We start from the raw sequence: 889840 nt of genomic DNA on the forward strand, positions 1-889840 counted from the left end.
ATATTTCATTGAAATTCATAAAGCGTAAAAGTAAAGAGAGAACAACTCGTTGATAATATAAATCTCTTCTCGGTTAATTCCTCATGGGCATATATATATATAGAACTATGCTTAACCAAATGAACTATTAGGTGTAAAAATTAAGTAGGTGCATTTATATTATAAATTATTCATTGCATGAAAAAAATTGCCATATTTTTTGTCGACAATGAATTTTGCTGCAGTTGTCTGAAATATAGAGCCAAAGTCGTTGAAAATTTGAACAATAAGAAGACAAGAAGAAAATTAATCACAAAGAAAAAGAGAGAGAGATAGAGAGAGAGAGAGAGAGAAGAGAAGGTTACCAAATTGTTAACCCAGTTATTGGACGTAAGATACGACTGGCGAAACTAATGGACCTCTTCCACGTCGTCCACAATCTTGTTGTTCGACCACCCATAATCTAATAGCGCACCCTCACATTTCTAGCCCCATGTTCCTGGCTCGGAAACTCGTATTTTATCAAGAATGCCGTGTCCACTTATTTCTAACAACCAACCAGCCATGCCAAAGCTTCCTCCCTCCATCCTTTTGCGTTGTGGTTACTTTGAATGAAACACCTACATATGTTTTCCCATTTCGTTATATATCTGTATGCGTTCAAAATAGAAGGAAAATTGTACTCCAGTTTGTCCTTGTCTTTAGTGATCAATGTTACTATTGACTACAATCCCCAATATTGAACTAAACGATTCACCAGAGTACTTTTAGATATATGAAAAATAAAAAAGACTACATGTTTTTTTCCTACAATAAATCATGCAATCGATTTTAGTTAAATCCATTTTTACTTCCCACGTACATAGGTTTATCTTGAATCGTTGATTATAATCACGCACCGAAGTTACGCCTGCGTATTATCTACTCCTCGAACAGAACTGAACGTCGCGTTGCTTTAAACAGGCGCAATTTACTTTTTACACATTTATTTTTTTCTACAAACACAATTATTATTGTGACAATTTACATTGTGACCATCGATGACCAACGGTCTGAAATTTATATTATCCATGATAATTATACATCAGCGGATGTTATTATTAAAGCATTTTATGATCGTGTTTAATTTTACGTAAAATTGACCATAACGACCTGAATGTAAAGTTCGTCGTAGGTTATCAGCAGCCTACACGGTATTCCACCTATCAATAAATTGACTGCTAATCGAATTTAACATAAATCAGTGAATATGAATCCAATTAAGAGCATTTCAATAATATTCTATAATTTATCCAGTATATTTACTATGTTATCTTTTAACTCAATATAAAATATCCTAAATAAAATGAATAACGCGTCAAATGTACAATATTTAACAATACCTAACTCGATCTACATGCTTACCTTAGACATATTTTCAAGAAGTAGAAAGTAATAGGATATCGACATAAATCAGACGGAATCATACGTCAGAGAATCGAGTAATCGTAAGGTTCGGTTGGATTGAGTCACGTTTTTCTCGAAGCTCGATAAAGGCACGCTAAGCTTTTAGTTCGCGTGGTATTTTTCGTAGCAGCTAAAAAAAAAAAGGGGAAGGAGAACTTGGAAGTGTCGGATGGTTTCGTACTTGGACGTATTAACACTCACCGCAAACAAAAAGAGAGAAAGAAAAAGGAAAAAAGAAAAAAAGAAAAAGAAGAAGAAGAAAAAAAAAAGTAAATCCTAGAAAGAACCTGTGGTGTTCGGACCGGTCACGAATCACAATAGGGGCTGATCAGTTCCTGGTTAGAGTAGACTGGAAAGAGAAAGATGGATAGAGAAAGAGCTAGGGTTAGGTTAGATTGTTGAAGAAGGATGGAAGATAAAGTTCGTAGGGTTCGATGTATCAGGCCAAAAGTTTGATAGCCCCGAAGGCTTTGCCGGTCAAGTTACTTCCACGGAACGTGACCCCGCTTCGGTGTCCTCAGCTCTGCCAAAAACCACCACAATTTTCCCCCTTACACGTCTCTCTTTGCAAGCAGCAGCACACATCAATATCTAACCTTTTCACGGTTACCCTGATCGACTTTCCTTTCTCCTATTTCCTTCCCTAACATTCGCGTAAAAAGGTGTATGTTCTATCTCGATCCTGAGCTACCGATCTTTTTTTAGTCAACTCGAGATATATTAAACGTTATACGTTTTAACCGTACAAGAGTTCTAAGTTAGGTCTGGCTAGAAAAAAGTTGCGTCAACAAAATTCACTCCTATTTTTCCTCCGTATTAGCATCATTTTTTTCAACAAATCTCAATCCCGTCATAAGTATCCATATATCTTTTATCACGTGGAATTATTTTTGCTTTTTCTTCGAAAACTTTGCATTTACATTGGAAGGGAAAAGACACGAACGAGGAATTCGTTCTCAAAGTCAAATCGTACCACAAAAAGTCCAAAAGAGAAAGAGAGAGAGAGAGAGAGAGAGAGAGGAAAGAGGGGGATGAAGTTAAGTGGAATGAGGGAAACGCGTTAAAGTTGCGAACGATAAATTCTCAGCTGAAGGTTAGGCGGAATCGCAGCAAACGCAGGGACGACGGCGCGTTACAGTACAGTACCGTTGTGCAGTGCGGTGCGGTACGGTACGGTTGGATTAATCGATTTTCCGTTCCGTTCGTCGACGACGGTACGCGAGCAATTTTCAGCCGCAAGTTCCGTACTTTCACGTGCTTGCTCGAGGAAGGTTTCACGTTCCAGAAAGTCTCGACGGTGTTGCGCACCGAGAAAACCTGTCTCTCCATCCTTCTCCTCCTACTCCAGTAAGGGGAGGTAGTAACCCCCTTAGAGCTTTGTACCCACCTTCCTACCTACAGCTGCACCACATATGCCGTTTTTCTATTAATATAATTTTCAACGTGGCGACCATGAAGTCTCCATAATGCAAGTCTGGCCTGGTTGGACGACATAAAAAATCCAATGGACTGCTCCCACGGCACGTCGAACTGCAAGCTCCATCCCCCTTGAATCTTCTAACCAACCCCACCGCATACGAGAAAATACAAAACTTACGTTGCCAGGAATGTCGTTTCGTTTCTATTATATCGACGCTATTATTCCTTTTTCTTTACCCTCCAACTTCGAGCATTTTTTATAAAACAAAAACGGCAAGAACTCGATATTGCGTATTTAGAAGTCTACCCCTAACGACGAACCTTCTTTCTTCCCCAAGCACTAGAGTTTACCATCTACCAACTCTAAAATATACAACGTCTTCCCTTGCAAAATCTTACGATTCTTTCTTTTCCTTTATTTTATGCTTCTGCTCGAGACGGTGATCTCCTTGATCGATAAACTTACAGTTCTTACGAGGATGTAGGGATTCTATGGAGATAACTAAAGGGATGATGAAAGTTTTCCACGAAATCCATGAAACGTGACGAAAGTCTTTCTTATTTTTCGAAATCTTGTTCACTTTTTTAACGATACAGTAAACTAACTTATGATTAACATTTATCGTAAAATGTTTAATGGTACAAAGAAAACTAGCTTTTATGTTTCAACAAAAATAACACGATGAAATACTTATCAATTAATATACGTCTTTGTCGATTTTCTATTTAATCTCGAAAAAAAAGCTTTATCGTATTTCGAAGTAAATCGTATTTATCAATAAAAGTTAGGTGGAAAGTAACAACGGATGAAAAGTATGGGATGGGCAGGGGGAGGTGTGAAAGAGAAGATCGATCGATCAAGAGAGAGAGAGAGAGAGAGCAGCGCACAGCAAAGCAAAGTATTAAAGAGAAAGGAAAGATTTCGCGTGAATACCCTTTGAAAATTTATGTACTACGGAATGCGAGCGAGAACAACCGTAAAATGCAATTTTGTTAATCCGAATTCCGCGAAGGAGTCACAAATTTGCGGCTTAATGTATCGGAAGTATCGGACAAACGAACTTTCGTTGCCATTTTAAAGGGGCCCCGCAATGCTAGATCTCGAACGTTAACCGTTCTCACATCATCGTTTCTAGTTCGTCGGATATTTCTTCCCTTTCTTTCGTCTTAAAAGCTTCTTCCTTTTTCTTCTTGCACTTTTTTTCCCCCTTTCCGTTCAGCTTTCGTAGCGATAAAATATATCGAGTATAAAACGTTGCGAAGCTACATTCCAAGTACGAGACTTTTTGGTCCTTCGTGTAAAGTATATCGCTAAAGCGTTCCTTGATCGATCTATATATTCCTTCATCGAGAGATTTATATTATTTCATTCCGATTCGAGTACATTTTATAACTTTTAAAAGAGGTAGACAAATACAAAACACAGTGAGATTTAAATTAATACTAATATGTTATATATAACGTTGACAACACGTACGTTCACGTCGGAGTCTTGTAGAAGAAAGAAAAACGCGAAATCATCTCATAGCTTAAGCAGTTCTGACGGTCACGTAATACTTACACACACACACACACACACACACACACTCCATAGAAGGTGATTCTTATGTTTATGTTATGTTTCTTATGTTTGCCTCGCTCTCACACACATCTGCACACACATCTGCACACTCATCAATATTTACGTATTGAACTAGATTGAACTTGGTGACATACATAATCAAATGTATCATATATTCTAACGAAGATTCTGATATTTATTATATATTACATCAATAACATTTATCATCATTTTCTTCTTTGTATAATAAATTTAGAAAGTTTAAACACACCTAAATTTTGTAACAAGAACACGAAACGACGATAAGTATATTCGTCAAACGATCATATTATTTGTTCATTTCGTTTTCTCTTAAAAAAGTGAAAGTAGGAAAGGAAAAGGGAACTTAAAATATGAAAGAAAACGAAGAAGAGTGAATAGACAAGTTTATCCGTTCCTTTGATCGATGATGTATGAACATACTTTCACATGCATGAGTGTGTAATATCCTTTTTTTTCGATCGTTTACAGGAACTAAAAAAGGAATGTGATTTAATAGGTAATGGCAAAGTTCGTCGATCAATCAAAAGGATTGTTTTTTAGGATAATGACCAGTACTTTGGATGTGGTTTCAGGATACTAAAAACATATAAAATAAATAAAAGACAGTATCTTTTTTTAGATGAAACTTTGGCATGTGTGAGGAAGACAGAGCCAATTGAAGTTGAGAGATTCAGAGAGACGGGAAATGGATGAGAAAGGTCGAGTTGGTCTTTGGTTGAAAGACAAGAACGCGACGTCGAAGGAAGGCCTCTCGACAAGTAGAAGAAGGATGGTTTTGGGGGGTTGGGAGTTGGTAGGTAATGGGGTGGCGATAGTAGATCGGTAGTAAGGCTTAGATTGGCTTTGCATAGTTTCACGTGTCGGGAGTTGAGTTATAATTACCTTAGCGCCTGTAACAGGAGTGCTGCTTCAACGTGGCTACGGGATAATAAATTAATGCGGCACGTCGCGTAAATGTAATACGAACCTAACAATCCACTTCGGCTAAGAGCGCGTACCGGTGAATGATGATCCTCGAAAGGTGGCCACCGTCTGCTTTCCAAACTACCGAAAGGATCCTTTTCCTCTTAGATACTTCGGTTTAAGTAGAAACGACATTTTTCAAACAAAACGAAACAAGAAGAAATAAGAAACATTTTGATCATCTACATCTACTTATTCATAATATTCTAACTTGATATTGATATTTTTATTTGAATAAAAGTATTAACATTCTCGTCTCTGTTGAAACTAATTTATAATTTATATTTTATACAAATCTTCATTTGAATTCATTTTTCTATTGAAATTTATTTCATTAGATAATAAATATTATTTTTCACATTTCTGCATAAAATTTGACAAGATCTATCTCTCTCTCTCTCTCTCTCTCTCTCTCTCTCTCTCTTACACTTGAACATTTTTGTTGTAAACTGGACAATACCTAAAATATTTCGCGTAGTTTGAGCAGATGTTACTCTCGAAACGAAAGTTAACGTCACGTATGATTATAAATACAGAGACAGGTATGCATAACGTACCACTATCTATCTGGAGTGTGATGCTTTCCCGTTTAGAACTTGCCGATCTATGCAAAAGTGTAAAAGCTGTCCTCTAAGCTCACATGTAAATGCGACCGTAAGACCGTATAAATACGCGGGAATATGCACGCAAGTACAAACGAGTAAGAGTGAGATAGAAAGAGAAAGTCAAGCGTATAAATTATACGAGGCATTTACAACTCGCTTTCCAGAATCTCATCTAGATACCTCCTGGTCTGAAGAACTCTCCAAAGCAAATCTAACTAGTTGATAGAAAAAAAACCAAAAAAAGTAAGATTTATTCCATGAACATGCAAATGTTAGATCAAAATTAAAAATAAAAAACAAAATTAATATAATCGTTACATCATTTGTACAAAATATTATCAATTATTATATCAAAATCATCTCACGCAAATTATCGATTATCTAAAGCGTGGATACTTCAAAGCAAATCACTCGAGTGCGATCATGCGTGTACATATATGATTGCAAACACGTACTACGAATCAAAGGAAATATATGATATTATAAATAAAAAAAAAAGCGAGAAAGACAATAATTGATTGGGAAATCTAAACTCTACACTTTTTTTTTCATTACACAAATAATAATTAAAATATGATACATTAAAAATAATATAATTTATAAGCTTTACAAAAATGTATCTCTCGACACAGTCGGCAGCATATAAATAAATTAATTAAACAAGTCCTTAATAAAATTGTGGCTCATTCATTAATCATACATTTAATTTTCTACAAATTTATATGAATAAAATAATGCGTAATGGTTTAATTGAATATGATAATTTTGTATAATCATACCTATGAAAATAGACATTTTTTAAAAAGGAAAAATCTAGAATTGTTAATCAAACATTGAATGAACCTGAGAAGGATAAAATTAGTGAAGATAAAAAGGTCGAAGTTTAACAGTGTCTCTCCTACTTTAGCTTTTAATTCCATACCAAGGGAATTCGAGTAACGACGTACGTCGAGTAAATTTCATTGCACACCCACGAGCACCCACCCACCACTATTCTCTCTCCATTTCTCTTTGCTAAAGGAAAAAGAATGAGAGAAAGAAAAGGGGAAAAAAGGTTAGAGATGGTTGTTTCTCTTCAGAGTTTACTGTCAAGCGTTCTCGTTGTACGAATACCAATATGCTACTAAAGTACTGGCTACGGTATAAGTAAGTAAACAACATTACGTTGTGATCTAGTTAAACCTTTGAAAAAAAGATACTACACTATTCAGTTATCGAGTGTTAATTTAAGAAAGAAATAAAATGATAAGAGTGAAGGAGTGGGGAAAGAAATGACGCACGCTGCTTCGAATTATTATATTAAAATGAAAAGGAAGAAAGAAAGAATTAAATGAATGAATAAAAAAGAAAGTAGGAGCTGTTAGAACAGGGGTTCGTGTCGTTCAGAAGGGTAGAGGAGGGTGAAGAAGGTGCCGTGTATTGATTACTCCGAAAGAGAGATGGAGGAAGGAAGATTTTCCCCTTTTCTAAGAAATTCTTTCCTTTGGCTCAGTCTCCACGTTGCTCATCCCTATCAGTTTCTTTTTTTTTCTTTTTTTTTTCTTTTTTACTTTCTTTCTTTACGAAATTTACGCATTTTCTTGATCCGATGAGACATCGAGCAACCATTGTCAATACGGGATTATGGGTTTGTATAATTTCTTTCATTGTGTAGTAAACATTTTGAAAAAATGTAATATTTACATTAAAATAATATAACATTTTATAAAAACATTTTTATTCTTCTTTACGAGATCTGATATTCTTCTTATCATATGATATTTTAAAACTACTGTTACATAATGCTTATGTAATTTATACTTATATCTTGTTATTTCTGTTTTATTTAAATGAACGTACAATTAGATTTTTGGGGCAAAATAATTACTGCTTTGTATTCTTAGTGAAAAAAAAAAAAAAAAAAAAACATTGATAATGACGTTTTGAAGGAAAAAATAATTGAACAATAACGAGACTTCTTTGCCCATTGAACGAATATTCTTTCCTCGTTTAATTTAGGAGAAAACAAATGTACGCCTCTTCCTTTTCTCTACAAAGTTCCTTGGGTAAGGATAAGAGCGGAAATACTTACTTTGCTCATATTCTCTTCTTGTAGTAACATCATATCCGCTTGCCTCTAGGAGAAATTTTGCATCAAAGCGAACTTTGCCTGTGTCTCAAGTTCCAACATTATTATACGCATCGTCATTTTTCAACTTTTACTTTGAAGCGAATCCCATTAGAATGATAGTAAAACTCATCATAAAAAATAACATATTTACTAATTACATTTTTTTAGTTTTCCTTTTATATAAAAAAAAAGAACTAAATAATCTAAATAAAATTGTAAAAAATACAGAAAAATACTATCTGGACAGTCCTTAAATTCCATAGCCAATTTTTCTAATAAAAGAAGCATTTTAATTCCTTTTGTGAGTGTGGAAATTGATAGACAGATCTATCAACGATCCTATTTTTTTTTTTTTTTTTTTGGTATTCTCGAATTATTTTGTTTGGCAATGAAAATCGTAGAGTCAAGTTAATAAAATGAAAAGATGAGAAACGCATATATCTATCCATCATGGTTTCCGTTTTTATCGTAGTAAAATTAGCAATTTCGTAGGATCGTCTGGTAGCCGTGCAAAGACCGCAAAGACCGCGCTGTGCTCGTGGTTTAGAGGAAGGGTTTAGAGAAAGGGTTTAGAGGAAGGGTTTAGAGGAAGGGTTTGTAGAGGGTACAGAGTGGATACATCAGCTCGTCCACCCTTCCTCCACCTTTTCCTTTCCTCTCGTTCGCGAATCCAACGACCATTACTCCCTCATTCCCTTCTTCTTCTTCTTGCTTTTCTGCAAACGTTATACGAACCAAAGAGCACTGGTAAACCCAGCGAAAAGGGACTTGCCGAAATTACGAAACTGTCACTGAACGCTGAAGTCGTGATACTTCCCTAAAATTGCCGCTCCTGAAAATGTTTGCATACGTATAGGATTTGTGAGAATGTGTTTGCCATATGTGTGTAGTACGTGTTCCAAATAGAGCTAGATCCTTTGACGTTTTTCCAATAACACCATGATTGACGGTGAAAAATTTAAATTACACTTTCGAGGTATATCATGAAGAGGTGGTGCAAAATTTGTGTCATCATTTGGAAACTTTGCGACAAGGGTTGCAACAAATCCAAATAATACTTCTCTATCCATAGAAATGTGTGAAATTATTTGAAAAGGTATTTTGTCGAATTTACGGAACGCAATCGATGATTCGGTCAGTAACGATCCGTTCTTCTTTTGAAAGAATAGACGAACTAGCGAGAGAATAGATTCGATTGTATCGTGAAAGAGAGATAAAAAAAGAAAAATCACTTCTTGTTTGGCTTAGTTACTTTTTATTCTTTCTTTCTTTCTTTCTTTCTTTCTTTCCTTCTTTGTTCCTCTTCTTCTTTAGCCTCACAGACAGTTTTCGTTTAACGAACTTTCCTGCGTTCTGTGTTTGCGCGCGTTTATTTAATTTCTTTGCTTATGTCCAATCGTCGTACAGCAATTGAAACCAGAAAAAGAGATAGAGTAATAAAAGAAAAAGAAGAAGCAGAAGAAGAAGAAGAAGAAGAAGAAGAGAAACGGGTTCGCGTTCTCGATCCAACAGTAATTCGATTTCTAAGAAACGTCGAGCAAAATACATTGTCCTCGGATGGTTACCTCGTAGGAGCATTATACTACTCTTCTCTCTGATTCGTCTACCGCTCCGTTACCTTTTCTCCCCCTTGAAGAATTGAAGAAGATCTCTTCTTTGCACGTCTAGTCAACGTCCTAGATGACGAATTTCCAGGCTTTTGCTAACGCATCATAAATACGAATAAAGGATAGCGCACATTTTTTTTTTACTTTATTTTCTACCACATCTTTCATTTCTTTCGTTTCTTTCGTTTCGTCGCAGTAACTTTATCTTGGATGAAAAGTTTTATCAAAATATGTAAAAGTAGAAAATATAATATGTAATATTTTCTCTTTTGACGTTCAACTTTTTACCGAATCATGCGGATTAGTATTATTTCATGCTTTTATTTCTAAAACAAACTACACAGAGAAATATTAACCTAACACAAAACCCGAAGGATTCCCTAAAGCAGCTTGTATTCGGGTCCGATTTGAAATGTAACGTGAACAGAATGAAATGTGGGTTTCTTTGCTGCGAACTCTTTTTTTTTTCTTCCTTATAATACAGCATCTACCCCTGTTTTTCTTCGTCCTCCTTGTGTAAATAAATAAAGAGAAAAAAAGAAAGGAATAAGGGAAGAAAGAAAAGGTTTGAAAAGGTCGTCTCATCTCGTCTCGTCTCGTCTACTGTGCGATGTTAGCGATCTCGCGGAATTCGGTGACGGAACGGAAGGAGAAACTGAAAAGGGAAGGATGGTGGCCATTTGTCATCGTCAGCGTCGCGACGTCGTGACACCCGACAGTGAACACTGCTAAACCAATTAAAACTATGTCGTCCTCCAAGAGAAAGAAAGAGGGAGAGAGGAAATGTTCCGCGCATGTCGAAGGGTGAGAATGAAAAGGGGGTTCCTAAGGGTAGAGGGGGAGTTTGGATAGGGCTGCTACTGCTGGTTTAACTTCACGTCCCAAACCAAAGGCCAAAGTGGAAGGAAAGTCAATGAGAGAGGTGGAGAAAAGTCAGAGGGAAAAGGGAGGAAGAGGATGAGAAACGTAAACCAGTCCAGTCGGCAGAAACTTGCCTATCCAATGACGGCTCTTAAATTATGCTTCTCTCGATAATTTATGCTTCTCTTTTCGCCCTTTTTCCCGATAGCTGCCATGTAACTTAATTCTTTCGTTTTCATGTTAATATGCCTTCTATGGAAAACCCATTTTCAATCGCGTCGAATCTTACAAATTAGATCTAAACTCAAATAAACAATTTGCATATTCCAAGACGACAAAGATCTCTAAAGGGCAATTGTCTATCGTTTTAACAATTATTATTATTAACCCTTCTTACTCTATTTGCTTTCGTTTCCTTGAATGTCTACGTACGTAAGTTCGATGTTAACGCTCGCATTATAACTTCTTGTAGCTTTCGAAACTTGGATCGTTTATATCGAGTTACAAGTACGACATACCCCTGAGCGCAACTAGTGGTGTTCGAGACGAGATCGCATCTTTTATGTAAAATGGATCTACAAGTAAAAAGGATTTTCTTTTACTTCATCACAGTTCTATCTTATAATATTTTTGAATTTCCATTATTTTCAACAACTTTCCTATCAAAAGATAAAAAGACCTAAAGAAATCAGTTGATCGTATGTTACGTTTAGAAAGAAAAAAAAAAGAAAATGAACTACTCTTAGAAAGAAGGAAATTGCGTAGAGAATGTAGCCTTTAGACGTCTACTCCCGAAGAAAAGAGAATCCCGCTACGTAGGCAATACATTTCCCAACTTCGATTGAAACTCAGTGTCGTTTATTTTTTTTTTATTCTTTTTTATTTTTTTTTTCCTCTTGAGTCGCGGTTTCCGTTCGGAAAACGAAGGTTCGAGTCGAAACGTAACACTCGAAGTGTCGCAGCATGAAAGCAAAAGGCACGCGTCTGACTTGGTTCCAGAGAGAAAGAGAGAGAGAGAGAGAGAGAGAGAGAGAAAGCTTTGGTAGAAATTCAATTTCCCGTTTGTGCCGGACGTCGATGCTTTTGGGAAAACAACTGTCAGCGTAGTCGAACCAAAAGCGAAAAGGTTCGAGGCTATTTACCAGACTATTCCGCGACGAGTCAGCCTTTCAGGAAGTGTCGATTGCAACGGGTAGAGATCATTCTCTGACAAAATAAACCGATCTTACCAAAACAAAAGTCTTACACATTTTTCTCACCAAACGAATAATCTTTGTCATCCACAATTTTCTATGAAAAATTGTACAATAAAATAAATTAAACTTTAAAAATAAGTTTTGTTAGAAAATAAAGGACAGTGTTGATTGAATCGGTTCTCAAATGAATTTGATCGATAGAAATCCTTCGTTTCTTGTCAAAGTCTGTCTCCTTTTTAACTCGAGTAAGAAAAGAAGTTTGTTTGTCGGAAGGATGGTACTCGAGAACCCTTTCATGGGAATTGTCGTACGCGTCGTTTGTTCGAAACCGGACGAGCTGAATCAGAGCGAGAGGGCTAACGTTGATGCATTTACGCGCTTTCGTGTTTCCGCCGCAATATCCTGAAGCCCATTCGATCCTGATAATCCGTGAGCGCGAAATCACCGATTTGCACCTATTCGCGTTGATTGAGTGCCCCTGCATTTTAAAGGAATTACCGGAATACGCGCAAGCACAACTACTGGCTGAACGAACAATCTAACGAACGGGAGGATGAGGAGAAAGAAGGGAGGAAGAGAAGTAGTTAAGCGAACGTTAAATGAGTTCGTTTTAACTTCAATATAATATTTATTATATTTATAATTCTCACCTATGGAAAGTATATTTCAATTAGTAAAAGGCACGTTATATTCACATTTTTACAAGTAAAGATTTAATTATTTCATCAGAAATACAGCGTTTAAATAAAAGCGTATGCTCGTATTATGTTAGTTTAGGTACATAAATGGGTCCATTAACTTTTAACGAGATTATAAGAAGGGATATAAAAAATTGAAAGTTCATTTAGATCTTTGCTAGGAACAGCAAGTTCATTCGTAATCCGTTTGAACGAGCAGAAGACCTTCCCCCACTGTATCTATTACTACGCTACTTACCTTCCAACTTTGCTAAGTGCCGGACATAAATTGTTACTTAGTAGAGTTTTGATTTATATTACGAAGGAAGCTTTCTACATCGTAACTATGTAACGCAAGTATTAGCTAAAAAGATGTTCATTGAAAGACCATTATTTTTTATTTCATTTTACATTCAATATTAATTATTAATAATTTGTTCGAACAATACAAATATCATTTCTTTTTTACATTATATTATAATGAAATAAATTTGAAAATAAAAAAAAAAACAATAATACTTTGAATAATACAAGCTAATAATTGTAGGTACCTTTTCCGTTCGATACACCAATAGGTAAATGAAAGCAATAAAATATCTTTTCGAGCATACGAATATATAGATACATCGTCGTAGTTGCTGAGAGAATTGTAGAGAGTTAATTGCTAAATTAAGACGACCCTTCTCCACCTTGTACCACCCTTCTCCCTCCCACCAGTCGTTCATTCGATCACGTTAATGAAATTCGAAACTTCCATTCGTCTGGCATCAAGGCTAGGACTCTATACTACTCGGTATATGTATATCGACTAACGATAATTTCCATATCGCACAAGAACACGATGGAAATACGTGTGGCTTCTTGATTGTCCATTGTCTATGGGGAAACGCCTTGGTCTATGTTAGCCACAGGATCGACTTGTTAATGAGCACCGGTTTGAGGTTCGATTTGTAAATTACGATTGGACTTTCTCATATTTTGAATCGACGTATTAATGTTAAACGTCTTCGATGACATATCCATTTAATTATTCAATCAATAAAACAAACCATTTTCAAGTTAATTTTTTATTATGTTATTTTCTTTTTCAAATAAATTTGTAAATCGTTTCATTTAGAATCCCATGAAAATAATTTTCAATCTAATAATCAGAGTTATTATTTATATAATACATATTAGAAGAAGAAAATAACATAAATCAAACGATAATGATAATTTAAGTAGAAACTATCAAGATAAGGGTAATTATAAGTTCAGAGCTTTTAATGATTATATGTTTGCCTGAAAACACTCGTAGAAGAAGCCCGCACTGTTTGATGATGCACTTTCTACTGGCTAATATCTTCTACGTAAGCAACACTATCATTATTTTTTCTCAAATGTACTATTATTAAATTGAAGATACGAATCGAGAACAATACTCTTAACTCGTATCTCAAATATCGTACAATTTTATCTATATTTTTTCAATACATGTATTTTTTATCGAGGATTAATATAAAATTGATACAAGAGAGATGATAAAGAGCTTTATGTATTATTCACTAACACAAATGTATGCCTTATCACACCTGTACAAATGTGTTTTTCTTTACATTATTCCTATTTATTTATTTTTTTTTTCAATAATTTCTTTATTATTTACTGGATAATCTTAAGCAATCACATAAAAATTACAAGCAAAGTTTAATATTGGCACGTATTACAAATAGATGTATTATATTTAAAAAATGAAGGATTAAATGTGATAATAATTATTATCTTTTTCTAATAAATGTCTTATCTCTCTTTTCGTATTCCATTCGTTTCTTTGAACATCTTTCGATATATTGCTTTGTAGCACTAGCTGCTTTTCGTCCAGCATACTATCTCGTTTGAAAGGAAGAATTTAAATAATTACAGACTATCATCTTAGTTCCTTTATTTTCCATGCTCTCCCCATTCACCCCATAATAAAGATTTTCAGTAAAATTCCTTCGTCCGCGCTTTTCCGACGAATTAATCGGCGTGTCTGGAATTATAGAAGCACTTTGCATTTCAAAATGCACTTCCTAGCGTGGCTGACGTTCAACGACTTAGAAGAATGAAAATGGATTCGATGTAGACGAAACGTAACTACTCCTTCTTCTTCTTATTCTTCTTATTCTTCTTATTCTTATTCTGTGTGAATTCGAAGTATTCGCTTTTGTAAGAATACAGGAACTCTCTCTTCCCATTTTCTTTCACTCATTCACTCACTTACTCACTCTTATGTCTTTCCTCAAAATAATCTTGACTTGAGCAGGCTTACCATGACGACAGGAAACCAACGTCTTGCGGATAGTAATCCGAGCTTTGCAAGTCAAATCGTGAAAATGGATTTTCGGCAAGGGTCACCGACAAGAGAGAATGAACCGAATCGTTCACCAATGAAGAAGATACTTCTTGCCGTTTGCAAAACTTCAAAATGTCTTAAAGGTGTTACGACATTTAAATCATCCCAACTTCTTCTATTCAGAAATCACTGGGAAATCGGTTTATACTCGTAAGCTAAATACCGAATAATTCTTACATACATTTTTACTAGCTTTTAATAAATATATTCAATAAATAAAATTAGTTTCTGTAGCATAAAACGTAAGGTGTGAATTTACGAAAAAAATGGGCAAAAAGTTGGTACTTGTCAGTATTCCAAAAGCTGCCTTCTTTATTTTACTTCTTTTTCATATAATACGCACCGTAATCAACGGCGACGAATGACGTGCTCAGAATCGATGATTCTTTATTAATAGCCGAAGAAACCTTGCTCCTCTTAAAGGCAAGCCATGGGTCATTAGTATTCTAAGGTCGAAGATAATTAGTCTTAAGCGGGTTTTCGAACAAAGCTTTTCCTAATCGACGATGTTCCCCCTTTCGATGCGTCACCAAGATATTATAGTTTATTAAAACACACCTTAACGTATATATAATTTTTCAAACAATTTTTATAATAGCAAATAACTATAGTTAAAATATAGAGAAAAATATTTATTATATATTTTGTTACCTTCTTGACAAATTAGTGAAAAATTAAAACACGTCGTTCGTATAGGAAAAGCTTTGTAAAGAAGAATCGACTTTGGTAGAAATTTCACGAGACGAGAAGAAAGAAAATGGATAAAAGCGGCGCCGAGTAATTGGGTTCCGTTAAAAAAGTCGAGGTAGAAAACCGAGACGGGGAATTCGAGACGCCTGCACGTCGGAAGAACGAAGATGGACAGTGATAAGCATCGCGATTCGAGCTTCCAATTCATCCCCTATCTTGAGCCCTTCAATTCGAGGGAAGATATTACGAGCGTAATTAAATAATTACCTTATTGCGGTAGGATCTGTCTCATTTGTTTTTCTTATTAAACGACAATTATATCTGGAAGATCTTATCATCATATTACATCTAACATTATTTTGAAATTTTTATTTTTTTTTTTTGTTAAATTACAAACTCTTTAAAAATGAAAAACAATTCGTGTAAGTATTTTCATTTCAGATCTTTTACAGAAAATGAATTTAATTACTGATGCAATAAGGGTAGACAACGTGTAATCAATAAATTGTAATGAAATATTTTTTTAAAAAAATACTCGTCGATGAAGACTTTGTAAAAAATAAGCTTTATGAATTTTTCATTTTTTGAAGAAATCGTCAGGGAATCGGTTTTCCTTGGCCTTGGCTCAAGACGAGCTTCTTCGAGGAGTTTCTTCGACGAGCAATTAGCGCGATATTAGCTGCTCTTTAATCCTCTATCCGTCTTAGAGAGTCTCGTTCGCTCCTTCTAGTGAACATTCACGTCTGCCGCAAGGCACGCCGATTAATAATGCATTCGACAGTCGCTTCTGTTACTTTAACCAAGTACTTTGTCATCCTAACTATCCTTACCGATATTAATAATTATTTCTTAACGAGTCAACGATAAGAAATAACCAAAAGAAATCTACGACATATTTAGCAAAACTTTTTACCAATACTTTGGATTTAATGTAATTTACGATATTTTATAAAATACACAAAATTAATACAAGAAACGTAAGATTGAAAGTTTAATAAATTAAAATCTGGAAGAATAATTAAGTCATTTTGGTAAATTTAAACCTCAGCGATCCCAGGCTCGTACATCTGATATTCAAGCGTGACCCTCTTGACACGAAAAACTTGAATTTATGGTACAAGTGGAAGCTCGGTGTAGCTCGCTGGCTCGTATGTATGTACTTTGATATCGCGTGTCATATGACGGATTCGAGTCGTTCCTTCGTAGAGATACATTATATTCCATGTGTGTTTACACTTACAACATAGCATTACATACGAGTATGCTAAAGCTTGTTAATGCTTCTAGTAGTTAGGATGAAGTTTATGAAGGTGTTGGATATTCACCTACTGTTAATTCCTCCTGTACGTTTCCAACAGAAGTCATCCAAGATATGATAAGTTTCTAACCATTCAATTATTTTTATTGAAACTTAAACATTGTTTGGATAATCTTGTAATAAAAGATAATGATTGGACTGGATTGATTTTGGATCGGTTTATTAAAAAGTTAAGAAACTGTGTGAAATATTGTTGTCGATTGTTAGGAGTGTTCACAAACGCGTAGCTCGAGCTCGCTTACGTGGCTCGAATCTCTTGGTTATCGAGTAACGGCACTAGAGTGGAAGTTCCAACACAATGAGAGCACTTCGCATCTAAACGGAGGAGATAATTGATAACGTATTCTGGCAATTTCGTAGCGAATTAAACTTTGATTAATACCCCCGTTGCTCTCGAGCTTTCCGTTATCGCGTAGAAATTATCACCGTACATTGTCTCACTGATTATAACTTTCCACTGTTTGTTCCGCAACTCATTTCGTAAAATTCATTCGCATCGTTTATTTTCGGATTTTAGAATGGTTTAATCGCTCAAACAACCTGTGCTCTTTTCTTTCTCTCTCATTCGATAATTCCTTTTGCTTTAAACGAGAACGGAAAGTTATTATGGATCTCTCGAAGGGAAAAACATTAGAAAAAAGGCCATGGGATTTAGAATTGAATGGTACTTTAAGTCACGTTTCTCCGAATTTGAGAAAGACCTCCGAAGACGGTTCATTATGATGCATTGTGGCTTTCAGAGGGTCGCCTAAGGGTAAAGAAGGGGAGTTATCCAAGACGTCGAATATATATTAGGGAAGAAATACGCGGCAACTTTTTATAATTGCACATACCGAGCTCGTTTCTCTTACTGTATGTGCTTGAGAAAGTAAAAGAGGGTTGAAGAAGGATTGAGCGAACAAAAAAAGAAAACAAAAAGAAGAAGAAGAAGAAGAAGAAGAAGAAGGAAAAAGAATAAGGAAAGAAAAAAAAAGAGGACATAAATAGAAAAATCGTCATACATCATTCGTACTTTAGTCAGTACTTCGTGAATTTACGTGGCGTTAAATATCCCTTCGTCTTTCCTGGTATTTCCTCTCACTCCCTCGTACGCTGTACGTTCGTCTTCGAACGAAGCTAAGAATTCGACGGGGGGAAAAAACTGGTCTCAATTAGCCCTGTTAGAAACGTAACTCACGAGACCCGACTCTTCTTCTTCTTCTTCTTCGTCTTCTTTTTCCTAATTTCTATTCTTTTCTTTTCTTTTAACAGTAAAGAAAACTTTCGACTGATTTACCGAACTCGTGCTCTGCCCGTTCCACGAAACGAGTAAAACGAAACTTGAGTTACGTCGAATTTCTCTCGATGAAACTTGTCCGTGAAATCCAATTTCCAATATGTAGATATATGCCTTTTCGTGGATCCCGTAACAGAACCCTTATGGGTATACACTACTTGTCAAAAGTTTTCAGTTGCTTGCTGATTTTCCTAAAAATTACCTTATTAGATAAAATGCATTTCAAATGTATTCTCTACAAATTTTGATATTTTGTCTTGTGAAAAAAGATTAAAAAAAATAGAATAAAGATGGATGAAAATATCGATTGATTGTATGTAATCGATAAGTCTCTTTTTTTTTTGGTACTAACGTTCGTGTGAAATGATAATACATCGGTTAGCTGCTTTTCCGTATCGTATCGGTGTCGATGTATTTGTTAGAAGGAGTGAGAAAGAGGCCGAGGCGAGGGCGTATCTGCAGTTCCGAGGCCGTTTCGAGTGTCTGGAAACTTTTAAATTGGACGTTCCCGACGGGTTTGAATTCGAAGTAAGTACCTCGTTTGCACGTCCCTCGTGGCAAGGGTGAGGCTCGTGTAATGGCTTCGCGATTGGTCCGAACCTCTTCAACTTCGAACGCAAACGATGTTGCCTTGATCTTTCGTCGCGATTTCGTTCCACTCGTTTTCCAAGATTTCACGGGGAAGAACTGAATAATAATCGTATGTGTTAAAGTGAGAGGAGGGATTGTAACAGTACTTTTATTTCTTTCGGATCAGAATTTTGTCTACTTGGAATATTTGTTTAATAAATTTGATGTTTGAAAACTAAAGTTATCCTCCATTTAGTTGTCACTCTAATCACGTACGATACTCTCATCACCTGAAACCGGATTTAACAAACAGAGCCACACTGAGACACGTAAATTTCGTCTTGGGATAATTATTCTTCTCAGCACGTAGAGTCGGAGATTAAAATCTTATAGTTTATGCCATTGTTTATGTATACAATTAAACATCCGGTCTTAAAGTGTATTATCTACCCTATTGAAGATGCATTTAAATATTTGATCTTGTTAATGATGAAAAAAGTATATGTTTCCTTTTTGTTTCGTTTTTTTTGCTCCCCATTTTATAATTATTTTCTAAAAGTACTATTAACTAGAACGACAGGAAACATTAATTGTAATTAGAAAGGAAATTTTTAATACGCAAACTTTTTCTAGCACATTCAGAGAATCAAGAAGGAATGCTTAATCCTTTTTTATCCAGGTTGAAGTGGTTCTTCTCGACGTAGAGTAAAGGATTCGAGGACTCACAGAAAATCTTGCCACGTAATCTGACGTGGCGATGAGGTAGCTGTGCATTAGAAATGCAGCCGGTGTAAAATCGCGCATCATGCTCCGGGGGAATCTCCGAGTTGAAGAAAGAAACGGAAAAACAAACTAAAGAAGAAGAAGAAGAAGAAGAAGAAGAAGAAGAAAATGCGAAAAGAAAGAGGAGAAGAAACCATCAGTAGAATCGTTCTTTCTCTTTTTCCTCGGTAAAACGAAGTAGCACCAAGACGTTCCGGGTGTCTTTATAAATTACTTTATTCTCAGCATGGCGGAAATAGCGGACAGTTATTTATAATACCGTGATGCATCGTTGTCGTCGACGGTAGTAGCTGTGGTGAGACCGGCTTTATGGGGAAACGCGGATATTCGAGATCTAGAAAGAGAAAGAGGAACGACGAAGGGTGGTTTCCTAATCAGCTTACTTCCGTAGTTTGCTCCTTTTGTAGAAACTACTGGGCCCTTCTTTAGCACCTCCGAAACCTCCCTCACCCACCCACTCGAAGGATTAAAGCATTGTCGGTGGTGGTTATTATATCGAGAGATAGGTGTGAACGGTCAAAGTACACAACAATAACATGTGGTACCATGCGGATAAACTGCGCCACTCGAAACAATGCCTTCCCTACTAGGAAAAGGGTTCCTTCTCCTAGCCCTTTCTGTGGTTACTTCGAAAGGTACGCGGCTATTATTGGTTCAACGAACAAGAATTATTACCGACTATAGTAATTTCGTGTCTGTTGAATATACCCTCGTCTAATCCTATCAAAACGTTACAAATTCTCTGCAACTTCAAACATTTTACAGTTACAGTTTAATTACAGTCAAAATAATAAAACAAATGTGTAGTATTAGATCGATCAAAATTTCATGTTGTTATTAAAACCTTGCAGAGACTAATGTATATATCTGAAAGGGTCAACGTGCTGCCTTCTTACTCGAACGTTTAAAGTTTAATGCATGCGAGGAGGTTGGCTTGTTTGCCGTAGAGAAAATTGCTCCTGTGGAGGTGGATCTATCGAGGTAAAATGTGATTTCGTAGGTGACTCAGGAGACCTTGCTAGAATGTTCGAACACTTTCTCTAGTGAAAACGTTGCATCTAACTCGAGAATACCTTGATCCTCATCATCTCAAATCCAATAGGATGAACTTTCGAATCTAATGTAAAACATACAAATAATATGTCAAATATGTACAACAAACAATATCACGTTATTAAAATAACACGCAATAAATGATCTATTATCAAAAAAAGCTTGTATCTTATTATCTTGAAATAATTGTAAGACAAATAATGATACTTTGGATCGATATAGATTTAAATATGACAAGTTAATCAATGCAATCATATCTTAAATCTGAAATATTTGAACTTTTGTACATAATAATTTTTCAATAATAAGTGAAGGAATTAAAAGAATTTTAAATCATTTTATATTAAAATATTTCGATCAGATAATAAATCAAATTGAATAGACTACAAATCGTTTGTTTTCTTGAAATAAAAAATATCGAAAAAACATTTTTCTATAATATTTAATACTTTAGAAAGTTCATAGGTAATTAGTTAATTTGAAATGCAGTATGACAAAAGGGATGAGTACTACACACGCGTTAGTTAGTTTTCAGTAACTTTGCAGGTCCTAATAATAAAATACAAACATGAAGTTTCCTAGTATCATTTGATATCCAGATTGAGAGAGAGGGAGATGGTGTATCGTGATACACTGTAACTATGCGTCCTGCATTACTCGTCATCAATATAAACACGCGTGTCACCCTTACAAAGGGCCTTTTCGAGGATCCTCGTATAACTCGCGAGAATTACGGCTACGGTCCTGCTACCGCGACGTTAATTAATGTAACTAGACGTGGAATACGAGCATAATTACTTTGCTCGAGTGGCCGTGGCCGAAAGTTTGCTCGTTATCGGGGCCCTGTCGTAGACACAACTAAACAATGCATAGGTACATCAATAATATAGATATAACGTGATCACAGAGGGCCAAGTATGTATCTACATTATCATCCTCGATCTTAACTTCTTAACTTATTTCCAAAGATCGAATAATCAATGGGAAATTATTCCAAACTCTAACCATACACACGTTACATATAATTAATCTAATAATACTAATAATTTGGATCAAATATGTAATTCATAAATATAGTATTTTTGTGAAATAATAATCCTGAACAAAATGAAAAGTAACTTTTCATCCTAAATGGGATGAAAGGCAGTTCGGTAGAGGTGCATGTTGCTTTCGCGCAAGTGTATTTCAGCTTTCGTGGTTTTGTGGTAGATCTATAGAGTAAGAAAGACAGAGAAAGAGAGAGAGAGAGAGAATGAAAAAGAATGAAAGAGGAACGAAGAAAGAGAGAGAGAGAGAGAGAGAGAGTGAGACCAGCATTAACTAGTTACCCCATGACAGTGAGGGTTAGTGCAGTACAACGTTGGTGAGGAAAGTCGAAGCAGTGCAAACACGTTGGGTGAGGGTGAAGGGAAAGCAAGAGGGCACACGCACAGTGTTTGGTGACGGCCGGATGTACGAGGGTAGCAGACCACATCACTCGTCGCCCTAACCGGATGCCACGACATTGAAATACAAGTGAACCCCTTGCCAGTGTTCACGGGCACCCGGTTAGCCTTGTGAAGAGTAGTGCGGCTTATGCTATCCAAAACCACCCTCTTTTTCATCTTCTTCCATCTATTTTCTTACGCTACAACGAATATGAATTTATAATTTTGTTTTTAATCTTTCATCTCTTTTTCAAATCGTTGATGATAGAACACCTGTTTGTGATAACATAGGTCATCGTGTTAAGATAAAACAAATCTAGATTATTTTGAGTATACAGATATTGATCGGCGGATTTTTTGTTTTTCCAAATTGCTTTATGAAATAGATTGTGATCGGATTTGAATAATAATGTTTTCAATCATTTTGTAACTATTTAATATGTATTTGGATATTTTTATAATAACTTTATTTAATAATAATACTTTTAATTAAAATTATAAGCACCAATAGTAAACGTATAATATTATACTTACGTGTCTAATCGTTCTTTTCCAATAAAGAAATATTTATAAAAGTAAAAGATAAAAATATTAGATCGAAAGATAGAAGACGGTTTTCAATAGATAGAAAGAAAAATAAAAGAAGATATTTAAGAAAGAAAGAAAAATTAGAAGTACGTATAATATTGTACTTGTGTGTATGTATGTGTATCCAATCGTTCCTCACTAATATAAATTAAAGAAAAAGAAAAGAGAGCCCTAGAAAACAGGGCTAGAAAATAAAAAAGATATATAAGAAGGAAATAAATCGAGAAAAGAAGCCAAGAACCGGAAATGGAGGTAGAGAGGTAGGTTAAAGGCTCGTTCTTGGAAGAATCCAATCGCAATGGAGTTAAGTGTTCGAGAGTAAAACTTAGCCAAGGCACGACCTCGATTACACGCGAAGGATTTGTTACAGGCAACCATTTTCTACGACTTCCCCCTAGAACCCACGAAATCGTTCTAGCTTCCTTTTTACTTCTTCTTTTTTCTTAAACTATCGGTGATCGATTTTATCAATGTGAATTTACGTTTAATACGTGATAATAGATCAATAATGATACGACACGTATGACGATGTCTCAACATTCAAAGTTCAAGTATTGAAATGCATTTAAAATAAATTTTCATTTGTTTTTTATCCAATAGAATATTATTATTATTATTATTATTATTATTATTAATTATGACGTTAGGATCTCGAAAGTTCATTGCCAAAAATACAAAATACCGCCAATGTTCCCTTTCCTGAGCAGGATCTCGATTAAAATACATACAAAGTACATTATTATTGATAAGATGTAATAACTCGATTACATGGGACAATAACTTATCAACCGTATGTGTCAGTTGATTTTAAAAAACACCTGTGCACTAATTTTCTTGCGTTTTATCGATAAATTCATTTGATTATGTAAGATTCAATACGATCATTATCAATGAGTTTCTTTCCTTATCGAGAACAATGATTAAACTGGTAATCTTTTCATTTCAATAAAAAACAAAAGTGTGAAAGAAAATAATAGAAAATAAAAATTAACCTATTAATAAATTTCATTTAAAGGAATACAATACACTATATATATATTGTAGAAAAATGATAGAAAATTGGAAATAAGATAAAACTCATAGAATAAAAATAGAACTGTAGAATCGATGAGAAAAGAAAATCATAGTTTCGAGGATTCGACGATTTCATTTTGAGATCCCATTCACGTTTACGTAAGAACAGAGTTTTCTTAGCTGATTTCTACCCCCCAACTCAATCCAACCCCTTGTTCTCCTTACTCTTTTCCCTAACCACGCTTCGTCTTTTTTTGTTTTTTTTTCTTCTTTTTTTCTTCGCAAAAATCCTCGAGGTCGTTATATCGGTAACGATGGGACCGGCACGTCAGGCTGTTACCACCACGTGCGGCCATAATATCCTGCAAAAGTTTGCCTGGCCGGCTAGAGAAAATAACTTGATACTACTACTCGCGCTTACAGTCTTGCTGCGAGTTCAACTTTCCTTCGGAATCCTCCTCCGGCTTTTTCAGAAATGATTATAACGCCGATATCACGAACCTTTTCTTTCGTAATTTTCACCAAAGTCTGTTGCTTCCTGCGCCTTCTCTTTATCGTTTTAACTTATCTTTTAAAATAATATTACCCTTAGATAATTAAAAGGACGAAAATATAAATGAAATTGTCGATACAAAAAAAAAAATATCGATCGATCGGAGCATACCAAGTGAACGAGAAACATCATGAAATTGTGTTAAACTTTTAACGAAAGAACGTTACCCGAATTATTAAAAGCAAGATGACGGAAGTAAAGAAAGAAAGAAAGAAGAAAAAGAAGAAGAATCCACAGAAACGAGAGTTAGAGTTTTACATTGAGTGGAAAAGTTAAGAGATCGCGAATACTATCTTTCCGGTTAAGGCAATGAAATGATGTCGGCTCGTTTTCCTTTTCAAGCTAAACCTTTTTCTTTCTTTCTTTCTTTTTTTTTTCTTTCTTTCCTTTTTTTTCTTTACTCCTTTACTCGTTTTTCTCGCGAGCTTTTCTTTTTCTACCTCTTGATTTTCCTATTACGACGAACGACGACGACTAAGGACGACGATGCTAAGAGTTCCGAGGCTTATTAAATTGTAACAACTTTAATTACAGAAACACTGTTCCCTATCTCTCTGACCCCCTCCCTCCTCCTCCTCCTTCTCCACCCTTTTCATTTTTTTTTATGTTCTTTCTTTTTTCCTCTCTTTCATCTATTTTGCTTCATTCTCTCTTCTTTTTCTTCTTCTTCTTCTCGTTTTCATCCCTCTGTTTTACTTTGTTACTCTTTAGTATCCAGCTGTTCCAATGGTACTGCAAAACTCTTTCGATTGGCAGTGCGAGAAAACCGGTAGCTAGGAGGCATCCTTTACTTTCCTTTTAAAAGTTAGCGCCACCTGCACGAACATCGCTTCTTTCTTATTTATCGAAAGACCACTAGGAAGGAGTCGTGACTATTCGCAACACGTGCTACCGTTTTGCTTTCTTCTTCTTACCCTTAAACCACCCCACCACCCTTCTAACCCAACCACCGCCTTTAACCCTCACCATTTCACCCTCTCACCAACCTTTTTTTTCTTCCTTCTTTCTTTTCTTTTCTTTCTTCCTTCTTCGCATCCAACGAAGCAAAACTTTTTATGCGTTAACAAAACTCCCCCTTCGTCCAGTATCCTTCTCTAACTCTTTCTACGTGTTACACTAATATACTAAACTGTTATAATATATTTACATATGCTTCGATAATTTATTCTAGTTTATTGTGCTATCGTTTTAATTGACACAGATAGAGTATAAAAACTAGATTAACTTTCATGTTAAGGGGAATTTTAGAATTTAATTAGATTTTATTATGCAATCAGTTTCTAATGATTTTGTACTTTCCAGAAATTTCTAATTTCATAATAATATACGTGATCATAAAAATGATACGAAATAAGATAGATGATAAGATTGAATTATTTGTTTTTTTTTATTCTAACGATATTAGAAATATTTTCTGTCTTTTCGTATCAGTATATTCGCATTGCATTTTTGATATGTTCTTCTCTACGTGAAAAAATTTATCTATGAATTTGATCTGTTATTTCGATGCCCCAAATGAAATTCATCAAATATCTGAGCAATTTATCTTATCTGATACTGGATAATGGAATGATTGAAATCAGAATTTACGTGTATAAAAAGTCGCTTGAGTTCTTGTTAAAGTATCAATACTTTCTAAGTACTTGGTGCGAAACACAATACCAAAGTAAGTATTGTATAATAGTTATGCAAAATAGAAAGAAATCAAATCTAAACACATGAAGTTTTTTCTTCAATTTTTATAATTATTAAAGTACTTATTAGTTTTCATTGAAAACAAAAAAAATCTAATAATTACTAAAATTATCTTTTCAGATGAAATTCGTAATAGCTTTAGTAGCAATCGTGGCTGCAGCCAGTGCTTGGAAAGTACCAAACCTTGGTAGAGGCGAACTTTACAAAGATCTTCAGGAATTTGTAGATTTGATTCCAACCAATAAGTTGGTACAACTTTTCTTGCAATATGCCGCAGAAGATGCAGAAGTACAGAGAGGACTAGCATACGTGCAAACGGAGGACTTTAAACAATTGGTACAAGAAAATGAACAAATACCCGAAGTAATTGCCTTTTACAACTACGTATACAGTGCCGGAGTAGACATTTACTACCTTGTAAATCGTTTACACGAGTACATTCACATTCCAAAATTGACGCCACCATCGTCATTCTATGGAATCACTGGTGGATACAAGGGTCTGGTCGCCGATGTCAAGAAACTTATGCCAAATGAACAATTGAAGGCTCTTTACTACAAAAAAGTGGAAACTTCGCCGGCTTTCAAAGAACTCGTCGAACGCCTTTCCTCTAAAGAATTCCAAACAATTGTTGACGCCTTATATGCCAACCCACGTTTCCTATACATCCTTAAGAGAGCCAATGAATCTGGTCTCGATGTCAAGGCCGTCAGAGAAGTTATCCAAACCGTTCTTGGACTTAATATTCCCAAATATCCAAGTCTATAAATAACTATAATATTTGGAAGATATTTATTTTATAAGACCCTGATATATGTCTATGATTAAGAAATAATATTAATCGATTTTCTTACTTATTGTTTCATACAAAAAATGTAAAATAATAAATTTTTCAATCTTTTATCAAATCATGTATTATAATTCTCTTTGTATTCGATTTGTGTCGTTACGTTTTCAACATCTATCCCAACTTCGTCACGCATTTATAACCTTACAATTAAATAGAATTAATAGTTCAGAATTAATAGTTCAAATTCAAGACTAGGTAATGTTTTTTACGTAGAATCAAAAGTGCTTAAATCTATCTAAAAGATAAAGTTTTTTTTTTTAATGGAAAATTGAAACTTATGACGAAAAGTAATTTATGTTAGTAGTCCCATACGCTGATACCATTGTGAGAAGAATCTGACGAAGCAGTAATAATTTTTCTTAGAAATTAATGCCATTTATCTGCCATACAACTAATGATGCTGATTGCTAAAGTCAATTGCGACCTATGAAAAATTGTTTATCGATAAGGCCTAAGTTTTACGTTGCTAAGTCTGTCTAAGAAATGTTATTGGTTTTTGATACGAAATGCTTGAGAGCACTTGGATTATATTTCGGACATTGTTCTTCCCTACTATCTCGCGTTAAGATTAAATGCATACTTTTTATCTTAAATACACTTCAAAATATTGGAGTAAAAAACAATATACGGACTATCGCATCAAAAGATCAAACTTTTTTTTTTACTTCTGTGTTTAGTATGCTTAACGAAAGATGGCATAAGGTTACAAATAATAACACGAAAATATTTAAATGTTAAATATTTTATAATTTTTTGTTATAAATAAATGTGTAATTTTCTAGAACAACTTTGAAACTTATTTATACCCCCATATAAATATATCCATTTCTGTTATGTAACATGTTTTTGGAAGATTAAGAAGTCTTTAAGACAAAGTTCTCTGATATCCAATCGAAAATTTGCAAAATAGGTTCAATTGAAAAATACAAAATTGACGAAAAATTGATATTTATATTTGATTAATATACAAGTACTTCAACTTTCATAAATATATTTATAGGATTTGCTTTCTCTGATCTTTACCCACTTTGTAATTACTGAATATTTTATATCAAAAACTTAATAAATCTTTACTTAAATGAGGAGATAATCTAAGAAGAAGAAATATTTTTTATTTTTGAGTTTACAACTGGTGTAGAGTATCTTCAGGAATCTGACGAATGGAAAATAGTCAGAGATAATAGTTGAACGAAATTCGACAAGGATTTAGTAAAAAGTTTGGAATAAGATTTGATATATTAGTAGTATAATTTTATTGTTCACATAATAAAATATGAAAAGACAGACTAACAAACAATTTTTAGCCAATTTTTGGCCTGTCTATATCCGTGTAATTAGAAAATCTATCCACATTTTGAAGTACTGTTATTATCGATCAAAACTTTCTTATATAACTTTATCTTAATAAACTTTTATCTTATCAATTAATAGGTAAATTTATCCTAATATTACTTTAATATCAAGGCCAATTTGGGATATATAAGCCACTGTATTTCGTAGTCAAGACACTCTCAAATTATTTTCTGTGTGGAGACTTTCTAATTATTTAACAACCGTAAGTACCATACCTTCTTTTATTTCATTTATTAAGAACAAACTGAAAAAATAAATTTTATTAAACTACAATTATTCACTTACTTTCATTATAATTAGGAATCTTTTAAAACAGATAACTAAATTATATTAAGTGCATACACTACTTTTACAGTATATTATTTAAAAAAGAATTGTGTTTTTACTCTTAAAATTTGCACGTGACTGGCACCACTTCATTACTAGTGTATAGAAAAAAAAAAAAAAATAACTGTAATACTTATCTCAGCAAATATTTGTACAATCATACATATGGATTATCTTTAATCACACAAACGTACATATGTACATACAAATATATGCATTCTATTTTTCTCGTATCATTTGCTAACATTTTTCTAACCTGATAATAAAATACTTTATTTTCAAATCATAAAATGCTTGACAGCGTATATCAAATTATTTCATTAAATGATTTTTTTTTTCAGATGAAGTGCATTGTACTTTTCGCAGCTGTCCTCGTAATTGGAGTTTCCTCCAATCAGGATATCTTTGATAATAGTTGGGAATTTAACGAATTAGACAAGGATATATATGACTTTATAAAGCTTATGCCTGTTAACGAAATTTTAAAACTATCAGTCAAATACAGAAATGATCCTGAGATACAAAGAACCTTGAGATGGGTCTCAGGTGGTGAATTCCATACTTTGCTCGCTAACGTAGAAAAGTTGCAAGAATTCAAAGACTTGGTTCTTTTCATTCAAGAGGCAGGATACAATGAAATAAGAGAAATCCAAATCTACCACGCACTCACTGGAATGCCAGATTTCGTGCCACCACATAGATACGAAGATGAACTTCCACAAGGATATGCAAATGGTGGTTTTGCCAAATATCTTGAAGACCTGATTGATCTTATTCCTAAGGGTGAAATTGAAAGGCTCCACAATAAGAAATCCGTAGATTCGCCAGCTTTCATTAAATTCCATAATGCTATTCATTCTGCTGAATACAAACAATTGAAAAATGCATTACAACATACACCGGAATACCAACTGCTATTGCAAAGAACCAAAGCTAACGGTCTTGACATCCAAGCATTCGAAAACTTCAAATACGAGCTTCTTGGTTTCTTACGTAAAGGTGTAATAACCATGTAAATATTCAACAAATTTTTATTCATTTGGTAAATAGTTAAATATTACCATCGTCTTAAATTAATTGATCAATAAACATATTACATAGCACCTAAAATTTGTCTATCTGTTTATTCTCCTGTTTATTTTCCTTATGTATATGTCTCTTAATTTTATCCTTATTATAATTAAATTTTGTTTCGTAACAAAATATGCCTTTATTTTTCGAAGATCGATTCTAGGAAACAATTAAGTTTTTTATTTAATATAATAAAAAAAAGATAGGATTTCAAATATATTTCTTTGGAAATAAAAATGGTGGGCTATTATACAATACAATATTATCAGTACAATAACAGTTAATTAAATCTTTCGTCAAATTTCGAGTAGCCGGTGACTAACTAATTCTTTTCTATAATTTTATCTTATCACACATGTAAGAGATAACTATGATTCAACTTTCCAATTAATTCTTCTTAAGAATGATCTTTCAATTCAATCATTTGAGTATAAATATCTTCATTTTTACTGTGGAGAGACATTCGAAATTCACACAGAGATATTGAAAGAACTGTTCTGTTCTAAACAACTATAACCAATCGTAAGTATAATTACAATTTTTCTTATAATAAATGATTATTTATTAATATTTACAAAATTTCTTTACAGATGAAGTTAATTTTTGCTTTTATTGCGGCGCTGATTGTCTTTGAAACTTCTGCCGTCCCATTTAAATCCAATCAATGGGATATAATGAAAACTTTGGCCGAAGCATTCGATGAAAACAACTTAGAATTGAATTACTTGGATCGAGATTTTATAGACTTTATAAAACTCATACCTATGAACAAATTAGTTACGATTCTACAGAAATATGAAAATGACCCAGAAATATTAAGTTCCTATGATTATTTAAGGAGCGAAGAGTTTCACAATTTAGTTTACGCTGTAGAAGACTTACGCGAACATCGTAAATTAGTCCGAATTCTTCAAGAAGCTGGATACAACAAAATAAGAGAACTTAAAATGATTCATGAAGCTTTGGGAATGAAAGAATATGTTCCGAAAAAACGGCGATCATTAGATCAACAACAATTGGAGATGGATAACGGTTCGAAAGGTGGATTGAGTGGTCTCTTCAATGAAATTATCGCAATTCTTCCAGTCAAAGAAATCAAAGAACTTCATGAGAAAAAACTCATTGAATCGCAACCATTTGCTAAATTCAACCTTTACGTCAGTTCCTCAAGATTCCGTAAGATCCTAACGAATCTTACCACAACAAAACAGTACAAACAAATGGCACAAAAAGCTCTTGAACATGGTGTCGATTTAGCCCTATTTAGTGAGCTCAACTGTCGTATCATTGGTTATAAACCATAAATAATCTTAATATTATAATAATTGTAACAAATTGTTGATGATTTATGCATTATAAGCAATATATTAATAAAAATACAAAATGTTCTTAACCTTTAATCAGTCATTCTTGTAATTCTAAATGAAGTCCCTTCTTTTCCTTCAAAATATTCATTTCTATGAACCATGATTGCAATGATAGTTAAACTGAAATGGAACTTCTTATATAATGTTTATCACACTTGTTATCTAAAATAAATTAGTCGAGCAACACAACAAATTACTCATTAGAACTAATTGAAAAATCAGATAATAGATAATAAAAAATCAGCATTTTTTATCCAATATGATTCATAGAATTCTTTTAATCGCGATATTATACTAAACATAAAATCAAATAAATAGATTAGTAAATATTGAAATAAAAAACTTGACTGTATACTAAAAGGCTATTTTTATTTAGCCTTTAAGGTAATAGCACTAAGATTGAATTCTAACCAATATTTATTAAAGATAAGCGATATATTATTTTTAAAAAGCAAATATTCTCCATAAAACATTCCTGTTGCTGGAAAACAAACGACTTATTTCTTTGTTTACATTTAAAAATACAATATTTTTAATATACATTCTCCTCATCGTTATGGAAGACAAGTTTCCTGTTTATTTGAAAGCTCTAAAAAAAAAAAATACAATTCTTTTAATATTATCAATATAATGACAATGGATTAAGATTGTTCGAAGAATCTCAAGTAGCCGATGATCAAATAATAATTTCCTATAATTTTGATATATCTTATCGCAAGAGATAAATAATCAATTGTTTTTCCGATTTTTTCTTTTTCTGAATAAACTTGCATTAGCGGGAAATGAGTATAAATTTGCAAACTTGTGCAGCAGAGATACATTCTAGTTCAGTATAGTACAACAGAAAATACTATTACTGTTCCAAACAATTCAAATCAATCGTAAGTACAATTATATCTTTTCTAAAGTAACTTATTATTTATAAATTTGTATTAATTAATTTATAGATGAAGTTCGTTTTGACGATCTTTGCGGCAATAGTTGTCGTGGGAGCTTTTGCTGTCCCATTAAATAACGATAAAGCGATAAATTCATTAAATGGAAATCGATCGAATGTACTTGAAAATTTTTTGGACGCATTTAATGGCAATAATTCCGGTATAACTCCGTTGGACAGAGATTTCCTTGATTTCGCAAAACTCATCCCAATCGATAAATTGCGTTCAATTGCATATAAATATGCAAATGATTCCGGAGTAAGACACTCTTTACGTTTCGTTTTGAGTGAAAAATTCCACAATTTGGTATATGCTGTAGAAGCCATACCAGAGCACCACGATTTGGTTCGAATTCTTGAGGAAGCAGGATTCAGCGCAATCCGAAATATCAAATTAATTCATAGAGCTTTGGGAATGAAAGATTATGTACCACCCCCACTTTCAACCCAAGAATTAAAGAATTTGGAACCGAAAGAAGGAGGATTGAGTGGTTTTATTAAAGAATACATCGAAATCCTTCCAGTTAATGAGATCAAGGAACTTCATCAACGAAAATTGAAGGAATCGCAAGCTTTTGCTAGATTTGACAGCTACGTGCGTTCTCCAAGGTTCAGGGAAATTCTACGTGCACTTGGAGCAACCAAAGAACAAAAAGAACTGCTGGAGGTATCTCTTCAAAATGGTATTGATTTTCTCTTGATAATGGAACTTAATCAACGTATTCTTGGCTACAAACCATGAATTATCCAAATATTGAAATGAAATCTTTCGCTTCTTATTATAAATGTATTCTGTTTGGACATTAAATAAAATATAAAATGTTTTAAGCTCTATAATAAGTCTAATTATTCATAATTAACATGTTTCCTTTCCTTGACACACACACACACACACACACAATATTCTTCTCTTTATTAATACTAAAACTATCAATATTATTTGTGTCACATTTGTCGATTTCATGAAACAAAATAGTATTTGTTGTATCATTCTGCAAATCATACCCATTAATAGTGTACCATTAATAGTGTAGTAAACAATTATTTACATGGCTAGAAAATAATCTTTCATTAACTTTTAGTTTTTAGAAAAAAGATCAAATCTTGTTCCAGTAATAGTAGCTAATATCTCACTCGAGATATTGAGTATTTAGCGATTAAATGATTCAATTTCTTACAATTGTTTCTTATCGTAAGATAAAAAGCATATATAAATTGGTACATGTTTACAGTTAGCTATCATTACAGTTCATAAACTTGCAACACAAAAAGTATTGAGCTACTCTGAACAGTAACCAACAATCGTAAGTACAATCCACTATTTCAATAACTTATTATCTCATAAGTTTTGTATTTGTTAATAATTTCTTTGTTATAATTATTTTCTAGATGAAGTACGTTTTTACTATCTTCGTGGCACTAGTTGTCGCTGGAGTTTCTGCAATTCCACTAAATGACAATATAGGTAATGACGAAGAAATGAGAAGAAATGCTTTGGATAGAGATATTATAGATTTTCTGAAACTTATACCAGTGGACGAACTTCGTCCAATTATGGACAAATATGCGAATGATTCCAAATTGGAAGCGTCAACTCTTTGGTTATTGACTGACGAATTCCACCAATTGGTCTACGCAGTAGAAGCTTTACCAGAACATCAAAAATATGTTCGCTACCTTCAAGAATCAGGATTCGATAAAATTCGTGAGCTTAAAATAATTCATCAATTACTTGGAATGAAGGACTACGTGCCACCATCGCTTTTCTTACTATCTACTATCAGTCAATATAATTTGGCCGATTCGGAAGGTGGATGGAGCGGTTATATCAAAGAGCTCGTTGAAGTACTTCCAGTGAAAGAAATTAAGGCACTTCATAATAAAAAATTGAAGGAATCAGCAGCCTTTAAGAAGTTCAGCTCTTACGTATTAAGTGAGGAAATGTCCCAATTGTCTAAAGATCTTGCTAAACAACAAGCATTTAAAGAATTTCTACAAAAAACTTTGGAGCATGGTATTGACTATTACGCTTTCGTAGATCTTGCGCTTCGTATTCTTGGTTTTAGACCATAAAAACTGATAATCTCTAATAACATGATAAATGTATATTACTTGCTATGCAAATAAAACTATACTTTTTGTTTCTTATATCTGGAAGCTATTAAATATAAACAGCATTTAAAATATTTCATTTGTATAATTTTTCTCTGGAAAAATAACCCTTTATCCTTTATATCAATTCTGTTACAGCACTTTAGCAAGCTAATTAAATGTAGGATATAATTTTACAATAGTTAGATAATAAAAGATTAGGAATACTTCTATGTTAGATAGCATTGAGTGTAATGTATTGCAGGTCTCTACTTAAAATTATAATTTAATTACATAATTATAAACTTTAGGATCAAAGTTGGAAAAAATTTAAAGAAAGTAAAAAAGAATTTTCTAAGGTTATCGATAAAAGAATCAAAAAAAAAAAAAAAAAACGAAGGCAAATAAGGGTAAACACGTAAATCGTTAAAAGGCTGGTGCGTAGGATCAAGGAGATTTGTATGGGGAGGAATAGAAAGTAGAGTACACATCTCGGGCAACGTGACGGACGCTTAAAGAACTTCATTGTCCCCTGTCGTTGGTCCAAGAGCAAGGTAGAATTTAATAATGTAGAGAGCTGGGCCAGACGTTGGGTACACACCAGGATCGGTACACACTGCTTTCGGGCGTCTTCAATATCTGAGCAGCTCAGAAAGGGTATTGTCTAGAGCGGTAGTACGGTACCGGGTTTCGCGTGCTTTATGACTACCCGGCACGATGACGACGATGACGACGATGACGAGTATTATGCCACGTGGATAATAGATCTCAACGGGCTACCTCCATTTACTTATAAAGCTACTACACGCGGTAAAGAAAGCTCCTTAAACCAAACAGTATATACTTCCATCTTATATCCTTCATTGAATTATAACCTTACAATCGGATACGATATTTCCAAACTAAGTTTCCAAAGGTAGGTAAAGGTAGCTTAAGGTAGGTAATAATTACAATACACCTAATGTAATGGTATTTCATTTACTCTAGACTGTTAAGCTCTCACAGACAGGATCGAATAAATTAGATTTATTGGAAGAGAATTAAACAGTTATCCATTCTTTTGTACTTATATAGAATTATTCCTATTCCAAGTGTTTAGATCGTAGGATAACTAAGTTCCGCACGTTTAGAAAGAAAAATGAAGAATGAGCGAGGGCATGGAAGAGGATGGTAATGGTGATGGTGTTGGTAGTAAAGGAGGAAGAAGTGGCGAGAGGTGGTGAGGGCCAAAGGAACGCGCTAGTTCACGACGTCGGGGCATCTACAATGCGGGCGTCGACGGACCGACTACGACGACGACGACGACGACGAAGAGGACGACGACGACGAGTCCTATTTCAATTCCAGCAAGTTAATTGGAATTGTTTGCCGCAGACACCGCGAGAGAGCCGCTTGGTCTCGCACCATACTGAATCCTATCCAGTAGTCCCTCTTCCCTGGATTCTCTCTTTCTCTCTCTTTCTCTCCCTCTCTCTCACACTCTGCTACGACTTCAACACGAAGCTCAGACCGACGTGTCCTAGCTATACAAACCAATGGGGGTTGGAGGAGGAGGACATCTTCTTGAGTAGAATTAATTCCTGCTGCCATCCTTCGAAGCGCGCCCAACCGAACCTACCTACCCTTCGAGACTCGAGATGTTTTCATCTAAACAATCCCTCGTCGAACCTTTCAAGTATCTAACTACAAGACCTTTCTATTCAATATTTTTCATAAAATGGTGGGGAGGTTTCCCCTCATTGTGATCAAGATTTTTCTTTTAATTATTAACTTATATGAACTTATATTGGTATAATGAACTGTTTGCAAGTTAGTGCACATGTTTCTTCAACAGATGACATTAATATCTCAATTTCTGATTGTGCATAACTCGGTATCAATGATTATTATCTAGAATGAATCATACAAGTAATTTTAAAAAATTTTTTTACTTAGTTTACTATCATACAAAACTAGAGAGATAATAGATAAACGTGGGTATGAGAAAGATAGGTATATTGATGTGTGATTGGTTTGTGAAGAATCGAGCCACATAACTGACAAATCAGAAAAGATTAAAAATGACGTAAAAAGTTGAAGGCTTTAACGCAGTTGACAACAATTATTAAACAATATAGTTATTAGATGAACACGATCAAATTGGAACGACAGAAGTAGACGTTAGACGAGAGTAGACGAATTTAGAATAAATGTAAGAAATACGCTTTGTAAGTATCAGAAATTATAAAAGTGTTATGGTAATTAATATAATCTTAAATATCAGACTCGTTTGTTAACAATAACAATTGTTTATTATAATTGTTTTATTTAATTGTTTTAGGAACTTACGGCTTATCCAATTACATTCATTCAAGATCTTCGGTAAGATAAAAATACAGATTCCTAATGAACTCGATCGCAAAAACAATTTCAAGTCCAGATTCTTTAGCCCAATAATAATGTCGTTGAAGACCTGCGTTTTCTTCCATAGCATTGCAAAGATCATTGAAGGATCGTGATCTCAAATAATTGATTAGTTTACGAAAACTTTGGGAATATCTTAATTTTTGTTGAAGTAAAATGTGCAATTCGTTTCTCGGTATAATTTTTAATATTCTACTAATCATACCAGTTAAACCACCCGAAACAATACATTCATCGGATACAACAAATGATGGCATAGATTTCCATAGTCTTTCAATACTCTCACTCCAATGATCAACGTTCAATCCATTTTCCTTAAGCATGTTAATAAAATGACATACTTGAGGTATACTTTGTAATTCCGAAAAAATGAATCGTTTTTGATCATTTATAAAATTCACTGTCTCGTTTAACTGCTCATCATATTGAACATAATTATTAATAGTCATTTGAATCTCGACGAGTGGAAGGAATCCCAAAATGTCCCGAAAATCTTCTTCTAGAGAACTGCGATCTCGTAGCATCGATAAATTTGATAAATCCGTGTCCGTCATTATAGTTCTTAAATTGTATGCTAACAAACCAAAGAAAACAGCAGACATAACTGCGGCCACACCCATTATTATCACTGACTCATTCATTTTATTTTATTTATAGATTGATCTTTTCAGATGATAAGATAGATATATCATCTATCGAGTTAGTTCATTTTCCTTAATAATATTTTAATATTTTTTTAATTGTTTTATATATACGATTATTAATATTGACACTGAAATATAAAAACATTGTTAGAATTTAATAAAAAAATATTTGCAAGAAAATAATTATGTATACCTTTGATTTTGCAGATTCAAAATTCATTGACGTGTGTAAACCTCAGAATTCTAAATTTATTGAAAATCAATCGGATCGTAGGACAATAAAATGAAGCTATTGGGGTAATATCAAAATTGACTAAATAAATCATATTATCTGGAATTTTCAGGAAATCACAATACAACAAATTATTGGCTTAGATTTATGTCTTGGTATGTTCATTATTTAAAAATTCTTTAAACAATTCTAAATCCAATATCATTTAAAATATAAATTGTTTATGTTGATAAGAAATTTACTGTGACTAATGCACGAACACGGAAATATTTATTAGGTTCCCCATTTTAGGATTTTGATAACCTAAAAGCTCGACGCTGTAGAATGAAGTTGGTAAGTAAAAATTATTTAACGTAATGTGCATAATCGATTGCATTGTTTCACTTTTTGCATCAAGAAATCAATTGGAAATGTATTTTAAATAACAAAAGAGAAAATAAACGATTCTTCAGTGATTTTATTACAGTCATGTATAATTGACAAAAGATGTTTCTTTTATTTGTATTATAATGATCGCAAATTTGTTGCAAGTAACGAAATAGGAGACTTATTCATTAATTTGTTTATAATATTTTTGTAAGCGCACAACTAAAACAATAAAAAAGTACACACATTTTTAATACGAACTTACGTTCGGAAATGTTGGTATAATAATAAATAATTGTTAATTAATCGAAAGAAATGTGTATTGTTGTTTAAAAACACCGAGTATATGATCGGAGTACCGTCTTCCTCAGAATTCGCCTTCAAACTGACAGATGGTCATCTGTCAAAATTCTTATATTTAATGTTGTTTATATGACTTTTTGAATGTTACGCATGTGAACAACAATAATAATATTCCTAATTAATAGAATTTAAGATTATAACGTTCTGATTTTAATATTTTTTGTATTTTAATGTAATTTTTTTTATCACACCTGCGCAGTGATGAATAAATTCTTAATTTTTATTTTTTATTAGTTTTTTTTTTTCTTTTTTCTACTTTTCCTCTTTATATTTCTTTTCTCTTTTCTTTCTATATTCACTTATCCATTCGAATATTCTTCTAATAATTATATTCCGGTGTTAAACTGTATTTATATCTATTTACTTTGTTTACCATTCTTTTCCATATCCCCAAAAATATATACCTTTCCCTAATAACTTCCAAAGAAAACTATTTAAAGCATCATATCGTAATACTCTTCAAATGGAATATTTCTCAGATTGTAAGAATATATGATATTCTTCAAAAGGATCATCCATTTACTAAAAATCCCAAGTAGCCATTAGGCAATATTCAACGAATATTGAATAAGGACCCATTTCAATTATTTGTTGCAAATAATTCACGGCCCGAAACCAAGGATATAAAGCTTAAGATTTTGTATAGCGACAAAATCAATTCCAGCTTCTTTTGATTTCTGTACGAAATCTTTGTACTCTTGTCGTGATTCAAGAGAATCAACAATTCCATAATATTTATCGGAATTTATACAAGTACTAAATTTTATAAACGATGGAGATTCCACCATTTTTTTATCGTGAAGTCTTTTAATCTCTTCCAATGGAAGAATATGAAGGTATTCATTTAGAAAACCATTTATGCCGATTTCCGAAATCTCTTCTGAATTCAATCGTACTAGGCATGGTGGTGCATACTCTTCTGAATTCAATCGTACTGGTGATGGTGGTACATATTCCTCCGGACCATAAGCGTTATGAAGTATTCGAAACTTTACCATTCCGTTATATCCTGATTCTTGGAGATACTTCTCCAATGCTTTATATTCTGGTAAGTTTTGTAAAGCACGTGCCCTATTGAAATACTCCCAGCCTAATGTCCAAGCAAATGACTCTAATGTTTTGTCATCATCGCTATATTTTTCCAATATTGGTTTAAGTTTATCAGCAGGTACGAGTTTGAGAAAATCCTTGAAATCCGTATCCAAAGGATTTTTCTTTATTTTAATGCAAATGGATGCATTATAATAACCACAAGCCTCAGTATTTTGGTTATTACTATCTAAGTTTTTAATGTCCAATCTCGTCATTTTCAGTCCTTTATTTTATATAATAAAATCTTCAGGAAACTATTTAATCGAACAGAAAGAGAAAAAATTCCAAATAAATACAAATTAATTATTATAAATATAATTATTATTTACTTACGAATTTTTATGGACGCTTCATGCAAAGGCAGTACTTGTTAAGATGTTAAAGATGTTAAGATGTTAAATACATACTACGCAAAAACTATATTTCTGATAGTATATATAGAGAAACTGTAAAAAAAAATCGTTTCTAAAGATAAGATTAGTAGCAATAGGAATTACTGGTAATTTTGCAATGTTATCAATTTTTTTAGTAACGTCGATAAAATTGTATAATAATCAATAAACAGTCATTTTTTAAAAGTAAATGAAATAGAATGTAGAATAAAAAAAGAGCGGTCAAATATTCGATACGGTAGGGTAGTTGGAATTTCGGAAGAAAACATGTAAATGCGATTACGACGTCGGGCTCACGCCAGGCTCGTTAATCAGGATGAATGGGCCAGCTTAATTTCATATCGCCGAATCGATATCGATTCGGTCTGGATCCTGTTGGTTAACGACATAATCTCGTTAAATAACGACGTGATCAGCCTGAGAATTTCGCGACGGTTCCAAGAACCACCGAGTACTGCTGATTACAGAAGTTACTCGTAGAATTTCTAACAACATTCCTACCGTTTCTCCGCTTTCTACATTTTCCCTTTCTCTCTCTCTCTCTCTCTCTCTCTCTGTCTCTCCCTTTCTATCTAAATTTAACTCTATCTATCTTTCTTCCTTTCTCCTCCCACCAGCTCCTATTTTCTATTCGTTCCTCTAGCTCATAAGTTACCACAGAAAGAGAGAAAAAGAGAGGTGTACAAACGTTGGTAGGAAAACACTGCGAGTATTCTACCGAAGAAACCGAACGCAAAATTTAACCCCCGTTCACTCCCTTCACATGATTCTCGAGATCACGTGCTACGTTCGCCATAGAGTTCTCATTGTAAGACTATGAGTTTACCTTGTGGTTGCGGCAAAGAGAGTTTAATTAAGTACGATACGCTTTGAATAAGGATATACAGTAGCTTGCAAAAGTTTCAATTCCCCAAACGTATTTTTGCGTTAATGTTCTCTCGGCAAATTCGTCACTTTCGAATAATTCGAATTTTTAATGCTGAAACATAGTGCATCATGAATAAAATACGTCATTTTGTCTTATCAAAGAAGATATCGGATATCGGACGATCGTCATAAGCGTTTTTATTGTTACGACGAAGAAAAGGGGTTTGGTTAAAGTCGTGTATATGCACACACTTTCGAACAAGCTAGTGAATCGGAAAGAGAGATGGTTTTATTACAGGAGAAAGAGAGTATGGTCCATTCCGATCGTTCGTTATCGGTTTTCCACGATCTTTAATTACCTTTCGACCATCCGGATTTTCGACGAGACTTTATCGCAGGCCAACGTTATTAATAGCAAGGGCATGCGCCGTCGTAATCTAACAATGCCGGGAAACAATCGTTTTGCGATCGAGCGTGCACTACGTGCAACAAGTCGCGTACTATAAGTCATAGTAAAAGGGAGAAAGAGAGAAATAGAGAAAACGTTTAGTATTTCTACCAAGAACATATCCTCTGTGAAAGATCATTTTACATAGAATAATATAAAAGAATTATCTTTTCTTTTTTTTTTCAAAATTAACTTATCACAAATATAATATAATATAATAATCGAATAATTTGACAAAAGAATAAAGGAACGTATGGTAACCGTGCATAATATTGTATATTAATAAAAAATAGAAAAAGAGGAGGTGGTCGATTGAAGTACGGGCAACGAGAGGGTAGAGAAAGCATTGTGTGCAGAAACTCGACAGAGTAGGTGGGGCTTGAATTCATGGGGTAATTCCGTGTTCGATACACCGTGCCCGCTTAAGGCTGCGATGTTACCCGGCGTCACATAAGCGTAATACCGGATAAGCCGCAATAATGTAGACTCGCTGTGCGTGCATGCGAAAGCGGAATAGATCCCGCTGTTCGAAGAGGTTTCAAGAGCCGAATGTCCATGGAGATATAATCATTGAACCGAAACTCGAACAGGGAACTCGCCTTGTCCGGCATTGATGTTCAACTATTCCGTTAAAGAATCTTCGATTTGGATGTTGGCTGCTTCGCTATTGTATATACGTATATATGTATACAATTAAATTGATCGTATAGGTTGGACGTACAGATTGATGATCTATAGGTTGAATGTTAGGGATAAAGGCAATAATGAGGCATCACATATCGTAGATGGATTTATGGAAACATTCACGATATTCAATCGACTAGCTGCCGATTATCGTGTCTACGATTAACGTTTCGACTGACGTTTCGACTGACGTTTCGAGTTTCCTTGATGGTTTCAACCTAATACTGATCGCTTTACTAGGATGAACTTTACATTCGATCGTGTAACAACGAGTAGGTATTTATGTATAACTTTATAGATAACAAAAAATATCAAAAATGGAAGAACATGAAGAAAAAAATGGAGTAGTCACTGGAGGGATGGATATATTCTTCCCCCTTTTTTCTTTATCGTTTTTCAAACGGCGGGTCCAGCAATGAAGCTTGCCTGCTTGCTTGCTTGCTTGCTCGCTTCTTCGAAAACTGTCCCTGCTTTTGTAGGAAAGGAAGATTTAATCTTCTTTTCTTTCGTTCTTCCTTCTTCCATGGGTAGAAGAGAAAAAAACTCGCTTAGCTTTAAAGCGGCTACGCAAAACAATACGAAGTAACCAGCAATTTCTTTTAAACTCGCGAACGTTCGTCTACGTTCCTTCTTAAAGGAAAAAGAGAAAATGGAATAAGGGGAAAAACGGCTCGAAATGAAATCGTAAAGAAGAACGGAAGGGTCTTTTGGCACTACCGAGCCAAAGGGACGACGACCAACGACGTGAAATGACGAGGAACAATGAAAAAGGGATGAAGCTTAAAAGAAGGAAGACAGAGAAAGAAAGAGGAAGAGAGAGAAAGAGTAATTAGTGCGAAGAGCATTAAGTAGACACGAGGTAATTTCGAGCGGCCATTTTTCACAGTAATCTGTGGTATTCGCGCGAGACTTTTCCGGCAACCCGGATCAGCGTCTTCATTTTGAGCGAGTATCCGTTCGTAAGAACGGAGATAGATGCCAGGCAAGTATAGCAAGCTTTAAGATAGCTTTACCATAAAACACTAGGAAAAATAATGAGCAAGATTATTGCTAGGATTAAAGGTATTAATCGATAAATTAACAATAAAACGAACAAAATCAGTTAGAATAGTTGGTTATGGTAAAATTATTCATTGTTATCATTTGATAAGATTATCAGGAAATACGTTTTTCTAAAAAATGAGATGACAATTTGTTTGTAAATAAAATATAGAAAGAATGTGTTATCAGGTAGGTTTCTGTGAGACAGGAAGCGTAGATGATAATAGGTTAGCTTGGCAAGAGAGTAGAGATAGGATCGAGTTATCGAGTAAGATACTTATAAATCGGATTCATCAGCGTGAGAGGCTCGAAATCGAGAACGGTATCGAGAACGGTGCGACATCGTTGTCGACTCGCCTCGCCTCATTAAATCTTACAGACATCCGATGAAGCGCGTTCGAGGCGGCTGCTGCTGCTGCTGCTGCTGCTGCTGTTGCTGCTGCTGCGAGAGAACGTAACGCGATTATGCGCTCTTATCCTGTTTCCCCGACGTTAACCGAATCTTCTACCCCGTGCGACTGAATTTCACGAGGGTGGGGACACAAGCAAGCAAGCAAGCAAGCAAGCACATCGCGACTGAACGAGAGAGAATAAAGTATGATTAAACGAGAAACAGACAAGGATACAAAATAAAATGGAAAATAGTATAGAAGAAAAAGAAGATAATAACAAACAAACAAAAAAATAGAAAAAAGCATATCACACGCGACCAAAGTGATACTTCGCTTTTTTATCTTGCTAATTTTATTCAATTATTCCTTGGTCCTTCCCAACCCCACTCGAATAACGTACTACCCATCAAAACCTTTTACTTTTCGTGTCCCTTCAGAAAAACAGGGAGGGGAAAAATGATAATGTGTCAGAGAGAATGAAATTAAAAAAGAAACATAGAAGAATAAAATAAATAAAAAAATAGAAGGGTTTGTTACCAAACGAAAGGAAGAGAAAGAAGAGAAAAAGCATATTTGACGAGATGGAAAAGGCATAAAGCAACGCTGACGAATATTCTTTGTAACAATCGATCTTCCAAGAGAGGAGTTCTCCCTAGGGATTCAGGTGGATCCCCGCGTATAAAGTTCGCACGGACGACGACAGGCACGGACGCAACACCGAATCCCCCATGGATTATCCGGATTTGCGCGACCAACCGTCCGGTGTACGTCTCCCACCTAGGATGACGCCGGGGACGTTGACGTTTCTACCAAACGGACACGTGCAAACCAGTTACGAATGATAACTACCTGCTTATCCTGTATCTATTGAAATATTAGCAAGCGATTTCAGTTCCTAGGATTTCACTTTGATCCCCATGGTCACACCTATTAAAACGTATTAATGATTAAAACTGAATATTATCTTTGATCTAAGATGGAATCAAGATTAATTCAATCCTAAGATTCGTTATATAATTAAAATATAATGAACTACCATAAGGTAACAAAAGTAAATTTGATTATTTGTAAAGTATCTATACCATTTTCCTATGGAAAAAGCATACTTTCAATGAAAAACACTTTGGAAATTCGCCTACATGTACATATATGCATATGTATAAATACGTCTGTACCATTCGTAGAGAGAGAGTGTAGTAAGTAAGTACATGTAGGCTCAACTGAAAAGCTTTCGCGCGCTCGCTCTCTTTTCGACGCCATTTTAAATCCCCTTTTGGTGGAAAACTAGCTCTCCAGGCAAGTGTACTAGCTCCCACTTTTGTAACCTCCGAAAATCCGTCAATGCTTTTTCTCAAGAATTGCACGCGAAACCTTTTTCATCTTATCTTCGATACGAAAAGTAGCAAAAAAAAAAAAAAAAGAAAGTTAAACAAAAGTAAAAGAAGAGAAAAAAAAGATATCGATAGAAAATAAACGTAGGAATCCTCTTTTCTTGATCCCAGAGAAAAAAGCTCGATAGAAGAATTTGCCAGCACATCTGACATTCGTAAAAAGGAAAGAAATCACGTTCACGCAATTTTTCCTCGTTCAATAAAAGACAGAACGAATAATCTTTTCAGCACGCGTGAAAGAACATTTAGGACGGTGTGAAGGAAAAAATGATTGTTAACGAAACGGAAATCAATGAAAAGAGAAAATGGAAAGAAAAACTAGTAATTAATTGTTCGTGGATGATTCCAAAGGTTCGATTTTTCGCCCTGGTGTCTCGAAAAATATGACCGTAAAAACGATTTCGTTTCAAACGGGGGAAGAGGAAAAATAATCGGAAATAGAAGAGAAGAAGATAAAAAAAGAAAGAGTATCATGCAGTCGGTTTAATTAATTATCGAAGCTCGCTCATTCTCTCTCCACTTTGAGCGACTCTCACCGAAATCTCAGCGGGTGCATCGTCGAGCGTTAAAGTGAAAATAACCGAAGCGATCGTGTCGATATTCCAGCCCACTCCACACCCCCTAACTTCGCCTTTCACCCATCACCCCTTCCTCTCGATTAATTAATATTTCGATTCGTAGCAAGCGATAACGTGGAAGAGGGTATGGACAGCGAAAGGGACTAGACGGGCATCAAGGGCGCGTACATCAAAGGGCCACCCGTTGAATGCGAACCCAAGCGCGCGATTTCAATCGATCGTAACCAGAATTTGATCCCTTTTTCTCGACTAAAGTCCATTCGTGCACGGCTTTTAAAGCTTCGCACGCGAAAAATCGATTTCATATTAGAAGATAGTTGTTAGATGTAATGCTACTGCTTCGAGATCCAACTCTTATTGAGATATTAACGTAATATTAATATGAAAAATGATATTATGGTTGGCCAAGTTGATGAAAAAGTGCTAGACGAAAATTGTGTTACGTAATTATTTGTTAAGATGAAAAATTAGGTTACGAAGGAGACTAGAAGCTCTAAAGAAAATTTAAAAAAGAAAAAAGAAAAGCTGTGTTGACTTTTTCATTTATATCATTACGTGCATGTCATTAACGCTTAGACGCAGCAACAAGAGTAACGTTATTTGACTGCTTCATTAACACTTCCTTCGTGTTAAAGTTTTAAAATGTAATATAATCTAAACGTCTTTCTTCCCCGAGTTTTCATAAACTCTCTCTTCACTCGTTAATGCTCTAAACCTCTCTTCTTTTATTTTCGAAAGACAACCTCTTCAAAGAATCCAATGTATGTCACTGCTCTTATGAGAATGATGAATATAATAAATCTCTACGTCATTGCAGAATAAATCTCTTTTAAAGTTGAATAATTAATTAGTTAGTTTTTAGAAAAATATTATTCCATTCAAATATTAATATTTAATTTAACGTTATTTAAATATAATAAGTTAGAGAAAGACAGAGGTTAACGTTCGTTTATTTGCGTTCCTTCGCGAAAAGAAGTTGGAGTAAGGGGTTGGTGGGTGGGACTTTTAAGTAGAAGGAGGACATATGCGGGAGGGAATATTTATGTATGTACATGCGGTACGTACTACTTTGGCAAAATATAAAAAGAGATTGCATGGCTGATTTATGTAAATACCGTTGGCCTGCGAATAAACGATTTCCGTCGCGGAGTAGTCGAAAGTGTATTTCTTTACGTGTGAGTGATAAACGAATGACAGAGAAAAAGTGTTAGTAAGCGAGTAAGAACGAACGAACGAACGAACGAACGAACGAAAGATAGAAAAAGAGAGAGAAAGGGTGCAGTGGGAAGTACGAAAGGCGTTCAGGGAGTAAATATTTTTCGACGTCGTCAGTCGCGAGGGATTCGTGAAAGTTTATCGTATTTCGCACCCAGCTGCCTCGACTACCGTAAGTCGAAGAAGAAGAAGAAGAAGGAGAAGAAGAAGAAGATGAAAAGGAGGAGGAGAAAGGTTGGCAAAGTCGAAAGGTACCGAATGAAGTGACGACGAGGAGAAAAGGAAGGTTCCTCTAGCAGCTTGGAGGATACACGTTCATCCGAACAACCTTATTTTGAAGACGACGAAGAAGAAGAAGACGCGCAACCTACTCAATTTGTGAACTGACTGCTTGCGTAGGCAGTGCACACATTTCTCGAGTTGAGAATAATTTCTCTCTTTCTCTCTTCTTATTGGATAGTAGAAAATATCAAAGATATTCCAAGTGCGAACTCTGTTTTCTTGTTAAAATAGAATCTTAACTTGGGTATTATATACTGTTCGAATGAAAAGGTGATGGTAAAAGATTATTGCATTAAAATTGCTCATACCGATTCGTATAATTGTGAACTTTAAAGGACCATCTACACCACCACCACCACCACCACCACCACCACCTCCCCTCGTATCACCTTGGCAATAAGTTGTATCATAATCTGGAATGTATCTTTATGGGAAAGTTTCCAATGTTAAAAGTTAGAATAGAATTGTACGCCCGTATAATTACAATCGTCAAAGGATGACGAAGAAGACGAAGACGAAGACGAGATGTAATTCGTTTCGTTGTAAAGAACGTCATAAATGTTGAAACGAGCTAAACACGAATGATATTAGATTTTAAGGAATGAGAGAAGAACATGCTTCCATTTATTTTACTAAGCGAACGAGAAGTCCAACAAGTATGTAGTTAAGTATTCCAAGAAGAATATTTAAATGACTAAGATAATATACATATATGTACGCGTTTGCACAATAATGCAAAATCAAACATCCTTTTATAACCATGATACTATCCACAAGTTATGTCAATTTACATATATATTATATACATTGAGTAAAAAACATCAGGTATTAATTGCTTTTAACATAAGAGTCGTTTCCTAGAAAAAAAAAAAAAACACTTAGCAATGAACTTATAATATTCATGAAAATAAAAATCTACAATATAAAATTTCTAAACAAAATTATTTTCTCCTAGAGTGCATTATTCTACAGTTAAATTAGCCGTAACAGCCACGAGATGCACTTTTGTCAAAGAGTATAATAAATGACGTATTAACTTTCTAAATAATAAATTCAAATTTCTCTGAATTGTAAGTTTATTAAAATTCTATTGTTTATATATGTTCAATAAGAGAATTCATTTCCTTTCGATTATAAATTAGCGGATAAATGGCATTCTCTCTTGTCATGGAAAAGCTTGGGGATAGAATTAGGGTTGTAGATAGAAGCGCAAATGGAGGCTGTTCTTGCGTTTACGCGTGAGCATCATCCTGGCGCGGAGAGTAATTACACGGTAATACTGGAGGCGACGGTAGACAGAGAGAGAGAGAGAGAGAGAGAGAGAGAGAGAGAGTAGGAGAGAGAGACTAAAACCATCTGTCCGTGTCCGTTCGTGTCGGCTGCCAAGCGACTCCGTAAACGTTCTGCGGTGATTCTTGCGAGTGTGTGCATGCGTGTTAATATAATGTATAGAGGCAAAGGTAGCTTTGATGTTAGGAATGTATTTCTAAGTTAGCGGCTCCTCTTGCCGCCACGAATTCGAGCAAATATCTCCTTGGCGAACCGCGCCTGGCTTTCGACAACCAGACCGTGTAGCCGTGCCCGCGGTTTCATCCTACTGCTGATGCTACTACCGGCTTACAATCTAAACCAACCCCACTCTATGCAACTCTTTGCTACCTCTTGAACCTTCCAGCAATACCTCCCCCTCCTCTCATTGCCATCAGTACGTATACCTGCTCTGTGAAACATTACCACCACTACCGCAGAACGACACGATGCTGTTGGCTTTCAAACAGCTCGTGGAATTACGCATCGATATAAGATGTCGTTCGCGTGTTTGGTTAAACACTTCTGTCTGACGGGTTGCATCTAACGAAGGCTCCTTCGAATCAAGACTTCCAAAAGTCGATTAAAAACTAAAGTTAAAAACAAAGGAAACAAATTATTTTCTATCTAGAAGCTTTAAATGATTTCGTTAAGACTTAAGAAACGTCATTTTTGACGTCGTTTGACTAAACCATCGATATCCCAAGTCACTTTACTCTTCTCGTTAATCGAATCGATTCGACGTCCGTCTTCTTATCCGAAAAGTTAATGCGCAAGAAGTTAGAAGACGTTGACGTTGTACATCGAAGGAAAAAAAATAAAAAAGCGAAAAAGGAAGGAAGGAAGGAAGAGATGAGAGAAACTAGAAGGGATGAAGGTGAGGGGAAAGGTAAGAAGGCATCTCTGGCAGACCACGTGAAAAAAGCTCTTAATCATATTTCCCTGAAACTCCAAGTTTTCTTTCCTTCCTTGCTTCCTTCATTCCTTCCTTCATGCCTTCCTTCATGCCTTCTTTCCTACCTTTTTTCGTCGTTCGCCTTTCCATTAACTAATGACTAAGAAAGCGAATGTATATCGTTGGTATAATTTACGACGTATTGGAGACTATAAGAGAGAGAGAGAGAGAGTGAGAGAGAGAGAGAGAGAGAGAGAGAGAGAGAGAAAGAAAGATAGAAAAAAAGAAATAACGAGAGAGAAGAAGGCTAGTAGAAGTTTCTTCTACTTTACTTCCTAAGTAAAGTCCAAGTTTTCATCGAGACTTCGTGGAAAGTTATAATTACAGGCTGATATAAAAAAGTTCCACTTTACACCTTCGTCAATTCGACGCGTACAATCTCCACGTGATTACCTGCTTATTATTATAATAACAGTTAAGATCGAGAAGTTCACAAGAAATATTTTCAGTAAAAAAATAATTTAAAAAAAGTACCGATAAATTTTCTACAATATTTCTTATTATTTTTCTATCGATAATATCTGTTTTCCTTTTCTTTATCTTTCTTTTAATAAAGTTCTATTAAAACAGCATTAATAACATTTTTTTAGTTAATAAAAAGAATCTAACTAAACTATTAATTAATAAGAAAAAAGTTAAATGTTGTTCAATCTAGAATCGATAAGTCAAGGAGAGACCGAAGATAAGACAAATACAAATTCTCTTTTCTCCGGTGTGTCTTTTGAATTGCAATTGCAATTTCTCTCTCTCTCTCTCTCTCTCTCTCTCTATCTCTCTATCTCTATCTATCTTCCTAAGGTAAATGCAAAGAGGAAACAAAAGGATGATATTGCATTGGGCAGTAGGAAACGCATATCTTTCGCGATCTCTCGTCGTCTCGATAGTTTCCGAAGTCCGAGAGGTAGGACTGTCTGCGAAAAAGCAAGGGGGAAATGGAAGGGGGTAGTTCGTGGGAAGAAATTCGATATATAACTGTAAAGGAAGTGGAAAAGGAACCGAGGTGGAACCACCTACTTCCCACCCACAATCAAAAGAGGAAAGAAAGAAAGTAAGAGAAAGAGATAGTCCACGTTCAGGAGAGGATAGGAAAGTTCCTTCCGAGAGAAGAAAAGTTTTGAATATTCAATACTTTACTCGAGTAATAAAAAAAAAAAAAAGAAAGAAAAAAGAGAGAAAGAAAAGGGAAATGGAAAAAATGAAGAGAAGAAAAAAGAAGAGGAGAGAAAGAAGAAAATAAAATGATAGAAGATAGACGATCGGAGGAAGTAATTTAATATTTCGTATTTTCTTTATTTCTACGGGAAAGACTTCCAGCAAGAAGAGGTCTAAGGCTTAGTTGATTCGGCCCTTGCGGCGAATTCGCGTGACTTGTGGTTTACAGAAATTGAAGAAGAGAGAGAGAGAGAGAGAGAGAGAGATAAAAAGGAATAGTAGTAGTAGTAGTAGTAGTAGTAGTAAAAAGGTCTAAGGACTAGGAAAGTACTTTCTATTCGCGTTGCGTCTGAGGATACCCTAGCGTCACCTCTGGAACCCCTTGTCCTACCATCTACATCTTGACTACTAACACAACGAACCACCACTACCCATCTCTTCCTTCCTTTTCCCAACGTTCTTATCAAGGGAGACAGTACACTCCCTTCTCTGTACCAGGACCAGGGGTTATAGGAGGGGTGAAGAGTTTGAGTTTGAGATGGAGGTCTCCAAGAGGGTTAGATGTTTTCGATGAATCGATTCGAGGGTACTTCCGCTATGCAAACTCCTTTCCCATCGGGGAGCGGAACACTCGCTACGCCCGTTGCACACCCAGGCTCTTCCTTCCTTCTTCTTCTATCTAACATTTCGAACCCTCTTTAGGTTCAGGCCTTCAACCATCGAACATGGCGACGAGTCAACGGAGTTAAGGCGGCACCCTTAGCGACTTTCTTCTTCTTCTTCTTCTTCTTCGTACGAACCATCCTTTCCTTTTTCTCCTCTTTATTTTCTATCTTTATTTCATTTTTCGGACGCGAAACTTCCTGTAACGAGGTTGCCCTCCAATTGCTACAACCTATTCCCCGGACGTATGATCTTCCCGTCTTATCTTATTTTAAAAGAAATGTATTTACTTGGATTATACAAGTTTCTGAGTTGAATATAGACAAATTCGTTTATTTTCTAGATTTTGATTACCTTTATATAAATGTTATCAATCGTTTCTCAAGTATAGCTATCGCACCTTTTCAGGTATTAACTCTTAAGATGTAGCTATTCCGTAACTAACCTAAAGTAACGTCACACGCTGCTGATTTTCTTCGAGGTTGCAAGGAGAAACACGGAGGGTTAACTTGGTTTGAATTAATAAACGAGGCTTTGCTACTAATACTGGGCTTAACTCAGTTTAGTTTGGCGATTGAGGACTCCAGCTTCGAAGTCTAATCCGATTCTACAGATTGTGTTTACCCAAAGATATATTACAACATATATTTCTGTACATATATCAAAATCCATCGAAGAAACTAAAACTTTTAGTATCATCAATTAGTATAAACTTTAACGTAAAAAATTTGTAAAGTAGATTATCGTTGGGACCATTAAATTTCACGCGATAATATAAACGAAATAATTTAATGTTGTAGATGATAATCAAATATTGACAAAATTCGTTACAATTGTAACTTATATAATACGAGAAAACTCCCAATTAGTAATTCTTATTGGATTTCAACAAAACGAAAGTTTCCATCCAAACGTTCGTACGTTAGTTTCCTTTTGAAATTAAAGAGACTGAGAGTCTACAGGTAAAGAATACGAAGTGAAATAGAAAGAGAAAGAGAAAGAAGAAAACTCGATTTGCCGTAGAGATTGTCATCGAACTTCGATAATCTCGTTGTTTACGAACGAGTCTCTTGGCGAAGGTTTTACAATGGCTCCCATTGGTGAAATTTTATAGTATAGAAAGGATAATGGAAAGCTTGAAAAAAAAAAAAATCTTAAAACGAATCTTTTTAACAACAAAGATTCCTGAAAGAAAATCTTACAATATTTTAATGATCATTAAATAACAATTCCTCTTATTATAGAGAATATTATATAGTATTAAATTGTCTAATGTGTCGATATTATTATTTATGAAATATAATTAGTGTTTTTTCAAAGTATACTATTAATAAACGAAAGGAATAAATGTTATCAATAATAGAAATAGTTATTTTATCTGCGGTATCTCTAACAATAGCGAATCATAATATAGTCATAGTCATCGACGATATTCGCAAAACCATGTTCCCGATTTCGTAGCTTTCGTATGATGATACAATAGTATAGAAGGAGTAACATAGGAAATAGGAAGAGAAGAGGAGACGAGAAGGGATGAATCGGAGATATAGATACTGGTAATCGCGAGGGAAACCATTAAGAGCTGTTTCTGAAGCTTATCATGGTCGCACAGCAAGACTAGGATAGAAAGGAAGGGCTCGAGCTATCCAATTGTTGCGATAGCGTTTGGGATCACAGTCAAGAAACATCAGACTCGTCCGGAAACGACCTCGTCAAAGAGTTTCCTGCCCGTTTACTGTACTCCTAGCAATCCCTTTAACAACCCACCACCATCCTCAAAACAAAAATGTCTACTTAAATTATGATATCGTTATTTCAAATTATTTACAGATACTATATAGACATGTTCAATTTCTTCTTATTATTTTTCTTTCTCTTTCTCTTATTATTAGGACTCTTTGTCCTAGGAGCAATTACATTTTTTTTTACCGAGGGTAGGTTGCTAGCCTTGCCCTCGAACCCTCCTCCTTTATCTGGGCTTGGGACCAGCTAGCTAATATCTAGGTATCTAGATACTAACTAGGCGGAGTTAAAAATGTTCTTTATTCTTAAGTTTAATGAAAGCTTTGACATAATAAAAAGTTGAGAAACACTGTTGGATTAGGGGTATCGATTGTTGAAACATTTGCAAATTCCTACCCGAATCCATTTAACATTTTCTTACGAATGCATACATAAAACATACATACATCTATTCATACACAGATAAGATATCTTTTTCTATCAATCTATCTCTTTTTTTTGAACGAGGCCAACTGAAAGTTACGATATACGGAACACGGAAGGGTAGAGGATCACCGAACCATCGATTTCCGCTTTGGCCCAATAACTCTGCTTCCATTTTCACCGTTACCAACTTCCGTGGAAAGAGAACAGACAGACAGACAGACAGACAGGATAGGGACAAAAAGGGCCGGCTGGAGCTTTCTATCTTTCTATCTTTTTCTATCTTTTTCTCTCATTCTCCAGTTTCCTTTTTCAAACGGTTCGTCACGTGCCCCTGACAATGGAATCGCGTTGGTTCATGCATAAACGCGACGTAACAATAAACAGAACGGTATAAGAGCATACATAGCACGATATAGCAGAACTGAGAACAGCATAGCACACCGGATTAAAGCGAGAAAGAATGAGAGAGAGAGAGAGAGAGAGAGAGAGAGAGAGAAAGAGACAGAGACAAGAAGAGAAAGCGGTTTGCTGAGGGCCTCCAAAGGCCGTTGATAGCCGGAGGATCAGAAACCGATATGAGATTCGGGCATGTATGAATGATGTAACGTGCTGCCTATGCTACTCTGCCTCTTATGGAAAGAGAGAGAAAGAAAGAGAGATGGATGAACGAATGGATAGATAGATGAATTGAGAGAGAGAGAGAGAGAAAGAGAGAGAGGGAGCAAAAAAAATAGTAAAAGGGAAAAAGAACTTGGAAAAGGTTTACCATTCTCCTACAGACACAGCACGCGTATACTAAAATACACATATATTTATATACATACATATATACTAAAAATATAAAGAGAAAAAGAGAGAGAGAGAGAGAGAGAGAGAGAGAGAAAGTATCTGTATATTGCGATATATTGTCCATCTCTCCTGCCACTGAATCGTGGTTAGCCCTTAAAAAGTGCTTGGTCGACTGGAAATTGACGTACCATAGCCGAGACTCGAATGTATATCCGAGAAAAGTACATATATTCAGTCCACCTTATGGTCACTACTATATCCATGAATAAATCGAGATAAGCCGTGCAACACACACACACACACACATATATACAGGCAGTAAATGGTCTCATACTACTATTGCATGTCCACGGAAATCGTTAACGTAAAAATCAACGCAAAATAAAATGGAAAGAAGAAAAAAATCATACTTCTTGGATTTCTGCAAGTCACTTATTAAAATTATCCTTATTTTTTTTTATTTTTTTTCCATGAATTTTCTATTTAATTCATTGGCTTTCGTATATTCATTTACGTATATATGCACACGGTTGTTTTTTATATTTTCTGGTATCGTTGTTCATCTAATCTGTTTACACAAGCTGTGGTTTCTGAGTTAAAATTATGTAATGCGAATGTGGTAATAGGTAAATAAGCAGTATAAATAATAGCTATTTATTATTTCATATTTTCTTTCAATCATTTTACTCGAAGAATATTGACAACCGATTAAATTACCGACTTACCGATCAAATTTGCGACACTCTTTTCAAATGCAAACATATATAAAGTAACCCATAACTCAACAAACAAAACTGCATTAATACTGTAAACAGATCAAATTTACAAATACAATGCAATACGAATAAAATATTGCTTTATCAACGAAATCCCGTGTAGAAAGATTTGTAAATCAACAACTTCGTGAATTATTGCAAAATGTTTTACTCTGATCAATTAACTACTATGCTAATCAATAGAAACGTAAAAAATTGTAATATTAATTATCTTATTGGTCCCTCTGTAAATAAATGCAAGTAAACAACCCATATACGTAAATGTATATCTTGAAAAGTTCCTTAAAAGGATGAATTCGTGTCCTTATAAGTAAAAATTAACGTTGCTTATAAACTCAGGGATTACATTACGCATGAGTTCATCCATATGGGTTGTAAAACACGATTGCAAATGTTTATAAATGAATCAGTGTGACTATACTCTTTGGAACGCGAAGGTGATGGATGGATTTACTCAATCGTTTCAAATATATTGAAATCTGATACATTTTAGAACGATTTTCACTCACCAAGGTAAACGTGTATGGAAAGTGAACGTTATGAAACTACTTTACCTTATTTCTCGTAAATTACCAATGCCACTACAGTCTTGAACTCAATGTATCAACACTTTATAACCTCTCGCGAATAAGTCTCTTTCTCATCTCTATTCCTTGAGAAAAAGAAGAATGACAAAGGGTAAGGATGAGGATATTGTTAGAAGGTGTGGTAAGTTAGGTGTTTATCAACGGTTGTCGGTAGTTAATTACTTTACATGAAAGGAGTTTCCAACCCTTTTGCCGTCACTTGAGACAGTTACAGTCCCTTCGTTGTACGGTTTCTAGCTACTCACTGTCTTGAGACATGACTGTCATCCTTTCTTCCTTTATAATCCCTAATTCTAACATCCCTCTCCCTTCTCCTTTATCCTTGTCCTGTTTTGTAATCCTTGGTATCACCATGTATGTGCATTTCCTTCTGTGTCTCTCTTTTCCATACTTTTTTTACAGAATTTAAAATATCGAAATTCGTGAAAATAATACGCGTCAAATAAGCACGAAAACTTATTGCTGATAACTTAATTCATCTTACGCATATCAACGTAAAAATGAGGTTCAGCGTGCATCAGATAATGCATTAAACGTGAACTAACAAATACAAATAAACGGAATCTGATGAGCTTTTATTCCTCATCTATTTTTTATCTAGAAAAGTATAAATATTGTTTCATTTAAAAATAATCATTGCGCAATTAAAAGAATTTCATAAAAGTTATTTGTATTACTACTAGTACTACTTACAACACAACGACAAAATAAATGAATACTTTTGTTAACTCGACACATTCATTTTATCTAAATTAAGGCCAGCATTTTTGTATCCTTTTATTTGAATTTAATTGTTTTATTAAACTTATTTATCTTTCTTTTGATTTCGTTTCTGCTTACACTATTGCTATCTCTCACATTTATATTCCAAGACTTTATTTCCTTATCTTTCCAATAGACTTATAGGAAGGATGAACTTTCCACTTTAAATGGATAACACATTTAACGAATAATTAACAGCTCCAAGCTACCGGAACCGATCGTTCCATTCGTCCCAATGCATTGTTTCGTTCCAAGAGTCTTATCAAGGAGAACAATTTCCTCTTTCTATTCTAACGAAATCGAAGAAAATAAATGTTCTAGAACTTGGAATCTTTTACACATCGAATTTAAATACAAATACTTTAGGAATGGTGGAAATAAAGGAAATAACTGTTCCGATACTATTGTCTATTGACAAACAACGAATTAGGAAAGGAAAGATAAATTTGAGATTATTTTTTTAATATTACCAAAAATATAAAACCAATTCTCGGTGTATAAAAATAGTATTATTGTAATACGTGCATCAAAATGAATTACAACTAATTCAAATAGTTTATGATAAAGAGACTTTTGTAAATTATACAATCTATTAATAAAAATGTATCAAAATATATTATAAAAATAAATTTCATTCTTACGGTTCACATTATCGGACACATTGAATAATAAAAATGATTTATCGTTCATAAGAACAGAGACTTCGTTGATAAAATAATTGAATACAAAACGAGTACAGTTTGATTGCATTTAATTGATATTGTTTTTTTTTTTTTTTAGTTCGATGAGATATGAATAAAAATGATCATTACGTGTTTCTCAAATTTCATTCGATCTAATAATCTAATGCGATAAATAAGAAATTTTCAAGAAAACAAAACGAAACAACTTGCAAACGTAGACTTATCGTATGACACTTATTCTAATTTGCATATCTTACATTAATCTCTTTCACCTACTTCATATTTTTTCGTCTTGTTATTTTATTTAACGCTATCACCTTTTCCAGAAACTTCTTTCCATTATAAATCTAACCATCAAGGACAATACCATTAGAAAAACAATGACAGCAGCCGCAATTAGTATTCCTCCGTATCCTGAAACAATATTCAGAAAAAAAAAGATAAGTATTAAAATAAGAGGATAATGTTATCTCGTTATCGTGTAAATGGTTTTTCCTTTTTTAATTCAAACTATCATACGAAAACGTGACTTTGAATTATCTACGAACAATAATTGAATAAAATTCTTTTGGATAATTTTATCGATCAATTGTATTTATTGACCGTTCGTTTTATGCATGAACAGAATCTTAATGAGATGAGAAAATAATTTACTGCTCTACTAGCACAATTTTTTTCATAAAAATTTGATAAAAAGTATTGTTGATTATTATCTAAAATAAGAACCTATTAAAAATAGATTTATCGAATCAATTGAACCAGAAATAATTTTATTTCATTGGTTATAATATCTAAGTTCATACATGTCACGTAGTATTGATAAAATAAAATCATGACGATAATAAGATTAAATGCACATAAGTTATTACAAAATGAATTCTATAGAATAATTTACACGTATTAAGATTTGCAATAAAGTTTCATCAAGTTAAATTGAAGAAAATTCATTGGACTAGTCGATAAGATAAATTTCATATTGAACGAAATTATAGAAAAAAAGAAAAGAAAGATCCAACTCACTTCTAGAGTTTCGTTGAACCTGTTTGCCGTTGGGAGGATTATCGGTGAAATTCGAAGAACGATGGTGGCCTATGATGGATCGAGGAGAGCCAAACTTAAAAAACCGGTAAGGCGTTAAAGATAGGCTTGGGGTGGGGTGATCGAGGGAGGAAGGGTTTTCGATTCGGTTGGTCGTTGTTGTGAGTGGTTGCTGGAGGGAGGATATTGCTTGTACTGGTAATGTTGATGCTAGTGATTGTGATTGCGATAGTGGTAGTGGTAGCGGTAATGGTAGTGGTAGTGGAAGAGGTACGGTGGGTGGCGATGCTTGAGTTAGGGGTAGTGTCTGGAAGGGCGCCAAAGGCGGCTCTGTTATGCAGGGTTGCGTTGCGTGCACGGAATACGGGATGTGGGTCGAGAAGACGAACGGCCAGCCGACGTGATCCGGTGGCACAATCGCACTGTAAGGCGGTGGATCCTCCTCGTTCTCGTCTATGTCGCTGACGACGATCGATGGAAGAGTTGCTGAAGAGCTGACATCGTGACTCGAACCATCAACGATCCCGATTGGACAACCACCACCACCACCACCCCCCTTTCGATTCGATTTCTCATAACTTACTACACTTTTACAATTATCTTGTTGATATCTTTGTTGTTGACGTCTATGGTTGTGGTGATTATGATGTGGATGATGGTGATGATAATAATGATTATGATTATACCTTTGATTTGATTCGTCTGATGGTACTGAACAACATGCGATACGAGGATCGTTCCGATTTTCTAATAAATTATCATTTTCTGTACATTCCGGTGCATCTGAAATAATAAAATATTTTTTATAGATATTAACAAGGAAAAATGATACAGATAAATATTTCAAAAATTTCAAACTATGCATCAAATCTTTGAAAAAAAAAAAAAACTATAATATTACTAAACTATTTATCTGATAAATTACATTAGTTATTTTCTACAATTAAGATGATCACTTAAGTAATTATGCTGTGGTAAACAAAATAAAACTATGAACCTTGATGCAAAACAAAAAACATCCTTAACAAATTGTATATTCCTTTAAGTTTGAATAACGTTTGAATATGAAAGAACAGCTAACATAAGATATGGAATAATGTTGAAGAAATTTGCAATGCACGTACTGCTTGCAATACACCTTTTGATTAAAAACATCCTAATTTACATCGATTAAATACATAAAGAATAGATAATTAATGATATTTACACCATCTACCATTAACTATATTTAAATTTGCTTAATTAATTGAACAAATTATGAAACCTTAGGTAACACTAATTAGATTGTATCCATCTTTTAGAAAAATAAAATCAAATCATATGAAATGTTTAATTTAAAAACACTTAAAACTAATAGCTAAATTGCGTTACGAAACTTTCAAAGGAATAAAATATTCGTAAATGCCACACACACAGATGGATAATAATTATTCACAGTAATGAATCTATCTGAATCAATAGTCACGTATAATATTGATTATAGCCTATGAATACGAAAACAATAATATTTATACAGTTGGTATTTAAAACACGAAAAAGATATACCTGTTTTAAGATTCATCGTTGACACGAAGAAGCAATAACAATTTGATATGCCATTTATGCTTTTAATGTGAATTCACGATTGAAAACTGCGTATATAAATTTATTTAAGGTAGTGTTAATACAATGTCAGGGTCAATAAATTTGTATAGTGTATTACCACGTTTATACTTTGACTCATGAACGATTAAAAAAACCTTGAAATCACTTTCGTAACATAAGAGAGAACAAATAAATCTATTTTTTGTATTTAACTAAATAAATATTTTATTAAATATTGATGATATTTATTGGAAGATATCGAATAAGCTTATCATTATTCTAAACATAAATAATGGTTTAATTAATCGATTGTGCAATTATCAAAGAGTTTCATATAAATATATAAATAACCACCTAATAAGTATCTATTTTCCGGAGATAATGTCAAGATGAATAGAGAATAGTTTTTTCGCCTATCGTTAGACGATAATCGGATTAGAAAGATAACAAATGTCTCGAGAATGAAAAAAGGGAGGAAAAAAAGGCAATTGAAAGGAAACCGTTGGGAAAGAAAAATTCAGACGAAATTTTTGTCGTCCGACAAGCAGTTAAAATAATAATAGTAGTAGTAGTAGTAGTAGTAGTAGTAAGTTGGTTGGCATTTTGCAGCTGAATATATCTCGAAGGAAAACGAGTATTCTTGGGAGTTGCGTCTTAGCTTAACGACTGAACGAACACTCGTAACAGAAAGATAAAGGCCTTTCACCGTGGCTATGTGAGAGCGAGAAACACTGTGAGCAGAATTTCTGTTCTACACTTCGAAATTACGACAGATGAGTGCGCCCAATTCAATAGGAATTTCACTGCCTTGCATTCTAACTTGGTTAGAAAGTAAAACGTCACAAGTGTCATTAGAAATTAGAAAATGAGTATAAACGACGAGAGGGGCGGGCAGGGCAGGGCGGGGGGGGGGGCGGTGATTGGAGGAGACAGAGGAAAGAAAGAAAGATAAGAAGATTAAATAAAGGTAAAAAGTAAAAGATAAGAATTAATAATAAACACACTCTAATATATCGATCGATGATAAACACAGCAACGATAATAAACGTAGTCGAACACTTTGATCGAAGATGTAAGATGATAAATTCAAAAAATTCCCGCCGCGAAGCAAAAACGAGTTTCAAACACACGTACAAGGTGACAAATATATCAACTATCAACTATAAATCGTAATTACAAGCATTTCATATAAATTATACAAATCATATAAATCATATAAATGATAAAAAAAAAAAGAAAGAACAAAACAGTTTTTTTTTTTTATGCATGTTTGAATTGTACCTTTGTCAACGTCGCGCGACATTTCTTGAATCTACGAGAACGCGCGTACGGTTGGCGCGCCGACGAAAAGCAAGACTCGACTAAAGCGAATATCCTCGGAACGTGTATGCATGAGTTGTCTCAACAGAAAAAGAGAGAGAGAGAGAGAGAGAGAGAGAGAAAGAGAGATGGTACAAGATAGAAAAAGAAATTGTGTAGGACGTCATAGAACGCTCGCGAACGAAACACTTCAATAGCAATGTGTTGGAATAATCATGTCGATAAGAATTCAATCAAATTGGATAATATTTAAAAATAATATTATTGTGTCCATTTAACATTTTATACTATATTATAAATCAACGTTTAAGAGATAGATGATCTTCAATCTTGATTAATAATATCTCGCATCTCATTTATTCAAAGTCGAAGAAGACTTAATGGAAGAATAAACTGATCCTATCACTATTTTATTATAATATACTTAAGTTGGATGGTCAATACTATCAATCAATCTTAATGTTTGAATGATGATACTATATTTTTTACATTACAAAATAAACAATTATTTAACAACTAGAATTGGTCTGGCCATCTTGGTACACGTTTAACATCAACAATAAATTATCTCTCTCTGAAATTTTTTTAGTTTTAGAATATCTTTTGATTCATCAGTTCTAAAAATATGTTTGTCTTAGAATTGACAGTAACAGTTATGTGTTAATAATCGTAACTCAAATGATAGTAAAACAAAAAGCAATGATAACAATAAAATTTAAGATAATAGTACATTAATAATATAGGAAGAAAACAGTAAGTTATACAATAATTATAAAATTTATCATTTTTCTCATTACTATATATCTATAATTGATAACTATTACGCAGTTTATTTCCCTTCTTCTTAACTTTCATTAAATACTGTTTATCTTTCCGTTCAATACAATATATGTTACTGAAATATAAGATGATACGTTATCTTTCCAAATACATTGAAAAATAAAACATACATCCAAGACAATTTGTAATATGTTACAAATTATATTTATAATGTATATTTAAAGACGAAATTTACAATTGATATCACGTATTGGCTAAAAATAATCTGAAATGATATAAAAAAGAAAAGAAATATTTTCATTCAAATAATAAATTTATAAATAATGTCACCTAAAAAATGCAGACGTGTCACGAATGTTCACACTCGAGTCAGGTTGATTCGAATAAACAATAATACTTACAATATGTTACTAACATAGATTGTTATCGTTCTCGAAAATTTTTAATTCTCTTTCTTCCTGCTGAAAAAAAAAAATTGTAATTCAAGGTCCGTCTTTTTAAATCGTCCTATTTTGATCACTCACTGTTAAATATTCCAAATAAATGAAACAAACGGATGGACAATCTAAATAAACAAAGATAATCTAAACAAATCACGTACAAATAAATATTTCGTAAGCGTCGATACAAAAAATAATCGATCGAATTTTATAAATTCTTAAAGTTATAACATTGAGAAATGCTCAAGAACCTCACGTAGCTTCGATTACGAAAGAACCAGTAACGCGATTTCGCTTTCTCATTTATGGAAGCTTGTTTCTTACCTAATTTTAAATCGTTAATTATGTATTCCATTACGTCGTTAAAAGAATAAAAAAATAATCGTTTTAAATACATGTATATATTTATATATGTATGCATATTTACTCTAAGGGCATTGACATTACATTCACATATATACATACAAACATATATATTTGTAATAGACCAATTAATAAATATATAACACAAGTATTATTACATCGATCAAATAAAAGAATGAAAAATGACGTAAATTTTTCGTAAAAGAGAAAGAGCAAGAGCAAGAGTATAAGATATAGAGAGGAGGAGAAGGAGGAGGAGGAGGAGGAGAGGTTTGGGACGAGGGAAAGGTACAAAGTATAACGTCGTTACGCGATATGCGACCTGCACATAAACGTTAAATCCTGTTTAACGCTTTAAGTACGACGCGTCTGCAAAATCATGTTTGATATCGTCGACGTATCGAGAATATTAATCGAACCTGACAAAAAGGCTCGCTCGCTCATGCGCACGACAATTTACAATCATTCTAGTTACAAGTATGGCAAGAGAAGACAAAAAATATAATAGATACGTAAATAGGTCATGTTTTTTAATTTTCCGTATGATTTCACTCGTTCACCGAGTTTACGTTCATGCTAAACGTGAGATATTGCAGATCAAGACTGCGTCTCTAGATATATACGCGTATGTGTGTATGTATGTATGTATGGATGTGAATATCTCCTTGATACAATGATTATCTTTCTTCGTTTTTCACCATGTTTTTTGCTATTACTTGTCCTTCCTTCCTATACTCGAGCGTGTTACGTGTTTAGCATACTTCGCGATCATGCGTCGCCGTGGGATACGTTGCTTCTACAATTTCCGTATAGTTCGTCTTCCCACAGATGTTAGTATGTGCAAAAGCGTATATTTGCTATGTACTGAACTATTCTGATCTCGAAGTTACATTGTAGTAATTTTTTCTTCTTCTTCTTCTTTTTTCTATTCTTTTCCACGTGAAGAAGTCAATAAACTTTTTCAAATAAAATTGTACAAATTTCTTGTCATTCCTATTTTTATTATACTTAGCGTTCTTCGCAAAAAAATCAATTAATCAATGAAGAACTACGATCTATAATGAAAATTTATTACACTGGTAATGAAAAAAAAAGCGAGAGAATAGTATAAAATTACAAGATTTTATTCTAAGATAACATTTTTAAGATTGTTAATTTATACAAGTATGTGTTAATTTATTTGATTATCACCATACAATACACGCCTTGGTTGAAAACTCATTTCAATAATATTAGGTGAAAGATATGGAAATTATTAACGGGATAATATTACGTCAAATAGAGAATGGTGAGAAATTTTGACATACTTTTTCAAAATAACAACGAACGTGTTGTCCAATTCAACCGAAAACATTTTTGAAATAAATTTATTATAAAATGAATACCTAATGAGTATTTTAACTAACATAAACGAAACAAATATGAGTTTGTTATTTCCGCTATCGTGTGGATTAATTGTAATAAAGTTAATTTTGTATTTCAACACTTTATAATTCGAGAGAACAAATTATTTCGTGTGTTTACTTTTACAGCGTTTAACTGGCGAGCAACGAGAGAAATTTTCTTTTTTTTTGTTTTTTTTTTTTACCACGTCGCTGAACAGATTTTCTGTACAAGGCTGTGACAATTTGAGAAACAACAAGTATATAAAACTAGCTTACAATTAGTTAAATAAAACTTTTCAAATGTTATATGACTTTTAACAACGTCGCCTGTGTATGTCACGAAATTGTAACAAATATTCTGGAACGTGTATGTTAATATTTGAAAAATGTAATCCTAAAATAAAAGAAAGAAAAAAAAACAATATTTCAAACTAAACAGATTTTGTAAAAAGGAAAAAATGAAAAAAGGAGATACAATGTTTTCGTTATTAAGACATTTTCCGTTATAATACCGTCTATACTTTATCATACAAAGTATCGTTAAAGTTATGATCATGAAGGTGATGTTTAATCTCGCAGGAGTTGCTTGCGGACGATCTCGTCTATCCCGTTTACTGCGACTGTTGTACCTTTAGAGGTAGATACGTGTATTAGGGTACTATACACGTAGGTGAAGAAAAGGGGAAACGCACTTTCCCGGAACGTCGGCTATAAAGGTGGGTTATTGCTGAGCGTTCTACGACTCCTGAGTCTACGTGAAACTGCTCTCAGGGCACATTCGCATCCTCTCTTTCTTTCTTTCTTTCATTCTTTCTTTCTTATTTTCCTGCATTCCACACTACGAACGCCTAACAGTAGTATAAGAAACTATATACATGTATTGGTAGGTACCTATAATGTATCTACTCCGAGCACCATTTTTCCTCAGCTAGTGGAAAGCGACTGTTAAATTTTAAATTCGCATCTGTACCTTTCTACCATCTTAGTTCACATTTCTACGACCTCGATTTTTCGATGATCGAAGCATATCCTTTTTTTTATTATCCACACGAGAAACTTAATATTTCTATATGGATCCGAAGAATTTCGAGAGAACTTTGAAACGGATCTCTATAACACACACACATTTCTTTCAATATAATACAAATTTCCCACGAATATTCTTTAATACAAAATAATGACAAATATGTATTTGTAATGCTTGTTTGTTTGTCTCGAATAGGTATTTTTCTAAAATTGAATAAATGATACGGATATTACAAATAATCGAAGAATTTTTATTCGAATAATTATTATTTTGTCTACTATTTCTATATTTCAAATGTTAATCTATAATTTTTATTATTATACTTAATGATTGGCGCTGTCAATGTTACAGTTCAACTGATAGAAATAAAGAAAATGCAGAATAAATAGATTTATTAGAAAAAAATTTAAATACTAAAGCAAAGTTTAACATTGATAAGAAGACTGATGACAATTTTTATTCAGGAATAATGCATTCAAGTATGGAAACAATATATGTAAAATAAATAATTTATAAAATAAAAACGTAATATATGTATGTGTATCTATAATTAATATTAATTATGAGATAATTATGTATATATATATATATATATGTAATATATTACATTAGAATATGGTGTACATGCTTACCTTTATACGATGAGGATAAAAACTCCATGAAATTGTCTTCCGAATTACTCAAAGAATAGCAGTTTGGTATTGCCTCGATCATCGTTCGAACGTAACTGACTTTTTGTAAACAATGAATCTTCTTCTATACTTTGATCACGAACTTATTGACAATAAGAAAATTTTCCTAAAAGATCGCACACAGACGACCTTGTTTATATATTTCATGTTGCCATTGAATTTATAATATGGAATTTGAATATTGTACATAAATAATGTTGATAATTGTAGTAAAAATTTTGTAGAAAACAATTTGAACACTTTATATATATATATATATATATATATACTTTTGACTAAGATTCGTCAGAAGTTTAAAGAGAAAGTCAATGGAATATTGATTAAGTCTGCGTGATATAACAGTGCAAAGAATAACGGTCCTCGAATTATGTAAGACTAGTTTCTTTTAAAAGATTCTTTTAAAAGAATAAACATTATTTAAAGATAAGTCATTAGCAATGAACGAATCAATACTTCTCCATATTGATAAGAAAATATCATATACTGCGTTGATTAATGTTTAAACAACAATTTGTTTTCTATCTAAAATAAAAGAAACAACAATAAACTTATGAGAAAAAAAGAATCTTTAATAAGCTACGATTGAAATACTGTATTTTGTATTTTTGACAAATCTTTTATATTCTTTTACGAACAGGTAGAATATATTCGCCAAATTTCGCATTCACGTGAAACAATTCGTTGACGTCATTCTTGACCTTCTTGAAAAAAAGCCTTCAAAAATTGACAAACTTCGAAAAAAAAAAGAAAAAAGAGGGAAACGAAAAAAGACAGATAAAGAGAGTTCCTTTTTTTCTTGTTCTTTGTTCTTTAAGAAATAATAGGAAAAAAATAGAAAAAAAAGTATATCTCCATCTCTACGTGATTAGAAAAAAATTATCAGATTAATGTTTACCTCGAGTCATATTAATTGAAATTCCCTGTTCCAATGAATATTTCATTTTATTCGATATCTTAGCATTTTCGTATTTCTTATTCGAACTTCCTTATATTTTATCTGAACGGTAAATTACCGACTACGAGGGAGTAATTGTTGAGCGTTAAACCACCGCGAAACTTAATTACGCTCGAACAAAGCGAACCGCGAAGTAAATAAGAAGGACCGGCGTCAACGTACCAAACCTGCCAACGACGAATTTCTCTTCTCAGTCGCTACGCTACGATTTTCATCCTTTGACAAAGTTTTCCTACTCTACGAAGAAAATTCAGAGAAAGAAAATGTATTTTCCGTGGTAGACTGAAAGATAAGAAAGAATGAAAGTGTGAGAGAGAGAGAATGTATTTTCCATAGTACATTGGAAAATACAAAAAAAAAAAAAAAAAAGAAAGGAAGAAAAAGGTGAGAAAGAAAGTGTGAAAAAAGAAAAAGAGAGAGAGAGAGAGAGAAGAAGAACGAATAATATTTTCTATGGTACACTGTAAGATGAGGAACATAGAAAAAAAAAGAGAGAGAGAGAGAGAGGGAGAGAAAGTGCACTTTCCATGGTACACAGTAAGATGAGAAGAAGAAGAGGAAGACAGATAACAGAGAAGGAGAGAAGCGGGGCCTTTTTCTATGGTGAATTGCAAAATGAGGTAAAAAGAAAAAAAGAGTCTTTCTCATGGTACACTGTAAGATGAAGAAGAGAAAAGAAGAAAGAAATAATAAAAGTTAAAAAGAGATGAAGAATATTTACTATAGAACACATAATAAAATGGAAAAGAGAGAAAAAGAGGTTTTTACATGATACAGTAAAAGATAGGAAGAGAATATTTGTCATGGTGGTACAGTAAAATGAGATACTGCAAAAAGAGAGAGAGAGAGAAAAAGTATTTTTCATATTAGACTGTAAGATGAGAAAAAAAAAAAACAAGAAAAAGATCAAGAAAAAGAGGGATTATTTGCCATAGAACATTGTAAACTAAAAAGTAAGGAGAGAGAGAGAGAGAGAGAAGAAGAAGAAGAATTTTGCATGCTATACTGTAAAGTGAGAAAGAGAACGAAAGAATGAGAGAAAAAAAGAATATTTGTTATAGTACAGTTTAAAATGAGTATGAGAAAGAGAGAGAGAGAGAGAGAGAGAGAGCGAATATTTTTCATGGTAAACTAAAATGAGAGAGAACGACTATTTTCTATGGTACATTGTAAAATGAGAAGGATAGAGAGAGAGAGAGAGAGTATTTTCCATGATACACTGAAAATGAGAAATAGAGAGGGGGAGAAAGGAGAGAGAGAGAGAGAGAGAAAGAAACGTCATACTCCTACTTCAGTCAGTCTGTATTTGCACGGAAGTTCTACGAGCTATGAAATTTCGATGCGACAATGGTCGCACCGCTTGCTTCTCAGAGTTTAAATAGTTTCACGATTCGAGTTTAGAACCAGTCGTAAACTAGACGAGATCTATGTGTTCGAGGAAAATTAAATATTGAACTTATATGGGATAATGACGTCATGGTCAAACCAGAGAAAAAACATCTACTCGCAACTTTTTCCAACCATTAAATATATCCTATTCATAAGTACAATTTTAATTATTATGAAAATATTTGTGTTATTATTTCATAGATATTATTATTATATATATATATATATATATATATATATATATATATATATATAAAAATGTTGAAGAATTTTGGAATCATGATCATTTACAAAGGAGAAACGTCATAACATTGAATAAAAAAAAGAAAATAAAAGAAAAGTTAGAGCAATCGGCAAGATCGACGAGAAATTTTTCGCCTCGTACGATTCCAACACTATTTCTAGGAAAATTAACGGGTGGTCCGAGAGTTTTAATCGTCGGGAATTAAGCGCGCCGGAACGTAATTACGGACGGAACAAAAGTGGCCAAAAGGGAGAAGGGGAAAGAGAAGGGAAAAGGGAAGGGGCTATTTCACCGTCGAAATAAATACGAAAATATAATGGGACGAATTTGTCGCTTTTACTCGTTGTTGGGGAGAACACGAAGGCGTACCGGAGCGTGCGTTGAGTTGCGTTGCGTTGCATTGCGTTGCATTGCGTTGCATTGCGTTGCGTTTCGCATCCGTTATCGAGTAAAACCGTGTCTCGTCTATCGTGACTACTGCGACCGAAACCACTGGCATTGTTGCAATTTAAAAGTCCATTCGTTTTCGTATAACGTCGCAAATAACGAGAAAAGCATAGTGGATTTGGACGATACAGCTTCCATCTTCCTATTTCTTCTTTAATACGATCATTTTCGTTTCCCTACAATGAAAGAGAAAAAGGGATTATGCAAAATTAAATAATCAAATCTGTAAAAAGGAACAATTCATTCCCGTGTACTATTTACAGTGGATTTTCATTTCTGCGATAGCTTTTTATTTGACTACTATTTTAATACCTAAAAATAGAGTTGTAAAAAACAAACTTGAAAAAAAAACAGAAAGAAAGAAAATTCTGCCTCACGAAGCAGATGAAATTATATGGATAAGTCCAACAAACAAAAAATTAAAACAAAACCTATTCATTATTTATTATGTGTTAATCTACATAATATCCATAAAAGTCAAAGCTAACAAACATGATTGCACGTTGTATTTCTTCTCTATGTACCATCATTTCAACCCATTTAAACGTCATTTATAAATGACGTTAATAATATCTCCAATACTTTTTGTTTCCTCCCTTTTTAACTGTGGATGACGTGTAAATTCGTATCAGAGTACTGTAAATCCAATATAATTAAATTTCAACTTAATACGACACTCATTTTTGCAATCCGAATATTCACACATTTTTTGGATTCGTATGTATTAATAATGATAAACAGGAAGTTAAATAAAATTTTGTATAACACTGTAATAAACGTCATTCAAAATTTCATAAATGCAATCACGCAATCTGAATATTTTTGTAAAAATAAAATTTCCGTAATTTCTTTCATTACATAACCAAATTTCACTTTTTTTTTTTTAAGTAAAACAGCAGACCACCTTGAAGAATTAAATAAAATATAACTTTAACTTACGTAATAACAAAGATAAATAAAAAAAAAGAAATATCATTCCTAGAATGAATCTGTATATTCAAAAGAATGTGAAAGGTAACGTCAAGATGTTTTTTTTTTCCTAAGATAAAATAAATAGAAGTATTACTTATTTATTTAAAAAATGCACTGTCTACTAGGAAGACAGTAAAGTTCTAAGTCTAACACGTAAAGGAATTTTACTAAATAATTTCAACGTTTTTTTTTTTACACACCTCATCAATTTTGTCCCATTAAATCCACAAGACAATTTGATTGCATCCAACACTTGGAAGTTTCTCAAAGTTTATTACACACACACACACACACACACTACCGATACGTTTATGTAATCCATTAGGTCATTGAAAATCTCTCTTCCTCCATCTTTCTCTTTCTGTTAATATTTTTCTTTTATGGTCATCCAACTCTCATAATTCAACGTTAGCTATTATAGTTGTATGATTATCAATGATCTGTAAATCATACTGTGATCTTTTCTCTTAGTCTCAACTAGAAAGATAGAAATAGAAATAAATATGCGCATAAATTATACTTCTATTCTTTTTCATCAGTTCTATATGAAACTTGAAAGTATATAAATGTACGTATGAATGTATGAATTTATTTACAGCGTAAGATGAGTATTTAAAGAAGAAAAAAAAAGGATAAATTTAAAATAGCAAAAAAAAAAAAAAAAACAACTGTAAGGTCGATCGGATTTATGAGTATTTTTTTTATTCTTCAAGAACGTTATAAAACTTATTTGTTAGCCTTGATTATAAATGTAGTATATATAGTAATGCTTTATCACGCATGCATCTATGAAAATAAAAATTGTTTATTAGGTATAGTGCAATTATACACGAGTATAATTAATATCATTTTTTTTTTTTTAACAGAAGAAGGTTAATGGTGGTTTGATTGGCATGTCAAATTTTTTTACTTGTAACAAAAAATATCTTAAGAAATATTAAGAAAGATTAGGATCCAAGGTTAGAAAGATTCGCAAGGACAATACTTATAAGAATTATTTCGCAAGAATAATTTAAATAAAACAGAATGAAAGAATGATGTAGCCACAATGAAATAGGGTTCAACAAACATACCATGGTTAGTAATGAGAAATGACACGTATAATTATAGACAGGTAAAAATGATTTCTTTCTGAGAAGATCACGTGCCTGACGGTGAAAGTAAATTCGTGAGAAATCAAGACAAAACTGCAAAAACTGTCTCTGTAATTATAACAAATCTTTTATGATGGCACAACAACGTTGCATTTTTACAACAACAACAAAAAAGAATCAGTAATAATTGCCATTTATTTATTCGTTAGATTTATTACGCATAGGAGAGCTGAAAAGTTTAGAGTCTAACAAGTGGGAATGACTGTAAAAGAGTTATATCTTTTCAAATGTGTAAATTAAAATATTTGAAGTTATTTATAATAAATTTCTATGAAAAAATTATTAAATTATGTTCTTGTAATAATAATAATAATAATTTTGTTGAAATATAAGATAATATCTATTTGAAGTATCTATTGTATTCTCAACATTGACATCGAATCTTGTTAGGTTCATCACGATTGTACTATGAGCATATGTTATGTGCTTACTCGTCTAGTGTATCACTATGCATATGCATACATATATATACAAGTATGTATACATAAATCTATAGATATATAGGTTTAGGTACATACATGGGAGAAATTACCTTACATGTCAGATTGTCGTCTTGCTTCCTCACGAATGATAACCACCTTTGCTTCTTGAAATTATGCGCTGTGAATATTTAGGACTATGAGTTATGACCTTTGACAGTTTCGAAATGGTTCTAACTGAACGCAGCTGCATCGTAAAATATTCGGTCACTGTATCAAACGTTCAATGAATTCGACTTTATCGTAAACAATATTTATGTTAGAAAAATAAATGAGATTGTTTTTTTTTTTTAATTGTTGGTATAATGGGATAGTGTTTTAAAATTTGAACATTTTTAAGCACGATCATTAATCAAAGCAAACTAAAAGCCCTGACATTATTTTTCAAATTAAAAATTCTTTTTAGAGATCTTTTGAAATTGACATAGAAGATTTTGTATAAAAAGCTAATACATTTTTTTTCTGAACAGTTTGTACTGAATACATACATAATTCATATACTTATGCAACACTTTTGTAAAAAGTGTTTTTCTATTGCTCGAGACTAGTAGTAGCAGCTCACTTGAAATATAAAAAAAATTGTTTCGTTAAGAGAACATTTACGTGATTGGATGGTTATAGATAAATGAATGAAAAATATAACAAATTTTCATGAGAACGACTATTGAAATTGGAAACAAAAGTTGAGAGGTAGAAGCCGAATAAGCGAATAGGAAATCCGATATTGTTTGTCATTGGAAGCGATATAGAAGAAATACAAGCTCGGAAATGAAACGGGGGGGGGAAGGGTGTGTGTATTTTCGAAATCATTTTCATTTATCTTTTGTGCATTGTTATTGATTCACTTGCAAACTGGGAATAATAAAGATTATATACCCCAATGTATTTTTCTTTAAAGACAATAATTATTGTATCGATGGATGCACGATTATTTGAATAAAAATTGTAGATAAAAAATATAGGTATACTTGTTGATTTCTATTGATTAAGTTCTTTTTTTTTATGGAACCACGTCAGAAGAGTCGAGTTGGCGCCGAAAACATTGATTAAATCCTCCACGCCGACCTATTTTTCCTTTCGTTACAGTTTTCAACCCCGTACGCGTTGAATTATAGTCCTTTATTGCAAGTACGTGCCAACTTTTTGCCAAAGTATTGAAAATATATATTTTATACTTCCTATCGACTAAAAAAGTATTACCATTTTTTTTTTCTTTTATTTGTAAAATTACCAATGACAAAATTGCATCTGTAGTTGTCATCTAAAATTAATTGAAATGTTTTATAAAAAAAAGTTCGGTATTATAATTATTGAAAAATCCTTTTTAGATTTGATAGAAAGATTAAACGATTTTGCAATCAACGAAATAACTAACACTGATTGCATAAAAAACAAAAAAGGAAATACGAATAAAATAAAATAAAGATTTGATAGAAGTGTCTTAGACAGAAATGGATGATAAAAAGGGATCGTCGTGTAAGTTTTATTGCTAAAGCAGCTGGCACCTGTCGGATTCGTTTATCCAATGTCACAGCAACTCGCCGATAATCCGTACAAGACACAGCCAGTGTACAATCTGTCTTGTGTGTTTCCAACCGATAGTTTGTTCAATCAACTATACGATATCTTCTGGTATAAAAAAAAAAAAAAAAAAAAAAAACACGTGTACGATTTTTTAATTGCAACCAAAACAAAAAATTATTCTAAAAATTCCACATCGCATATTTTCCTTTTTCTTTTTACATAATTAATTCGCTAGTTCTATCGATTGTCATATGAATCGTTATCATCAGATAATTTATCTTAATTATTCGAGAGAACATTTTCGAACTATAGATAAGAATACGATGAAATATTAGATGAAGTATACAAAAAATACAACACACTCGTTGATAAAAAAAAAAAAATAGGAATAATTTGTTCGTTAAAATAAAATTCATAAAAGATTGAAATTTCCCGCGCTATGATCGAATTTGTTCGTTCGATTGATCGTTATTGCACGTTGCCAACTTTATCTTTGGTATATGTTTTATAACATTCAACTAGTCGCGAGCAGTTATACGTATGAACGTGTTGCTTAACAGTCGATAGCTTGTGCTGAGGTGTATCGAAGTCACGCGTTATGAAAAACGAGGACGTAAGCTATTTTATTCCATTATCTATTATTTTATACATATTTCATGATTAACACGAACGAAATGTTAAACCACTAAATATATACAATACAAGATACTTATTAAAAATAAATAAATGTTTTACGCGAGTCAATAAATTTTGTTCTTTTTTAGAAATTTACGTGCAGTTAAAAGAATTCGATTAAGACTCTTATCTCGCGTCAGACGATAAGACACTTTTTTTCTTTCTATCAAAGCGTTCGTATACCTTCCTTTTTCCAATTAATGTAAGTCACCAATATAATTACATATAAAATGAAATACACTAAACTCGTTTTTTTGTACGTACATTTTGAAAAAAAAAATTCCTTTTACAAATATCGCGACAGCAATAAATCGCTGATAGTAAAAAAAAAAATGAATACGAGAATTTTCAAACTCATTGCATATTACATAAATGATTCGTAGTTTTCCTGGAAAAATTATATTACTAAACAATCTGAACAATTTTCAAGAGTTACGTCAGATTACAATGATTATTATTCTTTAGTAAAATCGGTTTTTCCCTAACATTTTCTTCTTTTTCTACATACGTTTAAAGTTTATTACAACGAATGAATGAAATTAAATAATTTAAACTATTCATTGAAATCGATGTTGCAAACTGGACATATTTTTGTTTAATGTAAATAATTCGATGATAAGGCAGAAAAAAAGAAGATAGTACGATAATTTTGATATGATAATATGAATGTGATAATACGATTGCCAATTTCCTGCAATAATCCATTTGTATTGACCACTTCGATATTTTTAAAAATATCTTTTTGATACCACATCATCGATTTAACAAAAAAACAAAAAAAGTAAAACAATATTAAACGGATAGGAAACTTATCCAGTATCTTATTTATTCAGATAGTCGATTGATTATGTTTTATAGTTCACAATATTGATATCGTATTCCTATTGAGTAAGTTCTCGGATCATAAGATAAAAACATCTAATCCTATTTTTAATATCCTATACTTCAAACAAAGTATAATATCACCATTTGACGTCACTTATTGTTAGCTGAGAATATTTGCATTGAAACTATTTTTTAATCATTTTATTTCTTATTATATAAATATGGGTTAGAAATAATAAAATCAATATAATTTTTCTTATATTCTCAATCTAATGAATTATTAATTTTTACCTATGAAATCTATACAGTTTGTCTGTAAAAAAAAAAAAAAAAAACAACTTTCGTATCTTGAAGCAATTAATGTTAAATCAAATTCTAAGGATTCTTAACAAGATTCTGTATATTATACAGTATTAACAAATTTCCATCTCTTATTATATGATGAATGAATAAATAATTAATTTTTTTTTCCTGATAACAAATTGCAGCTAACCAAATACTTCATAAATATATGAACTAAAAAGATACCGAAAGAAAGATGCATTATCAACCACCAATATCAACGATAAGTACAGCGGCACCGCCGTCCTACTCGGAAGCAATTACCCAACAGCCTCCTTCGAAAAATAATTTTCCTCTTCCTCCATTTGGTACACACACTTATGAAACACACGTACAACCAGGAATAGGAGGACAGTATCCAACGACAAGTAATTATCAAGGATACAATGTATCTCAACCGCCATACAATCCTACGTATATGTCAATGGAAACGAATCCACCGCAAGCGTGTATTGTGACCAATACAGTTGTACATCGTAAAAATAGAAATGGTAATTAATTTTATTTTTTCCTATTTCAATATTCTACAAGATGATTTCATTTTAAGCATCCAAATCTAGACTGTTTGTTTCTATCTAAAGAAAATACTTATACGTGCTCTATTTATATTCTAGGTAAGTGAAATTTATGTATCAAAGTAAATAATCAAATTTCATTTTTTACCAGTGGCTTGTTCCTCTTGCGTGAAGATACTTTTATTTTCAATAATAATAGTCAGCATCACGAGTTACTTGTTGAAAGTGATTATCGCAAGTATAATGAATTGAATGCATTTACTCCAAGGACCACACAATTGGAATTAAAATGACAATGGACAATCAAATAAGTTCAGTATTAAACAATGCACTTTTATGAGTAAGTAACTCCATAAAGTTGCATTTAATCATCATTTTAATTTCTCATATTCGCAGTTCTAGATAATCATAGTTTCCTTCTTTTTTTTCTATACGATAAAAATTATGTATGTATGATATATAATTTTTAATTAACTTAATAATATTGAAGATGAAATATTGTTAAAAGTATGATTAAGATAATATATGCGTGTACATATTATATTTTTAAGTAGTTAACTAAAACTATTGTATTAGGAGACATTTAATTTAATTTGATTAAATTTAATTTTATTTTAACAAATACAGCTTTATTCGTAAAATTCTGCGTTTAACATTTGAACATAAGCAAAATGGTAATAAATGGAATTATTTAAAAAAGAATACTCATAAAACTGTATATAGAAGTTTATGTCAAGAAACGAAAAATACTCGAATGAAATTTAGTTATTGAAAAATGACCAATACAATTGGTAAACTGAAATCGTATAACTATACTTAATAGCGATAATATTTCGCAGCATGGTAGAACGTCGCGTGCACGCATGAAAAGAAGTGAACGAGAATAAAAGATATATGGATATATTGCTAGCTTTTATTATTGAAGCAATAAAACCCTTCTAACTGAGTAATAATTTCAGAGTTGAGAGAACCGTTCAGCTTCAGAAGGCACTTTTGGTATAATATCTTTGTATGCGTGTGAGTGAACCTTCATTTGAAACATCTAACTGCGATGCTTTGTACCAATAAGCTTTCGAATACTGAAATCCTCTTGGAATATAATCGGTCTTACATTTTCACTAACGTATTTTATTTTACACACTGTGACACATGTTTCTGACTAATGTTCACTTCCTTTTTATGTCTTGCACTGCTACGTTTCTTTTTACATTGCTAAATCGATACGATTATAACGAATAGTAGTATAGTTTGTTTCAAAGATACAAGTATCGATAAAAAGAAATATCCTGAAATTTGATCTATCCTTTTTTCCAACATATCAAATTGACCTACGAGATGGAAATATTTTTGAAACAAAATTGCATTATTTCTATTTTATTTACTTGAAATATTTGATTTATTTAAATAATGGAATATAAGTTGAATGAATAACATAATCAGTCAATCGCGTTGATGGTATCGTAGGAAATAGGCAAGAACATCGTTAGCTCACCGATGACACTGCCAAATCCATGAAACAGCGAACGAATTTACCAACGGATATCCGATCGGACATTGACGCTAACGAGATTTTCTCTTGTCGACTTGTAGGTGAGAGTATACGCCTTGAAAAATATATACCGATAGCGTTGCATTTTCACATTTTCACGAGGAAATCCGGTGACGAGGGAAATCAAATCTTTCGTTCAAACGAAAGAGGGACCCTTCTCAAGCATTCCCTTTTTCTTTTTTTTTCCTTAACTATAGATAGTAGATAGTACCTTACAGAATAAAAATTCAAAAATTACAAAAACTAAAGAATAATAAAACAATTATTCATGATTTATTTTAAAACTTATTAAAAAAAAAATGGACCAAAAGTTCTTAAATGATATTAAAGATCAATTACACTTTCTCAAAACTTTAGAAGATTACAATCGCACTTGTAATTTTACAATCGAGCCAAGTACTTTAACTAGAAAGAAGAATAATTAATTTTTTATAATCATGTAGGAACTTTTGAGACCCCGACCCTTTCTTTATTATAATTTAAACTTGACAAAAATGAATTTTTTATGATACGAGCTAATCATTAATAATCTTTTGATAAGATACTGAAATAAGAATGAAAAAAAATGCTGATGTACGACAGTGTGATTTGAGAGTTACATGATATTTTATAGAGGATTAAATTTACATGCACCTGAAATGAAATGCCTCATTTTATCACGTACAGTTACTTCTAAAAATATTTCAATACTTTATTTTGTTAATATGAAAAAACAAATTAGATATTTGGTTACTAAAATGAATAAATGATTCATTGGTAAAACCAAGGACAATTTCTTTCTTAAACGACGAAAATATGAGATCAAAAATTGACTTCAAACTGTAGTGTCTGAATATTTTTGAAAGTCACTGTATATTCGAAGTACGTGAAGATAAAAGAAAAACCATCTTCATTGGTTCTTGCACCTACGTACATAGATATCAGGATTTGGAAAGATAACGCGACAGACACTATGAGCTTAACGTTTTTGTCCAACCTTTTTTCCGATAATTAATGTTCGTTCACGTTCTAGGACCAAACGAAAAGAAGGAAAAGGTTTTTGGAGACATGAGAATAGTAGAAGAGAAGGTAGATCAGATTAATGGTCGTTTTACTCGCTCACCATTACAGAAAAGAATGCTTTCCGATATCGTCTGTTATCCGAACCGAACGGGAAACGTACATGAAACTTATCCGAACAGAAATCAAAGGGCATCGCGTGTCGTTTTGCCCTTCAAAGAAACCTATAGAAAGTCGAATTGGATTTTCGTAAAACGATCGCTTTTGTACACTGCAATAGATATGTTATCGTTCTTCATGCATTCTGATAAAATATGGACATATCTACTAAATTATTACACTTTATTATATTTTGAATTTATTCACAAGATTGTGACTTGCTATATAAATTAATGACACTGAATCATTTTTATATTGAAAAAAAAAAAATCCATAAAAATTGGAAGCTTTAATTATTGTAGGAAGTTTAGTTCGTGGAGTAAAATGATAGGAAATTATGCTTTTCTAAAGGGGTCAGAAAATCGACACGTAACTTCCTCGATAAAGGCTTTCGATTTGGCGTAAAGCTACGTAAACCCCGAAACTTATATACCCTTGTAACTTCATCATAATAGTCCGGTACACACGTTCACGAAACTCTACAAGAGAGTGGAAAGTGGTAGAGTTTCTGAGCAAGCTAAAAGGGCTTGGATGGATGCGAGAGGATAGTTGGATGTGGTTTTGAAGGGAGAGGCTGAAGGGATGATCGAAAGAAGGAGGTTCGAAACGTGCTCTCTTGTCCATTCCTGCGATCGTTTCTCAGCCATTCCTCGATTTCACAGCCCTCTTTCATTCCTTATCTCTGTATCTCTATATTTTCCTTTTTATCTCTCTCTCTCCCTCTCTCTCTCCCTCTCTCTCTCTCTCTCAAGCAATCTTTCTATCTTCAAGAAGAAAGGATCAATATAAATGTTTTTCATGTTTGCACTATTTTTATAATATCTTTCTTTATAATACTCGTAGATTTTAATAAGAATTTAAAAAAATTTATCATAGCACATTGTTGCTATTATTTGAAATATATATTGTAGGAGCTTACCATCTCTATCGTTATTATTTAAACTAAACAAAATATTCAATGTAATATGTACAGTTCAAGTGTATTCAAGTCTCGATATAAGTTCGTCTTCAAATATTTCAAGAATTTATTTACTGAAATGCATGATTCATTTCGTTGTTATATTGAAGTCTAGTTGAAGAGATTTTTCAAGGTTCCAAAGTAGATATTCTAGTAGTGTAGTTAGGTCGGAAGTCGAAATGTATCTCTTCTCGGGTGTTTGGGAAAGGAAAACTAAGGAAATAGTAGAAGTTTGTTTAGGATGTTTGTGGGAACTAGAAAAGGGCCTGTAGGAAACTATGAAGTTGAGATAAGGGGGGGGGGGGTGTCCTATTTCAAGGTGGGGACGACTAGGTTTTACAATCTTATAATAATGTGTACTAAACATTAAATAATATGATAACTGTATTAGAAATAGTTAAAAAGAAATTAAAAGAAGAAACCAAAGTTGCAAGAGTACGGAGTAAAAAGTTGTTTTGCAATGCAACAATAGTTTTTGTTGCAAAGATGAGAAGAAAAAGCTTGAAAGCGAAAACAAATAGAATTGTAGTTTCATTCGTAAAGCTCATGGTAGAAACTGAACGATAAGACGTTGAGACAGTTTAAAATCGAGGACGCGAAACGAAATAAGAAAGATTTTTACGACGCTATTTCTACGATGGGAAAATCGTTCGAGGACGACGTTGAAGAGTAGTGCGACGGACGTCAGAGAAAACTAACTCGACGTTCCACGATGCTTTTCCAACCGAAATATCGAGACGCCTTCACCACAAACTACCTGCTACCTACTTTCATAGATGTGCTTCAGTTTCGATCTACATCGCATTCTATTTCACTTCGTTTCCAAAAGAGTCTCCAACTTTTTTTTCCTGATGACACTTTCAAGATTCTACGGATTATCCTTTATTTTTATATGTTCATTTTCTATCTCCTTTTTTTTTATTTATAAAAATCCGAGAGAAAAAAACTTTACGTAAGATTGTTTTTTAATCTTTCTATTTTTGGAAAAAAAAATCCATTAAGCTTACATACAAATCTATCCTATTCTTCTATCTTCCTTTTTTTTTTTTTTCTTTATTTCTATCATTTTTCTTCACAAAATCAAAGAAGCTTACGTAAGAGTAGATATCTTGCCTGCACAGCGATTTACTTCTCGGAGAAAAGAATTCTCCAACTTTGGCTTCAACACTTTACGTGCATATACACAGTGCATCTATGAGTAAGCACATTTAGTGTGGTACAAGCTGTGCTTTTATGTAACAACAGATGAGATCAACTTGAGATAAAAAAGTTTGACGAAGTCGTAAAATCTTTAGACATCTTTTAACTTTATCTTTTCTAAATCTTAAAATATAAAACTTTCATAAAATTCTATCGAATGATTAAAATTAACATTTTTTTAAAATCAAAAAGATCAAAGAATCTTCTTTCAAATTTCAGAGTCACACTCATTCGTCGATTTTATTTTCAACGGATATTCGTCTGGTTGATAAATGTGCACCGTTAATGTTGCAACAAATCGCATTATTATTCACTATAGTCATACTACTCTCTCTAGGTAAGAGTATTAACGTAAGGAGCTTATTCTATCGCTTATAAACTCTTCGACTATGTACACCATGATCAATTCGAGAAACACTTGCTAACGATTTCGAACGTTCGATAAACGTTTAGCTTAAGATGAAGAAGACTTTCGTTAAATGACTGAACGATATTCTTCAGAAGAAGAAGAACAACAACAACAACAACAACAAAATATACGCATAAAATTAAAAAATAACATTAAAAATAAGACAAATAAAATAAGATGAGAAAAGAATTTAGAAGAATTTCTTGTAGAAAGAATTCAACACCACTAACGCTGACTTTTGTTTAACGAAGAAAGAAGAGGAGAGAAAGTAAAATAAAGAGAGGTGAGGGAAGAGGGGGCGGGGGGTTCTTCGTTATAGAACATGAAAGGCTACCGTTTTAAGAGCAAACGAACGGGAATAATTAACAATGAGACGAGAAGATCTCGTCTAAAGGAAATATTCTACTCCTTTTAGTATTTCTTTTTCTTTTCTTTTCTTTTTTTCGTAGAAAAACCAAGTTCACAAATTAGAATGTTCTAAGTTTAAAATTAAACATACTATCTGGAAACTTTGTAGTTAATTGATTGGATAAAATAATATGGATGTGTGCACGTCTTTTTTATAAATTACAATATTTCAAGAAAAATAAAATTTAGTCATTGCAATAAGCATACTGCATATAAGCATATGAGTCCTTATTCTCTCTCTCTCTTACACTTTCAACGAAGAACGAGATGATACAGATGCCATCTAAACTCAACCTCTCGTTCCAAATATGGATTTCCAATGCACCAAGATATTTTCAATATCGTTGTCGCGTCGATACCCTTCTCTCCAATGAACTTGTCCATCCTACGCTTATTTCTACTCTTAAAACTCACTCCATTTTTCAGTATTGTTTTAAAGTTAAGACGGGTACATTTGATAGAAGAAATGTTTCTAAAAATCATGTTCTACCAATAAAAGGAACGATATAAATTGTTGTCGAACGACAACGAGGAACCAACGCAATCAGAAGCTTCTCTCGCGAGATCGAATTTAGGGTTTGAACTCGAAGGTAGAGATAGAATTAACGTTCTCCTAACGTTGTCCAATATATAAACGTGAATGAGTGTGCGTTGAAAGGAACGTTCAGCAAAGTGAACTAAGCTAAAGAAATAAAATAGAGAAACAAGAAGGAGAAGAAGAAAAAGAAGATTGTGAAGAAAGGTTAAAAAGAAGAGAAGAGAAAACTGGAAAGTAACGCAAAGAGAGAAATAAGGAAAGAAAAAAAAAGATATACTACGTCTTGTAGTATCTTTCTGTCTCTGTCTTCCTTTCTTTCAAACACTTTTCAAGTGCTTTACGACGTCTCTTGGATAAGTACGTGCCGTGCCGTCCCATCTTCCTTGAGTTGTTGAAAAAAAGGATATATCGTAAATAGAGGAAAAGAACTTACAGGGTATGTACGATCCAAAAGGATCATACGGTAATTAGCAGTATTCAAAATTCGCGCGCATCCACCTCCATCGATTAAAGGTCTCGATCGATACTCATGGTGAGCATCGATCAACTACTAGTAACTACCGAAGCGCCCCTCTAGTCACCCCCACCTCTCGCCTCCCCACTTCTTACATCCAGTCCGTACACCCTGCGGGGCCAGTACAAAAGGACATTCTTCCAGTCCATTATAGAAAGCCTGTGAATACATATCGAAATCAAAGGAGTTAAGTTAGTTAAGGAACGTAAGCGAAGCGAGCGAGAGGTGAGATCTTTCCATTATATACATTTTATATCGACGGTATTTTCCCGCGTGGTAATACCACGTGGTGGACTCTCATTTTTATAATTAAACAACATCCAGGGTTTTTATGCCGCAAGGCTTTTCCCTGACGAGCCAATAAAAAAGGCATTGTTTCTTTGTTTGGCTCAACCACGTGTTTTATTTCACACCTTAATCTAATCCTTTATTCTCCACTTCATAGCATATAAGTAATGATCAGAGGAATTTTCATTGAAGAATCTTTTGGTCAGAACAGGGTAGGTTAGGTTAGGTTATAGAAGAAGAGGTTTGGTGTCCTCGACCGGTTCCTCGGTTCAATCAACCGAACGCCGAGCAACAAACCACCGCCGTTAATTGGATCCATGCCCGTGCTCCCGACTTTACGAGGGCCAATCGTGCCGAATTATCCGACCTGCATTTCCGGATCTCCTGTAGCAGCATCAACGCCACCAGAGTAGATACCATCCCCCCGGTATCTCCCCTAACTTCCTTGCCCTCTGCTTTCCTCTCCTCTCAAACGAACACTCGAAAGTTAAAGTGCCAATCGGAGCCAACTTCTCCAGGAGGCTCGAGAGCTTAATGCGTCTTTAAGTCGATGCACAGACTGGATCAGTATGATACTCGAGTACTATACTTCGGATACTTTAAATTCAAGAAAGATCAAGTGGATGCTGCTGTACTCCTATCGAGATATCCGATCGTTACGATGATCGAATCGATATATAAAGTATCTTTCATTTTTTCGTCTTTTTTTTTTCTTTTTCTGATTAATACTAAACTTTATCTATACTAAATATTAATTTATTTAACGAGTTCATTCAACCCACAAAGATTGATATACTTCATATAGAATTTAATTGCAGATATTAAGCTTAAGCTCCGTCATTCGATTTACGGTTCTCATTTTCAGGAAAGCTGAAGATATTCTATCTTTACGAGCAAACATATGGCGTACTATCATAAGAAGCAATTCTCTAGGCATGATATAAACGTCGAATGTAAAACATACTGAAATGGTGCAAACCGCGTGCATGGTTACTATGCAATAACATTAGTTCAGAGAACACTTATTTTCTTAATAATGGAAGAGATGTGTCTATAGCGATGTACAGTAACTTTCTAGTAGGGACCATAATTATTCCTAACATTTTAGAAAATAAATATTTTGCATCTAAATTGACTCTAGCAATAACTATTACTTAACATTTATTTAAGATATTTAAAGTACCGAATTTAATGGAAATACTTTGCACAAGGTATTCAAAAGATTTGATTATAAAGGTATACCTAAAAGTGAACGAGATCAACGATGTAAAAAAACTGGAGTGAAAGTAAGTAATTAACAGAAGTTTGAAACGACAGTACGTAGCTACGTGCTAGACGTAGCAAATAATAGTAGAACGAGTAATGCAAAAGAGAGAGAGAAAGATGGAGTAGGTGAACGAAACGGGAAATCGAACAGGAGTCCAAATTTCCGGAATACGTTGAACGCCTTGCGAATACAAGCTTGCGAATACAGCGTTGCGAAAGTTGTGGATGTAGAAGGTAAAAGGAGGCAGGAGGAGGGAGGAGGAGAGAGGAGGAGAGAGGAGGAGAGAGGAGGAGGAGGAGGTGGTGGTAGAAGGGACGACAGTAGGTTTCGTTTTATTTCTTCCGCGAAACACTTCCCCTCTTCCTATTTCATCCTCTCTAAAAACGGTCCTACCGTGCGAAGTATCCCTTTTGCAACGACCCTCCATTTCCGAAAAGCTATAGAGAGACCTCTTCACCTTGACGAGGTGGTAGGAGGGTTAGAAAGAAAAACGGGACACCGCTCGGAACGTCGTCGCTACCCTTTATTTGCCACTTAGCCTAACCCCTTTTACCGAGGTAGAAAACGTTCGCTGGTGAAACACTAGACGGCGCCTAAAGCTTCAACCCAGCACCGGCACCTTTTGCTGCGCCTTTATATATGTATTTAGATGGTGTATATATACTTGTACATATATGCGTGTATCGTGTTCTCCTTCTTGCTTTATCCTCTCAGTCACTCAGTCACTCAGTCACTTTCATCCCTTCACCCTCTCGCTCACCGTCTCTTAACATCACCCACTACCTTAGGGGTAGTTACTACCACGGTTATGTGCTGACACGCTGCAGTTCTCAACAGATTGCATCCATCCTAGAAGCATACGTGCTTACTCGAGGAATCTTGCTTCATCTTGTGTCAGCCGTACGTTTCGTAATTCAAGTAGCGTAACCGACGATATATGAAACCGGTTGTGCATCTATGTCTACGGGAAAGCAAAACGAATCCAACTTCCTCTGCTTCTACTTTTATATCGTCTCTTTGGTATCCATCTACGATTTTCTTTAGATTTTATACAAGTAAGCAATATGTTTTCTAATCTTATTTCATTCGATTAAATCATCTTTAATTTTAAACCAATACAAATATACATAAAAAGTTTGTACAAGTTATCCGACATGAAAACTTGCATTTAAAAAAATGTTCAAAGTAAATGTAAAAAACTTCATTTTAAAATTGTATTATATGTAACCAAACAAATATCCTCTAGTTTTCTACGTTTACTTACATAAATATTGAGCTGTTCCATATAAAATAAACTTAGTCCAAATATGAGAGATGGATAACTGCGTATATAAAATCGATATATATAAAAGAAGGTAACTGTGTCTGCGTTGGTAACTACGGTGACGATGCCGCAAGTGACGGAAAGCAAACAAATCCACGTGTGTATCTGGATAACGCCATTTTCCGAGAAGGACGAGCCATTTTAACGGTAGGAGAGCACGGTCAATGTTAGCACACGTCAGGACTTTTCTCCTTCGGGCCAGCAACGTGCACCATTTTCCTAACGCTAGTTGGAGTGTGCTTCGAAACAGCTGCGAGCTCTTCATCGATCTTCATTTCATTTCTTTCTCTCTCCTCTTCGCTCTCTCAAAGCAAATATCGGAAAGTTCACGTTAAACTATAGCTCGAACCATTTATTTCGAACATCTCAAATAATTCCGTCATTACGTGTCTACCGAAAGAATTTATACGATTCGACTGATTTATACATGTACTACGTGAATTCGATAAATCTTTCCGTGTTAAATAAACTTTGAACCATTACGAGAAATTTCTCGTTTATTATTACATCAGAATATATGAACACATGTATGCACACCTGTATATATGCGTGTATATGTTAAAATTTAAAACCGAGCTTTGATGTGTGATGAAAATTACCTTGGCAGTACATAAATGAATCACAGTGTACATTAACGTTAACGGAGGAAACGTATCTACGACCATTAAGTAACCAAAAAATCCGTGTTACGTAGAAGCGCAAACTATATGTACCGTAATTTGCGGAAGTCCAGGGAGTAAATCTCATTACGATTTTCGTTCTCGACTCACGTCATGCGATTTCCTGTCTGTTACGCTTATTCCACACTGCGCGAATAGGGAGAAAAGCTTATTGCATCAACATGTTCACTGTTTATCGTCGTTATTTTATCGTTTTTTTTTTCTTTTTCGGTATCCCCTCAGCCCTCTTTCTCGTTTGGGATCGCTATCCCTCGTCTGGCTAGAAATCCGATTTGTAATGGAAATGCAATGTTCAATGCCGAGCTGTTGATAGCTAATCCATCGCGAAACGTACGCGCCGGATCTTCCATTGGCCGAACAATTAAATCAAAAAGAACAATTAAATAATAGGTGTTTTTAACGAAAGCCGTACTAAATATTCTCCTTTCGGTTTTAATTTTAACATGTAATAACAAATAATTGAACATTAAATACAATTGTAATAACAATGTTGTCTGTCGTATAATTTAACATTTACATTAACATTTTGTAGCTTGCAGAACTAGCTTTTCCCGCCTTGGAAATTCACTTTAGCAACTCGGAGTAATTTCAATAAATCGAAAGTAACGCTTTGAAGTCTAGAATAATAATATCACAGGAAGATACCTTTTTGCATCAATTCTTTACATCGATTCCTTCAAAAGCGAAACGCTAATGAAAACCTAAGATGTACCTATCCGTATCCCAAAGAGAATCAAAAGAGAACCTTTGAAAGATACACTTTTAAGATATGCTTCATTGCTTCTCTTTCTTGCAGTCACTGCAAAAATGTTATGCTCATCGAATCAGAACACATATCTTAGAGTGAGAGAGAAGGACTGATAATGTATAGGTATACGTCCCTTAATAGAGCAACGTTAGCACAGTGTTTTCTTTGATAAACTAACCAAACATAGCAACCGTACCGATGATTCCTCAAATATTTCAAATGGAGAAACTACAGAAAGAAAGAAATGATTGCCAACTGTAAAAAGAATGAGTTTATAAACACAAAATGAACTTCTAGCGATTCAGGGCCTTCTCACCACCCCATCTCTTGAAATACAAAAAAATACCATTATTATCCCGTCCACGTTCAAGTGCATCTAAAATTCCAGTCATGAAGTGCATTGCCAGCCCGTGCAATTTTTCTACCAGAAAGCTAACTTTATCATTAGGAACTCGGGCCGAAAATGTGGAACCCCGAGAATCGGACGTTCGAGCAGAAAACTTGGTAAGTCGAGGTGTGTTCTACGATGTAACAAGAATAGCAAGAAAGGAGGAATGAGAGAGAAAGAGAGAGAGAGAGAGAGGGAAGGTAAGCATTAGAACTGGAGTAAGAGAGAACGGAAGGGTGACAAATCAATGGCGGATGGTAGGGTAGGTAACGGCATATGAGCGCTAGGCTCCTATCTTATCAACGCATTATTCAACGGCGGAGGCTGCTCGGGACTCTAACTGCCTGCATTTGCATAAATCCATAGATCTCCCGCGCCTGCTCGGCTGCCTGGCCGTGTCTATCCATCTCTGGATGCATGCATACAGCAAATTACAGTGCCCGCAAGCGGAATTGTGTGTGGTGGTCCTAGTTCTCCCTCTTCCCTACTAACCAAATCTCCTTCCAACCTATCTCTATAGCGTTCTACGAGATTTCACGAAAGGACCTGAGAGCTTCAAGGAGGTGCATGCCTCGAGGAGACCAAGAGGCGACATCCACTCTGGTTACGGCTTTGTATTGGATCGTTAACGACCTCGCATCCCTCTATCTACCCTCCCCATACAATCCTCAACCTCCTATCGTCCTTACTCTAACCCTCTTTATTCTCCAAACGATCTCATTTTCTTCCCTAATTTCACTTTACTTTTTTCCCTCTATAATCCCTAATAATCCCTATGATGAAACAAAATAATTTCCAAAAAATTCCAAACTTCACAACAGGTGATTACATTGGAACCAAGAAAGAAAGATCAAAAGAAGAATGTTTTTTCGTTGACAGAACTCATAATTCTAAGCTAGAAGAATTTTTATACAAATATCGATCATTAGAAATTTCAGCTTCTGGACAGGAAAATGTTTCAAATTTTGGTAGATACACGCACATATAAATTTTTGGAAAGTGTTACGTTATTCTTCCTCGGTACACTGCCACGTGAACTACACGGATCTATGTGTTCTCTTTTGAAGAAAGAAAAGAACGACCGGTGATATGTATTTTAACCGACATAGAGAAGGGGGGTTCGTTTTACACTCGAATAATCAGAGCGATTTTCAGAGCGTCTGGAGCCGATTTCCGACTTCCCGCTACGCCATGGTGCAACGGACGCGTAATAAATTCCAGGTTTACCTATTCTGCCTGCGACAGGAATTATTCGGTGAGCCTGTAGATGTACGATCGATTTGGCTAGGGGATGAAATACGGGAGATGCACGAATTCGTTGCTGGTTTAGTACCCCCCAGTCCCGTCCTCCCTTCAACCTCCCATTCCCTCGATTCTCCCGATTCCTCCTATTCACCTCCCGCAACCCCCACTTTCCTCCTGTTCTTCCACCCACCTCCTCTCCTCTTTTACCGGTACTCCCCTCGAAGCCCTAAAACGGTTCTGCGTCGATTCACTTGTCCATTCCGGTAAATCTTTGGCGATTTTCGCTCGCCAAGTAGATTTTTCTCTTTTTTCTTTTTTTTGTTTTTTTTTTCCCCAAACGAATCGCTCAAACCAGTGTAGTTGTATGTTGTACGTTTTATTCTTTTTCGTGTTCATCGATAGTTTTTTCTACAACGTGGATGTGTTTGTTTTCAGTCTACTATATAAAACATAGAGAACTGAAGTTTATATAATATAGATATTATGTAACAGAGGGGAAGTAAAAAAAAGTGTTAGTAACGTTTGTATAACATGGTAATAATGTGTTATGTCTACTTGATAACTTTCAATAACCGTGTAAATAATTTTTCAGAGTATCCCGAGGGTGGGCAGACGATGCAATCAAGTCGAGGAAATAAGAAAGATCGTGAAACTCGATTTTATCTCTTTTGATCTTTTCTATGAAAGTAGAGCGTCGTAATTCTTTGGCATAGGTCCGGCAAATGAAAGGAAATGGTAATCGATTCAAAGAAACTCCCGTATCTCTTTCTAATTTAGCAAGAAAACTTTTTTACATCTTTGAACAAAACGTGTTTAAATGTTCATACAGTATATTGTGTTAGGTTTGAAAATAAGATGTTGAAAATTTGGTTAAATAATTTACATAGAAAAAAAACTGGAAGGATTCGTTATCCATAAGCACAGACACTAATAGTACGTACACTTTGAATTGTATGACGTAAAGTATAATATTTAATAATGCAAAAGCACTTAAGAGAATGTAACTATGAGATATTATGTATTCATTCAAGAAAGTAAAAGAGAAAGAAAAAGAAGATTGTTATATTCGTAGTCAAATTACAAATACACAAAAGAACGTTCAATGGAATGACTGCTTTTCTTTCCTAAGAACATCTTAATTACAAAGAGCACGAGTAAAGTAAAAAGAAATTGACAATGAACGGGAAACTAAAAGTAAGGAAGGTGAGAAGCAAAGAGTACGAAAGGAAAGAAAGAAGGATAAAGGGAAAGAAAATTGGGGTGGTGGTTTTAAGGGGAGAAAGGGTAAAGCTAAAGAAAGAAAGAAATACAAAAATGGACAAAATTGATAAGAGAAGGAAAGAAATACAGAAATAGATGAAGAAGGAAGAGAGAGAGAGAGAGAGAGAGAGAGAGAGAGAGAGAGAGAAAGATAAAGAAAAAGAGAAGTGGGAGGTGGTTTTGTTGAAAGGTTGTCTGAAGATCGAGAATACTACCTGAGGAAAGGCTTTTCTAGGGAATGAAAGAGAAATAGAAAAAGTAAGAAAAGAGAGAAAGAGAGAGAAGGGGTGAAAAAAAGAGAAAGGTGGGAGGTGGTTTTGTGAAGAGGAGGTTTGAAGATCGAGAGTGTTACCTGTAGAAGGTCTTTCCAAGAGAAAGAGAGAGAGGGAGAGAGAGAGAACTGTTAGAGTTGAGAAGGGAAACGTTAAACTCTGTTAGAACGAGGCGAGACGGTCGTAGAGTTACAGGCAGGCAGGCAGGCAGGCACTGTGAGGTGAAGTGGGCCGAAGGTCGGTGGTTGTCGGAGGTGCGAGGGTAACGGGAGGTGTTAATTAACTACTCGTCGCGTTCCCGTCAGAGACATTCGAGCAAGGGCTCGACTTAACTTGGCCACTCCACAGTCGTTTCCACCCTCGTTGACGCTCCATGTTGATGATACGCCGCGGCCGAACCGATGAGGGCGCACAGTTTTTAATGCTAAGCACCCAAGAATCACGTACGACGCCCTCTTCAACGGCACTCTTACTCTTACCTACCCTCCATTCTCCCCTTTTTATAACCTAAACGTCTTCTCTTATTCTATTTTTTTTTCTTCTTTTCTTTTCTTCCCTCTCTCTATTTTTCTTTTTATCTTTAGGTCTTTATCTTTTTTTCCATTATAGATTTAAGAAATGATACATTTTTTCAAATGAAATGAACAAAATTACCGTCAGCGATACTTTCATTTTGTTGAAATTCAACATAGAACATTATTTGATAGAATATATTTGAAATGCCACCGAAGAGATAGATTATTTGGAACATTCCGTGTATATGTATATGTGTATCGAGAGTAGAGATTGGTAAGCTGTACGGCTTTTGGAACGAGCGAACGGGTTTTGCCTTCCTTAATCCACGAACGACGCAGACATCGAGACACTCAATGGCTCCTTAACTCTATATCCAGCCCGGTTATCGGTTTTCGATCTTGCAAGCAGCGAAGCGCAGGAGACGTTGCGCGATAATGTCGTAGCTAATATCGTAAACGATGATTTAAGTGCGCTGCGTCCATCCACCATCGTCCATCAACCGATCCTCTCTACACACCAAAATGTTTTTCCACGATATTTATTATCCCCCATTAAAGTGCTTACTTTAGATCTTCTCCTTTTTTCTCTCTTTTTTCTTTTATTTTAATTACAATAAACATATTTACTTTTTTTAACGTTCAATGAATCGAAAATAAATTCTTATTTTTATTGAAGTAATATTATATTCAATTTTGTTATTTTTATCACTTAAATATCAAAATTGTAGAAAAACAATATGTTTAACCTTAATATTACAATATTTTAATTGTGCAATAATTTATTATACATAATGAACATCATAAATATATAAATTTAAATCTGAAACATAGTTAAGAATATTTTTCTTCTTTTAGAGTTTTATTAACATTTGTATATTCCTACATTATCATAATAAAGAAATACCACAGATAAAATATTTAAAAAAAAAAAGCTCTTTTTACGACTGATTAACACTTTCTATAAAACTTTTAGCATGAAACTATCACATAGTAAAAATGTATTTAAATATAAATTAATTTTGTGGAAGATTTTGTTTCTTTCCTTTTTTTAATATGCATAAAAATTATTGCACAACGTAAAAAATGTAAATAAAATTTGGTAAACTTTCCTTCTCATTCTTTTCATATCTCTCTTTTTCTTTCTTTTCCTCTTATGCATATTTAAGTATTTTATATCGACGAAATAGTCGAGTATTTTTCCTCTCAACGAGGACGTCAAAAGAAGAGCAAAAATCCAAGAACGGAGATTTCGTTTGCCCTCTCAACGACTCGTCTCGTCTCGTCTCGTCTCGTCTCGTCTCGTTTCGTTTCGTCTCGTCTCGTCTCGTATTTACGATAATACCTCTTGAACCAAGCAAAAACGTGCATTTTATGTAGCTAGTTACGAAAATCTTCACACGATATTCAAAATTAAAACAAACTTAATCCTAACTGAATATTAGAAAAGATTGCATTGAAATTCATTAAATGACTTAACCATAGAAACAATTATTTCATTTGTATAGAAAAGAAGAATTGTTGTCCGATCGGTGCACAAAGTCGTCTATACCGGATACTGTACAACACGCGCAGTAATTATGTGTTAACTACCCGTTAAGCAGCACTTCGTTCTAATGACGTCATATACGTCCCGCTAACGATGCCTAGGATAATGCGAATAGTATGCGCACAACCCTCGATGCACGATTCTCGAAAGGCCGAAACATTACAAACCGCATGTATTATCTCGCATTTTGCCAGTTTAATGCGCCATCATAATCGCTCGAGTGCGATGCGTCAAGCGTATTACACATATATAGAACATAACGCGTGCACGTATACATACATATATATACACAATAAACTCTTTATTACGAATAGTAACGTATGTCGGAGAAAGATTTTCCATTTTGCACATCAATTTCTATCCCGTGGTTTCAAAATTTACGCCAATAAAACATTTCAATTTTGTTCCAGTCTTTTTTCGTTTTTTTTTTCTTTTTTTTTTTATTGCTCGCTTAACATTAAAATATTTAACAATTTTTTCCTGATTGTATTTCTTCTTTTTCAATTCAAAGACAAATATCTCAGGGACATGTACAAAACCACCACACTTCTCTTCAGTTTTATTCGAGTAAAATAATAACAGACAGGAATAATATAAGACCTAGTTTCAATAAATTTATGATCTCATGCCGCAGGTGTACACATTACGTGTCTCTTGAATATCCGTTGATCTTGTATGAGTCGCCTGAGGTAATTGTCGATCCTAATTCAAAGTTGGCTCAGGATCGAGTCGATAACGGCTCGCTTTGGTACTATAGTGCTGGACATCGAATTCAAACCGATCTATCCGAGCGTCATCGTGCACCGAGCTCGGCGTTAATTGATTAAATTACAGGGCACGAGCCCTGGTATCGAAATTGCAGGACCGCTCCTCTATAGTGCGTTTTCGGTTCATCTCTTCACCCCTACCTTTAACCCTTATCCCTTTCCACTTCCTATTTCCCTCTCTCTTAACAGATATAGGAAGAGGAAGTGAAGCTGCTTTCCTCGGGATGGACAACGCTGCTAACACAAACGAGATTGCTCTCCTTTCTACCCTTAACTTCAAGTTTCTAACACGTTTTAGGCCACGTTATTCATCGAGAAAGATGGTGGAGCAACGTAGCACCAGCACCACCACCACCACCAGCAGCAGCAGCTTTGAAGGACCACTTCAAAATGATCAGGGTGATATTCCGCGAGGCAAATCCGACCGGTCAAGTGTTCATTGCTGGTTCATTCGCGCGAATTCCAGTTTTAATTAATGACCGGCAGGTTGGTCAGACCGTAAGAGAAGGTAGTAGTAGTAGTAGTAGGGTTGAGGGGAATGCTTGTTCGATGATCGATCGACGTTATCATTGATTACCAACTAGTTCGTCTACTATCAAACAACCCTCCTCCTTTTCCCATTCCCTTTTGGAAATTCCTTCCTAAGGAATTGAACGTTTTCGATTTGCTACTATGAAAAGGACATTTTAGGTTTTTTTTTTTCTTTTCTTTTTTTATTTGTCTATTTTATCTCAAAAGATTTCGAATGAAGCTTTAAATTCAACGGGTCTCTTCTCGTCTCCACTACGACGGCGAAAATCGGACGCGAGTAAGGTTTGCTAAGTTTAACAAAAAAAAAATAAATAAAAGGTATATATAGTGAATCGCGGTTTGAGAAAAAGGTTGAAATGTTGAGAAAGAAAATCGAAATTGTGGGTTCCCGAGGAAGCGCTGGATCGACCGGACGTGATCGAATTGCCAAAATAAGGAAACCCGTGTGTCTTCTTCCTACAAGATAAATAGGATATTCCAGGATAAATGCTTACCTACGTGCTTTCGAACGAGAATCTCGAGTAATAGTAATAGTGATAGGGGATAGTAAAAAGATATTCTTCTTGGTTCTTGTTATTTTTCAACTTTTATCCGCGAATATTGTGAATTTTAAGGAATTTAACTAAAAATCCCAAGACGCACCTTTACCTTTTTCTTCTTCTTCTTACTCTTGTATATTCTTTGTATACGTTGTCCCTTATACTAAGCAAAATGCATTACTCAGGACGACGTTCCTTAAATGAAATGAACCGAATAATTGCACCAAGCGCGAATGTTCCCTTTGGCAAAACTCATTCGCTTTTCGTACTAGCTCATCCACTCTATCGTTATTGCGAAAGTAAACCCTTTCGTCCCTTTGCACTGTAAAAACCCTCATGGTTGGTACTTTTCTTCTTTCATCACTCTCTTTCTTTACCTTCCTTTCTCGCTCCTTTTATTCCCATCTCTTTCTTTCGATTGCTTTATACTTTCCTCTTGGACAGGAGCTCTCAACCTTTTGGATTTCATTCCTACCTTTTTTAACATTAGCGCACAATAGATATTTTTTCGAGATCGTTTAATAAAAATCTATTATCTAAAAATTAAATACACGAAATATAGATAAACATTTGAATATTCTTGGTTTATCTGAAAAATCCTCAAATGTTTGACTAAAATTATTTTGTCTAATAAAGATTTTTGTAGTTTCTTTTTTAGTTAAACATGAATGTAAAGAACCACTGTTTTAGAGGAATAGAGAAAGTAGTATTCTAAAAATAGTATAAAAGTGTTTGCGTCCTTTATCTTTTTCTCACTCGAACAACAACCTCTCCATTTTAATTACGGTTCTGTACCAAAGGATACATCCCCACGCTATCCGGTCTTTTCCTTATTCCTTCTCATCCTATTCGACAAGAATTAACGTTTCTATCTTGTAACAAGCGACGAACGAACTACTCGAACTCGAAGGACATTTCCTATAAGAAAATAAAAAGTCAGAGAATCGTGGTAAAAAAAAAGTGGAAGAACATCCTGGAAGAAGGACATTAATCAAGGAACCACTCGAAAACTTTTCCGGCCCACGACCCTCGAGATTTTTGAGAAGCAAGGGCTTTGACAAAAAGGACAGGCGGACATTAATCAAATAGACATAACCGTAACGGCAAATCTTCCAAGCAAAAAAGCTAACTTCACTCGTTCATCATCCGAACGGATACGAGAACACTAGGTCGAAATTTTCTACTACCTGTTTCGTAACCTTACCTTCTTTCGCTACTGATCGAAATCGAACGATCTCTTCCTTATATAGGTTGCTGTTCTTCTCATTATACCCTTTTTTTCTAAGATATTTTATACAAACAAAAATATTATAGATAAAAAAAAATGAAGATCTTTACAGGATCCATTATTCATCCTAATCATCCATCTACTATTTATAAATTATTTATAGATTTTTTTTAATTTTATATTCGTACAATCTTTTTTTTTTTTTATTTTTTTTCGATATCGTGTCTGAAATATTTCCGGTTCGATTTAAAATATAAAGAAAAAAAAAAAAAAAAAAGACGAATAAGCGAATTTATCGTAAATATGTCATGGCTTTAAAACTCTATTCGTTGAAATAGTGTTATAAATATGTATGAATTCTTATTTCCTTATTCAAAGACTTGATATTCTTTTGCTATCAACCAAATACGAGTTTCTAAATGTTTCTCAGGTAGGATCACGGTGAATTCCCTATACTCTTGATATAGTGAATTATTTAAAAGATGAATATCTTTGAATACAATACTTCAATATATTCGAAAACTTTTTCTATTAGGCATTTTGTATTTTTTTTATTTCTTATACGTAAGCAGGCTCGATCGATTGACTTTAAATTTGTACGAAGAGTATACAAAATAAATAAATTACGTTTGTTCTGTACAAGAACACAACGTACGAAGCTTCTGAGCAAGCAATTTGGATTTTTTAAAAAACCTATTTAAATTGTTTAATCAATTTGATATTTACGTATTTATAATATAAAAACGTAACGTCGATTTTAAAAGTGATTTCGGTTATGAAAGAGAAGTAAAGAAAGAAGCTTTTAGAGTAACTAATTGGTTTATCGTCGCAAACGTCGTTGTAACGTTCGATTTAGCTAGGGTGAAAATTTCTTTTCGATCCTTCAACGTCTTCGTCAACGTCGCGTCAACAATGCTCCATTAGGTGGTCGGTTCCGTAGCAACGAGGACGATGACGTCGATGTACTCGATCGATCGATCTCCCTAAAATTGTGTGCTCTTAGGGCTGTTCCTACTATGACGGATAAATATGGATAATGCTGAAAGCGGAAGACCGTACGAGCCAGCCCTCTTCTATCGAAAGGAAATAAAAAAGAATCGAGAGAACCCAAGACTCGGCTAGTGTACTAAACTCGACTTTTTTTTTCAACTGAAAATTTCTTTAGAATGGGAGTGATTTGAAAAAAAAAAATGAAACACGAAACGCATCTTTTTTTTTCACGTATGACAGAAACGAGCAAAATAAAATTGCATCCTATTAAAATGCATGTCATAAATATTATAAAAATACAAAAAAAAAATCAAGTAGATCCATTAAAGTCTTCAATCTGAAACAGATACGTTAAATAAATTGAATAAATCTTTTATTTAAAAAAACATATTTTTAAAATATTTTCTAGACCTGTGCAAATATTCAATGTTATATTTTTAGTGTTTTTGAATGTGTGCATTCAGAAATGCATTTATACATACATGAAATGGAGGAAAATAGAAAAAAAATTTGTTGGTTAAATCCAACGAAGATCACCTGTAACAAAAAGAAAAGTATATTAATCATACAATCAAGTGATACACTGTCCAATTTGTAGATACACTTTTCAATTGAATTCTTTTTTGATAAAATATTCAATGATAAATAGAAAGAAATTATTTAATAATCTATGAGAATTGACATATAATTAAAAATTAAAGTTATTAAATAATTGTGGAATTTAACAAAGTATACAACTATTTGCTTGCTAAATTACATACCAAGTATGAGAAGGAGTGAGAGAGAAAGAAAGAGAGAGAATAAAATTCTCTTATTGAAGAATAAGAAAACGATACACTCGTCGACACGTAAGACTATTATAAATGTGTAGTTATATTTCGAGATATTTCTCGAGTCGACGACAAAACGTAAACAGCCGATGACATCAGTATAATAGCCGAACGTTCGATACTCCCGAGATCTCCTTTACTAAGGTTACGTAATAACGTATCTCGTATTCGTCTTCTATCCTTCAACGAGACAACATCAACGAAAGTAAAGTGTATTAAATTATTTAATAATTTGATTTCTAACACGTTATCGTTTTGATTTTAATAATTTAAAAAGTTTTTCACATTATATAGAATGGTATATAAACGGGTTTATTTTTTATGTTATTCTTTATTGAGAGTTTGCCGATACAATTACTGTTTTATTTATAGACAACTTTAAAAAATTGTTAATTAATATTTGATATGATATTTTAATAATAAATCTTATAATCTAATCAAATCTTATATTTGATTGACTGGTTCATGCAATCATTATCGATGACGTGAATGTTTTGAAATTAGTTAAGAAGATTTTTAATTAAGATCTTATAGAATCTTATGCTTTTCTATGGTTTTTATAATATTCTCATTCTTTTTATAGTTTCAGAAAGACGTTCATTATCGTTCCATGGAGACATACAAATCAATGGTGTTATAAACTACTGCATATATACGTGCAGATACATTTCTTTTTTTTCATTTTATAAATTCATCAATTTTTATATGGATCTCCGACGCAGCAACCTCCCAGTGGTGAGATCCGGTAACCGATATTGCTTACGATGTCCATAGAATTTATATGGTACAACGTAAGCACTGTCGGGCCAATGGCTGTGCTAGATTCAATTTAAATTAATTTACATGTTTAAATTATTATTAACTTTTGTTTTTTTAAAGTAAAATAAACTTTATTTTGACGAAATCGTGTGACGAATGACAAATGCAGTTTTCATAGAATGAAGAAAGAAGAAAGAAGAACACGATTGAGAATTAGAAAAAAATGATATTAATACATATTGTTAGAAAATTAAACAAAGAAGAAAGGGCTTGTAACGTTGTTGAATGTATTTGTAGGATACGGTTTCATGGACGAGAGACAAAGGGGGTATCAGGAGACAAATGTTTCGGACCTGGTTGCCTGCTTCCAAGCATGGTGATGTTAAATAATCGCGACGCCGGCACGTTTTCGCGTAACGAGGACGTTTATCAGAATCCTGCAACCGGGAACTGATTTACAAATAGGCCCCCAGAGGCGACTTCTCATTCCTCCTCCTCCTACTCCTACTTCTCCTCCTCCTCCTTCCCTCTCTTGTCCTTTCCATCTCTACAATCTTCTCAATGTACATTAGAGATTTTCAAATATGAATAAAATAATATCAAAGAAAAATATCAATTAAAGAACAAAAAAATTCTGATAGATCGGATAGAATTTTCAAGTTATAGTTTAAACAATTGTTAACTTCTATACGCTAATCGTTGTTAAAGTTCCTAAAATGTATTCAAAAACGTATTCCCTTCCTTCCCCATATGGGAAAAGACTTTGGTTCGTAGTAAATCCACAAAGAGAACAACATTAATTCGTCGAAATTTATATTCCGTTCGTACTTCTCGAGAAAATATACGAATGGAAAAGTGGGATGTACGACTCTTACGTAGTCTGACTGAGATTTAACCTAAGACACAGTTACTCGCTTTCTTCTTTCTTCTCTTATGGAGTTTTTCTTTTTTCTTTCTTTTTTTTTTATTTCCTCTTTTTATTCCAACGTTCGTTCGTTCGTTCGTTCTCTCGGTCCTTCTACTTTCTTACCCGAGGGAAATCATTTTCATTTAAGATCGGTCACGACACCGTCTTGCGACGAAGTCGAAGGCGGCGAGCTTTCGTCTCGAATAAATTATTTCCCTCTTCCCTTACCCCTGTGGCCCTTCTTCATCCATTCATTCCCCCATCAATGAAACTCTCCTTCTTCCTTTTTCTCTCTCACTTTTTTTCGTTTTTTTTCTATCTCTCTCTCTCTCTCTCTCTCTCTCTCTCTCTCTCTCTCTCTCTCTTTTTACACGTGGACTCGCGAGCGTGTTTTGCAAACGGCTTTTCGCCGGAGAAAAATACACCAGGGAAAAGGGCTTTTCCATTTGGCACTTTGCTATCAAACCGGGCGATGTCCAAACGCGATGTCCCACCATTTCGAACGGTCCCTTTATTTGCTCTCGTTCTGCGCATCGTGTACGCTCTCTTTCTCACACCCCCCCCCCACCCCTGTTATATGTTTTTTGTTCCTTTTATTTTTTATTTTTATTTTATTTTCTTTTTTTTTTGTTTCTATCTCCTTTTTTTTCGCAGTCACACAGTAATCCTACGCTACGTTGAAACTGACGAAAAAAAAATAAAATAAAATAAAATATATACTACGTGTTTTGAATTTTCCTATGAAAATACTCTTCAACAACCCCTTTGCATCCCTCCTACATAGATTTATGTAACGATTTTGATGAAACGAATAATAGTTTGGTTTAACAAAGCTATTCGTTTGTATCGCGTATTAAAATGCTATTTTCACGTTGATATAATAATAATAATAATAATAATGATTTGTAACAAACATTCTTCGATTGAACAAAACGAGTAGGAGTGATTATTAAAAGAAAAAATTGCATGAAACGGGAACAATTGGTCCAATGCGATTCGATTATCGTATAAACGAATGTTTTTATCGTTGAAAAAAAAAAGATCAACAAGTAAATAGAAAAAATAAAAAGAGAGAGAGAGAGAGAGAGAGAGATTGGGATACGTTAATTCAACGTATAATTGCCACTGTACTAGTATCCCATTCATTTTAATACGCCATTGATACTCATAAGGTTAAAACTTTTGCGATTTGTATTTTTCGATAACAAAGGAAAGGAAGAAAAAAAAATAAATAAAATGAATAAAAAAAAAAGAAATATTGTTCGTTGGTGTAGTGGCACAATTTCGATGAAAAGTGTTTTTTATTTATTCGTTCGACATATGTATATCGTAGACGATTCAAAAGCATATAGAAGAAAATTTTGAAAAACACTCTACGCGAGTTTTAATACTCAGGATATTTGATTAACAATCGATTCGTGGACAATTGTAAAGAAATCCTTTCGTTACATAATCAAATTATGTTACACGCGAGTGAGAGAGAACGGTGATATAAAGTAGTCAAAATTCCCGCTACTACTACAAACAAATCCATCCCGCGTGTTTTCAAAAAGAAAAAGAAAAAAAGGAAAAGTGGAAAAATGAATTTGGTGTCGCGTTAAATCGCAAAAGAGACGGGTGACGATCGAGAAGTAGAGTTTGAAAAATAGTTGATTGCTTTGATTCCATCATACATAGTTCATACGCAAGTTTTGCGAGTAACAAGGCTTTGCCCAAATCAAAACTGACTTTGATAAACGAGATATTCGTCGATACGAATCAACAATTTGGCGAATGAATTTTTTTGTTTTGTTTTGTTTTCTTTTCACCTTTGCTTTTTTTCGCGATCCAGTTTCAATTTTTTTTTTAACAACCCTTGGGACGATTCTTTTTTACACAACTTTCTATTTTATTTATATCGTATAAATTTAATTATTTATTAGGACTATTCAATGAAAACTGTATATAGTATGTCAGTGCGTATCAACAATTTTACGAACGAATTTTATTTGTTATATTTTATCCCCTTCCTTTTTCACGATCGAGTTCAAATTTCATTGCAATATTTCTGGACAATACTTTTGCAAATATTAAAATATTTTTAAATCAATCTAATTGTAAAAAAAAAAACAATTAAATAAAAGATTTACTTTTTTTTTATCGAGAAGATCTATACGAAGATTGTTAAAAATTCTCTCTTGATTTTTCTCGGGAAAATTTTATATAAATCGCCTCGAGCGATTTCTCGTCCAGATCGAAGAAGGAGAAAACCAACAAAAGAAAAATAGAAAAAATAGAAGAATAAAAAAGAAAGAAAGAGAATTTCATTCAATACTCAAATATAAATCTATGCATAGTTTTCATTCCCTCGAGTGAGAAGAACTTTCATTGATATAACTTTTCTTATACGTCGGCTCTGTTGAATTCGTAACAGCAAATAATGGAGAAAGATCGATTATTTCTTTTTTTTTTTTTTTATTTCGCATTATTGTCAGAATATAATTGCCAGATATTTAATCAAAAATGAGAAAAAGAAAATTGATCATATTATTGACGTGTGCATAAATTAATTGATTAATCTGACATAAAGAAAAAGAATAATTAATATTAGAAAATATTTCGGTTTAATCGAAGAATTTTCAAATATTTTGTTCTTCTATTCGGCAAACCCTTTTTTACTCGAGCAAATATTTTTTCAATCTTATAGAATTTTTTTTTCTTTCATTATCCTAAACTCACAGAAATATTATACGTAAGACTCTGCTAAATTGGTTTTCAAAGAATACATTTACGTAATCAGGAATATTTTAATTTAACGATAATTTTTTGCTATCCTATAAAAGAGTTGTTAGAGACAATTTTTAACAATCTTCGATTCAATCAAACTGTCATAATTAGTGACATAAATATTTATTCGATTATGCTTCGTGTAGAGAAATAATTGCTTCGAATGACAAGTGATAATTATCCGAAGAAGATTAAAATTGCAGAAGAGGATAACTGACGTTATGCATAAATAAAAAGGTTTTTTTTTTATCATTCGCCGAGATCTTGGGATCGTTTAGCTATTACGCAACTTGTAACATCACTTTCATGGCGTACGGAGGAAATATCCACTCCTGTTTAAGTGGATTGAACGCATTGCCGATGAAATAATCGATCGTTTTTCGAATTACGTGGCATCGATGTGCTGGGAGGCTGATTACCCCTTCTCTTTTAGCGAATCCAAACCATTTTTGAGATTGTAATGAGATTGAATGCCTCTGCACGTCTGTGCCGCCGTGCGGTCGTGCGGAAGAGCATAAAATACAGCTTAATTGTATGCAATTAAACCCCGGCTTGCATGTGCAGATAACGGGCAACGTGCAAAAACGATTTCGCGTATCGACAATTTCGGAGTTTCGTTTTATTTCAACGGGGAAACTACTACGGGCGAACAAATATTACGCCGAAACAAAGATTATTAGCGATTGCGACGAAACGCTTATTCTCGCACCAATTTATACATTGTAAATATCTATATATTAATATGTAATCGATGTCGAACTCTTTTTTTTCCTTTATTTCTTTTTTGCTGTTTTCTTTTTCAAATATATTCATATATGTTGATTTTTGATAAGGTCATTTCGAATTTAATGTTTATAAAAAGACATTTAATATTCATGTCCCATTCGACTCATAAAAATAATATTGGAATACTAAAAAACAGATACACAATGGTCCCAATGTACTTTTCTATAGTATATTATATTACAGGATAAAGGATGGTAATTTATGTTATGGTTTATTTAAATATTTGCTAAATATGTTCGCTTCATTTAAAAAGTTAATTTTATGAAACTCAATTTGTTTTTGTATTTTGATAACACACGAAGAAAATAATGTTTATATTTGATCCTGTTTTATTTATACAATCGGCGATATGAATCATCTTGTATCTAAATTAGAAGACATTTACGTACCATCGAATTTACGATAATTATAAAAGGAACCTTACTCGTTGTTACTAATTCTTAGCACTGGTCCCTTTATCATCTTTCTGTTTGATTGAAGACGAGTTTGGAAATCGTTGTCTCTAATATTTAGCTGTTGCAGTTGCATCGTCGTCACAGTTCAATTGTTAGAGACAAGTTAAACGTAAAAGCAATGAATCATGCGACTGAAGACAAAACAAACATTACGGTAGGCAAATGAACTCCAAAGCGTATGCGGAAGATGTTGTTAGTAACTGATAAGTTATTAGAGACATACATAGTTCAGTTTATGTGCATTTAACAGAATTTACAAATACAAGTTTGTCAGGAAGACATAAAAAATGAAACACCATCTTTAGACTTGTTTACCATACATTGTAATCATTTCTAATCCATTATTATCTGTTACATTCATTAACATTTCATTTATTGTTAATCTAAATGAATTGCAAAATTTCTTAGAAATTATTTTGACGATTGGTAACTGAGTCTAACGATTGGTTCGAACTTATTTTATTTGGAAACCAAAGGAAGTTGAAGAAAGACAAACTATTCGGACATGATGACTGAAAAAGTTTAGTTAGAGCAGGCAACAGAGAGAGAGAGAGAGAGAGAGAGAAAGTTTTGGAACGAAACTAATCGAAGAGGACGACGCGGAAGCCTCTCATCCGGTGAACACTGCCTCTATTGACTTAGCAAAGTTTGGAGTACCGTACGGATAAGACGCGCGGTGGAGTCAGCAGGCAAACCGCGAAAGCTTCACCGAGCTTCCGGTTCTTCTCTTAAGCGCCCAATGCCGCCGCCGGCTCTCTATGTATCCCCCCTCTAAAGTTCCATGATAGAAGAGCTTGTGACTGTGCCTAAATGCTCATAGAGTCTCTTAGAAAATGGTTATTGACTAACGCTTTAACAAGTCGTCTATTCAAACAACATTAATGAATCTGTCCTTTTAATTATCTTTCTTACTAAATCCATACTGTATTGTAATTATTTTTTATTGTAAGTTACAGACAAAAAATAAAAAATTGAACTTAATAATAAATAATAAAGCGAAGTAGAATTGTAGGAGGAAATCATAAGCAGAAGCGTTTCGTCGAGTTAGGTATGCATCATTGTATAACCAATTCAGTTCCTATAATAAACCGATAACAATGATAGACGGTCCCCGTTAAGCCGTTCCGTAATAAAAGGGCAGCGTCAGCTAGGATAGGTATGCCGAATGTTAACCGTTTGTTGGATTATACGAAGAGGAAACGAAAGTCCTCTTGTCTAGACAAGGTTTATGTTTCAATTCGCTAATAAAACTAGGGAAGGGTACCAACTTGATTTTCGTTAGTTAGTTAGTTAGTTTCAACAGGGGTTGAAAACAGTTTTAGGATATCAGTTAGAGTTTTTTTTTTTTTCAAAATATATAATTCATAATAAGAAATAATTCAAAATACAGTTGATACATCTTTTCAGGGCTATTGTAATTTTGTATTTAATTGATAATAGTTCAGATGAATATTACTATTTTATTTAGAATTAAATTGCTTAGGGTTCGGATGGGATAAGATAGGAAAGACGATCTCAATGAAGAGAGAAATCGCAGGTTAATCGCTTATTCGATGAAGAAGAAGTCATAGAATGTCGTTAACGATGCTATTTCGTTACCGTTTACGCAACTTACGCGTTTAAGTACGACTGTATACGAAGCAAGTGTCCGCGATGAGTCGTTTGCGGCTATAATGACGGTTACGGTGTGCTAACGATGTCCTTCGTTACGTTCGTCGATGGGACGTTATCGAGTACTAGAGAATTCCTTCCTCTCTTTTCCCCCATGCTATTGCATACATTTATAGAATACCCCCATACGAACGAAGATTGTCCCATAATAGTTTTGCTTTTATCGTGAATCTTCCAATAATGTCACCCTAAAAACGAGAATCAAATTATAACATTTAAAATTAAACGTACTTTATCAGAGTTATTTTGAGTGTAATTTTTTTTTTTTTCATTGAAGATCGGGTGCACGTGATCAATAATAAAATATGAATTTGTAAATAATTTGTAATTATAAAAAAAAAAACATTGAGACATGACATAATACAAAGTATTACACGAAGAGCATTACATTGTAGAATACTGTTTCTCCGTTTAAATAACACATTCATGTATAATATCAAACACATTTATTTCCATGTTTGCGAAAGTGATTTTTACATCAGCACAAATTGTATATATGTAAAACAAAATACAAAAAGATAGAAAGAAAAAGTGGAAGAATGTTGAGTACATCATCGATCACGATGGCACAAAGCCGGATTAAACGGTAACAGATTTAACGAAACGTTGGTGATAGAGTGTGTGCATTGTTGTTACTATCCGTGAATAAGGAAGGGGAAACTCACTTTTTAAATTTATTATTGTTTTAAAATGTTGAAAACAGAACACGACGTAGGTATTCACTCGCGGTAAAAAGGGGAGCATGAGAGTTTTTATGCTTTCTCTCTCTTTCTCTTGTATTTTGTAATATCCTTTATTTCTTTCCATGCTCACGTATTGTATGCACGTTATTATTAGTCCGATTGGTATACGCATTTGAAAGGTAATACTTTTTAGATGACGAATACGATTCATCAAGCTTTTGATTTATCCCACACCTACTCTTTCTCTATTTCTTTCCTTTTTTTTTTTTTGATTTCCCTTACTCTCTTTCATTAAAAAAAAAAAAAAAAAAGAACAAAGATTCCCTTGTTTGTTTTAATTAAATTACAAGTCCTAAGAGAAAAACAAAAATAATCTGTTTGATCGACGAGAGTCAAATAAACGAATTAAAACCCAAATGGAATCATGTTTCTTCGAAGCTATAGCAGTACGTATCGTTTGTAAATACAATCAGAGATGAAAATTTCATAATATATATATTACATACTATATCTCTCATATGAAATCCATTGGCGAGTTGTACTAGTTTCCTGTCGCGGAATAACTGTCACGATTGTTACCGGTATCCCTCGATTTTCAAATTGCACGTGCGGTTATTTATGCACCGAGATTTCAATAGATTCGATGAGATAGACCCCTGGCCACTACTACGCCCCAACGAATCAATCTCTGATACGACGAATATCATCGTAGAGTAAGCGATGGTACCACCACCAAACGCACGCGTCATCTCGCATTTATCCGTGCATTTTGTTCGGACATTTATCCAAACAGAGAAACGTTATTTGTTCGAACCACCGATTTCCATCGGTCATTTCAACCGTTCGACGATATCGGATAAGATTCAATTTTTCAAACATTCCTCGCATAAACTCGTTTGCACGAAAGCAAATCAATAGGCAGCTTGTTTCAACGACAATTTCAAAATACAAAATACGTTTACATATTTATACAAAAAAAAAAAAAAAAAAAAACAATAAAATCATAAAATATTTTTCTAACAAATCAATGTTTCAATTAATAATAGGATCAATTTTTCTCGCTTAATCTTATTTGATTGAAAAGTCAAAAGAATTTCTTTAAATCGTATTTACGTTGTTCATAAAAAGATTCGAATATATTGAGATAGGTTTAAAATAAAAAGGATTACAACGTTGTTCCATATCGAGATAGATATTTTTTATCATCGTTTTAACGTTATCTACCATTTACATAGACTACTTTACCTAACGCATTTATTTTCGAAATAAACAAATACTCGTCTGGTCGTATCCAATTCGGCCCCAACGGGCTTATTCGACGTGTAAACGTATAACCCATTGGCGTACATGCTCCAATATGTCTACTACGTACATAAATGCACATGTATTTGTATTATATATCGATACTTGCAAAACTACGACGTTAAATAGATACATACACACACGTACATATGAAACATTCCACGTCAAATCGACCACATTTGATCCTGACCCTTTTCGATTTTGCTGAAACTGTTTTTATCATTTTTAACATCATTAAAAAACATTTTGAGAATTTTTTTTTAGATATAGATTGAGGGCCAAACGAATGGAGTGAACCGAATCCTTTTTCACAGTCGCGAATATCCCAGAGGACGTTTTCATAGGGGGATGGAGGGTTCCATCCAAACAGCTTACAGGATGATCCGGTAATCCCATTACAGAGAGGTCATAAAACCTTGGAACCGCGAGAGGCTTGTACTAAAAAAGAGGTGTCACTAAACGAGAGGAAAATTAATAATATTCCAGAGTCCTGTTGACATTGAATTGGCTCGATGTTCGAAGCGTGGACCGATGCCAAGATTCGCGATCTCGTTCGTAAATCGTCCAGAGAAAGTGACTAAGTATATGGGGAAAAGGGTGAGAATAACGTGAAAATGCGGAAAACAGGTTGAAAAGTTCTAACAACGTTGCTATCGTCACTTTCTCTTACTCTCTAAAACGCGCTGCTATTTTTTTACTTCCTTTTCTTTTCTTACTATCGGAAATCCATGAATCATAAAAGAAGTAATTTTTACGACAATCCATTCTCATGAAGGATCTCACCTAAATCTACGATAGGACGAATATTTTGACACCTTACTTGTGTCCAGAATATGATAATAAATCGAAAAATTAGTCGGAAATAGTTGAATTGTTCTAATCAAAAATCGAAGGAAGGATAGATAAGATTGACAAAGTGAGTGAGTGAGTGAGTGAGAGATAGATGGATGGATGGATGGATGGATGAATAGAGATTGAGGAAAGAAAGAGATAAATTATTAGAAAGGGAAATCTAAGCGTGGACATCGAGAAAACGATTTCATTAAGACGGATCCTCTCTCCCGGAGGATCGAGGATCGGAGGTGGCAGGTAAATGCCTTAGCTCCTCCGACGGCTGATAAATGGGACATAAACGTTTCTTCCCTGTCGAGCTGGTAGTTTCGTCCCGGTAAGCGTTCTGACGTATAATTCAAGGAAAGCATTCGTCTTGCCAGCCGTCGCGTCGTCCCTTCATTCCTCGATCCTCTCGCTAAAAGAGAAAAAGGAAGAGAAAGAGAAAGAGACCAGTGACTGTGAAAGTTTTTCATTACGAATGTAAGATAAATATCCTTATTTTCAACGACGTTTTAGGTTTCCTGGGGACTTGGAAGGACGAGCGAGCGAGCGAGCAAGCCTCTTATTGCGTCTTTGCAATTTACCTTTTCCTCGTAAATACGAGAACTCCAAACTCATCTGTAGGAAAGCTAGAGGAAAACAGGATAAATGAGTGTAAAAGGGAAAAAGAGAATCGCTAATAGTCATTTGAATTTGTTTTTTCTCTTTTGTTTCACTTTTACCGCGCGAATTCTTCTTAACGAACGTGTATATACGCACACTTTATGCAACACTTATTGCATCCCTTAGATTATCTTTAGACAATATCAAAGAACCTAAATTTTTATTTCGAATTTCATAGGATGGTGATATCAAACGTTGTATTATTTTCCATTAGGTAACGTGCATTTTGCTAAGCTTAGGAGAGCTCGAAAATCGCTCGTTCAAACTATAAGGCAACTCTAGCGTTTCGCGGCTTTGCAACTACTAAGTTGAAGCGGAAAAGGTGAAAGGGTGGTAGGAGGAGGAACTCTATCGGGAAAGAGATAGAAACAGGGCTAAATAGGAGGGTGGGGAGAACGAAGACAAGATAACGCAGCACGGTTTAAACCGTATTACCTAAGCCGATCGCTGAGCGGAATACGCGGTGGCCACCTGCAGCCTGAAACGTTCCTACGTGTATGTACATGCTGCATTAAGTTGCATCGCATGCAAGCTGCATATAAAATCGACTAACAAGAGCCTCGGGTTAGCACTTGAAAGTGTCGCATAGCGAGTACGATTAAGAGAGAAAGCCTGCGACCCAAGACCTCCTACCCCTAACTTCAACGCCCCTTCTTCTACCCCTTACCCAAGCTCCAACACCTCTCCAATCCACCCTCCGTCGACGTTTCTCTCGAGATCTTGAGTTAAACGTGACTCACCTTACTTCACTTACACCACCAACACTACCAACGTCATCATCACCACCAGCGCTTATTTATACGCCTCGAAATTTCTCCTTCTACTTGCTAAGCTTCAGTCTACCACGATTATTCTCGTTATCTAAACGCTAATTTTCCAACGACAAGCTCCTTTATAGAATTTACACGCTCGGTGAAAACTATGATGATAGGCGTAAATCTTACCCTTCCAACAAAACTCGCCTTGATTTCATTCAAAATTATCAAATTATTTAATTATCTTATCTATTTCATTACTTTTTTTTATCTTTTGAATAATAATACTATTAAAATATTATTTTTCATTTTGGTAAGATGTGCACTATTATTTATAACTCGTTATATTAGATTTGATATTCCTCCATTCATCAACTACTCTTTACGAAATTCAAATCCTAGAAAATCATCCAAGTAGAAATCCATAAATCCTTGCATACTCGAGGACACTCCCATGGAAATTCTTAGACGTTTCCAAGTAGTAAGAAGAAGGAGAGATTGTAGAGTACCGCGACAAAACCGCCGAATGCAACAACGTTGACAGAGAGAGAGAGAGAGAAAGAAATGAGGAATGAAAGAAGGGGAAGGTTGAAGGCCAAAAAGGATAGGAATGAGAGGGTTGGAAGAGGAGTTTCGGTCGGCTGCAATAACGTAACGTATCGCGCTAATCCAATTTGCGAGGGCACTACCATTCTGGCCGACAATTTTAGAGAGAGAGAGAACAGGGGGAGACGAGTAAAGCGAAATTGGGGTAAACTGAGGGTTGAAATGTCGCTTATGTATGACCAGGGATGATAAATAATCGTGAAATTTTGCGGTACTTTTTGAATAGTTCATGTCACCGGATAACGTTGCGGCGAATTCAGGATGGATCACGTCAATATTTGATATTCGATGGGCGATTATGATAATTTATGAAAAGTATTGTCGCACGGCGTTTCCGACGGAAATTGTTTACCCTATAACTACCCTTCCTCCGGCTCCCCCAATAGCAGGCTTGGGAATAGTTCAAACGTGATATTGTTAATTCCTCTCTTGTTTCTTTCCCAATAAGATAAACGTGATGCACGTGATTACATATTTCTATCAATATATTAAAATATATATATATGACTTTTGTCAATTCCAAATAATCTTCCAACCGAGTAAGGCTCGCTTTCCGAAAGTATGAAGTAAAACGACTGGTTGAGAGTATAAGAAGAAAGAAGAAAGGCTTTGGACTTTTGCGACAATTCGTTCTAGCTCAATTGCTTGAAATTCTACAAAAGCCTGTTTGGGATTCGTTCCGGGAATTATTCAAATAAGGAAACTGTTGAAATGCGGTCAAACAACTGTTAGCATATAAGAGAAGGTGAAGAACGTTCCTTGTCAGAAACAGTTACAAAGATATCCAAGGAACTTAAACCGAAACGTTTATTTGTTAACGCCAACTATTTTCTCTTCTAAATTGTCGAGTTTATAGAGCTCTTAAGTCTAAGTCATACCGTCAGTTCCTTTAACGTATACGTAAATGCATTTAAAACGATATAACTTCGGTTGAAACAAAAGACATTTTTAATTATTTTGAAAAATACTTCAAATGATTCGTCGTACAATGATAAATTAAAATGTTTTACTTCAGAAAATGTTCACGAAAAAAAAATAATAAATTAGTTTTTAGTGTTTTTGTTAGATTGATTTTCTATATTCAAGAGAGAAGAAATTTGCAATGATTCCTAAATAATATGTTAATTTACGATTGTGATACAAGAAAGCTCATAAATCATAATTTTAGGTAGGACGTGTCGTTATGCGAATGAATTTGGATCTATCTAACAAATATTCTCTGTCCCTTTCAATACCGTGATATTTTATCGTGCGAACGCAATACACGAGCAGCATAATTTATCTGTTTTCAAATATGCCCGCATCAATAAATTTGCATATTTTAATATAAATTCCTAAATGTCTGGCTTGCTTGAGTAGAAAGAAAAAGTAATAGAAGAAGAAGAAGAAGAAGAAGAAGCAGAGGAAGAAGAAGAAAAAGAAGAAAGTGAAGGAAAGTTGCATTAGTAAAAGGCATTAACAAAGACGTCTTTATCGATCATCGTTCTTCATAATCCTTTCGCATTTGCTTTGTTTTTCGTCGCCATTAAAACTAGAAGAACTTTTGGTAATCTAGATATTTAGAATTACTTAATATTTAATTCTATCTAGAATATATAACAAATTTATCGAATTAAATCTTATCCGTCAGACGTTGGGTTTTTTAGATTAAATATTCAGCTAAATGAAAAATATTAATTTAATAAATTTAATTAGAAATAATATTCGCAAATCTTATAGATATAATGTGCACACAATTTTATAAAATTTAATTTTAATTTTGTTAAATTATTTAAATAGTTTCATATATAAACGAATAAACATGCAAAATTATTTAGAGATCCGATCTCATATTAACACCTACGACGCAGCTTACCCTTTATATTAAAATTTATTCAACGCTTGATATATAACTCTCTTTATATAGTTAAATGTTATCAGCATCTCAGTTTACACTGAACTTTATACGATAAGAGAAGCTTATGGTTCTATATATATACACTATGGTCGAAAACTTCTCAATATGCTTTTACTAAGACACGTATAAGTCCATTATCGTACGAATTTCGAATACTACAAGCTCCTAAAAGTATGAAATATTTGTCTATGCAATTTTATACATACTTGATTATAAAGCTTTTAATATATTAATTAATTTTTTTCTACATAAAATCTCGTCAAATTAATAAAATTATAATAAATCATTGAATGAATAAAATCGTTTTTAAAATATTAATTCTCCTTGAAACATTAATTATATAATGAAAGTTATAACAGTAATTTTGGATAATGCTATTATTCTCATGGTTGAAATGAAATAATGATTAACGAACCTTCATTATAAACATATCAAATATTCTCTTGAAATATTAGCTTGTTTTATTTTCGATGGAGGTCTCTACCGATCAGGAAACTAATATTACATTGGGATATTCCATCGGTGACAACAGATATCGCAACGATGCTACTTAACGCAAATATCAAACAATAACCATACGGCCAGAATTTTGAGAGTAAATCAAACATAGATGCGCAATCTGGTAACGAAATGTACACACGGTAGTAACGGAGAAAAACAAACCCACGTTAGTAAGCGAATGAAATAATAAGAAAAAAAAATCCAATAAATTTTTATTGTTAATATATATTTTATTAATACATATAATTAATATTATTTTGACGAATCAATTGAAACAAATTATATGTGATAATCGTTTAAGACATTAATACGATTTTTCTCCTCTGATTTGTATAACCATTTCTGCAATCTATAATCGAATAAAACGATAAAAGTGAAGTAACTGTTACAATAAATAATAAAACAGTTAAAAAATAATGATCACAAACCTGAACCTCGGGTCGTGTTCCAAGTGCATAAATTAGAGCATCGGCAATGTCCTCAGGTAAAAGTGTTGGATTTGAATATACTGCTTTTACAACACCTGCATTATTTGAGGCAATTTCGGTCTTTACGATACCTGGACAGATACTCTATGAAAATAAAAATTATGAAATATATAATTAGCTACGTAGATGAATAAATTAAATTAGAAAAAAAAACTACAGCTAATCCAACTGACTGTTATTCGAATGGGTGCTTCGACAGCACGTAATTCCTGTCTCACGGTCTCCGTAATTGCAACCGATGCATGTTTAGTTGCAGGATACAAATTCCACCCGTTAGAACCTTCTTCATCGCAAGGATGTCCAGCCGGTATCGCGTGTCCCAACATACTGCAATGCATATTTTGACCTACAGTTAGCTATGAAATTTAGAAAAAACAAAACAAAATGAAGTATTGTATTCTAAATGTAAATTTATTTCCGTTGTATCTTTAAAAGAAAAATATTGTTCGGAGTAATATTTGAAAATAAAAATCTGCATATAAGTTAGAAATGTTCATTTCTCGTTGGTGGATAAACGTAATAAGAATGAATAAAAAAAAAAAGCATAATGCCTTAGAGTAAGATGTTCATTAACAATACCTGTTGATATTGAAAACATGCCCTTCGACGTTTTTCTTTCGCATTGAACGTACAGCTCGGTTTATGCACACAGCCACTGCGAGTACATTAATATTTAACAGCTTTTCAAATGTCTTCCTGTCGCTTTCTGCAAGTGTAATTTATGGAATTTTTTAAAATGCGCCAACGATGGCTCCACCGAGCTTCCCGTACCAATTGCAATGGCACGGTGCATACATGTAAAAGTATAAGAGTTGGAACTCTTTTCCCAACGGTAACCCTTTCGGGAGAAGAACCCTATGCGCATATTTTTCTTTCTTCTCTTCACTTTCTTTTTTTTTTTTATCAATTAAAATTTTAATCTCCATGTAAAAATATAAAGAAAAAAGTCGATAAATTTATATTAGGATAGTCCTTATTTTCCGTTTTACAATTTAAACTATGTGACTCTCGCGATCATCGTACAATTTGAACACTTTGTTTTAATATTACCAAATTTTCAAGATTATATCTTGCTTGAATAAATAAGAACCCTTGTATTTATAATTGTTTTTTTTTCAGCCTAATGAGTAATAAACTTACCAATAATGCGACGATAATCTATAACACCGGCATTATTCACCATAATATCTACACCATGTAATTTTTCCTCGACAAATAAAAATGCATCGTCTACTTCGTCCTCGCGGGTAACATCGCAACGAAGAGGATAATATCCATTCCTCTTATTGTTTGTATTGTCAGCCGTTTTTGTGTCTTCCTCGTTTTGAATATCCAAACCAACCACGATTATCTTCCTTTCAAGCAGAGCACACGTAATTGCTTTGCCGATTCCGGATGCAGAACCAGTCACGACCGCGACTTTTCCTTCCCAACGATTCATAATTGTGTTCGTATGTTCGTACTGGTTTACCTGCAACAAACCAATTTTTCATTTCAATAGAATAATTATTACATTTGTACGAATATAGAGAATAAATTTATCGATTGCATAATTTGCTAACACATTGACATAAATTTCTAGTTTTGATTTCTTTTTTCGTTAATAATTTTACATTTGTTAATTATACGAATTTCAATAAAAACTGCACACTTACGCGATTAAAATGAGAATACAACAAATGTGTGTGTGTGATCGAATATTTATAGGAAAAAAAAGAAATGATAGTTACGATAAGATAATTGAAAGATTTTATATCTTCATTCGATACGCGTGCGTAGAAACTTGCTTGTCATCCAAGATTTATGAACTTCTCTTATGTTAGATACTTTACATTACAAAAGCCACGTATACATTTTTGGCGCTTATATGCGGTTACTATTGAGTATATGTCGTCCGAAAAACTTGGTCGTTTTTTCGAAGATTTCCCGGTGGAACACGTTGGAATTATAGTTGCTACATTTGCGATACGAAACAAAACGAAAAGATAAGAGAAGAGAGAAAAGAGAAATAACACGCACACGATGAAGCACGTCGCGTACTAACAGTAATTTCAAATGAACGCACTGCTGCGCTGGCCAATTCAAGAACAATGTTATTATGTAATAACGACCCGCTATCAAATCGTTCTGTTACATTTTTCAACTTTGATCTTACAAAGAGATTTCAATATACATCAATAAAGTCAAGTAATCAAGAAATCAAAAATAATTCTATAAATTATAATAGATATAACTTTGATTACATCATCCCTCTTATAAATAGTTTACTGTGTGACACATTTGTCGTAATTTCAACTGATAAAATTTAACAACTCACCCATACATATGAGTGACGAGAAGATATATCTCATCTATAACAAGCCAAACAAATATTCGTAAGTTCGTGCTGATTATAAAAATAATTGTACAATATAGATATTTATATCTCAAGCAATTCTGTATACGTATAAAAGCATACAAAAATATACGAACGAATGATTGAAATCAAATTAAAAATCAAGACCGGTTTTAGTACTCCAAACTTGTTCATTTATTCAAAATTCATGTTTACGTCTATAACAAAGTTAGACACAAATTAGAATGGAATAATTAGAAAAGAAAATAATACAAATAAAGAGTAGAATTAGAGAGATAAAAAGATAAATAAGGAAAATACAGAGAGGAAGTTGTTGAAACATGTAAGTAATACTAAATAACTGCACAATATAAGAGAATGAAAATATTCGAATAATAAATCCGTAGCAAACAAAAGCCAGAAGTATGTAATAAGAATAATAATGTAAAAAAGACAATGCAAAATATAGGAAAGGTAGAAAGAGAAGCACAATTGTAACGCATCAAGGAAAATCCACTCAGTTTACATTACTAAATGTATACCCTACGGAATTCACAAGAGTGCAGCGAAAGGGAAAGATACTGAAGGATGATTCGAGAAGAAGATTTACGTGGTATTCAAAATGAATGAAAGATTTATTCAAAGAGATAACAACACAACCAACAACTACCATCCCATAGAACAACGATAAAGAACAAAGATATATCTAGATTTTGAGAACGGATAATCGGTCAGAAAAGACGCACGTGAATCATTTTATTTTTACCCTCTTCCTCCTTACTTTTTTCTTTTTTCTTATTTTTTTTTCGAAAACGTTTCGAAAGACGCGTAACTTTAGCTCAACTAAAGTCCTCGCAAAAGTTGAACGAAGAACTTTGGGCTTTAAGCTTATCCGTTTATCCACCACTTCCATTCTTCTGACCGCTCAGCTTTTTTCCTAGCTAGTAGAAAAGCGAGCGACGACGTGACCTGCCACAACCCCCTATTTCCACCCCATCCCACCCCACCCAACCTAACTCACCCCCAAAACCCCCACACATTTCTTTTCTATCCTGTCCTTCTTCTTCAAAGCAACACACACCGCTTGATCCAAAGCAATCTCTTTCGGAAACGTTGTACGGAATATCGGAATATTTTGCAATCCCAACGGACGATTCCGTGAGATCCCTATCGTTTTTCAAAAGAAAGAATCTTATCGTCCGGCTAAAATATTCTACATCCTGAAAGAATAAGAATAATACTTGGCATACCTTTTCGAATCTTCTGCCTAGACACAATAATAAAATAATAAATGGAGTCTTCAAGAAAATCTTACGAATTTAATGAATATATATATATAAATATATATACAATAAGTGTCTTTTTCAAAATCTTGTACAATTGTAGAATACTTCATACCTGTTATTGGACAATGCACTATGATAATTACAACTCTAATGCACTTCAAACTATATAAGCATCTAACTGAACAATCATAGAGAAAAGAATGCACGTAGAACTATTGCGACGATATTTATTATCTGCTACTCCTACTCCTATCATCATTCGTAAATACTACTACGATTATGTAAATTATCTATTCAATGAGAACTGATATATTTTTATCATGTTTTTCTTATAAGTTTTGCGTAATTTAAGATTATTAACAAATGACACTTAACATTTCATCGTACCAACTGAGATACAAAAATATATTAAGAACGCATTTTATTATGTTAATTTCTTTAAATATAGTTTTAGTTTTTTTTTTTTAGGTACTCTAATCATCTAAATCTTTATGGAAATTGCAATGAGATAGAAGATAATATTATATAATTTGATATTGTTGTCCTCGACATTTTCTTAATTTACATAAAGAATATTGCGTTGTTTCTGCAACGTTAGTTACGATACCTAAAAAATAGAAGGGAAAAAAATGAAGGGATAGACAGAAAGATAGAGTTACAATAGATAATCATTTTTCGTAACTTGACATAATCTGTACGTAGCAAAAAGTCGTAAAACAGGAGATAAACAGGATAAATGAGTTTCAAGGAAACTCTAATCTTTCTCACTGAACTTTTTATTTCTCACTAATATACTTCAAAGATATTATTTAAATTTTTCATAAGAGGAAAAAACGAGATAATATTGATTAAAACTATTTTTTTTTCTTGCATCTATTTAAGTCGATAGATAAGCAAATAAGATTGTTTTGTTCTGGAAACGTTAGTTGTGTAATATATGTAATAAACGTCCTAGTATATCTACACAGAGTGCGGATTTTTAATATTAAATAACAATTATAAAGAAAAGATTATAAACAAACAAAAAGAAAAAGAAAAAGAAAAGAAATGATAAAATCTGAAATCGGATATTCGTTTGGTCCTAGAGGGAGTTTCGAATCTTTTTCTTTCTTAGTAGATAAACGATACAAGAAGACACTGAGACGTAATAATAAGTGCTCGCATCGATCTTCTTGAAGGCGGCAGCTGGTGTCCGGGTCCGGTACTGGGCCGAGGACATTATTCTCGTTCGCACGGTACGACGTGGAAATCAACAAGAAAAGCTAGCAGGAAAAGCTTTAACAGTTTCCCCCGGTTTGAACCGGCAACGGCACCAGATGCTATTCCTTTTACTCGCTACTATTTCTTAACGACCCTGTGATTACTTGCATCGGTTTGTTTCATTGTGTCAAGCCGATATCATCTTGCAGCACGTTTTCATTCCTTTTTATTATTATTATTATTATTTGTTTCGATCGTCAAAAACCTATTGTGTGTATCTTCTTTTACCTTGTTACTGATCGAAAATAATTTGTTATATTCTAGATGCTTTTTATTATTATTATTATTTTTTTTTTGTTCAAGAAACCTGCTTGCTCGTTTTATTTGAACACATTTCTCACGTCAAATTTTTCTTTTATTTTATTTAATACCTTTCGATCGTAGTCAACAAACGACAGTTTCATTTTACCGCGATGCTTTCCTATAAAATATCTACCAGACGTTTAATGATTGCCTCGGGGTGTTCCCCAATACCAAAGGCTCGGGGGATGGATACCACAAATTAACCGCATTTTACGAGAAACTTTAAAAAGAAAAAAGACAAACACTTTATACGTTTTACTCTATGCTATAGAAATGTTTGTGAAAATGATATCTATCTCATCGAAGTGATACTAAAAGGGATCTTCTTCATCTTTATTCAATGTTTCGATTTAAATTAATGCGGTAATAAGAAAATAAAACAAAGATGTGTTTTAAATCGTAGAAGAAATTATTGTCAAAATGGTTGAATAAAGGATTGACAATCGTTTCTCTGAAAAGAAGCTTGTCCAAGGGATAGCCTGTCGACGATGACTATGATAACAAGATCTTCCTTATTCTCTTTTTTCCCTTACTTTATTTTCTTCTCTTCTTTTTCGATCTCTTACCATCTATCTCTCTCATGAGCTTTCGCAGGGTTGGCAGCGTCTCTACTTTCCATTCTTCCCTTGTTGTTCCATTCTCCGGAAGATCAGCGGCAAGCTTATTGCTTCATGAATATGTATAAGGAAGATCGTTCTCAGGGCCGGAACAAGTAGAGACGCTTGCCCCGAACCCCTTCGTTCGTTCATTCGTTGAACGTGCCAATGTTAGGTGGAAACGGAAAAGGAGGAAAGGGGAATGGAGGAATTGAGAAGGTATAGAAACGGCCACGAACGAGACACCTAGAAATTAGCGAGTCAACGAACAACTCGAATTATACGTCGGGGGGTAAACATTGAACATAGGAAAACAAGTAAATACGACAAGATTCTTCATAAAATTGCATCTGACTTTTTTCTTTTTTTTTTTCTTTTTTTTTCAAGGTATATACTTCGGCAAATATTATCTCACACTTTTTGTTCTCTCCCTCTGTTTTTTATTTAATTTTATTTTAAATCTTTTTACAAGTTGAAAAGCAAAAAAAGATGGAGAATTTTTAGGTGTTAAGAAAAGACGATATTATTTTACAGACCATTTACTTCGCACGTGTACGCGATAGCCTTAGGGTGTAAAAGGTACCAACAACCCCTCTGTCTTTTACCTCAAATGTATCCCCTTCCCCTTTTCTCCTCCCTACTTCTCTACAAAATTCTCCTTCGTCTTCTCCACCTCTTCCTTACGCGATAGCAAAGGAACGTTTAACCTCAGGCGACGGAGGTATACTTAAGAGTCCACTGGATTTACGAGAATCATCCCTATAGTTCGCAAAATGCAACCGGCAGCTAGCTAGCTAGCTAAGTTTCTAGCGTGCACGTGATAACATACGAGCGTGATAACGCGTACAAACGGTGCTTGAGAAAATTGCTCGGCCCAAGCTGCTTTTATACGTCTCGTTTTTTCAAACCGAAACGTCTAAACGTAAATTTAAAATACGCACGAGTTTTGAACGCTCTACGTTATAGTAACATAAAACTCGAATCTTCTTATCGTATTACAATATATATCAATTTATTCCTTTTATTCTTTGTTAATGTTACAAAAATAAATTTGAAGAAGAACTATGTGTGTGTGTGTGTGTGTGTGTTTGTATATGTATGTATAACCAAATATTTCAAATATTCGACTCGAAAAATAGCAAAGATTACACTTAGTTTTACTTTTTCTCTGTTGCGTCAAAGGGAGGAGGACAATTTTGTGAAAAATTTCTCATATGACTATTCGTATAACGTAACATAAATTGAATAAAGTTTCGTACGAAACTCGCGCATGAGTGTGTATATTATTTATACACACATATAGATATAGCATTAGGTAGAAACGCGTATGTCGACTTAGAATTCGAATTTCTCGCATCGACCGGTCTGTAGTATTAACGACTGCCAGTTCAAAGAGACCGTATGGGGAAATATTTGCATGGCAAACATCGTGTTTGTCGGTAACAACGCTCGCTTCTATCTTCCTTCTCCTCTTTCTCAACATTCTTCCCTTTCTCATTCGTTCATCGTCTCACCCTTTTCCATCTTCCATTTCTCTTTTTCCCTCTCTCTCTCTCTCTCTCTCACTTTATCTATCTTTCACCCTCACTGAAAACATTCACGACGCGAATACCAAAAAGTTTGTCACTTCCGAACTGAATTCGAAATTCACACGCCGATAGAATCGAGATCTATGAATATATATATATATTTATTGAACTTAATAAGAAGTATTTATTATAATAGAACAAATACTTAAATATTAAGGTTTAATTTATAAGAATAAACAGATAAAAAACGAAAAGAAAAAGTAAGTAACAATAGTCAGGAATCTTACACTAGTATTACACTCGTTCACTCACAACTAGTCGCACCGAATCAAGTAGGAGAAGGCTGCCCTTTTCACTGTACTTATATACACATTCACCCCACCAATGGTCCTAATCACTTCCGTCAATCTTTCTCGAAATCTCTAGACTATTCCCAATTGATTAAACAAAGGACTTCTTCCTGATTTCCGGTTCGAGAATATTCGAGAGATTTCGGTTAGCTTACCAAACAATAACATCAGACGATATCGTTATACACGCTCGCTTTTCTTTCCTTACACACACACACACACACAATCATACTCATATCGCTGCGTACACTCACTCTCATATCCATATCGCTACATATACTTACAAATCTTTCAACGTTCATCAATTTCATTAATAAGTCGTATTTGTTATATTCCGAGATACGAATTTCTTTGCAAGGAAGCAAGATTTTTATTATTCAAAAAAAAAAAAAAAAGATAATGAAAAGAAAATGTAATCTAATAGTTTGAGTGTGTTTTCTTTTCTTATTACTCTTTAGGTCATTCAATTAATCGACAAGCTCCAGTTGAGAAACGAATTCCGTAGAAATTTACTCGACAATGTCAATGGCAAACGGCGATTCGTCGTCGAGTACTTTGCTGTCACCTCTTTGAAGCCCCGAGGACACTCCAAACTCTGTAGAAGTGGAGTTTAAGGAAGAAGAGATTGTTACTGGATGCCTGAAAGCGTTATAGGACTCCAAAAGATACGTTTAACGCGCTAGCATATCTGTCGACAATGTTCCAGGTGTTTCTTAACATTTGAAACGTGTAGAAGGGATACATAGTCCTAGTTAATGATCTTTGCGATATTTGATTATCATTCAAATCTTATCATCATCAGTTTTTGTAATTATTTTTGAAAGATATTAGTAATTGTCCTGTAGATTCTTCCTGCGTACTTAAAATACATTGGAACGATTTTTCAGAAGCGACGACGATTGCATGCATTTTCAATCAACGACTTCCCTTCTGGCACACCGCACAATACGATGTCATTCATTCGAGAGACAATATATCTCGGAGAATCTCCATTGGTAAAACGTACAATACTCACATTGAAAAGCCACTACAACCAACGGTCCTTCTCTTTTTCTATCTCTACCAATATCACGATATACGAAGTAGTAAACGTATCCGTTTCTAGTTCATCGATCCTCTTTCCTCCTCTTTCCTCTTTCCGTTTTCGCGATCATAAACGAGCTACCTCGGCAAGTCCACAAATTTGTAATCACGATGATAATGACCCCTTCGTCGGAAGGGTTCAGTTACCCCTATGAGCATCGTTTGTACTTACCCTTCCACCACTACTGCCACCACCACAAGCACTACCACTTCTAACACTGCTACGATAACCACCAACTGCAAGGGTCCGCAATATAATGTGTGGACGATCCTCCGCGTAAAAAAGGAAATTAAAAAAAAAAAGAAAAAATATACATGCGAGAGAAAAAAAGAGATAGAAGAGAGAGAGAGAGAGAGAGAGAGAGAAAAAAAGGAAATCTCTTTGTGATACTCCTCTACCTCGTCCTCCCCCTCCCGCCCTCGTTTGCTTTCCGCGTCGCAATATCGTTAGCGCGTTTATCGATCCATAGATACGCGAATGCGAGGACGATTCCGCCGTTGCAAAATTCAACCGCACACCGGGTAGAGTAGTCAGATGCAATTATTTAAATGAGAACGGCGAGACTACGAAATGGCACGATGGTGAGATTAATTAAGGCTGAACGGGGAACGTTAAGAGAGGATGAGGAGGAGTGGCTGAGTGGTAGGTGGGATTGGTGGGTGGTGGTTCGGGTGGAGGAACAGAGAAACGATAGGAGTAAGGGATTGTACAAGAATATTTGGTATAAAAAAATAAAAGTAAAAAAAATACCAAAACTCTACCTGCTGCTGCTCCTCGTCTTTTAAGTTCTTCCTTTTCCATCTCATCCTTAGCGTCGTCCACTTTCTTTTCTTCTTGCATTTTCTTTTTATTTTTTTATATTTACTCCAGACGCGAATAAGAATAAGAAGAAGAATTGGATGAGGAGGAGGAGGAGGAGGAGGAAGAGAAGGGGAAGGAGGAGAAAGGAAACAGGTATAAGCACGAAGCTCTCGCGATTATGGAATTCGACGGGAGCTAATTTCCTCGGATCTTTTCAGAAGTAAGCCGTTATTGCTTTTTACAAGAAAATAAGGCTCTCCTTTTGATTATTTTCTTTCTATTTTACGTGAGAAGAAAGCTTTAGAATAGGAGGAAGAGAAAAACTCAGAGAGATAGATAAGAGAGAGAGAGAGAGAGAGAGAGAGAGAGAGAGAGAAAGGAAAAGGAAGAAGGGTAGAATAAAAAAAAAGTCCTGCTTGGACTTTGGCAAAGTAAAATGTTCCTTATATTTCCGCTAGATTCCACTCGATGATTCTTACACAACCTAAAGCATAGCCTAACTACGTCCTTGACGTAGTATATATATATATATATATATACTTCTGTAGGAACCTTCGATTCTCATGTCGAGTGACACAATTACGTCGAACCTTTTCGTCTGACTCGAATCTTCACCTTTCCTTCCAAATCTTCCAGTGAACCTTTCACCAAAAGGTTGGTCAAGATCAACTATATCTACGTATACGTCTATCTCTTTCCATTCTCAAACGTAATTGGCTCTCGACAAACTCCCGCTTTCGTTGCTTCATTACGCAAATTGACTGACCATGTAAGTGCCATCGGGGTTCTCGACTCGAAAACCACCACTTATGTGCGTATACGTGATTTCGATCCCTTGTCGTCATCGTCCTTCATAAGCTACGACATGCAATGGTCACTGACATTCTCTCCTTGATGGTCAATAACTTGTTAATACCTTGCGTTAGACTCACTGGGAATCCCAAAGATATTTCGACATCATAGTTTTGGTTAACTTTGTCAATTTATATCTCGGTTCTTTTTATTTAACGATAGCCTTGCTTATTTTTTTTCTTTTTTTTATTCGTTGATCGTAATCAGGATTCTTTTTTTTGGCTTTATCCGTTTGCTTTGTTTTGTTTGAAAACTTCGAAAAGAATATATTTGTGCTTCCTAATTTGGAAAGTTCGAAATAATGAGAATATTTCTTGTGACTCGTACGAGCCGAAAATTTTGCGATAACGATCGTTACCAGCTACGTACTAAAAAATTCCAAATGTTTCTTGCTCTTCCTCTCTTCTACGCTCATAAATCATGCGTCGGAGCCCTCCTTCTTTGCAATGACTTAACACCCCGTGCATAAATAAAAAGGTAACCCTTAATATCGCGCGACCCTCAGAATAAAAACGTCCTTTTTTTCTTTTCCTACCAACCTACCTACCTACGTACCTAGACCTTCCACCAAGATCCGGTCTACAAAGGAACAAAAAATATTATAGATTTTAATAATAATCTTGTATTAATAATTGGATAATCAATACTAACTCGAAGATTAAATATAATAGAAAAAAAAGGGATAATTTTCAACTGGTTTTACCAGAATCTGTCAATTTGATGTATCTTAAATTTTATGTTTTTAAAATTACAAAAAATCATAAATATTAATTTTTCGCAATTTATGTTGACATTGATTGATGCGATGATATGAACTAATGTTATACCAACGAAAAAAAAAAGAAAAAGAGACTGCATTTTAATGTACCTACCAATATGACGGGATTCGGTAAAAATAAACATGCACCATGAATATCTAAAAATGTGATGCTGTACTGGGTGTTACAAAGTAAATTGAGAAAAAAGAAAATACTACTTTTTAACGTGCATTTAAGAAATGTATTATATTTAGCAAAATATTTGATCAAGAGATTTTCTTCTAGATAAAAATTCTTGTTTCCTATGCTAGTGTTTGAAAACTGGATCGAAGGTAAAAAAACTACTTATGATATAAAATCAGGACGTTTTTTAAACGTCGAATGAAAAGTGAAAGGAATAAAAGGTGTAGCAGTTGAATTACAAATTAAAGAGAGAACGATTGTAGCCTCAAAAAAAAAAAAAGGAAAAAACTTACTTCGTAAACGCGATTTTGCATTAACCACTTGAGGTATGAGAAGGTACGACGAATAAAATCCTAAAGTAAAAGAGAATGAGAGAGAGAGAGAACGAGAAAAAAAAACAAAGAAAAAGAGAGAAGGAGATAGAAAGTGTGTATGTGTCTGTGTGTGTGACTAAGTGAGAGAGAGAGAGAAAGAGAGAAAAGGAAAGGTACGAACGGACAGGTATCTCAACTTTTCTCCTATCGTTTCACGTTCGTTATTACGCGGCGAGTTGCCGCGAGGCGGATGAGTAAAATTAATCGCTCCCATTTGGCACTATTCCCACGGACTTTCGCCTTTTTTTCTACTTCTACCCCTGTAGTCCCCTTAACACCCCCTCTGTTCTCTTCCTTCCGCCTCGTTGCCGTTACACCCCTCGAGGATTTATAATTAACGTTAACGGTCCATGGTCAGTAGCCGCCAATCTCAAAGCTTCTAACTCCACCATTGTCGAATTTGGATCATTATCATTCGACACCGATACTTTATTTATTTATTTCATGTTAATCAGTCAACGGCCTAGCCACGTTTAAAGCACTAGTTCCCGTAAGATCACTAAAGTTAAACAACGTGGGCACGGTTGGTGTAACACGGCTGGGATGACTCGTCTGATAAAAACCGTGTGCTGTTGACTGGAAAAAAAAACTATTCCATCAGGAAGTTTCCGAGTATCGTAATGCAATATGCGTGTATGCATTATATATGATATCTTCTCAAATCTCTTGGATCGATATGATATAATATTACAACCAGATGCTGTTTCTATTTGTTTGTCGTAGCGATATCAAAGGTCGATAGTGTGTCGCGATAGGTATCATCGATCCGACGTAATTAAGAGATGTATACGTGCATGTATAATACAGATAGAGAGTGTACGTATGAACAGAGAAATTGGTCGAATGCGTGATTAAGTTATTTACATTTCATTATCGACAGCAGAGTAATCTGTATTACTGTATGAAAGAGAAAAAAAAATGATGTATATATTTGGAATGTTCTTTTACAATCTTTGCAATGCTTCAACAAAATTTTTAGATAAAGCAAAGGATTGAATGTTTAAGAAAATGTTTTATTAAAAGAAAAACAAAATAAACACAATTAGGAGAATCATACATACGTTTTAGAAATGTTATAGGAAAAAAATTAGCATGAAGGTGTAATACTTTGATTCAGGACTGGAGCACAGACAGGAGGAGGATAAAACGGTGGTTGTGCTGAAGTAGTTGAGGAAGTTGGAGTAGTGGTGGTGAGGGAAGTAATAGAGGAGTTGCGGGAGGATAAAAGGGGTGGCAAGTAGAAAGAGAACTGGGGTGTCTACCCTGCCAACGGAAGGCTCCGAGGCGACACGTTTTTATTAATGCCTTTTCGCACACCCTCGTCGTCGTCGTCCACGGTCACGTGACGAGACCGGCAAAGGAAAAAGTTAACGAACTCCTCGGAAGCGTCGCACCGAAGAAACCTGCCTGATAAATAGCAAAGGACGATGGGGTGGGTAGGGAGGTAGGTCGAGTTTTGCTAGGACGCGGAAGAAACCTTCTTCCTACCTACCTCTACCTCTACCTTTTACCGGTTCCAAGTAGACGACGACTTAGAGCTGAAACGAGAGTTATCTTCGATGATGTATGAGACAGATAACTCGAAGGGGTGACTGAGTAATTTCTTCGTAAATGACAACCTCTGATAACACCTTATTTATTGATCCCTTACGCGAATTTTCTTTATCGTTTCATCAAATTTCTACAAATTTTCAGATAAATTTATTGTATTAATACATTGGATTTTGAGATAATAACAAAATGATTAAATAAAAAAACAACATGAAATTGGAGCGTAGCTTAATGTTCCAAAAAAAAAACGAATCAAAATTGAAAGAAAAGTAAAATAAAATGAGTACTCTGTTTAACATAAGATAATTAACGTTAAGGGTGATAAAAAAAGAAGATAAAAAGTAAAAAGAGATAAAAGAAAAGTACTATGATGGAGGTCGAAGAATGGAAGGAGAAAAGATGTGATGCAAAATGTCCAGTGTAAACAAGGAAAACTGAGAGCTCACTCGGTCGGGCACGCTCGCATTCCCCAGTCATACACGAACGATAAATTTAAATTTATTCCAGCACAAAAAACTAAAATCCTCTGCAATTTCCGCTTGGACGCAAGGCAAAAACCTCCGAGAGCCGCATTCGTAGCTCGACAATGTGTCATAATAACGTTTCTGCAAGCACGCTTTCCACGTCCGCGGTTATCGTGGTGTCCGTGTGCTTCTGCTATCATCCCACAACTTCTCTTCTCTTCTCTTCTCTTCTCTTCTCTTCTCTTCTCTTCTCTTCTCTTCTCTTCTCTTCTCATTTCTCCTTTACTCTTCTCTGAAAACCCTTAAGCCTTGGAGTCGCATTCAGCCTAAGAAATTTACGGTTCGTTTGGGAAACTTCAGCAGACTCCTAGCAGTTCTTCTCTTAAAACCCACCTACGTTTACTTATGCCTTCTATCTTCGTCTTATTCTTTTTCTTCCCCTTTCTGTTTAATCTCAAATTCGCGATTAGATTAGAACGAAAGTACAACATTGTTAATCTCCCAAATCTCTTTCTATTTCCAAGTGATAAAGGGATAATTGGAATTTTATTTAAAGTTCCAATTATTAATATATAACGTCTTCGGTGAATACGTTGAATTATTGTTGGAGAATGTCAATGCCGATTGATTGTCAGGGTAAGGTGGTAAGGTGGTAGACCTGATCGATTGATTTGCCTACCAGGAGTGCCTGTGGTACCTGCGGTACCACCGGAGAATACCTTAATTAATCCTGAAACAGGGAAGCTTGCAGTATTCTGCGGTATTCCAACGGTTTCGATAGATGTGATTTCTATTTTGGAAATTATTTGGGAGTATGGAGAGCTGCTGCAGTTCAGTCATGATACTACGCATATGAACGAAATTGATTTTTTCAAAGGCACGGTTATCGGATATCAAGTCGAGGAAGACTTTAAATTTACCTCGATATCGATGAAATATGTTTTATCTATCTCCAAGAAAAGAGAGAAACAGAGAGAGAGAGAGAGAGAGAGAGAGTACCATTTATTCAAAGGAACATCAAACGCGGGGCTTCATCATTTTTTCGCATCGAATAACTTGATTAAAAAAATAAAGATAAAAAAAGAAATTTATCTTCGATATAATTTAATATATGCTTTAGTAGAGTATAAAAACCTAACAGTTAGCTCCTATAAAATAACACTTTTATAACAAAATTGGCAATAATTTTTTGTCTGCTAATAACGAACACAGATGTGAAATGAAATCCAGATGCAATCTTTTTTTTTCCAAACCACAATAACACAAAGTTTATTAGTTAGATATACGAGCATACATATGTATAGATGTAAAAAAAAGGAAATAAGAAAAAAAAATATGTTTTGAAAAAGGATCTTCAAAGAACACAGATCCTTTTGCATAAAAGCACATGACGATAAGAGGAAAGAAGCTGAGAGAGGAGTTTACTTGCAGTACCATATCCCCCTTCGTTCCTTTCCAGACGGAATCACCACCGAAGGTACTTTTGACATTCAAATAACCACCGACTTAATATGCACGATGTCGCTCGGAGCCAATCGAATTGCGGAGAGCTCGTTTCCTTAAGTCAAGGTCTTCGCTTTTCTCAAAGAATCTTCGTAACTCTGTCCCTCTCTCTCTTTCTCTTTGACTCTATTCATCTTTCTCCTTGTGCGTTTCACCATCGAGACTACCTTCGGAGTCTCTACAGTTGAACAAGCTCCGTCGATCTTCTTGGGTACGGATTTACGTATTCGAGCCTACCCCTAGTAGTATCTCCACCCTAAGAACAACGAGCGAGGTTTACTTAAAGTTCCTTTTCAAGCTTGCACCCCCCCCCTCTCTTCCCGAAGCTCGTTACTTTCCGGCAAACCGCGAAATACTTTTGATCTCGGCATTCAAATCGTTCTTTGTTCTTTGGCAATACAGTTTATTTTCATTAGAGAGAGAGAGAGAGAGAGAGAGAGAGAGAGAGAAGCAAGAAGAATAAGAAGAAGAAGAAGAAGAAGAAAAAAAAACAGAAAAACCCTTTTGCTGAAAAAAAATTCGTTAACGATGAATTATTTATAATCATTTCAAACCTTTCTTTGTCATTTTTCCTTTTTTTTCTTTTCTTATAATCTCTTTTATTCGTTCCTCTCGATGCAAAACTATGAGAAAATAAAAATAAAAAGAAGAAGAAGAAGAAGAGAGTAACTTAACGTTAGAAAGTAATCGAAGCGCACTCACGCGTCTCTCCATACGGAAGACACGAAATTCTGATAGAGTTCATTCAACTGGAAGTGGTTCTTCTTCTTCTTCTTTTTCTTCTTTATTTTTTATTCTTATCCATTCTTCTTGTCTCTTCACATCTCTTCTCCTTCTTGTCTACGACAAGTGACAGCAAATCGAGTGTTAAATCTGCCCTTTAATCTGAACCCTCTTCTCGACGTAAAGGGTTAAAAATGAGCGTCGTTACGTTGAACCCTTTACTCCCGATCGCGTACCGGGACACCTTTTTACACGCGAACACGTTGCCAATGTCAACGTACTCTTACCCGTTAGTTCGTTCATTCGTTCGTTCGTACGTTCGTTCGTTCGGCCATGTAAACGAGTAATAGAGCTACGAACGAGTGGAGTTCCTACCACATACAGCAGTTCACCCTATAGGAGAGAACGAGCCGAAATACACTTCTTCGTTCGTAACTATGGCACACCATAGCTACGAATTATCCCTCTATACGACACACAGAATCGACCAATCCCGTATGGTTTACCTAACCAATGCGTACGTTAACACACGTTCATGCGAAATCGTCGCAATCAAGCTCCAATTTGTAACAACAATCAACTAACCGCGTAGGTGAATTTCACTGCTTCCAACGATGATCGACATCGAAAGGTGTCGTCTCTCTGTCTTTCTATCATCCTTCTATCTTTCTCTGTTTACGTCTATCATTTACATACGCCTGCTTTGCCTCCCATAAATCTTCCTAACCGTTCATTACTTGTTTCCCATTATATGTATCCTGTAACTATCTATTAAGAATTACAATATTATACTTACTCATAATCGAGATCATCATTTTTACGCACTTTTTAATGAATACTTAAGTTTGGATATTTGCAAAATTGTATTTAAATCCAAATAATTGTATCAGTAACCTTATAATAATTAACGAGACGGTTATGATGCAATTAAATGCAATTTTATACAGTTAGTGATCGTTATTGGCTATATTACAAAATAATAATATGAAGATATTTGAAATATTGATTAACGGTTAGAACTAAATTATTAATTGTTTAATTTTGGGAAATACTCTCCTTTCAAAATTTGAAACATTATAATAATAATAATAACAACGGGGAACATTTAATGTGTTGGAATAATTAAACGTAATACGAGAACGAGGGGTTGGATCGGGAAATTATCACTGGTTACGAAAAACGTCGAGGATTTCAAACAACTGTAAAACGTGACAATACCGTGAGACCTCACAAAAGCAATGACTTTCTATCGAGTTACGAGAATTCTATTCGCATATGTAGATACGCGCCAACGCTTCTTGCGTGAGAAAAATGAATTTTCTCGTACAGTGATGCTGCCATTGAGAGAGAAAAAAAGGTACTTGCTGAATTTCTCTTTCAGTTTCGAGAATATCATCTACCGTGCGAGTATTTAAACGAATGCGTTTGCTTTTTAATATTATCCATTATTATTACGAGAAAATAGCTCTGCGAAATTAGAACACGCATCAGGAAGGACTCGAGGATCACTTGCATCTCTAATCAAATTTAATTCTCAGTTGATGGCCATTTTTTCGTCATTTTTATTAATAAAACTGAACGATCGAATTTTTATGACAAATATTATTTTAATAATATAATAATAAAACACACAATATTAACAAAATAGTTTAAATGTTTCTTTCGAAACTTCCTCTTGCGTTTATGCATCGAGCCAACTCTGACACGCACAGTAGTATAATATAAACGTGAAAGAGAGTAAGGAGAGAAAAATAGAAAGAATGGATAGACGGAGAGGAGTATCACGCCATGCTAATTCCTTTATGAGATAGGAAGATCGTTCGTAACACATTACGTACGCCGAGGAAGATGGAAGCAACGTCGACATGGGATCTCGTCGAGCGAAGGAAGGAAGGAAGGCGTGTTAATTAAATTAAACACATTGTAAGTTCATTATGTGCAGTACAGCGAGAAACTAATGCGAAGAAATAAGGATGGTTCCATACGATCCAGTATAACGATACAAAAGCTATAAATGTAACTATAATTACATGACGATGATTGCATACCTCTTTAACAAAAGTAAAGGTAAACGTCAATGATAATTATTCATTTGATGAATTTTAAATGACGTTAACGAGGATTGATTTCATTAAATCGTATGATCAATTGAATTTCTGATAAATGCGACGATTTAAATGTAATAAACCAAACTCTACACATACATACGTTTAGAAGCAACATGCGAATTCGAGATATAACGATGCTGCTAACTCTGCCATTCGTACAAGTTGTTATTTGCGATTCTACGTGATAATCATTTACGTGATATAATAAACCATAGTTAATGCGTTCTACATATATATACATATATTCGTAATGTATTAAAGCATAATCGTATTATTATATAATTAATTCTCTGGAGGATTATTATTTAAAATGAATTTTACTTGATCGTTTTAATGGACGTAAATAGACTTGTGACTCTAATTTCGCATGAATTTTTCAAAGATTCGAAACTAGAGAGAGAGATCGAGAGAGATAAAGATATGAATTTGGTCTGCCGATCGTGAACGTAACTTGCGTAACACTCGACAATAAAGTTTGTATCGTGGAAAAGCAGGAATCCTGTATTATGACCTAGACAATCGTTTATTGCACACCGCGCGAACCTATCGTGCATTAATAATGCTAATCGCGTGTATATGCCGTCGGTGGTATTAATTAATGCCACGGGACGATTGTGCTCTGTAAACAATGAAATTCGGACGTGATTGCAGGCAACGTGCTATTGCAAGCCCATTAATGATTACCTCATATAATTTCGGCACGATCCTCGATCGATAATATATTTATCGATACCTACTACCTACTACCGGAAGTTCCGATCAAGAGCGTAACACAAAGCGCTAATATTTTCCCTTGATCAAGGCTACGGGAAATTAATTGTCCGATTTGTCCTATCACGAGCGAAAACCGCTCGATAAACTCATACAACACGCATATCAAATAGAAAATATATATATATATGTATATATCTCTCTCTATTTCATATTTGGTTATTCTATTCGATTGTTCTAAAAGTGTTGCCTTCGAATAAATTTTGTTCTAAATTTCATAGAAAATGAATTACCTATTTAATTGTTCTAATTAAATCTTCTTTTTTAGCTTTATAATTGAAATAGCAGTAATGACGTAGCTTTTAAGTCGTTTTCTTGTCCACTTCGACGATGTCGATTTGACTACGAAATTCAATTTCAAAAACAGGACTGATGTATGTACGTGCATACATATAGATGCACTTTCAATTCTATAGAAAGAGTGAGAGAGAAGGATGGACGCAAAGGCAAAGTGCTTTCCGATAACTTGCGTGTAGGTGTGAGTGGGAACTCTTCATTTGTATGTGAAGTGAAATCGAAGCGAGTATGCTAGCTTTGTAATCTATGTTCATCGAGCAACGAGTGTTCGTACATGCGAAGAGAGCTCGTAACCGGAGTGCAACAAATCACATTACCGGATCGCCTAAGTACCTATACCACGCATGATTTTAACGTTTGAAACCGGACCACCAGTAGCAGTCCGAGAGTACATTGAAACTGACTGATTTTAGAACAATATTGATCCTCTTTAGTATATTGTTTTTAAATAATCACTCTTAAACTTTTCAATAATAAATTGGATGTATCAAGAGTCGAAAAAGATTTCTAATCGTTACGATATAGTATGTGGAAAGAAGTATAGAAATTTTGTCGTCGTCGTCGTTGTCGTCGTCTAGTCGTTTTTCATATAATCGCCTAACGTGGGTCTTGGTTACAAACGATGACCCAAGAAAGAAGAGTTTGTTGAGCCTTTAAATTTTGGTGCGTCTTATCATCGTTCGCGCACGCACTACGTCAGGCGGTCATTTATCATCCTAAGCGGAGAGAGTTATGCGAGAAAACGCACCATTTGCCGGGTACCCCACGAAGGCGTAGGTAGCTAGGTAGGTAGGTAGGTAGGAAGGAAGGAAGGAAGGTAGATAGGTATATAAGAGCTGTATGTATAGTAAAGGCCGAGCCCCTGCGGGAACACGTAAATAAGACTTTACGTAAATGCGCTCGTTGCGATACGACGAATCCGGTCTGATCCCACGAACAAACATAAGGTAGTATCGTGCTTTTTCGCGATATAACTCTTAAGCTTTCATGTATCGTTAACCGTAATACTTAATCGTCATCTGCCTTGGATAATTTTAACACCTGTTTTTCTTTTTTCTTTTTATAATCCCTTTTACGGCACCTGCATCTCTTTCTCGATGCACGCCAGGTTTCTATTTAATTATAATTATTGCTAATGGAAAATTTAATGTAAAATATATTTCATTCTAAACGTATTACCAATACGTGAATTTATTGTTATACTGTTGAAATATGTAATGTCGTGTGCAACGCATTTGTCTTATTATTTGAAAAGTCCGCAAGTAAAATTAATCGTAAAAAGTAGAAGAAAAGAGAATAAATAGGTTTTGGTAGATGTGAAAAATCCACAGAAAAGAAAACGTGAGATCACACACCATGGATCTTTTATTCTTCTTGTTCGTTGGTCAGCAAAGTGATGTGAAAAGTATAGAAACACCGCTCGTTTTTCTCACGTAGAATTAATACACTCGAGATCCTAGAAGTAGAGAAGAAGAAGAACTTGCTTTTAGCGCATCGTGTACGTGACGTTATTCTCTTTCTCTTTCTCTTTCTTTCTTTCTTTCTTTCTTTCTTTTCCAGTTTCCTCTCTTACGTATCAACCTTTCCGGATAGCAAAGTCCCTTCGCTTAAACCTTTGGGTGTTCCATTCACGTTGCAAACTCTGTCTCCATCTCTATCTTTATCTTTTTAACGTATTTCCCTTCAGATCTCTTCGTACTTTCATTGCATCTTTGTCTAACTCGCAGTAGAATTTTCCCCCCATCGGTCCTTACAGAGATTAAGTCGTACTAGGAGAATAAGAGAAAATAATGTAATGCTAGGACGGACGTTCTCTCTCTTTCACTCATTTCCATAGCAACAATCTGGGAAGCACGTTTTCCAAATTAACCCACGTGCTACGTTAGAATTAACTCAACTCATGCAACCTTCCATCTACTCTCTACACTTCCCTCTTTCTTTCATTGCTTTATCTTCTTTTTACATTTTTCTCTTTCTGTAATATTACGTAACGTGTTAATTTCATGCATAGAAAAACTTTGTTGGAAGATCCTTGGAAGAATATAAATCCGAAAATATATTCTATCATAAAAGTGATTAACACATTGTAACACACTGGAGTTGTACGGAAACTTCGCGATGATTTATATTTTTTAATATTTAATAGTTTTAACTTAATAAAAAATAAAAAATATCGAAGTAACGCGAGCAGGGATTATCTATTAACTATAAAATAACTTTAGTAGAAGTTTGATAATCTTAGAAAATAAAACAACAAGAGTACGTGTGCACCAGAATAAAGTTAGGGACGGTTAGAAGGGTGAAAGCTCATTTTCCAAGGGTGTTGAAAAGTAGAAAAAGAAAAAAAGAAAGAAATTGTGTAAAGGGAATGGATGGATAGGTGGGTTCATAGCAGGGTCACTCTCATAAACCGAGTAAGTCGACCTTCTCACCCATAAAACTCAACTTCCAAGATCTCTTTGTGTGTAGAATCTAGCTGCTTTTCTCTTTGCTATGGTATGATGTGAGAGACATAGAAGAAAAAGAAAAAAATACAGGTGTCTCCCTGTGAGACAAAGAAAGACAATTGATATTAAGATGGTGGACAAAGAAAAGGAAAGAAGGTGCACCTTGGGTTATAAGGAAAAAAGGAATGAAAAAGACTAAGGATTCGCAAACATTCGAATAAAACGCAGAAGGGTCAATCCTACCTACTAGTTTCCAATACCACCTATACACCAAAGAAACTCACGTATTCGATTGATTATTTAAACCTTTGCTCGCCTTTTATACCCCACTTATTTTCTTCTTCTTCTTCTTCTTTTCTTTTCTTTTCTTTTCTTTTCTTTTCTCACCCTTTACCAATTCCTTCGAGTTCGTCTACCCTTTTCTCTTTTCCCTGTTGTCCCGTAATCCTTTCTTCTCATCGGTTCCTACTCGTATATTTGTAAATTCTACCACGACTTCGAACCAAAAGAAAACTCACAAAGAGGAAAAAGAAGTCTTTGGGAATCTACAAACGTTCTTTTCAAATAAAGACGTGTCTTTTAAAGATTTCACTAGAGTATACGTATATGTATACTTTATTACTGTCTATAAATGAAATAAGAAATATAAATACTTTCAAGTATACATATGTTGGATTAACGTAAGAATATAATTTAGAAACATTCTTTTATATTATAAAAAAACTACAAAATTCATGAAACTAACTTATGTGAATTAATTAGATAACCAAGAGATAGAATTCGATTCGTTTTCCACTTAGCACCGTTGATTCAAACGGCAAGAACTTTCTTGATTACTTCATATTATCCTAATTAGTCTACTTTAAGATTAAAATTAAGCCCATAGTATCAAAAATGTAGGATATATTTTTAAAAAATTGAAAGTATCCGCAGAGAAAGAGAGGGAAAGGGAAAGAGCAGAGTAATAATCGGAGAATTCAACCTTGAATTTCTCAGGTTATTAATTCTTGGTCGATTTTCGATTTTAGGTCGCCCCTTTCTCTCCTCTCTCTCTCTCTCTCTCTCTCTCTCTCTCTCTCTCTCTCTCTCTCTCTCTCTATTACTCAACGTTGATAGCTCGATATCTCTATGGAGATTGAAATTGTTAACCGAACAAGCGAACCTTGCGCGAACGAGGACAAATCCGATTGTTTCGAAGGCATCGCAATTCGTGGTCGATTATATAGGGTACGTATACCTTCCTTGTTCTCTGGTTATACTCTCACGGCATATCGCTTGGTTCGCGGCCGGCCGGAAGGGGTAACGCATACATCCGCCTCAAATTGATTGGAATTGTTCCCCAGCTGATATCTCGTTCCTGGTGGTTCGTGGCAACTCTAGATAGACGCGGACTGTGCCTTGCACAAGGTGAGAGGGATAACGTGGTGGTGCTGGTGGTGGTGGTGGTGGTGGGTGCTTTGCATTGGGTTAGGTTAGTTTGGCCAAAGCTATATCCGTTGGACCATCCCTCCCTGTGTTTGCGAAGAACACCAGAGAGAGGTTATGTGTGTGTGTGTGTGTGTGAGAGAGAGAGAGAGGTCGAACCAACGAAGGGGTTCTTCTACGGAATTAATTTCCAAGCTTCTACCAAGAACGCCACTTACCCTCGCTTATCGTATCATACGATGCGAGAGAAGCTACTACTCCTCTGCTATGATATTATAAGACAAAATATATTCTACTAAAGAAAAAAATCAAACTAAATAAAATAACATGTACAATAACGAAAGATAGGTGTACGCGAAAGTGGTCTTTCTTTTTCTAATAAATTTCGATGAAATGACTTGTTTCTTTTAGACAATACATGAAAGTACCGTTGAAAAATGTTTAGTTGTTTCGTGAACGATTTCTTAATAAACTTTTTAAGATCTCTAATCTTTAGATCCGATGTAACTCGATCGAATTGTCCGAGAATAGGTACTTACTACTTGCACATAACGATCCTAACGATCGCAGTATAGTAAAAACATTGTTTATGAGCATTCGCTTCATCCGCAAAACTATAAAAACTTCGATGTAAACTTGCAGTTTAGAGTCTGCTAAATGTAGCGCCCATGAAAGGAAGCTCGTTCTTTCTCTCGCTCTCTCTCTCTCTGTCTCTCTCCCTCTCTCTTATACCACACATTCCGTGTTCCTTTTTCTAAAGTTTTACGACTCGCAACGGCACAACATGCACAAATACAAACGTGTATAATACTCAGAAGCAAGCTGGCTGCGATTAACGAAAAGATTGCTCTCGTCTTCCGGTACTTCGTCTCGATTCGATACGAAGGTTATATTACCCCCCTTTCTAAATCTGATTTTATCATCCACTTTTAACGATTTCAATACAGAGAGACTGTTACTTCCTTTTTACTAAAGATAGAAAAAAAATACCAAATAATTTTAAGTATAATAACAAAATAGAAAATAGGGCAGAAGTTTCGTCGGCAATTTGATACATGCATAGAACGCATCTAGAAAAAAAAAAGTAGGGGTGGTATTGTACGGTTGAACCAAGTTGAGATACACATACACATATATCCATGTATGTAGATAGGGGATTCGCGTCCCGCACGTACGGTGACATGGGAAAACCACTTTCCAATCGATTTCCAGTATGTAATTGCGAGTACGCTGCCGGTGGTAAAATTTGACAGGTAGTGAATATACGGAGTTGATCTCTGACGGCAATAGCGTCGTAGAGAGCCATCGATTCGGCTGATTGAATTCTCCCTCCTCCTATCTCTCTATCACCATCTTTCCCTCTCTCCCTCTCTCCCTCACTCTCTCTCTCTTTTTTGATCCCTCATTCGATCTCTTTTCATCTAACTCACTCTTTCCTTTCATACTTTTGTTCACACAAGTTCGTAACCCCATAGAAGAAAATTTCGTGGATATGTCTTTAGTAGTAGTATTCTACTAAGTTCATAGAATTTCCTCGTTAGGTGGAATGGATACCTTTTTTTTTGTTTTTTTTTTTTTATTAGAAACAAAAGAAAAAAGGAAAAATATCTTCTTTAGATACTACATCCTTCTATCTTACTTCGAAAAACGCCAAAAGTTTACGAAGAGGAACGGCCGATTCTACTCTTCTATAAAGGGTATAAAGGTACAAGAACTAATAAACCACGAATGAAGCTTCGCTTTCGGCGATATACGAGCCGAGGTGAAATGCTATTGTGTTTGGTGCCTTGGGGTTGTCAGCTCCGTCCGAAAGGGCAAAGAGGGTTGAGACATATATCCAAGTATTAACGCGCTCTAACATATAAACCACTATCTCTGTATATATATATATAGAAATGCATATGTGTAAGATGACAATGTTATTGCGGGTCACGGACAAACCTTCCTTACGAATACAATCTACACACACACACACATATATATATATATACATTAGGGTGCACATACGAAAGTAGATATTATTAAAAATTAATGTTAACAAATATATATATGCAATAAAGAAAAATAGATGAGAATGAGTAGGAAAAAATAAAAAGTTATAGCGACTTTTAAATTACCTGATAGAAAATAACGATCGTTGAACGAGCATTCGACGCACCGCTAATCCCAGCGGACGATGAATTTCACGCCGTTAATTCGGCCGACGACGAGTAACGAGAATAAAACGATCGGTCGTGCGTCTTTTAATTACGAGCGTTAAAAAAAAAAAAAAAAAAAAGGGTGGAGGGTGGAGAAATAAAAAATAGAAAGAAAAATAAAGGAGATAAAACGAGGACATGTATACATATGCATGGATGTATTTGTGTGGGTGTATAGGTGAGTATACATAAGCCTTTATAACTTAGTCCGTGTGTACTAGGGAAAACGATTATCGAGTATCGAAATCAAACGAATCGACCGTTGCATTCACATCAAAGCCATCAGGAAAAGGTCGGTTAACTTTTTTAATCAAACCATAAATCGACTCTTTTCCCAACGGGTAGAGCTGACAATTTTGCGGCTTTATCTAGGTCGACCATGTTCCGCGTATACGACACAGCGTGTAAACGACAGACGATCTGTCATTAGGAATGGAATAAATATCGTATCCAAGAGAAACGAAGCTAATATCCTTCCTTGTCATTGGAAACGTCGAACCCTAGTGGTTGAAATATCAACGGGATTACCTTTCCAATAATTATATAGTACCCAGGTCATTTAGTCATTTCGATGTTAACCCCGTCTCGATTATCTCCAATATAATTGTGTTCTGATAATTAGGACAATGTTCTTGGTCAAAGGTATTGTCAACGTTTATTTTATATTACTCGACTTATAAAAATTAATCTAGGTTAATATATATGTCAATTGAAAAAAAGTTTGATTAATATTTATTAAAGACGGGCGTGTGTACCTAATATGAAAGAGCTATTTGAATAGAATAAGGCAGGTAATTATTCTCACCCTCATTTATTATCACATTAACCTTTTAATTTATCTTCTTTTTATCCAACCTTATCTCGTCTACCTTAATTATCTTCAATTAATATTTTCTCAAAAGAACTAAATTATCTATGTCAAAGTTAGATTGTAATTCGCATAAGAATCGTAGAAGTAACAAATTATACTTTAAACGTTATTATAGTAACAATTTAATTAAAATGATGATTTTTTTTCTTCTTGTCTTATTTCTCAGCGTGTTAGAAACAAAACTATAAAGTATAGGTACCATAAACATAAAGTAAATGTTAAAGCCTTTTATATTTTTACTTAATGTTAAAACAATTACATAAAATAGCATCAACCTTATCCCAAGATAATCCAAGTACAACCGAACAGCATATGGTGGTTAGATTAGTCGAAAAGTAATGATCACAATGATGGCGATTATTGTTACTCTCTACAGGAAGCTTCCATTTGCTCGACCGTTTCTGCTAATTATCGAGCGTTAATGGAATCCATTTTCTAAGCGAGTTCAACTTTTGGAAGAAGATAGTTGTGTGATATGCTTGGAGGATTGTGTGTCGTTTCCTATCCCAAGATTCAATTAAAATCCAATGGGGGGAAGATGCAGCTTTACCAGTCGGTCACTTTCATTTCTCTTTCTTCCATACTATCTTTCCTCCCCCTCCTCCAGCAGCTCTACTCCTTTCGATTGAACATTTTCCGAAAGCCCCCATAGAGAGACACTCTGCTCTGTTCTTTGCGTGTAGGTCGTTTTCTTCCAGATGTTGCCCCTTGGATATTGGATAAAACTTTTTCCGCGAACAAAGAAAATAATTTCACAAACTGGCCAGGACCGTATAACCCCCTTCCTAGAATTTTCTTTTCTCCCTAAGAAGTACACCTTCCCCTATCGACCATACTTCCATCCCTTCCTCAATGATCTCCCACCCTTTCTACTTTCTTACTCCTCGCTCCTCGAAATGTTTTTTTTTCCTTTGCAAAGAACATCAGTCTACAGCAACGGGTGACACTTTGCATTGTGAATGAGAGTCTCTAAAAAATATTCAATTTTTGCTCATAGAAAGATCGAAAGATAAATATGTTTTATGTTAGTGCGATCAGATTTTTCACAGTCATGAGTTTCATTGTTGAGACGAATTAATCTTTATCAATTCAATCAAAATGACTTTGGAAATGAAATCCAACTCTGAATGATGAGAGATAGGAGTTAGAAGGGACAAAAATGACTACGAGGGGGAATATTGTAGCAGAAGAGAAAGAGAGAGAGAGAGAGAATAGTTTCAAAGTTCACATTAATAATGTGAATCCCTCGTCTGGCATGATCCAGGATGTCCCACAAGTTCAATAATCCTCCGGGAAACTTGGAATGTCAACAAACATCGAATATACGAAACTTCGCTGGTAATAGGAGCGCATGCGAAATGTAATGCATCGGTTATACGAACACGCACGCACATTCAAGGCTTTATGTCATAGACATAATTAATACTTACCGTTAAGCACGTACCGACGAGGTACCTTCATTGGTATCGCTATACCATTAGTATCAGCTTTGGGAACGACATTAGCGTTCTACGACACTTTGACTATGTTTATCATTAAACCTACGTCTACTCCTACATCTATGGTAGTAAGCTACCTGATCGTACCTTCTACCCTATCGTGTATACTTATTAACACATATACGATTATTAATTTATATTAAACAAAGTTAATCCTTTAGAATTTTTCTACTTTCTGTTTTATTCATTTTTAAACTCAATTTATAATCGAGATAAATGTTTCCTTGTATCTACTAATAATCCTCCTTATATCCCCTTATATCGTTTATCGTTCACGTTCAAAGAAATTATGCATTCCATTTTAAGTTAAATAACAACGTATGTTATAGTTAGAGGACTCATGGGATCTCGTATATTTCATTATGGTTACATACATTTAGATAGATACACCGTATAATCGAACCTTCGAGATATCTACCACTTCTATCTACTATTACCCCCATCATAACTGCTAGACTACCACTGCACTAACTCTCGAAAATCTAACCTCCGACTCCACTATTTATTCGATACAATCTTCTCCAAAGACACCAGAGAGTAGTTTGATAAATAAAGTAAATTATTTTCGAATGATTACGATATACAAAGGCGTATATCTATGAAACAAATATCTTTCCAACTAATTGGTAATTATTATCGATTACAACGTAAATGATACGATCGTAAACATTTAAATATGTTCTATTTGTAACTTTAATGTTTCATAAGCCTCCCGCCCCCCCCCGCCCATTAATTAATATCGTTCTTTAGTCCCTTTAGATTCTATCTGTAATGCTTTTACATTAGTTAATGTACATAAATATAGTGATTTTAAATGGTCACAGTGTAACCACCTATCGCGTACGATCATTGATTATGGATAGGGTGAATCGTCCGATGAATTATTGCAATAGGTAGATCGCGCTGTTTAAACGAGGAATTTTCGGGGAATACACTGGCTGATGGGCAGCATATACCAGTTATCGTCGATGTAACACTCGGATGATGCCGTGATTACTGCGACACCGGGAGAATTAATTGATACAGTCACCGATCATACGGCCATTCGATTTCGAGCTAACGCGAGCTACTATTTAGCTCGATTATACACGTGAATAACTTCTACGTTAATATCTTTGCTTATTTCTACAGCTTATCTCAATGTAAAACTTCTGTGTAAATCGTTTAAAATGAAATAATTTGTATCATATAATAGAAGAAATGATTTTCAATTAAAATGTGTTACAATTAGTAACACGTCAAACGTACTGTTGCACACATAAGATAAAACTAACTTAAAAATCTATATGAAACATTTATAATAAATATTCTTAAATGTCTGATGCATTACTGATTGCGTTGATAGGATAAATTCCCGTAGTTATATTCAGTAGAGTTAAAAGAAAATAAATTTGTGAAGTTATCTGTGTTCTCTTTCGTGGATGTACCCTATAAACTTTGAAGAAAGAAAGAAAAAGGAAAAGAAAAAAAAACAAATGGAGGAAATAAAGAAACGTATCAGTGTTGCACGATCGGTACGATTCTTCAACGACATACTAATCGTTTCCGTCGTACGATTTAACAATCCATTTGTTTCTTCTGAGAAAGAATAGGAAGAAAGTGTTAAAAGACGTGATAAGCTCTGAAACGGAGAGAACCAACGGAGAGAGCATTGTCCGTTGAAATATATATATACACAACTGTATACACTTCTTTGCTAACATGTATTTGTGAGGTACATTAATCAGGACTGCAGATAAAGGGAATCGTTGTTGTTGAGAAAGAGAGAGAGGGAAAGAGATAAAGAATTTCCACGTAACCGTGATTACTATACTTTGTAATATATGTATACGTACACAATACATATAATAAAGAAAAGTATTAATCTAATCAAATGAAATATTATATAATTACATTTAAACAAAATGAAATTATTCTGAGAAACAAAAATTCTTATTACATATTTATTATTTTTTTATTATTTTTAACGGATATTAAAATAAATGCTGACGTACTCGACAGATGGTATTTTTTAATATCTTTAAGATGTTCGATTTGAAGAGATAAAAAATATCAATTTCCTATCCAGAAGAAAGAACTGACTTCAACGTCTGTAAAATATATATATATATATATACATCAAATATATTTGATTACAAGTATTGAAATAATTCTTAATTCTTTCGTCAAATGGTAAAGTGTATTTCATCTTTATCTATCGAAGATGAAAATACTGGGATTATTATTTGGATAGGAGACGCACTACCTATCATATATTTTTGAAGGAGGAACGAAACTATCAGACATAACATCCGTATAACTTTATATATATATATATATATATGTATATGTGTGTCTATGTGTGTCTATAAGCAAAGAATTTCTGTCGAATGCGTCGCATTACGAGGGTTTAAAATGTGCATAACAATATCGCTTCTTTCCAGCGACGTATCAATAACTCTGCATAAAATATTGTCATACGCCGATACACATAAGCACGATATTCTATAGGCATCTATCAGTTTTCTGTTATATGTATATATAAATACGTATACATATATACATATGTACATATGTGTATGATAGTAAATATCAGCACGTATGTATGGTACGTCGTAGGACGGAATCGTTTTCTCCTTGAAAATCGTTTTTACGTATAGATACGTCGATGACGAGCGAAAAATATCCATTACTGTGAAATATGTCCAACGAATAGGAATAATCCAATACCAAACAAACAAACGAAAAAACAAAAAACAAAAAATAAAATTAAATTAAAAATATTCTTTGAAAATGAATATTTTTACTTTAAACTCAATACATCAATCAAATACGCTTATATGAATATTATTTTTATATTGAAAATATTTTTTTTTTTTTTAGAGCAAAATTTGTAATACTTCATACATGTTATGTAATACCAATATTTTCATTCCATGTAATTGAATAATTTGTATTTAATATTTCAATGAAACATAATTCCACAAAAAAAATATATTTTCTTTTCAATTAAATTTAAAGTACATATGATAATGCAAATATAAATAATTATGAATAGTTCAAATCATAGTGATAGCATTTTATCGAGTATTATCTGAAAGTAATTTGATTCAAACACTTGTTTCCATATTAGTTAACATTAAATAGCAATTGTAGCATATTATTCTTAACGATCTATAATAATATTACTTTCAACGAAGTACAAACAATTAAACCAACCTGGCCATGTAAATAGAAATAGAAACATTTGTTGCCTCGATTTCGAATAAAGCTGTTGTGTGTAGGTGTGTAGGTGTGTAGGTGTGTGTATACTCATAATGCGAGTTGCTTTATTACAAGATAACACCACTTTGAAATTTATACCTAAATGTAGAGCTGGAGGAACTTGAAATTTGAGTTTCCGAACTGTCGAGCAAATTATTACGTAGAGATATTAATTAATACTGGTTTGGGATACAGAAAATGAATTATGTATAACCTTTAAGGATTCTATTTCTGCAGTATTAATTATTGATCATAATATTAATTTAGTGAAAACAACAACAAATTAAATTAATTCATCTTATTAACATGTAAAAGTGAATAAAATGAAAGATGGAATGATTATTGAACGTTTTCAACATCGTTATTAGATAAAGAAAAAAATTGTAAAAAGAAAAAGGGTAGTGACACGAAGCAGGTTTAGGGTGATCATCGTTCATCGTATCGGTGACGAAAGGTCAAGGGGTTAAAGAGCCGTGGTTACCCGCAATAATATTATGAATAACGTTGAAAATAAAAGAATCATGTGAGGAGGCGTAAACTAAACGAACGAACGTGTGTTTGCACGCGCAAACGTGTTTGTGACATATGAAGACTAATGGAAAGCAGAGAATTCGAGAGAAATGGAAGAAGTATAGAAATAAAGAGCTCGAGAGGTAGACAAGAATGAGAGAGAAAAAGAGGAAAAAAGAGAGAAAGAAGAGAGAGAAAGGGAGAGGGTGAAGACTCGATTAAACGTCATCGACAGGCCAGGGCCTATTCGCTTTGCAATTGCTTTTTCATTATGGAAACTTCTACCGATTTTATACGAAATTATAAATTTAACGAGTATCCTCAATTCAATTTTCAAATCTATTGTATTTTTAACCACAAAGTAATAGATCCCTAAAAACATACTCTGTAATATGTAATACACATATTTACAGTATATTTACAATAAAACAAATCATTATTTTATATATTTATCTTAATTGCAATAATTTAAAACAAATTATAAATAAATTTGTAATAATCTCAGGTATTCGTAATTGGCGCTACTTTTCATTTTTAGTACAACTAGCGTCATCTGTGAGTATATTGCTAGAACTAACAGGAAATCCCCTAGTTATTAGAAATTCACATGAATGAAACTCTACAATTCTTTCATACTTAATGACAGAATTGTACGTTCTTTGTAGTCATTACTCGTAGTGAACAGCTGATCAGTTGTTTTCATCCAAATAATACCAGAAAAATACAGTATCTAAATTTAGCTTGTAGTGTGGTAGAAAATATCGTTCATAAAAGATAACGTATCGAGAATAACACTCAGTAAAAAAGAAATACTTCAAAGATAAACTTAAAAAATATACAATTACGTAGTAATGTGTGTGTGTGTTTAATAAATAATCGTTTAGTATGCAAATAAATTACTAAAATAATTAATTGATCTAAAGTTTTAATAAAATGTCAATTTCAATGGAGAATCTTGTCATCAAGCAACCAATTAGACGTTTGGAAATACAAATCAACAATTTTAATGTTGCTATACCACACCATGTGAATTTATTAAAACGTCATAAGAATAATATTAAAAAAGTAAGTTACTTCAAAATAATATTACATGATTCTTCAAAATAATAATTGTCCTAAAGAATAAACTATTGTTTATAGTATGAATCTCAACAAGATTGGGAAAAAGTACGAAAGGAGCATATTAATGTTTCTAGAATTGTAAAACAATTAAAGGAATTACTGTATCAGATGGATACACTTAGAGCTCAAGTTTTAGACAGTGATATTAATGAATTCGATAAACTTACAGCAACTACAAGATCTAGTATGATGAATGCGATTGAGGAATACTTGGGTAAGGTATTTGATGATAGTAAGTAAATGATGACTTACACATTGCTTGAAATTGAATGATTAAATATTGATGTATAAATTGAATGATTGTAGTTTTACAATTGGACTTACCGATATCGGGTCCGTCTTCACCCAAAGAAGAAAATAAGGATGCACAGGATGTATTTAGAGATCATGATATCCAATTGCAAGAAGAACATGAGGATTTGGATCGACAGCAAGCATGTTTGCATACCTGGACCGATCTACAGGATGATATTACTCAATTACATCAACTTTTTACTGATTTTAACAAAATAGTACATGTAAGAATCTCTACGTTTATTTAAAGTTTTACTTAGTATCGTATGATTTGAATCAATTATAATTTTGTTCATACAAGGACCAAAAAGAATCTGCAACACACATAGAAACTAATATTGAAGAGACGCAAATTAATGTGAACGAGGGTGCAAAGTTTCTTGTAACTGCATCAAGATATAAAGCAGTAACTTATCCCTTAGCTGGAGCAATTATAGGAACTTGCGTTGGTGGACCAATAGGTTTATTTGCTGGTCTAAAAATTGGTGGTCTAACTGCTCTTGGTTGTGGTATTTTAGGTAAGTTTTTCTAATTTTTTAATTCTCTTTTTAATGTAACTTCTACAAGAACTTTCTACTAGGACAATATATGAAATAAATATATTACAACTTTTCTTTTGAATTCAATAAATAAACTGATTACAGGATTTACTGGAGGTTCTATTTTAAAGAAAAAACGAATTTCTGGAGAGATTGTACGTAGAAAATCAAACATTTCAATTTCAAAGCAAGAAAATGTTAAAAAATCTTTATCTCTTCCTGAAAAATTGAATAAAAATGATAAGGATTTGTGACATCAGGAAAAACCTGATGAGAAATCAAAAGATACTAAAGTTTGCAATATTATTTAATTGCTTTCTGAGATATCAATGTGTACTTTTTTCAATGAAACAGAATACTTTCAATCTGCTGACCAATGATATACTTTTTTATTAGTTTTCTATTAAAATAAATAACACCAATTATTAAAAATATTATGTGAAGGATAACAAAACACCATCTTTTTTAATAAAACATAGAATACGTATGTGTATGTAGGTCAAGTTTTGATCAAAGATACTCAATGCTTTAATATCATAATTGGGACCGTTTATTTTGGAAGTGATGTAAGTCTATTTAAAAAAAAAATTAAATATCACGTAATTTATGCTTAATTTAATGTAAATCTATTATGTGGATAACTAGTTAAGTGGTCGGTAAAAGAAATTGAGTAATCGTTGATATGTTAAGCTTTAATTTTATCGAAACAAAAAGAAGTAGACCTACACTACTTTCAAAATAGACGGTTTATTTAATAAGAAGCATCCGAGAGTACCAATTTTACACTTACGATTAGTGGATAATAATAAAGCTAAGCGTGTTTCATATATTCTTGTTGGATCTCAAATTATAATAAATTAGCTTTTACAGCTTGAATGTAAAAATTATTCAGATAGATAGCTGGTACTTTGATAATATATTGACAATTTGGCTAATTAATAAAGTGCTTTGTAAAATATTATATAGGTAATATATATATATATCTAACGCGAATGTTCGATCACAGAAATGTTATTTCTATTAAACAAATAATTATTCTACATTACAAATGTGAATATGCGTGTGTGTGAATTAAATTATGCAAACAAAATTATTATTAACCCTCAATGATTTGAATTAGAATAAAATTTTTGGTTTCTTTACTATTACATTAGTATTATAGATTTTTCTAATTGTCAATCATTTTTGTAGGTTGTTAATTGGTTGTCGTAAATGTTTTTTAGGGTTTAGAATCTTTCGCAAAGGAAAATTGTGTTTAACTTAATTTTGTAAAGATTTGTAAGTATTTGAATAGCTTAAAATGATTATTACCATAAATATGAATTAATTAACGAAGTACTTACCACGTGCTCAAATGAGTTATATAATATGTACCTGCGAAACAAAAATGACACAAGAACTTTTCGCAATCTTTTTTTCTAGAAATTCGTGTAATTTGATAACCGACAATATTCATAAGCAATTTGAAAAAAAAACTTCGCGTCGGTTTTATGCCTTTTCCCACGTGTCTTATGATGACTATATGCAAGACAGTGCTGCAATGTTCAAATTATGTATTTACCTATGCTATAAACAAAAGAAAAACGAAGCTTAAAAGCTTACTTTACACGACTGTATATTTTTTGATGCAATTATATTTTGAATTAAATTAGTTCCATCGAAGAAAAACAAAAATCATTTACTTATCATGAAATTATCTCCAATTGAAGATACTACAATTTGATGTTTATAAGAAAATAAGATTTTTACCAAAATAAATAGAACAATTTTTCGATCGGTCTTGTTCTTATATTAAAAAAAAAAAAAAAAAGAGAACGGATTTTTTTTATAATTAATTAGCTTTTTGGGGTTCACTACAAAAGGCACCCAATACAGTATATTTAGCAAATAATAAAATACATCGGTGTTAGACACATTACAATACTGAAACACACAATCGTGTTGTTATTAATATAATATATACATTTTATAATGGTAATGCAAATGACTTAAATCTAAGGACTAAAAAATTTCTACTTAAAAAAATATTAATAAATATCTAAGAGCGTGTAAATATTCTTCAATGACTATTCAACGTAGATCGGTTTAATTTTATTTTCCTGTTTTTTTTTCTTTTCTTTTCTTTTCTTTTCTTTTTTTTTTTTATTACGAGATATTCTCTAGCATATTTTATTATCGTTTTAATTGAAGCATCCTGTATTTAAAAGCAAATACCAAACGAAAATACACGTGGAAAATAGATCAAAATTTACGTAAATACTTTCATTCGTTTCGGTTTTACTTTTAAAAATTAGGACGCTCAGCCAGGTGCGCACCGATTTATATGGCGTATATGTTTTTTTTTTTTATTATTTTTCTTTTTTCATACTTATATATATATTTGTTTTTTTTTTTCTTTCTGTTATAAAATCTAAATTATAAAAAGATTTCATATATGTATAAATATGTATACGTAAAAAAGCTTTCCTTCACATTCTCGACGAAAAAAGAGATTGAAAAAATATTCTTGCAAAATGAAACGAACCATGAGTGTTGTTATCATTTGAAACAACAATTTCCATTGGGTGCATCAGATTGTTTTTTTTTTTTTTTTCGAGAATTGATTTTTATTTCTTCTTTCTACTTTTTCTACAAACTATATTTCTAAGTTCTTATCATCTTCTTTTATTTTATTTTTATATTTTTTTTTCTAACTTTAAACTCTCTTCTCTTCATTCCAACATATAAAATAAACAATTTGGTCATATTCCATAAGGTATAATTACGATACCTTGGCAGACCTTGGCAATGAGAATGGCTAACGAGTTAGTTGACTTACTTGGAGAAGCAATGTAACAAAACAGAATTATGTGAGAACAAAATTGCTGATTGCTACATTTAACGATGTTCTCTGTATTCAACTACAAATGCATTTGACATAAATAAAAGACCCCATAGTCTTAAATAATAGTCAAAACAAATAAGAGTGGTGTATATATATATATATATATTTTTTATTTATATTTATATTCCATCCTAATCAAACTTATTTAATTATTTTTTATACATATAATATTTGAAACAAATCTTGGATTATTATTTACGAATTTGATAAATAATTTAATATCGTACTTTAGCATAAAAAAAACTCATATCTATTTATATATTAATTGTTATTAAATACAAAAATCAATGATTAATTTACACCACTCTCATTAAATGGCTTAAATTGTTGATGCAGATGATTATGATCTCCCCCATTTTCAGGCCAAATATATTTCAGACTTTATCTTTATAAATATGTTTTTCTTTTTTTTGTTGAGAAAATAGTATTATCATTCATTCGCTTATACAGTTACAAGGAATGTTGTATTATCTATTGGTAAAAATAAAAAAGTAGATTACAAGAAATCATAATCAAAACCTGCAATATTGATTTGTAAAAAAAAAAAAAGAAACAAACAAAACAAGAAAAAATAAAAATCATACAAGAGCGGACAAAATGAATGCGTGGATTGTCTTTAAGCTAAGCTTACCGTTTGAAATTGATCATAAGCTTTTCCAAAACATCTATCCACGACGAGTATAAAAGAATTGGATTACTTTTTTTCTTTTCTTTTTTCCTTTTTTCCTTTTTTTTAATCTTTTACACGCCACAGTAGTAGAATCTAATTAAATTTACGGGGTGTGATAAAAGGTTTTTATAAATGACTGACATAAAAAGAATATAATATTATATATATTTGAAATATAATCTGAAAGTAATATATGGACTATCGATTATATTACTTGTGTGGGCTACATAGAGAAAAGAAAATAGGAAGAGATAGAAATAGATAGAGAAAGAGAAAGAGAAAGATAGAGAAAGAGAGAGAGAGAGAGAGAATATAAACCTTTAATATTACATTATATTACAAAGTGTTATGTGTATGTGTGCGCATTAATTTGACATTCCCGAAGGAAGATGTAGACGTTAATGAAAACTTAATTTCTTTGAAAATGACAGAAGAAGAAGAAAAAAAAAAAAAGAAAAAGAAAACCCTATTGCAACTAATGCAATTCCATTTGAAAAAAACAACAAGGTAATCTTTCCTTTGGATCATCTCATCTTGGGAATCGTAATATTAAAAATTTACCTTTCAAAGATTTACAGAGCGAACACAACGTGGACTTGGAATTATTTACTTACAGTATAAATTAAAAAGTATAAAAGTATGTATATATGTATATATATATATATATGTGTGTGAGAAATATTATTAGCAATTTTGTCGAGATAATCCTTCGATCGTGTTTTTTTTTTGTGAGAATTGGGTTGCGGAAAAGGGATTGTTTTAGGAATGCCAATATTTATATATATGTTAAAAAAAAAAAAACATGAAGGACAACCTAGAGCGATTAGGTGCATGCCATCGAGTATAATTTAGTACTGTAGCACATATTATTTTACTTCGGTAGGAGCACACATTTTGTTGTATCTAACAATTATAAGTTTCGAGCACATTTCTGGATTTAGAAACACGTTATAAGAAAATATGCATATTGTGGTTTAGTTCTGATGAAAATAATAAATCAGTTGGAACATACGATTCAGGCGCGCCATAAACTGGCTTATCATAATGATCGCACATGAGTCGCGTAATTAAAGCGTATCAAAAGATATAGACTCACTCGAAAATGATTTCAATATGTATTCAACTCTGTCACACGACTCTCTCGACAACGAGAACGGTTCAATCCATTCTGTTTTACGATTAGCGTGATTACAACGGTCGAAGATTTATTTATGGTCGCAGAGGAATTCATCTTAAGCGTAATTTCATAGCTTTTAACTGTACTCGACATACACTCTAACTCATTTCTTCCTTTTTTTCTTTTTTCTTTTTCCCTTTTTCTGTTGTATATGAATTTTATGTTTCTGTTTATTGAAAGTAATTATTTTCGCACAGAAGATAATTGTGATTTCTCGAAAGTCTACTACAATTACGTTTACGCCCTTTAGAATATTATTTCTTTTTTGCACCTAACTAATATGCCACTTAGACCACCTGCACATCACGCTACATCGAACGTAAGAGACATAGACGTTATTTAAAATGTATGTAATAATTGCGAGTGAATCAACACCGCTTGTTATCTATTTTCTGTCCTGCGAAGGAGTTTCAACTCCCTTTGGACATCGTCGAGCGAGTTATAGTTCAAAGATTGATGGACATGTCTTGATCGTAAGGCGTTAGATTGGTGTCCGAGGAAGTAGCTGTGGTAACCGTTGCCACCGTTGCACTGCTTGGTGATTGTAATGGAGTTGAGGTTGTTGGCAAATGTGACATAGGACTTTCCAATGTCGAATTCCAATGACTCCTTTCAGTGCCATCACCACCGTCGTCCGAGACGATCGATATATCAGCTATTATTCCGCTTTCTGCAAGCGAGGGATCAAGAAAACAGATCTCGCGAGAAAGACAATAGGATGCTAAGCTCGACGCTGATAATCGTCCGACGAACGACTTACCGACGCTGCACTGACTGTTTAAAGTAGTGCTTCGATGATGAGGTCGGGGACTCGTATCCAAACCGAGATTATGGGTGGTAGGTGGTCCGCTGCTACCACCGCTACTCGATGATGAACTTACTGAAATTACGCTGTGCGGTCTTCTACTGCAACGTCCGGAATCTTCTGACATCGAGACTGCTATCGAGTTTCTGAATCTTGGTGCTGCTTTTGCATGGGAACAAACAAATTAACAAATATTAATATCATCCAAATTTGTTACACAATGTTAAGAATACAATTTTTTTTCTTTTTTTTTTATTAGGATTTAATAATACAATATATTTACTTTTCGAAAGTTGAGCTACGCTGATGGAACGATCGTTTATTTGATCAGCGCTAGGCCTAATGTCCAAACAAGGTTTGTTTCCTATGCCCATGCTCGACATCTCCGCCAGGCGCACTTCTAAAAACCAAATAAAGTCAACGTTAGTTACTCAGTCGTATTTTTTTTTTACCTACAACAGTTGCGCGATCTTAAGAAATCTAAAAGTAGATGGTCACCTCTGTTTCGAAGCGCCTGCTTCCACAGAAGATTGCTCAATTCCTCGGTCCAAGCTTTTTTTATATCCTCGCTTGCGCATTGCAACGTGTACGTATCGCCAGGCTTCCTTTTGCGGAACCAAATCTCGAATTTGGTTGGTGAATCCGCGATCACTGCTGTCAAACCTATATCCGTCGTTTTGATACTGTGTTTGTAGATGTATATATCTAGGTTCTGTTATCAAAAAACATATACGAATTATTGTGTTAAAAATTATTTGCATATAAAAATGTACAATCTTATATTTTAAATATTAGTTTCACCTTTCTATCAGGGAATCTTCTCGCTTTACTGAAGAGAATCAAATCCTCGAATAGAAAAACTTGACGTAGACACTTCTTTCCTTTACCTTGCCAAACCAAAAATTCATTTTGTCTTAACAGTCTACCTTGCTCTTTGACGTTTACCTATGAAAATGAATTTGCATCGTTAAAATTGTGATTATAAAAGGAGACGCCTATAGAATTTTGTTTGATAGATCTTCAACATACGTCACAATCTCGGAGGGAGTCCATCGCCAGGAGGTCATTTCCATGCCTAAGTTGAAACCGTACCATCTGTTCAGCAGCTCTTAAATCAGCCTCTCCCTCCACTACTGGTTTTACGCTATCCTCTTTTTCTTCTTTCTCATCTTTGCCAGACATTTGTTCGGAAAGATCCGTCCCAGCTTTGACTAATTGTTGGAGGAGCAACGCATACTTTCCCATTCGTTGGACAGGTTTTAAAAGATAACTAGCTAGATCCATTTTATCTCCTAGTTCCATTTGTTTCTGCTTGAAGAATGCTGTCCCATATTCGGCCATTAACGAGTCCGAATTTGGTTTGTTCTTATTGTAAAGTGCATAAAGATAAAATTTCTTTTCCTAAATAAAACAAAAATTCAATATTGATGTCTCGTTTGATATCGGTAAAATACAAATAATAACAGAAGATACATACGTGTCTTAAAAAGCATTGTCCCACGAGCATAGGCGACTGTTCACATTGTTCTAACTCTCGTAAGAAATGTTGACTATGGAATTCATAGATTTTCTCGACGTTACCAAAGATTACGTTTCTTTGACCTCTTAAAGCTTGGGGTATATCCTCACGCACGAGCTCCGGGATGTAATTCTTCAATAATCAAAGTAAAGAATAAGACTTTGCAATAGTAAAAAGTTAACAATTGTAATGTTATTTCTGTTAGTATTATTATACCTCTATTATATATTCCAACGACTTCACATAGTCTCGTTCAGTTTGTATCATCTCTCTCATTATAAGAAGTATCGTTCTGCAAGGTGAAATTCTTTATTAAGGACATCTTACATGTAATAATTCTTTATGACCGCATAATTGAAATTGCGGTTTTCAGGGAACTACGGATGGAGAACTACTCGTTCGTTGATGAATCGTGGAAAATAAGAGAAAGTTAAAAAAGTCTGTAAATTCATCAACGTAGGGATCAAAGTTTGTACATTTTTAAATGCTTTTCTGTTCGTTTGTTTTGTCTTTAACTATACTTGCGTATTTCAATTTTTTTCGTAGATTTTGCTTCTCCATGTGAACGATCGATTATTTAAATATTTGTATTAAATATTGAATGTAATATATTTTTGTAAGAAATAAGGATATAATATAAATCATACTTTTTGGCTTTCATTCCGGGTGCTATACTAGCCGCCCTATGAAGATGCGAATTAACTGGAGGTTTGACCAATCTTCGGGGTGCTGGACTTCTTGGTGGTGTTCTTGGTGGTGAACAATCGAGAAGTTGTTCAGCACTTTCCCGAAGTTCGGCAATGTTGTCCAATACCGGTCGACCTCCACTTCCGCCGGATCCAACACTTTCCATCGGACATGCGTAAGATGCGGTGCTATCACTATCGTCCCATGAAGTTCCTACACAAATCATTTTTCATTCTATAAACTTTAAATGAAACTTTAGCGCGATTAGTACAAAGACTAAACATAGTTTTCTTTTGCTAGATATTTTTTACTGAATAATAAAAGAAAGAATTTATTCAACTTTTTAAATAAAACTACAACGCAAAAGTACTTCAAACAAATGCGTATCATAGTTCAATGATAAAAAAAAAAAACATATAACAACGAAACATCCATCATCATTCTATCTTAAGGCCTGTCAGTCTTATCATATCGTCGTTTTAACAGGCTACTGTGTTACGTACTTTTCATGTTATATTGGTTTACTATTGGGTGGTCCAAAAAGTTCATGCTATCTCTCTTCGTGTATTTAAAAAAGATACGTAAAAGATGCATGTTTTGAATTGATTACTCACTCTTCGTCAGACTGTCGTCCCAAGAAGTTGCGGAGTCCGAAGTGGCAAAAGATCTTCTTCTAGCTGGTGAACCAGGTGCCGAAGAAGTCCTAGCAATTTCTAATGCTTCCGCACACTTGCTCCTGGCAATGCGACATTGTTCAAGTAGTATCTCGTTACCGAGTTTTTCAGCGAGGGCCATCATCTCGTTGAAATGTTCAGGTGGGAGGGGTGGCCTCGCCATAAGAAATTGTTGGGATCTCCTTTCGGCGGCCACGCGAGCCTCCTGGGCCCACTCGTAAGCACGGTCCTGTAGCAGACAACATCTCGACGTATCCTCGAGATATTCCCGTCTATCCTCTAATCTTGAACCAAATCCTCGCAGATGTTGTTTCAAGGATCTCGCGAGTTCACGGAGTCCGCTCGCACTCGCAGCCTCTGCGAGGTCGCTTCCTTTGTCGATGTGTCTCTACAAATGAAACAAATGAACAAAATACAAATTATTATATGCTTTAATAATTCGAATATCAAATTTAGCACGAGCAATATCAATTTTTGATATAGAGATAATGACGGTCCTCACGGAATACTTAGTTCCATGATGAAAAACGATATTTTCGTGTCTGCTTTCTATGTTGTAAGCCCCCTGCAGCGTGCACATAGCAGAAGCATTCCGCCCTCGGCCGAGGAGAGGCCATAAATCGACATATGGAAGTAAATAACGTCGTGACGAGCGAAGGGAAAAAGGAAGAAAGGAAGGAAGGAAGGAAGGAAGGAAGGACGAGGAGGGGCGTCATGGTTTTGCCGTATACACGTATGTATGTATCTATGGGGGATCATTGTCGAGAGAAACACGTAGGGGGGCGGTACACATAAGAAGAACGTTTACAGAAAACATATCGTAGAACTTTTCAACGCTATATGTGTGCGATTGTCTGTTGTATGTTCACGGTGCGTGTTCACGCAAGCGTGAAATCCTCTTTGCCATGGGACGAGTATAGTAGTAGTTTATTCTGAATTCAAAGATATGGAACGTGAACAATTTCGATCGAGTATCCGTAACGAAAGAAGAGTATGTATGTATATATCTGTTGTCATAAAACAGACGCACTACATGGATTGTCTCCATGTTTTCGAAGCTATCATGTTAATAGAGTGAGATTTCATGTATGAGAAGAGGGGGATTTGTATATTATCTTTTTCTATAGTTTCATATTATAATTGTAGTTATTCGACGCTTATTAAAACTTTCTTTCAAACATTTTTCAATCAAAATTATGCGAAACCAATCATAGAATTAAATAATCCACGTACTTTCTTTTTCGAATAATCCCATCGTTTATTCTTCGCCAAGCTCCATTTACCAAATTGATTCGAGTACATTTCTCGTATTCGTTTTGTCCACATGTAACACGTGACACGTTCTATCTCAAAGTTTTACCGCCTTAAGCTTTAGAAAATATGTACTACAGTTTTTTTTTATCCTCTTTTCACTGTGAAACCCGCGGGACGTTAAGTTGCGATTGTAGTTAGGACACGTGCCAAGTTACGTTTCTCTTTTCCCTATTGGAATGTTTCAATGATCAATTATAAGAAGTTCTTTAATTGAACGAAGTTATGCAGAAAGTTATTCTCGTTTAATTATTTTTAATAAAGATCTAACCTCTTTATTTTCGTTTTACTTCTAACACGCGTGTACATATTTTCAAATATATGAAAAAAAAAATGTATAAAAAGAAAATTAATGACAAGAATTATATTGAATACATCTTATTGAAATTTTTAATTCATTTGGATACTTCTGCGTTATTTCGTTTTATTTGAGAAATAAAATAGTTTTGATAAATTGTCAACAACTTTTTGTATCATCGAAACAAATGACACGACTCTTCGTGATATTGATTTCTGTCACGGATGAACTACGAAGATTATTGCTTAGAAGGGACGGAATGGATTTTTCCGGATTACAATTTTCATTGAAATGGGGAATCTCGTTCGTCGTCCCTTTTCTCTAAAAGCAAAATACGCAATTCCATTTGAATTGATTACGAAATTCGATACATAGAACATACGATATAATAAATCAACTCTAGCAAATCGTACGAAGCATGAACGATAAATTCAATGTTTCATGATATATTTCTCGTTGAATAGTATTGGTGTTTCGAATGATTAAAATTTCAAATCTAACAAATGTATCAATCAATATCGTACAATAATAATTGTTTCCCTTCATGCATATACATTCGTGTATAATAATTGTAGATGTGAGTTGCATCTTTAGATAACTTTATGCGTGTATTGTGCATAAGATACATCTAAGTAAGTAACTTTTGATTAAGTACAATATGTCAATCAAAGTTTCCTTAGCTTGTTCTTGGTAATCGTTAAGACCATTTATCTTCAACGTCATGAAACAAATAGTAGGAGTTGTCAGTGTTGTATTCCAAAATGAGACAAAAGAAATAACCCTTGAAGTCACGACGATAGAATTGTAATACTTGGTACTTGAGGGGAAAAAAAATAGTTTCCACGTAGTTTAGTAAAATTCCGACAGAAAAAATGTGAATTATTTGAACTTTAAAAACATCTTGAAAGATAAAAATGTAATATAAATCTTTGGGGAGGGAGGAATAGAGATTCTTCACCTCCTGGAGTGTAATGAATTACTTGAAATCTTATCAGGGACGAATAATCGTTGTTTCTTATCGTTGTTCGTGACAAACGAATATATAATGTTTATATTTTAAATACAGGATACACATTTAGAAATAAAAATTGTTTAATTTATTAGGAATTTATGAATTACAGTTTATTTGAAATTTTGTTAAAAAATATTTCTTCTCTCTGGTACAACACATTGATCTACCAAGCTTCCTATTATAATAAACAAATCTAATTTCATTCTAATACTCGTATATCTTAGAATAATACAAATTTCGATTAAACCTTGATGAGATTTGATTGTAAAAGTGCGCATAGAAAATTTCCATACAAACAAGACAACACGTCATAGTTGACTTATAATGTCAGTCGTTAATTAAACGTTAATCGAATCGTTCGTTATCGATTCGTTAATCGTCGCTCTTTCATTCGTGTGGCAATACTTCTTTGTTTTTATTATTTTATAGACCGGTCGTCGTACGACCGGTATTCGTGCAACACTTTCCTGAATATTTAACGTTCATCACGAGAAAAAGAACGAGATGGATGACGATGTTGTGTTAGAAAACTCGTATAATACATTTAGGTTCGATTCCAAATGGTTTTTCTCGTTTATAAATTGAAACTAGTAAGGATCGACAAAGAAACACGTAGACTTTCCTATTATCGATGGAGTTTAAAGGCTCACCGCCATGGATATTCCATTTAACTCGAGTGACAGGTTGTCGACCACTTAGGAATTTCTTGCAAACATACAAGTTCCGTATACTTAGATTATTTTTGTATAAAAAAAAAAAGTAGAGTAATGTTATTTGTATTATTCTTAGAGTTGATTGTCTTAATTAGAGGTCTTTTAAACTATGAAGAATCCTAACTGGTTTGACTCGAGAAATTTCTAATTATTTTCAATATTTTATAGTAACGTCTTTATTTAAACCTCATCGAAGTTTTACACGTAGCATTATTGAGATAGGTTAGGCATCAATATTTATAGCATATTAATCGTTCATTCAAGGATGAAGAAAAAAAGGGGAAATAACTTGGGTACATCGTACTTACATACGTGATCAATTAAGTTGCATATATCTGAAACGAAGCGAATGCTGTCGTAGTGTATATGCAACACTCATACAGATATACGAGTAATAGTCCTTTAACAACGTACGATTTTTAATTAAAGAAGAGCAAATGTGTTAACCGTGCGAACTTTAAAACCATTTAATAAGAGCGACCTCTTCAGTTTACTCTTGTTAATCCAGCTTTCGTTAAAATATACGAGAATCATCGTTAAAACGTGTCGTTTTAATTTATCCTTATTTTGCTTGATCAAAAAAGAAAACAAAAATCATGCACTAGATAAATGATTTCAATAAAATTATGCATTTACGTTTTGCAATAAAATAAGACTCACGTTGTAAAGTAATGCGAGAATTATTGTATCGACTTGTAATAAACTAAATTATATTTTTTGTTTTGTGCTAAAAATTAGATAACACTTCCTGCGTAATAATAAAATAATGAAAATGAAAATAAATCATAGACGAGATTAGAAACTACAAGTCATTCATATTACAATGATATATTTCACATTTATTATTATTGATCAATTTATAAGAAACTTCGATGATGTTTTAACGACGTTATAATGAAGATGAGAGAACACGTTCACATAGATTCGTAGAACATAAGAATTGATGAAAAGATTTGAAAGAAAGTCAATGTAATTTCGTAGAATTTTCTTCTCACGTATTCCATTCACTTTCACTTTTCATCTTACTTCTGGTGCTGCATGTGCATAGTGGTGGTGGTGGTGGTGGTGGTGCTGTTGTTGTTGCACTTCTTACATAGCGGCATGGCAGAGACAAGAAAGACTGTAAAAAATTGTTCGCGAGGAAAACAGGTACTGGTAGCTCGTGAAATCTGTAGTCCTCGAAAGCACGTACGGCTAAGTGTCTCGAAAGATTGCATTCCAAGACCGCAAAGGTCGAATAAATCCTTTCCATCGTTTATCGTTCTCTGCCCGACGGCAGTGTAACTCTCTCTCTCTCTCTCTCTCTCTCTCTCTCTCTCTCCCTCTTTCTCTCTTTTCCACTCTCGTATCTAGCATGAAACTCGTCTCTGACGAAGATTCACTTTAATCGTTGCGAAACTTAAACCATAGCTGTCGAGTTGTTTGAAGACCTTTTAAGGTCGAACCTCGAAGAAATTCTGATCGTTATGGAAAATATCATACCCACCATATACATTCTTAAATTAATCTTTCAAATGTGAGATTTTTTTTGTATAGAGGGAGATAATGAAAATTCTTGTTACGATATTAATCACCATGATTAAACTTAGGGTAGGTCTTATTTTATGAAAGTCTTTGACATTGAATTATTCATTAAGAGATAAAAATATCATTTTAATTTTTAATTACGTGTATTTTATTTTCATACGAAAGATAACTCTTTGTTTTAATAATGAAAGATTTAAATGCGTTTCAACGTAGTTTTTAATAATGAATAAATTTATTAGTTAAATTAAACTGAGATGGAGAAATTTGTTTCGCATCGTATGTTGAATAATTTTCATTATCATTTAAATTATTAAAAATATATATTTCGTAATGGTACATTGGTTTATTAAAAAGAGAAAAAAAAACATTATAATGATTAAAAAGTTCTCTCGTTATGATCGAGTATCATTCGTTTTCATTTTCGTTAATTTAAAGAACATATTTAAATTGAATTATTCACGGTGCATCGGTTTATTAAAAAAATGTAAATTAATTTGATGAATTAATTCACTCGGGTAAAATCTCATATCGTCCACTTTCACATGACACGAATCTTTCTTTCTCTTTTGTTAATTCGAACAATCTATTTAACCTACATTTAAACCCAATTTATTTAATGTTCTACACACGAGACACGAGACTCTGATTGTAAATGCATAAAAATAGGGAAAAAAAGTATTTATTTTTTTTTTTTTTCGTTACATTTTCTTACCTAATTTTTACTCACTTGTTTAATTTTTATCCCCCTCTCCACGGTGTGCTTGACGTAAGAAGGAAAAATCGGTTTTTACGAGAGCGGGAACTTACACGTTGAAACGTATATAAATCATGATTTATGATCGGTTCAAGCGCGAAAGCGGATGCGAAGGAGGAAGATGAGGATAGTCTAACATACACCACCACAACCACCCCTTCTCACTATCTCTTTCTCATTCTCCCTCTCCCTCTCTTTTACACCATAACAGATCGGAGTTCGTTCAGTTTTAGCGGCTGCTAACATATCCCATATTATTTATGTTCCTTAGCACGCAACGTAGTGTCGTTTCATACCTCGTGCACTTTTATTGCATCTTTCTTTCTTACTCTCTTTATTGTTAGAAAAAGAGATAATAAGAAGAAATAAAAAATTGGAACGGAAAAAAAGAACGATGCATTGTGGTAGAGAAAAATAAACATTAGATTTACGCGATCGCGTGTTTAATCGATTCCTCGAACATATGATCAGTGATTTGTGTATAGTCTATGAGATACTTTAATTATTTTTTATTTCTTAAATATTTATAAATAAATTTATTGGATTATACGAAGTTACGATGCGACAAATCTAAAAGAAAGATCCAATATTGTTGTTTTATTTCTCGGTATATAAAGTAAAAACCGCGAATAATAATAATAATAATAATAATGAAGAACGCTCACTGTGGTCCATACTGGGTCTTTCATAGCGACCCCCTCAGAAATGTCTACTATTCATGACGAAACAGAGAATACCACAATGCCCATTTTGGCGGCGTTATGTGACATAAAAGGTCTCCGCATCTGTCGCTTCAACAACGAGCACCAGAAGAAAATGTTCAGTGTTGAAAAGTTAAACGTCGTTGTTCGTACAAGTCGACAAACTTTGGCGCCCGTGGTTAGTTCCGTTTATTTAATGCGCAAAATTTATAGTCTTGGCAAAGAATAAATGTTTCTTCCGCGAAAGCATAATCATTCCCCACAGTAAGTAAAATCCGTTAACAGCACACAAGTGTTTCGAGTATTGCTTTCTTTTGTTTCAATGGCACGTCATTATTTTACTTACGATTTCTAACTAAGTAGCTACGAATTAAGGTGGCTCGGAATGTAACGTGCCAATAATTATTCTTACTATACTATTTTCTCAAAATATCAGAGCAAGAGAAGTATCTGAACAAAAGCAAATATTAAATATTCGACATGAGGAATATTTTTCAAATGTAATTTCTAAGAAATCATTTAAAGAAAGAGAACCCAGGTGGTAGGACAATTGCTGATCCACGTTTACGTCAACGAAATTCGAGTAGTAGTGTTTCAGATTGATTTTCATGGTGTGGTCTTTCATGAAAGTGAACATAAGAGCGATATTCCATGCTGGCCATGTGCTTCTTTGCTTTTATGACGAGCTAGTTGCACCGTTGAAGAACGACCATTGGAAAAATCAAACGTATATATGCGTGTAGTACCTAACTACTGCGTAGTAGGTAACGATTAAACCGAGAAATAAGGGCCTTAGCTGTAATTCACATCCATTTGCACCCATATAATTTATATCGTCGTCTCGCTCTCACATACATACCTTCAAGAGTCTATTTGAAAGAAACGAATTGCCAAAGGGTGCACACTAACCCTCGATTTTGTATACCATTGCTCTCTCTCTCTCTCTCTCTCTTTCTCTCTTTCTCTCTTTCTCTCTTAGTCGCGTTTTTCTTTTACTCTATAGTTTATTTACGAAGCTTACAATTAGTTTACGAGCTGCTGTATAAATCACGTACAAGTTTTGTGATCGTAACAATCGAACAAATGGGAAGGGAACTTGCAAAAGGGTTTAATCTTTGATTCTATATATTATTAAATAAAATACAATTGAAGGTTTTTGGTAAAAATTCCAAATCATATGTATGTAATTATAGATATTAAAATAATTGTAAACAAAGAGACATTACGAATTTTAATAGATACTATAAGTATCATAATTACAAATTATTAATCATTTTCGCGTCCCATATGTTCGCAATCATTTGAGATTTTCAACGGATAGCGTTAATAATTGGAACGTTAAGAAGAAAATAGGACTTTCAACGATATAATGATCGATAATAAAATTTAAAGTGCACCATCACGAGATCGTGCGTGCCGATGTTACCTCGATACGTTTAATCTTCTAAGATGTTTAATTACGAGATACGAAAGATCGCCTTTTTGTGTTTCATACTTTTCTATGCTCCAATTTCAACGATATCAAACACCCATCATACTCTACTGAAAGTTTATATAAGGCGTCACGTATTCGCATGATCAAACAATAGACTAGTGACAGCAAATAATACATTGATAGTAGACAGTTATAATTTCAAATGAGACATTCCATAAGTAAGAACGTTTAGGTGAAATGGAAAGTTTACATAGGTATATGCGTGTTCTTGTCCCTTTCATATTCAATCTACAAGGTGTTCCGGAAGTATAGGACTATTAAACAAACTTTGTTAGATAAAAATCATATAACTTTCTTATTTGTCCTTTTATGGGTTGTTTCGAAAGTCTTCAATTATAGAAAATATCTTTCTAGAGATAGGTATGACCTATTTTTTGGGGCACTTTGAGTATTGAAAAAACAATTTGCAAAATATAAGTAAAAAATATCTACAAGTTCGTCAGAAGTTTAGTTTTCCATCTAAAGAAATAACCGAAGGAACGAAGCCAGACCTACTACGTTCCGTCAGACAATTACGCAACGAGTTGGAATGCAACGCAGCGCCAATAACGCTAGTTACACTTTAGCTTGGTCTTTCGATACGGTATTATCCGTGACTTCGTCTTGCTTGGTTATCCTCGTCGCCGTTGTCGTCGTCGTCGTCAGAGTTCTTTTCGATGATAGAAACATTTTTCTAACACACGTTTCTGAATTCAACCATGTCCAATAGCAACTTACTTGCAACTAGCACACAAACACATATAACCATTTATACATATGGTCAAATATATATTTGGTTGGCCAATAAGTCCATGTAAGTTTCGCTGTTTATTTACTTAGAAAAAAAAAAACCCTCCATGGACTTATTGGCCAAGCAAATACATACAAACGTGTAGCCTAACATACATATATTCATACGTATAAAGATATGTGCATATGTGCATATTGTGCATATATACATAGATACATACATACACATATATTAAGTCTGTCGATAAGTCGTTTGCCTTTCTCTCTTCTTTGAGTTAAACCACTGGGAGATACATGTGCCTGCCTGCAGAAAGACCGCCATAGGCGTTCCATGCAGTGCATTACAACGCTCCAGTTTCGATCCCACGTGACTAACAAACAAGATAGAAAAAGAAAGAGAAAGATTTTTCCTGCACTCTACTAACTTATTCTCAGTCTCAGACATTACGTTTATTTACCTTGGTTAAAAGGATTTTAAAGGTAGCATCCTGTTTGTTTCTCTCTTTTTTCTTTCAAAGACCACCAATGTTCTTAGACTCCTTTCATAGATTTTCCTAAGTTAAAGAATAGGATAAAATAATTTCTCTCGTGTCAAGCATAAAATTCTTCTTCCTTCGTTTTGCTTCGCGTATGCTCGTAATATGTAGTTGTTATATGTGAAATGAAGTAATCGAAGTTACATTAAAGGATAGTACAGGATATCATTATTCCTAGCACGAAGAGTCTAACACCGGATTTAAACTTTCTCCGACAGCCATACCAACCCCCTTTACGATCGAATATATTATCAAGAAATGTTCTTATACTACAAACTCGCTGACACACACAGTTGTTGTTGTTGTTGTTCTAGTGCATCGTGTTGCGTTATTACAACAATATTAATGCTACCATCGCATTGCAATGACAGCCCTAATAATCAAAGTCCTCGGACTCGGTTATTTCATTCTGATCGCGTTACGCTTACACCAGAACTGTCATTATATGCCACTTGCGAAAATGTACCTTTACGACGACGTGTCATTACTAAGGGAAAATATGAGAACATTGCTAAGGAGACGATCATCTTGCGTGTCCTAAGCGAACAGGGACAAATGGAAAGTGTTACGTATTTTTAATAGGAAATAAATGTAAAAAAAAAAAAAAAAAAAAACAACTTAATAAATTCTACTATTTATTTCCTTATACGGTAAGACAGGTATGATATAACGTTTAAATGACACAATTAAAAATGACACGTATCGATTATTCGTGATACTGGAATTCGAATGAATGAAATGAAATCATAGAAATTCTATTAGAAAGGAATTATATTTGATGTAACATTTAATTGGGAATATTTTTGAATATATTTTGTTAACTTTCTCTTTTCCTTTCTGCTAGTAATCGTTGGTAACAAAATTGGGTCTTTAAATTGGACCATTTAAATATCTCTCAGCTGTCTACAATTTTATGACAAAACATTTGTTTTCTAGTTTATATATTTTTATTTTTAAATAAAACCACATAAATTAGTTGTTGTTGAAATTAAAATGGCTTATCCAGTATATCACGTACTTTCTCTTTTATAAATGGTCAATGTATTCGAAAATAAAATGGATAAAACGTCAACAAAAATCGGACAAATCTCGTAACGTGTTCGACATATCGACAATTCGATTTCTGTGAGTATCGACTTAACTCGGCATAACGAAATATGGCTTGCCATAGGAATTAAATGAACGTCCCGGTTGTCGATGCAGCATTGTCATTCAAATAGTCATTCGAATGGCCGATGTGTCAAGGTTGGTGAATAATATTGGACAATTATTCGCTTCCATGCTTCAACTTACAGTACGATGATTCTCACAATACAAAGGCGAGACGGATGCTTATGATTTACGTAAGCAATCGTTACGATCTATCGAGATCACGATCGGAGAAGGATTATTACGAATAAAAGTGAACGATTCAAACATCATCGACAATGCAACTTGAACATTTCAATGCAATTTTGTTCTTTTTTACACTAAATATATTACACAGATAATAATACAGATATTTTTATAATATCATTAACATTTTTAACTCCGCCTAGTTAGTATCTAGATATCTAGATATTAGCTAGCTGGTCCCAAGCCCAGATAAAGGAGGAGGGTTCGAGGGCAAGGCTAGCAACCTACCCTCGGTAAAAACAAATAATTGCTCCCAGATAGGAGGAAACGAGGAAGATTAACATATGTTTAGGCTAATACTTAATAATAAAGAAGACATAACTGTTGTAAAAAAAAAATGTAATTAAACCGGTAACGGTATAAATCGGTATAGAAATAGACGTAGTTAAAAAAGAAAAGTAGAACAGTAAGTAGAAGAAAAAAAAGTATTGAATTCTGGGTCGTAGGTAATAATATGAAGTGTAAGATTACGTGTGAATTTCACTCAATGATGTTCGATATAATCAAGAATGGTTACTAGTACGACCACCACGCCTATAATTTATAGTATGGAATTTACGACATAAGACTAAATAATAATATACGTCCTCGTTACGGTGTATCGTACATATTGTGCATACAAATAAGAGTATTTAAGTATAACGTATACTCTGTTAATTGTGAATATCGTTAGAGTTCATAGAGAGGAAAAGCAAAGTGAATAGCTATATCGATCCTAATCACAAAGTCAAATGGATGTGTTGCTAGTATAGTTACAACAACTATTGTTCGTTGAAAGTAACAAATGATATCCTTTTAAATATATATCTGTATTCTCGTATTTTCCGAGTAACATCTTCAAGGAATCTCTAATTCGATCAATTGCTACTTCAAGGAAGTTCAAACTCTGAGGTAATATTCGTAATAATAATAATAAGGAAATAAGGAAGGAAGAAATCCATACACTAACAGAAGAGGGCAAGGAACCCTTAGTTTATACAGTACGAAGAAACCAAGTGCATTCTCTCGTTAATCTCGAAGGAACGGCAGTCAGGCAGTCAGGCAGTCAGGCAGTTAGGCAGGAAGGCAGGCAGGCACCAGCATCTCCTCTCTCAGCGTTTCCTCGACTTCGTCTTCCCAAGCGATTTTAACGGTATATTCGAAAACCAAGTCACGTGATATCTCTCGAGGCCTTCTTCTACTTCGTCTTTGGAATACCGATATCGTTTCTTTGTCCTTTTCGAGAATATCACTACATGTTCGGGGGTTAGAGGGGGGTTGGTAAGACACAGCTACGTGTACTCCTCTTTTCAAACACACGACCACGAAAAATATCTTTTACCAAGTTACAGATAATATAAATTCTATCTACAACTTTGTCACGTAGATAATTTCTTTCAATTTTTATCTACTTTTTCTCGTAATCTTTTCTAGTCAATATTTACACGTGTATTTATCGAGACGGGTGATAACAGTATAACCTTTTTCTTTTTTGGAAAAAAAAAATAACTGAAGGGAATATGATCTATAAACTTTGACACGAGTTCAAATAGTTGTCGTAATTTTGTACTATTAAATACTTTTACATTTAAATTATTTTACTTCTCTTCTCTCTTTCGTTATTATAATATGTAGAAAGTATCGCAAAGAAAATACTTCGTCTTGAATACCAATCACGTACGCGGATAATTATTTCTGATATTTTTTACTTGAAAAAAAAAAAAATAGTATTTTTATTTCCTTTTTCCTATGATCAATCCTTATAGCGTATGTTTACAATCATGGTAATTTTTTTGGAATAAATTATGTAAGCGTAACTTCGTCGAAAACATTAGAGTAAAGACGCGTAGTACTTTCCAAACGAATCTCGACTATAAAAACACTTCATCTTGAATTTGGTCACGTATTAGATAGTTGTTTTTCTGACCTTTTTCTTTTCTTTCTCTTTTTTTCGATTTTTTTTTCCCCCCAGATAATCGATGCTTCCACGTGTACTTAGTAGCATAGGTGAATTATTATTGACGTTTTATAAATCATGCAAGTGTAACTTTTTCGAAAGAAAAAAAAATATATATTGTGGTTTGTTGCCTTCACACCTTTCAACGATACAAATCTATAAAGGCATTGTTCCACTTATTAACGTTCCTCGTGCACCAGTACACACACGTGGGTCGAGCACAACATGCATTCATTATCACGGACGAATTGTCGATAATCGAGAGATAATATAATCGCTTGCGTAACACATGAATTAGTTAGAGAGCAACTGTATTTTTTAGATTTTATTTTTATTCTTTGTACACTATCCTAAACAATGTTTTATTTTCTTCAGTTAGAATATATAAAAAATTAGGGGTGCCCCACCACGCGTTGCTGTGGCTCACAATCAGTCCGATACACACGTCTTTAAGTCATAATTCGCAATAAAATAATATTGCGATTATAAATTGAGATATAAACTATCCTAACTTTCAAGTTGGATTAAACTGCACACAGTGTGGAAAATTTGATTAAAATCGGTTCAGTAGTTTAGAAGTCCATTACGAACAAATAACGTGACACGTCATTTATATATATTAAAGATGTAAAAATTTGATTGTAATTTAGGAGAGGAATCGTGTAACACGAACGTAGCATGATAGCTCGTTAATTAGGGATAAAATCGACCAACTTTTCTCCGCTTACCATATTCACGGGGATGAAAGCGAAAGGCCAACTCTAACTGCACACCGTTCAGATTGTTTCGAAGGATAACTAGAATTCTATGCACAGTTTCTTTAGCGATTATGGCTTGTGCAATAATACGAATCGGGCATGGTCGTGTTATAAAATGTATTTTAATGAAAACAACAAAAATTCTAATGTAAAAGTCAAGTAAAAACAAATGTTGTGTACATGCGTGTTTAACATGAAATAAATGTAACATTATGTAAATAACAGTTAATATTATAATTGAATTTTCATCGTAATCCAAAAAAAGTAAAGGATGATAACAAAACCGTTATAATCTTGAGATTTACACGGTTGACTCGTCGTCGTCACCATTCTTTGCACGAATTAACAAGAAACTGCTTAGATTTAACCGCAATTCCCCGTTGGTATCGCATTCCTATCTGATTATTACAACGAGATTAACCTCTTTTGCTGAGTCGACTTTAAAGAGACAAGAAAGTTGACGAATCTCTGAGACCAAATCAATAAAACAAGAAGACAAATTTTCTGTAGAAAGACATCTCATAAAAAAAATATTGAATTTAATTAAATAAATCTTGGAATAAATTAAAGTAATATAAAATTGTATAGGATAAAAAATAATATACATAGGTAGAATAAATCTTTCAACGTGTCTTCAAATTGAAATTAATCGAGCCGAAAAGGACGTAAATATTTTCTCTTCTCTTCCGGTGGTATTTCAATGGGTTTTAGTTTCGAATAGGATGTTAATGAATGTGCCGTTAAAGCGCCAGAGAATCGACGTAAAAATAACAAAAACTTTACCTTGAAATAGCATAAGTGATTTCGTTAGGTTTAACGAAAAGTACGATAATGGTTGTAGGATCGTTGCGATTTCGTCGTGCAGCTGTCGCGATCACGAACATTCTCTGGAGAATTCATGGAATAGGGAGTGAAAAAGAGAAAGGATAAAAAGTCAAAGAAAAAGAACAAGAACAAGAACAAAAAGAAAGAAAAGAGAAAAAAGAAAAAAAGGACATGACAAGGGAGAAGATCAGGAGAATGTTGACCAGCCGTGACTCTAAAAATATAACGGCAAAAGAGGAGAGACGTGTCTTCGGGTGCAAGCCGCGAATCCGCTTTTACTCTCTTCGAAAGCATGCTTGGTGTGTGCCTTAGAAAGGAATTTTGGTAGATGCGTCAGTGCATAAACTGTGAGATACAACTGTGTGTAAAAGTCAGTGAGAAAGAGACAGAAGGGACTACGAGTTTGGATCCTGCGTCATGGATACCATTATGGCAACCATTGCCATTTTATACTAAATTCTACGAACAAACCCATTCTGGTTCTTTAATCAAATTAGATTAACTGTTGCTTACATTTATCTTCTCAATTAAATAAACAACGTTTACATTTTTTTATTTTATTTTTTAGTTACAATATATAAGTATTACGATTTTCTAATTAATTCTAATCAAAATTATACATCGTTTGTCAAGACTAAAAAGAAATTTGTATGGATTTAAAATAGGTAGACAAATAAAAAGAAACAATCTGGGAAAGAACGTGCGAACATTTACTCCCCAGTATGTTTTAGCAAAAGAATGCCTGCCTTTGCATTGGTTTTTATTGTACTCGTATTACCAGCAATATACGAGTTGATTAACGCAATGCGTTCCGTAATTAAAGCTGCTCGTGCATTTCTAGAAGTGCATGTGTGTGTATGTGGATTAGACGATGTTTGCTGCTCATTATGTTAACATATATATGTATATAGCTAACGATGGAAAGCCGAGGAAGATCATACTCAGCGTTATATAATCCGACAAGTTTGTGCCTAAGCAAGTATTTACAAAACGTAATACCGTTCCTCAGCTTTGATATTCAGGAAGCAATGGAATGATTTTTTGTTTTATTTTATGAACAGCTATGATCACTCGAGCACGAAAGATCTTTCACGACAAGAATTATATTTTATTATCGATGAAAAATATTTCATAGAAAGATCGTGACGAAGTGAATCTTAACATCTTCAAACGAACTTACGGATGAAAAAAACAGAGAGAGAGAGAGAGTTTGACCGGTTTAATTACTTTACTTTAAAAAAGATTATTAATTTATAGATGACATTAAAGAAAAAGGGTATCATGTTGTACAAATTAATGAGATGACTGAATTTCAATATATTAGTAAATGTTGATTAATTTTATGTATAATCATTTTATAAAATGTTTCTTTGAATATTTTTTTTTTTTTATTTAAGAAATAAAATGATATTAGGAGCCGATTAACATTTGACGCGAATATCCCGCGTAATTCGTGTCAATTGAAAAGTTTCACGATCGTTCGCGCTTTACTTCGTCTTCCGAGCAAATTGGTACGGAAATAAACCTGTTATCGGGTTTGTGCTGAACTTAAGTATGTATGTATATATGTATGTAAGAGCCGAGTTTTGTTATGCTTCGTCGAGCTCGCACTATTTCACTTGGTAGACACGCTTCTACATTGTGCGTTGATGAATTCGAAGAAATTTAACTTAAGATCGTAACATTAGAAGATTAGAGATATTAGTTAGCTATGTAAGTTAGTAGAAATAAACGATTCGATCCTATCCAAGTTTTATAATCGTCAGCACTGTTTTTTCCTGCTTTCGTCATCTATCTGCCAACAGTTTGATTTCCTTGTTTTTTAATGTTAACTTTAAGTATTGGATTCATTTCAGTTGTTTATAATATGAAAAGTGTATTTTATTTATGCTGTTTTCTTTCGTATAGAAAAAAAAAATAACACTGCACGGAATGCATAATTTACATTAATCGAGGAAGGTTTGAATAGGTAAAAAGAAAACTGTGTTGTAGTTTTTTTCTCACCTACTTGTTTATAATTGACTGTATATATATATATAACTAGTGACATGTGATGTCACACGGTGATGTAGTTCAGAAATAAAATTTGCATCGCAATACTATAGCATACACGTTTAACACGTTCTCGATAAAGATAAAGTCAACTTTCATGCTTCTTTAAATGTGAATTATTTTCCTCATAAGGTGAAACTTAAAATGTCGAGTTTTTCATACTTGTACTTTGAAACTTTTCACAGTAACCTCTTTTTACTTCTCGTCTTTATTTTTCCCCCTTTGCGAAAGTCATTACACATTAAAAGATGGAAATTTCTATGTGAATTGTTTTTCCATTCTCGAAGAGACTTCATGTTAAAATCGTTCAGATTTCTATCCTCTATATTTAAAAAGATTCATTCTTGTTATTTTGTAAAAAAAAAAAATAATAAATAAATAAAAACGTAAGAATATTGCAGATAACGTCAACCTCGTGTGACACGTAAAAAGTGTATCTCTCTCTCTATCTAACGACTTTATTTCTTGAGTAGCATATAATAGCAGCAAAACATATTCAGGTCAGATATCGTACAAGTGCCACCAAGAAGAAACCTTTTATGTTCACCAAGCACTATTATTCCCATCTTCGTTAATTGCGTCAGATTTTTGTAAATGCATTTTGTCATATTTTATTTTAAATTGATATGAACAATTTATTCGATAAAAAAAAAAGGAAAAAAACTAAACACATTTTTACGTATCTTTACGATGATAGCAATGACGTAATAATGCAAAAGTTAATATAATGTATTCGTTTGTAAAAAAAAAAAAAAAAAAGAAAAAACCAAAAAAAACTGAATCTAAATTAGTATAAATCGAACCAGGAAATTGTTCGTATAATTTTAATCGAATATTAACATTCCGTGAATTTAAAATTACATTTGTTTTTTTCTTTCTCTTGTTTTAATTAACATAAAAATGAACCGATTCTCCTTGACTCGATGACACGATAAAGATAATGTTCATAAAAAAAAAGAACCGATAAATCTCAAATCAACTCTAGACTTTCGTTTGATCTTTTTTGCCAAACTAAAATCTCTCGTAGTTGTGAATACATGGTTGTTATCTACTCAAGCTAAGCACGTCTTGTATTCTTCTTCGATTAACAACAGTTCCGGTATTTGATCAGAGAGATCATCTTTGATGCACTTTGGCGCCTCGAGGACCTCGTCTTTCAAAACGAAAAAGGTCAATGCAATTAGTGCATCGTATGATCTAAAGCACGTTCTTTTATAAAACCTAATAGATATAATCTAAAATAACATAATAATAATAATAATAATAATAATAATAATAATAATAATAATCAAAAGAATGATGAAATTAAATATATTTGCATTTAATTACTTGGAAAAGTATAATAGTGTACGATCTTATCTTACGTTAATCTTTCGTACTGAGTGAGTATTATATTATAACGAAATATCATCTGTGTATACACAAATATCTTCCTTGTTGAGTTTAAAAGAATTAATGCATCATTAATCATCAGAAGTATACGTCTCTGCATCAACTAACTCAAGCGACATACTTTTCTTCGTTATTAACGATAAGATAGGCTCGCATAGTTTGTATGTTTTTTAAATAAGCAATGTGCAATCGTAAAAGAACGTACATTTGATATTGTTACACGTGTGATAGATCGAATATCAATACACGGAACGAAATGATTCTCCTCGTACTTAACGCGTTCTTCTCGTTTTGTCTTTTTTTTTTATCATTCCTCGTGAAAAAAAAAAACAAGAATTATCCACGCTTTTTGCTACGGTGTTAACCTTGAGAATTTTTACAAAAAGTAAAAGGAATAGAAGAAAACATGAAGAGTAAATGTTTTTTTTCACTCCTTGGATTCTCAGAAAATGTTTAGAAACTAAACGTGAGATGACTTAACAAGTATTTAAATATGAAAATGAGAACGAAATATTTTTGGAATATCTGGATATTCCTAAATTTATATTTTTTGGCAAACATTTGGAAGAACATCTTGTAAATAATTATTTCATCGTAAAATTTCTAATGGAAATGTTTATAATTAATCCAAATGTTTTCCTTGTAATCGAATTTCTATGAAATTGTAATAAAAATGATACTAATTTGTATAGTAGGTGATTTATTAAAATAATTCATAAGATAATATTGATTTTCGTATATGATTTAGCATGTCAAAGATACCGGTATCGTATACGTTTAAAGCATACAGAAGCAAAAACTGTCGATAATGTTTATATGCATTCATAAATTCCAACGCGCCTATGCAAATCCTCGATCGAATTCATTAGTAACGTGAATGGCTTACGACGAGCGGATGTGTAGAGAAAGGAAGATGATGAAAAATAGATAAAGAAAGAAAGAGAGTTAGTTCTTAGATGATTTCCAAATGTTATAACGTAATAACAAAATGTCACGATGACAAATCACGAAATATTATTCATAATTATTCACCAAATAGGAATATTAAATATAATTTTGTTTAATGACTCGTATAATTGTATTTCACTCAAATATCAATAGTATATGAACAATTTAGTGGGATTTTATAATTTGTATACTTGGTAAGAATCCTTGAAAATAAAAAAATAAAACAACTCGAACACTTAAAGAACTAAAGTGAAGGGTTGAAAAGTTTAGAGCCTCGCGTGTCAAGCCACACTTGAATGAATAAACGCCGATCAGGGATGACCAGCGTTATAGTCGACGTGTTGAAAAAAAAAAAGAAAATGAAACTAAAGATGGATAACCGATGTTCGTGACCTCGTAGAGATCCTCGTAGAAACTCGCCCACGTATTTAAAGTACTTACGTATCGATCGTATCGATAGTAGGCGTATTGACAGACACGTTAGATTATGCGGTCGCGAAAGCTCGCACCGTTGGACGCGATCCTATGCAAACTCCTATTGAATTACAAGCTCGAACAGCACACGAGTAGTGTAAAGGATAGAATGAGAGATAAAATGATAGATAGATAGAAAAAGATAACAGAGAACGGAGACACGGAGGAAGCTAGTCTCGCACCAGGTAAATTCTTGCTCGGGTCGGGGCACTATTCGCCAACGCAAATACTTGAAGAAGCTTTCGCAACGAAGTACGATCGGCCTGCATCTAAATATCACGTTGCCGTTTTACTCTATTCACGTGTGTTTTAGTTTGTATGTTTGTGTGTGTGTGGGTGCACCTTAAAACAGAGAGAGAGAGAGAGAGAGAGAGAGAGAGAGAGACAATCGTTTCTTACAAACCCTTCACCAACACCTCCCCACCTAAGAATCATTTTCCTTTTTCTCCGTTTTACAACAACACTATCATATTATAATCGGCACGTAAAGCAAGGTATTTTAGCAGGTTGATGATTCAGTACGATTTATCCTCTCCGATAGTTTCTCTTTCTTTCATTCTTTCTTTCTTTCTTTGAGTCATCTTTCAAAGACTCACGCCCCCGGAGTTCAAGCGAAGAGAGTTCGAGTTTATAAAGGAGTGAGGAGGGGATAAATAATACGTTATCGCGAGGAATGAATTTCTTGATGATATATAGGTAACGTGTAATGAAACTCAAACGACTACTACTTTTCGGATCCGAAATCGATTTTTCTCTGTCGATGAAGAAAAAATTGATCCTGAAAGATTTAATGACCATTCGCGAAAGATACGATAATCAATTTCAAACCATACGAATGTTTATTGTTGTAAACAACAACAGATCCTAATTAAAGTTTTGTTGGGAATCGAAATTCGACTCACGTTTAATCTTGGAACGGATGCGGATCTGCCGTTGATTCTTCGCCGACGTAAAATCCTAGCTCTTTCGCGATCCCTTCTGGTGCATCTGTCGTCCTGTCGTGGTATCAAACTGGTAGACGATCGTAGGAGCGTGCTATTCGTTGATTCAGCTCCATCTTCTTTGAGAGAACGCACACCAACGAGGACGCATCCTTCGTCCTCGTCGACACCAGCGACGTTACAGTTGCTACAGTTCCGCATTCCATCAGCTTCCGCGGTGGTCGTATTTGCGTTCGTGGTTGTCGTTATTGTTGTTGCTGTTGTTGCAGTTGCAGTTGATGTTATCGTTCCTTCGTTTGTCGTTCTAATTGATAAATCTTCTGTAGATCTCGAGAAAGATATACGAGAACTTTTACGATATTTTCTTCGTTCAATCACAAAGGATGATGCACGAGCTCTCGTACTGTTGAAAGTGGAAAACGTATCGTTTCTCGAACGATATCTCGTAGTCGTAGTTGTCGGTGATTGGACGCCTTCGTCTAAGATGATTTTCAAGTTCGACGAAGACGCCCGAGGCGAGTTATCATCGGTCGAAGATTCGCCTGAACCTGGAGCTGAAAGTGTACGCCTGAGGACACGACCACCTTGATCGTTAACATCGATCTTAGAGATCGATGCTGCACAGTTCTTTGTAGAAGCACGCGTCAAGGTGTCACGATAACAGATATTCACGATAGTCGTTGTTTGTTTTCCTACGTGGGACTTGCTATTCCTATTTCCATCGACTAGATCGATCTTTCGTTGACCCTTCGATTCGATACTCGACGAATGCAATAAACTACGTAACTGATTGCGATTTTTCGAATCGTTTATCTTGTCATTTGTATTGTCTGACGTTGGATGATGAGAATTAGAAGGTGGTGGTGGTAGTGGTGGAGGAGGTGGAGCTCGTTTCTTTTCCGGCCACGAGTTCTCGCATCTTCCGTCGACGTCGACGCACTGACGGACGGAGATCAGACGGCAACCGCCGTCCTCCCCACTATCTTCCTCAGTGATATACATCCGAAATAACTAACGCTTACGTTCAAACTCTCGCGTCATCTCGTACTCCTAGAACTGACGTCTTACGCAAAGACGCCTTGTGTTAGTTTTCTTCTTCTTCCTCTTCTTCTTCTTCTTCTTCTTCTTCTTCCTCTTCGTCCACTTCTTTTTTATTATTTTTGTTCTTTTTCTTCTCTTCAGCCTTGACAAGTTCAAGATCAAACATTTTATTCGTAAACTTTGGTCTCTCGCGCCATTGGAAAAATCAAATGAATGTATAACACGTAAAAACTTTGATTAGAAGGTCAACTCTTATATTCTCGATGAGAGTTTACACGATGATTAATGTGATTTACAAGAAAGTTTATTGATTTCAACGTGGTAATATGTGAGAAATTGCATGAAGATCTCTCGAACGTGAAAGTTTCCATGCAACACGCAATTGCTATAGCAGAGAATGATAATCTTCTTCTTTCTCTGTTCGCCACGGGACACTGTTATCACCGATGAGAATAAATTCTATTCAGAAGTCTATACAGACACTTTTCATTTGTTAGTCGAATAAGGTAGTATCGTATTTTTATCAATTTAGCTACGCTTTTTTTATTTAGATCTTATTGGCTGGGTATCACTTGTGTCAATTACTTAATTACGAAGATGACGCGTTAGAATAGAAATTGCATTTCCTTATTGGAAATAAAAGAAAAAGTACTGCACGAGATCGACTTTTATTATTTCTTGTCAGTTGTTTCAAATATGTCAAATGTACGAATTACAGCCGAATGACATTTAGAAAATGTCTCCTGTCACTCGTGTCAACTTTCAAAAACTGTGATACCATTAGAGATAAAAAAAAAAACTAACAAATATCTGTCAATGTAATTTGGACAGCTGTCACAAAAAAAAAAAAGATAAAAAAGAAAAATATGAAAAAATAACGAAGACTGGACACACAGTTTTTGACGAGGCTTACGGTAGGTCGGAAAAAGGGACAACAACGACGCCTTTGCGCCTTGTCGAGTGCCGTTGGCCTACTGCGACGGCTCCTAATCCCAACGTTCGACTAACGCGTGCACACTACCTACACACACGCAAACACCCAGAGCACATTTACACGTCACATTCGTTCGTCCAACAACTACACGTAGACATAGAGAAAGAAGGATAGACACAAGTTTACGCGAACTAATAAGTACACGATACAACTACTACTACTACTACTACTACTGCAAGTATAGTTCTACTATACCACACATGTATAATATTTACTTTAAGTATGATTATTGCAACACTACACTGATATAATACTATTGCAAGTTCAGTACTACTACACTAAACAACTTTATTATTATTTTAAGTACAATATTACTATACTAATACTGTTGCACAGAATTGCAATTGAGTACGGTACTATAATACTACTATGCAACTATTACAATACACTATACTAATATTTAAAAGTGTTTGGCCGCGCGCGCGCGCACATGTTCCATTCCATTCGATTCGAAGTTAACTTCTCCGCGTTCGAGTCTAAACTCTCACCCGGTTCGATTCTCTCTCTCGCATATGCCACGCTTCGCGCGTTCGAACCTTGCTCTCACTGAGAAGGAGAGCTTCTCCCTCTCTCTCTCTCTCCCTTACACCCCCTCTTTTTTCTCTATCTCTTTCTCTTTCTCTCTCTCTCTCTCTCTCTCTTATACATACTCGTACTCGCTATTCCTGTCTTGCTGTAAAACCGCTCGCGTAAACGCCCGAGACCCCGTCCCGTTCCTCTTGTTGTACGTCGTCTACGTTCACCAATCACCGAACGATCCGGCACTTTGAGCCCTGGAATGCCTTTTCCTTTCGGAAACCTCATTGAACGAACCTTCGACTAAACTAGTCGCGCGAGTAATAAAACGTGTCGCGAAAATTAGTGGGAAAAACATTTGGATTTCTCTCTTTCTTTTTTTTTGTTTTTTTTTTTTGTTCTTTAATATTCTTATCCAATAACTTATCCAACGAGAAATTTCTTCTATCGTTCGATATCGTGGGAACGAAGTATTTTATTTGAAATATTTAACATTTTTCTTTTGTTTTACATCATTGATAATATTAATCGACGAATGTTATTTCAATTTAAATACCAAATGTTAATGGATTTCATTTGTCATATAAATTTGTGGTAAATATCTTTATTAAAGATTTATATTTTTCAATTAGTCCTTTGAGAAGATTCTCATTTCCGTCAATGACCTATCGCACGATGTCGATGTAGTATCCCAAAGCTGCTGAGCACCAGATGGTCGCTCGCAATCGATCGAAAGTTCCGAAAAGAACAAGCTGGAAAGTCTCCCGCGTGCTGCTCGGTTAATGGGACTGGTTTGGCTTCGTGCGAACTACGTCGATAAAATGTCGAACAAGATTTTCTTCTACAATGTTTCCGCGGTTTATCGTATCCGCCGGGGGACAGGGGACAAAAAATTTCACATCGTTGCGAATACGCATTAGGAGAGTTCACGTCTACATTAAGAAATCATTATCGATAGACTTTTTTTTATCAAAATTACTCAGCATTCTCATACGAGTCTTGTAATTTTATCTTAAGAAAAAAAGAAATATATATATATATAATGTTATTTTGCGGATTAAACGATAAATATATAATTTCGCGGAGAAAAATTAGATGATTTAGTTAAAGATTCATAATATAATCTCAATTTGTGAATTTCATTCGTATTAGTATAATTATATACTATAATAATAAGTATAACACTCGTATGTACAATTAGCAAATAAGGTTCAGGTAACTGGATCAATTAACAGTTAGCTATGTGGTACAAATTAGGTGATAAGTAATTTTGGTTATTCTTTTAATACTTTATATCTAATAATAATAAAAAAAATAATATTAATAACTAAATAAAATTACAAAAATAAAATTAAAAAAAAATAGTATAGGGTTAAGTTTTGCTTCTATCTTTCACTTGAATTAATTTCTAATTGGTTACCATACATCATATCGATACAATCTTGGATCACGACTCACAAGCAAATAATAATCAAACTCTTGATTAGATCAATTACTCGGATATTTTATTATTTTTTATGAACAACAACCACAACAAATTCTAAAAATGATCTTTGATCTTTTGTAGAAATTTTGTTTACTCGATATAAACTTGATATTCACGTTAGTAAATGCTTTGAGGTTCGTTCGTAGACTACGATCGATGAACTGACATGAGCTGAAAAACTCGAGGACAAAAGCTTGCTGAATTCGTTCTCTGTGCATTCGAACGTACGACACTTCAATTGATTTTTGCACGTGCTGTTTCTCTTTCTCTTTCTCTCAGATTGCATTTTCCCTCCTCTCGGATCGTCGTTCGTGCACGTGCGAGCTGAATTTTATTAATTGCACAACATGGCTCGTTCATTCGTTCGTTCGTTCTACCACGTGATTTTACGATAAAACTTCTCGGTACTAGCAACCCTTCACCCTATTCTATTCTTATGGGTTGAAATTACGGATTGAAATATTTGTTTGACAAACAAACACACAGAGTACAGTGGTGTGGAATTTAAATATTTAATTAAATTGGATGATATATATTGACTCAGATTATTATTTACTTTTATAATTTATGGTTTGAATAATTTTTGTAATCTTTCTTGTTGTTTGATTTATTTTATTTTGATAAAATAAAGGCACACAATCGAAAGAAATGGTTCGGCTGTGAATAAATAAATGATTCATTTGTATGATTAAACGAACATCATTTGAAATTTATTTAGAATAAATCTTTGGAACGATTTAAAAGTACGATAAAAGAGAAAACATTTAGTGATGTTGAACGAATGAATTTCTGGCCTTTAAATTAAACGTTTCATGAAAAACCATCTATTTGCTTCGGTCCATACGAAATTATAGTACTAAAAGAGGGATATTGATAAGGCAGGTCAGTATTTTTCAACGTAGACGTATAATTTTAGTATACCTGATGATACCTTTAAAGATATAGTCCTATACTCTTTTTTAGATTATCTCACGATATCTTTCGATTCAGGCGTGTTCCAATAATTTCACGAATTTTCATATATATTTTAAATGATAGTTAAATCATGCGAATCCGATCGCTGATAATCATATTAATATTTATAATATTTTATATACTTGAATACCTAATCAATTATCTTCCAAATCTCTAATAGTTTATATTGAAATAAATTATACTAATATTTCTTGCTACTAAATAACAATTTTTTACTCACAATTCTCATATTATACTTATTGGACAACTTAATATGGTATCAAGTTTCACACACATATATATATATATACATATGGTGGTCTTATAATCGAATGACGTAGCATTCCAACAATCACAATTATAGATAAACGTTACCGTTACGTTCAACAAGTTTTTCTTTTGCGATTATACGACTGTATCGACCTACTGTTCATGGACACAAGTTTTATTCTCACGTATTTGAATGAAAAAAAAAAAAGCATTTATATATTATACATATAAATGTGTATGTATATATATATAAAGTAAAAGTAAGATAAAAAAAAAAAACCTTATGCAGGACAGGCTTCAAACTCGTCCTGCCCTTGAATCGATCATGGGAGTGATACAACCGCAAGAATGTGAGAAGCTCTCGCTGGTATTTCAAGGCCCAACCAACGAGAAACTGTCCAACGAAATCCTATGATATCATTGTTACGAGAATTGAGAATTCTATTTTTCTATTGAATTTGAAATAATATATTTGCATTGATAATTTTGATAGGATATTAAATAATCAGAAAAAAAAGATGATGATAATAATAATGGTGCAATAACAAAACACTGGACCATTTTATCGCAGAATAAAACCCATTAAATATCATCATTCTTTTTATATTTTCTTTCTCCCACATATGAGAGTTTATGAGGAATACAAAAAACAAAACAAAATAGAAATAACGAAAGGACAGGGTAAAATCTGAAAGTGTTGATGTGTATACGGGCGAGTTATGAAAAAAAAAAAAAAGGAGAACGAACAAGTGTTGTATCTTCTTAATGGGTGTAGATAGCAAAAAAATGTCTTCTTATCGGAATCCATTTTCTATGGAAAAGTTATAGAACTACGACGACGAAGAAAAGAAGAAAAAGAAATCTAAGAAAATTATTTTTAAGGTTTCTGTGTGTTTCACAGATTATTTTATAATTATTTCTTTTGATACTAAAATGTAAATTTGTATCATTTAAACACATTCTTAAATATGAACAAATTATTATTATTATTATTATTATTATTATTATTATTATTATTATTATTATTTTTATTAACTGGCATTAGAGGAATTCGAAAGTTCATTGCCACAAATACCAAATCCCATCATTGTTTCTTTGAACAAATTATGTTATATAATATTTAAAGTTATATTTATTATAAATTATACTTATATAGTAGAGCTAAAAAGTTATACATACATAGAATATACTATACCTTACTTATAATTTAGTTATACTATACTAAATATAGCTTATTATTCTCTAAAATAGATCTTTTATGGTGGTATTACTTATTCAAAGGTTCATGCTTGCTCCTAATTAGAACCTGTACTGAGTAAAAACACTAACTTACACTATGAATCGACAATTAACTTATTGTTAGAAAATATAAAAAAATACATTGGTGTATGATTTGAAAGTTACACGATGTTATAGAGGGTTTTAATAATAAATTAAAAAAAAAAAGAAACAAAAGAAAAAAGAGAGAAAAAAATAAAGGAAGTGTCTGTGGTGCACCTGAATCGGTTAATAAGGTGTTTAGAATTAGCTTTTAGAATCTCGTGCGATCAAAGAGCGAGTAACAAGGTACTTTCATCGAAACTATGCCACTGTAACTACTATATAAATGTATAATCCAATATAAATTACATATTCGTTACACGGACATTCGATTACGTTGTTAAAGTTTAATCAACCTTCTAGAATACATAACGTTATGTTACTGTATATTATCAACAAGAAAAAAAAACAACAAATCTACATATTCGTTTTAACGAATATGTAAGAAAATCGATTAATACGAAATATCTGTTCGTGTTTTTATTCCATTAACGTAGAATATCCGTGTTAGAACGTTGGTAATTTTGTCGAAGAAGAGAGTGTAGTGCGTGTAAAAGAGCGTAACGTGAGCCCCTATTTTTCTAACGTTATCGCGGATGCATAGGAAAACTCATGTTTATCTTTAACAGTTGAAATATTCAATTTGATCACACAGCTCAACGAAAATGTGATAATAAAATAAGATTAATCATGAAGGTTTAAATAGGAATTTTTTTTTGTGAAATCGGTATGAACTCGATCGAAAACAAATGTGACATCGTCCGAAAACAATTTAAATATACAGTTACATTTTCCACTCATTTCTACGCTACTCATGTACACGTGCGTTTTATACCATCATCATTATCATCATCATCATCATCGATATAGTTCCCCAAAGGTACGTCTCTGTATATTTGTAACTCCTAATGTGTATGTATGCGCGTGTACGTATGTAAAATCGTATGGCTAACCCACTTCATTTTTCATGCAGGACGCGCTCACGTCCTCAGACTAAGCTTATAGTGATTTTCAACGTATGTATGTACTACCAAAGATCGATGAGAGTATGCCGATACTGTTAACTCTAAAGGCACATTTACAAAATGCTATGTATTATGTTCGTAAGTCCGCCCAGGTAGATGACATTCCATCATGGACACACCTCAACCGGATAAATATCCTGTCCTCATATCTACTTATCGTCTTATCGTCTTATTACAAATCGAACTACAAGGTCTACGTAATCTCAAACTTACATTAGTGTGTATATTACGAGTTTCTTTCATTCAAAATCTACTTTATTTAAATTTTGTTAAAGGTATAATCAGATTTGACAATTATTTAATATTTACTGAAATCTAACCAATGGTATTCATTTATTATTACAGATAAATTCCGATTTCACTTAAATAATGGGTGTACCTATGTTTTTTTTTATAAGGATTGATAATTAGATAATTGAACGACAAGGTGTATAAGTTGATGTTAAAACACTCGTGTTATACGTTCGATCGCACACGCAATTTCTATGTGAGTTCGCACTTGATGTTAAGTTGCAAAGATATCTAGGAATTAAAAGAAGAAAAAGAAAAAGAAGGTGCAACGAAGACGGATGTAGTGTTACGCATAGTTAGCGTGCTAGCGTGTAGGTGTTTGAAAAGAATGAGAAAAAGAGAGAGATAGAAAAAAGTGTAAAAGATAAAGAATGAGAGAAAGAGAGAGAAGGAGATAAGACGAGTTGGTTCGATGCATCTTGCTTCGAGATATGTGGGTTAATCGATGCCTCTTCGAAGTAGAACGTAAAACTACTATTACCGGTGGTGGAGAGACTCGTTAGTGGAACAGGAAGGAGGTCCAACCGTTCAGAAGACTTGTCGTCCCTAAAACGACCTTCGTTCTCGGACATTGCCTCCCTTTCCTTTTCTTTTTCTATTTCTCTTTCTCTTTTACCTTCTACTTCCTTCCTGTTTAATATTGAAAAAAAAAACTCAAGTAAAAGTTCTAGGTGGGTTCACAGGTTTTAAAGTTATATTTAGAATCGATTATTTTCTTGTTTTGTCGAATACCAAGATATGCTATCCCTTTTCATCTTTTTAATATGACATTTTGTTTATTGTAAAACTTCGACACTTCCTTTTTATTACAAAATCAAATTGCTTCATCTCGTAGTTTTAAAATCAGAAAATACAAACTTTCTAGATCTTAAAATTGATTCTTCGAAGGTGGTTAATATTGTCAACGACACGACAGATGGTTCCATTCGTTAAAGGGTGACATCTTCCTTTTGCCCGGATAAATCTATCGACTGTTAAGTGGGTGTAATGCGTGGGGTGGATCGTGATTAGACGATTAAACCTTTTCAAGGGACTGGTTAGTTCCACTATGTTAAAATATATGACGGAAGGGAAGGAGCCTAATAAAATAGAGGGTTCACGGGATTAGTCTAATCTTCATTTTCGTACAACTGCTATTTCGCACACCATGAATAAATATTCTTGATCACGTGTATGGTGTAGAAAATTCATTTCTCTATTCATAATAGATATCTCCCTGTAGAAATAATACAATGTTTGATTAAATACATTTTCCTATATTTTATTAAATTTCTTATATTTTGTTTTTTTTTTAATTTAAAATTTGCAATCATCTTGATTGTCCACACAACTTCGATATTATATCAGATCCGCATAGAAATGCATTAAGGTCGCATCCGTTATTGTGTTTGGAGTTATCATCAAATAAACGATTACAATAAAAACTCACGTACGTGCGCTCATCTATGATATATATGTAAGTGTATGTGTCAGTAAACGAGCATAACTACCTCATATCGAACGATTCGTCATAGTTTTGCAAGCGATTTTGAAATAATTTCCCGATCGCAATTCATGACACAAGCCAAACACGGTGGTGGCGAGATGGCATCGAGGAAACTTAGCAACCGGACGCAACCATATATATATTTGTTATTTATCCTTACTTAAAGAATATTAATGTAAGTACGATCTTCTTCAAGATAAAAAAATAAATAAATAAGGGAAAGTTAGTTAACGTAATTTTGTTATCAAAGATCGTTGTTAATTTTTTTTTTCTTTGTTTAGCAATGTTTATTTCCTTTGCTAATTTTAGGATGAGGAGAAACTAACTATGACGAATGTTTTGTTTCTTACGAAAAAAAAAATTATTGAAAAATTATCTCAATGAAAAATGTCTATTTATATTCGTACAAAATATTAGAACGCACGAGTTTGAAGGTAGTACGAACTTTCAAAGACAAGGCGTGATTTCCTGTACGTTTTACGGTCATCCCATGTTACCCGACATTCGGCATCTACAAAGTTAAACGACACCTTCGTTCTTATTCAACTCGCGATTTCCTTACCATTTCCATTTGTCCTAGTAATTGGGTTAGGAGAACGAACATATACTTACACTCGTATCAAAGTCTCTCGACTGTTTCCCCAGCGAAACCAAAGCCTCGATGATTTTCTGAGATCGGTTTTAACAACGTGGTAAACATCGTTTTGTACTTTAAAGGATGCAATCTCTTTTACATTGTCCTTCTCTTTTCTTCTCTTCTCTTCTCAGTAAGGTAACATTTGGGTCAAGGTATATACTTGGATATACATCTACCTAACTTTAATGTGCTTCTGAAAACAACTCGGACGTTTTTAAACAAAAAGAGAAAACAGAAAACAGAAAACAGAAACAAGTGTCTTCTTTTGGACAAAGTTGATTCGAGAATAAATAACAAAAGATTTGAGGAAAGTTTTATTTATGATTTTGCGTTCACTGACGATCAAAACGTATAATTATACGAATCAAATTCAGGACACGAGTAATTTCATATCATAATCGTGATATCACAGTTCATAAATTATAGTGTAACGATTATGACAACATTAGCAAGGTAATGAACCATGAAATGTGAAAATAAAAAGAAGGAAAATATTTAAGACTTTAATCGAAGCGAGTGAAACTTTGATTAATTAAAATTTATCGTAAAATATCGTTGATTGAAGTAATTTTCAAATTTCATTCATTCACACACATACACAAATATAATGTTGATCGAGAGCCTATAACAATTCTCTTCCTCTCTTTAACTTTTCTCTACAATGTTAGCGTTAACTCGTCGAGCAAAAGCATGGATAACAGGAGAAAGTTCGATTATATGCTAAAGGGGAAAAAAAAAACTTACCGATGGAATTTCCGTTTCTATTGTGGCAAAGTATTCACATACCTTTTCCCGTATGTGCGCGAGTTTTAGAAGTCATTTCTTAACAAATTTCTCACGTTTCATCACGAGTAATACAATCTAATGTTTCAAATGTGTATTATCAAATTGTATTTTTGTAATTTATTAATCTAATTAATCACTTATAAATAGAATTTACATTTGTAATAGTTGATAATTACAAATATTATAAAAATGTACATATAAGAAAATCGTAAAACAATCAAATGGCTTATAGTTGTTACTCCTAATGTTAATTTAATAGGATAAACGTTTATGTACTTTAACTAATAATTAATTTTACATAGTATTTTCTCATCTTTGTAAAATCGCAAAAATCGTTTGAAAAAAAAAAACCCCGGAATAAAATCAAACAATGTTTATTGTTAGCAATGTAGAATCAAAGAGAAAATAAAATGACGATAAATAGTTGAATATCGGTACGTACCGTTACCGATATCTTATCGAACAAAGGAAACGGACACAGAGTCGTACCATTTATTGATAAGAGGAGACATTGGTATCCACTTTAGTCGTTGGAAAAGAAGCAAGTTTCGCTTTGGGATCCGAAACGCGTTAATCGACTACTCTCTATCGCGATTACCGCGAGTTTCTCCATAGTATACGCCTCTAATTACAGAACTTTACTCGGAATCGGACTCTTTAAATTAATGGCTGCGATTCGATCGGGCTATTACAAAAGATCGATGAGATTCCAGTGAGGCTCGATTAACTAGCTTACATTCGCGAGAGAACAAAATAATAGCTATCATTAACGTAACTATAGTCTTTCCGATAGTTTCAATTTTCATCGAGTTAAAACTTTATCCAAAGAGTGTTTGAGGTTAACTCTACGTTGAGTAGAAGTGTTCATAGACGGCAGCACATTATAGAACGATCGACTTACCGATCGAGTAAAAATCGATTCACGACGATCGGTTTCACAATTAACTCGTTCTTCTTTTTATAATAAAAAAAAAAAGGAAACATTTATATATATCTCAAATAATATTTTTATTATTTAATGGACTGATAGTATTTCTTATATTGCAAAATATGACAAAGGGAAAGTACAATTAAGAAACTTATTACCGACCGAACTCTAATCTGTATTAGATTCATCGGTAATACAGTGTCCTGTAAAATGGGCAGAAAATAACCTTCCAAAGTCTGATATTACTGTTAAAAGTTTCCTATTACAAGATACAAAAGATAAATAATATTCCTCTTTTCTCGTAAATCAAGAATACACCTCTTACGTTTGTCTTTAATCACAATCTCTTTTGAAATTTATACTTTTTCCCATTGCAATAAGGAAATTTCAAAGAAATTCTTATGAAGAGTCTTTTTGTAGTTTTTTTTTTCTTCTTTCACCGCCTGAACAAGTGCCTGCGGTTAAAGGAAAAAAGAAAAGTCCCTCAAACTCAGCGTGATTCTTGGCAATAGGGAAAGGGAGTTGGTCCTACTCAACACAATGGATTCCTTTATTATTTCGAAGTTATTGCAAGCGGATCCTCCCTCTTCTCTTGTGTCCCGCCCCTTATTCGGTGCTCTCTACTCCCTCTCGTCACGGCATCTCGCTCAGCAGCGAAATTTCTTTCGTATCGAAGCGTGACGAGCGACTCAATGGGACGTGAAAAAAGTGAAATCTTCTCTTCTCTTTTCTCAGTAGGGAGGGCGAATACCAAAAGGCCCCCAAGGCTCTCCTTTCGTTTCCATTAACGAGCCGCAGGACGATTGAGTTCTCGGGATATTACCGAAAGGTTGGTTGGATGGTTGGTTGGTTACTTGGTTGGTTACGTGGTTGCTAGGTATATAGGTATATAGGTGGTACTCACCATCGACGTAAAGTAAAACTTTTCAAATTCCCTCTCGTGATGACGAGCTGCTGAGAGCGTTGTTGCTGAGTGCTGTGCGTGTTTCGACAATACGTCTTCACCTTTTTTGCAGAGCCACGACAATACCTGCCGAGCAAATAGATAGAATTTATTGAACTGCTTTAGAAAAATCCACTTGAATTGTCTTTTGATGATTAAATTTCTAATGCCAACCTCCATAAAAGTACATACAAAATAAGAAATATTTAGGATGGTAAAAGTTAAGAACTGATTAACCCTAATAGAGTTAAATGGAACAAAACACAAAAGATTCAAAGGTATGTCCAAAAAGGGGTAATTAGATCGTTTCCATGGGCATGTTCGACGTGATTAATGATTCCTCGTCGAAACCAGGGCCTACTGACATTGTTGTGGGGGGGGGGGGCCCGGCAACCGGCAAGATGTTCGTTCGTATAATTAACGGGAGCTGCTAACCCAAAGAGTGAGAGAGAGAGCAATGGAGAAAAAGATAGAGGACAAGAAGACACGAACGTCGTCCACGTCGCCGTGCGAAATAACGAGCAGTGCAAACGAAAAGGTGCCTCCTCGCCCTCGGGCTTATCTGAGAGGAAAGGAGAGGAGTAAGATGGAAACCGCTTGAATCATAAGCAAACCACGGGTTATTCGGGTCACTGGGCCGAGTGTTCGCGTGTTTGCGATCGAATATCAGTAAAAGTCGTAACACTGTAATAATGTTTCACAATGTTTGGGTATACGAATCTAGTTTTTGATTTATTTTAGGATATTAACCTAGTTATTACATATTTTCGTAAGCAAAAACACTTAGCCTTATTGGAATTTAATAGTTGCTTCAAAGTCTCTCTATCTTGTTTGCTTATTATCCATCAATTCCTGTTTTTAAGATTCGTCATAAGACATTTACATTTATCTATATTTGCCATACGTGAGTTTGAGATTTTAAACGAAGTTAAGTAAACATTCTCGTGAAGAGTTTGACTATTGATATTTAAACAAGTCAAAAAATCATAGGTGTCATTCTTATGGTAAATTTTTGAATTAATTTGTTATACTTTAAAGTATCTTTATTTATACGTTATTGTGGGACACTTGAAATATTTATCTTGGCACATTATTGAATTGTCTGAAGTATTTATCATTACATATTATGGGACAATTTGAAGTGTCTACTTAGATAATATAGCTATCTGGAGTATATATCATAATAACACATTATTGAACAATCTCGAGTGGTTATCTTGGCACATAATAGAATAATCTCGAGTAGGTATCTATCATAGTATTGACTGATAACGAATCAGTCCCTCAATTACTATGAAAACAGTTATCAATAGATGACGAGTTCATTCATTCCTAAACAGATTATCAAATGTAGGCTGCATCCCAGTTTAATAGAAGCCTTTAAAAGTATAGTTAGGCATTAGTAAACGAAATAACTATTTGATTAATTAAATGAATGCAATTATAAAAACTTGATTAGAATACAGATAGAAATGTTTATTATCGTTCAAATTTAAATGTATATAATAAATCTTTTTAGCATAGTTATCTCGTGGACTATCCTACCTACCGTCATCACGCTCGATCGCTATCAAATCACCGTCTGTATCGTTAGCTCTGATCGCTCCGTTAGCAAAGAAGCTATAAGAGCAGCAAAAGAAGAAGTAAAGGAGAATAGAAAGAGACTAGACAAGCAACACGAACAACAAGAATAACAAGAAGAAGAAGAAGAAGAAGAAGAAGGAAGACCTTCGTAGGAAGGTCTCATAGAAGAAGGAAGCGAATCGTTTGAGAGAACGAGGCATCCCGTTAAGGGAAAGATACACCACGTACAGAGATACACAGAAATCTCTTCGATCATAAGCAGAGCGTAGGTTATACGGGTCACTGGGCCGTGTTAAGCTACCTCTAGAGAAAGAAAGAGAGAGAGAGAGAACTCAAACACGTTGGTATAGAAAAGAGAAGAGAGTTTTAAGAAAATAAAACGAAGAACATGAAAGAAAAGGAGATAGAGAAGCGAGTATATATCGCGCGCGAGAGAGGTGAGTACAGGTGCGAATAAGTAGTGTGCCGTGCGCCATTGCAAACGCAAGGAGAAGAAGGTGTCGTGACCCCGCAACGAACGTGGCGACCCTGCGTTTTATCTCACCTACTCCGCGCGTGCGTCTTTTGCACGGAGGAGCGTGTTTACACGGCACGTAGAAGAGGACTAAGCACGCCTAACGGACGAGCAAGTATTTAGGTTCCTTCGTGACACCAACAGCATTTCCTCCTATCTTTCTCTCTCATATTCTCTCTCCCTATCTCTCTTACGGTATTTCATATTATCTTTTCTCTCTTCTATTATTGTTCCCTCTGTCCGTCTTTTTCATTCTTTCATTGATTTTCTCTCTCTATCTCTCTCTCTCTCTCTCTCTCTTTCTATTTTATTCTCTCATTTATTTTACCTTCTTTTCTAACTTGTTCTCTCACTGTCCTTCTTAGATACTTATAGTTATTCAGTTTCTCTGTTTATCTATAACTATCTGTCTCTTTTCATGGTTCACTCTCGTCTGCTTCCGCGTGCTGCATCTTCTCACGCGCCTAGCCTCCACAACCTTCCTCCTCTTTCTCCTCCTCCTTCTTCTTCTTCTTCTTCTTCTTATATCCTCTTTCCTCTCCTTACCTTACTTCTCAACTCGCAAAACGATCTTATCGCGCTTATGGGACACGTAAGACGTCCGATTATTGCGGGATCGGCCGAGGGCACCGATAGAATGGACTTTCTGAGAAAGCAGTAAATCGCGAATTTACCTACTTCTAGCCGACTTGCTCGCGCTTTACGAGCCTCCCGCCGGGCGAATCCTCATCTCTCTTTCGTTCCAAGAGAGTAAGAAAAGGTTGCTTGCGAAGGAGGTGGAGTAGGAGGAAAACTACAACGATGACGACGACGAAGACGACGACGACGACGACGAAAAAGAAGACTGTGTTTTACAGACGAGAGTCACTTCGGGCGTATAAAACGCTGTCTCAACTCGATGAGAGATTCGTTTCGTAGAACGGTGTAGGAATGACGTAACGAAGAAATGTTATCTCATCTTTGATAAGTTCTTTTTACTTTATTTTTAAACGGAATTTGAAGAGGTTAAGTCAACTTTGTACAGTGGTGGTAAAATGGGGTACTAATTCAAGAAAAATGGCGATTGGTATGCCGTCCATATAACCTCAAATAAAAAGAAATAAATATCATAGCCTGAATTATTCGTTGAAGTGATCAAAGTATATACGATCGTACGGTTTCATCGAGTCACTTTTATTTCATCGATAAAGAGACTTCTTCTTCCTCGTAACGATGCATCTTCCCCGAAACGTCAGTTTTACGATGCCGCCTCGTTTGAGTTTTGGGACGAGGCTCATTTTATCGTTCCACATTCACAACGCCGACGAGAATGAAAGGACGTCGAACCAGGAACATGATCGCTTAGCTCCGAGACCTGCTGAGACCCGAATTTTCGTTTCACGTAAGAGGAGAATCGTTGCGGCTCATCTCCCTTTCACGTGACACTTTTACGTCAAGTGGAAACCACCCCACAGTTAACGATCAAACAGATATAATTGAACATCTCAACATTCGAAAAATTCTTATTACTAACGAATGTTCAATGTAAATTATTTGATATTGAAGCTTCTTACGTGTGCAAGTTGCACGAATCAGAGGGAAAGGGATATCTTCTAGGAAATAGTAGATCGTGACATGTTAGAAATGAGATGTCCAGTTGGAGAGTATTGTGAGATAGGATTGTAAAAGGGTTTTAAAGAGGTTAGAATGAAACTGAGACGTTCGTGGCGCCGTTTCGTCGAGAGAATCGGTTCCCCCGCGCGCTTGGAGATTCTCTCTCCGAAGTTGGAGCTCGTTCGACTCGACTAGGATTTATTCGATCGGCCGAGTCGATTTTTCGCACTCGATCGTCGATACCATCTCACTATAGGTCGCGGACAAGGGGGTTTGTTTCGCCTCGTGTCTACTCCACTAGCCTACGGGCTAGGATTAATGGCTCGCTCGATGCGCGTTTACTTCGCCCACACTCTCTTTCTCTTTCTTTCATTCTTTCTTTCTTTTCTTCTTTTCTTTTTTTTTTTTGTTATCTTTTTGTCCCCTTTCTTACCACCACCTTGATTCTCTATCGGTCAAAGTTAGTTTGCCCCTGCCAATCGGGTGGGTGTATGTAAGATACTTTCTATCGTAACTGAGAGATTTTACCGTTTGCGAGAAGCATACGTTTATTGTCTTTTCAAAGGGCGATACAGATATACACCTCTGACCAATTTTTACCGACTTACCTTTTATTTTCTTTTTATCGCATCCTATAAATATTCAAACAGGAAATAGAGTTCTTTTTCTTCTTCGAATAAATGCAATTCTTTGCTGTATTTAATCATTCGTATATTAAAAATATTTCTGCATAGCTTACAATCTTTTTTTCAATTTTTTTTTTAGATCAACCAGTTGACTTCTGTCATTTATAAAAAATGCAATAAAAATATCTTTTTAAAATTGATCCCAGTACAATAAAGAAAATATACGAAGGATCTATTACTCGTCTCTTCAAGCAAATTCCAAGCCGACGTATGTACTTATGTGCATGCTTTACTCTCAGCTACATTTCGCTCGTCTCAGTCACGCGTCTTTTACGTATGACGTGTATCAATGGACGAGGACCGTCGGAACGATCTTTCTCGGTATGGAAAAGGCACAGATCCCCATCCATTGGTAATTTACAGTGATGGGTTCGTACAACCCACAAAATGAACAACTCGATACTCGTCAAGAAAATTATCTCCATCGAAATGAATTCCAATAAAACTTCATGACAGCTCTCTTTGGTTATCAAAATATTTAACATAAATTCAATCGTTTATGGTATTTATATATAATAATTTTTTAATTATTTTTTAGAAGAATTTCATTTTAAAATAATTGGAAATTTAAATAATAATGAAAAAGAAATATCATACAATAATTGATAGATACCATCATTTAATGAAAAAAATAATGAAATAATATCGTGAACAAATGGGGGTATTAAAGCCATCGCTATTTAAAGTAACTTGGATAGATCGAATCGAAGGGATGACACAAAAGCCAAAGGCTGTCAAGTTACACGCAAAATTGACAGTTCGCAATCGGTCAATGGCAGTCTGTAGGTACTTGGGAAAAGATCCCTTTTAGTTGTTGCGGCAAAAGGATAGGCGCCATCATGGGACTAGGATGTACCGTAAGAAATATCTAAGCTTAAAGAGAACACAGTTTGCAATAGTCTTCTAACATAAGAGAGTTAGTTGGCCAAGCGTGTGCTGACGACGAGCTTGAGATTTATGGACGCCGGACTTTTCGTCGTTCGATAAAATCTAACAGTCGAGTATGGCGTCTCTGGTGAGACTAACTCACCGAGCCGAATAATCGATAATACCGATCGATTCTCTTTCACGTGAAACTTAATTCGACCCAATGCACACACACACACATCGTTCAAACTCTAAAGACAATATATACTCTCATATTTATTCAAAAGTCAAACGATTTCATATTATATTTTATTCCTTTTATTGTTAAAAATGTCCCAATTATAAATAAGAACTTTTGAATCTATTCAATTTTATTGGATGCATTTGATTTTTTCTAATTCGCCGATAGACGTTAGCATAGAAACCATTTTAGAAGCAACTACAATTGTATAGTCTTTTTACATTGTATCTCTCTTTCTCTAATCGGAGCTACTTTGCTAGAGATAAATAGGACCATTACACACCCTATTTCTAGTACGTACCACCGACAATACAATAGAAAATACTTCGATGGAGGCTTACAAGTAGGTAACAACCTTCCTACCACCTTATCGGCATGTTTCGGATATCTAATCGTTGTTTCTACCGATTCGATTTTCGATCGACAGAACCCGTTATTTCCGGCTAAAGATCTTTTCTAATAACAATTACTACTTATAATACTTCTCGTTGAAAAACATTAAGTTAATAATTCAGGTGTTTAAATGTAATGCTAATAAAAACATTTATAATTTTATTATAAATGAAATAATTCGTAGTGATTTCTAAGATAGATTTAAAAGCAATACTTTTGAATATTTGTATGGATGTATTTAAATGAATATCGGCAGAAAACTTAGCGATCAACTACGATGCATTAATTTCATACTCTATAGGCGCATTCACGCATGTATTCTTTTTCATTGAAAGTTCGCTCGGCATGCGGTGCTGCGACATTTCGTGGTGTTTTAAGTTATGTAAGATAAATTATAGTAGTCATGTTGGAATGCGGGGACATTAACTGGCAGGCGTTAAAATTTACTCTCATCTAACTGCGTAAATCATACGGTCGAGACCCGTACCATAAATGCCGTCATTGCTAGTGTCCTTTTTTGCGTAATGCTTTAATAATACTGAACGAACTCCCTGTAATCTTTCGTGTAAGTTGTTCGTATAAGTTGTTACTCAGAAATCGTTCCTGTGTTTTTCGTCTGTCGCGTCATAAAATATATCGAATCGATCATTTCACCCCCCCCCTCATCCTATTGAATTCAACGACAATGGAAGAAGAAGAAGAATCGAAAGCGAGTCAGATCGATTTTTATCACATTTATTCAATTTCATTCGTTTTCTCCTTTAACTATGTTAACCGCTTTGTTTCCTTTTTTGTTGTTGTTGTTGTTCTTGTTGACCCCTTGCTTTTTATTCGAAGCATCGAAAAATGGGGGAAAAGCGTTTCTCCTCGGTATCATCTTTTTTCTTATATAATTCGTAAAAAGTAACAACAAAATTTCTTCATTGTCCATCATCCATCAGCCCTAAATATTTCTTTTAATAAATCTTACATTAATCTACAAATCTAAGATCAACTATCGACAAAATTAAAACACAAATTTTCCTTCTCGCGAATATCTTGATCTAATTAAAAAAAAAAAAAAAAAGAAAAAGAAAAAACAAAGATAAGAAAATCACGGTTAGACGAGCATGGTCAACGATAGCGGAAGAACCACGAGATAAATTAAATCCAGAATTAGAAGTCGTAGCTCGCGATAAATGCCATTTCGATTTGCCGTTTAACATACGTGCTTGCTTATCGGACTTATGGGATAATGTGTACGGGAATCTATAAGGTGTATACCTTCATACACATGCTTACATCTACCTATATATATTGAATATCTTCTTTTTGCCGGTAAGAGCTCGTCTTGATTGGTTTTACCACCCTATCGGATGATTAAACAAAACAAAAATATCAGAACCGGTGAATTGCTCTTTCATCCTTTCCCCCTTCATTCATCCACCCTCTCTCCTTTACCTACCGTTAATCCATTTATCGATTTTTCTCTTTCTATCTAATTGACTATCATCTAACTTTTTATCTTTTTCTTCCTTTTGGGTGAATCAAAAGTTCGTACGTTTTTTAATTAAAATTTCACTCGAACACAATTTTATTGACTTCAAAAAGTTGCTGCACTATCTGAAACAACATAAATAAATCTCACAAACTTTTAGTTCACCCTAATGCTATTCTTTCCCTCTCAACATTTTCTTATCTATCTCTCTTGAATTTTTACCCTCGCAAAAATTCTTCTTATTATTATCACTTTTATTCCCAAATTTTGTTTCACAATTTATTTCTCTTCTTCTAATCTTCTTTCTTCATTTCCCCCTCCCCCCTTCCCATTGGCAATATCTGTTTAAACCCAATAACTCATTGGACTCTATGCAAGAGGTTACGTTAAGAAGCTCGGTTGTGGTAATGAGGATACAATTTACTCTTAATAAGAAGATACGCATCATATTTTACGAGCAAAACTCCATGCGCTTCCGCACCATGTATGGTGTCCTTTCCCCTTCTTCTCCCCCTTTTCTCATAAACCCGTTGCACGTACACTCTCTTGACCATTAAGAGGCGCGAACGTCTTAACGAGAGAAGGACTATACCGAGGACGACGTAATCCTCCTCCCGATTACATCGTCTTTTTCTCTTTATCTTTCTGTTTCTCTTTGATGCTTTCTCTCTCTCTCTCTCTCTCTCTCTCTTTCTTATTCGATGACAAAATAATGAAATTTACGTTCGCATAGCTTCGAACATCTTCTTCCTCTTACCTGTATTCGAGTATATACCCTATCATACTTCTTTCAACTTTACGATCGGTTCTTACATATATTTTGTACCTTTCAAAAAAAAAAGAAAAAAAAAAGAAAAAAAATCACGTGATTAATATATAAATAAGGGAAATAATTAAACGGCATGGTAGAATTTTTGTCGAACCTTTTTCTTCCTTTCTTTTTTTTTGCAAAACTCAACATCCTTGACACGATTTTCACAACTTATCGAATATTTGTATGCATTTAATACGATAATATATCGTTTTACTGGGAAAGAATATCGATTATGAGCAGCTATAATTCGTTGTCATAATTATTAATGGTTTTTATGTTTCAATAAATTTTCATGTAACATTTCTTAATTTCTATTTCCGAAAAATATTGACTAAATGTTTATATTCTCTTGAAATGATATATATGTATGTTTGTATAATGTGCACTCATAAATAGATTTACAAAACGTTTGTAAGTTGGTACCACGTTGGTGTAAGTAAAGGTAAGACGATTACAAGTCGTCGAGGATGGTAACCGCAATCCGCGGGTGCATCCTATATGGAAGAAAGGGAGTCTCTTGCGGAGACCTAAGATTATAGTTATTACTGTAATAAAGATACACGCTTTGTTTGCCTTAGGACGGTCTCTCAGGTTAAAAGAGAAAAGAGTGTATACCTACTTTCTTTCCAAGATCTCGAGCAACCAAAGCGATTTATTTGATCGTTCTCCGCAAAAGACGAAAGGGCTGCGTTAACGACGCATAACATGCCGGAAGCGGTTGTTGTTTCAAAGTGATCCTCGCAAATACACTTAGGTACTTCTCTAACCAAACTTATTTTACTTTCTAAAATGTTCAATCTTTTCAAGAAGTTTGCAAAACTTGTTGTCATTGCCTGTCTTGTCATTCGTTGTTCAGATTGAATATCTTTAGATAAAATAAATTCGAAGATAATGTATTCCTTCTAAAGGGAATCATTGATTAAGATGAGAAACAAACTTTCTAATTTTTTACCATCTCTAATTCAATCCATCATTTATTTTCTTTCAATGGTACATTTAGTATGAGTATTCAAAAATATTACAAGTATTATTTGATTACAAAGGATTGATTCAACTGCACCACTCTAAATTATTCTAAACGTATCATTGATTTATTCGAAATAAAAAAGAAAAAAAAATACACTACCTGATGTACAAAACTAATGGTAAGATATCCAAAAGAGAAGCCCATAGAGCCGAATCCGAGAACAGATTTTACGATCCACCCTATAATCTTGAACATTTGATCACGATCGTCTTCTTATCTTGAGAAAATAGTTACAATACTCAAAGTAAGAAAACTTTCATCGATAAAACGTTGCCGTGGGAATGACAATTAATTGTCAATAAAATACATTCTTATAGGACTCGCACGACGCTAAGAGCAAAATCGTGTTACCATGACTCGAAATAGAGTTACGCACCGACAAAAGTACAACAATCGTCATGAAAACTAAACCATTCCATAAATACTATTCCCCTTTCTCTCGTATTGTCAATATTTTAAAGTCTTTCGTTTCTTTGATAAAAATGTAAAATACTCCCCACCCTAAAAAAAAAGAAAAAAAAAGAAAAAGAAATCAAATGATACGACGCCTTTTATCAATCGAACGAACGTGGGTATAGTTAATTCGTAACCAACAGAGAGCTTAGTCTATTACGCAACGAATCTATCGAATCATTAATCATCCCCCTATGATAGCGAGGACATTAACGACGATCCGTTAGTTTGCATTGAACGTAAGTACACTTTAACACTACGTAGAATTCTCTCAGTCGCGGTAATCGATAGATCGAGTTCTTTGAAGTCGAAAGAGAGAAAGAGAGAGAGAGAGAGAGAGAACCGTTCTTAGAAAGTGTAATAACCGATTGTACTTGACACTGTGCTTTATAACGGCTGATTTGCAACTTATAATTCACAGCTACGCAGTCACCTCCAGAGATAAACCGCGAAAGCGTATTTCCTTGGTGCTGCTCTCCATTGAATACCCAACAGAACTTCCCCTTCTCTTTCCATTCCTCTCTCTCTCTCTCTCTTTCTCTCTTTCTCTCTTTCCTTTCTATCATCGGATGCAAGAAACCGAGTGTTTGCGAAAGGTAGAAGGGGAGAGCTTGGGTTAAAGAAGCAATTTCAAGGAACACGGAGTAAAGCGAGGGACGTTATCACAGCGGGTACTACGTCTCGCTACAAAGATAAGATAAGAAATGTGAGAGAGGAAGAGAGAGAGAGAAAGAGAGAGAGAGAGAGAGAGAGAGGATAAAGAAGCAACTCGGTTTTCTTGCTGCTGACTCTTTAAACGCGTTTACTGCCACGAAAATTTTATTACCTTTATCCTATCCTTCACAGTTATATTCGTAATTTTTTTTTGTCTTTGTTCATTCTATTTGGAATTTTCATTGGAATAGGATTGTTAATAATGATTTTTTTTTGCTATTATTATTAAATAGTTACGCGTTTCAATTTATATTGCTATTTAATATTTGCGTTGTTTAATGTATGATAATATTTTTACAATGAAATTGCGATAGTTATGAAAATAGGTGGTTTTAAAAAGTGTGTGTGTGTTTTTTCTTTTTTCTTTCAAATGAACGAGTATGAAACCGTGAAAAGTGATTATTAAGCTCAGTGACACGGGTTTACTAGCGTAACACCATGATTTCACAGTGGTTGCCTTTTCCTGTTTGCCGAATGACACGACACAATAAAAGACAAGGGAACAACAGACGATGAAAATGAAACGACTATGATTAAAAAGCAAAATTTGAATAAAGGACTATTGTGTTCGAAGAAGAAACTTTAAATGTCACGTCTGTCCAATATCAAAGTTCTATAAATCCGACCACCCCCTAGTTTGCATTCATCTATTTGCATATTTATAAAAATCATTTGCTAAAAGTTCCTTCGAAAACTTGAAAGAATTCGCACGGCCTTATTCGCACGAGAATAATGAAAGTAACGGCCAAGTAAAGCCGGTTGGTACTTAGAGAAGTTGCTATCGCGATATTTTAATGACTGGATCAACGCTAATTACCATCTCTTGCGAGGTATTATCATGAAATTGTTTTCCGCTTGCTGGTGCCGGTGTTGTACTTTCGTTTGAGAACGACGGTGAGCGCCAGACGAGACCATTCAAGGACGATTCTTTTTAATGATATTATACCAGTTTTAACTTGAACAACGATTAATATTTTTCTATCATTAATATATTAATTTATTCACTTTTTTCATTTGCTTTCGTTCCTCATCATTTTTCATTTTTAATTATATGGTTATAAGTAAGATATACTATTTATTATATTAATAATAATAATAATAATTACTATACATATATACAACTATTTAATTTAATTTATGTTATAAGAAATTGTTAAAAAAAAAATATAAGGGTGGAAAAAATTCAATGTTTTCCATGATCAAGGGATAAGTAAAAAGAAGATACTACTTTGGTATCCGATACTCGAGAATATACACTAGCCAATCCAGTGGATTATCCTAAAGGACACACATCCACACTACTCACACACTCCCTCACGTCGTCACTCGTGGGAATCTATCGACGATCTCTCCGTTTCTTGAAACCGAATACATGTTCTCGCGGTCTCTTGCGACGTTCAAGTCTCTAGTCTCCCTTCCGGTGAGAGGATGTATCCTATTCGCCAGAAGCGTGTTCAGTTTTAAACAAACAAAAAAAAAAAGAAAAACCGCGAATAATCACGCGAGATTACTCCTACATCCCCCTTCAATTTTTTTTATTACATTTTTTTTCATACTTCTACTTCATCTCGTTAATTACACACACACACACACACACCTGGGACTTTTCGTTCAGACACTTTTACACAATATTTTTTACTCGAAAAATTTTATTGAATACTTTAAATCAATTATTTGACAAAATATTGTACAGAGTAAGCACATCATCCCAACATTGCAAAGAAAAAAATCAAAATAAGTCCCAGGTGTATGGTTTACCTCTTTCATACACATGCACACGCGTACGTGTCATACAGTTTGCCATACGTATAATATATTGCGAAAATCAAACAGGAATGACAGGCCTGTTGGCTAGACAAAAGGCGCCATCGGGTGAACGTAAATCAAGTTTGGAGTCGAGTATTCCTTCTCCGAGCCCTTACACCCTTTCCTTACTACAGCCCATCCCTTTTTCTCTCTCACTCACTCACTCACTCACTCACTCACTCTCGAGGGTCAAAACTAAACGTCAGCTCTCCTCCTCCTCCTCCTCCTCCTTCTCCTCCTTCTTCTCTCATCGTTCCACCTCTCACTGTGTCTAACGTCGGAGACCTTTAAGGAGACCACACACCGAGAACTACGAAGAACCGTTGAACACGGTGACATGGAAACCCCTCGAGAAATCACCGTAGGACGCCACGTCGAGTGTTTACGGACTGGCCACGATGAAAACCGACATCAAGTACCTGCTACTCCTCTGTCCAACTTATCCGCGATCTTTATCTCACATTTTCTACATTTTTTTTTCTTTTTATTACTTTTCTTTCCCCTTCCCACCATTCCGAAGACCCTTTTTTCTTCATCTTCTTTTTCTTCTTCTTCATTAAAAAATCATGTCAAGCGTGACTCTGTAAATATGTGACAGTCTGAAAAATCCCTAAAATTTACTGGGTAACCCAATAATATTGTATATTAGTTTCTTTTCTCTCTCTCTCTGTTCTCAATTCTTTAAAGCACATTCTTTAAGGATCAACGTTAAATTAAAGGAAATTGCTCGGTATATCATAGACGATGTTTAAATAGTTTCGCACGAACGACTGACTATCTTTCATTTGATCGATGCAAGAAAGATAGAAGAGTGATCGTCGATGAATCAGAAAGCGTAGACATCGATCACTGTCAATGACCGCTAGACAACGCGTATTTATTCAACACGAACATTTCATATTTTTTAATTCTAAAGAATGTTAACTTACTTTTTTATATATCCATGAGTTATATCCAATGTGATTTTCAACATCTGATCTTCCACTGGCACATTTTCTACGTTCACATAACTCTTATCCTTTAACGATAACTCAAAATCCTCTTTTTTTCTTTTTTTTGTAAATATTATTTTTTATTATTACGAAAAGATTTTATATGGAACAAAATCATATTGAAATAAATATTTTATACGTTGCCAACAAATTTGAATAATATATTTTGTTTTGTCGTTGTTTTGTTGTATTTCAACTGGCACAATTATTTGAACAGAATGATATTACCGGTTTACGAAGCAATCAAGTCGCGTTGGTTTGGTTTGCACGAACGCTTCGGATTCACGTTTGGATGCTGCGGCAGAGAAGGACTCACTGCCGCCTTGGACCGATCATGGGTTAAGACGTACCTACACCAAGGAGAGCCACGCGCCCCTCCCCCTCCCCCTCCTTCTTCTCCTCCTCCTCCTCTCCCTTCCTCTCTCTTTCTCTCTTTTCTTTCTTTTCTCTCACTACCACCCGTCACGAACGTTGCACTCTCACACCTTCGATTTCCAAAACTTTTCTTCCCTTCCCTTCCCTTCCCTTCTCTTTCCTTCCCTTGCTCAACCTCTTCCTCCTGTTTTACTTTCTTCATTTTATTTTAATATTTTTATTGGAAATAATTTAATATTGTTTATAATGTTTGCAAAACGTTCACGTGTTGAGAATCTCAATTCGTATTTGCTAAATACCTATGCATATTTATTGCATACAATGTTATTCATATTTCTTGTTTGTTTATTTGTTTGTTTGTTTTTTTTTCAATTTTCTCGCAGTATCCTTTTGTCTCTATAATTTCTAATGTTTTTAGAGATGGTCATAAAATGCATAAGAACACATCGATGTTATTCGTGGAATGCCTTATTTAGCGCGCCTCATGATCGTTCCATACGATGCACAGTTACACACGTTGAAAATTATGTAAGCTCGTATAAAAGTTTATCCCCTTATCTCGAATAGTTCTAAAGAGAATTGTGTAACGGCTGGATTTAACCAAGTCCATATACATAAACGGTTGTCGTATAAAAACCGGTTCCCTTGGTGTCTCGTGTCGGTGTATGCATGAACGTGAACAAAAAAAAAAAATTGTCTTTGAAATCGTTATGAGATGCGAAAGTAGAAAATGCATAAGTTCGGATTCATTTTCACACACTGATTTTTTCCATATTTTTACGATTATTTAAATATAAATGTATATTTATCGTAGATATTACAACGTTCAAACTTTAACAAATTATTTCTTGCTATTGTTCTTGACAATTTGTAAGTACAAAGAAATCATTGATTAACAACTTGAAACTAATACATTTTTTTAGGCTTTACAACCGTAAAAAGTAGTTGAAAAAATTAGTAATGTAAGTAAATTAATGATCATAGAAGAAAACTGTCAAATCATTTATTTCAAATGTTGAAAAGAAAAATTTCAAGCATTCATTTATCTTTAAAGTGCCATCAAATAGGACGATTCTCTACCGAAATTCCCCATGAAATTTATTCCTATTGAAAAGTTTAGGTTCTTAACGTGGGAGGGACCTAATGAACGAGCTGAAACGAAAAGGATATACCTAAATGCATACACATATCTTTATATATAGGTATATGTATGTACACACATATAAAAGATGTTTCAGAACTTAGAGTGTAACGCCCGTGTTCGAGACACGCATACTTAATGACACGACTGGACCCATTTGAGTTATTTCCTGTAATAAGAATCTTCGTTCATCGACGTGTACCTTTAACGAGTACAACAAGAAAGAAAGAGAGAGAGAGAGAGAGAGAGAGAGAAATATAAAGGAAGAAAGAGTTGGAGGACGGAAAGGAAATTATACGATTCGCGTCATTAATCGGATCACTTTAGCAAAAGAGAAAAAAAATCCTTCTACCGATCGCACCTATAATCACGTTGGCAAATGTCACCAAAGTTGCAATGAGAATATAAAAGAACGAGTAATTACGATAGACTTTAATATAGTACAAAATTCTAGAAAATTTCAAGAAAAAGGAAACTAAATGAACACGACAAGTGATATTATATTTATCCTAGTTATAATTATCAAGTTACAAAATAATCCTAATAAAATAATAGAAATATTTACCTTAATGATATGAAGTATAATATTAAAGAAAAAAAAATAAAGAAAAGAAAAATTGTTCAAGGTAATTCTCATTATAAAAATCATTTGAATTTTATTGTTGTAGTGTTGATCGAACGCGACTCGTTTTCTATAATACGTCAGGAGCAACAACACGCTGTGCTTTGGATTCGGTGGAATGTTTCGTTTAAAACGAAGGACGAATAAAAATAAGAAGTAAAGAAGGGAAAAGGGAAGGAGTCAAGTTAGATGGTGTGTATCGCGTCTTTACTACGTAGTCGTTAAGTATACCTGGTCTCAACTGGATAAGCCCTGCGTATACGCACATATACACACATGGACACAATGCAACGACGTATTCGCTTACGCACGGAGACCGCAATTAGCATACCAGGGCGTTCTAAGAACCAGTGCTCCAAGTTATGCCTCTGTTCAGCATACTTTGAGAAACCTGGAAGCGCGAGGGTGATTCGCTCATGCGATTTACTCCTTATTTTCGTTTTCATCTTATTGCAAATTTTATTCTCTCATATCATTAAACATATCTTTTATTTCTAACTGTATCTGTTTTTTTTTCTTTTTTTTTTTAATTTTTTAACATATACGTAACAGAGAAATTTCATGATTTATATACTGGGTTTCGAATCAGGAAAAAAAAAATATTACTGCAAACGTTAAATTCATGCAAGTGATTGATCGATTGCTATGTTTAAAGCGTACAACTTGAAAACTGGTCACTATACTTACATACTTAAATAGATCAAGATCAATGATATGAGATACGAGATATAAGATCTTTTTAATCAAAAGTGAAATCAGTAAAATGTAAGCAACGGTTAAGGACTAACAATTTGTCAAAATAATGATTCCGTTTTCTAGTATTATATTTACATTAATTTACGCAATTTTAGATTAATTGGTGTAATTAAATTTAAAAGAAACTATAGTTGCAACAGTAATTAGAACAAAAGTATTGATAATCATCGTTATGTTGAATCGTAAAATAATGCGATTTCATTTATAAAACTGTGATAGAAAAAACAACAATATCTTCTTATTCAAACGAACTTCTACGATCTAGAACTCTTCTTCGTTTTAATAGTATAGTTATTAATTTATTGAAAAATAATCCGGTTCTGTTAATCGACCTAGCGAAGGAAAGTAATAATAAGAGGAAGTCCAAGTCCGCTTTAGCGATTGCGTTCTCGATTAGTCGAACGATTCTACGACGTAAAGGGTGTCGCAAACTCGTGCCACGTTCGTACGACAAAGTATTTTGCATGGATACATATACATGTAATACACAGATACAAATATAATATATCTATACTTATGTAGCAAGTATGAATGTTGAATGGAAGCTATAACCTCGCTAATAAAAATCGTTCGCACGCTTGCGCTATCCTTGTTGAAGAAGGAAAGAAAAAGAAAACAGATAAAGAGAGAGAGAAAGTTTCGTAATAAGTACGGATAGAAGAACGAGGGTATACAGGGTGTCTCACATTATCCGTTTCTTATTATCTCAAATATATCATAATAATTATTTTCAAAAATTGCAGAAGAATCGACTGTAGTGTAAAAAACACTTTAAAATCTGCCAAACCATTAATGATATCTCATACCATCACATATATAATTTATATTTCATACAATAACAGTAAAAACACACACAATAATCATATTCCATTTACAATAAACTGAGCTTTTTTCCAATTTTATATTCGCATCCGGAAATAATTTTTCTTACAATGTTAAATAATGTTTGCAGCCACGGTTTCATATTTTAGATGTGACAATAAGAAAGAAAGATTATCTGGAACACCCTATATAATTTATATGGGGGTCTCTTAAGGGATTGCACAAGAATTGGCGGTAGTGCAGACAAGAACCGGCGCCTCGTGATTCGACGTGGCTTATCGTCGCGAATGCAAAAGTCCGTCGTCTCCAGACGGGACAAAGGATCGACAAAGGATCGACAAAGGATCGACAAAGCTCAGATCGGAGATCGCAAACACACGTAAAACCGGCGCTACGGACGAGCCTGGCGCCTCAGAGATCGTTACAGGAGTCTCGCATGAAAATCATCGATAACGTTCAATCCAATATACAGTCACCGATTTCCTATGTGTTTTGAAACTGAATTTACTGCATTCATTGATCCCTTCTAAACAATTTTTTTCATTCCTTTTTTAGATATCCCACTTCAAGATATTTCAATAAATCGATATCGTGTTTCTGATTTATTTATACATTTCATGCAAAATTTATTGGACTGTTCGAAAAGTAACTGTAGTTTTTTTCTTTTTTTTTTAAAAGAAGGTACATTCACGATGAATTCAATTTACGAGTTATCGACAAATTTTCAAGAAATTAAAAAAAAAAGAAAATAAATAAATAAAAAGAAAGATCAAAAACTTTCATTTTCTTTTTGAAATATAATCGTATCGTTATAATATTGCACAAGATACTACTGTCTTCGGTAATTGAAAATGATGTAAATTTCAGAATATAATCGTTGTAACCACGATTCGATATTAAATCCACTTTCGTATGTACGCGTGAAGATCAAGATCAGTCTCGCCGAAAATTGAAAAAAACACTGTCGACACATAATGTAAAGATAATTTCCGAATGCGTACCACAAATTTGCTTTTACGATTCAATCGTTACGTTTGGGTGTCTCGAAAATTTGTCGATTTGCGGGATTGGTTACTTTCCAATCTTTCCGATCACTCTCTCGATTTCTTTTCGTATCGAATTACCCACGGATGTATGTATGAGTGTTTGTATATGTAGATGCATCGTTATAGGAACACAAGTTTCCCAAAAAAATAAATAAATTTCTATTGACGATAGGAAAATTCGATAATTCGTAAATCCGTGATCGAGTAGATGAATTTTAAGATGAATAAACAGGTGTTTGAGTGTCGGAATAAGATAACCTGTTTCACCAGATGTTGGTAGAAAGAAATTACAATCCTTAAGCACGTAATGCGATCGTTGATTTGAGATATCAATGTGTCACAATATTTGTACACGAAACGTTTTAAATCTTTCGGCTTAGAAACGAGTTTCTTTAGCGAGTTCTCTAAACGTATCCGTCTAAACTAAAGTAAACTGTTATTATCGGGAGAGACAGCCACGCGTCTTGCCGTCGATCATACAAACATTGATCGATCATAGCTCGTTGGAAAACCGGACGTCCGAGATACCGATCTTCCATTTGATCAGCTTAGACCGACATGTTAACGTTCATTTTCCTGCTTTCAATATATTAATAACTGTAACATATTCCAACTTTGTATTTCTCTTGATATATTGTGACATAATTTCATTTACTAACATTTATTTGATTACAAAGTTTCTATAGAATATGTTGCATTATTTTTACACTGTTTAAATTCTAAACAATAATCAAATCCTTGGATCAATCTTTTCCTATTTTTTTTTTTTTTGGATTTCATCGTCAGTGTAATAACGAGGCGAGTTCTCACAAACGTGAAATGGGCGAGGTTAAAAAGGTAGTAAACGATACTTCATCCTTCGGGACATGTTAAGAAAATGATCTTATTCAAAGCCGACTAAGTTGGAGTAATGTTTTGCTCGGTGCGATATCAGCCACAGATTATAACGTGTGCACAGTGCCGCTTGAAGATGGTGTTAAGATACGAGAAGGTGTGGACCGTGCATCATACAAATATTTACACGTCGCGTAACAGTGTGCGCGTGCTATAATACAGGATGTTTCTAATAAAGATGACTAAGATCTTTCCAAACGTATTCGACAATTTTAATAAATTCTTAGAAACTCGTACAAATATCTCGTTTAAAAAATGCAAGTGTTTGTTATTCGCTCAACAAAATAGCAATTTTATCTGTTAATAGGTAAATTGTTAAAAAAAATAGATGACTATTTTGAAACATCCTGTATATAGATATAAATTCGTAAATATAAGTGCAAAGTACGTAACTACTTTGCAGTATAGTCCGAACGAGTAAGTGCCGAGAGTTTAAACGATGGTAGCAACCACGATCCATGAATCGTGTCGTTCCCTTCTAGGACGAGATCATACTGCCCCGGCTTTCCATACTTATGATCTATATAACATTCGACTATGTTTTCTACTTTATCATAACTTTCTTCCTTCATATTTCTATCCGCGTGGAAAGTTTATTATAGAAAATAGATCGTTCGTGATAAATATTCCAGACTAACGCAAATTCTAATAAATTTCAAACGAGTTTTTACGATTTATACGATTGATGAAATCATTTATTTTCAAAGCGTTCATATTTTGTTAATCTTTTGCACATATTTTGGACAGAGAACTATATAAATATTTGAAAAATTGTGCAACTTATAAATTTGTAAATGTATCCAATATTCCAATAAGTGCTACTTCTACAATCATTAATATTATCTAATAAAAATTGATATTTATGTTGTTTAAGTATCGATAAATATCATAACGAAATTTGAATTTCATATCTTTATTACTTTTATAGAGAAATTATTTTCTAAAAAAAAAAACTCGTAACATTTTACCTGAATAAGTTGAAAAATGTTAATAAAATAAATTAAGACGCGTGATAGATATATTACTATCATTGTATACGTGAGAAATATGTTTATCTTAATTCAGGTATTAGTAAGATAGAATTAATAGATCTACGTGGAAGATAGTTTGACTTAGAGTTATAACTCCTATCGCCATTTACGCCTAATTGCCAAGTTAATCGGTCGTGCGAGGCAACGAACCGTACGATTATCACAATTAACCAACGATTACGTTATTGCTCTTGGATAATCCACTTTCTAGCTGTGAACTCTTCAAACAGAACAAATATCTCTTTTATAGCGTGTTTTATATTGACGAATTATTATAATAATAAAAAAAAAACCCGAAGGAGAAAATGTTTCATCTTCGATTATTTACATAAATTAATTCGTTCATTTACTTGTATGTTTTTTTTTTGTCTTTAAACTAAATCCATAAATTTTACTTTTATGTCTGGTTTTTTTTTACGATAAACGCATTTTAAATCGGTCGTAATGCGTTGAATGGCGCTAAAGGTTAGATCACCACGAGTATAAAACTTCGGAGCAACCAATACGACCCAATAACGTGGGAACTCGCGCGCAAACCGGACTCTCCAAGAGCGATTCAATTAGTAGTAATTGGCAAATTACAGTCCCCCGTAGATTTTCTATGGCGCCGACATTGCCACGAAACGATCGCATAAGTCTCGGAAGCTTCAACGAAGATTACTGCATTTTTCGACGAGTAAATTTGACCTATTGCACCGTTAAAGTACCTTTTGACGGTCGTTCAACCGTTTGACGATGAAAAATTACTGAAATATAGTTGTCTTACTCGTAACAACACATAACTACAAAATGCATATCTCGTTACATTGATTTTACTTACGAAATAAAACAACTATTGTAATATTTGCATATAAAATGTGTAATTATCAACATTCTACCAAAAATGTATGACACATAATTAAAATACTTTAAACTATTCACAAAAACAACGTCAATCAAATGTGTTACAATTTAAAAGATCTATACACGCGAAAAGAACTTTCTCTTCTAAATCCATTTACTTTCTATACATTGAATAAACAAAACAAAAAAAAAAATGAGAGAAAAGGAAGAAAATTCAATACAGCTTAGAAGACTCATTAGCACAGAAAATCCAATCTTTCGATAGGTCGACGTTACGTTAATCCCATCAGCTAACTGTTTCGCTCCAATTACGCAACACCGTGATACCCGATACTCCCCAACAACTTCTTGTTACAACCCTTGTATATGCAGGGATTGTCATTTAAAATCGTACACCGTTACGCTTACTATATGGCATTTTTAGATTATATAATTAACATTTATTTGAATTATTTATCAATCATTGAAAGTATATCAAACACTTAGCAATAATTTTCTAACAAAAATCTAATAAGCGTAACGGTACATGATTTTAAGTGACACTCAGTATTACATGTCAATGTTTATGCATAGAAATAATCTTTCCTTGTAGTATTCAGGAAAACTCCTCCTCCTTCCTTCAAGCAAGTTCTCCTCAAGAATCAGAAGGGATAATATTAGTGAGTCGAAGAAGGTTCACCTAATGGCGAACGCGTACTTCTACGTTTCTGTTACCCGATACTCAAGAGTCACGCAATTTCGCCGTTTCCGCGCGTATATAACTAGTATCGGATCGAGCAACAATCACTATGAACTATAGGAATCGTTCCTACACGAAGTACAATTTGATTGGTGGAGAAATGAAATAATAAAAAAAAAAAAAAAGCAAGGAAAATTCTTATATACATTTTCTCTTCCACGGTAATAAGTAAATGTCATTAAAGGGGATGTATCAAATAATTTCTTTTTAGTTTCTTTTTTTTTTTTTTTTTGATTCTGACGTTTAAAATGATGTACGAGGAAAGCTTGATAACACTGATCGATCATTTTTCTATCTCAGTATCATGTCATTGACCGATGTGATAGGGTAATTTGCTTTAAAACGGATTAACAAATTTATGATATACTTTTAACATTGTCTAAACTAAGCACGACTGGTCAAAGCCTTGTAACCTGTTTTACAGCTAATATTTCCGGAAGTTAAGTAACCTAACCTTCCTGTTGGTTCATAAAGAGGAATTAAACCAAAAAAAAAGAAAATGTTATCTTATAATAGTATAACAAAAATGATAAAAAAGAGTTGTTGAAAAATTACAAACATACAGATTAATGCTTTCATATTAATAATAAACCTTGACCATATTTTTTATTCTTCATTTGTCCGGATCAAATTTACGGATATTACAGTAACTTCTGGAACCTTATCGACGACATCATGATAACGTACGTACTCTAGTCAGGCGAATGGATATGGTCACGCAGCTATAAATAGTACCTAATCCTAGTAACCCTTTGAAAGATGCACGCTAACACTAGTACGCCTATCAACTCGAGCTGATCTTTTCTAAGTTCTTGACAAGGAAGAAGAAGAAGAAGAAGAAGAAGAAGCAGAAGAAGAAGTTAAAGTATATCGAAAATTCGACATATTAGGAATCCCTTTGGATTTATCCATTGGATAAATTCGAAGGAATAAAGGAGAATAGCTGAGGGATAAGGAAACGTCGTAGTTGTTGATTCTGCAGGAAAGGAAATTGAAAGTTTCTCACTAAGAAAACGTTCGGTTGACTTTGCAGGTATGGAACAACCATCTAAAGGGAATAGTATATCCTAGGCCTCGGAAAGGAGACTCAATGACCCGTGGACATCCTGCCCTTTGTAGGGTCCTTCGTAGAAACGATAAAACGACCGACTGAGAAGAAAAATAAAAAAAGAACAAGCTGACTTGTCGCCACCGAGTACAGGGCCGCCAGGAAACGTTTTCCTTTATACCTATAAGGCGTTATGATGACACGCCAAAGCTTAGCTCTAGCTTAGCTTATTTGCATGTTCCATTATATCTATGACAATAGTATTACATTGAGGTATTACTGAATACCGAATTTAAAAAGTGTTTATTAGATTCATGAAGTTTCATTGATCGACTATCGCGAACATAATTGTTTTTTATAACTGAAATTTGGAATGAGATGACTGACTATATTGTTCAGACAATACGGACAATTAATTATTACTAAATAAAAGATAAAATAATAAAATAATTGTAGGAACTTTCTCTTAAGATACTTTCCTCGAAAATACAATCGATACTAAACATCGATCTACCTGCATTTATCCTAACAAGGACAATTATGTTTAACGTAAAGTCATTGCCGTGATTCTTTTACCTTTCTCCGTGGTCACGTTCTAACGTTTTACCTTTTGTCCATCATAGGAATAAAAGAAAAAAATATCGTCGCTATTACGATCATGCCTGTAATATCGCAAGGACAATACGAGTTACGTTTAACAATGAAAGTGCACGATTGTACGCACGCTCTCACAATGGATAGATAAGGAAGCGCTTGTAAAAGGTTTACCATCTAAGACTCTCTTACACCAATACATAATTCCAATACATAAATATTCAAACGAATACATGTATAAAAGGGGAAATATGCATAGGACACACATTTAAAAATTCATACTAACCACAATGTATGCATACCTACACACACGTTACAAAGAATCATATACATACAAACAAATATTTCAAATACATCAAAACCCACATTCACACCAAATATACATACTATACCGTATATGCATTTACTTGTATAATTATTTATAGTATACTGTGAACGAATACATAAATCTATGGATAGATGATACATACATATATATGTATATGTATATAGACGTATCACATATATAGATATATATATTTTTCACAGATACCCGAGGAGACAACGGATGAATGCGACGGCCGTTCGCAAAAGGGAAAAGTGTTCGCCTTCATTGGCGATGCCCAGCGCATCTCTTTATCTGATGGAAAGAAGCCGCCTCTCGAGACTTTTGCCCTCGTGCGAGATCGAGCTTGACTATTCGTGACTCATCGTATATACCCCCATCGAGATCGCATTTAGAAACGTTCTTCGATACTTCGTCCAATCGTAAATTCCCTTTCGATGGTCTCTTTCACGCGATTTCCTTTAAAACTAATTCCAATACTTCACGGAAGATAGGTATTGATTTTTCATCCACAGATTATATAATATGAACATTAGAAAATAGATGTTTATCTTTTATCTCGTTTAAATACTAAATTTATGATTATTTCAGAAAATTAGAAAATTGTATGATTAGCAATTTGAATTTAATAATAAAATACGTTATAAATTAGATTCTAATAAATGAAATAAACTAAATGTAAAGATAATAAGACCAAAAAAAGTAGTGCATTATAATCGTAATCACGGAAATGCATTAAAAGAAGGATAATTGAACGATAGTTCGTTGTTCGTGTTTCACGAACGAGCTCCTGAACTTAATGCGGCATAATCGATGGGCAGAGCGAACCCTCTAATACGAAGCGGCCTCGAAAGCCGATAGTTAGTGGAAAGTGGAGATAAATGTAAAACGTGACGTGCTTTCGAACCGTCGCAAGTGTAATTGGGCGCAAAAGTCGGTTACGAAGCGAAGACAACGAGACGAATTCAACGAATCAAACGAAAGGAACGTAGAAATGTCGCTCATACTTGAAAGTGCGTGTGTCGTTAAAACGGGCCTCGAAATTGGAGAAATTTCTACGCAATAAAACACGGGGGAAGAAGGAAGGAAGGGAGGGAGGAAGGAAGGGAGGAAGGGAGGGAGGAAGGGAGGGATTGAGAGATTGGAAATCAAAGGTGCCGCTTTGAATGACAGTTGAAAATTGGAATGATACTTTTTAAAATGATTCAATCTTTTCTAAATACATTTTTCTCTTCCATACTTTTTCCTTTCTTTAGAAAATAATTTATCAAAATGTTACGAGCGCGAAATTACATATCCTAATTTTGTTAATTAAAAAAATAGTACACCGTATATGTTCGTTTATTCACAATGGTATTATAAGAAAGTTAATGATACGATTTCTTTGTTATTCTTTTTGTACGAACATATATAAATGTGTAGTACTCGGAAACGGAATAGTATTATAAACAAAAATTCTATAGGTCAATATGTTTTAAAATCACGTAAAAGAATTCTTATTAAAATAATAATAACAGCATTGAAATATAGATACCGGCTGAAGAGTGAGGAGTAAGGAGTGCCATACATAAACAAAACATTGAATGACCGAGTGACGGATTAGTATTACCTATTTATCTACGTTTTCATAGATTTTGCGAGAGCTTCAGTCTTTTGGTGTATTCCGTACTGTTAAAGTGTGTGTTTTATAGTGATAGTGATTTTTCTCAATTACCTCTCATCGGGAAATGGAATTTGCTCATTTTTGGTAAGTGCATAATATTGCATTGGATTGTCCAGAAAGTTTGTGTCAATTTTGATTCTTGTTTTTAAATTTATATGTACTAAAGATTTGTCATTAGCTCGAGATGAAAGATAATATGTAAAAAGAAGTGCACGAAAGGAGTAAAAATATTGTTTGTATAATACTTCAATAGCATGCACACGCGCGTGAAAGCGAAATATGCCTTGGGGGAGTATTTCGATTTCGAACAATTAAATAATTGTCATGACTGACCCACTTTATTCTCCTTAGAACGTGTCTCCTTCTTTTTTCTTAATCTCTTTTATTTCATCTCTTCTCTTTTAAACAATCTCCTTATCTTAACAACAACAACAACGCATGCCACTGTTCGTAAAAAGTAAAAGTAATTTTTCATATACGAGTTCCTTCATTATTGACAAATACATTTGAAAACATATTGAATAATATTTAATATGTGTAGTGCATAATTTAGTGCATACAATTATGCACTATGAATAAAGCACCAATCGTGCCCTTTTTACTGATCGAAATCGTAATTAAGTAATAGAGTACTAAGAAGTGAAAGTCCAGTCGACAATATGAGTTCACAGATAGTTGCATTAGTATAATACAATACTTACATACATTTGAAGAGATGGAGAACGCATCTCATAGGATCTAATTATCGTGGAATGCTTTGTGCTTGCAAGTAGCCGACGCAATCGTTTAAATTTAACGACCGAACACAAGAAAACCATTCGAGCTGGTGTACGATCTTTTCTTTAGTACAATAATTTAATGCTCTTGATTATGAAACGAACTTTCTTAATCTCGACAATGGACAATTCTTATTTTTTTTTTTATATATATTTAATTATTTTTTATTATTATTATTATTATTATTATTATTATTATTATTATTATTATTATTATTATATCATTAACTGGCATTAGGAATTCGAAAGTTCATTGCCGCAAATATCAAATCCCGCCATTGTTCCATTTCATTTCAATTTTTAAACATATATCCATTTAAATACAACAACAAAAAATTGTATTTTACATAGTAGACATTTTTAATCGTTTGCAGAAGAGATAGAAGTTATGACAATACCTAGTGATTAGATTTAGAAAAAATCATTCGTTCGTTTCACTCGTAATAATCCGTGAGATACTCTATAATTCAGGAATGTTTTATTAATAATTATAAAACGATCAGCGCAAGCATAACAGAGTAGAATCTTGCGAAGGTTAAGACGACCGAGTCCAATTCGTAAGAAGAGTGTATATGCATGTACTTAGGTGAATTTAATTCTAGGCTCGTGCGAAAGGATCGTTAAGAGAGCAAATTATAGCGCGTAAAGGATAAGTACTTAAGACACGTAGCTTCACATTTGTACGTAGAGTTATCCCTCCGTAAAGTTTTAGCAAGAATGAAGGACACATGGGAAAAAATATGGAAAAAATACGACTGCTCTTTTTCTTTTTCTTTTTCTTTTGCTTTTGCTTTTGCTTTTTTTTTCAACATAGAAACATAAAATTAACCTGAATCCTATATATCGAAATTACTGTGGATCTTGTACAAGATTTAATATGTAAATCGCTATAATTGTATTGTAAAAAAAAAAAAATAAAGAAAAGAACTATAAGAGAAAGATGATAATTATGATATATGTTAGAACAACAAAAAATGAAGTTTACTACAAAGTTTCTAATTGAATGTAAATTTTTAGCTTGTATGAAATAAAATAACATATTATTTCAAGATAGTTGTTAGAAAAGAGTTGTTGATTTCGCTTGGAGTGTAAAGAATTGAAAAATCAATAAAATTGTTTTGTGCAAATGATATAAAAGTAGGTCAAGTTCGAATGAAGAAAATAGTAACATTTGTAATTGCAATTCAATATCTAATCGATTAAATTTCATTTGAATTTTTGAAAAGATAAGACCTTGACTGACTTCAAAATCATTTGCTCATACATATATCATAATTTTTCTAAACTCAATACCAGGAAAACGCATTAACACGTATTTGCTTAAGGCTAAGTAGATGGAAGAACTGAACGGAATTGCCGGTGGTGAAACGACCACCAACGTTGAACGTTGAGAAAGGGAGATATGCCGATGGTAAAGAAAGATGGATAGGCAGGATGCACAATAAAAAAAAAAAAAAAATTAGCAGGAAAAAAGGGGGGAAAACAAGGAAGGAAATATGAGTAAAGAAAAAATCATGAGAGAGAGAGGGAGAGAGGTAGAAAAAGAATAAGATAATAAGATAAAAGAAAAGAATATGGTCGAAAAGAGAAGATGAACGTGTCCACGTTGATGGGAATCGAGTGACTGTTTGGTAAAGGAGGTCGAACATCATCTCGAGGTCGACGAAGATGCCAGAAACGAGGTTACCGATCTCTCGTGTAGTCACACGAATACAGGGCTCCCAAGAAAAGTCAGGTCTCGATCCGATCGAGTCTCCTGTCGTGCAGAGAATTTGTTAAGAGATCGGAACAGTGATCGAAACCGCGGGTGGGTGGGTGGTTCTCTTCCCTTCAGGAAGTATCCTGTCTGTCGCGTGTGTGCGGTTTTTCAAAGTGAAACTTTCTTTTCTTTTCTCTTCTTCTTCTTATTCTTTTTTTTTTTTCTTCTTTTCCTTCCGAATTAATAATAAATTCTTTGTGAAGAAGAAAGACGGAAGCATTAATATTATTCACGAGCAAGAGTCGTATAGAAGGGGTATGAGGAGATTACTTTTATTTTGAATTTCATTTGTTGGGGCGGTAGCGATTGATGTCTAGTAAAATTATGAATCTTGACCAATTCGATTGATATCGGGTTTGAGCGAGTGTAAAAACAAACCGTGCGAATTTTCGCGTCGTCACTTCGATTATATTTAATTTATGGATACGAGTATGTGTGAGAAAGAGAGCTTCATGAAGAAATTGGAGTATAGTTATTTCGGTATACTTTTTTTAATATTTTTTTTTTAGTGGTTATTGGGTTAGCTAATTTGTGACAAATGTTGGAATTTGTAATAATTCATTCTTACATCATATTCGTATCAAATGAAAGGGAACTTACCTCGCGTGCTTGATCCTCGATACTTCGAAGTACAGCGAGATTGCGTATAGTTGCTCTACGTGATTCAAATGAAGACTCAAGTCTCGTTGCTGCGTTACCAACTTCCTCCATCAATCTTCTTGCTCGTTGTAGAGATAATCTATCAAAATAATCAATTTTTTGATTGACGAATTAATAGGACTCTCTCTCTCTCTCTCTCTCTCTCTCTAGTAGATGGAAACATCTACCAACTCTCGATGATCCTAGCTTTGGTAAATTTCATTTCTAAACAGGTTTCTGTTAAAGTCCACTAATAATATTATTGAATAATTTGAGGGTTGGTAGATTTCTATAATACATAATAACAACAGTTTTTAGTTGAATTTCAAAGCATTTAATTTCAACGCGGAAGTCGAACTATTAATTTGACTAATATCTAGTTACTTAGGGTGAAAAACTAAAAGAGGAAAAAAAGAAAATGATGTTGTTTGTGTGCAGGGTCCCTCGGTAAAGACTAGGCGTGACTAATCAACGTATTAACTTCCGGCTTTCTGACAGCATTTAAACACATACGCCTTTCTAAGATACTTAAAAGAGAGAAAATAAAAAGGATCGTAACTTTAATTGGTCCGATAAAAAAGGTAAAGACGTTTCAAGTGAAATTGGAAAGCTCACTTGACATAATCGATGTGTAAAAGCGGTGTAGCACGTTCTTCCAAAGCTGCAATGGCTACTTCAGCGTCCCTAGACGTTCTTCTCAATGTTGGGTCCGTTAGGAGCCGACCGAGAGGCGTCAAGGTGCCGGACAAACTTGTGCATTCTTTTAATTCTGACATTTCCAGCGCTAATCTCCGCCCAGCTGCATGCCATTCGCTCATTAACCCATCGTATTCCTAAAAAGAACAAATATCATTTTAATTCAATCTTCATATTAATCAAACCGAATGAAATATTCTTGCAATTGATCACTCACAAATATAAAATTGGACAAGTAATTATAGTAATAGTATTTATGATTATTATTAGTATTATTATTATTTCATTGGAATTATATATTATCAATTTTTATTATTTTACAAAAGTATCACAGTTAGATAATAATTGTATAAGAAAAATTAATGTTTCCTAAGTATAAGTTATCCTTTTTAGTATAGCATAATTATACTAGTCTAAATTACTGTCTAAGTTTTATATATTATTTTGAGGTTTCTTTTCTATTTCTAATTTGAAACAAACTTTATTTATAAAAGCTAATTTATTCTACTTAGTAAGATGCAATATTATTTCTATTATGTAAAACAGTACTTTGCATAATATGTTTTAAAAACAGGATACCTGACAATTACACGATAACATCTACAAAATTGCTAAGTAGTCAAACGTAATTACTTATTTTTTGTTTTGTCTTTAATCGTAACCACTTATTCTGTGTACTAAACTTAGCATTTATATAATATATTAAAATATGAATAACAATAAATAAAACTAATATTGTTGAACTAATATTCATCCAAAAGTGATTACAAAAGTAGTTGAATCAGTAATGTATTTTGTATTACATTTTTCAGATTATTTGTTAACGATAAAAGAACAATTAATTAAAAATAGAGATATAATATCACTGACACATTTATTAGGAATGTTAGACTCAATCATACTGAATGAATGTTACGATTAAAAAAAAAAAGAAAATAAAACTAATCGCGTTTATTCATCGACATGGAATTCATGAAAACACATATTTTAACTTCCTTTATGTATCACACAACATGTATTAATATTTTTATTCGTAGAAAAATGTATAGACAAGTTTGCGTCAAACGGTATCCATTCGTTTCTTGATCGTAACACTCAGTGACTAAGCTTAATGAAATAATAAGATAATCTAGAAACAGGAACGCAAACGTACGAGTCGATAATCAAATTTTGAGTTGTCGATGACATAGAAAGAAAGAACACCTATGAATTCTGTCAATCAATAATAGTTTTACCAGTTCTTTCGATTGATGTCTTATTTCTGTTGAATTATTTGCCAGATTGATCAATCGTACGATCAAATCAATGCCTTAGGGTTATTTTATTCATTCAATTTCATTCGACTTGTTAATCTAAAGTTCTATATTTGAAAATCTTGATCATGTTCGAATAATTATTTGAATGTTCAATGTTTTATTGCTAATAGAAGTGTTCAGAAATAATTGTTCACACAAATATCATCATCAATTGAATTCTTTCAAAATTCTAATTGAAGAAATAAAATGCAATCAGTAGATAATAATACTGAAGGTGTATGTTTGAGAAATAGTTCAAGGAAAGTTAAGAGAAGAGTTAAATCTCATTCTCTCTTTTCTCATTCTCGTGCTCCTTACTTATCGTCTTTTGTCGGCGGTACAAAAGATCAACGTAAAAGCGCTTACGCGATAATCCGTGAGCTGAAGACGACTCCTCGTAACCTTTAGGGTTAAATACTCGCTTCTGTCGGCGGGTGCGTAGTAAATTCTCGTTCCTTGAATTCTTCAAAAGTCCTAGTTCGAAATGAACCTTTACTTTCCACTCGAATAATTTAACGCGAGTTTAAAGTGCCATCGGTTTTATTTCTATCGATGCTCGTTAGATTTTTTTTTTATTAAATATGCCCTTACAAAATTACACATTCGATTTTTTAATATAATAATTTAATGTTAGTATTAATTTATCAATTTAAAAAACAAAACAAAAAATACAATTATTGGTGATAGTATTTGAGTGAGAGTCACTGTAAAGAATAGTAAGATCGGTCAGTGGCATCCGTCGCACCATAAATTCTCGGGACCATAATTGCGGCAGAGATCTCGGAGGGCATTCGAGTGGCGAATCGGCACAATTATTTCTCTCCTTCGAATCCGGCCCGCGTATTTATTTCATCGAAGCTGCCGAATCACTGTAATGACATTGAGTCAATCGACAAACGGGCAAACTACTCTCTCATCCGGCTGACAGAAGCGCCCGTTTTCATAGCAATTTGTCGCGACTTTCGAATTACTGAGATGAATGATGCGAAGAAATATTTTATCTCTCATTTCTCGCATTTCGAATTTTGACGCATAATTTATCGACACGTTATATATATATATAGATATTTGTATGTGTATCTCGAATTATCGATCTTTAATGAAAACTTACAATTTTGTTTTTTTTTTTATATTATATAATCGTAATTAATTTCTGAACAATTCTCAATATTTAAAAAAAAATATATATTCAAAGGTAGTAATTAATAACATAAATAATGAAAGTAAACGATAATTACCTTGTAAAATGTAATCCACTGCGTTTGATCGTGATTCCTTTCGCGCCTTTCTCTTAGAAATTTATTGATCGTCGTATCGTTTATTACAATCGTCTGAAATAAATTAATATTTAAATTAATATACGTATCACAGTGATAATCAAGAAAATATCATATTACCAATTCATATAACAAATCATTTTCAATTAACATCGAACTTTTGTTGTAGAATATTATTCGAGACACGTCCAACTATATGAAATGTTCTTTTAGTCGAGCTTCACAATATCGATTCACGTTTATATATATATATATATATATTTCACCAATACTACAAAGTAACAAAGGGTGCATTCTAGAGAAATCAAAGGTAGAATGAAATGTAAATTCTGGTCAATAGGTAGTCGTACCAATGTTGTTTCATACGACAAATATGCTCGACGAACTGAAAATTTCTATCTTAAAAGTTTAAAGAAAAAAAAAGAATTGTAATCTTTTTTCAAATAAATTTAATGAAATATCAACTTACTTTGACACGACTAAGAGGTAACATGGAGTCGTTTGCTGAGTTTTCTGTATTACTTCGTAAGATGTATGCTTGATTCACATTGATTCTTCCCTATAATAATTAATATATATATATATTGTAATATATTTGTTCATTAAAATTATTATAATAATTGTAAACAATCTTACTTGTACAAGAAGCAATGCTTTATCCAAAAGATCCAAACATTCCATAGATTCACTACGAACGAGTAGACTCCATCCATCTTTCGTGTGTTCTGAACTGTAATCAGAAATATTTCCGAACATAAGAGAGAGAGAGAGAGAGAGAGAGAGAGAGAGTTATAATCGTGAAAAGGGAATGAATAAAAATTAAACATACTGTAGTACACATTAGAACGCGTATAATGCCAATAACAAAAAATCCTTTCATTCGATCCGTTCCTCTCATACTCAAGAGAGACCCTAACTAAGTAAGTACATATTCAAAGTTTCTCACGAGGCTCTTGTAGCACCCTCGTTTCTCGTCACCCCTCCTCCCTGTCTGGAGTTCGTTTGCTTGGTAATAGCAATCATACTTCTTGTACCGTACTGCAATAGTATTCGTTCTGATTTCATACGTGTGCCAAGTCAATTCACAGAATTGCTTATGACCGATTTAATTCATCTATCGGAACGGCAGGAAACGAAATACACGTGTATATATATAATATATATATATAATATATGTGTGTGTGTATAAATATTGAAACATACACGGATATATTAACACAGTTATACTTATGTCGTACCTTTACACCTTCCTACTTTCAATTCTATCAAAGATCGCATTTCTAATTCCATCTCGATAGAGTCGCCACTATACTTTTCTATACGAGCTGATCTTTAAGATAAGATTCTTTTATTTGTTAGATTTATACACACACATATATGTACATATATGTTTATACTCATACACGTTTCATTATTTCTCAGTGATATAATTACTTTAGTGTTCCTTACACATCGTCCTAGTTTGGATTCGGTTTTCAACGATCTCTTTTTACTCAAGTGTCCGTCATTATTCGATGTCCGACATACATACTACGTTTACGACTACACCTTTGCTTGATCTTTCTAACTTTCCAAGGAATAATAAAATAAAATAAAATAAACTATCATGATTCTATACTAACCCATTTGTATCGTGAAACATTTAAATAAAATTAAAAAAAAATTATTTTGGAAGGTCCTGAAATTCTATTACTGTTTGAATGATTTCAATTATTTCTTAGTATATTTGGATTCGGGCCAAGAATTCGATAGATCCGGAATGAGAAACAACAAACTCACGACTTTGACACACTGCCAAGAATAATTCAAGTAGAACGATCATATTAGATAAGGGAATCACTTAGATTTAGTAAAGTTAAGTTTTCATCTGACTGTGTATGTATATGCTTAGTATATATAATTCAATAAGAATAGCCTTCGGGACATCGTGCGCATCAGTGTACCATTGATCATTACAACGGATCGATAGAGAGAAACAGAAAGATCGATAAGAATCCAAATTGATCGTCTCCGTGTATCGATCGCCGTTAGAAATCTATGGTTGACGCTTTATTAAATTCAAAGTCGTGCGCAGAGCTTACGATGAAAGAGCGCCGAGCAAGGCTCTAATCTTCGGAATCGTTGGAAAATCATTTTAACGTGTATAGTCGTATGAATACCGTAACTCGTTATCGCCTGTTGCTATCGTACAAGGAAATATTTCTATGCTCGTTCAAACTGGTACGTATCTTTTTTTTTCTTTTGGAAGGTGGAGGATTCTACTCGCGTATATGATGCACGTTATTTGTATATGGTACTACGAAAGCAATGAATTCATGAATATAAAAATGATTTTAATATGATCTTAATACTACAATTAATTAAGAAACTAATGGATATTAGGTAGTATTCTATAAATTGCAAAGAAAAGAAATAAATTTACAATGGTATATGAATACCGTGTGTGCATCTGTGTTACATACAATAGAAACGTATATGTAAATACGTATTGGTAAGGAGCGTTTACGAGCAAACGGATTTACAATTCGATCGTAACTGTCGGCATTGGCATAACGCCTTTGGCTACGCCACTGCCCACTCTTAAAAGAAACTCCATGCATTAGCACTATTGTAAAGCTAGAAGAAGTCTTGGAAGAAGCCACGCATGCACGCATGCACGCACGCACGCACGCACGCATTCGGTATCGCAAAGGTTCATCGTGTGTATCGTTGCGTTCCGCATTGTACCGCACCGCACTAGGAACGGGAGATGATTCGAAAACCGCGGACGCATCTTGGGTGGGCAGGACTTCTCGAACAAAGACCCCTCTGCGTCACAAGAGACCGCGTGTTTCTTTGCTTGCTGTTCTTTTACACGATTCTACCAAGAAGTTCAATCATCCTTCATTTTCCAATTCAATCAAGTTCCGCATTTTCATCCAAGTCTATTACGTGTTTTATTTTTAAAAAATGTTTCTTCTACGATTCAATGAATTTATCTTTAATTTATCAAGCACGTTTATGCGTTAACAGAATAAAGTGCAATCATATTCCTGTTTCTAACTTTATTTTATTTTACTTACACTGTATGTAAGATTTGAAGTAACCTTTTTCTTTCACTTGTGCTAATTACTTACAAAATTAGTTCAAATAGATTGAAAAATACTAAGAGTTGAATTTCGAATGTTCAAATTATCTAAGACAACATAGTTAAGTACTAGAAAGTCACTAACATAAGGCGTTGCGCCTTTACAGGTGAGAAGATCGTGTGAACCGCTACTAAAAAGGAGAGACCTATATTCTTAATAACGTTCTAACCACTCTAATAGCTCTCTAATGACAACATAAAGACAGGTGATATTTAAAGTCTCTTACGTTTTGCTGTAACAATGTTAATAGTTCTTACTTCAAGGACGAATTGAAGAAAAACTTTAGCGAATTGAGACATTTCTTTCCCTCTCTCTCCCTCTCTCTCTCTCTCTCTCTCTCTCTCTGTTTCTCCCCTTTCTCTTTTTAATGATAATTGCAGTATAAAACGAAATAAATATACTTCGAACACGAGCCCCCTACAACAAATTGCTGGAAAATTAAGATCAAAGGAATGAAGTAATAAATAATATCGCAAAGTAAAAAACTACATCGTCAAAAAAAAAAAAAAAAAGATTGAAGTACGTAAAAAGAGAGAGAAAGAAGTAAAGAAAAAAAAAGAAATAAAGAAGAAGATATGATGTTGAAAGTGGGTCGACAAATTGCAACGAGCGAAGAGAAAAGTTAAAAAAGGAGTACAAGGGATAGGGCAGGCGGGGGGACGGGGGAGGGGGAAAGAGGAGAAGGTAGTAGTAACCAATGATGATGATTCGAAAAGAGGGTGGTTCGAAGGCGAAGAACATGAAAGAGAGAGAGAGAGAGAGAAAAAAAGAAGATACGGAAGGACGAAAAAATAAAAAGTTTACCGGATGCCGGAGGCTGAACCTTGGTAGAAGGGTAAAAGGATTGATGCACGGCCATAACTCACGAAGAAACGCGGTCAGGTGCACAACTGGATCACCACCGAGAGATTCAACAACCTGGGGACCTATCGTCCTACCATCTTCTTTGAGAGTAGTAACGTCGTGACTTCTTCTCGCGTGATACACGATACATGACGATGAGGCATGCCTCTCTCTCTCTCTCTCTCTCTTTCTCTCATAGAAGATGCAAACTTTATCGTTTAGGCTCGTGGTTAAGTTCAAAGACTGTTAATTATTTCACCCAAGGTAGAAGAAGAGAGTGATTAGAGAACGATGAGAACACGAGAGAAAAGGTAGATCAATTTAAGTGTGGAATACAATTTTCTTCTTTTCGCGAATTATATTGATTAGCTCAATAATTATTTTATTTATTTTTTTTTCTATTTCAAAATTGCTCAGTTAATACATTTTGTAAAAGAATTTAATTATTGGATATGTTATAGATGATATTAGGTTATTAAAGATTTTTTTGTTATATTATATTATATGCATTAGGTAGTCCAAAATTATAAAGTGTCTTGCAATAAGTTAATATGTTTGGAACAAAACATATTTTAATCTTCGAGTAGAAGAAAGATATATAATTATTGTAAAATATTCCAGAGAGAATAAGCTTATTGGCCAACTGAAACGTTGCATTAGATGGTACTGATTAGCTCAATATTTTGCAATAATAAAATTCTTTACATATATTGGTACTTTTTCTTCTCCTTCTTCTTCTTCTTCATATTCTTGCAACTTATACAATCAATTTCGAAGAAGACTAGAATTCTCAGCAAATATGGAAAAGACACTAATGAATCAGTGACTTAGCGTGTGAGGAATTTTTGAAGAAGAAAAAGAATTAATGATCGGTTCTTAGAAGTACGATTGCTAACAGTTAAATAAATAATTCGAATTATTCGTCTAGCATTTGCAAATAATCCTACACCGATAGAATACTTTTCTGCGTATACACGAATTATCGAATGGAAATAAAAATAGGTGGTAGGTAGAAAAACAAAAAACAAACAAAAAGGAAAAAAAATTCTAATGAATCTTGGCTAAGCCGAAGTATATACCGTAAGAGTTAGACTGATTTATAGCGATCGTGTTCCGCTGAGAGGATCATTATGACACTGTTAGCTTTCGTCGCTGGATTCCTGGTATCACATAGGGTGATATTCATGTATGTGTGCATATCTCTGCATCTACTTGCTTGTGTGTATCTACGTATCAAAAAAAGAAGACGAGCTTATAATCATTCTTTTTTCTTTTTTTTTTTGTGCGCGTCCTCTCACAGTGAAAATGTTCATAAAAGATAAGAGTCTCGAGCGACAAATCATTCGTTATCTTTACCAACGATAATCCGCCGACGCTAATGCGATTCCACAAGATAAGGAAGGATCTTTGGGCGAGATAAAACTTCAGTTTTCTTACATATGTAGGTATAAACATTACTTTACGAGTTATCTAAATTGAAAGTGAGACCCCATGAGGACGATGCCGGCTCACTTTGAAGCAAGCGAGAAAACCTTTTGAGAAATTAATAGAAAACATTTGAGACCCTTACTAACATAAATCTAAAGGATACATTCCCGGTGTCAGATTATATACGAGACAGCTTGTGTAAATTAAATAAGAGGACACGAATAAACACAATAACTCCGGGCGTACCGATCTATTTTACTTTAACTTTAACTTCGTGAGAAGGGGTTGAGCGGTTTCCTTTAAAAGGTCACCCACACGTGTTAGCTCGGAAATGCACGAATGCAAGGAGAAAAGCTTTAGGCGAATCAAGATTTACGTTTTTCCTTCTCGCTCCCTTCTTCGTGAGCCGATAAAACTGAAAACGGTTATTCCTAAGGTGTGTTTGTGTGTGTGTGTGTGTGTGTGTATATCTAGAAGAATCCCAACCAACTAGCTAACACCGCGAACTTGTTGCAATGTAAGATTGAATCGTTGGAAAATTTTCATCATCTCTTCTTTCTTTCATTTTTTTTTCCCAAAATCATTTTTCACCCTTTTTCTCATTTACGGTTGTTTTTTTTTTTCTTTTCTTTTTTTCTTTTTCTACAAGTGTTAAGCATAGAAGAATCGTTGACGCGGAAACGACTTTATGTTAAAGATGACGAAAGATAGAGCGACGTTTCTTATGGTGAACGCCTGAAGCTACACATAACGCTATCTCTCTCTTCTTTCTTTTTCTATTAAACTTCTTCGTTCCTCTCGTTGTGTGTTCATCCTTCTTCATTTTTCTTTTTCTATTCACCTTGTTCGTTCCTTCTCGACTTCACGTATCTATCTTTCTCTCTTTAACTCTTTCTATCTGTGCTTCTCTCACTCACACTCATTCACTCGGTGTATCTTTCTCTTTCTTATGGTTCGACATGAAGAATCATGGGACTAGCGCATAGGAGAAACCATAAAGCCGTGCGATGAATGATATCGCAATAGGCTGTCGTGCTTATCATACGCGATATATTTTATGAGTCGAAGCTTATGCGAGGTATTGCTGTGAGAGAGCATCGACGAGATGACGCTGAGAGTTTGCTCGCGTACACGTAATTTTCGGATTTACGAGCGATTTTCAACCTTACCATAGAGACCACTTTCCGTTTATTTCGTTTTATAGATGAGTTACGACTCGAAAATGAGTTTCACTATAATAAACGTTATATTATACATACATATAGATATGACGGAAGTTGACTGTTTTTCTTTCATTCTACAAATGTGATTCTTATAATACAATACTTTCTCCCAGTTAAAATAAGAATTCAATTTGTAATATTATTTATTATAGGAAATTTGTAAAGATTTTTTTACCTGGGCAAACGGGCGAGGTAGAGCAAAAAGGATGAAATTTCTTTGACGGTGAGATTTTCCCTCTTTGTTGTGTCCTCAAATTCGAGAACCGGTCTTCCTGCGGTGTCCGTGTATCCTGCAACAAATAATCGTATTGTTATATATATATATACTGTAATTAATTGTTGAAATTCATGAAATATATACATAGCATATCGGTAAGAGAAGACAAAGTAGAATCGTTACAATATAATACTTAACTTAGTCGTTCAAGATAACATTACGAAATGCTTCTAAGTACGTCCATTATCGAAATACGTAGACGTTAGTAGAGAATACTCAGGATTGTAATAAATCGTACTCTTTAAACGCGAGTAAATTCCGTAACGAGTAGACCAGTAATAATAATACTTGGTATAACAGCTAAGGTAGACTATCAAAGGGCGATAAAGTTATCTGAAGTCATTCAGAGCAACGATACATATTTAACTCGACTGTAGGTATAATAAATGTTAGAAGAAAATATAAAAGAAAAAAGCAAAGAAGAAGAAGGAAGAAGAAGAAGAAGAAGGAATCGTGTTTTGTGACACGTCTGTAAGATTACAAGTTAGAAAATGCAACTCTAACTGGGCGCCAAGATATATATTCTTGAAGAAGAATATTACAAAACTCCTTTCTGGAATCATCTTCTTATACTTTAAAGCTTTAATGATAATTCATTGCGGCGTTAAGTTATCTGGACGATTACCCTGTAACGTGATAATAATGTTCAGCGCCGGTGGCGGGCAAAACCTTCCTCGCGTGCGCCTTATAAACGCCTTACGATTCCGAGCCTACAAAGATGCAATGTTAATGACACCCGGTGTATTTTGCTAAAGCTACTATCGCGAATACGAATTCTTCTTTACCACCCCGATCTCTTACAAATTAACCTTACCGTTTTTTAACAACCGTGCTACGTTTAATGACTTTCTATTATTTTTTACTTAGATCTCTTTTTAATTTAATCCAAGTGATTTATATACGTAGCGTAAATTTATTACATCACAAATATGAATATCTTTCTTTTCATAATGAAACATTAATAATCAACACTATTCTTTTTATTATATATTACCATACTCTTAATAATAATTCTATTATTTTTATATGTTATTTAGGATACTTGGAGAAAAAGGAGCTGACTTGGGACTCTACTTCAATCAACAGGATATTCAAGAACTTTGGTCAACTTTTTTCAAGACTGTCTAATTTTGTTTTTAGTATTTTTATCAATGTACAATAATAATCCCTAATTTCTTTCCCTCTTCAATCCTAAAATCACGACTCATATAATTTTATGAGAAAATGCATAAAAAAGTAGTAACTTTTGGCAAACGATTCAGACGGTTTGTATTGTACAATATATTCGTTGTTTTAATGTGATACTTGAGAAACGTGACGCTGTTTCCGACGTTATTCTTTACGATGGACTTCTAAGGTATTACGGGAAACGTACAATTACGACACGTTTAGCCGCTAATTCGACGGCGTACCTATCGAAGGAACAACAAGATAAAGAAGAAGAAGAAGAAGAAGAAGAAGAAGATGAGGCTTTACTCGTTTTGCTAATAACGCAGAAGAATAGCTTACGATCGTGGCACGAATCTTTTGCTCGTTCATCATCGTCTATCTTTCTCTCTTTTTGTTTATTTCTTTCTTTCTTTCTTTCTTTCTTTCTTTCTTTCTTTCTTTCTTTAGATAAAGAAAACCGAAACGAAACAAGCTTTTAACGTAAATCAAACATACTTGAATGTGTTTTATACACCTAACTAGAGACCGTTCATTCATTCGAGTAAATTAATCATGGCATGCTTCTTGGATATTATTTTATTTTCAACAAAAGTTGCTCATTTATTTTTCTCTTTTTTTTTGTAATAATTTCTTATAAAAAATGAATATTAATTAATCGTGCACGATACCGTCGCGTTATTTTATTATAACAATGTTTATTAAATGTTCTTTATTTATTTTATAAAGATTTTTTGTTTTTTTTTCCCCCGGTTTAATTTAGAATGAAAAAATAAATATGTGTAAGATGAATAAGATTAGAATTAGCCTGAAGCAGATACGATAAGTCCCATCCTCGTGTTGAATTCGTGAGAAAGATGAACGATAGTCGGATGGATACGTCAATATGCGTGCCATTAGCCGTAGCTATTCGAATTTATCGCATGACACTACCCCGTAAATCCGTGATTTCTAATTACACGCCTGTGATCGTTCGCCTTTCTCCCTTTCTCTCTCTCTCTCTCTCTCTTATTTCCTACATTGATGTAGTTGCCATCAGTTCTTCTACTTAACTTCTATTTATTACGACTATTGAAGCTGTTGGTTCCGATCGATTTCTATTAAAATGAAAACGACGATGGGATCATCTAACAGAAATAAATAAATAAATAAATAAATAAATAAATAAAATTGAGTATAAAAAATAAAAGAAAGAAAGAAAGAAAGAGATAGAAATAAAGCAAGAGGAAAAGAAAGTACCGTGAAGCGTGTAATTCACAGTCGACAGTCCGTGAATTATTATCAGCCAGTTTGCCGCGTCAGGTTTTAACAGGGAGATCAAAAGAATGAGCAATGCCAAGGCTAGGATTCTCTCTTTATAATGACGTCTTTTCCGAGCACCTAATCGCTTAATCGTTTGTTCCATCGTTTTCCTTTTTTTTTTTGTTTCAATCTTCCCTTCCTAGCCATCACTTCTTCTTCTTCTTCTTCTTCTTCTTCTTCGTGATTTCGCGATTGGATAATTGAACTTTCCGCATCCGATTACGTCTCACGTTCAAATTAACAATCATATCTTTTATATAATTGCATATGTTTCTGTCATTAAATATTACAGTATTTGATTAATCGTTTTCAATATGCAAGATATCACGTTTTACACGATGTAAACATGTCATGATCATCTTACGATTAACATCCCCCATTTTTTTTTACTACTTTGTCGTTGTTTCACGTGGTCGTAGTCGTGGTTGTGGTCGTTGTTTGGGAATTCTTCTGAAATACTTATTTACGTACACGTGCGTTTATAGTGAGGAAGAGGAAGAGGAAGAAGAAAAAGAGAGAGAGAGAGAGATGGATAAAGAAAGACAAGTTGTCTTTACGTGCGTGGTAATGTGGGAAAAAGTTTCACCTCTATTAACCTTGAATCTTTCACCTTTCGACAGGCTATCGACTTCTGCATACCGCTCGTCGATCATACGCGATATATGTTCCAGCTATTCCTTTCTCGAGTGCCGGTGGAATACTACGTATATATATATATATATATATAAATATATACATATGTGTGTGCGTGTGTGTATATATATACATATAAATACGTAGAGCTATATACCGATCCTTGACCCTACACTCGCGCATTGGATTTAGTTATAGGTATATTTTCAAATGGATATTGGTTATATCTAATAAATGCGTATACCTTATCAAATAAGTATAAGGAAGGGTGTAAAGGTAAGGGGTGAGGTTGGGACGGGATAAAAAATATAAAAATTAGAACGTAACAATATCTTAAATTCAAAAACATTCAAAAAGTCATATAAACAACATTAAATATAAGAATTTTGACAGATGACCATCTGTCAGTTTGAAGCTGAATTCCGAGGAAGACGGTACTCCGATCATATACTCGGTGTTTTTAAACAACAATACACATTCTCATCGATTAATTAACAATTATTTGAATATTTTAAGATACTCTACTTATATTAGAATCGTTATTATACACAGTTATGTAGAGGGTGTGTTAAAAAATGTATATATTTATAGACACGATGCATATATCGGGATTGTAAAATGACGTTACAGCCACGCCCCTCCTTTATCTTCCCATCGTGACCGTTATTGAGAATCTATGAGAGAGATCGCGGGGCCAATTAGTAGGCGGCGGGATGGATCGTCCGTTAGAAGTGAGCTACCGAATGGTCCATTAGCCGCCTTAGAAGACGATCGAATTCACTCTAACATCGAATTTAATATATTACAATACCTTTTCTATATCACCGTTAAGTTTAAATCGTCTAATCACGAAATTCATCGTTGCCACACATTGTTTACCGCCCCCCCCCCATATACCCCCATTTCATGAAAATTTGTATAATCAAAATGAAAAATAATGTGTTCAATCGTTGACAAATATTGTTTATCAATCTGATGGAAAGAAGAAAAAAATTGAAAACTCCGTTACGCATTCCAATGTATTTTATTCGCTTTAACTATTTTCTCGATAGTTTTTGAAAAGAATCTGAAAAGAGGAGGAGTAGATAAATTGCATCGATCCCATCGCGCAGTTATTCCGCGTTTGTACATACAGGATGTTTCAACTTTGATATCGTCATTTATTTACTTAACTATAAGTAAAAATTATTTACATTTACATTTTGTTATGAAAAAAAAATATTTCAATCATTTTAAAAGAAAATATTTCATTTACAGATATTACAGATATTTAATTTTAACTTACAAGTAATTTCTTCGTAATGTATACTTTAGAATCAAAAAAAAAACAAGAAATAATTTATTGAATAAATATAAAATATTAATTGAATATGTCATAATTCGTAATTTGAGATAATTATGGTTTTTTAGAAACATGCAGTATATTATTCAAGTTTGTAGGAAACGAGCATGGTTCGTTTATGTTCGTATACACATCGGAACTTCGTGCATAGCTAATGTGGTTGATCGAATCGCACGCGTGATAACCATAATCACGTAGAAGAAGTTCGCGCATATCGTCAAGTAGAGTATAACGTATATCACGTATGTATATACATACGTACATCGGAGATGGGGAATTTCACACACATTTCTAAGATAAAACGTGATTTCTAAGACGGTATTGATCTTTACCAACTCGTAAATTGGCCTAAAGCGTAATAAGTATCGTGATTGCTTAGGTACTTACTCCCTTAGGGGGCAAGTCTGATGTAATTTAAGGAATGTCAAAAATGATATTAGAACTTTGAACAAAAAAAAATATTTAATCGTGTTAATCTATTCAAGTATTTCTTTAAATCTAAATACAATCATATCTTAAGTGTTTGTTGCTAAAATGTCAATTGATTTGTAAAAATTATTTTAAAATGTATAAATTAATTTAGGATATTTGTTTCGAATGTTCATTTACAGTTGGTAAAGAATCGTATTAGTGGAATTTCTTAGAAAACACGAGCAGTACGTAGACAGTTTCACGAGAACGCGACCCGTTCCGCGAGTACAGATGAATGATAAGGAGAAACGATAACGGGTCTTTGGCGGGTGGGCGGACTTACATTTGCAGAAGCGATCGGGAATCGATCGAGAACAGCTTCCGGTTATACGATAGAGATACGTGAAATTATACGATGCCGGGGCTTTCTAAGGAATGATCTTTCAAACTATTTTTACAATTTAGTTCGTATTTTCAATTGATAATGATCCTAATCGTAAAGTATATCAAACCTAATCAAGACCCCTAACGTTCATCGATAATAAACGTGTATTAATATTTTATAGAATATTTTTCCAATTTTTTTTTGTCTTATCAATTACCATATAAATTATATTAATTATATAATATAAGAAAAAGAATTATAATATTATTATTATATTACATTAATAGTTATGTTCAATGATTATAATAATTCTTGATATTAATCAACTAATGTAAAAGTATGTATGTATTTTGAAATGATTAGAAAATCGAAAGACAATATTTATAAAAAAAAGTGATGTGAACAGGTATATGATAGTAAGTAAGTAAGTAAGATAAGAAACGAATTGATGATAAACGTATCTCCGTTATAGTTGGAGGCAGCTCATATATGTTAGAAGAAAATATATCGAGGTGCTTAAAGCCAACTAACGGCGCCGGGCGGTAGAATTCGCGCCATAAAGAGCGGCTTATGGTTAGTATGGGGAAACAGAAAGCTATGTTATATATGTAGATATAGAATAACACACTAACGCATGTTAGCCAGGTAATTCGTGTAAATTTCACAAGCGTGGAAAGCGCTTGGCATAAGTACTGAAGAAAAGACACTTAACTAATCACAATATCGTTCATTCGTATAGCTTTAGAATCAAAGATCATAGACTTTCCCCGAGGACAACATTTTTTTTTTTTTCAAACATCGGTCGTAATTATTAACGATCTTGTTTAAAACTAGTAATGCAGTAGTAGTAGTAGTAGTAGTAGTAGTAGTTACGGTAGCTGATTCCTACTTAATTCATTAACGATTCAAAAAATTAATACACGAATTACCACAGAGTACATATTACGAGTTATAAAATAACATTGTATTATTATTATTATTATTATTATTAATTGGCATTAGGAACTGGAAAGTTCATTGCCGCAAATACCAAATCCCGGGACCATTGTTCCCGTCCCTGAGCGCGATCCTTCCATTCCCGGTCTTCGTATCCTATTTTTTTTCAAGTCCCGAAATAATATTATCCTCCCATCTACGTCTCGATCTACCTAGTGGTCTTTTCCGAAAATTTGAAACACATTTAATTTATTTATTTGAAATAATTATACTACATTGTGAAATATGAATTTATGAAATTATAATGAAAAAAAGAAATAAGATAAAAGTAGTACGCGATAGCGAAGAAAATATCACTTCTGTTCTGGTTATGGTTGCAACTCATTTTAGTAATCATGTTAAAAGAAGATCAAAGGCCTCTCCTCTTCTGCCTTGGATGGAATCAATGCAACGCAATTAAACGCATAAGGAAAATCTTCGTGGCACCGTTAATAAAGGTTGGTATACGAACGAAAGCGAGGCAACGTGATAATCGGGCGAGGCACATCGATCACTTCTGCCTGGGGAGGAATTATCGATTGGGCCCCGGCGAAACCTCACTTCAGTTACACCAACTATAAAAGTATATATATATATATATATATATATATGTGTATACGTGTACATACTTTAAACAACTTCTTCTCTTGGGATCTAGGTCGTACCCTGAATTCTACCTGCGTGGACGTACCTACGCGTACACATCGCGTAATTGATCACGTACTTGAATCAAGATCGATCTAAGGGTTATATACTTCTAAATTGATCATTTCCGATCTTACAATTATCGAGAGTCTTGTAACGATCTTACTTTTGGTTCATCTAAAGTTCTACGATTTTCACTGACATGAGTTGTTGATTGATTTCATTTGAACGTATTTGGATTTACCTCATTTTCATTATTGTTTGTAAAGTGCATAGTCAAAGAATTTGTAATTAACCTTTTTTTTATTATTCCTCGTAAATGTTTGCATCAATAATAAAAAAAGAATCAAATGATATTATCAAACCTGGATAGTCGACACTGACCGTTACGATAATCGTAACGTTATCATCGTAATTGGTTCGACGACTTTAAAGCTTATCTTAACGAATTAGAAAGAAAACAAATTCCCTAGCAATCGAAATAATAACGCGTAAAGGATAAAACGTTGGCATGTAATGCGATATGCACGTGTAAAATCGACGTGGTAATCGTGAAAGGTTTTCCAACACAGTTTATCGCATGTTCAATGTAACGGAACTCGTAGTACTTTTTTTTTCTTTTTCTTTTAATTTCCGATTTAGCATCAAGTAAGTACTTACTTTGCACTATGCACTTCGTTCTATACGAGCTAAGTAACAATTTCGTAATTCTCTAATTACAAGGTAAAAGTGACGTTGATAACGGTGATGTAATTTATTTCTATGTGTTATTACTTATTATCGAACATTAGGACTATGAACAAACTCACACACATGTAATTCTATTTTCAAATAATTATCAATTAAAATGTGGTCATTTATTTAAAAAAAAAAAAGAAAAAAAAGATTCTGTAATAATAGAAAATTTATTTTTTTTTAATTAAAGCAAAGAATTACATGAACGAATTTACCTGGATGTATAGAAGCTAACGAGTCACCTGTTGCTCACGTATAGAATTTGCAAAATGGTTATGAAACTTGTCGTCAGATTAAATCGATTCGTAAATGTCCGAGTAATCGTAGATTGGTCAAAATTAATGAGAGCGTGAATATTTAACGTGCAAACAGAATAAGCGATATGAGGAAGCATCGTGTGACGACTAATAATTCTTTATTGACAAACTGTAAATAGATTTTAACAGTGAACATTACGAAGTAAATGGAAAACCAAGTGAGAGAGAGAGAGAGAGAGAAAGAGAACATCGAAGTAACTTATTGACGATTAATTGAAAATTTCTATGCGTTTCCACGCACGATAAATTATGGTAGGTATACGTTTGAACTCGCCGCTAAAATACATCGATTATGTATTATTGATGGATAGTTCATAGAGAAAGAAATATGCCTTAGGTGATAAAATACGAAAAGTTTCACAATCTTACGAGAATTACTTAATGCAAATTGATCGATTATGCAAATTATATTAGCTTAATATTTTTTTTGTCTTTTATTACTAATAATTACATTGAACGATATCAAATGTATAAGATCAAAATTGAATAGAATATTTTTTTTTTAAAAACGCATTCGAACGAAACCTAATATCTCTCATCGGAATATCTTTCATGTCTCGAGTAATTAGGTTAATAAAAGAGTTAATAATAATAATAATAATAATAAAAATAATAATAATAATAATAATAATAATAGCGATGATCTTCGTAAGTAAAGATCTCTAAGGAGCAAGTTAGACGAGTTTATTTTGCATAAATACGGCCATTATCATAAGTCGCGTTATCTAAGAGAGTCATGAAAAGAGCACGAAGAAAGAAGGAAGGAAAGAAGAAAAGGAGGAAGGAAAGAAGGAACGGGACGTAAATTTTCGCCGTTTTCAACGCGTGATAAATTATCGCGAACGTGTGCTAGCCTTTTTCCAAGTAGACGTGGGACTGTGGTCCATTCCACCCACACACGTACTGTGTGAGGCCATGGGGCCCTCGGTGTTTCACGACGGCATGCACACGACGACCGTCTTCCGAGCACGACCAGCAAGAGAGAGAGAGAAAGAGAAAGAGAGGCGTTACCGCTTGGGTAATATACTAGTAAATACGTCAGTAAGTAAAGTCGGTAAATACTCATTGATACATCGCGAGTAGAGGTACTCGTTAATGCCCCTCCGGTATAACGAGATCGGCCCGATCCGATCGAAACGAGCAAAAGCCGAAAGATCGATGATCCGATCGATTCAGCACCAACCAACCAACCAACAACCACTGCCGGAAATGATGGTACTCGATTTAAGTACCCGCATACGTGCGAGAACTCAGCCTTATAATTTTCGACGGATCGAGTATTGTTACTGTGAAGTATCGAGAACAACGAGATAACTTAGGTATTACGTATTTATATCCTTTGTAGAAATTTAACTTGAGAAGAAAATATATATATATATATATACCAAGTAGTTATAGTAAGTATATACTCTACTTATATAAGTATCTCTAGTAATAATCCTCCTGTCTGTCCGAAATATATTTTTCTTCTTGAAATTATTTTCATTAAATTATAGTGCCTTGTGCGTTTTATCAAATTCTTTTTCTTTTCTTTCTTTTTTTTTTTTTTCCAATCTAACCCTCTATCATCTTGCGTAATTTATCAAATTTTTCATTTGGGATTACACGTTTAATTTAACAAAAGCAAAGGTTCAATGTGTTGTTATTTTAGAGTAAAATATTTACACCCCATGGGTCATAGCGATTCTATTATAAGAGAAAAGTCATACTACTGTAAACTGAACTAAGATAAGTTAAAACTAAAGTAAAAAAAAAAAGAAAAAGGCAAGATGGTTCTAAAGCGTTTTGCGCTACAGAAAACGTAGATAAGTTTCACGCCAAGGATTAGTTTCGCCTTGGTCTTTCTATGGTGACGGCGCGGCGCGTTGCGAACGACTTTATCGTCGAACGAACGAACGAACGAATGTACGAACGGTCGTAAAGAAACGACCGCTTTCACGAACGAGCTCCTTAGGCTAAGTTACGCTCTCGTGCCTAAGCACGAGAAAAGACTACAGTTTGATCTGTGTATTAGAAGACTCTCAAAGTTCTCTCCTATTGAACGACGAAATAAGATCAAAATGATCTATCAATACACTTTGTTCTTTTTTCACTTATTTAACGTTAGAATAAATTACATTTATTGCTATACTTTTTGTTTGTTTTTTTTTGTTTTTCTGTAAAAGTATACATTTTGTATAAAATTTGTAACAAATGTTATTAGAAATATGAAGCCAGCAAAAAGTTAGAATTTTTTTCTAGAGATACAAAAATATATATTTTCGATGATCGGATGATGAACCAGTTTTTTTTTTTTTTAATTAGTAACCAATGCTTAACATTATATTTTTAATTGCCTATCAATTTCTCTTTTATATCAAGCAATAGTATATATAAGAAGGAGTGATACGTTTAAATTAATAAATATAAATCAATCGAGAGTTACTACTAACATGTATAAAGAAAAAAGATAGAAAAGAAAGAGAAGCGTGCTAGCTAATCGTTCGTAGTCTCTAGAGATTTCTCTCGATGCAACGACGTTCAATGATTTACGTACCTATCTCTAATTGATCCGAACCGTCTCTCGATGCCTATCCGCCGGCATAAAACTAATTTTCTACTCGTTAAAATAACCCTAAGTTGATACGATTTCCACGCTGTCTAGAAACTTACTTACTGACGAAATCCTACTACTTGTAGATTTAAAAAGAAAGGAAATGAACGAAAGTAATGCAACGTGCGTATGGGTTAATGTCTATTCGCATTTCCTGTTACCGTTCTATGTTAATACCAATTTTTCCAATGTTTCCCAATTTATTCCAGAGAAATTTCACTGGATAGCTAATAATATTGTATAGACAAAAACAAAAAAAGAAATGTAAAATTATAGTTACTATATTTTAAATTGAAAGTTTACAGAAATGGTAATGAAATATTCCAGACACGTAACTCAAACAAATCTGAAGTATCCAAAATGTTGGAAACGGGAAAAAAGTCGAAAGAAATCTTGACTCTTATCGATTCGTTTTTCTTGTTTATTCTTCCTTTCGTTTGTAATTTTTAGTCTTTTAAAACTGGCCAGGAAGAGAACGTACGTTTGGAGTAGCTAATCGACGACAAAAGGTATAGGCTTTGCCAACTACGGGATTACAGTTAGGTACTCGAGGATCCGGCCAGCTGGTATGCCGGAGGAAGGAAGAATAAACGACAAAAGCGATTGCACGAGAGAGAAATAAAGAGAAAAAGAGGGAGAGAGATAGAGGGAGAGAGAAAGAAATGCAGCGGACAACGCTCCTCCACAACCGATGGAAGGAGTTTCGCGTTACAATAAGCGAACGTGTTTAGTATTCGTGTAATACAAGCGGTCTTCCTATTGAGCACCAAAGTCACGTGTTTCGTACTTGTCCTACGAGTCTGCCAAAGACAACCACCATGGGAGAGAGAATTGTACGAAGTTTGAAAAAGAAATGAGAAAGAATGGAATTTACACTAAAGAATTTTATTACAAATGATTGATTTAACGATCAAAACGAATTACTTTATATAAAACTTATTCGAAATTTTTGTTATTAATTGTAATTTCGAATAATAGATTGAGTTTTAAAAAAAGTGCAATTCTTTTTTTTTCTAAAATCTCTTTCTATCTTTAATAGGAATGATTTGGTCTTTGAAATATTGCCATTCATTATTCATTAACACCTGTGCTTGGTCGTAGTAGTAAGCTTAGTAATAGCGACAACAAAATTGTTTAGATCGCGTAAATGGACCTACTTTTATTCCAGGAAATTATGTTGGTCAGTATGCCGATACTATCACGGAGAAAATATATTAATCGATATTAATTATTTATTTGATATAAGAATTGTTATATCAACGTTAATATAATAAAAGGTAATGGAAAATTTGTGTATAGAAAAAAAAAACATGTTTTTTTTAACCTACTTCAATTTTTCATAGAAATATCATTACTCAAACTGTCTTAACAATTTATAAATGCAATGATTTTTCTTACCTACTTTATGTCTTTTTTAAAAAATAAAATCATTTCTAAAATCCAATTTATACTTACGCGTAAGATTTCAAACAAAATCATATCTCGTAGAAAAGGACAAATAAATTTTATCGATTAACCCGAACAATTAACCTGAAAATATTGAACAAACATACAATACGAAGAGTTAAACTGTATAAGTAGCATCTTCGTGAAGCTAACAGTAGCTAACAAAAGAATGAAGCATCGAATCAAGAGGAAGATTAACGTTCGCAACGTATTCAACACCGGATTACAAGGAAAATGGACGTCTTCTTACGTTCCCCTAAGTTTCATTCTAACGATCGAACTTTATATTTTCTGATTTATTCGTCGCTTTCTCTATCTATCTTTGATCCTTTCTCTCATGGCTTCTAGAATTCTTCCTTCCTGTTTTTAAGAAGTGCTTAAGCAAGCCTAATCGGCTACACGCTCGCAACATTGCCAACTATGGGATTACAGTTATCTACATGGAGATATCCTTGCCATACACACATACACACATAAATGAATACAAGTATCCGTGAATATAACCAGCTGATCTCTTCGTAGAAACGGAGAGAGAAAGGAAAGAGAATTCACATTGAAATGATGCGCGATATAAGAAAAGGAGAATAGAAAATACACATAGACCACCACCACCCCCCTTAACCCCCCTTTACCCCCATTCCACCCTTCTCATCTCGTTCCACCTTTTACCGCAATATTCTTCTCTCCTTGGTAGCCACATAAATGGACGAAAGCTAAAGCTAAAAGGAACGTTGTTGAAGCGTGCGAAACTATGGCCATGTCTTTCAAATTTAATTAACGTCTTCCGTAACAAAGGACATTGTCTTATTACTTTGGTACGCGTTTTACGCCCGAATAGATCGTCTAATAGCTTAAGATAGAAAATATTTCGACTTATTTTCTATAAACATATCATGAATTGTTTCTACTTGGATATGTTGTTTGTAAAACGATTTACACACGTTGTTGAGAAAATGATTGTTTCGTTTAAAGATGTTATCTTTTATTGCTTTATTCTAACCGACCATTTCTATTCGTGTAAAATATGGATACTTATGGCTATGATATATACAATAGCTTATTTTATAGTTGGCATAGTTGTGCTACTATAAATATTTCGATAAAATCGAACTCGATAGTTTAATAAAGAGTTTGGTCAAAATCGTATAAGAATATAGTTTATGTTTAAAATCGTTTAAATCAATCTAAGAGATTGAATTTATTAAATAGCAAATAATTATTTAGAGTAATTTATTCGTTTCCATTTAATTTCTACAAACTCACTTTACTAATCTTATTCGAATATATATATAATTACTTAATATGAATTGAAATATAAATCAAGGTAATGAAAATTATCTTGAAATAAGGAATCATCATTCGAATTGAATAAACAAACGTTTATAATTCCGTAGACGTAATTACTTATGACGATTGTAAGTAAATTTATTCTCACCGTAAACTCTAGCAACTCTATAAATTTCAAAATAACTACATTATTGAAATATTCAACAAACCAACCAACCAACCAACCGACTAAATTTAAATGTTAACTATCGAGAAAGAAAAAAAATTCTCAACTATTTAAAAGACAAATTTTTGTTTCTATGAAAAAAAAAAGCAGTCCAGCAACGTGTTGTACTTAATCTTAACGGTAAGTCCTTAAGGATGGAATCCGAAAGTGCAATGTTCATCTTACAAGGAAGATTATTTTAGCGCGACCATAGACGCATACCATGCTTGCTTTATTCACTTTTATTAATCGTATACCGTTCGTTGACAAAACGGCAGCCTTGCCGAAGCTCCAGGTTACAGTTACTTAGATAGTTTCCAAGGTTGAAAAGATCCAAGAGAAGTAGAAGAAGAAGAAGAAGAAGAAGAAGGGGTTCATAAAGAAAAGGTAGAAATAAAGAATGAATAAAAAAAAGGGTTGGAGAAGGGGAGGTCCAGTTGGATTGAAAGTTCGTAAATAGATGCGATTCGCAAAGGATGTGGGGGCGTGTGAACCGAACTTAAAAGCTCCACGTGATGGTGATGATGATGATGATGATGATGATGATGATGATGATGGTGGGTGTGCCTTGTTGGCTTCCGCATACTCCTTCGTAGTCAACGCAAGTCTCTTCTTATCTTCTTGCCAACGAAAGCAAAATGCTAAATGTTCTCTTGTGTGTAAGATGCACGTGTAACTACACATGTATAAACGTATGTGTGTTTGTATGGTGTAAAGGTATATACGTTGGTTTCTCTACGTAGAAACATATCTCATGCGGATTTATGTGGAGCGACGTATTGTAAATCGTAATAAAGCGGAGATCGCGTTGAACGAAGACGAACGGCTTCTTCTCCTTCCTTCCTTCTACCTTTCATGGATTTAAATGCTTAGGAGCGGTGTCCCTTTGCCGCGTTGCTTATGTGTTTGCGAACGTTCACCGAGTTTGTAATACCCCCGTAGTGACACGAACTTCGTGGAATTTCTTATAGTACCTAACATCGTACCTATTTTTTTTTTCTTTAAACAACGTTACAGAGATTTCCTTGTGCGTTCTTATCTCAAAATAAAGATAAGTGTAACAGATATTGTTTGTCAGATATTCATAAAACTTATCTGACATTTTTTTGATTACTCGTAAAACATGAAACGCGTGCATTTTAAAGTTTTTCAATCAGATTAGTATTTTTTTGCAATAAGAACTTTTAAAGTTAAACAATTTTCTTGGCATTTAATTAATTGACATTTTTCATATAAAAATTGATTCGTTAAAAATAATCATATGCATGTATTCAACTTGATAAAAAGATGAAACTTACCGGGCAGTGTCAGACCGCATGTCAGAACGTGTTCCGGTACGTCATGAATCGTCCTGGGTGAAGTGACTTCGTCGGCTCGTTTTTTCGTTCCTGAAACAGAAACCAACGAGGGATCTCGTTACTCCCGCATCCTTTGCAAACACCGAGGACCACCCTTGCGTTCGAATTCTCTCCAACAACAATGTGGGACGCATTATTTGGTAATATGATCGAATGCATAGGTGTGTACACTTGTACACGAGTGAAGCTTGCTATGGAATATCCCACAATGTAAACGTACTTTAAATCATCTCTGAAAGGATATCGATTACCATTGTAATATTTTATTGCATCAATACACACAATACGATATTACACTGTGATATCAATTTCTTTCTTTGTGATATTATGATCTACACACGCGCAGAGAAAAAATATTGAAAGTTTGGAAATAGAACATTGAACTATCAAAAAATGGGACCACAATTAAAAAGACAACTTTTTTTTAGGGAGTGGGGGTAGATTGATAAATATTTGCAATGTAATATTTATTTAAAGACAAGGGTTCGAGAGAGAAAGAGAGAGAGAGAGAAGTTACGAGTACGTTGCACTTGAGTAAACCTTACGTAGATTCGCAGGATTAACCTTCGCTCTCGCTTTCTCTCTTTCTTTCTTTATATCTTTATATATCCTTCTTTCTTTCTATTTCTTTGAGTATATGGCAGACACTTTGACTTTCCTTATTCGTCGTATTTTAAGATGAAAACTTAACGCAAAAGAAGACGTACAGATATATATGCAACGGTTCGCATAGTTGACGCCACTCATCTTAAGACGTTTGCATCGTGAACTTGGTGTCCCGTCTCTGATATCTTCCTATCTTTTTTCTTTATTTCTTTCTTTCTTTTTAATATGCACCGGCTCTTCGGATGAAAGCCAATCGCACTTTCGAATGAAAGACGTTCGACGTTATGACCATGTAATAATATCTTTTAATTAATTTATTCATCTCCTTTATAATATGATACATTCTTCATTTAAAAGTATCATTTATTTTTTTTCGTATTTTTCTCAAACGACTAACGTACCCGCTTCATAACATCGAAAATCATAATAGAAAAAGTAAGAGAAAAAAAAGAGAATAAATAATAGAAAACACATATATAGGTTTGTCTGTGTGTATGTAAGTCTGTTAACGAAAATGTTCTAGTCGAAATTATGACAATAACAATTGAACCTTGAAACTCGCAAGAAATAAACAATATTCTTCAGTATCCTTCCGTCCTCTGACACGTTCACGTTAAACATTTAATAATCTACTTAATTATTGAATAATTTTATTTCTAACGTTACAGCAATCAATTTGATATTATTTAATATTAATTTTTGATCTTTTACGTACACTTTTTATTTATAATTAGGTTTTTTTTTTTTAGAACTTTAACACGATACATCGTAATCAAGTTTTATAATATTTTCTATTAATTATATTAGGTAATCGTGCACACCATGCCAGATGGATAATAAATGTCATCGATAATCATTGGTACGTGTAGTATGTTATAAGAAATGTTACTTCGTAATTTAAAACATATATCAATTTGATATATCAATCGTTTTATAGCAAAGCGATAAAACGTCTTATCTTTTATAGTATATTAGTAATTAATCTAGAAATTATTTATTGTACAACATTTTTCATGAAAATTTATATCTAATTCGTGTAGACACTTGTTAAATGGGATATAATCAAATTTTAAGAGAGATCATTATCTATGAAATGTAATTACTTTGTACGTTGGTGAGTACGTAAATTAAAATAACAGTTCTCGATGATGGAACAATTAAATAAGGAAAAGAAAATAATAATATTAGATAAATATAAATATCTTTCTTTTTTTTTTTTTTAATAGAGGTAATGTATTAATTAGAAAAATTCCTGGCGCCGTTTATATAAGTAAAATACTATTAATATGAAATTAGTTTGTAACTAACCTCTCTCTCTCTCTCTCTCTCTCTCTCTCTCTCTCTGTGTCTGTCTACGTTTTCATTCCTTGCAATATTCCGTTCAACCAATTAGTATTTGCTGTTTGCTCATGGGCGTTATTAAACGATTAGAAGACATTTTACCTATGGGGTCTAATTACAGGTTCTCGCGTTCGTTTATAAGTTTATCTCGTCTACGTTTATAGTGGTAAAATCGATTCCTTAGCGATATACAATCGTTATTACTTTCCATCACGCTTCTTCATGACTTATTTACTCATATTAACCATGCATTTATTTAGTTTTTATTTTTATAACGAAAGTTCATTAAATATAATAACATATATCATTGAAATATTTTCTCAAATAGATTGATATAAATTAATACTGGTAGATTATTTTTTTATTGAAATAATTATTTATTCAAATAAATTCAGACTGAAGAAGAAGAAGAAGAAGAAGAAGCGTGAAAATTTTCAATGCCGCGTATCATTACGGGAAAGGGCGTTAATGACGTGTGATAATTACAAACTACCAACACGAGTAAAGACAATGGTTGAACGGATACATCCACCGACTACTAATAGACCTGAGAAGAAAGTCATCGTTGAGGCGAGAAAACAAAGCCAAGCTTCATCGAGAGTGAGAAAGAAATGCAATTACCATTGATTTATCGCTACGTTCTTAACATTCTTAGAACTCGTTGTCGATCATTCCAACCAACCAAATGAGAAATAATGGGAATACTGAAATTGCACAATTATTCATTATCTCATTTTTATTCTCTTTAGTACAATATTATCATATTTAACGTAAAACGATTCAAATGTTTAATATTACTGTATTTTTTTTTTATTATTTATGCTGATTATTTGTATAATATTTTTCTTTTACTTTTTTTTACTTTTTTTCAGTATAATTTATTATTTTATTTAATTAATTAAATTCTGGGGTTAGATTTTAGAGATAAAACAAAGTAGATTGGCAATTAAATAAAGTTAGCATAACGTAGCCCGGAAATGTGCACAGCAGGCATGAGGATGAGGATGGTATCGATATAATAATGTGTCTTCCTCATCTGGCATCGTCGTAGGATCATTGACATGATGATTTAAACGAGAGAGAGAGAGAGAGAGAGAGAGAGAGAGAAAGAGTGAGTGAGTGAAAGATATACATGAGGGGAGATGATCGAGGTCACCGACATGCAATCACACGTTATTCCATGCGTTGCATACAGTTGATGCAGCTGTTAATGCACAACCATTGGGATTTTACTCTCATATTGTAGTATTATGTACAGTAGAAATCGAAGAAAATTGATTAAAATGTTGAGATCGATGGAGTTTTTCTTTTTTTTTTTTTTTTTTTAATTTAATTTTACATACATCATCAATTCGTATTTCAACTGTATTTAAACAAAATGATATTTGATAATAAGTAAGTATTTTCATAATAAAAAATTGCATGACGCAAACAAAGCGGAAGTAGCTCAACGTGAAAGCTTATCGTTACTTCGATTAACTTTTAACCAAAGGTTGATTGGATTTTCTTACTTTACGACACGTCGTTTGCAACTCAAACGTTTCTATTCCTCCTATTCCTGTCACATTTTCTATCTTATGGATGCGACCTTTAGATGCTTGTCCATCGTTTCTTCTTAATGTATTATACTATGCTTGCGATAATAACAGCAATTGAATGCATCGATAAGTTTCAAACTCAACAAAGTAATCTATTGTGTGTCATAAAAGTATCGAACAGACATATTCTTTTTCTTGTTCAATGTATTCGCGAAGAATTAATTTAAGCTGGGTTTTAAAATATCGTTAATGTGTTTTTCAACAAATTATTAACTATCCATTTAAATTTGTCAACGTGACCAAGAGTTGATATCCTCAATTTCATTTGCATGATAAAAACGATCGATAGAAACCAATTGAAACTTATCGAAGCACATTGGCCGTGCACGCGGAAGCAATTAAGGTCTCCGATAGAAACTTGAAACGATTTATTGAAGTAAAGAGAACTTTTCAATTGACGAGAATACGTCTCTAGAAAACTTTCTTCTTCCCTTCATTAACACCGAAACGATGACGACCGACCCCTTTCAAACTTTTTATCTTTGATCGTAGGAATCATTCAATAATCTTCTTTTTTTTATATTCTCCACCTATTTTCATATGAAACTTCAGATAGAAATTGAACATGATTCTATTTGTCGTATTAGAAAATATTTCGAGATAATCGAAGATGGTTTTATATGAAGGGAGAAAGATAGGGAGGGAGGTTAGGGGGTTACCAGCAAGAGCCTCATCTAACTCGATTGAGAAAGACAGGAGAATTAAGGGTCTGGATTAATCCAATTGTCTTCGCTTGTAATTCAATTGTGAAAGGAAATTAAAAATCAATAAGTACCTTGCACTACAGTACAGTCTTCTCCATCAACGATTATGGTAAAGTCTTGTTAGAACGATATTAAGAGTTCTTGATGAAGAAATTCAATTCATGAAGATGACAATTGGAAACATTAGGGGGTAGGTTGGTACTCATTGAGTGTTCATATTAAATATTTTATTCATTTAATTTAATTTCCAACTTATATAAGAAAAAATGAAAAATACGATTCGTTTCAATCTATCCTAAAAAATTTAAAAAACTTTCTTTAAAAGAATGAAACGTCTCTCCCATTCTCTCTTCCTTCGAGCCCTCCTCCCTTTGTTTAACGCATGCAGAGGAGAACGACGATAGAGAGGTGAATAGCCTCCATTGTAGAAGCCGCTTGATTCTCGCTTAAGTAGATATGATTGAGGGCCGCCGTAGGGACGATCAATGAGTTACTAAGTATAGTCAGCCTATGAAACAAACGTTCAATCAAGCGGTGCTTGGGATCGGCTCGTATACCGAAACGCTTTAATTCGATTCTAGGTCTCCAGGTGCATAGTAGCCACAACCAGAAGCGTTTACCAATGTTTTGCTTCGATGATATCGATCGATCTTATCGAAAAACAATTTACCTTTTCGAAGACAATACTCGCTTGAAAAGACAAACTACGTGGGATAAGAATTGTATTAACATTTATTACGTATCATCGGCAAAGAATTTGTTTAACAATTTTTGTAAACGTTTAACGTGATTGAAAATCAACGGGGGGAGGGGGGGAGGGAGAGAGAGAGGGGTGTAAGTAATTCATTTCGTAGGATCACCTAGTTTATGGTTGTTTCGTGTAGTTGTGTGCACCCAGGCGTGGGTTGTGGCTTCATGTCACGTTACACTGGGATATGTCCTATGCTGGGTATATACAGGGAATCACGCGAAAAGGAGTGAGTGGGTTGCTGCCACTCTTGGGAAAGGCTCCCAGAGAGAACGAGCGAGTTTCTATGTCAAAGAGAAAGATAGAAATAGATAGATAGATAGAAGTCAATGAGAGTGGCACGTGCTAATGAAACGCGACAACCAACGCAAAGTCATGTCCGATCGCGTGGCGACTGACGCCAAGATTAAACCGCCCCGCAGGTTGTTCAAACGTGACGGCAGCACCAGAGAACGATGAACGGGCGAGACCATGTAATGTCCGATTATGCACTTGATCGAGGTGATCTTTCGATAAACCGCCGAAACCCATTGAAAGATCGTTTCAGATAAATTCACATTTAATGTATTACCTATGTATTTTCTTTTTTTTTTTTTTTTAGCATAAAAATAAACTTCAAATAATCTATCCTGGTGATCCATATATAAGAAACTTAGTTTACAAACCAATCGAAAATAAAAAGATCAGCAACGGAACGGTATTAACACGTTAACCCAATTAGCATCTGGACGCACACCTTTGTTTGAAGTTCGAAGTAAAGAAAGGAGTACAAAATTCAAGCTGCTTTGAAATGACTATACTTTGTACGAGGGGAAAAGGGACACGTATATCGAACTGTTGCTGCGTTATCCCGTTTCATTAGCAAGCCCATACCCATTGACGAGTTCGTTACTCCGTTCATTCACTGTCCAGGCGAGAGGCAGGTCACTTGCCTCTCTTTCTTTCTTTCTCTTTTTCTTTCTCTCTCTCTCTCTCTCTCTTTCTCTGTAAATACAGACACCGGAGCAAGTCGCTGGTTGCAGACACAAAAGTCAAGGAACCTTTGGAATAGCAAGCCGCTGCTCGGCAATTGCCGTCACCACTGGCACGGTACGACGGTCTGCTCGTAACAGTCCGCAACGGTCCGCGGTATCTGCGGTCTCTCGATCTTCGACTTAAAAGACTCGGCTAAATGCCCTGGCCAAACAACTACCCCCCTTTTTCTCCCCTTTCCTTCCTTCCTTCATGTTCCACTGTTATAATTCTTACTTCCTGCGTTCTACCATGTTTTTTGTTTTTATCATTTTTTACCACCATCTTCATGAAGCGTCAGTTGAATTCGATTTCTTTTTTATCTTCGATAATTTATTTTAGATTGATTGGTCGATTGTTACGTTTAGTGTTAAAGATGCGAGAATATGATATAATAAAATTTGTCTCTTTACAAAAGAAGACACTGAGATTTGCACGTGTCAGAGATGTACACGGTGATATTTCGGGATAAAACATCGTGAATTCATGGCACTCGAGTTGGTTACAAAATGATCGCAATCAGGAGAAAAAAAAAAGAAGAAGAAGGGAAAAGGAACGTGGGAGGATAAGAAGAGTAAAAAAAAAAAAGAGATCGGTCCGGTCACGAAACTTCAAAGTGTTCCCCCGGCAAAACGGAGAACGGCCGAGAACGTCCGGCCGGGTTTGGACGAAGATACTCGTATACTCGAAGAAACGGGAGTGACTCGTTTCGACTTCTACGGCGAAAGATCGAGTGACAAGCGAATACGCCGACAATTTGCATACCCGTTCGTTACAATCACGCCCTCATGCCTCGTGCGAAAGTCATCGCTCGTTAACGACGTCCCGTAGGAACGAAATGCTCTCTTAACACCTAGCGTAACAAACGGATAAATCAAATTTAGATTTTAAATTGAGATTGATGAAATTTCGATCATTTTTATATTGAATATTGTTGTCTCTTATATTCACGTCAATGAATGAAATTAAAAAATATTAAATGGTATTTAAGTTATTCATTAGATCTATAACTTCACGAAGTGTACTGCACAAGTAACGGGAATATGATAAATAATATTGAGTTTGTTCGTAGGTTAGAAATTTCCTGGACAACGCAATATTTTTATTATTTATAAGAGAATTCATTTAGGAATCAATTTAAATGACACAAAAATTCGAATCCGCATTCCACAGGGAAAAACTGAAGATAGAAAATATTCGTGAATGTTTTACAACCGTGTTAAAAATTGTAGACCTATTAGTACTATACATTTTGTATACAGTGAGAGTATTATCCACACACGTAGTATGATACGAGGCGGTAATTCAGTCGGTGAGACGACTTTGTCGAAGAGAAAGACTTTTCAATAGTCATCGTTTGTAGGAAGTGGCCACTCGAGGATGATGGCGCGTATCGCCCACGCCTTTTATGCTTCTGCACAGAAATTTCAAGTTCGTTCGTCTATTCGGTTTTGTACCGAGTCGCGTCGTGCTGTGGCAGTATTCGTTCCTAGGTAAATCATAAGTCGTATATAGGTATAAGTAAAAGTCGTCGAGAAATAAAAGCCAAAGAATAAGTATGGGAAATACCAATACGAATGGGAATATGAATAGGAATATGAATAAGAAGTAAAATGGAAGTGGAGAAGACGAAGTGGCTACTACAAACAGCAGCTGACGCGGCTTGAACCAGAGAAGTCATTATTTCTAAGATATTTCTAAGCAAATCGCTATACCGTAAGAATTCCAGAATAAAAATTACATGTTTACATATCGCGCGATATCACGCCATTATTTTCCTACTCATTTACAGTTATATTACGAATATTCTCCCCCCCCCCCCAAAAAAAGAAATATAATAAGAAACAAAAACCGGATATTGATGACCTAACTATCGTATAAAACAGTAACAATTGATAATGGATATGTTAACTTACCGAATCCCATACGAACTTCTTCCTCATCGTCGCTGTCGATATGTTTGATGCCAGCCACTTCGAAGCTTCTGGCACATTGATCTTTCCTTGAATTCGATGTTATGGAAGAGGAAGATGCCGTGCCGCAATCACACTCGTCTTCAGGACCGTGCTCGCCGCAGGCACAATCTTCACCTGCACACTTACAACCAAGAAGAGGATCGTCTGTGTCTATATTCCTACAGGCAGGACAGGGGAATGTAAGATCATCGAGGGAGACCCTTTCGATCTTTCGTTCAACGGTGACGAGAAGATTGGCGATGTAAGTCGGCAGTTCCTCGTCGGTTACGTCCTCGAGGTGTCGAGCTTTCTGTAGTCGTTCTTCCAGTTGCTCCTTCCTCGTTTCCCTCCTCTTTTCAACTTCCTGCCTTCCCACAAGTTGTTCCAACCTAAGAGGACTCTTTAGATCCTCGGGTGCGATTGGTCTGCTTCTTGTTTCGCATCTACCACTTTCCTTCCACTTTTCCATTATCGTTGGTGATACAACCTTGGCGCACCTTTTCACTTTTGCCGAAAGACTAGATGACGATGATTCGAAACCCTCCTCCTCAGTTAATTCCTCTTGCGATGGTTGCTGTTGATGTTGTTGGGAATATTTTTCAAATCCACTATCACTATCTTCTATTTCGTTTTTCCAACATATGACGCTAGACGTCGAATTTGATTTCGTCACTGGCGTCATAGCCGTCAAAATACTCGAACTCGTATGACCAACATCGGAATCTTCTGATCCTTCCTTTGATCCTTCCACTACTACTTCTTTTTCTTCTTTTTTCTCTTCTTCCTTTTCTTCTTCTTCCTTTTTTTGGTCTTCTTTAACACTTTTTGATGTTTCACGCGACCTACGACGTGCTCTGGCTACCGTCGTTGTCGTACTCGTACTAGCACCGCTATTGGACCCTGTTATTGTTGTAGAATTGTGTTGGGTTTTTCGCGAAGGTTCCCGCCAGTCCATAAACTCGTCCTCACGCTCCCAACCGAGGATCCCTGGGGCCCTCATCGACGTTGCTCGCCAGATCACTGCTATCTGGGAAATCGTAGACAACAAAATAAAATAATATAGAAGAATACGTTGAAAATAAATCGTACAGTTTATTCAGCCATAAAAAAATGTGAGAAGTAATTTAGGAATACTTTCTTAGATAAAAATAAATACCAATATGATAAATTGACATACTTCCTGTACATACATAAACATGATTAACATATACACGTATATTTTCTATTGTTCGATCAAATCCGCTTAGATAGTAAGATGTTTGGTAGAGAAATGATCATCGCTAAGGAACGTTAGGAATCTTTGACACGTCGTCGGGACGTTCGGGACCATCCTTCGCGACGAATAAACGCGAAAACAAAAAAACCAAAGAGGGAACGATGAAAAGAAAGAAATAAAGAAAGAAAGAAAGAAAGAAAGAAAGAAGAGGATGGAAAGAAAAGGGACGTGACTCACCTCGACGGTATTCCGCTCGACGATTTCAACAGCAGCAGCAGCAGCAGCAGCGGCAGCGGCCACGGTACCGCTCGACAAAGTGCTTGCTGTTACTGCTGCACTCCGTACACAGAGGTAACATTCCCCAAGTCTTAGTGCCGAAGCTTCGAGTTCGCCCAACTGCAGGACAAGGGCTCTCCCACCTATCGTCAAAGGCCAACCCTCTGGCACCACTAATTCATTACCCTGCAAATTGATAATAATCCTAAAATTAATTCCAAAGTGTTTTCAGACAACACAATACAAGTAATAATAAGTTGTATTATAAAATATGTTATCCTACTTCAAATATGTATTCTACGCAAGGATATCGACAATTGATTAGATTACATTGAAATGAATTATTAATAACGCTGATTCAAATCCGTAATCGGAGCTTCGAGGAAGGGAAAGAACGAAAGGCAGATTAGGGCGAATTCCCGAGAGGTTTCGTTCCTCTATCTTGTTGCTCCCCCCACCCTAAGTTGACGAGTTGGAATGCGAGTGGAATTTAATCGGATTCAAATAGTGTTGCACGTGCGCAGTATAAGAAAGAAAGAAAGAGAGGGAAGCAAGTTGGAATGCATAGCCCTGTAAGTACCCACGCCGGACGAGTACCTTCGAAAGGCGCAGCAAAGAGACACCTTACGCTTCGTAATGCTTTGTATTGCTTCGCCCACGTGCACACGTCCTATGGCACGCAAGCAATTAGACTAGAAGAAAGTAGACACCCTGTGTGTGAGAGAGAACTCCTCTTACAAAGTTCCTTGCATTCCGTACGACAAAGGTCGTCTCGAGTCAATCCTCAAAAACTTCTTTTAAATACTAATTTGAACTTTATGTAAATATTGAAAAATGTAGCACATAAAACATTTCAAACGTGTATTTGAATTAAATTGATTACCCTTAATACGAGCTTTCGCTTAGATAATGCAACGTTTGATATCTTATTAGTGGATTTCGAATCTAATAAATAGATCAAAAGAAATATGCAAGAGAGAATGTAATAATGGTTAGAAAGGTAGAAAGGTTGATAATGTAACAAAGTGTATATATAGATATAATCATTTTCATTATCCTCATGAAGTCCTATGTCTGTCAATTCACATAAGCGACAGGATAGAAAAAACGTTGTTCAGTTTCTATCGGTTGTGATTTTGCGCGAGTCAATCCACTGTTGGAACTTAATTAAGGCGTGCGTGCTTGACGATGACGACGACGACGACGACGCATTTGTGTCTAACGCTCGTAGGTAGACACACTTACTTGATAGAGTAGATTCTAATGTAAGTAAGTAAAAGTATGTGTGAGCGTTTGTAAACGTATACGTGTTGAAGCTTGGCGTCGCGTGTCCGTGTCGCGTGCCGTAAGTTGAAGCATACACCAAGCATTTCCCTTCGCGTGTTCTCTCCTTCGTCCTCCTCGTCATCGTCAGTTACGTGCCAACGTATACAAGACGGAGAGTCCTCATGAGAACTTAACAGGAACTGGCCCAGATTCCTTGAGTTTCCTTGCGTAGGAAAAGTGAGAAAGTGTAATCGAGAAATAATAAAAGGTGACTGTAGATTTATACTTAAGTATTATCCCCCTTCTCTTACATTCTGAACATTGTATTTTAATCAACACGTTGTTATACAGAAGTACTGTGAAATCTATTCTCTTGCAAGCAAGTATTATGAACTATTATTAAAATTCTTCTAATCTTGGATAATTCTTAAGACACCAATAATTCTCTCGATTACATTTTTTCTAATTTGTTAATCGAAACAATTACCCTTGAACCAAGTGAATCGTTCAAGGTTCTTCCATAGCAATGAATCCTTTCGCATTAATCCTTGGTATTGTAACTGTTAGAAAATTTCAATAAGAAAATTTTCATGAATGGTGTCAGTGGTCTCTGTCTTATTCTCTTGTTGTTATTCTTCCGTTGTTGTTGTTGTATGGCATTGCAACGAGCGTGTTTATGATGTTGCTTGGATAAGAAACACGGCCGTCGGCGTCCGTCACTTGAGTGTCTCATTAGTGGGGAACCTTTCGCGAAAGACGTATCTGCCCCGAAACTAAGCTGACTTTCACTGCCCGTCCTTGTGATTTATCGCCGGAATGTCCTTCGATTTATGTCCCGCCTCCGCATAGGGGAATCTTGCGTTCACCTCTTCTCTGAACCAAACGACTTCTAAGATTCAAACACACTAAGGAATATCGGATCCCACGGGCTACGATCTAACAAACTCTTCTTATATCTTACCTAGTGCTAATTAGACGATCGAGACAAAAGATAAAACGATAAATTTATAACTGGAAACTCTTTATGCGATTCTTCCATGGATAATAATCGTGGTAGAAAGATCGACGTTAACTTCCTCCCATTGCTTACTTTCTAAAAGGTTCACTCTTTTTTAACATCAACGCACGTGTGTGTTTCTCGATCGATGAACTTGATCATTGATCGATCTAGATCTATTCTCTCTCTATCTTTTCTTACGAAGAATATTTTTTGTATTCTTTAAATTGCAAACATGATAGATAACAAATTACTGTAGGATAAATCATCAAAATTTGTACTCTGACATAATCCTGAACATAAAATTGTATAATAATAAATCTTGTTTTGTGCCAGAAAGTAGTATACCCAAATAGAATCATATAAACCTTGCTTCGCATTCCAAGTAGCTAGCTTGCTATCTAGCAACATTGAAACAAAAAAAAGTACCAGTTTCTTTCTAGTGTAACCAGATCTAGTTGAGGTTCCCATTTTAGATAAAAATGAACAACAAAAAGATATGAGAGACATCAGTTAAAATTTAATATACCATAACTATCGAGTATCTTATTTGAAGTAAAAACGGATGAGAATTGATGGTGAATAGAAAATAGAAAGAAAAGTAAGGAAGTAATGTGCAAACACGTATGTTGTATATACCAAAGTGTCTCTTCTCAGCGTGGAACTTAGAGAGGAGGACGCCCCGTGATCCGATGAAAGTCGGTAAAGACTGATTTCGATCTGTTACCATAGAGAACCCGAGGGGAGAAGCTCTATTCCAAGTAGGTATGTACTTGTTTTGCGTGCATTCTGAAAAAACCGGCCAGTAGCAGCAGCAGCAGCAGCAGCAGCAGCACGCGCTCTCACGTAAGGAACTTAGCAGCGTGCTACCAGTGTGCTACCAGTATGCTACCAACCAGTGTGTTACCAACACGACAACACACTGTGTATACAGAGTCTAGCGATCAAATTAATCGGCATGACATCGTTGTTACTTCCTTCGCAACTCATGAACGTCTTTCACTTTACCTAGGTAATCTTTCTTTCTGTGTCTATTTCTTTTTTGATCAAACACGAACGTGGATATAAGTGTCTTCTTTAATTATTGCTAAAAGGAAACTAAATAAAGTGTACATAGAATCGATGAATAGGTGAACTATTAAAAAATGTAAAATGTTGGAATCGAAACACGAACAACAGGGGGATGAGAATGATGCGTGGCGTGAAACGCAAGTTTTTACTTGTTCGACGATAAAACGTCATGAGCCATAAGGCCTTTGCAATATCTTTCTCTCTCTCTCTCTCTCTCTCTCTCTCTCTCTTTCTCTCTCGTTCATAGTTGGTTTCATTCGCTCGTGGCGTGTAGAAGAAGGTAGGACGAGAGAGTGCAGCAACACGGCTCGTTTAAAATGCAGATTAGAGGGGACCTTAGAGGCCTTAGGCCGCACTCTTGCACGGCCGTCGTGTCTCATGATAGGCGCGTGCGAAAGCCGTGGAAACTTTGAGAGAGAGAGAGAGAGAGGAAGGGACTTTTCAAACGATTTCACTCAGTCAGTCAGTTAGCATTGAACCGTTCGCGCCCATGAACGACCAACCCAACATGGGACATCCGACATGGACATGGTCTTCCGTCTTATTGTGTCTCTCTTGAACATTTCTTCTTTCCTTTTTCTTTTCACTCTCCTACACATATTTCTACGCTTAACGGTAGTATGTCATACGTATTCTTTGAAATGACACACACGACCAATGGATTTCTAAACAATATCTTATACACGATTTAAACATATTTTATTCGAACTAAATGAAAATCATCCATGAAGCTTTTGAAATGTAATTGTAGTTATAAATGTAATGATACAGATTTGAAGATACGTATGTAAAGATGATTACGATCTTGATGATAGTAATAGCGTATGTATATATGTGTGCGAAAGAGTGAAAAGATTAACAAGTAATAAATCAAGATGTGAAAGGTCTAATAATGAAATATATTCTTAGTTTTGGCAAATCGATCGAAACTACAGAGACAGACAATCCGTAAACAAGTCCATGGCGAAACTTTATGGTTTAAGATCCGGCATGGAAGGAGACTCGGTTCCATTTAAAGAGCAATAAATTACTGCCAAGTCAGACACGTCCACGGCATTCTTCTGCCAACGGTTAACAATAAAGATTCGTGAAGCAAAAGAGACGAACCGTCGTCGTCGTCTTAGTCGTCGTCTTCGTCGTCGTCGTAGTCGTCGTCGTAGTCGTCGTTGTCCTCTCCTGTTGCAGGATTTCTCGAGTGGTTGTCGAGCGATTGGTGGATCAAGTTCAGCAAAAGGTCGATCTCTCAAATGGCGAAACTTTGCTGCTGCGATAGGATAGAACGATATCTCTTTCATTCTCTTGTATATTTCATTCTTTCTCCATTCCTCGTTTTCACAATTTCTCTCATCCTTCGTAGAAGAATTACGAGCTCGATAAACACAAAGCAGTACCGCAAATCTTATTCCCATTCGTATTGAAAATCGATCCTACACGCGTTTATTCATTTTCCAAGGATTTATTGGAAAGTATATCAAGGTGAATGAAGTATTTAATAAACGTTCGTATTTTATTTTAAGGATAGGATTTTCAATTTTTATATAATTTTAAACAAATGTTCTGTGCTTACTACTACGTGAAATTCATTTACAATGTTATTCAACTTAATTTGAATTTTGATCTTTCATTAATATTTACTAACATTATTGTACATTGCTAAGTTAATAAATTGCTGATTAAAATGATAAGAGATAAAGTAAATGGAATAAAAAAAATATAAAAAGTAAGTGTGTTAAAAGCGTAGGTGTTAACTGGACGATTTGAAGCAAGATAATTTTTGTTGCAAAGCCTATTAAAAGAAAAATATGGAGCATGTTATCTGCAGGTCCATCTTACATCTCGAGTTCTGTTTCCGGAAAGTAAAATCTTCTTACGGCTCCCATAACGGTATACTTACGTAACGAGCCTCCTCCTTTGCTTACACACACCGAGAATAAAATATTTCTTATGCGAGTTAAAAACATGAATTGCAAAACGCGTATGTTGTTACTAGTTTGAAAGAACTCGAGCAATTTTCATTCTTAAATGCAAATTTAATATTTAATGTTACATTAGCATGATAATAATAACTAGATGGTATGCTGTTGTTGTTTTAGTTTAGAAAATGAAGTTTTAAGTGATCAAAATCACATCTGAGACTTCATATACGTCACCAAAAGGAAGGAGATTATCTGGGACACCCTGTATATGTATATATGTTTTATCTATATGTATTTTCTTTGTGTATATGGTATATATATATATGTAAGATCGAAGATATTGCGATAATGAATCGCATCGTCGCCTCAAGCTTCACGACGACCCTTCCTTTCAGATCTTACAGTGTATGTACGGTATACTAAACGCATACACACACACACACAGACACACGCGTGCTTTGTCTTCATCCTTTCGATTCTATTTCTCTTCCTCTTTCCTTCTCTCAAATACGACTTTAAAGACAGCCATCTTCTTCCCTTCGAGCTCCTTCGAGATAATTTAATGAAGACGTTCGACGGGCCGATTAGATCGCGTGACCTTGACTCCGATCGGATCGCCTCGAGACTCTGTGATGTGGAACGACGTCCATCAATTTAAAGTCGTTTGATCAACGAGAAAAACCTACTTTTCTATTATATATTTTCCCTACGTGGGAGAAAGGATTTAAGGGTGTTTTTTTTTTTATTATTTAGTTTAACGATTGTGTTATGTGCATGAACTAGATATCTAAAAAAAAAAAAATAAAGAAAATTAATAGACGATAATTGGTCGTAGAAATTATGAGTTTGAAGTGTTTGATAAACCTTATTAATAATTTTATAATAGAATAAAAAATAGAACAAACGAAAGAATAGAAAAATCAACGTGTGTTTAGTTAAAGATCATCGAGTCATTTGTATGAAAGTTGTTAGAAACTTTACTAGGATTCCTGATTAATCCCTTTGCTGTGTTTAGAAATAAAAAAATGATATCGATAGTTGATAGATAAGTTTATACGTTAATCTGAAAAGAAAAGGTTATAATACAAAAAAAAAAGAAGAAAAAGAACAAGGACATTTCCAATCTCCTGTCGTTTATCTTGGAACAGATAGAACCCTTCTCATTCTGCCATTCCAATAGCAGTTAGTATCGCGTTACGAAGATAGAGTCTTACTAGGGACCCGGCATTATCCGACGTGACATTTCGTGAAAATATGACGACGACGACGACGACGACGATCGTTTCTCGTTACCAACCTCATCTTTTCTTTTTTTTCCTCCTAGAGAGAAAGAAAAAGAGAGAGAGAGAGTTAATTACCGTTCTCACGATGCGATCATTGCGATTCTTATCGAAACTCTACGAACGAGCAAAGACCCATTGAGATTGAAAGATTAAAAAGAGTCATCGAATATTTTTCTTTTTTTTTTTTTTTCTTATACGTTCGACTTGAAATCTTCTAAAACCTAAAAGCTTTTCTTTTACTCTCCGAAAAAAATAATATAATTTATAATAATATAATTATATATTATATTAGAAGTATAGAAAGTTTTTATGTGTAGATTAAATCATAATTATATCTTACTTATAATATAGAATTAAAATTTTTCATTATATTCTTTTTCTTAGGATGCAATTTTGATCGTACAATGTGTAATGAAATTATATTATTATTAATTTTACTATATATATATATATATATATAATTGTGATGAAATTAATTAATACAGTATAACTATAATTTATTTTCCTTTAGATCTGATAATATTTTATGCGTTAGAAATAGTCTGAAGAAAATGAAAGAAAATATTGTAAGTATTCGTAAAAAAAAAAAAAAATAATAAGAAACAGCTGATGAGATTATTAAACAAAGAAAAACACGAAGAATCTTGAATACATAGATTGCTTTGCATTAAATACAGCGTTAGTTAATAAAGTACATCGTTTAATTAACTGACTGTCAATCATTTTGTTATCGACATTATTTGTTGACTTTACGATGAGGCAAATCTCCCCCTAGACAGACACATCCTGTTTCTGATTACTAAAGGCCCCTTCTTCTATTCATCCTACTATCTTCGCAAGTTCATGTTCCATTGGGATTGTAATTTCCATTGTCAACATTATCTACAAGGTTCATGGTGGTCACTTTTTTTCCTTACAATCTTTTGACCAAATTGATATAGTTTTAACAAGTATTATAATTCTACAGAAAATATAATGATTAACAAATCTGTTAATAATTCCGCCTAGTTGTTTAATACCTAGATGGTTCCAAGCCTAGATAAAGGAGGAGGGTTCGAGGTCGAGGCTAGCAACACCTACCCTAGGTGAAAATAAAACAAATGCTCCTAGATAGGACGGATCGGTGTCGCAGGAACAACAAACGCCTTGAAGATGTCTATACAGCTAAAATATAATAGGACATAGTCTTAACAAAAAGATGAAGAAGAAGAAGAAGAAGAAGAAACCTGTTAATTATCCTGTTTTGATATATGTCACTATTGTAAAACTAAACCCCATTGAAATGTTAAATTACATTAACTTAGACACATAAGAACAATCTCGTTTCTCATTGATATATTTGAAAATATGTTTGAAAGAAGATTTAACTCTCATAGAGAGGAGAGGAGAGGAGAGGAGAGGAGAGGAGTCAAGACTTAGGGTGAATTGAGACGTTCTATCAATAGTTGCTTAGCTATTAGATCCGATTATCTTTTCAAAGCTGACTTGATATTAGAAACGACGAGAGGACATCTCGACCTACTTGATACGTCGCGTATATTACATACATAAATTTATAAATAAGTGTATATAGTATATATATATATATATATACACGTTTCTCTTAAGTATAATAATTATTGTAAATTTTTGTTGAAAGGCAATTGAGAGGTAGACAAGACACGATTAATAACCACGATACGCGCAAGGAATTACTGTAAGAAACATGTCAATTTGAAGCAATCGAAGATCTCACCGATGGATGGAAAATTATTTCGACCAGATAATACATGATCTATGTGTTTCTATGTTAGATTATGTATGGAGTATCGTCGAATGAAGCTTGGAAAAAAAAAAAAGAAGTTTTCTTCGATAATTGCATAGAATCGTCATTACTTGAGTATATTATATATTTTGCTCTATGTAAAACCTGTTCCAACTTAACTGCATTCTGTCAGAGTACTGTACGAATTAATTCTCATCTCTTACATATATATGCATATTTATATAATAATATTTACATAAAAGTATAATAATAATAATAATAATAATATGAAATATTGCATTTATAATATATCAAACAATTTGTATTATTTTATAGTAAAAAAAAAAAAAAAAAAAAATATGTATAAATTTAAAATAATGAAAAGTTTTATAACGAAGCATACTTTAATAAAAGATAGAAATGTTCTCAAAAAGAAAAGAAAAGAAGCTTCTCCTTCCATTAATGAATAACGGATGAAGAAAGGAAATCAAAGGAAGGATCACTTCCTTCGATCCTTTTCGAAATGAAATAAGAAGAAGAAGAAGAAGAAGAAGAAGAAAAGTAAGGGATTCCTGTTAGAAGTGATCGTCCGGGGGCATAGGAGGATTGTAATGGACGTCCGGAGAAGAACGTGCCACGCCTGAGAGACAGTAGGAGAAAATCACAGATAAATCTACGTTCCTAGCGAATAAGTATCTTTCTATCACAGTCTCTCACTTTTGCAATTTCTTATTATCATCATCGAATATTCCTTTCCTTATATATACTATACTATACTATTGGATAAAATATTCGCAGTAAAAACACAGAGTTACTTTCAAAAGGGTTGAGTTTTCTTCGAATACTTTATCAGTGAAGAAAATCAGTATAGTTATTCAAAATTCAAACTTCTTCATTATTTATCAATTGAAAGAAAATAATAATAGACGAGTTCTTAGATACATACGTTTGCTTTATTATTGAATCCTTTATTCATACATACCGACTCGTGTCATTTTAGAAATTTCTGTCATTACCTTATTCTCATATTTCTATTATAACTTTGATCGATTTCTGATTTATTTCTTTATAAATCTGTCTCCTTTTCACGCGTCAATTCATTCGAAATGAAACATTAAAAATCAGAAATAAACACAATAAATTATTACCTCTTGATAAAATTACAGGACCAATCTAGATAGAAATCAAATTAGATAACACAGTTAGAGAATTAATTTGAAAGAAAAGAAAAAAAATAATAATAATAATTATTTGTAAAAAGTATAGATAGATAAAATGTTAAAAAAAAAAAAAAAAAAAGAGTAAGAATTTGATTTAGTATTAGAGATAATTATACGTAGTCCCCGCAGTTATTGGCAATAAAGTGAAACGATATTACCGTAATTATCGTGCGTAAATAAGTAAGAAGAATTATTCTTAGGGTTGGTAGGGGAGGTGGGGAGAGGAGGGGAGGGGAGGGGTGGGGTACGGGGGTAAAGGTTTGTTAAGAATTTATAGGTAAATCGCAAGACGAGCTTTTACGTATTACGCGTTTTACGATGTTGGAATAAAACATGCAACGACGGACGGACGGGTGCGTCGCAATATCGTCATCTGGCGTTACAGAGCCCTGAGCATAATCGAGAAAACTTCTTTTTTTTTTGTATGTACGTATGTATGCGTACGTGTGTGTGTGTATGTGTGTGTGTTACGTTGGCGATCTTCCGTGAGCCATTCCAACGTATTATTAAGCTCTGGACACACAGATGTTCCTGTGCTCTTTCCAGCCTTTATTTATGCCCCCAAGCGGAACGATAAATTTACATAGGACCGAAGACTTCCTCGACGTCCAACTCCTCGGGTCGATGTCCTTCCAACAGAGAGAGATGCATTAAAAGGATTACCTTGACAATATGTTGCAAGTAGAATGCGAGCAAACCTTATTTCGAACCATTTGAACCTATAGATATGGTTTTTGATCAATTTTATGATTACGATGATTTTAATGATTATCTTCCAAATCATTTTCCCCATAAATTCTTTTAAGATAAATAAATATTAATTGAATAATAAATTGATCAAATGTAGATGATACAGTCAGTCCAAATTAAAGTGTGAGTTCGATCTATCGGAAAACAAATCGGTGCTGTGTAAGAAAATATCGGGAATAAATCTTAGATGGAAGGAAATGAAAGGAGAACGAAAGAACGAAGAAGAGAGGATCCGTCACGGGCTTGGGTTAGGTAAAAGTTTAGCCGTCGGCTTTGAGAAAATGACGTCGTTAGCCTGGATGAGAGGAGTAGCCGGTGTGTGTATGTGTGTGCGTGTGTGTGTGTAAGTAGCGATTTCAAGTTGAACAAAAATGGTGATAGCAGAAGCCCGCCTTCGCCAACAGTTCTATTCTTTTTTTGCGTACATCCATACGTCTTTTCCGTATATTTTCTTCTTGTGTTCGTCAACTGAGAGAAAAAGAGAGAAAGAGAGAAAGAGAGAGAGAGAGAAACGTACGTTGCTGCTGCTGCACACACAACGAAAAAACTTTTCTTACCACCGAGAAATGCGGTTTTATGCGACTTTCGTAACATCGTCGTATGCGCACCACCATCACCACCACCATCACCACCACCATCATGGGTCAACCGGCTTAATAATTACGCTCTCCTTATACGTGAGCAAAGATAATTGTTTTTGCATAATCGAGATGACTCTGATCTGTTTTATTTTCTCTTTCTTCTCTTACGTTTTTCTCACTGTATGTGTGTGTGTGTGTTATATTCTTTCTTTAACAAACTAACAAAAAAGAAGGGTTAAATAAAGAAATCACAAAGTGTTTGCAACTACGGTTGTTACGTGAGATATTTATTTCTTTATAGGTATATGTGTGTGTGTATTTTTTTGTTCTTTTACGTCATTTTGTTTTCTTCAACTCGTAATCTACGATCTCAATTTAACTTTGACTGCGCGTTTATTACTTGCTGAATTAATAGAATGTAATTTCTTTTTTTTTCTATAGTTAAACTTTTTAATTCTTTTTTTTTTTATAATTTTATAAAAAATCTTGTTAAAATGTAGAACAAATTCTGAACTAATATATCAACGGAACAGAACCCAAAACTTATATAGAATCGAGTTATAAAAATTGATCGATACTCGAGTAAATAGTTATAACAATTTCAAACGATAATTCTCTCCTAACCATTCGAAACTCGAAACATATGGTTGTTTAAAACTCGTGATCAAGCGTTAAAAAAAAAAAAAAAAAAAAAAGAGAAAAAAAAAGGAACAAAGATTATAAAGAAGGAGAGAACCGTCTAACATTCTTCAAACGTGGGTGATAAACTATACTCTATGGTGTTAGAGAACAGACAGGTAACGTTTGAAACCTGTATAATTATGTAAGAAACGAAAGCTGGGAAATTCAAATGATTTTTTATGATGAATGCAAATGACACGTTTTTCCATTGGACTTTACTGGATTAACAATTTTATGAGATAAACTATCCAGGAAAATTGAACATTGTAGGAGAGAGAGAGAATAAAACATCGATGTATCGTGATATACTATCGCAATATTTCAAACGAGTCATTTTCATTGTTCAAACGACGTGCACGTAAAAGCCGCAGGGGGTGTTCATAAGCAACCCAACGTAGACGACGAATGAAATATAACCGTTTTCTATCAAATCCGTTTCTTCATTTTAAGTTTGTGTTTTTTTTTCTTTCTTTCCCCATGGTCTAACACCAGTTTTGATCTCGAATAAAACAAAAAAGATAACCCTTCTCTTTTTTTTTAGTTATTTAAAATTAAAGTAACTTGATATATTCACACGACATTTTTAAATATCGTCGCCATCGTAATTGGTAAATAAAGTAAGTTATTATCGAAAGTTAAAGTAAAAGGATAAAATTCGTAATATCGTTTCAATAAAAAAAAAAAAAGTCAAGAAAGTGGGAGAGACGTTAGCCAATGTAAATGAAAGACGACGATGAAGGTAAAAAGCGGAAATTGAATTGGTACGTCGTATCTCGTTCAACCGATCGGGAAGGTCTTCGTCGGCATAAATGATCGATTACACTAAGAAGAAGAAGAAGAAGAAGAAGAAGAAGAAGAAGAAGAAGAAGAAGAAGAAGAAGAAGAAGAAGAAGAAGAAGAAGAAGAAGAAGAAAAAAAAAGTTAGCGGCACACGACCGCTAAATACTAAATTACAGGCTTAGCAATAGTAGTAGAAGAAGAAATCGTTGTTGTCTTGGCAGTTTCGCAGCGGCAAAACCCGACCACGTCGTCCAGGTTATATACGAAATTATCGACGCTTATGATCGGCGAATGGGTCCCGCTTCTACTAGGCCCCGTGGCCGCCAATCAGAAATCGTTTTCTACCGACAATGAAAGTGTTCCAGGGAATAAAGCATTTTCGCGTGAAAACTCAACTCCGACATGAAGATCTTCTCTCTTTCTGCTATGGCGAGAAGGTCGATTGCATACGATTAACCTCCATTGCTTCTTTCGATAAAACGAGAATTCTACTTCTATATGCAAATTTAAATCGATCACGATACTCTCTCTCTCTCTCTCTCTCTCTTTTATAGAATCGATAATCAACATTCTTGAAAAAATGTCGAAAGGAAAATCCCATCCAATACGACTTATCACGTTCACTGTCATGCGAACCTTTTTTTTGTTTGTTATTTTTCTCATAAATTTCTAGTCGAAAAGAAATCGTAATATAAAGTTATTGGCTTTTAGAAGAATAAAATAATAAATTATTAAACGATATGATCGAAATTATATATAATACTAGTCATGGTATAATAATTTTCTTCAATACTACTATACATTGAATTGATCTATATTAATAGAACTAGCTAGTAAATTATTATGAAAATTATTAACCACATTTTTACATTAATTGACAAATATTAGAACGATAATATTGAAGTGTGAAATAGGGGAGAGAAAAAAAATAGAAAAAAAAAAGAATATCCATTTGATTGGTTACTCGATCTAAAGGTAAAAGGTTGAACTCTGTTAAGTCCCATGGGACCCAAGTAACGTTCTCGTGGGAACTCCTCCTCCCGTTCCCCTTTTCCGTCTTGGAAAATTGAATGGTACGACGCGGATGAATACCAGCCGATCGTTAAGCAGCTGAACCGTCCAAGTTGTTTGGAAGTCGACCGGTGAAACCGGTGAGCCTTCGATAAGTGCATCGATAACGACCGAGCAAAGGACCACGCTTCGACTATTACATATTTCAACGATTTATCGCCTCCAGGCATTCTCTTTAGATCGTTACGCTACAAGAAAACATGCTTTGTTCCTTTCCACCTGAGGATACGACAAGTGTAACCGATATCACTATAGTTATCCATAATACCTTTTTGTTTTTTTTATTTTCCTTCTCAACTTCCCGTGACAAACATTATTCAAATGTCGAAAGTTCACAAAATGTATATTATCTGTCCATATATATATATTTTATTACACCATTACCACTATTCAATTATATTCTTATTTGAGAATATTAATCATTTAAATATCTTTTAATGGTTAATTCGTGTAACACTTTAATTCATTTCTCCTTTTAATTATTTGAACAAATATAAATTTTGTACCAGAACCAGACGAAAACAAACAAAAATGAACACAGACTTATTATATATTATCATCCCTTGATAAAAATCTAAAATAAAGTTGAGAAATCATTGACCTTTTAGTAACCCAAGTCCATAATACTTCTTTATCACCATATAAATATCTTTCCCCATACTTGTGCACAAGGGAACTTCGCATAATAAAAATGTCATTGAACTTCTACGTTAATCATAATTTATAAGGAGTGAAACGAGCGTTAAAGGTGTAGAAAATTTTCGCTTAATGTTCAAGTTAGTGCTTACATTAGATGTATATATATGAGTTTAGCAAGTATAGTAAGTAAAGTAAGTAAGTAAATAAGTAAGTAGTATGGGAGTGAATAAGAGTTCGTATAGAAATTATATAAAAGGACCACACACGATGCGATGTTAGTGAGGAGACGACAAGAGGGGGTTGAAAGAGACTCCTCGAGTCTTGGGGATCCTACCCAAGACTGTATTACATACAATATATACATACATACATAGAAAGGAAATATATACGACTGCGTCGTGACTATGCCAAGGGATTTACCTTACGTCGAGCTTTGAATCGCTCGTTTAGGATGAAAAGGATCGCTGGCCCCACGTTCAGCCACGTGGGTGGTGCAACACTAAGAAGATGAGAGGCCGGAAGGATCTCACTAGGGCCTTTTTTGATTTTTCTTGTTTTTTTGTTTTTTTTCGAAATTTTCCAAACTTCTTCTTACCCTCTTACTAATTTTTTTATATAATAAACATATCGTTTGAAATTAATTATTGACCAATGTAATAATTGTCTGCTTAATTATCTCAATCTATATCATTGTATTTGTGACTCTTGTCGTCATACGTTTGGCTATTATCCAACATGATTCCAATAATAGAGACTTATTACTCCCCCATAATACAAGTTATCATTTGATCCTAATGGTGTAGCATCCTTTTGGTAACTCTAAGATAGATGAAATAGATAAAGAAATGTAAAGAAACAAAGTTGGGAAATAAAGGGGAGCAATTATGGTGGTTACGCGTTACGTTAGATCCTAGTTAAGATAGAATCAATTGCTATACCTCACAATGCGTCATTCCTACTCAGAGAGGAAGTAACTTAGGTTTATTTTAGTAGAGACGCATATATACATATGTATGTATATGTAGTGTGATATATATTACGTTAGTATGAACGTTTTATACTCTCTACATGATTCTCGTCGACATACGATAGAAAGAGAATGAAATTAAATAATACACTTAGAGATATATCGTTGCTCACGATACGAACAATGTTATGAGAGACCGGTTCGAACGTTGTGAAGCAATTTTCGAGAGCGGATCGAAAAGTAACCGATCAACTCGCCATTTAATCTTGACTCTCCTACCTCTCGTTCACTATCACTGAAGGTACGTACTATGCCCCGTTAAGCAATTACGATACATAAAATCTTATCTCCTAATAGAAAGATCGATCGAATATCACGTGCTTCGATTTCGAATACATATACTTTAATGGAATATGTCTTTATATGATTATTTATATGATAACCATCGATAGAAGAAATAATCTTGTTATCATACACAATACTAATGTCAATCGTATAATTTAATACTAGAAATATTTTATGATCGATTAATTATATTATTTCATTATCAAAGTCAAGAAAATTGATATAGTAGGATTATGATAATAATTAACATTTAACGCGTTTCATAAATTTCATATAAATTAGAAAATATGTTTAAATAAAATGATACATTTTGAAGAGAGAATAACAACACTTATATTCGACTTATACTTTCGCTGAAAATGTTAATCTCTGTCTGTATGTGTAATATGGGAATACGTGAAAACACGTATGTATGTATGTATATGTGGTGAGAAAGTAGCAAAAGATTTCGCCGATCGCTCACGATCGATCGGTTACTTGTTGTCGTCGTCGTCATCATCATCGTCGTCGTCGTCGTCGTCGTCGTCGTCGTCGTCGTCGTCGTCGTTTAAAGTTGACCCTCGTGAAAAGTGCAATTACGTTCGCGTGCGAAATTTCTCTTCCTGCCAATATTTCAAGCATCTCATCCTTAAGAATAAAGTTTCTCGTGTATATGTAACCACGTACTTGGTTACATATATGCAGCGAGAACACGACTCTGTGTAGAAGATGGCTGATATGGTAGATAATTAGCGGATAATTACCAGATTTGGATACATTACGAGATGGCACGTGTGTTTGCAATCTCATGAGAGAAAATAACAGACGTTTAATATAAATGTAATATGTATATATATATAAAGTTATGAAATATTTCAATGTTTCCACGATGCTTAAATAACAAATTTTAATTGGAATTATTTATGTTATTTTCATCTTAGTAGTTATTTCGAAAAAAAAAAATCATGAAATTTATATGGTGTTTAGGATCACGCGTTGTATGTAATATGAATTAAAGAATTTACAAATGCATTTATATTAAAATTTAAAATTATTTACGAGCTTTCTCATTTAGTACTAGTAGTCAAAGAGTATGAACTTTAAATGTAAAGTCTACTTAAGTTTTCAGAACAATATTCGAGTATTTCATTTTGTCTTCTTTTATACTTTAATTGGTCAGTTTAATTATTTCACAAATTAATGCTAACATATACAGATATACACGCATATCTAAATATATATATACATATCTGCACGAGTGGTTGGGAGTAGTGCACGTTCTCTTTAATGCATACCGGAAAATAACAACATGCATATTCATACTTAAGGACGAACTTGCGCATTATGCTTTTAATTGAATACTATAACCAAGCAACTTTAAAGAATCCCTCTCGATTTCTTAAACAATATTTTCAAAATAATAATCATTCTCTTTATAAATACATTGAAAAAAAAGTATTAACTCCGCATAATCAGCGAACTATATATATACAAAGTTAAGTTTATAAGGCGTTCGAGTAATTACTTGGCAATTAGGGGAACGAGATGCTTATGGATATCGTGTCTTATATAAATATCGTTTAAGTTCGTATACTATAATACTACTCTCATATATGATACGCGCTCTTTTCACAGTCTTAATATTACTCCTAAGAGATATTTATGTGTGTACTGGGGGTACCTTTCCTTAGTTAGACCGACACGATGCTATTAGAATCGCATTAGACAAGCTCAAGTGAAGTTGAAAGGTAGCACCATTAACAGAACAGGTCATAACTTCTAATGAATCAAATGATTATTTTTACGAATTCTAGATTACGAACGATTTCTTAATTGTTTATTATCTCTTTCTCTATCTATTTCTCGATCTAATTTGATTTACTAGTAACACATCGATTTATTTATTTACGAGAAATTGCGCTTTTATCTCACCAGTGCAATAAGTTAATAACCGACTGTCGAGAAACATTTTTTCTTTTTCCTTTTTCTTTTTAGATATTATAAAAGAAACGAAAGTGAATAAATACTGTTACATTAATCAGAGTACAAGTTCTATTTAGTTTGAAATTAGATACATAAATATGTTATAAAGTTAATAAATGAAACTATTAAATCTTAAAAAGGTTAAGTTCAAGCGTTAAAAACATTAGCAAAGATTTAATGGTATTTATTAGAAATAAAATATCGAAATAAATTGATCAAATTTAGTAAGAAATATTATAAATAATATTTCTGAATAAAAAAAATTAGTATAATTATCAAGGGAATATATATTAATTGAGAGACAGGAAGTTGAGAGATAAGTTGTTCTTCCGAATAGTAGGATCTCGACATGGCCACTGGTGGTGTATAACCAAAACGTTATACAAACGCACCGACACGCACATAAAATATCCGTAGAAAGAAGACAGATAAGTTTACGAGAGTCACGCAGCACGGTATAATACGGTATCCACCGAACCGGCCATTCTCGTAATAGTGTTCGGGTTTCGTATAAATCACGCGTCGGTACTTATGCGTTCGTTCATTAGTCTCTTTCCGGTGGTGAGCTTCGCGCACGATTATCTTTACGATTAATCTGACTCTCCTCTGACTCTCTTCCAAGAGAGAATGTCTCTTTCACTGTCTGTTTGCTTCCTCCTTTTATTTCTTATTATACTTTTATTAACTTTTTTATTCTTCTAACGTGACAATTATTACAATTCGTTTCTTAATTTGTATGACGTTTTTTTTATTGAAACGATATCAAAGTTGGCCTCCCCGCCCCCGCTTCCCCCCTTCTAGGTCTTTGATTTGATTTAAACCTTTCGTTCTTTCTCTTTGATCAAAAACAAACGCGACGTTTCTCTAACGCATTTTCCCATAATGAGAAATCCTATAAAGTTTCTTCCGGGGAGAGCTCCATATCGTCGATGGATAATCGATCTACGATACTTTCCAACGTTTCTCAGACAGTAGTCTAAGCTTCTTGAGAGAACTGTACTCTATTTTATTTATAAGGAATCTCCTCTATACACAACTACTCTCTACCCCGAACGGATTACGATCGAAACGATTAGCTTCCACCAAATTGGGTAAAAGGATCTTATTACTCTCTAGTTCATTTCTAAAGTATAACGGATTCGTTTTAATCCGATCGAAAGATCCGAACTAACGTTCAAAGTATCGGTTTTAAACACTGATATGTGTTGCATTTAAAGTCAAATTATTTCAATGAAGTATTCGAGTTGTTTAGTTACCTATACATACATGAGAAAGAAACTTTTCGCGATGTTGATGTTGTTGATGATGATGATGATGATGATGATGATGATGATAATAATGACGAGATTAAACTAGAGAAACTATTCGCTACTGCGAAAGATACGATTAACGTCACTCCCATGTGATACTAATTACTCATAATCAAGTTAATTAATGAGATATCTAGATTTTATCTCTTCCGTAATATCATCGTCAGATAGATGATTTTATCCTTGTTAGAATATCATTGTAAAAAAAAAAAGAAGAAGAAAAAAAAGGAACTAGTTTATAATCATATGTGTATTCACTTCTCATAAGTGGAACTTTAATCGTGGTGCGTCGTGATATCGTCTTTATCAAAATTCAAATAAAATAGAAAAATAAATAATCCACACAAAGAGTGTTATTTAAAATATGAAATTTTATCAACATATGAATAATACTGTTACAAGAGGAAGAAATATAATATTTTCTTCTACGTGTTAATTATTTTCAATGAAAATATCAAAACATGAAAAAGAAGCGACGATAGGTAACAGTAATTCTTTCCAATAAAAAAGGAAGAATAAGAATAAGAATAAGAATAAGAAGAATAAGAAGAAGAAGAAGGGAAGAACTGGCAATGGATTTAAGAACGAAGTATAAAAGGGAAAATAGTGAGAAAGGGTGATAACACATTCCACTCGACTCGTGGCTTCTCCACAGATTTATCATCGCCCGAAGCAATCGACTCCTGGGTGAGCGTGCATTCAATTGCCGTTGCCAGCTTATTCGTCTCTCGTTAATCCCATCCGATCGTTTGTTACCTCTTAACTCGCGATCCACGGACAATTATTCGCGGTATTACCCAGCCTCCATGTTAACTCGATAGACCGGCTTCCTAGTGGTGGTGGTGATGATGCTGATGGTGGTGGTGATGGTTGATGGTGATTAAATCGATGAATGTTCAAAAGAGAAGAGATCATCATCATCGTCATCATCATCTTCTTCTTCTTCTTCTTCTTCTTCTTATACTTTTTTGTTCTTTTAATTTATATACTAGTTTACATCTAGCAAGAATTAAAAGTATCAAAACGTTAATTTAACGTTGAACGAGTGAAGAGAGAACTTAGTAATAAAATATCTTCAATGATACGGAAATAACAAGTTTGATCAACGTTAATTATATTGGAAAATATCTGTGTAAGATGATGTTACACACCAACTATTTATACGTAACGTTAAATTCAAAATAAGATAATTCTCTTCTATATTCTTATAATATTTTCTCTTACTCTTTCTCATTATCTTTTCTTAAACGAACAAGATTATCTTCAACAAATGTCATGTATTTCCTAATAAAAAAAACTCGTCGTTACTTCATTAGAAAATTTCAACGTCTTATCCAAAGCCCTTTGAAAATATTTTCGATACGATCCAGCATTATACGTTAATTGAATTCCATGATGGATTTAAACGTGCGAATTTTCTGCTCGTTCAAAACTTATATATATATATACACATATTTTTTGTTTTCTTAATTCTTCTTTTTTTTAGTACGTGCAGTTGAATTTATATTTGTATATACGAACAGGGGGGAGGGGGGAGGAGGAGGTGGATTTATAGAAAAACTGGTTTCATGGATTCTCTCTCTCTCTCTCTCTCTCTCTCTCTTTCTTCTCTCGTTTGTATATAACCACGTAGAAACATCGAACGTTTCAGAGCTTCCGACTATCGGAGCCGCTTCAAGGTGCTTGACAATTTAAGCTTCTTAGCCGTAACGCGCGAGACCTAATGCTAAGAATAACTGCTGCTGCTTCTTCTTCTTCTGCTGCTGCTGCTGGATTAACACGTTAACTGCCGAGTAAGCCTCTTTTACATTTCTCTTTTTTTCCTTTTTCTTTTACCAATCGTACGAACAATATCGTTAATAATTTCTTTAATTATGAATTATATCTTCTAAATAAGATTATTTTACATAATAATATTTTTCTTAATTATCGTTTCACTTTTCTAAATCAAATTTGTTGTTGACACTTTCAACAAAATTATTTTATTTTATCTTTGACTAAGCTTCTTTCTTTTTTTTTTTTTTTTTAATTTCTCTTTACGTCATGGGGATCGTTGGTTAAAAATCTTTGAACAGACGCAACACTTATTCTCATCGACATAGTCTTCCTATTTTACTTCGTCAGGTTTGTCCCCTGGAACGAACTTTGAACTATGAAAGGAGACCCTTCTCTCTCTCTCTCTCTCTCTTTCTTTCTAACTCGATAGTGAAGTAACTGTACAGGTCATCAGACAATTTTCATTCTTTTGTCCTACGATGGCACGAACGATGCTCCTCGACGTAAAAACGTTTTCTGCCACGAGTGGAAATCGATTGTACGTAGGAACCTCTCATCGTCGTTGAGTTTAGATCTAAAGGAAGAGACAAGAATCTTTGATCGAGACTAAATAAGAAAAAAAAAATGATTATTGTACGATCCTCATATAACACGATCGTTAAGTTACTTTAAAATAATATGACAACAACATAGAAATTATCTTCCTACTTGCATTCGAGATTTCAAATTTGATTGTACATTTAATATCTTAATATATATTAATTAGGTGTCACGTTGTTTGTCCGCAATGGACTTCTAAATTACTGAACGGATTTTAATAAAATTTTACACACTGTGTGCAGTTTCATTCAATTTGAAAGATAGGATAGTTTATATCTCAATTTATAATTGCAATATTAGATAATTCGTTGACTTAAAGACATGTGTATTGGATTGATTGTGAGCCACAGCAACGCGTGGCGGGGCACCCCTAATTTTTTATATATTTATTGTAAGAATATTACAGAAACTGTAGCTAAATAGAATGATTGAAAAGTATACATTTCTTAGCACATAGTGTCTTCGAGGAGTATTCTTTAGAAGTTCAAAGGAATATCACGAACTATAATACGAAGTATGATCACAGGTATGATGATACAGGTGGTTAACGATATCCAAGAAAAGATTATCGATTTTCAAGATAAGACGTTGACTGACGAGAAGACATTTTACGTAGGTAAGTTCTTCTTCTTCTTCTTCTTCTTCTTGTTCCATCGAAGATTATCGGTGAATGGCCGATTCGTCGTGGTCGTTCTGTTTCTATCTGCGTGAGAGTAAGAAGGAAAAGGTCGTTGGGAAACGATTTGTAAGCGACGTCTACTTGCTCGATGATTCGTATCACTCTAAGTCCGTTGCTTGACAATTTTGCCGATTTGAAATGCGTCTTTTAAAGGACGTCGTTGATTTAACCCTTTCAACTATTATTTATTCTCTCGTTTAGTTTTTTTCCCCTTGTTTTTTTCGTTCGATTCATTTTTAATATTTCATTTAATCGATGATTAATAGAATGTATCTACATTTTTTTTTTTTCAATTAAAATTACTTCGGTATAATTCAATTGAACAAATGTAAAAAAAAAGAAAAACTTCATCACTAAAAGTTGTAAAAGTTTACTAATTTCATTGATTATTTGTCAAGACACGTTTTAATAGAAGGATTAAATCAAAATCATTGATAGAAAAGAGACATTTAAGTTAAGAAATGCAAGTGTAGCCTTTAAACTTGCGTCCTCCTTTCGTCGAGCGACTCTATTATCCTGTTATCAGTTTAGGCTTATCAACGATCACGTCGATTATCGGTACTCGCACGGGGAAAACGTGATTTATTAAGCTCGCTTTCTGCTCCGCATGCTCACTGACCTGCCTCGTTATCCTTATCAGTGAAAGAATATCGTTTTATCCGCGAGCCTTCCTAAGACTTCCTGTTTGCTTAGAGTAGCTACGTCATTCTGAACGTGTATCGAGAACTTTGTCCGGTCTCTTGACAATTTTCAGATATTTATTATTTTTTTTCTTTTTTTTTTTTGACTCACGAATCCTAACATCTTTTCTAATACGATAACCAACCATGAAAGATGATGATATTATCTTTATAGTTTGCTAACTTCTACGATGTCATTCCTGTCAATTATTTCGTTATTCGATTTATTCATTTTTATCAGAACGATTAGATCAATGTTTTGTGTTATATTGGATTATTTAAAAAGAGAACTTTTTTTCGAATACGATTTATTTATAATAAATATTTTTCAAATCAAACTAAAGATATCACTAATTAAAATGATCAAATCCATTGGGTTTGATTAAAATGAAAAAGTTAAATAGAAGATCGTATCTTTTCTAACACTTCCTTTCGTCACTTAAAGGGAGAATTAAAAAAAATCTTTCGTCTCTCTCTCTCTCTCTCTCTCTCTGTGTAACTTCCTTCCTCGTTCCCTCCGCAAAACTTAATTCCTTCACCCCTTTGCTTCACGAAACGTGCCGCCAAGCTTTTATTTTTCTTTCTTTCTTCGTCTCGTATTTTTATTTTCATTTACGTGCACAACACGAGCATAAGCACGTCGTCGTCGTGAACGTGTCTGGCATAAAAATCATTCAAAACTGCCGTTGAGAAAAGAATTTTTTTCTTCTCTGCTCGATAGTGAATTTCATTCGACCGTTAGAATTCTTTTGTGATTAATTTTCTTTATTTTTTTTTTTTAAGGAAAATAAGGGGTTGCGAAATTTTGCTTCTAATAAAAGGGGTTGAAATAATTTATGATAATGCATACGATACAAGTTAGATTACAACTCTGTTAACTTTAGTTCTTTTCTTTATTTTCTCAGGTATTCAAGTATTTTATAGGTCAGGAGGATCAATATTTTGTATAATCCTATAATAAAACTGGGTATTTGGGTTTACCAGGTATCAGGGAATACCTTAGATTGATAGTAGTTACCCTAGTAGTAGAAGTTTACAATGAAGAAGATGTTGATTTTTTAAGAAGACGTTTTTTTCTCATCTTCATCGTCATCGTCGTCGTCGTTGTCGTCGTCGTCGTCGTCGTCGTCGTCGTCGTCTAGAGGGTCGCAAATGCAAGGAGAACTGGTATCGCGATATCTCACGGCGGCTGCCGCCATTAAGCGCAGATTGCGCTTTCGTGGTGGTCTACCTATGGGGTTATTACCAACGACCTGCCACCCAGGATCGAGGTGGGTGTGCCTGGTACTCTGCCGCTGCGTTCTTGCTCCGTTATGCTAAGCGAACGAATCGTCTCATCTTTCTTTTACTTTTTAGTTATTTGTATTTTTTTTTTTTTTATTCACATATTTCGTCTAACACCAGTCTTACATATTTATTTTTAGAAGAAAATTTCTTTTTTTTTGCAAATATAATTTCACTGCAATTGCATTTGCTTATAAATGTCGTACTAATTTTGTTCTTCTTTTCAAAGTAATTACTGGTAATTTGCTTTTGATTTTTTGTTTTTTTTGTTTGTTTTAATGTTGTAAACATATTTTTGATCAATTACGTTTATTTCTTTTTTTAAATCGTTTTAATTTGATCATTTACAGTAGAAAAACCGATGTAAACCTGATCGAGTATTTGTTGTACTTTCTTCATTCCGACACCGCTTTCTTTCCATTTTATGCTCCGTACTCGAAACAACACAACTCTGAACGTTTATCGTGAGACGAGCGTGCGCCACCCAAGATGAGTCCATGAAAGAAAAAGAAAGAAAGAAAGAAATTGTGCGGGTAGGAGGGTACACCAGGTTTCTACCTCTGTGAAAATTTTATCGAGAATCATGTAGTCAGTAAATAAAGGTTCCTTGTCGATGTTACTTTTCGATCTTGATGGGCCAAACGTTATCATAAATTTCATTCAACTTTTACCATAGATTTGTACGATCTTTTATATATAAATTATATTTTTCAAAATATATTTTCTAATATAAAATAAAAAGAGAAAAGAAAATGTTTAAGTTTAAAAATAACTACATGAATTATTATAATTAACATATTACGTGTGATATAATTAAAAAAAAAAAAAAAAAAAAAGCAACGTGTTGAAACAAGAATTATCTAATCGTAAAATATCAATGTGTAACAACACCGTAAGATAAGTTTAAATTAAAAGGAAACTTTCGAATTATGCATACTAGTACGTCTCTTGCTGTTACGTAACGACACGTGTAAAGCAATAATTGCCAGTAGATTGTTTCAAGTAAAAAGTATAAAGAAAGTTAGTGAAAGGGTTTGAAAGGAGGGAAGGAGAGTAGGAAGGGAAGGAGGCAGGGGGGAGGGGAAGTTGGAGGGAGCCAAGCCCTACTACAAACTCCATACACAGTTGTTGGTGTTGGTGATCTAATGGCAATCTAATGCCACCGAGAGGGACGTTTAACTGCGGTATACTCGGGCCACGATTCGCTTCGCTTGATGGCATATCCGACGAATTCCTTAGTCGCACGCACGTGAATAATGTGCGTACGCCCACGCAAACTCGAACCGATGTCGACGACACGAGGAGGATATCCCGCCTAATGGACTGTTGCAAAAGTGAGAGAAAGAGAGAGAGAGACAGAGAGAAGTGGAATAGACGGACAAGGAGAGATAGAAATTGAGAAAATGTCGCTTTGTGTAGGTGTACACTGCAATGAAATCACTTTACTCAGAGAAAGAAAGACTTTGTTTTTATTCTTTCATCTTATTTTTTTTTATTTTTTATCTTTCGAACCACCTTTTTCAATATCGATATGTTTTTATAAATGCAATTCTAAAAAATATATGATAATAATTGAAATTAATTTTTCTCAGTATTAATAACATACGTAAAGATAATAAAATATAAAAATAGTAAAATTGAATATTTGATATATTAAAGATTCCCATAAGTTGTAAATGGAATCGTAGGGTTTCCATGTCTTTGTAAAGGCAAAAATATATATATATCTAGTCTATGTCATTCGCGTTACGATCCGAAGAAGCATCATCCTCACATATGGCACACCGAGGCTTGACGCGAAACCTTAGCTGAACGTTAACTTCTTACAGGTCACTGAGCTGATATCTTTGTCTCAGATCTTTTTTTTTTTTTACTACGGATCAAAGCACCTGCTACATATTCTTCTTCTTCATTTTTAATTAACTTGACACTATTTAAATTAGGATAAAAATGTTAGTTCTCGTAATGATTTTTGACTGAATCATTATATTCTTAAACTTAAAAAGTTGACGTTGATAATTATTATTAATTTATCATGCAATTAGATAAATTGGGTCGGTGTTTTTTCTCAAGAAGATATGAGTGATATCAACTCTCGTATTTCGCGTATTGAATATTTATGCAACTAGAGGCGCGTACGTTCTTTGCCAACTAGATCCATTAGTCATCGGAACTCTCTTCAGGTAGTAACCGTGTGATGGGATTCTCTCGGTGTGGTTTCTATTCAACTAGGTGGTCCCGCCAACGGAAATCCCACGGACGACCAACAGAGTCAAGAAAAGCTTTTTAGTTTAACACAGAAATTTCTATCTCAAGTCGGATTAATATCAAACGTATGTATCTTTTTCTTTTTTATTTATTTATTTATTTTTTCTTTTTTATTATTATTTTCATACTCGTGTAATTTTCAGCATTCTACTTATCATTCTAACACCATTAACATATTATGCTTGTCAATTAACTTGAAACAATTTTTATTACATTTTTTTTTTAACCCCATTATCCACACACAAAAAATAAACTTAATAATTGTTTTTTTTTTTTTTTAATTAAATAAATTCGAATGATTATTTTCGTAGTAATTTTCTGTTTCTTTTACCTTAATTGCAGTGTAATATTATTGGTCCGGTAATATGGTAAGGTACTCTGCCTCTTAACCTTGAATCATCTCATTTTCTCATTCCTTATTCTAGGAAACTACTTCATAGAAAATTATCATCTTAGTTTACCTTGGAAATATAATAATTATCTTACAAATTTCCATATACAAAATTCAATTATATTTAGAAAAATATATAAATGGTGATACTTTGAATTACCATCCCCTAACATTCAAAGATCTTCTTTCTTATAAAAAGAAAATGAACTTAAAAAAGATACTTCAAAATAAGAAATAAACGATTGATCATTTATCCACAATATTGTCGATCAATTTAAACGTAATAAAGTATAATTATTTTCTTATAAGAAACCCCATTTTCTTGAAAAGAAACGATAGATACTACTGCTAGCAGAGAAACTTGTTTTAACGAATCAAACGTTAAATTCGATAAATCTCGACTTTACGTAGGGTTTTCGCAAACATAAGTAAGAAACTTGTTCCCTATTGCGAGAAAAGCCGATCTATGAATGAACTTAGAAAAATCATGGCAAAGAGGAGTACGAGGAGTTACGTGAAGCTTCCGGAGATTTCTTTTATCGCGATTCCTTCATTCCGATCTTGGTTTCTACTCTGTGAAGTTACTCTCTTAAGAAGCAAAAGAGAAAATAAAACGTAGGAAAAGGGTCGTCTCTTCTGATGGCACGATAATCATCGTTCGCAAAGCGGTAGACGACGTTGCTGGACAAGAGAGAACGCGATTTCCAGTTCTTGCTATTATCCCGAGCTGGAAGGGACAACAACTACAACGACTACAACGACTACAACGACTACAACGACGATCAACAGAAATAGGAAGAAGAAAAGGAGGAACTTGAGCTACTCGGTTATCCAACTTAGACCGTAAATCCCTTCTCGTGTTGTTAGTATCGGGTAACGAGCCAATGACCAAAGATTAAATTATACGAGTTATTAAGTAACTATATGAAGATTATTATGAGCTAATTATATTTCGTTTTATTTCATTTTAAATCAACGTTTCTAATCACGTTTTATTATTGTTTACCGTTAAATCGTTCAAGTTAAACTGAGTCATGATTAATAAAATGAATAAGTGACGGGAAATTTTTTCTAAGAATTATGATGCAATTATAATAATACAACTTTTTCTAGAACAATTGATTCACTTGTATAAAAACGAAAAGATGAACAACGTAGTCCAAGTCATTTAAAAAGATTTGCATAGTAAAGCAAGAAAAACGTAGTAGCATCGAGTAATCATCAATCCCTCGAGTAAAGTCATTTCACTTTTCTTCTCGATTACAACTTGCGGAATAAAAAAATTTGAAGAAAAAAAAAAAAGATCAAAGTTATTCGACAAAATGAACGAGTAGTGGTAATCATCAAACAGAAAGTCAAAGCATAACGATATACAAACCGACACGAGCATCCGGAACACACGCCTTTTCCAAGAACTGGAAAGCTGACTTCGCCATGGAAGGAATAAAGGAAGAAGAGAAGAGAGAATTACTGGAGGATGCACATCGGAAGATCGACGTGTCCTCGAGGCAGCGGGTCGCGTGGCCTTCGACGTGCTCGGAATCATAAAAGCCTATTTCGATTCCGACTATCCGTGGAACTCATCTTCTTCTTTTCTCTCTTCTCGAGAAGATCAGAAGGTAAAGAAGAAGAAAAAAGGAACAAATGCAAAGAACAAAAAATCGATAGAAGGAGGAAAGAAATAAAAGAAAAAAGAATAGTTGAACGTGTGTGTGTGTGGGGGGGGAGGGGAAAAAAGAAAACACAGCAAGCAATAGCAGGATTCCTGCTATTCTGCACGATATTCTCCGATCCCCCTTTTCATAGTATGGGTTCCCTCTTTTAAAATCCAACTTCGTTTCCTCGAAATGACAGGGAACGCGTTCGACTTTCGCATTTGCTCGAACGTTTCTAACATCCCAACCGTGGTACATGTGTACGTTGACTGACGTTGAAAGTGAAACGCTTCATCGAGCTTGAGAAAGATGTTTATATGCTATTTTAGTTTCTTCACGGTTTGAACTACTCGGATTGAACTGCTTGACCTGTACAAGAAAGCAAGAATGAAAAATAATCAAATAAGATTACTACAAATTTTCAAATCTTCATAGAGACTCTCCCGGGGCATAATATTAACATCGAGTAGAACTACATTCGTAGTTAGGGGTGTGTTCTTATTGGAAATGAAAGTCTCCTGGTTAGGTAGGAAATATATATTTTTGTTGGATTCTAGTTGGAATATAAAACTGTTGCTAACTAGTATTCGTTCCTTAAAGAGATCCAATTTGATATCAGGAAACAAATCTGTAATTCGGAAATAGTCATCCAATTATATCACGATAAATCGACATGTTGAATTGCAAATGTGGTGTGCACTGAATATATTTATGCATCAAAAGACTTTATGCAACAACTACGAAGTTTGCTGTTGTGGATATCGGTAATCGCATAAAAAATAATTATAAGCAAATAAATAAAAAAGATGACTCGTTCATTCGAAAAGAAAAATGTTCTCTCACGGTGGATCATTTTGTTAAGACAGTTATATCGATGAACGTTATTTTCTTGTTTAGATTCTTCCTTGTGTCTCTAGGGATTTATCGAAACGACCGCGGCGTGGTCGTATCGACGCGAATCGATACTTCCTGTCGATCGTTCGAACCATCATACAATATGTATTGGATCGTTCTAAGTCTACTACTACTATTACTACTACTACTACTATTACTCGAGCTATCGGCGTCTCTCGTTCGTGTAATGAAGCGTAGAAAACGCGCGGTTAGTTTTTTGCTTTTACAACTAACTCAAGAGAGAATCCACCGACTTTGTTCCCCGAGCTGCTTGACGATCCTTTTTATCGAGAGTCGCGAGATCCGCCAATCCTCTCGTGCCGCCTCTTGTTTACAAATTGATCTTACCAAGGAATATACCATAGATTCGATTCTAACATTCTTTCATTCGTCAAAATAATCGGAGATATATATTTAATTTTTTATTTAATTAATTATATTTGTAATCAGTCAATTTGCAAAAGAAAAAAAAAACATTGATGGTTTCTTTCACATGTTGAGTATCCAGAGATTCTATCTAAAATCATCGATACGTTTTGAACGAGCTTTTCAGTTGTAGTTACACAACTATCGAGCTCACAATGATGCTTGGTATACTTTCGCACGTGTTCCTGAATTACGGGATCAACGCGCGCGCGTAGGCGTCGAACAGTTTTCAAGACTCGCCTTTTCTCTAGCTGACGAAATACGAGCAAAGTCACTTGGCTGTCCTGATAAATGCGAATCGAAATCGAATCGAATACTCAAGCGCAGCGTGATAACTCACAAAACTAGTCTTCGTTAAACACGATCACAGAATTGTGTTCTACGACGAAATGGTCCGCTACCGTGTCGGTTTGGTTACCACCACCGTTTTCCGCATCGTTAACGAGAAATCTAGTTTGAGCTGGGAATTGAAAATTGTGAAGTAAGAGAGAGAAGAAATCGAATTAAAAAAAAAAAGAAAAGAGAAAAAAGAAAAGCAAACTCTATTTTTCTCAGCAATACAATATCAAGGATTGTAAATGTAGTTCAAACAAAAATCATCCTATCCCAAATAAGTTCCAATAGAGTAACTGTACAAAATACCGTTTAGCCGTATACAATATACCAAATCCAAATAAGTTAACCCAAAGAGTAAAGTAATGTCACGAGAAATTGTTCCCCCTTTTCCCCAAAAAAAAAAAAATATGCACAAGAATCTTAGATAGAAATCGGTGCATGGAATGTCCTGTTTGAAAGTACCGGAACAGAGATAGTCAAGAAGAAAGAATAAGAATAAGAAAAAAAAAAAAGGTACACACATATACAGAAAAGGAAGACATCCACTTGACGATAGACATGGTGTTTGAATCGAATGCGAAATCACGAGTGTTCGTTCCATCGACTTCCTTCATTTTCTCGTCGATATTTCGATCAGTTTGCTTGTCTCTCTTAGAAGACCCCCTGTTGTGTTAACTCTCAGCAGTTGCAGAGAGTGCAGTATATATATCGAGAAGTCTTCAGCAATTCTCAAGCAACCGCTTTCTCCGTGATATTCTCCTATCGCATCTTTATTGGCCGATCGAGTCCAGGTGCCGAGGTGACATTAAACACGACGTGTTGGATCGCACCTCAACACGCGGTCTCTCTTCGAAAGTGGGGAAGGGCCCGGCACGCGTTCCACTATGACACTCTCTTTCTTTCTCTTTCTCTTTCTCTTATCATGCTTGCAAAACGGAACTTGGTACTTTCCGTGACTATCTTTTTATCTCTCTCTCTCGATACTACGTCTTTATTGTGTGTTCAATTTAAAATTATTATTATAAAAAAAAAAAAAAAGAAGAAATGCAGCTTGCCTGCCTGCCTGCCTGCCTGTCTGCCTTTCTTTAGTTTTATAAATCTGTTTCAATTGAACTGGTCGCAATGGAATGTGCGACGAATGTGAAAATTATAGTGGTAGGTATGTGTTTAGATTATAGGTTAAAATTTAAAATTTAAATTCAATTGTAAAGATTATTTTTTTATGAAATAATATTTTACAAATGCGTCTCTAACACTTTATGTTGAAAATTATTCTATATATAAAATGTTCAAATTTGTAGATCGAATGATAAAATAATAAACGTTTAAAAGAGAGAGAGAGAGAGAAAGAGAAACTCGATATAGAAAGCATTCAATTGCATTTATCTCTCTCTCTCTTTCTCTCTCTCTTTCTCACTTAATTTCTCACTGATCGTGACTCGATGACTTTGCTAATTTTCAGAGCAATGCACTCAACGATCTCTCGCCAACCAACGATCCAGATACCATCAATGATCTCAGCTCCTTTCGATCGTCCTTGCTAATAAAAAAAAAAAAAGAAAGATAAAAAAATCAAAAGATCATATCTTATTTTCAAACGAAAGAGATTACCTGCAGTAACTTCCGCAAATAAGAAAGAAAATAAAAAAAGAGTTAGGAACACCTGTCAGTACAAACACACTTACACATTCCAAACAAATCCACGTTCATTAAATCAGTGAATTGAAATCAGAAGGTAAGGAAGAATAAAAAAAAGAGACAGAGAGAGAAAGAGAGAGAGAGAGAGAGACACACAAGGAAAAGCCGGTACACGTGTGTTTGTGTTTACTTAGAACTGAGAAGATATCCAAGAAGAGTGGTTGCAAAGAAGTAGCGTGAATCTATCAGGTTTAAGAATCCTCTCTCTCTCTCTCTTTCTCTCTCTCTCTCTCTCTCTCTCTTTCTGTATTAATAGTCGAGCGTTTATTGAATCGAGATAAATCTCTTGCCACCTACACGTTTCTGACCGTGATCGTGCGATGCTCCTTTGGCTACCGATCTTTCGAGCTAAAGGAAGAAGGCTCGCGTCTATCTTATCCTTTTTCTTTTCCCCTAGACAGAAAGAAAGAAAGAAAGAAAGAAAGAAAGAAAGAATGAAAGAAAGAAAGAGAAAGAGAGGTGGGGTCAAAGGACGAAAGGCACCACCGTGGGATCCTGGGTGAGATAAGCATAGCCTCTCAGAGTAAGTCGAAATAGAAGGAGTGCGAGAGAAATACCTCTCTCTTTCTTTCTCTCTCTCTCTTTCTCTCTCTCTCTCTCTCTCTTTGTTTTTCTCTATCTTTCTTTAACTTACTCTTGGTAGGTCCTCATGCCTGAGTTTCTAATGCCAGTCTTCCGAGAAGCCGTGGAACGCCGCGATCGTTCGAATATATGAATGTTTTATGAAGGTGGAACGACATCTTGAGAGAAGGGAAAGGAAAGGAAAGGGCCAGTGTCCACCAATGGGGAAAAGGAGCACGCGGAAAACTGTTTAGATCGTAAATCCCTTCCTACAAACTTTTTTCTACTTTTTCTTCTTCTTCTTCTTCTTCTTCTTCTTCTTCTTCTTCTCAGTTACTTTACGATAAGTTCGTATATACTTTCAGTCGGTAATCTTGAAAGAACTTATACAAAATCTATTGGAATTCGTGATTTTCAGTTATCACAAATTAAAGTGGAATAGAATACTGATATATATCGAATTGAAAAAATCAATAAAAATATATTATATAAATGATCGTCATTACTAAGAAACATTAATGTTTGACTTCCGTGATAATCGATTTGTGTTACAATGGTAGGAGAATATTCGTGTTTGAATGTTGAACGAAAAAAGTAAATGGAGGCAAGGTCCAAGCTTTAATTAATTTCATCGAAACTTTATATGCTAGGTCAATATAAAAGAAAGAAACATAGAGGGAGGTGGCCTAAGTAATAGAAAACAGTTGGAACCTTAAGAATTGTCTGACTTCGTGTATCTACGGAATTTAATACAAATCCAATTCCCCATTGTCTAAACCTAATTAGAGATATCGAGAAACTTGGGTAAACAGAAAGAGAGCAAACAGCAGCACGAGCCACGACGACGACGACGACGACGACGACTACGACGAAAATATTGTATCTTTTGTAGTTGGTTGAGTTAACGTTTGGTAAATAGGTGTATACGTATGTATGTATAAGAGAGAAGTCTATAAACTGTTTTCTCAAAGGTTCTCACGAAGACGCTGTGAGCGATATCCGGAAGGAGACGAGTAGGAGGAGGAGGTGAAGAAGGTAGGTTGAAATCGGTCAGGGAAACTAGTGCAGTAGAAGCACGAAACGGTGACACGAACCGACGACGAGAAGAGATGGTTGTTACGTTCGTCTACGTCGAATGTATAAGTAAAAGATGGAATGAGATATAAAGAGAGAAGGAAAAAGCCAAAGGGTGGGTGAGTAGGTGACTACGGAGCTCGGGGTTAAGGGGGGGGGAGGGGGGATTGAAGGAAGACACAATGATGTGCACTCAACTCCACGTTGGTGCTGCTGAACTATCGGCGTGACGAACCCATAATAGTTCCACGGTCTCCTGGCTCTCTCGCGTATATATACAAAGTCCAGAGAACGTTTACACGAGAAGGAAAGAAGTCAGGATCGACGAAGGGGATCGGCAGATCGGGAACCGTGCGATCGTGTGACGGGCCGCTAGCTTGCCAGTTTGCTTGCTTGCTTGCTAGCTAGCTAACTCGCTTGCTCGCTCACTGGCTGCTAGCTTGGCTGCTTGGCTGCTGAGCATCTCAACCAGTCACGGTCCGAGGCCCTTGCGGGACAACGGGGACGTTTAAAGCTACCTCCACAATATTCGCTTTTAACTTATTATGATCAGTGTTCAGTATAAGCTCTTTTCATTTTTCTTTTTTCTTTTTCCTTTTATTTTTCTTTTTTTTTTTTCTGTCAAAGGTCTTGTGAGAGATTTATTTTCAATCATTTTTTTCTATAAAGTTCATTATCGAAAACAGAACAGTACCATCTTTGTTTTATGATCCTATGATATTTAAATGTCTTCTAAGATATACTCGATACTTAGAGGAATAATCTCAGCTACTGCCAATCAACGTAATTATTGGGTGTTGACTTTTGAAAAGATCACATTCATAGTTCTTATGTGTCATCGAAGGTGCCTGTCGATCATTTCAGAAATAACGGATTGGATGATATTGATTAATGTGTTTCTAATAAGAAATGGTATAGAAATATTAGGTTGTCTAATTATTAAAAATACTTCATCATTGAGATATTTTTATTGAAGAGATCAAGAACTTTCTGATCATACCGTGATGGATAAAAATAAGAAAAGATGAAATATGGTTTTGAAATGGTCTTATTAAAGCGTTAAGATAGAATGAGAGATATCTAAAGAACGATCGGTATCCCTTTAATTTTGAAAATATCTCTCGATATCTCTTAGGAACGTGACCAATCTCGATCTCCAGTTTCATTATCGGCGTGTTCCACTAGGTGACACCGCAACGCCTTACTCTACAACAGTACTATCTTTAGAAGCGCGTTCTTCGGGCTGCTCGATTCTCTATTGGATCGTGACAAGCTACATGGGTACGAGTGCAAAAGCGAAAAGGCTCGGCGTGAACACGTACTTAAGATCGGACCGACTTAACTGGAATCACGTACTGGACAAGTTCGAGTGTTCCACGACTCTCTCGGTGCTCTCTTGGGTACTCTCTCGGGACTCTCGATACCAGACACACCCACATTCGCTCGTGTCGATTGCCACGAGCTTATTCCTTTAGACGTATTGTGTATTCCTTTTTCTTACTTAGTATATAGTTTTCTTAGTCACTCGCATATTAGTAAAACCAGTATAAACAACCAATACCTGAATTATTGACTAATGACGATTTATACAACAACAAAAATAATAAGAATTAGCAGCTATTTGCTGCTACAATTCACTAACGATTAATTATTCCACACGAATATATGCCATTCACTCGTTCACTCACGTGTTATAGTTTCGTTCGTTTCTACGTAAGTTAACAGTATATAAATTCAACTTTCACGAAAGTAGAATATTTTCTTCAATGTTAACTGACATCCTCATCGAAGTTGTGTTGTACGCGAGTCAAGTTATCGACGTATATATATATATATATATTGGGAGTCGTAGCTTTTGCCACTAAGGTAAGACCTTTAGCAAACGACTCTTCTTATCGTATCATTACGCGTTAACTTCTACCGATGACGTAGCGAGCTCTCACTATACTCGTTCTATACGAGTAGCCATAAACTCACCCCGAGAGATCGGACACTTATTATCGTCCGTCCAAGTCTCGATAAGAGTTTTGCCATAAGACAAGGAGATAGCTCCTATTCGCCTCTGGCACAAATACGCGTGGGAAAATCCTTTTGCCAGATAGGTAGGTACTTTGATCTGACCCTCTTTTCGGACTCGTTCGCCTAACTCTATACCAACCATAACCTAAGCTTCATCTAATTGAGCTGATAAATAAATTACAAGCTTTCCATTTAATATCTTTTAACGAAACGAAACCAAAAAAAAAATAGTTAGATAGAAGAAAAATATTTAATACGAACTTAGAGAGAGCCGTTACATTTATGAGCCTGACGTAACTGCATCAGCATCGTTTCAAACCATTAGATATTTTTAACACAAATTTATTTTATTTGTTTTTTTTTTTATTTAATCTTTCTCCCTTTCTCTTCTTTTATATTTGTATTTCGTTTCTTTGTAAAATCACGTTTTATCGATACTCGTACGAACTCATACGAGTCGGAAATCGATAAAGTACTTACACACGCGTTGAAGTCTCTAACCAAAGGTTAAACTTTTCTCGAAATTTTACGAGCCATCTTCCTCAAAGCTCTTCCTTCTGTCGTTGGTGTTTTAAAGGAAGAATTTTAACAGAGTTTTTTCGTTCATATCAGATACGATTGCTATCATCGATATACTATCACTTTCCAATTCGTCGCACGTGACGAGTAAACTACTCACGTTGAGGATATATTGCATTGCTAACTATTGTACTAATCAAATAATAATATTATAGTAAAGCTGCTCATTTGTATTAAGTATTAATAATTATAAAAAATAGTTGAACACCTACTTTTAATAAAAGTATTTGTGTTAGGGTGATGGTAACCAAGTATAGAATATTCAAAAGGACGTTCGTTCGTTACGCGTTAGCATACAAAATTTATCTAATGCTGTTCACGCGCGCGCGGGTCCATACACACACACACACACACACACACACACATACTCGAGCATTGGTCTCAGCTGGCAGAAGCCATGCAACTCTCCTCTGGGCCGCAACCGTGCCTGCCCGTTGTTGGTAATTACGCGTTGCAAAACAGAGACACGACATCGCCGACCCTACGACCTCTTCGAAGGTTGGCTCAGACTAGAAATACGAGAGAGAGAGAGAGAGAGAGGGAGGGAGGGAGGAGGGGAGCGGTCTTTCTCTACACCTTAGGTCAGCATCAGCTAGACTCGCCTACTAAGACTAGGAAGTATCAAACTTGATGAAAATAATGTATCGAAGATACATAGCTGGACCTATAGTTTTTAGATATTTTATCCTAAATTGTCCTCAAATTTTTAATACCAAATGTATCACACAATCGACAAGACTCTAAGAAAATACCTAAAAAGATTTATGAAATGGAATATAATTTATTTTACGTTTGTAATTAGGTTTGTAGTTTTACAGGCAACGATTATAATCTGATAATCCATAAAACAAAACCTAAGTTAGATTTTGTTCAGATATGGTTACATCTTTTTGGAAAATTAGCTAGAAACTTTTGAGTTTAGTCTGAGAACACTTTGAACACGTATTGAAAATTGTCAAGAAATGTCAAATATCAAGAAAATAATGATTAGTAATTGTTTTTTTTTTTGGATCATCAAAATAATCCAATCAGTCACGCGCTGACTTTCGATCGTAAACGAGCCTCCTTTCACTTCACTCTCACAGACACACTGAAAACTGTTCGTTGCTATTCGAGGTAATCCTAAAAGTAAACGCATCGTCGATGATTCTATAGCAAACCCGTGTACCTGGCAACAATAATGTTTCGAACGTATGTAATTGTTGGATCATACTTTCTAAGAAGACAAACTGACATGAGAACCAATCTTGGTTCACATGGTCACATCATACTGAAAACACAATACATAGATACTACCTTTAAAACATTTCATTGCTAACCCGATACCCAACATTACTCAACTATTTTTTGGAGTACAATTATTTCTTTCTCTTCGAATGAAACCTATGATTACCATAACAACGAAACAACAAACAATCGGATAAATTATTAAAGAAAATGATCAACTATAGAATCGTTTCAAACGAACACTTTACATTATAATTTTTCCTTATTAAAATTAACAATAACAAAAAAAAAATACATTATTCCAATATGTTAATCATTTCTTGTGTCCTATTAGTTAAATAAAATTATATATGTAAAAGGGGAATAAAATGAAAGCTCTACTCGAACATTCACATCAATTCGAATTCCCTTTAACAGAAACATCGTATCCTGATGTTTAGAAAAGATATTTTTCCAAGACTTCCGTTCATCATGATATGAACGAGAAGATAGTATGTAGAGGATCGAAACGATCCGTATGAATTCTGTTATGCGAGTTCAACCGATACATATTCATGGATGAATTCATTAGCTGGGAACCAAGAGGAGGACAGCATCTCATCGGTCCACAAACGTGTAGAGTTACCTAAACATGCCATAACCTATTTCCTATTTCTATTCATTATCGTTTTAAGTCAAGATAGAAAAGAAAACGTTGTTCAAGTTATTCCTGGGTAGAAGGGAGGAAGGTAACTATGAAGGGAATGGGTTCAAAGGGACACACCAACAGGTCCATCGCATGTGCGGCCCAATGTAACGCACGTTTAGCAATTGATCTCAAAGCGGACCGTCCAATCGTTCTTAGAATAAAACATGAGCAACATTGTAAGTGTTTTTAGTTACAATACACATATATGTATGTACTCGGGTTACTACTTCGTGTACGGGGTTGCGTCTCCAAGTATTTTCTACGACGACGTGACTGACTTAACTGCAAATGCGAATGAAAGTTGATGTTCATCGTGATAACAAGAGAGAAAGAGAAAAATACTTTAGGGTGAATAATATCTGATTGACCGTGGGAAAATGAAATAGCATTATTTTCGATTTATTTGATCTATCTTTTTACGTCCCCATCGAATTCAAACTTATCTTTTTAAATATCGTTAATAAAATAAATGTTTGATTTATAACATAGAGAAAGAAAGAAAGAAAGAAAGATGTCCCGAGATCGAGGTCATTTTACGCGTGGGAAGAAAAGTGCGTGAGATCGAAGGTGTTTGAGAAGAGATCTTTCATCGTCAGCAATTGTTCAATTTAAACGACGTAATAGTCGTTCACATGAGTTACGTTGTCTTGCGGGACGTTTAACTTGACTGCCTAAATACAATAAGACGAATGAACCTTCGAAAGCAACGCACATTTAGTATACAGGGTGTTGCGAAAACAAATGGTGTAAGTAAGTATTAAAGAAATATCTATTGTAATATTAATTTGATTGATGTTTACTTACTCGAACGATGTAACTTAGATTATATTAGCAGAAATTGAAAATACGTACCTGAAACAGAAAAAAAAAGAGGAAAATTGTTATTAGATAAAATTGATACGATCGTTAGGTTAAAAGAAAGTTTGTTTCTGCGTAATGCACTTATGTTCGTATGGACGAATGCATGCTTGAAAGTGTTAAGGAAGAGAGGTAAAAAGGTCAATAGAAGTCTACTACGCGCTTAGAATACGCAAATAACTCGGTGAGTAAATGCATATATGCATCCTTGGCAAAGAGCCACTTAGAAAATAACGTAGGGTAGCGTTGAAAAGTTGACTAAGGATAAAGATAGTCGAGGTGTGGGGTTAACGTTGAGGACACTGCACCCTGAGTGCCATTCTCGTCACTCCGATCGTTGTTCGTTCTTAGCGTGACTCTAAAAACTATATAGGACCATACTATGACACCTAATTCATAACTTTGTATTGGATAATAAATTACATCATCTCATAAACACTCGTAAAATCTAAGTTTTATTGAATTTCCCGGATTATTCGTGCTGGTTTATATTTATCTCAATATCGGCATGAACTTTACTGCTAAACAAATGTTAGAAAATATATCAACTGCATAATCTCACAAACGTGAGACGTGAAGAAAATTTCTAAGTATAGACATGTCAGAATGATTTCTTTCTTTTAATTAATTATTTCAGTCTCTTTTCAGTTATCGAAGTACCCTCATGCGCATTTGAATTAGTAAATAACAACGAGTTAAGTATCGATAAGTAGAAGTAGGTCTTCGATTGAGTTCAAGTACGTATTTAATTGTAAGAGAGGCTTTACCAATCTCGTATTGTAAATTTAAATTCATTGTGTTGTGTATGAAGGGTAGCAAAGGTTTTTTTATTCAATCCCTTACTAGTCTACGAAATCAATCATTTTTTATTACAATGGTAATCAAAAAAAAGACATGTGTTCACATGCTATATGATTAAAATAATGTTAAATATTAATTTAGAATTATTCCTTAATAATTCACAGTTAAGTTATAACAAAATGAAGGAAATTATATTGAACGGTAGTAAAGTGAGCGTTTATTCGAGTATAAAATGAATATCCCAGAAAGTGGAAAATTCCGAGGAAAGGATAAGAAATAAATGCCAGAGAAGAGTAGGGCTCTAGCTAGCGTGCTATTTTTAACAGAGACTCGTGCGAGGGGCATCTTATTAACATACAATAAGGACATAATTCTCTGGGGTCTCCCTTGAGTAGGTATAGGATGCCGCGTAGTGAGTAGCCCTGTTTGTTGCTTCTCTTCATTCTCCTAGAAACCTCATGGAACAAAGGACCCACGTAATTTCGTGAATTCTTCTTGGGACATACTTTTGTTTTTTTGTTTACGAACAAACTTAAATACTCATCAATTTATATATCTAAACTAATGAAATTTGTTATTGTCGTTTAATAGGGTCGAAATATTGGCATGACAGATAATCAATGAATGAAGAATACAATAAGTATAATTATACTCTTATCATTTCAATGTTATTGACCCTCCCCTATCTCTTCAACCATGATCCCCTATAAACTTTCAATTACTATAATAATGTGATATATAGAAATCATCGTCAGAGTTAACTTTTATATGAATATAGATTCTAATATTACAAATAATTGTATATAAAATACTTTTCCTAGCATACCTAATAAAAAAAAAAATATGTATCCGATGTAATATTATGTAAGTTAAAATAGTTGTAAGATCAATCCCCCATAAATCAAGTATTAATTCTAATCGAAAAAGAAATGGAAAAAAAAATGGTCTATCACAAGTAACCCGTCGTTTCTACGAAACCCGATAGACTTTATAAAGTCCCTGAACAGAGTCAAGGGGATACCTCGTCTTGGCAGTCATGCCGATCGTCGAAGAGTCAGATGAACTACCTGTTTCTACCGGTTTGGTATCGGCGCCAACGCTCCTGCAAGGTCGTGTTTACCTTCTAACGCTGCAACAACCACTCACAATGATCTCTAACGTTTCACGTTCTACTAGATACCTATTTCTAAATTCGATTATATTTCACTTTAACTTTAACCCATACATCAAAGAATTGTTCTTTCAAATTACTAAAAATATTCCTTAAGTATCAACCATTCGAATCATTATAACTATATTATAGTATACAATACTACAATTGTACAACATCCCTAAGATGATAAAAATCATGACGATAGTATCATTAATTATAAATCACTACAAATACTACTATTAAGAAACCCATATCAAATGTAAAAATGATAATTAGCATATAATACTTAAAAGCAATTTGTAGAATATATACCGTTTGTTCAGCAAGTAGCTAAAGGAAAATACGAGTTCTAGCATAATCACTTTTCACTGATCAGCGATACAATGATACCTTTAAAGTCCAGTGTACTGCTGAATAGGAACGGATGAACAACTGCGAAAGAGAAGAGATAAGCGATTCTAACCACGCCTCTCGCGAGAGCTCAAAGACAAACGGTACAAAGTACGTTCACTGACAGGACCGACTGCTATTATTTGTGCATCTCTCTCTCTCTTTCTTTCTTTCTTTCTTTATTTATTTATTTATTTCTTTCTTTCCTTCCCCTCTTTATTCTCTTCTTATCTCTATCGAGAAATTTACGAGAATGACTACTACCATCGTTATTCCAAGTTCTCTACCATAATTCATATGATCATCGAATAAGACTTTATCTTTACGAGCGTTCATTAAACCACATTTACTCGAATACCAATAGAACTTTACATTCAGTTTCTATCTTTCTTATTCTATTGTAACTTTCAATGGAAAAGATCAGGTGGGTAATTAAAAGGGGTTGTGTGTGTAAATACTTAGAACTAGGGGGGGAAGGTATACTACGTTATAAAGGTATACTGTATACATGCTAGTACTTACACTGTATAATGTACAAATTCTTATAGTATGAAATTCCAAATCATGGATCATAAAATAACGGTTATCAAAGTATGTTTATGTGTCGACAACCTTTCAGTATCCCGACTGGAATCCGCAAAAAAAGGTTTCTGATCCAAACCCGAAACTCCGTAATTTTGGGTAAACCAACTATGCACACCTAGTAATTATACTTAACCAGTAACCACTGCAATTAATACGACATGATAGAACGAGTTAAATAAGCGAACGAACGAAACGTGATTAGTGCGCAGCTGTGCTCGGCACGTTGCAAGAAACGAGGGGAACGAGTGAATCACCTTACCGATTTGTCTGTGCTAGCTTATACACGTGTATGTAATATGTACATACACACATAATTATATATGTAAATATACACACTCATACATACGCGAGTGTTAAATACTTATACTGTGAATTATAACAAACATTTTATAAATTTATATATATATATATATATATATAGTATGCGTGAGTATTGCATGTGTGGACGTATGTGTCCTATAGTAAAAGTTATTTGAACAAGGAAGAACATAGATTAACTTATATCCTCATCCATCTTAGTATGGTCGCGTGTCTCGCCCACAAGACGAACCATCTTTTACAACAAGATGTCAGATCTAATTGGAAAAAGTTGCGTGGATCGTTCTTGGAATAAATTTTCGATAAGCCTCGATGATGTTTAACACCCGCGGCTTGTTTGCATCTTAACGTGCTTCCGATATCTCTCTTAATATGCGCATACTAAAAAGACCGGCTTTCATTTTCTAACCAAGGATTCCTTTTAACGTTTAAGGAAAATCCTTATCCTCTAATAGAAATAGTCTATTATATCAATTTTCTCAAGCATTTTTAGATTACCATGATTATCTTTATTATAATTACAACCGCAAGAATGTAACAACAAGTTTCTTTTTATATTATATATGTTTAAGATGAGAAGCAAATAATTATTTTTTTTTCTCTTAGAATATTCAAGGATTATTTGTTATTTCCTTTTATTTCAAAGAATATCTATCATTTCTTTTTGACATAAATGAATCATAAAAATAAATCAAATTTCGTTTCTAACTCGATTTATTTTCACTTCAATAGAATGTCCCTAACGCATTCTTTTCAAATGCACGAAACACGCATAGGAAAGAAGAATCCTTGAATATTTAATACCTTTGAAGAAAAAGAAAGAAAGAAAGAAAGAAAGAAAGAAAGAAAGGTCTCTTTTCATATTCCCAAGAGGATTGCGTAGCCCAAGAGACAGTGCACTTCAACTGAATCTCGTGCGTGATCCCGATACTATCCGCCTACACGTAAGAAGTGTTGTACATATGTAAACACTTAGGTAAACTTATACATACATACATACATACACATATATATAAATGGCATACGTAATAAGAAATACGGAATACGTTACACCAATACATATACATATATGTTCACATAGCTATCACGCGTGTAACGCGTATACGGCTTTTGCCATGGACAGGAGTTGGCTACATTGTTCAGTTTTACCAGGGGACATTCAGATACATCGCGTGCAATAGCCCAGTTTGCAATACGAAACTATCTCCCCACACGACGTTAGGAGAAGTCCAAAGCTCGTAATGCGAGTACATATGTCTTACATAGTAATCTACATAAATGTATGTAACTACTATTAAACGTATACATAAATATCGTATAGTTTAAATATTTTTAAACACCATCACCATCACATCAGCTACCAATTCTAACATTTTACGCATTTTGAGTTAATAAGAACATGAAAGAAGTTCTTTTTTTTTTATCAAGAAGAAAACAAAGAGAATAAAACTTAAAGTGGAGTTGTCCATATTATCATAATGTAACCTTCAATGAACGTACACGTGTCAATGTTACCATATATAATTCCCTTTTAAAGAATACATCCAATAAGCATGAATCAAATGAGTCACCATGCTGTTAATCCTTTTTTTTATTATTATTATTCTTTTGTCGACACCCATTTGTAATTTCGAAGGATGCTAGGGTAATAAGAGATGATAATAAATAAAAATGAAAAAGTAATTACAAATAATCCTTGAACGATTTCATTTAAATCGAGATAAATTATAACTATCGTTTGTTTTGTGCAATATAATAAGAAGCAATAATAAGCAAGAACAACGCACTTATGCGAGAGTTTGTGTCAGTGTACAATGGTTTGGACGTTACTACTGGCCTGTTAAAGGAGCACGGAACTCCAACTTGAGTGACTGAACAATGCGTAACGAGCATTGTCTTTCCACTCCGCCCCCCAATTCCATTCCATGGTATATTACCTTTATCTCTTACTTTACCTCTTCAAAAGCCGCGAATGGTCACTCCACCACAATAACACGACACAAAGAGACCACAAACTTGAAAAATATCAACACAACAACACATATACACCTAAGTAATATACTGCAGTTTAATGCATTATTTGTTATAATAATGTTATTGTAAAGAATCTTCGAAGTTATATGCATGAAATATATTTGTATATATATATACATACATATCATCGAACATATTGTATTCAACGTTGATAAAAATTATAATATGCCACCTGGTTTTTAATCATACTTTATATTCACGAGGGATTTGCATAATTACGAGAGCAATTCGAAACGTCCATTGTCCCGTTGGAAACATAATCAAATAATATAATATCTTGATCGACCGAATAAACTTTTTATCGATCATTCAGCTACTACTTATTTTGACGATGAATTTTTTGTTTCTTTTTAATAATTTCAGTAACGTTTAATGAAACACATATTGTCGAATGTTTGTTCGAAACTCTGAATAAATTGTTTAATAAAAAAAAAAAAAAAAGAAATTAAAAGAGAATAGGCGGTTCGCCTTGGTACCAACCTACCAAGCACTAATTACAGCTTATATCGTCTGGAATGCCATGAAGAAAACTCATTCCCTCGGTCGATTACAGTTCGGCCACGCGTGTGTGTATTCTGTGAGATCTGTTATTATTCACCATCCTGTTCAGTGGAAGGGAATAATCGATGCTTCACGAAAGAATGGTCTGACCAAAGTCTACAAATTTCATTGCTTAAATAATTCTTTTCCCATTTTATTTCCTTAATCTTTTTTTGCTTCATCAAAGAAACATATTTCATAATATTGGCTCAACTTCTTTTCGAATATTATTAATATAATTAATTCGTAGATGTGTAAAAGATATTAATTAATATAGAAATGAAAATAAAATATAAAGGGAATATATGTTTGATATGAAAATTGACAAGTAACATGAGTCATTCTTAGAAAAGAGTAATTGTAAGTAACGGGTTAAACTGTCAAACGGAAAGCACGTTTAGAGGTCTTACAATTGTGTAGACACAGGTGAGCCGTTCGACGTAGAAGGTAAATGCACACAAGGGGCCGATCGAATGTACCCGATGCAACCAACCCGATGCACTTTACGCGCCGTCAGACGCGTGTATAAACTGCCAAGTTGGTTAGGCGCCGGCCGGGCAAATGTTAACCACTAACACCGGCACGCTTCGATTCAGCTATCTCGTTAACTTACTTTCTTGTCTCGAATTAATTTCTACCTTCCTAATCGTTGATGTTTATTACAGAAGAAACGACGTATTAACTTCTTGGTTAATGCACTTATTTCCAAGCTCGTAGCTTAATTAAACTCAACTCTCTACCAAGAAGCCTATTTGATTATTCCAATTGACTTCAATAGTCTCTTCCCCCTTTTTTCTTTTTATTTACATTTTCTTTCGTTAATATATTTTAATGCATCTGTTTACTCGATTTATGCTAATTGTTTCTGTGAATAAATTTTCCCTTAAGGAAATATAAATGAAGTTGAAAAATAAATATATTTGATATATTTCATATAAGAACCACTTATCGAACTTGTAAAATAAATAAATATTGCGTTTAATAATTATTTTAATATTTGCCGATCGTGTCAAAACAACTAACGCGTAGGTGGGCAAATATGTAAATAACTTCTTATGAAATTATATTTATCTTAAAGTTAAAAGATTATAACCTACTTGAACACGCAATTATCTTGCCAATGAAATATTTATGTTAGAAAACTGTCAACCTTATTACATATGCAAAATATATATTCTTTTATTCTTTTTTTTTCTTTACTTGTTAATATTTTGATAACCAATCGACCAGTTTCGAATCTTGTTTAAAGAACATTTAAAAATCATATCTAAATGTCACTCACTTACAAATCAATTATCTCATTTATTTGCTAAACTTATGAAAGGAATAAAAATAGGCAAACCAGTTTGAAATTACAAAAAAAAAAAAAAAAGAAAGAGAACATGTGCAATGAAAAAAAAAAAAAAAAACAAATTGAGAGAAACTCGTAGAAGAATTATTTTGTACGATTTTCTAAAATTGTCAATTGACGTAGCATCGATCGTTTTCATGATGCATCGATGAAATCGATTGAAGTTTAATCTTAGTAGATAGAGTCGAGTAATGTTGTCGTTTGACTCACAGCTGTTTCTACGAGATACGCAAATGCCAAACGAAGCATTACACACGTATTCATGTATACAGTTTCAGACAAAAGTTTTCCCAACAACAACACCTACAATTCTCTTCGTACAATTTTATTTCAAGTGCAATTAATTGCATCAATAAAATTTCAATCGTGTAATCTAAAAAAAAACAGTCACTGAAGAAAAATCTCAAATAAAAAATATGTTCATCTTCAAATCTAAAAAATATTTCTCGACTGATTTAATTCTCATAGATTGTACAATTCATCGACAACGTAATTAAATTCATTGATAAATTAATCTAAGAATAAATACATAGAAATCCATGTGATTTGAAAACTTTTGCTTAGAACTGTATAGTTTACTTACAAATATAAATTCAAATACGAGTAAAGATCTAAGGATCAGCTTGCGAAATCTGGAATTGTCGGAGAGAGGTCGAGCCCAAGTTGAACCAGGCGAAAACCTACGACCGTTGTTGACCCTGAAAATATGCAAGTTACACGTTTCTCGACGTGACATACGCGAGCCCGAAGAAAACAGATTACTCTCTGTCAAAGATGCAAGAGAACGATATGTATGTGTGTGTGTGTGTGTGTGTGTTTACTGGGGGAGAAAGAAGATCCTCTTACGCAACCTTTTTCTATTACAAGGTTCTAGACAAGAAAAGACAGATGAAGGGAAAAAAAGGCATGCTACGTTTCTTAACTTATTTCATTCTAGCAATCACTTAAACGAAACAAGAAATAAACTTTGATACTTTTTTACGAAAATCCTTGGACTTTTTTTTCTACTTCTACTAGAAATATAAGAAATCTTTTCATGAGATTAGTTATTTTAGACGAAAATATTTGATTATATCCATAAATAAGGCTTAAGATAAGATCCTGAATATTGTTTCGGATTAGGAATCCAATTAGATAAATGAAAGTAGACCGTACACTATTACCGAGCAGAATAAAAAGTTTCTACCTAATTTTTTATACACGATTTAACTTTTTTTTTCTTATTTCTTTTACGACAATTTCTAAACTAGTTATAAAATTATTTTATGCAAATTATCTTAACGAAGAAATTTATTAGCCAATAAACAAAAACAGAAAAGATTCTGAATAACATTGTTTGGGATTAGAGATCCAATTACATTTAATGAAACTAGATCAGGTTATTATAAAGTGGGTTAAAAGTTGCAAGAATATTTTTCTATTTTTCGAAAAAAATTTTTATAATTATATTTTTTTTTCCAGATCGTAAAAATGTTTTCCAGGACTTGTTAACAATTTACACTGGGAACATTGTCGAATAAATTGATTGGTCAAAAATGTCGGTAGAATTAAAGTAAGGCCCGAGTATTTACACGTAACATATACATGTGTTTGTGTGAACGTCGTGTGTACGCCCACCCGGTGTACACATTCAACATACGTTGAAGATAACAAGTGCACCGAAGGAGGCTAAGGAAGCCGAGTTTCAGTCCTCGTTAGCAAATTGCACTGCTTCTTAGCGGCTTCCTTTTCTCTGATCTCTTTCGTGACACGAAAAACTAACTCAACTCGATCGTACTCCCATTTTCCTAGTTATTACAAATTTTGTCTTCAAAAAATTAAACCAACTTACCTTATCGAAGAATAGAATTATTCATTTCTAAGAAAATCTAATATTACAGACAATTGTGTTTAGGCAGATAAAACAAAAATGAAACCTATCAATATAACACACGTCATACTTAACATAAATTTAATACCGAGAAATGTAATTCTTCGAATATTCCAAGATGAAGATCTCTCAATAAAGAAACATATACACACACACATACGTAGCACATTTCTATATACGTAAAGACAAGTCAGAGGCTATCAAGAATCCATACTAGCTCACGTATTCCAACTATTAGACGAGATACGCGTTATTAATTGAAGCAGTTATACGAGCGCGTTGATACGATTCATGTTACTCGCCCACTCAGCATAACACCGTTAATTTGTCAGTGGTGTACGTGCGAGAGCACGTTAGAACGCTCAGCACGTCGTTATTTATTGCCAAGCCGATTGCGATATCGGGAAGATGAGAGAAAAAGATCAACATGCTTGGACCTCTGACTTATTCTCGTGCAAACTCTTGTTTCAACCAGAACGCACTACTCTTAAACACTTCTGCATTTGCTGATAATCAAAATGAGAACAACAACGTTGCACCAAAGCCCTTTTTTATCGATCACCTCAATCCTTTTCCTAGAATTCTAAATGGCATTTTTAGACAAATTATCAAACGAAAAATGTAGACAATTTCTTAACGAACTTACGTACTTTACCAAGAAATCGTAAATTACATTCTACATTATTTCATCGTCAACGGAAATTAAATCGATAATGAGCTAAGCGATTCATCGTGTATGTAAGTGTATCTGTGCAATTACCAATTAGAAATTTAATCGACACTGTCTTGTGTTTGCTTATTTTTTATTTTTATGACACAGTACAGTTAGCGTTAAAAGTATTATAGTATTCCTCTATCTAAAAATCTATGCAATACTAAAGTACAAAGGCCAATTGATTCAACAGATCACAAATTATAAAAATTTTGGAACTTTCTATTAAAATAACTTTGCGTGTTAAAATGAATGAAAGATTGGCAAGATAATTAAACATTAAAAAAAAAAAAAAAAAAAAACAAGACAATTAAACAAACAAACAAGCAGCGATAATACTTTAGCACGATATTTTCTATGAACTTCCTGCGTTGGCTTTGATAGCGTATAAAAACCTCATATAACAGCAACAGTCTTATGACCGTAATGAGAGATTACCGAAACCGGAAATAGCCGCCATTACGAAGCGCGAACAATGGCGTGGAACGTATGCTCAACGGCGTATCGAACGAGAACCGTCCGGAACGTAAATACATACCTAATATGATAGACTACTCGCATAAATGCTATGCAGAGTAGTCAACATGATCGACGAGTTAATAAACCGATCAAAACTTTTTTTTTTGTTTATTCACTTTCTTATTCTTTTTTCATTTCCAAACAAATAACCAGATAAATTAAAATTGTAATTGTAATCTTTGAATTATCGATTTCATCAAATTTTATTGTGCTTCTAATAAAAATTAAGATGATTTATAATATTTGTCGTAAAAAGTAAAATATCGGCATGGTTTTATTGCACACACAAAAAAATAGGATAAGAAAGTACGAGAAAACTGCAATAGTTAAATGATACAACTTGTTGTAAGACGAATGTTTTAGTATTTTTGAAATGTCAACACCGAGTGTAGTCGTGGATCAGACAATCGTAAATCTTGATATCAATGATTTTTTCGACATAGTTTTCATTGAGAGAAAGAGGAGATAGGACAAGTACGTTAACTCGATCGCGTTCCTTCGAGTAAAAGACGAGGAGGAAACTCTTATAAACGCGTGAAAGACGGAACGCGACTCTCGACCAATTATTCTTATCCTTTTAAGGGTCACCAAGGCGCGTACGACTTTACCATTCGCGTATTCTTGATAATTACACAGATTTTCTTGGCCACGTTCCTCCCGTATCAAGTCTTCGTCGAGAAAGTAATAAGAAGACCCCACCATATAGTCGAGTTACATCTTCTCGAGTGTCCTAAGGCTACTTCCTTTCCAGTAATTGCTAGATCCATCGACGAAAGGATATTTAAATTCTGTTTCTGTTTCTGTTTCTCAATCTAACCGACAGAAGCAGGAAACACATCTGCTGGTAATTGGAGCGAGCGGCACATCGGAGATAATCACAGCGCGACTCCTTCGATTACGCCAATCGCAGAAACTACTGATATATCTTTTCATCTTAAGGATTAAGTAAAAGAGGAAATATGCTACAACACAGAAACCCAATGGGGCTTTTAGGGCTTTCACTTTGACTTACATATCGAAGAAACATCGAACATATAGTTTGTGCTTATGTTATCTACGTGCACTTTCATAGAAAAACCAGGTGAATTGATTTTCAAATAAAAATTCTGACAATAAGAAAGAAGAATAATGATCTGAACTAAAATGAAATCTTTTCTTTTAGATCACAATCCATTTAAAATTTGTATCATACATAAATCATATTCTAGTGTTTTAAGGATTTTTTGGTTTCATGCAAACATACGTAAAATAGATACGTTTATAAGTGTATATGTGTAGAAAACTTAAAGAAAAATTGTCAAAGAAATAAAAAGAGAAAGAGAGAAGAAACTTAGAAGTTTTGTTCGATACACCAAACGTGACAGCTCCTCCGTGTGTCACGTACGTTTTACAAAAGAAGGAAAGCTTCTCTTCGCTTAGTTCCTAAGCCAACTTGAGATACGTTGCGAACGCTCGGTATTCGTGCACACAGGTCGCTACACGATGCAATAAATCACGGGACAATCGTTCCGGACGATCGTTTCGAACGCGAGTTTGCTTCAGTGGCCGACCGTGACGCTTAAAAGAAAAGCAGAAGGCGAAGAAACCCTCGCCCTCGATAGACTTTACTTCGAAGGTGCGACACTTACAATCCAAACATTCAAAAGGAGTGGGGCTTTCTTTTGGTAGGCGTGTAAATACAGACGTAACACCGAAATCTTCTTTATAATATATATACAGCTTTTTAATTTACGTATCAATTAACCAAGATCAAATCTTCGTTAAAATATCTGATTTTAAAAAATAACATTCCATGGAATATATTCAAACCCATGTACTATTGAGAGAATTGAATGGTAAGATTGTTGAAGATTTGACAAACGCGTAGGTTGTTGGATCGTTAAAGAAAGAATGCATCCTATCGTAACTTGCTTTATATATATCTGTGAACCTCTCCCAAGTATAAATACTAACACACATTCTCCGAGAAATATCGAACCGCTCAAAGAACTAACTCTGTCTTTCTTTCTTTCAGTAAGTTTTCACGACACTCGTAAGCCAACAGTACAACACCTGGCGACGATTATGATGTATGAGCTGTTCCCGCTTGGTTCCCCCCTGTAGCGTGGTGTACCTACCACCGAGCACCAACCACAACCTATCTCTACAGCGGGTTTCAGTTCAAGGAAGAATGCGGGTTTGCGAAGGGCTAAACAGCACACGCTTTTCGAAATCGCCGCTTTCGCGAGTGCATCGCCCACGTATCGGCCGATTATGCGCCATTAAACGGCCTCTGGCAGTATAGTTCACTCCTCTCTCTCTCTCTTTTCCTTTCTACCTGTCCTTTTTCTTTCTCGGTAGCATTGGTTAGCTACCTGCCGAGCAAGTACGAGTCGTGGGCAGTCCGGAATGCACGCGTTCGTTCGTTCGTTCGTTGGTTCGTTGGTTCGTTGGTTCGTTCCTTCGTTCTGTGTTATTCAGTTCGCTAACTCAAACCCCACAGCCAGCTCCTGATACACGTGCGGACTTTGAGCGTACACTTGCAAGACCGTATTACCATCCTAATACCATCGAGCCGTCTTTATTAGCAGCGTAGACGACCGTACTGTGCACTCCGTAACGGCAGCAGCCTCCTCCTCCTCCTCCTCCTCCTCCTCCTTCTCCTCCTTCTCCTTTTCCTCCTCTTCACCCGTCACGGACTCCCAAAGCCAACTACGCCCACGACGTTAGATAATTCATATCATTGATATTACGATGCCCCGCGGGCAACGCACCGGCAACTCGCTACGTCATTCACCATAAAGATCGCTTAGAGAGATTCGAAACTTTGGATCTCTTACAGTACCAGTTCTCTTTCATATACGTGGTGGCATTTATTATTACTGTCTTTAACATTTTACAGACCTTTAATTTCTTTCTATCTATTTCATTTACGCGTGGTAATTAAATTGAAACAGGAAAGAAAAATTCAATGTTGTATGATCATCAATTACAGGTTGTTATTGTATATACAATACATGTATAATTCTAAATAAGTTTTATAAAGTTGCTTTATTTATTAAGAACTATGATTACCTATTACCATTTAGGTATTATAAAAAAAAAGTGCATCTTTATTGTACTCGTTTGGAAAAAGAAAAAAGGAACAATCACACTTTACTTTGGAGTCACCGTGTACGTTGAACAATATATGCGTACGGACGTGTCTAGAAGGCTGCACCACGCGAATGCTTTTATCGTCGCGCAACGATACAAGTGCTCGTGCGAGCGTGTCTTTTAACTTTCCCACTCGCTATCGTTCCTTTATAGTTTATAGCAAGAAAAGAGCAGACGGGGACCGGCCCTATATACTGACAAAAATGAAAGGAACGATCGGCTCGCGAAGAGATCGGTTCTCGCGATCGCCTTTACCTTAGGCCCCCCTTTACAAGATGTACTTTATGCTCGGTCCTAACCATATTCGTGCCGAAGGAACGCACCTGAGAACACGTCGTATCGTTATCGCCACCACACGTTCTATGGAATCTCCCGAAGCGAGACTTGACTAACGCGAACTAGTTACCACTGTAAAAAAAACTAGAGTATACCACCTCATCCCTATTTTCAATAGACTGTAAAAACAATAAAAATATACATTGGTATTCGCAAACTATTATTCCATTTTATAAGGAAGATCAAAATAGCATTTTTTTTACTGCCAATTTATGACACCTAAATTCTACTTCAACTGTGTACCTTGTGGGTTAGTTTCACGTTTTGAATTAAAAAAAAAATTAATTTCTTTACTTAAATATTTTTTCTTTTTACGTGATTGTTTTTATTCGTGTATTAAAAAAAAAAAAAAAAGACAAAAAAAAGAAGGCTTCGTATGATATGAATAATTCGTGTAAATTGAGGGACAGGAGTAATAATACGCTCTCACTCATTCTCTTTTCTTTCTCAATTGAGTTTACTCGAGCGGTACGTAGGCGTGGATTTAAATGCGTATAGACGTGCTCGTTAGAAACAAGTAGGCATGTATTATATATATATGTATATATCTAGCAAATGCTCGTTGTGAGAATTAATCGAGCACCCTTTTTTCTTTTTCACATCAGTCAATGAACAAAAACATCGTACGAGAACTTCGTACGATGACTTCATCGGTATTCGTTTTTACATGTACTTTTAAGATGAAAAAAAGACGTAAGAGAAATTTGCAATTCGAAATTGTTTTCCTTTTTTTTTTAAATAATTATCGTGAAAGTAAGTTTGAATGTTAGTTATCATTTTTTACTGACACGTGCTTATAGAAAAAAAAAGAAAAGGGAAAAATTTAACGTCGACGTAATTATAGTTATCAACAACGTAGTTTCAGTTTTAAAACGAAGTCTTCTTCGTCTTCTTCTTCTTCTTTTCGGTAGACCTACCCCTCTGGCTCAGAAATCGCATGAATTTTACGATCCTTAAACCATGCTCACAACCCGTTGAATGATGCTTTTTGGTCTTTGAGAAAGCTCCGAGGAAGAGAACGTTTATATGATCCTACCAACCTACCGTCCGTATGTTGTAAGTTTCAAGTTGTCCAAGAAAAAAAATTATTTCTTTGAACAATTACGCCAAACCTTGTTTTTTTTCTTTCCATGATTGACGTGGTCGTTTCGATAATATCGTTCGACTTGAAAATAAGCGAATGGTCTCCACAGGACAATAGTTTGGAACTTTCTTTCGAAGATAAATCATACAATGATTTTTATGTAACCAAAGTGAAATTATTGTAAATAGAATGTAAAGTGAACAAAAAAAACAATTAATAAAGATCGGTAATAGTTAATTATTGACAAAAGTCATTATCTGTAAAGTAATTACTATACTTATATTGATTTCTACAAGTATTACCATTAAGATTATTGTACTCTTAGAAAGAGCCGTAGGAACGAAGTAATAAATTACATCAGTGATACATAACGACGATTACACTAAACAAACGCGAGCACGGCCTTACGTCGGTGTTTCTCGCCCGAGAAAGTAAATCGAGTCTTCTGATACTTTGTTAAGGTCTTTTAAATAGCTTCTACCAATACTTTAAAGAATTTTCGTAGTAGTTAGGTTATCAAGGAAACATACAAATATCATCGAAAAAAATAAATGAAACAAAATTGGTATAAGTCATTGTAAAAATCTACAACTTTTTTAACTACTCAATCTTTGAGTAAACTCATTAATAAAAATTGTTTCATAAATATTTCTAAATGAAAGAACAATTTGATAAAACCTAAACAAAGTAGAAATTTAAAAAATTAAACCAAATTAAAAATTGACGACCATTGAGCCGTGTAATCGAACATCAAATCCGATCATTAAACGATTAAGATAATAGTAACCTTAATAGTCATCCTAACAGTTATCCAATATCAAAGTTAAATAAATATAGAAATAAAATCGAAGCAACTTTTCCACGCTTTGGATAAGCTTTTTCTCACGCTATTGAACAGTTTCTATCTATCTTTATTCTTCCCTATGGTTTAAACACACACACACAAACACACATGCATACACATACTTTCCTTACCTAGTCTCGCTCCCGTTTCTCCGATTAATATTTCGTGTTTGTGGTAAAGAAACTGCTCGACTGTAAGTAAGGTCGTTAAGGTCAAACCTCGTTCTGTGATATACAACGTTGGAATGGCACAATGTAGCACACGTTTCTGCGGTAAACCTATGAAAACCTATGGGGTGGTCGCTAAGTGTGCCGCAGAGACGCCTTCCCGACGTTATCTCTTTTTCTTTCACTCTCGTTCCTTCCCCCTCTACCCCAATCCTAGATAAAATGAATCTACGACGATCGAATCTAATGTTTTCCATACTATCTTTCTTTATTTTTATTTATTTTTGTCTCTTTTTTTTTTTGATAAATAAATCTACATACCACTAGGAAAGTAAAACGATTATTTCTGTTAAACGTATATTCTTACATAGTTTAGTTTTCTGATTCAAACGGTTTCATTAATTTATTACCACCACGTAGTTTATAACGTTTTACGTGAAGAAAAACACTTACTTTATAAACGATTTCAAAAGATAAATTGAGAACAACGTTACAGATTACATACTAAACAACAACAAAACAAAATCATACATATATTGTAATAATAAAAATTGTATAGAATAATATAAATATAATAAATCAAATTGATTAATGACGAATAATAATAATTGGAATTGAATTTAACAATGGGATAATGATACTCAGGGGATTTCAAGTGAATTAGTTAGTCACAGTGATACTTATTAAATTCGTGGAAAATATTATTGTCAACTATCTTAGTGTCATGATTGATTCGCGAATAACGAGACGTGTCACGAATAAGTGCGGTCGTTTGCTTGATACAAGCCGGAAGAAATGGAGGACGATTAAACGTTTTAACGAGAAGGAAGATAAGCTTCCTTATTTTTCGTTTAAACTAAAAAAAAAAAAAAAAAGAAAAAAATGCAAGTGGCAAGAGAGAAACGTTTAGAGATCTATCTTACTCGCTTGTTCAAAGTTTATTAAAAGATTAATGACTTTTCCAACACATCAAACTTTCTCGAGATGAGGATTTTTTTTTTTTTCTTTTTCTTCTCATTCTAATCTACAAATTTGTAAAACCAAATTTATTCCTAAGTTTTTTTGTTTTTTTTTTTTTCTAGTCGTGCAACACACAACTTGCACTTTAAACGTTTATAAAATTGAAAAGTGTATTCGTTTGACAAAAAAAAAATTCATTAGAAATATAATCGACGAATGATTTTTTTTTTCTCAAACGAGATGTGAGATTTTTCTGTATAAAAAAAAAAAAAAAAAAAAAAAATAGAAAAAAATGTAAAAGAAATAAATGCGTAGGCGATGTTAAAAGGAATCGGAGAAAATCATTCATGATTGGTGACACATTTTTTCGCGCCTCATTTCAAGCAGAACTTACTTACTTGTCTTTCTTTCTCAAAGGAGACAGAGAGAGAGAGAAAAAAAAGCAAAGAGAGAAAGAGAGAGAGAGAGATAAGAGCACGATTATGCCAACCTGACTCGGTCGACCTGCCAAACTCGTTTTCGCACGACGACAACGATAACGACGACGACGACGACGACGGCATAACACCGTGAATGGAAGTGAGATTCGGACGAGTCTCTCCTTCGTCCTTTCTTCATGTTCCCCCTTGCTCACATACCTCCACCTTTTTCTTATGTAATTATTCCACCTTTTGATCTTCGACGAAAAACCGTCAGAATTCGCGTGGGTGGGTTGTCTTCGGCCGAAGTAAAAAAAAAAAACTAAATGCGCGTGACATATAGTTCGTTCCTTTTCTTTTTTTTCTCTTTTTATTTGAAATTGCAACCCAAAAGTATGAAAGGATTTTGTAAATATATTATTTGATTGCACCAAAAGGTTCGGAATGATTCATAGTTTTTATATTGGTTTTTTGATTAAATCTTTGAATTGATCAATAATTTATTTCATTAATATACAAATTTTATAATTACCTAATTAAAACACACGCAATTGTATGTGTGTTTTTTTTTTTTATAAATCTAATGTAATTTAATCTAAAAACATACCTTCAGAAATAAACGAAGAACGGGATGCTTATCGTACGAAGTAATCCTCAGAAGAAGAAGAAGAAGAAGAATATACTTGAATATAATTAGAAATATCTCCTAAAGGCACTTAGGGTCACCACGTGTGTTATTCTCACCAACTATAGACAAGATTTCTCTCTTTGAAATTATCCTTCATGCAATATATATATATATGTATGTACTTGCATACACACATATGCATATGCATAGAAAAAAAATATCATCAAATAATCCAAAAATTATCGACACAGTTTTTCTTAATAACCAACAATCACTGAAATAACACAAAATCCCTCTTGTCCCTTTTTTCCTTCTCGTTGAAAATTAATATTAATAGCAACAACAACAACAACAACAACAACAACAACAACAAAAATCGTAAAAAGATATGAAAAATAATTTCAATAATAATCCTATATTATATTCCGTTTATTAAAAAGAAAAAAAAATCCTCAAAAGAATTGATGAACGATAATCGTCCTTCGATATCCAAGAACGATGACCCTTCTTCATTCATCGATCCAACGTGAATGGGCTGGCGCGGCGTACATACAAACGTACTGTAAGTAAAAAGGACACGTAGTGCCTTGAACCTTGTCGTTGTTGTCGTCCTTACACATCGAATACATCGATCCTTCAATCAAAATCCCAACTGATCCTTTTCTCAAAGAATCATCCAACAGTCCAATAAAATAATCAACAAAATCAAACGATACTTCGCGATGCATCATTTCGCAACTATGTCACATTGTGAACAAAATAATAATAAAATACCTCGAAAAATAAAAAAAAAATTTTTTTTAAAGTCAAACTGATCACGGTATAATAATAATAATATCTGTCTTTGAGTAAATGAATACAAATATCAATCACATTCCTCTTGATAATTAATCAGAACGACACATTGTTATAATGAAACTTTGTTTTAACAATTTATATTGTTGACACCTTCCATTAGACGTCAGAGTTGATGAAATTGTTATCGTTAAAATATAAGTGTATTTATTAATCGTAGAGAGAAACTTTAGAAAAAACTGAGGAAAAAGATAGTGAGACGACAGTGTAGGATCGGATCGGATCGTATCGTATCGTATCGTACCGCGGCCACGACGGCAATGCCCCCGCATCAGAGGCTTTAGCGCCGCCGACGCGGTCGGGAACCCTGCTCTGCTGCTGCCGCCACTTCTCCCTCTTTTCTCCCTCTTTTCTCCCACCACCCCACCGCCCCTATCTATATACGTATCCGTTATCCCCACTTTTACTTCCCCTTTTACCGATTCTGCTTGTGTGCTAGCCTGCTGCTGCTGCTGGTTCTGGTGCTGCTGCTGCTGCTGCTGTTGCTGCTGCCTCCTCAACACCGGTTGTTCCCGCCAGCGTTCACCACCACTGCTAACCACCACCCCCACTACGATACCACGTCACTAATACTAACATCGTTTACACCACTACTACTATTACTATTAATTCTGCCACTAGGTTTGCTTTCGACTCCTAGATTGGTTGATTTTTAATATTTGCTTTGTGAAAATACTTTTTCCGATATATAGGTGAGAGTTTGTTTATTGGGATTTCCATTGGGTTGAATTGACTGTAACTGTTGGTTAAAGGTTTTACGAAATTGTTAAATGGAATTTGTTCAATTGAGCAAGACTTTAACCCAAACAGGAAACTGATTCATTTTGGATTCTTCAGACAAGTTAATGATTCATTCTGTATACTTAGAAATGAAGTTTAATTAGTAGACTACGTAGATAAGATAGAAATAGTAGGATCATCTATGCGATTGAATCCGATTGGTCGTCGGCAAATGTGTCGAGAAGGTTCTTTGTATCGTTGAGAGCGAAAGGAAGAAGAAGGCGTCAGGATGAAAAATTATTCGCCCGTCTACGACCTGGGATAGTAACCTCCATTGACCTCGACATCGGCCCTGTAAAACGTTCCTCGAATCGCGTTTCTCTTCCCCGTTGTAACCAAGACTCCAAAGAATTTCAAAGATCAAAGAGAATTTCACTAAATATACATGGACTACTGTACAAGTACACACGTGTGTTTTTTAAGAACTCGCAAGAACTTTCAATAAATTCTTCATTTTTAGAAATACAATTCTAAATAAAAAAAAGCTTAATAAAATAAAAAATATCAAAGAAAATGTGTGTACAATTGGTATTGATAAAATATTAAGAATTTCACTCTTCTTTTAATTAAACACGTATATTTCTGTATAAAGTGTGTTGCGAATTGACGATTGTGAACAAAATTAGCGAAACATTTTATCACACAACTCGAAAAACGCGATCGCGTAGCGTGACACTAAAACGGTATAATAAATTCATTATAATTATTCGATCTAATTGATATAACAAAAGATTATCGTAATCAATAAATAAGAACGTTATATTGAAAGTGAATCCTTTTAGAAAGAGTTAGTTTCAAGTTGAAGATAAAACAAACAACGAAAAGCGAGACTAAAGTTAATTTATGCTCGCGTGGTCATTGCAACGAGCTAGCGCTGCGAGCGCTGCGAGCGCAACAAACGTGAGACGCAAAAAGGATTAGTAAGGAAACTTAAGAAAAAATAAAAAGATAAAGAAAAGATAAAGAGAAAAAATAGAATAAGAAAAGGAAAAAAATAAAAGTGGCGTTTCACTGTCGCTCCGACGCGATAAGTATCGGACAGTCATTGCAGGGCAATAAAATAAAGCTCATCTCGTCGGGCTCTTTGTGATCCGTCGAAGCCATAATCCTCGTCCGTAGAAGTCAAGGATGAGAGCTCGCCGTCGGAGGTCGAAGGAGAAATAATTCACGATGGCTATTGCCACGGCTGGCAGTTCTAAATCCTTTCGAGAAAGATAGAATGGAAAATCTCGAGCAGCAGGCAATTACGAGACGGCGGTCAAGTATTTTCTCTGCGTGTAATGGTAAACTATCGCATCACCATACATGAAAATATTATATTCATCTATTTGTATAACTTCATATATGTATTTTTCAATGTAAGTCCCTAGTTGCTGGACAAACGACCGATCATTTTTATTCTTTCAATAATTTACTCTCTCTCTCTCTCTCTATCTCTGTTGAACATTTTCACTAAATATTTTCCAAAGTCTTTTTCCCAGACTCAACCTGAAAAGTATACATATATGTATATCTTCTCATGGTTTTCAAGTATGTTAACAAACAAGCAATAAATTTGTCCATCAATGATTTTCTCTATCTTTTTCATTAAATAACCTTTTCTTAGAGTTTAACCTAAAGAGGTGTATATAAATGGTTTGCAAGTATGCAGATAAATAGGCAATAACTTTTCCCTTCAATGATTATCTTTCTCTCTTTTAGTCTCTCTTGTTCACTGTTTCTCTGGAGACTATTCGTTAAACAATCTTTTTGAACGTAACATCTTCGTGCTAAGTACAAACCGAGCTCAAGCTAAGCTACTTGGTGGTGCTTGGCAGTGCCTCGCCTGACCTACCAGTCGACCGACAAGCAGCACGAACATGGAAAAATATGTAAATATCGTCCCTCATCCATTATCCAACACGTGGAAAGAACAACCAAGAGGAAGAAGGAGGTATTGTGTGCCCTACAATGTATGCCTATATAACGTAGATATATATGTGTGTAAGTGTATGTGGTATTTTCTGATTGTATGCGGGTGACTTAAGACCGGAAGGCACGGCGACCTACACCGACCGAGCTTGCTTGTTTTAGCAACGTTCCTCCTTCTTGCTATCGATTGCAATGGAGCCATCTTCTTCTTCTCCTTCTTCTTACTTTTTTTTTGGCTTATACTTCTTTTACCTCTACTTCTTCTTATCCTAATACTTCTTCTTCATATTATTATTATTATTATTATCCTTCGGGAACACTTGTGAGTATCCTCTTCGGAATCTGTTATGTCCATCGGTATTTTTTGTCTTTGGGAATTATGAAAAAAAAAATATTATTTTCAAACCCTCCTAATGTAACACGGTATTCTAAACAACTTAATAAAGTTTTTTTAAACGATACTTATACTGGAGAAATATTTTTGTTGCACTGATTAGTTACTTTTAAGTTATACAAAATATTTACTTTCTCCTCATCTAACAAATTGCATAATGATCTTAATTTTTTATTTGTAAAGTAATTAACGTATACCCCTTCCTTTTATTTTATTATATTTTTCTATAAGATATATATGATAAGAAGACTCGAATTTCTACGGGTGTAAATTACGCCCCATCCCATAAGATTTCTGAGATCGTCAAAAGGAAGAATTAGTTTAGTATACCGGAGATATTATAATGACCGTGACGACGTGATACGCAATTAATCTATCGCGGCTGTCAGTGCCTAGCACGTTACAGTATATCTACGTTATCAATCCAAAGTAACTATACACCTATACAAAGTATTGAAAATATTTATAAAAAAATTATTACAAACAGAAAAAAGAACTAATAGAAAGATAATAATCATAGTAGAAAAATGATTTTTATAAAAAATTAATTATATTCAAATAACCTTTGCGATATCTCTTTCAATATGTACCAACCTTTATACCATACATATAATATATTTAAAAAAAAAAAACTATTGTACTTGTATACATGAAAGAAAATTTTTATGTTCATCCTCTCTCTCTCTCTCTCTCTCTCTCTCTCTTTCTCTTTTGAAACGAATAAAAGATACATAAAGAAAAAGATAGTGAAGAAGATTTACCCTGAAGCACCCTGTACGTATACATATATATATACCTGCTTAGATATAAATGTATTGTAAGTAATACTTACGTATATATAACTATACCTACATGTACTCGCATGACGTACGCATAAAGCGATATGATTAATGGCTCGGTGCTATCAGTGCGTGAACGTTGCAAAACGAAGACAAATAACGTGCGCCGTGTAAATACGTGCGTACATATGTAGATGGACCTGTAGTTAACTTCCGAACGAATCTTAAAGCTTTTCCTCCATCGGAAATAGACGTCCCCCTGTCTTTACCATCACCACTACTACTACTACTACTACTAATCCTGATAGAACTAATACCAGTACTAATGCTATTACTATTATTACTGCAACTACTACTACTACTACTACTGCAACTATAACAGCTACGTTCTAATACCACTATTAGCAATCCAACTACTACTACTACTACTACTACAGTTACAACATTTATCACTATTTAAAGTTCTGCTAATAATGCTACTACTAATACTACTAAAATCATGACTATTGCTGCTGATACCGATGACTACTGATACTGGCTATTTGTCGTTCTCATTCTCGTTCTCGTTGTGTCGTTTGCAAATTCCCTTTGGCGATCCAATTAATGAAACTGCATTACTATAGAACCAAAAGATGCATTATGTTAGCTGTTTTCACGCGTGTTGACGTCACGAAAGCGCGTTCGTTCGTCACGCTCGAAAACTTTCACGCTCGTTGCTTCCTCTCACGAAGCGGGATGAAACGTGTTCTACGTCAAATTTTTCCTCTTTTTTTTTTCTTTTTTTTTTTTTTTTTGATTAAACGTTCAGGCTTTCACACGAGAAGTGTGACTCATATTTTAAATTACTTTCGTGTAATTTTAATTACATTTTTTTTCTTTTTATTATTTCATAAAAGTGGCAGCAACGTTGATTTGACAAGACGATTTTTAATATTTTAATATACGATTGAAAAAAAAGTTCCAATTAAATTATTTGATAATGTAAATAAACGTAAGTAAAATAATTGATTTACAAAATAAAGAAAAATTTTAACACCGTATCGTATAAAATTAAGCAAGTTAATTCCTTTTCCGAGCAGATTAAAAGATCTAATCTGATGAGGGGTAAAAAAAAAAAAAAAGAAAAAAAATGAACTTGAAATCGGCAAAAAGTTGCAATCTCGTTAGGAGAAAAGCTTAGCAATGAACAGGGCACACGCCCGTAGAGGTTTAGCAGCAAAGCAATGTTTCAAGTATCAGATCGTGCTGATGAAAGTTTGCCGAGCCGAAAAACCCCATGAAAAGTTGAAACTTTTCGTAGTGCGATGATGTGCCCTTAACCCTTGGGAGACAGAGGCGAGGAAAAAGAGAAAAAGGGGTAGTAGAAAAGGGGTAAGAGAAATGAATGAGAAACAGAAAGAGAAAGATAAAAAGAGAGAAAATGCCTTGATCGACGACGGCAGACTTTTAATTACACTCGGGGTGCATTTGGCACAAGTTTACCGACACGTGGAAGTGAGAGATAAGCTTCCTCGAAATGTAGAATGAGTTTGACGAGATACAAAGACCGTAATAGTGCCAAGTTATGCTGCAAATAATGTAATTAAAAGTCTTCCTACGAAAATATATTGACGTCAATGACACTTTTCTTTTTAAGTTTCAATCAAACACAATTGTGTGATGGATACGTAATATTACATTATTACAAATACTATAATATTTAAAGTGCTTTTTTATATACACTACCCTGAAAAGTTCATACCAAGTTAGAAATATAAAATAGTAAACGATAAGAGAACTTAAATGGAAAGTAGTAATAATAAAAATTTATAGTTAAATGAAATAAGTTATTTATAATATTGCACAACTTCTTGGATTGCATTAAACTGCAAAAGAGGTAAAAGTTATTTTTTTTTTTCCTATTTAATAAGGTTAGAGAAAATAAAACATTGAAGCATTATAAAAGCGTTGATTTCCACGAAGATGGCAGAATGTTACCGATCGATACGATGGTTAAATGGGTTAATCGGACACCGCATTAGTTTGTCCTTCGCATGAAGTTTCTATCCGGGCGTATGGCTACCGATAGTTGCACAAACAATCTATTCAGAATGACCATTCAACGGAAATCACGTGTCATGGATGGGACCCTAAATGTCGTCGTCGTCTGACCATTATATACGAGCAACGCACACACGCGTTGTCCCACCATATGGCTGTTCAAAAATGGATATATCGATGTGTACAAACCTATTATTATACATCTGTGATTCTTCCAAGTGAAAAGGGATCTTACGGTCTCTGTAAACTAACCTAATCGAGAGGGTGGAGTGTGAACAAAGCACTGAAAAGAAGGTAACGATGAAGCGTGAGAAAAACGACCTATAATTTTATCTGATAGGTTTAAGTTATTCGTAAATATTTCATTAGTGTCAAAAATAAAATGATAAATCAAATGAGTTTGATGATTTATGGAGTTGTGGGGTGTGTGATGATGGTCAGGGCGTGTACCAAATCATTAAAATTTTTCCCCTGCAGTTTTGAGGTGATATATTTCTTTATAGTTTTTCAATAGTGTTTTATAAAAATATTCACATTACTGTAAATATAGATTATTACTACTTTATAAACAAATAGTATTATTGTATAATATATCCTGTAGTAGTAAAAAGTTATTTTTGGAAATGTTTTACAAACCCCCGCAGGGGTTTTCAAAAATTGCCGTAGCCGATGGTATTTCACATCGTCATGGCGGGGTATTGGTAAAAGTTTTCAACTAGCAATAATCGCACCTCGGTAGAACCTCATTGGTTACGATATTGCCGCTGCGCAAAGCTAAAGCTTGCTGCCTGGACTGCATTATTATACTTTTCACGGAACACAACTTCTTACGAGAAACGATCGATACGTAGAGCCATCTAGTATCGGATAACTAAACTATCATTAATGCAGGTATCGTCCGTCAGTAGTTCGACCATTTTCATACTACTGCACATAATCACGCATAAAAAATAAATGGATTAACAATTTTAATTGAAATTGAGAATAAAATAAAGTTATAAATTATTGATTTTTTGTTCGTAACATTTAAAAAAAAAATAAATAAAAAATAAAAATCGAAAGTACATCGAAAGTAAAATGAAATATTTCATAAATCATTCGAGTATGATGATTTTTATATACGATCGACAAAGCAGAAAGGGACATAAATTTTGTTCACATTTTTCAGTAACGTTTATTCGTGGACGATATGATTCCTGACAGGTGAGAGAAGTACTCCTCTCTTGGTGAAGCTTGTTAGCAACTCATCATTCCGACACACCCACCCTGCCGTTCATCTACCGACACACGTGGGATAATACCAGCAACGTAAAGTAACTTTATTACGATAATGAGAACGAGTCGGCGTGGCTTGGTTCTTTCCAAAGGAAGATAACCAATTACAAAAAATTCATCGTGATAATGACGAAGATGATGATGATGATGATGAGATATTTCTACTTGAACAGAAATATATTCAAACGGAAGGAAGGAAGGAAGGAAGGAAGGAAGGAAGGAAGGATGGATGATGCATTTAAAAAAAAAAAAAAAAAAAAAAAAACCTATACGATGCATTTCGTTTCTTGCGTTACATTGCACGAGAAATTATAATAAACCGTGCTCAAGCATGTATTACTTTTTTGTAACGTGAATCAAAGTCGGCACATTAATAATCCCTCTCTCTCTCTCCCTCTCTCTTATGGTGATATTATTTCGAAGAAAAATAATAATATAAAAATATACTTTGCATATTTACTCTGAGTGAAAAGTAATCATTCTCTTTTTTTCTTCTTTTTATATATATATATATAAAATAATAAAAAATATTCATATACTAGGGCGTTTGATTTCACGAGAAAACCGTAATAATAAACTCAACAAGTATACTACTTTATTATACGAATCAACGATCAACCATTAATAATCGTAATAATTTTTCAATAAACAACCAAAAGAAAAATCTATGCTAAATAATACAAAATATATTTTACGATGCAACACACCGATCTTGCATTTCGTCGCACGACAGAGAGAAAGAGAAAGAGAAAGACAGAGAGAGAGAGAGAGAGATACTAATAAAACGTACTAGAAAATTACTTTATTATATGAATCAACGATAGCTATTAAGAATAATAATCGTCGTGGTGATAAAACGTCGAACAAAAATATGACTAAATATGAAAGGAAGATAAATAGAAAAAAAAAAAAATAACCAGTTACATATAACTGGATCACGTACATATATAGAAAAATATTGATACGAACGCATACACACATGTGCATTAAATATATATTTCATTTACCCTCTATAACTAGACATGTATATGCAGTGAAACGTCGTCGTCGTCGTCGTCGTCGTATCGAAATCAATTTTACACAGGCGTGTTTAAAAGAGAAGAAAATTGAAGCGAAATGGCGAGAGTCGTTTGATTTACATAGCGCAGTGTACATAGCGCGCAATGCATAGAGCGACGTGCTGCGCTTTTCCAACTATCGAGATACGCCAAGATAGTAATGATAGTCAGAAGAGATATCATTCCGATACGATTTGCCTTGGCGCGTGTATTCCTTTCATAAAAATAGTTTATACTCGGACGACTAATGTGAAACATTCTCGTTAACTTTCTCTGCGTAGATTTCAACCAACGCACCCACGCTAACTTCTGCTGCCATCGTTACTATTCACCCGTATTCGATTTTTTTTTTCTATTTGTTGTTGTTGTTGTTGTTGTTGTTTCACTCATTTACATAATATTTACATAAATTTGATGAAACCGACTAAACTGATTTGAATCGTATCAAATTAAATTCAATGCAGATAATCACGTATGATTGACACTAGATTTTAATTCAATTTATATCAATTTTACTTTCTAATACGTGTACATTTTTTACAATATAAAAACAAAATTTGTTAAAACCTACGAATATTTAATTTCAAATCAAAATCTTTGAGAACAACCCAACACCAGAGATACGAAACTTTCCAAGATAACACTTGCAATGAATAAAGAAAATCAAAAAAATGATGCAACGTCGTTGTCGTCGTCATCGAATAGATTATTACGAAACGTAAGAGATACAAAGTACAAATTTAGAATAGAAAAAAAAGAAAATAATAAGAAAAAAAGAACCGTAATGAAACGTTTCACGGTAGCTTAGAGAGTGTGTAACCAAGCGGCATGGATTAGCAGCTTAATCTATCCTTCCCATCGACACGAGTCCTTATCTCTCTCTCTCTCTCTCTCTCTCTCTCTGTCTGTCTGTCTGTTTTTCTTTATTTCATTCTCTCTTTAGCAAAAGTTAAGGAAGGTAACGAGATACCTAGCAAGCATATTCCCGTCTACGGGACCGGATAGATACACGCAAAGCGAATCCTGGGGTAAAAGAGAGGCATAAGGAAAAGAGAAAATGTTTGTTGGATGCAAGTACTATATACGAAAGTTCTTCCTGAACGGTGCACCGTTGATGGTGGGTAGGTGCTTATTACAAGGCGGTGTAATGGGCTTCCGCAAGTGCGAGTTTCGCGAATCGCAAGTCGTTTTCCGACTCGGCGATAACGACGACGAAGTAGTAGTATACACTCTCGGTGCACATAATACATTGAAAATGAAAGAGAAAGAAAGAAAGAGAAATAGAATGATAAAAAGAAACAAAAGGTAGTAACACATTGATGGTGGGAGACCAACAACTTGGCCGAGACCGTTCTCGCAGCAAATTAAAGTCCTGTATAATGAGTAGCCGAAGGTGCGATCATTCAATTAATAATATCCGAAGCTCGACCGTCCGACCAGCTGGAAACTTCTTGGGCATCCCTATTTGTCGGCATACTTTGACTAACATAAGCTCCTATATATGCTTTTTCAATACTACCCACCTAACGAACATGACTCTACAATACCTTTTGTTATTATCAACTAACGAAAATATTATTTTCTATTTCTATCCAACTAACATTAATAATAATAATTCTACATACGTGTGTTTTATATCAAATCAATCATCGTGCTTGTTAATTGAAAATCTTCTTCTACTATTGTTATATAATTTATATAGAAATGATTTTTATAAATTATTCCTAGTAAAGTGAAGAGAAACTATTGGTCAGAATTGTAGACAGGATTATAGGAATGATTTAGGAATAGTTAACAACAGTTCAATTCTGACGATGTGATTTGAAAAGTTGATGTAAATAATTGAAATAAAAGACAACTAATGAATATTATACACCTACTACTATGTTTATAGGCAACCAGGTAACCAAAGGATGGACTTCAAAGTGAAAGGCGATGAAACTGACTTCCAATTAAAATTGTATCTCCTTTAAGAACTGACCGGCTAACTGCTACACACATGAATGCGTCTCTTCGCGACTCTTTCCCTTTGCTCTGGTTTCAGGTCTTCGATATATAATATACCTGTATTCAAGTACATATAGATATCCATATATAGATATATAGGTATACAGGTATATAGGTAAATATATCAGCAAATAAAACGAAATCAATTTTCTATCAGGATATTAGAAGACCAATTGAAACCTCCCCAATGGTCAATAATAAAAGGAATGAAAAATATTGTTTAATAATCATGATAAGATTATCCCGATCCGTGAAACTAAGCGAATAAACGGCGTAACCATGTAGGGCCCATAATGAGTGTTGTAGTAAAAACTGAGCAAAGTTTACGCGAATAAAATGGCAGTTGTCACGGTCCATAACCATTTTATCACCGTACCGTGTGAAACATCTTCCAAGAATATAGCTGTAATAACGATTGAAATTGATTTCCTCCTCCTTGGGATCATTGCAATTGAACAAGAAAGCAAGTTGATATTACATAGAAGAAAAAACTAGTAGAAGAAGAGCACATGAGTAAGTAATTCTTTCGGTTGATCTTATAGAATGGAAATCACGTAAATGCAGTAAAGACCGGAAACAAGTGCAACACACGTATGTGTGTGTATATATCCATGTAGTACCTACCTTCCGCAACTACCTCAGAGCCGCGGCCACTGCGTTTATTCGCGGATACGATGACAACCCGCGGAGATTTAATCTTATCTTGATCTAACATCAGAAGCTAACGCGTGCCTCCAGTCTTTCCAAGTCGGAAATACCTACACTGTTCTAAGTGCGACGCTGTAACACGCACGAAACAGTGCTTAACCATCGAGCTACATTAGAAATTGCCTCTTGTTTCTTATTGCGTAATTTCATATCGAGAAACTTGGATTTTAATATTGATAAAATACAAGAAAATTAATACTAAATCGTATATGTTGTAAAATACTCAAACCTATACGTACACTTGTTCTAACTTCGGAATTATTTGGAATCCCTTTGAAAGGGGGTTTAATATTTAAACAAGTCGGCAAATGCATTATAGGAACTTTGATCGTAGTAAATTTGAAATGACAACCTCTAACTCGAAACACCATAATATTCTTCTTGAGTATAAGTTCTCTTATGGTTAGCCGCCGCCGTGTGAAACAACGGGCATCGCTAACTTGTTCTCTCGCGAGAAGAGTTTCCTAAGGCACACGAGTGCACTCAGCTGACCCTATTAGGTGGCCATTAAATCGACACGGTCTTTCCTCTTCTCTTCTCTTCTCTTCTCTTTCTCGTGTGTGCCATTGGGACAAATGCCAAGCGTTTCCTGGAACATCTGCGTGAAAAGGATTTCTCTTCGAGGTCGAGATTATCCTAAGAACGGTCCCACGGAACAGGAGGAACGTGGTAGAATCTTGAAAAATCTCTCATGCGGATAGAAATTCCTTCCGTTCGGTATTCGACTTCTTCGCGAGGCCTCCTTCAAATTACAGCCTTAGCAAACCGCGTGTTCTTTTTCAATATAATCTACATCTTTTACATATACGACTTCACTTGCCATGAGAATTTACTTTTTTTTAAATATATTTTCAAATTTAAGTAGGTGATACTTTCATTGTTGTTTTTTTGCTTTTTTTATCAAACAAAACAATTTTCATTTGTTATATTTAATTGGATTAATCTGAACACCTGACAAGGAATAATGAAAGTAAACTTTTGTGTAAAAAATTATTAGTAAATTTGCATGTGAAAAATGAACCACACGATATACAAAGTTAGCAATGCAACTTTGTTAAAAGGAAAAAGGGGGAGATCGATGGATAACGAAGTAGAAATTCGTACATATGCGAAGATGGGGACATTGATATACCGAACCTGACAATCCTCGATCATTGTCAATCAGTTTGAAGAAAGTACCGTTATGGAATCTTATGACGCACGGATTTTCAGTAAGTTTCATACTCCCTACTGTCATTATTTTTCTGACTTTTCAATGTTATTCTCAGCTTTTCTACTTCTATCTAATAATAAGAAAAGTAGGTTCAAGATGTTCAAAAAAATGTTGAAAAGAAAGTCCGGATGTCTATTGATTTTTTTACGTATCCTAATAACAGAATCCTTGGTACATAATTAAGCAGGTGTAGCTCGCAAAAGTAGGTCTCTTCTCTTTTTTATCATTCGATGTTCTAATAATAGATTAGGATCCTATTTTCATGCAAATGGTGTGAAAATGGTTGTTTCCATAGTTGATACCCAAACTAGGACATTAATACGGATGTTTTAGTTTCATCAAAAATATTGGAAAAACTAACTCTTTCATTTATTATAAAATTGATTTGCAAATATTTTAAATATTTTATATTTAATTGTTTATTATTCGTTATTAAACTAAATTCATCATAGATTGGTGTTACCCTTCAATTTCGTCTGTAAGGGTGTGTAAAAGGACAAGAGAGTAGCACGTGGCTTCTCAAGGGTTAATTTGGTTTATCGGAGTGCACAGTATGTACGTAGGACAAAGTTCGTACATTTACAAAAGCGTCGGACCAAGCTAACGATATCTCGACTTTGCCATAGAAGCCGCGAGCGTTAATTAAGATTCTCTCTCCTCAGTCCTACGAAAAGGGTCAAACGAAAAGGGAGCGCTGCTGTTCAATTTTAGACGCAAACGACAAATGCTTTTACAGGGGATGGTTATTAATTAATCGGCTAACGATCATTTAACACCTTAAATATCAAATCTTTTTTGTTTATAATATTTAATACTAATTGAATAAATAATCAATCTGATAATAATTCATCTTTTACACATGCAACGATGTCATCTACAATTAATATTTATCTGAAATTTGTATTATTATATTTAAATGTGTATTTATATTTAATAATAATGAAGAAATGTGAGATATTTGTGTAGATTTGTAATTTAAAAAAATAAACTTACCGTTTCTGAAGCAACATTTTTCACCTTTGAGAGTAGATATGCGGCGGGTGAAAGATAAGATTTTACAAAGTTCTCCAGGTTTCCGTGATAAGCGCATACTAGGATGTCTCGCGCCTGTCTTATCAACAAATTGATAACACCATCGCCATAAATTGGTCCAAGTAGATTCCGTACTAAAGAGGCGACATCACCACGAGCCTGAAAACAGAGAACCCCGTTCATTCTTCCTACGCTATCACGAAACGCAAATTAATTAAACGCGATATCAAATGTGAAACAACATACATCATCAACGTTGAAGAGACACACACTGGAAATGTTTTATTATGTTCCCCTTTCTTTACATAGACATAATATATTTTCACATTTTCTTTTATAATCCTCATTAACGTCACGTTTATTATCTAAACTCAACTGCAATGACCTCGTTAGGTCAAAACTAACAAATAGAATACTTTGTTATGATAATTCATATAAAAATAAAGAATTATTTTAAAAATTTCACACAAGTATATATGTGTGTATATTTCTTATTAATTAAATATAAAGTGTTAACAATACAAATATATATATCTCTGTACACAGTGTTATATTATCATCTTTTTTTTTTTTTTAATTTAATAATCTGCATCAACGTCATTGGCTATTTAAATTTAACTACAATGACCTCGTCACTGAACTCGTGCTAATAAAACATATACATACGGTAAGTTTAAACATTGTTTAATAATGTTTATAAAAATGTATTTAAAAATAATATTAAGAAAAAGTATTTCATTGTATTATTCGTTTAATAAGAAATCGAAGAAGACGAATAACGAAGAGACAAGTGCCATGATGATCGAAATGTGGGTGCATTGTATTCTCTGCGGCATCGTTGCAACGATGTGCATAAACATCACAGTTTACTGGGGCACTCACGAGGAAGAAGAATACCACGATGTAACCATTATACGTTCACCAAGCCGACGTCCGCCCACGTACGTGTTTCCGCCCTCATCGTGCTGCTTGTTGATACACGTACTTATATGTATATATATGTACGTTTATGTGTTTGCATAGACACGTACTTACTTTCATAGTTATACCATACCCAACTAACAACTCGTGAAAATACTTCTAACTTTTCGGTCACGCACTTATCTTACAACTAAGTTCCTTGAACCCTAAATTCTGGCTATTCAAATCTATGCAACTAACTTTCAAGTAATCAAATTTAAGTAAAACAATTTTTTATTTTATACACGAAGTATGGATTAACTTCTTTTCATTAATATTTCATTTAAATTGGAAACATTGTATACTCGTGTGTGAGTTAACAAAAAAAAAAAAAAAAGAAAAGAAAGAAAAAAAAATACAATTGAAACGAGATTGTATTTTATATGGAGGTGTATATTGCAAATCCCATTGAATCCCACGATATGCATTGGTCATAAAATTGTGCAAGTCTCGCTGTCGTCGGTAACAATATTTGGTTAGCTAGAATTTATGAGTGAAAGGGTGAGAGACGAAGGAGAACATAAAAGGCTCATCGGGAGGGTCGCCCGCATCCCTGTAGAATATTTTCAAGGGGGATGAAAATGGTAGGGCTCGTTTTGTAGACTACGAACATAAATTAACTGCGATTCACGTGCCACTGGTTTTAATCGTACCCACCTTATGGGAGATTGTGTTGTTTATTAATGTATTTACTCTCACATGAATGATCATAGTCTGATTTACCATCATGTATTTATGACTTGTGGTTGCTAATATAACATGATTTATTTTATTTCTATTTTATTATTTTATATTTTTTGCATTATTACCTTTACTACTATTAATTATTTTGGTAATTTACGAGTGAAATTAAACGAAATTCACAGAAAGTATTTCAGTTCACCCCTTTAAATCTTGCAAATGCGTACTTGATCTAACATTCCAACAACCCCACGAAATTGAAATGAAATGAGTTTCGTTAGGGCGCACCTCTTGATTAACTTCTTTGTTTTGTTATTCGTATTGTTCAATCTCAACGCCTTTTCATAATCCAACTTGGTTTACATTATTAACGAGAATTTTCACTACAGTTGAACGAATTTACCCTTTTCGAATTATACAAAATCTGACGCTTCCGTGTGATGTTTCACATGCAAATGTAACTACTGTAAATATATAATTTAAACAAATCACGTATCTCAAATGAAATATTATAAATATTTGTATAAATTAAACATTTATATTTATCGATACTTATTTAAAATTCCACCCAAAAAAAAAAGTACAATGAAATTTGAGAAAGTAACAAAACAAATGATCGTCTTCCTATCCTATCGCAGTATTTACCGATCTTCCTGTTCGATATCGATTTAAAACACTCAGCACCCCATCTGGCTACGCTTCTCGAATTTCAAACCAACCTCGACGTTCGTCTGATTTGCATCACGGACACATTTATTCAGCTAGGAACTTCGATTATTCAGCCCCCCTGACGGTATCCAATGGTTACCATGAGTACCTTTCCTTTCCACAAGGGATGCCACGATGCAAATATTTCCAATTCTCATCGATCAATCGACAAACAAACTCATCTTCTTGTTCCGAGTATTCGTCAAATCGATAATTACAAATTTTTATAACAGATATCTCAAAATTGTTCTTAGAAAAATCAAACTTGTTCAAATGTTACTACTTGTTAAAAAATGTACCGAATACTTTGTCATTTTTTTTAATTGTAAAAAAAAAAAAAGAAATACAATTCAAACATATCCTGTTGATCGAGACAGATATTTTATTGAAACAGGATTCAATTGGAAGATTCTTGGAACCTTCGATAGATATCAAAACGATTTCTACCTTCCTTTTCACGCACTCTGAACACCCTCCTCCTCCTGCTCCTCCTCCTCCACCATGTTGATACAACACAACACGAGATAGGAATAAAAGAATAAATAAAGAAAATGTTAGGATATATATTTATCGACTCTCGACGAATAAAACGAACGCGATATCTTTGTATGCAAAACATTCGACGAATATTTTTTCACCGATACATTGTTCTTTTTTCTCTCTTTTCTTTCCTATTTTTTATAATCTACAAATCTTCCTTACTCTATGTTGCAATTACGTAAAATTGTTATTTAATAATTCAACTTCAGAAAAAAAAAAAGAACAATTCTAATTAAATATCTACGCTCGAGTTAACAATTTGCATTGCAATTATTCTCAATCAGAAAATTGAATTATTTGAAGGGGAAAAAAAAAGGAAACGAGCAATGCACGTTATTAGTACCGTTAATTAAATGGAGTGGAAAGTAAAAAAGAAAATTGAACTAAAACAAAATAATAAAAAGGGTTAAAGAAAATCTATCGGAAGTTAAACGAGCTGATTACACAATCTACCAGAAGCACTGGTGTTATCAATCAATGCTCGGCACTTAGAAAATCGCGAGAAAATACTACGCTTCAAGAGAACATAAACAAGTAAAGGATAGTACTGGACTGGACCGATGGGTACTACTAGGGTTGTTGAAGGGTGTAATACACGAACAAGAAAAAGATATTAAAAAAGAAAATGAAAAAGTAGGAAGACGAGATGAAGGAGGAGGAGGAGGAGTACCACCACCAAATGGGAACGTGCATTAATCAAGTTCTGTACGCGGAAAGCTGAGGTTAACGGATCAAGTGTCTCGCTTATGGTGTTAGTCTTTCGATAAAATTGCAAATGGCTTATCTTCTTCGAACATATATCCGTTAACGACTTACCTATCTCTTTTTACATATCTCCATATTTATTCATTTCCAAGTTTGAATTTACGCTGACATGAGTGACACTGCGTCGACGTATAAACATCTATAACTTTGTCATTTATTTAAATTATCACTTAAACGCTTGAGATCATCAATTATTTTATGTGGTACAAGCTATTTATACTAATATTGGATTATCTTACACAATTTGACATCGTCAATTTTATCTACATTTTTATTTCAATATATAAAAACAATTATTTTCGATTAAGTATAAATCCAATTGATTGACTATTTTTATTTTTATTTAATATTTTTTGTCATGTACAAACTGTACAATTACATTTTCTATATCTTTTGGTTATTAAAAACCGATGTTTTTTTTATTATTGATTAAATTAACCCCAGTGATTTTTGATAGGGGTATAAGATTACTGTATATATGCTTTATACGTTTAAGATGTGTGTACATAAGTAAATACATAAATAGGTATACGTATCGTTCGACATACGTACAATGCACTCGGATCGAGGTACGTAAAAGGCGGCGGCGCCATTCGATTCGCGGTGCAACTCGAATGCAATTGCAATCGTGTAGCGACGTCTCAATCCAGTCGCGGTGCATTCCAAGGATTTGTTTCCACTCAGATTACAACTACAGATATCGCCGTCGCGAGCGACCTATATATTTCATGCCCAGAAACGACCAACCACCACCACCACCATCCGATGCATTTCATTCCCCAAGTTTCGTAATGTTTTCCTAACGTTCGACAAAAAAACCACGATTTCTGTTTTGTGTAACATTTAATATATTATTATTAGAAAATATAATTATAAAATATTGAAGTAAATATATTTAACAAGTACATTTTGTCATATAAATAAATAAATGTTAAACAAATTTGAGATAGCTTGAAATTCAAGTGTCATAATTAGAGAGACAAATGTGGTTACGTGTGTAGGTGTATATATAGTTATCGAAATAACTAATGTTACTTTCCATGTTAAAAGTAACCACTTACATATATATAGAAGTCAAGATATAACGTAGAACGCAAGAACGTTGCGTGTATCTGATCGTGGATCATCAACAGCAGCGCGTGGCCTATGACTTTGGCTAGTTACGACGGTGAAAGTCAAAGAAGAAAGTCTTAATACGTGACTTTTTTCTTCATCTTTTTCTTTCTCTCTTTATTCCCATCCTATCTTCCACTTATCTAAAAGAAAATTTATTATGCCACATATATATATCTATGGGGATGAAGAGAGAGGAGGGATTAACAATACGAGTCAAATAATTATCAAGTAAAATCTGAATTTATATAAAAAAGAAAAGAAAAAAAAACATTTTTTATCAAAATATATTGAAAAGTACTAAAAAGAAAAAAAAAAAGATAAATGGTTGAAATATGAGAATTGTTAAGTTTAAAGTTTAAAGGAATTAGTTGTGTGGTGGTACAGGTCGTAACGACGGGTCACGGCTCTGGCAAGCTGTATATAGGACAATGACGTCACCCGTGGCTTACCTAGGAAAGCAGAGTGTATAAAATGTATCCGGTGGGTGTGTCGCTCCCATACCCTTTGTGACTCCGACTGGCGCTAGGAGCGACGAGGCCGCTATTATAAACACCGCTGTTTAACCGGCGCGTAAACGGCCAAGCACGAAAGGGAAGGTAATCGTGCGGAGCACGACCGGATTCTATTTTGTCAAGACTATACCGACGGAATGGCTACTAAATTGCTGAAACACCACTAATGGAGTATTAATAGCCATCGACGGTTACCATCTACACTCTTACCATACTACACACTCTTTTATACCTTCAAACTAACTATGATTTTTCATCATATTTTCACACCTCTATTCAATATTCCTATTATTTGTTATTATATTAGAAAGTTACTCAAATATATATATATATATTTAAGTTAACAACAAATTTGCAAATATTCCTATAATCATTTCCTAATTTTTGTATCAATTATTTTATTTGTTTTTTGTTTTTTTTTTAATTAACCCCTTGAGTACTGAATTATTTGCAAATTTTTATGTATACATAAAGCAATTTAATTTGTCATTGTAATTATATATGTGGATTAATATGTAAAAGTAATACATTTTATTTGTGAAATATATATTTATATTGATGATATAAATATATATATATATAACTTTTTTGCAACAACATTTTAATTACCAAATATTAATAAATATTATAAATAAAACAAAATACCCAAGTAAGCAGATGACGTGTCTCACTCGTCAAATGTACCCAAAGGATTAACAATATTATTATTTATATTTGATTTTATATATGTAATATGTATATATTCGTGATTAGTTTTCTACTATCTAATGATCACGAATCTAATTTGTTTTTTTCTTTTATTTTTTTTTTTTTTTGATTTTGTTCTTTTGATCCAAGAGAAGTTATGGCAAATGATCGAAGGAAGAAAGAAAGTTCGAACTCGAGACGACTGTACTTCATCGAAGAATATGTTAGATACCTAAAGTAAGTACTTAGAGAGAACTAATCGAAAATGAAGAGGACGCTCTTCCACTCCCATAATTGCACGCTTAATTTGCGTTACACGCCAAATCGCGTGACGCTTGGCTTGCGGATACATACAGTCGACCTTCTCCAATCACCTTTTTCACATTCACTTCCTTAACATATAACCAACATCATCATAGTCGTCGTTAAATCTTTCTTAAAGGAAAACCTACTATATCCAGGTTTCGATATATAGACAACTTTTTATTTTAATTGAACAAAATTTGATCATTACAAACAAATTCCTGTGCATTTCCCTTTTTGCATCCACGTTTTTATTTTTTTTTATTTATTTATTATTGCTCTGAATATAATTTACATAAAATCAATCGTTCGTTTTATTGTCAAATACAAAATTAAAATATTTATCAATCTTATGTGAATAATAATTAAAATTATATTTTACTGTATGGATGTATTCATCAAAATGAAACACGTGAATAAAAATATACGAATGAAAGTTTCAACTTATCTTTGATAAATGTCAATCATCTCATGAAAATTATTTCACTCGCTCAATGCAAATTGATTTAATTTACTATATATATATATATATGTATATGTATAAGTAGATACGATTGGTAATTATGGTAACTGTAATTATCAATTATAGACGCAACCCTACTGTTTAAATTACCATTTTCTCGAATAAGAAAATTACTTAAGTAAATATATAAAATCCAATAAAAGAAATTGATTATTAATAATAATAATAATCATCATCAATTATATACCAATGAGATCAAGAATTATACTCAAGTGGAACGACAAAACCCTCCCACAAATTTGTTTGACTTATTTTTTGTTTCCTCTTTAATTCTTTTTCAAATATCTCGATAACTATTTGGAAATGGGGACTATATATATATATGTACAACGCGAGTATATATTTTGCAATTAATAGGGGAAAGTTCAATAAAGAGTTGAGAAAATAATCAAACACCAACGACGAATTATATGTGTTGTATTCTCTCTTTCTCTATCATTTATTGCTTGTTTGTTTTTTTTCTTTCTTTTTCTTTATTCTCTTCTTTCTTTTAACTCTTTAAGACAAGTCGCGACTTATAAAAGGTATGAAACGAATAAAAGAAATAACCTGGCGGATTTTAATAACAGTAATCGTAAGGTGGCAAGGCGTTTCACCATCCTCGAGCACTCGGCATCAATTATCCACTTCTCGACTCATTCGCGTGAAAATTAGACGGGCCATAAATTTCATGGAATTATCGTCCATCTCGAGACTAGTACCGGAGTTCTTCGCACTCGTTTCGCACTGCGCTAAACGCATATCCACCAATGAAACGTTTCCAGTTTATTTTCCTCCCTCCCTCCCTCCCTCCTTTCTTACGAGTGTTTATTTGCCACAAGCATCATCACAACATACACACACGTCAAATGAAGAACGAAAATGAGAAAGAAAAGAAAAGAAAGAAAAATTAATCATGGAGAATCGTGTGAATCGATTTAATGTTATACCATTGGATTTGAAATTTGTTTCCATCCCCTACTTTCCATCCCCCAAACTCTCCTTTACTCAATCGTAAATCGTATAAGATTAATTGCTAGTGTTTTGATTTAGAAAAGTAATCGAAATAATTCATGTAGACAAAGTTTAGATAATATTTTTTGAATCAAACAAAAATAAATAGGATTTAGATTAAAAAAAATTATTGATAGAATAATAGATAAAGGGGGATGATAGAAGACAGAGAATGGTTTTAAACGCGATGATCGAACGTCACATGTGATGTGTGATCGATCCCAAGACCCACAGTTTGGTTAGAAGAATGAAAAAAAAGGAAGCTAAACAATAAAAATAAAAATAAAAATAAAACAAGATAAAAGTATCTAGGAAGTGAAACGTGTCAGTGATTAATTCGATTCAAGTTGTAGTCGTCGCTATCACCGGGCGCAGTTTCGCAGGCTCCAACTCTCGCGCACCTTGCGTGTTGTGTTGTGTTGTGTTGTGTTGTGTTGTGTTGTGTTGTGTTGTGTTGTGTTGTGTTGTGTTGTGTTGCGCGTTTGTGCTTGGAAAGCACAATCGCCTAAATTAATTACATCTCCGGATACGATCGGTTGTAACAAGCCCGTAATAAACTTTGATCGTGACAAACCACCTACATACGAGCGGCTCATTAATTTCGACGTCGACCAGTACTTCACGATAACTATCCTTTGGATTTGCCATAATGATTTAATAATAATAATAATAATAATATTAATAATGTTTATTCAATCAATAATAACATCATTACAATAACAATTACGATAGTTTAATTCGTTATTTGAGATAGATCAATTCTAATGGAAAATATCTAATCAGTCTTTCCAACTAAATTGTTGATTTTGTTTTCAACATTCATCGAACGTTTCAAATATAATTCTATGAAAACGAACCGAGAGTCACGAATTATCCATTTCAAATAAATATGCTAAAATCTTGAAGTAAAAAAATATAAACGATAAAAAAAAAATAAAAAAGAAAAACGATAGGAAAGATAGGAAAGAATGAACCACAGGGAAGAAAACTTTCACTCGCGTCGTGCCACGTCGATAACTCGTGATCGACACTCTCCTGCATCAAATAAAATAATATAATAATATTAAAAATAACAATAAAATAAAATTTAAAAAAAAATTAAAAAAAAACAAACAAACAAAGAAAATAAGAAATAGTTTAAAAATTCTTCGAAGAGGTTACGAACAAAACCCATTGAGAAAAGCAACCAACGAACTTGGAGAATGAAATCTTAAAGCGAAATAAGAAAAGATTGTAGCTGTTATACACATACACAAACAAACAAACACACACACACACACACACACATACACACTGTTTCTTCCTCTTCCTTCGACTGCCCCCTACCACTACATTTCTACCTCCTCTTCTTAGTTATGTAGAAGCCGGACGGAAACGTCCCTCTCGGCGACTGGTGGGTGGAAATACTCGAGAAAGAGTCGGCATTCGTGCGGATCGACCACAGGAGCAACCACCTCTCGAGTGGTTCAAGCAGCAGCAGACGTGTGCTCCTTGCTTGCAGTACACTCCCTTCACCTCCTCTTACCACCCCCTACCCCTCAATCCCCACTACATCCCAAACCCAACCGATCCATTCTACCTTACCTCACCTTACCTCATCTCTCACTCTCCTCCTCGTACACTTTCTTCCAGCACATCACCTCTTTTCCTCTTTTTTTTTTCTTTTTCACTTCTCAACTTCTACGTAGTTTTATTCATTTCTAGCTGACTATGCTGCTTCCGACTCCTTGTGGTAGCCAACGATAGGGCAAATATTTGCTCGACTATACCCCTACGTCTACCACGTTAAAGAATTGTCGAGAAAGATGACCGTAACTTGGGTACTCACTATACTATGAGAGATAACTCGGGTTCGCTGTCCTTTATAAACTTTGGCTTACTACTACTATTACTAATAGGAATTATATATATCCTCCTTGTTTACCCAATCTATATCCATCTTTATTCTCTTTTATCCTGTCATTCTATATATTTATCCTATCTTCGTCTAATCAAAATTATGAGATTTACTTTTACTTTGGTATTTTAAATTGAACATTTGATTGTAAATAAAATTTGTTTAATACTTGACAAGTATGTGACACCTGTTTTAGGAACAGCCTGTATTCGGTTTTATAATTAAACCAGGCCACCACCCAAGCAAACAACATATCCCAAAGTAACTTAACCGGCATGCAACTAAGAACAGAGATTATTAATCAACATCCTTCGGGGTTCGAGAAACAGAGAAGGACAGGGACAGAGATAGAGAGACTCGGAGGAAAGCTCCTTGTACAAACGGAACCCATGATAAATCGTACAACGCGTGTACCATCTACTGTCTTTACAATCGTACGACGAAAAGGGAGAATTGTAACGTCTTGTCGATGGCACACTGTTACAAGACTCTTTCTAAAAACACTTATCAAATCGACATACTTCAATCGTCTATCGATTTAACATACGATTCCTAACATTAATCTACGAACAGATATGTGTAAATCTATACGAAATAAATCGAAACTATTTATATTTATAAATGAAATTTATTCGAAGAAGAACAACAATTTGTGGATGAAGAAAAATTAGATTTATAATAACTAATCGATAAAGTCGATATAATTAAAATCGAATCGAATCTAACGTAACGTACAAGTATACAACTATAAAATCTATTTAAACTTATTGGTATAGTCTACAATCTTATGTAGAAAAAGTTCAGAAGAATGTTACTAACATTTATTGGGCTTTTAATCGGAGTTATTAATCGACTAGGTCTTTCCGCTTCTAAGGTACAAGTCCTTCTACTTGTGAATACACATACACATACACATTTCTACGCGCGTGTACAGAATGATAATAAATCGCGGTGTAAACTCGGCTGTCAAAAGAAAGAATAGCAACGTCATTACCTGTTCAAACGTAATACACACGGTCGATCGTTAATGAGTCTCTCTCTCTCTCTCTCTCTCTCTTTCCTTCTTTCCTTCTCCTTCTGTTTTTCTACACGCCAAACTACACGTGCAAAATTTATTGACCGTGAGATTATCGTCGCAAACGAGACGTTTCGCTCGATGAATCTCGTTGAACGCCTTCACGAAGGCGGATCGAACCGAAGATATTACAGAAGCGGAAACGAAATTCCACGTAGATGGAGAAGACAACAAAAATAGTTACATCGTTGCTATACCGTTTAAAAAAAAAAAAAGAAGAAGTTTCTAAATTGATCAAATGGAATTCAATAAAAAATCAACTAGGAAGAAGAATAAATGTTAACAGTTGATTGGGTTTGATTAACGTTAGGAATTTGGTTTCACATCTTCAACGATTCGAAATCATCGTCACAATTTACAAATTAAAATATCAAATCAGATGGAATTATGGCACGAATCGCAAAATCGAATTCCAAATCTTAATTGGGTTTTAGAAATTATCGTATAGCCGAATAATTTTACGCGTGAATAAATTTTGAAAGGACCCGACTTAACCACCCATCCGGATCGCAACCCGATCCGAGATCTGACACGACCCGAGGAGGCCCTTTTTGGATTCCCATCATTTCGAGTGACGCACACTTCTAATATATTCCTTCATGGACGTTCAATGTCCAAGAGATATCCACGCCAATGGGGATCACAATCTACAATGTATACGCAGTATTATTCGCAAAAGGCACCGGCCTGGTAACTCAACACCCACCCACTCCCCTTTCTTTCAACTAAACAACGTCTGCGGATGACAGAACTCGCTTACTGTTCTGTCGGCTTGTGCTATACGCACAATACACTCTACCAAGCCATCTCTTAAGAGTCTTTATCACTCTAATCTACCGGGCCGTGCGCCAGCTGATTTACCTACACCAACGAATCTTTCTATTGCAATACATTTACAAATGATACGGAACACTCGTACATATCAACTATAAACATTAGGTTTACCTTTATTAAACGTCCCGTTACGTACTTGCTTCCGTCTATTCTCATTTCCCTGTTAAGCGAAATCTTCAGAATATCCATCCTTTGTACAAATTAATTTGATAGATCTTTGACAGCTTTTCGATAATCCTCAATTGGGTAATAGAAATACTTTGGAATTTCAATGTTCTCAAATTACTTTTAGAACTTAATTGGATATGAAACTTCCCGAGCATATAAGAAACTTATTAGATTAATCTCAATGATCTTTGATACTCAATTATTTAACTTAACAGCTTATTAAAAATTTGATAATAGAGAAAACGTTTGGAAATCTTGATTGGTATGTGAAAAAAAGAAAGAGAAAATAAATTTTGGTTGTTATTTCAAAAGAGTTTCGCGTCCGACTTATAACAACGTTGAAAGTGAAGAACGAACTAAGATAGCGAACGGTTTCTCTCGAAGCGAGGAAACACGGGTGACCTTTAATTGCTAGTCGAACCCCGTTGGTGACCTCGGAGTGCACGAACGGTCGCCAAGTTTCGCGAGAATATGAAGGAAACCCTTTTACTTCATCGGAATAATCAACGACGGGGGGTTATCCTCTCCTCTTCGTTTAAGACCTCCTTGCATCCTGTTTGCATCGTCGTTGCTTTTAGGATTCGATTGAGCCGTCCAAGTAGACATCCAGACACACCAGGATATCTGAACGGCTTTTAATGAAGAGAGACATCCGGTGCCGTCCTGCCTGACGGAGTACAAGCGTTACTAACACTGATCTCTCTCTCTCTCTCTCTTTCTCCCTTTAAAACCCTTCTCATCTTCATCTTCTTCTTCTTCATCTTCATCTTCTTCCACCTTCTCATTTTCGTTCTCCTCTTTCACAGACTTTCTCGATCCCTTTCGCTGTTCATCAAAAAAAAAAAAAAAAAAAACAACTGAAGTGCGATCAACCTGCCAGGTAGATACTTTCTACTGGTCACGAGTTGTCCTTATGAGATAGACCAAAAAAAAATTGAAATCATTAAAAGTCTTAATGAAAACTTTTCCAAGAACTATTCTTTTATAGAAGATACTTTTGATTATTTGGCCAACTAACGTCATTCGAAGTTAAGTGAACTATGAAAATCGGAAGTACGATCAACTAAGAGAGTTGATGTTCCAAGTTCGCGGCAACCCTTTGTCACGAAGATAAATGTACCGTCCCACTTTCATCTGAGTTGGTTATCCCAAGACGAGACACGATATACGCTGCGCAACACTCACTACTCTCTTCTTCTTCTTTCTCCTTCTCCATCTGGAGGAGAACTTCAATCATAAGTCGGCGAAACCGACCCCATAAATTTGTCAGTGCGCGAAAGAGACGGTGGTTCTTCTTGGTAGAGTACGGGGAGTGTACAGAAGAACCAAAGAAGCACGATCCGAGTGCACGTTTCCGAGTGCGAGGATAGCTTGAAAGACGATGACTGAGTAAGAAAGAGAAAGAGAAAGAGGAAAGAAGAATAAGAGGACAACAACAACAACAACAACAACAACAACAACAACAACAACAACAACAACATAGAAAATGTCATCCTCGTGGCGGAAGAGGAACATCCATGTGTATTCGAAGCGCCGAGTACAACCAACTTCTAAGCGTGGGATGTGGGTCGCAAGACTTCTTTACCTTCGATCGAGGAGTCTAAAAAAGGAGGTGCAGGACACTCCTAACTCTAATGACCATTTATTATCTAAAGAACAACAAACTATACACCCGTTTCGGACGAACCCTGATATTAAACTTAGAGATACTGTTGACGATCTTAGAATCACGGTGGCCGATCACGTTCCCTTTATTACATGTTTTTTAACAATGAAAATTACTTGAAAGAAAGAAAGAAACGTTCATTTTTATTCTCTTAGGTTAAGATTAGAGGGAGAGAGAGAGAGATCTATCTGATTTTCTATATATTTGTATGTATTAGGTAACACACGATTCGATCGCTAAAGTTCATCCAAGCTTGCTAAGAAATTGGGTTACTTCCGTTGGCATGTTTTATATTGTACCTTTGAGGAATATCACGCGACCACTAACTTAAATTCGAATCACCTTTTACTAAGTTTTCAAGTAAAAACAATGAAACAACTTGTTTAAGTAAATTAGCAATGAAGGAAGTAATTGATTTAGAAAATTTGTCAAGCGAATCTTTCAAGGCCGTTAATAGTAGATTGGACGCCATTCGACATACTTTAGTCGTTCCATAGTATTGTCGTTTAAATGATAGATAGTTCGATCAGTTGTAGAAGGAAGGTCCACGTCCGGATAAAATGAACGAACGAACGATCGACAGATGTAACCGTTGCCTCGACCTCGGTGATGACGTGAGCCATTAATTACCGGAAACGTGACCTGGCGAACAGTGACACGCGTTTAAATATATACACATGCACATGTGTGCATTGGGTGCAACAAGAAAAGAGATATCGGGGTATCACGAATATCACGAAAGATCCATGAAACGTCAAAGTAAAGAAGACCTCGTGAAAAGCTGTCATGAAGAAATCGTCATGAGAGTTATTCGTGAGAAGAAATACTGAAACTTACCTAAACATCTAATCACTTTCTCTCAACTTGATGTGTGTTTACTCAAGCTAAATCATTCCCATTCGACATACGGAACCTCGAAATTATTCCTATAGATACATAAATTATATAACCAACAATTATTAATCTATAAAAAAAGAAAAAAAGAATAAGTAAAAGTTTCCTTTAATGGTTTCGAATGTTTTTCAATTTGAAAATGATTAGAATAGATCAACAATCATTTGCTACTTCAAATTTTCCAAGTGTTAATATTTATACAGAATAAATAGAAATTGATGAAACATTTCTAATAGAACTTAAAATCACTGACTAAACCAACAGAGTATCTACTTAATTTCTACTATCTTAAATTAACAAATACAAATAATAATTATGATCAATAAAAAGTAATTCAATATCATAAACAAATTGTACCCATTTCAATCTATCTTATCACCAATGAATATTATCAACGGTAAAGTTAATTCGTATGCATATTTGACAAGTTATCCATGATGTTTATTAGATATTTGTGAATAAACGGGGACACAGTTTAAAATAGAAAGGTAATAGGAAAGCACGAGATGCTCTCGCTTTTCTAGTCAAACGTTTATTAGATGACGATACTGAAAGAAGAAGAAGAAGAAGAAGAAGAAGAAGAAGCAACGAGGAGCTCGTACGAAAGGCGAAGTAAAACGTATATTTAACGGTAGTCAGGTACCGTACCGAGGATTGTAATCTTATACGTTTAAAGTGCCGGGTATCGGGTGTTGCTATTTCACAGCTAGTAATATTAATGACGAGCGAGCACGGTTTTCGAACGATTCTCGATACTCAACTAAGGAGACGACGCTGTTGCTGTTGCTGTTGCTGCTGCTACTCGTGGAAAGAGTCTTTTTCGAACAGATACGAGGAAGTAAATCTTTCCAGTTACTAGTTTGAGACTTAACGTTCTTTTGCTATCGTGTTATGTATGAAACAGGAAAAAGTAATCATGATTCTTGGCGACATAGAAAACGTTCATAGATAAACCCTAGAAGAATTATTTTAATATGTATAAATTACGTCACGTCATCGTCTTTGTCCGCAATGGATTCCTAAACTATTGAACCGATTTGAATAAAATTGTACACACTGTGTGCAGTTTTATCCAACTTGAAAGATAGGATAGTTAATATCTCAATTTATAATCGTAATAAAATATAAAACAATCTTTTATTTACCGAAAATAAATAAAGCAACACGTGGCGGAATATACCCCTAGTTTTATATAATAATTTATCAAGTTTCATTTTATTCAAATATTCTATTTCTTCCTAACGTTGCTATAAGAAATTCAATTTAATTTAATCACTTATTGTCGTAATATTAAATGTAATTTTAAATATAATCGTGACCAAAATTGTGTGCGACTGTTTTATAAAAGATAGTTTATCTATGTCAATGAAAATTGAAAACAATCTTTCAGATTATCCATGCACCCAAACGTTATAATCATGAGTACGTATTATGCGTTATTCTAATCTGCGTTTAGGATAAATTGGACACACTTTATATTGAAAATTTCAATAAACTATATAATAAATAATAGCGATATCGGAAGTCACGCGGAATAATCCTTGCTGTCTCCTTCGAAGGAATCGATCGGGCGAATCGCATTTAAACGCCACGCTTCGATGAAGAATCCTTTCTTCAACATTCAACGCTTCGAATACTTGCTACACGTAACTATCTCGTTCAATTGTTCGACATGCAAACGTTATCTCCTTAACCCATAATAAATAAGTTTGATGCTAATAACGATCCTGAGAGAGAGAGAGAGAGAGAGGGAAAGTTTTCACTTTGCATTTATTTTTCTAAAATTAAAAGCAGACTTCTAAAAGTTAACGAATATTTTATTGAAATCACTAAATAATTGTTAAACAAAATTATAATAAATTTTTAACGGGAATGGTGACGAATTTTCGAATGGATCGCGTGCAAAAGCGTTCGACCCTAATATTTAACTTATAATAAGTAAATAAGTAAGTAAAGTAGTATTCGAAGCATGAGTCAAAGCCGGAAGAGTTCATGTACCTATTGCTGCAACAAAAGAGGAGGATTTCCCACCTCCGACAAAATCGCCTCCGCGATTTTGTGGGTCGTCGTGCTAAGCCTAAGGATTGTGCATTGGAAGAAGAAGAAGAAGAAAAAAAAAAAGGGCGTTTGCACACGGCATTATGCATTTGCGTAATAACGATCGTTAAAACGTACGTACGTACATATGTGAGTACTTACATAGTTATGTATACTAAGTACGATCGAGAATCACGAAGATAACGATGCCAATAACGATGCGATGCAATGCAACAACAATCAATGTTGTGAGAGTTCAATGCAAGACTATGAAGCATCCTACATTCAACTGTAAAATATTAAGCAATCGATGTATAAACCCAACGTGTGTGTGTGTGTGTCTTAGAAAATAATGATGACGTACTGCTACGCGTATGAATATTTTTTTATTTTTTTTGTATTATTTTAACTTTCCTATTCGTATGAGATTTTCTATTTATCCACGTTTGTTGCGTGAGTGTCGACGGAAAACACATTTAACATAATTGTCAATATCTGTAAAAACACTTGTATAAATTTGATTGATATCACTTACTACTTGTTTAATATTGTTTAAACATTCATATTGCAATCCGATTTTCGTTATTACACTGAGTATACTTTTTATCTAAATTGTTTTCGTATTATTTTTATATATTTAATATTGTAAATTTAACACGCGTGTAATCGTCTTATATCCATTGAAATATTTTTAATCAATAATTTTCAAATAAAAAAAAAAATCTACTTAAACATAACGGTGTGTAGAATTTTAAAGGGACACTTCGATATATATAGCAGAATGTTTATAAGATAGTGAGAGTAGTTGACCAAGTGGTCTTTCGATTGCGGTGGCGGCAATGTAAAACCATCATTACCGCCAATTACAATAAATCCCGTACCGTATTCCTCTTATCTTTTTCCGCGCGTACGCTCAAGGTGCGGCTTAATCTATAATCCGAAGCGAAGGTAACGGAGCGTGGTTCCCCTCCCCCTCCCCCCCCCCCATATGTGTATGTGTATATGTATGTTACTTTAAAAGACACTAATACATTTATGAAAAAGTATCAAAGAGACAGAAAGAGAAAGAACATTAGAAACAGTGAGAAGAAGAAATTTATATATGTGTGTGTATGTGTGTGTATTTGTATGTGAAAGAGGAAGAGACAGTGGGAGAGAAAAGAAAATGAAAGAGAGTAGGCATGGTCAGTCAGCACAACAGTTACCAGAGTAATCATTTTCCATAGGTAGACTTTCACGACTGATGATCGGGTAGCGTTTCAACAACTATCGGCACCAAACCATGTCTAGTGGTAAAAAGATTAACAGGATGAGAGGGCATGCGTAGACATAGTATAGTGCGTATAGAGAACATTCTTTTGATCCTCTTGAACACACGTCTTCTTAATACCCAATCTCTAAGTACGTTCAATCCAGAGTAAAAGTTTGAATTAACTCTACCTACTCCCCTACGTTCATTTCGTTTCCCTCTCTCTCTCTCTCTCTCTCTCTCTCTCGTCTAACACTTCTTTACACATTACCAAGTACCGTAGTTAATGTATTTTGATTTGTATGTGTATATGTGTATGTGTGTACCTATCTACTTATCGTTTAACGAAATTTCCCGCGGCAACTAGTCGTGTAAAGACAAGTGGAATGAACGCACCCTCTCTTTCTCTTTTTCTCTCTCTCTCTCTCTCTTTCTTTCGTTTTCTTTTTCTTTTTCTTTCTCTTTCTCTTTCTCTATCTCTTTCCTCTTTCTTCTCAACTTCCGCGTTTTCACGCGCTCTCGAACGTTATCCATCAAAGCGCATGCAAACGTTGTACTTTAATGCGCTCGTTTAACATCGCTTCACGAGCTGGTACCTTCCAAGATAAAAGCTTTCAGATTATAAGAACAAACGTATAAATTTAGATACCGATACTATGTCCTTTCACTATGATATTAACTCATATTATCTTACCATGAGTTAATAAATACTAGGGAGACACTAAACTAATCTTTGATCATTGTTACGACAATTCTTTCTGTTTGAATAAATGTGAATTTAATTATTAATACTTATCATCTTAGATGAGACAAACTTGTGAGTTTTATAGATAGATTAGAAGGTAAACGTTTGAAGATTTGAAACTAATTTCTATGTGATCTTAGTTGCCAATACACACGACGAACAACTATCATAAGACATAAATACACATTTACACACAATGATTCTTTAATACTCAAAACTTACTTATACACACGTACTTATATATATATGTATGCATTTACATACACAAACCATGGACCAGATAGATCACGTCTGATATAATTAATGAGCACCAGCCGCAATTCCCATACACACCTCCGGCATCGTGGGTCCGCCCTAACAAGTACCTCCGAAGAACTTGCTCTAACCTAAACGAACTCGCCAACGATCAAACACTGTTTATTCTCTTCTTCTTCTTCTTCTTCTTCTTCGTGAAGGTATGTATATAGTAAGTATATCTAGGTGAACGAGGTCACGCTTTTATTATTCGTCAGACATTCAATAACTTTACATTTACGTCATTCATTTCTATTTGGTATACACACGCTATGATTTATGTAAAAAAAAAAAAAAATAAAAATAATATAATTACAAATTCGTTTATACCGATCAATTATATTTATTACGTTGAACCTATCGGGATAAAAAGAATAAATGGTAGAGCCATTTTTTGTATAAGACAAGATTCGATTTGATAAAAAAGAGACAAATTAACGGCGATTTCGGACGCGTTTTACGCCCACGTTCTCGATCGACACGAAACATCGACGATCGACGAAAAAAACAAAATAACAGTCGGATTTAAAACACCGTACCTCTGTTAAGATCGTTATAAATTAACCGATAACGATATACACTCTTTTATATCTTCTCCCTTCGTTACGTCGTGTAAGTTTTTTTCAACAAGTAACACACACTCTCTCACGGATACTAAAAAAAAAGTCTTTTCAAAATAATTCCGAGTGTGAAATAAAAGAAAAAGACAAGACTCACCGCTGGGAGAGGTAAAATCAAAGGAATTTCAGGATCATTCGATGCTTCCTCTTCTTCTTCTTCTTCTTCTTCTTCTTGTTTTTCCTCAAAATGAATTTTCTCGTCATTCTGTTGCACAACAGTTGTCGTAGCATTTAAATCTACACATTGTAACACTTCCGACACTTCAGCGATAAGAGTATCGCTCGAATCACACTTGTCCAAATTAGTATTTTCATTAGATAAATTAACGATAGTCACTGTATCGATCACCTCTTCGTATTCATTTCTACAAGTTTGTTGTTCATCGGATTCACATTGTTTAGTTGATACATCAATCCCGTTGTTTTCATTAACGCATATTCTGTTTTCACAATCATGATTAACACTCGAATTTTTTTCCGATGTTTTCGCGAGAACATCTGCAATAATTTCGTTGGAAGTGGTCCCTTCTGGATCATTTTGTTGTTGGTTAAATCTTTCCTCGGATAATTCGGTATACTTTTCGAAATAATCATCGTTATCTTCACGACGACGGCGAGTCGTCAACGGTGATTGAGTTTCATCGAAATACCAAGACGTACAATTCTCTTGACGTTTCTTTTCATTGACACTTTCGTCACCCTTGGAAAGAGCACCCTTACATTTGCGAAGGTAACTCTTAACTCTCTTAGTTTTACTCTTCCTAGTCTCTTGACTACGCGGTAGATTAATATCCGTGTTATCTGAAGTATCTAAAGGTATAGATTCTTGAGTTTTATAAGAGACTTTGTCCAATTCTTGATGAACCTTTGATTTTTCATCGATAATTTCATCCAAGGATGCTGTTGATGTTTCTTGTTGATCATTCGGTAGTGTCCAGATTTCTTCTTTTTCGGGTAACCGACGATCAGCCGGTATCACCTGAAAAAAGAAAACAAATATATTAGTCTAAGTTCTAATAATATTATACTATCTTAGATGAATATGAAATTAAATGGAACAAAGAAAGTTACGATGAAACAACAACGAAATTGGATTCTCTTGCATGACCTTATGCAACAACGAACGTTTCTCTCAGAACGTTTTACGCGAAGGCGTGGCTTACAACTGTATCAAGCTAGTAGTGTCCAGTAAGGTCCACTGATGCATAAAACAAAAGGGCTTATAGTAAATATTGGCAACTACGGTGGGCAGCAATACCTAAGGCGCCAAAGCTAATGTCAACCAAGACGAGTAAAAGGCATTACGATGATATTTTACAACGCGATTTAAACAGCCCAGTTTCCAGTCACCCAGGGATCATAAGCTAAACGTTGAATACAATTTTCATCCAGTAATATCAACGATATTTCATAATCCTCTTCCTAGACTTCCTGTTTCTCTTGTCATACTTGAACAACTTATGTTATATTTCTCGATGAATAATAGCCAATGAAACGTCTCTAAGTAAGTAAGTTTATTTTTCATCAATATATTGTTAAATAAATTGTCATTCTGTTTGATTTTTTCTTTTGTATGCAATATAAAATTCTACGCTCATATGTTATTTTCTATCAATTACTAATAATAATTAAACTTAAAAAATTGTACTAATTGTAAAAATAAAAAAGAAGGGGTAAAGAATAACGAGCATCTTCGGATAATTATTAACAGATAAGAAGATTGGTTTTACGTTCCTCTGTGAGTAACTATCCAACCCCTATTTTTTTCCTATTCTTCTCTTATCTGAAACAACATCGATTAAGAACAGAAAGAGATATGCAACGTATGTGGTAATGTGCACCCACGGAAATAGAAAAGGAGTAGCCAGTTTCTTCCTCAATAAGTCGCCAAGAAGTCGAGTTCTCGAGAAAAGATAGAATGAGAATGAGAATGAGAAAGAGAAAGAGAGTGAGTGAGTGAGATACTCTCGTGTGAATTTTTGTTTTATTTTGTAAGAGACCACGAGAGAGCACCAGAGAAGATAGACAGCCAAGTTGAATCTCGTGGTTTTATCGATCGAGTGAGGGTACTGGAAGCAACTAGATGTTATCTGCGATCTGTGAGATAACAAGATGAGGCGTGGGACCGAAGTCGAGGCTAATCTTTCGAGCTTGAGCAGCCGAGTTCGTTCATTCAATGCGCGTGTCTCCTCCTCACTCGATTTGCCTCCTCTTAAACCATCAAGAGAGGGAAAGTTTCTAACTAACCATAAGCCCATTTCTTCCCCCTTCCCACAAACGTTTCTCTATTCATTTATTACCCCCCCCCCTACTCCTACTCCTACTCCTACTAACTTCACCCTTCCACACGTTTTAATCGATTACTTTTTTTCTTAATCTATTTTTCTTTTGTGATTATTTATTTGTATTCTTTTTGTATTTCTTTTTCAAGCTGCTATCTCTGTGCCTCTCCTCTTCGTGCAGCAAAGACTCGTCAAGACTGGAAAAATATGAGTAAAAGAAAATCGAAACTGCACTGAATGTTTATTGTGAGAAGAAAACGCGAACGGGAAGCAACGTCTCGATCGTAAATCCACCTTTCTCTCCAACCAGAACGGAGAGAATTTCATTCTCCCAAGTCGCGATTATTACTCGTTTATTAATAATCGAGAATGCGCAATTATACTTATTTAAGAATTATAGGAACATTTCAACTTGGCAATATGTATGCTGTATATATACTTGAGAACCGTTTATCACAAATAAAACGACTATTAAACGAGGATTTCATTTCTAATTAAATTTATTTTATGAACAGAAATATAATATGAATTATATTTCTTTCTCTCGTTACTGACTACTTGACAACACTTGTTGAGATTTCTTTTTCTTTTTTATTTTTGTTTTTTTGTTAATTAGAAAAAAAAATAATTAATTTAAAACAAAATATATTTTATAAGATTAATCATTTAACAATAAACAAAATATATAAAAAACTAGGGGTGTGCTCCGCCACGCGTTGCTGTGGCTCACAATCAGTCCGATACACACGTCTATAAGTCAAAGAATTACCTAATATTGCAATTATAAATTGAGATATAAACTATCCTATCTTTCAAATTAAATGAAACTGCACACAGTGTGCAAAATTTGATTAAAATCGGTTTAATAGTTTAGGAGTCCATTGCGGACAAATAACGTGACACGTAATTTATATATATATTATTAATATAATATGAATGATTATTTTCTAATTGCACATTTTACCAATCACGAATTGGTTTCTTGTCGATGGATCTTTAAAAAAAAAAAATATGAAACATGGGCTTATCCAGGTGCAAGTTATGCACGCGAAACGTAGGATTAATGATCAATAAGAAAAAGGACGATAGAGCACATTGAGAATTAATTTACTTAAGAGGAAGCATGCATTCCTAAAAGTCAAACGAGATTCTATCTTTACGAGTTCTCTCGAAAGGTACTACTACGACACTGAACTACCTAAGACAGAAAGGGCTCGATTAATCGATATATATATATGTATGTATATGTATCTACACACCCATATTCTAACTAACAACGTTCCTCGACGATATCGCTTCCACTAGCAACGACGATGTTAATTAGTCTTAGGATAATTTATACCTAGCTTTCTCTATCTTTTTCTAATCACCATTTCTATCTTCTTCTTCTTCTCTCTCTCTCTCTCTCTCTCTCTCTCTCTCTCTCTATCTCTCTTTCTGTCTTATTTATTTCTTATTTTCTCACTTCTTCTTTAAATTCTTCTACAACTCCTTTTTTTTTCTATTTTTTCATCTAATTTTCTTTACCAATTTTTTTGAAAATCGTAAAACGGAAGAACGTGAAACAAAAATAATTAATTAATTTAATAAAATTCAATATATAATTTAATTCTATATATTAATTAATTAATTAATAAAATTCTATATATATATATAAAAATTCAGTGTAACACAATATGTGTTTGTCCACTAATAATTCCAAAACTACTTAACTTATTTTAATGAAATTTATTTGATTTCACGTGATTTTTTTCAACTTAGCACATAGCACAATTTTTATTTAGAGATTATTTAGGTTCTGTAAGTTTCTTTTAATAGATGACACTGTATTACAATTCAATTATTTCGAAGCTTGATTTTCTTTGAAGGTTTCACTTCTACCGTGTGTAATTTACACACATCTATTTTTATTTCTACTTTCTTATAGTCCCACCCTATTTTTTTTCCCCCAACACTCCTTTTACACAATTTTTACATCACAAAAAAAAACATATCTCGATCGATTTGTTGTTTCATTCAAGATCATTTAATTACATTGAAAATAATAATAATAATGATTTGGTTGGTAACGAAACCATTGAATATAATGGGAAGAGGAGAAGATACGGGGGAGGTGGAGGGGTTGTTTCATATGAAGAAGAAGAAGAATAACGATTTTCGATGGGAATGATTTTGATGTACCGAATATAGGATCAAAGTAACATCTCCGTGTCGATTCTCGGACAAGTCGAGCATGAAGGATCGTGAAACTCGAGCCTAAATTTCACCAAAGTCGATCACCACCGACGATCCCCATTCGTTGAGGTAAATAAGGTCATTCCGATGTAATCGCGGCCGGATAAAGCCAGTGTAGAATTGCCGGTGTATATAGATACTGATCCCATGTACCAAATACAAGCAGACACGTATAAAGGTACCGTTCAGATTGCCTGTCCAAGAAGAAGAAGAAGAAGAAGAAGAATAAGAGAAAAATTTCACTGAAGAAGAAAAGTAATCTTCAGAAAGAGGACCTCCAAGGAAGTTGGAATGGAGTTTGATCGATACGATCTCGATTAATAACTTACCGATCTATCGATTGAGTCAAAAAAAAAAAAAAAAATCAAATAATCCCAAAAACAAAGCAAAACTCTCGATAATGATACCAAAGATAAATCGTTTCGATCGATTTAGATGACAGCAACATATTTTGCGAATAAAAATATAAAGTATGTAACGAAATAGATATAAAAGTAAGTAAATAAGTAAGACATCTTTTATTTGTTTCTTCATGATTTTCCACGTATTTATAATTTCGTTCATTACGTCGTGACTTGGACAATCATTTTTTGTTGATAACAAAAAAAAAGACATTACAAATATACTTGGTTGTCTGGCTACCTGCCTGCCTGCCTGCCTGCCTGCCTGCCTGCCTATCATAATCCAGTTTGACGTGAACGTAATGAGGAAAAAATTGCGCTTAACTGTTTTAACCGAGATCCTAAGTTATATACATGCATGTTGTAAATGTCTATGTAAATGTATATACCGAAAGCGGAAGTCGCGCCTAGGTGTGTAACTGGATAAAAGGAGTTTTAGTTGCGCAAGCGAGTTACGCTAGGTTAGTGAAACGCACGGCCCAAGGGCAAGGCGAGGTTTCTCAAAGTAACGGTACTCAAGGGGGGATACCTAAGAGAGAGAGAGAGAGAGAGAGAGAGAGAGAGAGAGAAAGGGCTTTACAAAAGAACAGGGAATATATCCTTAAAAGAATATTTCCTTCCTATCCTACGTGATATACACAATGAAAGGGTAGGAACCCTGATAAAGGAAGGGCGCCTGTGCTTTCCGTGAGAGAACGCATTCATCGATTTTCAACCCTCTCTACTATATTTTTCTTTCTTCCTTGCAAACGTGATTACTAGGTATATATCAAATGTTAGAGTGTTAGATCCATTCTACTACGATATTTGATTACAGTAATTATGGGGATATGTTAGATTTTATTATCTTTTACAATTATATTGAATCGAATCCATTACTTGAAATTACAAATTTGTATTTAACACTAGATTTACGAACTGAAGCCAATTTGACTCATCTAAAAAATTTTTTTGATACATATATATATATACAAAACTTAAATATTATTTTTTAAAATATATGTTGTTCTTAAGCTTACGTATAATGAAATATATTTAAATATTAATTTCTACCCTCTATTCAATCTTTCATTTAAACAATGTTTGTAAGTCATTAAAAAAATATTGAACAAAACATCCGTAAATCTAGTGTTAATTTTAATATTTATAATATTTATATTCATATATATATAATGATACAAAAAAAATGCATTTCAACTTGTTATAATAATAGAAAAATATGATCGACATAATATTGTATAGAAATCAAATGATAAAATCTAAGGACGTTCGTCTTCAGTAACTCTAGCGATTCGTGTTAGGCATTTTCAAAAGGAGCACATCTGATAGGATGAAAATAGCTAAGCGTAGACGCGATTATCGATTTCGAACTGCATCGGCCCCTGTTTGAACCCTCCCTGAGCACCGGGCAATGCACGTTTCTGTTGGCCTAGTTTAAGTTCATACCGAAGCAAACGACGTATTCGGTATATGTAACTAAGACTTGTGTTGTACCTTAGGTACACGACAGGGCGAGCACGATTCCAGGGTTATATATATATACTTGTATATGTGTATATGTATGTATGTATATTTGTGTATGTAGAAATGTATCATTTACCAAAGAGATATATAACTAACTCGATTAAGAACTACCAACAAAATATACCACCCCAAATAACTAATTTTTAGAGTATGATGAAGAGTTATGTTGAAAATATTATTTTTAGGTATTAGGTGATTCGAAAAGTCGTTTCGTTTTTTGTTTTTGTAAAAATGAAGATAATTTTTGCTTCGAGATTAAACCTAAACCTTTCGAGTGATCATAAATAGTTGAATTTGATCAATTTAAGCTCTCATCGAACTCATGTGTTACTATTTGTCGGTTTGCATCAACTAATGCCACTATTGCGTCAGAGTTGCGTCAGGGTTGCGTCAAAAAAAAAGGTTAAGTTAAAACTGTATAACCGAAATTCTGTATACTTGGTTTCAAGTTCTCACGTAGGATAAATCACTCGAGATAATGTTATGTACGTTACGTAGGTGATTAAGAGAAGTCCAAGGGGAAAAGAAAGAAAAAAAAAATCTTAAAAGCTACATCGTCAAAATGGTATTAGATTTCTTGAAGATACATATAAAAGCACCCTACTGTCTTAAGTACACAGTTTCGAGTTCCACGTCACGATCGTTTTTAATGTACCACGCTTGGTTATGAATACTCAAATATCTGTGTGTGTTTCTCTTCCGTGCATTACAACAACAACAACAACAAAATAAAAATAAAAAGAAAAATCAATTATCTAAATAAATAATTAAAAATGAAAATTAAATTAATTTTAAACAAAACGATTGGATACCACCCTTAAATCTATCAACACGATACGCATATTCAAACATTCAATAAATCTGATTGAATTCAACGACAAATTATGCTTGCGTTGACAAAAAGAAAGAAAATTTATTTCCAATTCGTTGATACTTTGATAGAAAAAGCAATATCCATGGATTTATATTAAAAGCTTCTTTCTAATCAACGACAAGAACCAAAATGCTTTCCTGATTCGAAACCGGAATCACCGCTACTGTCGTTGTTCTACCCACCCTCTCTCTCTCTCTCTCTCTCCCTCAACCACCTTCTTCACCTTCTCTTCTACTTCTTCTTCTTTTTCTTCCTCCACCTTTTACACGGTTAACAACAAGGCACCGTGAGAACGATGCATATGTCTAGGGTCCTAAAACGCATCTCCTCTCACCCGTTCTACTACATTTCCACGAGATCGATTTATTGCCATTCGGATGGACAGCTTTTCCACGAAACGTTGTAACCAACTATTACATTACTGGGAAATAATAATAAACGCGAGGAAACGTTATAAACACTACGGTGAGAGAAATAGATAGAGACTTTGTAATTCATATTTTCAATGTTTCTGTATAAAAATCAACAAATATTTTTTTTAAATATGTTCGAGAGAAAAAAAATATAAAAAAATCTCCAATGAAATATTATAAATATAAATAAGAAAAAATTAAAAAAAAATAAAAAGGAAAGAAAAATGTAAAGGATTACAATTTATGACGACACAGAAGGAATATAAATCTTAAAACAACGCTTTAACTTCCTCGACAACTTGGTATCTCTAACGGTGTTGAGAATAATTAATCTCAAAAGAAGATAACACGATGTTTAGTTGATCCTTGATATTTAATATCGAGAATTAATAATAAACCAAAAAAATTCTATTATGTAAATAATGTGCAATATGTCGTCCCATTATGAAAAAGTCAATATAAATATTTTTGAAATTGAAAATATTCTCAGTGAAAAAAAAAAAACACACGAGAGAGAATAAAGTTTTGAAACGTGAAACGATAGACAAGTTGTAAGGTTTTAATCGATCGAAATCAGCTGAATTTTATTTTTCACTTTAAGCCGTCTATCATTCGGCTAGCTGTTAAACGATTATCCAACTTTGAACGATCGTTAATTGAATATCTCTCTCTCTCTCTCGATCTTAAAACTTCAGACTGTGTAACAAAAGGATCGACTGTATAGAAAATGACGAGGTAAAAAAAAAAAGGAAAGAAAATAATGTTCACGAGTAGGGAAAGTTTTCAGAATCACTCGGATTATTATTTCAATCTTCTAATCGTACAATTTTATAAAATATTAAATATAACTTATATAACGTTTTAAAAAATTATTTAAACAAATAAACAATCATCCAAACACGAATTTCTTTACATCGTTCAGATAGGATCGTTTAAAAAGACACAACAGGTTATTGAACCTAATCTCAATTATTAATTAAACTTTAAATAGGATTCACCGAACTATACGAAATCTGTGTATGTGTATGTATAAGTGATTGTTTTTTTTTTTTTTAATTATAAAAATATCATTAAAGTAAAGAAGACTGTTTTTCTCAACTCGATTGTATTAAACCAAGAATACGAACTGCGATGTTCCCGATAAATCCATCGACTTATATTACAAACATACATACATACATATATATGTATATAAATACTATAAGGAGAAAGCATCGAGATCGTACGATCTCTTCAACTTTTTGTTAACAATCCTTAGCATGTAAAAAGCTTCGAAATTCCCATTAACGTTCAATAAGGATTGGTGACAACACATGCACGATTCCTCATTCTTTTTGAATCTTTTTTACTAAACGTTTCTGAATAGTAACTAACACTCTATGAACGTTTCAAAGATATTATAAGCTTCGAATATTAAGAATAAAAGAGAGAGAGAGAGAGAGTACCAAATAGGATTAAAACAACAATAGGAAGAGAAAGACGACTCCTGAATAATCAATCAAACGGAAGTTTGAATCATCGAGAAGATTAGGTAGACTTCACGCATAATACTTTTCTTTACTTTATAAGGAAACTAACTGCAACAGATTTGTTCCTAACAATTTTTTAAACATTTATTTCATTTATAACAAAAAAAAAAAAAATGATCCATCAAACAAAGTCTTTCTTAAAAATTTTAAACATTTTCAAATCCCAACCAAATAAATTCCAAATACTATCGCAAATAATTATGTCAATAATATCTAATATAAATACATAAATAAATAAATACACTCTGTAAGTACTACAATTTTAGAATAAACATTGATCAATTATTTGAAGAAGAAGAAGAAGAAGAAAGAAAACGAATGAAAAGTGAAATTGGAAGTCAGAAAAGGGATCATTAATTTTGTCAAAGGTACAAAAAATTAGCCTTGAGGTCACATATATATATATATATATATATATATATATATATACCCTCGATCCCTTTTTGCTCATTGACCAATGACAAATGGTCGTCATTATAGTGGCTTTCAGCGTCTCTATTACTCGACGTTATCCATTTACCTGACCAGGAGCAAACCTCCCCGTGGGCGAGAGTGCGCGAACCGGAGAGTGTGCTCCTTCCTTCTTTCTCACTCTCTCACTCTCTCTCATTCACTCACTCTCTCTCTCTCTCTCTCTCTCTCTCTCTCTCACTCACTCTTTCGTGCTAATTCTTGAACGGGTCGATAAGCCGGCTAACGGTGACGATGCACACGAGGGGTTAAAAGGTTAGAAAGAAAAGGGCCACGCGAACGAGAAGAGGAGGACGTGTACCTTCTTCCGGCGTAGAAGCTTCCAATCGAAATGATTCATCCTGTTCAGCTCGTTAATTTATCTCTCTCTCTCTCTTTCTCTTTCTCTTTCTCTTTCTTTCTTCAACTTTCTTCAAGATTTCCTATGTTTCTTCCTCTTCAGCACGCAAGTTTTACTTTTATTCGTCTCTCACTAATTAAAGAAAATAATCTTGAAATGAAAATATTCAGCAAGATTAATTTTAAAGAACTTTTTTAACGCGTTCCGTTTCATTTATCTTTTCGATAATTTCATTTGACGACTTCTTTTTCTGATAATACAATTTCCAATTGAATTCATTCATACTGTACAGGTAATACCTGTTACTTTGTTTTTTTTTTTTTAAGGGCTCTTAAGTTAATGAAATTGGAATGTAGATGTTGTATCCAGTTTTGGCAGTTTCCAATGAAAATAATAATTCATCTTACTCTACTTATTATTTATATTTTTTATATCATTCTTAAGTTCTCTTGAATTTGTGTTTTTTTTTTTTGCAGTCTTTTTTTTATATTTATTATTAGAAGTACAAATATTTCAATATTAATCAGATATTTGACATTGTTAATCATTAGTATCCACTTCCGGCAAATTCCAATCGAAATGATTCATCCTGTTGTTTTGTTTTTTTTCTTTAATCTTTTTTTCTCTTCAATTTTCTAACTTTAGAAAAATCCAAAATATGAACAAATTTTGTTCTATCAATGATTATCAATTCCTTCATTTATTTCAATTCTATATTATTCCAGCCAACAGCAACAACAACAACAACAAAAATCCAAAAAAAACAAACAAATCCCAATATGATTCGTAGAAAAATTTCAATCACATCTGATGAGATATGATTCACAGTTTAAATGAACACTTTGTTTTTTAAATATACTCTTATGTTAATTTATATTAATAGTGAAAAAAACAAAAACAAAAAAGTCAAGTTAGGTTAATAGAAATTGACAGTTGTGTCGAAGTTGTTTCCACCAAGTGATGGTAAAACGACAGTAATAACGAAGAGAGTTTGCATTCTCGGCACGCTGAAATTCTCATTGTTCTCAACTCCTTTGCCCGGGGACACGTGTCCTTGACGCGGACAGCGGCATCCGCCCACCTTGAATGCACCGATGGACGCTGATTTTCTTTCTCTTTCTCTTTCTTCCTTTCTTTCTTCCTTTCTTTCTTCTTCGTATGAGAGAGAGAGAGTGTGTGTTTGTGTGTGGTGTGTGCGCGCACGCGTTCACTTACTCGCCCCTGACGCCCCTGACCACCACCACCCGCTTCGAAAGGGATCGTACTGGCGACTGAGGTGGATCCGTTTCTTCTACTTGCGAGAGAAAGCAGAGTATTCCATTCGTGAGAAACTTTAGATTGAAATTCTCCAGCACTTTAGGATGATGTCTGATGAAACGAGAAAATTAGTTGAATACAGGCACAACAATTTCCACCAACGCGATATACAATTTCATATTAAATATGCTGAATTTATTTCATTAATTATTCTTCTTCTTCTTTTTTTTTTTTTATATATCTATATACACGTTTCTAATTTTTCTTCTTTCTCTCTCTCTCTCTCTCTCTCTCTCTCTCTCACTCTCACACTCTCTTTCTTTGATCACAACTCCCAAATTTTGTATAAAATTACATTTGATATCACTCGTGACACACAATAACATCATTTACTAAATATAAAAATATATATTCATTGGTATAATAATCCATTTCATTGTTTTTTTTATATTTTATTTTATTCTCAAGACACTTGAAAATCAATCTAATGTCTGATCAAATGAAAACCCTTCCATCCATTTTAAAATAACTGAAATCTAAAAGGAAGATAATAGAAATACACTCCCCTCCCATTTATAAGAAAATAATGATTTCCAAAAAAAGAAAAGAAAAAGAAAAGAAAAATGATATCAAATTTAAATTAAAATTAAATTTTTTCTAATAACAGAATGTAAAACAAGAATAAATCAACACAACACACACGCACAATCGTGTGAAGTGAACACACTGTTGAATTAAAACACGAACACTAAAAAAAAAAAACAAATCCACTTGACAGGAGTTCGCGAGGGAGTGAGTTGAGGGTGGGTGGGGTTGGGGGAGGAGGGGGGGGAATGTTTTATCGACTGACCTCGTTACGAAAGAGATTACAAGAGGGTGTAACTGAAATTTTCCTTTAAGAAAAAAAAAAATGATTGGTTAAATGTGAATCGCGCACGCGAACCGTGTGAGAATGAGACCTCGAAATCCCTGGTTCTCTTCTCGTCTCGTCTCGTCTCGTCTCGTCTCGTACGAGGATGGCCGAATAGAAACGATGGAAAATGGCTGATGTGATGAGAACGGTCGGATGGAGGGCGGCGTACTGTCAAAATATCCGCTGATTTTGCCCTGCCGACAATACGAACAGCGGGAGACCTCCCAAGCGATACGAGCATGCGTGATGATGTTCTCTCTCCCTCTCTCTCTCTCTCTCTCTCTCTTTTTCTCGATTCGTTCTAAGCGTCGTTCTCGTCGTCGTCGTCGTTCTCGTCGTCGTCGTCGTTGTCGTCATCGTCATGGTAGTGGTTATCGTGGTTATCGTCATAGTCGTGGTTGTGTCGTGGTCGTTGCTGCCAACGTCCAAGGGATAATCAAACTCACCCCAGTTCCACCCCTTTACTATGATACACTCTAAATACACTTTTACGAACCCTCGTGTTATCAAAAATCGATCCCACTCTTTTTTCTTTTTTCATTCAGCCCTTTATGACATTCTTTTTCATTTTCTTAGATTTATTTTGATTCGCAAAGTATTTTATTATTTTTAAATATATATATGCGTGTGTGTTTGTATTGTATTTTTTTCAAGCTTATTAAAAAATGAATTAACCAATAATTGTGTATAAGTTTTACTACAGTAAGAGGATGACAATTAATCGTAGTACAAATTACATTTAGTTTGAGTATGAATTATTTTTTAAAAGAAATTACAAAAAAAGCAGATGTTGCAGATCACACATGGTAGAAGTGAAACCTTCAAAGAACAAGAAAAAGAACAGAATAATTTCTTTTCATTCGTAACTTTAAAATGGACAATATTTAAGTTGATTTAAAAAAAAAAAAAAAAAAAAAAGAATTAAACATTTACAAATGATCAGAGATATTTAAATTCGATGTCTACGAAGACATCGTCATCGTCGTCTAACAAAAAGTACAATGTACTTTAAAGTTTCATTACAATAATAACATCGAACACAGGATTGACATCGGTAAACTCAAAGAGTCTTAACTCTGACCAACTATTCTATGGCTAGGAAGAAGAATATAAAATGAAATAAATAAAAGAGATAAATATGAAGGAGTATCGATGTTTCATTAGGTAAAGCCTTGTTCGATTTGGGAGATCGCGATTCATCATCATTGATCCTGATGACATATCGAATTGAATAGGCTCTTCTTTTTTCAATGAGCAAATGTATAAAAACGTTGTATCAACTTGTTGGACACCTTGTTTCGCTTCGTCACAAAGTAATCCCGTGTTTCCGTGATTTCGTTGTTGACTCCATTGCCAAGCCTTATGCAAGTCGATTATGCATTCTTGCTGCATCACTACTCGTGCGAAATCATTATGCCATTTTCAAAGAATTACAATGACTTTATTTGTTTACCAAATATTCGATATAAAATAAATTACAAATAATTAATGCAACGTATTATTATTATTATTATTATTATTATTATTATTATTATTTTTAACCTCTCGTACATTTAATTGATCTTATAAAAAATTGCAGAAATATTTCTTTAATAATGTTCATTAAAATGTGCATAGGAGTGCAGTTGCAACATGTTGAAGAGACGACTGGCGCCATCTCTCAACGAAACTCGCAAGTAGATCATCTCTTTTCACGTTTCATCAGCAATGCAGAACATAAGGAGGATATCCTTTATAATTTTTTCTATTTTACAATTTATTTTTATAATTTATCTAAAATATGTCACTTTTTTATTATTCAATATATATAAAATATTATTATGTAATTATTTGTACAATTATAATTAAATTAAACATAACAAGAAGTATCCTAATACAAAGATTAGTGTTTCAATCAACGATACAAATTTCTGGATACACCTTTTCTATATTTTATAATTTTACATTAAATAATTAAGTTCAATGTACGAATAATTATTAATAATAAAAATGATAATAATCGTATCATTAAAATATGTCAGAAGAAAAGGATTTGATCTACTTGAACAGATCGCTTATCGTTTCTCACATTTGCATAGGAAATTAATATTGTTGCTATCGTGTAACATATATTCCTGAAACGTATGTATGAATATGTATATATATAGATGTATGTATATATATATATATTGAATCGATGCCCATATCTCTATGGTTATACCATATAGAATACATACACCGCACCCTATTGCATATTAATCGTTTTATAATCGTGCTACCTCATATACGCGTCTATCATTAGCGAACGTTAATCGGCCAATTGTGAGTGAACAACTACAACACAACTTAGAACTTTACCATCCTGATAGATAAATAATGACGTAATGAACATCATCTAACGATGACTAATCCTTATAGACTTTGCTTTGTGTTTTCTATTTAATCTAATACCCAACAAAGATTTCTAACACTCAATTATTCTCATCTAGTCGTACAATAATAATACAAAAAAAAAAAATCATAAATATTAATAATCATTATTATCCGATATTATTAATTATATAAAATGTATACACGTGTATATAAATCGTTAAAAAAAAAAAATCATTTTCTCAACAATACTTTTATTATATAATCTCTGATAAAGAAAAAAAAAAAAAAAAAAGATGAATAAAATCAAAGACATACAACTTGGTAATAAAAAAAAAAATGTCTATGAATCATACGAGACAGCTAACCAAAGGAAACAGGTGTTTTAATTTATTGCCCACTGTTGTCACACTGTATACAACCACTCGTGTGAAAAGTAACGTTAATAATATTATAAATAAAGATACAAATCGTATAATTCTATCATCGTCAGGAAAAGATCCGCTATGTTTGAATAATTATGACGTGTCTCCGTGTAACATTAATCTACAAAATTTGTAGAAATACAACAAAAATTATACTAAAAATAAATATACTTAATAAAACAAAAAAACAAAAAAAACAATTATGAATAAAAATAAATGACATATATATATCATATAACAATAATAACGGTAATTTTTAATTATATCGAGAAAAAAATTCTCTTCGTATATCATTTACCTACTTTTACCATCAAAGTATTATTTTCACATGGATACAACCAACAACAACACAAAAAATAGGCTGAAACATTTGCAATAAAATATCTGCCCACTTGTTTCAAAATGTCTTTAATTTATAAAAGTAACAAAAACACAAAATCATTTCACACGTTCACCAAATTCTTCGTCTCTTTTAAACGAGTACGATGACTTATAAAATAACGTTTAATTATTTTGACAAGATCGATTAAAATCAAGGATATCCTGTATGTATATATATAGATGTAATGTAAGTATATATATATGCCGCGTGTGTCTTTATTAAACAAAAGATACTGGAGATCAACCATTCCTTTTCTCTCTAATGATACGAATTTAAGACAATGGCCATTCTCGACGTGAAATTGCCTTAATTACGATTAACTTTTTTTTCCTCATTGTTTTACCGCCAGCAACGCAATGGAATTTCCGTTGTGTGTTAAAAAGTTTAACTTTAAGGTTTCTCTAGAAACATCTAAATATCTAATAATGTAAAAACTTTTATGTGAGATGAATTAAACTATAAATGATGATATTTAGATATTTAGTGAAACCAACTAAATTGTAGAAGAATTTTTAATATTAATAAATTTCAATTTGATTATTTCAACACTGTAAATATTTCGGAATACAAAATATACGATTGTAGGTATCAACAAGTTACTGTAATTATTAAGATATTAATTGATTATGTGTTCGTATCTTCTGTTAAAATTAAAAAAGGGGAAAAATCTGATATTCTGAATTATCGATACATTTTTGAAAGGGACACCTGCTTTCACTCCCCATAACTCGTCTTCATGAGTACCATCGATCTCGTACATACAAACTGGATGAACGAGATATCGTGTAACGACACAATAACGACATTTAATCGAGGCAACGATGCATAAAAGAACGAGACATCATATGAGAAGGAAAGTATACAGATTGGGAGAAGACGGAAGGAAGAAAAAAAAAGGAAGAATCAAAGGACGTTTGTTTCAATGAAATGTTGAGTTGCACAACTTCCGAAAATTATCCTACAATGCAACGGAAAGAAAAAGAAAAAAAACAATTTTAAAATAGACAAATATAATTCCACTTATGAATTATCCTTTTTTTTTTAAATTCTTATACAATTCTGATATAAACAATCATTGCACACACAGACAGTTAATTATTAAATTACAAGAAGAGAAACATTTATGTTGATCCTATTTGAAAATGTTACAAAAAATATTGACCCAATAAATAACAATGGTAAAACAATGAATGGTAAAAAACGAAACGAAACAAAAAAAAAGGATGAAGAAAACGGTACATACTTGTTGGCGAAAGGAAGAAGCAACAAACATATGTGTGTTCTAGAAAAGATCAACTCGATTAATTAGAAGCGAAAGTGAGTGAAATTGTGCGCATTGTAATCGCAACTCGTCCACGTGCAACACTTTACGATGACAACGAAACTTGCCGGCATCTCTTTGAATTCTCATTTAATCATTTTCATGATGAATCTTAGTTAATTCCATCCAACCATTAATTCCTAATGGTGCACGAATTTTTCTTTTTAATTTCTTATATCTTATCTCGTTTCATTCAAAGTTTTCATTTACAATTCGAAAAATATTAAAACATGTTATGACCATCAGGATGTTAAAAAAAAAAAAAAAAACAAACTTAAAACTTATCACTGGTGTGACCCTCATACCAATCAACGCGTTAAATATTATTTAAACAAAAAAAGAAAAAATCTACAAAACTCTAGTAACTTTCTCAAGTTTATTATCAACATTAATCAAAGAATAACAAATCATTTGGGAATAATTAAAAAAATATTTCTAATGATAAAAGTAGAATACCTGACATCACATACAACAAACATGACGTATCTTTATTACATGCAAACATTACTGTCACAGGATGAGACACCTGTGCTTGTAGAATAAGTACAGAGGGATAACGTTTGACTGATTGATGGAAAGGGAAACTCGTAACATGGCAAAATGAAGAGAGTAGATATTCCCTACTGTGTAACATTAATGTACACCTAGATAGATATAAACCTAACGTCTCTTCTTGTCATTACGGTCGATCCGTTAAGTAGATTGTCGCAAATGGCGCGAATCTAACATTTCAACATGGTTATATCTTCCAACAAAACACTAACACTACATCCATAAATTATATTAAATGTAATATCAATGTTAGAAAATGTAAGATAGCCCCCATTGGTTTATAACTGTACCTTCCATGATTTCTTTCTAAATCATCGATTTGCAGGATATCCACACAGTTTACATCTAGAAAGTTTATAAATAGACCGTGCAAATAATTTCACGATTAAGTACACGATTTATTGATTATTCCATTATAAAATTGATAAGTATACACACCAGTTAAAATGTATCTTTTTTTAAATATGTTAAGTTGTATATTTTAAAACCGTGGTTCTCAAACTACAATACGATTATTAAAGTAATTGTAATAATTAGTGTGAAGAAATTGCATCATCCCCAAGATGCACACTTTGGTAATCATTGTTCTGACATGTAAATGTTCTATTTCAACATAAAAAAACCTTCAAAGAAAATCAATTTTTATTAATTAATGAATTAATATATAGAATTAAATTATATATATTGAATTTGATTAATTAATTAATTATTTTTGTTTCATCGGTTTCACGGTTTCTTCCGTTTCACGATTTTCAAATCACCCTGATATTCTAAAGAAGTTTTCACTTGCAATATAAATTATTGAAATAAACGATAAGATATCTCAATGAACTTTGTAATTAACTTACTAATGAGATTCGTGTATACTAATACAACAAACGTATTTAAAAGTTGAACTCATCAAACGTACCGCCAACAACAGTACGTGTTACGTTACCCGTTGTGCCGCACCTAATACGTTAAAGAGAAGCACACAAAGTACACACAGAGAAAAAGAGAAAGAAAGAGAGAGAGAGAGTGAGAGAGAGAGAGAGAGAGTGCATTGCACCTATCTTAACGCACATTCTCTCAAACCCCAAGGACTTATTTCACTTGGCTAATCGGATTTGCAACGGCCATGAACGTCAACAATGACAATTAGCGACCGATCGATCAATCTGTCCACCCACATGCACACATTCTCCCAACAACCAACCATACTTCACAATAAATTCGATCAACATAAACATAGTCGTACAATGAAATCGAATCGTTTCATTCAACGTGAACATTCAACATCCAACACACACGTAAAACTGAACCCTTTTCCTATGATGCAAAGTTAAGAATAAAATTAACTTGAAATTTTAAAAAGTGAAAACTTTGTTATAAATATTGATCGTATTTATAATAATTATAGTATTTATTATTTCACATCTTTTTTCTTTTTTTGTTGAGAGGGAAAATTTATAGTAAAACTTTATTTGAAAGAACGAAAGGGAACTTCGTCGATCGTTAAACCGTAATCATATGCAAAAACGGTACAACGTGAGGGACAAATGGCGGCTACGAGAGCGGAATGGAAAATCGAAATAGACCGGAAACGCCCACGCACAAACCCTCTTCCTCTTCTCCTAGTATACTATACTCATAACACTATATATACATGTGTTATTTTAATATCTTTTAATATTTACATATGTGCATGTTTAAATATTGAATATTATCAATTAAATAATACACGTACGATTAATTATAATATTGAAGTATATGTGTAATAAAAATAAATGTGTTGGTTAGAAAAAAAGTATTAAAAAAACTAGAAGAAGAAGAAGAAGAAGAAAGGGAGAAAGAGAGTACGAGCAGTATAGTTTGAATGGTTTTGTTGGGGGTAACCATAGGAAAGAGAAAGAGAGAAATAGATAGAAAAAGAAGAGAGTGAGAGTGAGAGTGTAGTAGAGAACGACATAGAGAGAACGAAATATAGGAGAAAGGGTGGCAGCCGTATTTATCACTGAAACATCCCGAAGAGCATGCACAATACGAGCCAACCTATGAGAGAAAGAGAAAGAGAAAGAGAATGAGATGGGAGGGGAAACAGGGGGGAGTACAGTAGAGTAGAGTCTCGAAGAACGAAACGCGATGTGGTGCAGGTAGATTTATGGTGGGTGGGAGGAGAAAGAGAGAAAAAGAGAGTAGAGAGAGAGAGAGAGAGAGAGAGAGTAAAAGGGATAGAAGAGCAAGCAGGGAGAGGAAAAGAGCATGTTTGTGTCGCAGGTCAGACGTGGTTCACGGTCACAGAGAGACCAGCAGCGCCGGACCATCGGACTAACCTAACGTAAGCTTATTCTCCTGCGACCGCAAACTAAATTGCACCTTTTCCTTCTCTTTCTACCTTCATACCTTCCTTCCTTCCTTTCTCCCTCTCTCCTACTCCTCCACCACCTCCTCCTCCTCCACCTACTCCCTCTTCTTCTTTCTTCCTCTTCCTTTTCTCTACCCTTTCTTCCTTTCCTTTCTCCCAACTTTTCTACGGTTAACACATTGCCGAGACCACGAAGACCTTTGCTTATTTTTTTTTTGTTCTTTCTTTTCCTTCCTTTTAATGCATTTTATATTACTTTAAGGATAATTAGATAATTGTAGATAATTATTGAGAATTATTCGAAACGTTATTTTTCAGTGCTTTTTTTTTATTTGTTTGAAGTTACGAGTTATACGCGTATTTATTCGTCTCTACAATGTTTTTTAGTTCAGTAAATGTTATCTATCGAAATATATGTATTATAGTTTGAAATTTTTGATTTGTTTTTTTTTTTTTGAAATAGTTTCTTCGAAATAATAGATCGTCATTTTTATCACCCAATTAACGATTACAATCGAACCTAATGAATTATATGAAACACGAGATATCTCTCGTGATCTGTCGAATGAGTCAGTTAATCAGAATAACAACTCGTAAGTTTTCATCTAAATACAAAGGACAATTTTCTCAGTATTAATTAAAAAATGCATACTTCAAATTTTAATATATATATATATATATATAAAAATTACGTCACGTCACGCTATTTGTCCGCAATGGATTCCTAAACTACTGAACCGATTTTAATCAAATTTTGTACACTTTCTGCAGTTTCATTCAACTTGAAAGATAAGATAGTTTATATTTCAATTTATAATCGCAATGATTATAAATTGACTTAAAGACGTGTGTATCGGACTGATTGTGAACCAAAGTAACGCGTAACGGGGCACCCCTTAGTAATTAAATATAAACAATAATAAATATGAATTACATAGAGAGAAAAAATAAAAAATAAAAAATCATCATTGTTATCATTTATCATTGATAAAAATCCAAAAGTGAAGTTTTAATAAATAATAATACGAAACGCGATATTATCTCGTGATCTGTCTGCAATGCGTTGACCTCGGTATATATGCACTAGGCATTATGAAAGGCTCGAATTAAATTTATTAAGACACCGATGTTCCGGTACTAGTATGACGACCCTACGATATTATTATTATTATTATTATTATTATTATTATTATTATCCCTAGCGCGTTACCCAGCTAGCTTTTTAACGATTGATTGGATAATGATGCAAAGGCGTGGTATATTTATTTCGTAATAGAAACCTCGTGTCTCTCTCTCTCTCTCTCTCTCTCTCTTTCTTTCTTTCTTTCTTTCTTTCTAACTCATTCACTCATCCAAGAGGATCTTTCGTATTACGTCTACATAAATATATGCACTTGTATGCGTAACTATAATATTTTTTTACTTGCTTGTTTGTTTGTTTGTTTGTTTGTTAGTAACATCTGTTAGATACTTCTGTCGGATTGTCGTAGTTCGTAATTGACTTTACGATCGTTGCTTACGTACCATCATCGATTTATACGTTCGTCAAGTTACCTATATGAATAACAACTAATTTACATATTACATTATTGGGTATTTCGAACTGGCTAACTTATCGTTAGCTTATTTTCCAAAATGGAACTTTGGTCTCCCTCCCAAGCCCAAGCACTTTTTAAATTGCATTACCATAAGTTGTCCATTACCATTTCATACATTTTTTCCTAATAAATATTATCGACATAATATATTAAAGTGTTAAAGCTTTTCATGATGAAATTTTCCTACATAAATTTTACTTTGATTTTTATTCATTTCAATTTCATGATTTATTTCTAATTCAGTATATATGTCATTTCTAAATGTTACTACTAATATATGTTACAAAATAATTGTATGTAATAGATGTTAATACAAATACAGTATAATCTCACTAATCCAGCACTTCAATACGTCCAATAATCCGGCACCCCTCCCCCCAACCTCACCCCTCTACGCCTAATAATATTTATTAGGCAAAATTTGTAGAAAAATTTATTAAAATTTATAATCCAGTAAATTCGAACATTCCAATAATCCGACACCCTCTTCTGATTTTTAATAGTGAGATTGTACTGTAAATTTAATTTCAATTTATTACTCAGAAAATTGCAGGAACCTAGAATACGAAATTTGTCACGCTCAGTTTTAAAAGTCAAGTTTTACACTTACATTAAATAGTGCCATAATTATAGGACAATAAATAAAACTTTCACGTTATATAATTAAATTATAGGACCCGAAAAAACAATTGAATTACAGAGAGTAAAATAAAATTCTAATTTAAAGGTTTTAAAACAAAGAGAGAGAGAGAGACAGAGAGAGAGAGAGAGAGAGAGAGAGAGAGAAAGAGAGAGAAAGCTTTTTGTAAGAACGAAAAGATAGTTTCATTGTTCTAATATTACAAGAGTCGTTAATTTACAAACGTATCGAATTAACCTACAAAGTTTAACGGGTCGTATGGGTCAACCCTATAAAACCATACTTGCCAATCCGATCCGATCCGATCCGATCGATATTAACAATACTCTATAAATCGAATTAGTTGTCAGTATATGGGGGTATCATAAAAATGAAGCAGCTTGCCACACCAAAGAGCGTTTGGAGTAATTATCCAATTACTGTATACTCGCACGCTGCCGTTAGTCGCAGTCTAATAATTGCATCGTACTTATACAGATACGATCAAAACGAATCGACCTTCGTGTGAATAATCACATGTGTGTAAAATCATCTGTGTATGTGTGTGTTACGTTTTTAGATGATGTATCAGTAAAAAAGATCGGTAAGACCAATTTTAGAAAGAACAACAACAACAACAAGAAAAAGTAAGAAGAGATTTTTTTTCCATATATATATATATATATATTTAAAATGGAGATCGTGTATGCAAGATTATTCAGATTAATTTTACAGTATAAACAATTATTATCTACGAAACAATAAAGAAAAAACAAAAAATACCGCTGCTTTCTAACGGCATGCTCTGTATATACAAAGGAATCTTCCAAATTGATTATTTTATATTTCATCTACACGCGAGCGTTTTTTTATTATCGATAATTTTTCAATTTCGTTGAACAGGATAAATACCGTATTAAAAAAAAAAAAAAAAACCTATCAAAGTTTATAAATATATTATTATTATAAATGTTTATACTTGTGGTATGGCAATTTGAAGAAAAATAAGTCTGACTATTTTTAAACTAAACTATAACCTGTGTAGATTATTATTTTCGAATATTATATTCACATAGAATAACATGTGTGCCCTAATATGGAACACATTCGGTTTAACTAACATAAAATAAAATGACACAAATAAAAATAAACATACACACATATAAATATGTAAAATAGAATTTTAAAAATCATTTATAAGAAATGTTGACCTCAACCTTGAATTTTATTACATTAAAGAAGAATATCGAGAAAATCCTTATTTTGCATGTTATCAATGCATTAGATTGCAGTCACTCGAATTGCATAATCTATTCGAGTCTGTTGGCGATGAGACGAGAGATAGTTTGATCGTAAAATACCGACCTTGAGAATTACGATTCAACTTTATATATGTATATGTGTGTATATGGATATAACATATACTTTTATCTTACAACCACGAGTGGTAATGAAAAAGTCGTTGCGCTTTTGGACATACTAAAGTGTGGAAGAAAAAAAATGCTATATGCAAAAAGTGTATGCACATTTGAAAGATCTTTGGGTTTACTTTTCCAACAGAGATTGTCTTTCCGATATCGTTCCTTTCAAGAATGTGCTCTCGTTTCATTCGCAATACCATAGAAAGGAAAATATAGATAAAGTTTATTTCTCTAGGGGGAAAGAATGCATGCAAAGAAAGAAAGAAAGAGAATTTAAATAAGTCATTTCATAGTTACGATTTCTCTCGTGCAAAATAACTATTTATTTATATCACGTGTAACACTTTTCCGAGATTTTTTTATATATTTTTTTTTTTGTATCTTTAAACTACACGTCAGAGAAATAAAAAAAAATAAAAAACAAACTAACAAAAAGTTACTCAGTGAGATAGTGGAAATGTTGTGTCAAATAGACGTCACACGTTCAACAAGTCGAACCTATTAAATGTTTTTCTTCCTTTTCTTTTTTTTTCTTTTTTTTTACGATTCATTTATCCTTCTAAAACATATACTAACTTGTTCAAATATTAACCATACTCTGTTCAAACATTTATTTCAATAAAATATAACTAGTATATGTGCTTATAGATTAGCTTAACCTAAGCTAACACGTGCAAATTCTATTTGTACTTTAACTGGTAGTACACTAACCCAGGAAGATATGATGATTTCTAAATGAAGAAAATTAGTTAGAGAAAAAGTTTTGAAATAATAGTTTATTTAAATAATAAATTGAATGATTATAAATCATTCAAGATTCGCATGTTTCTTTTTTTTTATTCATCCTAAGCAAAATGGAAACTACCGCTGACTATGAATTATGCGCAACCAACGTAACTTAACGCTTTCGCTATCAGAGAAAAGATGAAGGAACGTTTTTCTTTCATTTATAAATTTGCTATTTCTATCAGCATAATTTTTATCCTTGCCTAATCATCATCATCATTATCATTCAAATAATAAAATAAATAAAAATAAATGTTAACAACGAATACCTAATCTTCAATTATTAATTAATAAACCTTTGCTTACCACACCCGAGACGAGAAAAATTGTTATAAAAAAAACTATTGCATAGATTTACTTCAACATTTTTTTCAAACTTCTTTAATACTTACTTAAAAAGATTATATAAGTTATATAGCTTTAAATTAAATTTAAATATATTTAAAAAATTACCAAAGTTGAGTACAATTGAGAAAAATGACTTCAAGTTGCAAAAAAAGGTCTGGCTTCTTTGGACCAAGTGTGATATTCAAAGGTTTATTACAATTAATTTATAATTAAATCAAATGACAATTATTTACACAAATACTAATAATAAAATATAATACGTAATAATAATAATAATATTTAATAAATACAATATATGAATCTCCTGCAATGCACACTCATTCAGCAGTGCATAAAAAAACAAACAGACATAAAAGATAGAAATACTCTTTATCATTTATGTTAACAGATATTACGAGTATCAGTATTTGTGTGTGTGTGTGTGTGTGTGTATATATAACAAAGACAAAGAGACACTTACCAATGGATTCCTGACGCCAAAACGAACTTTGTAATACTTCTTAACAAATACACGCCAAAGAACGTAAGCCATGATGACGAGAGATTATGATCCTTGATGATTATGATCCTTGTCAATCGTTCTGTATTTTTTCTTCTTTTTTCCCCACCTCCTCCTTCTTCTCCTCCTTTTTTATTTTTTTATTCAACAAAAGCAAAATTAATCATCCGTCCACTTCTACCTCGTCGTCGTCTTCTTCTTCTTCTTCTTCTTCGTCTTCGTCTTCGAGGTAGTTTCTCAACCTCGAATTTGTCTTCTCTATGCGCAAACATCGGTCACCAACGCGTACGATGCCCGTATTTTCTTTTCTTTTTCGATTTAACGATATTACCACGATCGATGATATTTCTTCCCATCTCGATCGATAATTATATTCCCTAACTGATGCCACCTTGAATATAACACTTTGATTTGTAACCTAACAAGATTGATTTTCTAATGCTTCCGAACGAACGAATCGAACGTACGTACGAACATTTATTTCTAACAAAACAACATTTATTCATTACCTCGTCCAATTGTTTTAAAATAATAATATTGTTATTATTATATTTATTCGCAAACAAAACAAAAAAACAAAAAACTTGTCAAATTAAAATTGAAATCGATCACGTGTGACGATTCCATTGTCCAATGCACTCTCACAATATAACTGCTTCTCTTCAATATATTTCAATAAAAAAAAATATATCTATATATATGTAATCCTTAAAATATGACGTCACTAAAAAAAATAAAATATAATATTCTATTACATAATTAAATTAAAACTAATAACTCCTCGTTGTTTACTGTATTTAAAAATTCGAACGATCACTATGATTATTAGTATCTTTAATAATACTTGTCTACGATGATTATTTTGATTAAGAAAAACAAGAATAAACAAACGACACTAACTATCTTTGTTAAATTCAATGTTAAATAATTATCGATGTATAATAACGCGCGAAAATTCAAAGAATTCGAAAACGAACAGATACTAAAGACTAACTCGTACGACTGCCACCACTCGCTGCCGAAGTATTACTGACACGAACACGCAACACAACCGGGCATCCGCTTAGATCGAGGAACGACGGAATGAAACGAATGAAACGAATGAAACATTGGAACGATACGTGCCTTCCTGGAACGTTCTTTGGTTGCGTCTGCGAACCGATTGTATTCAAACGTTGCTAATTTTCAAGCCTGAAATAAATCCAAATAAATCATCAATGTTTTATTTATTTTATTATATTATTATTATTATTATAAATAAAAACAAATATATACTTATCTTTTTCTGGAATATCCTTGAGATGTATCTGCAAAACGAATACTATTCCAATATTGTTCTTTGGCACAAACCTACACAAAAATTATATAAATTATTATATTATTTTTATTTATTTATTTATATCAGAAAAAAAATAATTTACATAGTAATAACAAGGTTAATATACATAGTAAATCCTATAAGAGGTAAACATAATTACCTGTACATAGTAAAATTACTAATAATTAATTATTAGTAATTTTAATTATTAAATTAATGTAATAGTGTGTGGTACATACTAAAATGACTAATATTTAAAACTAAAAAATATAAATCAATTGAAATAACATTATATAAACTTGAAAATAATTGTCAACAGTGATACTATCAATATTTAATTAAACTATATCACATATTACATTTTTTTAAATAATTATTTATTAAAATTATAAAAGATAATTTATTAAATACTTTAATAGTTACAATGTAACTATTTTTACTACTCAATGTTTTTTATTTTTTTTTCTTTAAATTTGCCAAGAGAATATTTTCTTATTTTATTAAAATACTATACAATTTAATGTACATACTAAATGAACGAACGGTAGAATTTATTTGAAATTATTTTAACTGTTAATAACAATTACAAAAGTTCAAATAATTTTTGGAATATGATGCAGAACAGACTGTAGGAAAAAAGAAAAAAAAACGTTTACAAAACTATATCCGTTCTTGTATGAGTAAAACAAGCGTAACCCAAGCAAGCAATAGTCTTCTTCATATACCCCCTGTACGTATTATACTAACACGCGATCCAGCTTGTTTACATTTGCTTGTTTTCACTGTGCGCACTCGCACATTTCCAGCCTCATTTCCTTACACGGATATTACTGTTGTGTGTGTGTGTGTGCGTGTGTATGTGTACATAGATACGATAATACGCCCACCGTTTCGAACCCTCGCCTAATGCGCCGGATCAATTAACGAAATGAAGGCTCACAATCATTTTAAAGAGAGCATTATTTTCTACAAGAAAATCTTTATAGGAAAGTTTTCAATGTTTTTTAATGTTCACCATACTTAAAATAGATCATCAATTATCTGCGCTATCTGTATGGATATTGTTTCATTGTATATTTTCACTGTTTATTTATAAATATCAAAGATTATTGTGAGAAAAGAAAGTTGGAGCATGTTAAATGCGATGGGTTTTTGATAATTCAATTAAATATAATACTTTTATGATTGTGGTTGTAATGTTAAATGGTATAATTCTAAACACTGTATTAGTTTATTATTTTAATTATGTTATCTATCATGATAATTTGTAGTATGTTGTTGTAGTATACCAGTGACATTTTAAAAATATTATAGAGCATAGTCAACATGTTAACATACATTTTTGAAAGACCCTATATATTCTAAAAATTCTTCAATGTACTTATACAAACTTCAAATTCAATGTTATCTTCTTCTGATAATACAACTTCTCAGATAATTTAACGGAAGCAGGTAAAAAGATAAAAGTAAATGACTACGCTTCTTAATACTTTCTTTTTTGTGTGTCAAATAATAAACGTAAAATATGTTTACACAAAGGACAGTATCATAATTCTAATATTTTTCTTTTGCTATGAAAAAAAAAAAAAAGAAGTCGGTGTCGTTCAGAGGAACTTCATTTCACTTCCTGTTCCGCACTATAGTTTAGCCGCCTTTTACTTCTTCTCTTACCTTCTTTTATATTCACTTAGTATTCTTTGCATTGGGCTAGAAAAGATAGACTACTCGAGCATGCGTGAAGCTTAAGAAAGTTTCCATAAATGTAAAAGATACACTTACACGCACATACACACACACACACACACACACACGGAGGATGCATATAAATCAATTTCCACTGTATTTACATTTACATTTAAACATTTCATATAGGTACCATTGTATTTTTTACATGAATTTTTTTTTTCAAAATAATCCTTCACACAAAAATCAATTTTAAAATAGTAGTAGTGTAATCGTTATGAGTTTAAACAGACACAAGGTAGACGTAATCGATTCGAATCAAGTGAGTTATTTCTTTTTTTTATTTTTTGTTTTTTTTTTTCATCGCTACACCCTTCGAAATTCTCGACGATTTTTCGACAAAGTCGACGACGAGTCTGAAGTCAACCGGTGAGAGTTGTATGAATGAACGGGACATAACCCATCGAGAGACCTTTTCGAGGGTACTCACGTGCTCGTCGCGTGAGGTAGGCACTCCCATTGTCATGTGAAGAAAAAGAGAGGAAGAAAGAATCTTTCCGAAGAGAGAAAGAGATAGATGGTAAGATAAAAAAGAAAGAAAGAAAAAAAGAGTAGGAGGAGCAGAACCAAAGGGATGAGATGAAATTTAAAAGAAAAAATTTGTTTTTAAATTACGAAAGGGAAGGTGCGTGTCACGTGCTTAATATTATTATCCATGCTCAATCATTAATCATTTTTTCTATAGAAAATCTAAACTCGTGAGAAATACTTTGAATTACGCGATATTATTTTTTATATCCAATTTATTTATCCAAAAGTTTCTTAACAATTAAATTTGGTGTTATCTATCGTAATATAATTACGATAAATCTCGGATACAAATCGTAGAAAAGTGAAGAAGCAACCGAAGCCTTAGGATTAACGTTAGGCTTCGGTTGTTCACTCTGCTACGACCTGTCTACGATCGGATAACTATTATTAGACAAAACGTTAAGCAAATCAAATGAAATTGAAAACATAGATCAATGTAGTAACATTGTAAAAGTCACACCTTATTTATAAGAAGTTTCATTTAAAAAAGAAACTGAAATTTTTTTTTTTTTTTGTTTAAAAATCCCCACACACATTTATCCATTATCCAAGTAAAAAAAAAAAGTCAAGGGAGAAGAATATATCGGGTGTTAAAAATTAAAACGTATCGTCGTAGAGGGAGTGAATCAGCCCAAGGGGATAGACATGGCGTTCATTGGCCCCCATAATTACGATTTGTGAGGGTCAAGCCCGTTCGATCGTTCGAATAATGCAAGTAAAAGAGGGAGAGTGGTTTCTTGCGAAATAATAGACGGCATTCTTTATCGATAATAGACACGAGGGTCTCGCAAAACTACTTTCTTACTAAATTGCACACGTACACATATTTATATGATATTTTTTATCGAACCATATGAACCTTTGGGAGTATAAACATTCAAAAATACTCAACATAAGGAGCATCCTAATGTAATATATGTAACACATACATACGTGTGTGTAGACATATTAACCCTTTGCACTCGTGAAATTACACTTGGTCACCAGTTCAGAGCTCATTCATGCAGAGGGGTGCAAATTTTTGTCATAATTTTTGAAAGGAGGGATTTTGCAAGTAAACGATTGGCAAAGGGTTAAAATCTATTACACTTAGATAGAAATATTCTTACAATCCTTTTGTTGATTCATATCATTCATGATCTATCGATCGATCGATGTGTTGAAGAACGAAGCTTGATCAAAACGTACGGCATGTACTCACGTTCCTCTCGCCGAACGGAAGTTGAATGATCGTCTGGAATGCTGAACGAACAGGTTCGTCGTCATCGAGATGATAATAATGATGATGATGATGATGATGATGATCCTTGGTCAACCCTTCTGAGCATTTCTGATCGTTCTTTATTCCTGTTATTATGATGCGACGATCATACATTTTAATTTAAATTTCGAGAAAATTTTTTTTATTAATCGTGATTTATATTTCAAATTATTTGCTGATGATTCATACGTATTCTACACACATATATTCTATTTTACAGTTCATATTGAACAGTTATTTTTCTTTCTTTCTTTTAATAAATTAAATTATTTTATTGCAAATTAATTAAATAGGTAGTAATAATAATAATAATAATAATAATTAAAAAAAAGAGTACTTCATTAAAAAAGATCAGCTACATTCTGTTACTTTCTAATTACGTATAATATATAACAGCAATAACGTAAGACACGCTTATAATGAATCATAAGAGGTAACTGATCGTGCAAAAGAGAAGGGTTAAAGGCACGAATCGACGATAGATAATAAAAGGTCAAATTGGCATACAATTCACAGAATAAAGAACAATGTAAGGTAAGTATCCATACGAATCTTTGATCATAAAAAGAATCGATTGAAATCCTGATAATACAAGAATAATAACACAGCAACAACAAGAATAAGAAGAAGAAGAAGAAGAACAACAACAACAACAACAACAACAATAACAGCAGCAGCAACTGCAAGCAACAACTGCAACATACTACTACAATAAAGTTTCTTATATTCGATCGGATAAAATACGATGGTCCGTAATTCGGGCAGCACTGGCATAAAACTTTCCGATTCTGTAGATTTACGATTCTCCTCGCGGAGAAGACTCTTGAGTTATGGCATCCCATAGCCCCTGCGCGCTTGCTTGCTTGCTTGCTTGCTGCATTTGCAAACCCGTTGTACCCGTTGCACGTTGTATCGTCTCGCGAGCAGGTTTTGCCTGCGTTACACTTCATATTTGCCAGGGTGCATTCGCGAATAGTAGACACATACAAACACACATACCTGTGAATACCTGTGACTACTTCGAAAAGTTAAGAAATGGTGCGTTATCATCGACACTGTGCACTCTTGGCTCGCCTGAAAGACCTGTCTACCTTCGCAAATCACTTTTTCTGACATTACACGATACCCCCTTTCCTTTCCTTCGTGTCGGTTCAAACAAAAATAAAAGAAAGAAATAAATAAAGAAAAGGGAGCGAGAAAGAGAGAGAGAGAAAGACACGGACTCTCTTTCTTACAACACAAAAACGAATGAACGATATTTCGTTGGGTAGCAAGCGGCACTAAACGCTCCTGCATTCTCTTACCGAAGAGAGAGAGAGAGAGAGAGAGAGAGAGAGAGAGAGACCTCCATGAGTGAACAACATCCCCCGTTTTGTTTCTTTTTTTATTACTTTCCTACGTCGAGGGTACATTTACGGCTCGCTTTTTATTTCTTTCTTTCTTTTTTTCTCCCACCTTTTATTTTATTCTTACCTGACGACTACGACGACGACAACGACGAGGTTTTTCGCCTTTAAGGATATGCACGCTATTTGTGTATGTGTATATGTGAAGAATTCTTTCTGTCCCTTCTTCTTCTTCTTCTTCTTCTTTTTTTCATTTTTAATACGCAGCAAACCTGTTGCTTTCCTTTCAGTTATTTTATTTTATTTTATTTTATTTTTTTTTTTTTAATTTAATTCTAAAGTAATTAAATTAAATACAAAGAAAATTTCACTCGAATCTAACATTAACATGATTTTGTCCTGTTACAAATTACATAATACAATCTTTATAACATTTAAAAATCTGTATAATTGAAAAGTAAATTCTAGTAGAATCAGATAATATGAAAAAGAAACAAATACTATAGATTTTGTATGAGCTGATGTAATCATATGCTTTACGTTCGAGTAATCACGTTATGTAATTATGGTCTCTCAGCAATGACAGTGTTCTGAATAGCAGTCATTGGTATTGTCCTGTGCTACATATCGATCACTGTCCTGTTTCCACTTTCGATATTACGTATGTAATACTCATTACACGATTTCCAGCTATCTTGTTTCTCATTCTTAGTATATACATATTGCATAACTTATTTACAGTGTATGTTCCACATATAATATAAATACATCTAAATTTTCTATATATATATATGTATTGTTTTCTTAATGATAAAAATAAAATTAACTTTTATTTGCGATCGAAGATATCTTTTAAAATAACATTTGTAAAATGAAGATTAATAATACACTGTATAAAAAAGAAAAAAATACATATTCATTCGGAGACTAAATGTTGTTTTATAAATATGTATATATATGGTAACAATTTTAAATGAATTAATCAAATCTGCTGTTAATTATTTCAATATCATTTGCTTGTATAATGGCCAATTTGATATATTTAAGTCATATATAGACAAATTATTTCTGTATATATTTATTTAAATGGTAAACTTAAATATATAGATTAATTAGTAGACCGTAATAATTAGTAGCAAAAACTTCTTATATTTCATAAAAGCTGGAGTAAAATACATAATGTTATTGTAAAGCATATTTGTGAATAATCATTAAGTTTTTGTTTTTTTTTTTTTAATACTACAATGTAACAAAAATCTATGATATATATATATAACATATGATCGGTTCTCTATTATTTGGTGAAATTTATACTTTTAATTGAATAAAACACATTTAACGAATCATTCAAAAAAAAAAAAAAGAATATTATTTTAAATTAAATAAAAAGAGAGAGAAAAAACAACGATTTAAAAAAAAAGAAAAAGAAAAGAAAGAACACAGAAAAAAAAACAAAAAAAAAACTTTTAAAAGAATTAAAATAAATTTATATACATATACATACATACATATATATATATATATATATATATGTATATGCATTTTTAATATTATTTTACTATAATTAATATAAATGCTATTATAATATATTAATGCAATTTTTTTTTTGCAATTGGTTTTTACTTCATATTGTTTTTTTTGTTTTTGTTTTTGTTTTCTTCATACCATCTGAAACAATTTCATTTCTTAGCTGTTGAAATTTATTATCATATAATTCAGATCACAATTAGATTTTAATAAGAATGTTAGTTGTTTTTTTATTTTTTTTTTTTTTTCCATAATAGTAAGAGAAGGGCAACGTCGTCTCAAAACAAAAATAATCTGCTATAATTATTATAAGTTTTAATATTATTACCAAAGAGATAAATATTAGAACATCATCTGCAGCATTTTGTTATTATTCGAATATTGTATGTATATTTGTATTTGAGCACCATTTAATGTGCACACAATAAATAATATTTAATTATTACACAACGTATATATGCAGCATAGCACAAAAGTGAAGTATTTTTTATTTTATTTTATTTTTTTTTTGTTTATTTTTTTTTTTTTATTTTCTTTCTTCTCTTTCTCTTTCGTAATCACATTTGTGCATATATTTTTTTCTACCCCCAAAAAAAGCTTTTATTATTCATTTTGCCGTATCTATTTAAAAAATAGCAGCAGAGTAGTCAATGGTAGATAACAAAAAAATTGACAATGATAATGAATTTTGTTTTACAATTAATTATTACATAAATGTAGTTGGAATTTGGTGGCTGCAAGAATAAATCAAATTTGTAAAAAAAAAAATTTATATTTCCATTATTTATCATTTTTCTGCGAGAGAGAGAGAAAAAAACACACACACCGTTTAAAAACAATAAACTTTAAATTTGTTTAAAAATAAATAAAATTAATAACAAATAAAAACATTAAATATATATAAATATATATAAATATTTATATGTATATGTATATGCATATCATTATGATTATGATTATGATTATGATTATTATTATTATTATTATTATTATTATTATTATTATTATTATTATTATTGTTATAAGATAATAATTAATAAATATACAATGTTTAAAAATAATAAATTGCTAATGTGTTGCCATGAAATATAAATGAATCAATGAAATTACAGATGAAGCCACCAATTCCTTGTACATAGTTATGTGCTTGTTACGAGGCTACATCGTGCGAATTTCTCTTGTATTATTATTACAATTATTACATCTGTTTGAAGTATGGAAGCAGCATGCCATTTATTTATTTTATTTTATTTTATTTTTTTTTTATTATTATTATTATTATTATTATTTTTGATATAGCACTATAATATTATGTTTGAAGTTTCCATCTAAAAATGACTTCAAAAGGAATCACGTCGTAGAAGTATCGTTTTAGGAAAAAAAAAACTTTGACAACACACATTATGAACACGTATGTGAAGTTTTTTTCTTTTTTTTTTTTCTTATTGACTTCTACCATCCGGATTCCTATAAGAACCTTTTTATTTTTATTTTTTTCTTGTTTTTTTTTTCTTTTTTCCGTATTCATAACAATTACATAGATATCACGCGTGCATATTGTTTTTTTTTTTTCTTTTTTTTTTTATAAATATAATCTCGCCCCGTCTGTTGTTATTATTATATTGCAATACGAATTTTGTATAATGGAAAATATTGTGGTTTTTTTTTTTGTTGTTTTTTAACTTTTATTATTAATTTTTTGTCAATTTTTATTTCTTTTATTTCTTTTTTTGTTTTGGTTTTTGTTTTTTGTTTAATTCTTTTTCGTTTTTCAAATAAGCTCTCAAATGCAACTTTGAAACACGTCATTCAGTAGTAAAAAAAAAAAAAAAATTCAATAAATAAAGAAAAGTTATGTTGAAGAACATTGTAATAGAACAAGATTTAACAACATTGCTTGATTAAAAATATATAAAGGATGTTTCATAATAAAAGTGTTATTAGATTTTGAACTATTAAATAGAGTATTAGACTGTCATATTCTATGATACATGACTGCATATTTAAATACAAATTGGGTTGTTCCATTTGAAGACAAACACTGTCGTGGACTATTAGAGTTACAAAAGTAGCTAGAACTTTGAGATAAGATTAAATAAGACACATATTTGTATAAACATTTTTCATTATCATTGTATCTCTCGTCCACTATTTCTGAAATGAATCCCACGTATTATGAAACATCCCATATATAAAAAAAAATCTTCTTGCCATGAAACAACAAAAATAATCAAAAAAAAAAATTAAAAAAAAAATTAAAAAAAAAATGAGAAATGCATAATTGAATTGTTAATGAAAATCAATAACGGAATGATATACATAAAAACACAAGATAAGAGAGCGAGATATTATTTTGAAGAGAATACACATTTATATTAATTTATTAGTTACTTGTTTTTTTTTTCTTTTTCTTTTTATTTTTTTCTTAGCTTTGATTAGGCTAGTTTTTTTTTTTTTTATCATGAAAATCAAAGTTTTCGGATACGTTCGTTTAATTGTATGTTTTTTTTTCCTCCTAAATACTGTTTATAGATTATGTTTGTTTTTTTTTTGTTTTTTTTTTTTAAGTAATATATAATATAAGCGTTTATTTTTTTATTTTTTGTGATTTTTAGTTTTTTTTTCTTTTCCTTGTTGTTGTTGTTGATAGCTAGTGTGTGTGTGTGTGTGTGTAACGATATTATAGAATAATTTATAATGGCATATTTGCTTGTTTCCTTCGTAATTCTAACAAAATTGAATCATTACACCGTAGTAACTGGAGAATTATTATAAAAACATTGGAAACCAAAGGTCTTTTTTTTTCAAGCCACTGTTGTTTAACATCTATCATATATACCATCATGTAATATTAGTACAAATGCACCAATAAAAGAAGTACCTTTCATTAATATGTAAATGATGATACTGGACCAACTGATAAATATATCCCAAATATTTATGTTTTAGTAATATCCATAGGTGATCCAGTTGATCCGCTTGTATTAGTGCTAGGATTTGTTAACTGAGGACCGCCAGGATTAACAATAGTCGGAGGAATTGCTGGCTTAACAAATCTATCAGATGTACGTCTGGTAGATGGTGGAACTATGTGCCCCTATAAAAAAAAACATTAACATTAGTTTAAATTTAAGTCAAGATCAAATAATAACATTGAAACATTGTAATTGTTGTATTACTTACTCCTGAAGGAGGAGATGAACTAGTAAAAGGAAGAGTAGTTGGTTGACCGCACGCGTAACACCGATTAGGATTGAAATTTTCTCGTGTTACCGAACCTAATACATTATTACCTGTTAATGATAAATAATTAAAGATTTCCACTTTCATGTATCTTTCAATTATTTATATATTTCATTTTACATATAATTGCATTTCATTATTGTATACTTTCATACTATATATTTAAATACCTGGACTGAGTGGTCTGGAAGAACTAGGAGAAGGATTGTACGGAATGGGACTTGAGACCGTACGACTTCTTATGTTTCCACCAGACATTACTATTTCATTATAATGACGTTCCTCTTCCATTTCCAAACTATTAGAAAGACAATTGAATAAACATTAGGTCATCGTACATACATATATATATATATATTTAAAATAATGCAAGAGTAAATACCTGGATTCTGATTCTGATAGATGTCTACACAAAGCTTCTCGACGTTCTACTTCTAGTTGTAATTTTCTTTGCAGTCTTAAATTTTCCTCACGTATTTGCTTTTCTTCGTTAACGTAACGTTGCATCTTCTCCGTATCTAAAATACATTATAATATTATAGAAATAAAATAGCATATATCAAAAATATCAATATATTGCATTAATCAAATATACTAACGTTCTTGTTGTGAGATTAATAAAGTATGCCTCAAGCGTGCAACCTCACTTCTTAAAGTTTGAATATGTGTACTTAAATTAGTTGCAGTATCACCATTGTTTATTTCCCTCGGTGAAGTTGGATCCGATACAGGTTGATCCAATTTGATTTGAAGCATTCTCTTCTCTGCTTCCAACTTGTCCATTCGTTTCCATAATTTATTAACCAATGCTTCTTGCTCTTGTTCCAAAGTATTTTCCAATTCAACTTTTTCTCTACGCAATTGATCCAAATTACTTTGCTTTGCAAGAGTTTCTGCTTCCAATTTTTCGATTTTTCTCATTAACTTGTTTACAAGACATTCTTGTTCTTGTTCTAATGTTTGTTCCAAACGACATTTCTCTTGACGTAATTGATTCAATTTCCTTGACAGATCATTCGTTAAACATTCCTCCTCTTGTTCGTAATGGTGTGCTAATGTTTCTTTCTCTTTCTTAAGTGCCTGAATCTTCTTCAATAAGGTATTGCTTATAAATTCTTCTTCCTGTTCTGCTTTAGCTTGCTGTAATACAAACAATTTGATATTTTATCTTTCATACAAAATTATATCTTCTACACTAAACATAAAGTGTCATGGATTATTGAAATGCAAATGTGACTATAACTTTAAAATGAAATCAAATAGGATACATTTTGATATAAACTTTTTAATAATGTTATGTTTAGTTTGTTCATTCCTAAAGTGAAAACATATATTATGAACCATCCTGCACTTTAAAATTATTAAGTATATGACATATGTCATCTAATATACTTTAACTATAATAAATATAAAAATGTAATTCCTTTTAAAAAATCAGACATTAAGAAGACATTGAAAAACATAATACAGGTTAGAAAAGAGAAAAATATATGGAAGAAGAATATGTTTCTTCTTTTTTTTTTTTGGTTGTTGTAAAAAAAGAATTCTTTTCAAATATGTTTCCTAACCCCAAAAATGATACATACATATGCACACACATATAGAATGTACATTTATAAAATATAAAAATATACATATATATATATAAAAAAAGTATTTAAAAACATACTATAATAACAGAAGCTTGACGAAGGCTGCGATTTTCTTCCTGCAGTGCCTTGACTCTCAATTTATATGTCTCAAGTTCAACTTTGAGAACACGATTATGTTGTTGAAGCGATTCAATTCTTTTTTGTAATTGTTCACGAGAAATTGGTGATGGTGGCATCATAATCGGACCACCGTCGATTGAACTCGAGTCGCTTTCGGATGCGCTATCACGGTCAGCCATTTTTCTCGGCTATGAGAAATATTATTCAAAAAATACTATCTAGAGAATATTGTTCATTTCACAAATAAGTATCTGATAAGGAAGACGTATTTGAATCTTTATTAATTTAATTAGATTTTAATCAAGCACGTATTATACTATTAATTATTTAAACTTGTCCTTTAAATTCTTATACTTGTACCGCACCAAACATGTGCTTTAAACCGAAACAAATCAGCTGTTTCGTCTTTCACCGACTATTTAAAAATAGGTGTGGGCGCGTCGGCGAGCTCTCTGCGCACTGCAGAATTTTTAAGGTTATTTTCATGAACATGTCATAACGATTATCAACAATGCACAATATTGCATCTATCTATTAATAATATATATATATTTATCATTCAAATGATAGATAAAATAATTATAGAATTAAATAAATCAAATAGTTCAATATAAAACATTTAATAAGAAATATTTTTATGACTTAAGGACTGTTTCAATTGAATGCTTTTATTTGTCCTGTTCTAATTTCCAATAAAAGTTATTTCATTATTATTTAAAGGTTAGATATATTTGTTATTTTATTTTTGTATAATTTATATCATTAAAATAATATTAAATAGAAATAATAATAGAGTATGCAGTGTTACAATAAGAATGAATACTTTAAAGTCTGTTTGCATTGAACGACAGTATATCATCTGCAGTCAATGTCAAGTAGATTACCAATAAGAAGACATTGTGTCATTTCTATGTCTAGTTCATGGATTTAGGATGTACTGTAATAATAGTATTATTCTATTGAATCTTGTTTAAAAAAAAAAAATACATAAAATATTTAAGTTGTTTATTTATAATTAAATAATTGCAAAGATCAAGAAGAAAGATACAGTTGTTTAAAAAGTACTTACAAGAAAGGTACAGTTGTTTATTTTGAACATTCATATTTTTAACCATAATAATATTTATTTTTTGCTAAGAATATATTTTTGATTATGAACTTGCAATGAAAATTATTTGTTTTTGTTTTTTGTTTATTAGCAAATACAAGAAAGAAGAACAATGTTACGCAGTATCAGAAAAACAGTAGCACTGGGAATGCGTTCATCAAATTATTTAATGCCTGTTAAAATATGTTCCCCACATTATTTGTACAGTTGTCAAAAAGCAGTAACAGTACAAAATAATATGGAACAAAAACGATATTATAAAAATTTTGGTCATAGAACTAAGCCACATAACAGACATGATTACATGGCTATGCTAGCAGGAACAGCTTTACTTATTGTTATTGGTTACATGGCAAAGTAAATAAATCATTTTAATTATAAAAATAATAACAGTATAATTATAAATATTTTCTCTTTTAGGATAAATTATATAGGAGAAAGCAAATATGTGAAATTTCCAAGAGTAGATGCTGCTGTATTATTACATGAAAATGATGAAGAAGAAGAAGATGATGATAATGTGGATAACGTTGAACAAGATGATCAGAAAAAGAAGAAAGGAAAGAAAGAAAAAACTGGATTTCGTGATAGAAAGGTTGAATAATATTGTACAAGTAATAATTTATCGAGTCATTTTAGATCTAGATAAATAATAGTTAAACACAATCAATCATTTATATTATTTAACACTTAACTTTGTGATTCATAAAAATTTCAATGAAATATATAATATGATTTGTTTCTGTATTTAAAATAGAAAATTTGACAACGACAACACATAGATTATTTTATGTGAAATTATAATGATCAAATATAAAAAAAAAAAAAAAAACAAAGTTAGTAAAGATGGAGACATTTTTACAGATAATAGAATATGAAAATAGAATGAGAGCTTATTCGACACCAGATAAAATTTTTCGATATTTTGCAACAGTAAGAGTAACTAGTTTAGATGGTACAGAGATTTTTATGACACCCGATGATTTCTTAAGATCTATTACTCCTGGCATGAAACAACCGGATGGTAAAATACTTTCAGTGCATATATATATATTGAATTAACAGTATATTGGCACTGTTACAATTACTTTTTTATCTTTTTTTTATATTACTAACAGATAAAAATACTAACATTGAAACAAGACAGGATTTTATTGCTATGAACCAATTGCAACTATTAATTATCGAATTTTGATTAATATTTTATGAAGGCATTAAATGGAAAAAATCAAAACGTTTTTACAAGCAATAAGTCAAGTAATTTATACTAACGCTATAATATATTTTTAAAATACAGATAATAGAATATGAAAATCGTATAAGACATTATTCAACGCCAGATAAAGTATTCAGATATTTTGCAACACTTCAAATAACTACTAATGATATACATGAAGTATTTATGACACCCGATGATTTTTTGAGATCAATGACACCTGGTATTAAACAACCTGATGGTAACTTTCTAAATATCAAATGTTCAATGTCTATATCTTTGTTGTATCTGTTTTCTTTCTTAATTTATATCATTCTGTTGTACTTATTGATTTTATTTTCATGCCTTCAATAGAAATATCCAAATGTAATTATACGTTTTACAAAACATACGTGACGTTATTAATTATGTGTTTTTAAAAAAAGCGTTGTAATATTGCATGATCATGATTTTATTGCTTATTAATAATTTAATACATTTAATTTGTATTTCACATATACATATATATATATAACAATTATCTCAAATCATTTTTTAGGTCTTGGATTAGATCAATATAAAAAATATGATCCCAAGGTACAGTTAATACATTTTTTTAAGTATTTACATTTATTGTAAATGTAACATTGTATTCTATTCTTTTGTAGAATATTCATGAGAAATTAGAATTAGCATTAGATGAGAACAGTATCTTTTATAAACTTGGTAGTGCTGGACTTATTACATTCTCTGATTATATTTTTTTATTAACGGTGTTATCAAGTAAGTTCAATTAATATTCTTAATGTTTATATCATTTCAAAAAAACTAAGATAAAATAGATATAAATAAATATATTTATATTCTAGCATCTAGACGTCATTTTGAAATAGCATTTAGAATGTTTGATTTTAATGGCGACGGTGATGTAGATTCTGAAGAATTTGGTAAAGTTGCTACGTTAATTCGTCAACAAACTAGTATTGGTAATCGTCATAGAGATCATGCCAATACTGGTAACACATTTAAGGTTTGATTTATTTACTAATTGAATATAAATTAGTACAATTAAGTTATTTAATAGGAGACATTTTTTTATAGGGTGTAAATTCAGCTTTGACAACTTATTTCTTTGGTCCTAATATGAAACAAAAGTTAACGATAGAAAAATTTCTAGACTTTCAGGAACAATTACAAAGAGAAATTTTAAGTCTCGAGGTATTACATTTTTACTTTTATGATTTATTTTTATTTATAAATTTTCTAATAATATATATATATATATTTTTTTTTCAGTTTGAACGTAGAAATCCGGATAAAAATGGGAATATAAGTGAAGTTGACTTTACTGAATTGTTATTAGCGTATGCTGGTTATTCCGATAAGAAGAAAGCAAAAATGTTAAAGAGAGTTAAAAAGACGTAAGTATAAATAATAATGATAATACAAGTTTTTAAATGTTTATAATAATATAATGAAATTTGTATGTAGTTTCAAAGAAAATCCTAAAGGAATTAATAAAGAAGAGTATCTCAAGTTCTTCCATTTCTTAAATAATATTAATGATGTTGATACAGCTTTGACATTTTATAATATCGCAGGTGCTTCTATCGATCAAGGTATCTTTCTATAATATTTTTTTTATTATAATTTTAATCAATTAGGTATTCACAAAATATATATTTTTCAGCAACGTTAAAACATGTAGCAAAAACAGTTGCTCATGTAGACTTAAGCGACCATGTTATCCAAGTTGTTTATACAATATTTGATGAAAACTGTAAGTTCCATTTCTTTCTATAATTTTTATATTGTATAATAAATATTATTAAAAGTATATAATGGAATAATAATTATTATGTTTTTTGTCTAGTGGATGGACAACTTAGTAATCGTGAATTTATAGCAGTGATGAAAAATAGAGTACTTCGTGGCTTAGAGAAACCAAAAGATACAGGATTTATCAAATTAGTGCAATCATTAATGAAATGTGCAAAAAATAGTTACTTAATTCCTGCATTTGATAAATAATTAATTATTTTTTTTAGTAATAATAATAATATTAATTCTTTCAATTGCTTTTGTATAATAATTTTCTAGCAATGAAAAAGTTATTTATTTTATTTAAGTTATTCCAATCATCTATCTAATTATAAATTTATAATACTATGATGCTTAAGACTGTAAAATTTGATTGTTGTCTAAAATAAAAAATATTCAATAATTTATATTGTTAAATAGACATATCTCATAATTTACTTCGCAGTAAATATTATCTTTGAGTGTAAAATGTGAGAGTGTGAAGAGGTGTGAGTGAGAACACTTAAAAACATGAATGGACCAAAGAGTATTGAATATAATCAGGCAAAAGATAAACTATGTAAAATAAACAGCCGAATAGGAATATCGAGAGCATCGTCTAAAGAAGTAAATTAAAGAAAAGAAAGCGAGAAACCAGTCATCGTTTAATATCCAAGCAAGGAAGACATTTTATTATACCATTATTCTCTTTGTATTTGTATTTCATTTATATTAAATATATTGCATATCCCTGAAGAAAGGTTTTCCATCTGCATCAACCTATTGACAACACCGTGGAATTCCTTCCTTTTTTTTTAATTGTTAGATATCCTTTCGGAAGACTAACAGGAGAAGGGAAATCCCCCATAACTGTATAATATAATATTGTCAAACTATAGGATACAGTGAATTCCTTTCACATCTGTTTATTAAATAGAGCATAACACGTAGAATGTCTTCAGTTTCTTTTTAGCATTCAATTGTATTTTCTTGATCGTATAACATATTATTTAGTTAATTTTGCAATTATTAATTTACTTAGTGTGTTTAAATCATATATTGTGTTATTAAAATGATTAAAAACAAATATGTAAACATAATAGTGCTGTGGCAATTTTTCATAATTATAAATGTTAACGCTGAACGTACACAAGTTCGCATGAAGATTGACGTACCAAGTAAGTTGTTGTTTTACAAAATTTGTTAATAAATAAAACATAGAATAATATACGTCGAAAGTTACTTTTTTTTTCTCATATTATTTTATCATCAAGATAATAATTTTTGTGTTTACAGTAGATTCAAGTTCAGATGCAACAAAAAATAATGATGATGATGATGATTCACCACAAAATGATATAAAGAACGAATTGATTAAACAAGGACAATTTTTTAGGTAATTTACGGCATAATTATTTCTAAAAAAAAAAAAATAAAATAAACGGGAATACCTTTTTTCTTTTTATTTTTGTTTTTTATAATTGTTTTAAACAGGGATTTGTTCTCCGAGCAATTGTCCGAGCATGAAATTGAATTTGGTCATGTATGCGAAAATCCCGATGAATGGGAGCAACGATTCGAACGACAGGATATGAAAGCAAATAATTATCGTGGAAAGGTATAATAAATAATATTTTTTTCTTTTTTGTTTTACATTACATTCTAATCTTAATTCTTCTTATTATAATAATATTTATATTTTAGGTAAAATGGGGTAACAAAAATGGAGAATATGGAGAACATTATTGGGATTTGAATCATTAAATTAAATAACATTGAGAAACTTTTGATTATTAAAATTAATATTTTAATAAATAAATCCTAAAAAAAATGTTAAAACAATTATGTCCAATAAATCCCGAAACACCTTGTATAAAAAATAAAATGAAATTATTTAGATGGCGCTATGTCAATTTGTAATAGCAATATGTGAATGATATTTCGCTGTAAAAATAAATTGAGTAATAATATTTATTTTAAAATTAATAAGTTGAATATATATTCAAAATGGAATTACCAATGATCAAAGTTTTATTCAACGAAACTTCCTATGAAAATAAAGATCTTCAAAAACGACCCGTTCAATCTATGTCAAATATAATGTTGATTAGCGATGTTTTGGCTAAACGAATATACAATTGTCAAAATAATGGTAATCATTATTTTATAATACATTTATACATTTTTTTTTTTTATATAAATCTATATATATATATATGTTTTATACAAACAGATTTAATAGAAAAAGAAGATACGGAAGATAATGATCGATATTGGGCAGATAAATTAGCAGCTTTAGATGAGGATCATACGAAAAGAAATAAACTCGATAAAAAAGAAATAGATCAACTTTTTCGAAAAGTTGTAAATTATGCACAACAGACGAATGATAAAGCTTGTTTGTATGAACAAGCAAAGGTATCGTTATTAAACAATTCATTTATACAATTACATAGATAATCGTTCCTTAATAATACTATTAAAGATATTATTTCTTCTACAGGTTAAAGATTGTTATAATCAAAATAAATGTCAAACACTTCGTTGTAACGAAGAAGTTGACAATTTTATCAATTGTGTTAATAAAATGTTTTACAAATCTGTTCGCACTGATAACAACGATATCTATCCATTGAATAGAAAGTACACATACAATGAAAAATTCAGACGAGGATATTTATTTCTATAAATATTATATTACTTTTTAAATATATATACACGCACGCACACAGAATAAAGAAATGTTTCAAATAATAATAATAATAATGTTATCAATCAAATGTAAACAAACATGTAACCTGATACATCAGCATCGGTGGTTCAGTGGTAGAATGCTCGCCTGCCACGCGGGCGGCCCGGGTTCGATTCCCGGCCGATGCATCTTATTTTTTTTTATTTATTCTATAAAAATTTAGTTTCTTTTTTTGTTAACAACAAGACATTACAGTTGTGCCTGAATAAATTTTAACGAGTTTTGATATATTAGTAGTAAACCTAACGATTCAAAAAAAAAAACAATAATACGAAAGCATAAAAACAGATTCTAATTTGTTTATCATATATCTGACGTAACATGTTGTGTGTGTATTTCATATTGAAAAATATAATTTATTATAAATAAATAATATTAATATGATCGAGGGAACACGAGTATTTCCAACAAATGGATCACAATCTATGATCAAACATCGTCTAAATGCAGCTGAGAAAAGTTATATACTTTTAAAAAAGAAATCTGACACCTTGTTAGCCTATTTTAAAACAATATTAGCAAAATTATTAGAAAAGAAATCAATTTTAAAAGAAGTTATGAAAGAAGCATCATTTTCATTGGCCGAAGTTAATTATATAACCGGTAATATAAATCAATTTGTATTACAATTGGCAAATAAAGCAACGATCAAAGTGTTATCGCGAAAAAATATTATCGTTGGTGTTAATATTCAAACATATGAATATTACGAAGAAGGTTTCGATCCTTTTCTTTACACTGGTTTAGCCAGAGGTGGACAACAGGTATCATCATCATTATTATTATTATCAATAATTCTATTCAACATTTGTTATGTTAAAAATATGAATATTTTACAATGGCAGGTACTCAAAGTGAAAAATAATTATCGAAATGCATTGGAACTGTTAATTCAATTAGCATCCTTGCAATCTAGTTTTATAACATTGGAGAAACATTTAAAAGTGACGCATCGTCGTGTCAATGTATTACGTTATATTATTATACCACGATTAAAATCTACATTGACGTATATTGCAACTGAATTGGAAGAACGCGAGAGGGAGGACATTTTTAGATTAAAAAAGATGCAAACACAAAGAAAAATCAAGTCAAACGTGATAAGAAATATTTCAATTATTCAAGAAACTAAAAAAGCTATCGATGACGACACTGACCATGATTTACTTTTTTAAAAAGCATTTGTTTGTTTTTTTTTTCTAATAATTAACATATCAATAATAAAATAATAAATAAATACCGAATAAAATCCACATAGTTAAAATAGAAATTTCGAAAGAAAATAAACTTTAAAATAATAAAAAGAGAAAAATTGAAGAACATCAAAAGTTTCTTTGGGAAGGACAAGAAAGTAGAAATAAATATAAAAATTTATTGAATGGGACTTTTTGAATGAGGGAGAGAGAGAGAGAGAGAGAGAGAGAGAGAGAGAGAGAGAGAGAGAGATGACGACTGAGGGAGGATGGAATTTTTCACGTCAGTTCCAATGAGAAACGAGTTACGAAAGATTCCTCTCTTTCTCTTTCCCCCTCAAAGAAGAACAGAGTCCTCCACGTTTCGGAAGCAAGCTCCCTACACTTTGAAGACTTTCTTGGACCAGCAGCAACAGCAACAGCAACAGCAACAGCAGCAGCAGAGGAGGGACCTTTAGAAGGGTCGACTTGAGGAGCAAGCAACATACACAGCCAGGCTCTCATTATCATATCCCAGTGTTTGGCGGCGGTTAAGGTTGGCTTTATGGGGCTGTATTTTCTTCGTATAATTGGGCTTCGCGCTCCGGTGCTTCTTTCTCCTTCGTCTTCTCCTTTTTCTTCTTCTTCTTCTTCTTCTTCTTCCTTTTCCTCTTCTTCTCTCTTTCTCTCACTCTAACTCTGTGCATCCTCTTTTTCTCTCTGTTTGTGTGTATTTGTGATTTATATATATATATATATGTGTGTGCCTATGGTGCCTCGAGCATTTATTATACTTCGAACCCAACAACAACAACCATTTCTGTCCCTTTATCTTATTTTTACTATTTTTATTTCCCTCCTCCCACTCCCCTCCCTCCCCCTTCTTTTCATTTCTTTTCTTTTTTCCTCCTTATATATATTTTTATTATTATTGTTATTATTTTAATCTAAAATATGATCATACGAATTTAACAATGTTTCATGTGTGTGTATTTTCTTTAATTTATAGAAGTTACTTTTATGTAAAATTAAAATACATACAAATACAACAAAATGCAACTAATTTTGCATCCCCCTTTTTTATAAACTTTGTTCTTGTTGAATTTATTAAATCAAATTTGTTTGTTCTTCCTTTTTTTTTTTTTTTTTTGAAAAATATGTTTGATGTTCCATTAAACATTTTTGTTGAAAATATAACAATTCTAAATTTAATCAATTCCATAATTACGGCACGTGTTATAAGGGTGAAGAAAGGGAGGAGGGTGACAAAGATAAAGTTTGAAAAGAGGGGAGAGGTAAACAGATGCCGCCACCAGCGATGCTTCAGACGCTTCTTAGAAGGGCAACCGAAAGTCAGTACTACGGGAAACCCGGTTGTGGGTGGTTGTTGGTTCAACCCGTTCTCTCAAATGAACATTGCAACTATTTATACAATATCTCGCGTTGTTTATCGTAAAGACGAATGAACTCGGTGATTAATTGAAAGATAATTTTTAATAAAGTATTTCTAGTGCAATTATTAACAATTAATTAACAAACAAATAAACAAACAAACGTAGAATTTCTACTTAAACGTGATATATTACAATCCAACAAATAATTATGCGAATGGGACTTTTTAACGAATGAAAAAAAAAAGTGTCATTTAAATTACCCGCTTAAAATTTCATCCCTCGAAACTCTTTAAAGAAAAAAAATCTCGAAAATATTGAAATCTTTTTCTACAACAACAACAACAATTACTCAAACAAAATTCTATTATTTTTGTTTTGTTCAACGTTCCGTACGTATGAATCATACGTAAGATTTAGATTGATTAAACCACGGTAATATAAACAAAAAAAATAAGAAAAGATCAACGTGGCGAGGGTGAGTTGAGAAAGAAAAAGCTGAGCATTTGGAAAGGCGCCTCGGATTTGAAAGAATGTAAACAAAACGTGACAGCATGTCGACGAATTGGTAAAAAAAACGACGGGTGTGCAAGGAAAACTAACAGATTAAAGAGCCCTAACTCTTCTTCTTCTTCTTCTTACCATCATTCTGTATTCCTTCTCTCAGTATTTTTCTATCCGACGGAAGTGCTGTCTGTTAGTGTGAGATTCGAAAAAAAAAACGAAGAGAAACAGGAAGAGGAAGAAAAAACGGGGAGGAGGCGGGGGAAAGACTTGGGGAGGGAGGATTCGAAGATTTGTTTAAAAAAAAATATATATTCTTCAATTAGAAGAAAAAAAATGTGGTGGTGTTGGTGGATTTTGTTATTGATATTCTTGCAAAGGATGCAGCACGTTCTTGGAGCGTGCGAGCCTATAAGGATAGAAATGTGCCGTGGTTTGGGGTACAACGTGACCGCCATGCCGAATTTGGTAGGCCACGAGATTCAAGGAGACGCCGACTTTACCCTACAAACGTTTAGCCCTTTGATTCAGTACGGATGCAGGTGAGAACAGTGTCTCTCAAACTTTTTTTTCAATATTTAATTACGTTTAATCACATGCATCATCATCAAAATGCATATCATCTAACTTTTTCTATGTGTACGTTTTTTTATTTTCTATTTTCTTTTAACACTATTGTTTTTTTTCTCTCTCTCTATTTCTTCGTTTATCTTCAAAAATTTCAATAGAAAAAAAATAGAAAATTCCGTATGTTATCTAAACTATCGATAACTTATCGCAACACGTGCTAAAAAGTGCTTAAACTTGTGTCGTTAAAACCCACGTGTTATTAAAATACGAAACACGATCGTGTTTGTTATTTTATTTTATATTTTAATGACATTATAGTTTTATTTATATATTAGATGAAATGTCTCGTCAATTGTCCACATTGTCAATAAATCTAAACAATTTCGTTTATCTCAATACATTATTGACCAATTCAATATTTAAAATAACAACATAATAATAAGCAACGTTATTACTTTACTGATATTTTAACAACAAATCAAATCCTAGAAGATAAACTTCGTTTATCATGAATCGCGTTTATTTATTTAAAAAAAAAAAAAAAATCCTAAATCTATTTATAAATCAAATATAGATAGTTCAAAGTTATACAGTATTATCTCGTACACAAATACTAATTCATATTTGAATAGACGAAGAAATACAGTGTAGCGTTGTACACATGTAAGAAAGAAGCTTTGAAAGCTCCGGCAAAGAACGAACATTTTCAAGATAAGCAAAGTTTAATATGTAACCAATGTTAGCAGCTGAAAGATAAAATAATCAGAGGCACCCGATGAGGTGTTACAACACAACACAGTATGCTTTTATAAATTTATAAAATGATACGAAAAGTAACTTCTGATACCCTTTTTTTTTAAATTTATCATATTGTCCCCCAATTATTTATCAATTCAATTACCTTTAATAAAATGTTGTATTTTGAATTGTTTTAAAGTGCTCAGCTGCATTTATTCCTTTGCTCGGTTTATGCGCCAATGTGTACGGAAAAGGTACCGTCGCCAATTGGTCCTTGCAGAGGTTTATGCGAACAAGTAAGAGCAAGATGCTTTCCAGTTCTTCAAGGCTTTGGTTTTCCTTGGCCTGCGGCTTTGAATTGTTCCAAATTCCCACCTGTGAACAACCATCATCATATGTGTATGGATGGACCAGGTGAACCAGGTCCTGCCAATCCTATTCAGGTAATCTTGAATAAACATGAACCCTACGAATTGAAACACATGTTTTTTTTTGTTTTCCAACAAAAAAACTTGTTTAAATCAGACGAGTGACAAAAGATAAGATAAAATCAATTTACAAGTTAATCCAAATTTGAAATTTGTTTTTTAAGCCAATTGGTGCTAGCGGTGGACCATGGGGTTGTTCGTGGTATGCCAAATCTGGTTTATACGTATTCCTAAATCGTTCTGGAAGATGTGCTGCAACATGTGAAGCTGATATACTTTGGTCTCCAAAGGATAAGAAAACTACTCAAGCATGGATGACAGTTTTTACAATAATTTGCTTAATTTCTGTCATCATTGCAATACTGTCTTTGATGAAACCTAGAAAAAAAGCAGCGATCATGAATACGGCTGGTAAGATCAAAATCAAATAAATCGTACGATTATCATACATTTATTTGGTATTATGGTGATGCCTATATTTTGTAGACATTAACATAATTGGGGAATAGAAAGACATGAACATAGTAATTAGGATTGTAGAACGTAAAAAAAGAAAAGAAAAGATTCTTTTTAAAAAAATACCACCCCAATTAAGTATAATCTCTGATCTCTTACTGATCTGATTAAATCACTCTTATTTACAGAGAAAGTAATTACATGTCTGGCCGTTTGTCATGGGATCGTCGCAGTAGGTTACGTGATTCGATTAGCTGCTGGCAGATTGACCGTGGCATGTACACCCGCAATACCGTTACATCCCCAAGATCAAGCGGTCATATCTCAACACCAACAACAATATTTGACCCAGGACGGATTATCCAATCCCTACTGTGCTATAGTCTTCATCCTGTTGTATTATTTTGGCCACGCAGCTATCGTATGGTGAGTAATCCATTTATCTTTCATACAACGTGAGACGATAAAACTAAATTCGGGGAAAATTATTACACAAATTCCCAAAGAGATGATGGGGTGGATGGGTGGTGGGGTTGATGCGTTCTCTCTTTTCTAATAGAAAAAAAACATTTCTTCAATGAGAGAGAAAGATGAAAGAGGAAGAAGAGATGAGTTCTTCCTGGTAATGAGATCGTAGAAGCTACAAAATCGGTACAAAAGGGTGTGTACATTTGTAAAAGGGTTTGACTCTTAGGTTCGAGGAGTATATGGTGTTGTGATGTGTAGGAAGCCACTTGGTGTGTGAGAGTGAACGTTAACCCTTTCGCTACGGTGGGCCTCGCCGCGAAGTACCTCGTCTAGAACGGAGCGCCGTACCGAAAGTGGGAACATTAAGCGCGCGCAGTCTTTAGCATTCGGAGCCTATTGTCTCAAAAACGACTTTGTGACATTACTTTTAGAACCAAAATGATTTTTGTTCATAATTATGTGACTATAGTCTATGACTATAGTCACCCGTCGCGTATAGGTGGCATCGTGTGACGGGTGACTATAGTCACCCGTCGTGTGCGGGTGTCGTTTTGTGGCGGGTGACTATAGTCACCCGTAGTAGTGAAAGGGTTAAAGATTGGTGGTAGGGAAAGAAGGGATAACAATCTGGCAACAGTGTTGACTCCCCTCGTGCCGCTAACGAGCCTCCAACTCCCATCTCGTCTCATCTCGTCCCGTTTATACTGTGAGCCTCGTCTTACTGTATATAACGGGTGACGTGTAAAAACATCGACCATTTCCGCTAGAACTCATATCGCATCTTGACATTATTTTTTTTTTTCACGAGATTATCGTCACAACTCTTACACCATTGATCTTCCTTGATCCTTTGAATATTTCATTGAATTTCAATAAGTAAATTGATAAGATTGTTTATTCAATGATCACCGGGTATTCAATGGGGAATTTTTATCGGAGTTTAAAAGAAGTTAATTAAATTACTGGTTACTATAATAACCTTTAGAAACCGTACTATTGTTCCACGTATATATTATAACAAGTTCAATCCCAATTGAAGAATATTTTCATATATATATATGTATATGTACATCATACATACATACATATGTATGCACATATGTATATATAAGATAAAATATGCGAGATCATTGTATCAGTTGAGAGAGAGAGAGAGAGAGAGAGAGAGAAAGTTTACACAAAGCGAATCGAGTAGGGAGTCGGAGTCGAGTTGATCAAACGATCCGAAAAGTCTGCCCTTAACGAACGGCCCTTTATGTATACATATATATACACTTTGCTTATCCACGATCCTAATTTTGAATTCGGCAATTGTTACCGCTGATTTACATATGGCGGAATTCGAAAATACCGGCTGTGGAAATGCCGAGGCAGGAAGAATAGAAAAAAACGAGGTGAAAGAAAGCAAGCAAGCAAGCAAGTAAGAAAGAAAGAAAGAAATAAGGAAGGAAGGGAAGGGAAGGGAAAGGAAAGGGAATGGTGGTTTCTGTAGGAGGGTTTGTGAGTAGTAGAGAATGCCGCGTATCAGTGTATAATACGTGAGCATACATACATATGTGCTAGAGAGTTAGGTACGAGATGAAAGAGGAGGTGGGTGAGGGGTACAAGCTTATGGGGAGTAAAAGGAACGAACTATAAAGAGGGGAGAAGAGGGGGGGAAATAAGGCGGGACAATGCATAGAAGTGCTATTGAGTTCATGGGATGTGGTTGTGTTCCCTGGCTCTTCGTGTGTCCGTAGGGCGCGATATTTATCGGCTCTTTCGATGTAAATTATGGCTGTACACTATGTACTTCGGTGCATTGGGCCTTCCATAGCCTACCACGATGGGAGAGAACCCATCTACTATATACATGTACTACTACTACTACTACTACTGCACGCTTACATGTTCAAATACCTTCTGTAGCTCTCTCGGTATTCAAAGGTATACGATCGAAAATCTTTCTACGTGTATATATAATATCAGCATGTAAGAAGAGAGTTTCACGCTCAGGGTCGTTCGCTGCCCACGAGAAATCCATGACGATTTTTTTCTTTTTCTTTTTTTCCTCGTTAAAATACATAACACACGAATACAATGAGATAGAAAGAGAAAAAGAGAGAGGGGCTACGGTTGTAACAGATAAATATGAATGCATACACATGTATATGAATTGAAACCCTATCACGAGTTCTCTTTAAACATTATTTGTACTATTACCATAGTCCAAATAATGTAGGTATACCAACGAGAGAAAACGAGAATAATAAAGTAAATAGTAAAGAAAAATCAATAGTCCCTTTTTCTACGCCAATGAAGGGAACGAGAATGGTGCTACGAGGGTCCAAAAGTTGGGATGTGTTTCGAGAGTAGTACCTACACTCTCTCTCTTTCTCTCTCTTTCTCTTTGAGTAGACGACGACCGGCTGAGGTAGACCAGCAGTGTCGCCCTTTGTGCCTTTCCCTTCTCAACCAACCCCTCACCCCACCAACCTCCATTTCTCTCATCCCCTTATCCCGAGAGAAACTTTTTATTTTTCGATTTCTTTCGAACGTCGTAGTATTCTTTTTCTTCTTCTTCTTCTTCTCTCGTGCATCTCTGTTTTTTTTTCTTCTTCTTCTTCTTGTTCTCTCTCCCTCCGGAGGTACTCCTCCACCAGCACGCTGTTCGGCTTTCATGGGCGTCTCAGGAACAAGGAAAAAAGGATAAGTCGTGGAAGAGGACGGGTCCGAGAGAGCTGATCCATCATCTCTCTGCTCCCCCGGTGCTCCATCGCGACTCGAACCTGCTGTCCAGTTTCTCTCTCCCTCTTTCCTACCTACCCTACTACGTTTGTCTGTTCCTTCTCTCATTCGCTTGCTTGCTTGCTTGCTTACTTGCTTGCCTGCCTGCCTGCTTGCCTACGGGCTTTGTCCCTTAAGCTCTCTCCTTCTCTTTCTCATCGCTACACAGACTTAAGGATCCGGATCCGAGAATTCCTCGATAATTTATCCGAGATAAGGCGCTCTTACAAGGAGCAACTACCCCCTCCCAACTTCAGGTTACCTCCCCACCCTCTCTCTCTCTCTCTCTCTCATCTACCTTTAGTTGTTCTCGATAACGAGCCAAACTCTCCTACCCTGATCACTTTTCAAACCCGACACCACCACCACCACCATCACCATCACCAATCTCTCTTACCCAACGTATTACTTCTATCTCTTTTCATTCCTGACTTTCTTTTTTGTTGTTGTTGTTGTTTATCCTAAAGAAGTAAGAATTTGTCAGGGTTCCCCAGTGTCACTGTTATTGTTGTGTCGTAGAATCCTGAGGATTATATAGAATATTTATCTCTTTTTTTTTTTTTTTTTTTAGGAACTCCCAGGTTGACTATTTTTACAGTAAAATTTTCCATTGTAGTTTAACTTGGACAAGAAATAATGTGGGTGGTCGTCCATATATACAATTTTGACAACGGACTTTATTAAATTGTTACGCCCTTTTCACGAAAATACTATTTTCATTTGGAATGTAAACCTTTCTTTTTTTTTTGGGTGAGTTAGGTTCGGTATGGTTCGGATTGCTGTTTTCTGTTATACATCATGGGTTTGAAAAAGGTTACAAATATATCTGATTCTTGAGAAATTTCTTCATTTTTATCTTTTCTATATATTTTTTTTCCTTTACAACTTCCGGGTATATTTTTTTTCTCTTTTTGTATTTGTAAAAAGGACAATTTTCCATTTAAATGTTGACAATAGAAATTCTTTTACAAACTTCGTGTCCCTTTCATAAAGAGATCTCATATTTTATTCTTTTTTTATTTTTTTATTTTCGCTTAACAATAGAAATCACCATCAATGTTTATTTTTGATTCGTTACCAATTTGATTCACGTATTAATCTTTTCAGTCAGATATATTCAAATCTTTTCACGTTAGAATAAGGAATTGTCATGGGGGTCGGGTTACCGTTCATTTTCTTGCAGGTACCTAAACTCTAGCAAGGTTCCTGAACGTTTCTATTGGATCTTTTATCTCTCGTTCCTTTATTTATTTTTTTTTTTTTTAAATTCCTTTGTTATTTTATTTTTTAGAAGAAAGATTTTCTCTTGTAATTTCACTTGGAAAGTGGATGGGTCCAGATACCATCTCGAACAACTGGCTTCATTAGGAACACTGTTCTTTCACAGAGATCTTATCTTATTTCGTTAAAATGGAAATAGGTGTGATCAGCATAGTAGTAGTAGTAGTAGTAGTAGTAGTAGTAGTAGTAGTAGTAGTAGTTGATGTTGATGTTGGTATTGGTTTGAAAGATTTAAGGTTGGACCCAGAGTTCTCTTATTTCTCACTCCTTCTCTCTTTATCCTTTCTTTTGTCAGACCTTTCTCAGGCCATTAGGATAATCCTGCAGAATAACCTCCCCTCCCTCCCCCTCGAAGCCTCCCAGATGCATTTCTACTTTAAAAGTGGATGATGGTCCATAATATCTTTTGTTATTTACTTTTCCAATCCATCACCTTTTCATAAGAATCTAATCTTTATTTATACACATATTTGTTTTTTTTTCTTCTTCTTCTTCTTCTTTTATAAAGAACAAAATTAGTTTTGATAGATTTTTCCTATTACCAAATATTATGTTGACCCATACACTTCAATAATTCATACCCACATAACACGATAAATTTTGAAATATTTCAACGAAAGTTTCGTAAAATAATATCCAAAAAAAATCTTTGAGAAATCTTGCAAACAGACATCATTCTAAAAATATTTGGAAAAAGATTCATCAAAGATTTGACAAGAATATTTTTAAAAAACATTTCTAAAAATATTTGACTACTGATAGAGTAAGTAATCTTCTCAGCAAGTAATCTCTGAATACGAAAGATTTTTCTTAGAAACCTTTTTTGAAAGGTTTAGAGCTTTTCAAGAAATGTTTTAGAAAATTTTGAAAAAGTTTTTCTGTTGTGTGGGTATTTGTTATCCTTTACTTTTCAATATTACCTATTTGCAATAAATCATATTGCAAAATAAGAACTTAAGAGTTTTGTAAAAATTACAATTACATATTTTTCGATTCAAAAATGAACAAAATTAACCATGGAAAAAAAGTTTCGTTAAAGTTTTTAGCTGAAGTAATAATAATAAACGATCTCGAATACTTTCATTATTACCATATTGAATAAATTACGGTGGTGATACGAGGTGTCTGATGAAAAGCAAAGCAAAAAAAAAAAAAAACAACCAAATTAAAATTAAAACCAGTTTTCTTATCTCTTAAAAAAATGTGTCTTCCTTCTTTTTGTTTTTTTTTGTTTCATCTTTCTTTTGGTTTTATTCTTGTAGGGAAAAATTAATTCAGATTTCTTTCAAAATTACTAAGTGGGATGAATTCTTACAAGGTTTCGAGTCTTATAGTTTAGTTCGAAAAGTGGTTGGATGGTTGGATGGATGGATGGTGGGCCCAACGAAGGAAGGTTTGCGAGAGAGAGATGGAAGGACGACTTAACAACTTGTTAACTAACAAAACAAACACGATGCGACTAGTGCCCCTTTCATCTCATCTCGTTGATTATATACCTCGCGGCGGGCCTTGTACGACGACGACGACGAAGACGACGAAGACGACGAAGACGAAAACGAAAACGAAGACGAAGACAACGGATTCTCCCTGAGAGATCATTGGCCCTTGAGTTGTTACAAAATTGTTGCATTCTCTTAGATACTTTTCTTTTTTTCTTTTTTTTTCTTTTTATTTCAATTTGAAATTCCATAGATAATTTGTCACGTTTTTCCTTAGACAATATAAATCATTGAATTCCAATTCAAAGATCATAATCACTATTTCATTTTCAATTCTATCATTCCGATGATTCACTATTTTATAATAATTAACCCTTTCACTACTACGAACCACTATAGTGGCCCACCACGAGATGCCACTGAGATATTACGAGACCCTATAGTAGCCCTCCATAAAATACCGCAAATATTTTACATATGACGAACATATGCATGTCAAATATCCCACACTGGGACGTGTAATTTTAATGTTTTGTTTCTTTTGATTTAAAAATCATTAATATCAACAACCAAATTACTTAAAAATAAATTGCAATTTCGATGCTGCTACACTTATTAGCAGTCTCGTACAATAAGAAGTAGTAGCACCGCGGAAAATATGCCCATAACGAAAGGGTTAATAATTGATTATCAAATAAACCTCTCTTCCACCCCTTTTACTCACGAAACTGAAAATCTCGCATTAAAAAAAAAACCCCCCTTTTTGTAATTTCGTTTTAGTGTCAAATAAAATAGGCGCATTTCTTGAAATAAAATCAAAAAATGAAATGTTACGTTGGATGTAGAAGGAAAGATCGTAAAATCGAATATTTCTCGTCGAACGCTTCGGGTATTTTCCTTCGAAAGTTCTAGCGTATGGTCGTCGTAGTGATGATGATGATGATGATGATGATGATACTAGCAGGTATGGATGGATGGATGCTAGCAACAGGTATGCGCTATGCTGCGCTTGCTTTTGCTGCGAGCTCTGAAAATGAATCGCGCAAAGCCCTAACCCTGCTGCTGCACACCACTTACATTAGAGTAAAGTCGTAAAATCCATCGGGGTCCTTCCTCCCCTCCCCCCTTTCCCCTTCCTCCTCCTCCTCCTTCTCTTTCTCCTTCGTCGTATCTCATACTTCTCTGAGTCCAAAACTGGTCCGCGTTTGAAACGACTTCGACGTGGCAGGCTCCCCATCGTTTCAGTTCTTTTTAGTATGTTCTGTTCTGTTTTATTTTTTTCTTCTTCTTCTTCTTCTTCTTGTTCTTTTGCTTTATTCTATCTAAGAAGATGATGAAGAAGAAGAAGAAGAAGAAGAAGAGAGATAGAAAGGATAAAGAGAAAAGATAAAGATAAAAGAAGAAGAAAGGATTTCCATCTGCCTTATGGCAGTTGAACGTTGTTGGTGCCTCTCTCGTTTGCCTTACGACGGGGATACGCCCCCTTAAGCAGCTTCTTCTCAAAGAAGTATAATTTCTTATCTTAACATATGCAACCGCATATTTTCTCTTTGCGTGCGAACGCGTAAGACATGCCTCGTGTATTTTAACCCCAACCAAGACCAGTTTTCAAATTATATATCTATCTATCTTTCTTTCTTTCCTTTCTTTCTTTTTTTTTTGTTTTATATATATACATACCAAATACAATTTGCAAATCTCCTAAGATCGTTCGTGTTCATTCATAAATTTGTTGGGCGTGAAACATTAGCTTTTACGTGAACTCTAACAGTTGGGGGGTTTTTTTTTTGTTTTTGGTATGAAATAACGAGCTTGAATCCAAGCTAAATTATTTTACAACTTTATCAACTTGTAATTAAATTTACAAAAAAAAAAGAAAAGTATTAACCCCTTAAGCAGCAGCACGCTCGAGTTAACTCGAGCGCCCTAAATCGGCCGATTATTGCGCACTCGAGTTAACTCGAGCGACGTATTGTTTTGTATTTCTATGATTTTTTTTACACTCAAATATAATAGAAAATTGTCAATAAGAATGTGAAAGCAAAGAAAAAGAATCGTATTATTAATATTATTTATCATTTACAAGCTATAACAATTATTTATTTATTAATAAAACTAGGGGTGACCCGCCATGCCTTGCTGGGGCTCACAAACATTCCGATACAAACGTTTTAAGTCAATTTATAATCATTGCGATTATAAATTGAGATCTAAACTATCCTATCTTTCAAGTTGAATGAAACTGCACACAGTGTGGAAAATTTTCTTAAAATCTGTTCACTAGTTTACGAGTCCATTGCGGACAAAAAACGTGACACGTAATTTATATATATTAAGAAGAAGATATAACCTTTTTCCATGGAACAAAATCCAAAATTAATATAAAAATATTGATTATTTCTGTATTTTTTTTTTGTCAAAACAATGTTCTAAACTATGCTTTTATGAAAAAAAAAAATTGAAAAAAAAATGATTATTTGTGCTATTTTTTTCTTCAAAAATACTTTTGCTGCTGAAGGGGTTAATTTTATGCTTTTTTTTTTTAAACAGTAATAGAAATGAAAGTTTAGTTGATTGAATTGTGGTGAAATGATGTTATAACTCCATTAACTTGTACAATGTTGAAAAAAGATAAAAGAGAAAGGGTGAGATTCTAAGAGATTGAAGAAAAAAGAAAAAAGAAAGAAAGAAAGAAGTGAACGATGGTCGCGCGACAAAAGTCACTTTTCTCGTGTTCGTCGTCGCATCGTCGTCGTCGTCGTCGTCGTCCTGGTCCCACACTTGCCACCTTTCTTCCTTGTACACTACTCTCTTGCTTGGAAAAGCAAAAACTTGTTCGACGAATCTCGTTCTGATGAATGGGACGACGTGGGCATCAGGTACGCACGCGCTTCTTCTTTTATTGCGCATGCGCAACTCGCTAAGCATGCTCGGCGCGCGCTTAAGCGGCCCGATCACTTTTCAAATATTCGAAAAAAACTTTTTCACTTTTTTTTTTATATTACACCACCCCGCGTATCAAATAAATCTTTCTCACTTTTTCTTGTTTTTGTAACAAATATCTCAGATATTAAGACTTTTCTTTTTCTTTTTTTTATTTATTAAGTTACTGTAATATTTTCTATAATATTTATAAATAATTCAAAACAAATGATACGACTGTATTTTGGGCAACTCAAACTCCTACTACTTTTTTCTTTTTTTAATTATAAGATTTTTAATTAATTGTACGAAATGTTGTATTATCAATGGTGATGACAATGTTATCTCTACGTGAACGTTTTAAATAATAAAATATTTATAATATTGATTTTTTTTTTTACGAATAAATAAATTTAGAGAAAATACACAAACACACAGAAAAAGAAACACAAATGAAAATCTGTATAGCAGCTCGTAAAATAAGAATTGTAAAAAAAAAAAAAACATCGTGTGCATATGTAAGCTACCGTTCGTTTGGTTTCTATAAATAAAGACGAGCAAACACACTCGGAGAGAGAGAGAGAGAGAGAGAACAGAAAGGTTGACTCTCGGTTGGTTACTGAACGTTCACGTATGGTGTACATGGTAAATTATGAAAGTTTTTGCAATAATATTATTATTTTGATTTTAAACAAACATTTGCAGCAACGTTTCGTACAATTTTACGAGTCAATTAAAATATCTTATAACTTTAGATTAGACATTTATCTTTTAACTACGAGAAATTCCATTGACTATCATCATCATCATCATCATCATCATCATCATCATCATCATCATTATTATTGGTGCTTGATTATTATCTTTGCTATATAATTTTAAACAATTTTATATAGAATTCGTTGTCATAGAAAAATCTTAACAAGAATTCTAATAAATTTCAATTTCCATTCGATAAAGTTAAATATAAAAATGATGATGCGTTGATAAGTTGAATAGGAAGTGATGATGTAAGAGGAATTATGATGGTTTGTGGATAGGATTATAGGTTAGGACATGATTTCTCCCAATCATTGGTGGTAGGAGAAGAATCATGGCTCGCGTGGGCAGGGTCGCATCCCTGAAGTAGATTCTTTTTTCGCTAAGAGTATAAAAAAAGAATCTACCCGCTACCCTTTTAGATTAACAACAAATTTACATTTCAAATAATGTAGCTATGGAAATTATCTATGATATTAATTACAAATTATATCAAATTAATGAATTGTCCATTATTGGGATCTCTGGCAGGGGCTTGGCATAGCAATTCGACCTATCTACTCTAATATTGAATTTAGTCACCAGATAGCGTATTCAATTGCTAGAGATCCCAATACTAATTGTCTTTAATACAAATATTTCATTTACACGAATATAATAAAATATATACGAAGAATTTGATTGAAGAAAATGTTAATAAAAAATGATTCGAAAATGAATGTAAGTATTGGAACGTCGAGATCAATCGAGAATGAAGGATATAATTAATCATTACCCTACACATACGATCAAAAAGATAGCATGGGGCACGTCGGTAGGCGTATCGTTATTTGAGCCTTTCCCTTGGCTGTTCATTGGATATACGTTCTCTCTCTCGTGGTGCACGGTTCAAAGATAGCCATCGATTTGAAGCAATAACTCGACCAATAACCCGATCGATAAAACCAGCCTCCACCTATCCTCCTCAATTATTTCAGGGAAAAGGAAATTGCGTAGACGAGAAGAAATTGCGAGATGAGAGATGGTAGAAAATGGGGAGGGTAGAAAAGAAGGAAAGGAAAGGAAAGGGTAGAGTAAGGTAGGGTAGGGAAGAGAAGAGTGGGGTGGGTGTGCCCAAGCAATAATTATCGGCAAATTACCGTATGTTTGTTTTACAGACTCTGGATGATATACAAGACGATACTGAGAGGATCTTTTTCTTTCTCTCAGCACGGTTATATGCCGCGGGCTATACGCGAGATCGCGGAACACTTTTCTCTTTCTCTCTTTCTTTTTTTCTTGCTTTCTTTCTTTCTTTCACTCACTCACTCACTCATTCTTCAGATACACGCCTACTTGACCTTCAAACTTCCTACAGTAATATGATGATTCTTCTTTACATCCTATTATCTTTAAATGCATTGCTATTTTATGATCTGATATATGCATGCAACTTTTTCAATTTGAAATCTAAGTCAAATGTAAAAATTTGAATTAACTTTAATTGGTATAGTTATATATGTTAATTGTCTATCTTCTTAATAGATACAAATGACGTGTCACGTTATTACTAGTATACTATAAATTTAAATTAATAAACAGTACAAATTACAAAAAAGATGAGCATTAAATATTACATTATGAATACTGTAAAAATGTTTATAACACATATTACAAAATCTTTCCGAAAAAGAAAAGTATAAAATTAATATTCATTCGAAAGAAAGAGATTTCTAAAAAAAAAAAAAATAATTTAAAAAATTGTCTCTTAATTTATTATAACCGTGTAAATGTATAATCGAGTTATTTTTTTTTATTTTCATTTCTCAACAAGTTATTTCCTACGGCGGCAATCTCACCGTCAACAGATACTTCGATTCTTCGGTTTTATTTCTTAAAACGAATAAAAAAAAAGAGAGAGAGAGAGAAAGAGAGAGAAAGAGAGAAAAAGGGAGTAAAAAAATACTTTTCCTCTTATTCGACGGACATCTGCGAGATGTTCGTAGGATGATTTACGAGCCATGTTCTCCGTTCCTACCTGCTCCGGCACGAACTTTTACTGTAGTTGTGTGTGTATATGTGTATGTGCGTACGTAATTACATCCCGGACCGTCGAACAGCGATCAATCACATTTAATTAGTCTCCTTCCACTTCGTGCTATCCTTACGGCTTTCAAGATAAATCGAACCCTTGATCCTTCTCTCTCTCTCTCTCTCTCTCTCTCTCGCTCTCTCTTCTTCTTCTTCTTCTTCTTGATGCTTCATAATATTTCTTTCCTTTCGATAGGAAATATTTTATTAACAATACACACCTTCTACTCCTTTTCCTTCTCTTCTCCCTCTTTCTCTTCATTTCGTGCATATTAATAATAAATTATAAATAACTATATCCAATCTAATCCTAAGTTTATTTTTCATTCAATAATTAACTGGAATATTTTAATATTTTAGTCAACTGTTAAATCAAATAAAAATTATATTCAAGGCTAGAAAATTTGACAAATGTAATGTAATCTAAAATTAAAATCAAATATTCAGCAAAAAAAACTAACAGAGGTAATAACCAATCTTACAAAACATTCACACTACTTATCATAAATTTCGATCGACAAACTCGAATATCTTCCAATATACTCGATCGATCATCGAAGTCGATTCGCATAAGATAAATGGTAAAAAGAATCAAAAAAGAAGAAGAAGAAGAAGGGATCGACGATCTCGTTGAAACGAGAGACGAAAGGAGAATCTTAAATCTCACCAGGAGTGTGAAGAAGGTCGTTGTTGTGTTGTGAGAGGTACTGAGAAGAAAATAAGAAACGTGAATAAAAAGAAGAGAGAGAGAGAGAGGAACATTACAGTCGAAAGAAAGGGGAAAGGTGAAGGAAGTCAAGAAGAGGTGGTGGGTAAAGAGGAAGAGGAAAGGGGGATTTTTTAGCAAGCAAAAGTATTTGCGCCTCGTTTGACCCGTTCACTGATTTTTCGATCTCGTCAAAGGTTTGCGTGATTAATTAGTTGAAGTTCTTGGTATAGGAGTCTTTGAAAGACCCCGTCAACGAAACTGGTTGAAAAGAAACGAATGGCGAGCGAGCAAACGATGCTGCTTGGGTTACCATTAGGGGGTTCGTAACTCGTAACCGCAATTGGGTTCTCTCTTTATGTGTGTGAAGAGAAAATGGGTGAGAAGAAGTTGAGAGTTAAGGGGTTGAGAAGCGTGCAACGAAAACAGTACACTTAAGAGCACCTGCATCTGCACCAATCAACAAATGTACAAAAGCCAGGCACCTTCAATCCTACAAACTTGTTCAATCTCACATAGCACATGGGATAATTGTCCATCAAATTGTTAAAGCTGTAATGGTTCTCATACACTTTATATCAAAAGCTCTTATAATAAATAATATTTACAATGAGCGTATTCAAATTGTATTGAATATAAATGAATAATTGAATTATTTTGATTTTTACCAAAGGTGGGTCAACATCTGTGCATGGTGGTGCATAGTCGCAAGAAAATGGTCGCGAACGGCAGGTAATTGCAAGGAGGATAGTTTTGGCATACAACAGGGCTTCTCAACCGTGGGATCGGTTGCTGCTTGGGGACTTCCAGCTGCTCAGACAATCGCCGTTTTGGTTACCAGAGATGTGGATGCTGATGAACTTACTGGTCAGTATTATAAATATTGTTTAATAATAATGTAGAAAAGTTATATATATATATATATATATATATATATATATATATATATATATATATATCCGTATATATGCTTATTTTCAAACATTCGATTTAGATGAACTCCAAGCATGACTGGTTCTTCCAGTTGTACTTTGAACTACGATGAAGTAGTACACATCCGCCCACGTTTCTTATAACTTTCTCGATCTGTCTATGAATCTCTTATAAACTCATGTGAACGTGCTGCAATGCAACCAAACTAGCATGGTTAAAGTTCAATAAGTAACAAGTAACAATTGTACATATCAATTTCTTTTTTCAAGCTCATAAAAAATTAACATTAAATAACTTTCATCGAATAAAACTAGCAAAAAAAAAAAAAAGGAATTAGAAAAAAAAATAAAATAAAATAGTATCTACTTATTGTCTGTTAAGAAATTTATGGTCGAATTTAGAAAATCTATAAGATGTTCATGTACACAAGGAGAAGACTACTCGAGGCAAGGTAACGTGAAATCGGCTGCGGTTAGCGAGGGCTCCTCTTTCTCTCCTCCCGGTAGGAGAGGCAGGCGACATTCAATGCAAATACCTTTGGACCCGCTCTGCAACTTTTCACTGTCCTCTGCTAAGATCAAAAGCTACTTCGACTACATTTTTATCTCTGACCTAAGAGCAAAGACGATGTTTAGTTTCACATATATACAATACTTTTATATTTCTCTTTTTCTATTTCATTTACTAAAATAATAATAATCATAATATTAAATATATTAACTATCAAAATTTCAAATAAAAAGTAATCATTTTCTACTGTCGGTATAAAAAAGGGATAAATTAATAATAAAAGACAATCAAATAGGATAAAACGATAAAATGCAACTGCAATTGGTCGGTGCACAAATTATTACAAGTTTACTTTAAAAAAAAAAAAAAATTGCAATAAACCTCGTCCGTCCGTCCCTCAAGTTCTCAGAATCGGACTGTATAAACAAAACATTTATTAAAGAAAATACTGATCAAATAAATATAAGTTAAAGCAATTAAGATTAATCGATTTTGATAAGAACGTGAGAGTAGATGCATACGAAATGTGGTATATAACACGTACACGAATAACTTATGGGAATGAGTTAGTGAGAGTAAGAAAAAAAAAAGATAAATGGAAATAAAGGAAGAATACATACGCATGTTCTCTTCTTAGCTTCTTCTCGAAGTATAGTACGATCTCGTTGACCACCGTAAGCTCGTGCCTCGCAAACGAGATTGTTCGTCGAAGATAGGGTACGACGTTTAAAGGCCAATTTATCGAGCCTGTCTATCGACGACGAGCCTTGCTAAGCCTTGCCTTGACTTCCCTCGAGAAAAGATAAATCTGACGAGTCTTCCTTTACAAAAGATTCCTTATTTCCAATCGAAAATTCTCTCACGATTTCTCATTTGAAAAATAAAAAGAAAAAGAAAAAAAAAACATTCAAATAGAGGACATCTTCCATCATAATCATTAACTCTAATTGAATAATAAAAGAAAAAAAATAAATTAAAACCCTTTCACAACAAGTTCATCAACATCGTTGTCATCGTTGTTGTCATAGTCGTCATTTTTTGAAAACCTCGAAGAAATATTTAACTCTGGTCAGGAACTTGGAATGTTGAAGAAGAATTTTTATTTTACCAAAGGGACTCGAGATCCTTCGCATTCCTTATGATGAAAGAGACGAAGATGGAAAGATCGAGGAGAGATGATTCGCACAAGAGAGAAAAAAGGTCCACACTACTAACCGGATAAACTCGCCGAAAGAAGAAGTGTCAGGCATGAACATTCTTACCGTTATTTTCTCTTTCCGTTATCCCTTTTTAACAAGTATCATACTTATGTGTACTTACATACTTATCTACATTGTAAGTATGTATTATACAAATACATTTGATACCCGTTCATTATATTGAGTTGAATCAAAATTTACGTAAAAATTAAACAACTTTTGTTCATATTTTATAAGTTCCTATGACAAGATAAATATAATAATCGAGTATCAAAATATAAATAAATACGTTAATACTTGGATTTACAAGGATGATATCGTCGTTAATTATAATTTCGTATCATTATTGAAGATAAATGTAATAACGAATAAAAAGATATAAACGCTATGGTTGATATATATTAAGTGAGTTCTCGTCTGATCTCTCGCGAGGTGAGAAACTTACTTTCGATCTCAACCGGTTGAAGGGTGAATAATCGTGAATCGTGAATCTTTCTCTTTCTCGGACAGCCGTCTCGCGATAATGAGGAGCATCGTGAATAAGATAAAGATCTACGTTGGCATTACTTGTCCTAGCCGTCCAACTTACACACTCTCTCACGTTCTGATCCATTTGAGAAAATATTTTCTCAACTAAATTATATTTAAATATAAAAACAAAATATATACAAATAATTCTAACTAACACGTTACCTATCAAGCTGCATTTAATAAAATAAAACTATTTGATTTATAGATAATAGATAATAGAAATTTTGCTTACTTTTATGTTTTAGGAAGTTGCTTCGTTGGACAACAAAATGCTCGATCCCTTTTGGTTCTAGTATTAATACCACAATTCGCATACTTTTGTTTGGGCACAACATTTCTTCTAGTTGGTTTAACATCTCTTCTGTTACCACGACCATTGGTGACACCAAGTTCTGTAGTGAGTGCACTTCAACAGCAACAACACCATCAACAGCATCCAAATCCATTGATCAGACAAAGAGAATCGTCTAAATCACCGGTGGAAATCTACAGAAGGCAAAAACTTTTATTAATCAAAGTCGGCTTTTTTGCTACCTTTTATGCAGTGACATTGTTTTGTCTAACCAGTACAACATTTTACGAATGGTGGGGTCGTGAAAAATGGCTAAGAGCACCAGAACCATCCAGTTCACCTAAAGTACCATCCAAACCTTACGTTCAGTTTTTCATTCTTCGATTGGTAGCTACTTTGGGAAGTGGTATTGTTACAGCTGCTTGGATTTGGTGGCCAAATTTAATGAACGTTTGGAGACGTTTACCACCGTGCAAACAACCACCACACAAGTGTCATCCACATGGTGTACCTGTACCAGTAGTTCATTGTTTCAATTCAAATTCTACAAGTCCAACGCCTCATCAAATTCATCATCTTAGTCATTTGGTTCCACCACCACAACATTCGCTTTTACATCAACATCAAATCGTTGCTAATTCTTCATCGAGTAATTATAGGAGTTATAAGAAACATAGAAAACATAGAAAATATCACAGTGGTAGCGAAACACAAGTATAAATGTTTCATTAAGATACTCTCTAATTGATTAACTATGTGTACCTATTTTTTAAAACTTAGTCTATAATAGTAGTGATTATTTTGATAAAGACTGTACATCGACATGTACAAAATGTAATTCGTTTTTTAGAATCCAATCCGATGGATTTCATTTCTTTCTGTGTCATTATATATATATATATAACTTTTACAGGGAAGATGCATTAATTAATTGATGCACGAAAGAGGCTTAATATTACGACTATTATTAAATATTATTATTATTATTATTATTATTATTATTATTATTATTAATATTATTATTGTTAACATTAAGAACATAAATTTTATTTATTTTGGGCAAAAATTTGTGCTTCGAGTACATAAACAATGCTGTGAATAGTTTAAGTAGATTTTCATTAGTTCACTTTCATATCAAAGTATGGTAAAAAACAAAAAAAAAAGAAAAACATTGAAGATTTTTATAATTTATAAATGTTAGAAAACTTCATTTTTGAATTGTTTCAACAAAATTAACTCAATCAATTTTGCAATACTTGTTCTTATTTTTTTTTCTTGTTTTTATATATATATACAATTTGAATAGAACAATAATTATTAAATAAATTGTATGTATGTATGTGTGTGTGTATATGTAAATATGAAAAATGACGATTTAAACAAAATATTGTTAATTTTCTAATACCTAAAATACGTAATTTGTTATATCATTTACATTATAATATGTTTTATATTAAATAAGTTCAAAATAATGAAGTAAATTACCTATTACGTGTCACTTTTTAATTCCAATGATTATATTTCCCTAATTTGTACAATTCTCGATGTCCTTACTAAATTTAGAATTTCTCAAGTCTTTTATAATTATATTCAAGTATTCATTATCTTACTTAAATAGTTTATCAATAAATAAAAAAATAAATGTAAAGAGAGCTTTGTATAATAATAGTATAAATAATATAAAATAGGATTGTAATTTAAATCTTCAATGCCTTTAATCTTTTATCAATTAATATCCTTTGTTGATCAGTCAAAGGCCTAATATTTACAACTTTTGCTTTTTGATTTGGATTTAATTCTAATTCTAATAACGCATCCAATTCTTTCAATTTTTGTTCCGCATTACGGCAAGCCTAAAATATCATTCAATTATATCATATAAATAAAATATATATATATAAACAAATTATAACATGTTAATAAATATTTAAATATTACCATTCTTAATTCATGTTCTACATTACAGTTGACTTTTGCGAGTTTCTTTTTTTGAGAAAATTCTTTAACACTAAACCCAAGAAATCTTTCAATAATCTAAAAAAAAAAAAAAAAAATGATAAAAAATATATTAACAAAGATATTTAGGCATTGTTATTAAATATAAAATACCTCAGAAGCAACAGCAACATCTAATGCTGCAGTTTTATCAGATATCGTTCCATCCAATTGCCAACAAAGATTTTTCTTCGATAATTTACCAAATGTGATGAATTGTCCTCGTACAGTTTTAAATGTTATCTCTTCAACTATTTCATTGATAATATCGCAAATGAAATCACAAATCTTCGCTGGTATTTCTTCTTGAAATTGATTATTTTTCATAAAGTCGGAAATTTTTCTAACACCTTTCTCTTGACTTGATGTTTCTTTAATACAACTTTTTTTCGGTTTAATAAGCGATGGTGATATTAATGCCTAAAATATAAATTCATATAATATTTATATATAGGGTGGTCAGTAACTGGTAATACAAGCGAACAGTATTCTACATGAAAAACTAACCATAAATTTGAAAAATATAGAATATAATAATTCTCGTCGAATATAATTGCACTTGATTGACAATCATTTTTAATGTAGAATCAATCCTACTCGCTCGTAACAACAGTTACAAGACATTCTCGATACTAAAATCGTACCGCAGGTCTTTTAATTCCAATTTCTTTTTGAGAATCAACTTGCATGCTAGTAGATGCTTTGTTTTCATTAGTACTATTTGTCTTCAATTTAAATGTCTCACAAGTATTTTTGCTTTTAACAGTATTAGTATTTTTCAGAAACAATTTGCTTGGTAAAAAATGCCCTTTTACATCAGATTCTGTAGTTTCTTGTATCGTAGGCGGCTTCGTTTCCGCTATTTCGATTGCATCTAAATCCTCAAAATTAAAATCATCTTCTGGAAAATATATATCACTTTCTTCTTTAATATTATCTTTTTTGTTAAAGGGTTCTATCCAATTATCTTTATCTTTCACTACTACAATATTGTCTTCCATGTTATAATCATTATCTTCTTTAGGTAATACTCGAAAAGATTTGACCAAGTTCTTTTCTCTATCCGTGCTTTCAGTATTCTTAAATGTATTTGTAGTAGACGTACATGAAGTAGATGTGATAAATTGATCTTCTTCAATCATTTCTAACAACTCATCATCCATATCTAAAGCTTCATTAATATTATTACTTTGATACATATTATTATCATTAATTGGATTTATCGAATTGACAAAAGTTGGTTGCGTGATGTTCAATCGATTAGATAAATTACTCTGCGTACTTGCAGAATTTAATGCATTATTTGTACTTCGTATATTATTCATTTCCTGATTGCGTTGTTCAATTTGTGTAAGTTCTTCCAAATTGACTTCAAAATCATCTTCAAAAAAATCATTTGTAGCAGGCAACGGTGTGTTATTAATTTCCTGACTGTCTTTATCATTATATGGATCTGGATTTTCTGGACAATTCCTGTGATATTAAACAAAAAAAACAAATTTTAATTTATAAACATTTTATTGGTTCTATTTGAAATAAAACAAGAAACAAATACTTACAAAGCACGAGCTAGAACATTTTCTAATGCATTGCTGATAGATAAACTTTCAACCTCTCCTCCAATTTCTTTGAATTTAGTTGCTTCTAATAAAATAACACCTCTTCTGCATGTCACTGGTCCAATGATCATTATTTTATATCCGGGTATTAATGTATCCTATCAAATAATAATATTTTGTTCATTTTTATGAAACTAAAAACATAACTGATTCGATGTAACTAAATTATGTTTACAAAAATATATTACTTGTAAGGATGAAATGGTTTTGTATTCTATACCAATAACATCTTGTAAACCATCCGTTAGATGTAATAGAAGCATCCTCTTAGCTTTAGGTTCCCACATTTGAGGTTTGACATCTTCCGTTGCTTCTATATTAACATTAGAAACATTACGTATTCGTTCTAATTGCTTATATTTTGAAGTTGATATATCATACATTTTGTTCACCTGTTATAATATTAAAAAATATAATACATGAAATTATATGTATATAAAAATGTATTATCACACACTGTATATATATAAAATTTGATATTACCTGAAGAATATAAGATCCGTGTAAGACCTTATACATATATTTATTAAGATCCCTTGGTAGACATCCATTATCATTGTTGATTTCACGTAAATCACTTAATTGCCATTGCGTTTTCACAAATTTTAATATTTCATTGTACACTAGCTAAAATAAAATATAGTCATAAAGATCAAATTTTTGTTTTTAAAAAATAAATTTCTTAAACATTATATTATTACAACTTACTGTGTTATTTTCTGAAGTGAAATATTCTATACAATCTCTTAACCAAGTATCATTCATAAAATATGATTCTGATTGTAAAGTATTTTTAATTCGTTGCATAAGATCTTCATTCATTTTTAATTATTTCATTCATAAGGACTGTCAATATATTATAGAATTATCGTAAATTATTTTATTATTTACCACTTTTTGATATTAATATATATACAGAATATAAAACTTACATGCAAATAAATAGTTATAAAATAATAACCTCAAAATCGAAATGATATAGAACAGGTAATGTACTCACCAATCGTTTGAAGATTTAATCAACAATTAATTAAATGTTAATCACCACACAATATAAAACGCACCGATGTTAACACGTGAATTATAACAAAAAACTCACTAAAAAACAAAAAGAATCAATGCAGTATTATTTCAAATTTTGACAGAATAATAACACTGACACCAGGACGTGAGATGTTTCCCACGCATACGTACTATTACAATGCATGCGAACTATTCCCACGCATGCGTATTATTGCCACGCATGCGCATTGTTGCCACGCATGCGCACTATTGCCACGCATGCGCACTATTGCCACGCATGCGTATTATTGCCACGCATGCGTATTATTGCCACGCATGCGCATTGTTGCCACGCATGTGCACTAGTCTCATGCATACGGGCTATCCCCACGCATCCACATAACCTCGTCCTTAGTAATGTATGTACTTCATATAGTTTATATTAAAAGAGTTCAAACGTCATTTATATAATAAAAGATTTACTTTTTTTAAATAATTATATTAAAGCGATATGTATATACAACATATGTTACATGCAAATGTATTTTATAGAAATATAAAATTAGAAAAACAAGTAAATTCATTATATATAAATATGTAAATATGTAAATATTTCACTTGTACTGTTAGTAATGTTGATATTCTAAAATTCTTATGATAAATGTAAGAACTTTGTAGTTGTACAAAAAAGTACATATTCTTGTATAATTGTATAAAACACTTTTTTAATAGCTACGCTAACAACTTTCTATTATTCAACTCATTTATTCTATCAGTCACTTTAATGTGCCTTCATATTTCCTTAACGAGTCATCATACTAATTATATTAAATCTATGGAATGTGGACGGATCAGACTTTTTCCTTAAAGTTTAGAACTAATCTAACATTTGAAAAGATCTACTTTCAGACCTTTGATATTCAAGATCTTAAATATAATAATTATTGATGATTCATTGATTATTCTCGCATACTGGTTAGACTTATGAAATTGATCATAAGACCATACTTAAAACTAGATACTAACGAAGTAAAAAAGAACACAATGTTGATGTCAAGGATTCCAGCTTACTTTGGCGTTGAGTATGCAGATAAAAGCACTTTTTTACCATTACATTATTGCAATATACCTTTTATGGCCAAAGTAATTCAATATTAGGCGATTGTAGTTCTTCGAATACTTTGTACATGGAATAGACGACCAACCAACAGTAGATCTATATTTGATAAAATATACAGATATAAATATGATTATAAATTTAGATTCTGATATAACGAATAAGATAAATAGATTTCATAAAGTTTAATTTGTTATTCGGATTACTCACATTATATGTCATCCAAAGCCAAATACATAGCGTAGCAAATACAGATTCCAACTAAAAATAAAAATAATCATAGTATTGAAATGTCTACATCGAAATGAACTATTTGCATACTTACATAAATATAATATCCTCCTAATAGCCATAATCCAAATACGAGAAGGAAGGAGATCATGATAAACCACAGTACCAACCATGGTAGCAGAAATCCTCGTACACCTTCACGGATTCCATGGATCATTAAAATGGCAGAGATGATGAGAAATAAGAAGTAAGCTATTAAAATACTTCCTATAACTTGCAATGCTGAAAATAATATCACAGATTCTTTTATAAATATTCTTTTTCTAGAAATTTGTTATACATATTTTTTCTACTTACATCCTCTGACATCTGCTTCAAAAAGAGGATTGTACAACTGTGTTGAATCTCCACCATTCATTTGATAGCATATTAAAGTAATAAATACAATGCTCAATGCCTAAAAAATATATCAATGTAAGCAATGTTTGTTATATGTTATTAATTAATTCTCATTAAAATGTCATTCATACCATTGTATAATATGCAATAACTTTGGATCCTGTTTTAACACTATTCGTCCAAATGCATGGAGACCAGCAAGATTGTAAACTCGTCATTTTGATACTGAAAATTACAAATTTTTAAATATGCAACGTTTGTACTATCACTCACGTTTTGATGAATGAAAACACAGATGATCTAACTTCCTTCTCAAACGTAAGCAATGCTCCACCCACTTATTCGTAACACTTGGGCGTCGTCAGATCAGAGTTACCAACTTTTACACGTGTGTGTGTGTATGTGTGATCATTGTTATTAATTATTGTAAACATTAGAAAATCGAATTTTATACGAGGAAAGATAATGTTTAAATTGAAATAATAATAGAAAATGACCAAATGTATAATTAGAATAGAAAGTGTGTGTGTCAACCAAACATAACCTACCTTTGTATTTTTTAATTGAAAAGAAATATTTTCAAGTCACTTATGATCGTCGTCGTTCGCAATTTATCGCATCTCCTTAGAACAAATTATTAGAGAATAATCGAACAATTTCTTTGACGAGAAAATCATTCGATAAATGATTAACGTGTTAAACAATCTACGCGTCAGTGAAAATACTGTTAATGGCGTCGTGTCATCATAGTATTTTCTCCCCTCCATAAGGTAGAGAAGAAATCATGACGTCGACCAATTTTAAATGTTACGCGGACTTTTGTACAATCCTTTTTATATTTCAATTTATCTTTTTGCTATTTTTCTAAGAACGTGCAAAAACTTATATACCGTACAATAATTTCTTTTCATTTTTGTGTTTAAAATTTGATGAATATTATTTAATAAAAATGTATTTTTCATTCATTTTATAGAAACAAACATCTCGTATATATGGATACACACGACCTGAAGCTTTCTTGTTCGGTGATTAACCTGTGGAAAATGTAGTTCAATAGTTTCAAATTACGCGCCTGCGGTTTCCGCAGCGAGCAGCCATTTTGGTACCGCAAAAAAGAAAAGAAACCTTTTGAAAGTGGATAGGTAAGATTCATCCTCAAAGATATATTATAACGAAACCAAAATGACATTTTTTTATAATCTATATATATATATATATATATATTTTAATTAAAATATTAAATATTACTTTAATGAGATAAGCATCATGTTACTATAAACAAATATTTTATCATCTTTGAATTTTACGTAATAATTTTCACTTTTGAATGGACGTTCAAATTTGAGATGTACTTGGCGCCACGAGAGCGTGCAACCGCAATTCAAGGCCACACATATCGTGATTCCTACTATCTCGATCATGCTTTAAATATATATATATATATATATATATATATATATATATATATCCCTCTCACGCGTGTTACGTGAAAAAAGAGAGAGAGAGAGAGGAGAGAGAAAGATCAAAAGAACGTTGCTAGCGCTATGGACGGAAGACGATGGAATTAACGTCGTTGTCGTTGAATGGATATCAAATTAGATATACGATCGGTTCGTAAAAATATTAATTAAAAACAAATGATAAAAGATAAAGAGAAGGAGAGAATTTAAATAAATTGTATACGAATAAAATATTGATGAAAATAAAAATATAATAGAAAATAGATCAGAATTAAAGATAGAAAAATATGATATAGTGTGAAGATCTATCGTAAGAACGATCAATGTCTTTAGAGTTATCCGAAAGACGGTATACTAAGAGATCCCCCTCCAAGTAGACTATGTGGGGACCCATCCCTTTGGGTCTCCAGCGCGGTCTCTCTTCGGAGACGGTCAAAGTTTTCCTCAGCGCCGGTACGTCCGCGTCTCTCGTCTCGTTTCGACACGTCTCGATTCGATTCGATTTGATTCGATTTAGTTCGGTTGCATAGTAGCGCGCCATGGTCTCTCGTATCCAATCGGGAGACCAGCACGAGTACCAGCAACACAAGCAACAGCACCAGCACCAGCACCAGCACCAGTACACCAGTACCAGCATCAGCAGCAGCAGCAACAGAAACAGCAACAGGCTCATCGTACCCAGCTGGAACTGAACGTACGAAATCGTTCGAGTTTTCTTTTCGTCACAAGAGCAAAAAGAAATCGTCGTTCGTACATCGTCGCGTCTTTCTCGTTATCGTTCCCTCCTCTATCTTCTTCTCCTCTTCATCTTCATCTTCTTCTTTCTTGACCTCCCTCCTTCTCCTCCTCGTCGAGTCGTTCTTGTGCCAAGATACCACGCACCTACTCGAACCTTTATCTCTTTCTTTGCTAAAACAGCACGCTTCTCTTCCCCTTTCTTCTCTTCCTTCTCCTCCACCTTCTCTTCCTCCATCGTTCTCTTCCTCATCCTCCTACACTTCGTAGCCGGTCGAGATAGTCGTTCGAAAGAAGCCAAGAGAATCCCTCGAGAAAAGGACGACGTCCTTTCGTCCCTCCCTACGAACGGAATAAGATATCCAGTTAAAAAGAGAGACAGAGAGAAAGAGAGAAAGAAAGAATGAGACGGTGAGTTTTGGAGCAGCATCATGACCGATCGAGGGTAAGGGGGATCGAGTGGTCCAAGGTCGATAAAAGGATCCAGACGCCGACTTTACTTCGTTTCAAAGACCTCCCCGAGTAGTTTTGCTTGGTGGGTGGATTGTGCTTTGAACAAGTCACTATTTCTGTGACTGGACGACATACACCTAAAACGTGGAATCGTGTTATGAATTAATGCGAAATACGACCGGTTATTAATTGCGTGAAATGATTTCTAGTGAAACTGTTATTATATTTGTTGTAATCATGTGAAAAGAAATACTTGTTTGATATTTCAATCGTTTCAATCGAATTGAATTTGGATCCAACGAAGAAGAGAGATCGCATTACCAAACGAAGTACTAAGAAAAATATACAAAGAAAAAGATTGTCAGGGAGAGAGGGATAAAGCTTATCTTTGATAGATCATACGAATCAATTTATATTATTTATTATCGTATCTCGAACCGTCAAAATCATTCGGCATACGCGTGCGTATCTTGTTCGCGAATCATTTCAATCGATTGAAAAATAATACATATAAATAAGGATAAGCTTTATTAAATTGAAACAAAAAAAATATTTGATTAAAAAACAAATATCTATAAGGGAAGAAACAAGAGAAATTTCGCATGGAAATTAACGTCGTGGGAGTACGTCTCGTTTCTCGGACGAATCGCGCCGAAATTTGTCGCGAAAAAAGTAAGTATCAATTATATTATACATATATATATTTAATTACAAGTACTTTATAATCTCATTTTGTATTTTGCCCTCAACACAATAGAAAAAGAATCTTTTTGCAATTGTCAAACGTTAATGTTAACCCTTTTCTGTTATCTCTATCTTGTGGTAGAGTTGTATTTGCGATTGGAGAAAGGCGAAATTTGTCCGTGATTCTGACGATCCCGGAAGCTGGATGCGCGCGCGCGCCTGTTCTTCGATAGAGAAAGAGAAAGAGAAAGAAAATGAAAGAAAGAAAGAAAGAAAGAAAGAAAGAAAAGGATAGAAGAAAGGTATTGTGATGGTAAAGGCGCACGCCAAAGCCAGGAAAGGAGTCCCCATCCAGCAACGTGGGCTGTGCTAGAACGAACATTTCTTCTTTTATTTTTATTTTTTGTTGTTGTTGTTTCTTTTTTTGTTTTCCCTTCTTTTTCTTTCTTCTACGTCTATTTTCTTCTATTTTTATTTAAATGCAACAACCTGCTCTCACTTCCAAGTGAAACACGGTATCTATTCTAAGACAAATGAAAATTACTCTGTACAACTGTAACAACTCGAAGTATTTATTTAATTATTTACACATTTTTTTTTTTTAATACAAAATTATTGTATATTATTATTGACAAAGTTTCAATGAACTTTGTTATTATTATTATTATTATTCTCTCTATTTCTTTCTCGTTAAAACTAGGTCGATATTAATTCAAAGTAGCTCTTGAACATTCCACACAAAGTTCAACTTCGATATGGTAATTGGAAAATGCCAACTTTCAACGTAACAAACAATTACGTTTAATTTTATGTAACGTTAGAAATGTTTCTTTATCAGGTCTCGTTCAATAAATTCTATTACTAGACTAACTAAATAGCGAATATATTAAACAATTCTTTGTCTAGTTATTTCGCAATGTAAAAACTTGAAGAATTATTTCTTTTCTCTCTCTCTCTCTCTCTCTATTCTTTCACACTTATCTTGTTATTTAGATTCTAACGTTTATTTGAGTATTTTGATCTTTGACGCATCACGAATGGATGTAATAAACTTCTATATATATATATATATCTTTCTCTCTCTCTCTCTCTCTCCTATCATCATTTATTAAATATCTTTAAACAAATATTCATTCTCCATATTATTCTATTTTATTCAATCTTTCACACTTAAACGTTTTACTTTTCGATGATTTCATATTTCGTTTCTCACACACTTGAATATACAAACTCTCGAGCAAATTCACACATTTCGATGTGCGGAAAGCTATCGAATTTGATGAGAACAAATGAGAGAGAGAGAGAGAGAAAAATGAATAGCAGAAGACAACTGTGACTTACTGAAGAGAGAGAGAGAGACAGAGACATATAAAAAAATATCTAAATCCAAGCTTCTTTTTATCGGTTAGGTTCTCTAACGGGGGAACAACCGAGTTACCAACGTAATCGCGTAAAACGATCATTGCGCTCTTAATTAGAGGCGTACCGCGATACTTTTGCTCAACGCGATTCAAAACAACCTTCGACAGAGTATTTCCTTCGAATGTTTTCGCTGAACGAATTTAGACAGTCAACGATATCTCTACGGCTTATCGATACGGCCTCGAGTTCATTTTTATATTATTTTTTTAATTTTTTTTTTCCTTTTTCTTTTCTTTTTCAAAGTATAAGAAAATGTTTATCGGTTGCGTGTTATCAGTGTGTGTGTGTGTGTGTGTGTGTGTCGACTTTTTTTAAAATTATTCATTAAAACTTGCACATGCAAAGTTTCAAGAAAATAATTCATTTTTATACACCAACTACATATATTATTAGACAGAGAGAGAAAGAGAAAGAGAGAGAGAGAGAGAGAGAGAGAGAGAGATTAGATTTTGTTCATCTTTATCGTATAAAAGAACAAACAAAATTTGTTATATTAAATTTTTACAAATGCAAAGATAAGGATTTCAACAAAATTCTTATCTCCCTTGTTCTATTTAGAATCTACACGATGTAATATATAAATGAAATGAAAAAAAAAAAACAGATGTGTGCATATCACACACACTATATGCTATGTGCTAAGTTGAAAAAAAATCACGCGTGAAATCAAATAAATTTTACATTAAGACGAAGTTGAGTAATTTCGGAATTATTAGTGTACAAATATATTGTTACACTGAATTTCATATTTTTATATAAAATATTTATATAAAAAAATAATATTTATACAAAAAAAAATATTTTTATATATTGAATTTTGTTAATTAATTAATTATTTTTGTTTCATCGGTTTCACGTTCTTCCGTTTCACGATTTTCAAATCACTCTGATTCTAAAGAAGTTTTCACTTAAAAAAAAAAGTATATATATAAATACATATATATGTATATATATATATATAACCGATTGATGTTACAGGAAACGCGTTCTCGCGACGTCACCTTTTACGGATAGTTATATGAACGTTATTCGAAAGAAGTTCTTCTTCCGAGTGTTTCGGGTTCAACGTCCTTGCTCGTAGAAACGCATATAGGTATTACTATTGTATATACATTGTCCAATGAATTTTCCATTTGATAATGTTACGGTAAAATGCTTTCTCAAATTTGAGTTTGTTCGGTTTAACATAAGAAGAGAATAATTGTATCCAAATTTTTTCATTTGAAAGAAGATCAAAGAGATTCTTGGACAGTGGTGTTAGAGGCAAAGGGTGGATGAGGGAATGGAAAGGTGTAACAATTTCTTAGTACGATTAAAAGTTCAATGCTTTCGAAGTAGAAGATACTGGTGAAGATCAGAGGGATGATTCTGTGTCTCTTCTGTGTCTCTCTTTCTCTTTCTCTCTCTCTCTCTTGGTCTTTGGCTTTCAAAAGATAGGAGGACGTATAAATATATACCCCAGCAGCAGCAACAGCAGCAGCAGCAGCAGCAACTCTTTGCACGTTTCTTCTTCGTATTCTTATTTCATTCTCTTTCTCTTTCTCTCTTTCTTTCTTTCTTTTGCGTGGCACAGACTCTATTTAGATAATCTTCCGCTTAGCGGGAGCGGCACTCGCCTCGCCAAGGGAGTCTCTTCTTCGTGGAGGCTTTCACCAAGGTGGCATCATCTTGCTCTCCACCACCGTGGAGGGAACCAGCTTTAACTTTAACTCTAATTCCAACATTGTGTATTCCATAAGAATATATATTTATTTCTTCTTTCTTTCAAATTATCGTAAACATTGTGGACCTTGAAGAGAGATAGAGAAAGGTAGAAAGAAAGAAAGAGAGAAAGTTTGTATCGTGAAAGTCTTTTCTTTGATCAAAGGAAGAAAACGTGAAAGGAGGAAGGATCTTAAAAAGGATCATTATATCGTTACGTTTATTCCTGCCAGTTCGTCGCCATTTATCGGTAAGAAATCACATTTGTCTCTTAGTATTCTTTGATATTATTTGAAATAACCGAAGAAATTCCTTTGTTAAAAAATCAGAGAGAGAGAGAGAGAGAATAGTTCGTTCAGGTTTTGTCAAAAAATTGCGTGTCCTACAGCATTTTCTCTATCTTTAGAGATCATCAAACAACATTTAAACCAAAGCTAAAAAACATCATCCATGGAGATTTGCAAAGTGTAAGCTTTATCTGGATTATCTACGTAAAATTTGATTATCTTCTTGTTATATATATATGGCATTTCGATGCTTTGAATTTACTAGTTTATGAATCTTTGAAGGAATTTCAAGAGAAGGGAACATTCCTCTCCTCTTTGCCGACAACTGTCAGACGACAACTCACAGACGAGTAGTTTATCGTTTCGCAAATAAACTCTCTCTCTCTCTTTCTCTTTCTCTTTCTCATTCTCTCTCTCTCCTTCTCCTTCGGTTTGCACCCTCATCGTTCCGATGACAAAGCATCGCGAATGTTTATCGGTTATTTGCACCGCGATTTACCTTCTGTAAGAGAATGCCTGAGCTAATGGAATGTGCTTGCAAAGTTTGTCACGATCTCGTTTAAAAATTACCACTACCACTACCACTACCACCATCACCACTGGTCGTTATTTTTTTTTCTTTTTATTTTTTTTTTTATCTTCGAATTTTTGCCGAGAAGTAGTCATAACAATGTTAAAAGCGAGACCTGTTCACGTTGCCAATTAAACGTGGTATATAAGACTGGTTTATTTCTTTTTTTTTCTTCTTCTTCTTCTTTCACATTTTATTTTATTTTTTTTTTTCATTGATAAAAATAAAATCGAAGATCGAATTTTCAATTTTAAGTTTTTTTTTAGTATTCTTACGTACGTCTCGTAAAATTGATGTTAAATATTTCAAAAACGTATGTGAAAGAGTGGTGGTTACCTGTCCCAATGATCGAAGTTACAAAAAATGCATCCCAATTTTGCCGAACAAGACTTCACGACATTCCAAATATGCACTCTCTTCTACTCGCGTACGTGTGTCTCACCTTCTGAATTTAATTCATTTCGATCATTCTCGGTATGGTGTTGGCTCGTGCCGAGTTGCCGAAAATCACGAGCAAAGATTCTTCAACCCGTAATCCAGGAAATTCGTAAATCTTTTTATTAAAAGAAGGAACAAGAATGAGAGAGAGAGAGAGAGAGAGAAAGTTAGGAGATTAAAAAAAAAATGAAGAAACGAAGATACACCTTCGAATTCGGTCCACATACACCATCCTCCACCTACCTACCTACGATCAAATTTTCTCTTTTTCGTTATTTTCGAAACGATCCTGGCAATGATTCAATTCGTGTTCCGGCCAATTGAACTTGGGACTTTGAAAAAGATGTCCCACACACACTGCCACCACCCTCCCACCACCCTCAACAAGAGCCACATATCGACTTTGGAAAATTATTTTAACTTTCATCGTTCGACGAGACTATCATCATGTATTATTTCCGTGTATATCGATATTATCAAAATTTCCCCTTCTACTTTTTACATTCCATTGCGAAAATAATGACGTAAGTTTTAAAGTAAGCAAACGCGATGATCGGATATTAAATAACTTGACGTATTTTAAACACACATGCACACATTTATATACATACATATAACAAACAAGAAGAATAAAAACAGAAGGTGCGATTCTTATCGAAACGTAACGTTCGGCCGTTATCATTTCTCACTACTTCGATTTCATTAATTCGATTCCGATTATGAGTTATATCTATTAAGTCGCGTGCTTTACCACTTATATAGATACTTACTTGTTATTTTTAAACACGATAACACGCACTTCCGGAATAATGATACATATCATTATCGAAGAGACGACGTCGCGTGTTCCCTCGGTTGCATTTCAAACGCGTCTTCTTCTTCTTCTTCTTCTGCTTCTTCTACTTCTGATATTCGATTTTTACTTTCCTTATGGTTATAAGATCTCAAGAGAACGTAATACGGTGTCTCTTCGTTGGAATATGATCGAAGAAGAGTCCGATAACCAAGAAAGACATTAAAAACAATAATCTAAACGAAAAATAATGAAATACTTAGATGTTATTAGAAGATTAATTACGATCTAATCCAATGATCTATTAAATATATATATATATAATAAATATTAAAATATTAACATGGAGACCGATAAGATAAATTCATCTATCAATTGGTCCTCTATTTTTCTTACCGATACGAGAATTTATAATAAAGAAAATAACAAAAAGTAGAAAGAACGATAAAATAGTTTGTTAAAAACTATTAGAAACGTATACACATCTAGGAGAGTAAATATAGATAAGATGATAGGGGACCAAAGAATAAAAGACAAAGGAATCGATAGTCGAAATAAAGAAAGACGATGTTTGGTCTGTTCTTTGTAAGTTGTTAAGTTGTGTGTGTGTGAATCCGTGTGAGTTTAGAAAGTTTTCTCGAGCGATATCATCGATGCTTTGTTTATTGCATCGAACTTTGGAAAATTCGAAAACGATGAGGATTGATATAAAGGGACGGGGATTGAAGCGAAGGGTAGTCCGCAGTTTGTAAACAACATTTCCTACATTACATATATTCGATAAAAAAGGATGATCAAGTCAAAAAGAAGATCAATCATGCACATACATACGTATAAAACACACGTGCACGCATTCATTCGTACGTGCGTTCAACACAGCTGTGTGAATTATTGCAAATGTTAGCGCATTCTTCAATCAAAGTTTCGTAGATTATAATTCACAAAGAGTTTTAGATTTCATTTTATATAAATAATATTTTTGTCACACTTCACCGAATATGACGAACGTTCATTTAAGGAATTATAAAATTAAATTGTATCTAATTATAGTATATTTCGATGAATGGAATTTGGGTATATTGTTTGTCCGTCATTTAGATCGTCGTTCGGTTAAATCAACTTTTATGTGTTGCAGGGTGAGGGAAGGATGAAGAATGCCCCGCGTCGGAGGAGACGGGGGTGGCGGGAACGAGAAGACAGGAGGAGCTGGTGGATTTGGAGGATGGTTGGGAGGTGCTGCGAGAGCTGTGACCGGAGGAGGCGTCGCTGGTGGATACGTCGTATTGGGTGGCACCAGATATGGTCTCAGACTATCGCAGGTAATACAATAATTAATAGCTAAATAATAAATGTCAATCATCAGGTATATAATTCGATGATTACTCGCATATACTCGTAAAAAAATAAATATTATCTTATACAGTTATGATATCAAATAATAGATTATACTTATATACAGAGAGAGAGGTGTATTATTACATAACATGTTACAAAATTCATGTTATTCGATAAAATGAAGTTTAGATAAATGTTATGTGGTATCGTAAGACGAGGATTCTCCAATCCGTTCTCTTCCTTTAGCACTTTTAGTACGAATCATCGTAATAACCTTCCGCTCGGTCGCAATGACCTTCGTTAAGTGACCACAGCAAAGGATTCGTTCAGCAACGAAGAAGAAAACGAACACGCCAAAGATCCTAAACTTAGAATCGATCGCGTAAATAGAATCTGAGACCAGTCAGTGACTCGATCTTGAACCGCCTTCTCTTCTCCTTTCTCTCTCTCTCTCTCTCTCTCTCTCTGTCATTTAACTGTGCACCGTTTCCTATCCACGTTCATCCGGAATAATATCCACTTGACGTCATAGGGGGGTATACCCGTCGACGTGAATCTCTCGGCGCGTGCACGCGACAAGTTTCTCTGCCAAGTCCTTCGATCCTGACAAATCACCTAGCACGAGACGACGGCATAGTAAAGCACAACGTTGGTTTGAGAACTTAACTGAGAGGAGCAATTTTCGTTAGGAATTCTTCGTTCGTGGAAGATCGAGTGCCAAGTTATCTTCTTCTTCTTCTTCTTCTTCTTCTTCTTCTTCTTCTTCTGCTTGTTCTTTTTGTGGATTTAATTTAAACGATTAAAAGAACTTCATCGATTTGTTTGAATAAAGATCAATTTTTGAAATAGCAACTCTTCTCTCTTTCTCTTAGAATTAGTGGACTAATCATTGGAAAAGATTTATAGCTCGTAAATCATTTTATCGGGAGCCCGTTACTTTTCTTTTTGTAACTATAATTATAGAAAAAAAAGGAAAGGAATAGCAAGCGCGTGTTTTTCTAACAAACCGCGAGAGATACCAAAGAACGCTGAGCGCATCGTGTACAGTAACGTAAAAGAGGATCCGTTTCGGAGTAGTATATCAAGAACATTATTCGTGGGAAGAAATGGCGTCGACTTACTGGCGTCATAAAGACGATATCGTTTAATAATGCAAGTTAATATTTCTTTATAAGAGAGAATAATAAGATATAACAACGAAGGTATCTCGATTGTCTTGAAAGATTAAAGAAAATTTGAAGAGAAAAGAAACGTTGTTTTGGTTTTTTTTTTTTTTAGGAAAATCTACCACCCGCGAGTTCGAGGGAGGAATCGGCGGAGAGAAGAAGGAAGAGAAATTCGCGAGAAAGCGAATCGAGAGAACGATTGACGGACAAATTGGCGGAGAAGTCGTCGTCGATAGATCTTGCCTCGAGTATAGTCGAATGTTGTTGCATCGGTCCACGTTCTCGACTACCTTTGCCGAGGATCCCAACTACGACGATGACAACGACGACGACGGCGACGGCGACGGCGATGACGGCGACGGCGACGGCGACGGTTGGCAGCATTGGAGGAATCGGAGGTGGAGGTGGAGGTGGAAATGGAGGAGGAAGAGAAATGGTTAGCGGAATTTTGCCGGTTCCTCCGCCTCCTCCTCCTCCTCCTCCTCCTCCTCTACCACCTTTAGCAGCAACGGTAGTAGTAACAGTGGCACAAGTACAGCCATCGTCTTCGTCATGTTCGTCTCTTCCTCCCACGTTTTCATCGAAGAGTCGTGCTACCACCACTGCTGGCATGGAACAGCCGGTGGATGCGAAGCTGGCGGCTGTTCGGCCAACGCCAAACTCTAATAATAACCGCGGGATGCTGCAAAGCTCGACGGTGGGGAACGAGCAGCATCACCGCCACCACCAACAGCAGCACCAGCAGCAGCAGCATCAGCAGCATCAGCATCAGCACAATCAACACCACCAGCCACAATCATCCGCGATCCCATCGCCGTCGCAGCCGGTATCTTCCGTCTCTTCTTCTTCTTCTTCTTCTTCTTCCTCCTCGACGTCATCGTCGTTGTTGCACCCATCGTTTGACTCCTCCTCTTCGCCGAGCCTGCAAACGCAACACTCGGTTTCCGTGCCGCGTCAGCTCGCCCAGTGGACGAAGCATCAGACCCTCAAGCTCCAGGTACAACTCGTGTCCTCCTCTACTTTCCCGCTAAATATCCTTTAGCCTTATTACACACCTTTACTTCCTTACTCGTATTAAAACGCGACAACAGTTACATTTGAAAATATTTGACCATTAAGAAAAAAACCACCAAGCTTGTGATAAACTACGAGTGTCAACGATACAAACAAAGGTGGAGTGCTTCCGGGCAGGAAAATATCGCGTCAGAAGCCTCGAGGTAGGTTTCGTTAGAAAAGAACGAACGGTGTCGAGGATTGTCGAGTACGATTCCGCCGCTAGTACGCGTAACCTTGACAGGTATATTTATCTCTCGTTCTTCTCTTGGTCGACGATACGCACGATTAAGAGATCGCTACCGAGTTCGTATCGCGTTTCTTACAGCTTATCGTTTCTTTTCATTTCTTTTCATTTTACCTTTGCTCTCTCTCTCTTTCTCTCTATGTTATTATTATATCCTATTTTTTGCTTTTTTAACAATTCAATTAAATGATACTTTCTGCAAAGTTACAAAATCAAAATGGTACATTAGTTTAAAGTGTCCGATAGTCCTAGGGCTTAGTGAAAACGCGCTTACGAGCTGGTTAGTTAGATGCCTAGTCGAAGAACGATATTCTATTTTCGTCAGCGTCCGTCTTTTCTCTTCGCAGCGGGCGCACGAGGCTGCGTTGTATTTGCCCACGGGCCGCGAGTGCAAGATTTGAAGGAGTGAGAGAGAGAGAGAGAGAGAAAGATGATGAGAGGGAAGGAAGGAAGGAAGGAGGAAGAGAAAAAAAAAGAATACAAAATGGTGGGAAAAAGCAATGAATCGAACGTAGAGATTTTGGCAGAGTAGTCCGTTTTCTTCTTCGCGCGGCACGATTTTCCTGGCGAGAGGGAAACTATAATTCTCTTCTTGTCTCTCTATTCTCATTCTCTCTCTCTCTCTCTCTCTCTCTCTTTCTATTGGTCGTTGTTTCGAAATGATCCAGATGTAACTCGTCGTCGGTTAGACGAGAGTTCTCTTTTTTTTTTTCTTTTCTTTTCTTTTCTTTTCTAAAGTAGTCGTCGCGCCCATAGAATAATCTATGCTTTTATCGTATCTTTTTTTTAACGCCGTTGTTAAACTTGGCTCGTTAAATTACGGTCGTGATCATTCGCGTAATCGTGAGTTTATATTATTTATCTTTATTTTGTTTGTCTCCCCCTCGAGTCCTTTATTTTTCTTTAACCCGTTATATAGGAACCAGCGGTGATAGCGGTGGACCGATTGCATAGGTTCCGCTGGAGCGGGGGTGGAGGAGGAAGCGGAAAAAAATCCTCTTCCGCCCCCCGCAGCGAGAAGGCCGAGCGTCTTCGCGAACTTACGGAGAAACTCAAGGGTCCAGCACCTGTCCCACCTCCTAGACGACCTTCTCGTACTCAAACATCCTCTCCACCACCGGGAGGATGTCAACAACCTTTGCAATCTCATCATCAACAGGTAAAAATCGTCTAACATCTATGGCTGCATCTCTGATGCAGCATTTTTTTGTAAATTGAAAATATTTACAGTCGGTCCAAGGTTGTGGAAGATGCGATAATCGTGGGATCTATAGGAATAATGAAGCCGGTCTTCATCAGAATCAACAACAACAACAACAACAATATTATCAACAAAATCATCCAAGGAGTATCGTTAGAAGCGAAAGCGTTGGAGAGGAACGTCTCACTGGTATCACAGACTCGATGGTTACCGGTAACGAGAGTTGTAGAAAACAACAGCTCGCTCATGAAACTTCGAGAAAAACCTCGAAGTCGGGCAAGGTGACAGAGAGTAATAGCAGTGTTGACGTTGGTGACATTAAAAATGACGCAAGCGTGGTCGGCGTATCAATCGAGGACGCGTCGACAGTAAAACAACAACATTTGAGACAATACAGTGATTCAGTGGTAGATAGTGTAACGAGAGTGGACAATCTGTGCGATACCTTGAACGTGTCTTCCATTGCTTCTACTGGTGGTGGTAACAACAACAACAACAACAACAACAACAACAACAGCAACAACAACAATAACGAGGCCGAAGCCAGGGACGCGGTCAGCAGATTGGAGTCACGGGGACCATTGTCTTTGACTCTTCAAAGAACCGGTACTCCACTCAGGAGTGCGTCCTTCGGTCAGGTGGACTTCAATCAAGGTAACTCTATCGAAAAAAATGGGGGAAAATAATAAAGGGAAAGGGAAATCTATCCTTTACCTAATCGTGTGACAACCCATTGAACATATTTTCCTTAGCTTTCGTAATCATTTTCAAAGCGTTACTCGTCGTCGTCTTTGTCGTCTTCGTCGTCGTCGTCGTCGTCGTCGTCGTCGTCGTCGTCGTCAATGAATTCGGAAACCAAATAACAATCGTCACCGAATCCGTGTATTACGTTTCAACCTTGAACTATATAACAACGTGCTTCGACTATCGTAGTATGGTAGAGAGAGACTTTAAATATAGGAAATATATTGAGAAAGAAAAAGCGAGAACGTAAACAACGCAATATAACTTACAGAATTTTCATATTTATCGATCGTCGTTTATGGTTCATGAAGAAATAGAATCAAATCAATTTATTCGTGCATCAGTTGTTGCGTAATATCGCGATTTCTTGCAAATAAATTCAAATTTTATTTCTACTTCGTTTAACTAATAATTTATTTTCTTTGCAATTGATCGCGTTCGTATATAGGCTAAATAAGAAAGAAAGAATATAACGATTTCCCAATAAGTGACAAGGTCAAATTTCGTTCTTCGTCTTGTGTGTCGTGTCGTGTCGTGTCGTGTCGTAAAGCGGAAACGTCGTATTTCAAACAGTAAAAGAGAGAGAGAGAGAGAGAGAGAGAAGGAGATAAATAAACGCCTTATACGTTCGAAATTAGATCTTCTCGAAATATCGTCGTTGAAATTTTTCTTTTTCCAACCAAAAGATCAACCGAATGTTTCTACTCTCTTTGGGAGTGAGGGCAGGAGGGAGGGGCTAGGTAAAACTCCTTTCCTCTTCTATCTATCATACTTTCGTTCACATACTCCTTCTCACTAAGTTCGTTATTATTGGAACAGACCGCCTCCTCGTCCTGCGATTCTGCCAAGCTTACGTGACACTCGAAGAGATAATTAGGATTTCTCTCTCGCTCTCTTTCTTTCTCTCTTTTACATGATCTTAACCGGCCGAAAGAGGACGATCTATACGAGCACTCACTCGAGTTATTATTAAAAACGTTTGCGCGTAATTTGCTTCTGGAGTACGTCAATGTACAATGATTAATGTCGGTCAACGAGTAGTTACGAAATTTTGTTAGAATATCATTTTGGTGGATTCTAAAATTTGCCTGATTTCTTACGAGAGAAAATGAATCGGTTGTATCAAAAAATACGAGAGGTTTTTTTCATAATATTTACAGCTAATCGTCAAAAGACACAACCAGTTGCAGCGAGTGCTCGCACGGAAAACAAAGATGTCCGTGCCAGTACTTTGCCTCGTAGACGAGGAGACGCTATACCAGGTGTCTCGACGTCTCAAAACAGTCCGAATCGTCAAAGTCCAAGGACATCTACGCCGAGCGTTGATAGTGCCGTTGGTTCGGCCGAAGGGCTTGGTGTACCTCAGCAAGGAAACATCGAAGAAATCCGACCAAGGAGCGATGGTTCCGATAGTTTGGCAACTTCTAGTGCACTTACCAGTCCGGAACCACCGGTACCAGAAGTCAACGAGCAACAACCGAGATTGGAACTTCAAGCCGATGTTTCACCGACCGAGGTGATACCTTCCGAACCGATCTATCAAGTCGTTGATAGCACGCCGTTGGATGAGATCGTTCAAAAAGGTTAGACATTTCTTACATCTGAAAATATCTATCTACGAAACGTATGACGTAAAGATGATGGAATAAAATTTTAAAGATTAACGTAGGAAGTTCTACGATTTAGAATATGAGTTTATTTGGACAGAGAAAAAGAGAGAGATTATCGAGTGAAGGTAAAGAGACGTCGAAATATTTTCAAGGAGTAAACGCTTTCGATAGAAAGGTGCAAGCAAGAATTCTTCCAACGTGTCGTTATTATTTTACGTGGCACTATTTTGAGAACTGTGGGTGCCAGGTTCGAAATAGAAATTCGAGCGTCATCGAGTTATAGCCATCTTCATTGATGACTTCACGCGTTCACGTTCGTTCATTCGCGTCTGCAGAATGCTATTCACAATAAACAATAGCAATCGACCGAGACTGGTGGTGGTTTTTACCACCGATCACGGGTAATTCAATTCCAGCAACGTGTTCTCTTCCATTTGAACGACTCGCGAGAAATGATACTTGCTCGTTTACCTGTGTGTTAACGTCTCTTCCGCTTTTCGCTATTATTTAATCGTGTCCTTGTGTTTCATACTTACTTAAACATTCAAAGAAATTCATTTAATAGAGAACAGAATAGAACCGCACGAGGTAATCGTGACTCCACCGTTGGAGGAACCAAGACTCAGCCAAGCTAGCGAGGGTAGTGAGGCACCTAGTGAAACACCTTCAGAAGCATCCTCTCCACCTGGTAAAACCAGACGTTATCGCGGTGATACTAGCAAAAGAAGAAAGGGGGTGTACATTACGCAATGGCCGGAACCTTTGGACGCGGATAGAAACAAACTTACTGCTCAGAGTAGCGAGGAAAGAGATGAGCCACCTGCTACACCCAGCGATTTATCAGATTGCGAAGGCCACGCACCAAGAAGGTAAAATACTTCAAATTTAACAAAAAAATCCCTATCCCTCTCCTCCTGTTAAAACACGTTCATACGTTTTAAGTATATAACAATGTATTATTTCTAAGGTACAGCAAGAGACCACTTCGTGGCCCTTACGGTCAAATGCTCGAAGCTGAAATGGCGAAACCTCGTGCAACAGATATCTCTCTAGAAGAAGGTCTCCGACCTAGACGAAAAGTATCCGCTAATCTCTCGTATAATACCGGCACTAATAGTAATTCCGAACCGCCTACACCTTCTCATCACAGGACTACCTCTAGCCCGAGCAAATTAGAGGGATTACCTGGACCAAGTCCTGAATTACTCGCTGAACTTTTAAGAGGATCTTCGGAGAGAGTTGCTCGTGCGCCTACTCATCGAAATGTAAGTAATGTTTATTTAATCAAATACCTTTTTTTTTGCTAAACTCCATTAACGTATCTTTCGAAAGTAACACTAGTTGTTGAATTCGTTTGAATTGAGAATCTGAGAGAACAAGATCGAAATACGCATGCGCTTTATGTCTGATGTGAGTCATAAATTAATACGTTCTCATTTCGCGGAACGAACTCTGGCTGGCTGGTTGGCTGGTTGGCTGGTTGGCTGGTTGGCTGGCTGGCTGGCTGGCTGGCTGCATCGTAGCTTGCAAAGGTCAAAACTCCAGCGATGGGAGGTTTAGCTGCATCCGGTATCGTATCCTTAATGTTGTGTATATATTCGCTTAGATTTCATGAATGAAGCATACTCGCGACTCGTGGAGAAACACGATGACGTCAATAGTAAACACGAGCAAAACTAAAGAGATGAGATGAGAAGAGAAGAGAAGAGAAGAGAAGAGTAAAGAGAAAACACTTTCGTACGAAGAAAATATTTTAGAGTTAGTCGATGAAAAGCTTGAAATGTTGTTTCTTTTTTTTTTTTTTTCACCGAAATCCATTTGTATTTTAGCAAAAGATGATCGAGTTATAGGCCGGAAGATTAAATTCTTACTTCTTCTTATTTCTTTTTCTATACATTTATCTAAATCGTGATGTAAAACTTTAGATCGTAAACAAATGTTTTCAATTGCAACATGAAAATTTGAAAAAAAACATGTGTTACACTTATCATTCGAATTTTCGTGTTACTATTCGGTAGGGTTTTAGGTTTAGACTAAACACGTTGTCATCGTCATCGTCATCGTCGTCGACATAAAATGAAACGCGAGTTGTTGAGAAAAATAAAACACAAAACCAAACAAACAAACAAACAAAAATATACCTTTTTATCAAATAAATTTAGTCTGACGGGGATTTCGGTGTTTGGTAGAATGATTAACAACGTCTATAAATTTTCTATGATAAATAAAATACGTGTTCGTGAAAATTTATAGAAAAATATTTAATGTCTTGGTCTAATTGATGACACAAATTCTCTACACGCATGGTAATACATGCTAAAGGAAAGGAACAAATAGAGATATACATAGATAGTACGTTTCCCGTATGTTGAATCTCACGTTTCAAAGAAACTTATCCGTCACGTTCAAAGTTATATATTCGTAATCAAAGGAAACCTATTAGCAAGATCCTTTCTAGGTTCCGCTATGCAAATGAAAACTTTTTGTGTTCATCTCTAAGAGTGACAAGGTCGTGGTCGTGGTCGTAGTCGCGTTCACAGAATATCGGACATAGAATATCAGTTTCCGGTGTCGTTCACCAAATAACAAATGTTTATACATGCTTTCAATGAATTTAGAAACGATGTTCTATGACGTGATTTTAATTCTCTTTCGATTAAAAAAGAAACCCCCCCCCCCAAAAAAAAATAATGATTGAGATTGTTCGATCGTAATTGACGATTTGACGTTTTAAATAAAATGTCAAGTATTGAGTGAAATGCATTTAAAAAAAAAAAAAAGAAGAAAAAAACCGATCTACCCATTTATTATTTTACGTTCAACAGGTTAAATGACAACGAGAGAGATAGGTCGATAGAGAAATATATAATAAAGCAGTTGTGAATAATTTATTAACACCATTTAAACGATAACCTTGTAAAATCAAATTTCACATGACATTTGTATATATATATATATATTAGTTACGACCATGGTGAGAATCATTTAAATTCGATCATTTCATTGATTTTCACACGTTTTTCCCTTGTACAAAAATATGACATTAGTCAGAGATAGACAGACAGACAGACAGACAGACAGATTAACGGGATGATGAGGACAAGGTCGTGATGGTAGATGATAACAGGAGAAGGACGAATAGATAACTGAAGATGAGAGTGAGAGGATTGAGGGTGGTAGGGGATGGAAGGACGAGAAGGACGAGAAGGACGAGGAGGAGGAGGAGGAGGAGGAGGAGGAGGAAATAAAATATACAGAAAGGAATTGGTGTGTGATCCACGTGAAAATCTTTCGCGCCGGCGTCAAGAGACAACAGCAACCAACCACCACCACCACCACCACCACCACCACCACCACCGTCTGCACCATGGCGCTTCTCTTCAGCATCGATCAGCCTGTTCCTGGCCATCCTACTGAACGCCCGTTCAGTTTCGATAACGTCAGCGTCCTGTTTGTTTTCTCACCGTTAGCGGGAAAATGTTCATTGATTAGAAAAAAATGTTCATTTTCCTTCACAATTTTCAACGTAGTCCAATAGTTTAGCTAACTAGATCATGTTCTAATTCTAATAGGGTGTATATTTCTAACGAAAATAGAATCATAGTTTGGTGTAACAATTTTACAGATTAAATTCCTATCATCGTCCTTCTTTAGGTATATTTTCGAAGGATATTTCGACGTTATTAGGAATGGGGTGGTAATCGGCAGTTCGATTATACGTGTGTCGGAAACACGTGACACTTTACATACGTTTTTGACGTATAGTTCGATGCAAGGATAATAATAGTGATCGTAACGGAGAATGTATTTGTGAACATGTGGACGACATTTGATTCTTTACAGATAAATTGTGTATAAAATACTAATACAGTTTCTTTTTTTTTTTTTTTAAATTATTAGAACAAATTTGGATTAAGATTGAAAATAAAATAATCCAGAAAGAATTTGTAGACATTTAAACGATAGATAGATAGATATATATATATATATATGTAATCTATATTTAGAAGAAGTATGTCATATTATGTAAACTTTCGCCACGTGCGTCATAATACTTCTATGAAAATATACAGATATATAATACGATTGGTTAGGAAAATGCATCATCCCTTGAACTTGAAATGTCATGCGTATTTTTCACGATGAATTCGTTTCAATTCGAGTTTATCGAGTGGATAATATCGTCGTGTTATATAGTTAATACGAGAAAGAGATGTTGCGAGTGTTTGCTCCTAACGGTTGTAGAAATTCAAGAAAGATAGACGAAAGAAGAGAAGAAGAAGGAGTATGGCGATCAACGGCAGCGTTAGGACCATTGAGTGTCGGCTAACCCTGGACAACAGGAATAACGGGCATGTCACGAAAGAACGCGTAGGTGCTTTCTAAATTCCTTCTTGCCCGATAATCAATTGATGTCCGATGTATTAACACGAATCAACGATCAAAGGTTTTTATTCCTTCAGATCCTCCTCCACCATCCCCGTCAACAACCTTTTTTTTCTTACAAGTATTTAAATGGATCTTTCGAAACTACGTAAAAAATAATAATAATAATAATAATAATAATAATAATAATAATATTCTTTTTCATCATGATTATTATTTATATCAAAGGGAACGTTTTCTAGTAGATAAATATAGATATATTATATAAGTAATTTATTTCAATCGATACTAAAAGGAATAGAAAAAATCTCATTTCATTTATTTCAATTAAAATTTATTCTCTCTCGATGTAATTTCTAATTTTAATTGAGAAATGCAACGCGTAAATCGTTGTGTCTAGTTAATAACAGTAGATCGAATAATTTGATAATTAATCTTTAATTCAAGAAATGATACACTTCTTCGTGATAATTCATAAATTTCGTTGACCTACACGTGGCGCAGTACAGCACGTGCGCCTGTTACCTATGTACAATACGCACGTGTAGTTCTAACTTCCTATAGGTATACGAGGTCACGTTCCATCGAAAAATAACGACTGCAGCTAATCCAAGAAGATTATGATAAAAGGTCCACTCAAGTAGAATTTTCCTTCTGGGATGATCTTTTTTTTCTCAAAGATTCTTTCCAAACGAATAAACAATTTTTATTCTTTTTTTTTTTTATCAATCTCTACACATATAGTAATATTTATGAAAATGATTGTACTGTATATGTTTCGATAAATTATTAAATTTGATTATTTTATTATGTTTTAGGACACGAGAACTCACGTAGTCGTAGAACTTTATGATACCGAACGTTCCTATGTGGAGGCTTTGCAAATACTAGTCAATGTAAGTATAATAATTATTATATCTTAATGTATATAAATTACGTGTCACGTTTATTTGTCCGCAATGGACTCTTAAACTACTGAACCGATTTTAATCAAATTTTACACGCTGTGTGTAGTTTCATCCAACTTGAAAGATAGGATAGTTTATATCTCTATTTATAATCGCAATAAGGCGGTATAAAGTAATTCTTTGACTTAAAGACGTGTGTATCGGACTAATTGTGAGCTACAGCAACGCGTGGCGGAGCACCCCTAGTATTATAATATAATATTAACATAATATCATTTGAGATATGATTAAATGATATTGAAACGCATTTCATTTTAATGAAAGAATTATCGATAATAACATACACACATATAGATATATACATTTTCTTTTGTAATAGAATCCAGCATCGATTATCATTGTACACAGATTCTCTCTTGAAACGTTAGTTAATTTATTTATCTATTATCTTACCATCGACTGCATTCAATTGCATATTATGACATCCATCATACATATGTCATTTGTGTTCGTTGAGAAATGAACATTTAAAAATAGCAAAATAGAAAAAAATGTTAAACGTTTTCGTTCTAAGTAAAGTCCCTCCACCCTTTTTCCCCATTATTTTTTAACCATCACATAATTCTTTCGTTCTTTTCATTATTCTTCGAGACATTTGTTACAAAATCAAAATACATTTTTTATTTAATCATTGAGATTTTTCTTTTCGTCTTTTCTTTTTCTTTTCTTCTTCTTCTTGGAAGATATCATTTTATTACATTAAGCTAAAAAAAAAAAAATTGTTCTAAATTTCGCACCAGACCGATATCTAACATTCCTAGTTGAATTTGATTGTCATATTTTCTAAACAACACCCAAGTAACCACCACCCACACACGCATAGAGAGGATCTATTATTTCGATGATGGCCTTGCTCAAACTGTGAGGCTACGAATTTTTCATGTCGTCGCTTGGATTCTCCAAGGCAATAACGAAAAAATACGTTAACAAAAACAAAAAAAAAGAAAAGAGAGAGAGAGAGAGAGAGAAATATAGGTTGAAACTCGGAAAAATAAACTCAATGATTTCTGTCTTTCTCTCTCTCTCTCTCTCTCTTTTTACTCCCCCTTTTTGTTCCTTTTTACAAAGTCATTCGTGCAATACGACAACGGTATGGTTTTGCTTTTTAAAGTGTTAAAGGTCAAAGATAAAGGGTGTAAACGTGAACCACCCTTATTGTGTACACCTAACAAAACTTACTTATAGATATATTTTTATTTTCTTCTTTCTCGATACTTTGTCGTGATACATTGAATTATATTTTTCTTTCTATTTCTTTTTATATCTATAGTTTCCTCACGTCATTACGAAGAAGAAATAATATTAAGTTAAACGATATTTATCGTTCTTCTGATAAAATGAGTCGTTCAGTGCACACATTGATTAACTTGACTTTTTGAAAAATCTTCAATTTAAGCGTCAAAGCACTTGGCATTGTCGTCATAATTTTTTATATTTATAATAACTTTTCTGAATAATTAAGATTAACACCATTTAAACGACAAAATTTTGTTGGCCCATTGAAAGGAATTTCACAATACGTTCGTCGCCCAGCCCAAATTTCGTTTGAGTTTCTCGCTAGGCCCAAAATTCGACTGTCGTCGATGCGCCGTAACGTAAAAAAGCTATAAATAGAAATATTAACAATGCAACCTGAGTATTATTGTTATATTATATTTTTAAATTTTATTTATCGTAAATAATCTTTTTAATAGATATAAATTAGGTGTCACGTTGTTTGTCCGCAATGGACTCCTAAACTATTGAACCGATTTTAATCAAATTGTGCACACTGTGTGCAGTTTCATCCAACTTGAAAGATAGGATAGTTTATATCTCAATTTATAATTGCAATAAAATATAAAACTATATCGTTTATTTATCGAAAATAATAATTTTCTTTTGAAATGGGAAATGTGATAAGTTTGTCCAACTAAAATAAAAATACTCTAACTTCAACAAGAAGAGCGTCACCGTATACGGTGACGAGGCCTCCGGAGAAGTATGCCCGTCTCCGGTATACGATGCCATGGTGACGAACGTGTTAAATAACAATATACATTATTTCATCGCATTTCACAACTTTTCGTTTTATGGAATTAATCGATGTGTGCGCTAAACGACTCAAATGACATTTCGTAGTTGAAAATAAAGTTCAATGTAACACACACACACACACACACACACACACATTATCGACTGATTAACGATCTAGAAACATAGAATCCAATGAGAGTCATTTTTCTTTTTTCTTCCCACACTTTCGTATCATTCTTCTCGACCCATTACTTTCTTCTTTTTTTTTTTTTTACTCTTCCCTCCACCCTTTCGTTTAACGTTTCAATGGCGTGTCGAAAATGTTGTTTATTCTCGTCTCGTTGATGTAGTTCACAGTTTTCTTTTTTTTTTTCTACTTTTACTATTTTACGAATATACTATTTACAACTACTATTACTACTACTACTACTACTACTACTACTACTACTACTATTACGTTATATACATATTCAGTTTCTTTATTATCCATTGGACCGATAAAAAGAACCTTTGAAACTCATAAATCCACGTAAGAGCAATTTAAAGCATCATTTTTCTTCTCTCGTTATACACAAAAAAGAAGAAGATGAAGAAGATGAAGAAGAAGAAAAAGAAGCAAAAAAAAAATGTACAAGAAACAAAAAATGTCACACCGCATTCCTCGCACTTCATTAACCCCTACGAGCAATTGATTTTCCCCATGTGACACATACACACACACATACACACACATGCGCACATATACGAACATATATTATACTTTATAACTTGCAACGAATCGTAAATTCAAACGTAAGTTTGTTTTATCTTTGTTTTTTTTTTTTTAATTCTCTTATAATTATTTACATCTTATTCGTTTATTACAAACATATCAAGGATTATTTCACTTATCGAGAAATAATAACAATCACATCGAACTGTGATTCAATACGTATGTATTTGTGCACACACATACACACACAAACATACACATTCGTTCGACGTCGTTACCCTATAAGGGAGAATATTGCGAAACAAAATTCGATTTTTGTTCCAGAAATATCTGCAGCCTTTGAAGAGTCCAGAGAATGCCGGCTTGGTGGACGCTGTTACGGTGGATGAGATATTTTATCAGGTAAGTGAGTACGCGTGTCCTCGTTTTAAATTATTTTACAAAGAAAATACAAGGACGTTATAACAACGATGATATAATTAATATTATAGATATATAACGAGTATTTTTACTTAACAGATAGCCAATTAAATAATTTCATCATTGGTCCATTATACTATGTTCAAATAAATTTTTTATATGTACAATTTTGATTTGATACTCAATGACGACTATACTACAGAAAATAAATATATATAATTCTTCTGTGTGTGTGTGTATGTCACTGAACTCCTTCTAAATGGCTAGACCGATTTTAATGAAATTTTGTGTGTGTCTTAAGGTAGATTCGATAATAGTTTAGCGTTACAATTCGGTCCAATTTAAGTTGTTTATTTAATTAATTTTTCATTTATAAATTCTTATTATAAGAAAAATTTTCATCAAAATGGTTCAGATTGTTACAGCTTATTTCAAAAAGTTTGAAATTTTTGAATTAAAGACGTGTGTATCGGACTTATTGTGAGCCACAGCAACGCCTGGCTGGGGGCCTCCTAGTATATGCATATATGTATTTTTTTTTTTATCAAGGCCACAATGTATATTTTTTTCCCCCTCTTGCATATCGTAACTGATATTAAAATGCATTCAGATGTGTGCACAATGCGCACATTCTCCAAGTGACCCTTGACTTCCAATATTAAAATTAAAATATGTATATATATATATATGTATATATAGAATTTGTTTCTTTTTTTTTTTGGTGATAAAACAAAAAATTTATTAAAAATTAGTTTCTTTTATTCTTTTTTTCAAAATATTTCTCATAGATACCAGCGATTCTTAGCCATCACGAAATATTTCTCGAAGAGTTACGAAAACGTTTGGACACTTGGGAAATAAGGCAAACGATAGGTGACGTTTTCTTAGAAGTAGTGAGTATTATTATTATTATTATTATTATTATTATTATAACAAATAAAAAAAAAATGCTGAAGAAGAATGTGGTAATTAAAAAGAAAAAAAAGAACAAACAATTTTACTTGTTGTTGTTGCTTTTTTTTGATTTGTACAGTTTACAAAGCCAGTAGTACTCGAGACGTACACACTTTTCTTGGACAATTGGAAATCCGCGAGAAAGGCGATTAAAACAACGTGTCAAGCGAAACCAGCTTTCGCACGATTTCTCGAGGTAAACTTTAATTACCTATAATCTCTTTCTCTCTCTCTCTCTCTCTCTCTCTCTCCCTCTCTTTCTCTCTCATTCTCATCAATGTAGAAAACGTAAGATAAATACAAAATTGTATACGAGTTTATTTTGTTTGAATTCTTAGACGATGGAACGTGAACACAAAGGAAAGCTTGGTTTGGATCAATTGTTGATTAAACCTGTACAAAAGATACCGCGTTATGAGCTTTTAATTCAAAGACTTCTCAAGCATACCGATTCGGCCCATCCAGATTACAAATATCTTCAGGCAGCACAAAAGGAAGTTCATGAATTGGTCGTAAAGATCAATTGCACGGAGAGAGAATCTCTCGAATGGGAACAACAGCAAAGTACATTGAGAGAGGTTCAAGCCCTTGTCGAAGGTCTAGCGGGCATCGTTACTAACGACAGGTTTGAATTTACATTATATCTTTTTTATTTTTTTTTATCACATCATAATTTTAATATTATTTTCTTTAAATAAACATTTTGTTTTTGTTTGTGTCGCGATACACGAGATCGACCATTCTATTTCAATTCTTTTGATCGTTTTATCCACGAGCCCTTTTTTTTCTTTTTTTAAATATAATATCATCCCTTTTTTTATTTAACCGTTCCGATTTTTTCCCAATGAACGAGTTTTAACATCGATTTTCGATATTCATTTGTCTATGCTCGTGGAAAAATAATAAAAAGAAAAAAGAGAGGACAAAAAATAGTGAAAAAGAACTTATGTAATAACGATACATTACTTTTTGTTCATTTTTTTCTTTTTGTTGTTGTTGAACCTGACAGAGCGTTCGTCCGTCACGATTTGGTTACCATTGCATCGAACCAGGGCACAAGAAAGGAACGAGCACTATTTTTGTTTTCCGATCTATTGGTTATTACTAGTATCAAAAGACGAAGTGGTACAATAAGGAAACCATCGACGTAAGTACATAGTATAATACATTCCATTAACCTTTGCTTACCACACCTCCCTGGGAGTAACACGCTTACCAAATCCGGGTACTTTGGATCCAGACCACTTTTTCAAAAGCTGCCAAAAGCTTAACTAAGGGCTCTAACGTTACGCAAAACGGTCTGAAGGGAGGTTAAACTCTTCAATTATTGAGAAATGGTATAGTAGACCGACTATCATTTGCTTTAAGTACTAAAAATTGAGTTGCAAAAAAGGTCTGGGTCCTTTGGATCCCAGGTGTGATAAGCAAAGATTAAAATACATTATCTTATCTAATATAAAATACGACATAGATGATTAATTATCGATTCTATCGATAGGAGTTCTTGCCCGAACAGTTTGGTCAGTCTATTGGAAGCTAACAAATACAAAATGTTAATGAGAATACCATTGGACGATCTCGAGGTGATGAAAGGTATCGTTTCATTAAAAAATATAATTAGTTAGTGATAATGTTGAATGAGTTATATTAGAAAGGGATCATTCGTTAGAACGACGAATATATCTCAGCTGGTCTCCATCGATCTTTACTTCTCAGCCAAGGACGAGAATCTCAGACGAATGGCACGCGAGGTGGATCATCTACGTGAGGATTGCGCCACATTGAGCCAATTGCAAGAACTCGTTGCTACGTTACACGGGAATAAAACACAACTCGAGGATCTGATCAAGGATATGTTGTGTCAAGCGCAAAGGCAACTAGCCGAAAGAAACGCCGCACATTCTCAGCTAGCTTGTCTAGAATTAACTCTGAACACGCAGTAAATCGATTTTCAATATTTTCTTTAACTAAAACATCTCTCTTGTGTTTGCTCTTGTTTTTCTCTCTCATACAATTTATTATATCGTACTTTTTTTTTTTTTTTTTTAACAGATCTGGTATCGAAAATATCTCCGTTGTCTTCACAAAGCCCGACAAAAGAGCAAGCTGGGAAGAAAGTTTCAACGAAGCCAAACAAAAGTTGGGTGAGTTAAGTGATTTTTGTATTTTTGGTTTTTTGGTTTTTTGGTTTTTTTTTTTCTAGCCGAAACTTATTTTTATGTATTTTGACACGGTATACATTTCAGCATTGTCAGCCGATCGAAGACTTTGTCCAGAATTCGTCGGTCCTTTACCTATTAGAAAAACACGTGCAGGATTACAATTTACTTGTGCTGCACCCACGTTATCGAATGGACAAGAATCTCGTGACGTATGGGTTTGTAACAGCGATGGATACGTTGGTCAAGTTTGCGTGCTAAGTTTGAGTCCTGAACCACCACAAGTTACATCTTGTAATGGCGTTTGTAACGCTAGAATACTTTGCGTTGCTGGTATACCTGCTTGTACTCCTGGGTATGTGTGTTACCTTTTATTGTATTGCAGTTTATCTCGTGATTTATTCAGTTTCAAATGTTCATTATTTTTTCTATGTATTAGTTCACATTCATCCGCAACGAATAGCAACACGTTTGTTAATAGTAAAAGTGGCATCAGTATTTCCGTGCAAGACGTTGATTCCGGTAGCGGTAATATTCAGTTAGACAGGTAAAAAAAATCGATATTTCTTGTTGATATGATTGACACAAAAAATTAGGTTCGCTTGATTATATTAATTGTTGTTGTTGCAGCAGCTCGAGCTCCGACGAGTCGGACTCGGACGACATTCCAAGTGTGGATACTTGTAGCGTGACCTTGAGTGGTGACGTTTCTAATATCGATAACGCAACTGTCATTGAGGAAGATGCCAATCAGCCTACCATGTGGTTAGGGACGGAAGATGGTTGCATTCACGTTTATAATTGTAACGACAATATTAGAATAAAAAAGAACAAGGTGAAGATTCAACATGGTAGCAGCGTGCACTGTATCATGTAAGTCGATCCTTAAGAGGAAAGGGGGAAAAAGTGTCTGGTAATGACGCGCGTGTTATGCCTATAATTAACTCGATACCCTTCTCGATTATAGATACTTGGACAATAAAGTATTCGTGTCACTTGCCAATGGCGATATAGCTGTATACACGCGAGATCATAGTAAGAAAAGAGTTTGTCTTTAGATCTAATGATTTTATCGTTAAGAGACCTTGATAATGAGTATAATTTGAAAATACGATTATTTCTTTTCATTCAGCAGGAGGTTGGAATACTTCAGATCCAACGATAGTGTCTGTTGGTACCGCGGCATCTCCAGTAACGAAGATGCTTCCGGTGTCTGGGAAACTTTGGTGCGGTTGTCATAATTCCGTAAAAGTTCTCAACACGCGTACCTTAGACATCGAGCATAATTTTGCGGTAAGCAGTGACACAAGTCGAGCTGTCACTTGTATGGCAAACTCTGGTGGTTTTGGCGTATGGATTTCTTTGCACAACAGTGCTGTACTTCGATTATTCCACGCTGGTAGTTACGAATGTTTGACGGATATAAATATTGCTCCGGCCGTTACAAAGATGCTTGCTAGTAAGTTTTAAATCTTTAACGTTAAATATAATGAATAGATGTTTCAAATCGATAAATATCTGTCATATATTCAGCGATATTTATTTTAACGAAAACATTAAACTTGTTGCAGGTTGCGATGACATAATAAGACAGCACAAAGCAGCGTGTCTTAGAGTGACCGCATTATTGGCTTGCAACGAGTTGTTATGGATCGGTACAAGTGCTGGTGTATTATTAACCGTACCAATACCTCACATCAAACCATCCACGCAAAGAATATCTCAACCTCCTATAGTAACTGGTTGGTATCGAGCTTTCTCGCGGATCTTTATCTTTCTCCTTTTTGTAATTGAGATTTTAACGAAAACTTCTTTTTCTCTCTCTCCTTCCTTCTTCTTCTTCTTCTTCTTCTTTTCTCAAAGGAATACCTCACGGACACACGGGACACGTGCGGTTTCTAACATACGTAGAAACCAGTGCAACATCGAAACCAGAACCACGACCAAAGGTGAATCGATACTCATTGAAATCGAAGAAAGTCCATCAGAATAACATCAATCGCGGTAAGCTATTGGTGATATCCGGTGGCGACGGGTACGAGGATTTCAGAGGACCCCAAGCATCAGCTGAATTACAGGCTGGTCGGGAGGATTCGACGAATCATCTACTATTGTGGAAGGTGTGATGTAATTCTACACGGCCCAAGGTAGCGATTTTGTTTTTCTTCAATTAGAGCAATACAAAAAAATGAAAAGAAGATTTAGAAATAGATAGAATTGGGTTAAATAAATTTGTAGCGGAGGGTCGGGGTTCACGAAAGCCGGCACGACACGCCGTGGGAATCGTTGTTGTCGAACGTGCAGCCGACGACATGCGAACATGGTCATCGTGCTGTACCATACTTGGTCAATACGGACGGATCGACTCGACGATATTTCAGGGAACGTGGCAAAGTTCTCTGGTTGCTCCTGGCGGAGTGGATCAGATCAAGAATAAGAAAGTTCCGTTATCTGCAAACCGAAGTTGAATTCGTGTTACAGGATGGTGGTCGAAATCTTGCTTGAGGCATGTTTTTTGTTTTCTATTTTGTTTTGTTTATTCCTCGATCAAATGAGACACACAAATTTGTTATAAGTTTGAACGAGGATAATGGTCTGTTGTACAGTGATTGCAATTTCTAATGAAATAGAATAATATTGAGAAAAGAAAAACGGGCGAGAGGGGGAGATATTTACCGAAAGTACATTTTCGGTATGAATTGTATGACGATATATAAAAATGAATGAATCTGTTGTTTATTAAATTATTAGACCTATAAGTTTAGTTCAGATTTCGCGCTAAACTTTTCATGACTTTTAACGAAGAAATGATCAATCGTCGTTAAAAAAAAAAAAAAATAAAAACAAGTGTGTTGTTGATAACACTATTTGTCCTGAGGGAGAGAAGAAGTTATCGTTAAACGTGTTATTGTGGACTATGCTAGTCTTTTATGAATTCGATCAAGAAAATTCTTCCATTATCATCGCTCGCAGTTTGAAAATCAATATAGTAAGAGAAAGAAAGAACAACAAAAAATATTCAAGATGTGTCCACAATATATCTTTTGTCGTAACGGATTAACGATGATAATTTAAATGTGCGGTACCTGAAAGGGCTTCGAGAAAAAAAAGAAACGAGCTTATAACGCGTTTTAAATGGCCTAAATTAAAAAAAAAAAATAATAATACGATGGTGTTGTTAAAAAAAAAAAAAGAAAATGAACAACAAAACAAGGTTTTATCATTTCTTACAAATGTTACAAAAAAGTATTGACAAGATTTGATGATCGTTGTCCCTTCTTCGATGACGCAAAGGCAAACCCAAATGTACCTCGTTATTCGTTTTTGTGAATGTTTAAATAATGATGTAAATTAATTAATGTGTCCGCTGTGTATCTTCTCATGTAAAAGAAAAATTTACGTGAAAATCATTTTCTGTTTTTTTTTTTTCTTTTTTTTTTCGATTAAAGATAATATATCACGTCGACGTGTGTGTGTGCTTGCTCGGGTGTATGTTTGCCTATCTGTGTGTGCTCTGAGTGTGTTTAAAGTATGAATGGAAAACATTGAATATTATACAATTATCCATATCAAAAAAAAAAAAAAAAGAAGAAGAAGAAAAACAAAAAAAGAGTTCAAATTAATGAAACGAAGTCGTCCTTACGTTATGATTGACTATCTTGTGGTTCCTATGCTTAAGATACGCATTATCAATTTTTAACGCGAGGAATAGTTATACGTTTGACAATAATTTATTATCAACAACAAAATTTGGCATATATATATATATATAATTGCTTCACACTTTGACCAATCAAAAATGATGAAATGATGATTCGTAACATCGAAAAGATACTCGCGTGATTCTCATTGGGACAGAGAGAGAGAGAGAGAGAGAGAGAGAGGTTGAAATCATCAAAGAAACATAATCTATCAAAAAATGATTCCCTCTAACGTAAGTGTTGTTATTATTATAATGAATGAACAATATTGTTGCAAGGACACGATTATCATCGATACTTCAAATCGAGTATATGTTTTAAGTGTGAAGGAAGAAAGCAAGAAAAAAACAAAGTCAAAAAAAAATTAATAAACAAAACATAAGTGGAAAAAAGAAAAAAGCAGATGATAATTGTAATGTTTTGCTATTTTTAAGACTGAATGAAAGCTACACATTATGACGATATATATATATATATATATACAAAGTTATATTATATTATTCTTCGATCGTATATTTGTGCCACCATTATTGTGTGAACGAATAAAACATTAATCGAATTTCCGATTTTTTTTTCTTTTTTTGTTTCGTTAATCGATTTTTATTGCACGCATACACACATTCTGAACAATATATATATATATATAATATTTGATTTAATCATTGAAGACAAACAAAAAAGTATTTAATCCTTAAAGTGCACATGGGGTGTTTGACACCCCCAACAAATTTTTGATCTCTCGATACACGGTACTGAATTTGAAAAAAATGGGTTATTTGTCTAATGTCATCTAGTGTTAATTCAGTTAATTATAAAACCTATTCTATTTTATAAAAGATGTATTAAATTATTTTTGAAAAAATTGCGCAGGTCTAAATATTAAAATAGCGGCTTCAGAAGATGCGTTCAAACACGTTCGGGGTGTCAAACACCCACAGTGCACTTTAACTAACTTTTACCAAGTGTCCACTTTAAGGGTTAAAACGCTAAGAGAAGTGAGAGATACGGGTAATTCTTATTACAAATTCATCTACACGTAATGTAATAATATCTAATGTAATAAAACAAGAAAAAAAAAATATATATATATATATATTAGAAACGTGATTGTAAAAATCATACACATTTTTACGAGAGTAGTATAAATGAATTCATAATCAATGTTAGACTTCTTCAAATGATACGTAGATGAAGGATTAGAAAAATAGCTTGTGCTTGAAATTACAATAATTTATTCTTTGAAAAAAGAAAATGTGTGTGCGGATCACACAATTTAGAAGTGAAACATTTAATAAATCAAATTTCGAGAGAATGTAACGAGTGCATATTTATCAGGAGTAGAATATTTTATTATTATAATATTACTTTGTATTTTGTTTCTAATTAATTATTTAATAATTAGAAAAATATTACGCCTGTAGATATGCAACCCTGCAGACACAGTTTGAAAATGTTGCTTGCGAACGCCACCTGTTGGGACGGAATTTTTTATTTTGCCCGAAAGATAGGTAACCCGTAATATGTACGTGTATGATCAGTTTGAATTGAAAAAAATTGCCATCCCAACAGATGGCTCTCGCAAGCAACATTTTCAAAGTGTGTCTGGAGGGTTGCATACCAACAGGCGTAATATTTTTTCTAAATAATGATACAAATTTAATTTTAATCTTGTAATTAGTTATAGCATCTTTTTAGAATAATATTTAGTATTTAATATGAAAAGAGTAAATATTTAAAAATTGAAATTAATCAATGATACAGTATTCTTTGATAGTATTGTACCATCAATGTGTTACGTACCTACTGAAGAAAACATTTTACCGACCAAAATAATACGTTTTTTATTTTTTTTCAGACAAATCTTTATCTAAAAAGTTAATGAATTTAAAGAAAGAAAAAACAAGAGAACACATATATCTTTTTAGTTTGTTGTTAAAACAAAGATAATAAAGTATTGGCAAAAACTAGCGAGTTAGGAATGGAGGTGTATTTTTTTTTTTTTTTTTTTTTGACAAAATGCAAGTCACTGCACTGTACGGGTAAACAAACTGGCGCCAAATTAAACGAAGGGCTACTACCATCTTTGCTTTTCTTTTACCTTTCTTCAAATATTATCAAATACTTGTCCTATTTTTCTTTTCCACTTTCAAACACCATGATGAAGCGAAGGGTACAACCAAGAACTGAAAAGCGATGACTAAGGTTACTACTCTTGATTTTGGGCTCTTTGCCAAAACGAAAGGATACACGTTAGTACACAGATGTCCTAAAAACTCAAGTTTCAAATTAAATAAAAAATGAAAAATTAAAAATTAATAATAGTCAAAGGAACGAAGGTATCAGTGATTAAAAATGAACAAAAAAAAAAAAAACGAAAATTAGAAAAATTCTATCGTTGAACACGAAACAATGAATTTAATCTTGAGTTAGTTATTTTTGTTGTTTTGTTTATTCAATGTTTTATTAATTAAAAGATAAATGAAAAAAGAAAAGGTTTTTGCCACATCACATTCACATCGACGTTTTTTCTACTTTAAGTTTCATATATTTGAGTAGGCTATTACAAAAAGCAGCTTTATAAAATATGAATTACATTTTACAAATCTCATTTCGAGATATGAAATTACATTGAACAAAAATTTCTTCGTGTGATGATATATCATTTTCTTTTTATTAGATCATTTAAAAATTTATTAACACATAAATATATTTATACACACACTAGAATATTGCATACATATAAATCATATCAAGCAAAGTTATAGTTTGATAATAAAAAAAAATTTATGTCTTCTCTTCTCGCTTTTCTATGTTTCTCTTCTTAAAACTTTGTGAAAGTTCTTATCGTGCTAGCCAAATCTTCTCAATTCGCAATGTGTATGCTTGCATACATATAAGTATGTGTGTGTGATGGTGTATGAGCATAACAATAATACACGAGCCATACGTGACACACAAACGACAACGATCTATTCTCACGCGAAAAGGATAACGACATAAGTTCTTTATGATTTTTAATATTTTTTCACCTTAACATAAGTCGTAGCTCTTTTTTTTTTTTTAAAACAATAAGCTTTCTCTTTATAATACGAGACAAATTTTATGACTCTCGTATTCATCACAATTTACTTTTGATCTTTTTTACTCAATTCAATATATCAAAAATGGTGACTTTTTATGTTTAATTACTAGGGGTGCACCGCCACGCGTTGCTGTGGTTCATAATCAGTCCGATACACACGTCTTTAAGTCAATTGCAATTATAAATTGAGATATAAACTATCCTATCTTTCAAGTTAGATGAAACTGCATACAGTGTGTAAAATTTTATTCAAATCGGCTCAGTAGTTTAGCAATCCATTACGGACAAACAACGTGACACGTCATTTATATATAGATTGGGTTATTCGAAAAGTAATTTCGTTTTTTTTTGTATAAAAATGAAGACAATATTTGTTTCGAGGTTAAACCTAGACCTTTCAAGTAAGCATAAACAGTTGAATTTGATAAAATTGTATTTTTCATTAATCTCACGTCTTGTCATTTGTCAGTTTGTATCAATTAATGTCTTTATTGTGTCAGAAAAAAAACAACGAAATTACTTTCCGAGCAACCCAATATATTTGAAGATTTGTATCTTTTGATAAAGAAGGTAGAAGATTAAAAAGATAAAGTATATAATAGGGTAAACGTAGAGAAGAAAGTATGCGCAATACTATGTTTTAAAACGATAGGCATCTCCAGACTGTGTGCAATGAACTATCCTAACTCTGTTCAATCCATCGACCTTTCTAGGTAATAAACGACCGTCTAGAACGCATAAAGACTCGTTTCAACTGGTCGTAGATCTTTTTGGCACTTTACTGACAAACTATCTGACTTATTCGAGTACTGATATTGGCCATGATCGAGAAACAACATGATTGTCTTCACTTTGAAATTTCTTTTCTTATTTTTCATGTGTCCATAATTATGAAAGTGGTCTAAGTAAGTCAAAATTAATCAAAAAATGAGTTTATCAGTTGTTACGCATATAAATTGAATAAATTCAATGGAATTTGAAAACGATATTGTTAAAAATGATTCGTTAGATAATATTTTGTTATTTCAATATTGTGTTCAAATAGATATTTTTAACACGTTTGTCACCATGTCATTATATACGGTGACGCTCTTCTTGTTGAAGTTTTATATTTTATTATTTTCAGTAAATATATATAACAATAATACTCGGGTCAAATTATTGATATTTCTACTTATGGCTACTTTACGTTACGGCGCGCCGACAGTCGAATTTTGGGCCTTGCGAGAAACTCAATCGAAACGAGCTGGGCGACGAACGTGTTAAATATTTCGAAACAAGAGATACATGACTTATGTTAGACCACTTTTATAATTATAGGTACATATATATAAGTATTATTAGTTTCGTTTATTGTAAAAAAAAAACTAAAATAATATTTAATCCATAAGATCGCTCTCGAAGGTTTATATCATCGTAATTCTTTCTTTTTCTTTTTCTTCTTTTTTTTTTTTTTTTGCTCCTTTTGCTCCGATTTTTCACCAGCATCGTTTTCTACTTTACATTACTCTTCTTTATGTATCCTCCTTTTTTCTGAAACGTTAAACTCGATGAAGCTCGTTTACATTCAAGGTAACTCCAGTGTGCCACTTTTTCGCGCACTTTCCGCCACTTATTTCACACAGACTTTCTTTCTTTCTTTCTTTCTTTCTTTCTTTCATTCATTCATTCTTCGTATTACTCGTTTATACAATCTACTTACTTTTATTTTTCCCCCCTTTTTCTCTCTCTCTCTCTCTCTCTCTCTTTTTCTGTATTTTTTTTCTTTTTTTTTTTTATATCATCGAGCGTGTCTCTTACTCCTCTCTCTCTCTCTCTCTCTCAAAATCCGTGATACATGTGGTTTCATTGTCTGCCGTGATTTCACAGTAGATTAACCTTTTGTTAGATTAGAATTTAGCATACTGATCGACTCACTTTGCTTATCTTTTCCCTTTTTTATTTTAAAGAACATTGTATTGTCACGTCTTTTATTTTTTTTTCTTTCTTTCATTTCTATTTCATTTCTTTTAATTGAAACATTCATCATTAATTCTTATTAATTTATGATCTTTCTTTTATTATCATTATTATGTCTTCTATTGAATTTTCCATTTTAATTTTTCATACATTTCATTTTCTTTTTCTTCGATAGACTTTTCTAAATTTGTCATCATTAATTATTGAAGACTTGGATAAATTTCCAAAATAGAATAAATAAATCAAAAGATTTCTATTTCCGTACATCTTGGATGATGTTACTCGTTAATTGACTACTAATTATTTTTTTTTAATGAACTTTTATACCAGTTGGTAATAAAAATTGACACAGTAAGAAGAATGAACAGTTAAAAAGGTTTGAAACATTTACTCGCTCGTTTCAATGTCCTATGTAAGGACTCCAAATATTTTTTCTTCTTTTTTTTTTTTTTTTATTTACTTCCCATCATATTTCACGCACTAATTAAAAGATCCTGTTATCTTCTTCCTCATTTAACTTTACGAGAATTGTCGTAAGTAAGGAACTTTAGTGCATATTCCTATTCGCAAGAGTTCAAAGTTGTTTTTTTGTTCAAATTTTCGTCACTCTATCTGATTTTCTTCTCTTTGTTTATCTGAATTTTTCTTACGGTGTATTAGTTCGTTCCAAATTGTTTATGTTTTTCTATTTTCTATAGAAAACTATAGTATTTCATTTTAAAACATGCACAATATAGAAATATTCATCTCTTTTTACGTTTGTTTTCTTCTCTACTCTCTCGCCATTGTTCTGAAACACTCTCTCTCCCTCTCTCTTTCTCTCTCTCTCTCTCTCTCTTTCTTTTCTCTTTCTCTTTCTTTCTCTCCCCTTTGTGAAAACATAACTCGTACGCTAATTAACGATCTCGTTATCTTTGCGGGTGATTGAGCACGCGGAAATCCTTACCATCAATTTCATATAACGCGATCTGTGCATGAGAAATATTATTTTTCCTTCCTCCCTTATCCTACCTTCGTTCTCATCCCTTTTCTTCCTTTCTTCCTTATTTCGTTCCTTCGTTTTCTTGGCCTTACGCATTTATAACTCTTATTGTTGTCCATCGCATGATCAGAGAAGAATAATTGCTTCGTATACATCTCGTATTATTTATTTCCAAGTAAACGAAATAATGAAATGGACAAATCTTGTCTTTCGAATTATTTCTTTTTTTTTTTTTTTTTTTTTTTAATAAATGAAACATAAAAACAAAAAAAGAAAAAGATAAAGAAATGAATAGAAAAGAAAAGAGAAAACTCTTTGGTTAATTTCTACGCTAATTTTTGTTTCATTTTTGTTTTTTTTTTCGAGATTTACATTAAATCAAATTTGATAAAATTATTCGTCGATGGATATGTTGAGAAAGTTTTAAACATTTCTTCTTTTTTTTTTTTTTTTTTTAAGTGAAAACTTCTATAGAATAGGTGTAATTTGAAAAAATGTAACGGAGCGGTAGGCGGCTATGAAACGGCTAATATACTAAATAAAAAGAGAAAAAGAGACAAACATATATGATTGAGCCTGCGAGAGAATGAGACAGAATATAGTTATACGCGTTTCACGATATTCTCGATCTCTCGATCGAAAATAATTGCCAAACGGTGTCGTGAAAATCTGCAGAAAGAAAATATTAGAAAAGTTTCAAAGAGTTTGTACATTTTGTACACGCAGAAAGGTATTTAATTACCAGAAACAACTCGTTTCATTTCTTCAAATTGAGAACTTGCTTATTGTGTAATATGTTAATAAAACGTAAAATAATTTTTGAATATTGTAACAATATAATAATAATAATAATAATAATAATATTATAACAAATAAATCCTACAATTATCCTACACCTGATAGCATCTACATTTGTCTCATTCTCTCGAAACTTAGTCTTATTTTTTTTTCGTTATAAAATATGAAATATATAATAAATAATAATAAATTGTAAATTAAAGCGAGACATTCATTTTGAATGATAACAGTACAAACGTTACTGCAGCTTTGGATCTGCAACGTTGAAGATGCGGTGCGGCCCGTTTAAATCGTGCATGCGCAAATATTTGAATGCACATGCGCAAGCTATCTGTCTTATATCTATAAGGGTAGCTACCCTTGTCGAGGTCGGACAGTTCTTGCCCGTCCAGGGTCGACTCGTGATCGGGAACTAATAGTCGTCACTGTTTTTAGTGAATTTGCATCGAAAGGCTGCGCACGCCATAGTTTCCTTTCTCTCTCTCTCTCTCTCTCTCTCTCTCTCATGTTTTCTTCGATGACGCGTCATAACACAAAAGCACGACGACTACCTGTCGTCATGGCGAATACGCGGGAATAATAGTTTCAACTAATTAATATACACTTTATTTATTTTTTTTTTTTTACTAACAAAATTGATTAATCATCAAATTTTTACAAAATACAATTTTTTTGAAAAAAAAATAAAAATAAAATAAAAATATCACAACATTTTATTTTATTTATCTATGAATAAAAGTGTTTCAAATATTTCTAATAAATGAATACAAGAGAATATTTTATTTAGTAGTAAGAAGAAAAAATATTGAAAGATATACTTTTTTTTTGTCTTTTTCTATTTCGTTTTTCGTTTATTCGAAAAACCTCTCTCTCTCTCTCTCTCTCTCTCTCTCTCTCTCTCTCTTCTCTCTTCTCTCTCTCGATAAGAAAATAATGATATATATATATATGTAGATGTATATATGTATATCATTATTTTGTAATTTTCAAAGTGATTGATTAATTGAACTCGCCGCGCGTTTGTTAATAACAGATTTGAAAATTAATTTCTCGTGAACATTGTGAAAGGAACATTGTTAATTAATTAGATCTATATTTGGCCGATAATGAGACACGATGTGTTATTAATATATATATATATATATATATTGTTTATCGACGTTAACTTTCAAGTGAAATTTCATTTGAAACTAAATCGTATCGTTTTTTGGATCATTGTCAATAACGATTGTTAACATTTGAATTTATTAACTGTAATAAAACCAATAATTATTTGATATGCCGTATAGGGACACGTGTATTTATTTAATCGAAGTTTCAATATTTATATTCAAATTGTTTAACATGTGTGGTTTTATATATATCTAATAAGGAAAAGGAGTATTTCTGTTAAAAGAATATTATTATAATATTCTCTATAGGATTTGGTGGACATTTTTTATACAGTAATTATAAAAAAGGATCCCTCTTGAAAATTAGTCTTTGGAAAAAGGGAATACTAACGAATTAGCAAACGTCTCTTTTTCAAATATAGATCGTGAAGGAAATTTTCGTCGTCGGAGTAAAAGTTTTTCTCGAAGAATTTCAAATATCGTAACGAATACTCGCGTGTTTATTTACTTTAATTAACGAGCTTTAATTTATTCGCGTGTTGATTTGTAAAAATTAATGAGAATCGGTAAATTTTCCAGCTTCGATACTTCTTGCTACTCTAGGCGCTACTTTCCTCTCTCTCTCTCCCTCTCTCTCTCTCTCTATACATATATATATGTATACTATATTTCAAGAAAACTCGTCGAGCTTAAGAAACTTAGTTTTAATGGAAAATATATATTCGAACATATCCAACGAAGCTCCTTTCCTACGCTTTCACAGTTAGCTCGTTCTTTGATCGTCGAGATATTTTCTTCTTGCATGAGAGTTAAGTTCTTTTTAGAGTATTATAAACCGTGCTTTCTCTGCTACTATTATGTTTTTTTTCTTCTTCTTCTTTTCTTCTTCTTTACCTAAAACTTTCAGAAGGAAAAAACTTGTTCTCAAGATTCGACGAAGATTTCTTTTTTTTTTTTTCTTCACGCCATCTATAACGAAAGCTTGAAAGAATAAGTAGAAATAAATACCAAAAAAAAAAAACAAAAAAAAAAATTAATAATAAGAAGAATAAAAATTACAAAAAAAAAAGAAATTTCATCTACATATGTAACATATACGCACACAATGCTGATAATTATGACGATGTTTGACAAATGGATCAAAAATGAAAATGACAATAAATCTAAATCATTTTTATACAATTTATTATTTTCATTATATAAAATAAAATTATATATAAAACAAGGAAGAAGATGTTGAAGATTTTTCTTTTTTTTTTTTTTAACTTAAACCACTAATATAATTATCGTCACAATTAATACACACGCATACACACACATGTTATTTTGTATAAAATATTGAACGATAGAATGATAAAGAGAATGTGGAATTTTTCACAAAAACACTTTCGCGAAGGGTTTTTCTCGAAAAAAAAAAAAATAAATAATAATTCGAAGTTGGAGTACGAATTGGAAAATGATTTTGAACAACCCAATAACCAGCTGTCGCGAATTCGTTGACACGTCCATCGTGCGAGAATGAACCTTTAATCCTGGTTACGAGTAAAGTGGGTCGAATCTTCGTTAGGTTGGAAATTAGAATCGGTTTCCGTATGCATTATCTTCACAGAGAGAGAGAGAGAGAGAGAGAGAGAGAGAGAGAGAGATCGATATCAGAATTGTTAGGTAATTACTGTAGTGCGTTCTGAGTATTATTCCAAAATCGATTATAGACGAAGGATCGAGAAATGGATTTTCCATGTTATATGATTCATCAGATCAACGATCAATTATTATTCTTCTATTTTTCGGATAAATCTTTTGGGTAAACCAAAATAAAAAATCATTTCCGTTGTATATTTTCTTTCTTTTTTTTTCTTTAAAATTTTATTTTTATTTTTTTTTCATTTTTTTTTTAACCCAATAACGAAAAGCAGAAAAAAATTTCCATTTATGTATTACTTTCATTTGAGATTTTTGAAAGGAATAAAACGAGAGGATAGACTGAAATAGAGACAGAGAGAGAGAGAGAGAGAGAGAGAGAGAGAGATGCTTTCAGGCGAGTTGAAATAGAAAATTTAATAAAATCCTGACAACTAGACAAAGAAAGAGAAAGAGAAAGAGAAAGAGAAAGAGAAAGAGAGAGAGAGAAATATTGAGAGAATGGTTTAAAAAAAAAAAAAAAAAAACAAACAAACCAAAAAAAATGAATTTTTTCAGAATACAAAATAATATGAATTGCGATGACTTTAGAATTTCTTTAAGTTTCTATCATTGAACAAATATTTTGTACTCGTAGTAAAAAGAGGACGATTAAAGGGTACCAAAAATAAAAAATAAAATAAAAAAAAAGGGTAGTTAATCGAGAGGCGATAAAATAAAAAGGGAAATGGGGGTACGTGATGTGGAACAAGCAAAGCGTCGATTGCAAGATATCTTAAGGAAAGCACAAAAGCTCGAAATACCAGCACAAGAGGTTATATCTACTAGGACTGCACAAAAGCTATTAGCAAAAACGAAAAATGTTGTTTCGTGGACGATCTGGATCGGTGTTTTCATTATTCTACTCAGTTTCGTCGTTTACACACGTTGGCCAACAAGACAGGAAGTTGAGACGGTTAGGACTGTACTTAGGCGAACGGTAAGTAATTAATAATAATAATAATAATAATAAAGTATACAATATAGTATCATTAAACGTGTAACGTAATCCTTTAATAAAAAAGTTTCTTCCAATTATATAAAAGTTGATAAAGATAAGTGGTGTCTCTGTTGTGTCATAGATTAAGTTCCAAGTGAATGCGACAGCTATGAATGAGATTCAATGTAACATTTTATTTCATTTTTATTTATATTTTATTATTATTTAATTGGTGTCAATATAATTCAGGTCATTTTATTATTATCTTTTTCTTTTGTTTTGTATTTTATTTATATTTGTATTTTATTTAAAAATCCATCACCATTTAAAGTACATTTTTATCAATTGCGGTCGTAATCGTATCATTGTAAAATGATACAATTGAACAATTAATAATTGTTTTCCATTGTTTAGTATTATTTAAATGTACTTTAGTTTTTTTATTTTTATTTTAATTTTATTTTTATTTTGTTCAAAATTAATGAAACGTAACAAAAGTAAATAGTATTAAATAGAAATTATAAAGTGTTGCGATAGAAATGAAAACTTTAACGAATGAGGAAAGTACCTCGAACGTATCTTAACTAATGACGATAGTAATTTAAGTGCCATTATAGTAAGCGTAATTATTCCACGTGATACAACTCGAGAGATTTGTAGAAAGAACTCAATGTTGAGATTCACACACACATTTAACGATTATCCTATATATATATATATAATAAACTAGGGGTGTGCCCCATCAAGCGTTGCTGTGGCTCACAATCAGTCCGATGAAAGAAATAATTATTAATAATGCGATACTACGAGTTACAACATATTATGAAAATAATTGTCTATAAATGTGAACAATTTAAATGAATATAATATAAGATAAGATGTTTACATAATTATCGATTTAAGTACTTTTTTTTGTCGGTTTCTTCGATAGACGACGACGACGACGACGACGACACGTTTTATAGAGAAACACGATCGTACGTACAATGGCACAGTAAAATCGTCAATTGCAACGACGTTTACATCAAGATCGATCGGCTTTTATTCTTCAACTACTGTACTCGTCGCTCGCGTACGATGAAAACGGTTACTCGATAACAATTGTTTGCACACTTCCATTTACGATTTGAATTTTCCATGCCGCCCTATTCCACCTTCTATTCGTCGTATGCCGGCCATTACAACAGTTGCCAACGTAGTATAATAAAATATCATGAACTTAGATTTTATTTCCTATCGTTACTTTGTATCGACATTATAAAAAGAAGAATACAAAAAAAAAAGAACGAAAAGAAACAAATGCAAGAATCACAGAACATCACTGAACATCACACAGGGGGTGTGTGTGTTACGGGGGGATCAATATCAAAATCTACTCTAACGTTAATAATCCCCCATCGAGATATATGTGAGAACGTTTTAAAATACATACAAAAATTCTTATTGCTTCGATAAAGTTATCCTTATGAGAGTATCCTGTTGTGTCGAATTCACTTTGACCGAAGCTACGCTGGCGGTGGCCAGGGGCCAGGGGGCCAGAGGATTGGGGGTAGGGGTAGTCTAGGTTGAACTGTTTTGAAAGCCAAGCAGGCCGATTTGACGCTCCATTTCGTTGCTCTATAGTTCATGCGAAAAGCTTATTCTACACAACCAACAACACCAAAACATTCTCCATTCTCGTTCGTTTTAATGTATTCCTCCTTTCTCTCTACCCTGTTTCGAACGATATGCAAATAAAACATTGAAATAATAACGATTTTGTTATCAGTTTGGAAAGTTGTTTTTTTTTTCATTTATGCGTATATTTATATTAAATAATAATGAGATAAAAATAATGACGATTTTTCTCAATTCTCATTATTATTATTATTATTATTATATATCGTATTGTTAAAAAGAACAAGCAAAGATCGTATTAATGTACTTAAAGTAAGTACTTAAGTATATATATATATTTATCTTTGACGTTCTCAAAGTACTCTCTCTCTCTCTCTCTCTCTGTCGTAGTTAAACGGAAATGGGTTCTGGCATCTTCATTTCCTGTAGCTCCTAGAGTTGTAACCTCAAGTTCGGTCCGCGTGTCACCATTATGGTGTAACGGGATATAATTCCAGTATGACGTGACATGCATGTCAATGTCGTTGACAGCCAACAACCGTGGTTTCTGAATTATCAACCAATTCGCATAGCTCGTCGTGCATCATATATGTCTGTCTGTCTGTCTGTCTGTGTCGTTAAGTGTTTCATACAGTTCAAGTATATCGATAAGATTTTTCAATAATTATTTTTCTTCGATCATTTTTGTTTATTTCATGTTTACTTTGTTTAAGTTAACACACATATATATATATCTATATCTCGTAAAAATATTTGTTCAAACTACCACCATTGATTTTCAACTTATTCGAGTATAGACGTATTCGCGAATTTAACTTTTGTTGGTTGGACATTCGGATTTTTTGTGTGTGTATATATATTTCTTTCGATCTTTTATAGTACCTACACGTACTCTCGTGATTTTAAAGGTCCCATAGTTCAAACAAAGAATAAATCCATCTATCTGTCGATGCGTGTCAACTTGGTATCAACGTGAACGAATCGATTTCTTTTTTTTTTTTTTTTTTTTTTTTTTTTTTTTTTAATACAAGATTTACTTTCGAAGCAAACTTCAAATAAAGAATAATCTCTACGTATAAGTAAAATGTCCCATCTTTTACGATATAGATAAGTATTATGTGATTTTAATATGCGAACTAAATAAATGTTGTCTTTTACTTTTCTTCTTCAGTATTTCAGTTTTAACCCTTTTTGCACCGGACTGAAACAAATTCTAAATATAAGTAAAATGTAGAAGAGTATTTTGAACGTATTTTGAAATATTGTTAATTAACAAAAAGAAATGTATGAATTAGTAAAAATGTATTATATTAGTAAAAGCAGAGGAATGTAAGTTCAACGTACCGTTCTTTTTTTTTCAAAATTAAACAGTGAACTGAATCATTGTCTTTTCAAAAAGTCAATTAACATTTATTTTATTAAACATTACTTCTATATAACTTTTCAAATAGGACAATTCTATTTATTACGAATATTATTATCGTTGAAGTATTAAGAATGTCATTTAGATCATACTCAATAAAAGAACTTTTATAAATGAGAATGTGCCAGTTTAAAAGTGAATTTTGAGTAAGATGGTTCACTGAACGTATATTCCAATGAATTTAAACAAAAATACACTTCATCATTGATTAATTAACAATTATTTTATTACTGTAATGCATTCTATTTATATTACAGGTAATTTTTGTTTTTGAAGTCATCACTGTGCGCATGAACGATAAAAGTAATTACGTTAGAATGGAAAAAATGATAAAATGAATGAATTTCGAGTAAGATGGTTCACTAAACGTATATTCCAATGAATTTAAACAAAAATATACTTTTTCATTGATTAATTAACAATTATTTTAATACTGTAATGAATTCTACTTTTCTACTTATATTATAGGCAATTTTTGTTTTCGAAGTCATCACTGCGCATGAGCAATAAAATAATTACGTTAGAATGGAAAAAGTACTAAAATCAGAACGTTATAATCTTAAATGTTCTTTATTATGAATATTATTACCGTAGTACACATGCGTAACATTTAGAAAGTCATATAAACAACATTGACTACAAGTATTTTGATAATAGAACAACGTGCCAGTCTGAAGGTGAATTTCGAAGAGGACGGTACTACGATCGAATAATTCGAACTTTTAGACAATAATAGACACAGGTATCAATTATTTAACAATTTTTACATTAATATTTAATACTGTTATTCATTCTATTTATATCTAGGATTATTTCAATTGCGATACACTAATTTTTTTAATGTTCCTGTTCGATAATGAACTTCGAGTTGACAAATTTTCATCTAATAAATAATCCATTGCAAATTATTTATTATTCAAAGTACATACATTTATATGATATGTAATGTTTAAACAATTAAATGAAATGAATTTTTATATGATCGTTTATTAATAAATATAATACGTGTTTGTTTATCAATATCATAAATTTTCTTTATCTTTTTGTTAATTGTTAGAATGAATACATTTGTTATATGACGATATGTTTATTTTATTTAAATATATATTTTTTTTTTTTTATTACAATAGAATTATTTCATGGATCGTTTTCTCTTGTACGACACTTTTCAATGAAATTGCATGTTCTTTTACTAAACTTGTCTGTTTTATGTTTGTTAGTGTTAGAAGGGCCATTATTTCTACTACGACGGTACTTTAATCTGCGTTCTTCAAAAGCGACTAATGAACTAGCTTTCAGCTTGCAAATACCACAAAAGGTTATGAGATAATCGCGTTAATCTCTTCAATTATTATGTCAGTTTGATTATCAGCCTTGTATACGCTTTTAAAGTGCTATTATATTCAAAGTATATACATATACTTCCTATTACAATTATTTTCATTTATACTATGAATTGTGAGCCACAGCAACGTTTGACACGGCACCCTTAGTCAAATTATAAAAAATAAGAAAAGACGATGAACTATTAATATAAATGTGATAGAAATGAACAATATTTTTTTAGATAAAAACAACAAAATTTCATTTCTAAAGAGACCTGTATATATGCATATATGTGCATGTGTTGAACACTTGTAGTATTTAGGTATACCTGTGTTAGGTACACACGCGTGAAATACATGTGCTTTGCTTACATAATGAGGAATGCTTTTGACGCGAAGTTTGCATAATCAAATTTCATCAGGCTCGTATGAGAGAACATTTTTTGCATTATTATAATAACGCGAATGTTTTTTTTTTTTGGGGTTTTTTTTTTCTTGTTCTCTCGTAGTAGAAATTTCTACGACACGTTATCTATTATACAATAGCAATAATATATCTACGATTAATAGTTTAGGTTCGTTCAATTAATCATTATCGAAAATCAGAGTTTGGATCTATACACTTGATAATTATTTTCTTACGTCGATACGATATGGTGTATTAAAGTTTAACCCGATAGTTAGTTTAGATTAACCCTTTAACTGTAGGGCACACTCTCGAAATCAATCAATTAATATGAACGGTGCGGTGCGGCGCGGCGCGGTGCGATTTTCGCATGTCAGTCGGTACGATTGTTTTTTCATTAACTACTACTATTTGACCAAAACAGATAATAATGGACAAATCAAATAAAAAATATGAATTTTTTTTTTTTAACATTTTTTTACATTTTTTTTTAAGCAGTTAAGTGTGGCGATTTGTACGCATCTGCTTCACATGTCTGCTTCACATCTACTTCTAATCATTTTTTTTTTTTTTGGTTTCTTTTTATCATTGTTTCTTTCTTTCTTTCTTTCTTTCTTTCTTTTTGGTTTGGCGTTTTAGTTTTTTTTTGTTTTGTTTACTTCAATGCACTGTAGCAGTGGATAAAACGCGAACGAATCGAACCGTCGAAAAGCTTGAAGCTAACTCGAGTGGTTGGTAACATTGGATGGAAAGGGCTAGATTTTCATTAAAATTGCACTGCAACTGAGTTTTTCTCTTTTTATCTATCTATCTATCTATCTATCTATCTATCTATCTATCTATCTATCTATCTTTGTTTCTTTCTCTCTTTAATTCTTTTCTACTCTCTCTCTCTCTCTCTCTCTTTCTATCTATTTCTCTCTCTGTCTCTATTTTTTTTTTTTTTTTATTTACTTACTGCTCACTTTATCTTTTTCTCCCCCATTCCCTTTTATTTCTGGTTAATACAAGTACGCGTAGTGTATACACGGATATACCCTTGAATGATCTTTTTCCGTTCCCTTTTCTAGCTAGCCCTTTTTCCTTCTTCATTATTCACTTGACGGCTTTCATTCGGCCAGTTACCACCTGTTTCACTATCAGAATGAAAAAAGATAAGACTTGTTCGTTAGAATAAAATGAGATCTATATATATACATTGCGTATTTGCGTTTCACGTAACTTTGAACATTTCTAGAGCAACATTTCTGTTTAAAAGCGAGTTTAAACGTACGTTCCGATTAGTCGAAAATGGAATTTCATTAGCACATTTCCTCATACCACTTGATTCAATTTTCATTGCATTTTTCAACATATATTTTTGAAAAGAAAACTTTTTTTAGAATATCAGGGGGATTTAATAATCGTGAAACGCAAGAAACCGTTAAATCGATGAAACAAAAATAATTAATTAATTAATTAATAACAATTCTAAATATAAATAATTCAGTGTAACAATATGTTTGTTCACTAATAATTCCAAAACTACTCAACTTATCTTTTGTTCCAACTTAGCACATAGCACAATTTTTATTATTTTTATTATTTTTTAATAATAAAAGGAAAAACCAAAAATTTCAATTTTTTAATCGTGTTTATTATTATTAAAATACTAGGAAGATAATGAATGATAGTATCGTTAAAAAATTCATTTCAAATAAAAATATAATATATATTATTATTATTATTATTTAACAATGCAATTATATGATTCGTTAATAAGAATTATGAATAAATTGTAGATAATTTGTAAGGTATTGTTAAAATTACATAAGATATACTCGTGATACAGATAGTAAAAGAAATATAACAAAGAAACGTGACCGTGAATTTGATTTCGTTTTTTTTTAATTTTATTTCTCTCTCTCTCTCTCTCTCTCTCTCTTTCTCTCTCCTTCCACGCGTCAATTTAAACGGAAAATATCGCGAAAGTCGGAAAAGCCTCGGGAAAATTTAAAACGGGAAGATGAGTGTCTGGAGATTTTAATTAGGATAACCACTAGCTACACTTCTGAATATTACATAAGCGTAGGACCAGGCATGGTTTACCATGTTGCCTGCCTGCCTGCCTGCCTACCTCCCACCCACCCTGCTGTTACTGCTTTTCCATGTGGTTGGTGGACGGACCCCTCTGAACAAACATCTTCGCACTCAAAAAATCTCTGCCAGCTGATAGGATTGAAGATATTAGTGAACGAGAAATAGAAATGATGAGAAAAAAAAAAAACGTCAAACTGGCAAAATAACAAAGCGAAAATACAAACAAGTTTTCTTTTTTTTTGGTTTTTTCCTTGTTACTGCTTCATCTCCACCCACCCCCTCTCCCCCATATTACTTTTATCTATGTATAAATATTCGTTTGTAAAATTGTTTTTAAACGATGAATGATCATCGAATTTTTGATAAAACGTTTACCAATTTGACTGTCAAGGTGGTTTATCGAGCATTTGTTTGATTTTGCGGTGAAATCTCAAATAACTTCTCGTTTAAACTACAAATGTTGTCTTTCTATTCATCGTTTTGGCTTATTTCCAATTTGAGGTATACCATTAGGACGTAGCCGTGAACAAAAAATGAACATGAAGAAGAAAATAAAGCTAGGTTATCGGTAAAAATCACTTGGATTATAATCAGTGTACGTATTATTTGAACCCTTTGACTGGTGATTATATATATATAAAAATTACAAACGTGTTATATCTATCATGCATTATTTTTCATGTAAAAATAAATTCTTCGAGTTTATTTAAGTTCTCTTATACGAAATAGAATAAGATTCATGTAACCACATATCTTCACGATGTATACATATACGTTAATTGTCATTGATTATGACGAATATTCTGTCTGATTAGCAAGCACGTAGGACACATTTACGAATGGTATTCTCGTCTTCGAAATTACGTGTCATATGTCGCTCAAAATTTCGCATAGTTTACATAGAGACAGAGAGAGAGAGAGAGAGAGAAAGAGAGAGAGAGTTTCTAATGCACGAACACAACACGTGAATACAGCCAAGAACATGTTTCTATTTTATGTCATTGGATTTTTTCCGTTCATGTCCAACAAGGTTGGACTTTCTTTTACATTTTACCAACATAATCTATAATCAAAATAGTTGAAGAAGAACTTTTTCAAGTGAAAACTTCTTTAGAATCAGGGTAATTTGAAAAAATGTAACGGAGCGGTAGGCGGCGGTGTAACATAGCGGTAGGCGTCTATAAAACGGTCAACATATTAAATAAGAAGAGATGTATACATATATACATATGTATTATTATTTTTTATTACTAATTTAAAGATTTTTATTTAGAGATTATCTATAGGTTCTGTAAGATTCTTTCAATAGATGGCACTGTATTACAATTCAATTATTTCGATATATTCACGTCTCGAAGCTTGGTTTTCTTTGAAGGTTTCACTTCTATCGTGTATTATTTGCACACATCTGTTAATTATTTCTCTGTTATTTTCTAATCTTCGTAAAAAAAAAAAACATGGAGAATAAAAAAAAAATAAAGAAATAAAGAAAAGACGTTAAAGAAATCGAGATAAGCAGGCAGGTAGGCAGGCAGGCTTGTTGTTCGTTATACTTTCTTCTCTTTCTCTAAGGTGAGAGGCAAGTATGCACCTGTCATTAATTACCATGCAGCATGTGCGAGATATTGGACCGCTTAAATATGCGTGACTGCGTTCGAATGTGCGCGCGCTGTTATCAGTCATCCTGGTGCATAACTCGCTCGCGTATACATGTATCCTACTACCTGCTTATATGCACGAACGTTCATTCCGTAGCTTGAACACTGCATAACTCTGTAGCAACCTTAATTACACGAAAATTCTCTATGCTTTACAGACAAAGAGAAAGAGAGAGAAAGAGAGAGAGAGGGAGAGAGAGAAAACAAGAAAGAGAAATGTAGAGAGTTTTTAGTGATAAAACAGAGGAAAAAGATGAGACAACCACAAGAATAGATGCGCTTATGCGTCTTAAATTATTATTATTATTATTATTAATTTTTATTTTTTCGATATTTTATAGAACGGAGAAATTGTATATATTATTATATATATATATATTATTTACATTATTTATATTAATATATATATAAATTACGTGTCACGTCTGTTTGTCCGCAATGGACTCCTAAACTATTGAAATGATTTGAATAAAACTTGCACACTGTGTGCAGTTTAATCCAACTTGAAAGATAGAATAGTTTATAATCTCAATTTATAATCGGAATATTATTTGTTTATTAAAGATTCATGGTTATTTATATTATATTTTACTACATTTCTATTTAATTGTACGATAGCACGATTATATTTTACACGTGAAAAACATATCGTCGTATATAGAGCCCTTCTTGCATTCTTCTTTTCCGTAGCACTTACGATGAAATAAAATAAGAGAGGGAAATAAAGAAAAACGTGAAAGAGAGAGAGAGAGAGAGAGAGAAAAAGAGAGAACATAATAATCGTGTGTCGTAATTGAACGATAATATCTGACGCGTGCAAACGACGTCTCCTAGAAGATTCTTTCGTGGCTCTTTGAAACTACGATCGATCTCGAAGAAAACTTGAGTGAAGGGGGATAGGGTTGATTCTCATGCGAAGGGTGACATATATTTATACATATATACATACATACACGCGCACGTATATGCGTTTCTTTCATTAATTTTGTATGGATTGAAAATGAACGAACATGAACGAGCACACGCGTGTATGTATACTCACTCGAGAGAAAAAAAAAAAAGATGGAGAAGGGAGAATGAAGGATCTCAGGATATAAAAAAAGGGGTGGTATATATATATATATTTTAAAATCCTCTTGTCGGTTTGTGTATACATCGAGTCCATCATCGTATCCCTTGGGAGACAATAGGAGACGATGAAAAACTAAAGGATAGGACGTTTACGGATATGTTGGTACGATTTATGATTGTACCCACTCATTCCATAAGAGTCAGGAGGACGGATTTTTTTTTTCTTTTCTTTTTTTTTCTTTATTCTTACAAAATTTATTTGTACATGTTGTCTCGGTTATGAATTTTTGGTTAAATAAAAAAACGAATATCGAATCGAATTTTAGAAAGATTTTTAAAAACGTTTGCTGCACACCTCGGGGATTTCTTAATCATTTAAAATTTATCTCTTATGTTACAAAATGTTCTCCTCTTCTTCGTGAAGTTTTATTACACGTACACCATTATTTTAACTTAAACAAAATTTCACTCCATAATGTTGGAGAATCAAAATAAATCGTAATAATCTTACGTATATTGTTTTTTTTTTGGTTTTTGTTTCAACAGAAATTGCTTATTATTTCACTTTTTTTTTTTTTCGTCTTCGTAAAATGTTATTATATTTTTTATTTGTAGAAATAATGTTTGTTAAATGATAAATTCTTCGAATATACCGAAAGTTTCTCTTGAAACAAAACGAAACCAACGATGTATATTATTATTCAAAGATATTCTTAAATTTGATTAATATATCAAATCAATTTAATCGCAATGAATTTCTATCAATGTTTTACATAATACAAATAAAATGTCATTACAATACTATTTCATTGATAATGCTGATTTTCGTGTAATAATTATTCATTTACATTGACAACATAATTACGTAGTTGAATTGTTTGTCAAAGCGTAGATAATAATTATCATAAACCAAAGGATTAATACATACATCAAAGAGAATATTAGTATTGGTCAAGAATTAATTTGTAAATTAATAAATAAATGTTTGTAAATTAAAAAAAAGAGAAAATGTTCATTGTAGAAAAAGAATAGAGTTTAAAAAAAATAAATAAAAGTTAAAAAAAGAATAGAATGAAATATGTTGTCGTTATCGTACAGCTCGTCAGTTCAAAGTTACGTCAGAATAGATCATCACGTTCGCGGTTCATATAGTTACATATATATATCTATATATATATATATAGGTTTGTTCATGTAGTATCATCTTGTAGAGAGACAGGCAAAGAAGATGAAAAATGAAGTGGCCGGCGTTTACGGATGTTCTTACGATTTATGATGCCCAGCTCTAGATACATACAACACATAACGCATTCTCTGCCAAGAGATAGAGAGAGAGAGAGAGAGAGAGAAAGAGTGAAGTAATATGCTACGTGACAATGTTCCTTTCTTATGCTATTATTATTATTATTATTATTATTATATCTTTTTTTCCTCTCTCTCTCTCTCTCTCACTCTCTATTTTATTATTGAATCATTTTTATATCAAACTAGGGGTGTCACCGCCACGCGTTGCTGTGGCTCACAATCAGTCCGATACACACGTCTTGAATTAATAAACATATAATTCGCAATTAATAAAATAATATTGCGATTATAAATTGAGATATAAACTATCGTATCTTTTAAGTTGAATGAAACTGCACACAGTATGCAATATTTTATTCAAATCGGTTCAGTAGTTTAAGAGTCCATTGCGGACAAACAACATGATGTGACGTAATTTATATATATTAAGATTTCGATTAGTACCGATCGAGTAATTCACATAGTGTTGCTTATTAAAATTTTAATTTGATAACGTTTTCCTATCATTGTAATATACATTGACTACAATGTATAATATATACTATATATATATATATATATATATATATTAGTTTACTTTGAAATAACAAGGCAATTTATATTTCAATAATATACGTGATTTAAATGTAATCGTTTGCTTTTGCAAGCGTAAGCTTTCAAAAACGATTATACGATAGCTTTGATGTTATTATTGGGTGGGAGTAGGGGGGGCGGGGGGAGGGAAGGGTAGGCAGTGATTCAAAAGGAAATGTAAGCGAACGATTAAATATGAATATTTTTATTTGATTGAATATCTTCTGAAAAGCAACATTTTTTTTTTTTGCTCTGATGTGTATTACCTTCTCATCATATTATATTTCTCACCCATGGTATGGTGTATGCCGTGTTGGAGACACGGTGGATAAGAAAACGTATGATAAACGAGGGGAGTTAGTCCTTTATGGGTGCGAAGCAATTTATGAGACTGTCCAAGTAAAAGGGGGGTTCGGCAGTAAAAGGGTATGGTATGGGAATGGAGGAAGGAAGGAAGGAAGGAAGGAAGGAAGGAAGGAAGGAAGGAAGGAAGGAAGGAAGAGAAAGGGTGTAACTACTACGTCTGTCTAATTCACTGTAACGCGCCATTCTTCGGTCGAACGTTTTAACGCTGATTCAGCATTTAACCGTGCAATTAATTAGCTCACACGGCTTCTTCTTGCAAGTCCAAGGTAATAACCCCCGCGAGCAGCGTGATAAACCCCTCAACCCCCCTACCCCTACCCCATCCCCTGCCCTGCCCTCCTCCTTCAAGCCACTTCGCGGTATTCGATAATGAATATCTCCCATTAATCCGTACTTGATGGGAATCGTTGTGATAATAATTAATTGGGCCATACCTTTGTAAGAGAAGATTAATTTCTAGTGTGATTTTTTACATTAGATAACGCGTTATCGTAGTAACGATGTTTGAAAGCAGATAACCGCTCTCTCCTACTGTGGTTATATGTGTATATATATATATATATATATATATATATATATATATATATATAGGTGTAGGTGTTGGTCAACGATTAATTCGCCGTCAGCAACAAATAATCCGTAATCGTTGCAGTAACATCGGTAACGGCATGCAATAGTCCAACCGATAAGCCTGCATGAACGTTGACTGGTTGGATGCGCTTTGTATCGAGCAGACCATAGCAATATGCTTGCAACTACGATTTAGGCCTACCTTTCCTGTATACAAGCGATTATACATGTGTTAAATACCTGGCTATTACCAACTACGGAAATTCATCAGTAGGATTTAAATGCATTTCTTATGATATTCTCTAATGTGATTTTTGTGTTCAATGAAATGACAAAATAAAACACATTCTTATGGGTTATTTAATAATTTGGTTTTTTTCTTCTTTTTTTTGGCGGGGGGGGGGGGAATGCACAAAATGAAAATATATAATGCAATAATAATGTATCTGTAGAATGATTTATTTTTTTCTCGTTTTATTTGAAAAATATGCATGAATGCATGCATGCATGTATGTATGCGCTTGTATACGCACTCGTGTATCTTTTTCCCACGCAATGTGAAATAAACAAAACATATATATATATATATATATATATATAGTAGGGTCCTGTCACGATTGCGACTGTACCGGACGTTGATTTGATTTCTCCGTGCTAAATAGGAAAACGATTGTATCATGCTATTCTTCCTCTCTCTCTCTCTTTCTCGTTGTCTTTCATCTTGTTGAATACAAAATAGTAACAAAATGTATGTAGTTATTGTGGAAGAGTTTGTTGTTGTTGTTTATGGGACTGTTTTCTGTTTCATTTTTCGTAAATAGGTGAAATCAAAAGATTTATTATTGTTCGATTGATTATAGGGTGATTTAAAGGGTGTAAAATATATTAGATGATAAGGGTGATAAAAGTGTTTAAAAATATATTAGAAAAATAATTAATATATATATATAATATATCATATATTATTATATATATTATTATATATATTTATTAAATAAATTGTTGGACGCACTAAACAGTATAAATCGTAATATATATATATATATGTATATATATTGTCTACGTAGCAATATATTTTTTAGTGACTTCAAAGCGATCGCTTAAAGGTATAAAAAAAAACATAAGAGAGAGAGAGAGAGAGAGAAAGAGAAATAATAGCTTTGTGTGCTAACGTTTCACGTAAAGCCGTTTCACGTTGACTGCGTACGTTCAACAACGAATTAGATTCCAAGGGGAAATCCGAAGAAAATCTTTGTACTTTTAGTTTTCGTTACTATCGCGTCAGCCATTCGGTCGACGACATACGACAAAAAGTCTATGAAGAAAATATACGAAGAGTATAAGAGAGAATCATAGAGAGAAGAGAGAGAGAGAGAGAGAGAGAGAGAGAATGGGTGGGTCATCGTACGCTTCAATCGTTTTTTGTAATTTCTATGTACTACTTTCTAAGTATATATGTACGTACACATATATTTATATATATATGTATATATGTATGAATATACGTGTATATACATGAACATATATATAATAATCGGTATGCCAATGAAAGTATATTAAAGAACCTTTATTAAAGTAGCCGGTATCACGCAAGCTTATTTAGTGCGAATTTGCGCGCCTTTTCACAAATGTAAATCAATTTCATTTAAACAATGACAACATCGTTGAAAAGAACAACTTTGTATGCATTGTCATTTAATTGTGTATTTATATATGTTATTTTATATCAAATTATTATTTAACGTTATATAAGTAATCAAGATAAAATACAAAAATGATGACACATACATTTTCCACAACGTTGAATATAATGAAAATTTTATATAATAAATATAAATATTATATAAATATCAAAAAATAATCAAAATTTGTTTCTTTGATTATTATAAATATTTTCAATATTAATCAAGACAAAATTTTAACATCATTTTTTAACACTTTTTGTTTTGGAAGGAAATTGTTTAATTCACTTTTTTAAAAAATATTTCAATTTTTCATTGTTATAAAATAAATGTAAAAGTGTACTCATCGAAGAAATTTTGATTACTTTGCACTACCCTTAATATTTTATTTATAATACTTTTTTTATATTTTTTTATTTTTTTTTATTTTAAGAACAATTAGAATCTCGAATAGTGACCGTGTGTACAAGTTTTTCTTTTAGTCACGAGATCAAGATAACAACAAAAATTGATTTAACACCTTAACTGACCTAACACTTTTATACGAGAAAAAAAATCAATACATAAATCTAAATATATAACATTGTGTTTTATTATATAAAAATGATAAATGTTAAATAATAAACGAATATTTTAAACGTTTTAGAATAATAAAATTATACAAAAAAAAAAAATGTAAGGATAATCCATCATAGTATTATTAAACATATTCATTATAATTATCTTCTTAAGAAAGTTAACTTTAGTTTGTATAAAAGTATAGATAAAATAGATAGATCGTAATATCATAATTTTCAATGTAAGCTTATCTGTTTTCGTTAAAAGTTATAAAGCACTCTCATTTGTCGGATAAGATATTTCAATCTATTTTAGTAAAGTGTTCGATCTAAATCTCAGTTAAAAGCAATTGCTTTTAGTATCATTTCTTAAGTAAAGTAAGGCGTAAGTTCTAGGACAGTTTGAACGTTCGGTAAGGTTCCAAACGCAATCGGTGTTTACTGTGGTTAGAAAAAGTTACTTTAACTTTTCGAAGGGTGCGAAACTAAAGTAGAACAGCGATAAACGGTGATTCGTTCTCGTTCCTTAGGAATAGAAAGCTGTGCTGCTGCTGATGGTAGTGGTGGTAGTGGTGGTGGTGATGGTGGTGGTGGTGGTGGTGGAATATCGTCTTCATTTATTACAAACGTTTATTACAACTCGAATCTCACGAATTTCCAACATCATTATCATAACAGACGTTAGTATTAGAAATCCACCGATTCTTCGTAGATTTTACCCCTCTCTTTTGTAACTTACATGAGACCCTTCGTACCATCTGTTCGTATTTGTTCGTTTCATTTCTTTTTCTTTCTTCTATCTTATTCGTTTTATTTCGATAAAAATTGTGCCATGTGCTAAGTTGGAAAAAAATCAACGTGAAATAAAATCAATTTCATTTAAGATATGTTGAGTAGTTTTGGAATTATTAGTGGACAAACATATTGTGTTACACTGAATTTTTATATAGAGAATTTTATTAATTAATTCATTTATTAATATATAGAATTAAATATATAAAATTAAATTATATATTGAATTTTATTAATTAATTAATTAATTATTTTTGTTTCATTAGTTTCACGTTCTTTCGTTTCACAATTTTTCAATCACCCTGATATTCTAAAGAAGTTTTCACCTAAATAGAAAAAAAAGAGTTAAGAATTAAAATATTATTACAATTATTTGTAAAAGTAGAAGAAATAATGTATGTTTTTTTTTTTTTTTCAAAATTTTCAAGATTCTATATAAGTATAATGCTTGGTATAGTTTACATGGTGAAAACTACGTTGGATGAATGTCATCAGCTTAGATAACATTTTTTCATATATATATATATATATATAAAAAGGGTCAGTGTGTTTTTCGTAAGGATAAAGAAAGCGAGAGCCACGTTTCAGAGATAACAGGAGAGAGAACCACGCAAGATATATTCGCGATTTATGCACCTGTATGCACAATCTTATGTGCGGTTGCACATATGCATCTGTCGCCGCATATGCATGGTTGCGCGTTATAATATCCACGTGCTGTTGATACGTGTGCCGTGACGTCAACACGAGATATGTATTTTCTACGTACGACACGACTAATAAGAGAGAGACAGAGAGAGAGAGAGAGTTTCATGAAAGATAACTAAATTGATGTATTTTTTTAATTAATTATTTATTATTATTTCTAATTGATAAAGTTTACCGAGTAACTGGAATTAATTGTTAAAATAATAATTCATACGCGAATCTTATTTACAATTATATTTTTATCGATTTAATAATAAAGTTAGAAAGAAAATAGAAATTTGTGTTAAGGATTATTTTAAAATAAAAAATAAAGTATTTCTTTTGTAAAAGAATGATGATACATTTGATCTTTCCATTCGAGTCATCGACTTTGATGGACGAGACGATGATTGGTATTCAGGGATCGTATCGAAAAAGGTGTAGTATACCACAGCTGCTAGAATTTCGTTTCTATGTCACCCACCTTTACACATATATATATATATATATATACATATACGTACATACTACAGAATACTTTATGTTATTGGGATTTCACGTTGAGAATTCGGAATATCACGAAATGTTGTAGAAACGAATCGATTTTATCTCTTCGATCGTTACAAAACTTTTCCTGTCCCTTCCAAACCTCCGATCTTATGCGAAATCTTTCGACATTTACCCACGTACACGTAGAAAAATCGAATGAAATATTTTTATATTGGCCCCCTTTTCTCTTTTTTTTATTTTTTTTTCTTTATTTTTTTTAATGTGTCTTACATTTTATTTTTTATTTTTTATATAAAATAACATTTTCATAACCACCCATGGAATATAACGAAACAAGAGAGGGAAGTTAAGATCGACTCGGGAGGAAGTTTGAAAACCAGGATGGTTCTTTCAAACCTCCGATTCACCCCCTTCTCCCTCTCTCCCCTCTCTCTCTCTCTCTCTCTCTTACTTTACTTTTTCCTCTCGTACTATCTTCTCCATTCGTTCGTACGTTCGTTCGTACGTTCCTTTTTCTTACTGTTCCTTTTTTGTTGGTTTGTTTTTACGTAAGCACGAAAACTTCGTGGTCGAGTGTTTCCTTTTTTTGCTTTACATACATGTATATATACTTACATATATACATACATATATGGATAGGGGGATGATGATGCTGTATATCCGGTATCTCTATGTATATCCCAGTGAATTTGAGAAAAAAGGTGGATCCTTTTTTATCCTTCTTCTTCTTCCTCTTCTTTTTCTTCTTTTTTTTTTTTATCGAGCGATGTTCTAAGTTCGCGTTATTCATAGCGTAATGTTATCTCGTTCTTAACTCTCGCATATAAACTCCTTCTACATGATATTTACACAATTTGGTTTAGCTCCCTCCCCCCCCCCCCCTCACCCCATCTGTCTATCTATCTGTCTGTCTGTCTGTCTCTCTTTTTGTCCTTTTGGTTTCCGGATTTTTGTTTCTTTTTTTCTTTTTTTTTCCCCCAGTTCGGTTAAAATTTTGCCCACGGCTTTAATAAGAATTTCAGCATGGACAAAGCGTTGTTTCATTCTTTTCAAACGAGTCGAGGGTAACGGGACTTAAGTTCGAATAATTTATCGAGCTGCAAAAGAACGACACGGAACATCGCCGCAAATAGGAATGCTTGATGAGAATTATTCGTTTCCTCCTACTACACGTTCTACTCCCACCTCCACCTCCACCTTTACCTCCACCCCTCATCCCCATAGTACTCGACAGTACGTTGGTATTATGAGACACACCGAAGCTTAAATTGTAATACGCTAGTGCATATATCTATATATATATAAATGAATGAAAAAGTGGAAGAAAAATTGTTTTAAGATAGGAACTTAATGTATTTTCTTTCTTCCCCATTCTTTTATAATTAAACGAATTACCAATTAAGATTAAAAAAAAAAAAGAAAAAAAATAGAATAGATAAAGAAAAAGAAAAGCGAGAAAAAATGAAAGGATATATAAAAAAAACTACCATTCGTATTTTATCGACCTATTTACTTGTCCATTTGCATACATCTCGTATATTCGATTTAATGGGGGAAAAACAGAAGTAAAAAAAAAAAAATAAAATAACAAGAAAAATAAGAAAGAAAAAAAACAGATTTAACGTCGGGAGAAAGAGGAAATGTTTATTGAAACAAGGGGTGGGAGGGAGGGAGGGAGTATATTGAAAGAAAATAGAAAAGTAACGAAAGAACAAAGTTAATAACGAACGGTTTACTTAAAACTTGCAATATGTCTATTTAAAGATAGAAAAATAGTTTTAAACGAGGTTATCTATTTATATCGATAGTTTTTACAAAAGTACAAATATCGAACTGCTTATTATTACTCTCGCGATTTGTTTCCGATAATTTCAATTACATTTCAATTATATTTTCAATACTATTTATATAATATATTATTATTATATTATTAAATAAAAAAATAAAAAACATGTGTGCATATCACACAAGTTATAGGAGTGAAACCTTTAAATAAACAAGTTACGAAAATATATAATTTATTATATAATATTATTATATTATTTTATTTAAGCTTTTAATTTATAATTATTTATTTAATTAATAATTTAATTATTACATTTTATTATAAAAATATTACGCCTGTAGATATGCAACCCTTCAGACACATTTAGAAAATATTACTTGCAAGCATTGCCATCTACTAGGACGGAATTTTTTTCTCGTCAAAACTGTTTATACACGTATGTATGACGGGTTGCATATCTTTCGGGCAGAACAAAAATTATAAATATAAATACAAATATAAATATTATTTATATGTAAATCTATCTCGTTTTCTATCTTTTAAAAAGATAGAGAAGGAACAGAAGACCAAAAGAAACATAGAAATAGTAGAAGTGCATGGTCGAGGTCGTATAAGTGATATGCGAGTATAACAAAAGGCAGAAGTAAAGCTTGCGTTGTCTGAAGTAATAGTGAAGAACTTCTGAGTCTGGGATAGGAGAACGCTCATAAAATTTCTATGTATCTTCTAGTATCTGGGCATAGAATAAGAAAAAGGGTGGAGAAGAAGTACGACGAGACTAGACAAAACGAAACGAAACGAAACGAAACAAAACTAAACGAAACTAAACGAAACGAAGAGAAAAGAACGGGGAAAAGAACCGAGAGAGAAGGCACGAAGGGAGAAAAATAAAGAAAGATGGAAAGGTTAGAAGAAAAGAAAAATGCATGAAAAGCAACAAGAGAAAGAGAAAAAGACACAGCATAAGAGAAAGAGAAAGAGAATATAGTCTAAGGCGCGTTTTCCTATCTCGAGACAAAGTATTGTAAGTTGCAAGCTCGAAAGCTTTACTAGAGGGTGACCCTCTTTTCTTCACTCCGGTCCATGTAGCTCGCATTGCAAAGCTCGTGTCCTGCATCCGGGTCAATCCTTTATCCTCCAAAACTTTCCACAATTCCAACATATATTGTGTGTGTTTATATGTGTGTATGTATGTTTATTGTAACCTCAATATTCACACCGTTACCTCTCCCTCTCTCTCTCTCTCTTACTTACGTGAATACCATTTTCTTAACTTTCCAGTTCCTTAACTTTGTTCCTGTGTCTTTTACCAATAACCCGGAATGGATATTATTTTATTTTATTTTATTTTATTTTATTTTATTTTATTTTATTTTATTAGCTCGAGTTATAAATAACTTCCGATGCAACTATGTAAAATCTACTTTTCGTATTTACCTATTATAAGTCACCGAAACAAACGGATTTTTGATATCACTGTATAGATGAGAATTCAGTTTAGTCTTCTGTCAACTTTTTTATACAGTCAATGTTACATTTAATTGGTTTTTCTTAACCACTGAAATGGGATAGTAAAAAGTGCATATGAAACAAGGCAATTAGCACTAAAGTGGCAACTGAAAAAATATGCAGCGTATACAGTGCAGGACTGATAACTGATAGGGCAGTTTAGAAATTGGTTTGTCAAATTCCGTTTCTCGAGATACGATCTTAAAAGATGAAAACCGAGTGCAAGGATGTATTTTCGACTTTGATGAACCTTTTAAAGGTAATATTGAGAGCAAAATCCAATAGATACGTTGAACAATTGTAAAGAGTGCAAAAAAAGAAACTCCATGAAAGATGTGTTGCACTTATCAGTGCATTTGTCTCATAAAAAATGGAAAGTTATTTATGACTCGACCTAATACAATAATTATCGATTTTGTTAACGAGTTAAAATGATTGCGATAGGATATATAAAAAAAATAAAAATAACATGTTTCTTTTGACGTTTCTTCTCGGTTATACTCCACTGGTACAATTTATAACGGAAAAAAAAGATGCGGTAGGATAATAAAAAAAAATAAAAAAAAAAAACAGAAAGAAGAAAAAAAAAGATATTAAATTGACGAGATCGCAAGGGAAATCTCGTTTCATTAAAAGCATTCCTGACAGATAGAATTTTTTAAAGTCACAGAACGGGAAGTATGTACTTAATTCGTGCCATACATTCAAGAGAGTAAGAGAAAGAGAAAAGAGAGAGAAAGAGAGAGAGAGAGAGGAAGATTATAATATACTTTACAAAGAATCTCCTCATGCTAAGTGGAATAAGTTCAATAATAAATATAGTTCGTGTCATAGAGTTGAACACTCTGGTAATTAATGTCTTATATTTTCTTTATCAAAATACACAGTAATATCATATTGTTAAATTAAATAATCCATTTTATAATTAATAATAATAGTAATAATATCATCTTTGTTCTAAGGACAATCACATTTGAACTTTTTGATTGAATTTAACAGAAAGAAGGTGATTGAAATGTATTAATTAGTTCGTATTTTTATCTGGAAAAAAAGTTAAATGTTTGTCGAGGAATAATTGTATTATTATTATTAATATAATAATTCTTAAAGTTATTATTATTATTTAAAATAAAATTTAAAAAAAAAATGTTTCCGCCCGGGATCGAACCGGGGACCTTCCGCGTGTTAGGCGGATGTGATAACCACTACACCACGGAAACGAGTTGTCCAGTGATGCACAGTATGAACTTACAAGCTCAGCAATTTCTATCAATTTCTTTTTCTTACACATTTTTATATTTATTTATATATTTATTATCTAAAAATTGATTATTAATTTTAAATAACGTTGAAAATATGTAACTTATATAACTGTTCGTATAAGTTGTTAAAGTAAGCTTCATAGTTTAAGAAAAATGGGCTGCAATTTGTCTACTTTTTTATTTTTATCTTTTAATCATTGATAAATAAATCCGATGGTACACAAACATATGCATTTCGTTTTGACGAAAATATTTAAATATACACTTGTAATATTTGTAATATAATAATAGCATATATTATTATTCATTGATAACGATAAAAATATATCTAAACGTTTATAAATTTTATAAACAGCTCAGTTAATTGGGTTGCGTGTAAGAGTACAATTCATTTATGTTAAAAAATAGCAATTATAAAAACAACAACAAAAAATAAAAAAACAAAAAATGTTTCCGCCCGGGATCGAACCGGGGACCTTCCGCGTGTTAGGCGGATGTGATAACCACTACACCACGGAAACTTGGTGGCTGGAGTTTGGTCCATGATCAATCTACTCGACTTTGAAATTTAATCTTATTGCACTGGCCATTATTTTTCATTTCAATTAATTATATTCTTGCATTTTTTTTTTTATACTTATTTATAAAAAGGTTGATTCAGTTAATAAATAAAATATTTGTTGTGGTGAAAATGATTTTTTGTGACAGTTTTTATTTCAAAATCATTGCTGCTTAAAGGGTTCATAAAATTGATGCGCATGCATCATTTTTGAAATAGCATAATAAACAAATACTAATTAATAATACTTTTTGTTATAATATTGAATATATAATTAATTGTACGTGTTCCGTGTTATTCAAAAGTATTTTTCTTTTTTTTTTCTTTTTATTACAATGACTCGCTTAATTGGTAAACTTTATTTGATTGTTATAATTTATTTCGTTATAAGTACCTTTTTCACAGGTAGTACTTGTTTTACGAGATTCCATCCTCAACTAACATATTTAAACTAACAAGATTAATTGGGTTAAGTTATGCGGAAAATTTACCGACTCTTCAAAATGACCAAAAAAAAAAAAAAAGAAAAAAAAAAAATTAGTTAAAATACTATACGAATCTATAATTTTATTATGGTAAAAAGTTATCAACTCATTGAACAACTTATAAATTATACAATTATTAAAACTAACAAGCCGTAGTTTCGTTTAAGGATTATAAAGTGTAGAAAAATTTGAAATTTAAATAAGCCATTAAAATAACATTTTATAACAATATGAAATCAAACAAATATATACATATATATATATATATATTTTATGTGTTTTATGTTGCAGTTTTACTGTTGCAATTACTGTAACTAGTTATGTGTTATGTGTTACGTTATATATTTTATACTTATATATATATATAATAATAAATGTTATTATTTGTTATTTGGGGGTAAAAAGTTTTAAGATAAATTTAATTTATTATTTTTGTCTTATGACCTAAAATAATTGATCTTTATCACTTAAACGAAACTATATCGTGGATTGGAGTATATACCATGATTCAGTAGGAATTGAAAACTTCCTCCTCGTGTGTGGTCAGCAATTTTATATTGCAATCGAAAGTATAACCGTTCAATATATTTCTATTTTTGATAAAACAACCGTAGAGAGAGAGAGAGAGAGAGAAAACAAAGTTTGCTATTTTCTTTGCTTTCTTTTTCTTTTTTATCTTTGTAAAAAAATTTCGAACACAAGTTATAAGTATAGGTTTTTTTAATCAAAAATTCTTTTCATAAAAGTATATATACTGTAGATTTTCGTTTTGTTATAAGATATATACTCGAGGATGTGGTTTGAAAAGTTTGTAACTTTACAACATAAAAATAATTATTATCTCGATCAAACTTATTTTTATATTCCGATGTATATAACACACACACATATATATATATAGTCTCACAAAAAAAAAATAAATAAAAATAAGTTCAATATTTGTCATCCTCATATACGTCGACGATTCAAACTTATTTTTCACTTTTAGTTGTACTTTTTGTTATTTTTCTATAGATTATTTTCTATATATAAAAGAAAGATTAGACCGTGATATTCGTAGAAAATGTGCAAGTTTTTTTTGGAAATTTATTACAAATGCAGTTGCAGTTTTGATATAATTGAGTTATTTCCTTTTCGCCGTATGTTACACAAACATGTCATTAATAATCCGTAAAACAAACTTGCATAATCTCTTTTGGTGTTGCGTCACAAGAACGTGCCCACTCCTCTAATCATTTCTGAACATGCACACAAGCCTAGATTATATATATATATATAAAAGTAGTAGTAGTAGTAGTAGTAGTAATAGTACGTACGTACGTATAGTACTCTCCTTGAGGCCTGGCTTGGCTTGGTTTGGCTTGGCTTGACTTGACTTGGGCTTGGCTTTGAATATTCACGGTTTAATCCAAACTTTCATCTTATCGATGCAAGCCATATTCCTGAATCTACTGTCGTACGTAGAGAGAAAGCTACGTGAATAACCATCCTTTATTTAAACTTATACATATTATATATTCTACGTTTCAAATGATTTCTATAGACAATTTTCTAATGAAATTTAATCCTTCGTGTTTTTTTTCCTCTCCAAGTCATCATTGTTGTTCATTATTCATTATTCATTATTCACAACTGATCAAACATATTTTTATACCGTTTTTTCTTATATATTTTCTTTTTTTTTTTGCTCATCATATGTTAGGTATTTTAATTTGTTTAATATACTCGTATAAACAAATGATTGAATGCAAATGTACATATATAAGTATTTTAATATTAAACAATATATTATTAGTTTGATTTATTCATTTTCTTATTTGACATATGAAAATATCTATACTGTAGAATTGTAATTGTGTTGTTCAATCAAAAGGATTGACTTTCATGAAGCTTTCTTCATAAAATACATCAATATATGTATATATATAAATATATATTCAATGGAGCTTAACTAATGTAATGTTGCGGTGTTTATGCAATTACGCATAATATACTGTAAACGCCACTATGGAATTAATTAATATCGTACTTGGTACATTCGTTAATAAATTTATTACGCGGATTGATTCTAAATAACTATGTATATATATATTTCTATGTGTTATATGTATATGTACATTACAGCTTCATATTGTAATGTCAAATGAGATACATTTTTACAAGCAACTGTAATAGTGTATTGAAAACACGTGATCAATGAAATCGATTTAGTATCAATTTAAACGTTCATATAGAAAGTTAAGTGTTGTTATGATTATTGTTCAGGGAAATTTGATTTATCGTTCGAACTATTTACGTATAAATCCTTCAGTAAGATTTATCGTTTGTTATTTTGTTTTTTGTTTTTTTTTTCTAGTTTAAAAATATTTTTTTATTTCTTTTTTTTTAATTTTATTATCAATACGTAAAAACGTATCGCGACCACACGACTAATTGATATTTCATCGACTTTCACAGCATCCTGTAAAATAAAATAAAAATAAAAAACAAATAAAGTAAGGGAAATGAATTTTTTATTTTTTTTTTTATTTCTTTTTTTATTTATTTTTTATTTTATATCATTTCTATATATATATATATATATATGTATGGGAAATATTGTCGTATAAATCTTTCCCCATCGTGCAATGTTTTTCACGAGTTAACAAATTTATATATGCACATGTGTATATATTTATATATAATATTATTTGTTTAAATACGAGGTAATATAATTTGTTTAAAAAATGGTATAACGAACCCTTAACGAAGTCTCTCTCGTTAAACGTATTATAAAAATAAATGAGATTTTCTGTAAATAATTACACCCTCCTCGTAATATAAGTTACACTTTTGTTATACGTATATATACATATATATGTGTGTGTATATATATACAATATATATTGTATTATATTATGTGTTTCATGTTAAAATACATAATTCTTGCGTGTGTTATCATCGTTTGCCTATTATAAGTTGGTCCTCGTGTATTTTAGACGATAACGTTTATTGACAATTAACAACCTTTGTGTTATAAAAAAAAAAAGAGAAAAAATTGTAAAAAAATATGAAAAAGGGAGAGAAGAAAGATTAAAAAAAAATCCACGTGTTCGTATTACTATTATTATTATTATTATCGTATACGAATCGTAGTGGGCGTGTTAACTTACGCGACATTATCGTGTTTACATCTTTTTCAACATGAGAGGGTGGTAATGTTCTTATTTTCTAATATTGTATATATTATATTTTCGCTTGAAAGCATAAAGGGGTATTGTTGTAGTGTCCTCGATTTTACAAATGGACGAAGTTAAGATTAAAAATGTAAAAAAAAAAAAAAGGAAATGAGCAAAAAAAAGTATCGAGAATAAATGGCATCTCAGGATGGAGGGTAAAAGTTTGTAAAAGGGAATTTAAAAATCACTTACTTTTCCTTTCCTTTTTATAAGTTAATCTTTTTACTTCTTTTCTACTTTTTGTTCTTTTTTGCTATATATATATTTCTTTTTTTCTTAAAAAGAATTATTCAAATTGAAAAACTACGAAATTACTTTTTCTCTCGCGCATAAATTGATTGAGATCGTAAAGAATTACAAAACTTATGAATTATTTTTAATAATTAACAAATGATTTGATAGATTTCGTACGAAATGTCAGATCGTTCTACCACGAGTAATTTATTTTTCATTACATTTTTTCAAAATTATTCATTTAATTATAAAAATGCGCGCCTGTTCAGTATGCAACCCTCCAGACACACTTTGAAAATGTTGTTTGCGAGTGCCATCTACTGGGACGGAATTTTTGTACAATCAAAACTGTTAATACACGTATGAATGACGGATTGCCTATCTTTCGGGCAAAAAAAAAATTCCATCCCATTTGGCGCTCGAAAGCAACATTTTCAAAGTGTGTCTGGAGGGTTGCATCTCTACAGGCGCATATTTTTCTAATTATTAAGTAAATAATTAGAAACAAAGTACAAAATCAATATCTCGATTTGAACATGAATGGAGTTAGGCCATTTTTAAAATAAACGGCTCATATTTTCAAATCACACCCATTCTAAAGAAGTTTTCACTTGAAAAATCAAAAAAAAAAAATGTTCAAATTACGTAAGAATAATTAATGAAAAAATAATAATAATTCTTATCGTTGTCATTATTATTATTATTATTATTATTATTATTATAATCAGGTAAGAAGAGTTTATGAATTGATGAAGCATCTCATGGTTAGTTTGAAAACATTTTGTCGTTTGTTGGGGTCGGGGGTAGGGTTTCAGGGGATGGTGTTGGGGTCAGAATCGTTGGGAGTTAACTACTTCCCTCCTGTTTCACGACAAATGTTTCATGTACACCGAGAAACATAGTGGGGAAAGAAAAGAAGTAAAAGTTTCAGACAGACCTATGCTCTCTCGACCAGTTTTTCTTCCTCGTTGGTCTCCTTGGACTTGAGAGGGTGGATGGTGGCTGGGGCAGGGGCATGGGCAGGGGGAAAGGTCCGGTAAATAAATGAATACGCCTGCTGGTAGTTCCCGTCGTGTCGTTCTAGTAGAAACGAACGAGTTCAACTCTTTTCCTTTTCCTTTTCCTTTTCCTTTTCCTTTTCCTTTTCCTTTTCCTCGATCTTTATTTTTCCTTTACTTTGCTTCTTTTCTATTCTGGTTTTTATTTTTTTTTTTTATTTTCGTCGTTCCTTTTTGTTTTTTATTTTATTTTTTTTCAAGTTCTACTTCTTCTTCTTCTTCTTCTTCTTTCTTCCATTCCTTTAACACTTGATACATTTTATTCTTTATTTTTTTCTTCTTCTTCGTCACTTTGTGTTGTTGCTACAACACACACACACAGAATTGATTCATACACATGAAAGAACAAGGTTAAATCTAATCCGTAAGATCTCACTTTACACGATAAAACACATCAAACTCAAAGATCAACCACAAAGTAATCAAAGTTAATAATTAGACTGATACTACTATACAAAAAATGTCATTTAAAAAAAAAAGATGACAAAAATGAAAGAAATACACAAAAAAATAAAAAAATAAAAGAGGTGATCGACTTTTGATTCATTGAATGAAAAAGCATAGAAAAACAAAAACCCACCATTGGTGTTGGGCTCATTCGCGCAATTCACGATTCCACACCTCTCTTTGGTGCTTTCACTTTATTGCTCACGGGTCATTATTCCGGAATTAAGTGGCTAGAGGTTCCGCCATGTAAACCTACGGCTTTAATTCTACCACGAAAGAGAGAATGAGAGAATGAGAGAGAGAGAGAGAGAGAGAGAAAGAGGTAGGATGAGAGAAAGGTACTTTATATACGCTCATATTCCTATTACCAAAGTGCAAGGGGTTCTCGTTATTGACATGGTTTAAATTATGCTCTCTACACATCGTATTATTATAGAATATGTTACAAAAGCTTTTTATATATTTGATAATAACGTTATATATTACATTTTACAATTTACATTGATTATTTATAACTTGTACAAAATAAAAGTAAACAAAAAACTTAAGAGAGTTGTATATTTTGGTTATATTTTATTATACGAGAAACGTAGGAACACAATATGCATATATGTATATGTATATGTATATACGGATTTTATTTTTGGTGTGTAGGATACGAGTGTAAGTAATTTATTTGCTTTTTGTTACTAGACAAATGCCTGCAGAGTTTATTTTTTTGTTTTTTTGTTACATTTGTAATATTAGTTTCGTTATTTTGCCATTGTTCGTGTATTTAATGAATTTTATTTCTTTGTTTTTTCGTTTTGTTTTTTCAAACTCATTAGGCACCACGTATTATGATGATTAGATTTTATTTCTTAACAATGTTTTTCGTTGTCGGATTTTTGACGATTAACCCTTAAAGTGCAAACTTGGTAAAAATTAGTTAAAGTGCACTGTGGGTGTTTGAACGCGTCTCCTGAAGCCGATATTTTAATATTTAGACCTCCGCAATGTTTTTCAAAAATAGTTTGATACATCTTTTTTAAAAATATAATAAGTTTTATAATTAATTGAACTAACACTAGATGGCATTAGACAAATAACCCATTTTTTTCGAATTCAGTACCGTTTTTGAGAGATCACAAATTTGTTGGGGGTGTCAATCACCCCATGTGCACTTTAAGGGTTAATAATTTGTAAAGTTTGATATTTTTAGTTTGATAAAAATTGTTGTTGTTTTGTCGACTAATGCACGAAAAGATCGATAAGCTAATTTGAAGTATTTAACGATTTAAAAAATCATTCTTTCATTTCTATAAATGTAAGAAGGAAAAAATTAGACGTTTCAATTATAGTCGCTTGAATTCGTCATAATTGGATGGAACTATGGCGCTGTCCCTAATTAACGATTTAATGAGGGACAAAGATAGAGCTAATTGCTATCCAATTTCTCAAGGAATCCGTTTTGTGATCATCACAAAGTACCTGCATCAAGATATTCACCCTAGGATAGTCTCAAAGAAGATCTTTTTAATCATTTTAATAATTAACGCTTGATAAAACGTCAAAAGGGATATAGGATGAAAAAAAAATTTAAAAAAAAATAAAAAAAAAGAAGAAGAAGACTGTAAAAAATAAAAAAAAAATAAAAAACGTGGATTAATAAATAAGAAATATGACTGGGATCAATATTATCGAGTAAATTGATTAATTATTTTCTTATATCGATAAATATATGATTGAAGATGAAAAAAAAAACAAAAACAAATGAAATGATTTTAAAATTGGAAAAGCGTATATATTCTTCATGGGTTTTATCTTTAAATCGTTTTGAAGGACAGGTTAATTATAAAACTTTAATAAACTTGACGTGTATTTCAATCTGGACAATGGGAAAATAAAAAATTAAAAAGAGTAGAAATGAGAAAGACAATGAATTTAGGGTGTCCTTGTGTTTGATCGTGAAATTGTTTAAAAAAAAAAAAGAAAAAAGATAAAACGTTTGATCTTTTAGAAAAAATACGTTTAAGAATATTTCGATAAAAAAAAAGAAGTGAAGACTTAAGAAAGGTATGAAAATGTAACCATCCAAGAAAGTCACATTATTTAATGGAGGAAGCTTTAAAATAGGGAAAGAAAGAAAGAAAAGAAAGGAAAGGAAAGAAAAGGAAGAAGAAGAAGAAAAAAAAGGTAATCGAAAGTTACGTGCTGGAAATTCTTGACTAGGTGAGATCGTTTAATTTTCAAAGGCCAATGATATTAGGAAGCTATGGTGTATAACTTAGTAAGCCGTCTACTTTCTAATGGTTCACTGTTAAAACCGGGTACTAACTTTAAGTAATGAGCCCATGGACTTTCTTCATGGAAAGATAAATCTTCACAAGAGAAAGGAGACATAAACTTGTGCAGCAATGGTGGTGACGGGGGTGGGGGTGGGGGTGGCAAAGCTTCCGTACTATTACTAAACACAGAAAAAGACTGACAGTTTATTTTGCTTAGCTTGTTGAAACTCTTCTCACGTTGTGAAATTTTCTTCTACGTAACAAAACACAAATTTCTTTTCTTCTTTTTTTTTTTTTCACTTTATTATTTTTAATCACGTGAAATAATTTCCTGTCATTTTATTGCGAAGAACACCAAAATTTAAATCATTTTTATGATCAATTATTCTGATATTAGGTAGTTTGGAAAGTTGTTTCGTTTTATTTTTTGTGAAAATGAAAACAATTTTTGTTTCGAGGTTAAACTTAGGATTTTCGAATGGGTTTAAATAATTGAATTTGATCAATTGAAACTGTCATCGATCTCATGTGTTACTATTTGTCCTGATACCTGACGGAACTCTGACGATTGCTGTGTGCAAACAACAAAGTTGTTTTATGCGAACAACAAGATTGCTCTTTATTGGCGCATTAGCGAAATTTTTCCTGCACTAGTGTTAATACGTAAATCAATCCTCAAAATTTCTTATTATCATAAATACTAACATTATTTTCTATATTTTTCTAATAAATAGCAAACTTTATTAAATTATTATTTAATCCATCTGTGTACAACATATTCGATACAAAATATCAACAAAGTTTTACGTATTTGCAATACTCTTGTATTTACATTTTAAAGCACACAATTTCCTATAGCTAGGCGCTCTTACGTTAGACTCGTTTAATCTTCAGCTTTTTTAAAATTCCATTTATCGATAGTAAAAAAAAGAAAAAAAAAAACAAGAAAGAAAGAAAGAAAGAAAAAAAAACAAGAAAAAAATAGAAAAACTTTGATATCGTTTTCTTATATACAATCATCCCTCCTCCTCCTCCTATTCCTCCTCCTCCTATTCCTCCTCCTCCTTTCATTGTTGTATCACTAAGGAGAGGGAGGGGGTTCTTTCAGTAAGCAAGTAACGTTTACTTTACTTCAGTACGAAGGATCGCAAGCAAGCAACAGGAGAATATAGGAAGAAAACGATGACTTTGTCAGTAACGTAGTAAATTATGTATGGTGTGGTGTGGGTGGGTGGATCGGGGGTGGGGGTGGAGAGAGGCCAGCAGAAAAGATAGACAAAATCTTTTGCTATATGTGAGACAAATATATATATATATACTTGAAGTATATGTGAAGGAGGTTTTGAGATAAAAAGAAAATGAATAGAATGATAAGAGTGAGAGAGAAAAGTTACTTGCTGTGCTTGTGTCCGTCGAAGCAGATCCTTCGTAGATGCCAAAGGAGGTGAGGAGTGGGTGAGGGGTGGTTGGTTGGTTGGTTGGTTGGTTGGTTGGTTGGTAAAAGTACCCTTTAAAATTCAGGAGAACATCGTCCAGAGAGAAAGAGAGATAGAGAGGATTTCACGAGCTGAAAGTGTCGAGCTACAAAGTGGCCCCTTGAAGTACGTAATTTAAAAACACGTGGCTGGATGGGGTAGGAGGAGTTTTTCTCAGAAAGGACCATCGACTTCTTGGCAGTGAAAGAGAAAAGCTGAAGAAGAAAAAAAAGAAAGAAAAAAAAAAAAGGAAAGAAAGAGGAAAGGAAAGGAAAGGAAAGGTATATAAAAGAAAAGTAAAGGGATAAAAGAAAGAAAGAAAGAAAGAAAGAAAGAAAGGAAGAAAGCAAAGGTAGGTAGGAAGGGAATAAGGTACAGAAACTGGATCCTTCGAAGCACCCCATTAATGGACTCGTGACTTGTGGACGAAGCGCAAGAGATGAATGGTCCCTGATAACGGTACTTGTACATTACGATGGTTCAAAGAGACACGGATGATAAAATGGATAAAAGATAAGTAACATTGGTACACCTCGTTTTCTAACTTATTGAGAAAGGAATTGAATGGTTTCTTTTATTTTTTTTTTTTTTTTTTTTTTTTTTTATACCAAATTTCTAAGTCAATCACAAAACTATTGAAAATAGTTTCGATTTTATTGTATGAATCGATTATACAATTTATCTATCTTTTCATCATATTTACGTGATAGAGAATAAATTTCAAGATGGATCGTTTAAATGCGCAAGTCTCTTGTGAATGTTCTTTCAGAAAGAACAGTCGAGTTGGAAGGATTTTTTGCGTTTGCAAATGCATCGCATGACACTGAAATTTACGTGTCAACGTTAGGGTATATACTTATAGAAAATGTGAAAGAGAAAAAGAAAACGAGAAATAGAGAGAAATATACATACACATATGTACGTACATATGTAGAGAAAGAAGAAGAAAATGCAAAGGCGCATATACCTAGCCGAAGAGGCACGCGTATACAATAGCCGTCAGTATCAGACCTACCAACCAAACAGTACTTACTTATCTATATTCTCGTACTTCGGCATTTGTGTGAAAGTGTCACTCATGTTTAGAGACGTGCACGTAAGTTGAAGAAGGTGTGTTTCTCGCAGTTATTGCAATGCATACACATACACACACAAATCGTTTTCCATCCCTTAAACGTGAAACGTATTTTGTCTACTACCATCTATTACTACTACTACTACTACTAAACAGTTCAATGCATTTTCTTTTATTTTCCAAATTTTCGATTCAAACTACTGCATAATGCATAATATATATCAAAATCGTTTTTCTAACGGGAAAAAAAAGCTATTCGGAAACATCTATTCACCATAGGACATTTAGGTTTTACCGAAACTTCCTCTATACGTAATCGATGATGAGACCTCTTCCTTGACTTTTCTTCTTTCCTTTTTTTCTTTCTCTCTGGTTTAGTCTGAAATTCGATATTTCCGTATTTGTTTCCTACTCGTTTGATTGTTCATTTGCAATTTTCGGATATCCACACGGAATGTTTATGTTTGAAATGAACCGTTTGAAAATACTGGTTTTGGTGATACACTGTGGTGGTATTATTTATAATAAATATTTTATTAACGAATTTTCTGTACGATTTCATTTTAAGCGAAATGCATCATCTTTTTATACCCAATACAATGATTGATTTAGAGAAAATGTACTTTATGTGTGTTTATGTTTGTGTGTGTCAATATGTACGCAAATCAAACGAGGTTTGTAATGTTCAATACACCGTTACTCGATCATTTGCATTTATATGCGATAGCTTATGATGTGTAAGTTCGTCCCAGGGATTTATAAGCTTCGAAATAGAAGAGAAAGAGGAGCGGGGGGGGGGGGTCATTTTAAAAGCACGCGTGCGTACCTTCCTACCAACCTTTCTACCTTCCTACCTACCTATAATAAAAGCTCGCGTTGCGGACAGTTTTCAGTTAAATTTATCGGCGAATAATTCAGCCGTTCTATAAAATGTTTCGGGTAGGATATTTTCGTTGAAAATCGCCTAACCACGCGTTGCTTTTTCATTCGCATCTTTTTCAACGTTTACATTTGATAGTGGTCGTGCGTAATTTTTCACTTTCTCTCTCTTTCTTTTTTTTTTTTTTTTTTTTTTTTTTACATTCTACGTTTGCCTTTGCCACCCTAATGCCGTTAATTAACACGTTTGAAATTGAAAATCATTGGCATGAAATTGAAATGCCTACAATAGGTTAATAGGTGTCCCTCACCAAACCCTCCCCCCCATTGTTTCTCTAGTTTGTCTATTATTTTTTTCTTTTTCTACGTATCATCAACTCATGGAACGTGTCAAAAACTACGTTTATTTTTCGTCACGAATTAGAAGGAAAAAAAAATATATATATATATCGGTTCGTTAACTCACCGAGAAGAAGAAGAAAGAAGAAGAAGAAGAAGAAGAAGAACCTTGGAGATAAATGCTGCCTGAGAAGAATCAGATTTTTGTTTTTTCTTCTTTTCTTTTCCTTAAGTGCCCTTCAACGCTTAATTCCACTAGATTTAGCAGAATCCACAGCCTATATCTTTCTGATATATATTTTCTAAAAAGGTTGGTGGGGAATCACCAAACTCCCCCCCTAAAATCCTCTCTCTCTCTCCTCCCCTACTTTTCATGGGTTTCCATTCAGAGGAACTGAGAAAAGATTTTGCCGGTTTGGCCCGTAGCCTGTGAAAATAAATACGTGATTCGAGTTCGTTCTTTCTTTCTTTCTTTCTTTCTCTTTCTCTTTGTCTATTTTTCTCTTACTCTCCTTTTTACTCTAACGCCCTTTTGCTCTCTTCTTTTGGCTTTTACTTCTTTCACCATCGTTGGAGGACGACCGGTCGTATATCAGTTGACTACTCGCTTGTCTAGCTCAGATACCGCTCGACTACCACCCCCTTTAATTCCCCCATCCACCCTTTCTACCTAACCTCCTCCTCCCCCAGCTAGGGGGAAGTTCCGCGAAAAATTCTCTCAAAACTCGGAGATATTCCATTAAAAAAGAAGCCGCTGCCGTGTACCGCGCGTTATACCCGTCGAAAGCAGCGTCTTTCTCAGATGCTGAATTAAAAACTTAGCTTCCTTCTTCTTCTTCTTTCTGTTCTCTTTCTTCTTTTTTTTATTTTTGTCCTTTTTTTTCTATACCCTTTAACCTGTACTTTTTAGTCCTCTTTGTCCTTTGATTCAAAGGAATACGTAGATGATATTACACGGTGAGCAGGGTCTTTCAACGTAAATCGGGTTTATCGAAGCGTAACGTTTTACCTGGCATAAACACAACACAACAACAACAACAACGACGACGACGACGACGACAACTCTTATCTGATCAGATATTCGTAATGAAATTTTAATGAACTATGATGAGTCGTCGTAACCCCGTCGACACGCGCGACCATCGTCCAGACTTTAATGTTATATATCGTCAATGCACTAATTCATAGTGCATTAACGTGGGTACTGTGCACACCAACCACCTCCGGTGGCTTTAATGGAACTCGCCTGGTCGCTGGTTGTGGCCCTCCTCTTCCTACTCCTCCTCCTCCCTTGGTAGTTCCTGAAGGGAAAGGTTCCTCTCATATTCGCACATCCTCGAAAGGTCTCACATTGAACAATCTACGTTCTGAAGCTTCTACACCCAGATATTCTCGTATACTCGTCGTTCACTGCATCGAAAGTGGATGTGGCCTTGGTTGCAATCGAGTACTATGTCAGATAACGTTACGTTACGTTATTCGGCAAATATTAATGGTTGTTCATTGAATTAGTCTTGCTTAGTCTCTCTAAATTTTGATTTGTAAGTTACTTTATGATTGATAAGGGTTAATTTGTTATTTCGAGATTAATTATTATTAAAAAACAGATGTGTGCAGATCACACACGATAGAAGTGAAACTTTCAAAGAAAACTAAGCTTCGAAATAATTGAATTGTAATACAATGCCATCTATTGAAATGAACCTTACAGAACTTAGATAACCTTTAAATAAAAATCTTTAAATTAGTAATAACAAATTGTGCTATGTGGTAAGTTGGAAAAAAATCACGTGAAATTAAATAAATTTTCATTAAGATAAGTTGAGTAGTTTCGGAATGATCAGTGGACTAACATATTGTGTGACACTGAATTTTTATATATAGAATTTTATTAATTAATTAATTAATATATAGAATTAAATTATATATTGAATTTAATTAATTAATTAATTATTTTTCTTTCACGTTCTTCCGTTTCACGATTTTCAAATCACCCTGATTCTAAAGAAGTGTTCACTTCAATAAGTAGTTAATTAGTGTATAGAATTAGACCAAGAATATATTAAACGATCGATAAGAAAAATATTATTCTTTCTTTCTTTCTTTCTTTCTTTCTTTTGGTTTGGTATTTTCTTTTCCCTTAATGTTTTATTATTATATCTTTTCTTTTTCTTTTTTCTATTTTTACCTTGGTTTATATCATACTACTACTAACCTGGTCTGGTAACTATACCGTTGTAATGTATCGCTTAAGGATTTCCAGGATATTTTTCTCAAACAAGGATGAATTTATCCACGCGAAATTACAACTTAGGTATTATTTCTTTTTATCGTAAAAATAAGAGAACGTTGAAGAAAAGAGGGTGAGATTGGTAGAGAGGGAGGTTGGGAAAGAAGAAAAGAAAATATCCTTTTAGGACATATAAACGATACGAGGATACTAAACCCTAAGTACTCTCACGAATCTTGTTGGGATATATCTATCTGATAAAGGTTGGAAAGAAAACGACAAGTTAAACTTAATGATCAAGCTTCAGAAGTAACTCTTTTGTTAGATCGATTAAAACAATATAATAAAACCAAAAAAAAAGGGCTGAGCTAGCAAGTAACTTTATTCTTTTATTTTATTTGATTTTATTTTATTTTATTTTTGAGCCGTTTATTTGGAAAGTGACCTAACTCCATCTATGTTATATATTATTATTATCTATATTATTATTTATTTAATAATTAGAAAAATACGCGCCTGTAGAGATGCAACCCTCCAGACACACTTTGAAAATGTTGCTTGCGTGCGCCACCTGTTGGGATGGAATTTTTTATTCTGCCCGAAAGATAGGCAACCTGTAATACATGCGTGTATAAACAGTTTGGACTGAAAAAAAAATTCCGTTCCAGTAGATGGCACTCGCAAGCAATATTTTCAAAGTGTGTCTGGAGAATTGCATACGTACAGGCGTAATATTTTTCTAAATAATGATACAAATTTAATTTTAATCTTGTAATTAGTTAATACATATTTTTAAAATAATATTTAGTATCTAATATGAAAAGTAAATATTTAAAAATTGAAATTAATCAATGTTAGAACATTGTAAAGAAGTTGTCACTTCAAAAAAATCAGATTTGGCGTTAAGTATTACGAGTAGAATCGTGTTTAGGTGACATTAAACGATGTTTCTTTTCCTTTGACTCGATAAAAAGTTAAAGAACAGAAACCATATACTATATACTACATACTACATACGTTTCCATAAATATACTTTTAACGTCGTTTAAAACCGACGTACTCGAAAATCACAAGAGTTTTATGAACCCGACGACAAGAAAATGTTAGGAGAAAGAAGCCCGTTAACGTTTGGATTAAAGTTCTATCGTGTAAGGTGAAACTATTGTTAGAGATGTTCTTGCCTTTTCTTTTTTCTTTTTTCGTTTTTTTTTTTTTTTTTTTATTCTCCATTCCATTTCTCTTTTTCTCAGCAACGGTTTTTTCCTTTTCCGATTCGAGAATAAATTCACAAAACACTTCTGGCTTAATGTCTCACTACACACGTAATCCGATAAATGCAAAGTTAGGAAGAGGAAGAGAATACAAAAAATATGTATATATATAAAAAGAGAGAGAGAAAGAGAGAGAGGATGAAATTCGTGTTAATCCTTATTTTAACGATATTACTATGTAACATCTCCTTGTAACTTATCAGCTTTTATTTATTTTGTCGAAGGATTAGTAAAATCAAAACTTGAATTTTTCTTATACTTGTAAACCATCCCTAACACTATGATAAAATTTAAGTAATTATACCTTTTAATTATATATATATATATACATTTTAGTTAACTCGTCAAATACTCTTTTTTGCAAATGTATTCTAAAAAAGGAAGAAACAAAAAATGCAACGTTATCGTTTATAAACGTCGATTGGTGGGTATGGTATGATGGTAGATAAAATTTTTCGGAAAGAATTGAAATGGGATAGATATCGAAATGACTATAACCATAAACGATGAAAATTCTCACTCACGCATCGAATGCGTAATGCTTCATTTGCAATTCTTTCTCCTTTTCTCACTCACCCACTCACCCACTCACTCACTCACTCACTCACTCACTCACTCACACGCTCATTCTTTATTTCTTTCTTTCTATCTCACTTTCTTTCCTTTTTTTCTATTTTTATACCACTATCACTACTACTATTACTACTACTACTACTACTACTACTACTACTCTTACGTCCGGAAAATCCTGGAGAGTTATAGTGACTTTGCGCAACCGGTATTCCGTTTTCTCACTCACTCATTCTTACTCTCTTTCTTTCTCTCTCTCTCTCTCTCTCTCTCTCTCATTCACTTTTTCTCTTTCTCTTTTCTCTCTACCCTTGTAAATCCGTCCTTTTGCCACACTGGAAAGGAAGCACTTTATTGCAATCCTTCGCCGTAAGAGAGAAACTCGAAGGGCTAGGCATTTTCGAAATATCGCCATCGTCTACTCGCGAATACTTTACCTACCTACCTAACTTATATATATACATATACAGGGTGTCCCATATTAACTGTATTACATAACATATTGAATTTTATTTAAAAAAAAAAAAATATATATATATAAAACTCGAATGCAACATTTCGAAATGAAACCGCGAAAGGATTGAACATTGATCAACGTGACCAATGAACATGTGTCAATTGAAAAATGTCTACCACAAAAAATTACAATTAAATAAAACGAGTTTTAAGACCACCCTATATACATTATATATATATATACGTGTATATGTGTGTATATATCACAAATACAGTCACTATCACGACCTCTTTCTTCGTATAATAATACGAACATCAAGTTACCGGTCTTGCACGCTAAATACTCGCAAGGAGTCGACTGGCATAATTGCTTTTCATTCATCCCCATTTTCTCATGGCTCTCAGTTCCCTTGTTTTCCGTTGAACGCATTTCAGAGAAGCCGCCCACGATCGCGTTACTTCGTTCGTCGAAACTTTATACAACACCCCTCTGAAAATCCTCCCCAACCCCCTGAATCCCCTAAATACGTTCTAAACTTCTTCTTCTTCTTCTTCTTCTTCTTCAACTTGGTGTTGGTGGTGATGGGGTTGGTGGCAGAGAACGTGTTTGTTAGCGCGACGAGCGTCGTTATCAACGAAGATTTCAAACACTTTCAAGATCCATTGTGTTATAATCTATCTGTCTATTTGTTTCTATCATTCTCTTTATCCATTGTATTTATCTTTCTTCATTTTCTTGAAAATGTACGTAATACGTTGATTTCAATTGAATAAAACGAATCTTTAATCGTATCATTTCATTTCATTTCATTTCGTTTCGTTTCGTTTCGTTTCATTTCGTTTGATTTCATTAATCAGTTGATTGTGGAATTTAGTTTGAAAAGATCACTACAGAATGTGTGCGGAATGAAAAACAAGCAACGACGAGTATGCACGTCAAACGCACCGCAGTAGAGATTTTGATTCGACGGGTGTATACACGTCGAGAACGCATTGAACTAGTTAAATAAAAGATACCCATTTTATTATATTTTACACACAATTAAATTAAAACAAAATATAATAATAATAATAATAATAATAACGACGAGAGAGAGAGAGAGAGAGAGAGAAACGTTTAGATAGATCGAGAAGATTTCCAATCGTAAAGAAATAAAAAAATAAAAATAAAAAAATAAGAAAGGTTACAAATCCCTTGGTCCTCTTTTATAAGTTAACGATACAGTACTCTCTTACTCTCTACCACTAAAAGCGATCTTAAAGTTTTCACGGAAAATCAACAAGTACGTGGAATTGAAGAAGTTTCTTACTAAAGAATGAAAGAAAAGAAAAGTAAAGAAAAGAAAAGAAAAGAAGAAAGTACAAAGAGTGGAGGGGAGGGTGGTTAGGATGGGATAGGGTGGTGGGATAGGAGGGTATACAAGGATAGGAGGAGGATACTCTTCTGCCTTTCGAGATTTCAAAGAAAAGACGTGGTTCGAACTATAAAACATGGGGATCACACCGATATAAAGTTTTATTAGCGAATTCTCTCTCTCTCTCTCTCTCTCTCTGTTTCTCTCTCTGTCTGTCTCTCTCTGATCCTTCCACACGTTTTTCCTTCTTATTCCCATCCTCTTATTCTCATAGTTATCCGTATTTCTCGTATGTTTTTTTTTTTTGATCCTATCTTTTAAAGAAAAACTTTCATTTCCCTTTTCCACTCCTCGTGAGACAATGTATCGTCAATTTATTGTCGCAAACAACCCCTACGCACACGAACCATTAGGGTTGAAGGTTACAATCTTGGATTTTATTAATTTTTTTTTTTATTATTCGTAAGATATTGATTATTATAAATAATAATTTAATAGTAGGATGTTTTTCGTATTTAATGATCTAATATATATTATAGTTTTTGATATAAATAAGAATTTATATATAGTTTATAAAAAAAAAAATAAAATTATAATAATAATTTATACGTACTAATCATAATTATATTTTATAAATATATTTATAAAATATAAAATATATAATATTATATAATAATTATTGTAATATGAAAATCATAAAAATGTTTAAATAATAAAAAAAAAAAACAAAGATTACACCACAAAAACTCGTAATATTTATTTTACAATTTATGTGATAGAAGTTAAAACAAATGAAAAATCATTGAAGTAATCCAAAAAGAAACTGACTCTCTTTTTCTTCGCTCTTCTTTCGGAAATATTTAGAGATAGAGGGTAGGTGATAGGTGGTAGGTGGAATGAAACAAAATGGCTAACATTGTATGTTATAATTTACTATCACGAAAGTGAATCTTTAACGTTAACGTTACCAACCAAATTATACGAGCTCTATCTCTTATAATTTGTAGACCAGAGTAAAAGTCTTACGAAAATGAAGCTAGGAAAAAAGAAAAAAAAGAAAATAAATCCAAGGGTAAGAAAAATGAGGTGATGGTGGATGTGGTGGTGATGGTGGAGATGTAGGAGGAGGAAGAGGCGAATCTCACGTTGTTAGATGAAAGAACTTCCGCCTTTTCTTTATTACAGTCAACTAATAATTTATTCGCAAAACGTACTTACTTATTTACTTACTTATTTACTTACTTACCAACTTACCATAAGTTAAGGAACAACGTTCAAATACAATAACAAATATTGTATATTATTGTGATAGTTTTTTCAAACTAACTTTCATCATAGAAAATTTTTTTTATTCCTGATAGGATTGATATCGTGAAACATAGGATAAAATATCCTCTTCAAACTTTTTTTATTAAATAACTTTACTCATAAACAAACATATATAACAGTATTTGGATATTTTCAACAGAAAATTACAAATATTTATATGAAAATAACGTGTCTCGAGAGAGATCACCACCACCATAACCACCACCACCACCATCCCCGTATATGTATTTATGATCAAAAGAACAAATTTCATATTTTTCATCATAAAAAATATAATATTATTAACCTTTCGTTTTAATTTGAAACAAAAAATATCTCATATAAACGAGATTTATACTTACGTTTATATTTAATACGAGCAAAAAGTATATGTAAAAAAGTATATGTAATGTTTTTCTTTTTTTTTTTTTTTCAATTCTTCTTTTACATAAAGTTTCAACGAAATTCGATATGTAACTATTTTTTTAATAATATTAGGTCGAGTCATAAATAACATTCCATTTTTTATGAAACAAATGCACTGATAAGTGCAACACACCTTTCATGGAGTTTTTTTTTTTTTTTCTTTGCACTCTTTACAATTGTTCAACGTACCTATTGGATTTTGTTCTCCAATATTACCTTTAAAAGGTTCATCAAAGTTTCGGTGACTTATAATAGGTAAATACGAAAAATAGATTCTACATAGTCCACATCAGAAATTATTTATGACTCGACCTAATAAATTAATAATAATTATTATATATATTGTTAACGAATAAAAAATCAAAATCTTTTCTATATATATATAGTTTTTGTGATTTTTATAGAATTTTTCAATTTGTTCTATAAAACTAGTTATATACCCTGCAGGCCGATTTTTCTACACAACGCATCACATGTTTGTCTATTTTCGTTTGCAGATATGCATTCGTGCTTTCGATCTTACCCCGAGGCATTTTGATTTTGGTTTTTTGTTCTCTTTACTTTTCACGAAAAGAAATATTAGGGAGTGGGTAGGAGGAAGTGGGGGAGGGGGGGAGGGGGGAGGAAAGTGACGTTAAATGCTTATACTTTTTATTTCGCTATTTGATTATTTATTTGTTGGTTTGTTTTTTGTTTTTTTATTTATCTTTTTTATAATACATCTATTTCATTCGAATATCATATTGAAGGTACCTACAAGTGTAATAAAATCTTATTTATACTTTTATTATCATTGATTAAAAATCAATGACATCTTCTTCTATTTTACAATTTTGGTAAACTAGTTTTTTCTGGTGTTATCGACGTTACCTACTATTCGACCAAAAAAGAAAAAGAGAAAAAGAGAAAAAAGAAAATAAACGGAAGAAAAGGTACTAACTGAATCCAACATTTCTACTAGGAAGAAAGAAAGTGGAACAGTTGGAGATCTCTACTGCGTGTCATACATTATTCAGAAGGGTTCATCATAATCGTGGAGCAAGCAAGCAAGCAAGCAAGAAGAAGAACGGAGAGAGAGAGAGAGAGAGAAAGAGAGAGAGAGAGAGAGATAGGGAAATAGAGAGGTTAAAGGGATAACATAGTTTCTCGCGAATTTAAAAAAAGAACCCAGATAAACTTAGTTACGTGTTTGATTGAAGAAATATTATATAAGAACAATTTAACTATTATTATAATATCACAATTGATTCATATATATATATATATATGTTATTTTTATATTATTATTATTATATTAATTTTGTTTAATTTATAATATATACAAAAATATATATATATATATATATATATATATATATAAATAATAATAAAATAAATAATTATAATTATAATTTAATAATTTTAATAATAATTAATTTTAACATTTTAATCAATTTTAATATTAACAATAATTATATAAATATATAATTAATTATATTTATATTCTAATTAATTAAAATAATATAATAATAAAATATATATATATATATATATTATAGTATATTTTTATTTTTATTTAATTTTGTTTTTGTTGTTCTGTTTCAATTTAATCGAATATATTAAAATAATTTTTGAAAATATATATCTTAATGATATGGTAAAAAAAAAAAAAGGCATGTAATTTTAATGATCAGATAGAGTGCGTTATACTCTAGTAACCAGTTAATTCCGTTGGTTTCATCAACATGAGAGAGACTCAATTCGTCGAGAAGAGATATTCTTTGGGTGAGAAGAAACGGTGGAACGCCATTTATCGTCTGTGAGTCCGTGGCTGGAACCGTTTTGTCTCAGTATTTCTTCCAGAGTTAGTGGTTTGGGGTCTAAGCCAAGTAGAATAAGGAAGAACAGCTGTGGCAACGGGTGTGGTATCTCCACAAGTTCTTTCTTTCCTTCTCTTCTTCTTCTTCTTCTTCTTCTGGAATTTTAATGGACGATAGGATAACAATAAAAAAAAAAAAAAGAAATATTTTTATCAATTTTGTTTCAATTTAAAAATAATCTATAACGCGCGTATCTAAACTAATAGAAATAAATATAAATAATATCTTGTAGAAAGATATAATTACACAATTTATTTATTATTATTTATTATTAAATTTATATCAAATTTATTTTCTTCTTCTTCTTCTAAAGAAACTATTTTGTTAGTTCCGGAAGCAATTATTTTTTTTTTTTTTTTGAAGTGAAAACTTCATTAGAATGGATGTGATTTGAAAAAATGTAACGGATCGGTAGACGGCTATGCAACGGAGCGGTAGGCGGCTATGTAACGGAGCGGTGGGAGGCGATGAAACGGCCGCCATACTAAATAAGAAAAGAATACAATTATCCTACACTAGATATTTTTTCTATTCGTCTCATTCTCTCGAAACTTAGTTTTTTTTATTACTAATTTAAAGATTTTTATTTAGAGGTTATCTAGGTTCAGTAAGGTTCATTTCAATAGATTGCACTTTATTACAATTCAATTATTTCGAAGTTTGATTTTCTTTGAATATTTCACTTCTACCATGTGTAATCTGCACACATCTGTTTTTTACCGAGGGTAGGTTGTTAACCTCACCCTCGAACCCTCCTCCTTTATCTGGGCTTGGGACCAGCTAGTTATTATCCAGATATTCTAAATATTAACTAGGCGGAGTTAAAATTTATTTATATTATATTAAAAATCTATATATTTAATGTTATACATAATAATGTTAACATAATGTTATACATATAATACACACACACACACACCATACAGAAGTTAGAAATTCAAAGAGTAAGCAAGTAAAAGGAATGAGTGAAATGTGGTTTAACCCCCATGCAATATGTATTGACCGTACGTGCACGATATTCTATTGATCTTTTATTGTTATATGCCATTCTCCTTCTGGTGGTTCTCCTCCTTCTTTATACACCCCCACAGTAATCCCATGGGAACGTTTCTCCGTTGTCCTTGAAGCGAGGCTTCCATTTTTATGGGGTCATAAGGGAAAATAAGTACGACGAGGAAGATCTTGGATAGGTTAAGAGAACCCCAACCGTCTCTACACGGTTAGACCTCGTAGACTCGTAGAATCGTAGTTTTAGTAGAACTTTCTAGGGACATTTTAGATCACCTTACCATTGCCTTTCTTTTCCCCATATCTTTCTTTTTCTTTTTCTTTTTTCTTCTTCTTCTTCTTCTTTTACTTCTTCTTTTAACTTTTTCTATTTCTTTCTATTTTATTTTCCATACTCTTTCAACCTTTTCTTCTTCTTACGTACTTAACCTCACTTTTCTATTTCTTTTTTTTTTTTCTTTTATCGTCACTTGAAACAGATCATCCCTGACAATAAAAATTCTGCGTATTATTCGTTCAGAATAAATTAATTTTACGTAGAAAAATCAACACTGTAAATAACATCGAAACTTCATCCCATTTATTTTAAGAAATGTCATCTTTCGAGAAAATGTTAAATAATAATAATAATAATTCTAATCAAAGTAGTTCTATTAAATAATATATGTGTGTGTGAATGAAATTTCTTCGCTTCAACTGTTATTTAAGTATTCGCACAGATGTCCAGGATTTCTCTCAAACACCATTTTACCTCTCACAAAACTACCCACCTACTACCCCCATCCTCCTTTTTAGTAATACAAAATGTAGGTAAATTTAACGTCATGTAGCTTTAGTCAGCTTGTGCCGTAATACAAATCTACATGTAAATTTTGTATTTTAACGCTTTAAGTAATATTAAATGTTAACTAACGTTTCTCGCGTATGCTTTTCCTCCCCCATATTTCAATATATTATTATATATTACACAAAGTATATTTATTTATTTATATTTTTTCATTAATTGTTACTTTCACCCATTCCCATGTGATGTCTTGAAAATGAATGTTAAGTAATCTTAAAATTAAACCATTATTCAAAAGAAGGGGTTGTAAATTCGTCGGGCTTACATTTAACACGACAATTAAAATTTATAATAAATGAATGTTATATTAATAATCATGAAAGGGATATTAATAAACGAAGAAACCTTTTCCTTGTTAACAAAATTAATTCGATTGCTCTGTTTCTCGATGTAGTAGTATATATGGTTTTCCGGTTGATTAGAACAACAGGCCCTATCAACATATCACGCTTGTAAACCCTTCGACAAGTAGATACTCTACATAACACATATATACATATACATATATATACATATGTATATATACATACCTATACGATTTCCCTTACTGACTCTCACTGATATTACGTAACAGGATAATTCTGATATTACAAGCTATAGCAGTGGTTCCCAAATTTTTTTTGTATCCTATCACCCCCTTTACCAATTAACCTCTTTGTGGCACATAATTTCAGACAATAAAATAACCCTATGTTGCAATAGAGAAATTTGATTACGTTTTAAATTAAAACTGGTATATATTTTTTTATAAAGGTAATTACATAATGTAATAATGTAAAAACATTAAAAAGAAATGAGTTAATAACTAATTGTTTTGCATAAATAAGACGAAATATAAAGTTATGAGGAGCATGTGTAGCTATTGCAATAATATTTCGTGGTGGGACTAAAAATGTCCCATCTTGCATTACGGTATATCAAACAAAAGTGGGACACACTTTTAATCCCACCCTACCCCAAAGTGTTAATAGGATATTAATGTTTCTACCTTTTTTTCGTAAAATATAGTAAACAATGGTTGTAAATTATAATAGAAACATTGAACTTTGAAATGATGAAACTATTCATTGGCACCTGTAGCTATCACCAGCCCCTTGAATTATTGCAGCGTCCACTAAGGGATGGTGGCACCCACTTTGGGAATCACTGTGCTATGGTAACATCGTGTTAACATTTACATAAGAAGATAGTAACCCATTTTACTCCATCTTGATTTTTATATAACGTTTTAGTTTAAAAGAGTTCGATCTTTCGTAGAGAAAGAACAGATTGGGTAAGGGTGGTTTTTAAAGGGGAGAAAAGAAGGTCAAGCTGAAAAGATCAAAAGATTTTAACTTGTACTACGTACTTACATTTGCGAACGATCATCGAGGTTTCTTTTTTTTTTTCCTTTTTCTTTCATCTTCTACGAAGTTTCATGCAGTTTCTTAGAAACATTAATTAAAATCACAAATCCCCAATGGAGGAATCCGTGTGATATATCGGAGGTTATGAATAAATTTTCAAATCAGTTTTCTCCTTGTTCCCAATTAAATGTGGCAAACGTATTGGTGATGGTGGTAGTGGTGGTGGTGGTGGTGGTGGTGGTTGTTGTACTTTTTTATTTCTTTTGGGATCAATATGAATGAACTCGAAACGTATTCGACCGAGTCAACTTTCCTCCCCCGAGCTATCCACCCCCTCCCATCACGCTAATTAATACAACTGCCTGCGGTTTTGTTGCCACGTGACAATTTTCATATTTATATACACCGATACCAAAAAAAAAAAAAAAATATTATTTGTCGAAATAAGTGGATGAACTTTTTGACACAGTAAATAACAAGAGCGGATATAACAAGGATTATACTATATATATATATATAGTATATAGTATGTATAGTATATATTGTATAGTATAATAATATATAAAATATATATATATATATCTTTCTCTCTCTATATATATCTCTCTTGTATAAATCCAATCAAATAATCTATTTAATCAAAGTTGCTGCATAGGGTGAAATCTTGAAATGTTGAAGGACGTTGGCGAAATGATGAGAAGAGGAAGGATATAGAGAAAGATAGAGAGAGAGAGAGAGAGAGGGGTTAGATGTTGGAGAAGGTGGTAGGCAAGCCTCAATCAACAGTGTATACATCCGATTTGGGGCGTCTCACAGTCTGGTCCTTCTCTGAAGCAAGAGTTGAGCCAACTAGAAGGTTCAGGGGGAAGGTTGGAAGGGATCTTACAGTTCGTAACGACCTTTGACGTGCAAACAGTTACGATTCTTCTTTCCTTCCTCTATTCCTCGTTTACTATACTTTTACCCCTTTTCACGTCACTCTTTCTTTTTTATTTTATTTTTCCTTTTATTCTTTATTTTCATAAATTTTACTTTAGTTACAGTTTAAATTAAACACTATCATAATGATAATAAAAATAATTATATATATATATATTATATAAGTTATATTATATAATTAATTTATATATATAATTATTATATGAATGGATGATTCAACATATAAATATAATAATATAAGTATAATATATTATATGTATATATAATATTTAATTCCCATATATATATAAGTTAAATATTATTCTATGTGAATATAACGTTTATTGAAATTCATAGAAAATCTTTGAATTTGCAATTGAATATAAATAAATGTATCAATGAAAATTTGTCAAAAAGAAATTTGACATAGTTATTAAAAATAAATAATTAATAATTAAGATATTTTTGCGTTTGTGTTTGTGTTTGTGAGGTAGATGATAAATGTGTAGGTAGATATTATTAAAAATAAATGATTTTGAAAAATGATTTTCTTGTTTGTAAAGTAAAGAATTTTACTTCATATAAATATTAGTTAAATATTATCAGGTTATATAAAAATTATTAATTACCCATACATAGATGGTTTATGTTTTTTTTTCTGGGATGTATTTTTTGTTCGTGTTAATTAACCCCAGGATTTCTAAGATGTTCGGGATAACCGGTGGTACGGACAGGCAGGCAGACAGGAAGGGCAGGCAGGCAGGTTCGTTACTTACTCCCTTCGTTTTACCTTTTGCACACGTTGCGAAAAACGGGAAGCCCTTTTCTCTCTCTACCCTATACCTTAGGTGTGACAAAGTAAAAGAAAGGTAACAACGTGAAAGTCGTTCTCTCGTCGATCCTACGGATTCATTATTCACCGGAACGAAGTAGTAATAGTAGAGGTCAGATGAGAAAGGCAACCTAGAAAGAAGAAGTAGAAGAAGAAGAAGAAAAAGGGTAGGTAGGAAAGAAAATGGGAAAGATTGAAGAACGGAAGGAAAAAAAAGGAACAAAAGAGGAAGAAACTGAGAGAGAGAGAAGAGAAGAAAATACCGTTGGTATAGAAACCATACGCTTGACTGGCAAATAATTACAACCCTATGGGCCAAACGATGACGTCAGTATTCCTTCAAAGTTAAAATCAATCAACATCACGTTGTTTTTATTTTACCTCTATTCAAAACTAAAAAAAAAAAAAAATGAACAATCGACTTGATTTCTCATCTCCAATTGAACCATAAGACTTCATTCGACCTTTTGTTCAAATATACGAATTAATAATAATTTCATTGATTGACTATTATTAACGATAATTTATACTTTTACCACACTTTCTATTATAATTATTATTAATTAACGTTCAATTAGATTCGTTTTTGATACGTGTGTATTTAGATAACAAGAAGTCTTTGATTAAAATGACTAATCAATGCAAATTATTATTATATATAATTTAAATAATACTATATAATATACATATACATATACATATGAGCGTGTGTTGTTTAATTTAGTAAATGTATATTTAGAAAACATCCCTTGATTTGACACATTCTTTTTTTTCACCATCGCGTTATTACAAAAAGGTCCTAAAAGGAGTCTATTTGAAATCGTCCTTGAAGATTTCTCAAGGGGTGAAATGTTAATTTCCAAAATACGCGTCTTATTCACACATCGACATTGTTCTTTGAAGAAGATAGCTTTCAAGCCGATTGCTCGTCACGAGTTAGGGAGGGGGATAGGGGGGAAGAAGGGTTGTTGTTGTTGTTGCCACGAATAGAAGAGAAAAATATTGTGAGGAATACAAAAAAACACACACACACACCATAAAAAAGCAACGATTGACTTACGTAATTCATTGTAAAAAAAAAATGAAAAAAATAGAAAAAAAAAGTTCTTCTTCTCGCATAATAATCGGAATAAGGGTTTGAAAAGGTACCAATTTGAAATCTTGTCACGTAGATACTTTGCAACTCTCATATATCTCTTAATCTTTGAAAGGACAATTTAGAGAAGAGACTAAGAAGGAAAACTGTAACTTGTTGGTTATATATATATATATATATATATATATATATACACACATGTGATGCAGATAGTTGTGTCTTGACTGCATATTAATTAAATTTCACAATGGTTGGCATAAATGCGCGCGGCGCATTCTAGTTACATCGGTTACATTGTATATACGCTAGTATCTTGATGTATATGTTTATACGTAGAGTACATTGTAACCATATAGTGTGTATTTAGTTCGTAATAGGACCTCGGTGCAGTTTGCATATCAATTCTCTTGGTATAAACTATACCGATAACAGGACTATCGCTTGCTTTGCCTACGATCTAATTTGTCACAGTTAATCATTATCCCCCACAACGAATTTGTATATTACTAATTACGACATGTTTCACGTTTTACAGAATTTACTTAAGTGGGGTTTTTTTCTGTTTTTTTTTTTTTTTTTTGTCAAATGGGATTATCTCGCAAAACGTGTACCTATAGAAAAATATGATAATATTGCTTTGTTTCGTTTATTTGTTTGTACGAATGATTTTTGTACTTATTCAAAGAAAAATATTTCAAATCATACATCAAACGATCATGTGAATCTTGACATTCTCTTCTTTCTTCAATTTCAATCATTCATAATAGAACAGTAAGAAATAATAATAATAATAATATAATAATAATTAAATTAATTACGAAAAAGAATCATTTATCTTCTTATGATTTTCCAGTGTTCACATTCCGTTTCTGGGGACTTTTCGGAACGTGTGGCAGCTCTATTACAAACATCATCGACCCAAGACGACTGCTAGTTTTCAAAGGAAAGTATCTGAGTCATCATACTCCATCTTCCAAATACAAAACCCTTCGGAACTGTGGCAGAAGTTATCGAGAAACTAACTCGAGTTAGTATGCGAACAACAACAACAACAACAACAACAATACACATCGTATAAACATAAGACGTATTAATCATTTCTTGTCAAATTAATTCGTAAAATAATTAATATTAAAAGCGTTTATTATTAATAATAATATTAATAATAATATTAAAAATATCATCGTGTGTCCGTAATAATAATTATAATAATAATAATAAAAAAAAAATGAAAAAGAAAAACCAAAATGCAAACAAAAAAGGAAAGAAATGAAGTAACAAAAAAAATCATCAACGCTTTCGTTTTTTTTTTTTCAATTATTATTTTGTGTAAAATATAATATATAGATATATATAAATATATATATAAGATATATAAGATAATATATTAGATAAGGAACACACAAATCGTCCGATTATTTTCGCACGTTGACTCACCACGTATCATCATCGAATAATAATTAATCTGAATAAAATCTGACTATAATATAATAATAATAATAATCTTACAATTAGTAATAGCAAAAATAAAAATTAAAAAAAAAAAAAAAAAAAAAAAATGTTTTTGCTGTTTGAGTCGACGTCGAAATTTCTAAACGTTGCCTAAATAAACGCATATGAGCCTATGAGCCATAAAAATGCCAGAATGGATAGCACGAAGTATTCGTTATTATAATTATTATTCTAATTCTAATCCGATATCAATGATGGTGTTTTTTTATTACATTGAGATCGATAACAAGAAAAAAATAAAATAGTAAAAAAAAAATATATATATATATATATAATATACCTATCGAAAGCCGATATTGTGTGAAATTTTAAAGTAAGGGACAGGGAACAAATTCTTTTGTAAGAGATTGGATTGCGCTAACTGAATACAACAAATTGAATTCTGAAAAAGATTGAAAAGATACGATATTGTATCTATCGAAGATATTATTCTATAAAAAGGGAAAGATAAAGAGAGAGAGAGAAGAGAAGAGAAGAGAAGAGAAGAGAAGATAAAAGGAATATAATATCGGTATCGATCATTTATTCAAAGACTGATAGAAAGTTATATAAACTGCGTCAGTCAATTTATTATATAATAAACTATTCTATTACTCTCTATTTGTGATATCATTAAATTAAATTTATAACACACACACACATTTAAAATGCTATACACAAATACAATAGAAAAAAAACGCGATCTTTAAGAAAATGTTATTTAATCCTTACGTAGGTCTGTGTGTGTGTGTTATCTAATCAAATAGATTGTCCTATTGTTAAAAAAACAGATTATCTTTTTAAAAGTTAAATTATTAAAAGAGAGAGAGAGAGAGAGAGAAAAGCAGAAAAAAAGTTTGACAATTGTAGTACTTTAATCATCGTCATTCTGATGAAAATAAGCGAAGAGATCACAGCAATTCGGGGGTTGCTCATTTGTCATAATTAATCACAAGACTAGTCAACCGTGTTGTCACTTTATTGGCTAAACTTACATATATGGCCACGTTTACATGATATATAAAATCGTCGTCATCTTCGAATGTTCATAAAATTGCTTTCACTTTGGTTGTGAACGTAAAAAGGGAGTGGCAAATCAAAAAACCTTAGGCTTATATTTTCTCATAATTTTAACATCAACATTTTTATATAAAATTACAACATTAAAGGGTTGTTCAGCCATCTTTTTACTAACATAACAAAGAATAGAATTGAGTATAGATAAAATAAAATCTTACGGGGGAAGGGAAAATGGAACTCGACTAGAAGACAATGATCGTTCCCGCTCGTGATCAATGGATGACACTTGAGTCTGAAGAAGGCGTATAAGAATGAGTAGTAGTAGTAGTAGGGGATGATGGTGATGGTGATGGTAGTGGTGGTGGTGGTGGTGGTAAGCCCGAAAAGAGAAATTGCGAAATTCTCTTGTCATTTGGAGGGCCGCCATTGTGCAGGCCACAACTCCGGAAGACTGGTGGTGTATTGTTTCACGATGGAAAGTAGCAAGCAAGCCAACCAACCAACCAACCACCCACCCACTCACTCACCCACCTACTCACCATCTTGGTATGAAACGAAACACACGGTGTACTCTCCCTTGGAAGACAAATGAACGTTCTTCCATAGCACGAAGAACCTCCTTACCCTCCGTCCAACCCCCTTCTTCTCAAACCCAACCCCCTTGAACGCGTACACGACTCTAAAACTCTTAGCCCCGTTCTCTGATATCACTTTGCTATCTATATACCATTACTATTACTACTACAAACATAATCACCATCACCATCACAATCACCATCACCATTTACTATCAACATTTAACCAAACCCCACCACCTACCCATGTATAATATCCATTACCTACTACAAACTTATTCGAACGTTTTATCCTTCGATCAGAAAGTTTCGTGGAATTAATTAGAAGAGTGTTTAAAAATAAAAATAAAAAATAAAAAATTGAAAGAAAAAATGGGTAACCTTTTTCACTAATGCTTACGGAAAAATCGCTTCGTTTATTTCCGGTTCTTTTTCTCTCTCTCTCTCTCTCTCTCTCTCTCTCTCTCTCTCTCTCTCTCTCTCTTTCTTATTCTGTTTTCTTTTTTACATTGTTTTTTAGATACCAATTTCTCTCATTTTCATTTTCTTCTTACTTTCTCACGAAAGATTATGGATGGAGGAAAAAAAGAAAATAAAACGAATACTTCGTGCTATCATCGAAATTATGGTTCAAATAGTTTAACAATTCCTCGAATTAAAGAAAGTCTTAGGAAATATCGATTTTTTTTTGTTTCAATATATCATTTTAAATAAGTTATTATATTTAACTGTTGAAAGAATCACAAAGATTTATTATAACGATTGATTCTAAAAATAATATCATCGAGATAAGACAAATTGTTATTAATTTAATTTTATAAAATATCATCCATCGAATAATTGTAAGAATTTTTTTTTTCATGAACTTTAAATACGTAAATGGGGAATTTCAATTAAAATTGAACGATTTATTTGTAAGATTATTAGATTGTAGTTTAGCTCGATAAAAAAAAAAACCCCAGCTGTCCTTGGCTTGTTATCATTCTTTTTTATATACATAAATAAATAATTAATATATATATATGTATATATTATCGTAAAAGATCGTAATTGAAGAATGTGAAGATATTCACATGGTTGTTTAGTTTATATCAAAAATATTAATGTATAAAAGTAAACTCAAATATTCGATCATCCACACCAACATATTTGGTAGCTGTTGACATTTAACTATGTCAGGGGGGTCGGCAACCTGCGGCTCACGAGCCACATGCTGCTCTTTGTGGCTCTTTAGTTAAAAGAATTTAGTAAAAAAAAAAAAAAAAAAATTTTAAAATCGTTCTGAATCGATTAACGAGGATTAGGCACCGATGAATAATATTTTATAAAAAAAAAAAAAACTAACTTTAATTATGCGAGTACTATTTATTGTTGGCAAGAACAAATTTGGTGGCTCTTGAAAAACTTTGAAATTTTGTAAATTGTAATTTTTGGCTCTTCCGAGTCAAAAGATTGCCGACCCCTGAGCTATGTGCATCTTGACATTCTCCAATTTTAATCTTTCGTGATAACATATACATATACATATATAATAATAATAATAATAATAATAATAATTAAGTCAACAAAATGAAACAGTAGTGGTCGCGTATTCAAATTGACGAAAAAAAAAAAATATCATTTTTAATAAATCATATCAATATCTTTTAATTTTTCAATGAATACTTTTAAACAAATAACTTGTGTATTATTTCTTTTTTAATGTGACATTACATGCCCATACTCGTATTGCTTATTCCAGGAATATTTCCATCAGTCACGTTGGACATAATCTTGGGCCCAGAGAAACACTCGAAACACCTGGTGGACCTTTGTAATTGGCCTATTACTTAATAATTAAGTAATTCATTGGCCTTGATTAATTTAATTACTATTCTAATCTTCCAGCAGGTCCTGTCATATTCATAGGAAGCATACTAGGACCTTCAGAACCACCTAATTCTAAGTTACTATCAAGAAGTAGTGGCTGTTGCATTCTGGGATAAATTGGGCCCATAAATTGTGTGTGGATATCATCTACGAGTATATGGGAGGGGTGACTGAGAGAGGGGTGGTATGGGGATGGTTTTGATGAGGGGTATGTGAACGAAAATTATTGCTTTGTCGAGTTTCTAGGAAAAAATACTGGGAATATTGCATTGCTAAACATACATATATATATTCTTTTATATATAAATGTATATATATGTATGTATATATATGTATTCGTTTGAATAACGTTTTCTTCTTTATTTTTCTTTTCTTTTCTCTATTTTCTTGAAAAGCAACTTGCTTAGAAAGGCAACCTGAGCACAGCTGGGTTAAGGATCAAAAGGATCTGATTAAATTGCTTCTGCAAGATGCGTTCACAGGTGTGACATTGACGGTAACCGGTGTGTCGCGAAAACGCATATCGCTGAGAGTTGAACTTTTGTTTGAAGAGTTTGGATTAAACCCAAGAGAGAGAGAGGGAGAGAGAGAGAGATGGGGGATTATTCCAAGCGAAATGGGAATTTATCGATAGATAACGAAGTAAGTGTACGGATAAGGATTAATAGATACAAGAGTTAGAATAACGATATTTATAGAAAGTTTCGTAATCGTTTAATTAGTGAATAAACAAATTCATTTCATATAAATATATTTATTATATTATATTTGGCATTATTCGTGAATCGGATGAAATATGAATGTTGAATATTTGGAAAATGATTTTTTAAAAAAATAAAAAAGGGTAGGTCATTGTGATTTAAAAACACATTTTCATTTGTAATATATACTTTTGTACATACTATTTATAAAAAAAAAAAATTTAATACAAAAAGAGACGATCTCAAATCGTTAAATGCATTTTTCTTATAATATATAATAACTTTGTTTTTTTTTTTTTTTTTAAGTGTTATTCTATAATAAAAAGAAAAGAAACTATATATTGCAAAATATAAAATAAAAAAATAATTATATCTCAATTTGTAAGATAATATTGAAATGAGAGAGATTTTTATTTTTAATTTTTTTTTCATTTTGTCAAATATTACGAAGGGGTTAAGCAAAACACTACTACAACAGGGAAAACTCTTATCGATTAACAATTTTTTGATATTTCTATTGAAAGATATACAGACGTATTTTTCTGAAACTGTATTGAACGTTACTAACGAAATTTTTGCTTCGAATATGTGTCTAGGTAATTGGCCATCGATATGAAAGTGAACACGAAGGTATCTACATATATATATACATACGTACATACATAAATACATACATACATATATTATAGTATAAATTATTATCTAGACGATAAGAGGTAACTCGTGCAAAACGTGAATTTACATAGAGAGCGTGAGAGAGAGAGAGAAAGTTTGATACGTTTGATAAGCGTATAAAAGTATATTTCTATCTATGTAAATGCATGCTGATTTGCTGAATAGTTAAAATGAACAAACTCAGATGGAAAAGTATTTAAAAATAAATCAAATATAATTATATTCATATATACATTATATATATATATACGAGAATAAGATGTAATTATCCGTTGGAACATATCGCACTTGTAATCAGAAAAAAACAGATGAACACTCATACATACATCATACATACTTAGAAGGGAAAAAAAGGATAATTCGAGTTCACGTACTAGGTAATACATATATACATAAATACATACATACGTACGTACGTAGTCTTCAAACTTATATTCGGAAGTTGGGATTCTTTAAAAATAGCATTTACAAAACTTGTTACTCCCGCGAGAAATTCCACTACGTCGCTCGTATTTTATCTGTGAGCTTCTTCTTCTTCTTCTTCTTCTTTTTCTTCTTCTTCTTCTCTCGGTTCTATGCGAACAGATCGAATAATAACGAGCGGAAAGTTTCAAGTTATGTGTATTTGTATGGTATATATATATATGTGTGTATATGTATATATAGATGGGAAGAGAAGAGGAGAGGAGAGGAGGTGTTTGCCCCTTTCGAACGTTTCGAATTTTACCAGGTGATTGATTACGCTATAACTTTTGTTGATCTAAGCAAAACTCATTTAAATTAACGAAGTCTCTCGAAACAAGTATATATATATATATATATATATATATATATATATATTATATATATTGTATATATATTTATATATATGTGCATTAAATTTATCTCTTACGATTCTCTACTTAATATAATAATAAATTCTACACTCGGACATTTATCTCTTTCGTTGGTAGGGCAAAATTTGTAACGGCACGTATGAATTAAGCGTGGATTTTCACTGAATTTTCATTCGAACACATATATATATATATATATACATATGTGAAAGTAAATGAATTGTGTCGGGTGGTAATATAGATGGAGGTGTATTTATAAAAAAAATAAAAAAGTAATAGAAATTAATACCGCGTTAACTTGAATATAAAGATTTATTATGCGTTATCACGATTTTAACAAAATTTACTAGATTACACATATGTTTATTAATTTAATTCGACTCCTTAGCATATCATCCCTCTTGTTTTGCTTTTTTTATTTTACCTCCTCGATATTATTATTGATTTTGTAGATTATATATATATATAGTTATACTACAGGTAGTTATTACTACATGCGCATTTACGCTAGATGGATTAGCAATGTTTATATTTACACAAGAATGATGAATCTTCGAAATCCGACAAGCGAACTATATATATATATATATATATATATATATATATATATATATATATATATATATATGTAACGTCGACAAAATGAAATAGAAACATCTGGGGAGTAGGTGGGGGGGAGGGGGAGGGGAGTATCGTTCACGTTCGAGTTTTATTTAACGATTTAAAAACAAAACAAAAATAGAGAAGAAACACAAGTAAAAAAAAAAAAAAAAAAATAAGAAAATTCCGAAACAAAAATCCTATTAAGAGATTTAAAAGGAAACGTAATTAGAGAAATTCATAGCCAATGAAAATTGTTAAACTCGTTTTAATTAGATCGTGTACCCCCCCTTATACCTGTCTAAAGTTCTAACGGAGAAAATATAATGGCGAAGTTTATCGTTCATAGAAAAGTTTCATATGTATTGTACTTGTTTGACGAGTACACGAATACCAACGAGAATATTTTTCTCTTTTTCTATCTTTTTTATCTTTTTTATTTAACTTTATTCTATCTCTCTCTCTCTCTCTTTTTATTTCTTTTTATTTATTTATATTATTCCGTCTTTCATTTTTCTTTCTTACATTTTCCTTTAACACATGTATTTTTTTGGTTTTCTATTTTTTTTTCTTCATCTTCAAAATAATTGTCAATTCTCAATTTTGTGATTAACGTATGTATTCGATAAAAAATATTTTTCTAACTTCGTGTTTCAATTTATTACTTTTTGTTTATTGTAAATACATTTTGCTTCTGTGTTCCTAAAAACCTTTTTCTTTGTCTTTTTATTTTTATTTATTTTGTTTTTAATTGTAATTTTTTTGTTTTGTTTAATTTTCTTTTTTCCTTTCTATTCTCTCATTCGGTATTTCCAAAGTGCTTTTTCAGAATTAATCCCTGAGCACCTATCTACCTATTCCTAATTACTTCCTGCTGGTAATACTTCCATTTCCGTACCTCAACGTCTACCTTAAAGGTATATTTCCCCATTACTAACTAAATACTTCTCTCTTCTCACTTTAAGCTTATTTATTATTATTTTTTCCTTCTTCTTCTTCTTCTTCTTCTTCTTCTTCTACCTCTTCTTCTTCTTTTTCTTATTCTTATTCCATTTGTTCATAACAACATACCTTTTTATTCATTAATATCTTCAATATTTTCATTTCTGTTTCTGAGTATGATTTTTTTGTTTTTTATTTTTGCAACATACTGCTTATGATTTATTTAAAAAAAAAAACAACAACAACAACAAATCGTAATCTTCTTTTTGACGTTAAAATCAATACGTCGTTATCGATTCTAATCTTCCGATATTATTTATCATTAACGTGATCATGAGAAGAATTACAGTTAAAAGCGGGATGAAAGTGTAATCAAATAAAATGATAGAAAGAGAAAGAAAGATGGGAAAAAATAAATAAATATTCATAATATCTGTCTCGTAAATAGAACGTTATGTTCGTTCGTTCACACACTTATACACATACATACAAAGACACACAGACACACAGAGAGAGAGAGAGAGAGAGAGAACTTTGTAATCTCCCAAAAGCCCTGGGTTTGTACGTTCTCTCGATTATTATACATGCATTTATAATATTATTGAATATAGACGAAATAAAACGCGTTAGTGTTGGAGATAACGCACACCATCAACCCATTTGAAATGTTTTTTACGTAATATTAATCCACGAATAATCTCTCTCTCCCCCCGTTCTAACACAACAACAACGTTGTTCACGTTGGTATCGCGAGAAAAATTGTATTTCTTTTGATTTTTAACATTCGTGTTGTACATTTTTAATATTTTTAATATTTTTTTTTTCTTACTTTTCTTTTCTTTTCTTTTTTCTTCATTTTATCCATCATCTGTTTTATTTTGTTCTTCTTTTTCTGTTCTATTTTTTTCATTACATGCATTTGTTACAGTTTAATAATAATACCTTTTTGAAAGGTACAAATACAAAACGTTGATGTATGATTAAAGGAGAAAAAAACAATTTCAACATTGTAAGATGATATTACATATTTTTTTTATCTGCAAATAATTATTAATTAATTAACCTTTGCTTACCACCCTTCCTGTAGTAACACGCTTGCCACACCCGGGTCCTTTAGACTCAGACGAGAAAAATTGTTATAAAAAACAAACTATTGCATAAATTGACTTCAACATTTTTTTTCAGACTTCTTTAATACTTACTTAAAAAGATTATATAGATTTTATAGCTTGAAATTAAATTTAAATATGTTTTAAAAAATTAGTAAAATTGAACAATTGAGAAAAATGACTTCAAGTTGTAAAAATGATCTTTTGGGTCCTTTGAACCAAGTGTGGTAACAAGCAAAGGTTAATTAATAGTATTGAAAGAGAGTATAATTCGTGATTATAATTTTTCTCTAAGAAGACGAATAAAATTGTAAATTAATTCAAATTTTCGTATAATGTAAGCGTATATTATGAGGTATCTACTTGAACGATCATAATTAATTATAGTTCGGTAGCCTCAATTTCACGTAGTCTGAAATAATTTAGAAAGTAAGTAATTAAATCTGGTCTCGTCAACTTTTCGAAAGAGTACTTTTTCGATTCATTCTCGATAAAAACGAGAATGAAATTATTCTAACGATGTTAAAAGGGTAAAATCGAGTTTTCACTTTGAACGGGGGCAATATCTTCTCGTCATTCACCTTTTAAAAAAGAATGCCCCAAAACCCAAATTGAAAAACTTTCTTCCCTCTTTCAATAACAAATATATATATATTTCTTTATACCTATATACTTTTATTTATATATAATTACTCTAAATTATATTAATTTTCATAATATTTTTATAATTAATAATATTTAATATAATATTTATATTAATATTTATATAAATTAATAAAATTATATATATAATATATAATATTTAATTATTATTAATTATAACATTAAGAAATAATAATAATAATAATAATATATATATAAATTTAATTATAATTTTATAATATGTAAAAGGTAATAGAACAATTTATAAATAAACCTAAATCCATTTTTTTTTATGTCAACGTTCCAAAAATATTTAAAAACATTAACTCCTTATATTAAATAAATGAAAATGAAAATAAAAAAATAGATACAAAAGATATAATTTATAATAATAATATAATAAGATTTAATAAAGACCACACACACACACACACCTGTCTGTCTCTTCTAAATTTCTTATTGAAATTTAACGAAAGTATTTGTTATTTTTTTTTTTTGGTTTTTTCTCAAAAATAAAAACTCACACAATAATCCTCACTTGCACAAGAATATATTTTGCCATTTTCTTTTGTATCTGCAAACTCGTATTTCTTGAATGAGTAGGAGGAACCGGTAGAGAGGAGAAACTTCTCATAGAAAGATGCCACAAACGTACTTATAGCTTTTCCTAAGGGGGATGAGAGAGACGACCCACCCCCCAACAGCAGTAGCAGCAGCAGCAGCAGCAACACACCTTCCTCTTCTATATACTCATACACCAAAAGCTTGAAGCAGGTGTACTTTGTTGAACATATATCTCTGTCCGTAGCTAATAAATATTAACTAGTTGGCTAAACATAGCTCTTGGACCAAACAACTTGCCGAGGAACAGCTGAGAACCCAAATACATATACATATGTACACCTGCATATGTTATAATATGTACACGTATTATATACGTGTGTATATCATAGTACTTCTTCTTTCATTTTTATCATTCTTCTATCATTTTCTATTATTATTCATTTGTATTTTTTATTTTTTTTTTTTTATTTTCTTTAGGGGGTTTTTTTCTTTTCTTTTCTTTTCTTTTTTCTTTTATTACGAAATGTTACAAGATTTAATATTTATCGTCACGTTTTTTCATAGTTTATTACTTTATACACGTTACATATTATTTACACGACTTTTATAACAATTTTTTTGTCAATTTTTAATTATCGAAATATTTTATAAATAATAAGTTACATTTTATATATATATATTAAGAATTATTTAATTTATTATTCGATGCAATGAAATAATCCAAACGAATGTTATCAAAGTTCTATCGTATTTTTATTATATTACGAAGTTAATTGATTTTGCAAATGAGCAAAGATCAAATAGAAATGAATTTTCTTTTTTATGACAAAAGGAAAAAACAAAAAAGAAAACACACGCACACACACAAAGCGTTGTTTATAAAGATAAAAAAAAAAAAAAAGGAAATAGTAGGTTTGAAAAGGTTCTTCTCTCTTGAAAACTTTTCCTAAACTTGAATTTAATTAAACTAAATTGCACGTTCCATTCAAGGGGGTAGAGAAAGGCATTCTTTCCTTTTAACGTTAAAAGATGCTGCACTGCAATGCGATCGTTCCCCCTCCCCCTCATCCCCCTCACCCCTCACCCCCGCACCCCTCCTCTTTTAATCTTTCTTTTGGTCTTCTTCTTTCATTTCTTTGATCAAAATGGAACAGGGAGAACAATTATTACGATATAATAAATCCCCTATCGTAGATTTTCGATGTTACATCGATTCATTGTCAATTGTATTATGATATATATATATTATTATATTATTATAATATAATAAATTATTTTTATAATATAATAAAAAAATAATTAATTAACTATATATTTTTTGTTATTGTAAATTTACTTATACATATATGAATATTGTGATATTGTGATTAATAGGAAGATATTAAAAATACGATCTTTGGAGTTTTATAAAACATAGTTTCCATTGAGCGACGTATGGGTGACAGGAAATTTATAGTGTAAGCTGAAACGTGTACCGGGTGTCCACGGAGAACGTAACTATTCCTAAAGGGGTCGTAAGAGGATGATGGCATTCGCCACGGACTATTGTTCGTGGGTGGACGAGAGGAACTATTAGACGCCTAGTTTAATGGTTACTACACCCTGGTTGCTTGCAGTATCTCGCGCAAGAGTCGACCTCTTCATTTACTCCTCTCTTACCCCTCTCTCACTCTGCTACTACTACCTTCATCTCTCTGTGTCCTCTTCCACGTCCTCCTCATACCACCCACCCTCTTCCTATGGGAGGACTGTATGGCACGAGTTGGCTTAGGGAATTGGAAGAGTCGAGACTACTAGCTAGTAGTAGTAGTAGTAGTAGCAGTAGTAGTTTGTGGTTAGTGGTCGCTCATGGTCACGTCCTAACCGAAAGACAAGAGGGATTCAAGAAAATCGTGAATAAAATCTGTCTTATAGTTGATTATTATTCCCATGACGTGTATTACTGTTTAACACTTAATGGTATAACTATACTATTAACTATACGTCTTATTCTACTTCTTTCTATCTTTTTTTATATATCTTTTTAGTTATGATACTAGTTTGTGGTTAGTGTCTTAGTCAACAGACAAAAATCGTTAATAAAATCTGTCTTATAGTTTTGCTTATTATTTCCCATGACGTGTATGATTGTTTAACACTCGTCTCATTCGATTTCTTTCTATCTTTTTCTATGTATCCATGAAGTTTATCTTTATCTTGATCTTTCTTCTCTTTCTGTTAATTCCCATCGATATTGTCTCTTTTAAAAATCATAAAAAGAAAACGAATGATAGAAAAAGAGTAGCAAACTGGTTACTTCCATGCAATTTTCTTATCCCCCTTTACTGTCTCTTCTTCTCCTTCTTATCCCACACTGTCTCCTACCCCACTTTATGAATAATGTGAGAAAAGAATAGTAGCTTGATGAATGTAGTTTTTTATCGCGATATAAGAGAGACGAGAGAGATGTAGGGTATCGTTTCCTATCCACTAGGGACCAGAACCGAGTTAGAACAATTGAGAATGAACGAAAAGCAGAGTTGAACAGTTGGGCTCGTAGGTCGTTAGCCACGTAATTAATTCTAAGAGCGAGTATTAGCAGAAGCTCACGGACTTTATGGGTTGCCATTGAAAAAAAAAAGAAAAAGAAAAAAGGAGATACGAAAAAAAAAAAAAGAATAAGAAGAGATGTATGAATAAAAGGAGGAGAGCTTAAGAATTATCATTTTATTTTTTTGGTATCTTCTTTTTCTTCTACTCCGTCTAGACTACCGTTACTCTAATCCTTTCAGCCAAGTTTTAAGGTAACCAATGATAGTAGTAGTAGTAATAGTAGTAGTAGTTGTTGTCTATTATTCGAGTAAGGTAGAGATTTTTTCTTTCGTTCATCTTACGAGTTTTTATATATCATGGCGTGCTAGATTCTTATCTTACGTCATTTTCTCACTTGAGAAACTGACGTACTTTCCGTCACGAAGCTAGACGAGGTTAAGAAGAAACAAGAAGATGAAAAAGGAAAAGAAAAAACAAAAAGAACTCAAAGAAAGACAGAAATAGGAGAAAATCGGAGACAAGTAGTGGTGGTGGTGGTGGTGGTGGTGGTTGTGGTGTTAAATACATCACTATAGTAGGTTCCTTTGTACTAGTGTGTGTAACATAAAGAGAAAGAAAAAAAGAAAGAATGAAAGAATGAATGAATGAAAAAAAAAAAAAAATAATAGAAAGAGAGAAAGAGAGAGAGAAAAATATGAAGAGGAAAAGGCAATAGCCTACGGGAGAGCAAATGGTAGAAAGTAGGAAAGAGTTAAAACTGGAATAGGAAGACAGAGAAGCAGCATCCCACCACCATCACCACCCAACCACCACCACCACCACTACTACCACCACCACCACGTTATTAACCGATCGATGAAGGGTTTGGTACTCTACTGGCACACTGCCCGTTCTATCCACCCTTTCCCATGCTAACTCTCTCAGCTTGTTTCCTCCATCGTGTTCATTCGTTCATATTCTTTCACGAATAGTCTTACTATCTTTCTTACTTGCATTTAAATTCCCGTTAGATACCACCCCCACCCCCACTCCCTCCCTTCCTCCCTATGCATAGAAAAAATAATTCATATTGCTTTCGGCATCGTTCACGTGAGATAAGATAAATGGTAGAATTGGTAATCGTTTTCTTCTTTCACAGATGATTCCCGTACGCCTTTCCATTTTCCAGTTCAATGTTACCAAGAGAGAAAGAGAGAGAGAATGAGAGAAAAAATGAGTGAATATATATATATATACATCTTCTTAATATATATAAATTACGTGTCACGTTGTTTGTCCGCAATGGACTCCTAAACTACTGAACCGATTTTAATCAAATTTTCCACACTGTGTGCAATTTCATTCAACTTGAAAGATAAGATAGTTTATATCTCAATTTATTATCGTAATATTATTTTATTGCGAATTATTTGTTTATTAACAAAGAGTCATGATTATCTCTGTTAGTTAGAATAGAGAGAAAGAGAGAGAGAATAAGAGAGATTGAAAGAGAGAATGAGAGAAAGAATGAGTGAATATATATATTATGTGTATTACATATATCTGTATTTGTATGAGTATGAATATGTGTGTGTGTGAATCTGTAGAATAAAGAGAGAAAGAGAGAGAGAGAGAGAGAGAGAGAAGTCGACGACCATTGAAAACGTCATCGAGCACGTACATCCGTCGTCCCCATTTTATTCCTCTTTCGTCGTCTCGCAGGTAAACATGGAAATGAAAATTGCCAAAGGCGCGTAGCAAATAGAGTCCCTTTCTCACGATCTTTCCTGCGAATTCCCGTTCGCTTTCATTCGGACGACGATGTCTTTCTTTGATGCCCTTTCTTGTTATCTCTCTCTCTCTTTCTCTCTCTCTCTCTCTCTTTTTCTCTCTTTCGTTCTTTCTCTTTCGTGACCTAGGAAAAAATCTAAAGGGAAAAAAACATCAGGGAAAGAAAATCGAACAACGTTTGAAATCCTTAAAGGGCCGACACATTTTTTTTACGATAATGATGATGATGATGATGATGATGAGATTACAAATCATAATAAAAAAATATATTCTTATTTCATTTTATTAATAAATTATATTATTAATTGTTTTACCATAATGGTTATTTAAAAATACCATTATAAAATGAAATAAATTTATCTCAATTTGGAATTAACACAAAAGTGTTAAGTTAAAATCAGAAAATAAAATAAAACACCTTTTTTAAGGGTAGAAACGACGAGTATGGTTTGCGATGGTAGGGAACTTAGGTTACTTGGTTGAAAAAGCCTACACTAACATAAGCGAAAGGGATCCCATTTTGGAGAAACATAAAAGCCGGATCCTTCCGATTCGTTTACATTATAAGGGCGGGTACTTGGGTTTCCTCGAAAGCGTCACGATGATAGGTAGGAAATAGGTCCGCGCGTTGGGAAGAAAAGATCTTTCAACGAGAAAAGGGAAAGAGAAGTGAATGAAGAAAGAGAGAGAGAGAGAGAGAGAGAGAGAAACCCTGAAATGATATAGCTGATTCTAAAGAGAAAAGAGAGAGAGAGAGAGACAGAGAGACCCTTCAACCCAAGGATAAGAATAATTTACCGTTTCCTGATTCAAAATGATTTATTTCATCGGTCAAATACGTTTTTAATGAAATTCCCTATATAAACGAGAGAATTAGTAACTAACAATATTGGGCCATAACCCTATTCTGTGTGTGTGTGTGTATTTGCATTGTATTAGGTGGTTCACAAAGTCGTTTCGTTTTTCTTTTGTAAAAATCAAGACAATTTTTGCTTCGAGGTTAAACCTAAACCTTTTCAAGTGGTCATAAATAGTTGAATTTGATCAATTTAAGCTCTCATCGATCTCATGTGTTACTATTTGTCGGTTTGCATCAACTAATGCCATTATTACGTCAACAAAAGACGAAATGACTTTCCGAACCACCTAATACATGCAGGGGTGTATACTATTACCAAAAATAAATGTCCTACATATATATATTTAACGTGAAAACTATCCTATTTTACGTTCGTGTGATCGCATTTAAAATAAACATTGTGCATTTTGTTGAAAACTTTATCTTAGTTAGGTTAGTTGGCAAATGTTACTTAAGGTTTCTTCGTATGAAACTCTGCCATGTTAACGTCGCCGCCGCCACCGCGTTTTCTCATCTCTCTTTAAACTTTCTCATACATAGTTTACTTAAACGACTTAAATAAGTGCACATGTTTATTTACTTACTTGCTTACTCTTACTTACTTAGTCACTTACTTACTTACTTACTTACTTACTTACTTACTTAACTTACTTACATATCATCGTCTAGACGCCAGTAGTAGTCAGAACAACAACAAAAAAAGATTGGTGGTAATACTACTAACCGAAATAACATAAACAACTATCCTTAAATCGACATGTGTTATAGTTTAAGATCTAACTTTAACTTCAGTTTAATCTCCAATCGATCGTTTATGTGTATCAACTATTTAACTTGTCAATTAAATGACAACTTCTCTATCTCTCTCTCTCTCTCTCTCTCTCTCTCTCTCTCTCTCTCTCTCTCTCTCTGTCACACTTTCATGAGTTGTTCTCGTTCGGTTTCACGATCGTGTTTAATCCGCTTAAGTGAATTATTGCCATTAACAAATTGCTCGTACGATGTTGTAGCCAATGTGTGCGGCTCCTTTCTAACTTCCACCAACCCCCTCTCAACCCAGCCCCTCCTCCCAAAAACCCTCCCTCTTTCTTCAGCCCATATTCTCTTCTTCCTTCCTTCCTTCCTTCCTTCCTTCCTTCATTCCCTGGTTCCTTCTAACCTAACGAAGTAGTAGAGGCTTGTTTTACGAAGAAGTTTCTGTCCACAACAACGCTATCTGCGGAAAGTGCAAACCTGTATATATATATATATATACCCGACGAAAGGACCGGCTTTACCGTCGACTTGGCAAAATCCGAGACAAGATCAAACAGACGATGCCCGCACGAGGATTATGCGAGCTTCTGTCGAGCATTACCGGTGCTCCTGATTCTGCTCCTGCTGCTGTTGCTGCTGGTGCTTCCTAGACATCGTTACCCGCTTCTCTCTCTCTCTCTCTCTCTATCTCTCTCTCTCTACTTTGTTCCGTTCTACTTAACGTAACTTAACTTAAATACGAAGCGATATCTACGTTCAACAAATAATATCTAACATACTATTCCACTACTACACGTTACGTTTATAATCTTTAAATTCATCTCGATTGCTGTTATATTTGATATTTCATCGAATAGTATTAATGTTAAATCATAATTTTTTACAAGATAATTAATTATTAGAATTATTAATTATAATATAATATAATATAATTGTAATTTTTGATTATATTTGTAATGTTATTTATAATTAAGATATAAATAATATATTATACAGATAATTTTGTCTTCTATAATACGGAATACTAAACCATGATTCATAAATTTACGAAAATCTTGGTACAACATTGGATTTCTACAATACTGGATAACACAATGGTTGCTTGAACTTATTTAAAAATGAAATTATTTTAGAACAATGATACGTAAAGGTATAATTATAACTTTGGATTTCATATAACACGGTTTTACTTAATACGATATTAACCTGTATATATATATTTGTAGTTTTATATTGAAATTATCATCTCTTCTTTAACCAACGTGACACACAATATATTTTTCTTAATTAATTAAATACAAAGTTAAATCTACATTCAATAAATAATATTTGTGTTTTTTGACGTTAACTCTTTAAATTAAGATAGAGATATTTCATCGAATAATATCATTTTACGACAACACAATTTACAGAAAGTAATTTCAATATTCAGATATTATTATTATTATTATTATTATTATTCATTTTCCAGAGAATCAAATGTATCTTTCATCTGGTTTAAGATAAAACGTGCGAGTGAATATAATTTTTAAATGAATTAAAATATGAAAAACAATATTAACGATGTTTACTCGTTAAATTCGCTTGAAGATATTTAATCAAATGTTATTACCGAGTTCAATAATAATTTATGACGAGTAACTTTTAATAATATTCCAATTGTACAATGTAAAATTTCTTTTTTTTCAGGTTAAATCGTTATTTTATTAAACGATAAGATAATGAAAATATTTATTTTTATACATTACGTTATTTACATAAATGTATACATACTTAATTAATTAATCATCGGTAGAGAGTTAATATATATTTTTTTTCCTTAATTTACATAAATAATAAAATAAATGATATTTATATTGCAACAACAATAAAAAAAAGTAATGGGATCTCTGGCAGGGGGTGCAATGGGCGTAGCAATTCGATCCTATCTACTCTAATTTTGAATTTAGCCATCAGATGGCGTATTCAAGTGCTAGAGATCCCAATACCCCCTTTAAATTTTTATATTATTCATAATAAAGTAAAACAAATAAATATTACTGTAGATTATAATACTTTATGGTTACGTTTTGGTATGATAAATATCATAGTTAATTTATCATCTGGTATCACAAACGGAATACAATTCTTTTCTTTTTTTTCTTCTTCTTCTTCCTGTTGGAATATGCAGAAGAAGAAGAAGAAGAAGAAGAAGAAGAAGAATAAAAATAAGAATAAGAAGAAGATTCGTCAAGATTCGCGGATACGCGTCTAGGAAAGTTTTCTAATGTAAATTCTTCACGTCAAATTCTTTAAAATGTATTACTTTTGCCTAGAGAGAGAGAGATAGAGAAAGAGAGAGAGAGAAATAGAGAGAGAGAGAGAGAGAGTATGCTAGGGAATACGTGTCACTTATCGTACGAGCCGAGCGAAAAGTTTTAATGGAATCCGTTACCGCGTTCCTCGGCTGCCTGCCTGTTTAAATTACGCGTTTCAAACCACTCCGAATATTCGGCAATTAACTCGAAAATTCGCTATTATTATCGCATCAAAGGATTTAATTACCATTTCCTATAGATTCAAGGTCTCTCTCTCTCTCTCTCTCTCTCACTCTCTCTCACTCTTTTCTATCTGTTTCTACACACCCTTTAAACTCTCTTTCTTTTACGTTAAAATATATAAACGAACACAATGGTATGAGTAAAAATAATAAATCTCATTGATAATAATAATTAAAATGGATATTTAATATTAATCAAAAAATACTTTATACTGTTTTATTTATAAAATTAAATTTTTATGTTTCAATATATATATTTTATTTGGTTAAATAGATACGCTTTTATATACGGTTAGTCAAAGTATAGTAAAATTTGTCTAAAAATATCTAATATAATAATAATTAATAATAGTTAATTATAATATTACATATATATAATATAAATTATTATTAAATATTATATATATATAGAAGAGTTACAAAATATTTATTATATACAAATAAATATTGTAACACTTTTGTATTTAAATTTAAAATCGTACATTAACACACACTTAAATTATAAACTTTGTTATTACTATTCTATTTGCAAAAAATCGAATTCTCAATAAATATTAAAAACAAAACAAACATAAAAATAAAAATAAAAATAAAAAAAAAATAAATTAAATGAAATAAAAGTTCACATAGGATGAATCGATATAAAGTATAAAAATAAATGTAGAATAAAAAATAAAAATAAAAAAAAGGACAAAGTAACGGGGTAGGGGTTGGAAAAGAGTAAAGGAAACATTCAAGAAGGAATAAGTAAAAGAAGTAGAAGTAGTAGTAGTAGTAGTAGTAGTAGTAGTAGTAGTAGTAGAGTGCCGAGTTAGAAGACAAAGAGGCACAAGCGTAGCAGAGTGATTGAGTAAATCAAGGAGGCACTTAGCGTGCCTGAAATTCCAACCCTCCCGTCCAACCTCGGTCTGTTCTGGCAATACTCCAGCATCCGGTTGGGGTAGTAGGTCTCGCCATTTCTCTCAACATCTCTCTGGCCCGTGTGTAAGATTTCCGGAAGAAGTAAAGATCACTAAATTTTGTGAAAGAAGCATAGAAGAAGAAGAGAGCCCTCCCTTTGCTAGGAGCACTAGGAAAGGGTGGAATCTAAAATTAAAGAAACTAAACAAAATATCAAAAACTAAAATAGAAAAGAAATTACGGTAAAGCTTTACAACGAATCTATACTTCCACACTTCACTTTTATAAAGTTTCTACAATGAAATAAGGAAATAAATAAAAAATAAATAAATAGGGTGCAGTGGGGATGGGAGAGGGGTAGGTCTTAACGTTAAGTACTATTAATATCCTTCGTATTGTTTCTTAAAGACTTTATAAGTACCAACATTTTGTTTTCTATTTCTTTTTTGAAGTGAAAACTTCTTTAGAATGGGAGTGATCTGAAAAGAAAATAAACGGAAACGGAGCTATGTAACAAAGCTATGAAACGGTTACTATACTAAATGATAAGTACTACTTTTCGGAAAAAACCTCACCACCAGTAGAGTAGAATATCAAGCAAGTATGTGTAAAAGGGTAAACATGAAAAATAAAGAGTTAATTGTATTAAGATTGTTGATGAAGGGATTTACTCTCAATAGTAATCGATGAACGGGATAGTCGTTATGGTAGAAAAAGTGTAGAAAAAATAGTCACCATGAACATTTTCAACGCACGAACGATCAAGAGCTTTTACCAACAATCACGCTCGAACGTTCCCTTCTTCCGGTTCACTCGCAAACTACTACTAGAAAGCTCTGCAAGTTACTACTAGTTCATCCTTTCTAGTAGAGAAGTAAACTCACTTGTGAAAAGCTAAATTTCGCTTCGACGTTTCAATGTGTGTTTCTCTTTTCTATACCTATATATATATATAATCGTGTCACGATAAGCGAAACTTCGTCATTGTTACCTGAAAAGCTAACCAAGATCAATTCCCATAAAATCTTCTTTTTTGAAAACGTATTATTCGAGCACTATTATAAAATGCTTTTTAAAATATTGCAAATTCCCGTATCAAATCCCCCGTCCCCCGTCCACCTCCCCCGTGAACTTTTACAACAACGTACTAAAAATGTAGTATCGACAATTCGACAACTCCAATGTTTTTTTATATTGTTTTTTTTTGTTTTTATTTTTTTTTTTACACATTGTATCGAATAAAAAGCTTCTTCGTATTTTAATGGAAAATTTCAAACAAAAAAATGTATGTATGTATGTATCTTTTTTCACTATTTCATATTTTCCATACGTATCTTATTACTTCGAACCTTTACTTAGAAAAGTTTAATAAGATTTTAATCTCTTTTTACTATCATACGTGTGTGTGTGTATGTGTGTTCAAATTTTCATATCGTCAACCGTATTATGTATATATATATATATTATATTTTCACGTGTGTGATTACAAGACCATCAATATTGTCATATTATACTAGCAAAATAATCGATCCAACCACAACTTCCCGTGCTTTATAATTATAATAGATATACACTTTGTAGAGATCGTGCTTTATGCACGCTTTGCTATCGTAAAATTGGTTATACGTCTAACCCCTTCCCATCCCCTGTCCCTTTCTCCACCTCCACCACCTCCTCCTCCTCCTCGTCCTCCTCTTCCTCCTACTCTACCTTCCACCTTCTCCCTTTCCTCACCTTTCCCTATCTCTCGTCCATGATTTTCTCTCAAACTCTCCTACAAAATACAATAAAGATTTATCGTCAAATAATAATAATAATAATAATAATAATAACAAGTGACACGATAGTCAATGAATATTTCAATAATAATTCTCTTGACTTGTTGTTATCGATCAAATTTATACTTTAACAAGACTATCTGCTTTTCTTTATATTTTTTTTTCTTTTTTTTTTTTTTACAATTATTGAATTTTATTTTATATATAGATATATAAATGGCGTAAGACTGATTACTCTACTCTGAAGATCTTTCGATCAAGAAACGGAATTTAGGTAATTGTACGCTGAGCTTAGCCGGTTGCGAGGTTTGCTCTCTCGAGACCGTAAGTCAAACACATTTATTTATTTATTTTAATATATATATATATAAATATTATATTTAATAATATTTATTTATTAATAATTTTATTCTTAATAAAATTGTTATATATATATATTTATTAATTTTATTTTATAATTATGTATAATATTTTAATATATATATATTATTATATATATATTTATTAATTTTATAATTATATATTATATATTATATTATATTATAATAATTGTTTTTTTTAAGTATTTATTATATATAGTAATACTATATATATATAGTAATTATAGTACTATATATATTAATTTTATTTTATAATTATATATATATATATATATATATATTTGTAGATACGAGAATGATATTATTGAAAATTAACAACAACAAGTATTAAAATATACGCGTGTATATAAGAGTATATAAAACAAGTATAATAAATAATAATAAATCTTTTAATCGAATTACTTTCATAAAATATAAAGATAGTATATTAGTAGTATATAAATATATATGATCAGACATTTTTATGTAGTACGAACCGAGGGTAACTACTTTATATACGATCAGACATTTTTTAAAAATAAAAATATAAATCAATCAAATATATCTTACCGATCTATTAAATAATTTCAAAATCTCATATATATAGAAATTGAAAGGAGAGAGAGAGAGAGAGAGAGAGAGAGAGAGATTGGAAACAAAAAAAAATCTCAATATTTGAAAACAATTTACAAAAACTTGACAAACTTCTTCGAAAATTTACAGCACACTTTAAACTTCCCAAGAGGATCGTAAAGAGACCCTTGGGTCACGAGGGGAAAGGGATAGGGACAGGTAAAGGGAAAAGGGGTTTCATACGGCATCGGTGATATATTTCTTTTCAATTTCAATCTATCACACACAACGCGAACAATTTTCTATACGTAAATAATAATAATAATAATAATAATAATAATAATAATAATAATAATAAAAATCCAAAAAGAAATAGAGAGAGAGAGGAAGAAAATAAAAAAAAAAAGAATAAAAATATTGTTCTCCCATAAAGGATTATCAATCAAATACCTATTTTCTACTATCAATGGGACATAAACGACCTGTTGTATGTTACAGGGTATTCCGTCATAGTGTCTTTCGAATTCTCTAGCCGTTACGGATGTTTGGCACGTTGTGTTACGCCTCATGGGCAATAAATAATGGTCATGATGTCAATGTCCGAACATTGGATATCTATCTCCTTCTACGCGTACACTCAGGAATACACTCGACTCTAACATAAACATCGGTGGTGCATATACCTGTGTATTCATCATTGACAGTATAGTATTGCATGCAAGATAATGTCGCATTGTGTTTCCACATATCGAATACTTACAAATGCCTTTGGATGAATAAAAACATGCTAAGAGTATTCTCTTTTTTTATCTCTTATTTATCATTCATTTAGCTTATAATCTTTAAATTATAATTAATATATTATAATTCCTTTTGTGTGTATGTGTGTGTGTGATATCCAATTATAGTAAGATACAAAATTTGTGCATTCCTTTAAAATAAAATAAATATATCTTAATATATATAAATTACGTGTCACACACGTTGTTTGTCCACAATGGACTTCTAAACTACTGAACCGATTTTCATCAAATTTTCCACACTGTGTACAGTTTCATCCAACTTGAAAGATAGGATAGTTTATATCATCTAACAGATGACTTAAAGACGTATGTATCAGACTGATTGTGAGCTACAGCAACGCGTGGCGGAGCACCCCTACCATTTACATATATTAAAGTAATCTTTTATGAAAAATAAAAAAATATAACGATGAGAAGAATTATATATATATATATTACAATATATACATATTATGTATATGAATGCGTATATAAAAAGAAATGAAAAAAACAATAAGAAAATAAGAGATTTGCTTATTGTCAGTTTAGAATTCCGTTGATGGATGAAATTCACTACACGCCGACAAGCGAGTACAATAGGGGGTGAAGTTGGGCTTCGCAGTGCCTACTGTTGCTAAATAGAAGCTTCGTTAGGCTTTGTCTGAGAGAAGTGTTGCAGCTTTCTCTCACCCTCTTCGACCCTTTTGCCACCTACCAATGCATCCTCTCTTCTTACTTCCTACTTGAATTATTCTGCGGTACGGTCACGGTTGAATACACTCTCTCTTTCTCTCTCTCTCTCTTTCTCTTACTTACTTTTGTTACGTAACGATAATTATACCAAGAGACCCAGGCATCCTTTCCCTTATTTGCAATGCACACTAGTGGATCATTTATTTTACCTATCTTAAACAATGCTTTCTATTTTCTTTTCTCTTTTGTTTTCTTCTTTATTTTTTTTGTTTTGGTATCATATGCATTGGGATCTCTGGCAGGGGCGTGGCGTGGCGTAGAAATTCGAACCTATCTACTCTAATTTTCAATTTAGCCACCAGATAGCGTATTCAATTGCTAAAGATCCCACCACATGACGTAGCAATTCGAACCTATCTACTCTAATTTTCAATTTAACCAACAGATAGCGTATTCAAGTGCTAGAGATCCCAATAACGAAATTTTCTTTTAACATAGTGAGAAAGATAATAATAATAATAATAATAATAATAATAATAATAATAATAATAATAGCGTATATTCATTAATTGATTTATAGTTCACACTGTTGTAAATAATGTGCACAAATAATAAATGCGAACATCCGATAATGAAATGTTTGTTTTTTTTTTTTTTTCATATACGACACAATTATACAAAGGAAAAATTAGAAGCCAGGGAAAAAATTTAACATTGTATCCATTTCACTTTTTTTTTTCCCAGAGAAACGTAACATAACTTCGTTTATAAATGAAAGGATAATACTGGACGTTCTCTTGAATGTATGACATGAATACATATTAGGCAATATTAAAGTAGCGTAGAGCGTTTCACATCATATTTCGTAGTAGAAATAAGCGAACATACACGGTAACTTCGAATACGACGAATACGATGGAAGGTTTAAAGCTCGTACATACTCTAATGTACATCATTCGAGTTTCATATAATTTGCATAACGAGCATCCATCCAATCCATCCATTTCCTCTTTGGACAAATACCAAATAAGAAAAATATAGTTTTTAATTATCCTACGAAATTATCAGAAACAGTAATGAATTTTGTTTACATGATGAATATTTTACATATATGTATATATATATATGTGATAATTAATTATCTTATTAGCTATTCTAGCTAATTTCTCAAAGTAACATATGAATTATAATGTAATATTATATAAAAATATGAAAATTTTAAATTTGTTAGAAATCTACTTTATCATATAACTCGGTAGGTAACGTTAAACATAAAAATGATATCTGTATAGATTACGATTGGAAAGGTAGAGTACAACCTTATCGACGATATTTATATTTTCTGATATATATTGCGTATTAGTATTTTACAGTGTTAGTAATATTGCCATTTGATTTAAAAACTGTATATACTTAACAATATTTCCAAAATATCAAGTTTTAGTTTTGTTAATATAAAGGACATGGTTCAACATCATTAACAGAATCGCGGTAATTTTTCCAAAGATGAAACAAGTTTAAACAAACTGTACCACCACCACGATAATACTGAGTATCCTATAAAAAAAATTAATAATATATAACATTAACTAAATTAATCTATAAAAATATATAATATTATAATTTGTATATATGTATATATATATTTACGGCTCTATTGATGTCTCCAACGCAAACCCAAGATTTATTATTTTTATTATCTATTGCAACAACCCACTTAGAATGATCTTGTGAACTTGTAAACTGAACATCTGCTGTCTGTAGTTTCACTGATCTAATATTATGCACCCTAAAAGTTAATAAATTTCAATAAATATATCATTCTCTGACAAACTATCATTAATAGAAAAAAAAAAAAACAATCATAAATAATATTACTCTAGTCCCTGGCATTTGGATTGTAATTTTCCTGGTCCATTCAAATATGTCTCAACAAATAAACTACTTCTCAATTGTGGAGCTACAAAGTCACTGTAAAGATCTAAAAATAAAATAAAGAGAAAGAATTGAATAATAAACAAAGAAACAATTAATATAAATATTTAAATATATAAATATACCATGTTGCCATTTGTCAGATTTAGCAAATGAAATAAATTCGACAGAACTTGATGACTTAATAATTTCTTTGTTATTATAGGGAGGATTTTTAAAACGAATCTGATTAGCAGCATTAGCAAGATCAGGATATTGATAAGTTAATTTTGCTGGAAGATTTTTTCTATAAACTATAATTTGATTGTACATTAATTGACGTCCAACTGTATTTAATTGATTTGATTTAAGAGAAATGCATAAAAAACTCTGTCCACGAACATGTCCTGATGATGGATAACTATACTCAGAATCAGGTGAAAAATCATCAACAGACAATGTAGTAGTTCTAATTCTACGTTTTGTACTAGTCCCTAAATTAGGCATTGGTGGAAAATTTGGAACACTGTGTATCATCCAAAATCCTTGATCTTTATCAGTGGCCACTACACCTTTCGCATGACCATATTTTCCAACTACCGAACTGTTTGGTGGATCATCGTTATATAAAATCCATAATAAATTTTTAGCTATTTTCTATAAATAATAATAATTATTATTTAAAAAAAAAATTAATTAATTAATTAATGATGAAAACTCATTAAAAAAATATTTACATCATTGTAGAGTGAAGCCAAGGTTTTCCCAGGCATTGAATTTTGATCTCCTATATCTTTGGTAGACAATTCCCATCCTTTGTCTACGGTATTATTAGATATATACATATAAGCGGAACCATTTCTTATTAATGGATTACTGCTATGTGCCAATTTTGGAATTTTATACAGCACATACCTAATGTTATTAATGAAATTAACAAAATTCTTTTTACAATCAAATAAATCTAATTAGATGAAAAATAATACGTACCAATCAACAATCTTATTTTTATGATCTCTACATCCTAATTTATTTTGTACACCTACACTATACTTTAAATTAATTGCACATAAAAATAATACAATATGCACTAAAAAACTCATTGCGTCTGCCTCAAGTAACTTCCATAAATGAAAATGTAATAGTACAATTTGTTATATATCTATATATATATATACTTTCAGATTCATTGTATCTGAGTGTACATACACATCAAAGTATATTGAATGATAAATGCACTATTGAAGTGATAACATGTTAAAATTATAGTTAAACTAAGTAAATGATCATTAACAAGTTTATATTGCAATTTAATGTCATTGCAAATGTCATTGATATTTTATGAAACTTTATTACAAATGACATTTTGATGATATATATATATATATTAAACGTCATTGCAAATGCACATACAATATTCTTATACTACTTGTTAATGATACAAGTGTTCAAGACAAAATATCTTTTTATCCGACATTTCTTTTCTTTTTTTTTGAAATAACCTCTCAATAAATACACCTTCATCATTAATTTATACAATTTTATATATATACACAGAAAAAAAATACTTTTACTCTTCACTTATCTATTATAAATATATATTTAAAATTATTTTTAAGTTATCTAGCACATTGATCTAATTTGATGATAACTTTTAATATCAATGTATGACGTCATCATACGATATGACAATCAACATATATATATATATATAATGTACATGTAATATCACACAGCAGTCTAACTTATTATATATTTATACAGTTCTTTAGATAAAATTTAATCTTATTTAATTAATGATATCATAATATAAATTTTCAATTTTTAAATATTAGTATGAGTTTTATTTGAAATTTTGATATACTGATGTACTTGTAAAAATTACAACCATATGGTAAGACCATAAGAAAATCTTGATCATTTTTAATATATAATATGTAAAATATATATTAATATAAGATTAATAAAAATACTTCATTTGATGTGTATATATATATAGATGGTAAGGATAATAAAAAGATATGTAAAAAAAAAGAATTTGTTTTTATATAACAACTCAATAAAATGTAAACTTTATTGATTATATATATTCTTATTGGCACGATTTGAGAATTTGTCTAATCATTAAAAAAATATTATTACACAGCTAATTTCTTTCCTACAATTAAAATATATGTTTTAAATATTATACTGCATATGTATATCAAAATACACATGTAGTTTAAAAGCTTTATATTAGAGCTGTATGGGAACACAATATGTACAATTTAATAATTGACAATTAGAGCCTTAAAAAGAAAGATAATGTGTTAAAGAAAAATTATCTTGATAAACAAAAACAAAATATATATATATATATTTATATATAAATGTTCATCAAATTCAATTATTTTTCATTGAAATATCTCATTTCATGAACGTTTAATTTCAAGAATTACCAACTTCTCTCCTTTTTTTCTGTATTTCTTTTTTTTTGTTTTTCTTTTGTGTGTGTTCTTTTTTCTAATATTACTAAAAGAGAATTCTACGAAGAGATTAAATTAATAATTATAATAGATATTTTATCAAATTTGATATAATTGATAAGATTATTAACTAAACATGAAGCTATGCAATAGTATATATGCATACATACATAGATAAAATGTTTCAATCAGTGACTATTTAGTTATATTTCTCCCTTGACAATAATTTCATGGATTGCAGATGTAAAAATTCACTAAGGCACCACAAAATTCTTTTACACCTATTATCTATCTATACTGTATATTTACTAATATTTTATTGTGATAGAGTAATTTATTATCCTTTCTTTTTGAATCTTTCTGTTCTAAATCAAATTATAATCTATTGATATATATATATATATATATACATATATTTCGTTAAATATTTATACTGCAATTATATAATGCCTCTCTTTGTACGAGAAATTAAAAATTGGAATGTCTATTTTCATTTTTTTTTTTTTTTTTTTTTTACAATAGAATAGTAAAAAGCAGAAATTTGCTTTACACATTTTACTTTTGTTCACAAGTAAAACTGTGATAAAATGATTAAATATAAAAGATATATGGCCATTGACAAATTATTTTACAGATATCATTGTGATGGATCTTGGAAAGCTTTAAAAAAAAAAAAAATAGCATACAGGTATTATGAGTAGGACGGTTAGGTCGACAGGAGGATAAGGAAAGATAGATCAAATCCAAAATATCAATACAAGGAACAATAATTTTAAATTAGATTTAAAGATCAATAAAATAACAGAGAAAAATAAAATATAAACAAAAAAAAGAAATAAATAAATAAGCAAATAAAAGCATTCAAATGACTATTATTAGTAAGAGAATAAAAGAACAGTTAAAAAGAAGTTATTAATAATTTTACTATTATATATATATATATATATATATCTAAATCTCTTTCCTCCTGTTGATCTCTGTAAATTACACGAAAACCGCAAACAGTTACGTGTTATAATCTAAAAAAAGGAGAAAAGTATTCCTAAAAAAAAAATGAATACATTAGAATATATCACTCCCTATGTACATACGTGTGTGTGTAATAAATCTCTCCATATGTAAACTAAATTGATCGTTTGATTGTAAAAACCCAAGATCAAAGCCAAATATTAAAGAAAATGATTATCCAATAAGTTCGAAAATATTACTTTATACAAGGTGCCTATGCACGATGTTAATATCATGGTATATAATATTTTATTTGATACTTTTATACTTTGTTCTTTTCTTCTTTTTTTTTTTTTATTTTATTTTCTTTTTTTTTTTTTTTATTCTTCTTTTATCTATCTCTTCAAAATATATATTTCATTCAATTTATGATTGCACGATAAGATTAATTGCGACAACAAAAAAAATAAGAATCATTATCATTATTATTATTATTATTATTATTATTATTGTTATTATTATTATTATTATTATCGCATTTCTGTTATTCTTCTTCAACATATTCTTTAGGAAAAAATCCAACTTGATCACCTATCTTTCCTTTCCACCATCCTTTGGCATCACCTTCTTTACTTAAGACAACAACTCTGCATCCACGTCGTAGACTCAATTGATTACGTTCACTACCGTGAAAATCGAACAATGCTTTGGCTAATACTCGACGAAATGGCCATAACAATCGTTGATCAAGATTTTCAAAATTCTCTGCTAATGAGGCGCGTTCATAATATTCTACAAGTTCGACCACACTCTTAAAAAATCTAGATTCACTGAGATAATAGAGATCCACATCTGCACCATGAACATCACGTTTAAATATTTTAATATGTTTTATTACACCATCGGCCCTAAAAAATAAAATAAATATTATGATATCCACAATTTTATATGCACATAATAAAAGATAAAATCAAAATACGAAGCTTACTTAATACTTAATGCATAATTAGTTTCATGCTGTAGTCGAGGTTGGCCAGGTGGTCTTATTCTTAGCATATATGTACCATTCTCACGAGGTTCAAGTTTATTATATGCCGTATCTCGTCCCATTTCTCCAACAAACCAAAGTTTAGCAAAAAGTGTTCTTTCACAAGGCAAGGGTGGTGATGGTGGAGGTGGTGGTGGTATTGGCATACAACGTCCTGAATGTGCAATGCATTGTTTATGTACAGCTAGGTGACACACTTCACATCTGTAACCCTATATATAAAAAAAAAAAGCACGAGTGTTAAGATAACAAAATATAATAATAATAATAATATAGAAGTAATATATTTTATAGACAAACGAAATATATTACTACCTGAAATATACAGCCTTTAAGGAATCTACCACAGCGTTGGCAACTACGTGCAGTATCAAATGTTGTAAGTTTAAATTTATGATTCGTACTACGACATGCAGCAGGATTGACATTATCCATCGCATCCTGTAATGCTTTAATCCACATTTGTTTTTGTTCTTCAGTTCTCGCATATAAAGTGTATGCAGTATAAGCTTGTTTATGCACAAGTAACCACTGATAAGACCAACGTGAATCTCGACCAAGAGTTCTTCTACCCGTATGATCTTCTAATCTGTAATCATCTAAACGTAAAAAGTCTCTGTAACAATATTGATCACCTCTTCCTGCTTTACAAATTAGAATGATTTGTTCAAAAACAAATGCATAACGTGCTTTTATTCTTTGATCTCCATGAGCTTTCACCTAAAAGAATTTTTCATTATATAATTATTCTTAATTATAATATGATAGTAGATAAAACATTTATATTATAATATATACCTTAAGTTCTCCATCTCGTAACAAACGTCCATAATCTTTTAATTGTGCATCTTCAGGTACATCCAAATCAATTATCGATGCTTCTATATCTTTTATAATATCTAATGTGTCAGAATCACGCTTAACTTCATTTATATATTGTGCTACATCTACCATAACTTCTCGTGCTTCACTTAATTGACGTCTATCTTCGTGCCAGTCTCTAGGAGTTTCTTCGACTAACTTATCAAGTAGCAAATGATATTTTAGCACCCTTTGCATTGGTACAGAAAGTATATCACGTAGCTTAAATTTACCATTATTAGAATCTTGCTGGCATCTCTATAATAAAATATATATATATAATTAATAAAGTAATATAAATATATAAAATAAATGAATAAAATAAAAACGGTAACTTACTATAACCGCTTGATTAAAAATTTCGTTTCTTGCACATGCTTCTTGTAAAGTATTTTGTGCAAGTGTAAGATTAGCACAATAATCTCCATAAATAAGAAACTTTTCTCGCCAATCAAGAAAAACTTGAGCTAAGGCAGCTCCATTTCTTGCTTTACGAAGTTGACTATGAAAGCCTGCATGAATTTCAGATAATTCTTTTATACCAAAAAATATTCTTGCTGAATCTTCAGGTCTTAATAATGAGGAGAGTGGTCTCGCAAAATGTTTTAATAAACTGTTGAGAACATCCGAATAATTTCTTTCAGTTTCAACGAGTTCTTGAATAACATAGTCTCTCTTTTCTCCTCCTGATATTGCACCACCCTGCTTTACGATTATTATATTAAATTGTAAAGAATAATATACAATAATTATATACAAATATAAGTGATTATAAAAATATATAAATGTGTGTGTCACTCATTTGCCAAATTGATTAACTACACAAAACAAAAAAGTATAAGAAAATTTATCAAATAATCTGAATTATTATTATTATTATTTATTATTAAATAAAAAAAACAAGTGTAGTTAATTCGTTTGGCTTTCGTTGTGATAAATCAAATAGCCATTATCGTTAATTCTAATAATGAATGGAGTAGTTTCAAATAATATTTCTATTTACATATTTAGAAATATTTTTGAATTATCTACCAAGGAAAGGATATAATGAATTATACATTTTTTGTATAAAACTACTCATAAAAATAAAAAAAAGCATAACAAAATAATAACCTGAGCAACAGATGGAGGAGGTGGCAGGTGTAAACTACAAAGGTCCTGATAGATTTCTTCACTTTGAGCATGACTGCAATAAGCTGCATAACCATCCTCTTCTCCTACAGAGTCATCATTATCTCCTCCTCCACCTGCTTCATCTCCCTCTCTCCTTCTAAACCTTTTGCGACGACCTTCATCTTCGCGCCTTTTATACAGAAATATAAATAGCCATGCACTATCTATGATGCATCATAAAATAGCTTCATTTTGTGAATACTCTTAAGCTATGAAGAGGGGTGGGGGGTAGGAGGAGGATATGATAACATTACTACCAAAGATTAAACATCAACTAAAAACATTCATGGCCATAATATATCAAGTTGGATAAGTGTTATGAAATAGTACCAGTATCATCACTTTATAAAAATAACAATAATATACAGTAAATTGTATTATATAATATTTGTTAGCTATCTTAATTTCAAATATAGATTAATAAATAATTGTGATAACTGGAACTTTTCTTAAACGACAAAAATTAAATTCTCAGGATACAAAACGACATATACCTTCTCTGTAGAAGGCCAGTCGTGTTGAGGGGGAGTTGAAAAACAGAGCAATTCCTGATATACTTCAGAATCACCTAGGTCCATAGTAGGCCTAGGCTTTATGGTAAACGCCACCACTCCTGCCGTGGGGCTAAATTCATTAACAAAATTACTACAAATCTACTTAGCTAAATAATGCCAAAAGATTTGCACCAATTTTTAAGAATTTTATTTCTTATAACGACTACTATTACTTTGATTATTTTAATAGAGTATACAAAGTCTTACAATTATATATGTATATATGTAATAAAGTTTATAGTATTCTGACACTTACCCCACACCAGCACTTTGCAAATCCTTATAAATATCTTCTTGAGATCGACTGCGACCTACTGAGAAACCTCTATAATAAAATAAAATACATATTATATATTAAAATAAAATGATTATATTTAGAAATAAGAAATAGACAAATGAAAAGATACTTACGGAATACCCTTCTGTCTTAAACGATGACAATTTGATAAAGCAGAAAGTGTACAAAGTACACGCTGAAAATTGGATAAATCAAATAACATAGAAGGTTCAAAGAGGTCGGAAGTTGATAATCCGAAAATGGATGTACATGCTGAGAGAAATACTTTGATATTTCGTAAACATAAAAATTGAGCCATTTGTGGCTTTTGATTCACATCTTTCATATCTATGCATCCTGAATCTACAGTATTTAATAAATTGCAAAGTAATACTCCATCTCTTAATGTATATGCAAGATCGAATGGTGTTGCATTTGGCCAATTTGCTTTATGATCAGCTCGTAAAGCTCCACATCTTGTTAACCATTTGGCACATTCACGCCAACCACTTCCTGCATCAGCTCCACTATCTGATCTGTTCATTTTCTTGATGATTTTTATACAATTAACAGATGTGTCAAATTGATTTCTTCTTAACATATAATATTGTAGTTTATTGAAGTCATCATTTCTTCAGTTTCTGTAATATCAAAGAACAACAAAATGATATATAATGCAAACATAGAATCAAATAAATGAATATAAATATGAACAAAAAAAAAAGGACATAGCATAATAATAATAACATGTATAGATGAGGTTAAAACTACAAAAACACATATAAGAATATTTAAAATTAAAAAATTCTATAATTTTATTATATTAATAACATAATGATGAGGATGTAATATAACATGTAATTGAGAAAAATCATATATGGTATATATAAATGATTATATTGAAATTGATAACTCGAATGTATTTTTCTAATAAACACAAAATATATCTATAATATAAAATTAAAAAAAGAATAATGATAAAATTGGAAGGTTTTTTTTTATGATGAATGATAACTTTTCATAGGCGTACCTCCGTTCGTCGGAGGGAATTGTGAATGATTTCCACTTAACTATCTTTTCTCAAGCTATAATCTCCGTTTTGTACGTTATTGCAATTGAATCCATTGCCTTGTTTCTTTGGCTTTGTATTTAACAAAACTTTATATAGTTTAACAAATTTAATCAATAATGACATTAATGTAAGACATTTCGTCTAAATTAAGATTACAATACGCATGCAGGTATTCACAAAACACACGCTACTCCTTCATAGTCTTATTACGATGTCGAACTCAGTGAAGCCAGGATCGTGGAACATTTGTACCCCTTCCCTCGAGTCCAGCACGCCTCCAATACTGTCCAACCAATCAGATCGCAGCTGCCATATTGATATTTTACATTTTTACAATCGATAGCTCGATTTTGTTACGACCAGAAACGATTATTCGATTTATATAACCAATACGAAAAACAATATATTTGTTATGATCGTATAATTTAATTGTTTATATGTTAAACAATTGTAAATATAAAAGTTGATATTTCTTTCTAATAAAAAAATTTATCATTATTATTTATACTCAAGAATAATTAATAATAAATTATTATATACTTATATAAATGTTCTAAAATAAGCGTCCAAAGTATTCTTATGTTTATTACTTCTTTTTCTTTTTTTAAATTTACGCGCCATTATTCCGACCAATAAAATAATACATATTTTTTTAGAAATCTAAATAAAAATAAATTTGCTTGTTAAAAGATTTTTACAAAATGAATTAATAATAAATAGATATTTAATGAAATAATAGATAAAAATAAAAGTTATTATTTCATTAAATATTTATTTACATTGATCTGATTTTCAACTGTATTATAAAATGGACCAATCAGATCATTTCTTATGTGTATAGGTCAACAATGTCTGTTTCATTCTTCAATGACAGTAGTTGATATGTGGCATATTTCTTTTATATTCAATTTAAATTATATTTTATAATTAATTATTTTTTAATATGTTTAACTTAGCTTTGTGTGTAATTTTATTAATTATTGTACCATGTATACCTCAGAAGATTATTTCAAAAAATGTACCATTTTACAGTGAAAAGGTATGTAATATATTTGAAATGTTTTTTATTTTCCTTATAATTAACTAATTCAATCTTTTTTTCTCAGTCTTATATACACATATATTATTTAATAAAATGTTATATATATATATTTATATAAATATTATTAATTATTATTTTCTAACAATTACAGTATTATCATGAACCAATATCTTTAACAAATGAACAAATTATTAAACTTGCTGATATGTCAAATGTGACAAACATGGAACATGTGTTAGATAACATCTGTGTTGTCAGAGTTGTAGGAAGTCACCAACATCAACAAGTGAAAAACGTAAGAATGACAATGTTTAAACACATTTTATATAAAATTATATATTAAATTATGTTATATTTTTACAGTATATCAAAAAGACAATGAGCAATCTTAATTGGACAGTAGAATCAGATATTTTTGAGGATATGACACCTACGTTTGGAAAACTACAGTTTGAGAATATAATCGCTAAATTAAATCCAAATGCTAAAAGGTTTTTATCTTTAGCTTGTCATTTTGATTCAAAGTATACCAGGGAAGGAAATTTTGTTGGTGCAACAGATAGTGCAGTACCATGTGCACAAATGATTAATATTGCTACTGTCATGGATAAACAACTAAAATCTATTAAAAATGTATGTTTACTTATTTTCTTTTTCTATAAAATAATTGTTTTGTAAATATATATTTTTGTTATCTTCAACATATTATTATTTTTAGCAAGATGTGAGTTTAATGTTTATTTTCTTTGATGGAGAAGAAGCATTTAATACTTGGGGTCCTGATGATTCCATTTATGGAGCAAGACATTTAGCTGAAAAGTGGAATATTGAACGTACTACATTTATGCAAGATATTAATATTTCTGAACTTGATAGAATGGTAAATATATATATATATATATATATTATTAAATAACAATTAATTGTACATCGAGATAAATTTATAATATTAATTTATTCTCTTTCTTATTTCAGGATATATTAGTACTTTTAGATTTAATAGGAGCATCTGATCCAACATTTTATAGTTATTTCGAAGATACTCAAAGATGGTATTCGTTACTTATTAATCTTGAGAGTACGTTAGCTAATTTAAGAAAATTTGATAATTATTCCTATGAAAAAAAACAACAGAAATACTTTCAACCATATTCTATACCAGCGCATATAGAAGATGATCACATTCCTTTTTTGAGAAAAAGTATAATGGATTTATTTGTTTACTTTTGTTTTAACATTTTCTTATAACTATTGTTAAATTTTTAATGTTCTTTCAGATATTCCGATATTGCATTTAATACCATATCCATTTCCAAGTTTCTGGCATAAACCAGATGATAATCGCAGTAATATAGATATGACAACTACGGAGAACATTAATAGAATCTTAAGAGCATTTATTGCTTCTTATTTACATATTGATGTATAATAACCATTGGTCAGTTTACTCTAACTATACGAAATATTGCAATATTATGAAAATGGATGTCAATTATGTAATTAGAAATATACTAACATGATCTATTAACACAAATTTATATAATAGTAGGAAAAGGAGAATAGAACAAATCAATTTCTGTACAGAAAAATACGTACTTATTATAAATATAATTAAAAGATTATGTTTGATTAAACATATATATATATATATTTTTACATGAAATATATTATTTTTATTTAAGAGTATAAAATATGTGAAAAAAAAAGTTTTGAATTCAAAGAAATGCAAATTATTTATTTAAGCTATGGTACAATGTATATTGTTAAATTATTATTTATTATATACTTACAATTAGTTTGGATATATATATATAAGTACAGAATATTTGTTAATTCTACATAAAATGTGCGATATACAATACAAATTAACTTAATTATCTTTATACAAGAAGGAATTATTAAAATAGCAAATATATATTCTATATTTTATGAAAAATATTTTATAAGCAGATACCATAAATACCTATGATGTAAATAAAATAACTATTTTATAGTTCATCTTTTTCCATTGGAATGTAGATATCTTTAACACTACCCAAGAATATTGGTATTTTACTTGGTTTGTGATTAATAATAAATAAAAATGGACGATTGACTAAAAACTCTTCTGGAAAATCTATCAATGCTCTTCTAAATCTGACTATACCGACTGTAAAAAAAAATATAAAATTTAATATAATAATGAAGATTTATATATACAAATGGAAGATATATTAAAAAAAAACATTGACCTGTAGCTGCAGCGGCTTCTGAACCTTCCTCGTTAACTTCAATGAAAGCTTTTTGTAATATTTTACTTATTTTTACAGGCTCGTTTGTAAGTTTACCAAAATCTGCATTATCTTCAAACATGGAATTTAAGCCCAACTAAAATAATTTGATACATTATCAATTAGTATAAAAAAAAAACTTATATACAATATAAGCGTCTATTTTTGAACAAATTATTAATTTCTGAAAAAAAAAAAATAAAATGCTATGTTATTAATTTTACCTTGCGTAAAATATTTTCCAGATTAATTGTAACTTCATATTTAAAGCGTGGAAGAGTTAATGCAATATCTATTTCATTACTTGATGCTTCAGAAATATCTTCCCATTTAAAATTTTGTTCCAGAGATTGAAGCCCTTCAATATCATTAGGTAATAATATTATCATTGTAATATCTTTATTCTGCGAAAATTTTAATTGATCAAATTTTATATTATAACTTTATAATTACTTTTCAGTTTGTAATTATTAAAACTTACTAAATATGGTATTTCAATGAAACGTGCATCTAAACGTGGAATTTCTCCATAAACATATTTGGTTTGTTTGTACATCATTGGTACTAACTTTTTATCTGTTTTAGTTGCGTGAAAAAATATTTGTTTAGTTAATTTATCATCAAACTTATGCAGCCAATAACCTTTGAAATAAACTGCATTTATTAGAACTGCTCTCGTATAATCGTCAATATCGTCTATATAAAAAAGATATATAAGTGATAATTCAATCTAATTAAAATATCAATATACAAATTGTTATATTGTTATTTTTACCCATGGAAAGAATATTAGAAATCTTATCTCTTGTTGCTTTCTTGACCCATGAATTAATTTCATTAAATGCTTGTAATTTATTTTTGAAATTTATTACAGATAAGTCACAATTGAAAACATCTGTGCTCACTGTAGTAAATTCATTAATTATTTCAAAACCATCTTGTATATATATAGCATTGGCTATTTGTAATTCTACATCCTTTATATCCTGATAATAATATTTAACATTAGTATAAAGATATATATGTGTACAATAATATTATAATATTTTATATAATCTCACATTTAATGTAGAAATTAAAGATTTTATTTCATCGTGAGGAACATCAGCACCATTTTGATAAAGAACAGTTTCTAATTCGTTAGATGTTACTCCTTTTGATCCATGATGAAGTAGAGACAGTATAGTATGTAAACTAAATGGCGAAGCAATAACATTGCCATCAAATTCATTTGAGAGTATCTAAAATATAAATTATTCATAAACCATGTCTCGATTATAATTAATTAAAAAATGATACCTTGTAAAAATTACTAGAAAAAAAGCAACATGAGTTTGCTACTTTTTGCAAAGTATTTTCTTCCTTCTGGATAGACATCTCTTCAGAGGATACACATATAATTCCAAACAGGATAAGGAAAAATAAAGCTATAAACAAAATTTCTTGTACATATTCAAATGTTTATTTTATAAGCGATATTGTTTCTTTTTGATTTAACAAAATACCTGTTTGTTTGACAAATATGATCATTTTAATAAAAAAAAAAATTATAAATATAAATAGTTTTTTTTTTTTAAAAAATACAAAATTATCATTCCATATATATATATATATATATATATATATATGTATAATCTATTTGAAAGTACAATTTTTAAGCAAAATAAAAAACCAAATATTATTTTTTACAACCATCTGTTACAAAATGCCTACTAACTGTCAAATATCAAAAAGGAGACAAGATAATCTTATCTGATCTATAATTTCGTCATAATAGCATTTATAATTTATACGAAAAAAAATATACATTTTTATAACGAATAATATATTATTCGTTAAAAAATAGTATATATATATATATATATATAAATTACATGCAGCCAATTAGAATAATCGCAATTTTGATTTGTACATTACTTACAAACTTCTGTAGTTCCTTACGATATATATGTTTAACGATGATGTCAAACAAAAAGAAATCAAAATTTAATTGACAGGTAATATCAATATATAAAAGGATATATATACATATATTATTAAAATATACTTGATATCTCAAAAGTATATTAAAAATATGATGTCGTTAGATTGAATTAATATTTATGACTCATTCTATAAAATTAAGGTTATAGTTGAGTCATAATTACTCACAAGTAGGTAATACGTTTTGATTCAGTATGTGAGTGTATTTCATTGATATTATCATACTAATCGATGAACAGAAATACCAAAGGAAAAAGCACTTTCAGCGTATTATGAAAGTAAAACACATATCTATATAACATAAATAACAGGGCAAATTTCTAAATCATTCATGAAATTTTGACAAATCATTCGTATATCATTTAATCTAATTAGTGTATTTCGTTTTGTTAATAATATCAGCAATAAGTTTTTTAACATTTTTATTTTATACAATTGTTCTTTTGTTTAAAATAAAATATTTTACTTTGCAATATTTTAAATTTAAAAACTGAAAGAAACATTAAAATAAAGTAGATAATTGGAAATAAAAAAAAATGTATAAAAAATATTAGAAGAAAAATAAAAGATAGATGACAGAAGAGGAAGAAAAATAAAAGAATATTTGATAAGAAGTAAAAATAATTCAAACAGGATGGTATAATACCGCGTAAAATAGAATGCAATTTTAAAAAGTTGGTAGGAGTGATAGGGGGTCATTGTTCGGTTGGTTCGCGCGGGTTGTAAAGAAGCCGAAGTTGCACGAACTTAAAGAACGACGAGAAGTCGAAGATGATCGAGGGTTAGCGAATCACGGCGAGGCATTCCGAAAGAAACCGAGCAATGTGATTGGTCAAGAGAAGGAGTTAACGGGCGAAAGACGCGAAGAACGCGAGAGACGGATGTAGAGTGACAAGAGCTTACGCCTTCGTCCCTTCGGATATCGATGCTTTTACGCATTCTCAGAGCTTACGAATTACATGGAAATACGAAGGATTTAACGGCGTTTAAAATTGGACATTTCACCTTAACGATCGTAAATTCTCATGTCGAAGATTTCATAAAAAAGCGAAGCGGCTGACACATTGCTCCAGTGCGGTGGATTTCAGTGAGTGAAAGAAAAGAGATAGGTAGATAGGTACATAGATAGAGAAAGAGAAAGAGAGAGAGAGAAAGAAAGAGAGAAGGAGGGAGATTTAGTAGAAAGTAGAGGGGGTTTCGAAAAGCGAAAAGAATATACAAGGAACTGACGTGTTGCGGGCGCATCGAACGTGTGCGGTCAACACACCTTGCGACGACGATAGGTACACGTTATTACGGTACGTCGTGCGATATTTACCGTTCATTCAAGAATGTTTTAATTACATTCCGTCTGCTCGCGCTCTTGTAACTACGGTTTAACGTGTATGTCCCCGTTTGTCTGTGCGTCGTGTTCTAGTGTGTGTGCGCGCGCGTATCTGCCCTTTTTTCCAGTAACGAGACGATTACGGCAACGACGACGACGACGAGAACGAGAACGAGAACGACAACAACGTCGGTGACGACGGTAGTGACGACAACGGCGAATACAAATTCGTACCGTTCTCTCCTGTTGTAAATATATTCGAAAGGAAGAGTTTACATCGACCTCCTTGCATTACCACGTTTTATTTGTATACGCGTGCCGAGTGTATGGTTGATATTATTGGTTGTGTGTATGTTTGTATGTAGTGTATACTTTTAGTGTATTTGTGTGCGAGTTCTCATCGGCACTTACACGTTGCCGCTCGTGTTATCATCGTCGTGAACGAAGGCAACGAGGATGCTCAAGTTTATAAGAGGAAAGGGCCAACAACCCACCGCCGAACGGCAGAAACTTCAGAAAGATCTCTTTGCCTTTCGAAAAGTGAGTATTAGTGTAGTAGCGTTGTACTATAGGTTTATTATAGGTAGTCATCGAATTTACCTGTATTCATACAGATTTACATTTATTGAGTTGTCCAGAGAGTTTTTTTTGCCGATTTAAATATATACAGAAATTATATATGTTGTTTTGAAATATTAGTTATTTTTCAATTGATAAAAACTTACTGGACAATCATATACAAAAATGCAAAACATACAGGTTAACTAAACACACACTTCTTGCCGGCTTACACATACACACGTTGTGAATGCAAACGATTTTCCGAATATATTTCTTTTCGTTAATTCGAAATTCTCAATAGGATCAAAAATTTCCTTTTTCCATAATGAATTTCTAATGTCTATTTCGATAAAAAAAAATTTCCACTTTTCTAACGTTTATTCAAATATATGTGTGCATATATAAATGCTTATTTACATATTTCTTTAGATACACGAGATTTCTTAGTTTTGATAGGACAGTGTCAACAAAACTATGAATCTTTTTTTCAGTGATATTCGTTATCGCAAAAATGTATTAGCAAAAATGAAAGAAAAACAAATAAATAGGTTTACCAATGTTTTACAAATGTCTCACGAGACAGAGAGAGAGAGAGAGAGAGAGAGTAAACGTAAAATCAGATAATAAAAGTAGAAGTAAACTTTCTCGCAATTATTCTTTTCTTTACTTTACTTTACTTGACTTTTTTTGGAAGTAGTATTTTCCTTTTATAACTTTACAAAGAATAGGAAAGTCTCTTTACCATTTGAATCTTCAACGAGGAGGATCGCATTACGAGGAAACCACGAGTGATGTGTATTTTTATCATCATTTTTATTTTTTTTCATTTTATCTATATATATATGTATATATGTATCTATACATAGTATATATCGCTTCTTGGTCGAGAGGAAACAATTTTTCAAGGTAATAGACATCGGTATTTCGTTTTTATATATAAAATAACATATACATAAACATGCATGAGTGTTCTTAGTCAAAAATTAAAAAAAAAAACAAAACAAACAAACAAATTCAAAATGTATTTATATTCCGGAATTTATATTACATTTATTATACAAATAATGCAATAAATTGATTGCTAATTATTATTGACTTATACCACTTGTTTTTTTTATAATCACTCTAAAGTTCATGTATATTTATATATTATATATGTAGAAAAACAAAATATGATAGAAGAAATGTTGTTGAAAGGCCGAGAAAATCATCGAACCGTGAGGAACACGTTTTTTACTTTACCGAATCTTTCAAGATTGAAATACGATGCCCGCTGTCATATGTCTTACGTACTTACTTACGTTTGCTATAAAAAAGCACGTGTGCATATCTACATTTTATCAAGTAAACGTACTCTCTCTCTCTCTCTCTCTTTCTCTTTCTTTCTGTTTATCCCTTTCCTTTTCTACTGTATCTTATATTTCTCGATGCACCGGATTGTCAGAAAAAAATAACATACATTGTTATTATACATATATATAAGAAGAAGGGTCATTTTTCAAGGTTACCATAGTTTGGTGCACACTTTGCATTCTCAATGTTATTACAGTCCAGTATATGTATATCTTCAATAAGTAATGCATAAATCATTTCACATCAGTTGATTTCAAATTGTTATTAACATATAGCGGATTATAATATGGCGGATGTAGTAGATAGATTGGACAGGTACGAAATCTATTCATATGTTCGAGAAGCACCGTAATTTAACGGTAAACGAGTCACTAACGTTGATCGATGGCTAATTTCGAGCGTCAGAGACATCATAGTTATTTACACGTACATGTAAAAAAAAAAACGTGCCTTCGTTGTTAAAGCGATGTGTATCCTATTGTAGTCTTTGTCTTTACTTTCACTATCCTTTAAATTATCTAGCACAGTTCTCTTTCCAACAGTGTATCATTGATTAATGTGTATCACGTTATATATATATACATACTTTCTTTTTTTGCATGTACAATAAATATTCTTCCTATAAAACAATTAAAAGAACTTTGTTATATATTGTTAATATTACTAATATAATTATATTAATATAATTATTATTAATATATAAGCATAAATTAAAAAGTTTTAATATAAATAACATACTTATATATTATGCATACTTCAAGTATACTTTTAATACCAGTAATATAATTATCATATATTACAATCATAAATAAAATAATTATACATTATATATATATATTTGTATTAAATTTAGAAATAAAAATAAAATGAAGAAGAAATATGAAAAAAATTTGAAAAGAATAACACATTTTTAATATTATTGAGGGAAAAGCAATGAAAATCGAATGACATTTTTATCAGTTCCAAATCAATGAAAAATAAAAAAAAAACCCCATTACGTCATTTCATGCATACCAATGTTTGTCGATTTAAACTTTTATTGTTATACGAGTTGCTTTGTCGTTTGACCATAATGAACGTTATATATCGGTAAAGTTGTTTCAGGAGAGAAAGAGACGCGATTATGATACGCAACAACAACGGTTGATTGATTTGGATTAAAGTACTCGCGTACTTGACCAATTGGGACGTCGTGTCAAACGATCAAGGCTTCGTTTCATTGGTACATTTATTCGTATGTCAGTTCATTCGTTCCATCGTTCCTTCGTTCAGATTTTTTTTTTCATATTTTTTTTTTAAATTATTCTTCAATTTTTTCAACAAATATTTTATTACTTATTAGATTTATCGAAAAGTTCGAGTATCGATTAAAACAAATAAAAAGTATTCACAAAGCTAATATTTATTATTATATATATATATAAGTAATTTAACACTAGATATATCACCATTTTTAATATACCTATTTTTACCACACTAGTCAAAATGACTGGTATATATAAAAATGCTTTTTGAAGCTTCCAGTCTTTATTTACTCTTAAAATAATAACAAAAAATGTTTAACAATAATAATTTTAATAGTTAAATGGATTAATAGACATTTTGAAATTATTTACAGAACTCAAATGTTACATGAAGTAGAAATTTTCAATTAAAATGGCTGCTCTAGTATATCTAATGTATAATCGAAATGTTATATTTATAAATCGATACGAATTTTTGTCGGTCGAACAAATATTTGTTTTTTTTTTGTCGACAGTCTTTAAAAAAAAAAAAAAAGAGGAAAAATAAAAAGAAAGAAAATTACAAAATAAATAAATAAAAAAAAACGAGGGGGAACACAGATCGATCATCTTTCGAAATGTTAGATCACGATATCATCTTTCGTTGTTTCTCCTTCGACGTTTTTTTTTGCTTCGTTATCATTGCAAGTGTATGGAAAGGTTTTTTCTTTTTTTTTTTTTCTGTCTACAAAAGAGATCGAAGTACTTTTCAAAGAAACTCTGCACAATCATTTTCGATTAGCGAGAGTACGATGAGACTATGCAAACAATATCGAGAAGGGGAGGAGGTTAGGATAATCGCGTTTAGATCGTGAACAAGATAAAAGAACATTTTCCACGTATATCTTTTTCGTTAAGAGATATTGCAATTCTAGGAAACTTCTCGACTGGATATTTAATCAAACTTTTTATATCGTTCGTTAACTTTTATGTCGGGTAAGTAATGTATTTTTGTTGACAGATAATGTCTAATAAATGTCATTATTTCTTTGATTATGTATGTATGTATGTGTGTATCTCTAAATGAAATTATGAAAATGGTGTCCGATAAATTCTACGATTTATTCCGATTTTAATCATCAATTATTCCGATATTGTTATTCAATTCAAAATTAAATAGGAAACGTTTATATGTAGTTTTTTTTTTTTTTTGAAGTGAAAATTTCTTTAGAATCAAGGTGATTTGAAAATCGTGAAACGGAATGAACGTGAAACCGATGAAACAAAAATAATTAATTAGTTTCACTTCTACCGTGTATGTGTGATCTACACACATCTGTGTTTTTTCTATTAATATGATTCACATAACAATCAAATTGTCATATTACATAGAATTTTTACAGATAGATATAGAAAAAGATTTTTTTTTTTTTTTTTTTTTTTCTTTTTTTTTATCATAAAATCAAAAATTGTGCCGGTACTTGAGAGAACAAACATGATTCATAACGATATATCGTTTCTTATATTTAGTTGCATAACTTGCAATCACGATAAGAAGATCCCCTTTTCCGTTACCTTCGATATAAATATCTTCACAAGTTTTTTCTTCTTTTCTTTTCTTTTTTTTTTCAATAAGTTTTAATTAAATAATTATATAAAAGTAATAATACACTTTGTACAAGAGAGAGAGAGAGAGAGAGAGAGAGAGTATATCAAAAATCAACAACGTTCAATAATTGTAATGTGAGATAATATGCTTCGAGAAAATGTAAACTGAATCAACAGGTCGATATCCTTTCCGGATGTAATCGATATCGAAAGTCTAGAAGACGTGATCCTCTGGTAGGACAACGTTAAAGTCAGGATGATGATCTTCGTGGTTTATTCGCGAGGAAATAATATTTTTTTGTTTTTTTTGTTTAATAGTGGTTCAAACGTATCACAACATCAGATAATAAAAAATCACGTCGAGAGTACGTTGTACTACGTTGGCACGAAACCTTATCAAGTTTTAATTCTATCTTCCTTCCTTCCTTCCTGCCTGCCTTCCTTCCTCTTCTTTCCATCCTCTTTCTTCCTTCCTTTCTTTTATTTTCTTTCTCTGTCTAATTCTATTGCACGATGCACGTTCATGAAGAGAAAGAAAAATAGAAGGACAGCTAAATTACATGCTTATGATATGTGCACATGCAAGTTTACAAGTGTTTTAAGTACATATTACCATACACACACACGTAGAATGAGACTTTACGAATTAGGTCGTTCTATTCTTCTTATTTTCAAACAAAAAATATAGAAGAAATTTGTAATATTATTCTTCATAATAATAATTTGATGATACATTTTTAATTAGACACAAGAAGTATAAGAACAAATGTATATTAATTATATAATATTTATATGTAATAATATTATTATAACATAGAGTAAATGATATTGTTAATTTTGATTAATTTATAATAATTATTAATGGCGAAATAATAATAATAATAATAATTGATTTTTCTTTCAATATATTTTTACAGACAGTGCAACATGGCTTTCCAAACAAACCAACAGCTTTTGCATGGGATCCGAGTTTACGACTGATGATCATTGGAACGACATCCGGCGCCATCAAAGTGTATCCTTTTGTTTCATTTGCATTTCCTTTTGTTCCCCCCCCCCCCCCGGTCGTCTACATATTCCCTACCTTACTTTTCCTTTCTTTTATATTTATTTTATTTATTTTTGTTTTATTTTATTTTAATTCTTTTTTTTTTTTTTAACTCTAGTAAAAAGTAGACATTATCTTATTTACTAAGAATCATTAGAAAACACAATGATGATTCACATCAAGGACAGAATTTTTTTCAAGGAAAGGAAAGAGGGGGGTAACATGACATCAAATGTTATTGCACAAAAAGTTATTCAAATGTATACTTTGATATTTATACCTACACTTTTAAATATCTAAACTTTCTCACTCAGTCAAAATTTTAATCTTAAGCATTATATATATATATTTAATATAGTATTAATATATAATATAATATTATTAATATTTTTATATAAATCTTTAATATCTAAGCCCACCTCTTCCTGTAGAAACTGTACGGTTTCCGCTTTGAATGAATTTAATTTCTTAGAAGTCATTGAAACACTTTCAATAATTATATAATATTAATTATATATATATATATATAAAATCCTTGAATCGTAATTGAAAACAGATTTGGAAGACCCGGTGTTGAATTTTATGGTCAACATTCCAGTGAAAGTGGTGAAAATGCAGTTACAAAAATTGTCGCCATACCAAATGAGGTAAGAAAATTAATGAGGTTACATTTTATTGATTTATTTATTTATTTTCTTTTCTTTTTCTTTTTTGATTGAATATTTGCAATATATGCATAAAAGATTGACATATATATGATTATTCTGATATTTCATCGAAAACGTTTCAAAAGTCGTTGACAAAAGTTTGTACTAATATGTAACAAGATATCTTTGTATATAGGGCGTCAGTTTGTAAATTGCATAATATTCACAGGTAATATACCACCGTATATATATTCGTTTATGCACATTCACACGTGTGTTTCATTTCGTAACATAATACTTCTTCTTCTTCTTCTTCACAACGTATATTCGTAAGTTAATTGCAAAAAGCTTCTCTTTGTATGTAAACTTTATTTTTAGAACTCCGTTGTGTACGATAAGTCGGAATAAGAGAATGGCGGATAATGATAAATTATTAAAAAAAAAAGAAAGAGAAGAACAAAAATAAGGAAAAGTATAACTCCTTGATTGAGTTTTTTAAAAAAAAAAGGAACAACAATTATTTATAGACTTTCTTATGTTTTATCGTATCGTAGAAAGTTAAATGTTGTTGTTATTTTGTTCACAAAATACAACACAGTGAAAGTTTGACTTTTTTTTTCTTTTGTATAAATTCTTCAGAACGTGTTCTTCTATATTTTGTATATTTCTTCGTATTCTCTAATGTTTTTTCGTTGAAATATCTTAAAACACAAGATAACTGTAAGGATAGGCGTATTTATTTAGGTTTCATAGAACGACGAAGCCGTGTTAAATTTATTTCTTGTTTTTAAGATCGATCGAATCATGTTCTTACGGTGTTTGTACAGTAACAAGGCACGGAATACTTACACACCGTTATCTTGATAATTTTTTTTAAAAGAATCTTAAGTCTGATAAGATAATGTAACACTCTACGATTTTGATCTAATGATTTACTATAATTTATTGTGTTTTTTTTCTATATCTTTGTTTGATTCAATCGATTATTATTTCTTCTTATTTTTCTTTTCCTACTTTTATTTATTTTCTTTTTTTTCTACAAATATTATATAAAAATATATGTATATGTATATTTGACGAATTAGGGTCGCATTGTTTCTCTCTGCGATGATAATTCCTTACATTTATGGGAAATCAATGAAAATTCGGTTGTGGAGACAAAATCATTATCATTGGAAGGAAAATTGAAGAAAATTTCAGCAATGTGTTTGGAATCAAGCGGAGAACATCTACTTTTAGGAGTAGAAGGTGGTAACATTTATCTTCTGAATTTGAAAACGTTTGCAGTACCCGATAACATCATTTATCAAGATGTAGTAATGCAAAAGTGAGTTGCTTATAATTATTATCTATAAATGATGTAGAACCTTTAAAACATTTTAAACAATATTTTGTGTATATTTAAAACAGTGTACCCGACGATTATAAGAAAAATCCAGGAGCAGTTGAAGCTATAGCAGAACAACCAGGTCATCCAGACAACATTCTTATTGGATATAATCGAGGTTTGATGGTACTTTGGAATAAAGCTACTCCAGGAGCACAACAGGTAAAACTGCTCGATATTTTGTTGTTTTTTTTTTTTGATAAATCTTGTGTATATGAGAGAGTATGTATTTAGTGTATAATATATTATATTGGGAAGAATGCATTGGGTATATATGTCATTAGTGGTGGTTATTAGATGAGGTTGCTTAATTGGTTAATATTTATTGGGAAAATGCTTATAAAGAATGGTTTGCGAGCTACTATTGCTCGGTTCCTGACTGTTGTTTGTGTCTTTGGTGGTTCTGGCGAACGTGTACGTGCAGCTGATGGGTTTGTTTTCGCGTACGCAGACATTCGTATCCACGCAACAGCTGGAATCAGTGCATTTTATTTCTGAGAGTCGGTTTGTCTCATCTCACAACGATGGATCCTATACATTCTGGAGTCCAGGTAGCGATGCAGTACCAGATCCGACGACACCGTATGGCCCTTTTCCTTGTAAAGCTATCACGAAAATTCTTGTTTATCCAACTGCCGAGTAAGTTATTTATTTATACATCATATTATTATTATTAAGTTGAAAGTTAGTTATAATACGAGAGATTTAAATAAAAATATCATTTTTAACAGGCATGGAGAATTGGTGCTCTTTTCTGGTGGTATGCAACGTGCAAGTTATGGTGATCGTCACACCATCACTGTTATGACGAAAGACAAACACGTCGTATTTGATTTTACTTCGAAAGTTATTGACTTCTTCACCGTATTTGCCAGAGACGAAGATGGCAAAGATATACCAGACAATCCTGAAGCTTTGATCGTATTAGCCGAAGAAGAAATTGTAGCTATTGATTTAACAAATCCACAATGGAAAATGATGGCTTTACCTTATTTGGTATCTTTACATGCTAGCGCGGTAAATATTTTGTCTATAAATAATATTGCAGGCAGGAAAATGAAAAATGTTGTAACGTATATATTTTTAACAATCTTTTATATATAAATACAATATGACAGGTAACTTGTTCTCAACATGTTCCAAATGTCCCTGAAGAACTTTGGGATTCAATAGTGTCTGCTGGTAAAGCACAGACAGAACACTTATACTCGGATAAAGAATGGCCTATAGACGGGGGAACCATTTTATGTAACAAACCGGAAAATCCTGATAAAATTGAAAACAGAGAATTGTTACTAACCGGTCACGAAGATGGTACAGTGAGATTTTGGAATGCATCGGATGTCTCGTTAACACCTTTATATAAATATAATTCATCGATTCTTTTTACCGGAGAGCACTTAGACGTGCTTGAACAGCCACCAGAAGATGACGAAGATGAATGGCCACCATTTCGTAAAGTGGGCACGTTTGATCCATATTCTGATGACCCACGTCTAGCAGTTAAAAAAGTTCTTTTATGTCCGTTATCTTCAACATTAGTAATAGCAGGAACAGCTGGCCATGTAGTTACTGCTGTAATATCTTCTGAACCAGTTAATAAAGAAATCAAAGCAGTTACTATGAATATTGTTAATGATCGCGATGGATTTGTATGGAAAGGTTACGATCATTTACCCGTAAGGACTGCCAGTATATCCTTTGCAATTGGTTTTCAACCTCAAAGCATTCTACAGTTATATCCACCAGCTGCTGTTACTGCATTAGCAATGCACAGTGAATGGGGTTTACTTGCTACGGGTACAGCTCATGGTTTAGCAGTTTTTGACTACACAAGGGTAAAGCCTGTTACTGTTAAATGCACACTTAATCCAAATGGTATTTATTTTATTTGTTATTCAATTGATTTTGTTAATTAAATCAGAAACAATAGTATTGATTAATTCAAATTTTTCATAGATCTTTCTGGTGCAGGAGACACACCAATTTCTAGGCGAAAATCATTTAAGAAATCTTTAAGGGAATCTTTCAGAAGGTTAAGAAAAGGAAGATCACAAAGACGGACAACTACTAGTAGTCCAACAAGAAGTGCCGTCATAGAGAAAAAGAAAGAAATGTTTGTTTTATCTTCTTTTTTTTTTCTTATTTAACCTATTAATTATATTGTTCTCTTCTTCTACAATAAATTATTATTAAATTTAATTTTCATTTTTCTTCGAGAAGCTCTAGCGTAGCATCTTCACCAAGTGCTGATTTATCACCCATGGAATTAAAACCGGTAGAAAGGCAAGTCGAAGCTAGACCAGTAGATGATGCGTTAGGGTCTATGGTACGATGCTTATATTTTGCAAGAAGTTATATCATAAGCAGTAAGTTCAATATTTATCAAACTTAAGCAAAACAAAATAATTGATTGTTATATATATACGTTTATATATTTAATTGATTTTAGTGCAAAACACAACTCCAACGCTTTGGGCAGGTACTAACAACGGGACAGTATATGTTTTTACTTTAGCAATACCTGCTGGTGTTAGGAGAACAGAAGAAGACGTAAATTGTACACTTGGAAAAGAAATTCAGTTGAAGCATCGTGCACCAGTCATTGCTATAACTATATTAGATGGTTCGAATATACCTTTACCAGAACCTTTTGAAGCAGAGAAAGGTGTTTCACCTGGACCAGATATGGCATCACCACATAGAGTATTAATTGCAAGCGAAGAACAATTTAAAATTTTCAATCTACCGTCATTAAAACCTAATTGCAAATATAAACTTACTGCTCATGAAGGATCCAGGGTACGTAAAACAGGCTTTGCTAAGTTTACATGTCCAATCGATTCTACGGCAGAGCATATGGAAACATGCTTACTTTGTTTGACGAATCTTGGAGATTGTTTAATACTCAGTATCCCAGAATTAAGAAGACAACTTAATGCAGCTGCTATTAAACGAGAAGACATTAAGTAAGTTCGAATATTTTCTTTCATTTCAATGATAATTTATTATTTTTGTTTAATTCGTGTGTAAGTTTTTTTTTCAAGTTTAAACTAAAATAATTGATTCTTTTGTTTTTTCTAGTGGTATCTCATCCCTAACATTCACAAAGTCTGGAGAAGCATTATATCTTCATTCGAGTTCCGAACTTCAACGCATCTCATTATCAGCGACAAAAGTAACAAAAGCCCATTGTACACTTAATTTACCACCTAGTGCTAGAGTATCTGCAGAAACTAGTGCAGAAGAACAAGCTGTTAACGAAGATGCAGCTGAGAATGGTGTTGTAGGTTCCAGTTAGTATAGAACAGTTTTTTTTCATCATACATAAATTACAAATATGTGAGCAATTTACATATTACATGTACTTTGTGCAAAATTATATATGTATGTATATATATATAAACATATACGTATACGTATATATTTCAAGTAAATCGCGTAGTAATTATAATTGAAAAAAAAAAAAAAAGAATTAAGGATTTTCTATATATAGAAAACAGCATTTTTTAATGTGCCAAATAATTTTTACTTGATGTGATCTTTATATGAAACAAAAAAATAGGACTTTTATAATATATATATATACATATCGTAGAGAACATTTGGAAATTGTAAGCAGTATTTTTAAGTATTTAGGAATAATGCATATTAGGAACAGAAATAAGAAGGAGAACTTGGGTAGTTTTATGAATAGAGTTATCCAATAAATAAATGATTCAGGTTTGATTTTTGTAAAACCCAAGTAATCTTTTTTTCTTTTTTTACGTCCTACTAAAATATATACATATATACATGTGTGTATGTATGTATGTATGTATGTATGTATGTATTTAGGAGTTAGTTGCTATTGGTAAATCCAATAAATTAGCAATCCCAGTAAGTACTGCTATAAAGTATTGCTCATTTAATGGAAATATTAATCTGCGCAGTAGATTATCAGCTTCGATTGTTGAACACGTATCTTTTAGGTGGTGAAGAATCTCCAAAGGAACCTTCCCTGCAGCCTTCCGCAAGTATCACTGAGGTGAATGGGGAAGATGAACGACAGGATTTAAGTTCAGTTGGAGATATCACCATTGACAGTGTTAAGGATCATTTACTGTGAGTCGAATATTCATTATTTATCAACATGGATTATAGAAAAAACGTCAAATGTGCTTGTATCGCTTTTATTGCTTAGAATCTCCTATGAAGTATATATATATATATATATGTATATATATTGCATGAGTATATTATTTGATCCTGCAATATCTTGTAGTTATGCTAAGCTAATTAATGAATATTTGACGTGTACTGACCATTCTTTTGGCAGTAACAATTCAATTTTCAGAAATGCACCATCATCGGAAGAACTCAATAATCGTTTGGCAGGCCTTAAAATGGAAGTGACATCATGAACTTCTATAATAATCACATCGGTTTTAATTGTATAAAAAAGAAAACAGAGAGAGAAAAAAAACAAAAGGTTTAGTAGATTTTTTAAATTACAATTTAATATGCAGCATTAATGTTAATTACGAGTGACCATAATAATACTATTGAAGAGAGAACATATGTAAAAAAAAAAAAAAAAAAAAAAAAAAAAAAACTGCTTAAGTTATACAACTGCCAAGAACATGAAGATCTTAATATTTATAAAACACCTTTGAATTTTTATGAATATTATGCACATCATTTTATCTTTTATCTTTTACATGGTCTTGACAAATTTACTTAGCAGTTTGGTGAAACTATAGGCCTAGATAATATTACATTTTTAATCGAATTCAATCACATTTATTCACTGCTAATTTCATCTTTTAAAAAGGAAAGAGACACTTAAGCTTTTTCTTTTTTTTTCTTTTTAAATACTATTTTATATTAGATAAAATCTTGCGAATGATGAAACTGTGCAGATTCATTAGATATTATAAACGTATCTAAAAAATAAGTCAGTCATTTTTTTGATTACTATATAATACGTATTATACATAGATGATACAATTTTAATGAAATAATTGTTTTTTTTTTTTTTTTTTGATGATCGTATTTTTATTTTTTTTTTTTGACTTAATTCGATATAATCATAGTTTAATACTTATTGCTGTACAGACAATAGCGGCACTTGGTAAATTGTGAGTATGGCAGCCATATTATAACACGAAATATAAGTTTATATAAATAATTAAACTATAAGAAACAGTATTGAAAGAGAGAAAGAGAGAGAGAGAGAGAGAAAAAAGCAAGTAATATTCAAAATATAAGAAAGAAGACAACAAAAATATATATATATATACAATAATACACAATGGATCTTAAAATACAATCACTGTTTCTTGAAGTTCCCCCAGTATTTGTATTTCACATGATACAGAACGAGACTTAAATTGACTGCAATATTTGAAATGTTCCGGAACAATCAGAATGTTTCATAAATTAATAAATAATTCACATACACATTTATATATATATATGATTTTGACGTGTTCTGAACATAACGACAAATATAGATACTTAAGTATAATTACGGACGTTTTTTCACGAACAAGCTTTAGAGATTATAATAAAAACAAAGAAAAATATATATATAAAAAAATATAAAATAAAATAAAATAATAAAAAAAAAAAGTAAAATAAAATAAAATTAATAAGATAAAAATAATATTATAAAACGACACATACATACATACATACATACATACATACATACATACCAATTGCCATGACGCAAGCAATGAAGCGTGTTGAAAATATATTTTTTATCAAATGTTACTTACTCTTACAATCACAAAGTCTTCTTTCTATTTTATCGTGAAAGTTACTGTTAAAATCGTCCCCTTTTTTTGTGTGTGTGTGTAAACGTGTTAGTAGAGAAGTCTCCTTTCCAAACTATTTGATTAAATAAAATCAATTTTAGAATTATTTTTGGAGAAAGAATAATAATAATAATACTAATAATAATAATAATAATAATAATAATTCATTTTTACATATCATCAATTTTATGAAGTAACTTTGAAATCGTATAAATTTTTTTTACAAGGATATCAAAATTTTATTTGATCTCATTTAAATCGATAGGAATTTTTTTGTAAGAAAAATTATTCTCTATTGTTTTACAATGGTGTATGCGCTTTTTGTTTTTGTTTGGAAAAGACACTTGAAAGAGATTTGAGAAAAAAATTGCAGGAACGCTTTGAATAGATTATTATTACTGAAAAAGAATAATTATATATATATATATATATATATATATATATATATATAATCTTTTTATCTTTGCATTTAATAATTGTCATTAGGAAAACCAGTGATCATTTTTATTTAACTGGGCGTATTTTATATTATATTATATTTGCGATTTATTGATAACAACGCTCTTCGTTTAACAAGATAATAATAATAGAACTTTATATATTATTTTATATACAAGTATATATTATAATGTTTCATTACATGTATACTTTTGCTTTTAATGCTTTTTTTTTTTTTTTTTTTTAATATATATATATATATATTTTTTTTTAATACATTATATCTTTTAATATATAATAAGTCATTGTATAAGACGATTTATTTTTATTTGCCACTTTTATTAGATTACAAATATTTGAAGAATTGTTTAGAATTAATTTAAGATAAATGGAAATAAAACAAATTAGAAATAACATTTGTACTGCGAGCGTATTACATTTTATGCATTTTGCATAAAACGTTTAAGGACTCGAGGAATGGCAGCAACATTATGTTAATCTACGTGATTTTGGCCCCAAAACGTTTGACTAACGAAATATACAAATTTACATGCCTGATCTAATTATATATACCAATGTATTAACTTAAAAACATACGTCCATAGACAAATGTACAGTTTATTACGTGTAACATTAATTGCACAGGGCCTTTGTAGATAAATTTTGTAGTTACATTATTACCATACACATACATATACATACACATACACACAGACACATATATACTAATTAAAAAAGTTTTAAATTTTCATATAAAGCTCACTTATTAAAATCCACATACACGCATATATACAAACGTGATACTAAACTCCTCCAATTTAGCTATTATACATAAAGTATCACATACAATTTATCTTCTAGCTTATTGTATAGTATGACGATTTATTTTAATAAAGCAGATAAAAACAATACTAATGAATCCGCACTTTAAAATAAATTATTCGAATCAATTTTCTATTTTTTTGTTATAATATAATTGTTGCATATTAATTAAAAAAAAATGAAAGAGATACAACAACACTGCCCTTCAAATTCCTATTTATCAATAATAGCTCTTTGTAATATTTTATTATTATATATTAAATACTTATTATTAAAATATATGAATATAACGAAGTTTTCTTTATACAAAATGTCAAATTTTGTACTTAAATATTAATTAAAATAAACATATGTATTCAAAAGTATATAAATGAAATTGAAACTTGGCGGGTTTTAAAAGAACCAATTAAGGTGTTCGAACGGAGTTTATTGTTCCGATATGAGTCGGTAGGTGGCAGCATATAACAGAGGCGTGTCGATCCACCCTTTGGCGCTTGCGTCTACTGTAGGTAATTGTCGGACAATAACGTTGCTGTCCTGCGCTGTATCTAACGAAGCGAAAAACGCGCCGCTATACGGTCGATCGGGTGAAAAGCGGTGTCGTCGTGTTTGACGGAAGAACGGTACATAGGAATAGTCATGAAAGAGGAGTCGCGTTGTAATTCGCCTGAATCATCGATCGAAAATAATTTCAGAGTAGAGTGAAAAAAAAATAAAACAAAAATAGAAAGAACGGGGCCAAGAAAGAAAGAAACGCAGAAGGGGCCCCTATAAAAAAAACAGTGCTATACAGTAAGAGAGAGCGAGAGGGGGGAGAGTGAGCTAACAAACGACGAACGAGATAAAGAGAAAGAAAGAAAGGAAGAAAGAGAAAGAGATAAAGATAGAAATAGAGATAGAGTTAGGGAGAGTGGGACGAAGTGTTGGTTATAATAGTCGCATAACACGCGATCCTGGTGGGCACGTCTCGACGGCGCCATAAACCGTGTGCGCCATTCGTTCGGCAAAGCAGGTCGTTTCCGCGGAAGGGCAGATGCCCTTACGCGGTACATCGTATCGTTGGTGGTTTCGTTCTTGCACGTCCGGATCGCCTAATTTCGCAAGATCCGGCACGGTTAAATCGTCCTTCGCGTTTAAACGTTCCTCGCGTTTCCCATATTTCACGACGAACTGTCGACCGCCCCCCCGTGGGGGGCAATTTTTCTCTCTCCATCGTCGACGCCGTCGTTCTTCTCCCCTTCGTTCAATTTTCCCAAGAATTGTCAAACCAACTACGACAACAAACATAAGTGCAGCAGAAGTAGCAATAATAGATACGGATTTAATCATTACGGCATCGTCGACAAGAAACCTAGCAAAAATAATAAATAGAAGAAAAAGAACAACAATCAAAAGAAGAAGAACGACGACGACGACGACGACGAAGACGTCGACGTCGTTGAAAACACCAATAACGACGTCGAAGACGAAAACGACGACGACGGCGGCGGCGGCAACGGCAAGAACCAAAGCAAGAATAACAAAAAGAAGAATCGAAATAACAAGAAGAACAGGAAATAGAATTAATAATAGTTTCTCTTTATTCTTATACGGAATAAATAGAACGGCTGGCATCATTGGTAGAAATACGACATCAAGTTCGAGAACAAGGAAGTGGAGGAGGACGAAGACGAGAACAAGGAGGAGAACGACGATAGGAGCGACAGCAACGCCACCAGTACGGTCGCCATCAGCATCGTGAAGCAGTTGGCTGTTCTACTACTCGAAGAGAAAGAACGAGAGGAAATGTTCGTAGGTCCGTGAGCGGCGGTACGATCAAATATGGAGGCTCGGCCGGCCCTCTAAACGCGTTTGTGGACCTTTCCTCTCTGTGTCTGCATAACCATCCGTCGTGCGCGCACGTGTACCGTCGCGGTCAACTATCGAGTCTGTTGCTGTTGCTGTTGCTTACTGCTATTGCTGCTGCTGCTGCTGCTGCTGTTGCTGTTATTACTACCAACACTATCACTATACTACTCTACTTATTTCTTCATCGTACTGTTCAACTTCCTTTCCTTACTTTATTATTATCATCATCATCATCATCATTATCATCTTTTCACTCTAAGACGTCTCTACGTCTTCTATCTCTTCGTAGTTTCATTTTTGTTGAGCCTCGTCAAGCTGGAGAATGGAGCTCCGCGTTGGAAATAAGTACCGGTTAGGACGGAAAATCGGGAGCGGCTCCTTCGGGGATATTTATCTGGGTAAGTTACAGAGAAGTTGTTTTCCCTTGCTTTTCTTTCAAACGTGTATCATCGCTGCTCGCTCTCTCCCCGCTCCTTTCTCTTCGCACTCTGAATCCACTCCCCCTTCTTCCTCCTCCACCTTCTCCCCCTTCTCCTCGTACCACCCGCTCTCCTTCTTGCTATCTCTAACTCACTCTTTCTTTCTTTCTTTCTTTCTCTTTCCTTCCCTCTCCTCTCCTCTCCTCTCCTTTCTACTCCCTCAGCCTCTCGCTTGCCTTCTTTTACCCCACCTCCTCCTCCTCCTCCTCCTCCTTCTCCCTTTCTCCTTCTTTTCCTCGTTCTCTTCTTCCTCTGTCGCCGCCCTCGGCAGTGCACCCACCTTCCTCCATCAACACCCTTTCCCCTCGACCTCTGTCGCCTTTAGCAGACGTTCCACCCTCTCTACGCACGTTTTTCCTACGAATATGCGTTCGTGACTGCGCGCGCGCGCGCGCACTTATAACACAACATGTACATGTACATATACATAGAAACATGCTAGACCTCCCGTATGAACATGCTTTTGCCTTTTTCATTCTTAGGTACCAACATTTCAACTGGCGAAGAAGTCGCCATCAAACTGGAATGCATCAAAACACGGCATCCCCAACTTCATATAGAATCTAAATTCTATAAAATGATGCAAGGAGGAGGTGAGTCAGAGTTTTTTTTTTCTTTTTTTTCTTTTTTTTTTTTTTCCCTAGTCGTTTCTATTACATATTATGGTGAAATGATTTTATGAAGATGTGTACGATGTTAGAGCTGTCAGGACTTTGCGTTGGACAGCTGGTCGTTCTGGCCAGTGAACCTACTCTCCCCTCTACTCAGTATACTCTTTTCCTTTCCTTTCCTTTCCTTTCCCTTCCTTTCCTTTCCTTTCCTTTACTCATTCCATTTTCTTTGTGTGTATGTGTGTCTGTGTCAACTTTATAAAACCTACATTGCTTCGATAATAATGTTACTTGTATTATTCTTTAACATCGTATAAATGTATATTCTTAATATTTATTGGATTTTAATGAGTTTTTCATGCGTTATATATCTAATAGTTATCTCTTAAAACGTTTAACGATAATCGTATAATAATAATATAATGTTCTTTCATAATCTTGTAACAGATTAGAAATGCTACTTTTCAAATCTTTTCTAATAGGTTTTATACTATCATTAAATATATTTTTACTTTGTTAAATGTGCAATGTTTATAGACATGACATTATGATATTTCTAGTTGGTATACCTACGATAAAATGGTGTGGCTCAGAAGGTGACTATAATGTAATGGTTATGGAATTACTTGGACCATCGTTGGAGGATTTATTTAATTTTTGTTCCCGACGATTTACTTTGAAGACTGTGTTACTTCTTGCTGATCAATTGGTAAGTTATCAGTTTTTTTAATGACAAATGTTCTTCAATATCATTTTAATTCAAATATCTTTGATTACAAATCAATGAACTTATTATTATTACTAATTGTAACAATGATTTCTCTCAATATTTCTAAATTATACTTTATACATATTATTTATTCTTCTAATTAATTAATTAATTAATTAATTAAATGTAATATTTATTTCTCTTGTGATACAAGACTTCTGTTAATATTTTGATTACACAATACAAATAGCTATTCTATTAAACACAGAGGTCTTTGCTCTCTTGAGAGATAAACCTCTCGAGAGAGAGACAGATAAGTTTCATCTTTTCTTTTCTTTTTTTCTGTTTTTTTTTTTTTTTTTTTTTTTTTCAACAGAATGGTTGATTTACCATCTCTTTATTCCTCCTAAAGGACAAAGTTCAATAAAATTTTTAATATTAAATATAATATAAAGACGATTATATATATATATGTATTTATAAATTAATATATGACAATAATAACATATAAACTGATTTCTTCCTTTTTTTTTTGTTTTGTTTTGTTTGTTTTCCATCAGATAAGTAGAACAGATTATATTCACAGTCGAAGCTTCATTCATCGAGATATCAAGCCAGATAATTTTTTGATGGGTCTAGGAAAAAAAGGAAATCTCGTATATATCATAGATTTTGGTTTAGCAAAAAAGTATCGTGATGGTCGTACACACAAACATATACCTTATCGAGAAAACAAAAATTTAACTGGAACAGCCAGGTTTGTTCTAAATTTCTATATATAACACTACATATATTCTCTATTTATCATTGTATGATTATTAAAAGTTGTTTACTTCTATGATAACAGATATGCGAGTATAAACACACATTTGGGAATTGAACAATCGCGGCGAGACGATCTTGAATCTCTAGGATATGTTCTTATGTATTTCAACAGAGGTAGTTTACCATGGCAAGGTTTAAAAGCAGCTACAAAAAGACAAAAGTACGAACGTATTTCGGAAAAAAAGATGTCGACTGCCATTGAAGAATTGTGCAAGGGTTATCCTAGTAAATGTTTTATTCATATATCTTTCATGATTTTTCTTATTGTTTTTTTCATTCATACACACGTATACAACATTTTTGTCTCATTTCACAGTCGAATTTGCATCCTATTTGAAGTACTGCCGAGGATTAAGATTTGAGGAAAGGCCTGATTATTCGTATCTTCGACAACTCTTCCGACAACTATTCCATGGTCAGGGCTTCACGTACGATTATGTCTTCGATTGGAATATGTTGAAATTTGGAAATACCAGACAACCAACGTTGCCTTCGGTACAACAAGCACCTATGCACTCTCAACCAACAAATGCAGCGCTGCCATCTGGAACTAATAATGAACAGGAACATAGATCAAGGTTAGTCAAATCATTTTCAACGATTAATATCTCGGTTATAAAGTATGAATATAATTCGTTCGTGTGTGATATTTTTCTCGATCGCGTTTATTGTTGTTTTTTCAGGCCGTACACTCGTCAGTGTTTGGCAAATGCGTCGAATGTCGCAACGATGGGTCCAACGGTAGGAGGAACGTCATCGAATCTGAGAATCATACGGCAAAAGCGCCGCGAAGCGTTGGATGCTCATGGTGACCAGGACAATCAGGACAAGAGCGATCTGCAAGGTAAAATACAATTCTACCAACAATTCTGTTCGATCCAGCAACAGGTTACTGCCGAACGAAAGAGTCAATTAGTGGTCGGCCATTCGCAGGCCGCCGCCGCCGCCGCCGTCGGTAACGATGCATCACGTGTTGTTAATCCGTGTCAATTCAGTACATTTAAGTCGTCACCGGGTAGGGCAGCGCCGGAGATTGCATCTTTGGATTTTGCCAACCTTAATCTGGGACATCACGAGCTTGGTCCTAATCAAAGCGACATTAATTCGACTCTACGCGAGTACTATCAGCCAGTGAATAGTCTGCGCGAGAGGAACCCCAGCAGTGCGTCGACTCACGTAGATAAACAGAGTTATTTTTTTCATGGGCATAAAACTAAGAAAGACGTAGATCGTCAGGTCGTGATGTTTGAGGATCTGAGGAATTGTATCTCCGTAGATCGTAGAGTTCATAATACAGAGGAAGGTGGTGTTGGTAGTGGTGGTGGTGGTGGTGCTGCATCTAGTAGTTCAATGAATTGCTTTGGTGGATTGGACGAAGATAAGAAAGGCAAGGGTACTACTACTGCACCTGCCGTTGGTGTTAAACGTTTAACTATGGCTTACGAATTACGCCGTGATTCGGAGAACGTTGAATTTTTAGAAAGAGAGGGTGAAATTTTTAAAAAAAGTAGCAGCGAAATGTTACAAGATACTTCTTCCGGCAGAAGGAGAAACTTTTCCTTTCATAATAAAGAAAAAACTTATAGAAGTCTCGAATCATTGGAAAGAAGTGTCGATTTGCCGGGTGTAGATGTGAAAAGTTTGGATCTTCTGCCGGAGGAAAGTCCAAAGTTATTTTTCCATGGTAAACAAAGGAGTCTCGATTCGTCGCAAAAATCGAAAAAATCGTCTACCTCGTCGGTTAATAAAACACGAAAGAGACCGAATTTCTTTCAAAGAGTCGGTAGGAGTTTGCATTTTTTACCCAGGGAGCGCGAGAAGTGCCAGGATCTCCTAAAACAGCAGGAGGAACCGATTAGTGAATTATTACAAACTGATCAAGAAAAATGTGAATATTTTTTAAAGCGACACCAGAAAGACGTAGCTTTTTTTGAGGATACTAATACTACTACCATTACTCAATATAATAACCTGACTCATCGTGCTCCCGTTAAATCGAATCTCGGTTTTTTCTCTAAGCGTGATGATAACAACGTCCTTAATTCTCAAACCAAGACGTTCATCATCACGGAAAATTCTACTAATTTATTTCAAACCGATTCTCTTGCCATTCTTAATAAAGACGGAGAAGAAAAAGAAGGAGAAGGAGGAGGAGGAGGAGGAGGAGGAGGAAGTGGTGATGGTGGCGGTGGTGGTGATGATGATGGTGGTGGCGATACAACTCAGATTGATGAATTCAATGGAAATCATATTTCCATTAACATGGAGGATCATTCGTCCAATACCGAACCAACCCAAAGCAGTAGATTATTAAATCCTGTTGCAAGTATTACTACCCAAGAAACATTGAGTGGTAATAAGGATAGCTTGGAAATTGGCTATTCGATAAGTCAAATTGGTAGATTGTATTTGCAAACTTTACAAAACGTTGGTCGTTCGGATGTAGTGCGTTCTTCGGAAATAACCGATGTAGAAAAAAGAGATCATTATTTGGATTGGCTTACTAGAGGTGATATTGATTGTCTCAGTCATGGTACAAATTTGAGCGATTCTTTAGGTCATAACAAACCACAGGGTAATTTGGATATAATCAAAGGTATTTTACTCGATATATTCGTTTGCATTTGCATATGAGAGAAAAAAGATCATATTTTTTGATGATATACATATATATAGTCGTCGTAGTCGTCGTCGTCACATACGTATTATTATTATTATTTCTTAATTATGTTTAACTATGATCACCTCTGACATCACGAACCGAACGACGATTTGTCGAATGATATTTTTTGATGTAAACTTTGAAGAAAAATGTCTCATTTTCGATTTGGTATATATATATATATATTTATATATTATATAGTAAATTTCGTGTGTTACTAATATCATCTCTTTACGAGTTAACTTGGGTAAACATTTCGTCTTATATACTCTGTCGAATCATATTACATATTATACACATATATATTCTCGAACTCTTATAATAGTTTACTTACTTCTACTGATAAGAATATATATATACTGTTGTATGGATCACATCCTTATTTTTTTGAACAAACGAGTTGCCTTAAACTGCACTTAGCAGAAGAAAACCGGTTGTTAGATCGAGTTGTGACGTCCCATCCATACAGATGCCTTTTTTAAATATGCATATACATATATATATATAATGTGTGTACAAGCATGTATATCATATTGGATTATCTTTGTACTTTATCGTCACGGAATTGTTACTATACTATTTGCCTTAACAGTGTTCTCGAGAAAATATGATCATCGAGTATCTATCTCACTTTCATTTTTTGATCACTTTAGTAAGCTAGCAAACAATCTATCAACAAGAAACAAAACAAATAGTTTATTTCCTTATTTGTCTTTCTTTCTTTCTTTCTTTCTTTTTTCTTCTTCTCTTTAGGTTTTAAATGTCTTTTTTTGTATTACATTTTAAACATTTTATTATGCTAGTTTACATAAATATGATCGTATAATAATTAATATACTACACATACTTATTTTAAGAAGTTTACGTATATGTGGTATTAATATACGTGTGTGTATATATAAATATATTATTCTATAATGGGCCCCATAAATGTAAAACTGCGAATATAAAAAGACAAAAAGAACAAAGTAATATTTTCAGAATAATTCAAAATATTTCATCGGATATTTATAAATGAAAGCTTTTCAAACTAAACTTTTATTATTTTTGATTATTTTTCTTTTACTTTTATTTTAATCAGATATTATTTATTAATCGGTATTATTACAGAATATAAGAAATAAATGAGAGAGAGAGAGAGAGAGAGAGAGAAGAGAGACTAGTACTTCTCAGTAGTTGAACAAATTTTTGATTTGCATTATTTCGTGTGGTAGCTTTTTGGAATTTGTATTACTTATTTGATTTATTAAAATCAATATTTTATAATAGAAAATATTTCTCAGTTTTACATTACTTATTTAATTATTAGTCGAGATTTTAATTTAATTTTCTTTTTATTTGTTTTTTCTTTTTTTTTTTTTTTTTTAATATACGTTTCAATTGACTGAATGAACGCTATAGACTGATACGAACTTACTAATTTTTTTTTATATGTTATCAATGATAACTTATCATAGGAAAACTCTTATAAAAGATTGTAAGTTCGTAATTATTATATTATTGTGTTATATATAGACATATATATATATATATATACACAGTGTGATTTAAAATCCCCGTTGATTTGTTCCTTCCATGTGTTCACAGCTAATTTCATTTGTTAGTAAAAAAAAAAAAACGAATACGTAGACTTAACTTTGAGTTATTGTATAGTTTTCTTTTTTTTTGTTTAAAAAAAAAATAACCACTAGATAAACATACACACAAATCACATATGGATCTAGCTGACAAAAAAAATCACTGCCCATAATTTATTATTATAATAAACAAAATATGAAAATAATCTCCTTTTTGATTCAAAAATTTAGTTCGATTCTTCTTGCGCAGAGCTTAGAAAGAAAAATGTTGTAAAACGTGTTTGCGTGTTTCAAAACATTTTCCTTTATTTATACATAGTTTATTTCTTTAGCTATTTTTAATTGTTTTTTTTTTTTTTTTTTTTTGAAGTGAAAACTTCATTAGAATGGATGTGATTTGAAAAAAAAAAATGTAACGGAGCGGTAGGTGGCGGCTATGTAACGAAACGGTAGGCGGCGGCTATGTAACGGAGCGGTAGGCGGCTATGTAACGAAGCGGTGGTGGGAAACGATGAAACAAACGGCCGCGATATTAAATAAGAAACGAATACAATTAATCCTACACCAGATATTTTGTATTCATCTGATTCTCTCGAAACTTATAGATTTTTTTCTTTTTGAAAATTTCACTTCTGACACGTGTGATCTGCACACATGTTTCTTTTTTTGTTGTTGTTTCAAATCCTCAAATTAAGATAACAAATTATCTCTCACAGAATAATAAGAAAACATTAAACGTATTGGGATCTCTGGCAAGGGGCGTGGCGTGGCTTAGCAATTCAACCAATCTACTCTAGTTATGAATTTAGCCACCAGATAGCGTATTCAAGTGCTAGAGATCCCACGTGGCGTAATAGCAATTCGAACCTATCTACTCTAATTTTGAATTTAGCCACCAGATAGCGTATTCAAATGCTAGAGATTCCAATAACGAAATTTTCTTTTAACATAGTGAGAAAGATAATAGTAATAATAATAATAATAATAGCGTATATTCAATATCGTTATAATTACAATTCGCGTAGGTAATAAAAAAGTTTTTCATGATTGAAAAATTAAGTTCTTTCAATATATAGAATATAATAATATAAGGCGATCGAGTTATGTGAAGCTTGTGTTGTTTCTCCATTAGTCCTAAATTAATAATCGTATATATATATATACATACATACATACATACATACATATTCTCTGAGAAAATATAACTCTAGGTATTTATCCTCGAGATTTATGTAAATACATACATACATACATACATACATATATATAAGTGCGTTTTATAAATAATCAATAACGCATGTTTCATCGGTTTTATATTTTTAATATATCCATTTCTCTCATATATATATATATATATACAAAGATAACATTACAATAATTAAACCAGAAATGATCATGCGATTAGTTTATATGCAACGCACACACGTGTGTCATTCATAAAATACATATTATGCATAAATGCATACATTATATACATTTAAAAAAAAACATAATCTATATATATATATATATACATATATAGATATATGTATATATAAATATATTATATACTCACTTGTACACTTGATCAACTGCTAATAATTGTAAAATATGATGGTATGTTTTTTATCGTTAATAACGTTGATTATTTATGTTTATGATTATAATTATAATTATGGTGATGATGATGATGATTATGATGATGGTGATGATGATTATGATGATGGTGATGATGATTATGATGATTATAATGGTATTGCTGCTGACGATGATATATTGCAAGGATTGTAACACATGATTTCAGTGTTCTTAACACAATTATCATAATATGCGTTTTTTTTTTTTCATTAGAATTTTATAATAGTTGAATTAGATATTTTGTTTGAAATTTGATGGTTTTCATGTTATTTAATTTAACAAGTCCATTTAGTAATCGCGTTGTTTCCTTTGATGATGAATTGCATCAATTTGTTTTTTTTTTTTTTTTTTTTTTTTACGTAATTGAAAATGATTTTGGATTATTCGAAAGAAAAAGAAAAAAAAAGAAGAAAAAAAAGGGAACAAAAAAAAAAGGAAGGTAATTTTTATGTAACGACGTAAGAATTAACCAACCAAAAAAAAAAAGAAAAGAAAAGGAAAGGAAAGACAACGTACTAAAGAAAGAAGAATAAAAAAGAAAAGAAAATAATTGTGAAAGGCACCACCAAAGTTTTTTTTAACGGGGCAATTACAAATGGAAAGAGAGAGTGTGTTTGAAAAAAAAAAAAGAAAAAAAGAAATCTGCTGCTGCTTTTTTTTTTTTTTTTTTTTACACCAATTTTGCGTGATGACAAAATTTGTTGTTCAATTTTATTTTGTTGTAGCTTTCATCGTAAATTAAGTGATCCTTTCTTTTTTTTGTTTGTTTGTTTGTTTGTTTGTTATATTACGTAGTAGTTTATATATATTTGATTATTATTATTAATATTATTATTATAGAATATTGTAAGAAGATTTATTTTAACTCTTTAGAGGCACTTTGTGGGATTAAAAGTGTCCCATCATTTTTGATACATCGTAATGCACGAGCAGGACATTTTTAATCCCAATCTCAAAATATTATTGCAATTTCTACACGTGTGCTTCTCATAAGTTTCTATTTCATTTTATTTATGCATAAACAATTGGTTATTAACCCTTTCGTTACGAGCGTGTTTTATGAGACTCTACTTCAACTGTACAACCTTCCAACAAATGCTGCTCCTACGTCTCTCTCTCTCTCATCCACACACCCTGTAACGTCTCCTCTCCTCCTCCTCCTCCTCCTCCTCCTCCCAGTATCATCCTTCCCTCATCTCATTCCCTAATCTCTGAACCTCGCCACTCTTCTCTTCCTCTCTTGTTCACTCCACTTGCCTTCCAAATATTTTGGTAACCCTTCTTCCGCTACCACAGTGGCTCGTAGTATCTCAGTGGTGGTATCTTATGGAGGGCGGCCACTATAGTGGTTTGTAGTTAGCGAAAGGGTTAATAAAAAAATATGTAAATTTTGTTTACATTTAAAAGGTAAATCAAATTTTGTATGCAACATTTTAGGGGCTGGTAGTAGTTATTTGATTTATTATCTGAAATTATTCTGTGCCGCAAAGAGAGTTAAAAACAAAAACAAGTGTTTAAATTCATTCTTTCTTTCTTTCTTTCTTATTTCTTCTCTTTTTTTTTTTGTTCTTGTTTTTATTTATTTTTTTTTTTGTTTAATTTAAAAATTTTTACACTTTGTTCTCGACTTTTTCCAATATGTCGTCATATACTTATTATTATTAGAGACACCCCCTATAGGAGGTACGCGCCATGTACATTGATGGGGGACAGGAACTGTTTTGTCGTTTAGTCACGTGATTGCGCGCGAATGATTCAAACGATAAGTTATAGGTTAGGTTTTGTACATTTATACACTTGTTGTAATTATTAAATGAGTAAATTAAACTTACACTAATAGAAAACTATTTAAAAAAAAACAAAAACAATTAAATATAAATATCACAATAAAAACTATAATAAGTATTCGAAACTAACCACAGCCGTTTTAATACATACTAAAGATAAACATGGCTGCGCGCGATGCAACGGAAGCTGTCCCCCTCACATTTTCAGCCTTGCAATCTACATGGCGCGTCCCTCCTAATAGGGTCTCTAATTATTATTATTATTATTATTATTTTTTGAAAAGATATATAATCATATTTTATTTATTTAAGTTTTTTTTTCTTTTTTGTTCTATTGTCGTCGTCTGCTTTTCCCTTTTTTCTCTCTCAGTTTTAAGGAATACGCGTGTTGGTTTTATATATTTGTAATCGTCCTGAATTATTTAGCTGATGGTATTATGATGAAGAATGATGATAATGATGATGAAGATGATGATGATGATGATGATGATGATTGGGATAATGATTGATTAAATATAATGATGAAGAATATGATGAATGATTTGATTATTATGATAAAGTAGTAAATAAATGTTTTTCCATTCAAGGACTGGTCTTTGTTTATTTATTTCACACCATACGACATCGTCGATCATCCTTGTCAAAATTTCTTCTTCTTCTTCTTCTTCTTCTTCTTCTTCTTCTTCTTCTTCTCACTTGGCTTGAATGGAAAAACCCCATATAGAGAGATATATATAAAAAAAAAAATAATAATATTACGCGTATAAACAATATATATAGATATATATATGTAACAATGTAACATTATTTTTCTTAAACGGTTCCAATTTGATTGGCATATGAAAGAGAGAAAGAAAAAGAGAGAGAGAAAGAGAAAGAGAAAAAAAGAGAGAAAGAGAGAGAAAAGTATATTTTTAATATTTTACACACGTATTAGTATATATATATATATATACATATAACTTTTTTTGTTAATAACTACAGTGTGTCTCATCTATTCGTCATTTTCATTTTTTTTCGTTTTGTTTCTTTGTTTTTTTGTTTCTCGCGAATAATTCTATCATACGCGTTTTTTAAATTATTATTTATTTGTTTATCCTTGATTTTTTTTTTTAAATTTTATTTCTTTCTGTTTTTCTAAAATCAGTCAATCAATCAATCAATCAATTTTCCATTTCAATTGCCAAGCGTGAAAGATCATCCATCGTCCTTCTTCCATCGTCCATGGTTGATGACTATTTCAAAATTCAAACAGATTTTTAATTTATTTCAAACTACTAAGTTTCATTAGGTTTTCTTTTTTTTTTTTTCAAAAAATCCCCAAATGTGGGGATCGTGGCAGTTAATGGGGTTTAATATTCATCAACCGGATGATTCTAAATATCCTGTAATTGTATTTGTATTATCCTTAAGTTTTTGTTAAGTATTATTTCTAAGTAACGATTGTTGCAATTAATTTGGATGATGATAAACAAAAAAAAAAAAGAACAAATTCGAAAATGAAATTAATAATATATATATTTCAATCAAATAGAAATGTTGTTTATGGTTGTTCAAATTAATCGCACGCAATATACAAATGTCAAATACATAATAAGTCTATTTACGGTGGGTATATGTATATATTATATATATATACACACTATATATACAGAAGAGACATTTATTATATAACATATATTAATTTTAAGATTTGTGCTTTTGTGCAATGTGTATTATAACTGAGTGTCTTTCCTCTCTTTTTCTCTGTTTTTTTTTTTTTTTTTTTTCCATTTGTTGTTTAATCTATTATTTAATTTTCATGTGATATTTACTGCACGTTTGATTATACTTTTTTTTTTCTTTTTAATTAATTTTAAATACAATTTCATATATATATATATATTAGGTCGAGTCACAAATAACTTCCATTTTTTATGAGACAAATGCACTGATAAGTGCAACACACCTTTCATGGAGTTTTTTTTTTTTTCTTGCACTCGTTGCAATTGTTCAACGTACCTATTGGATTTTGCTCTTCAATATTACCTTTAAAAGGTTCATCAAAGTTGGAAATACGTCCTTGCACTCGGTTTTCATCTTTTAAGATCGTATCTCGAGAAACGGAATTTGACAAACCAATTTCTGAACTGCCCTATCATCAGTTATCAGTCCTGCACTGTATAACGCTGTATATTTTTTCAGTTTGCCACTTTAGTGCTAATTGCCTTGTTTCAATTCTTCAAGTATTACATGTCGAATGTGCACTTTTTACTATCCCATTTCAGTGGATTAAGAAAAAACCAGTTAAATGTAACATTGACTGTATAAAAAAGTTGACAGAAGACTAAACTGAATTCTCATCTATACAGTGATATTGAAAATCCGTTTGTTTCGGTGACTTATAATAGGTAAATACGAAAAATAGATTCTACATAGACTCATTGGAAGTTACTCATGACTCGACTTAATATTTGTAAGGCATATTTGAATTATTGTGAGAGAGCTTCTTTCCTTTTTTTCTTTTTTTTTGTTTGTTAACGATACTGATTAAAATTCATTGATTGAGATTGAATTCATTCCTGTAGATGAATTTTTAGAATATCATTTAGATTTTGTTGTTGTTGTTTCAATTTACAAAACAAGATCAAAGAAGAAGATGATTATTCTCTTCTAAAGATTTTTCTATCATTCAATTATTTAATTATTCTTCTCATTTTTGTCCCTTGTTTGTTTGTTTGTTTGTTAGTTAGTTTTTTTTTTTTTGTACACTGATGATGCAAGTGAATTGATTAATTTGTGCGAATGTTTTTGAAAGGATGAACAAAAACAAAAAAAAAAAATGAAAAAGAAATTAAAAACATGTTCGATGATAATAATAATAACAAGTAGAAAAAAGCGGGCCGTTGTTTTCATTATGGTTTTTTCATGCATTATGTTTTTACTGATGCTCTCTTTCAGCATCGGGTGCAGGTGGCCAAGAACGAAGGGTCAGTATGCGGTTGCACCGTAGAGATGCAGCTTCAGCTGCAGGAGAAATGCAGTCTAAATCCAAGTGAGTTGCTATGCCATGACAATTTTGCGCGTTTTACAATTAACGGGAATGTGTTAGGAAAGGAAAATGAACGACAAGTGTAACATATTCTCTCTCTCTCTCTCTCTGCTCCCTCTCTCTCTCTCTCTCTACGTATTTATATATAGTTCTTTTATTATTTTTAATAAACTATATATAAGTACTTTTTTTTTAAATTGAATGTGCATATTTCTGTATTTAGTTTTGTTTATGTGTGTAGATTTTTGATAATAAAAAAATATTACATTAATGCAAATTTAGAAGAAAAAAATATTATATATATATATATATATATATATATATATATATATTGCATTATTAATTATAATTAAAAATATAATTAAAATTAAAGGTAACAAAATTAATATACATTACAAATATTATTAATTTATTAAATATATATGTATATATATATAAATATTATATACATAATAACGTTAAAAGAAAGAAAAAAATAATGTTATAATTAGAGATAGAGATATATTAAGAAAAGTATATATCGAGCTCGTTACACTTGATGTTTACCCGTTAGAAATGGCATGAAAGTTGCATAATAGTGGGATTAAGAGCATGTCCAAGTCTTGTTTTATGCAACTTTTAGGTTCGCTGACTTTAACAACCGTAAATGTACTAACTAAATACATGCTTACATACATTCATTTTGTGTTGTGGTTGTGTTTGTTCGTTCCAATGGAAAGTTCACTTTTGTTTAGCTTGCACAATCGGCTTTTTTTTTTATAACGTTGACTTTATCTTATTTAAGGGGGGGGAAATCATTTAATATGAACAAACTTTCTTATAATATTATTATTATTATTATTATTATTGCGTTTTTTGCAGCATTAAATATTATTTATTCATTTGCTTTATTTTTTTTTTATTAAATAAATAATGTCATCAAAGTTTGCTTTTTTAAATGTATTTGCTTAATGTATTAAATCCAATTGCTTGTTAGTTTAGTTGACACATTGACTTGATGAATATCCCTCTTTGATTGCAATTAATAAGATAAACTATAATAAAATATGATTGAGAGCGAATGTGTTAAGAAAAATAATGAATTAATTAATTAAAAAAAAAGAAAAGAAAAGAAAAAATTAAACAAATGTTTAAATAAAATTTTTCTGTTTTCTTTTTTTTTTTCTTTCATCACAAAATTATTTCATCACAAGGTTTACAAAAATATTTACAATATATAATCAAATTAGCATCTTTGTTACCGTGGCATGGATTTTTTTTTCCCACTTATCCTTTTTTTCTCCCATTCTTTTATACATTTGAACAAATTATTTTTAATCAAAAGAATAAGAAAAAGAATGGGTAAAGGAAAAGGGTTTGTTTAACATTTGGAAAGAGTTCAATTATTCTTTTTAAAAATAATTTACAATTATTATATATATATATATTTACATTTGCTTTATATTAGGTGGTTCAGAAAGTTGTTTCGTTTTTTGCTGATACAATAATGGCATTAATTGATGCAAACCGACAAATAGTAACACATGAGATCGATGAGAGCTTAAATTTATCAAAATCAACTATTTATGACCACTTGAAAGGTTTAGGTTTAATCTCGAAGCAAAGATTATCTTCATTTGTACAAAAAATAAAACGAAACTACTTTTCAAACCACGTAATATTTACATTTGCTTTATATTAGGTGGTGTTCGACAAGTCGTTTCGTTTTTTGTTGACACAATAATGACATTAGTTGATGCAAATCGACAAATAGTAACACATGAGATCGATGAGAGCTTAAATTGATCAAATTCAGCAAAAATTATCTTCATTTTTTACAAAAAAAAACAACGAAACGACTTTCTAAACCACCTAATATATTATAAACATCAAAGTTTCATTTGAAATAAAAACGTTTCTGTCCAAATGAGAAACGAGACGCCTCTATTGCCTGTTTATTTGGGTGCACTTGGGATGGTTCATTATTTTATTCATTACTGATCATCGGTAATATATACATATATATCTGTAAATATAAATATAAGTATATACGTATATTCATATAGTAAACGTTGTTATTATTAATTAATACAGTTTTGATTCATTGTGTTTTTGTTTAAAAAAAATAATCAAACAGTTTAACTTGTGAACGTGTTTTATCAAACATCAAAATTCAAGCAGCAGCCTTTTGTGATTTCATTCATTAAAAAAAAAAAAAAAATAAACAATATTTAAATATTCAAATATCAAAAAAAGTCAACAGAGATTCTTTCGGTATATACTGTAAATATATATATAAATATATATTTTATATATTATTTATATAAAATATATATTATAACAAAAAGAAAAAAACAAGTAAGATTAAGGATTTATAAATAAATAGTGTAGATTTTAGATTTTCCAAGTCGGATCATCATCTTGATCTTGTCGAAAATTCCGCTTTATTTGTTCTTTCATTGACTTTTTTCAGGTAACCGAAAGCTAAGACACTAATTGTAGATCGCAAAATTAGGCAATGAGAGGCGGCGAATGTAAAAACCCTGTGCCACGGTAAAAAGGACAATGGCAGTGACAAAACCGATATAGAATGGGGGAGAATAAAAATAATAATAATAATAATAATAAAGAAAAGAAACAAATCAAAATGTTAAACAAAACAAAACAAACAAACAAAAAAAAAGGAAAAGAAAATCTTTCCGCAACTTGCTACCCAAATCTTTTTATATCCTTCCTTTCATTATCTTTTGATCTCTCTTTTCACTTCTATATTTCCATCATCATCATTATTATTATTATCATCATCATCATCATCATTATCTTCCTCCTCTCTGTTGGTCCTTTTTTTGCTCTTTTTCTCTCCAAAGTTACATTTGACCCTCCCCTCATTGGCTTCCAAAAAAATCAAAGAAACACTTGTGAATGTATTTTTTCATTTTTGGATGATTCATGGAAGAAACCGATGAGGAGTGGGATCTTGGATGGAGGAGATAAAAAGTAAAAAAAAAAAAGAAAAAAGGAATCTGACGGATAGGAGGAGAACACAAAGAATAATGACAAATAATTTTGTGAAATATTCAGAGAGACAGACAGACAGACAGACAGAGAGAGAGAGAGAGAGAGAGAGAGAGAAGAAACAAAATTTATGGAGGGCCAGACCATTAAAGTGTCCCCCGCTATAAATTAAGAAATGAAGGAAGGAATAAATGTAAAAAGGGGTAGTTAGTATTAAGCGGTGAAGAGAGAGGGCTGTGGTGTTGTTTTGTTGAGAATAATATTTGGTCAAATTACGATGAGGACGGTGGCGCGCTAATGTCGCTGTTTTGTGTGTCTTTTGTTTTGGAAGCGCCAATGCGACGGCAACGATCCCACCCCTCCTGGTGGTCAGGCGGGCAAGCGTTCCACACAACAAGTGAACCACCACCACCAGCAACAACAACAACAACAGCAATAGCAGAATCATAATCATCAACAGGATCAACATCATCAACAGCATCAGCAGCATCAACAACAGCTACGTCGAGGTGATGCTACTACTAGCAGTAATCGTCGACAAGAAGCTACGTTCTTCCTACACGGTCAACAACGATAGGTGGCAACTTCTCTTATGCCAGCTAATGAAAATTGCAGTGTCGTTTGGTCTACGGTGACAACAGGAGAAGATAATAGAGAGATTAGAAAGTTTTCTTTTTCTTTTTTTTTTTTTTTTTCAATGAAAATAATAATAAGTCAGGGAAGAAAGAGGATTTATTAAAAGAAAGAGAAAAGATCAAGAATATTAAGAACAAGAACAAGAGGAGAGGGTACTGCTACTAAAGATGAGAGAAACACAACACAACACAATGCACTTTTGCTAATCCTACCATAAATATGCGTGTATTGTCAAAAGTTGCGTTGTTGTTGTTGTTGTTGTCCTCTCTGTATATGTAAACATTTCTTTTTTTGTCTATTATTTTTATTAATTTTTATTTATAGGAAAAGAAACTGAGAACGTCATATGTATGTGTGTCTGTGTATGCACCCCTCTATGCATGAGAACATATTTATATCATGGGAGAGCATGTACATCACATGTATGAGAGCAAAGATAGCCAGAAAGAAAGAAAGAAAGAGATTTACGTACCCCCCTCCCCCCGGCCCGCCCCTTAACAAATCAAGCATGAAAGAGAGAGAGAGAAAGAGAGAGATAAAAATAAATAGGATTTCTCTACGTGACTCTTTTTCATGCAAAACAAAGTGAGAGAAAAAATATTGAACGATATTATCCAAGTGCATTGTTGTTGGTTGTGTGATACCGTCGTGTGGTAGTGGTGGTGGTGATGATGATGATGATGGTCGAGTGGAAGTCGATTAGTCTTTTTTTTTAAATGAAAGGAAGAAAGAAAGTCAAATATATACATACACATACGTGATGTACTAATATTTAGTGATTTTCTAACGTGGGTTGATCGTTAAAGCGTATATATGCGTACGCTGTTATATAAATTTACATATATATATATATAAAGTGAAAAAATTATGATGAAATCTTATTATAATAAATTGCAAAAAGAAAAAAAGAAAAAAACAAAACAAAACAAAAAGAAAAAGAATTCAATTGCGAATGATCAAACAAAGTTTGTAGTAGTTTGTATGCAAGTGTGTGGTGCAACAATTTTGTGGCACATATTATCTCGAGTATAGAAGAATCATTTTATTTAAAGGAAGAAATAAATAATATCGATTGTTTTCATTCAAATAATTGCTCTTTTAACGTGAAGAGAAAATATTGCAATATGTGTCTAAAAATATTCAATAAAAATTATTATTAAATACTATGCTTGAACGATACAGGAAGGACTCTACTATGATAGAAGAAGACGCAAATGATATGTTCATATAACATCACACACATGATTCGAATAAAATGATAAGAAGAAGACAAATAATTCGTTTTACATTTGTAAACACCATAAGTAAGGTAACAATGTATTTGGAAAATTGTAAAACTATTTTAACTTAATGAAAAACTTGTTTGTGCGTCGTTTGTGCGTCTCTGTCTATAAAAAAAAAAAAAACAATTTGTTTGTTAATATGATAATTTAACGAGGTAGCTTTTGACTCTGCTTTGTTGAAATCACAATGATGATGATGATGATAATGATGTTGATGATGATGATGATGATGATGATGATAATGATGATGCTGATGATTACTATTATTAATCCTTGAAATCATAATCTATGATATATCCAAAAAATATCGCTGCTATATATTTCAAGAATTATTTTTTGTTTTTGTTTGTACACATCAAAAGAAATGTATTTTTAATTCATTTTTTTTAATAATCATTTTTGTTTTCATTCATTCAATCAATCAATCAATCAATCAAATCAAATCAAATCATTTTATAATTAATCGCAATTATACAAAGCCAGAGATCCATTGCCTACCGAATGAAGAGTGTGTTGTTGTATTGTTTGATTCAAGATGTTCTACGATGATGACGATGATTTTGTGCGTTTTAAAAGATTGAAAAGAGAAAAGGACAAAAAGAAAAAGAAAAGGATTTAAATAATAATGGAAATCTAGAGAGAATAGGAAAAATTGTAAAATATGTAGATTAATTCTTTAATTAATTAATTAATAATAATAATAATAATAATAATAATAATCTATCGAATTATAATAATATGTACATAGATAAATGAAAAAAACAAAAAACAAAGAAGTCCATCGTTAATATGCGAAAAACGATACTTTCGAACTTTCGACAAATGTATGCGCGAATTAAACAAACAAACAAACAAACAAATAAACAATAAATATAAATAATGCGTAATCCTCTCTTCTCGGGCGCCGATTAATAATAATAATTATTATAATAATTAATAATAATAATAACAATAATATTAATAATAATGATAATAATAATATTAATAATTATATATAATTAATAATAATAATAATAATAATAATAATTAATAAATAATATTAATATTAATAATTAATAAATAATAATATACGCATTAAATATTATGGCATCTTCTTAGAGAAAACCTTATCAGTGTTTTATAGGAATCATCATGGAGTTTGTTTTGAGAATCATCTTCTGAAAAAAAAAAAATATCTTATACGTATAAATAATAATATGATCGAGAGTACGAGAGAGAGAGAGAGAGAGAGAGAAAGAGTTTTTGAATGATGAAATTCTAATGTCCCATGATTAAAAAAAATGATAGTAAAGTTATTCGAATATTACAAAAAAAAAAAAAAAAGGAACAAACATTAAAAAGAGAGTACAATGGTTTAAAGAAAAGATTGAATGAACAAAAATACAAACAAAAGGTACATTATAAACGTAAGAAAGGACAAATTCACTTTGGTTATGGTGGTAGACCCTAAGGGAGGAGAACATACGAAATTTTTAGTATATTTGGAATTTATACATCGATTATTACGTTCGGGAATGTACTTTAATACAATTTTTAGGATTAATCTTACTTTTTTTTTTTTGGTTTATTTCTTCTTTCCTTATCTTTTATTTCTTCTATAACAAAAAAGAAATAAAAAAAAAATAATAATAATAATAAAATTGTGAACGTTCCACATTGTACATTTGATTTCAAATTTTTATTCGCGGCTTTTCCTCTCTTTGATTAAACAAACATATATATATATATATATATATATATATATATATTAAACAATTCAAGATGAAGATAAAGGCATATCTCAAATTAATGATTGTTTTTCTTTTTTGTTTGTTTTTATTAATTAATAATTAATATTGATAAATATTATTTCAAATAAAAGCAAAAACAATTTTTTATATATATATATATATGTATGTAACCCATACATATATTATATTATATTATTATTATATATATATATATATATATATATGAACTTTTGCTTATAATAAAAAGAAATGAATAAGAGAGAGAGAGAGAGATAGATAGAGAAGGAAAGGAGGGAAGGATTTTTAATAAAATAATGATATAACAAAAACTGTGATTTATTTTGGAAATGTTCGAAAATAAAGATGTCATAGAAGAAAAGAAAAAAAAATAATAATAATAATAAATTAAAGAAAACAAGCAACAAGCAGACTCTGTCTTTTAGAATATGCGTCTCGTACATGTCTCTTCGTGTGTATGTGTGTGTATGTGTGTGTATGTGTGTGTATAATTAACGTGTTTGCACCAAATTGTATGAGTGTGCTGTCCCGTGTATGCATTTTATTTCTATGTATGTATGTATGTATTAATTATGTATGTATGTACATACGTATGTATGCGTGCTTTTTTTTTGTAGTCTCTCTCATTGTGAACAACAAAAAATATGCAAAATTTCGTATGTTGAAATGAAATGAAATGAAATGAAATGAAATGAAATGAAAGAATATGGTTTTACTTGTTTGAATTAAAAAAAAATTAAATAGAAAAATAGGATTTCAATTCTTATGGTGCGAACACGAACAAACTCTCTCTGGTGTTTATCATTTGATAGAATTATTGATAGAATTTTCAAATTATATACACGAACACCATTATTATTATTATTAATATTAATAATAATATCGAATGAGATATAAAATTGATTATCAAACACATTTGTCAGGAATGATAGATAACTGTATTGTATAAATTTGGTCGGTATTTTGCAAAAAAAAAAAAAGAAAAAAAACTCAAGAGGATGATAAATTGAAATAAAATCAAATGAAAATATGAATAAAAATTTTGGCATTGAATTGAGGTGTTGAAAATGAAAAAAATGAAAATGAAAATGAAAATGAAAATGAAAATCAAATCAGATGAAATGCAATTAAATGAAAGAGAATGCAATGCATGCAATAGAAGAAGAAATGATAAGAGAAAAAATGAAATTTCAATAAAATAATAATAATATGACAATATGAGAAAAGAAATAAATTATAAGAAGAACAAACGTAAAAATATTTGTAAGAGTGTTTTTAATTTCTTCTTCTTCTTCTTCTTCATTATTTTTTTTTTTTGCTATACCCATAAATATACACGTATTCCTATTTACATGTTAAATTATTAATAATTTGACTAACATTTATTTCTTCAACTAACACCATTTACAATCTTTCATTTTGTTTAGCAGAATACCGACTCACTCGATGCATAATAAAGATAATTAAAATTAAAAAAAAAAAAAACATTATTAATTAAATCAGAATGAAAAAGTATGAAAACTGTTGAATATTCATTAGCAATAAACAAATTCGCGTCAACAATTATTGTTTTCATTGATAATTGACAAAATTTGTCTCTTTAACGTTTTGACTATATGTATGTATTGTTTTTTATTTTTCAAAAGATGAAATGAAAAAAAGAAAACAGAAAGGAATAAAAGAAGTCTCTGTTCGCGAAGGAATTCAAATTATTCCTCGATTCGCAATCTACCTATCTAAAGGAAGAACAAAAACAAAAAAAACAATAAAAAAAATAAGAAGAGGTCTTTGATAAACAAACGTTGATGTCTTCTCTCTCTGTTTGTAATTAAAATCACGTTCTCTTTCATAGCCCATTTATCCTTCCCTGCAAACTCTGTACTACGCGTTTTGAATCAAATATGCAACATAACATATGGTGTACCCCATCTAAACGTGACGTCAAGTGAAATGAACAAACAAACAAACAAATATAAGTTAAATACTAAAATACTAAAATACAAAAATACAAATGAAGATGTAAAAGAAAAAGCACGTGATGTAACATTACAGTATATATATATATATATATATATATATGAATTGTATTAACACACGTCTTTTTCAATGTATTATTTTCATAGTTACTATGATTACTATTACCATTACTATTTACTAATACTACAACTATTACTATTACTACTACCAATATTACTATTACTATTACTATTACTATTACTATTATTACCACTACTACTACTACTACTATTACTATTTGCTGCCGCTAATGCTAATAACCATTAATATCTTGTCTTTACTGTATATTTAAATCGTTCGAAAAATTCAATCTATTTTAAATATCTTGTATAAACAAACAAACAAAAAATAGAAAATGGAATTAATCGGCATGACGAGAACGAACCAATAGAAGAATAGATTTCTTTTTTCTTGAGCACGATTGAACACTCATATTGGTTTATTAATTGAATCTTCTTATCAAATTCATATTTTTACAGTTATTTTTATATTTAATATTTAGCAAACAAATGTTTCAAGTAAAACTTCGTTAGATCTTTTTTACTAATTGTATTTGATGAATTTTTAAAATAGCTAATTATAGTCATTTTTTTTTCATTGTGAAAAAGTTATTTCTTTAAATGTATGATGTGTTTTTATTCTTACGCACACATAATCGTTCTGTATCTTCCAATAATATTCATTTCTTCCTTCGAATTAGTTGTTAAATTCTTCCGTACATTTAATTTATTATTAATACATTGTAGTTGACACATTTATCAATCATATTAATATGATTCATACTAATTTTATTAAAATGAAATAATAATAATAATAATGTGTTAATTAATGGAAGTGAACATTTCTTGCGACTGGAAAGAAGAAATCACTGCCAATGCGCGAGAGAGAGAGAGAGAGAGAGAGAGAAAGAGAGAGTTTGAAGTTTTTTCAAGTTATATTTTTTTTATTTATAATTAATTAACATTGTCTTAAAATCCTATAATAATTATTTCATCTTTTATCAGCTTGCCATCATTAGTAATCATAGATATAACGAATGAGAGATAGAAAGATAATACGATCATTTTCAAGGTTCTTCTAGGAATTGAAAAAAGATATTAATTGTAAACAAAAAAATTAATGAAAATGTTCCTTCATTGGAGGGAAAGGATTTTCATTTCAAAATTATCGACAAAATGTCTCTAAATTTATCCTTTTTTGCAATTATAAGAAGACAATAATTAATTAATTAATTAATTAATTACAATCAATCAATTGATTAACCAATCAATTTTGAAAGAAAAAGAAGACAAAAAATTTCCAAAATTGAAACACAATGTAATACAAAAAACGAACGGTTTACATATTATTATTATTATTGTTATTTTTATTATTATTATTATTATTGTTATTGTTATTATTATTATTATTATTATGTAAATACATGAATAGGAACAATTTTGATGAAAAAGTGATACACGTGTATGGTGGGGAATTACAACTATACAAAAAAAAAACAATTGTAATTGTACGTGTGTGCGAATTGCGTGAGAATACAAAGTAGAAATAGTGTGAGTGAGAGGAGAATTAACAAAATGAAAAAGTCAACTCAAGAGAGAGAGAGAGAGAGAGAGAGAGAACATAAATAAATAATTAATTAAGTCATTAAGTAACTAAATAAATAAATAAGTAATTAATTAATTAATTAAGTAAATAATTAAGTAAGTAATAAATAATTGAGTAAGCGAGAATTTTAAATGTCTGATATGCGATGAAAAATAAAAAGAATGAGAGAGTGAGTGAGAGAAAGAGAGAGAGAGAGAGAGAGGTAAAGAAGAAAAAGTTCTAACCAGTCTGTAAAACTGTTTTTGTGTATTATATGAAAAAAGAACAACAACAACAACAAAATAATGTTGTAAATGGTTGGAAATATTTTGAAGATCATCGCCGAAAAAAGAAAGAAAAAAAACCACCAACAAATTGCAATGAACGAGATAAAAAAAAAATTGGTGGGGATCTTCTTCAATTCTCTCATCTCATTTATTCACTTGTAAATAGTTCGTTTACGCTCGAGATTGTTTACAACAATATTTGATTTATTATTAATAACAATACACCATATATACACAAACAACATTTTTGTGAAGAGATTGCGAAAGGAAACATTATTATTATTATTATTATTATTTTTTTTTTTGTATCTTTTCATCCATTTCTTTTCTTTAGGTGTTTTTTTTTCTCTCTCTCTTTTATACGTGTCTAATTATTTTCAAAACAAAAATGTAACTATGTGTTTTTTTTTTTTTTTTTTTTCGTAACTTCAATAGGTTTTTTGAATATTTTATAATTTAGTTAAGCATTGATTTAATTATTGATTGTTTCTTATTATTATTATTATTATTTTCATGTGATTATTAATGAAATCTTTGTTGGAATACATTAAACTACAATTATATTTGATTTTAATATAAAACTTTTTAATATTATTAGTACATTGTAAAAATATATTTTTCATGTAAAGCACCCTCCTCCTCCTAGTAGCAAAAAATATTAATTAAAATATTGAAAATACTACATGTGCATTTAATATTACAAAGAAATTTATAATGACTTTTTAATATTACAAACTGTGAACATTGTAAAAAGACATTAAAAATCTCTTTTTAATATTAAATGCACATGTAGTATTTTCAATATTTTTTTCAATATTTTCTGCTACTAGGGGGTGGGGGTGGGGAAAGTTTTTAAGCTTTGTTGTCTATGATTCACTTCAATTAAAATTCAAGCATTTGTTTCAGTTTGTTTCTTTTCTTTTTTTTTTTTTTTTTTTAATTCGAGCGTTAAACGAATGTAAAAAGTATTATATTATTATTAATAATAATAGAGACAGAGACAGAGACAGAGAGAGAAGAGAGAATTGCTTACACTGCAATGATCAAGAAAGATCGTAATTAAATAATATACACACCACAAACATGTGTACTATCAAATGATATACACACATATATTTATATATATATATATATATATGTGTGTGTATAACATTTATCAAGTTTATTCATTTTCATAATCGTTTAACTCGTGCGATTAATTAAAAGTAAACAAACAAAAATATCACATATTGAGAGAAAGTGTTATTAAGGAAGGTGTGGTTCATTTAATTTTTAAGATAAAATCATCATCGAATTCACATAAATATTGTTGTGTAATGATTTTGTGTAACTACGTTCGTGACGCTTCGTAAAATTGTTTCTTTTTTTGTGAACAAACATAAACAAACAAACAAACAAACAAAAAAAAAGAGAAAAAAATAACAAACACAAAGAGAGAGAAAAAAAAAAGGAAGAAAGTACGTAAGAAAGAAAGATGCAAAAAAAAAAATTAATCGAAGACAAAAAAAATCAATTATATATAAGAAACAAATAAACAAAAAAATACAAAAAAGAACACACACACACATACGTACATACATGCATACACAATTATTGAATACGCATCATATTAGATAAAAACACATCGCGTTTAAATAAGAAATTTAATATCGATTGATAATTTCTTTTTTTGTGTGCATTGTATCCCTTTTGCCCTAATCCAGGGATCGGCAACCTTTTAAGTCGGGAGAGCCCAAAAATTACAATTTACAATTTATAAAATTTCAAAGATTTCAAGAGCCACCAAATTTTTTCTATTTATTCATCGATTCCTCGTTAATCAATTGAGAATGATTTTTAAATGTTTTTTTTTTTTTTTTTTATTAAACTCTTTTAACTTAAAGAGCCGCATGTGGCTCGCGAGCCGCAGCTTTCACATTCAAAGAGCCGCATGTGGCTCGTGAGCCGCAGGTTGCCGATCCCTGCCCTAATCCGATCATTAAAAAAAAACAACTTACACACAAGTTTAAAAATAGATAGATAGATAGATAGATAGTTAGTTAGATAGTTAGATAAATCATATGCAACATACAAATACGTAATGTTTTCCTTCGTGCTCTGTGAAATTATTCGAGCAACAATTTTTTGTTTGTTTTTCCAATCGTTTTATGTTAATTTATAGGAATAAATAATTTTTTTCTTCTTGTTTTTTGAACACGATTTAGAAAACAAACTAAAAAATTAGTTTGTTTGTTTTTTTTTTACGATTAGTATTGGCTATTTTATAAGCAGGACGTGGTAGGACAAATTTTTGAAAATATAAACATTCAATAATTACAAAAGCAATCTGTAAATTAATTTCCACAGACAAAAAAAAATGTTTTGTGCGATTCAATTGTAAATTTACAAATTTTCTTACCACCTGTCTCGTTAAGTTACACTCGACACGATTAACTAAAAAAAAAAAAAAAAACCAGAAACAAGAAGCAAGAAAAGAAATCAAAGAAAAAGAAAAAAAAATACGAGAGAAAGAGAGAAAGAGAAAGAGAGAGAGAGAGAGGGAGAGAGAGAGAATGAGCAAACACATTTTTTAAAAATATAAACAAGACGATCGAAAGAAAACTTTGAAACGATTTTGTTTTATGTGTTTTCCTAATCATCATTCTCCTATATCTAATAAAAAAGAAACAAATTAATATTATTAGCTCGAGTCATAAATAATTTTCCATTTTTTATGAGACAAACAATGGCGTTTCTGCGACCGATAAGTGCAAGTTACTTATGACTCGACCTAATATTAGTTTGTACTTTTTTTTATTTACTAAATATACAGACATTTATTTACTTACTGTATATATTTTTTTTTTTCTTAATAGATGATACATGTATATATTTTACTTGTGTTACTTGTGTAAATGTTATACATACTAACACACAATTGAATTTTTATTTTACATAATATATATACGTAAAGATTATAAAACTTTTCAATTGGTTATAGAAATTATAATATGAGGGTTTTGTTTTTTTGTTTTTTTTTTATATTTGTTTCACAATTTGAATAAGGTCATTTATGTTGCTAAAAATCCACCATCTATTGGTAAAGTTACACCATTTATCATTGAACTGCGATCACTTAATAGATATACTATCGCATCTACAACTTCGTCGGTCTCTAAAAAAAAAAAGAAAATAATAGCAAAATTTAATAACCAAAAACAAAACGAAACAAAATTAAGAAAATTTAGAATACCTTTGATCTGTATATATCAAATGAAATTGAAAGTAATTTTCATAATATATTAGAGGTTTCAAATTCAAAGTGAAATATATAAACTAACCTGCGAATCGTCCTAATGGAATTTTACTTAACATACTTGAAGCTTTATCTTTGTCGCTCCAACCTAATTTTCCCATTTCTGTAAGAACAACCGTAGGATTTACAGCGTTCACACGAATATTATGAGGACCAAGTTCGAGAGCCATTGTTCTAAAAAAAAAAAATCATCAAAGAAAAGGATTTTATTTTATTTCTTATTTTGGGGCGGGGTGGGGTGGGGGGGAATTATTCGTTGATGCAGATATTCGAATAAAAATCTTCTTCAGAGAGTCAAAAGTTTATCTTATTTAATCTTGACCTCTTTTAAAAAGCACATCAAAACTCGACGATTATTCGAGTAATATAGAATTCATTTAGAATCATTCATCTATTCTAAAATAATTATTAAATCACCCAGTATATAAATAGATATATATATATAAAAAAATGTTCTCACTTTGTTAACATATCAACGGCTCCTTTGGAAGAACAATAAACAGCATGATCCTTCAATGCTGCTTTACTTGCTTGGGAGGATATATTGACGATACTACCAGCAACATTTCTTTTGATCATGTTCTTAGCGACCACTTGAGAGACGTTCATAATGGCTTTAACATTGACATTAAATAATAAATCAAATTCTTCGGGTGTTGCATCCAAGAATGGAGAAAGACGAGCTACGCCAGCATTGTTCACCAATAAATCGATCGGTAATACGTTTTCAATAGATTTTCTCGTTGCATTCCAATCTTTAAGATCAACACATACTGTTATGATCTTTGGATCCTCAACAAGTAATTTGTTTAAATTTTCCCTCGTTTTGGAAAGTGCTATTACTTCCGCATTATATTTGGACAAACGTAGCACTAGCTCTTTACCAATTCCTACGATCAAATTTTATTTTTTTATACAGTTAAATCAATGTTAAAACTAATTATAATATTACATAGAGTAAATTATTTTAATAATGAAATTTATATGACGACATTAAAACAAATAAACTATATATAATGTTATACGCGTAAACTGTAAGAAAATACAAAATGGTGGTCTACGTTTAACAAACAAAAAAATAAAATCAAATATCTCAGGTGAAACAATTTGATATAAATATATTAAGAAGATATTTTATTTATGACATTTTTTAAATATATATATATTATTTTATTCTTAATTATATCAATCGATTAAGAAATTAATTTGTTTGTTTGTGATTTTTAGGTGTTAGAAGAAGTAAAAGAAAGAGGACGACGACGACGCGTAATGAAAACTCTTCTAAGGCAAATTAAAACAACACAACACAACAAAAATATATATATATATATATATATATTATATATATTATAATTTATATATAATTAAATTATTATTATAAATAATAATAATAATTTATTATAATTTATATATAATTTATATATAATTAAATTATTACTATAAATAATATAATAATAATTTAATATATATAATATATATTTAATATATATTTAATATATATATATATATATATATATATATATTAAAAAGAAGAAGGAATATACCTTGACCAGCACCAGTGACGAGAATGCGCTTGCCTTGAAAATTAATATCCATCGTGATTGTTAACTCAACGAGATGCTAAGCTGCACTGTTTAATCAAGAAAGACTCCTCGACGACGTTGATTATATATTATTACGTTCGATTTACGTATCTGAATTTAAGCGCTTAATTAAACTACTTAAAATGACACTTGTATCAATTTGTCCGATTTAACGTTAGTTTCGATCACTGTAATTCATTATTTTGTTCTCCTATCAAAAATTATATCCAAAATTTCAGAATATTTCTATAGAAAAAAAAAACAACAAATTTCATTTAGTCCTCAATAGAAAAATTATTATTATTGTTATTATTATTTAAATTTGTTCTGTATATTACTTTTATAACAACGTATGATTTTATTTCCTTAAAACAACTAAAAAAAAAAAAAAGAACTGTATACTAATAATAAGTAAATAACTCACAATATTATCTCATGAGTGTTATCGCATGAGTAAATGTAATATTTCTCCACTCTGAAGTTGCTTTAGAATCAATAATCGTTTATGTATTCATGAATTACTAACACACCATATACTATACATATTATATTATTCAGATCAATTGTGTGGTGTGTTAGCAACAGCAGCAGCGCAACACTTACTGTACCATAACAAACTTCGATTTCGATAAATCGATCAATCGATCGAGACAACATTGAATACCATTGATATAAATTGTTAATTTTGTATTTCATTAAAATTATCTAATTATTTCTTTTATTTTTTTTTTTTTTTGCGTAATTTTCATGACTCTTAGGCATCGTGCATTAATTTAAAAGTATTTACAATTTTATTCAAATTTTATTTTTTTTTTTGAATACCATTTTTGTGATGATATCGAGATTGTTTGGCGTGCCATCTAGCGTTCAAACGTATCAATTATTAATATCACAAGAATTTTGTATCAGTTGATAACATGTTCATATGGAATGAAAAAAAATAATAAATAAAATAATATAGTACATATAATAATATAATAAAAAATAATATAGTAAATATATACTAAATATATATACTATATTATTATTATATATATATAAGTATATATACACATATTATATTATATTTTGTTTTATTATCGTTAGAATGTGGAGACATCTAATACTATCTAAAAAAAAAAACAAAAGAAAAAAAACTAAAACCTTGTATTATATTTTTAATAGTTTACACTAATTGTCAGCCATTATAGAAAAGAATTTTATTTTGTAAAACTTTAAATTATACATACAAAAAATATTTTATATTCTTTTATTTGCGTTTATGCTTGACTAACTAACCGTTAAGTGGATAGATTGTAAATTTTTCTAGTGTATTATTGTAAATAATAATTATACCCCACCTTCCCCAAAAAAACAACAACAACATATACTTCAATTAATTATAAATAAATTACTTTTTCAAATATCATATTTAATTATTATATTCATACTTAATAATATAATATACTAATTAATTATATTACGATTATATTATTATATAAATCTATCTTAATAAACTTGTACATGAAAAATGTTCTCTCTTGATTATTTTTTTGTTTTTTTTTTTATGTAAATAATATCGAAATTCTTATTGGAATAATTATATTGTTGTTTAAACAAATTAAAATAACGAACGAATATTTTAATGAAATAAAATATCATATTAATGTGAATTTGTTCTCTTAGATGTTAGATGCCCTTGGATTCATGATTTAAATTTTCTATTCTTAATGTAATATCGTTATACGATTTTACGGATGGTTGAATTAAAAGTTCTTCAACAGGATGATGATGATTATGGTGATGATGATGATGATGATGATGATTCGTTTGAAGAATTTCCTTAGCTTGTTCACTGATTTCATTCCAAGCAAATTCAATGTCTGTTTCTTGACATAATGGACTGCATACGCAAAAACGAATGATATATCTTTCATTTATCGTAGCTATGATAACATAAATGCGTTTCCTTTCAGTCAAACGTTTGAGAAGTTCATTTGTCAATTCGTTCTCTCCCTACAAAAAAAAAAATATAATGCGGGGGGTTTGAATTTGTTGTTTTGTTTGTCAGAAAAATAAATACAATTTGTTATAAGCAAACAGTTCTTTCTGTCCTCTGAAACATTTTCATTAATCATTTTGAAAAATATTTAAATATTACAGGTGATTCGGAAAATCGTTTTTTGTTGACACAATAATGGCATTAGTTGATGCAAATTGACAAATAGTAACACATGAGATCAATGAGAGCTTAAATTGATCAAATTTAACTATTTATGACCACTTGATAGGTTTAGGTTTAACCTCAAAGCAAAAATTGTGTGTGTCTTCATTTTTACTAAAGACAAATGAAACTTTCGACTTTCCAAACCACCTAATAATTTATTAAGTAAAGTAGACTATTATTATCATATCTAAGTGATTCAATACTGTAGTATTTTATCAGTCACATGACGTCATGTTGAACATGTTTAATATTTCATACCTTCAATCGAAAACTAACTAATGCCATAGTATTCGTGACTAATTCAAATCTGTCATCAGATTTAATGTAATTAGCAAATTTATTTGCCAATGATACAGTTGTCCTTATGTGTTTCTGCATTCCTTCTACTCCATAAAGACGTAAGACAAACCATAATTTTAATGAACGAAAACGACGTCCTAATTGTATTTGCCAATGCTATATATAAAAAAAAAGAAAAGAAAAGAACAATATTTTAATTAATATTATTTCAATTTTATAACAAAAAAAAATTGAAATGATCATTAAAATGTAGAAAAAACATACTCTGTATTCAGGTGCGACACCTTGTTTATCGTGACTCAAATAAATTCTTTCAACGCTCATTGCCTCGATAAGATATTTGGAATTTTTCACCCTAACAAAATAAATAATTTATTATTTAAAAATTTTTGTTGTCTTTGTTTTGTTTTTTTTTCTATGTTTTTCGATAATTTTCTTGCATGAGATAATAAGTTTGCTTGTAAATGAGAAAATCTTTACCACATTGCTGAACAATCGAAATTAACGAGCAACCATTTATGACAATTAACGTTAAACGAATCGGCATAATGAACACCAGTCATCAAATGTCGATATTCAGGACAAACAAATGCGGCACCTAATTTAAATGAACGATTATTATTATTATTATTATTATTTCATTGAATTAATTGATTTACGATACAATTCTGTATAGAATCGTTAATATTTAAATACTAACCAATATATGCAGCATCGATATGAAGCCATATGTCGTATTGATTACAAATAGGTCCTATTTCATCTAAATTATCTAAAGCACAAGTACCAGTAGTACCCAATGTTGCACAAACGTAACATGGTATAAGACCATTTTCTAAATCTTCTTTAATTGCTTTTAACAATGTATCACCACGAAGACTTCCATTTTCATCACTGGGTAATAGTTTCATCTGAACTGTCGCTAAAAGTCCGGCTTTTTCGACGGATGAGTTTGCCTGATCTAAAATATTTGTGAAAATATTTCATTTCAAAATAAAATTTGCAATAAACATATTTATTAATAGAGTGTATCAAGGAAATATAATTAACATGTTCGTCGGCCAGCTCGTTTCGGTTGAGTTTCTCGCAAGGCCCAAAATTCGACTGCCAACGCGCCGTAACGTAAAGAAATATCAACAATGCGACCCGAGTATATTATTATGGTTATATTACATTATTATATTTTATTTATCAAAAATAATCAAATATTTTCAAAATCCTATAACTTCGACAAGAAGAGCGTCACCGTATACGGTGACGAGGCTCGCGAGGAAGCATGCCCGTCTCCTCTCTATACGATGACATGGCGACGAACGTGTTAAAGAAAATTTATTCATAAATTTCAATGATAATCTAATAATCAAATTACCTGAAGTATAACCTACTAATTTGGCTCTAATAAGGTTCTCATCCCAATTAGGATGAATACTTTTTATACGTCGAGTTGTTCGATCTTTGGCAGCTATTAAGCAAACAAGTGTAGTTTCACTGGCGGAACCCTACATAAAATTGATAAACAATGTATTTATATTTAACAACAATCTGACTGTATGTTAATATATCTATATGAAGATTAATCAATGAATAATATTTATAAATTAAAAGCTGATGATTAATAATGAATGAACTACAACAACGGCTCGTTGGTCTAGGGGTATGATTCTCGCTTAGGGTGCGAGAGGTCCCGGGTTCAAATCCCGGACGAGCCCGTCAAATTTTTTTTTCTCTTTTTCTTCATTTTTAATATCAATGTCTTCTTCACAATCAATTTTTTCATTAAAAAATAATTTTTCTTTTCTTATTTATTATTATTATTACCTGTATAACACCTCCTCCGGGTCCATTGTTACAATTTAAGAATTCGGATGGAAGATTTAACATTTTTCCAAGCCAATTCAACGTGATAACTTCTAATTCTGTATAAACTGGTGAACACATCCAAGAAAAACCAACTCCACCAAATCCAGCGCATAACAATTCACCAACGATGGATGGAAACGATGGTGAGCCCGGATAATATGCGTAAAAATTAGGCGAATTCCAATGCGTCATCTTAAATAATATTACGAAATATTAATACATAAAGTATAACTGTATATATATATATATACATTTTGATAGATACTACGTTTTTATTTTAATTCTTTTTTTTTTTTTTTAACAGGTAGAATCGATACAATTATATGAATATAATTAATTAAAAAAAAACTTAGATGTAAAACGCATGCGTGTATTACAAATTTCTTGACTTACCCCAGGTAAAATGACTCTTTCAATATCTTTAAAAACCTCTTGCCAAGTTTCAGCTTTAACAGGTGCTTCATCTGGTATCATTTGACTTAAATAACCAGGTTCAACGTCAGGAAGTACTGGCCTATCTCTCAATGTTTCATAATAATTTGCAATAAAATCTATCGCACTTTTGCCAAAATCAAGAAAATCCTTGACGTCCATTCTTGCGTTCAAATTCAAATTCTTGTCCTTATATCCTTTAGGATCAACAATCGATCGATCAATTTTTACAATGACAAATTTGTAACAATTGTAAATTGCAAAGAACTTTTCTTTTCTAAACTTTATCCTTCTTTATTTCATACTCCTTTGATTTTTTCAATGAACTTTTGTCAAATGCAAAATATACGTCGATTTATGTCCAATTAAAATGATCCTAATGAAACGTAACACGAACACACCGTTTCTTTATATATATATATATATATACACCGATATAAAAATAATTATTATTAATCCGAATTGTAATAATAAAACGATTTATTCACTTGCACATAACGTCGAATGTTTTCTTTTTCTTTTTCTTTATTTTTTCTTTGCGTGCCGAATGTTTGAACGCACTGGTCTAACTAAGAAAGAATCTTTCAGAAATGAGAATTCTCTTTTGAGGACTGCCACGTAAGGTTAAATGCTTACACATAAAAGAACTTTCTCCTGCTTTCTCTTCAATTATTCAAAATATTGGTCCGTCCGTAATAAGAAAAATATTGACAGAAACTTTGATTTTATCTTCTGTCATGTATATTCATTTCTCTTGTACATTCCACTGTTAATACTATTTTCTAGTTGATTTTTTTTCTAATTCAAATTCCTACTTATTATATCAAATTATTTTACAATAACTTTCTACTTCTTCTACGTGTGTGTGTCAATCATACATCAACAAAAACATATCTCAATTGATAATAATTATTGAAAATATTCGCATTTATATTCAACTCAAATGACTGTAAAAATTTAATCAAATTATATATAAGTAATAGTTAATAGTAATAAGTTATTGTACTATTGAATGATATATAATATATTTTGAATTTAAACTTGTCTTTTGAAAAAGTCTATTTGTATATATATATTTAAACACATCATCATTGTATTGTCAACAATTAAAATAAATATTTATATTTGCAAATAACACGCAAATACACAATTAACTAAATTATAAACTTTCACGAAATGTAAATAAGATATTTAATTTGAAAAAAGGAAAACATAAGATGATGATGAAGAAGACGAAGAAGACGAAGAAGAAGAAGAAGAAGAAGAAGATAAAAATAAGATAAATATTTCGTTCACGTCTATACACTTACCGTTAATGACCCATAGATTTATCTTTTCTTCGAAAGAATTTAATTATAACTGTTAATATAACTTACAACACAACCGTTCTTCTTAGTCCAACTAAAGTATTGACTACTAATACTGGTCTATCGATAGTATTTATCATTCTACTCCTTATATACCCTCAGTTTTCTAAGGTTTTTCGTTGGTCAGGTTGTAAAATGACGTAGATAATTACTACACTTATTTATTTTCTACTTCTCTTCCTCTTCCCTATTATCTTTTTTCTTCTTCTTCTTCTTCTTCTCTATTATATACTTTTTAATAACCTTGAATAAATTAATAGATTTGTATTTATCTGAAATAAAAAAACAAAAAAAAAAAGAACAAGACATTTGTATTTGCTCAGATATTTTCTTCTTTTTTTACATTTCAAAATATTTTCTAATACTTCTTCAAAAATATTTCCACTAAATCGTTAATCAATTTTTTTGTTTTCTTTCACATAACAACTTCCATTTCAATATTTCACATTGGAAAAATTTGTGAATGAATAAATGTTGAAAATTTCTTGTTGAAAATTTGAAGAAACATTTTGACGATAACAACAACGATTAACCGTTTTTTTATTTTTAATTATTATCTCAATAAAAAAAAAAAAAATAACGACGTTTTAAAAATAATACAAATAATTTCATTTAATAATATATATGTTTCTAGTAAAAAAAAAATAAAAAAATAGTAAATTTCAATATCATTTTAATACTTCAAAATGAAACAACAAAATATATATGTGTGCCAATAATTATGAAAATGGTTTTAGTCATGTATCTCTTGTTTCGAGATATTTATAAGGATTAGAAAAAGATTGAAACATTTAATGAATTCTTATACAATATTGAAATAACAAACATCATCTAACACGATTCATTTTTCATAATATCATTTTCAAATTACATTGAATTTATTCAGTTTATAATAATGTATAGATCACTTTCATAATTATGGGCACACATGAAGAAATTCATATTTCATATTTGGAAGACAAAAATGTACTATGATCTTGTTAAGAGAATGAAGGATTAATAAAAAAGAAAAGATTAAAAAAAAAAAGAAAATGTTCAACGGGCTCGTCCGGGATTTGAACCCGGGACCTCTCGCACCCGAAGCGAGAATCATACCCCTAGACCAACGAGCCATTTAAATTGCGTAGCTTATAATTATTTATTTATACTATATACCAGATGGTTCAATAAATATTTGAAATTTTGTGAAAAAAATAAAAATATTCAAGATAATATCATCTTATTTCAAGGGACACATGACATGACGTTTAAAAACAAATTTTTTTTTGTTTTTTTGTTTTTTTGTGACATTACTTTTTAAGAAATTTCTAAATCATCGATATTGCTTTAAAATTGAAAACTAATCTTATTTTTTGTTATTAAAATAAAATATAAAAGTTAAATATTTAAAAATGTATAATAATAATAATAATAATTATTATTATTATTTATAATCATGAACGATAGGCGTGTATATCTAATTTTTTTTATCTTAAACTTTTACAATAAAGTCAAAATAAAATATGTGATTACGTCAACACATTAAAAAATATTTCGGTATAGAAAATTAAAAAATTATGTACATATGTTATCTAGTAATTTGAAAGATATATTAGGCATTTATAAAATTACTCTATTAATTAATAAACAAATTTTTATAATCTTGCATTTTTTCTTTCTTCCTTCCTTCTTTTATTATTAGATGTTGCAAAATTAGCTACGCTAATATTTGAAATTTTGTGACGTTTTGTTATTAAATTATATGGATGGTCATTGACACCGTTGACCATTGACATTTGTCATTAAATTATACGGATATATTATATTATATTATTATTATTATTAACTAGCATTAGGAACTCGAAAATTCATTGCCGCGAATACCAAATCTCGCCATTGTTCCTGTCCCTGAGCGCGATCCTTCCATCCGCGGTTTTCGTATTTTATTTCTTTCAGGTCCCGAAATAATATTATCCTCCCATCTACGTCTCGTATTATATTAATATATTTATTACTTATTTCAATTTATATATATATATAAAGACTAGGGGTGCCCCGTCACGCGTTGCTGTGGCTCACAATCAGTCCGATACACACGTTTTGAATTAATAAACAAATAATTGGCAATAAAATAATATTGCGATTATAAATTGAGATATTAACTATTCTATCTTTCAAGTTGAATGAAACTGCACACAGTGTAGAAAATTTGATTAAAATCGGTTCAGTACTTTACGAGTCCATTGCGGACAAACAACGTGACACGTAATTTATATATATATTAAGATAGATATACATATATAGTATTAACAAAAAAAATTACAGCGATGCATAATTTGAGTGTTGATGTTATAAGTTATCATATGCTTGGAACAAAGATAGAACAGTTATGTCAAAATAATCAACGTGTTAAAAAAAACATCAAAAGAAAAAAGTTTGCATTATTACAGGAACGGTGGGAGGAAGGAAGAAAATCAATCCAACGATTGAAAGAATTTTTACTCAAGGCCACTTTTTTTTTACCAGATTTTTTTTTTAATGAAACTATATATATTTTTTTTGCGGGGGGAGGAGGGGGGGGCGGTTTGCAATATTCTTCCAGAGCATGAAGAAAACAAATAAAAATGATCAACATGACCATATTACATTGTTCTTGAGAATATTCATATATAATGATAATTACTCTGTCAACCTTGAATTTTTGTTATAACAAATATGAAAAAATGTTTGATACAAAACTTGTGTGCTTATGGCATAAATAAAAAAACAGGAAACATATTTCTAATGTCTAGATAGAAAAGTAGATGTTTCAATGTCATTTTAATTTTTTACAATTGTAATTTCTTGTTTTTTTTTGTATATTGCAGAAGATATATAAAATTGGGTCACCTGACATGAATATTACTATTATAATAGGTTGATATTACAACGTATAATATAAGTATACTGATAATAAGACATGTATTTTACTGAAAGATATGAAAAGTTTTATATTTTTGTTGAAATTAGTATTATATATATATATATATATACCAGCGATTATAGAGTTTGGGTTGTGTTTACTTGGGCAGATAATAGGTAGTAAATGTGTATAAAATAGTACTTTAAATTCGTTAAAGTATAAAGCTCAATTTTTTGTATATTTTCTTCGGAATAACTTTAAAAATCTCGTCATCCATTACCGGACACTTATGACAATTGCTACCCCCTTGTCAGACACCCCTAAACTGCATGCTGAGTATCTCAATGGAGATACCGGTAAAGCAATCTACCTGGTCTCTTTTCTACTATAACAAAAGTATAATTATAATTTATTACAGTTTATAAAGATGACTTGCTGGTCGTTTTTACCTGTATAGGGGACATGCACAGACAAATTTTCAGCTTTTATGAAATAACAAAGATGTCTGACCGTCCGTGGGCTCTTGGGCTATTATGTACTCTAAATAAATCAGATGAACGTTTGTAACATTTATATTTTTTTTTGTTTTTTTTTATTAGATATTTGTGTATATGTTTATTTTATTAATGTATAAAGAAAATAAATGTAATATTATATATTTAAAAAAAAAATAGAAAAAATTCGACGAATTTGTATAAAAAAATGTGATTGCATCATCGGCGCCGTGGCTTAGTTGGCTAAAGCGCCTGTCTAGTAAACAGGAGATCGAGGGTTCGACTCCCTCCGGGGCCTTCTTCGTCACTATAGTTTTTTTTTGTTTTTTCCACGCTTCATTTTTTTTTCTCTCAACTTTTTATCACATTATTTCGAAAATATAATATTTTGTTTTTTATATATATAGTGTGTTATCATATAATAATATATATATAGTTTATTTTTAATCACACGTGTGTCATATAACACGTAAAATATGATAAATTAGTATCTTACATAGAGACTAGTATATTTATAGGTTATTATGCTTTCTTAGATTGGTAGTACTGTTTGAAATTTTGTTCTGAAGTAGTTTCTCCATCATCCTTAGAATAGGAAAGGAGGTTGACACGGCTGTTTATGATCAATTTTTTTTTAGATATATATATCGTGAAGAAATTCTATATATTTGTGTGTTTGTGCATGGAAGAGACAACATTTATCTTGTGATTATCTATAAAGAATAGATTAATTATTTATTCTACATATAATGTCTTGTCAAAATTGAATCATTGTCATTTTAGTATTGACCGCACCCCATTGACGTTTGTCATTAAATTATACAGATATATTGTGTATATTATATTATATTATATTATATATTTATTATATATACTTATTTCAATTTATATATATATATACAGATAGATATACATATATAGTATTAACAAAAGAAAAATGACAGTGGTGCATAATTTGGGTGTTGATGTTATAAGTTATCATGCTTGGAACAAAGATAGAACAGGTAATGTTAAAATAATATTATTAATATTGATTAATATTATCTGTTAAATGAATATTTGTTATATTTGTTTCTTTTTTTTTTTTTTTTACAGAAGTAGCAGTATGTCCAAATAATAATGAAATTCAAATCTACAAGCATTCCTATTCAGGATGGAAATTACTTGATACGTTACAAGAACACGATATGCATATCATGGGTGTTGATTGGGCACCACGTACTAATCGCATTGTTACATGTTCTGCAGATAAAAATGCATACGTTTGGACACAAGGAAAAGATGGAAAGTGGAATCCTGCATGGGTTTTATTAAGAATAAATCGTGCTGCTACGTGTGTTAAGTGGTCTCCTTTGGGTATATTTATCTTTTCAAATGTGTCTGTCCTGTCTTTCCTTAAATGATTAAATTCTTATCAAACTGTTGTGATAAATTTCATGTTTTACAGAAAATAAATTTGCCGTTGGTTCTGGTGGCAGAGTAATAGCTGTTTGTTACTTCGTATCAGAAAATAATTGGTGGCTATGTAAACACATAAAGCGTCCTTTAAGATCAACGGTGACAACAGTTGACTGGCATCCAGATAATAAAGTTTTGGTTGCTGGATCAACGGATTACAAAGTTAGAGTATTCAGTGCATTTATTAGTGATATGGAAGATGCACCAGGAACATGCGCATGGGGAACAAGTAATACCCTAGGCACATTATTAGCTGAATTCCCTAATACAAATAATGGAGGTATTTCTTTTATGAGCATCACATAATTATTGATTACTGATTGAAACTAATTATGTTGTTTTTACATTGATGTTGTTGTTGTTGTTGTTGTTACATGTTTTCTTAGGTGGTTGGATACATTCGGTTGCATTTAGCCAATGTGGCAATAAAATTTGCTGGGTTGCACATAATTCATCAATATGCGTTGCAGATGCTTCAAAAGGCAATGTAGTTTATAGGCTTTATACCGAACATTTACCATTTTTAAGCTGCATTTGGGTCGGTCCCAATTCCATTGTGGCAACGGTAATTCAGTCAAAAGAACAATCTTAACGATCTTATTATCACACAGATTAGAAATAATACATATTTTCCTTAGGGACACAGTTGTATGCCAATGTTATATTCCATTGATGACAATGGACAGATTTACTTTGTATCGAAATTAGATAACATGCAGAAAAAGGAAACTGCTGGATTGTCTGCCATGAGAAAATTTCAATCGTTAGATCGTCAAGCAAGAAATGATTCTAACGACAATGCATTAGATAGCATTCATCAAAACACAATTAACTGTATTCGTCTTATGTCGGATAATGAATTTAGTACAAGTAGCCTAGATGGCCAATTGGTCATTTGGGATTTAAAGGTATCATTTTTTTTTTTTTTTTGAGAACTATACATTATGAAATATGTGTGAAATATAAAATAACAATTGTTTCATTTTGTAGTCTTTGGAAAATTCTATTGCTGGACTGAAGATAGTTTAAGGAATCCTTTTTTTTTGTTTTTTTTTTTTTTTTTACAAAACCAAGGTTAAAGTTCTATGAAAATTGAAGAGTGTATAATATTGAAATAAAACTTACATTAATCCTGCTCTCATTTTATTTTATGCTCTCCTGTTCAATTGAAAATCTTTATAATAATATGCGAAATTGGAGATTACATGAAAATGTGTTGTTGTAAAGTGCATTATTAAAGAAGCAATAAAAACAACAAATACAGTTATTATTATTATTATTATTATATGTATATGATATTGTTATTGATCTATTAACTAATATGAATGAAAAGTATCTCATTATATTAATTGATAATTTTGTATCAATTTTAAACAAGTTAAAATCTAACAATAAATATTACTAATTGATAAAGAAATACAGGAAGAAAAAAGGACACAAATTTCCAGTTGAGATTTGAAATTGAATGTTAACATGAATTATATACAGAACACATATATATATATATATATACACATATGATAATATCGATTAATTTATTTTGAAAATTGTCAAATAAAAAATAATAATTATGAAAATTTGCAAAATGCAAATAAATATAAATTTATCTAGTTGGTAATATTGAAATTTATCTTAAGAAATTGTAATCAATGGCCGTGTTGTGTGTTATAATATCCCATCATATAACGTTATAATAGTACTGTAGTTATATATATTGTCAGTTACAATGCATTGAACATGGCGGAAGTCACAGAGCAGCAAGAGAATAGCCATGTCTCGTGTAAAATCTTGATTATCGGAGCGGGCATGGCTGGATTGTCTGCTGCAAATCATTTATTGAAAAATAATGAAACAGATTTTCTAATTGTCGAAGCAAGGGAACGTATAGGAGGCCGAATTATAGCAACACAACTTGGTATGTGTTGAATTAACCTCTGTTCTAATATACATTTTAACAATCAATAAAAAGTCTTGTATTATTGTACAAATTTTGAATAAAAATTAATTTCAAATATATAAATTATTACAATTTTGTAAATGTAATTATTAATTACAATAATGATCAATATTTTATGTGATTTTATCACATCATAACTACGGTCACCACATATATTGTTTTTATTTCTTACTGTATAATACACTGTATAATTTCAATTTAGGAAAGGAAAAAGTAGAACTTGGAGCAAACTGGATTCATGGAGTATTGGGAAATCCTATTTTTGAATTAGCAATGGCACATGGATTGATAGATATTATAAATATACCAAAACCACACAAATTTATAGTAGCTACGATGGAGGATGGAAAACATTTGCCATTTTCTATTTTGCAAGAGATATTTGAAGCCTATGTGTGTTTTTTAAGACGTTGTGAAGAATACTTTTTAAGTGCATATAATCCTCCCGTTGGTATTAATAATGTTGGAGCACATGTGGCATTAGAGGCTGATATTTATTTGTCATCTTTACCGATTGAACAAAGAAGAATAAGGCAGTTACTTTTTGATTGTTTGCTCAAAAGAGAAGCTTGTATTACTGGCTGTGATAATATGGAAGAAGTTGATCTTATGGAAATGGGCTCTTATGCTGAACTACAGGGTGGAAATATTCGTCTACGAAATGGATATAGTGCAATATTGGAGCCAATAACAAAAGATATACCAAAGAACTGTATACTAACTAAACACGTTGTTACTAAAATTAGGTAAATTATTAGACACCTTTTAATCATTCAATATTAACCGTGTTGCATAGTTTTTTTTTGTTTTTTTTTTTTTTTTTTTTTTTTTTTTTAAATAAAATCTTTTATTTACCTTTATTATTCATTTTGTTTATTCTTTCTAAATGTTAACATAAGTTATATGCTTTTACTGTATACTCTATTATTAATTTTTCTTTGCTTCAAATTTTATGTTATCAATTTGTGTATACTTTTTATATATATATATATATATATATATACTACTTTTAAGCAATACAAATGCATTATAATAATGAATAATGCATACACAGGTGTAATAATAATATATGAAATGTAATTAATGTATATAAAAGTTAAAACGATGTTTATATGATAATCATAATTACAGATGGCAAAAACAGGAATGTGAGAATGATGCAGCATCTGATGTTGCGACAAATAGCACTAGTAGAAATAAGATTATAGAAATACAATGTGAAAATGGAAAAATGATAACCGCCGAACATATAATATGTACATTGCCCTTAGGAGTACTTAAAAAAAGGCCAATGATATTTTTGAGCCACCCTTACCAGATAATAAACTTCAAGCAATAAATAGACTTATGTTTGGTACTGTAGATAAAATATATTTAGAATACGAAAGGCCTTTTTTAAATCCCGAAGTATCCGAAGTTATGTTACTTTGGGATGATAGAGGATTGTCTGAGGACGATAGAAAAGATTTAAGTAAAACGTGGTTTAGAAAAATCTATTCTTTTATTAAAATATCCGATACGCTTCTTCTTGGTTGGATATCGGGAAAGGCTGCAGAATATATGGAACAATTGAGTACAACTGAAATATCAGAAGTGTGCACATCAATTTTAAGACGATTTCTCAATGATCCCTTTATACCAGCACCTAAACGTTGTTTACGTACCTCTTGGCATTCTCAGCCATTCACGTGTGGTTCTTACACATCTATGGCTGTTGGTGCAAGTCAATTAGATATCAAGCATTTAGCTGAACCATTGATATTACAAGATCAACCTTCCAAAATTATGATAACGTTTGCTGGTGAACACACACACTCATCATTTTACAGTACTGTACATGGTGCATATTTAACTGGTCGTACTGCAGCTCAATTGTTAATAGAATCAAGAAGAAGTGAACAAAATCATATAAGTCTTAGTTGTGAGGGTACTAATGATCTTAGCTCATGGATTCAAGGAATATCTTTATCTTAAAATTTAAACATTATATATATATATATATATATATATATATACATATATGTATGTGTATATATACAGTATTTTGTTTCCAAACAAAAGCATTTTGTGTATTGCTTGAACAAAAAAAAAGTAATCAATACTTAGCCATTTATGACGAAGGCAAATTAATTAATAATCTAATACTTAACAAACCAAACGAAAACAAAAAAAGAAAATCAATAATTAAATAAAATTAATGATCTTAGTTGCAATTCTAATTTGTGTGCATGTTGAACAATTTTCAAATGGTATTAATTTCAAATTACCAGCCTTTATCAATCTCTTAACAAATTCATTTGTTAAATATTTATTAATTGATTGACAATGAGATGCACGTCGTCGCGCGTATTTCTTTTTGAAAAAAAGAAAGTTTTAATGTTTTGTTTTTATTGTACAAATATATAAACAATAATAACAAGAGAACAAAGTGATATATATATATATATTTAAAAGGAAATAAATTCTAGAAGCGTTTTGAGACGCGACTGATTTTTAGAAATATTATAATTGCACAATGAATGTACATTTTTATTTGATTTAAAATTAATCAATTATTCTAATGCTTATTTATTAGAATATTTTATCTCAACGTTCTCTCTCTCTCTATCTATCTCTACCTCTGTCTCTGTCTTTTTTTTATTTTTTTTTATTAAATAGTATTTAATTTTTATTATATAAATTAGATAATCAAACAAATTTTATCTCAAACTATTTAAATTAATATTATTAATATTGTATGTATGTACAATTGATGATATAGAATTTTTTTATTTTATTAGTAAAAATTCATTTATATATATATATATATATAAAGAAATTTTCTATATTAATGTCATTTCCAAAGTATTGTAAAATCATCACCATTTATTAACTTAATAGTGTAATTTTATCATTGTAAATTGTTCCTTTCATATTAATAGCTGTGTTATTTTGAATTGAATTTATTTATTTCTGTATTCGTGTTGGCTCGCTTTATGAACAATACTAAAAGATCAAAAATATTTCTTAAAAAAATAATAAACAACTAATTAATAATATTATATATTTTATATATATGCTATGAAATATATAATATTATTTATTTATATATAAATAAATTAATTTCATAATGATACACAGTTTGACTACAGAAAATTTGGTGCCATATTGTGTTCCTTTTCATTGTGCCTATATTTGTAATAGAATGAAAATATAAAATGAAACAATGAAAGATTTAAAATAAATAATAAAAAGAAACAAACAAATTAAATTAAATGAACAATTTGTCAGGCGAATGAACCCAATTTGGCGAACACACGAATTTACTTATCATCATATTTCATTAAATTTCAAATAACGATTCAAATCTCTTTTATTAAATAATGTACATTTAATTAAATATCATGTATTGTATATATAATAATAATAATAAAAAAAAGGATTATTTGTAATTATTATTATTATTAATTCATTTCTCTATATGCGTTGTATAATACGTGGATAAACAAAAAAAAAAAACAATCTATTACGTTTATGAAATATCAAAATATATTTATTTGTGTATCCAACGATTATTGTCTTTCGATAAATAATAATAATAATAATAATAATAATGTTTTATTTTAATGTTAAGATTTTTTTTTGTATTCTGTAGTAAAAACAAGAAACAACAACAAAAAAATAATTATAATCATATCGATTTGGAATAAATATTTTTGAAATATTACTAACAATTGTGCTTCGTATCAGATTTTTAAAACTTTACACCATTTTCAATACTCAACCATTTTCAAAAGAAAAAAAATTATAAAACAAAGTGAAAAAATATGCATTCTTATATGTCAGTTCGTTAGATAAAAAAATACATTTTTTACAGTTTAATTAAAAGAAAAAATATAAATATAAAAAATCCTAAGTCCTCCCTAACTTTAGACGGTTGGTTGAAAAGTTTTGAGTCTAGCATAATAAGGGATGAAAAATTTTCAGCTTTACACGAAAGAAACCATTTTCTGATATATATTATTTTGTCTGTTAATATAAAATACTACTTATTAGATAAATTTGAAAAAGATTAAGTAAAAAATATTGAAATAAAAAAATAATTTATTCAATTGGTAACTTACCGACTGATGATAATCTACTAATAAGTTATTTATTTACACACAACCATTTCTAATTACGATCTAATGTATAATTACATATTATATAAAAGATTTTTAATGTAATAGAAAACATTTGTTAAAATAAAGAACAAATTTACTTTTGTTAATCCCTTGTTTTTTTTTTACCTGTATTTGTTACCTTTTCTCTACACATGCTTCATTTCAATGAGTAATATCAAATGGATATCTTTGAGAAAAAATAATAATAATAATAATAAAAGGCTTTATAAATTGATAAAAAGCACAAATTATATAAAAAAAAAAAAAACATTGTTTGTTACTTTCCTTTCTTTTTTGAATTTTTAATGGAAGAACATAACTTACATGGAAGTTTGTATGATTTCTATGTTACTTCTTCATGTATCGTGTGATCCTGTTACAAATGTAACAACTTGTCCCGTTTTAAAACCATACATTTGAAATCTCAAATGGACAAGCATAATATATCAGAGCAGAGGTTATGTTTCTACATTCCATCTCCTTATTAATCATGCGATTCTATTACAATGTTAGATTTGTATCGATGGGATTGATTGGTTTCTTATTGTGTCCGTATAATTGAACAATTTCTATAGGAAAAAATATAATTTATCATAGGAGATATTATTATAATCAAAAAATTATTTATATTATAAAATTATTTTCATAATTATTAAAATATTATGATACATTTTTCTTAATGTTTATACATTAAGTTCTTATCAAATTTTTACAGTTGAACAAGTTCATTCGCTGTAATACGTTGAGATAAGATAATTTATGTTTAACCATCCTAACCCTATGGTAAATCACCATTAATAATAATACAGTGATTATAGAGATTACCATTAAAACTAATTTCGATATTATATAAAGTTTACTACTTAAAACTTTAAAATCCGCTCCACCATTCTCTCGTTTAATTGTAGAAATGGTGGTAGCATTTTGTTACCACCCCAATCAAATCAGTAATTGTTAAAGTCGACATATCTTGCGTGACCCCATTACAAAGAGAGGGGTTGAAGGAGGGAGGGGGATAAGGGTTAAACTGATCGATAATAATATATTATCCCTGTATCATATATTACATATTCATTTTATTATATTATTCACCTAATTTGTATGTAATTACTGTAAAAGTAAATATTATTATTTTCTTCAACCATTTTCCTCCATTACACTTAATACGACAAAAAAAATGTAATAAATAGATGGATGAATTAAAAAAAAAAAAAAAAACAATTTACAGGTACAAAAAGAAAAAAAAACCGATTTACATGAAAAGTAAAAAAAAAAAATAACTAGAGGGCTCTTCTTGCGTATAGGGAATGACTAGAAGTAACATTTCACGAGTTACAATAGAAATTTCCTAGTATTTTGAAATCGATAAAATGTCGGGTGTAGTTTTCTTACAAGATGAAACATTTCTCGTGTGCCTAATCGACCATCTATAATCATTTTTATTCCAGTCAAAGGGAGGTTCTTTACTCGGTCGGTAAATTCATGTAACCAATCGACGCGCGGCGGCCATTTAAATTTTCTTCTGTTTTTTTTTTTTTTTATTATTCGATACAATTTTTTTTTTCGACTAATGACACACTAAAGATTTTTATTATTATTATTATTATTATTATTATTATTATAATGTAAATTCAAATAAAATTCTATATTAAAATCATAACAATTATCGTTAATTAATTTCATTACAAATTACGATGAATGAATTTTTAACGATATAAACAAATACCACGAATTATTTCTATGAATGAAATTATTGTGATAGGGTAGGTATTTAATTATTTTTTAAAAATTACTTTCTACGTATAATTCAATTAAAATATTATTCACAAGTATGAACAAGTTAATTGAGTCAATTTCTTGTGTCACATAATTACAATACTAATAATAATAATAAAAACAAAAAAAGGGGAACTGAAAGAAATGAAATGAAATAAAAATAAAAAAAAAAATTATATTTCACAATTACTGTTATAAATTTAAAAAAAAAAGAGTGAAAGAGAGAGAGAGAGAGAGAGAGAGGGATAGAGATAGAAAGCAAAGTTAGAATGAAAGATAAAAGGATAGAGAGAGAAAGAGTATTCCTCTGGATCAACAAGTGTCGAACTACCCTCGATGTGTTGTAAGAAGAGGAAAAGAGGAGGATAGGTGAGCGAGCACCACCACCACCACCACCACCACCACCACCACCATCACCACCATCAGCACCATTTGGTAGTTATATTGATGCCAGTCGGGTTGCCGGTAGCGCAGGCGCGAAAACGCGAGTGGATTGTAACGCGAACAGGGGCGGGGGTTTCACGACCAAATGGTCGATATTTTAGCTATAGTAGTGGCTATAGTGGCGCGAGGTTCTTTCCCGAGGCCAGTCCTAGTCCCAGAGTCTCTCTCTTTATAAAATCGTCGCGAAAGAAAAAGGGGTCGTACGCACGCATATTCCAAAGACCACAAAAAAAAGAAAAAGAAAAAACTAAAAGGAAACGATAGAAAGAGAGAGAGAGAGAGAGAGAGAGAGAGAGAAAGAGAGAGAGAGAGAGAGATCAAAGGAACCACTGACAACAGCATTGATTTAATAACTGGACATAGATGAAGGAATAGAGGAAGAATAAGAAGAAAGTAGATAATAAAAGGACAAGTAAGAAAATAATAAAAAGAAGATAAAGAAAGGAGACAGACAGACAGACAGACAGGCAGACAGACAGATAGATAGAGTGCAAAAAGGGCTGGATTGTCAAAAGATACATTCAACTATTTCCCTTGATTAATTGCAATTAAAGAGAAGACCAGCGTAATCAATCTCTGATTGTGCGAGATTCATCGTTGTCTTTCCCTTTTAAAAGTGGGTGAAAAACTAACATAAGTGCAAACGAGTCGTCTGCTGAATCCTTGACGTCAGAAGCACTCAGTCAGCCCCGTGTGCCGTTCAAGGATACACATCGTCTTCTTTAAAAGGTACGAAATCTGATTTATAAGAGGATCACACCACAGTGTGTGTTTGTATATATATATATATATGTGCGTTTTAGGTTCTTTTCATTAATTATTTTTTTTTTTTTTTTAATTTTAATACAAATAATTCAAAAGAATATAGTGCGAAATGGGGGAAAAGGTTTTTTTTTTTTTTTCGATTGAAATGACTTATTTTTGTGTTTGAAGGAAAAGGCTTGTCGATAGGCGTGCTTATTGATTTCCCACATTCTCTCTCTCTCTCTCTCTCTCTCTTACTCTTACTCTCTCTTACTCCCTTCTCTGTCTTTCTCTTTTTATCTCTATCTTCCTCCTCTCTCTCTCTCTCTCTTTCTATCTTTCTGTCTGTCTATTTATCTATCTCTATTTCTATCTCTTTTCAATCTCTTTTTTTTCTTTTGTCTTTCCCTTTTCTAACTCCTTTCCGTTTCACTCTTTCTTCCTTTTCTCATATTTGTCCGTATTCATTTTTATCTTTTGTTATTGTAATTATTAAAAAAAAAAAAAAAACATTGCTGATACTTTTATTAGTTCGTACGTACGTTAGAACAAAAATGTGTTGTTTCTATCCTTCTTCACTTCGTCGTGTTTTCCTACTTTTCTCTCTCTCTCTCTCTCTCTCTTTCCGTTTCCTACGTGGCGTCCATGTTTGTTACTTGCCAGTAACAGCATTGACGATGTAGAAAGAGAGAGAACAAACATATAAGAGAAAGAGAAAGAGAGAGAGACAGAGAGAGCGTGATATTAAAACGTGTTAGAAAATGCGATCTTTTTCACATGATTAGAAAACCTTTCGATTAGAAGAGTTACGTTATACTACGTTCTTTCTCTCTTTTTCTTTCGCCATATTTAAATTAGAATTGTAATATTCTTTCTTTTTCTTTTTTTTTCCCCACTATGTCATCGCTCTAGTTGAGATTGAAATGAGAAAAAAAAAAAAGGGTAAAATTCGATAAAGTACGTTTCCTGTTGGCCTGCTTTCCGTAACCAGGTAGGAAGGTCGCCCTTGTAATTATAAACTCCGGATAATCTTAAACCCTTTTCTTTGTTTTTATTCTTACATCGTTTTTCCTTCCTTTCTTCGTTTCCACTTTGAAATCCGTCGCCATTAAAAAAAAAACGGGCACGACGAACTTACTTACTTACTTACTTGCATACTTGCATACTTTGTCATCAGCTGATCGATCGTATACTCGTTAATTTGACAGAGTATTTTTAACAATTTTTTTTTTTTTTTTAATATGACAGGTATTTATGTGTTATTTGTTTTATACAAAATTTTATTATTTAATTAATTAATATATTACAATGTTTTTTTTTTTTATAATCAACGTTATGATTAATCCTTTTGAGTGTTGAATACTTTTAACTAAAATGATTTTGTACGAATGTAATAATAATTTTTTATTATTAATTAGATTTTAATAATTTCAAGTGTTTTTTGTTTATCAATATATGAATTTTTATTAATTAATATAAATATATTAAATTATTTTACATTAACATTAATAAACACGTTTATATGCGTTCATAGCAGCAGCACTGTAAAAGAAGTTAATTGATTGAACAGAAATGAATAAAATTTCACCAACTTTTTATTAACTTGACTTTTTATCAATCTATTTCTATATTTTTACTTTTATTCTCATTTTTTTTTTTTATACCTTTTACTTTTATTGTTTTATTATATATTTATATTAGTTATTTTGTATTATTAAATGAAAATTAGATGTGACACACTTGTGAAACCTATACGGAGGCTCCATCTTTCGTCTGTACTTCCACAGACTACTGAAATCAAAACCTTTATGGGTAGTATGGCCCAGCAAAGGGGAATGAGAATCGATCTTCCAAAAATATTTCATACCTTTCATAACTCTTACGAATCAACGAGCTTCCCTACTGACATGTATTACAGTTACTGTATATATACACCATCTATATACACTTATATACATGTATATATCTATCCTTTATGTATAATAATAATTATTATTAATTTATTAGGTCGAGTAATAAGTAACTTCCAATGTGGACTATGTAAAATCTATTTTTTGTATTTACCTATTATAAGTCACTGAAACAAACGGATTTTCAATATCACTGTATAAATGAGAATTCAGTTTAGTCTTCTATCAACTTTTTTATACAGTCAATGTTACATTTAACCGGTTTTTCTTAACCACTGAAATGGGATAGTAAAAAGTGCATATGAAACAAGGCAATTAGCACTAAAGTGGCAACTGAAAAAATATACAGCGTTATACAGTGCAGGACTGATAACTGATGATAGGGCAGTTCAGAAATTGGTTTGTCAAATTCCGTTTCTTGAGATACGATCTTAAAAGATGAAAACCGAGTGCAAGGACGTATTTTCGACTTTGATGAACCTTTTAAAGGTAATATTGGAGAGCAAAATCCAATAGGTACGTTGAACAATTGCAAAGAGTGCAAGAAAAAAAAAAAAAACTCCATGAAAGGTGTGTTGCACTTATCAGTGCATTTGTCTCATAAAAAATGGAAAGTTATTTACGACTCGAACCTAATAATTTAATAATTGATTTATAAAGATCAAAAAAAAAATATAATTTCATACTTTCTAGGGAATTTGTCATCTATCTATACAATATATTAAAATGTTACAACGATTTATGGTTAATGATTCGAACAATGGCTTTTAATTCAAATTACGTTTATATATATATATATGTAGTCTGTATAATTTGCTCATTATCATAAAATACTTCCTTCTTTAAAGCAAATGTTTATACACGTATGTATATATATATATATATATATATATATATATATATGTTATGTATGATATGAATATGTAGATAAACACAGTACGGTTAGTCTCGTGTATACTATATATTCATTTTAATTAGACGTTTTAAATAAGAATTCAAACTACAATGATTTTCTATTCGAATTTATATATTTACACGTTTATGATAATTATTTATCGAGTTGAGTGTGTGTCTAGTAATTATTACATACACAGAGAGAAAGAGAGAGAGAGAGAGAGAGAGAGAGAGATGTGTAATTAATTTAGAAGACTTAATTAAACTTGTTTCATGAATGAAGATAACATTGACGATAAACGACGACGTTTAGACGTGAACAAACTTTAAGTAGGAGTATTAATAAAAAAAAAAACTTTTTCGGTACTTTCCTTATCCCCCCCTCTCTCTTCTCTTTCTCTCTTTTTCTTTTCCTTCTTAAGGTGATAAGAAATTATATTAGTTTCAAGAGACTTTTGAACTTTCAGTAAATTGGATCACGAAAATACGTTTTTTTTTTGACGAAACAAGCTTATGGGTTTGATAAAAAAAAAAAAAAAAGAAGATTATTTTCTTAGGTTAAAATCATGGCAAATATAAACGAATATATTTTGTATAAAATTATATTCTTTCAAAGAAAACAAATGTATAGAAACAAATAAACAAAATATATTAAACACATAAAAAAAGTAACATAAAGAAATAAAAAAAACTAACATTAAAAAATACAAAAAATTAATATAGATAAACATACAAATAAAAAATAAAAAAATAAACATTTATAGACATAAAAGAAACTAATATTAAAAAATAAAAAAAAATAAACATATATGAACATAAAAAAAAAACATAAAAATATTTTTTATTTATATCGTTCAATTAACAACCCATGCATATAATATTATATTGTATATATATATATACGTGTGTGTGTTTTTTAATTATTATTATTTAAATTTTATTGAAATCATTGAAATTGAGAAAGGATTATATCATCAATTTAAACGTAGATCACAGAATGACATATTTACATGGACATGGTTATCATTATCATGGAACCTTGTCCTCGTTTCCTACGATCGTTCCATTTTAAACATACAATCCTGTTTTGCGTTGAACAAACCTCCTTTTATCATGGACTCTACCTTTCTCTTATCCGAACCGAAAAAAAAAAAAAAAAGAAATTAAAATTCAAAATTCAAAATTCAAAATTCAAATTATGAAATATTTACATTGAAAAAAAAAAAAAAAAAGAAAAATCTAACGAACCGTACGTACGTGTATCATAAAAATTTGAATAATTCTAATTGGTCAAATTGTATGCAAATGTTAATCGACTTGAATAAAAGATTCGATTATCTAAAGTATGGGGAATTTTTATGGAAAAAAGAAGAAATACTCATTGACAATTCTTTTGAAATGTTAAAACAAATAAAACGTATAAATTATATCGTAAAAAACAAAAATCATATTAATATATTTAATACAAAAATATAATATTAAATATTATATATAATATAAAAATTAAATATATTATATATATATATATATAATATACAATATTTTATCTTATATATAAAATAAATAATTAATAATATATAAATTATAATATAAATATATAATAATATATATAATAATAATAATAATAATATATAATAATATATAAATTATATAATTAAATCAAAAATATAATATTATTTTAATAAATAATTTTAATAAAAAAAAAAATATTTAAAAAAAGTATCCAACGATCAAATTGCCAAATAATTGAACAATTCCTATAAATAAAAAAAAAAAAAAAAAACTATGACCAACTTTAACCTTTACCTATTAGAATTTAAACAAAATTCAATTTTCAACTTTCCACCTTTTCAAATTTTTCTTTTCCTACAGATAAAAACCAAAAAAAAACAACAAAAATCTCATCGAGAAAAAATGTCTTTTGTTACGTTAGCAAATAATTCTTGTGTATATAAGTAAAACTCGAAGAGACGGTAGAATGGATAAGAAAAGAAGGGGGTGGGTGGGTGGTTGGGTGGTCTTTTATAGTTGAAAGAATCTTGAACGATATCTTAGGAGTAACTGTACTGTCATTCGAGTGTACTACGATCGATAAACCCCTTTCACACCTCCTATCCCCTCACCCTCTTACTGATCTAAAAACTTGTCCATAGTCTTCGTCGTTGTAGTTGTAGTTGTAGTTGTAGTTGTAGTTGTCTTCGTCATCGTCTGTTAACCCCCCTTCTACTAGATCGTTTATTTATAGTGAATCGTGATCACCGAATGTCGGGACTGGCTGTCTCTCTGTCTTAGACAACGAATTGTTCTTTTATCGTTTGAGAGAGAAAAAAATACAATTTTTTTTTCTTTTTCTTTTTTTTTTTTTGTAATCTGAAGAAGAGAAATAAAGAGAGAGAGAGAGAGAGAGGGTGAGTTCAAACGAAACGTCGAAAGCTGATGGATCGATAGAGCCAACAACGTCAGAGGACAACTAACGTCATTTTATCAAGGCAATCGTAATTGCCAATTTAAAAAAGGGTACTAATACTACTAGTACTACTACTACTACTATTACCTTCGTAATAACGTATTTCATTTTCATCTATTTAAAAAAAAAAAAAAATTGAGAAAGAGAGAGAGAAGTTCCTTCCTTCTATTAATTTGTACTTGAAAAGAAAAAAAAATTCATTCTAAGAACGTCTGCACAAGTGTCAAGTAGATATGATAAATCGATGTAGGTTTAATATTATCTCGTGTGCAACAAGAAAAAAAAAAGAAAGAAAATTTTCCTATTAAACTTGAAAACTTATGTAACCAGTAGTAGTAGTAATAGTAGTAGTAGTAGTAGTAGTAGTAGTTCTCTTATTATATATGCAGTTTTATTGTTACAACATCTTTACACAAATTTTTCTATTTTATTTTTCTTTTCTTATTTCATTCTACTGAACTCGATTTATCGACAAAAAGAAAACCAAAATAAAATTATTATTAATTCATTATATTTATATATATTTTTAATTACACATATATTATATTATATATATTATAGTATATATATTATATTATATATATTATAATATATATAATAATTTATAATAAATTATAATAAAATATATAATAAATTGTATATAATAATAATAATAATAATTAATAATATATATAATAATTATATAATTATTATTATAATAAATTATTATTTTATTTTAAAGTAATAATTATTACTTATTTCCACGTTATTTTGTAATTCTAATAATCATTTATGTACATTATCCATATATATATAATTTTAAAGATTAATTAATATATAATTAATATATAATTAAATAGAATAATTTAATAAATACAAGTAAATGTATTTATATTGTATTTATACATATACATTTATATGTATACGAGAACTCTCACCTGTTATCTCAATATTTAAATAAATACATATGTATGCACTTATAACAAATATGTTTTCGTTTTTAACTATATAGTGTACGAACAGTAGAATGAAAAATAGGAAGTTAAACGTCATCGAAGAAATGGAAGTGGTCAACGATATCATCGTATGAATGGATTTTCCTTGTGAAAGATTAAGCAAAAATGGGTCACTGGGTGGGTCTACTCGACCGTTCTTCCATTGCACGCATACCATATATATATATATATATATATACATGTGTATCACATATATTTTATATGTATCTTCAAATATAAAACATAATAAATAAATATTAAAATATTTTATATCAAATAAAATCAGAACACGAATTTTTCTATAATAACAAATTACAACGATTTTTAACGATTTATCTAACAATAACAATAATAATAATAATAATAGTTAAAAAATAAAAAAGAGATTACAAATAAATAGAACACCTAGTGCATGTAAAAATGCTAAAAATGTGACTGATAAGATGCACCTGTGAGTAATGTAAAAAATAAAGGCTTGTACATATTTACCAAGCAAGTTGTTTGTGTGTAAGAACGAATGAACTTAACGAACGACGAATGAACTTAACGAACGACGAATGAACGAATGAACAAATGTTGGCAGGAAAAAAAAAACGAACGAACAAACGAGAACTATGATATCGTCTTGTTAGAAAAAGATCCGTGGTTGTAAACGAATGAACGAGGAAATAAGGAAACCGCAGAAGTCGCCACGTCGTCGTCGTCAACTCGAATACGTGTCTATTGTTATATATATATATATATAAGCTGTTGTTTAGTGCACACATCAATTATATATTTCACTTTTTGAAAAATCTTAAATTTCAGTGTCAAATTACTTGGTATAGTTGTCATAACTTTTTATATTTATAATAACTTTTTTTTAAATAATTCAGATTAACATCATTTAAACGATAACATTTTTTGTTGACCATTGAAAGACATTTAAAAGAACAATATACCATACATTATTTCAATCGTATTTCTCAATTTTTTTGTTTTATGGTGTTAATCCATGTGTGTGCACTGAACGGCTCATATATATACATATACGAAACGCATATTTTATATATATATATATATAAAATATACATTACTTTTATTTATATATATATATTATCCTATATTTATCTATTCATATATATATATATATGTGTATATGAATAGATAAGTATATATATATATATATAAACTATATATTTGCGGATTTGTGAAAAGACGAAGAGGTGCATTGAAGCGAAAAAGGAAGGATAGAAAATAAAAATAAAAGCAAAATAAGAAAAAGAAAAATAAAGAAAGAATGGGAATGGAAGGAAGAAGAAGAATAAGGGCGTGATGAAACGTGTTTGTCTAGGATCTGTCAAGCTCGAGAAATTGTTCTCAAACTTATTGGAATCTATTTTTCTAGCAGTCTGTCGTTGAAAATAAAAAGGAACGAGAAAATATCGTTAAAGTGGATGATTGGTTGATAGTAGTTGTGGTAGTGGTAGTGGTGATATTGGTGAAGTACGGTGATGGTCAAAGGACATCAGAAGGGTTCGTCCAAAACATCGAACATTAAGGACTCCGTTTTGGTTTTACGTACGCGTATGGCTCGAATGATGTCCATTGTCGAAATTACTTCGCCTAATCAACGTCCGGTACCATAATATCCTTATTTATTTATTTATCTATCTATCTATTTATCTAAATTTCATTTATTTCTATTCTTCATTTTTTTCTTTTATCAAATATTTAGATTAAAAAAAATATATATAAAAATTATATTTAACGATCGATTTCAAGAGAGATAAAGAGAGAGAGAGAGAGAGAGAGAGAGAGAGAGAGAACGTCCTTGGTCCTGTTTTGGCATCGAGGTCGTGGAAATAGAGAAACACATCGGGTCACGGTTCCTTCGGGAAATGAACGCAAACCAGAGGGAAAATCGTTTTCTATTCTTAGCTTTTCTGTCGAAGCTATTCGGGGTAGCTTTATTTAAAAAAAAAAAAAAAAAAAAAAAAGAATCCTCTTCGTGTGTTGAGCTTTTGTAAAAATTATCTACCTACATTATTTCTCTCTCTCTCTTTTCCTTTTACTAGATATAATATATAATATATAATAAATATAAATAATATACTTATTATTTATATATAATAAAAATATAAACTATAATAAAAATTAAAACAAAACAAATCTTAGACTATCAAATGAATTTTCCATCTTAGTACTCGAAATATTATATAATATTATCTTTTGTATTTATATCTGTCTCTCTCTCTCTCTCTGTGTATATATATGTATACAATATATAAACTTATATATCTACTATTCTATATAAATTCGATATAACTCTCCCACGTTATATTAAACTTATTTATGTTATCACAAAACACAACGAATTGAAATATATATATATATATATGTTCCTTTGAAATCATAGTCTATGATCAAAATATATTATCATTTATATTGTTGTTCGAATTGATAAAGAAACCCACAACGATCGTGTTCACTGATATGCATTGTAACATGAACATTATAAAAGATTCAAAGGATTGAGAAACAATAGAAAGAGAAAGAGAGAGAGAGAGAGAGAAAGATCTTCTAAAGAGAACACGAGAAGAATTTTACCAACGAGCTTATCGTAGGTGGTTTAAATATCCAGTAACGATGTGTAAAACGATAGGTGTTGTTGTAGTAGATCGTAGATTTCAACATCGAACTTATTCTGTTTTAAACTCATCTGTTGCTCAATTCAACCCTTTCATTCCTTTCAAACATTTTCTACAATCATTTAACACCCTTTTAACACGTTCGTCACCATGGCACCGGATACCGGAGACAAGCATGCTTCTCCGGGAGACCTGTCACCGTATACGGTGACGCTGTTCTTGTTGAAGTTAGAGTATTTTTATAGTTGGAAAAACTTATCACATTTCAAAAGAAAATTATTATTTTCGATAAATAAAATATAATAATATACTTGGGTCGCATTGTTGATATTTTTTACGTTTACGGCGAGCCGACAGTCAAATTTTGGGCCTGACGAGAAACTCAACCGAAACAGGCTGGGCGACTTAACGTGTTAAATTAGCAGCATACGTACAAAACAAATGTGATAAAATGAACATTTAAATCTCGTTCAATTTGTTATTTATTTAAAACATGGACAAGTTATAATAATCGATTATATCAGATTGATCAAATTACTTGATAGAAATTTGTAAAATATTATATTTATAATAATTCTGTAATTTAAATTTTTTGTGTGCAGATGGCGAGCCAAGATCCAAAGTGGCAAAAGGATGCCGCGGATCAGAACTTTGATTACATGTTCAAACTTTTAATAATCGGCAATTCGTCGGTCGGTAAAACGTCATTTCTCTTCCGTTATGCGGACGATTCTTTCACCTCGGCCTTCGTGTCGACCGTGGGAATCGACTTTAAAGTGAAAACCGTCTTCAGAAACGATAAAAGGGTCAAGCTACAAATCTGGGTCAGTATAATCGCTATGTCGTTGTACAGGTAAACGTTAATATACTCTGCATTAGAATATGTGTATATTATTTCCGTTATACATGTGTAAATAGGTATATATATGTAAGCAAGTTTATATATATATGTACGTACAAATACATACATGCAGTTGCATACATGTGACTTGACCTTACATATCATCGATACTTTCAAAACCATTACACGTATCCGTCATATACACAGATATATGTTATATCGATAACCATATATCTTTCTTTAGGATGAACAATTTATTTATATCAGTGAGATATATTAGATATAAATATAATTAAATATTGTTAGAGTAACATAATTATAAATTTATATTGATTGAACTTAACATTCGTTATTTATTTCCAAATAATTTGAGTTTAATTAATAAAATTTATATATATATATATATATATACAATAATATTAATTTTTATATATTTTTATATATCAAAATTGTAATATATTAAAATTAATATTATTTATATTTAATATTTTATATATTAAATATTTAATTTTATTTTATAATATAAATCAAATATTTAATTATATTTTATATGATTTATATTTAATATTTTATATATTAAATATAAATAAAGTTTCGATTATAAGTATAAACACTTAAACAATTAGTCAGTCGAATAATAAAAATTCATTTCAACGAATAATTATTTGTTAATAGTTACGAATTGAAATGATAATTAATTATAAACATTATTTTAGGACACGGCTGGTCAAGAAAGATACAGAACGATCACAACGGCCTATTACAGAGGTGCAATGGGCTTTATCCTGATGTATGACATCACGAACGAGGAATCGTTCAATTCGGTTCAAGACTGGGTTACGCAGATAAAGACCTACTCGTGGGACAATGCCCAGGTAATCCTCGTGGGCAACAAGTGCGACATGGGAGACGAGAGGGTGATCAGCTTTGAAAGGGGTAAACAATTGGCAGATCAATTAGGAGTCCAATTTTTTGAGACATCTGCTAAGGAGAACATTCAAGTCAAGGTATATATACATAAATATATGATTAACATAAAAAACAAATTTAGAAATATTACATTAACACTTTACCGAGACCAATAGCGATTCGAGAATCCTATGCCCTTTTTCACCGGCCATTCAGCCGCATATCGTCCAAAACACCGGCTCAGTTTCGGCTTAGGCTCTGGTAAAATTGTACGCTTTGAATTATTATAGGATAAACAAATTTAATAAAATCTTTGATTTTCATGATATTAATGCTAAACAATATTTATCTGTAAATTCTGTGGAATAAAAGTCGATTAATCGACTACCGGTTGGTAAACGCTGAGAACAAAAAGTCAATCAATCGACTGCCGGTCGGTAAAGTGTTAACATACTTGTTGTTTATTTTGTATATTTCATCAAATTGTTGTTTCAATATTTTTCTATCATCTTATCTCTTTGTATTAATTATTATCCCATTTAAATATCTTTCAAATGGATCAAAACAAAAAGAAGAAATAATTTATTCGAGTCAATTAAATTAATGCACTGTGAGAGAAATCTGATTAAATTGTACAACACGTGTATTAATTAACATCACATTATTGACAATTTAACAGTTTTAATATTGTTAAACTTTAACAAATGTTAGATAATTGAAAGGGGGAGGGATGAAAAGTTAGAAATAAAAAAAAAATAGACAACAAAGTAAACAAAGTTAGAAGGATATTAATTAATCTCGTTAATGGATGAATAAAGGAAGAGAAGGTTTGCATAGGAGTCACAGATGACTCTTTCCTTACCGATAGTGTTTCTATGTATTATTATACTTTACTTTACTTGTTGTGTGTGTGTGTAAGTCGCGTGGGCGTATACATTCGAGTGAACCGATGTGTACCGAACTTTCCATTACCATCGATCCATTGTCCTCGACTACTATTATAACGTGCACGCCTATTAATCAGACTTCCACGTGGGAGAAATAACCGATCGTAGGGTACAAATCGATAACAGTTTTTTTTTTTTTTCTATGAGGTCTGTGCGCCGACTCCGATATATTTTTCTTTTTTCTTTTTTTTTTTTTGTTTCTTTTAAACGAGACAAATTTAATTACCAAAGAGAATTGTATCGAAGTTTAACGCGTATTTATTTTCTCATATATTCGTATATATATATATATATATCTTAATAATATTATAAATAATATATTAAATAATTTAATATTATTAATATTATTAATGTAACATGAAATAATAAGAAGAATATATTATATATATATAACTAATCATTATTAACGATATATCATTTTGATTATTAATAATTAATGATCGTTGATACATGATTTATAGTTTTAACACTACTCATCTTTGAAACTATGAAACTTTGAAACTTTTCTTTCGAAATTATGCAAAACTTTTTTCCTTCCCCTACACTCACCCTTCTTCTACTTATTTTAATGAGCACGCTAATAATTAGGTCGCAACTAACATAAAGCGACTGCTAAATCAATTATATCTCAAGCTAATGAGAACTTTCACGTGGCTGTTAATACATCAAGGTATAAAGAATTTCTTTCTTTTTTTCTTATATTTACGTAATACTGATTAATTGATTAAAATACACATGGGCTTGGAGAACGATTAAATGGGATTGAGTTAAACCAATTTTTAATTATAGGATTCAAATATTAAATATATATATATATTTACAAAGAGAGGTTGGTATGATAATCATAATATTAGGTTGAGTCATAAGTAACTTCTGATGTGGACTATCATCAGAACTGACTTATCAGTGCATTTGTCTCATAAAAAATGGAAGTTATTTATGACTCGACCTAATAATTGACATTAGGAACTGAAATACCAAATCTCGCCATTGTTTCTGTCCCTGAACGCAACCAATCCCTTTCATATTCGCGATATTCGTAGCCTATTTTTTTAAATAAATAAATAAATAATATTTGTTTGTTTGTTGTTGTTGTAAACAGGCGGTCTTTGAACAACTGGTTGACATAATATGCGACAAGATGAGCGAATCGTTGGACAATGATCCAACATTGATGGCAGGTGGTGCGGGCCAGGCCAAAGGTCAACGACTTACCGATCAGCCGACCAACCCATCGAACACTAACTGCAATTGCTAAGAAGAGATAGAAAACGAATGATAATGATGATGATGATGATAGAGAACGAAAGAGAACGAAAGAGAAAGAGAGAGAATGATGAAGAGAAAGTGTGAGAGAAGAAAAAACAAACCGAGAAGACAAAAATGAGAGAGAGAGAGAGAGAGGAGAGAGAGGGAGAGAGAAAGAAAGTGGGAAAAAAAGAGAGAGAGAGAGAGAATCCGTGAGTGTATGAGTGATGAGTGTATGTTTAATGAGAGAAAGAAAGAGAGCAAGGGAGGAGAAAAATAAAAATTCGTGCTTTTACGCGCGTTAAACACTGGCTCTAGCTAGTCCTTCGTCGTTCCACTTTTGTTCGTTATTATATTAAATATTATATTTAAATATTATTATTATTATTATTATTATTATTATTATTATTATTACTATATTATTATCGTTATTATTAAATGATCTCTCGTTCTCGGTTAGTTGCCATTTTTTTGTATTCTTTTTCCCTTCTCTATCTTTCTCAACACGAAGACAAAAAAAAACAAGAACAAGAACAAGAAAAAGGAAAAAGAACAAGAAAAAAATAATGGATATATAAATATAAATATACATATACATATACATATAAATATAAATATAAATATATATATAATAAAATATATATATATATATATATATGTATGAGTATATATGCATACGTACGTACGGATAAAAGCGTATTATATATGTGTATATATTTGTATGTATTTATGTATAGATGTAATAATGCGACACAATGATCGCTAGCCGATCATCATGCTGATGGTGCCGAGCCCTTTTCCATCCCCCTTTGCCTCATTCTCCTATTTATCCACCCACCCACCAATCCCACATATTACTCGGTGCCCCCATTTTTGGAGCTTTTTTGTATATGTCTCTCTCTCTCTCTCTCTCTCTCTCTTTGAAATTCGACGTCGTCCTTCTTTGATTTTTTTTTTAGTTTTTCTATTTTTTTTGAGAAGGTTTTAAAAAAATGTGAAAGTAATGACGAAAGGGAGGGGTGGTGGTGGTGTAAAGTCAAAGAATTAGACTATCAATGATAATATTGAAAATGTGACGAACATTTAATGAAGTATTTAAGGAATTCGATCGAACGTAACTGTAAAATTAACCACGTCAGCTTCCTATCTATCCCCTAACAACCCCTTAACTCCTCCCCCTCTCACCTACCACCTAGTCCTACTCCAGTGGAATCTGGAACAAGGGATTTAGGACAAATTCCGTGGCTGCACGTACTATCTAATGGACGAATCGTATCGGAGATCTGCTTTCAATTTATCTTGGTCTCTCTTTCTCTCTCTTTCTTTCTTTCTCTCTCTCTCTCTTTCTCTCTCTCTCTCTCTCTCTTACTTTTTATCTCTTTTTCTCTAACTTGAAATGTAATTTTAATTCGAATACTTCGAATATCGAAGAATATTTGATAATGTGAAGAAGAAGGAAAGATGGCTTGTTGTTTGTCAATTTAATGGTGTCGTCGAATTTCCTCCTAACGTGTTGAAACAGATCAAGAAAATGCAATCAAATGAGATCTCTCGTGACATATTTACGTATATATATATATATATACTTACATAGATATCTTAAGTATGTACTTGCAAAACGCACATACACCACTTACATGATATGGGTCGTTGGTTATGAAAGTGGACTAATAATTATTGTAAGTCATCAAAATGTAAAAAAGAAAAATAATTTATTTGTTGATTTATTTTTTCTTAACACTCAGCCAACCATGTGAGGGGGGGGGGGTGGGGGAGGAGTGAACTGTACGATTTTCACCATGTTTGAGCAAGTTAAATTAAATTGATGAATTTACATTGAAATGGGTAGATGATCTGTCTGATTGGTTGGCTAAGTGTTAATAAAAATAATATTTTAATCTGTAATGTGAATTGTTTGATTTTTGTTTTTATATAGTCCAGTGTCATAATTAACGGCACACAATTATTTATATTTGCGTGTAAACGTAAATTAAATTTACATGAAAATGTATGAGAGCATACGTAATATGAAACATTTAAACGAAATGTTATTGGTTAATTAGTTAATTTAAAATCGTATATATGACTGAATAAGAATGAACAATTTTTAATGGAAAAAAGTACGAGACGACGTTGATAAAAAAATATCTGAACCACACACACGATCATCAACAACTTATCGTGGCCCTATTTTACAAAGTTCGAGTATCTCGCAAGGGTTTGTTGCAATATATTACACGAATACATACGATGACGATGCTTATTATTATTATTATTATGAGCCGTTATATTTTGTAACATTATATAAGAGGAATGTTTATATATCGATGACGGCTGAAGTATACGTCTGGTTTGACGAATTTTGTTCTTTTGAATTTATGTTTTATTTTTGATTTTGTTTTGTTACGAGTATTCCCTCCAGTGGGAGAGAGAAATGGTAACTTGTTGAACGGTTTAATATGTGATTAAAATCAATATTTAATAAAAAGAAAGCAAATCACTCCGATATATAAAAACAGTGTAACATTTAAGGGAGTTCCACACTAAAACCATCGACGTAATGATAATAAATAGTAAATAATAATAATAATAATAATGATAATAATAAATTATAGTAATATAATAATATTAATAATAATGATATAAATATATATATATATATATAATAATAATAATGGTAACAATAACGATAATAATATTATTAATATTAATTAATAAAAAAAAACACACACACACAAAGAAAATAATAATAAATAATAATAATAATAATAATAATAATAATAATAATAATAATAATAATAAAAAGGATGTAAAGAGAGAAGAAATATTGTCTCTTCTTCCTCTTCTTTGTTTTCTTCATTTTCCTTCTCTTTCTTCTTCTTCTTCATACTCGAGAAAAATTAAAACAAATAAAAAAAACAAAAGATGCGTAATTTTACGCGACTCGCGTGACCGTCCACAGGTAACTGACGGATCAATTTCGAAAGAGAAAAAAAATATTAAAAAAAAAAAAATAAAATGAACAACGTCAACTGCTTTTAACTTGTTCCGCAAGCGTGTTCTTCTTTCTAAATCGATTTTTAAATTAAACTGTAAGCTTTTGCTGTATACGATGTTATTTTATCCAATTATTTTTGACATTTCTTAAGAACAAGAAAGATAGATAGATAGATAGATAGAGAGAGAGAGAGAGAGAGAGAGACAGACAGATGAGAAGAATGAAAATTAAAAAAAAAAAGGAATCAATAAAAAGATTTAAACAAAATAATTTTTTTCTTTTTCAATCAAACGAGAGAATGAGAAAAAAAGCCATAAGTTAAAAGTTAATAAAAAAGTGCATCGATGCGGCGTCAATTAAAAACGAAAATAAAAAGGATAAATGAACAAACAAACAAACAAACAAACAAATAAACAAACGATATAAACAAATAAGAAAACTTAATTTAAAAAAAAAATCATCCTATTATGAATCTTTGATTAAATAAATGTGAATTAATTAAAAGTTATAATAATAAAATGACAGACAGACAAAGAAACATGTCCCCAAGAGTTTACTTCGGCCGTTTTGCGATTATAAAAAAAAAAAAAGAAAAGAAATACAAATAATAATAATAATAAATAAATAAAAAAAAAATTAAAATTAGAAAGAGGAGGAGGAGGAGGAGGAGAAGAAAAAGAGAGAGAGAGAGAGAGAGAGAGAGAGAGAGAAATTGATTTAAGAGAGATTATACTAAGGCAAGCTGCCCGTTTGTAAATAAACGCGAGAGTGTTAAATTATTATAAACAAAGTACACACAATATTAACGTACACACAATTCACATACATACGAATTCTGTAACGAAGTGTAATGTATGCGTTAAATTATTCGTGTCAAACTTTAAGAAAAGAAAAGAAAAGAAAGAAAAAAAGAACAAAAAAAAAAAGAGAAGAAGAAGATGAAGAAATAAAAAAAGAAAAAAAAAAACGATTTGTTCGTTGCTGTACGCGTTTGATCAATGATCGCGAAATACGTAAAAAGATTTAATCGATTTATTCTAATGATCGATCATTGAATTAATTGAACGTTTTAGAAAGAAAGAAAGAAAGAAAGAAAGAACAATTTTTCGTTTTTGTTACATATATATATATATATACATATATTATTAGAAAATTGTTGTCGGACGGCGCACGAGGAGGCACACCTTGTATGTATGTATTGTATCGTAATGTAAACTATATTATATACATATATATATTATATATATGTACGTTATATAATATGCCTAATACATTAATAATGACGGTTAGAATCATTTGAGAGGTGAACAAATAAAGAATATAATATTCATTAAAAAATAAAAATAAAACTTGGACAAATGAACGAAAAGAAAGAAAGAGAGAGAGCGAGAGAGAGAGAGGGATACATGTGAATACTTATTACACGTGTAAACAAACATGCATGTACTACGTGTAACTTATTTCGCAAATGTTTCATTGATGATTTTTCAAAAGTTCATAAAAATGCACTCGTACTTTGGATAATTTATAAAATAATTGTTTAAATGTCTGAGTCGAGTTAACACAACAAGTATTTTTACGATTTACGTTTAACGTGTGCACGCATGCATGGCGCTGATATCAGATTAAAAGTTTAGAAAGAACGAAAAAAAAAAAAACCCATAAAAAATAAGAGCAAAAGATAAACAAATTGAGACTTGTTTTTTTTTTTATTTTTTTTATTTTTTTATGATTTAACATTTTCAAATATTTACGAATGTTTGTAGAAGTTAAAAAGAAATATGAAAAGATACAAAAATATAAGATGATATGAGAGAGAGACTGATTGCTAGTGTAAACGTGTTACGTGTGTGTTGTGTTGAGCGCATTAGAAAGAGAGAGAGAGAGAGAGAGAAAGAGAAAGAAACAAAAAAAAAATACGAAAGGATTCTCTCGAAGTAGGGACAAATAAATTACAGGAAAAAGATGAGATGTATAGAAACATGTAACGAGAGAAAGTACGGCACAGATTTATATATATATATATATATATATATATATATAACGATGATACCTAATGCGCAGTATGAGAGAGAGGGAGAGAGAGAGAGAGAGAGAGAGAGAGAGAGGGAAAGATAAATAAAAAGAAAAAGACGAGAAGATGCAAAAAAGAAAAAAAAAAATTGCAGCAGCAGCAGCAGCAGAGTAAAGCTATCATTTGCAATACGTGTACAAATTATTGAGAAAAAAAAATAGCAGAATCCAAGTAAATACAACTACTACTACTAATACTATTACTATTACTACTACTACTACTACATACGAAGGACCAATTCACATTTCTACAGGGGGGGGGGGAGGTGGGAGTTTGTTCTGCCTCTGTTCCTTCACACTAGCATGCACTTATGCACTCACTTAGCCATACATACACACACACCCACATGCATATAATTGACATACTTCTGATAACCCTCCTTTATGCCAATAACACGTCAATGGGTAATATTGATGCTGATGTGCATTGATAATAATACAGGTATACACTACACATAATTATAAATAATAGGACCATTTAAAAAGAACCCATTTTTGATCGACCACCATCGAGTGCTAATCATAGAGATATTACAGATAGAATAGGCGAACCATAGGCGGTTGTGTAAGTGGAAATGTCTCTGCATGAATATAGCAGCAACAAAACGAAAGGTTGATGTTGTCTCTCTCTCTCTCTCTCTCTTTTTAACTCATGCGGTACACATATATATATATAAAACTAGGGATGCCCCGCCACACGTTGCTGTGGCTCACAATCAGTCCGATACACACGTCTTGAATGAATAAACAAATAATTGGCAATAAAATAATATTGCGATTATAAATTGAGATTATAAACTATCCTATCTTTCAAGTTGGATGATACTGCACAGAGTGTGCACAATTGTATTTAAATCGGTTCAGTAGTTTAGGAGATCATTGCGGACAAACAACGTGTGACACGTAATTTATATATATTAAGATAAGATATATATATAACGCAAGAAAGAACAAAAGATTCGCAAGTTAGAGAGAGACAACATCAACCTCCCTCCCATGTTCTATCTCTCTTGTTTTTTTTTTCGTCGACAGGTTTTATGTTGGCTCGCCTGCTCTATGTGTTGTATCTCTATGGTGCTAACACACCTTTTACACATACCAACTGCCCGGTTCTTCGTTTATTAATTGGACGAAACTTTCTATTGTCATTCTCCTCTTTCTATAAGCGTATATACATATATACATAAAATAATTAAAAATATTTCGTGGCGTACAGTACAGGTCTTCCAAAAAAAAGCATTAGAGAACGTAACTTTAACTAAAAAGAAATATAGAAAAAAAAAAAAGAAAAAACATGATAACAACAAAAGTATAAGAAAATAATGATGTTCGTGATAATTATTATTGTGCTGGCACGTTCTCTTAGATTGGGGGTAGGTGGTGGGTGGTTGGGAAAGATAAATAGAGAAGGTATGGAAGTTCATATATTAAAAAAAAAAAAAAAATTAAATAAAAAAAATTTCACGTGTCCGTTGTATGTGTGGGTCAACGTATATATATATACATATATATATCATCTTTTTCTTCCAAATAATAATCTGATCAAAGATGAGAAGAGTGAAAGGAAACAAATAATTTTTTTTTTGAAAGAGAGAGCGAGAGAGAGAGAGAGAGACACGTCGAGAAATTGTTCATGTCACATTTGACTTCTTCAATTATTTGAACAATTGTTTTTTTTTTTTTTACAATGAATTTTTCAACATTAATTTTACAATTTTTCTTTTTATCTAATCTTTTTAAACGAAGTTCGTTTAATTAAAATCATATATTAAAGAAATCATTTGATTGTCCCTGTAAATCATTAAATTATGCGCAACGTTCGTAGAGAGAAAAAAAAATAAAAATAATAATAATGAAAGAAATGAAAAAAAAAAAAAAAAAACGTTGCGTAGATGGGACCTACAATCTTCTATGTTTAACAAATGATCGCGAATGTAATTGAGTTAATGATTATGAAAGTATGGTCTTGCAATAGTAAGTAAAAAAAATTAATTAAAAAAAAAAAGAAATAGAAAATATGAAATTTGTTTATTATTGTATATTTCGTATTTCGTATGACCTAATTTTTATGCGAAATTAATGTAATAAACAAATTTGATATTTTTTCAATTTTTGACTATATTTCATAATCACTGACTTATATACATACATATAAATATATATATATATATTTGGAACAAGTAGAAAATTGTAGTGAATACGCTTACGTAGGAAAAAAAAAGATGCAGAAAAAAGCTATTGTAAGCAGCTATATAATGTTCTTATAAAAAAAAAAAAGGGTTGAGGGCTCGGCTCGTTTTAAACTCGACAAACTGACTCTGCGAACTGTGTTCTTTTTTTTCTTTTCTTTTCTTTTTACATTTTTGACGAACATGTCTGTTTCGTCGAACAACAACAAGACTTCTTATGAAAAAAAAAACGTTAGAAAAATTACTTTCAAACGAAGATACGTATTTTACATTTGATTTTAATTTTTTTATTTTTTAAATTTCTGTGCGCCAATACAAACAAAAAGAGATTAATTAAATATCTGTCCGATCGAATTTCATTGTATTATATATATAGAGAAAGAAAAGAGAAAGAAGAAAAAAAGAAAAAAAAATACACTATACAACTATATAGATCTCTTTATACCCTAGCTAGGGATATGACGTATATATATATAAATATTTAGTTTAATTTTCCATGAATTTTTTTTTCCTAACAGTCTCGTGCACGAATTATTTCAATTGTATAATTAACGTTTGATTCATTTGATAAAATATCGTACTTTTCAAATATTTTTATCATTATAATAGAAAAAAAAAAGAAAAAAGAAACTATCAAAGTTTCACGTTGTTTAATTTCACACACGAAGATCGATCTACTTTTCTTCAACAGGTAAGACAAATTCATTTCAATATTATCAATAAATAAATTAACTCGTTCTAAATCAGCCTAGTATTTTTATTCTTTGTTTGTTTTTTTTTTGTTAATTATTTTAAACAAATTCATCATTTTCACTTTCGAGTTACGATTGAGCTTAAAAATAAGCAAACCACTTATATATACTTTTATCGGTATTAAAAAAAAAAAAAAAAGAACAAAAACTTTTAATCAGTAGTATCTCGTTAAACAAAATTTTTATTTGCAAAAGTTTCTCCTAACTTTAAAGAATCCTTCAAATTTTTTACTCGATAAGCTTTTTTTTTTTTTTATTACCTTCGAACATTTGTCTGAATTATACTCTTTGCAAATGCCTTTAATTTAACGATCGTACTACTTGCAAAAACTATTGTTGAAACTTTCACCATTCGTTAACTATGGTCAAATTTATTGAACAAAAAATAAAGTATTTATATATATATATATATATATAAGTAATAAATTATGAATTAAAAACTATGGAAAAATTTTTCAATTAAAATTACGAAAGAAGAAGATATTAATTACAAGTATAAATACTATTAACCTTTGCTTTTATCACACTTGGTCCAAAGGACCCAGACCTTTTTTGCAACTAGAGTCATTTTTCTCAATTGTTCAACTTTGGTCATTTTTTCAACATATTTAAATTTAATTTAAAACTATAAAACTTATATAGTCTTTTTAAGTAAGTATTAAAGAAGTCTTAAAAAAATATTGAAGTAAATCTATGCAATAGTTTGTTTTTTAAAACGATTTTTCTTGTCCGGGTCCAAAGGACCCGAGTGTGGTAAGCGTGTTACTTCAGGGAGAGTGGTAAGCAAAGATTAACGAATAAGTAGGGGACTTATTTAATGAATGAGTATACGTAATACATATATACATACATACATACATAGAAACTTACTCGAGAAACTAATTGCCATACTATATGGGTGATTAGATATCCACAAATAAACATCCCCTAAATGTAACACGTATCTCTAATTCTCTATTTCTCTCTCTCTATCTATTTAACTCTATTTCACACGTGTACAAACATACACATGCTAATCTCACATTCTCTCTCTCTCTCTCTCTCTCTTTGTCTCTCGAAATCTATCCGAGGATTTAGCAGTGATGCATTTACGTTATCAGCATACAACCCAAACATACATAGCGTCACACCATTAAAGTGGATCAACGAATCAACACTTGACGACTAATTGCAAAAGCTACGCTGCACTTGTTCGTTAACACAGTTATCTACTTTGTAATTATTATTATTATTATGACAACTACTATTATTCATTATGGTCATTGTGTAAACAAATGTTCAGTTAACGACTCAGTTATTTGGTTTCTTGATAATTGATAGTTTGGATAATTTCGATAGTAAAATTCAATTTTATATAAATTTAATAATAGGATTTTACATAACAATATTTAATGTGAATTTAATTTGAAACTAGCGGTATCACTGACCTTGAAAAACTAAGAAAACCTGAGGATGATGATGGTCGGAAATAGAGTTTCTTGGCAGGAATGTGTCTTAGGAGGAAGCCTGGTGAAAAGGCCGTTCGTCTTAGAGACGAGGAAAATCTTTCTAGCTGGCGTTCAAATTGAATTCTACCACTGTGTCTATCTCTTTTGTTCTTTTTTATTCAACGAAGACGAAGACGTCAACGAACATTTGGCCCGTCTCTAGTTGTTCACCTTTGGCCAAACTTATTCTCTCTTACACATGGTATTTCTATCGAAGGAATTTTCATATCGATCTTTTATTTCTTTTCACTACTTTCTTGGCTTTCGAAATTATCATCCTCGACTAATTTGTTTTATTTTTTTGCGAACGTGAATGTCATTGCAATGACATCAATTCATATACATATATATATATATTTTTAAATATATCAAGACCAATAAAAAAAATAACGGAGGATTTATGCGAGATGTTGAAAAAAATGTATCTTATATTTTTCTTTAAATAAATATTGCTTGAATTTTGTTGATTTATCTATCACGACTCTATGATTTACGTTCTACATGCCATTATATATATATAAAAAAATATATATATATATCTTTAAATATTTATAAAATTTGTAGGAAAAAAATAAAACAAAAATTGAAATTGACAAAATAATTCTTTAAAATTGTCTTCAAAGTAATATTAAAAAAAAAAAAAAAAAAAAACAGATGTGTGCAGATCACACACGGTAGAAGTGAAACCTTCAAAGAAAACCAAGCTTTGAAATAATTGAATTGTAATACAGTGTCATCTATTGAAAGAACCTTACAGAACCTCTAGATAACCTTTAAATAAAAATCTAAATTAGTAATAAAAAATGGTGCTATGTGCTAAGTTGGAACAAATCACGTGAAATAAAATAAATTTCATTAAAAATTTGAGACACACGTGCATTAAACAAATTAAATGATGTATCCTCTTTTTATCTTTTTCAATCCACTCTAATGAAAAAAATTGAGCACAATTACTTGAAAAATTTTATTCAAATATTCAACTATATTATATCTATCGCGACTTAATGCTCGATTAACGTTCTATGCACTATTATAAAAGAAATAATTATTATCAGTGGTTAAAACTCGGTTGATTAGTTAAAGCGACTACGTGGAAAATCGAAGAATAGCTTTTCAACAGATCATTCGCAAGAGTTCGTTTTAAACGCGAGTGACACTGTGGAATCACATACGTATATATATATATATATACATATACATATGTGTGTTTCTTTCAATCGATACCTACTCGTGTGTTACGTTATCGAAAGCCCCATGTCAAGATCGATTAATGTCACAGCTTTATCCTGTAAGCTTCGATATTCATCTCCTATTATTTACTATTATTATTATTATTATTGTCTATATCTATGTATATATGTATGTTTGTGTTTGACTCTACACTACTAAACGTGCAATAAATTCATTTCATGACATATATATATATATTATTTATTTGTAATTGTAATGGAATTGAAAAGATTATTCAGAAATTCATTGAATTGTTTGAAAAACGAATAAAATTCTTTGATCGTTCTGTGTCAAGCATGGTAAAGTGGTATATCATACGATGAAAAAAAAGGGAAGGGAAGGGGGGGAGGTTTCACGTAGAAAACGATGACAGTGCCCGTGATAACAAGAGCACCACCACCAGCCAGCCAGTCTCTGGTTAAGTGCTTCCTGTAAGCACATTACTAGTGCACAGTGCTTTCAAAGAGCTCATCTTCTCTTCTCTGCTTCAACTCTTCCTCTTTCTCTCATTTCCTCTTGGTATGGTCGATACGTTTGAATCTTGATAGTGACAGATACATACATGGTCGTTACAGTTGGTCTCTCTTCTGTTTCACTTTTTACAACGTCCCAATAAAAACATATTACAGTATATTGATATTAAAACTATATGCAAACTATGTACTATATAAAAGAATAAAAAAAAAAAAAAAAAAAAATAAAAGTATGCTTGTGAGATTATTAAAATTAAAATTTATATTTTTTACAAAATTAATTTTATAATTTATTTAATATGTTTACGGAGAAGTTGTATTTTTGTTCATTTACTCCTATGTTAATTCTATAGTTTGTTGATTTCACTAATTAATAAATAAAATTACATTTTTTCAAATAGTTTTGATTTTATTTTATATATATATATTTTTTTTCTACGATCTTTTTCGACCTTCGACAAATACATTTGACACGACATATATCCCCATACGTATTTGAATTATTTCCCGAGGTATCTCTATATATATATACTATTGTAACCGAGGACGAACTCACCCGATCTGTTCTGAATCGATACAAATTTTACCCTTGTGTTTTTTTTTTTTTTTTTTTCCAGGAAACTTTTGCATTTGGTAAAGTGAAAAATTCCTTCCTGTCGATGGTCACACCTGTTCCCCCCCCCACCTTTTTTTCCTACTCCGCCTTCCTTCTCCTTCTCACTCCACTACCGTCAACTCTTGGTAAATGTTACTTTCTATTTTTCTTCATGCGAGAGGAAGAAATATTTCGAATATATGAATTTCTTTCAATTGAAATATACGACAGACATTCAATCTATTTTCTAATATTCTTTATAAAAAAAAAAGATAAACTTGTATTTTTTTTTAGATATGTATTTACAATTTGAACGATACTCGAGTAAAAATAAACAAACAAATCAACAAGAAAAAATAAATAAATATTAATTGTATGAAAATAAAAAAAATAAATAAAAGAGAACAAAAAAAACAAACTAAGTAAGAAGTAGACAATTTTTTAAAAGTTAAATAGAAAAACTAAAAAAGAAAACGATTACTTTAACAATAAGTTAAGGTCATTCGAAAAAGAGGTAGTTTCTTTTATATATATATATATATATATATATATATGTTTTTTTTTTTCTTCTTTTCAACCAGCGAAGATTAAACCCCCGACCTCTTTTTTTCCCTAATCGCCTAAAGCTCTCTCTTTCTTTTTTTCTTTCTTTTTTTTTTATATATTTTTCTCTCTCTCTTTAGATTCGTGTTTTTTATTTTTCTTTTTTCCACGGACGACCATGTAAAAAGATCGCTACGATTTATAACAGATTTATTTTCGAGCCACCATACAACACATACACACACACACACATATATATACTGGAGTGTTCCACTTCTTTCTGATCTCATCGTACATAAAGTTCGGTTCTATTCGAAAGTTCATGGACCGTTTTATCGTAAAGTATCCCAAAATGAGATTCTTTCTTATATCTACGGCCACTTGGCTCATTGTCAAATTGAGACACACGTATGCCAACAAGAGGATACATTTCATCAACGATTTACTTCGATTTTCAAAGTATTACAACTTTTATTCTCATACGGAAAATGAATTTTTTCTTTTTTTTTTTTGTTTTTCTTCTTCTGTTGAACAATACCATATATTTGCTCTGAAGTAAAATATTCACATTTCTTTTCTATTATTTGTTAATAGATTTTAAAAGAATCAAATTAATTGAAAAAAGTTCTCTTTTGAATGACTGCAATGAATTTATTAATTGAAAAAATGAATTTTTAGAATTTCGATATGATGTAGAAAAAGAAGAAGAAGAAGAAGAAAAAAAAAAGAAACTAGAGAAAAATCGAATGCAGTGTGATCTCTACAATTTAAAATATGACTTTATTCCTTTGATCTGGACAGAAATAAAAGTTGAATATTTGCTCGAGAGTGAAATGCTAGAAACGGGAGTAAGATACGAAACGTAAATGACTTTTCTGCCCATTTAACAAGACGTTCTATATATATATATATGTATATATATGTATGTAGTTTATCTGGATACTTGACCTAGAGGATATAGATTTTACGATTACTTCTTTCTGTATAACAGTTATCCTTCTATCTCAACGTTTTCATTTTTAACTTTAGTGTTCAAAGAAGCAATTAACACGATAAAAATTGGAAATCGTCATAACTCTGAAATGTTTTCTATGAAATCTAAAACTATAGATGAGTTTCTTATCGCGAAACCGAAATTGTATTATACGGCGAACAACACTGATTCTAACTCGCGTTTGATTTGAATTCTTTATACGTTCGCAGTTAATTGAAACAAACAAATTTCCTATTTAAAAAAGTAGTAAAAAGAATGAATTTTTTAAATAAATAAGTAATGCTGCTATTTATATACTTTAGGAAAAAAAATCTTGACGACATTCTTAAAATTCTATTTTTATCATATATCTGAAAAATTTGGGTTTATATTTGCAATAGAATTTTAAATAATTATATTAAATATTTAGTGTATGAACATGTGTGTACCTTCAGAAATGCATTTATACATATAATTTATAAAATAGTTATCAAATGGAGGAAAATAAAAAAGTATGTTGTGTTAAATCCATCGACGATCACCTGTAACAAAAAGAAAACTATATTAATTATAGAATCAAGTGATGCAATAGCCTAACATATAAATCGTCCAATTCATAGATGCACTTTTCAAATGAATTTTCTATTTACGTTGCAATAAAATAAATTTTAAACGCGTGATTTTATATTTACATAAAATATATAAAAAAATAAAATAAAAGGAAAAGTACAAGTATTAAGTTACTAAACAAAATACTATCTATTAATTATTATGAAATACTTTTAAACTGCATTATATAGAAAAAAAAATTGCAAATTTAATAAAATACGAAAGCAATGAAAAATCTTAAAGACGAAACAAGAAAAGAGAATTTACTTTAATATTAAAAAGACGATAATTAGGTTTCAAAATGTAACAAAAAGGGAGTTTAAATATTTTGACTCGAACTAACTAAACACGTATGCATCTTTTTGACGATATAGACACACATTTAGTGTCCCAAGGAGATGGAATGGTCCATCATCTCCAATTACAACTAGAAATTAATGACGAGCAAAAAAGTAAAACAATAAAATATAAAATATGACTAGAGAGCCATTCTCTAAAGGTTCGAACTTGCTGTTGAACCTTAGAAAATAACTCAATAGCCTGTAGTTGCCCTCTTGAGCCACAATTAAGTGGGGGCCTCTTCGGCATTAAGCCTCTTCTTTCTTCATTCCATGAAAACTGCATTTGGACATTTCCTACGTGCGAGCAAGATAAGATCTTTCATACTAATTTTAAAAATGAACTTGTATTTTATTATGATTCTAATTCTCAATTATTACAAAATTAATTTACATTTCGCGTTCACTTTTCTAGCTCGTGGACCATCAATGAACTTAGAGATCATTGATCATACACGAGAACATTTAATCGAATGTCCAAGCAGATAATAATTTCCCTCGATGACCTAATAACACTTCGCACTATTAACGTCGAGTAGTAAAACCGAATTGAAATAAAAGGTGCAATAAATGTAATGCATTTTCTTGTAACACTTTCATTTCATTAATATGTAAGCTGTAAGACGAAATCGCGATAGTGCGTAGTGCTAATCCTGAAATACTTAAAACTAAGTATCAAATGCATCAAAGAATTTGCGAATTTGATTCGACTCTATCTCGTTCGAGATAAAATCGAAGTAGAAATTAATCTTTCAAATGGTTACAAATACCTTTGAATCATGATACATAATAAAGATCACAGAATAGTTACAAAATAAATTAACAAATCAAGCATAATAGAATGAGATGATCAAATTTTGTAACAATTCTGTATAAACCAGGAGGCGGAATTTCCACTCCGGAGTGGAAGCAAGAAATCTAATGCCTTTCCTGGATCCTACCTACTTAAAATTAAAGTTTTCACATTCATTCAGAGAAGTATGCTACCTGCCTGCCTATTATCCATATTTTTACCCATTTTAAGAAAAACCATACATACCCACCCACTCACTCCACGGTTCTCACACATACCACCAGGGTGCAAAAGCCTAAACTAGAGAGCATGCCCCGGGGCACCTCCGACACCCTAGTTCAACCACGTTTTATAAACTTATATGCTAATGGGTATACGTACGTTTTGCTGTAATCGACTGTCAAGGCTAATGATTATTGCATAAAAAACTAAAGCAAAAATACAAGTATACACTAGTATATATGCATACTAGTTATATACAAGTATATCAAAGTTTCCACAAATAAATGCAGTAACTCTACTATGCAAACGATTATCAAAAAAATGAGAAATATTAAATATAAATATAAGAATGAAGATAGATATGTAGAAGTAATGCTTTAAGTATTTAATGATGTATTAAATGAATAAAAAAATATCGCGTAACGATGTACAATACACACTACCTAATACGCACACACAGGTGTAAAGTACATCGTGCAATCACTAGCACAATAACAGCCGCCAATAAGGGAAAAAACTAAAACTAAACCCACGCTAACTGTTTCTCACCCATACGTGTAACACCTGGGCACACGCATAGATGAGAACGCAGAAAGTATGGGGGGAGAAACGGGGGATTAGTATATTAGAAGCTGAAAAGCCTGATCTAAAAAAAACATAATTAACATATATAAATATATCACAAAAGATTTTAATAAAAATTCATCTAAACGGGCTAAGGACTCTACAAGTCATTTGGTGAATAATGACTTAAACAAGCGAATGAAAAAAAAAGTTACCCCATATGAAACAGTTAGAGTTTCGAGGTAAGGATGTATTAAAAGACTCTACGGTGATGATGGATATTTTTTGCAAACCTCGGACGACTTTTTCATTAAGTTGGCTGTTCTAATGAAAGAACTGGGCTTTGAGCCGCCACTTAACTGCCAAAGTCTATCCGTCGCGAATAAATTTGTCTTCTTGCTCATTTATTTAAAATATCAAAGTATTGATATATCAAAATTAATTTCGATTACAAAAACTATGTACAAAGCAATGCATGTAAGACATTTATTACATGCTTTTAACACGTAATAAAAAAGAGAGTGCATTTATTAATTGCATTATGAATTAAATGAATTTAACCGATGAGACAAGAAAACCTATCCTGAACTAATAATAAAACATACAATAAAACATATAATAAAATATACAATTTTCATAAGTAACTCCTAAAAAGGAATTACTCATGTGCTCGTCAATAATTTATTTAGATAATTACAACCAATAACTCGTGCCGATTTGGACCTTTCATCCTCGGCATGATTGAGCACTGGAGGGACTTTAAATACAAACTCACGGTTTCAGAAGTTCTGCGATGGCTCCAAAACACTCCTACTTCGCAGCAAGTATTGTAGTCTGACGATGGAAGACGATACTCGATTTGCCATGGAAGAAGATCCATCGAAGAATTCATTCAACATCTTTGAAAGGAAGAGAATTCATGGTTATATCTGTAAAATAAAATAGAACACAACGATAAGTTATCTTGAATATTATTCAAAATCATGTTAAAATAAAATCAAATAAAATGTAAATACAAATGAATACTTACGATGCATTCCAAGGAGATGCAGCTCTATTGCACCATGGTAATGCACCTCGCGTGAATCTAAAAACGCGGTATAAACGAAAATAAGAAACTATAGATGAGTTTCTTATCGCGAAACCGATATTTTATTATACGACGAACAACACTGACTCTAATTCGCGTTTGATTTTAACTTATTACTCGCCCGATCACTGATTCTAAACTGCACTCATTCAAAGACTGCATTGCTCGCAGTCAAATGCAAGAACAAAAATTTCACTTCCGGTCACTTCACATGGGCCATTCGTGCACGATTGCAATCTGAAACTGAAATAAAAAACAATACTATTATTATCATTACTATTACAGAAAATCATTAAAATTTTTGAAGAATTATTTAATACAAAAATATACTTACTGTAAATCTTTATTGATGAATGCACAATAGATCTCCTATCCTTAGGAGGACGATGACAATGCACAAAGAATGACTATAAAACTGCATTACATGCAGTTAATTCATTTAACACTAGATTTATGGACTGAGCAAATGTGATTCATTTCAAACTTTTTTGTTAGATATATATTAAATAGAAATATTTTAATTAATTGTAATTTAATAAAATTTAAATTTAATTAAAATTTTAAAGTAGAATATTTTTTAAAAATATATGTTAATTTTTAATACTGTAATGAAATATATATTAATATTAATTCCCCTTCTCTATGCACTTTTTCATTCAAACAATGTTTGTAAATTTTTAAAAAAATATTGAACAAAACAATAGTGAAAAAATCTAGTGTTAAACGAATTTCTAAATGAATTTAATTAATAAAATGTGAATACCATTCCAACGATGATCTAAAACACAAATAAAAAAAAGATTATATAAATCTTTGTTATATAAAAATTACTATAATTATTGAAAAAATATTTCACATAAAAATTGACTTACGTTTTTTCTTCATTGATGAATGCACGATGGGTCTCCTACCCTTAGGATGACGATGAGCACACGTTTAAACTTAATAAAAGAAACTTGCGAGTTTCTTAACCGAGCAAACGAAACTTTAACATGCGACGATCAACACTGAATCTACTCTTTTGTCGACTTTTTTATATTTTATTTTAACACGATGCAACACACGAGAACCTCATTGCCTACGCGCTCGATTGCAATGATTTTCTGAAATAGAAAAAGAAAAAGAACAATTAAGATCATTGTTGTAATAAAAATCAATTGAAATTATCATAGAAATGTTTGATAGTAAAATATACTTACTTTTAGTCTTCGTTGATGACTGCAGGATGGGTATCCTACCCTTAGGATGACGATGTATAAAATAAAATGAAATAAAAAGTCTGAAAAGCTGAAACATACTAAAGACTATATTACAATATTTCCTGTAAATCATTTCTGAAGGTAGGGCACACATTAAAACCATTGAATATTTTTGATAGAATGGTATTCAAGTTATTAAATATTTGTAAAATTGATCAAAGTATGCAACTATTTGCTTGCAATATTACATACCAAGTATGTAATGCTAGTAAAAATATTACTTAAACATCTTTAAAGTTGTCTAAATAAAACAATAATTGTATCAGCAAACTAATAAAGAGTAACATAAAAAATAAACCAGATTTTATACCATTCTATGCAATGAAAAGCTTTTTAAACTATTAAAATCAAAAAGATAACGTTAGAAATAAAATTATTAAATAATTTAATACGCCTTATTTTCGTTCATGTTGTCTCGTTGAAAGATAGAAGCCGAATAAGAGGTATGTTACTACGTAACCTTGGTAGAGGGGATCTCGGGAGTGTCGAACGCTCGGCTATTATACCTATGTTATCGGCTGTTTACGTTTTGTCGTCTGTAATTCGACGAAGAAAATTCCTCGAGAAATTCCTGGAAATAAAAATACACATTTATAATAACCTATATGTCGAGTGTATTGTTTTCTTATTCTTCCTCTCTCTCTCTCTCTCTCACTCCTTCTCTCTCACTCTTTCTGTAGTATTTCTATACGCTTATATGCTTATATTTAAAAACAATAATGCTCACCTCGCCGTATATGGAGAAGATAAAAGAACTTGCCACAAGGTAAAAAAGGTTAGTGAATTCGTGTTATAACTCTCCCATGTTAAGAAAGCTAAAAGAAAGTAAAATATTAAAACACATATAAAAATTATGCATATAGTATGCATTTGATATATAACATTCGTTATATATCATTTAATATATAACAGGAAGGTGTACATTAAAATATTAATTGAAACAATTACCTGAAATTAACGGGATAACAAAATCCGCTGGAAGAAGTATACAGATGGCAGATTAAAAAATTCGAAAGATTCGCCATATTGATGTGCATAAAACAGACGCGTAAGACTGGCGCGAAAATACTGCATGCGCGAAAATGTTGCGCAGTAGATCTTCTTTCCACCTATAATAAAGAAAAATTTCGAATGATTAAAAATACGATATAGGACCACAAAAATTGTCAAAATATACTCAAAAAATCAAAATTGATCCTTTTATCCTTTACATATTATAATAGGAAGATGTAAATTTTACAAAATATCTTTTAATTACCTGATCTTAACGGGACGATGACACTCCGATGTGTTCTCCACGAATGACGCCATGAAACTGAAGAATTCGGACGAAAGCTTGGCTGTGATTGGCTAATTCATTTTTTTTAACATGAAAAGGGTCATCACAGCTTCTTACACGGACAGAATCTGACCTTCTTCATGACCACGCTGGTCAAACTACATATGATAATTTATTTATTAAATAAATTAAAAATCATTTCTATTTTTCTAATAAATGTACACATAACTTATAAATATTCTAAAAAAAATGACATGAATAAAGACAATGTAGACATTACGAAAACTTTGTCGTTTTGCACAAAAGAATACAATCGTATGGAAGACAATTGTCGACATAAAAATGTCTAATATAAAATGCAGCATATAAAAGAATAAATTCCCAAAATATGTATCGATAAAGAATCCTTACCATTGAAATACTTTCAGAGATGCATAAGATGTGCATTGTTTCAAAAATATTTACAATAACGTTTATACATGATTCACACGAAGATCATTCTACATGATTTTCTATGCTATAAGATCCTACATTCTCTTTATTCTATTCATTATTTTTAAAATAATTATAAGTAATAAGTGTTAATTTAATTTGTAATCGAAAAAAGAAACATACTTTTATAACATATCAAAATTATTTTCTATTTAATGTACCTTAAATCCTATGAAATATTTAAACCAATGTATATGCATAGAAACAATCTGAAATGTAATTAGAGAATATTAGAATGATAAAATAATTGTTAAATAATTAATATAAGTGCATATTGTTATCTAATAACTTATTACATATGATCTATGTACCTTTCTCTTCAAAATTCACCTTTTAACTGAGGCATTATCCTCTGTGAAAATGCTTTTATTCAATGTTGGTTATGTTATTTTCCAAATGTTGCCCATGTATGCAACGCAAATAACATTCCATTAAAGAGAATTTAATATTATAAGTCTTACACCTTTTCATTCTTTTCACTACTATGTAATTACTATTTTATTAAATGCACATGTCACTTGTGTAAATATTATAAAAAATAATGAGTAGAATAAAATGAATGCATAATAAAAACATTATCTCATTACATACAAGAAAAAATCATGTAGACGAGAAACATTGTCAAAGAAATTTGTAAAACAATTGACAATCTATCGCTTGCCACCCGTATAAAAATAAATTCCTATCTTAAAGACGAGTTTTTACGTGTTGATACAGATACTAGGGACTTTTGTATTATTGGCAAGCGATAGATTGTCAATTGTTTTACAAATTTCTTTGACAAAGTTCCTTTTCTACATGATTGTTTTCTCGTATACAATGAGATAATGTTTTTATTATGCATTCTTTTTTTATTTTATTCATTATTTTTATTCTATTTACAAGTAAAATGTGTAAAGTAATGTGTATAGTGAAAATAGTGTAAAATTTAGAAAGTAATAATTTTCATTATTTAGAATGTTTTTTTTCTATTGTATAAATAGGCAATATTTGAAAAATAACCTAAACAACATTGGAAAAAGTATTTTCATAGAGGATGATATCTTAGTCAAAAGGTGAATCTCGAGGAAAAGGTACATAGATCATATTTAATGAGTTTTTAGGTAAGAATATGCACTTATATTAATTACTTAATAATTAAAAGTAGTATTTTTATTAGAATAATAAAAATAAATATATATAATATTAAATGGTACCTGTAGAAAAAAATATTAGATGGTACCTGTAAAAAAAAAAGAAGATAATTACATTCTTCATAATTTATCCTGTCAATAAAAAATTTCAAAGAATAAAACAAAAATTGAAGATAAGATTTTTAAGCTGAAACATATTGATGATTTTGGACTGATCCATGGTACCTATGCAAAAATAAGAAAGTGTAGGCAGAAAAATGATTTTTTTACGAGTGCTTTACAATACAAAAGTAATAAATAAATTAAAATACAACCCATTTACCATAACTTAGTCCTTTTCTGGTCCATTTCAATCTCCTCTTGAATCAAATTTTGCATCATAGTTCATCCTGCTAAATAAACATTAAAATAACAGGAAAATAAAATAAACCAATTATTAATATAATATTAACCCCTTAAGGAACAATTTTTTTTTAAACTGGCCAAAAGAAAATCATTTTTTACTCAATGTAATACAAAGTCGCTCGAGTTAACTCGAGCTTTCTACTTAAGGGGTTAATGGTAAGCGGTCTTTAGCTAGATTTTACTTGCCATGGAATGTATAGCATATTAAAATATGACAAACATTACATGGAAAGTAATATCCATTGCCCAGGTCTAACCACGAGGAGGTAACCGCTTCTGAAGACCCAAGAGGGATGTGCATCCTAAAGATGCTCACATCCGAATATAATTCAAAGGAATGAACCTAACTCTTAGGCCCCACCATAAGAGTACCATCCGAAAAATCGTTAAAATTATTATCGAAAATACCAGAGAAAAATTTCAATACTAAAAAATATAAAATGAGATAAACAAGGAGTGTAATCTGAAAAGAAATTCAATAGAATTATCGATGATACTTAAAACTAACACACCCTAGAATAACTTCAACTTATAGAAATACAATTTATATACATTTAAATACATAATTTTCAATCTCCATAAAATAAAGTATAATAATTAAAAAGAGTATACAATTATAAGTTGTACCATGGAATCTATAAATAAAGAAAATACATTAAAAATAATTATCAAACACGTTCGAAGCTAAAAGGAGAATTATATAAAGATGCAAATTTTCATTTTATTTATAGAAGTAATTAATTTATACTATCCCATACTACCAAGTCCACTTCTTGTTCCTTTTTGGTCCTCCTTTGGTCCACCTGTGGTCGTTTCCTTACCATAGTCCAATCTGCAACAGAAAACAAAGGGATAAAAAAAAGTTAAAACATAAAAGGGATAGGAAAAAGGGGGGATAGGTATAACTTTTAAAGCGGAACTTTTCACGATTTTTTTTTAAAGTGGTTTCCCCCCGATTGGACTAGTCCACTGACTCTAAATTTAGGAGAAACCTACACTAAATGTTCAGTCCAACACCGTATACTATTGCGAACTTACGGAAAAGAATCCTTGGGTCCGTCTAACAATTAGCGGAAGATGTTTTCCCTTACAATGAAGCTTCAGTTTCCCATGCTAAATGCATATCTATCTATGCATATCAAAAAAGAAAAAAAAGAAAAAAAGACGGTAGTTCCAGCTTAAAAGTTAAATGAACATGATTTTATCTTTGGGAGTAAGATAGAATCATGGCTCGCGTGGGCAGGGTCGCATCCCTGAAGTAAATTCTTTATTTGTAAATGGTACCACCCTTTACGAACAAAAAATTTACCCGCTACCCATTAAACCACTTCTGAAACAGAAATTTTTAATGAATATTAATACAATTTTATTTGCAATGTAAGTAATTGGAGTATATTATATTACCTTCCGATCTAGGAACGCAATCAAGTTGAAGACAGTTATCTGATAAATTGAAAAAATAAATTCATATTAAAATTATTTTCCATTTAAAGTACGTTAATGTGTATGTAACGATTAAACCAATGTATATGCGTTGAAACAATCTATTGTTCTCATATAGTCTCTTAGGCCCCACCATAAGAGTACCATCCGAAAAATCCTTAAAATTATTATGGAGAATACAAAAAAAAGTATGAATACCCAAAAAAGAGAAAATAATAAATGAGGAGTACAACCTAAATAAAATTTAAATAACATCGTTTATTCTATTGAAAAGTAAAACACCCTAGAATAATTTCAATATATGCACATATGGAAATTACAAGTTATGGATATTCTATATTTAATAATTTTTAATCTACCTAAAGTATAGTATAATATTAGATGGTACCTGTAAAAATATAATACTTCATTTACCTGTAAAAATAATTATTTTATCCTACCAAATAGTTTACCATAACTCAGTCCTCTTTTGGTCCTTTGTCATCTTCTCTTGAAAAGAATTTTGACATCGTCTCCATAGTTCATCCTGCTAATAAAATATTTAAAATAGGATGGTTGGGGGAAGGAAGGATTTTAGGTAAGAACATGATTTCTCCCAATTATTGGAGGTAGGAGAAAATCATGGCTCGCGTAGGGCAGGGTCGCATCCCTGAAGTAGACCTTTCTTTGTGAAGAAACCAAAGAAAGATCTACCCGCTACCCACTGAAAAAAAAACCCCAAAACGAACCAGAAAAAGAAAAGATTATTTTGGAGGTCTGAAAAGATGCAATGAATGCATCAAAGGGCAAGTTCCCGATGAAACATCCGATGCACTTACAAGTGCATTAGAATTAATCATATTCTGAAACAAAATAAAATGAAAATTAAGTTTCTAATACCTAGAAAAAAAGATATATTAAAAAATACTATAAAATAATTAGTTTCTATGAATAAAATGAAGAATGAAGAAAGGTGTGGGGTAATTGGAAATGAAAAAATGATATGATATTAAAATGAGGAGGAATTCTGAATGGGATTGTACTCTATAAAATCAAATTTATCAAATACTCGATTTATTTTTGGCAATATAACATAAAGAAAACTATATTAATTACTTCCATTCTTAAAAAATCACTATAAATTATTGACGAGCAAAATAATAAAACAATCAAAATATCAAATGACCAACGAGCTATTCGCAAAAATTCAACCATGCTGTTGAATTTGCAAATAACTCATTGAGTCCATAGTTGCCCTCTTGAGCCACAATTAAGTGGGGGCCTCTTCGGCATTTTGCCTCTTCTTTCTTGATGCCTACTGTCGGACATTCCCTACGTGCGAGCATGAAAAGAATCATTGACCAAAAACGTCAATCGTTCCCAAAAAGTATTCTCATAATTTAGCATGTTACAACGATCAATGATATAGAATCAGAATCGTCCCTGATTCTAAATTATGAAATGAATAAAAAACCCGACCTAACCAACCCTAACACAACCCTGAAAATAAAAATGTGATTAGTAAAACATCCTGAGCTTTTTTTTACATCGAAAATAATTATTACCTTTTGATCGAGAGATATCTCTTCGTCGAAAGGAATATTATTAACCATGTAAATTATCGATTCTATTCTAATACCATATCGTTGTAACATGCCAGATTATGGTCCTACAATTTAGAAACGACTTCAAGACATTTTCACCCAATTACTCTCAACTGCTTATAACACTAATATAAATGAAATACATTTCATATTACAATACCTATGAAATAATTTCATTTATTTTTCTATCATACATACCATTTTGCAAAATAATTCCGATGTTCGTTGTATAACTCTGTTAAATAATTATTACAAAATAAATTCGCGTTTACCGTTAGCTATCCTAGCTCGTGGACAATCAATGAACTTAGAGTTCACCGACTGTGCACATGTTACACGAGCACATTTAATCGAATGTCCGAGCAGTTAATTAAGCTAATCCATGACACTTCGCACTATTACTATCTTATAATAAAAACGAATTGAAATAAAAATTATACTAAAAATGCAATGCATTTTTTTGCAATATATTTTTATTTAATTTAAATTGATTTATATCAAACATTTCAAAGACTAAATCGCGATAGTGCGAAGTGTTAAACCTGTTATACTTAAAACTAAGTATCAAATTCATCAAAGATTTTGCGAATTTAATTTCGATTATATCTCGTTCGAGATACAATCGAAGTAAAAATGAATCTTTCAAATGGTTGCAAATATCTTTGAATCATGATACATATTAAAAATGATAGAATTGTCACAAAATAAATTTACGAGTTAAGCATGATAGAATAAAAAGATAAAATTTTGTGACAATTCTATATAAAAAAACCCGGAGATGGGACTTGCACTATTAAAGTGCAAGTGTACCATGTGCTTTTCCGGGGTCCTACATACTTAAAATTAAAGTTTCACATTCACTCAGTAAAAAACACATGCATACCCACCCATTCACTCCACGGTTCTCACACACTCCACCAGGGTGCAAAAGCCTACACTAGAGAGCATGCCCCGGGGCACCTCCGTCACCCTAGTTCAACCACGTTTTCTAAACTTATATTCTAAAAGGTTACGTACCAGTTGCTGTAATCGTCTGCCAAGGCTAGTGATTATTGCAAATAAAACTACTGCAAAAATACAAGTATACACTAGTATATATATATGCATACTAGTTATATACGTGTATGTTTCCACAAATAAATGTGGGTGACTCTACTATGCAAAACGATTATTAAAAAAAATAAATAAAAATTCTTATCGCACGCGTGACTCTACAAGTTATTTTTATTTGAATAACTTTTTCAAAAATACGCGGTATTACACGTATCGCGAACAATGTACAATGCACCACCTACCACGCACACACAGGTGCAATGTACACCGTGCAATCACTAGCACAATGACAGCCGCCAAAGGAAAACTTATAAACTAATAACCCATGCAAACTTTTTCTCACCCATACGTGTAACACCTGGGTAACACGCATAAATGAGAACGAAGAATGCATAGGGGGGAGAAAAGGGGGTATTAGTATATTAGTTGCTGAAAATCCTAATCTAAAAATTGATTAATACAATAAAATATATATTCTCAAATAAATCTAAGCGGACTATGACTCTACAAGTCTTTAAGACTTTCAAAAAAAAAGAAAGATATTAAAAATTGAAAATAATTAAAAAACCTCGGACGACTCCTTTGATTCAGTTGGCTGTTCTAATTAAAGAACTGGGCTTTTTATAGCCGCCACTTAATTGCCAGAGTCTATCCGTTCGCGAAAGGGGTTTGTCTTCTTGCTCATTTATTTATAATATCGAAATTAATCACGATTAAATATACTAATTACGAAGCAATGCATGTAAGAAATTTATTACATGCTTTATTGGTACGAAATCGAGTAAATTAATACTCGATTTCACCACTACTAAAACCCGAATCAAACACGTAATAAAAAATAAAAGTGCATTTAAGTAATTTGCACTGTAAATTAAAATGAATTTAGCCGATAAGACAAGAAGACCTATCCTAAACTAATGAAACATACATACAATGAAATATACAGTTTCATGAGCCATTCCAAAAAAGGAATAATCCTTTTTTGGTATAAACTCATGTGCTCGTCAATAATTTTTTTGGTAAAAATTACAACCAGTAGCTCGTGCCGATTCGGACCTTTCATCCTCGGCATGATTGAGCACCGGAGGGACTTTAAATACAAACTCACGGTTTCAGAAGTTCTGCGATGGCTCCAAAACACTCCTACCTCGTAGAAAATGGTCCCAGCTGCATCCCTCGTCCACCAGGTCCATTGGATAATTCCTTGATGCACTTTTCCTTGCACTCACTCACTCACTCGCGTGATTCTAATAACGCGATAAACGAATATAAGAAACTATAGATAAGTTTCTTATCGCGAAACCGAAATTTTTCTTATACGGCGAACAACACTGACTCTACATACGCGTATGATTTGAATTTAATTTATACACGCCCGCCCGATCACTGACTCTACTTCGCGATCAAAATTGTACTTGTTAATTAATCGAACAAACACTGACTCTACTTTAAAAAACTGCATTGCACGCAGTCAAATACAAACACAAGAAAATTTCACTCCCGGTCACTTCACTGACTCTACTTTCGCGAACAGTCTGTACGACTGTTATAAATAAAAAAAAAACAACTTTAAACGAACAAATACACTATTGTAATTAACTGCATTGCTCGCAGTTATAGATGATTCTAAATCCGTGATATAAAAATAATATAATATAAAAGAACAAACAATGACTCTATTTCGCGATAAAAATTTAATTTTAATTATTCGAACAAACACTGACTCTACTTTTACAACTGCATACCGAACAGTTGAAATATCAAAACCCGACACACGTCTTACCTGTGAACAAAAAACAGAAAAACGAAACGATTAGAATCATTGTTATCATTTAAAAATCATATAAAATTATTGAAGAAATGTTTAATAGAAAAGTTAACTTACCTTTTCATCTTTTTAGATGATGCCTGACAGGTATCCTACCTTTAAAGATGACGATGCTGTAGACGGTTCAAACGACGGAGAAACTTTACGTGTTTCTTATCGCGAACACGGCACTGAATCTACTTCGCGATTCAATTTTACTTTAATTATTCGAACAAACACTGACTCTAATTTTTATTAACTGCATTGCACGCAGTCAAAAAATTCAAACACTCACACTGCTTACCCTTCTGAAATAAGAAAAAAGTACAAAACGATTAGAATCATTGTTATCATTTCAAAATTATAAGTAATTATTCAATTAAATGTTTAATATCAAAATTAATTTACCTTATATCTTCAGTGATGAATGCCCGATGGGTCTCCTACCCTTAGGATGACGATGCGCGCGCGTTTAAATCGAATAAAAGAAACTTTCGGAGTTTCTTTACCCGAACAAAACCGACATTTTTATATACGACGAACAAACACTGACTCTAATTCGCGATTCTTGTTCAACGATGCAAGCAAACGATCCCTTCATTGCCAACACGCACGATTGCAATGGTACTCTGAAACAGAAAAATGAAAAAGAACTATTAATATCATCGTCATAATATAAAATCACTTTGAAACTAACATCAAAATGTTTGATAGAAAAATTATACTTACTTGTAGTCTTCTGTGATGAATGCCCGATGGGTCTCCTACCCTTAAAGATGACGATGATCAGTAGACGGTAACGAAAATAAAAAACTATAATAAAGTTTTTTATTACAAACGCGAACGCGACCACGACCGAGACGTGTTTTAAACCGACCGCACTACACGTCAAAAAATCGACTGAAAGAATGTACATGATTAAAGTTACTACAAAATAAATCGAGTATTATTATGTAAAATATAATATGAAAGGAATATTTAAGGGAAAGTAATGAGAGGAATGTGAATATGGTATTAATTAGGAAAATGAAAGAAACCAATTATTATTATAATATTAATGATAAGCAGTCTTTAGCTAGATTTCACTTGCCATAGAATGTATATCATATTAAAATATGACAAACATTACATGGAAAGTAATATCCATTGCCCAGGTCTAACCACGAGGAGGTAACCGCTTCTGAAGACCCACGAGGGATGTGCATCCTGAAGATGCTCGCATCCGAATATAATTCAAAAGAATGAACCTAACTCTTAGGCCCCACCATAAGAGTACCATCCGAAAAATCGTTAAAATTATTATCGAAAATACCAGAGAAAAATTTCAATACTAAAAAATATAAAATGAGATAAACAAGGAGTATAATCTGAAAAGAAATTCAATAGAATCATCGATGATACTTAAAGCTAAAACACCCTGGAATAACTTCAACTTATAGAAATACAATCTATATACATTCACATACAAAATTTTCAATCAACATAAAATAAAGTATAATAATTAAAAAGAGTATACAATTAGGAGTTGTTCCAAGGAACTTATAAATAAAGAAAATACATTAAAAATAATGATCACACATGTGCAATGCTACAAAGAGAATTATATAAAGATACAAATTTTCATTTTATTTATACAAATAATTATTTTATACTATCCTACATTACCAAGTCCACTTCTTGTTCCTTTTTGGTCCTCCTTTGGTCCACCTGTGGTCGTTTCCTTACCATAGTCCAATCTGCAACAGAAAACAAAGGGATAAAAAAAAGTTAAAACATAAAAGGGATAGGAAAAAGGGGGGATAGGTATAACTTTTAAAGCGGAACTTTTCACGATTTTTTTTTAAAGTGGTTTCCCCCCGATTGGACTAGTCCACTGACTCTAAATTTAGGAGAAACCTACACTAAATGTTCAGTCCAACACCGTATACTATTGCGAACTTACGGAAAAGAATCCTTGGGTCCGTCTAACAATTAGCGGAAGATGTTTTCCCTTACAATGAAGCTTCAGTTTCCCATGCTAAATGCATATCTATCTATGCATATCAAAAAAGAAAAAAAGAAAAAAAAGACGGTAGTTCCAGCTTAAAAGTTAAATGAACATGATTTTATCTTTGGGAGTAAGATAGAATCATGGCTCGCGTGGGCAGGGTCGCATCCCTGAAGTAAATTCTTTATTTGTAAATGGTACCACCCTTTACGAACAAAAAATTTACCCGCTACCCATTAAACCACTTCTGAAACAGAAATTTTTAATGAATATTAATACAATTTTATTTGCAATGTAAGTAATTGGAGTATATTATATTACCTTCCGATCTAGGAACGCAATCAAGTTGAAGACAGTTATCTGATAAACTGAAAAAATTAATTCATATTAAAATTATTTTCTATTCACAGTAAGTTAATGTGTATGTAACGATTAAACCAATGTATATGCGTTGAAACAATCTGAAAAATAATTAAAGTATATTAAAATAATGAAATAATTGTTAAATAATCGATAGAAGTATCGATTATTATTTAAAAGTACGGGATATATTTACGGAGTACCTTCCTCTTCGAAATGCACTAATAGACTGAGCAGTTGTTCTCTATAACAAAACATTAATTAGAAAGTTGTTTATATGACATGTTTTTATGTTGAGCATGTGTCCAACGGTAATTATAATTCTAATAAAGAAAATTCAATATTATAACGTACAGATGTTATTATTTTATTTATTCTAAAGTAATTATTTTATTGTTCATGAACAGTGATGACATCAAATGTTAAATCATGCTGTAATATAAGTAGAGTGTATTAGAATATTAAAATAATTGTTAATTAATCGATAGAAGTATCGATAATTATTTAAAAGTACGAAATATATTTTCGGAGTACCTTCCTCTTCGAAATGCACTAATAGACTGAGCTGTTGTTCTCTAAAACAAAACATTGATTAGAAAGTTGTTTATGATTTTTCTTATGTTGATTATTTCTGCAACGGTAATTATAATTCTAATAAAGAAAATTCAATATTATAACGTACAGATTTTATTTTATTTATTCTAAAGTATGTATTTTATTGTTCATGAGCAGTGATGATTTCAAGTGTTAAATTATTCTGTAATATAAGAAGGATGTATTAGAATATTAAAATAATTGTTAATTAATCGATAGAAGTATCACTTATTGTTTAAAAGTACGGAATATATTTTCGGAGTACCTTCCTCTTCGAAATGCACTAATAGACTGAGCTGTTGTTCTCTAAAACAAAACATTGATTAGAAAGTTGTTTATATTACTTCATATATGTTGATCATGTGTGCAACGGTAATTTAAATTCTAATAAAGAAAATTCAATATTATAACGTACAGATTTTATTGTTTTATTTATTCTAATGTAATTAATTTATTGTTCCTGCGCAGTAATGACTACGAGTGTAAATTGTGCTGTAATATAAGTGGAGGGTATTAGAGTAATAAAATAATTGTTAATTAATCGATGGAAGTATCGATAATTATTTAAAAGTACGAAATATATTTTCGGAGTACCTTCCTCTTCGAAATTCACTTATAGACTGAGCCGTTGTTCTCTAGAACAAAACATTAATTAGAAAGTTGTTTATATGACATGTTTTTATGTTGAGCATGTGTCCAACGGTAATTATAATTCTAATAAAGAAAATTCAAGATTATAACGTACAGATTTTATTGTTTTATTTATTCTAATGTAATTAATTTATTGTTCATGCGCAGTAATGACTACGAGTGTAAATTATGCTGTAATATAAGTGGAGTGTATTAGAGTAATAAAATAATTGTTAATTAATCGATGGAAGTATCAATTATTGTTTAAAAGAACGTAATATATTCTCGAAGTACCTTCGTCTTCGAAATACAATTAAAGACTGAGCCGTTGTTCTCTGCAAAAAAATTATCTTTAGAAAGGTATGATATTTCCTTTCAATTGCAGACTTGTTTAAATCGACATATTGTGAGATAGTAGAAACCTGCATTAGAAAATAAAATATTTTCAATATAACAAAAATAATTTTATCCTGAAATTAAATAAAATAAATATTACAATAAAAGATTTCTTGTTTTATCAGTTTAATGACTGTAACATTATAAAAGTTATTAAAAATCATTATAAGGTAATTAGTTTCTGGAGATGAAATGGATAGGAGGAGCCAAGGAAAGGAATAGAAATATGTTCATTGGAAAATTACAGAAACTAATTACAATTATAATGTTTATGGTAAGCGGTCTTTGGCTGGATTTTACTTGCAATGGAAAGTAAAACATATCAAAATATGTTAAACATTACATGGAAAGTAAAATACCATTGCCCAGGTCTAACCACGAGGAGGTAACCGCTTCTGAAGACCCACGAGGGATGTGCATCCTGAAGATGCTCGCATCCGAATATAATTCAAAAGAATGAACCTAACTCTTAGGCCCCACCATAAGAGTACCATCCGAAAAATCGTTAAAATTATTATCGAAAATACCAGAGAAAAATTTCAATATTAAAAAATACAAAATGAAAGACAAGGAGTGTAATCTGAAAAGAAATTCAATAAAATCATCGATGATACTTAAAACTAACACACCCTAGAATAACTTCAACTTATAGAAATACAATCGATATACATTTATATACATAATTTTCAATCTCCATAAAATAAAGTATAATAATTAAAAAGAGTATACAATTATAAGTTGAATCATGGAATCTATAAGTAAAGAAAATACATTAAAAATAATTATCAAACACGTTCGACGCTAAAAGGAGAATTATATAAAGATGCAAATTTTCATTTTATTTATAGAAGTAATTAATTTATACTATCCCATATTACCAAGTTCACTTCTTGTTCCTTCATGGTCCTCCTTTGGTCCACTTGTGGCCGTTTCCTTACCATAGTTCAATCTGCAACAGAAAACAAAGGGATAAAAAAGAGTTAAAACATAAAAGGGATAGGAAAAAGGGGGGATAGGTATTACTTTTAAAGCGGAACTTTTCACGATTTTTTTTTTAAGTGGTTTCCCCCCGATTGGACTAGTCCACTGACTCTAAATTTAGGAGAAACCTACACTAAATGTTCAGTCCAACACCGTATACTATTGCGAACTTACGGAAAAGAATCCTTGGGTCCGTCTAACAATTAGCGGAAGATGTTTTCCCTTACAATGAAGCTTCAGTTTCCCATGCTAAATGCATATCTATCTATGCATATCAAAAAGCCAAAAAAGAAAAAAAGAAAAAATAAGACGGTAGTTCCAGCTTAAAAGTTAAATGAACATGATTCTATCCTTGGGAGTAAGATAGAATCATGGCTCGCGTGGGCAGGGTCGCATCCCTGAAGTAAATTCTTTATTTGTAAATGGTACCACCCTTTACGAACAAAAAATTTACCCGCTACCCATTAAACCACTTCTGAAACAAAAATTTTTAATCAATATTAATACAATTTTATTTGCAATGTAAGTAATTGGAGTATATTATATTACCTTCCGATCTAGGAACGCAATCAAGTTGAAGACAGTTATCTGATAAACTGAAAAAATTAATTCATATTAAAATTATTTTCTATTCACAGTAAGTTAATGTGTATGTAACGATTAAACCAATGTATATGCGTTGAAACAATCTGAAAAATAATTAAAGTATATTAAAATAATGAAATAATTGTTAAATAATCGATAGAAGTATCGATAATTATTTAAAAGTACGAAATATATTTTCGGAGTACCTTCCTCTTCGAAATGCACTAATAGACTGAGCTGTTGTTCTCTAAAACAAAACATTGATTAGAAAGTTGTTTATGATTTTTCTTATGTTGATTATTTCTGCAACGGTAATTATAATTCTAAGAAAGAAAATTCAATATTATAACGTACAGATTTTATTATTTCATGTATTCTAAAGTAAGTATCTTATTGTTCATGAGCAGTGATGACTTCAAGTGTTAAATTATTCTGTAATATAAGAAGGATGTATTAGAATATTAAAATAATTGTTAATTAATCGATAGAAGTATCGATTACTATTTAAAATTACGGAATATATTTTCGGAGTACCTTCCTCTTCCAAATGCACTAATAGACTGAGCTGTTATTCTCTAAAACAAAACATTGATTAGAAAGTTGTTTATATGACATGTTTTTATGTTGAGCATGTGTCCAACGGTAATTATAATTCTAATAAAGAAAATTCAAGATTATAACGTACAGATTTTATTTTTTTATTTATTCTAATGTAATTAATTTATTGTTCCTGCGCAGTAATGACTACGAGTGTAAATTATGCTGTAATATAAGTAAAGTGTGTTAGAGTAATAAAATAATTGTTAATTAATCGATGGAAGTATCGATAATTATTTAAAAGTACGAAATATATTTTCGGAGTACCTTCCTCTTCGAAATGCACTAATAGACTGAGCTGTTGTTCTCTAAAACAAAACTTTGATTAGAAAGTTGTTTATGATTTTTCTTATGTTGATTATTTCTGCAACGGTAATTAAAATTCTAATAAAGAAAATTCAAGATTATAACGTTTGAATTTTAACATTCTTTTCATTCTAACGTAATTATTTTATTGTTCATGCGCAGTGATGACTCTGAGGTTAAAAATTTCCTGTAATATAAGTAGAGTGTATTAGAATATTAAAATAATTGTTAATTAATCGATAGAACTATCGATTATTGTTTAAAAGTACGAAATATATTCTCGGAGTACCTTCCTCTTCGAAATGCACTAATAGACTGAGCTGTTGTTCTCTAAAACAAAACATTGATTAGAAAGTTGTTTATATGAATTCATATATGTTGATCATGTGTGCAACCGTAATTATAATTCTAATAAAGAAAATTCAATATTATAACGTACAGATTTTATTATTTTATTTATTCTAAAGTAAGTATTTTATTGTTCATGAGCAGTGATGACTTCAAGTGTTAAATTATTCTGTAATATAAGAAGGATGTATTAGAATATTAAAATAATTGTTAATTAATCGATAGAAGTATCACTTATTGTTTAAAAGTACGGAATATATTTTCGGAGTACCTTCCTCTTCGAAATGCACTAACAGACTGAGCTGTTGTTCTCTAAAACAAAACATTGATTAGAAAGTTGTTTATGATTTTTCTTATGTTGATTATTTCTACAACGGTAATTAAAATTCTAATAAAGAAAATTCAAGATTATAACGTTTGAATTTTAACATTCTTTTCATTCTAACGTAATTATTTTATTGTTCATGCGCAGTGATGACTCTGAGGTTAAAAATTTCCTGTAATATAAGTAGAGTGTATTAGAATATTAAAATAATTGTTAATTAATCGATAGAAGTATCGATTATTGTTTAAAAGTACGAAATATATTCTCGGAGTACCTTCCTCTTCGAAATTTACTTATGGACTGACCCATTGTTTTCTAAAACAAAACATTGATTAGAAAGTTGTTTATATGACTTCATATATGTTGATCATGTGTGCAACGGTAATTATAATTCTAATAAAGAAAATTCAATATTATAACGTACAGATTTTATTATTTTATTTATTCTAAAGTAAGTATTTTATTGTTCATGAGCAGTGATGACTTCAAGTGTTAAATTATTCTGTAATATAAGAAGGATGTATTAGAATATTAAAATAATTGTTAATTAATCGATAGAAGTATCACTTATTGTTTAAAAGTACGGAATATATTTTCGGAGTACCTTCCTCTTCGAAATGCACTAATAGACTGAGCTGTTGTTCTCTAAAACAAAACATTGATTAGAAAGTTGTTTATATGAATTCATATATGTTGATCATGTGTGCAACCGTAATTATAATTCTAATAAAGAAAATTCAATATTATAACGTACAGATTTTATTATTTTATTTATTCTAAAGTAAGTATTTTATTGTTCATGAGCAGTGATGACTTCAAGTGTTAAATTATTCTGTAATATAAGAAGGATGTATTAGAATATTAAAATAATTGTTAATTAATCGATAGAAGTATCACTTATTGTTTAAAAGTACGGAATATATTTTCGGAGTACCTTCCTCTTCGAAATGCACTAATAGACTGAGCTGTTGTTCTCTAAAACAAAACATTGATTAGAAAGTTGTTTATGATTTTTCTTATGTTGATTATTTCTACAACGGTAATTAAAATTCTAATAAAGAAAATTCAATATTGTAACGTTCCAATTTTAACATTCTTTTCATCCTAACGTAATTATTTTATTGTTCATGCGCAGTGATGACTCTGAGGTTAAAAATTTCCTGTAATATAAGTAGAGTGTATTAGAATATTAAAATAATTGTTAATTAATCGATAGAAGTATCGATTATTGTTTAAAAGTACGAAATATATTCTCGGAGTACCTTCCTCTTCGAAATTTACTTATGGACTGACCCATTGTTTTCTAAAACAAAACTTTGATTAGAAAGTTGTTTATATGACTTCATATATGTTGATCATGTGTGCAACGGTAATTAAAATTCTAATAAAGAAAATTCAATATTATAACGTTTCAATTTTAACAATCTCTTTATTCTAATGTAATTTATTTATTGTTCATGAGCAGTGATTACTTCGAGTATTAAATTATGCTGTAATATAAGAAGGGTGTATTAGAATATTAAAATAATTGCTAATGAATCGATAGAAGTATCGATTATTGTTTAAAAGTACGAAATATATTCTCAGAGTACCTTCCTCTTTGAAATTTACTTATGGACTGACCCATTGTTCTCTAAAACAAAACTTTGATTAGAAAGTTGTTTATGATTTTTCTTATGTTGATTATTTCTACAACGGTAATTAAAATTCTAATAAAGAAAATTCAATATTATAACGTTCCAATTTTAACATTCTTTTCATCCTAACGTAATTATTTTATTGTTCATGCGCAGTGATGAGATTCCAAGTGTTAAATTATTCTGTAATATAAGAAGGATGTATTAGAATATTAAAATAATTGTTAATTAATCGATAGAAGTATCGATTATTGTTTAAAATTACGAAATATATTTTCGGAGTACCTTCCTCTTCGAAATTCACTTCTATACTGACCCATTGTTCTCTAAAACAAAACATTAATTAGAAAGCTGTTTATATTTCTTTTTGTTTTATTTCGAGCATGTGCAACAGTAATTATAATTCTAATAAAGAAAATTCAATATTATAACGTACAGATTTTATTATTTTATCTATTCTAACGTAATTATTTTATTGTTCATGAGCAGTGATGACTTCGAGTGTTAAATTATGCTGTAATATAAGTAAAGTGTATTAGAAAATATTGAATTTAGCGCGTCAGTAATTAATCGATAATGCAGATCATTCCCGCGAATTTTTTATTTATCGATATAATTTAGGGTGGCATGCCTGAGAGAAAGATATCAATTGTTTTATGCATTTCTATATAAACGGACGATTCTCTTTTGTACGGTTGTGTTCTTCTATACGATTCGATAATGTTTTCACAGTGTTAACATTATCTTTATTTTTATTCATTATTGTTAAAATATTGTTTATAAATAAATTATATTATGTGGAATTTAACGTTGTTGTAGGAGAAAAACGAGTTATACGTACGTGTGGTGGTTAAGCTTGTGTGCGTGATGAATCTTATGATTGGTCATTTCAAGTCCGAAATAACAAATCAGCTAATTAGCCAATGAAACGTCAGCAATCTATCACCAACGTACCGCGAAGGAGAAGTGACCACCATTTTGAATTTGTCATCTATAGTAGTTGCAGCAGATTTGGTCGTCCGTTGATATCAGGTAATTAAAAGATTTTTTCTAACGTTTAAACCTTTAAATTATATATTAAACGATAACTAAAAGCATGATTTTTATACGTGAGTGTTTTCAAAACTGAAAAATACAAATTTCGAAAGATATCCGTGAAAATATAATTGTCCGACATTTCTCGGTTTCCCGCCATATCTCACCAAGGCTAACTTATAATATTTCGTCTAATTTTTATCTTTTTCTCATGGTATCAATACTTTTTATCATCTCTAATAATGTTCCAATTAATTATTTTTCATAATTACGTATTCAAAAATCGTATATCGTATTAAATTTGATTTCTGTCACATACATATATATATATATATATATATATATATATAGGCATATATACATAAGTATAGGTAACTCGTATACGTACTCTCATATATTTGATTTTCTTAATATTGTACTAATGTAATTTTATTTCTTATTTATTTTAGTTTTCCAAGCGTTGGGAGAATCCAATATGAATACATATACTCAATCTAAGAATCGTGCTTCCTTTTACATCGGGGTAATGACTAAACTATCGAGGTAAATCTATCACTTTATTTTAAAGCAAAAAGAAGTGCAACAGAAAGAGAAAACGAGAAAGAAAGAAAAAGTATACAAACATTCGACTTCCAGGTAGTCAAATGTATTCATAAATTTCTAGGAAATTCTCGAGATGAAAATAAAAAAGAAACAGTTGAAAACAAAAGAAAACAACAGAGTACCGAGCACCGAGCATCGAATACCCGAGTACTTCCGAGCACCCGAGTACCCCCGAGCATCCGAGTACCCCCGAGCACCGAGAGTTCGGCACTACCAAGGTTAAACGTAGTAATGTATCTCTTTCCCCTTTCGTCTTTTGACATGTTAAGATCGTCAAAAGTAACTACACACAGTAAATTATTGAATAATTTTATTTCTAACCTTATCGTGTTAATTTTAATACTTTAAAAATATGTTCATTAGATTGAATGGTATAAAAAACGATTTACTTTTTAGGTTACACTCTTTATTGAATTATATTTAACATTGATTCTTTATGATATAGTATCTTATAACGTGTGTGTTCTGCCTTCAGAAATGATTGACAGGAAATATTGTAATATAATCTTTAGTATGTTTCAGCTTTTTCAGACTTTTTATTTCATTTTATTTTATACATCGTCATCCTAAGGGTAGGATACCCATCCTGCAATCATCAACGAAGACTAAAAGTAAGTATATTTTACTATCAAACATTTCTATGATAATTTCAATTGATTTTTATTACAACAATGATCTTAATTGTTCTTTTTCTTTTTCTGTTTCAGAAAATCATTGCAATCGAGCGCGTAGGCAATGAGGTTCTCGTGTGTTGCATCGTGTTAAAATAAAATATAAAAAAGTCGACAAAAGAGTAGATTCAGTGTTGATCGTCGCATGTTAAAGTTTCGTTTGCTCGGTTAAGAAACTCGCAAGTTTCTTTTATTAAGTTTAAACGTGTGCTCATCGTCATCCTAAAGGTAGGAGACCCATCGTGCATTCATCAATGAAGAAAAAACGTAAGTCAATTTTTATATGAAACATTTTTTCAATAATTATAGTAATTTTTATATAACAAAGATTTATATAATCTTTTTTTTATTTGTGTTTTAGATCATCGTTGGAATGGTATTCACATTTTATTAATTAAATTCATTTAGAAATTCGTTTAACACTAGATTTTTTCACTATTGTTTTGTTCAATATTTTTTTAAAAATTTACAAACATTGTTTGAATGAAAAAGTGCATAGAGAAGGGGAATTAATATTAATATATATTTCATTACAGTATTAAAAATTAACATATATTTTTAAAAAATATTCTACTTTAAAATTTTAATTAAATTTAAATTTTATTAAATTACAATTAATTAAAATATTTCTATTTAATATATATGTAACAAAAAAGTTTGAAATGAATCACTTTTGCTCAGTCCATAAATCTAGTGTTAAATGAATTAACTGCATGTAATGCAGTTTTATAGTCATTCTTTGTGCATTGTCATCATCCTCCTAAGGATAGGAGATCTATTGTGCATTCATCAATAAAGATTTACAGTAAGTATATTTTTGTATTAAATAATTCTTCAAAAATTTTAATGATTTTCTGTAATAGTAATGATATTAATAGTATTGTTTTTTATTTCAGTTTCAGATTGCAATTGTGCACGAATGGCCCATGTGAAGTGACCGGAAGTGAAATTTTTGTTCTTGCATTTGACTGCGAGCAATGCAGTCTTTGAATGAGTGCAGTTTAGAATCAGTGATCGGGCGAGTAATAAATTAAAATTAAACGCGAATTAGAGTCAGTGTTGTTCGTCGTATAATAAAATATCGGTTTCGCGATAAGAAACTCACCTATAGTTTCTTATTTTCGTTTATATCGCGTTTTTAGATTCACGCGAGGTGCATCGCCATGGTGCAATAGAGCTGCATCTTCTTGGAATGCACTGTAAGTATTCATTTGTATTTACATTTTATTTGATTTTATTTTAACATGATTTTGAATAATATTCAAGATAACTTATCGTTGTGTTCTATTTTATTTTACAGATATAACCATGAATTCTCTTCCTTTCAAAGATGTTGAATGAATTCTTCGATGGATCTTCTTCAATGGCAAATCCAGTATCGTCTTGCATCGTCAGACTACAATACTTGCTGCGAAGTAGGAGTGTTTTGGAGCCATCGCAGAACTTCTGAAACCGTGAGTTTGTATTTAAAGTCCCTCCAGTGCTCAATCATGCCGAGGATGAAAGGTCCAAATCGGCACGAGTTATTGGTTGTAATTATCTAAATAAATTATTGACGAGCACATGAGTAATTCCTTTTAGGAGTTACTCATGAAAATTGTATATTTTATTATATGTTTTATTGTATGTTTTATTATTAGTTCAGGATAGGTTTTCTTGTCTCATCGGTTAAATTCATTTAATTCATAATGCAATTAATAAATGCACTCTCTTTTTTATTACGTGTTAAAAGCATGTAATAAATGTCTTACATGCATTGCTTTGTACATAGTTTTTGTAATCGAAATTAATTTTGATATATCAATACTTTGATATTTTAAATAAATGAGCAAGAAGACAAATTTATTCGCGACGGATAGACTTTGGCAGTTAAGTGGCGGCTCAGAGCCCAGTTCTTTCATTAGAACAGCCAACTTAATGAAAAAGTCGTCCGAGGTTTGCAAAAAATATCCATCATCATTGTAGAGTCTTTTAATACATCCTTACCTCGAAACTCTAACTGTTTCCTATGGGGTAACTTTTTTTTTTCATTCGCTTGTTTAAGTCATTATTCACCAAATGACTTGTAGAGTCCTTAGCCCGTTTAGATGAATTTTTATTAAAATCTTTTGTGATATATTTATATATGTTAATTATGTTTTTTTTAGATCAGGCTTTTCAGCTTCTAATATACTAATCCCCCGTTTCTCCCCCCCATACTTTCTGCGTTCTCATCTATACGTGTGCCCAGGTGTTACACGTATGGGTGAGAAACAGTTAGCGTGGGTTTAGTTTTAGTTTTTTCCCCTATTGGCGGCTGTTATTGTGCTAGTGATTGCACGATGTACTTTACACCTGTGTGTGCGTATTAGGTAGTGTGTATTGTACATCGTTACGCGATATTTTTTTATTCATTTAATACATCATTAAATACTTAAAGCATTACTTCTACATATCTATCTTCATTCTTATATTTATATTAAATATTTCTCATTTTTTTTGATAATCGTTTGCATAGTAGAGTTACTGCATACATTTGTGGAAACTTTGATATACTTGTATATTACTAGTATGCATATATACTAGTGTATACTTGTATTTTTGCTTTAGTTTTTTATGCAATAATCATTAGCCTTGACAGTCGATTACAGCAAAACGTACGTATACCCATTAGCATATAAGTTTATAAAACGTGGTTGAACTAGGGTGTCGGAGGTGCCCCGGGGCATGCTCTCTAGTTTAGGCTTTTGCACCCTGGTGGTATGTGTGAGAACCGTGGAGTGAGTGGGTGGGTATGTATGGTTTTTCTTAAAATGGGTAAAAATATGGATAATAGGCAGGCAGGTAGCATACTTCTCTGAATGAATGTGAAAACTTTAATTTTAAGTAGGTAGGATCCAGGAAAGGCATTAGACTTATTGCTTCCACTCCGGAGTGGAAATTCCGCCTCCTGGTTTATACAGAATTGTTACAAAATGTTTTCATTTTATTCTATATTAGGCTTGATTTGTTAATTTATTTTGTAACTATTCTGTGATCTTTATTATGTATCATGATTCAAAGGTATTTGTAACCATTTGAAAGATTAATTTCTACTTCGATTTTATCTCGAACGAGATAGAGTCGAATCAAATTCGCAAATTCTTTGATGCATTTGATACTTAGTTTTAAGTATTTCAGGATTAGCACTACGCACTATCGCGATTTCGTCTTACAGCTTACATATTAATGAAATGAAAGTGTTACAAGAAAATGCATTACATTTATTGCACCTTTTATTTCAATTCGGTTTTACTACTCGACGTTAATAGTGCGAAGTGTTATTAGGTCATCGAGGGAAATTATTATCTGCTTGGACATTCGATTAAATGTTCTCGTGTATGATCAATGATCTCTAAGTTCATTGATGGTCCACGAGCTAGAAAAGTGAACGCGAAATGTAAATTAATTTTGTAATAATTGAGAATTAGAATCATAATAAAATACAAGTTCATTTTTAAAATTAGTATGAAAGATCTTATCTTGCTCGCACGTAGGAAATGTCCAAATGCAGTTTTCATGGAATGAAGAAAGAAGAGGCTTAATGCCGAAGAGGCCCCCACTTAATTGTGGCTCAAGAGGGCAACTACAGGCTATTGAGTTATTTTCTAAGGTTCAACAGCAAGTTCGAACCTTTAGAGAATGGCTCTCTAGTCATATTTTATATTTTATTGTTTTACTTTTTTGCTCGTCATTAATTTCTAGTTGTAATTGGAGATGATGGACCATTCCATCTCCTTGGGACACTAAATGTGTGTCTATATCGTCAAAAAGATGCATATGTGTTTAGTTAGTTCGAGTCAAAATATTTAAACTCCCTTTTTGTTACATTTTGAAACCTAATTATCGTCTTTTAAATATTAAAGTAATTTCTCTTTTCTTGTTTCGTCTTTAAGATTTTTTATTGCTTTCGTATTTTATTAAATTTGCAATTTTTTTTCTATATAATGCAGTTTAAAAGTATTTCATAATAATTAATAGATAGTATTTTGTTTAGTAACTTAATACTTGTACTTTTCCTTTTATTTTATTTTTTTATATATTTTATGTAAATATAAAATCACGCGTTTAAAATTTATTTTATTGCAACGTAAATAGAAAATTCATTTGAAAAGTGCATCTGTGAATTGGACGATTTATATGTTAGGCTATTGCATCACTTGATTCTATAATTAATATAGTTTTCTTTTTGTTACAGGTGATCGTCGATGGATTTAACACAACATACTTTTTTATTTTCCTCCATTTGATGACTATTTTATAAATTATATGTATAAATGCATTTCTGAAGGTACACACATGTTCATACACTAAATATTTAATATAATTATTTAAAATTCTATTGCAAATATAAACCCAAATTTTTCAGATATATGATAAAAATAGAATTTTAAGAATGTCGTCAAGATTTTTTTTTCCTAAAATATATAAATAGCAGTATTACTTATTTATTTAAAAATTTCATTCTTTTTACTACTTTTTTAAATAGGAAATTTGTTTCTTTCAATTAACTGCGGTCGTCTAATGAATTCAAATCAAACGCGAGTTAGAGTCAGTGTTGTTCGCCGTATAATACAATTTCGGTTTCGCGATAAGAAACTCATCTATAGTTTCTTATTTTCGTTTATACCGCGTTATTAGAATCACGCGAGGTGTGCATTACCATGATGCCATTGAGCTTCGTTCCATTGGAATGCATTGTAAGTATTCATTTTTATTTACCTTTTATTCGATTTTATTTTATATGATTTTGGATAATATTCCAGATAGCTTATCGTTTTGTTCTATTTTATTTTAAAGATATAACACCATGGATTCTCTTCCTTTCAAAGATGTTGGATGGATCTTTGATGGATCTTCGATGGATCTTCTTCAATGGCAAATCGTCTTGAAGCTATCGGAAATCTTCTTAAACCGTGAGTTTTTAATTAAAGTCTCTCCAGTAGTCAATCATACCGAGGATGAAAGGTCCTAATCGGCACGAGTTACTGGTTGTAATTATTTAAATAAATTATTGACGAGCACATGATATTTTTCACACTATTGCTTTACTTTTCTTTTTCTTTTTTATATATCATTAATAAAGAATTGAATACCTCTCTTCGAAAATTTAATGTGGACATATGTTTATGAATAAAAAATAAGACAGTCGTGAAAGAAAATAATTTATATTCGGGTCTTATCAAATAAGTTCATATTACGTTAAGAAATATATTCTTGTAAAGTAAACCCATGGATATATGGTATTTGGACGATAAATTTGAGATTTCGTGTTCTTGTTACAGTAATAATGTATTTTATTAATGCGATGTTTGAACAAGGGAAGGTAGCAGTAAGGGAAAGTCTGTCGATTAGGGTGAAGTACTGTTATATATATATATATATACAGACAATATATAGATATATGTAATTACAAACGATACATTATTTTTGATAATTAATACTTTAAAAGAAATTTCTCAAAAGAAATTACGAGTAATAAAATCAATATTATTGGATTCTCAAGAAAGTAATATGTATCATTGGATCATTGGAGATTTTTCTTATTTTAAACTTCACATTCTACCTATTTCTATAGAAAAGTGGGACGATGTATTTATAATTAAACTCGATTAGAACCGATCAACGTAAGAAACATGATAGAGAAATACGTAGAAGACAAAAAAAAAAAAAAAAGAAATAATATCAAATTAAAAGATAACATTCCTCTTCGGATATATAACTTTTAACTTTGTATTTTATTAATTTGAAACTTTTCTGTGTTTTATATTCTTTTTAAACTAATTTCCAACAAGATTATTTATTATTTTTTTTTATTATATTTTACATTTATACATTTATATGTGTTTTTTTTTTTTATTAATTTGATAGAACAAGTCACTCGAATAATTTCCAATTAGAATATTTAATAAAAAAAAAAAAAAAAAAATTCGTTTTGTCGTAAAATAATTGTGCTGAGAAAAAAATTGGATTATCAATCCCTTGATTTATAATAAAACGGATAAATGTGATAATATGATAGATTTATAGATAATTATAATTATTATTAATATTATATTATGATAGAATAGAATAGAATAGAATTGTCAGGTTATAAATTCCACCCACCCTAATAGCAGCACTAGCAGCAGCAGTAGCAGCAGACGGTTTCTCTTTAGAACCTACAACCTACTACTATCTTCGTCTCGCGTGCCAACATGTTCAGAGCCAGTAGAAAGAGTCAGTGCTGCGCGGGCCTTCGTGGCGCGAGGACGTTCGACGTATGGGGATGTTTTCGTATTTAAGTTGGTATAATACCCGTGCGTGCGTGCGTGCGTGCGTTCATTCGTACGTGTGTACGTGTGTACATGGGTGCGTGAATCCCGATTAATTGTATCAATCTTTCCTTATTTTTTTTCTTACTATTAGAAAAAAAAATACGAACTGAAAGAGATAGATAAAGTATAAAACAAAAAAGAAAGTAAGAAAGAGAAAGAGAGAGACATTCATTTGAAAATAAATCTAGAAGAAAGAAATTGAATAAGAATATATAAATTTTTGTTCGTTGGGTTCTATTTTTTTTTTTTTAATTTTTTTTTTTTTATTATAAAGAAAATTACAAACTATAAAATTATTTTCTTGATACGCGTGTGCGTGCGTGCGTGCGTTCGTTCGTTCGTTCGTTATTATATATTTTACGTAGGATTTACTTTGCACGAACAAATTATTGAGATATAGAAGAGAGTTTAATAATAAAAAAAAAAAAAAACTAAGATTGTAAAGAAGAAGTTCGATCGTCGTTTTGAAGAGGATACTTCGTATCCATAACGAAGAGAAAGAAAGAAGAAGAGGAAGAAGAAGAAGAAGAAGAAGAAGAGGAAGAAGAAGAGTAGAAAGTCGGACGTTGACCGGTGAGGTTTTAAACGAGATAAAAAGATATATATGTTGATAGAGATAGAAGATGTCTACTATTTCGTTTTATATGTGTTTCGTATAATTTGTTCAATTTTAAAGAATAATTATTATCGAACGAATATTAATTAAATTTCAAACGTACTTAAATTTAATTCTAATTAATACGAGATATAAAAAACGAGATAAAAACCGATAGTTACTTATCGATTATTGAAAATACGATTCGTACGTGCTAAGGGGTGATGATATTAAAAATAATTTCAAAGAATATCTAATAACGATTAAAAAAAAATATTATCGATCGATGACCGAGTTATCGAAGAAAACTACAATCGAATATTTCTCATTCCTCTTTTTATTATTATTATTTCTTTTTTTTTTTTTTTTTAAACTACAAGCATATGTGAAATAGATGAATAAGAAGTTATATCAGTTTTCTTTTTTTTTTTTTTTTTATCAAATAAATCGATAATTTTCCTCGTGGTTGTTTTTATCAAAGAACACGACATTTTTCTGACTAAAAAAAAAAAAGGGATAAAAAGAAAATATATTTTTCATTTTAAGACTACGATGAATACTTGTGAGGGATACGCGCGAAAATTGGTCATTTGTCAGTGTCGAAGAAAACGTATTTTATCTATGTGGATCATCGTAATTTCTTATCACTCTCTCTCTCTTTCTATTTTATTTTCTTTTTTTTTTTTTTTTATTGAAACAACCACCTCTCAATGTTTTACTAATAGTCGAAGACCGTCGTCCGTCCGTCCTCCATTTGCTGCTTCCATATGAATTTTTCACACACATAGTTTAGATACGATCATGAATAGAGTATGTTTGTACGCTAGTTTTTTTTTTTTTTTATTTTCTTTCTTTTTTTTTTTTATCGCTAACCCCATTTTTTCATTAATAAATAATAACAAATTGCACGTGAACCAATCGATTATTCTATGAATTGTAAAGTTTTAACGACCAGTTTTCTTCCATGAATGATTTCAAATATGCGTACAATATCCTATTATTATTATTATTATTATTATTATTATTATCATCATTGTAATCTTAAATAAAATTGCGATATTATTTCGATGTGAACGAATAGAAGAAGAATAAAAAGAAGAAGGATTTATTAACATACAGAAAAAGTGTCCTAATTTAAAAATACAATTTTACACATATATACATACGCTTTGTAATTGTATTAAAAACATTGGACAAATTCACGAGTTGGCGGTACAATAAATTTGTTCTATTTTTAACAAAGAAAGTAAAAGAAAGGAAAAGGGAAGAGGAGGAGGAGGAGAAGAGTAGAAGGGAAATGTAGAATTTGAGAGTTGTAGGTTATACGCAGTGTACCGAGAAGAAGTAATCGTATAAACTAATATTTCGAAGTAGCACGAGAAGTTGGAAGACCAACGAGTGCAGTGTGCACACGTAACGGTGTGCATCACTCATTCTATGCGTCTATAATATTATATCATAGGATATGCACGGGAGATACATTTTTATTGACTTTCCTTTTTTTTTTTTCTTTTTTTTCTTTATGCCAAGAGTGAAATAAAAAGATTGAAAGGTAAAAAGAAAGAAATATAGAAAAGGGTTGAGGAAAAAGGGTAGTAAGAGAAGTAGTTGATGAAGCGAATTTTAATACGACCCTTTACAAGACATATACATACCTAAATATGTGAATTATATATCTAAGTAATGCAGTATATATATATATACTTACCTTTATGCTTTATTTATCTTCTCGACATTTTCTTTCTCTCTTTCTCTCCTATTCTGTTTTTTTATTTTCTGTTTCTTCTTCTCTTTCTCTTTCGTCTTTATTTCTTTTGCCTTTAGTGAGGCTTGCCACAACCTATCAGCCTTTCCATCTCTTCTTAATGGACTAACATATACACACGTAGAAAGACACGTACTCATCCACGTATCATACACACATACTGTTAGATGTTATATATAGTTAGACTTATAAATAAATTCACACCGAATATTTAATGTTCTCTTAGAAGAGACGGTACTAGTACTTGACTTAGAATTCATACAAGTAAAGATTACATCTTTTGTTTATATTTGATAGAGTGTTTTATTTTTGTCGAAAATTTCATCGATATCACATCCATTCATTTCTTTCTTTGTGATGTCGATAAATTTAGGGTAGTTTTTTTTTTTGTATTATTCTTCATAAGAGATAAACACGAAAATGTTTCTTATTTTTTTCTTCTTCTATCTAAACGAAGAAAGGAAAAAAAGGATACAAAAAAAAAAGATATGGAAAGGTACGGTAATGCCTATCGCTTTTAGTTTCGATAAAAAAAAAAAAAAAAGAAAAAGAAAAAAAAGAAACCATCAAAGTGGATCTCTCACGCGGTTCTCGATGGACCACTATCGGATTCCATTTCAGACATTTTCTATATCCCTCGCAAAACGATTCGGCCGTTGCACTTGTAAAAGCCTTCAAAACTACTTTTCTCCTTTTGTATTTTTTTTTTCTTTTTTTTTTTTCATCCCTTTTATATTATATTCGTTGATTACTATTTTGTAGGAAAACTTACAGTAGACATCTCAGTGATTTTTCGTTTTTCATGATTTATAAAAGTGATTTATGGACTCGTTACTTTTCGGTAATGTTTCATTATTATACGATAATAAAAGATTTATTAAACTATGATACGCTATCGTAGATGAAATATATGTATTTCGTATGTTATAAATTACAAGAAACATTGTCACTATAATTATTATACAATATTATACATACAATGTCATTTTGATTATACGATAGAAATTGGTTTAAAATTTGTTTATGATAACGAGAGAAAAAAAGTAAGAAAGAAAGAAAGAAAGAAAGAAAGAAAGAAAGAAAAAGAAGACATGAATAGAAATAAAAAAAATGTCAAGAAGAATAAGAAGAAAATTTCACGTTTTTACGTCTATAGTTGAATCCCTATGCAAAACGGTTACCTTTGTGCAACGAAAATGGCGGTTACAGAGAGCAGTCGGTCGACTTTCATCCAATTGCATTCGTTTCCCAAGGCAATTCGAGGAAAAGCCACGGCCTCGTTCCTTCGACGAGTCTCACTTCGTTGCGTTACATTTTTATTTTCTTATACGATTGTACTAAAAGAAAAAGAACGAAAGGGCCAAATGGTGGAAATAGATAAAAAAAAACAAAAAAAAAAAGAAAAAAAAGAAAATGAAGGTAAAATAAAAGTAGTATCAATAACAATACACTACTCGTTTTCATTTAACTCTTTGTAATATCATATAAATTTGATTTATAACTTTATACAATTGTTTAAACTGTATTTTCATTTTTTTTTTAGGGGTTTTTTCTTATTTCATTTTATACTTATACAATTTATTTATTGTTTTTTTTTTCTTATATAAAATTTTTAAATATTTTATACAGGAAATTGACGATCGTTTAAAATATCAATTTTGATTGTAAAATATTGTAATTATGAAATCTGAGAAAAATTGTTTTCAACTTTTATGAATATATTAGTTTTCATATGAATAATTTCATTTTCGATTCTCTCGAATCGATATTTTATTGCTTCCATAATATATTCGTTCAATAGCTGCTATGTTTATTTTTTTTTTTTTTTTTTGTTCAACCCCACACCGGTTACATTTCTCTTCTCTATTGAATCGAAAAAAATCACTTTTATATAGGACCGGGGTATATTTTGACAAATAGTTTTTAACGAAAGATTAATGTTTCTTTACTAAAAACAATTTTTAATAGAATTAATATATATATATATATCAATATTTCCTGTTATGTATATGTATTATTATTATTATTATTATTATGTATGATTTCAAGAGCTATTGTTATATTCAGCTCGAGTTGTATAACACGGTATAAAAGAAAAACAAAAATGATTAATTAATAAATAAACCAAATTGCACGTCATTGGCAGAATAGTTTTTTTTTTTTTTTTTTTTTTTTTAGATCGTAGTTAACCTTCATTTTCTTAACAAGAAGACGATTATGAATCCTCATCGGTAATTCAAATACATTCTTACCTTGAAATCTCATTACAAAATGTGGCTTCTAAAATTTAATAACAAGTCTTCTGACAATGACTCATGTAAAATATAAAAAAAATAATATAATATAAATGAAATTATTCAAATTCAAAGTAAGATGAACTAAAAAGCAAATAACAGGAGGTACGCATTACCAAGTGTTATATTGTATCCAAAAATAAAAATAAAAAAGGGCACAAATAACAAACGTAACCCAGATTTGTAAGTTCGTCGTCATTAGCTCTTCGCATTTTTTGTTGTTGTTTAATCTTTTATTTTTTTTATTTTTTTTTATTTTTTTATGTTACAAAAGAATGAATTGAAAAAGTAGCTTTAGTTGCTTTGTAAATCATTCACAGAGAGAATTATAAAATTTGTAAGCTTTAAAGAAGTAGTCAGGTCAAACGCCGCGTCTAATAATACGGTTTCAGAGAGAGAGAGAGAGAGAGCAAGGATTCTCGTATTATAGACAAACGTAATAATACACATGTATGTATGTATGTATATGTATCTATGTACAATACGTATTTATTTGTGTTTATATGTATAATAATAGACAAGAGAGAGAGAGAGAGAGAGAATTACCAGATATTATAATAATTTCTTCTTTAAATGATACCATTTGTTGTTGTATTAAAACGTTTATCCATTGTTCGCATGCAAGAAAGTTTACTAGTTTAAAAGCTAATCTAATTTAGCTAACTGTAATACAACGATAGAGATCTAAATCGTGTATCGTTCAAAATCGTATCGTTTATTTCGTTTCTTTTAACTATTTTTTGTTTTTGTTTTATGAAAAACCTTTATAGACGGTCGACTTCTCGAATAAATCCTATGTAATGTAAGTTTATGTATATTTTTATGTATATTATACATCTATCTATCGAAGAAACACATGAAAGATATATGTAGGAAAATAAATATACAAAATGGTAAAGCATGGTAGGTAGGTAGGTTCATGTTAATGTTTCTCAGGAAATCCCTTAGTTTGCGTGTCTTGTTTCAATAAATCCACCACATTTAATTTATACTGTTATACTTTCTCTCCTTCCTATTATCTTCTCTCTCTCTCTCTCTCTCTCTCTATTTCTCTTTCTATTTCTCTCTCTATTTCTCTTAGTATTATAATCTCTCTAGTATAACCGTAAATTCTTACAATTATTTCGTCTCTGTTATATTTCACTTGGAATAATTTAAGCTTCCTTATTAGATAGTCAACAACTACATAGGGAAAAGTCATTTTCGTAAATGCTCTAATAAGGGTGATCACAAATTGTTTTACTACGTGTGTTTGTGTGTGTGTGTATTAAGTGTGTATTAGTTGGAACAGTATATACAAGGATCAGTAATTACGTTATACCTATACATACATATATATATACATATGGATATTTATAGTTATGTGCTAATAAATTGTAATAATAGATTAATTGTTAATTAAGAAATGTGGACAAAACTTTTAATCTACGTTTTATTTTGTATAATATTAATTTGTTTTTCTTCTTTTCTTTTTATTTACATTAATACATTTGTTATAATTATTGTCACATATTAATTATATACGTGTGTGTGTTTATTAGTATCTATTTATACGAAATACAATTGATCGGATACAAGGTTAAATTGGACAATTTAGAAAATGTAAAAAATACGAATTATTGTAAAAACTAACATCTCGATCGTTAGGCTAGAAATAAACGCGTTTATAATCCTATTTTGTGATCGACTACAAGCGTAAATGGAGAATAAAACGTGACATGTTTTATAAAACGATAAACTTGGAGTTTCTGCTGTTGGTTGGGCCAATGATTAATCGGATAAAAATAAAAATAACGAATAAAAATTTGAAAAAGTATCGAACATCTGCCTCTATACACTGACATTTGCTATTTTCTCTTTCTCTTTCTCTGTCTATCTGATTCTATTTTTTCTTCTCTTTGTAACAATTTAAAAAAAAAAAAAAAATCATTTCTTTCTTACTATTCTTCATATTTATTTTACACGAAGATTCTCATTCATTCAGTAATATATTTCACAAATGTGTATAATCAAATTGTTTCTATAACTCGTCATGATTTAAAAGCTTACGTGGGGGTATGTATCTCTCCTACGTCATCGAATTATTATTACTATTATTAAAAATGATATTTATATATATATAAAAATAACACAAAAAATGAAAATCAAAAATTAGATGAAATATTTCGTGTAAACAAAAATCGATGTGGAGGAAAAAAAGGAAGAGACGAATGTGCGAAAATTAAATAATAATTAAAATTAATTAATTTGAGTAACATTTAATCGCATGATCATTTAAAATAATAATAATAATAATAATAATAAAATAGATGGTAGTGAAAACCACACGTTGAGTTCGGCTAATTTTCGTCGAAAGGGATTGGGAAGAACGTGGCACAATTCCCCTGGCCAAATGCTTTTCTCTCTCTCTCTCTCTCTGTGTGTCTCTCTCTTTCTCTTTGCTAACTTTAATCCTCGTTAGATCTCGGATTGTACTGAATTATTTGCACGTTAATGAACGAGTTACAAAGAGTATACCACCGTCACGTTTGGCTCACTATTGCGGTATCTCTACCACCTTTAATTTAGCGAATACATTTTCTGACGTTGATCGAATGAAATTGAAACTTTTCATTCTTCTCATTCTCTTTCTCTTTTTCTTTCTGTGTGTTTTTTTTGGGGTAGGGGGGGGGTGGAAAGAAGCTTGAATTAAATGTCAACAAGAGATTGCTCTTTTTCATCTTTCTTTTTCTTCTATCTTTTTTTTTTTTTTTTTTGTAATTTTTTATTAGAAAATCAATTCATCCCTCTTTGTGTCTCAAATATTTTCCGAGATTATACAAAAGATAAGACTTTTAAATATAATTGAGTTGTTTGGAAATAAAGTTGCATTAGTTGATACAAATCGATAAATAATAACACGTGAGATCGGTGAGAGATGAAATTTATCAAATTCAATTGTTTATGCCAATTTGAAAGGCTTAGGTTTAACCTCGAAACAAAAAAATTGTCTTCATTTTCATAATAGAAAAATGAAATGAATTAACAATGTATGTACGAAATAATAAATGACATTTAAATTCGATATAAATTTGTATAAAACATTTATAAATATTATAAAATATCAATGTGTATTATTTAATAATTTATGAATCATTTGAGAGATTATAGAAGGTTAAGAATAAAATACTTGTGTCACTGATCAAATGAAGAACATAATTTACGATCATTAATCAAACTGTAAAATATTATCGTCTTTTAACGAAAGCCAAGAAAACAATTATTATTATTATTATGATGATGATAATAATGATGATGATGATGATGCAAACAACGACTATGAAGAAGTTAACGACAGAAGATGGCAGGTACAATAAATAAATTGTTCACTTGTACGATGAACATGTGAACGTGTTCTCAAACGTACACAAAAGTATCAGCAATAGTGGCCCCGATGTATTTTTGGAAACGGTGGCACTGGGCCGTGAATGTTAAACTTGTTAAATAATACCACCCTGTATAAAGTGAGGGATTTCTATAATATGTGGATATTATTATTATAAGACAGATTAATCTTAACGTAAGATAAAAGAAAATGGTAGTATGGGGGGGAGTATGGTATGGTATGGTGTAGTGGGGTTGGGGGGTTGACAAATACCGATAAAAAAATTGCGAATTAAGTCGCAACGATGAACATCAGTTTATCAAGGTTTATCCTGTCTTCTTCATCTTCTACTTGTTGTTATATGTGTATATCTTTATCTAAAGAACAAAAGTCCCCTCTCTTTAAGTTGAACAAGTGTGTATTTAATAGATAAACATAGAGTAAGATAGAAAGAATGTGTGTAGAACCAAGATCAAGCAAATTTTCATGGTAATTTCACATCGTTGATCATGAAGGTAAAGAAATTGTCCTTCTATCTATTTTTCTCTCTCTCTCTCTCTCTCTCTTTCTCTCCCTTGTTTTCTTCTTCGCTTCTGTTCGATAAAGGAAGAAACTTAGTTAAGAAAAATCTGATCGTATAAAATGATATTAAAATAAACGTGAACATTTTTAATGGAAATATATGTATTTCGATTATATTTATCGAATTAGAATAAAAACAAAAATTTAATTTAAATAATAATTAAATTAATTGAAAATTAATATTTTTTTTTATAAAGATCGTTTTCATAGTATTGTAATAACGATAGTAATAGTAATAATAGATAGGTAATAATAGTATACGCGACTATTTAATGTAATTTATTATTTCATTTATTTATTTTAATTTAAATTGTATTAGGTTAATTGAAAATTAATATTTTATAAAGATCGTCGTATTTCAGTAACGATATTAATTGTAATAGTAATAGTAATAGATAGGTAATATTAATAATACACGAGACTATTTAATTTAATTTATTTATTTTAATTTAAATATAATTAGGTTAATTGAAAATTAATATTTTTTATAAAGATCGTCGTATTTCAGTAACGATATTAATAGTAATAGTAATAAATAGATAGGTAATAAATAATAATACACGAGACTATTTAATATATATTTTTTTGTTCTCTTTCTTCTTCTTGGTCACAGCATTTTGTGGGAAATCCATCAGGGATTCTCAATTCCAATAGGATTTTCTCTAGAAGATATCGGAATTATTGGAAAATCTCGTACAGAATCGTGGTTAACCGAAGCGTAGTTTTACACGTAGGGTAGGTAAGGGATAGAAGAACCATAGTTTAACGATCGAAGGCGACATAGAATTAATTGACTTTCGATAGTTCTCGTCTAGGGAAATCTTTTTGTCGATTGGAAAAAGAAAGACATGTTTTTTCTTCTTTTTTGTTCTTCTTCTTTCTCAATGTGTTTCACGTGAACAGATGTACTATATACTTGGAGAGACATAAAATTGTGTTAAAATATGAAAGAAACTTTAGTAATCATTTTACAGGAATAAAAATGCATGAGTATTATATGCATGTTGTTGATAAGAATAATTCACGTACTTTGTGTGTGAATATCCTTTTTTGCTTTGAATCATAACCAAAGTGAGAGAAAGTGATTGTGAGTATAAGAAAAATCTTATTTTATACTTTACCCTTACTAAGTTTCTCTCTCTACAAGTCGAGCTAAGAAATCGTAAATATTTATATCTTATAAGACACGCGCCCGTTCACGAAAAATAAACGAAGTTCAGTGTTCTGGAATATCGGTTGTTCTGGCAAAACTCCAATTTCGCACGTTTCTATATATATATATACTTAGAAGAAGAAGAAGAAGAAGAAGAAGGGGAGAAAGTAGAAAAATTACTTTTTCCTTTAAACGCATTCACACTATGTTTATTTGTTCTATTCATCTAATTAAGATAATTACTATCCCTGTTTTCACATTATCATTTTTATTATTATTAGTATTATTATTATTATTATACCGTTAGGAAGTAATTTCTGTGTAAAAAAAAAAAACAAATTTGGAAGGGGTTAGTTTCTAATCAACGATATTTTTTCATTTACTTTTGATTATTTTATTTTATTCTTATTTGTTTTTGAAATATTAAAAATATTATTAAAAAAATTCTACAGTGTGTTACACCATTAAAAAAGTATTACTTTTAATTATAATTATGCAAAGTCTTGTTTACTTTAGTCTATTTTAATTTTATATTATTAATTAATGATTATTACATAACAAAATACTTGTGTGTGCTTGTGTTTGAAATAAAGAAAGAGAAATAAATAGAAAAAGAGAGAGAAAGAGATAGAGATAGAATTAGAAGCTGATAGTTCGTCTATCGAAACTCAATTTGGATTTAAATTGATTTAACAAAAAAACAAAAAAAGAAAGAAAGAAAAGGGAATCGATTGAAATGGTTGAAGATAAAAGCCCAATAGAAAAAGGAGGAGTTGCATTGATTGAGAATTGCTTTAAAACAGTGTGTTTTGAGATCCTCTTTTTGAGAAACGTTGTACTAAATAAATATATATAAATGTAGCCCTTTCTTTCTTTCTTTCTTTCTTTCTTTCTTTTCATTTAGAAAAATAAAATGAGTTTGACATTACCAAAAAAAAAATAAAATAAAATAAAAGGAAGAAGAATAGATAAATAAATATTACATAAAGTATATATATATTATATTTGCTGATATAAAACATGAAATATATAGACATATATATATATATATATGTATCTCGTAAATTATTGACATTTCGATGACCTTCACTAAATACTTTTTAACGCAGAATAAAAAAGGGAATCGAATAGTGTAGAGAAAAAAATATAAGGTTCCATTAAAAAAAAAAAAGTGCAACTGCATCTAGCGGGTGTATCGATGCATTTTCAGAAAAAAGTAATGGTCATAGAAAGTTGACATTTGTTGTGTCATATAACTTTGTCCTAGATGATTTTTTTCTATTGTTACTTAAAAAAAAAAAAGTTATTACCTTCCTCCGTTCCAAGAATCACCCTGTATATTCTTTTATTATGTACACATGCTGTATAATAAAAAAAAGGAAAGGAGATTTGTATTATAGGAGATTTCTTTGATTTGAATACAAACGATCCGGATTTGAAGTTTAGACCGATTTTCTAACTTGACATTACCGATTACGACGAAATCAAAGTAGAATCGTTAAATTAAGAGTAAATAAGTATATTTACTGAAGCCTTAAAGTTATCACTTCAAGGTAACGTATTTACATGGCCTCATTTTTGATTGACACAGCTTTGACACGATTACAGTGATTTTACATCCCGTAAAATCGGCGAAAAAGGTACTTTTCGAGGATTTTATGTAAGCTAGCGTGACAATAGCACGAACAGTTATCGTAAATGATTATTTCAAGTTGATTATATCTTCTTATTAAAATATACAGTGAGAGTATTATATATAATTGTAAGAAAAAAAATTACTAAAAAATTAAAATTAAATAAATAAAATATGACATTGTCAAAATGGTATATGCATTTATTAAAAAAACAAAAAAGAAAAAAATTGGAAATTTATCTGTATAGGACAGTTAAAAGTAGTGAAACGATTTTCAAAATGACAAACCTATTACTGACATGTGCAATAAGAGAAAAATATTTGCATATCTACATAAAGGGTTTTTTTTTTTTTTTCTTTCTTTCTATTCTTTGGTCACGTCGAATGCAACGAACACCCCTTTTTGATTTTTCAACGAAAATTCTCTTTCACGACGACAAAAACAAACATTCAGTTGTCAATTTACTTTTGAATATTTTTCACGAAAAATAAACTAACATAAGAGAGACAGAGAGAGAGAGAGAGAGAGAGAGAGAGAGGATGATGAGATGTAACAAAAAAAAAAAAAAAAAAAAAAAAGACGAGAATAGAAAATTGTGTCGATTTTTCAATGTATCAAAGAAATCATCGAAATATCAACGGAATTGAACTGCTCGTGTTCTCGTAGATTTCTAAACGAGTACAGAATTATAAGTGGTCTAATCCAAGAGATTAATTTAGAAATAGATAGGACCTAGTGACGAGGAGGGGACTAGCTAGTAAAACCACTTTCTCACTTGCTCGCATTTCCCCGTTGAAATATTAACCGTATATCCCGGAACTTATTTAATTATACTCGCATGAAACTCTAGCCTTAGTTCGTTTCAAAGCAGATTTAGATATATACATACATATATACATATATATATATAGATATATATATTTTGTATAGATTTACATATTGTAAATTTGCATGCAACATGGTTACATATTAATGACATTGATATTGTATTTTTTTGAAATATGTAATATTCAATTTCATGAATATGTGGATTAGACAATCATTATACATGTGTATATACATATTTTATATACAGTGTATTACAGGAATATTCGTATCAAATTTCTACTGCCAATTTTGAAATATTTGATATATTCGTTTGTAATGTAAAATTTCTAAATTTTTATATAAAAAAGAGGAGACTTTTTTTTATGACTTGTTAATTGATAAGCTGTAAAATTTGTATATCGTATATTGAATTTGAATATATTGATATGTATATATATATATGCATAGGTAGGATAACAATGAAATTTTAATATAGGATACATGAGAATGTTATAAACCTAGAGATGGAATTTTTGGCAAATGACAATTTATGGTAAAACTGAAACAAAGTTTTTACATAAAAGGGGACAATTATTTTGTTCTGATGGTCAGATAATTGAAAGAACAAAGTTTTTATTGAAAAAAAAAAAAAATATTTTAGGTTTAATTTAAAACTATGATACAAACCTTAGGTGTGGGTCACGACATCCCCCTTATAGGCATTTTAATATTATTATTTTGTATTTTGTATTGTAAAACAAAATTCATGTAATATATCGAGAGTTATTAGTTTCGAATGAATATGTAAATTTTGTTTCGAATGATATTTTAAAGTAGATCTTTTTCATTTATATTGCATATCATTCACATTGCATACTATTCACATTGCATACCTTTTGTATTGTAATACGCACAACACGTATGAGAGTTTTACATTAGTTCACGAAAGTTATTAAAATTTTTAACAATAGAAACGTTTCTATCGTATATGTACATTTACACGTATATATATATATATATATATATATATATGTATATAGAAAATTTACATATGTCGATTCTAATATCACCTGTACAAGTCAACATTTCACGGTGCATTTAATACGTTTCTAATACCGAGCTTTTAAATCACAAAGTAGCTTTACAAAAGTCCCTACTACAGTCGAGTATTATCTCTTTTACATCTTCTTCATAAAATTCAATGTTACTTCTCATGTATCTCGTATGAATATTACATACAATTCGAGAAGAATTATTTAATAATTGGTGTCAAGTACAAATGAATAAATAATGTATTTTTTTTTTTTCGACAAATTTTGCAATACCAATACTGTTCATACTTTTTGAAATAATTATTATTATCACTGTAAAAAAGAAAATTTTATATATCCTAACAAAGTGAAAATAATTATGCATATATAATACTATAAATATTGTATAATAATTATATAACACTTTCTATATATATTTATATATACGTGTCACGTTGTTTGTCCGCAATGAACTTCTAAACTACTGAACCAATTTGAATAAAATTGTGAACACTGTGTGCAGTTTAATCCAACTTGAAAGATAGGATAGTTTATATCTCAATTTATAATCGCAATAAAATATAAAACTATCTTTTATTTACCGAAAATAATAATTTTGTTTTCGAAATGGGAAATGTGATAAGTTTTTCCAATTAAAATAAAAATACTTTAACTTCAACAAGAAGAGCGTCACCGTATACGGTGACGAGGCCCCCGGAGAAGCATGCCCATCTCCGGTATACGGTACCATGGCGACGAACGTGTTAAAACAGAAAAAAAAAACATGACAAAAAAAATAAGTAGTATACTATGAAAGAGATATACTATTTAATTACTTCTATGTAAAAGCGTGTGTGTGTTTGTGTTAATGAACGAATTGCAAAACCTTTTTCCATATATCTTTTTTCCCCTTTTACCTTTTTTCCCGTTAGGTTGGTATACATGTGGGACAAAAAATGAAGAGAAATAAAGAAAAAGAAAAAAAACAAAAAACAAAAAGAAAGGAAACTGTTGCATAGGCAACAAATGTGTATAATATGGGTTGTTTTATAATAAAAGTCGTAATAGTTTTAAGGGTCAGTAATTACTTGAGCCGTTGAATTTCAATCCCTTACTTTCTCTCTCTCTCTCTCTCTCTCTCTCTCCTCTTAACCCTTCCTTCTTCTCACTACTCATCAATTAATTATCCGTGGAAATTCTGAGAGTCAGGGGTGTGTAATTAAGAAACTCGTTTTCTGCATCGGCCCTCGAGGATTCTTTAAACTTTTGAGTAGATTTCTTTCTTTTTTTTTTTTTTTTTGTTACTTTTCTTTATCTTTTTCTATTTTTTTTTTTTTTTCAACATAGTTCATTCTAAAACTTTTTAAACACGTTCAAACATAATAATCGTTTTATCATTGATATCAAAATATTATCAGGATTTTATTTTCCAATCAATTAAAATGTAATTAAATTCGGATGCAGTTCTTCAATCATAATACTTGGATTGACATTGTTGATATTTCTATTTATCGCATTTTTTACTTTAAGTAGGCGCGCCGACATTAGAATTTTGGGCCTGACGAGAAATTCAATCGAAACGGGTTCTGGGTGTGACGAACGTGTTTTAATAAACCATAACTAGAACTTGTAAGAAATAAGATTTATGTGTGTGATAAAATCAATTGTAGTGTGTTGTTAAACGATTAACAAAACTTTGAATCGTACTAATCGTACAAATTGAAACTATGCAATAAAAGATTTTAATAACAACAACCTAAACTCTTCTTCCAACCGTATATAATATCTTTAATTAAATTCATTTCATTAAAGTTGGTTTAAATATCGCTACTAAGTTTTTTTCCCTCTAATCTTATTATTATTTACACTTATAATCTGATGGTTGAATATCAAAAAGAGGATTCTTTTTTTGCTTTTTTACCATCTTGCGATCGAACACATTTTTTTTTTTCTAGTTTTCATTAATGTAACTGTAATTTATGCTCGGTTAAAAATGGACTTTTTTACTTTTTTTTTTATAAACGTCATGTCTGAGAAAGAGAGAGAGAGAGAGGGGGAGAGAGGAGTTAGATTGAAACAAGATTTGTCTTTCAATTTTATTTTATATATTTTTTTTTCCTCATTATTCTTGAGAGAGAGAGAGAGAGAGAGAGAGAGAGAGAGAGAGAGAGAGAGAAAATTTGTTGGAAGGTTCTAATTAAATATAAAATCCCTTTTTGAAAGATCCGACCTATAGCAAAGATTAAAGTACGGCAATAGTGGTTAATACATAATGCATTTCATTATAGAGAATATTTCGTAACGAAAGATCGCCCTTATTAGTTAAACTTGAACACCACGTTGTCCTATGGGATAAAAGAGATATATAAAGAAATAAATATAGGTAGAGATAGAAATAGAAAGAGAGGGAGAGAGAGAGAGAGAGAGAGAGAGAGAGAGATTGCTTTAAGTGCTATGCTTTAACGTTGAAAGCCACTCCATATTAGATTATAATTGTATTCTCATAAAAATCACGCCATTTTAACGTTTCCACCCTCCCATCCCGGTAATCCAATAAAACCCTATTTTCTTCTTATTTTTTCTTTTTTTTTTTTTAATTCTCTCGTAAAAAATTGTTATTGATAAATCTATAAAAAAAAAAAAAAAAAATATGATAAAATTGAGAAGATATAAAATATTAGGTACGTGTATCAATTAATTAACGAAATTTAATATTTATTTGTTAAGTAACATCTTATGTTAGAGTGTTTTATTATATTTTAAATAGTTTGTATTTTATTTTCAATTATTTTTATTTTTTATTTTTCAGGTAACTATAGAATTTATTTTTAAAAACAAAAAGATTGCAATTTTCATGCAATGAATTTAAAATACTGTCAAACACTGAATTAAATAGGTACACCTAATATATGTGTTGAATTTATTTGGAATATATATATATATATATGAAAATGTAGATAATAAAAAAGTATCTCGATAATTATCTTATAAAATTGTTTTTTTTTTTTTTTTTTTAAATGAAAGAGAAAAAAATAACAAAGTTTTCAATTGATTATCTACTTTCAATAAAAAGATAGATTTACGTTTGATCGATCGGCTTATGAAATTTTGTTTATGTTATCTGATAAACGATAATTTCTATACGTTTATATATACCTGTATAAATTGTTTGTGTTTTTTTTTCTTTTTTATATAAAATTGTTAATTACACCTATGCATAAACATAATAATGTCAAAGGATGAACGAAATCCATTTAACTATTCTATAAAGAATATTCAATTATCGGGAACAATGACAAGGGCCACACGTAAATGCATAAGCAATCTCTCTCTCTCTCTCTCTCTCTCATAGTATAAGAGAGAAAAATTAAGCAAAGCTTTTGTGATGTGTTAATATTTAAATAAGAAAATAATTTTCCTTTTTACTTTCATTTAGAAATATTCATTATTATTATTATTATTATTATTATTATTATTGTTATATTTATTCTTAAGTATTATTGTGAATATATATTTTAATATTGTTAATGTTATTGGACAATGAAATAATTCAATGTGTTTCATCTTGGTAAATTTAATTTTGAAAGATTTCAATTCAGTACGACCACAACAGGAAAACTTGATATTTTCTTAGAAAATAAATTAACATAAATAAATAAAAAGAACAAGTTTAAATAAATTAATAAATATTTTCTCAAAGGAGATTTATCTTTAGTTTGCAATAACAAAATTATATTTTATTGATAATGATACTCGAACACGTGTTATTGTGGCTCATGTGAGCCAAAATATGACAAAGGTTGATGTATTGTGATAAAGCTTAGGTTATTTTTTAATGAAACATTAAATGATCAATGATTAATATCAAATATTTTTCTTACTTTCGTTTATATAAAATTCTGCGAAACCCTTGGATATTGTAGGCCTAATGGAGGATGAAAAATATGGGTACGATTTTCTTTCATATCCCTTTGGAGTACTGTTGGGTTTGCTTTTTTTGTAAATAAAGATAAATATTCTCATAAATCTTCATAGTCTTTCATATTTTTCCACAATGTGAATATACAATATATATATATATATATATGAATGTTGGTAGTTCAGTATTTGAAACTATTCCTTTTACTTCTTCTTCTACTTCTTCTTCTTGTTTATCTGTATCTTTTGTATAAACAGAAATATTTTATTGTTATGAAAGAAGATATATTAGGTCGAGTCATAAATAACTTCCATTTTTTATGAGACAAATGCACTGATAAGTCAGTTCCGATGATAGTCCACATCGGAAGTTACTTATGACTCGACCTAATAAAGAACTACTCTACTCATTTATGTGCATAATTAAACATATTTCTTTCAAGAAATAGAAAAAAACAGTATAGAAAGAGAAAGAGAGAGAGAGAGAGAGAGAGAGAGAGAGAGAGAGAGTAATTAACTTTGCGTGGTGTACTTTTTAAAATGAAATAAAAATTTTCTTTTCTATTCATTTCATTTCTTTAAATAGAATTTTTTTTTTTTTTTTTATTAAAGTTACGTACCTATTCGTTTTGAATTAATGCAAATATTTCGTAGCGTGTAAGAAAAAAAATATGCAACGTTTTGTTTTTCTATTTATACAAAAAAAAAATAGGGAATAAAAGTGATTAGTTGGACATAAATTTATTAATTTCCATTGGTTTAACTATGATAGCATAGTATCAAGCAATTACTTAATCTTATTCGTCGACGTTAACGATTTCCGTGGTTGCATGTTAGCCAAGGTTTTACTCGCACTTTATTCAAGATATTTACTTGGGATTAAAACAAACTATTATAGTGAGAGTGTGTTATATACAAAGAATAAAAGAGATAGATAGATAGATAGATAGATAGATAGATAGATAGATAGATAGATAGATAGATAGATAGATAGATAGATAGATAGATAGATAGATAGATAGATAGATAGATACTATACCTTTTATGTAATCAGAGCATGTTTGTCATGTATGTTAATAATAACCAAGTTTATTAGTATACGTATCGTGCATGTATATTTTGATTAATTATCAAACCTTCGAGTTTCAATCCAATTTACATGAATTAACCAACAAAAAAAAAACAAGTAATTGCATATATTGTTAAAATGTTCTTTTATTTTTTTTTTCGATATATGTACCCCCATAATTATGAAAGTCGTCTAAGTCATGTATCTCTTGTTTCGAGATATTTCAAGATTTCTATTTGAACATTATATGAATTCTATTCAATATTGAAAAAAAAAACAAAAATTATCTGACGATTCATTTTCGACAATATCGTTTTTAAATTACATTGAATTTATTTAATGTAATTATTTAATTAATTATTAAACTGATAAACTCATTTCTTTTTAATTTTGACTTACAATTAGTAGATCAACTTTCATAATTATGGGCACATATTTCATTTGATTTAATGCAACTAACAGTAGTTGTTTATCTTTAATACAAAATAAATACGTGTGTGTTAAAAAAATAAATAAAAATATTCATAATTAATTATTAATTAATATACTAATTAATATTTATTATACAATAATTAATTATTATTCGTAAATCAATTAATTAACGTAATTGGAATGATTATTCTCGAAAAGAGGGAAATATTAATTTGGTTTCCAATTTATATCCAACTTGGGGGCTTTTTTTTCTTGCTCTTGTTTTTTTTTTTTTTACCATAGATAAAATGAGATAAAATGAAAGATTAGAATTTATTTTATAAAAGCAAAATGGAAAATTCGATCGATCATTTCAAGTATCATACACATATGGTTCTTCGTTTGATAAAAAGCAAACACATGTACATATTAGCTACGTTTACTGTTGTAAGTGTCGTAACATTAGAACAAAATAAACGAATAGCTTTCAGAAAATCATTCTCAAATCCATTTGAAGACACACACAAAATTTCATTAAAATCGGTCCAACCGTTTAGGAGGAGTTCAGTGACATACACACGCACAGTAGTATTATATATATATAAAGATATATTATATAATGTATCCTTTTTTGAAGTATTTAAGATGAATTTATAAAATAAAATAAAGAATATTTCATTGATTTTGCGCAATAAAGGAAACACAACAACATGCAACGAAATATATTATAATTTAATTATAAAACAATTTGGGTAAACGGATATCATATAAAATAATTCATGTTTCAATGGAAATGTGGTATTTAATGATAAATATTTCTAAATTAAATGTAATCGTATTACAGTTTATCTCTCTCTCTCTCTCTCTCTTTCTGAATTAAATTATCGATCTCTCTCTCTCTTTCTCTCTCTCTTTTTTCAATTAAATTTATTCAATTAAGTATTACCAATTTAATCAATTATTATATTATTTCGATCATCGTTTTAAATGCATTCATCTTTACACACACATACATACATACATACATAGACATACAACGATATTTCGAATATTTGTAATCGAAAAAAATTGGAAGAATTTGTTTAAATCGTTGAACAAATTTCTATTCGGTTTGTTTAATATTCACATTAACATTATTTAATATAAATTAATATAACGTTTAATATATATGAAATGTTATACTCGGTGAATTTTTTTACAATTATCTTGAAATAATTTCACGTACAATGTATCGTTGAAAATGTTTATTGTATATTTAAACATTTGATAGATATTTTATATTTTAAAAAAGGACATTTGTGTTAAAAACCTTTGAAGCTTTTTATTGTTATTTTGTGTGATATTTTATAAAACAACTTTCAAGATGTATATTTTTGGTTTGAACAAATATACGAAATACAAATACAGAAATAATCAAATACAAATTTGATTATATAAAGTACTTATATGAATTTCATGTCCTTAAATGTTATTTCATAATAACGAAATGTTATTATAAAATAAAATATAAATTATAATTTATTTTTGTTTGATTACAGATGAAAAAATATCAATTGATAATACGGAAGATCGAATGATGAAAAAAGAAAAAAAAAGAAAATAAAATAAAATAAAATAAAATAAAATAAAATAATAAAAAACTAACGGGAATGATTTAAAAGTGTGATCGAATAAAAACATGCGGTTGTTCGTGGAGAATCGTTGGACAACCGATCGGAAGGGTATCGTCAAGGATGATTCGTTGCTTCGAAATGTTGGCTTTGGCCAGATCGAAAAAAACAACAACAGCATTGTCGTTAATAAAAATATCGTTATTAATAATAACAAGAGACAAATTGTTATCAAAGATATTATCAACAAGGACAATAATCGACGTATCATCGAGAAAATTCAAAAGTTTGTCTTACAGGACGAATTTAAATTGCAAAAAAATCGTATCAACGACCAAATCAAATTATACGGGAAAAATATCAACGGTGAAATTGATTGCGAAAAAAATAACATTGCGTTTAAAGCGTTCAATTACGTTTTCTTGGAATGTTCGTCATTTTTCCGCTCGAGGAACTTCTTCGATTATATGAAAATCCATTTCGGGAATCTTACGAGTCATTGACATTGAACGCTAATTATAATTATCAAAGTGTTTCATCAAGTTCCGGTAATTATTATCATCATCATCATCATCATCGGGAAGAAGTAAATCCTATTAATCGTAATTTACTTCCTGTCGTCAAACTTGAAACTACGAAAGATGAATGTTACGAGAATCGAACGAAGATAATTCAAGTTCGAGATAAGATAGAACGTAAAAACGATAATAATAATAATAATAATAATAATAATAATAAAAATAATATTGATATAATTATTAATAATAATAGTTATAATAATACTAGTAATAATAATATTAATATTAATAATAATAAAAGTAATAAGGATAAACAATTACGTAATAAAACCAAACGAAGAAGGGATCATAAGGTACGTGACGATTACGATAAAGATAACGATCAAGATAATAACATAATTCTTCGTGATCAACATTCGAGACAAGTGTCTCGAAAAAAAGGCCGAAATATGTTAAACAATCGAAATATTATTGGCGATGAAGCCGCCGCTGCTGCTGCTGCAGCTATCACTACCACAAGTATTGCTAATAATCCTTTGAAGGATCTTACTCAGCCGAATCTCAACGATTCACTTAAACAACACAATGCCAACGCTCTCAAACTCGTTCAGACTGGTAAGTCTTTGTTTTAATTAATTATTATAAAAAAAAAAAAAAAAAAAAACAGCACAAAATGAATTATAGTATTATCGTATTAATAATAATTTATGATACTGGACTGTAACGAAATGTTATTTACAATTTATAGTATTTGTTTATGACAAAGATTGTTGTTGTTGTTGTTTTCCCATTTTGATTAGACTCGAATGGAAATATTGAAATTTATTATATTTGTGAGCGAATGAAATGAATATTATTAATAATATATCATTTTTATTATATTTTATTATTTTATTTGGAAATATTCAAACGTTTTACATTTGTGAGTGATTTTATGATAGTTTGTGTATTTTGTTTTGTTTATTTTAATTAATATTAATAATTTATAGATGACATTTATTTTTGTTGTTCTTTTTAACTCTTTGCATTTTAACACTATTAGTAAAATTTCTTTTATAATTTTTGTATTTTTTTTTACATTGGAAATTACAAATTTAAAGACTTTGTAATAGATAACTTTACTTATCTTAGATGATTTAAAGATATCGATTAAATCTTCTCATATATATATATATATATATATAATACATAGATTCAAATAACGATTCATTTTCACAATCGGATAAATTTAAGTCAATTAATTTTCTTCGTGCAAGCAGAGGTAAAAGTTATAATTACATATATAAACTCTCGAGAAGAAGACTCTAGAGAATAATCTTGAATTTCAGGTAACAAAAGTAAAATGGCAAATCGATCTAACAAGAACCCAAATACCAACTAAGATCATTACATATTCAACGATAAAGTCGGTTGAGTTAGTTTGCTGGTTGGCCAACCGGCTTTAAAGCTTTGAAATACGGTATTAACGATCTTGAATTATTTTCTCTCTCTCTCTCTCTCTCTCTCTCTCTCTCTTGTGTCTAAAATATTCTCCTCTTCCATACGAAAGTACCTAAATTGTTGATGTTACACGAAAAAAAAAAAAGAAGAAAATTAAATTCAATCAATAAAAACATTTCTCAGATATTTTGTTTATTGAAAGGGGAAGAAACAATTCATGATTTTTTTATCCTTCAAATGTTGTTTTTAAACTCTTTGATTAAATCAATGAAATATATGGGAAATCAAAAATTATAATACGTAGATGAGATTTATTTCCAAAATTTACACACACACACGCAGACACATTTAACATTAGAACAAAAATATCGAGTGTTTACGTTAATCTTCTTTCGTTTTGTTTTTCATTGAAAAAAAAAAAAAAAAATTCGTCAAATTTGAATTGATGGTAAATGATGTCGCATGAGAAATAATAAAAATTCACGTTTGATAACAAATTTTTCATGGATAAACGAACGATAAACATCATAGTTTGTGGTATTAGATGATGATACTTTTCTACTTTTCACACCTACGTTTTAATAATACATATCAATTTTCCCACAGATTTTGATTTATAGTGTTTGACGATATGGTTTAAAAACAAAACAAAACAAAACAAACAAACAAAAAAAAATAAAACGAGGAAGTTAAAACTATGAAAACCCATCTCTGTCTCTGGTCATACTAGGATTGATAGCGAATAAATTTTGACCACGTAGAACGATAAAACTTGTTGAAATTTTGACGTAAAGTAAAAACAAAAAAAAAAAAACAAAAAAAAACAACAACAACAAGAAAAAAAAAATAAATCAATCGTTTTTCCTATTAAAATGTTTGACCACATGTGTGCGTAATATGATCTTTCAATAAATATAATTAAATTATTATATAAAAGTGGACAAATTTTTGTGTCGAAATATTTTTGACGTTTGAAAAATAATTAAATATTAAATAATTGTAGAATAAAATTCTTCATTTTACACACCGATATATCTTTTCAATTGTTTTAACAATAAACATCTCTTGAGAAATTCTTGTTAATGAAAAAAAAAAAAAAATATGAACAAAGGAATTTTTTTTTTACAAAGATTTGTTTATTCGTCGTTGAGATTCGTCGTATGACAAATTCTTTTCTCTCTTGTTTTTTTTTTTTTTTTTTTTTTTTTTTACGGTAGAAATGGTAGAATTCTTTTAGAAATCCACGTGAACACGTACGTGACACACTTACTATTACATTCAACTGAAAACCACGGGGAAAACTTTAACACAACTACGACGAACATCATGACGATGAAGAAGACTATGAAACGAAATAGGGGGAGGATTGAGGTTAGGGGTTAAGGGGGAAAGGGGGGGGGAGGGACTTTTGCAAAAGCACTTGGGCTAGCCACGAAGCTTGGCACTAACTTCCTGTAACTTGTATCTACCACCTTGGAGAAGTTACTTTACAAGATGCCCTTACTTCCCTTGCTTTGATACTTCTTTTCACTTACGACCGTCGTCTATGATATTTTTAACCCTTAAAGAGAGACCCTGACGCAACCATGACACAACCCTATGGTTTGTGATAAGTATCTTAGTAATAACGGACTTTTCGGAAATAACCTACGAACTTTTCAGATCAAGTAGACGCGTACTGCGTGAAAATTCAAAGTTGATATTCTCGAAAACAAAGCCTCAAACGAACAATTTTAATTCTATATTTTCGATTTATTTTTTCATGTAGAATTACCCCCTTTACGATTGTACCACCCTATATATATATGTATATTTTACTCTTTATATACGAGTAAAATTGTAAGACAAGTACGAGTACAACTAAACACGAGTAACATCGATAAATTGGACGATAATTTTCACAAAAATACGCGAGTGTTTGTCAACTCATTTTCTTTCTCTTTTTTCCAAGCAAAAAAAAAAGAAAAACAAAACAAAACATTTGCTCAGTTCACTCTCATACATTTATTTATCAAATATTCGTCTCCTTAAATTAATGACCACTAAAAATGTAGACTATATTGCTGTTGATTTCAAGCCACGATGTAAATGACTGAAATCGTTGCCAAACCTCTTCTCTCAATTCTCTCTCTCTCTCTCTCGCGCTTTTTTCTATTTCTTTTGCTTTTTTAAAAGAGAGCCAATTTAATAGCAAGTAAATGTTTGCCAGATTTCAAGGTAACATCCGATTGATGATGATAATGAGAAAAGAAAAGAAAAAAGAAAATTGTTTCCAATCTTTTTCTTTCTTCACAACTAAAAACCATTTGCATATTAAACTGATGGAAATAAAATTGCACACAGGGTGCACAATTTTATTCAAATCGGTTCAGTAGTTTAGGAGTCCATTGGGAACAAACAACGTGACACGTAATTAGATTTCAAATTGTAGAAAATATTATTTATTATTTATTTGTTATTTTGTATTTATATTCAATGAACAATTACAAATTAGTCATGTAATGTAATAAAAAAAAAGGAATAAAAAACAAACAAACAAAAAAAAAACATAAAAATAATGATGAATTCTTATTAGAATACATTTTTTTTTTATGAGATTATGAGAACGAAGATAAAGTTGATCGATAAAAGAAGATTTATTAGATTTGTAGAATATTTGATCATCATTCCAAAAGCCAATGATAAAGGTAGGATAAAGGTGGGAGGAGGGTAAGGGTGAGAGAGAGAGACAGACAGAGAGATAGAGAGAGGTCTTGGACCAATCATAAAAGCTTACAGATGATCGATTTTTTCTTGACATTGATGTCTCATCCTTTTATTTCATTTGAGTCTGTATTTTTAGTACTTTTTCTTTGTCAATTTGGTAATAGGACAAAATGTTCTTTTTTGGTTGAACAACAAACAAAGAGGAAAGCCAAGTACGAAATTGAATGCAATTTTATTTTGTCCCTTGTTATTTTGTCAATACACACACACATATAGATAGACAAAGGGAGTAGTTTTGGATTGAAGCCATTAATAGAGAGAGAGAGAAAAAAAAAGAAAAGAAAAGAAATAAAATGTCGAAGAAACACGATAAGGGATGTGTCATTGAACGAGTTTACCAGACAGCATTATTATCTCTGACACACCTAAGGATTTTCTTTGATACTATTTTATAGTTGAACTGTGAAAGGAATACACAAGTGTTTTGTAAACGAATTTAGTCTCTCGTAAACCGTAGTTCAATCATTGTGTAAGAAAATAGTCTCATTTATTTCCTTTTACCATCATCTTTATGGGACTTTATATTTTTATGTTTTATTCGTGGTAAGAAAAACTTATAAATACACTTTTTCTAATATTTGCCAAACTGAATATTGCATTGTATACAGACTACTCTATTATTCTTTTGAAAGAGATTATTATTTTTATTATTATTATTATTTATGAGGATAATATATGTGTCTGTGTGTGTGAAATATGTGTTTGGTACGATGACATCGTATTTCGATTAAATTGATTTACATGATAAATGACAGAAGATCGATCGATGAATTAAATGATTTGTTTTTAATTAATTGCAAATGTATTCACTTTAATGAACAGTTTGAATATGTATTATTTAAATGTATAAATGTGTATATAGATATGGGATTCTAGGAACACATAGAATTATTAATTTCGTGATTTTAATTCATTTTTTGATAGAAAATGTATTACGTTTATGTTCAAGTATTGATTATTATTTATCCCTTAATTATGAAATGAAAGAATAGAAGAAGAAGAAGAAAAAAAAACCAACGAGATATTTGATTTAACGTTAATGCATAAACAAAACTTTGCATGAGTTTTGCATTTAAATATTACAAAATAAATAAATTAAATAAATAAATAAATAATATAATAAAGATTATATTTATAAAAATAAATATTTCATTTGATTGAAAATAAAATTTTGCAATAGCATAACTTCAAATTCTAATTCGTTTATATAAGAGAATTATTGATGAAACAACTCTGCACGAGTTTTGAATTTAAATATTACAACGTAAATAAATAAACAAAATAATAATAAAATAATAAAAAAATATAATAAAGATTATATTTATAGAAATACATATTTCATTTGATTTAAAATAAAATTTTGCAATATCATAACTTCAAATTTTAATTCATCTATATACGAAAACTATTGAAAACAACGCTGCACGAGTTTTGCATTTAAATATTACAACGTAAATAAATTAAATAAATAAATAAAAAAATATATATATAATAAATATTATATTTTTAACGAAATATATATTTCATGTGATTAAAAACAAATTTAGCAATAAGCATAATTTCAAATTCTAATTCGTCTATATACGAAATGTATTGATGAGAAACAACTTGGCCTACTTTTAATTATAAAATAATAATAATAATAATAATAATAAAAAAAAAAAAGAAAATAAAAAAAGAATCAAAGATTATCGTTGCTTTCTTTTTCTGGTTATAAAACTCTCTAATATATTTGACCCAAATATGATATTCTCAAAATACACATATACGTGTACGTTCGAACTTTAAAACACGCTCTCTCAACAAGAATTATTTAATTATCTTAACTATAAAGAAAGATCATCTTTATTTTCTTTTTCTTTTTTTTATCTTTTCATCCAATTGGAATAACTTATCAGAAAAAGAAAAAGAAAAGAAAAGAGAAAACATTTTGACGAGATATTACGTTATCCGAATACCATTGAATATTTTTGATGTTGTATATCACCTAGGGGAAAAAAACGTGTTCCGTGAATAATAATTAAATAAATGTAATTATTTGTTCTTTTGCTTTCATTTTTGTGTGTTTCAGTTCCCTAGTATATTTCTTTCACTTTTTTTTATTTTAAGTTTTATTTTTGTCTCTTTCTTTCTTTCTTTCTTTCTTTCTCTATCTCTTTATCCTTACCGTTGGATTATTCGGTTGAACGGTTTCTTCTCCCTTCGGCGTTGTCGTCGTTCGTCTTCGATCGTAAACTGGAACACTAATCCGATCTGCCAAGAAAACGAGCTTAACCGTAACCACTAACGTCGTCTCTATCGTAAGCAGAACTAATTTCTTTCTTATTCTTCTTCTTCTTCTTCTTCTTTATTTTTTCAATTTTTTTTTGTTTACCTCCTCCTCTTCCCCCTCCTCCTACTCCTGCTCCTACTCTTCTTCCTCCTTCTCCTCGTTTTCCAACTCCTATTATTTATTTTTTTTCTTCTAATTTTTCTTTTCACTCAAATTGGCAAGGGTGAGTTCAAGAATCGAGAAAAATCGGCGATAAGTTTAAACTAAGACGGTCTTCTTTTTAATCCAAACGATAATTACTCTTTCTTTCACTTACTTTCTTACTTTCTTTCTTTCTTTCACTTACTTTCTTTTTATTCGTGAGAAACAGATAGAAAACGAAACATCGTTTTTAAAAGTTTAGTACGAAAGTAACGAATGGTCGAGTTGTTTGAATTTTCCCGCCAAAGATAACGAATCGTTATCGAACGTTTCTTTTTTGTTTCAATTTTTAATGACGTAAAATACAAAAGTAAATGAAGTGTGTTAATTAAAAATTAATTACGATCAATAATTAAGTTTTCTAGTCTTCCTTTTTTTAATTTATCTTATTCTTCTTTTTCATATATATATATATTAGTAAGGTTGTTTTCTAACCTTAAATTCAAACGAATTTAACCCCCTTAAGCAGCAATGATTTTGAAGAAAAAAAAAATGGCCAAATAAAATCACTTTTTTTTTCTTTTGCATAAAAACATAGTTTTGAAGATTGTTTTGACAAAAAAAAAACAAGTACAGAAATAATGAATATTTTTAGAATAATTTTGAATTTTGTTTCACATTGCAAAAAGAGAAGAGACGAATATTGCGATGTTACACGTACGTCGACTATTTTAATCTTTCTTTTTCCGAATTTTTATTTCGGAAGAAAAAAACAAACAACAACGATTCTTTTTCTTTGCTTTTACATTCTTATTTACAATTTTCTATTATATTTGAGTATAAAAAAAAAATCATAGAAATGTTAAAATAATAGGCCGCTCGAGTTAACTCGAGCGTGCGGAAATCGGCCGGTTTTTAGGGTGCTCGAGTTAATTCGAGCGGCCTATTTATGGGGTTAAATATTTATTATATATATATATGTTATTTAATTGTAAGGTATCAAATTTGAAAAGGGGGTTGGAAAAATCAAGAAAATTAACATGACAAAAGGAAAATGTATAAAATTAAAAATATTTTTCGCATGAAGATACTTTTACATCTTTTTTTTTTTCTTCTTTTTTTCTTTTTTTTTTTACTTGTTGAAAGAAAAAGTTAGATTAAGAAAAGAGGATTGTAAAAAAAAAAAAGAAAAAAGAAAAACTTGCAAAGAATAAAACAGACAAAGGGAAAAAAGATAGAGATAAATAGATTGAGATAGGGATGTAATAATGAGAAAGATAAAAAGATAGGAAGATGGACACAGTACTGTTATTTTAATAACAATTATAATGAAAAAGGGTGGAAAAAGGGGGAAAAAAAGATATTAAAATTTTCTCTCTCTCTCTTTCATTTTGATATAAATGTTTTCTTTAGTAAATGCAAAATGTACTCGTGTCTCGTTAGTTTGAATCGCAATTAGTTTACATTTAATTTTAAATTTCTTTTTCTCTCTCTCTCTCTACCAACCCTTTTGGTCTCTTCTTTCAAACTGTATTTTACAGAAAAAATTTTTTTTCAACATACGCAAAATTATTTACGCAAAAATAATGAAGTCTATTTTACGTAAAAAAAAAAAAAAAAAAAAAAAATAAAATAAAAAACCTTCTTTCTATCTGATTATGAGTTTGATTTAATTAATTATTTCTTTTTTCGTTACTCTTATTAACCTGTTAATCGAGGAATTTCCTTTTTCTAATTATACAGCTTTTTTTTAATTATTTATTTATTATTTTTTTCATATATTTATTTATCTATTATTTATTATTATTTATGTTTAAAATAAATGAAAAGACTATGAATTAAATATATATATATATATTATATTTCAATATTTACATGAACACGAAATAAAGTGTCTCCATGATTGATCGGTAATACGGTATTTGAAATATATATGTATGTATATATATAAGTATATAAGATCGGATCGATTATGTTAACAAAGAGGAAATTTCTTTCGTCAACTTTTACTTACTCACCATCACCAGTGTTGAGAAACAAATTTGCCAGGGCGACGTTTCATAAGATCAGACCGAGGACCTCGTTACCAAGTTATAAATAGTTGTTTCTTACTGCTCGAATCTAGAGTGTACTAAGAGAGAGAGAAGAGAGAGAGAGAGAGAGAGAGAGAGAGAGAGAGAGAGAGTGCATGAACGTGAAAGACCAAAAAATAGAAGAAAACATAATACATATATGCATGAGTATATACATAAATACATACACACATATATACATTGGTAAATAATATATGCATACATTAAATACATCCATATAACATTCATGCATAATACATACATAATTATGTTTATATATATATATATATATATATACACATATGTACATGTATTTGTAAATAATACATGCATTAATTAGATACATGTACACAGATATATACATACATATTAAATTCATGTATGTATATATATATATTTAGTTATGTATATGTATATGCATATACAGGGTGACAGAATGTAATTGCAGGATGACTTCCGTTTCCAATATTCCATCTTTTATTATTTTCAATCTCAGTGTGAACAAATATTCGATTAAAATATACTCGAAGACATTATTTTTCAAACCATTTAACAGTCGTGAATGTTTCTCGTTCAATCGATAGAGGGCGACACTTTGTTGATTAGAAATCCTTTGTATAGAGTGCAACAGTTAAATTAACTTTTAAAAAAAATATTAATAAAAAATTAATCTAACGTGAACAATTTCTTCTTTTTTTTAATTTTTTTATCATCTCTTTCATTAGCAATTTTTTTTTTTTTTTTTTTAATTATTTTCATATATTCATTATTATAATATTTATCTACAAAATTTCATTGATTTACATGAGACAAGATTTACAATTGGTATTATTGGTAAAATAAAATTAATCAGTTGAGTGCGTTCTCGACGTGTATATACGTCGAACCAAATTTCTACTGTGCGGTGCGTTAGACGTGTATACACGTCGTTGCTTGTTTTTTTTTTTCATTCCGCGAGCCCTGTGGTAATCTTTTCAAACTAAATTCCACAGTCAAGTGGTTAAATATTTAAAAAAAAAAAAATTGATAAAATCAAGTGAGAAAGATAAAAGAAATAGAGATACAGAATGATATCAGTTACAATTTCAACCCCTAACGTTAGAAGTAAAAGTACGATGAAAGAATATAGTAGGGATGTTTAGTAGATTCGAAAGGGTGGGTTAGCCATTGCTCGAGGATGGTAGGTTCGTCGAACTCGAGCGGATCCTTAGTTCAAGGTCGTAAGCCCCTATTAGACGCACGAAGATCGTCGTACACTATACCTTGAAGTTCTTTACCAAGGTTCTTCCTTTATCCAAACCATTCATCCATTCTTCACCTAACACTTTTCTCTCTCTTCCTCTCTCTCTTTCCCTTTCTTAAATGAAAGTGAATTGTTACAAGTAAAAAGGGTTTTCCACACAAACACACACACATACACATACACAGGTTACATTCTATATCATAAACAATAAAAAGAAAAGAAGGACATTTTTGTTGTAGTTGTTTAGTTATTTAAAAAAAAAAAAAAAAAACATGTCTCCTTTGTATCATTTTGTTTGTTTTCTTAATTACTTTGTTTTTTTTTTTTTGTACAACCCAAAAGACGGCTTTTTTTTTTTTAGAGACGGCAAACCGGCAGGTTATATTTAATAAAGGAAGGAGTCTGGTTGCCAAGGTAACTGCGAGGTGAACAGGCAGGGTATTGATTCACCCCACCTGAATTCAGGTCAACCCCTGACTAAACACCTTTTCCATATCATACGAAGTTCATCTATCTTTCTCTTTTTAAACCATAGAATATAATTATTATTATTGTTTTGACCAACATGTAAGATATATCTTTTTATTGTGTATATATGTTAATATGTTTGTGTGTGTGTGTGTGAGTGTGTGTGTGTGTATGTATATTCAATGAATTAACATATATGATCGGAATCAAGTAAATAAATGAGAATGAATGAGAACGTGTATGAATGTGTTTATGTGTAAATGTGTGTACACTAATGCACACGCATTCAACTGTTAACATAGACTTTTATGGAAATTCGATGGACTACGGCGTCACTACCCTCCGTCTTGAATTTTTAACGAGAAAGCAACCCTCTCCTACAAGGATGTACATATGTATTTGTATATATATACACCAACACGTGGTCACGAACATGCTCGTTTCATTTTCTTTCTATTGCGAGCTTTTTTTAACGAGGCTATGCCCAACTTCTTGTTCTTCTGTATAAATAAATATATATATATATATATATTTTTTTTCATAATTTATATAAATACAAACATACATACATACATATATATAAATTTAATAAAAATAATTATAATATATATTATTATATTAATATAAAATAATAATTATATAATAATTATTATATTATTATTATAATATATATTATGTATAATTTTAAAATTAACTAAAATACAGTTATATGAATAAAAAAAATATAAAAAAAAGTAAAATAAAACAAAAAACAATATAAATAATAAAAATTGTAAAACATCAAAACATATTACAATTGTGACCACAATTCTACACGAGTAGAATAATAATTATACATATCATCAATATGTATAACCATATGTTATTACATATCTCGATATATACTATATATATATATATATATACGAAATCGAATTTTGTGAAAAAGGGACGGAAGAAAATGAAAAGACACGAGAAAACAAACCAAAAGGTGAATCGTAAATAATTCATAAAGCTACGAATAAAATCCTTATGTGTGTTACTTATACATATTATATATATGTATATATATATACATGTACACGTGTAACATACTCCTCAGAGATATATCTTCGAGGTAAGGAAAAAAAAAAAAAGAGATAAAATGGCGGATCTTGGGTTAGGGAGACAGGATTTCCGTAAGATTTATCGACGACAAGAGCTTTCCAAGCGGACAACTTTGCTTTTCGATCAACGGTATAGCTTTAATGGATTCGGCCTTGAGGAAAAACCTTTCTCTCTCTCTCTCACCTCTCTCTCTCTCTCTCTCTCTCTCTCTCTCTCTCTCTCTCTCTCTCTCTCTCTCTCTCTCTCTACGAACGGTTTTTCACGGGTCAAACGTTTATTTACATCCTGTATTATTATCAAGCTTAATCGGGTTCTCTTAAATGTAACTTCCAAAGAGGGTCGACGAAACCGTACAGGAGGTTGGAGGATTTGCTATTAAACTTATGTGAAATTCAGACATTTACCCCCTCAAGGCTGTTCTTTACGCTTCAATGTGTATACCTTATTTACTATATATATATATACTTGTTCATACCTTCTTATATATATATATATGTATATAAATCTCATTTTCTTTTCCAATTATTTAATAATTATTATTTAACATGTTCAATAACACTGATAGTGATTGGATCAATTCAAAAAAGTTCATTGTATATTTAATGAAATTTATATTAAATTTAATATAATTATAATTATTAATAGAAAATATATATAATAATTGTTAAATATTCTATATCTATATTTATATAATTTCATTAATCGTCAATTTTTTACTCATCCCCTTTACTTATCCTTCTTTTTCCATATGAACGTATTTTATCAGAGATAAGTACCATAATATTTTTTTTTCTTTGTCTACTTTTCTTTTGCCAGATGACGTGTAAAAGAAAATACGAGAAAGCTTCGGGTGATGTACTCGGTGATAGTAAAAAATGTATTTCTAAAATATCTTACGACAACCCACCAAAGTTTACGGAGCTAAAAGTTTCGATCCAATTTCTCTCTCTCTCTCTCTCTCTCTCTCTCTCTCTCTCACTCTTTCTTAAACTTTTTTTTAAAGAAGAAACCAGAAATACCTATACCAATATATACTATATATACATACTTAGTCGATTCTCTCAACGATTGAGAAACGTTCGTCGTTCAAGAAAAACACGTTGATAACGACCAAGTAATCTCGTAGAAAAGACGTAGAAAAATAAAAAGGAAAAAAAAATGAGAAGAAAGAAAAGAAAAAAGAATTTAAAAAAAAACAACAACAGCAACAAAAGTCTACTAACTATAGGTATATATATATACACGTGTATACCAATAATACACCCACGTGTTTTTGCACAAATGCACGTACATAAATTCAACCCATTATTCGTCTAAAATCAAGCGTAATTTTAGAACGAAATTTCTGCTTTTTATCGATCGATCCTTCTAATGTGTCGTCATTATTGTTCCCTTTTTCTAATTGCTGTTGTCGTTTTAACGAATGCATTAAACCACACACACACACATATACTTATACGCGTTGACATTTGTATACATATTAGATAGAAAACGTAGACTTTTTTTAAGTATTGATAAATTGACAGAATTTACCTGTAAACCACCTACGCAATGAGAAACGTAATGAGATCGTTAAAAAAAAAAAAAATAATAATAATAATAATAATTTAACTAACAACAAGTGTATCGATCCAATTGAAAATGTATTTTGCAATGGTTTTCATTCTCATTCGTCCACTCGATCTAATTTCCAAGTAATTAATATTATTTAATAAATAATACGACGAGTGTGTTGTGTTATGTTTCGATTTGTTAATTAGAAACAAACTTAAAACTCGAAAATCTCAACTGGTGACGTAGGTTGGTGGGTAGATAGGTAGGTAGAGGTAATTTCACAGAGGCTACTTTAATTTAATAAATAAATTCGATTTTAACGAGAATACACAGGTATATCGTATTATTCCTATATAATAAACAAAAATTACATTTCGTTTAAATAACAATTTTATTAATGTTACGATATTTAATAGAAATTTATTATTATTATATATAATAATAATAAAAATAAAATACATAGTATTGTATAATAATATAATTGTTATTTTATTATACAATAACTTTTATATACTAATAAACTTTAATGTCTCATACGTTGAGACACACAATGACTCATACGGTGAGACAGCAGAGTGCAAAGGGTTAATATAATAATATATATATACATTATAATAATATACATAATTAATTAAATTAATAATGAATTTTCAAATAATGTTGATATTAAGATTGAAATTTGATAGAGTTACAGGATAAAAATGTTCTTTCTAACAAGATTAAAACCTTATTCATCTATGTAATGTAAGTTAATGAATATGTAAACGTTTACTTTCTAATCAGACGTCTTCTAATCAGATGTTTTCTAATCAGATGTTTTCTAATCATTGCAAGATTGACACCGAGTAACAGCTCATTTGCCTATCCCCAAGATGATATCAATTATCGTTATATCGAAATGAACGTCGTCTTATCTTTGACAGACAAGAATAAACCTTAATAGCTTTTCCATGTATGTGGTAGATAGTTGATTTTCTAAGAGTCATTAGAGATTAGAATTTACGATAATATAAATTGTTGTATTTATCAAATTTCACTTAGCACAAAATACAGTTGAAAATAATCAAATAGAAATACGTGAGAATGTTAACAAATATATTATTTGTCAGTTTGTTATAAAAAATTTTTAATATATATATATATATATATATATATATATATATAGTGCTTGTGTATTTATTTTTAAATGTCATTCTTACAAAGTGAAGAAAAATCGATGAAATGAAATGACACGAAAGTTTTAAGAGCTTTGAAAGCTCGACTTACGATATCGAATTTCCAATGTTTGTGATGTCAAGTTCCGAAACAAGCGTCTATTTCTCAACCGATTTACACTCTTTGTGTTATTTAATATCGTAGCTGAGAGAGAGAGAGAGAGAGAGAGAGAGAGAGAGAGAGAGAGAGAGTAAATAGAGTAACGTGGAAAGATTTTCAAGAAAATCAAGGTGTCTGTAATATTATTCAAGATGAGGTAGAAAAATCCTTTTGGAACCTTTTACTCTGTTTAATTTCTAAAACAATTTGCATTATAATATACTTCATTGTGGTATTACGTTGAAAAAAATAAAATATTGTTTTATTTATATTAAAACTAAATTAATAACGAAATATTTATTAAAAATATTAATACTTATATTATATAATAAACTTGTTATATAATAAATAAATAATATATTATTAAATAATTAATATATAATTATAATTAATATAATTATAATTTAATATTATTAAATTAATAATATTATATTTTATATTTTTATATTTTATTTTTATATTTATTTATAATTTAATAATATTAAATTATAATTATATATTAATTATATTACTATATTAAATATAATATTATAAATTATATATTATATAATATTATTAATTTAATATAATATTAAATTAAATAATATATATTATTTATATAATATAATAAACTTATATATATATATTATAATAACACTAATTATAATAATGATTACAACGTTATTGAAAACATTGAACGTAACTTTGCACACTTGTTTTTTTTTTAATTAAGAAAATATAAAAGAATAATGTATTTTCTATATATGTGTGTGTGTCTGTGTGTGTATTTGAAAATTGTATTAAAGCAAACAGAAAAGTTTCGTGCCGTTTTAATCAATAAAGATAAACGATTTGTAAGCCTTAGAAACGGCACGAACTTTCTTGGTTACCTGATATATTAACAAATAAAGTATATTAAAAATATCTACTAACCATGAAAAGTACCCTACGTGTTGTTTTTAATCAATATCATATATATATATGTATATATTAAAGAACACACGAAACCAATAAGAAAAACACGAGAAGTTTTCTAATACATTTCTAAAAAAAAAAAGAAAAAAAAACAAATTAAATGCAATTGAAAAATATATTTCTCAATGTAATTTTTTACATTTGTCCTTGAAAAAAAGAAAAAAAAAGAAACAAGAAATAAAAAATCTGATATGATTGTTCTTTTGATTTATTAAGGTTTCAGGTATTCAAACTTCATTACGATATCGAACGAAACCATAGGAAACAAAGAAGGGGATTTTTTTTTCCTTTTTTTCTTTTCCCTCTCACAATTCACATATGTATATATAATACGAAATGAGATACACGTGTCTAAAGTTTTTCAACTCCCCCTCCGCCTATGTGGGAAAAGCTTTGTAAAAAAAAAGATAAATGTTGTATAAATTTATGGTAGCTTAGGTTTAGTGTGAGTAATCGTGTCACGTATTTGAACGAAGACACATTGTAAACACGTTGAAATCTTTCTGCCAAAAAGATTTTTTTTTTTTCGTTACTTCTACTTATCTCTTATTTTCCATATACACATACATACATATATGTGTATATGTATATATATAGATACATGGAAATAAATAGGATGTAGAAAATGTGGCGTAAATCCCACGTATCATAGTTGAAACGTGCCTACCAACAGAAAATAATGATTTCTCGTCAGTCATGTAGAAGAGATATACACCCAACTACTACTACTACACCTACACACAATGAACTAACAAGAGAACAGGCCTGAGTTGATGCTTTTGAAACGATCTTCACAACGTGTGTTCATGAGAATTGAATAGAATTGAATGCATAAATATTCATACATGGTTGAAAATATATTATGTGTTTGATATTTATATAAGAAATGAAACTTTATCTTTGGTTTTGGTATTTACGTATTAACGTTACAGTAAAAAAAAAAATTATGCTAATGCGCCAATAAAAAGCAATCTTGTTGTTCGCATACAATAACCTTGTTGTTTGCATATAGCAACCGTCAGGGAGGGTTGCATCAAGATTTGCGTCAGGGTTTCGTCATTTTTTAGTGCTACGAAAATGCGTACTTGTGATTTGCCAAAAAACAGAACAAGATGCGAGACATCATTTGGAATCTTATTTATCTTGTTGTTCGCATATAACAACCTTGTTGCTTGCACATAGCAACCGTCAGGGTTGCGTCAAGGTTTGCGTCAGGGTTTCGTCAGGGTTGCGCGTCAGGGTTTCGTCATTTTTTAGTGCTACTAGAGATCAGACCTTGTAATTTTGTTACCTGTTAATTTCGTTAAATCGGCCAAGTTAATTTTTGGTAGAGTTGCAAGAAAATATCAGGTGTAACATTCAGGGAATGAATAATAACACATGAGTGTTTATTAATGTGAATAATAAATTTATACCGACGCGACGCGATTCGATGCGATGCGATGCGATGAGATTAAATGAGATGAGATGAGATGAGATGAGATGAGTAGCAATGCAATGCAATGCAGGTGTAGCTATATTCGTCTCGCTTAAAAATACAAAAGTGACCTTTCTAATATAATATAAGAGAAGTTTGTATAATATAATCGTATTTTTGATGGGAATATATTTTTTATTAAAAAGTTATTGTTTTTTTTGTATATATATTCTACATATATGGTATGTCATATTGTTTTATGTTATATTTATATAAAATAATATAATATATGTAAAAAAAATATAATTTTAGAAGGAAACCTTTCTTTTCCTTTGCTATAAAAATATAATAATATTTAAAAATATAATAATATATTATTTTTTAAAATATATAATTATATATTATTTTTTTGCCTGTTTCTTTTTAATTTAGAAACAAAATCAATGATACTTGTATGTGGTTGTTCAAAAAAAAAAAGAAATTTAAATTTTTTTCTACACTCTTTATTTATATATTTATATAATATATGTATTATTTGAAATTATACTAAAATATGTGTATATATTTTATATCTCGATCGATTTCAAATCTTCCTGGTGAATATCGGCTGGCCTCGATAAAATATGTATAAGAAACAAAACTATACTTGCGAATGTAATCTACATCGTGATCTACATTTCTTTGAATCACTCACGAAAATGCAGTTACCCTATGACATCCATAAGTTGCGATACAAAAAGAGAAATAGGAATGTAATCAAAACGACGATTTGAAAGAGACTAAAGTAAATTTCAATTTAATTTGAATATCAAATATTTTCTTATTTTAAAATAAGGGATGAGGGGTGGGAGTGGGGTTAGAATAATATTTGAAACATTTTTCAATAATTTTGAAATGATTTTCTCAATGATTCTCAAACACAAGCAGATTGCACACATGGTAGAAAATGTGTGCGTGTGTTTGTTGATATTTTTCATAATTACAAATTTTTTATTATTATTTGCAGTCGCAGAATTTGCACAAGAATTTGGAGAAGCCATGGAAAATCATTCGGCTAACATTCGCAGATTGGTTGACGATTTTCGAAGTCGTTCCGGTGAACCACGATTAGATTCTAGCGGAATGCGACGTGTTTGGGAAAATCTTTTGAGACAAGTTGAGGCCGATGCTGTTTCTCATCTTGATTTTGCCGCCTTGTTGCAACAACAATTATCAAGACCAACCATAGAAGCGAGCTTTCATAGAAAATTTCAATCGAGAAAGGTGAGTTTTATCTTTTGTTCTTATTTTGACTCTTACTTACTTACTTTTTGTACTAATAAAAAAAAGGAAACGGGGAAAAATATGTTTTAAGTTTTATTCAATTTAGTTTTTAAATTAAATAAATTATAAAAAAAAAAACGTGTGCATATCACACAAGTTAGTGGGTATAATTTATTATACAATATTATTATAATATTATTTATACTTTTAATTTGTAATTATTTATTTAATTATTTGAAAATGTTGCTTGCGAGTGCCATCTACTGAGACGGAATTTTTTGTCCAGTCAAAACTGTTTGTACACGTATGTATGACGGGTTGCCTATATTTCGGGCAGAAAAAAATTCCGTCTTGACAGATGGCGGTCGCAAGCAACATTTCCAAAGTGTGTCTGGAGGGTTGCATTCATACAGGCGCTCATTTTTTTTAATTACAAAGAAAGTAAATAATAAAACACTTTGAATAATCAGTTTCTTTTCTCCATTACATCACCGCGTTTCATTTTTTCAAATTACATTCATTCTAACGTTAGTTTTCATTTCAAAAATAATAACACAATTATTTTATTTCGATTTCTTCTTTTCTCAGGTATTTTCGTATCGCGAAGGTTACGAACAAGAAATAGCAAAATCCGAAGAGAAATTGCAACGTGCAAGGGCTGATTATAAACGTTCTTATGCATCTTTATTAACCAACGAAGGTGGAAACGAGACGGAATTGAAACGAGCTTACTTAGAAGCACACAATGCTTATGTTCTTCAATTGAGAGCTACCAATGCAATCTGCGAATGTTATCAAACCAATTGTTTGCCAGGTTTACTGGATGAAATAGCTGAGGTCTATGAGGAACTTTGTGGATTGGTTTGCAAATGCGTTGCTGGAATATCGGAAGCTGCTTACGAACGTACCACCGAACAAGCGAAACGTTATCAAAATGTTACCAAGGATGCTCAAACTGTTGTGCCAATTAACGATTTGCAGGTAAACATTTTTTTGCTTTTTTTTTTATCTTCATCTATCATTTATTAATGAATTTATAATTTATAATGAATTTTCTTTTGATACATCTACACAATATACTTTTGACACATTTATCAATCATTTTGATGAATAGGAGAACACATATATACAAAAAAAAAAATGTTTCATCATACTTCGATCCTTGTACCTTTTGGGTGTTACATTCATAGATGTTATATATATATGTATACATACGCACACATACACATTGTTCCTGTCAAATTGACCAAACATATTCTACTGTTAGTCGACGATATTGCAGTTACGTTCACGTAACATGTAGAATAGATCGTGCCTGATCAAGTTTGTTCACTATCTACTTGTACACGCAACCCCTGACGATAGTGTGCCCTCCTATAAGGTCATCAAACTAAACACGTTATTATCTATTAAACGATCGTGGGGGGTGAGGGGAAGGGGGAGGGAAGTATGTAAGTGGTTACTGTATTGTAACATTCCTAAAATTTAATTCTATTTTTGTTAATAATAGTTTTTGTTTCGTTTCTTTTTTTTTTTTTTTGGTTCCACAAAATAATAAAATAAAATAAAATTATTTATTATTTAATATATTATAAATAATTTAATTATTTATTATTTAATAAATAATTTGAATAACTTTAAAATTGATATATCACGAACATACACACGATAACAATTTTTAGCGTATATGTGTTAGTATTATTTTGTATTATTAATTAAATGAAATTAATATTGTAAGTTGAATAATTTTAAAAAAAAAAATGATATTTTTTGTTTCAGATACTTGCACGTAATTTGTCGGTTAATGCAACACCACGTAAACCGGTTAAACGTTTGTTCGTTGCACTTTCACGACCGGAACAAGTACCAATAGAAAAAGCTGCACAAATACCACAGCTTAGAGACGAATTGGTACCAACTGGTATCAGTACTTTGCCATTTATGGAAGAACTCAAAAGGGAACATGAAACTTTGACACAAAAAAAGGAAGAATTCAAGAAGCCTTAGACGCTTTGATTCGAATGCAACGAAAGTAAGTTCGTCATTTTTCTTTTTCTTTTTCTTTTTCTTTTTCTTTTTCTTTTTCTTTTTCTTCTTTGGTCAGAATTAATTTTTACGAGTTAAGAACAAAGCTCACTTCCTGCGCTCTTTGCTTTTTTCAAGTTTCAACAGAAACTTTTCTTCATTTCTCACAATTACTTGAACTTTTATTCCAATCTTCTCATATTTTCAACGACAAAATGAATTCACTTAATAATAGTTTGGTTTAACGTTCGAGTCTTAAAACCTTTTTTTTTTCATAATTTATCAAACAAATGCATTTTTTTTCTGTTTGTTTGTTTATGTTAGAAGTGCCGAGAGTAATCTTTATACAAAAGTGGCTGAACTGCAAGAAAACATTTCCATGAAACGTTTTGAGTTAGGTGTTGCCAAATTGGATCTTGCTGCTTTACAAGCTCAGGTATAGTACAGTTTTCTTTTTTTTTATATATATATACGTGTGTGTTTATGTGTATGTGTGTGTGTGTTTTTGTGTGTGTATAAGTAATAAATATAAAAAAATATATATATAAAATATTTGTCAAATTTCACTATACGTACGTTGCAAATGTTGAAATATTCAACTTCGATATAAACGCATATACTCGTATTTTATATATATATTATATATGTATATATGTTATATACATTGACGTTTATATTCTGTTCGATGTATGTCGTCGTGATGGTTCCACAGGTATGCAAGTATTATATTTTACGAATTTTAATATGTAACGTATGCAGTTATACGTGCAACCACCACAACCACCACGTGAATCTTTTTTGTTTTAACAAATAATACAATAATATAATAAATAAATAAATAATATTATAATAGCAAATAAATAATATAATAATAATTATTATTAATTGACATTAGAAACTCGAAATTTCATTAACGAAATAATACTATAATGATAAAAATAAAAATTACCAATAATAACAACGATTAAACAAAGATCATATTGAAAAAATAACTTTTGTAAAGTATACTTTAGACAAAAATCTAATATCATTACTAAAAAAGAAAATAAATAAATAAAAGTTTGTTCTAATGGCATTAGAAAAGAATTAGAAAAGATCTGTTGGCAATATAAGATGGATAAAAAAGCAACTATGTTTCTTTCGAAGGATGACCTCGAAGTTAAGAAAAGTTCTACTTAAATTTCTAGACACGTGCTACGTGTTTTTCCCTCTCTCTCTTTTTCTCTCTCTCTCTCTCTTTCTCTCTCTCTCTCACGTGTTACTTTCTATATCATATTTCTCTTTCCATCTCTCTTTCTCTTATTACATTGAGGTTGTCTTATTTGAAGAAAAGCACGAAAAGCTCTTTCTAACCTCGTACATCGTAATATCTCTGAGTGGTCGACAAAAGCCGAAGATGTATGTGTGTGTGTGTGTGTGTGTGGGGGTGGATGGAAAGAGGAGGTGGTGGTGGTGTAGGGTGTGAAGGGGTTTAACTTGCCACATCATCTATGTGTTCTTGCCAAAGTGAAGGTAAATTGAAGGATATACACTCTTTGAAAAGAGAGAAAAATCTTCCTCCTCCTCTTCCTCCTACTCCTTCTACTTCTCCACCTCCTCCTCTTCCTCTCGAATAAACTGACTGACTGAGAATAAGAGTAAGGAAGAAAGAAAGAAAGAAAGAAAGAAAGAAAGAAAAAGAAAAGAAATATGAGTACTAAAAATTGGAAAGAGGATGATGATTACGAAATAGAAAGAGAAAGAGAAATAGAAATAGAAATAGAAATAGAAAAGAAGAAGAAAAAAAGAAGAAAAGATGCAATTTGATTCCTTGTAAGAAGAATGAAAAGAAAAGTAAAATGGAAAGAAACTACTGTAGAGGAACTGTAAGAGGAATAAAAGGTCAGAGGTGGAAAAGAAAAAAAGAAAAAGGAAAAAGCCTGGTTTAGAAGAAGAATAAGAGACACTGGTGAAGATGAAGGGTGAAAAGGAAAGGGAAGAAAGGGTCAGGGGTTGTAGAAAGAAGAAAGAAGGGAATAAGAGGGTGGTAAGAGGGAAAAATTGCATGCGGTGCATTTGTCACTCTACATTTAAGAGGTCGAAGTTTTCTAAAGGAAACAACTTACTCGATTAAAATTAGCTTTTCTCTCACTTTTCATTCTCTCTTTTTCTCTCTCTCTCACACACACACATTCACTCACACACACACACATATATTCACTCACAGTATTTTTGTTCATTGATTTTTTTTTTTTTTTCGAAGTATAACGATGAACACAAGTAGTGTACAATGTTTGATTAATATATTATATTAATAATAATATATTATATTGATTACTTGATTAATATATAATATATTAATATAAAAATAATATATTATTATATTATAATATAATATAATTATAATATATAATATTATTATAATAATATAATATATTATTATTAATATAATAATAATATATTATTTAAATAAATAAATAAATTAATTATTTAATTATTTATATAAATAAATTTTATTTTATATATATTTACTATATTATTTAATTACTTAATATATTTTTTTCTAGAAATTATTTTCTTTTGCAAATATGATTTTTGTGTTTATCTTTGAATCGTAATAATTGAAATAATATATATCAATATTTATAATATAAATTTAATATATATGTAATAATATGATTTTATTGACTATCTTGTTACGTTCAGTTTTGAATTAGAAACATGAATATCTGAATAGATGAGAAAGAGAGAGAGAGAGAGAGAGAGAGAGAGAGAGAGAGAGATAGGAGAGAAAGATAGATCAAGAGATGTAAATGAACTAAATTATGCAGAAAGCTACAAGCTCTCAATGAACTCTCAAGTTGGAATAAATTTAGTTTTGAATATTTTGATTTAAATTAAAAAATATGAATGAATTTAATTTCACAAGATTATTTCGCGATAATTATTTTATTTATTTGTATATCCTTGTTCATCAAATAGATATATTTTATTATTTAATATTATTTTCAATATTTCGATTTGGACATAAATGGAGTTTGGCCACTTTCAAAATAAGGGGCTCATTAATGATCCAAAATGAATAGCACTAATAACAGTGGTTCATAGCATTCACGTATAACATATGATGTATACTAAAATACCAATACCTAATATATATATGTATATATATGTATATAATTCAATATGAAAAGCATGAAACGGAATCCGATATATTATGTTTGATCTAGTAGTAGCCAAATGACCGACCTAATTCCAATCGATCTCACCAATTCCTCTGGAGACCTCAATAAAGTTATGAATTTGACTTGTGACACGTTTCATTCTATATCTAAACTCATGATTAATTTCTATCTAATACCAATATATATATATATAATAGAGGGAATTATTATTAAATTGTTATTAGGTTGATCCAACAAAAATTTCCGATCGTTTTTCTTGATGATAAATTGCACGATATTGTAGGCGTAATATTTTTCTAATAAAATAATATCGATTCGATTCTATATTACCTTTATTCTTGACTGTATATTATAGCAATTAGATTATTGACTGTATATTATAATACTAGGGGTGTGCCCTGTCACGCGTTGCTGTGACTCACAATCAGTCTAATACACACGTCTTTAAGTCAACGAATTACCTTATACCTCCATCTGTTAGAATAATATAAACTATTGTATCTTTCAAGTTGAATGAAACTGCACACAGTGTAGAAAATTTGATTAAAATCGGTTCAATAGTTTAGGAGTTCATTGCGGACAAACAACGTCACACGTAATTTATATATATATATATATTAAGAAGATTAATTATTATTTCTAATTAATTAATTAATTATCTCTTTGGTGTTTGGTATTTAACAATATTGTTTATCTAAAATTACTTTAGTTTTTTTTTTTCAAAATAGAAAATCGTGGTGGATATAAGATTGTTTTTCTATTTTTTTTTTTTTTTTTTTTCTATTTTTTCTCGTGTTTCGAATATGTGTGTAAAATAATGGAAAGAATAAATGAAAAAAATAAAAAAAAGAGAGATAAGAGAAATAAATTAAGAACGAATCGATGAATCAATTATATTGATGCTTTATTAATCCCTTACGATGCATGGCGACGGGTTGGTAGACACATTATACAAAATTAGGATGGAAATATAGGGAAATGCATAAACCTTATTCACACGAGCTTTCCACTTGAATTATCATCATCCATTATAATTGCAACGCTTATGCAATAACCCAAGCATAAGATATACGAAATTACATCGTTTCTAATTACGAACAAATTATACGAAATTGTCTTGTAAATTTGTTTATTAATACGACCATAAATACATATTACATATATATACATGTATGCTTGTATGAAATATTAATGTTAGTAAAAAATATTATTTTAATAACAATATTTTAATGTTTTATATTTTACATTCTATATAATTTTATTTTTTAATATTTTATATTTTATATTCTAAAATTTTGTTATTTAATATATTTTCTAATTTTAATATTTGGATTGAAAAAAAAAATTGTACATATTTATTAAATTATTATTTATTATATTATTATTATTATTATTGTATATATATACATATAAAGTAATGTATGGAAAGTTTATTTATAAAATTTTCCAATCGATTACTTACCTCAATAAATTATTTCTCGATGATCGATTGGAACGTCTGATCTATTCAACGATTGTTCTCTCAAACGTGAACAGTGAATTTGACAAATTGACCATTCTTGAGTAAATCGAAGCTGTCCGATCTGGAAACAAGGGGATGATTCTGTAACCGCGGTTATACCGAGCTGTCCAATCGGAAACTGTCCTGATAATTGGACACTCCAATGCCACCAACATTTCCAATCATAATAATAATAACATTAATAATAATAATATAAGCGATAAACAATTAATTTTAAACGAAACGTTTTTACTCTCCTTTATTCTATCGAAGAAAAATAATAATAATAATAATAATAATAATAATAATAATAATAATAATTTTAACGAATCAGGTATCCGTAACACTCTCTTTTTGTTCATTTCTTTATTTAAATAAATTAATGAATAAACGCATAAAAACAAAAATGATTTTCTAAATTTTTAAATTAAAAATTTAATTCCTAAATTCTATATATAATATAATTAAGGTCCTAAAATTCAAATTTTCAGTACATATATATATAATTTGAATATATTAAAATTGAATATATTTTAATATAAAATTTAAATATATATATATATATATATATATATATATATACCGTGTGCACAATCCACACGACGTGATAAACAACCCTATTAAATATTAAACCCTATTAAATTGACCCACTTATATACGAAACCATATACACATATATATATATATATATATATATATATATATATAGATTCTTGTTCTTTCTTTCACTGTTATACCACCCTTTTATTTGTTTCCTTTGTTCAATAAAGTCTATTCATTTGGTCCACACGAATGGAACAATAATAAAAACCTGAGAAAAGAGTTAGCTCCACTAATGAAAAGAAGAGTTACAAGTACCACTACTACAACTTAACGTGTGCCTTCGAATAAAAAACCACAACAACAACAACAACAAAAAGTATATTTCAACTATCGAAAGTGGTTGTAAATAATAAAAAAAGTGAATAAAGGGGTAAGAGAAGAAAGAAGGAAGATAAAGAAGAAGAGGGTAGAAAGATGAGAAGAATAAAAAAAAAACACACACACACACACACAGAAAGAGACAGAAAGAGAGTGAAAGGTAGAGGTTAAGGGAATGGCCTAAGGGTGGAAAGAAACGAAGATCAGAAGAAAAGAGAAAGAAAAAGAGAGAGACAGAGAGAGAGTGATGATATGATGGGGGTAGGAAGAGGGAGTTGGAAGAGGGGTGGGTGGGTGGGGGGGGGGGAAGAAAGAGAAAACTGTGGGGGGTTATAAACGAGGAATAAATACGGCGCGCAGCAATCGCACGACATGCGCTCTAACAACTGGGTCATCGTTGAGCATGAGCGCCTGAAAATCCATTTTCTTGGTCTCTCTCTCACTGTGAGTCGTCTAGCTACCTAGGTCAGGACAGGCCAGGCCAGGCCAGGCCAGGCAAGGATCCACCAAGCATTCGCCGCACTCTCTTTCTCTCTATCTATCTCTATATCTTCTCTCTTACTCTCTCTCTCTCTCTCTCTCTCTCTCTCTCTCAATTTTTATCTTTCAACGTCGATAATTCATCCTATCTGACAAAATGGGCTGGACTACGTTACGTACAAGAGTCGTTAGTATTTTATTTTAACTTTAAATCTCTATCGTATTATCATCATCATCATCATCATCAGAATCATTAGAATCATTAGAATCATTAGAATTATCAGAATCTTTAGAATCATCTCATTTAGTCACATGGTTTTTAGTCTTATCAAAGAAACTATTAGCATGTACTTTCACTTCCCTCTTTCATAACCTGTCCCCGCACCCCTCCTCCACTACCCTCCCCCCTACCCCCTACCCCCTCCACTTCCTATTTTCATTAATATCTAGCATTATGGAGGCTGTTTCAATAAGAAGAAAAAAACATCTGTTTATCATATCAGTGTTGTGTATCTTCTTTTTATTCTAAATCGTGATTCAGCATATAATTTCAGCATTTATAATTATTTACTTATTTATTTATTTTTTTTTTTTATTATTATTATTATTCTAATGCAAATGTCGAGTGATCAAAAGGGTGAATATATATATCTACTGTTAAAGTAGTGTTGTAAATTCTGAATGAACCGTTCGGTGAGTTAAGGGTGGGTTGGTGGGTTGGGTTGGTTCTGGTTGCTTGTGGGGGAGAAGAAAACAGGTGACACTTTTTACACTTGTGCTTATAAAATCATGTGATACGTGTTATCGTGTGAGATATTTTATCAATTAAAAATAACAAATTTGATAAATGAATTTTGGAATAATTATCAACAACAAAAAAATTTGAACAATTAAAATATAATAATAATAATAATGATTTCGATTTAAATTCGTATCATAAACATTTAAGATTTATGGTACAAAATACAAATATTACAATATTAATTGTAAAATGCATTTAATGTTTGTTATTCATACATAGTCTCATTTAGATATATAAATTATTGAAAATATTTTATTCTATCTGTGTGTTTATTTTATATTAATTATTATAAAATATTTTTGTTTTAATAATTATATAAATTAATATGATATTTTAATTTAATAATTATACTTTTGTATAATTTATTATAACATTTATTACTATTATTATTTTATATAATTTATTTTTATATTTATTTTTTTAATAATTATATAAATTAATAATATTTTATTTTAATAATTATATTTTTATATAATTATTAAAATACTTTATTCTACCTGTCTCTCTCTCTATCTATTTCTCTTTTACTCCTTCTCTTTCTCTCTCTCTCTCTTTTTCTCTCTCTCACTTTCTCTCTCCCTCTCCCTCTTTTTCTCTCTGTCTGTTTCATTGAACGCAGTCGCTGTAAAGTACAGCGGTCCGTAGCCCCTCGTCTCTCCAACTTCTGCCATTTCAGGAATAATGGACTCTTCTGGGAAGTCCAGCGTGTTGTATATACACGTGTATATACCTAATACCATCATCATCCATATACACATACACACATTTGGAATGATGATGCATCCCATCAATCCATTGCATATACATGCAGCTGCATACATACATAGAGTCGTCAGGTTTCTCCGTGAACAGAAATAGATACAACATAAAAAATAATTAAAAAAAAAAAAAAATAAAATAAAATAAAACACGTTACGGGCGTATCGTGATAAAGTTAAATATCGTGTTCAGGTGTTTACGAAAGTATTTCAAACTCGTCCATTTAGATAATTAATTATCTCAAGGATACATTTTTTATCTTTTATTTTATTTTTTTTTTTTAGTTTTATCTTTCTATAACGAAATTACCATCAAACCATTTACTCCATTTTTTAATGATTTAAAGTAAAATAAAATTATAATATTATATTTTTGTGATCTATTTTTTCATCTTATTATCTATTTATCTTAGTTATCTATTTTCTTTTCTCTTTTATCTTATTTAAAAAAAAAACAAAATTACCACCAAACCATTTACTTCATTTATCATTTAAAGTAAAATAAAATTATAATATTATATATTTGTGATCTATTTTTTGATCTTATTATCTATTTATCTTAGTTATCTATTTTCTTTTCTCTTTTATCGTATTTAAAAAAAAAACAAAATTACCACCAAACCATTTACTTCATTTATCATTTAAAGTAAAATAAAATTATAATATTATATATTTGTTATCTATTTTTTGATCTTATTATCTATCTTAGTTTTTTATTTTTTTTTCTATCTCTTTTATCTTATTTATTGATCTATTTTATCTATTTTTTTTTCTCTCTCTCTTTTTTTCTAAATAAATCAATTAGATTTTTGTCAATTAATTTAGAAACAAAATATTTTAATTTATTTTAAACATCAATCAATCAATCAATCAATCAATTTGTCACTCTCGTTTTCTCTCTCTCTCTCTCTCTCTCTCTCTCTCTCTCTCTCTCTCTCTCATTATTACTCTCTCAACTCTTTCTTTTCTTTTTTATTAAGAGTAATAAAAAGATAAGAAATAATAAGATTCATTGATAACACATCACATCTTACCATTCATTCGAATTGTATTATACATTAATTTTGATAATAATAATAATAATAATTAATAAAATCATATAAACAGGACATTGAATAAGAAAAAAAAAAAAATAAGAAAAAACGATTCGTGATGAATTCCGCAATGGCGCAGCCTCGATCCAATTAATGTCATCGTAACAACACACTATGAAAGCATTAAAATTGCATTGGCTTCGATATCAGATTTCTATTTTACTCGTTTGACAAAACACACAACTGTCACGAAAGTGTAAAAACAGCGAGAAGAGACTACGACAATTTTGACAAAATACGTTCGAGTAAAATTGGTGAGAAATAATAATTAATAGGGCGGGAAAATCAAATACCAAAAAAAAAAAAAGAACAAAATTCAAATTAAAATAATAATAATAATAAATAGGAGATAAAGAAATTATATTAAAAAAAAAAAAAAAAAGAAAAGGCGGTGCAGAAGGCAGAGGTGGTGGTGGTGTTGGTGCTGGTAGTGTTGGTTGGTGGTGGTGCAAGAGATTTGATCGGTCATTCGATTTATTTCGTTGTTATCAATTTAAAAAAAAAAAAAAAAAGATAATACACGTCGCAAAAGATGATCCTAGGAAAAATAAGGAGACGAAATTATGAGAGAAAAAAGCCGCCAGTTAAAAGGACCGAGCCAAGAATTAGCAGTAGTACGGTGAAAGTACGTATGGTGAAAATTCATTGACAATGAAAGTGTAGAAATAATAATTTAAAAAAAAAAATAAAAAAACGCGTTCTAAAAAAAATCAGTAATTCTTAAATTCCTTTTTTTTTATCATTTTTTTTTCAAGTGTTTATATATATACGTACGTATGTGTGTGTGTATTTGTTATACGTGTATGCGTGTCACGTGAAGAAAAATGTTTGCACACTTGGATCTTTTTTTTTTTTGATTCTTTTCTTTGATTTTTCAAAAACAAAAATATTCGTAATGAATAATAATAGGATGAAATTTGGAACAAGTTAGGATTACAGTTAAGTTCATTAAGTTTCAATATGCACTAGAGTACGTTCATTTGCAGAAGGAACTATTCGGTGGGGGTGAGGCTGGTCAACCAGATGGGATGAGTAGCAGGAAAATGTCAAATGGTTCGACCGGGAGTACCAAACACAAATGGTTGAAAGCGTTTAAAAGTTTGAAAACAAGCTCACCTACAACTTCACCACCTGCCGACAAGTGAGTACAATTGTTTATTATATTCCTGCCTTGTCTTTTTGTTTTATTTATTTTTTTCCTTTTTATCTATTATTATTATCATTATTATTATTATTATTATTATTATAGAAATATTATCTCAATCTAAAGATTCTTCGTATTAAAAAAAAAAAAAATGGTTTAAATGATATTATGTTTAAATTAATTGTCAATTGATGTATAATAAATTTGTGAATTATAATTAACGTATTGATCAAAATAATATTACAGTAAATATAATTGAAATGATTTCGAATTTAATCGTCGTATTGTTTGGAAAAATAAAAATGTTATGAGAATGATGCATGTTTAAAAGAAGGATTGATAAATGTTGAATATCGATGAATTAGATTGAAAAAAAAAAAAAAACACAGAAAAATCATTGGCATGTTTAACAAATTGAACAAATACTAACTGTAGAATGTTTTCTTTTATATTTGACTAACTTAGAGGAAAACAGGCGATGTATCATGCAGTATCAACCGTAGTTGCATTATCCAGGTAAAATATGTAATACATATTGTATATATATATTTTAACAAATATCAAAGACATGTGTAATTAACTGAACTCATTTATTAGCAATGTAACATATTTTTTAGTTTCTTAATATATAAGATATATTACATATAAATATATTTATAATATATAAATTTTTTATTTATATTTTAATTATAATATATTTTTATTATTTATATTATTTTATTTATAATTATTAATAATATAATAATTATAATTAATATTAAGTATATATTATATTATATTTTAATATATAATTTAATATATAAATATATTTATATTTATATATAAAATATATAAAAATAATATATTAATATATAAAACTAAAATAATTTTAATATACAATACAACTTTAATGCATAACAACATATTTATTTATTTATAAATTATTAATTTTCCTAAAAAAAAAACACATATCACATATCACACAAACCACGTGTCTGATCAATGCAAATACTATAAATCAGCTGTTTTAAATATGTTTCCAACAACTACTACTATTTACCAATTAATTTCCTTTAAATATTACATTGATACAAATTTATAAATTCATAAAAATTATTATGAACAATTTTACAGAAAAAATAATGACATAGAGGATGGACACGTGTGGCGAGAATACACCTATCGAAAGATAACACCGTGCGATGCATGCGGCCAAGTATTACGCGGTCACAGCAGGCAAGGTCTTAGATGCAGAAATTGCAAGGTCAACGCACACTCCGATTGCATCAATCAAATACAACCAATTAAGTGTCCAAGTTTGGCGCCAAAAAAGAGCGGTGGCATTCCGTTGTTGCGTCGTCAAAAAACACAAGCACCCGTTGATGATACACCACCAGCTGATCACAGTGAGTACTCAAAATTTACCAAACGCATCTCACCCTCTAACCCCCAACCACCCACCCCCACCCCCACCCCTAGCACCCTCAAGAAACCTCAACCCAACCACTCTCCCCTTTCAATCTGTACGCACTTTTGATTTATAATATTGTTCTTCTGTTTTTTTTATTCTTTTTTTATTTATTTTTTTTTTTTATTTTGGTTGTTAAACAATTTTTCTTTCATTTTCTTGTTTTTATTCTTTTTCGTCTTTTTCTATTTCTACTATCTGTCTTTTTCTATCATAATTTTACTCACATTCTCACACTCATTCAAGCTCACTCTCTCTCACTCTCTCTGTCTCTCTCTCTCTCTCACTTTCTCTTTCTATTTTTCATTTTTTTATTTTTTTGTTTATTTTTGATTTAGAAATATTCATCGAGAAAGTTTAAAACAACATTTTATTCGTTGATTTATCTTTTTCTTTTTTGCCCACTATACGCTTTTTTACTTTTCCTAAAGGGAATTAAAAAATACACAGACACACACAGACACATATACAGATAAATAGAAGGAAAAAAAAAGGTTCAAATAATTTAATAATAACGAATCGTATATATATATATATATATGCGAGTTTGTATAACAAATTTTATTTTATTTGATTTTTTTTTTATATTTCATATTTGAAAATTTTACTACTACTACACATGACATGTGTCTGTGTGTGTATGAGTGATACACACGAATATTTATTTTATTTTATTTTATTTTATACACGTTCTGTATATTTTTTTTTTTTTTTTCCAACCAAATACCCATTCGTATTTGAGTATAGAGACATATAGAATTTTTTCGATTTTTTTTTTTTTTTGCTATTGGCCGAACGAAAAAAAAATAGTAAAAAGAAAAAAAAAGGAAAACTAAAGAAAAGCAAATAGAAGATTAAAAAAAAAAAAAATAAAAGAAAGAAAGAGAGAGAGAGAGAGAAAACGGACGAACGTACGTACGTGTAACATTTGACGTCCATGGGTTGCACAAAAGTTTAATCGCTTAAACCACCCCTAACCCCAACCCCTCACCCAATACCTCAACCCTTGATTGCGTTGTTTTTCTTTCATTCTTTCTATCTCTCTTACGTTTTTATTTCTCTCTGTTTTTTTTTTTTTTTTTTTTTTATTTTTCCTTCGCGTTCTTTCATTTCATTGTTATATGAACAATAACAAACAGAGAAAAAAATAATAGAAAAAAAAAATAAAATCAATAGATGAACTATAATAGAACGAATGAATCAACAAATCAGGAGTGGTTGTTGCACAAAAAATGCATTTGCATTATAATCATCATCATCATCATTATCATCATCATCATCAGATGATTACGATTTCCGATCACGTATCATGTTCACCCACACATAATACTATTATCATTTATTTTTCTCACCGTTACTCAAACGCGTGCATACACTCATATTTACACATGCACATACCACATATACAATGTTGTCATGAATTCTAATCATTATTTCAAAATCAAACCCGTGAATAAACAATTTGAACTTTGTCATTCGACGAAGATAAAAACAACGAAGGGGGATTCGCGCGATTGATTTAATTTTTTAACAATAAATACACATTAACAATACAAAAATAATAATAAAAATAATATTAATAATAATAATAACACTAATAATACTAAACAAACAAAACACACATTTAAAATAATATTATAAAAATTATATTTCATATATTTATTATATATATATATATATATATATATATATATATATATATATATATATTATTATTTATATAAATTAATAATTATATAAATTAGATAATAATAAAATTAATAATTAATTTAAATTTAAAAAAAATATATATATATATATATATAAAATATAATAATACATATAAATATATAATATTGAATAATAATATAATTAACTAAAAAAAAAAAACAATATAATGAAATATTTCATTGATAATTTTATTATATATATATAAAAAAAATATATATATATATAATTTTGAAAGTAGAAAAGAAAAAAAAAATTATGAGAAGGGGGAAGGGTGGTGGGTGGGTGGTAGTGGGTAGACGGGTTTACCTTTCGCATTTGCATTTGCATTTCCATTTTTTTTTGTGTCTCTCTGTCTTACCTCCCCCCCGTATGGCACAGACGTGGACACCATATACCAGGTGCTGAAGCAGGCAGGCGAGATACGTGGAAATTCGACAAACTCACCGCCTACGCCTCCTACAGCAGATCATCCTCCTTCCGGTGCGGCACCTTCCGGTTCAGCGAGGGCCTCCTCCCACCCTTGTTCCTCGTCCACCTCTGGTAAGGCACAGATACCAATTCCTATCAATCTTCTCTCTATACCCCTTTCTTTATTCTATTCTACTTCTTCTACTTCTTCTTCTTCTTCTTCTTCTTATTTCATGAATGAGAAGATAAATTATTGAAACAAAAATATATATATGTATATATATGTATATATATGTATATATATATATATATGTAGTTGTCTCATTCTCTGGTTTTTTTTTTAAACACCTGGGGACATGACTCGTCATATTATTCTATCATTTTCTTGATTTTTTTTTTTTTTCAATAATTATCTTACTATCTTTTTCTGTATCTTTTTCTATTTCTCTCTTTGTATACAATATATATATATATATATATATTTAGAATTTTTAATTCTATTTTCTGTTGTTTCTTTGTCTTCTTCTCTTCTTCTTCTTCTTCTACTTCTTCTTCTCTCTTACTCACTTTCCTTCCTCTATTTCAAGTTCTCCCCCATGAAGCGTTAAATAATCACGAACGTTAAATACATTTGTCAATATTTTCTTAATTTTCATATTTTATTACAAATATTCATATCTATTAGAATTCAATCTATGTCTGATATTAGATCGAGTCATAAATAACTTCCGATGTAGACTATGTAGAATCTATTTTTCGTATTTACCTACTATAAGTCACCGAAACAAACGAATTTTCAATATCACTGTATAGATGAGAATTCAATTGCAAAGAGTGCAAAGAAAAAAAAAAAACTCCATGAAAGGTGTGTTGCACTTATCAGTGCATTTGTCTCATAAAAAATGGAAGTTATTTATGACTCGACCTAAATTCTGTTCTTACCATTTCTGTTGAATAAAAATTGAGAAGATTTGAGAATTCTGAAGTACATTGTCAATTTGATTTCAATGATTATGATTATGATAAATTTGAATAATATATTCTAAACACGTATACACACGTACACGTTGTACATGTATCCAATGATGGACATATTTTCTCACGTATTAAAATCAAATTGAATTTTGATTCTATCACGATTGATTGCAACTAGGTGAGAAAGTGTTTGACGTCATTGATAATTTTCACATGCATAGATTAACTAAGTCTAATAATAATAATAATAATAATAATAATAATAATAATAATAATAATAATAATAATAATAATAATAATAATAATAATAATCTATTGAAACGCAATTTACGTTCGTGTGATATAACGCATCGTGGTGAGAGAAATGTAGCATAAATTATCTATTCTCTGTACTATCATCATCAACTTCCATACTATTATCTTATTATCTTTGTAAAAAGTATCTCGTGTATTTTGTATTTTGTATTTTCTTTTTTTTTTTTTTTTACACAATTCAATCGTAGAATGAATTGTATAATCGAACAAAGAATATTACATCGAATAGATTTTTCGTATAATTCTAAAAGAGAAATTAATTTACAACGTGAAACTCTGCCCCCCGATATGTAACAGGTAAAACGTTTCATAAAAATGAAACAAACCATAAAAAACAAAAAAAAAACCCAAAAAAAGAAATAAATATTGGGATCACTGGCAGGGGCGTGGCGTGGCGTGGCATAGTAATAGCAATTCGAACCTATCTACTCTAATTTTGAATTTAGCCACCAGGTAGCGTAATCATGTGCTAGAGATCCCAATACAAATAGTCAACCCACAACATCTATCTCTCCTTCAAAACCCACATTTAAAAAAAAACATATAAAAACATTTTTTGTTTATTATTAACAAATCGTATGCATAATATATGAATAATCTTCATCGACGTTCGAATAGTAAATTAATAACCTCAAAATACATACGAATAATTTGAAATAACAATAGGATTGATATTACATAAAAGTAAAAGAACAACCCCCCCATAAATTTAATATGTAATAATAATAATCTCTCTCTTTTAACATAAGATTAACGACACCATCATCAACATACTCGACGTTATAATTTCATTAGATAATAATTTAAATATAATTTAGGGTTAAAGAAATATTTAAATAGGAATCATTTATAACCGTCATAGCATCATCATCTTCTACTGTTGTTGCTGCTGTTGCTGTTGTTGCTGCTGCTGCTGCTATTGTTGCTTATTTTTTCAACCGTATGATAATATTTGCTTTCTATATCTTAAAACAAAAAGTGATCACTAATAGATAATACCAAAAAATAGTGTGTATATTTCAAAAAAAAAATAAAACAAGATAATCTTAGGTTAGTTTTTCAATACTACAAAATGGCGATTTATTTTGTGTGAAAGAGGGTGGAGGAATAAATAATATTATTTTCCCCATATTTCTAATTTGCTTAAATTGAATTAAAAAAAAACAAGAACAACTAAAAAATAATAATAATAATAATATCAAGTAAATAGTAATAAACTAAAAATAATTAAATAACAAAACAAAACAAAAAGAAAAGTAATAAACAAAAGACAAAAAGTTGGGATAATTCGATTGGCTAGGACGAGGAAGCGGAGGATCCATGTCAGGCACGCGTCCATTCGGACAACCGCTGGTGTTGATGACCCAGGAGTCACCACCTTCGACCTCGTCGTCGAGGTCACCAGAGACTCCGATTATGCGCAGAGAGCTGAGCGTCAACAGGAGACGATGACCCTCGATCGAAACTACATGCATACATTCTTCTTTTCTTTCTTTCATTATTTCATTCTTTCTTTTGCTCCCCTTTTACACCCCTTTTGTTTTATTTGTAACGTACACATATGGAAAGAAAAAAAAAACCAAAATATATTTAACAATAAATATTTAACATATCGTTTACATATTGATGCATCGATTACATATGTGCACGAGTACACAATTTTTATATATATTACAATATATATATATATATTATAGTAAAGAATTGTTCTCGTGGCTCGGTGCTAGAGTCTCAGATTCGTATTCGCGATATCGCGGGTTCGAATCCTGGCAGTCCTTCACAAATACAATTTATTTTTATAAAATATAATAATAAAATATATAATATAAATAATATATATAATATTATATGTATATAATAATGTATTATATATTATATTTTATTATAAATTATATTATATAATAATATATAATATTATTATATGTGTATATAATAATATATTGTAAATTATATTGTATAATAAAAATATATAATATTATTATATGTGTATATAATAATATATTGTAAATTATATTATATAATAATAATATATAATATTATTATATGCGTATATAATAATATATTGTAAATTATATTATATAATAATAATAATATTATATATATTATATGTGTATATAATAATATATTGTAAATTATATTATATAATAATAATAATATTATATATATTATAATAATTATATTAATAAAATATTTTAATTATATTAATTATTATAATATAATATATATATGTGTATATATATTTTCCTTTTTGTTAAATATTTTGTTCTTTCAATTTTCTTTTTTTCATTTCTTTTATTTTGAATCATCTATCCCCACATTAGGAATGTTTTCTCGTTGATATACCAACAACAAAAAATAATCAGAAACGAACAATAATAAAATATAATGATCAATAAATATAAATATACAAACATACATACACACCAATCTTCTGACACATGAACGAGTCCAGTGTTGTTAAGAATATGAAAAAAAAAGTATGATGAATATGATATGAAAAAAAGAATAAAAAAAGTAAAGGGTTAGGGATGACAGGAAGGGAAAATAGATTGAGAGAGAGAGAGAGAGAGAAAGATAGGTATAATAGAATCATCAACAAGGTATTCTCTTCACATAGTCATCGTCATCATCAAAGATCCAACACTTGACCCTCCCTAAAACGATCGATAATTCATACACGAGGTTCAGTATACCTTTTGTATAGCATTCGAGGTGACAGCATTCTGTTAGGGGTTCTATGTTCAATGTTCAAACTCTACATCTATCTCTCTTTATCTTTATAGAGAGTATGGTTAATTGATTTCATCAGGATGGGAAACGCTTTAAAGCTGAAGTTCTATGAAGTTCTATGATGGATAGAACAGATTTTACCATTAGAAATGGCTCTGTCCTAACACGATCTCAATTTTAGTCAATTCAAATTAGATAATAAAACGTTTCTTCAATTCTAATGAAATTGTTACACATCAATTTGTGATTTTATTAAGATAATATTATTATTTAAAAATAAAAATAAAAATACAAAATGAGAGAAAATTATTGAAATAATTTGTATCGTGTGTGTGTGTTTGTGTATTGATATTGGTAATTGCAATGATTACAATTTTCTAATATAACTTTTAAACAAAAGGATTATTATTATTTAAAATTTATTTACAATAAGGAACAAAAGACGATGATATATTATATATTAATATATAATTATAAATATAATAATATATATTATCTCGAGATTATATTATTTCAAGATGGTGTCATTAATTTTATTACGAAAAGATATAAAAAAAAGAAAATTATAAATATATATTTTGATAAATAATTTAATAAATACCACGAACAATTATGATATAAATATTTTCAAATTTTACATGTGTATATAAAACACACACTTTGTAACACTGTTAGAAATTTACCATGAAAAAAGTTCCACCTACAAAAGTTTCCTTCACAAGCTCAAGAAATTCTTCAAATTTTCAGGATTATTCAGGAAAGCATTAACAAAGTTTAATATTCAGGATAGTTTGTGTGGTTATCCTGATTATCCTGAAGGCATCGTTAATCGAATAACTATTATAAGATCTTAACACGTTTCTATCGTATCACAACTTTCATCAAATTAATTAAAAGCGTTTCAATTATCTAATAATTAATTGATCCTCTCTATCTCTATTAATATATAAGTGTAGAATATAATACAACACACAAACGTATACACACACACAATATATATATATATATATATATATATATGCAAATAATCTTATTAAATGAACATAAAGAGATTATTATAAACAGCCTGTTATCAGATTAAATAAATATACGTAAATCAAACTCCTTTTTGCAAGATAATAATTGATTATAATTGTATTTGATATAAATTTGTTATATTTTAGATAACACCAAATTATTTCGAGTTTATCTAATTGTTGTTTTATCTAAATAAAATTTATTTCTAATAAATATAATAAATAACAATTCATTATTGAATTTGTTCAATAATTTTCGAACGTCGATGAAAATTAATTGAATTAATTGAAATGTGCGAGAGGTAAGAGTCATATAAATTAAATAAAATTATCACACACGTTTTACCTGAACCTATCGGTTATCTATATATATATATGTAAATATTGTAAATAAAATATTTTCCTGTAATTTGTTAAAAGACAAAAATAAGTCACAAAAAAGCCGCCCCCTCTTTCTTTTTTTCACTATCTTTCACTATTTTTCTATAAACTCGGAGTCGTGTCCCTTAAAAAAAAAAAAAATTAAATTTTCATTTTTATTTCTTCTTCTTCAAAATATGTACGAATTTGTTATTTGTTCGTTTGTACATGCAAAAGATGGAGGTGGTATAGTGAGAACAATTAATAATAAAATAAAAATAAGAAAATAGTGATAAAGACTTAGCAATTGTTATGTCTCAATTTCGTCGTCGTTAACGTTCAAATAAAAATTTTGATATAACCAACAGAAAAAATAAAAACATGGGTGCAGGATCACACGTGTTAGAAGTGAAACCTTCAAAAAAAAAAAAAAAAAGAAACTAAATTTCGAAAGAATCTTCTAATTTAGTAACGCGGCTCATTATTTTCATCGTCTCCCATCACCGCTCCGTTACATAGCCGCCTACCGTTCCGTTACATCGTTGCGTACCGATCCGTTACATTTTTTCAAATTACAACACCCATTCTAATGAAGTTTTCACTTCAAAAAAAAAAAAAGAAAAAGTTAAAGAATTGAAGAGCAATTGAAATGTGACACGGATGAATCATCGTTAGAAAAGAAAAACAAAAATGAACGTCAACGTCGATGAAACATATCATTGGATAAAAGAATAAAATTTCGATTGTTTTTCTTTTTTAATAGAAATGAAATTAGAAAATATCGTACAATTGATTAACAATAATAATAATAATAATAATAATAATGCTTATAACGAAATGTAAAGCACCGCATAGCCCTCAACGTAGACGCGAGAGATTGAATTTGAGAATGAAGAGTCTCAGTTTGGATTCACCGGAAGGTACAGCACACGTACGTCATCGTCCAAGAGATTATTATACTTCTGGTCAAAGAGAATCAACCCCACCTAGACATTCTGACAGTGGAAGTATCAATAGATTATGTGAGTAGACAAAAAACAAAACAAAACACTTGAAATCTGATATCACTTTTTTTTATTTAGAATAATACGAATTTATTTCTTTATGAGAATAAGCAAATTATTTTTCCTCGTCACGCGTTGATACGTATGATACCTGCAGAGACAGAATATTTAACCGATCTTCTTCGCAGCTCCATGCAGTCCAGGTCAAGGTCATGCTATGCATAAACACATAAGGAGTGCCATAAGAACGTCTAGCGTTGAATTACCAGACGAGAATGACAAATGTTATTCTTCTGCTAGCACGTCACCTTGTCCTTCGCCACATCCAAATAATCAAAATCATATGAATCCACCTGGAAAACGTGTACTTCCTCCTAATAATCTTTACGTTGTATTGTACAATTTCGAAGCACGTCATCGCGACGAACTGGACTTAAAGTGAGAATCATCTTCATTAGAAATATAATATACATATACTTGTAAGATAAAGATATATTGTAATGGTTTGAATTTTTGTAGGCCCGGCTACAAGGTAACTGTAATCGATAAATCTGAGAAAGATTGGTGGAAGGGTAAATGTCTTGGTGGTCGTGCAGGATATTTTCCCAGTGCTTACGTCATGAGAGTTGAATCTGGCCAAAAGACTCTTCAGGTTACACGTAACCTGCAACTTAAAGATCAGATTACTTTATTGAGAGATCAGGTAAAAAAAAAGGGACCAAAACAAAACAAAACAAATAATGAAAGACAATTGAATGATCTGATCAAATTTCAATGATTGTTCATAGATCGTCATCCAAGTTGGGGAAGAAGTTGATGGTGTTGCTATGGTGAGATTTGCGGCTGACGTTAGATCGGCCGAACATATCGGTAAAGAGGGTGACGTATTGTACAACGAAACCCTCTGTCCATTGATGTACCTTCAAGAGGTGTGACAGCAACCTTATCAAGGCACTCGCATGAACATGACGAGCGAACTACAACATTGCGCTAATCTTCGCAGCCATTTTGCTAATCCGATGCGCCGTAGCGTCGTTGAAAAGTATTACGATTGTCTCCAATGTGCCGAGCAATGTCGTCACACCGTTACCAATAATAATAATAATAATAGTAATATTAACAATAATATTAATAATAATAGTAATAGTAATAATAATAATAATACTAAAAATAATGCCAAGAGTAGTAACAAAAATAATAATAGTAACACTAGTAACAGTAATAATAGTAACAAGAATATCAATGCTAAGAGCATGATCAATGGTAGTAGCAATAAGGAACGTCCAATAACTAATTTGGACAATTGTTCGATCAAGAGTAAAGATTCTAATAGAATGTTAACACCCTATAATGACTCATCGAGACGTTATTACAACGCTCGTAGCAATGACCAATTAATGAAATATCTATCGAGGAATCATCAGATTCATTTGACACCAGCTAGAAAAAGATCGTCCCTAGCTAGGCCAGTACGCGTTCACGATTCTTTCGTACAACCGAAAAAATTGATTACCAGTGGTTACACCGTCCAACATCATCGTCAATATCAACAATTCTATCACCAACAGGACCATCAAAATCAACAACAACAACAACAACAACAACAACGACGTCATCAGGAACTCGTTCAAAAACAACAACAACAACAGCAACAAGAGCAACAGCAACAGCATGAACAACAACAATTACGTCAAGGTACTTCAAACATGTCGGATTATGCTTACGAGGATGAAGAACACGTTGAGGAAGAAATAACATGGCCGATTCGACTTAGATTAGAACAAATGTTAGAACTTACCCTACCTCAGGCTAAAAGATGTAAGAAGAAGAAGAAAAAGAAAACAACTACGATGATGTTAATGAAACAGGAACAAAATGGCAGACACGGTTTTAAGGACACCGACAGATTATTAAAGGTGCTTAGCGTTAACAACGTGGACCAAGATAATAGGTACAACGTTAAACGGTGTTCCATCATGTAAAAATGATTTTATGGAACATACCGTTCATTATTTATAATATATTATCGTTATCACATTATATAAATATATATCTATATATATCGTTATCATATAGGTATATATAGCATATACATATACAGCGTATCTTTTAATCGAAATTCAAAAAAGGAATATTTATAATCCTACCACAAAACAAAGCATTACTTGTTTTGTTTTTTTTTTCTTACTAAATTTCACGATTTTTTTATTACTGAAAAAAATTAACAATTATTTATCAATCTTGTCAATAACTCGTCGGCCTATAAACATATTATATTATATTATATTATATTATATTATATTATATTATATTATATTATATTATATTATATTATATTATATTATATTATGCAGACACAAGCCTATTTATACACTTATACATCTTTTTTCATTTATTTCAAACTAAAAAACGAAGCATTTCATAAAGAAACATTAATTATACAGTAAGAATCGATGAAATCATTGAAAATTCGAGCATTTATAATTTACTTCTCTCTTATATAATTAATAATTTATTTCTTAAGACTATATACATCATATTACATAAATATATATATAAGTATATAATATATGTCATTGATCATATATAGTTTATTATTTGCATTTGTTTTTTGTTTTTTTTTTTTTTAAACACGATAAGAATAATTCGCACTTTTGTCGTTGTTTAACGAATGCTTTCATCGTAACCTCGCCGAAATATATTCTGAACCCTCTTCCCTCTATTATAGAATAGAAAAACAAATAAAAAATGAGAGAGAGAGAGAGAGAGAGAGAGAAAATAAAGTAAGAAAATAACAATTGTATTAGAATTAAGAAAGATATGAGATGATATATCATTTTATCGTACGTTCTCTAGCAAATATTCATATATAGTATATAATATATATATATATACAAATATCTACACGTAAAGAAACATGTGCAAAAAAAAAAAAAAAAAGAAAAAATAATCATAGTCAGAAACATAATAATACATACACGTGATATATCTAAGAGTGCCCTTCCCTTATTAAAATAATAATAAATAAAAAAAAACTCTGTATCGAATTATTGCACCGTTGAACAAAAATAAATGAATGAATGACAACGTAAATCGAATCAATTGAATTTCATATTACAGTATACATGTGCTGAGTAATTTCACTTCATTTTGCACTAGTTTCTGTTTTTTTAATGACTAATTAATTAACACATTGACACAGAACCGGCCCCAGTTTCTGAGACTGTCGCTTGAGCGCCCCGGCCCCGGTTTCTGAGACTGTCGCTTGAGCGCCCTGGCCCCAATTTCTGAGACTGTCTTTGAGTAGCTGCCCTTTTTTTTTGCTGGTATGAGTGTCTTACACATTGATTTGTATTTACTTGCCATGTTTACGCCAATCTTCATTTGTTATACCACATTAAAGCTCAGGCTTAAAAATGTCTCTTAGGTCGCCAGCTGGCAATGTGTTAATTTACAGTGTCACACGTGTGACCTATCTCAAATACATACGATTCGATTTGATGTTGAATACAAAGATAAAACACACACGTACACACATTAATTAGCGTTAAACGGTGCTAATGAACAATATTATCTGTATAATAGAGAAATAAGTTGGTTTAATCCTTTCGTCATTACGGGCGATTATAGACGCTCTACATAAAATGCCACTCACATAATACGGGCCGCGTATAAGCGGAAATATCACGGCGTAGTAAAAGTCGGCCGTATCGAAAGGGTTAAAAATTACACATACCAAGCCCAGTATTTTCTAAGTATTATAATTGAAAGAGAAAACAAAACAAAACAAAACAAAACAGATATATATATGTATACATACACATGCATATGAAATGAAAAAGTATAATCAAGTAAATGTGACCATTTACTAAACTACCACCACTACCGATATAATTATTAGTAGTAATAATAAATAAATGAAATAAAAAAATATCAAATGAGAGTAAATATTAATTGATAACCGTATATATATATATAAGTAAATGTTGGAAAAAAAAGTTTAAAAAAAAAATCAAGTAAAATGAGAAAAATTAAATGGTAAATTTGAAAAAATGACAAAATGATAAAAAATAAAATAATCGATTTAATTGTACGTGTAATATTTCATCGTGTGCCATTTCATCGTAATTTCATCACATGAACACATTTCATATATATATATATATAAATATATTAATGAGTCTGATTGATTTATAATAAGTGTGAGACCTTTTGGTAAATCAACCAATGAAAAAAAGTGTTTTATTCGAATAATAGACTGCACGAAATATATATTATATATATATATATCAAAAGATTTATCTTTATTTAGAAACCTTCCCTCTATATAATAAATGATCCTAATGAAACGAGCACAAAAACACACACATTATTTGGGTATAGAAAAAGAAAAATAATGAATTAACAATTTAGTTCTACGATGGTTTTATTTATCTTTCCACTTGTCTGATTATTTGTTTGTAACAAATTAACGCATCAAACAAATATAATAATAATAATAATATTGAAAAATGATCATTGTAATCATAAATGATTGATATAATCTAATGAGAATTGTAGGAGAAGCTGAAAAGAACGTAGATAAAGCGTACAGGCGGGGGGTGTAACTCGTGTGAATAAAAAAGAAATAAAATAATATCGTTATATTTTGATTATCGATATAAAAAAAATCAAAGAAATATCTAGAGATTAAAAAGACAATTAATTAATTATTTCGCTTAAAAAGGCAACGGCAAAAACAACAGTCTCTAACCTCTATTATTATACAATGTTGTTGTTTGATTGATTTAGAGCTTGTATTTTGCACCACGAATGATCGGGAATTTGTCACCGTTGCAAACACCACGAAAATCATCCAAGGATAAATCAAATATAGCAACACCACCCAATCCTTTTGCTTTAACGTAACTAGCTTTATTGCCAGCAGTGTCAGTATCTTCAAAACCAACCCAAAGACCTTCAGCACCGGAATCAGCGTTGTACGGTTCGTATGCATAACTACCATACTTTTTCGATGGATCATTGACTCTTCTCAAACGTCCCAAATGTGTTTCAGTTAATTTCGTACAAACTTCAGCGTATGAGAGTAATCCTGGAATACCGGAATGAGGTCCTGGTTCACCTGGACCTTCGGCTATTATCGGTGGTACACCAGATATTTGACTTTCTGATGTTAATTTCCATGTTCTTGCATATGTTGGAATACCTACTACTATTTTAGTACCTGGTGTACCATTTTCCAGCCAATATCTGTGTGATGAAACGTTGATACAACAAAATTACTAATCATATTTAATTGTTTAAATGAATTTTACGATTTTATATTAAATTCTTTTTTTACCTAACTGACGAATCAATATTGTCCTGTGGAACACGTCCATAACTTTCGTATACTGGTGCTGGATAATCGGCTTCTTTTGGATTGCGTTCTGGTGTTTTTTGATCGAATGCTAACAAATGTACAGCATCGAGATTCGGTGTCAACAATCTTGCCTCGTAATAAACTGTACATAAAAGAGAAATATTATTTATTAAATATTAATTAGATTTCAGTTTCGTTTCTTTTCTTTAAGGGGGGCGGGCGGGTAGTCGGTGGGGGTGAGGGTATTCTGGTCTAGAAATTTGAAAAAAATCGATTTTGTATGTCCATTAGATATAGAATATGTACATTATAGATAGTGAAAATATTATTTGTCGTCTTGTTGTTATTACACTTGAAAAAGGTACCTAAAATTCATGCCTCTAGATCAGAATACCACCTTAATTACGTCATCTTGTGATTTTCCTTATACTCAAGTATGTGTTTGATGACTAACACATTAAATAAATTATCATTCGTAATGAGATTTGAAAACTGGACGATTAAAAACAAAAACAAAAAGAGAGAACAAACATATATATATATATAAAAACACATACCACTAGAATTAATATGTGGAAGTACAGTCAATGTAAGAGCTTTTCCTTTAGGCCTTAATTGTGACTTCAAGTCACGAACCATTATGGTAAAACCATCGCGATGTTCTTGTTCCTTCTCATCCTTGAATTTTCCATAACCAAATGTCTTTTTGATACCATGCCATAGGGAACCCCATGTACCACGATTTTTCTTTACTTTGACCGGTGGAAATTGCCAACCTAAATCTACACCGTCGAAATCATAATCGGTCAACATACGGTTCACTGAATTGATGAACTTTGATCTAGCCTCTGAGGTCTCGGTCTGTTGAATCAAACAAATATTGATAAGAAATAGATAGAATTATTTATAAGTAATGTATTATTTCTTTACTTATCATAGTTGAACGATACAATTTTAATCTATCGAAAATTATAGGAAAATTTTTAATCATTATTATTATTATTATTATTATTATTAGAAACATTATATTCTTTTTAATGATTCGTTAATTAAGAAAGATTTTTATTATTATTATTATTTTTATTATAACAAAATTATTAATCATCTGTTATTTGGGGGGGTTTTTTTAAATAGTAAATTATTTTATTAAATTTATTCATAAATTATTAATTTATCAATAATTTTAATTATTAATTTACATTATATTATTAAATGATTAATTAAATTTATTTTATATATATTGGATTGTTTGGAAAGTAATTTCGTCTTTTTTCTGACACAATACAGTTGCATTACTTGATGCAAACTGGCAAATAACAATACGTGAGTTCAATGAGTGATTAAATTTATCTAATTCAATTGTTTATGCTTACTCAAAAGACTTAGGTTTAATCTCAAAGTGAAAATGACTTTTATTTTTTCAAAAAAAAAAAAAAAAAAGACGAAATTACTATTCGAACAACCCGATAAATAAAAAATAAATTATGAACTCACGATAATAACTTACCAATGTTAAATATTTGTGAGTTTCCTCATAAGGATCGGCATTTCCACCAATTCCAAGATAAACTTTAAGATCTGGGAAAGATCTTTTCAATTGTGTACTCAATCTGTAATAAGCGTAACCAGCACCGGTATCCAAATTTGGATTCAATGGGACAACTTCGAACGTTTCGGGATTGATACCAGCAAATCCATAGATTAAATGTGTACAAAGTGATAATGCAGGTCTAACATCCTCAATTTGGAATTTTCCAGGTCCTTAAAAAAAATAAAAAACAAAAATATATTCGTAAGATAAATCAAACGATCTATCTTCTCGATGATTTTCTCTTTTTTTCTTTTTTTTTTTCTTTTCAAGGATGTAATAATTTCGATAAATAGAAAGTTACATCATTGGAGAAGGAGAAAGTTGCTTTCACGTATTTCGCATGTCATTTTAATAAATTATTAGTCAATCAGTCCGACACACACGTCTTTAAGTTAACGAATTATCCTTTATCGCCATCTGTTAGAATCTTATCGAACTAACAGAGATAATCATGACTCTTTGTTAATAAACAAATAATATTGCGATTATAAATTGAGATTACAAACTATCCTATCTTTCAAGTTGGATGAAACTGCACAAAGTGTGCTAAATTTGATTAAAATCGGTTCAGTAGTTTAGGAATCCATTGCGGACAAACAACGTGACACCTAATTTATCTATATATATATATATATATATTAGGTTTATTATAATTAATGTAAAAATATACGTTGAAAATTGTTGATTAATTTGTTAGGTAAATTTAAACGATCAATTGAAATATTTTTAACAATTTCTTATCAATATATATAAATGTTATAAATAGATTATATATTTTTTGTTTCCATTCATTTATAATGTTGTTAAAATAATATTTACCTTGTCTTTCGAAAGATGTAACGTTCCAATAACAAACGACCTTGTTATGCTCATGAGTATCAACGGCAAATGATGCCTCAAAAGCAAACACGGCCAATGCCGTGAAAAATAATGTCTTCATGTCTCTTTTATTCTATAAAATAATCAAAAGAACAAAATTCACATTATGAACAAAAAATAAAACACAATGGAAAATTAATAAAAATTCAACAAAAAAAAAAAAAACGATTTTAATACTTCGTTGAAGTGTTGACAATAAAAATTACGTGAAAATAAAAAAAAAACAACAACAAAAAATGCAAATGCAACAAAAACCTTTTACGTGTACGAGATTAAATATTAATTATATTTAAAATAAAAAATAAATAATTAAGTATTATGTTAAAAAAAAAAAAAAAACGATCTTACCTTCAACGTAGAAGGATTCAGACTGAACGATCCGAGCTACTTGTCAAGGACTTTCTTATGTTCGTGCGATCTTTGAAATTTGAAGTGGGGGAAGAACCAATGGATTTACGTCAAACCATCTCTTCTCTACAATCTCTCAAAAACTTCCCAGCAACATTCTCTTTTAAATATATACATATGTTAACGTAGTTATAATGTTTATATACACATACATGTATATATGTGTTTTGTCGTATGTATGAGTAGATACGAGACAAGGTTAGAGGTCCTCGAGGTGTCGAGAAGCATTTAAATGAACAAATTTCTACAGAAATTCAATAAGAAGCAAAGAAACAACAACAAATTGTGATTATTGCAAAATCTTGAATCAAAAACCTTGAAAGAATTTTCTTCTTTTTCTTTTTTTTTTTTATATTTTTTTATTTTTTTTATTTTAAAACTCGATGAAATAAATTCTATCTTATCATTTGAAAGAAACAGATTTATATATATATTTTTTTATGTTGTATCATATCTTTGAATATTTTATTAGTTTAAAAAAAAAAAAATATTCCCCTGTTCAATATTTTCCTTCTACGATCATCGTGATCTGTATGTATATAAAAAACAAAACAAAACAAAACAGAACAAAAAAATACAGAATATAAAATCGAGGTGAATTATTCGTCATCGTTAAAATCGATAACTTATTGTTTCTTTTCATTTCATTTCATTTCATTACTTCTTCCTTATAACGTGTATAGAATGATTAGACATACGTGTAACATATATGATATACTTAGACGTTCTATTAAGAACGTGTGTGTACATGTGAAGAATAAGTTCTAACGAGATAATTTGAGGTAACTATCCGAATATGTTATCAAGATGAACGATGAGATCATCGTGATCTTAAATAAAAGTACTTCTTCTAAGATGTTTTCTTCATACGTATTTAAAGTCGTTTAAGTTTTGAAAATATAACATATATATATATATTTATATATATATATATATATATATATATGAAAGAGATTAATAAGAAATACTAAATCATAGAAATAATATTATCGTGTATATATATTTGCATTACATTATATTATTATATAATATTATAATATAGTAATATAATATAATAATATAATATAATATAATAAATATTATAAATACTAATTACATATATATATATATATAAATGGAATTAAAAAAGAAAAAAAAAGTTCAAAAGTTTTACTTAGAAACAAATAGATAATATATAATATATCTGTAATAATATATAATATCTATGAGAGAGAGAGAGAGGGAGAGAGAGAGAGAGAGATTTAGTATTTCTTAGTAATCTCTTTCATTAGGATAAATTGTAAGGACATATTCTAACATGAAATCTATTTGCTCGTGATTCTGACTCATTGCTGTATTAATATTATTACATAAACTCTACTAGAGTGTATATATAACATAGTATATTCGTTATCCGTTCTCAGAAGTTAATTTGCATGACGACCATTGGCGACCTGAAATCATAAATTTACAAGATAATCGGTCAGGACGTTTAAAGTCACTTTAATTCGATCATGTATAATAATAATAATAATAATAATAATAATAATAATATTAATAATAATAATAACAACAACAATAACAACGATGAATTTAATCAAATTATGATTTCTTCTTTATCTTTTTTTTGTTTTATTGCATTTTTTTTCTTTTTTTTTCAATTCCATGAAAATCGATTCCACGACAACCGATTATAATTTAATTTCTGTAAAAAAAAACACACACACACACACAAAATAACAAGTTTTGATAACTTAATCATTTTATTTTCTTTTTTTTCTTGAATGAAATGTTTGAAAAAATTTAAATAATATTGTAAAATAAATAAAAAATTTAATATTATTTTACTATGGTTCTTTTTTTTTTTCAATGCATATTAATGCATATTAAATGTAAATAAGTGAACGCATAAAAAAAAAAACAAAAATGAGAGAAGAAAGTTTTGATCTATCGGTTAAAGGTTATCACGAATGAACCTAATGCTCGAATACTTTTTTTTTTTTTTTTTTTTTTTTTACCATTTTACATATAAAGATTAGATGAGATGATGTTAAAAACTTGACATACGTGTTTTCTACTTAACGTATGTATTTCTTTCGTAATGATGTAGTAGAATTCGATTGAACATTTATTATCAATGACGATAATAAATCTTCTCATTCCAGTGAATATTATTATTCGTAGAAAAATAAATATCAAAATAGAAAAATAATTGACAAGAAGTAATTATTATTATCAGAAATAAATGAAACTGTAATTTTATATAATTATATTTTCATCTTTTCTTTTTTTTTCTTTTCTTTTTCGTTTTTAGAAAGATTTAATAACATAATGTTAAATAAATGTTTTATATCTAATAATTATACATATATATATATTATACATTTATATAATATTTTATATTAATATAAATAATTATTTAAAATAAAATACATATACAATACTATATATAATATTATATATAATATCTTATATAATAATAAAGTAATAATATAATATATATATATATAATAATATATAATAAAATATTAATATTTAATACTATATTATATATTATATTATATATTATTATATCAATATAGAGTAATATTTTATATTATTATAAATAATAATTTAAAATAAAATATATATACAATACTATGTATAATATTATAATATATTATATATTAGTATAACTATATCTTATAATAATAGTGATAATATAATATATATAATTTAAGTATAATTTAAATATGTTCTAGATTATGTAAATTAAATATAATAAGTTCTTTTTTACTCTCTCTCTCTTTCTTTCTTTCTTTTGTTTATTTCATTAATTCAAAGAAAGATGGAAGAATTATCTATTTCGTATCAAAGAAATACTACGTGACTCGATGACTACTTAGAAATCGAATGTGTGTTGTTTTTATTTTTCAACGACATTATGATCTAGAAAAATATTGATAATTTCATAATGACGAGTTATTACGACTAAGACATTCGAGACTGTTCTAGTATACTTTACCCTCTTATTAACATGATTAATAATTCGTATTGATTGTACCGTATTAATCGAAGAACAAAAAAACTAATTAATTTTATTTATTAAACAATATGAATTGTGATTGATGATATGAAACAAAAATATGATTGGTTCAAAATTTAACAAAGTTTTAAATTATTAGGGATACAAAATACTTATATGGGGATCGATGATACAGGTTTATAAACAAATTGTTCTTATTATTTTCTTTTGGTAAATAGTTTGTAAAAAACAAAAAGATAAATGTAAATTGAGATTTTATCATTGTTTTGTTTATTATGAAAAAAAAAGGAATAATTATAATAACATAAAAACATGTATGTATATATACATTCGTATAGTCTCTCGTGCATTATTTTTTATTATTATTATAACAAATTTCTTTTAAATAATTCATCTCACACACATTCGTACGATTCATTCGTTCTATTTCATTCACCATTTTGCATTTTACATTTCGATCATTCAAAGTAAAAACTATGATTGTTATAAAATATAAATACTATATATTATATATATTATATATTTATTTTATATATATATATTATTATATATCTAATATATTATAATTATTATACATATATAATATATTATAATTAATATATATATAAAATAATATATATATAATATATAAATATAATTATTATAAATTATTTACATATGTATCGATAATTATGTTAATATATTAATTGGAAAAAATTGAAAAAATTAGACTTATATGATTAATACTATTATTATTATTATTTATATAATATTATAAAATACATTATAAAATCAATTTGTTCAATTTTCTTTAACTTCAAAGAGTGTCTCAAATGTTATATAATAATTACCGATACATATATTATTATATATAATATATTATATAGCAATTCGACAAGTAGACGATTGCATAATTGTTTTACTTATTTTTTCATCCTTTTTTTAAATAATAATTTTATTATTTGTTTGTAGATATTACTCTGTGTATGGTGGTACCTCTCGTACTTCAATTATCATCTAATTGTAAGTAATAAGTGCATTTAAGTCACCGATGATGACCTCTCCTACATGGTCGAGAAAAACAAAATCAAGTTTTTTTTTTTACAATCGCTAACATTTACATGTGTGTTTATTATACATTATCAAGGTTAGAACCATATGTGGTGTTTCTCACTATGTGACGACCTTGTTGGTTTTTCTTTGTTTTGTTTTTTTTTCATCCTAAAAAAATACAGTCTGTTTCCTCTATATTTAATTAATTACGTTTAATATTTTTTTTTGTTATATTTAAAAATTCGCAATTAAAAATTATCGCACGTGTTGTGAACGGCGTGTGGAATTTTTTTTTGTTTGTTTTCTTTTTTTATATATTTTTTTTTTTTTTTTTTTTTTTATAAGAACGATTCACGCTATTCGATACTTTCATATTATAATACTTTTGGCTTTTTTTTTTTTTTATTTAATTATTAACCTGTGTTACGGATTTTGAATAGAAAAAAAGAAATGATGAGAAGGAAAATGTCTTCTTGGTTTTTTTTATCTTCATCTTCTTCTTCTTCTAAAAAGTATAGAAATATTTTTTTGTTTAAAACGATTATTTCAAAACTAGGCGCTCTTCCTTTTTTTTTCAATAATTAGTTTAGAAACTTTCACATTTTCTTAATACGAACATGATAGTCATTGATTTCACAAAATATTGTTGAATTATTATTGAACTATTTCTCAAATTGTTCTTTCAATGTTAAAATTAATTTAAAAAAAAAAAAAAAAAAAAAAACAATGTTTTCATTTCTAGTGTACTACGAGAAAAGATATTATCAAAAATTATTTAATATTATTTAAGAATATGATTTGTCTCGTGTAAAAAAAAAAGCTCATTAATATAACATCGAACTACATGAAAACGTATCTTCCTTGTTTCGTTCAAATAATATCCTCAGGATCGTCCTCGTCTGAAAAAATATATAAATTACACAAATTATTTTAATATAGGGTGTATCATTTGTCAGGCATTTTGATGCTTCAAAAGTTGAACTTATTTTGTAGTATCATTTGGAACACGTATCAATTGTCAACAAAATGACAGGGTTTTGATTCTATCAGCAGTAGTAGTTTTGAAAATACATCAATGTGTTGATTTCACATAAGTTTTTTTTCTTTTTTTTATAAAATTCAGGATTTTTCATTGACCAAAATTTTATCAATGATCCAGAATTCGACCAATTCAAACACCAATTTTATTTTTGAAATTAACATATCAAATATATATAAGCAATAATAAGTTGAACTTTTAAAAGCACCATATCAAACCTTTTTATTTAGTTGTGATGTATCATCATCGATCTTATGATCGATTAAAATATCTCCAATTATTTATTTATTACCTTCTTCCTCTTCACCCTCTGCCAAACGCAAATCATCGACTTTTTGAGCATGAGCCTCAAAATCGGCACCAACGTATTGTTCATCACCTGTATCAAATTGTCTACCAACTATGCTTTCCAATCTGCAATAGATCAAAATAATTATTTATATATAACATTAATATTTTTTATTATTATTAATTTAATTATTAATATTAAAAATAACAAATTTTTAAACATCCCATTGGTATAAAATAGTATTATTTTTCTTATATTTTACAGAATGATATTTATAATGAATTTATATTTAGTAATTATAAGTTCGCATGGCTCAGTAAGGCAAATCACCATCTAGAATATTCATACAGTAATCATCGTATGTTCCCGAGTTCAAATCCCAGTGGGGGAAAAAAAATTTATTCGTCGTGTACTAGTAAGAAATTCGGCAACAACTAAACATCTATATCTATTTGGTAATAAATATTATTCAATATAAATAGTATTAATATTTTTATTAATGTTATTATTATATATATAATTTTTATTATATTATATTTATAATATAAAATATATTATATATAGTAATTAAATAATATTAATATTTAATATTATTATATATTATTATTATATATGTAATTTATATTATAACATATTTATAATATATAACATATTATATATAATAATATATATTATATATATTAATATTAATTTAATAATTAATATATTATATAATATTAATATATTTGGGATAGATTGAATTAAATTTAGATTTGTTATCTTGAAAGTATTAATTACAAATCGATATAATGTATATAAAATCTAATTATTACCCAGCTAATCGATCGATCGGATTAGGTTCCTCCCCAAATTCCTGTACACCTGGTTTCACCTTAAACCAATTCCCATTTTGTCGTCTACCATCAACGTTCTCATCATCGTCATATTTTTTTGCTGATAAAATTTTATACGGTGAATCTATGTTATCATTATTATCAATATTATCATTATCCTTATCCTTATCCTTATCCTTATCATTATCATTATCCTTATCCTTATCTATTTCATTTTTTTTTTCTTTACTATTTACTTCTGGTATGATATTTTTCTTCTTCAATGTTATATAATTTTGTCCAGTTACGTCATTTTTTTTCCCTTCTTTTTTATTATTGATCTTCTTCTCTTTATCAATCTTTTCAACATTTTGATCCATTATCATGAGAATTGGTAATACACCAGGTGGTATTTTTACCTTCGATGACGTCTTCATAACTTTGTTAGATGATACGGAATCGATATTGTTTAATTTCGTGCTGGTTTCCAATTTCATTGATGATGATGATGATATTGTAGTCTTCATTGAGCTTGATGAAATAACAACCTCCTGTAAAAATGTCATCATTTGATATCATTAGTTTAATATGATATTATAAATGAATTTTGTTGTTTTGTTCAATTAAACGAGTATAATTTAATTATACTCGAAATAGAATTTTCAAAAATGTTTGTTTTATTTTATTAGCTTACCTAATATAGAACTTACCTGTAAAATCTGACAATGTCTCGTCCAATCGTATTTTATATTTCGAGTAATAGAAGATTTTTATTCTTCACAACAAAATATAATATATATATATATATATTGTATATATAGTATTATAATAATTCTACACCACTCTATCGTGACACTACTAAAAGCGAGTATTTAACTAATTTAAGAAAAAAGAAATAAAATTAAAAAAAAAAAAAAAATAATATAAGAAAAGAAGAAATAAATATTTGCACGAAGCATGCAACTTATAATTAAAAGTAGTAGAAGAAGAAGAAAAAGAATATTTTTTAAAAATAAATTATTTATAAGAAAAGCTTAATTGTGTTATTTGAACAATACCTCATTTCACGAACGAGAATAAAAATAGTTTAACTATTTGATATTTTTGAATTAACTTGTTATATTTCTATTATTTATTCTTTATTTTTTTTAAATTGTATTTCTACGATTTAAAATTTCGAATGGATTGTATTTTTTTTTTTTTCATTCATTTTTTTACTTCGTTTTCTTTGAACAGAAAAAATTGAAAATTTCTATACAAAAAAAAAAAAAAATGGGGGTGAAAGAAAAATATTGAAAGCATTGTAAGTACGATTAGGTATAATAATGAGCAGGGGTGCCAGTAAAAATGCGAGCCGATAAAAATAATAACAATTTATTAATGCGGTAAGTAACACAGAAGAGTACAAGGCGTATTATCGCTGATTATGTGTGCAAGTCTCTTTCTTAATTTTTTTTTTTTTTTTTGTTCTTTTCTATATATATATATTGTTTTTTCTCGTGCATACACAAAATCATCTTTCCCTCTCTTCATTTTTTTTTTCTTTACTTGTGTATATATATATATACATATTGTTTTTTTTTTTTTTAATATTTCTACCTACCCTTATTTAAATTTTTTTTTTAATTATATATAAATGTATATTGAAAGATTTTATTATTTTTTTGATTTTTTTTTTTTTATTATAAATTCTATATAATTTTTTTTCTTTTTTTTTTACGTATATTAATAATTTATCTTTTTATTTTTATATTGTATATTATATTATGTATATATATATATATATATATATATATATATGTATTGCATTTCATTCAACGTTGTTCGTTTTAATAATTTCTTTTTTTTTTATTTATTTTTCAATATAATTACAATCAAAAACGATTTTATATTTATTTATAATGTAATATTATCGAAGAATAAAAATGCTTTGATTAATTTTTAATTATAAAAAACGCGTGTCTCTCTTATAAAATAAATATATATTGTTCGGTAAATAATTCTTTATATGTAATAACAAAAAAAAAGAAGAAAAAAAAAAGAAATCCGCGATTCTATCGATTATAAAATATCATCTCGATTTAAAAAAATTCGAATAATAATTAAATAGTGTATAGCTGTCACAGTAGTAGTCTATCTACCATACCCAGTTAAAAATCATGCAAACTACATGGCATATAAAAAAACAAAAATACACATTTTTTAATTTAATTAACGAAATTACAAAATTATAATATATATGTATATGTAACCAAAAAAAAAATAAAATAAAATTAAAACCATACTATTAGATTGTTTGGAAAATAATTTCGTTTTTTTCCTTTTTAACACAATTTTGTGAATTAGTTAATCCTTAAAGTGCACATGGGGTGTTTGACATCCCAAAACAAATTTTTTGATCTCTCGAAAACTGTACTGTATTCGAAAAAAATGGGTTATTTGTCTAATGCCATCTAGTGTTCATTCAGTTAATTATAAAACCTATTCTATTTTTAAAAAGGGTGTATCAAACTACTTTTGAAAAAAATTGCGAATGCGTCTAAATATTAAAATAGCTGCTTCAGGAGACGCGTTCAAACACGTTCGGGGGTGTCAAACATCCACAGTGCACTTTAAGGGTGTTAATACAAATTGGCAAATAACGCAGAATTTAAATTGATCAAATTAAACATCCTTATTTAAAAAAACCCACTCTCTGTAAAATCCTAAGTTTAATCTCGAAACATAAATTGTCTTCATTTTCACAAAGAAAAATAAAACGAAATTACTTTTCGAACAATCCAATAAAAAAAAGAAAGACCAAAAAAATGAAATAAAAAGTAAAATAAAAATACAAAACAACAAAATAACCCAAAAAAAAGTACCCTGCTGCGCTAGAGTAACTAATATAAATGCACATATAGAATATTGTTAACCCTTTGAATGTAATATGGCGTGTATGACACAACTTACATTTCTAATATAAGTAAAATTGAGAGATAGATTAATACTGCTTATATATAATACCCATACAATTAAATTACAATATTTATATTTCTGCAATACTACAATACAATAAATAATATTTCGATTTATATCGATTTAAATTTCATATATATATATATATATATATATATATATATATATATATAATGTATAATATCAAAACGTTTGAATCTTACAAATGATTCACATTCAAAGGGTTAAAAATAAGAGATATCACTCGAAGGCACATTCTCACAAATAATGCGACAAAACCCAGACACTCATTCGAGAGAAGATCCAAGCGTGTCGCCGGTTTCGTAATGCTTTGTTTACGTTGTTGAAAAATATATATATGTATGTATGTTTGTATGTATGTATATATGTAATTTAGATCGTACGTTTCTAAACAATGATGTTTCATTCCAACTTTTTGCTATTATGAAAACCATAAACAGAACAAAAACTACGACGTTGACTCTGATCATTACGAAAACCTCAAAACAAGAAAACAATTCAATTTCCAACTTCCTTTTGTTGCCAAGGATCTATCTCATTATCGATATCCCTAAAATCAGCAAAGTTATTTGGTGAATCCGGTCGTATCAAAGTATCACCATTATTCGTTGATCTTTCATCTTGTATTTTATTGTCAAGTTCGTTAGGATCCTTGGAGGAAGACATTTTCGGTGGTGCTAGGACATTTTTTTGAGAATCATGTACACCATCGACGACATTCGTATCTTTCTTCGGAATTTCATCTATTTCGGCATTATCATCAGCCGCGGAAGGAAACGTTTTGTCTTTTTTCAAACGTTTGTCTCTTAAATCGTACGGCAAGGGTAATATTTTTTGTTGTTGGTCCTCCTTCATTTCGCTAGGACCTACCGGTATTATATTCCCATTTTCTGGTGCAAACCTGACGTTACTTTGTTCCTGATTCGGCAATGCGTCGTCCTGTTCATCCTGCATGTTCTTTTCGTTCGATAAAGCATCTCCGATTGCGTGATGATTGCGAGGAGCGGGCAGAGGTTCAGAATTCATTTCATCGTCGTTGTTCGGCCGACTTACCTGCATATTTTGTTGTTGTGCCTGCTGCTGTTGTTGTTGCTCCTGCTGCTCCTGTTCATGTACATGTTGTTGTTGTTGTTGTTGTTCTTCTTGTTGTGTTGGATCTATCACAGCATTACCCGTCAAGTTTTGATCATTCGACTGATGTGATTCTTTAGGACTAACCAAACTTGTTTCCGCTAAAGTTGATTTACATTGTTTCTAAAAACAAACAATTTGAATTAGTCACATTTGATCAAATACAAATCTGTCTTAAGTTAAAAAAATGTAAAACAAAAATCCAAATTACCTTTGTTTCCTCCAGTTGTGTTCTCAATTGAAAGACTTCCTTTTTCAGGTGTTCGATGGTACTATCGGTATTACCAGTACTCTTGATTAAATCTTTATATTTCTCTTCCAATGTTTCCTTTTCCGTTTCTAAATCAAAATATTTGTTTTTAAAACGTTCCAATGTATTCTCCTTCTCGCTAATAATTTTATCTTTATTCTCAACAATTCGTTTGATAACACTCTCCTGCATAGATTCCAATCTGTTCTTTTCTTCATATGCATGAGCCTCTTGTTTCTTACATTCCTCTTCAAGATCACGATGGTCAGTTTGTAAAATCTTATAAGATTGTTGAAGAGATTTAAATCTTTGCATAGCTTCCATACTATCCTTGTCTCTCAATGATTTTTCTCGTGAGGCACGTTGCTGTAATTCTTGTTTAGCCATGGCATTAGAACTCTTCTCCTCGGCCAATGATTTTTCTAGACGCACCTTGTACTCGAATATCACTGAAAACAAATCATGCGCACCTCTGTTGTTGTTGTTGTTGTTTTATTTTCGGTATAACTTGCATATAAAAATAAAAATTCATATTCGTAATTGTACAAAGTTTGTTAACACGTTCCATGACAAACTTTGTTTTCAGCTGACTTGTCGTACAGGTCATTTGATCTTTGCTTTAACAAAATCAACCACACATTACATGTTAATTATTAATTATTGTAAATATAATAATTTAACAAACTTATGTACCTTGTTCTATACTCTACTGTATTTTACAGAATTAAATTTATTATAAACATTGTCAAAAGATTAAATGTGTAGCACCGGTAGTACACGTGGCACGGAACGTGTTAAGAAGATTTTGCATGTTACTGTATTTTATCGTATCAGTTGTAGTAGTAATAAAATGATATAGAGCGTGTCATGCAAATATAAAGGGTGGAACGAAAGTAAAAGTAAAGTGTATATATATACCTTGAAGTTGTGCAGCAAGTGATTCGTGTTGATGAACACACTGTATATGAAGTTCACGTAGCCTGGCCATCTCTGAGGTGGCGGCACGGTAAAGGAAGACCAAAAGTATGATCACCACCCCGCAACCCCCGTACACGGCCAGGCGACCACCTCGGCCTCTTCCAAGCCGAGAGCCGCTCATCTCTAGAAAAAAAAAAAAATAAATAAATAAATTAATTAATTAGAAAAGAATGATACTAAATAATCAATAGTTGATCATAGTTTTTTGTTTCAAGTAATAATATTTCAAAATAATTCGTACTGTTATTTTTATAATATCCCTTTTTTGATTTTAATCGAAAAATTATTACTTACAAAAAAATCTTAGTTTTTATATAGCGTATATTAAAATGATTTTTGATTGGTTATATTTTAAGTTAGGCGTTAGAGAACCACTGTTTTACTCTTCGCTATTTTAAATACTCACCAATGTGCACAGGTGAACATACAGTGATACAGAGAGAAAGGGAGAGGGCTCCTCTTTGGCTCGTGACTACTTAAAACCCGTAAGGAACAAGGTCACAAGGTGAATTCGTAATACTTATAACCGGTAACGCTCGATTGTAGTGTGTGGGATTTTAACGAAGGACGAACTCCCACCAATTAAACGCTTTCACCTTTTTTCTTTTTTCTTTTTTCTTTTTTTCATTATTTCTAACACATATTATGCGAGTTGTTTAGTAATTTCAATGAGGTGTAGGAAAAGAATTTTGGTACACTTTTCTTCTCTACTTTCTTCCTCATTCCCCTTTTTTCAACACCCCTCCCCCCTTTTAGTTGATTCTATGAATAGACATATGTATACAAACGTTTAGTCAAACATATACATATATGTATTATATATATAGGGTGTCGTAAAAATGACTTTACCGAATTTAATAACGGGGGTAGTTTTGTTGTATTTTACAGATCTTTGAAATAACTAATTTTATCATTCACTGTAGTGATAATATTTTTTTCTTTGTTATTCTATGTGATACGTGTGTCCAACAACAACTTCGTCATTTTATTTTTGAAAAATGGGATATTTAATATTGTCCGTGGTAAAGGTGGTATTCTTGGAGAAAGATAGAAATTCGAGAGAAAGAGATGGAGTTTGACAAAAAAAAAAGTGAAATAGTTGGTTGTTGTGTATGTGAGTAAGTAATATATATATATATATATATGTGTGTGTGAAAGGGAGAAAGAGAGAGAGAGAGAGAGAGAAAGAGAAGTTGACCTCGTCCGACAAACGACTTAGATTTTATTTTAGCTCTTTACTTTTCTCTCGTCCTTCGTTTAGAGTACACCTTAACGTTTGAGAAGACAATAAAAAATAAAAAGAAATAAAAGGAAAAAGGAAAAATTGTACCCCTTACGATGATCCCACATTCTATGAAATAAATTTACAAAAATTACTTTCGGTGAAGGAAACATTTTAACAATGATTATTGTAACATGTGTTGAAAATTAATCTTTTAAGATAATTATTTGGAAATTATCTATGAATACTTCTATCTATCATCCTTTTTCCTCTCTCTCTCTCTCTCTCTCTCTTTAGATATATCTACAATTTTATTATTTTATATATATATATATAATAATCAAAGTTTAATATTTTAATATCTTAATATATATAAATGATGTGTCACGTTGTTTGTCCGCAATGAACTCCTAAACTACTAAACCGATTTTAAACAAATTTTCCACATAGTGTGCAATTTCAACCAACTTGAAAGATAGGATAATTTATATCTCAATATATAATCGCAATATTATTTTATTGCCAATTATTTGTTGTTTATTAATTCAAGACGTGTGTATCGGACTGATTGTGAGCCACGGCAAAGTGTGGCGGTGCACCCCTAATTTAATATATTTTATATTTATAATTTTGATACTTTATATATTACAATAATCATTTTATATATACTTATAATTTAATATTTAAATATATATATACAAACAAATATAAAATAAAATCAAATATTGATCGAACGAAATAATATACTACAGATGAAATAAAATATTAAATAAATTACAAAATACCATTATGAAACTTATTTCTTTTCTTTTCTCTCTCTCTTTCTCTCTCTCTCTCTCTCTTTTTCTTATTTTTATTTTCTTTCATCTTGATCTATATAATAAAATCGCATATAAATAACAAATTATTTTTAGATTGCATTTATTTTCAAACGCTCGAAAGGGGGATGGGGGAGAGTAACAGTGAGAAGGATCTTTGCGACAAAATAAAAATAAAGATAAAAAACAAATATATATATATAAAGGAAAAAAAATAATATAAATTGATGAGAAAAAAAGACCAAAAAAAGCAGGAGGGAGGGGAAAAAGGGGAAGGGGCTAGGGGAAATGCGAAAGTAAACCGTCTGCAAGAAATGTTCTGCCGTTCGTTCGTTCACGGGTTCATTGACATTTCCGAGCAAGCGCACTGACTCTTGTTTTCTATGTGCTTGCTCACATATACAGGGTGTTTCAAAACATACTGACATCATTTCAAAGGGGGTAGTTTTAGTATATTGAAATAATAATAAAAAAATAAAGAAAGGGTTCATACAATCAAACAGCCGATTTAATCTTGTTTCCGTATTATAGTCGTTTTTTTTGTTTTTTATAGATTACAACACACGTGTTGTTACATAATTATTACAAAAATTTATTGAAAATAATCCTTGGTCGGATTTTATACAGCGCAGTTTCTTAGACACCGTAAATTTGATTCATTGTTCTAAAAATGACACGTTTTAACGATTTAAAAATTTGCTGACAATTTTCATTGAATGAATACGATAACAACAGCATTTGTCAGTATGTGTGTGTGTTTTTTTTTAAATATAAAAATTGAGAATTTTGTGTTGGTAAATGAAATGTGTGTCTTTCAAAATAAATTTCATTTATCGAAAAATTTCTCATTTTGAAAGATTAAGGTAGTGTAAACTTTGATGACAAATTAAAATTAAATTATCTTCGTTTTTTTTTAACTTCATTCAAATTTTTGAATACTCGTATTTATTTATTTGTTATTAGTAAAATGACAATTATTTTTAAATTTTTTTTTTTTTTAATGAAAGGTTTGCGCGGGAAATATAAAATAAATTTTATCTATACGATCATTTAAATGTTGTAATAAAACGACACTATTCGTAAGATCATCACGTGTTCCTTTTTTAATCTTTCTCGATAACGAACCTGAAAAAATATTTTCAGGTTTTTTTTCTTTTTTTTTTTAACTGTTACGATTAGAATTGTATTGATTACATAAATTGTGATCTTGTTTCTTCGTTGACAAGTATACAACGATAAATAAAAAAAAAGGTTCACTATTTTACACAAGCAATTAATTTTTTATACACTACTCATCACGTGATTAATTAAAAAAAAAAAAAAAGAAAAAAAACAGTCATGTTTCTAAGTGACACGCGACACAACACATCAGCCACTGTCAAAAACACGTAACAAACGTACACACACACACACACACACACACATAGGAAAAACACATAGAGACACTGTATTATTTTTTTGTATACTGAAATGTGACAAAAACACGAGAAGAATTTCTGTCAAATATATTACATCAGTGTGTTGTGATACTTTTGTTTTAAATAATAAAAAATAATCACCATATTGATTGATTTATATAAAAAATTTACAAGATAAAACATCACACATTTAAATATTACAATCAAATATAGAGAGGTGAACAAAAAAAAATATATAAATAAATAAGTAAATAAATAAATCTTTTGAAGTATTAATGTAAATAATACAGGAATATAAATATATATATATATATATAGATATATGTTCTCTTACCTCCAACTCTTACTGTCACAAATTTATCTCTCAGCTCTTCATTCTCAACGATAAATCACACTACTTCTTCCACCGTTAACTTCTACGCGTTATCTTCTGATGAAATATGGCGAGTAAGTAATACGAAAGTCAAATGAAGAAAATTAATATTTGTTATGTTTCTCTTTTTTTTTTTTTTTTTTTGATTTCAATTCGTTACTTTTATTTCATGAGTTTCAAATTCTTTTCGTATTATTCTTCTTTTCGAATGATTTGAAATCACGAATAAACTTCGTCGTATAGACTCGTGTCTGTCTCCTCTCTATCTATCTCTCTCTCTCTCTCTCTCTCTCTCTCTCTCTCTCTCTCTCTCTCTCTCTGAACTTACGATTTATTCGTAGAAGCCAATATTCTCGCAAAATGACTCTAAACAGGTTATGTAGAAGAGACGTGTGTCGCTGCCTGCTAATACTCACGTTCATTCGTCGTACGCGCCCTACTAGATGCCCCACCACTCAACTGTGAAAAAGTTAAGTACACTTCCACAAGATGGCGACACTTGATCAAGTCACCAATCAACGGTACAGTTAGTTCATCGTTAGCCAATCATGATCAAACAGTGTTACCAATGTAATCGTATGATAGTGTTATGTCAGTGATTCTCTATTCGAAGAAAAAACTATTTAAGGTTTTAATTATTTTTATATTTGTATTTTCTTTTTTTTATTATTATTAAGAATAATACTTTTTTTCTTGCATCTATGTATATATATATATTTATACTCATTTGTATAAAATAGATTTAATAATTTTGTATTTAATTACGTATTCTTATGCAAGTGAAAATTGTCAATATAATGAATCTTAATTAATGAAAAATAGAAAACGTGATAAATTTATTGAATTTCGAAGATGAATATTATATATTTATATTTTTAATTATATATATATATGATATTTTGTTTATAATTAGAAATATTTTAATATTCACACGTAATTGTAAATTTTTTTGTTTTTTGTTTTTGTTTTTTAGAAATCGATAAAAAGTGTTCACAATCAATCAAAATACTCTTGCAAATGAATGAATATATGAAAAATTTTATTGTTATATATCGAACAAGTAAAACCTGTTGCATCACGTGCATAGATATTTAATCGTAATGAAACAACAGATTTATTTCAACGAATGAGTAAAATGATCGATTCGATGACAAGTATTTTATAATTTATGGGAATAATATTCTGTTCAAACTATTCGAATTAAGTTGAAATATTTGTATAAATGTATTGAAATTGTGATTTCAACGATAAGTATAAAAATGTTGTATAGAAATCACGATAAATCACGTACACTAATGGTTAATTTGCATAGGACTTAATGAATCAACGTATATAAAAATCTATTTATAAATGTGTGGGTGTTTGCATGTGAAAATAATTATTATTACAAAATATATACAAAAAAAAGATATATATAGTTATATTACAAATCTTATAATTAATAATATACATATATTACTATATATATATATATATAGGTATATGTTATATAGGTACTACTATATACTATATAGGTATACCTATAGTAGTAGTATAGTAGTATAGTATATACCTATACCTATATACCATATATATATATATATATATATATATATATATATATATATATAATAATTTAACATATATTACTTATTAACTATTAACTATTACTATTAGTAATACAATTTTACATATTACTACTAATTCTAACTTTTTAATTATATAACTATTACTATAATATATAATATTACTAATAATATTACTACTACAGTATTAATACACACGAATATACTTTTATCTTTAACTATATATACATATATATATATATATATATATATATATAAATATTTACAAATGTAAAAAAAAACAAAAAAAGTAACAAAACAATAAGATAGAAGAATAGAATAATTATTGGGAACATCTATTTGGACGAAAGATTAGTAAAATCTAGTAACATTTGTTATAGGTAAATATTAGGTTGGTAGAAGTGGTGGCTCACGGGGCACGGCTCTTCGAGGTCCAAGCTTTCAGTCAGAAAACTCGATTGCACCGAATCACTACTAAAGAAGAGATAGAAAGCAAGAAGGAGCGCGGTCGCTCTCCGCTGCTCTCCGCGCACCGTCTCTTCTATCTCTTTCGATCTTTCTCTCTCTCTCTCTCTCTCTCTCTCTCACTCTCTCTCTATCTTTCTATCCATCTATCTATCTATATATCTATCTATCTATCTATCTTCATTTCTTTCTTACTCTCACCGTCTGTCGTCTGTCTATCTGTCTGTCTTTCTTTCTTTTTTTCTTTCTTTCTTTTTCTCTCTCTCTCTCTCTCTCTCTCTTTCTCTCTTTCTTTCTCTCTCTCTATCTTTATCTCTATTTTTCTTTCTCAATCTTATAAACAGAGAGAGAGAGACATAAATATTAATATATATATATATATACATATATATAAATATATTTGTCTGGATTTTCTGTCTTCTTTATTCCTTTCTTTTACTTCTATTTTCATTTTTATTATTCGATAAAAAGAAAGAAAGAACGAAAATATATATCTATATATATATATATATATATTATAAACGTGAGTTTTGTGTATTCCCCGTTATCATCGTCGGTGTCCTCGAAAGTTTTTCTAATAGTTATTGAAAATTTACTTAAAAAGTGACGCGATTTTTCAATCTTGTCGTCATCAACGTCAACGTTAACGTGAACGTCACATTGTCATCGTCACCATAGTCGTCGTCGTCGTTGTCGTCGTCGTCGTCGTAGTCGTCGTCGTCGTCGTCGTCATTGGAAAACACACCTATACAAGTGATAAAAAAATCATTGAATAGTTTATTTAAAAGACCTACTGGGATCATCGTTGAAAAGAAGAAGAACAAGAAGAAGAAGAAGAAGCTAAGGTAAACGAAAGAGAAGGAAGGAGTCAGATGAGGTGGAAGTGAAGGAGGAGATGGTGGAGGCGGTGTTAAAGGTGGTGTAGAGAGAAGGATTTCCAAGAGGAGGAAAAGAAGAAGGAAAAAGGAAAATCCAAGAGAAGAGGAGACGAGCCAAGCCTTTTTGCCGTCTCTTCTTGTTTTTTATTTTTCCATTCCTTTTTTTTCCACCTCCCTTTTTTATCCATCACCCCCTCCTGACCCCCTTTAACACTCTATCTCTCTCTCTCTCTCTCTCTCTCTCTCTCTTTCTTTCTCTCTTTTTCTTTATATGTCTCTCTATGTGTATGTTTGTTGCATATAAGTCTCTCTCTCTTTCTCTCTCTCTCTCACACACACAACAGACACACATATACACATTACCGATTATCACTTTCCCGGGAGACATAAGTTGTTTCAAGAATACTTTGTTTTCCTCTTATTTTGTGTTTTTCTTCCATTTCGGTATAATATAACACACAACAGTTAAATACTTGGTTTGTTGTTTATTGTTTATTTGCTCGTTCTCTTTCTCTCTTTATACTATATACTGTGCGTGTGTGTATGTGTAATACGTGTGTTGTGTGGTTGCGTATCCCTTTCTTCTCGATTTCTCTTCCTTTCTCTTGATATGTCTGTCACTATCTTATTCCATACTTTTATTCCATTCTATCCCTTTTTTGGTCCCTTATCCAGCTGTGACACAGTGATGATAATAATGATGATGATGATGATATGATGAGGAGTGTGGTTGCCCTATGGGTATGTGTTACACCGTCCAATAAAGCGCATCTTGTCGCGATAGTTTCTCGTCGTAGACTACGTGACTGTGACCGTGACTGCTGCTAGCTGGCTAGCTAGCTAGCTAGCTAACTAACTAACTAACTATCGTCGTGAAACATGCTACTGCTGTTACTATTGCTGCTACGACTACTTCTATCGTCGTCGTTGTCGTCGTCGTCGTCCTCTTTGTCGTTATATTACTACTACTATCGTCGTTATTTCGTCAACTTATTTCAACCAACCAACCAACCAACCAACCAACCAACATGTTCATCTTTACGTGATGCTGTAAGTAAAATATAAACGCATCATCCATATACCCATTACACATATACACACATATACATACATACATACTCACTTATATGTATTATTCCTAATATACTGTTGATAAATCTTTGTTAACATATCAATAGATCTGTCTAATGTTTTCTTCAATCTAATCCAATTAGAATTGAACTCTTATGATTTTATGAAACACTTTCTAAACCCTACTCCCTCTACTTTAGAATTTAATTCGATATGACCAATGAATGAATGCACGAATTGATCACATATTATTGGCTATGGTGTTATATATACAATTTATCAATGATTGATTACCAATAGAAATTTATTAGAATTTTGTTATTATTTCTGTTCTTTTATTTTATTTGCAATTCCCATTTCTTGTATGTTTATTTATTAGTTTTGTGTGTGTGTGTGTGTGTGTGTGTGTGTCGTATTCATTCGTAATCTCATATTTCGTCGTCGTTGATATCTTCCAGTACAATTTTTCTTACGAAGTCGTCGCACATGACGATGCAACGACAATCCTTCTCTCTCTCTCTCTCTCTCTTTCTCTCTCTTTCTCTCATGCCTTCTCAACTATCGCAATACGAAAGTTTATTTTTAGGTACCACACGCGGACCTGGTTGAAGACCTCGACCAAAAGCAGACACCTCTCTCTCTCTCTCTCTCTCTCTCTTTCATTCTATCTATCTATCGTTTTCTATCTTTCTCATATTTCTTTAATTCGATCGTCGGATAATAACGATTTCAATTTTACTCAAAAATAGTGTTCCAACTTTTCTATTTCTAAAATGAATTAGTAAATTCATAATATCACATAGATCATCATTAATCTTACCATATCGATCTATATAGATCGATAATAATCGATTATTTACTTATAATCAAACATAATCTCTCATCGTCCTTTTTTATATTAAATAATGAATGCTATTATATATCGACACATATGTGTGTATAACATATCGAATAAGTATCTCACATAATCTTTCATATATACAATAAATATATAGGATGTATATACATATACATAATGTATATTATATACTCTCTTATTACATATACATATATAACTATATAATAAGTAATATAAAATGTGTAAAAAGAAAACGATGTAACGAGATGTAGGTTATGGTCGCCTAGCGCAAGTGAGACACGGAAAAAGAAAATGGAGGACGTGTGTCGGGTGTTGTTACGTGAAAATAAAAAGAAAAATCTTTGCAATCGTCTGATCGTCATCGTCGTCATCGTTGTCCTCGACGACACCTCATCTCTCTCTCTCTCTCTCTCTCTCTCTCTCTCTCTCTTTCTTTTATTTTCTATCTTTATCTCAATCCCATTTTTTTCCCTATTTCTCTCATGATTCTCTCATCCCCCATTTTTCTTTTCGAAATCAAAGTAAGAAAAGAAAAAATAGAGAAAGAAAGAGTAAGAAAGAGAGAGAGAGAGAGAAAGAGAGAAAGAGAAAGAGAGGACGCGTGGAAATTCGGCAAAATCCGTAGTCGAGGTCGTTGCTGCGCAATAAAGAGACTCGCTCGAGTCAACGCTAACATGGAGTCGGCAATCTCTTCCCGACGGCAACGATCCGATCTTCTCTCTCTCTCTCTCTCTCTCTTTTTCTCTTCCCCCTTCTCTCCCCCCTCTCTCTCTTATTTTTTCTCTTTCGCGAGAGAACGAAAGAAAGACGTCGATGGCTTTTCTGTATTTTCTTCCATTTCTTTTTGCATGACTTTTGTCCCTCCTAACATACATATATATATACTTGTAATATGTGTGCTCATATGTTACAAGTATATGTGTATATAAAATTACTTTTTATATATAATAAATAGTATAAATATATGGATATCCATATATACATTTACATACGTTAGATATATAGTACATACATACATATATATATATATTTGTAATATGTGTGCTCATATGTTACAAGTATATGTGTATACAAAATTACTTTATATATATATATATACATACTTGTAATATTTATAAATACATATACATATACTTGTATATGTATAAATATATGAATATCCATATATACATTTCCATACGTACACATATGTATATTACATACACATATTTATATGTCTATTGTATACACATATGTATATTGCATTGATATATTTATATGTTTGTTGCATACACATATGTATATTACATTCACATATTTTGATTTATATTTATATTACATAGGACATATTTATATGCATACGTATGTGTATGCAGTTTATATATAATCATGTGTATATATATATATTTTTCTATCACTTTTATTCGTTATCAACGTTACTTTTTCTTTCTCTCTCTCTCTTTCTCTCTCTCTCTCTTTCTTTCTATCTATCTTTCTGTGTATTTATCTATATCTATTTATCTATTTCTTTCGAGATCACGCGAATTTCTTTACAGGGCAACAACGGTGCATTTAATGCGGGCGTTGCCCGTAACGTAACGTAACTCATGTCCGATGATAGTCCGAACAAATGAGAAAACGGAAATGCGCGTTTTCAAAGGATTATTCGAATCCAACTTCCGTTCGATATATTGTCTAGAAGAATAAATTTGTTGTTTGTATATAAGTTTCATTTATTTGAAAACGATGTGTAATACATATGTGTTACAACGAGACTGTTAGAATCCCATATGGTATATTACAGTGGTTTTAACAACACTTTATTTAACTTTTGTAATTATGAAAAGTTATCTAATAAGTCAGATAAATTATCTTTATAATATATAATTGATACACATTTTATTTTATAAATATATATATATATGTAATTTTGTTTTGTTTTGTTTATAATTGTAAAAGATAGAAAAAAAGTAAATGGGATTGATACTACAATTAATTAATTATCTTTTTATATAATTTAAAAATTAGAAGAAGAAAGAAAAAACATCTGAGATAATTTACGCGACTTTTTCATGATCATCTAGAAACAAAATATATATATATATATATATATTTTGAAAATGATTAAAACTATTATTCAATACCAACCCCCCGGCACAATTGAAAATGAAATCATTTGTAAATCTCTCTTTGAAGGAAGTAATCTAGGAATAGGTTTATCTATCTCTTTGAATGGTCCTATGGTCATTCAAGCGTACTAATTATTCTTCATCAAATATTTGATAGGTTAATGGATCGAGAAACCATTGGAGAAAATCGCGATGCATCCTAATTAGTATCATCGAAAAGTCAAAACCTTTATATAGGAAAAGTCTTATCTATATATATAGATCAATCATTTTTTTCTCAATATGTGCCAATAATTATGAAAGTGGTCTAAGTGAAAAAAAATTAATAAACAAATGACTTTATCAGTTATTACGCACTACATTATTATAAACTAAATAAATTCAATGTAATTAGAAAACGATATTATCAAAAATCAAAGAATCGTTAGATAATGTTTGTTTTTTTTTTTTTTTTTTTTTTCAATATTACATAGAATTCATATAATGTTCAAATAGAAATCTTTTGTGAAATATCTCGAAACAAGAGATACATGACTTACAATTAGACCACTTTCATAATTATATATATATATATGTGTGTGTGGGGGGGGGGGAACATTATTGATCTATCATTAAATTCTTTTAATGAAAACACAAATCTCCTTTTTTTTTTTTTGTCATTTAAAATAAAATTGTTATCGTTTGTATAATATAATACGTGACAAAAAATATGATACACGACTAAGATTTCTATGAATGATTTGTTTAAAAAAAAAAAAATATGGGAAAAAATAAAGAAGAATTTGATATTTAGTATATTTTTTATTGAACTTACATAAAAATTCATCATCTTTATGATACTTACATGAATAATATATTTTTCGAGTTACGAGATATCGAACTTAATTCACCTATTCTATACAAGTTATACCACCACAATGATAGAAATACGACAGAGACAGACCGTGTTCTCTCGTAGTATATTAGATTTATGACGACTTATGTAACGTCACAGATAAAATCGTTGGGTATATAAAATCTCTGACGGACGGATTGAACGTGGTTTTTGTTGTTGTTTTGGTTTTGGTTTTTGTTACTTCGTTTAAATTATTCAATTCATTGTAATCGAATAATAGAATATGAAAGTTTTAATAATAGAATTTTTTATATTATTATGTATTATTATTAGAATTATTATATATGATTATATATGTATAATATCCTGTGTGTATGTATGTATATTTCCTTCATCGTAGACATGATCTATACGATTGATAAATACTTCAATTTTCCTTGTTCCATGTAATCATTGTAATTTTATGGAATAGAAAAGAATAATCAATTTTAATTCGTAATGAACGTGTAATAAGGTAATATAATGTATATAGTAATATAATTTTCAATGAACAAATCAATACAATGAATAGGTAAAAAGAATTTGTGTAAAAATATAATAATAATAAATATATAGAATTTTTACGATAAATAAAAATAGATAAACAAATAGATATTGTGGTAATATGGTATATTTATATACCATTATATTTTATTATATATATAATTATTTGAAATTATATATTAAATATATAAATTAAATATAATAACAATAATTAAATTATAATTTAAATTAAAAATATATTATACATATAGAAAAATTAAAATATATTATATTGGGTCGTCTCAAAAGTTTCTTCTCTTTTTTATTTATTGTTTTTTTTTTTATTTTATTTTTTTTTAAATAAAATAAAGTTAAAGTTTCTTTGTATTATTAGTTATCCGGTTGAGAACCACTATTCTTCTCTTTCTCTTCGTCTAACAATAAAACAGGGACCGCCAGTTTTTGTAGGTATCGATTGTCCGTGTGAGAGTGCGTAGATGTGTAGATATAGGTAGCGGGACTAAAGGAAAGGTGGGTCCCAAAAAGAAAAAGAAAATAAAGAGAGGAATACTATACTACTCTCCTTGATCCGTTCCGTTCCGTTTCGTTCCGTTTCGTTCTTTTCTTTGATATATAAATGAGGAACAATGAAAGAAAGAAAGAGACAAATAATAAATATCTCATAGATGGAGACGTGTATTTTAAAAAAAAAATTACAAATATCAATCTTCAACTTATCAATTCTTTTTGTTTTTCTTTTTTGGTATTTACGTATTAACGCCATGACACCGCAGCAAAAATTCTGCTAATACGCCAATAAAGAGCAAAGATTGTTGTTCGCATACAACAATCTTGTTGTTTGCACATAGCAACCGTCAGGGTTTCGTCAAGGTTTGCGTCAGGGTTTCCTCAGGGTTTCGTCATTTTTTTAGTGCTACGAAAATGCGTATTTGGGATTTGCTAAAAACAGAACAAAGATGCAAGACATCATTTGGAATCTTATTTATCTTGTTGTTCGCATATAACAACCTTGCTGCTTGCACATAGCAACCGTCACGGTTTCGTCAGGGTTTGCGTCAGGGTTTCCTCAGGGTTTCGTCATTTTTTTAGTGCTACGAAAATGCGTATTTGGTATTTGCCAAAAAAAAAAAACAGAACAAAGATGCGAGACATCATTTGAAATCTTATTTATCAGAGCTCATATATCGACAGTATCAGCTGAAAGAAAACTGGAACTGTTTTAAATTTATATTAAATTCTATATCGGCCCATTTTCCATTGAAATTCGATTGACTACATTTTAGAAATAAAATCTTTTGAATTTTGATAAGTGTTTTTCGATTTTATTCTATGATTTGTCGTCGCAACAATTTTAAGCTGTGTAAATTGGCGCATTAGCGGAAATTTTTTGCTGCGTTGGCTTTAACACGTAAGTCCCATCTTTTTTTTTGTTTGTATTAGTTAACCACTACTTTGAGGATTACATTTACTAACATACATGATTGTAAAACACGAATGAATGAATGAATAAATTAATTGAAACAATTGTGGAAAATATTGTATTCCTTTTTATGATTAGCTGTAGGTTGATTTTTTTTTCTTTTTTTCTTAGAAATTTTAAGGGATGATAATTTTATCCGAAAAAAAAAAAAAAAAACAGGAAGAAATTTCTTTTTCTTTAATCTCGTACTACAGTCGACGTTAACAAATCGTATAACGCCCTGGAAATGTTATAGGATTATTTAATCGATATGACCGGCTACGGCGGCGCAGACCGGCCGCAACTCAGTTAGGTGAAAATCGAAGTACTGTACTACGCGTTCATTCGTTCATTCGTTCGTTCATTCGTTCGTTCGTTTTCTACTTGCTACAAATTTTCTTCATTTTCATTTTACCAACCCATTGGTCCATTTCCAATTTATTTTCTATCTTATTTCTTTCCTTTTTTAAACACAATCATCTTCATCATCATCATCATCATCATCATCATGACTAGACAAAATGTATGGATGCATTTTCAAACAAATTTTCATTCATGATAGATTCACATAATTTCTGGGTACAACATGCATGTACAAAATAACATGTATTATACATGTGTGTGTGTCTGTGTGTATAACTTGACAATTGATCACACATATGAACATTTTGACATATTCCAATTTCCATCAGAATAAAAAGAAATAAAAGTTTTACAGGGGATGTTGGTGAGGAGTGAGAAGGGGACTAGGGGGGGGGGGTGGCTAGGACTGTTCAAATAAGAAAATACATTTCTGTATTATCAAATTCACCTGGCTTGTTTTTTCCCCCCAACACACCCTTTTGTTTTCATATTGTTAGAATTTTGTCTCGTTTGTTCGTTTACCACTGGATTCCCCTTTTACCCAACTACCCCCCACCCCTCCCCCTTTCCAATCCCTCCAATCCCTCACCCTCCCATGCCTTGTCTATCTTCATCAAAGAGATGAGATAGAGAGTTGGTCGGACAGCGTTAAAGACGACGAGAAGACTGAAAGATAAAGGGGTGTGAGGAAGAGTAGGAGGAGTAGGGGAAGGGTGGTGGTAGCAAAAGGGAAGGTGGGGGGAGACGAGGGGTAGAAAGGGGAAACGGAATTTCCACGATGGAAATGCTCGCGGCGTTTTTGCGTCGGAAGTAACTCGTTCGTAAGGAAAAAGAAAAAGAGAGAAAGAGTGAGAGAGAGAGAGAGAGAGAGAGAGAGAGAGAGGGAAAGATTGGGAGAGTGTATGAGAGAGAGAGAGAAAGAGAGAGATAAAGTTCTTCGGGCAGTTTACGGCGACGGCGTCGAGTCTTGTTCGTTGCTGCCGGCTTAAGTGGGTCACCGTGTATATATCGTGGAAAAAGCTTAAGGCGATCACCATGGGTTCGTTTCTCGTCGTTCCGTTAAGAAATAAAAAAGAAATAAAAGGAAATATAGAAATAGGGATAAAGGATGATAGTGGGAGAATTCTTTTTTTTATTTTTTATTTTGTTTATGATTGGTTTTATTCTGTTTTGTTTTGTTTTGTTTTGTTTTCTTAATTCGTTTTGATTAGAAGATAGCAAAATAATTGGATTATATTATTTTGGTTTTATTTCATTTATTCCTATTTTAAATGTATTAAATTTTTTATTATTATTATTATTATTATTATTATTATATATTGTATATTATTAATTAATAATAATATAATATATTATATATACATCCAACAGAAGTACTCGCAAATGTGAAGAAAAAAAAAACAAAAACAATTAAAATTCTTTTCAATCTATAATATATACTCGGAATCTTGTTTTTCTTCATCGTTGTAATAATACTAATTAATTATACATTATTTCTATATATTTATTTATGTAAGTATTTAATAGTACATATTTAGATAATTTCTTTGTTTTCTTCCTTATCGTTTCTTGAAAATAACGAATGAAAACTTTAATCTTGATTTTACATAAATACTTCTGGTAATTTTTTTCTAAAAATGTAAACGAACATGTTATCGGTTCGAATAATCGGTTTGAAAATGGGACGATTACATTTTTTTTTTTTCTATTTCTGTTGAATTATCAAAATCTTTACAGTAAATTTCAACTATGTCTCGTTGTTTTTTCTTTTTTCTTTTTTTTTGAAGTTAAAGAAAATTTCATTGCCACTTCAGTAATTCTTATTTTTTTATGAGAAAATTTATTATATCTATATCTATATATATATATATATATATATATATATATATACACATACACATTTATACGTATTCATGCATTAATACAAAATGTTACGGTTTTCAAATAATATTCTCACATTTTCCTATATTTCCTCAACCATAACGATACATATTAAATTGTTCAATAAAATGGCCTTTTATCGGAACGAACAATGAAACGTTCTTTACCATTGTAATATCAAATTTATTATACTTTTCACGGTTTGCCTGTATTATACATTTATGATCTTCTTAAATACTGAATTCATCATAACTGATGACAATCATTATCTCACTCTCTCTATCTCTCTTTCTATCTATCTATCTATCTCTGTCTCTTTTTAAGTCATTCATTCCTAACGTGAGGAATATATTCAGAATGATAGATTTAGTATGTTAATAATGTTAATCAACGTGTTTTACTACCATATTTGCATACCATTAAAAATATTACCATCTATGAATCATCAAATTTTTCTTTCTTTTTTTTTTTTTTTTAACTTTAATAATTTTCTTCACGATTTTCACATGCATTTTATATTTTGTTAATAAAATTCTTTTAATTATATAAATATTATATAAAAAGAGGAGTGGGGGTGGAAATAATGTATATTATAGTATGGAGATTATTATTTTTCTTTAACGTTTATAATATTTTATATTTATTATTATATAATGTTATATTCATTTTATATATTTATATATATTTATATATTATATATAATATTATATATAATATTATATATAATTGTTATTGTATAATATTTATAATACTATTATAAATAATATATAATATTATATAATATATTATATAACAATATAATATATAATATAAATTTATATTATATTGTATAATATTTTATATATAAATATAATATATATATAAAATATGAATATTAAATTATAATTTTATTTTCTTTTATTATATATAGTTTTTTAAAAATATAATACAAAAAATAAATATATGACAATTATTATTTAATATATATATATATATATAATATTTTTGATTAATTTATTGATCGATCTAAAACAAAATGATGAAAATATTTAAACAAAATTCTCAAGTTTCTTGTTATTCAATGTTCCTTCTTATTAGAGGAAAATCAAATTAAACTTTTAGAAAAAATCTTGTTAAACTTGAGACCAAATTTTTTCAAACGTATGCATGTATGCAGGAAACAGCTTGGAAAGGTCAGAGCCGTATAAATGGTGATATGGGGGAACGGAAGAGCGTGAATTATTGATCGTACCTTACATCTCTCTCTCTCTCCTCTCTCCTCTCTTTCTATCTTTCTCTTTCTCTCACTTTAGTTTCCCTTCGTCCTGCGTTCGATCAGCCGCATTGGTGGATATCGTAGGGTTCGATACGATCGTTCAAATGAAAGAAAAAAAAAAAATAAAAAAATAAAAAAAGAAGAAATTCCTGAAATTAAACAACACACACACATTTCTATTTTTTTATATCTATATCTATATATATATGTATGTATATAATACATAAATCATAAGTTGGGCGTGTTATTCTTAAGAAAAGCATAGAAGATGTTTATACACTGATAAAAAACATGATTTGATCGTAAATTTGATAAAAAAAAAATAAAGATGATAATCAAAAAGGAATGAAGTAATCTGATCGATCGGTCGTTCAATTTTTTTATTAGAATAATTTTTTTATTCACATGTATAATATTCATTTAACATTTTACATCCGTTCAATCAACGCGAGATATTTAAAAAAAAAAAGCCACGTTTTTTTTTCTGTATTCTTAATTCTAATGAATCTTTTTTTTTTTTTTGGTTTTGTTATGTATGTAATCACAATTAAGATTAGATAATTTATCTGATAAATCACCTTCGTGATTTATCTATCGAGAAACAGTTTTAAGTTATGCTAAACAAACGACAATTGTGAGATTATGCAATTGATTTTACGATTGAATTTCTTTCAAGCGATGTATAAATAAAAAAAAAACAACAATTCTTAGACTTTTGATTAATTAACAAAACATTATAATATTTGATCAGTTGACAGTGTGGAATTTAGTTTGAAAAGATTACCACAGGGTGTAAAATTAAAAACAATCAACGACGTGTGATACACGTCGTATGCAAGACAAATGATATTTATTATTACATTTGACGAAAAATGTGGAAGGAAGGATTATACATTTTTATTCAAAGTCAAAAAAAAATAAAACGAACAATTCGTTTCTTAATACGTTATTCTTTATTAGGGATCCTGTAGGAGGGGGATGCGCCATTCATATTCAGCTCACATGTGCCATTGGCTGAAAATTTTGGGTTGACCGCTTGTATTTATAATAATTTTTTCGTCTAACCTATTCTATTTTAATATAAATTTGTAATTATCATTAAATATAGTTCATTTTGTTTTTTTTTTTGGTTTCTGTATTTGATGCAATTCATTATTTCTGAATTATTTCAATGTTTAAATCATTCGCGCGCAAAATCGAGTTCCGGTCTCCCAGCAATGTACATGGCGCATCCCTCCTATCGGATCCCTATTTTTTACTAAAAAGCTTGAAAATTGTCAGAAAAAAGAATAAATTACATAAAGAAGAAAAAATTGATGATAGGAAGCAATAAAGAAGAAAAATAAGAAAATAGTTGTAGACAATTTCAAGCTATGTATGTGTGAAATGTTTGAAAGCACCGATACTACGCATAAATGCGACTTCACAGGTCGTACAAGCAAAAATCTTGTTTCCTTGCGTTTTCCATTTTTTTTTTTTTTTTTTTTGAGCAAACGTGCACATTTTATAAATAAAAATCAATTCAATAATTATCAATAAAATACATAGAGATCGTAATTGGTAATATAAATAGGAAAACACATACCATCAAATAATATTCTTATTACAATTTATTGACATTACGAGTTTTAATAGTGAATGATAATTTGTTATTTGACACGACGAATATACACGTCAGACGTATCGCAGTAGAGATTTGATCCGACGTGTATACACGTCTGAGAACGTACTTAACTGCTTAAATAAAGTATTAATGACTTAGAATATTTATCTAATGCATTTAATTTTGTTCTTTTTATTTTTTTCTTATTATCATACGATACGAAGGAGGTCTATTTCGATTGTATTTAAATAAACTAATTAACTTGATAATCGTATGATTATAAAAATATATGTAACGTCGTTAAATGATGTTACAAAATTATTATACAAAACCACGCAATATCGAATTATTTATTTTTACATAATATTATCACGTTTGATTATATTTTTATTAATTATCATTAAGATCATTTCAATGAACAATTAATGTCACATACTTTAGTTTTTAATTTCTTTTTTTCTTTTTTTCTTTTTTTTTTAAACAAAAGTTTCTATTACAATTCTTTTTCCAAACGATTATTATCGTCACGAATATATCCCCAACATCATAGTTATTCATAATTCGTAATGGCACAAATATTGTATGATCGTAGTTAGATATGTTCAAGATTTCTTAGATATGTTATATTCTCTTTTTACAATATATATATATATACACATACACACAGACATACATATACATGTATATATCATTCTCAAAAGTTCACCCTTTTACGAGTATCATCGTGATTTATGTTCTTCGAAAACTTAATGCCTTCCTCGTATAAACCCACAAATGTGTACATATATGTACATACATGTATGTATGTATGTATGTATGTACGTACGTACGAATGTATGTACGTATATTTACGTATGATGCAGTATTACGTTTCTACGTGACTCTCATCCCTTAAAGAGGAAGGGGCGGGGGAGAGGGAGAGGGTGAGGGAGAATGGGGAGGGGGAAACCTTTTTCCAAATTCCACTTACACGTCGTAAATGTCGACGAATATGTATATCGATATTAATCATCACTGACAAGAAGAAGAAGAAGAAGAAGAAGAAGAAGAAGCGGTATTAATCATGTTTTCACTATATGTCGCATTCTTACGACCTTGTCCGGTAACTGAAACCTTAGACATACGGTAACGTACGTATATATATGTATATATATATATATATATAGATATAATGTGTATACGATCGAATGATCATTGAAACACGTTAAGCAAAAGCAAGCAGGTGCTAAACTATCGTCGTATGTTTATTCGTTGAAATATTTTATTATTATTATTATTGTTATTATTTTTATTATTATTATATGTTTAAGATAACGGTTAGTAAGAGAGGTAAATTCTAAGATAATTCTTGTCAAATTTAATTATATATTCAAATTATATTTATATATATTTAAATTATAATTAATGTGATATGCATGAGTTTATGATATTTTATTTTTATTATGTTATTTTTTATTATCATCTTTTTTTACTTTTATATATATATAGTGTATATAATAATTATATTTTGTAAATGTATTTATATATTTATATACTAATACTAAATATAATAATAAATATACTATTATATACTAATATAATTGTAATACTAAAAATATAGTATTTATATATATATATATATATATTGAGCTGTTAATTGGGGAATTCCCTTTTTAATTACGTAGCTTTATTTTATTATTTATTTATTATTTATTCTAAATTTACGAACATTGATGAATACTATATTGCAAATATATTATATATACATACGTATACGTGTAGATGTATAATATATATATATATATATATAAATGTTGTACTTTCGTTGCGTGACAAGGAAGCCTCGTTATAACGAAGAGCAACGCTTTGAAAGATAACATTTTGCCCTATACTGACGAGTAAGCAGAATATCCGTGCCATGTTTGCGACGATTCACGTCAGAAGAACAACTCACAAGTCAGTTTGCTTACAAACTTTTGCAAATTTTCTCTTTTTAATCAATTTTAGTTTGATCTAAACACGTCTCCTTATACCTGTATTATTTTAAACATTGACTAACATTTAAGTATTCTATATATTTTAGTTTGTATATATATATATATACTTAATTATGCCCATAATTATGAAAGTGGTTTTACATAAGTCATATATATATATATCTTGTTTCGAGATATTTTCAGAATTATATTTCAATACTAAATAGAATTTTCTGTATAATATTGAAATAACAAATATTATTTAACAATTTATTTGTTGTTAATATCGTAAAAAAATTTATTTAGTTTCAAATAATGTGCTGTATGAAAAACCAAAAAGAAAACTGATAAATTTATTTATTTAAATAATTTTTCTTTACTTCAGACTTATAGACCACTTTGCATAATTATTTTGCACAATTATAATATATTTTAATATATTATTAAATATAAATAATTAATAATATAATAATAGAAATAACAATTGAATGATTTAAAAGTATCGTTTGAAAACTAATATTTAAGAAATAATTCGTTAATATTTTTTTTTTACGATAATTATTCTACTTGAAATATCATAAAAAAAAGAAAGAAAAAAAAAGGAAAATAGATAACATATGTTTTGTTTTTCCTTTTTGTTTTTTTTTTTTTTTCTAATCTCAAATACACTTGATAACGCAAAATTATGCATTTGACCGTGTAACAAAAATATTTCGTTAAATATATATTTAGTTAATTTTTTTCTTCTTTTTCAACATTTTTCAAAATTGTATTAAAAGAATTAAAAGTCAAAGGAAATTAGTTTATTATCAAAATATATATATTTTACTATTCATCAATTTTCATACGTTATTTATGATCTTATAGTAAATTTGACATTTTAATCAATACTTAAAGAAGCTTTAACTTAACAAAAGAATATACAGAAAAAGTACGAGAGAGATAGAAAGAAATAGATAGAAAGATAGAGAGAGAGAAAAAGAGAGAGAGAAGGATTTATTAAACTACTTAAACGTTGCCAACTAGATTTTGGTTCGTATCCAAAAAGCACAAAAAGAAAAATACGATTTAGTATTAAAACATTGTGCTCTAACTATTGTCATTATACTTTTACTTAAATATTATAATTAATACTATTAAAAATGATCTAAACACTGATGAAACTTAAAATGAATGAAATTAATTAATTAAAAAAAAAAAAAAAAAAAAAACCATGACAAAATCATTTATTGATTATTAAAACATGAACCTGTCACATTAAATAAACTTCTTATAGTTGAGATTAGTTGAGATTAGTTGAGATTAGTTAGGTGAGTAATTAATAATGTTTCAAAAGCTTGATTATTCTCTTTTCTTTCTTTCTTTTTTTTCTTTCTTTCTTTTTTTTTCTATTTAATGTTCCTAGACTGAAGATAGACGTCTAGTTTGGTGCGATGATCCGAAGCAGACATCAACGATGGCTTCCATTCATGCCACGTTTGCACGTAAGGCTTCCTTTCCATGTCTATAAAACAAAGAGCTCCTCTTCTACGAGGTCTCTCTCTCTCTTTCTCTTTCTCTCTTTCTCTTTCTCTTTCTCTCTTTCTCTGTCTTATTCACGACGTGGCGTTTTGTTTAAAAATAGAAGCTTCTTGATTCGCACTATCATCTATCGCACTTACGCTTTCACGTTGATGATGATGCTTTCCCGTTTAATGATTGTATTATTTACAAGTGAGGAAAGTGAAGAGAGCTGGATTAAAAATAAAACAAAAGTAATTATTTATAAATACGCGAATTAATCAAACGTACAAAAGTTTTATTTTTTTTTTTGTTCAACTAGGAGATTTAACCCCTTTGATTGTGGGGCGGGCATGCGCGCTCTTCGAACGAGTCCATTAAAATATGAATGGCACAATTTTCGCATGTCATCATCAGTCATTGCGACTGTTTTTTTTTTTTTTTTTCCATTGACTACCTTAACCAAGGGTTAATTTTCGTTGTTAAAAAAAAAAAAGGGATAATTTAAATCGTTAATTAAATTCTGCAATTGGCTTCGTTAAAATGCTTGCTTAATAATACCGGAAAATGTCATTCGTGGTGGTCATTTCCTATGTCACCACAAAGAATGTAACGCTAAGTTACCTTCATTAAATGCTTTTTATATATACATACATATAAATATATATGTATATATGTATATATATGTAATAGGAAGTTTGTAAAAGAAGAAAATGAAATCGAGCATCCATTGACGTAGAGAAGGGAGGATACGTACAAACTCGTACGAGAAACTTTCGTTCAATTGTATTCATCGTATCACCTTTGTTTCCTCACCCCTTATCATTACTACACTACCACACTACCATTAACTATTATCCCCCTTCCCCTCATCCCTCTCTCTCTCTCTCTTTCTCTCTCTCTTATGCTATTATCGATTCCTTGTTTACGAACAGAGTTCGTTTCAGCGCAGGACAACAAAGGCGCGTTCAATGCTAAAAGCGTTAACTGCATATGGTCTAACAACTTGTTTTGCAATGATCAAGTTAATGTACATGTAGCATGTCTATATATATATATATATACTTGTTTAATAATATATACCTTTCCCCCCACCCCATCATTTGAAATAACACACGAAAAAAATGGTTCTTCTTAATTCTTTACTTAAAAGGTAGTTGAAATGGTCTAACACAACTTGTTTTGCACAATGATCAAGTTAATTGTATATGTGTATATATATATATATATATGGTATATGTACTTGTTTAAAAATATATAACTTTTTTTTCTCCCCCTTATCATTTGAAATAACACACGAAAAAAATGGTTCTTCTTAATTCTTGACTTAAAAAGTAATAGGAAAGTTTGTTGAAGTTCGAAATTCAAGGTGGACCAGCAGCAGCAGCAGTAGTAGCAGCAGCATTTCTACTTTTTTTTTTTAATCTTTTTCTCTTTTTTTCACCTGCTGGAAATTCCATCCTTTTCTTAGAGGGTGGAAATACTAGTCTGAATAAAGTCTAACATAAGCTTCTATTTCTACTCTATCTCTATCTCTATCTCTCTCTCTCTTTCTTTCTTTTTCTATCTTCAATATGACTCATATGTATGGGTTTACTATTACATGCACGTATATGTGGTTTGTGGCTATGTATACATGCTATTACATACATATATATAGAGAGAGAGTATACACATATTTTCTCTCTTTCTTTCTCACATAACACATACACATATATACATGTATGTATGTATATATATATAGATATATCTACACGTTTAGTCGTTTACACACGTTCCACGAGTTCCGGCGCCATCATCGGGGTGTGCAGCTCGATATTTTAAGTTCCACGAGCTCTGGCCCGAAAGCATAGGTAGAAAAGTATAGGTGTATATATATATATAGTAAAGCATAGTAGTTCATCGTGAAAAGTTCGTTTTGGAAAATTGTATTTATTCGAGCAAGTATTCGTTCGTTAGAAAAAGTAACCTTTTTTACTATCTTGGAAAAAAAAATATCATCCTCCCATTTCTCATCCTATTTCTCATCCTATCGTTAAAGATTCACATACGGGTTTTTTTTTTAGTTGAAAAATTATCTTATTTGTTTTTAAGTTTATAATATTTTTTTTTGTATATTTCAATTTTTAGATTTATATATTTTTGTATATTTTAATTTTTAGGGGGGTTTATAATATTTTGTAGGTTTATATATTTTTTCTATATTTTATATTTGTTAAGTTTATATTTGTATATTTTAATTTTACACTTTATATTTAAGTTGGTATGTGTATGATATCCGGTCACGTATTTTCCCATCTTATTTTTTTTTCTTTTTTTTTTTTTTTATCATCGATCGAAGTAACTCAGTTTGTTTGTTTTTTTATTACAATTTTTATAAAATAATTAAACTCTATGTGTATAATTGGTTTTTTTTTTATAATATATACAATTGTAACAAATAAAATCTACTTTCTTCTTCTTCTTTTGTCTTTTATTTGAAATTTGACAAAATAATCATTTTAAAAAATACACCTAGTTGTGTTAAACAAGAAACAGAGAAGTTTTGATTTACACACGTTTGATTGTTAAAAAAAAAAAGAAAAAAAGGATTGATCGTGTTAAAAAACATTTGTTTTGTTACATTTCAAAGTAGAGAAGAAATAAAACAACAACACAACACAACAAAAAAAAAAAAAAAAGAAAAAAAACCCAAATGTGTGTTGATTCTGTTATCGATTTGTTTACGATTCGGGAATAGGAGATTTGACTCGCGATTTTGAAAATCGTGGAGTGCATTTGCTCTCTGTCAGATGCAGGAAGATCAAAGCATTCAAACGCAACATAACATTCAATGTATGCTTTTATATGTATGTGTGTGTGTGTGTGTGTTGTGAGTGTGTGTCTGTTGAAGTATTACTGTGAGGTGAAATACATAGTAGAAGTTCTCTCGGTTGAAAATTCACGAATAAAACGACGAATTTACATTGATACCTAGAATAGTAGTAATAGTAGTAGTAGTAGTAGTAGTAGTAGTAGTAGTAGTATACTGTTGAAACGTGTTAGTACAAAAGCAAAACTATGGCAAATAGTTACTGCTATAGCTACGTGTTCGAATTTCTTTTTTATTCAACACATACACATATATAAATATAAATATAATATATATATATATATATATATATATATATATATATATATATATATATATATATATATTATCTATATCCTATCATCTTCATTCTATACATGTATAAAAGTTAAAACATGTAGTATTACATATATATTATATAATTAATATTATAATTATATATATTATATATATATATATATATATATATATATATATATATTTATATATAATTATATTATATAATTTATAATAATATTTATATGTATAATATATATAATTATATTATATAATTTATATATATATATATAATTAATCTATCTATCTATCTATCTATATATATATATAATTATATTATATAATTTATTTTTATTAATTATAATTATATTATATTATATTATATATATATATATATTATAATTATTATATATTCCTATTATTATATAAGATATTAGATATATAGATAATCAAACACAGTAATGAGAATCACTGTTATAGTCCAACGAGAAATAGAATCTTTGAACTTAACATGAGCGACTATTCGTGATAGAAAATCCGGTTGAGAATCACTTCTCGTTACTACACACACCACAAACTTCGAGGGCAATGCAAGAGAGAGAGAGAAAGAGAGAGAAAGATAGAAGGTTTACGGACCTCGAAGAACCACCGGGGTCTGGGGGCTTTATATCGTCATTCTGATCTGAGCATCAGTATGCGTGTACGATGCGTATGCGTATATATTCTCTATAGAACACATCATCATACACACATATACATAAAAAGTAACATACATACACATATACAGTTGTGTTACATATATATACACATACAGGTCTTTCAAAGGGAGGGAATACACTTCTCATTGTGAATACGTGTGTGCGTGAAAGGCTTCGTAAGTTTCGTACGGCTCTCCAGCTCACGGTACTGTTACTCGGTTATGCGAACGAAATAAGAGAGAAAGAGACAGAGAAAGACAGAGAGAGAGAGAGAGAGAGAGAGAGAGAGAGAGAGAGAGAAAGAGAAAGAAAGAGACATACAGACAGACAGACAGATAGCACAGTCTTTGCGATAACCTTTTTTGTAACGAACAACTCGTGAGCACGTGTGGTATGAAAAAAAAAAAAAAGAAAGAAAAGAAGCGAGGAAACAAATAAAAAAATAAAAAAATAAAAAATTAACGTTAAATAAACAAAAGGAGTAGAATAGACAAGGAGGGTGAAATAAAATATAAATTCTTTTTTCGAATAGAAAAATTTGTTGAACTTGAATTTCTTTTTCTTTTTATTTTTACTTTTTGTTTTTGGAATTGATAATACGAAATTTGTTGAACGTGAATTACTTTTTCTTTTTATTTGTACTTTACGTTGTTTGACTAAAAAATATCAACTCTACTTTATATATATATATAACATAATATCCTATTATAATATTTAATAATTATAATATATATATACATAATACTAATATTACTATACTATTATATACTAATACTGCACTATACTAATATTATATATTATAATATATAATATTATAATATATAATATAATATTATAATATATAATATAATATTTAATATGTTATATAATATTATTAAATATTATATTATATATAATATATAATATATAATATTATTAAATATATATAACATAATATCCTATTACCTATATATGCAATATATGTAATTTCATATGTATATTCATATGTAAATTCATATATATATATATATATATTGAATATGTATATTCAATCAATGAATTACTATTTTTTTCTATTTTTTTTTTTTTTTTTTTTTTTTGATAGGTATTCTTAAATATTTTATATACGTTTTTTTTTTTTTTTATATCGAATTAAATAAAATATTTTAATTCATATCTAAATATAAGGAATCTTGGATAACATGGTTCGTTCCTATCATGTAGAAATAAAGTTAGATGCATAACTAACTAGTTTACTTTGGTGCTCACCCACTCCTCCCCCACACCTCCCAACACCCCCCAACTTTTTCCTCATAGGATTTGAATAAATCTGACAAACATTTTGTGAGTTTTCTAACAAGGTTTAAGTACGAATCTCTAACAAACAAACTTAACTAATTTTAAATCTTGTTTTTAAATACATACGTACGATTTATATATATATATATATATATATTTATGTCTTTGTTTATTGCATATAAATTTTGGAGCATTCCAATTAAGAGAACAAGTTCGAAGAAGATTTTGAAATCTCGTTAAATAAATTAAAAAAAACGTGTTCCCCTCCCTCTCCCCCTACCTCCCCCGTCACCAAAGAAAAAAGAGAAAAAAGAGAAAGAGAGAAGATTTTTTTTTTTTTGTCTCGAACCATGTTATTTCGAAACTTTTGTAATAAAACAGAAAAGAAAACCTATAAAAAAAAAAAAATTTGATTTATAAAACCAAAAAAAAAAAAAGAAAAAAGAAAAGAAAAAAAAAATGAACAGAAAAATTCCTTGCAAAGTTTATCATCACTCGACGAGTGTGTATACGTATGCATACCCAAAATGTTTTTTTTACCACCATACGAAAGGTTTATGATTAAAATGAAAAAAGAAAAAAAGAAGAAAAAGAAAAAGAAAAAAAAAGGGAAAAATTGTCACGTTAATCATAAAGTGGGTTACTTTGAAAATTAAAACGTCGTTTAATTGAGAAACACAGATACGGAAATTGATGGTTGGAGTTGATTTGGCCGAAACGATTGCGCCAACGGCATTCGAACATTCTCATTGGCACGTTAAGGTTGCTGCTTCGAAAACAGCCTAAGGGAGTTTTCTGTTGCTTCGTACTCTCGTTGCAATTCGTGGCTTGGTACAACGCCAAAGGCAATGCTCCTTGCCTGCCTGCCTGCCTGCCTGCCTGCCTGCCTGCTTGCCTGCTTGCCTGCTTTCGTTGCATGCATCTCGTTTAGAAAACGTTTTCTCTTCATATTCTATCTTCGTTTTTTCAACCTATTCTCTCTATCTATCTATCTCTCACTCTCTGTCTCTCTCTCTGTCTCTCTCTGGATTTCTTTATTTTTTTCTTCTTCTTCTTTTAACATATACTACACTCTCCAGAACGAAATAATACTCTAATGTGAGTAAAGTGTGTTTTAAAAAATTTAAATACCTTCCTAGTAGGTATATATATATGTGTGTGTGTGTGTATATATATATATATATATTACATTTTTTTATTATATTATTTTATTATATATTTTTTTTTTACTATATTATATTATATTTTTTTATTATTTTATTTATGTATTTTTTATTTTAATATTATAATATATTTATTTATCATATTATATTATATATATATATATATATATATCTATTATTATTTTATTATATAATATATAATATATAATATATAATAATAATATATAATATATAACATATAATATATAATAATATAAAATAATAATAAATATAATATATAATAATATAATAATAAAATAATAATATAATGTATAATATATAATAATATAATATATAATAATAATATAATGTATAATATATAATATTCATTATATTATATATATATATATATATATAGAAGCATATAAAATAATAGCATTAAATATAAATCAAATTTATCTATCTAATAAATCTAATTTATTTGGAACAACACGAATATTAATTATAACAAATTGGTTATTTTTTTTTAAATAATGAACATAATATTGAAATGAGTACACTCTATTAAAAAAGAAAAAGCAAACGTTAACGGATCATGTTATTAGAGTAGAATAACGGACATCATAGAACTTAGTAGATCACTTTAGACGATAGTTAACGAGCCAACGACAAACTATATAATACCGTTAGAAATAAATTGTTTTTAATGATACATTATTACTGTTAAATTTGTATTATATTATTATAATATTATAAAGTGAATTTTTTCAATTTTTTTTTCTTATAAAATTTTTCTTACCTATTTGTTTATAATTGTATTTATTTATTTATTTATTATTTTTTTTGTTTTCAGAATTGTATACAATTGGCATACAGAAAAGACGCCTAAATGGTGACTTTAAGGATTGTCGTGAAAAAGTATGAGAGAACGGATACCTTATGCAGACGACACCCTAAGAAGAAGGGCCCCATCTTTTCCACATAAAAGTGAGTCAATGAATGACACTTTTTTTTCTAATATTCTATTTGTATTATTTCTAATTATTTTTGTTTCTTTCTTTTTTTTTCTTTTTATACGTCGAGATCAATAAATAGAAAAATATACGATTGATTAAATAGAAATAATATTTGAATTTTTCATATTGATCAAAATACCAAAAATGTTGTTCATTGGTCGAGTCATAAATAACTTTCCATTTTTTATGAGACAAATGCACTGATAAGTGCAACACACCTTTCATGGAGTTTTTTTTTTTTCTTGCACTCTTTGCAATTGTTCAACATATCTATTGGATTTTGCTCTCAAATATTACCTTAAAAAGGTTCATTAAAGTCGGAAATACGTCCTTGCACTCGGTTCATATTTTAAGATCGTATCTCCAGAATTTTGGAATTTGACAAACCAATTATAACTTACAAAATATAATTTATAAAATATTTAATAATTATAATTTAGAAAATATTTAATAAATATAATTCACACAATTTTTGTATATATATATATATATATATATATATATATATATATAAATATATATGCAACGTATATAATATGGGCGTGTGTATATATATGTATAATCTATAAACCACATTGATAAATGGCACGTAACCACAAGCCTTCTATTATACATATAAACTTATGATAATATACAGCAATCGGCTTAATAATCGTGTTAGTATTAAACCAAATATCCGGAGTTTGAGATCATTACGCAAAAATTCCATTTAATATGAATAATTGTATTTTCAATTATGACCATTATTTTTGGAGATTTTTCTAAACTTAGTAGTTATTCATTACTTATCATACTACACAAATATTACTACTACTATACTAGATATGATATCGTGTGGATGATACGTTATACAGTAGCATGAGTGTGGTTCTTCATGATATATATCATACAGAGAGACGCGTCATCGTCAAACGATATATCCGTGACCAAACTCACTATTATAACATATATATATATATATATGTATATATTCATATACATGTATATGTGTATGAATGTGAAATGTGTAAAGTGTGTTAAGTGTTAAGTATAAGTGTCTTTTATGTATATACATTTATATGTATGGTATATATATATGTGTGTGTGAGTGTGTGTAATAGGTGCTTCTGTACATATATATATATGTATATACACATACACATACAAACGAGGACGCCTCTCATTTTACCAAGAGGAAAGATGGCGTCCAGTGCGCCAGCTCCCATTTATCGAGTGGTAGCTCTCGTTCCACGCCTTCTCGTGTACATACATGTGTGTGTGTATGAGTATCTTTTCTTGCCACTTCGTCCTTCATTGGTATCGTCTTCTTTATATATATATATGTATGTATATATTAAACTAAAAAAAATGATAAGAAGGGGGGTTGGGGGTTAACGTCATTTATATTTTATGTTAACAAATTCATGAGATTTTTCCTCATATAACTATATATATATATATAACTATATAACTATATATCATATAACTATATATATATAACTATATATAACTATATATATATATATAACTATACCTCATATAACTATATATATATATACATAATACTATATGTGTGATATATATTATACTATTATTATTATATATATATAGTTAAAAAAAATTTGCAACTATTGGTAATATTCGCGGTAATATTTTACAAAAAGCACGTTTTTTTAATTCTCGTATAAAATATAAATTTTTTTTTATTTTACCTTAATTAATAAGGATCAATCCTTATTAAGGTAACAAAATATCAATGTTATATTTAAAATCAAATATCAATGTTAATATTATTTTTATTATGATGCTTTCTATAGGATTGAAACGAATGATATTTAAAATGGATGCCCTTTTTTTTCTTTTTTCTTTTTTTTTTGAAAATCAATGAATGAGAAGAATCAACGTGAATTAAACTAAATTGATTTCAATTTTATTCCCCCTTTTTTTTTTTTTTTAATATTTCACTTTCATGGTGATTTTTTATTCAAAATTTCGTTCTTTAATTCTATTTTATTCTTGTTCCCTTTTTTTTCGTTTGTTTTGTTTGTTTGTTTGTTAAAACAATTCTCTCACGGGGTTAAAAAACAATATATTATTTTGTTAATTTTGTACCTGTTTTTTTTTATTTTTGTTTTGTTTATTTGTTTGTTACCAAGCGAGGTAACAAATGCGTACAATTAAAACGACCACTCTTTCTCATCCCCTCTCTCTCTCTCTTTCTCTTTCTCTCTTTCTCTCTTTCTCTCTTTCTCTCTTTCTCTCTTTTTCTTCTACCCCTTACCCTTCTCTCTCTCTCTCTCTCTCTTTTTTCCACATCCCTTAAAGAGAAAGGGAGAAAGATTTATTTGGTTTTTTTTCCCCCCCATTTTATTCAGCTGCGTAATTATACCGCGTGACTTTTGTCCCACCCTCTACTTCCTCCCCCCTTTTTCCTCCACCTCCACCTCCTCCTCCTCCTCCTCCTCCTCCTCCTTCTACCACCATCCATTGTACGTATTCTTCTACAAGTCGTAATTCTTGTTCGTGGTAGAAAATTACGAATCAACGTTTGCTTACGACCTCAAATAAAAACCGTTTACGCGTTTACATTAAATGAATGAAAAACAAAAAACAAAAAAATAAAAAAACAAAACAAAAATACTATTTTATATATTTGTAAGAAAGAGGGGAATTAAAATTCGTACCTTTAATCTCCGAACAAATCTTACTTTTTTACCTGTTTATCATGTTGAAGGAAACCTCCGATGTTATTTGACTTACAAAAAAATACTTAAACTTAAACTTAATTTGCGTTCGTCAAATTTGAAAATAAAAATAAAGAGAGTAAGAAAGAGAGAGAAAGAGAGATTTATAATAATATCTTATCTTAATATATATAAATTACGTCACGTCACGTTGTTTATTCGCAATGGACTCCTAAACTACTAAACCAATTTTAATCAAATTTTCCACACTGTGTGCAATTTCATCCAACTTGAAATATAGGATAGTTCATACCTCAATTTATAATTGCAATATTATTTTATTGCCAATTATTTGTTGTTTATTAACAAAGAGTCCTGATTATCCCTGTTAATTCGATAAGATTCTAACAGATGGTGGTATAAGGTAATTCGTTGATTTAAAGACGTGTGTATCGGACTGATTGTGAACGGGGCACCCCTAGTATTATATATAATATGTAATACATATATACAGTGACACATATATAATATGTATTTCATTTTCCCAATATTCCTCATTAGAGTTTCTCTCATATTTCTAAAGATCATTATCGTCATTCTCGTCATCGTCATCGTCATTGGCATTTTAACCATCTCTATCTATCTACCTATCCCCCTTTTCGGTTAAACCCGTTTCTTTCTAACAACTTATACTAATACACACACTGGATGGGTCATTAAGAGAATTGCACGCAGTTTTGCAAAGGTGGTATAAAAGCAAAACCTGCATGTAATTCTCTCTCTCTCTCTCTCTCTCTCTCTCTTTCTCTTTCTCATTCTCTCTCGTTTTATCTTTCTTTCTTTTTCTTCATATATATTTTTTTTCACATACGTTCATTCGTTTGCTATTCGTTTCTCTTCCTCAGCTTTTTGGCAGATGTTTCGAGAACCTTTTTGAGCTCTGCCAATTCTGCTCGTTTTTACCAGATTCAGTGAATTCTTGCTTTTGGCTAGCACTAGTTAGACAACCTAGACTTGGTTACCTAGCTAGCTAGCTAGCTGGTTGGTTGGTTGGTTAGTTGGTTGGTTGGTTCTGGTTGGTCTGTTAACTGACTGGCTGACTGGCTGGTTGGCTGCTGTTCCTGTTCCTGCTGTTGCTTAGTTGCTGCTACTTCTGCTATTGCTGGCAAACTAATCCGTGGCTTATCTCGACCATGAGAAAGTACCTTTAAGAGGTTTCAATCCTAATCTCGATGTTTTTTTTTTCATCTCTCATCGAGTGTCCATCTATTTCCTTCTATCCATATTGGATTATAAATAGTTTCATATTATTACATTTTTTTGTATATATATATATATAAAAAAAAGAAAAAATAGTAAAGGGAAAATCTTCTTCGATTTCTAGACGAGTCCACTTTCATCTTCAGTGAAAAATTCAAAGGATTTTTCTCGTATATGCGTGGACACGTCCATATACCACTCACTCACACTCACACTTACACTCACCCACACTAACTCTCTTTCTCCTGGGAAAATCTATAATTGCGAATGCTACGCCCCCGTTCACCACCACCACCACCACCACCATCACCACCACCACTACTACCACCATCACTTTTCTTGACGTCTTCTTTAACGTGTTATGAAAATTCGATTATCGATATAGCCCGATGTTCTCGTTTCATCTTAGCTTTTCTTTTTTTTTTGTTTTTTCTTCACTATATATTTATTTCTTTATTTCCAATTCGATAACGTTCCAATCAATTATTCCATGTTATATTTCGATAATGTCAATTAAAGATCATTTTTCCAATCGTTACATTTTCATTTCTTCAATTTTACAATTCCCCCCTCAACCTTCCCCAAAAAAGGAAGAAAATGAAAAAAAAAGAAAACAATTTTTCATACGAATACTCAACTTTGTTTTTCACGTTATATTTTGTTTGTATATCTTTTTCTTCTTAATATATATAAATTAGGTGTCACGTTGTTTGTCCGCAATGAACTCCTAAACTACAGAACCGATTTTAATCAAATTTTGTACACTGTATGCAGTTTCATTCAACTTGAAAGATAAAATAGTTTATATCTCAATTTCTAATCGCAATAAAATATAAAAATATCGTATATATTTATCGAAAATAATTTTGTTTTCGAAATGGGAAATGTGATAAGTTTTTTCAACTAAAAATTCGACAAGAAGAGCGTCGTTGACGGGCCCACGGGGAAGCATGCTCGTCTCATTTATACGGTGACATGGCGACGAACGTGTTAATATATACATATATATAAATATATATATAGAACTTATCTAATGTATATATTAAACATGACATTATTTACACGAAACCTTACATTTGATGATATTCTATCTGAGAAACTAAATTACTATCTTCGAAAAATGATATCATAGACACGGTGTATTAAATAGGGGCAGGGTGGAGGATTAGAAGGGTTCTTTTTCTCTTTCCCTTCCATCGTATTTTCCTCTTTCCTAAAAAGGTTCTTTACGCACGCGAACAACGAACGCCGCGTGCACTTCTTGTGAATATGCATATCGCGTAATTGCACGAAGTAATTTTCGTCGATACGCTTTTCTAAGAAACTCATAAGGGGTAGGTTGGGTTGATTTAAGTTATCGCTGAGAATTCTACACACCCTTGTTTTTTTTTTTTTTTGCAAAAATCTACCTACACGTCTGACTCATATTTTTCGCGAAAATTTACTTATAAAATGGTAGCCCTTCTCTTCGTTCCTTTCAATATCTATTTATCTTTCTATATATTTGTCAACAAACTGTAAAATTAACCAGTTAAGTGTGTTGAGACGTGTATATACACACGTCCGACCAAATCTCTACTGCGGTGCGTTCGACGTGTATACACGTCGTTGCTTGTTTTCAATTCTGCAGCCTTGTGGTGATCTTTTCTAACTAAATTCTACAGTCAACTGATTAAATATTATACCGTTTTGCTAATTAATCAAAAGTCTACGAATTGTTTGAATTTATACATAGCTTGAAAAAATTCAATCGTAAAATCAATTGCTAAATCACAATTGTCACCTAATACCGGACAGATTTCACTTAAAACAACTAGCATTGAAAATTTGTAAATCTACAAATGCTTCCTAAGCCCACCTATGGCAACTGAATACTGTATCCAGTCCCCTATATATTAAATATAATAATAATATATCATGTATAGACATATATATAGATTTTCTGTAGATGGCATTACCGACAAGTAGAAGTTGAATACACATATATATATATATATATATATATATATATATATAAGACAGCTTGCGATATTCTTTAACATTTTGTGACCCTTACTTGATAGTATCAGCAGTTGACTTGTGTTTATATCGTATTTATAGTAATTTCAAATTAGAGATGTCAGCTTATAAACCAACAACGCGTCATATGCGTGAAGTGTTAATTTATTATTTTATTAGTAACGAATCCGCAATTGAGGCTCACCGAATGCTCGTACAAACTTATGGCGAGAATAGTATATCCAAAACTGCGTGTTATAGTTGGTATAAACGCTTCAAAAGTGGTGATTTTTACGTAAAAAAACATATTACAATGCAGATAGTAAAACCATGTAAAAACTGGATAAATGAAAAATTAGTCCGCTTGTACCATAAAAACCCGTATCAATCTGAATATGTGATGGCGAGACAATTGGGAGTTAGCCGTGGTACGGTTCATTATCACTTAAAACGTCTGGGATTACAAAACAAATTCAAAGAAGTAAAGCGTAAGCAAATTTTTATACCTTATAGTAATACACATATATATTAATAGAATATATTATAAATATATTAAATAAATATGTATGTATAAATATATATATATAGTTTTTCTTCTAATTAATGCTTTTTCTTTTCTTCCACTAAAAGTTTCCTTGCGTCAAGAAATTTTTCGCTTGAGACGTCAATGCCCGGATGTATCTAACGCCAAGATCGGAAAAATATTGGGCATAACCGAATATAGGGTTACTAATAACTTAAGACATATGAAAAATTAGGACAAATTAAAAGAAGAAAAGTGTAAGCAAATTTCTATACCTAATAGTAATATACTCATATATATATATATATATATATATATATATATATATATTTTAAATATTAATATAATATTATATAAATATATTAATTAAAAATAAACATATATTTTTTTCTTTTTTTGAAAAAATTGGCAAATTTTAGAAATGAAATTTAACTATAGGAAAAATAAGATTTAATTTATATATGTATATGTGTATAATAAAAATGTTATTTTCTTTTTAAACGGTTTTGAACACCAGTCAGTTTTAAATGGGAGGGATTTACAGAAACGTTTGTTTCTTTGTTTGTTTCAGGTAAATTTTGAAACTTTCATGATCAATACTAAAGTTTATTTATGATTTTTTCTTCTTAGTATATAATATTATTTATAAACCGTTTACAGTATTAAGGAAATTACAAATAATATTGATTTACGAATATTCGTTACATAGAATTCATTTTAAAATTTGACTTAGAGAATACAAATGATACAATATTCTTAATTTTATTTTTCTTATTATTTATCTGACATAATATATTTCTTTAGAATGATATATTCTTTTTAAAGTAATTAAATTCACATTGATCTATTCTGTATACGAATAAATAATTTTAAAATAGATTTAATGTGTATATGAATTTGAAATCATTGTTTATCAACTTTTGTTTATACAATTTGTCAGTTATTATATATGAATTATATTGTGACTCATTGTGTATAGAAATATTCGTCCTATTTTTTTTTTTTTTTTTTTTTTTTGATATCTCGAGTGTAGTTTTAACTGTTCGGCGTTAGAATACAGCAAAGACTTAAATACAGAAATTGACCGCATCTGATGGTGCCTTAAGCGTCACTGACAAAATAGATCGTATGATTTTGGACCCTTTCACCTGTTTTTGAATCATTCCCACTATTTATTTTTGAGATATCTGAGTAGCTGGCAATAGATGACGTTAAACGTTAAGTGAACTTATCCTATATATTAAAAATAATATTAATATATTAAGTATAGACATATATATATAGATTTTCTGTAGATGGCATTACCGACGAGTAGAAGTTAAATACATATATATATATATATAATATAAGACAGCTTGCGATAGTCTTTCACATTTTATCAGTTATTGACTTGTGTTTATATCGTAAATATAGTAATTTCAAAATAGAGATGTCAGCTTATAAACCAACAACGCGTCATATGCGTGAAGTGTTAATTTATTATTTTATTAGTAACAAGACCGCCGCTAATGCTTACCGAATTCTCGTACGAACTTATGGCGAGAGTTGTATGTCCGAACGTATGTGTTATTTATGGTATAAACGCTTTAGTAGTGGTGATTTTAACATAGAAAAAGTTGCTGAAAGAAAAATAAGGAAACGATGTACAAAAATACATACAGCAAAACCATGTAAAAAATGGATAGATGAAGAATTAGTCCGCTTGTACCATAAAAACCCGTATCTACCTGAAAATACGATGGCGAAAAAATTGGGAGTTAGCTTTAATGTGGCTCGTTATAACTTAAAACGTCTGGGATTAAAAAGCAAATACAAAAAAATACAGCGTAAGCAAATTTCTATACCAAATAGTAATATAATATATTAAAAATATATTAAATAAATATATATGTATAAATATATATAGTTTTTCTTCTTTTAATTAATGTTTTTTCTTTTCTTCCATTAAAAGTTTCCTTGCGTCAAGAAATTTTCCGCTTGAGACGTCAATACCCGGATATATCTAACGCGGAGATCGGAGAACAATTGGGCATAACCGAATTTAGGGTTTCTAATAATTTAAAATATATGAAAAGTTGGGACAAATTAAAAGAAGAAAAGTGTAAGCAAATTTCTATACCTAATAGTAATATACTCACATATATATTTTAAATATTAATATAATACTATATAAATATATTAATTAAAAATAAACATATATTTTTTTTTTTTTTTTGAAAAAATTGGCAAATTTTAGAAATAAAATTTAACTATAGGAAAAATAAGATTTAATTTATATATGTATATGTGTATAATAAAAATGTTATTTTCTTTTTAAACGGTTTTGAACACCAGTCAGTTTTAAATGGGAGGGATTTACAGAAACGTTTGTTTCTTTGTTTGTTTCAGGTAAATTTTGAAACTTTCATGATCAATACTAACGTTTATTTATGATTTTTTCTTCTTAGTATATAATATCATTTATCAACCGTTTACAGTATTAAGGAAATTACAAATAATATTGATTTACGAATATTCGTTACATAGAATTCATTTTAAAATTTGACTTAGAGAATACAAATGATACAATATTCTTGATTTTATTTTTCTTATTATTTATCTGACATAATATATTTCTTTATATTTATATATTTATTATTGATCTATTCTGTAAACGAATAAATAATTTTAAAATAAATTTACTCTGTATATATAAATTTGAAAACATTATTATTATTGTTTATACAATTTGTCAGTTATTATATATGAATTATTTTGGGACTCATTGTGTATAGAAATATTTGTCCTACATTTTTTTTTGGATATTTCGAATGTAGTTTTAAATGTTCGGCGTTAAAGGAATATTTTGGTCCGGTACAAGGTAGAAGGATAATATCAACATTACATGTGATCTATACCTAATCCTTTTTAAAAATTAACAGAAAAAGATTCATATACAACGAATATTAATTTGGATCTTTTAAATTAGTAAATACAACATAGACTTAAATACAGAAATTGACCGCATCTGATGGTGCCTTAAGCGTCACTGACAAAATGGATCGTATGATTTTGGACCCTTTCACCTGTTTTTGAATCATTCCCACTATTTATTTTTGAGATATCTGAGTAGCTGGCAATAGATACCGTTAAACGTTAAGTGAACTCCTCCTATATATTAAAAATAATATTAATATATTAAGTATAGACATATATATAGATTTTCTGTAGATGGCATTACCGACGAGTAGAAGTTGAATACATATATATATAAGACAGCTTGAGATACTCTTTCACATTTTATCAGTTATTGACTTGTGTTTATATCGTAAATATAGTCATTTCAAATTAGTGATGTCAGCTTATATACCGACATATCGTCATATGCGTGAAGTGTTAATTTATTATTTTATTAGTAACAAAACCGTTGCTAATGCTCACCGAATTCTCGTACAAACTTATGGCGAGAATAGTATATCCAAAACTGCGTGTTATAGTTGGTATAAACGCTTCAAATGTGGTGATTTTAACTTACATAATCTTGCTGATAGATGTAAAAGAATACAAGATGAAAAATTTATAGATGAAAAATTATGCCGTTTGTTTCATTTAAACCCATATCTATCTCAATATGAGATGGCAGAAAAATTGAAACTAAAGATCAATGTGGTTAGTAATCGCTTAAGAAGTCTGGGATTAGAAAACAAATACAAAGAAATACATTGTAAGCAACTTTCTATACTTAATAGTAATATATATATATATATATTAAAAAAATATATATGTATTTATATATATAGTTTTTCTTCTATTTAATATTTTTTCTTCTTCCATTAAAAGTTTTGTTGCGTGAAAGAATTTTCTACTTGAAATGTAAATATCCGGGTATAACTGAAGAGGAGATCGGAAATCAATTGGGCCTATCCCAAACTACGCTTTCTTATCACTTAGAAAATCTGGAATTAGAAAAAATTGGCAAAGAAAAAGATTGTAAGCAACTTTCTATACTTAATAGTAATATACATATATATATATTTATAGAATACATTATAAATATATTAAATAAATATATATGTATTAATATATATAGTTTTTCTTCTATTTAATGTTTTTTCTTCTTCTATTAAAAGTTTCCTTACGTGAAAGAATTTTCTACTTGAGATTTAAATACCCGGGCTTAACTCACGAGGATATCGGAAAACTATTGGACATATCCCAATCTGCGGTTGGTTATCACTTAAAACGTATGTAATGAGAAGACAAATTAGAAAAAGAAAAGTGTAAGCAAATTTCTATATCTAATAGTAATATACTCATATATATATATATATATATATATTTTAAATATTAATATAATATTATATAAATATATTAATTAAAAATAAACATATATTTTTTTCTTTTTTTGAAAAAATTGGCAAATTTTAGAAATGAAATTTAACTATAGGAAAAAAAAGATTTAATTTATTTAAATATATATATATGTATATAATAAAAATGTTATTTTCTTTTTAAACGGTTTTAAACACCAGTCAGTTTTAAATGGGAGGGATTTACAGAAACGTTTGTTTGTTTGTTTGTTTCAGGTAAATTTTGAAACTTTCATGATCAATACTAAAGTTTATTTATGATTTTTTCTTCTTAGCATATAATATCATTTATAAACCGCTTACAGTATTAAGGAAATTACAAATAATATTGATTTACGAATATTCGTTACATAGAATTCATTTTAAAATTTGACTTAGAGAATACAAATGATACAATATTCTTGATTTTATTTTTCTTATTATTTATCTGACATAATATATTTCTTTAGAATAATATATTCTTTTTAAAGTAATTAAATTCACATTGATCTACTCTGTAAACGAATAAATAATTTTAAAATAAATTTACTCTGTATATATAAATTTGAAAACATTATTATTATTATTGTTTATACAATTTGTCAGTTATCATATATAATTTATTTTTGGGGATACATTGTGTATAGAAATATTTGTCCTACATTTTTTTTTGGATATTTCGAATGTAGTTTTAACTGTTCAGCGTTAAAGGAATATTTTGGTCCGGTACAAGGTAGAAGGATAATATCAACATTACGTGACCTATACCTAATCCCTTTTGAAAATCAACAAATTAAATATAACGAAATAGAATAAAGCACTTTATAAATTATTAGATACAACATAGACTTAAATACAGAAATTGACAGCATCTGATGTTACATTAAACGTAACTAATCAGCTGGATCGTAGGATTTTTGACCCTTTCACTGAGTTTTTAAATCGTTCACATTTTTATTATTTGAGATATATGAGTTGCTGTTGCTAGATGCAGTTTAACGTTACGTGAACTTCCCCTATATATTAAATATAATAATAATATATCATGTATAGACATATATATAGATTTTCTGTAGATGGCAGTACCGACAAGTAGAAGTTGAATACACATATATATATATATATAAGACAGCTTGAGATACTCTTTCACATTTTATCAGTTATTGACTTGTGTTTATATCGTAAATATAGTAATTTCAAAATAGAGATGTCAGCTTATAAACCAACAACGCGTCATATGCGTGAAGTGTTAATTTATTATTTTATTAGTAACGTACCCGCTGTTGATGCTTACCGAATGCTCATACATGCTTATGGCGAGAATTGTATAGGCCTTCCTACCTGTTATAGGTGGTATAATCGTTTCAAGGATGGTGATTTTAACATAGGAAATCTTGTGGGAAGACATATAGGAAAACAATGTGGAAAAATTACAAATGATCAGTTACTAAACTTGTATTATTCAAATCCGTATCAAACTCTAAGCGAGATGGCAGAAAAATTGGAAGTTAGCCGTAGTGCGGTTCATTATAAGTTAAATCGTCTGGGATTAGGAACCAAATACAAAGAAAAACATTGTAAGCAACTTTCTATACTTAATAGTAATATACATATATATATATATATTAATAGAATATATTATAAATATATTAAATAAATATATATGTATTAATATATATAGTTTTTCTTCTATTTAATGTTTTTTCTTCTTCCATTAAAAGTTTGGTTGCGTGAAAGAATTTTCTACTTGAAATGTAAATACCCGGGTATAACTAAGAAGGCTATCGGAAAAATGTTGGGCATAACCCTAGCTATGGTTTCTTATCACTTAAGATGTATGAAAATTTAGGACAAATTAGAAGAAGAAAAGTGTAAGCAAATTTCTATACTTAATATTAATATACACACATATATATATTTTAAATATTAATATAATATTATATAAATATATTAATTAAAAATAAACATATATTTTTTTCTGTTCTTTTTTTTTTTTTTTTTTTTTTTTTTGAAAAAATTGGTAAATTTTAGAAATGAAATTTAACGATAGGAAAAATAAGATTTAATATATATATATATATATATGTTTATAATAAAAATGGTATTTTCTTTTTAAACAGTTTTGAACACCAGTCATCTTTAAATGGGAAGGATTTACAGAAACGTTTGTTTTTTTGTTTGTTTCAGGTAAATTTTGAAACTTTCATGATCAATACTAAAGTTTATTTATGATTCTTTCTTCTTAGTATATAATATCGTTTATATTAACCGTTTACAGTATTAAGATATTACAAATAATATTGATTAACGAATATTTGTTACATAGAATTCATTTCAAATTTGACTTACAGGTTACTATTGATACAATATTCTTGATTTTTTGTTTTTTCTTATAATTTATCTGACATAGTATATTTCTGTAGAATAATATGATCTCTTGAAAGTAATAACATTGATATCAATTTATAGATTCATTACAGGAACAAATTATTTTAAAATAGATTTAATGTGTATATGAATTTGAAATCATTGTTTATCAACTGTTGTTTATACAATTTGTTAATTAATATATATAAATTTATTCTGTGACTCATTGTTTATAGAAATATTTACCCTCCTTTTTTTTTGTTTTTGGATATTTCGAGTGTAGTTTTAACTGTTCGGGCGTTAAAGGAATATTTTGGTCCGGTACTAAGGAAAAGAATAATATCAACATTACATGTGATCTATACCTAATCCCTTTTGAAAATCAACAAATTAAATATAACGAAATAGAATAAAGCCCTTTATAAATTAGTAAATACAAAAAAGACTTAAATACAGACATTGACAGCATCTGATGGTACCTTAAGCGTCACTGACAAAATGGATCGTAAGATTTTTCACCCTTTCACCTGTTTTTGAATCGTTCACACTATTTTTTTTTGGAGATATATAAGTTGCTGTGTGTTGCTAGATGCAGTTTAACGTTACGTGAACTTCCCCTATATATTAAATATAATAATAATATATTATGTACAGACATATATATATATATATTTTCTGTAGATGGCATTACCAACAAGTAGAAGTTGAATACATATATATATATATAAGACAGCTTGCAATACTCTTTAACATTTTGTGACCCTTACTTGAAAGTATCAGTAGCTGACTTGTGTTTATATCGTATTTATAGTCATTTCAAATTAGAGATGTCAGCTTATATACCGACATTTCGTCATATGCGTGAAGTGTTAATTTATTATTTTATTAGTAACGAGACCGCCGCTGATGCTCACCGAATTCTCGTACAAACTTATGGCGAGAATAGTATATCCAAAACTGGATGTTATCGTTGGTATAAACGCTTCAAATGTGGTGATTTTAACTTACATAAGTTTGCTAATAGATGTAAAAGAATACAAGATGAAACATTTATAGATGAAAAATTATGCCGTTTGTTTCATTTAAACCCATATCTATCTCAATATGAGATGGCAGAAAAATTGAAACTAAAGATCAATGTGGTTAGTAATCGCTTAAGAAGTCTGGGATTAGAAAACAAATACAAAGATATACATTGTAAGCAACTTTCTATACTTAATAGTAATATATATATATATATATTAAAAAAATATATATGTATTTATATATATAGTTTTTCTTCTATTTAATATTTTTTCTTCTTCCATTAAAAGTTTGGTTGCGTGAAAGAATTTTCTACTTGAAATGTAAATATCCGGGTATAACTGAAGAGGAGATCGGAAATCAATTGGGCCTATCCCAAACTACACTTTCTTATCACTTAGAACATCTGGAATTAGAAAAAATAGAAAAAGAAAAACATTGTAAGCAACTTTCTATACTTAATAGTAATATACATATATATATATTTATAGAATACATTATAAATATATTAAATAAATATATATGTATTAATATATATAGTTTTTCTTCTATTTAATGTTTTTTCTTCTTCTATTAAAAGTTTCCTTACGTGAAAGAATTTTCTACTTGAGATTTAAATACCCGGATATAACTCACGAGGAGATCGGAAAACTATTGGACATATCCCAATCTGCGGTTGGTTATCACTTGAGATGTATGCAAGGAGAAGACAAATTAGAAAAAGAAAAGTGTAAGCAAATTTCTATATCTAATAGTAATATACTCATATATATATATATATATATATATATATATATATATATATTTTAAATATTAATATAATATTATATAAATATATTAACTATAAATAAACATATATATATTTTTTCTTTTTTCTCCTTTTTTTCTGTTTTTTTTTCTTTTTTTTAAAATTGTTAAATTTTAGAAATGAAATTTAACTATAGGAAAAATAAGATTTAATTTATATATGTATATGTGTATAATAAAAATGTAATTTTCTTTTTAAACGGTTTTGAACACCAGTCAATTTTAAATGGGAGGGATTTACAGATACGTTTGTTTGTTTGTTTCAGGCAAATTTTGAAACTTTCATTATCAATACTAAAGTTTATTTATGATTTTTTCTTCTTAGCATATAATATCATTTATAAACCGTTTACAGTATTAAGGAAATTACAAATAATATTGATTTACGAATATTCGTTACATAGAATTCATTTTAAAATTTGACTTAGAGAATACAAATGATTACAATATTCTTAATTTTATTTTTCTTATTATTTATCTGACATAATATATTTCTTTATATTTATATATTTATTATTGATCTATTCTGTAAACGAATAAATAATTTTAAAATAAATTTACTCTGTATATATAAATTTGAAAACATTATTATTATTATTGTTTATACAATTTGTCAGTTATTATATATAATTTATTTTTGGGGATACATTGTGTATAGAAATATTTGTCCTACATTTTTTTTTTTGATATTTCGAATCTAGTTTTAACTGTTCAGCGTTAAAGGAATATTTTGGTCCGGTAGAAGGTAGAAGGATAATATCAACATTACGTGACCTATACCTAATCTCTTTTGAAAATCAACAAATTAAATATAACGAAATAGAATAAAGCACTTTATAAATTAGTAGATACAATAATGACTTAAATATACAGAAATTGACCGCACCTGATGCTGCTTTAAGCGTAACTAATCAGCTGGATCGTAGGATTTTTAACCCTTTCACCTGTTTTTGAATCGTTCCCACTATTTATTTTTGAGATATCTGAGTAGTTAGCAATAGATGCCGTTAAACGTTACGTGAACTCCCCCTATATATTAAATATAATAGTAATATATTATTTATAGACATATGTATATAGATTTTCTGTAGATGGCAGTACCGAGGAGTAGAAGTTGAATACATATATATATAAGACAGCTTGAGATACTCTTTCACATTTTATCAGTTATTGACTTGTGTTTATATCGTAAATATAGTAATTTTAAATTAGAAATGTCAGCTTATAAGCCTACTTATCGTCATATGTGTGAAGTGTTAATTTATTATTTTAATAGTAACAAAACCGCCGCTAATGCTCACCAAATGCTCGTTCAAGCTTATGGCAAGAAAAAAAGTATAAGCATTAGTAGATGTTATTTTTGGTATGGACGCTTCAGGAGTGGTGATTTTAACATAGAAACACGTGGTAGAAAACACATAGGAAAACGAGATACAAAATTAATAGAACAAGAAATAATCCGCTTGTTTCAAATAACCCCGCGTCCAACTCAAAAGGATATAGCAAAACAATTGGGAATAAGCGGAAACTGTGTTTCTTATCACTTTAAACGTCTGGGATTAAATAAAGTAATAAATAATGAAAAGTGTAAGCAAATTTCTATACCTAATAGTAATATACATATGTATATTAAACATTAATATAATATAATACAAATATATTAACTAAATATAAATATATCAATTTTGTTTCTTCTACAATTTAAATTTTTTTTTTCTTCCATTTAAAGCTTTTTTGTTTCATCAAATTGTCCGCTTAAAACGTAGACATCCACATTTATCTAAGCAGACCATAGGAAGACTATTTGGCCTAAGCGTAACTACAATTTCTTATTACTTACATTGTATGGAAGCACATGACAAATTAATAGAACAAAACCGTAAGCAAATTTCTATACCTAATAGTAATATATATATATATGTGTGTATAATAAAAGTGTTATTTTCTTTTTAAAAAATTTTAAAAATCTCAAAAATCTCTCAGTTTTAAACGGGAGGGATTTACAGAAACGTTTGTTTTTTTGTTTGTTTCAAGTAAATTTTGAAACTTTCATGATCATTACTAAAGTTTATTTATAATGTTTTCTCTTTAGTATATAATATCATTTATAAACCGTTTACAGTATTAAGGTATTACAAATAATATTGATTTACGAATATACGTTACACAGTATTCATTTCAAATTTGACTTACAGGATACAAATGATACAATAATCTCTTAATTTGTTTTTCTTATTATTTATCTGAAATAGTATATTGCTTCTAGAATAATATATTATTTCTAAAGTAATATAAATTCATATTGATTCATTCATTACAGGAACAAATAATTATGAAAATAGATTTAATGTGTATATAAATTTGAAAACATTATTTATCAATTATTGTTTATACAATTTGTCAGTTATGATATATAAATTAATTCTCTGTGACTCATTGTGTATAGAAATATTTGTCCTACTTTTTTTTTCTTTTGCTTATGTATAATATACATACATAAATATATATACAAGTACACATATATATATATATGTTTTGATAATTAGTTCGTTTCTAACGAGAAACTTCGTTTCTAACGAGTAACTTGGTTTCTAACGAGAACAGAGACACCGGGAATTTTAGTTAGAGTTTCTTTTAAAAAGTGAAAAAAATTAAAAGAAGGAAAGAAAGATGGAAGGAAGGAAGGAAAGAAAGAATGAAAGAAAGAAAGAAAGATAGATAGATATAGGACTACTTGGTTGATACGAACACATAACGAAACCAGCCGAACAGCTTTCAAAGTAGCATGAGTAAGAAAGATCTTATAGGTCCACGGTTGAATACCTTTTCAGGGAAGAGGTATCGTTCATCTGAGAGTTTCGATGAAATCTAAAAGAAAAGAAATACAAAACAAAATACAAAAGAAAATAAATAATTACAATTAAAAACAAAATTTAGAAACCCTATTATAATCATTATTTGAATTTCAAGCAAGTTGTAATAATACCATGATCGTTTAAGTTATTTAATTTATATATATATATATATATATAGTTGTAAATTAAGAAAATTGTTGTTTATATCAAATGAATATCGGTAATCTTGAAAATTATCAAAATATCGTTTATATACATATATTATTTTATTAGGATCGGATTCAAAATAATAGCACATATATATAATAATAATAAAACTAAATAAATTATACGCGATATAATCAAAAACATAAAATAATAAAACAGAATTGATTTCAACAACAACAACAACAAAAAAATACCTTGCATAATTAAAAAAGAAAAAAAAGAACTACTAAACCAAACCAAAGAAACACATCGGTGATAATCTAACAGTAAATAAACAAACAACACACACCGCGTGACGTTTTATATTTAAAAAGAAAAAACCCAGCTAAAACAATCGTTCTCATCCTGACCGTCATCCTGACCGTCATCCTGACTGTCATCCTGACTGTCATCCTGACTGTCATCGTTGGTTTCCCTTTACGTCTCTCCACATTGTCCCCCTTTTCAGAAGCTTGGGCCCAATGGATGGATATTCCCCTTCCCCCTTTTTTTTCTTTAAAAGGCTCGTTGTAGAAACGAAGGGTAGCAGCAGTGACGACCCCTTTTGGTGTGTGCGAGGTAAAGGGACGGACAGCTATCGATTCCACACCAACCTCATTTCTTTCTCTCTCTCTCTTACTCTTTTTATATCTATCTGTCTTTTTCTTTCTCACTTAAACATTCTTGTTCCCTATACCTTTTTCCTGGATAAAAGGGCGTCAGAGGAAGATGTAGAAGAAGAAGAAGAAGTAGAAGTGTGGCGAAGTGTGCAGCTTTATCTTTCATCCTTATTTCTCTTTTTTTCACTCCCTTTTCCTCTCATTTTCTTTTTTTCCCCTTTCTTTCATCCTTCTACACACACATACATACACACATACATACATCTTTACACCATTCATTATTCTACCTAACACTTTTCCTCTTCCTTTTTCCTTCCTTCCTTCCTTCTTTCCTGTCTTTCTTTCTTTCTCTTTCTTTCTCTTTCTTTCTCTTTCTTTCTCTTTCTATTTCTCACATAGTTTTGTTGTTGTCTTCTTCCTATCTCTTTCTTTGTCTCCTTTTTTTCTTTTGTATTATTGATATATGTATGTCTCCTCTCTTTATTTCTTTTCCTCTTTTACCTGTATAATATGTGTCTACTACTATTCTAATATCTCTTTTATTTCTTACACGACACCATTGACCATTGTTCTCTTTTTTTTTTGTTACTACTACTACTACTACTACTACTACTACTACTACTACTACTACTACTACTACTACTACTACTACTACTACTACTACTACTACTACAACTGGTATGTGTTTTATTTGTATTTTTCTTTTTTTCTTTGGATTTCTCCTATTTTCTTCCCTTATTTTTCTTACTTTCTCTACTATTTCGTACGTTCGTTCATTCGTTCATTCCCTTTAAAAACTCACGTAGTACCTAGCAAGTACAGTACAGTATAAAACATTGTTTCAAGTCGATTCTACTCGAGGGAAAAAGAAATTTTCTCTTTTTTTTTTCTCTCTTATCTTTCTCTTCTCTTTCTCTTCTTTTTTTCTCTCATTCGTAGACTTTTCAACATGTTGTATACATGTCTAGTATTATATTATAATACTTTAGTTTCATGTTGTAACAAATCTCATCAAAGTAATGAAATTTCTTCTTATAAATTGTCTTCTGAGAAATTATTATTTAACATTTATTTAACATGTCACGTTGTTTGTCCGCAATGGATTCCTAAACTATTGAACCAATTTGAATAAAATTGTGCACACTGTGTGCAATTTCATCCAATTTGAAAGATAAGATAGTTTAGATCTAGATAAGATAGTTTAGATTTAGATCTCAATCAGTAGTTTAGTAGTCCATTGCGGACAAACAACGTGACATGTTAAATAAATGTTAAATAAATGTTAAATAAATGTTAAATATATATATTATTAAAAATATGTCAATAGAAATTGTATCCTTTTCGTAGTTCTTTTTCATAGTTCCCTTAAAATTCCTTGGAGAAAAATTTGAAGAAAAATGTAGCTAGCAAGCTAGCTAGCTTAGCTTAGCTTAGCTTAGTTTAGCTAGCTTGCTGACTTGCTAGTAAAAGTTCCCCCTTATAGTCAAGTCCAACTGCTATTTCACGTCCTTTCTCCCTTTATCTGTACACAAATACTAACACACACACATATATATATAAGTAAAGACATATATTCTTGGTATATGCGTATATATGTGCGTAAAAGAGAGAGACAGATAGATAGACAGCTAGATAGATAGATAGATAGAAATATAAAGAAGAAAAAGAAGACAAAGTTAGGGGTCTTATTTTTCTCGCGTACGCCCAATCTTTGTAAGCTCTTTCTTTTTTTTTCTTTTTTTCCTTTTTTTTAACTTCCTATCCCTTTTTTTTTCTCACCGTACGTAAAGTACATATATTTCATTCATTCCACTCGCTTAGGAAGTTGGAAAATACGTTGAAAGAATATCAACTGACGGGAATTGGTAAAAAGATCGTAATACGAAGAAATTTCAAATGAGTAAGAAAGAAACAGAAATAGAAAATGGAGAAAGAGAGAAAGGGAGAAAGATAGATACTGAAATTTCAAATGAGAAAGAAAGAGACAGACACACAATGAGAAAGAGAAATGTTCACTTCACTTATATAATAGATTCAAGATAACGTAAGATAAAATGAGATATGTTACACAGTAGCAACGACGACGATGATGATGATGATGATGATGATGATGATGATAACGATGATTATGATAATGATTATGATGATGATAATGATGATGATAGTAATAGTAGTAGGTGTAAAGGTAGTTTAAAGTAAGAAAGGTTATTGGAATATTAATGAGCAAGAAAGAGTAGAACATTTGAAAGTATTGAATCGTAAATTACATACAAAAAAAAATAGCTGTATAATTTCAAAAAAAAAAAAAAAAAAAAAAAATGTAGACAATTGTATGTACGTTGTAAAAGGGTGAATTTTATTTTTATTATGGGAATCTATGGACATTGCATACGGGTTTTATGCAACGAAGATCCGATGCAGATAATACTGGGAAATAAAAATAAAATATAATTGACATAAATATTAATAATTATATATTATCTAATATTAATATTAATAACCTAATTAGATTGTGAATAATCTTTCTATTCTTTTTTTCTTTCTTTCTTTCTTTTTTTTTTTTTTTAACAAATCCATTATTAATCTTCTAAACCTAAGATTAGTTTATCTAATTCACAAACACGTGCGTATTTCTCGGTATATATCAAGATATAATACAAAACTATTAAGAATGTTTGCAAGGATGAAACTACAGTTGTTGTTGTTGTTGAAATGTTTCAATGTGACATAGAGACACATATACATACATATATGTGATAAGTTTGTCTCGATAGTAGGATATCATCGGTATGACCTAATTATCACGTTCACCGGATTTCAAGCTTGTTGTTGTTGTTGTTGTAGTTTTAGTAAATCCTGGTAACCCGGAAATGGTAATTGAGAAACTGTTACTCCTGTTGTCTGCTATTTTATTGTTCGAATACCTCAAACTTTGGCCACACATTGGACCACGACTTGAACGTTTCTTCTTCTTTCTCTAACACACACACACATATATATAGACATACACATACATTTTATCCCTATATTTCTGTGTTACTTTGTTACTTGTTAGCCAACAGCTGTTCAAACCAAAAGAAAAGTTCGACCCATCGAAACCTATATTGTAAGAAAACGCAAACGTGCGAACGCGTATTATTCGTTTATTTAAATAACGTTATCCTATTCTCTTCTTTTTTGCTCTCGGAACATACATACACCATCGAACGAATAAATCATTCTCCATGGTGTTTATACTTTTTTCTCTCTTTCTTTTATTTTTTATTTTTATTCATATCTTTTCTTTCGCTTTTGTATGCAAAACCACACACACAGGAAATGAATAATGTTCTTTTTTCTTTTTCTCTCTTTTTTTCTATGATCGAAAGAATATTTCTTTTTTATTTTTTTTATTTTCAGGAAGCAACTCTTTTTTTCTTTCATTTAAAAATAAAGTTAAATACATATATATATATGCTTATACCGTCATCCGTTAGAATCTTATCGAACTAACAGAGATAATCATGACTCTTTGTTAATAAACAAATAATTTGATTATAAATTGAGATATTAACTATTCTATCTTTCAAGTTAGATGAAATTGCACATAGTGTGAAAAATTTGATTCAAATCGGTTCAGTAGTTTAGCAGTCCATTGTGGACAAACAACGTGACACGTAATTTATATATATATTAAGATATATAAAATCATATCTAATCATTCATCCAATTGATACATGATAAAACAAGGAAAACGTATATAAATAAATATATATATCTTGATGAGAATATTACTAACAAATTTGTTACGATCGATATGGGGGGTGGTGTGACTTTAACAGATATATATGACTGATAAACATTGTCCATTTTTTACGATACAACGTAACGAAGTGTGCAAAATTAATAAATTCTTGATTATATCGTTTAAATAATGAGATCTCTATTATTATTACGCACGTACTTTCTCGACGATGTTAATTTCTCAGATCGATGAATAATTCAGCGAGAAGGCCAAGATCGATCGGCATTCGTGTTCGCTCCAGCAATTCCTTTCACCTTTGCAAGAGAAAGACAGATAGATAGTTAGATACAGAAAAAGAAAAAGAAAAAGAAAGAGAGAGAGAGAGAGAGAACAAATAAAAATAGAAAAAAAACGACGAGATAAATGAATTCGTTAATGAAACAACCTTTTCTTTTTTTTTACGTCGATTAACAATAATAATTTTAGTATGATTATACTCATTGGTCGATAATTTATCATCTCGTTAACAAATGATCTATGTTATGTGTCATTATGTATATGCATAATTTTTTTTATTTTATTTTATTTTTTTTTTTATTTATACGTTTCGAATATTTAATATCATTTCTAACCTGTAATTATTTGTCTTTCTTCTTTTTTTTTTTAAATTCAACGTCCTCCATATTGATTAATGTTGCGATCAAAGTATTCGTCGCGATTCATTTGTTTCCACGAATATTCCATCTAATTTATTTATCGCAATATGAATTTGTAAATATATAACGTAGGTTTTATGTACATTACGTAAATATATACATACATGCATACACATATGTACATTATGTCGTACCCGAGACTGTGTTTCATAAAGCCCGCCAGTTAAATATGGCGCTTGGCAAACGGGTTGTTATTGCGCGCGAAATTCAAACGCTTTCTCGATACTGCGAACGGCAAAATCAAAATGTCTCTTATGTAAATTAGCAATGAATTAAATTGCTATACTGTTGCCCAGGTTTCTACAATGTTTTACGTGATTTCCATGCAAATTTGATCGCTAGACGAAGACCAATTAAGCAATCACACCATTTTCCTCCTCCTACCACCAGCAATCACACCACCACTACATCAATTTTCATTCGAGATGAAAGATATTCCGATATGAAGTGTATATTACTTCATATTATTTATTTAGATAAAAAAAAAAAAATAATGTGTTAAATGATTCGATATGATCTGTATTATATTATATTATATTATATTATACTTAATATTAAAAATATAATTTATAATCACAGATAATTTCAATTGAAAATTTGTCCTTCTTCATATTTTTAAAACAATTCTACGTATTATAAATTAATTTCAATATCGTTAAATAATTTATTTGAAATATATCAAAGATCAATACTCTCATTGACGTTGAATTTTATTCTTAATTTTGGTTGAATCAAAATCTATAATTATATATAGATTCGATGCAATGGAAATAACAAAATGGCGACAAACATACGAGAGAATAATTGCCGCGTTATTTTACGAGCTGTTTTTCTAGGACACGTCGACGATCGACGATGGCATATTATATATCTCGTCCCTCGTTTGAAGCTTGCTCGATGCAGGAGGAAAGAGGCAAAATGCATTTAAATTGTCATCCCCTTCTTCACCTCACACCCCTTCTTCTTCTTCTTCTTCTTCTTCTCCCTACTCCCTTCTTTCCTCTTTCCCTTTTATTCCCTCTTTTTCTATCTCTCGCATACCTTTTTTCCTTTTTTTTTAACCCTTTCATCATCATCGTGTTACGACTTTCCCTCGGGGGACGTGACGACAATTTTTCACGAATGATTAAAAAAATATTTTGAATCATGTTATAACGATTTTATCCAATAGCCTTTTTCCTTACATAATAATAATAATAATAATAATTTTGCTTGATATTAGATTATTATTATTATTATTATTATTAATATTGTTAAAATATATATTTATATGTACTCATGTATTAGATTGTTCGGAAAGTAATTTCGTTTATTCTTTTGTGAAAATAAAGACAATTTTCGTTTTGAGGTTAAACGTAGGCCTTTCGAGTGAACAAAAATAGTTGAATTTGATAAAATTAACCTCTCATCGATTTCACGTGTTGTTATTTGTCATTTTGCATCAAGCAATGTTTTTATTGTGTCAAGAAGAAAAAAAAACGAAATTACTTTCCGAACAATTCAATATATTTTAATATTATGTTTATTGATTTATTGGAAACTTGTAAACTTTTTAATTATATTATTTAGTTCGATCAGTTTTATTTTTTCTTGGATTTTTTATTATTTTTTTTTTTTTTTTTAATTATATAATATAAAAAATGCAATTTTTCCAACGTTGTTCCTGAATTCCGCCATCCTGACATTTCTTGTTGGAACATTGCCAATGAATGCTGCAACGGAATCGTGAAAATAAACGCGCGTCGATCGACCTGCGATCGGTAAAGGCAACTACTACAACTACAACTGTAACTGCAACTGCAACTGCAATTGTAACTGCACAATTGCGACAGCAATAGAAACAGCAGGGCATCGTTGTTGTTCATGTTGTGTTGTTGTTGTTGTTTTACCGTAACATTTTGTTATTCGTTTCGAAAGAAATCTGTAGAAGAATAGTTGTTGTTTCCTCTCGATCATTTTTTTCCTTCTTTTCATGGGGGTTTGCTATTTTTTTATTATTATTATTCCTATGAGATCGATTTAAATTCGACAAAAGACATACCATCAAATAATATTCTTATTACAATTTATTGAGATTACGAGTTTTAATAGTGAATTGGTAATTTGTTATTTGACACGACGAATATACACGTCCAACGCAACGCAGTAGAGATTTGATTCGACGTGTATACACGTCTGAGAACGCATTTAATTGTTTAATATATTTATATATATCTTTTATATTTTTATGTATTTTATTTGATACTTTTCAACTATTAATAGAACATTTTATTAATTTGCTAATTGTGTTAGTTTGTATAAAAACGATACTTAAAATCATTTTAAATTTCTCCAATGGAAGAAGATTTTTTTTTTTATTTTTTTTTTTTAATCTCTTTTATAGTTGAGTAATTTAACAAGAATATAAAGCAATAAATGTGCCTTTTACTAGTTGTTCCTCTTCATCCTTTGTTTCTTCTTTCACTCTTTCTCTGTCAATGTCCCAACCGAATGGCGAATACTCGGTGAGAGTTAACGCGTTGGGCCTTTAATGAAACTTCCGGCTTGTATAGAAGGAATTCCCCTCTAACACGACTTGTCTTCTTTTTGTAATGATCGAACACCACGAACATACTTATATGTATATGTGTATATGTGTATACATACATACTAAATAATACTTCACACAACACTTCAAATTATAATTATTCAGAAAAATTTCATTTTTTTTTCACAACACGAATTCTATATAAAAGGATATATATATATGTGATTTTAAATCTCTAAAGTAAAAAATAAAAAAATAAAACTCTTTTACCTATAAATGTATTAGTTAATACTGAAAACTGTATATAATCTTGTTACAATATATATTCACATTCGATTCATTCTTAATTATTTAAATAAACGTAATATGTATTAAATAAATACAAATAAATCATAGAAATGAAAAAAAAAAACATTTATCTTTCGATGTAAAATTAATGGACGTTTAAAAGAATGTTCTGAAAGAATAGTCAAACATTGTAATAAAAAGATATAGGAAATAGGAAAAAAAAACGTATTGAGAGAATAAGAATAAGAATAAGAAATAAAAATAGAAATAAAAATAGTAAAAAAAAAAAGAAATGGTTACAAAGAGAAAAACTTGAGCCAGTCATCCGTACGAATTTATTGATCTCCAGAGGGAGGAGGCGGCTTATGTAATCCTCGGCCTTTGTCCCTTGCATTTTATTTCCGTTTCTCGTTCGGCTGGAAACAGAAAGAAAAAAAATGAAAAAAGAAACATAAAAAAATACAACAAAAAATAAAAAGGATGAAAGAAATGATAGAGAAAGAGAAAGAGAGAAATGGAAGAAGAAAAAGGAGAGGTGATAGTGGTGGTGGATGTGTTTCTAGTCAACGCACATAATCTTTTCTCACTTTTTATCTTTTGAATTTCACCTTTCACCAATTGAGTTGCTATTATGATCGTGAAAAAAAAAAAAGAAAAAGAAAATAAGAGAGTAAAAACGTTTAATTTTGTTCTTCCATTCGTTGCACTTTCTATCGTACGATCATACAACAAAGAAAAACCACCCCTCCCACCTCTTAATTCATTATAATATTGTATATCGTGTGTGTGTGGTGTATTGTTTAAAGAATGGGATTTGGGTTGTTTTTCATTGATTCCAGGATATATTTAATACTAGGGATGCCTCGCCATGTTTTGCTGTGCCTCACAATCAGTCCAATACACACGTCTTTAATAATAATAATTTTTTTTTTTCCATTTGCAGAAGCAGCAGCATTAGCAGGCAGTTTTGGCGGTGAAGCAAGCACTTGGGAAGCACAAGCATTAGCAGGCAGTTTTGGCGGTGAAGCAAGCACTTCGGGAACACAAGCATTAGCAGGCAGTTTTGGCGGTGAAGCAAGCACTTCGGGAACACAAGCATTAGCAGACAGTTTTGGCGGTGAAGCAAGTACTTGGGAAGCACAAGCATTAGCAGGCAGTTTTGGCGGTGAAGCAAGCACTTCGGGAACACAAGCATTAACAGACAGTTTTGGCGGTGAAGCAAGCACTTCGGGAACACAAGCATTAGCATACAGTTTTGGCGGTGAAGCAAGCACTTGGGAAGCACAAGCATTAGCAGACAGTTTTGGTGGTGAAGCAAGCACTTCGGGAACACAAGCATTAGCAGACAGTTTTGGCGGTGAAGCAAGCACTTCGGGAACACAAGCATTAGCAGACAGTTTTGGCGGTGAAGTAAGCACTTGGGAAGCACAAGCATTAGCAGACAGTTTTGGCGGTGAAGCAAGCACTTCGGGAACACAAGCATTAGCAGACAGTTTTGGCGGTGAAGCAAGCACTTCGGGAACACAAGCATTAGCAGACAGTTTTGGCGGTGAAGCAAGCACTTGGGAAGCACAAGCATTAGCAGACAGTTTTGGCGGTGAAGCAAGCACTTCGGGAACACAAGCATTAGCAGACAGTTTTGGCGGTGAAGCAAGCACTTCGGGAACACAAGCATTAGCAGACAGTTCTGGCGGTGAAGCAAGCACTTCGGGAACACAAGCATTAGCAGACAGTTTTGGCGGTGAAGCAAGCACTTCGGGAACACAAGCATTAGAAGAAGATTTGGATTCATTGAATCCAACTCTGGCACCAGAACATTTAGAAGAGAGAGAAAGAGGATTGGCGAATGAATTTTTAGAAGAAGAAGATGTGATTTTTTTCTATTTAAGTTTAATAATCTTTGACACAAAAGCGACAACTAATAACGACTTTATTGAAAAAAAAAAAACAACAACAAAATGGTTGCCTCGATGCACAATCTCGAAGATCTTGGCGTAAGCCAACCAGCAAGTGCTAGCGGAAACGAGAGACAACAACAACAACAAGTTATTCAAGAGAAACATACGACAGCACACGTATACAGATCGGCACAAACTGCTCAGGACAAGAGGAGTAGGCTTAGCAATTTGATTAACAATTTGAGAAAAAAGGTGCCGGATTGTAGGAATAGTAGTAATATTAATAATAGTGGAGATTCGCATAATCGAATAGAAAAGGAAAAGGAAAAGAAAGAGGAAGAAGAGGAAGAAGAAGAAGAAGAAGAAGAGGAAGAGGAAGAAGAGGAAGAGGTTGGTAGAAATAGCGTTGAGAGAAATCTCGAAACTTTAGAGAAATACGTGATGACCGTGTTGAATGTTGTGATAAAGGACGAAGAGGAGGTGGAGAATGTCGAAGTGGGAGAGCTAAGGGAAGAAGTGGTGGTACGAGTGGAAGGTGGGACGGCAAAGGAAGACGAAGGTAAGATCGTTGAGAAAAAAGAAACTGAAAAGAAACCATCTGCTATTGGTGGAGGAAGTGGAAAAGGACCCAAGGACGTAGATGAGGATGAAGAGGAGGACGAAGAGGAGGAGGAGGAAGAAGAAGAAGATGAGGATTCGAAGGGACCGAAATTCGAACCTTCCAAACCGAACGAGAGTAGAACCGAAACTGCGGTCTTTTTACCTTCCGAACATGCCGACAAAATGAAGAATGATCATCTGGAGAGTGATACTACTACAGTTCATTGCAATATGGATTGGAGCGAGGATACAACGAAAACAACGACGACGACGACGACGATTAATTTAGAGGAATTAGGACAAGTTTCGTCTCTTCCTAATCGTCATCAGTTGTCCAACTTTGATCATGATAAAAATGAACTGAGTAAGGAAAATAATTATTATACGTTAATTAAAGAAACCGAACAATCGGAGTTTGATAAAAGAGAGAATCGATCTTTAGGTATGATCATTATGGAGAGGTTTGATCATCCGATCGTCGAAGGAGGAAGGAATACCAATAGTGTTGACGAAATTATGGAAAATCTTGAGTTACGTGATACTTGTCGTGATTTATTGAACGATTTATTAAACTGTATAGATCAGTGTATCGATAAGAAAACTAATTCTACGGAAATAATGAACGTTACAAGAACATTTAGTGATGGTGGTTGTGATGGTAGTGGTGTTGGTGGTGATAGTGATGGTACCATGGATGAAACGAAAAATTCTCAGGTACACGAAGAAATTTCATCATCACCTACTACTACGAGTCTTCATTGTAGTTTACCACTCGAAAGGATCGCATCAGTTTTACAAAATTGTCAACCTTCTAACGTTACAACAACTACCACTACTGTTGCTTCTGCTGCCCCATCCGTAGTTGAAACTTTTACGGTTCAACAACAACAGTCACTATCTTCATCCTCAATTTCATTATCCACACCCGCACCCTTATCCTCTACTTCTTCAACAACGTCATCGTTAAACTCGCATCAAATCCAAACCACCGTTGCAAAGTCACCAACAGTAGCAGCAGCAGCAGCAGTAACAGCAGCAACAACAACAACAACAACAACCTCGTCAAAATCACCATCACCAACGGTGAGACATCTCTGTCTTTATTGTGACAGAAAATTTTTGTCAATATCTTTAAGACAGAGACATACCGAAAGGGTACATCAATTAGGTGGTGGTCGTCGTTCCGAAAGAAATTTAAAAAGATCTACACAAAATTGTCAATACTGTTCTGACAAATGTTCAAACAGTTTGGAATGTTTGTTTCTTCACATGGCCGATAATCATCCTGACAAATATCACGCATGCATTCAATGCTCCACGAGATATTTAACGAGAGAAGCATTACTCGCTCATATAAACGAAACTCATGCTACTACTACTACTACTACTACAACTACTACTCCCACCGTTAGAGAAAGGACCACCCCACAAATTCAGGTAACAATCATTTACGTTTGTTTATATATTTCTGAGAGGGAGGAAAACAAATTTTTAATGTTTAAACTTTAGAAAACAAAACACACACATACATTATACGATTTTAATTTCACAAAATTTGTAATAAGAAAACAATTATTAAACTAAATTAGCTTTTTATAGTATAATCAATCTTGTTTGCAATTATGTATGTTATTATTAAGATATATTTGTGAATATATAAAATGAATGTTTAGGAAAAAATGAAGGAACCACCGATTACTACTACTACTACTATTACTACTACGTGTAAGGAGGTCGTTTGCCAAAGTTCCAACATAAAATCGGACGTTCCGCCCTCGAAAGATAGAAAAGCGTGTGACGCGGAAGCGGAATATCGATCGGAGACGACTAGTAGTTTGTTGAAGTACATAGTACCAACTACTACGAAGGACGTTTTCAGCAATCCCGGTAGCCCAGAATTCGATAGTTCCTTCTACAGCAGCGTGAGTTGCAATATTCGTGAGAATTTACTTCATCATTTGGATGGAAAATTGCAAACTAACAACCCCACGTCGTCCGGGACGAATGGTAATTCGTCTATGACGACTACTACTACGACTACGACTATGACGAGTATGACGACAACAACTAATACAACGATGATGGTTACGACAATGACGATAACTACGACAATGACAACTATGACTACGACGACTGTGTTGTCAGCTGCGTCATCATCCTCTTCATCTTCGTCAGCGTCAACGTCGTCTTCGTCGTCGTCGTCATCATCAACGATGACAGAATCAAAACCACAACAACAATCCTTTTACGAACAACACAACAATCCTAATCAAATTCAATTTCCGATCGATATATCGTTAACAGCTGCCACACCGGTTTATAACAAAGATTATAACGTCGTAGAGGAATACGAAAATTCTAGCGAATACGCACAAAAGCCTGGAAAAAGTAGTAGGTCTTATCCGCGAAGGGTCTCATTCGAGAAATACAATTTTCCAAGAAAATACGACGGTAAAGAACAGTGGACCTGTTCTATCAAGGATCTAAGTAAATTCGATATATCGACGCAATTACAATTAAGAAAGAAACAACAATTGTTGAAGGAACGTGTAACACTGAACAGGTTACCACAGGTATTATCACCACAACCTAACGCAAATAACAACGATGTCGTCGTACAAACTAGTCTCGGGAATGAACAAACTGTTAACAAAGATAAAAGTAAAGACACCGAAGAAGAATCGATAATCGATTATCCTTGCACATCTCTTGGAGATAATAGTGGCCTTGATCAGTCATCCTGTTTAAGAGCTATCGGTTTGATCGAGCGACGTGAGAAGGAAATTATGCGCATGGATCAACCTGTAGATCAATCTCTAAAGTCTACAGAATTTAGTTTAGAGTTCGGTAATTTCATGAGACTTCAAAAGTGGGACGATTCTGCTGCTGCTGCTGCTGCTGCTACTGCTACTGCTACTATTGCTAGTGGTAGTGGTAATGGTAGTGGTGCTAGTGGTGGACATGCTGACCCAAAAATCCAAGAAGTCGTTTATGCCGAATTAACTGGTGAATGGTCAAGACCTAGGATTTATATTTGTGGTGCTTGTAATACAAAACACGTAAGTTTGTTTTGATCATATTTGAAAACATTGCAAAAATAATACATTAATATTATTGTTGTTGTTTTTTTTTTTGTTTCTTTTCGTGTAGGTAACATTAAGGGAAATGGAAGATCACAAATCATCAATGCATCCAAACGTTTGGTGCTCCCATTACGAATTTTCCGGTGATCAACGTGAATTATACAAACATCTGTTTCTACCTGGTCGCAGTACACCCACGATAAAAGCTAAGAATGCCGAATTGCCGGAAAAAATTTGTACCAAGTGTTCGAAAAATTGTAGTACATTTTCCGAATTACATAGACACATGTTGGAATGTGGCGGTGATCAGACATGGTTGTTGGGACTTTTTGGTAACGGTAAAAAGAAGTGCAAGTGGCGTCCGTTTGGTAGTCGTAGCAGAAGACGTCGTCAACGTGGCATGAAAAGAAATATTCAAAATTCACAATCACCACGTTCGAACGTGCCAAAGGAGAAACAACCAACAGGGCCTAGGGTTCGACCAAGTGACCGTAAGAAATAATCACCAATTTGTTTAACAAACCTTTTATACATTTAACAATAATAAATTAATGATTTGAAACTATTTGAAAAATATGTGTCCACACTTTTACACTTCTTGTTCGATCAAATGAAATTTCTTCAAAAATCAATAAAAAAGATTTTTACAAAAGGAACTATTTGGAGATCTTTTGAGAACATTAATGATTACATTGTCCCCAGGTGAGAGTATTCAAAAAATGTTGGCCAATCTACCCCCAAAAAGGGCTACGAGAAAAGTTTTACAGGACAGTACTTTGAGAACCCAAGGCAGACTGCGTAACGTAAGTTTTATTCTCCAATGGAAAATTAGTTTAACTCGCGTTAAAAATAGTTGAGAAATTATTTTATGAAATTCTTATTATTATTATTATTATTATTATTATTATTATTATTATTATTATTATTATTATTAAATAGCTGAGTATATTTATTAAACTTAAGAATTTCAAATATAATCATTTATATCTATCTTTTGATATTATCTGAGGCATACTTGAGAAATATTTTAAAAAGTAGTTTTTTTTTATACAAAATTTTAATTTATATCTTTTTTTAAAAAGTAGATAAATTTTTTTTGTTTTAATCCTAATCCCGATCAAACCTCTTTTTAATTAAATAACAGTCATCGCAAATATTCATAAACAGTGCGATTATTAAAAGAAATAATTTTTATATTATTTTTAATTAAAAAAAAAAAAAAAAAAAAAAAAAACACAAAAAAGACCTAGAAATAATTTTAAATATTTGCTTATACATCATTTTAAGAAAAAAAAATATTTTTAATGTCAATATAATTATCTAACAAGTATTATAAGTTAACTAATGAGGCAAGTAATATTCTTTAGTATATCTCGAATGATTTATTTTCACATTGACCGATTTAAAAAAAAAAAAAAAAAAAAAAAATTAAAGTCATGCGTTAATGTAAGATTATGAACGTTTTGTGTGACCCTAAAAGCTTTGTGGTTCGATACAAAAAAAAAAAAGTTAAATAAGTTGATAATGATAAGAAAACGATGAAACGCATAACGCGGCTGGTTGAAGTGGATGACACGGATATAAATGGAGTATTGATTAGCTCGGCACACACATACACATACATACACACACATTCATCCATCTATGCGAAAATTGCACGCGTGCTATCTTTCTACTCCCCCTTACACCCCCACCTTCATCGTTTGTACGCGTGGTGTGTTGTAGCACTACACATTGTTAAAATTATTCACATATACATACGCGCGTATGTATGCGAATTCATATGAAAGAGAAAATATAATAGGACATTTTTTTTAATCTTTTATTTATTTTTTTTTTTTCAATTTTTATATCCTAGTCTAAACAACCAATGGCGATAAACATTTTCAGATAGATTTGATTTTTTTTTTTTGGTTTATTATTATATTTTTTTTTTTATTATCCAATTTGTATTACTTTACATTTTTTTTTTTTTTGCATAAACTATATTGTATCACAGTTATATTTTCTTTTTTTTTTTTTGTATAATTTTTTTATTGATATAGGAATAATAGAGATTTTTTTATTTGTTTGTTTTTTTTTCTCAGTGATTGCGTTCACATTGAAAAAGCAGATATTTTCATTAATAATACGATCAACGATAATTAGGTAATAATTTGATTGTATGTGTTTGTTTGTAATCTGTCCGTTGGTCATGTAATTAGAACAATAATAATAAAATATTATTTGTTTTTTTTTTATAATAACTTATATCGAGTAGAATTAATATTATCAGTGGGTGTATTGAAAAATATTCGATCGATAGTATTAGTAATTTCAATGGAAATAAAAATAAGTATTAACCCTTTACAATGCTAGTCAACACATATACATACGTGTTTGTTAATATTAATATAATAACTTTGACAAGAAGAGCGAGCGTCACCGTATACGGTGACGGGGCCCCTGCGGAGAAGCATGCCTGCCCGTTTCCTCTAAACGGTGACATGGCGACCAACGTGTTAATCATTTTTTTCTATACTATTTTATTGTTAACAAAATAAAAAGAACAATCTTGAAATAAATAATTCGATCGAGTGTTTTTACAAGACACCCTTTATCTAATAATCCAAACGATGATCATTGAAGATAGGCGCGTTTATAGTGTTGAACCCCAAATGTTTGCACAGGTCCAGACGAGATCACGACCACGTATGAGCAACGATAGTACAACAGCATCAAGGATGTCAAGGAATAAGGCAGTATTAAGGAATAAATTATTGAAAAATGCTAAATCAATTCAACGCAATCGTTGTAGAAGTGACAACATATCGGCAGTGATCGAAAGTGTCATTAATGATTATAACGAAATTAATGACAATGATAATAACGATAGAAAACACGATGGGGGGGATAATAAAAAGGAAAGGGAAAGAACCATGGATAGTAGTAGTAGTAGTAGTAGTAGTAGTGGGAATAGTGAGACTACAACCAAAGAGAAGATTGAAACTACCTCGAAGGATAGAAAGGAAGAAACGGAAAGGAGAGGTGGTAGTGGTAGTGGTAGTGGTAGTGGTAGTGGTGGTAGTGGTAGTGTTGGTGGTAGTGGTAGTGGTAGAGAGAATAATAAGCCGAAGGTCGGACGGCCCAGGGTGCTTGGAAAGAAAAAGAACATAAAGGTGAAAAATGCAGTCGTTGAGAACGTCGATGCACGTGGTAGTGGTGGTGGTACGATGAGACGCGAACGAGTTAGAGCGAGAAACAAGACGACCTTGAAGTCAACCAACTATCAGATTAGGATACAAGATACTACGAACGATTCGACCAAATATACGAAAAATATCAAAACTTCGAATAAAATATCATCGAACATTGATAATAATGATTATTATTCGGATAATAAATCTAATGTTGGTAATATTAAAACACCACCGTCTGTTGGTAAAAATAAATCAACTTCTGGTCAAACAACCCCTAAAAGAAAACGTTCGGTTGATCCGGTAACATCGTTGAATGCATCGATTAAAGCTAAATCTCAATTACGTACGCAGGATGGAAAATTTGCTAGAAATCCTAACAAAGTTTCGAACGTTCAACAACAACAACAGCAACAACAGCAGCAACAACAAACGAAAATTCGTGAAATGAAAACACCGTTGGTACGTAACATGAGTAAAGATTTGTTGTCGGAATCAACTAAATCTAAATTAAATCACGTTGTTACGAAAACTAAGAACAACGATGATGTACAATTACAACAACAAGTACCTAGAAGAACAACGAGATTGTCTTCGGACAGTGACAAAATGCCAACATTGGAACCGGTAATACAGATATCGTCTAACGAGGAAGAATACGTTGACAAATCAACCAACGATTTACCTATACTTTCACCTGTCAGTAATTCCGATCAAAAGATACTTCGTGGTAGCAATAGAAATGTTGACAATGGTATAGGAGATAATTCTACGACGATGTCATCAAAAATTATTGGAAATTTGACTAACGAATCATCCAACAATAAAATGGAAGATCAGAGACAATGTAAAAAGAGAAAAACTAATGTTGATAACAGTAAAATAATCGATCGTAAAGTTGAACAACAACAGGAAACCGGAGTATTAGCACCACCACCACCACCACCACCACCACCTTCACAACAACCGATGATGGTGGTTGGTAATTCGTTGTCGACTACGCGAGAGAATCAAAATAATTCGAACAAAGTGATCATACGAGAAAGTAGAATAAGAACGAGAAAAAGTGCACCGGCAAAAAGTGTAAACAACAACGCGTCGGAAGAAAATGTTAGAAAGGAAGATGGAAGAAGAGTCAACAACCCAAGGGGTTCAAAGTGTCGTGCTACTTCGGCTGACGGTACGAAAAGGGATGATTCTTCTTCTTCTTCTTCAACGAGAAAGGACTATGAAGACTCAAATTTGTCGAAAACCTTAGAAACGAGAAGTTATTCAAGAACACGAACACAGGATCGTGCCATCTATTCGCAGGACATGGAATCTCTCAATACAAAGGACATGCCATTCGAAGTGAAAAAACTTTTGATAGGATTACACGCTAATGCAAGGGAAGATATTTATAATTTTTTTAGGTTTGATGTAACATCCCTGTTAGATATTTCATCTAAACGTAGTTTAAGGCAATCAACTGCAAGATTGGATTATTCTCAAGTAAATGCTAAAAATGTTGCGAAAATTTCTAAAGATCAAGATACGAATACACGTGTAACTGGTGGTGGTAATACAACAACCGAAATCTCACGAAAATCATCAACGTTGGATGTACCAGCAAAGACTTGGTCGAAAACATCCAAAAAAGAGAAGAATAATTGTTTAAGAAAATCACCGAGAAATAATGAAAAAAAAGGTAACATCGATAAACACAAAATAACGGATGATGATGATGATAAATCATCTCAAATGAACAATGATGAAAATACAAAAATAATGAAAAACAATGATTCTAATTCGAAAGAAATTGAACAAACCAAAGATAGTAATACTATTACTTGTTCACAAACTACATCCTCGTGTTGTAATTCTGAAATAGAAAATCATAAAAAAGATCCTGTAAATACTGACGATCAAGAAAGATCAGAAAATCATGGAAAAAATCTTAAAGATGATTCTAAAGTATTCCAATGTAATAAGAAAGAAAGTATTGCGGATGAAAGTAACGATGTTATTTTAAAGAAGAACACATCGTTGGGCAAACGACGTGGTAGAATCAAATCAAACGTTGATCAAATAACAGATGAACATAATAATGATATGAAAATGAATTCATCGTCAATACCAATCGTTACTAATAATATTACAATGAATGAAGTAGAATCATCATTTGACAAAGATACGAAAATAATTCAACAAAACAATACCAATGATGATAACACAATTGTGACATCAAAAGATACAAAAAAATCAGTAGACAATACAAACAATAATCCGATTAATTTAAATCTGAGTCAATTGCAATCAGAAAGAACAAATAATTCGATAGATAGTGGTAAAGAAAATTCAATGATCGAATCATCAACGACAAATTCTAACAAACCAAAAGTAGGAAGACCAAAAAAATGTTGGGGTTCGAGACGTGAAAGAACATCAAAAAGATCATTGAGTAATGTCATTGGTATATTAACGGAAGGTATGAATATACCTGTTGAAGTTCAACAAAGTGTCGTTCTTACGGTTCAAACTAACGTAGAAAACGTTAATAATCCTGTTGGTGTTGCACAAAGTGATGCATCTCAACCATCTGCTGGTAATATCGTTAATAATACTGACAAAATTGTTGAAACTGATAATGCTGTATCATCTTCTACAGAAGAAAAAGAACGTGAGAATGAGGATAAACAAGAAACACCATTACCACCAACACCATCGGTGATGATAACACCTGAAGATGATACACCTAAAGTCGTCATTGATAAATCACGTAAAATCATTTCACCAACTAACGATATCATTTTAGATCTTTCCAAAAGGAAACCTAAAAAGAAGGGTTCATTTTTAGAAAAAATTGTCTCGAAAATTGCCAAACAAAAGGATGCACTTTTGGAAGGTGAAGTTGGTACGTTATTGGATATAGCTGCAGATGAATTAACTAGCATATTAGATGAAGTTGGACCTAATTTAGATACCAATATTGATACGTTACATGAAAATAAAGTTATTAACGTTGGTAAGGAATCTAGTGAAAAATTGATAGAACCTAAATTAAATAAAAATGATAATGTTATCGAACGTTGTGATGATAAATCGATTAGTATGAAAAATAATATTGATGAAAATTCTGAATTAGATGATGATACGATTAATAAAAGGATCAACGATACATTGAAAACTAACGAAGTTTTTAACGAGTCTGTTAATCCTAATCTGAATGAGAAACTATCTGACGATATTATTATTATAAATCCTGTAATATCAGAATATAAATCTAACGAGTCTGATAAATTCAATCTAATTCTATCCGATGAAACAATTATTAAACGAATAGAAGAAGAAAATAAAGAAAAAGAGGAAGAAGTAGTTCAGAGTAATATTTTAAATAACGTTATAATAAATGATCAAAAAGAAATTGATAATATTGTTGAAAAATGTTTACCTATGGAAAATAATCAAATGAAATTTAATAAAAATGATGACAATATTATCAATGAAGTTATTTCTAAATCAAAACGAAAATCTAAAAGAAAATCAGATGATAATAGTAATAGTAGTAGTAGTAGTAGTAGTAATAGTTCGTTGAAAAATGTGATTGAGAAAGTTTCAATGGAAGATAAAACACAATTGGAAGAGAATAATGATCAACAAAAACATCATAATTTGATAGAAAATATTGTAAATGTCTCATCTACGATAGAATGCAATAACGAATTGAAAAATGTTCAAAATGTTATTGAAAAAGATTTGAAAAATCAATACGATAATTCTAATAATCATTCAAACGAGATACAATTGCAAATGGTTGTTGAAAATACAATCAAATTAAAAACAAACATTGAGGAAACTAAAATTGATGATTGTAATTCGAAAGAAATTGATGTAACAATATCAAATATGGATTCTTCTAAATTATTATCCGATTCAAATGCAGCAACAACAACGATGACGATGAATAAAGAAAATCATGAAAATAAATTAGAAGCATCATCATCATCGATTTCTAACGAAACAATTACAACAACTACTACAATTACTAATACTAATACTAATTTGTTGAATTGTCGAAAACAAAACAAACGTAAATCATCAGAATTGAAATCAAATTTGCTGGGTAGACGACGACGATTTTCTAAAAGAAAATTAAACAACGAGGACTCCTCCGATTTAATCGACGATAACGTAGTGGAATATCGATCGGTGGATACGCCCTCGAGTGAAACGAAAATTCAAAAAGAAGAAACAACAACTACAACTACTAATACTACTACTACTACTACTATAGTTACAACGTCTCGAAGAAGAAAATCCTCTAGACTAAAATCATCGTCAACTGTTATCGATGCTGTTGTTGTTTCAGCAGATAACGTTGAACAGGAGGAAGAAACATTCGATGACGTTAAAAATAGTTTATCTTATTTAGATTCTTCGATTCCTGGAAGAAACGTTGAAGATATGATTACTACTACTATTACAACTGTTGAAACGAATATATGTGAATTATTAAATAAAGATGAGGAAAAAGATAAAGTAAGTTCTACAATACAGCAGCAACAGCAACAGCAACAGCATCCAACAATATTGCGAATACCTGAGATATCAAAGTTATATGACAACAATATTTGTCAAGAAAAAATGAAGAAAGATTCATCGTCAATAAAAATCACTGATTCTGTAATTGTTGCTAACACCAATGACGAAGACGATGGCAAAATTTCATCAACAACAACGTCTTACAACAGTCAACCGCAAAAAATTGTTAAAAAACGTGGAAGAAAAAAGAAATCATTGATCATTGAGGAGGAACATTTAAAATCATTACCTGTTAAAGAATCGACGATTGATAAATCTTTAGAGAAATCTAAATTCATCGTCAAATGTACAATGGATGATAGTAATAATCGCATTGAAAAAACTTGTACATCTTCGACGGAATTGACGATATCATCTATTCCTTCTACTACTACTACTACTACTACTATTACAAATACTAATACTAATGTTGGTAGTGTTTGTTCGAGCGAGGAATCGTCGAACGTTGATCTTCCGGCGGCAAATGCCAGCAACGCCCTTCCGGAACCCTTCAAAGTTCCCGAAGTAAGCGACGTGTTGCAGCATACAAAGAAGCGTACGTCAAAACGTAAAATCATTCACGAAGAACAACATTATGAATTAAAAACTGGTGGTGAATATGTTCAAGATGATAATAAAACGATAGATGATAATACGAAAGAATCGACAAAATTATTATCAACTATTCGTAACGATGAATCTTTGATGGAAGATCATCGATCATGCAAAATTGTATCCGATGATAACAAAATTAAATTAATCGATCGTGATTTATCGATTGATAATATCGACAAATCGATTTCCATGAATTCCATGGAAAATGATACATTAAATAATCATTCATGTAAAATAAAAGTATCATCGTCGTCATCATCATCATCATCATCATCATCATCATCATCATCAAGGCGTACCAAACGTACGGAAGAAGAATCAACGTGTTCTGATCATTTGGAAACAACTACAACAACAACAGACAATTTGTCCGAATCTTCTTCGTGTACCAGTGAAACTAGTAATAATAATAATAATAATAATAATAATAACAATAATAATAATAATAATAATCATAATAATAATAATTCGTGTCAAAGAAGAAAACGTTTTACGAGAAGGAAGAAAAATCATCATGAAATTAACGACGATCCGGAAACCGATGATTGTTCATTTAACAATAATAAATTGTTAAATGGAAAATTGAATTCAAATGGTATCGAAAGAAGACAAATTCCAAAGAGACGAGCCAAAGATAATATTTCATTTCTCGAAGATTTTTCTAACAGCGAAAGTTCTGAGGAAACCTTTTACGAAGTACCAACAACAACAACAACAACAACCTACGTTGTCGATCGAAAAGACGAAGAAGAAGAAGAAGAAGAAAAAGAAGAAAAAAAAGGTGAGGAAAATGTTGTTGAAAATTTCATTAAAGAAAATAAAAATCTCGAAGAAAAATCAACAACAACAATAACAACAACAACACCATTGGAAGATGTTAAATCAATCGATGATGTGATTTCAATCGATGATAAAAATAATCAAAATAATAGCATTGAAACTGACAAAGATGATTCTATCATTTCCGAACAATCATCGATCATTGCAAATGATTCCGAATTTGGATTGGATGATCACAGTCAAATTTTGGATGATCATCAAACGCCGAAAAAACGTACTGCTGGTAATTTTGTGGTTGTTCATACGAAAAGTGGTGAAATTTTGATCGTAGAAAAACGCAAAAAACTCACCAAAGAAGCTGCCAAATTTTTCTGCGACGTTTGTGCGACGAGTTTTACGCGAAAGAGTTCACTTAAAAAACATCATCAATCGCAATCACATTTGATACAATTAACCAAATCAGACAAGGATAATAAAGTTAATAATTGCGATAATAAAGATATAGATCATAAATGTGATGAAAATGGTGATTGGATGATCAATTATAATGATGATCATCATGTTAATGATGAAATTGATTATAAAGAAACAACGAACGAATCGATTGATGATCATTTACAAATGATCAATGATGATTTGTCCAATTCTGATAAAAATGATACAACCACCTCGTCTGATTATTTAAACAATATGGAATCGTCAACAACTTCTTTCGAAAATTCGGTTAATAATAATAATCATCATCATCATCATCATCATCATCAAGAAACATTGGAAGATGAACTTTTAGATGAAGAAATTTGTAAAATAACTGAAAACATGAGCCACGATGAATATGTTTTGACCGATCACGTTAGTCCAATTCAACAAGAAACATCATCAACCTCAACACCATTGAAAAATGTTAATACAAAAATTGACGATGATAATATTAAGAAGAAAAAGAATGATAAGAAGCGTGAAAAAACGAAGAAAAGAAATTTGGCTGATGAACATTTGGATTTGAATACACCTGAATTGAAAAAAGTGATCACAGAACAAAACAACAAATCTGTTAATAAAGATTCTGATTTAAATAAAACTACAAATGATAAAAATGATGATGATGATGATGATGATGATGATAATGCTGTTGTTGCTTCATCATCTTGGAATTTAGAAATAACCAAAACTCTCGTAAAAAATGACAATTGTACTAAATCAAATGATACAGAATCAAAGATAATGCAAGATGATTTCAAAGAAAATGATTTGTCTCAATCTATTATTGATATTAGAAAAAATTCAACGTTAGAAGAAGAAAAGGAAGAAGAAAATATCGATAGTAATTACAAAGAAGAAATATCTGATAATAAGGTTGAATTTAATTGGACTAATATAGAAAAAGAATTACAATCAAAGCTTAATTCTATAAAAGATAATAATGAGAATAAGGTTAACGACAAGATTGTCGATGAAATTTCCATATCCTCGAGTACAAATAACAAAAGTATTAATACAATTCATAAAAATGATTCAATGAAACATTTACAAGAGATTAATGTTATTAATCAAGATGAGACTAAAATTATCGAAGAATCATTAAATCATTTAAAAGATTCTAATATAGTTGCGAACAATGTAAAAATTAATAATAAATCAATGATTAATAATGTAATAGAAATAATGAACAATACTGTTGAAGAAGATTACAACAACGTTGATGAGAATAATCGATATTCCTCCGTGTCATTGAATATAAATGATGACATTGATTATGATAAAAAGATCGAAGAAAAAGAAGAAGAAGATGATGATGATGATGATGATAATAATACGAAGAAGATTAACATAGATAATAATAAATTACAAAAGAATAATATCAATGTTGTTGTTGATATTATTGATCGTAAAACGTATGAATTATCTAATATAAAATCGATAGATAATAATATTTTGACGAAAAATAAGGAAGACAATTCGAATAATGATTATCATGGATATTCAATGACAAATGATAATAAAACGTTGGAGAAAAATTTGCAACATTTTCAAGAGAATGAATCAATAATTTTAAAAGATAATGCGGATGAATTAATTAAAATTGATATTACGCAAAAGAAAGATGATATATCGTTGATTTCTACCATTGATACAATTCAATGTAAAAATAATATCACGGATTCTTTGGAAATAGAAACAAATGTAATATCGAGAAACGTTAAGAAATCATCGTCATCGAAATCTTCTAAAAAGCATCAACGTGTCGCTGAAACGTATGAAGAAATCGAAGATAAATCGATATCGAATGTTAACAACGAGACGATGACGATGACGACGACGACAACGACAACTGCTTCAAAATTATTAGAACGGAATGATTTATGCGTACTTGAAGATAATATCGAACGCATAGATGATGATGATGATGAACATTCGACGATTGAAACAAAAATAATCGAACCTATTGCAATTACGAACGATGCTAAATTATTTCCAAACGATTTATCGTTGTCATCATCACCGTGCAATGATAATAATAATTCACCACCACCATCCCACAATGTAATCGTTAACGAAGTTAATTCACCTTTAACGATAAATAATGAAAATGAAAAAATTGTAGATAATAATTTATCCATGGAAACTAATGAAAATTGTACGAACAATTATATCAAATTTATTCAAACGAATGAAGATGCATTATCATCGTCATCGTCGTCGTCGTCGTCGTCGTCGTCGTCGTCGTCTTCATCATCGTCATCATCATCATCATCCTCTTCATCTTCATCGTCTTCCTCATCGTCATCTTCATCGTCATCTTCATCGTCAACTTCATCGTCACCATCATCGCCTAGTTTAACCGATAAACCACTTTCCGAATTTTTAATTGAAATGAACAATAAAAAGAAAAAAGAGATAATGAAAAATAATAAAAATGATCATTCTTCAATGGATAAAGTAATAATCAAAGAATCACAATTAAAAAATACTACAGAAAAGAAGAAGGATACAAAATTATGGATATCTGGTGAATTTGAAAGTGATGACAATAATGACAATAATGTCAATGAAGTTGAAGAAAATAATATTACGGAAATTGAACAAAACGTTGATTTAAAATTAACAAATAAAAATTACAAACAAATTGATCAAATACAGATAAACAATGACAAATATTGCATTGCCGAACGTAAAATAATTACCAACGAAATTACACCCATCATTGACGATTGTTATATCGAGAATAAAAAATCACGAACAACAAGTTCATTGATGATTAATAATAAAAAAATAGAAGAAGAAGAAGAAGAAGAAGAAGAAGAAGAAGACAAATTAGAATTAACACGTACTTCGAATTTGGAATCTCGTGATACGTCGAAAAAATTAGGAAAGGGTAATAATAAATCGTCTAAAAAAGTGACTCATAAAAAATCACGAATGACAAGGAGAAGAAAAGCAGCATTGGAAAGATTGCAGATCACACATTCGAGTGACAGCGATTGTAGCGAATATGAGGGTCTGAACGAGTCACAAAATAAAAACAAAATCGTGAAAAGTGTGTTTGGTCGTGTATTTGGTTGTGAAAAAATGGATAAAGTTAAGGAAGTATTGAACGATTGGGTATCGAAATCTGAAAATGATTCTGATACATCGCGTAATGGTTTTGATTCGAAAGAACTTAATGGAAATAATGTACCATTGAACAAAGAAGAAGAAGAAGAAGAAGAATTTGTGGAAATGAAAAATATCAATTATGAAAATACTAAAAAACATCGTTCGAACAATTCAAATAGTAATAAACGAGCGACGAATAAACGAGATGTTAAAAGAAAAAATACATTTTCTTCTCATAAGAAACAACAAGAGAAAATGTCATCGTCCAATCGTCAAGAACATCATCGTCAACGTGGTGGTAATAATAAACATTCCAAATCTCGAAATAATTTGAAACATCGTGAAATTACGAAAGAACAAACTATTACTAACACGTATGATAATTCAACGACAGTTGTTACGTCAACGTTAGAACCTGAAATTTCGACATTGAATTCTTCTAGATGTAGATTGAGTAAAAAACGTGCACAAGAAAAAATATCATGGTCATTTGAATTGTCAAATGGTCTTGACGAAGTTTTACCTCGTAAGAATCATCATAAGCAAAGGAATAAAGAAAAATCTTACGAATTAAGAAAATCATCTAAATCTAATGATTCCACTGTTCAAAATAATGGATATGGTTCTATTGATTACGATAGAACATTTGTAAACTTTAATAATGAAGAATTATCGAAAAATTCCAGAAAAAAGAATAATCGTTCGGTTAAACAACAAATTGTTGATATTGAAGAAAATAAATCTCATCGAAAATATGGGAAGAGAATGATGACGACGACGAATGACGAAATAAACGAATCCAAAATTGATACGATTGATTTGGCAAAGAACAAACATTACAATACGATAAATATTCGACAGGAAGAAGAAGAAGAAGAAGAAGAAGAAGAGGAAGTAGAGGAAGAGGAAGAAGAGGAAGAAGAAGAGGAGGAAGAAGAAGAAAAGAACAATATTGAGGAAGAAGATGAAGATGAAGGTAAAGGTGTCGATAATGATCTGCACGAAAATCAAATTGTATCATCGACCGGACAGATAAATAATCAGGATACAAAAGTCAAATTAACGAGTATCGATAGAGATTCACAAATAAGTTGTGAAGATGAAAGTGAATTGGATGACGAGGAGGAAGTACGTTGCGATGAATTAACTTGTGAAGAGAGAAGGTTGTCACCATTGTTTGCTCGTGATACACCTGACATTTCGTTAGGTAGTAGTTCGAACAGTGAAAATGAAATTGACGATGAAGATGAGGAAGAAGAAGAAGCAACAACAGCTGCAACAACAACAACAACAACAGCAACAGCAACAGCAGCAGCAGCAGCAGCAGTGGTGGAAGAAGAAGAAGATGAAGATGAAGAAGATGACGATGAAGAAGAAAACAGGAAACATATTTTAGATATGAACAGGAAAAGAAGTCCTAGTGTATTTTCTAACGGTAAAGTCTTGATTAGATCACCGTCCTCCAATCACAGAGATCGAACAGAAGTTATCACAATAGCACCAACGGATGCAATTGAAGATAATGCTTTAGATGTACCACATGAAATAGAATCAGCCAAGCCACGACAAGGTAAGGTGTTAAACTTTGACGAGGAATTATTCGTCGAGTGTTGTTCGAGATTAAAAGCAACAACGGAAAACGAGTTACGCGGAGCTAAAAAGATCAAGCTCGATCATTCGGATGGTTATCATAAGAAGGACGATCAAGTACAACTTTATAGAACCAATAAGGATCGATGGAGAGATGTTGAAAGTCAAAATAGTCTTGGAAGTCTCTTGGAATCGGTTAATCAGGTTAGTCAATTTGATTTGATTTTTTTTTTCTTTCTAGAAAAGATTATTGATATGATGAATGAATAAAAACAACAATATTATTTCCTTACTTAGATCTTATTTATAAAATTAAATGCAATCAAGATATTATTATACAATACGGATTATGTTAATAATGAAAGATTAATATTTTATCTGTAAGATAATAGAGAGGAGGAGAATCCATTGAATTCAATGAATTATTTATTTTTTTTAACGAATCATTCATTATTTTTCAGTTACTTGGTGAAGAGATGCATGGTACACGAGAAAGAGAATATAATAAACGTGGTAGTAGAACTCGTAATGTACAGAGTGAACAATCTAGCAGATCGGACAGTCCTGATATATCTCGTGCTGATAATCCTGGTTACGAGGATAGTCTTGATGTTGCTTTCGAACATAACAACAAGTTACGCGACAAGATTCAACAACGAATGAGAGAGAGCGAGAATCTTATAGCAAGTACCTTTGGACAACGATCAGGAAGCAACACCATCGACGATGGATACGAACGTCAGTGTCAAACTGATCATAGTAAAATAAACGAGGATGACAACAACGATACTCCTTATTTAAGGATCGATAATCACGGACACTTGTCCAACTCGAACGTGAACCGTAATGACACTATTAATATTGATCATGTTCAAGATAATCAAATAACTAAGACAAATTTAGATACATCTGAATTTAAAAGCAAAATGAATTCAGCCTTGGGAGGCCTTTTAGATAAGGCATTATCAAACTTGTTGCATAATAATGGCAAACACGATCATAAGTGAGTAAAAAAAAGCTTCTTTTTTTTTTTTTATTTCATATTCTTTTCTTTTGAATTTTTCCCAATTACTACCATGATACGAATTTTCGTTTCTTATTTCACAGTGGTTCAACTCCGATGAAGGTTCTCGCTGAATTAGCTTGTGCACGTGCACCAAGATCAACTTCACCTGAAGATCGACAGACAAATATCACCGTACCGGTTAAGGATACGATTCAGGAGACAATATCGGTGACGGTAGGAAAGGATTTACAACCTAAGAAAGCGAGAAATCCTATACAGGAATTATTCGAGAGAAAAAAGGAGATGAATGAACGAAGACAACAAGAAAGATCGCAAGCTGAAACTGCGTTACATGATTTAAACGCAATGCAAAAACAACAACGTAAATCTAAGAAAACGAAAAAACGTCCGGACTTTCCGTTAATACGAAAAAACAATCAGGGTGGAATGGCAGAAAAGAAAAAACGTCGGGATAATTTTGAACGAAAGGATAACAACGAGTTGAGATCGGAAAAGATTAAAGACGTTTACGATTTCGATGAAGATGAGAGTCAAATGGAACCTACTTTCGGTCGTGTCATGTCTTATAGAAATAAAGTTGAGAAAAATTATGAAGTAAGTTGTATTAGAACGAAAGAAGTTGATGTAGCTGATCTGTTGTCAAAAGCTATCGGTGATAGTTTAGAAAACGGAACAGCTGGAGACGTTCTTGGAACAAGATTGGAATCTATGATTGATCGTAAGTTCAAAGAGATGGAAAAGTTTGCACCTAAAACAAAAGGTGCATTGAAAGCATTCCAAAGTGAGGATCATCATCATCATCATCATCATCACAGTCATCATCATCACCAACATCATCATCAACAACAACAACAACAACAACAACAAAGTCAACGAATTACAGGACCTATGGATGAATTTGTAGAAAGAAAACAACGTCCTAAGCAGCAACGATCGGTTGATCAACAAAAGCATACCAAATTCAAGAAAAAGAATAAAAATCCTAAAAAGAAAGCAAGAAATGCGTGGTATGAAAACGATAGTTCGGATGAGTATAGAACAGCTGCTAAAACTGAAGACGTTGGGGTAGGTATTACAAAGAGTCAACGTACGTGTTCTAAAGGTAAACAAAATCTATTCGCTGAATTATCGACATCATCCGAGAGTGAATTTGAAGATGGTGGTGTTGGCTATGATTCCAAGAGACGTCGGCGAGTTAAGAAAACTGTTAAAAAAGATATCGAGATAGAAGAGGTGGTTGATAAGATCGAGAGAACCGAAGAAAATAATTGTTTCGGTGATCGAGATCAAGACATTGAAGAAGAAGAAGAGGAGGAGGAAGAAGAATGGGCAACTACTACAAATCATGTTACCACCGATATTATTGATACTACTAAGAATAATGATATCGATCATAAAAAATCAGAATCCGAGATGTCGGATCATCCATTGGTGATCGATGAAAGAAAGGAGATTAACGAGCAAAGAAACAGCGATGACGATGCCGATAATCAATCCGAACGTATCTTGGAATTAGACGATTTGTATCGAGAAGATAGTTCGTTTGCTGATTCGGACATTGAAACGGAAATAATAGCCGATTTAAGAGGGATACAAGATGAGACGACTACTGTTAAGTGTTCAACTCCTTCTCAAATAGAAAAGACTTCGCAAAATACAAAAACGGATTATACTCCTGAAGATGAACTTATACCATTAGAGGAAGCTTTAGATTTATTGGATAGAACGGAAATATTGAATAATACTGATGTAAATGTGAATCAAATTGAACAGACAAATGTTATACCAAATACAGAACTTATCGTTGAACCAATAAAAGAAACTGAACCAGAAGGATATCAAAGTACGAATGAAGAACAGGACGAAGAGATTGACTGTGATGTTCTCGAATTACCAGAAAAATTATCAACTAATGAAAAACCAAAAAAGGAATCGGACAATTTACCTTTGCATGTGTTCTTAAGTAGAAAAGTTCAAGAATCTAAGAAAAGGAAGCAACAACAATTAAAGAAATTACAGGAGGAACAAGAAAGGATTCTCATGGAATTTCAACCAACCAGAAGACAAAGAAAGTGTGCGATTGGTAAACAAGGTTTGTTGGCAGAAATAAGTAGCTCCGATGAAGAAACTAATATTAGGGAAACTCAAAGTAGAAAATATACCGATAAATCGGATCACGAGAGAACGAAAAAACAGAAAAGAGAATCTAAAGAAAAAAGAAAAGAAAGGTATTTAGAAAAGAAACACGAACAGATAATAGCAAAGGAACAAAAAGCAATCGAGGAAGAGATCTTAAGGGAACTCGAGAAGAGAAAGGAAAGTGCACAAAAGACAACAACAACAACAACAATAACAACAACAACGACGACAACTAATAATTTCGAATTAAACGTAGAATCGTCTGTTATCGAACAAACAGTAGTACAATCGAACAATTTAACTAAAAATAAAATTGTTTTGTCGGATGAAAGTCTTGATAAAAGGAAGCATCAAACGATTAAAGATAAACCGAAGAAGATAGAAGAATCTATAGGAAACGACAGAATAATTGATTGTCCTTCTATTGATTCTGAACACAATCGTGAAAAGACAGATCTGAAGAAAGGTAACAATAATGTAATAGCTAATGAAAACGTGAATCATTTATTGGAATCCAATTTGAAATCGAAGAAGGGTACAACAAAGTCGCCATCGAAATTAAAGAAATCAGTAAAAGGTAATGAGAATAAAACATTGAACAATGGTAATAAAAGGACTAAGTTAACGAATTCTGATCGATCGAAGGGGGGTGGTCGTGTCGGGACTACAAATGGAAAAGATTTAAAGGATAGAAAATCGTCTAGTGGTAAAAAAGATGTTGACGATGATGAAGAATTAAAAACAACTAAATCGTGGAACAAAGTTGACGAAGGAGTTGGTGTTGCAATTGGTCGAAGAAAACGTGCTGCAGTTAATCAACTCTATTATTGGTCAAGTTCAAGTGATGAGGAAGAAATAATTGAACCAACGCCAGTGGTCGAGGAAGAGGAAGATGATCGTCAGGAACAGCATGGTTGGATTGTTGGTGATTCGCACAAACGTATGATTACTATGCTGGCGATGGAAAAACAATTAAAAGAAAAACGACGTAGGAGTGAAGATGAATTTGATTCGGTTAGATCTAAGAGTAAGAAGCACAGAAATAGTACTTCTTGATACGTGTTTCACGATTAGATTTAATCATATAGAGATATTCGAATAGAACACAAATATAATTAAATATATATATATATACGTATCATTACATTTATTTTCTCTCCTTTTAGTATATTTCATTATTAGATTTTTCTAAAAGGATTTTTAAAGGAAAAGATATAATGATTTATTCATTCACTGTGGTTTCGTTTATTTTTAAAACGAATTTATTGTATTTAGAAGATACTTCTTATAACGTGGACGATATATATATATATATATATATATATATATATATAATATATAAATATATATATACATATAAATATATATATATACAAATATATATATATATATATATATATATATTTACAATGGATAAATAAATGTGATGTACTGCCAGGAAACATTTATTTTTGTTTTACTTTCTATTTTTAGTTTTAACCGAATTTAATAATTAATAAGTTGTTTATATAAAAATACGATTGAGAAAATATTTTATCTTAGCGAATTAATTTCTTTAGTTTTAGATTTTTCAATGATGAAATTATATGAGCCAGAGAATAGTAATAATATTATAGTAATTATAGTAGTAATGTGCTGCGACATATGAAGAAACTGCGTAAAAGAAAAATGTATTATGGAAGAAGAATAAAAGAAAAAATTTAAAAAATATAAAAAAGGTAAAAAAAAAAAAATTAAAAAAAAAAAGAAGAAAAAAAAACAAATAAAGTAAAATATATACACACACACCAGCAAAATGTACATAAAGGCCGTTGCTTGTGGTATAATTATTATTACGAACGAGAATTATTAGCGAATAATAATAATAATAATAATAATAATAATAATAATAATAATAATAGTAATAAATAAATATTCTTCTTCTTCTTCCCTTGTTTTTTGTTTTTAATTTTTTCTTCCGTTGCTTATGTTCTTTTAATTGTTCGTTGTAAGAAAAATAATAATAATAATAATAATAATAATAAAAAAGAAAAAGAAAAAAAAATCAAGAAAAACACAATTATAAGAATCTTATAAATAATATGACGAGTATGAGTGTGCTGCTGCATCAAAGAGAAATATTATTGAAAGTGCATCATGTGTGTGTGTGTGTGTGTGCATGTAAAATGAGAAATGTTGTATGTATCTCCTGCATATATGTATATGTGACTGAATTATATATAGATATATACATAGAAATCTTTAAATATTATTATAAAAGAAAAAAAAAAGAAGAAAAAAGGAAAAAATGTAGAGAAGGAAAAAAAGGCACAGTAAAGAAGAAAGAAGAAAGAAAAAAGAAAGAAGAAAGAAGGGACACACACCTTTAGAGACAATACTAGAAAACATTTACAGTTAGTTGCATAGATTTTTTGTAGAGTAAAGAAAAGTGCAAAATAAAAAAATAAAAAACAAAAAGGAAGGAAGGAAGAAAGAAAAATAGAGAATGAGAGAGGGAGAGAGAGAAAGAGTGGACAAGAGAAAAAAAAAAGAAACCAAAAACAGCTGTTTACTTCTGACGGACAATGTAAACTGGGGTCCAATCAAAGTAGCGCTTTTGCCAGCTTTTTGTGATTCGTACATATCGCTGAGAGCAGGTCGAGGAAGTGGTTTTTCAATAAAAAAAAAAAAAAAAAAAAACTAAAATAAATAAATAAATAAATAAATGAAATAAAAAATAAACATTGAAATTTAACACAAGAGTTGTTTAGATGTAACACACATACACAGGACACACACACACACACACATACAACATACACATGTGTAGAAAGAATTAAACAAAAAAACATACATTAAATAATTTAAAACAAAAAAACAACAACAACAATAACAAATTAATTATGGCATTGAAAAAGGCTGCTTTAAATAATATATCTATGAAAAAAAAAATAAAACATGTAAATTTTGTTTTTCTTCTTTTTGTGGTCTCTCTTTGCTTTTTTTTTTTTTTTTTAAAGCCCATTTTCTGTTTGATATTTTATCAAAATTTTTGAACGATAGATCTCCACGTACGTCATGGTGAAACAAATATCAAAGTGTCGTGTATTTAATTGAAAAAAAAAAGAGGGAAATGGGAGAGAAAGCAAACAAAATAAAAGGGGAAAAATTATATATATATAATAATACTTATCAACGCAAAGCTATGATTTTTCCTACCGTATGCTTTAGTATATAAACAACAACAAAAAATTGCATATTATTAATAAACGTAAGTAAGTTAAAATGCAGATTTCGTATTGATATAAAAGAAAATAAAAACAAACAAAAAAAAAAAACAAAACAAAACAAAAAAGTTATATATGTACGACATAAAAAATGGATAATAGACTTTAAATGTAAATGTACTGCCATAATCATTATTATACGAAAGCCTATGCAAATGTAGTTTATTAATACTATTATTCCTGTAAAGTGAGAAGAGAAAAGTGTGTAGTATGGTAGAGAGGGAGGAGGCAAAAAAACATGAAAAAAAAATAAAAAGAAAGAAAGAAAGAATGAATGAAAGAGAAATGTTAGCACAAAAAAAAAACTAGATAATGATCCAGTGTAAATAGAGCATATTTTCAATGTGTCCGGAAAAGTATGTTTTGTAATATAAGGATTGCAAAGGAAAATAAAATTACTAAAGAATCATTTGTGTTATTTAAATATGTTTATATATATGCATCCATAAATATTAATACTATATATATATATTGTAATGCACAATTTTATTTATTAATTATTATATATAAAAACAAATAATTAAATCAAATTTCAAAGGTAAATATTCAATGTAGTATATAATAACAATATATAAATATGCAATTAGTATGAAAATAAAATAATGTATTAATATTATATAATATATATGTATATATTATATAATATTATATATGTATATATATATATAGATTTTGCAAATATTAAAAAAACGTTCTTCATGCAAATATTTTGACATAAATAATATAAATTTTAATAATTACCTTTTTTTTCCAATTTAAACAGCTATTGCAATTGATTCGAATTTGTAGAAATGCAACACTAGCGACATCAACAACAACCAATAAGAATTAGTTTGAAATGATTTTATTACTCAACATTTGGTCAGTGATACCAGGACATGGGATTTTTTTCACGCATGCGTACTATCTAATCCACAGTAACGTATATACTTCAATCAAATATGGTATATTGTTGAAATAAGATAGAAATTACAAGAAGATGACATTTTTCAAAGAAATAACATATTTACATGGAAATAAATGAATAAATATTGTTTTTAAAAATAAGTTTTGATATTTCGCATATCAAAACTTTATTGCAATTACATGTGGACAACTGTTTTTTATTATTGTCATCAGATTTTAACCAGTCTTTGAAAATATTGTTCTTTAGCCAAGACAATTGAAATATTTACCTTTGTTATTTCTCTTCTTATTCACCAATCCACTCGAACTAGGTTGCTGGTAATCCATCTTCTAGTTTCTGTCACTATAATTCACTAATATTGCACTACAATTCAATATATTATATAATATTACGCGATTCACCTTCACTTTAACGAAAAACGCGGGAAACGACCGGGAAGAGCCCCTAACGCGTACTGCTGCAGCACATAGATACGTCTATGGAAACAACCACTGTCAAGCCGTGACATCAGCTTGCGCATGCGCACGAAGGCTCCCACGTGGGAGAAAATCTCACGTACTGGCGCATCACTACATTTGGCCAGCCTGTTTAAATTCATCGAACGATGATGAATGAATAACCTAAAATTTAGGTTTGATTGGCTTTTAGAAAAGTTTTACATACTTAATTTGATATATTACATGTATGCCGTTAAAAACAAGAGTATTTTAAAAATACCTATTCCATATTAAATCGTAACTCTATATAATAGAAAAAACGATGAAACAAATTTTATGTAGTAGATTGGGGTAAGCTTTAATACATAAATCATTTTTAAATGATTATTTAAATTATTAAAATATACAAGGTTATTATGATTTTAAACTTTTATTTTCAATTGATTTTAATTAATTTATTAATCAAATTATTATTAATTCTAACCTAAAATATATATCTGTTTTAAAACTATATTAAAACTTCACATTTTAGTTTGTAATTTATTTTGTTATAATTTATTTCTAGTTAGTATTTATTATCATTATATAATTTATGATAAAATAATAAACATAAAACATATTCTTTTAGGCACAGTGTATTACTCGTATCAAAATCATCTAAGTATCCAATATCTAAAATTACAACACGATGCTTAATGTCAGGAAAAATAAACAAAATATGCAGGCCATTATTAGCATCTCCACATATACGTTACTATGCAAATCCTAATCGTGGCTATGCCATGGTTATTGCTAGAATATTAAGAGGTGCATTGAAAATACGATATTTACTATTAGGTGGTGCCTTGGGTGGTGGAGTTACATTACAAAAAGTAACTAGAATAATTTATAATAATAATGAATTATATAATCTTAAAGAGAATCAATTTTTCTATAATAATAATAATAATAATAATAATGTTTTGTAGAAATATGATCAATGGAAGGAAGGATTACCAGATTTGTCTTGGATAGATAATTTCATTCCTACCGAACAACAATGGCAAAAATTTCGTGGTTCACTGCTAAATGTAAAAACAATATTAGCTGATAAGATCGAAATAGGTAAGTATAAAGGAAATTAATATGTATATTTATGAAAGCGTTAGGCAAAATATTCGGAATTGTATATAATAACAAAAAAATGAGAAAATACAAACAGATCCACGTATAAAGGAATTTGGGGAGGCTAAATATAATGAGTACAGGAGATGGTTTGATCAAAGACTGGAGAATGCTGTTAAAGCAGCAGAGGAAAGAGCACTGAGAGATATCGAACAAGAAGAATCATCTACACGTGAGTGGGAAGGAATTTGTTATAATCCTTTGAAAATCCCTTTTTTATTTATCCAATTATACCATAACACCTGATGTGATTAATTATTTTACTAATCCTTAATTTGCCTGACGTTTTCTCATTTATATATGAGTTATTCATTTTTTGTTACATCGATTAACTCCATACAACCAAAATTAGATAATGTTACATACATTGTTATATTATTGGTACATATATGTGAGGTATGATGAACTTATATATACAACACTTTTTCACCATCCTAATACTATTTTTTATCAGCCATCAAAGTGTTCATTATCAATGCTTGTTTTTTCCCTAAATGTTGCTAAATATACATATATCACTTTGCTATAATTTTGAAATCTTTTTACACATTTTATAATTTACTTATTCAAGAAGCATTTATGTATTGCATGGATGCATAAAGAATATAGTTAAATCGATATTTATAAAAAGGTTATTAATTAATTTTAAATGCATGGTACTTCTATAAATGATCTCTATCTATCTATCTATCTATCTATATAAAACCATATATTATTTTATTTTTATTTGCATTTGCACTTAAGTAAATAGACATGGTCTGTTCTGTTCAGGTGTAATTGACGCAATCACAACGATAGCAAACCAAGTTTATTCAGGTGTGTAAAAAGTGCTAATTAATAAGTTACCAATAGGTAACTTGCAGTCTGTCCATTCAGCATTTTAATTAAATGACATGTAATGATATTTACATCTTTTAAAAAAAGCACTTATTGGTATTGTATTTTTTTAAATGTTGAATGAAAATTACGTCTAAATACTGAATGGGGCAGACCTTTCATTTCACAATCGTATTTTTTATTTTTATCAAACTACATGTCCACAAAATCATACTAGTTTTGTACACTCTATTAATTTTCATAAAATACTTCAAAAATTATAACAATTATCTAATATCCTATTATTAAATTTATTTTTTTAGAAGCGAAAGGTGAATTATCAAAGAATGCGGTTGCTTTTGCACGTCCATTAATTAATGAAAATATTGAAGAAGAACGTAGAAAAGCTCGTACGTAAATAATATAATATATTTGTATTTTTTTTTTTATAATAATTATTTATTTATAATTACATTTATTACTATTTATATTTTGAAGAATCGTCACAACAGAGATTAGATGCTATGCAAGATGAATTAATGCAAATGCAATTGAAATATCAACGTGAACTTGAAAGATTGGAAAGAGAGAATAAAGAATTACGAAAACAAATGTTATTAAGAGGAAATCAGAAAGTAAATAATAGAAAAATAAAGGTAAGAGAAATGTGTATGAATTTTTTTTACATTTGATCAAAATTAACATTACGATAATATTTGTAGAAATCCTTGATAGATATGTATAGTGACGTTTTGGATGAATTAAGTGAATATGACAGTGCTTATTCGATCGCTGATCATTTACCTAGAGTAGTAGTCGTAGGTGATCAAAGTTCTGGTAAAACATCCGTATTAGAAATGATTGCTCAAGCAAGAATATTTCCAAGGTATTATTTCAAACTATATATATGAAATTTCAAAATTCTATCAAATACAATATATATACAGTTTTATTATTTTAGGGGTGGTGGTGAAATGATGACGCGTGCACCAGTCAAAGTTACTTTAAGCGAAGGACCATATCACATTGCACAATTTAAAGATAGTTCTCGTGAATTTGATTTGACTAAAGAATCAGAATTAGCCGAGCTTAGGCGAGAAGTAGAATTACGTATGAAGAATAGTGTGAAAAATGGAAAAACAGTTAGTCAAGATGTTATTTCTATGACTGTAAAAGGTCCTGGTCTTCAACGTATGGTATTAGTTGATCTTCCTGGTATCATTAGCGTAAGTAAAATAATTTGATTATGTTATTATCAAGTAATAATGTTTAATATTAATTATATTAAACTGAAATATATATTTTGTAACAGACAGTTACTGTTGACATGGCAGAAGATACTAAAGATGCTATTCGACAAATGACTCAGCAATACATGAGTAATCCTAATGCTATAATTCTATGCATTCAAGATGGATCGGTTGATGCAGAAAGAAGCAATGTAACTGATCTCGTTTCTCAAATGGATCCTTCTGGAAAAAGAACTATTTTTGTTTTAACTAAAGTAAATAAACAGAAACATATTCTCATTAAAAGATAAACCATATATTATAAATATTTGTGATTGTATTATTTTTGAATTGTCACGTTTAGGTAGATTTAGCAGAAGAAAATTTAACTAATCCAGAAAGACTCAAGAAAATATTACAGGGAAAATTATTCCCAATGAAGGCTTTAGGTTACTTTGCTGTTGTTACTGGTCGTGGTAAACAAGATGATAGTATACAAACTATCAAGGATTATGAAGAAAAATTCTTTAGAAATTCTAAACTTTTTAAGTAAGTAAAACATATTAAAATAAAAACAAATAAAAAATGTACACTGCGAATTATATGTACTTTAAATATTTATACTATATATATATTATTTTATCTAGGGATGGTTTGGCTATGTCTGGTCAAGTAACTACTAGAAATTTGAGTTTAGCAGTAGCTGAATGTTTTTGGAAAATGGTAAGAGAAACGGTAGAGCAACAAGCTGATGCTTTCAAAGCCACCAGATTTAATTTAGAAACAGAATGGAAAAATAATTTCCCAAGGTAAAATAAATGATTTTAACAAATTAACGAAAAATCCAAATTTATATATTTCCATTGGATTAAATAAAATATCGATTATATATTTAAGATTACGTGAGTTGGATAGAGATGAATTATTTGAAAAGGCTCGTGGTGAAATTTTGGATGAAATCGTGAATTTATCTCAAGTATCACCTAGGCATTGGGAAGAAGTTTTAATGACACGAATTTGGGAAAAAGTTAGTATGCATGTATTTGAAAATATCTACTTGCCTGCAGCACAAAGTGGATGTCCAGGTATGATCAACTTTTTAAAATTAATCATTGTATATAAAAAGTACAAAATTTATTAATATAATATAATATTCTCTTTTTGTAAATATATGGATAATATATTATTTTTAGGTACATTTAATACAACCGTCGATATTAAATTGAAACAATGGGCAGATCAGCAATTACCGGCTCGTAGTGTTGAAAGTGGATGGGAATGTTTACAACAAGAATTTCAAAATTTTATGGCACAAGCACGTTTGAATCCTGATCACGATGATATTTTTGATAATTTGAAGAATGCTGTAGTAAGCGAGGCTATGACAAGACATTCGTGGGAAGTAAAAGTATGTCTTATTATGCAAAGAATATTCTTAAATTTGCTTTACCAAGAAAATAACAAAACAAATAATTAATATTGATTTATGTTTTTACAGGCATCTGAAATGTTACGTGTTATTCAACTGAATACATTGGAAGATAGAAGTATAGGTGACAAACGAGATTGGGATCAAGCTGTACGATTTTTGGAAACGTCTGTTAAAGAAAAATTACAAAGTACCGAACAAATTTTACGAGATATGTTAGGTCCTAGTCGTAAAGAACGTTGGTTTTATTGGCAAAGTCAAACGGAGGAACAACAAAAACGGAATGCAGTTAAAAATGAATTAGATAAAATTCTTTATACAGACAAAGTAAGATATATCATTCTTTTTTGTCGATATTTTATTAAAGTATTGAACTATCTATCAATTGAATATTTTTTTTTATATTAGAAACACGCACCTACTCTCAGTCAGGACGAGCTTACAACTGTTAGGAAAAATTTACAACGTAATTCCTTGGAAGTAGACAATGAATTTATACGTGAAATTTGGCATCCAGTTTACAGAAGATTTTTCTTACAACAAAGCTTAGCCAGAGCTTATGATTGTAGAAAAGGCTACTATCTTTATCATACTGGTCATGAGAGTGAAGTTAGTAAAAAACAAATAAAGATTATACAAATAAGTCGAATTAAATTAATTCAATTAGTCTGTATAATTATTACAATGTTAACAAAAATATTTCTTCTTTCTATATAGATGGAGTGTAACGATGTGGTACTTTTCTGGCGAATTCAGCAAGTACTAAAAGTAACATCGAACGCATTAAGACAACAAATAATAAATCGTGAAGCTCGTAGGTTAGACAAGGAAATTAAAGAAGTTTTAGAAGATTATAGTCAAGATAATGAAATGAAGATTAAATTACTCATAGGTAGACGTGTTACATTAGCTGAAGAATTGAGTAAGTAAATATTAATCATATAATTCTATTAAAAAAAATAAATAAATAATATAAATTACAACAAATGATTTTTATTTGTAGAACGCGTTAGACAAATTCAAGAAAAACTTGAAGAATTTATTCAAGCATTGAACAAAGAAAAATGAAGCAATGGATAGAAGATAACAATTAATTATTAAACTATTGAATGCTACGCAAGCTGTAAGAAAATATTTTCGATGTCTACTTTTTATTTAACGATTTAACTTATTTATATTAATAAGGCAGGAAAATAGATTATTAAGATCATCATGTTAACGAATGCATACGAAAATAATCTAATTTTCGTTAAAAAAAAGTGAGATTGAAGAACCTAGTCTATCGTATCCATATTTTTGTGTATTTCTTATCATTAAGATTTACAAGTTCAATACAATTATGTGATATATATATATATGTATCGATGTATTCACAAAAAGAAACCAAAAATATGTGAAAGAAAATATTATTGAAGCTTTTGAGTTACAAATCAAACAAATGTAAAGTCTAAGCGAAAGATATTCTGTATAATACCATTACTTCTATTTCAAACCATTCGCTTGATATCTGTAATTATACTATCATCATACAGTACGTAAATAAAAAAGAAATTGTTTCGTTATAAATAAATATGCAAATAAAATGCTAAAATACTTACATGATATTAAAAAAGAAAAAAATTCTTTATATGTAAATAAACTAATACATTATTTATTTTCTATAAATTATTTCAGACTGGCAAATACAGCGATTTGTATCAGTATTCATATCTACCTATGTACCTGCCTAATTTAAAAAATTAAGGGTTAATTTTTGTTTATATTGTTTACATTATTGATTTAGTTAGACAGGCTGGCCAAATGCAGTGATGCCGGGATGTAAGATTTTCTCCCACGTGGGAGCCTTCGTGCGCATGCGCATGTGACGTCACAGCTCGACGGCGATTGGTTCCATGAACGTATCTATGTGCTGCAGTAGATATACGTAAGGGGCCCTTCCCAGTCTACGGTATTTTAATTGTCACGGGGTTCTAACGATACCTCATATTTGAATGAAGTATATACGTTACTGAGAATTAGATAGTACGCATGCGTGAGAAAAATCCTACCACCTAGCATCACTGCTAGTAATATCTGAGTATTACCTGCATTGCTTTACACTATATAGTTAAAAAATTGTAAATAAAACGGATATATAGATTTTTATATTTCTATATTGGAATTAGAGTAATATATTTATTTTCACAATTTATGGTAATGCAATTATATATTTATTGTTTTATTTATGCGTGTAGATGTATATTTATAAATATTAAATAAGGAACAATTGATAATTATTGAAGAAATGGATTCTCCAAGATCACCACACAATAATCTTAGTTCTGAATTGAGAAACATTATTACTAATAAAAATGTTATGACTATGAAATCACGTATGAAAGGTATGTAAAAATAATAATAATAATAATAATAAATATTTATTATGTTTTTTTTAATGATATAAATTAATTGATTATTTTCAGTTTTAAATGCTCTTAACGAAGATGATTTAAGAAATAAAGCTGAAAGAGAAAAACGTTTGCGACTACAAGCTATAAAAGAAATTTTAACAACAGAGGCAACATATTTACAACAATTGGAAATATTAATGGAGGTATTTAATTATTATTAAATAATATATAAATAATCTATATATTGTTAATTAAAATCTAATAATAAATATTTTTCTTTTCAGTTCTTTTTACAACCGATCATTGAAAAAAGTTTTTCAATGGTTTATTAATAAATACATTATATGAAAATGTAAAAACATTGTATAACATTAGTGGAGAATTAATTAGAGAAATAAGAGAAGATTCTGAGTGCATTGCTGGAGCATTTTATAAGCTTGCTCCATTCTTTAAATTGTATTCTGTTTATGCATATGATTATGAACAATTATCAACACTTATACAGGTATTTAAATGTGTTTATTTTTTTGTATCTTTAAATTGTCAATTTGTATCTAATAAAAATTTTATTCTTTTGTATAGATTATTCAACAGAAGGATCCTGTTTTTAAAAATTTCATAAGTGAACAAGAAACACGACCAGAAGTTGGCAGAACATTGTCTTCGTTATTAATTATTCCTATACAAAGAGTACCAAGATATAAATTACTTTTGAAAGAAGTTTTACAACATACTCCTAACAAACATAAAGAGTATAATCTTTTACAAGGTAATTTGTATCTGTAATTATGATATGATCATTTTATATATATTTATTAACATTATTATTATTATTATATTTCTCATTTTTGGTACAGCGTGTTTAGTCGAAGTTGAAAAAGCTGCTGTACATATTAATAATTTAGTTGCCGTTAATGAGGATACCAAAAAATTATTGAATCTACAAAAGTGTATTGTAAATGGTGTTAATTTGGTAAAACCTGGAAGAAAAATACTCATGCAAGGAAATTTAATGAGAGTTTCTAGAAATGGTGTTACTGCTTATAGAAGATATTTTGTACTTTTAAATGATACTTTATTATATTGTAAAGGAAAACCAGAAAGTTCATTGACTGTACGTTGTGTACTTCCTTTAAATAAGTGTAAAGTAGTAAGTGTATTGAGTGGTGGACTTTTTCGTGTAACGTGTTTAGAAGAAACTCTGTTTTTATATTCAGAAAATGGAGATAGCAATTCTTGGATACAAATGTTGCAAAAATCTATCATAAAGGTAATATTATTCTTATGAAATAATTTATGTTTTTTTTATATATATATATATATATATATATATATATAAAGATCTAATTTTCATTTATTTTTATTTTTAGTACACTGAAAGTAGACAAACTTTAAGGAAGGATAGTAGTTCAAGACAACCACTGAGACATAAAAATATCAATTTATTTCAGTCGGATGATATACAAGAAAAATATTTAAAACGAAAAAGAGAGAAAAATAAAAAAGATGTATGACATCAGTTTTAATATACTTTCATATTTCAGTTTAAATATATTTAATGTTAGTTTTAATAATAATTATTAGGTTCAATTGAATCCATCAAGAATAATGTATTTTGACAAGGAGAATCAAGAGAATGATATGGAAGAGGAGAAAGAAAATAGTTTTCAGTTACATAGAAAATCAAAAAGATTTAAAACTGATAATCTTACAAGCATACACCAAGACAAGGTTTTAATTTATATATATATATATATATATATATATTATAAAAATATATGTGTACGAATAATTTCAAATTTCTGTAATATAAATGTCAAAATATTGTCTTTCTCTTTTTTTCTTTCAGGATACTTTAGAACTTTGCGTAATGGAAAGTTCAAATACATCGTTTTCATATTTGACTGATTCAAATTCTACTCATTATTTTTCCTCAGCATTAAAAAATATTGGTGAATTTTTTTCATATATTAGCTCATCTGTAAAAAATCTTTTTGGACATAGATAATGTTCTTATATTCATTAACAAATGAATTGTAATATATTGGTGGAGGGATTTGATATATTTTTTTTAAATTATAATAATTCAAATATTGGAAATTTTTTATTATTTTTTTTTTTACTTTTCAAAGTAATCACAGTGTATTTTTATACATTATATATTATATATATATATATTTATTAAAAACAATAGTATATGAAAAATTTATTCTCGTATATTTTTAACATATCTGTAAATTATAATTCATGATGTTAAACACGTATATTAGTAGAGATATTTTAAAATAATTAAATATATACGTAATGTGTTGGTATTATGGAGAGTAGAGGTAAAGAGGAGTATCATCTGTGTATATGAAATGCATTCAATTAGGGTGGCGCCACAGTAGCTTCAGGGTAACCTTTTGTCTACACCAGCGCCATTCTGGAAAGTTTGTTACTCCTTACCTGTACCCTCCAAAGTTAATATAGCATTAGTAAAGATTTGAAAAAAAAAAAGAAATCGATTCATAGAGGGCGTTGTTCATTAAGTCTTTTCGTCATCAGATGGCGTAATGGTAGCGACGACTTGCGTCCCGTCTTTTTTATCGAGTAAAAGTGAAATTGAGGTTGTAATCAGAAAATATTTTATTATTAATAATTATAAGATATAAGGGTTTTAAAATAGAGGAAAAAAAGAAAAAGAAAACGTAAGAAATAAGGTATAGTGTTATACTTCTGTTACTTTATTTAACGAAGCTTCCGTATTTATGTTTGAAGAAGAGAATGTAATTGGCGGTTTCTACTCATGTACGAGTGCTTCAGGATATAATCTTTCTATTTATCGTTAGAAAAGATTTAACTATGGCGGTTGGTTCAACAAAAGTAGTGCAAGTGACGAATATTGCACCCCAAGCAACTAAAGATCAAATGCAAACTTTATTTGGTTACTTAGGGAAAATAGAAGATATTAGATTATATCCCACTATAAGGGATGTAGCAGTGCCCGTACAATCACGTATATGTTATGTTAAATTTCATGATCAAGGATGTGTTGCAGTTGCTCAACACATGACCAATACAGTTTTCATTGACCGAGCTTTAATAGTTATTCCTTATCAAAATGGAGATATTCCAGATGAACAGAGAGCGCTTGAATTAACCAACAATGGCACCGTTGTACCAGGTAAATAGTTACAATTTCATAATGATTATTATTATATCATTGTTTATCATTTAATTTATGTTTTGTTACACAAATATTAATATTTCTTTTTAGGTTTATATCCTTCTGAGCCAAAGCTTCCACCAAATGTTGTAAATGCAATTGAAGGAATTCCTCCTAATCATGTAATTACAACAATGGATCCTAAATTAGAAGCTCATGGTTTACCACCTTATCCACATTTACCTGGCCATTTGGATAGTAGAAGAATTGAGGAAATAAGGAGAACATTAGTGATAGCCAATTTAGATGCTTCTACAACTGCTGAACAATTGCTTGATTTTTTTAGCAATAATAACGTTGAGATTAAGTACTTACGACTTTGTACAAGAGATTCTGATACAGATCATTATGCATTGGTGGAACTTACTGAACAAGGAGCAGTGGTTTCTGCATTATTATTAAATGGAAAAACCCTCGGTGATAGACACATTAAAATTTATCATTCGACGCAAGCAATAGCTAAACCGGAAGCTAAAAGTAATGAAGCGGCTCAAAAAGAAATAGAGGAAGCTATGTCACGTGTTAAAGAAGCTCACAATTTGATTTCTGCAGCGATAGATCCAATGATTGGAATGTTGTCCAAAGATAAACGTAGTCGCAGTGGTTCACGCAGTAGAAAATCAAGATCTAGATCACGTGGTCGTAGTAGACGTTCTCGATCGCGAAAAAGATCACGTTCACGACACCGACGTTCACGTTCGCGTCATCGACGTAGATCCAGATCCCGATCAAAACGTTCTCGTTCCAAGGAACGTAGAAGAAAATCGCCATCACGTAGAAGAAGTGGCTCTCGTAGTCGTCATCGTTCACGATCACGATCAAGAAGATCTAGATCACGTAGATCTCGATCTAGATCGAGAGATCGTAGAAAAAGATCACCGAGACGCAGGAGTCGTTCGCATTCTCGTAGTAAACGTTCTAAATCTAAATCTAGACGGTCAAGATCTAAATCTAAATCTAGAACATCTAAATCGAAGTATTCTGACAAATATAAGGACAAGGATAAAGACAGAGGTAAGGATAAATCTGATAATGGTAAAAAAAGTGACGGGGATAAAGGTGACAAGGAAAAAAGTGAAAAGAAATCCAAGGATAAAAAGTCAGACAAAGAATCAAAGTCAGATGAGAAAAATAGAGTTACAACTGATAATGATAGTAAAGATAAGGAATCTGTATCTTAAATTTGTCAACAAATTTCATTGATTAACACGTATTTTTATTTTTATTATTATTTGGTTCTATCATTTCAATTTACATTATAAGATATAATTTGTCTGTACAGTAAGCATATTAATTCAAATTTATAAAAACATATATATATATATATCATTTATATGTTATATTATGTTTATTTGTGAAAAGAAAAAAAGAAAAAAAACAAAATATTACTTTTTTGGTATTCTTGCTTGCTAGTAATTATATAATTTTTATAATTCATTCCTTGCCATCCATTTATAAATTACACTCCCTATTTTATTTGTATTCTTTTTTTTTTTTTTAAATTCTTATGTACTTTACAAAATTATATTTCCGTTACAATAATAAATGCTATTGTGCCGATAGATATATGTATTTAAATATTTATTTTTTACTACTATAGATTTTGATAAAATGATATATCTTCATATTCTCCAAGTTTTACTGGAACTTTATTGCGAATGAGATCTTTTTGAACGTACTTTAAACCTGATCGTCTTTTCATTAACATCTATACAAAATGAACCCATAATTTAATCATCTTATTATTACAATAATTAATTGCTTTTATTGCAAGTGAATTTTATTGAAAATTTTGTTAAAAAAACAAAAAAAAAAAGGGAAAATAATTTATTGTCATTTACCATGCCTCTATTATTTTGCGCTGATAAATTATCATCTGATACAGAAGCCATCTCCATTGTATCATCTGTCATGTTTTTATTTTGTGCTATAGTTTTTATTTCATCAGGGCCTAATTAAAAAAAAAAAAAAAAAATGATTAATTTAACATTAACAATATTTTAATATGTGACATCAAACTTACTTAATAAACATTCATCGTATTGATCTAATGGATCAATTCCAAGAAATTCAGATAGATTGTCTGGATATCGTAAATCCATGAATATAATTATTAAAGCCAGGATAATACAAAAAATACCTATATATATATATATATATAATTAAATTTACAATACATTAATAAGTTTTACTTTATAAGATGACAAGAGATAAAGATGTGTAAGAATTTTTACCACATGCAACAGACATCCAAAAATGTAAACCAAAATGCAATGTTAGAGTTTCATTTTCAAATGGTATAACAAGTGGAGTCTCATTGCGTATAGTTGACCATAAGATACAAGTTAATATTTGTAGTCCACCAACTAATCCAATTAAGTAAGCTGCATATCGGCTTACTGATTGCAACATTATATTTGACACTATCCAACAACTAAATGCAGCCCTGTGTGAATTGAGGTATATATTAGTAAAAATGTAATATAATAGAATATTTACATAAAATTGAGTATATATAACATTTAATTGTTCTTATATATGATTATGTACAAAAAGCATTAATGAGTATTTTATACGTATTATATATATATATATACAAACCATAATAAGATATGACAGTACCATCCAGCAGTTCGATAAAATCTACCAAATCGTATACCTTCCCCATCAATAACAAAATATTCAGCAACCCATAAAATTGGAATAGGTAAACCTTTTCTTTGAGCACTTCGTAAACTTCTTTGTATTAAACCACCTAAAATAATAATAGTTAATACATTATTATTTGAATAATGTATATATTGTTACGGTAAAAGTACAAACTATAAGGTCCAAATCCAAATCTGCCCTGATCCCATGTCCATGAAAATCTTTCATTGTAATTAATAATTTCATTTTGTAGTTCACCATTTTTTCCTTTGCCTGTTAATCAAATTTATACATTCATTTGCAATTACTTATATACATATAGAAAAAAAAACAAAAAAAAGAGATGGGTGGTCTCTATAAACTTACCTTTCAAAGTAATATTAACTGACCTCAGACCTATTTTTACACTAATTACTGAATCTATCTCTGCATTACTTCCAGCTTTATAAGGTGCAACAGTTTCTATGCTACCAACTTCCCATTCTTGTCCAAAGTTCTCCACTGGCAAATTTGTTTAGAACAATACACATGATAATTCAAAAAATATGTACATATATATATATTATGTAGAAAGTATAAAAACAAAATATTCTTACAAAGCAAGAAACATCCAATTATTAAACTGAAGCTGATTTTGATGGTAACATAAATGCTCTAGTTGCATGAAACAAAAATTATATATATATATATTAATATTATTTTTTGTTCTTTTTTAATTATTTATTTATCGCGAATGATAAATAAATAAATAAATAAAATATTCAAATTGATACTTACGCGCTTTTTGCTATAGCCTGGGATAATACAAACAAATGCAATTAATATAAGAAGAAATACAGTAAGGAAAAGAATTTCAACTACATCAAATAATACTGGTGTTATATCAGAATGATATTGCGATGGAAAACCCTCTGATGATCTACCAAAATCAAAAAATCCCATTTTTCTTATAATTTCAAATATAATACTGAAATGTTGTCTTCTTTTTGAGCTAACAATAAGTCTAATAAGTCTTTTATAATCTTATCGCGGTTTACTTCTTTCCGTTTTTGATGATGATATTTAATTTGTAAAGTGTTTTTTTGCTTTTACAAAAGATTTATATGGTAGTACGATGTTTCATTTTACTTCAAAAATATATAGTTGAAAGCATATATATATATATATACGTAAGTTTTTATGAATATTAAATAATATATTTTAAAACTGAGTATATTTAAATTTTAGATAAATTTACAGCAGATTCATATTAACGCGCCTTTTTTCTTAACACGCAACGATTGGTCAAAGTTTCAAATATTTAACATTTCATATGTTTTTCTAACAATAAATTTATATTTATATATAACATTATTGAATAATAATAAATGATGTATAGAGTATTTGTTTTTTTATTCTGTAATACTTTTAAATAGATTATGCTTTTATTATTATTATATATATATATATATATATATATATATATATATATATATATATATATATATATATATATATTTGTGTATTAATATTAAAAAGATAAATATTTGAAACATTAGTTTCCTATATTACCGATCTTCCTAAATGGCGCTCATGTCGATAAGAAAATTGTCCACTAAATGTCACTAGAGATTTCCATACTTATTTCTAGTTAGTATATGCGAGTATTGTAAGCTAACGGGTATCAAAACATATGATGATGAAGTGACAATTTCATGATCATTGTATTAGGTTTATAAAGTTAAAGAAAACGATTAATAAGTAATGCGGTAACGTAAATAAAAAGAAAAACATTGTTTTAAATAATAAAAACGATATTTTTACTTCGCTAATAAATAAGGTATGGCATGGCAGATTTTACAAAGAAAGTTCAAACAGTAGATAGATTAGTAAAGTTTCATATGTTATGGATATAATATCGATTTAGTCTAATCATAATATGTTTAGAAAACAATATGGAATATGTAACGTTTTTTTAATGCTTCTTAATACTCCATAATAGAACTTTTTCGCATTGTTAATTACGTAACTGAACGTTCCTTCATAATATGACACTTGACTTTTCTCACTATTGCATATTTTAACTGATCAAATAAACATAAACAAGAATAGTATTGTTTTATATAATAAGAATTATTATTAATAAATTTATACACGATAATGAGATATTTTGACGTATGTAATTCAAGGTAATACGTTATATGTCGATAATTTATCATATTGCAGGTTAAGTTTAATTCTAACTGCATTTCATTTTCATTTCATTTTATTATATTACTATTTATTATTCTTTATGAAATAGATTATTAATTATCATTAATGATAGAAGATAATGATTCGAATTATCAAATAAAATAATCAAATGTTACGTTCATTATATTACTAGTTATTGTATACATATAAATAGTTTGCATATGTGAGTTTTCATTGCAACGTATTAATTAGATTATATGTTTTATATTGTAATCTCTTATTAAAATAAACTATATATATATATATATTTTTTTCTTTTTTTCTGTTTCAGAATAAGTTTGTGATAAATTAGTGGGAAATGTCAAACGGCGCATATAAATATTTATTAACAGCGCATATGAACATAAGATATATGAAAATCCTTTGAGTCTATCTATATTATAAGTTATTTTATTAACATTTAAATTATATTATCTATAGAATAGAAATATATAAGAACAATTCTTCTTGTTACAATGTCACAACCCGATGTTGCTACTGCTCCAGTACCTAATAATCAAAATGGCACAGTTTCGCATAATAATCGTACTCTCACTGGTGTTAGTGGACCAGTTATAAATAATAATAATATGAATACTGCGAGAAATAATAATAATCAAAATCCGTTATTTAATGTGCGAGATAGATTATTTCATGCAGTTTTTATCAAGGTTGCATTAGCTTATGCAAAAACATTTCCACGACCTGTTAGAAGATTCATAGAGTTCATAGTTTTGTTCAAAGTAAGTATATGTTAAATAAATAAATAAATAAATATAATAGAATATTATATTATAATATAACATTAACAGATTGTATAAATATATATTTTGTTTGTTTTTAGGCAATATTGGCTTTTTTTGTACTCACTTATATTCACATAGTCTTTTCACGAGCACCTATAAATTGTTTAGAACATATAAAAGATGATTGGCCACGAGAAGGTATATTAAGGGTAGAGATTCTTAGAAATAAGGGCGAAGATTATAGTATAGAAAAAAGTTATGCTAAAGAAGAGAAATTACGACAAGAAAAGAATGATATTGGGATACTTTTGCAAGATGGGTAAATATTATTATTATTACAATAAGACAACTTACATGTTAGTTATCAAATTTAAAATATTATTTGAAATAATTTTTACTCAGATTTATAATCACATTTGTATTTTAAATAAAATAAGTAGGCAGTAGTAGATAAATATAGATCATAATAAAATAGTAGATTATATTTTATATTCTAATAAAATAGTAGATTATTTTGTATTCTAATAATAAATAATTATTTAAAATAGTCTTATCAATATCGAGCCATCTTCTGTCGACGAGGGACGAGACACCATTCACCTGTCTACCGAAAATAATTACGAAAATGTTACTTTACCTGTTAACAACGTGGATATAACCAGTACAACAATTTTTGGAGAAACGCAGTATCCAAACTTAAGTACAACTAATGCAACGAGAAGTCCTTCATTAACTGGATCTGATATAATTGGAGAAAGATTAGAGGTATATACTTTCAAATAGATTTTGTTTAAATATAACGACTTTTATATAATCATAAACAATCATATCATTTATAAATGAAATGAAATGAAATATTAGTATAACGTGAAGTAGTATAATTTATTTTAGACATCGATTATAAATATATACATTAGATATATTATAATTGGTAAATGCATAACAGGGCAATGCAACGAAGCTGGAAGAATATGATAAAGATAAGGAGATTCACTCTTCTAAAGAACATACTACAGATTCTGAGAAGACATCAAGACCAAGTAAATATTTATATAATTATTATTACTTATATATATATATGTCTATACATAAAATGTTTCATTAATTTTGAATATTATTATTCATTTGTTATTAGTTCTTCCAGAGGATGGATACATCGTGGAATATTCATTGGAGTATGGTTACCTGAGATTACCTCCTGAAAAACGAGAACAATTAAATATATCGGTGAAAATTGTCACGTTGGATCCATTAAATGATAAATGTTTTGGAGATGCGTTTTCAAGATTAATACTAGACGAATTCTTAGGTTACGATGATCTGCTAATGGCAAGTATTAAGACATTGGCAGAGCACGAAGATAATAAAGGTTTTTTGAGGTAAGTAAAACAATAATAAGTAATAATGCAATAATATATACAAAATAAATATATATATATATTTTTAATGAAACTTCTTTATTATCATATTTATTTATATCTTCTTTTAGAAATGTTGTAACCGGTGAACATTATCGTTTTGTCAGCATGTGGATGGCCAAGACGTCGTATCTTGCTGCATTTTTCATTATGCTAGTGTTCGTAAGTATTATTTATATGATTTTCTTTTTTTTTTTTTTTATTATTATTATGTATCGTCATTCTTATTTCTTTATACAATAAGCAAACGAATCTTTTGTTAATTTGTTATGATGAAATCCTAGAGAAGGATTAGATCTTTTTTATTCGTATTTTCACATCTTTTGTTGTTTCTTTTTTTTTTCTCATCGTCATTTCGCGAGACGAATCGCTATGGCATGTTGACGTTTGACATCAAAAGTGAGCTCTTGATGTATCGTTTGGAAAGGTAATACCGTACGAAGACTCAAGTTAAATTTACTTTCACGTATACGTTTTCGATGCAGAGTTATTCCTTTCCGTCAGATTACCTACACGATAGAGCAGGGCGTGTAAAAGGATATGGCAATCAATTTAAACTAACCACCACCCGGCGAGTCAACTCGCACATAGACTTTCAACCCTCCCCTTGTCCTCATCACGGCGATCCCTTTGGAGTTGAACCGGTGGTATAAATCAACGTTATTAGGGGCATCATATTCGTTGTGGTGGCCCCAGGCCGGTAATTTTGTATCAAATTGTCATGAAATACATCGTGTTATCTCATGATTCCGGAATTACAGTATTTGTTAGGAATTCTCTCAACAGTATGTAAAATCAAATTCAATCATTGCGAAAGGTGTTTAGGATTAATAACAAATTTATTATCGCAATCATCTCATTCGTCATCTTTTATTACTTATAAAAAAGATATTTTGTTTTTCTTGTATAAAAAAAGAGATAGAATAACAATAATATTCTCGGGTTTTATTACTGTAACGAATCAAACAAACAAACAAACAAAAAATATACTCTTAGGGGGTACACGTTCATCGATTTTCTTCCATTATACGCGACCCTTATGAATGCTTCGATTGATGGTAATCGAGGAGGAATAGCAGGGGGAAAGGGGAGAAAGGAGGGTAGAGTTCTAGTTACGCTCGTGCTGTTACACGTGAATTCGAGTTCGCTTTAAAGGTACTCTACCTCTACGAATGCTACCACCTTCCTCTCCCTCTACCTGCAAACGGGTCTCTACACAGCGGTCACGTGTACGCGACTGTTGTCCGTCCTGTATATCACACCTATCCGTTCTGTCATGTGCATACGATGCTCGTGCCACCATTCCAAATTTACCCTCTCTTCATTAACACTCCTCGAAATATATCTTTCATTTTATTATTCTTATTATATTTATATATTTATATCATACTAACTATTATTGTATTTTATTTTTGTCTCATATTTACATTTGTTACGTTGAACGTTTTTTCGATAATTTATTATATCAATTGTTATTAGAAAGAATTTTCTATTATTTATTAAAATATATATATACATTATTGTATAATCAATTTGTTGTTAAATTTTAAATGAATTTTTTTTTAATATAAGTCAATAGTAAAAGAGAGAAACAACAAAAAATGTGTGTTGTTAGAATGAAGAAGAATCGGTTATCATCAATATGGTGTTAGATGTATTCTATGACGATTATCGAATGAAAGAACAAAGGATAAAAAAGAAAAATAAAGACAACGGCGGGGGGAGGAAGCGGGGGGGGGGAAGAGGAATAGAAAGGAAATGAGGATAGGGGGGGTATGAAACAAGAAGAAATCGATAACGATTTTCCAAGCAGAATTTCTCGAAAAAAAAAAAGGGATGAATGCGTCGTCCCGGTTTACAGTTATTGGGCATCTCACTCGATAGTAGTAGATTATCTTCGGTAGGGTGTCAGGTGGTACTTCAATTTCTACGGGTCGAAATACAATTGCATCATTCGTTCAACCCGGTAACCGAGTGAGACCGTCCCGCTTTCCAATTTACTCGATGCTAAACCTTTTCCTCAGAGGCAGATTCAATGGCTCTGCTGTTACTGTTGAAACTACTGTGTGCGTCTCACTCTACGAAATATTAACGGAAGCAAATCCTCCTCTTCCCATACCCTCCTACTTCCTACCTCGTAGATACAGACTCTGTTATATGGGATAGAGAGAACGGTAAAGGTTAACGCGTTTTCTCTCTCTCTCTCTCTCTCTCTCTCTTTCTCTTTGTAACTTCGTTTCTCTATCCTAACGCTAGATAGTATCCTACATAATGAAAACAACTTCGAGTTTGAGCTAAACTCGAGTATATACGAGGAAGAATTAAGCGTTCAAAAGGAATCTCGCGTGTTACTACGAACGAATACCGAATGGGGATTTTTTCTATCGAGCATAGAAAAAAGAAAACAATTTTTGGAGGGTTTCTTTATTTTCTTTTTTTGTATAACACCATTATGATTATCAATATTACTAGGAGTGCCCCGCTACGCGTTGCTGTGGCTTACAATCAGTCCAGTACACACGTCTTTAAGTCAATTGCGATTATAAATTGAGATCTAAACTATCCTATCTTTCAAGTTGGATAAAATTGCACATAGGGTGCAAAATTTGATTAAAATCGGTTCAGTAGTTTAGGAGTCCATTACGGACAAACAACGTGACACGTAATTTATATATATTTAGATAGGAGAATTATTTAGGACAAATTTCTTGCATATGTTTTTTATATATATATATTTATATTCAATATTTCATACAATAGATTTTATTATTAATTTTTTAAGTGGTATGAATGCATATACGTGTTTGTTAATATTAATATAAAATAATGTTATATGCTTATATTAATTAATTAAATTATATTCAAAAAGAACAACTTTACTAATTAAATATAATTTATTATTAATAAATGATATTCTGTTTCTACAAAACCATTTTAGTTCAAAGTATTCCACCATTCAAAGGGTTAAAGGGAACACTTTATATTTTATTGTTTATTAATTTTTTTAAAATGGGAAGATAAACAAAAGTCATGTAATATTATGAAATTTACATATCATGTAAAATACGTTTACTTATTCTTGTGTTATTTTATGGATAATAATTTTTATCGTATTTTGATACTTTTATTATTTTTTGTTGTTGTTGTTGTTGTTGTTAATATAATCTTGATTGATTTATTATAATTGATATTTTTACAAAATAAAATATTTTCCATTTGTTTCAGACTGTCTCGATATCGATGTTGCTGCGTTATTCTCATCATCAGATCTTCATTTTTATCGGTGAGTTATAATTGTTATTAAAATATATATTCTCTAAGGTATATCATCATTTTTTTATATTTTTTTTTATGATTAGATTAAAAAAAGAGAGACTTTAAATACATACAAAAAAAAAAAAAAATAAACAAATAATTTCCAAAGAAAAATGTAGCTCTTTAATTCTTGTTTACTCTCTCTTTTTCTAATCTTGTTTTATTTTCTTTTCTGTTTTTTTCTTTTTTTAATCTGAAAAAATAATTGATTATCTAAAATTATTGCAATGAATTGTTTAACATGTCTTTTTGTTTTCATACAATATTTCTATTATTAGAATTTAATCATATTGAAGAGAGATTTGTACTTTGAACTAGTATTTACATAGATACATGTATCGTAAATTGCGATGCAAGAAATATATACGGTGATACGACGGGACTACTATTATTAAAGATAAATTGTATGACGTAATGATTGTTTAGTCAGTTACGTCAGATATATAACATATATATATATATATATATTTTTCTCTTCCTCTTGATTTCATTCTCTCTCTCTCTCTCTCTCTCTGACTATTTCTCGTTTATATTCTCATTCCCCTACTCTTTGACTCTTCATTCGATCAAGAGACAAAGATAAAAATCCTTTATGAAGCCTATCTTCATATTCTGCTGCTTATCGTTGAAACTGTTCAGTAGTTTATTCGACGTTCGTCACGATGGAGTTGTCTTTTTTACCATCATCCAGTTTTACAATACTTTTAACAACTCTGATCACGATAATCGTGATCAAAGTGATATCATTATTTTATTATCAATATACATATTGGAAGAAGCAAGGTGTACCAACTGCATTAAATTATCCTTTTTTCGGAATCAATTGGAAAATATTTTTTGGTAAAACATCATTCGTTGACTTTTGTAAAATAATGTATAGAGAAGTGCCAGAAGCGAAATACATTGGTAGTATGGATTTTGCATTACCAATTTTAATAATAAAAGATCCAGAATTATTGAAGGATATTACGGTGAAACAATTTGATCATTTTCCCGATCATCGTGCATTCGTTGACGAAACGATTGATCCGGTTTTTGGTAAAAATGTATTCTCTTTGCGTGGCGAACGTTGGAAGGAAATGAGAAACACTTTAAGTCCATCCTTTACTGCTAGCAAAATGAGATTTATGTTAGAGCTCGTGTCAAAGTGTTCAAACGAATTCGTTAATTATTTCGTGGAACATCCGGAAGCTGCTAAGGAAGTTGAGATGAAGGATGCTTTTACGAGATATACCAATGACGTGATAGCCACTGTAGCATTTGGTATTTCGGTTAATTCTATGAAAGACAGGAACAATATATTTTTTCATAAAGGCGTTGAAGCTACGAAATTTGATGGTCTATGGAATATAATCAAGTTTACCTTGTTACGCATATGTCCTGGATTAATGAAATTATTGAGAATTGGTTTCTTAACTCAATCGACATCACAATTTTTCAATGATATCATACGGGAGACTGTTAAGGCACGAGACGAACAAGGTATCATAAGACCAGACATGATTCATCTGTTGATGCAAGCCAGAGACAAGGAATCAAGCAATTTGGATATACAAGATATCGTAGCACAAGCTTTTATATTCTTTTTGGCCGGTTTCGATACATCCTCGACATTGATGTGTTTTATGGTTTATGAATTATCGTTACATCAAGATATTCAAAAAAGATTACGCGAGGAAATTGACGAAGCATTGTTACGTACCAACGGTGAATTTAATTACGAGGATCTTTCTAAATTGACGTATATGGATATGATTATAAACGAAACATTAAGAAAATATCCACCAGCTGTTTTTATGGATAGACTATGTGCCAAACGTACGGTCATTCCACCTTCATTACCAGATGGCAAAGAAATCGTCATCGAACCTGAGACAACACTTTGGATACCATGTTATGGTTTTCATCACGATCCCAAATATTTTCTTAATCCAGACAAATTTGATCCGGAAAGATTTAACGATGAGAACAAACACAATATCAATCCTTATACATTTTTCCCATTTGGTTTAGGTCCTAGAAAATGTATTGGCGAACGTTTTGCATTAATGGAAACTAAAGTAGTCATAATTAATATTCTTCAAAAATTTATCATCAAACGTACAAGTAAAACCGTTGATCCTGTTGAATTTGATAACAAGTCGTTCAATTTAAGGATCAAAGGTGGATTTTGGATTAATTTGGAATTAAGACAAGATTTATGATCAAATATATATGAACGAGATGTGATGAATATTGTGATAAGATTTTTGTTCTCTTCAAATTAACGTTTAACATTTAATCACGTAAATATCTTTGATTATTATTCATCATACGAATTATTTTAATCGTTGTTGATGAGAGTTATGAGCCGTTCAGTGCACCACATCGATTAACTTCATGAAACAAAAAATTGAGAAATGCGATTGAAATGATTTATGGTATATTGTTCTTTTAAATTTCTTTCAATGGGCCAACAAATATTGTCATTTAAATGATGTTAATCTTAATTGTTCAGGAAAGTTATTATAAATATAAAAAGTTATGACGACAATACCAAGTGTTTTGACACTTAAATTAAAGATTTTTCACAAAGTGAATAAAATATAATCATCGATGTGTGCACTGATGAACGACTTATATATAAATAAATAAATAATATTTTGTTCAAAATTAAAATCGATTTATCATATCGTGTGAATGAAACGAGATTCTACCCAATCGATAAATAGCATTATACGTTAATCTAATTTTTTGATATTTTTCAATCGTACGCGTAAAGCCATAAGCACTATCGTAGCTTGAATAGTAGGCCTAATGCCTGATAATGAGGATAATATTCGCTAATGAGTATTCACGATTCATTGTATTGAATTGCTGCACATTGACGTTTTCGAATTACGCATTACTAACAAGCTACGTGAGAGATCAATAAGTGGAAATATATATATATATATATGAAATACATACATATATATACATATACCTATTTACTTCTATATCATTATACTGAATCATATTCTATCATATTAGTGCGATGTATCTTTTAATTTCTCTACTTATTAATCTAATTTATTATTTAACTCGATTGATGATAATAACATTAATATATATATAATATTATTAAGAATGAGAAATTTATAATTATAATTAATCGTAATAATTTTTATTTTTATTTTTTTTTTTTATTATTTTTATATATATATTTTTTTTGTTTTAAATAAATACGAATTGCAAATGTGTACAATTTTGAAATGGTAAATAGATCATCAACCAGAGTAATTATATAAAAGTTTGATAATAATATTATGAATGTGTAGAAAATATTGTATTCTTATATTAAACAAAATCTTTCTTTTATGCTTCCCCCTCATTCCTCTCCCATCCCTTAAGATTATCAGTATCGCGAATACTCGTGGATTCTCCGAAAAGGATGATTTTATATATCATTTAATCGTTAATAGTGATAAGATTAAAATAATATTTAATCTTAAAATTTTATTGTAATAATAATAATAATAATGTATATAATAACAAAAAGATTTGTTATTATTTTATATAATAATATAATAATAAACATATAATATAATATAATATTAAAATATATAATATAATATAATATAACACAACATTGTGAAATATATAATAATTTAATATTATATATAATATTATATATAATATTAAAATATATAATATAATTATTAATTATTAATTATAATTATATATATATATATATATATTTTATTTTAAAACAAAAATCATTCGATAAGTAAAGACAAGTGTATCTTTTTCCAAAGGAATAACATTTTTCATGTTATATGTTGTTTGATATTTTCGATATTTTTGTCTTTTTATTTTATTTTTTTCTTACCGATACATGTATAATACATAGAAAAAGAGAAAGAGAGAGAGAGAGAAACAGAGCAAGAGAGAGAGAGAGAGAGAGAAAGAAAGAGTTGGATTGTTTACAGCATGTCAAAACTTTTTTCTCTTAGTTACATATAAATTTGACCCATGGCAAAATCGAGTTCTAGGATGGTTCACTGGGGGGTTGTGGAGGTGGGGTAGGGGTAGTCGGCAAACATCTTCGAAAGCAAAGGTATCTTCTAAATCGGTATTTTACTCGTCGTCGTTTCCTTCCTCTCGGCATCGATCTCTCTCTCTCTCTCTCTCTCTCTCTTTCTCTATCTCTCTCTTTATGTATACGTCCCGAGCTCTAAGTTTCTTCTTCAAAGCTCCTGCCAACTTCCTGGAATATCGCTTTGTACCTTCCTACCGTTCGACTTTATCTTTGAACTAGACGACCGATTGGAGGAAAAGGAAAGGGGTGAGGTGGGGTGAGGTGGGGTGGAGGGGGCAGATGTTCAATTTGTCATTTTGTTTGACTAACGCTTTGGTGATGCTCCGTTTCGTTAAGACGATCGATCAATGTTGAATTTGACGAAAAATCACAACAAAAAAAAACAAAAAAATTATGAAAAAAGATATACATATATATATATATATATATATAGTTAATACAGTTAATATTAATACAGTCATAGTTAATACAGTTAATACAATTAATACAGTTGCAGTTAATACAGTTAATACAGTTGCAGTTAATACAGTTAATACAGTTGCAGTTAGTACAGTTATAGTTAATACAGTTAATACACTTATAGTTAATATAGTTGTAGTTAATACAGTTAATACAGTTAATACAGTTAGAAAATAATATTAACTATATTATATACTAACTATATATATTATTACTATTTTTAATATTTAATTATATATATATATATACTACTTATAATAATTATACTTATAATACTAACTGTATATATAGTTAATATTATTATTTATATAGTTAATTATTATAGTTAATATTATTACAGTTAATATTAACTATATATATATATATTTGTATTTTATTGTTTTTCAATTTAATTATCAGCATTATTATTATCATCTCAATTATCTCTAATCACGAAGACTCATACTTTTATATTTATTGTTTCTTTTTTAAATTATTATTATTATTATTATTTTTGTGCGAGTCCTTGGGGACAAAAAAAGAAAGTCACCTTTCTCGTTATCATTACTACTTAGATATACTCATTGTAAGAAAATTTTGCGTCATCCCGTTAACATCGATATTATCTATCGATTAAGTCTGATCGATCGATCTTGTTGTTGTCAACAACAAGATCGAGTATCTTGAAATCTTTTCTTTTTCTTTTTCTTTTGATTGATTACACGAATGTAGTAGTGTTCATTGAAGTGTGAAGATGATGATTCGATGTTTTATCACTGTATATATATATATATATATATATATGCACGTGTGTATATACGGTAGTAAATGTTATTAAAAAATATTGATGAATTTTTTCAATGATAACAAGCAAAATGTCTCTCAAAATGCAAACGTTGAACGTGACTTTACAATATCTTGGTTTTTTTATTTGTTTTATTTTTTAAATTATCTTCCACTCATAATCAAAGTTCATCGAACTCTAATCGAAGTTTGTTTTTTTTTTTTTTTTTTTTTTTTATGCACACTCGAGTGTATCAAATATCTTTTAATTTAATACACTTTCTTTCTTTCTTTTATTTGATTTATTTCTTCATATTATTTTTAGCACGTTTGTTTTGATTTTCTACTGGAAAAATACTATTTTCGAATTATCTTTCTCATGGTAGGTAAGGAGAACAACGTAAAGATGGGGGGGTTTAGAAACAACCAACGAGGATGCACGTGTATTGCTTTGATGGTGGTTGGGGAGGGGGTAAGCAAAGAAGAAGAAAAAGAAAAAGAAAAAAGATGTTAGTATGCGGTAAAGGAGACAGTGGTGTGGTTTGTACGTGGAAAAAACTATGGTATAAGTAGGAGTCAGGGGTAGTAGTAGTAGGTAGGGGGGGGGGTGTGGGTTGGTTGGTTGGTTGGTACGCGAAGTAAGACGCCATGGAGTTTTTAATAACCAACTGGGGAACGGCAGTTAGTTGGCGATAACTTAAAATCTAAAATTCATTGAATCTCTAGAACTGTGTATGTTGTGTGTGTGTGTGTGTCTGTTGGTCGAGAAAATTTGTAACCAACGATGCACACAACACTACTACACCCATCACTTTGGTCGTATCGTAAAAAAAAAAAAAGACACCAGGGACACGACACGACGGTGTCATGGAAATAAAAGAGAAAAGTATGTGTGCGTTTGAGAGAGTGAGAGAGAATAAAAAAAAAAAAAAGAAAAAAAAAACAGTAACAAGAGAAATTTATGCATTAGTTTATAAACATTAATCGAAATATTGTTTTTTTTTTTCATCATTTTGTTGTACTCGTTCAAATAGATAAGTTCAAAGTTTTTCTTTTTAAGATAATTTGAAAAAAAGAAAAAATCAACCATTATTTTTTTCACGATGATATAAATTATTTTGTTGTTGTTGTTTTTTTTTTTTTAGATTGACACAAGGTTTAGTCTCTTCCGAAAGATTATACGCTAGAGAGAGAGAGAGAGAGAGAGAGAGAGTATAAAAAAAATGTAATTTATTAGAAAAAAAAAAAATAATCTAGGAACTAGGTGCGAGACCAACAACCCCCCACCCCCATCAACTCCCTCATTTCGTATTTACTTGCAATTTTTTAATATCCTTCTTTTTTTTTTCTTCTTTTTTTTTTTTTGATCGTTCGTGCATTTTTAACACGGTGTATCCGATGATCAAAGAAAGATAGAGAGAGAGAGAGAGAGGGTGAGAGGGTGAGAGGGTGAGAGAGCGTGATAGAGATAGAAATACGTATTAGTTCGTCTAGAATTACTTCAGTAAGGATTTTGGTTTTATCGCGAGTACGGTTTTTATATAACAGGTAGGTACGAGGGTGAGCGGGGGGGTGTAGGCAGGGGGAAGTTGAGTGAGTGAGTGAGAGAGGTAGGAGGACAAAACTTCGAGAGAATTTAAATCAAGATTGACAAAGTTTTAAAATTAATTTTTATCGAGTTTCGAAGTGTCGTCCGTCCTTTTCTCCCATGCTTTGCTTCTTCCTCGAACGTTTCGACCTCGATGCCTTCAGAATGTTCCACTTTCATAATAACCTCCTGCCAAGCGAGAAAGAAGATCCTCCCCGGAAATCTAATAAATATTAAATTCATAGATATATATATATATATAGATTTACGGGCTTGTAGAGGGTATCGATGATATTATGTTTCATTGAAGTATCGTGTGTCCTATGTATTTCAACGATATCATATTAATCTAGTATACATTTATTCTATGATTATCTTGTTATCTTTTTTACTTTATTTTTTGTTTTTTTTTTCGTGGGGGGGGGCGGGTGTAGTTTTTTTTTCTTTTTATTTTGATTATCTTTCATTAATTTTCTTTTACGTATTTATATTTATTTATTTATCACATTTGTACAATATCGTGAATTCGTGAATTTCAACAAGAAATGGGTGGGTGATATTTGTTAAGTAAATTACGAATTTGTATTTATATATATATATATATATTTAATTTGTATATTTTATTATATATTATAATTTATAATATATTAATTAAATTATAATAATGTATTGTGTGTATTAATGTAATATAATATATTATATTAGATATTATAGTAATTTATAATATAATAATATAAATAAATATATTATAAATATATATATAATTAATCCAAATTCGAAGTAATTCGGTATTGGGATCTCTGGCAGGGAGGGGTGTGGCGTAGCAATTCGACCTATCTACTTTAATTTTGAATTTAGCCACTAGATAGCGTATTCAAGTGCTAGAGATCCCAATATTGTATTTTTGTTTTTATTTTTTTTAGAAACAAATGAATTTTATTTAGATTCAACGTGCTATTAAAACTTTTCTTATTAATCCATTAAAAAAAAAAAGAAAGAAAGAAAGAGCTTATTATTAATCAATACAATCTGTTTTTATTCTGTTACAGTGGATCTCTTACAAATGTTGGAATTCAACATGCCAGTGTCGTTTCCAGCTGCATCCCTTTTAACGGTTATCCTGGCATTGGTCGGTGAGTAGAAATTGAGTGAAAAGAAAGGAAATAAAATAAAAATCCCTTTTTCTGTTCTTTCCTTTTTTTTTTTTTTTGTTGATATTCACTTTGAACTCGAGGTAATATTTAAACACTTCGTAGTAGTATTTCGTTATCTTGACGAAAATTTAAGGACAAGTTGTTTCGTAACTTTCGGCATTTAATCGAGTTAACGTTGGACATAGTCGAGTTTAGAAAGAATAAAGCGAAGAAGTTGAAGTTGAAGTTGAAGTTGTAGAAGTAAAAGAAAAAAAGGAACCCCCGCCCCACATTTACACACACACTCACACACACATACATATACACACCAAAATGAACAGTTAGATAGAAACACGTATAAAAGACTCAATGAAATATTTAAGGTCTCCTTTTTTACTAAATCAGTAATGGTGGTGGTTAATGGTGGCGATGGTGGTGGTGGCGTGTTTCGAGAAGTATCTTCGTTCCCTCTTGTCGGTACGACGTTAGCTCTGTTACAAAGCTGATTGGCCGGGACGGTTAACCGAGGATTCTGCATAAATTTCTGATGAAGGCGCAACAGTTGGGCAACCCGCTCGAAGTCCATTTAGGATGAGGTCGTCACACAGGGTTGCTGCTGCTACTGTTGGTAGTGGTGGTGGTGGTGTTTTGTACTGGCATAGGAGTCCTCACGTTATCTTCGTTCCTATTCATCGTTTCGATGCCCATTTCCATTAATTTCAACATTCCTGTTAAAGGATCACAACCTGTTCCTTCTCTCTCTTATCTGTTAACGATTCATTCATTCAAAATATTCGATAATTTAACATTTATCAAGATGAACACACAATTATGGGTGTAGTTGTTGTTGATCTTTCAAATAAATCAACGTTTAACACTTATAAATCATTCATTTGACAATTATGTTCATGACACATGAGGAATATATACAAAGTATCTTAGAGATAATTTACAGTTATAATATAGGTTTATACAGTAATCCTTTTTTTACGGTGTTTTATAATATTCTTCGTGTTTTAATCAATTTGTATCAAGTTTAATCTCAATTATTGTAGAATACTAACAATTGTTCGATAAATAGACAAATATACACACCACACATAAGTATATATATTTTATACACTAATAGGTCGTTATATATATATACGTTTGTCAGAGCTTTTCACTGGCTTATCCTAAAATTGTGTACTCGCGTTTGGATGGTCCGACGGTATCGTGAGGCCACCAGTTGCACGAGAGCCAGCAAAATGGCAAGAGGAGCGTTAAATTTCCGGATTCGCTTTGCTGAGTGTAACCCTCTGCTTGCTACTATCTCTCTCTCTCTCTCCCTCTTTCCATTTCTATATGTATATGTATGTGTGTGTGTATATATATGTGGAAATATACGTGCAAACGTATATTGGGTTTAGAGGGTAGACTTGTAGAAGGAAAGGAAAGGAAAGGAAAGGAAAGGAAAGGAAAGGAAAGGAAAGGAAAGGAAAGGAAAGGAAGCCTCAGGGAAGTTGTTATCTGAAGTAATGGGTTCCGGTTCCTGTGTCGCTTCCTGCCCTCCATCCGTCATCCTTCTTCGAGTTTCTTCTTAGAAAATCCTCACGATTTCCTTCTTCGACCCTCTACAACCAAACCTTTACCTTTACCTTTCCCTTTCCTCTCTTATTTTCCTCCCTTTACCCTTTTTTACTGCATACTACCTTACTCTCTCGTTTTACTTGGAACGCGTGGTAACGAGTTTTATAGAACATCCGAATGCATTCGTACAAAAATACATATTGCACTTTTATTTTTTTTTTATTTATTTATTTATTTATTTATTTTATTTTCTTATTTTTCTAAAGTCTATACAGAGGAAGAGAGATTTTTCTGTCGACTTGAAACTCGTCTGATTTTGATAGTGAACGAAATTGATTTTTCATATTACTATCAAATTTTGAATTGTACAAAACTGATGGATGTTCGTTGATTGAATCAAATAATTTTTGCAAAAAAAGGAAAAAAAATATAAAAAAATATATCGTTATAATATTGTTTAGTTTTAAATAAAATATATTCGTGTTTACGGGTTTGAAAATAAATAAATATTATTTATTAAAATAAATATACAATAAATTATTATATACATAATATAATATATAATATATTATAGTTTATAAATATAATTATAATATAATAATTAATATTGGGTTGGCAACTAAGTAATTGCAAATATATATATATATATATATATATATATATTATAATGATAATTATATAGAATTGTTTTATTTCTAAATATTGTTAAACAAATATATGAGTATTATTTATCATGGTAGTTTACATATCGTGATTTAATCGACGGCCCGAAATGAATGCGTTAGCAACGAAACGATCTTAACATCCCTGTGTGAAATCGTCCACGCGTCATTCAGCATTTACTTCCGCTCGGGAACAACGATTTTGCATAATGGAATGTCAAAAGAACGGTGAGAGTAACCGGCAGGAAAGCGTGTTAGTAACGCATGATCGACCAACCAACATGCTGTAAAACGCATTCTCAAGAGTACTAGTCCCCAACACATGTCGTGTCACATTCTTTATATTGTTTTCTCTTTCATCCATTTTAACAAACTGGGGGATGATTCTCTGTTTTGTCATGTTTTTTCTTTCCAGTTACTTATTCCTTCGAATTTCCTCTTATTCTTCTTCTTCTTCTTCTTCTTTGATTTTTCGTTATCATTCAATATATAATATTAAACACATAAGAAAACACAAAGTTTACATTACTCGTGTGTGTGTGTATGAATCTGATATATACGTGTGGAACAAATGTAACTTTCTGATATTTCCAAAGCTTTTTTTCTTTTTTTTTTTTTTTTTATTATTTAAACAACGTTCTCGTACATATATATATATTTTTTTATTTCTTTTTTTTTCTCTTCCCTGTTTCGAAATCAAATTAAATAAATATGACTAGGAAAAATCGTAACAAAAGATTTATTATTAAAAAAAAAAAACAAACAACCAAATTACAATAATAATAACTTGTATCAGATTTTTGTATAAATCTCTGGGGAAGAATTGTTATTGAAAAAAAAAAAAAAAAAAAAACCAGAAAAACAGAAAAAAAAAAGAAGAATTGGATGATATGATATAAAATAATATATTCATTGTTAGAATCTATATTGTTTGAAGAGTATTTCGAGTAATTCGAGAAATGGTACCTACACACGTGGAAAATAACTTTCAAAACCGTTATTCACACGTATATAATAGAGGCCACCATCACACACACACATACACACACACGAAGAGTTGACCGCTAGCTTGAAACGTAGGAAAACAGGCTGCTTGTCAAACGTACAGCTGTTGGGATCGTTGTTTCCGGTGGAAATGTTTGATGAAATTTCCAGTGGTGGTCATTGGTCGTCGTAGTTGTGCAGTCGTAGAAATTTGTAGAGAGGTACATGGTACAAATGTGAGGTGTGTATCTCTGTCAACAAAGTGTCGATGGTGTTTCTGATGGTACGTAATGGCCACGTATGTGAAGAGAATTATGCTACTCACTCTCACTCACTCTTTCTCTCTCTCTCTCTCTCTCATAAATAATAAATATCGTTGTTATACTTGATATGTTTATTCCATTTCACAATATTTGATCACTCACAAACTTCACAGTTATAGGGGTGCCCAGCCCACGCGTTGCTGTGGCTCACAATCAGTCCCATACACACGTCTTTAAGTTAAAATAATATTGCGATTGTAAATTGAGATTATAAACTATCCTATCTTTCAAGTTGAATGAAACTGCACACAGTATGTAAAATTTGATTAAAATTGGTTCAGTAGTTTAGGAGTTCATTGCGGACAAACAACGTGACACGTAATCTATCAACATTAAGAAGATGAAAATAATGTATAAGTATATATAGTAAAAATATATAAATGTATAGTATATAAAAATAATATATAATAGAATAAACCTAGGTATATCTTTTTTTTTTAGTGAAGTAACATAAAATATAAAAATATTAACATTATAATAATAAAATAATTATTTAACAAAACTAACTTATTTCGAAACCATATTTAATATATAATACTCGTGTAATATTTTTTAATCATTTACATTTTAGTATATTTTCTTTTTTTTTTTTAGAATATCATAGACACACACACACACACAACTCTATTATATATTTAATAATATATTAGCATACATATTCTGTAATGGTCACAAGCTTTGAACGATACTCAAAGGACATTGTGGCCGGTCAACGAGAAATATTATGTCCATTAGATCGCGCTGATTTTCGAGGTCTGTGCGAAATTGTTAGTGGTTGGGGTGTAGTCAATGTCGGTAGCATAACTCGACCATTGATTAAACCACATTATTAGCCTTCGTTCCTTCAGACAAACCACGTTACACACTTCCTTCCTTGCATTTGTTACATAATATCCAATATACTTTTGCATTTACAATATTAAAATCGATCGTAAAAGTTCATTTATATTGTATTTGAAATGGACTAAGTGACGTTGAGTGTTTAGGGATTTCTGGGTTGGTTTGTTCAAATCGAAATCGAGAAGATATTTTTTTTGTTTTTTTTGTTTTCTCTCTTATGGTATTTCGTTGTCAGCAAATTTCCAAATGGAACCGTCTTTATATGAAGGAAAAGTAGAGTTTCTAGGGAAAAAAGGGTACCATTATTACGATCAGACCTAATACACTTGGTTCTACTCTCTCTCTCTCTCTCTCTCTCTCTCTCTCTCTTAGTTTTTCTCTTGGAGCCCTTGGCTTACCAACGTGAAGTAATGCTCGGCTAGCATGCATTTAAATGAGTGCATTATCCGGACATTATCCGACGTAAGAAGCCCTTTCGGCATGAGGGACACTCGATATAGAAAGAACTGATTCATGTCTAGGCAATGTCACCATTTTTAATCGAATCTCAAATGAAGATTCTTGATATAATCGAGTAACAACAATCTCATTTAAAAAAAATATTAACAACATTTCATATATATGATTTGCGTTTACTTAAGAATAATATTAATATCAATATTATTTCATTTTGTTTAATAATATATTGTAAAAAGTTTAATTGTTATTTAATATTATGTAGTTTTATTTATATTTGTATATATATATATATATATATATTAGTGTTAGTATAATTTTATCGTGAGATGAGAGAACAATTTTGTAAATTTTGTATATTTTTCAATTATTAATATTTTGTATATTTCAAATTTATTAATATTTTTCAATTTGTTTATTCTAAATTTTAATTTTAATTTTAATTAAAATTTAGAATACACAAATTTAGAAATATTAATAAATTTCAAATATAAAAAATATAAAATATATATATATTAATATTATTATTATATATTTATGCTGTGTTATCTCAAATTAATAAAACAAATTAATAAAATAATAATTCGTTTCAAAGAAAAAAAAAAAAAAAAAAACCTTTTTCGAGAAGATTCAGTTTTTTTTTTCTTTTTCCTACAAAATATTACAAGGGAAACAAAGCAAACGAAAAAAGAAAAGAAAAATAAGAGAGAGAGAGAGAGAGAGAGAGAGAGAGGAAAGAAAAAGAATACACCAAGAGTATATTATACGTGGTATTGTAGGGGTGGGAGAAGGGGGTTGGTAAGAATGACGGTGTGCCTAGTGGATAAAGGTAGTCGGAAAGAGGAGGATAAATGAGCCGGAGACTAAGGGCGAAACGTCGGATAATTAGTTTCTTGATCCCGAGACAGAAGGTGACACAAAACACGAAGAAAACAGGGATCTCTAAGAATTCTAATGCCATTGGTGTTACAACTGTCGTTGTTTCTCTTTGTATACGAAATACCTTTAACTACACGTGAACAATTATACAAAAATTATATAATTATTAATATTAATATATATTTATGTAAATATTAGTATGTATTAGTTTTTAATTTTTATTCAATTTATTTATTTAGTATAAATATAATAGTTATTAGTATACTATATTAGTTATTTAATATAATATATATATCAATATTATTATTAATGACATATTAATATTACTATTAATATAATAGTAATATTATAATAATATTAAAGAGTAAAATGAAATATAATTAAAATTAAATTAAAAATAATAGAAATAATTTAAATTAAATTATTAAAGTTTATACATATTAATATTTTTATTAATATAACATATAAAAATTGAGAATGTTACGTTTAAATTGACATTATTTAGAATTATTTTAAAATATAATTATCGTTATTATACAAACTGTATATTCGAATATTAAGATTTATTATTGATAAATGAACAAAATTTCAATATAATTTTAATTTGAAATAAAAATAATAACGTTTAAAGAAAATGATCGTCAAGTAAGAAATAAAATAATAATAACAATAATAATAATAGTAATAATGCATAATCGTGTTTTTATTTTTCTATAAATTGTTTTAACAGTTATATTTACATATCGTTTTGTTTAATCGCAAAAGAGTTGTTTATACTTATCGGTAATTTGATATATATATATATTTTTTTTTTACTGTGACAGGATAGAATTAAGAAGTCAATGTTACTTGCAACCATGTCAACTTATACAGGAGCGTTATTAATCACATTTCAGACGAGGCTTGGGGGTTGGAAAGTGGGGAAAGTTGGGGGGTGGGGTGGGGAAGTTGGGGGGAAGTTGGGGTATTTTTCAACGTACTCGTTTTACACTCTCGTGACCTGCCGACGACACGCCCTACCATGGCGGTACTCCTTTTATTATTTCCGTGTGCTCCCCCGTGGCTTTCCATATCGTTACAATGCATTAGGAAACACGCCATTAGATATAGTTACACTCATACACAATCATTATTATATTAGACGTATAATGTTACGATACTTTTTTTCTTTTTTTCTTTTTTTCTTTTTTCTTATAATTCTCTTATTTTGCATTTTTTCTAAGTAAGTGTTTTACCTGTTGTTTTTATTTAACTTAAAAAAGGGCCCTTTTTTTTTCGTTTAACTCTTTAAGGCACGGTGGGGATTAACCTTTACTTACCACCCTTCCTTGAGTAAAACACGCTTACCACACCCGGGTCTTTTGGACCCGGAAAAAAATGGAAAAATTGTTATAAAAAAAAACAAACTATTGCATAGATTTACTTCAACATTTTTTTTTTTTTTGAGACTTCTTTAATACTTACTTAAAAAGATTATATTGGTTTTATAGTTTTAAATTAAATGTAAATATTTTTTCAAAAATTACTCAAGTTGAACAATTGAGAAAAATGACGTTAAGTTGTAAAAAAGGTCTTTTGGGTTCTTTGGACCAAGTGTGGTAAAAGCAAAGGTTCAAAGTGTCCAATCTTTTTGATAGATCGTAATGCACGGTGAGACATTTTTAGTTCCAATCTCGAAATATTATTGCAATTTCTACATGTGCTCTTATATATATATATATATTTTAAATTGTTATTTTAAATTTCATTATTTTGTTAAATATTATTACAAAAAAATTAATACAATATAATAAAATATATACAGAGAGAGATAGAGAGATAGAAATAGATAGATAGATAGATAGAAAGATAGAAATAGAAATAGAGATAAACTGTAATCGAGTCAGTTATCTCATAATTTAAATTGCAATCGAATCGTAATCGACTCCGTGTAACTACGTTGAGATTTAAGAGAGAGGCTCAATGTGGTGCGTTTTCGCACGGACGTAAAAACGAGTGTATTCGCTATGCGACGACCACCACCATCACCACCCATCCACCTACCACCATATCACCAACACCAACACCATCACCATTGGAGTCATGCATCGTCTCGTTTTAACGCACATAAACGGGGGCTGTGAAGGTGAGATGAGGCGTGGTGAGGGGGTGTGCGCGGGGTTGTTGGAGGGGGCGGGGCAGGGGGTGGGGTGTGTGTGTGTGGGGGGGGGGGTATATAAGCTCAGGTATAATATTTTATCGTGGAAAACGTTCAACGAATCACGTGGTACCCATCTGTCGGACTTTTAATTGCGTGGAAACTATTCGATTAATAGCAGTACAGCTTGCGCTCGAACGAATCTTCGATGGTAACCGGTGTTGCTAGAATGAGAGAGAGAAAGAGAGAGAGAGAGAGAGAGGGAGAATATCGATTATACGCTTCGTATACGAATTGTTTCGAGTTTGTCATGATTAAGGTTGTACTTTACTATTTAAACTTTTGATTCCACGAAAGTATTGTTTATTGGATTTTCCATTTTTTTTTTGTTTTTTTTTTTTCTATTTTTTTTTTTTAAGTGTACTCGTGTAATGTTCAAGTTATGTATAATAATACAAACATACACACACACACACACACACGTGTCATTAATAAGATTAATTTTATTCAACGTTTTGAAAAGAAACGAACGATCGTGAAGAAACCGAGCGACGTTGTGAGTTTTCTGATTACAAAGGAAAGTCACATTTAGAAAGTCTATCCTTGTTTAGTGAAAGAAAGATAGAAAGAAAGAAAGAAAGAAAGAAAGAAAGAAAGAAAGAAAGAAAGAAAGAGAAAGATAGTAAATGGTTAAGAAGAGGGTAGGTAACATCGAGTCTTATAAACTTAACAGCATAGGATCATTAGTCACTATCATTCCTACTTTTTTCTCATTGTTTTCGTATACGAAAAAAAAAAGAACCTTCTTCTTCTTCTTTTTTTTTTCATCGATTTATTCTTTTTCTTCTTCTTGTACCTTCCTATGAGAGATATACAATCAAAACGTAAATTTGAAAAATATCATATGAATTTTATTCAACTTTTATTTCTTTTACTTTTTTACAAATAATTTTCTAGAAAAATAATTTAAAAAGATAAAATAATTTTATTTAGACTTTTATTTTCAAAAAAAAAATATACTTTTCTTTTTTTTTAGAAATTATTTTTATTTCTCTCTAATATATTTTATAATTGTTATTTATATATTTTCTAATGAATTATATTATAATATATATATAATTTATTTTATAATTAATAAATGTAATAATATATTTTTTATTTCTAATATAATATAATATATATACTTTATATATTTATTTTAATAAATTAATATATAAAATATTAAAATTAATATAAATATAAATATTAATATAAAATTAATGAATGTAATAATATATTTTATTTTTAATATATATATATATATATATATTTATTTATTTATTTATTACAGGGTAGTACTTATTGTTTTTATTACAGGTATGGAAGCAATCATGTCGGAGTTCTTTAATGATACCACAACTGCATTTTACATCATATTGATAGTTTGGATCGCCGATCAGTACGATGCCATATGTTGCCACACACCTGTAACGAAAAGACATTGGTTAAGGTAAGACAAATAATAATCAAATCAAATAAACATACACATACGTATTTATATATGTATATGTATATATATATATATATACTCGTAAAAATACTTACGACGTTTATATATTTAAGTTTTAACCAAGGGGTGTGTTACGTTTTAACGTGAATCTTAGGAAGGTTTTAAAGAAAGAAAATGGTCGGTTGGTCTTGTAAAAGAAAGTTTTCTAACGATAAGAAAAAAGATATAAAGAGGATCTGAAAAAACATGGGATAAAGAAGAGAAAATTAGTAATACGTATTAGTAGTAGTAATAGTAATAGTAGTGGTAGTAGTAGTACATGGGAGGGTTAGGATGTAGGATGATCGAAGGAGCATTTAATTAAAAAGGATTAAACTGTTCTTCGAAAAGCCGATGGAGCGTTTGTAGACTTGGTTACCTTGTTATTCATCCTTTTTCTCTCTGGTATAATATATTCTTCGTCTCTTCAACGTAAGATACTAAAACCAAAATGATCAAAGTGTCCTTATTATTATTATTATTATTATTATTATTAGTATTATTATTCTGGGCTTCTTTGTTAAAACTTGTTTCTTGATTTGTCTTGTGATAAGATAAGAGACTCTTATTAGAACATTCTTTTGTGTAGGATCATTTATTAATTTCTTTCTTTATTTATTTTATTTTTTTTAAAATGTATTTTATAAATATATATGCTTTCTTTTTTTTTCTCTTTCTTTTGTATTTTTGTATTTTAGGTAAATTTAATTATGATAATAATTTGTTAACTTTTTTTTTGTATTTTGTATTTTTGGTAATTTAATTATATGGTAATAATTTGTAACCTTTTTTGTATTTTGTATTTTAGATAAATTAATTATGGTAATAATTAAATTACCTTTTTTTTGTATTTTGTATTTTTGGTAAATTAATTATGGTAATAATTTGTTACCTTTTTTGTGTTTTGTATTTTGTATTTTGTATTTTGTATTTTATGTAATTTAATTATGGTAATAATTGGTTACCTTTTTTGTGTTTTGTATTTTGTATTTTATGTAATTTAATTATGGTAATAATTGATTACCTTTTTTGTATTTTGTATTTTGTATTTTAGGTAATTTAATTATGGTAATAATTAGTTAACTTTTTTGTATTTTGTATTTTGTATTTTTGGTAAATTAATTATGGTAATAATTTGTTACCATTTTTCGTATTTTCTATGTTAGGTAACTTAATTATGATAATAATTTGTGTTACCTTTTGTAATTAAAGTAACTCAACTTATATACAGGATGATTCTTGAAACTTAGGCTGGTAATAACTGTTTTTTTTTTTTTTTTTGAAATAACAATAGAAAAAAAATCATCAAAAAAAAAGTCATATGACACAACAAATGTCAACTTTCAATGCCCTCCCTTCCTTTTTTTGAAAATGCATCGATGCACCCGCTAAATGCAGTTGCACTTTTTTTTTTTTTTTTAATGGAATTTTATATTTTTCTTTTTTTTTTTTACACTATACGATTTCTTTTTTTTTATATTCTGCGTTAAAAAAAAAAAAAGATTGAATGATTTGCATTGAAAAGATTGTTGTTCTGATAAGTTAGCATTTCGGTGATAGGAGATTGGTGGAGTGGGGGACAGTTTCGGACTTTACACGCTCGATGTATTTTAGATATACATACCCTACAGCCACGTACCAACTGTGAATCGAGATATTCAAAGTATATCCCTCTTGTTTCTCATAGCTATTTCCCTATCTCAATTGTAGCTATGTGTTTGAACAAAACGTTACAATTTGTACGATACATTAGAGACGTTAGAAGACGATTAAACAACATTCACCCCGTATCGTTGATGTTTCTCTATTTAATGTTAATTAACGTCATTTGATTTTCATTCAATTATAACAAATATTTCATTCAATTATAACAAATTTTTTTTCTATTTTTTATTTTTTTTAAATATTTTTTTTTATTTCAAATTCATTTTAAAATGTATACATGTATATATGTGTTTATAATTATGAAAATGGTTTATGTTATGGATCTTTTGTTTCGAGATATTTAGAAGGATTAGAAAAAGATTGAAACATTTAATAAATTCTGTATATTATTGAAATAACAAATATTATGTGACAATTCATTTTTGACAATATATCTGTGAAAATTACATTGAATTTATTTAATGTAATTATTTCATTAATTGTTAAACTGATAAACTCATTTTTTTTTCTTTTTTTTTTTTAATTTTGACTTAGATCATCACTTTCATAATTATGGGCACAATTATATTTTTGTTTTGTTTTTTAATCATCATTTTTTTTCTTATTTTTATTAGATATATTTATTTTAGATCAAAATTTAGATTGTACACAAATTTTTGTTTTATTAATTTTGTAATTTTATAATTAAATATTTATTAGGATAAAATTCAAATAATTACATTTTTTTCCTATTAAAAAAAATATTTATATTTTAGATCGCAAAATTATTTGAAATATTCGCAATTTATAGATACAAAAGTTTTTGTGTAATTTTGTAAAACATTTGTCACATATAATTATAAAATTAATTTCATAGTATTGGAATATTAATTTTTATTTTTCCCCTTGAACAAAAATTAGTTTTAATAATATAAAAAAAATATCCTTTTATCTATATATATATATATATATATATATATATATATATAAAATACAGTAAAAGGATAATAAATATGAATACAGTATAATATTTGATCAATTTATTAAACGTATCGTTTTTAATTAATTAACACCCATCGGAAATAATCAAGTTGAAATAAATTGTGGTTTAAAAAAGAAAAAATTAAAAACAGAAATAAAAAAAAAAAAAATCCTTTACAGATACTTTCTTTAATCGAATGATATTCGATTAATTTCACCTTCGTAGAAAATTTGATATATAAAAGTTCTGAGTTAATTTTTTTCTGTTGTTTTTTTTTTTAAAGAGTTCCATAGTCAAGCGTGTTCCTCTTTTTTCTTTTTTTCTTTTTTAGAAAATAATTAACGAAGTCGTAGTTAAACGTTAGTATAACGTAGTTTAAAACGAACACGTCGATTAGGAATGGGTCGAAAATTACAAAGGCATTTGGTATTATCGATAAGTTAATTCACACACGGCCTGTGATAATCTTGCTTTCTTGCGAACGACTACTATCGGTAGAAGTGAGGTGGGGGTGGTGGTGGTGGTGGTGAGAGAGTGAGGGTGAGGGGGAGGGTTAGTGTCTGTTTCTGGGTTCAACCGAGAAGAGAGATAGAGAAAGAAAGAGAGAGACAGGGGGTTAGAGGGGGGCTTGGTAGGTAGGTAGGTAGGTAGGTGGTTGGGGGTAGTAGGTTGGAGACCACAGTTGAATACCACGAGACCGGCTGTTTCCATGGGTCATCCGGTTTTAATTAGAAGACCGACTTCCGTTTACATGCGGTTTAGTCGATAACTCCGTATTCCTATTCTCTCTCTCTCTCTCTCTCTCTCTCTCTCTTTCTCTTTCTCTTTCTGTCTCTCTGTACTTCTCTTACAACTCGCCCACCCTACTACGATCCTTCTGTTCTCCCTTATAATCTAAATCCGTTCATGATCAAAACGAATAACGAAGAGATTAACGGGAATGATAGTTCTCGAAATCATTGAAAATGATTGCTTTGATTTACGTTAGTGATTGAAATAAATTATTTGATTTGTTATTAGTAATAATAAAAATAATTTATACTATAGAATATTTTTCTTCGTACTAAATGAAATTTTAAATAATTTATATATGTGGGAACGTGTGTGTATGAGTGTGTGTTAAGTAGTTTCAAACTTTATCATCCTCTCATCATACTTCAGACAAATTATGCAAAATTTCATCTGGATAGTACGATGTGATGGTTAAGAGTTTTTTTTTTTTTTTTTTTAGAAAATTACAAACGCACGGATTTACACACACACACACATACATACATAAAAAATTTGTAAATGTTTTATATTAAATATAATTCAATTAATATTTAATATATTAAATATATTAATATTGAATATAATTTATATTTAATATTAAATATATAATAATAATAATAATAATAATAATAATAATAATAATAATAATTATTATTATTATTTTGTATAAGTATATTTTCATACGATTTCACGATTATTAAATAATACTACATTATTTTCATTTAACACATTCATTTTTATTTTTATTTCATTTACATTCATTACATTCATAAGATCGTAAAGGGTTTGAATAATAAAAAAAAAAAAAAAAAAAAAAAATATACAGTACATTTCTTTTTTTCTTTTTTCTTTTTTTTTGAAATTCGATTTGAACTCCACCCTTTAGGTTATATCTACGCGTTCACGTATCAGTACGGATCGACAATCTGAAAAGTAAAAACCTAGATGGTACTTTCAAGGATAACCATTCGGTTCTCTTTGCTTTTGCACATACACACGCACAGATATATATATACATACAGACACATATACATATACATTGGAAAAAAGATACTTGCTATGCGATAGAATGGATATCGCTCGAAGGGAAACTCGCGGTACTTTCTACTGAAAGTTCGATGATCGTTCTATATGTTATACTGATACAAGTATTCGACCTAAACTTACGTGTTTTCATGTTTCTCTTATAGGATAACCGGCAATAGGAAGTTTTCATGTTAACCATACTCTTTCCTTCCTTCCTTCCTTCCTTCCTTCCTTCCTTTTTTTCTTTTCTTTTCTTTTCCTTTTCTCTTTTTTCTATTAGATTTTTTTCTTCTTCGTTTTCTAACTTGTAACAATCCTTTTGAAAGATAGATCGTTCGAATAAGAAAGATCATTGTCCATACGATGTATGTATATTCCCCATATTTACCTACTATAAATCACCGAAACAAACCCATTTTCAATATCACTATATCGATGAGGATTCAGTTTAGTCTTCTGTCAACTTTTTTATGCAATCAATGTTTTTACCATTTAACTGGTTTTTCATAACCACTGAAATTTAATCTTAAACGCTACTCCCACGGAATGGACTGCCGTACCGAAAGGGTTAATCTCTCCCTTGTAGTATCACACATTTTCAAATTGTACATTTTTAAAAAAATATTACTTTTTTTCTCATTAACATATTAGAGAAGTTTAATCTTTATTATAACGGTGGAGGGAGGGAGGGGAAGAGGAGGAGGATGTGGGGGGCGTATGTTTCAACGAAATTAAAACGATAACAAAATCGTGTGTGTCAATCATTCAATCCAAAGTGTCAAATTTCTCTGTTGCGATTAGTATGGACAGAAAGAAAGAGAGAAAAAGAAAGAAAAATATATATATATACATATGCATATGTATATGTGTGTTAGTGTTTGTCACGTTGATAGAGGAGTCGTACTGTAATATTTACAATTCGTTCTCAATTTTTCTATCAATTCGTACGCATTCTCAAAACAACTTTGAAAATCTCGGTTTCTCATACAAATGAGAACGAACGAATGAAAACGAATGAAAACGAATGAAAACGAATGAACGAATGAACGAATGAATGAACGAACGAACGAACCGTGACATTTTCATGGAACGGATGCATCCGGTGTGCAATGTTTACGTTTAATTATGTCTTTCTCTCTCTCTCTTTCTCTTTCTTTTATTCTTTGCATCCTATACAAGAGTTTACACGCTTACGTGAATTTAACTTTTCGTTAACGACTCCATCCATCCTAGTTTAGTTCATTCCATAAATTGATTTTCATTTCTTTATTTATTTATTTATTTAATTAAAACCTTGTTTTGTTTTTTTTTTTTTTTTATGCAGTCCTCATGTACTCAGGGTTTTTGTAGTAGTAGTAGTAGTAGTAGTAGTTTTTTTTTTTTGTAATATACGATGAATATCCTAGTTTATTTCAAGTTCATGGTACGTGTTGTTTTCTTTTTCTTTCTTTCTTTTTTTTTTTATGTGTACTATTCTTTTTGATTTTGTCTTACGCTAAAGTTTCTACTTCATTCCGTATCGCGAGAATCAACGAGAGAACGTTAAAAGGGGCTCTTTTAAAGGGGGTTTGGTGTTGGTGTTGGTGGTGGTTGGTTGGTTGGTCCATGAACAAGAGAGAGAGAGAGAAAAAAAGGGGAAAAAAAACAGAAACGAAGGTAAAAGAAAGAGATAGAGATAGATAGAAAGTACGAGGAACATACTACGCGATACGATTTTATTTCTTCGAAACGGCCGAGGATAAACGCAATCAAGCAATTGCTTCTACAGGCTCGACAGGTTAAAACCTCAACCGTGGTAAGAGTTTCATCCATTTGTTCGACGATTTAAAAGGGTCGCTATCCACACTTTATACACATACATACCTACATACTACACATCCACGTGTGTGTATATACAACCTTTAAATAGGATACATGTGTGTATATCTTTTCTATATATACATATACCTGAATGTACTACCTGCATGCGTGTGTACGTGAGTGCATCATTGGAAACAATTAGAGAAGTGCTTTGACGATGCTTTCTCTCTCTCTCTCTCTCTCTTTTTTGTGGCTTATGTTAGAAGTAAGCTACCGAATTTTTGTTGTTTTTCTTTTTTTTTACTCCTTACGTCGAATAAAAAAATATTTAATAAACAAACGTTTAAATTCGTTCATATTAAAATAAATTTATACAATGTTGGGAGTATCGTTAACTGGGGGTATCGTCTTCTTCGTCAATGATTAAAAATAATAATAATAATAATAATAAAAATAGAAATAAAAAAAAGAACTTATTTTCAATCTGCGAAATGAATCGAACGATATATTTGAAATTCGCATGTCCAAAATGTGATGAAGAGAGAGAGAGAGAGAGAGAGACACGAGTGAAACAGAAACGAAAAGAGAAAGAGAAACAGAGTGGGATGAAAGAAGGGGGAATGGGGGTTTGGAAAGGGGGTGGGAGAGGGTGTGCGAGTGATCGATCGAGACCTGGTTAACAAACAGTGAATTGTGGGTAATGAAGCGGAGGGAGGAACAGATGTTGCAGCTTTATATCGTTGTGTATGTATGTATGTATGTATGTGTGTGTTGGTATTTTAAATTTTCCCTCGATGAAAAGAAAAGAGTATTTTTGCTTTCATCATTATAATCATCATAATTATTATTATTATTATTATCATCATCATCATCGTATATCGTTGTCATAGTAGTAGTAGTAATCATAATTTTCTCAAAAGTTTGTTTTCAATGAAACGAACATGGAAAGTTGTCGAACGAGTGTTTGGCTGTCTCGTACACTCGAAGGAAATTGATCGATCGTGGATATAATAGATAGAAGGGGATTGGTGAGGGAGAGGGGCTCGGAAAAGGGGGTGGTAGAGTGGGAGGAGGACGGAAGGGTGGTCCCCCCGGAAAGAGGATGCAAATGGTTTCGCATTACTAATACCATTGTGTTCGGATTGTTATCGTAAGTTGCAGTTATCGGCCAGACACAGGAAAATATTTAGAAAGAGTTTAATCCTACGAAAAATTACTTTGCTTTTATATATATATATATATATATATATTTAAGTATGTTTATATGTATAGGTATATAAATATGCGTATAAATTTGTATCAATTTATTATGGGAAAAATAGCATCAATTCTTTTCAAATGCACACACACGTGGATTCTAAAGCAAAATGTTCATAAAGTTAACAGTTCGTAATTAATCTTTCATATATATATATATATATAGCATATATTATTCGTTTATTATTATTATTATTATTTTTTTCTTCTATGTAGTTTATCTTATTTTTGTCAGTAAATTAAAATTTGCGTGACTTTTGAATGACGTGAAAAATTTGAATGACTTTTTGATAACTGCGTTTAATTTGTTAACGATAAGAAAAATATAATAAGAAAATTGAGTAAGAGTTACTTTTTTATTTTTTTTTTTTTATTTAACGTTCGTGATCTTTTTTTTATAATATCATTTTGCTGTTGGTACAACGTGTCAACTATTAGAAATCGTTGGGAGAGGTTCACGTAGGTCGTCAAATGATGGCAGAGACGATCGAGAAACAGCGCTGGATGGTTTTTAGGTGTCACTGGGTTTAGATAGGAATGGGTGGGATGGGATGGGATGGGATGGGTGGTGGTGTGCACTTAACTTTAGATCCTTAACGTAGTACTGAGGGCTCCTTTCTATCAGTCAGATAGCGCGAACGTTTGCTGCTTCCATTTCAGACGACGAAGGGCCCAACTCACTTTTCGGTATTCCGCTTGGCTGACTAACGTAGTGATAAGTATTAACAAGACACGTGTTTCTATATATATATATCTTTTTTCCTATTTCCTAAACCTATTTAGACCCTTCTTATTTAAGTCTTCTTTCCATTAATAAAAAATATATTTATTAAAATAGTAGTTCTATTTATTTGTATATAAATATTTTGTTTTATTTTATTTTAACAATCAAATTATTGGTTTAACATTTTACAAATAACTATTAAAAAAAAAAAAGACTATAAATATTTATAATTTATCGTCCTTTAATTAAAATCTTGAGTAAAATCAAAGTAGAATTAAAAGGTTCTGTGTATACGTAATCATTTGTATAACTTGAAAACGATAGAATCGTATCGTGGATTAGAAAGACTAAGGAAAGATAGAAGGATCGTTGGATCGTAACGAGAATGAAATAAAGAAGACGTCGTCTAGGGTCGTCATAGTCGTCATACTTCTCTCGTCATAGTTATCCTCGATGATGAGAGAGACAGAGAGAGAGAGAGAGAGAGAGAGGACGAGAAGATTGGCGACGTCCCGTAACAACAAGTGGCGCGCCGTAGTAGTTGCTTACAATCAGCTGGGCTTGTCCGCAAATAACATTGGGGGCGGTGTTGGGGATTGGGTATACGGGGGTGGGTATGGGGATGGGGATGGGAGGCTAAGGGATGATTATGATTGAATAAGGTACCGTAATTGAGGCTATTGAGCAATTATATAAATAAAACGAGCCGCGTTGTTTACGGGACAAGTACGTGTGTGTATGTGTGTGTGTTGCTATTGATGTACACGTGTCATTTCTAAGTGTGTATTGGATACCATGAGAAAGATATATATATATGGGATATACATATTCCATGGGTTATAATGGTAATAGTAGGACACACAGTTGTGAACGCGACCAACGAACCAACGAACGAACCAACCAACCAACCGAGCGAGAGAGTTAGCGAGCCGAGGGTTGCGTTGGCAGGCCAGGGGTGTTATTTCAGCATTATGACCGTAGGACAAGGAGGAGATAGGTGGAGAATGTATAGAGAAAGGGTGAGAGAGGTAGGGTAAAGGAGGAAAGGGAGATTCCTGCCTGCTTGCTTGCCTGCCTGCCTGCCTGCCGAGCGAACGGTACCGAGTTAGGTGGAAAATTACAGTGCAAACATCAGCTATACTCGTATAACGCGATCCGTGGAACACATCACGTCGTACTACTCGGATACGTATGTAGGTACGCGTATGTCGGGTGTTTCGCATCAGGCGGGGCCGATGTTCTCGAATTATCCCTTCTTGCCAAGTACGACTTGCTCCGCCCTTACTTCCACCCTCTCCCTATCACCCACTACCTTATACTCTTTTTGTTTTTTTTCTTTTACATCTATTTGTACCCCCCTTTCTTAGTAGTAGTTGTTCGTATCTTTTTTTTTTAATACGTGTCTCCTTTAATTTATTCTATAATAATAATAATAATAGTGATAAAAGTACAGTCAAGGTAAGATAGTAAGAAGTAATAGAAAATTTTGAAGTTACCTTTATATCTCTCTAGTTGGGTGTATACTTACTTTTAAATATATTTCTCATCGTCCAAGCGTGAGAAAGTAGTAGAAAGAAAAAGAGAGAGATAAAGAGAGAGAGAGAGAGAGAGAAGTATAGCGAGGGTGTAGGGGTGGGGGGAGAAAGGAAGGTTGACTCTCGGAAAAGTGTAATTAGTTCGTCCGTCCTTCGTCCGCTTTCTCATATTTACTTTCCTCAGCCGGACTTGGTGAGTACAGAGTATTGCGAAGGTGTACGAGAAAGACAGATATATATATATATCTATAGATAGAAAGAAAGAGAGAGATAGAGAGAGAGATAGAGAAGGTGGAGAAGAAAAAAGGAAAGTGCGAAAAACCCTAGGAGCTCGATACCCCTCAGAGTTGGCGTTTTAATCAGGGTGTCACGCTCGTCTCGGGTATCTCGGTGGTATCTAGGAGGTTGGATGGAAGTAAAGAGGAACGGGGGATAACTGAAAGAGGAGGAAGAGGAGGAGGAGGAGGAGGAGGAGGTGTTAAAAGCGAAGGAGAGCGTCAGACTGGCGCCAAGGCGTACAGAAGTCTGGCTCCGGCCGGCTACACCGACGGACGAAAAGGGAGACTTCATTTTCCACGAATCGTCTACTTTCGCGTTCATTCTATATATACAACGATTGGTCAATGCTTTCCCTTTCTCTCTTTTTTTTTTTTCTTTTTATCCCTTTCTCTCTCTCTCTCTCTCTCTCTCGTTTTGTTATTTAGGTAAGTTAGAAGCAATGTTCTACGCGACGCGGGATATTAGCAACGTTCGATTTCGAATGGTTTGTTGTTTCTCTTTCTTTCTTTCTTTCTTTCTTTCTTTTACTCTTTTTTTTTTTCAATTTATTTTATCCGATTATATGGGGTTTTTTTTTCTCTCTTACCCTTTTTTTTGCCATCTACGATATTAATATCTCGATCACGATCGTTTTAAACCCCTCCTTTATATTACAAATATAAATATTTCATTAATTCTCTTCACTTGTACCACCAGTTACCGATCACCCTGTATAATAATTTTATACATATATAAGATGACTACGTCTTACGTACTCGTTGATAAAAAAAAAAAAAAAAAAAAATCAATCATTTCTAATTTTGTTGCTTTTAATCGTAACATTTGTTTTCTTTGAAAAATCTTCTCAAGAGAAAGGAGTTTTCGATAAATTTTAAAGACACAGAAAAGAGAGAGAGAGTAAGTATGAGAGAGTTAGAGGTTGAGAGAAGGAAAAGGGTGATTAATGTTATTAGAAAGTAAAGGGAGACGCGTTTCAGGCCGTGTGGTGGTGTCGTCGTCGTCGTCGTTTTCGTTCAGAAAACGAATATAACATTCGAGCCAGCCAGCATTCGTGGTTCTGGTCCATCCATACGGTATTTGCCGCACGACAAGGCGCATGATTAATCGTAAACACCGGATAGAAAATTAGTCCCCCGTAAGATAATTAAGGGGAACATAATTAATTGCCTTGACTCTCGTGCATACGGACGGGAATACTAAGCAGCCTGTCAACCGTGCATAGAAAAATGTTTTTTCCGAAGAACCTTGACGATCATCTTCTCTCTCTCTCTCTCTCTCTGTCTCTCTGTCTCTGTGTGTGTGTCTCTCTCTATTTTCATTCTTTTCACTTAAGTTCATTTCAAAATTACCTTCTTATACGTGTGTACTCTAATTGTTTTCAATTATTTTTGGATTCTGATATTCATAATATACAATTTTTATTGTTGTTCAATATTAGATTTAATTATTATTAATTTTCTTCGTTTCTTTTTACTTTTTTTTTTTCATTCTATTATGTTTAACAATGTTTGTTATCCATTTGTTGATAGTTTAACCCTTTTGCTGCGGAGCACCTAAAAATGAAATGCTCTCTCAACAGCCGGGGCGCGATAGTGGGTTGTTTGTACGGACGACACGGTACGTTCGTAAATCAAATTCACGGCGCCACAAGGCGCTGTTCGACTCAAGGGAAAGTGTCCATAGTCAAGCGCCAAAAGACGCTTGTTCGCTGAGAGAAAGCATCTATAATCGAGCGCCAAAAGGTGCTGTTTGCAGCGAAAGGGTTAAATCTTGCACAGTTTTGTTAATTTACGCAACACAAGAGAGTTAATGAAAATTGATTTGGTTTTTTTTTCTTTTCGTTTACCCTTCACATTTTTTTTAAACCCATCTTTTTCAAGAAAGAAGAATCCCTGATTTAAAAGTAGTGTTTTTCACGAATTTCCGAATATCGCCAGTTGAAAGTTGCGAATGGGAAATATACTTGGGATTTTTCTTTGATATTTGAAGATTCTTCTGTGGACTTTTCATGGATGCCTTTTGACGAAGAAGAAAATTCCCAATTACTAGTTGTTGGTTTCCCTTTTGAAAATGTTCCACTTACGTTTTTTCTTTCTTTCCTTCCTTACCTTGCGTAAATTGATCGGTGGTAACAAGCCAAGTTCAATATGAAAGAAAATCTTTAAAAGTGTACACCACGTGGGTGGTGGTTCACATAACAATTTAAGAATGTGTGTGTGTGTGTAAGAATCTTTAGAAAAGGCAAAGAACAATATAATTAAAGGTTGTAATCGTTGTACTTCTAAAGTTAAATATGATAACCATGGGGATGAGAAACAGAAACGGAAAGGAGAACGGGAACGGGAACGGGAACGGGAACGGGAACGGGAACGGGGTGGGGGTGATGGTACACGTTAGACTAGAATCAAGAGGGATACTTATTCGTATTTCTCAAATACCATATGGCAAATCCTCGCGAATCTGTTTCGTTAGGTATAAGGCACGCAACCGGATGTGTATTCGTTCGATCGCAGAACAAATGACGAACATGTCCCCTCTAATATCAAGCAACACTCCTCTTTACACACCTCCTCTTCTTCTCTTACTTTTACACGTAGATATACAGAGTGTCCCATATAATTGTAATTCACACACACGATTTTTCGATTAAACTAATATTAATATGTATATAATAATTAGTTTTATACATATACAGGGTGATTTATTAATTCTTACCATTTAAATAGCTCCAAAAAGTATGATAATAGCAGTCAAGTTTGTATAACAAAAATTGCATGATAAAAAAAGGGATTAATTAATTAATTAATTAATTAAATCCTAATATATATATAAATTACGTCACGTCACGTTGTGTGTCCACAATGGACTCCTAAACTAGTGAACCGATTTTAATGAAATTTTACACCCTGTGTGCAATTTCATTCAACTTGAAAGATACATACCCCGTATATGTGTGATTTGCACACATCTGCTTTTTTTTTTTGCTACGTCAAGTTCACTTTCAAGATTTAAATGGCAACTTTATCGTATTTTTTTTTTTAAATAGAATACTATACTACTAATTTTCTGATAAGTGGTTGTTAAGACGAATCCAATGATATATATATATATATAGATAAATAGATATAGGAATAGAACTGTAGAGGAGTTCTAACTCTCACGCATGGACAATTTCATTACTTCTATTGGAGATTCTCTCCATTGGGTGTGTGAGAGAAAAGGGCTGCTTCCTACGTACGAGTTGGCCAGAGTGCAACGGCATGTGCACGCGAAACTACACTATTAAACGGTGTTCTGACGGGCGCCAGTTAGGTGCACGAGGAGAAGTGGGGTGTGGGGGGGGGGTAGTGGGGGAGGAGTGTAGTAGACCCATTCTCGTCGTGTCACTCCGAATCTATTTGCATAGTAATGGCGCCGACCGGCGTCTACTACTACTACTACTACTACTACTACTTCTATTTCTATACATCCGTATATACTGGAAAAACTGCAATGGGAAATTGTTGGGAGAAACCTCCTCCCCCCTGCCCCCCCCTTTTTTTTCTTTTTTATTTATTCTCGACTTTGCCATGATTCTAAACGTAACTCGATGTTCATTCTTCTTTATTATTTGTTGATAAAAAAAAAAAAAGAAAAAGAAACAAGGTTTTTTCTTATCCTAATCATCTTTACCCCCTGTCACACTTCATCCCCATTTTGTTGGGGATGTCTCGTTCAGAGACTGTAGATAATTTGATTGAATTTTTTTTCTTTTTTTTGGGGGGGGGGAGGTGTTTGATAAATTTGTTTTTTCTTTACTATTTTTTTTTATTTTTATTTTTTTTTTTTTTGTATTTTCTTCAAATTAAAGATAATTACATAAAATATTTGTCACCAAATTGATTTTCTTTATACTATTGTGTTTTTTATTTAATATATATATATATATTTTTTGGTATATTTAATTATGTAATATTATTTTGTAATTATAATAATAATAATAATAATAATAAATTATATAATATTATATTAAAATTATATAATAATATATTGTAATATTATTGCGTAATTATGTAATTGTATGTATAATTATTGTATATTTAATATTCGTTACAAAATTTTGATTTACTTTATATAAATAATAATGAAATTAATTATAATATAATAATAATTAATTTTAAAGTATTCAACGTAACGAAAAAAACAAACAAACAAAAATTAGAAAAAATAATATTTTCGTTAAACCGAACACGAACTACTATACATATATATATATTAACTTATTAAATTAATATCTTAATCTTTTGATAAAATAAAATAATTATCATCATCTAAGATATTTTAGAGATGGTATGTCCTAATTATTTGTATTTTCCTAAATGTCTTCTAATTACGACAAGGTAAAATGATTGTTATATAGAAAGCAGGATAGTTTAAGATGTTGAGTTGTACGTGAAGGTTGGATTTGTTTGGTTGGATACATAACAGCAGTATATATATATACATATACGTTTGAAAGTTAAACGACGAGTGTATTAATAACGTCAGTAGGTAAGATCTAATAATGTTGTCATTCCATAACAACGCTTCTAGTACTATGGTTGGTATCACTCGGTTGTAAAGTGATTCGAGTACTTCATAAGGTAAGGGAAGGATGATCTTATGATAAGATAGATAGAAGATAGATAAGATCCGTTGCTAATTGCATTGCTATTTCGATATGGTTCTCAATATGCGTGTAAATATCGTTAGATCGGTATATTATATATATTTAGATAGATAGATAGATGGATAGATGGATATATCTATATCAAAAGTTTGCATCTCGATGCGTTGATTGGTTTTCGAAGTAGATCTCTGTACTTCTATCTTCGATAATTCTCTGATATCCATCGATGGGGGTCAAAGCGCTTAACGTTCGTTATCTTAAGAGATAATATTCGAACATAGAATTAAATTAAATCTTAATATTATATTAAATAATGTGTATTGTTACATATTCATTATATTCTTATGATTATTCCTTTCGTCTTATTTGTTTCTTGCAATTTATATAAAATAATTTTTGTTTTGTTTTGTTTTTATTAAGTCTTTTAGGTACATGCATTTATTTGAACAAATTATTTTAAATTATTATTATCATAATTTAAATTTAATAGTATATATATATATACGATATATTTTATTGATTGCAAAAGAAAAGAATAAAAAAAGAAGGAAAATGATAGACGTTTTGTTCAATTATTAAATGTAATCCTAATTATCAGGTTTATACTTTGACTTGTTCATCCGAATGAAGATGAATATCGACACTTAAACTTGTAGTAAAAATATCTTCAAGGAAAAAGCTTATAATAATAATAGTAATAATAATAATAATTAGACTTGCAAGAAAATCTCTCTATCTCTCTCTCTCTCTCTCTCTCTCTATCTATCTCTCTTACTTTCTTTCACTTTCTCTCATTTTATTTGATCTCTCTTTTTTTTTTTTTCTCTCTCTACCACTCGTCGGATGCCGCTTTCCATTAGAAGAATAATAAACTATCACCTAGCTGATTCCTTCCGTTTCACGAAAAAGAAAAAGAAGAAGAAGAAGAAGAAGAAGGAAAGAAACAGGGGTGACTTTATCCCTTTCTCATAGGACTGGTTGTTGTATGGTTGTTATTGGTGATAGTGGTGGTGTTGGTGTTGCTACTGTAAGTAAAAGCGAAAGAGAGATAGAGATAAAAATAAAAGCAGATAGAGTGAGAAAGATAGAGTCTCAAATTGAAGCAAGATGGTGGTAAGAAAGGTTGTACGAGGTTTGAAGCAGGGTTGGTAGTGGTGGTGGTGATGGTGGTGGTGGTGGTGGTGGTGGTAGAAGGGAAGAGGGTAGAGCGACAGAAAACAGCGGTAATGGAGGTTAATCACAGAGGGGTGATTGCAAAGTGAGAGAGAGAGAGTGAGAGAGAGAAAAAAATCAAGAAGAGAAGACGATGAACGTTGTTGTGTAAGATAGAGAGAGATAGTAGGATAAGAGAAAGAGATAGTGTATGTGTGTGTGTAAGTGTGTGGAAGAGAGAGAGAGAGAGAGAGAGAGAGAGAAAGAGAGAGAGAGATAGCATTGGATTTTTTCTTCATTCTCTCTTTCTGTCTCTTTCTTTCTCTTTCTCTTAGTAACTTCAAGCGTCGGTCTTCTTCTTCTTCTTCTTCTCCTCGTTTTTTTTTCCCCCTGTTTTTATTTATTTTTCTCTCCTCTGACTTACTTTTAACCCTCGTAAGGATTCGACCGTAGCCGGTAGGAAAACTCGTTCGGTTGCCAGGGCATCGTCACACCCCGTCGAACGATCGAACCATCCTTCCGTAAGAATCTCTCTTCTTCGTGGAAAGACGAGTGAGGGTGGAAGAGGAGGAGGAGGAGGAGGAGGAGGAGGTGGCTTTTAACGACAGTGTTGGACGACAGTCGAACGACCATTTTTTTTCCCCTTTTTTTTTGCTTTTTTCTAACATGGGTATATATATATATATTTTATATTTTTTTATTTTATATATATATATGTTGATTTGTATCATACATAGGAATACGTGGAAATTAAATTTTGTTCTTATCCTTTGTTTTATTTTCTTAAATTAATATTTTATTTTATTTTTTATTTTATTTTATTTTTTATTTTTATTTTATTTTATTTTATCTTTAATTTTTTATTTTATTTTATTACTATTCTTATTTTATTTTTTATTTTATTGTATATTTTATATTGGTTTTGTATCATCCACCCGGAATTTATGGAAATTAAATTACTTCTTCTATATTATAAAAAAAATTGTATTTTAATAGGTTTGATAAAAATAAAATGAATATTATATATAAATATATATATATATATTTAAGAATATAGTTACATTAGAATTTTTCTTACATTGAAGTAAGTAAGTAATCCTAACTTTTAAAGAGAGAAAGAGAAAGAGAAAGAGAGAGAGAGAAATAAACACAGTGACAGAAAGCAGAAAAATCCAAAGTTCGAAAAAGTAATCTAGTAACTTAGTACTAAACTTTACGAAATTGGATCATCCACTTTATTTTCTTTACGTAGCTCGTTCAATTACCTGTCGTCTTTTCGGTAAAGTGTAATTTCAAATCGAGTTGCATACATATTTTAATCATTTCTTTTTTTTTTTTTACGATAAATCAACGAAATCATTTTTCTCATATTTATATTTACTTCAAATAATTATTTTGTAAAAGAGTTTACGAAAATATTTCAAAATACAACTAATATTTCACTGAGTTAGTTTGACGTTGAAGTTTTCTTTTCTTTCTTTCTCTCTCTCTCTCTCTCTCTCTCTCTGTCTCTTTCACTCACTCTTTCTTTCTTTATTTTTTTTATCGTTCGTAAAGGGCCCTTATCGAGATTCTGTAAAAAAGGACGAACTAGTGCGAGATTTACATCCTAAAAACCGATCAAGCGTAGTTCCTTATAATTGGTAACATTCACAACCATCATACTTTTTCTTCTCTCTCTCTCTCTCTCTCTAACTTTCACTTTTTCTCTCGTTCTTCTTCGCTATGTTTGTTGGAAGATTCACCATCCCCGTTACCATGGAACCCCCTGTCCCACCTCCTATCTCTCGGATACCATTGCTATTGCTATTCCTTATTGCTATTGGGTCTTATTTCTTCTTTTTTATTCTTTGCAGAATATTATTCGTGTTTGATTTTGTTACTTTTCTTTCTGATTTCTTACGTAATCGATAATACGTTTCGTTGATTTGTCATTTTATCGTAGAAATATGATCGTCGTTTGGTAATAATAATAAACCATTTAACTGGTGCTAACGATCTACGATGTTCGTCTTCTCATCGTTTTCGTTTTCGTCTTCATCTTCATCTTCATCGTAGTCATAGTAGTAGTTGTCGTCGTTTTCAACTGCTTTTCTCTGTGATTCGTTTCGTAAGAAAATAAGCAAACAAGTAAGTTAGCAAGCAAGCAAGCAAGCAAGCAAGCAAGCAGAATATAGTTACCCTCTCGAGCGTTAATATATCGTCTTTTCTGCTTAAGAGATCATCGTTTCGTTATATGAAAAGTAATACAGTTAATTAGAATTGTTATTAGAATATTTCATTGAATAAGCAACAAAAATTTCCTCTTCTTTTTATTATTATTATTATTATTATATATTATATATAAAAATATTGATATATCTGATGCAAATGATTGCCATCACATGAAACCTTTTTTTTTTTTTTTTGTAAATAGATTAATAAAAATTAACACTAGATTTACGGATGTTTTGTTAGGGTGTCAAACACCCCATGTGCACTTTAAGGGTTAAGAAAAACTTTAATGATCTTCATATGTCTTTTACACGTCCACCATATACAAAAAAAAAAAAAAGGTACCATCAGTATGAGCCCCTTTTTAAAAGCCATTCAACTCCATGTGAAACATTGTCTGCTACGTGTAATAATAATAACGTATAAAATGTGGTGTAATGACCCACCCTGTATATAATAATGTTATTGTTCCTTTTTTTTTTTTTTTTAAACCAATCCACGTACTACCGAGATTGATTTCTAATACGATTGAAATAATGAGATAACAAATTCTTTGAAAAAGCCTTTCTGTTTTTTTTTGATATTTCTTCTTCCTCCTGGAGAGAATCCTTTTTGGATAACTCTTAGCGAAAAGGTGAAGGAGGGTTAGGTTGGGGGTGAGGAATAAGGGGTAAGTTGGGGGAGGAGGGTAGCCAATGTGCACCGAGCTGGAAATGGATGATCTCTGCAAGTTAATTTGTAACTTGAGCATTCCGTCGCTAGTGGTAGAGAGAAGCAAGCTATCGTGAAAGTCACTAGAGAGGAGGGAGGGAGGGAGGGTGGTTTCTATGGTTGCATGAGAAGAAGAGGGTGCTAGAGTAAGAGAGAGTGTAAGAGAGAGAGAAAGCGAGAAAGAGAGAGATAGGTGTGGGAAGGTACACGGTATATCCTCTCGGGCTTGTTTGTTGCGCTAATGCCTAATTAGCGGGATGGTATCGCGTCACGACACAACAGAAAGTCGTCTAGTTTCTGTTGTTTTCAACACTTTCCTACCTTCCTACCTAAACGGGGAGAGTGGGTGCTGCTACTGACGCCCACCAACCAACCAAACACCTTTTTACAACGAGATCTCGTAAAAATTGTCTTCACCTTTCTGCTTGCTTGTTTTTTTTCTTTTTTTTTTTTTTTTTTCTATACTTTTTCTTATACTTATTATTATAATCACCTTTCTACTATTTCTTCTTCTTCTTCTTCTTCTTTTTATTTTATTTTATTTATTTAGGTATTTATTTTTTTGGCTTTCGCGCTTCTTTGCTTTTTATACAAATTAATTTAGGTGTTAATTTCACTTAGTTTTTGTTTGAAATAATAATAAATTGTATCTTTGGTAATGGTGATGATTAATAGAATATTTATATTATATTTATTTTGTTATTATATATATATATATATATATAATTATTATTATTTTATATTATTAGTTATTTAATTTATATATTATCTAATAAATATAATATTATTTATATAATAAATATATAATATATAATATATATATATAATAATAATATAATATAATATAATATAATTTATATAATAATATGTAATAAATATTATTTATATATATAATATTATATTTATTATATATATTTTTTGTTTTGTGAGAAAAAAAACTCCTTATTTTATAATATTTTTATTTTACATAATAATTTCTCAAGTGTCAGATTTAAAATATTACGATTACAATTACAATTATCATACAATATGATAATTATAATTTATTATTATTAATAATAAATTAATAATTAATAATTAATTAATTATTAATTTAATTAATTTATTATTAATTATTATTAATTAATTATTATTTATTATTGACATTCAATAATAAATCATACATTCATTGAATATTGAATAATTTAACTTTAATTTGAAATGATTATATTTATTGATTGATACCAAATAAGATAAGATAATAATAATAATACTAAAGGAAAAGATTACTTTAACAGGTGTGAAACAAGACTATCACAAGTTTCTTTTCTTTTTTGTTTGTTTTATTTTTCTATCGACATTTATTTATCGGTTAGATTTGAAAAGATTCTTCTCAGTAAAAAGGAACCCCCCTACCCATCCCCATCCCCCCTCTTATATGGTTGTAGGATGTTCCCAATGCCAATATCATGCTACGATCTCTTAAACTCTAATTCAGTTCTCGTTCGAAGGCCACTGAACGTTCAAAGACTATGTTACGACATTGGCGAAAGCATGGGGGGGTGTGTGAGGGGGGTGGTTGGTTTTATCGTTTTAGAACTTGCTTGGTTGCTTGCTTGCTTGCTAGTGCCATCAAACGAACGTAGAAGAATTTTTTATGAAAAGTATATTGTACATTCAAGTAAGAAAATCGTTTTCACAAGTAGTATATATATATATATATAACTGGGATTTTATATATTCCTTTTTCTATTTGGATTTTTATTATATCTTTTTTTCTATGTTTTTATTTTTTTTATTTTTATTTTTTTTAAAGTAGATCTCTTGACAAATATTGCAATTGTTGTAATGGATGATCTTTCTATATTTCCTTTTTTCTTTTTTATTTTTTTTATTTAAATATATCGGATATAAAATCAAGGATAAATGAAATATATATTTGATACATTATTATTATTATTATTATTATAATTATATATTTTTTTTATTAAATTATAATTAACCCCTTGAGTACTGAATTATTTGAAGATTTTGATAACAAATATTCTTCATTATTGTACTTATTGTTATTATTATTATTAGAATTTTTAGAGATTTCATAAACACATGGAGTTTTAAATTTAATATTCTCTTCCTCTTCCTCTTTTTTTTTTTTATAATAATATAGGTGATTATTTTTCATGGGGTATATATTACGACATATCGAGGCATTACAATCACGTACCGTTGTTCGGGGTGGACTTATGCGAGTAAGAGTGGGTTGAGGTAGGGGGTAAGTAAAGGGGGGGGGGTTGAGAGAACATCTCTTTTACTCTGTCTGTGTATGTGTATGTGTGTGTGTGTGTAGCGTTCCTTTCCAAGGAAAATGGCTTCTTCTACTATCCCACCTGGCCCTCGAAATCCTTCGTTGAGCGTGATAAAATGATCTCTTTTTTCCAACGTCTCTCTCTCTCTCTCTCTCTCTCTTTCTTTCTTTCTCTCTTTCTCTCTTTCTCTTTCTCTTTTGAGTTAGGATCATTAATCATGTTATTCCAACGGTTTTCAGACTTGGTTGGGACTTGGGATAGGGTAGTAAGAATGTTTTAGAAAGAACGACGAGACAGACAACTTACTGCTGCTGTTGCTACTTATGTTCTGTGTCTCCTGTAGGTGAAAAGAAAATGATAAAGAAAAGAAAAAAAAGAAAACCTTTCGAAAGCTCAGGTCTCTTTTATTGTACGCCTTGGCAGCTTTATCCGTGCTTTAATGTACAATACCCATATCCACATTGCATTACGATACTTAAGATACATGATGATACTTGTGTCTCGTGTATAAAGAATAAATATAATAATAATAATAATAATAATAATAATATTAAATAAATAAATTGTTGTTTTATATTCAACACACGAAAGAAATGTGTCATGGGTTGAATTAGAATATTGTTGAGTGACGTTTTATTATATGTAAATATATAATATTATACACACCTATACAGACAATGTCCAGCTTTATGTATATATTTTACAGGTTATTTTCATATGGGATATCATCTATGATAATACTATTTCAAAATGATAATACCAAAAAGAGGGTGGATTATTTCTATTTTTTATTTTTTTATTCGACAACAAAAGGAGATTTGGAATAAATGTTTTTCGTGTTAGTTTTATTCTTGGATCATGGGGATTATTTATTTATATTTCTCTTAGTTTCTTATATTTCTTTTTTTCTTTTTCTTTTTTGTATAACACCATTACGATTATCAATATTACTAGGGGTACTCCGCTACGCGTTGCTGTGGCTTACAATCAGTCCAATACACACGTCTTTAAGTCAATTGCGATTATAAATTGAGATGTAAACTATCCTATCTTTCAAGTTGGATGAAATTGCACAAAGGGTGTAAAATTTGATTAAAATCAGTTCAGTAGTTTAGGAGTCCATTGCGGACAAACAACGTGACACGTAATTTATCTATATTAAGATGAGATAAGATGAGCATGTGTAGCTATTGCAATAATATTTCGAAGTGGGATTAAAAACGTCCCACCTTGTATTATGGTATATCAAAAAGGTGGGAAACTTTGAATCCCACCTTGGTCCCAAAGAGTTAATAGAAAATATTATATTTTATTAGTGAAATTGAATTAAAAACAAAATTCTCTCGAAGCAATTTCCAAACGTATAGGAAGATGGACGTTCGAATGAGATAAAGAAATGGCTATTGAACATTGGATATATATCCTGTAAATACATTATCCAGATTTGCCGTACGGTTTTCTCTTCTTGTGAGATGGGCAATCTGCGATATCCTAGTAAGCTCAATATCACGTGCTCGACTCCCACGATTCTCTCACTCACTCACTCATTCACCCACACTCACTCACTCACTCACTCACTCACTCTTTCTCTCTTTCCTTCTTTCTCTGTTTTTCTTTATTTTTTGTATTTCTTTTTCTTTTTCTCTTTTTTTTTTTTACATTTTTTTTTTCTTTGTCATTCCCACCCTATTCTCAGCTTGCACGAAATTATCCTTCTCTCTCTCTCTCTCTCTTTCTCTTTTTATTTTTCTTTCTTTCTTTCTTTTTACATATTCTCTCTCTTTCTTTTTCTATCCTTTTTTCTTTTTCTTTTTTTTTTTTTTTCATTTTCATATCATCGTATTTGTAAAACTCTCTTGCGTATTTATTTATTCGCAATTCGTTTTTCTTTCATAGCAGCACTCGACCATAACTCCCCACTTTTATATTACTATGGTCAGCATCTTTTCTGTCCTTCCATCAACCATATTATTTCATTTTCCGCAAGACGAAGCGCCGGTTACTATCATGCAAGAAAAAGAAATAGAAATAGAAAGGTAAAAGAGAGAAGAGAGAAGAGAGAAAAAAAACTATTACGAAAAAGGTTATCTATCATCCTTCCTATCATCTATTTAAACGAGTCAAACTTATTTTTACACGTTCATAGTTCGCTCAACATTTTTACGATTTAAATGAAATTCAAATAAAGGATTTCCTTTTTTCCCTATAAAAGAAGGGGTCAGCAACCTGCGGCTCGCGAGCCACATGCGGCTCTTTGCGGCTCTTTAGTTAAAAAAGTTTAGAAAAAAAAAAACATTAATGAGGATTAAGCATCGATGAATAAATAAATGTTTTTATTTTTTTTTTGATCAACAAATTTTATTTATGCAAGTACTATTTATTGTTGGTAAGAAAAAAATTGTGTGGCTCTTTAAAAACTTTGAAATTTAGTAAATTGTAATTTTTGGCTTCTTCCGACTGCAAAAGGTTGCCGACCACCTAATAATCTATTTATTAATAAAAATAACTATTATATAAATTAATAAATATAAATTATATTAATTATAACAAAATAATCTATTTATTTGATATTTTAATAAAATAGAATTCATTTAATATCTAACAAATCAAAGATAATCTTCAGATAATTCATCAAAAAGTTATAGTTCAATATATCTTCATGATACCAGTTCCCTTGTTGAATTAGCGCTTCTAGGAACCTATATATATATATACACGTATACAAAAGCTAGAATAAACACACATGAAGAAGAAGAATAAGAAGAAGAAGGACACACATTTCCGTCAGGGGTTTCTTTCCATTCTGCAAGGTTGGGGTAGTTTTGGAGTGGTCAGAAGAGTAGAGAAAATTCACCCTCTCTCTTCCTCTCTTTCTTTTTGCTATGAAGAAAGAAAGAAAGAGAATTGTTTGCACCTCTTTCCTTCTTCTCCTCTACTATCGTAGCCTCTTAACTTGGTTCGTTCGTTTCCTTCCTTCCTTCCTTCCTTCCTTCCTTTCATTTCTCCCATCCCTTGGAGCCCTTCTTCGTTTCCTCCCCTTGGTCATGTCGTCCCGTCGATGCCCCGCGGGACCCCGGCCGTCCCGTCGCGACCGTAGCTCAGATTGCTTTTATACCGTGGATTGATTGACAATATACTTACGTTAGCCGAGTGGACCGTACAGTTATGGAGACGGCCATGTTACCACCCTCACAACCTTCCCTCCAACATCCCTTATCCTCGCTTACTTCCTCTTGTTCCAATCTAAACGCCCTACCTATTCTACCCTACCTTTACCTAACCTCTTTCCAGTACCGGGACATATCGCTGCGGGACGTTCGTTCGTTCGTTCATTCGTTCATTCGTACCACCTTTCCATTTTTCCTTCATATATTTTCTTTCTCTCTTTTATTTATTTATTTATTTATTTTTTATCAACCTTATACCACTCGTCTCACTCGTTCCACATTTTTTTACTCTACCCTCCTCCCCTTCACTTTTTCCAACCAGTATAAACCATTATCAGGACAAATTTCTGTGTTGCATGGGAAAATAATGTTACGTGACACACACACACACACACCCTTTACCACCTGCCCTTTTATATATATATGGTTGTTCTTTTTCGTATACCGATAAAGACTTTTATCGTGTAACGCTATTAACCGATACATGTATATGGTATGTATGTGTTGTAGATAGGGGTAGGGTTGGGTGGTGTAGTGGGAGGTATAGGGTGAGTTAGAGTACGTTGTTTTAACTCGTTTTGTGAACGTTCACTTCTGTGTTTTTATTTTTTTTTTTTTGGTTTCTTTGTTATATTTTTTTTGGT

General features: G+C 31.3%; 44 protein-coding genes, 6 long non-coding RNA genes, 7 other non-coding genes and 1 pseudogene across 101 annotated transcripts in view; 34 read left to right on the forward strand and 24 right to left on the reverse strand.

Moving 5' to 3' along the window:
- Positions 1–25927: 25927 nt before the first annotated feature.
- On the forward strand, positions 25928–29430 carry LOC107069346 (uncharacterized). The gene is made up of 3 exons (XM_089169854.1): positions 25928–26567; positions 28142–28212; positions 28679–29430. Exons 1-3 carry the CDS (start codon positions 25928–25930, stop codon positions 29351–29353), a joined length of 1386 nt encoding a protein of 461 aa, XP_089025980.1. The 3' UTR covers positions 29354–29430.
- Positions 29431–29830: 400 nt separating this feature from the next.
- On the forward strand, positions 29831–30808 carry LOC149033273 (protein G12-like). The gene is made up of 2 exons (XM_089169767.1): positions 29831–29930; positions 29999–30808. The coding sequence occupies exon 2, from the start codon at positions 29999–30001 to the stop codon at positions 30710–30712; it is 714 nt and encodes a 237-aa protein (XP_089025893.1). The 5' UTR covers positions 29831–29930; the 3' UTR covers positions 30713–30808.
- Positions 30809–31526: 718 nt separating this feature from the next.
- Positions 31527–32543, forward strand: LOC149033274 (protein G12-like). The gene is made up of 2 exons (XM_089169769.1): positions 31527–31656; positions 31723–32543. Exon 2 carries the CDS (start codon positions 31723–31725, stop codon positions 32452–32454), a length of 732 nt encoding a protein of 243 aa, XP_089025895.1. The 5' UTR covers positions 31527–31656; the 3' UTR covers positions 32455–32543.
- A 367-nt stretch (positions 32544–32910) lies between these two features.
- On the forward strand, positions 32911–33898 carry LOC149033275 (protein G12-like). The gene is made up of 2 exons (XM_089169770.1): positions 32911–33016; positions 33102–33898. The coding sequence occupies exon 2, from the start codon at positions 33102–33104 to the stop codon at positions 33783–33785; it is 684 nt and encodes a 227-aa protein (XP_089025896.1). The 5' UTR covers positions 32911–33016; the 3' UTR covers positions 33786–33898.
- Positions 33899–36037: 2139 nt separating this feature from the next.
- LOC149033276 (protein G12) lies at positions 36038–37412 on the reverse strand. Its single transcript, XM_089169771.1, has one exon. The coding sequence runs from the start codon at positions 36845–36847 to the stop codon at positions 36149–36151; it is 699 nt and encodes a 232-aa protein (XP_089025897.1). The 5' UTR covers positions 36848–37412; the 3' UTR covers positions 36038–36148.
- Positions 37413–37521: 109 nt separating this feature from the next.
- LOC107069345 (protein G12) lies at positions 37522–39341 on the reverse strand. Its single transcript, XM_015326586.2, has 2 exons — positions 39237–39341; positions 37522–39157 (listed from the first exon to the last, which is right to left on the reverse strand). The coding sequence occupies exon 2, from the start codon at positions 39116–39118 to the stop codon at positions 38414–38416; it is 705 nt and encodes a 234-aa protein (XP_015182072.2). The 5' UTR covers positions 39119–39157; positions 39237–39341; the 3' UTR covers positions 37522–38413.
- Positions 39342–56114: 16773 nt separating this feature from the next.
- LOC107069367 (uncharacterized) lies at positions 56115–60095 on the reverse strand. Of its 2 annotated transcripts, none has more exons than XM_015326623.2 (3): positions 59941–60095; positions 57058–57858; positions 56115–56451 (listed from the first exon to the last, which is right to left on the reverse strand). In XM_015326623.2, exons 1-3 carry the CDS (start codon positions 59960–59962, stop codon positions 56351–56353), a joined length of 924 nt encoding a protein of 307 aa, XP_015182109.2. In that variant the 5' UTR covers positions 59963–60095; the 3' UTR covers positions 56115–56350. The 2 variants fall into 2 exon arrangements, with proteins under 2 accessions (XP_015182109.2, XP_015182110.2); XM_015326624.2 differs by lacking the exon at positions 59941–60095 and adding an exon at positions 58621–58828.
- Positions 58950–76356, forward strand: LOC107069368 (uncharacterized). Of its 3 annotated transcripts, none has more exons than XM_015326627.2 (3): positions 58950–59626; positions 73819–74163; positions 74339–76352. In XM_015326627.2, the coding sequence occupies exons 2-3, from the start codon at positions 73869–73871 to the stop codon at positions 74437–74439; spliced, it is 396 nt and encodes a 131-aa protein (XP_015182113.1). In that variant the 5' UTR covers positions 58950–59626; positions 73819–73868; the 3' UTR covers positions 74440–76352. The 3 variants fall into 3 exon arrangements, with proteins under 3 accessions (XP_015182113.1, XP_015182114.1, XP_015182112.1); XM_015326628.2 differs by lacking the exon at positions 58950–59626 and adding an exon at positions 72209–72443 and having other exon boundaries at positions 74287–76356; XM_015326626.2 differs by lacking the exon at positions 58950–59626 and adding an exon at positions 72222–72443 and having other exon boundaries at positions 74339–76349.
- A 33773-nt stretch (positions 76357–110129) lies between these two features.
- LOC107069372 (farnesol dehydrogenase) lies at positions 110130–114164 on the reverse strand. Of its 5 annotated transcripts, none has more exons than XM_015326642.2 (6): positions 114146–114164; positions 111553–111883; positions 110992–111118; positions 110586–110739; positions 110353–110496; positions 110130–110273 (listed from the first exon to the last, which is right to left on the reverse strand). In XM_015326642.2, exons 2-6 carry the CDS (start codon positions 111851–111853, stop codon positions 110229–110231), a joined length of 771 nt encoding a protein of 256 aa, XP_015182128.2. In that variant the 5' UTR covers positions 111854–111883; positions 114146–114164; the 3' UTR covers positions 110130–110228. The 5 variants fall into 5 exon arrangements, with proteins under 5 accessions (XP_015182128.2, XP_015182123.2, XP_015182126.2 ...); XM_015326637.2 differs by lacking the exon at positions 114146–114164 and adding an exon at positions 112245–112480; XM_015326640.2 differs by lacking the exon at positions 114146–114164 and adding an exon at positions 112068–112480.
- Positions 114165–142372: 28208 nt separating this feature from the next.
- On the forward strand, positions 142373–147706 carry Syx17 (syntaxin 17). 2 transcript variants are annotated; one of them, XM_015326595.2, is made up of 5 exons: positions 142373–142798; positions 142874–143087; positions 143162–143373; positions 143451–143667; positions 143794–147706. In XM_015326595.2, exons 1-5 carry the CDS (start codon positions 142667–142669, stop codon positions 143940–143942), a joined length of 924 nt encoding a protein of 307 aa, XP_015182081.2. In that variant the 5' UTR covers positions 142373–142666; the 3' UTR covers positions 143943–147706. The 2 variants fall into 2 exon arrangements, with proteins under 2 accessions (XP_015182081.2, XP_015182082.2); XM_015326596.2 differs by having other exon boundaries at positions 142375–142798; positions 142874–143069.
- Positions 147389–362578, reverse strand: LOC107069348 (uncharacterized). Of its 7 annotated transcripts, none has more exons than XM_089169875.1 (24): positions 348853–349085; positions 346707–348538; positions 336774–337655; positions 317371–317568; positions 247197–247421; positions 245705–246770; positions 237721–237810; positions 222878–222992; positions 216717–216810; positions 216550–216639; positions 216042–216134; positions 213428–213645; positions 212774–212912; positions 184540–184665; positions 152045–152492; positions 151391–151643; positions 150960–151035; positions 150702–150875; positions 150254–150625; positions 150026–150169; positions 149723–149936; positions 149508–149624; positions 149180–149386; positions 147389–149089 (listed from the first exon to the last, which is right to left on the reverse strand). In XM_089169875.1, the coding sequence occupies exons 2-24, from the start codon at positions 346743–346745 to the stop codon at positions 148866–148868; spliced, it is 5604 nt and encodes a 1867-aa protein (XP_089026001.1). In that variant the 5' UTR covers positions 346746–348538; positions 348853–349085; the 3' UTR covers positions 147389–148865. The 7 variants fall into 7 exon arrangements, with proteins under 7 accessions (XP_089026001.1, XP_089026003.1, XP_089026002.1 ...); XM_089169877.1 differs by having other exon boundaries at positions 348962–349084; XM_089169876.1 differs by lacking the exon at positions 348853–349085 and adding an exon at positions 348709–348811.
- On the reverse strand, positions 310752–310892 carry LOC149033277 (U4 spliceosomal RNA). Its single transcript, XR_016175821.1, has one exon. It is a non-coding gene; the product is annotated as a U4 spliceosomal RNA (small nuclear RNA).
- A 7002-nt stretch (positions 362579–369580) lies between the features above and the next one.
- On the reverse strand, positions 369581–374677 carry LOC107069377 (coiled-coil domain-containing protein 6). 2 transcript variants are annotated; one of them, XM_015326654.2, is made up of 6 exons: positions 374198–374677; positions 373128–373668; positions 372911–373046; positions 372699–372826; positions 372469–372563; positions 369581–372382 (listed from the first exon to the last, which is right to left on the reverse strand). In XM_015326654.2, exons 1-6 carry the CDS (start codon positions 374417–374419, stop codon positions 372224–372226), a joined length of 1281 nt encoding a protein of 426 aa, XP_015182140.1. In that variant the 5' UTR covers positions 374420–374677; the 3' UTR covers positions 369581–372223. The 2 variants fall into 2 exon arrangements, with proteins under 2 accessions (XP_015182140.1, XP_015182138.1); XM_015326652.2 differs by having other exon boundaries at positions 372469–372578; positions 374198–374672.
- Positions 374678–375155: 478 nt separating this feature from the next.
- Positions 375156–378771, forward strand: MICU1 (Mitochondrial calcium uptake 1). Of its 2 annotated transcripts, none has more exons than XM_015326650.2 (12): positions 375156–375316; positions 375440–375705; positions 375769–375943; positions 376213–376372; positions 377103–377140; positions 377212–377326; positions 377413–377573; positions 377645–377761; positions 377840–377964; positions 378035–378162; positions 378234–378323; positions 378417–378771. In XM_015326650.2, exons 2-12 carry the CDS (start codon positions 375461–375463, stop codon positions 378572–378574), a joined length of 1512 nt encoding a protein of 503 aa, XP_015182136.1. In that variant the 5' UTR covers positions 375156–375316; positions 375440–375460; the 3' UTR covers positions 378575–378771. The 2 variants fall into 2 exon arrangements, with proteins under 2 accessions (XP_015182136.1, XP_015182135.1); XM_015326649.2 differs by lacking the exon at positions 376213–376372 and adding an exon at positions 376646–376805.
- Positions 378772–378921: 150 nt separating this feature from the next.
- On the forward strand, positions 378922–380154 carry LOC107069374 (uncharacterized). Its single transcript, XM_015326648.2, has 4 exons — positions 378922–379521; positions 379640–379739; positions 379838–379961; positions 380048–380154. Exons 1-4 carry the CDS (start codon positions 379416–379418, stop codon positions 380105–380107), a joined length of 390 nt encoding a protein of 129 aa, XP_015182134.2. The 5' UTR covers positions 378922–379415; the 3' UTR covers positions 380108–380154.
- A 175-nt stretch (positions 380155–380329) lies between these two features.
- On the forward strand, positions 380330–382517 carry LOC107069347 (uncharacterized). Its single transcript, XM_015326588.2, has 2 exons — positions 380330–380761; positions 380847–382517. The coding sequence occupies exons 1-2, from the start codon at positions 380351–380353 to the stop codon at positions 381030–381032; spliced, it is 597 nt and encodes a 198-aa protein (XP_015182074.2). The 5' UTR covers positions 380330–380350; the 3' UTR covers positions 381033–382517.
- On the forward strand, positions 381153–381223 carry TRNAG-GCC (transfer RNA glycine (anticodon GCC)). Its single transcript has one exon. It is a non-coding gene; the product is annotated as a tRNA-Gly (tRNA).
- On the forward strand, positions 381653–382746 carry LOC149033279 (V-type proton ATPase subunit D pseudogene; annotated as a pseudogene).
- Positions 382747–383231: 485 nt separating this feature from the next.
- On the forward strand, positions 383232–403197 carry LOC107069366 (frizzled-4). The gene is made up of 6 exons (XM_015326622.2): positions 383232–384704; positions 385670–385913; positions 386063–386309; positions 386543–386780; positions 399439–399632; positions 402184–403197. Exons 1-6 carry the CDS (start codon positions 384499–384501, stop codon positions 402948–402950), a joined length of 1896 nt encoding a protein of 631 aa, XP_015182108.1. The 5' UTR covers positions 383232–384498; the 3' UTR covers positions 402951–403197.
- A 528-nt stretch (positions 403198–403725) lies between these two features.
- On the reverse strand, positions 403726–407044 carry LOC107069344 (uncharacterized). Of its 3 annotated transcripts, XM_089169701.1 has the most exons (9): positions 406845–407044; positions 406553–406690; positions 406328–406471; positions 406033–406236; positions 405785–405942; positions 404870–405698; positions 404340–404645; positions 404169–404264; positions 403726–404083 (listed from the first exon to the last, which is right to left on the reverse strand). In XM_089169701.1, exons 2-9 carry the CDS (start codon positions 406664–406666, stop codon positions 403928–403930), a joined length of 2007 nt encoding a protein of 668 aa, XP_089025827.1. In that variant the 5' UTR covers positions 406667–406690; positions 406845–407044; the 3' UTR covers positions 403726–403927. The 3 variants fall into 3 exon arrangements, with proteins under 3 accessions (XP_089025827.1, XP_089025828.1, XP_089025829.1); XM_089169702.1 differs by lacking the exons at positions 406553–406690; positions 406845–407044 and having other exon boundaries at positions 406033–406157; positions 406328–406469; XM_089169703.1 differs by lacking the exons at positions 406328–406471; positions 406553–406690; positions 406845–407044 and adding an exon at positions 406237–406323 and having other exon boundaries at positions 406033–406157.
- Positions 407045–407191: 147 nt separating this feature from the next.
- LOC149033280 (uncharacterized) lies at positions 407192–408661 on the forward strand. Its single transcript, XR_016175727.1, has 3 exons — positions 407192–407265; positions 408313–408441; positions 408522–408661. It is a non-coding gene; the product is annotated as an uncharacterized LOC149033280 (long non-coding RNA).
- pasi1 (septate junction component pasiflora 1) lies at positions 407321–409353 on the reverse strand. Its single transcript, XM_015326615.2, has 6 exons — positions 409142–409353; positions 408725–408818; positions 408552–408651; positions 408289–408476; positions 408174–408224; positions 407321–408062 (listed from the first exon to the last, which is right to left on the reverse strand). The coding sequence occupies exons 2-6, from the start codon at positions 408809–408811 to the stop codon at positions 407979–407981; spliced, it is 510 nt and encodes a 169-aa protein (XP_015182101.1). The 5' UTR covers positions 408812–408818; positions 409142–409353; the 3' UTR covers positions 407321–407978.
- Positions 409354–409582: 229 nt separating this feature from the next.
- On the forward strand, positions 409583–440903 carry LOC107069356 (rho guanine nucleotide exchange factor 17). 9 transcript variants are annotated; one of them, XM_089179882.1, is made up of 26 exons: positions 409583–409735; positions 418273–418456; positions 419751–420635; positions 421858–422097; positions 422169–422793; positions 424044–424466; positions 425059–425362; positions 425461–425758; positions 428739–428864; positions 429698–429775; positions 432900–432977; positions 433784–433888; positions 434029–434145; positions 434288–434574; positions 434959–435096; positions 435448–435542; positions 435666–435888; positions 436002–436093; positions 436196–436463; positions 436548–436655; positions 436739–436981; positions 437076–437143; positions 437241–437567; positions 437677–437850; positions 437972–438255; positions 438347–440903. In XM_089179882.1, the coding sequence occupies exons 2-25, from the start codon at positions 418292–418294 to the stop codon at positions 438232–438234; spliced, it is 5730 nt and encodes a 1909-aa protein (XP_089036008.1). In that variant the 5' UTR covers positions 409583–409735; positions 418273–418291; the 3' UTR covers positions 438235–438255; positions 438347–440903. The 9 variants fall into 9 exon arrangements, with proteins under 9 accessions (XP_089036008.1, XP_089036011.1, XP_089036012.1 ...); XM_089179885.1 differs by lacking the exon at positions 409583–409735 and adding an exon at positions 410465–411913 and having other exon boundaries at positions 437244–437567; XM_089179886.1 differs by lacking the exon at positions 409583–409735 and adding an exon at positions 410465–411913 and having other exon boundaries at positions 425467–425758.
- Positions 440904–449472: 8569 nt separating this feature from the next.
- On the forward strand, positions 449473–503831 carry LOC107069381 (uncharacterized). Its single transcript, XM_089169707.1, has 3 exons — positions 449473–449546; positions 450021–450362; positions 499949–503831. The coding sequence occupies exons 2-3, from the start codon at positions 450111–450113 to the stop codon at positions 500027–500029; spliced, it is 333 nt and encodes a 110-aa protein (XP_089025833.1). The 5' UTR covers positions 449473–449546; positions 450021–450110; the 3' UTR covers positions 500030–503831.
- On the reverse strand, positions 471426–471498 carry TRNAV-AAC (transfer RNA valine (anticodon AAC)). The gene has a single exon. It is a non-coding gene; the product is annotated as a tRNA-Val (tRNA).
- On the reverse strand, positions 471989–472061 carry TRNAV-AAC (transfer RNA valine (anticodon AAC)). Its single transcript has one exon. It is a non-coding gene; the product is annotated as a tRNA-Val (tRNA).
- A 21161-nt stretch (positions 503832–524992) lies between the features above and the next one.
- Positions 524993–527221, reverse strand: DNaseII (deoxyribonuclease II). The gene is made up of 6 exons (XM_015326651.2): positions 526565–527221; positions 526312–526489; positions 525721–526231; positions 525539–525641; positions 525311–525449; positions 524993–525217 (listed from the first exon to the last, which is right to left on the reverse strand). The coding sequence occupies exons 1-6, from the start codon at positions 526675–526677 to the stop codon at positions 525110–525112; spliced, it is 1152 nt and encodes a 383-aa protein (XP_015182137.1). The 5' UTR covers positions 526678–527221; the 3' UTR covers positions 524993–525109.
- Positions 527222–528634: 1413 nt separating this feature from the next.
- Positions 528635–534236, reverse strand: Vav (Vav guanine nucleotide exchange factor). Of its 5 annotated transcripts, none has more exons than XM_015326632.2 (9): positions 533972–534236; positions 533035–533541; positions 532880–532948; positions 532010–532199; positions 531236–531601; positions 530834–531154; positions 530351–530755; positions 529976–530247; positions 528635–529895 (listed from the first exon to the last, which is right to left on the reverse strand). In XM_015326632.2, the coding sequence occupies exons 2-9, from the start codon at positions 533499–533501 to the stop codon at positions 529532–529534; spliced, it is 2454 nt and encodes an 817-aa protein (XP_015182118.1). In that variant the 5' UTR covers positions 533502–533541; positions 533972–534236; the 3' UTR covers positions 528635–529531. The 5 variants fall into 5 exon arrangements, with proteins under 5 accessions (XP_015182118.1, XP_015182119.1, XP_015182117.1 ...); XM_015326633.2 differs by having other exon boundaries at positions 531236–531598; positions 533931–534235; XM_015326631.2 differs by having other exon boundaries at positions 533931–534235.
- A 570-nt stretch (positions 534237–534806) lies between these two features.
- Positions 534807–537116, forward strand: LOC107069343 (iso Glutaminyl cyclase). Its single transcript, XM_015326584.2, has 6 exons — positions 534807–535011; positions 535166–535309; positions 535378–535647; positions 535733–535894; positions 535990–536215; positions 536292–537116. The coding sequence occupies exons 1-6, from the start codon at positions 534916–534918 to the stop codon at positions 536441–536443; spliced, it is 1050 nt and encodes a 349-aa protein (XP_015182070.1). The 5' UTR covers positions 534807–534915; the 3' UTR covers positions 536444–537116.
- Positions 536773–539591, reverse strand: LOC107069373 (antichymotrypsin-2). 3 transcript variants are annotated; one of them, XM_015326645.2, is made up of 8 exons: positions 539436–539591; positions 538584–538711; positions 538346–538525; positions 538060–538270; positions 537766–537980; positions 537509–537688; positions 537246–537381; positions 536773–537163 (listed from the first exon to the last, which is right to left on the reverse strand). In XM_015326645.2, the coding sequence occupies exons 1-8, from the start codon at positions 539488–539490 to the stop codon at positions 537003–537005; spliced, it is 1266 nt and encodes a 421-aa protein (XP_015182131.2). In that variant the 5' UTR covers positions 539491–539591; the 3' UTR covers positions 536773–537002. The 3 variants fall into 3 exon arrangements, with proteins under 3 accessions (XP_015182131.2, XP_015182133.2, XP_015182132.2); XM_015326647.2 differs by having other exon boundaries at positions 539206–539547; XM_015326646.2 differs by lacking the exon at positions 539436–539591 and adding an exon at positions 538790–538829.
- A 241-nt stretch (positions 539592–539832) lies between these two features.
- Positions 539833–555566, forward strand: l(2)gl (LLGL domain-containing protein l(2)gl). Of its 4 annotated transcripts, none has more exons than XM_089179888.1 (14): positions 539833–541131; positions 546254–546351; positions 546941–547031; positions 548117–548358; positions 548442–548580; positions 548843–549057; positions 549150–549435; positions 549537–550296; positions 550378–550534; positions 550642–550787; positions 550871–551387; positions 551503–551714; positions 552390–552522; positions 552737–555566. In XM_089179888.1, the coding sequence occupies exons 1-14, from the start codon at positions 541048–541050 to the stop codon at positions 552819–552821; spliced, it is 3165 nt and encodes a 1054-aa protein (XP_089036014.1). In that variant the 5' UTR covers positions 539833–541047; the 3' UTR covers positions 552822–555566. The 4 variants fall into 4 exon arrangements, with proteins under 4 accessions (XP_089036014.1, XP_089036015.1, XP_015182083.1 ...); XM_089179889.1 differs by having other exon boundaries at positions 548870–549057; XM_015326597.2 differs by having other exon boundaries at positions 539836–541131; positions 552755–555566.
- Positions 555567–555992: 426 nt separating this feature from the next.
- Positions 555993–585857, forward strand: LOC107069352 (casein kinase I). 4 transcript variants are annotated; one of them, XM_015326600.2, is made up of 9 exons: positions 555993–557725; positions 558289–558399; positions 558978–559126; positions 559687–559883; positions 559974–560176; positions 560268–560529; positions 560635–560795; positions 570535–570628; positions 573951–583774. In XM_015326600.2, exons 1-9 carry the CDS (start codon positions 557650–557652, stop codon positions 574018–574020), a joined length of 1323 nt encoding a protein of 440 aa, XP_015182086.1. In that variant the 5' UTR covers positions 555993–557649; the 3' UTR covers positions 574021–583774. The 4 variants fall into 4 exon arrangements, with proteins under 4 accessions (XP_015182086.1, XP_015182089.1, XP_015182087.1 ...); XM_015326601.2 differs by lacking the exon at positions 573951–583774 and adding an exon at positions 585696–585857 and having other exon boundaries at positions 555994–557725; XM_015326602.2 differs by having other exon boundaries at positions 555994–557725; positions 573078–583774.
- Positions 560801–568180, forward strand: LOC149033283 (uncharacterized; the record flags this gene model as incomplete). Its single annotated transcript, XM_089169765.1, has 1 exon — positions 560801–568180. A coding segment is annotated over one exon (1785 nt), but the record flags the coding sequence as incomplete, so codon positions are not given.
- LOC107069353 (L-xylulose reductase) lies at positions 584171–586156 on the reverse strand. Its single transcript, XM_015326604.2, has 4 exons — positions 586013–586156; positions 584929–585358; positions 584494–584642; positions 584171–584327 (listed from the first exon to the last, which is right to left on the reverse strand). Exons 1-4 carry the CDS (start codon positions 586062–586064, stop codon positions 584224–584226), a joined length of 735 nt encoding a protein of 244 aa, XP_015182090.1. The 5' UTR covers positions 586065–586156; the 3' UTR covers positions 584171–584223.
- Positions 586157–586851: 695 nt separating this feature from the next.
- On the reverse strand, positions 586852–592375 carry LOC107069370 (aromatic-L-amino-acid decarboxylase). 3 transcript variants are annotated; one of them, XM_015326629.2, is made up of 9 exons: positions 592160–592366; positions 590811–591046; positions 590376–590609; positions 589927–590056; positions 589258–589518; positions 589038–589155; positions 588822–588912; positions 588516–588713; positions 586852–588046 (listed from the first exon to the last, which is right to left on the reverse strand). In XM_015326629.2, exons 2-9 carry the CDS (start codon positions 591009–591011, stop codon positions 587720–587722), a joined length of 1560 nt encoding a protein of 519 aa, XP_015182115.2. In that variant the 5' UTR covers positions 591012–591046; positions 592160–592366; the 3' UTR covers positions 586852–587719. The 3 variants fall into 3 exon arrangements, with proteins under 3 accessions (XP_015182115.2, XP_089025831.1, XP_089025830.1); XM_089169705.1 differs by lacking the exon at positions 592160–592366 and having other exon boundaries at positions 590811–591139; XM_089169704.1 differs by having other exon boundaries at positions 587913–588713; positions 592160–592375.
- Positions 590195–590266, forward strand: TRNAP-AGG (transfer RNA proline (anticodon AGG)). Its single transcript has one exon. It is a non-coding gene; the product is annotated as a tRNA-Pro (tRNA).
- An 881-nt stretch (positions 592376–593256) lies between the features above and the next one.
- TRNAP-CGG (transfer RNA proline (anticodon CGG)) lies at positions 593257–593328 on the reverse strand. Its single transcript has one exon. It is a non-coding gene; the product is annotated as a tRNA-Pro (tRNA).
- A 2487-nt stretch (positions 593329–595815) lies between these two features.
- On the forward strand, positions 595816–595889 carry TRNAT-AGU (transfer RNA threonine (anticodon AGU)). The gene has a single exon. It is a non-coding gene; the product is annotated as a tRNA-Thr (tRNA).
- A 263-nt stretch (positions 595890–596152) lies between these two features.
- Arpc1 (Actin-related protein 2/3 complex, subunit 1A) lies at positions 596153–598184 on the forward strand. The gene is made up of 6 exons (XM_015326617.2): positions 596153–596595; positions 596687–596947; positions 597039–597329; positions 597436–597614; positions 597688–597957; positions 598040–598184. Exons 1-6 carry the CDS (start codon positions 596529–596531, stop codon positions 598076–598078), a joined length of 1107 nt encoding a protein of 368 aa, XP_015182103.1. The 5' UTR covers positions 596153–596528; the 3' UTR covers positions 598079–598184.
- Positions 598185–598748: 564 nt separating this feature from the next.
- LOC107069359 (spermine oxidase) lies at positions 598749–602437 on the forward strand. Its single transcript, XM_015326616.2, is given in 4 exon segments — positions 598749–598964; positions 599209–599752; positions 600138–600286; positions 600289–602437. Coding segments are annotated over 4 exon segments (1563 nt in total). The 5' UTR covers positions 598749–598786; the 3' UTR covers positions 600981–602437.
- A 458-nt stretch (positions 602438–602895) lies between these two features.
- LOC149033287 (uncharacterized) lies at positions 602896–604291 on the reverse strand. The gene is made up of 2 exons (XR_016175758.1): positions 603974–604291; positions 602896–603717 (listed from the first exon to the last, which is right to left on the reverse strand). It is a non-coding gene; the product is annotated as an uncharacterized LOC149033287 (long non-coding RNA).
- Positions 604292–605451: 1160 nt separating this feature from the next.
- Rab3 (RAS oncogene family member Rab3) lies at positions 605452–626008 on the forward strand. Of its 2 annotated transcripts, none has more exons than XM_015326619.2 (4): positions 605452–606097; positions 615590–615811; positions 616545–616835; positions 618787–626008. In XM_015326619.2, the coding sequence occupies exons 2-4, from the start codon at positions 615590–615592 to the stop codon at positions 618940–618942; spliced, it is 669 nt and encodes a 222-aa protein (XP_015182105.1). In that variant the 5' UTR covers positions 605452–606097; the 3' UTR covers positions 618943–626008. The 2 variants fall into 2 exon arrangements, with proteins under 2 accessions (XP_015182105.1, XP_015182104.1); XM_015326618.2 differs by lacking the exon at positions 605452–606097 and adding an exon at positions 613659–613976.
- Positions 626009–636565: 10557 nt separating this feature from the next.
- Positions 636566–639163, reverse strand: LOC149033288 (uncharacterized). Its single transcript, XR_016175745.1, has 6 exons — positions 639053–639163; positions 638379–638557; positions 638069–638229; positions 637848–637935; positions 637061–637691; positions 636566–636964 (listed from the first exon to the last, which is right to left on the reverse strand). It is a non-coding gene; the product is annotated as an uncharacterized LOC149033288 (long non-coding RNA).
- Positions 639164–655891: 16728 nt separating this feature from the next.
- Positions 655892–656910, forward strand: LOC149033289 (uncharacterized). Its single transcript, XR_016179034.1, has 3 exons — positions 655892–656093; positions 656546–656639; positions 656761–656910. It is a non-coding gene; the product is annotated as an uncharacterized LOC149033289 (long non-coding RNA).
- Positions 656911–657469: 559 nt separating this feature from the next.
- Positions 657470–711599, reverse strand: LOC149033290 (uncharacterized). The gene is made up of 3 exons (XR_016175787.1): positions 709720–711599; positions 709098–709218; positions 657470–658816 (listed from the first exon to the last, which is right to left on the reverse strand). It is a non-coding gene; the product is annotated as an uncharacterized LOC149033290 (long non-coding RNA).
- Positions 663606–725303, forward strand: Stacl (SH3 and cysteine-rich domain-containing protein). Its single transcript, XM_089169962.1, is given in 15 exon segments — positions 663606–664278; positions 683867–685071; positions 702190–702446; positions 703035–703427; positions 704226–704427; positions 704430–704478; positions 704796–704907; positions 714178–714332; positions 714801–714851; positions 715449–715720; positions 717871–718032; positions 724142–724318; positions 724489–724738; positions 724820–725003; positions 725089–725303. Coding segments are annotated over 14 exon segments (3117 nt in total). The 5' UTR covers positions 663606–664278; positions 683867–684365; the 3' UTR covers positions 725236–725303.
- LOC107066857 (uncharacterized) lies at positions 725260–727068 on the forward strand. The gene has a single exon (XM_015321867.2). It carries the CDS (start codon positions 725260–725262, stop codon positions 726280–726282), a length of 1023 nt encoding a protein of 340 aa, XP_015177353.2. The 3' UTR covers positions 726283–727068.
- A 1640-nt stretch (positions 727069–728708) lies between these two features.
- Positions 728709–732605, reverse strand: Idgf4 (Imaginal disc growth factor 4). The gene is made up of 6 exons (XM_015321915.2): positions 732481–732605; positions 732073–732205; positions 731170–731423; positions 730220–730523; positions 729642–729804; positions 728709–729550 (listed from the first exon to the last, which is right to left on the reverse strand). The coding sequence occupies exons 2-6, from the start codon at positions 732191–732193 to the stop codon at positions 729088–729090; spliced, it is 1305 nt and encodes a 434-aa protein (XP_015177401.1). The 5' UTR covers positions 732194–732205; positions 732481–732605; the 3' UTR covers positions 728709–729087.
- Positions 732606–736726: 4121 nt separating this feature from the next.
- On the reverse strand, positions 736727–748350 carry LOC107066774 (uncharacterized). Of its 2 annotated transcripts, none has more exons than XM_089169708.1 (7): positions 748214–748350; positions 743995–744177; positions 743038–743525; positions 742749–742949; positions 738717–739267; positions 737908–738029; positions 736727–737475 (listed from the first exon to the last, which is right to left on the reverse strand). In XM_089169708.1, the coding sequence occupies exons 1-7, from the start codon at positions 748305–748307 to the stop codon at positions 737447–737449; spliced, it is 1668 nt and encodes a 555-aa protein (XP_089025834.1). In that variant the 5' UTR covers positions 748308–748350; the 3' UTR covers positions 736727–737446. The 2 variants fall into 2 exon arrangements, with proteins under 2 accessions (XP_089025834.1, XP_089025835.1); XM_089169709.1 differs by lacking the exon at positions 748214–748350 and adding an exon at positions 747847–748203.
- A 34537-nt stretch (positions 748351–782887) lies between these two features.
- Positions 782888–789566, forward strand: LOC149033291 (uncharacterized). The gene is made up of 4 exons (XM_089169858.1): positions 782888–783633; positions 783750–783899; positions 788229–788378; positions 789547–789566. The coding sequence occupies exons 1-4, from the start codon at positions 783264–783266 to the stop codon at positions 789564–789566; spliced, it is 690 nt and encodes a 229-aa protein (XP_089025984.1). The 5' UTR covers positions 782888–783263.
- Positions 789567–791199: 1633 nt separating this feature from the next.
- On the reverse strand, positions 791200–827035 carry LOC149033292 (uncharacterized). Its single transcript, XR_016175773.1, has 3 exons — positions 826878–827035; positions 799703–799787; positions 791200–791323 (listed from the first exon to the last, which is right to left on the reverse strand). It is a non-coding gene; the product is annotated as an uncharacterized LOC149033292 (long non-coding RNA).
- LOC107066776 (uncharacterized) lies at positions 801198–826111 on the forward strand. 2 transcript variants are annotated; one of them, XM_089169872.1, is made up of 8 exons: positions 801198–801659; positions 801738–803306; positions 803543–804928; positions 805020–805443; positions 805655–805755; positions 807622–819474; positions 819732–820273; positions 820378–826111. In XM_089169872.1, exons 1-8 carry the CDS (start codon positions 801330–801332, stop codon positions 823490–823492), a joined length of 19320 nt encoding a protein of 6439 aa, XP_089025998.1. In that variant the 5' UTR covers positions 801198–801329; the 3' UTR covers positions 823493–826111. The 2 variants fall into 2 exon arrangements, with proteins under 2 accessions (XP_089025998.1, XP_089025997.1); XM_089169871.1 differs by having other exon boundaries at positions 801198–803306.
- Positions 827036–827213: 178 nt separating the features above from the next.
- On the forward strand, positions 827214–833338 carry Opa1 (Opa1 mitochondrial dynamin like GTPase). 2 transcript variants are annotated; one of them, XM_015321763.2, is made up of 18 exons: positions 827214–827397; positions 827675–827918; positions 828015–828150; positions 828248–828382; positions 828982–829026; positions 829350–829436; positions 829525–829682; positions 829749–829912; positions 829988–830252; positions 830339–830530; positions 830620–830804; positions 830903–831064; positions 831153–831340; positions 831449–831663; positions 831754–832011; positions 832093–832293; positions 832402–832606; positions 832688–833338. In XM_015321763.2, the coding sequence occupies exons 1-18, from the start codon at positions 827369–827371 to the stop codon at positions 832750–832752; spliced, it is 2934 nt and encodes a 977-aa protein (XP_015177249.1). In that variant the 5' UTR covers positions 827214–827368; the 3' UTR covers positions 832753–833338. The 2 variants fall into 2 exon arrangements, with proteins under 2 accessions (XP_015177249.1, XP_015177250.1); XM_015321764.2 differs by lacking the exon at positions 828982–829026.
- A 436-nt stretch (positions 833339–833774) lies between these two features.
- Positions 833775–836217, forward strand: LOC107066807 (FYVE, RhoGEF and PH domain-containing protein 4). The gene is given in 9 exon segments (XM_015321766.2): positions 833775–834065; positions 834147–834277; positions 834359–834389; positions 834392–834579; positions 834657–834843; positions 834932–835344; positions 835445–835582; positions 835659–835805; positions 835924–836217. Coding segments are annotated over 9 exon segments (1491 nt in total). The 5' UTR covers positions 833775–833968; the 3' UTR covers positions 836083–836217.
- A 393-nt stretch (positions 836218–836610) lies between these two features.
- Positions 836611–838665, forward strand: Srp54 (splicing regulatory protein 54). The gene is made up of 2 exons (XM_015321913.2): positions 836611–837240; positions 837334–838665. The coding sequence occupies exons 1-2, from the start codon at positions 836919–836921 to the stop codon at positions 838461–838463; spliced, it is 1452 nt and encodes a 483-aa protein (XP_015177399.1). The 5' UTR covers positions 836611–836918; the 3' UTR covers positions 838464–838665.
- Positions 838357–841217, reverse strand: LOC107066884 (dual oxidase maturation factor 1). Its single transcript, XM_015321914.2, has 9 exons — positions 840709–841217; positions 840528–840585; positions 840298–840432; positions 840106–840204; positions 839884–840037; positions 839517–839728; positions 839306–839422; positions 839124–839233; positions 838357–838990 (listed from the first exon to the last, which is right to left on the reverse strand). Exons 1-9 carry the CDS (start codon positions 840871–840873, stop codon positions 838877–838879), a joined length of 1164 nt encoding a protein of 387 aa, XP_015177400.1. The 5' UTR covers positions 840874–841217; the 3' UTR covers positions 838357–838876.
- Positions 841218–841552: 335 nt separating this feature from the next.
- LOC107066864 (membralin) overlaps positions 841553–889840 on the forward strand; it is a 65398-nt gene continuing 17110 nt past the window's right edge. The window contains exons 1-10 of the mRNA XM_015321879.2: positions 841553–841750; positions 842435–842885; positions 842987–843207; positions 843437–843653; positions 843835–843928; positions 844024–844267; positions 844378–844468; positions 847532–847589; positions 855540–855623; positions 864830–864962. Coding sequence (XP_015177365.1) covers positions 842619–842885; positions 842987–843207; positions 843437–843653; positions 843835–843928; positions 844024–844267; positions 844378–844468; positions 847532–847589; positions 855540–855623; positions 864830–864962 — 1409 coding nt within the window. The 5' untranslated portion in view covers positions 841553–841750; positions 842435–842618. The remainder of the gene's footprint in view (positions 841751–842434; positions 842886–842986; positions 843208–843436; positions 843654–843834; positions 843929–844023; positions 844268–844377; positions 844469–847531; positions 847590–855539; positions 855624–864829; positions 864963–889840) is intronic.
- On the forward strand, positions 848230–851417 carry LOC107066865 (cytochrome P450 9e2). The gene has a single exon (XM_015321881.2). It carries the CDS (start codon positions 848284–848286, stop codon positions 849823–849825), a length of 1542 nt encoding a protein of 513 aa, XP_015177367.1. The 5' UTR covers positions 848230–848283; the 3' UTR covers positions 849826–851417.

The sequence above is a fragment of the Polistes dominula genome, unplaced genomic scaffold (assembly GCF_049000335.1).
Source record: "Polistes dominula isolate Pdom_NZ unplaced genomic scaffold, Pdom_raw_medaka contig_49, whole genome shotgun sequence".
NCBI lineage: Eukaryota > Metazoa > Arthropoda > Insecta > Hymenoptera > Vespidae > Polistes > Polistes dominula.

Bases quoted from the DNA above. Each gene is read 5' to 3' on its own strand.
- LOC107069346 (XM_089169854.1), top strand. From the start codon at position 25,928: ATGAAATTCGTAATAGCTTTAGTAGCAATCGTGGCTGCAGCCAGTGCT. The intron at 26,568-28,141 runs GTCTATAAATAA...GGGATATATAAG, and splicing joins TAATATTCCCAAATATCCAA to CCACTGTATTTCGTAGTCAA. The intron at 28,213-28,678 runs GTAAGTACCATA...TTTTTTTTTCAG, and splicing joins TTTCTAATTATTTAACAACC to ATGAAGTGCATTGTACTTTT.
- LOC149033273 (XM_089169767.1), top strand. From the start codon at position 29,999: ATGAAGTTAATTTTTGCTTTTATTGCGGCGCTGATTGTCTTTGAAACT.
- LOC149033274 (XM_089169769.1), top strand. From the start codon at position 31,723: ATGAAGTTCGTTTTGACGATCTTTGCGGCAATAGTTGTCGTGGGAGCT.
- LOC149033275 (XM_089169770.1), top strand. From the start codon at position 33,102: ATGAAGTACGTTTTTACTATCTTCGTGGCACTAGTTGTCGCTGGAGTT.
- LOC149033276 (XM_089169771.1), bottom strand. From the start codon at position 36,847: ATGAATGAGTCAGTGATAATAATGGGTGTGGCCGCAGTTATGTCTGCT.
- LOC107069345 (XM_015326586.2), bottom strand. From the start codon at position 39,118: ATGACGAGATTGGACATTAAAAACTTAGATAGTAATAACCAAAATACT.
- LOC107069367 (XM_015326623.2), bottom strand. From the start codon at position 59,962: ATGTCGCGCGACGTTGACAAAG. The intron at 57,859-59,940 runs GTACAATTCAAA...TTATTATTTCAG, and splicing joins GTCGCGCGACGTTGACAAAG to ATGCACCGGAATGTACAGAA. The intron at 56,452-57,057 runs GTGAGTTGGATC...ATATTGTTTCAG, and splicing joins GGTTCAACGAAACTCTAGAA to GATACGGAGGAATACTAATT.
- LOC107069368 (XM_015326627.2), top strand. From the start codon at position 73,869: ATGCATTATCAACCACCAATATCAACGATAAGTACAGCGGCACCGCCG. The intron at 74,164-74,338 runs GTAATTAATTTT...ATTTTTTACCAG, and splicing joins ACATCGTAAAAATAGAAATG to TGGCTTGTTCCTCTTGCGTG.
- LOC107069372 (XM_015326642.2), bottom strand. From the start codon at position 111,853: ATGAATCGTTGGGAAGGAAAAGTCGCGGTCGTGACTGGTTCTGCATCC. The intron at 111,119-111,552 runs GTAAGTTTATTA...TTACACTTGCAG, and splicing joins AGATTATCGTCGCATTATTG to AAAGCGACAGGAAGACATTT. The intron at 110,274-110,352 runs GTTTGTGATCAT...ATTCGATTATAG, and splicing joins GAACACGACCCGAGGTTCAG to ATTGCAGAAATGGTTATACA.
- Syx17 (XM_015326595.2), top strand. From the start codon at position 142,667: ATGTCAATTTCAATGGAGAATCTTGTCATCAAGCAACCAATTAGACGT. The intron at 142,799-142,873 runs GTAAGTTACTTC...TATTGTTTATAG, and splicing joins ATAAGAATAATATTAAAAAA to TATGAATCTCAACAAGATTG. The intron at 143,668-143,793 runs GTAAGTTTTTCT...AACTGATTACAG, and splicing joins TCTTGGTTGTGGTATTTTAG to GATTTACTGGAGGTTCTATT.
- LOC107069348 (XM_089169873.1), bottom strand. From the start codon at position 349,156: ATGCTCGTATCGCTTGGGAGGTCTCCCGCTGTTCGTATTGTCGGCAGG. The intron at 216,811-222,877 runs GTAAAAAAATCT...TTCTGATTACAG, and splicing joins TACCTCGCCCGTTTGCCCAG to TTCAGAACACACGAAAGATG. The intron at 151,644-152,044 runs GTGAGTAATCAA...TGATTTGTGTAG, and splicing joins GGACGACAGTCTGACGAAGA to GAACTTCATGGGACGATAGT.
- LOC107069377 (XM_015326652.2), bottom strand. From the start codon at position 374,419: ATGGCTGACCGTGATAGCGCATCCGAAAGCGACTCGAGTTCAATCGAC. The intron at 372,827-372,910 runs GTATTTACTCTT...TCTTTCTAATAG, and splicing joins CTATCAGAATCAGAATCCAG to TTTGGAAATGGAAGAGGAAC. The intron at 372,579-372,698 runs GTATTTAAATAT...TATCATTAACAG, and splicing joins TTCCAGACCACTCAGTCCAG to GTAATAATGTATTAGGTTCG.
- MICU1 (XM_015326650.2), top strand. From the start codon at position 375,461: ATGTTACGCAGTATCAGAAAAACAGTAGCACTGGGAATGCGTTCATCA. The intron at 377,762-377,839 runs GTATTACATTTT...TTTTTTTTTCAG, and splicing joins GAGAAATTTTAAGTCTCGAG to TTTGAACGTAGAAATCCGGA. The intron at 378,163-378,233 runs GTATCTTTCTAT...TATATTTTTCAG, and splicing joins AGGTGCTTCTATCGATCAAG to CAACGTTAAAACATGTAGCA.
- LOC107069374 (XM_015326648.2), top strand. From the start codon at position 379,416: ATGATTAAAAACAAATATGTAAACATAATAGTGCTGTGGCAATTTTTC. The intron at 379,740-379,837 runs GTAATTTACGGC...TGTTTTAAACAG, and splicing joins AAACAAGGACAATTTTTTAG to GGATTTGTTCTCCGAGCAAT. The intron at 379,962-380,047 runs GTATAATAAATA...TTTATATTTTAG, and splicing joins CAAATAATTATCGTGGAAAG to GTAAAATGGGGTAACAAAAA.
- LOC107069347 (XM_015326588.2), top strand. From the start codon at position 380,351: ATGGAATTACCAATGATCAAAGTTTTATTCAACGAAACTTCCTATGAA. The intron at 380,762-380,846 runs GTATCGTTATTA...TTTCTTCTACAG, and splicing joins GTTTGTATGAACAAGCAAAG to GTTAAAGATTGTTATAATCA.
- LOC107069366 (XM_015326622.2), top strand. From the start codon at position 384,499: ATGTGGTGGTGTTGGTGGATTTTGTTATTGATATTCTTGCAAAGGATG. The intron at 384,705-385,669 runs GTGAGAACAGTG...ATTGTTTTAAAG, and splicing joins TTGATTCAGTACGGATGCAG to TGCTCAGCTGCATTTATTCC. The intron at 385,914-386,062 runs GTAATCTTGAAT...TTGTTTTTTAAG, and splicing joins GTCCTGCCAATCCTATTCAG to CCAATTGGTGCTAGCGGTGG.
- LOC107069344 (XM_089169701.1), bottom strand. From the start codon at position 406,666: ATGAATGAAGATCTTATGCAACGAATTAAAAATACTTTACAATCAGAA. The intron at 406,472-406,552 runs GTAAGTTGTAAT...ATTTTATTTTAG, and splicing joins TCACTTCAGAAAATAACACA to CTAGTGTACAATGAAATATT. The intron at 406,237-406,327 runs GTAATATCAAAT...ATATTATAACAG, and splicing joins ACGGATCTTATATTCTTCAG to GTGAACAAAATGTATGATAT.
- pasi1 (XM_015326615.2), bottom strand. From the start codon at position 408,811: ATGACGAGTTTACAATCTTGCTGGTCTCCATGCATTTGGACGAATAGT. The intron at 408,225-408,288 runs GTAAGTATGCAA...TTTTATTTTTAG, and splicing joins TAGGAGGATATTATATTTAT to TTGGAATCTGTATTTGCTAC. The intron at 408,063-408,173 runs GTGAGTAATCCG...TATCAAATATAG, and splicing joins GGCTTTGGATGACATATAAT to ATCTACTGTTGGTTGGTCGT.
- LOC107069356 (XM_089179882.1), top strand. From the start codon at position 418,292: ATGCCCCGCGTCGGAGGAGACGGGGGTGGCGGGAACGAGAAGACAGGA. The intron at 433,889-434,028 runs GTGAGTATTATT...TGATTTGTACAG, and splicing joins GTGACGTTTTCTTAGAAGTA to TTTACAAAGCCAGTAGTACT. The intron at 437,144-437,240 runs GTAAGAAAAGAG...CTTTTCATTCAG, and splicing joins TGTATACACGCGAGATCATA to CAGGAGGTTGGAATACTTCA.
- LOC107069381 (XM_089169707.1), top strand. From the start codon at position 450,111: ATGGGGGTACGTGATGTGGAACAAGCAAAGCGTCGATTGCAAGATATC. The intron at 450,363-499,948 runs GTAAGTAATTAA...ATGATTTTCCAG, and splicing joins GGACTGTACTTAGGCGAACG to TGTTCACATTCCGTTTCTGG.
- DNaseII (XM_015326651.2), bottom strand. From the start codon at position 526,677: ATGAGTTTTTTAGTGCATATTGTATTATTTTTATGTGCAATTAATTTA. The intron at 526,232-526,311 runs GTAAATATTTTT...TATTATTTATAG, and splicing joins TGGCTTCACTCTACAATGAT to AAAATAGCTAAAAATTTATT. The intron at 525,450-525,538 runs GTAATATTATTT...ATTAACTTTTAG, and splicing joins TCCAAATGCCAGGGACTAGA to GGTGCATAATATTAGATCAG.
- Vav (XM_015326632.2), bottom strand. From the start codon at position 533,501: ATGTTAAGAAGAAATCAATTTGACACATCTGTTAATTGTATAAAAATC. The intron at 532,200-532,879 runs GTAAGTGTCAGA...TCTGTATAAAAG, and splicing joins TTGCAAAGTGCTGGTGTGGG to GCGCGAAGATGAAGGTCGTC. The intron at 530,756-530,833 runs GTATATATTATA...AAATTCTTTTAG, and splicing joins TACGAGATGGAGAACTTAAG to GTGAAAGCTCATGGAGATCA.
- LOC107069343 (XM_015326584.2), top strand. From the start codon at position 534,916: ATGTTTAACTTAGCTTTGTGTGTAATTTTATTAATTATTGTACCATGT. The intron at 535,648-535,732 runs GTATGTTTACTT...TATTATTTTTAG, and splicing joins AACTAAAATCTATTAAAAAT to CAAGATGTGAGTTTAATGTT. The intron at 535,895-535,989 runs GTAAATATATAT...TTCTTATTTCAG, and splicing joins TTTCTGAACTTGATAGAATG to GATATATTAGTACTTTTAGA.
- LOC107069373 (XM_015326645.2), bottom strand. From the start codon at position 539,490: ATGATAATATCAATGAAATACACTCACATACTGAATCAAAACGTATTA. The intron at 537,981-538,059 runs GTAAAAATAACA...TTTTTTATATAG, and splicing joins TTCTAATATTCTTTCCATGG to ACGATATTGACGATTATACG. The intron at 537,164-537,245 runs GTCAATGTTTTT...TTTTTTTTACAG, and splicing joins AGAAGCCGCTGCAGCTACAG to TCGGTATAGTCAGATTTAGA.
- LOC107069352 (XM_015326600.2), top strand. From the start codon at position 557,650: ATGGAGCTCCGCGTTGGAAATAAGTACCGGTTAGGACGGAAAATCGGG. The intron at 560,177-560,267 runs GTAAATGTTTTA...CTCATTTCACAG, and splicing joins ATTGTGCAAGGGTTATCCTA to TCGAATTTGCATCCTATTTG. The intron at 560,796-570,534 runs GTAAAATACAAT...GCTCTCTTTCAG, and splicing joins GGACAAGAGCGATCTGCAAG to CATCGGGTGCAGGTGGCCAA.
- LOC107069353 (XM_015326604.2), bottom strand. From the start codon at position 586,064: ATGGATATTAATTTTCAAGGCAAGCGCATTCTCGTCACTGGTGCTGGT. The intron at 585,359-586,012 runs GTATATTCCTTC...ATTTGATCGTAG, and splicing joins CGTCACTGGTGCTGGTCAAG to GAATTGGTAAAGAGCTAGTG. The intron at 584,643-584,928 runs GTGAGAACATTT...TTTTTTTTTTAG, and splicing joins GCCGTTGATATGTTAACAAA to AACAATGGCTCTCGAACTTG.
- LOC107069370 (XM_015326629.2), bottom strand. From the start codon at position 591,011: ATGGACGTCAAGGATTTTCTTGATTTTGGCAAAAGTGCGATAGATTTT. The intron at 589,519-589,926 runs GTAATTTGATTA...CAAATATTTTAG, and splicing joins ATTAGTAGGTTATACTTCAG to ATCAGGCAAACTCATCCGTC. The intron at 589,156-589,257 runs GTTAGTATTTAA...CATTTAAATTAG, and splicing joins TATCGATGCTGCATATATTG to GTGCCGCATTTGTTTGTCCT.
- Arpc1 (XM_015326617.2), top strand. From the start codon at position 596,529: ATGACAGTGGTGCATAATTTGGGTGTTGATGTTATAAGTTATCATGCT. The intron at 597,330-597,435 runs GTATTTCTTTTA...ATGTTTTCTTAG, and splicing joins CCCTAATACAAATAATGGAG to GTGGTTGGATACATTCGGTT. The intron at 597,958-598,039 runs GTATCATTTTTT...TTCATTTTGTAG, and splicing joins TGGTCATTTGGGATTTAAAG to TCTTTGGAAAATTCTATTGC.
- Rab3 (XM_015326618.2), top strand. From the start codon at position 613,851: ATGGTCAAAGGACATCAGAAGGGTTCGTCCAAAACATCGAACATTAAG. The intron at 613,977-615,589 runs GTACCATAATAT...TTTTGTGTGCAG, and splicing joins CTTCGCCTAATCAACGTCCG to ATGGCGAGCCAAGATCCAAA. The intron at 615,812-616,544 runs GTCAGTATAATC...ACATTATTTTAG, and splicing joins GGGTCAAGCTACAAATCTGG to GACACGGCTGGTCAAGAAAG.
- LOC107066857 (XM_015321867.2), top strand. From the start codon at position 725,260: ATGAACATGACGAGCGAACTACAACATTGCGCTAATCTTCGCAGCCAT.
- Idgf4 (XM_015321915.2), bottom strand. From the start codon at position 732,193: ATGAAGACATTATTTTTCACGGCATTGGCCGTGTTTGCTTTTGAGGCA. The intron at 731,424-732,072 runs GTAAATATTATT...ATTTTTTTTAAG, and splicing joins TACATCTTTCGAAAGACAAG to GACCTGGAAAATTCCAAATT. The intron at 729,551-729,641 runs GTAAAAAAAGAA...TTCATCACACAG, and splicing joins AATATTGATTCGTCAGTTAG to ATATTGGCTGGAAAATGGTA.
- LOC107066774 (XM_089169708.1), bottom strand. From the start codon at position 748,307: ATGAACGTGAGTATTAGCAGGCAGCGACACACGTCTCTTCTACATAAC. The intron at 744,178-748,213 runs GTAAGTTCAGAG...TTTTTTTTCTAG, and splicing joins TTGGCTTCTACGAATAAATC to AGATGAGCGGCTCTCGGCTT. The intron at 738,030-738,716 runs GTAATAATTAGA...GATCTATTGCAG, and splicing joins CCGATCGATCGATTAGCTGG to ATTGGAAAGCATAGTTGGTA.
- LOC149033291 (XM_089169858.1), top strand. From the start codon at position 783,264: ATGTCAGCTTATATACCGACATATCGTCATATGCGTGAAGTGTTAATT. The intron at 783,900-788,228 runs GTAAGCAACTTT...TTCTATTAAAAG, and splicing joins AATTGGCAAAGAAAAAGATT to TTTCCTTACGTGAAAGAATT. The intron at 788,379-789,546 runs GTAAGCAAATTT...GATTTTCTGTAG, and splicing joins CAAATTAGAAAAAGAAAAGT to ATGGCAGTACCGAGGAGTAG.
- LOC107066776 (XM_089169871.1), top strand. From the start codon at position 801,330: ATGGTTGCCTCGATGCACAATCTCGAAGATCTTGGCGTAAGCCAACCA. The intron at 803,307-803,542 runs GTAACAATCATT...ATGAATGTTTAG, and splicing joins GGACCACCCCACAAATTCAG to GAAAAAATGAAGGAACCACC. The intron at 805,444-805,654 runs GTAAGAAATAAT...CATTGTCCCCAG, and splicing joins TAGGGTTCGACCAAGTGACC to GTGAGAGTATTCAAAAAATG.
- Opa1 (XM_015321763.2), top strand. From the start codon at position 827,369: ATGAAACAAATTTTATGTAGTAGATTGGG. The intron at 829,913-829,987 runs GTATTATTTCAA...TTATTATTTTAG, and splicing joins CAAGCAAGAATATTTCCAAG to GGGTGGTGGTGAAATGATGA. The intron at 830,253-830,338 runs GTAAGTAAAATA...ATTTTGTAACAG, and splicing joins ATCTTCCTGGTATCATTAGC to ACAGTTACTGTTGACATGGC.
- Srp54 (XM_015321913.2), top strand. From the start codon at position 836,919: ATGGCGGTTGGTTCAACAAAAGTAGTGCAAGTGACGAATATTGCACCC. The intron at 837,241-837,333 runs GTAAATAGTTAC...ATTTCTTTTTAG, and splicing joins CAATGGCACCGTTGTACCAG to GTTTATATCCTTCTGAGCCA.
- LOC107066884 (XM_015321914.2), bottom strand. From the start codon at position 840,873: ATGGGATTTTTTGATTTTGGTAGATCATCAGAGGGTTTTCCATCGCAA. The intron at 840,433-840,527 runs GTAAGAATATTT...CAAATTTGCCAG, and splicing joins AATTGGATGTTTCTTGCTTT to TGGAGAACTTTGGACAAGAA. The intron at 839,234-839,305 runs GTAAGTTTGATG...TTTTTTAATTAG, and splicing joins ATACGATGAATGTTTATTAA to GCCCTGATGAAATAAAAACT.
- LOC107066865 (XM_015321881.2), top strand. From the start codon at position 848,284: ATGGAGTTGTCTTTTTTACCATCATCCAGTTTTACAATACTTTTAACA.